The sequence below is a fragment of the Anas acuta genome, chromosome 8 (assembly GCF_963932015.1).
Source record: "Anas acuta chromosome 8, bAnaAcu1.1, whole genome shotgun sequence".
Taxonomy (NCBI): domain Eukaryota; kingdom Metazoa; phylum Chordata; class Aves; order Anseriformes; family Anatidae; genus Anas; species Anas acuta.
Window position 1 is genome coordinate 10,671,230 of NC_088986.1, and position 1,037,580 is coordinate 11,708,809.

The following is a 1,037,580-nucleotide window of genomic DNA, read 5'->3' on the forward strand; positions in this document are numbered from 1 at the left end:
CAGCAGTGAAAAGGCTTCCTCTCTCATCCTACTAGAAACACTCACAGGCAGGTTGCGAGTCCTAAATTTTAAGCTTTGGGGCTGCTGTGTCATTTCCAGCACGTCTCTGCTATCCCTGATGAGGAGGGGCTGGCAGAGGGCACTTACAGATTGCTCACGGAACGCCACGCCGGAAAAGCCCTATATTCACTCTCCCGTGCTCCTTGGCAAGCCATACATCAGTCACCAAAGGCTTGACAAATCACATCAGTACGGCTGAGCTTAGAAGTAAAACTTGCTTGTGTGGGTGGGCGGCTGAGAGATGCCAAATCTAAGAGGGCTTAAAGGAACTCTTTCTATTATTAAATGGCTTGCAGTTGGTATATTACAGTTCTGACATGCTACTTTCATGATTCAGGCCTCCAAAGTTCAAGGCTGCATACAAACAGAGCAAAAAGGATGAATTCAGCCTGAAGAGCCAGCAAGCTGATGTAAGATGGGCAGCAGGCAGATATGGCCAGGCAGCCAGGACTGTGCTAGCAGACTGCACTTCACAGAGTGGCAGCCAGTGCTCTCTGCACCCCGGCGCTTACCTTTGTCAAATATTTTTAGGCACAGAGCCAGAGGAAGGCTTCAGGGATGATTTGAAAGGGGGCAGCAAGATGACAGAGAGGTAGGGCTGCTGCTGTCTGCAGATGGAGGATGGATGAGGTGACCTCTAAGATCCCTCGCGGTCCTATTTGCCACGAGTCAGTGACTCGGAGTTTACTCTTCACACGTGCGAGGAGCATCAGGGACAGTGCAGAGGAGCTGCTTGCTTGAAATGCCTTAGGTGCAGAGGTGTGAGTCAACGAGGGGAGCGAGGAAGAAGGCAAAATGCAAGCAATGGCATTCTCAAGGTATGGTTGGCATAGCAGCTGTGCTGTTCAGGGGTTATAGACAGGCATCTTTGCAGGTCATCTGCATGTATCCTAGCTGAAGGTGCCATCCGTGGAATGGGGAGGTGATGCTAGCTTAGGGATGTCCAGCAAAGTCAGGGCAAGGTCCAGACACAGGTTTTAGGATCAGAGAGCTGCACGAATGCAGAGGAGCCTGGAAGCCAGTGACTGATGGGGACATCTTCATAGCATTTGGTATTTATTTTGCAGGCTCCATGTGGCACATGGAGGGCTGGCCTCAAGCGACATGGGACGTGGCACTGGGCGACGTGACGGTGTGGGCTGTGGGACACAGTGGGTGGGTTGTGGAGACAAGATGGGGAGATGTGTGGGGAGATGGAGGGGTGGGCGCTGTGGGGGACACGAGTGTGGTGCTTGGGGACATCAGTGTGGTGCTTGGGGACACGAGGGGTGGCCGAGGGTGACAGGAGGACATCAGTGGGGATGAGGGGGACACTTGGGGACACCAGTGGGGCCGAGGGGCTCCTGACCCCCCACAGCCTCGCCCCAGGGGCCACCAGGAGGCGGGCACAGCACCACGGAGGCGCTGCCCCCCCCCCACACCCTCAGAACTACAACCCCCAGCATGCCCCGCGCCTCGCTTCCGGCCGGGCTCTGACGCCGGGAGGCCAACCGCGGCGAGGAAGCCCCGCCCCCGGCGGCGGCAGGAGGCGCTGCGATTGGCTGGCGGCGCTGCCGCTCAGAGCGGGGTCAGAGGTCAGAGTGCGCGGAGGTGAGCGGCGGTGCCGGGGACTCGTGGTGCGGAGCGGCCGCGGCCCGGGGGGGGCCCCGGGGAACCGGGGGGGGGGGGAGCGGCGCCGCCGGGCCTCGGGAGGCGGCGAGGCCGGGCCGGGCAGGGCCGGGAGGGGCCGGGGGGAGGCGTGGGGCCGGCCCGGGGAAGGGGGAGGCCCGGAGCGGGGCGCTTGGGGAGGAGGAGGGGGGGGGGGGCAAGGCCCCGGGGCCCGGTGAGGCCTTGCTGAGGGGGGGAGGCCGCGGGGGGGGCGTGGCGGGGCCTGGGCCGCTCGGGGCCCGGCCGCGGCTCGGGGCTGCGCGGGGCCGCACGGGCCGCAACGGGGCTGGGCCCGCGGGGAGAGGGGCTGGGGGCTGGGGGGGAACCGGTACCGGGGGGGGGCGGGGGCTGCGCCCCGGTAATGGGAGGGGAGGGAGGGGAGGGGGGAATGGGGGGGGCGGCAGCGCCGGGAGGGCCCCTGAGGGTGTGGGGGAGGAGGAGGTTGGGGGCCTCCTTCCCCCCCCTTCTTGTTATTTTCCCCCCCCCCATTTTTGTTTTTTTTTTTTTCTCTGTTGGGATTTGTTTGGGGGGTGTTGGTGCTCGCCCCTTGCGCTCTGTCTCTTAAAGTCTGTGTCCGGTGGGTCTGCGTGCTCGTTGTAAGCCGAACTCTTGGTGTGCCTCCTCTCTGCTTCATCCTCCTCCTCACTGAGCTCTGGGCTTCCGCGGTGGGTGGGTGGGTGGCTGGCTGCTGCTTGCTCGGAGCTCGTAAACCCCTGTCCGTGGAAGGGACCGGGGAGTTTTCCATTCGGTTGAAGCTTGCACCAAGCCTCAGGATGGGTGAGGTGTGCGGGGCTCTGAGCAGGTGCAGCTCCGTGAGGCTCGTCCCATCAGGTGTTAACAGAGAGTTGTTGGAGGGTTTTGTTTTTCTAAAGGTAGCTGGGATTAATTTTGGCATTCAGTTGTGCATCGCTTCGCTTTATGGTAAAGTTGGTGGAGTTTTTTATTCCAAGAATGAATTGTTCTTAAAATAAACAACGTGCTAGAGGTCCAGTTGGTTACTCTTCAGTGTGTGGGCTTGGGAAATTGGATTTCAGATATTTTTGATATTTTTGTTCCCTTTCAAGTACTGAATTTTGGTCTTTGCAGCTGAACTTTGATGTTAATTTATTGCGGGGACTAAACGCTTGTCTCGTTTCAAAGAGTGTCCCTCTTACAGTTCTTGTTTCTATCAAACTTTGGGTGGCTTTACGTGAATGGTGTAGTTTTTGTTTCTTAAAAAAAAAAAGTGTTATAGCCAGACAGATTTGAGTGTTACCAAAACCCAGAAGAAGAAGGAACCCGTTAAAGCATTAAAAAGCAAACACGCTAATGTGCTTGGTGCTAAATAAAGAAACTCTTGGATTGAGTGTACGCCGAAATGGTTTGATGTGACCTTAAGGTTCTGTTTTGCAGTTGGGAGGTACTTCAATTTGATATATTTTTATGTTTTTTACTATTATTATTTTCCTCCTTTTAATTTTGGAAATAAAGCTCTGGAAGAGGCTTAAGTACGTGAAGTTTTTACGCTTGGCTCTGCTGCTGTGTGGGCCCAGCAGCCGCCTCCGGGTACAGGGCAGCAGGGCTGTGGGGCGCAGGGCTGGCGCTGTGCAGGGGTGGGGCTGGCTGGTGGAGTCATCTCCCCAGGAGAACACGGGAGGCTGCAAAGCGGCTGTGCCTCCCTCACAAGGAAGAGGCCAACCTGTTGCTCACAGCGTGTGCTGGAGCAGCAGCGGTAGCTGTCGCTGCCAGCTACCACGTGGCAACTTTCCTCCCCCCCTGGGAGAGGTCACCTGTGTTGGGCAGGTGCCAGCTGAGTGGTTGTGTTCCCTCCAGGTCTGTTGGACAGGTGATACCTCGCTCCTAACCAACTTTTTTTTCATAATTTCAGTTGTACTTGTTGAAGTTGACTTTTTTTTCCTTGAGTGGTTGGATATTAGAGGTAACATCTTCCGCGCTGGTTTCCCAGGGTTGCTGAGAGGGGGTTGTGTGGAACCTGTGCCCTGTTGTAGCTGCTGCCCTGCTTGCGGCATGTATTTCCCTGTCCAGCAGGACAGACCTTTGGCAGAGTACAAACTTTTTTTTTTTAATATTTTCAGATTTCATATGTGAAGATCAAACATGAGGAGTACACTAAGATTCATTTGGCACTCTTAGGCATTAACCTTCAGGTTTGGGATAACAAAGGTGTGCAGCTGTGGCACTCGTGTATGAAAACCAAGTGGTTGTGCATGCTGCATCCCATTAAACAAGAGGCTGGCTGGTGTTTCTCCTCTCACAGAACTAGGCTGATGTGCAGCAGTAGCTTGCCCTGCCTGGAAGCGTGGTAGCTGCAAATCTCTCCCTTCTGGAGCAGGGAGTCTGCGGGTTGAGAGCATCGCGGTGCCATGCATTTTAGAGCTCTTTCCAAAGACCAGGGCTGGGGAGGTTTGAATTAAAACTGTGTTATTTTTTGACAGTGAAGTGGTTGACCACTGGAACGAGCGGGCTGCAGGTAGTTGGGAGCCCCCGTGTTTGGGGGCTCGAGGCCAGAAACTTTTCTGAAAGGTGTGCGAGCCTTCGAGCTCGATTCAGGATTGATGAAGTGGAAACTTTACGGCCGGCATGACACGAGGTTTGGGCGGGATGGCCCGATGGGCTTGCTGACTTCAGGTTTCATGAGTTTGTGCTGCTAGAGCCAGGATACCTTCTCTGGGAACTATCAAGCTAGGAAACTATCTTGCTTTAATGGTGTTTTACTCTGGCTGCGTTAGCCCTTCTATGGGTTCCTGTGGTTGAATTGGCTCATGGCAAGGCCTGATGAGCGCAGGACTGGGCGTGAGATAACTGGCAGGAGAATCAGGCTGAGAGGGAAGGATGGGTGTGCCTGCTTCTGGCCCCCAAGAGCTCTTGGGGCAGTTAACCCCATTTTGTGTAGCTTCACCCCAGGGCCTTTTTTATAGCTCCCGTGCAGAGGTGGGAGACTGGACCAGAGGGTTCCTGTCTGGACTCAGTAACTTTGCTGCAGTACTCAGCCCGCTCTTCCCCTGCAGCTTTCCGACCTGTTGTTGTATACACCTCCTCCTACTTCTTTGTTTTACTTTTTGTCGTTTCCCTCCTGCCTTTTCTCTAAGTGACCAGTCCTTTGCTACGTGGAGCTTCTTCCAACTTCAGCTTAGGTCCGTGTGCTGATCCGTGCTTCCTCGTGGAGGAGGTTTAAAAATACCCAGCAAAGCCTCTCTTAAGAGACCAGCCAAGGAGGTGACAAAAGTGGGTTGCCTCGCGGAGGTGGCCTAATAAAACGGGAGCGGAATTGCTCGGCTCGTCTTCGGGAGCGCTCCTGGGCGGTGGGCGCGGGTGGCGCTGTGCGGCACGTCAACTGAGCTGTGTTTGTTTCCCAGCCTCGTAGGGAGCGGTAGCCCCAAAAACCGCCTCGCTCATTGTGATCTCACAAGCCTTCGCGTCTGTGGCGTCACAATGGAGGAGATGCTGGTGCTCGGAGCCCGTGCCTCTGAGATAGCAGCCGAGGAACGCAGCGGGAAGGATGAGCTCGAGGAACGGGTGAGAACTGAACCCAGCAGTGCCCTGCATCCTTCCTGCGTTCGCTCATCTCTCCTGTAATGCCCCCTCTCTTTTTATCCTCTATATTTATGAATCAAACTCAATAAAATGAGACAAACCTGATGTACATTTTGGATTGGTTTTGGTTGCTCTAGCCTTGAGTTTAGCTGTCTGCCAGAGACCAGGAGTTGTAGTTGCCTCTGCTCAGGCATTGCACAGGGAATAAACTGAGCTGTGCTACTCCCAAAGCTTGCTTGCTTTTATTTTTATTTCTAGCTTTTTTTTAAAAAAAAAAAAAAAAAAAAAAGTTACCCCTGGAACCCCTTCTCTTCTCTTACCCTCCCGTACCGCACTGGGTCTAACTTCAGCCTGTAAGTTCCTGAGAACAGGGGCATCTTCGTCTGTAGTGGGAAGAAGCTGCAAGCCATTCTGGAGCGCTGTAAGAACCAAATGATTGAGTCCCAGTTGTATCTGTGATGAGGAATGAGGAGACAGCACGTAGGCATCCCATGGCAGTGCTCAGGGGAGGTTACATTACGAATTTTCCAAAATTTGGTCTTGGTTGTCTAGCGGTGCTGCAGCCAAACCCAGCCAGAAGCGGAGTGCTGTCGTGGGGGTGTTCTGGATTAACGCTCAGGAGGTGATGCAGTGAGGTTAACAACTTCCAGAAGCAAATTTACCTGTCTAAAATCCTGTCACATCATTAAAGCACTTATCAAAGCTTTGTGTTCTGTTCGTTTTACTTTATGTATTATTTTTTGTAAGTTTGGAGAGTGCCAGTTCGGATCAGCTGGGTTTGTCCTTAAGTCTCTTGTTTCCCGTCTCCCAGGCTAGCCAGGTGCTGTCATCTCTTGGACTGTAGTCTCTGTCATGAAATATTTTGTTTTAGGTTAATGATTTAGGTTAATAATTTTAAAAACAACTAAGATCTCTCTATTGTTCTTCAGTTATATCTACACACAACTGAAATATGGGCTCACATTTGACCTCCCAAGTACGCATTTGAACAGCTCCCAAATTGGAAGTCCTGCCTTCTTTTGGCCATGCCCTGTTCCAGGAGTTGCTAAATGTATGCAATTTTATTCCACAAAATGCATCTTTATTGCCCTCTCTTTTTATCCTCTTTATTTATGAATAAAACTCAATAAAATGAGACAAACTTGATTTACGTTTTGGATTGGTTTTGGTTGCTCTAGCCTTGAGTTTAGCTGGCTGCCAGAGACCAGGAGTTGTAGTTGCCTCTGCTCAGGCTTTGCTTAGGGAATAAACTGAGCTGTGCTACTCCCAAAGCTTGCTTTTATTTTTTTTTTTTTATTTCTTGCTTTTTTTTAAATTTTAGTTTGCATTGTTATTTAGGTTGTTTTTCTTTTTTTTTTTTTATAGAAATACTGTGGTAAGGCCATTTTACCATAACATAAAGTAATTTAGCATGTAAATGGAGGCTCTCGTAAAAGAAATCCTTTAAGGTTGGAGGGGCAACCCAAGAAACATCCCTTTTCCCCCCTCCTGCTTCAGCTAATCAAACGGAGCGGTGAAGGAATATTTTTGAGTTAAAGGCAAGCAGTTAAAGTTATGCCATCTTTTGCTGCCAGGTGACTTTAAATAGGTGTGGTTGTAAAAATAAGCATTTATGTTAAGTGCGAAGAGCCTGTTGAGCTCAAGATCGTAGGCTGATGAGTCTTGCCATTGATGGATTTGTGCCCTGGCTTTGGGGCTGCCCTGCAGGTTGAGCCCTTGCAGTGCCCTGCTGACTTTGACACAGCCACTTATTTATATTTTTTAATTTGAAGAGCCAGTTGCTGATGATAGCTGGCGATGTCACATGTGGTGCACTTACACAGCACCTAGTGCTGACTTGATCTTCCAGCTGCAACCCAGCACACGTGGCTGTTTCCCTCTTCCTGGGTGTTGCAGGTGTAAAATGCTGTCACGTTTTCCTAGGTCTGTGTACAGTCTGTCAAAATAATTCCTCAAGTCCAGCCTCCGCTCGTGGTCCCGTTATATATATCTGTGAGGAATTGGAGCTCTGTGATATGAAATATTAACCTCGGTGGGTTGGAAGCCAGATGTGGCAGTTTGCACTATCTGAGGTTATGATCTGACCTGTGTGCATAGGCAGTGTGTTTTCTCACTTAGGTGTGGATTTGGGCTCGTGTAACACGTGGGTTTGTCAGGATGGAGCAGGGCTTCTGGTTTTTGAAGCCGTGCTGCCTGCATTGTTGTCCCTTTGGAAAAAAAAAAAAAAAGTGGAGGATAATTACTAGTGCCTTGCATTGTCATAGCAGTTATAAATGCTTTCCGTGACTTCTAATAAAGTGTGTTTGCTCACCAGCTATCTTGTGCTCCGAGGCACTCTGACCCTGGCGGAGCAGATGATGTAAGGGCTTCCCAGGGCACCTGGAGCAGTGGCTGGGTAAACACGCAGTTAAAACTTCATTTGGCTCGCAGTGCGGGGCTTGCAGGGGGGCTGCTCCTCTCTGTACGCAGTCTGCAGAGGGGAATTGCAGAAAATCCCCCACGTGCACACCTTTGTTCAGGGCATGGCTCCCTCTGCTCCCCACATTGATGATGGGATGCCTGATGGCACTGGGTGCACACCACGTTGGTCCGCGTGGCACGGACCTGCCTGGCTCTGCTGGGGCCACGTGGCAATGAGCCCAAATCCTCCAGAGACACCTACACCCACCCCTAGCTTGAAGACTGTAAGCACGGACACCTCAAATACCTCTTATTTGGGGCAGGTTAGAAGCGAATGTAACTTCTGTCGGGTGGTAACGCGTTTGTTAATGACAGTGAAAGCTGTAGATGGAGAAGCAGTAGGCAGAGCTGAGCCCCTTTAGGATAAAAGCAGTGTTGTGCTTGCAGCGTGGCTCCGGTTATTGTGGTTTTGTGACTTGTGTCAGCAGTTTTCCAGGTACCAGGCTCGCTGCGTTGGTACAGCAAGGGCTCCTTGCCAACAGGAGAGCCAGGAGGTGCAGCCACGTTCACACCGTGGGCACTGGCTCCACCTGAAACCCCTCCGGCTCCTCCGGTTTCCAGCCGTGGAGTGCCCGGGTGCTCCCTGCCCCGCAGCCCTCCGAAGGGCAGGGTGCACACCGTGTGTTTGCTTGGAGCACGCAGCCTGCTCAGCCGCAATTAGCTCCTAATCTGGGCCTTCCGAGTTCCGCCGGGCTCGCAGGTAAATACAGATTTAGCCGCTGTCGGAGGCGTGTTATTTACCTCATTAAGTGTGTGTTTTGGCACGTGCCTTATTTACCTGACGGACTAACGGATGGGGAAGAGCAAATGCTGTCTTCTGTGCAAATAGCGACTTGGGGCGCGGGCTGCGAGTCCTCTGCTTCCTCTCTCCCATTTCACGGAGGAGAAGCAAGCGCGTGTGTGGCTGGGCTTGGGCAGCGATGGGGCTGTGCCCAGAGCCAAAAGCAGGCCATGCCCATTGTCCTCAGCCCCACATGGGATGTCTGTGGGGAATTGCACCCTGCTGTATCTTTGTGAGGATGGGGTTGCCCAAATTCACCTGTTTTGCCACCACTGAGTGCCAGCTCCGCGAGCAGGGCTTGCTCTCATCTCCATAAATGTGAACCTGGGAGCAGGTTTTTCCTGCAACATTTGAAAAGAAAAAGGGTAGGGGGGAAATCCAGACAGTCTCTTGTGGGTGGGGTAATTTATTAAATAGCCCTTACTCAATACAAGCATGAGAAGGGGATGGCTACGTGAGGTATTTCTGGGGAGGAGGGAGGAAGATCATAACCTATAAAGCCTGGCTTGTGTTTTACTGGAAGGACAGCTTGGGTTTGTTGTACCAGGGTCTTCCTCAGAGAAATCCCTGAAGTGAGAAATCCAGTGCAGCACTGGAATCACATCGCAGGGAAACCTGGTACTTGGGGCAAGTGAGAACTTCCCCAGGGAGGGCTCCTCTGGCCCCCAGACGTGTGGGTTTGTGGTGCGATGGGGAGGTTGTGGTGAGCCTAACAGGCATTTTCAGGGCCAGGCTGTTCCGATGGGTGGTAGTGTTGGTGTTGAATTCCTGCCGTGTATCAGAAGTTGCGTTGTGTATGAACAGATGAAAGGGCTCCGAAATTTCAATAGGTTTGGGTCAGACGTTTCACGCGTTGTGGTTTGTGTTGTGTTCTGCTAGGATAAGGTCCAGCGGGGAGGTGTAATCTGGTGCATGGAGCCGTGAATGTTGTGTGGCTCATGGTTCTTCATTTAGAGCTGTTAATTTCCAGTTACCTGTGATTCTGGACGCCGTGAGCTCAGTCCAGATGGCAGGTTGCTGTTATTCCAGGTTTGCAGTGCTGGAACGTCCACCGGGAAGCACGGAGAAAACCTCCAATGAAGAAGTGCGGCGGAGCAATGCTGGCAGAGATGAGATGTGCCTAAGTAACACGAGTCTCTCTTCAGTTTCAGATGCCTCTGGATGTTCAATGATAGCACTCCTCCATACTGGAGCAGCAAAGTTTCCCCAAAACTTACTTCCAAGGACAAGACAAGCTGTGTGCTCCCTCCGCCCGCCTGGTGTTCTCAAAGGGTACGGCTCCATCGTAAGCAGGAAACTGGCGTCCCACGGCTTCGGAGCTTCCATGGCAGCAATGTCGTCCTTCCCTCCACAGAGATATCACTACTTCTTAGTGCTGGATTTTGAGGCCACGTGTGACAAACCACAGATTCATCCTCAGGTAAATAGCTGAGCCTGTTAATTTTCCCCTCGTGAGTTGCTGCTGCCCTTTGTGAGAGGGGGAAGGCAAAGACACGGTGCTCGCTTGCTCATTTCCCTTGGTTTCTGCCACCTTCTTCCTGTCGTTGGTCCTCCAAAGCTCCTAGCCATCACCCACTCTGTTAGGAGCACTGTGAGGAACAAACAGAAGGAGCATGATTTCCATCAGGGAAGCGACAATACAATATCAGAAATGCTACTTAAAGCCATGCATGTCTGTCAGCTGCCTGAACTGGAGATGGTTTAAAAATTGCAGGCTGGGAACCTGCATTGGTAGAGTACTCCCAACAACCCTGCTTGATTCTGCAAGGAAAAAAGCTGTTACTGAAGTTATTTTGTGTGGTTGTTAACTCTGGAGTGTAATGAGATATGAACTGGTCAGCTTCGGGGCAGTTTTTCAGTGCTTTACCTCCTGAGACATGCAGAGATCCACCTGAGGCTCAGATGTTTTTCTGCAGGCAGTCCTCCCGTAATAGTGCAGAGTAACATAGTAAATATATTCTCAGTTGTCAGCAGGATGGGGCTAGGGTTTCCATTTCAATTGGAAAAACATGCTGAAAAGACAAAGTATAATACTGGGTTAGTGACAAAGCAGCAGAATTTCCGAGTCTCGAAATGGAGCTTGGACTTCACGCCCTCCTGTGCATTGAGCAACTGGCCTCTTGCTTCTATTGCTGGCGCGTTGGCTCTGAGAATAAATTCTCTTTGCTTTGCTTCAACTGTACTGAGGGCTGGACAGTAACCAACGGGGTATCTCGTTACTGAGATGGCTCGGTGCAGCGTGTTCATTTCCCAGTGCGGCCGTGGTTTCCTTCGGGCTCCTCCTGTCAGAGGCGTGCTGCAGGCTGGGACCAGACCTGTCCCCTCTCTTCCCCAGCGGTGCCACTGGTCTCCAGTGCTGCCTGAAAAAAGGACCGCAAATTCGCTGCCCTTTTGCTGGGTCTTTGTGGGAGGCTGTTGTGGCTGCTCATCCAGCTCTGGCAGCAGCTTTAAGCGCTCTCTGAGTGCGATGTCAGGATATTTGCTGCCCGCTCAGCCTCGGGTGCGCAGCCCTGTCAAAGCTGTAAATCGGCTCTCCCTTGTCCCTCTGGATATGGGCTTGGTCTGCACGCATTTTGATGCAAAACCATGATGCATGGGGAGCTGGTTTACAGCTGGCAGTAAAAAGGAGCATGAGTGGAATATGATTACTACTGTTTTAAGGAGCTTTGTCCCCAAGTCCTTGCCGGGGAAAGTAATGGCCTGGGCCAACGCAGATCTGCTATATATTTTGTTGCACCTTTAAGGTGGGGATGTTCTTCGCTGGTGGTTTTTCCCATCTGCTGTGTGCAGCATCCATGTCGTATCTCGTGTGGTGTGAGGCCTGTCAGTCCCTCACGTCCTCGCAAACAAATGAGTTTGGCAAATCAGGGGACGGCTCCTGCTGCATGGAAATCAGTGCCGCTTTCTGAAAAGGCTGAAGTTGCCTGCTGCAATCAGGCAACTTTACAGAAAAGGGATTTGTCAGCTCTTGCCCCTACCTACACCTTCCCTGTCTGCTGACCAGCGTGGCTTTAGCTCTGTTTGCTGTTGAGGTTTTGTGTCGTGGGGAGCAAACTGCTGTGGATGTTCATGAATGGTTTGTGCAAGGTCTTCCTAGCGGGATCTTTCAGTGGAGCAGTGCCAGGCAGGTTTTGTAGCTGTGGTCTGAGGACAGACATGGGAGCCAGATGTGGTCAGGTGCTGGTTTTAACTGCGGTCCCAGTTCTTTTTCTGCCTTTGTTACGTTGCTTGCGGAATGGAAGCCTAGTAGGTGATGCAATGAAATTCGAATGCGCTGGAATGTGATGAGGAGGCTGCACACAGAGCTGAGCCGTGATCCAAGTTACTTTCAGTGGGTAGTCATAGCTGTAAATTTAGCCATCTCAGCCTCGAAGTCTGGCAGAGTGCACTTGCCACTGTGCAGTGCACTTCACATTTCTCACTAACTGCTCTTCAAAATGTTCCAGCTTCTCAGCAGAAGGAGCTGTCTTTTTATTTACACCAAGGTGTGTGCCTGCCACATCAGCTCCCCCTCCCGCAGTGTTTCCTTGTGCTCTCCTGCAGCCAGCAGCCTCGCTGACATTGGCCCTGGGGAAGTCCTTCATGAAAAGGCTCTTCAGGGAGCCCCAAAGACTCCTGCATTTCCATCCCCTTTCACGCTGTGCTGTCCCCTCCAAGGTCTCATGGCACAGCCTCTGAAATGGGGATCAGGGAGGGTCGAGGACAGCAGCATTCCCCCAGGAAGCCATCTGTGTTGCGGCCCCCCTGTGCTGTATGGCAGCTGCCCTTTGCATTACCATTTCTGCTCCGTCCTGGTCCCTGCCCTACGTCCGCAGAGGAGCAGTAGCACCAGGAGTGTGCTGCAGCCACCCTGCGTCCTCGCGGGTTGCTGTCACCTCCCCGATTCCTCCCAGCTTGCCAGAGATACGCCCCCAAATCAAAGCGTGCATTTAAACGCACCAAGAGGCAGCTTGGCGTGCAGGTTTTGTGGGTGTATTTAGGAGCGATGGGCCATCCCAGGCACAAAAGGAAGCGGAGGGTTTAAGTGCGCTGCCCCAAACGTGTAGGTGGGAAAACCTGAAGACTGGAGGCACGGTCTGTGACACATAGTGCTTTAACCAGCCAAAGGTCAGTAGGGGATTGGCAGGAAAGGATGGCTATGGCTGCCCCCTCGCATCTCTTTAAAGCTTGCCTGTGTGTTTGGAATTCGATCCAAAGCCCGGTGGGGTCAGGCAGGAGCCGTCGCAGCGTGCAGGTCAGTGGTCCTGGGGCCACGGCAGTGGTAGCGTGCTTCATTTGTCAGCTCCAGCTCGTCGCTTGCTCTTTTCCCTTTGCTGGCTGCTAAGAGTTTGCAAGTGCATGCCTCTTTTGTGCTCTGTCAGCATGTAGAGGAAGGTACGTGTGGTGGTTCAGATGCTCAGAAGATGCATTAATAGGTGGGAATCGTTCTTCTGTCCCTTCGTCCTTGTGTACACCGTGTTTATGGTGGCTGGTGCTTTCAGTGGCTATTCAGGAGCTCGGATCTGCAGCTGCCTGTGTCCCTGCTTTATTATTGCTGCGAGGGGCAGTGCCCCACTCGGCCAGCAAGCCGTGTATCTCACCTTCAACTTCAGCAGAGTGGGCAAAAAGCAATGATTTTCTTAAACGTGAAAAAGTCTGGTGAGAAATCAGAGCTGTTCAAAGCTGAATATGAAATTGTCTCTACGTAGGGTGTCAGTCTCTACTGTAATCCATTAAAAGCACTTCCATGAAAAACAAACGCTGCTCAGGCTTGTACACCTGCTGGCTGGACGTGTAAAAGAGCATCAGACCCCTGGGCTGGCAGAACCCAGCAGCTGGACCTAGGATTGCTCGCTGAGCTTTTGGTAGCGATGAAGTTACTGGTTTCTCGTGTCAATTCTTCAGGTACTTGACTTCAGTGTCTTGGGTTCGCTCAAATTTGATAATCAGTTGGGAATTAGAAAGCTGCCTCTTCCACTCTCTGTGAAAGGAAGGTTTGAAACGTTCAGGTCTTCTCATTGCTAAAGGAGGCTGTCACCAGAGGCAGAGAGATTAATTACAGGTGATACCTTCCTTGCTCTCTTAAGCAGCGTGTTTTAAATATGAAATTCTTTTGATCGTTTTGTTCAGTGTGTCCTACTTGTTTCACGTTTGTTTAACGTGCGTTTTGGCTGTTACTGTGTGCATCTTAATTGCTTCTGTCACATGAAGCTGGACATACTTTGTAATTGAACAAATACAGAACATTACTCAACACTTCAACATGAAACTGTAAACACTGAGACTGCAAATAAGCATATGTTCAATTACTGATTTATTTTTAAATATAACAGTAATGATTTAAGGGTAATAATAATTTGAAGTAGGATAGTAATAGTGCAGATAAACCTGTATGGTCATGGCACATTTTCCTGATTGGCAAAATCCCATTAACAAATGAGAGCCGGCCTTTCCTTAAGGTAACACTAAGTGCAAATGAAGACAAGTTTAAATTGGTTTCAGGCTGCGTTTCCTCGAGAGCTGGTGTAAGTGAGCATTACATGCATTTTCCCTGTCCTGGCTCTCAGTCTCAGGCAGGCACAGCTGGAGTGGCCACAGCGATCGCTGCCTCTCCATCTCCATACTCCTCTGCCCGTGGTGTTGGTCCCGTGGTAGGGACATCTGCACGATGCCTCTCTGCTCCTGAGCCGCTGTGATTTGCAGACTGAGCTTGTGATGTGAATGGATGTTGATTTCTACCACCTTTAGGGCTTAGCAACACGTGTACTAAGCTCTGTGCTCGGGGGAAGTAGTAGAAGTGGGCAAGTTGGTAGCAAGTTGGACATCTAGGAGGGCTCTGTCCCTGCAATTACAAACGTGGGAGGAGGCTACAGGAGGAACCAGCAGGCTGCGAGGTGTCTTCTGCGTGCTCTTCAGGCAGTGCTCCATGAAAGCTGCTGGGGCAATCCTAGCTGAGGTCCTGAGAGGGAATAGAGGAGGTGGCTCACGAGGTAGCAGATCGTCACCGTCCCATCCAGGGGCAGACAGGGGATATGTGCCAGTCTGCGTGTCCTATCCACATATCCCTGCGTAGCAGCTCTCTGCCAGCACGGGTTTTGTGTAGCTGTTCAGCTCGGTGCATTAGAAATCACCTGCCAAATCCTTTATTAAGGCTGATCATGAATTGCTGGAAAGTGAAGAAATTCAGGCTTGTTTCCCATGGCAACTTTAACTCAGCACTCTTGTGCGTAAGTATTACAGTGGAATATTAATCTGCAATTACCTGTCTTCATGCAGCTTAGGCTTGGGTGTAGTTCTAAATACATAGCTCTCAATTCAGCTTCTTACAGTGGTGTTTCTAGAGGAATGTCATTAAAGATGCATGTAACACAGTCGCTTAAAGCCTTTTCCTTTTTTTTTTCCTTACTAAAAGTAAGTAAAAAATACGTATTTATCATCTCTTTGCCAATTAGGGCTTACTTTATACCCAGTGTTTAATGAAGCTACATGGCTGCGGTTACGCCATTCTTCTTATGTTGTAATGCTTTAAGTTCTTAAAGTGTCAGGAAATAGTTCATATAAAAGCTATTTTAGATGGCTTTTCTGTTCACATTAATTTTTGGAACAATTGTTTGGGGAAAAAAAAACTTTTTGAGGCCTTGGAGCTGGTTCATCCGAGCTGTTACAAATTCTTCCGAGAGCACGTAAATATTGGTAACCTAATGTACTACGAGGGGCGTCTGAAATTAAAGAAATGCAGTTCTTTTTTATTGTGTTTTCCATATGTCGTGCACTTCATTGCAATTCCACCGGACTGTTGTGAAATAGCTTGACCGGTATTGAGAATAATGTCTTTATTTTGGAGGATGTGGGGATGGGAGGGAACAGCCAGCGTTTCAGAATTGGTGCTGCGATGTCGGTGGCACCAGCTGTGGTGCAGCCCACGAAAGCCGCCTTCTCTGGGGCGGTGGCTTTGCCTTGCAGACCTCCCTCGCTCTTGCAGTGATAGGGCCAACCTCGCCATGACCGACGTGGAGCTGACGGGACGGGCTGTGGCTCCAGGCAGTGGAATTAGCTGTGTTTATTTCAAACCTGACGAGCTCGGTAACCTGAACAGCCACCGAACCCAAACCTGGAGAGCGCAGCCACTAGACCACCGGGCAAGACACCTGACATGCCAAAATACAAAGCAATTTCTTACCTACAGACACAAACCCGGCGTTAGTATATCAACAAACCTAAAATACCAGCTGCTTGAGGGGCTGATTGCCGCAGCCCTAACCTGACCCAACCTGCCCGGCGTTGGGCTGCCCTTGACAGGCCGATGAGACGGCTGCCTTCAGCCATCAGTCACGTTGCCCTCGCAGCCTGCCGAGCCCCCCAGCAGCCGTGCATGGCAGCGGGCAGCTCCCCACCTGCGCCGTTTTGTATCCTTAGCTGTGCAAACATTGCACGTCGTTCAGGTGACGAGTTGCAGAGTTAGGCGGGCTTGTTGCTGCAGCAGACAAGTAGCTGAGCTTCAGTCACCCTGAAAAGAAAAGATCCGTGCGCATTCCTGAAACAGCAGTCGGCTGTGCTGTGGTTAAAGGTTGCTTCGCCTCGCCGTGAAGCAGCTGATGAGGGTAACGTGTGCCTTTCTGAAGGTAAGGAACGGTGCCACGGCTTCTTCCTCCCTTGCACATCACCTCCCTGGAGGCCACTTCTCAGGCTGTCTATTCCTAAGTGCATTCAGCTGGTCTTCTTGTAGATTACAACAAAGCCTTCCCCACAAAGAGAAGGTGCAGCTCAGCTCCTTTTGGTGAGGAGGGCACAGGACATGCCCAAGCCTCACACTTCCTTCCCCTTTGTTCCCTCCTTGTGTTGTCTCTCAATCTGGGCACTTGCTGGCTGGCAGCGTAGCTCTTGGCCGTGTCCTTTCGCTCTCAGTGCCAGGCAGGAACGTGCTGTCACCAGCGGTTAGCTGTGATGTTTGTAAAACCCTTGGCTGTTCATTTACATGCACTAACATGCCCTTTCTGCCCGGTCCAGATGTTTTAGCACTGCTGGGAACATCGATCGTTCCTGCTGCTCAATAGCAGGTGAAGAGGTTGGATCTGGAAGTGATTTGATGATTCTGCAGTGGGGACCGCGTAGGGCAGCTGCTTGTTGTTCAAGGGAGTGGACTTAAGGCTATAGTGTAGGTGTCTTGTAGTAGGTAATATTATATGAAAAATATATATGAAATATTATATGAAAAATATGAAAATTTGTGTGTGCTGCTTTTAACCTGGTTCGAGTGTGAAGTCTCCCTTAAAAACGTTGGGCTTATATCGTTGTCTGCGTCAGTGGAGATTTTCTGGGTGGTTAAATGCGTGCTTGTAGCGCTTGAGGAGGTGAGTTGAAGTGTTGGTGTGTCTGCATTTCTCATCCCAGGTGTAGAACGAGGAAAGGAGGTTCTCCTTTATTCTTGATGGCTGCGTGCTGCTGGGAAGATCAAAACAGCTTTGTGCTTTTTTCGGGAACAAGATGATGCTGATGGTGAGAGGCAGGATCCAGGTTGCGAGCAGATGCCTACCAAAGGTTTTGTTTGGGATGGAAGGACGAGGGTTGTGAGCCCGCTCTCCAAACATCAGGTACAATGGCAGATAGGAAAGAAGTCCTCGTGTTCACAGTGAGAAGTTCAGGGGGAAAATGTCACGTGTGAGACGTGGATGCTCCTGTTCGAGCCCTGCAAAGAGGGACCTGAGCTGGAGAAGAGATTCACTTAGGACTCCATTCCTCAAAAAAAAACTCTGAGACCATTTCAAGAGGATCTGAAAGAGAAATGCTCCGGCCTGCGTCTGCTGTGGATAGGAAGAGCAGTCATGAATTTAAACAACAGCGAGGGAAATTCAGATGAGGCATTAGGAAAAACTTTCCAATGATAAGACTAATGAAACACTAGGACAGAGCGCCTGGGGAGCGTGTGAGTCTCTCTTATTGGAGTCTGTAAAAACAGCCTAGACAAAGTCGGAAATGATTTAGGGGCAGGTGGTGATGCCTTCGGGCAGGTGCATGGACTAGACGGCTCTCTTAAAGCTCCAGCTCCCGGGGGCATGTGATTAGATGGGAGTTTCAGCTCCTATTAAAGAAAGAGAAATGGTCCCTCACCCTCACGGTTGTAAGGAAGCACCTGAAACCATGAGCCAGGTTTGATGTCAGTGCAGAGCCCAAAGGACAGCTCAAAACTAAGGAAATCCAGATTTTGGCATTAGGTTTCAGCCCCTGAAAATTGGGGATAGAAGGTGAGGTTAAGCTAAGAGCAGGGGGGAAGGAAAAGCCCTTGGGTATTCAGCGACCAAGGAGCAGTTACTGACTTCATGTCATCTTTTCCTCATTGTTTCATGATCTTTTCATTTTCCTGCCTGTCCCCTCGTGTTCAGATTTTGGTGCACATTTACTGCCACGCTTTTCCAAGATACGACAGTGGTTTTAATGTATTAAATTGTTGGGTGTGCGCAAATGGGTACTTTAAATAGGTAGCGATGGGAAAAAGCAATTTGGGGGGGTCAGCAGCTTCCCCAAAGACCTTTTACTGGTGTTAATCAGCACACAGAACTCGTGGACAGAAGCATCGTGAGGCTCCTGCGTGCAGGTAGGCAGCCTTTGGGAAGGGATAGCCCTGATCCAGGAGTCCTGCTGCCCCTCATCACAGAGGCGTTGCCTTCATGGTCCCAGTTTGGGTTAGTTTAATAAAAATTTAGAACCGGGGAAAAGACCTCTGAGGTCATCCTGGCTCCTGCCCCTGAGGGCCGGTGCGAGGCTGCTCACTTGGAAGCAGCTTTAGTTAAAATAATAATTAAGGCTCTGAATGGAAGCAGGGGAGGCAGACCTGTTAGGCTAGGCTGTCCTTACCATGTCCCTTTTCTATTTTAATTGCCTTGGAAAAAAAAAGGAGAATCACAAGCCTTTAAAAGCTCTGATTCTTCCTGCTCTTCACCACCACCCCCCCCCCCCCCCCGTCCCCTCCCGGATCTTGGAGGCATCAACTCTCATCTGTCAAAGTGTAAATCAGCAATTAAAACACAAACAGCGAAATGCCAAAGATGACCCGAAGCACAAAGCAACTGACAAACAAGTCCGGACAAATCGGCGGATAATTTATAAGCATTGCCCTAAAATCTAATTATTTGGCAATTCGAATTTGCAGCCGGCCAGGGCTGTGCAATAAATTTAACCCGCCATAAATTATTTAGGAGCAGCCCGTGGTGTAAATCAAAAACACGAGTGTTTGTTTAAGAAATAAGCTCCTTGTGCATAAAATGACTTTTTTTTCTTGAAAGACGGGACAAAAAAAGAACAAACTGAACAAAACGAGCTGGTGCTGAGCCTGTCCCCTCCGTCAGACTCCCCTGCCTCTCCCCCCCTTACCTTTTTGAAGGTGTAAAGCAGTCTTTGGGTAGCAAGTTTTATGCTTTTCCCTATCAGAAAAAAAAATATCCCTTTCTCTCAAAGGCATCTGCTTGTTTTTATTGCGTTTTGAACAGTCAGCTCTGATTTTTATGGGCATCTTTTATTCTCGTGTTTATTAAACTTCTTCAAATGGGGGTGGGAGTAAGGGATAAATTATTCCCTGGTAGTTTTTGAACTGAATAGGCCACACGGCCTCCCTCAAATATATAAATCAGTCTCCCGAAGTGTGCCCTGTCCTCTTCTCACGCCGCCTTCTGGACTGAAAGGTTTTGAGGGCCGGGAAGTCCTGCAGGGCATCGTATTCCTTCAGCCTCGTAATGCCAGTGCTCCCGGACCCGAAATGATGAGCAGAAAGGTTCCGCTGTGGAAATTAGTGCAGTTTCAGCTGCTTGCCCTTCTGAACCAGAGGTCTGTGCTGGTACAGGAGAGCGTTTAGTACGAGTGGTTGTCTGCTTGGTCATCGCTGCTATTATCAGGAAAATCAAGGCAGCTGACTTCTTGCATCCCCGCTCGGGTGTTGCAGGGAGGGGAGCTGCGTTTAGGATGGTCGTGCAGGGAAAAGCTGCCTTTATAGGCGTGATTTCACACACCCTTAGGAATTTTTCAAATGCTTTTTACGGGGAAATCTGTAGCTGTTGTGCAGTGCCCTGCAGCATGCCCGTTGTGGGACAGCCAGGTTGCATGGAGGGCTTGCATCGGGTACCTCTTTTGGGGGAAATATTTTATAAAACAAGAAAGACAAAAAAATCTGCGCAAGGTGGCACGTGGATTTGTGCGAAATGCCCTGAAATCATGCAGGCAAGGTGGTTGTGCAGAGAGTGGCCCCGTAATGGATCTGGATAAGCCCAGGGCTCTGCGGGTTCCTATTGTTCAGGAGTTTGGGGGAGCAGCACAGGGGAGGGCAGGGTGCCGCTGCCTCTTCCTCTAAGCGTGTTAATATTGATTTGAGGAGCGCTGTGTTCCAACAATATAAATGCAAATGCCTGTAATTGGGAGCCGCGCGCAGAATGTCTCAACACAAAACATGCTCAACTTTTCCCTGGCGAGGGAAGGAAAAAAATAAAAAGCCGCTTATTTATTGCTGCTGCTTTGACTCCTGGATTTCCTTTCAAGCCGCTTTGCAGCGGTAAATAAAGCACCTAATTGCGGCGCTTACAAAATTTAGCGGGGGCATTTGTTCTGCTGGGAGCTCGTGGCTCTTTGCAGGCTCTGGACCTCCGCAGCATCGTTGGAGCACGTCCCGAACTTGTGGCTGTGCTGCCAGGAGCAGCTGCAGGGGGGCGAGACCTCAAAGCCCCCAGTGCTGCTGGCAGCAGGCGACGTCGCAGCGCGTGGCAGTGCGTGGAGATCTCCGGGCAGCACGTAAGAACCATCAGGCTGCTGGAAGAAAGGAGACGACAGCGAGCTGCTGTTAATTCCCCCGCTCTCCTCTGCCTTTCCCCACCTGGAGGAAAGCAAAGAAAGCCCGTGGTGGAGGGAGCTGAGTATTTTAAGCTCGCCAGGCTGTCGTGAAACGTGAGCGAGCGCCCGGCTGCCTGCCGGAGAGGCGGGCTGTTGGGGGTGTGCGTGTGTGTCTGAGCGCTCACCATTTCGTAATAATTACTAATGAAATTCTAGATCCGTAATAACATTTCGGATATCTAAAACAAACCATATGCTTGTTAAAATAAAAAAAAAAAAGTGGAAACAGATCAACTTTGAGCCATAAATTCATGGTAATAGAGGGCTCTTTTTTTCCCCCTTTCTGTTTATGTTTGATAGATATTTTTGTTTCTGCAGGAATGTCAACTCTTAATTTCATGATGTATCATGGGCTTAAGAAAATTGAATTTAATAAAGGCAAAAGATGAATGGCACCTTTAAAGGTCCCAACACTTGTCTTTATTAGCAGGACAAACTGCAGGGTCTCCAAACACTGCTTCTCTCCAAATGAAAGTTTAAATGAAAAGTACAGCAGTGTCACAGGTTAAATTTCATTGCAGGACTGGCTAACGTCGTTAGTGAGGAGTGGGGCTGATTTCATGGGGCTGGTATCTGTTGCCTTAGATACCAGTGGAGCAAACATTGCCAGAGACTGGAAAAATCTCCGCCAGAGGAAGCGTGCAGATAAACAGCCTTTTGGGAAAGCTCCTTTACCGCTCGCTTAAAAAAACTGACCAAATAAGCCCAAAAGAGCTGCCGCTCCTTCTCCCGAGCCCTTCCAATTGCTCCGCGGGTCCCACCCCGGCTGCCTGGCCACACGCCCCCCCCAGCCCTGCCGTAACGCTGGGTATTGTTAAATTTTCCACTTTTTTTTTTTTTTTAAGTAGAGCTTTTTATTTCTTTTATTTCCTCCGTCTGTTTTAATCCGACCCTCCTGGAAGTGCTTTTTTTTTTTTTTTTGCCTGTGGTTCTCGGAGGCAGGCGACGCCTTTGTGCCTGGGATTCAGCCCGGCTTCACATCCAGCCGCTTGATGGCCCCTGAGGACATCGCTGGTCCCGTGGGACCGAGCTCTGCATTGCAACGCAGCCCTGCTGGGAAATGCAGCCTGCGCCTGCCCTTCTCGGGGGGCTGAGCCCTCTCCTCGCCCTGCCGTGGGCTCACCTGGTGCGATGTTCACCCCGTGCAGACCTCCAGGGCGGCTTCCCCAGCCCCTTTTGGGACCAGGTGTGCTATTTGGGGGCACGGTGGTGCTGTGCTGGGTTAAAGCTGGCTCTGTTACACCGTCCTGTCACTGGATCTGAACTTCACAGTCCGTTTGCCTTCTGAACAGATGTTTTCTTTGATCAGTGTCCATCCGTGATGGTTGCTTTGAAGGGAGCGCCCCGTGCAGCTGTGTCTTCGTTCAGATTCAGGCTCTCCAGTTTGCACGGGAGATGCTGCGTGGCCAAAGCTGGGGACTTGGGCTGCACCACAAGCCACCTGGGCCACGTGCAGGCATTTTGCCTCTGCATCCTCCTCCCTGCCCCTTCCCAGCAACGGGAAACGTGGTCACTCCTGGTGGCTGTCAGAGGGAAAGGATGCTCCCAAACCTCTTCTCTTGGTGTACATGAGCGCTGCGTGCAGCATAGCTGGCCCTGGGGAAAACATTTGGCTTCTCAGTGTCTCCACCTGGGCACTTACTAACATTTATTTCCTTTATTTTTCCAGCTTCCCATGGCAGCAGGCACGTGCCCCTTGCATCACACCCTGGTCGGGACCAGGTACATGCACCCATGGGCTGTCCCCAGCAGGGCTGCAGGGTGTTTCCCCCGGCTTTTTGAATTATTTGTTATTTCCATCTCCCCACCCATCCTCTCGCCGTCCCCCTGCCTGCTGGGGAGGTGATGTCAGCAGCTCCCATGCGTGACCTCACGATAATTTCCGCCTGCGGGTCACGGGGGTTGCAGCCAGGGTGCAAAAACTGTGTCAGCTCCTCTGCAGCGACTGCCTTTTCTACATGCTAATTTTACTCGCAGGAGTTAGGGTTTTTTTTGTCCTTTTTTTATTTCTTATTTGTCTCTTCCAGATGTTTTCAGGCAGTTTTTTTTGTTGTTAAACTAATTCCATTCATGTTTTAAAAATTTATGAAAGCGCTAATAAAAATGTCAAAGTGGTAAAAATGTTAGCTTTTGCTCTGCTTTGATTAAATTTTGCAAACTGTTTTTGAATATTAAAAAGCAATATTTTTTTTTATTCTCTCTCCCTCTCCCCGTTTCTCTCCAGAAGTGATTTGAGAGGCTTGTTGCATGGATATCACTCAGCGGGCTCATTTGCACTCCGGAACCTTGGTGCCATGCATCTCTATTAAATAACATAGACAAATTATTCTTTAAAGACACCAAACAAATTGTCACTTCTCCTCTTACATTAAACTGGAAGGAGGAGAGGGAGCGAGGAAGGAGGGGCGCGAGCACAAAGGATTTTATCGCTTTTATTCAGCGGTCGGCTTTTTTAATTCCACGCGTATTTTTTAATAATTGTGAAATCCATCGTAACCGAATTTGTTTAAACTTTTTATTAACAGGTCCGTGTAAATTTTTGATTGCTGATTATTCAAATAACCGAACATTCTTCTGATGAAGAACGTTTTTATTTCCCTATCAGCATAAATCGGCTACAAAGAGGAGAATGAAGCAGGGCTCGCTGCTGTGCTATATTGCAGAGGGGTGGTTTGGGGGGGCTCCCAGTTCTCCTCCCTCTGTGGCCGTGCTCTGTGTGCCTCTGTTTTCAGCCTCTCCAGGGAAGGAGCTGCTTCGTGCAGGAGCCTGCAAGCGTGAAAGAGCTCCTGGTGGCATCCGAAAGCAGCGTGAGGTGGATGGAGAGGGTGGCACTGGGCGTCAGGCAGCCCCTGGGATGTCCTTGCTGGACAGACAGAAGCTGGATCGTATCCTGCTTCCTTTTCTGTTTGGTTTAAATGAACAGCTGCTTTCCTTTGTGTCCTATGCAGGAGATCATCGAATTCCCAATCCTGAAGCTGAATGGCAGGACGATGGAGATCGAATCCACCTTTCACATGTATGTTCAGCCTGTGGTGCATCCCCAGCTTACGCCCTTCTGCACAGAGGTAAAGTGCAAAGGTTCCCTGGTGCTCCGAGAGTCTCCCTGGGGAGCAGGTTTCCATTGCACCGGGGTCGGGGCCGCCTCTTCACAGTGCAGCTGCAAGGCAGGGTGGCACGCCAGCCTCACGTTAAGGACACGGGGGATCATTTTGTCACTGTTGTAGCATGCAGAGGCCTCCGTTTGGGTTCATAATCAGTGTTCCTGGTTATGATCTGCTAGCTAAGATCAGTTCTGTTCACAGCTAACGAAGATATTGCTGGGTGACCACAAAATGAAAGCACTGCTGTGTGTTAGCTGACGTGCAGAATGCTGCAGCCTCTCCGTGAGCTTTGTGATTGTGCCACGTGCTCGTTGGTGGGGAGGGTTAAAAAAGAGAGCGTGGCTCAGGGGGAGGACACGTCCTATTGCTCCATGGTTCGGAGCTGTGACTCTCCAGTGTGGTTTGATGAGCCCCTCGGAGTGGTAAGATAACCAACATCAGGATTTTTAAGACTGATGACGTGCTTGTGGAGAAGTGGCATCTTGTTCCTTGGTTCCTCATTGCCGAGGACAGCTGCTCTGGAGCTGCAGCCACCTTTCCCGAGACAGGGCTGAGAGGATGAAGGCAGCATGCGAGGAACTGGGTAAATGTGAGCCCTGGTGGTTCAAAGGAAAGGGGGCTGGATTTATTTTTATTTATTTATTTCATTCAACACAAAGTTAACTGTTTCTGCAAGTGAGCACTTCCTCCCTGCTGTAGCCATCAGCACAGGGTTTATAAGTTCTGTTTGCTTTGTTGTTTTTTTTTTCTGTTATTTCACTGTTCCGATGTTGGCCAGCTACGTAACTAAAGCACTGACTGTGGGATCAGGGCATCCGAGTCTTTTGTTCAGGCCTGGTCTCATCCAGGCTCCTTGACACCACAGTGTGTTTGCTGCAGTCTCCGCAGCTGCAGGTTTTGGCCTTTGACATGCTTGTCCTCCACCTACTAGTTGGATGAAAAATGTCTCCCATGTGTTAAGTGAAACGTCTTCCAGGACCAGCTAGCCCCTTCTGTGTCTGCACGTTGTAAAAATAAATAAGAAAACAAAACCTGTATTTATATACACACACTTTTTTTTTTCATTCTTCTGTAACTAAAACCCAGCCAAAGGTATTTTATTTAAACTGAAAGAACAAAAAAAAAAAGAGTAAGCCCAGAAAACATCACTCTCAGGAGAGGGGCTTTCAGAAAGCCCTCCATTCTCACTCATTTATAGCTCTAACGGAGACATTTCTGCAAGCATAGTACTGGAAGGCTGGACAACTACTTGGGCTGGCCCTACCCACATGAGACTCACTGGCTTGCAAAACGTGTGCTGTGATAAACCTCCCAGTTGCACCTGATCTCTGCTAGGAGCAATGTTACCTTCTAGAGAAGGGCCCCAAATGTAAGTTTTGTACGTCGGATTTCCAGAGAAGTCATCTCACTAATGAACTCACACTGACATACCGTTTCAGCTGCATCCTTCCTCCTGCTGTTTCTTTGTCCCTCTGTCACTTGCAGCTGCTTTTTGCAGAGGCTGTAGTGCCGGGGGGACCCGGGGGTGCTGTGGTGTGGCCAGGCAGTGCCCCAACGCTGCTGGCTCTGCCCTACATCCAGCTCCCAAACAGCCACTGCCTGCCCGGCTCCAGCACTTGCCTTCAGCTTTCAGCTGCTTTCTGTTTTCTGAAAAATACCTATTTTGCTAAATGCCAGTAAAGGGCTTTGTCTGTGCACCTCTACTTACAAAGGGTGAGATTTATTGGCCTCTTTGTCTACAAAGAAAGACCGGGCCTGATTATCAGATTGTACACCAGAGACAAGTGCTTAGGTAATCAGCAAACTGTCTTGGAGTAGAAATACGATGGTTTCCCAGATAAACTCTGTAGCAAAGCAGCGGTGTTGACATTGCACGAGAGCCTGGCTGCTGTGCTGCTGCTTTCCCCTCTCTGCTCCTCGCTTTGGCAGGAAGCAGTCGGGCTGTTTGAGGTGGAAGGATTCCTGGGGTCACTTGATGCTCCTCCTCCAGCCTGGAGCCGTTCTCACCTTCCACTTCTTGAAGACAGCACCACATGGGAAGGGTGTCTGCGAGGTGGAGAGCTCGTGATCACCCTTGGGGGCATCTCTTTGGTTAGGTTTCGGTGTGTCTGTGCTGTACCTGAGCTGCAGGAGGTCCCTCTGACCTCCCACACCGGTGGCTAGGAGCACACCTTCCGTGCTGGATCATTCTGTAGGTCTGGTCCCTTCTCTCTTCACCTGACTTTAAAGCATGAGTCCTAAGGCTTGGTTACAGTTAGAGGGGTGCCAAACATTTTGGCAGAGACGGTGGAAAGCACTCGCAGGTGGTCAGAAGTTGCTGCTAGGTACAAAAAGCTCCTCGCACCCTTTGGGAAGATGCAGGTGGCTTGTCCGATGCGCAAAAAGCTCGTGCCAGGAGCTCAAGTGAGAGGTTCCTTCCACACACAGGGTGCTTGTACGGGCTTTTTCATGGTACTTTGCTCTCTTTTTATGATAAATTTTCATTGATTTCTTTGCTGAAGGAACAGACAATAAAAGTACAGCAGGATAAATGCCTTATAGCTTGTTTATGTTCCCAAGCACCATGTGCTTCTTGGGATCGCCAGTGAAACTTTACAATTGTGCCGTTTTATGTTTTTATATTTTATCAAAACTGCGCGAGCAAACAGCACCGCAGCAACCCAAGGCACTGGGGCGGGTGTTAGAGGTGACTTACACAGCTGAGATCAGAAAGGATCAGGAAGTGTGAGAGGGGAGAAATCTGGTCCCTTGTGGTGCTGAGCGATGCGGTCCCGCAGGTACCAGGAGCAGCAGAAGCCACTAACATTGGTGCAGGAGGCTCCGGGCATCTCCCCAGATGCTCGCCTGTCATCTGCTCCCAGGGGTTTGGTCTGAGCTGCCCTGAGAGCCAGAGGCAGCCCCTTGTGGTAAGGTGAGCTGCCCACATCTGCTGGGCAAATACCTGGAGAGGAGGACAGCGAGGGGAGGAAGAAACAAGCCAGGGAGCTTTGAAAAATGCTCGGAAGAGCCACGCATTAATCTCCTAAATCTATTTGCCTCCTAGAGTACAGGAAGTCTGTAGGCAGCAGCTGTTACCCAATTAAAATACAGATTAATATAAAAACAGTTTCTGGAATATGAGAGTGTGTGTGTCTCTCCACTTCCTTAAAATTCCACCTCATAATGGCTTGATGAACTTGAGAAACCTACCTAGAGGAACTCTACATCCTTAAAATTAAAATCCTTTCCCTAAAAGGTATATATTACCATTCCATGGAAGTCACGATGAGAAAATAATCTTTCCACTTACAGTTTATTCAGCGAGTCAGGTATTTGGTATTCATTAAATGTAATTACAGTTTAATTGGAGTTTAATCTCTTCTTTTTTTTTTTTTCTTTTTTTTTTTTCCCTTCCTTCCGAGTTCAGTGCTGTAAGCCGAGGCGCCAGCGAGACAGAGAGGTGGAAGCAGCTGAGCTGCTTTCGGCTGCCGTGCTTTTCATGAAGCTTAACCCTACAGTTTGGGGCAGGGTTTGTGGTGTGCACATCGGTGAGCTCTGCCCTGCAGGGAAGGTGCCCGGAGGATGCTCTCGGGTGGATGCTGTGGCTCCACGTGCGGGTGGCAGGGTGTGCAGCCAGGCACACCCTGAGCTCCACGTTACGAAAACATGTGAGGTGTGGGTAGCTTGAGGAAGGCGCCAGATGAAGCGAAATCCCGTGGCGTGCGCTCAGTTTGATAATGATTTTTTTAATTACTTGGGTGCATTGATGGCAAGCTACTGACCTCCGATATTCAATATGGGAAAAGACAGTTTTGTCACTTGGAAGGCAGACAGAAAAATTATCTGTTTTCTGTGTGCCTCCAGCAAGCCTGGGCAATGCAGGCAAAGGCCTGTGAGACCGCATCTTTTTGTGCGTGTGCCCTACCTTCAGGAAGCCAGGCTGTCCAGCTGTGATTTTTGCTGCCCAGCACAGGGGAGGATGGATGGAGCCGCTGTGGTTCTGGCTTACCAGCAGCGGCCTTTGCAGTTTGTCTGACACCGCAGTTTTGGTGTCTCTCTGGTAGCAGGGGCATGCCCAGAGCCCCCAGTAGTTGCCCTGCTTGGGTAATTCGGGACAACTTCAGAACTGGAGATCTGGAAGGGGGCAGCATTTGGGGCATCGTGTTGGTGTGTGCAGCCACACCATGGCTCCATCAGTGTCCTGCTTTTGGGATGGAGCTCTGCCCTTGCCCGTGCCCCTGCTGCGCTGGCCCCTCAGCAATGTGCCCACCGGGGTCAGGGGAGCGTGGTTTGGTGGCAGGGAGATGGACAGGAGAGGAGCCCTTTCTAATGATCTTTTGAGTGCCGCTCTGACGCCTGCTCTCTGTTTGTCTCTCGTTTCAGCTGACTGGGATTATTCAAGGCATGGTGGATGGGCAGCCCAGCCTCCAGCAAGTGCTTGAGGTAAGCAGAGTAACCTTTATTTCCTCACCTCTGACCTCTGCTCCTGTCGGCCTCCCTTCAGCTCGCTCCCTGCACCCTCCCCTTGCTGAGAATCGAACCGCGTAATTTGACTATGATTACAGCTTCATTAGAATAACATTTGCTGTCACGTCAGTGACACGCTGCTGAGAGTATTGAACCATTGATCTGTCATCTCCAGCTGTTCATGTCAAGGGTACTGACAAGATATCCAAACTCCTGCCAGTAGATAGGAGAAGAGGCGATTCTCTCTTGAGCCAGTTTTAAAGCACCACAACGCTGCTCGAGATCACTGCTCTGGGAGCTCTGCCTTCTTTTTTTCTTTCCCTCCCTCAGCACTTTATTAAATTAATTTTTTCTACCTGTTTAAACGCTCGATAATACACGTGGTGTAGAAGGAAAATGCCTCTGAAATCTAATCTGGAGGATGTGCGAATGCAGATAGAGCCCTAATAATGCCATCTGCTTAATGTTGAATTCCTACAGCATTTAGGGCTTAATTAGCTCGGGAGTATTTCTCCATCAATAGCTTTTGTTGGTAGTCAGATAGGGAAGGAAACCTCCTCAAGCAGAGCCCGCTCGGGCTGCAGGTTGCCGTTCAATGCATTGTCTCTGTCAGGATTTCCACCGCTGTGTTACCTAATTGTTCCTAATCAGAATAATTGCGACAATTGCTTATGTGCGGAAATCAAATCAAAGGCTTGAAAATCCTCCATGGAGAGGGCGCTTCGTGGGCACTCACATCAGGGACTTCAGCAAGGTCGCAGCAGGAGCCTGGCCACGAGATCCCGGTGGCTGGAGCGAGGCACAGGGCTTGGGGGCAGCAGGCTGGGCTCTGCTTTTGGGGCAGCCCTCCCTGCCCTGCAGAGAGCCTGTGACAGCGGCACGGGGCCCTAAGCGCCTTTGGCCATGCCTGTTACCTGCCCCAGGAGGGAACACCTTTGCCTGGATGGGTGAATGCACACTGCCACTGGGGTATGGCAGGAAATGGCCCCCTCCGATCCCACGGGAGTTTCACAGAGCGTGGAAACATCTCTGTGGATTTATTTGGACTGAGAAGGTGTTAGCACAGCTGCACATTTCTAGGTTAAAATCCGATCTGGGTCAGACAGTTTCTGGGGCGTGCTTGTTTGTTCAGGAGCTGAAGGTGTCGAGTGATGGGAAGAGGAGAGATTTCTCCTGCTGAAGCACTGCAAATGCTGATGAGGCTGCAGAGTTGCAGCCTGTCACCTGCTTCCAGTGGCTATCAAAGCAGGTAGTCGGAATCTCTCAATTCTGTTTTGCTGCCTGATTCCTCTCAGTTCCCAGCCTCATGCCTGGAGAGCCACGGTGGAGCCTCTTGCTTTGGCTTCCCTCCCCCAGGCCACGCTGGAGAGCTTCAAGAAATGAGCGTGCTCCTCTTGGCTGGAGAGGACACAGGTTCTACTTAGCACAAGCCCATTTGGTCCAGGGAGAGCTGAAGCAGAGGTATGGCAAGTAACAGCAGGGCTGTATCATCCCGGTAACGCTGCACAACTTCCATCCCTCTGCGAGCAGCGCGGCTGCGATGTCTGATAAGATCATCTCCGCTCTGGTTGCCTGATGTCTCCTATCAGAAATCTTCAAAGGTCCAAACGTGCTGTTGTTCAGATGGCAAGCAAAGAGAGGAGAGAGAGAGAGGGAGAGGGGTGGATAAGATCACAATTTTCTTCTCTCTTGATTGCAAGCAGCTTATCTGAGTTTAACTGTTGTGGCTCGGCCTGTCTCTGCAAAACTCATCCCCTTTTCTTGCCTTCCTTTCAGAGGGTTGACGAGTGGATGGCGAAGGAAGGCCTCTTAGATCCCAGCGTCAAGTCGATTTTTGTGACCTGTGGAGACTGGGATTTGAAAGTGATGTGAGTATGGAAGGGGAGGGAGATTTTTCTGGGCTTTACTGCTCCATGCTTGCCTGTAGTGTGGATGTCTTTGTTCTTGCAAGCCTCCGACTGTCCCTAGTCTTTGTTTTTCAGGGAAATCGTTGTTTGCCGTGCATAATTGGGAGTGGAGGGTTGTTTAAGAAGACAGGTAGGTGCTAGGCATAGTGCCAGATCACTGCCTAGGATAATCCCTCTAGCAAATGAATCCTTTCATAACCCCAAGAAAGGTTTAAACCGGGGCTTTGTAATGTTTTCTGGTTTTATCCAATGTATTTTCCAAAGGGATGGGTATCTGAGCGCATGAATGAACACCATTACTGTACGCCCAAATCAAGCAGTGGCCCTTACCTGACTTTGACATGCAAGGCCTTCTCTCTGTCATCTTGGCACGTTAACTGGATGTGAATCAGAGTAGCCTTTGGAAAGAGTCCGAGCCAAGCCTGGCACGCTTCATCGGTGCTCTTGTCGTTAAGGTCATGTCCATCAGCAGGGTGACTGGGATCGAGAAAGCACCAGGTGGGGACTGGGATCCACAAGCCTTGGTGTATGCGCATGTTTCGTTGCCAGAACAGCTAGACCAGCATCCTGAAAATGGGATTAAAAATAAAGTGGAATTGTGTTTAAGAATTAAATTAATCTAATCTGTAAGATATTTGCAGATCAGTGTCATACTGTGCTGAATTCACTTGGACTGCTATAATCTCGCTTCAGCTTTTCATTTCCTCACCGTGCCGGGTAAAGACCCCTGTTGTTATCACCCTGGTAAAGCCTGGACTTGACACGTACAATGCTAAGCTGACATCCACAACTCGTTAGTAGTGTTACTTGGTGTTCCCTGTGACATTGGTTTCCCCAGCTTGGAAGCCTAAATAAACTGCACACAGCCTGGGAGCAATCAGCACTGGTTTTCTCCCTGCAGAGTGGTCTTTGTAGAGTGGCAGCTCCTTACTTCTTCTTGGTGTGATTAGTGAGACATGAGATACAAGGATGGGAGCAGCAGCACAAGCGCTGGTGGAGATGAGAAATTTGCCATGCTCTTTTGAGTCAGAATTTACTGGGTCTCTGCTGAGGCCATGACCAGAACCTGTGTCTGAGTTATATTGCCAATTCCTTTGTCTCTGCTTTGAATTAATACATATTTTTCTTTGTATATTGTACTCTAACTCTTGTTAGAGACCAACACAAAAACAGCTGCAAGGATGTGCTACACTTCTGTTTCTCACCTGTTCTCTTTTCTCAGCTCTTTACTGTTGTATCGCCGTTCTGAGAGTCCAAATTACTGCTTTCAGTGAGGGTTGTGAGGAACAGAGTTGTAATTTGCATCTGCTCAAAGCCCATCTTTCCATCCCTTTCACAGTGGGATAACGAGGTTCCCAGGTAATGAGATCCTAACTCAGTGTCTGCATGGGATGGGCAACCTTCTCCTTTTTTTTCCTGCTTCAGAGCTGTGTAGTAGGGGAAACAGAAGTGAAGCTGGGTCCTCTTTCTGGTGAGCTGTAGAGGTTGTGTGGTGAGCTGGCCCAGCAGGACACACAGATCTGGGCCCAAGATACTTGATTCACCATTTTCAGTGGTCTCTCGCATGGATTGTGCCTCACTAGTCAGCTGGAAAAGAAGACTCCACTCCTGGCCACGAGGCTGCAGTGAGCGGTTCGTTTCTCCCTCTTCCTTTTAAAAAATTTTTTTTAAACCATTAACTCCAGGATTCAATCCGGAAGCGTCTCCAGGGCAGAGCAGAAAATAAATTTCATGTTTCCAACCAGACGGATGCAGGGAGCCTGGCTGCAGCCGCTCGGAGAGGAGCGCATCGCGCCGCTCCGCCGCCGATTGGGTGCAGCAGCGTGTAGCGTCACATCTGATTAGCGCCGTGCCAGCGAACGAGGCTTGAGTGAGGACTCCCTGCCAGCTCTGACTTGTCTCATTTCCCATTACTTTTATCCGTCACCACAAATGCCGAGTCTCCCTCCTGAACTAATTAAGTTTGCGTGTGTTTAGACACATTGCCAAATAGGGTTTAGCAAAGCAGAACTGAGCATCTCTTTTGAAAGAGGGAAGGCACGGAGCTGAAACGAGGCTGCTCAGACAGGGAGATAGATACATCCGCAGAGAGGTGGAACATCTAGGAAGTATTCCAGGGAATTACCCTGGACTTCCCTAAAAGACTTGTGGCTGCGTGGAGACCACACGCCTGGCACTGAAGGCGCTGGGGCAGCGAGAGGGGAGGTGATGCTGCCTGCCCAAGTGTGTCCTTGGAAGTGTTGCACAATAAAAACCCCTCTGGGTTCCAGAGGGATTCTGGAAAACGACGTGAAATGCACCCAGAATGGTAAGGCCATTGCTCTGGGGTGAAGATATACCTCTGGCATCTGCTCTGTGTGCTTGCCCACAGCGTTCTGGGGAGTGGGACACTGAAATCCAATCCGTCTGCCCCTCGTGTGAGGTTTCAGGGTCCATGTGCTGTCCTCAGCCCTCCGAGGCTGAAGGCACGGCACTGGTGCTTCCTCCACAGCACGATGCTGCCCCGTGCTGAAGAGCCGCTGCCTACAAAGGGTCTGTGTGTTGCTGCAGTGCTTCCTGGCCTGGGGAGCGGTGATTTAGGGCAGGTCCATTCCTGACTCTGCTCTTTTTCTCAGCTTCCTTCCCTTAGCAGTGACAGCTGCTTGTGTAGCTGTCTGCGAAGCAACCTGTGCTCCTCTTACCAGAGGCTCCTGTGGTTTGTAGCTCCTGTTTTCCATTGTCTTCAGCTTGGCTGCTGGTGGCAAACCGTGCAGCCTTGTTCCTGGCTTCTCCAGCAGAGACCTGGGCAGGTTGGCTTCAGTCTGCATGTGCTCTTCAGGAGCTGGAAATGGTACTTTTTGGACAGGTCTGTCTACTGTGGGTGTTTCCAGCAGGTGCCAGGGCACTGGGAAGCACAGCGGGGTGAGCAAGCTGGATGGGGAGTATGGGCTGGAACCCAGGAGGAACCTTCCAGCCTGTCAGTGGTGGAAGTGAGGACATAACCCTGCTGCAACGTGCTAGCACTTGTAGCTCAAAGAAAAGCACAAGAGAAACAGTGACTGTCAAGGTACTGCGCTCTGCTGATGGTCTCTAGCAGTGTCTGGGTCTGCAGCGTTCAGGATGGACACTCAGCTGCTAAAGGACCTGTGAAGCTTTTGCTTGGCTCAAGAATCTTCAGGGAATGAGGCACTGTGGCTGCAGACTTGATTTTTGTTGAACATTGGAGCTTTTGTGGAAGATCACAGGGCTGTGTCTGCCCGGGTTCCCTCTGGCAGCAGGGAGCACACGGAGCTGGGTGCAGGGAAGGGGACACGAGCACCTGGGAAGGGCTCACGGAGGCATGAGTTGAGGTCCTCGGCCCTGCCACCAGTGACTTCTTCATGGGTCTGGTGCGATGCAAGAGAGAAAATCACTGGTGGGGGATTTGGCTGCTGCACGAGGGCTCAGAAAAGGAGTGCTGATCTCTGCCGGCTGCGCTGCCATCAGCCAGCTTTCAGCTCCGGCTTCGCATGAACCAGGCTGGAGTCGGGGAGACAGCAGCTCTCCTGCCGCCCCTCCCCTTCTTCCCTCTTGTTAAGATGCAATTTCTTTAATGAGGAAAACCTCTTGAGTAGGAACATCACCTTTCTGAAGGCTTGTCCTGACAAGGCAGTTCAAGCCGCCAGAGTCGCACATCAACTTCAGCAAACCTCCGTCACTCATTACAGAGACTCTTCTCCCCGCCACCCCCCAGCAGCACCCCGCGTTCCCAGACAGGGGAATGAATCACGCTCCTGCTCCTGAATACATCATGACAGTCGTGGTTCTAATGAGAGAGGGCCATTCATTCTGGGTGGAAAGTTCCCTGCGCCGGCACAGAAATGTTATTAATTAAAGAGAGCTACCTGAAGCAAAAGATGAAAGGAGCACCAGACCTGCCAAGCTAAAATATGAGTGGGGATACAGCCTCGTTAGCACACGGTCCTCAGGCCCAGCGGGAGGATTCCTTCAGCCTGTTGCAAGTTCTCCTCCAAGTTGAAAAGCTCCAGGGCCGGATTGAGCCCCGACGTTGTCTGCTCGGCTGCTGGGACCTCATCCTGCAGCCAGGACACGACTGCCGCCGGTGATTAAGCAAATCGCGTTGATGTGCCATTGGGTGGCGAGGGTAACGTGCTGCTGACTGCAGGAGATGGGTTTAGTGGATAGAGAGGGTACTGGGAGTCTGCCGGGGTTGAGCCCTTGCATTGTAAGCTCTTTAGTGTGGTTTTATCTCGTCGGAAATGTCAAATTGCCTCCCTCTGTGCATGGAACCATTTTGCCTGCTTTTTAAGCACAATGGGAATTAATCTGGGCAGCCGAGGGGAGCGGTTTTGCTGCGTGTTCATAGCCACAGAGCTGAGACACAGCGGGGTTAAGTGAGGGGCCTGTGGTCACACAGGCAGACAGAGGCAGAGAGAGGAGCTGAGCCACGTCTGAATCTCAGACCGACACCTTAGCATCAAGTTCATCCTTCCCCTTCCATGTTCGGATCATTCTGCACATGCATCAGATGGGTAAAAATGTGCGTAGGCTTTGCTCTGCGTACCTCCAACACGAAGGTGCTTGTGCTGCGGCTGGTCAGAACATGCTCATTTATTTCTTCCCAGGAAACTACTGCGCAGAAGTTTATTTTCTTAAATAAATGTTAAAAGGCAAGTACTCTAATACAGTGATAAAACACTGCGAAGTGCCTTGAAATGTTTATGGCCCTTGGTGCTCTTCCTAGGTTGCATATTAGTAAATTCTGAGCAATGAATTATCCCACTGCTTAATTTTATCTCACTGTCTGGATTTTCCTGCACAAGTTTTGCCGGCTGGAGGACACCTGCCTCCCCAGGCCTGCTGAGTGTCAGCGGGGTGCTCCTTCTGGTCTTCTGTCCTGGAGGATCGGGTTGGAATCGGCCTTAGGTCACGAGGGAAGGATTGATGGTGTCGGTGTCCCTCCTGCGTGCTGTTCTTTATCTCAGGGCCAGGAGGGCATCAGCAGTCGTTCCCTGGGAGAGAAATGCAGGCAGCCTGCAGCGAGGGAGCGGAGCTGCCCGGGGAGCTGTGGGGACAGGCAGGAGAAGCCTTAGGGTGGGCTGGTCGGGTGGCAGCAGGGCAGGACGTGGCTCCGAGAGTAACAGGGAGGAGCTGGTAACAGAGATATAACAGTAATCTGATTAAAAAATAGGAAAAGAATTCCTTTCCAACCCAAAATCTTTGGGTTAGCTTGTTTTTGTCGTCGCTTTTAGTGGGGATCGTTTTGCTGAGCGAGCCCGTGGTGTACCCTTTCACATGGTTACGTTGGCTCAAGAAGAGGGTGGTGAACTACGGCGCAGGGACGGGACTGAATATCCAGGGTCAGGAACCTTTTGAGTCAGCTTTGCTGATGGAGTTGTTCATGTAATTACATCCTAAAGTGCATTGCTGGAGCTAAGCAAGGCAGCCTTATGAGCATGCTCTTCTCTAGCACTTACAGGGAGTAGCACTGACCCCATTCACTTCTGTGACCCCGCAGGCCGGCTTTTTGTTTTGAAAGGAAATGATATCAGTAATGCAAAATAAATGTTTTATTTTTAAGGTCTCCCCCCCTCAAAAAGAAGAGTGTGCAACACCTACTTAAAATGAGTACAGCACGCTTATTTTCCTTGTCCTCCTGCAGTGGGTCCCCAGCTGTCATCCGTTCCTGCCTTTGTCTGAACCGTGCTGGTTGCACGAGCCCTTCTGCAACGTGTGGCTCTGCGGGTGCCTTTGCATTAAGCTTTGGACGTGAAATCTTTGCACGGGGATCATCGTGCAAGTGACTGTCACCTTCGGGTCTGCTTCTTGGCTGGGGCATCACAGCAAAGATGTTTGTCACCATCAGGGCTGTGGTTGGCACAGATCTATTGGGCTGTGATGCCTGACGTGCTCTGAGGAGCGTGGATTCTGCTGCTTGGGAATTAGGAGCAAAGGAGTTGGAAATAGTGTGAAAGATGGTGGAGAAACTGGGAATGAATTTGCAGTGTAGGGGAAATGAGATGGGCATTGCATGAAATACTCCGTTTCCAGCAACGAGCCATCGAGGTGGGGTAATGAATGCAGGAGGTGAATGTTTCCATTCCTGGGTAAAGTAACTCAGGCTATATTTGGACAATTGCACTGACGAATGCAAAGCCATCTGTCCCAGCATTGTCTGCCCGTACCGTCAGGAAGAATAATCCCTCTGCAGCAGGATCTCAGGTGAATTCTGGGTCCAGTGTCGTAATGAATTCAGTCAAAATGGCTCCAAAACCAGTGGATTTATAATGGGCGTTTGGTAAAAAGCACACCCCTGGCCCTCTGTGCTTGTAGGAGACGCCTCTAATAGCAATCAGCGTTATGGTTACCTGTGGCCTGGGGAGGTGAAAAGCTGGCTGACTGAGGGCAGTAGAGGATAAACCACTGGAAGACCCTTTGTCATCTGGGCTTTCTTGTCTGTGGCATGAGGAGTGGCTTCATAAAGCACAACTCTTCTTTATCACTCAAAAAGCGTAATTCTCCTAGCTCTGGACAGCTGTAGTGTTTCATGCTGGGGCTAACGTCAGGTCTCCCCCTTTGGATCTCAGCTCTTCTGACTTCCAAGCAGAGGCAGAGTGGTCGTGGCTTGGCACCGCTGCCTGCCCAAAGCCCTAGCTGGGAGGAGCACTCTTGGGGCTGCTCTGGGTAGGGGGCTCTGCTTGAGAGCACTGCCAACCTGGGAGCTGCATCTTGTTCTAGTCAAGCTTTGTGTGGTGCAGTAGCTTTCTGGAAAGCATTTTGTTTGTTTGTTTGTGTCCTGGTGGGAGCCATTTTCCTGGATGGGTTCGGTCCCTCTCCTCCTGAAGCTCCTGGCTGGCAAAGACCTACTGGGCCATCTTGAGGTCAGCCCTGGTATTTTCCCTCCAGCGTATTCTCCCGCGCGTTGTCCGGCCACTGACTCCCCAGGAGTGGAAGAGCAGAAGAGCAGGATGGAGGAGTTGGTGGGAAGAAGAACAAGGATGCAGTGCGCTGTGCCAGCAGGGCCACGTGCAGGAAGCTCTTGCAGCCTAGGACTTTGTCCTACCCAGGTCCCACCAGCTTTGTTTGCTTCTCTTTGAGCAGGGCTTTTCTCCTCCCATCTGCCCAGCACCTACATCCCTTGGTCTTCTCTCCATAGGTGCCCCTCGCTCATCCCTGCTTCCCTTTCCCCTCTGGGTGTTGGGGTGGTCTCAATGCCAGCATCCTTCTGGGTTCAGCACCGTCCCCGTGTGGGGTCCTGCATGTCCCCTGCAGACCAGGCAATGGGAAGGTGCCGAGACCTCTCCTCCAGCTCGCTGTGCTCCCTGTGCCAGAGAGCCGTTACGTTTTATGGACCATTTAGCTTCCCAGTGGCGATCCTAATTCTTCACAGCATGCATGTGCCGTTTCTGGGTTATTAAAAGGACCCCTGAAAAGGAGCTGCCCTCTGAGTCAGTGCTCTTCCATGCAGGTAATTGCAGGAGGGTTTTGCTTAGGTGGTGAGGCTTCAGGTTTCCAAACTCTCCCTGTGCTGAGGGTGAATCAAAACCCCAGTCTCCCCGTGGCTGTGGGGAATGACCCTTGTGCATTGTCGGTAAGCAGGCAGGGGAAGAATGCTCGTCTGCTGCAAGTCAAACTTGGAATTGCTCTGGAGGAAACCCACTTGCTTTCTGCACACAGATCAGAGGTGCTCTAAGGGCTGGCTGGCCAGGTGTCTCAGCCTTTCATCGCTCTGTCCTTACGTTGTGTGACACGTCAGGTGCCAAAATAGCTCCCCTTCCTTGGGGGCCCAAGCAAGCTCCATGGTTGCTGGGAGTTGCAAGGGGGAGGTCTGTAAGAAACCAGAGGTGGCAAGCCATGAGGCTGTGTGTTTCGGGTGGGAGGAAGCTGACGAGATGCCTGGCGTTGCAAAATGCCAGGTGAAACGTTGCTGCCCTGTGGAGCCCAGCAGCGTGACGGAATGGATGAGGCTGCTGTGGAGGGGTTAACGTGTGTGGGGTGATGGGCAGAGGGGGGATTTGGCCATCAGGATTGCTGGGCCTCAGAAGCGCAGTCTGATGGCACGACCACGTGAAAAGAAATTGGAGCTTGCAAGGAGAATGCTAAAAGTCACCGATTGCCAAAGTTTTTGTGGTTGCTGCAGACCTGAAGCAAATTGGTGGCTTAAGGGGCTCTGAGCACCTGGGTCTTGCACGGGTTATCCAGGTAAGATGAAATTAAGAGGGGGCTAAGTAATTAACTCCTCTTGCTGTGACGAGGATGGGAGATGATTCTGACTTGCCACTTCTCCTCAGAAGTTCCTTCAGAAGCTGCTGAGGACTCTGGTTCTGAAACCCGGGAAGCAAAGAGGATCCCTGGGTGCCTGACACTTCCTTTTCTCTGCTGGTTCTTTCTCGCAGGCAGCCTCGGGCTGCCTGTCTCTTTGTTAAGAGAGTGACAGCAATGTGACACCGTGAAAATAATTACTAACAAATCACGGTGGTGACTGCAAACAGCTCGCTGTCTTCAGAGGCATGTCAGGGAGCATTAGAGCAGGGCCGTGGGAGCTGCGGAGCGGCTAGGGGCTCTTTCTCTGCTCTAGGCTGAGGGAAGCTCTTCGGAGACCTTTGGCGCCTGCCACCCCCACATCATTCCCTTCTCGTTGGCTTTTTCTTTCTTTCCTCCCATCCCTGCCTTTGCCATCAATAATTAAGCCCATTAATTGCACAGGGAGCTGAGGAAAGCTGAGAATGGCAAGGCCGGGCTTCTGCCTGCCTCGGATTCAGCAGCCAGCCACAAAGCAGCGGAGGCATTTCTGGAGGGGTGTCGGGGGCAGCAGCGTGTCCAAGCTGCGTTCCCCACCTCGCAGCCCTGGGCAGGACTGCTGGTGAGCTGCGTGCCCTCGGGATGTGTGGGGACGCTGCTGCTTGTCCCTGGCAGCCCCCAGCCTCAGTGATTCTGAAACCAGGTTTGCCTTTGTGCAGAGCAGCACAGCAAGCGTGCAGCAAGAGTGGGCAGAGGAAGGAGAGGACAGGAGCAAGCTGAGTGTACAGCAGAGGAGCTGCTCAGGTGGGGGCCACGTCTAAACCACGTTGCCTGCTGTGGCTTTGGCATCCAGCGTAGATGGGTGGCTGGCAGCAGGGCTGTGCTGGTGGAGACCTTAATGGTAGTGTGATCATCTGGCAAAACCTCTGCTTCCAGAGGGGAGCGAGGAGGCTGAAATCGGATGTGTTAAAAGGAAGGTTGCTGCAGTCCCTTCTGCTTCTCCAGGAGAGGGAGGCTGCTGGGGCTGTTGCTCTAAAGCCTCTCGTGTTGCTGGGAAGCTCCCTCCAAAGGGAGGCTGTAGGAGCGATGCTGACAGGGAACCATAAAGCTGGCTGAAGCGTCCTTCAGCAGCGCTGGCAATCAGCCCCCTGCTCAACCTCTGCAAAGGCTGGTTGCAGCCCATGCTCCCTGCTCTGGTGGCATTTCATGGTCCCGTTCAGAGTCCCTGCAGTGGGGAGCAGGAGGTGGGCACGGTCTCCAGCCCCGTGGGCTCCTGCTCTGCCGAGCAGCCCCCTTGCCATTCCCCTAGTTACTGGGAGTGATTTTCCCCGACTGTCACATCTGTAAATAATGGTGCCGGCGCATCTAGCGAGCTGCAGCGTGGCGACGGAGGGGGGAGGGCTGGCGCTGAGGGTGGCTGGGAGCAGCCCCTCTCCCCTCCTCATACAATATTTATGCAGGGGCTGGGAGTCGGCGGCACTGACCTGCGGGTCGGGCTGTTAAACAGCTCCCGCAGCCCCTGCATCCTAATTGCTGCACTTGTCCTTTGCTCTGGAGGATTCGCCGCTCCTTCCCTGCGCCGAGGCAAATACTAATGGCAGCTCGGGCTTGGAGCTGGGGAGCAAGGGGAGGCTGAACTTGGTTCCCCTCGCGCAGGGCGGATGGGTAGCAGCACGGAAAGCTGTGCTCAGCACCCTGAGGAGCTCAGCACCCTGAGGAACAGGCCCGCAGGCTGTGCTGAGAGCTCAGGGAGCTGTTATCCCACCGGATTTCTCTTCCCCATAGTGGGCAGAGGAGCAGGAGGCGATCCCAGGAGCCGTTTGGGAGAGGGGACTGGGTGATGGGGTGCCAAAGGAGGGCAGGGACAGTGCTGGAGGGGGGTGTCCCTGGCCATACAGCCTTACAAAGCAGAATGGCGTATTTCCTTGTAGATAAATGATCTGCTTTAGTCGGTGGGGAGGGACGAGATGCGATGCCAAAGGCCCCAGTTCCTTTGTGGGGTGAGGGACTCGTGCCCCCTTTACAAGCAGTACGTCCACGTCTGGTGCTGGGGAGGTTTTACATCTAGCAAGCAGGGCTTTCTGCTGATTTCAGCTGTATGCAGTGGCACAAGAAAGCCCCCAAAACGACGCCATTGGGTTGCTAGAGCTGCTACAACCTTCCCCGTGCCGTTCTGCTGGGCTCCATCCTGCTTGGGGCTTCGCATCGCCGCGAGTCCGGTGACCCGCGCGGCCGCCCACGTCCTTCCCCTGCCTTCCAAAGCGCGCAGGTCTCCTTTGTGACTGGAAAAATGCTGCTTAGGCTGGAGACTAATGGCCTTTAAGTGACATGATTGCATTATGTTAAGCGTCTATAGGCTTTACCATTAGGCACTAAGCAGTTTATGACTCATAGCAGAGAAGCCCTGCTCCTGAAGGGTGTGGGAGCTAACTGGGCAGGACAGGCGAGGCGGGGGAGAGGTGAGGTTTCCTCCTGCACGTCGCACAGCGAGTCTGAGCAACCGGGGCAGGCCACGTCAGGCCGCGAGCACCACCTTGCTCTCGGTCTCGAAATGCTCCAGTTTCCTGCGGAGGAATAATGCTTCCCCAGTGGGAGGAGAAGGGTGTTTAATTTTAGTGTAATTCTTGGGCGGGTTTGGGCTTTGAGGAGGCGCAGACACGGTGCGCTGTGGGGGCATCGGTTGCACTCAGGAGGTGATCAGAGGATTCTGCGGCAGGAGTCTGAACAGCACCTCTTAAAACTGCTCGTGTGCAGAGCACCAGGCGGTTACTGGATGAGGGTCTGTATGGAAGGCTTCATAAGGGGCCGTATAGCCAGAGGAGGGACACGCTCTGCCTTTGTAATTAGGCTCGGCTGCAGCATGAATCACAGAACAATTTCCATAGAGATCTCTCTTCCACCCCCTGCTCAGAGCAGGGCTAATTTCAACCTGGAGCAGCTTGTTCAGGGTCTTCTCCAGGTGAGTCTGAACATCTCCAGGGGAGGAGATTCCCCAGCTCTCTGTCCTGGTGCTTTGTTTCCTGCACAGTGAAGAGCTTTTCCTGATGCTCGACTGGAAATCCACCAGCTGCAGCTCCCGGTCACGCTGGTGACTTCCATCGAGAACATGCCCACACCGTAGGTGCACACAGACTGCTAACGCTGCGCACTGCTATTAATAAGATGCTCTGTGATGTTATATTTAGTAAGCAGCTGAACTGTCACAGCAAGCTTCTGTGTAGAAATCCATTTTTAAGTTTGTTTTTTTTTTGGTAGTGTCACATTCCCAGGGCTGAGGGGGTGACCTCAGCCTTGGAGACTTTCCAGCTTCTCTTTCCTTGGAAGCAACTTGGTGCACTCATGCTGTCAAAGGCAAGTCCTCCCAGTCCTCCTCCCTGTCTGGAAGGGCTTGCAAGAGCATCAGCTCTACCCCTGAGCGCTCCTTTGCTGATCTGGAGGAGTGCAGAGCTCCTGCCTGCTGCACTCCTAACCTCAGCTGAACCGTAGAGCCGGCGAGCCCTGGTTTGCTGCATGGTAATGAGGTGCTTGTTTAAAACTGGAACGGCTCAATCCCGATCTTGCTCTCGCTGGCTACTTGCTAACAGCAGGTAGAGTTACTCCAGATTTACTACCGCATGCATAATAGCAGAATCAGGCCCAGTAAATAGAGCTATGAATCATTTTAAGAGAACCTGTTAAGCGGTAGCACACAGATTTATTGTAGCATCATGTGTGTGCAATTGTTGATGAACATTTTCTGTTGGAAGCTGAATACCTGCTGTGTTACAGCCTCGCTTTTAATGTTGAGATAGCATCTCTGCCAGCACCTAGCTGATGCACAGACAGATACCCATAAAAGGGCCAGATCTCATACGGTGCTAAATGCCTTCATGTTTCATTAAGGTTGATGGCAGTGGAAGGCACGCGGTGCTTTGCAGGACCGAGTGCCAATGAGCCACTTGCCCCGTGTACTTTTTCTGGCAGGATTATTTTCCCAGCGTATTGCAATGCTCCGGCTGCATCCTGGGGTACCAGACTCTGCTGTTCACAAGCGTGGAAAACCTGGGGGTTGGGATTCCCCCCAAATTTCTAAATAAAACTTTAGGGAAGAGGGATGTGGCTGTAGCACGTGGGTGGATCTGCAGCGAGGTGGGTGTCCTGGCATTTCAGCTGGTGCTGCTGGGACTCTCAGCTGTTCTTCTAAGCTTCCTGGGCAGAAATAACGCCTGGAACAGCCATAAAGCAGTGCTGGCCACAACGGGCATCACAGGAAAAAAAAAAGGAAGGTCTGCGAGTGCCAGGTATTAGCCTCGCTGCTTAGCCGGGGTTTTTTGGCCTCATTACCCTAATCCAATTAAAGATTGATGGAAGGAGATAACAACACACTCCAGTGAAGTGGGTTGTGTGGCAACTGCTTGGGCCCCGCTCATCTCGTGCATCACCACACCTCCCCGGGCCCTGCAGAGCCACCGGTGCCTCGGCGCGTGCTCTTCTCCTGCGTCGTGCCTCTCTTATTACTAATGGAGCATGGATGCATTTTAGCTGCTGGTCAGCCCTCATTAATATCCGGAGCTGACAGGTTGACATTTGTAGAGCAGGCTCGCCTTGACCTTCATGTTGTGCAGCGCTGCGGCTGCCGCGTGCTGCCCCGTGCCGGGTGCTTCTCCCCACACAGCCTCGGGAGCACGGTTGTGTTGGCAGAGGGCAGCTCTCTGTGCACAGAGCATGGTTCCCGGATGGCTCCACGTCCCTCTGCCCATCCCCAGAGAGCCTCCATCCCAGTAACGGGACTGGGCGATGCTGGGCTCACAGTCCTCACTTCTCTGGAGGTTGTTACTGGTTGTTACTGGTTCCCCACGGCGGCGCTGTGCCATTTGGGTGCTGGGCCATGGCATGCAGCAGCGATATCCTCTCTGCTTCCTTTTCCTGGCTCCTTCCTGGGGATGAAGCAGGAGAAAAAGCTGCGCTGCCCCGGTACCCCTCACGCTGTCAGCTGCCCGTCTCCCCCCGACCCACCCCACGCCGGCGCAGGGGCTGTGCAGCAGCTCGGCAGTGACATTTATTAACAGAGGGGGCTTTGAAACCAGGCAGGCTGCTCCTGCAAAGGCTCCTCGCTCTCCCTCCGTCTCCTCCTCTCACCAGCCCATCTGAGGCAATGGCTGCTGGCGTTGAAATTCATTAGTGTTCCCTGACAGGCGATGGAGGCTCGCTCTGTCTGTTCCCACTTCCCTGCTCTCATGTCCCTGCTTCACGCACGCTGATATTTAAAGCTGATGTGCGGCTCGTAGGCTTGCTGCGCTGTGACAAGTTTGGGGGTGGCTGAGAGAGCTGAGGGTGGAAGGGAAGCACAGAGAGGCGGGAGGGAAAGAGAAGGGACCTCTCTCAAGGCTTCTGTGCAAACCCGGGGCTTTTCAGACCCTCTCCAAGGCGGAGATCCCAGCCTGTGCCAAAGGAGAGCAGCGCTTCTGCACCAGGTCCAGGTCCCTTCATGCCTTGACCATCCTCTCTCTGAATTTTGGAGCCAGGGCAAGGTGTCTTGGCAGCTCTCCTCTCTTCAGCATCACCTTGCTGCTGTTCTGTGCTGCCTCCACGCAGCTCCGTTCAGGCTTGCAGCCCTCCTGCAGCGGAGGATTCCCAGGGCAGGAGTGTCCCTGCCCTCTCCTTTGCAGCCCGGTGCAGCGGGGTTGGCCAGGACACAATTAAAATGTTCTGCATCTCTTAACATCTCTTACGACTCAAGGTCTCCGGGGCGTGGATTCATATTTTATTTTTGAAGGCTGCGACCAGGTCTATAAATATCAAGATTTAATGTCCCTTTATCTTTCCCAAAGAGGGACTTGTGCTTTTAACTGGCTCAATATCAATACACCCAGTGTGTAGAAAGTGGCCCAATTTCTTTGTCTCCTGACATCCTGAACCCAGAAGCAGATGGACGTTAACCAGCTCTGATGAGGTGGGAGAAGCGAGCATTAATTTTTTATACGCCAGGACCACCTGAGTGACGGAAATCAATTACGGCCGGCCCTCCCCCTTCCATATTAATGTGGTGGCTCCGAGCAGAGGCGGAGGGACCTGTTGAAATGAGAAACCCCTATTTCTTGGTTTGACCCCCCAGATAATTAGGGTTAAATTGATATGCTATCGCGCTGGTGACACATTTTATCTGCCTCTGTTTGTACAAGAGGATACAATAGTGGAGGAAGGACCAATTTGTGCCCTGCTCTAGCTAACCAGACCGAGATAAAAGGTGTCACTAGTCCGATAACGTTCTTGCCTCACACTCCTTTTTGTTGCTCAATTTGCCTTTTTTTTTTTTTTTTAATCCCATTCTTTCTTTCTCTCAATACCCTTGGTCATATTTTAACTCCATGCCATCGCATAATGATGCCCTGCTAAATGTGTGTGGAGATAGGCACCTCTGGCTGACAGCCTTCCCCGATAACCGAATTCTAGCCCATCCATCACCGGGCTGCTCTCCTTAACTTAAGGAAAGTGATAACTAAAGCAAGGCCGTTTATCACCGCCGAGCTGCGCGCATCTCGCCTCGCAGAGAGCCGGCTGCAGCGGGAGGGATGCAGCCGTCCCACCTCGCCTCCCCTCCCCTTTGCATCTCCATTTACCCCGCAGCGTGGGGACGGAGGAGCAGGGCTGGGGGGAAAATAGAGCCCGGGGTGGAAAAGCCCACAGTCATTTTCAGGTTTTCCTTTTTCAGGTTTCTCTTTATCACTTCCAGTCATAAAATCAGAATATCCCAAACTGGAAGGGGACCCGCAAGGATCCTCGAGTCCAGCCGTACCCGAAGCACAGTGTTTGGCTGATGGGAAGGTTTGGAGAGCCAGCTTCCTTCCCAGGGAGCGAGAACTTCAGTGTTTAGGGGGCAACAGGACTTCATTCAGAAGCTGGAGGCATCACGGATGCTGATGAAGGGAAAGGCGGTGCTCTTTCTCTTCTGCTGCCCAGGGAAGTCCCCATCCCTGGGGGTATCTCAGAGACACATGGAGGTGGCACTAAGGGCTGTGGTTTTCTGATGGGACTTGATAGGTTGCTCTTGGTGATCTTGGAGGCCTTTTCTAGCCTAGATGACTCTGTGATCTGCATCCTGAGCTCTTTGCTCAAATGCAGCTGTCCCAGTGATGGAGGTTGAGTTTTGCCTTAGCGGGAAGCTCGTCTGCCAAATGAGCTGCCCAAGTCAACAGCAGTCTTAATAAATAGATCCTAATAAATAGATGCACTTCTTACAGGCAGTTTCATTCCCCAGGAGAGCCACAGGTGTGCCCCGTTCACTCCAACCTGGAGAAGATGCTGGGGAGCATGGGACCGCTGCAGATGACAGGAGGGGAAGAGACCCTGCAGGGGTGATCTTTTGGGGCCCTGCTTTCTGTGCAGGGAGAGCCCCCCGCTCCCCAGTCCTGTGCTGGGAGCACTGTGTACCCAGACTGACCAGGATGTAGCAGGATGACCCTTTGCTATGGATGAGCCACTTGATGGCCATATCCCTGCTGGCCTGGAGCCAGCAGACCTGCATCTTTCAGCTCAGGAGGCAGACGGAGGCTTTGATCCATGCTGCTGCCAGCCTGCCCAGCTTTCAGCACAAGTGTGGAGCTCGCAGTGCTTTGAAAACTTCGTGAGGTCTCTCTGGTGCTGGTGTGAAATGAGGGGAGCAGAGGCACGGAGGGGGATGGGGAACGTCCTTAGGTCACGCAGCTCCGTAGGCAGTTTCTGGGGTTGTTCCTTGTTTGCAAAAAGGGGTCATTTATTTAGTTGACATATTTATTTGGGACATTTATTTTCTCCAATTAAAGACCCACTGTCCAGCGCCCAGGGCGGACTGCCATCAGTCTCAGGGTGGAGGAAGGACCAGGCTGTCCAGCTCCGTGGGCCTTTTGGTCCCCCGGGGAAGGAAACCCTTTAGATGTCATTCATTGCGCCGGGCGGGTAGCTGTCAAGTCCTGTGGCTAACAGCAGCGATGCTGCACTCGCTCGTCCTGGGCCCTGTCCAAATGTTAGGCAAGACAATAATTATTCCTCTGAGTGGAGCTGGGCTGAGAGCTGTATTAATGAAAATCTCTTGGGCTGGGAGGAGAAACCGAGCTTTTGGTAATCAAAACCAAAACCCTATAGAAAGCAGCTTTCTTAGGATGCTGGTTGGGCTCGGCGGGGTCTGTTCCACTCGGGGCTGTCATGGACGTGTGCGTAAAGGCTGTAAAATGCATGGGCCGGGCTGCTTGTTATGTGACGGCTGTGCAATTGCGAGGAGTGACTCCAGGTGGTTGATTTCAGAGCGATGGTGCTAGCATCAGATGAGCCGTGCCCGGAGATGAGAGCGTGCTGTCAGGTCACATTGCTTACCCTGCAAATCGCCTCCGTCCTGCTGCTTGCAGGCTCATTCCTGTGACAGGCGTCCTGCTTGCATAGATTCCTCTGGACCTCCTTATTCAAATGTGCTTGTGTGACATAAATTACTGCTCCTAAATGATGCCCTCTGCATCTCTGTAGGACCAGGCGTTTGGGTTGGGCACGCAGAATCTGTTCTGTAGTCAAAGCAGGGCTTGCAAAGCTGGTCTGTTATGGCCACGGGAATATATGGCCACGTATTCCTGGGAGGTTCCCCTGGGTGTGTTTGCCAGCTTCCAGCCTTTTGTCCCTATCGAAATGGAGGCAGCCCACACCAAACTGCTCCTCCAGTACCACTGACATCATCCACAAGTGCAGCCCTCCCTCCTCTCCTAACCAGTGCAGTGCTGTAGGTCTGAAGAGCTGCTGCCCTGTCGCTCAGAGGGTTTGGGGCTGGGCTGAGCTCTCAGTGATTGTTTGGGGGTCAAGGTGGTGTGTACCCAGCTCGTGCTTCCATCTGAGCAGAGCTCGTTCCTGAATTTCAGCCTAGAAGCTGAAGCCTGGAGTATCCAGGCTTTGCCCTGTGCAGAGAGAATTCTTTGCCCCAGACAGGGTCTGTGCTGGGATGTTTGAGCAGCTGATGCTGGCACTTGCAGCTCTTCCCTCCTTCCCTACAGCCTCCCCCTACAGTCCCCACACGGCCAAGGAAGTTGTAAGACTTCCCCACCCCCTCTGTTTGCAAAAGCCGGTTTCTGGGGTTGTGGCTTTTAACATGCACAAACGGGTCTAATTTAGTCATTTATTTAGTTGACATATTTATTTGGGATGTTCCTTTGCTTCAGTTAAGGATCCTGTGACCGGTGCCCCAGGCGTGCTTGGCAGTACGTGAATGAACAAGATCCATCAATTACTCCTGATCGGATCAAAGCGGCCGGGGAAGCCTCCCATAACTCATCTCGGCTGGAGTCGCGGGGCTTTGCGGCTCAGCCTTCCCCGTGCGCTGGCGGAGAGGGGCAGTTCCGAGCTGGTGCCGGGTGGGAGAAGCTGCTTGCCAAAGCCCTGGCTCCTGTGGTCCCTTTGGGCAGCCCTGCTGCCTCCCCAGGGCAGGTTTTGGGGTCACTCACTCAGCCTTTTAACCATAAGGGCCATGTAAAAAAGCACCGGGGCATGACAGGTGAATTTCCCCATCACATTTTCTGTCATTTCTGCTGGTTTTCAGCCTGGTTTTGCAGGGATTTGCAATGAGTTCACTTAGTTAAGGCCATCCCAGTTGTGTTTGTGTTTTAGGTGCTGGGAGGAGAGCCACACACAGCCCTCGTTCAAAATGCTGAGCCCGAGAGGTGTCGGCAGCCTGGACGTGGCTGGCTGCGTGTCAGGCTTCAGCCAAGTCGTGCTCCCATGAGATTCTTTTTTTTTTTTTTTGCCAAGAGCTACCGTCCTTCTGATGTGCAGCATGTTAGAGCAGACTTGAGGGGCTCTTCCATCTCGGAGCAAAATGCGCTTAATAAAACAGAGTTTGTGTTGTCAGGACAGTAATTGAATCAAACCTACTCTCTCTTCTCTCTTACAGGTTACCAGGACAATGCCAGTACTTAGGGCTGCCGGTTGCTGATTACTTCAAACAGTGGATTAATCTGAAAAAGGTACTTTTGTGCGAGCTGCCATGGTCCCTTTCTCCCTCCCTTCGCCTTCCCTTTCTCCTTCTCCTTTCCTCTTTAAGGAGGTGTCTAATAACTACTGCTGTTTTGCATTGAAATGAGTTATTTTCTCAGAGGCTGGGCTGAGCGAGTCCTCTGGCTCCCATTGTATCCCCTCTAATAGAGTCTTACTGTACTTGATGGGATGTGCTCTGCAGCTGGGGAGAATCCCATTGTGGTGGTGTCTCCGTGTAATAGTGGGACGCCACAAGGTGCCTCTTCAGCAGAGGTTTTGTCGGTCCCAGTGCTGCTCGCTCTGTTTCGGTTTGATGCGTAAGGAGCCTTCAGATCAAATCCTGGTTGATAAATGTGTAAATACTCCGGGCCAAAAATCACCATTTCCCTTTGTGCTTTGGGAGCGGGGAGCTGTCCCAGCAGCACGTCCACCTAAGAGACCTTGTGAGCACTTTGCAAAGCCAAATGCCGGGTACTTTGCCGTGGGCCATCTTCTGCTGCTCCACACCTTCTCCAACTGGCCAAGGAGCAGCCTGCCATGCATCCATGGGGTCTCCTGGCACAGCTGCTCCATCTGCATGGAAAGACAAAGCGGTGCCACGAGCAGCAAATTGGAATGGAAGGAAGATAAAATAGTGTGATACCAAGCACAGGCAGGGCGAGGGGAGGCTGGGGTAGGTCTAACACGAGTAACTGGGGTGGTCCTTCTGGTTAAACCTTGCAATGAGTAAGATTCCCTTCCCCCATCCCATTTCAGGTTTTATTTGGGTTTCGGTGCCGTTTCCTGATAATAAGGGGTCTTAGTAAGTGGAATTTGCTTGTAAACAGCTTGTTGTACTTAGGGGCTTTTCTTTTGTTCTTTTCTTTATTTATTGTTTTAAATGGAAGCGTGAGTGACAGGCTGAGCGGCCGCAGAAGGACAATTTGCATGATCTGTTCCGTCAAATAGGGTAGAACATGAACTTAACAAGGGATGCTGGCAGCACATTCCCAGCTGAACTTGTCAAGGGGTCTTGTATTTCCCTGCTGTCAGAGCAAATCTTTTGGCTGATTGCTGGTCCTTGGTAAATGAAATCTGAAAGCACGTTGGGGCATTGTGCAGTTCAGTGACCATTAATGATCGCCATTTGAAGTTCACTAAACTTGCGGTGAATGGATAGCGGCTCTGTAACCAGCAGGTTGATGGCTTCAGAATAATAATAATAATAAAAAAAAACATCCCCACGTACCCTGATGTTTGCTCAGAAGTAGGTTGGTCCGGCTGTGCTCCTCCTCTGGGCCTCTGGAGGAATGACTTAGGGCTCTTGCCCGTCGCTCGAGGTATGTTCATCTCTCTCCAACCCATCTAATCCCTTAAAAATCTTCATTTTTTTTTCTGGCTCTTTCATACCTGATGCCCTGTTGCACACAGGGTGGTTCCAGGGACCCCGAGCCCCTCTGGGAAGTGCCCCTGCTGGAGCAGGAGAGCTGGGACCTCTCCTGTCCTGTGGCTGAGGGCTGCCTCCCGTGGTGCTTGCTCTTAGCCTGGGGTGAGGATCTTTCTATGCTACCGCTGCCCTGCTGTATGTGGGTGTGTGGGGAAACTGCCTGTGTGTTTTTACAGGAGAGGATTCCCAGCCCAAATAAATAATTCTGTCCAAGCGTCAGGACCCTGTGGGGCCTCAGTTTCTTTTGACTGAGCTCCCAGCATGAGACAAATAAGGACAGATGGGTGAGTGGCCCCCCTGCTCTTCTATTCCTAGCTCAGGCATCCCCTTTTCCCCTCCCTCTGGCAAGCTCCTGACTTAGAAACACCTCCTAGGTTGAGCCTGCCTCCGACCTGATCCACGAAGTGAAGATGTTGGGGGTGGCACGAAACTGCTAATTTCTAGGTCATGGGTAATGCGGAGACCTGGATCCTTCGGATGTCGAGAAAAGAGCTCATCTGAGTGTGAATGGTGTGTGTGAGTGAGCGCAGCTTCCTGCAGCACAGCTCCACCTGCATCCTGTTCTGTCCTGTGGGTCTGTGCTGGTGAGCAGTTCTCCCTTCTGTGCTGCAGGAGCAGCTCAGGCAAGCGCCCCGTGTCTTGGGTCCTCTTGCAGAGTTCCCAAGATTCGCCTCAAATAACTAATTCTGTCCAAGATAAATTCTGGCAAGGTGAAGACAGGAACGGGGCCCTGCTGGCCACCACGCTTGCACCAAGTTTGGGTTGATCTCTGCGTGCAGGCGGTGGGGAGCACCACCCCCCACTGCTGTCCTGGTTGGCCTCAGTGTCCTGGATCTGTGCGAAAGCCTCCCATGGAACACGAAAGGAGAAGAGCTGCTCATGCACTTGACCGAGTTTGCCGAAGTTTTACCTTGCCCTGCGCCCCCCCGGCCTGCTAGCACATCCCTTCCGTCAAGCCTGATCGGTGTTTGCTGACATTTGTAATGTCACTGAGCGATCGCGTATCTGCGCTGAGCTGTCAGGGTAGAGCTGACTCGGGGCAGAGAGTTGATCATGTTCTTCCCTTCGACCAGCCAAGCGCGGCGGGAGGGCTGCGGGAGGCACAGGAGGCAGCCTCTGAATGCCACAACATTTCAGATAGCCCCCGGACCAGCTCGGCGGAGAGTCACCACCCTGCTGGCCACGTTCCCTCGTGTCCCTGTCCCGTAAAGCCCTGGGTTAGGGCTGTGCTACAGGACTGAGCTGCACGGCCGGCTGCTCGGGGCTGAAATAGAGCAGGAGGATTGACCTGAAGAGGGTAGCTGCCCCATGAGCACCATCAGGTAGTGTGGATAAACTCATTAATGCTGACTCCAGCACAAGGATCAGCTCACGTTCCTGCTGCCTTTGCTCTTTCAGGAGCGCAAGAGAAACACGGGGAGGAGGAGGAAGGTGTCAAAACAGACGGACCCAAGGGCTGTGCAGCCCAGCGCCTCTGCCAGAGGGCAGCAGCTGGTGCTGTCGGGGTGCACCAAGGAGAGCGTGGGGCAGGTCAGCGCTCTCTCCTTCCCTGCAATCCTCTTCTGGTGGCTCTCCCCGGAGTGCTGTACCCGTCACCCACTGCCCTTAGGGTGTCTGCCTGCCGTACGTTTCTCTTCCTGAATCTGCTGACCCTTTCAGTTTCTCCAGCATCCCGCAGCAAGGAGGTTGACTGTTTAATTATGCATTAACTATACTGTTTATTCGTATGTTGTGGGAAGATGCACGTCCTTTTGTTTCTTCTGAACCTCCTGCCTGATCTTTTTCTTGGGCCTCAGTCTTGCCTTCTGTGGAAGAGCAAAGAAGTGTTGCCAGTTCTTCTCTTGTGTTATTCCTGACTCGAGACCTCTGCCATGTTCTCGCTTAGCAGTCTCTTTTCCAGCTCAGTGTAAGTTGTTGGAGAGCTGGCACCAAGCCACTTGCTGCTTCTGTGGCTCCAGAATTGGGCTGTGGAAGCTATTTTTAACGCTGGGTTTGGTATCCTGATCTGTGTCTTCTCTGGACGTTATTCAGTTACAGGGTACCGGAGCAGTATTTCATGTAACCCCTAGGGCTTTGTTTTATTTCTTGTTCCTCAAGTGGTATTTATGTAAAAGAAAAAAGGCCATCTCCATAGCATCACAGAGCTGCCCATTCCTCAGGACAGCCATCCTGGCTGTGTTTGGCCACCTTTTCTTTGTGTTCACAGAGGGCAGCTCACCTGTAGGCACATGATAGCAGTTGCTTTAGGAAGGACAGAGAACCAGCCCAAGCAGACGTCCTCCTGATGCCCAGGAGAGCTTTGCCTGCGTTCCCCTGGCAGTTTGAATGCTTTGCCCTCGGGTCAGTTTGGCTTGCTCTGAGGAAGGTGACGATTCAGCTCGGTTCACACACGGGCAGTGCCATGCCCTGTGTCCCCAGGGCCGTTTGGAAGTGGCTCTGTTGCAGGGCTGGGAACTGTTCCTCCTCTGGACACCACGAGGCAGAGCTGACGGAGCTGTGGGGAGCACGTGGCTGTGTGTGGAGCTGGCCTTTTCCTGGCCCAGCTTCTGCTGATGCTGGGAAGCCACCTGTTAATACACGGGCACAAATGTTTTAAGGTCAGCTCCCCGCTGTGTGAGAGCCAGCAGAGGAAGCGGGTAATAGAATGTTTTCGTTAATATTTGGCAACCCGAAATAAACACATCCTGAACAAACAAGGGTTTGCTAACAGCTTGTTGTCTCCGCTGAATGAACAATTCCTTGTGCCTTTGGGATGGGAGGAGGACTTCGCAGGTGCTTGGTGCTAAAGTGTCTCAGGTGCTTTGCACAAAGATCATTGAAATGGATGCTGTTGAGAATTGGTTTGGGTTTTTGGCCCATGTGCCTGAAAGTTGCTTTCCTAAGTTTAACCTCTTGAGGACTTAGTGCGATGGCCATCAACTGCCTGTTTACTGAGCTACTGGCTATAGGGAATGCAAAATGGCCAATAAGGTCAGAAATGGCAGAGGAGGATTCCTCAGGAAGAGTGCTTCAGGGCTGAAGCATCCAACACGTGAGTAGGTGTCACTTGTCTGCAAAGAGCTGCTTATGTCCTCGGTTGGATCAGGCACCTGGTACTCAGCACCCTGCTGGTTTGCTGCATGGCTGAGCGCTCCAAGACCCGTCCTTCGTGGCAGCAGTGCTCTTTTGGGCTCCTCATCCCTGCCGGTGGTAAGTCAGTCCCTCAGAAGGCAGGAGTGATAGAGGTTGGGCAAAGGAACAGAAGCCAAAACGTGACTCCGGTGTTAAAGGGAGTACGGGTGTCTTCTCCATGGAAATCAGAATAGAAAAGTGTGCAGTGGCATTGGTTCTTAGCTGGAAGGAAATGGAAGAACTGCCTATAACAGCAAAATAACCATTGTTAATAATACTTTGTATTTATGGAAAGGCAGAGGGTGCCGTATCGCTGAGCAGGATGCTCTTACGGTGCAGTTTTGTGATAGAAGTGAAGTGGTAGCTCCAGGTTGGCGTTGTGTGCAGCTGGTTGACAAGAGTTTAAAAAGCGCTGGCTGAGAAGCTGTTGGCTGTTCGTGTGGCTTTTAATAAGTCTTTGAACATGGGGGAAGTTCTGGAGGACTCGAAGAAAGCTAATGTTGTACCAGTAATTTCGAAGGGCAAATGGGATGACCGATGAAGTAATTATAGCCCTATCAGCTTGACATTAATTCTGGGCAAAGTAATGAAAAGCCAGATATCATAGTTGATTAATAAAGAATGAAAAGAGGGTAATATAATGCCAATCAATGCGGATTTATGGAAACTAGATCTTTTTCAAACTAACTTGATATTTTTTATGAGGCTACATGTTTGGTTGATAAAGGTAACCATGTCAATGTAATATACTTCTGCAAGGCATTTGACTTGGTACCTTATGACATTTTGATTAAGAAACAAGAGTGATACAAAATCAACATGGCACACATTACATTGATTAAGAACGAGCAAACTGACAGCTCCCAGCATTTAATTGTAAACGGGTAATCATCATGGAGTGCATGTCTTCCTGGTGGGGTCCCACAGGGAGCTATTGCTCAGACCTCGTGGATTTCGCGCTTTTATCAATGCCCTGGAAGAAAACATAAAAAATCATTTTTGATAAAGCGTGTGGATACTCGGATACTGCATCCAGGAGGCTGGTGCTGTTGGATTTATGAGCGAGGCGTGGTGAGGAGGAGCAGAGGGGCTGGAGCATCGTGTCTGGGACAGCTCTGACACAGGTGGAGCCCTGGGTCCCTCTCCGTCATCTCGGCACGGGTAAGGATCCTGGAAACGTGAAGGCTTGATGACAACTGCACGACCCACGAGGACACTTGCCGTGCTTTAAATACCCTGGGAGCTGTGTAGGGTGCTGGGCAGAAGGGTGTAGCTACTTGGCTGTAGCTCCGGGGCATTAAACAGGGAGTCATAAGGTGCTGAGAGGCTCCTTTCGTCCAGCAGGGTAAAGCAGCAGCAGTTCCAGTGCCTGGAAGCCAAAGCTGGGTAATTCAGGTGTGGGTATTTACAGGGAGGGTAATTAACCATTGGAACAACGCACCGAGGACTGTGGTGGGTTCTCACACTCAGGGGGGAACGTTTTCCCTAAAAACCTCAGCTCTGCTTCAGCCAGAAATGAACGTGGGGCGGCCTCGGTGCCCGCGCAGAAGGTCAGGCTGGGCGGTTCCTCCTCTGAGCTGAGCCTGGGCTGTGTCTGTCTGTGTGTAACCCTCTCTGTCTCCCTCCTGTGCCCTGTGAGGATGCCCTAAATACCTTCGGGCTGCGCAGGGGGCTCGGGGCAGAGGGCACGGGTCCCAGGAGGGCGGCAGAGGCACGGGGCGGGCAGGGAGCCTCCTGCTCCCGGGGCTGGTGCGCGGGCGCCGCACGCGGCTTCTCCTTTAAATCCGTCGTGCGGCTGTCTGAACTCTGAAATTTCTTTCACTCTCTCCCTCGCCTTGTTAACATGTGTTGCCTTTGGGGTAATCAGGGAAAAAATATTATGTCCTTTTACAATTACCGGGTTTTGGAATATTAAAATGTCTCTCTGCATCGGCAGTGTTATTTTGATTGGTATTCTAACCTTTGACTAGCCCATAAAGCGAGCCGCTCTTCAAGCCAATATTGCAGGACTGAAATTTAATTCCGAAATGATTCCAGATAATAGGGAGACAGATAATATATGCATGAAGGATATTATGTTTGGACTAAATGCAGCAGGGCCAGGGCTTGGGAGTTGAATAATAGCCCAGAGTGAGTTATAATCTGTGGGACAGAAATACCTTACTGTCAGGGCCAGGAGAGGAACTCTTAAATCACAGGGAGGGAGCCGAGCAGGGAGCGAGGAGAGGGAAAGGGCACCCAGGAGAGGCCTGCGAGGAGCAGCCCTTTGTCCCGCTGCAGGAGGACATCTCCTCCCTTTGTTGTGCAGCGAGGGGTGCGCAGTAAAACCCCTCTCCTAAGGAAACCGAAACGCTGGGGGCTGTGCTGGGAAGGGGGAGAGTCTCCTCCGCCAGGCTGTCCGCCCCAGGGAAGGAAATTCGGGGTTTTTGCTCTGTGCTGCTCTGCGAGTGATGCTTTGTGCTGGCAGCTGCGGGTCGTGGTGAGCAGGGTGCTGTTGCAGCAGCTCAGCCCTGTCCCTGTAACCCTCTGGCTCTTCCCAGGACTTCGTGGAGCAGTCACAGGCAGCCGTCCCGGGAGGCTGGAGCTGGGCGAGCGGAGATGGAGAATGATCTCTGCCGCTGGGGTGGCACAGACCCATGGCAGTATAACAGGCTCTGGCTCAGTGGCACGAGCTTATAGGCTCAAAGTAATGATCCCAGCCTCGCATTTCATTGCCTTTCCTCGCGGTCTCAGGAGCTGGGCTTGCTGCAGCTCAGACAGGCTCGGGATGCAGCCTGGAGGCTTCACTGGTTTTGGATGACTCGCACGGCAACGTGCACGCCCGTCCCAGGAGGGCAGGAAGGAGCAATGTTCATCTTCGACTAAATCAGAATGGCTTTGGCTTTCCCTTTTTTTCGTTTTTATTTAGTTTCTTTTTACCTTTTGCATCCTAAAAGCACAGGAGCAATTTTCGGTGGAGCATGTGTCTGCATGAACTTCTCAGGGAGTGGACGGGCAAGCAGTGATCCCAGGAGGGTTAATGCCGTTTCTTGGGCTTGGCTCCCCAGAAAGGAGCTAAGTTTCCTGGCTTGCAAAATAGAGGATTAGTTTAATAATTCCTTTTGGCCAGAAAATCTGCAACTGTATGAAAGAGCGCCCTTCTGGCAGCCCTAGCAGAGGGCTGTGAGCTGGGCATGTGCTGCCTTTTAGACTTCCCTGCGTGCGTAAAGACAACCTCTGGCAGGGTCCTGTTGTGTGGAGGCCGTTCAGAGCTGCTCCAGTGCCAAGGGGACATTTTAGCATTTCAGCCCTGTTAATGGGAAGCTCTTCCTGGACCATCCTTCCTTCTGTCCTTCCTTTCCATACCTGCATGTGGTTTAGTTTGCATTCATTTCGCAGTGTCTCACCATTAGGGATTCTCCTATGATATTAAAACTCTCCCTTGGTATTAAAACTGATATAGCTCACTTTTTTCCTAGGCAATTTCTTCCACCCTTTAGACTGGAGGTGGGGATTTGTGCAGCAGGTCTCTCGCTGCAGTGCACAGTGGGCACAGCTTTCGGTCCTCGGAGGAGAAGTCGCGGCTGTCCCAGCTTGGTTTGGCCTCTGTCTTCAAATCTATGTTAAAGATTTCCAGGGCTGCTTCTGGAGTGGAAAAATAGCCTTTCCAGTATCTGATGGGGCTGGTTTGGGTGGAGCTGGTCCTGCCTCGAGGCGGGCAGGCGGTGTGGGTTATCGCTTGTCCCTTCCTGCTCCCTGGCACTTGGACACTGGTTGTCTGCTTGCCTTGGGACTGCCCTGCCTCATCGCTGGCACTTAGAGGGGTCTCACCCAAGGAATTCAGGGCAGGGATGGCTGTTGGGTGCTGGCTACGGCCTCCTCTCCTCTCCTGATACAGAGAGCTCTCAGAAAAGGCAGGAAAGTGATGATTCAGGAGGAACCAAAACAATTATATTGCTTGGCCTCCATCAGCCTGCAGGTACTGCTCAAAAACAAAAGCAGAATTTGTTGATTTTGTGTTCGTTTGTTTTTTAAGCAGGGCTAGAGCTTTATCTGCTAGGCAGGACTGTAAGCAGCGGTTTGCTGGCTGGTTTGCCCCAAGCATCCCCGTGCAGGCAGCTGGAGGCAGGTCGGTGGCAGCCTGCGGGCGAAAGGCGGAGAGGGAGAGGCAGCTGCGAGCCCCGACGTGCCGCTCGTCCTGCTGTGTGCCGTCCTGCCGGGCTCTGAACATCTGGCTGCGGCACCCAGCAGCCGCCTGCTTCCCATCTGGCTCCGTGTGCGCTGCTGTGGAGGTTAAACCATCAGGTGTGCGTGGGTTCTGGGGTCAGGTGGAGACACCAGAGCCTCCTGCGTGCCCTGGTGTTGCAGGAGGCAGCCCGAATCCCAGCCTGGCACAGTCAGTGCTGGAGCAAGGCAGGAGGAGGAGGGATTACAGGCAGGGCGTGTTTTACAATAATCCTGCAACAGGTGCTGCATTCCAGGTGCTGCACACGCTCTCTGCTGCACAGGATGCTTTTCCCTTGGGCTGGCATGCCTTTGGTAGCTCCTGGCGTGTGCTAGTCTTCCAGGAAGGCGTGTTTCCCCTTCTCCTTACTGGCCAGAGCCCGGTGGAGCCTGCCTTGCCTCATCCCATCCAGCTCTCCTTGCTTGATCCAAACAGGATTCCGAAACATGGGAGCAGGGAGAGGCAGCACCAACCTGCTCCTGCGCCCTCCTCCCTCTGCTGCTTGGCATGGAAATGCTGGCGAATGCCAAGGGCTTGCAGGCAAGTAGAAATAGCTTGTAGGTATTCCTGGTGCCCTGTGCTGAGCGTGATGCCCTGTTCTGCTGAAAGGGACAGAGCAGTGTGGGTATGCAGCCTGCGCCCCATTAGCACGGAGCCATGCCCCGGCTGGGATTTGCACCCTGTGGGCTTTGATGCAAAGCAGCGAGAGATGCTGAACTGGGAGATGGGAGATACAGTAGTGGAATTTGTATATTAATAACGTACAGTGCTTCACACTCATTAAATTAATTAATTAAATCTCTCGGAGTCCCAAGGCTACTAAGCAAGTTGCTTTCGCAGTTGGGATTCAGAATCTCCCGCCTCCCTTCCCCCATGCTGGCACAGCACTTCTGGCTCCAGCCTGGCTTTCACCCTGCTGCTTGCAGGTTTCCTTGCTCGAGCTCTTTCAGGCAGCCCGTGGATTGGATCTGTGGCGGGGGCTTGGTGGGGAAGGCTGTAGGTATGACCTGCTTTTGGTGAGGACACAGCCTGATCTGTTGCCCCTAGCTAGGCATAAACTCCTTCTCCGATTTTGTGGCCTGCTGGGGAGGGAAGCTCTGATCACCCCGAAGTGTGAGCATCGCCAGGAGCCGTCCCACAGCATCCCCAGGGGGTTTTGGTGGAGCAGAGATGAAATCTCAGTGCCTCAGAGCTGATTTGGCCCAAGCCTCAGTACAGCTCGGGGCACACCACATCCCGTGTGCGGGCAGCAGGCGCCTTTCTGAAGATGTTTCCACGTGGGCTCTGCCTGCTGCAACCTTCTGCCGTTTTCTCCTTGCCCTGCTCTGCCCCCATTCATCCCAGCCCGTACCGGGTGCTTGGGGCTGCTTGCTGCAGCAGCTGCGGGGGTCTCTCTGTGCTTGGGACCTGCCAGCAGGCTGCAGCACATCCTGCACCCCCTGGAGCCCAGCAGTACGGCGATGCACGCTGCAAAACGGGAGGTCTCTGTCTCCACGCTACGCCTTCAGTGCTGCAAAACAAACTATAATGTCCTGAAGGAGCGTCACGGCAAGAATTTTTCTCCTTCACACTGAGAGGTGGGAGATTGAAGCCCGTTTTTCCCCAAAGGAGGAGGTGGGACCCCATCAGGAGGTAGTGGTGTCATCTGGTGACGTGCAGAGGACCTGCGGCCAGGCTGAGGCTCCCTCTGGGCTGTTGGAAGACTTCACGTGACGTTGGAAGGAGCAGACATGGGACATCCATTTTATTTTTTTAAACAAACTCTGGATATTTAGCGTGTGGATTTGTGCCAACTTGAGGAAAGGCTGCTCTCTCTGCCTTCCCAGCGCTGTAACCTCTGTCAGCCTGGCTCTGATTGATGCTATTAATATTTTAGAGATCATTTAGGATCTCCGCCTTGGCTGGGCTCCTCGCTCGGGGAGGAGCTGTCCCACGTGGATGCCTGCAGCTGCCGGAGGAGCTCGCTTGCTGCCTGCTGCTGTGGTTTGTAGGAGGTTGGCCTGAAGGTGCTCTGCATCTCTCCATGTTCTGGTCTCCTTTTGGCATCACATCGGGTACGATTCTGGGAGAGAATGGGCTGCAGCCGTGCTGTTGGGGTCACTCTTTAAGCTCAAGCTGTAGATCCTACACATGCCCTCATGGCTCCCGGATCCATCCCCAGTGCCAACCAGGAAGGTGACCGGTGTCTTGCTGGGGTGCTCTGCCCCACACCATCTCCAGCTGCCTCCCAGGAGCTGCGTGCACCCATCCTGCGCCTCTGCTGCAAGCAGTGGAGCTCCGTGTCCATCACTGCCATGCAGGAGAGCTCTCGGGTAATGCTCTGCTCGCTCAGCCTTCCCCATGGGACCCTCCAAAGTCCAGCACAGAGCCACCACGCCACGGGCATGGGGGGCTCCGACAGATCCAGGAGACGGTGAAGCTGTTTGATTGAATCCCAGACTGTGTTTGCTCTGCCTAATTATCAAAAGTATGAGTTTGTTCTGCTAGGTGCACATTATGCCTTTATTGTGGTGTAATTATGCCAGCTGCCTATGTTTAGTGTCATAAAAAGGAATAAAATGCCCATTACCCGCCTAAAGAATTCTTCCTGTGGGTTTTTTTTTTTATTTTATTTTATTTTTATTGCTCTGGAGTACACAGTGGGGATAGCTTTGATCGGCAGTTCTCCACGTAAAATAGCCGGTGCAGCACCGTGCCGCTCGCACAGCTCCCCCAGCCAGCAGCCTGCGGGGGCAGCCAGCCCACCAGCCTCACCTGGCACTGCCCCTGCTTCTCGCTGCCGGTCAGGATGGTGAAAACACCCCACTGCCACCCTACTGCCTGCCTTGTGGGGCCTCAGCTGCTCCCCAGCAAGGATTTTGCTCTCCTGAAGCTCCCTGCTGCGGGCACGGAGGTGCTGAGCCTGGGCGCAGCATCCACCTGCAGCAGTTGGTCAGGAAGAGCCAACGGTGCCTGAATGACCCAAGGAAAGGGGTGTGAGGATCTGGCCGAGCTGTTTTATGGCCAGAGCTATGTTTTTAAGACTCCTGTGCCCAGGGGAAGCCTGTAAGATAGAGAAGGGAGAGATGTGCAGGTGGGAGCCGTGTGCTCCTTGCCCTGAGGGGCTGCGCATGCACCATGACCTTGAGGACAACCTAGCGGTGCTCCTGCAAGAGCAGAGGTGCTGAGCCTCCTCTGCCAGCCAAACCTCTGTCCTCGGGGCTTCTAACTACTTGGGGCCACGTTTCCGTGGTGGTCAGAGGGGCCTCGGGGGAGCCATGTCCTCAGAGAGCCAGCAACAGTTACTCCTCCCTGGGGAGAGGGGCTTGCTTTGCGTCAGTGCCAGGGTGATACTAAATATTTCCTGATAGGAAAATGCATAAACCCCCAAAATCTAAACCCTACACCTTTAGGGGTTGCTAGAACCTGCCTCTCCTCCTTCTAATAGTTTCAGTCTCTAATTGGAAACGGGCTCGATTAGCTCCGTGCTGGGAGCGGATGGCTCTTAGCTGGCGTTGGGGGGTGGCAGATCCCTTGGTGCTGCTGGATCCGTTCACATTTTGGTGTCACCTCCAGCAGGTCCCTGCTCCCTCCGGCTGAGCTGGGCCACGGATACAAGGCACAAGGCCCCTTTTGAATCCTCCCCCGCTGATTTTTTCCTCCAGGTGGCCTTCCCAGCCCCGCACCCTTGGAGGTGGTGGTGGCAGGGGAAGCACCGCGGCCTCCGCCGGGGACCCGCGGGGCTGCGGCGAGCGATCGCTGCTTAAGGGGGTAATCGTCCTGAAAATTCAGATTGATCAGAAGGCAGAAATGATAACTTGTTTCGCCGCGGTGAAAGCCGCAGCCCGTCGATAGGGGAGACGGAGGCACGGCGAGCAGCAAGCAGGGAGAATGGGCTGTGGGGCGGGGAGGAGGGGGAGCCATTCTTCCTTGGGGTCCGCGTCAGGATGTTTCCTGTCACCGACGCCGGGCTATTGGAGATTCAATCACTTTTATCTCCCCCTCTCTCTCTATCCAAATGCCTTTTCATATTAGAAAATTAGAATCAGCTCTGCTCATGCAAGATTTATTAGCTCTGCTGAGCAATAGCACAGAAGAGTAAATGATGTCGCATTTCAGGGGCTTTTTGCACATTATAACCAAAGTTGCAACTTCTTAAGTATTCTTCCGCTGAGCCACTGCAGGGGGTGAAAGGGCTGGGGAGACAAACTTCGCTCCGGAGATAGCTCTGCACCCGTCCGGGTGTCCCTTCGTTAGTATTTGAATGATTGGATTTGCTTGCTAATACGGATCTTCTTCTTTGGGCTCAGTTTCTGCGCTTATTACTCTGGAAATCAAACTCGGAGCCTGTTTATCACGTTATTTCTCTCGGTCCCCTTTGCAGAAGCACTTTTCACTGCTCAAAGTGTGCGTTTGGAGCTCTGCTTCTGGCTGGCGCTCATTTGCATCTCAAAAAGACAAACCGTGTTTCCTTCCCGCATCTCCCTTGTGCTCTACACGGGGTGGCTGCTGTTTTAAATGCCTTCCAACCTCGTGTCTTACACACCACGTGTAGCAATGGGCCTTTGGTCCTCAGCCACGAGGTGCTGAAGCTCCTCAAACACAGGAATGAACTGAATCCTCGTCGGCTGGCGGCACCAAAAGGGGACCCAGGCACCGGAGTCAGATCAGCCGGTGGCAGCCCGTGCCCTTGGTGCTATTCCGAGCTCCTGGCCCTGGCTCCAAAATGAAGGCATTTTTGATCCACGCGATTCCACTGATCTTACACAGCCCCCCCTTCTCTCACAATGGGCATTGTGTGCGTAGCCCCCGCACATAAATAGTGGCTGTTGTCCAGGCAAACGCCGGCTTTCCGCTCGCTCTCTTTGGGACTATTCCCAAAAGGGGACACTTTTTTTCTCCAGCCATCTTTCTTTAGCAGAGAGCCCCGCTCAGGGATGCTGGCACTGAAACCAGCACCAAACAATAGAGGCCGAAATCAGGCTGGGGAAGGGAATGGGCTGCTCCTAGCTTCTGCTGTCGGTGTGCCATGGAGCCCAGCGCCTGCAGCTGAGCTTCTCTCAGTCTTTGGTCTGCTTGGGGCTGATTTCTCCTTGACCGAGCTGCTGGGAGGGCTGCAGGGTGGAGAAGGGGTTGGTTGCCTCGTGGTAAGACCTTTCCTCTCACCCATCAGCGTGGCCAACGGGGTCGTCTGCCTGAACGTGGCACCTCGCTGCGGGCTGCGAGGGCTCAGCCTCTTCTCCTTGGCAGCTTTAGGGACTCCATTAACGAGCAGCGCTAATTGCATTTAAAACAACACCATGCTTGGAACTGTCCAGCTGCCAGCCTCCCTTGGCACGAAGTTTTACCATTAATCTTTGCAAAAGGCACTGCTGAGGAGATGCTTGAAGCCGTGGCTGCCGTGCGGAGAGGTTTTCTCGTGGAGTGTCGGCGCTCGGGAGGCGGATACACTTGACAAGCAGAAGGACTTGACTTTTTCCCCTTCCGTGTATAAGCACTATGTATTATTCAAGGTCTTCTTAAGTCAATGCTGGGTTATTAATCGGTCGCTTCTCTGCATGTTAAATTTGCCTGCTAATTTAGAGGCTGTGGAAGAGGAACGCAGCGATGGGCTTGCGCGGTGGCGTCCCTCTGTGTCCCCGTACACCCGCCCGCATGCTGCCGGTGCAAAGCCAGCTCCAGCTGACCGACTTCGTGCTCCCATTTCATGGCAGTCTGTGCTGGTTTGGGGGAGGAAGGGGTGACAAAAGTCTTTCCAGACCTTGAGGGACCAGGCAAGACCCCACTGCCCAAGGACCAGGTGCACAACAGTCCCAAGTGACACTAGCCAGAGGTGTCCAGCCCTAGCGCTGTGCACAGCTCAGGAGAATTTTCTCCACGAGATGCACGCTGCCCACCTCTCCTTGGCTCCTGCTCGGTTCACAAACTGATGGGACGAATTATTTGCAGCCAGTTTGGGGACAGCCTCTTGGGGCTCCTCACCCCTAGCCCAGCCTCCCCGCCCCAGCTCCTCTCCCTTGTGGCCAGGCACGGTGACTGGCGGCACCCCCACGTTCCAGGGATGCCGTCAGCTGTCATTGCTCACATTCCCTCGATTGGGAACAGTCACTTATGGCACCGTCCATCATCACACCTCTCCCGGGAGCTGTCGAGGAGGGAGGAGAGGAGCAGGAATTATAAAGCGCTTCGGCGGTGCTCCGCCAGCCCCCCCCGCTCCAAGTCACCAGGCAGCTGGAGGAGAAGGTGCTCGGGCTGGTGGATCTCCCCATCGTGGCTCCACGGGGAGGAAGGAGCCTTCTGCAACACCCAGGCTGCCTCGAGGGAAGAGCTCTCAGGTCTTTTGTGCAGTTTCACCTTAATGAAATGATGGAAAAATCTGCGGGGGACCTGGAGGAGAGGCTGCTGGGCACCTGGGGCTGGGCTGCTCTGAAGAGAGACCCAGACTTGAGGAGGATCAGACTGCCGCCCTTTTTGGAGACCTCAGGAAACGTTCAGAGGAGCTGGTTGGTGCCAGGCATGAACGTGGCTGGGCTCAGGCTGCTGTCCTGTGCACCAAGAGCCAGCGAGGCTGGACCTGCAATCCGTCCTGCCAGCGTAGGGAGCTCTCACTAGGTGGAAGTGATGCTTTATAGGGCCAGGGGCAGCGCTGCCGTTACCCTTAGCTGAGCTGGAAGAGCTCCCGCAGCCCCCAGCTTCAGGTGCAGGCTTTGTTGTGCCCACTGCCTGAGCAAAGACCAGATTTTGGAGGGTGCATGGAGCACCGGGGAGTCGTCCTGGGGGAGAGGAGGGTGCAGTGCCGTGGCGGTGGGGTAGCGAGGGAAGAGAGTAAATATGTGTGCTATAAACACGGGGAGAGCATCTCCCTGTGAAGAACCCAGCACAGCCTTTTTGAGTAAATAGAAAGAGAGCCCGGGTTCAGTTCATATGTCTGTTTTCTTTTCTTTTCTTCTTCTGGTCAACTGTGGCTGTAGATAAGAGTTTTCTATTTGAAGTTCAGAAGGGAAGGGAAATCCATTGTTAGAAGAGGAGACTTTCTTTCTGCTTGATATCTATCTCCAGCAACACAGCGGAGAAGGAAAAGATTTGCTCTGATAAAGGTAGCTTGAAAAAAAAAGGCACACTGAGTGTTGCCTTTCTCTGTACTTCAAAGCCTGGAGTAATATGGAACAGTTTAAAAGAAAAGAGGGGGAAAAAAAGGGAAAAAAAAAAAAAAAGAAACACAGCCCAGCCTCTGTACGGGGGCTGTGGATGCGGAGCCATGAGAGCAGCGTCCTTGCTGCCCGTGGGCTCGGGGGGATTGTGCTGGCGGGGGGAGCGGAGGTGTGCAGGGGACGCTTCGCAGGTGCGCATCCTACGGAAAGAGTGAGCCGAGGGAAGGCACCCGGCGGAAAGAAAATTAGGCAGGCCTGGGAGCGATGTGGGGAGGGTGTGCCGATAAACATTTAATTATTAAAATAACCCAGCGGTGGCACGGAGCATGGCAAAGTGGGAGAGCTGACCGGGGGAAGGCTGCGGGGAGGGGGCACCGCTCTCCTGCAGGAGGTGTCGGGGTGCCTGGGGCTCGCGGGGCTGCTGGGGCACCCCTGGAGCAACGCCGGCCGTGCCCCCTCTGTCCCCTCCGAGAAGCCACGAGCACGGGCTGGGGGCTTTGCCTCTGCTCCTGGGAAGGGGCAGGACAAGGAAGCACCAAAGGCAGCGCTGGCCTGAGCCGAGGCTGCGAGTGAAAAGATTTCCAGCAAACCCAAGCTGGTCGGAGTGGCTAACGAGCCTTTCCTCTGAGCAATGTTTTACATTCTTTCAAGATCGCAGGGAGCTCTTGGTGAGAATCTGCTCAAGTAAATGGCAGAGTCAAGTGTGCCGGCTTCTTTCTTTCCCTTTTCTTTTCCCTTTTTTTTTTTCTTTCCCCTTTCTTGGTTCTCTTTATTATGTGGAGTTGCTCTGGCTCTTTCTCTCACTTCTGTTTCTCCTTTTGTTCTCTCTTTGTCTATTTATCACACTGTGAAGGTTGAAAGAGATGTTATTAATCTGGGAGAATGAAGGCAGGATTAGTGGTATGAATCGGATTTTGAGAGCTGTAATGATAGAAAGACTCGCTCTGCTGGCGGGCTGCGTGAGTTTGATAAATGGGGAGCACTCCAAACTGACTCGCGCCTTCCTCCGCACTGCTCGCTTTGCCCGCTGGGGCGTGCCATGCTCTCAGATCTGCCAGCCATCCCACACCGCTCCTACCTGAACCAGAGCAAAAAGCCAAGGGTAAATCAGAGACAAATATCTCCCATTGCACTTAAAGAGATCATTTCTTTCAACATCTTTTTCAAACGGAGGCCTGTCAGCTCCTTGGACAGCCTCGTCTGGAGGTGGGAGCCTTCCTGGCGGCACGGCTGGGAAGCGCGGCCCCGTGGTGGTGCCTCCTGCCGCGGCTCTGCGGAGAGCAGCAGGGAGATGCTCCCGTCCTGCTGGCCACAGAGGAGCAGGATCCTCTCTGGAAGGCTGCTCCGGGCTGCGTTTGCCTCCTGAGGTTGTACCGGGCTTGAAATGCAGCCCCAGCGGGGCAGGGAGGAGGCAAAGTGGTAGTGGATCGAAAGTTGCACGGGGCGCTTTGCCCCGAAAGCTCCGAAATGAGGGGTGCTGTGCTTGCAGGACATAAACCAGGTCCGAGCTCCGTGGGGAGCAAAGCAGAAGGGGCAGGCAGAGCTGTCCCCAGCAGCTGGTTCATGGCCACACAGCTCGCCACCCTCCTGCTGTCCTCAGTGCAGCTGTGCCACCAGGCATGGGGACCGTGCCCGGCCATGGGACCCCTTTGGGGCAGTGGCTGCAGGACCACGCATCCCCACCAGCTTTGCTTCTCGCCCAGGTTAAGCAGGGGATTAGTGCAGGACGGGGAGCAGCGGCGTGCCGGGGAGAGCCTGCTTGGAAGGCGGAGTGGGACCGTGGGCAGCCCGGAGTTGTCGGTGTCCCTTTAACTAGGAGGTAATGGACTCCCCCACGCTCGGGCTGAGCTCTCCTCCTGCATTTGCGGGAACGGTAATGATTGTCAAGGTAGAGCTAATGAGACGTGCACATCTTTAAAGGATCGTGGCTTCCGAGACAAAATTAAAAAAAAAAAAAAAGGAAGGAAGGAAAGAAGGGAGGGGGGAAGGAGAGAAAGTCCAACTGCGCTGCCTCGGCCAGCGAGCCATCCGTCTGTCCTGCCTGCCCTCGGCAGGATCACTCCACAGGAGAAAGGTGTGCAAGGAAGAGGACACGGGGACATCCCATACAGGGTCTGGTGGAGATGTTGGTGCTGATAATCCTGGCTGCCTCATCCCTGTCTCCATCCCTTGTTCGTAGCTGGGGGATGCTGCACTGCACTTCCAGCACAACAGAAGCTTGTCTGGATGCCAGAGAGCAAATGATGCCCCCAAATGCCTGTCCTGCTGTGGGAAGGAAGAGCTGGCTGCCCTTTGGGGCTGGGAGATACCCTGTGGGCACCCCCCAAAGGGGAAGGATTCGGCCCTTTGGGAAGGGCCAGAGGGGGAGCGGGGAGGTGGTGTGGCTGCCCGCGCTCCCAGTGCCTCCCGTTCCCACTATTTCAACTTCACAGGTTGAATTGGTTCAGAGCAGCCGAACTAAATGAGGAGAGAAATGATCAGTCAAATATTTCTTAAATCCCGTCTTTAAGAGCTAAGTGCTTGGCTGGAACTTGAAGGCAAGGTAATGAGGCTCTCTTCAGATCAGGCTGTGATGTGGAAACCGCCAGATTGACCGGGCTGCACCTGGAGGGAAGCTCCAGCACGGCTGGGGACGGGGCACCGCGGGATCCCCACGCCCAAGCACTCTGCCTGGGGGCAGCTCCCTGCCACCTGCCCTGTTCCTCATCCCCACCGTGCGGAGGGAGAGGGGCGAGGACTCAGGCACGTTGCATTTTGCTTTCCAGACCCCTGCAAGCCTCGATTTAACTGGGGCAGGCTGCAGCGGCTGCGGGGAGCGAGCTGCACCTCGGTGAGTGATCCCAGAGGATCCCTGTCCCTCCGAGGCATCCTCACCATTTTTCAGCTCCAAGCTGAGGTGGGTTTTGGTGCAGAAATCAGCCTCGCAGCCTCCCCACGAGGTAGGGGCACTCGGTGAGCTTGGTTTCCAGGTGCAAGGGGAGAGGAGAAACATCGTTCTGCCTGCAGCCTGGGGAGGACGGGTTGGGAGGAGCGGTGTCTCATTTTCAGGGTGCCTGGAAAATGCTTCTTCTGTTCTGTAGTGCTTTTGTACAGCCTCGGAGGTGACCGCTGAGAGCTGCAGGTGGGCACGCTTTGCAGGACACCTTCTGGACCAGAGGGGCTGGTTTGCTGGAGGAAAGGTGCAGGAGCAGGAGCAGCAGGACAGAAGAGAGCAATGCCAGGAGAGGTGGGACGTGCAAAGTGCCTATTTCTGGCTCCAAAATACCTGCTTCTCCTTTAGTCTGGGGCTTGGGGAGATCCAACTCTTGGCTGCACCACACAGTGCTGCTGGTGTAAAACTCCTGCGCCCTTGCACGGAGATTTGCCCCTCGCCACGCTGTGCTCTGGCAGCACCTCCTGCACCATCCTGCTCCGCTCTGGGCCTCTCCCGGGCAAGAGCCGAGGACCCGTTGAGCTTTTCCTCTTTGTATCCAGGTTTTTAGGCCTTCTGTTGTTAATTATTGAGATGTAATAATGTGATTAGTGCACTATTAAAAAAATCGCTGATATGATTACCATGGATTTAATATCACATGATATATCATTACATTGTTACATGGTGACAGATGTAATTGAAATACACTTATTGGAGCCTGGGGTCGTGTTTCATTCAATCACAGGAGCACCTCCGGGGGGCAGAGCAGAAATGGCTAAAAAAAAAAAAAAAAAAAAAAGCAGAGAAAATTGTAATGAAAACAAAGAAACTTGCAGCCTGCTCGAGTCTGGGGCAAGTGCTGCTTCGGCTTTTACTCTGTAGGAATTTGGAAAGGGTCACATCAGGAGTGCTGGCCGGTGGGTCAGCCAAGTTGAAACCCTCTGCTTTGGGTTCAAGAAGGAGGGTCCTGTTCCCAGAAGGCTGCACGTGAGCCTGGGCATTCGGACTGCTTGCCCAGCGACCTGCCAGCCCCACATGGCTCCCCTTTAAAAGGCAGGTAGACCTGAAGATGGTGCCCCGGGTGCTGCTCTCTGCTTTCTGCCTAATTCTAGCTTTTTTGGAGCCTTGGGTCACTCAGCTGCCAGTGTTGAACACTGAACAGTGGAGAGCACAGAGGTGTCCTTCCCTTTCATCCCCTCCCCTCCATCCCTTCCAGGGAAATGATGCTCGCCCATCAAGGCCAGTCGGGGTGGGGTGTTCCCTCTGGGTGGGATGGGAGACCTTGGGCAGGCTCCATGTGCATTAATTGCTCTGAGCACCACTTAGTGCTAAGGTCTCCTCCTGGCAAGGGGTCCAGCGAGGGGAGGTGGCCTCCCAGAGAGCTGCAGGTAGGACTTGGGCACCCCCAGCCCCGCTCCTGCTGCAGCTCCCCTGCAAAAACAGGGCACAGGTCAGCACGAGACTGAAGGTTTAACCTCAACCTCACCCAAAACGAAGCACGGAGGAAGAATGTGTGGCAGAACTGAAGGTGAGGTTTCCAACCAAGAGGGAAATGGCAGCGTGGTGAGCCCCGGACATCTGGATGTCCACATAATGATGTCCCAGCATCTGGCCCCCGGCGCTGGCTCAGCTCCCCAGGGTCAGTCCCAGGAGCGGGTTACACACCTTGCTGATGCTTCAGGGGGGCATTTCTCTATCAGGCAGCCCTTCCTTGACAGCTTTTTGATTCTGTTTCCTCCCTGTCGAGCCTGCTCCCACCCCCATTTCGTGGAGCCCCCCTGGAAATTTTCAGCCTTCCCATTTTAAGCCCTTGTTGTGTTGGGGGCTGCGGAAATTCATTTCCAGCCGGTGTGGGAGCGCTCTGCCTGGCATCTTTCTTTCGAGGTTAAAAACATCATTTCAGTCTGACCTCTGAGTTTCGGAGCTTTTGTTGGTTTTCTCCACCCCCAGATGGTTTTTGTGTGTGATTTTAAAATAGCCTTCCTCTCTTGGTTGCAGCTAGCTGATGCGTCCGCTCCTCATTCGAGGATTGTTGTGTTTTATTAATGCTGTTATTATTCCATTACTGTCATTGTGCTCTTTTATAGCAAATAGCTTAATTTAGTTGAGATACACAGATGCTGAGAGTTTAAGTGAAATCTTCAGCGCTTGGTATGCCGGGCACTGATATTCCCCGAGCACTTTGGCGCAAACCTTTCGCTTCAAGACAAATCCGCTGCTGGGTGGCAGGAGCTGGGGGTGGGGGAGTGCCTGTGCATCACACGTGGAGATCCCTCTTTGCACATGGGGTTTGGCCACCAAGATGGGCTGTGATGGGTTTCTGGGCCCTACAGGTGCTGCAGCACTGCTGGTTTGGGGTTTGGGTGTAATTTTGGGTGGCTGCGTTGTCTGCAGGTGGCTCCTTGGGGAGGTGGGGATGGGTCATGGAGCCACCACGGAGCGGAAGATTTGGTGCTGTGAAAACCCATGAACGGGGCGGCTGGACGGCTGGGCTGGGCTGCAAACAGTTCCTGGCGAGGAGGAGAGGGGTTAAGAAATGGGGTTGGTGCCCTGATGGCTTGGGGGACAAGGGGGCTGTTGTCAGAAATCACCAACGTGGGTGCTGAAGGACGGCGCAATGCGGGCTCCTGGGTTCCTCGCTCCTTCAGCAGCGTTACCTCTGCGTGCTGACAGATGTGCGTCTGAAATGGATGCTTCTTCCCCGGCGCCTCCGGGCGTTCATTAATACTAGTGATAACCACTCCTGATTGCCTCCCCTGCCTCCGTCCCTTAAAAATGCAGAAGGTAAAGCCGAGTGTCCTGCTAGTTGTGCACTTAGCTCGTACTGCCTTGGCAGAACCTGCTGATGGGGGTGCTGCCAGTGCCAAAATCACTTCATGTCGGGCAGGGAAGGAAAGGAGCAAGGTGAAACGGAGTGAGAGAGAGAGCCCCAGAGGTTGAGGTGGTGCCTATGGCAGTGTCAGCTCCAAGGGAGGACATCCCCAGGGCTTCTTGATGGGGTCCCCCCCTCTCAATCCCCTCGCTTGGGGTGCGGTGGCGGTGACGTGGCTCACCCTCCCCTCCTGGGTTGAGCGAAGGGGACCCCATGGAGAGGGGACGGGTCCTGTGCTGGCCCCGTGCTGCCAGCCCCTGGTGTGCGCTCGTAATGGCTTTGGGGTCCGTGGGAAGTTGTCAGGAGCATTTTATCTCCCCGCTTTGAGGCAGCTTTGTGGCTTTATCCGGCTTTCGAGACAGCCGGGGTAGCTAACAACATGCAGAGAGCATCCTCTGCGGAGGGGACCCGCAGCCTGGTTTTGCTGGAGGTCTGCTTTGCCACTTAGGAGAAACGAGTTAACCTCCCTTTGATCTCGGTTCACGGCTAACCCTTTAACAAAGTCCTGGATGTGCAAGGAAATCGATACTCAAGGCATTGAATTTAACACCAGCCATCAACTCAAGCGTAACACACAGGCCGACTGACTCCGATTACAGGCAGCGGGCTGGCTGGGAGCTCGTTTGCCGGCTCTCTGGGGTGCTGCGGGGAGGGCAGGCGCACTTGGCTGGCTCTCTGGCACTCCGTGGGGCAGGGGGACCCATCTGTGCCCTGTCCCCACATTGCCCCTGTGTCCCCGTGCCCCTCCAGCTGCAGCCGGAGCTTCGGCAGCTGCACGGGATGGGGACGCTCGGTGAGGTGGCCCCGGCTGGTGCGGGATGGAGGTGGCTGCTCTGTCCTCCCCAGGGAGGTGTCAGCTGAGGCCTTGGGGACCCAAAATCCTGAATTATCTGTCAGTAGTGTCACGGTCTCTTCTGTGACCCGCACCATAATGCAGTGCTGGTCCCCCCGACTCCTCCCAGTTCATCCCCTCACACCTCCATTCTGAGGGCCCCGCCACGTCCTGCTCTTGGGCCCTTTCATTCTCTGCTTTCCCAACCTTTCTCCAAATCGATTCTTCTCCAGTGTGCTCCCCAAACCTTGCATCACCCCCATTTGTTTGCTCCTTTATCAAAAGCAGGGAGCCTCAATTTTGTGCCCTGCTCCTGCTGCCCAAGGCGCGCTGCCTGCCTGCCGTCTGCATCCAGCAGGGCTCTCAGCAGCGCCTCTGCTTTCACCTCCTCGGCCTTAACCCCGACCTGAGTCAACAATCCCGAGGAAGAGCTGCTGCCGAGATGATCCAGTGTAAACTCTGCCTTTGATTAGACAGGTATCGTCCCCTGGGCGCCGGCACCTCGTTACCTCGCCTTGGTGTTCCCTCCCTGCCGCCACGGGGACCTCCGGCATGGGCAAGGGACGCGGCCGCTGCCCTCGTAATCTTTATTGATCTTTTCCCCGATGCCTTGTGCATTGTATTCTCCTGCTTTTCCGGCTCCGTCTCCTCTGAGTGGCTTCGCATCTTGTGGGCGGGCTGAGAAACTCACTTCCATGCACTTCTTGCGGAGCAGGAGCAGTCGGGGGCTGGTGCTGTGCCAAATGCGAAAGCTTGTTTTCTGCTCCTGCCGGTCTGCGGGCTGGGGGGAGGAGGTGGGAGGCTGCAGGGCGCACGTTTCCATGCCCCTCTGGGCTGTCCCAGCATCGTGGGTTTTGGGGAAGGTCGTGGCTCCATCCCAGGAAGGCTGTGAGTGCAGGAGCTGTCGGATGTGAGCGCATGGAGCTGTGCGGTGAGGGGCGAACAGAAAATGCGGTGAGAAATACGCACTCGCGTATTTCTTTCCCATCCACCAGGACCTGGGTTGCAAGAACAGGTTGTAACACTGACATAAACCTGCTGGCTGCCCAGCATGCAGGCACCTGCCCTTGAAAATACCAGGCACAAACAACAGGGGTGCATTGCCTCGTCTTGCCCCTGCGATGGCAATGAAGGTGCAGTCATCCTGCACCTCCCCTCGGCTTTTCTCCTGGCTCCTTCTCCGTGGGTCTGTGCCCTCTCTGGCCCCACCGACCCCATTTCGGGGTTGTTGGGCATCACCAGGCGTGTCCCCTCTGAACATGTGCAGAGCTCTGTGCGCCGAGATGTGTGTGTGTGCCTGCCCTGGACAAATGGCTTTGTTTTGCACTGCAAAAACCGGAGTCAAAATGTCGTGTCGGTGCTCGCACACAACAGATTGCTCCTTTGCAGAGGGCAGCCTTTCTGCCGCTGGCTTTTACTTGGTGCTTCCCAAGCAGAACCGATCCCACGCAGGGAAACGATACAATATTTTGGCTTTTCCGTCGGGGTTTAGGGTGAAGGAGAGCGTGAGGGCCCTGGTGTTGGGGTCGGGCTCTCTGCTGGGCGGCGAGGACGAGTCGCAGCGATGCTCCCCCTGCTCCCAGCGTGTTTGATCCAGACGGGCTCTTTCAAGGTGTGTGGAAATGAGCTGCAATCTCATCGCTGCTGCCGAGGCTCCTCGGAGGAGATAGCAGAAGGGTCACGGCGCCTCAGGAAATCTCCCTGCAGGCAGCGTAGCGCCGCGTTTCCCAGCAGACGGACAGAATAACCTTTAGGGCATGGTAAGGGGCAGCATTTTCAACTCTCGAGCCAGGGAGCTCGAGAGCTCATTTCTCTGACACATCATTCCTGCATCCACCCGAAATACCTCTGTCATAACCCTCAGCTGGAATGGAAAAAAGGCCGGGGAGCTGGTCCCTTGTGTGGGACCAGGCTCGCCTGCAGAACGCACCCAGGCCCTTTTGCATGGCAGGGGGAGATCCACAGCCTTGGAGGGTCGGGCTGCTGGATTTATGGCAGCATTTAGCCGATTTTGCCTTAATTCAAGCCACATTCACCCTATGCACAGGTGCAAGGCTGCCCTGCTGAGCAAGCCTCCAGCACAGCACTGTGCGTCCATGCCCCCTCACGCCTCCCCCACGTTTGCAGCCTCCCCGGAGAGATGCAGCACCAGGATCCTGAGATATTTTTTCCCCAGATTTCTCTGATATGTTTACGGGGATGTTGAGGGGCGTGTTTGGGGCCGCGGTGTGGCCGCCCCTATAAACTGGAGCCTCCAAAGCAGCCCCGTGCCGCACACGAGCGGCTGCGCGGCGCCGGGAGGAGAGCGCCGGGTCCCCCTCCTCCCCTCGGCGGAGTAAATAATGGCACTTTTTATTTAGCTATTATTTCCCAGTGGCAGATATCTCCTCGGCTGTCTGTTTAACTATCTTTATCTCACCCTCCTTCTCTGTTTGATATAGTTATAGATAAACAGATAGCTACCTTGGTAAATAACATGTTTTTAAGAGACCGCTGGTATGGTTAACACAGCGCGGCAGCTGTTGATTTGTCTTTCACTGTTGTGTTTTTTTTTTTCTTAAGGAAATGCTTTAAATAAGGGATACTTCATCTATTAAAAAAAAATACACTTGTAGCAGCTGCTAAGCCCATCCATAAGCCTGCTTTACGTTGTATTTGTGATGGGACTGACAGTGCATGGAGGAGCCTGATTATACACAATTCCATTTTAGCAAGCCCTGCGATGTAATTTCACAGGGCGATCAGTGTTTGAATGTAATAGCAGCCTGTGCTAAGGTGTCAGAATATTAAAGGCGCTAATGGAAAAGCTCCCTGGTACACAAGGGGGACAGCATTACAGGAGACGTCGCAGATGGCTGGGCACTAAACTAATGGGGCAGGATCCAAGAAGGGGAAAAAAAACTAGCGAAGGGAGAGCTCACGGGAGCACGGGCACCTGCTTCCCTCTCACACGGAAATTAAACAGCGAGCGAGGGAGAGGCGAGCGTGTGCGTGTGTAAAAATAGAAATGGAGGGGGGAAAATACCCCCTTCCGGAGGGCTGCGGTGTTGTGGCTGAAAAAAAGGCGCCGGCTTTGCTTTGGAAAGGCGCGGGGTTGGATTGTGGGGTGCGTGGCTGGGGGGGTGAGGGCACAGCCGAGTGGCCCCGGGAAGGGGAGGAGGAGCTGAGTGGACGCTGTGGCTTCGTGTAAGGCAGCAAAACGGCAGCTCTTCGGTGCTCTGCAAGCTCCAGCTACATCCACGCCGGGGAGATGCCTGCGGTGTCACGCTTTTCTCCATGTCCACGTCTCCAGGGGCTGGCGGTGGGTCCGATTTTGGGGCAGCACCAACCCCTGCCTGTTCTCCAGCACTGCTGGCAGCACCGTCCTTTCCTCGGCCCTGAGTTTCCCCAGAAGCAGCCGAAGAGGATTCAGCTGGCCCACGCTCAGCTGCCTGGACAGGGAATGTAGCAGTGGGTGGACATCCACGCGGCGTGTCCGTGGGCTTGTCTTCGTGTTACCCCCAGCTTCCTCGGCCAGTGGGGTCCTGCAGGGCCAGGGGTGGCACCATGCCAGCACTGCCTCTCCCCATGCCATGCCCCTCTCCCAGTCCAGCACTGCCCACCCGGCCCTATTTCCCAGCCCTGCAGCCCTGGGGCTTTGTTTTCCTTGCGCCCAAACCCAGGGCTCGGACCCAGGTCCCCGAGGCATTCACCTAGCGTGCCACCAGCCGCAGAGCACGCAGCGGTCGAGAACATTTTATCCGGGATAATCCGTAGCCTGGGAGCAGAGCAGAGGCTGGTCTTGTTCAAACACACGGGAACGGGAAGCCTAAACTGCTTGGCACTCTGACACTCCGGCCTCGTGGGCGCTGCCGTCGTTGCGTAAACCTCAGCTCCTGCTAATCCCGCGGGGCCGCGGGCACGCTGCCCACGGGGCTGCTGCTGCTCGTAGGGTCCCTATTGGGGCTGAGAGGGGTCACGGCTGGGTGTTTGTGTTTTATGGCTGGGATGTGGTCAGCCAGGCTGCTCTGGGGTATCTCTGGGTGCACCAAAGGGCCAGGCACCGTCCCGTGCCTCGGTTTCCCTTTATCTGCTCGTTTGGGCAGTTTTAGGGCACGGACAGCCGAGGGGTGAGCGCACACAGGTAGGGCGCATCCTCTGCAGCTCTCCCTTGAGCCTGGCCTGGGCTCCCGGGGGCTGTTTGGGGGGCTGTTGGGGGGCTTTACCTGCTCATTTCGGAGGCCCCTTTGGGCGCCGTGCCGGCACGAACGCCAGCGGAGCTCCGCGAGGCGGCCGGGTGCGCGCAGAGAAAGGCAGGGATGGATGGAGCCGGTGTCAGGGCAGCAATTGCTTATCGTGCCTTATCTGGGAATATGAAACTGTATTGCATGACATCCAGAGGCAGGCTGAATAGATATGCCAATTCATCTCGAGCCCGGGCTTTGACAAGCTAGACTGCCCTTGTTGAAAGGCATCAGTCAAACAAGAGCTGCCGGCTGCTTCTCCCTTTCTTCGACTTTCCCTCGCTCCCGCGCTCCGTCTCCCCCTCTCGCCGCCTCCCCTCCCTCCTCCTCCTCCTCCTTTTTTTTTTTTTTTTTTTTTTTCTAAGCTGTTTCCGCACCAAATTGAAAAGCTTTGGAAATAAGAATAATAAAAGCCCCCCAAACTAATACCGTTTTAAGTACCCCCCCCCTCCCTCCCCGAATGGGCTTGATAAGGAACCCCAGTGTATGAAGGCATGTTTAGATAACATTGAGAATATTACGGCGGGGGAGAGCAGGCAGGGGGAAAAGCTTCCTGCCGCCTCTAAGCCGGGAAAGGCGACGGCACCCCGGCTAATACGAGTGTTTAATATTTGATGTGTTGGGATAAAGCAGGATCACCTTCGAATTGAATTGAGTGTCAGAATGAGAATCTATTACTGAAATTCTTGTGTGATTTGACAGCAAAGCAGACGATGTTATTCTTCACTAGTTACCGCAATCTTCTCCCCTACATCACTTAAATATTTTTTTCTTTGCTTGAGTAAACACACATTATCCTTTTTTTCCACCTCCCTTTCCTTTTTTTCTCTCCCTCTTTTATACTTTTTTTTTTCCCTTTTTTTTTTTTTTTTTCCTTAAATCAAACCTGCCTCTCGCAGGGCCGATGGAGCAGATTGTTATTTCTTTATTTGTCCTATTAAATGGAATTCCTGATCGTTTAATCCCGCTTTTGTAAGTGATTTAAAAACACTTGAAAAGCCGCGGATGTGGCAGCGCTTCTGACTAAACTGCTTAAAAAGGGACGAGCTTCACCTGGGCTCGTGTGAGCGGGGGAAATTCCTGCCTCCTGGCAGCCAGGAGGGCACGGAGCCCACGGGGGACGAGTTTTGTTCCTCACCCTCCATACCTCCACTTTCTGCTCTGCTCCTTCCTTCCCTGCCTGCTGTTTAAATGCTGCCCCGAGGTGGTGGCAATTTGCCCCTTTTGCTCCATGGTGCTGGGAAGTTGGCGTGGCAAGGAATCCCAGCAGACATTCCCCGTTCCCCTCCTTCCCGTAGCTTGCGTGCAATTAAATAATGGGATGGCGAGAGACCTGCTGTCCTGGGGGCCTGCCTCAAAGACACCCCCAGCCCCCGAACCTGAGGATGCTGGGGGGCTCCGAGAACATTTTAAGCTCTGTCTAAAAGCCCGCTTAGCCGTAGACGCGACCTCCTTTTCCTTCCCAACACCCAAAGTGACACAAAGCCCTGAAACCTCATCATGGAAGCGGCGCGGTGAGGTGAGTGAGAGGGAAATGCTTGTTTTGGGGCCGGGAGGAAGACGACACTTTTGCTGTCACCAAGTCATTTTCTCCACTGCGCCAGTGTCAGGGGGGTCAGCCACAATCCGCAGGCTGCTGCGCCAGGAGGGGTCCTTGGGGAGCACCCCCTGCCCCCCTGCTTCCCCAAGCCGGCGAGGGAGGAGCAGCTGGGGACATCTCACCGCTGTTTGCTCGCTCTCCAAGCCCACGTTTTTTCACGGGCATCACTTTCTTTGACAGAAACTTTCAGCCAAAAGCACCGCCGGTGTCTTTTATTCCTTCATCCCCATCCACACAAACCGCTGAGCACCTTTGCTCCTGGGGGGATTTTCCCGAAAGGAAACGCTTCCTCCCTGCCCGAAAGTGTGCGTATTAATATTAAAATTGCAATATTAAAATTGCAATCAGCGCGCGAAACACTCGCTGGGGCTGCAGAGAGGCTAGGGGAGCCTCAGGGTGCAGCAGCAGAGCACCAGCAGCTCCGTGAGCGCAGGAAGGGTTTGTGAGGCTCCCCCAGCGTCCTGACCTGCGCCCGGGTGCCCCGTGCTCCTGGTGTTAAATCTTGCCTTAATGTGACTGCCGACCGCCGGTTTTTGTGAAGCGCGCCGGGCACTTCCCCATAAATAAATGATGGAGCATTATTCAGTCCACTTAGATCAATACATCAGCCTGACAAGTTCCAGTTCTGGGAATTTTCTGACCCCCCTGGAACATCTTCTCCGAGGCTGCGCCGCAGAAGGAGCCTGGCCGTGCTGGAGCTGCCAGCAGTGCTGGGGCTGGGGCTGGTTTGCCTTCAGCTTTTGGCAAAGGCAGGCAGGGGAACCTGGTGCCAAACTGGGCAGCATTTTTACAAGAACTAGGCAAACCCTGCCCATGGTCTTCCCCTGCAGTCAGTGCCATCGTGCTGCCCACCCCACTCAGGTGCACCTCTCCCAGCTCGGAGGACCGGCTTTGACCCCCAGGACAAGCCACAGCGCTGTTTTTTGGGGATCTTTACAAACTGAGGCAGGCACATGGTGGCCACGGGGAGGTTTGGTGACCTGGTGCACCAGCAGCGTGCCCTCAGACCCTTTCTGCTTCATCCCAGAGCATTTCTGCTGCCCCGCTGACCCACAGCATCTCCGTGCCGCGGGGCGCTGTGCCCCAAATCAGATCCCCCAGCCGCTCCCTGCTTCGGTTCCCCCGTCTTGGGTTTCCCACAGGTGAGGCGAGGTACAGGTTACCTGAGGACTTACCTCCCCTTGTAACAGGGCGTGGGTTATCTGCCGTGCTGGTCACACGTGAGGAGACACAGCCTGTTCCTAAATCTCGCATTTCTTGCAGGGCTTGCCTCAGGTTTGAGATCCCTGCATCGGGGACCCAGGGCGGTGTTTGCGAGCCGCCGCGTATGCCTAGGGGATGCTATAAGTAAATAAATATAATTAATAATCACCCGACTTCGGAGGAGCATTGGCAGGGAGGTAAATGGAGCCTTCACGGAATTACAAACAAAATGAGGAAAAAAGGGAGACCTTTCGGAGAGCTGGTGCGCATGGAAATAACTCTGTAACAGCTGCTCGGAAATCAGCCTGCAAACACCAGGTCGGTGCTTCGCAGCAGATCAGAGCGGCTAAGTTTGGTTTTTAATGACGATTCCGACCCAAAATATTTTCTGATGGCTTTTTAAAAAGATGCCTGTGTTTTTTATCAAGTAGGTGAAAACAAAATGCGTGGGGTCCTGCTGTCACTTCGGTGCCTGACCTCGAAGGGGGCAGCCCAGTCCCTGCAGCACTGGGCGGCAGCCAGAGGGAGGGACAAATTAGGGTGGTTTCCCGGCCAAAAGGGTTTCCTGGCATTTTGTAGACTCGCGAGTAAGTTTAGGGGCTCGGTTTCGGGGCTGCGGCGGTGCCGGCGTCGGGCTGGGGACCCCGCGTCTTTAACAGTCAGCAGCAGAACTTTCCTGTTTAAAGATTAAACGTCGTCTTTAAATATTAAACAGCAAAGCTCCTCGCTCTTGATTGTGTGGCTGCTGCCGGCAGGCGGCTCAGAATTGCCAATTTTAATTAAAAAACTTTATTTTCGAATACAATTCCACCGCTGGCAGAGCTCGGCGGCCTCCTCCCCTGGCCCGGCTCCCTTCCAGCCCCTCCGTGCCCGCGTCGCCGCCTGCCCGCACCGAAGGGACACGGGGCTGCGGGCGGCCTCGGCTGGGGCTGATCAATGCCCCTGGCACTTCCTTCCCAAAGCCCGGGAAAAAACAATTAAAAGCCGATCGATCCTGCAGAGGGCTTTGAATATGCAGAAGTGCACACTTGACCTTCAGTGGTCAGGCCAAGCTGCAGCCCGGCTGCTTAGCTAGTTTGCTCAGGTACGGCGGCTGTACCCGCTGACCTTGGTTAGCCGAGCAAAATGCGGTGCAAAAAGAGGGGCTGGTGCTGGGCCGGGGGGGCTGCGGCATGCAGGAGCCCCGTTCACAGCAATGAATTGGGATTTTAAGCAGCCTGGGGGCTGCTTCTCACCCTCTCCCCGTGCCCAAACTGGGCAGGGGCATGGGGAGAGGGTGAAAATGGCCCGAGGTGCTCGGCTGATGGGTGTTAGAGCGGCTTTGCCCCATGCTGGCCCTGCTGGGACACTGCCACCCTCCCTCTGTTCGCTCCTGGTTGGGGTGGGAGCTCTCCGAGCCGGGAGCCTGCCTCTCTGCATCCGCCTGCTGCAGCCCAGGAGAGGGAGCCACAGGCAGAGCCGCCGCAGCCGGCACCCAGGCCACCAGCCCCCGGCAAGTGGGGGCCCCCCGGCACCCCAGCACCCCAGCACCCCACTGCCCCCCTCGGCATCCCGGCCGCGGGAAGCGTCGGCGATGAAGACATCAGAGCCCGTTGGGTGAAGGCGAGGGAACCCTCCCCGTTGTGTACACACAGTGTAATTTCAGTGAATTATGCACAGACTTAATTAGGAGTTTTAATTGCTAATCATCTCCCCGCAGGATTAGCCATGCTGTCTATTAATTACCCGTGGAGCCCTCTGTTTTGCTAAGGCAGGAGGAGCACAGCGGCGCGAGCGCTTACGGGGGCCGGCGCTAAATCTGCTACCCCAAGCTAGGGCTCCCAGGGGAGGGCAGGCAGTGGGGGCTGCGGGGTGGCCGTGCCCACGCTGGGGACAGCAGCAGGTAGCAGGGCACGGCCCCGGGTGGCAGCCCCCTGTCCCCTTTCCCCCCCATCACTGCTGCCTGCGAGGGTCCCCGGGGCGCACAGGGGGTCCCACGCAGCTCCTCTCCGGCTGAGCCCCCCAAATTGGGCTCCTGCTCGCCCCACTTGGCCCCGTTCCTGCTGCTGAGCCTCTCCCTGGGCACGCTCAGCCCACAGAGGTGGTGGCACTGCCCCTGCCCGCCGCGGGATCACCCTGAGCCCATCTGGGGACGATGGCCCTCATGGTGGCACAGATCGCATGCCGTTCTTAAGGCTCACAATGCGGCCGTGAGCTTAATTCCTCAAGATGAAGAAGATATGGGGCTGGCAGCACCTAATTACAAGCGTGGGGGTGGTGTGGGGTCCCGGCTGCTTCCCCCGTTTGCATTGTCCACTGGGGTTGTGCTGCCCGGGCTCCTGGCTCCCTCCCTCTGGCTGGGCTGTGTCTCTGTGCCTTGGGGTGAGCAGCACGGGGGCCCGGTGGGGTTTTTCCCGGTGTGGGGGACCCAAGGATGGATGGAAAGGAGAGGGGAGGCCGGGGGGTAAGGGGGCTGCATGTCGGGTCAGCCATGCTCGGCCACCCCTTTCCAAAAGCCTCTGAGTCCTGAGCTCAGCCCTGGGCAGCCCACCCGTGGTGCAGCAGGGAGGGTGGAAGGATGGTGGAGCAGCCCGGGGACGGGCAGGACAAGCCCCCAGCGTGATGGAGGTGTCTGTGGGGGCTGCTGATCCTACACAGGATGGGTCTGTGTTGAATATCGGGGTCACAGACCTGTTCCTGCCCCAGGAGCTGCCGAGCACAGGCAGCTGCTGGCAGCTGCTCCCCAAAATGTCCCTGTGTGTTCCCTGTGCCACCATCTGACCCTCTGCTTCTCTCTTGCAGGCGTACAGCTTTGCCATGGGGAGCTGGCCAAAGAACGGGCTCTTAGACATGAACAAAGGACTGAACCTACAGCACATAGGGAGGCCTCACAGCGGGATAGGTGAGTGACCGGGCCCTGCGCCCTGCCCGGCCCCACGGCTGCGCCTCGGGGGGTGCCTCAGCTCCCGGAGCTGCTCCAGGAGGGGTGGGGAAAGCCAGCCGAAGGGTCTCAGCTGCTGGGAGGGAAGAAGATGTGCCAGGGGGAACACTGGTGTGCACGTGCCCGCGGTGTCCCTGCTGTACCCACACCCAGCAGGGGATGGATGGGGGCACGTCGTGGCTCTTGGTTCCTCCGGGAGTGCTGGAGGTGTGGGCTGGGCAGGGGGCTGACCCCAATGGGCTGGTGCTCCAGCTCCTCTGGGTGCTGTGGCCCTCGGAGCAGGGGCAGGCTGCAGGAGGCTGCAGGACCAGCAGGAGCTCCGTGCACAGGTCACGGGGGGCTAGACCAGCTCCACTGGGCTGCACCCCAGAGGGCGGCATCGCTCTCACCCCTCTCATGTCTCCGTTCCCTCTGCCTCCCGGCCCTTCATCTGCTCTGACTGCAGAGCATCAAAGTTTGCAAGGAGGTGAGATTCACTTGGAAAAGTCACCTGCTACCTGGGCCTCGAGGAGGCTGTTTAATATTGTTTCAAGACTCCAACCATTAAACTCTCCGATCAATCCAAGTTACGGAGATGAATTATTTAAAGCTCACCAGCTTTTAATTAGCAAGCTCCTTTTGAACTATGGATCTGGTTGCATTATTGACGGAGGTAGCATTAAAATTTGCTTCCTTGCCTGGGAGCAGATCTGCCTTGCTTGTGTGCCACGGCGGGGGGGATGACGGAGAGGGAGCCCGGACTGCAGGAGCTGGGTGCTCCGTCCTGCTTCGGGGCTTGGACCTTCCCTAAGGTCCCTCTGGGGGATGTAGGGTTGTGTTGTGTCTCATCTTTCCTTGTTTTATTTATGGCAAATGCACTCTGTTGCTGTCATCCCCTTCCCTGACAAACTGTCCCCGGCTCTGGAGTATCATCTGTTGGGTTCTGCCCGCGTTTATCTCAGCGCTGCTGTCTCGCTCAGGTGTCGCTGCCTGATGGAGCTGAGAAGGATGCTGCTCGTGTCCCTCCCCGCTCCAGCCCTTTAGGAAGGTTTTGCTGCTTCGTTTCTGCCAAGCTCCCTCCATCAGGGAGCTCTCCTGGCTGCTATGGGGTGAGCCACGGGCAGATTGTCTGCAGCTCTGCCCCAGCTGTCTGCAATCTTCTGCCTGTGGCAGAGGCAGCAGCCGCTGGCCTCCCGTGCCTGGTGGCTTTAGCTCAGCATCCCTCCTGGGACAGGGCTCGGGGTGATGCTGCTGGCTGGGGACCTGCCTTGCCTGGCGTTTTATAGGGACACCGGCCTCCTGGCCACATCACTTCTCGGCTCAGGGATGTGCAACATGGGCAGTTCCTTACAAATCCGGTAGAAAAATTGCTGTGGGTGGCCACTTTTTTGTTCTAAGCAAGATGTAAATTTGCAGTCTCGCCTGACGGGCTGTGCACTGCTTTATTTTCACATCGCTCCCCGATTCACTGGCTCAGCAGATACCTGCTCCAAACCTGGGCTCTTTGCAGCCTCTGGGACCCGTCTTAACTCTGCGCTCCCTCTCCTCTGCTTCGTGCCCTGCCAGATCCCGCAGGGAAACCTCACCTTGCCCAGCTGCCGTGTGCGGGCAGGGCTCGTGGTGTCCCCTGCTGAAATCCGGGGCCACATCCCTTGGGAAGTAGGCTGTGAGAGTGCAACAGCAAGCTGCTGAGCAGGGCTCGGGTGGGAGGTTTTGGGGAAGGACAAGGCACAGGGGAGGGTTAGGGCACCGGGTCCGTGCGGTGACACCAGCGCGGCCGTGTTCTCACATCGGGGCCTCTCTGTGGACTTGCAGGGACTGATACAGATCAGGATGATTGAAATCACAGCTTTTAATTGTGATTTAAATCAGCCAGCAGGGCACCTGCTTTCGGTAATTGATTTTCTTCTGGTTTTGCACTTTTTTTTTTATCCGTTTCCCTGCAGAAAGGTCAAGTTTTACTGACCAGCACCTATCAAACCGCGTTCAGCTCTCCCTACCATTGCCCAGGTGTTAGGTCTCGTTGTCCTTTTACACATCAAATATCGTATTTGCATTTATTTTGATCAATGCTGTTACATAATGTGCCTTTAGTCCGTGTTTTTAGATCATTGTCGCATTAGAAGAATGGTGAGTTACTGTTTGTTATTCAAGAGGTGGGGATTAAATTATTATTCATGATGTGATTTGTTGCGCTTTTGGATGGAAATTGGAATGCCAAGTATCTCAAGTACCCGTGAGGTCGTTTAAATGATGTTTATTAGTGAAATACTGCTTCCCTTGCATACGCTCCGCGTAGAAGGAAAAGTGCATTTCATATTTTTTGTTAACGATTCCAGATGCGTGAAACACAAGTGAGAACAGTGGCTGTGAGTTGAGCAAGTGCTTCTGGAAACCACCCCTTCAAGATTTTAGAGTTAGTCTCCTCGTCTCCTCCATTTGCTTGTTTTTCTGATTGTGGAAAGGATAAAAGGCACACCTTGGTTTTGTTCGGGCCTTTGTTGTTTCTTGGCTCCGAACGAGCCAGTTATTGCAGGGAAAACACACCGAGGCAAGGGAGAAGTTTCCAAATCTGCAGAAGAAGCCGCTGCTGGAAAAGTTTGTTTCGCATTTCTCCTCTCTGGTTCCACCTGCAGTGGGTTGGAGCAGTGTCTAAAGCCCTTGCTGTTGGTCTCTTTTGAATCAAATGGAATTGAATTGATCCTTCAAAGTTTAGACTTCGACATGCAGGTTATTAGGATTTCCCATTTAGCTCTAAATGTCAAGTTTGAGTTTTTTTCTTTTTACTTCTTCAGGAACAAGGTCACCCAGGCTGCTGTGCCTCTTGCTGACAGACCAGGAGCACACATCCAAGCCTTATTATACCCAGGCCAGGGTCCTGCCGGGCACAGCAGGAGAGTCCTGGCCAGGAGGAGCCCACGGGGTCGGGATGCTGCCAGCTTGGTCCTGCTCACAGCCTCGGCACGGGGCTTCACCGCTTCCCTGTGCCATGGGGCCGAGGGAGAAGGGAGAAGCCCCCTGCCTGGGCAGGTCAGCGGCCCCTGCGGTGAGCGACCCAGCAAGCACCCGGCGCCTTCCTGGCCCCGTCTCTCTCTTTTCGTTTCCTGATTGGAAATCTCGGAAGGTTAGGGTGTGATATTGTTCCTGATCCGGAGCATTAATTAGGCCTCGGAAAGAAGAAGAGGAATTGCGTGTTTTTAACGGCGAGGTTAATGGGATGCTCGCAGAGTAGACAGTTTTAATGAGCTTCAACTCGATGCGCAGTGAGTTTACTCTTTGTGTTAAAAGGGTCACACTGCGCTAGTTTGATGTGGATTGTCTCCTGGCCCCCGGTGTCATAGGTGAGCGGCTGTCAGAGTCCAGTCAGAGCGCATTTACTTAGTGACACGATTCTAATTAACTGCCGCGGGCTGCCAGCACCGCGGGGAGCTGGGCGGGCGCCTGCGGGGTGCTGCTGCCCTGCCCTGCCCGCCCGCGGGGGCTGCGCGCGCTAAGTGCGGCGGCGGGCACCCCTAATGGGGGCCTTTGGCTCTCAGCTCCGGCTCGGGAGGGTGGCCCACGAGGCTTCTCCTCGCCCTGAGAGGTCCTTGGAGCTCGCCGGCTTTCTTTCAGCCTCCTCTTGTTGGCTTGGTTTCCTTCCCCCTCTTCCTGGCTCTCCTGCTGCAGGGGTGCTGCGAGCCCCCCGTGCCCGCCCGCCCTCTGTGCCAGGTGGACCCAGGGGATGGGCGCAGCATTTCGTGACTCTCCCCTCTGTCACAATGGGGGATGGAGCATGCAGAGCCCACTTCTGGCTCTCAGAGGAGGCAATGCTCTTACCAGGAGCAGTGCCACATGCTCAGCACCGTCCTTGTGCCATGGTGCCAAGAGCTGGAGGGCACGGGGCTCGCTCCGGAGCAGGGACCTGCCTCGGGGCCGCTGCCCCGGACACCCCGGGGCTTCCTGTCCCAAGCAGCCCGAGACAAAAGGGGAAAGACCCCAAGTTAGATAATTAAAAGAGACTTAAGTAAAAAGCAACAGAAATGTCACCAAATGAGCAGTGTCACTCCGAATTAGCGCTGCTAAAGGTCAGGCGGATCCCGAGCAGGTGGAGCAGACGCGGGTGCCGTGGCGAGGCTCGGCGTCCCAGCAGGGTGGGACCCAACAAAAGGACCCGGCCGGCTGCACCGTGGGACCACGGGACCGGGAATGGGGTGGCACACGGGTGGCAGGGTCCCGCCGCGAGTGCCGGGCCCTGCATCCTGCAGGAGGAGCGGGGAGGCCGGGGCGGCCGGTTGGAGGACGCGCGTCTGTCAGAGTCCAGTCAGAGCACATTAACGCGGTGACATGATTCTAATTAACTGCCGTGAGAGGTGTCACAGCTGGAAAAGCAGTGAGCAGAGACAAGCTTTTAAAAAAAGAAAAAAGCAATGTGACAGTCTTTTTTTTTTTTCCTTTTCTTTTTCTTTCTATTTCTTTTTTTTTCCTTTTTTTTTTTTTTTTTTACTCTTGTGTGCTCTCTCCCCTCCATGTGGGAGTGGATCTAAAGATAATTAGGATGTCTGGCTGCCTGGGAACCTGAGCCAGGGCTCTTTTGCTTTCAGTCATTTAAGTTTTCGACATCTCTCTGAAGGGACTTGGTGGCGCAGTGGATTACTGCGCGCCAGAGTGACAGAACACTCTTCTAATCGTAAACCCTTTTTAGAAAAGATTCAGCTCTCCCTTTTTCCCTGGGAGCAGCGGGGGGTATGTTCTGATCACTGCAGCTCTGTTCCCATACACGCTACAATGGGAAACTCAAGGTCTTTCAGCTGTTTCCTGCAGTTAACAAAGGAGGCACAGAAGAAAGAAAGGAAGGATGATTGAGTGTTTGTGTTGACTGCACTCACCCCTCCGTCCTACCCAGCCCAAAGTTGATCGCGCGCTCGCCCGGCCCCGCTGAGCCGGGGGTGGTTGCAGGAGCTGGCCCACATCTCCCCGGTGTGCTGGAGGGGCTGGGACGGGCTGCGGGGCTTCTGCTGCCTGGGACAAGCCCTGGTGTGGCACGGTGATGCCATGCCATGCCACACAAAGCCACACGATGCCACACGATGCCACACGATGCCACGCGATGCCGTGCACTCCTCCCATCCAAGGGAGAGGCAGCTGAAGTTGCTGCTCGCGCAGGATTTGCAAGAGGCAGGCGCAAGCCTCCAGCTTCAGGCTGGAAGCAGGCGTGTGCAGGACCAGTGTCAGGCTGAAGAGGGATGTCTGGAGTGTCTGGGCTGGCATGGCACTGCTGTCCCCCTGCTCCTGTCCCCTCTCACTTCTGGCTGTCCCCAGACACATCCGACCGGTGGTGGGAACTGTCCCCTTTGGGGAGGAGAGCAGGTCTGCACGGCCTCTGGCCCGGCTCCTCTCCCCAGTGGCAGATGGAAAACCTCTTGGGTACATTTTCTGTACCACCCCAAACCCTTGTTGGTGTGCGGGGAGCCAGGCATTGATGGAGGGTGCGTTTATAGCTGCTCTGTGGTACAAATCAGCCGGCCCCAAACCCAGGGGCTTGCAGACCCAAACCAACCTGCAGCACAGAGAACCCCGTGCGCCGCCTCGGAGCCATCCCCTGGAACAAGCAGCACTTCCATGCACCACGGTGAGGCCTCAGACAGAGACATACGTGACAGGGAGGAGGCCCGGGAAGATCATTAACTTTGCAGAGAGCTTTTTCAATGGGAAGGAGCGGCGTAAAACACCCAGTGACATTTTGATTTCCCCGTGGATCCTTTTGGTGCCGTGGTGTCTCTCTGTGACATGTCCCAGACGAAGCTAAATGGTGGCTTGTCTTCTCCTACCTGTGGGAGGGGAGAGTTTCCTCCTAACGAACATAAATGCCTTAATTAAGAGCGTGCACTGCCAGCCCCTCTCTGTGTGGGGCTCCTGTGGAAGGGCTCTTTGGAGGGGGTCTTTGGAGGGTGTCCCCAGGCTGCCCTTGCGCACCTGCACCCCAGGGGACAGGCCAGCAGCTCCTGCCCCTCCGCGGTGGCACCTTCTCATCAAACCCAGGTTTGTCTGCAAACATCTTGCCCCGGGCTGGGCTCCTTCCCCAGGCTTTGCAGAAGATGTGCCTCTAAGGAGAGCCGTGTCGGAGGTGGACATGGGGTGCCCAGCCACCCCACTGCCCCTAACGAGAAGCCATTGCGAGGTGCGGGAGGGGAAGGGGCAGCAGCCAGCCGGAGAGGCTCCGCCGCAATTTAACAAGTTTCCATTCCCCCGAGTTCCCTGACAAGACCCCCCTCCGAGTCTGTACAGGAATTCATAAGAATAGGATAATTAGGATGTTTCAAAGCTGCGACCCTCAGAGGAGTCCTTGGATTAATCTGTTTTTTCCCTTAAAGACATCTGTAACTACAATCTTTGTTTCTCTCCCCTTCTCCCCCCCCCCTCCTCTCCTTTTCCCCCCTTGTCTGTCTCTGTATCTCCTGTCAAACCGTCGCAGACGTAAATGACAAAGAAATCAGAAAGAGAGATCAATGCAGTCCAAATTAGCACTTGGAGATAGACTGTGCTGGAGATGTCAGAGCCTGACCCCGGCTGATCCGCCAGCCTCCGCCGGTGATATTATGCAAATTGCATCCATCTGGCAGCGCCCGGCCAAGGACTAATGGGGCAGGGAGGGGGCTGCGGCCGGGAAGGGGACAGAGCTGGGGGGCTTTGGGGAGGGGGCTCTGCGATGGACGGGGGAGATACGGCGGCGCCGGGGCTTCGTTTGCGCTCCTGGGCGGATTAAAACCCAAACTCGCGATAAGAGATAACCAAACTTCATCTGGCTTTTGATTTTATTCCTTCTCGCTACCCCTGCACAAGCTAGTACCAGAAAGGAAAAAGAAAAAAAAAAAAGGAAAAAGAAAAAAAAAAAAAAAGCTGGTTCTTGGTGCTCTTGTTTCCTGCACGTCATTACCACTGATGGCAGTTTGAGGGGAGAGACAAAGTCGGGGAAAGAAAGCAAGAAAAAAAAAAGCCAGCTGCTTAAAAGACTGCTGTAATAGGAGCATGGATAATAGAAATCTCAAATTACGGTGATCGCCTTGTTAAGAAGTTTGAAAATACGGCCAGATTGTCTTTAATGAGAGAAATATGGCTGTTAGTTAGTGAAGGAGGAGGGAATGGACCTTGTTTCAAGATCTGTAGCTCGCCCATCAAAGAGGCACCGGCTGTTTCATTTCAAAATCCTGTTCCTCTGCCTGATATTAAAAATAGTTGTTAAAGGCTTTGACTAGCAAGATGATTCTCTTTGGCTTCCTACTCTCTCTCCACCTCCCCCGAAAGACTTCGCTCAGAGAGAACTTCTGCTGGAAAAAAAAAAAAACGAGGGAGCAAAGAAAGAAAGAGAGGAAAGTTTGGTGCCTTCGGCGGGCGCAGCGGGGTGATGGTGCCTGGGGGGTCCTGGGGGTCTCGGGCTGGGCACCGGGGCTGTCCTGGGCCGTGGTGGCCAGGAGGAAGCTCAGCCCTAGATGTAAAACCTCGGTCTGCCATGGAGGGGTGAATCCAGGGCTTTTGGGGGGTGCCCCCGCACCCCGCACAGCGCCGGGCAGCAGCCCCGAGCCCGGCACTGCCCAGCCAGGGGACGATGGCACAGCGGGCTTGGGGCTCAGCTCCTGTGGGGTTTGGGGCTGATGGCACCATGCTGTGTGGCTCTCATTTGAGCCTCACACTCGGCTTTGTGCTCTCCGTGGGCTTGGTGTGAGGGCAGGAGATGTACCACAGGCAGGGCAGGCCCTGGAGCATGGGCACCGCTGCCCTCCCCGCAGGCCGTGCTGGCGCTCGGCCCCTCAGGGCGCTCCCGGCCTCTCCTCTCCCCTTCCTGGGGCCGGGGGAGGATGGAGGGGCTGGAGAGGAGGGCTCTGACAGAAGGCAGCTCCGGCAGCTGCCCCCGTGTCTCGTTAAGAGCTAACGGGCACCTCGGCGCTGCCACGCTCTGACCCGTGACTCGCTCCTCGCTGCGGCGCTGACAGTCCCCTCCGCGCGGCCGGCTCCTTCCTTCTCCCCTGCAAGCCGAGGATGGCGTTAATTGGTTTAAGGATCGCTGCCCCGCGTCCTGAGCGGCCTGCTGAAGATAACGAACTTGGAGGGTGTTAATCGCCGGTGTGTTAATAACAGCAGAGGGCCTGGGGACAGGGCCCGCACGGGGAGGGTGCCGCTGTGCGGGGACGACGGGCACCGACCCGCCACGGATCCATCCGGGGCTGTGCTTTATCCCTCCGTGTGGGCACAAAAAGTGCCGTAACGCCCTGCTGCAGGCTGCTAACACACCAAAACCCCACAGCAAAGGGCTCCAGAAGGACTCAATCCTTTCGGGGCTTTGTGGGTGGGCGCTTTGGCCCGAAACTACCGCATCCCGTGCCCTCTCCTGGCAGGTAGCGGGGTGTGTGACCAGAGGCTGGATGCAGAGCTCCCAGCGATGGAGAGCACGTGGCAGCCCTTGGTGAGCCGTCCTGCTGGATGGGAGCAGCTCTGCAGCACCCAAACCCCGTCTGGCTCCGTGTTGCCCCTTGCTCCATGCCTGCCCCACACATCCCCATCAGCCACCTCCTGTCCCCAGCAGGACCAGGACCCCAGGACTCCTCTCCAAGAGCCACCAGAGGGTCACAGGGGCCCTCCTCTCGCCCGCTGTGCGTTTCCACCCAAGGAGAAGAGATCTGGCTTTATTTTCACAGCCAGGGGACTCGGAGTTTGGCCGCTGGGGCCATCGCCGGCACCCGCACAGCCCCGTGCTCCCGTTCTTCCCCTGCAGAAGCACACGGATAACAACCGAAAAGAGGCAGAGAGGGAGAGAAAAAGCGAGACAACGGATTTGCCTCCATGCTCCTGTACAGAGCAGTCTCCTAATGAGAAGAATATGGCTGCTAGTTAGCAGAGGGGTGTGTCCTGTAGGCTAAAATGAGATAGTTAAACTGCACTGATTGAAGGTTGAGGTTAGAGGGCAGCACAATTATGTTCAGGAGATTCAAGGGCTCTGTTTGATGCGGCAGTTCTAAGCTCCCAGCCAGTGTCAGTAGTTTAGCTTAGGGTTTCTTTTTTTTTTTTTTTTTTTTTTTTTTGTGGGCTAAAGACAGGAAGGATAAAAACTATGGGAATGAGTTGTTACTATTATTATAAAGTGGTGCGAATTTTTTTTTTTTTAACTACCAGCTCACCCCCCTTTTGCTTAACTGTTTCCTGATCATTATTTTTTAAGCTGCTTCAAGGCAAGAAGAGAGCATCCCCTTCCCCCCGGAGAGCGGCTCTGAATGTTCTCCCGCTCAGGGAAGGTGATTTTTTATTTTATTTTTTTCATGCCCAGACTTCAGCTCAGTTCCCTGACTGAGGATCAGCAAAGCAATTAGCAGTTCAAATTATGCCGAGGCCAAATTCTTTGTCTCAAAATCGCAGGTTAAGAGTTGCAAAAGAACCTTAATTGCCTGGTGCTGAACGAGGTATTTTTTTCTGCATTTCCACTGCTTCGGGCTGTTTATGGGGGGGACTCTCTTGTGTTTCCAAAGACCTGCAGCAGCACAGCTTTTTCCCCAAGCCTGCAGAAGCATCCAGGCACTGCACCGCTGGTGTCCCTGGCCCCTGGTGTCCCTGACCCCCAGTCCCTGGCCTCTCTCCCAGCCTCTTTCAGCCCGCTTCCTGGCTTGCAGGTCACCACCTCCTTTTTCTTCTCCCCTTTCTTCCAAGCACGGGGCAGCCCTGTTCAGGAGGCTGTCACTTGCCCAGCAGAGATGAGGACGCCCAGCCTGGGAAGGCCAAACGCAGGTACCAAGCTGCCCGTGCCAGCCACCCGACCCCAAGCAGCCAGGGAAGGGCTGTCTGCCCCCATTCACGCCTGAGTCCTGAGCCCACGCTCCGTGTTGCCTCTTGAGCCGACTGACAGCCCGCTTTATTTACTCTAATGGCTCTCATTTTTAAATGTTAATTCCTCCCTGAAGAAAATGTCTTTTCGAGATGAGTTGCCCATCACCGGAGAGAGCGTGGAGGGCGTGCCGGTGTCCTCAGCGCCGTGCCGAGCCAGCTTCCAGCCCCAGCCCTAGCTCCTTCCCTCTCCAGCCCGGAGTAGGATCCACGTTGCCCCAGCCCCATCATCCCAGCTCCATTTCGGGGCTGATGGATTGTCCCCAGGCCAGGTAATGGGTACGGCCCCAAAGGGGACACGGCAGGCGCAGAGGCTGGGCTGCCGCCGAACAACAATTTCTAACCTCCATTGGAGAGGAGGGCGGCGGGCTGGGGGGAGGAACCGGAGATAAATGTTAGCTCATTTCTTAAGTAATTAGTTACCTCCTCATCCCCATGTTGTAATTGTGAACAAGCTGTAATGTTTAATTAGTGTGTAAATGAAACCCCAATTTCATAATGGCTGCGGTGACAGCGCTAAGTGAGACGGGCACAGAAGGGGCCGCATTGTTTCAGCGGGAGATGAAGCTGTCGCCCAGCAAGCCGAGCGTCTCTGGGAGAAAATGGAAATGATAAACGAAGTGAGGCTAATTAGCAAAATCATACAGGCCCCACTGATGGTTCTCATCAAGGGGAGGTAATGAAGCGGGCGGGCCGAGCTGAGGGGGGATTAATTGGAGCCGATTCCTGCGCGCACACAGGCGTGGGCAGAGCAGCCGGCGCGGCGAGGCAAACTTCTCCGCTTTGCTTCCCCTGTCCTTCCCCAGCCAGGCAGGGACCAGCAGCACCCGTCAGCTGTCCCCAGCGTGGGGACAGTCCTGCCATGGGCTGTCCTCAGCCCCACGGTGAGGATATTGAGCACAAACACCATGGGGTCCGGGTAGCAGATGGAGCATCTCCGCGTGATGGTCGGCGGGCACGGGGCTGAGCGTCCCGCGCATCCTCTGGGCAGGGGGCTCTGCAGACCCAGCACCCCAGGGGCAGTGTGCCCGGCCACGTGAGGTGCCAGCAGGGCACAGTCAGGGCTTTCCACGGCTGGGGGAACCCAAGGTTGCAGAGCTGAACTTTATCCTTTCAAGCCGTGGAAGAAGTGCCCTTTCGGCAGCTGCTGGCACCCCCTGATCGTGTCGCATTACTTACTGACATTTACGGCACCGAATGCCCTGCGTCCGTCTGGGAACCGCACTGTACCTGCTGCCATCTCACCTGCGGGCTCCCAGGTACATCAGGAGCCGCCGAACATCTTGCCAAGCAGAAGCAAGGCCAGCAATACCTGCCCGGCTTTTAATCCCTGGGCTGGCAGCTGTCTGTCCGAGCACGGTGGCTGTCCCTGGCAGTGCGTATTGAGGCAGCAGCGGGACCCTGAGCAGGTCTCCTGTGTCTCAGCCTCCCTTCCTGCCACGAAATGTCACGGGGAGCTGTCTGAGCTGAACGTGCCAGTCCCGGGATGCCCAGTGCCTGCCCAGAGTCGCCGTGTCCCTCCCCTGTGGCCCCTCCGAGCCCCCCGCCGCCTCTCCTGCTGAGTAATGAGAGATTTCCCTGGGCCTCCGAGGCCTCTAAAGAGGGGCTGAGCAATATTATTTATTCAGTTGTTTACAGAAGCGTTTGATCGGGAATAGTTCTTCACTGCCAGCCTGTTGTGTATTATTCATTGCAATAATCTCTGCAGATTGTGATAAACTGTAACTGCGGCGGGGCAGCGCGGAGCTGGGCTCTACTGCCACCGCCGCCTGCACCGGCCTCTAAAATATCGGCAGCTGCAATCATAAATCTCAATTTACAAGTGGGACTATTGCACGGGGAGTTATAGTTATACTAATGATTACTTCTCTGTCTTATTTTTCATGTTGCAACGGAGTAATAAATTTTTAAGAACAGCCCGGGCGCAGCGTTAGGGAAGCCTGCGCGTCTGCGCTCCGTGCCGCCGGCAGGGAGCAGCCAGCCCGTCCTGCCGCGGGCATCAAAGGGGGGTGACACCAACAGCCCTGTGTGTCCCCAGCCTGGGAGCCCAGGTAGCTTGACGGGGGCTGGATCACGCCTTTGGGGTCGGCTCTGCTGTTCGCTGTCCTGGAGAAGAGCCCCCAGCTCCCTGCCTCGGTTTCCCTGCCTCGAACAGCCCCGGCCCCAGCTCTCCAGCGCTGGGCTGGTTTTTCTCAGTCAGGCTGAAGAGATCCTGGAGCTGCTGAGGCTGAGGGAGGATCTGAAGGCCAAGAGAAGAGCTGATGTTCGAGGGGGGCGTCCTGCCCCCGTAGCTCACACCCTCCCTCCATCTGGGAATGAGGTGCTGGCTCCCACCTAAGAAAATCCTTTCCCAGGGACAGGCGAGGGGCAGCAGGGAAGGCAGGCTGTGGCTGCAGGATCCCATCCCCATCTCTCACCAGCAACTCACGAGCACCCGGCGTGGTCCCTGCTGGAGCAGTCCCCATGGGGGCACCCTACAAAGCCCACGTCGGCTCCCCAGCAGGCAGCAGCGGGGCCCGGGCTGCAGCGAGCATTTCCCGAGTGTTTATCACAGCTCCGAGGTCTGTGATGTGAGGCCTCTGATGGATGCCTCCATTCACAGCCTTGACATTATGATGTACAGGGAGCCTAGAGACATATAGATTTTCAAAGTGGCCACTTTGAGCATAATTATAAATATCCAGCCTCTTTACATAGTGAATTGCTGCCAGGAAAAGAAGGGCCCCGTGAGGGCTGAAGTGCTGCCATCCACGCTTTCTTGAGAAAAGCTCCTTGGCTGACATTCATCCCCCCTTTTCGGGGTGCCAGGAAGGGATGGGCACTGAGGGATCATGCCTCGGCCATCCCGTGCCCCCCGGCATCTCTCCCCTCCTTGCCCGTGGTGCCGGCTGCCCCTGGCTGGGGGCCATCTCGCCGGCACGTTATTTTTGCAGCCTGTTTGTGCCAGCACGTCGCAGCCTGATCCTAACCGCTTCCGAATGGCTGCTCCCCTTCCAGATCACGGCACAGAGAGGGGCACCAGGGGGCTGGGTGCTGCCGGTGTCCCCATCTGTGGCCCCGGGGACAGGGAAGGAGAGATCTTCCCCTGGCTCATCTCCCTCGGCTTGCCTTTGGGGCTGGGACTGCCACCCCCGTTGTCACCGCGGGGCCAGCAGGAAGCAATCTGGGGAGCTGGTAGCATCTCAGCGTGTTTCCAGCCCTGCGTGGCAGCACCTTGATGTGAGAGGAGAGGAGCGAGAGGTTTGGGTGCTGTCAGAGCATCACCGCTTCCCTCCCCGTGCCAGGGCCAAGGTGGGTGCACGTGGGGAGGGCGCCTTCGTCCCCGGGCACAAGTGGGTGCTTTGGTCACCGCCACCCCCAGCCTCTGACGGGGGGGCAGGCTGGATTTTTTCAGGGCAGAATGAAGGGGATGTTTGAGGATTTGTTCTCTGTTTGCGAGCAGGGTCTGGAGGAGAGAAGGTCAAAGAAGAAAATTGGAGCTGAATTGAAATCAATGGCAGGGAGAGATTAGAGCGGTGCCCCAATTAACTGCAGCGCGCTGGGGTGAGGCTGGGGGGGGCTGCAGCTCCCCAGGTTGGGACCCCCCACCTCAGCCCTCATCTCTGCAGGGCTGTGATTGCTGCGGCTGGCCCAGGGACATGCGGGACCACAGCGAGGATGTTGCAGCCACGTGGGCAGCTGGTGGCAGCAGCAGAGCTGGGCGTTTTGGGGCTGGAGGAACCCCGCTCCCTCCTTCTCTGCACTTCTTTCCAGGCTCAGCCTCCCTCCCCAGCTGCATCCCAGCTCTTTGTCCTCATTTCCTTGTCCTGCTCCCTTCCCCCATTCCTCCGGTACCCTCTCAGCTCCACCAGCAGCCCCACTATCTCCCCATCACGGTTTCCTCCAGCTTCTCCTGCCCCCCGACTCCAGCTCTCAGCCCCGCAGCATTTCAATGCAGCGCTTTCCTCCCTCAAGCTTCCTGGGGAAGTCATCGGGCGCCCCGAGGGCCGGGTCCCTGCTCCCCGTGCAGGTGCTGGGACCGGGTGCCAGCGGGGCTGCAGCTGCTGGGGCCGTGGGGCTGGGTGTCAGCAGCGCACGTGCAGCCAGCCGGGGCCGCGGGCTGGGTCTGTGTTGCCCAGAGCTGGCGAGATTCCGGTGGGAAATTCATCCCAAAGCCTCCCCGGCCCCAAAATCACCCTTCCGACAGGTTTAAAGGCTTTGTTCCAAAGCAGCTGGGCACAAACACACACACAAAAAAAACCCTCCAAGCAACACGTAGCTGGAATTTGAGGGAAATAGCAGCATATTTTTCGTTCATGGTGATGCGTTAACAGTTCGGGCTGGAATTTCCGGGGGAAAAAAAAAACACCAGGAGTCAAGCGTCCAAGGTGGAACATCTCCATCAGCTCTGAGCTCTGGGAACAGCAGGGCAGGTCGTGTCAGAACAAGGGGGGAGCCACCCCCCCATTTGCCCACCATGCTGGGGGGGGCCAGGACCCTGCTCGTGCCCCCCGTGTGCCCGCGGGGAGCTCCGCGGTGCGGCGTGGTGCCCCTGCGCCCAAGGAGCGTTAATTAACATTGCGGGAAGATCTTAGGCAAGGTGCAATTTGACTGATCCGGCGCCGCAGTCGTTCAGATGCCGAGTTAATTCAATCCTTGCACACAGTGCTCCCACAGATTGTTGGCTTTAAACAAACAGCGGTGACAGATTTGTTGCTGCGGAAATGTGGTCATTAAGTCAGGAGCGCGTGTTTGACCTGAAAGCGATTGAGTGATGGATGCAAGTCATTTTAAAGCCGCAGCAGCCAAAAGGATGCTCCTTTTGGAGAGCAATCTTGCATCTGAGGAGTGTAAATAATTTAAACAAACAAGTAAAGTCAGGTGAAGGCACCGCTGTGTGCCACAACGTGGTGTCACGGCGCTGCATGCGGAGCGGGGCAGCGCTCCCGGGGCCAGGTGTGTGTTGGAGGGGAGCTCCCGTGCGCAGTGCGGCAGGCAGGAGGTGCTGGGTGACAGATCGGGGTGTCCCTGTGAAAACCCAGTACCAAGCGAGCCAGTGCTGGGCCCCGTAACGCTCAGTGCTGTGCACCCGTGGCTCTCCAAGCTGGGGCTGCCTCCTCCCGCGATGTCCAAAGCTGAGCCTTGCCGAACACATCCTGTTTATATCGTGTTCCTGGGTTCATCAGGGCTGCGTGGTGCCTTTTTAGCAAGGTCCAGCTCACTTTTTGGGGTCTTCAGCATAGGCAGGCTGTGGATCTCAGGGCTGGATCTGCTCCTGCGGGCTGGGAGGGAGCAGGGGAGCCACAGCGGTCACGTCGCACGGGTCTGCGCCTTGCGCCGCTGGAGTTGGCGGCCCGGTAATGAGGCTGGTAGCTACCGTGCATGGGAAGCAGCCATTGCCTAAGCCTCAATATCTCAGCCATTTAATTTAATGGGGTTTTTTAAATACCAAAAGCAATTAAGTTCACATTGTGAGCTAATCGCCTACAAAATTTCATTTCGAAGATGCTCAGACTGTTTGTGAGAGAATTGCTCGAAAGAGCCCCAAATGCGCCAGTGTCTGCCCGCTTGCCCTCCTCTCCCTTTCCTCTTCCCTTCCCAGACCCAGGCAGATTTTTCTGAAGGAAGCAATCACGTTTTCAGGCTCCTGGATTTATGTCAGGTTATTTCAGGGCTAGGAGGAGATGCTGGGAGCTCTGCATGGGAGGATGCGGTACCACTGCCTTGAGGCTCTCCGTCTGGGTGTGTCAATGGTGCCCCAAGCAGGGCACCAAACCTTGCAGGAGCCTTTGGGCTTCAGAAAGCTCCCTGGATGTACCCCCACAGCAGTGGCTACCACAAAGCTGGCTCTCCCACGGGCTTTATCAGCTTGGAAGGGAGCTGGAGATCACTTGCTCTCCCGAATTGCTGTTACTGAATACGGAATAACCCCCCCTCCACAGCCAGCTGGGGGGTCCTTCCTGCACTGCAGCCCTCTCCTTAAAGCACCTTTGCCAGCCAAGCCCCCCACGCGCTGCCCAGGACACCTCCAGCCGGGGTGGGATGGGGCACGGCACACGGGACACGGCTCCGCTACCTCTGCCGCTGTATTTTGGGAGCCCAAACGCCCCCTGGTTTTCCCGGCGGGCGGTGGGGAGGTGATTGATGGAGTCCCGAGCGCAGGCGGTGAGCCCAGCTCTCAGTGTTTCTCCCAGATCCATGGCACGGGGAGGGGAGGTCACCGCGTCGCAGGTTTGCTAACCTTGCCCGCTTATTAAAAATGGTAAAAGCCTCCCTCAGGACTCGTGAAGTATAGATCCAGAGAGCTCCATATGCTGTTCCCCTTAATGAGATGTCTGCCTGAAGAGCAATAGCAAAACACACCAGCCAGTTCAGGGTCCCTATAGCTAGATGGCCTGGCTGTAAACAGAGCCGTCCGTCTTAATGGGCTATCGTGTAAAAACTTCTCCCAGTCAATAAATCAAAGGGGCTCCATTTATATCATGCGCTGCCTTCGCTATTAGGCGGCCCTGGCTGGCACGCTCTGATACCGAGCTCCCCGGGTCCGCGCGGCGAGGCTGGAGCCTCTCTAATGGGCGGTTAATTCAGGCTTCCCCGCGCCGACACCACGGATCCGCCGTGCTTCGGGCTGGCCGTGCCGTGCGGGAAGGGGAACCCATGGGTTGGGACCTTCGTGTCCACTCCAGATCCTGTGCTGAGCAGGGAACCTCGCAGAGCTGCCAGGGACCGAGCCCCCCGGGGGGATTCAGGGCTCGCCCCCCTGCGTGCCGGGCACCCCCTCCTCCTGCAGCGGCAGCGCTGGCTCAGGTATTTATTTTTCATTCCCTCCCCTGTGCTGCTCCGATGGCACCGGAGGGAAGTTCCGCTCCAGCCACCATCCCAGGCAGAGATATTAGTCCTCATTACTAATTAAAGGAAGCAGGAGTAATTGACGGATGGTGGATGGCGGGGGAGCCGGCGTGATGAACGGCCCCTGTCCCCGCGCCGGGGACGCATGCTGAGCGCTACCTGTTAGCTACAAATAAACAAACCTGATAAATAATAAATAGTTTGAGAAGAGTGGCCGAGCATTATTTAAATTAATAGGGATTAGAGGGAGAGGCCTGAAAGAGCATTCCTCCGGATGAGCTATCCCCGGCCGGGAAGGGACTCATTTGTTGAGGACTGGAGTAAACAAGGAGCAGGGGAGGATCCATCATGCCGGCTCGGCAGGGCCTCGCGGCGCTGCTCGGGCTCTAACAGCACAGCCACGCTCTTCCCGGCCACCTCTGCACCAGGGCCCCCTGCCCGTGTCCCCGTGTCCCCTGCCACCAGTGTCACCTGCTCGGGGCCCCGGGTGCGGGTCTGTGGTGGCGCAGCAGCGGGGCACCCTGCAAGCTTCCCAGCGGAGCCGCCGCGCACCCAGGCGCTCGCTGTCAGCTGAGGTTTGTTCTCAGCCAACAAATCCGCCCGCCGGGGGTCTCCGAGCCCCCTGACATTTGAATAACCCCCTGCCTGTGCGCAGCCAGGAGGCTGGGGGGGAACAGGGGGGAGGCGAGCAGGGCCGGGAGGGAGAGGGGAGGTCGGGAGCTCTGCTCGCTATCACATCTACTCCATCTTATCGCCGCGGTAATTTGATGATAAAAAATAATCCGAGGCTGGAAAGGAAACATGTGTAGTGGAGTAAAGATTGAATGGAGGTGGATTGTGCCCCGGGGCGGCGGCTGAGAGATAGAAGGCAGTGTCCTTCTGTGTGACACTCTGCCGAGACGCGGCCCCGCCGTGCCGAACCCTGCGCGTGGCACGGGTGGGCTGCCAGCCCCACATGGCCCCAACGGGCACATCCCCATCCTGCGCTGCCCCGACGGGCACATCCCCATTCTGCGCTGCCCCAGTGGTCACATCCCAGCACCAGGCAGCCCTACAGCAGGGACAGAGGCAGTCCCAGCCCCATCGGGGTGCTGCGCTGGCCCGCGGTGCACCAAACCAAGGGTCCCAAGGGGGACGGGTGCTGCCCTCCTCCCCCAGCAGCCCCACACCACCAGCAGCAGGGATCAGCCTCACTGCAGCTCCCCGGCACATCGCTCCCTGCACATCCTTCCTTCTCGCAGGGTACCCAGACCTCCAGCTCTCTGCAGCCCAGCCCCGACGGGTGCCGTCCCCGTCCTGCCGCCGCAGCGCCGCGCGGGTTGTTCCCAGCGCGCTTTTTTCCCCCCCCCCCCTTCCCTTTGGTTATGCTTCACAACTCATTTTATCAGCTGTCAGGAGCCAAATGTCTTTTTTAAGGAGTGGGTTATAGCCACTAATGTACTGAATGCTATTGCACTGGCTGCAGTTAGTGTTCCACGGCTAAATTACTATAATTAATGTTCCACTAGGACTGTTTGTAACAGGCGGCTGCGGGAGCCCTGGCTCTGGGTTTTCACAGCGGCTGAATTACCTCTGCTCCCCTGAGAGAGCATCCTGCATGAAGGGGGGCGAGGTCGGTGCTGGGACGGGCGGCAGGAGACGGGGTGCCCAGGGCAGCCCCATGTCCCTTGGGACCCCGTGGGCACGTAGGTGGGCGAGAGGCTGCCTGGGCTGGGACGTGCATCCCGGCGCTTTGCCGCAGGCATTTTGGTGCCGGCCACACCATGGGGATAAAACGTGGCTCGGTGCTGAAACGTGGTGCCCAAAGGCTGAGAACAGGCTGGGCACAACACCTCCACCCGTGGCAGGAGCCCGGTGCCTGCTCCCCTCCCTCGCCTCCCGTTGGGATGCAGGGAAAATCTCGGCTGGGCAGGCGGAGAGGCGCGCACACACCCCTTGTTTCGCTAAACGCGTTTGTTCAATACCTGCAACAAACAGATTAGCCGGGGCTTTATCAGGGACAAGAGAAGGGAGAGAAATGTGATAATGGTTTTCAGCAAATCCTCGGGCTGTCACAGATTAGAGCGGCCGCGGCAGGGAGCATTATCAGCCCTTTCCTCCTCTCCCCATCTCCTCCCCCTTTGTCTCCTCTCTCCATCGGATTTCTCCAGCCAATCTATTGTAGCGAGAGCCGGGCAGATACACGGAGAAGTCGCTTTCAATCTGATCCGCGATTGGTTTTCCCGGCAGCTGATCTGTGTCGCGGCATCGATCCGCGTGCCCCCGGCGCTCGTCACCTTGTTTGTCTGGAGAGGGAGCCTGGGGGGGGCCGGGGGTGCCGGGCGGGGGGCCGGGCTCAGCGCCGCAGCCCTTGGAGCCACTTCAGACCTGCTGCGTGCCATCGATCGCCGGGCTGCAGCGCGCGGAGGCCAGCCCCGCGGCGCAGGAGGGGCGCGAGCCCGCGGCCCTCATCAGAGGAGTTTAAATGGCTGTGACCTTCGTGGTGAGCCGAGGGACGGGAGCAGGGGCTGAGCACGGCGTCGTGGGGACAGGGGTAACCCCAACTGGGGGGCTTGCTTCTTCCCCCTGGACAAGGAACGCCAGGATTGCCACGTCTGGAGCCTGCGTGCACGTGGCCAAGTTGCACCGACCACAGGAGCTTGTATTGAGCTTGGAGATCCCCAAAGGCCGTTCCCAGAGCGGGTGCCCCGCGTCCCTTTGGGGAGCCACAAGGTCCCCGTGTGCCCCAGGCCCTGCTCCAGGCTCACCCCAGCGAGAGCTTCCCGAGGGGCAGCGGGGACAGGGGGCTGGGAGGGCAGGAGGGGACATAACAAGTAATGGCCCCGAGTGTGGAAACACTGTTAATAAAGTGTATTTCACTTTTAATTTTGACATATAATGTAATGATCTTTTTTAAGGCCCTATCATATTATCTGCATGACTAGATTATTGAGTCTTCATCATCTCCAGATAAATTTATGACCAGGATGATGCTTGGAATTTATTATCAGTCAATAGAGCTCAATACTGTAACAAGGCGTGTAATAAGATATACATATTTAATGATCCGGAGTAAAACAGCCCCGCTAATGGGCAGGAGGAGACGAAGGCTGGAGCGTTAATTTCCATCCCCTGCCCCTTTCTGCGGGAGCCTCACACAGGGCATGGTGGCCCCGGGGTCCCGTGTGTCACCCGGCCGGCGGGGAGCAGCGGGGACCAGGGACCGGCTGCGAGACGCCCAGGGGAGCACGGCCACATCCCTATGGGTTTGGGGCAGCCCCTGGAGGGCACACGAGCTGTCCCATCCCATCCCATCCCCGCGGGTCTCACGCACCCATCGCTGTAGCGTGGGGTCTGGGCGCAGAGGCCGCAGCCGTGTCCGGCGGGGCCCCCTCTCCCTCGCCAGGCTGGGTTTGGAGCTGCCGATTCTTCCAGCCCTTTGGGATGTTATTAAATTAGTTTCCTAGGACTTTTAATAAGCACTTTTGATGCCTTTGAAGCGTGCGGCTTTGTGGGAAGATTACAGTCCCGCATCCATCTCGCTGGGAGAGAAACAATGGCAGCAGGGCCGGCGTTTGATCTCTCCTCCAGAAGGCGAGAGAGGGTTTGCGAGAGACAAAGAGGTGAGCTGGTGATTTGGAGCTAATGTTTAAAAATAGGTAGGTCTCCCTCCAAGATAAAGAGACCTGCCCTTCTCTGTGTAATCGCATGCCTCTGCCTCGCCGGACCTGCAGAAACACAGCTCGCTTTATTTGAAGGCTTCGAGTGCGGCGCTGGGTTTGATTCTGGGCCCTTTTCAAGCAATAACTAGGCCATCTGACCGAGCTTGAAAGCGCAGGAGAACTTTCCATTAGGACTCACCACACAGTCTCGGCAGCCCTGGAATTGCATCCTCGCCTTTTATTTCCTCTCTCTGACATCTCGTGTCACTCACAGGCAGGAGAGGCTCGGCTTTATCAACTCGCTCGTTTCTCCCTTGAAATTTCTCCCTAATTAGGGCCCCAGTCCCGGCGGTGGCACCGGGTGCTGGCAGCCGGACACGGAGAGGGACCGGTGGCAGCGGTGTGGGACAGGTAGGGTGACAAGGACAGCAGCAGCCAGGGGCAGGGACACATCGGGGGCGTCTCCCAGCCCTGGCCCCGCAGCTCCCGGGGAGCACCCACACACCCAGCCCCTATGGGGTGAGTTTTGCTCTGTGGGCACCCGGCTCCAGCTGGGCTTCGCCTTTGGTGCACGGAGAGAAGGCAGCGGGGAGCCCTGCTGGCTTTATCTGCGGGTAGCTGCTGCTGCCTCTAACAGCCTGGAATAAACTGGCCATAAATATCCCGATCATAAGTGCTTGGGTATGGCAACTTTACACCGAACAGAGGTTTTAACCTTCCCTGCGGAGAGCATCCAGCTCTATATCACCGACTGCTCCCGTTCGGCTGCGCGGCCGAAGCTCCAGGTGAGCTGTGGGAGCTGCTGGGACGAGCTGGGAGCAGCAAGGATCCCACTGCTGCCCCGGGCTGCTTTGGGATGTGACTGTCCTGCTGTCCCCTGTGTCCTGCAGGAAGAGCCATCCCCACACCTCCATCCCCGTGCCCTGCTCTGGGCGTGCACAGGGAACGGGTCCGTGGGGATGAAACCCCACCCGGAGGCAGGGCTGCCTGCCCGGGTTTGGTACCGCTGGAGAAAATCCCCTGGATTTCCTCTGGCTCTGACACTGGCGGGGCTGGATGCTCCAGGACGCAGCAGCACTGCAGCCTGCAGCTCACGGGGCTCCTGTCGGGACCAACCTCCTGTCCCCGTTCCCAATCCCACCTGCAGAGCCCCAGCGAGCGGCTCTGGAGCCACCAACTTCGGGAGCTCACTGTCACCTTGTCCCCAAGGCAGCCCCGGAGCACGGGAGCCCACCTCACCCTCGCTGCACCTCTCCGGTGCCCCAGCCGTGACTTTCTTCTGCGGAGCGACTTTGAGGCAAGCTGTAAAACACTGGGACGAGTTAAATAATACACGACAGTGTACGGTATAAATTACAGGAAGCCAGTGGTGGGGCGACATTGTATGCTGAATAAATTAAAGGCTGCGTGACTTACAGGCGAGATTGATCTCCTGCCGAGCATTTTGTTTGGTGACGTGCTTGTCATAAGGGAGAGCTAATTACCAGCTCGGCTCCGGCAATGGGAACACGGCGCAGGCCGGGTGCCCTGAGCCTTGGCGAGGGTCCTGCACTTGTAGGATTTGCTGTTCCCAAGGCCAGCCACGTGCCAGGGACCCACAGCTGGGCCGTGTCCCTGTGCCACCGGGCTCGGTCACATCGTGGGGTGATGGATGTACCAGGGGGTCCTCTTCGGGTCCTGGTTGTATGGGGCCCAGCACTGCTGCAGGGAGTGATATGGGGCCCGAAAGTGTATGAGTGGGGTTTGGGACACATCCAGCTGGGGCTGTCCTGGGGCTGCTGGCCCCGGGGCACGGCTGCGGGGTGGGCAGCGGAGCAGCAACGGGCGAGAGCGCATCCTGCGGCGGGGATGGCGATGGCACGGGGGGGACATGGGGCTGGAAACGCGGCCACCGAGCCCGGGGACGAGCCCAGGGCCCTGTCCCCAGCTCGGGCTGGCTGCGGCCGCCCCGTCGGGCTGTCTGTCACTCGGCGGGATTATGAGTAGTGAGCGTAATGCATCGGCGTATGAATAGGGTTGTCTGGCTGATGGTGATGTATCGTTTTTCATTACTGCCTCTCAAGCCCTCCCTGCTCCACGTGTGGAAATTCTATTTATTCCCTAATTTGTAAAAATTCCCTCCTTATCTGATACCAATCAGGGAGGGGTAATTGGCTCTCCAGGGCTAGCGGCTGGGGTCCTGATGAAGAGATATGTGTGTCTGCTCCGGCTGTCCAGGCACCCTGCCCTGCTGCACCAGCGACACGGGCCACAATTAATAATGATTTGCAAATGGCAGACAAGCAATAACGCAGAAAGATGTCCAGCCAGCCTCCTGCCCGCCCCTTAATTTCCTTCTGTAATATAAATGGCACGGGAACGAAAATCCAGCGCTATAAATTCTGGAATTAGTTATTCACCGTAATAAATGGGGCCCTTTTTGGTGCGCCGTCCCCCCCCCCGCCCCGTCTTCCTCCTCCGACCGCCCCCCACTTCCCCCCTCGCCCACCGCCTCCTTCGTTTGAGCCCGAATATGCAAATGCCGTAATTTAACGGGATGGTGAAGTTGATTTTCATGTTAACTTAATTACTTTGATTTATGACGGGCTGCGGCGCAGACACGGCCCCGCCACCGCGCGGCTCCCCCCGGCCCCTCGGCGCTCCCCCCGGCCCGCTCCTTCCCTCCTCTCCTCCCTCCCGGTCCCTTCCCTCGCCCCATCCCTCGCTCCCTGCCCCAGTTCGGGGTTTTTTGAGCTGCCTGGCAGTGGACATAAGTCCTGGCGACAATGGCGTGCTGAGGAGGACAGATTCCCCGTCCTGCCTTGTTTAATCGTGCCTGGATAATGGATGTATAATTGACTCATTTGAATGCTTTTGCCTACAGGAGTGCAGAGCATTAAATGTTTGATTGCCTTAATTTCCAAACAGATCATTATCCCCTTCTTACCCGCTCTTAATAAACACTTTATGAGGATTTTTTTTTTTTTTGTGTGTGAAGGAAAAAAAATCTCCACTCCTCGTACTTCTCTGAAGTGATAAACTCTAATTAAGTCTAATATTTAAAAATATGGTAATGGCGACTTGTTTGAATAAGTGGCCTGCATTTCCATAATTTCATTATTACGTAAAACACGCTAATTATTTGAAGTGTGCTTATTACTAAAAGAGAAATCTCCTCCTAATAAAGATGAAATTGGCTTTTTCCCTGTGCTGCTGAGCGTGCTGCTCCCCTTCCCTCCCGGCCGGGGCGCCGGCGCCGCTCGCTTTGTCTGCCCGGGGATGCTCACGGGGACACCTCGGTGACCCGGGGGGCTCTGGCAGGGTTTTGGGGTCCCAAGCACAGCAGCTCCCCTGCCTGAGCCCCGCGTGCAGGGGCTGGGAAGAGCAGCAACAGGTAGGGGACAAAGCGAGGAGGAGAGCACGAGCGGGCTCCAGATCCGCTGCAGAGCGCTTGCCGGCTCTCCGGCGGGGCAGTCAGGGGAGGCACCGGGATGAAGTCAATATAAAACTAATTTTCTTTTCTTCGTGAAGAAATGAGGTGTGTGGCAGTAACGTAATTGCAGATAATGAGGTAAGTTATTCTTAATATTCCCAGCGTCGCTGTCAGCTCCACCTAATGTACCTGCCGGCTGTCCGGGGCGCGCAGAGCCCCCCGCACCGCGCAGGGGTTATGAGCCCATTCATTTGGGAGCCTCAGGACCGGCCCCGAGCTCCCCGTGGCTCCCTGACGTGTCCTTGTCACTGCTGCAGCCGGGTGTCCCCGGCCCCATCCCACCCTTGCCCAGCACCAGATCCCCAGAGCCAGGCTGTGACGTTTACCACGGGCGTCACCCTGACAGTGGGGTGGGGACCTGTGGCCCTCTTGTCCCCAAAACTGGTGTGGCCGTGGGGGTGTCTGGTCCCTGTAGGGTGAAAATCCCATTGCCTGTGCACAGCCACAGCCTCCTGCCACAGCTTGAGCGGGGGACAAGTGCCGGTGTCCCCCAGGGGTGCCGTGGGAGCATGGGAAAGCCAAAACCCCTCTGGTTTCTCAACAGGGCTCTCCTGGGGCTGCTTTTGAGCCGAGGCTCGGACTGGATGGGTCGTGCCGTGGTGGGGACGGGTGGAGGCTGAGCACTGCTCCCTCCCTGCTCCAGCACACGAGGCGAGCGGCCACCAGAGCCGATGGCTCTGTCCCCTCCCAGGACGTGCCCGCGGAGGGTGAGCAGCGCAGCTCAGGGCACGGTGGGGACACGACCCATGGCTCCCCTTCGGGATTGCAGGGAACATCAGCAGCAGCGTGGGGCCCGCAGGGCTCCCGCAGGTCACGAGGCTGCTGCCCGGCCCCGTGGCGAGGGGAGGGGAGGCGCGGGGAGGCTGTGGCCGGGCGTCCCCGCTTCCGCTGGCAGGGAGCCGTCGTAGGAAGGGAGCGGTGATATTATTCATTAACAGTAATCTGCCATTAGAACATTGACAAATGGCCCCTGGTCGCCTGAGCATCAGTTCTCGTACAGACCATAAAGCATGGGGACAGTTTAAATATGGACCTGCTCTGCTCGGGCCGGGGGGCGATCCGTCTTCCCAGCCGCAGCACAGGTGCGCCGGGGCTGGCTCCAAATGAGCGCGGTCAGGGGGGGCTCTCTGCTCCCCCGACCCCTCGGGGCAGCTCCGGGCCCCACCGGGATGGAGGAGCTGGCTCCTTGCTCCTCCTGCTTGGCTCTTGTCCCTGCCAGTCCCCAGGGTGGCTGGTGGCCACGCCAGGAGAGGCGGGAGCCCCGTCCTTCCCCCTGCTGCCTGGGGCTGGGGAGGGTGCGGGGGCATCGACGGGGGCTTCGGGCAGCCCCGCTGCATGGCATGGCCACATCCTGCCAGCCCGTGGGGCTGCGGGATGACCTCCTGCTGCCGAAATCTTCCAGCTCCTCCTGGGCTCGTGGCAGTGCTGCTCTGCCCCAGCCGTGGCGGCACAGCAAGCGGCACAGGCTGCTGCCTCCAGCCCTGCCGAGGAGCGCAGCAGGAGCGGTGTCGCTGTGCCAGCACAAGGACAAGGACAAGCAGCGGTGCTGAACGCTGGCAAACTCCAGCCCTAATTAAAAGGCCCCGGCGTGAGCTCGCTCTGCCCGCCTGTCCCCGCGGCACAGAGCTCGGCAAAGATGCGGCGCGGGCCGGGACGTGGGCACGGAGCTGGCGAGGAGCCATCGGGGCAGGCTCGGCCCCAAGCACCCCGTGAGCACGGAGGGAGCTGTGTAGGACACAGGTGATGCTCCGAAGCGACACGACAGGGCGAGGGGCAGGGAGGCACCGCGGAGCCGCTGCTCCGTTTGCAGAAGGCGCCGTAACCCCACGCTGACCCCTCTCACACACACCGCGCAACACCCCTAAATCAATTGCATCTTATTATTACAATATCAATATACAATATTCCTACAATAACACCATTGATTTTCTACTCAGAGGCTGCACCTAAGTCTGTTTTAAAGAGGAGGGAGTTAATAGTGCCCTCATTAAAAATCTATAGATTACCCCCCACCCCAAAAAAGAAAAAGCAGTTTATATTCATTAGGGCTATTGAATATAAAGTAATATGTTTGTGTAGGACATTGGAGTAATGTGATAATCCGTCCGCATATCAGGGAGAAATCCACTTAGCAACCCTGTCAGCTTGACAAGAAAAATGTGCCCATAAAGTCGGGAATACATTGAGGGAGCGAGCGCGAGGGAGAGCAGGGGCGCGCGGCCGCGGCAGAGCGGTGTCAGCGGCGCGGGGCCATCGTCACCCTGCTGCTGGCACCGGGACACGGGCGGGCACCCCACTGCCCTGAGAGGTGCCCGGGGCTGGGGCAGCACGGCTGTGCTGGGGTGGGGAAGGTCGGGGCTCAGCCCGTGGCACCCCAGGCGCGGTCACCTGGCAGGACACGGGGCTGGCGGTGCCAGCGGGGGCCGCGGCGGCTGCAGGACCCCCTGCGGCAGCGTCCCCCTGGGAAGCGCAGGGCTGCCCGGCGTCCTCGGCCCCCAGCCCCGTGGTCACCTTCGCGATGGATTAAGCCCTGAAAGAGCAGAAAAGCAATCCCGTTCGCGCCCTCTTAGGTTGTCAATTGCCATTTTTGTAATAGAAATTCCTTTCACAAGGTAACAACGGCCAGATTTAGAGGATTTCATATTGCTAATAATTCCCCAAACAGCCATCTGACGGTGTTGTTTTAAAAGCCGCTTAGTTTTTTGCTTTGGAGTTTATGAAAATCTCCCACTCTAATATCCCGAGAGCCAGCCTATAATTGTGTTATTAAATCAATCGGAGCGGATTACATTGTAAAATCAATAGATGGCTGTAATTGCATATTAGAAAGTTGTTCTGCTGTTGTTGATTTTTTTTTACATGGATAATTATAATAAGCGTGTTTACCTTGGCGCTGATTTGGAATGAGTCTCACTAAATGACTTACGACGAGCTCGGCGCTCCCGCTGCCAGGGGGCCGTGCTGGCGTTTGGGGTGGCGAGGGCGACACCACAATTCCTCGGCCGTGATGTCCCGCTGGGAGCCAGCTCCCGGGGAAGCTGCGGTGCGAGATGGAGGGGATGGGGTCTGTGGGCAGGAGCTGGGGGTGCAGGAGAGGGGGAGCTGAGAGCAAGCCTTGCCCTGGGACTGCGGGGTCCTGGTAGCGCCCTGAGCAGCTCCCCAAGGAACAGGGACAAGTGGCGATGGGAGCTGGCGCAGGGCAGGACACGCTTCGTGTGCCAGGCCCCTTCAGTGCCCCCCTGGGCACGGATCTGCCCCCAGCCGGGTGCTGGGGCCGGGCAGGGTGGCACAGTGGCACCGGCCCTGCCGTGGGCACCTGGCAGCAGGGCAGCGCTGCCCGTCTGAGCAGGGCCCTCAATCCGGCACGCGGCACTGTCAGCAGGCAGCCTGCTGTCTCCTAGACAGTGAAATATGGCCACAATTAGCCCGGATACAGTTCAATTATGATAAACAGCGTTTGCACCCTTTAAGCCGTGATTAAAAGGCCTCCTCCCGTTGATAGAGAGACCTAATTTCACATTATTATCGCTGTAGCTTGATTATAAAGCACTCCCTGGATTTACAGTTGGGAGATGGATGTGGAGGCTTCTTTATCATTTACACATCAGTAATGATGCAGCCTTCCCTCCACCACAACATCCATCCAGCGGCGGCGGCGAGAGGGGGGCCCGGGCTGCGCCCCCTCCCGGGGCGCCCTCTCCCCGTGTCAGCCGGGCCCCGCTGCCACACACAAGTGGGCAAAGTCACCCTTACGGTAACAGCTTGATAAATGGGCGCGCGGTAATGAAATGGAGACATCAAGGCGTGGGGCGAGGAAGAAAGAGTGGTAATCGGAACGAGTGGAGCTGTCCCGAAACGGAGGGGAGCGGGAAGAAGGATCGCCTCTGTGCCGTGTGCTGTCAAGGGAGAAATTACACATTTACTCTTGCTTTTTCTTAAGGAGACGGCCCTCATAGATCAAAACATGGATTTACAAGCCAATTTTCAACATGAAATATAGACACCAGGAATCAATTTAAGCCCGGCTTCTATTTTAGCAAACGGTGCCTGCGTTTAGTCCCAGGTAAATAACGCCAGGAGCGCCTGCCCCCTCCCCGCCTCGCAGCCCCTCGCTCTGGCCACCTCGGTGCCGTGGGCTGTCCCCCAGCACCAGGGCTGTCTGCGGCCCTGCAGCCTGGTGGCACAGCATCCTGGTGCCAGCGGGCACGGGGTGGCACCGGGGGACAGCCCTGGCTGGGACAGGGACAACCCCAAAGCACGGTGCCTCGGTGCTGCGGCAGGGAGAGCTGGGTGCCAACAGCCCCTGCCCGAGGAGAGCGAGGGGAAGGGGAATGTGCGTGGCTGGTGGAGGGCAGCTGCGGTGTCACAGCGGCTGAGCTGCGGGGACAGCTCCTCCGTGGGCACGGTGTCAGACATCCATAAACTGAGTGGCTGGTGCTGGGCTCGCAGGGAGGAGGCTGCTGGCCCAGAGCTGGGGGGCCAGCATGGATCCGGCTTGTGGGAACGCTGCCGTTCCTCTCCATCCCCGTGGCAGCGTCCCACAGCGAGCACTGGGCTGGGGGACACGGAGACACGGCAGCCGGGCATGGCCTGGGCAGTGCTGCCTCCAGTCCTGGCCGTGGGGCCGTCCCCGTGCAGCGGGGCCGTACCGAGAGGTGGTGACGGGGAGCTGGGGGCCCTGCGCTCGCCCCACGCTGCTGGGGAGCACTGGGGCAGAGGCAGTGACCCCATGGGGCTGGAAGCTCTGAGGAGCAGTGGCTGTAGGGGATCGAGGCCAGCTTGTCCCCTTGGCTGGGCTGGAGGGGACACGGGGCCGGCCTTGGGGCTGACCGAGGTCCCGGCTGTGTCCCGGGGCAGCCTGGGGCCGGAGCGCGGTTCTAACCCAGCGCCTCTGTGCTCTCTCCGCAGACGACTGTAAGAACATCGCCAACATCATGAAGACACTGGCCCATAGAGGCTTCATCTTCAAGCAGACCTCCAAACCCTTTTGATCCCCAGGGCAGGCCAGGCAGGGCTGCATGCGCCCGGCGCCGGCGAGGCGGGGAGGACGGGCTCTAGCATTCAAACGGCAACCGAGGCCAGAGGAACCGACACAAATCTCAATTCAGCTGTTACTCCAGTAGAGGTTGTATATATGGGAAGGCAAATCTGTGTAGACCTGATGTGACTCCCTCTCTGGGCTGCTCCGGACATTATGCCATGCTAGCGGACAGCCGCGTAGGGCGCTTGCACCACATTTTAGACTCGTAGTTTGTTCTTTTCTTTGGCTCCCGATTTCCGTCCCTCCCTCCACGTCCCTCCCCGTCCTCCCTCTCCCGCCCCGTAGCCACAGCGTCCCCCCGGCATGGGCCGTCCCCGCCTTCCCCTCTTCTTTCTTTTCTCTGGTTTTATGTTTTCAGGCCTTGACGGCTGCTGCAGCGACGCCGGCGCGTGCCCGCGCCCGGGCTGCGCTCGTAGAGGCTCAGCAGTGTCGAGACGGCCCCGACCCTCCCCACCAGCCCCGGCCTCTTCCCCGAGCGCCTTTTTCCCCTCTTTTTGAGTCAACACTAACCCCTCTCTGACTCCTGTATGTGACAAACGCAATCCGTCTCTTTATGTTCAAGGTGAAGTGCCTGTATTCTCCGCTGCAGAGCCCCCGGCAGCCCCACCGCGGGCTGCGGGGCCCCGGAGGGCTCCCTTCAGTGGGGCAGGGGCCCGGCGGGCGGGCGGGCGGGCGGCAGGAGGGAGGTGACAGCGCCCGCGCGGAGCTCCCCCCACCCCGTCCCATCGCGTCCCATCGCGTCCCATCCCGTCCCCGTCCCGTCTGCTCGTGCCTCTTGCGGGGACGGGTGGGATGCCCGGCCCTGCCCCAGCCCCGCCGACCGATTCCAGCTCCCACCGGGGCCAGGCGCGCCGCAGCACCGCGTCCATTGCCGGCGGTGGACGTGCCAGCGCGCGCTGGCCCCCCCCCGACCCACAGGTACCTGAGCAGGGGAGCTGCAAATCGGCCCGGGTCCCCGACCCCGCTCCCCTCCCACCCCACCCCTCCGGCCTCCCCCGGTTCCCGAGCTGAGGCTCAGCCCCCGCGTGCCCACGGTCCCCGCACGCCGCGGGCCGTGCCGTGCCCCTCGCGGGTCCCCGCGGATGCTCAGCAGCAGCTGGCTTGTTGCCTGAGAGCCTTGCCGAGCACATCCCCTCCGGCTGGGTGGGCTCCCGGCCGGCCAGGGCGGTCGGGGGGCAGCCGTGGGGCAGGCTGAGGGCACGCGTCCCCCAGTGTCACCCAGCCCCGGGGCCCTGCTGAATGGAGCCCTCGTCCGGGTGCTGACCTGCAGGGAGGCTGCAGCCCCGGGCCCGTGCGTGCATGGCCTGGAGCGAAGCCGGTGACGGCAGCCAGAAGGGCAATACAGGCACTGAACTTGGCGGTACATGACTGCATGGTGTGTGGTGTTCCAGTTAAACCAACCGATAATGCAAACCCAGCATTTTCATTGTCTAGTTATTCCAATCCTTGCTGTAAATGTGCCACATGAATAAAGTTTGGGGGTAAAGGAGCCCGGGCTGTGCCCCTGCATGTGCGAGTGTGTGCGGGGACGGCGGGGGCTGAGCCGGGCGGGTGCGCGGCAGCACGGTGCCCTGCAAGGGGGGCTGCCCTCCCGGGGGGTGCAGCACCCCAGCACATCCGTGCACCCCAAGTGCCACGTGCAAACACAAGCTTTTGGCTGTGAAAGGGAGATCGGGCTGGGTGTGCACAGCCTCGAGCCCACAGCGGGGTGACGGCCACAGCAAGTCCCACCGGTGGCTGTCACCACCCCCTGCCCTGCAGCCTGGCACGCAGCGCAGGGTGAAGCCACGTTCAGGAGGGTGCCAGGCAGCTCCTGGCCCTGTCCAGCACCTGGGAGCAGGGCACCCAGCCCCGCAGGGACCCCCAGGACCTGCCCAGCACCGTGGTGCTGCAGGAGCAGGGGCACGGCCACAGGGCTGGCACGAAGCGGGCAGCTCCCGGAAAGCAGGGGCAGCCTCAGCCCGCTTGCTCCAAGCAAAGGTCACAGGGGTTTTAATGGCTCCCTCCGTGCAGCCCCCGATCAGCTTTATTGACCTATTTTCGATGGAGTCGTCTAATTAGTTTTCTATGAAAACTAAGAACTTGGCCTTTGCCCTTTACTCCTGCAGGCGAGAATGTGACTCAGAGGACGTTGTCACGGCGGATCGATCGCCGGCTACACTTGAAAGGCAGCGCGGAGGGGACGAGGGGGTGGGCAGGCCGGGTGGGTGCCCAGCTCTGCACAACACGGGCATATAACCAGGGACACCAGTGCCCGCAGTGCACGAACCCAGGCTGCCATCACTGCCCTCAGCGATGCCACAAGACCCTACGGAACAAAAGTCCAACCTGCCCAGGGTGGAGCCAGGATGTTCCTCACCACCTCCTCCTGCTCTGCTTGGCCTGGTGGGGCTGACGACCACTGTGGTGCAGGTTGCAAATGATGGGTTCTGTTTTTACAGGGATGCTCACAAAAATCTGTGGGTTAAAAAAAAAAATAGGCACCCAGAGCCTGTCCTGCAGCCGGCCACAGGGCGTTGGGCTGCAGGGCCAGCGGTGCCCGAGCTGCTCTGAGCCACGCTGCCACCCGCCTGGCTGGAGGCAGAGCCAGTCCCGGTGTGATGGAGCTAACCCAGCACTGCCAAGGGGCTGGGCTGGCACCTTGGAGGGGATGGCACCTCCCCGACATGGGTAGGGCTTTGGGACAAGCGTCTTTGGGGTGGGGGTCTGGGTGTGACCAGAACGGGGCTGAGCTCTGCAACCCGGCCCTGACGGAGCACACTTGCACCCCACAAGCCCTATGGAGAGGGGCAGAGCAGCTCACACTATCTCCAGCTGTGCCGGGGCTGCTTGGAGCAGGAACGGGCAGAGCCTGGAAACTCCCCTGCTGCCCAGGAGCTGCCATGAAAACTGCCCAGGTGCACAGCAGGAGCTGGAGAACCACAGCTCCTCAAAAAAAAAAAACCCTCTCTTCATCACCAGCATGACCGAGCAGGACTCTGGTGCACCTCACCTTTCATGGGGTAAGTTTTAGGACTGAATGCGGGCACACATCTGAGGTAAGATGGGGCCACTCACACCGCATAGGATCACGACCCTTGCATACCCCTGCACTGCACTGTCTCCGTGCCAGGCGCTGCACAGACACCACGGCCACGGCTGCCTCCATCACTGTGGGGTCAGCACCCACAGCTCCGGGCACCTTGTGCAGGGCACACGCAGCACCAGGGCCCCAGGGGCGTGCAATCAGATCCCCTTTGGCAGTGGGGAAGGAAGGGCTGTGCAGACACGGTGCCTGCAGCCCCACCAGCAAACCCCATCTCCAGCAGGGCTCCCCAAAACATTTGGGGCCTGCCCACCCCTCCTGCAGGTCCCTCGTGCACTGCTCCGTGTGCTGGGCACAGCGTGGTGGGAGGCCCCGCTGCCCACCCCAGCGGGAAGGCGGCCCCGGTCCCCGCTGTGCACCCGGCAGACGGCAAACAGAGCATGGAATTTGCACGGCTACAAGTTAAATACAACACACAGACGGATTTCGTCAGAGGGCCTGGCACGGCTGCCTTCGCGGGATCCGATTAACGGGGAAATAAAAGGGCCAGAGAACCCACGCAGCAGCGCGAACAGATGCCCTATAAAAATCAAATACGTGGTAATCAAGGGGACCGAAAGGTACATTTAAAAAAACAAAAACCCACCCTGGAAACAAAGGAACGGGGCTTTGTGGCTTTCCTGGGAGGGCTGTGGAATTAATGGGGAAGAGCACATGTGTTTGATAATCTTTATATGGCAAAAGACCCATCTTTCAAATATGTCACAAATTCATATTAATCACCTTCCTATTGCCTTCTGTGGCGCAGCTATTCCAGTTGCCTTGGGCAAAATTGGGAACTGTCTGGTTAAAAAAAATGTTTTACATTATAATTTACAAGAGCCTACAAGTCTAGTTTCTTTTAATGGAAAGAACGATTAAAAAAAAAAAAAAGCGTGGAATATATATACACCCTGGTATATATACACTATATATATATATTAAAATATATATATATATAAAAGACAGATATTGTAACTCCATCTGGAAAGAGAGAATGTTTGATCTTAACAATGTAACTTCTAGCTTTCAAACAGGCTCAGAAAACAAGAAGTCAGCAGGAGTTCAGATAAAGGAAGCTTAAAAGTCAAATAATTCTGACTCTGAACCCGAGACTTCTTAGACTCAAGGTCTTTTCCTTTACCCATTAATGGGCTGACTTGTGAGCTCAGGAACAAAGTGCTGCAATGTGAGGATTTCTGAGAGTCACTCATTACAGATCACTGAGTGGAGTCTGAGTTGCGGAAATCAAAGGATCCAATCTGGAGTAACTGGCTGAACTTCTGCTTGGAACTAATTTGTTCCGAGTTCGGCTCACCTTTCACCTCCCGAAGGCCCCGAGCACGGTCCCTACCGGGGTCAGCGGCAGACGGCGCCGGGGGGATCCCGGCTCAGCTTTAATGGTCAGCGACGGGCACCGCAGCCCCTGGGAGACGGTGGACGGCAGCCCCAGGAGGAGGGACGCAGGGGATGCAGGAGGGCAGCGCAGCGCTGGGCTTTCTGCTGCCCACAGGGGATGCAGCACGCAGGCACTGCTCCTGCCCAGGCTCACGGTGCTCACCCTGCTGCACGGAGCGCAGCGCACGCAGGAGGGGATTCCAGGGGGGGCAGCAAGGCCCAGGGGCTGGCATCACCGAGGGGCAGCGCTGCTGGGGACCCCCAGGGATGTCAGCTCCTGCCTGTGCCCAGGGGAAGGGCTGAGCTGGAGGAAGCCCTGGGGACAGCCCCATGCTGAGAGCACGGGCAGCTGTTGGCACAGCTGTTAGCTGCGTGCGTTCATCCCAGCATGCCGAATCCTGGACAGGAATCCAGGCTTGCAGGGAAGAACAAGGGAGTCAGGGCTCAGTCCCATTCCTGGCTTTGCCACTCACTCTCTCCCAACATCTGGAGCAGGATACTTCTCTCCAGGGAAACAAATCTGGCTTCAGGGGAGCAGCTGGCTCGGAGGCTGAACTAATCCGTGCTCAAACCAACATGTGGAGTGCCACGGACGGGCAGCGCTACACAGCACAAAGGGCCTCATTCTCTAACTCAGAGGAATTGGAAGCATGGGGATTAAATGAGTCCCCTGGCAGCTCAGGGGCAAAGCACAGGCTTGAACTCCAAGTTCAAGGCTGGCGTGGCTGGGCTAAGCCACAGAAGCAGCCTTGGCGAGGCGCAGGGCAGGCTGCAGCCCAAAAACACCCACAGCCAGGGCTGCAGGAGGCAGAGGAGCCTGGCACGCTGCTGAGTAGGCAGGCTGTGCCCCAGCACACCCACCCAACAGAGAGCTGCCTGTTGGTGCCACCAGCACCACAGGGTGGGGGCACTGCCATGCACACCACCAGGACTGCCCCAGCCACCCCCTGCCTCCCAGGTGCTGATTCTAACCGTGACACCCAGCGAGAGGCACCAGCAGTGCATGGCCTCCAAGCAGCTCAGCCCGTCCTTGGGAAAAGATGGTTGTGGGCCACAAGCTGCTGGTCCCTGACGCTGCCTGAGCACCAAGAGCTGCAGGAAGGTACAAGGCAAGTGCTGTGCTAGGCCCTGCCCAACTCTCCAAGCATGCCCGAGCCAGGCAGAACGTGGCACAGCAGCCCTGTTCCCCTTCTCTCCAAGATACCCCTCCAGCTGGGATGTAATTTTTTCCCCCCTCAAAAGGTAACATAAAATGGTCACAGTGTGAATGTGCTTGACCTTTTGTCTTGGACTAATCTAATTGTGTCGTCTTTGTGTAATCAGCCGGTAAAGGTCAGTGCTGTATTTAACATGGAGGCCCTTTAGGTACTGAATTTGCCTTGCAGTGAATTAACTTGATTATATTTCATTCAAATATGTCAGAGACCAGGTCAGTTTAACCCTCTCTGCGCTGCCCGGGCCCACCTCTTTGTTTCCAGCTCCAGGAGGTGGCGCTGAGGAGGGACGTGGTCAGGAACACGCTGGGGGCTCCCTCCTCCTGCAGCCACAGCCACCACCACCACCGCTCTCCCTTTCCCTTGAGCCTGCTCCTTGGGAAGAGGAGGTGAGTTGTGAACCAGCCCAGGAGGTTTCCAAACCGGGACATACCCTGGACCGCACGGAGGGGTGAGATTTCAGGTGGAATGCAGTGGGAAAAAAAAGATTCAGAAGACTCCTTTGCAAACATGAACCTGTCTCGGCAGAACGCTTCCGTATGACTCCATATTGTGACAATTGAAGAGGACATTACTCAAGTCCAGATTAATGTGTCACCTCTGCCGTTGACAGATAAGGTGTTCTCAGTATCCTGCAATAATACATCATACATTTGAGAAAGTAAAGGGCTGTGACGCTACCGGGGCAGGTTGGCTGAGGCGTCGGGGATGCCACTGCGTGGAGAGGGGCAGCTTGTAGCAGGCAGTTCAGCTCAGCCGTGCCAGGGGACCGCAGGGAGGAGGGAAAGCAACCTTGGCTGACCCCAGGCGGACCCTCGGCCCTGAGGCAGTGGTGAGGGGCTGGCAGCCCACCCTTGGGGAGGCGGGGAGGAGAGAGCTGGTGATGGATTTACAGCATGCACAGGACACTGGCGCAGGGCTCGTGGTTGAAACTTCAGTGGCTTCCAGAACCCCTGGGTCTGGCTTTCCTTCCTCAGCACTGGAGGTGGGGCAGAGAAACACCCCGTTGCTCTTCAGATAGCTCTCTCCTTCCCCAGCCTCCTGCCCCAGGTAGGGCTACCCCTCAGCTCCAGGGACTTGGGCAAGTCATGGCTCATCAGATCAAGGCTGCTTTTCCCACTTGCTTCCCTCTGCTGAGCAGCCCTTATGGGGCTGTGTCTAGAAGGAAAATGCCTCAGGCCTGCAGCTGTACTGGCTTCACTGTGGCTGCCCCGGTGCAAGCTCTCGTCACCCAAAGCCTTGCTGCTTTGGTCCACGGTGGCACCCGCATCAAGCCATCTGCCTGCATGCAGGATGTAGAAAGACCTGCTGACCCCACCTATAGCACCAAGAACACTGTCCAGCACAGGAGACGAGCCCAGAGAGCACTGGGACTTGGGGAAACGGGCGTGCTGTGCTCCCTTGGACGCGCACGCCTGGAGGGAGAGCAGGGCAGCGTCCCCAGCGCTCGTCAGGGCATCTGCGTCGGAGACCTGAGTGCTCCCTGTTCTGCCCCCCCGACCTTCCTCCTCACCGAGTTGGGGGTCAGTGGTGCTCCTACTACATCAATGATCTGGTCCTTGGCATCTCCCTTGCCCTCCTCCATGCCGAGCCCTGCCTGGCCATCTGGATGGGCACCTTCCGCACTGAGGGGGCCGATACTGCCAGCTTTGGCCAGCGCCTCATAGCGGTGCCGTAACATCTGCAGCTCGTATTCACAGTTGGCAAAGGCTTGCTTCAGCTCGTACAGCAGCACCAGGTCACTCCGCAGCTCGTTGAACATCTGCACGATCTCCTCCGTGGGCATCGGGTTGAGATCTAGGGAGGAAAAGGGGTCCTGTTAAACACCCGGAGCAGCAACCCCGTGTCAGAAGATCCCCAGAAAGGTCCTGGCTGCCCAGTTCACTCCCACAAGGATGTGCCAGGAGCCTCACTCCCATCATGTGGTTCATTAGCAGCTGGCATCCAGAACAGCCGAATACCTGGAATTTTCAGGCTGTCCTTTGGCTCTGGCCAAGGACTAAGGGTGAACCTGCTAAGTCCAGGACTCACCAAGTGAAGGGTGAAGAAAGACTGAGATCAGATCAGCCCAGAAGGCAGAACCTTGCTACCTAGGGGCTCATATAATAGGAGCAAGTCCTTAGACACTGTTGCAGAAGACAGAAGAGCTCCTGGTGTCCCCTGTGCACGCACCAACAAGGAGCAGATGGGCTGAGCTCTCTCACCACTGCTCCTCCCAGAGCAGGGAGGCACAGAACTGGGGTGCTGCCTTACCAGCACACCTTAACACAGACCTGAACAGGGCCCTGGCCTCATGACCCCAAACCACTAGCAATGTGTTCACCCACTCAAAGCCCAGGTGGTTTTTCTGCACTCTACAGCACAACAGGGCTGGAGCTCCAGGAAACCCTTGAGATGTGTGCATTTTATAAAGCTGGAGTGGGGAGTCAGAAACCCCTCCTTACCCTCATGGAAAGTGGGCTTTAAGAGGCACTCAGATCCTTCCAAAGGCTTCCCTAGCAAGCTCAGCTGGCACTCTTTCAGCTTCAATCCTGCCATTCCACTAAACACTTTTACACTCCAATTAATCTCCTTCCATCTCTCTCTCCTTTATTGTCAGTCAAAAGATCTACCTATTTTTCCCTGGGCTACGGACTGCTTTTAACGGGAAAAAAAAATGACAGTAACTCCCTTAGTTTTAAAGCAGAGAGGGGAAATCACCCGGGTTGAGCTGCTTTTACCAGCTACAGGAGGCTTTCGAAACTGCACACAGTCTCTGAGGCAACGTATCAAGCCACAGACCAGTTGGCCCAAAAAACTAACAAGAGCTAACAGAAAGAAGTCAGGGCTGGGAGCGGGTTCAGTCAGCTCTTATAAATCACCGTAAGGCTTTTTTTTTTTTTTTTTTAATTCCTGCAGACACAATGCAGGGGAAAAAGGACCTCAGGTGTCTAATCAAGGGGCACTGCATGCTGGGACCTGTAGTACCTGCGAACCACACTTGCTGCATGGAGGGCAGCAGCTGACCATGGGCTGCACCGCTTCCCCTCTGACTACGAGTGGGTATTGTACGTGGCAAGCAAACCCTTCTTTCTGCTGCTAAGACACTAGAGTTCAAGAGTGAGGGATGTGTGTTTACTTGCCTTTCAGCAGAGGTGCTCCAGATTTTCACACAGCATGCAGCCTATAAAGGGGGGATGAACAGTCCCAGACGCATTTTGGACTTGCCACCGTGAGCAGTAAATTAAGAGGAAACGAAGCTTGAAAGCAAGACAGGGCAGCCCTGAACAATGCGCGTGCCATGGTCACTAACACACTTAGAAGTACCTCTCCCGGCAAGGCTGAGATTTGCCTTCCTAATACTGTGCTGCCTCTCTTGATGGTTAAAAAGGCCCAAACAAGAGAGAAACAAAGGGTCTTTTAAAACATTTTTCTACTGGGAGGAAAGAAAAAAACCCTGTGCATCTTGTTCTGGCTTTTACCCTCTCTCTTTCTTTTTTTTTTTTTTTTAAACACATAAAATATTTTAAAAACCATTCACATACTGTTATTCAAGAAACTGGCTGTATTACTAGGGGAAAAAATAGCCCATCTCAAGAACAAAGGCTAGCTCTGTGTGTCTCTTTCTCTCTCGCGTGCCCCCTTTACTCACCTACTCCGAGTTCCATCAGCATCTGCTCCAGGGCTTTAATCTTCTTCTGTCCCACCGAGCTTGGCAGTTTCATCTGGAACACAAAGGTAACAGAGCCACACAGCTCAGAGATAGCCCTCACTCACAGCCGTCTAGTTCAAAAGGCAAGAGAGCTTTTCTTTTTATAGTGCAGGGGGAACAAAAAAAGAAAGGGAGAGAAAGGAAAATCAAGTGGTAAGAGAAGGAGACAGGGGCTGAAAGTTTTCAGACTAGGTCCGAGGGCAGGTATTGAAAAGCCTGGTCGCGAGGGCTTTTATTTTCTCTCTCGTGTGTGTGCAAGACACGCTGTTTTACAGTTTCCATGTGTCACTGAATTAACAACAAAAGTTCTTCTTGGCTTCAAAACCTCTCCCGCGGTGCCCAGCCCATCAAAGGGCTCATTTACACAGTGGCTAATGTGCAATGCTGCCCTACTTTATTCGCTTTAGCCGGCCTGATTAGACTCATGCGCTAACAGACTCACTTCTCCTTTTACCTGCTGAGCCCCAGACCTGTGGGATTCATTTACAGAGCAGGCTTTATAACAAAGGGGAGAGACAGAGAGAGCACAGTTACTTGACTGGCGGAAGTGTGAACACACATTTACATCGGAGCTAAGGGGCTAGGTGAGAGAGGAAGCATCAGATGTGAGCTATGAAAGGCAAGCGGAGCTGGCCAGGAGAGGAAGAATGCATACACTTAGCAGGGTCCTTCCTCTGCATTCATTTGGGCTCTGGCAGGAGTGCTGGCTGCTCAGACCAAGCATTTAATAGATTACAAGCTGCACGAACGCAGCTGGCACAATATGGCAGGGAGAACAGGGCTCCGAGCCCCGTGGATACAGCCGAGAACGAACGAAAGCGCATCCTTTCCTCGACGGTGCTAAAAGGCAGAGCAGGGGAGAGCTGAGTCACAGCACAGCAGCCTCAAACACCTCGCTGCAACACCTCCACGGGCTGCCCCTCCGCATCCAGCCCTCCCAAGGTGACCCCACAGCTGCACCTGGGCAGCACCACCCTAACAAAGCCTGCAGCTGCCCTTTCAACAGCCAAGAGGTGAAAGCTGCCCGCAGCCACCCTGCTTATGGATCAGTAGCCCCAGCGTCTGCCAAGCCAACCATGAGCCTGCATCACTGGCCTAGGAAGGAGCTGAGGGAGGAGCCACTCTTTACAGCACCTTAAAACTGGATGTGATGGTCGCCTTACATCCCGTAAGCCACTGGTTAAAGTTCCCCAAAACAGACAGCCCGGTATCAGTTTCCCAAATTACACACCTTTCCTGCAGTGCTGCCCCAGAGCAAGCCCTAAAATGAAAACAGACACCACCTGCATCTTCTGAGTTCCTCAGACAGCAGCACCTGCACACCCAAGGGGTGAGAACACCAACCTCAACCCTGCCACAGCTGGATATGGCCCATCGCAGCTCCACAACCCAGTGCAAGGCTGGAAAACCTGCCTTCTCCATCCCATCTTTTCAGATAAAAACCCAGAGTACAGCTGCTACACAGCACCCCGGGGAACAGGCCTTTCACAGTCTGCTCTAGAAAGCATCTCATCCTTTTGCTGGATATTATCACCACAATAGACTCCAGCAAAGGACAAGGTCTACCACCAGGGGAGAATTTCAAAGAAAAATGCCTGCTCCAAGGGATGCAAAAGGAGCATTAGGGAAAGAAGAAAATCTACCCCTGTGCAAACAGCAGCAAGAGTAAAGACTGGAGGCCACCTCTGTCCTATTTTTATACCCCAAGGGTCTCTGGCTCAGCATTGGGGTTTCAGCACAGTACTTCTGAGACCAAGTCTTTATGGAAAGGAAAAAGGCAGCCCAGAGAACTGGGGCTGGAGACGATAGACAGGAGGTCTGGGTTTGTTGGCTGTAGGAAGAGCACAAGCTGCTCCCCTAGGAGGCTCTCACGAGCTCAAGGAACTATTAGCAATACACACGACTGCTCCAGCAAAGCCTTCGAGTGGAACATCATGTGTGTCCTGCTCACGTCTGATGGGAGCCCGGTCAACAAACACTGAGCCAAGGTCTTTACTCACGCTCCTGCAGATCAGAGGATGGGGAGGGGAGAGGCAGGACAAGGTAATTTAACTGCAAAGAAAGGAGCACTGGGGATGCTGAGGAGCGGGGCTGTTTGTTTAGTTTAAAAACACATCAATTAAGCTTCCTTTTAATTCAGGCAGGAGGATCTGGCCTGCCAACAGGAAGGCTTCATTGGTTTCTCAAAGCAAGAGTATATTTTAATTTTACCATCATTAAGAAAATGTTATGATTTATGTGGCTGCTGTCAGACTAATATCTTTAGAATTTAGCTGGCTAAGCCAATTCATCTCTAAGACTGATGAAGGCTGATTGCTCTCTATGCAAAATGTATTAAAACTAAATGAGCAGTCTATTACTCAAACGCTGCTGATAATCTGTTAGCCAGGGTCCGTTAGCTGGGCTGCCGTGTTGCAGGGGAGAACTCTTTGTGTCCCGTGAGGCTCAGGCAGGCCCAGGCTGACTTTGGCAAGCCCTTCTTTGTGCTGGTGTTTGCAGCAGGTGGCCACAGATGCAGCAGCGTGCTGGAAACGATGCCTCAGCTGCCCTCGAGGACCACAGCGCACAGAACAGCTCTCTGGCTATGGATGTGTGAGCCTGGACATGTGGTTTGTGAAGGCCCCGTCTCTGCCTTACTGAAAACACCACCCAGGCAGTCTCGTTGCTCACACCACAGCTCCTGGGATGATCTTGGCATTGTCACGGATCCAGCCCTCTGCAGGGGCTGAGGAAAAAGATGTTCCTCGGAGAACTCCAGCAAGCAACCACAGCTTCCGAGGTGAATGGCATTTGCCCTTTTCTTTCCTTCCTTACACAGGACTATTATTGTTATTTATTATCTTTAAAGTCCCCATGTAATAATAATACCCGGGAAACGGATTGCTCTAGTCAGAAAACTGATTAGCTGGGATTTTTGAGGTTACTATATTTCGGATGCTCTTCTCCTCTGACAGCCTCTCCCTACAGCCCTGTTTGCTCCACCAGCCTGTGCTTATAATTACACCAACGTCGCTTTTGATTTAAGGACTGCAATCTTTTGTCCTGGCTATAAACAACCTGCACTAAACACATGAACTGTGTGTATCAAGAGAAAAATAAATAAAGGGCTACAGAAAATTGCGTGAATCAACAGCACGGAGCCCTGGCGTCAGAGCCCCCCTGGAGGAGGAGGGCACCGCTCAGGAATTTGGGTCGTGCAGATGGAACAGATGAGCACAGCACCCACCTCACTTCAGCGCAGGGCTGGGCAGACCTGGGCTTGGCCAGATCTCTGCAGAATGCTCTCACGGCCGAGTCCCCTCGAGCTTCTCAGTGATGCAGGATTTTCTACGCCTTTACTTAACGTTCTGCCAACAAAACCTCGCTAATTCACACTAATGACTGGGAGACCTACTGCAAATTAATTGTTAATTGGCCAAATTCATTAGATGAACAAACATGGTAAGAAATAACTGAAGATACAGCCTCCCCAAATAGACTGGCTTCATTTGTTTGTGTTTGTCGTTCAATTTTCATGATTTATGGTAATACTTCTAAGCGTAGTCATAAATGTATTTGAGCATATTTTGGAAGAGTAATGAAGCCTACGTAGCAGCAGAGCTTGCAGCACGCTGCCCTGCTGTGTCTTCCTCTCCTGGCCAGCACCACCACCTGGCAGGTACAGATTGCCATGGGCATCTGCATTAGGAATGGGATGGGTTTGCACAATCTACAAGGACAGATTCAGCCGGATCCCACACGTGATTACATCTCTGTGGTCATCTTAAACGTTCTGCTCTCTCAGTTTACTGCTTTCCTCGTAAATGCTCCATTTTTGGTGCTCACAGCATCCAAAAAGTCCCACTTTGGTGTCGAAACTTTTTGTTTGGTCTCTCACCAAAATGATTTATCAGCAGTTACTCGGACATTTTATATGCACGCTCCCTGATGCTGCACTTCAATCCATTTTAATTCAATTTCAAGACAGTCTTTTCCTTAAACTCACCATTCCCCACCCCTAAACAATATGACTGTCCTAAAACCGTTAATCCTAAAAACTCCACACTTCTGACCTGTGTCTGTACAGCTATAAACTGTGGTTTTATGCACCAGCACCGTTGTTCAGCATTATAATACAGCTCACTGACATTGAAAACCACCTTCTTCATGGATTTCAGCAGCAATTCAAGAAAACTTTCTCATTAGGCACTTTCTTCATGGATGTCTTTAGAGTACTGAATTGCTTAGTGGGTTTCCAGGAAGAAGGAGCGCTGAAGTTTCAGATGAATAATGCTTTTTGCATTTTCTGGCTGAAGATGGGGAAAGAAGGTCAACCTTTTCCCGTCTGCATGGCTCTACTCTGCAGGAGCAGAGAGCCTCTCCACTTCTGCACAGTTTTAAGACTCAAGGAAGAACCATATTAAGTATTCTCGCCTTAGAGCTCCGGAATTTAAAAAAACCCCGACAGAGAAATTCAATTTCAGGTATGAATGTGCACATTTCTGGAAATTTGAAGTGCTTAACTGCTCAGAACTAAAGTCCTACAATGAGAAGTGGATGGGTAATTGCAACGGATATATGCAAAACTAAGAAAAGTTTGAAATTATACAGGTATTCCCTGCCTCAATGAGCATATAAGCTACCCCCTGCCCAAGCTTACAGCCATAGACCCCATGCCTTACGTCAGTGCCTGCTGATCTGCCAAACTAAGATTTAGGATTACAAAAAAATCGCACTGCTCTGCCATCTCTACTATGCTATGTAACACATTAAGCACAACGATCACTTTGGGATGGCACGTGACCATCGACTTGCTCCATCAGTGAGGCTTAATGCTAAATAAACCAACCTTTTAAGAAGAAAACATGTCTATATTAACTTATGTAAATGGTTATTTCAGGTGTTTTTTTTAGACTGAAGTAAGACATACCTCACAAATTCCCAAACCAATTGTGCATAAACATAAATTCTGTACCTGAATCCTCCTAGTAAATTAAACCAGTTTTACTTGTTAGAGGAATATACCTAGTAATAGCTTTGTCAAGGATGATGGAGGCCAACAGGTCCCAGAGAAGTGCAGAATACTCAGGCACATGGCAAGGAATCAGCTCATTGATCCTAGAAACATTATTGCACCGTTATGCATCTATAGCACTGACTCAGGGGTAAGGCTGAGAGACTTCCCGAAGGGGCCAAAGGTCCTGAAGCATCAATGGCTCAACACGATGAGCTTTTACCCATGCGGGTAAAAAGGTCTTCAAGGTTTCTGTACCATCTTACCCTTTCCCCCCAGGATGCTCTGATCCAGTGGCTGCTCTAGTGCGAGGTGCGCCTGCCCATGGCAGGGGGGTCGGAACAAAATGATTTAAAGTCCCTTCCAACTCAAACCATTCTATGATTCTAAAAGGAGAATAACTTGGAATCAACATGAATAACCTGGAAACAGAGTCAGTTTTCTCCCAGTTTGGCATCCAGGTTGTGACAAGAAACAAGGCACCTGAGAAGACAAAGAACTCACACCGTGAAAGGGCTGCCTGTCGTTTAGGAGACGGCGATCCTTCCCCTTAAAAGCCTTGTGCCTTAAGTAAATACATTGCAAGTCTGGTAAAAATAAAAGGGCTACAGGAAGTGTTTGCATAGGGAAAAAACAGTAAAATACATGGTGCAGAAGAAAGAAATGCAAAGGACATTTTTACTGGACGGTGTTTTACATTAAAAGCACGTTAGCAGTACCACACTACAGTACAGACCTGCAGATTCCCAGGTAACCCTGCCCTGCCGCTCTGTACAGGTGTAAAATCAAGTTGAAGCCTGTAAAGGTGACTCCCAGGAATGGCTGCATGGTCCCTAACCAAATAAAAAGCACAGACACGTGTGCTGTGGTTACAGGGAGGGCCCTAAGAAAGGAGGTGGCACTGTGATGACAGCCTCACACAGCACAAGGGTATTGTGAGAACTCCCACATCAGACACACACCCAAGAAACTAGCAAAAACATGCACTTAGTCTTGAATTTATGTTGCTTTTCCTTTAAATAATTTAACTGAAACTACGCTCACACAAATACAAGAAAAAAAAGCACAGTGACTGATTACACTCCAATCATTACACTGGTTAAGCTAATGAAAGAAAAAAGAAATATATAAGTTGCTTCGCATGAGTTACATACAATCAGGGTGCCTGACAAATGACACCCAGACTCTGTCACTATGTGCACACAAAGGTGACAAAATAAAGGCATTTCAAATCCACCCAGGACTGGCAGACAAAGGTCCCAAAGTCCTGGTGCTGCCCAGTGTTTAGTAGCTGATGATCCAACATAGACAGAACACGCCTCTTCTTTGTTAGCTACAGCCTGTCCACCTCCTGAGAAGACTGTCCTTTCCAGAACTATCATTTATTTTAGCAGACCCCATTACCACATCCAGAGTGTGTTCTTTTTACCTGAGAACCTACTAAGGCTTTGGTCCATCTGCTTTCCCACAGCAGATTTCCACGAAAGAGGTGACAGATGAATTTTTCTTCCAGCAATTTAACATTAACTGCCCTGCAGCTCAGCTAAGAACGAGAGCAAAGGAAGGGTGCTGGATTCACCTTCCCTCCTTCATTTAAGATTTTGTATCCTTTTGTTGTTCTTTATAAATACTCCGATATTTTCATCTCGTTTCACTCTTTACAGACATGCATTTAATTAGGAAACGCACCAGCACTCACTTAACCCTAATTAAAGGGCATGTAATACAACATAGAGATGGCAATGCCTCAACATTAATTTGATCCAGCTTGCATCATTTGTTCCTAACTTTATTCACAGAAATGAGGACACTACCTTCCTCTCATGCCTCTGTCAGGCTCCCCATGGAAATTACTCTCTCCCACTCTTGCAAAGAGTGCAAAATTTACAACTTCACTCTTGAAAAACTGCTAGCAGAAGCAACAAGCACATTTCAGCTAACTAATCCATGGGAAGGTCGGAGCTGGCAACATAAACTTTCCTAACTAATAAGGGAATGCTGATCTCCATCAGACTGTCCTACCAGGATGCCTTGGACCGCAATCGATACAAAACAAATACATTATTAATTGCTGCAAGTAATTAAATTTATCAAATCCAAATAAAAATAACTGATATTTTATGGAACTGCTTCCAAAGCTAAGCCTCTGAAGGGACGGTATTGATCACAGGAGGACAGACAGATGTTTCACATGTTCGCAGCCGATGAGGTCTGGGTTTGCATTAATGACAGGCAAGGAGCAGAGCCAACAGCCTGCGACGCAGAGTAAACAGGCAGTGTGCTTGGCCATTTAATTGTGGGTCAGATCAAATACAGAGAATAAACACACATACAACCCCATCTTCCCCTCAAGCATCATTCATCCTGGAGCCGTAGTAAGCACTCAGTTCATACTCCAAGGGAAAAGGAGAAGAAAAAAAAAAAAAGAGGAAAAGAAATCACACATATGCATCGCCCCCCACTACCACAGTAAATTCTTATTCGTTAATCAGTGCTAAAAAACAAAAACGCTCAGCTGGCTAATAAATATTTAAAAGCTGGTGAGTGTGAAAATTTGAATCAATGGGTACTAAAGCTGTACTTGAAATTTTCCTTCCTCCACTTTTTTAATTGGTTCAACAGGCAATTTGTCTACAAGATGCTAGTTAGCAGAAAGGGTCAGGCTGCTGGCTGAAAGCCTTTTCTGAGACGGTGGCCAGCTCTGAATGACTGAGCTGGAGCATCCCTCAGTCCCTTCTGTGGGCTGAGATCTCTACAAACGCCTTTTTACCCTCAAGTTTTGTTTTGTTACCGGATGAGGCATCACTCAATCAATTCTCTTCCAGCTCCTCAGTTTCCAAACCTGTGACAATAGGGCGAGGACGCAGACCAATACCCCAAACACGCAGGAATAGGGAGAAATGTCTACCCTTTTCCATCCATCATCTTCCTTCTTAAAAACACTGATGTGGTTATTCAATGACATTAGCTAATTATAACCTAAACCTCACAGCTAAAGCTGTGAGAGAAAATGAGCAACCCGAGGTAAAACACTCTGAGGAGATGTTAAGTATGCGAAAGCTAAGTGCTCTGAACACAATGCAGTCAAAGGTTAAACTGAAAGCTGAACACGACGTGGTACAGACACACTGTGGTGAGTTCAAAACAAACTCAGCTCTGCCCTACAGAAGCACGGCATCGCCCAGATCACAAATGTGTGGTTACTGTTGGTTTGAGTCCTGGAAAAGATTCAAGATTAATAGCTCCCATTTTCCTTTCCCTTAGGCAGGCCCTCAGCAAAGCTTTTCTCGTAGCTCCCTGCTTTCCCTTTAGTCTCTTCCTCTCCTTTCCCTCTACACATTCCCTACCCATCTCTCATTTCCTCTGGCTCTTTGGCTTTCTGCCCTCCCAGCTGAGCCGATCTGGTATAACAGGAAGTTTTCTAGAAGCAGCATTTAGAATTAATAATACATTCCTGGTGTTATTTTCATAACACAGTTTTACTAACAGCAATGGCAAAGGTGTAAAAATTCCTTTTCAGGAAACTCATGAAAAGCTTCCCCCCTTCCCAAACATCTGCTGCTGCCTCCTGTTCTCCGTGGCACCAAGGCAATGCACTGACTTGCATTAAGATGAAGCTTTTCATAATGCCCAGCTTCCTCCTGCCATTAGAGAGCCTTGCAATCTGTGCTGTCAGGAGGCAGAGGGGAAATCCCATGCAGAGCAAGGGCACAGGGGCTGTGGCCTTCTTTGCCTGTGGCCACAGCCCTATGGAGAACAATAGGAGACTGAAGCCATTGTGATAGAAGGCAGCTTGTCGAACTCACTGGAGAAGAGATTACTCTTCAGCATCTGCTGAAGGAGAAACTTTCAGTTATGAAGAATAATGGCTGTAAGTGACCATTAATCCTAGAAAAAATAAAAGTCTTCAAATTCAGCCTGCGCATAAGATTTTTGTAAGCTTTAACAACAGGGGGAATTTGAAAAGCCTGGGCTATTGTCATAAAAGCTACTGGGAACAAATTTAGCAGAATACAGACTGCTAACTTTTTCTTCAAAGACTAATTTCTATATATTAATTTTAACTTATCAGACTAATTGTAAATCCTTGGGAAAGAAAAGAATCTCTTTAATCAAAGAGCAATTGCTATTATCCTTGGGATGGTGTGATACATTTTTCACACCTGACAGAGGTTGAGTCCCTGATCTCAGTGCAAAATCCAACTTCACCTAACTATGAAGGCGTAAAGCACAGTAGCAAAGTACAAAATAAAAAAGGACAATAAAAGCCTTTAGGTGAAGAACCCTTCAGGTCCTCAGGCAAAAGAACTTACTGCAGGATATCACAAGCCTTTAGAAATCATTTTCCAATGTGTTCAGGGCAAAATATCTCATGCTGAATGCTGCCAGAGCACAGGTTTCCAACACAGCACCCCATTTCCTCACCTAGTCCTAGCCAGCTCCCACTCTTATCAATGCAACACCACTGCTGTGTAGAGGGTTTGTCTCAGAAAACCCACAAGTAAAATATTCATATTAGCATGGACAGTCAACTCCACTTTATACCACTTAGCACTTCAGCATCTCTCTCCAGTTCAAAAGGCCTGTCCTGACCTCATGTAATTAATTCTCCCCATCACCCATATGTGAAGCAAACAAATCTATTAGCTCCCATTTTTAAAAAAAGGAGAAGAATTGAATAAGCAACCCACGTGATTGACTAAAGACCACAAACGAATTCATTTGGCTGGGCGGAAGGCAGGACTCCCATTTCCAAGCATGGAAGTATTGTTTTTTTCACCTAGATCAGTCATTTGCAGTCTTTTTATATTTGCAAACCACTGGTATTTCTAACAGCAGGATTTACCTCCTTGAAAATTTCAAGCAGAGCACAGGAAGCTGCCCTAGGTCATCTCAGGAGCTTGGATACTGCAGACTGAATGTTGCTGAATCAGACTGCCATGCCTCAGCTTATCGCTGCATTTTGTAACTATTACAGAGAACAGGGAGAAGCGTGCAGCACCCATTTTCGCAAAGGCTGGGATTTGAATTGGCCTGTTCAGCACACAAATAGGCTGCTGACTTTGCCATATGGTTCCATCACTGACAGGTTATTGCTCAGCTTCTTTTTCAGGAGAAAAAAAAAAAAACAGGAAAAATCAACCATCAGTTATTAGTTTTCAAAATCCAAATCAATCTCCATAAATTACTCTATTTATCTTAGTGCCGGAGAACACATCTGCCACATCTCCATAAATCTCAACACAGGCGCTGCAGTCTTGCCCATCACTTGCTTTTTTTTTTTTTTTCCAGTTTCTCAAGGCTGTAGCCCCTTGCTTACACAGATAACCTGCAGGTGGTGGCACTTCTGTACTAAAGAGGTCCCGCAGCAGTGGCTTTGCAGGCGCAAACCACCTCTAACACGCATGTGCACCTGCAAGTCGAAGCAGCATGATCCCCAACACGTTTTTATGAACAGCCCCAGGGCATCCCCAGCAAGATCTAAAACTGTTCTGACATCAAAACAACATCCCATAAAATGTTCTTTAAAAGCAATTGAAGAAGTGAGGGCACGGAACTTACTTCTCCACCTTTGCTGCAATAACGTAACTAAGGATTATTATTTTTTTACTAGGAAAAAAAAAAAAAGCACTTGTACTAGGCAAACAAGATTTTACTGTTAAAACCCCTCTAAAAACATGCAGCCAGGCAGGCAGGTTTAACTGACTCTGTATCCCAAAAGCTGTCGCTAAGATACAGACCTCAAGTCTTGCAGATAGAACAGCAAGTTCTGTTCTCACGGATATCTGTATGACAGGATGAACAAAGGGGCTTTTCCCACAAATATTTTCCAAAGCTAAACAATGGTAATAAAAAGCCTAAAAGTCAGATGCGTTTACAGCTCTCTCTTTTTCAAGTCACAACCTGAACATGTAGTTCTTAAATTCGCCTTCTCATCTATTAACGCATGTGCTCTACAAGCCCTTTTACGTTTGGCTGCAAGCTGTGCTTGGAGCAGACAGCTCCGTTTGGGTCTGTCACGTGTGCCTAACAGCAGAGCGGGCACACCAGCAACAAACACAACAAGCTCAGGTGCCTCTGCAAGGCGATGTGCTGGCTTTCACAGAGCCCGCATTCCATGTTTCTGAGTCTCCACATTTACAGAATTCCTTTCTTATTTTAGAGGCAAGATCTTGACTTTCTTTAGCTATAAAAGGAGAACAGGCAGACTGAAAGATATTAACAGAGGTCCCAGGGGACCAGAACAACAGCCTACCCTCTGGCTTCGCAGCGTGACACCTGCAGATTTGAAGTCAGGAAACTTGATGCCAGCAGTCTCAGGAACGGCCTGAAAGAGATCGAAACAGGATGTGTTGATGGAGGAAACAAGAAACACAGGACTTGATAGAGACGCTATCTGAAGGGGAAACACTGTTTCCTATGACAGAGAACCACCTGCTGTGGCCACATGTCAGAGCTGAGGAAAGAGGAAAATCCCAAGCAAACTCACTGAGAAAAGTACTCTAGTTATAGATATCTTCAGAAAGCTTAAGCACTTTGCTAGTTTGTTTTAAATACACTGCTCTGCACAAAGCCTTGCACCCATCCAACAAGTGTAAACCCTAACCCTAAATGGTGGTACTAACGTATTTGCACAGTGCCATCCTTACCTTATGCCCATTTCACTGACTGAAACAGCCCAAGAGTTCTCTAAATCTGGGCTTCCAATTGTAAATCCTCAGTGATACAAGCTGAGAAACCTCTGTGCATGGCTGGGCATAAAAAAAAAAAAAATACCATCATCTGTGGTCAGCCCAATCAACAGAGGTACCAGGAAGAGTTTTCTAAGCATGCCCACAGTGGAAAAAGTAAATCTCTTAACTACCAACAGGGCTCATGAAATCTTAAGGGTTCTCTTTGAGCTTTGGAGGTAGCAGCCTCTCTCCCTGTATAGAGGATATAAAATAACATAATAGAGGGAGAGGGCTGCAATCCAAAACCAATCCTCCCTGCTTCCTGGGGATGAAGGTTGGCTTTCAGATGCCCTGAACTCTGCTCCCCCAGCCTGTTGCTGAACACCCTGACAGAAGCAGTGAGGGTAAATCAGGATGGCTGGCTTAGCTGAGACAACTCTGACTGCACTCAGCATAGAAGCAATTAAATGGGTTCTTTTGCCTTGCGTGCCTGTACATGCTGTAAACGCTTCAACCTCAATTGACTCTTTGGTAAATGATTTTCCTTTGTTGAAATGATGCTGATGCAGCTCCCGATTCAAATTCTTAGTTAAAATGCAATTTTTTTCTTAACATTTCCCGGCTATGGTTGGTAATTGACTCCTAATGGACTCTGTCATGGTTGAAATGATGCTAGTGCAACAACAGAAACTGCTTCTCTGCCCACCCTGGCGTGCCTATCCAGTGCAAGCCTACAGACAGGCACCAGCCCCGCAGGCAGTATTTCGGGCTAGCCTCCCTCACCTTGGCATCCTCAGCATCCTCCCAGTTCCATTCTCCATCACCACCCTTTTTTTCCCCCCCCCATGACCACCAATGAAAAGCTCCTTTATTCAGAGGGAAATAAGGCAGCAATGGGTGAGCTTTACCTGATCAGCCCTCACAGGAATTCCACGTGCAATGTCCCCAGTGCCACTGTATTCATAATGTGGGCTGGGGTAAGGTGGAGGTGAGAGGGGAGTTTTATGGTTGTGGTGGCTATTAGGCACACTTAGTTTGGCAGTAACTGTCCAGTATTCACTAATTTTCTCCCTTCTCTGCACAGACCCTTTTGGAGGAAGATGACAAGTGCTCTCTGCTGACAGTGTGGATGGACAGGAATTTCTAGGGACTAGCTGGAAATATGGTCATCTTGCTAGCCATCCACTGGATGCTTTCCAGTGGTGTTCACGTCTCTCTCGTACTGGGGAGCCCAACAGGGTTGCTCTGATCACAGCTGAGGTACACATGTTGAGCTTGGGGAGATGCTCCTGAGACCCAGGAATAGAGAAGGGAGGAGAAACACGGACCAAGAAAAGGAGGCACGTGATAAACAATGGGTCTGTGTGACAACCCTGCACAGCAGTACCAAAATACCCTTTGGAGAAGCAGAGGCAGATGTTTCTCTCTGCCATGAGGCATGAATGGCTGTCTGACACCATTTCATCCCATTTCTCAGGTAGGGAAAGGAAAATGTGACTTAAACTGGCATTTTTCAAGTGGGAGGGAGACAGCGTATCATAGTTCTCTGACAACAACTGGACAGACCATTCTGCCTTCCAAAAAATCATCCAAAAACAGATCTGCCAGAAGGCATCCACCAGCCACTCTCCCCTAAAAAGCTGGATGCTATAATTGCTGAAGCAAGCACATGCCACCCAAACAGAGCACAAAATGGGGAGAAAAAAAGAAAAATGTTTACAGGCTTCTCTGTCTCCTTCTTCTGTGGAAGCTTCTTCTTGGGAGCCTTGCGTTCGGCACGTCTCTGTTCAGTGGTGGTGTCAGCAGCTGTGATGAGTTTTTGCAGATCTTGTGTTCTCTTCTCTCTCTCTTTCTTCCTGGTTTCAATTTTGCGGAGCTCCTGAATGAGGTATTCTTCTTCTGCCACCTGCAGACAGAGCACAGAAAGGCAATGAGAGCAGCAAAGGAGGCCTAGCAATGCAAGGGGGCCATCTACTGATAACAGCTCTGCTCTGGACCAGCCTGGAAATGCCTTTAAACTCCCCTGCCTAATGTCCTGAAGACAATGTGAATTGCAGAGCACATTATGCTCCACAGCCTCGCCCTGCATCCATGGCAGTGTCAGTCTACAAACTAGCAGGTATGGCAACATCCATGGTCCACCCTTTAGCAGCAACCATGATTGATTAATCCCACCTTCAGACAAGGAGACTGAGCATAGAGAGAATAAAAAAAAAAAAAAGCCCACTTATACTGTAGTTGAAAATGCAGTGCTATGAAAAGCTGGCTCTCCACCCCAGACATAACATGTCGTTATATCTAGTATCAGCACGCCAATAAAGGTGAGAGAGACCAGTAGTCATGAACTTGTCATTAGAGTGATCTAATGACAGAAAAGAATTCTCCCTCCCAAACTGAGGAACACACAGCTGCTTAATCTCTAAGCAGAACTTAGACTGGACAAGAAAACAGCATCACCTTTCTCTTTACCACCTACGTCACCCATCTACTGACTCAAGGCTGGCATAGTTCTTGTGGGGCAGTGGTGCTCTCTTCCCCCAGATACCTGTTCTGGTGTCCTGTTGTACAGCCTTTCCAGTTGTTCCTTCCTCCTCCTCTCATGGCCAGCATCGAAGACTGGGATTTTCAGGTCTGTGCCCGGAGCTGCGCGGATGTTAGCCAGCTTGGCACAGATATGGTAATAGCGTTCCTTCAGGTCCTCCACTGACCGTTTCTGTGGAAGACATCACAAGAGGACAACATTATGAAAGAACCAAGCAAAACCTTGTACAGGATCCAGCTAAGGACCAATGGATGAAGGATGTCAGGTTGGGTGTAAGAAACAACACCTACGTGGTGGATCAGCAAGGAGCCTTGTCACAGCCTGTGGAGCCAGAGGGAAGTGGGAGTTCCTCTGAACCATGCATATTAACTGCCAGGAGTTCAAAGCCACTGCTTTAAAAACTCCCACCAGAGGGTCCAACATTACAGCTGAGGGTTAGGGAGACTACAGAAGTGAACTGCTCCAGATAAAAGGATGTAAGAAGAGTAATTGCCTAGAGAGAAGGAAATCTGCGACCAAGAAACTCTGAAAAGCACACCGGAGGCCTCCTCCGAGCTGCTGCAGACAATGGCTATTTAAGCCATAACCAAGAAGGTATCAGCTGCAACCATTCATTACCCCTCGGTTACACAGAGCCTGAGCTGTGTTCCCTCACTGCAAACACTGAAGGTGTTTGGACTGGCCAGCTGGGCAGACTCTTGTTATTCCATTTTGCTACATGCTTTTCACCTGAGCCTCCAGCTTTTGGAGCTGTTCCATGGGAACCGTATCATTCCCCTGCGTCTCCAAGAGGCAGGGAAACAGGAGATTTGGGATCACAACACCAGGGCTGCATCTTCAGCCTACTAATGATCCCTACTTCAAAGAAACAGCAGAAGCCTGCAGCTGGTCAGATCACAAGTCAGCAGTAGTAGAAGAGAAAAACCCCTGTCCCCCAGGGACCGGGAGAAGATCATTCTGCCAGGGCCAGGACTGGGACACAGGACCCTCATTTAATCAGTTAAACAAACTCCCCATCTGCCTCGTCTTCAGGGAACCACGAGTGTTCTCCTGGCAGGGACAAAGCTAACTTTCTAATAAAATGCAACAGGGAATGAGCACAAGTCACAGTGGATTTAATTACAAACAAAACAAGCAGCAATGCCCTGTGCTGGAAATTCAATATTCCTTGCTGCCAATAATTCATTATTTTCCCCTAATTAAGTTGATATAAAGGGTAATTTGCTCTCTGCAGTGCAGCAAGCCCCGCACGTGCCGTAACAGCAGGTTGCTAGCAGCACCTTGGCCCCTGGGACTCACCTTGAACTGCTGGTGATCATAGCGGTCATGAATCACCACGAAGCGCAGGTCGAAACGCCGAGCCAGGTCGAAGAGGTGGTCTGTCTCGGCTTTGGTCCATGCATCGTCGTGGAGATACATCTGGTACTCCTGCTCCGAGTAGACGGGTACCTGCACCGTCTAAGCAGGGAAGAGAAAAACGTGGCAGCTTGTTACAGCACTGCCTTTCTCTCGTGGCCAGCTGGTAGGGGCCAAAAGACTGCAGCCAAGAGCAAGAGCAGGAGGAGGCCAAAGTATCAGGCAGGCACTGCCAGGACCCTGATAGGAAGGGTAACAGAACAGGCAGAGGAATTGATAAGGAACAATATGGGATCTCTACAAACACGACATTCAGGAACTACCGCCTGGTAAGCTGAAACCTATTGCAGGTGGCAGACACAGGCAGTCACCAGCCCACATCCTGACAACAGGTTTCACAACTATCAGGCTAACGTGACAGTGAAACCAAGGCTGGGCCAGCTTCCCTCCATTCTTCCCGTACAGCAGCACCAAGACCTTGACATCAAGCACTCTGACAGCCCACTCTGCCTGGGCTGGGATATGTTCACTGCTTGAGAGGAATGGGACAAACAAGAAGTGGTGGCTCCCAGCCTTTAGCATACCTCTTGCTTTGATACACAACCTACTGCTTCCGCAGCACTGTCCACACCAAGCATGAAGATTGAAAGGCTGGGTGCTGTACAACTGAGACCTGTAAACTCAGCAAAATCTTTGCCCTTCCCTTCCTCATCCACCCTTTCCCCAGCAGAGCTAAAAACTGTCCATCCCAGGTGCCAAACCCACACCACATCCTCCAGCCTACAAAGGCTCTGAAAAGCACACCAGTGACACATGAGTACTAAAGAAACAATACAAGAGCTTACTGTGAGCCCTAGCACACGGTGAAGCAGCAGCTCAAACAAGCCTGTGCTTTTCTCCCTTACCCCTCCCGCCACTCCCATAGGGGAACCTCAGTCTGCCTGACCAGGTCCTGCCTCCACAAGAAAAAATTGTGTGCACGTAAGCAGCACGCACTCTTCAACACTTCTGTGCCCTCCTGAGTCCTACACCAGAAATCTCATCCTTGTGAATCCCAAACAGCATCTTTAGGCCCATTCTCCCATCTTTATGCTTCACACAGAAGCATAAAGGTGAAGAACAGCCCTTAGAGACAAGCTGTACCTCAGCCTTCAAGTACCGCTTCCACCAGGAGAAGCCATCCTATCAGACCCTGTAAGGATGCCCTGGATACTTCAAGATAAACATATTTTCTAGAGAAGCATACATAGAGGAAAAGAGCCAGCACAGCCCTCTGCAGTGGATGGAAAGGAGGATGGCAGTTGCCTGGTCATAGACGGGAATGAGACAAGCAAAAAGCAGTTCCCCAAACACTTCCCCAGCCACAGACAGTTCACACAGTGCAGTACCCTTCAAAGCTGCAACTTCTAGGAGTTACTTGGTTGCTCGCCCAAGTCACTTAAGGTTTTAGCACCTTGTGGCCATGCAGCTGGGAACAAGTCTCCTGTGAGAAGGTGAGCACTCGTGAGACACAAAGCCTGAGCCAACCACGAGACAGCTCTCGGTTCAAATGCAGCACAGCCATGAAAATGCAAGTATGACCCCCTCTCCCCAGGAAGGATTTCCAGCAGAAACTGGCAGGGTGTCAGCTGCACACCAAGAATACCAATCTGGAATACCAACTCGAACTCTGCTGACCCATGCTCAGGGAAGATGAACTGAAATAGGAACAAGTACAGAGACGAGCACCGAGGATGAGTAATGGGGTGGGGAACGTGCCCTCCCTCGGCAGATTGGAAGAGAAAGGAGCCTAGCAAAGGAAGCCTGAAAGGCGATCTGACTGCAAGCTTCAAGTACGCTGGGTGGAATTAAGAGAATACCCACGGGAAGAAAAGAAGAGCTGAAATACAGACAAAGAAACTGGCTTGTAAAAAAAATGCCAATTTAGCATGGAAAATTTAACCTGGAAGTGAGAAATGGAGCAAAGAGGGTCTGGAACAAACAGCTTCCCAAGGAAGCACGGGGGCAAGAAAAATCCAACCGCTTGACAAATAGAACTTGATCGCTTTATGAAAGGGACAGGATGGTGCAGGGCCTGAAAGAGCCGAGACGAAGATTCAATCGTGCAGAAAACCCCTCTCAGTCCTACATTTCACACTGTAAACTCACACAATGATGGGCTTTAAATTAGCTGAAACTGCTCAGGAAAGATCGTGGAGCCATGAGACAGCTCTGTGAAAACACCAGCACAATGCTAAGCAGTGGTGAAAAGACAAACTGAATGGTAAAAATGATTAGAAAAAGAGAAACATAGCCAAAGCACAAACCCGCCGTGCTTCCAGAACTGAAGCATGCACTCATAGCCCAGCCATTTCTACAGAAAGGATAATTGAGAACAACAAAGGGCAGATGCATGTCGCAGTACGGAGAGCACAGCACATAGCAAGGACAATTTACTACATCTTGTAACACAAGAGCTCACAGGCACGAAATGAAACACCTAGGTAGCAGTTTAAAACAAAGTGAAAGCACCTTTTCACACCACACAAAATTAACCTGCAGAACTCGTTGCCATAGAATATTCACACAGCAGATTGCTGCCCTGAACGCACCTATTATTAAACACAGATTCCAAGTTCAGAAAGCCCCAAGTTAAACGCCACCAGAAGCTAGCAAGAAATGCTCCTCTGTATTTGCTGCATTCTCATATTCTTTCTCTAAGCCTTTACCAACGGTACTCAAGAAGAGAAAGTTGGCTGAGACAAGCCTGTGCTCCAACACCAGTGAGGCTGCTTTTGCGCTCTTATTTCACAACAGATAGGAAGGATTCTGCGTGGGAGATGGGGGGCACAGAGAAAAGGCAAAGCAACTGAACAGTGCTGCAGGAGCCAAGTTAAAGAGCTTGAGTGACCAGTAAGACTACACAGTCACACAGAACAATTCTGTGACTACAAAGGAAAATGAGCTCGTGTCAAGGGGAGTGAGTGACACAGGCAGAGGTATCAAATATGCATGAAGGAACCAGCAGAAGAGCTTGGAAAAGAAAATAAAATTCCTCTGACACAGCAAATATCTGCAAAACTCCACAAGTGCCTTCTACCTTCTCAACCACAGATCCACAGCGAGGGTAACAACTCGCTGCTCATGTTATATAATGGTGCCTGTGCAGCTGGCAGCACTCTGCAGCACTAATCTAAAGGCTGCAGCCCTGCTGAAGACTTCTCTGTCTGTAAATTCACGGTACGTGATAAAGTTAAGGAAACAAGAATCATGTAATTCAACACCACACATGGCCCCCTCTGATAAACTTGGCTGAACTCAGCCAAAAACTGTTACAGAGGCAGAGTCCTGGAGACAATTACGCTCCCAAAGTCTCACACAGACAGCTAGGTAGGTGCCTTGACTAAGCGAGTCCTGTTTCAGACTTCCACCCTAGACATCAGAGAGCAGATACCACAGGAGGCTCTTACCAGCGTCCCAACAAAAGAGAAAGCATCAGTCAGAGCTGGAGCCTTCTAACATACAAGGTCAACCAAGCACTTAACTCCGCAGGAAGCCGGGCTTTGTTAGTGCTGACGCTCTGTGGGTTGCAAACTTGAAATGTTGTATACAGTTATACACAAGCAGAGCTTTTGTGGAATCATGTGATCACGCGCTTTTTTTTTTTCCTCCCTTTTCCTCTTCAGATTTGCATCACGAAGAGGGTTAAATTATGTTAGGAGGCACCCTAACTCTGTCCCTTCCTAATTTCTGAGGTCCTGACTTTGAAATACAAATCTTGATGTAGCTTCCTTTGTGCATACACACAAAAGCACTAACCACTCAAAGCAGATACATCTGGGACAAAAGACAGCAGGAGATTATAACAACACATTGTGCTAATTTAACATAAGATGCAAGGAACAGGGGACTGCACCACGCCGATACCACAGGAGCAATTTCAGAGGAACGCAGTGTAATTCAGTATCTGTGCTGGAATTTGGCCAAGAAGCTGCAAACCAGCTTTTTGGCCAACAAGCTACAAGCGAATTTTTTCATCCTGGGCAAGATAACAAGGCTTCTGACTTCAATGTCTTGCTCAGAATAGAATATCTTTTACTACCCAGAGCCTGTAATCAGGGAGAGGACGTTGGTTAAGAAGTTAATTAAATGGTACAGTGCCTCCTCGCCGTATCAGTTACTGCACCCGAGACACAGAGGTACTCTGGCAAGCTCTGACCACACGCTGAGCCCGCTTAGCTTGAAGGATTTGGAGGCTCCAGAGTCTGAGGTCGCACAGCTGTAGGCCATGCTGCTATTTAAAATGCAGTTACCAAACCGAATTCAGCCTTCACGTGTTGAAAGAACCAACTTCCCGTCTGGGCATTCAAGAGGCTGACAAAGGAGAGCTCCCTGCTGCTGTTTATAGGCTGCTGTTTGGAAGTGCTCCCACTTACTTTATTGAACCTGGCAAACGGGTAGTCCTTGCCCTCCTCTGCTGCTCTCCTCCAGTGGTAGAACATCGCCCCATCTTTTCTCGCCGGGTTGGTGAAGGGCATCCACTTCCAAGGCCGGACTTTCTTGGACCCCAGTTTTGCTTTGACAGTTCGATAACCCTGAGTTGTGTCGCTTGGCAGCAGCGGAGGCGCATCCCTGTGGTGGAAACAAGCACTGGCTGAAGAGAAGCAGGAAGCAGCCCAGGGCAAACCCAGAGAGAGTTCAGACTCGCACTCTGGAGTGGGATTTGCTACCAAAACGTCTAGGGTGGGAAAACCTGAGCTTTCTGCCAGGTTTTGCACTTCCCAGACTGCAATGCTAATATGCTCAGCTCCTCCAAGATGCTTCAGTCCTGGGTTGCATAAGAACACCTACCTCCAAACTCCTCTAAGCCAACTCTAGATCACCTCTGATATAATCTAAAGCACAGCCCAAAGCCACTAAGGTAGAAAGGATGAGAAGACTGTTAGATACTGGCAGAGAAATAATTTTCACTGCATAAATTTGAAGTCACATGCATCAGAGGACAGAACACACGGCATGGATGAACAGAATCATGAGGAAAGCCATGCAAGAGTCCTCTGGGGCAAGAGCAGAATTCATAGCAAGCCAAATACAGGCTGCAGCAGAATCTCTGATGAGAAAAAAAAATAATCAGGTGCTATACCCAGTCCCCACAAAAAATAGGATTAGATACAGAAGGATAACAACACTACCTTGTCTGCACTAGCCTATTGTGCCCATACCCGATTCATCTCATACACAAAGTAAATTCCTCAAATTCAGAGGAGAGAGGCAAGGCACTAACATCAAAGTCTAAGAGAGGAACACAAGTGGGCCAAGAACAAAGGGCAATGAATCTGGAACCAAGACTGTCCATAATTTCAAGTGGATGCTGCCCTGCCACCAAAAGCCCAGGCTATCCCCCAACCTGCAAAGATGAGCACAAGCTCCCACTCTCTTACTTTTTGTCAGAGTAGAGGAGTGCGTAAACTTCTCGGTGCATTCCTTCTGGCCTCTTAAACGTCAACGTCTCTGAAGATTTCTTGGATTTTTTCTGAAACAGAAGATTTGAATTTTAGTTTCAGACATGGCAATCCCCGAGGGAACACACAAAACCACACAGCCTGGTGCCCTGTTCCGGTTTTCACTTCTATCTGTTTTCAGACACCTTAAGTGACTCCAGGAGAGTGCCTGTTCCTGGTGGAAGACATCGGCAGACAAAGCACGCCTGCTTTCAGCGATAGCACTCACCACTACTCGGACACCTATGCAGTAGAAAACATGCACTTCAGTTGCAAGTTGAAAGCTGGCTGCAGTTTTCAGGGGCTGGTACCCTAAGGCTTTCTGCACTAGGCAAGTACTGTCTCCGTATGAAGGTATTAAACAATTTAATTGACTTCTCTAACATTTAAAGATATTAAGAAATGTCTTCCTACTCTCTTTTAGCTTCTGTCACCTTGTTCTGCAGCAACAGATCAAGCTCTTAGAGCAGCCCCATGACAAAACTACCAGAATCACCTACAGAAGTCACCCCTCATTCCTGCCTCCAGCGTCACATTTAGCCAGCAAAGATGGTTTTTGACATACCATCTTCACACTGAGAATTCGGGGCAGACAACTCAATCTTGCCCTTAAAACTTCATCAGAGTTGATGGTTTCTAAGCCACTTTCCTCCTCATACCACATACACAGCTTTATAAATACGTAATCAGCTTTGGATTCCAGTGGACACATTAGGAGCTGCATTATCAAGGTACACTTCGAGTGTGCTGGGTTTACTGAGTAATGCAGAGCATTTGGTCTAATTGTACCATCTTTCTAACTCCTTACCCTTCCCACGTGACTCCTTTTTAATGTACTTGTTTACCATATCACTAACGACTTTGAAATCAGAGTATTTTGCAACAGTAAAAACTAACACCGTAAGATAAATTATATTAAATGCTTCACCAAGCAAATTCAAAATCCCAATTAAAGAAAAAAAATCTAACAGCCTGTACTACAAGGATTTCCCATAAAACTTCACTGCAGACATCCATTACATTAGCACCTTTTCACTCCTAATCAAATACCTTTCTCCCAACTTGTCAATCACTTTGCCCAGGAGCAATGTAAGGGCAACCAAGGCAGTTACCCATGGGTCACCACATGCCCTGTTTGAATGCTGGCTTCTGGAATTCCCCCAAAGTTCCCAGATTTATTAAAAGTTAATGTCAGCAGGCCAGAGATCAGCTCAGCCAGCTCTTTTAGGAGTTGAGAACAAATTACCTAGTCCTGCTGATTTCAACATTTTTATGCCTAGTAATTTTTTTTTAAAACATTCTCAGTCACTAATGGACTGGAAACTACTTCATCATTCTCCCGTGATTTAAAGACATCAATCTGGTCCTTTTCTAATAGAGAACAGACCTATTTCCTGAGCAAATGCTGCACTGTTACTAGCAACATTTACCTCTCCATCTGATAACGGGGTATTTATGCCTTTGGTGTGATTTAGCTTCTGTACTTTGTAGAAATTCCAAACGTTTCGCTCACAGCTGCACGCAGCCTCTTGCAACACTCCTGAAACATCTCGCTGCACCTCCCCTTCCTCTCTTTTACCATTAGCCAGGCAAGTCTGAGAAGAAACCCATCTGGTCCTCTCTTCAAAAGACACAGACATCCACCAGCACTCCTTCAGCTCCCTGCCAGCTAACAGACAAACACATCTAAATCAAAGAACTCACAACTCTGAACGCTCAGTGGCACAACATCGCAGGCTGAATCCTGCCAGAGAGCGGCTCACTAGACATCAAAACAGCTGATAACTGGCAGCTTTAACACTTCAACCTTTCAATTACTGAAACTCATCAGTTTTCCACTACACCAATTATACACTGTGTACTCTATTCCCAGCCAGGCAGCCGTGAAACCATTATGTTTCTTTTCAGAAACAAACACCTCAGTGGAAGCAAGCAAGGACAGTCAAGCAGCACTTTGGGTGATGAGGGCATGTTTTGGTTTGTTTTTAAAACCAACGCACAGGCTTTACTTCAGATGAGACCATCTCTGTACCAGAGAACTGGTGACTTCCTCTCCCCCACCTCATTTCCAAACACCTTCAGGTCTCATAATCAGCTGTGAACTGGCATTCCCAGCGCGTTGCAAAGCATGGAACAGCTAAGACCTTACCTCCTGAACGCAGAAGGCAACAACATCCCGTAGCATATTACCACAGACAATGCAGCATGTGACTGCATCCTTCCTTAAGTAAACTTCCAGTTTACCAACTTGCCCACATTCCTATAGGCAACAGCTTTCCCAGTGCCCAAACAGCTTGCCCACACAAGGGCTAAGCACTTCGTTATAGGACATTTACCATTGAGCCATATCAGACAATGTTCTGCCCATCTAAAACAGGTCGGCTTTTTATTATTTACATATGCTTGGGGGCTAGATAGTAAACACACTTCCTGCTTACCCCACAAGACAGGAATTTTAGAGACAGCAGAAAACATTCTGGGGCCAGGCCCAGCTCACAAGAGCACCATTTGTACAGCTACAGCTGAAATATCCTAAACACCCCTACCCTAAGAACACTGGGAGCACAGGAGTGGGGCCCTACAGGCATTTCTGGGTATGCCTAGAGAGCATGAAAATAAACAGACCATGACAGAACGTGCTTTCTTCCACCCTTCTTCAAGCACCCACCACACACAAGGCCAGCCAGCACCCAGCAGAGGAGCTGCAGCTGTTAGGGTATCACATTTTACCTTATCCGAGTTGATGATGTCCTTCTTGTTGATGGTGCCCGTGTTCTCCGACTCCACTCCCCCCAGCTCCAGGATGTCCCGCACGTCCGCTCCCGTCGCCATCGCGCCGGCTGCCCGCTCACCTCCACCACCGCCGTCCTGTCCAGCTCTGGGGGGGGAAAACCGAGGAGTTGGGGTTAGCGGGGCCCTCCTGGGGGTGGGCTGGCACCATAAAACCCATAGATACACCCCCAGAGACACACATACACACAGACACATGGAGGTACACGTGTGCACACACCTGTACACACATATATACACATATATACACGTATAACGCACCTATATACACATAGCTATGTATATACCCGTACATACACACACACCCCCCCCCAGGCCCCCTCCTAGGCCTCCTCCTGCCCCCCCCCCCGACCGCCTCCCCCCCCCCAGGCCCAATACCGGGTCCCGGGACCCAGCCAGCCCCGCGATGCCGGCACACCGAGACCCCAGCCGCTCAGAGGGAGGCCCGGGGGTGCCGCAGAGCCCCTCCCGCCGCCCCCGGTGCCCGCAGCCCCCCGCAGGCCGCCCCGGGCCCGCTGCCGGCGCCGCTCTCACCCGCGCCGGCTGGGCGGCCAGCGGCACGGTGCGTCCCTCACGGCGCTCCGGGCACTTCCGCTTCCGGTCCCGCCGAGAGGCGCCCGGAATAGCCCGGAAGGATTTTAAGGACGCACCCACTGGGTTAATGGAAGGGGGGGGGGGCAGTGCGGAAGGTCGCGGGTTCGAATCCCGCTCCCGGCAGCTCGCAGCCGGCCCCGGGGGGGTGGTGCTGAGCCCCCCGTGCTGCGGCCCCAAAGCGAACCCCGAGCCCCCAGGAGCCCCCATCCTTCATTCCCGGCTCGGGGTGGGCAGCACGCTGCCGGCCGGCCCGGTGCTGCGCCAGGAGGTGGCAGCACAGCCATGTCGGGCTGGACACACGCCGGGCTCCTTCCTCCAGGATACCCCAAAAACCTCGCGGTGGCGGTGCCCAAAGGCAGGGCACTGCTGCCTGGCAGCACCATGGGGCCTGGCTGGGCTCAGGGACCACGGAGCAGGGCTGGGGCAGGCCCCCAGCGATGGCAGCAGGCAGCCCACCCATGCCCCACCATGTCCCACCATGTCCCACCAAGCACTCAGCCCTCCCACTCTCCATGGTGTCCCGGAGCTAAACAGGGCTCCACGAGGCTCCCAAGGAGCGTTTCCATCCCTTGGTCCTGTCCCCGGTGTTTGAACGTGGCCGTCACACCCAACAGAGACCCTGTGGCCGTGCCAGGTGGCTGCAGGCCAGGCGGGCGCTGCCCCACGTCGCACGCTGGGGCCGCAGCTCCTGGCGTCGCCTGACGGAGCACGCGTTCCTCGCCGGCACCCTTGGCAAGGAACCGTCCCGCAGAGCTGCGGAGCAGCAGCTCGTACCCGAGTCTGCAGGCAGAAGTGAAAGTTTTAATAACGGGGCTGCCTTGCTTCCTCTTCCACGCAGAAGGAAAAGGGGGGAGTGGGAAAGGAGGAGGAAGCAGCAGTACTACTTACTACTTACTTACTTACTACTTACTTACTACTAGAAGGGCCGTAAGGGATCCCCACAAGTCTCCTTCCCTCTGCACTGAGGCAGGAGCAAGGCTGCCCAGTGGTAATTTGTCCCAGGCACAAGGTTTCAGCACCGGGACAAGCTGAAGCCTCCTGTGCTGGGGGGGCTCCCCAGCACCAGCCCCCAGCCCCATCCTGCTGGCAGTCCCTCCCTGCAGAGACTGCACCATCCGCTGGGACCACATCAGTGCACCCCACCAGCAGCTCTCGGCACCTCTGGAGCACTGCCTGTTGTCCCCAGGACTCATTTATCCCTCCCCGCCCTGCTGCCACCCCTAATGAGGGTGGCTTTCAGCACCTCGGCCCTTCTTCCCACAGCAGCCTGGCAAGGACAGAGCCAGTCCCAAGGCCGCTCCCGCCTGGCCCGTTTGCTCTCAGCCCTGCCGTGTCCATCCAAGTCCTGCCCGTGCCAGCGTGTGTGGCTGCTCGCGGCTCCAGCAGCCTGTGGTTTAGGAACCTCCCGAGCCAGAGGCTGCCTCTAGCTGCAGGCAGTCAGCAGTCCCGTGTAACAGGGTGCCACTCGTCAGCCGTTTTGGGATCTCCACCATAACAACCTGCCCGAGGTGCCTCTTTCCTCCAGCCGTGCCGCGATGCTCCTGCTCACCGGGACCAGTCCCACGTGCACTGCCCAGATGTGGCGTGCTGGGTTTGGCCTGGGATGTCATACAACTTTCCACTTCATTTCCTGGTCCTTTTTTAATCGTTCCTTTCTCTGTTAATGACTCCGGCCCAGAGGTGGTGTCCCCTCTTCCCCAGGGTGGGTCTGCAGAGGGAGACAAGACTCCAGCACCCTGTTCAGAGGAAGGCTGCCGGCCCCATCTCACCCCTGCTCTCCCTGCAGAGCTTGGCAGTTGCCTCAGGGAGCTCCTCACCATCAGAGGAGGAGCATCTCTCTTAGCCCCTCGCTTGCGGGTCATTCACACTTTGTTCACGAAGCTATTCAGCAGCACTTCTAAAAACTACAGCCAATTCTCATATAAAATCCAGAGACAGATGGCCATTCCGTGTCCTTGAGTTTTAATTTTAACCCCTGCTTTTATGCCTGAACTACTCAAGCCCAGCTTCCAGCCTTGCCTTTCTCTGCTGGATCCCTGGCACCCTCAGCCCTACCCTGCTGCGGGGCGCTGCTGTCCGCTCGCTCCCCTCAATAAACTGCCAGCAGCACATTTTGAGCTCTTCTCCCTGTGGCAGAACCATCTTAACCTCACAAAGCACAGCCGTGGAGGACAGATCTCACCTCCACGTGCGTGGGTGTCACCGTGGGGCTGTGTGTCCCACCAGGAGCTGTAGGGACCTGCAAGCGAAACTCATCAGGAGGGAGCTTCTGCTGACCTGATCAGCAGCCAGGCAATTAGCACAGCTTTCACAGGAACCCGGAGATGTGGTTTCTGGGCAGCAATCGCTGCATCCAGGAGCTTTCACAGCCTTCACAGAGCAAAGGGGCACAGCTGGAGAGCTCGGTCACCCTCAGGCACCTGGTCCTGGTGCAGGATGCTCTGCCCATGCCTGGCTTGGGGCATGGCCGCGGTGGCCCCGGGCCAGAGGTGTGCGTGTCTGCAGCCTGCGGCTCGAGGCGTGCGTGTCCCCCAGGCTGGCACCAGCGGAGGAGGACAAGTGCAAACACTGCGGCCAGCGGAGGAGGTTATCTGGGGCCCAGCAGTGGAAAAACTCTCGGTGTGTGACTAAGGCACGATAGCACCAGGTGTGGGTCCAGGCAGGGTGAGCGAACCGGGGAGTTATCGCTTCCCCGTGGATTCAGGTGCCTGAAGCCAAATGTTTCCTAAGGGTGCGGTGACAGCCACGGCCCCGCTATCGCGGCGCCTGGCCCACCCCACAGCCCGGCAGCGGGGATGCGGGGGCCGGCTGCTGGATTTTCCCCCATGGTGGGGACGGGACGCCAGCCCCAGGAGTGTCTCTCCTTTGCTCCGTTCCCAGGAGGTGAAATAAGAGTAAAACCACCATGGGTCTGCATCACCTCGCTGCCCACAGCATCCCCCCTGATCCTGAAGCACCTGGGCCCCATCCCACATGCAGCATCCCTGTCCCATCTCCCCAGACCCGTGACCCCTTCTCCTGATTAAGAAGCTCCCCCCTGCAGCCATGACCCTCCCTGGGGCCCAATCCTGCCAGCAGGTGACTGCACGGAGCCGGCCACGCTGCGGCCGTGACTCAGCCCTGTGCTGGGCCCTGTTGCTCCATGTCTCGCTGCTTCCTTCCCCGCTGGGCTGCCCCAGCTTGGCTGGGCCGTAAGGTTGGGGCAGGAGGGTCAGGGACCTCACTTTTGCCTTCTACCACAGTCCTGGGGGCCTCGGCCAGCCTGAGCCCAGGTTTGGGAGAAAGGGAGCCCAGGCTGGATGTTGGGGGGGGATAATGCCCCAGCATGGGCACTGTGGCATAACACTGCCAGCCACCTTCACCCCAGCACCCTGCCCCTCTCGGGACCATCCCTCCCTCCCCTCTGGGGCAGCAGGGTGCAGTGTTGGTGCCACGTCTCCTGAGAAGCAGGCTCCCACCTGCTTTACCAGAGCGTTTTGGGACCCACGTGCCCCTGCCAGGCCAGGGCAAAGCACTCTCCAGCTCACCTGGCAAGAATCGTGCCCCAACCCTGCCTTCCCCAGCACCCGTCTGCCAAAAAAAGCGTTTCTCAGCGCTCCCGAGGCTGTTTTCTTGCTGCCCTCATCACTTTGCAGGGCAGGTTTTGCCAGGGAAAGGACCGGACTCCCTTCTCCAACGGTCAGTGCATCTCGGCCAGGCAATTGGGAGAGGGTGTTTTTTATTAACAACAAATTAGGTGTAATTGCCGTTTCCACTGCGGCCACTCCTCGCCCCGGCAAGGCTCCCGGCCGTACTGGTGCCCGTAGGAGCTCACCCACGGCACGGGAGCCCTGGCACCCCCAGCCCCATTCTCAGCCCCGTGCGAGGCAGCAGCAGTGAGCACGGAGCCAGGCCCCGCTCCCGCCCCAGTGCAGCGATGATGAAAGGCGAGGAAGAACTGGTTTGTGCTCTGATCTCACAGCCCAGCCTCAAAACAGCCGCGGACTGTCACTCCGGCTCCCAGGATGCTCGGGGAGGACAGGACAGCAGAGCCAGCCTTTCCAGTGGGACAGGATGGTTGGAGAAATTCATCGTTCCCCTGGAAATAAAAATAATAATCATAATAAAAACACAAAGCCAGAGATTACTTATATGCACACAAACACGCAGGCACGCACTCTCTCCCCATCTGGCTTTGCCAGCCTGACTCATCGCTAATTCAAACAGCCCACACCTTTCCCTCTCCCTCCATGTGACATTTCAAACAAGTCTCTGGGGAAGAGGCAGCAGCCCTGGCACTTTGCTCCGGGTGTCCCGCTGGTGTCAGACCCTTGCCCTTGGGCACAGGGGTCCCAGCAGCGAGATGTGCCCGGTGCCCCATGGTGGGTCCCCAGTGTCCCAGCACGGTCACGTCCACACGCACACCCCTCAGAAACTGGGGCAAGCTGAGGGTGGAGGCAGCTGCAGAAAGGACAAGTGGATCGGTGACACCTGCATACGGAGCCCCGTGGTCCCACGCCTGCGGGCAGGATGCAAAGCCCTAAAAACTGGCTGCCACCCTCCTGGTGGCACCCCACCAGCCCGGGGCAGACCCCAGGAGAGCCGCTCCCCGCTCTGCCCTTCCCCGCTTTCCTCCAGCCCGGCTCACCGCAGCCACCAGCGGGAAACGGGGAAGGAGCGGGATGAGCCCAGCCCTATTCCAGGACCACAGCCCAGCCCCAACCAATTTCCAGGAGCCCCAGGAGGATGCCACCACCCCGGGCAGGGTGATGCTGGGGGCCAGGGCACTGCGCAGCCCGCAGCGTGCGCTCCCAACACGGCATCAGGTCCGGGCAAGCCCCGGCCTTCGGAGGGCTGCGTGCATCACGGGTAATCAGCCGTGGGAGGGAGGGAGGCCGGGATGGAGCCAGACCTGCTCGCTGAGCTCGGGACCTGCCAGCACGCTGCTGCTGAGTCACCCCCATTAGCGCCGGGAAGCCTCAGCACCTGAGCGCCAAGGGGGGGACAGCGGGGACAGCGCATGGAGCCAGGTGGCCAGCACCCACCTTCTGGTGGGGACAGCACGGCCGGTGCCACACTGCTCCTGCTGCTGGGGACAGCAGGACAGAGCACCGAGGGAAGGCACCGGGGCCGGTGAGGCCGCCGTAAAGTTTCGGCTGCCATTCCCCTCGGCAGTGACTCACCGCAGGACCGGTCACGCCATCCCTGTGCCGCAATTGCCCCATCTGCAGATTAGGGAAACTGAGGCACGGGGAAGTGGGGTGACTCAAGAGCTGTTGCACAGGAGATGCCGCTCGGATGCCGAGGCTTGGGCGTTCCCCCATCGATCCTCCGCAGCTAACTTAAGCAGAAATGAACATCGATGTAAATATTTACTGACAAGCGAGCCCAGCCTCACCCACTCCTCTTAGAAGAAAGCTTTAAAGTAAACTCTCCTGGCTCTTTCAAGTTTACATCTTGTTTATTTATTATACAGCAGATCACAATATTTCAACAGTTTGCATATAAAGAAAAGTAACATTTCGGAGTGCGAGAGACCTAACGTGCCCAAGCAGAGAAATGTTAATTAACAATATACACAGACGGGAACAGTGCACTTCCCAAAGCCGAGACTCTCCTGTGTTCCCAGCCGGAAGAAAAAAAATATATTAAAAAACAGAAACATTATATATTACTGCTTTGTTTAATTTACAACTCGCTTTGCAGAAGCTGCACATAAAAAGACTCATTTTCTTTTGAGTTTTCTCTTTTTTTTTCCCTCTAAGAAAGTTTCAAGTATAGCAGAGACCTGGGCATTCATAGCTGGACTCACTGTCCTTTACACACTAAGTTTAAAAAAAGCAGCATGGGGAAGGCAGCTGCAGCAGTACCTGGTGTCATCCTGAGGGGAAGAACAAAACAAATTAAAGCAGACCATGAGATGAGAGCCACTTTCGGGCTCCCAGGCGCAGAACTGTGGGATCAGCCGGGACGGGACCACCCGGCAGGGTCCCAAGCTGGTATCGGGAGCATCCCTCGCTCCCTGTGCGAGGTGACACCGTGCTGCCGACCCCTGCAAACCTTTCCACCCATGAGCCATGATCAGATCCCACCCTCACCTTATCCTCTCGGGGCTTTGGGGCCAGGAGGTTTGTTCTGAAGGCCACAACCAAGCAGAGCAGAGCCACGGGACACAGGTCCCCAGCAGGAGCTCGGCCACTGTCAGCCACCACAGTCCCCAGTGCCAGGATCAGGGAGGATTTTTTTTGGTTTTTCATTTTTAAAGCTGTTGCCAAATACAAGCTAGGAGCTCTGGGGACAGACCCCTGCTGCACCAGACCCTCCAGTGGCTCCTGGGCAGGCGACGCTCCCCGCAGCCCTGCTCCCCACACCTCCACCCCAAAAAGCAGCCCTTCCTTCCCCAGCACGCAGCCGAGCCCAGCTCCAACAGCGGGGGCAGGAGGAGAAGAGGAGTTATCAGCTACAAGCGGAGAGGGGCTGGGCTGCTCCCCAGCACCGGCCCGACGCTATTTACACCGTGAGGAGCTGCTCCTGGGGCAGGGGGGAGGCCGAGCACAGCTCACATGTGCCGCTTCATGTGGAGGGCGAGGTGGTCGGAGCGGGAGAAAGCCCGCTCGCAGAGGTGGCACTGGAAGGGCCGGTGCCCCGTGTGCTTGCGGTAGTGGCGGGTCAGCTCGTCGGAGCGGGCAAACTTCCAGCCACAGCCTTCCCAGGTGCAGTGGTAGGGCTTCTCGCCTGCAGGGGAGAGAGGGGGGTCAGCGGGCACAAGGGGAGGGGGTCCCAACCCTCCACGGGCCTTCACCCGTGTCCCCCTGCCCTCCCCTGCGTCCCCCTGCCCTCCCCTGCTTTTTAAGGGATCCCTGCCCACCACCCCATGCCACGCACCTTCCCCTGACTCCCATTTTCACCTGACCCCCTTTTGTCCCCCATCTTGTCGCTTTCCCCACTGCTACCCCGCGTGCCCCCGTGCCACCATGGGGCCTGTCTGTCCCCTGCGCACCCCCACCCCATGTGTCTCTGCCCTGCTTCAAGCTGTGGCTGCTCCCCTGCCCGTCCCAGCTGCGGATCCTCACCGTGTACCGCAGCCCAGCTCCACTGGGGGGCCGCACCAGTACCCCCAGCCCACCCTGGGGCCCCCTCCCCGTTCATCCTCAGCCCAGCTGCAGGGCTTGGCCATGCGGCCGCTCAGGGAACCCTACACACTGGGGGACATCTCACTGCATGCCCTGATCCCTGTGCGCTCCTGCCCAGCCCCAACACGGGGTCCTGAGCACCCCTGCCCCCAGTGCAGGCTGCAGGGTCTCCCTGATCTTCACTGCCCACCACAGCCCGGCCCCACCACCGGGACCCCACAAACACCCCAAACCGACAGCAGGACGCCCCCTCGGTGCTCCCCTCCAGCAGAGACCCCGCGTGCGCCCCCGGTGCCTCCAACCCCGCTCCCACCGCACCGCTCCAGGGCTGCGCCCGCCCCACACCGCGGTCCCCCGGCCCCTCTCCATGCGCATCCCGAGCCCGCCCCGACCCCTGCCGCCCCCTCGGGGTTTTCCTTACCCGTGTGTGTCCGCATGTGCGCCTTGAGGTGGGAGCTCTTGGTGTAGGTCTTGCCGCAGCCCGGGTATTCACAGTTGTGGGTCGCCGTCCGCTTGCGCGCCCAGGAGCGGCGGCCGCGCTTGGGCTTGCAGTCCTCGGGGGGGGCCCCGGCTGGGAAATACTCCAGCACCGGAGAGTTGGGCGGTGTGACCAGCAACCCCGGCAGCCCCCCCGGGCCCGGCCCCGGCCCCTTGAGGGGCTCCCTGAAAACACTGAAGTGTCCATGAAACTGCGGCGGCGGCTGGGGGGCGAAGTGGGGCGCGTAGCGGTGCGGGGCCACGGCGTAGTGGGGCGGCAGGTCGGCCAGGAGGTGGGGGTCGGTGCCGGGCAGAGGCTCCTCGGGGGGAGCCAGACGGCCGTGGGCGAAGCCCGGGTAAGGCAGCGGTGGCCCCGGCACCGGGCCCGGCGCCATGCGGGGGGGCTTGTGCTCTCCACCGCCCGGCCCCAGGTAGTCGCCACCGGGCATCCCCAGCATGCAGGCTCGCTCCTCGGGCTGCTCCTTCTTGATGCGGGGTCCGAAGGGCTGCGAGGGGTCCAGGGGCAGCGGGCGGCTCAGGGCCGGGTGGAGGGGAGGGTGGTGGTGGTGGTGATGGTGGTGGGGGCCGCCGGGCACCCGCAGCTCCGTGTACTCCCTGCGCTGCAGGTCGCAGTGGCCGGGCAGGTCCGGGGTGAGCAGCTCGGCCACGTAGCTGTGGCCCTGGCCCTCGGGGTAAGGAGCCGGGAACTTGCCCGGAGTCGGGTAGGAGCCGTCGCTGTCGTACGTGGTGCCGCAGCTCTCCGGGGTCTCGGGCAGGGGGTAGTTGGGGCCGGGCGGTCCCTGCCCGCCGCTGCTGGTGTGCGCCAGGATGAAATCCAAATCCACGAACTTCCCCAAGTCGTCCTCCTCCCGCTTCACGGCGGCGGGGCCGTCCTGCTGCAGCATCCTCTGCGGGGAGAGGGGCGTCAGGGCCGGCGGCACCCCCCCTGCCCGGTGCACCGGGACCCCAAACCCCTCCGACGGGGCGGCACCGCCACCCCCGGGGCGCCCTCCGACGGCTGGAAGGGGGCTCGGCGGTGGGGCTGAGCACCGAGCCCGGTGCCCCCCACCCACCCACCCGGTGCCCCCCACCCCCCAACCCCCCCCGCCCCTTTCCCCGGTGCTTACGTGGAGCATATCGGCCGGGCGCTCCTCCAGCGGCAGCAGGTTGGCGAAGGTGGAGATGGAGGGCAGGGCGCTCTCGTCCACGGCCGCCGCCATGGCGAGCCGGGACCGGGCACCGGGGGGGGGCCGGAGCGGGCTGGGGGCAGCGCGGTGCGCGGGGCCCGGCTCCGCTCCCCGCGGCGGCGGCAGCGCTGCTCTGCGCCGCCCCGCGCCCCTAAGCTGTTAACAGCATGGCTGCGCCCCCATTGGCCCGCTGCGCATTGATATTCACCGCCTGGCCCCCCCATTGGCTTGGGCAGGGCTTTGGGCACGCCCCCCTCATGTTTAGTCACGCCCCCCCCCGTGGGGGTGCCCCGACGGGGCCGGGTGGGGGTCCCAGACCCGGTCCCTATCCGTGCCCGTGTCCCCAATCCCGGTCCCTATCCATGCCCCGATCCCGGTCCCTGCCCTGGTTGCCGGTGCCCGGTGAGCACGGCGAGGTGGGGGGGGCCCTGCCCTGCTATAGGAACAGGGGGGTCCCAGGGTGGCGGTCCCAGGACAGTGCGGGCCACCAGGGTGCTCGTTTGGGTCCCTGGGGGCTCTCCATGCGCTGCCCATGGGGTGAGCGGGGAGCGCAAAGGCTGCGGTGTCCCTGCCCCACAGGGGGTACCCACACCCCGCTGGCTGTTCCACGCTGCTGTGCGTGGACACGAGCGGGTGCCCGGGCCGGTGAGCTGGGCACAGTTTTGTCCCAAAAAACGCCAAGCAAAGGAACCACCACGATGGGTGCCGGTGCTGGGGTGGGAGGCAGCGCTGCGGGGTGCTGTGCCCCCTGTGCCGCCCGCTTCGTGTAACGGCGTCGGTGAGGCCGTGTCCCCCCGTGCCGGTGCCGTCGGCGGGGCAATCAGCAGCCCAGAGCGCAGCAGCTCCCATCTGGCCGCGCGCAGGGTGCGTGTGCGAGCAGAGATAACCAGCGGGGGGCTGGCAGCCTGCCTGCCTTGCTTCATCTCGCCCCGCAGCCCCCACGGGACGTTTGCCTGCCTTGCCTAGGGACCCACGGCACAGCCGAGCCCCCTGTGCCCTACCACGGAGGGCAGGGGGCTGCGGTGCCACCCTGTCCACCCCATGGAGCCCCCGCACGGCGCTGTCCACCAGAGAGCTTCCCACAGCGGGGGCTGCTCAGGGAGCAGGGGGTCCCCCCTCCCTGACATCGAGCGGGCATACGGACACATGGCACAGGGAGAACGGGCACCAGGCAGCCTCCTCCGGGGGCTCTGTGCCGTCCCGGTCCCGCTGGGAGACCTCCGCTTGGCCTCCCTCCAGGCAGTACCAGGAATGGCCCGGTTACTGTTGCGTTTGTCAAGAAGCAATAGCCCTTATCTCCCTGAGCCCGTCTCCCTGCTTTCTGGGGCTTTCCATCTCCAGATACCTTTCTAAGAACTCAGGCTGCTGCCCTTCGCTATTCAGAAGCGAGGAGTCGATTTAAAAAAAAACAAATATAAACACCGAAGGTGAGGCGCACACACACACACACACACATACACACACACACACACGCTCTGCTGCTGGCTCCAAAGCCACCCTACCAGTTGCTTTCATCACCGCGCTTTAATTATAAGGGTGGAGCGTTGCAATAAATTATTTCAGTAATCCAGTGGAACAACAACGATTTAAATCTTCCCCCTTTTACCAAGAATCCCTGCCCTCATTTCCAGAGCACGCGCTGGGGCTCAGCCTGGCGAGGCAGCAGGTTTGGTAATGCCACCCAGCGGGTCGAAACGCACGGGCTGCGCAGCCCTTCCTCCGAAAAAGCTGCCTCTGAACCGGGGAAGCCAAGAAGTGTGTGGGCATCACCTGAAATCCCTGCTAGCCTGGCCCCCAGAGCAGCTTATTTAACTCGCCAGCTAATCCCATTATTTGTTTCTTGCCCAAATAATAATTAATAGCGAGGCAGTTCCTACCCCAAACTTTTACAGATAAGTGAGAGCAGACGGGCACCGGGTCCGCTTGGTTTTCCCCCTTTCCGGGCAGTTTTACTGGCTGCATCCGTGCAGCGCTGGCGTATTTTGCGAGAGGTGTCGCCAGCAGGTCGGGCTCATTTTTACAGCCAATATTTCTTGCAAACGCGAGGTATTCCCCAGGAAACCCTCGGTGCTTATGCTCTGGCAGGAGGGACAGCATGGAGGGGAGCAGCAGCATGCCCAAAAACCAACACCACGGGGACTGACGGCACGGGGAGCAAGGACAAGGGCGCGGGAGGGCTTTGTGCGCCGGGAGCCTCCGCTGGGGCTGGTCGGAGGCGAACGGGCTCGGCCGGAGGCAGACGGCGTGCGCGCAGCCCGCTGTTGACAGAAGCCCGTTTAGGAAACGCGAATTATCTCTCGCGCCGCTGCAGCAGGCTGTAAAAGTAGATGGCATCAGACAAGATCAAACAGCAGCTCAGCGGGAGAGCAAACAGCGGGTGGGGAGGGCTGCGCGCCGAGGCGATGGCCCAGGAGGAAAGGGTTAAGGGTTATCCCTGCTCCTGGCAAGTCCCAGCGGAACGGATGGCAGTGAGGGGGGGTGCTGGCGGGCGCAGGGGGCTGGTGGCACTGCCGGAGATGGCATCGGTGCCCAGATTGCCGTGAGAGACCTCGGGAGACGCAGGGGAGTCCCCTACCAGAGCAAACACCCGGCGCTGGATGACAGCGGCACTGCGTCCCCCCTTGTGCCCGTCAGCTGGGGCTGGGGGCTGGGGCAAACCCAGGGACATTTGGGGCATCCAAAGTGCCCCCTCTCCTCTGGGGAACCCTGGAGCCCCTATAGCACCGGCCCCAGTGTCACAGCCCTGAGAGCTTCTGTCTCGGTGGGAGGCAAACCCGGAGCCCCCAGGGCACGGGAGGGGTCCCGTGGGGAGGTGCCGTGGGGACGCACGCAGCGGAGCACCCCGGGCTGGTGGGACACGTGGAGGCTTCCCGAGAGCACAACGCAGACCTGGCTGGGTGTTGCTGCCTGTCCTCCCCCCTGCCTGGGGCTGGGCTGCCTGGGGAAGGGTCCGGGAGCCCCCAGACCTGCCCCCCATCTCCCCCAAACCCCCTTCCCCTCCTGGAAAGAAAAGAGGAACCGAAAATGAAATTAAAGCATAATTCAATCCGAAGCGGGTCCAGAATAAAGTCATCTGCTCTTATCGTGCGCTGGCAGGCTCTTCCCGCTCCGCAACAAACACAATGTTATCAGGGCACAGAGGGCAGATTCGTTTGCACCGGCCCAGCGAGCTGCCGTGTCCGCCCTGCCTGCCCCGGCCCGGGGAGCACCGGGGCGCACAACCGGGACTGGGGGTCTGGGGGGTGTCAGTGCCTCAGCACCACAGCGGGTCCCCCCTCTGTGCCCCCCCGGCTGGGGCAGCTGGTTCAGGTCCCTCCCAGTGTCACCACAAAGCTGATGTTGTGGGGGGACAGGGCTCGGGGGAGATGTCTGTCCGCAGGAGCACTCACGTCCCCGTCTCCCTTGGGTGCTCCCCGAGTGCCAGCGCACCCCAGGGGTGACCCGGCGGGTATGGGGGCAGAGCCACCAGCCCTACAGATCACCAGGTCCTGCAGCTGCCAGAGCTGGGTGCCCACTGCTCTCAGCACACGCTCCTGCCCCACTGAACCACAGATCACATCCCTCATCCCTCATCCCTCATCCCGCATCCCGCATCCCGCATCCCGCATCCCGCATCCCGCATCCCGCTTTGATCTCTGCCCGCTCCCGGCCCGAGCCCTGGCCGTGCCCTGGCGGCTGGGGCTGCTGGGCTGGCTGTTATGGGGCCAGCACAGCCTTGCGAGCCTTTCTTTATATACCCCTGTTATTTTTAACTCTGCCTACGCAAATCCCAAATCCGGAATGAGCAGCGGCCCAGGGCCAAGGGGAAATGGACATGGTGCAAATTTCCTGCCCTTTTTACCTCTCTTCCTCTATAACATACAGCAACGTTTTTCCTCCACGGCTTAACTTTCACTGGTACAGGAAAGCTGAAAGCACCAGGCCCCGCGTGGAGCCACAGGGGCCAGCGATGGACAGGGTCTTCCCCCGGCCGCTGGGCGCTCGGAGAGGACATCACACCTGGAGGGTGCCGGGAGATGTCCCAAGCCACGAGGCACCACGTTGTCGATAGGACAGGCTCGAGACATCCAGCCAGCCCTCTCAGTGACATCCTCACACCTCCCAGTGACATCCTCACGTGTAAACTGGGGTGCTCATGGGGCCACACCTGCCCCCCAGCACCGCCACAAGGAGCCGTTCCTTGGGGCTGCCACCAAAAAGAGTGGCAAAGAGGAGCTGTGGCACCCCAGCAGTGCCTGGGGGAAAAGGAGGGATTGCCGTTTTCTGCTTCTTGGTGATAACCAGGGAAGGCCGGGAGGAAGGGAGGATATTTTTCCCCAACTCCTCTGTTTTAATCTCCAAGAAGAAGCCCCAGCACGCAGTGCCAGCAGGTTGTGCTGGGAGTTTTGCCACGGGCATTGCTGGTTGTGGGAAGGGCACGGCCGCGGGGCTCAGGGGTTGCGTGCTGTGACCTCTCAGGTTGGGCTCTGATAGCTACACATCACATACGAGCAATTTCAGACCATTTCCAAATAATTTCACGTTTTTGAATAACCCAATCTCAGCCACTCCATTCTGCCCAGCCTCCGTCCCTCATCCCCGGCGGTGCTGTAAGGGATTCAGCCTCCAACTAACCCGTGCTTTCCTTCTAACCTTCCTTTCCCATGCACACGCCAAGCCAGGGAAAGTGCAGGAGAGGATCCCGGTGCTCGCCCCTCCTGCCCGGTGCGGGGACACGACATTCCCCAGCCCAGCGCCACCCCGGCACAGCGCAGGTGTGGCTGCGCCACGCGGGGCTCCGCGGCGGCGGCACGGCAATAACTTTCCGACGGGAGGTGTGGCACGGGGCTGAGCGAACGGGCACCGCCCGGAGTCACCGGCACCGCCACCAGCCGCCGGACACGGGGGAGCATCAGGGACCAGGGACAGATGCACGGACACATGGACACGGGGACAGGACAGCCCCGGGGGACGAAGGAGCGAAAGCGCATCCTCGGCCAGCGCTGCTCGTAAAGCTGTGTGGCTGTGCTTCGGGAAGTGGTGTTTAATTACCCAGCCTCCCTGTTAGTAAATAGGTTTGCAGTGACAAAAGGGTGGATTTTTTTTATTTATTTTTTTTTTCGCTCACGCGCTGCTGCGCCGGAGAGCTGGTCCCCTGGGAAGGCTGGCTCCAAAATAGAGCTGCTCTCACTGGAAGCAATCAAATGGGAATCCAAGCTGCCCGAGCCCAAGCCCAATTCCTCCTTTTGTTCTGGGGCTCTGGCAGCGAAGGGGTTAGGAGCGGAGCGACAGGAACTCGCCTTCTCTTTAATTGACCTCTGATGATGAAACAATCTAGCAAACAATTTAGAAATGTGCATCCAGTGAGATCATTGGGAAAACTTCTCCGGGAAGGAGCCCAGGGAAAGGAAGGTGGCGGTAATCCACCTGCTCCGGCCGGCCCGGCTGCCCGCAGCGGCACGGCCACACAGAGTGAGCCAAGCAGGGGCGAGCTGTAAGCAGCACCATGTCCCATCCACCACCACATTGCCAGGACCACCCAGCCTTGTCCTGGGTGGCCCTTGGGATCCCCAGTCCCAAAGCCAGGCTGGTTTCTGTCCCCTCCCCACTCAATCCCGTGGGGCACCCATCCTCTGCGTTGCCAGCCCTCCCTGGGCTGCTCGGTGCCTGTTTTGTCCCCACCAGCCCCAAGCCATCTCCATCCCCCAGCAGGAACGTGCTGGAGGTGACACAGCCTCCCCCATGGGCACATCCAGGACAGGACCTGCTCTCCCAAGGCACGGCAGAGGGAAACCCCCCCTGTCCCCAGGAGGGCTGCCTCCCCGGGGATTTCCATCCGCCCGCTCCCCGGCCCCCGGCAGCCACCCGGGAAGGGCTGGCGCAGCTCCCTGGCCCCGGCTTCCCCGGCCCGGCTGAGAGCAGGCTCTGGCTTGGCATGTGGCAGGGGCTAATTTTGGCCCAAAGGGTTTCCCTTCAGCAAACTCTGCCGCCAGGGTGGTTTTGAAGACAATCATAGCCCAAGTCTTCCTTCCTCAGCTGCCAGCGATCTGGTGCCGGGCTGCTGTGTTTGTGTTGTGTGTGCGTGTATGTATCTCCAAACCGCAACAAATATTTCATAGTCGTTTTCTTTCTTTTTTTTTTTTTTTTTTTCCTCCCTCAGAGCCCTTGGCTGTGGTATTTAAATAGTAGGTGTGGTCCCGGCGCTGCATGCCAAAACCAACACGAGCTCCGGAGCAGATAACCCTGCGAGCAAACGCAGCAGCAAAACCACGCCGGAGCCGCGGCCAGAGCCGGGACGGGCCAGGCAGCGGTGCTGGGGCGGGCACGGCCCCATGGGGCCAGCGGCACGTGGGCACGGTGGCCCCATGTGTCCCCCATCCCCATCCCTAACACCTGGCCAAAGGCACTGGGGGCGAAGGAGGAGGCGAAGCGGGGGGAGCTGCCTCCTGCAGGGCCTGGGCACTGCCGGCTCGCTGCGGGCAGCCAGGGCTGGGTGGGATGGACCAGGGGGGTCATTAGGTTTTTGTCTTTAAGCAATGACAAAACAGTTCGCTTAATTGCCTGTTTTCCACCATAAAAATATTTTTTTTAATTAATTTTTTTTTTTTTAATTAAAAATATTTTTTCTCTCAGCTTTCTTTTATTTTTTTTTTACGTAAGTGTCAAAATAGAGCATGAGCAAGCAGGGGATCCCCTCCAGTGCCTGCAGAGCAGCTCACAAAGAAACTTTCGTGCACCCTGGCCTTTTTTTTCATACAAACCCTGAAATATGGTGAATGCCTTGCTTGGCAGAATGAGTCACCCCAGGAGAACCGGCTGCCTGACCTACCCTGCTCGCACCGCTGGTGCTGGTGCGCACTGGGGATGGAGGGGACCTCTGGTGCTCCGGGTCCAAGAACGGACAGGGACGAGTCTGGGCAGAAGGATGGAGAAAAGGGGTCTCTGTGCAGCCTCCTGCTGACAGCCCAGCCCTGGTGGGCACCGGGTGCTGTCCTCAGGCTCTGCACCAGCTGTGAGGGTTTTGGCCCCAAGCCATGCGGCAGCGGGGCAGTCCCCGTGGCGGGGGATCAGGGGGAAGCAGGAGCCTTCCCACCCCCAGCCCGCACACCCAGCTCTGCTCCTCGCTCCGTGTGTGGCCCTGGCGCAGCTACACCCACTCGCTCCTGCCCTCAGCTCGTGCCCTGCGGGAAGCAGGCACAGGGGGGAACCGAAAACATCTCTCCAACATGGTCCCAAACTGGAGACCACCATGCTGGGGACAAGGGCTCCTGGGACCCCTCCAGCTGGGGACAATGCCAGGAGATGCCCAGAGGAAGCAGCTTCCCAGGGAGTGGTGTCCCCTGGCCGGATGGCACCCAGGGGTGGCCGCGGGCTCCTTGTCCCCGTGGCCAGGCGTGCAGCGGGTGCGGGTAGCACACCCCTCCCTGCCTCCCAGCCCCGCAGCGCCGGGTGCTGGAGCGGAGCCGGACAGGCAGGCAGCGCCTCGCCAGCAGCACAAGGTGCACGGCAGGGCCAGGATCCACCCAGCCCGTGCCGGAGGAGGAGGAGAGGAGGGTCCTTGGCAGACGAGGTGCTGTTTTAAAACCCACAGCTGAGCCGGCTCCAGGCCTGCTCTCGGCACGTGTTCAGGCTACAGGCAAACAGCCCCAAGCCCAGACACCGCCTCCGGTTGCTTCCATTTTCCCCGGCTCCATTTGCGCCGCTGCGGCTCGGGGCCACCGGTGGCGAGGGGCTCGGAGCAGCCGCCCCATCCCGTGGCTCCTCCGGGCCCTGGGGACCGCTCGGTGCCGCTGGCACGTGTCCCGGTGTGGAAAGGAAAATAAGGTTCGGATGTCACCTCCCCAGTCGGGAGAGGAAAATTCTTTCCAGCAAAACACGCGTTTAGTTCCTCGCCGAGCGTAACCGGCGTTGGGTTCCTCGTCCCCCCCAGATTTCCAGCCAAACAGGGAATTTTCCACCGACATCAAAGCACAACAAGGTGGTTTTGCCAGGACGGACACCGTGCCCCGTGCACCTGCCCGTGTGCCTCCTTGTTTTGGAAAGTGGCCGTGACCGTGAGTGACCGTACGGGGCGCTGGGGGCTCCTGCCTCCCTCCTGCCTCCCCTACACACTGTGGGGTGCAGGGGGCCTGGGGGTTATTCACAGGGCAGGTGGCCCTAAAACCTTATTGCCTGAGTGAGCTCATGACTCCCAGCTGAGTCCAGTGACTCAAATTGGGGTTTGGCACGCTGAATCCTCTCCACTTTGCCAGAAGAGGGCTGGGCAGGCATGGGGATTTGGGGCACAGCGGGACTTGGGGGGCTCCATCCGTGCCCCATTCAGCCTTCGGTGGGGTTTTTGCCTCCCCAAACCCCTCCGGGAGCAGCTTGAGCGGCGGCACCTCCCCGTTAGCCCAATCTGATGCACTTCAAAGCCGCCTGCCCCGGGGCCATTAGTGTCAGGCAGGGGGACATGAGGCCGGGGGGGGCGGCAGGAGGCGCCTCCGGGAATGGGGCTTTCCAAAAAATGGGCTCGTTTGCGGGAATGCCGAGGCAGCTGATGCCCTGCACTTGAGGCATCAATGGGCAGATTAAGGGGCCGCTCAAGCGGCCTGGGAACCTTTTTGTCTGCGGCCAGGTCTGCTTCCACCGAGGGTGATTTGGGGATTCTCCTCCCTCGCAGTCCACAATTGCAGGGTCATTTGCATCTAAAATGGGAGCCGGGCCCTTTAGCAGCTTGTCTGCGCCTGATAGCCCGGCCCGGGGGAGCAGCGGGCACTAAACCCGCTAACGCAATCAGCGAGGGGGGGGGGCTGTGCACATCAAAGGTCCTGGGCTCCCTTATAGCAGCCTCCCGGCCCCAAACCTCCCCTCGGCCACCTTTCATCAGTGCCCAGGCGGAGGTGGCATCCCGGGGCTGGCAGCTCCTGGGGGTGCCCCCCTCTCCATCCGTCACCTGCGTCCTGGGCATCTTGGGGACGAGGGGTCCTCGCCCCATAGATGCCCACAGCCTGTGGGGTTGCTGCGGGGATGGAGCAGCTGTGATTAACGTGCGGGGTTAATAGCTGCATCCGAAAATAGAACCGGGCTGGGCAGCGCTGGCCCACATTCCCCGCGCCGGGGAGTGGCACCGTGCTCAGCCGGGTGTCCCTAGGGAAAGGACCGGTGCCCCAGTGCCACGTACCGGCAGGGACAGCCACCTAACGGGGTGCTGGGCTGGGCTGGACGGGATGGCCGGCATGCCAGGGTGGCCAGGCTGGGGCTGCTGCATCCCCAAGGCATGCTCGGGGACCAGCCGGCATCTCCTCCTCTGGGGAAAGTGCGTTCCTCCTCGCTCATCCTCTCTGCGCACCCCCAGGGCCTCTCTGAGCACCGAGCAGGGAACAGAAGGACACTGCCCCATGGCCCGAGCTCACATCACACCACACCTGTGAGCAGGATGAAGCTGAGCCACATCCACATCAGGGCTGGGTGCCCTCACACCGCGGGCTGGTGGCCCTACAGACCCTAGACCCTCCTTGGGTCACCATATAACCCTTGCCATAGGGTTTGGATGGAGACCAGCCCCCACCTTGTTGGCTTTCTGTTTCATCTCTCCTGATGCCCACCTGTAGCCGTGTCCCAGCTGGGCTGTGGGGACAGCTGGATGTCCCACCAGGGCACCTATGGGTGGCACAGTGGCACTGGCTGTGCTGTCTGGGCGCCATCCGGGGCGCTGGCCCGCGGCGCCCGGCCGGCAGTCGCCTCTCATGGCAAACACAGCTCCTCCCCATCCCCAGCCATCCCTCTGCGTGCCTGTTGTCATATGGCACCGGTGTGTACACAGCCTGTGGGGATGCACGGCGCTGCCGGAGCGCCCCGAGGGACCCAGCGCCCCCCAGCCTCCTGCGGGGAGCAGGGAGGGGGAAACCGAGTGCCCCGTGCTGCCTGATCCGGCCTCTTGGAGAGGGATCCGGGCTCTTTACACAGCCAGGAGACCCCGTAAACTGGGGAAAGAGCCTTTAGGGTCAGCGTTTTGTGGCTGCTGGGTGCTGCCCCATGGGAACAGCGGGCACAGTGAGGTGCTGGGTGGCCAGGACGGTCCCACCCTGGCAGGGAAAGCTGCCCGTGACTCACGGCCATCGCCAGCCCTGCCCGCTGGGCAGCTCCTCCCGCACCCCAACCCCAGCTCCTGACAGCCCCCACGTCCCCTCCATGGCCATGGGGTGGGTGATGGGGTCAGCTGGGGGACCTGGGGATGGGGGAACCCCGTGCCCTGCAGGAGAGGCTGTGCGCATGGCTTGGTGGTGCCTTGGATAGGGTGCAAGAGAAATGCCCCTCTTCACCCCTAAAGCCCTCCTGAAGGTCTCCCCATCCTCCTGGGGGTGTGTGCATCCTGCAGGAGGGATGTGGGCAGCAGGTGTATGTAGCTGGGGGGGGGGAATCCCATGGGGATGCACCCAGGTGGCCAGCCCCGTTTGTGGTGCCAGGCACGGTGATGGGACGTGTCCTTAAAGGAGTGCTCCCTTGGTCCCATCACAAGGATGCTCCTCCCCAGCCTGCGATGGTGGGGTGTGAATGTTTGTTGTGGGGGGGTTCCCATATTGGGGGCATTTCCAGGGAATCCCTCATCCAGGGAGGGGACACCTTAGTAAATTTGGGCAGGGAGATGCGGGGCTGCAAACCCCACAGGGTGGCTGCAGAAATCCTAAAAGCGAACACAATGGAGCAGCGAGCAGGGGACTCCCCCAGCAGCAGGCTTGGGGCTGGCAGGGATTACATTTTGGGGGGGGGGGTTCCCTGCAGCCCCGTTCCCTCCCGGGGCTGGGTACAGCGAGGGGCAGAACAGAGGGATCAAAGGGGAGGGCTGCGAGGAGCCACTCGTGAGCTGCGGGTCATTATCTGCCATTAACATCTGTAATCTCCCGGAGAGCAAACTGAGATTTACAGCCTGTTATTAGGCTGTTACTCAACCCGTTGTGCAACAGCTCAATTAAAAAAAAAAAAAAAAAAAAAAAGTAAAAAAAAAAAAAAAAAAGTGATTAATAGCCCGCTAATAAGGGGGAAATCTCTCTCCCTGTTTAATTCAAACAGACTCTGCCCGGGCTCTCCAGGAAGGCTTGGGCTCGCAGCCCAGCTTCCCAGGCTGGATGCTGGGGTGCCCCCCCGGTCCCCCACCACACGATGCAGCCCTGGTGGGGGCTATGGGACGCAGATCCCACTTGGCAATCCCAAACTCCTGGGTCCCTGAGGCTTTGGGGTGCCTGTGCTGCCTCCTGGCCGTGCTGGCTGCAGGTGCAGGGGGGTCCCGTTGTCCCCCGGTGTCCCCCACATGGGAGATGGGGAAACTCTGAGTCAGCGCCCTCCTTATCCCAGCACCTCGCCTCTGGTCCCGGTGACTCGCACCTGACTCATTCTGACCCCGCAGCTTCCTGCACTCCCGGCTTTCACTGCTCGGGGTGGGCAGGGTGCGGGGTGCCTGCTCCCCTGCCGTGGTTTCGCCTCGCGTGGTTACTTCCCCCACACCACCCCAGTGCCTGGGACACTCCAGGAAAGACGCAGGCTGGGACCCACCTCTCTGCAGCCTTTTGCTCTCCACGAAGCATTAAATCCCTCGGCTGTTCCCTCCAGGGTGCGTGCGGACCCTGCCCAGAGGGATTCGTGAGATCTGCCCAGGTGCGCTCACTGCACGAGGAGAGGGGAGCTGCTCCTGGGGGTCTTCTCCATCCCTAGCTGAAGGCAACATTGCCTGTGAATGTCTGCTTCAGGTCCTCTCAGCAAATAGCTGGGCCATCCTGTGCCCGTCCTAGGGCAGCTGGAAGCAGGGAAGCAGCTTGTGTCACCTCCGGGTGACACCTTGGGGTCGGGTGGTCCCTGGGCAGCTTCCTCCAGCAGCACAAGGGAGTAAAGGCACACGGGGATGGCTGAGGCTGGTGGGGACGTGCAGAGCTCTGGGGTACTTTGGCACACCCTAGAGGTGGGGTCTCCCTTCCAAAAAGAGGCTTTGGTTCACCCCAGCCAGCCCTGGGGTCCCCCGATGGAGCTGCCACCAGCACCCCACGCGCACCCAGGGGCAGAACCTGCGGCCCCCTGGTCCCCAAGAGCCAAACCATGCGGGCAGCCCTTCTGCCACTCGCTTGCTCAACGCTGCGGAGGAGGGCGAGCTCAACCCGTCCTGGCGACCCACGCACTTAATTAGGGCCTTGTGGGGCGCCTCGTCAGCAGGGCACACTCGCTGCCCCGCCGAGCGTCGCTGCGCGGCCGGGCGCACGCGGCGCTGGAGCCGCACGGCGCTGGCAGGCCTGGCCCTGCCCGCCGCTCACGTGGCCCCGGCAGCCCGGCTGCATTTTCCACATTCTTCCCACTCCTGAGTCACCGGGACGTCCCCTGCCAAAGCCTTCACCCCAGCCCGGGCCGTGCCAGAGGCCCCGCATGGCTCCGTGCAGGGTGGCATCCCCCAGTGCCGGGGAAATTTGGGGTTGGGGTGGAATTCCTGCTGCCCCGTGGGGCAGAGCTGGGCCCTCAGCCATGCAGTGAGCACCCCCGGCACAGCCATACCGAGCACCCAGGACCCCGCAGGGAGCTCATTTTGCCCCGAGCAGCCTGGGGATGGGGTTTGCATCCTCCGCCACCGGCGCTGCGTGCAGCCTCGCTCACCTCCCGCCGCTTCCTGCCTTGGCTCCCGGCGCCCGACTCTTTCGAAGAGCGCGGCGGTGCTGCCAGCAACCTCACCCTGCCGGGAGCCCGCCCAGCCCCTGCTCGGGGCCACCTGCTCTGCCCCATGTCCCCACTGGGCACGCCAGGAGCCTCAGCCCCCCAGCACCGGGTGTTGGCAAAAGCGGCCGTGACCGTGCGTGGCCCCAAAGAGGGGGCGCAGACAGAGGGGGGCACTTGGTGCCTGCTCCTGCTGGGGGTCAGAGGGAGCTGGGGGTGCTCCCAGCCTCCTGTGCACGCGTGTGGGGTGTGCAGGAGTGCGCACGGAAGGATCACGGGGGGTGCACACAGTGCAAGGTGCCCGTGCTGCCTGAGCATGCCCACCCACGCCGGGTGCGCACAGGGACAAGTGTCACGGCACAGTGTGTGCGGCAGCGGGTGCCACCAGCTCAGCACCCCGCAGCAGCCGGCGGGCTCTCGTGCGAGCAGGTGGCTTGGGTGCAGCCCCGAGTCGTTCCTGGTGCCTCTCCCAGCAGCGGTGGCCCCAAGCCGTGACACAGGGGCCGGGTTGCCTTTTTTTTCCGGCTGTTTCCCAGCCTGTCAGGCCAGTCGTGTTGGGTCTTGCTGCGATTTCCCGGATGGCTGCTTGGCACCTGCCTCTTCCCCATCCGGATGGGCAAGTTCCTGGAGCACCGTGTCGGGGCGATGCATCACCTCGGCCCCTGCCCCGCTCCCCAACCCCATGCCCCATCTCCAGCATCCCACCCCGGTACCCGGGCTGTGCCCCCCGGCAGGGCACGGTGCCACAGCTGGGGGGATGCTGGGGCAGGCAGCGGTGAAATGGGGCCGTGAGCGTGGGCCCCGGGCAAGCTCTGAGTCACGGCAGGGCCAGGAGGTGTGGGGAGAAACCCGCTGCTGCTCCGTGGGGTGGTTGGGGCAGCCAGACTGGCTCGGCGAGTCAGGCCCGGGCGGGCAGCACGGGCGCCGTTTGCTCAGCGCCGGAGCTGGAGGACGTGCCAGCAGCATCAGGGCTGCTCTGGGATGGGCATCGCCCGCTGCTGGAGGCTGGGAGCGGAGCCCACCGGGTGGGCAGGGGCTGCCCGGGGCTGGGAGCCGGGCTGGGATGGCTGCAAAAGGATGCTCGGCCTCGTGGCGATGCTGGGCTTTTGGCCAAATTCGTGCTGCTCATGGATAAACCTGTCCCTGACCCTCAGCATCACGCAGGGGCTGTGTTTTTGAGCACAGGTGGCTGCACAGGAGCCTGTTTGCAGTGCTGAGCCCTGTCCCTGTGCCACCCGGGGCAGCTCAGGCCGTGCCACCACTCCTGCCCCGGCAGCGGGACAGCTCACGCCCCACTCGCCCGCTGCTCCTCCTCCAGGTGGGGAAACCGAGGCAGAGCACGCGGCGGAAGAAACCTGCTGGGTGAAGGCCAGCAGGAGCCGCAGGCGCCGAGCCAGCAGCCCTGCCCAGCCCGTGTGGGCTCAGAGCATCCTGTGCGGAGAACAGGAGGCTGGCTGAGCGCGGCGATGCCGGACCCCTCGCAGCGTCCCCAGCTGCCCTGGGGACGTCCCCTCCCAGGTTTTGCCTCCCTGCCCTCCTCCTGGCCACCGCTGCCCCAGGGGGTCCTTGAGGAGGGATAGAGCCCCTCCGTGCCCGGAGGCTGCGCCCAGGTGAGCCGGGCTCTCCGGCCCTAATGACACCCCTCCCATCCCCTCTGTGCCATGGGGTTAATGAGCCCCTGGCTCCTGCTGGGGAGGCCCTGGGAACTGCATCCCCCTGCAGCCGTAACCCTTCCCTGCCCGGGCTCCCCCAGCCTGCCCAGCACCCCCTCCTTGCTGGTACCAAGGGGGTGGGGATGCACCCTCCATAGGAACCAAGATTTTGGGGCTGATGCTGAGCCCATGTGCCTTGGGGGAGCCAGGATGGGGTGGATCCCAAACCAGCAGCCTCTGCCCAGGGACATCCCTCATCCCCACGGCTCTGCTCCCTGCGTCACCCGGTCCCAGAGCGTGGCACAAGGGTCCCAACAAGCCCACGTTGCCCCTGGAGTCCCCCCTTTTGTCCCCGCTGCCCCCCACGTTATCCCCCCGGGGTCCTCACCCCGGTGAGCTGTGCTCGCCCTGGGCCAGACGGGTAGAGCAGCCCCCTCCCCATCCTGGTGGGCTCTAATCGGATCCCCCGCTGTTCCCCTTTATGGGGGCTGAATGAGCGGGCAGGGGCTGTGCAATTAGGGCAGGGGGCGGCTCTGGGCACGGGTAATGACAGGCACTTATCCCCTGCCCCCAACAGAGGCAGGTGGATGAGCTCGCCTGGGGCTAACAGCAGGAGCCAAAGGGCTGAGCTCAGCTCCACGCCGTTCCCACCCCCCCATGGTGCTGTGCTAAGGGGATGCCTCGGCCCAGCCCCACCGGCGGGGATGTCCCCAGCACTGTCCCAAGCCATCCAGCCACCAGGTCCCACCGGGGGACACCGTGTTCCCGCAGGAGCCCAGTGCCCAGCACAGGGCAGGTGCCAGGGCAGCGGGCAGGTCCCCCCATCCCTGTCCCTCCGTCCTCCTCCTGGGGAACTTATGGGGTTTGTGGGGACAACGGGGCCAGGACACTGCCCGTGGTCCTGTCCCCATCGCGGCCATCCGCTCCTGCCGGTCCCCATGTCACCCTGCCGTCCTGCCCCGCACAAACATTCCCTCACTCCCGTCCACGGTAAATATTGTTGCAGGGCAAACAGTGAATCAGCCCCCTTTGTTCGAGTGCTGCTGGCAGCCCCGTCTTGTTCAACTGCTGTTTAATGACCCTCCAGTTGTGTACCCTGCAGCTACTCATTAACCCCGGGCTGCAGATGGCGAGGAGGACAGCACCGAGCCAGCCAGGAAAGACTTGCCGGCGTTGGGGACCGGCTCTAGGCAAATTCTGGTGACCTTTTACCAGGTGCTGACGTGCCGGAGGTTTTCCTTCACACCTCTGCAAGGTGCAGCCGACCTGCTGCCTGCCCCCCCCACGGCACGGCACGGCGGGGTGCTGCTGGAGGCATCCCCATCACAGCATCCCCCGCAGCTCAGCCCAGGCTCACGGGCTCAGACAGGAGCTGCGGGCTCTCGTGGAGGGATGTGGGGGCTCCACGTGTGGCACGAGGGTTGGAGAGGTGCCAGGCTGGGAACTGAGCAACGGGAGACCCCAAAATGTGCAGGGCATGGGCAGCCCAGCACAGCAGGGGAGTGGGTGGGGGCACGGAGCTGCTGCTGGCCCCGTTACCTGCCGTGGGCTGCCTCGAGGCTGCGCATCCTCCTGCAGCACCGGGCTGGTTCTCACCTCCTGTTCATGTGGCCCTGGCTCCACCCCAGGGGTGCAGGTTCCACCCCACATTGTGCTCTGGCTCCTCCCCCTATTGTGGTCCTGGCCCTGCCCCACATTTTGGCCCTGCCCCACACTGACCCCACTGTCCCCAAGGGGCAGCCCTACTGCTGGGCCACCAGGTCCCCAGGGTGGTGGCACAGGTCCCCAAGGGTGGCAATGCCATGGGGTCCTTGGGGCTGGGCTCTGCCCCAGAGCAGCCACAGCAGGTGCCAGGGTGGCCAGGGTGCCAGCCCCACGTGCCCCTGTCCCCAGGGAAACCTGGGCGAGCAGCACACCTCCCCGCTCCCCATCACCAGAGTCAGCAGCTCGTGGTCTTCCCCTTGAGAGCCCAGTGGGATCTGGGCAGGGCTGTGGTGTGGGGCAGGGCCGTGGTGTGGGGCAGGACCTTGTTCCATGTCCCCGTCAGGCCCTGCAGGACGCAGCCGTGCTGCCAGCCGAGGGGACAGCCCAGGGAGGACGGCGGTGACGGCACGGGGTGCCCAGCACGCTGGAGCAAGGCCGCCAGGAAGACCCTGATAAGCATCTAGCCTCTGTGTTTATTTACAGCCGGGGATATTTATACCACAAAGTCCTTTAAATTTAGCTGGGGACACACCCAGCACCATCCAGAGCTGGTGGCCGGGGCTCCCGCGCGTCTCCACGGGCACGGGGTGCTCGCCGGCCATGCCCCAGGACCGCTGCGCACGGCGGGGTGCGAGGCTCAGCAGGATGGTGGCACTCGGGGAGGGCAGGATGAGGCCAGCACACGGTGGGACAGAGCTCCCTGGGGCAGCGGGGACACCGGTGCCACCAGGGCTGGGACAGGGGACAGCGGGGCTGCGTCTCCGCTGACCCCAACCCACCCATGGCCAAGCTTTGCGCCCCCCTCCAGCTGCTCGTCCTGGGGTGATGCAGCGTGGGGCGAGGCCGTGCCGTGCCTTGCCGTGCCTTGCCGTGCCTTGCCGTGCCGAGCCGTGCCGAGCCGTGCCGAGCCGTGCCGAGCCGTGCCGAGCCGTGCCGGAGCATCCCCGCCCCGCTCCCGTCCCGCCCGGTGTCTGCCTCCCTCTGCTGGACGCGGCGCTGCGTGCGCCCCTGGCTGGGTGGAGGTGGCACCGCGGGGACAGCCCCCTGCTGGGCTTAGCGAGCGGCTTTCTGGTCCCCCAAGGGACCCAGAAGGTTTGGACAGGTGAGGTCTGGTTGCCACGAGGCAAAGGCAGCGGGCTTTGGGATCCTCATCCTTTCAGTCTTGGTTAGCCAGAGCCCATCCCAGCTGTCCCCGTTTCTCCAGGACAGATGTGACACTCAGCAGCCCCTGACATCTGAGGCACCCCCACATCCTCCCATAAAGATCCTGCCCCTCATCCCACCCTGCCACCAAGCCTTCCACCTGCTGCTGGCCCTAAAATCCCTGCCTCCCAACCCAAAACCTCCTGGTGGCCTGGGCCACCCCTTCCAGCCCCGCTGTCCCCTCTGTCCCCTGCTTCCTTACTGCTGCCAAGTCACATTAGGAGCCGTGAGGCCGACCAGCAGGTCAGGGCAGGGTGCACGTCCTGGGGACAGGGAGCTGTGTGCAGCACAGCCTGGCCGTGTCCCAGAGGGTGCCTGTCCCTGGGCACGACGCAGAAGTGCCCCAGAGCTCATTTGCATGCGGGCAGGGATATTTGGATTTTATCTGCTGTGACTGGCGCTGGAGGGAGAAGAAAAGGCAGCTCTCCCCAGGGACACGGGTCATACTGGGATGAGCAGTGCCCAGCCTCTGGGGCGACACCACCAGTACCCAGCTGAACCACGCACAGCACCAAGCTGCCTCGTGGGGCACCCCAGGAGGAGACAACCTTGGCCCCAGCATTGGCAGCAGCAAGAGCCGGATCCCCCCCCCAAAAAAAAAAAGCCCTAGAAGCACAGCTGGTGGCTGGGATCTGGAGACTAAACCCTGCACACCGCTGTGCCAAACCCCCAGGACGCAGCGAGGGCGCAGGGGACCGGGAAGGAGCCGGGCAGCTCCTGCCCCCCCAGCAGCTCTGCCGGAGGGTGCAGTGAGCAGTAACTGTCCGCAGAGGGAGCCCGGCTCCTTCGCAGCCTCCCGGCACCCTGGGGCCAGCAGGGCACCCAGCCCAGCATCCTCCTGCACAGCTCCCCTGGCCCCGCTGTGTGCCCCCCTTGGGAAGCCCAAGGTGCACGGCACTGGGCAGACCTCAGCACACCGAGCAGAGCCTGGCGGTGGGGAGGGTTGGCCCGTCTTGGTCATCTGATCCGTTACAACAACTTATTAGAAGTAAAATAAAAAATGAAAATAAAAGCCAGTTTATTATTTCTACTGCACAGGAGGGTGTCGTGGCCAGGACCACGCCAGCACCCTTGCTGGAGCAGTCTGTTAGAGCCACCAGGGGCTGCCGTCACCGCTCGGTGCCACGCTCCAGCCCAGGGCACACTCAGCCGAATTCCCCGCAGGGAATTTCAGCAGGGCTCAGAGGCGTGATGTGGCGGAGGGGCTGTGTGGCTGTTTGCCCCGTGCCCCATGAGGAACCGAAAGCCCTGTGTCACGCAGGGCAGGACGGAGCACGCGGGGCCAGCAGGGTGGGCAGCGCCGCGTTCCTCCTCGCTGCCTCGAGGTGCAGAGGAGACGGGGCTGGGAACCGTCCCCAGGGACCTGCACAGGGTGCACAGACCCCCAGAAAAGACCCCCAGGGAGGTGGCAGAGAGGCGTGAGCATGGTCCCTGTGTGCTGCAGGCTGGTGGCACGGTGAGGATGGGATTGGGGACAGCTCTCCCCATCTGGGGGCACAGGGGGACACGGTCCTGGGGGTGGTGCTGATCCCAGCCCGGGGTGCCCCACAGCCAGCAGCCCACGGGCAGAGGGCTGAGTGCTGCAGCAGGGTGGCAGCTGCCTCCAGCTGCTCCGGGTCGCAGGACGCTGTCATGGGAGAGCTGCCTGCGGCCAGGCAGAGGGGGGGAGTGGGGACAGCTATTTTGGGCAGCCCCAGGCGCCCCAGCTGTCGTGCTCGCTGCAGCACAGAGCCCGGGCTGCAGCAGGGACCCGGGTGCTGCCCTGGGTAGCGTTAGGGGAGGCGCACGCTTCCCATGGGGTCCCCGGCACCCTGCTGCGCCCTGCGCCCAGCAAACATCTCCAGGCGATGTGGCAACGCTCAGCACATCCGAGCGGCTCTGTTCCTCCCAGCCGGGTGCGAGCAGAGCACGAGGAGGAACAACAGCCTGGGGACCTGCAGCCAAAGCATTAGCTCCCAGCAATGCAGCCCTTGTGTGTGCCCGGGGCTGTCCCCGCTGGGTGCACGTGTCCTCGGTGTGAAACACAAGCTGGGCGCTGCGTGCTGCCAAGGCGGCCGGCGGGGAGGGCAGCGTGGGGCAGCACAGGGGGACGGCGCCTTCCCCCGCAGCCACCAGCCCAAGGATGCCGTGGGGATTTTCCCACCCCATCTCCCTGCCTGCGGGGCCGGGCTGGGCGCTCCACCAAGGGTGTTTTTCCAGGTCAGCAGCAGGTAGCTGAGTGGAAAGTCCCCGGGAGCTGTGGCTGAGTTGCTGGCGACGTCGGCTCCCCGCAGCCGGGAGCAGCGGTGCCCGCTGCGCTCCTCCCAGCCCCGGCAGCACTCGCCTACCCTGGCGCTCCTCCAGACCTCAGAACTTGGCCAAATCCTGCAGCCCGAGGGGGTGAGTTGCTGGCAAAGCCTGGGGAAGGGCTGGGGGAGCTGAGCCTGGAGCTGGGCACGGGGCAGCTCTCGGCACAGCGGGGACACGGGGCTGGGTGTGAGGGAGCGCCACGGCAGGAGGGTGGCACTGTCCCCATGGCGCTGCCAACACGCCAGGTCCTCGCCGTGAGCGTTCCCACCAGGTGGCTTCAAGCTGCTGGCAGACCAGGAACAATTCTGGGTGCTTTCCATCAGCTCTGATAGCATCGCCGGAGCCGTGGGGCAGATGCCGTGCCGTCATGGGCCAGTTCCTCTTCCCCACGTGCTGCGCAGGATGGGGAGAGTACAAGGGAGAAAAAACAAAACAAAACAAAACAAACACAAAAGATGAGCCAGCAGAAAGGGCAAGGCACGAGGTGGAGGGTCTTCCCTTGAGCTTCCCCTGCCCCTCTGGCAGGGTCCTTCCTGATAACGCATCCCCTGCCAGCCCAGTCCCCCTCCTGGATCCAGCAGGGAGCTGGGGGACCAGGATGAGAGTGTGGTCCCCCAGTCCCTGCTGGTCCCCAGCTCCGAGCACTGGGGGATTGCCACGGTGCTGTGGAAACCTCCAGCTCTCGCTGCCGTTTGGGCCGTCCCATCCCTGCCTCAGGTGCTGGGAGCTGGCATTTCCTCCCCACCCTTCACCCCTCTGGCTCCCTGCCCGCGTTTGCCCGCAGTTTCCCAGGAAACAGCACCCATGGAGATGGGCAAGGAGAAGAAAAGAGAAGAGAGGGGAGGGGAGGAGAGGACAGGACAGGACAGGGCAGGGCAGGGCAGGACAGGACAGGAGCCCGCTGCAGGGATCCCACGGGCTGCCCACGGTGGGTCAGTGCCAGCCCCACAGATCTGAATGGCACCAGAGAGGGGGGTTGTGGTGTCACCCTCACCACCCCACTGCACTTTGGGGATGCTGTGATGCCAGCCAGCTCAGAGGATGGATGGCAAGGTGGGAGAGAGATGGGTGCCCCCAGGGAGGGGGGAATTGAGGGGTGATTTCTTCCAGGTGCAGAGAGATGGGTGAAGGGGGCACGGGAACAGCCTGGTGCTCGCACACATCCCACGTCCCTCTGGCACCACAGCCTTGTACCCCAGGGACTGCCCCTGGCTGAGGGCTGCAGGGCCCCTTGTCATCTTTGTAGAAGTCAAAATGTCCACAAGAGCACAGAGGAGGTGCTCAGAAATGGACCGAGACCCCAAGGAGCCCTGTGGGTTGGAGCACAGAGACCTCCGATCCCCATGGGGCTCGCACAGCCCACCCCGCCCGGCATGCCCCAAACCCCATCCTTGCATTTGGTCTGCGCAAGGATTCAGAGGCTGGCTGCAGGAGCTCTGGGGCCAGCCCTGCCTGCACAAAGCCGTGCTGGGGTTTGAAAGCATGAGCTTCATCCCTGGGAATCCAGCCCTGCGGCAGGGGCGCGGGCTGCAGGAGTTTGCTGCGTTGGGGATGCGGGCTGCCAGATGTGGGATGCTGGATTTGGGCTGCAGGGCCGGGAGCGAGGTGCTAGCGGGCTCCCCGGGCTCTGGGGCAGAGCAAACATCAGCAGGCGCCGCGGGAGTGTGGGAGGACCTGAGCACCCGCGGGTTTCGCTGCCACCTTCCCCTTCCTGCTAGGGGTGTCACGGCTCTGCCTCCGCTGCGCTTGCAAAACAAAAGCAGTGACAAAGTGAGCCTGCTGCCACCATCTCCCCATCCTCGTAGCCCAACGTGGGCCTGAGGTAGCCACCACACACCCCAAGACTCCCACCCCATTGGTGCTCCCCCCCCGCCACCATCCCATGCAGAGGGTTTCCTTCAGCAGGATGTGACCCATGGGGACAGAGCGGGTCGGCACAGAGCCTGGGGTGGGGACAGACACACGGGGTGGCGGGCACGGCCGTGCCGTCGGTGTGCTCGGGGAGACGGTTTTGGGGTGAAGGGGGAAGCACGCTCCCTGCGGTTGCCTTGGGGCCTGGAGAAATGGGCCTGATGCAGGCAGCAGGGCAGGGTGCTGGGGGTGCAGGCACCCGTCCCGGCACGCAGGGAGCCCGGCGGGGAGAGGAGGGAAGGGGAGGCCTCGGCAAGGGGCCAGGCGAGGGGCGGCCCCAGGCGCACCCGTCATGCCTTACTGGAAACATCTGGCGGGGCTGCGGGGGCGAGCGCTGGCTGCTCACGCATGTGCACACACGCACACGGGCGCAGGACCCACGGGCAGAGGTTGGTCTGTGGGCATGGGTGCGCGCTCACGTGCCTCTGCACACGCGTGTCCATACATGTGTGCTCATACGTGTGGGCTCGGGGGGTTGCATACGTGTGTGGGAGCACACGCGTGGCTGGGGCACGGACACGGCGCTGATGTGTGCACATGGGCACACACACGTGTAAATGGACATGTGCAGACGTGCACACACATGTGCATACACAGTCATGTGCTGCAGCACACATGTGCATGGGAACATGCAGCAGCCACACGTATGTGCACACACACACACGCCTGCACCACGGTCACACTCATTGCACACATCCTGGCTGGATCCTGCAGCCATCCTCTCATGGTGCTGTGCCCTGGCGGCACGTGAGCTGTGCGTGCGCTGTGTGTGGCACTCCCCGTGCGTGTGCAAATCCCTGTGTGTGCCCTGCGTGAGGCTGGCTGTGAGCGCACAGCCCACGCGTGCCCAGGGCCTGCATGAGCCTGCACAGGGCGTGGGTGCCCACGGGCATGCATGTGCATGGGTGTGGGTGTGTGTGCATGGGTGTGAGTGTGTGTGCATGTGTGTGAGTGTGTGTGCAAGCATGTGGGTGTGTGTGCATGTGTGTGCACGCGTGTGGAGGTGTGCGGCTGCATGTGCATAGCCGTGGATGTGTGTGGATGCGTGCGGATGCGTGTGGGCTGTATGTGGATGCGTGTGGGTTGCATGTAGATGTCTGTACATCCGTGTGCACGCATGTGCATGCGTGTGCATATGTGTGCATGTGTGTGCATGTGTGTGCAAGCTCCCCCGCGTGCCCGGCGTGCCCTCCCGCTGTGCGCACTGCGGGGCCGGGGGTGCCGCGGGTACTCCGCTGCCCCCGGTGCCGGTACCGGAGCGGGGCGCTGGGGAGCTCTGGAGGCGGAGCGCAGCGGCGGGGGCGAGAGGCGGTGCCAGCCCCCACCGACCTCCAAACTTTCATTTAACTCGGCAGCACCGGCGGCGGCGGCGGCACGGCACCGGGCCTGGCGCTCACCGCTACCGCCGGCGGCCCGGGGGGCGCGGAGCCACCGGGGACCCGCTGGGAGCCGCGGGAGGGGCCGGGGGGCGGCGGCATGGGCACGGTAAGGGCGAGCACCTCCACCGGCTGCCTGGCTCGGCCCGGCACCGGGGAGGGGGCACCGGGAAGGGGGACATCGGAGGGGGGGGAGCGCAGCGGGGTGGCGCTGGCGGCGGGGCCGGGATGCGCGGCGCTCCCGCATCTGTTGCGCTCCGGGCGCAGGGGCCGAGCGGGGCCGCCCGGTGCCGTTCCCGGCGGTGGGGCCGGGGGCGGCGGGGCCCGGGGAGGCCCGGCCCGGTGCTGTAGAGGGGGGGCCGGCGGTAATTTTCCACGGGCATGTGCCGGGGCGGGGCGGCGGAGCAGCCACCACGTGGCGGCTGATGTAACCCGGGCCCCCCCCGCCGCCGCCGCCGCCGTGCCGCACCGGGCGCATCGCGGGGATGGAGGGGGCGAAGCCGGGCTGGGCTCCGTGCGCCCCCCCGTTCGCTGTGCCCGCGGGGATGCTGGCGGAGGAAATGGCTCCGCAGGTGGCATCGGCCGTGCCGGGCACCCCCCGGTGCCACATCCTGCGGGAAGGCACCCGCTGCCTCCTTCCCCTGGGCGCTGCCGTGCCGTGCCGTGCCGTGCCGTGCCGTGCCGAGGTGTGGCACGGTGGCGGTGCCACCCGTCACCTGTCAGGGACAGGGTGCTCCGAGCGGTCACGGCACGCTGTGACACCAGGAAGGGCATCCCATAGAGCCTGTGCCCGGCTGCCCCAGGGGATGCTGAGGATTTGGGCATCCCTGGAGCCCTGCATCCCTGCTGGGCCCGTGCCTGGCTGGGTGCTCGCCTTTGTGCCGGGCAGGGAGCCGCAGCCAGCAGCTGCCGTGCACACGCGTGGCCTTATCGCTGCCTGGCAGAGCCCTGGGGGAGCGGCGAGCCCTCCCGTGGGTGCTTTCCCCTCCCAGCACGGGCAGGTGATGAGTTCCCAGGCCAAATTCAGGGCCGTGGGGAGGGCGGCGTTCGGCTTGTTGGCAATAGGTGTGTGACGGGGAGGAGGTCTGGCCGCTGGCCCCATGCCTGCCCCCTCTGACAGGTTCCCGGGGCTTGTTGTCCTCCCTCCCCATGCAGTGACAACACCTCGTCCCCCCCTGGAAATGCAGCCGCTCCCAGGGAGGGGCTTGGCAGTGGGACGCGGTATCTGCGGGCAGCAGCCTGCCTGTGCCGGGGGGCTGCAGCCGGGGCTGGGGGCTTGCCCTCGTCCCCCAGCCTCCTGCCCTTTATCTCCACCACCCACGCTCCCTCCTGATGCGTTCGGGGCCTCGTGCCCCTCTGCTGATTGCTCCAGACCCACGGCAGCCTGGGGCGCTGGGCCTCCGTCGGGGACCCTTGGCTGGGGGCAGGGGTCCTTTCCCGGCCAGCGAGGGCGCCAGGAGCTGGTGTGGGATCTGCAAACACCGCTGCTTGCACAGCCCCGAGCCCCGCTGTTTTGCAAGAGCCCCCATCCCTCCTGGGAGGGAGGAAGGTCAAGCCCAGGCGCCCCCCTGGCCCCAGCAGCCCCAGGATGGGACAGGAGCAATGGTCAGGGGGGGCCGCGTCCCCCTCCCGTGCCTGATGCAGCAGCACCTGGCTGTAGCAGATCTCGCTGGCTCGCCCCCCCTGCGCTGCACGTGCACGCGATGCAGCGGGGCAGAAGGCAATCGGTTCCCATCTGTGTCCTCCGCGGCAGCTGAGCCCTGAGCTGGCCCCGTGCTGCGCCCAGTCCCGGCGCTGCCGCCCGCCGCGGCCACTTCGGCTCCAGCTCTGGCTGGGGGACGCACGGGGCCCCCCGACGCCCACCCGCCGGGCGGCTGGGAGCCAGCTGCCCGCAAGGTCGCCTGTCCGCAGCGGGTAAATCTTTAACTGCTTCTTGGGAAACACCTGGGAGCCACCGATCGTGGCCGTGCCGGGGGTTCGGAGATGCTGGGGGGTGGGAGCGAGGAGGAGACCCTCAGGGGGACCCCCGGCCCCGTTCCCACCCACCATGCGGCCAGGTACGGGGCAGCCACCCGCCTGGCACGTCCCCCTGCTGCCCGGATGGAGGGGGAGGCCCGGGGCGGGGACGTGCCCACCCCACCAGTCACGTCCCTCTTGGTTTCTCTGCCCAGCTCGCTCTGCCCGTGGATTGAAGCGTGCGGGTGCCGGTGCCGCAGCCAGCGCGACGGAGAGCCAGGGACCTCACGGCGGGCAGCCGGGAACGCGCTCCAGCCTCCAGGGATGGCCGATAAGTGCAGCGAGGGGCTGCTGGTGAGTGCTGGGGCGCGGGGAGCGGGCTGACCTGGGGGAGCCCCTGCGGTGGACCCGGAGCACCCGATGCAGGGTGAGGGAGCGGGATGCCGGGGCTCCTAAGGGGCTCCAGGTGGCCACCGGGATGCCCTGCCGGGGTTGTGCCCCCAGCACGGCGCCTGGGGGGCCCCTTGATGGAGCCGCCAGTGGTTTCTCGCTCCCAGCCCGCTGCCCGCGAGGCTCGGGGTGTGGTGTCTCACCGCCTGCAGATGCTATCGCCCTGCTCAGGCACGCTGCCTGCTTTATCGCCCGCCCCAGCTCTCCAGGGGAAGGCGGGAAAGCAGCGCGGCTCCTCCACCTTTGCTGGGCACGGGCACCTCTCTGTGCCGGGTACAAGCTCCTGCAGGGGCAGGGGACGGGGCTGTCACCCTCTGCATCCACCCCGCCAGCTCTCCCTGACAGCAGGAGCAATGGGATGGAGGCAGAGGCAGGCACCGGCCCCACATCCCCACCAGCGCTGCGTTGTGGGGTGCGCTGCCCTCACCCCCTGGCACAGGCGTGTGCGGTGCCCTCCTGGTAGGGCTGCACTGACCCCGTGCTGGTCACTGCTGTACCCTCGCAGACGAGGGATTTGGGAACCCGGAGCCCCGCTGCCCTGAGCAGCCGCCCATGCCCTGCAGGTGAGCGCAGGCTGGGCTGGGCTTCTGCCTTTTCCCCTATAGGTGGGAACTGAGCTCCGGGGCTGACATGCTTGCCCCCCTCCCCTTCCCGGGGGGCTTCCCGAAATAGCTGCACGCTCCAGCCAGAGGGCTTGGAGCCAGCACTTCCCTGGGAAGCCGGGAGCCAGGGGAGCGGTGTGCTCCAGCGGGCGCTCCCAGCACGTGTGTGCACGGCTCCCTCGCTGCCTGGCCCAGCGTGGCCCTGCCGGCGGTGCCCGCGGCGGCACCGGGCTCCCCTCCTGCCCGTGGCAGGGGTGGGAAGGTGAATTTCCCCACGGTTGGGCTCGGTGAGGTGCTGGGGACGTTGCCAGGCTCGGCTGGAGCTCTGCCATCCCCGTGCGTGCCGTGCCGGTGCCCCTGCGTGTGCGTCATGCTTGCCACGAGCCCCGCGCCTCCGCGCTGCTGCCGTGTCCTTGCCGTGGCTGCGGCACTGACAGCGGGGAGCCAGGCACCCAGCGCCCACCTGCTCCTGGTCAATCTTTAACTCGCCTCTCCGAAGGCCCTGCCCAGCTCACGGCACACGGGGAGCTGGGGAGGAAGGGAAACCACGGGGGTCTGGCACCCGGTGCGCCGGTAACCCCGTCCCGCAGCCCTCTGCTCCCCGTTTGCAGGACGAGGGGCACCCCGAGCAGGGTGGGCGCAGGGCACGGCGGTGCTGGGAGCTGGCAGGGAGCACGGCAGCATCCCTCACGGGAGCATCCCTGCGCCGGGCCAGCTGCGAGTGCCCTGGGACGAGGTGTCGCGGGACAGGGCTTTGGCTGCTGAGCTTTCTGGGTCATTGGGGAAGGCAGCTAATCTCCTTGGCCTGCCTCCAGCGCCGCGCAAACAGCCTGGCAAAGCGTGGCCCCTGCCCTGCCCTCTAATCCCTGCCAGCAGGTGCAGTTCCCAAGCCCAACAGAGGTCCCATGGCACAGTCCTCTGTGCCCGGGGGGCGTGGTGGCGGTGCTTGGGGTGCCCATTTTGGGGAGGACAGGGGGTGACAGCTGAGGCTCTCCATCCCCTGGCTGTGTGGTGTGCGGCTGTGCCTCGATTTCCCTGCCTGCGGGCTGGGGTCTGCGCCCTGCTGGTGAGACAGGAATGCCATGCGTGTGGATGCCCGTGTAATTCTGTGCCTGCTGGCTCCAAACCGCAGGCAGGAGGGGGGGCTCGGTGCCCCTTCCCCTCCCAAACCCAGCAGGGGCCGTGGCAGCGGGTGCGCAGCAGGCGCTGGGATGCAGGGGAGCTCCAGGGGCTGTTTCAGTCCCTGTGTGGCCGAGCAGGGGGATCCGACAGCCTCTCCCTCCCTGTCCTTTCAGGACATTTTGTTTTGTCCCCAGCAGCGGGCTTTGTTTGGGCTCCAGCCGTGCCAGCGGCTCCTGACTCCCAGCCTTGCTTTGCTGGCACAGCCGGGCAGCGCTCGGCCGGGGGGGCGCACGGCTCAGGTGGGCTCCTGCCATCGCCTGTCCCAGCCTGGGCAGGCACCGCTGGCACCGTGCTCGCAGGGATTACAAAGCTTGGGGGGGGGGCCCTGCCCTGTCCCAGACACCCCCAGCAGCGCGGTGCCGCCGGCCCCGGGCAGGGGGGCCAGCAGAGCGAGCAGGAGCTGCGGAAGCGGCTCTTGGCTGCGGGAGCCATTCCCGGAATAACAAGGGGCAGCGCTGGGGGGGGCCGGCGGGGGATTTTTCTGCCTGAGCGCTCCAGGAGAATCGTGCCCGCGCCGTGAGAATGGGGCCGGAGAGAGGCAGCCCCGGCGGGAAGCGCCCGGCTAGGGGCTGGTGGCACCTGGTAGGTCCCCAGGAGGCGTCCCTGCCCTGGGCACCCTGCAGCCCTGCTTGGGGACAGGGTGATGGGGGCTGCAGGGGCAGGAATGATGCTCCCACGCAGGGACTGGGGAGCTGGGAGAGCTCAGGGCCCTGTGCCTGGGGAAGGACATCTGGTGGTGGCGTGTTGGTGGCCCAAGCAAGGCGGTGCAGCGAGCCAGGCCATGGAAGGGTGCATGTGGGCACCTTGTAGGGTGTCGGGGAGCAGGGCTGCACGTGGAACAGGGCTGGAGGGCTTGGCTCCATCCCCCTGTCCCTGCCACTGGGGTGGCACGAGGGGGAGGCTGCGTGTCCCAGGGGGCACAGCTGGGTGCTGCTCCCCGTGCCCTGGGAGCATCCCGGGCAGCCGGCGCAGGAGAGGACAGGGATGGGGCCGAGCGCTGGGTGCCGGTGTGGGAAGCCGAGCGCCCGCCCCGCACACGTGAACGGCACACGTGTGCGCCCGCAGCGCCGCTGCCCGGACCCCAGATGGTCTCCCGAAAGCGCCGGCCCGTCCCCCCGCCCTCGGTGCTCCATCACGCCTGGCTGGCGCTTTGGCCGCGCTCCCCAGCCGGGGCGCGGGGCTGGGAGCAGCTGGGGCACCCCGAGCCTTGCTGGGGGGCTCCCTGCCTCTGCCCTCCCACAGGACATGGCACCCTACCGGGGGTCCCAGCACGCGTTGGGCAGGGGGATAGGGGTGAGAGCGGTGAGGCTGGGGGTGTCGGGGCGGTGGGGGGCTGGCAGCGCAGCCCTCCTGCCAGGCAGATGGTCCCCCCGCGGGGCTGTGACCTTGTGGTGACTGCCCTGGATCCCTGTGATGCCCAGCGGCTCGGCTGACGTCAGGGAGAGGTGGCATGGGACCAGGCTGGGGATGTGCCACCGGGCAGGCTCGTCCCAGCGCCCCTGTCCCCATATCGGGCCGTGCCAGGTCCCAGCAGTGCCCAAACCTAGGTTGGGGTCGGATGTGCGAGGCTGGGCAGCGGCACGGCGATGGGAGAGGGGCAGGAAGATGTGTGCGGGGCTGGGGGCATGGGAATGGGACAGCACATGGGGGACAGCGAGGGGACGCTGCCCTCTGCCAGGCTGCGGTGTGGGAAGGAGCCAGGGGCTGCGGGGGCAGGATGAGCCCCGCAGGGAGGACAGCGCTGCCCGCCGGAGCGTGCGGGGCTGCAAACAGCTGGACCCCGCTAATGAGGCCTCATTAAGAAGGATGTGAGCTGTGCCAGGGCTCAGCACCGCGCAGCCCCCCTCTCCTGGCCCTGCTGGGAGGGGACACACACACACACACACACACCTTGCTGGCGGGGGCACGGCTGTGGGGCGAAGGGGCCGGGCCGGGAGGCGAGCGGGGCACGGTGCCAAGCCCTGCAGGCAGCGGGCGGGGGGAGGCGGGCGGGCAGCTGCCACCGCGCGGGACCCAGCGGTGCCAATGAAGCCGGGGACGCACGGAGCCGGCCAGCCTGGCCCCCCGGGGTGCAGCCACGGGCAGCCGGGACCCCCCCGGCCCCGCCAGCAGGTCAGTGGGGTGGTGAGAGTGGGGTCCGGGGGGGCCGCGGCACGGGGACGGGGTGGCGGTGGCCGTGCCAGCGCTGTCCCCTGCCGCTGGGGCTCTCCAGGGTGCTCTGTGCCAGCTCTGGGGGGCAGGAGCACGACCACGGGTCTGTAGGGCCCCCTGAGCCCCCCCTATCCAGCAGGGACGTGGGGTGCTGCAGGGGAGGAGGGTGGCTCTGGAGGTACCCAAATGTGGACCCCTCTGCCCACCTCTACCTCCAGCCCCCCCCCGGGACCCCAGCTGCGTAGAGAGCAGGAAGGGTTTGCTCGAGCAAGGGGCTGTGTTTTGGGGCTGTTCACTCTGAGACCTACTGATGGCCCCTCTGCCCCTCTTCCCACGGCACCCAGGAGCCCCGGGCAGCTGGAAGAGCAGCAGGCACCCCTCTCCCTGTGACCCCATCCCTGTCCCCCACAGAACGGGGCCCCCACACAAAAATGGATAAGGCTGATGTCCCATAGGGTGCCTCTGCGGGGCTGGAATACCCCCTGGGGGGCAATTTAAGAAGGGGGGGGTCCATGCTGGAGACACACTGGGGGTCCCCAGGTGCTTCTGCCTCCACTCACCCCCCGGGGACGTGTGTCGTCCCCCCCCCCTCCTGCAGCCATCAGCTTCCCAGGCATAAATCAGGGGGAGGGGACGGTCCCTTGGGGAAGTGGGGGGCATCCGGGCACCCCGGCCAAGCTGCCATTGTGCGAGGCAGCGCTGCTTAGCATGAGAAAGGCTCCGGTGCCAGGCGCCGTGATGGATGGTGCCTGCGCTGCGGGACCGGGGATGCTTTGGCTGTCTTGTAGGGTCCCGGGGAGGAAGGGTGCCCTGTGCGCCCCAAACGTCCCCAAAGGGGACGTTTGGGGCGCACAGGGCACCCTTCCTCCCCGCTGTGCGTGGAAAATTTAGGGGAATTGGAGCAGGGTGCTGCCCCTGTGTTAAATCCCGTCCCCACAACACAAAGCAGGGTGGGGGGCTCGTCTTGCAGGCCCTTGGGTCCCCCCCCTTTTTTTTTTTTTGCCATGCAGCTGGGTGGTTAATGAGTGGAAAGGACGGGGCGACCTTCCCAGATTGGGGAGGGGGGCGGGGGGATTGTAGCGGGCTGATGGGTGAGCATGCAAGCGTGTGCACACGTGTGCGTGCTTGGGCACACATGTGGCTGTCCCCTTATTGGGGACAAGCGTGCCTTAGCCCTGTGCTGCAGCGTGGGATGGCAGAGGGCCGGAGCTCTCTTGGAGCACTGCTGCCAGGTGCCTCAAAATTGGGGTGCCTCATCAGTGCCAGCATCTCGGCAGCTTTATCAGGGGCTTCCCAATGGGATCAGCCCGCATGAGCGCACCCCAACGTGGGGACATCGCCAGCATCACCCCCACGCCCTGGGGACCCCTCCACCCCACCCCACGCAGGACCCCACAAGCAGAGGCTGTGCCCTGGGGCAGACCAGGATCCCCCACCTTATGCCTGGGGGGGATGTGGGGACATGCGAGGGGGACGAGGGGTGGTCCTGGGGGCTGGGCAGGAGCACCCATGGGTGCTGGGAGAGCCGGGATGCTGTGGGCGCATTTTCCACGCACCCTTTTCCTGTGGGGCCTGGCACGGGCACCCCAGTACCCCAGCTGAGTATGGCCAGTGTATTGCCACCTATTGCCCCTACAGCCCCTATAGCCCACCCCAAATCCTCCCCAAGCCCCCCGCTATGCATCCCACTGCCCCCGCCGCCCCCCCGCCGCCCCCGGCGCGTGCGGGCCCCGCTCCGCAGCAGATGGCTTTGTTTGGCAGCGCGGTGCCGGAGTCGCCGGGCATCACGTCCCGGCTGCGCCGGCCCTAATCGAATGACACGGTTTGGTGCACCGCGCCTGCTGCCCGCGCCCCGCCGGCGTCAGCAGATCCGCAGCGATGGCTCCCCATTCCTGGCCCGGCACGGGGGGCGCGGGCAATGCCAGCAGCTCCCCAAAAAATATCACCAACCCCTGGCTGGCCCGGAGCTGGGCAGCGTGTCCGGGAGCTCGGGGGGAGCTTGGGGCCACGCTGGGACAGGGCTGCGGGGTGGCGGGTGCCATCTCCGCCGGGGGTGATGGGCACCCGTCCCCTTTGTTGTCATCCCCGGTGTGAGCGCGCATTGTGCCGCGGGCTGCACAAAGCGCCCATTCTTGCCCCCACCCCTCCCCGTGTTCAGGGCTGATGGGCACGGGGGCTGTCCCCCGGGGGGGTCCCACCTGCACGGGAAGGGTCAGCACCGCTGCCACCGCAGGACACCTTTCTTGGGGTGGGGGGACCCCAGCTTGACCCCATCACTGCACCCCACTCCCCATCCCGGGGCACCCACCCCAGGGCACAGCCTGGGGGGCCGGGGGTCCGACGGTTCCCCCCCCCAGCTGCGGGCAGTGGCCACCCAGCGGGGCCCCTTTTTGCTGGGCGCAAGGGGTGGGGGAGAAGGAACAGAGGCCCCTTTGTGCTCGGGCGCCCGAGCCTGCTTTGTATGACTTGCAGGCTCTTCCTTCTCTGCAGCCGGGCTCCGGGGAGAGCTATTCATCGGGGCCGGCGTGGGGCGGGGGGGCTGCCAGCGCTGCCTCCCCTCTCCTTGGCACTGCGCGTGCACGGTGGGGGGGGGGGTGTTGGCGCTGGGCTGCCCAGCCTGGGGAGGGATGGGGCAGGATGCAGGGGACCTCCTGGCCCCGCTCGGTGGCTGTCACCCCTCCGATGGGCCCGGCGGGGGTGTCCCCCCCGGCTGAGGCACCCCGCCGCATCTCTCCGCAGAACGGCGCCGTGCCCGGGGAGCGGGGCAAGCAGGACAAGAGCGTCAAGCGCGGCAACTGGGGCAACCAGATCGAGTTCGTGCTGACCAGCGTGGGCTACGCCGTGGGGCTGGGCAACGTCTGGCGCTTCCCGTACCTCTGCTACCGCAATGGGGGAGGTGGGTGTCGTTGGGGTAGGGGCGAGGGGGGGCCCCAGGGTGGGGATGGGGGCGTGCGCCCTGCTCCTGAGCTGTGCCGAGGGGCACGGCCGTGTGTGGGGCTGCTGCCCGCTCACAGCCTGTGGTTCCTGCCCGCCAGGTGCCTTCATGTTCCCCTACTTCATCATGCTGGTGTTCTGCGGCATCCCCCTCTTCTTCATGGAGCTCTCCTTCGGGCAGTTCGCCAGCCAGGGCTGCCTTGGCGTCTGGAGAGTCAGCCCCATGTTCAAAGGTAAGGGGCTGCCCGTCCCCACAGCGGCACGGGGTGCACGCCCACGCTCCCAGTGTGTCTCTGGCACACACCTCCGGCACGTTGTGCAGCCCTGCACAGGCACGTGCTGCTTGCACAGCCCTGCATGCATCGCACTCGCACTGCCTGTGCACGCACACACTGCTCACACATCCCCGCCAGGACGTGCTGCCTCCCTGGCACACACCGCACGCATCCCCGCACGCCCCACACGTGCCCTGCACGCCCCCCTCCTGCAGCACGACGTTCACTCCTGCCCCGGCATCCAGTGCTTGCATTACACACGCATCCCTGCACTGCCACACGTGTCCCCACAGAGGTTATTCAGGCCACCGTGGTGCATTCATCCTAGGTGTATTTCCCCGTCCTTGGGTGCCCTCTGTCACCGGGTGCTTGCAGCTCCAAATCCCCGTGGCCATGCAAGGAGAGCCCCCAGCCCCATGGTCCTCCAGGCTCACCCGCAGTCCTGCCAGCCACGCACCCCCTGTGCCCCAAGGAGTTCCCCGTGCCCGGCAGGGGGCTGAGCCCTGCATGCTCCTCGCCCTGGTGCCGCCCGCCCCCGAGCCGCGAGCCCCGCACTGCCCGCGCCGCGCCGCTCACCCCTCCCCGGTGCTGTTCCCAGGCGTGGGCTACGGGATGATGGTGGTGTCCACGTACATCGGGATCTACTACAACGTGGTGATCTGTATTGCCTTCTACTACTTCTTTGTGTCCATGACGCGCGTGCTGCCCTGGACGTACTGCAGCAACGCCTGGAACACGCCCGACTGCGTGGGGGTGCTGGACGGGAACCTCTCCAGCCACGCCGCCGTCAACCTCACCCACCTCCTCAACGCCACCCAGAAGCGCACCAGCCCCAGCAAGGAGTACTGGAGGTACTGGGGATGGACTGGGAGGTATGGGGGACATCGGTGGCGGGGCCCCGCTGATGCTTGCCGTCGCCCCGGTGCAGGAGGTACGTGCTCAACCTCTCGGATGACATCGGGAACCTGGGCGAGGTGCGCCTGCCCCTGCTGGGCTGCCTCGGCGTCTCCTGGGTCGTCGTCTTCCTCTGCCTCATCAAGGGCGTCAAGTCCTCGGGGAAGGTACCCGCGTGCCCCGGCTCCAGGATGCGCCCCCTTTTTGGGTGACCTGGCTGTAGCCCCGCCCCGTGTCCCCGTGTCCCCGCCCCCTCGCCCCGTGTCCTCGCCCACCGAGCCCCCTCCCCGCAGGTGGTGTACTTCACGGCCACCTTCCCCTACGTGGTGCTCACCATCCTCTTCGTGCGCGGCATCACGCTGGAGGGGGCCCTCACCGGCATCATGTACTACCTGACGCCCCAGTGGGACAAGATCCTGGACGCCAAGGTGAGCGGGGACAACGGGGGGACAGGGGGGGGACCAGGGGGGGACATGGCGCTGACCCCATCTGTGGTGCAGGTATGGGGTGATGCCGCCTCACAGATCTTCTACTCGCTGGGCTGCGCCTGGGGTGGCCTCATCACCATGGCCTCCTACAACAAGTTCCACAACAACTGCTACCGGTGAGTGCCCGCCCGTGCCCCCCGTGCCGCCCCCCGGCCCCGCCGCCGGCCCCTGACCCGCCTCTCCCCGCAGGGACAGCATCATCATCAGCATCACCAACTGCGCCACCAGCGTCTACGCCGGCTTCGTCATCTTCTCCATCCTGGGCTTCATGGCCAACCACCTGGGCGTGGATATCTCCAAGGTGGCCGACCACGGCCCCGGCTTGGCCTTCGTCGCCTACCCGGAGGCTCTCACCCTGCTGCCCATCTCCCCGCTCTGGTCCATCCTCTTCTTCTTCATGCTCATCCTCCTGGGGCTGGGCACGCAGGTAGGGCACGGCGGGGTGGGGACAGGGGGGGTGACACCATGGGGCTGAGGCTGACGCGCTGCCCCCTCCGCCCCACGTGCAGTTCTGCCTGCTGGAGACGCTGGTCACGGCCATCGTGGACGAGGTGGGCAACGAGTGGATCATCCGCAGGAAGACCTTCGTGACGCTGGGGGTGGCCGTGGCAGGCTTCCTGCTGGGCATCCCGCTCACCACCCAGGTGGGGCACCCCGGGGTGCTGATGGGGATGGGGGGGACCTGTGCCACCGTCATTGCCACTGTCCTTGAGCCATCATTGCCATGGAGCTGTGGTAGCATCCGGGCTGGGTGCTGCCGCGGTGGCCCCGGTGCCGCCACACCAACGGGGTCCCTCTCGCAGGCGGGCATCTACTGGCTCCTGCTGATGGACAACTACGCCGCCAGCTTCTCCCTGGTCGTCATCTCCTGCATCATGTGCGTCGCCATCATGTACATCTACGGTAGGTGCCCCCGCGGTGGGGTGGGGGCTTGGGGGCTCGTGGCCAGTTGGTGGCTGGATGCCCGAGGCTGGCAAGGTCGTTGGCCAACGACCAAGGGGCTCAAAGGTCCAACCAAGGGGGGCTCGGGGTCTCACCAGGGCTGACGGCCACCTGTCCCCACAGGGCACCGCAACTACTTCAAGGACATTGAGATGATGCTGGGCTTCCCGCCCCCGTTCTTCTTCCAGATCTGCTGGCGCTTCATCTCGCCCGCCATCATCTTTGTGAGCATCGCGGGCAGGGGGCACGGGGCCGGGGGGGGAGGTGGGGGCAGCTGTGGGCAGGGGACAGAGCAGGGTGGCTGCTCCCCGCCAGCTGATCCTGCCTGTCCCTCCCCAGTTCATCCTGGTCTTCACAGTGATCCAGTACCGGCCCATCTCCTACAACGACTACGTCTACCCCACCTGGGCCATCAGCATCGGTTTCCTCATGGCGCTCTCCTCCGTCATCTGCATCCCCATCTACGCCATCTACAAAGTGTGCTGCTCCGAGGGGGACACGCTGCTGGAGGTGGGTGGTCGGGGCCAGCCCCCCACGTCCCAACTGGGGGTTACCACCAGGCTGTCCCCTACCCCGGGGTGCTCGGAGACACCTGCAGGCAGCAGCCACGGCGCGTCCTGGCGTGGTGGGGTGGCCGGGGCAGGGTGTGACGGCGGGAGCTGACCCTGTCCCCTACCATCTCCCTCTCTCTAGCGCTTGAAAAACGCTACCAAGGCGAGCAAGGACTGGGGCCCGGCGCTGCCAGAGCACCGCAGCGGGCGCTACGCCCCGGCGTTCAGCCCCTCCACCGAGTCCCACCTGGAGGTGCAGCCCCTGCACCCGGAGAAGGCGCAGAGCGAGGCCGCGGCCGCGTCCCCCGTGCAGGGCAGCAACGGCTTGGCCCACAGCCAGGACTCCAGACTGTGACCCCCCGCCGTCCCCGCACCCCCTCTAACCCCTCCCGCGCGGTGACACTTTCGCACCTTCCGCTGGCGGAGCCTGGCTCCGGGCCGCACCGGACGGCGGGGGGCTCTCAGCGCCCGTCCCCGAGACCCCCGACCTCCTCTCCGGTTAACCCCGTCCCCCCCCGTGGCGTTTGTTAACCCTCAAGTTTACGGTAACCTTCCGTGCGCGACGCTGGGACATGAGAGGAGGGGGGGGCACAGCCCCGGGAGGGCCAGGAGCCAGAGGCACTTTGCAGGGGACCTGCCCCGTGGGGACTGGCACCCTCGGGCCGCGCGGATGGAGAGGGCACCGGGGCACTTTTTGGGGTGCTGCCCACCCCAGGACACGGCACAGCCCTCCCGGGCTCGGTCCCACGGGGCCGTGGTGGCAAGGGGTGACGTTGCAGGAAGCCCCCGGCCTCGGTGGGGTGGCCACGCGCAGGGACGGCACCCGGGGCACGGGGTGGGCAACGGGGCGAGGGCGCTGCCCGCACCAGCACAAGGCACAAGCACAAGCACTTAGGCACGCGTGCACCTGGGCGCATGCACCCCCACGCACGCGTGCACACACACTTGGTACCCATGGGCGCACCCACAGCCCGCCCAGCCCCGCTACGTGCAGCGTCCCCGCACCTTGGGGGGGCCACCTGGGTGGTGGCACGGGCGCCTGGCATCCCCGACGGCCTGGCACGGGCAGGGGGGGAACCTTCCATGGTGCTAAGGGGGAGCAGGAAGGACTGGCCCCCAGCTGCTGCTAGCAAGAGGTGCCGGAGGAGATGGGAGGGCGGAGGCAGCCCGCTCGCTCCGAGCCATCTGGGTACGTTTTGTCCCCAAGCAGTATTAGTGGAGCAGGATGCACTGGCAAGGCCGGGCGGTTTTCAATCTGTCTTCCAGCTACAGCCGAGGGGCCGTAGCTCTCGGTTTTGGGGTGGGGAGGACGGGACCCTTCCCACCCCGAGGCTCCCCTGCCAGCCAGCACCGCGCTCCCTGTGCCGGAGCCCCGAGGCTCGCGCAGGGACGCGGGGCGGCGCGGCGGGGACAGGCTGAGGGGCAGCAGGGTGCTGAGCCCCGGCAAGGACGTTCCAGCTCCCGTGGCCCCATCCCGAGCCCCCCGTGCGACGCGGCGGAGAGGCGCAGTTTCCCGCATGGTGCCCGTGCCCTGCCCCATGTGTCACGCCGCTACTGTTCACCTCTAATTGTTAGCAATAACGCGCGCGTCCCTGGGCAGCGCTGCCTGTGCCAGTGTCTCTCCCGGTGTAGACTTCTAAAGTATCCTAGATTTTAATGAGATTTATATTCCTGAGCCCGTGTTCCGCTGTGCCCTTTTTTTGTGGGACCTGGGGAGGGGGACATTAAGGGACGGTTTCCCCCCGGTGTGCATCCTTTTCCCCTGTGGATGCCCAGCACTGGCTTTGAGCAGCCAGGATGGGCACTGGGGGTGGAGCACGCGGAGCCCCCCTGCAGCCAGCAAGGGGCTGCTGAGGCACAGGGGGACCTGCAAGGTAAGGCTGGGGGTGCCTGGGACACCCCCTGGCTTCAGCACCAGGGTAAAGACCGCTACTACATCCCCAGGGTAATATTGTGCCAGGCTTGTGCTGTCCCCAGACACCCCCACACTGTCCTTACCCCACAGGTTGGGCCCCTCCATCCCACGTTCAGCCCTGTTGGCCCCAAATTGTGCCCCCCGTTCTCCCAACCCTATTGGCTGCAGCAGCTCCAGGGGTGCCTTCAACTGCCCCCTCCCTCCCCAGGAACCCTGCGAACTTTTGAAACTTTTATTAAATACAAAAACCCAGGTCTCTACGACCGAATGCTGCATTCAACGTACGCTCAAAAAAAGGGTCAGACATTCAAATGTACAAAAGTCACCGGTGCCCCCGCTGCCCCGCTGCGCCCGGCCGGCTGCGGGGAGGTGGCAGTGCCCCCAGCCCCACAGAGGGATGTGGGGAGGGACAGGGCACCTGCCCCACACGGCCCCATCCTCTCCTCCCTGCCCCGGGGCTGGAGGGGGTAAAGCTGGAGAGCAGCAAGGGCAGAGCCAGTCCCCGTCACCTACAAAGGGATGGAGGGAGCCATGGGGCCAAGAGGGGCCGTAGGGCTTCGTGTCAACCCGTCCCCCAGAGCAGGCAGGGCTTAACGGGGAGGCGCACAGCATCTGCCTTCAGGGACAGGGCAGGGGACACGGCCACCAGCCCCAGGGACAACTGAGGCACGGCGAGGGGCTTCTGATCATAACCAGAGGTGGCTGTTTGGCAGAGCTGAGAGCCGGCTCTGAGCACCAGACTGAAGCGGAGGAAGACAGCGAGCCAGGTCTGCGCGCCGAGCTACGCACCGGTGCCCCCACCCTGCCCGCTGGGGGGGCCGGGTTGCTCCCCCCTCCAGCCGGGGCAGCTCCGGCGCTGGTGAAGGGGGAAGCCTGCACCCCGCTTCTCGCAGCACCGGTGGGGACTGGGCGCTGGGCTGCCCCGGGGGCTCATCTCCTCCCTTCCTGGGGTGCAGGCAGGAGCTGGCGTGGGCACGGGGCCGTCCCCTCCTTCTGTGCCGGGAGCTGCGCGCGGGGCAGGCGGGCGCTTCAGCCAACACACCGAGTATGGGGCAGGGGGCTTGGAAACACACTGGTGGGGACGGGGGGGGGACAAAAGGTTGCGGAAATTCTCAGGACCAACGGGTGGGGCTGGGGCACAGCCGTCTCCGAAAGGCAGCAGAGTAGGCAGAAAACATCCCCCTCCGGTCCTCGCCCTGGGGCTGGGGCAACATCCACAGCGTCCAGCCAGCCCCGGCGCGGAGCCGCCAGCCACCCAAGGGCGCGAGCACCGGCCCCACACAGCTCTGCCTGCTGGGCAAGCGCTAGCCCCGGGCCAGGCGTGGGGGCGGGCGGCCGATCTCCACCGTGATGTTGGTGTACATGGGGGCGCGCGACACCTCCACCAGGCGGTACTGCAGCGAGCTGATCCCGTCCCGCTTCATGGTCATCTTGGTGTTCTGGATCTTGGTGAACCTGGAGGGGACAGGAGCGGGATGAGGCTGGGGAGAAGGGGAACCGCCTGCTGTGGGGGGCGGTGATGCCGGTGAGCCCACAGCAGGACCTCGGAGGGGTGGGCAGGGCGAGGTGAGAGCCGCAGCCCCCTGCAGCTCACCTCTGCGGGTTGGGCTCGTTGTGTTTGTCGCGTTCGTGCTTGATCATGCGGTACCTCCCGATGCGGATGTCGGGCCTCGACACCTTCATGCCGTTCAGGGAGATCCTGAGGGACAGCAGCAGAAGGGGATCAGCGCACGCCCAGACCCCAGGGCAGGACATCCTCCCAGGCCAGAGATCCCCGGGGCCAGCCCTCACCAAAAATAACCCCGTCCCTAGCTAAGCAAGAAACAAGGCTGCGCTAAGCCTGCTCTCCGCCGGCCAGAGGGGAGCAGAGCCAGGCCACAGCTGGGAACAGCGCCCACAACCAAGGATGCTGCTTGCTCCACAGCAGGGCATGCCCAGAGCAAGCACCGCCAGCTCCAGGTGACCCCCAGCGCTGCAGGCACTCGCTGTGCTCAGCCGGGTTGAGCAAACACCGCTATTCCCCCACGGCTCCAAAGCCACTGCTGTTTACATTCTCCAGATGCCGGTGGCCCTGCCCTTCCCTTCATGCAGCATGACTCTGGCCTCAATTGCTTTTTCTGTCTGCGCAGCCAGCAGGTGGGGAGAGATTTTCTTCTCCTAGAATAGTTCATTTAAAGTTGAGAGGCCAAGCGGGAGCAGGAAAGCTGGAGAGATCCCAGCTCACGGATTGAAGCCTCCCCTCCTCCCAGCAACACAACTGCGCTCAGGCCTGATGAGCCAGCAAGCTGAAATTCAGCAGCTAGGGCAGCCGAGCGGTGGCACGGCCCCCTGAGGGCCCCCTGCACGCTTTTAGGGCTGCCTAAATCTCCCCGAGAGCTCAGCACGTTGCACCTCATCTCCCCTGGGACCAACGTCTGGGCCGGTTACTTTCGGAGGGGAACTGTGCCCGCTGCCCGTGCGCACAGCACCTGCGAGGGGTTCCCAGCTCAGAGGCTGCTGTGCACCATCTCCACGCGCTGCTCCACTTCCAGCACGGCCAGGCAGCGCTGTGGGACGTGCTGAAACCACGCTGGAGCTCTCCAGCTCCTGCGCTCAACAGAGGGTGCGCGCGGGGAGCCGCGCTCCTGCACGCGGATCTGCTGCTGCCTGCCGGCTACCGGCAGAAGTGCCCGCCGTGGTGCTGGGCTGCCTCTGCAGAGCCACTTCCAAGTTTTGTGTCCTGATCCCAGCCTGGAACAGAGCCTGCAGGCGGGCTTCCCCGCTCACATGTCTCAGCTGGCTTGGAACTGCAGCTCGCTGCCCACAAAGAGCAGGAGGAGGAGGAGGCTGGGCCCCCCCGTGCCACGTAGGATGACCCCCAAGGGCTGTCCAACAGTCCGAGCTGTGGCACCAGCGTGACAACTCGCAGCCCTGCCAGCCTGGAGGGTAATTAAACTCCTCCCTGTGGTGTGGTAGGGACCCTCCCTGCACATCACATATGTCCCAGCACACACCAGTCCTGAGCCGAGGCTGGGTAAGGGGTTGGCACCTACCGGTTAAAGATGTCGTCGTCCTCTCCTCCCCAGCCCCAGTACTCGTTGGGGAAACCATTGATCTTCAGGAACTGGGATTTGCTCAGCCCAGAGACACCACCGAAGTAGCCAGCATAGGGAAGCCTGCAGGGTGAGAGGAGAGAGATCAGGGAATGGGGCCAGCCCCACAGGGTCCCCCAGAAGCAGGGACAAGCACCAGCCCTGCCAGTGGCACCCTCACGCAGGGCTCTGCGCCCTCTGCCATCCCACGTCCAGTTTGAGCCACTGGCCCCATGCCTGCCCCAGGCAATAACCACACGGGAAGCCCTGGCTTCATCCCAAAGCTCCCCAGCCCACCCCCAAAACCCTGCAGCCCCGCAGGCACCCACCTGAACCCAAACTTGTCCATGCCGACGGCAAAGTGCCGCGGCTGCTCGTAGCAGCGGTACAGGTTGCGGTCATCCATGGGGATGAGGTCCACGTCGCTGAAGATGAAGCAGTCGTACTCCTCGTCGTCCTTGAGCGCCTCCAGGAAGCCCACGTTGAGCAGCTTGGCCCGGTTGAAGGTGTCCTCGCCGTACTGCGGAGCAGGGCGCGTGGCCACAGAGCTCAGCGACGCCTGCGCGCCCGCCGCGGCCCCACCACCCACCTCTCCCCACCCTACAGACCTGGTTGATGATGTAGATGCCGTAGGCCACCTTCTGCCGGCGCAGGATGGGGTGCAGGTAGTGCAGCCAGTACTTGAGGTGGTGCTCGCGGTGCCGGAAGGGGATGAGGATGGCCACCTTCTGCCGGGGCAAGCAGTCCGGGGGGGTGTACTTGCCGCCCTGGCGCACGTCGGGGTTCTCCCGCTGCACCCGCTCCATGCTCATGGGGGAGCTGAACTCGATGAGCAGGCGTCCGACTGCACGAGGGCAGGGCGGTGGTGGTGGCACAGCACGGGACACAGGACAGGTCACGGTCACCCCGCTGCTTGGAGCAAACAGCAAGGGGGACCCGCAAGGGGGAGCGGCACTGCCAAGGACAAGGGACTCCCCAAACCTCTCCCCACACCAGCAGGGACCAACTGCCCGCTCCCAAACCTTGGGTTTCCCCAGCCTGGGACCACCGGGAAGCCACGCGGAGCACCCAGGGATGGGGGCACCCCCCCGCCAGCACCCGGCTGCCCCGCTCTCGCCCCGCACACCTCACCTAAGCCGGGGGGCGTCTCCTGGCAGGGCTGCAAGGGTTTCTCGGTGACGGAGCGGTTGGTGCTGGGCTTGGCGCTGGGCGACGGGGGCTCAGCGCCGGCCGGCCCGTAGCTGGGGGCGGTGCTGTTGGGCCGGGAGGAGTTGGAGAAGGGGTGCGCGCGCGAGGCGTTCCTGGCGTTGAAGCGGCTGAAGAAGTCCAGGTGCTGCGCGTAGACGTCGAAGTAGAGGATCATGATGATGACAAAGTGGAGCAGGCAGAGCAGCAGCACGGCCTTGCAAATCCTTTCCAGGGTCACCCCCAAGAGCAGCCTGGTCATCTTCCGGGCACGGGCAGGCGGACATGTGCGCTCAGCGGGGCAGGGGGGCGGCTCCAGCCACGGTCCCGATCCTGCCGAGACACCCCGTGCTCAGGATGGGGCCGGGCACAGCCCCGCTCCGCCAGCACCACCCAAACCCAGCCCCGGTGCCCAACAGGGACTTGAAGCCCCTGTCCTGAAGGCACAGCCACGAACGCACGAGAGGGACTAGGGACAAGCACAAGTCTGGAGGGCAGCAGGGTCAGCGCCACCCAGCAGAGCACAGACAGACCCCAGCTCCATCCTCCAGCCAAATGGGACACCCCGTGCCCTTGGCTGCTCCCACCTCGTGTCCCCTCTCCTCACCTTTCTGTACCCACAGCACCCAGCACTTTCCCTCTGGGACAGCAGAGCACAGGGAGCAGCTCCCCTGCCCCATTCCCAGACCCACTCCCAGCCCCCCAGCAGGGGATGGGGATACCCCAAAAGGAGCTGCCAAGAGCCCCACTGAGGCAGGGACCCTGCAGAAGGTCACACACCAAATCGCAGTCAGTTTTTAGTGTCCCATAGCACTGCGGGTGCCCCCAGCAGCCACTCCTGCCCAAGGCACCGCATTCCCCTGCTCCCCATCCCCAACTGGCCCAGCACCGGTTCCGAAATAGGGCCGGCAGCAAGCGCCGTGCTGTCAGGGTGCTGAGATGAGCCAGCAGCTGCAGGCAGACACCGAGCCAGGAGGGAGCACGTCCCGGGCAGGCAGCCCCGAGGGGTTCCTGCTGCCTCCGGGGGAGTCCAACTTGCAGCAAAGTGGCTCCTCTCTCCTCTGCTCCCGCTGCCGGGGCCCCCCAGGACACCGTGCCCACAGGAGCTGCCAGGGCGCCCTTATCTCACACATGACACCTGGAGCCAGGCCAGGGCTCTGCTGGGAAGGTGGCCGGGAGAGGCACCAGAGCTCCCTGGCCAACCCCCGAACCCTCCTGCCCCTTCCAGCCCCGTGGCACGCCTCGGAGGGGGACACCCCAACCCCTCCGAGCCCCCCAGCTCCCAGCAAGCTGCTAGGATGGGGGCACACAGAGCGGGTAGCGAAGCCCTGGGGACCCCAGGCCACCACAGAGACCCCGGGAGGGCCACAGCAGGCGGGGAGCCACAGCAGGGCCCCCCAGCAGGAGCGCAGTTAGGACCTGAGGGTGCTGGCACCCGGCCTGGGGCCTCAGGGCCAGCCCTGCAGCAGCTGCCAGCCCCGGCTGGCTGCGGGGCCTCGCGGGGAGCCGCAGGGGACACGGGGTGGGAAGGAGGAGCAGGGCCGAGGTGCGAAGTGGGACGTGCCAGGACCCCGACCTTACAGCTGGATGCTTGCTAGGAAGCTGCCCCTCCGTGCTCAGGGCGTGAGGGGGGCTGAGAGCCTGGCGGCGTCCCCCAAACCCGCTCCCCCCAGCCCCGGGGGCGGGCTGCTTGCTGGAAAGCTCCCCGAAGCACAGCCCCTGCGGGAGGCTGGGCTATGGAGGCAGCACATGGAGCAGCATCTCGACAGGCAGATGGGGAGGCAGAGGCAGCGCCGGGGAGGATGAAGGGGCAGCTTTTCGGCACCAGGCCTCTCCTCCAGCGGGCAGCGCCAGGCTCCCCACGCCACGCGGGCTGGAGGCTGGCGTGGATAAAAGCAGAGCTCACCGTTAAACTGCTGCCACGGGGAGCCGGGGAGGCCGAGGGCACAAAGCGGCCCCGAAACAGGAGCGGGTTCCTGGCAGGGGGGCCCGTTGGGGCGGTTAGGGGCGATGTGACCCCGCCGTGGTGCCCTGCCCTCACGCCTCGATCCTCGAGCTCCCACCCCGCTGTCACCCCGCAGCCACGGGGCCGGCTGTGCCTGGTCCATGGGGGGTGCACAGGGGGCACGGGGGGGCTCTGTCCTCTCCTCCCAGCCCCCAAGGGACATCCTGCAGGGGACGGAGGTGAAGCAGGACCCGATGTCCCCGCTGCCACCCACCCCTCTCCACAGGGACAGCCCAGAGGGCGACCCCACCGCGCCCCCCCAACCCCAAGCCCCCCAGAACCCCCCGTGCAGCCGGCCCCAAGCCCTCCGCACCCCAAATCCTCCTGGAGGGGCTGGGGGGAGGCTTTGGGGGCCGGGCAGAGCTCACGGCCCCGCTGCGCCCACCCCCGCGGGGCGCCCGGGCCTGGTGCGCGCCCCCCCGTGCGCCCCCCCCCGGCCCCACCGCGGCTCCCGGGGCCCCCCCGGGACCCTCCCGGAGCCCGGCTCCGCCGCCCCCTCCCCTCCCATCCCCTCCCCTCCCCGGCCAGGCCCCGCCGCTCGCTCACCCACCCACGGCGGCCGGGCCCGGGGCCTCTCTCCAGCTCCAGCTCCAGCTCCAGCCCCGGCGGCCCGGCGCGGTCAGCGGCCCCCGCCGCCTCCTCCTCCTCTTCCTCCTCCTCCGCCGCCTGCCCCGGCCGCCGGCCCGCGGGCGCCCATCGCCGGGGCTGGGGGTCGGGGGGGGTCGGGGGGGGTGAGAGGGGGAGCCCCGCCGGAGCCGCTCCGCCGAGAGCCGCAGGGCCACGGGCCGCGCCCGCACCCGGCTCCGCCCGCCGCCGCCGCACCGCCAGGGGCCGCCCCGCTCCGCCCCGCCGGGGCCGGGCCTCCACCGGGGAGAGGGGCTGGGGGCGCCCCATGGGGGGCTCTGCGCTCTGCACCCCTAAAAGGGGCACCTCACGGCCCCTCACGGCCCTGCTGCTGCCCCCTGCGCCCACCCCCACCCAGCCGTCCTCCAGCTCTCGGCCTGGTTCCGTAGCATGGGGGGGTTTTCACCTTCAAATATTTCCCCACCCAGTTAAGGTGCAAGGGGTCGGGGGCCCTTTTGGGGCTTTTTCTGCACCCCAAGCAGCAGGAGGTGAGGACACAAAGTGTGACACCGTACCTGGGGCAGCGCAGCGCAGGGTGTGCTCGCCTCGCCCCGCCGGCTGCAGGAAGGGGCCATGAGCCGCCCCAACCCCAAAAGGCCCCAAAATAAAGGTGTGGGGAGCCTGCAGCGCGGCCCCGTCACAGCCATGGTGCACACGGGTGGGATTGGGACAGCAGGAAAGCATCCTGCAGTGGGAGGATGCCTAGCAAGACAAGACAAGGCAAGGCCAGGCCCATCACTAAAGCCCAAGCAGATGAGTCTTCAACAAGGAAGGTGATCGACTCCCAGATCAGCTCCTCCAAGGCCAGCACAGGCTGCTCACCCCCAGCACCTTCCTGGAGGCAGCTCTGCCAAGGCCCACAGGCTCGGTGTGCAGCCCCCAGCCCCACAGGGTGACCACCACAGCCGGAGGGAGCAGGGTGGGTGTGCAGTAAGAGCCTCTCGCTTCGCACCTCCTGCTGGCTCCCTCCGGCTGCACCCTGCCCCACACGAGCACAGGGCAGCCCCACAGCACAACCAGCCCTAGGGCAAGCTGCTGTGGTGTTTGGAGAGGGGCACAGGGGGTGCAGGGCTCAGCTGGGTTCACCCCAACAGTCTTCCTGGTCCATGGGGTAGCTCAGACACAGGGCCACCCCTCCATAGCACAGCATAAACAGGCTGGAGGGGATTACAGCCACCAGGACTGATTGCAGAGCCAGCCACAGCAGGACCAGTCCCACCATCTGCCCACAGCACAGAGCCCAGGTGGAGCCCAAGGTCCCAGAGCACATCGGACAGCGTGGAGCAGAGCCAGGACACCAGCAGACCTCAGGGAGGCTGCGCAGAGGCAGCTGCCCTACTCCAAGGGCAAAAAAAGCAGCAGGTATGAACGCTTCCCAGCTCCAGCAGCCCTGCCCCAGCCCGTTGTACCCAGGTGAGGAGATGAGCAGCTCCCCGAGCACATTTTCACTGCCGCAGAGCAGCGCTGAGGGCTGGGTGAGATGCTGCCCCTACAGAGGTATGCTCACAGCACAGCGGGACGAGGCCCTCGTGCCAGATGCAGCAGACTGCAGAAGCAGTTGCTCCGCAGAGCAGAAGCAGGAAGACCTGGTTCTTCCCTTCCCCCAGGCAGCACAAGAGCTGCAGGCCCAGCTGTCCACAGCCGGCTTCCCCACACCACATCCAGGGAGAGGGGAGCAGAGCCAGCACAGCGCATCCCCACCCCAGGACCTCCACCAGGCCCCCTGGGACCGAGCCGTGGGGCAGAAGCAGGCTGGAGAGCCCCAGCACACAGCAAGCACAAGGCAACAGGCTGCAAGGTGGCCTTGAGGTGGCAAAAGCTTTGTTCCCCTGCCCTTCTGGTGCCCCTCAGCTGCATGGTGGGGGTAAGGACACCGCAGGCAGCAGCGTTATGCTCCCTTTCCGTGCTGAACTACCTGGATGGGAGCCGAAAGGCCCGGCCCAGCTGGTGCCTGTGCCTCCAGCACGGGGCAGCACTGGCAGAAGCCTGGCAGAGCCAGCACAGAGCTGCCTGCTCCAGCAGCCTCCTACTCGCAGCACGGCAGAGCTCTGTGTTCCCACAGCCCAGCAAGGGAGGCAGCATGGAGAACGTGGGGACAGGTGGCCTTTTCCCCGTGCGGGGTGGTACCGCAGGGCTCCTGGAGGAGAGCAGGGACTTTGCCAGCAGCGCACGCAGCAGGGAGCCTCCGAGCACGGGCTCGGCTCTGCGTGAGCCTCCCCAGGCAGGCGCAAAGCACAGGAGGAGCCGCGTCCTTGAACGAGAACCATATTTATTTCACGGACACAGAATTGCACTGGTGATCGATTCTACGCACACCGGGGACAGGCAGCAGCACGGCCCCGCGGGGCCAGGCCGCCGGGGCAGAATTCACACAGAGATTTGTTTCTTCCGAGGGGCCGGTCGGCGGGATGGGGCTCCACAGCCAGGCTCCCGCTCCTGCTGCGGGGCAGCTCCCGCCCCAATTAAGGATAGAAACATTAAATAAGTATATACAGCACCTCTTGGGGCGGGCTGGAACAGGCTGGGTGGGACAGGACTCAGTTGCCCATTTTTACTTTAGAAGTCTGGAAAGAAAGGAGACACGTTAGACCATGCCCTACAAAGCCCAGCCTAGCACCCTAATCCCACCCAAACATCCCAGGACTGCCCCGAGGCTGCAGGCAGCTAACTGGCCCCAACACTAAGCCATGAGCATCGCACAGGGTGCACCCAAGGTGACACCCTCGGTGACAGTTGCTCTTCGGGCCATCTGAAGAGTTTCACTGCCACCCAGAGGCACAGCACCCCGTGGGGACAGCTGTCACCCCAAACTTCTGGAGCAGCCTCAGCTTCACAGTGCAGAGGGCTGTGTTGGAGCCCAGGTGTTTGTTTGTCACCCAGGGTGACATGCACCTTGTAAGCCCCAAGGCCCTAGGAGGCAGGTACCTGCAGGATAGCAACGATGACCCCGAACAGCCCTATGGCACTGCCAAAGATCTCCACGATCAGGATCTTGACGAAGAGGCTGGCATTCTGGGCATCAGCCAGGGCAGCCCCGCTGCCCACAATGCCCACGCACACTCCACAGAAGAGATTGGACAACCCCACGGTCAGGCCAGCCCCGAACATGGAGAAACCTGTGAGAGACAGGCACTGCAAGAGCAGGGGATAACTCCCTTCCTCCTGCAGCCGGGGGCATGCAGAAGCAGCAGCAGCTCTGGCCAGAGACAGAGGGAGAACCAAAGCTGAGAAGTGGCTAGAGAAGGTAACCAAGCAGCCACTTTGGGGCAGAACGGACATGCCAGCTGTTCGGGGCAGCAGGAAGAACCCTGACATCGTTCACAGGCTCGGTTTGGATGGAGCCTGTTGGCCTGAAGGTCATGGAGAAGGTGAGCTGGGCCCTGCAGTCCCACAGCGAGGGCAGAGGGAGCAGCAGGAGGCTGTGCTGAGAGCGAGGCGAAGCTCACAGCAGCATCACCAGGGGCCGAGCAGTCCTTACCTGCATGGTAGTTCCTGGCTCCAATCGTCTCTGGGGTGACCGCAGAGAAAGGCTGAGAGAAAGGACAGGGCCTGGGTTACCTGCGTGCTGCCCCGTCTCACCCTTCAGTCTGAACAGTGACCACCCCACAAACCGCCAGCCCAGGGGCTCCCAGGGCTACGGCAGCACCCCAAGTCCCCATCGCAGGCCCACATCCACCTGCCCAGCCCCACTGTGGCCCTGGGGCCAGCCCAAGCCCTCCCGTACCTCGGCCATGTTACTGATGACAATTGCCATGATAATCCCGTAGATGGCCACGGCCTCGCAGAAAATGATGCTGGGGGAGAAAGGCAAAGTCTGACCACAGCGTCCCAGGCTCTGAACCCCCACCCCAAGCAGCACATCTCACTTCACGCCCAGCCAGACCCCTCCACAGCCCTCTCGGAGCCTGCCCCACTGCTGCCAGGGGTGGAAGGGCAGCCCTGACCACCTCCCCTAAAAAGGAGAGATGCTAAGCACTGAGGCTGGGTGCTGGTTGTGCTGTGCCACCCCAGAAACCTGCGAGAGCCCTGTTGGAAGCAGGTTTTGGGAGCCCTCCCCTCTGCCAGCCCCTTCTGGGAAGGGCGGTGCAAGGCCTGGGCAGCCCCTGCCCTGGGCAGGATGTGTGAGCCCCGGGTGTTTGTTTTGAACACACTGGGCTCATTCAGGGTGTGATATCACACCACTTGTGACCCTCCAAAGCCGTACTCTGCCTCCTTTAGGGCTCTTTGTTTTGAAAGCAAACAGCAGCAGCAGCTCAGCAAGGAAGGGCCTGCCAGCAGCACCCAGTGAGATGTGGGGTGCTGGGGCTGCCCTGCCCAGGTGAGGCACTAACCCCAGACCCACGCTTACCTGACCAGGTTCTTGGTTTTGATCCGAGGGGCTTTGACTCCGCCACCGATGATGCTGGAGCCTGTGATGTAAATCCCCCTGCAGCAGACAAGGGCGGAAGAGCTCAGAAGGAAAACCAGGATCTTCCAGCTGAGCAAAGAATGGGGCACGCAGCTGGGGGATGCTGCAGGCTCAGCCCCAGGGCCCCGGTGGTCCTGAGCACTGCCGGGTGCACCAGCACAACAGCTGGGGGACAAGGACAGCCACTGCACGGCCCCCAGAGATCACGGGACGTCCCTGCCTCTGCACACCCTTGCAGCCTGCAAGGTAGTCTGCCCAGACACTCAGCCCCATGGCTTTGCACGCACAGGCTGTGCTTCCCCTGCCCTGCTGCAGGACGGGACAGCAGGAGCCTGCTGCAGAGCTGGCCCCACTCACCAGGCAGCGCCCACCACGGACAGGGAGATGGCCAGGCCGATGCCCAGGTTGGACCACATGTAGGGAGAGGTCTCCGTCAGGAACCTGGGCAGGAAGGAACACCCCGAATCAGCACGCAGGCACGGCCCCACAACAGGCACCGGGCAGCCCAGCACGCAGCTCGGCAGCGGGATGCCAGGATTTTCGGGGAACTCACCAGGCCACATCGAAGCGGAAGCCCAGGTCAAATATTGTGTAGCAGATCCCTGGAAAGCAAGAGCGACAGGAAAACCTTCAGACAGGCACCAGCCACGCTGCCGGGCAGAGGTGAGGAGCACAGCACACAGGAGGGTTTCTGGCAGGACTGGGGGCATGGTGCCGAGGGGCAAGGTTCCCCCCCAGAGCAACCCCACATCCCAGCACCTTCTCCATCTGCATCCCCCAACGGCTCAGCCCCGCTGGAGAGCCCCAGCACCAGGCAGTGAGCTCTGCTGTCTCACGGCAGGGATGAGGAACGAGGCTGTGCCCTGACCCATCATCACATGCTGCTCTGTCACCAGCCAGCCAGGTCCGTTCCGCTCCCGAGGAGCCCATAAGTGCCAGCAGCTGCAGCTGACCCCCTGCCCTCATTTTTCCAAGGCTGGAGATGTTGGAGATGCATCTGCTGAGCTCAGAGTTTCCACCAAGACTAACCATTTTCAGATTTGCACTCCAACGCAGGCAGCAGATATCAAGGCACGGGCTCTAACACAAGCCCATCTCCCGTGCTGAATTGTGGCAGGGAACCCCGCAGCCCCGAGGTGTCTGCACCCAAACCTCGCCATGCTCTGAGCAGTGAATGGGAACACAGCTGCAGACCAGGAAATTTGCTCTTTACATGACTTGCAGCTAGAAAAGAGACCATGACCTGGCTCTGCTGAAGAGATAAACGCAGGCAGTGTCACGCTGCCTGTGCCATGCCAGATAGAGGGTTAACAGGCACCAGGAGGACACACGAGTGCCGCCACCACCCCAAAACGGGAAGCAGTAACTTCGGGAAGCAGTGACGCTGGTCACTGCTCCTCTCTGAGGAACAAGAGGGGCCCCCAGGAGCCCACACAGAAATGAGGAACAGCGCTGCAGCCACGGAGCGAGGCCGCACCCCTCCCGCACGCCTGCAACCTTCAGGGCTGACAGCCTCAGCACTGCCAGGGCTGGGCCCGCCAGGCTGGCACCGGTTTGTGTTGTGGGTTCGCTGCTGGCGGAGCAAGGACCAGATCCCAGCCAGCCCCAGCCGCCCCCTGCCCTGAGGGGTGGCAGAGAGGAGCTGCATCCAGCTCGGGGCAGCTCCGGGGGGCACCTTCTGTCTCCTCAGCAGCAGCACAGCCTCAGGATCACGACACAAGGGAAAAGGAGCAAAAAACATGAAAAATCCTTTCTTGGGAGCTCTGGCTAATAGCCCCTACGTGATTTTAAGAGCTGCGGGGCACAGGGACGGGGCAGCCTCTCACCCTCATTCTGAGCTGGGAGCCAGGTCCGTGCTGCCCTGCTCTCACCAGCAGCCCCCTCACAGCCCCGTTCCCATCCCCCCCACAGCCCCAGAACCCATTGGGACCCCTCAGGGCCCTCTCAGGCTGCCCCCACCCCACCCAGGGTCTCCCTCACGGCCCGGAGCTCCCCAGACCCCCCTCACAGCCCCAGGCCCCCCTCACAGCCCCCCCCCAGCCCCGGGCCTCCCTCACAGCACCCCCCAGCCCCAGTCCCCCCTCACGGCCCCCTCACGGCCCCCTCACGGCCCCCTCACGGCCCCCCCACGGCCCCGGGCCTCCCTCAGCCCCCCCCCACAGCCCCCTCCCGTCCCCCCCATAGCCCCCTCCGTTCCCGGAGCCCCCCGGGTCCCCCTCAGGCCCCCCCCGGTGCTGACCGACGCCGAGCAGGGTTGCCCAGAAGGCGAGGCCGAGCCCCGAGTAGAGCAGCGCGAGCCCCGTCATGGCGGCGGCGGCACCGAGCGGCACCGGCGGGCTCACGTGACGCTGCTCGCGCCCCGCCGGAAGGCACGTGACCCACCCCCCTCCTCCGTCCCTTAACACCTATTGGCTGCGCCGCCAGCGAGAACTACAAAGACCAGAATGCCCTGCGGCGAGCGCTCCGCCCCCATTGGCTGGCTGCCTCCCGGGGCCGGGCTCCTATTGGCCCCGCCCTGGAAGCGGGCTCAGATCGGGGGTCCCGCGTGCAGCCCCCCCGGTTGCCATGGCGACGGCCTTCAGCCCCGACGGGCAGGCCGCGCTGCGCAGGGCGCTGGGCCCGGCCCCGGCCCCGCGGGGGGACATCGACGGCTGCTACGAGACGGCCCGGGCGGCGGCCTTCGTGCGGGGGGGCGGCTTCAGGAAGGTCCGGGAGGGGGTCCCGGGGGGTTACGGGGGGGTCTCGGGGGGTCCCCCGGTGCCTCACGGCCCCCCCCCCGCCCCCTCAGGTGGCCCTGCAGTTCCCGGACCAGCTGCTGCAGGACGCGGCGGCCGTGGCGGCCCGGCTGGAGGCCGAGAGCGGGGCCGAGGTGTCCGTGCTGGGGGACACCACGTACGGCAGGTGGGTGTGGGGCTGTGGGGGGGGTTAATGGGGGGGGTGGGGGGTCCTGCCCGCCTCCACGGGGCGCCCACGGGGCTGTGGGGCTGCTCATGGCCTGCCTGGGGGGGTGGGGGATTGGGAGGGGGGTGGTAGTGACAGGAGGGCTGGGACACGCGGCCTGTGTGCCTCAGGGTAGGTGCTGGGCCCCCACAGGCTGATAATGCTGGGAGTCCCCCCCCCCAGGCTGATAATGCTGGGTGACCCCCCCAATAATGCTGGGTGTACCCCCATAGGCTGATAATGCTGGGTGTCCTCCCCCAATAATGCTGGGAACCCCCCCCCCCACAAGTAATGCTGGGTGTCCCCCCCCCAGGCTGATAATGCTGAGTGTCCTCCCCCAGTAATGCTGGAACCCCCCCCCCCCAGTAATGCTGGGTGTACCCCCATAAGCTGATAATGTTGGGTGTCCTCCCCCAATAATGCTGGGACCCCCCCCCAGTCCGTTAATGCTGCCTCTCCCCACAGCTGCTGCGTGGATGAAGTGGCCGCGGAGCACGTGGGCGCCGAGGCGGTGCTGCACTACGGCCCTGCCTGCCTCAGCCCCTGCAGAAAGCTCCCGGTGCTGCACATCTTCGGGCAGCAGCCCCTGGATGTCGGGCGTTGCGCGGAGGTCTTCCGGGAGCTCTACCCCGAGCGGCAGAGCCGCGTGGTGGTGCTGAGCGACGTGGTCTATGCCTACGCCATGGGTGAGTGGAAATTCTGGCAGTGCTCTGGGCTCTGCAGAGCTGCTGGGCGCAGAGCACCAAGCAGAGCCATCAGCCCTGATTTTTGCTCTGCACCCCTATTTCATTCTCATTTCAGGTGAGCTGGAGCAGCAGCTGTGCCCCGAGTATCCCAACGTTGTCTTCTCCCAGCTGGTGTGTGGGGAGCCCCCCGGCCCCGCGCTGCCCGGGGAGGTGCGGCAGCTCGGCCGCCGGTTCCGTGTGGAGGCAGGGGATGGGCTGCAGGACTGGGCCATGTTCTACGTGGGAGCCGAGGGCCTGGCCCTCACCAACTTCATGCTGACCTGGAACCGCTGCCCCTTCAGCTCCTTCGACCCCGCCACCGGCCAGGGCCGCCGGGAGACCCTCAACGTCAACCGGGCCCTGATGCGGCGCCTCTACCTGGTGGAGCGGGCACGGGATGCCCGCGTGGTGGGCATCCTGGTGGGCACCCTCGGCGTGGCGGGCTACCTGGAGGTGCTGCAGCACCTCCGCCAGCTTCTGCGCCGGGCCGGCAAGCGCAGCTACACGCTGGCCGTGGGGAAGCCCAACCCTGCCAAGCTGGCCAACTTCCCCGAGGTGGACATCTTCGTCCTGGTGGCCTGTGCTCAGAACTCCTTGCTGGACTCCAGCGACTTCTACCGGCCTGTAGTCACCCCCTATGAGCTGGAACTCGCCTGCAACCCGGCCCGGGAGTGGACAGGGAACTACCTCACCGACTTCCGAGACCTGCTGCCAGGTGATAGCTGAAAATCAGCCACGATCACCCTCCTGGGGGGTGTCACGCCCTGCACGGAGGCTGCCCTTGTCTCTGTGCTCACCGGGGAGGGTGGAAAGACACCAGTGTGAGGCTGATGTTGCTGTTTCCCATCAGGTGCCTGCGCTTACGTTGAGCTGCCCCCAGCCGTGCCTGAAGCAGAAGCTGTGCCCGACGTCTCGCTGATCACGGGGGAGATGCGTGCTGCCCACCTCGGCGACCCCCCAGCCGCCCAGCTGCCCCCCAGCACCTCCCTGGCCTGCAGGGACCAGAATCGGGCCCTTGCGGAAATCAGCCCCGCTGGTTCGTGGTTTGGTTTCATGGTGGGGCTGAGCCCTAGCTCAGGACAGTGCCTCCTCCCTGCTCCCCGGTAACAGCTCCCCCTTTCTCTCCCCTCCCAGCCTCCTTCCTGGAGTCCCGCAGCTGGCGGGGGCTGGAGCAGCAGCTGGGGAAGACGCCTGTCTCCAAGGCCGTGCAGGGCCGGCGAGGGATTGCCATTGCCTACGAGGAGGAGGGCGGCGAGCAGTCCTGATGGGGCAGCAGCAGCAGCACCCAGCCAGGAGCAGGGGGGGCACTGGACGTCACCTCTCAGCGGGTGTTAGACCTGGGAGGGGCTCAGGAGGGGCCAGAGCTGGCTCCAGGTAGGGCACACGGTGTGTGTGTGCTTCTCAGTGCCCACAGCAGCCCTGGGCTGGGGGATGGGGCAGCAGCAGGGCCAGGACAAGGCACTCGGCCCAACCCTGGCCACTCAGGGTCCGGGGGAACTGTGGCCCTACAAGGGAAGATCACGGCTTTATGGGACCTGACACAGCCAGGACTTTGGGCTTGTGCGGGTTCCTGCTGTTAACTAAAGCTCAACTGAGAAGGAGTTGTGCGTGAAGTGAATTGTCTTCTAGGATCAAACGCGGGCTGAAGAGTACACACAGGGGGCCCTGGAGCAGACACACAGATCACAGACACCCCAACCCCGATCCCGTCACCCCACAGCCCTCGGGCTGGGCCCTCCCCCGGGGGGAAACAGGCCCGGTGCAAGCACCGCAGTGACGACAGCCGGGACGTAGAAATATCCTTAATATAATTAGGTGCAGGGCCTCCCCCCTCCCAACCACACGCGTACAAACGAGCAGGGGGCAGCCCCCCTGCACAGCCAGTCCCTGCCGCGGGCGCAGGGGCAGCCCCCCCTGCGCGGGGCCGTGCTGGGGCAGGGTGGGCAGCCTGTGCCGGGGGGGTCCTGCCCTGGCCCCCCTCCCGCCTCCTGCAGCCGGCACTCCCGTCCCCTGCAAGGGGGGAGCATGCTGGGGGAAGAAAAAATGCTGACACCGAGATGCGGCCACCAAGTCTAGCTGAGGAGCGTCCCGAGTGGGTTAATTCTAGGTGGAGGGTTATTCTACGAGCCGTACTGCAGCAGGGCGGGGAGGACGGGGGCTTCCTGGCGGGGCAGAGCTGGTCTGGGTTAAATTGTCCGCGGTCCCGGGCGTGCGCTCAGTAGTCTGCGGTGTACTCCGTGCCGTGCAGCCCTCGGCACAGCAGGGTGAACTCCTTCACCATCTCCTTCACTCGCCGCTTGTTCACGCGCTCTCTGCTAACACAGAGGGAGGGACAGAGGTGAGGCGGGCAGCAGGGCCGGGCGGCGCTGCGATTACGGCAGCAGGGAACGCACAAACCTGAGGATCTGCTGGCTGAAGGTCTCCTTCTGCTCGGGGCTGACGCGGGCCGAGGGGAAGCCGTCCTGCTGCATGGCCTCCTTGATCCAGACGCTCAGGTAGCTGAAGCAGTGCTTGTTCAAGGCAAAGAGGATTTCTGCAAAGTGATCCATGAGGCTGCGGGAGGCCTGGCCGCCGACGCCCTGTGATGGAGCACACAGACCCCGCTGAGCCACGCTGCCTCCCCCAGCCCCGCTGTCACCCCGCCTGTCCCCTCGCACACGTGCCACTCACCTCCAGCACTGCCTGCAGCAGCACTTTGCCGTTCTCGTGCACCACCTGTCCCACCGGGGCGATCTCTCCGCAGCGGGGCAGCAGCTCTGTCTGCAACACAGCAGCCGGCCCGCTCAGCACCAAGGCTCAGCACCTTGAGCTCCCCTGCCCGTCCCGCAGCCCCGCTCCTGCCCTCCTGGCGGGCTGCAGCACAGCCCCTCGGGGCTCTAGGGGTGCAGCTGAGGAAGCCACGATACTCACAAAGAAGCCACAGGATGCTTTCACCGTCGGGGCCTCAGGGAACTTGAGGGAAAGGACACCTGCAGGTGGAAATCGCTGAGGTGAGCGGCCAGATCCTTCCGGCACCATCCCAAACCAGCAGCAGCACCATTCCCTGGCTGCTTTGCTCCCAGAGCTGCAGGAGCAGCCCGGACTCCCCACAGAGGGCTGGCAGCAGGTCCCTGCCTGCGTGCCCCTGCCCGCGGTACTCACCACACTGAAACACCGCCTTGACGTCCAGGTTGCTGCACAGGAAGAGGTCTGGCTTCCTCTTCAGAGCCTGCAAGGCACACAGACAGCCCGAATAAACACAACCCCGCAGAGGCAGCCAGGAAGACTCCTAGGAAGCCGGCGCCCCAGGCAGCCTCTGCCTGGACGCACACTTACCTGGGCACAGACAGCAAACAGCAGATTCACACAGTACAGAAGGAAACCATCGCTTTTCCCCCCCAAAAAAGCGTCAACCAAACAGCCAGGCCGTTCGCAACACCCGGGGAGCTCTGACCCCAAGACCTGAGGATAGATGCCAAGGCGGTGTACGCACAAATGCTGCAGACACAGAGGACAGGATTCCTGTCCCAGAGGCAGCACTCCCGGACGCTGGCAGCCACGCCGGGCCCAGCAGAGGATACCTCTGGCTCAGTCCTCTCCTCTTGAAGATGCTGGTGCTCCTGGGGTCACAGCCACTGGTCCGTGCAGTGACCCGTGTTTTGGTTGCCCCCAGCTTGAACCAACACCTGGCTCTGCTCTGGCTGCAAGGCAGAGGAGGCAACGAGATGCCAAAATCGCTTGGCAATTCCTGGCAGCCAGGACGAGATCAAAAAAGCTGTGGTTTTACTCTGCCACCCGGTGACCCCACCAGCCACTGTGGGGCTCAGGCTTTGCTGCTCCACCACCACTGGGGACACCCTGAGCCGTGGCACGATGGGGCCACTGCTGTGGCTTTGTCCCCCCTGTGCTGGCACTCACAGGACAGAAACGTTTCAGCCCCCACTTGCTGCTCCACAGGAGGGTTTCTGCCCTGCTACACAAAGTGGCCACGTCTGTGCCCCCCCAACACCGTGCCCACTGCTGTGGGCTGGCACTGAGGACAGCAGCCACACGCCCTGTCCTGCTGTCACCACGACCTTGGGGACAGCAGCCACAGCCTGTCCCTGGAGGTCTGAGAGCAGGACACCACGGCAGGAGCCTGGCTCCTCTCCACTGCGTACTGCCCTGAGCCCGCTCCCCAGGGTGACAGCAGGGACTGCCCGCAGCCACCGTCCCCACCTGGAGCAGAACTGATTTCCCTCCCTCCCCTTCTTGCTTCCCTTCCAGGGAAAGCCCCCGGCCGTCAGCCCAGTGCAGGGAACGTGCTGGAGAGCAGGGAGCCCGGCAGGTTTCGGGGTTACCCCATCTCCTTCCTGACGCTTTGTATCACGCTGCAAGAGGACACGGATTTGGCACTGCTGCTCCTGGCAGAGGTGGCACTGCCAGAGACCTGGATCCCCCCCTGCTCCCCCCAGCTGCACCCTGCCAAGGGCACCTGGCCCTGGGGACACCGCTCAGCCGCTGGTTCCTCTGCCCTGCAAACCCCTCCAGCTGCCACAAGTCTCCCAAGACGCTCAGGTCACAAAATCAGGTTACGGAAGCCACCTACCTGCACACAGCTCCCCCCAGCCAAACCAGCCTGCGGGAGGCAGGGGCACCCGGGCTGTCCTGCAGCCCCCTGCAGCCCCCACTTCTCGCCCAGCCAATGCCACGGGTGAAAGCACGCTGCGATTTTGGGAGGGCTCCTTCCTCCACCAGCGCAGAGCAGCGTGCAAGCCCAATCCAGGCACACGTACACACATGCAGAGAAGCTTTTTACCCCTGTGAGATGGGGCCGTGGGGCCCTGCTCTGTTAGGGAGCTGCACCAGGTGGGTCCGGCTGCTTCTTCCCAGCACCAGGGAGCCCTGCTCCAGCCCCGGGGCCTCTCCTCGCCTGTCTGTCTGTCTGTCTGTCTTCGTGTCTCCTGCCAGAGCTGCTCTGCTCCCGTGTTCTGGGATGGGCTCAGCTCCTCAGGTTCCACCTGGCAGTGCTCCCCATCCCCTGCTGCAGCAGGCGCTGGCTCTCCAGAGTGCTGTCCTGCAGGCTGGCACAGAAAGGCCAGGGGGCTCTCCTCTGGGGCAGCTGGGACACCCTCCGGGCAGGTCTTCAGAGCAGGATCTTCTACACCCGGCTCTTCTGAGGCCGGCAGGCACGGAGGGGATGTGAGGCCACCAAACCAACCCCATTTCTCCAGCAGCCAAGGGACAGCAGGGGTGGTGCAGCAGTGAGCCCCTGCCCGTGCCCACCGCAGGGCTGCAGGCGTGGTGGAGAGCTCGGGGGCTCTGCTGCCCCTTGGGAAGGGCTGTGCTCCCCTCTAAGGGGCATAGCTCACGCTGTCACCCAGCCTCAGCACTGCTAGAGGTGACAATCATGCAGTCTGTCCCAGCTCAAGAAGGGAGGAGGAGGAGGACAGTGGTGGTGGCTCTGGCATAGAAGGTCCCAAATCTTCTGCCCATCAAGGCCCACGTGCACAGTCTGACCCTGGGGACGTAGACAGGGTGCTCTGGAGGTCCACGCTGGTGTGGAGAAGTCCACGAGGCTGGGTGGAAGTGGTGGAAGGCTCATGGGGGAGGCAAACTGGAGTGCTGGCCCCAAGGCCTGAGGCATGGCCCTCAGCCAGCAGCTCCTGCTGGATGCAGAAACCAGCAGGAGACATCTTGGGTTGGAAACTGCACGAACAGAGCTCAGGCTGTGGTCTGCACTCCCCTAAATCCTGACTCAGAACAAGCACGTTGCATCCAGGAGCACACATGTGAGAGGTACCTGCTGGCCAGAGAGCAGGCAGGGGCTCCCAAACACAGGCCCAGATCCTCCTCACCTCCTCCAGCACCTGGCCTGGTCAGTGCCACCCGAGGCTGGGGCAGATCTACCTGCAGGAGGTGCCAGCACTGCTCAGTGCAGGCTTACAGCACAACGATTAATTCCTATTTAGCTTTGATTTGCAACAACAGCGTTAATAAGACATTTGTTTGAAGCCAGCATGGTCTTGTGATCGGCGAGCCAGCATCACGAGAGGGTTGAGCATTACCACGCTGGCAGAGCCATCAGCTGCACGAACTGGGCAGCCTCACGGCCAGCTGAAATCCTGCGTGACACAGACACAGCTCCTTCAGTGCCTGTGACCGAGGGCTGAGTGCAGGCACCAGGAGGCAGGAGCAAGCCGGAGCTCACCCACACGTGAGCACAGAGGAAGGGGATGGGGCCCTCTGGGCTCCGTGGGGTTGCTGGCATAAAAAGCCCAAGGAAATACGGGGTCAGGTGGCTGTCAGCGATGGCTGGCTGGCAGCACGATGTTAATCACCTCCAGGCATCGAGGAGGACCCCGAGCTAGAGAGGAACTCAGTACTTCCCAAAGAAACAGCAAACAGCCTCGGGAGAGTCTCTCAGGGCTGCCTAGTGCCTTCCCCCCGTGGCAGGGCCACCCCGCAGGAGCAAAAGGCTTGCTGAGAATTACTCCAAGTGACAGCACCTCCCCGAGTGACCTTTCAGTGCTTCCCCATGCTGTCAGAAACGTCTCCTACTGCCTAGCCTGACTCCTTCTCCATGATTTCCTCCCATCACCTCCATTCCAAGTGAATAAAAATTACCTACATCTTTGGCATTACCTGTTACACGCCTCAAGACTCATTCAACTCCTCAGGCTCTCCTCACGTTTACGAGGTGATGATCTTGCTGGATGCCTTTCCCTGTGCTCCCTGGTCTGTCTCTACAGAAACACCATGCCCCGGTTCAGGTGCAGTGCTCTGGCTGAGGCCTCGCCTGTCTGCACGGCAGGGAAGGACACCTCCGTGAACCTCACATCCCACTTAAATCTCAAATCTCCATCCTCAAATCTCGTGTGAAAACCTTGTTAGAGATCATAACTTTCGAGACTGGCATCACCACCTGCAAACGCTTTCCAGAAACCTCAATTATTTCACATCTCGCAACAGACAGAGTGGGGAAGAAAGTGCTGTGGTGTGGGTTGTAAGATAGGACTCGTCTCAGCAGGACCTGGACTTCAAAGCACAACGCATGGACACAGCCTGGGAGGTGACAGCAGCTTCCTCACCTGCTCCGTGCCAGCTCCATGCCGCAGGACCTGCACAAGGGCCGAGCAGCCGTCAGAGGGGGCTGCCCACCAGCCGAACGCTCAGGACAAGCCGGACCCGGCACAGTGCCCAAAAGCAGACACCCAGGGAGGCACCAGCAGATGGACTCCCTGCCACCCCCAGCCATGTACTTGCACCCAGGACATCAGGGCTATGCAGCAGGCTGTGGAGCACACGGGGCTGCTGTATACACACACACAGCACAGCGCGGGCCCTGCCTGCCCGCTGCCAGCAGTGACAGAGGTCCCTGGCCAAGCAAGCAGGACATCACACCGCCCGGTGGCACCACGAAGAGCCCCAGCACAGAGCTGCATGCACACAAGCCCACGGACACTCTGATGGCAGACTCTTGCTGTCACCCTCGTTCCAAGGGGGACAGGCAGGCGGCTCCTCCCGACACAACCCCAGCCGCGTGCCATCGAGCCAGCGCCACGGGAGCTGTGGCCGCCACCTGCCAGCCACTGTCCCCAAACGCTGCCGGGGCTCGGTGGCAGTGCAGCGGGGCAAACTGGCCAGGCAGAGAGCCCGGTGGCACCCGGGGTCCTGGTACCACCACAAGCAGGTTGCTCGCCCCAGCAGGCGAGATGGTTCGGAGCTGGTGGCCACGCAGCCCAGCGCCAGGCTGCCTGCCACCACGGCCAGCTCTGCCTGTCCCGGCTCTGCAGGACCCATCACGGGGCAGGCAGATGAGTAGGACCACGACCCCTTAATGCTCTAATTTTCTGTCGCCGGAGCATGGCTGTGGCAGCAGCCCAAAGCCCCCGGAGCTGTGCCCCCAAGGCCAGGCGAGGGGGTGGCAGCTTGGGGCTGCCCTGGGGATGGTGCGAACCCAGAACTAAAGGAGAATGTTTTGTTTTCAACTTCCACGGAAACAGATGGAGAAACTCGATATTCAACTAAAAGGAAAAAAACGTTGTCAACAGAAAGCTAAAAATAGGTTTAAATTGAATTAAAAAGAGAAAGAGAGAGAACAGAAAGTGAATGAATAAGAAACTAAAACACACCTGTGCCAGGAGTTGCATAAATGAATCAACAATATCAGGATGATCCCTGGGCCCTAAAATATAATAAAGATGTAACTTAAGAGAAAAATCATACAAACAGCAACTCAACATCATATAGTTATGTGATACAGAAAGAATTTACAAGTGAAAACAGGAGTGTAAGGGAGGAGGGGTGTGTGGGGAAGGGGATGGGCAACATGAGCAGCTTGAAGCAAGTTAAAGAAACAAAACATACAAAAAATCATGAAACTTGGAGAACCCAAGAACAGAAAGAAACTGCAAAGGGAAGGGTCTGAAGCCCCAGGGTCTCTAGCTAGCGCCTGGGTGCTGCAGAGCCAAGGAGGAGATCTTCGTGTCCTTGGGGAGGGAGAGGAGGAGGAGCAGGGGCTAGCTGGGCACCATCTCCACAAGGAGAATTAGAGCTTTTGCATTGTGGGGGCTGAGCGGGTGTCTTCAGAGCACCGTTTGGTCCTGGAAGATAACTGCAAGTGAACGACAACACCTCAGCAAACGCTCCACAGGCCCAGCCGGGCTCAGGCGTGCACATGCTCGTCACCAGCATCAGCTGCTCGGGAGCCCCTGGCACAGTCGCCCTCCCGCCCCGTTCCCAAATGCTCCCCAAAAGTCCCTGAGTCCAGCACCCCCCAGAGAGACCAGCCGGTGCCCAGAGGTGTCCGTGCCAGCACCACTCACCCTACCTTGCCATCTGATTCCCTGCACGGACACGTCTCGGCCCCCGCAGGGTCGCACGTCCCCCCCTCTCCTGCTGCCCGGAGAGGACCCCGGGGTGGGAGCGCAGCCCTGGGCACGCAGCGAGCTGGGTGGCTGCTTGCTGGAGCGAGGCTTGCTCCAGCCACGTGGGCTCTGTCCCCTCGTGCCGACGTGCCTGCCTGGCTCCGAGCAGGAGGACCCGAGTGCACACACACCCAGGAGCCACTGGTGGAAGCGGGGACCTGACCTCTGGGTGAGCCCAGCTCGCTCATCACCGACCCAAGTGACACCGGAGCACAGCAGGACGTGCTCGGACCGTGGTGTCCCGAGGAAGCACGGGCTCCCCGCATCCCCCACCTCTCTAGCTCTGAGCCTCGGACTGGGGAAGGCATCATGTAACCCTCTGACACGGAAGAAATGGGCTGTTGAAGGATCTGGGCCAGCGGCTCCAAGGGACGCTTGTCCTTGTCGTGGGGCAAGTGACCACGAGGCTGAGGGGAGCTGTGGTGTGCAGGGACCTGTCCTAACCCCGTCTGCCTTTTGTAGCGAGGAGGTGATGCAGGCAGCAAGCCAAACACGGGGCCCTGCCCTAAGCGAGGATGCTGGACACAGCAGGGACTGGAAAGGTGCTTTCCCAGGTGTTCACACACGTCTTCCTACAAGGGCTTGGCTCCCAGCCACCACAAACGCCACTGGGCTGCAGACAAACCCCAGGATCTCCTGGTGAATATGCAGCCAAGCGGGCCTGGGGCTCCTGCTCTAGCCTGGCACGAGGCGCCCAGCCCTGACACGGGACCGGGACCGCCACCTGAGCTCCGAGCCCTGCGCTGGGGTTCCCTGCTTCTGCTGTCCCGCAGGGAAGGTACCCACCGTCCAGGGGTTGGGATGAATCCGAGACACAGAGATGGCCCCGTTAGCTTAGCTAGGAGTGAAAACAGCCATTCCTGGAAAGACGCCTCCAGACTCCATGCATGCAACAGCCTGACAACAGCCCCAGCACGACGAGGAGCTCATCGCACATACCTTGCTGGAAGAGGGTCAGCGTGACGGAGGTGACGAGCAAGAAGAGGGCCTTGATGGGAGGGAAGTGGGCAGGCTCATGAGCAAAGATGTGAACCAGCTGCAAGAGACAACAGAGAAGGACTGAAGCTGTCCTGCACCCTCCCAGCCTCCCCAGGAGCGGCAGCCCCAGCCGTGCCCACGTGCCCTACCTGCCGTGTCAGGTCGATGGCAGAGGCCTGGGGGATGGTGCTGTACATCTGCCCCAGCATCTCGCACAGCTGGGGCACCATGGGGGCAAAGTCATCCAGGAGGGTCTTCACCGACTTCTCAAAGATGGCACAGACAGACTGTGGGGGGAGAGAGAGAGACAATGTGAGCAGCGGTGGTGGGAGAGCTCTGCAGTACAGGATCATGGAAGGGTTGAGATTGGAAGGGACCTCTGGAGATCATCTGGTCCAACGCCCCTGATCAAGCAGGGACGCCTAGAGCAGGTTGCTGGGATGCTTCACTGCTCTTCCCAGACACCAGGAAACAGAGGTGACACGGATCTAGGTCAGAGCAGAGCTCTCCCCTTAGGGGACACAAGCATTTGGTAGGCCCAGCTCTCATCTCCCTGCTGATGGCACGGCTCCTGTAACAAAAGGAGCAGAGCTGACTGGGGCAAACGATGGACAAAAATGGCCAGATGCTGGTGGTTGCAGCAGTGCTGGGCAACCCAGAAAGACACCCCTGTTACAAGGGGATGCAATTGCCCACAACAGGTTGGCAGCATCACCCAACATCCATCCATTGCTGTCCCCTGTGCAGGCCAGCAAGGACAGGAGCAAAGCAGCAGGCAGTAGCACAAGGCTCCTGGTTACCTCCACCACCTGGGCATCGTTCAGCCACTTGCTGAGGACCTTCTGTATGAGCTGGAAGACTTGCTGCAGAACAACTACCACCTGCAAGGAAGGAGAAGGGTGAAGAGAATTAGCCCCAAAACACTGGAGACAGGAGGTTTGGGGCTAAGCATGGCCTGGATTCAACCCTTCAGGCACCCCTGCCTTGTCCCCTCCCTGCAGCTGGGCTTTATTCCGTGCTGAAGCAGCCTGGCACAGCTTGTGGCTGGCAGGTAGCACTGGGACTGTCCTCCAGACAGCCAGGAGGGATCCTGAGATCAACTTCTTCCCACTGTGGAGGCTGGAAGAGCTGAAGGAGCTGCTTTAGCCGGAGCACCCCAACTCCCACCTTCATGGCACACACTGCATCCTCCACTCACTCCCCTCCTTGCTCCAGCCACGTCTAACGGGGTGCTTGGCCAGGCTGTGGCCACCAGCATCGAGCTGCTGCTGTACTCACTGGGTTGGGTCCTTGCTGCACTGGCAGCTTCTTGACTTCATTGCTTTCGTGGTCGTCATCGTGGTGGCTGATGTCTAGGGTGGTGAAGAGGTTGGAGAGCAGCCCCAGGATGTGGATGATGGCCAGCTTATTGGAGGGGTTAGGCTGCCAGGGAAAAATAAAGGGAGAGCGTGACCCAGGCTGCACCATTCAGTCCTGGTGAGGCCTCTGGGATGCAGAAGAGCTGGGACTGGAGAGGGAAAGTGCCAGAGAGGGGTTCCTCACACTGTCTTCCCTCTCTATCTGTTGGCTGAGCCATGAGGCCTTCCACCCACCCTTACTGGAGAGGAATCCTGGAGGATGCACAAGAGCACCATGGCTTGCTCCAACCCAGAGCAAACTGAGACAGCTCCCACCAGGGCGGCGTGTGGAACATCACATGAGGGAGGATGACACACAACCGAAGCGTGGGCTCCACCCTGGGGTAGCAGATGCTGATCCAGACAACACACAGCTCGCAAGAGCCAAGGAGCTCTGCTCTTAATGATGAGTAGCTGCAAAGGGTAAGAAGCCTACAACCCAGCTGGCTGGTGGCTCTGTGCTCATCTCTGCTCTGCCTGCCGTGGGGTGAGGGGAAAGACAACCCATAATGTTCAGGAGAGCTGCTTTAACACACCACGCTGGGACACAGCCGGCAGGAGAAGCCCCTCCGGAGGGAGGCAGCAGCACGCAGGCACTCACCGTTTCGTCAGCCAGCTTCTCCAGCTGCTGGATGTAGGGGGTGATGAGGGAGTGCAGGTTCTTCAGGATCTCCTCCACTTGCAGCGCAGACAGCAGGAAGCCGAGAGCCTGCATCAGCCACATGCACTGGCTTGTCTGGGTCGGAGAGGAGACACAAGCAGGGTCACTGCCAGCCACAGGCGCTGCCCGAGGTGTCCCTGCCCGCACCACCCACCCTGCCTTGGCATTTGGCTCTTTGTACAGAGCTGTCCCAGCCCCTGTGGGGTCAAGATTCCCCCCTCCTGTTTGCAGGGGCAGCTTGGGCTCTTTTCCCATGCTTTCCTCTCTCTTCCTTTTCCTCCCCAAAATGTGCCTGCAGCTGCATTGAGGTGTCCCCGCATCCTTGCTGGGAACTGCTAGAGTTACATCTCCCTGGGAGCTTCCCTCTCTTTGAGGAAATACCCCCCAGAACAGCCCCTGCTGCAGCGGGAGCCCTAGGATGAGCCATGCAGAGGGTGGCAGATGTCAGATATTCCCAGCCACACCAAGCTGCTGCAGTGCTGAGCTCCCCCCCAGGACAGCCTAACCCATAGTGGGAGCCCTCATGTGCTCACGGTGAGCACAACTCAGGGGCAAGGGGGCGAGCAGAACAGCCAGAGGTGTGAGCAAGTGCCTCTTACCTTGTGAATCTGCTTCATCAACACCTCCTACAAAACAGGACGGGAGAGAGAAAGAAGAGAGTGAGTGCTGCAGAAAGCCTCCTGCTTCCAGGGGACATGACTGAAGCAGAGAGTTAAGACAAGCGACAACAAATTGAGTTATCCTGAGGGAAAAAAGGAGGGATGCCCGAGTGCAACCTCAGCAAGCCCCTGATGGGAAGGCTGAGATGCCACTGCCTGCTGTTCCTGCATGTGCAAGAGGACACTGCGTTGTTACTGCCCTGGGAGCAGCAGGACAACTGCCCCAGAGGAAGCAAGCCGCCCCGAGCTGCTGCTTCACGTCCTCTACACAGCCCAGCCTTGTTGCTCCACACCCAGCTCTCACCTGTGACACAGCCACGATGTTGGCAGCGTAGGGCGGCAGGTCGTACTTGCACTCCCGGCAGATCTTCTTCAGGGTGGAGACGCTGGAGATGGAGAGCTCCGGGTTGCCCAGGGCCTGCAGCACCAGCGGCAGCACGTTGTTAATCATGACGGGGTGGTCGGCCAGCCACTCGGAGAGGGCTCCTGCGCACACAGACAGGGTCAGGCCACGCCACGACAGCCAGACCCTCGGTCCCTACACCCTGAGCTGCTCAGCTTTGCCTCCCACTGTTATTATCCAGCATCCCCAGGAAGGATGGCTCTGTGGCCACGAAGAGCCTGGGCTAACTCAGAGGCAGGTGGCAGCAGCAGGACGATGGCAGGCAGAGAGCCCACAACAAGTGGCTCAAAGCCCCGAGGGCAGCTCTGGGTGGGCACAGGGGAGGCAGGAGCTGCTCACAGTGACTCAGGTGGGTCTCCCACCCCAGCCAAGGGCCTCACCGATCGTGAACATGACGGTGTCAGCCAGCTGCACGTTGCTGATGCTGATCCGGGGGATGAGGCCAATCAGCCCTGGCACCACATCGGAGTAATTCACGTCAATGGTCTCGGCGATGGACTGGAACCCGTACAGTAAGGCCTCCGTGTGCTGCGGGCAAGGGAGAGGGGACAGTCAGAGCCACGTGCCCGCCGCCACCCCCAGCCCCTGCCCCAACAATCACTCAGACCCAGCAGCAGAGGTCATGGATGCTGATAAAGGGGGACAGCCCCCTCTGGTGCTCCCCCACGGGGCTGGCACCCCACAGCCCAGTGCCAGCTCCCCTTGCTCACCTGCCACGTGGACGGCTGCTCCGTGTTGGTCAGGAGACGTCCCAGTTTGTCATAGAGGCTGCTCAGGAGCTCAGCACCCAGCATCTCGTACACATACATCAGCGTGTCGGAGATGTCCACCCTGCAGAGACACAAAGAGGGGGGTCTCCAGATGCTGCCCCATCCCCTGCAGAGCACTGTACAGACGTGCTGCTTCCCCTCCTGCTCCCTGGCAGGATAACCACACCGCCACAAGTGTCCAAGCTGGTCCAAACACCAGCTTGGCTCCAAGCCACCACCCCATCCAGAACAGCTCTTGGCAAAAGGAATCTCCTGTGTCCTTCCTCGGGTCTCCCCACAGCCCTGAGAGGCAGGATGCCACCAGCACCCTCTCCTGCCTATCCAACAGGTCCCATTTACACCCAAAGCCACGTCTGTGCCTTGCTCCTGCCACCCAGGCAAAGAAAGACCTCGGCTGCAGCCACACCTGTATATCCGAAACTGCTCCTTCTCATCCGAAGACCAGAAGCCATACTCCTCGTCGGAGGGGAACTGGGCTTTGTGCAGCAGCACGTCCACCAGCTGGAAGTAGACGGGCCTGTAGACCTGCTGGTACACCGCCTGCTTGTCGGGCTCAAAGGAGAGGATGTCGTCCTGGTGGCAGGAGGGGGAGAAGTTAGGAGCGGCAGGGAAAGGAGACGGAGGGACCCCAACCACGAGCCCCGTGTCAGGGCCTGGTGTGCGGTGAGACACTGTGTGCGCTCCTCTGTGCACAGCAAGGAGCCAAACTGTTGGGTTTGCTGGTGGGAAAAAATTCAGCCTGACGTTTTAATTATGTTAACAAGGCACTTCAAGCTGGCTCAGACTTTCCAAGGGATACTGGGGGTGGAAAAATTGAGCCCCAAGGCTTTTTGAGCTTCCTCCTGCTCCAACCTGCACATTTACATAAGACCCACTGGGCCACCGAGGCATCATCCAGTGTGGCCTTATTGCCTCATTTTGCCCAGAAACTGAATGCTGCCACAAGCTTCTCCTCAAAAAGGGGCAAGTTAAGCCAAAAGCTTGCCCCTACCCAGTGCCATCACGGTCTCAGGCCCTGCTGTGAGCCCCAGGCTGCCTGCCCCACGCCAGCCACTGACCTGCAGCGTGTACCAGAAGGTGAGCGTCAAGGAACTGGTGGTTTCGTTGACAGGATAGTGCCCGGGGATGCCCGTGCAGAACATGATCATGTTGACCAGGGCCAGGAAGCTCTGCCAGTGCTCCACCTGGTCCAGCAGGGCCCTGGGGAGCAGAGCACGCCGTGGTCAGGCTGGCACCAGCACCGCGGGTCTGGCTGCTCGGAGGCGAGGCCCGCAGCGAGGTGACAGCACTCACCGCGAGTGGTTCTCCCCCAGGGCCACGGCGATGCGGCAGATCCCATGCGACGTCTCCATGTCCCCGCTCTGCACCGCCTGGCGCAGCTGCTCCTGCAGCCCCAGCACCGGGGGGATGAGCTTCAGGAGGGTGTTCACGTACCTGCAGGCACAGCCGGGGTCAGCACCGGGCACCGTCTGCACCAGCACGGGCTTCCAGCGGTGCCCGACCACTTCCCACGGCTCCCACCCAGCTTTCCCTGCCAAAAAGCAGCGCTGTGGAGCAGGATGCTTCCACCAGCCTTTATTGCTCCAGCACCTCTCCTTCCAGCCAGCAGCAAGGCTGGAGGAAGGCTAAATGGAAGGTGTGCTGAAGCTCCTGCAGAGGAGCTTCCCATGCCAGCAGGGGCCCCTCCTGTTGCACAACCACGAGGCCACCACCTCCAGGAGCCCCATCTCGTGTCCCCACAGCCTCGGGGGCTGGCTGCAGCCCCGCAGGGCTCCCCTGCGCTCCCTCCTCCTCCCCATCAGCCTCGCACACACAAACGTCAGCCTCCCCTCGCCGGTAAGTGATTGTAACCAAGGCAACGAGCAAGGAGGCAGGGAAGGTGAAACGCAGCCCTAGGCCCCTGGAGAGAGGCTGTGCTGGAGGCTCAGCAGCCGCCTGTCACTTACCTGCCCAGCCAGGCGTGTTATCGGCAGCCGCAGCTCCTCCGCAGCCTCCCCGCCTGCCCTGCCGCGCAGGGGCCGGGGCTGCGGGGAGCAGGAGGTGCTCCCCGTGCCGGTTTTCCCCTGGGGAAGGGGCAGATGCTGGCGCTGAGAGAGCCACACGTCCCCCAGCTGCAGCACGCTGCCCCGCTGGCCCTGCTCTGCCCGTTCCTTAGCGGCTAACGGAGCCATCAGCCACATCGACCAGCAGGACCAGCGCCTCCTGCTCACCCCACAACCCCCCCCCATGCTCTTAGCAAAGGGAGACCACAGCACAGCGTGGAGGACAACCCCTGAGACCAGGCACGGGCAGCTCACATGGGACAATCTGATCCTTCCTGATCCAAAACCTGCACCACATCCTAACAAAAACAACAAAAAAACCAACAACAAACCCCAACCTATTAAAAACCTGCTTCTAACGAAGCTCTTGGAAAACTCTTCTAGCGAAATTCCTCTTCAGAGGTTGAGCACCAGGTGCCGAGCAGCACCCTGCTTCCTTCAGAGGCTCCTCAGTGCCTGGTGCCCACCTCAAATCCCCCCCCCACAGCCCCCTCCCTGCTCTCCAACACTGCAGCCCAACAGAGGAGCACGCAGCTCCGCTCCGGCACATGCAGCCCAGCTCTTTGACCTGCTTAGCCAGGGGATAATCTTCAAACGAGACAGAAAATCCAGCCCAAGCCTCCTCTGCCAAACAGATGCAACAAAATCTTGGTGCCTGCCCTTCTGTGACTCAGGCTGCTTCTGACAGCGAGGCTGTGGCGAGGCGCCGCAGCTGCCAGCTCCTGGTGCATCCCCAAAAAGAGCAGCATCCAGCCTTGGAACAGCACCCAGAAGCAGGAAAGCAAATCGTGTCCTCCTTTTGCAAGGGAAAACAGGCAGACAAGCCACCAGTGTCACGGCCACCACAGCACAGGCAGGCATCACTGCAGGAGCATCCCTCCTGCCCCGATCCCACCAGGCAATAAGAAGGCACAGTCCTCCCAGTGAGTATTTTTACGCAGCTCGCCACCGAGCCTTTTGCTGACATTAAAAATACCCCTGCAGGATCCCCTCTGCAGGAATTTCAACGAGGCCAGCTGGGAGGGGGCGAGAAGGAAGCAGCCATGGGAATTGGAGCACATCGGGGGAGCCCAGGGGCAAGCCCCAGCACAGAGAGATGCTCCTCACAGCTCGGGCTGCTCTGCAGAGGGATGCCCCAGGCAGCAGGGACCACGCAGGCAGGCTCTGGTGAAGACCAGGGAGGAAGAGAGCAGCTGAAAAGCAGCAGGAACCCATGAGACAGGCAAGAAAACACAGAGAAAGGTCGGGAGCCTCCCGGGGGGCTTCGGGAGGAGCTGGATCTGCTGTGGCTGAGCAACAAAGGCGGAGGGTGGGACTGCTGGCACCGGGAAGGCTGGGGGGGACATGGCTAGGAGAAACGGAGCGTCCCTGCCCCCTCTGTGGAGTGTCACAGCAGCAGTGGCTCCCACTTGAGAAGACTTCCAGGACCTCAGCATGGAGCAAAACCCCGCTGCAGCCAGCCCCCGCCAGCAGCTGGTGCCCCCGCCGCGGCCGGCCGCGACACACGCCGCCTGGCAGGGCAGCTCGGTGACAATGGCCCCGCTGTCCCCACGCTCCAGGAGGCGTACAGAGAGGGGGGAGCTCGGCCACGGGTGACAGCGCTGGGAGGAGGATGGGGAGAGGCTGCGAGGAAGCGTCCAGAGCAGTGGGACCCGGTGATGCGGGAGCTGCAGTGCGGTCCCTGCGCAGGAGCAGAGAGCAAACCCCCGCGATCTCCTCGCTCTTCTCACCACAACGTGCTTTGCAAGCCCCCCAGAAAGCTCAGGCGACTGGGGAAGAGTGCTGCAGGGCCAGGCGCCTGCACACAGAGAGGGAATCACATCTGAAGGACTCGTGAGTGTCAAGGGAAAGGGAAGGGAGGAAGGCAAAATGTCAGAAATTCGAGACCTGCAAGTCACCCTCTCCAACACCCCATTTCCTGCACTAATCCTGCTACAAGGTGGCTGTGCCGGCCCCAGAACTCGTGGTCTGCAGCCACAGCACCTCTGCTGTTGCAGAGGGCAGCCCCGGGGCTGTCAGCAGCTGAGGCAGGGACCCAGGGAGCGGTGCTGACAGCACAGCAGCAGCACCGCCGCAGAGGGTCGGAGCCTGCGTGCTGCACGGCTCAGCCCAGCTTCAGCTAAACCCTCCTCCTGGCGGGGATGCAGAGGTTGCTAAGCAGCCAGGAGATGTGGCCCAGGGATCCGGAGGAGATGCACTTTCCCTTCTGCAGGCATCGGTCCCAGGAGCTGCCAGCAGCTCAGACGACGCTGCCAAGACGAGGAGCTCGGAGCCCCGCGGCGCAGCCCTGCGGGACCTTCCCCAGCCTTGGCTCCCGGCTCCGGGCAGCCACAGCCACAAACAAAGGATGAATCCTCTGCTGGGCCACGCTGCTGGAGTCAGGATGGAGGAGGCAGCCAGGTCTGGGTTTGTTATCTCTGTATCAAATACACTCCTTGGCCGGACCTGAAGCAGAAGGCAGAGGAACATCTCTGGCCAGATCCTGGGCACGCTCCCCGGTTAGGCTGCAGGGTTTGGCACGAGGAGCCAGGGGAAAGAGAGGAGGAGGATGAAAGGGGCTGTGGTTGCGTCCTCACTGCTGTGAGGGCAGCTGGGTGTCCTGAGTGCTGCTGCTCAAACGTGGCACCCAGCACGAGGAGGGGGCCAAAAGGCAGGGAACAGAAGCAGGGGCCAGCACAGCGCAGGAGCACCAACAGCAGGGCTCAATTTCTACATCCTGGTCCCCAGGGTGCACAAGGCAGACAGCGAACAGCACCTCCATGCCAGCCCAGCCCACACGCTGGGGAAGCCCTCTAGCAGGGTGGGCAGGAGAGGTAACACACACAACACCAACTGTGGTGCAAAGCCTTCCAGCACCAACCCGGTGAGGCCAGAACCCAGCTGCTTGCATCTTCTCTCCCACTTCCAAACCCTGCCGCCGCCACCTCCAGGCCAAACAGTAGCTAGAAAAAAGCCTGAGGTTTCTCCTGCCCACCCCGTTCCCCTGAAGATGCCCGGGAGCAGCAGCCTGCAGAGCACAGGAGAGGCTGCCCTTACCTCTGGGCATCTGGCTGGGAAATGGCGTTGACAACCGCCTCCACCGCCGTGTCGAAGAGCTCCGGGTCCTGCAGGGCGGTGAAGGCTGCTTGGATCAGGTTCTCGCAGTCCATCAGGGGGATCTCCAGCTGCACCCAGCTGGAGAAACACTTCAACACCTTCTGCTTGATGAAGCCCGGGGAGTCCTGCTGCTGCAGCAGCTGCTCCAACAAGGGGAAGACGGAGCCGCACTCCTGCGCCAGGACACTGCGCACCTGGCCCTTGCGGTACTGGGGCAGGCGGCTGGTCTGGAACTCCTCGGGCAGCACGGTCAGCAGCTCCAGCAGCGCCAGGCAGCGCGCCCGGCCGTCCACGTTGGAGTCCTCGGCCTGGAACATGCGCACCATGTCCGCCACGGCGCAGGGCCAGGCCTCCGGCATCATGCTGAGCGCCAGCGAGGCCAGCGCCACGCACAGCCTGGTGAGCACGATCTTGGAGCCGCCGGCGAAGCGGGTGATCTGGGTGAAGAGCTGAGACTTGAGGCTCTCGTACTGGTCGGCCGGGATGTCGTTCCAGTAGCGGGAGATTTTGATGTGGAGGGCGCTGGCGCCGAAGTACTGGATCTCGGGCACCTTGTCCATGTTGAGGAGCAGCCAGCTGAAGTGCCAGGCCTGCGGGGACACCTGAGCCTGCATCAGCCATTTCTGAGCCAGGTTCTTGTTCTCGATGTTGGGGTCGTAGTACAGCTGGTGGAGAGCCTGGAAGAGACAGGGGAACGCCTCAGGACTGCCGAATGTGGCCCCATCCTGTCCCTGGGCACAAGCCCAGGCACCACCACAAGTCCTGGTGCTGCCCCCTCCCTCACCAGGCTCCCGCTGAGGCGAGAGACCCGGCAGCAGCAGAGGGACCCACAAACCTGTCCTCCTCTCCTTTCCACTCTGGAAATTTCTCTTCCTGAGTCACCGCCTGTCCTCTCCTTCGCCCAGACCAGACCTATTGGTGGCTGCCACAGGGGCGCCTGCGCCAGGCTTGGTGGCACGGCCTCGCCTGCAGCAAGGCGGGTCCTCCCTGCCGCCGCCAGCACGTTAGTGCCACTGCAGATGTTTCCGTCTGTCAGGTTTTAGGCAGCTCTGGAAAACCACAGTCGCTAAGCCCTTAATCTCTGCACCGAGTGAGTCCCTTTGAAGTGCTCCCAAGCCCGCCCAGCCACAGCTGAGCCGTGGAGCTGGCCTCGAACTCTGCCCCCACCGCCGCCTCCCGGGACAATGGGGCTGCTCGCTCAGTTTCCCCTTCCAGAAGAGGAGAACATCACTTACCTGCTCCCGCAGGCTGCGAGAGATCTCGTTACTGCTTTGCAGAGCTCACGGATCAGCATGCAAGGCCCTACACCGGCTGCGGGGCTTTATTTGCAGAGGGACATCCTACAGTGCTTAAGCTTAACGTTAATAGAGTGGGCGAGGTGGGCACAAAGGGGCAAAGGCACAGCGCGTGGCTTGTGGCAGAAGTGCATTCCTCTACACAGGGCTACAAAAACCAGGAAGAAAAGTCTCTGCCTGCCAGCACCAGCACAGCACAGCCCCTGGGACCGAAGGGACAAGCCTACAAGGGTCAGGCAGAGCCACCATGGGGACACAGCTGGTGATGCCCCAGTGCACAAGGTGGGAAGAAGCCATACTCCATCTTCCAGCAGCGAGCTCTTCAGCCTTGTGCAGCACAACTTATTTCAGACCACTGACTGTGTGTCCCAGGAGCAAGGAGTGGTGATGGCACTCGTCAGGCTACCACGTACCTGCTGCGCCCTGCTATCAAGCTGGAGGATGGTTCCAGCAGGTGCAGAGGACTTTTTGTGGCCCCATCCTGGCTCCGGGTCTCAAATATCCTCCTCCTCCTCCCCCTTGAAAGCTCCCTGAAATTCTTGTATGGTTCTTGTACCCAGGAGGGGATTTAAGCCCTATTTTTAAGCACGCAAGACTGGCAGCCTAGGGCACAAGAACATGCTTCCTAAGCAAGCTCTCGTACCTCATGCTGATTCCCAGCACAAGAGCAAAGAGCACAACAAAATGGCAGGAACATTAAAGGAAAGGTGAAATGTCTCTTTCTTAAAGCCTTAGATGCAGGGAGAAATGAGGATAACCTCTTTATGAGAAATAAGGAGGTTATGAAATACATGGCAGGAGACATAGAAAGCCGATGGACTGCAGAGAAGCAAGCTCTGTGCCACTGAAACATGCACCCCGACACAAAAAGGTTAACCGTGGGGAGGGAAAAATCTGTCCTGAGAGACAAGTGGCCAAGATGAACACACGAGTTACCAACAGCCATCTGAAACCTTGCTCTGCTCTCAGTTATTTTGGACTCCTGCCTGAAGCAGCACTCAATTGTTGGGGCAGAGGCACTACCCGCCCCATCAGAGACATAATTTACCTCGTTACTGAGCAGGAGATGTGGACGTGCTGCTCTGAGCTACTCTCGGGGCTGGGAACCTGGCCCTCACCTGCACGTAAGCCAGCGTCCTGCTCTCCTGCTGCAGACTGAGTCATCCTGCAGCAGGGCTGGGGCTCTCAACCATCTCCTCCTCTTACTGTCTTCATCTTGTTTGCTCTCGTCAGAGCTTGCTTCCTGTGTTCTTACCAAAACAAAACTCGCCTGAGGTTCAGAGAGACCCTGTGTAAGGAGGTGCAACCTGCAGGAGCTCGGGGACTTCTCCAGCAGAGGCCCCAGGGACGAGCACTGGAGCTGCTCAGCACCCCCACAGGGACCTGGGAGGGTGAGTGGTGAGGTGACAAGGTCTGTGCACCTAGAAGTCCTGCTGCAAGCTGCTGGGGGGCAATATTCTGGAAAAACATCCCCTGTGGCGTTCTCACTTCCTCCTCTTGTCCCTGAGCATCCTGCTGGGGACAGGCCTGAGCACAGCTGGACACCAGCTGGAGATGCCCCACCTGTACCCGCTGTAGTGCTCTGCACAACACAAGAAAGCTCCTAGGGGACCTTCAAGGATGGCTGTCAGTGCTGACCATCCCAGTTCGTCTCAAAGCAGCAGATGAAACCCTAAGGAGAATGCTGGGTTGTCTCCCTTGCCTACACAAGCCACCCACCATCCTTTGCCAGGAGCGCAGGACACGAGGCTGCAAGGCAGCGTGCTCTGCAGGAGGGTACCTGAACGCACAGCGCACTCATCCCTAGCAAGAAAAGGCAGAGTCTTCATCCTGCAGGCAGGTTTTGGCACCAGCTGCTGCTTGACTTTCACTCCAGACATCGCCGTGCCAGCCAGCGCTCTCAGGCCCAGAAGGAAGTGCTGGAGATGATGAGGGGAACTCACCAGTGCCAGGAGGGAGAAGCAGGAGGCATGAAATTGGGCAGCGACATCTAATAGGAAGGCTTTGTGCATCCTGATTTAAAAGCGTGGCTGACACCAGACCTGCCTCCTCTGCAATTAGACCTGTAACATGAGACCTGGTAAACAGCCGGGCTGTCAGCTATGCCCTTTGGCCAGGGAACGAGCTTTCTCCAACATCATCTCTGCATGGCTGAAAATAATTCAAGCTTGTTATTATGGGCCTTCCCTGCTCTAAAAAGCTGTGGTCAGAGCCTTTGGGCTTCAGCTACCAGGGTGGTGTCAGCCACTCGAGCTCCAAAAGCAGCTTGCCCACAAGGTCAGAGCTCCCGCTCTGGTCCCCCTGGAAGGCAGGAGGGGGAGCAGCCCGGGGGGATCACGGCTATCAGCTCACAACGTGGCTCCAGCAGGGAGAAGGAGCTGCAGCAGCTGCTCTCAGCTCAGCACCTCTGCAGCCCTCATCCCTGCAGCTCCCGCAGAGCACAGCCGCGGCAATTTGTCCCCGACTGCAGGGTGCCTGATGAACGCGGGGCCTGCCAGCTCCGTTTGAGGGGTGACAGGAGCCCCACGCACCGAGCGAGCTGCCTGCTGCTTCCCAGCAGGGACACCGCGTCTCCAGGGGCGGCTCTGCAGCCAACAGAGGGAACCAGGCAGGGAAACCAGCCCGTGCAAACACCCTCCGGTTCTGCTCCATGCCTGGCACCCCGGGCTGAGGGCAGCAGCGACATGTCTCCTTCGGGCCTGCCTCCAGCCTCCTGCTGCAGCCTCTCGCCCTCCCTTCCAGCTGAGTGCATGCTCGCCGCGCCAGCGCTCCGGGCCTGCAGCGGCACAGCCATTACCCGGCCTCTGCCGAGCGCAGGGAACGTCATCCCGCCTCCCCCCCCCCCGCACGCCTGCCAGCCTCCCTCCGAAATGGCAGGGGAGCTGGGCAGAAAGCAGCCTCCTGCCGAAGCACGGAGGATGAGGAAGGTGAAATAAAGCCATGTAGGCTCCCCTCTCCCAATAAACGCGCCGCCGCCTCGGCCGCTGCTCACCCCCAGCCTGCCCATGCGGCCTGCTGGCTGTGGGGACGGTGCTGCAGCCCCCCAGCAGCTCGGCTGTGGGTAAATCCTCTCAGAGGACAGTGTGATCCCTGGCACAGGCAGGCTGCAAGGGACAGGCGTGCTCCAGGCTTGGAAAGGACCCCAGGGCACCTGCCACCACCCCTGGGCCCTGCACAAGCGATGGGTGAGCGGGACTGGAGAGGAGAGCTGGGAGCGCAGAGCCCAGGACAGGAGCGCCCCTGCCCACCACGTCTCACTCCTCCTTCTCACCTCAGAATCATTCTGAGGCCCCCAGGCTCCAGCCCCACCGATTCCCCCTGCACAAGAGCTCACTGCTGACCAGGGGCTGTCAGGATGGTGTTACAGAGCAGCCACAGCAACGTGCCGGCCTCCCACCTGACCGCCGTCATGACACGGGAAGGAGCCAGGTGCTCAGCCAAGGGTGGTTCTGGTTCTGGTTACATGGCCAACGAGATGACTCCTTGCTTCCTTCAGTTTTGCAAGAACATCCCCCCAAGGTCCCTAACTCACCATCACAGGCACTGATGCTCCATCAGGCATAGACAGGCTCCTGAGGAACAGCCGGGCAAGCTGCTGCCAGCAGTGCACCGGACAGGGAGCACCATTCCCTCACCCCAAACTGTCCATAATTGTTGTTATCATGTATCACAACACAGTCAGCAACATTTTTCCAAAGAAACCAGGTGCACTTGGGTTTCTCTTCCCCCTTCTCCTGGGCTGAGGGCAGCCCTGGCAGCGGCCACCTCACCCAGCCTCAGCATCTGCCACGAGCAGCCCCCAAAGCCACCCCATAGCCACCACTGACTTGGACACCAGCTCCCCACACGCCACCTCCCTGTCCTGCTGGAGATGCCGTGCATTCATCAGGCACCTCTAGAGAGGTGCACGGCAATCTAGAAGGCTCAGAGATGCCACGCTGCTAATGTGCTAGGGAGAAGATGTCAGCGGGTATTAGCGGCACCCCAGAGGATGAGAGGTAGGCCAAAGGATGAAAAACCTGGAAGGCTTAAAGAAAAAGAAAAAAAAAAAAAAAAAAGAGCTTGGAGCTTGCAATTGGGAAATTCCCCCAGAAAGGCCCTGGGTTCCCTCTTATTTCAAAAAGGGGCATTCTGCTACAGCAGATTCAGCTGCACTGAAGGCAGGTGAGGAGGGTCTCATCCCTCTCCTCCTGCCCCTACCACCACACAGCAGTGGAAGGTGCTACCAATGCTGACCCAAGGCAAACCAAACCACAAGGCACAAGTCCTTCAACGCAGCCTCCCCCTGCTCCTGTGGGACAGAGCCAGCAGAGACGGAGCCTTTGCAACCCATCCTGAACGCAGCAGAGCTGGGGCCGCAGCAGGAGTTTCCCCTCCCCGTGGTACCATCACCCATCACCAGGCTGCCAGCCAAGTCGGGGACGGCCCTGGGCACCAAAAAGCACACACAGTTCACGAGCCAGATTGCACCGCTTAGGCCCGGGGAGGCAAACCACCCTCGAAGTCCTTGGATCTCTCAGCCTCGCCTTATCTCAGGCCCCTCCAGCCCAGCAGCAGGTGCACGGGGAAGCGGTGCCAGCCCGGAGCCCCCGGGTGCCCAGCGGGTCGGCGCGGCACGGCCGCAGCCTGCTCTCCTTGTGCTTAAGCCAGAGCAGCATCTAGGTCAGGCTTGGCAGCAAACACGAAGCGGCCGCGGGCCAGAGCCCTGCGCGCCCTGACACAGCAACCGGAGCAGAACGGCCCCGCCGCCGCGCAGCCCCGCTCCTCCGTGTCGAGGGGGAGCTCCAGGAGGAAAACACAGCAAAAAACACCAATATCTGCATAAAAAATAACAAGGGATATGGACAGGCCTTCCAAAAATGGGAATTGTCCACTCCAAAACCATCAGGAGAGGGTGATGGGCACTGCCTGGCCTCTAAAACCATCAGATGGGCGCTGCCTGGCCAGAGACCAGGTACGATGGCCACAGGACGGCTCCCACCGTGGGGACCCGGAGATGCCCTGACCCCCTGCCCTAAATGCTAACCGGCCCTCCTCCTGCCTCCAGCCCCAGCGCTCGCACCGACTGACTCAGCGCGGAGCCGAACCCTGGCTTTAATCAGCCTTCAACGTTATTAATAGAGCCGTGCACAAAACCTGACAGGCAGAAAAGCCCAGGCCGGCGGAACATCATTTATTTGTCAGTACCAACTCTGACAAGGCGGCTCTGCCCACCGCCCTCCCACCTGCCCAGCCCCCAGCCAGAGCCGAATTCTGCGGGATTTGTGTCAGAAACACCCCGCCACCCCCCTCTGACAGGCAACACGGGGAGGGGGGGCTGAGATGCTCAGCCTCTGGGCTCCTTCTGGTCCCACCCCACGTTTCTCCCTCCCTGTCCCCAGCCTGCGCTGCCCCCCCCGCGGCCTGCAGCTGCATCTCCTGGGGACGTCAACCAACGATGGCAAAGCCTGCGACTGCGAGAGCTCGGGCAGGCAGGGGGATGGGAGCCGAAGCATCCTAGAGGGCAGATCTGCCTCCTCCCCGGTGTCGGGAGACCGAATGCGGCGCAGCGCGGGGAGGGAGCGCCGCGCTTCTGCGCTGCCCACACCAGGCTGCCCCCCGGGCACTGCCCACCCTCCCCGAGCCAGCTTCGTGGCTGGTGCAGACAAAGAGGTGGCTTGTGCCTGATGGAGAGGGAAATCAGGGGAAAATTATCCAGTGGTCCTGACTGTATGAGGGCTAAGCAGCGGAAGGTAGCGTTAATGGAGCATTTTTGCAGACGTGGGGTAATCCTCAGGGCCGTGCGCCATCCTGGTGTCACCAGTGGGCTGTGTCACCTGCGGCCACAAAGGAACCAGTGCCTGGCCATAGACTGGGGCTCGTGCTCTGACACCTCCCCAGGCCAGGTAGGGGTGCAGGACGCCGGCGATGTGCCCACCAGCACGCCCGTGGGCACCGCGTTGGCAGGAAGCTGGGGCTATTCTTATCCAGGGAAAACGAGGGCGCTGGGATTCCCGCTGGCTGTCTGGGGACCCGGCTGCGGATCGAGGTGTTGGATGCTTGATGAGACGGGCAGCTGCAGGAAGCTGTGCTCCCTCGCTGCTCGCCCCTCACCTGCCCCAGCACCTCCACCATCACCCAGGGGAAGCGTTTGCCCCTCGGGTACCCCGCTAGGTCTCCACGATGGATTTCGGGTCATTCTCCACGATGGATTTTGGGTTCTTTGGAGGCTGGCAGGAACTCATCCCCAGCAGCATGCCACCACCAGACCCCAGTTCTCCCCAGCACCCCAATCCTCAGCACCCCAGAGGCTGCCCCCTCGCTCCGCAGCCCTCTTGGGGACCCCAGGGGAGCATCGGGGGGGGCCGGGCGCGGGGCGAGGAAGGCACTGGGGGCTGAAACAAGGCCCGGGGGGGTGTGAGGAAGACGCTGGGGGTGAGGAAGGCGCTGCGGGGCGAGGAAGCTCTCCCGAGCAGGGCCCTCCCCGCCTGCTGGGGACGCTGCCGGTGCGGCGCCGCTCGCCCCCCGCGCCCCGCGGGCTGCGCGCCCCCTTCCTCCCGCTCCCATTTCTGCCTCATCATCTTCCTCCCCCCGCCGGCTTCTCCCCGGCGCACGGAGCGGCTCCGTTGGGCACGGAGGGCACCGCGCAGAGCCGTGCCAAGCCGAGCCGTGCCGGGCACCGAAACCCCGCTCCGCGCAGCACCGGAACGGGCCGTGCCGAGCCCCGCTCACCTTCTCCACGTTCTCCACGGTGAAGTCGAGGCCCTGCGGCGGCGCCTCCGCCCTCCGCTCCATGGCTGCGGCGGCGCTGGGCGGCGGCGGCGGCGGCGGCGGCGGGCGCAGGACGGCGCCGGGACCCGCCTCCGCCTCCCTCCCGCCCCGCTCGGCTCCGCACGGCTCGGCTCGGCTCGCACCGCCCCCACCGGGCGGACCGGGGGCCGGGCTCGGCCGCACCGACCGCCGGGAGCCGTAGTCCCGGCCCCGCGCCCCGCCCCGGCCCTCGGAGCGAGGTCCCCCCCCCGCCCTCTCCATGCACCCGGACCCTCTCTCCCCGTCTCCAAAAGTCAGCACCCGGCAGCGGGGTCGGACGCGCGGCCCATCGCTTTATTGCTACGGGAAAAGGCGGCTGTACAAAAATAGAGTTTATCCTCAAATCTTACAAATAATAGAAAAACGACCAAAAAAAAAAAATCAAAAAAAAAAAAAAAAAGGGTTGGGGGCACGAGGAGCCCGAGGATGGGGACGGGGCGCTGCTGGCCGCAGCCCCAGGGCTTCACATCAGCGCTGGGGTTAAATTACACCCGGCCCCCGCGGGCCCAAAGTCATAAATAGGAGCTGCCGCTCGAGAACAATAAATAAATAATTTAGAGTAATAAATAGTTTAGTGCCGCAGCACCGCGGGGAGGGACCCTGCAGCCCCCTCTCGGAGCCGGGCAGGGGTCCCGGGGGTGCCCGTGCCCTGCGGAGCACCGGGCGCTGCCCCATGCCCGTGCGGTTTGGCCCCGCTGTGCCCCTGCCCCTGGGGACACCCCCTCCCCGCAGGGTGGCTCCGGCCACCCCCAGTCCCGGGGTGCCCCTTCCTGACCCCCTCCAAATCCCAGGCAATGCTTGGCAGGGGTGTGGGAGCACCAGTCCAGGCAGGGCACAGGGTGGTGGGGATGCTCCGTCCCCCTGCGGCTCCTCTCCCAGGGCCGAGCCAGGTAGGGGTGCACACGGGCAGGACCCCACAGAGCCGGTGGCACCGTCTGCTTGGCACTGAGCGGGCGGGGGCTCTGCTGCCGACCCCCTCTGTCACGACTCCAGCTTGCCTCGGTCCCTCGTGGCCACGTAAAACCGGGGGCACCGGCCCCTCCTGCCTTCCTCCGAGTGCCAGCGCCACGTGCTGGGGGCTGCCAGCGTGCGTCGAGCCGGGGCTGAGCCGGCAGCCCCCCCTCAGCCGATGCAGCTGCACTCGGCCGCCGAGAGCTTCTCCACCGTCTGCCACGTGTTCTGCACGTCCATGAAGGACACGGCCTCGTAGCGGGTGGGCCGGCAGCAGGGGTGGCTGAGGATGCGCTCCTGCGGGCCCGGGACGATGAGCTGCTGCCGCAGGAGGCTGCCCAGCGTCAGGTCGTAGTTGCTGCGTGCCCGGTGGCAGGAGCCGCTGCAGTACTTGAAGAGCACGATCTCGTCCGAGTTGAAGCCCAGGCCCAGGTCGCGCACCTTCACCATCAGGTTGCGGATGTGGCAGTTGTGCCCGCGGGCCCCCCGCGAGGGTTTCCTCATCCCCTTCTTGGCTTTGCCGATGCCCGGTGGTGAGCGCTCGGCGCGCAGCAGCAGGTCCTCCGCCAGCTCCGTTGCACCCAGGGCCCCCGTCGTCACGTTGTCCCCTGCGGGCAAGCGAGATGGCACCATCATCCCTGTCCCCCCAGGACCACCAAGCCCACTGTCCCCTGCGGTGACCCATCTGACACCCACTGCAGCACCCAGCCAGCTCCCCCATGCTCAGGGCCACCATGCCTGGGCTGTGACACATGTGACAGCGTCCCCCCAGCCCCGGGGTGTCCCCCCTGCCCCAACACGCACCGTGCAGCTGGCTCCAGGCGAGCGGCATCTCCACACCGTCCTCCGCGCTGGGGCTGGCGGTGGCCACGTCCCGCGGCGTGGGGGCTGCATCCAGCGTCTCGTTGCAGTGTGGGGTTCGCAGCGCACCCGTGGCCAGCCCGGCCAGCAGCGAGAGGATGGCGAGGACACCCCACAGCGTCCCCTCCTGCAACACAGCACGGCACAGCGGGGTGAGCACCGGGCTCAGGGGTGGGGACGGGAATTGGGGGTCCTGGCCATCGTGGGTGGCCAGGCCTGGGCTCACCTTGGGCTGCGGATGCGTGCTGGGTCCTGCAGGTCTTGGCTCTGGTGGCCCCGCTCGCTGCTCCATGCTGGCTGCAAGCACAGGGGTTTGGTCAGTGCCCGTGCAGCACACACAGGGTGGGCACCCGCAGATGGTGCTGGCAGCACCCGTCCCTGCCCACCCAGACACCAGTGGCAAACGGGAGAGGCCATCAAACCGGCTGGGAGCTGGCACACCTCTCCCCTGCCAAACGTGCCGTCCTCACCCCCAGCACCCCACAATGCCTCCCATCCCCTCCCCGCACAGCCAGGCCCCCACGCCCCCCACGTCTCCCTCCCCGGAGATGCTGGCAGAAGGGACTTTGCCCAGCACCTCTCCTCGGGGGGACGCAGCCACCTCCTCGCGCGAGCGGCATGGGATGCCAGGCTGTGCCGTAAGGCAGCTGCTGGGACTGGGAGCGCCACGGGGGGGGCCCTTTCCCATGGCCCTTCCCTGGGAATGTTTTTCTTGCTCGCGGTGGGAGCCTGACCTTGGAAACTCCAAATCCATTAGCGCAGGGTCCCCCGGTGCGGCCACCCCCTGGCCCTGCGCTGGCTCCCCGGCACGCTGCCTGTGCAGCGCTGGGAGCTGGGGCGTGCGGCCCCTGGGCAGCCCGTGGACAGGCAAATGGGGCCACGAGGGGTGGGACAGGCAGGTCCCATGGGGACACAGCAGCACACCACGCTGGGCTCTCCAAAGCCATTCACCCCAAGGCCGCCGCTCAGTGCTCAATGTCCCCGCCGCACAGGGGAATTCGTGCTGTGGGCCCCTGGGAGGTGCAGGGACAGCTCCAGTTTGCACCCACACATGTGTGGGGTGCGGGGAAGCCCCCGCTCCTCAGTGCCCCAAGCAGGGAGTGGGGAAGCCTGGATTCCCCAGAGGTGGCTCCCAGCTCTTGGCCTGCTGCTGCATCCCCATCGCTCAGGATGTGCCTGTCCCCTTCGAGCTCAGTGGCATCCCACAGCGGGAAGGTTCCCCCTGTCCCCTCCATGGCTTTACCCCAGCAAATCCTAGGTGCTCCTGCCATGGAGCAAAGCTGGGATATGCTGAGGAGAGCTCTGCTGGCCAAAAAGAGAGGGGAAGCAGTGGGGCACTGCTGGCATGGGGAGCCAAAACCAGTCCCCGCAGACCCCCAGCAGCATCTCAGGGGATGCTCGCCAGGCCCCAAGCCCCGCTTGCTGCATCCACCTCCACCTTGCGTGGGTGGCACCCAGCCGTGCCACACCAAGGGGCTGTGACAGGCACCACCAGGCGCACGAACCCCCCCTCTGCACGCCGGCAGGATGCGTCCCCACGGCAGGCAGGGCTGGCACCAGGCCCCCCAGCCCCGCCAGCCGCCGCAGCTTGGCCAAGCACGGCCCACGCAGCGCATCGCTCCCGTGGCGGCCCGTGGCCCCGCGCCAGCCGCTGCCGCCAGGTCACCGTTTTCCCAGGCCGGCACCCCCGGAGGGGCCCGGCGAGGGTCCCGTGGCCCCCTCCAGCAGGAGCCGGGCCCCCCGGCCCCGCTCCCACCGCCCCACCGCGGCCCCCCGGCCCCAGCAGCACAGCGGGACGGGACGGGGGCCCTCGCCGGCTGCGGGCCAGCGGCCAGGCGGTGACACAGCGGCTGGGGGCCCACGCTGCGGGGCTGCCGCTCCTGGAGCCCCGTCCCGGCGGGGGCACCGTGCGGCGAGGCCGCCCTGCCCGCCCCGTCGGGCGGCGGCGGGGCACCGGGCGCTGCGGGCCCGGCCCCAGCGGGGCGCAGCTGCCCCGGGAGCCGGTGAACGGGCGGCGGGGCCGAGCTGCACTGCGGGCTGCGCCCAGCCGGCGGCAGCACGGCCCCGGGATCCGCCGAGAGAAGCGGGAGGGAGAAGGGAGCCTCCCCCCGGCGGCACGGCCCCGCGCTGGCCGCGCACCCCCGTGGGCTGAGGGAACGGGGAACAGCCGGGCCCGGTCCCGAGCGCCCCGCGGGGATGCCAGAGCCGCAGCCCCGGCTCCTGGAGGGGGTCCGGGTGGGATCTGCTCCTGTCCCGGCTGGGAGAGCCCTGGCCGGCCACTACCAGGCTCTGGAGCTCTTCCCAGGTCGGGATCGGGCCGGTCCACGCGAGGAGCTGCCCTCGCTCGGGTCAGCCCCCCCACAACCCACGCGTGCCCCCCCGGGGCTGAGCAGCGCCGTGCCCCTGGGGCCCGTCCCGGGGCACGGTGCGGGGACGGCCCCGGTGCGCAGCCTACAGACACTGCGCGGCGGCCGCTGGGGAGCCCCAGCCCCAGGACGAGGGTCCCAGCATCCCGGGGGGGCTGCTTTGGGGCCGGGGATAAGGCCGGGCCTCGCTGGCGGCGTGGGGCGATGCCCGGAGACCTCCCCCGGCACCTGCGGGCACCGGGAACCGGCGGGGGGCCGGCGTCCCACCGCGCTGGAGGACTTGCGAGGGGGTCGCCAAGGAAGCCCGCGGGTGACACGGAGCTGGCACCTGCCCCACAGGGCCGGGGGAGGCCGGTACCGGACACGTGGGGCCCACGGACGAGGAGCTGCCGCCGCGTGGAAGCAGCCGCGGCCGCCCGGGGGCACCGGGGGCAGCTCCGGTCCCCGCGCCCCGGTCCCGGGGCTCTCCCCAGGGGCGGCCCGGCCCGGAGGGAGCTGCCTGCCCCGCTCACCGGCCGGCCCCGGGCAGCCGGGGCAGGGACTCCCCCGACGTGCCTGAAGGGGTGAGCCCGAGAAGGGGCGGGCGAGCCCGGCCCCGTGCCCCCGGGCACCCCCGCGGGGTCCCCGCCTCTCCCCGGCCCGAGCGGGGGCAGCCCCGTTCCCCGCCGCGGCTCCCGAGCGCTTCCCACCGCGGGGCCGGGCTCGGGCAGCCCCGGGAGCCGCCGGGCCGGGACCTGCCCGGGGTGACGGGGGTGGTCCGGGCCCCCCTCGCCGCCCCGCGGGTTTTGCCGGCGGGGCGGGCGGCGGAGCGGACCCCCCTTATTTCTCCCCCCCTACCCCCGGCCCCGGTTCCCCGTAGGCTGCCGGCGGGCTGGGACGGCCGCTGCCGCCGCCCGCCGCCCCGGCCCGCACTCACCGTGCCCGCGGCGGGGAGCATCCCCCGGGCCGCCGCCGCCCCGCATCGCCTCCGCTCCCCGCCGCCCCCCGCCGCCGCGCCGGGGCGGGGCGCGGGCGGGGGCCGGCGCTGCCCCGCCGGCACCGGTACCGGCTCCCGTCGCCGCCGCTGCCGCTGCCGGTGCCGCCGCCGGTGCTGCTCCCGGTGCCGCTCCCGCTGCGCCTCGGGGGTCGGTGGTGCGGGTCCCGGTGCGCCCCGGGGTGCGGTGCCGGTGCCGGTGCCGGCGGGCGCGCAGTGCGGGGCAGCGGCGGCTCCATCCCGCTCCCGCCGCCGCCGCCGGTGTCAAATTCCAGCCGCCGTCACCTGACCGGCGGGGCGGGCACCGGCACCGGCACCGCGCCCCGAGCGCCACCGGGACCCCCCGGCCCGCCCCGCAGCCGGCACCGCCCCGGGAGCAGGAGGGCGCCGGCCCCGGGACCCCGCCGGCACCGGGACCCGCAGCGGCACCGGGACCTCCACCGGCACCGGGCGGCCGGACAGCCGCCGGACAGCCCTCCCGGACGGACCGACGGACGGACGCCCCGCGGCGAGGCTCCCCGGGCGGCTCCCTGCCCCGACAGCGCGGTCGCAGCACAGGCAGGACGGACACGGGGCCCCCCCCGTGCGGGGCCACGCTCAGCCCTTCCCGAACGGGACGGATCCCCTGGAGGGCGAGGGAGGGTTTGGGGTGGGGGCCACGGCCCCACGGAGCACCCTCACGCGTGGCGTCGGGGGGAGCCCCCCCGCGGCTCGGCGTGGGCGCAGCGGGGCCCGTCCCCACGCACCCGAGCCCCCCTCGGGCCACCCGTGCGCCTCTCCGGAGGAGGAGTCCGGGCTCCCCGCCCTGCCTCCCCGCCCGCCCCTGCGCCCCCGAGGCCACCCCGGGCTCGGCCACCCGCCGGCAGCCTCCTTACCTCCGCCGCCTCCCTGCCTCCCTCCGCCGGGGCCGTCGCAAGCCCCGGGGACATGGGGGCCGGCTGGCGAGCCGAGCCGAGCCGAGCCGAGCCCGTGCGAGTCCCTGCGTCACCGCCCAGGGCCCTCCACGTCCATCGTGGGGCTCTCGAGTGCTCCTGGCGAACGTGCCAAAATCCCAGGGCCGCCTCTGCTCGGCCTCGCTTCACACGTGCTCCCCTGGCCAGAGCTGGCCGTGGGGGCACAGCCCAGCCCGGCCGAGCCCCCCGGGGCCAGCCCTCATGGCTCGCTGGCCCCCCGAGCCCTGCCCGTGCCGGTGGCCGGAGGCGTCCGTCCAGGCTGCGCGCCCCGGGATGCTGCCGGCCGTGTCATCTGCCCGGGCAGCTCCTCGCAGCCTCCCCAGGCTTATATAACTCTCCCTGGCTGGAGCAGGGCCAGCGGCCACGCCGTGGCTGCACGCCGGCCCCAGGGAGCCCCTGGGGTTTTGGCCTGAGCTCCTTCCTTGCTCCCCGATCCCAAAGCGGCGCTGACGGCTTCCCCGCCGCCCGGACCCTGTCTGGGAGGGCTGGAGGAGTGTGAGCTGAGACGAGACGAGGCTGCCTGGCCTGGCCTGGCCTCGTCTCGCCGGATTATCCCTCGCAGGATGACAGCTCCTGCATCCCTCCCGTGGCAGCACCTGCTGGGGAATGTGCTGGCCAGGGGGGTGGTGGCCAAGCTGTCCCCGGTGCTGCTAGCGGGGTGGCAGAGGGTCCGGAGGCACCGTTCCTGCCCTAAGAGGGCTGAGCATGGCGTGTGGGGGTCTCACTGCTGTGTCCTGGGACTGCTCCTGAGGTTTGGGGGCACAGGGGCGGCCCTGGGGTGGGGAATTGGCAGGGATGGGGTTGGGGAATGGGACTCTGCTTCGCAGGGCGGCAGGCTGAGGTAAGGGGGCTGCCTGCTTGGACAGCCTCCCTGGGGGTGGCACGTCCTGCCCTGGGGCCCCTGGCCATGCCTGTGGGGCTTGGTGACAGCCCAAGGTGCCCCAGGCAGGGTGCCCCGTCCCTTCCCACCTTCCCTGCGCACTGCTGGGCTGGTCCTTGTGTCCCCTCGTGTCCTGGCTCAGCTGGGAGCTGGTCCTGGGTGTGATGCTGGGGGTGGGCATGGCACAGTGGGGTGTCCCTTGTGGTGCCCACGGTGTCCCCAGTCCTGTACCGGGGTGGCTGTGCACAGCCTGCCCTCTGTCCCCTCCTGGGGGTGCCCCCTTTGTGGCTGGCACCCCATAAACCCGGGGGCCCTGTCTCTCTCTGTGCCCTGGAGCACGGAGCTCGCCACCAAGCACGTGGGGAGCAGAGCTGTGACGCAGACGGGCCGGCTGCGCTGTCCCTGTCTCGGTGGCGACGTGATTCCTTTGGGGACATCTGCTACCAGAACCAAGCGTCTGCTCCTGCTAACGTGGCTGTCCCCACGTGCCCTGCTCCCCAGCTCGGGTCCGTGCCACGTGCGGGGGTGGCAGCGGTGGCTCTGCTCCGTTAGGGTCTGGAAAAGGAGCGTGGAGAAGAGGGGTCTGAGCAGCTCCAGCCGCTCCCCTCTCCAACGGGGGCTCCGTAACTTGTAGCCGTGCTCCCGGGAGGCAGTCGCCTCCGCAGTGTCCCGCCAGTGCTGGCAGGAGGCCACCCCTGGTGTCCGTCAGACCTGTCACCCACTTGGAAGCAGCCCCCCCAGCTCCCCCGAGTGACGAAACCGTCCCTGACTCGTCCCACGGCCCTGGAAGCTCCCCAGCACGGCTGGGGCCACGGCAGGGGTCACATCCTCCCTCCGGGCCCCGGCAGGTGTTGGAGGCGGTCACGGCCTCGGCCCCCGGCTTCCTAAACTGCTTCCTTCCTGGACGCGGCGGCGAGAAGGTCGCTGTGCCGGACACCTGCCTTCCCCAGGGCCGCACCCGCGGGGTGCTGAGCGGCTGCAAGCGGCCCCGCTGCCGGGGAGGCCCCTGGAGAGGTCCGAAGGGAGGTGGCCGCAGGGAGGACGCCGTCACCCCGGCTTCCTCCGTGTGCCCCGAGGTCAGGCACGGTGTGCTTTGATTAGGATCAGAGTGATGGTCCCAGGGCCCTCTCTGTCCCCTCCAGCCCTGGCTTGGTGCCTCGAGTGCTTCCCACAAGGGGAGGGCGGCTGGGACAGCCTCCGCCGCTGCTCGGAGGGGCACAGAGGTGCCTGCGGTGCCCCCATCGCTCCCTCCAGCAGGACACGGGAACGCGGTGGTTTGAGGCTGGGCGACTTCCACAGCTCAACAGGTGGGACAGCAAAACACCTCCAAACGGCCAGCCCCGCATGTACAAGGGGGCTGCTACCCCCCGACACCTTGTGCGCCCACCCCTCGGGCAGCAGGCAGGAGGAGCACAGCCCTCTCCTGCCCCAGAGCCACCCCCCTGGGTTCAGGAGGTGCCTTCGGGGCACTGTGCTGGGGGAGCCAGCAGCTGGAGCAGGCTGGGGATAGCCCGAGCGGGGGAATCCCTCTGCCTCCTCTACAAATGGCCGAAGGCAGCAAAAGAAAGAGGCCAGCCAAGCTCGTTTGATAGCTTTATTGCTTCTGTGATATGACTGAATCGATGTGACATAAGCCGGCTTGGAGGAGCCTGCAAGACTCTTGCCCTCCCTACCTAGAGGGAAAATTAAAAAAAAAAAAACAACGCAGAAACTAAAACTAATTTTAAAAACTCATTGAGTTCTTACATCTCAGCTCGGTACAGCACTGGCGAGCTCCCCGGCCCTCGGAGCAGGTCCCTGTGCGAGACCACAGGCTGGGTGGTGGCCCTGTCACCGCACCCGGGGGTGGCAGGGGGTCACCGCGCCCCATGCACGCTCAGACCGACCGCAGGGACCCCACTGCTGCTGGCGGAGCTCAGCGTGGCGGCTGCCTCCCTGCCAGCCCACCTGGAAGCCCTCGTCTGGTGCTGCCCGTCCCCAGCCTCCCTGCTCCTTCCCCATCTCCCTCCCAGCAGGAAGAGGACCGGGAATCACAGAGGTGCTGGTTGGGGGATGCTGGGCTCAGATCCCCCACGGCCTCACGTTCCCTGGTGGTGCTGCCTCCATGCAGCATGCGTGAGCTCAAGCCCAGGGTACGGCGAGGTGCGTACCTGGGTGATGCTGCGGGCAGGGAGCAGCACGGTGGCACCCCAGCCCCGCTGCCCACACCAGCAGGAGCAAAGCCCCACTGGCACACGGTTTTCCCCCACCCCGACCTCCTGGTCCCTCTCCAGGCAGGTTCCCTGCCACCCCGCTGGCCTCTCCGTGCTGCAGGCAACCCCGCTCTATATTTAGGCCGTGGAGAATTCCCCTGGGCTCTCCCTTCCGAGCTGAAAAGGTGAGTCACGGCGAGGGAGAGGCCAAGACTCGCATCCGTCCCACTGACCCTGCTCTGACCCGCGTGCAGCGCTCCGAGCTGGCAGGGCTGTGGCGTCCCGGAGGGCGGGAGGTGGCTGCAGGTGCACGCCAGGAGACAGCCACCGAGAGCCCTCCAGGAGCCAGGCCCAGCGCCACGCGCTGCCCCGGGGCAGCATCACCCACAGAGCCTGGCCGTGGGATGCTCCGTGGATGAAGCTGCCCCGCTGATGTCCTTGCTGAGAGCCCTGGGTCAAACGGGACAGCGAGGTATAGGGGAGCCGTGGCCCCCCAGCACCTCCCTCCTTGCTGTCCCCACTTGCAGGTGTCCCGACCCACCATGGTCACCCTGAGCCACGCAGCCTGAGAGCCCCTGCGCTGCAGGGACAGCTTCCCAGCGGGATCTCAGCAGAGCAGGGGCCCTAGACCGGAGCAGCGAGTTGGAAGATGACCGTGCCGTGTGTTTGTAGTGATAACAGACTAAATCAAAGTGATGCTCTGCTGTCTCCAGGGGGTGCTCGCAGTACCTGCTCTCCAGTACCTCTGCTCCCTGTAGTGTCTGGATGGGGCCCACCACCCCCCCTCGGTGCCCTGGGGCTCCCCCAGCAGCAGGTGAAGACCCAGTTCGAGCACCAAGAAGATGCCACCACCTGGCCAGGTCCAGCACCAGGACCTCCAGTCCCTTGAGCAAAAAAAATTAGGGGAGAACATTCAAGTGAGTATCTGCCACAGCAGATGGTCAAAAACCTGCTGAAAACCCCAGCTTTGTGGGCTGGAAACCTCACGGAGCATCCTGGGGGGCAGGCACGTACCTGGGGGGAGCAGGGATCGCCCAGCTGGGAGGCCAGAGGGACAGGGGAAGGGAAATGGGAAGGGGAAGGGAAGGGAGCACCTCCCAGATCCCCTCCGCTGACCCCTGTGGTGGCCTTGACGCACAGGGAGGTGGGGATGGTGCCCTGCGTGGGCGCAGTGTGGCCTGCTCCTGCCTCGGAGCCCATTTCCACCCGATTTCCCCCCGCAATCCCTCTTCTGCCCACGCTCTCCAGGTGGACGAGAGCACCCCGCCGTCCTCGCGCTCGGCCACGTTGCTCAGTTTATTCCAGCTCCTCTGAAATACGTACACAAATCAAATGTGCAAATACTGCATCTTGGGACCAAGAGAGCAAAGGAAGGGACGTGCTCCTGAGAGCAGGAGGAGCAGCACAGGAGGAGCTTGGAAATGAAGTGAGCAGGGGCCAAGCAGAAGGCGAGGGCTCCCAGCAGGCCCCCAGCCTTGCCAGCAGGCTCCACCACCACTGAGGTCACGGACCAGGGAACACGATCGAGCCTGGAACGTAAAACATCTTCAGCAGCCCGCTCTTAAACTGCCAAGCTTCAGACATCCACGCAACATCTGACCTCCTTCCAAACAACGAATCACCCCTCTCCCCCCCCCGAAGCGCAGCGAGGCGCAGTCCAGGAGCGGTGACACCGACCTGCGCCGCCTCGGGCAGGGCCCCGCACAGCAGGCACAACCCGAGGGGCCTGGAGGCCTCGAGCACAGCGAGGTGGGCTCGGCAGCGCCGTGACACGCAGGAGGGCGGCGAGGGGCTGCTGCAGGCAGAGGAAGCCACCAGCTCCCTGCTCCACGCCAGGGTCAGGGCAGAGTCGGGGCAGGACAACCGGCTACAGAAAACACAGCCAAGGAAGTGGCCGCTGCTGCCTCTACGCAGGAAGCGAGGAAAAGTGCAGAAAAACAAACCCATGCTCATCTCCAACGCGAAGCTCCAAGTGGAGAACGAGGGAAAGCCACCCTCCCTTTAAATTATAGCAGCACCAACAACACTGAAGTCTTGGACGGATTTGTTTTCCCGGGGAAAGGCCTGAGGCCAGCGACAATGCAGACGGAGCGTGGCGAGGCCGAGCTTTTCGCAGGGCTGTGCACAAGCAGATTTCGCTTTGCACCTTGGTATTTCTAGTATGATTCCAGCAGAGTTTCTTTAAAAAATAATACTTTGTACATTCAGGCACCGCCGCCTTGGGGCAGCGTCACCTCCCATTTGGCACAGATCGTTTTATTCACAAACCTTCCTTCTCTCTCCTGAGTCTGTCCCGTTTAATTCTGGATACAGGAGATCCGTCTGCAATGCAGAGTTCAAGAAGTGCCCGCTCAGCCCCTTGCCCGCCTCCTGCCAGCTCTGGGACTGGGGGCAGCAGGTGCTGCCCTCCTGCAGACCGGCGATGCGAGAGGGCCTTCCCGCAGCACCCGGGCATCTCGGTGTGTCTCCAGTGAAGCCGGCTTCTTGCGGGGGGCTGCCGGTGCCTGCTCCCGGAGCTGCAGCGTGCGTCTTCCTCTCCTCCCTGTGAGGCGGCGGCTGCAGCCGCTCAGATCCCACTGGTCAGGTCGGTGATGACTCGGGCTTTCACCAGCTTCCGCAGGAACTCCTTCTCCCGTTGGATGTTGTGCGTCCAGGACTGGAAGGAAAGGAGAAAGACAAAGGTCAGCAGAGGAGAGTTGGAACACCAGCTCATCCCAGGGCCAGCCTCACCAAGGCCAGCTCCTGCCTCCACAGGCCCTACCAAGAGGAAATCAGTTGCCAAAGGTCACGCTAATACAGTGTGAGGGGTGGGACGGGCACGTCTCCGAGCCAGGCGTTTGAGGGCAATGACCGTCAGCCCCCCGCTGTGTGCCCTGCAGCAGGCTGCAGCAGTGACCTGCCATCGCCCCGCTGCGCTGGTGCTGGGAAAGCATTTAATGGAAGCAAGAGGAACGTGGCCCCTGGGGAGTCAGACACAGAGCAGGGCAAAGCAACCTTCCCCAAAGTCTCCCGGCCAGACAGGAGTCCCAGGAAGGGTTTCCACACCTTCGGGGCAGCACTCAGGGCAGCAGGTAACCTTGGCTCTAAATAAGATGTGGGCCATGATAAAATACCTCGATGGGAACATCCCAGAAATGGCTTCAAGCAGCAAAGTACAGAGCCTTCTGCCAGGCCGTGGCACCTCCCTGCAGCGCCCTGGCTGTGTCCCACACACACAGCGTGCACGTGGCTGTCCTGTCACCTGCGGGTGTCCTGTCTGGTGCCAAGAGGTGGCAGGGACCGATGGTCCTTTGCTAGATCTCCAGCACGTTTTGGAAGCGCCTCTCCCCCTGCTGCTCTGCGCTCATACTGCTGTCCCACAGGATTTATGACAGTTAAAGCTGCTGAGAGATCAGGCAGGTCTTATCTTGCAACCTGCGTTCAAAAGAAGCTTTTGACTTCTGGTTGCTCGAATGCTGCGGGGGTGCAGCAGCACAGGTACCTGCATGGCTGCGTGGGAGAATGGAAACACAGAAGACCCCGTCTGCAAACTGCAGGGACAACGCTGAGAAACAGCTCAGTGCTTGGCTTCTGCTAGCATGACAGCAGAAACTAAAAACTGGCACTGGGAAGAAAGCTGGGTAATAACAGAAAAAAACAACCTGAGTTTTAAGAAGCAGCGCTGAGAGCCACGGAGCTGCAGGAGCAGGGCTGTACAGGCTGCCCCTCGGAGCAGGAGAGCCAGGATCCCCGCGTGCTGGAGGCCTTCCCACGTGTGGCACATCACCTTGGGGTCCTGTGTGTGTCCCCTGCTTGCAGCAGTGCCTCTCCCGACAGCACAGCCCCTTGCTACGAGCACACAGCGCCGGCAGAGGCAGCCAAGGGTGCGTGTGCTGCTGCCAGCAGGCAGCGAGCGGTGTCTGCTGGCACCGGGGCTGCGCTAGGAGCTCTGTGCCTTGCAGCACCCTTGCAGCTTGTATCTGGCTGGGCTTGCTGCTTACCAAAGCTTACCTGGAGCAGGAGGGAGCCTGGCCGTGCCCGAGATGTCACAGCACAAGCTGATCCCTCCTCCGTGCCCATCTGCCTCAGCACACAGCAAAGGTCAAATGGTTTCACCCGTGCGAGCTGCTTGTGCCCCTCAGTACGTACAGAAAGTGGGGAGCAGCCACTTCCAGGCAAACTCAAACTGCCTGAAACATCAGCTCAGGACATGCAAGCACCTCATCTGACAGCAGGAGGAAATCTGCCTGCGTGAAAGGTACAAGGGAGCAGGAACTGAAGTACAGGAGGTGGATGGCAAAACTGGGCACTCTGACTGCGCCCTCCTGCACCACACGCACGGCTGCTGGCACGGCGCGAACACCTCGGTTGTTCAGCATGAAGGCTGCTCTGTGCTCTGGTCACTGCCACAAATCCCTCTTTCCAAGCAGAAAGCCACATGTAAGGGAAATTTAGCCTCCCACTTGATCCCTGTATCTGGCTGCCGGCTGTGGCTGTGCCCTCAAAGGCTTTGCGGTCGGGTGTGAGACCACGGAGGGAGGGGAAGAGGCTTTCGTCCCCCTGCAAGCAGCACCAGCAGGGCGCTCGGTGCGGTGCTGCTCCACCCGACAGGAGGCATGAGGCATGTCTTCAACACTAGCTCGGGTTACTGCAGGAGAGGGACTCACCCCACTGACAGACAGAGCTAATCAGGCGAAGGAGACTGCATTCCTGCGCCGGCGGCCGCAGGGGGGAGAAGATCCGGAGCAAATTTTTCAAAACTGCCAAGGAGAGGCAGGCACCTCGCTCCCATCGCTGCCGACAGGGGAAAGACACCAGAACACACTGCAAAACCTGCCTGGGATCCTGAGTCTTGCAGGCTCCACACTGCTCGGTGCAAATAACCTGGCACGTGGTGCTGCCAGCTGCGGGCACAGGGTCTGGAGAGGTCTCATAAAAAGCCAGCCCTCAGCAGGCCCCTGACTTTGGGGCCAGGACCAAGCTGTACCTGCTGTAAGGGAAGCTCTCTGCATCACACCAAGCATTTGTCACCGCTTGTTGGGTAAGCCGAGGTGCTCTGTGTCACTGTGCTCCTGGGCGAGGTGTCCCGGCCATCTCTTTCAGCTGGTGCAGTGTCCTGAGTGGTAAGTGACAGGCGATGCTTTGGCACCCACATCCCCACGGATAGGGTCACACCGGCAGAGCGCTAATTCTGACATCTTATGCAGAGTGCTGTGAGCAGAACGCACACCTGGAGGAGGTTGACATGATGCAGCCACAACACCAGTGATTCATTCCTGAGAGTACTGTGGCAAAGCAGCCTTTTTTCTGCCCTTGGATACTGGATGTGCTTTGGCTGCCCTGGCAAGATGCTCTCTGTCCCTTCTGACTGCTTTGACGCCCTCTTCCCATGCGCACTGAGCCGTCACTGCCTCATTTCCTAATCCTCCAGGGAGGACTGCTTACGTTCACAGAGCTCCTGCCCTAAGCCCTGAAGCTACACCTCAGCATGACAAGCAGCAAAGTCCAGCTATTTCCCTGTGAACCTGCAGCTCCAGCCAGGGGCAGAGCAGCCTGGATCACGCAGTGCCACCTCCAGCTTTATGTCACTGCACGTCACACCGCTGCTGCTGCTGTGACCTGGCAGAGGGGCTCTGCCCTCGCTGCTCTGCTGCAGGCATTGAGCAGGTGCTCGGTGCAGCTCCTGCTTGTGAGAACAAACGGGCAGCCTGTCTGAGCCATGGCTGGATTAATGAACGTCCCAGGAGGCTCCAGAGTCCTTCTTGTTTGGGGTATGGGCTGGGATTTCCTTTGCTTTGGGCCTTTCCCTGTTTGCTCTTTTCAGTGGCAGCAGCAGAGCCGCTCTGCCAGCACGTGCACTGTTAGAGCTGTCCATCCCAGGGGGTGGCAGTGGGCCTGATGTATGAGAGTTTGGTCACAGTTATTAGACCAAAATTTATCATGGGTTAAAGCTACCTTTCAGGACTATGCAAATGCAGCAGCCCCAGAACCACCTCTCCTTTCTTGATTCCACAAGGAAGCACAAAACATCCTCTGTCCCTTCACGAGAAGCCAAGTGGAGTATTTTAAGACTGAGAAAATGTTTCAGAGACCAACCCACAGGGAAGGTAAGCTCACCATCTGCAGTCAATTACAAGTGGGGCAACGGCTCAGCTTCAGAGCATGCTAGTCTTATCAAGTCTGTTGCAATGCCATAAAATACAGGGAAATTAAATAAGAGAGAGTGAAGTCAACAAAGAATGCATTCAAGCAAAAGAGCAGGTTGCAAAGTCAGAGGTTTCTCAGTTCTGTTACATCCTCCACGTTTCTGCAAGTCAGCAGCATTTCTCCCCGAAAACCCGCACAGAAACCACAGTGGCAGCAAGAAGTGGTGCTTCTCGGGCAACGTCCCTTGCACAGAACTCATTTTGCAGCCTCCACTGTTGCTAATTCTCTTAATTCTCTTGTTCATGGTTAAGAAAGAATCGCTCCCAGTTCCTCTATGCCCAGTCATCCTTACAGCAACTTGAAATCTCAAACAGCTCTTTTAGCTCTTGCTTGTTCTTAATACATATATAGGGAGCTATTGTATCTCTTCTCAACCTTCATTCTACCAAGCTAAGGAGCCATCCTTTCTTTTTCTCCTACCAAAACAGGCTCTCCATCTCCCCTAGGAAAACTGGGAGATTTCTCAGAGGTGTAGTTGCTCCCTCTGTCCTTATTTACTCTGAGTTCACTTGTGGTGAAGCAGGAAAAGGGCTCACCATTGCCTTGTGCAGTTCTCTCTCTACCAGGAGTCCTTTCCCTGAGTCTTCCCAGAGCTACATTTGCCTTTTTTTTTCTTCCCACAGTAATAGCCTTGCATCCTGAATTATCCCGTGATTTATTAGTACACATCGAAGCGCTTCCCTCCTCTGTCATTGTCAAATAATGCTTTCCCAGCTTATAATAAGGAGTTCTGTTATTGTCCCCACTGAATGACTTTCCATTCATTCATTAGGTCCCATCCCATCCAGTTCACTCCTGTTCTGAGGGTGATCGTGGTCTTCCTGGATGGTCTTTTGATCTTCCTGTGTGTTGACCACACCTGGCTTTGTATCATCACACATTTGACTTGCACACCACCGCCTCCTGTGCCAAAAATCATTAACGCAAACACTGAACGTGACCTCCTCTGGGGGAACTCCCAGCCCTCCATTCAGTGCTGCTCTTTGTTTTCCTCTTCAGAGCCTGTTCACATACAGGTGTTGCACCAAACCGTAGCTTCTGAAGCTTAACTCCTAATACCTCGCATGGCACAGTTTCACACGCTTAACTGAACTTCAGATGACTGATCTGCTACACCTCCTCTGTCCCTGGAACGATTTTAAAAAAATAAAAATCAAATAAAGATATTAAATTAGTTTTTGTAACCTGCCTTTGGTAAATCCATGTTGTGTTTGCTTTCAGGATTTAATTACTCTTTCATTTAAACCTTGCTCTGAAGTTCTGAATAGTTCTTGAATAGTACCTCTGAGGTCAGATTAGGAGCTCTGAATTTGACAGGATTATTTTCCTTACCTCACTCCCATCCTGCCGTTTCAGGGAAGAAAAAGAAAGGAAATAAAGGTATAATATCCACTATAATTTAATCCCATGGAACCACATGTAACCTGATAAGATTTATTGAAGACCTTTTCCTCTGGACTTGCAGCTTAGCTGGCTCAACACCGTGGTATTAGGGCCAGGGATCTTTCAGGCGTTCATACCCAGCACATTAACTCAAACAGCTCTCACCTTTCACTACTGACCCAGTCATTTTCTCTTTCTATGAACTTACCACCCTAAGTCACCCTTTCCCTCACGTTCACCCCATCTCCCTTATAGAGGTAACGTGTTCATTCACACAATTCCCACTTGGACTCTTTAAACGCTAAGCCTTCCACATCCCTCACCTCCTGGGATGCCACAGCCCTCATAATTCCTTCCTTGTTTCAAAATTATTTGCTTGCAGCAGGACCATGCAGTATGTGCTTTATTTTCCTTTGCGAGATCTAATTCAGCCTGACTTTTGCAGGTTTTCACTTTACCTCTGTCCTTTCCGACCAACAGGCTGATGTCTCCTCTACCTGATGCTTTCTCCTGCTCCTCCAACACCACTCTGAAGCAGTTATTTACAAAGCTTCATCTTGAACCTTTTCTTGTCAGTTTTGCCCTTGCTACAAACATGAATCGCAGACAATTTTTGCATTTTTGAGGGAAAAAAGATTTTAAGTTCCCCTCTATAATGAGTCCCTGACCAATTCAGTGCAACTGCTTTTGTTAGCCAGTTCTCCTAGGCTAAGCCTAAATAGAGCCCTGCGTGTGCACACGTGTCCCAGCTCCACCAAGCACCCCCAGTAAGTGCCACCCCAGCACTCAGCTTATCAAACTCTCCTCTTATCAAACTCTCTTTTGGAAAAACCATCTGAGTTACAGAGCACCTCCCATTGCCTTTCCATTTAACAAAGGCACAGAGATCTTCACCAAACCTTAGTTCTGTTTTTATCCATGCTGCTGTTAGGGCTCAGTGGTACCCCGAAAGCGTTACCGTATTCCTGTCCCACTGACCAACGCAGTACCTGTGCTGCAGGCGTGACTGCTGCTCCATCCATCTTCCCTAGATTTGTATTACACAGACACACAGTCCTTACGCACAGGAACAGCATGTGAGGCCTTCGTTCCGCCAAAACGCTGTCAAACAGGTGGCTTTTAAACAAAGGCAAAAATGTATAAACCTCATCAGTCATCACTGCGGGCCCCAAGAAAAAGCACTGCCCTTTCAGAGGTCCCCCTGCCCCAGCCCCTAACCTCCCCCTCCAAAGCTGACCTCCATTTCAGCCCGCACCATTCCTTGTACTCCGATGGCAATTCATCAGCCAGGCTCGAATAGCTGTGTTTTCAGCCTATAAATCACCAGGCCAGACATCTGCCCTGCTTTCAAAGGAGTTTTGTTCTTCTTGCTGGCTACCGCAAACTTTTAGGTACTTGGAGGCCTGAAGCAGCCCCGTCACCCCCTCCCAAGCAACTTTCCTTGATTTTAAATGCAAAGGGCGGCTTCACAGAGAGAGTCCAGATGATGATAAAGCACTATTGTTTGTGCCTTCACGGGCTGAGACTCCAAACTGGATGTTTGCGGGTTATTGTGAGAGGTGGCTGCTGGCGGGGGGAGACAGAGACAAAGCCGTGTGTCACGGCATCCTGCATCCCACCTCCCCGGCCCTCGTGACAGCCCTCACACACCCTGAATGAGAGGCATTAGGAGCCGGTGTCCTCCAGCATCCCACAAAGACCTGCAGGGGAAGCAGAGCCAGGGATCAGAAAGAAGCCATCAAAGGCAGGCTCCCCCCGGGGTCAGGCAGCGAGTGCCTGCGGTGCCGGGCACAGCTGTATCAAAGGAGCTGACACCTCCGACAGCAGCGGCGCTGCCGCTTGATCTGTGGCTGCAGAGAAAGGGAGAGCAGCCAGCAGCAGTGCCGGCACAGCCCCAGATGGGATCTGGCTGATAAGGGTGGCTTTTAAGCACGTGTTCCCCATTTGTACCAGCCCTGAGCGCGGGGAAGGCCGTGTGGTGCCAGCCAGGGCAGAGCGCACCGGGGAAGGATGCTGGGAGCTGGTGCCGTGCTTCGTTCTCATGATTTATCACAGCCTCCTGCTCTCGGTTTCATCAGCGCCTGTCGGGTACGTTTTTACTACTCTAAACACTGTCACTTTCCCATCCTGCAGTAATTTCTGCCTGAAACACTAACCTGCTTTGCCATTAGCTGTGAAGTTGTATTGTAAGACAGGCGGGTTCATTCATTTTCTTTTAATCCTGAAAACCTTTCACTCCCTTTTAAAATGATTCCTTTTTTCCTCACCTCCATTTCCATGTTTCCTTCTTTACGTTCCCAGTGGATCTGACACTTCTCCTACATTAACAGGAGACAGTGACCTGTGGCAAAAATACACTTTTATGGAGTACTTGGGCAGGAAGCACTACAGGACATGGGCAAGAAATAAAAATATAATAAACTATATAAAAAAATCAGCTTGATGGCTCATCACCATGCAAACAGAAACAAGTGAGCATACACCTTGGCAAGGATTCATTCATTTTCTGTACAGCGCTCAGGGAAGCAGCCAAGGGTCGAAAGCTGTTACAAGTTACTGGAAATAGGGAAAATAGTAACTGAAGGGAGATGACAGGCTTAGACCTTCTGCGTTTTGTAAGTTAGAACAAAAAAGATCAGAGCTAAAAAAAATGACTTGTGAGAATCCACACGATGGCATGAGGTCTATGGAGCAGTGGTCCCCCAGTAACAGACCAGAGAGCAGCACGGTCACAGTGCCCAAAAAACCCTCATGGAAATGCATGCCAGGACTTTGCATCCCCAGCCACAACAGGGAGAAGATGAGACCAGGGGAGAAGGTGCTGGGCAGCGGAGCTGTGATGCAGTTTTGCACTGCAAGCGCTGATTTTCCAGCTCACAGCCTGAAAGCACCATGCCAGCATGCTCCCTGCTCTCCAGAGCATGTTCTCCAGAGCATGCTCTCCTGCTCTCCAGAGCACAGGGGGTAAGGAAACCACCCAGGTATAAACCAGAGAAATTTATTCCCATGGGCACTCACAGGAGCAGGAGAATCCACGTGCCTTTTGCAGCCACACTAGGGCCCTATGGGATTAATCACTGCATCCATCATCCTGAATGGTACCACAGATAAAGCTCCACAGCACCTGCCTCCTCGTGGAGCCTTTTCCTTGGGAGCAGGAAAAGTCTGTCCAGCCCCTGGGAGTCTGAGATGCTGCAAGAAGCAGCAGAGGCAGCTGCCTCCTGCGGTAGCAATCCAGCACAGTTTGGGACCTTGAGGGCTTCTACCCCATCGGGGAAAGCAAAGACTCAGCAAAACTGTACACCCAGGCTGCCCGATCGCCTCTTGGAAATGCAGCCATTGATCCCACAGAGCAACAGGAAAAATCACATGCATTTCCACAGAGATTTTATCACCTCAGTCTTGGCATGGGAGAGGCATCTCCGCCCAGCTGTGAGCAAGCAAGTATATTTTGCTGGCTTTTTTTTTTTTTTTTTATGTAATCAGAACAAATTCCTCAGAGATGAATCACAGGGTTTCAAGGGTGTCCAGGGAGATGTCAAGCAGGCCTCAAGTGTAAATCAGTGACACACCTTGCTGAGAGGGTGCACGCTCCTCGCAGGCCCCTTCCCCTGCAGACATGAGACAAGGGAACGGGATGGATGGATGTCTCCGAGGATCCCATATGCCACACACACATGTAGCACCTCCAGCCCCAGGACGTCGATGTTTACATTTCCTCTGTAAAGACAGTGATGGTTTCAGGGTGGAGCTGGAGTGCTTCCCTGCAGCTGCTCTCGAGGCTTAAACACTGAAGATTTGTCAGTCATTCAGGCTGGAGGAGCCTGGCAGTCGGATTATGGGATGGGGTGGTGTTTAGGGAGCCAGCCAGGGCCATGCCTGGCATGGTGCTTGCTCTCTTCTTACAGCCACAAGAATGAAGCTGTAGGTGTTGGGACCATCAGAGCCCCCAGGTGCCTGCTGGTGCAGTTTCAGTTGGGCTTAGTTTCCACCCTTACCAACAGTTCACAATTATTTAACACTCTCAGCTTCCTGGAGGACCAGGAAGAACTAGATGCAGACACAAACCTGGAGGTCCAAAGGTAACACCGAGGAAGATGCCCCAGTGGGCCTTTAGGTATCAGAGCAGATGGAAGAGATGAAAACCTTTGTGAGCTTGGCTCTGGGTCGCTCTCAATTTGCCAATACCAATGGCAAGGTTTGCCACAAGGTACCAATGAAGGTCAGTCTCTAGATTTGCAAACCAGGTGCAGGTCTCTGAGTGAGCGTGCAGAGTGCTTCCAGTCCAGAGCGGGGCAAATCTTCATTCGTGAGTTACCTGAGGACAACTGCAGAGGACAGAACCCACCTATCGTGCCCTTTGTCTTTCAACTTCACCCTCAGGTGACTAACAATTACCAGCTACCATTAATATTAAATGGGAGAGAAAGAAATGCAATCCTCTTTCTGCTCTTCACGTTCCACAATATCACAAACGATTTGTCATATAGGGAGGGGCAGAGGCAGGAGGGGCATTAATTATTGATACTCGGGAACAGATGGCTTTTCTTGTACCACGGCACAGAAACGTAAGAGAAGCCTGCGGGTGAGCACGTGAGGATTAGACAGGCAGACAGCGATCATATAACCTGCCTTCAGATGGAACAGGAACCTTCCTCCCAGCACCAGCTCAGCAGAGCTCTCATCAGCAGCCCCGGCTGTGGAAACAAACCCACTGACATCTAAATTAGTGAGGCTCCACCAGCCCTTTCAACGCTCCCTCACCTCCGTACAGAACAGCCTGGACATGCCGACTGACAGCTCCCAGACAACAGAGGCCTGTCAAACCAGGCACGGACTGGTCTCTATCGGAGACCCACGGGGTTGCATTTCACATGTTCACCCCCATCCGTGCCCTGTGCCTTACCAGCTTTATCCCTGAGACCTCATACAGTGCCCAAGAGAAACCCCCTCCCATCTCCTGCTGGCTTCTGCAGCTCGCTCAGGGTGCTGACCTCGAGAATCAAAAACCCAAGCAATCTGCACTGGCAACTTCAGATGTGTCCACTGGCTAGCTCTCAGAAGCCAAAAGATGGGGTGGCAGGCCCTGGAAAAGCAGGACTAAATGCATGTGGGTGTGATAGGGCTCAGGGTGCCAGGCACAGCCTGCTGGCAGCAATGAGGAACACGGCAGAAGGTGGCCAAGGAGGGGACGGAGGAATGGGAAGCTCACTCACGGCAGAGCTCCTACTTCACTGCACACCCCTCTCCATGGTGCTTCCCGACTTTTTCCTCTGAACTCTTTCGAAAAAGTGTTGTTTGTAAGAGCTTTTCTGCGCCCTGCTGATGTTCGGCAGCTTTTGGCACAAGGGGGTGGGCGGGTGCAAGAGTGACACCGAGTGCCAGGGCCCACCCATTCCCTCTAGCGTACTGCAGGCTGCGTTACCTGCATCAGTGCCTCCTGGGGAGGCCTTGGAGCATTTTAACGCCTCTCCTGCAGCAGAGGGCTACAGCCTGTCATCCAGTGCCTTTTGCCAACTCCTTCCTTCAACCCATGCAAGGAGCAAGAGGAAGACAATTTCATTCTTGTCAGCTCCAGTGTGGGTGTCCTTGATGCCAGAGACATCTTCTAGGTTGCAAACCTAGATTGGCACAGGACACCTGCTGTGAGTGTCCCCATGTCCAAGAGCAGACTGTCTTGGAAGAGACAGACTTTCCTGCTACCTCCACAGGCCCAGAAGGTACCTCAGGATCACAAGGATGTATTGTGAAGTACTTTCCTTGACATATTTAGGGACCTTCTCACAGTCTTTTCCCAATCTTAGTTTCTTCTCTTGGTCTCTACTGAGAGGTTGTTCCAAAGCCTCATTGCTATGACAATTAGAAATCCTCTTCCCATTTCCCAAGCTGACTGGTACCCATTGCTAATTCCTCTCAGTCAGCCTAAGGTTGTCCAGCCTGAGTCCCAGGATATTTATGATCTTATGATTTGGAAAAACACAACCTCTAGGCTTTCCTCCTGACCTGGATCAATGGCACAGCAGTTGAGGTGACAAATGTAAGCGCCAGCAGACAGCAGCTGTCCATGAACAACACAACAAGCGTTCTCTCCCTCTGAACATCACTGTTTTCACAATGCGGAGTAGGACAGAGAAAGTTCCTCTGTTCAGTGAAGCCAGTGAAGAGGAGGAACAATTTTAGAAAGACCTGGGCCACATCTGTGCTGGAAAAGACTGGGCTCTACTAAAAAGTCAGCAGCTCTTTCCACTACAGAAGGTGCTGAGGCCAGTGGCAAAGCTTGCTCTAGTTCAGCACAGAAAATGGCCAGACCTGAAATACTGCTGCGTTATATCACCATGAGAGCTTTTGTTCCTCGAAAAGGGCTGTTCGTCTCACTGGGACAGCAGCAGCAAATGTTTCGAAGGCAGATGTGGCTTTGAAGAGCAGCTTCCATGCGTTTACACTAGCTAACTGCTGCTTTGGTCAGCCTGCACAGGCTAATCTCACCTCCCCCACGTTTCACAGGGGCTGAGCAGGGGATCATCTAGCAGAAGCAGCACGTGGATTAGAGAGCAATACAACGGATCACAAAGCTGTAGCAGGCCACATCTTTTCAACCCCTGAGCATATTTGTTCCCTTTCACCCCGCTCAACGTTTACACAGAGCTTTTCTCTGCCGCTCTGAGAATAAGGAATCACATTATATGCACATTCCAGAGAACTTTTCCCAGCAGAAATAACTGTTTTTAACACACATTGCGCTTGGGGGAATGTCTGGAGTTTTACGGGCAAATGCCTGGGTGGAGCTGTCGTTTGGCCCACGCAGGAAAGCTGGAAGTCGATCACCGTCCCGGGCAGGCTCCGCGGTCGGGGTGGTCGGTGGGCCTGGGAAGAAGACGTGCTCAGCAGGAGCTCCCTACCTCTTTGATGGCAGACATCTTGATGTTCTCATAGTAGTGCAGCGGTGCATTGGGGGAACTCATGTCATAGCCAAACCCAGCTACCGCCACCTCATCACAGTTGTGGAGCGCCATGGTTATTGCTACGCTTCCCAGGGTGGGGATGTTCTGAGAGGAAAGAAAGCAGGAATGGAAGTCATTAGCAAGTCGCCATTTCTGTTGTCAAAGATTTCCTCTTATTGTCTCTGCTCAAAGGAAAACTACTACTACTAAGCACAAAATCCAGAACAAGGCATTTGGCTACATCTGCACATGAAATGCTCGGTGCCAGCTTGCAGGGCCAACAGCTTCCCAACTTGTAAAGAAAATCCTGTTAGCCTGCTTCCTGCAAAGCACCTTGCACAAAAGCAATGGCTCTTGTTTGAGACTCCATGACCCAGCTCTCCACCGGAGTATTGCAGGGCAGGACTAATGCCAATGGTCAAACTCCTGTCCCACAGTTTTGCTATCCTGAGAACAGGGCAGCAGACGAGCTGGAAGACGAGTCACAGTGGACACATTAGTTTTCTGAAATCAAAAAACACGTAAAAGCTGGATTCCAGGTCTACACATAGTACTGACCTGCAGCTAGGAGCCAGGCTAATGAGGCATACTTGTCCCAAATGGGCCACCACACCAGAGTAGCAGTGAGGAACAGTACAAATGCTTTATTTTAGTGATGGCAAAAGCTGTAAGGAGGTCCTTAAACAGCTCTAGAAGATGGAGAGGAGACCAGGCAGAGCCAGTGTGCACTGACTCCTTCCTGTGCTCAGAGACACCCCCACAGGCAAAGGGCACTGTCCTGTGCCACACTCCTGGTCCAGCATACTGGGAAGTCATTCAAAGACTGCTGCTAGTCCTCTGAGTCGGGACACCCCTGACTGTCCTCTTCCTGCTGCTGACTTGCCATTTGCACTAAAGTCTATCCTCAGCCCTTCCCATCTCATCTGGCTTCTACAGTGCTGCTGGACGGTGACACTCTTGTGTGTCCAGATGAACATGAGTGCTGTGAAGGATGTGTGTTTCCAGTGTAAAACCCCAGCTCACAGACGTTTCTAACTCCCCTTTAACCAGATCAATCTGCTAAGGTAGCTTTACCCCAGGGGCTAGGGAGAGGCTGAGAAATCCACCCACATATCTTATCATTATTTGTAAGACATCCAATACCGCCATATCAAAGGTATCATGAATTCAGAGGGCATGCTCAGACAGTCACCGAGGGTGACAGCCTCTCAGCTGAGATGTAGAAACCAAATGCGTGCTTACATCTTGTGTGTAAGAGGGGTTACCCTGTACCAGCAAGCAATGCTATTGCATTTCACCCATGTTCACAGCAGACTGGGAACGCACATGTTTTGAGTTTCTGCCTCGCATTCAAAGGAACCCGCTTTTGGCAGCACACTCCTGATTGCCTGACCATGTCCCAGGACTGATGTTTTGCAAGGAAAGAACTCCACCCGTACCTAGCTGAGATGAGCAGAGCTGGGAGCACAACCCATGTGCTATGGAGAGCTCAACACGTTCTGCATAACAACGCGCTGATGTTACACTAATATGCAAACGTGAAAAAATGCAAAAATTGCTCACGTCTAAATAAATGATCATTAAATTCAAACATCTGCAATGCAACTGTAACAGTGCGCATTTGAAATGAAAAGACCTTACTACGTCCTCCTGGGCCAGCTCTAGATGTTAGGAAAAGAAAGGCAGAGTCGTTTCGGTTTTGCTGTTTACCTTCATTTTATACTGACCACGTCTGCCACAAACAATATTGGTTTTATTCTGGTTACTTTAGTTAATTGTTAATTCACTAGTCATCATAAAATCTCAAGGATGGGTTTAAAGAAAAAAAAACAACAGAAGAAGTTTACTCAGCAAGGATAAGAAAATTCCACTAAATTTCAAAGTACACAAGAATATCCTGTCTTCCCATGTGTGGCAATTCAAATTCAGATATTCAGATATTCTCAGCTTTATGTTTTACATAGGAAATGACACTCAAATGTCGCTTGAATTGCATCAGCAGATACGTGGACGTGCCACAAAACGTTTCCCTTAGCTGAGCTATAGTTACAGTGTCCAAAACACAGCGAGTAAATGGTTATGTTTTTGAGAACATGTCATTGTTGGAGAATACGATGGCGTTGACACCACCCACACTTACACGGGGCCCATTCCCACGGTACAGCTCAAGGGAGACACGGGGTCTTTGCCTAGAGGGAATTTAACTGGCTAAGTTAACTTTCAAGAGCTAACTTTCTAATGTGAGTCTTGCAAAACCACAGAGAATTAATCATACTACCCAACCTTAATGGGAGGACTGCCAAACCACCATAACTTTCTTTCAAGTATATTCTTATTTCTGTCTGGAGAGTGACTGATAACAGAAATCAAAAGTGAACTTCCCTTTGGTCACCAAATACCTGCTTCACTTTATGTATAAATCCTGCAACAGCCTTTATGGAAAAATTTGAGATAATTTTCTAATCTACTTCTGTCCTTTAGTAGTTCCTGGCATCCCAGTATCTCCGTACTGCCTGCTGCTCTGTAAAATGATTAAAATACTAAAGACTTCCTAACCTCCAGATTTATGGCAAATAATCTGTTTAAGACCCAATACTATCAGAAGTTCAAATTGTGCCCTTAGCAAAATAATTTTGTGTAGTCCTAAAATCACATTCAGAAACAGATGATCTGATGACAGTTTTTAATTAAGCGATGCCTTATTTATATTCATGCCTATGGGCGCTACAGCCTATTACATTTGTTCCCCTTGAAGACCAAGATTTGTATCCACTTACACTTTTACTGCTGAAATGAAGCTTCACATCCTGCTGCTGCAGTGAGATCCACGAGGAATAGAAAAGACCACTTAGAAAATTCTTGCAGAAATTATCATCCCTGCTATTCACTGAGTGCAGTGGATGCACCAAGGCAGAGCCCACCCTTAGTAATGGCATGGTTTATAGAACCACGAAGAAAAAGAGAAAACGAATACAAACTCTGTGTGCACACAGATGCATGTGGATCAAATGCACAAAACCGGGTGTTTGCCCCAGACTGCTTACGTTGAAGAGGAATCAACCATCAGACGGATTAAACGGGAACTGGGGAATTTGAGAGACTGGGAGGGAAAAAAGATGGAGCCAGTATGAACAAAAGTATAAAAGCAGTGTGACTGATGGTTAAGCACATGTCATTTTTAAGTCAATAGAATTCTTTGGTCTTGATTTGGTGTAAACTATAGAAACCGAGCAGTTTTATCCTGTGACACTGTGCTGAGTTTCTGTTCCACCTGATCTCTGCTGAAAATGAAGCACTGCATCTTGTCCACCTGGCACAAGAAAGAGAAGGACCTGTAGGATCTAGGGACAGATCCTGCGCTGTACTACAGAGAAGCCAACCCAGCAGTGTTCTCCAGATCCAGAGGAAAGGGGTCTCCTCTTTTCTCAGCGGAGAATTGGCAAATGAGAGGGAACACATATCAGAGAGAGGGAATAGTTATAATTATTCTCTGGCTGCATCTACGCAGCTTCCAAGCTCTCCTGATTGTTTGATGGCATTTAAATTGGTTTGCTGCTAAGCTCTAATCTGGATCTAATGAGCCAGTATAGCCTACAGGGCAAGCTGGGGGACAGGTCACTCCAAAAGAAGCTAGGCATCCTGGACACGGTGTGCCAAACCCGGCTTGCTATGCCCTGCACGGTGCGTCAGTGCTATCTCAGCACACACACCCTTGTGCCGTGCCCCAAAGACATACCAAAGCAACCACCACACCTCTTGTGTTGAGTTATGAAAATAAAACTTTCTCAAACACCTGAGCAGGCCTCTTGTTATTTTAGGCCATTACTAGGGAAAAAACAATCCCAACATTTCCCCTCAGGGTTCATAATCCTGTCTTCCTGCTCATGGCGCTGTACGTGCCCGGGTACTCCTGTACTACCAAGCAGTGCTGCTTTCAACCAGATGGCTTGGCAATAACCGAGAAGCGTACCTGAAAACATCTTAATGCTTAAAAACGTTTGGCCTACACGTCCCCGGTGTGTGAAGCTGTGCCAGCCTCCTGTGTGTGAGCAACACTCAAAGCACCTGGTGGCCCGTGATCCACTAGGCCTAGGCTAGACTTCCACTTCTGCTGGGACGGTGGATATTCCAACTAGGCCAACGAGGTCCTTGTTTTGGAGAGAAGGGTTCATACACCTATGGTAAGGCCTCCTGCACAATCCTTCTCTTCCTCAGCCCTGGCCACAACAGGGCTGGACAGGCACCTGGTCAGGACCGATACACCAGAGGAGGCTGGTGAAGAACACTGCAAGCTCCATGTGCTGCAAACACAGCCAGGCTGCACCACCAGGTGAGGGAACCAGAAATGTCTTTAGCAATACAGCCAGATATACGACAGGTTCTCCTAAATCCTCCTCCATTGTTCTCTGCTGTGAGAGGAAAGATGAAAGGTTTGTCTTCAAGACATTGCTGTTTAATCTTCCATTGGACCCTCTGAGGAGACCTTCTACTCATAGAAATAAAACCAAGACGTTCAACAAGATGAACACCCACCCTCCTTTGGACTTAATGGAGGCTGAGCATCACCTCTGGACCCGTGCCGGAGATCCAGTGCTGGCAACTCAAGCAGGGGACTGTAAATGTTTTTTGCTTGGTGCATGTGAAAATCTCTTAGTGCTTTTCATTCCATGCCTGGGTCACTCCTGTGTCACTGCCTTCTGGACTGGAAGGAAATGACTGCTGTAAATCTGTTTTTAGAAATATCTGACTCCCTTAATATGTTAAATGAATTCCAGTTATTTATGGGATTTCACTTAGCACAGGGTAAAGTATATTGGATTGTTCAGACTATTTCAATTGTTACTTTTTTAAATAGAAGGGTGATTGCTGCTAAATAAGAAATTCCCCCCCAATAATACCACACCTAGATACTCAAACTGTTTTGACTACTACATTAATTTGAGGGAAAACTTGAAAAAAACGCTTACCCAAGAAAAATTGCTACCATAGTTTTATCAGTTGCAGACCTGATCACTTAATAGCAATAAAGCTTTAAAAACAGAAGAAATACAAAATAAAACTATGAAAAGCCATCACATGCTGTACAGAACAGCCACTGCATTTTCTTTTTGTTCATTTATGTTTGCCCAATGTGAAATGTGAAACAATGTGAAAAATACTTTTCGCTTCCCCTAGCTGGCAAGTTCGGAAATACGTCACAGAAGGGAATCTAGCATCACTTACTGTGACCAGATAAGTGCCTGGCATTCTGTGCAGCAGTCCCTGTCACAGGAGATTCCATAGCTACCTTCTTCCTTGTACAGAATCAGCTACAATATTGGGCTTCAAAAGACAGAACAGAACATCTCCAACACTTCCTTCACGTCCCGTAATTTTCCCTTGCTGTAAGCACAAGGGAGCCTCCAGAACCGGCAGAGTTTGCAGTAGAGCAAAATGGAAAGGCTAGGGACCTGAGCCTGGAGACACGACAAGCTGCACAGCAGCTTCAGTTTAGTCATTTCACTGCTGAGCTCCTGCACAACCTAGCCTAAGCCTAACACCTTTGATGGCATCTAACCTGATGCACAAGCTCTGATTTGCCATTTGTAATAGAGCACTTTCCCATTCAATGCAAAGAGTGTTTCTTAAGGACTGAAAGATTTAACAGAAAGCAACCAAGGGCATGACTTTACTGCATTAGCTGCTCTGTGGTAACCATGTATGTGCTTTACCAGGGTCATCACTGGCATCCCCATAAAGACTGCCTGTCCACTCAATGTAACAGCAAAGAGAAGCCCTAGGGCACACAGTGCTAACGCTCCAGCATCAGAGGTTAATCCCCAAGTGCATGTGGGCTGTCAGCACTCTGCGGAGGTGCTAATCCACGGTGGGGTACCTGATAACACTCCTGCACATGGCCTGATGGCAGTTCTGCACATGGCTCCTCCTTTGGCAAGTTGGTGCTGAGGCTGAGTGAAGTCCAGAGGTGGATATTTTACCTTCCTAATGAGGTCTATAGACCCGGACAGGATCTCCAGGATTTTCAGGATAGGAACAAACCAAGGCTTACAATTCTGGGCAGCAGAATTTAGTCTCAGAAGAAGTTAAATCATAAGCAGTTTCTTGGATGCACTGTACCAGCAGAGAGAAACACAAGCACCACTCTGCACTAGAGTCCCTGATCAGAGTCCTGACAACTTGTGTCACCTGAAACGCCCTCCCAGCCTCCTCTTACCACGGCTCAGCAGCCAGAAAGTCACTGCTTAAATGGCCCTGAGTACTACAGAGTGGATAGGACTATTCAGTATAGAGTAAAAAGCACCACAGCAATAACCATCGGATTGTTTTACATGCAACAGGCAATGCCACCTCTGAACTGATGTTTGTGCTTGCCCCCCAGTAATCTGTCTGCAGTGTAAGGTAGGTTATTGCATGCCTGAATTACCGGCTGCAATGCCACAGCTGTTTGGGTTCAAGCCCAAAAGACCTGTATACACAGAACTTCCACCAAAACACAAACCACAGGCATACACCACTGTCTAGTTAGTCAGCCAGGCCTGTGCCCACTCATTAAGAGGATTCTTTAATCAACAAGATTAACTCATTTCTCTTGTATTAAACCAGCTTCAGGCATTGACATGTCTTTAAATTTCCCCAGATGCTACTAGGATCCTACACTGAAGTTCTTTATCATCATTTTATCCCAAGAAAAGAGAAGTCTCTATGGAGTAAGAAAGAGCTCTCCCTTTTCTGAAGACTTAAGTAAACGGACTGAGAAAACTGAAAAGCTTTACTCATCCCAGAGAGAAGTCACTGCTCGCTGTGGGTGACCAGTTTTGCTCCTCACTCAGACTGCCAGCCACCAATACCACAAGCTCAATCTAAATACATCTGAGTTGCACCCCCCTGCTATCCTCCAGAACCATCTGGCCCAAATTATATTATCAAAGCAGAGGCTGTTACTACATTCAGCCTTTATTGAATCCTGGGAAAAACGCTTTGAGATCAGCCCTGAACTATTTTACTAGCTCTCCTCAACCTTGCTGAAAAAGCCACCAAATTACAAAGTTAATTGGCAGCACATTGTTACCATATGTGGTGTGCAGGAGGCACACTGAAGTTTATTTAGGCATCAGGACCAAAGAGGAGTGGAATATTACTGCCCTTTGTGAGGATTTCATGTCGGCCTCGATTACTGATCCTCCAGCCCTGATCCTCCTGTGTGTAGCTTGCCCACCACACCACCCTGCTTTTCAGCACGGAGGCACCAACCTGCCCCCATCCAGGTTGCTTTTTTCTTGAGTAAAGTTTCCCAAGCCGTCTTGCAGCCCTACAGCATGACTGAACCCAAGCAGCTATGCTCTGCAGCTGCTATATGAGCTATGTTCACATAGCTTTCTTGTGGAGCAATGCTCCTTGCTCTAGCTTGCCTCACAGGGCCAACTCATCTTGCTGGATCTCTCTCAAATCATTAATCAGAGTTGGATTCTTGGTCTACATGGCTCTGATTTCCATTATTCCCATTTAAATTCTCAGAGAAACAAGGTCAAATCTGTATCACCAGGATTCTCCTCAGCCTCTTTCCACTGGCAGCAGTGGCTTCCTTTGAAGCATTCGCACTGATGCAGCAGCGTTCACTAGAATGAAGTCCAATCAGCTCTGTAACACCAGTCTATAGTTGACATCTGCAGTAAAATTTATACCAACAGGCTACAGGTACTCTCCCCCTGTTCTTAAACTCTGACAGAATCAGTATATTAAACCGTCGTTGCCCAGACACACGGGGTCTACTAACATCCTGGCCCCACACATGTACCTGCACCTGCAGAGCTCTTTCTGCCCCATCTCAAGGAACAAACTACAATTTACACAACCTAGCAGGGGTCATGGGCAAAGATTGCTTGCCTTAAAGCTCCATAAACTATTTTTTAATGCACTTTCATGAAGTGAAACATGAGGTTTCAATTTAGTTGCCTTCATTTCCCAATCTGATCTGTGTTAAACAACCTATCAAAACCTCATAAACTTCAGTTCACAGCATTTTCATTTCCGGATTCTCTCCTCTCCTCTCAGCTTAAGTAATATCTTGCGTATTAAAATAACGTGTTTAAAAATAAAAACAAATCTGAAAAAAATAAAAGCAAAGTCCTGATGATTTCTGTCCCTCATTGGGGCATCAGTCCTTATTTTCTGGAACATGAATCAAGACCACATCCTTCTAAGGATAAGTCACGGAGAATGCAGAGAGGTGAAGTACACTAGATCCTAGCTGAAGGGAATATTTGGGTAAGATACCCTCAGTACTTGGAGTGAAAATCCAGTGTTTCCAGGACCATACGACAACTTCTGTACATACGTAGGCAGCGATGCCAGAAGCTCTCATTTTGAGAAGAATGATTCTCTGTGGCTGAATCTGTCTGCACATCTTGCACACCGCATTTTAAGCAGTGGATTTCTTACCTCCAGGCACCCACCTACTTGATCTTCAGGAAATAAATTTCTCTAATATTGTAAAAGAATTCACTACATAATTAGAGCATGGAAAATAAGGCACTATTCTGTCTAGTCCAAATCCATGCTGTGACACTGCAAATATCCTATAATGATAGGGATACTAGAATGATCACAAAGGTGTTTTGTTAATAACTATGACCTAAAACTATATTTACGTTGTTTTCTTCTGTAAGCTTTTACATCTAAAACCTGCCACTGTAAGATCAGAATTTCTTAGGTTTCCTGTTTCATAATCAAACCTTTATACTCGTTTACAGTAAACCTGGGATACAGAACCAGCAGAGTGATATCAGTGATTTTAGGCTGCAGCCTCCTTGAGGACAGCAAATTATAAAATTGTGGCATGACCTGCACCACGTCCAGATGCACTGAGGATACAGAGAGCAGGGTTCCTCATTCCTTTTGGGAAGGAGCCACACAGAGAAGTGCTCTTCTAGCAGGCTGCACATGGCAGGAAATCACCCAGCTGGTGCTGGAAGCCTCAGAGCTGCCTCCAGAAAAGGGGCTTTGGAACAGCCATCTCCTGGTACCAAAAAGGAAGGATCTTGCCTTCCCTTAAGTAGGCTGAGCGCTGCCCCCACAACAGAGCCAAAGGCCCTTCCCTTCAATTGTGGAGGCCAAGAGGAAAAAGAACAGCAAAATCCTACTGCTCTGCTGCTTGTTCTCGCCCTTCCCCTTGGTTCTGCCTGCTCTGTTTTATACCTACCCCTCGGCCCATGAGGCCGTTGTTGAAAGGCAGTCCAATGAAGCTGAAAGCTGCCTCCTGGATGAAGTAGGGATTCAGGATACGTATCTCATGAGGCTCTCTCGGGACGCGGGTTGCGACTGACTTCCAAAAGCCATCAGAGGCACTCTGGTAACAAAGAGAAAAAAAGAAAAGGCAAATAATTATACACAAAAAATAGCAGATTGCTATTATTCTACTAAAATACACTACTGGCAGCAGTTCCCGCTGTCACTGCTCACTGCCACAAGGCACTGGTATAAGCTGCTGGTGGGAGGCTGCACCCTGGAGGGGTGATGGCATCCTCTGCAGATCCACGTGAGCTAGGCTGGATGACGAGTGTAAGGAAAACAGAGGGGCCTGGGCTTCAGCATGAATAACCCCCTCCCCGGTGCCACGTTTTCACTCCTATTGGCACTTCAGCTGGTCTGATTAATGGCTTAAGCATTCCAGCACACGCTGTGATCTCTCCCACCTGCCTGCAAGGGGATGCACTCTTGGATAGCAAATGTTTTAAAGAACATTCAGAGAAGGAAAAATGACCGCACAGCTCTGCTCTGTGTGTAAGCTGCATACTTCCTACGTTATCCTAGATTTATTACCTTCTGTCAGGTTTTAGGTGAATTCAGTCATAAGCTTATAAAGGTGCCATACAGTCTTGTGAAGGGCCATGCATGTTCATAGCACAAGGAAAAAAAAAACACATTATTTTTCCCAGTGTATATTTATTTAAAGCCTTCACCCTGCAAAGTGAGGTGGGAGAACGCTGGCCTGGAATTGTTGCCCTGCTCGATAGCCTTGCCTAGAGGGAGGCTTGTGTCTCTCTGCCACATTACTGCAAATCTGTGCTCCCCCTGCTCCAGCCACCATGGGACGGGCACAGCACCGCTCCCAGAGCTGCCAGGTGCTCCTTGTTCGTGGACTTCCAGCCCCATTACATCCTCCTGTTTCACTGCTCTTTGGGTTAAAAACGCAGAGTGAGGCAGAGGGAGGATAGCAGGAATGTTAATCTGCTGACAGCTCTGGCAGGGGAATCCAGTTCAATCCCTTTCTCACATCTTCCCTGCGATCTCCCAGGCAAGCAACAGACAGACATTAAACTCCACATAAAAACCACACTCTAGGTAAACAGCAAGCCATTATTTACACCAGTTTGGGGTTGCTTGCAGCATAGCAGTGATTTTACAGTTGCTTTCAAGGCACTTTTGAAAATGTTAATGTTCTCCCACGAAATCCTCAGGAGCCTCCCATGGCCAGTAGCGACCACCCCTGTAATTACTGATGGTAATTATGCCACAGCCCATGCCGACTGCTGCTCTCACACTGCTTGTACTGAGCACAGCTTGTGTGAGCTCTCACAACACGTGGCACCAAGCACTTACAGAGCCTTCCCGTGTAGACCACTCCCATGTCTAGTATCTAATGGCCATGTCCATATTTCATACTGAATTTCAGATCCCGAAGGAAACTTTGGTAAATGGCTCTTACCTTACAAAAAGCATGAATACAGGCAATTCATTGAAGAAATAAGGATACACGTTATCGAAATCAATAGTCTAAGACAGCCAAATGCCACCGATGCCCTGTTTTGGTCCCACCTCCAAGCTGCCCAAACACAATACACTTTTGCTGCCCAAAACAAGGATTCTGAGAGTTAAAGTTCACACGCTGACAACGGTAAAGAGCTCTCAGGACCCTAAATGGAAAAAAATTCTAACTAATACTCGTGTTCTTTCATCACAGTTGAATTAGCAAGAATGCCTGCAGTCAAAGTGATCTAACACTCTCCATTACAACACCACATTTTCAACCACTGAGTGTTCCTACCATTTTTGAACCAAAAGTACTGGAAAAAAAAATCCTACTTTACAAATGTTAACGAAGTACTACATCCATTTGACCAATGGATTTGAGGGATCTGGTATGTCAGCCGAGTTTTGTATCCTTGTGAAAATTCATTTAAAAATGGATAAATATTAAACCTCCAGAATTTCCTAAGAGCACACGTAAAGCAAAGGTCTTCCAGTTCCAGGGAAGAAGAAAAAAATTTCTCAGATTCCGCTTGCATTAAGCATGCTCCAGGTCTCACAGAAACAAAGATGATAAACAAAAATCTTGAACAGCTACTCATTCGATGAAACCATCTGATCATGGTTTCAAGCAGACACTTCCTGGAAAAACACCGTGTGATCCTGAAACTAAAATAAATTTGTAAGTTGAGTTAAGGTTTCACGTGCAGCTCTAAATAAGGCATCGCTTAAATTTTGCAAACAAATCAAAGGTCTGCCAGGTATTTAAAACAAAACTGCCTTTTGTTTGGATTCAAACTCCACAGAAGATTCTACAGAAGTTCTGGTCGTTAAGGAGCTTTTATTTTATTTTATTTTATTTATTTTTTACATTACACATATATAATGTTAAAGAGAAAAAATAACAAAGCATAAAAAGTCTCAAGACTTTGTTGTTGTTTGAGCAATTTGGGAAAATGTAATTACACACATCACAGTTGCTCATTTTGCCAGTGCTGTGTGAACCTCTAGGGCCAAATCTGTGCTCCTCACCATCAGTTCAGTGCAAGTGCAGCACCAAGACGGATGCTACCCATGGCATACACCTGTCCACTTTGGTCCTTTTGTTGTGGCTGTTTTCTATTGTCATTTATCCAGAGTGTTTCCCTGGCTACTTTCCTTGGCTGTCACACAGTTCTGAAATTGTTCTGGTCTGTCCTTTTGGTCTTATTTCTGCATGCTCAGTGCTGTTCCCTGAAACTTTTCTGTGCAATTCCCCTTAGTTTAATGAGGGACATCTCAGGTCATCTTTCATTTTGGTATGTTTTCCATTTGTAATTTCTAAAATAATTCCAGTGAGAGATGGGGAGTCTCAGCAGACGGCTCTCATATTTCTACCTACACAGTAGGCAAAGCCCTGGGATTTTCCTTACTCACAAAGAACTAAAAACTGTTTTCCTGGCTTATAATTACTGAAATTCTCAGCCTTGTGGTTTGGCTCCGCAAACCCTGTAATTTCGAGCTGCATCTCGAGCTTTGTGGTTTTGTTCTGCAGCTTGTCACTGGCAGGCTACGAAACAAAGCACCACCACGACTGCAAGCCCCGGGAGGCTGCTCCCCTGACGCAACCCCCTTCGGAGCCGCACGGTCGGAAGCGCAGCCCGTGCCAAGGCTCCTCGCTACCGCTGATGCTCGGCTACGGGGCCGCTGTTCTGCCTCGTGGAGATGTTCGGTCTGATTGGACACAGATGTTCGGCGAGGTTTCCAAAGCAATCGCTTCCCGTCGGGGAACTCTGTCCCTTCTTTAGGCTATTAGGAGAGACGGAGCAAGAGCAGGAGCGGCAGGCGCTCGGAGGGAAGGCAGGAGCTCCCTGCCAGATCCAGCAGCTCACAGCCGTGGTTTGAGCTGGGGGCATCCCCCTGCTCCAGCAGCTAAGCCTGCTTCCTTGCAGCGCTTGAAGACAGGTCTCTGAGGACACGGTATCGCTCTTCCCGATAACCATTAGGATAATGAGTCAGAAAGTGAGTCTGAAAACTGCTTGGGCAATGTTCCCACAGAACCTCGTCACCTCCTGGCGCTGACACGGGGACCTCGGGGTTTAGGCTGAAAAAAACATCCCCATGTTAAATTCCCACCCTTATTATCTGTTGGTATTACCGAGCACCTGGAATCTTAGTCACTGATCAACATGCGTGGTGCCAAGTGCTGCCTAAAAGAGCTTATAGCATAAGCATAAAGAAACAAGCAACACGGGGAGAGAGGAGACAGGAGAGCGTGGCTGAAGTACAAGTCTCTGTGGGCCACAGCACTTCTAAGCAATCCTGGAGCGTTTTCAAAATTGTATAATTGGAAAGGACACCACAAAAGGTTTTAAAGAAGACTAAAAAGTAGCAAAAATCTAGATGGGTCAGGGCTTTCAAGCCAATCTCTTGCACAGCTCTCATCCAGGGAGAGCAGCAGCAATATCCCCTCAACAGACTCAGCTCCGGGACCTCAGAGAGGTGCAGCATGTGAAATGTCAGAGATGGCAAGTTATAAGGAAGGGATAAAACATGGCACACCTCACCTAACAGCTCCAGGGGCAGGGCAGCCCAGCTACAATCCCTCATTCTACCTACTCAAAGAAGTACTGAACGCTAATGAGGACAGATGGTTTGTTGCAGGCTGGTTTTGTCTCCGTTCAGTTTTCCATCTCCTGTTCCCAGATTTACCAAGGTGGATCACATCGAACACGAAAATAAGATATGGAAACTCAGACCTTTAGTCAAGAAGTATGTCTTAAAGGAAGTTACAAACAGCTAGGGGCTGTCTCACAGAATAACTGCATTTCTGATATTTATGCAAAATGAGGGGTAATGTTACGGCACCTTAATGACACAGATGATCCCTCTTCTGTACCTCTGTACTCTTCTGTACTATTAGGTTTAGGAGTGCAAGAAGCATCGCTCAGGAAGACTTTTAAGTCTGATGGGAAGGGGACAGAGAGGCTCTAAAGGTCAATTATGCATCACACAAAGATGAATTAGGTCCAGGCATGCAATGCTGTGCTGCAGATCAACAAGAAAGATGACAAGACTGGAGAGAGAACCTATGGCAAATGGAGATTACTGCTCTTTCAAACCCTGGTAACACCAGAGACGGAGGGGCAAGAAGGAAAGCAAAAGCCAGAGAATGACATGGCAGTCACGAGATCTCTGAGTGCCTCGGAGCACTTGGTTCACTGAGATCGCTGCCCCCACCCAGGCTGGAATGCAGTTATCCTGTACCCATCACCCACAAGCACTCAGTGCCACGCAAACACAGGGTACCGCAGCAATCCATCCGCAGAGGTTTCTGAAAGGTTTCTGCTCAGGCGTAACTGGATTAAATACGGAAGGTGTGCTTTTCCTAGAAAATAACCATCTTATCAGCCAACTATGCATTTCTCAGAGGTCAAGTAGACATGGAGGCCTATAAAATGTTCTTCTACAAGTGGTAATATAAATGAAGTTTCATCATTTCCATGCATTATCAAAGCAACGAGGAATTTTTAGCAACGAGAACAGAAGTCCTGAGAGCCTGCAATCCAGGTTGATGGTCATCTGCCAGACCCACTAGCCCACACTTGATATATATTTACCCAACTTTCTCAAAGCAATGGAGAACCCCTCACCACCCTCTGTACACAGTTCCAGTGGCCAGCACTCAAATCTCTATTTTGTTCTGCTCTTACCTGCCCTGCTGAAAAGCCCTCTCGCCCTGCCTGAAGCAGGAACATTGCACATTGTGCTCACTCCCTTATCTTGTCCCATCACCAAAGGAGATGCAGCTCTTGGAGCACCCAACATTATGATAATTTTAATCCTTATAATTGTTGTTTCTTCTCTCTGAACACCCTCCCACTGACTAAGTCTAAAATCAAATGGTTATAATTTCCCAGGCCGTTCCCCAGTCAGCACGCCCCATCTCCCAACAGCCTCACAGCACTATCAGCTAACATATTGGCCAAGAGGACTCCCAATAGGTTGTAAACCCCTCAAATTTAGTTTTTACCAATGTTTCTCAGTGTGCAACCCAAAGAGATTTTCTACCCAGAGAGTTTTCAGAGTTTTCAGTGGCAAAGACAGCAGCAAAGCAGGATGAAGACAAAAGCACCGTTTAACACATAGTGCTTTTTAAAGACAAAAACCCACCATAAAACAAAAAATAAAACAAACAAAAAAATCTAACCATGCTTCTTCGTAAGTTGAGCTAATAATAAATACTTCACTGCATTGGCTTAGAGATTAGTTTCTGAAGGTTTCATAGCCAGGTCGAGATCTCTGCATGAAAACCACAAGAGAAGGGAAGCTCAGCTCCAAGTGGGAGTTGCAGACTTTAAACTCTGCGCCCAACACGTGGGCTACATGGAACAGGGAGCTGCTGCGTCCACAGATATTGGCTCTGAAAGCAGAAACTGCAGCAGTGACAAAAGCCATCTGGGAAGCCAGCGCTGATGCATTACGTATCAGTTCAGTCTTCTACACTACAGCATTCCCATGGCTGCTAGTAGCAAGTTTCTGCCCTGTTGGCATGCAAGCATGTATTCTGAATAAACAGCAAAGTATATACAAATAGCCCTGCTGCACTTCATTTGAACTTTGGGTGTGATGCAGCTCACCTACAGACACAGACCTCCTGCACTGCTCATCTGCAGTCTGACCATTCCCAAGACTAGGAAGCACGAGGCCAAGGCCAGCTCTAATGAGTCAGGAGAGCAAATTTATTCTTGGATGATCCATGTTGCAAATCCAAAGCAATTCCTGTCCTTTTCATGTACTTCTACATTTCAATCGGTGTAATTGAGAGCAAAATATGATTCACAGTTGTAAGACAACAAAATGCTGTAGCAAAAGACTGTGTCCTCTGAAGAAAATGGAACTTGGAACATATCAGATTGGCTGCAAAGAAAACTAAAGATTAATCTGATGAATACTGCGTTTCACAAGTCAAAGCATAGATGATAGCTCACATACGGTGTATCAGAAGATGTGCTTGCGCTATGTGCAGATAGGGTGATGGATACAGACTCTTTTGTTCAAAACATAAGCTGGATTTTGAGCCAAAGCTTGAAGAAATATTCCTGTTTTGAAATATCTTAGGAAAGACGGAAGTTTTTAGTAAAAGCAATGGATTTAGATAATTTATGTTTGTGTTGTGGTTTGTCGTCCATTAATAATAACCCTTTAATGAAAAAATATCTAAAGTAGTACAGTTTCAGAAAACTCCCAACGAAGAACAGGCCCTATAATATTATTACTATTTAGGGGATATTTTATAACCATAGGGGACCAGTCCATTTAATTCACTATTATTTTTATTGCATAGTTTATGAAATGTCATACTCACATAACATCTATTAAAAGAATACCACGGCTGAAAGGCCAAATCCACATGTTAGTAAGCGCTGAGGCAGGACAGCCCTGCAACTTCAGAAATTCAGTATTTCTGTTGTGAACACTGACTTTCTAATTTTCCCACACAAGTTTTCTAATATTGCCATACATCTAAGTGCTTTACAAGCAATATTTTGATATTTACAGCATCTCTGCAGTATTTGGCATCTATCACAACATTTTACAGGGGAGAAAACACACTGATGAATGCCCAGTTTCCACCGCCTTCAGATGTTCAATTTCAGATACCTTATCCTCAATTCTCAGAACATTTTCAGAACAGTACAACTTCATTTAGCTTTTCCTGCTGCTGAACACACACCTTTCCTGCACATCTGCCTCATGGGACTTAAACTGTGTTTGAAAATTTCTGATCTAACTTGCTCAGCATCACAACAGTCATTCAAAGGCTGACTGGAGGAGGCCATTCTTTCTCCTCTGCTCTCTCCTCTCCACAACACGTTCCACGGCTTCTGCAGATGCTCACACCAAGGCTGAACTTCTTCCACGACAGAAATCAGACTAAGTCTCAGTGTCCCCCTCCACTAGATAGACAGCAGTACTCCAAGAGCGAGGACAACATTATTATATCCATATTACGAATAACATCTGCACAGGAGAACTGAATTAATGTTGAAAACACAACGTTAAATTATTTGCTTTTCTTAGCTTCTGATGGCTTGCTTTACAACCATAAAGCTCTTTAAAAAGTTTTACAGTGTAACTCAATACATTCAAAAAAATCAACTCAAGAAAAAAAACCTCCATCAAGTGGAGTAATTGAACTCAGAGCACAGTCCTCTAAGTGCAACTACAAGCCCCGGTAGGCTATTGCATTCTAGATCAGACATTAGGGAAGGAGAATGCATCCTCTTACCAGATCCTGAACTATTCAATCCTGACAAAACTGCATGCTTGCAGTTCCCTGCCATCCCAGGACTCATCACCCTCAATCTCCGAGACTCTGCTTTGCTCTCTTGCCACGCACCAGCCCAGGCTGCAGGGAAGGGGGCTCCCGAGGATACCCCCTGCTCTCTCTGCTGCCCTAAGGGTACGGAAAGGGCACCTGAGCAAGGCAGGCAGTGCTCATGAAGCCTGGTAGGATGGACCGTGCTCAGTTCACTCAGAACTGAGTTGCCAGCATCTAACAGCCCCCATGGAACGAAGTGCTGTTGATTTTACAGGATTTGCAAGGGCCCCAGCAGGCTGCCATGGGCCATAGCCTGGCCAATTCCCAGCGACTGCCCTGAAGAATTAGGGCATCATCAAAATGGGGTGGGAAAGTTTGTGATTTTTTTTTTTTTTTTTTTTTTTTTTTTTGTTTCTTAGAGGTAGAAAACCTGCATTTTTGTTAGCCTTAACCTGGGAGACAGCTAAATTACTTCAGCTGAACTTTCCAGCTGAGCCAAACATGTGGCATGGAAAACATCAGCTCGAAGGTGAAAGTATAATGAAGTGATAGAGTCATTTTCCTAGTTGCTTACAAAAGAAAACCTAAGGTGATCCCAACTATAAGCACAGCTACCTGTTCTACTTATAACAGTAGGCTAGAAACAAATTAAAGAAAGAAACAAATTAAAGAAAGAAAGAAACAAATTAAAGAAAGAAAGAAAGAAAGAAAGAAAGAAAGAAAGAGCACTGTCTTTATAGGTTTTGGTGGCAAACACAAGGGTATCCCAGGGCGCTTGAGGACAAGCCATCAGCAAAGTCTTTTTAGGGAGCAGAACTAGTTCGTGAGTTTGAATACAAACAAGATCTCATCTCATTAAACAACACATATTTAGACTAAACTCTTGGCACATTACAACAAAAAAAGCTAAAGAATCACCACAGTAGAAATTATGGCCTAGAAACCCTCATCACTTTCTGAAGTTATCTTAAAGAGAGTCTCCAGGGAAATTTTCACATTGTTTTTACAGCAAGAGTACACAAAAAAGCTGTCTTCTCCTATTTTGGCATCTCTGCTGAAACGAGAAGCCAAATAATTTCTATGTTCACTGAGTGTTCGTATAGAACATATACAAATTATCCAGCATCCTTTAGAAGGGGAAAGCAGAAAGGTCAAAATAACAAGAGTCTGGGAAGATGCCAGGAAGCTCCTGCCCTGCTTTATTGTCACGACTTGCATTAATAATAGGTGTTTTACAAAAGATGAGTTTTTTTGTAACATTATTTAATATTCTTAAAAGACGATAATTTAAATAAACTGTCATCTAAACAGAACATTTACATTGGAGAGGTTTTCCAAACAAAGCACTGATTGCCTGAGCCAGACCCACTATTTGCCATACTTGTCAGTAGTGGGCAAAATTAATTTCACTGAAAATGGCCAGAACACAACCAATCAACCAGCTGAGAAAACCTCCTGAGTTGACCTAGCAAAAGCCTCGTGCACCCATCAGCTTGGCCATTTTCCTCCAGATGTAAGCTTCCTATTTAAAGAAAAGAATATAAAGAAGATATTAATGCTTCCACAAACCTGGTCCTAATAAGAAGGGAAACACCCTTTGACATATTCCATAAACTCACAACTGTAAGAATCTAAATACTGCCAAAAAAAAAAAAAAAAGCAAGATTTTCTCAGAGTCTCCTTCTTGCTTAGTACCTACAGTGGAGTGGGTTGTTTTCAATCCAGTTGTTGAGTGTTTGCATTAAATAACTGCGTGCTGTGGCAGGAGAGAAGCTGAATCTAGAGATGAGCTCTGGGGGAGGAGGTGAGGGATTTGCACCCTGTGCACATCTTCCTCTGCTGCTGGAAGAAACTGCTTTCTTCTAAAGAAGAACCAGAAGCACCGCGCGCAGCTGTAGCACAGGGGGAGAGATAAATTTGGGAAGATAAAAGCAGGCAGGGAGTTTAGTTACCTCGGTGTTTATTATAGCTAACTGGAGATATAGATCAACCCCCTGTCCTGGAGCCCTCGGTGCTTCGAGGCAGAGACAACATTACAAATTGCTCAGACAGCACTAACTATGCAAGTAATCCATGTAGGCCGCCAAGGAACACATGTGTTTCGGGCATAAATTGTCCAATCTATTCCTTTCTGAATTAACATCTGTCATCATGACACCATTCAAAATGACTGAAGACTGGATCATATTAACAACCACACATCTTGGATAAATATTTACTGTTCAAACTTTTTTTTTTTTCAGTTTAAAGAAAAAAAAATGTAGATAGCAAAATTCCTGGATTTGTGAAAGGGAGCGTCTTTTCAGCCACTGATAGAAAGCATGTGATTTTATTTACAAAATCAAATCAATGCTTCTCCCCCCTCTGTGAGTCCTCCTGCTGCACATGGGTGAACTCACAGCATCCTGTGGTGTTGCAATGCTTTCTGAAGGGCTCTTCTGGGGGATTTTGTTATGCTGGAGGTTGCTCACCTCAGATTCCACGAAGCCTTCTCCCTCAGGACACAGCAACAGAGCTGGCTGAGCATGCATCGGGAAGAGAAAAAATTGCAGTGAACCCTACACACAACTGAATGAAGCAACTAACATCAACAAAAAGCTGCCAAGGGTACTACTGGCTTGCTATCCTGCTCCTCAGAGTCAACAAATGGGTCAGAGAGAGTGAAGACAGGGGTTCCCATAGGTCACAGTAAAGGATGGCCAGAAGGCAACACAAGTATGCAGCTCGATCCTGGGTACACCCATGCAAAACAATCTTCCCAGACACTGGATTAAATCTGTATTTCAGAAGTTGTCAGGAGCCAATGTTTGCCTCTGCAGGTATGTCATTTGAGTACTATAAATCCATATCTCTAGGAAATTACATCTGTCCAGGCTGATTTTATCTAGCTTCAGCTCCTAGCCACCACATTCTGCTGTTTCGTAACTGCACAGCTCAAAATGCCAAGGGAGATCCTGCTGACGTCCTCCTGGATGTCCTGTGGAGCAGGGAGCGGTGCACCCGCCTTCGGGGATTTCTACCAGCCCTTCACTCTCCCACAAGTCGAGCAGGACTTTACCAAGACATCCAGTCTCAATTTTCAGACTTCAAATAGCAGCAAATTCATCAAGCCTGTAGGGCAGATGTAGCACAAGTAATTATACTGATACAAACGTGCTGCCTTTTTTGGTTGTTTGCCTCGCTTCAGATATTCTTCTTCCAACTAAATTAAAGAGTCTTTTGAGGGAAAAAAAAGTTTCTTCTTTTGTAGATACAGAGAGACTATAAGTAAATCTCCCCAAAATCTCATGTATAAACTAAATAAATTGAACCCAAATCTCTTAGGCTAAGGGAGGCTTTGCAGACTTCAAATGATTCTTGTAGTTCTTTCCTCAAGTGTTAACACAGAACATCTTTATTCCACTAACACTTGCACGAACGGCTGATACCCCTCTGGGCGACGTCTCCATTTCGCTGTTGTCGATGTTCTCTGACTTTTTCCATGTGCTGGATTCACAAAGCTCTGCTCCGGTACGGCTGAACATCTGCTGCACACGTGGGCAGCGCGAGATCCTCAGCAAGCAGGGGCTGCACTGGTGGTAAAGCCATGCACGGTGGGGTGCAGAGACCCCACGCAGCTGCACGGGAGGCCAGGTGGAGGTGATGCCGTGTGAACTCAGCACTTAGCTGCTCATCACGTCTGCCAGGTGCCCGATCACATACGTATGGCCCAGTGAGCATGCATGTCTTGGCCAGCAGGGAAGCACGCAGTAGGCAGGGATGAAACGGAAGGCAGGGGGTATTTATGAGGTGGAGGAAACCTGAGAGAGTTGTGGTGCAAGAGGGAGGAGGACATAAATCACAGGCGAGAGGGTGATTTTGTTAGCTCTGCTGTTTATGGAAGGGCGCCTTTCATCAGAACCAGCCCCAGATTTGGGATGAAATCCTTTGGATCGCTTCAGATACTCCAAGTCTGTGTTTGATCGCGGCAGCTACCAGTCTAACCTGAGTTTACATGCACTATGACCTTGAAATGCACCTACTCGGATTTGCATAATGTCGATGTCTAAATACAGCCAGTGCCTGCCAAAGAGGGAGAGTGCAACATGAGCACCCTCTTGATGCTTTTTCAAGACAGCTGCATTAGCTCTTCACTTGGCCCTTGCTCACATTAGCTTTTCAAAAGAAGGAAATGGGGAAAAAAAAGAAACTCTTTAAATTCTCCATTTTTTTTTTAAACTTTGTCTGAGTCATGGATGGATGGAGAAGGTAGGAGTGTCAAATGCTCGGAAAAGGCAACTATCAGCTGGATGGCAGCAGACATCAGAAGAGATTAATTAGAAGACGACAATTTTAGGAAGAAGTTGTCTAAGGATAAAGCAGGATGGTGAGGCAATCCCAGAAAGGATGCCTAGTAGGGCTATGATTCAGCCTTTTCAGGCAGTAATTCTGCTTTGGTCTCTTCATTTAAGAATGATGTGAAGGAAGAGGAACTAGAGAAGAGTATTCAAGTCACAGCTAGGATTATTGAGCCAGAAACGAAGATGATGCTGTCTTGGCAGATATGGGATAAAGGTTCTTTAAGGACTACTGAAGCCTAGAATGAATAAATGCTTCTTATCTTCTAGTGGGAAGAATAGAGCAAGGAAGACTGAATTTTGTTAATGGCAAGCAAAGCAAGGGAGAAAAAAGGACAAAAGCTATGTATACTGTGGAAATGACTGGAAGGGCAGGCATACCAACTCAATCTTAGTTTGAAGTTTTAAGGAACATCTGTCTAAAATTGGAGTCATCTATGATGTTAGTCCTGCAAATACAGACTCTTCTCAAAGGCCAGATACCTGGAATTTGTTCACCCTGACAATAATGTACTTATGGATATTTTTCAGTTTTCTTCATCTGCCTCAGAAGCTGAGGTGAACGTTGCTACAGACTTGGGGATGTGACGGCCACCATATCCAGGTGGACAACTTATCGTGCAGCATGCATCCACCAGATGATATCGAGTGCCGTGCTGGCACACTGCAATGGCATCAGAACAGCCCCTGTCACCAGCTGATGGCTGATGGTGTACCTACAGCCACCCTAAGTATGCCTGGGTGGGAACAGCTCTCAGCTATGCAGTGACCTGCCTAATCTTATTACGCCGTTGCATGCAGGTATGTATGAAGGGCAAGCTCCAGCCTGCACCTTCCATACCAACAACCTTCCTCTGGGAATCTGGCCAGGAAGTCTCCCCCAAGGCCCATGTTGCAAACTGGGTCATTTGTCTGCTGAGGTTCCTGCATGGTTGTCACCATGGTGCTACCTGAAAGCTACACGGTACAGAACCAAGATCTTCTCCCTCTTCTGGTCAGCAGGGGCAAGATTGTTTTATAGCGTACCCACATATTTTCCAGACTCTCTTCTCACCAAGACTGGAAAAAAATTGGCTCACCTTCTCTAACATGGCACCGGTGTTCACCTTACGTCTTCTGGAAACCACTCGACTCCTTTGGCATAGCAAGGGATTTATTTTTAAATGTGCAAGTCTCCCTTGGTTCCCTTGGGCCATTCCTAGCACTGCACTGGGTCCTGACCATGGGGGCACAACCCCTCAAGCAGCACAGGCTAACAAGAAAGAGAACAAAATGTAAAATGAAAAAAAATATATATATATTTTACACAGAATATTTTCCACAGAAGAAATGACGCAGACTCTCCCACTTTTTCCTCAGCCACGGACTTGGTGGGAGCCAGAAGAGCCTGCTTCTAGCTTTATTCTCTTAATTCTTTGCTTCAGCATTTAGTAATGGTTCAGCTGCCCCAACCCAGGCACTGACCCATCCTGACGATGCGGTAAGGTATGTCTGCTATCAGCTGCTCCTAAATTCCCCCATCCTCTGAGTGGCAGTGGTCTTTTGCACTGTGTGCTTGGACCACAGGACAATGAAGAGGCTTTCTCGCCTCTCCCCTGGCACAAGCCTCATCATGTCCTTTATGCATGTTGGCTGCCTTACTCACCAGCCATGCCTTCCTACGTTATACTTCTGGGGGATTATTAATAATGGCTATTTAGAGAAAAAGTCAAATTCATAGAATAGGACAATCCTTAAGATGGCTTCCCAAATCAAAAGCTTACTTTTATTAATGATGGAGCAGCAAACCCAGCTTCTGTCCCCTTCCACCAGAGGCCAAAGAGGGCAGGAGGACACAAGGCCGTGCTTATACAGGATCAGGCAGCATAACTCTGTACCCAAACTTCACAGCCATAATGTATTAAGGCAATGCAAAACAAAATATTTTAAAACAACTGTTTGGGAGGAGGCAAGAGAAAGAAAATATTTGCAGTCTAGAAGCAGACTTCGGAGTGAAACTGTTAGTGGCCACTCCATTTGTCACCACGGGCAAGTGACAGGGTCAGAAAGAGCAGGTTCTGCCTCCTCAGCTGGACCCAGAGAAACTGCCTGCTCAGGGGCTGGGCTCAGGCTCTAAACTCAATGGAAATATGTGCATGTGGGTGAGGTTTTACTTGGGTTGGACAGCAAGAAGAGACTCACAGCCTCTCTGTTGTCCTCTAGCTGTTTGGGGTAGCATCCTGGCTCCTCAGATGATCAGGGATGCAGAGCAGCCCCCTTGCAAGGCTATTTCGGATTCCAAGGAATCCCCAGTGTACTACGAGGCCATGACGTTTGCCGACTGCCCTAGCAAACACAGAGCGTGACAAGGCCATTGAGGGAATGGTGACAAGGCCATGAATGGAAGAAGAGAATCTCTAAATAAAGGCTGAGCAGACGGCGAGAGCTCTGGCAGCGGTCAGGCCTTGGCTCCAGCACAGGCAGGCTGATCGAGGAGGGAAGGTGGCGTAGCACTGCAGCAGGACTGGAAGCAACCCGCTGACTTAAAGCAGAAAGGTAGCTCCAAACAAAAGGTTAACAATAAATAAATCTTCACTGCCACCACCTCTGCAAGAGCGACAGGCACGTGCTGGGATGAGGAAAGAGGGGTTATCTCCTGCCCATTGCTGGAGTCTCAGCAGCACTGGAGGACGGCTGCTTTGCAGATGGCATCGTGCGAGCTGTCAGAGGCATGCCCCTGCAAGGGACAGACAGACAGCCGCGCCTGGCCTCGCTGGCAGGCAGGTGCTCACTCGCTCCTATGACTTTCACTATCAAAGAGAGCCTCGAGGTGCCGCGGGCGCTTACTGCACAAGTGACTCTTTCTGGCAGCGGCTGCAGAGATCCCTGCTGGAAGTGTCCGCGGGCTCATTACCGCACGAGAAGGAAGCATGCGAGCTGCCAATTTCTCGTGAAACCTTTGCCCTCACTTGGCTGCATTGCTGCCATGTGCCAGATGTTCAGGGAACTGAGCCCTACGCAAACAAGAGAGTTCCTTCTGATTCACTAATGATAGGCAAAAAAAACACCCTGGAATCAGCCTCGGTGCCAGCTTGTGATGGCTGGTTTGCATAATTGCTGCTTGTAAATTCTTCTGTTTCAAAAGCAACTACCCGGAACGCAGTGAAGAAACTTTCAGCTTTTGACTATTATTTTAATCCTTCCCCAGGAGAATGGAGAAGGGAAATATACAGCAGAAAAAAAACCCACTCCGTAATTCCCCTGTTACTTTAGATGTCCAGGAAGAGCTCCTGTGACTGGCAAAACCCAGGTGATGCAAGACGGTACAGCTGTGGGAAGGAGCAAGGTGGATCACGAGATGGGTGGGTAATGGCTCTTGGGACAATAAACAGCCCAGGAGGGAGCACAAGTGTTGAGAGTGAGTGTCCGTAAGTAACCACTGCTGGGGATGCACTACCAGAAGCTGTTTGATCTGAGCAGGGGTGCCTGGCACTGCCAGCAGCCTCTTGCAGCAACGACTGCAAGTCAGCACTGCCAGGCCAGCCACCAAAGACGCACGAACAACTCACATCTGTGGCCTTTCTGCAATAAGTCTGGGGCTCCAATCCAGGTCCTTTCCCCTTGTCCGTCTAAATACTGGGTTAAGAGTGGTGCAATCCTCCCCCCTCTGCTACACGTCACCTTTCTCCATCCCACACCCTTTTCTCCCCATTTACCTGCAACACGTGCAATGATTTGTTCCTTGAGTTTAATGCTTGTCAAAGGATTGAAATCAGATTACCAGGGTTTAACTTGCCCAGATTCACCCACCTTTCCCCTAGTAATGTACAGGTCTATACTCTCCAGTGATGCAGCACTGCCCTAACTTGCTACAGCCTTGCAATTCTGAGCGCCAGCTCACCCAGAACTCTGATGCAAGTTACCTTTGCTCTGCTGATGACACAGCACAATCATTTAGCCAAGCCTGTCCTTTTTAATTTATATTAACATTTTCTCAAGGTTTCTTTTTCTTTCTCTTTCTCCCTCCCCCCCCCAGCTTCCATACATTTTAGTGAGAAATAAAAAGTGGCTGAGCTTTTCCTTTTTCTTTGGTCCATATTCCAGTGCTCCTCTTCCTGTACACAGTGTACACTAAATACAGACAGGACACTGGCGCATCATGCAAGTCTCTGAAAGGTTTTCATCTTACTGAATGGAAGGCATCAAATCCTCTACCTTACTGTTCTGCTGTTGCTTCTGCATCACACTGTTTCTTTCCTTAAGACATCTCCTGAAAATCCTCCTCTCCACAGAGTAAAGCACTTATCCCTTTCTCAGTGTGCAAGTGTTGCCAAAAGACTAACATAACACAGAGCAAATCCCTCTCAGCTGCAGGGAGAATCAGCTTATCTGACCACTGACCCTGGTAATAAATAGCCACTCGTCTTTCATTTACTCCCTCTCGGATAAACTGCCTTTGATTTCACTTACTTGAAAGAGGACTAAGCAAGGATCCCAGTGCCTGGCCCAGAACCTCCGGTCATGCAGGTCCAAGCAGCTCCAGGACTGACAACGTCTGAAGAAAATCAGAAAGTCTCAAATCCCACCCACGACTCTACCATGGAAACATGCAGTTGCCATCAGAATTCAGGAGCAAAGGAAACAGAGGGGTCAGAATCTGACCCATTTTTTGAAGGACTGTGTCCATTCCCACAGCAGTCATGTTCTTCAGAAGGATGCTTTAATTTCCCTCATCTCTGTCCTGAGGTCGGAGTCCTGGCTGAAACCACTCGTTTGCAGCGGGGCTGAAGTCTAGCAGAGGGACAGGCCTAATCTCAGACAATGAAAAAGCAACAGTGGTGTACAGAGCTCCTAGATCAAATTAAGCATCTCAAGATAAATCCAGGAAAGGAAAAATGCCCCTTTTCTCCAGACAATCAGCAGAGAGAGAACCAGAAACTTTCCACGGAGAGCACTGGGCAGGCATTTGTCATTTTGAGCTTACCACACACTGATAAAAATACTAGCACTCACTACCAGAACAAACAGACGCCCACGCCGTATTCCCGTAGCACTGGTGGTTCTCCATCGGGCCAGTTCTTCGAGCTAAGAGACAGCACTCTGTGCATCAGTCTCCGTTCGAAAAGGCAGCTGTGCTAGCCACCTGCTCGCAGCCACAGCCAGCGACAACAAGATCTCAGCCTCAGATAGGGAGAGATCAGATTAGAGAAGACAAGACAGATGTTTTCCAGACCTGGACCTCATCCTAAAATATTCAGTGAACTGGTTCAGCAGCCTCAAAACCAGTGATGATTCCCTTTGGGAACTTATGTGGAACAGGTAGGGTGTCAAAGGATTGAAAATTGGACAAAAGTAGTTCCTAGCACTAGGAAGGCAAAAAAGCGAAGAGACTTGATTTATGGTATAAATTCTCAGAATAGGAAAATTAATTATAGAAAATAAAGATAAAAAACCACTGAAGATAAGTACTAATCCAGGAGGATTTGTCAAGAGCATATCACTACTCAAGAATAGTATTTTATACAGGAAAAACAGATTTCCTTTCTTTTCCTACATGAAAAACATAGGAAGAAGCAAGGCATGGTCTGGAATTCAGTAAAGCTTCTAACGTTACTTTCACAAACATGCCAAAGAGCATTATTAATGACACTACTGTGATATGAGTTCTAAAGTGGCCAAAAAAAACCCTAACCAGGAGGAATTCTCAGTGGGCTCATTGTAGAAATGAAGGACATATTACATTGGGGTCTTCCTATGAACCGATTCTGTTTAGTGCTTTCATTATCAACCTGGATGATGGAGTAAAAAAGTATGTTTATTAAAATGCAGAGGGCATGGATTTGGAAAGAATGGCAGGTATATGGGAGAACTCTGCAGAGAGAGACCTGGAGGCAGTATGAGCCACAAGCTGGACGCTCACCTGCAGTCCCATGCCACCGTGGCAAAGGCAGACACAACAGCGGATGTATGAAGTGTGAGGACTGCAAGGCCAGTGGTTTGCTCCTCTCTATTTCATGTTCTCTGTACATTTGTGACAGTGCTCTTTAAGAAAAATATGAATCAACTGCAAGCTTTCAAAAGAGCAACAGAAATTAAGAGATCTGGAAAACATCACCTACAAGAACTAAAAAAAAAGTAGTGTTTATTCCAAAGAAATGAAGGATAAGGAGCCAACCACAAGAGCATTCAAATAACCTGCAATGTGAGAAGCTCAAGTTCTTCCTGCGCTCTGCCAAGCTGGGCACTGAAGCATTCAGTTATGATGACTGCAATCGCTCTTCCCAGACTTCTACCAAGTTTTAACAAACTGCTCGCCATATCTTTACGGGACCAGGGGACGCCACATTACAGCCAATGCTGCATGACTGCAAACATCAGGTGGAAATTTAATTTGTTTTGAAGCAAACCAATCTGTCCTTTGAACTTCAAGCTAAAGGCTACAAGTTCCCACAACAGCATTCAGGTAGCAGGGCACTGATACCATCAGGATATTAAATGCAGGCCCTTCCTTTGCCTACAATGAGGAATAGAAGCAGGACAGAAACCACAAAGAAACCGTCTGATTCAATTATTCACATTACCAAAGGCCACTTGTGCATGCCCAGAGGCTAACAGGTAATGACAACTGCCCTGTAACAGAAAAATAAATGCAAGTTGGTGCCAGTGTGAGACTCAAGCGAGGTAGAAGTCCTGAGGCCGTCTGTATCACAGCTGTATACAATTATATTCCCAGACTGTTTGCATTCTGCATATAAACTACCAACCTCCTCTTTTTGTCCCCAACACATAAGCTAACATCCCACCCTCCAAATACCAATCCATTTGTCTCATTACTTGTTGAAAAATCATGAAAGAATATCTGAAAACAGAAATATATGATTTGTAAAACAAGGATCATAGCTAAATAGAGGTCATTTATTCTAGTCTTCATGGCAACAGGTACAGACAAACCATCCTCTGAACGAGAAGTCAGTCATCACAACCTGATTCCAGTTAGGGTGGGTGAATTAAGGAAAACAACCCTGTAACAGGTCCATGGTAATAAAGAAGAGCACTAATACAACTGACTGGGACAAAATACTTACGTGGGGGAAACAGTATCTTAACCATTTCAGTCATCTTAAATTAGATTTGATGCTGTTCTTCCAGGTGATACTTTAGCCAAACCCAAATTATGAATCTCAGTACAGCAATAATTGAGGAACGTATAATGACTTGTGCTATTCAGGAGGTCACATTAAGTCTGTGGATGGTGGACTTTTCAACAAATTGTACTGTTGCTGTCTCTTCCTCCTATCCAAAGTCATTGCATCTTTAACCCCAAACACCCATTTCCTTCTCTTATCATTGTTCTTTTCCCTCCTCTGTTCTTAAACCCTACGAGTCCAAAAAAACCATGCAAAATCCGGTCCTTTCATGTACTCTTTAAAATGAAAGTTACATTCACTATTCACAGCACATGCTACATATTCTTCAATAGAAAGCCTCATCTGTGATGCAAGGTCAGGTTACAGGGAGCAGATGTATTTGTAAAACATATTTAATTAAAACTGAAGTCCATGGATGTAAAAAAAAGCCTTCACTTAAATGCAGCAGGGCACACAAAGGAACTCTCCTCAGACCAAAACGTGGCAGATATGCCTGTGGTATCACGTCTGTACACCGCTTCTAATTAGGTGACCTTCACAATGCCAGCTAACAGTGCTCTTACCACTTTCTCCTTGTAAACAATGTACTTCAGCCACTTGAAATCTTGCCATTTGAATCCTGCCAGAACAAACAGGGAATCCTTCTCATACTGTTCCATTTTCTGGATTGCACCTTCAGGATATGTGATCCGGAGAGTCGTCTTGCCACCCACATCTTTTTCAAAGCCCTTCACTGGAGCGGAGTTCAGCCTGTAGGGCAACCAGAGAAGACGCTGCCATGGGTTCCCATTTACACTCACACACAATGATGCAGCATCGCTGCCAGCCCCGATCTCTCCGTACACAGCTGCTATGGCAGCAAACATAACCCTTGCAATTCTTCATTGTAAACATTTACAAAGCTTTATTCCAAGTGGCAACAGTTTAATTAAAAGCTATTTAAATTACTTGATTTAATAGAACGCAAGCAACTTCTGCACTTCACTCTTGTGATTTAAATTGAGTTGGAAGCTTTGGGGAAAAAAAAAAAAGAAAAATATTGTCCTTACAAATTTAGACTTACAAACTAACCATTAATATTTTAGTGTTCAGTCACTCCTGGGATATCTTGCAGAAGCAAGACTGTACTGGAACAGAGGATGCAGTTCCATGGCAGTTTAAGCAGTCTGAAACTGGTCTCTTGCTCCCACACCAGTCCAGAGCTTGCACTGCTCATCCTACCTGCAGTGAGACTGTTTGGGGAACTAAGACAGCTACTGTTTTTTGGAGAAAAAAGAAAAGAAAAGGAATAAATAAAAAGGAACAGTCTACACCTGGTCTAGTTCCCCAGACTGACCCATCAAGGAGGTGAGCTGCCCTGCAGTGCCAGCACAGAAGAGGTTGGACCGTGTGCTGGGGCAATGCTCAGCAGCACTGCAGTCCCACCGACACAGAGGAGACGCTGCTGTGGAAGTGCATTTGGAGGGAATGCTGTGTGTTTAGACGTGCTTTTGTTAAAACTCCCCTCAGGAAGTTTTTTTTTCCCCTTCAGAAAGCAAGCTGCTCTGGTGTTAACAGCGATGATGACTTTCGTGACATTATTCAGAACTTCTCTGTGTACGTAGGACAGACTATTCAATACCAGAAACACAAAGCTGAGGAAATTTCAAATAACTTGGAATACAAATCCTGCTGACATCAAACAGCAGCCCCTGATGGAACAGCATTGCCTGCTTGAATTATTGCAGCCTTCTTGACTTGCGGTAGTTCAATACACTGGAAAGTGCTTATGGACTGCAAATTTTCTTATGTAGGAATGTTAACGAGGATCTGGATTTGTCTTTTTCAGCCCGGGTAAGCATTTTAGGTGGGAAACCTTTCAGTAGAAGAAAATCCCTCTTTAGAATCTGAAATTCTATTCAGAATTAAGGAGAATGAATTCCTGTATGCGTTTAGTATAAATACTTTAACACTGGTAATACAATATTAAATGGAAAGCACCTTAAGAATCAGCACCAGCACAATTTAAACAGGAGATGAAGCCTTTTTTCAGGGCTTATATCCCCCTCACTCATACAAAAACAGTTCTCCCGGCCAGCCTGATCCCTTGTCTTTTCTTCTCAGGCTGACTGAGCGTTCACACATCAGTCACCTTTACTACGAACATAATTTAACCTTCAAGGCACCGTGTGTGGGCTGGATGACCTTTCATACTGTAGAGCAAACGGCCCTAAAGGCAACAGATAAATAGTTAAGCATAACATAAAGAAAGCTTGTTAGGCATATTTTCATCTGTCTTCTGGAACGTGAGGGGATGGTTAGTGTCTGTGGTCCTTTCAGATCTCGACGTGCAGCTCTTTGGCAGGGGTCTCCCCGCTCCCAGCTGCTGGGTGAGCCGTTTCGCTGCTTACCTTGCTAAAGCTCCCCAAACCTGGGACCCCTACTTCGTATCTAGACAGGAAAGAAAACAAACCATTTCCCCCAAGTAAAACGAACTCCAATCTCCAGCAAAGGGCCAGAATGCGAGCTGCTGACGGAGTCATAGCACTGGGGTCCTGCTAATGAGCCAGCACCAGCAGCCTGCACCCCTGGGGCAGCGCGGGCAATTGAGCAGGGAGAGTTCTGGCAGCTGCAACCTGCACTCACCAAGGTACACGTTAGGCAGCTTGAGCCTCCTCTCAGGTAGGGCACGCCACTAGCTATGAACTCAGCTACATCTTGTACAACTTCGAGGAAGCCAGACCTCCTCATACAGCCCATGGACAGACAGTTTTCTCCATAGGCAAACCCCCTATCTCAGTCAGGAGTTGCTGACATACACCTGTCTTCCCCTCCGCAATCTATTCTAAAGAGGCATTTTTACACGTTAGAGCACTGATAACTGCTGCAAGAAGCTCCTGCCAGGTAAACAGTGTGACAGCCGGGAATAACATCTGCACTGAAATCTGGTAACACCCAGTTAAAGAAAAACCAGCAACAAACTCACTCCACACTGTTTTAGAACTGTCAAAGCTGATCTTTCTTTATCACAAGATAAAAAATTTCTTGCTGCAATTAATGGCCCTCACACAGTAAGACATGATGCATAAAAAAAAGCTCCTTATCCTGCTGGATCATTTCTTTGTCTACAAAGATGCTTCATTTTTTCCCTTAAAACTCATATCTGAAGTCCCAAATCTGACCCTTACAAGGAGCTTTGCAACCCATAAAAAAGGATGCTATACACAAAGGACTTCCCAAGCTTCCACAGGAAGAAAAAGGAAGCAAGTGGATGCAGTTAAGAAGTAGTCTGCTCTCACCTCCTCTTGTCCCACATCCAGCCACCTGGCTTCATTTAACCTTTGCAGTTGACTTTTCTCTCCTTTATCCAACCTGCAGCCAGCACAGGTGTTTAGCTGCCCTCTTATCCTCTCAGCTTGCAAACTGACTTGGATTTATGGATGTGGGGAGAAAGAGTTGAACTTTTCATTTGGAAATTAAATAGTAAACCTTCTGATGTAAATTTTAGTGGGTGGCCTAACACAGATGGATTGAAACTGTTCTCTTGCTACTTTGTGAACAGCCTGCGCCCAAAAAGAGGCTGTAACTGGATTTTACTAACAGCAGCTGAGATAATTGCGAGCCACCAGACTATGACAAGCAGTACAAGCTCTTCGCGAGCAACTGATAGTGTGATGAATTGGGAGAAGGGCTGTGAAAGTTTCATCCTGCTCTAAGCAGTCATCCCTGTGTCCAGAGCAATACCGGGACAGCAGGGAACAGCTCACAGGACCAAAGGACTGAAAAGGATCTTCTTTCTTGGTCTTTGTCCAGAGTCGAGAAGGTAGTTGTTATTCTATGTATGTTCTGTTCTTTTCTCGTGTGCCCATTACTAGCACACAGGAGAGAAAAGAGACCATGCTAAATATCTTCTCTGTACCTTAAATTCTTTTAGTAATCATTTTCTTTGTTCCAAATTATCTAAGAATTTGTCATTTGCCACCACATCTCATGGTTGACTACAGTTCAGACAGGTGAGATTGGTTACACTCTCTTTGATATGAAACCAGTTATGTTATAAAGAAAAAAACAGTAGCTTAGACTCTGTTAAAGCAATTTTTACAAATCTACACTGTGGTTTATCCCACTTCTCCTATTTACCATCATAATATTTTGTTACTCACACTTCAGAACCTGCTACAAAACCATGCATTTTTCCAAGTCAGACAAATAGGCTTAGTTCCCCAGAGCATGTCCTCCTCCCTCCTACACACACTCACTCTCCATTAGCACAGGTATTATATTTGTTAATCTCCAGTCACCCAGAACACCTCCCTGACTTGACAGATTTATTGCTAAGAGTTATGACCAGACCTATGATTTCCCATATCAGCACGTTTTTCAAGCATTCTGAGATGGCGATGATCCAGGTCCTCAGCAAAAGCAAAGAGTCCTAACTTCGACTGTGGTCCTTTCCGCTCGGAGCCATTCTGCTCCTGCCCCCTTATTCAACATCATCATCCGCAGTGAAACAATTGAAATATTCACAGCTTCTAGGGCACACCTACTGCTGTTTAATCATTATGGGGTCCTCACTCATGGAGGTTTACTGCTTCCTGAGACCCTATGCTGCACAGTTCGTAGTTCTTCCCTTCCTACCTGTAAAATGTGGGTCCTGGGGAACACTATATATGTATGACAAATAATTCTTCCCTAGACTACCAAGGGGGTGTACTTGTGAACAGATCTAACAACATGTTTTACTGATTCACCACCTAAGGGCATTATAAAAGAAGCAGCTTTTAAAAAAGCAGTTCAGAAAAGAAGGTTCAAGTTGAATCGTAGGAGAGAGCACATTCTCAAACAGCTGTGGAACATGGATTGCTTGAGGAGTGCCCTTACCCTTTGATGGGATCACCATTTGCAACTTAAACATTTATATATTATTGATGTTTTTCCTCCACATTAGTTAATGCTTCCATGCTAATGGATATCTTCACTAGTGTATGTTTAGCCTTTGCCTGCAGAGCATGCCAACTGACACTGAAACTGAATAAATGACAAGAAAACTGTGATGCCAAAGACTCACCTGACAACAACATCGTAGTCGTCAATTTTTGACCCCAACGACTTATTGGCAAGTACTCCACCATTTCCCACAATAATACATCGTCGGCAGCTGAGACTGTGGAGAAAACACAGGAAAGAGGTGATTTTTGTAACATGACTTTCTGTTTGCATTCATCCAAGAACTCAAGAAACCTTTGGGAATATTAAGAATCAAGGGGAGGACAGAGAAACACTTGAATCCCCAGCTCACCTCATCATGCCCAGGCATCGCCTATGATAAACTGCTTTCAACACCTCACTCCATGTGTGGCCTGGTGAGACGGGCTGTCAGGACAAGCAAGTCTTCTCCCCCCACATCGCCTGTAATGATGGGCTTGAATCAAACCCACCTGTTTAGTTAAACCTCTTCATTACTCATTTAGCACTGAAATAGCAATAAGGCAAGGGCTCAGTAAGGAAATCCTCTCTCCGAGCAATTTTCGGCGTGCAGGCAGACCTTGTCAGGTTATCTGGGGGGTGCTCACCTTGCTGAGTGCAAAATTGTTGCTGTTCTCATGAGACTTCAAGAGATGGAAAAACACTACATGGACAGAAAAAGGACCCTACCCCGCCCCCAGGAGGAAACACATACATAGACACAACGGGTGAGGACTAGGAAGGAAAATAACCTTAATTATCAGAGAAACAGAAAAGAAAAGGAAGAGAATGGCTTCTTGTGGAGCCATGAGTCACGAGAACTCTTTACAGCAGATGTTAAGAAGTGATTTTGTTTCGAAGACGGGGAGAGGACTTCTTTCCAGCCATCTAATCCCAAACGCAGCTGGCTCTTCTGGCAGCGTGCCCCCAGCTCTGGTAGTTCGCTGCAGGAATACGTGTCTGCAGAGCCTTCTTCGGAAAGGGTCCAAGGCAATCAGCCGCTTGGAGCTGATCTCTGGGCTAGGCGGCCTGCTCAGTCCCAGGCACAGCTGCCCGGGCTCTTCTGTGCTGCGCTCAGCCTGAGGAGCCAGTGTGGGGAAAGCTCTGCTTATGTGGGGTCCTTCTCTGCAGAGCAGGGCTGGAGCACACTTGAAAGAATCAGCTAAACCACCGAGGGTTACCCTGCTGACAGAGCCATCAGCCAGACATGCGCGTGCAATTAACAGTGCAGCACCCAAAAAACCACTCGGAACAGCTTCCCAAGCCCAGACAGAGCTGCACTGGAGTCCCCAGCCCTTCCAGAAGGAAACCTTCCAACAATAAGGCAGACACACGCCTGCATCCTTAAAGGCCAAAGAAGCATGGATGTTTGTGTTAATTAAATCAAGCAATACGGGAAGACTTTTATAGATAATGGCACAAGAAAAAAATACACAGTTCTGGTGCCAGTGACAAAGAAGAGGCAAGATCTGCTTCAGCAGTATATTGGGGCAAGGAAGGAAGGGAAAGAGTCAGTCCCAAATGGCATTCGAGTGGCAATGATGGCAATGGTTTTGTCAAAACCTTTAAGGGAAAGGTGCTGCAGGAGGCAAACCAACAGTGACTATTTGGTTCTGGCCAGGTGAAGTTTCCGATGGAAATATACACATTTTGGATGATTATGATAAAAAAAAGTTTGACCTCCTAAACAACAGAGCATTGGGTGAAATACTGTAATTTCTCTCCCCATCTGTCTCTGAGCCATGACATTTCTGATTCCTATTTTTTTTTACGAAAAATCCTGTGCTGACATCCGAAAGCTCCAAGTTACAGACGCTCTGCTCTACCCACTTACTGTTAGGATTTGAGCTTTCACCGATTTCGAATGCAGATGTGTTTGTTTCAGCCTCGAACCACTTAAGCACATTCTTCCCTTTTCTGCTAAATTAAAGCACCATCTACTGTCAGCAGTGCCTTCCACATCCGCACGTGACCCTCTCACTGACAAACCACTGCGTGTAAACATCTGCCTCGAGGTGGATCATCAGTCCCGGAGCAGACTGGTGAGCACGAGCTGCTGCACGAGGGAAGAGCCAGTTCCACCAGCCAAAGCCGTTCGAGTGGCCTCTCTTGATGGCCCCGTTCCCACACAGTACTTGTAGACCGATCAAAGCCCATTCTTAACTTTCTGTTGACCATACGAACTGGATCGAGTTCATCGCATGTCTCACGCGATGGCAGCTCTCCTAGATCTTGAGTCACATTTGCAGCACCTCTCTGAACCCTTTTCAACTTCGCCCCAAACCTCTGAAGCACTGCCTCTGGAGCACCAGCATGCGGAGCTAATGCTGCTCAAAAGCAGGGTCCCTTTCACACAGATATTTTACATAGATCACCTCAGTGCTCATTTCATAATCATAGGTTGGCAGAATATAATCCCCACCTTGTAAATGTGATCTGCGTTGTCCCCTCTGAGGTGTCTGACTTTTGTGTTGGCTCATTAAAGAAGCAGAGGTCTAGACTGATCCAAACCTCCTACTCCTTACTGCCCCAGTCTTTGGCAATTTTAGTGCAATTTTACATTTCCTGCAAGTCAGTCTTAGTCACTGAGAATACCTGCCAGCAGGCTGACACCAGAAGTGTCACTAAAGGATTAATTCTCAACCCTGACAGTAGCTTTTTGAAGCTGTGTCTCACATTCCATTCCTAAGAAGCTGCTATATCTGCAAAGATGTTGCATAGAATCAGAACAAAATGCTGGACTAAGACATAAATAATGCCTATCTTTAAAAGGTTACCTTTATCACGCTTCTATTTTATCAAGCTTCTACTTTATCTTAAAAAAATAAATCCCACCTACATGACAAGGTTTTATTTTCATAAAACCCAAGATAACTAACATAAATTATGCTGCCTTCCTAGCTCTGTCCCATATCAAACTTCCCAGTGTTTTTCCTGCAAAAAAGAGTTAATCAACTTACAAAACCAACCTCTCATCTCTTATATTTCCCCATGAATGGCACATTTGCTGTTCTAGCCAAAATTCCAAGAAGGGTTAAAAAGCAAACGGTAATAACAGAAAACCCTCCTTCCTTAACTCTTTAAATACTCTCCAGTGCTTACTGATTTAAAAAGATATAATTGCTATTTAACATCCTGACAGTTCTAATAAAAATAAACAAAACATTCCATCATTGCTGTCAAATGGGATACCATCACTCTCTCTTCATCCAAAAAAATCAATCTCCTCAAGTCTGCAGATCAAATTTTCATTTCTTTCTGACACTAGGCTCTCATCTTTGACCTTCTACTGTCTTTTTCTGATATTTTTGATAAATACTTTACATACTGTCACCACCATGCCAGAAGTATCTGCTGCACACCCAGAAAGCACAAGTTGGGTGCAGATGGCATTCCTCAGGTGCACATGACGAAGGTATGGCGAGTCTTGGACTTTGCCTAGGTTCTGCACATTGGGCACGAATGTTAAGTCTGGGCAACCAGGACAGTTTGGCTCAAGAGAGGCAGAAAAGTAAGCTGGCTCAATCTCATCAGCTTTGGCAATCACCCTGTGGGACACAGAAGATTGTAGGGCTACCCTGATGGCACTGCAAAAAGGAAACAATTGGCAGGGACGTGTCAGGCATCAAACCTGACCAGAAACTTGGACACTTGGCCCTGGTGTAGCTGAATCCCTTCACAGCAAGCACTGACAGTGCCTGAGCGCAGGAAACCCACAAAGACACTGCTGGCTCCAGGCAAGTTTCTGCCGTGTGCGCAGCATCAGTTCCCCAGCTCAGTTGTTTCCCCCAAACGGTGTGCAAACACCTTTGGGTTTGTGTACATATCACGTCAACCCTGGATGTCTTTTCCAGAACAGCTCAAGTAGTGAAACGTCCGACACGGCCCAGGTTCCAGCTTGCTACCAGGGTGGTATGAAGGAGGGTCACGCACTTTCCACACCAGACTTTCCCAAAAGCCCTAAGCTGGGAACTGGAGCCAGATGTGCAGCCTCTGACACAGATGCTTAGAGGTTGAGTTCATTTACACCAAAACCAGAATTCACGCAGACCTTCTTGAACAATACGGTACTGTAAACACGTGTATGCATTGTAGCAATTGCTACTTCCTCTTCCTCCCTTGTCAAAACCCTTTAGGGATTTGTTAGGGGAAAAAAACCACAAAGCCTTCCATTACGCAAGTCTGGTACTGAAGGCTTTGAGGAAAGATATAACAGAGTAATTACAAAAAATACATCTTTAGGGCAACTGGTGCTTAGGGAGGCATAGCACGTCCTGGTTTGGTCTGGCTGCTGCTCCTTAGACTGGTGCTACCAGTGTGAGATGGGGACACAGACACTTCCTCTCCTGCTCTACCAGCTTCCTTCCTCACTTGTTAGCTTATATGCTGTGCTAGTAAATATTTAGTTATAAGCGTAAACCCTTGGTTTTCCTTCATTGCTATCTGGAGGCAATACAAAATGGTCAATTAGATTTTTGGATTTATGTCATTCCTATGAAGTTTATAGGCAGTCACCACAGAAATTTAAACCCAAAATCTGTTGAAGGCCAGCTAGCAAAAGAGCTGGGCAACTGGAAATCAAGCTCGATTTGCAGAATGAGGGGTAGGCCACTGGAAGAACCACTAAAACAGCAAAAACAAGATGGATATAAATAGGCTTGGAAAAGCCAGAGGACGAGATAACCCAGAAGTGTCAAAGACAAGGCCTGTGAACACCTGTGCTAGGGACAAAGATAGGCCAGCACCAAAGGAAGAGGACACTAATTCCACAGGATGCCCCCTGGATCTCCAGCCTTCTTCAGAAAAGCTCAGTGCTGAGTTGCAACTACCCTCACCAAGAGAGCTGCAACGTTACCTACCTCCTGCCCTGGAACAGGAACACGTTCCCAGAAGCAGTACAACACAAAACGTGCCATGATAAAGCTGACACGAAGAACAGCTAAGAAAGCACAGCATCACTTGCACCGCTACAGACTTGAACTGTAGCATTTGTTCGCATGCCCTCCAGCTGCTGCAAGTTATTAACACGACTCTGTTCACAATGGAGGGATTAGCTGGAGTGAGTTGACAAAGCTGTTTTGGGATGATGAAAGGTGTACGCATACCCGGAAGGATTGAGTTTGCCTCATTTCAGCACCACATCGGTACATTGTGTCAGGAAAGGTGCATCAGGATGCCCTTTTGGCACTGGGGTAATTAAACAAACAAGTTCACTTCTAGGGCTTCTAGGACGTAAGCAAAGGTAACATCTCCAAGGGGTAGCTTTGTGGAGGAGCTCAGAAATGGAGAAGCTTGGGTGGGGACAAGACTGAAGGCTTGGTGTAGGTCCCCCCCTCATACAGCCCTAATCTCCTCTTTCCTTCCTATGCTCTCACGCACTGCTCTGACCTCACCTCCCCTGCCTTTCCCTCCCTTCCCCCGGGAAAGCTGCGTTCAGCGTGTGGTTACATGAACGCTTGCTTCAATAGACTGAGCAGTGCTCACCCTCCCCACCCAGCCCTAGCCCTCTGCCTCTCATGCTGCTGCTCCAACACTGTGCCAGCACCACTGCTCAGTGGGAGGAGAGCTCTGTAAGCGAGGTCACTGAAACGATCTAGGTTAGGAGAGAAACCTTTAAAATAGGCTCACTTTAAAGTCTCCCTTCAGACAAGGTATAGGGAAAGATGTCTTTACTGCAGAAGTGGCCAAAGACTGGAACAGGGTTCCTGGCGAGGCAGTTGATGCCCCATGCCTGTCAGTGTTCACGAGGTATTTGGGTAATGCCCTCAGTAATGTGCTTTAAGTTTTGGTTAGCTCTGAAGTTGACTGCTTCAACCAAGGCAGGAATGAACTGGAATGAATGAACTGTTGTCTCTGCTTGGAGCTTGAGCCAAGATCGGAAAGTAGATAGCCTTCCCTCAACAGCCTGCTCCATCAGCTCTTTTGGAATCCAAAATAGTGCAGTCCCCTTGCTGCCAGCACTGTAATTCATCAATAATCACCCCAGAGAACATCCTGGGAAGCATACCCAAGCCCCTTTGTTGCAACTCCATCTACCTACTGCTTCAGGTTCTCACTTTGCAACTTCCAAGCCTTTCTTGTCCCTTTCTCCCACACCAGCTTCAATTTTTCTCTCTTCCTTTATAAGACTTGCTCACTTGGAAATGCCACAGGAGGTATTTGATCCCAAAGCGTGCACAGAGCAGCTGGAATCGAGCACACAAAGGAGAGCTATCTCACCTAGCTGCCATCCCCATCAGAGGCTGACTCAGGAAACAGGTAAGAAATGACAAGGAAAATTGCATTCGCTTCATTTGAGGAAAAAAGCACTTACTGCCCAGAGATGCAGACACATGAAGTGGCCCATTTGCCCCACTGAATGGGGAAAACAACATCCAGAGATGACCGCAGCTAGCAGTAACCCACCTGCTTCCATCAGCTCAGAAGATACGTTATGCCTTCTCCTACAACGCCTGCTTGACTGCAGTAGTGCATCGCAGCACCCTGTACTCAGGGTGCCAACATGCATGTGTGTGCATACACAGTTTGCACAGCCCCACAGAAGAGACTGATCCCCCTGCACCTGGCTTCTGGGCTGCTAAAAGAAATGCGTACATTCAACATCCGCTGCTCTGCATTTACCACAGAATTCCCAAAGAAACAGTATTTCCCCAATCTATGTATTTACAAGCACGCAAACCTAAGTGTTAAGTCTCTCCTATCTCTACACCAAAGCCATTATAAAGAAAACAAAAAAAAAAGTGAGCAGCTGGTGCTAGTGTGGCTGTATCTCACGATCTGCTGAGAAAGGACTTAAAAAAAAAAACACAACAGCAATAACAACAAAAAACACAACAACATCCCACCCCTCAAAAAACAGGTGAGCAGCAAGAGTCGCTACTACATTAACTCTCACTGCACGAATATTTCACCTGCCCTCCATGTCATTAACACTTATTTCCCATGAGCAAACTTTTGAAAGTGTCTATCTGTAGATTTTTCAACAGATTAAAATCTTAACTCTCCAACCAGGGCTGAGATAAATCCCAGATGGGTGAGACTCAATTGTGTGTAAAATCTCAAAGGTCATTTGTACAATGATTTTGCCTTCTGGACATCATTTCCCAAATTAATCCATATTCTAAAGGCTAAGTGTATCCGGCATTGCTGTGAGAGAAGACAAACTTCAAAGCAACCTAAATTAGCACATGGATTGCAAAAAAATAAAAAAAAAAATAAAAAAAAAAGAACAAACTTTCAACATAGAGATGAACTCCCAACTCTAACTATAGTTGGCAAGCTCTACAATCAACGTGCGAGATGTGGACAACTATGGAAAGGCTGGAAAAGCTTCTGAACGTCGTCATGGAAAAGTGGACAGAGGGGATGCTGGGCCAGGAAATAAAACCAAGGTGTTTAGAAAGCAGGAATTGTGTTGCTAGCCTGTGTTCAAGGAAGCACCGCTGCTTGGAAAAGAGTAGTATGAGGACTTGTGAAAGAAAGCGTGTCCCAGTGAAAAACTCTGACAACTTCTCAAGGAAACCACCTCCAGTCTGGGAGGTGGCACTAAACCAGAACTGCAGGGCAAGGGAAAGGAATGACAGTAAAGCAAGGATAGGAAAGACGAGAGGAGTATCATTGGGAAGCTGATCATTAACATGTCAATGAGTCTCAGAAGCAAGCTCTACAAATAGGACTGAAGAATCACAGGAGCTTCTTCCCAAGGCACCGGTCCAAATACCTCAGGACCCGAGAGAATTGCTATCGCATCCTGGCACAGGCTGGGACAACACAATCACACATTCCTGCTTGAAGAGCGAGGAATTCACGAGACATTGTTAAAACAAGCCAGCCCCTTCTTTCCCGCTAAGAGGTCCTTGTGATCCTATTTCTTTGTCAGAAAGGCTGAAAAAGAATGTGTTTACTGAAAAGCAGCTATTTACTTATTTGAAAAATAGGCAAGAGAGTGTACTGTGATACCACAGGGAACAAAAGACTAGGAAATAGTCAAAAGGTAAAGGCTGTTTTTTCCACTTATGCTTGACTTAAAGGCCTCCAGAGTTTACAGATTTACTGGAAAGAGGACTCTTTCCAGCTCCTGATCCACCTCCAAGGAACAGGCAATCTCTGGCAACATTTATTTAGGACAGGGAAAATAATTGCTTCAATTCCTCCTACTCTAAAAGGTCTCATCTTACCTGTCAAGAGCTGGAGTTAGACGGTAATCTTTGGTTGCTGACAGGATGGCTTTGATCAGATTATCTGGGGAGAAAGGAAGAAGACATTAGGAAGAACTCACTTCGAGCGGAAATGAAAAACAAAGGGATGTAAGGCTTCTGAAGCGCTTACTTGGAGGGACTGAAATAAGGTTCTCATCACGAGTAACCGCTTGAACTCGCATATTCCGATTTCATTTGGACAATGACCTTCACACACTGACTGCAAAGACACACGAGGTGCCAAATTCTGACAGAGTGCACCAGAGACTTGCACAGAGAGGGTGCAAGGAAAAAAAATCCAGTTTAAGGCAGTGGTTTCACACCCACTTCCCTGGGACTGCAGTCCCACAAACACTTCAGACATGAAAAAGCCAATACCACTGCCAGTGCTTGCTTCATGCAAGCTTTTACACAGCTGAGTGGTGAACTGGATGCAGGAACAGAAACACATTAAAATTAACGCTTTCTATTTTGCTGGGTTACTTTTAGTTTATACTTCTAGTTTAGTTAGATTTCGCTTTTGTATTTGTATTTACTTTTTATTTAGTTTTATTTTGCTTAGTTACTTTTAGTTCAGTTCCTCAGTCTGGCTTTCTTCATGGCAGAATCCAATTAAACCATCACAGCTGCTTAAAGAAATGCCCATGGAGCCACAAAGCCTAAACTGATACCCAGAGAACACTGCAGCAACCAGATGGTGTTAGTTATGCAAGCATAGACACATGCCCATATTAAATGTATTAAATTACAGAAGCGCAATGATTACACATAAATAAATCTATAAAGTCTGGAAGCTGTGGAGTCTGCTCCCTTCTAGATTCGTCCTTCATACCAAGTTTCTCCAACCTCTCTCCCCCATAAAGATCCAAACTCCATCACGTCCCGTCCATGCAGCAGCAATGCTCTGGCTAGCCCGGGTTTACAGATGTACCAGGAACTCCAGAATGGCTGCACTAGTTCAGACAGTCTGTCCATCCCCAAATCCTGGCTCTAACTGCTGCCTTAAGCAGCTGCCTAAGAAGAGCACAAGAACAAAGCAAACAGAAATAGTGTTTCTCTCAAATACTCCTCTAGAATTTAGTTATTTTCAAATCAGGGTTCTGCACATCAGGTATAGCTCCTATGGATCTGGCAACCTGCAGTGATTTCTGTCCTATGAGCTCAGAGTCCTCCTGGATCCATATGGACTCTCAGTCACTTCCCTTTCCTGATTATAAATCTGGCTACTCCTACCTTCATTTATACTGGAAAAGACTGTGAACAATCAGTCCCTTCCACTTTCCTCAGGAGATTATAGATATCTGTCACATCCTTTCCCTGAATACCTTGGTCAACTGGTTCAAAGGTTCCTAGGAACAACCAGTCCAAAAGAGCAAATGTCATTTCTTCATAAAAGATTAAAAGTGACACAGCAACATTAAAAAGATTGACATCAAATGATTATTTACACTGAACTTTAATATTTTTCCTGACACTACTTTGGGCATTTGGCGCAGTTAGGGGCTGTCCCTTTCAAACAGGGATTTCTGTTTTTACGTGCTGGCTTTGCTCCATCACTGCAAAAAGCACAGGGTGAGGATGTGGGACAAACACAGGCCTGAGGCAGCCCACCTGCCAAATAACTGAGCCTGACAACAAACCAGCGAGACATGAGGCAGACATACAAAGGTGATAAACAGAAAATGACTAATGGTTACTTCAAATCTGGGATTTTTTGACATGGCATTACTGACAGCCCCTGCCAACTGTTGCAAGCTGGGAACTGAGATTACTTTCAGAAGATCTTATTTTGGAGTAGACTACAGAAAAAAAAAAAAGCAATTTGTAGAGTAAAAGCAACATATTTTGTTAACAAAATAATGTAGCTTTTTAAATTTTTCCTTCTTTTGAAGATATTTTTTTCTGACACGTTGATAGCAGACTCCCTCTCCAGCAGGAATGCTTTTTCCCTACATCTTCTGCAACAGCAGTAGGTTGCTGTGACCTCTAATGGCTCCATGCCACAGTCCTCTCCTTGGCCTGTCTCTTCCGTGGATGGTATACGTTTCTGTGGTTGTTTTCCCATACTCTCAGAAAAAAAGAGATCAAAGGATCACATGTCAAGGGCTGCAGCCTCCCATCTACCAAGCTTTTGTTATGCCAGGTTTGCTCTACCACCCACAGATTAACACCCTGCACTTCTTGGAGGCCATCCGTTACATTATATTAAAAAGCACATGGGATACAGTTGACTAATGCACTCAAACAATTCTGTTTTTCACAGCTTGCCAGCTAATTAGTAATGCCTTCGTAGCGAACATTCAGGAATGAAACATGACTACTTTAGGACTGGATATGGCAGCGTTTGGGGTTGGGATGCTCCCCATTCCCATCATCCAGAGAGAAAACACAAACAAAACAAACAATAATATAGAATATTCAGTGAAGTTTAGGAATAGTGAAACGGGAAACAATTTTTCAGCAACCCCCACAATCTAACACGTTGCACCTGAGAGGTTTGGAAGTTGCACAAATCACGGTGTTATCATTCAAACCTGCTGACTGAAGCTCAGGAAAAGTCCTTCATTGCCAAGTATTGATGTGCAGCAGGAATGAAGGTGGCACAGGTGCCCTCAGTGCTGGTTTCTCTACTCCAACATCCTCACTGGAAGTCAGGTACAGGAGCCACAAGCACTAGCAAGGAAAGCTAACGGTCCAAGCGAGGGAGAGGCACCAGATCTTTTCACCTGAGCTGAACTCTGCTAGAAGCTGGACACCGCACTGCTGCTGAGGGGGGCATGTGCATTTGGCACCGGTAACCTATTTGCACTGAACACAGCAAAAGCCAAAGGAATCTGAACAGAGCAGTCCAAGGGCAGTGTTTCGGAAGAGCACATTTTATTTCCGATAACTGTCACTTTTTCTCAATCTATTTTACTATTATCTTTAAGGGCACTGATTGTGTATTGCTTTAAATGGAACCACGCTCAAAAGAAAGATCATTTTATTAGAGCAACAGCTACACTACCAACTTGTGGGTTTCTTTTGGTAGATGGTTCACCCAGATTATGAATAAAGTGAGGCATGGATGCAGACAGCACCAGCCCAGGCACCACTTCTCTCGTGCCTGGCAAATGAGAAGAGCAGACAGTGGTGGGTGTGCTCTGCCTCGTACACCAGTGCACCGAGGAGGGGCCGGGAGGGGCTTGAGTATACATGTTCTGAGTACTACAAAAGATAAAAATCCTTCCTGTTACAAGCAACAGGTATGCGTGCACTCACCTCTCGCTTCCAGGGCCCAGGCATGCAGCCAGCTCAGGTGTAACAGAACTCATTAGCTCAGACACATCCCCATTCAGGCAGGTCTCATTCTTTGCGAACCATTTCCCATCTGGAAAAGTTTCAGCTACTTTTGTTCGGTGCAGAACCCCAGCGAACCAGCCCTGCAGACATGTCTTGGCACTGCACACCTAGAAACACGAACCCTGGAGAGCACGGTGCAGAGACTGCAGGGCTGCATGGCAGCTCAGCTCTGAGCAGGCAGAACTTGCCACCTGCCCTCACCGCGGGCACAAAGGGGGCTGGAGCAGACACAGATCATCCAACAGCCATTTAGTGGCCACAGTTTTGGGAACTGCTTGGAGGCTTAGGAAAGCCAACAGCAGCAACACTTGCTGTGCACTGCTCTTCCTGTTCATACTGTAAGATTCAAGGCAGGTATTACCAAGACTAAATCCTTTCTTCAGACCACAGGAAAACATTGATGTTTAAATGTCAGTGCAATCGTCCTGCAGGTGTTAGCTGGATTGGGAAGGGAAAGCATCTGAGCATGGCTTTTCTTAAGATCAAAAATCACACAAATGAGAACAAACCAGATCTTGCAAGTGATAGGGACAAATACCTTAATTATTGGTATTTGTGTTATTTTTCTTAGCACACGTTTTAAATTAATTTTTGAATGAAAAGGGAAGTTAAAATAATACAAGCTTTCTTCATATCTAACTGCCTGGGATTCATCCCTCAAAGTCAAAGTAGTGCATTCCTCCCTTCTGCCCTGGGAGGCAGGGAGTGCTGCCCAACAAGAACGGAGGACAAAATACACGAGCATCCCTTTGTCCACCTTACTTCCCACCAAACAGCTTAAGAAGCAGTGAGGGTAAAGATGGGTCTTCCACCAGCACTGAGCTGGATGGGAATCATTTTGTCTCCCTTGCAATCAAGTCGATGATGCACAAGCTGCATCTCTGCAGCTCCTTGGAGGGCACAGCCACCAAAGGCCCATTCTTCTCCCATTATTAAATAACAAGCACATCACCAGGGCAAAGGATCTATGACAGCTTTCCGCAGTTGAAGTTTCTGTTTATTATACTTTTTCTCTTGTCACGGAGAATTTAGGTTACTGGGGAGCAAGGGAGATTGTTTAAGCCATTTGTCTATCAACCACTATGCGCACACTATTACTATACAAACAGAGCAGTAAGCCTCTGCACATTTTCCTCCTATCTAGAGGAGGAGTTGACTAAATTTATCTAAGAATCCCAAGTTATCATGACACATTCTATCAGTTCTCCTTATAACATCAGAAGATTCAAAAGCATCTCAGGACTGCACGATTTCTCTGAACTCGAGTACATCTTGACTTCAGGTTGACCCTGAAATTTTCAGACATTTGGAAAAACTATAAGTAAATAGTTCGAAATTAGGCGGGCAGTGACCACACAGTGAGAACCAGCCCGAGTCTGAATTCTAGCATTTTTATCTGTTATTTATGTGGAAGAGTGGAGACCTTCACTGTAAATGTCAACAACACTTAACACTGTTGTTTCTAATGCATAAGCTTCTTGCTAGTATCATAAAAAAACGGAGACCTTTTCACTCCACAGGGCGTACTGCAGCCATCTCACAGGACCTACCTTCTGCCTGCCTTAAAAGCGAACACATCGAGCTGCTCACGCACTCTCCAATGGCCGAGAGAAGAGGCTATTTTTCAAATATTCCACACCAGCCATCTTTCTCTCAAATCAGGAAAGTCTACATGCCTTTACTGCCACCAAAAAGAACTTGAATAGCACGTCCCAGGGTCAGGGAGCTGTGTTCCTCTGTGGTGCTCTGCAAGCCCTGGTCGGTGCCCACCTCCACGTGTGGTCACCCAGCCTCCTCACCTCCAGCCACCACTTGTGACCTTCAGCTTTTGGGAATCCACTGACTGGGGTGAGGTTGACAGACAACCCATCTCCTCTGCATACGGTCACTGTCCCCGTGATAATGGAATGCCACATGCCTGTTAGGTTTGTGGGGCGAGCAGGCTAAATGCTATTTAAGCTATGGATGAAACAAGTCTCAATATTTGCAAACAAGACATAAGCACAAACAATCCATACTTTATTTTTTTACACTACCCCATAAAACGCAAGTTTATCCCCATATAAAGTCCTTCTCTGGCATTTTTGTCCTTAGGATCTCACTCTGTATGGGAGCTGAGGAGTGATGTTATAGATAGCCAAAAGCCTTCTGGACACAATCCTGGGTAATGTGCCCCAGGGGACCCCACCTGAGCAAGGGGGTTGGACTAGGTGACCTCCAGAGGTCCCTTCCCACCTCAGCCGTTCTGTAATTCCCCACCCTGATGCTCAGCACGAGGCCGTGGCCTCAGGTCCCACCATGTGCTCCGTCTTCCAGCTCCCTCCAGAAACGCCACATCCAGCTGTAGCCACACACCACCATTTGTATTTTAGAGAAGCTAAGAACGCAGCGAGTAAAACAGATATCAAAGCGAGTCTGAAATTCCTCGCAGCACTGCTTGTTATTGATCAGCTAACTTTATGACGTCTGTGCAGGAGAAAGCAGCTACAAAGACTTCCAGAACTTGGAAGCATATTGCTAACATGTGAACTGGCTCCCCGAGGCAGCTCACAACTAACTGCAGGGCTCCGTCCCCACATCAGCTCGTGTGTAAACACAAGACAATGCTTTCTTAAGGTCATCGCTGTGCCAGATTTCGGTTGGTTACTTGAGATACACTTTAACAACAGCACTTCAAGCCATCACTACTTCCAGTATCACAATACTTCCATTGATGATTTTTAATCTTATTGACAAACATGTATTTACTGTTGCATAGATATAAAATACAAATCAAGAGACAGGAAAAAAAAAAGCCTGAAGAAGCAATAACAATTTTAGGAAAACCTGGCATGCATTAAATGTAAGCTCGGGAAAGCCCTTAAGGTCTTTTTTTTTTTTTTAATAAGATATAAATAAAATACAAAACATTTAGACTCTTGATTTACATCGTAGCTTTAGAGCCTTCAGGGATTTTTTTTCAAGCTTTTCTTCACAACCAAGAGTTTGTTTTTTCAGAATACAAGTTTAGTTCCCAACATAATCCCAGGGCTCGGAAAGTTGGAGCATTAATTTAAAAAACAATTATGCCAGAAAATGGGCAGCATTTTGCAATAGCCATGCATTAACCATTTTGATCCAAACTCAAGTCTGGTGCTCAGGAAGCAATAAAGGCTGTAGAAACAGGCTAATTCATGGCAAATGAAAGTGAACCTTGAAGGATTCATAACACGCTGTCCAAAGACGAGGGAAAATAAATACAGTTGCTAAAAGAGGGCTGTTCTTCCTCTTGTCGTTGCATTTTTGATGCCCCTTCACAGTGACCAGGCAATGTCTTCAAGGACAAAAACCTCATCAACAACTACTACAGTGATTTCTAATTCTCCTGAGCCTTGCAGAACCATTACAATATGGCACTTAGGACAGCTAGAGGACACCTGCTCTTCCCTCTAAGAGGTAAGAGAGAGGGATAACATCCACGTCTCAATTGCGTTTCAACACTTCTGGGAAGAATCTTAATTTGGAGTCACTCAATTAACTGGGAACTTGGGCTTTGAGATCTCCCTCAGGCACATTTTGCTTCTCAACGGGTTAGGAGAAGAACTATTCTTTAAGTACATTCAACAGCAACACATTAATTTTAATTGAAATAAGGGACTCCACTGGAGGCTTGTACTTTCATCAAGAGAGCTCAAGAGTGAGGGATGATTTAACTTCAAAACTGATGACACAACTTCCCTTTGGAAGCAATAATGAAACGTTGATCCTCTACCTCTTCTGAAACTTGAACCTTTCCCCCTGCCTCAAACCTCTCATTTAATTTCTTGAGGTTATAAAATCAGCTAAATTCCCTGGGGGAAACAGCAACATTTTTATAGATATATTCCCATGTGATAATGGCAACTATTACCAATTTTGGTCAAGTGTAAAATTCTAGTAGAAAATAGTTCAGCAATCTGCCTCAATCAAACTTGCAGAGAAACAATCTTATGTTAATACCTATGCTGAACAGAATTAACATCTATACATGTTTATGCTTCTTGTTTAGTAAAGAACAAGTGAAGAACAAAAAAACGCTCCCAGTAGGAAAATCATCCATACAACAGCATGCAGCTAACTAAATCAAGACAAAATTGGAAAATTAAAGTAGAAAACAGACTCCCCATTATCAAGTAGAATGAGTCAAAAGGTAGGGAAGGTGTTTGCATGTAGTACTCCAGCCTCTACAAAGAGCTGGAAGGGTAGGTTGGGAAAGACCTACTTTTCTGATGGTGCTTTTTTTGGGTCAGTTTTAAATTTTCATTGTGATGACCAAATGAATATGTTTTCTCACAGATAAAATATTGTTCACGCCAAGAAAGTTGATGTGGAAGAAAAAAAACTATGCAAGAAAAGAACATGCATGAAAAGAGATTTTTTTTCCTGATAACATTTTGCTATACCAACTTCTGCACGCCCGAAAACTCAACATTTTCACTGAAGATGCATGACCTCTCCCCCATGAGACTAATGAAAACACTGCTAAGCAGCACTGAACCATGGTTCTTCCCAGCAGCATTCACACAAAGAAAAACATCCAAATAAAACCAAGTATGAGAACAATTAACCATTGCACAATATATTAGTATTGGTGCTCTGGGCAATGTCTCTCTTGTATCAGATGAAAATACAAAGTCTCCTGGCCAGTACTACAACTTATTACATTCAATAAAACTGTAGCATTTCAAGTATGTTCTTAATATTCTCATGTTCTTAAAATATTCTCATACTACAGTGGGGGTGAAATGGCTTTGTAAATTGGTGGTGAGAGCAAATTCTGAGATGGTGGCATGACAGTGAGAAAAAAGTATCGCCTTCAAAGACAAACTGATCCTGGGCCAACAAAACAGCCTCTCTGCTTACAGTGAGCAGGAGCAGGAGCAAAGGTAGAAGTGAGGACACACAATTCCTGCTATGCAGTGACACAATGACTAAACGCATGAAGGAGATATTACATGTATCATAGTTGTTTAGGTTTTTAAGCATATGCTATGCCATATGTTTTTGCTTAAGTTCAAAATAAAAACTCCAGCAAACTCCCGTCCTTATTACACAGAGATGATGCCAGATACTAGCTACTATTTCTTAGGAAAGCCTTCTATATTCTTTAAGCCACATGTACTGAGAAATGCTATTAATAGTCAGGTATTTCTCCAGTCTTGTTTGCTGCCCTTCTTCAAATAACTCTTTCCTTTTGCTTTAGCTAGAGAGGTAAATTTGGGGAGGAGGCCCTCTGGGATTAATAATCTCACTAACACTATAAACTATTTTTCCATTGCTTATTCATTGACAAATTTAACCCTGAAAGCAGTGCACTTGCCAGAGGATCTGCAACAATATGGACAACACGTGCATGTGCATACCTCCCTAAGCCACACTGATAGAAGCACTGCTAGAAAAGAGTGCAAATACACGAGCAGAAATTTCATTTTAAACTAAAACCCAACCAATCTCCTTGTTCTTCACAGAAAAAGCTACAAGAGCAGGCCTGGTGAGTGCTGGGAAAGAAGCATTCCTAAGAGCAAATTAGACCCCTGCAAATGATGAAACGCAGGAGGCACTCCAACATCCAAGGCAGTGCTGAAACAATAGCCTGGGACACAGGAGGGTGCTCGGCGGTTTGAGATGTCCCCCACAGGACATCTTGACATCTGTAGCTTTTACAGTTCCAGCTTCTTGTTAACAATTTGATCTTCTTGACAACTCTCAAAGCTGACTAATTTCATCGTGTTCCTGAAGGATAACCCTCACTTTGGCTGCGTACACGCTAATAAACAAACAGGCAGCAGGGCAAGGGCCCACGCTGTCCCACAAGTGCCCTATTAAATTGCTAGCACAGTCCCTGCAGCTCTCCACCAGGACATTTGCATTATTCTAATTCATTCACAGGTTCAGAGGCTAATATAGGTGAATGACCTTTCTTGATAGGAAGCCTAAATATAACCACCCTCTTTTTCTTTGTAGGGGCGTGAGGGGGGCCATGGGGAGTTAACCTGTTTGAACAATGAGCTCAGCTGCCTTCAGTTCCAGAGGACAACTATTTTATTTATTAATAGAGATGGAATCATTATTTCCAAGCACTCACAGAGGCACATCCCATTTCTAGGTTCTGTCAAGTCACGTAGTAAGAGACAACAAAGCTCATCATAGCACTAACAATTTTATTTCTTATAGTAAACACAGTCAAATGTGACAGTGTCTCCTGTTCAACAATGTGGTCATTCTTCATCATTTAGAAAGTCTTGACTTGGATTCTGAAAAACAGTCTCATGGCTGCAGAAGTCACTGGGTGAAACCTAGAGCCACTATTACACAAACAGCCAGATACTTGTAGAGGCCCTTTGTGGTGTTAAAACCTATGAGCAAATACACTCACGCTTCTTCAAAAAATATGACATTAATTTAAATTAATTTCCTTATTTGCACACTGAGAGAGCAATAGACGTGTGATGAATGCAATGACACCTTCAGTCTGCTATATCAGCTCCAACACTCCTGACAGTTCTCAGCTCTGCTTTTGTCCCAAGTAGCTGGGGATGGGGATCAGGTAATTAGGATCAATTCTCAGTCCAAGTCTTTGGTGAACAGCGGCATCAGAGTCAGCATGCAGAAGAACTCCCTGCCTGTTTAAGACAGTTTAAGAAACAAGTACAACTGCATCTCATAAAACCCTCTTCACCTGATTTGTTGTATAGGGCACTCATGGACTACTGTTCAAAAAGAGTTTGCACAAGACTTCCTACTTCTCACCTCATTTCAGAAACTCCTGTTAATACAGAAGCAGGGAAGCAACCTGCTTATACCCATGCTTCTTTCATTTAGCTGGCTGAGGTGGTTAACTGACGGTAGCAGCAGTTTCCAATCTGACATGAAATGCAATAGTTCATTTCAGAAGTAAAACTTAGCTATGAGTTTGAAAACCTTTTCGCTAGAAGTCTGAAGAAGAGGAGGAAATTTTAATAAAAGAAAGCCGAAATGGTGCTGTTATCTTCCAAGCTGCTCAGAATCTCTTATTTCCTAACTTCGGTACTTTCAAGCTGCCACTGAGAAGTTCCTATGAGTTTCTTGGAATATGCAGCATTACTGAAAGTGAGCTCATCCTGTAACTATATTTCACACAAAAAATTTTTGCTCTTGGACTAGGTCACAGCAACTTGAAAACATTGGGGAATATTCACCAAAGTTCTCAGCAAAATCTTCCCATTACCACGGCAGTTACAATCGGTGTCCGTAAACACCAGCCACCTTTCACAGCGTGATTCACGTCGGAAATCCCAGCTGTTAGCGTCACTGGGCTTCCTATATGCACAGAGCAAGACTCCTGCCCCATCTGTTTCAACACAGGCACGTCTCTCCACACTTTCTCAGTCACCCTGACTACGCTTTTTCCCATGCACATCCCACTCCGATAGACTTCATCTCGCACCAGCACGTGACTTATCTCCCCGCTGCCTGCCTAGGTCGGTTGTTTGGATATCGTTAAGATTGCCCTGACTGAAAGCCCTAATGAGGTGCTGATCCCATCATCCAATCACTCAGCTGAGCCCGAACGTGTCCCGCGGGACCGGCCAGAAAAGACTGATGCAAGAATTCCAAGTGATGTGGAACATGAAAGGGCGCCATTCGCATCGCTAGGACTCGCAGGCTGTCAGCACAGCCATTAGAAATCCTGCCTTACAGAGATTTATAATTCAACCCTCCCACACACAGAACTTGCTCCAGACTGAAACTTGGCACAAAATCCAGTCCCGGGAGGGCATTAAAAAAATAACCCATTCAACTGTTTCCGTCCCATGGCTTCGGCTCTCAGCCATTTAAATAATGGCAATTTCTCATTTCTCTTTTTAACTGAGGAAATCCAATATAAAACACCAGATTTACATAACATTGCGGTGGTGATACAAGCTGGCAACAAACCCAGGAAAAAGGCTGCCAGAGCCATTCCGTCATCCCCTTTTGGTGAATTTCTCCATTTGGATTCAGTTTAACGGAATGATTTTTATTAAGTCTGGCTGACATCATGTGTAATCTGCAAATCCCACCTCCACGTTGGTCAGGCAGCGTGCCCTAGCTTTGCACACCTTGTGCACCCATTAGCAGGGGACTAGCCCTCCTGTGGTCAATGCAGGCTTCCACTTGTGCTGCCAGTGTTATTTCTTACGGCCTTTACAGGAACCTTTGCTTGTTGATTTAGAGGACAGCAATTAGTTGACTATTGAGTTGCAAAAGACTGACTGGACAAGAAATGGACATATGCAAAACAAAGAAGGGAATTAATGTGAGCCAGAAGAAATTTGTCAGTCCAGTCCTTGTTTTGATCAGAGATTGTTCTGACAGACAACTACCACATCTGCTTCCAGGGCCAGGGAGAGAGACAGCCAGATTCAAGCCTTGTGTGGCTGCAGTCCTTCCAGCCCCAGGTATTTGGATCCCTAGGGTGAGGCCAGCCAACTGCAATCTTGAGTTTGTCAGGGGACAAAAAAAATCATGGGAACTGATGCAATGCCACCAACATAATAAACTTAATAATAAACTTAATAAACACATCAGAATTCAGGATGGCTGCAGAAAATCACTGCTATGAGCACATCTCTTCTGCTCCACCACCACTTGCCCAGAGAGGCCTTTGGTGCCACATACAGGACAGGGGGGAGTGTGTGCCACCCACAAAATACACCACCTGCTGGGTGGGCTACTGATTCCCATCTCATCCCCAGCAGCACCACTCCTGCTGTCCCACAGCATACCTGAAATGCAACTCCTTCCACCACGCTCCAGCTGGAGGACAGGATATATTGCAAATCATTGCCAAGGCATCTGAATAGATTTCTCTTATTTGCTACACAAGTGCACCAGTAGCACAATTTTAAAATCGTTATGACCAAACACTATGAGAAGATTTGTATCAGTGGTCAACCCAAGGATCCAAAACTTCTGAAAGATGAGCCTCACCTGTTCTTTAGCAAATTACTGGTTAAAAAAAAAAAAGTACTTTAAACCAATTTGGACTCTCTCTGATGCTGTCAGCCAAGATTCTACAAACTATGGCAGTCAATGTCAAAACACTTCTTCCAGAATGTGGTGGTAGGTCAAAACTGCCATTGCTGCACTGACTCTCCCTGTGTACTAACCCATCCTCCCTAATCCCAGCCTCTGAGGTCCACGTTCCAGCTGTGAAAATCCCAGTATCTGAGAGCTGCACGTACAATATTTTTCTATAACACTAGAAAAAAAAAAACAACAAAACAGAGCCCTAGGGACCAAGTGAATTTTCAAAATGGACAAACAAGATGGCAGGGTAAGCACCTGCAGAGCCCCCCTTCTTTTTCAACAGCTGTATAATTCCCTCATACCTTGTCCTTTAATTCCAAAGGGGGGTACGAAGTCCCTGATACGAGCCCATCTCCTGAAGGAATCATCCAAGAACATTGGTGCCGGCTTCGAGAACCTGAGGAAATCAAAAAGAGAGAGAAATTAATTCCTTAGCTAGGAAGGATAAATTTCGGTAGGGAGCTTGAGAGAATCAATACCTAAGTGCTGACTTTACATTCTCACTGGCAACACTGCAACAGAAGATTTTACTTTTAACCAAAGGTGCCTGCAGTAAAATAAATACTTCATAATCTGTGCCACTAGGACACCCCAAACGCTTAAATCCTGAGCCTCATGATCACTTCTATTCAACGATTTAGGACATGCTGAACTTCCCCGCTATTGTCTGGCTGTTAATTTAGTTACAATGAGTTATAAATTGCAACCAGAGTTTACGTGATTTTGCTCCAAGCTTTGTAGCCACAAGCCAATGTGTGCAATCTCCATGGCAGTGTGTGAAAGCCGTGAGGAAGGGGGGCAGAGCTGCCTTTACATTGTTCATTGCATACAGGAGTGCTGCTAGCGCTGTACTGTGCAGGGGTGAATGCACTGGGCAGAGGTGTGCGGAAAACAAAGCAGGAGGTATCTGCTCTCAAGGCTGCTTCTACCTCATTCATGTGCACATATACAGCAGCTATCATAACAAAGGCAAGAAGGGAAGCAGTTCAGGAGATCATGAAGTCGCACTCAGTTTACAGAGAATGGAAATTCACTACAGATGTAGGTGTTTTCTTCTGCATTCATTAACATATAAATGATTCAAGAGATGTCCTTGCCAAACCAAACAGTTGTGATCTATCCAAAATCACTTACAAAAGAGGGAACTAGTCCTTCTTAACCATGTCAGTATGGGAATACATTATCCTAATTATACCCTCAACAGAAAAACCCAGCAGCTACCGAAACTTGTCCCTTCTAGAAACAATTAGTAAAGTGGCCAGAGAGAAGGAAACAATTAGCACTTGACAAAAAACACTACAGAAATACAAACCTCCATATTAGACCACTTCTGAATGTACCGATCACTGCTAGCAAATGTGTTAATACCATCAGAAATCTGTTCATTCAATCATACCAGAACAGTAGCAGGGATGTTCTGGATCAATATCAAGTATGCTGTGCTACAGAGATGAAGAAAGGAATGTACTCCACGTTCAGAGTCACAGAGTACATCTCCACTACAGCCACAGGATGTACACTCACCTGAAAGAGGCACAGCCTGGCTGATCTGGCAGTGGGCTTGATGTACCCATCGATGGGTATGGTTTCACCCTGCCCCCTCAGGTTGCATATCAGGTAACTTATTGGACCTGAGCTACCTGATTTAAGATAAACTCATCTACACTACGCCACTGCTATGTACACACAATTTCAGATAGCAGCACAGTGAAGAAATGATGGAATGAATGAACTCTGAATTACAAACTGCAATATTGTCTGTCCAATCACAGACACCCAGTAAACCTGAGGTTGCAGAAGTCTCAAGGAATGGGGAAGACAGAGACAAAGAGTATTTAACAGATCAAGAATAGAAGATGCAAACTTGCCCTTGCATACCACTTCACATCCGCCCACGCAATCTTTAATAAGATAATGAATCTATAACCATAAAAGAAGGAGGCACAGATTATGTGGCTCTTCCAGAAAGAAAGGAGTGTTTTTCCAGAGCCCAAAGAAGGGCTGAGGATATGAAAGGATCTATATAATTCCATCTAGGAAAAAGTAGGGAAGAAGGGAAGATGTGTCAGATACATTACAGCTTCTGAAGATCTTAAGTAAAAACCAAACAAACAAGAAAACCAACCCACAGGACTATTAAAACCAACTACAACAAGCAGAGCGGATACAATAAAACCCTGAAAATATCCTAAGAACTTCCATAACTTGACAAATTAGCTTTATGTTTGTACTGGTGACTTTTCAAGCATCTTGGTGCACTGAAATGTAAGTATTGTGTTACACTGCTGGGCTTCTCCCAGGAGTCATCTCCACCTCCTTCCAATATCAACAGGAGGAACCTTTGCAAGTTTTTTACACAATTCAAGAGCTTTTAGAACCCAAATGGCTACAGCACAGCTGCTCGCAGCTCCTCCTTTACAGCTACCACTTGAAATGATGGCAGCAGGCAGGTCCCATGGAATGGCTCCCCATTTTTACCTTCTGTTTTCCCCAAGCAGCAGCCACAGCAAAGGACGATGGCACTGCCTGAGGGTCACCAACAGCTTTGGGCTGGTTTGTTAGGTCACCAAGCTGCTCTGGTTACAGCTGGGATATGCAATCTTCAGGAAAAAACCCGGTGCTTTGGAAAGTGCACGTAGGAGCAGGTTTTATTCTCCTCTCAAGAATCAAGAGAATTCCCTATAATGATTCTTCAGAGTGGCACAGTGTAATAAAAGATATATAAAAAACAAACAAACAAATTAGCCACTTCAGTTCACCTATTCAAAAGTACTTCACAAGAAAAAAGGTGCGTGCTGTAACGTCAGACCTGACTCAGAAGTTAGCATTATTTTCAGATGGAATTAACTGGCCTATTTGCAAGTCATACACCAGGGAAAGGCAATTTACGGTAGTATGAGGTGCAGTAGTGTTTCTCATGAACACAGATCCCCCCTTATAAGGTGCCTGGTAAATCCAGGAGGAAGAACAGATCCTCCTGGGACTACCCAGGGAAGTCCTCAAAAGCCAGTGAGGCACCATCAGGCCTGATCTGATGCGCCTCTGGTGTCCCTTCTGTATGTGACGATCAGTAGACTGAATTGGTGCCTAAAGAGAAGGGTGAAGTAACCAATGGCCTTGTTATTACATTATCTACAAGTAAAAAAGAAAATTTTCTAGAAAAAAATGCAACAGCCTCAGGACACCAACTGTTACTCAGTAATATTTAACGCTCTTGTCCAAAGAGCCAGGGAAACGGACTTAATTCACACATTTGCTTCCTTTAAGAAGGGAAAAGAACAGTTCTCAGGAAAATATTATATCCATATGGGGCAAAAAAGAGCAAATTAAACGATATTTAGTTCCCATAAATCTTAAAGGTAATTCCGTTCTGGAAATATTAAGAGATCATGAGTGCTATAAAGCTCGTGATCTATGAAAAGCACGTTGCCACCTCAATAAATCAGAGCAGGCCAGAACCGATGTCCAGCAGTGACAGGGAAATGCTGTCTGCCAAACCTCTCCAGGAGCATGGCTGCTCTGTCTCGTCTCTGGAGCGCGTCTGGCATATTCTAGGACCCCTCAGGAAATATCAGGATATGCCTCGAACAGTCCCTGGGAATGCTCTCTGCAAAGCACCTAAAATACATTCCAAGGAATGCGTGGGAGTTTGTCAAACAGAAAAAGTAAACGTCTCTGAACGATGTTAAGTTTTCTATCTGCTGAGCAGCTATGAGGGGATGCTGCATTTCACCCGAGTCAACTGCACTGCTATCTAAAAGGCAGGTTAGCTTCACCAGCCACAGCTTCAGAACTGATGTAGGCTTGTGCCCCAAAGGCAAACAGCACCTAAGAGTTTCCATTCTTTAAACTCAAATTTTAAGCCCTTGCTCTCTCCACCACCCCAAATCCCAGAAAAGACATAGTGCAATCTCTCAGCATGGCAACCTTTTAAAGATGAGGAATTTGGGTGCTTGTGGCACACAGCTCTGAGCCGCATTATTTGCAAGGCAAATGCCAAGCACCCTCAATCTCTAATCTGAATGACATACACCAGTAAAACAGCAAAGGACGTCTGGATAGATATGATAATTACAGGGTACAACTCAAATCCCTCCCAGCTCTGAACTTTGCATTCTTTGTGGAAAGACATTGGAAGAATCTCAGTTTGTCACAGTACAGTGCAAAAGGAAGCGTACTGCCAGGAAACTATTCTTAAACAGGAACCTATATACACAAGAAAGCATGATATATGTTTGTACCTAGGGGATTCCAACTTAACGTGAAAAAAAGAAAGTTTCCAATTGTTTTCTCCCTGATAAGTAAGAAGAGCTGTGTCCCCAAAACACTTCTGGCTTGAGAGATGAACTAGGCTGTCTGATCTATCCCGCAAATTGTACACAGGTGATAATCCAGTGCCCACCATGTTCCTCTTCGATGTGTGGAGAAGCATTCAGCATCAGCAGGGCTCACTTCCCAAGGGATCAGGTAGATCCCAGGCTACCACCTTCTCTATCAATATAGCTATTGAACAATTTCAGACATTTAATCTTAGCTTTAATCTGTTCCCTACCCTTAGAGCTATTTTATCTGTTTCCTACACTTAGAGCTGTTTTCAGAGCAATTAAATACATACATGTGTAGAAGGGAATAAGCCAGAAAGTAAAATAAACACAACCATTGATAGTCTTTGGCTATAACATGGAGGAAGGAAGACATGGCTAAGACCCTGAAAAATCAGAAAGGATGGTGCCATGTTTCTAGAAATCATGACAGTAGGAAAAGGCAGGTGGGCAGCCACTAAACTCCACTGTTGGTTATTTTTCAACCGTTTCCTTCCATACAATAGGAGGTGCTCAGATGTTTATTTTTTTCCCCTTCTCCTCCTTTAAACATCCTTGCCTCTTGTTTCTTCTTTAGTTAGGGAGAATCAGCATAGGAAAACTGCAAGATGAAGGAAAAAAACAACTGCACTACAACCTCATATTATATATAACCTGCACATTACGTTTGCAAAAGGACACAGACAGCCTTCAACATGAGGTGTGTGTTTTGGTTTGGTTTTAAAGACACAAAAAAAATTAACTTATTTGTTCCAGCAGGATTTCTACACTCTTTTGTTTGCTTATGCTTAAGAGCATCTATGGTTAGACAGAAGGTACAAAACCCACTAACTTTATTAATAAAATGGCTGAAATACAAACCAAAGCACTCTAGCACTGAATAATTAGCTCTGAGAGATTTATAAAAGTACAAAGATAAAATCTAAACTAACCTTTTCCTTTTTCCCTACTGAGACCTAGGTGTATGTTCTCTCCCTTTTCTCCCTTCTCTGGGGAGCAGCTTGGTTTGATAGTCTAGGGAATGAGGAGGCTTGTGATGTCCTGATTTCACATTTCTTATTGACATTAATCCTCTGTCAGAAATCCAAGCAGCTCAAAGATTCCTCAAGCAGCTGAAAAATTCAAGAAACCGCATTAATAAGGATTAACCCCATCCTACAACCAACACGCTTCTTTTCCTAAACCAGCAAATAAACGAGCCAAAAAGGGATGAGTGCAAGAAGAAAGTCTTCAACAGTAGAGATCAGGCTAAAACTTAAGTTGATCTTGAACTGTAGAAACAATCTAAAATAAATTAGAAAATAAGGAAAAGACAACTGAGTCCTGAAGAATGGCCACAGTGTCACCTACCACTGTTACTAGAGATCCCCACCCATCTTCTCCCATGCCACTAATGACTAAGATCCTGAGTGTACCTACTGTTGTCTCTTTCAGACTGAGAAGTCCTAAGCTGCAATCCTCCCTTGGGATGCCACTGAATTACCCCGTGGTGTAACACTGCGTGGCTTTGCTCTGCCCTAGCAACTCTGCCAAGTGGGTTTGTCCATCACTGGGCTGGTGTAATCACTCACCTGTTTGCATCTCTGCAAGAAAGATCGTGAAGCATAAGCCTTGGTCTTTCCCCATGACAAGAAGGGACAGTAAATGCCACAGCGGCTGGGGCAGGTTAAATCACTGCACAAAACTCTCATCCCAGCAGCAGGCCGTGGAGCAGTGCTGTTATCCCAGCCTCCTCCTAGGGACGGCTGCTCTGTACGTTTTCAGGCACTCTGGAGCATCAGTCATCTTGCCCTCGTTGCTCCCCATCACCTAGTAGGTTATTTAAACCCATCAGTGCAGGCATTTTCCCATTGCCTGTTCGCAGCTCTATTTAGAGCAAGACCAGCTGCTCCAGCATATCTTAAAGGGCCTCCATCCTCCGTGCTGTGGTTCGTACATAGAACATTGCCATACTGCTGCAGAAAGATAAACATCCTATCATGGCTGAAAAATGTAACTATCACAGCTGTAAAACCCGTTAAGTATTCCACTATATTCAGGATCAGAAAGCATCAGCTCAAGGACCGTGCCCAGTTCTGGGCCTCATTCAAAAAAACACGAACAAACTGGAAACAGGCTGCAGGAGAGCTCTGAAAAAGATCTAAAGTCTAGAAAACATGATCCCTGAGGAAAACTAGAAAGAAATGAATTTGTTTAGTCTAGAGAAGAGAAAATTGAAAGAGGACATCATAAGCCCTTAAATATTACAAGGCTGCTGCAAAAGAGAAAGGTACTATCTCCAGATCCCTGGTAAATAGAAGTAGGAGCCCCAGGCTTAAAATGTGGCAAAGGAAACAAATTAAACATTAGAAAAGGGTTTCTTATGCTTGGGATTATCACATGTTGAAATCTATTGCTTGGACATGAGTTAGAGAACCCACCCAGTTACATTAGATTCTTATTTTATTGTTTTATTTGCATGTGTTAAGAACAGGTCAGTCCTAACTGTGCCTACTCATAAGAGCAAAAATTAAATAATCTTTGGAAGCTCTGAATACGTCTACTACTTTTAAAACAGTTTTCATACTGGGCTGATGTTGCTAGGAGGTGTCAAAGCACCCAAGCCATAGCCTGCTGTAGTGGGGAATCAAGAACTACCCTTCAGACTGCCTAGGACTCTGAAGTATTTACCTTCATATACAGCAATCAAATTTCAGTACAAACAGCTTTAGATAAGCAGCACATGGATTTTGCAAGCCTGCTGCCTGCCAAGACTGCTTTCTGTTTGTACCCTGTACCTTTGTGATAAACAGGAAGACACGTAACATTTAACCTTTCTGCAGTCATTAATATCTTGTGCTTACGCACCACCAAGGCACAAAATCAGAGGCTGATTTAATATCAGCTCAGTCTCCCCTGCTAACGGTCTGTGTCCTGACCAGCTTACCTAGAAAGTCTCTATAGAATGGCAATAATGATTAAGGGGACTGGAAAATTTTGAGATAAACTGTATATATTAAAAAAACAAAAGAAAGCAGTTTGCCCGCTCTAACCAAATCCTTGGGCTTTGCTACTGATTCTCCAAACACTTCAGACAAAAACCACATGTACGCACAAAAATAACAAGAGGCTTCACTTAGAGTTTGGCTTCCTTTTAGGGGGAGAAAAAAAAAGTCTCTAAAATTCAGACAATGCAGAAAATTTGTCCTGACCTGCCTCGTGGTGCAGCGTGTAAGGCAATGTGGAAAACTTGTCATTGTTCACAGAACCCTCTAATACCAAGACACAATCAGGTAAGGGGTGAAAAGCTGACTGCTAGACAGGGCAGAATAATGTTAGTTTAAGAACCAGTCTTCTAGCATCAGAGTTTGTTTTTCATGCACTATTGTCAAAGATGCAAGATTGAATTACAGATAGTTCTGCCTACCAAAAGCCAGGTGGGGTGCTCAAGGCCTCTTAGGGAGCACTGAGCCAAATACAAGAGATTACATGGTATTTGGAAACATGATGAAGGTGAGCAAAAGCAGACTAATTTCTGCTTGAGCTTTCAAAGCCTTCTGAGCAAAGAAAAAAAAAAAAAAAAAGAGATGAAGCAGAAAGGATCCATAAGGATCCATTTCTTCCTCCTAACAGGAAGACTCATCTCACACAGAAGATGCCAGCCAGCAGCTCTATCAGTTGGCCAAAGCTTAGCACAGTTGTATGATTTGGTGTCCGTGTAGGCAGAGGACTGGACTTGGTAATTTACTTGGTTCCTGAAGGCCTGATAATCCTTCACCTCTAGCATATTGCCTTTTTCCGGGTCAAAAATCTCCCTGGTGCAAAAATTCCCTGCGTAAGTCATACTGGAGTGAGGATGTTGGTAGAAGTTGGTCAATGTTTCAGGCATCATTCTTGAAACAGAAGGGTTGTCCTGAGCGAGAACAGACTTAATTTTGTAAGGCTTACGTTCTTCCAGAATCAACAATGACACTGAAGAACTTAGACAAATATCCCCTATGAAGATGATGTGGAAAATATTAATTTGCTGCAATGTACGCACCATGGTATTAACAGAGGTGAAACCAGCTCTTCTGACTTCATTACATATACTACAATAGTCTGAAAAGTTTTACAGAACCTAATTCCTTGATTAAAAAAAAAAAAAAAAAAAAAAAAAGAGACCTTGATAATTGACAGAGGCTCGGAAACCTGAGGAAAAATAGGAAATAATAATTATTTCCAAACCGCATGCTGTCCTGACTCATCATTACTAAAAATGTGTAGGTTGCATTTCTTGTCACTGCAACTCCAATGGTGACTTTAAGGTGGTACAGAGAAAGCCTCCCCTTGAAAATGAACACAAAGGCCAACCTTTCTTTCAGACACAAACTAAAACCTAAAGCAAAACAGTAAAAGTGGGAAAAAAATCCACAGAAGCTATTACACTGTTAGTTGCTCACAGCACACAAGACAGTCAGGTAATTAAATGCAAAGAAAGACAGACAAGAATAAAGTAAATTGTTCAGCTTCATTGAACACTACAGAAATTGATGCTCTAAGACCAACACATGGATAGCCCATTGTGATGTTGCTTAGATTATTTTTTTTTTGGCATATTTTAAAGATTTTTTTTTTAGCCATCATAATCTGGGTTTGACATAAAAAACTGACACAGCAATGACAATAGCAAATCAAGTCTACGTTTTCATTGAGAAAGCAGGAAGATATGAACTAGAAAGAAGAAAGATCTTAAGAGAGCTCTGCAGTGAAACCAAGAAGGGACTAAACTCATGGGAGACACTGGGCAAGCAGTTCTCTCGTAACTTTGAAACTGGACAAGGCTTTGAGGTTAGAATCCACACCATAATTTGTACCGTTCAGAAGACGGAAGAACAGTGAGAGGCTGGAAATGATCTCCATTGCACAAATTCCTAATGCCTAAACAATTTACCTTGGCAAGCTCCTTCTTGTATGAAGTTGTTCAAGAAACAGTGATTTCCAAGCTTGCTTAGTAGTTAAAGAAATGTAATTCATCAGAGAGTAAGCTTTTTTTCTTCTGTCAAGTGAAGCAGGGCTAACACAGCTTTAGGTGCCAACTTCAAGGTACACAGAAACCGGCAGCCAGCTGATGTGCATTTGTACCATGTACGCAAGAGATCGCTAATATCAGAGCAATACCACTAAGTGACACACAGCTACAGATACATTACAAAGCCATTAATGAGATCCATATCAATCCCTGCATGAAAAATTCCAGATGTGTTGCTGTTCCTCTGCTGCACAGCAGACTTCACGTCCTACCGCAGGATGAACTGGTGGCAGAGTTGTTCCTATTTCAAGGTCAGGCAGAGGCTTTCGCCTCCTCCAAGGATTTTTGCATCTCACAGGCTCTGACTGGGAACCTAGACAAAAATGACCAAACCGTGCACCCCAAGGGAAGCAGTGTGTTCAGGGGGGACATGAGGAGCCCCCCAGGTGCCAGTGGCAGCAGGTCCCTCTAGCTGGAGAGGATGATTGATGCAGGAGATGCAGACCCCGTGCCCAGCTTTGTGTAATTCTGTCTCCTCGCCTTATTAATTCCAGCTCTGAGCCTGAGAGTTATCAGTAAAGCAACATGCATTAAAATCTTCCAGATAATATCAGCACTGCTTAATATAAGCCTCTCTCCTTTGGTCCCATGGTTTTACAAATAAACAAGAATTTTTAACAAAACAAGGCTAAGGCACTGAGCTTGTAAAAAATCTTTCTCAGTACGGCTTCCAGAGATAAGGCACGGGGACTGCACTCTGCAGAAAGTTTCCATGCAAGAGGCCACCTGACAAAAATGGAAGGATTTATTGACTAAAGGAGCAAGTGCAGCGGAGAAAACCGCGAACAGTAGACAGCACGGACAGCTATATCCTCACTTCATCATCCCACAAGGAGCCTGGTCTGAGCCAAACATTTGGCAGGGAAGAAGAGGCTGGAGGTGCCACTTGATTACTCTGACAAAAAAAGGAAGTCTGAACCACACTCACCTCTCCTGTTCTACTTGGTACACAGGTTAAAAAAAAAAAAAAAAAAAAAGATCCTTCCAGGCAGCATCCTCTCAAGGAGGACCCCGTGCTGTGTTACTGCCCCAACCTAAAATTCAAGGTGCACTGGAACAGACTGCAAGGACCACACCACTAACTCCTTCAGGGGGCTCTGCTCAGAGGCTCGATACCTTAAAGATACCTTTAAACACAAGGTAAGATCCTAAAAGCCTGCTCTCCCAAAAGCTGTAAATCTTTTGGAAGACCAGATACCCTCCCTGGTTCACTAATCAAACCAAAAAACCTCCCCCCATTTCTCTTGCTGCACCACCTGAAGAACAGCACAACAGAGCTCCTCATTCCAGGAACGGAGTTTTTCGATGAGATACTCCATTTCAACAAGTTCCCACAAGACAAGCCAGTAGCAAAAAAGGATGCTGCTGGTTTATGCATTTGAGATTTATGAAAGTCACCGAAATAAATACTAAATATTATTAGCTACTAAAGGAAATGGTTATGGTGAAGATGAGGGGATAAAAAAACCATACAAAATGTTTTCTCTTTCAATACCCTTGATAAAGAAAGCACTTTTCCTACAGCTGTGGGAAAGAAAACAAGACATAATGGTGAAAGTTAAAATTACACGTGTTTTGACTGTTATCAAATGGAGCTATAGCACATGGACAAAATGCAGTCTGAGTGATCCCAAGTTCTAAACCGAAGAAATACTGCAGGCATATTCAGAGCAGTCATTTGTATTCACCCCCAAACATTACAAAAAGCAATGAACATTACCAAACCACTACTTTTTTCCCCAGTAGTAACATTTAATTGCATGAACTATGGTCAGCCTTTGTAGAGAGCCACAGTGTTCACCCCTATGGTTAATGCTCTCCCCGTGACTGCCCCCCAGGCTACCCAACTTCACCAAGACTCAGTTGGCAGCGGGGCCGGCTGACACAGAAATCCTGCCCCACCCAGGGGATTTCTATAGCCCCCGTGAGTGGGGGCAAGGGAGGGTAGAACAAAGCACAGAGGGTGACCTCGTAACCCAGCATCTCCATGGATCCATGGTGGAGCCACAAAAGAAGTAACGCGCTCTCCGCCTCAGCCTGGAATTCAGCCTATTCACTGTATGTTCTTGGCATCATCCATTCCTGTTTTATTTTCTCATTCTTCTCTTTGCCCACCTATGTTTGTCTAACCACTTCGATGGCCTGCACAGCCATTACAGTATTCAAGGGCTCCACAAACAATTACTTTCAATTTATATCTGTCAGAGAAGGTTTTCATGGTTTTATTCCACTTCTTGAAAGTATTAAAACTAATTCCATAAAGATATTAAACTTTGCACTCCAGGCATTTTGGGATTGGACATGTTCAATGTCACCAGATTTCTTGCCCTTACAATGACAAATTGCAGTCATCTTGTTCTTGTGCAATCTTACTTTTAACAAAACAATCACCTTGGTAAGAAAAAAAATGGAAAAAGTAATGAAAATTCACAGCCTAAAAAGTGAAAGTTTTGGAATGCACTGGCAAACGAAAATGGAGACTGTTATATAAATAGTGAGTAATCTCAATCACCAGCTATTTCTAATGTCTTATCATCTTAAGTACTTTTACCCTCCCATAAATCAACCAACACTTAGTCACCCATTTGAACTTACTTAAGTACAATAGAAGAAATAACAAGAAAGCTATGGTACAAGCTACCAAAAAACAATCCTTAAAAATAATAATTTATCATTCAAAGCTATAATAAAATCCCAGAGCACATTTTGACGGCCTTTCCAAATCCTTCCCAAAAGCTTCTTTCTCTAAAATCAATCTCCCCGTATTAGTGGAAGATAGTTTTTAAAAAAAGTTAAAGCAGACAAGCCCATCTAATTCAGGCCACTCTTAAATTTCCCTGTCTAAACAGAGAAGTTGAAGGACTACTTTAGCTGAGTAGCCCTTGATCTTGATGACAGGAGAAGAAGCAGATTTTCATTAGCCAGCAAAATAGCAACACTGTGGGCCGAAGAGAAAACTTCCCAAAAGTATTTATGGGTGCTCTTCGGGCAAACGTTCAAACAGACTCAAAGCAGACAGCCACAGCACAAGCAAACATTACAGTATCATCCCACATTATTCACCTCCGTAGCGCTCATGCTCGGCCCACCCGAATCACGCCGTTCCTTTCTACGGGACATCTCGCTTTTACCCAGCTACAGACTGAGTGTACTTGGCGAAGTTCACGAGCACCCTAATTACAAAACCTGCAGATTCTCACGTCAATGCTATGTAAACATCGCCGTCTCAACCTAAGCATCCAAACGACCGAAGAAGCTTTTCAGAGACAATCCGCACTTTGTTGAATCCAACAGAAAGTGCAGTTACATGTCCTCTGAGCAAATCGTGTCACCGTGCTTATCTTCTACTGATTACTTTTGAATATTCCCAGTGCACGTTATTCCCCAGCTACAGCCTGGTCCATGCTTTGCAGCAAGGGTTTTCCTTTTAGTATCTTGACCAGTTGTGAAGCAAATCACATGGACACCCCCCTGGTGATACAGAGCTTCAGAGGCACCAAAGCAGGTCCGCTCCTGCCAGCTTTTATCAGCCAACTTTCTGAAAAATGGAGCCCCCGGTGACAGGGATTAGAATCACCTGTACTGAGAACAGGAATTAGGAGGGAAAATACAAAAGCAACTCTAGTTGGAATAAGAGCAGGGAGATATGCAGTGCTATCAACAAAAAGCTTCCAAACACGCCTGTTGCTAGCACAGCCTTGGCTAATCCAGAAGAGCTGGTGTGAGCTTTCATTCAATGACTACTTATTTCTCCTTTTGATATCAAGAGTGTGCTTCATGCTGCAAAACACAAGACTAAACAAACTTTGCCTGTTTGGCTTACTGTCACAAGCACACACGCCAAGCCATCGCGGGCATTTCCTGGGCTGCGAGATGGCTGCGAGCTCTAGGCACTGAGCTGTGCAAGCATTAACCACAAAAACAGAGGCTGGGGATCAGAGATGTGTGCTTTGCTGGTAGTTATAATTACTGCATCTCTGAAGGAGCGAGAGAAAAAAAGAAAAAAAAAAAGTGTTGCTTGACTTTTATCTTGGGATTACTTTTGAAGAATTCATTAACTTGTTTGCACAGCAGTAAGGAAAATCCTACCTAAGGATGCAAGCGAGCCTGCAGAGGGTCAGATCAGAGTTCAAAATCTCTTTTCTAAAAATGGCCACAAATGAATGTCCAAGGTAAAGTAAGAAAAGGGCAAAGAGATAAAATATTTCCTCCCTAACTTTCACACAGCTTTCAAACCTTTTCAGCTCGGCGGATTTCCTGAGCTTGATGTGGTTTGTCTAATCAGCAGTCCCCCCTTTCCCTCCCAGCCACGGAGCTCTCCTCCAAATATTTGCCCAGACTCCCCCGGAACCCCCGCAGACGCTTTGCAGCCGCCACATTCCTTGGCGAGGAGTTGCCCAGGTACATTACCTGATGCACAAAGAAGTGAACCACGGGTTTGTTTTTTGGATGCATGTAAGAAACAGGTTATGCAGAAAGACTGCAGCAGTGTTTTCACCCCCTTCTTTTCCTGTAGTAAAAGTCAAGGGAGAGTTGAGCTCAGCTGAGCCAGAAGACCCAGTGCAGAAGATCAGCTCTCCCTCTGCTCGCTTCCTGCCCCTCAGAGGGTAGCAGGGACACACGGCCTGGCAGAGCACTTAGCAGATTTTAAGACCTGTCCTTCTCCCATCACGTTGTAAGAGCCTGGCCTCTCCCTGCACTCACCCAGGCCAGCTTTCCATGACTAGCCCTAGATGCCTTGAAACCGACAGGAGCACCAGAAATTAAGCATTTATAGGGAACTGAAGGGCAATACAAGTACGATGGGTCCCAGCTGCTTTCTGGGAAACCATGCACAAGCCCAGAAAACATGCTCAGGCAGTGGTCTGGGCTTCCAGTCTGCAGAAAATGAATCCCAGAGACTGCATCCAACAAGAAGGGGCAGTTATTATGGCAGCTATCAGCTGCTTCAGGGAGATCTTCTCTTGCTCTCTTGAGCCAGCCAATGTTCTCAGCAGCTACACAAAAGGAGTGAAACGCTTTCAAGATGACATATTTCATCGGGAGATGAGGTCCATCCCGCCACAAGTGACAAACAGACACATTACTCCTCTTTACCCACTAGCTAGCGTGGGAATAGAGCTAGCCACAAAAAAACGGCCTCTGTAGCAATGTCCTGCAGCTGTCAAAGAGCTGGCATGGGAACAAGTCAGGCACAGGAAGAAGAGCAGTGCTATTGCAACCCTGGCCACAGTAATTCCAGCCTCAGCACAAGAGTAGATGACTACACAGACACGTTCCCATTGCATTTTCTGTACAGATTTGCCTTGCACACTCACGCATGTGTTGTCTCCATCGAGCTGCAGGAAGCGCAGAAACATGCACACTGATGCAGCAATACTGACTTCAGACCCAGTCTTGTGTGGGAAGTGTTGACAAATTCCCTCTGGTAGACACTGAAATCATTCAACCAATTAACCGAGATTAGATTAGCTAGCAGGTTTTGAAAAATGGTACGAATAAGATGTGTGCAGCCACACATGTTTTTACTCAGTCGCGAAACAGAAGGACATGTATTACATCAAGCACCAAGGCTATACCAGATCAGATCAGCGATCCCACCTAAAACACAAACCAGCTACATACCTCCTACAAAAGTAAAACAACTCTGTACTAAACCACAGTGGAACAAACTGACCAGGGACGCAGTTCCTTCCCCACCCCAATCAGCTTGAAAATCAACGCCTTTAAGCAGAATACATATATTTTTAATCGGTTACTGTAGTTGTATTGTTACTTGCATTAATATAAGATTATGCATACCTTATTCAAATCCTGTCTCAGTAAAGCCTATAAGCTAGGAACAGCTTGAAACAGTCTACTGAGAGCTGTGAAGGGTTAATACTACTGGAATTTACTTTTTTTCTGCCATTCACTAAGTTATATATACCTATCGCATTTCTTCGGCAAACTACACACACATCACATTTTTGCTTGTACAGAATCCATCCTTCCTAGAGACAAGCTTAGATTTTATTTTGGAGTAGACTGGAAGAAGGTCTGAAGAAGGTCTGAAGGAGGCATGCAGACATGCAGGTCTTCTCTGTGGCTCCCTCCTCCAAGCAAGGATTAAAAGAGGAAGAGCAGAGGACCAAAGGCTGATCTGCATGGCTCTCCTAGAGGAAGCTTGCTGGAGTTGGGTGTAAAAAAGCTTCTGAAGGGCCTGGTGAAGATGTGCTGCCATGAGAGAACAAGAGAGGAGACAAAAGGCTAAGCAACATCTTGAGAAGAACCAGCATGACACTGCTAAAGGCTGTTGGCTGGAAAAACCTAAAAGACGATCAGTTTTAAGCAACCAGTTACCACACTGCTTCTTCCACCCTTCTGTAAAGTCACAAGTCAGCTCACCTCCAGACACTGCCTGACACGCTGCCTACATGCTGCAGCTCCTGACATTCACCAAAGCATTACCGCACCAGCACCGCTCCTGCCGTACCACACCTCAGCAGCACGGACTTCTTGCCACAATTTGCTCTCCCAGACGAGGAGAAGGCAAGATGCACTTATGAAACAGGGAACAAGGGTCACAGCTGGGAAGAAGGGCATGTTCTGGAAAAGCCCAGTGGAGAAGACATGCTTATGGTGCTAAGGGGTGGGGAGCCGGGCTGTTAGTCTCACTGCTGGGCAACAAATACCAAAGAGAGCAGGTCACAAGTAACAGTGCAGCATTTATCTCTGTGGCCGTGGTGGGTGGTTTGAGCAGTTTCACTAGAAAACCAAAGGGAGAATCCACTTGTAACACCAGAGAGGTCAGGCTGGTCCCACGTTTCCTGCAGCTGCCAGAACAGGAGCACACCGTGGGGCTAGCCAGGGGCAGACCTGGGGGCAGACAAAAGAAGCAAAGGAGTAAACGATGAGTAAAAAGACATTTGGCAGTGTAGGAAAAGCAAATATAAAGGAATATAAGGAAAATGTCAGAAGTGATGTAACAGGAAGTCGCAGAAAAGAAAGGGGCAATACATTGTGAAATTTCTGCCCATACTATATACATAGGTTCATATGTTAATCGGTTCACGCTGCATGATCTTCAGTTACAGGAGCTGTGCTGCTTCGTGTCAGACATTGGTCATCTAAATGTTTAGAAGGCAATGTTTAATTTTCCTTTGAAAGAGTTTTCCTGGTAAGCAAGTTTATTGTGTTGCGGTTTCTCAATTTCCCTTTGCAAGTTTAGGTAATACATTTGCTCCTTCTGTTGCTGCAGCTGAAAGTCTGATTTTAATGAGAGATTGCACATTTTGGTTAGCAGCTCAATCATTACATTCTTAAGCCTCTTTAAAATTCCTAGATGTACACAGTTCAGGACGGGTAATTTAGTGCTCATTACTGTAGCAGTGAGAGAGACCAGAGCCTCTGCTTCACAGAGATTTTACTGTTCTGAAGTCGACTCCTAAGCGTACAGGGCTTGAAAGCGAAAAGACAGGAGGGCAGATTTACAAACCCCAACACAGACGAGAGCTGAGGTTTGAATTAGATACAGTCTGTCCTCCACCTCCTTCCTGTCTGCACCAGGCATCTCTGCGATGGAGCAGAGGCGGTGAGGCAGGCAAAGATGAGGGTGCTGGTGGACAAGCAGGGGAAGGAAGGAGAGGCAGCATCGCGCCCTTGTGGGAAGGCAGGAGGGGGGATCCTGCTGGGGATCCCCTGCTACAAGAGGCACATGGAGCGAGTTCAGAGCATTAAGGTGATTAAGGGATTGGAGCATCTGCCATGGGACAGGCTGAGAGCACTGGGGCTGCTCGGCCTTGAGCAGAGGAGGATCAGGGGGCTCTTACTGATGTGTATAAATACCTGGTGGGGGGAGTAAGGGCGGCAGAGACAGGCTCTTCTTCTCAGTGGTGACTGATGTGCAGAATAAGGGGCAACAGGTTACAAGAATGAAATACAAGGAATTCCATATAAAATTAGATTTTTTTTTTCCTTGTTAGGGCAGTCAAGCACCAGGACAGGCTGCCCAGAGAGGCTGTAGAGTCGTCATCTAAGGAGATATTCAGACCCAGCAGAGTGCAGCCCTGAGTGCCCTGCTCCAGGCGACTCTCCTTTGAGCGGGGCACTGGACTGGGCCATCTCCAGAGGGCCTCACCCCCCTCCAGCAGGCCATGATGCTGGGATCCTTCTCCTCCCAAAGCAAGGAACGCTCAAATTACGAGAGCTCAAATCCTACCCAGCTCAAACGTCAAAAACAAGGGTCTGCTAAAACTCCACTTTATACAGATGTCATAATTCTTGCTGACCTCAATCAGCCTAATCAAATGATAAGATTACCAAATGGAAGAACGGCATTTAATTTGATCAATACCAGTAGCTATTCCACTGAGCTAATGCTTGACCAGAGAGAGCTTGTTCAAACTGGATTAACGCACGTAACTACGGGGTTTCGTCCTCTGGAAATCACTGCTTTAATTTGCCACTCAACACAACTGGAAACCTGTGAGCATTAAATGTCATCCATTTGTTAAAATGCTTATTTACCTGTCTTAAAACACACAAAGGTAATTTAACCAATCAAGGCATGTATTTAAGTGCAAAACCCTACAGTCTTATTCTGAAATGAAGGTGCCCGTACAAATTTGATGCCTCCTGCAGAACAGGTATAGGGAAAGCAGGGGATTGCTCTCTTCAGTTGATATTGAGGACCAGAAAGAAATAATCTAACACAGGGAACAGTGAGTTTCAGTATTTGTATTCAAAGGTCTCCTAAGGTTATAAAGGCTCAATGTCTATCCACACAATTTAATGCCGCCACAGTTTAAGAGAAGAAGTAGAAGAACTAATAAATAAATCACGATCAGAGCACTGCTACGCACCTGGGAACAGCATCAGGAGACTCAGGATTACAACACAGCCAGCAGGGCTGCTGCAGGCAAGGACAAAAGGACAGCAACAGAGCAGAGATTAAAAGAACAAAAAGGCCCAGCACGTCCAACAAGCATCGCTATAAACTGTTAAGTCGGGTTGTAAAGGAAACAGATAGTAAAAATGACAATTTCTCCCTAATGTTTTTTTTTTTTTTAAAGCTACTCTTCGTCAGTCTTCTGACAAACTACAGAAACAGTGCAACTGCACAGGGAACACTAATAATGAGCACAAACAGGAAAGCTGCTTCACTTTTGTCCTCAAGTCAAATTAATAATTCAACAAGCTGACAATTCCTCTATTAGTCGTAGCTCCCAACAACCTTACAAAACATCCAGAGAATGGTAGAGAGATCAGAAAACTGTAAATGCTGCGGCTCAGACATGTGATCTGGTTTCATAATTTGTGCCCACGAGCCATTTTGGCCAGCAGAGCGGGCCATTTCCTGAATGCAGGCACACCGTGGGAACAATACGGATTTCTGTTTATCTGACCTGAGGTTTCGTTTCTACATCATTTCAGCACGGAGCCAGCTGATGTGACAAAATGTATAAAGCAAGAGACTGGAGAAAAAGTAGCAGCAGCCAGCACTTGGGTAACATTGGCAGCTAGATGGCAGGTTTTATTCTCTAGAAGTACTATCCAAGCCCGAATCCAAAAATGTCTTTGAGGCCAGAGCCCCCCAGGCATGAAAGAGCTTATAGACATCCAAAAAGTGGGTAGCTCCCAAAGGACTGTAACATTCCCAGAGAGAAACCTTGTCACAAAGCCAAGGTTCTTGACAACACAACCACATCTCAATGATTTAACAAAGGCTGGCAAGCCCACAAACTGCTGCTGCTTCTGTAATGCGCGGGACATGGATCTGCCCTTCCTCCAAGCATCTGCCCCTTTCCAGCAGCCACTCCAAGAGCATGTCCCGTTATCTTCTTGTGGAAGCACCTTAGTCTGCTTACTCCTTATTTCATTATCTTTCCTCATCCAAACGAAGGAGGAAGAAAAGCTGAAGCTAATCCCTTGCCTGCTTGTGAAGCAGGCACTGTTCCCGTAACATTTATTCTTCTATTCCTCTATAACTTTCAACTATTTTCTTGAGAGTAGTCCTATGATGAGACTGACTCAGAAATTATTTTGTGATAAGTTTTATCAGAACAGTTCAACCATTACCATGACACTTTATTCAAAGGGACAGGCAGCATCAGTGATGCTTTTCCATTTCCACATGAAAATTTGGGCGTTAGGAACTTTCTGCGATTGAGGTCAGCATTTTCAAAATATGATTCGCAGAGCTCAGTTTTCTAAGTCAATTTAAGTAAAATAAGTCTAAAAAACCTTGGCCTGGATTTCAGAGGTATTGAATACGTTCAGCTTTTATGGCTTTACAGCATATATACCTAAAAATGAGGCTTTAAGGTACCTAAAATATGAATTTAGACCAAATTTCGGAAATGCTGGTTTATAGTCAAAGGCTTCAAACTGACTGCAAAAGAAACAGAGCTCAGACAGTACATGTGTGTTTCAATTAAAAAAAAAGTTTTCTATTATGAATCATTTGCTTTGAAAATATTTTCTGCTCATTTATCTTAGTAAATTTATACTAGAGCACTTTAAAGCATCATGTAGACAGTAAAGAATTACCAAGTCATGGCTTTGTTGGTCACATTCTTCCTTCTCTTCTTAAATAAATTTTAAAAACTAGCATTAATATTGCATTAAAGTTGTGGATCCGTGCACACAAAACCCAGAATTTTCAACGTTCAACTCTTTAATGAGTTGCTCAGCCCCACTGCATATATATATACACATGTATAAGTTTTTTTCATTTCTGTCTGCTTTTTGAAGTATAAGCCATAATGGATGCGCTTTTAATAAGCATCTTAGACACTGTGGAACTGTTACCAAAAGTACCAATGGACCATTAAACATCCTGTATGAAATATACTGTTGTCATATTTGTGCTAATGCTGATTTTTTTCACATAATTTCTAGTGCTTGCAAGAGTGTGACATGCATTTTGATTACTGCTCTGGCACCTCACCTGGCTTCCTTACAGCACCTGCAGGAGATATGCTCCTTCGGCAATAAATGAAAAGAAATCTACGCTCTTCTGTGGCACAATTCCCAGCAGGCAGAGCTCTTGCGAGTGCATTTGAATTATTCCAGTGTCCCCTTTGGTCTTCCAGATACGAAGCTACAGATAGAGCTACTGTGTTGGGTGTTTTTGTTTTGGTTTTTAAATTACCTCTCACTGCAGGTGAAGAAACCAAGACATTAAATTCAGAGCTGCAACTGCTGAATTCATATGGTATTGGAAGGCACTACAGCGAACACTGAAAAACCACTCTAAATTAGCACCTTACAATCACTCCCTTTATTAGGTTTTCTGACTAGTTCCAAACTAGAGAACTAATGATTGGAAGACATAATCAACACAGGCCAGGAAAAAAAAAAAAAACAAGCCTCTTCTCCTTGCCTGTGGGCAAAATGCTTTGCCAGTTGTCTGTGTACCTGAACACAAGTACTCCTCCTTCCTCATCAGCGGCATAATTCAGAGCATCTGAAAATGAAAACTGTAAAATGAAATAATAAAAGCAGTAAAGGAGTCAACATCTGGAAACTCAATGAGGATAATTCTTAACATTTACAACCTCTGTTATATTAGTAACATGATCACCTTACAATGACTTCTATCATCATCGTACATTTCTATTATTTGTTAATAAAGTGTGGTTTTACTCTTTCACAATACACTGAGTTGTCTTTCAGGAGGGCCACGTGCTAGGCAGACCTCACCTTCCTCCAATGAATGAGCACACCTGAGAAATATGCCATATAAACAATGGGTGTTCTAACTTACCTTGAGGTCAGAGACCTTTCAGCACATCCACATGATACAGCAACATTGTGCAAGGACCTCAGGCTCCTGCCAAGACAACCTTGCAAGCAGGCACTGTGGCACGCCACGCGGAGGTAAAAGCTTCATCCCAAGAGCAGCACAGACATGTCAGAGAGAATAAAATTACCCACGAGGGCTGCTGGCTCTGGCACAAGAGCCACAGATGAGCTCCTCCTTCCAAAGCCTGGTTCACCTCCACCATTTCTCGCGTTGTGCACGCACTCTGTAACACGTCGCTCAACCTTATCCCATTCAAACTCACAGGATAGTTCGTGGCAACATTTGGCAAACAGACTATGTGATTCAAATCCACTTTCTTTTCCTCCTGCCAGACGTATGAGTGATATTCTGCCTTATCTTGCCTTTTTCCCCTAGTCTCAGGTACCCAGAGACAAGGATTAAACAATTCTGAATATTTTTACAGGAAAGTATCATCCAATATTGCCTTTGTGCAATTAAACCCACTACAGACTTGCAAACAGCTTGGATGAGCTGTCAGAATGTTCCCAGATTTGCTTGGAAAGAGAAAGAGATTTTGTGTTTAACTAAGCTAACAATTAAGTGGTTGGCAGCAACTGTCAGGCCACTAAGCCTGAATTTAACATAGTGGAAGAGAGTTAGTGAAAGGAGAAAGATCTTGTCACTGGAAGCATGACAAATGAGAAGGGTGAACTTAACAGCAGTTTTACAACAGACTAAAAGGAGCAGCACAAGTGTAAACAAGAGGAGAAAGAAGCACATTACTGTAATAATACTAAAAAGAGAAAGTCCCAGCTCAGGGCTCAGCTATGTGAAGAGGGGGCAGCTTGATGCTGTCCGTACAACAACTCTGGAGCAGAATCCCACGGGTTATGCCTCTACATGGGTATACTATTTGGGTCACATTTAGCAATCGTGTCTTGTTATTTAGCAACGCAGATGCAGGACTTGCTGATTCATACAAGCCAACCCAGAACACGAAGTGTTTGGGTTCTCTTTTCCTGTTAAAGTCTTTGTTATTTACTGCCTGCAAGATTGCACTGAAGTTCCAGCCAAAATTCATTTCTGATGTTTCCAATGTGCATTCCAAACCCAAAAAACATGGCACCACATCAAATGTTAAAGTAAGATCATTATCATCCAGCTGCCAAAGAGCTCCTACAGGTTCAGAGACGAAGACTAGCAGAAATTGTGAACAGAAGTGCACCAAAACGACCTGACAAGTGTTTGCTCCAAAATGGCGTTGCAGCACAGTGGGAGATGCAGTGATCTATAGGACAGAAGAAAAGATTTTACCATGGAAAGAAAGGGATAGATAAGACAGTGGCTCATAGCCCCAGGGCTACACAGAGAGGGTAGCATGTAGAATTGCAAAACGGGCAGAAACATTCAGTACAGAAGTGGCAGAGCGATCTTTTGCCAGCAGAAAATCCAGTAGCCTCCAGGAACATTACTAACGATGTCAATCACAATGTTAATCGGACCAAAGCCGATGTCCAATTGTGCTAAGCACTGCAAAACGGAGACCACTGACCAGCCCCTGCGCTGAAGAAAACGTCTGTCATTCATCCAGACAGGGGCAAGGCGGCAAATCCCCCGAACAGAGGGAACTACACAATGGCAGCAGCTATTTCAGCCCCATAATTTGAGAAACAGGTGTAGGTCAGAATGAAACGGCCCGGTATGAAGAAACTAAGACACCAATGCAGGCTTAACTAATGAACTGCTGTGATTTAAGGAAACCTGGAAAGTTCTAAGGCAGCTGTGGGCAATAAAGCCAGGAAGGCCTTAGAATACATTTGTAAATGAATCAGTTCAGTAATGGGGCAAATTTAAGGAAGTTCAGCCTGAAAAGCTGAAAAGAATTCCTCAGTCCAACCACCTTCAGGATTTGTTTGAATTTCTTGTATCTATTTAGCTGTTGCAGCTCTTTAAACTCTCCTAAACCCAAGGTGACCTTTAAAAAAAAAAAACAACTGAAAAATTTGCCAGCACATACAAACATATTCTAAAACATGCTGTCCGGAACAAACAGTCTTCAGAACAGGGCACCAAATAGTCTCTATAATAAACCAAGAGCAATTAGGCTGCTGGGAAACAAATTAGCTCATTTCATTTCAGCAGAGGAAAGGTGGCTGCAATGCTCCAGGGATGATGGGAACTGTGGGGTCTTTTACTGAGCGACCCTGACTGGAAGCCCACCAGTTTGTACCTGTCAGGGGGAACTGACAGAGCTTCCAGAGCCCAGGAGGCAAAGCTTTGCACTGGCCCATGAAAAATAACAGGCAGTGCTCCCCTCCCTGGGCCCCATGATCCCTTAAAACGCCCCCAGTAGCCAGAATTCTCTGGACCACCAGTACAGACCCTCTTGGTCTTATCTGCTGTCTCCAAGTCCACCAGTTCCATCCCGTTTTGCTTCCTAAGCTAGAGGATTTGCAAAGCTAAATTTATCAGATGTGATATAAAGTTGTGGCTACAGATACAAAGGTGGAAATATCCATAATCATGAGGAGCTCCAAAGATGAGCTGAGAGATGTGTCTCTGGTTCTTACCCAGCCCGTTACTACACTTCCACTTCAGACAGCTCAGCATCCAGCTTCCACCCACATGCTAGAAAGCAGCGCGAATAGGGCGCGCACACGTTAAATACATTTCCTGACGCAGGATTTATGAAGTGCTGTACAAGGCCTTTTAAGGACTTATGCTGCGAACTAGAAATGTTACTATTTTATTTATAAAAACAGTAAACAGAGATGCAGCCAAAGAAGGGTAAAGGAGGGCCACTTACTACACAGCCCGTGCGAACCACCCGCGTGAGAAGGCCAACGCAGCTGAGAGGAGAGCTCTGGGGAGGAACCAGAGAGATGGACGAGATCATCGAGCACGGGAGAGGAAGGCCCAGGGCTGTGGCACTGCGCAAATGCTGAAGGTGAGAAAGGGAAACAAGCATCTTCCTCCCTAAGACTGCTGTGAAAAGCAGCTTTATGGAGTCAGAGTTGAAACTTTGCTTCTCCACAGCCGATACAAGCCTCCCAACTCTTCAAGTATCTGATGAAATTCAGACAGCGATGTCGGGCACTTTCAAAGCCTTGCACTTGGTTAATTTTATGGTTTTGTTTTGCAGCTATTTCCAAGCTACTAATCCAGAACCTAAACTGTGATTTCCTCCAAAAATTGTTTATTTTATTTTTTTGTGGTCTAACAAAGAGAAGGTGCATTGTAACCTCCAAAAAAAGAGAAACCCACCCAAACCTACATAAAACGTAGCAGACAAACTCTCTCAACACGTGTAAACTGAGACGAGCTTGAAAACTCCCACTATTGGGTTTCTAATTTTTAGTGCAGGCTGTTTCAGACCTGACTTTGCCAGGTTGTAGGTATTAGACAGGAAATTCAGCAGCAGTTCAAAATCAGTGCCATGGTAAAAAACACAACAAACAAACATAGGAAAGTGAGACTCCCACAACTCTAGAAAACCCCACACAACACAGTAGCATGTTAGGTACCAGCTTTAAGGCAGTTTTCCCACTTAGTTTTTTATCCCTTAACAGCCACAGAGCAGTAATATGAAGAACCTGTCGAGGTCTCCTCCTAAACCAGCTGTCTTGGTTACTTACGGGTCATCTTCCCCACAAGGCAGAATGCCTTCTCAGCGATGCCTGCTTCATGCTCTCCAAACACAGTGACTCTGATCGTTATTCAGTTTATCAACTACATGTAAAAATCCCTCGTGCATTTCTAGAGAGGCAACACAATTTTGTTAAATAAAGTTATCTCTAGTCACCAATAAACCTGGCTGCAGGAACATCTTCCTCTTCCCTTTCCCCTCGTGGCCCTCCCCTCTCCACTGCCTGTATTGGGGTTCTTGCATCTTCAGTAAATAACATTTCTTTAGATTAACTAAAGACAGGATTATCTCAGAATAAACTGCCCTCCTGGTATCACTTTATTTGAATTACTGGATCTTCTAATTGTTTATCATAAACCAACATTCAAATATTTTGAAATCTTAACTGAATAAAGACAGTTCTGTCAGTGAAAATATTTACAGTAGCCTCACTAATTGAGCCTGATTCCAGCTTCCTGAATCTCATTACAGTAAGCTGGGCACTGCTGCAAAAGTGAAACAAATAGGAGATGAATGAAAACAAACATTTAGAAACGCAAGCAACTGCTCAGAGTGACATTAATCATTCCAAAAACTCTGTCAAAAACATCCCTCTGACTGGCGTCTGTCAAAATATCTCCGATTCATCATCGTATGGCCGTGGCTGAGATGGAGAAAGAAAATATGCACAACAGCCAGCACTGGAAAACTGGTACAGCTCTGAATTTTGAAGTGAATTATTTTGGTATGTTAGAGCACTCCGGTAGTAGCATGTTTCTCGGTATTCTGGACCGCATTGTCTGCAACAAGCAATTATTCAAAAATACCCCCATTTCACTATCACCAATTTCTCTTTTCCCTGTTACATTTCCATTGTTTAATTCACATGTTTTCCATTATCCAGGTCAGCTTACCCTTCTCTTATGTTGAATACATGAAAGCTTAGGAATGCAGCTATCTGCAAGAGGGGAACTTCAACTCGATAGTCTAGGAGGCCTGCTCTGCTCTTACGGTTTTAGTTCAGTTTCCATCTGAGGAAACTAAGAACTATTAACATGACAGGAGAACACCACCTGTTAACTCCAGCTTCCTCTCATTTCCTGTCTGGACATGGCTTAGAAGCCTCCCAGTTACAGCAAATCCTAATAACGCAACACCAAAGAACGAAGGATGTGTTCCTCCGAGAAGAGGCAGAGGACACAGGCACCTCAAACTGCCCCCTGCACACCCCGTGAGGAGCAGACACCAAACACAACTCCATCGCACTGCTGACCCGGGAGGAGCAAAGAAAAATAAATCTCCTTTCCTCTTAGGAAATGAGGCTGCTACTTTCCTGCTAAAACACCTTCCCCACTGAGCCCAGGCAGAACATTTTGCTGGTGGAGCAGGACGGATCTTTTGCCAAGACACCATGGCCAGGATGGGCCAACTACTGCTCTGCAGATGCATCTACTTGGCCAAGTTTCTTTACCCTTGACAGACGAGGAAACCCCTGTGTGAAACGAGCAGTTACAGAGCAGAAGTAAACAAGTCTAGCATTTATAAACTGTTTGGTATCCTGTTGTTCCATAAATAGTTGTTATTACCCAGGAGATCAGAACTGTCCAAAGGAGGAGAAATGCCCAGTACACGTGCTGACTAAAATCCCCAACAAGGGAAAAACAGAGAAAGTTTGTGGTTTTCTTATTTTAGCTTTCTTTGCTTAAACTGGGACCTGTAACGCTTACTCTGCCTCCTTTAGGACATCTTTTCCCAACAGCTCCAAGAGCAGCAGCCACAGGTCCAGCAGTGACGGGCTACGTGCTCACAGAGCCCCAGGCCAACATCTTCCTCTGCAGATGCCGAAAGTCCTCAGACGATGTTTAAGAAACAAATCAAAAGCAAAAAGAGCCGGCCACCACCTGCTCTGAAGAGCTGCCTATTTTGCTAAAGGTTACATTCAGACTGCCTGGAGCTGGATATTGGAGCTTTAAATACCCACCCAGCCATCAGGTTACGCATTTACAAACAAATGCTTAAAATATAAACAAAATTTGCAGAGCAGATAGGCTGTGCTGCTCATCCCTAACTCACTGCTTGGTGAAGCAGCTGGTGTGGCTTTGAACCTCCCTTGAGACCAGTCCAAAGTTGGTCCTTTCTGTCCAAAACGGAGCTGGAGACCCTCACACTGGAACAGCTGCTGTCCAGAGCACTCAGCCAGCCTTGGACGGACCCAACGAGGACAGGCAGAGCCCTCACGGCCCAAGAACCTTTCCCTTGCTTGTTATGGTCAGGTTTATAACACAATTTCACCTTTCTTGTAGCATTCCCAGGAAGTGTTTATATTCAGAACTGTTCATTCATGGGCAGGTCTTCTCTCTCAGTGTAAACCATTTCATTCATAGATAAATTAATTTATTTCTCAAGAATCTGTTTATGACACGGTGTCACTGTCAACAGTACAATTCTACATGTATCCCAATGTATGCAGTGGTGTAAACAGAAACCGAGGCTGGCACTGCTGATAAACAGGTTAGAAACAAGCTAAAATTTGTGTGACATTAATTTAGGAAGGGCAAGCCATGTAACCCTCTAAAATGACCACCTTTTGGGTTCATTTCTTCTACAAGAACAGTGCAAGACGTGTTATTTGAAATATCCACAATTCTGAGGCTTTCATCATGTTTAAGCTTGGAAGAATAACAAATCAGAAGGGTAAATGCGATGATCTGTGGCAACACATCTGCCTTACTTTCCAGCACTGAAAGTGATTTGGGTTGGCTTGAAGCAGGGAGCAAGAACCCTCGTGAAACCACAGGAACTCCACCAAGCCACCGTGCTCCCTGACATTACAACAACAGTCAGTGTTACTTCTAAAATATTCAGCAATTCATCCTTGGATTTTGCTTTAGCTGCATAGTTACCTTAAAATTACAGGAAAAAAAAAAAAAAAAAGAGTTACATTACCAAGAAAGTAATTACCTAAAGAACTTACGCTGCTGTGGAGCTTCTACAACGTGATCTGAACATCATCCTCAAGTGACTTTTCACATTGCTACAGTCAAAAGAGATTTTTTTTTTTAATCTTTCTAGTTTTCACCTTCATTTGCCTAATGTAGAGTTGGAGGGCTCCCCAGACTCTTTCTAATTTAGCCTAATAATCTTGCATAAATTAGGCTTGCTTTTCATCCGTACTCTTAGCCAGTGTACATTGGCTGGGTGACAGCATTTGCATGCCCTGATGCTCCTGAAACATTTCAATAATTGAACAAAGTGTGACAGCAAGAGGGGAGGGGGAAAAGGTAGAAGAAAATAAATTGGTTTGAAATCTATCCCCAAATAGGGAACTTGATTAAAACCACCAGTAGGGAGAACAAACTATTATCCACTCCACAACACAATTCAGGAAAAACTCTGAGGGAAGCTGCTCAATTTTTACATCAAGGAAAAACCACTGGTGATGTGCAGAGCCTCAAAGACACCAGGACACTTCCTGAGGCTCAGGGAAGATGACGGGGTGGACCAATAATGATGAACCTTCAGAAGGCAGATATCAGAATTTTAATTACATTAAAAACACTCAAAAAGCTTTTCTAAAGGGATTTATGAGTAAAAGAAAAGAAGGCAAGACATGCATACATATAAAAAACATAAAACCAACACCACAACATGGCAATATCTACATACAGAATTCAACTTTCATGCTGATATTTTCATTTTAATCATATACTGTTAATATATTTTACATAAAATTTCTCTGAACTAAAAGCACTATGTTGATCTTTGAGAAGAGAAGAAAGCATTGAAATAGACGCAAATGCACTCAGATCCTCAAACAATCTTTGCTGCAAGATTTTTCCTGAAAGCTAAATATTCTTATTAGTATAGCTTTGGAGCAGATGGGCCACAGCAACAGAGCCCAAACACATGCACAATAAAATATGCTCATTTGGGGGCACGCGTTAAATTTATTGCTCCTATTACAATCATGCATGTTCACACAAATACAGCTATTTATTTGTACATCTGCAAAGCTGTAATCACCCCCCCACCCCTCGTTTTTTTGTTTGTTTGTTTTGGTTAAAGTTCAGAATTTCAAAATAACTATAGTATTTGGGGGAGGAGGGGCAGAAGAGAAAAAAATCCTGTTCCCACTCTGGCATAAGATGCAGTGTGTACTCATACTGAGGTGAGAACAAAGATGCTCTTACACCTTTTCCGAAGCAAGAAAAGAAAAGTCACATGCACCCCAAGGTCCACATGCCTACATCGGAGCTTTCACCTAACAATCTCACTTAATTCAGAAGTCATGGAAAGGATCCTGAAGACAAACTTCTTGGGCATGAAGCCTGCACATCACATGGACTTGCACACATTTATTATTATTATTAATCTTGAGAGAGGTTAAGCATGAAAGATTTCAGCTCCAAAAATAGATCTTGCATGGAATCTACCGTCATGATGAGCACATAGGAATTGCATGTACTCTGCACATTTTTTGAAAATGAGAACAGTCAACATGGGATTAACACAAACACCCTGCACGAACCGAAGGTGAAACCAGACACCTGCTTCCTGCCCAGGTGGCTGAAGGGGTTTTTGTAGTCCCATCATCTCAGCTCGGCGTACCCATGCTGCACCCTTGGCTGGGCTTGTACAGTGATTTGGTAATTCCATAAACGGGATCAGTGAACTCATCTGGATTAAAAATAAGCTTGCGCAAAAGGAGTCGATGGATGGGGGAGGGAAAACTAACGTTCGGACATGGGGATTATTTTACTTATCCAGTTTATTGCACTGTCTGCAGGTGTTTATGCTAGCTCAGGTAGGGGAGCAGCACAAGGGACAGACAGCATGAACTCCTTAAGCTAACAAAGCCAAGACAGAAAGGGTACGCAGAACACCACCTGGATCTCAGGGCAATGAATTTCGGAGCTAGCGCTGAAGTTGTGTTTGCACAGCCTCGTCTGCTCATCTCTGGCTTTACAATTGTTGCTCTCTACAACAACAATGAACGCAGGGAATCAAAGAAAACTATCAAAGAGAAATGAGTTATCTGACCACACTCTCTAACCTCAGCTTTGCTTATCACCTGTTCCAGTTTTCAACACCCTGCACATCAGTTATCAAATGCTGCCAGTTAATGCCTGCCTCCTCCTGAAGCCTGTGCAGGTGAAACTGACTGAAGCAGCCGGTGCATTGTGAAGGACAATCCCATTTCCATGGTTATAAATAGCTACAACAGCTCAGACAACAATCCTAGCTTGAACATTAAAAGCAAACATCTTCTAAGAGACCGTGCTGCACGTTCACTAAAGCACAGTCAGCTGAGATGGCACATTTGGTGAGATAACGTACTTTTCACCTTTAAGCAGAAGTAAGAGATTCGAGCTTCTCAAATGAGTGCTTGGCAATAAAACAAACACAGGAATTAGCAAAGGAACATACATTACGACCTGGTGTATCCCCTGACCCAATTCTGTCACTCAAAATCTACGTTAATGTATGTTTTAAAAAATCACCCTCTGTGTCTTCAAACTGGATATAATACACAACGCACAAAACGTAGAGGTAAAAAAGTGAGAGAATCGAAATGTACAGGGAAAAAAAGGCAGTATTTCATCACAAGGAGAAGGGTAAAAGCAGTGCAACGAGGGCGTTGCGGCAGACGAGGATGTGTTATGGGAAAAGCCACGGGGACCTGGGTGGGGAGGCGAGGTGCCTCCTCGACGTCAGAGGCGCTTTGATGAGCACCACGCCATGTGCATGTTTTGGCTTGCACGCTTGTTTAGCCGGGGTTTTTACAAAACACAGAGCAAGGGGGCGAAGGCAGGCATGTGGCATGCTCCGACTCAGGAGGGTCAGGAGGCAGGCGCGTAGCAGGACACGGGCTGGAGAGGTGCGAAACGCCGACTGCTCAGCGCCCCTGGGCACCGCCACCGCCTCCCGATCCTCCCGTCCTGGAGTCCTGAGCTCCTGAGAGTGGAGGTCACTAAGGAACCGAGGGAAGCGTAGGGTGTTCAGCACTTACCAGGAGAAAACATACCTCCATCAACATGCCCCTGCCCCTATGCATTGAAAAAAAATTAAATATATACACATATAAATATATATTTTATATATACATAGAAGAATACTACTACCCACTGCACCCAAAGAGATCACAATTTACACAGAAGGCAGGTCGTGCTGCAGTCAGGGAACACTTTAAAATAGCAATTCCCTAGCAATTCTCAGTGGTAAACTAATTACCCAGTCTGGTTCTTCAGTGAGCTCTCCAGAACCACATGAAGCTGCCATCCTTTGGCTTCCTCTGCACTTCTTAAATAGTTAATCAAAAAGGAAACAGCAGTCACCTTCCTGGCAGCCTCTGAGCATGGAGCTCCTGCCCTGTCACTTGAGCACAAGCCCATGCTGTTGTTTTTTGTTTTTTTTTCTTCCCTGAATATCTAAGTAACAAAGCAGGAAAGCATAAATTGGAAAGGTGTTCCCGTGTGCTCATTATAAGCAGCACAGGTTCCAAGAAGGAGATATGGGAAGTGTTTGGGACGAGGGAATCACATCTTGAAATCATCCCAATCCACAATGCTTGCTAAAGCTCCAGTTCTACCTGAAACTCCAAGCCTTATCAGAATTATGCTCATTAGGAACAAAACAAAACAAAACACGTTCTTAAGAATAAAAGCATATGCTATATTTGCAGTACAGCAATGGCAAAGAAAATTTTGCTGAGCTCAGATATCAAAAGTACAGGAGTCTCTGTACGTGATGGAGAAAGGCACTCTGGAGCTGTGCTGGCTATTACACACCTGGCCTGTGTAAGTGGAGGAAAGCACAGGAGTCAAGACCTATAACATCAAGGGAGACCTAAGCATCAGAAAAATAAAGACAGATGACAAATGATGAGAGAAAGTCACTGAAACGTCTTTATCTGGAGTATACCCACGTCATGCATTCCCCATTGCTATGAAAGTTTAAAACATTTTGAACTTCATGTACAAAGCAACGATTCAGCATGAAAATATAAAACCACAAGAGATTACGTGAGAGCTGGCTTTCCTCAGAGTGGAGAGTGGGCTGCTGTATTTAAAATGAACTCTAAAAAAGAAAAATGTGAATTTTGGGAATGTGAACTGTCAATTGCTAATCAGTAGAAAGTTTACAGCAAAATAGCCAAGTAAGTGAAATTCATTTTGTTTATGAGCTGACTTAAAGGAGTTTATAATTCATGTATATAAGATTATTTTTATTAGCACCAAGTCACTAGAAAGAGCTGTTTATAACCATATTCTTGGCACTAAGAAGTAGTCTTACATAAATTCACTATTTTGGTGACAACACCTGTAACTTCTTTATATATCAGACTTTCTCTTCCCCCATAATCTGAAGTCTTTTCAGACACTCTCTCTTTAATATTTCTTCCCCATATTCTCTTACAAACAGCAATTCACGAGTCTGCAGGCTGCATGCCCTCTGTATTTACCAACTCCTCGAATTTCTGGTGTTAGCAGCCAGCTTACAAGAGTCTGTGGTTGGAAAATCGTCAGTAGCTGAACTGTCCCAGGCTGGCACGGCAGCCACAAACTGTGGGCAGAGGTCTTTTTTCTCATTCAATAAAGAACATGGCATAGAAAAAGAAATAACTGTACACAGGCAGCATCATTTCCACAGCAAGGCCAGACAGGCAGGAGACTGCAGTGCTAACACAAACACAAGTTAGTGCCTTCCACACAAAGGTCACAGCATTAACTCCAGACTCGTAGGTGACCTCAGATCTACTAAAAATAGTCAAATTCACTGAACAAAGCCCTACTGATATGATTTTACCAAAGCCGCTTGCCATTTTCTTTGTTTCTTTGAGAAACCAGCAACCTTACTGCAGGCACTTTGAGTCACTGTCTACTGTTAGTCGGCTTTTAAGAGGCAGAATCAGATCATTCTGGAACGTGAAAAATCAGATAACCGAGGTCTCGCAGCAGAACTCCTCCGGCTGCAGTGAGCACCAGAGGCAGCCCAGCTGGCCAGCTCCTAACGGAGATGCAACACTGAGATCCTGCATCCACTCCTCTCGGTGGGCAAGGGATGTCCTGAGTCAGACTGCAATTTGTTTCTATGAAGCTATGCCCACCTGTCTTTAAGCCACACTAAAAACAAAACAAACAAAAACAAACAAAACACACACACACAAAAAAAAAAACAAAAAAAAAAAACACCAAAAACCAAGTCAATAGAACTTGATTGTCAGTTTTTTTTTGTTTTTTTTTTTTTTGTATATCTTTTGTCATCTATGAAACTCATCCTCAGGAAAAAAATAACTGCAAATAGCATGAAATATTATTTCACAGAATCACAGAATTTCTAGGTTGGAAGAGACCTCAAGATCATCGAGTCCAACCTCTGACCTAATGCTAACAGTCCCCACTAAACCATATCCCTAAGTTCTACATCTAAACGTCTCTTGAAGACTTCCAGGGATGGTGACTCCACCACTTCCCTGGGCAGCCTGTTCCAATGTCTAACAACCCTTTTGGTAAGGAAGTTCTTCCTGAGATCCAACCTAAAACTCCCCTGAAAATTTCCCTTCATTTATTTTAAACCTGGTACACTAAATTTTCATTTCCACTGCTTTACACATAGTTATCAATCTCTTCTGCCCTCTGATTTCTCTACCTCAAACTGCAAAGTCTAAGTCCATTCAATCTTCCTGAGCACGGAAATAGCTCTGCGTTCTTGTTTGTTCTTTATTACCACCATATACATTGAGTTCTTCTGGATCTGTTTCAAAATTAGTTGAAGAGAATCACATCCACTGTTGAACACAGAGGTAGGTATAAGGCATGAGACACGGTGGGATAGCATTCTATTTTTTTCTTCATTTCTCTTTTGATATGTTCCCTCTTGTAGCCACCACTGGTCAGTCAAGAAGTCACAGAACCATCCACAGGAATTCCAATTTCTCTTTCCCAATTTGCAAGGCATAACTGAGTACATCACTGGGTATATGCCATGAGATCAATCTCCTCAATAAACACTGCCTGCCATCTCTCAGAACTGAACCTGGCCTGCTCTTCCCTTGTCCCATCACTTTGTGCTGTCAGGTCCCTCTGACATTCCTCAGTCAGCTTTTGGTCTTGCAACCTGGAAAAATGTGTCAGTGTTTATAATTCATCCCCCGTTCCAGATATTTTACGAGCTCTTGGAACCCCACAGATCCTAGCACACGTTCTGCAGAGGGCTCTGAGTGACATTGCTGTAATGTACAACCTTCTCTTTTTTTTTTCCATACCATTTCCCATCGTTACCGAGTCACTACCTAATCACTACAGGGTTACACCAGTTCAATCTCCTAACAGTCTTGGAAACCCCAAGAACTGTTTTGTTTTTTAAAAAAGAAATCCAGACATGTTGTGTTAGTTAAATCACCTTCACCAAATGCTCATCCAGTCATTCACACGACATGAGCACATTTACAAGCCCAGACTTCCTGCTACAGAAGACAACTTGACTCCTCTCTATTATCGCCTTTATCCTTGTTAACACCAACTCTATTCGTTTTTTTTTATAGTTTCTACCAAGGTGCCTGATATAGAAACCAGGCTCTCTAATAGTTTCCAGTTTCCCAAACACTCCGTGAGCCCCTCTTTAAAAGCCTGACACGTTTACTGCTTTTCATTCTTCCCCTCTAAGGCCAATTTAAGCAATGATTATACACAACCATGTGTAACTCAGCAACTTCATCGCCGAGTTCTTCACAAAGTGAGAACTTTTCCTAGCAATTCATTGTGCTGCTTTGCTCCAAAATGTCACCCTCCTGACAGCTTCCCCCAGTTAGCTCCCCACAAAGGAGGTCTCCACATGGGAACCACTCTGCAGTGAATAGCAATGCAAATAACTTCTCTGCTGTGGCTTTACCTTCCATTAGCGCACATGTAGTATTATGATCATCTATCAGCCCATCAGCATCTCTGGCAGGCTTTCCACTTTTGACAGTTAGACAAAAAGTTTTATTATTTTTCATGCCTTTCTAAAGTTGTTCCTCAACATTTTTTTGGCCTACCTTACTACGGTGTATATTTAACTTGCCAAAGTTAATGCTCTTTCCTATTCTCCTCATTTGGATATGTCTCCTGCTGCAGAAACATGACTTATTTCTAAGGAGCCTTGTTTACTTTACTGTTTAAGCCAGTCCTTGTTTGTTTTTGTGGCTTTCCTTCAGCCTCTTCTTTCCCCTCCCATCTCAGACTTTCACCACTGAAACTGGACACAGTGCTCGGGAAGATTTGGGTTGTGTGGGTCTTTTTGTTTGTTTTTGGTTCATCAGTGTGAAAGACAAGCAAAATTTCTCATCTTACGCATGTCCACGTGACCCCAGAACAACATTTCAGCTATGACACTTTGCTGAGACTACATGAAGCTTTTTCTCTGTCTGCTTCCAATAAGTTTTTCTATCTTAAAGGTATAATCTGCATTTGTTCCTCCCAGATGTCTTGTTTCATATTTGGATGTCTTAAAATATATTTCATTGGACTGTGGCCACTTAAAAAAATCAGGCAATCCAGATTGTTCTCTAGAAGTACCCAACCATTTATTGAGTACTCTCCAATAAACGTATCATCTGCACACTTAACCCTAGGATTTTTTCCAGCTTGGATTATTAATGGCGACATTAAGCACTGCGAGAATGAGAACCGATTGACTGAGGAAATAATCTTGTGGAAATAACTCCATTCAGGCTTTCCTTACCAGCAACCACATTTTGAAATCTCTAGGGCATTGCTCTTTCATCTATCTAGTGCATACTCATGCTTGGTAAAGTCAGAAGTCACATTTTCACCATTAAAGAAGCACTTACTAAGAAGAGTTACATCCTCTGAAAAATATTTATTCTATCTCAACTATTTGCATCATATTTTGCATATTTACATTTTAAATTGCACTAAAAAGTCAGGAACCTTTAGAATGGGAAAACATTTATTCATTTTATTCATGCTTGAAAACAGCCAAACCAACTTTATCCAAATAAAACAGAACAAAAACAAAACAAAACCCTCCAACATTCTATGGAAAAGACCAAGCCTGAAAAATGTCACCTTGAGAGATCATGTTTTTTTTTTTACTAATGACATAAGCAACTGAAAACATAAGCTAAAATAAAAGAAATCATGCAGTCAAGATGATTTACATTTAAGAGTTCTAAATAAATTATGATACCTGGCTTGGTACTGTTAGCTTTGTATAGTTTTTTGAGTATGAGAGAAGTTTCAGAAGAGAATTCTTTGCAGAACTACAGGTCAGCCATCCTTACACCAATCCTACATAAAATAATGATAATTCTGACATTGAATGCTATTAATAAGGAATTGAAAGACATTCTAGAAAAAAACTGCAGACCTTAGTAAGATTTAGGAGAAGCAACTGAACACGAAACCCCAGCAAGATGATGTCTGTAGAACTATAATTTTTCAATGCATGAACAAGAAAACAAACACCTAGTTAGACTAGAGAAAAGGTACTCCCTCTTTACATGACATTAGTTGAACACAGTTAGCTGCTTGTGAAAAGGTGACTAACAGTAATCTGTAAGTAGCTACCAAGGGAGTAAAAAAGAATATTGGGTTTTAGCAGGCAAAGAAACCCTCTTCTTGAAGCCATATTTAAAATGAAAACGAGATGAGTATTTTTGCAGTAATTAGTTTATCCATAGAAATAATCCATCACATTGTTACCAAATTCTCAGACAGCTGAAACCTTTAAATGGAGATAACTAGCCTGTGAACCAAGATGAATTTACTTGGGGAAAAAAAAAAAAAGGTACAGTAATTACTTACTTTGGGAAGATGACAGTCATGAGTGCTGATGCATAACCAGGCTTGCACACTCCCTCAGAGAAATTTGCATACCTTGATGCCAATTCTGGAGGCCTGTAAAAAATAAGGACAGAGTCAGGACTCTCCTGCTATGAACTGGCTTTTGCAATCATCCAAGTCATTTTTTTCTTACAACTTTTCTCAATAACAGCTACGAGGAATAATGGCCAACACAGAAGGGTATTCATTTGTTGCAATATAGCACCACAGGGGAACAAACAACAAAGGAGAGAGTTAAAGATAGGTGAAATACCAGTAAACCACTATTTTTTTTGAAACATTTTCGTACCTAGGAAGGTAAAGCTTATGGAAAAAACATACTAAGACACCTTTTTAGACTTCAGCTTTTCAAAAGGGAGAAAGCATAACCAGCGGTTTGCTTTGGCTATTTTTCTAGAGTACGATCAAAGTTAGAATTATAGAGAAGTATTATTTGTAAGATACCTTTCAAACATTTGAAACAAATTGCTGTGCAGTTTTGACAGGCTATCATCAAGGGATGCATTCAGCATTTGGGACAGACAACATTGCTGCTGTTCTGTTGAGATGTGTCTAATAACTGAGTTTGGCTAGCAATTCCAGGGCCAAATTCAGATATATATTTTTTCTTCCACTTAACTTTAGTACAGAAACAACATCTGTTTAGCGTTTAGCAACTCAAGGAAAGATACTTAAGTCAAGTCCATATTTTTACCATAGACCTACTGAGTGACCTGGAAAAGTACCATTTAATTTTGCTCGTGTTCCCATTTACCACTTGCAGAATTTTTATATTCACCATTTCAGAGAAAACATAGCAAAGGTTAACTCACTTGGGCTTTTGAGATAACATTATATATCTTAACGTCGGTCACAGCATGAGAATTATTAATACTCCAACCAGAAAAATGCATTTACAGTTACGTGTTCAATAATCAGTGGAGATTGCAAGCGTTAACTACTACTGAGGGCAGATCAAAAATTCTGTATGTATGGCACTGCTTTAATAACAGTAGGCACATAACGAAGGTTTTTTTCCTACAGGTCAATAACAACAGTCAAATGAAGACACCACTACAGATCCACAAAATAGATCCACAAAAATCATTTTGAAGAGCCCAATATTATCACAACAGTGTTTCCTTTTCTATGCATCACCAACATAAGTTGGGTTGCAAACTGCTGCTGGAGGTAATGGCATGGATTCAGGGCATTTCAAGTGAGTGATACAAAGCTGAACCCCTGAACTGAAAATGGGATCCTGGAGGGATCATGAGCAGTGCTACAAACAAAACCCCAACCAGGGATGTTCTGTATTTGAATGTCAGCAGTTCTGTGCTGAACCTGCAGTAACTCCCCTTGCACCGGTACTGGGACCACTTCCCAGGAGATCACAGCCAGCTCCAACTGGATGATCAGGAGATGCAAAGTTCATTTTAAAATTAGGTACATATTCTACAAAATTTCCTAAATCAATGGTTCTTAAAGAATATAGTTTTATTCAGTGGAAACAGTCCAAGTCTTGGACACCTGAAAAAAGATGTAAGCTAGACAAAATGAAAAGTTACTGTAAGTATTTCATTTGTTAAGACCTTTGTAGATAAAAACCACGTGAAGAAAGTTAAGGTAACATTGGCCCAACTCTAATTCTGCCACAGTTTTCCCACAATTTTGATCAAAACATTTGATCTTCAACATTTGATTCTATCACAATTCCTTATCTAGGACTTGCACTGAGTGATCTGTGTTTGGACTCCAGTCAAGATCTCTTTATAAATAGGCACAAGGAAGGAAAGGTCTGTTGTTGACAAAACAGAACATTTTAATGGTGCTAAAATATATTCCCTTCTAACACAGTCCAAAGGGACGAAGTGGTGTATAGCTCACTGCTTGCTGCAGCATGCCAGCATTTCAGGTGTGAAGAAGGGGGGGAAATTTTAATCTTTATCAAACAAATATAAGCATTACTGGATTTTTCTGGCTTAGGGAAAAATACAGAGCTCCCTAATACCAAAATCTTCAAAAACAAGCACAAAGCAACCAGAATTTATCTGTAGCCACCACGGTAGTGAGTCATTGCTGGCAAACTTGTATAACCATTTGAATGGCAGGCTTTGCTCAAATGACCTCAGTGGTCACACAGAATATCTTGTGCCACAAGCACAGGCATTTTTCTCTTTTCTGATTTAATAGCGCTTTCATTATCAAATTAAAATGTCACTCAGATGCCCATCATGGCGTTTCTGCAAAAAGAACAGAGGGCTGACAACCTCGTGCATTTGCTTCGCACAGAAGGGCCGGTCAGCGCAGCATACTGATGCTGGAGCTGTCAGTTACAAAACCCACAAAGATACTCGGAGCTGCTGGAGCCCGAGGGGCAGAGCTGCTGACATTTCTTGGATGTGATGAAGTTCATGAGCCAGACTGCCAGAGGCAGAACAATTCTCGTAAGCCAATTGTAGCTGCCATCTCGTATCACTCAACGTTTGTTCATCTCCTTTCTTCTAGCCACTTATTAAGCCAGCAGGCTACAGAAAACTAGAAATGGGCACTCTGTATTTTAAATCCATCTAGGGACACATTTTGTTTGATTTCTTCAGATTATATGTTGAGGCCACGCTGTCATTGCCAACATGCTCGTAACGATAACCCTGTATTAGCATACAACTCAACGTTAAATGGTTAGAGTAAGGCTGCATACAGCCTTGATGTCTACCCTTCTACTACCTCGTAAAGCCATCCAAGCTGACATCATTTTAGATGTATAAACTTGTCTTGTGGTTGTGTGTTTTTTTTTCCCCCTGCAAGATTCATTGATCTCACAGAGATTGCTCTTCCACAAATTAGTCTGCAAAACATCTTGCATGAAGTGTCCTGTACTGGGAGGCTAATGCTGGAGGTGTAAGGTAGAGAACTACACATCAAACAAATTAATGTTTGTTAGTAGGTACACAGCTCTGTAACAAAACTAGTATTCAGAACTAAAATGTATGAATAAGCACCTATTTCATATTTGATGACGCTGTACCTATTACACTGTGTACCTATTACACTGCTGCATCTGTTGCTACTTTTGTGATTACATTTCTTATTTCCCAATAGAAGAAATAGTATTACTAAGAGTACATTCTGCAAAAGAAGCCTCACAAATTAGCAGAACAGGGTGCACAGCGTTCAAGAGCATAGGCTCAATTTTTGTTTTAGAATCCTGATTTCTCCTTGCAGGGGATGAGTCAAGAACTATGAACCAAACCAAACTATGTTACTTTCTTAGTGCTTTACTAGTGAACAGCCTCATCTCACTAACTCTGCTACTGTGCCTGGAATCAAAGGAGATCCTGATGACACAGGAGGTTACTGGGGTAAGCTGGCCAGGGCTATCATAGCAGTTACAGAACCAAGGTGTAAATCTTCTCTGCATCTTCTAAGTCCAAGCACATCAGTTTCAACTCTGGATTCTCACGCTGCTAGTTACAGCAAAAACATGGGGTGAAGGTGATTCCTTACTGTGGATCCTTACTCAGACTTTTTGCAGGGGAAAGTAAAACAGTAAGAAACTACATTGCTCAAGAATGAATGAAGGAAACAATTCATAGTCAGTAACTGTAAACATCTGCGATTTTTAAACAAGTGCCTGCATGAGGATGAAGTTAAAGGAAAGCAACTGGCTGATTTCCAGTGAAAAGAAACTGCACTCTTGCTTTTTTTTTTCTCTTAACTTTTCTCCTATGAGACCAGTACACATCCTGAATTCCTCCTTAAGATTTTCTGTGCTTCTCTACGCTGTTATGTAGCCATCAATCTTCACAAAATTTCACAATTTGGATAAGTTAAAAATCCAGCTGCTTTCAGAGGATTAGAAAAAGAAACAAGATTTTTCCTTCTGCATGAATTTGGCAGATGCGTGTCATCTTTTAATCTCAAACATGAAAGTGTCACCATGGTTAATTCCTTCATCATGCCTTGACCAGGGACAGCATGTCATCCTCACGGGACTGGAATTTAAGTTCATTTAAAAAAGGAAGTATTAAAAACTCAGTGTTTGGACCACTAAAAAAAGAATTGCACAACTAAGCTCACATAATTAAATATTCAGAATCTAGTTTAGGAGACACATTTTGCCTCTTGGCCTTCTGCATGGATTTTAAATTGTGAATTGTAAAAATTGAAAAAGTTCATTTATTTGAGATCATCTTTGAGGACTGGTTACTCTTGCACACAGAACATATGCACTGGTACATGTCTAAAACAAGGAAAAGGAGTTCTTCAGAAACGTGCTAGCCCTTTGCCTTGAGGTTTCTCTCTCTTTCGTCCAATGTAATTTCATTCTTATACCTATAGAACAGCTCTACAAAGCGTACATCATGATACCTGAAGAATGAATAGGAGACATCACCAGAATGAGATGAAAGGCACATATAACAGTGGTTATTATGAAGTAATAATGAGGTAATATAAGAAGGTGAATTGGCATAAAAAGGGGAGATCATTAGATCAAAGCAGTTAATGCTGAGACTCCCATATCTACATTACACAAGATTCAGGGCATTTTACTTCAGATAGGATTTCCAGCTGGGTTCCCTGGGTCAGATACAACCATCCATCACGTACATGGCTCACTGTTGGCCAAAAGTATATTTGTAGACCCTTATATCCACATTAAATATTTGATAGGGTTGTGGTAGGGTCCTGGAATAAAGCTTTCAGTTTACTTCCCCCAAATCTGTTCAGAGCTACATTTCACAACAGCAGCCTGTGAACACAGTCAGCATGCACAGTAAGATGCAAATACGGGATTTGCTTCAAAATTACGGGACTGCCCCAAACCAAGACACTAATGGATACATAGCCTGAGTGGCTGGGGTATGCAATTGTTTAGATTTTAATTAATATCAGAGTTACATATCTTCAAATGTTATTTGCTTTATACATTGTTTACAGTCTCAGCAGTAGACAGCTTCCAGGTCTCAATATGCTTTTTCATAATATCTGAGGCTTCTGAAGCAACAAATCCCATTCGAGGTGGAAAATCCCCAAAACAAAACCATAAACCAATCTTCTCTTGACAACTGGCAAGGATTTTTATTAGACAGATGTGAAAGTAAATGTCCCATCAATTCTCCTCTTCAGTTTAGATTGCCAGCAAGTATTACCAGTTCACTTAAAGGCCAAGGAGGACACCTTCAGCTGCTCTGATGATGCAGCTCTTGCACCCTCCTTCCATTATCGCCACCGAGTCAGACAAGAAGCAGGCTTAATACATCGATTCCCATGCACCAGTAACAGCAAGGGACAGAAAAATGTGTTTGAACATTTAAGTAGAGCCACGATCACCACGTTATCTTGACAGGTGGCATCTCCTTGAGAGCCAGACATGGAAAGAAGGTGAGCTGGAGAACCTCCCTCCTGCCACATCCAGCAGGAGTGCAGCCTGGTTTGGAAAACTGAGACAAATTTAAGGAGCTCTGACTGTAGCTGCCTTAGTTTCCAAACTTTGGTTCAAAGGATTACATGGACAGATCATGTGACACTTGCTGTTTTTCTAGTCCAGCTGAGGAAAAACTAAACAAACAAAAAAAAAAAGGAATGAGGAGATAGAAGAGGAAAAGCAGAATGCTTACACTGAAAGAGACAGGAAATGCATCTATCACACTATAGCCAGCTAAACAGATATAAATATTTTCAAATGTTACTTCAGTATGTAAGCAAGTTCTTCAAGGAGATTGTGTGACTGAATAGGAAGGGAGATGGTTCAAATCCCTCTTTCTAAAAAAGATATGATGCACACTAAAAAAAATGTCCTGTTCTGTTTCTGTACCAAGAATTGCGGTTTCTCGTGAAATTAATTTCTTAACAGCAAAGATAATCAACGCGTTCATTTATTTATTTAATTGGACTATTCAAGAACACCAGCTGAAGAAGATTAGGTTACATTAAACTGGCTCAGGAAAACAAAGTTTTAAAGGCATTCCACCAAAACCCACGGCCCGCCTCCATAGCCTTAAATGACAGCAAGACCCAATGTCAATGCTGCCTTTGGGAAATACCCACCAGGCAGAGGGACACTGAAGGGTAACGACACAAACAGAACTGGCAATGTCGTTCACCCTTTGTGAAATGCCACCTTTGCAAAAAAAAAAAAAAAAAAAAAAAACCAACAAACAGACAAGGTTTCCGTCCTCCAAAAGGCTCGAGGATCCTACTTCCTTACTGAATTCCACTCCAGGTCTTTGACATACTAGGGAAAAAAAGACATTCCCATCCTGGAATTAGATCACTAGGCAAAAGAAGCAATCTCAGCTTAGTCTCAACAGCGCTAAATACATAAACATCTTTAGAAACACGGCCCTAAGTGATTTCTGTTTCAGAAAGGTCTGTATCATTGTACCATCTCTTATAGTTCAGAGCAGCCAGCAACTCAGCCTGGATCTCCACAATTACAGAGCAGCCAGCAACTCAGCCTGGATCTCCACAATTAATAATCCTTTATCAACTCCTAAAAAAAAAAAAGTTAGGATCCCTGCAGACAAAGAATCAGAAATGCTCAGGCTAGAAAGGATTTTTTTTTTTCCCAACCAGGAAATATAGAAACTAAATGGTGAGTTTATAAAACTGGAGATGAAGGATGCAGGTAAAAATCCAAGAAAAGTCCATGGCACGTTTTGTATGTGACCTCACGCTGCATACTCCTCCAAGAATTGAGTAATAATCCCTGATATTTCCTGATCTCCTTTTTTTGTTGTTGTTGTTTTTTGTTTGTTTTACAAATTTTAAAAGAGAAGAAAACAACTATATTCAAATAAACACAGATAATGAGTACAGAAAACAGTTAAAAACACAAACAAAATCTCAAATTAAGAAACACGGAAAGGAGAAAAATAACTGAAATATTGTTAGACTACATTAAAAAGCATGAAACATGGAAATTTGATTCACAGAGTAGACAGCTGTTTACAAACAATATAGAAAATGAAATTAAAAACAGAAGATGAGTTCTGTTTTTTCAATTATTTATCAAACTTTGGACAAAAACTCATAAATTAAGGATAAAGGAACTTGCTGATAATTGACATAATTCCTGGATGTATATTATTGGACTACTTTTCATATCCAGAATTACAGTTTTCCATCCCTAGAAGATGGATGAATAAGGATCATCGTTCTGCTCTTACAGATAAGAGTCAAAGAAGATACACCAGAGGTTAGTCTCTTATCTGGAGATGGAGTGTGTTAGGACTCCCTTAGTCATGAAAACTCTCACAGCAGGCAAACGGATTCCTACATTAATTTATTTCTGAAATAACTGCTTAAAGAGGAGAACCTCCATCTCCCTGTAGTCAGAAGCGATAACACTTCCCAATATTAAAAACACGCAATTTGCAAAACTTTAGGAAGTTAACTGATAGAGTCCTCTATTTAAATACCTCTCAGAAGTCATGGCTTGCACAACGGCCATAAAAAGTGAGCCAATTAAAAGTCTGATGGAAAATAAAACGCTCAAATATCACATCCACTTTTGCCCAAATGAAGGAATGTAAGAAGATGGATTGAAATGTCATAATTTTATTGCTGTAACCCTTGGTCTTCATCACCGCCCCTCATCTGTTACATCTACACACAGGCAATGCTTTCTTTGGACCAGGAACAGTGTTTTTCTATTTGCAGTGTAACGAATCCAGCAGTGTAGGTCCAGGAAAGACCAACGAGTGCTAAAGGGATGGGAATTAATAACTCAACCCAATTAGAATCCAGGAATCCCCTGCCCAGAGCAGGAGTCAGTACCTCTGAAAACAAAGATATTCCCCCGAAGACTAGAGTTGAAAAAGTGATTAACTCAAAATTCCTGAAGCATCACAGCTGAAATCACAGTTTTAAGTCTGTGGATGCTACAGTTTAGTAGATTTGAATGTCAAATTTTGGTGGTTAGCAGCTTTAACTGCCAAGTGAGAAAATCAGTTAAGCTAAGGTTTTAATCACCAAATTTTACTTCTGAAAAATGTAGTTTATTTCATCCAAGAACACAAGCAGCTTACAGAATACTTGATTTCAGAAAAACTTACAGTGCTCAGCCAGTTTCGAAAGCACATTGGCATGGCAGAATGGTCTGGAAAACGCCAACAGTGATTATTTACTGCTTCCCATACTGTCAGCATTAGGGACACCAACCAAAACTAACCTAAAGATAGTAAAACACTGACAAAAGGAAGCCCTACTGTCATGTATCATGCATCCAATCAGTAGGTTTTGTTATGTCAGCACATTAGTGCAGCCAAAAGCAGCGCTGGGATCCAAAGCCACCAGCAGGTCTGCCAGCACCTCCACCTCTGGGGCAGCAACACTGAAAAGCAACACGGGAGCAAGGATCACTTCATGTTTTACCACCTCCCTGGACACTTCTGCCGAGCACTTTCTGCAGCAAGACATGGGGCAGGTGAACCTCGGGTCTGCCCACTTGTATTTTCCCCGCAAAGGAAGTTCAGGATATCAGTCCTTCATGTTGCAGCAGCACCTCTCTTTCATAGGCAATTGGCAAAGATCAAGCCTCAGGGGAATAAATCCCACTTGGAAGAATCTCTCTCAGCTTCTTGGTAGTAAATCTTTAGCTAGAGCAGTTCACAATATTCTCCCTCTTCATTTTCTCAGGTGACTCTGCAAGGTAAGGGTGACAAAGGTTGCCCTCTAAACCTTTCTTTGAATGATCTGGACAGCCTGAGATGGAATAACGAATCAATTCCTCTTAACCAAAGAAAAAGGAAGAACTTTTTTTTCCTCTCCTCTCCCAGACTGGACTGAAATGGAGAGGAAAAAAGTTGGTCAGTGAATAAATTACTTTAGATGGCACGAACAGACGACCTCACAATTGGGGAATGTGGTTTAGCAGTTGTGTTACAAAATGCTGTACACAGTCATGAGGCCCTGAATTTTTTTTGCACTCCTCTTTTTGTAGTAAGAATTCAAAAAACGCTGTCTTCACTGACCTATATTAAAGACAGATGCCATGGATTTGAACTCACACCAAGTAATCTAATAGGTACCATGCTGAAGTCTTCAGAAGAGGAAAGCTACAAATTGCTGGGAAAGCGTTTCCTCCAGAAGCCTTGCTGGAAACACAGAAGGTAACACTGACCTGGAGAAGCAGATACTGGCACTCAACGTGCCCTCGTAAAACAAAATCTAATCTGCTTTAGGGTAAATAATTAAGAATAGGCAGTACTGTTAACAACAAGAAGCTGCAGAGCCACCCAGATGGAAACCTCTCTGTGCTCCATACACTACTCTAATGAACGCTCTTCTGGTCAGACTTTTTGTTTTTAAACTTCAAAGAGCAGCTGCTTGTCTGAAAAGGCAATGCAGCCAGCACCCCAATTGCCACGTGCAACTGCAATGAGTCAGAACAGGATGAAGACTGCCTCAGAACCACACACAGCCTGGTTAATCTGACCTCCCCTCTTCTTGTATCACCCTTGTCTTCACCGAGCATCAGTCCTAGAGGAAGCAGCTGGTCAGGGCTCTCCAGAAAAGAATATCCAAAAAAGCATATGCCCAAGATGTTTGGTGTACAGGTTAAGGGAAGCTTCAAGGCTGAGCACTGAAATAGGTTTCACTTTCCAGTGGAACAGGTCCTCTCCTCTCTTCGTTAACTCAAGCAGGCAACACTTCACAAATTCACAAAAGCCTGAGTTCCATGATAATAAAACACAGCTTTGAATCCTGTATAATCGGAGTATCCAAATGCATTCAATATGTATATCATAAACATTTTGTTTCTTGGCTTTTCAGTTTTTCCTCCATCAACCAGCTGGAACAGATCGCAAGGCCGACAAGAAAGAAAGAAAGAGCCCCTACACATTCTGGCAGTTTTCTACCTCTCCCTTTGTGGTCCTGATTCTCCCTGCTGAAAACAGACCTGGGGCTATCAGCAGTAGTGTTTGTGCCTGTGCTCATTTCTGCTGTGAGCTGAGAGACAATCCCACGTGATTCTGTGTAACGTGAGAGGACACAGCATGCCACAGAAGTTAATGCTTGGGTTTCCCAAAAGCAACTAGAGAAAACCTCATCTGAGCCTCACAACTCAACTCAAATACCCATAACATTAAAAGGATCCTACAACAACAGCTCATGACTCCCTCCCTCATGTGGCACATCAGGAGTGGGTAACCTTCCTGCTGCAAGGTAGTCTTCAGAGTGTCTTGTCCAGTGCCTTGAGCACCACACAACACCAGCTCTCCCACCAGCCCTTGTCAGGGTCAGGGCCCTTCAGGGTACTTCTCCTGCACTGATCTGTCAAGGATGCTAGCAGCAATGTCATGCTTCCTAAAGAAAGAGAACATTGTAAAAGTGATCAACCTGATCCAAACTTACTCTGGTCCTAGGTCTTCAAACCTTGAACTTTCAACAGCAAAATAAAGAATTTTTACTAAGTAAGACTTGTAAGTCATGTTTCTGTAAGACGAGGAACAGAACAAATAATGCACCTTTGGCTTATATTTAATGGGGTTCCATTCGGTCTCTCACACCTAGAGCTCTTTGAACCTCTCCTTCTTTTAAAAAGCCCAGGATCATTGTTTCACAGTGTGGCACTCAACACCGGCCTCTCTTCTTCTGCTATGCAATTCTCCTCAAGCACAGCAAGAGCTTCCTGAGTTCTTTCAGCATAAATGAGATATTATTTTACCTAACATATTATAATCATAGCTGTTAAAAGCATATCTTAGCTTTGCTGTCCTTCAGCATGCAAGACATTTGTATGAGTTCGTTCCACCAAACTCTTCCTTGCCTTGATATATATTCTTTTATACACACGCATGTATATACATAGTCACTATATATATTCTTAACATTTATTTCTGGCATTTTTAGCACATAAACACAGCACGGCCTTGACATATCTGGTCACATTACGGCAATGCAGAAGACAAATATAGAGGCAGATTGAGTAAAGTAAGCTGTCTCTTCCCATACACCCCATTCATAAAACCTCCTCACTGCCACTTACACAAAAAGATAAATAAAGAGCTGACAACTAAACCGTGTCTAGATACCACAGCACGAGTGCTTTTCTGAGTAAGAGACATGCTTCAGAGGCAGGCTCGATAAACACTGTAATGTTCCCTTGATGGAATACACTCAATTCTTCGGGGAGGGCATACGAGGTTTCCTTGAAGTATTTCCATGGACAAACAAAAGGGAAGTAGAGTTCTTCAGGGGTGGAACAGTGCTGGCCTGCAAGAAGGGTTTGTGTTAAACCCCACAGATGCAGGAGAGCCTGGTGACCACCTACATGCCTGAGGGGTTTCCAATGGAGGCAACTCCTGCGTCAGTTTAATGATAAGCCCACAACTGCTTTGACTCGGGACAGGCAGCAACAAAACACTTGTTTTCACATTGTTCCTCGAGACCAATATCAAGAACACAGCGATGAATGCTAGTGTTTTAGCATAGATCCATATCAAACCCCACAACACCACAGAACATCTAGTCCTCGCAATAAACTCTATAACCAATTAGAATTTGAATGAGACGTTCCCTTAATGGCCTCAACACAGCATTTCTAACCTCTTAAACTGAAGTTCTGGGAATGATCTATGCTTAGACAGCCCAATCCATCACAGTGACATGCATTTATTCAATTTCCATAACATATTCAGAGATCAGGAAGGTCTTAGGAGGAGAATATTCAGTAACCATAAATTTAAAAATAGTTCACCAGGGCAGAAGCTGGCCAAAAGTAATTTCTTTACTTGGCCTAATCTCTAACTTTTAGAAGAGTTTTCTGAAGGGAGAATATGAAGCGTGGCTTTTTGCATGCTCTTATCCCAAGATGATAAAGGAACATGAAGGCTCCCAGTAATTTATGCGCTTATAGGAAGTTCCTGAATTGGGTTTTGCTACTGAAGTTAGTTTACCCTTCTGGGAAGGCAACAGCTCAAAAAATGCTTGCTCAAACAACAGTAAACAGATTTTTTAAAGTTACTAGCTGTAATCACATTCACCCTGAAAAACAAATTACATTCAGTTAGGCTAATGCTACTGCATTGATGAAGTACAAAGTGTTCTGCCTTATAGATACGGAAGGAAAAAAAGAGAACTAAGCAAAACTGAGAATCTTTGTAGGATTCTCAGTTTTTATAACAAGCAGTCTATCATGAAAGAACAAGATGTGCAAACCCTGTGCCAAGATGAATATAACAAGAAAGAAACCAAACTCATGCATGGTAGACACCTTCATAGATGCTCACCTGAAGATCAAACCCATCTAACCAAAAAAACGCATGCTAGTTTGAACTACATGCATTACAATTTATTTACTGTGGAAATCCACATTGGCTATTGTTATTGTGCTCAGAATCAAAAAAACGGGCTGAAAAGCTTAGAGTTTGTTTGCATTTTTGCATTTATAATATATCAACTTCAGACCAGTAGTATGGAGATCCCCTAGCATTTGAAGATTTGTCATCCCTAGCTGTCCGAAAACTCCTCAGCTACTCTTTCAAAATCAGAAGAATGTTGCCCAGACATAACAATCCCCAAGCACATACACTTAGGTATCTGTTGCTTGAATTGTTGTTGCTGAGAAAAGCTTTTTTTTTTTTCCAAAGAGAACAAAACCCCCTGTATTCACTGTTTTACCTTTTCTATAAACACACTAATATTCTTTTTCACTTATCCTGTAGGTAAAACTGGTTTTCCAGGAACATTTTTCTTTCTTATGAAACTGCACTTAGTGGAGCAAACAGCATAAAGCTGCTCTAAGCAATACCCAGCCATTCATATTTTTTGCTTTACATTCTTTTCCCACATAGTTTGATTCATAATTACTTCCAGCTTCAGGAAACTGGCCCTTTTAAAAGCACCAAACATAATTTTTTATCTTTGTTTGCATACAACAAATCAAGTAATGATTCAGTTATATCTAATTATCCAGAAATTCTGACTTCTACAATCTTTATTTTCTTCACCTCCTGATGTTGCGTCTAACACAAGAATCCCGAAGTTAAATAAAAGACTCGCTTTAGGAATCTTTATGAGAATTCCAAAATACCAAAATTGGGAAAAAATATGAAGTGAGCTAGGAAGAACAAAACAAAGAACTGAGATAGCAATTGCATCCCAACCACACATGGGAGGTTTAATGAGATGAACAAACAGCCCAATATCTGAATCACCGTGAATAGCCAGGATTCATTTTTAAACACCTGAAGTGCTCAAACAATTGGTGCAGATTGGCATATTCTACTTAATCTCTTCCAAAGTCAAAGGAAAAATACGAAATGAAGAAGAAATGAATAATTGAGTGTCAGGAAAATACCAATGATTTTACCAAATAGTACCAAATACCAAAATACCAAAGTATATCAAATCTTGAAATAACCTTTCAGAAAAAGCAACGGCGAGATGTGCACTCCCTCCTGCCTAGGCAGGAAGGGACATCCCTGTGACTTCTCACTTCACTCTTCCCTCCACCCCACCCAGGGCTGCAGAAATACAGAAACAAGTGGGAGAAGGAACAGGGCACAAAGAAATCTCCTCATGCCTGCTGCTGGGGAAGCCCAGCATTCCAACACGTTGATTGCTTATTTTTACAGTGCTTAATGGCGAAGTACCACACATAGACACACACGTAGCTTCAAAGCAACCTCCTACCCCAGAAACAAAAGGAGGGGAAGGGGCTCCATTTCAGTTCTTCATTATTAAAGCTCTGAAGGAAAGAAATTTCAACAAACAGAAGTAATCCAATCTGTGTGTTTCCCTAGCCCCAAACTCCCTCCATTTTTACAGTCTTTTCAAAGACTAGATCAAGTTTCTTTTGAGCTTGCAGGGTGAAGTTATTATTTTTGGCTTTCCATTTATTTTATTTTTTACAGAGACTCATTTTTTTTTTGTCTTTTATTTTCAAAGACAATCTTGAAATTATCACAATTATTCAAAAAATCTTTGTTGCATCCCCCGCATTTATAATATTGGAAAAACATGTAAATAGCTGTAATAACATGTAACAAGATGCCTACCAAAGCACAGAGAAAAATTGGAAAAAGTATTCCATATTTCAATTATCTAGAAGACTATGTTATATAGAATGTATACCATATCTTGTATAAACACAGTGTATTAATTACATTCATGTTATGTTATTGTGGTCAACCATAATGATCTCAGTCATTTTTTCTGATTGAAAGAAGTAGTAATTTTCTTGCTTGTGATTCTACCTATAAAAAAAACTCTCAAGTTAACACATTATAATACCAGTCTCTTATTAAGTGAAGAATTTTACTTCCAGCAGTTCCAAATGCTGGCAGGAAGCTCAAGCACATCTCCTAACAGTTGCAAGACTTAATCAGGGAGTTGCTTTTCCCCAGACAAAGTAAACCCTGGGACACCTCCTCCATCATTCATCAGCTGCGATTCTACCATGAAGGTTTAGAGTTGATTGTGGCAGCAGGTAAAGAGAACAGCCATTACCCAAGGCAGGCCTTTACCTGGCTGTTGTTTAAAAACATAACGCCATCGATCCAGCAGCTAAAGTATTTTCCAAAATAGCTCTTGAAGGATGAGTTTGAATTGAGGGCAGAAGTAGCAGTTTGACCAGATACCAGCTTCCATCTCACATGTCATAAAATGGCACACAGGCAAGGTAAGGAAAGCAAGTACAGAAGCATAAGGGAGACAATGCAACAGCCCCCAAGCCACACTGGCTGTCACAAAAAAGGGGCTTCTGACGTGCACAAGGCAAGCAAATCTGCACTTCTAACGTGTAACTCCAAGTAATCATTATGGTAACTGAACCGAGCTTTTGTGCTAGTAAGTGACAAACTAAAAAGGACCACACAACATTAATCTGGGCCTCACCAAATACGCATTGAGACACACTCTATAATTAACTACATGACCATACGCTGATCCTCCTGCAGAACTCTCCTTTCACTCCATGCAAATAGAGATTCTGCTCTGAGAATGACTCAGAATCTGTAGTGAATGAGACTCATTTCTAGGACCTGGCCAGCCTCAAAGAATTACTACAATATAAATATTTAATAGTAATAAAAGCACGCAACCCTTTTGCCAAGCACAGATGTTAGAAAGCAACTGCAAATCTTGGTGGCACCTAGTAATCCACTGGCTGAGTCACTAACATGACTGATGGCCTTAAGTTGTTCAGGAACTATTCACCCCTAAAAGGATTAAGACCTATGAATTGTATCGTATTTTTTGTATAAATACACTTCTCTACATAACCAGCGAATGTTGGATTTTATTCTTAAAGCTTTAGGAATAGTATGAAGCTCTGCTGCTTGGGAAACTGCTTTACCTGGGAGAAACTGATGCAACCAGCCTGTTTACAGACTTTGGGCATATTTTGTTTTGGTATTCTAACTTTGGAAATATTATGGTTGGTACAAACATAACTCAAAGATAAATTCCTTTTGCAACAGATCTTTTTCAATAAGCTAGTCAAAACAAGACCTGAATCTCCTCAGGACTGTGAAGAACAGCTGATTCAGTAACTTTACTGCCTGCAGATGTCCTCAGCTTTCTGTTCATCTTGTAGTTCTTTAACAGTCCCTACCTGGGTACCATCTTCATTTTTAGAAGATAAAAGACTTTCCAGAGAAGAGCTAGCCTAAGCACAGGCTGCAGAAAGCAAGCAGCTTCCATCTTGACATTCTGACAAGCTCAGAGCAACAAGACGTGTGCAGTACCTTAAAAACTTTCCATCCCCTTCCAGGTGAGAATTCTGGCCGCTGCAGTCTCCCTAATGCCATAGCAAGGAATGTATCAGCCATAAAATTCCCGCAGAGAACACACGTATTTCTGACATTTTCTTTCCAAAGAGAACAAAACGTGGCTTCCTTGCCACTTCCATGAACTCAAAGAGAGCCAGCGAACAGAATCATTACATTGCTGTAACCACAACAAAAGGAGTAACATGCCTTGGGTACCTACAAAGTACAGTATGATAAAGTAGTAAAAAAAAAAAAAAAAAGATGCAAAGGCAAATGGATACATTTCTATTTATTCCTGCCAAATACTTTCCTCTGTACAATGTAATTTAAAATTCGTGTCAGAGCACTTAAGTTTTATTGCAACTATGCCTTTGTAGAAAGTTACTCCTCCACTCACTTAAATGATATTAAGTAACGCAGCCAGGAACAGATTTCGAACAAATGAAAGATTAAAGATTAAAAAAAAGAGAAAACTAATTGTTGCCCCAAGTGCTTCAAGTCACACAACGTTCTCACACGCTGTCAATTAAGTGCACTCTATAAAGTTATGATCTATGGCAAAATTCCACCAGGACGATTATATCACAACAGACATAATTAAATTATTTCTGCCAAAAAAGTCATCAGCACAGAACTTATTATCCCTCTTAACTCTCTGAGCAAGATTTTTTAACCAGAAAGTCCTTCTGCAATACTAACATCTTGATTAAGAGCTGCAGAAAGCACTACACATTTTTAACCATTAAATTCCACTGAATTCACAGAAAGTACTTAAAAAACACATTTGGTATCCTGACCACATGGTGAACTTGTGGAACAGCAGCAAATTCCTTTAGGCTTCATCTTCCAACACCCATTTTTCTTTCAACATTTATTTCGTATGTTTTATGGTATTTTCAGCTTTTCTCTAGCACTCTTGTTATTGAAAAAAATCACAGAATAATTCAGGCTGGAAGGCAACTCTGCAAGTCAGCAGGTCCACCTCAGAGCAGTGCTACCTTTACTTTCAAAGAGGAAAGATAAACAAACAAGGGAAAAAATAGAACCAATGAAGAACTACTGCAGTTAAAAACAACATAAACACACAAAAGCCAGCCATGTGATTTCACCTACCGATATACTTGCTTTCTTTGCACCTTAACCTAACCTCATTGTATTTATTTTAATCATGCTGATTTTATTTTTCATGCCTTTCCAGAAGCTAAACTTGTGGCTGGTCTGCTTTTAAAGCAAACAAGCATTTTTAGAGTGCTATGTAAATATCTTTTGAATAGTCAACAAAATTATTCTATTAAAGATAATGGAGAATTTTTATCAAGGAGAGTTTTACATAGAAGTGTTTAGGGTTTTGGAAGCCCTCCAGCAGGTAAAAAAACTGACAGGCTGTGTCCCAAAGGAGGTGTAAGCCAAACAGGTAAGTCAGCAAAGAAGAGAAAAAAAAATGTAACAGGTATGAAATGAAGGAAGGCTCAGTGAGACTTGCTAAAAGCAACAAACAAAAGGACAGTGAGCACAGAAGGAAGGATAGGAAGAACAAGACTGAAGCAGTGGTTTAGACAGGCTGGCATCCAAAGTCGGTACATCAAAAGGGTGCAGATGGTCAGTGAGCTGTGTTTTCAATACATCAGTCATGACAAAAATTAAGTAAGTTAAAAAAATAAGTCAGACTACTAAAAAAAATAAATTATTTCTCTCTTCACTAGCACTAAGATGTTCATTCAGAAGTTACTTACCTGCTTCATAATTTTGGACTAATCTCGCTGCTTTAGCATCTATGTGTATAAACTGAAGATGATATATCATCTCATCCACAGCACTATAAGGCTCTCTAAATCACAAGGATGTCCCAGTACAGAAAATTTAGTATAGAAATTGGAACTGCAGAGCCACCATGGGTATGCAAATAAAGCACAGAACGTTACATTACCAGAAAGAAACCCTGTCCTCATTCATGCAATAACTGTCATACTTCTTGCACACTGAATGATGCACATCCTTTACAAAAATCAGTATTCCATTTTTTTTCCATATATGTTTTTCTACAGCACTATCCCACCTGATACACTCACCTACAGTGATTTGCATACTCACCGTCTTCTGTAAAAGCAGCTCCTACCTAGAGATCTTCTCACTTACTGTGAACAACAGTCCCCAGCACAGTTGTAAGGCTTTTTATTTCATTATGGATGTTCACAAGCTGTTCAGCAAGACTAAACTCAAAACCTTAACGTTACACCCAATGAGTACATTGAAGCTTCTTAAAAATACCGATTTATTTTTTTTTAATTAATGTGATACATTGGATGGGGGATGCATCCTCAAGTCACTCAAAGCTACTGGATTGCTTCAATGTCTTTTTAAGTAGTAGAAGCAGAAGGTTTTTAGTAGTCTTTTTGCTCCTAATGCCAAAGTTTCCCCTAGGCTGTTGACCTCAGAAACAGAGTCACTAGTGACCCCTAGTGTTACGAAGTTCAGTCTCAACTTGACCGATTATGGCAAAAAGTATGATGAATATCCATCCTCCTTTGACACTTTGTTGTTCTTCTGACATAGCAAACAGTCACAGTCACCACCTTGTACTGAAGTTCTTTCCACTCCAGTTTACAAACAAAAATAGCAGTATCCATTTTCAAAGAAAAAGAGTGGAAATGGAACTTTAACCCTCCCAGTAAATTGCAGATTGGCATTCCTCCTGCCTTCAAATTTGTAATGCACTTCTCCCCGTTTGGAAGATGGATAACTAGGATGTGACACCTAGAGCAGACTGAAAAGCATGGCTTCAGGTGGACATTTATAGCCCCTTGATCAGTCATTAGGGAATTAAAGCCCATGAACCACAATCCAAGCCAGCCAGTAAAGCCTACTGTAAAGCAACTGCCAGGTTGCTGCAGGATTTGGCTGTCCCAGGTAGGAGTATGTAGTCCTACGAACCAGCTGGCCAAGTGACAAAAAGTTGCTTGCAATATAAACTCATAACTACAGAAACGATGAGTCCGACTGTACTTACAATTTTGAGTCCAGGTTCAGGAGAAAGCCCAGTTTGTCGTATTCTGCAAAACAAAAGCAAGGGACACAATATCATAAAAACTGCAAGCATCTCCTCTGCAAAAGGCACCAAAACTATAACGTAGCAGAAAGGCAGTAATTATTTCTAACTGCAAATAGCTGCATTATAATTTCCAGTTGCTAGCAGCTGTTATCACAGATTGTTACTTAAAGGTATTCCCAAACTATCATTTCTGAATGTCCAGCAAATACTGAAGCATGTGGGCCATGATTAGCTTATAAAAAAGTAGAATTAACTGAGATACTTTTGCAATCAAAAAAGCAAAGCAACGTCCATAATCTGTAAAACAAGCATTCCTCCTAGGTCCTGATGTGGTAGAACTTTAAAGTTTTTCCTCAATTCCTTGTCTCTTCCAGCCCACAACTTCATAATCAAACAGCCCTTTATCCAGAGTCACTCAGGGGGGCAAAATGCTTCAAGTTGAGGTGATGCTGTTCAATAGGAAACTGCAAAGTCACTGTCACAGACTCAAACAGGGAGCAGAGATAAGAAATAAAACTTAGTTCCTGTAACTACCATATGCAGGAAGCTTTGTATTCAGCATCTTTGAATACATTGTTGTATCGTGAATCAAACACTTGAAACAAGAATTGAAACGCTTAGAATTCACATAAGACACAAGAAGAACTAACAGCTGTAGTGTCCTGCTCCTACTGGGTTATGCTCAGGGGCCTACTCACACTGAGAACCGCTGAGTCTCACTGTGATAAAAGAAAAAACAATGCAAACACAGAAGTAAAGGATAAACCACCAACAGCTCAACAATCAGCAGGTATTAAAAAAACACCATCAATAAGCAAAAGATTTCTCATAGTCTTTTAGAAAGAGTGCAGTGGAAATCAAGTTTGCCTTCCTCAAAAACACCACATGAATTTCTGCTGCAGACTTTTACACAAGACCACAAACAAGCTCCTCACGCCACCACTTACCGACAGAACAGGAAAGCCTAAACGTGTACCCGAGATAAAACGACTGCACCAGGTAGGTCAGTACAAACCGTGCCATTGGTTTTTATATCCATGGAGGTTTCATTCCCGAGTCAAGGGAAGAATCACTTTTCACATAAACTTATCTAACAGAAGCTGAAGAAGGCGTGCACGAGATCTTGGCACGTGCTGTCGGTTCTCTGCCAGCACCCAGTGTGCCACCCCCCGTCCCATCCCTCCCCACTCACACGGTGTTAGCAGCACACCCATGCATCATCCCTCCTCCAACCCCTGCGTGCTGAAAGCTGCGCTGCTCCCATGTGCTGCTCTCCTCCTGATTTCCACAAGAAATTATCTGCTCTCCATCCTTACTTCTTCTACATGAAGGACCATGCAGGGAAAGGTCTGGGAAAAATCATGGATTCGGTTTTTATTAACCCTTCCTCCTTCCGAAAACATCAATGCTGAGTAAATGGCAACAGATATATTTAGTTATTTTAAAGCACATACAGCCAGTGACCAGCTTGCTGTCATCCCTACCCCGCTCCAGCTAGCGTTCCATCCTTCCCAACAGGAAACACAACGAGAGGAAATGCAATAAGAGATGCATCACCAGCGCAACATCCTGGGTTTCTACTAACTCAGCCTTTTACGAGCTTTGCAATCAAAGCACTAGAAAATGCAGGTGTACCGAACACTAAGGGCCACAGCTGACATACCCCACTGCAATGTTGCATGAGATTTACCTTGTTTGTCACACACTCTCCTCTTCTCCTAGAGGTTTAAAGTTTTTACTCATGATAACACCATATTCTTGGCTGTAATGAGCTCCAAAGCAGCCTGTATTGGTGACACTGTCATTTTGATTTTGACTTTATCATGCTTGGCAGGGTTTCATACCACTCCGAGAAATGGCATTTCCCACCAGTCTCCAGGCAAGGCATTATGCAGCTGTGCTGGCTGGAATTAACAAATAAAATGAATAAATGGAATAAGGAACTCACTGCAAGAATCTGAACAAGACTTCACCTTTTCAGCCCACACGGCTGAGCCCGTAAGGGATAAAAGCAATGGTAACAGAAGAAGAGATCTAAGGACCACTTTGTCATTTGTGCTAGGAAGCTACACATCTCAGCTGGCAAAGTGGTACGGCACTGTACAGAGGCACAGAAATGCATGAACATTGGAAATAGGTTTCATCATATGCCCGTAAGATCAAGAGGTCTCCTCAGGTCAGAAATAAGACGCATGTCTCCATTTCCAGGAAGATCAGCATTGAATAACAATTTAATAACTGACAACAGTTTCATAACAAAGCATGTAATGATGGTTATGTGAACAGAAGTACAGCCAAGCATAGCAATTTCTATAAATGATGCAAACCCTGTGCCAAATTCAATGCTGGCATTAACATGGAAATTTCTCCCAAGCATCCAAGAGAAATCCGCCTAACAGGCAGCAAGTGAGAAATGCATTGTCAAATGTCTAGAAACTCCATACAGACCACCCAAAAAGCCATAAGGCACAGCGCACAATATCAATCAAGTTTTCAATTTGCATTTTGCATCTGTAACCATGTAGCTATATGCAAGCAAAATGTACAAAATTTTTCCCTTATGCTTCAAATCTGAAATCAATAATGCAAGAACTGCCTTGGCATGCTGGTTTTACCCTTCCAGACCACTGTAAATGACTGCACCGTGACTGAAGTGCGACTCCTTTAGCAACTACCTATTTAGAAGCGCAGTACAAATAACTGCCAACAAAACTGGAATATTAATTTAAACTTCTTTAAAGGATGGGCCACACGCAGCCCTTGTTCTCTCTGCATTTAACCCATAATGCAAATACGGGAGGGAAGGCAGAAAATTCAGTTGCAGCTGTTTTACGCAAAATGTTTGTGTTTGTCAAAGAAAGTGGTGTGATACTCGGGAGACAGAAGTCTTATCAAGAACAGCTCAGACCACCCCGATACATTTCATCCTGTCCAATGCAGTTGGGTCTCAGCAGAATTGGGGTCTCAAACCAAACTAAGCCTCGGTCACTGTCCACATTTGGGTTCTTCATCTGTAGCAAAGGCCAGGTAAAATGACTTACCCTGCAATGAAAAAGGGTCAAACGCCCCACATTTACCATGGACAAAGTAAAGACATATGGACAGTTACAAAAGTTCAGCTGATGTAAAGCGATTCCACTAGAACTCACAAAACAAGAATTGATGAAAAAAAGTCATGTGCAATGGATCAACTGAAATGGAAGGAGGAAAGGTTTTCTTCCAGGGTTAAAAAAATACTGCTTGGGTTTACTGAGCAAGGGTGTGAGTACTGGACAAACACGCACACAACATTGCATCCTTTCCTTAGGATTTTCCACTTTAACCTCTTCTGATGAAAGAATTAAATAGCTGGGGAAAAAAAAATAGAAAAAAATATTGCATGGCCAAGTTCAGCAGGGGCAAAACTGAGCCCCCCTGGGCTCCTCAGCCCTGTCTCTGCATAGACTGTGTGCCCATCCCCTGAAGTCTGTGTTCCATTTTTCCCTCACTCCCATTTACTCTTCTGCATACATTTTTAACAGCCTTTTTCTGCAGGTTGTTCAAATGACACCAGGAAGAACCTTTAGTCTTAGACTAACCCAATCCCTGCTGCTTTTCCCTGCACTGTAAAAATGCACAGAACCATTATCAGCAAAGAGTTTCCTAACCTTTGCAGCCCAGTGCTAGAAGCATGTATCACCAATCGTATGTATAAAAAATGATTTTTCAGTGACTTATAATGTAGCCTCAGTGAAGCTTTCTTTTTCTATAGGGAGCAAAAGAACTTCCCTGACAATACCACTCCTATGTGAAAGCACAAGGTCTAGAGAACCAGGACCAACACAAGAAATAAAAAGACTATATTAGCTAACAAAATATTCTCTAAGATGATTTTTGTTATTATTGAAAAGGCTGAATAGCTTAAATTTTTTTGGAAAATATCAATTTGAAACATGATCCCACCTTCCAGTGTAGGTTTCAGCCCAAATAGTTAAAATCATACAACATTCTAATCAGGAAAAATACAAAAAACACCAGGAACTATAGAGCAGTTCCCAACAACAGCAGCAAAACTTGATATTTCATAACCATTAAAACTGTTTATAGGCTGTGCAAACTGATCTAAGGATACCAAACCTGCTGCACCAAGCTCTATTTATTTTCTAAATACTGCACCTCACAAAAAATGGCCCTATTTGGCAGAAATAGATACGCCAAGCACCATCAGCACAAGTGAAATTCAAACCTGGGAGTTCAAAGCAGGGAAACGGGGAAATCTGTCTCTGGTCACAAAGCCCTGCATACCCTGGTGACACCTAACCTCATGATGATACTTCTTATTTTCTCACATTTAATAACAAGAGGAAGTAGTTTCCAGCTCTATACCTTCATTTTTTTTCTCCCCTGTAATTTCTTATTGGGGCCCCAAAGACATCTGGACCAGCTTTACAGCCTGAGGAAAGCAATACACCAGAGGGGTCTCCTTCACCAGGCACTGCAACTACATTATTCATCCCCCAGGCACAAGAAGAACAAATAAGCAATCACTTGCTGATAGTGCTGCATGGGTCATCCATCAGAAGGGTCTTTTGCCTGCTTATCTTACCTCCGAAATAGGTATAATAAAGAAAAAAACTAAAACACAAAGGAGGTCATTCCAGCATAGTACATTTTGAAAGGCTCTGCTACCTTAATATAGATTTTATTTCTAAAAGAATTGTCAGGAATTATACAACTTCAGCAGCCTCCAAGGATAGAAAACCAATGGACTGCTTTAAGCCAATTCCATGAAAGACTCCAATTGGAAGATGAAAAATTTCCTCCTATGAACTATGTATGCCCTTTTTCTCTTCCTAGGGAGTCATCTGTTTAAAAGCCAGACTGCAAACTCTCCTAAATAAACAGTTGTTTCATTTACTGCCATGTATTCACGTGGTTAATGGAGTTAATGCTGCCCTACTGAATCAGAGATATTCCTCATTTTAGATTTTGTGTCTTATTTCCTAATAAAAGTCAAGAACAATACTAACAAAACAGTAATCTATGTTGGCTTTTACTGACCTACAGGATGTACTGACTTGATACAGAGATGCCACATGATAGAGGAAAATCCCATTAAAATACTTCCATTTTAAGGTATTCTTTAGACTACTTCTTGGCATGAGCACCTCAACTCATTCACAGCTGTATTTTCAATTGGAGGAACAGAGCATAAATGAGAAGACAACAGACGATGACATTGAACATACTGGTCGAGTCAGGTATGGACTATGCAACTAATACATGACAGTCCTTGGCAAGCACTCAAGCAGCTCCCACAGTCCACAACTCAAAGCAATAACGAATGAAGTAGAACTTCATTAATAAGAAATGAAATGGAAAAAACTTTTTTCCCCAATAAAGCCACTAAAACCAAGAGCAGAAAAAAAAGATCTTTCCTATTTATTCTCTACCTTACACAAATACAGAAAAATACAGCATAATAAGCCCACCTCCCCACCCCTCCTTTCCCATCACCACCACGTAGCATTAAGAGTGATAGTCAGGAATGCAATGTGGAGAAAAACAAACAGACTGGGCAACACATACTAGAACCATATCAGCTCCAAAGGTAAACTAAAATCGTTTTCCCTCGATCCAAGACCATCCACCAGAGCCTCACAAATTCTATTATTTAACATATTATCTAAGTTAATTGCCATTAAACTTAGAAACCAAAGTGAGCAGATTGAAGGATATTTCTGGAACAGTTCAACAGGGCTTTCAATTGCAGCCACCTGTGCTACCAGATTCTCATGGGGAAAGCCAAAGAACAGCAAGTGATCTGCAACTCACCAGTGTTTTTCTCTCATGCTAGAAATCTGTCACTATTCTGCCAACTTAATGCCTGACAATTTCAGTTGTGTTCCTATTCTGGCCTCCATCCATGCCACTCTCCATCCAAAATGCAGGAGGATCCAAAATAGTCACCAAATTCACTCTGGTGTTGTATAGAAGGACAGACTCTGGGTTATTCTCCTTCCTAATGTGATTATCTGAGTATCTTCAACAGATGAAAGACAGTTTCTTTTGTAGTTCCATCAGCTTCTCCCATCAAAAAGGGGAAGGTCTTTAGCAGAAAAAATTACTAGCAGCAAACACCTAAATAAGCAGAGATTTAAACTAACAGCTGATTACTGTACTGTTATCCCAAAATTTTGATAAGGGCCAAGAATGAAATTTAGAAGAAAAGCAATAAAAACAAGAAGCAAGTTACAATACTCTAAACAGTTTGAGCAAGGCCTCACTAACATTTGGTTGCTTGAACAGAGATGTTGCAACTACAGGCTGAAGACTCGGTAGTTCTCAAGACTGCAATACAACAGGTACTGCCAGTACTGCAACCAAATACATCTAACAACAGTGCAAGCCCATTATAAGGTTTTCCCAGCAAGTGCATTAGCAGATGGGAAAGTTATACCTTCAATGCACTTTTTTCCTAATGAGGCTCAGCAAAGACAAATTTTAATTGTTTGCTTTCAGACATGGGAGGCAGAAGTCTTAAAACACTGAGGGTATAAATCTGACTTCCAAGGTCCAATGTCTGACTTGCTAGCAACAAAGTAGAACAAAGCAACTAGGGCCTGGGGAAAGAGCATTTGTTCTCTACTGCAAGCAGATGAAATCTAGGTCTACTCAAACAGCCTCTGTCCTGCTGAACGTTTCCAAGTTCAGGGCAGGAAATCATCCTTCCTGAAACAGTTTTGGCTGAAACATTGGCCTAGACATCATATCAAGCACTTATCTCTGCTGCTCAAACTTTATCTTTCAAGGGAAAGGGCAATCTAGAAGATAATCATAAAAACATGTGGGCTTGGGGAAGCCAGACCACAGCATCAGCCTCAGACAGTTGTCTCACTCTGGGCATATTTGACTGTTGTGCCCTCTGGGCTAATAATCTTCCGTGAAAGGGTACTTTAAGGCTTAGAAGCCAGATGATCTTTCCTGAACATGGAGTTCAGAAAGTCTTACGCAGAGCAACCTAAAGAGTACAATTAGCCAGAGAAGTATACGGCCAGATTTCCAGCCCCACTGAAAACCAAGATTTGCACATGGCACAATGAGTTAAGGGCAACACCAAGATGAGTACCAACAGCCAACTCAAAAAAAAAATACAGAAGCTGCAACAAGGTAGGAGTAACAATTACAAAAGAGCGATTCTAGAAGCTGATTAGTATGCAAATAGAAGTCAGTGTATTAGTTTTAAACAGCAAGAAAACTTAACAGCAAGACTACTATTCACAGCTGTCTCAATTCTGACTGATAAAAAAAAGTGTAAGTATTGTTATGTTTCACAGTATGTACCTTTTGCCCCTCCTTACCCCAACCTGAAACATCACCTACTAGGAATGGCTGTGTCTGGAGCTGCCATTGGTTCTTTCTGGGTTCTGTCTTTTCCTGGGTCTGCAGCAAGGTGAGATGGGATGGACTGCGGAAGCACAATTGCCACAGTTTTTCTCTCTCTCCTTCCTGTTCAACAAGGAAAGCTACCCCTCAGTTGGATAGACACCACACATCTTCACATCTTATTACATATATCAGAGCAGATACAGTTCAGCGCAATCTGGTTTCCAGCACAATGAATGCAAAGTACTAAATATGAAAGCAATAAACATACAGCTTTCTGGGACGTTTATGAGCCTCCCTTCTCAAATAAGAGTTTTTTTTTTTATTTCTTCAGTGAAGAAATTCAATCTAGTTGCAGTGCAAAGGCTTGCAAGAGATCAAGTTTTACTGCCTTATCCCAAACCGATCCAAGCCTGGGTTGCAATGCATGAGCAGAACAAAAACCGGTGTTTTTAAAGCAGACCCAGACAGTCTGTTGGCTCACATTAGCCTCGTCTCCCACACTCCTTGGTGTCAGTACTCCACAGAACATGGAGCAGTTGAACTTACTTTTCATAAATAAATGTACCACCCTATTGGTAGCATCATAACAATGTTTATGATTAACTCTATAGATACCCTGCACTGGAAGCTCTCCACAGGGTTAACTGTTATTGCATGAGTTAGAAGCCAAAGAAGTATTATGGAAGAAATGTTAATATTTCAAAGTTTTATTCCAGGACAAGTTCTGTTCTTCACTGCACCAGTATCAATCCGGCATAACTCCAGTGAAGGTACGCTGATTCAGACTTGCTCAGCTCTAATCAAGATTAAATACAGCGTTGGATTTTATTCAGAGATTTACTATTCCATACCTATGCAACTTCCCCCCCTACTTTTGCAGGCTAAAGAAACCATCACCCAATGCAGAAGGAAGCAGGCAATGACACACTCCAGTTGTGATTGATATTAATTAGTAGAAGGGAATTAAGAGAGGTCCTATTCTCCCCATTAGCACACCATACCCATTCCACACTCAGCACCCTGAATTTCTCCCAGATCAGACCATGCACCCACACCAGATCAATTTCCAGGTATTAGATTTTAAAGCAAGATGCAGGGATAGCAGAAAGCATTTGGGGCATCGTAAAGAAAGCAACTAACTACCACTAGCTCTGGGGTTAGTAAACCAGAATTGGGTGTTCAAGCTTTGCCATTAGTGTCAGGCAGCAAGCTCTCTTTCAAAGTGTGCAGGCAGAAGACAGGTGCTATGTTGGAAGGCAGCATGTTGCTCCTATGAACCTAAGAGGAAAGGCTACCAATTAAGATAAAATGTGAAACCTTTCCCAGGGTTATATTTTCTTTTCTCCAAGACAGTAAGTACCCACATCCTTTAATTGTTAAGGGGTTTAAAGTTATAAAAAGTAATTCTTAGCTTTCCCTTGCAGTTCACATATCATTATACATACACTGCAAATTAAATTTTATTGAGTATGGTGCCCACTATGGTGTGTCTTGGCTACAGCTTATGTTTTCCTGATAGCCAAATGGATAGTTACTGGCTTCATGAAGCACCTCCCACACAAAGGATTTCTTTTTTTTTTTTTTCTGGTTCAGTTTAATTGAAGGTCGTGCTTCGGTTCCGAAGCAAGTAAGGTCGGGCACCATTTGCACTGTGCTTTGATAATGCTGGTCGACCTCTGCCAAATAAAAGTTTCCAGCCCTATTTGTTGAACTGTAACCCTTTTGCTTTCTCCTTCCTGGAACCATTCCTGCTGTCTTTCTCCAAATAACTCAACTGTTTATTTAGCTGAGAAACTCTCCCAGTAGCGTGGAGCAGTTTCTCCTCAGCTGGTGGGTGACATCATCCTAATGCCTTTCGCATGAGAACAGGCCGCACCGCGACCGCACGTAATGCGGCCAGGTCATCTTCCTAGCCGGGAGGTGGAAGCGGTCCCACGTGTTAATCCCCGTGTCGTGCTAAGACCCTTAATGCTTCCACTAGACTTAGCAAAGGAGCTCTTTTCTTTATCCAGCGTGGCTGGGCAGCTGGTTCCCCCAGAGGCTGACTCGGTTACCTGCCTCCCAACATGGCTACCGTGCCCCGTCAGATAGCGGCCTTGTCACGAGCTGGGAGAGAGAGAAGAAGGCAAGGTTGTACCTGAGCCTATCGTATGTCCAACGGAGTCAAAGGAAAGAACGACTGAATCTGTAACACAAGAGTACAAGTTCATTTTCCCCTTTTTCTTAGCACCATTGCTGTAACATTTGTTATTTTACTTTAGTAATTCCTTATGCTCCATTCCACCAGGAAACACAAGAACTTCTTCAGCAGCCAGCCAGACAACGGGCACCCAGTATTGGAGCATTGGAGAACCCAACAAATCATGATGTCATTACCCAACAAAGTAGCTATAATTTATTAAAAATAATTTCATTTCATGCCTAAAGTAAATGAGTTTGGTTGACCTTGCCAAAACTGAAGCATAACATGCTTTTCACTGCTAGACTGCAGAGTTCACAGTTCTTTCTTACCATATTTATTATGAACTTTTTGTCCCCATTTTGGCACTTCGTTATCAAGATCAGCTCTTCCTGACACTCTGCTTGCTAAGCCAAGTACTTTGTGCTTCTTGCCATTCTCACCATAAGGCATGTCTTCCACATCTTCAATCATACCAGTGGCTCTCACACAGACACATTTCAAGCCATCAACATCCTTCACCTAATGCAACAGGTGTATGAAATATCCAAGAAGTAAAACCTCTACTTGACACCCTTTTATTTTGCCATCTGGGGAGCACATCAACACTGTTTACCACGGTCACAATAGCGACTGTTGCTCACCAGCTAATTACCGAGACTTTTAGTCACTGTTACGTACGATGGGACAAACTGTGCTGCAATTGTGCTTTCTAGTTCCTAGTTTTTAGATAAACAACTTCAAATTTGGCCATGTAGAAACAAATATTGCTTGCGTGCATCTAGCTCACCACATGATTCAGCCTCCTTTATTAAGCATTCGTTTTCCTCATATACCACTCCACAGCCTAGAACCCATTTGCAAGATTTATCAGTAATGGTTTGATATTCTGCCCCACCAAGTGGAGCTGCCATATGGTACAACACTCAGTGCTGGTTTTCTTCCAGCTTTATTCTTGCTAGAGATAAAATAATTACTTTGGTAGTAAGCCACCTGGTTGGCCATCCTTTTTATCCCAATCCCCAACCAAAGCAGAAAGTCCGTGGAATTCTACTCCACCACCACCAGAGCAGAATCGGGCCCAGAACTCAGAGACAGCTTGCCAGTGTGCAAACACAGGGAAGAACAGACTGCCATGAAAGCACTAACAACTATGCAGTGAGAAGCTTTAAACTGGCACAGCAACTAATTGAAGAACGGCCTCTCACCTTCAGCTAAATGAATGGACTGAATTCCTCAGTTTCTCTTTGCAATTTAGACCTCAAGTGTAATCACATCACTTGCAACATCACAGCAGCTGCCTTGGTGCAAGCCCTCAGCACAAGGCAAAAACCACAATCACGATCAGATTTAGCACTCTGGAAGGAGGTTAAGCTCCCAACAGCATCACCTTGCATTTGGGCAGGTGACAACCACAGACACTGACAGTTATCCCAATTCAGCTGATAGTAATTTGACATAGGACAGACCCCTGGAGTTTTCTATACTGTATTTCATCCTTGTGCTCATTTCCCAAATCTTACAAATTCAATAAGAAGGTGTTGGTTTCCAAAATCAACACAGTAAAACCATTCATCTAAATGGATTTAAAACAATAAATAATATTAAATTTAAAAAAAAAAAAAAAAAAAAAGGCCTGTTTTGTCCCAGATCCAACACTGTGGTAGTAACATTAAAAAAATAGGGAAAAAAGATTACTAGTCTCAAAACTTACTCCAATAAAAATAAAAATCCATCTGGACTTAACAACTGTATTTCCTCTTTTGGGAGTGAAATTCAGACATCTTTATATTATTCTAAATAGCAAGGGGTTTAATTCTTTTTAACTGTGTTAAATTCATCTGCCATCAATTAATTCTGAAGTATCTCTGTGGGGCTCTACTTGTAAAAAACTGTTGAGATTTTTATCAACATAAAATATTGCTTTGTAGTTAATGCCAATCTGAAATGTCACTCATTTTCCCCAATATATTTTGCATTCAGCCACTGGGTGTGAAATGTTAGGACCTATCTAAGAATGGCTGAAAATCATTGCAAGCCCCATACTTACCATTTTTGCAGGCTGCAACGATCGTATTTAATGTTTCAGTTCCTTAACTGAAAACATTAGCATCCTCCCAAAAACAAACACGACCAGCAGAGTGAGGATGCGAGCTCTCTTTTCCAATTCAGCTCTCCATGTGACTATTAGTTTTAGTTTCAACACCAGATTCACTGAGAATAGCCTGTATTACAGTCAGCCTCCCCAAATCACAGATCTTTATTAAAACACAGTGTTTATTTCTGACATTAACGCTTCAGAAAGAAAGGAATAAACGTTGAAAGGGCTGAGAGGATAATCATCATATCACCTTTTCTCCACCCAGATAGCTGTTCACATGCAATGAAATTGAGTGTTACAGGTGATTTTTGTAATAAACTGATGGAGATTTGATAAGCAGTTGAGTCAAGTCTGATTTATTTGCAAAGACAGAGTCCTGCTTTCACAAACACAAGAACAGGCTTTTTGCTTCCAGCCTCAAATCTCTTCCAGACATCACTCAGTTCAAAGTCCTCTGGGCTTTCTAGACTTTTTTCGGAGGCAAAGTGGTTGCTCGGCCCACACAGTGCCTTCCCCCAAGCCCCTGAGCCCATTTTGTCTTTCAAAGGCAAATAAAATTTAATAAGACACGATGTAAAACATACCCACTTACACACGCCCTTGGTCTAGGTGCCAAGAAGTGCTCACGTCTGAAGGAGCAGCCTCTGATGTTTCAGCTACCTCCTTCCATAAGGCAGCTTAAATGTTTTTTCTTCTACCTTCCCAACTGAAGAGCAGCCTTCACGCTCAAATCATGAAACCTGACACCCAATAACTTGCCAATGTGCACAGCTTAAGGCTGCACACACCATAATGCCAGCCTTTTACATCTGTTTTCACGTTAGCTTCAATCATTTTTTCAGTAGCTAGAGCAGGAAAAAAAAAGAAAGAAAAAAAACACAAGAAGATACAGCATAAACCAGATGTAATCCTGGATCTGGTCCAAACCATCAGAAGAGACAAAGACAGAAGAAATACTTTTTTAGAAGGCACTCGGTGCCAGGAATAACATCTGAGACCTCACCAGCCAGACAGCAGAGCTGCTTTGGGTCACCTTGGGTCCAAGCCGCTGTGGGACCTACACGTTGGGTCACTTCCCACCCACCAACCAGCTACAGCACCTGAAATCAGAGCAAGGTGTGAATCTGCTCCACCACCCCAAGAAAACCAGAGCTGGCAGAGCTACCTGGATTTGCTCCACCACAGCTGTTTCAGGCTGTGGAGTGCCACGCGAGAGCTCACAGTGACAGATCCAATACAGGATCCGCCTGGTTTGGGAACCAGGAGTTCCCAGACAAACTGCAGACAGACCCAGCGCTGCTCTGGGAATAGATTCAAACTCCAATCTGGGCGTACAGCTGAGCTTGCCTTTGAAGGAACACAACTGGATTTGCACAGTTCTGCCCTGAACACAAGAAATCCTGCAAAACAGAGCTGGCTCCCCTTGTCACTGCACTTACCTGGACCCTGTAGTAACTGTGCCCTGAGTCTCCCAGGTATGAGGGCTGACTATATTTCTAGGCTAGGGTCCCACACTTCAGAAGTCCCTGAGCCCTCATCCCACCTCCTCACGTGTACATACCCCTTTCCACCCTAGCGTCCCCTCTCTTAGGTGTCCTACAAATCCTTCCCTCTATTTATTTTGTTATCCCTGAGCTTCTGACAGCCTGGATAACTCTACGCCACAGTCCACTGGCCTCAACAGAGAGGAAAGAAATTACTCATCTTGCTGCACACAGTGCCTAGGTCAAGGCATTTCTGGACAGCATACAACTATCTGACCGCTGTCCCTTACAGGCTACTGCACCTTCCACCACTGCAGCCTCCCAACACCTCCATCCTCAATGAAAGAAAAATAAATGAAGATCTGAGTCTGCGTAAAGGAGTGATGATCCTGACCAACAAACTGTAGAGTTTGTAGCAGACACAGAAACAAGATCATCCTGGAAAACGGCTTAAGTTTATACTCCAAGAAAGAGCCGCAGACACCATAGGATAAACATCCAATATCCTGCCTGGGTACTGCACTCTGCAGAGATGTGTGGAATCAGCTCTTAGTGCCCGATCTTGTGGGCTTACTGAACCCGTGTAAGAGCAAATACACAGACCAACTTCCAGTGCAAACACTTGTCCTTGCTTTGATTTCATCATTGATGAAAACACAGCTCTGAAAATGAAAATCCACAGTGGCAACACAGAATGGTGATGGCAAATATAATCCATGTTTAATAAGGAAACATAATCTGTAAGTTTACTTAACTGGTGTTTCAGAATTTCAGCGAGACTCTTTACAGCTTCCCTCTGGGAAGCCACTTTTTTTCCCCCTACAATTTCTCCCTGCAAGCATTTGTAGATACTTGTCTCATCCTATTGAGAACCAACGAAGTAGAACCAATAAATTCTCTTATTCTTTTTTTTTCTTCACATAAAAAAACAAAACAAAACCAGACTTTAGCAATAAACAGACTTCCCTGGCAAAAAAAAAAAAAAAGAAAAAAAGAAAGATTGCGTGCTGCTTTGGAAGTGGTCCTGAGAAACCACAAACCATTAGTCCCAGAGGAGTTATAAGAGTTTAATAATAAAGGCTTAACACAGCCTCAATATCACATACCATTACAGTAATACGCTCCACAGAGCTAGCCAAACAGGGAATACAATAATACAGAGCAACATAAGGCTGCAATTTGGCACATCCTCTTACAGAGCTCAGGCTCTGAGGTCTGCACTGATTTCTTGTATGCATGATCACTTAAATTTCTCATTCCATAACCCTGCACTCCAGAAACACTGATCAACTCCTACAGAACTGCAGCCTATATTTAATAACATGTAATGTGATTTCTACCTCCAGAGCTTGACCTGAGACCAGATATCCTGCAGAGCTCCACCACCTGCACTGGGGATGGCAATTGCTGTAACAACATTCAAGAATAAAGTTCTGATTGAGAGTCGGAGTGAAACAAAAGATGTTAGGTGCTGCTTTTGTAGCACTGAATGAGAAGACTATCCATTACAGAAAAGGTCTGTCATTCAGCTGCCTCCCTTTTTCAAGGGAGATAGGATCAAATACCCCATTAGCAATCAAAATGTATTTTCTATTTAAGAACAACTTTCTATGATGCAAACTTCCTATACTTAAGGTAAAAAATTATTTGTAATTTAGAGAAAGAAGTGGCCAGTAATTACAAAAAATATCATGTTTCACCTAGTCGGAAAATGAAGGTCACAAATGCAGTGCCACTCTCAGAAAGATACTACTGTGGAGATTCTTTTGGCCAGATGACCCATCTCAGAGCAACTCTGGCTCAAAAGGAAAAAGTATTTGGAAGAAAAACAGTCATCATGACTACCCAAATTCTAGATAATTCTTACGTCCAAGGAATTGAAGGGAACTAAATCAGTTCTATTTCCCAGAGATACTGCATAGATAAACACTCTTCCTCAGATTTTGTAACACAACTTCATCTTGAGAACAATGAAGATACTGTTTTAAATTCAGATAAATTACCAACAGAAAAATAACTCTTGTCCAGTGTGCGACTATTAAAAGAATGAACACCTTAAAAAACACTCATCTAAGAACATATAAATGTAGAGGCAAAAATATAAGCAGATATTGACATAAAAGTGACAAACTTATACAATGCTTTCTTTTTTAAACAGATGACAAGTACATTCTTCTCTCAAACATAAGAGGAAATATATAAGTTATTTTCTGATTTTCACAATGCTGCCTGCACTTACAAGTTACTTGACAGGTTACTCTTCAGTTCCTAATTCTTTGTTTTACTTGAAGACAGATTTAGGGAAGAGCTGTCATTTACCTAGTCTAACAATAAATTATTCGGACAGCATTTATCAAATATCCTATTTTGGCGTAAGTATTGTGTCTCCCACCTCGTTTATTCTGTCTTACTAAACTTACTTCTATAGCACAAGCAATTTTGATACTTCACCTTTCTGCAAACACGGCGAGATGGCTCTGTCTTAGGACCACTAGTCACTACAACATCTCCAGTGCCACAGCCTCACAGCTGCTCACCTTCTTTATTCAAAACCCAAGGCACTAATTACGACACTCCATGGGCACCACTTGTCACAACACCAGTGGAGGTCAGAGGACGTATACAGGACTGCCCTCACCAGTAATCTCAGCTCCTACATAGGTACTCTGTGAAAAACAGTAGGTAGCGTTCCCATGCTGACACACCACAAGAAATTACAATTGCAAGCATGTTGTTTGAGCAGGTATCCTAACACCTACGATGTGTGAGATGAGGAATATATTGAGATGAAACTCACAGCACAGGCACCAGTTTCTCATCACAGCTGTGCATGCTAAGAGCAGTAACCAGAGGGGCTGCAAGTTTTGGCAGGCAAAGCACACGAGCAGTTTCTGCTCAGCGCTGTCTCCCACTGATAGCAGCCCCGAGTTCGAAGTTCAAACCTATTCCCTTTATAGGAGGGGAAAAGTCACTCAGCAACAGGATGAATCTTCAGCAACAGGAAACATCTGACTGTAAAGAACATTTCCAATGAATTCTGGATTTTGTACTTTAATAAACTGCTGCAGTGCAGCCTTGTTTCTATTACAAGAAGTCTGGATGCTGGCCCTCTGTGCCACTAGTACAGAGATGGAGGAACGTGCTCGTGCTCAATCCACATAATGTAACCTGTGGGGAAGAGTCACCCTAATTTAATTGTTTTATTGTTTTACTCTCAAACAATTAAAATGGAGAAAACATATTCTGATGTAAATATTAATTCACTTATACAGTTCAAACTGAAAAGCTTCTCCCTTCTAGCTCCAGCCAGCATCTCTGCACACACCATCCTCATTTGCGTAATAGCAGCTTTTTTAGGCATACAGTCCCCAGGTGCTACAGCAGGCCATGCAGGTTCTTCCTCTGTTTCTGTGGCTGACTCAAGGACACTCCCTTTTCATAGACTAATGACTCCATGGCCAAGCCTACAGCTGAACCCTCACTCCTTGCTCATTGAATTTGGTCTTTTTGGCTCCTGTCTTGGTTGACTCACCACCAACCAAGAGCACAACTGCACTGAGTCCTCTTGCTCTAACTCTACAGTCATGAACAAGTCTTTGGGTGAAAGAGTTTCTGAACTGTTGAAATAAACAGCCTGCTTTTTCTCCAAAGAGCCTCTGGTAAAAGGCTTACGAGCTAAGAATGGATATAGCTAAGTATTGTAGCTTGTCTCAGCAATCTTCGGTGGCACCAAGATCTACCAGTTACACTGTGAACTGCAGAGCAATCCTCTTTCAGCTCTCAGCATCCCTTTGGTTAATCAAAAATACATCTCTTCAGGGTATGCTGCCTGAAGGGCCTCGTACAATCTCATCTCCCTCGTGAGTTTCATGGAGCCTCGCCGACTGTCACGCTTGCTGTGGCGCGCATCGTCCCTTTTCCATCAGGACGTTTGTAATGAAGTGGCAAATTAAGTAAACAAGAAACAACGCTCATGTTCCAAACAGATGTATTTTTCAAACGTTCTGAGCGTTCAATTTTCTTTATTCTGCAATGAATGAACTGAATGAAAAGCTGTGGCGTCCTGCGCCAGCTGGCAAATGCTTCAAAAGGATATTACATTGCTATTGTCTTCAGCGGTGCCCAAACAACCATTTAATAGCAGGAAGCGTTGATATGTTTTGCTCACAAGAGCAGGGTTTGTTTGGATCCCTGACACATCTTTGCAATGCCACGACCAACACAACCAACCCTGGGCACGAGGACGATGTGATGCTTCACTCTGAGCGTGTGGGATTCGCACCTCCTGGGTACCTGCTGCATCTGCCTCTCCCAGGGGACGGCCGACTGCCCTGGCCTCACAGGCTGCTCCTTCCAGATGGGATGGACAGAGATCCCCCAGATGCAAAGGGAAAGGGGAGTCCAACGTGGTGCAGGAGTTCAAGGAGAACATACTCATCTCTGAGGAACATGACACTAGATGCAGGACAGATCTACTGTGGAAGGTCAGGAAAAGAAGCAGGCCAAGCTGCACCAATAAAGCTGCTATCCAAGAGGTTCTTCTCTTGACAGGGAGAAACCCTTTAATGAATCCCAAGCAGTTTCTCGGCATTTTAAGGAACTCAATTATTTTTATTGCATCATCCAAAGCCAAGTCTTATATTTTGGTTTCAATTATTAGTGAAGCACCAAGAAGTCACTCATACACCCAAATTCCAAAGCGGGACATGCAATAAATTACAAAACAGTAAGACGTCTCTCTTCTAAGCTTAAGAAGCATGTGCAAGGCAGAAAATGGATACTGGCAGCTGGGAAGTACACAGGAACAAATGTGAAAATGTGGTTCAAGAATACAGCACCAGCTTGGTACAATAACATTTTCTTGAGCATCAGTGGTTGTATCAGACTTTAATCACAGCAATATGAAGCGAAGCTGTATTTTGTTTGAGTAAAAGTATCACATGGGCTTTTAACCTTAAATCATAGTCCAGTAATTGTACTAATGACAGTGTCTTAAACTTACACAGATACCCTCACAGCTTTCAAAGAGCTCTGGGAGGCAGCTGCACATGAACTTCACTTTACATACAGAAAAATACCTACATGCAATTAATAGCAACTAGGACTAAAATTATTTTAATGCTCTGGTCTTCTTTTCATGCTTACTGAAGCCGTTCAATGATTTTTTCCTCTGTCCTCAGTATAGAAAGAAAACTTTCTTTGCATGTTGGCTTCTCTGAGCTAGCTCTCAGAAACCTCCCCTTCCTCAAAAGCAATAACCAGTACTCCAGAAATATAAATACTTCCATCAGGAAACTCACATTCTTGGGTTTGTTTGAAAATGATCTACTACTTCGGATAGCGAGCCAGTGGTCGAAAGCCTCCCAAAACCTTAAAGCATACATCTGGCCCGGCTGCCAAAATAACTGCCAGCAAGTCCATATGGACAGCTTTACCGTGACACTTCTCATCTCTCGTGTCTGCTCACAACCCAAACAAACGGCAGGAGGGGGTAAGGTACAAGAGAAGTGCATGGGCGCAAAACAACTCCTGAATACAAGTGCTGTATGGGCATCTTCTCTACAAAATGGCAACGCTCTACTTCTGCATTACAAGAACAGACCAGACTACTTATTCACATGAAAGGTGATAATGAAGACAAAGAAATGTTGGATTGATTTTTCACTGTTGCTTTTTTGGCCCCTCAGTTTGGGGACAAATTTTTTTTTTATTTTATTTTAAACAGGATCACCACAACTGATTCCAAAATCTGAAGAGGCTTCTGGCCCATCAAACCCTAGAACTCATTAGGTTTCCAAAACATGTTCTAAAATTTGGATTTCAGAGATCCTACACAGTACATGATTTTAGAGGTAATTGATATATATAGGGAGATACCAAGCATGTTTTCTTTCAAAGTCCATGCTTTGAAGAGCAGCTTGTGACTCCAGGTTCTCTTTACCTTGCAGCCACAGCAGCTGATCCACACAAGGCATTACCTCCACCCAAAAGCCACACCATGTCCTAAACCAAACACCAACACATGCATCTGAAATTAAGATGTTCCAGAAGTCATCTGTGCATCCTAGAAGGATGCCAAAAAATGCTATGCTGTTCCTTGAGTATCTGCTTGACTATGAGAACTCCCATATGCAGATGGGAATAAAACCCCACACACAAACTGTAGCTTTGAACAGTGCGTATATAGATTTTTCACTTCCTATTACCTTCTTTTACAAAAGTGTTTGATTTGAGGAAATCACTTGCTTCACCAAAATGTCAGAAAAATAACCCCGAGATGGACTAGATTCTGCCAGCAGGTTGTTTCCATGTGCAGAAAGTGGAGGACAATGGAGAAGTTATTCAAACAGCAGCAGCACAAGAGGAAGTTCATCATCACACTACCTAGTCCCTGGACAAATACAGCTGGAGATTATCTAAAGAAAAAAGTGTTCCTCCCATCACACCATGTATAAAAGTACAATGAATCTCTTTAAATTAAGACTTGGCAGAGAAACAATCCAGTGAGGGAACAGATTCAAGGGCACACAGAAGGTCAAATACTAAGAAACATTGGTTCCAGTCTAAGATCAATGGACATAAACTTCTAAGCACCTAACTAAATTTCGCAAACTTGTGAAACCAAACACCTACTCATACGTTTTTGTTCCCATCTCTCTAAAAGGAACACCAGAAATTTCAAGGTCCAGATCATCAGATGTGCCACAATTCAGTGTTGAGTCACACCTCAAACACCCATGCTAACTTTGCTCTTTAGAGCAGCCACCTAGACTTTCAGAGGATTTTTGGCACCCCTGGAAGAGCAAACAAAATGAAAAGCAGCAACAAAAACCCACGCCCTGGATCAATGGATGACTTTAATCTACCCATCAATACAAAGGAGCAGCTTGCTTAAGAACAGTAACCAAGCATCCAGCAGTACCAGCATCACTGCAACACTGAGTGGCTTTGACAAAGTTAATGTGAAACTGCCAACTCCTCTTCACCAAAAGCCACAATTCAGAAACTGAGAGCTGCCAGCACCCATCCTTACAGGAACCCAATTTCCTCAAAGAAAACCCATTGGGATCTCAGGAAGACAAGCCCTCCACGGCATTCCACAACAGAACCCGTTCCCCATTAGCATTTCCAGCCACCTGCTGAAGTGTGCTCCCAGCCAGGATTTCATAGACTCTCTGGGATTCACAAATTTTAGAGTTTCACCATTCTTGGATTACTCCACGAGCAGAACTCCTCATAAATGGCAACAGTCATTTTATTAACCTTATCCTCAACAGCTGCCTCCTCTGCCACAACTATACTTGACTGGCAAAATAACAGCTCGACACTGGCAGGTCTGGGATCAAATCAGAAACAGAAAAACAGCCTCTTGGTTTGTGATATGCCAGCTATATTGGCAACTTTTGGGCCATCGATGTGATTGAAATCGCCTGCACAAAAGAACAGCCAACAGGAAAAGGAGAGAGAGCAGTGAGCAGGGCATCCTATGAACAAGGACTACTGCAGAAGCCTGGGGCACCAGGTCACAAAACACGAGGGTCTGATCACTCAAAGAAAACAAACCGTATGTTTCTTCGCAGCTTAAGCTGGTGGTTTGCAAAGCCTGGGGTTGGGGTGTGGGGGGAGAGGGTTTGTTTGGTTTTGCAAGGTTTTAAAACTTTAATAAAAGAGCATCCTTCTCAGCCTGAATAACCTTGACATTCTTTCTCAACCATACTAAAACAAACATGCCCATGAGATCTCCCAAACCAAATCAAGTAATGGCAATGCTAGCCATAATAGATGTTATTCAGTGTGATACACAAGCCCTAGCATTTTGAGGCCAAGGTCTCCATATGGAGAAATGTGAGCCAAAAGCTGGATTTAGGGCCAACTTCAAAATTGCACATATGGAAGGGAACTACAACCACCTTAAGATCCTCACTGCATCCAAGCAGGCAGTTATCACCAGCTCCAGGCCCACAGACATGTGAAAGAAGGAAATGAGATTTATCAGTTACAGCAGACCACTTTCCCACAGCTGGTTTTAATTAAGCTAATTTGGTGGTAGTGACTTATAGCAAGCAGAGCCTTCTCAAATCACTTTGTAAGTCTTTTTGCCAGCACTTTACCAGCTGTGCTGACCACGAACACTAACTAGGATGTTATTCTGCAGTTGTCTGAACTATGGCATTTAAGAGCGGTATGTGCACCCCCCTTAAATACCACCCAATAGTGCCACTGTTTACAGTAACAGGGTATGGGAAGAAGATGCAGAATATGAAGAAAGGTACTAGATAAACTCCACTGAGAAAGCCCCTTCTGAAAAGGCAGCTGGATCCCTTGCCAGAATCCCATTATGCCTTGGACATACCCATGCTACGTGAAACTTATTAACGAACATGTGGATAGAGAACAGATTTTGTAACTGTAGGAACACAACAGCCTATATAATTCCTAGGCTAGTTGTGCAGTCAACTCCTCCAGGCCAGTTTTTATTTTCTGGATACATACAGGATAGCTTGACCATGAATAAATGCTTTGGGTTACACCATGATCTTGCACAAGTCAGGGCATGGCTAGACAGTGCAAATTTAAGCTGCATTTCCAGCCACTCATAAGGGGATGGCAAAGGGTTTAGCAAGGAAGACATTTAAATGACATCTAACTAGACTGAAGTTTTTCTAGGGGAACTGCATGCAGCAATAAGAATCAGAGAGACTAATGGCATCACTACCAGCACGGGTATGTAAGACCAAAAGACATTTAGAACAGATCTATCAGTAAATATAACTTAAGAACACACCAAAAGAAAATATTCTTTTGAAAAAACATTTAGCGCTTACTCAGAGCTGTACTGCCTAGTTCACACAAGGTATGCATTTCAGATACAGAAAAAATCTTTCATTCAGATTAAAGCATGCAACCTAGTCAGCTCACCACAAATGCAGCCTGGAGCATTAATGCTACTGATGCCCAAGCCAGGGAAGTCACAGAACCAAATGCTACGTCACAAGCAATGCAAAGAAAACAAGGCATATAGCAGGGTCGTAACCTGGAGCTCCAGAAAAGCAGAATTCAGCCTCCGCCAGGACCTGCTTCAAAGAACACCATAGGATAAGGGCTTGGAGAGAAGAGAGGTATTGCAGGAGAGCTGGCTGATTTTGAAGGAGCACCTCCTTCACACTCAAGAATGGTCCAGACCAGCATGAAGGGAATTGAGCAAAGGCAGGAGGAGTCCAGCATGGACAAACAAGGAGCGCCTGTCAAAATTCAAATGTAAAAAGCATACAGGAGGTAGGGGCAGGGCCAGGTGAGCTGGGAAGAAAACAGACACTGTGCTAGCGTGCTGGGACAGGCTTTGGAAAGCCAAAGCCTGCCTAGAGTTTAATCTGGTGAGGGACAAAAAGGGCAAGAAGGGCTTTCTATAGGTAAATCAGGAGTAAAAGGAAGACCAGAGAAAATATGGGCCTGCTGCTGAATTGGGCAGCAGGCCTGCTGGCAAAAAAAAAATGCTGGAAAAAAGGGCAGACAGAAGTCTCACGAAATTCAGCAAAGGAAAAAGTGAAGTCCCACTCCTGGGAAGAAGAAATAACTGTGTGCACCCACACAGGCCAAGTGCCAACCCACTGGAAACCAGCTTTGCAGAGAAGGACTTGGTGGACAAGTCCTGGTGGACAAGCAGGGGAAGGAAGGCGAGGCAGCATCGCACCCTTGTGGAAAGGCAGGAGGGGGGATCCTGCTGGGGATCCCCTGCTACAAGAGGCACGGGGACACATGGAGCGAGTCCAGCGCATTAAGGTGATTAAGGGATTGGAGCATCTGCCATGGGACAGGCTGAGAGCACTGGGGCTGCTCGGCCTTGAGCAGAGGAGGATCAGGAGAATCTTAGTAATGTGTATAAATACCCGATGGGAGGGAGTAAAGGCGGCAGAGACAGGCTCTCCTCAGAGGTGCCCAGTGAAAGGACAGGCAGCAATGGGAACAAATTCAAACCAGGAAATTCTATTGAAACGTAATTAAAGTAATTTCACTGTGAGGATGAAGATGACTTCCAGAGGTGACTTCCAGCCTCAACTATTTTATGATTCAGTGAAACACCCTTGTTCTAAATCAGCATTATCTCGTGGTTTTAGTGCAAGTACTTCCAGCCACATTATGAATGAAATGCAGAGGAGTCCAGCTAACTGCAAGAAGGACAAACCTCCCAGTCTGCCACTGGTATGATACCAGGCAAAAATCCCTAATCAGCCTCAAAGCAAGAGCTGAGGCCTACGACAAATCCAATAACTGTAAGCTTAGGGTTCACCTACATAGAATTTCCCTTCCAACATAATGAAGTGCATTGTTACAGCTACTATTTGAGCCCAGGAGTGAAAATCCAAGAATGATCCTGTTGAGGTCATAACTATTACCCATAATAAACCCTTCTTTACCCTGGGCTCTCCAGAGGCACGGCCAGCTTAGCAGCATTCAGGCCGCAAACAGCCAGAGTTACTTCACAGGAGCTGGGCAGTTCCTCTGCACTTGTTCAATATATTCAATGTCAGTGACATGTCCTACAGCAACAAGCTCCTCCATGGAATTTGAAATTTCAGAACTGTAGAAAATTTGACATACAAAGCAGAATTTCTTGTCAGCATAACAACAAATACACCCATACTTGGATTTCCAACAGTGTAAATACGCTACGGTACAGCTGGAATAGGGCAGTGACCAACCTGAAGACATTTTGCTCTCACCAGTATTACCAGTTCCAACCCAAAATTAACGCTGACCTCAAGGTGTACTTACACAGTACTTTGTCAACAAAGCAATAAAAAAAAAAACAGTTTTCATACCGTGTGGCCCAGCACACCACAGCAGCTCTCCACCACCATGTCTGTGCCAAGGGTAGAGGTTGTAAATTGGATCACTGAAAAAGTACGAGTCAAAAAACACCAAGAATATCCCAGAAAAAGGCAAGTACACAGTTACTTACAGCAGGTTAGCCACCAAAATCAACAGACCATGTAACTAAAACCCCAGAAACTTAGTTTTGGAAAGCTCAGGTCCTTTCCACAGAACTCAAATAATCCTTGGCAAAGCAGTAACATTCCTTAAAAGCGGGTCTTAAATAACTGCACACCTGTCGACATTCAAATAAAACAACCCCATGGTGAACAGAGGCCAGAGACCATGTAAGAATGTGGTAAATAAAACAGAAGAAGAACGACTGTTAAGGTTATTCAACAAGAGATAGAATAATTGCAGCTTTTTCCCCAAATCACTGTTCTTTTTAAAATTTCATCTCCAGAAGAACAGCTCTCCGCAAACCTGTCCAGCATAATGAGTGCCTCAATCTAGAGCAAAGAACAAACAGTCTTTCCATAGTACTTAAGGAAAAGAGAGCTGTATAAGAAAAATGGATCTTTGAAACACTTCTTGTGACAGCAAAAATAACGAGAAAACATTCATGCTGACCTAAAAGAATTAATAGATTTTCACAAAACTACTTATTAAATGCACTAATAGATGGGATGAATATGAGGAGGTGACCCAAAGATAACTGACAATATGCCAGGTGTTCCAATGACCAATATACCAGAAGCATAAATACCCAAGCTCCATGCTCACACATCAACATTTGAAAAAACTCATTTTGTATCTTACAACAACAGTACCCTCTACTGTTACAGAGCAGAATAGCACAAGATGAAGCTCAGCCCTGACCATCACGGACACCCAGTGCAGGAACAGCTACCAAGAACATCTACATAGCTTTATCAACTATCTAGTTTCCTATCGAGATCATTCAAGTTTGTTGGTAACTTCACACTAGAGTCAGGTTTGGGGTTGGTTATGACGTACAGCTATTTTCTTCCCCAAGGCCTTTTTTTTTTTAATTTTTCCAATCACAGAAAAAAGTTTTATATATACACATAAAAAACTATCTTCTAAAGAAGATCAGAGAGAGTCAACACCACAGAAACATATGGATCATTTCTGTAAAGCCAAAAGTAGCTTTCAAAGGGGGTTTTAGCTTTTAAAATTAGCGCATCATCCAACAGCCACACATCACAGAGAAATCCAAACACTCGGATTCTTCAAAAAGCCATTTGATGGCTACATCCCACCTGCAAATGGCCCTAAGGGTAACAACACAGGCAGACTTCTCTACTCCTGATATCTTATGACCACCTCCTAGCCCTGTGCTGGGAAGAGGGATGCGGCATTACATTGCACATTCAGCACAGCAAGAGGAGAAATGGGGAGACAGGCAGACAGTCCCTGAGCTTCAGCTTGGGCTGAAGTTTCCAAACCCATTCACTGAAGAATGTATTGAGTGGGGATTCAACACAAGCTATGGACTTCAGAAGAGACAGCCCTCAGGGCTGAGCTGATTATCTTTAGCAGCACAGAAATTCAGAAACTGGAAGCACATACAGCCCTTCTCTGGTCATGTGGAAAGCAAGGGGAAGTAGAAAAAGCACCAACTGTACGAGCATTAGAGGGCAAAAAAGCTTGATTTGAAGCACAGGCATTCCATGCAACACCTGTATGAACAGGCAGCAAGAAGAAAAAGCCATATAAGTGCATGGAACATTTGAACTAGCTTATGAGGTTACAGTCAATGTCCCAAAATGAACTGTGGATGAATACATTTCAGTGCATTTATCGAAACTACACACCACCTGCCTTGAGGAACAATAAAATCCTTCTGTACAGAGATGAAACTCTATCCCTGTTGAGGGCAGATTTGATTTGTGCAGAATCACCAGATATTTCATCTGCGGTTTGCTTTTGGAGTTTTGCTTACAATCAACTTATAGATTTTTAGTTTAAAGTTTTCCCCTTGAACTTTTTAATCTTGAACTTCCATTATTCACAAAGAACTTTCAAAGTGAGCAACATTAGAACAGAATCCCTTACCTTGTGAGGGATTAATCAATATTATGAAAAAAATCAACACTTTGAAGCAGCTACCATCGACCAGATCTAGGCACCTGAAAAGGACTCTGCCATTCCTCAGAGGCAATCAATCAGACGTCTTAATCCTACCTTAGACAGCTAAAATTATACATCAAAACTCTAAGAATTAATTCAGGCTGAAAAAAAACACATATTTGTCTCCTGTTTAGAATGTTTGATAACTGTAACCTACGGGCTAGTAGGTTAGCTTTCCCATCAGGATACATACAGGATGGTTTCTCGTCTTTCCACTGGAGCAGACCCAGAACCACAGCTTTATACATTCCAGGGCAACAGCAACAAGGCATCCACGTATATGGCAAGTATACAAATATCTGAATCTTGGCAAGGGGTCATGGTACCCTTCCTGCAGGCTATGGTGGTGTTATGAGTTATAGTGAACAGCAAGCTGATCTGAATCAGCACTGCAATACTGAAACCCCAATGTGTTTGCACTGAGAAGCGTGAACAAGAATATAGCCACAACCTACATTTCCTATTCCATTCATACAGACAAAGCCTCAAAAAATAAAAAATTATAGCAGCCTGGAGTACCACACTCCAAGAAACATATGGACAAATTGCAGGGTCTAAAAAAGAGCAGTAAGAACGATCAGTGCCTAGAAAATTTAAGAAAACAAGACTGAAAAGAAGACTATCAACTAACCTAAAACACATAAACATATGTTGAGAAGGGGAGGAGGGTATTCAAAAAAGCTCACCATTGACTTGATTGCAATCAAAATGATTTAGGGCAGACATGAGGAAGAATCTGTCTACAGGGAAGAATAATTAAGCACTGGGATAGATTGTCCAAGTTTCCATCACTAGGTTTTATAGAGTACTTCTGACATATGCTGGCATAAAATTATGCTAAAAATATTGTTTCTAAAGTCCTGGAGAAAGACCTCCTGCAGTTCTTTCCAAGGCTATTTTCTACAATTTCCTATAAAGGAAAATATTTTGAGTGGCCATTGTTAAAAAAAAAAAAAAACACAACACACACAGCTTCTAAAATGAGTGGCAATATTTAAGATAAGATAATCAAAAAAATAAACATTACTAAAAGCAAAGTATATTAATCTACAGTTAAAAAAGCATAGGACAATCAGTTTACAAATTAAATATTTACTCAAGCATGTTAGAAAGTAAACAAACTGTAATACAACAGGAAAAGGAACTACCTTGCAGTTCCAGCTCTCACTCTTGGCTGTTTCTTAATGCCAGTGAAGGAGCTGGGCTAAAAGATAGAGCCCAGAAAACAGAAATGCAAGCTACTGGCACGGAAATACACAACATAAATATTAAAGTAACTGAAATTTTATCAGTTAAAAATGAATTCTATTTTTTAATTAAATGCATTACCTACAGATTCACCATTCAAGACCACTGTTCTCATTTTTAACATCAGGGCAGTGATAAGAGATATATATATGGTTTCTGCCATAAGGTATTTTTTAATTCAGCCCAAGTCTCTAGGTGGTTACAATCACAGCAACTTAATCTCATTCTCATTAGTACAATTGCCCAGTATTCATCCATCTAGAAACATAGGGCACTTTTAAGCCTGCCCTTTAAGAGAATCTAAAATCGCTCGCCTTGCTGCAGAAACATGAGGGAAGAGAAGAATTAAAAATAATGGACTTGCTCCTGTCTTCAAGATGAAATTTCTGATGTGAGCCTGCACGAGATCATAATCCTGGCTTGGAGTACAGCATCCAACATGCAACTGCATGGGATTTATTTGCCATGTGATAGCAAATAACCACATTTCCTCTAACATTTTATGAGACCCAACAGCCATTCCAGAGATGAGGCTTCACACTGTACAGGATGTAAGAAGGGAACCACCCAGCAATCAGTGCAACATGCAGCCTTCTGGAAACATTCATTCCAATAGCTCCCACTAGACAAGGGCAACGGAAATACTACAAATATATATTTTTTAATTTATTTTTTTTAATAAGGTATACACTGGCACATGCTAGGAGGAACAGATAAAAGTTATTTTAAGAGAAGAAAGCTTGAGGAATATACTCAGTTATCTCTTCTTTCACTAAGAGTTGAGTTTATGTTGTTTGTCACCGATCATTAACTTCTGTGCCTTGGAAATCTCACCTTTAAAGGACAAAAAATAGCTTCTGTGAAAAAAAGGGACAACCGCTACTGCTGGTGTGGTCACTGCAAGACAAGGCAGTTACGAGCAATTGGATGAAAGGACTCAAAAGGTAGATGAAGTGGCAACATGCCAGACTATGGACAATGCACGTCCTGTTGAACAGTTGAGGGAATGCTTTAAGTAGACTGCAAGGGTTTAAAATCAATGAAGAAATTCATGGGAGAAATTTAAAGAGCTTAGTGTGGATCCTTGACTAAAAAAAATAAAAATAAACTACCTCAAAAATAGCTTGGAAAATAACATCTGCACTGTATGGGAAACTGCAGAACTAGATGGTCTTGAAGAAAGAAGTCCAGAAAGCTGGAAGACGACAGAATAATCAATACAAATGCTCAAAGGGATTAGGAACAACAAACACAAGTACACAAGGGAAGCATGATGGCTGAATCCTTTTGGAAGCAACATGCTGTCGTCACTCATCTCCCCCAAAACAGGTTGCAAACCCAAATTTGCAGCCTCCTCAGTAAAGATCAAACTTGAGTTCAGCACTCCAAATATCTCCACATTTTTTGTCCTAACCCAGACGTGCCCCTCATTAACAGCTGGCAGCACTGTTCAGGTGCAGCAGTGCACAGCCAGATCCAGCTATCAGCAGCAGCACTGTCTTCTCCAGGGGGAGCCAGTGATCACTTGCACAGCCTCCCCTGCAACCATCATCCTCACACCAGTCCTTGACATCTGATTACACAGCAGTCTGTGATGCCCATCCTCTTCCAAATAGTTCTTTGTTATTCTGGGCTTCCTAAATAGCTGCTTGTCAAGTACTCAGAGGCTAAATTACTAGTGGTGCACAAACAGCCACTGCCTTTCCTTCCCTGACTTTTTCCATCTGTCGAGCTCAGGAGCTTCAAAATTAAGCCCTGATTATCTTAGAATACCCCACTTCTCGTACTGCCTTTGGGACTCCACTGCCTGCATCCATGACACCTGCAGGACGGCAGGCAGACATACGGAGAACATTCTCAATGCCCACACCATCCTCTGAGTCCTTCCGGGGAAGGAAGTGACGGTGGCCACAAGTCACAGCTCAGGAGGTCCAGACTGGACTTTAGGAAGAACTTTTTCACCAGGAAGGTAGCGGGACATGGAACAGGTTCCCAGAGAGGGCACCTGCTGCCTGATGTCTGGTTTTCAGCTCATCCCACTGTTCCTACTCCCTGAACTGTGACTGCTTTTGGATTAAGGCTCTTCAGAAGCAAAAAGCCTTTTTGGTAGCAACACCATTTCCTGTGTTGTTACTGCACATTCGTATCATCCATTCAATGTTAAGTGTCCATTCATTCATCTGGCATATCTTCAACAAGCTCCAACGTAGGCACCACGCACCTCCTGTACAACAAATGCATGATTAAGTGCTGTTTGAAGCAGAAGATGAATAAAAAGAAAGTACATAGAGTGATTGAACAGACATGAAGCAGAAAAAAATTGGGAAAAACAAAACAAAACACGAAATATTCTAAAAAACAATGAGCCCTCTGTCTTAATGCATCACGCCTGGGCTCTGGGGAGGGCTACAGACAAACAAGGGATTGTGCGGATCATCAAACACCAGGATGCTAACACATGACCTATGAGGACAGACTGAGTGAAGGAGGCTTGTTTAGCCTGGCGAAAACAAAGCTTTGGGGAGACGAATCACAGCCCTCCAGCACCTGCAAGAAGGCTACAAAGAAAACAGAGCCTGGTTCCTAAAGTGTTGCATGGTGGGACACAGAGGCAATACATGTAAGTTGAAGCAGGAGAAGTTCAGGCTGCATATATGGAAACATCTGTTCACAATCGAGACAGCGAGGTATTGGAAAAGGTTGTACTGGAAGGCTGTGAGGTCTCCATCCTTTGAGGTTTTCAGAACCTGAGTAACCTGGTCCCAACCAGCAACCAACCCCATGTTGAGCAGGAGGTTGGACTAGAGATCTCACAACGTTCCTTCCAACCATTATCATCATATAATTCGCGAAGTCTTACTTTATTCTTGAAAAGCACCAAAATTTTTTAAAGGAGAAAAAAATTAAGAGGAGAGTGTATTGCAGTTCTATTTAGTAAAATAGCTCTTTTTACCACTAAAACCGCAGTGACAGTGGCTAAACAGACCCAGAAAAAATATATGAATATAAACCTGGGAGAGAGAAGGTTAAAAGACTCAGTTTTAAACAACAGAATTAACATAGAGACAGAGGTCCTGCTCCAGCAATACACTGCCCCTGGCTCAGTGGAAACAAATCAAGAAGGCACTGATTGATTGGCCACCCCAAATTACCCTTAATTTACTTCTCATAATCAACCCAAGTCAAAAACCAGAGTATTATTAAGCTTTTTTTGCATTTCAAAACAAGAATGTAAGAAAGTAACAGAGAAAATAAATATTCAGAGTTAGTCTGAAGTGGGTATTTCCCACTTGTAACTTATTTCCCAAGCCAAATTCCAAATTTAATCCTGCTTTGCTAGGATAAACCTACTTTTATCTTCAAGCTGATCTCACATCCATAGTTACCACATATGATTTAACTGCATTTTCTACCAGGATTTAAACATTGACCACGCTGTGTCTTCATAATCACTTTTTTTTAATAACACTTTCTGCTATCCATTTAGGTCAATTTTACCAAAAGCTAATAGGAAAATTAAATTATTTCACCATCTTCTTTACTCACTTATGCTTTTAACTAGACTTAAAGAGTGCTTTTTCATATACAATCAGTTTGTGAAGCTCAGTGCCTTAGAAAGACGGTGCCAGAAGCTTTTAGGTTTGAAAAGGTATTTCTCCTCAACTAGCAAAAGTCCTTTAAATTAACCTAACTGTCCTGAAAAATCACTGAAGTAACTAAGCATGGTTTCCTCAGGACTTCAGATTTGTCTGGATTCCCCTCCCTCTGCAATAACACAAGCATGGTACCCCGGAACCTTGCACCCCTGAGTAACGTTCCCCTACTCTCCCCAGGTTCTTTGGGGAAATGCATGATAATTTCAACTTTTTTCTTTTTTTTTTCTTTTTATTAAAAAAAAGAAAAAAAAAAGTCCAATTATTAGCATGAAGCTGAAAAATACCTTCTGAATAGGAGTGGCAGGAGGCAAGAACAAAAACCTGTTGCAAGATGGGACTTGATCAGATTATGAAAATGGATACTGGCAACTGGATAAGACAAATAGCGAAGTTCTTTCCAAATTAAGTTACTCTAAAAGCAAGTAACTCTGGAGAAGGGATTTTTGACTTAGTATTTACTGAAATTTACCCAGAGAATTGCAGGTGCCACTTTGTAACTGCATAGGAAAGTGGAATGCTGTGATTTTTTTATTTTTATTTTCTGAAATAACATTGACCCAACACTCAAGAGCTTTTGGCACTGCAGTCCTGGTGAGGGGTCAGGCAGCAGACATCTACTGCCCTCAAGTGGTACCTGCAATAACCGCACGCCTCGGCGAGCCGCAGCCTCCTCACCTGGCTGCCTGCAAGACTGGAACTGATGTATGGACTCAAACACTTCAGCCTGCCTGGTATGGATCAAATCCAACATTTCCAAAGAGCTGGAGCAGGAGGGAAAGGAAGGCTTCTGTATTTTCACACTCTATCAGTTTCCTGTTGGGATCCATTATACGAACAAGTTTCCCAGCGTATCTGAACGCTTGCCAGCAGAGAGGGAGCTGCTTAACCATGGGCTCAGCAGAAACTTTTCCATTGCAGCACGTCCCAAAGTCAATTCACGTTACCTCTGCTATCGTGTCATTTAGTCTTTGCAAAGATTAAAGCATCTAACCAAAAAAATAGTCAGAGGACAAAGCAAAAAACTTCATTCTTCAGGAAAAAAAAATCACAGTACCACATGCTACTTCCAGTCAAGTGGGAGACACAATGTGCCTTTTTAAAAATCACTGCTTACGGGAATAGACGAGTATAAATCATGGGGAAAAGAACAGTTCATGCAGGAAGAGGTGATAGGGATACTGCAGCTCCTGGTGCATCATCTGGAGTTCTCAGGAAGAGATCTGACAGCAGATCCCACAAGACTCCCATATCCCACAAGACTCCTAAAGACCCTCCCATGAGCACGAACAGCTCTTCGATCCCCCCAGCCACCTGTTCCAGGGCACAAGCAGCAAAGCTGACTGCAGGCTAAATGCTCTGACAGCTTTTGTCCAGCTCTTCCAGCCAAGCAACCGCAGCACATGAAGTAGTCCATCGTACAGATATTCCAAACTTTCCTTAAGCAGGTCCTCAAGAAGAGCCCATTATGAGATTAGCTAACATCACGAACCAGGCTGAGGATAAAGAAAGCTACTTACGGGGTAATTCCACTGCTGCAAAGACACAAACAAACGCACGACTGCTGAGTGAGGCGTGTTTATACTAAAGCAGCATTATGTCAAACACAGCGATTAATACACAACACCTGAGAGGAGCTTTTTAACCTTTTAGCTACACCACTAAGCATTAAATAAAATCAGCCACAGTAGCCCAAACTTATGCAATTATATTTGAGTGCGCAGGAAAAACAAACAAACAAACTTACCTTTGTTCTTTTTTATGCTACAACTGCAAAGGTTGCTGGAAGAGAGTGAAATACCTGGCACCAAAAGTTCTTTTTACAACAGAAGGTTTCTCTAGTCCTTCATCCATCCTTTGAAGCAGGAAATGCAACTTGCATAGGAGAGCACATCATAAAGAATATGTAGCCCTAGTTTATGAGCTATTTTTAGCTCTTGTTAAAAAAAATAGTTTTAATAATTATACCAAGAAACTTAAAGCATTTAAAGGTCAGGATGCAGCAGCCTGAGGGCAGTCTCTTTACATAGTGGTCTGTTCTCTATTCACAGGAGCACAAACTATTTCTTCGATCCAACACATCATAATTATAATACTAACTTAGTGAGAAACAGCACATGCAGTAAGCAGAAGTAATAAAACATGATATTGTGCAGAACCTTTCATATTTTCCTAATGCAAATATAGCCTTTTTTTCCAACGTGCAAACCTCTCAGAAGTTTGGAAATATTCAAATTAAGTCCTTAAGTATTAAATAAATTTAGAAAACTCAATCAGAAGTAACACTTTTTTTTTTTTTTTTTTTTTTTAAGAACTAGAACTCATTTTGCAGTCTTTACACTGTATTAGCTCGGTCTTCTGCTTCTAATGAAGTACTGGACCCAAACACAAAAGGACCAATATAGAGAGAAATTAACGTTGTAATGACTCATATTTAATAATAATAAAAGCCTTCCCAATGCTCAAGTAAGGCTCTTCTAAGCAGAGATTACAGCAACAGTGCTAACAAAAATGCAGAATTACTAATTTCCGAGCAGCATAATGGAGAACCGCCTATGCTTTATTTAGAACGTGACAGAATTGTGTGGGGCAAGTCTCAAAAGGCAAAAAAGAGTCTCAGCAACTAAATTCACAGTAATTAGATTTCTAATTTTACCCAGAGCATTAGTGACTGCTACGGTTAAAACCGCCTGAACTGTTCCATTATTCCCCACTTCTCAAAAGCTCACGTTTTCAGCCTTTGAGTACAAATTCTCAAAGTTTAGTCTCTGCTTGAACATTTTTATTTTATTTTAAGTTTAAATACAAGAAAATGGAGTTCTGTGCCTGAGTATGGAGAGCAAAATTAAACTTTTCCACAAGAAAAAAAAAACACAAACAACACAAACATCAAAAACCCAACCTACCTTCAAAAAGAAAAATGCAGTTGCGGTATTAATGCAGCTAGAAAGCATGAAGTGCTGTGCCTTTGATGTGGGGAATCTGAAGGTTGAAAACCCCAAACCAGCATTCACAACTGTTCAGGCACTTACACAGAAGCATCTTAGGCAAGTTGTACGAGCTCGTAACACCAGCCTCATCATCCCCTAATTGCAGCACCTACATCAAGCCACCAGCATGGCCCAAGCAAGCCATCACCTCGCCAGCTTTGTTACTGACACTACACTTTTAAAGAGTGCTGTGTTCGTACAAATAGGAGCAGATCATCTCTGCCCCAAGCAAGCAACTTCAGCATATTCCTGTTCTCTCAATCTAGCAGATGCAGAATGCATTAATACAGGAGAAGAAGCCTCCTTTGGCCAACTGGATGCTGGATTGAGAGCCTGGAGACCTTTATTCTATTCATAGCTCTGCCCTTGAGCTGCTGTGTGACACGGAATAATTTCACTTTCCTGTGCCTCCGCCTTCTTGAGTCAAGTCTATTTAAGCTACCACCCTTCATCCTAAGAAACATGCCTCAGTACATTTTTTTGATTAGGATCTCTAGACACAATCGCAATTGAACAGCAATACTTACGTAGCATTACCGCTGTTAGGAGTTTGGTTCATTTCTGACAAAGATAAAAAGATTTTTGTACATTGTACATATAAATTATTAACCTTGTCAACATTTACTTAGAGCAAGCCTTAGCGTGTGGGAAGCCCTCAGCTACTTACCCCTTTGAAAAACTCAACATTTATTGATTTCTGTGCCCTCACATCCTTACTACTTCCTTTAAAGCTTTCTATAGCTACGCTGCGTTAACTCTGCTTGTTCCAAGAGGTAAGGGGCATGCTCACTCAGCTCAGATGAGTAAGCAGCTCAGATGAACCTCAGATTTAATCAATGTTCCTAGTGCTGAAATCCACTGGAAAACAGCTAAGAAAAAAATGACACCTTGTAACAGGGATTGAGTTACCGTAGGATGGATCCCAGCATCATTTGAAAAAAGTTTAGGACAAACAACATATATATTTATATATGTTTATAAGCTCCTAAAAATACAAATAACTATTTAACACATTGTTGGGCTTTTTTTGGAACATAGCAAGAAGAGCTAAATTCTGACCCCCAAAGACACGTTGATTGTGCAAGCCTATGGTTATTTCACAATACCAAGTACCAGTTATGAAATACCTTGTAGTTTCTGTATCACACAAGAATTTCGGTGCTAGCCTCACGAGCTATTATTCCCCAAGACAGCAGTGCATCCAAGAGTGATGTGCTGCTGTGGTAGAAGTCAGCCATCTCAGGTTCCAACACCTACTCGGGATATGCACGCAGAGCACAAATTACGTTCTGCTTGGTGTGTGGGTACACAGCTGCACTCCTTGGGAAGCACAGAGGCACGCAACTCACCGAGCTGCACCTCGCGACCCAGCCGTACTGTCCTTGCAAGTCATCGCCAGGCTTGGCTGGTGCCTTCCCTCTGCCTGGCACTGGGATGTAAATTCTGTTTCCAGCAGAAAAATGAGCTCTGACAGCAACAAAAGCACTAAGTAGCTTGGCAGAAGACAACGATCTAGGAAAAATCTCTTCTCCAAAACGTGTGTGTGACAGATATGGTCACAATCAGTACTAAGGCCATGGCCAGACCGCAGCTGCCAAGCTCAAGACAAAGCACAGCCTTTGCCTTTTGCCAGATGTTATCACCCCAACAATGCCAGCAGAGCTGACGTGAGCACGAAAGGTGTCCAAGGCCAGCCTACCTGTATTAAGGCCAAGGAGAAAGTCCAAAATCTAGCTATCAATACAAGTGATCTATTCATCAACATCAGAGTGCTGGGCTGGAGCATCCATCAAGCACAGTAACACCTGAAGGCACAACAGCCCCTGCTGTGTCAGCTACAGGGCAGAGGTACAGCTTTCGTGTGCCAAGGGGATGTACGGTGATAGGATGGAGGCAAGGCAGGGAACTGCTCGCCAAACCCAGACAGTGGGGAATGGGGAGGAACCACACAGTGGCTGAGCAAGGGAAGCTCAGGGACAGGGGGACACAAAGACATGAACGAGGGACTCAAAAAGTGACAAGCCTGCCACCGTGAAGAGAAGCCAGAGCGCCTGACTGCTTTAGGATGTAAAACTATCCTAGTGTAGGAGGATAGAGAAGTACTTATTCCTGCACCTCGCTTTCATACTTTGCTGGCTTATACCTAAAGCAGGAACTCGGGGCTGAAACAGCTAGAAAGGAGATGGAGTGAGTGCAAGCACCGTGTTACAGCCGCTCCTCGGACCAGAGGTGCTCAGGGTGCTCTGCTCTTGCTGCCAGCAACCTGACCCTGGAGCTCCCTAAGCCTCAGGAGCGTGCTGGGAGCTCCCCTCCTGCAGAGAAATGCTCGCTCCTGCCTTCGAGGGCTCCATCAGGCACATTTCCCATTGCCCCGGCAGAGTTTTGCCCCATGCTGTTAACGTTACTGCAGCACTAGAAATTCCCAGAGGGACAGACAGAGTCCCCAGAGCAGCGTGGTTGTAAAGGATCAAAGATGAAGCACACATCCACCCACATTTTTTGACACCCCTGGGGAGGTCACTGCCACGACCAAGTTCCCTGAGCTCCAGGAATTTGGGCTTCGCCATGCTCCTGATTCTGGCAGGTTCCCAGGGAGCACAAAGTAAATTGATCAGCAATAATGTCTGGGCACCAATTCTGTTTTTTCAGTGTTCTGCACAGATAAGAGATCTGCCCACCACAGCTGGTGCTCTGAAGTTTCTGCTTTCAAGCTCAATACAAGCAAAACATTTCAGCCCAACAGGAGAATTCTTAGAAAAATTAGGGTATTTTACCAGGCAACTGTCATTTTAACACCTTTTTTTTTTCCATCTTTATATCTAATAATCACTGCTCTCTTGATAAGTTACTACCTATTTTGAACCCTTCTTTCAAAAAGGCATCACTGGGATACTCATATCTCCAAAGCACCTGAAAAGCAGCAAAGAGATCCCTTAAATTTGTTGCTGGATCCATTTTACAAGACCTTTCTAACCATTCATTATCAGTTTTGGTACAATAAGTTCAGCATTAACATGGAGTACAGAAGAGCTGAGTAAAGAAACCGACCGAGCAGTTCCTAATAACTGTGAACTCCTAATAACTCTGTTTCCAGTCTCTTCCCCTGCAAAGAAAAATAACAAACCAACTGTTTGTTATTTTTCAGGAAGCCCATGCTGCTGCAAAATATTGCCCAAAACAGTTCTCAAAAGCAACTAATGCCCACGAGGTTAACATCTATCAGGCTTCTCAGCCTGAGGAGGAGCAGCAGCAGCAAAGTCCACCCTAAAGAATGAACACACACCCCTGAGGCTATGGCCACGGACAGCTGCAGAGCACCAGAAACAAACCATCAACATCACCATTTGTTTTGTCATCCCCACCAACAGGGACACAATTGCCTCGTAATCCCACAGTAGAAAATGATGTGCTTCCTCATCCACCTAACCATAAATCCAGCCAGCTGAGCTCCGGCCACTTTCATCAGAGATTTACGCTCGCAGTGCCAAGTTGAGCTGGCCCTGAAATGTTATTTTTATAGGAGCACTTCATTCTCCTGGCAAAGGCAAATAGGACAGTAACTCCCAGATATAGAGGTCTGAACACAAAGGTAGTGCACATTTTTCCCCCCACAAAGGGGATGAGTTTGCCTCCATGGCCTGGCTGCTCACTGGTGCTGAATGTTTTTTAGCTGGTTGTCATTAAAGAACAGAATGGAAAGAAGTCAGATGTCAGGGAAAGCAAGATCCCCTCCCTTACTGCAGGACAAGTAACAACCCCAGTAACTCCAACTACAACTGCTATAAACCTGCCACATACCGTCACATGTATGGTGAGGCTTTCACCACACGAGAAAGGGCATGCATGTTCCAAACCCATGTAAAAAGATCAGCTTCTTCAACGCATTTTTAGTCCTTAGCCCAAGAATTGACAAAAACACCATTTCATTTTGAAAGAGAGAAACCATATGTGAAAGGTACAAGTTTGATTGCTTTTTATTAATTTAGCCTTATTTGCTGTGAGACTGGTCTCCATGGAAATGCAAGCAGACGAAAAACCTGCAACCAGAAGTGAGTCAGTTTTGCCTGTTTATGTCTCCTCAGTTCCCATAGAAACAGATATTAAAAAAAAAAAAAATGAAAAAGGATAAGGGTCCTGAAATACCTTCAGAAAATCTCTTCCCAGAGCTTATCTCTTTGGCTGCCTTTCCAGAATTAGAGTTGAAAATAACACTGAGCAACAGATGACAGAGCAGTGACTTGATTTTGTTATGGAGACATCAACAGAAAATACCTGGGGATGTTTCAGAAGCCACATTCAAACTGAGAGCTCAAAATCTATAGTTATAAATTGTATTAACTTGGGTTCTGGCAGAAGTACCCGAAATAGAGTATATTTTCAAATTAATTCAATGCTAATGTAGATGCAAATACAATAAAGAACTGAAAAACACAGTCACGCTGCCCTTGTCCCAAGCATATTTCAATACTCGGAGAGGCCAAAAAAAGTGCTGCCTTGGGGGGATGAGTCCAATATTTCCATAGCCAGGACATTTTTAATGGAATCAATCCTTCCTTACAACATACTCATTTTTGCAAAATCAGCTATACACGTACCAGGTTAAGTAACAAACATCAGGATTTCATTTTAACGTGACCATGTTCTGCCCTTCACAGCTCTGGGTAAAAAAGTCTTCCTCCAAGGAGGAACATAAAGGAAATCCTGAAGCACTGTCAGCAAGGCTCCATCTCCTTCCTACTGCCCAGAGATGCCGGGGCACCTTCCCATGCACCGTCTCCTTCACAGTAGCACAGATACCATCTCCTTCCTCCTCAGAGCCAAACGTACCGAGGTATTGGAAAGGACAGGAGAGAGTTGTTAGGAAAGAGGCTGTGGTGCGTGTCTCAGCCCTTCAAAGCCTGCTGCTATCACTACTGTTATTGGTTAATAAATCCCTGCCAACTCGCTGTACATAAAAAGAGCTACAATTACCTGCTGCTGCAAGGTCCTTCACGTACGTACAGGATACCCAGCCTTGCCACCAAATTTATTTCCTTGTTTATGTCCCACCCCACGTTATCAATTCTACGCACTTAGCACGCCACGAGGCAACCCAGCGCTTGGAATCAGAGGGACTGCCTGTCCGCGGAGAACTTGCAAGAAAGGGTTTTTCTTACTGCTACTGCCAGAGACCAAAGCTGCATTACGGAAACCAGGAAAAGAGAAAATAAAAATGAAATGGAAAAAAGGAAAGCTCACCTCAATCCTACAAACTGCTCCTACAGTCCCAGCGATGCCCAGAACTCGCAGCCCTCCAGCACTCGGTGTTACGCACCTCTTTCTGTGCCAAACTGCTGCTCTGAGACCTAGCAGCATCACCACACACATGAGAAAGGCAAGGCTGCGGGAAGAACAGCCTGTCACCATGCTCAGGACAAGGGTAAGAGAGGGGGCACAGCCACTGGCAGTTTGTCTTGAATGGAAGAAGCAGCTGAGCCTAATTCAATCTTAATTAGCTCACATTAGCGAATTCAGTCTATTCCTGTCACAGGAAAGATAAGCCTTAGAGAATTAATTCATTTCAATTCCCCGTTGTGTTTTGGCAAGGTGTAGAGTCACTCAGTAAGGAGAACGATCTCCCAAAACTCGTGAAGGCATCACTCAAAGAGGACAGATTTCAAGTCAGGCAGAGATGGTAAGAGAACCACCGACGTGCATCTTTCAGGCTGTTCAGAAGTTTAGCTCCCTTCTTGGAGGTGTCAGAAGTGGCAATAAATGACATACTTCAACTGTTTGCTTCTTTCCGTAGCAGCTGAGCATACAAGCATCCACATCTCGGTGTGACCAGAGTTCTTACACTCAAATCCCTAATAGCCACGTACGGGCGTTTTCTAACACATTAAGTGAACAAATCACACGAGCACCAAGTAAGCAGGTGAAGTATTTTTCACCATACTCTACGACAACTTTGATTTCTGGCCGGTGTTAAGTACAGGTGTCAAGTTCTCTAAAAGCAGTCTCTGAAGAGATTACGAGGGTGTCAGATACCAGGATCAGCTGAGCTTCATGCCTCCGCTGGCACAAAGAGCGGATTAGAGAAAAAATGTATGTGACCACTGAAACTAGGGAGTCACCGACACCAAAGTCACCGGTCATGTGAAAAAAGAAAATAATGGAATGAAAAAGTGACATACACATAAAATCAATACTCTCAGATTATTAAACACCCAGGAATTAACAAAGCTAACTTTGTTTTGCCCTTTTCGACTTGAGTCTTGTATCAGGAAGAAATTGACACGGTCACAGACGGAATTCGTAGGAAATAAAAACACAGCTATCAAACATCATCTGCCTCCTGTACTGATTAGGCAAGGCTTTCTTTAGATAAAAGAAAATTGTAACTTTATAAGCCATATTATGTTACACGTGCTCAAGGAAGCCTAATCACGGTTAAATGAGCAACCTCAATTCTGTTATTTGTTAACTCCCAAATGCTTATTTATAGAAGCTTAACGTTAACTCCTCCTATCAAGTTTCCCAATATAGGATTTTGAATGTGTAATTCACGTCTGCATAGGTTCCTCATGTATAAAATTACATGATAAATAAAACATTTTTAGTACAAACAGAACTCTAATGATCAACTGACAACCGCTACCACCTTCACTGCTTTCAAAACCAACCACATAAAAACTCTCCCTCTTACATTTGACTGCTGCTTGCACTAAACTTGCAAGGAGCTGCATGTGATATTTAAGACAATCCATAAAAGTCTCTAGAAGAAAAGAAACGATGGTACAGCGCATACCAACTGGGACAACTGATAAAGATTGCTAAGCTAAATCTTCAAGTCGGCATCACTGCTTTGTAACCATTGAAGAAGTTTAATATAAGCACTGCAATTTCCAGGACTAAATGAAGAACACGTTTAAAACACAAGATTAAAATAAAAAGTAGACATACACCTAAGACAAAGACAGTGACATCACCTCCTGTCAGAACACCCTGGGTACCTGGAAGCTGCCAGGACGCCCAACACAAATTATTCTAACTTAAGTCATCTTTTCCAGTAGAAGCATTCAATTTCTGGAAATCCACCTCTGCCTACACCTTCGCTGTATGACCACAAAATGACCACAAAACCCCCAAGAAACTGCCATGCCTTAAAACAAGAAATCGCACACAAAACTACAGCCACAAAATCCAGAGGCAGAACCTGAAGAAATGTAGAAGCTCCCCCAGCGCCCCGGTACGTGGCACAAAGACAAGGTTCCTCCTCCGCATTTAACAAAGTTCACACACAGGTTACAGCCTGAAGGGTTTTGCTGTGCACATGGGGTTTTGTTTGGTTTGGTTGGGGTTTTGTTTGGTTTTCATTTTTTTTGTTTGCTAGTTATACAGGCTGGGGGAAGTCTCAACACAATTTCTGATGCTATGAAAGAAGCAAAGGATGGCACGTGTGGCAATTTGGCAATATAACATGACCAAGCTGTTCTTTTAACTGCATTCTGCACTTATTTCCATTCGGGAAGGATTTTGTACGTATCATTGACAAAAGTGCTAGTTTTCAGAAGGTCACCATCAAGATTTTGACTCTCTCCCTGAAGCACCAACCTGAACAAAAAACTCCCTGTCCAGAAAGACGCTACGTGTCACCTTGCAGAAGTTCAGTCTTGTGATACCTGTTCCAGCACAGGTCACCTTAGCAGTCCTCCTCTCAAATTCACTGCATCAGTGCAAAGAGCATCTCCGAGCCATCATCTGCCATCACACACAGCTTCTCAGGGCATGTAACAGCAGATACGGAGCGTGCAGAGGTAGAAAAATACCATGCAGCTTATTAGGCATTGCAGCAGGAGCCTCCAGCAGCATGCCCAGAAACGCAATACAGGGAAGGAGAATTGGAGCGGTGGCTGCTGTTGGACACAAACCCAATCCCTCTGGATCAGAGCTTCCCAGCCGCTGATCCAGAGCATGGGTTGGCTGCGAGATGTCTGAAACAACCCATGGAGCAGCTGCGGAGAAGGCCGGATTGTATTTTGGGCAGGAAGGGGAGAAGAGAGAGTTGTCTTCTTGTTTTTGTATTTCAAAAAAATGATTCTCGCTCGCAAGCAGTTGGCACAAGCAGAACTGGAAGCACTAACTGAGCAATCAAAGCTCAGCATGATTCCTATCCCACTGCAACCAAACCCTCCCGCGGCATTACCGCGCCGCACAATCCTCGGATTGTATCCGGTGAGGTCAAATGTCTCTTCGGGCTTCAAAGGGTCGGGAGCCAGGCACAGGGTTTGGATGCCGGGCAGCTGGCAGGTAACAGCGGGGAGGAGGGGTGGGAGGTGAGGATTTCTGAAGGGCACGGCGGGATGAGAGAGTGACAAATAGGTGAGCAGGGGACGGAATCCAAACCCACCAGAGGAGAAAATCCTTTTCTGCTTGTTTTAGGGGATGGCAAAGGGGGGGAGGATGCAGGGAAGGAAACCCTTGGCACGTAACCTCTTTGTGCTGAGGATGAGCAGCCACAAGCTCGAAGGGGCCGTTCTGCTGAGGTCCCAAATGGGGGTTTGGGGAGCGTGGCCCTGCTTTCGCCCCAAGCAGCGCCCCGGCTGCCCCCGGCCCCCCCGGGGCCCCGTCCCCGCACTTACTGGAGTCCTCCCAGCGCAGGAGGTGCAGCTTCCAGGCGGAGTAGTAGAGGAAGCCGAGCACGAGGAAGAGGCAGAGCGCCAGCAGCACGTTGCGCACCAGCACCAGCAGCCCCATCCTGGCGTCACGGCCGCTCCGCTACGGCACCTGCGGGACCGAACGGCAGCGGCAGCGTCAGCGGGGCACCGGCACCGACCCCAACCCCGACCCCGGCCCCGCCCGTCCTCACCCCGCCGCCCCCGGGCTCTCGGCCGCCGGGCGCGGGCCGCCGCCATGCCGGGAGCTGCGGGACCGGCCCCGGCACAGCCCCGCCACGGCCCCGGCCCCGGCCCCGGCCGCCGCCGCCGCGCGCAGGGGGCCCCGCGGCGCAGCCAATGGCGGGGCGGGGCGGGGCGAGGCGCGGCCAACCCGCCCGCATAGCGGCCGGCGGCAGCCAATGGGAGAGCGCGGGGGGCGGCCTGCGCCGCCAATCGCGGGAGGAGTTCCGAGGGTAGGAGGGGGGCGCGCCGGCAGCGCCGCTGCCCCGGAGGGGCGCTGCGGTGGGGAGGCGGTGCGCATGCGCGGGGGTGCTTCTACCTCCCCCCCCCCCCGCTTTAAATCACGGCGCGGCGCTCAGCCAATCAGCGCGCGGCGCGCAAAGCCCCCGCGGTAAATCACGGCGCGGCACTGCGCCTAGGGGCGTGCTGGGGGCTCCGCGCCGCGGCCCGGCCCGGCCCTCCCCGCACATCCCCGGGCTCCCCCCCGGCACAGCGCCCTTCGTGCCACGCAGCCGGAGCTGCTCCCAGGCCTTTCTGGGGCGTTTGCCCGTCTGCGCCTCGCACCCTCACCCCCAGCAGCCCCCCAGCTTTGCCCCAGTGCTCCTTCGGCAGGGAGCGAGTGAAAGATGTCCGATAGGAAGGGGCGCGGGGAGGGGATGATGAAGAGATACGAATAGAGGAGGAAAATATATATCTATTCTAAAATAAAAGGTACCGTAATGAACAGCCCCGCGTTTTCAGGGTATTCATGAAAAGCAGTGATTTCCTGTTTCCACTCGCCGTGATTCAGTGCTAACGCAAGGAAACAGAAAGCCACGTGAAATTAAGGGACTGTGGTAGGGCTGGTGTCAGCACAGTGGCATTCCCTGCTGTGGGCAAGCCTGGGTGCCAGTGCCTGCAGGCAGACAGCATTGTGGTGGCACAGGCTGCGTCCTGCTCAGCCCACTCCCCTGGGGAGGGGCAGAGCCCACACAGGGCCCAGGGAGAGCTGGGGGGGGGGGGGGGGGGGGGGGCTGCTATTCTGAGGCACCGCAGAGATCCCAGCTTTACATTCAGCACAAATGAAGCCATGCCAGCTTGCTGAATGTGCTGCATCCTTGCAGCTGGGCTCACAGATCCATCACACTTCTCCATTGGGACACAAGGAATGCACATGGCACGCTGACAACCCGCTGGGCCCTTTGGATGCAATTTCCACAACACAAAATCTGAACAGATCCATGCCAACACCCGGATATCACTGGCACCAGCAATCCCAGGGGGTGGAGAGGGGCCAAAACCACAGCAGCCCAACCCAGTCCATGGATCTGGCCCCCACTGAGCACACTGTCCCCCACCTCCCGAGGGCTGATACATTCAGACACCGGTCATGCTCACCCATCCGAAATATCTGCCTCCCCTCCAGCTGCACGGCTGCTCCCGCAGGTTCATGTCTTCAAGCAGCCTCACCGCCTACTGCTCCTCAGCTCAGTCACAAGCACCCAGCTCTTGCTTGCCTCTCCCTGCACCTCTCCATCCTTCCGGCCAGGTAGCGCAAGCTCCCTATCTCTGCACCATATCTGGATGTGTTCTGACCTCACCTAAAACACCGCAAGTTGACCGCTCATGCACTCAGAGCTCAAACTGCCTGCTCGGCGGGCACAGCAGGTGACCTGATTTTGATGAGGAGTCAGATAAGCAGGGACCTGTTGTGTGGAGGCAGATAACAACAAGGCTGGGGCTTGCCAAGGAGCCTGGGTTTGTCGTTCGGAAACTCTACCCCATGCTATCAGGTGTCGGTGTGCTGGAAGGAGCCCAGTGTGAAGTCAGGCAGCCTACCTGCCTGGAAAAACCCAGGGAGGAGAGTGCCATGCATTTATGGAAATCAGGTACCACCACCTGGCAGCTAACAGCCACGAGATGAATTACAGCAACGATTAGTGGAGTGATCTGGTTCGAGTGGCAGGGCTTCAGTCTGAACATGTTCCTACTTAGCTTACACATTTCATTTGCAGGCAGATGTCAAGCTGGATGTTGCTAGGAGAATGACAGCAGGGGAATAATTAAGCCTGATTAAATCCTATCATATTGCCGTGCTGCTTTCTGGAACGCACTGGAGCTTTTCCAGTAAAACTGACCAAATGAAAGGGCAAGAACTGGGGCACATCCTGGTCCACACAAACCCACTTGCAGTCAACCCGCTAAGCCCTGGGATGAAGCCTGTGTCTGCCCACGTGCTTGCAGAGCATGCCCCACAGCATCGCTGGCCTGCAGGCTGGAGGAAGGGCTTGGGGAGAGGACACACTGCAGCTAATTCAGCAGGACCAGGAGCAGGTGGTGCCTGTGGGTGTCCCACACCCAGCTGCCCTGCATCACCCCTACCAGCTCCCCTGGGCACTCACATCTGTCTGGGTACAACCCAGTGCCCACATAACATGCAGGGTCAAAGCTCTCCTCTTGTTCAGGCTCTCACATCCTGATAGGGCTGGGCCACATCCTGGAGGCCTTCAGCAGAACTTCTCCCTTCCCCTCCTCTGAAAGCAGGCTGGCACATCAAATCTGCTCCGCAAACGCAGCTTGTGCTTGGTGTCATCAACCGCAGGCACTTCCTCCGCAGCAGCACCTGTTTGCCTTTTTGTTTGGTAAGGTCAAACATCACAAGGTGTGACACGTCAAGGTGAATAACAGTGATGTGCTCTTTTCTCAGCAGTAAATAAAGTTGTGCTGTAACTATCCACACTGGTTGCCACACACACATCTGTCTCCAGGCTCCCTCCGCAGCGAGCCTGCTCACCTCATTTGACTCTCTGCCCTATAGAAATTCTCATTCTAATACTCACGCTGTAATCCTTCCCCCCAAATTACATGTCATCGCATCAGCCTTGATACTAATTAATGTAATACATTATTATTAATTAAATGCCACTAAATACCACAGCAAAGATCTCTTTCCAGTAATAGCTAGACAGGGATTACCTCTGCTGATGCACGGGCTCGGGGAATGAAACGTGGGCTGTAACACACTCATATTTTGTCTCCATCACTCCAGCCAAACTTGTTTTTATCTCACACACTCGTCATGCATTATTCCTAAACGCCTGCTGTGCGCTCTGGGGATCACCGTGCTCAGTTTGTGGGCAGCACCTTGCATTTCTGCTGCTCTGGCCGCCCTCAGAGCAGCCCCACTGAATAGCACCGGCAGCAGTCCCTCGCGAAACGAGCTCAAACAAGCCAACCTCTGCTGAAAAATCCTGCCCCCCTCCAGATGTTTTGAGCAGCACAGAGTCACACTCACCGCAGCGCAGGCGGCTGGGCAGCGGCAGCCTGCATGCACACATCGCGGCCACCCCACGCTCCCCGTGGTCTTCCTTGGGAGAAGGGATGAAGCGGTGCTGCCTGGCGTCCCGCTGCGCCAGGCTGAGCCGCCGGCCGGCACGCCACGCGGCGTTTCCTCGCCTTAATCCCAACGTGCTACGTCTGGCTCGGGCGTATTTTCCGAGAAAGGAGCGAGGCTGCCTGTGACGAGGGGAGCTGGCTCTGCCAGCGCTCCCAGGGCTGCGTCAGGCGTCCCTCGGACGAGCAGCCCGCACCCCCTGCCTGGCTTCAGCTCGCACATGTACTGTCCTCCCCTGCCTTCTGCTGGACTGAAGAGCCTGTCAGAGCCTGCCATTTTCTCTTGGTGACACTGTGCATATGCTGCGAGCAACACCCCCCCCATCCATCTTCCTGATGAGCAAAATATACCGAGTTGCTTAATTCTCGAACCGCCAGGCTTTTCCTCCCACCCTCAAGCCATTTTTTGCATTTCTGATTTACGCAGCCTCTCCAATTTTCCTGAATCCTTTTCAAGACGCAGAATCCCACAAAGAGCCTCCCTAATGCTCAAGCTTGGAGATTAAATCTGCCTTTTCCTACTCCCTGTCTTAAAGGATTGCTTTAGTCCTTGCTGCCGTAGCACCAGACAGCCTTCACAGGGGGTCGTCCCAAATCTTCTCCAGCCCCACCACTTGTCACCTGGGCTGCTGGGGACACCTCTCTCCATGCATACCCCTCACCTGCTCCCTGCCCCAGCATCACGAGTACCAGGGGTGACACTTTCTGGGGACCTGTCGAGCCGAGCCTGGCAGCTGCAGCAGGTTAGGAGCTCTCTGGGAGCGGGCATCCCGGCTCTCATTAGCCGGCTGAGCGAGGCGATAAAGGACAGCAAAAAGCACAGCCGTGCCTGCCAGCTCTCAGGCTGGTTTGGGTGTGAAGTCAGTGCAATAGCACGCGGTGCTCCTCACGCCGCGCCCAGCCCACGCGCAGCGCCAGCAGCGGCTCAGGAGCGCGGCGCTGCTCAGTCCCTGCGCTCCGCACCGCGAAGCAGCCTGGCAAAGTAACGAGCCGGGTGGAGTTTCCACGTTTAATTCTGCCCCTTCAAGAAGCCAGCTGAGGCTTCCTTTGAATATTCACCACTCCAAGGGGCTTCTTTCTCCCCAGCAGCCCCGCAGGGAGGTGGATGTGAAGTGAGGCTTTGTCCCAGCCCACGCAGGGTATCACCATCGCTTCTCTCGTGCACTGCTGACGATGGAGCCCGGCTCCCTCCATGCCCGTGCTGTTCCCTCCCCACTCCAAGCCCATGGCACAAACCCAGGCTGCTGTCCTTGGCACCTGGCATGGACAAAGTGCCTGTTTGATAGGTAACAGTGTGGGGGAGCGAGGAGCAAGGTGGACCCAAATTACTGAGATGATTGTTAAATAAATCTGAATCTCACAAACCACTGGAACCACAATGGCAAGAACCTGGGTGGGACACCGGGGTGGTGGGGGGACCCACTCACATAGCCCCAGATATCTCTCGAACAACATTTTGGTGAGGTAACTGCAGCTCCTGTTGAAACACACACGTTAATTTTTAACAAATACTCAGCTGGTAGGAGGCCAGGATATTTTGAAGAGCTAAAGCCATGAGCAGAGAAACAGCAGATTGCTTTGTGCCCAGGCTGTTAATGGGAAGGCAAAAAAGCAGCGAACAGCACCCTGCTGCTGTCGGCACAACACAGACTGTGTCAGAGAAACTTCTCCTTGGGCACAAGGAAAGGTCTGGCTGGTAAGAGCATCCAGGCAGCACACTTTGGCTTTTCCATAGGAGTCAACAATGATGTAGGATTTTAATTTAAAAATGTACGATAAAGAATTAATAAGGCTCATGTTAGATTAACTGCGTGCATTAACAACTAAGCTCTGAGGTCTGTCCACGAGCCAAGATTTAATGGGGAGACATCAACAACTGGGAACACGTCTAGACCCCCAGCGACTGTTTCTTGGTCGGGTGCCATTTAATATTTTTTAAAATCAATTATCTAGATGACAAGAGACAGGCTTACATTGCTGATCCAAATACCGAAGGGGCTGTTGCTGCCACGCTGCGAGGCGAACATCCCGCCAGAACAACCCCAACCCACGGCGCAGGCACAGCCCTGGCTGCAGAGGAAGGTGCTTGGGAACAGCCAGGACGGCCTGTACTGTGGGATGGAGCATCTCCCAGAAAGCAGGGGAGGGAGGGAAAAAAAATGTTTAAGGAAAAAAGCCAGAGAGTGAGCCATCCCCACGCACAGCTGCTGCTTGCGCTTGCATCTCAGCGCCTTGGCTAGGCGAGAGGTGAGCCAGAGACGCGGGGAAGGGATTTCCGAGCAGAAGCAGCTCTGGCAAAGCCAATTTTGTGCCAGATTCAGGTCTCAGAACTGCAAAACAGACACAGGAATCTGAAGAAGCAGCACCGCCGCCATGACAAAGTATCTAAAGCCAGAAATGGGGCGAAAATAAGGCTGAGAGACAGGAGAATGGGCAACTGAGCTGCATCACGAGACCACCCCCTGCCATTCAGGTGGGAATGGAGTGATGCTAAGGGCGCGCTTCAGCCCAGCAGAGGGGAGTGCAAGGTCCAAAGGTGAGAACTTGAGGGCAGAAAAACACAAACTTCAAATTAAGTACGTTTCGCAGCCATGCGGTCACCGAAGGCTCTCTGTGTCGCTCAGCAGCTTTAAAGGGGCTCAGCCGGCCTGCCGATTCCATTCCAACCACGCAACATCGCTGGCTGGGGCACGAAGGGCTGCCACGCTTGCTGTTTCTCCTTGACTCTATCCCTTTGAGCTGGTGGTCGGGCTGCTACCGTTTTGAGAAATTGCTCGTCCTGGTGGTTCTGGGTTGGTTTGGGTCAGGCAGTAGCGGAGATGAGCGCTGCCTTCCTCAGGAACACAGGGCAGATGCCAGCAGGCTCTCGTGCCCCGGTTTGGCACCTAACCCCATGCCCCATCCCACTCCCGCTGCCCCCTTACCTCTGAGACCCAGCACCTCATGGCCCGGAGCTACTCCTTCTGCCTTCGCCTCCCCTTCGCCTTGCAAGGAAAACCTGCACAGGGCTCAGCGCTGGGGGCAAAGACCATGATAACTGGGTGCTGGGCGGGGAAGCTCCTCCTCTCCCATCCAAACAGCCCCAGCAGCCCAAAGGAGAGGCTCAGCCAGAGGATGGACTTCTTGACCCCCTCGCACACAAATTTTCTAAAACCAGACAAGGCACAGCCTGGGTTGGCCCCGGGGTGTTACACAGGCAGGCGGCCTTGCGTGTTTCCAGGCCTTTGCCCAGGGCCACCCCATTTCCCACCCTGGAGCTCTGCTACTTTTTAATTTAGCTGTGCTGGAGCAAGAAAGCCTTTGTGCAGCCTCAGCAGCTTCATGTGGTGATGGAGCCACATGGCAGCGGTCCTCTCTCCCCACTCTGCTACCTAAAGCCCAGCTTATCTCCATCTGCTCCCTGGATGCCCGATGAACTGAAGCCTCTTAACCCAGGTCCACCTGCTGTGGCCATAACACACCGCCCATCTTCCTGCACCACGCTGAGCACCTTCAGTGCTCCTCCTGGTCTCTCCTGTGTGCACCCAAATGGTCTGGTGCCAAAAAACACAGCATTAAGCCCAGCGGTTCACAGAACCCACTCTGGATTTACAAACCTCTGCAATTTGCATAGTTCTGATCTCTTCCCTGTGCCTTGAGGACACGGCTGCGAGCCAGCATCAGTCCCGGAGAGCTGCGTCCTGCAGCAGCCAGGCTGTGCCCGATGGGAGCTTGGCAGCAATGTCATTTGCCATGATTTCAGACAGACACGATGCCTGTGTGCCATCTTGGTCATGCTGGGCATAACAGGTGCGTGGGGATAGGCACACTTCAGAGGTTTCACATCATCATTGACAGCCATCATTTGGTCCCAGCATTCCCATGCCCCGCAGCACGCTGCAGGATGCGGCCCAAGCGTTCACACTGCTGCAGGGCATGAGAAGCTCTCTGGGAGATTCAGCGTTTGGCCAGCCAGCACGTTCCTGCAGCCACTTAGCATGACGAGGGGTTAGCACAGGTGGCCCACGGCTCTGGGCACCGCGTGTGCTGGCGGGACACGGGCTGGTGGCAGGGGACACTGACGGAGTGCCCTGAGCAGCAGGTGTGCAGAGCTGGCAGCCACAGGGGACCAGTGAAAACTGGGGGGGGGTCACAAACCTGATTTCACAAGAACAGCAAAACTGTGCAAGCCCAGAGGGAGAAGGAACACCACAGCACGTATTCACTACCATCTTCACAGCCACTTACTCACATATTGCTTGCCTAAGGCCAGCTCTGCACTCAAACCAGAAGTGCCATCCAGGGATCGATGCACATGTAGATGATTTCCATGCACGCTAGATCATCCTCCTGGCTCCCGGCTACACGTGCTCACAGTGGGGTCACAACCAGCCCAGCCCAGCCGCCAGCAGCCCCATGGGCAGGGCAGGCTGTGCTGCCTCTCCCAGCCGGGGGCCGTGGCCGCAGCCCCTGAGCATCCCCGCACGCCACCCACACTCCCCACCAGCTGTGTGCTGAGGCAGGGCTGCGAGGGGCACGGCGCCGCCCGGGTACGGAGCCAGCCTCTCAGCTCTTGCTCATCAGCACGGGCAGCCCTAAAAATATCCCTGGAGGCAGTGGGCTGACGGCAGCGGTGCCACAGGCTCCGTTAGGCTGACGGGAGCAGCCCAGTCCCCAGCAGACCCACGGCGGACCCCAGGATGTCACAGGCACCGTGCCCCAGCCCTGCAGTGCCACCCCCACCCCACAGCCCTCACCCCTCACCCCATGCCGTGCTCCTGCCCAGGCCATCGCACCCTGGCACGGCCAAACCCCTCCGGCCACCCGCGGGCTGGTGGCCCTGGGGACAAGGCCCCGGTGGCTGGGCTGCATCTCCCTGAGGGACGTGCTCCAGGCACGGGGCAGTCACAGCCCGCACGGAGCCATCCCCCGGGAGCTGAGGGGGTGCCGGCAGCCTGAGGGACCTCACCTGCTTCTCCTGGGGCTCCGGGGCAGGTTGTGCTCGGAGAGGGGTGAGCCTGAAACACCTCTGAGGCGCCGGGCAGGGCCCAGCGGCAGCCAGACATGTTTGCTAGGGAGGGCAAGGTCTCCCCCCAGGTACCAAGCGCCTCCCCAGAACGGCGCACAAGGGCTCCTCTGTCCAGGAAGAAGGAAGGAGCCGGGTGTCTCAGCCTGCCTGGAGAGGGAGAATGTGCCGGGGGAGGCGAGGACAGCCCAGCCCTGAGGGGATGCCCCCACTGCTCTTCCTGGGAACCATCCGTGCAGCCCCGGCACTGCCAGCGCAGGGCTGGAGGCCGATGGTTTGTGGGGTCCCTGTGGCTGTGCCAGGAGCGAGCCAGGCCCCCACAAAATGGCAGAGGCCGGGGGAGGCGGCCCCAGGCCTGGTGCGGGGGCAGCACCACGGGAGCCGGGCTCCTGGGGAAGGCTCCCACACAGCAGGAGGCCAGGCCGGAGCAGGCAGGCGGTGGGGTAGGAGAGCCCCCACGGCTCTGGGTACAGCTTATCTGGAAAAGCCCCGTGCCAAGGCGGAACAGGCAAGGGCTGCAGCACTGCCTGGGGCTGGCCCATCAGGTGCTGACGTGCCTGGCCCGCAGCCCAGCAGCTCGGAGCCACGCAGCTCCCATGAACGTCGCCTTTCTTCTCCCTGCCGCACAGCCCTTGGCAGCCCCTCAGCCTCTCCGGCTGGGGAGGGAGAAGAGCCAAGGTCTGTTTTTCTGTCCCTTTTCCCCTTGCCAGGCCCTTCACGGCGCTGAGGGCCCGAGCTGGGGTCTCCCCTGCTGCCAGGATGAGCAGAGCAGCCCCCTGCTCCACCAGGGATCCAAGCGGGACGCCCTGTGTTACTGCAAGGCAGAATTAAGAGCAATTAAGAGTCCCCTGCCAGTCCTCACAGGCACCAGCTGTTACATGGTGTTTGGGAACATCCACCCAGCTGGAAACGAGAAAGCCGGCAACGACTCACCCCCAGCCCCTTCTCTGGCTGCTGCCACAGCTGCTTCCTTTGTCCTTCCTTCATCCCCAGGCTCTGCTGGGCTGGCCAAGCAATCCTTGTGTCCCCGCTGTGGGGCCGAGCAGCCACACTAAGCCATGGGGTGTAGGTGCTCATCCCCCCATCCCCCCAGCAGCCAGGCAGTGCATGGCCCACTCCCCCTTTTCCACAGAGCTGGCTGCAAACTAATGAATGGCCCCCTGCATGCAACCTGCAGCCAGCACCTGAGCCAAAGGATGCTTTGTTCCTTAGCCTCACTCCCCAGTTGTGTTTTTTTTTGTGTAACTGCTTGTGGGTATCAGTAATGAAGTTTGAGTTAAACCCAGCTGTGAAGTGTTAAAATGAATGGAAAAGGGACAGGGATACTGTGTTCAAGAGCAGCAGCATTTTTGGTACTGGCTGAAAATGACAGCCCTGGCAGCTGAACCAGCTTCAGCACACACTCATAACCACCTGATCCCCATCTCAGGCTTTGCTGGAGGTCCATGTGCACCTCAGAGATTGTGGACTTGATTCGCAATAGTTCTGGAAGGAGCTTGTTTGTCTAACGTGTACTTGTGTATAACACACCACGGTGCAGCCAGGGGTGCTGTTTGGACATGAGGCTGCCTGGCAGAAAGGCTCTAGCTGTGAGGACAGGTTTCTCCTACTGTATACCGAGGACTTCAGCAGGGGTATGAAGACATCCAAGGACACGAGCCATCTGCCTTGCCTAGTCAGCAAGGAGACAGCTCCTCCCTCAGCCAGCTGCAAGTTTTCATCCACAGATGAATTACTGGGACGCTGGGTCCTCCTGCAGTGTGAGGGGCATGCAGGACAGCAACTCTGCCAGCAGCTCAGGTAGAAGAGCACAGACAGCAGGCGTATTTCATTTCTCACTTGCATTGTGTACTGAAGGTGTTCCCAGAACTATGCAGAATTGAGAATTTTTCTTAAAAACAGAATTGCAGGCTAAGGAGACCTCTTTTCAGGCTCTCCTACCTCCTCCTTTTTGTCTACACACATTCTGTACCATTTTAATCCTTTTCCAGTACCCTCCCACACATTTCCTTCCTTCTCTAGGTGCTGTCAGAACAGTTTTGACTTCAGCATGGCCACATTACTCATGCTGCAGCAAGGAGGCTGTGGCGATATTCATGCATGGATCTGCCTCAAAGATAGCAATCGGGTGCATGTTTCCCATTCCTCTGCAGACCAGGCTGGTGTGGTCAAAAGAAACCTACTGATACACCTACCTCAGCTATGCTCATTACTGGAACCAAACAACAACACATCTATCCCACCTCAAGCATAGCACTCTTTACTCATCTGAGTGAAAAACCTGAAGCTGCTGAACAGCTCTAACAGCGAAGCAAAGAAATGAAGAATGATCACGGGAAAGAGAAAAAAGGCTCATTTTCACTTTTAGCAATACCTCATGTTGTTCATGTCAAACCTAAAATACTTAGGTTAGCGTAAAGTGTGGAGTAAGTCAGACCTAAAGGTTCCATGCAATGTCTACAGACTTGTCAGGGAAAAGGAGACGTTAACATTTTCCCCAACTAGAAAAGCTGCCTTCAGGAATATCTGGCATTTTAGACTTCAAAGGTATGGGCTGAAGTAATAATACAATGAATAAGCGATTTATTCAAGGTCACTCAGTGTGTCATTAACAAAAATCCCTGACCTAAAGTAGAAGAATCTCCCCGACAGACAGTTTAGCAGGTGAAATTCAGGAGTCAACACTAAGCAAAGAACAGAGCTACGTGACTCTGCATCCAGGTAAGATTTTCTGATGACTGCTACTCTGGCACTGCTCCTCTCTGCTACAGAGCAAACCTAAGGCAACTCAGCTGTTAATGCTGCTGTCTCAGGTCTGTACCTGAGTCAGGAAGGATCCGTGGTTCCATCCTTGCTCTGGTTTAAGGGCCGTGCTCCACTCAGCCCTTAAGTAAAAGAACTGCTCGGCATCTCTGAAAGGCACCTGAGAAATTACTGGATAAGCATTAAGATGGGTATTGGAAAAGAGTAACGCTAACAGAACAATTAGAAACATGATGAGAATTTCCAAGTTACATTGCTTGAAGGTTTTAAATTAGTCTAGAGATCACCCATTTTGAGATTAGATTTATTACTTGTTCAAATTGAAAACAAAATACAGGCTACCAGAGTCTTGTTTTCATCCCATGTTTGCATTTAAAAAAAGAAAAACAAACAAGCACAACTGCAGACATGTCAGACAACAGGAGCCCAGTTAGAGAATGGAAGAACAGAGATGCGTGGAAGCCTTCCGATACGCGATCAGTCAGAGGGCCACACTCCTCAAACAGTGCAGAATCAGTCCAGCCCCAGCTCAAAACACTGGGAAGAGAGCAGGAGCAAGCAGACCAGATTCTGCTTCTGACAGTACTGTCTCTGGTCACCTGAGAGGTCTTCTGATGGAGAAAGGCCTCCTAGAAGGCCAGCCACAGGCAGAAGAAACATTACTGCAATCAGGTGCTTTAGAAAGAATACAGTCACCTTTTTAAACCTTATAAAAAATTACCGCTGGCTTGCCAAGCTCATCCTGAACAAGGGCAAACCATGATTCATTTATACTAAAAATGCTTTTTATGGGTCCAACCTGAACCAGTCACAGATGGAAGCTTCATGAAAAGTGAAGTGAGGAGGTCTACTGCCTGCAGCATCACGTGTAATGGACCCAATGAAGGGCCGTGAGAGCTCCCAGGGGGCATACCGAGCAGGATTTCCTACTGAACGCTCTGAAGAAGCCCCTGACTAGCAGATACTCCGGCAGCACCTTGCCCGGACTGGAATGATGCCGTAACATCGATAAACACACGCCTAAAAAACAAACTACTTAAAAAATTGTTATCAGTCATGATCAAACTCCAGGTAACTAAAAGCAAATGTACCTTTGAGACAGCTGCTCTATAAAGAGCTTTTATTGCTACCTGTTATGCTTCAAGCCATAAACCCAATTTTTTTTGACAAGTCAAATAATACAGATCCCCACCCCCGAACATCAGGATCACCAATTTGAAGTTCACAGACAGGAGCCAAAACGCAGTTCAACCACTGCACTAGGATAAAGTATGTTCACATTTGAACGATGCAGCACAAGAACTGACAGGAAACTCAGAAAGGCCCTTTGTCGCGGAGTGCAGGATGGCAGCGGTCTCCAGCACAGTGCAGCCAGCTGACAAGAGCAAAGTCTGGAGCCCACAGAAAACGCAGCAGAACAAAGCTCCTGCTCCAGAACAAGGCATAGAAGCTCTTGGCTCAATACTCCTAGAGGTGGGTAGCAAAACCTGCTGCAGTTTAACAGCAGCACTCCAAACAACTCCAGCTGTGTTGTCCTAGGCTATCTGTTTAGGATGAAGCTGTTTAGAGCTAGGTGTTTGTAGCACAGGTAGCACGTGGCACCCGAAGGTGCGGCTGAGTTATATGGCGGTTTGAGGAGAAAGCCTGCACACAGGCCTCTTTTTCCCTGGAGGGAGAATGGCAGATGGCAAAAGGAATACATTTCTCAGTAATATGCAGGTAGTGTTCAGCCTACGTGAAGTTAATACCATATCTTAAGATATGCTGAAGGAGCAGAGGCAAGTTTGTTAAGAACCTGCCAGCTCTTCTCCACATTCGCTAATAGCACATCGCTTCAGAGAGGCTTAGGTATAGGCTACGATGCCGAAGTGCAATTCTGCTTCCATTGCATAGACCAGAGTACCCACAGCTACTAGACTCTGGCCTTCATAGATCCTAGTTTTATCAACTATCCCCCATTCATCAGAAAATGATTTAATACCCTGAGACCAGGAGTTTTGGACATTAACAAAAAAAAAAATACACAAAGGAAAGCCACTGTCTCCTTTCAGAATCTGTTTAAGCCTTCCAATACTGATGAACAAGATACTCCACCACAAAAATGAGACAGAGGAACTCCATGAAAAATTGTGGTTGTGCAAATCTTTGCTACTCATATCAGCCTCCTGACCCTAGAAAAATGTAGGGATGAGGAAGATTTTCTTTATAAAAGTTGTAGTTTATTTCTTTTCTGGTCAAGAGTTGTATCACTACACAATACTACATTTTATTGCTAATCACAAATTGATGCACCGGGGTTTCAGAATAGTTTGGTTTATAGCGTTCCTACGTAACAAAAGGAAAAAAGTTACAAATCCAGACTTTGCAGACACTTTGCTATGTCCCTATAGAAGCAGGGATGCATTAGGTCTGTTTCACTAGAAAATACTCCTCTCAAACTGTTTCTGGAGAACGTTACCTTAGTTTTCTCCAGCAGTAAAGTCACCTCATCATCCCATGCAAAAGGAAGGTGGCCAATCTGCTCCACAGCCTACAGTCCCTTTCCTACAGAACGGGAAAGGAACGTGTATTTACACGGCTCCTGCTGTGGTGTGTTAATGCTTAAGTTACTAGGAGCACGCTGGCACATCTTTGAGGTACACCTACTCCCCAGCTTAACTCAACTTCCTGTTGCTGAGGTAGCAAGTCCTCTCCAACGCAACCGGGATGTGCCCTACTTACGCTCTGTAAAAATGCTGTGGTAACCTTTGCTAGACTGCAACGTGGCAGCACTCCTCCCTCAGAAGAGCACTGCACAGCTCTTCAGTAATACATCCAGTTCAGCGCATGCTTGATCTCTCACAGACCCAAATTCAGCTGTTGTAAGCAAAAGCCTGTGGCCACACGAAGGGCAGTGCTGCCACAGAAGAGGTACCGCACTGCCTCAGGTACCGCTGCCCTGTCATACCCAATACTGCGATGCTTGGATTTGAAGAAGGAAGAGTTAGAACTCTGTCCCGTTGGTCATTATTGCCTTAGTGGGAGTGGGAAGAAACTTAAAAGAAAATCTTTGGGAACTGAGTGTCTATTGGGAGCTGAATGCTTATTCTTGTTAGAAGGCTGCACTGTGCAGGGCTCCAGACAGATTTTTTTTTTTTGATACTGAGGCACATACAGTTAAACTTATGAGTAAGTCTAAACAAGCATCAGAACAGAAATATTAAGTGGAGGGTTAAATAATTTGTCCGACAGGGTTCAATTTCACATTTCACCTGTTCACAGAAGCACCTCCTGTCTGCTTGGATCTGAACAGCCTACAGCTCAACCCTCAGAAAGGAGGTGCTGAGAAACAAGAGCCTGAAGCTGCTTGCAACAAAAAAAAAAAAAAAAAAAAAAAAGATGGATATAAATATAAAAAGAGGTTCAACGTCAAGCACCAGTAATACTGCCTGCTCAAGCCCAGGTGTGGCCACCAGGGAGACTCCCAAGATCAGGAACATTATTCTGATAAAACAATAGGCTTTGTACTATTCTGCAGCTGCCAAGATTTCTGGCTAGAACTCCCAGAAGAGTTCGCCACCTGTCATATTGTCTCTAATAGAAAAAGCAAGACTGCTCGACGAGATGAAAGCAGCACCCCCTTCAAGCTGGCTTATTCAGTAAGGACCCAACTTCAGACCAGGAGTCTGCAGGCATCAGCTTCAGCAAATGGGATCTGTTTCACTACTGAACAGCTGCCTTTCAGCTACTGCAGAGCATCAGCTTTTTAGCTTCCTTAGAAAAAAACAAAACAAAACAAAACAAAAAACCCTGGATTTGAAGCATCCAAATATGGCCTGTTGTACTGGAGCGTTTAAATCCTTGGGGAAAGTGGGCATCTTCTTCCTCTGCCACAGGCAGCGCTTACTCCATGATGGCCCGGTACAATGCGGGTTCAATGTAATCTTCCCGGTAGCGTGAATTGATCACTCTTTGTCTCTTCCTCTCTTGTCTGACCTCCTTCTCTGCAAAGATCTCTGTGAAGCGCATATCTGAAGCTATTGACTAAAAGAAAAAGCAGAATTAGCTGCCAGAACAGAGATCAAATCCCTGCCTACATATCCTCTTTTTGTATGAAAAGAGCAAGATGGGACACCTGGCAACATTCAGACTTCTTTGAAAACTGACCTCTTGGGTTTCTGTGCAAGAAAAATATTTAGGAAATTGGATTTAAAAGTCTGGGTAAGTTGAAGTGAGCTGTAATCAGAAACCTAAAGAATCACAGCTAATTGAGTAGCTAATTGAGTTTCAACTTGTACAGCAATCTAGTACACTGTGTGCCTTATGTAGCAGGCAGGTTTAAATAGCTGGTGACAGTAGTCAGCTATTTTACATGCTCTTTGTTAAACCTCAAAAATCCTGTGTGCCTGCAGTAGGTGTGCAGGACCATGCTGTAAAGCAAGACACCTATCCCATTGTCCTGAGTTGTAACTTTCATAGCTGGAAGCATAAAGCAACAGAACAGGGACCCAGAGAGGCTGCAGAATCTCCAGCCTTGGAGATCATCAAAACTTGGCTGAAGAGAGACCTTGGCTGAGTAAGTCTGCCCCACTTCAAAATTTAACCTGGTTTGAACAGGTGATTGGAGCAAAGACCTGCAGGGGTCCTTTTCCACCAGGATTACTTTGCAATTAAAAATAAATAAATATGTTCAGCTTTCTTATTGCCACCCTACAAAGAGGTTTCCAGAACAAAGGATAAGAGGAACTGCACTGCTCTTTGCAACGGAAATACCCGATGAAGCTTACAAATACATGCACAGAGGGGGCAGTAACACGTGCTGTCTCAGATAGTGACTCTGTGCTACAAATTCCCATTATTTGCAGAAGAAGAAAAAGGAGAAGAATGAGACTCTCTCCCTCCTTCCCCTCCTTTCGTAACCAGATCAAAACAATAAAGCTACCTAACAATTAAGAAGGGTATCAAATTATAAGTCTTTGCTGCTGTGCACGTAGCTTGCTGTTCAAGGACAAATCAAGTAAGCATTAACTTCTTTAGTAGATGTTTACACCCTGTTTTACCTACCAGCCTTGACTTGACTCTCTTAGGAAGCTCCTCGTCCAGAGTGTACACATCATCCCTTTTCACCATCAGCTGAGACCCATCTTCAAATTCCACCTAAAAGGAAAAGGGAAGTTGTTCTGTCAGAAATCTTACGAAATTAGAAGACTTCCACAGCTACCCTTCCTTTCTCTTCCCTGCAGAAACCTTCCCATGAAATAACCTTCTACCAATTGGATTTTACATGACACACATGCAGGCATGCACACGAGAACAGACTTGAACCTCACCCAATCCCATGACAGCAAAAGTAGCCAAGTACATTTTGGGATATTCTTGTAACTCCTGACAAAACAGTCTAGATGGTCACTTGAATATATTGCCTTAATATCCACTCTTGGAAGTGTGAAGGCAAGATGCACTAAGCAGCAAGAACAAAATCAAACTTCTTTTAGAAATAGATTAAGTTTCAGGAACTGAGTCAGCTGAAGAAAAGACCGGTGCTTTTCAGAAGCTGAGACTTCCAGGCATGTAGCCAGATACAAGCAGAGCTGCAGGCAATCACTGCTTTGCTGTTAACTCCAGCAACTGTCATTGTTGAAAACACGGAGCAACTTCCTCTCAAGCATTTAAGCATGACCATACTATAATTCTGCCAGCTTTGCAAACAGCCCTATTTGAATCATCAGGCTGTCGTGAACAGTAAGTTTTCAGACAATTCTGTACCTGGTACATCTGGATGGCGTGTGACGCGACGAACTTGGCTCCATAAACCTGTCCATCTGTCCATCTGACCTGCACAACTTCACCTTCAGCAGGAGGACCTAACTGAAGGCAGTCTCGACTCTGCAGCATAAAGGAGGAAGATGGGAGAGAAGCAGAAGGGTAAGCAGCTTCCTTATGTGAAGACACAAACAACAGGGGAATCCATCCCACTCACATCAGGGACATTGCACAGCACTCCATTACTAACCCCATTTTAGGGATTGAGAAACATCTATGTCACCTGTATTTGAATCCTGACTGTGTGCCCAATTTCAAAGTACTTCACGCAGGAATAACATGAAAGTACTAGCGAGTTTTCATTCAGACTCACCACTGTTAAGCAGCTAAAGATTAGCTGCACTCCATTACACCTGTCCTTCAGCTAACCTCAGTTAACCTAAGTCAGCCTCATGTAACACCCTTCACACTGTCTTGCAGCACATCTCAGCCATAACATGCCCTAGGGTATGGGACACCTAATAAATTCCATCATCAACCTGCTCTGGAGCAGCAGGAATTGACTCTCATCATGTGCCCTCTATTGGAACCAAACACCTACTGCATAACATACCACAATGTCTTCTGGATACAGGTTGTCGCTGAAGGAGCCATCATCAAAGTTGACCTCATAGAAAGTCTCCTTTGCAAGGCTGACCACTTCGCATTGATAGAAGCGACCATTCTTGTGCTTGCTGATGACTATCTGTCCAGGTGACAGATCTTGGAGTGCAGCCTTCGCTCGCTGAGAAGAGAAAAGCACATTTTAAACACAATGACACAAAGAATGTGTTGAGGGACACAGCTCTGGTGCTGGCAAACAAGGAAGCAAAGTGTTTTAGCTCAGGTGAGTAACTATACTAAAGATGACAGCAGCAGCATTTTTGGGAAAGTTCTACCTCTAGTATTTCAAATGCTTAAAACTTGATCTGTTAGCTACAGCTGTCCAATCCTAATGCAAGCTACTTAGTAAATTAAAGTCTCATTTTTCAGAGCAACGCAAGGCCTTTACAGTCAATATTCTCTAATAGACTGTGGTGGTTTTGATGGCTAAAAGGGCTATATGGGAACTTTGTAAACTAATCAATCACTTAAGCATGAAATTCTATGACAACTCACACAGCCTTCTGGAGACCCAGAACTAATGGTTGCATATTAAATATCATGGCATGAAAACACTATTATTCCTCATTACAACAGCCACAGGAGGAATGTAGTACTCTGTCCTCCTGGGCTTCAAACTAAAATACAATAAAGGACCTAAGATCACTCAGAACAGCAGCAAGACTGAGATCAGAATCCAAGACCAGTATAATTAGAATGTTTTAAAAGAGTCAAGCCTTCAGTGAAGTTTTAACAGAATTACTCAATCTAAAACTTCACATTCCCTCCAAGATACTGCTGTTCAAATCCTGGGAGTCCCACACCTACTTACCTCTGCCTGTGATGGGATCTTATGCCTGAAGCAGGTAATGAAGACAACAAATGGCCAGTCATCAGGCTGCATCATGACTCCTGCTGCTTGGGCACAGCTAACATGAAAGGACGTGGGACACCGACCGTGGGAGCACTGTACACAGCAACCTGCGATTCTCTTTCTTCGTTTTTTGCAGAAGATGCATTTCTGTGGATTGGAAGCTAAAGGTTACTGTTTGGCAATAGTTTTCACTCACAAAAAAAAGTCTGGTCTAAGTATCTGATGCTGTACCCTTTATTCTGAGAGAGCATTGCTAATTTTTGATGAAAAGAAACAGAGGGCTAACACCTCTGGTTCATGACAAGGCAAGAATTCATACATTTAGGTAATCCCAAAGATGAAAATATACATTAAAATATCTACTATCTCAACATGCACAAGACATGTGACCCAAAGACTCAAGCACCAGGAGATGATGGATTCATCGTTTATATATATATATATATATATATATGTGTGTGTGTGTGTGTGTGTATATACATATTTTTTTTTATAAGACTCCTAAGTCAACAGGGTCTTTCAGCACCTGGCTATTAAGCTTACATAAAAACAAGCACAAGAAATTAGCAGCTAGAATACACAGCACTGAATTAATCTTGGGGAAAGCACTATAAGGATGTATTCTTTTAGCTACTAAGGCCGCACTTGAACTGGTTAACAGATGGTAAGCTAAACAAGTAGTTAATTACAGTAAAGGTGCAGCTTCACCAAATTCAGTATCATGACTTAGTTCCAGCACATTTTTTGGAAAATACTTTTGGACATTACATGCTTAGGACACAAGAATTACTGCTGTAGACTTTTCTAGTGGATAGCCCCATTGCAGTAAGACATGATTCTGACTTCAGGAGTTGTTTAAACCTGCAACAAGTATAGTACTCATGTTAAATGCTAAAAAGTAAAGCAAGCCTTCGGGGAGCATCAGTAACCACTAGATCAAGCAAGGATCTTTCTAATAAGAGTTTATATTTCCTCTGATCTCTGTTGTACACAAACAGCTGCATATTCTCTCCTTCCAGACCAATACTTTCAGAATTAGCAAGATGAACAACAACAAAGGAAACCCCAGAAGTGCAGCACAGGTGCTCCTTACCAGTCTGAAACGTTGCAGGGGGATTTTGCCAACATCTACAGGACTGCGCTCTGCGATGTTTACAAATTTTGCCTCCAGTACAGCTACAGCACACATTACATGAACCCATCTGTCAGGACAGAAGAGGGGTAAAAAAAGGTGAACACACGCCAGGTCAACATATGATGCTTTGGAGTTTAAGTAAATATAGTTCTGATTAAGCTAGCCACATTAACCTAATTTCTGCTTGATCACAAAGGCTGAGAACTAGCAGTGTCATCTGCCTTCCTACTACTAGCAAAAGGGCAGGTATGGGGCAAAACAAGACTTCTTCATACTTTCAATCAGATTTAACAGAAGAGCAATTTAGTGTGATTTATGCTCCATCACCACAATACATTTCATAGAGAAATTGAAATCTTCTTTGAGAAGGTACCAAGAGATTTTATCTCATCAGGAACCTTATTTTCATGTGGTGTGTTACACCTCTGCACCTTGTGCTTATAAAACACAAAGCAATTAACAGCTGGTGTCAACAGAAACAGTACCGTATTACCTGAAGAGGTGACGATTGCTGCAGGCAATGTGGAAACAATAAACACACTTCAACATAGGTTCCCTCCTGCCCCAGTAACACAAAGTGTGAAAAGTGTTGCTGGTCACTCCATTACACCAAATGCCAGCATTTGCTTTACTAGCCTAGCCTCATCTACTTAGGAATTGAGCTGCTCCCTGAAGACAAGAAGAAAAAAGAAAGGCTGGAATACTCACTTGTCATCATTGGCTCTCTGCAGTGCTCCTCCTCGTAATGAACACAAACAGCAATCCTGTCACAAGGAAGAAACTGGCTGAAAGAGTGAAGTCCATAGCAATGCACTTGACCACAACTACCTCCTCAAAATGCGCATCCAGAGGAAAAAAAAAGTTTCACTGTCAGAAGAGAGCTAAATGCCTTGGCCAGCTCAGCCCTTTGGCTCTCAAAAGGTGCTGCCCTGAGGGCAACAGATAAACATTCTCTAAACACTCACAAACATTCTCTAAAATTGCCTTCTTTTCACAGGAGAGAATAACAAACTTTAAACACTATGGAAATGAACATTCTAGCGAGTTCCCAGATATACCACATTCCTCATAAGATTGTTAAGGATGGAACTTTACCTCTTCTAAGGCATTTTCTGTGCACCTGGAACACATCCAGTCTTCAGTGGCCTTGTCAGGGGGTACACCATAACAACCTAGGACAGACACATTTCAGATAAGAGCTTACCTACGATCAGACCCATTCCCCTAGGGTCCTGAAGTAAGGCAGCAGTTAAAATCAATAAGCCTAGAGAGAATAGCATGTATTGCAAGTTGTTCATGCAGTCAGCTCCATATTTCGACAGCCACTGCAAATATACACCAGTCAGATAATGGCTGAACTTGTAGATTAACAGAGGCTTACTAGGAAGTACAGACTTAGCACAGAACACTACATTTAGGGGTAAGTCGGGATGCACTCACTTGCGTGAACGCAAACTTGGCAGTTCCTGCAGGTGATGAGTACGCTGGTTCCATCTTCCTCTAAGTAGGGGGTTGAAAGATTGAGATCAGTGCTGCAGCCAGTTGTAGTGAAGCACATCTCAGGAATCAGGGGTTTGGTTCGGATCTTCCCATCCGCGGCACCTGGAGTTACTCCAGAGCTTTGACTGTTGCCTCCACACTCTGCCTGTAACAGACAGGTATTTTTCTTCTTCACAAAGGAAGGAGGAGTATTTGTCTGGCATTTTGTTCCCATCTTTCACGTGAATGGGTAAGGGAAGTGAGTTCCCAGACTTGCTACAAAAACATTTGAACAAAAACCATAACCACAGCTCAATTCTTGGTGCAGTCCCTCCTTGCAGCCTGATGTAGACAGACACCTGAAAACTGCAGCTGGAGTTTTCTGCTTAATAGCATTTAGAAGTGAAGAAGCTAACAGAACTTAAGTTATCTCAGTTTGTTAAGTTTATACAATGCCAGCAGTAGTGGAAACTCAGTAATTATACAGCTTCCACGTAGAAGTTCCAGTCCTAACAAGAACCTCCTATCAGACAGAAACAGCAAGGTCAAACAGAAGCTATGGTCTTGTGTCTTCATGGAAATTAGAAACTACATGCAATATAAAACCTGGAAAAAAAATTGAGGTCTTTATTTCCAAAATATAGTAAAAATGTTTCTACAGCCACCGTAATCATACGGTGATCTCAAATAAATCAAATAATCTTAGCTCATAAAATGGGAAGGGATGAGCTATCACTAAGTTGCAGGCGGCACATGCCAGCAGACAACTACTGAGCTACTACTTAGCTCAGACATAAGAAGTTCAGTGTGGGATTTCTACCTAAGCATTTAGCCAACGTGCTAATGGGGTTCGCAACCTCTTCTCAATCCATGCATTGCTACAGCTGCACTTTGCTAAAGCACATTTACATGTCATAGCTACATGTACTGTTGATGTGGATATACTCAAAAAAGACAGCTTTCTGTGTCATCTGCAAACATGATCTTAGCTCATTTTAATTTAAAGAAATGTTCTCCTTGCTAGCTCCCCAAAGACCATGTGCTAGATATAAGTGGACTTAAAGCGGTTTTTTAAAAAGCGCAGAAGTGAAGGTCTCACTCTGGAAAAATGGAATGGATTTTGTCATCGATTCCAGCAGCATTCAAGCTCCATTCTGTGGTACTAGCAAAAACCACAGAACATAAAAGCTTCTGTTGAACAGAAGAGTGAGTCCCTGGGAACCCGCAGACAGTCCATCAGAGGTGTGGTGAGGTTCACCAGGTTGTGCTCTCCTGGAACAATTCCCTGGAAAGGCTGCAACACTGATACAGCTTTTATTAAGTAGTGATGCCCAAACTGACAATCACAGTAGAAACTTATTCAGGCACCTCTACTGTAACACTAACAGACTTGGACTACATACCTGATACGTCTGGAAGAGCATACAAACAGCACAGTAAGGAGACTGCTGAGCCATGGTCCGGTTGTATTCTTTTTCAGCCTCAAAATTTGGTGGCCGATTCTGCCACAGCTGGCTAAGTGGCTTGGCCCAAGCTTCTGTCTCTTCAGCTTCTTCTTCAGGAGTCAGTTGCTCCGATGCCTCTGCAACAAGGGATCATTTGTCAGTGATTATGTACCCTTTCATAGATACCATTCTTGCAAGTAAAACTAAATAAGGCAAGACATTATGAATGGAGATAACAAAGACTGCCACAAATAAAGTTTACAGAAGGGTGATGGGAGTCAGTAACCTAGTCTCATTTTTAAGCAGCTTCTACTAACCAAGCAACTATTCATCAGATACAAGATGGGCTTATTGGGCAAGAACAGTATCAGCCCCAGAACACATCAAGACTAAGGCTGTCAGCCAAAGACTGTATGTATTTAAAGAAAATATATAAACATTTGCAACAATTACTGAAATGGTCTAAGGCTGACTCTGAAAGGACAAAGTAGTACCAGAATCTGCTGCGTAACAGAGCTGTAAATTTCCAGAGAATAGAGCAGGAAAGAAGGAAGATGCCATTCAAGAGGAAATTTTAATGATGCAAACACAAGAAGGTGACAAGCACCTTGTCTGGGATGCACAGGTATAGCTTGCTGAATGCAGTGAAGAATGCCATACACCGCCCACACAACCTGTGGCCCATTCTATAGTTTCCCAAAGAGCACAGGGCTTACCGTCATCACTAATGCAGTCTTTAACCAAGAGCGGGTGATGGCGGGGGAGCTTGCTCAATGGCTGGCGACGACCCTTGGATTTCTTACTCTCCTTCATTGATCTGATGTACTCCTTTGCTGCCTGCACAAGGAGAAACAATTCAGTAGTCGTTAGCACGTGTACTTTTGACCTTTTAAAAAAATATGATTTTATTTCTAACAAACGAACTTGAGAACTTAGCCAACCTTTTAACAATGAACTGCTTGCAGCACTTCTGCTAAGAAAAACAACATAGCAAAACTCAGTTTATGTTGGTTGTTCAATTCTGTAAGAGCTCTGTTGAGCCACTTAGAGACTTAGCACAGGACCCAGTGTCCAGTGCGCTAAGTCTACTTATACAAGAATGGCATAAAAGATAGAAACAAACAAACAAAAAAACCGAATGGTTCAACTTTGAAGGGCCACAGTAAGTCTCAAGCATTCTGAAAAAATAATGAGTTGGTATGTCAACTTTGACATTCCAAGTTAAAAAAAAAAAAAAAAAAAAAAGACAGAGCTCACTGGCATCTCAAACTAAGGGCCTTATTTTAAACGGAAGGAAGCTTTCACCTCATCTTCTTATTACTTGCACTGGTGTCTTCCCAGACAGACTGGAAGGAGGAGACTACAACAACTGTTACTTCCTCTACCCTTAGCCTAATGTAAAAACAAGTGACACACACTGACAAAATTACTACTAACCTGACAAGCACAGCCATAAAGGCAATGATTTAAAAAGACCAGTAACAGAAAGTCTCTCAGTAGGATAAGAAACACCCTTTCTTTGAATCTCTCATTCCTTTAAAAGCAGAAGTAAATCTTAGATTAAATGTGTCTTTCATCTTTGTAATTTTTTTTAAATATACAAGATAGAAGAGAGCACAACATCTCTGATCCCCTACACAGAACTAGCTACTAGAATTCTCAGAAACAAATATGCTTTTCTTCAAATGGAAATAGTATCCCCAGTTACCACCTAATGGAAGATTTGTTTTGAAATACACCATACTGGGAAAAGCCATCAACACCCATTTAAAATTTCTTCTTTTCCCTGTATGGAGCATGCAATGGAGACATCAACATCAGTAGCACAGTATCTTCAGTTTAAATATACATGAGAACTCAAGCTCATTTTCAGCTTTATCAACACATTTGTCCAGCTGCTGCTCCATTTCTGCAATTCCTGAATTTTGAAGATCCAACCATTGCCAGCCTCCCACTACTTCAGCACAGGCTTACAGAGGGAGACAAAGTTATTTGAGAAAACAACAACAGGTAAGATGTTAATTACAACCTTCTTTTGGATTGTCTAACCAAGGATTCATTAAACATTCAAATTTATGTTTTCCCCAACCAGTAATTTTTTGTTCCATTATTTCTTTCTAAAATAAGGACAGAGATGTGCACATGTATGTTATTTTATAACAACATCAAACAAAGTGTCATCATCATAAAGGGCTGGACCGAACTAGATTTACTTCAGGTACAAACAGGCGTCTGTAGCCACAGAAGGACCTGGATGAGCCTGTAACACTACCATCTCAAAACCACCAAGCTACACTTTCGCTTAAAGCACCTGAATAATTTAGAGAAGTTCTCAAAACAAGGGATCTCCTTGTTTTCTAGACAAGGAAAGGGAGTAGGACGTTAATCTTAATTTTTCTGTTGTTGTTGTTCAGCAAATCCTATTGGTGTTAAAAAACAGATTATTGACTAAGCAACCTGCTACCAAAACAGCAATGAAATGGAAATGTAATCTGCACAGAGAGAAGTTGTGGCACAGTAAGTCCACGACCACGTAACGCAGCCCTTAAGCTTGCCGTACTCACGCCATTCGTACCTCTGCCAGTTCTTGTTCATTCATGCTGGCAGTAGCACTGGTTTTCTTTCCTGAAGTCTGTTCACTGTCAGATCCACTGGCATCCCCTTTAGCGTAGCTATGGACTGTAAGCACCCCAGCTGGCCCAGGTACAGTTCTTTTTGGCAACAGATCAGTCGATTCAGAGTCTGAAGAACCAGAATATGCTGGCGAGCCGGGCTGAACGCTGCAAGTTGCACTCTGCTTCGAAGTCGGCAAAACTGAAGTAGAATTTGAAGCATGCGAAATGGAGAGGTCCAATGCAGCTGCTTCTTGCTCTTCCTCTTCTTCCTCCTCAAGCTTCACAGCTTTCAGTTCTTCAAATTTGGCTGAGCCCCCACAATCTAGAAGAAAGGATACACTGACTCTTTCTAAAGTCTGGGCAGCAGAGAGAACAGCCTGCAACCACTTGCACAAAGTCAACCAGGAAAGCAGACTACTAGACAAGAAAGAAATGTGACACTAAGTCATGTAAACAGGAGATCATTAATTCAAACACCTATAAAATCATGGTTGCCTTGGAGAGAGAGAATAGAAGCATCTGCTCATTGCATTTTACATTACAGGAACCAGGGTACATCAAACAAAAGTGGCAGAAGGTGTGTTTAAAATAAGCAGGAGATGGTCCCTTACACAGTGTAGCTAGACAATGCAACTCCTGGCCACGTGAGGCTGTGGGTAAGAGCTTACAAGGGTCCAAGGGAGACTTAACACAAGGAGAAGAGAAAACGCACAAACCAATAGAGGATCATTAATTACAAGTTCCAAACATCTGGAAAGCAGAATACAAAAGAGAAGCAACATGTACATATTTACCCTCTTCTTATATTGTTCCATAGGCACCTCAATCCTTCCTTAAAAGCAAAGACAATTGGCCCAGTACAAGCCACATTAACTTCCTCTAGCATACTGATTACAAAATTACTACAAAAACATCCATACAGCACAGCAGAGCCATGCTACCAGGCAGCCTGCTTATGCTTTACTAAGTGATTGTACACTTACTTACTGAACAGGTCACACTGTACAACAGTGCTATACAGAGGACCTTACACTGCTAAGGTATCGAATAAACTTCAGTATGTCAGCAGACAAAATAAAATCAAGAGTCAAAAGCCAGAAACACCCATTTCTTAAGCAAGTCTCTTGCAATACTTCCTTTTAGTTCAGCTGAAAACCAACATCCGCATGAACTACATGCATTCAAGCAGATACAGGACGGCTGCCTACATGTGCTCTTCCCCTACATATAAGTAAGTATTTTTACCATGTAATTCTCACTGGGCTGTTATCCATATACAGGCTACAAAAGCCTGCAACTCAAGCTGTGTTTATCTCGTTTACTTAAAGTGATGACTACTCAACAGCGTCAGCCACATCTAACCAAGGGGCACAACCTAAAACTGTTTTAGCTCTACTCTCTGGTCTCAAAAATTAGATGCCAATATCTCAAGTCTCATGACAGTAAGTTTCTGACATGCTTTCCATGGCTCTGACAAATTAGTGTCTGCTTTTTTTTTGTTTTGACACAACAACATTCTATCATTTTGCCTTCTATGAGACAGCACTGCAGACTCAGATCTAGCAGCTTTTTCTCTGAAGATTAATATCCTGTCCTCCAGTGCCAGGATAAAGCTTGACAGTTACCTGAAAGCTTGCGCCCTTGTTCACCCTGCTGCCCAGCTTCACTTGTGGGTATCTCACAAGGCTGTGCCGCGTCTGCTTCATCCTGCGCAGAGCTCAGCTCCTCCTTGGGGAAGGCCTCACTCTCACTCACTTCCTGAGGTACTTCCAGGCAGACTCTGTGCCTTTTGGTTCCAATGCGATGCTTCGGCACGCTGCAGAAGAGAAATTCACACCAGGTTACCAAACACATCATGAGTTTGCTGCACTTATGTCTGGACACACAGTATACAGCCTGGTCTGGGTCACGTTTTATGATACAGCATCTGGCAAGCTAAATAGTTTCTGAGTTATTCTGAAGTGCTTCCTTTTCCTTTATAGGAGCAGAACCGGTATTCCTCAGCACCTGTTAATTGTCTAGTAGGCACCTGTTAACGGTGTAGTATGTTCTAGCCAGACATTCTTTATCTCCAAAACAAAATAAAAGAACAAAGATTTAGGAGTACTAGCTGACGCTGGTTGAAAAACCTAAAGCAATTTGCCTGTCACACACCAACGTTGCAACTTGGAGTACTGATACTACTGGATTTTGCTAGCAAGTACCATCTCATGATCCCAATACACCACCTTTTTCCTTTGACTTCCAAATGTATGGTAAACACTTCCAATACAGACACCTGTCCAAAGATGAACCATCTTCCAAGCTAGTGCATTTCTCATGTATAACAGCATATCATAACTTGGATTAAAACAGTAAAAAAAAAAAAGTATAAAAATAAAGAACAAACCCTATTCCCAGGAGAAAAAAAATAGTCTATTGCTAACTCCAACTTCTATTGTTTTATGGAATAGCAAACAAATTGCAGCAGAATCCAACTGCTAATAACTATGTACAGCACTACCTTTTTGTCTCATCCCCGTCCACCTCCTCTTTACATGTTTCTCCTGTTTCCATTTCCTCAGCATACTGCTTCCCACTCTTGACTTTTTGCATAAGATCCCCTTTAAGGAATTCTGCTGCTTCCGGTGTTGGAAGAGTATGGTCAATGACAGTCACGTCCTTCCCAGCCTTCCAGAGTTTGTAACGATCCGGCTGGTACTTCCTCACAAACACGTCCATGGAGATCTTCACCATGTCCTTCCGGCATGAGCACTGGAATCACAGAAAAAAATCAAGTAAGGCTACAGCTCAACAGTTTTACTCTGCACTCCTACATCACTTCGCTTTCAGGAGATTAAATGAAGAAAAAAAATAATCCCATTTTCATGTATGTAAGCCTCAGAACAGTCCCTCTCTCGTGAAAGCAAAACAGCATGTATTAAGCTACTTGCTAAAAACTGGGCAGAAAAGTCAGCAAAAACAAAACAGAAAAGATGCTACCACAGTAACTAAGAAAGAAAGCTCACCAACTATGTACCTAACATAGTTGCTGGTAGAAGCTGACAGCCTTAAAAATCCATGGGCTCATGCAAGAACAGCCAGCAAAAACAGACTGTAACGAGGAAGCTGGAGCCATACAAAGTCTGGGCCTGACCACAGCAGTAGAGGCTCCCCTTATCCGGTTATAGTTAAAATCAGTGTTTGAAAGCATTCACTTCAATGGAACTTCTGAAAACGTAATCCATGTTTGTAAGGCACCTCCTACAGGGATATAATATTGTCCAGTCTAAAGGTTCATTGATAAATGACTTAAGTTAATGAAGCCATACTTGAAGCTAAACACTCAATAAACAATGGTTAAAATATCAGACAAAATACTGACAAGTCCTGACCACCAACCACACCCTTTGATCTTTGGAAAGATGCTAGTCAGCTTCCTGCTCTTCTCTGAAGCCTCACTTGATCTACACAAGGTGAAAAAAAAAACACAAACCTTTCTGCTAAAGAAAGATATGAGGCTGACTGGACAACGTTACCTGCTCAGGAAGCAAACATCACATCTTAAATTGAACAAAGCACTGAATTCACTTCCTTAGAACAAACATCAGGGGCTTAAAGAGGAGCAAAGCATCAGGCACTGTACTCAGCTTATCTGTATGCAACAGACCACTTACCAGTACAGACTGCTTCCCATACTCAATCCACCGAAGAGTAGCAAAGTTGGTAGATTCAGCACAGTTAAATCCATGATTGAAGCCAGCGTGATAACTATAAGGAAAGGTTATCATGAACTCCCCAGCTTCCTGCGTCACCTAGAAGGCAATTGAGACACCGCACTGTTATTCACAGCTTAAGACTCAACTCTGTGGGTCTGAATAAAAGCAGCTTCTGTACCCTGCACGCAACATATCTGAAACCCCTACCCACACACAGTAATTGGAGTTACTTGCTGCAATGGATAGACTTCATACATCGCTCTCTTACTTAAGCATTTGTTCACTAGAAAGCAACACTCAACAGTTTTTACTAAAACACGACAGAACTGATCAAAATAGCATGGTAGTAGCTATACACGTGAAATACTCTGCGATAAGGTACCTGGAATTCATAGAGACCCTCATGTGTATTTGCTGCCATTTGGCTTAAGAGTATCCAACATCAACTAAAATTTCTATCCACACACACCTCAGAAACTTATTGCTGTTCTCACTCAAGTACAGCTCTCGGTCAACTCCTCTTCAACACATCCCCACTGCCTAGCAAAGGTTCATGCAACCCTTCAGCTGCCCCTGCAGGTGTAACAGTATTTCTGAATAAGGACTCAAAGACTAGACTACATTTATACTGCTATATAAATGGAAGTACAGTGGGAAAGGATTGCTGTATGTCCTCCCTGTTCCTATTTTCCTCTCTAAGCACCTGGTACTGGCTGCTGTTTGAGATGAGACAGGGCTGCATGAACCTTTTGACTGTGTAACTGTGACTACTTTTCTACACCTTATCAAACGGGATGCCGTATTTCTTCAGAATTGATGGAGAGATCAGGGTCATCTTGTGACGGAGAAACGCTTCACAGCTCTGGGCACTTCCCGGAAAGAATCCTGTTTAAATTAAAGGCAAAGATTTATGTTATTGTTCTGCTGTGAATTGAATTATTTTTTCAATAACTTTTACTAAAAGTTATTGTCTGACCAGTATTTTTCCCTAGGCCTAGAAGTATGGGCCACCTTGTCAGAAGTGCACTAACTTGCATTCTGAAGAAAAAGAACAACAGCTGGAGGTGTCCTTAAGAGACGCCCATTTGAAAGAGAGTAAGACCACACACAGATGGATCTTCCCTCAGCTACAACCTTCCAGATCTAACAACCAGTAGTAAGAATTGCGCGATTACCTTTGGCAAGTCTCTCCAGCCGCTTCCCATGCTCTGGAGGGATAGAGTACCTGCAAGTCGTAAGAACAACTCCATTAAGTTCAAGTGACATGACAGAATCCCAAAGTTTGACTGGAAACCATAACAGGGCATCAAGGCATGAATTACTGTTTTTTTTTCTTTTTAAAAAATACCTCCATCTCCACACCATCTCTTTCAGAGTTTGATGATACAAAGCTAAAAATCTTTATCAAGGACTTTCACCCCCCTATCCTTAAGAAAATCAAAAGCCAAAAGCTGACCATCTCCTCTAGGGACTTTTACTTAAGCAGCCAGAGAAATAAGAAGTCTGATGCACATAGGAAAAATGTAAGTTACAAGAAGAAAGGCAGGAGCACTTCCTAACCTGAGTTTGCAGGCCCACAATATACCCAGTACAAGAAACACAGAGAAAGACAGAAAATGGAATTGTATCTCTTAGCAGCTCAGTCCAAGGCTGGACTAAATCAGGTGTGATGCCGCATCCTTAGCAGGCACAGTTTGCAGCGTACTTGTTAGCATTATGTCTCTCTCTGTACAACCTTTGTAGGAGTGCCACAAAACTCGTAGTTGGTTTCAGTTACTCTAGCCAAACCAACCACTTAGATTTCTTTTGATCTGGGACAGAGCGCTACAACCTTGATGGAGTTCCCTGTTGAGTAAATCAGCCCAAAGCATCTGCAAAGTTAACTTTTTCCACTTACGACTGTAAAAGAAGCAATAGCCAAAAGGTTTAAACTGACTCAATTATTCTGCTTATTCCCATGCTATTGCCACTGCATGGGGTTGTTCGCTGGTCACATGGCGCTAGCTATTATTCCTGACTTCAAAGTTGCATTAAAAGGCAGCCAAAAATACTAGTTTCCAACAAAATTGCCATGGAAACAATTGTTGAAGTTGCTTGAGAAATTCATTTGTGAACAGAAGGGAATGATTCACTCTTAAAATGCAACCCATACTACAGAAAAATTCAGAAATCTCCCCTAAAAAGAATCACGAAAGCTTTGACGCTGGGCAAACCGTCTAGCAAAATCCACTAGCCTGCTTTTATATCTATGATGGAACAGCTACATTTCAAAGCCCGTCAAAAATTGTGACTGCATGATGACAGGCTTAATACCTCTGTATGACCATTTTACAGCTCAGGAAATTTTAAGTAAGTTTTCCAGGTTCTAGACCTATCACACCAGATTCTGTCCACCTGACATTGTAATTCTGGAGAACTCTTTGCATCACAACAGCAAAGAGATTTTCTAAAGGTAACCAAAAAATTCTACAGAGGCCACGTACTGGTTTTAAATTCCTTACAGGTTTCTAATGCTCTTTTCATCAGATCCAACTGCACTGCAAGATAGAAGGCACAGTAATTCCTTTACTCAACTCTGATAACTTCACCACTTTGACTCCAATATTTTATGGTATTCTTTTCCTACATCTAGGAAACCTTACCATGACTTGGGTTCCCCAAAATGCAAGTAATTAATACTGTAGAGATCCATGTCTTCAGTATGCCACGCAAACGAAGTTTTCCACATGCCAAAATAGAGGTAAGGAGTATTCACTCCTTCGATGGTTATGCCACTTTCATTCTCCACGATGTCCAGGATCGTGTTCAGTCTGCCAATGTTCCACGCATCTACGTGCTGCAAAACAGAAGTCTCGTGTTAAACGGGCATTACAAAGAACATGGCCGCACAACTAAGTCAACAGTCACAAAAAGTTATAGGATGCTTGTGATCAAACAGCACCTCACAACAAGTCACTTACTGGCATAGTTCAAATCATTAGCTAGCTGACCTAAAACAAGCTTCCCATGGTGTTACCTTACATACTGATTGCTTACCAAACACTTTTATGCAGAAAAAGAACTTAACAGCTGACACAGTAAGGATTAGGAAACAGTCATGAAGCTACAGACTTCACCCATTAGAGAACAATAGCGCAAGCTTGAGCTGATATTCTAAGAGATGGCAGACAACCTTCCTGAAGGGAAACAATTTGCATCCTGAACGCTTTTTGTTTTTTGAAGTGAATTAGAATTTGGGAAACTACCCACCAGAATACATGCCCTTTTCATATGTTTATCATCCTAACACACAGTGGCTACAGGGCTGTCACACAAAAATAAATGCACTAACTGATATCAAAGTGTACGGTTCACTGATGAACACTATTCAGGACAAAGCACTCTATGTCAAACAAGACTTACGTGACAGTGGTTCTTTAATTTTAGAAGTCACTGAGTACACTTACTAGGTGTACAGTTAAGTGCTAACACTAACATTTACTAAGTAAGTGTTACAGTTCATAAGTGTTTACAGTTGAATACTCACAGAGGTTCCCTTGAACACTACCTCTAGTAGCCCTTTTAATCTATCTGGTTTAAACGGAAAGCGTATCACAAAAATACAGCTTATTGTGCTCCTTCTTACTCAGAAGCTGGACTTCTGCAAAGACTATCATTAACTCTTTGTGAAAGTTAGAGTCAAATGCTTCATAAGCTTTTATGGAATGCAACACAACACATCTAGAAATAACCGCTACTGGAAAACCAACACTGTCCTACCTTCTCATACAGCGTGCCATTAACATCAGCACCGTAGATGGGGGCATTGAACGTAAGGTTCTTCCAGTACTTTCGTTCAAGGTCTTCGAAGTCCGTGTAGCGGGGCGTGCAGTACCTGAAAAAAAAACAACCAAACAAAAGACTTTGCAGTTTGATACTTGAGGAGTTTAAAACAACGTTCTCCACCACTGAAGGAATCAAAAGCTACAGGAAAAACACCTAATGCACATTATCAGCCAGACCCCCGCCCCTCCCAGAACAGCAACCACAGCTGAGACTCGGCAGCCAAGGATCACAAAGAAAACAGCCCTCCCTGTTTCCTAGTTTACTTTCATTTTTGCTCAGTGCGCTTTTCTCAGCTCAGAATAATTTCACTTTCTACTCCTTGCTACTTAGCAAAGAGGGATGCATTTGAAACCGGAAACGGTACAGAGGCCAACTTTACAAAACCAAAAGTGAAGCGTGAAAGGAAAATCCCTAATTCCCAGACTCACCTGCTTGTAAACTGGTCAAGCACGCTCAGTTTACCAACAAAACACTTGTTTGCTCTGTCCGTACCTGCTTAATACGTACCGGCCTCTTTGTTCACAGCCGAGGGGCTAAAGTTACACTGACACATAGCGAACGCAGACGCATCTTCTAGACTATCACACGTACAGCATTAAAGCAGGTTTCAGAGAATTGCTCTATTAGAGGCAGACCCTTAAAGCTATTGATGCGCTCTGCTCTTGGAAGACAAGATCAGCTCTGGCAGGCAGCCGGCCGTGTCCCTGCCCCTCCTGAGCAGTCACGGCAAAGGTTTGTTTTTTGGAAAAGAGCTTCCCCCTCCCAACCCACGGCCGCTCCACGCCCCTGAGCGCGGCTCGGTCAGGCAGGGGAGGCTGAGGGGAGGCTGGGGGGAGGCTGGGGGCAGGACGGAGCCCCCCCGGCCCAGACCTACTTGTCGCTGTTGGCGATCCGTCGGAACTCGCGCACCGTCATGGCCTTCTTCTGGATGTTGTACTGCGTGAAGAGGCCCGACTGCCCCGTCACCACCTGCTGGATGGGCGCCGGGATCACCAGCTCGTCGATGTCGTCGTAGCACCGCCGCGGCCTCCACTCCTTGGGGGGCACGATCTGAGGGGGAGGGGAGGGGAGGGGACACCGTGAGGCGCACAAAGGGGCCTGGGGGGGGGGGGGGGGGGGGGGGCTCGCAGGCCCCGTGTGGAGGCTGAGGGGGCCCCACCTTGGCCAGCCCGGCGCGGTGCGCTCCCTGCGCCTCCACGTAGGCGATGTAGCGGCTGAAGTCGCGGAACTGCTCCATGCTGGGCCGGAACGTCATGATCCGCGCGGGGTTGGGGCCCTCCAGCTCCGAGGCCATGGTGCCGGGCGGCCGCTGCACGGCGGGGAGCGGGGCGGGGGGGGGGGGGGGGGGAGGGGGGCGGGTCAGCCCCGCGGCTCCTCCCCGCCGCCCAGCCAATCGCCGCGGGGTCCGCGCCGGCCCCGGCCGCCCATTGGAGGAGGGCGCTGTCCGTCAAGCGCGCGGCCTCCCCTCACACCCCCCCCCCGCCCGCTCTCCCCCTCCCCTCCCCTCCCGGCCCGGCGCGGAGGGATCCCGTTCGCCTCGCGGAGGTCCGCTCGCGTCTCGCCCTCTCCCTCCCTCCCCCCCCGGCCCGCTGTATCCCTCCGCACCACGCGCCCAATGAGGCCCCGCAGCACGACGCCGCCGACGCCACCGCGGCCGCTCCCCGCCGCCCCGCCCCGCCCCGCCCTCTGCGCCGCAGCCAATCGGCGCCCCGCTCTCCTGCCGCGGCCAATAGGAATTCGACGTCCCGTCGGGGCCGGCCAGCGAATCGGGAGGCCGGGAGCGGGGCGGTTGCTAGGCGGGCGGGGGCAGGCCCGGAGGCCGTCGCTAGGGGGCGGTTGCTAGGGGAGCCCGCGGCCTACTCGGGCCCAAGGCGGCCGGGCCGGGCCCCAGAGCACCGCCAGCCCCAAAGCGCCTCGGGCCCCCCCGCAGCCTCCCCTCACCCCGCCCGTGGCACAGCAAAGCCCCACGTTCCCTCATGTTCCTCCTCAGACACGGGTCCTTCGGTGTCACGCCCTGGCAGAAGGGCAGCCATCGGCCTTAATCGGTGGGAGCAGGACTTGCCCTGCTCTCGGACATGAGCCGGGGCAGAACAGGAGGGAAAAATAAAGTGAAATAAATTATTGTTTTAAATAAAAAGGTCACTCACTGGGAAACTTTACAAGCCCACACGGCAGTGTTGCTGAGAACAATGGAAGCCGGGGCTGTGGGGGAAGTTTCCAAGTCGCTGTGCAGAATAAGCCCGGAGTCGTTCAGTGCTGCTGTTCCTTCATTTAATCACTGTTTTGCCCTTGAAAACAACCAAAAAACAAAATTGGAGTCCCAAAAGGCAAAGTCTGGGGCAGTGTGTTATCTAGCAGTGCTAGGAAGCAAGTCAGGCCTGGCCAGGCACAGCTTTGCTATAGGTACCACGGGAATGCATAAGAAAATAAAAAGAGCCCAGGGGTACCTCAGTGCCCCCGATTTGCGTAGGAGCAGCTGCCCTTTGCCTGCTGTCCTGCCAAGCGGCTCGCTTTCTGCAGAGCTGGTTATCTGACTGCACTGGGGCTACCTCCGAAAATTAAGGCAGGGAAGGTTTTTGCTGGGAAAAAAGCAGAACACAACACAACACGAACTGCCCGGCTGCCCTGCTCAGTGTCAGTGTGATCAGTCTGAAAGAGAGGTGCCAAAGGAAAGAGGCCAAATTCCTCCTTTCTGCATTGCCTTGGGACCGCACACTCAAGGCTTGGCGCACGGTAGCGAATTCAGTGAATTCAGGCTGCTGTTGGAGGGAGGGAGTGACCTCAAAGTGGTACCAAAGAAAATGGGGCAAAAAACACCAGCCAGGATAAATTCTTTTTGGCCAGGGAAAGCTGAGAAATGCAGAACAGGCACAGCAGTGCCAGGCACTGGGCACAGGCAGCCTGGCTCATCTGCCTGGAGCACACCACAAGCCTACGTGTTTGGGCTTTTTTCCCCCTCTTTTGTGAGATTTGCAGAGGTAAATGGAAATAAACATTAAAGGAACAGGTAAATGGAAATAAACGTTAAAGGAACAAGAGCTTTCAAGCTGGTATGACTCCAACCCCCTTGGGCTGGCTTCAGGAGAGCAGTGTGGGCTTTGTGAGAGGAGGCTGGTGCAGTGGGACCTCCCCCACAGACAGCAGCTGTGTTGTGGCTCTCTGACCTTGCTGTCCTCCTGGGGACCATCCCCTTGCCAAGAGGGCCCATCCTTGCTCTTTAGGAGCCTCCTGGGCCTCTCTGTGCGGAGCCGTTCTCAGCTCTGTGAGGCTGGCACGAGGCTTTTGGTTCTCCCCCTCTGCCTCTCCTCTTTCTACCCAGCCCATCGGCACTGCCTGCCAGAAAGGTGCTTTGCATGTGGCAAGCAAAGAAAGGGAGCCTGCAGAGGAGGTGAATTGGGAGCGTTCTGTCCCCCTGTCTTCCCTGGGCTGGTTGTAAAAGGTTTGGGCTAAGACCAAGTTACCAAGAGGAGAAGAAAGCCCCGAGTGTTCTTGCAGGATGTGTGCGCAGATGTGGACGTGTGCTGACAACGGGTGTTCCCAGTAAGAGCAAGGCACCGCGCTGGAAGCCAAGCAGGGACGAACGGCTTGAGCCGTGCGTGTGGCACTGCCTGGGCAGCACTCAGCGAGCAGCACAACTGCGCGGGGAAAGCATCGCCACCAGCTGCTGCTCAGTGGCACAGCCAAAGCGTTCTGGCTGCAGCACAGGCAGGTGCTCGCTACCTGCTTCCCAGCTGGCTGGCTTCTGACAGCACAACGGTTATGGCACAGCCTCGTCCCTCCCCAAACGTGCCCATGTACGAGCAGCTGCGTGCTCGGCCATGCAGCCTTGCCATCGTGGGCCCTGGCAGCGCTGCAGGGCAGAGCTCCCCAGTGCCAGCAGTGCTGGTGTGTGCCTGTGCACACACACACAAACACGCCTGTGCACGTGCTCTGCCTCACAAGGGCAGGCACTTGTTGTGCCCTGGGACCTGCAGCCTCGTGCGGAGCTGCCCCACAGCAGAGTGAGAGAAGCTCAGCCAGCCTCGGGTCACCCCAGGTGGAAGTGCTGGGTTTGAACCAGTTGGGCGAGGGGGAAATGCTGCTTTGCATCGGGCGCCTGCTGAGGCGTCAGTCTGACCCGGCAGGAAGTGTGACATGTCACAGCTCCAGCAAAGGCAGCGAGCAGCACGTAAGATGCCTGTGATCACATCAGGAAAAGGCTCCTGAAGGATGGACAGGCGGTGGGGCCCCGTCCTGTGTGGCTCTGCCCCTTGCAGTGGGCTTTCCTTTGCACGCCTGTGCTGTGTCCAAGTGCTGCTCCCCAGCAGCCAGCACTGCCCTGTGGGATTGCTGGACATACGCAGGCAGGGCTAGGGCTACGCAGAGCAGGCGCAGCCACGCAGGGCACACCTGAAGTGGGTTTCACACCTGCACATCCTCCAGTGCTGCTCTGCACCCAGGGGCTGGGCAATGGTTTCACTGCTCAGCAGTGCCAGCACATGCATCTGAGCTCGGTGCTGCAGAACGGCATGACTGCAGCACCCCAGGAGGCCGGGAGCGTCTCAGCCTCCTCCAGGACTCGTATTGCCCCCACCACCCACCCACCAACCCCTCTCTTTCCTGCAAACCCACCAGCAGTCTGTCGCTGCCCCAGCGCAGTCCCGCAGCCAGCCTGCTGGCAGGGAAGGGGATGAAGGTAAACGCTCTTCTGATTAATAACGATTAAGAAGAGGCAGGAGAGCAGCTGGGCAGGGCAGGTCTCATGCCATGGGGGCCCCGTGGGAGGTGTAGGGCACCTGTGGCTGGGGTGTGCCCGCAGGAAAGGACCTCTGCCAGCAGGCTGGGGAGCATGCCCACCACCGACGGACCCTGGAGCCTCAGCTTATTTCCGAACAAACAGACAGCAAAGCCAGCTTGTATGAAACCCGATTATTCAAATTTATTAACATCAAGAATTATGCAATGATGCTGTAGATTTTTTTTTTTATTAACAAATAGAAAACAGACTGTATACAACAGTGACCCCTACAGCACTATGCATCCACAAGGTAAAAATGAATGTGTCCTCCAACATTACCAACCCTGGATTGCTGATTTCAACATAGCTTGGATTCTTAACATTCGGAATACATGTGATAATACAATTAGATACCCTTCCACCACCTTTATTCATAACTCAATGCACTTGAAAGAGGGCTGCTCACTCTGTCTTTAGTGCAAGCATGATATAATAAGGAGTATTAATATATAGTACCATTAAATTAAGTCCAGTAGTCTTGCCACATTGGTTCATTAGAACGTCCTGAAGTAGCAGAAAGTACAATATTCTAATGACTTTTAACATTTGCAGGATAGCAGAAATTATAGATACACCCAACCTCGGAAGCCATGTGTACTCCCCCTCCCCTCCCCTCCCGCACCCTGCTTCCCACAGGGAGCAGCCGGGGCTGTGCTCCTTGCCTTTGTCAAATGCTCCAATGCACCTCGTGGCTGAGAGGTGACAGGGTGGCGCTTGCACGGACAGAACTGGGGGGCTAACAAAAGGGGCCGTGTCTCGCTGCTTCTGTCCCAGCCCTGGGGACGTGTGGGGCCCGCTTGCTCCTCCTGCCCCCTCCCCAGCGAGACACACAAAAAAGGGCTCCAGAGCCAGGAGCCCGGGGTTTCGGGTCTCTCATGAACAAGGCGACGACAACTCGCGTCGTGTCGGGATCTGCCAATACACACGGTCACTGGGTGGGTTTGACACGCGTCATGATAGGACTGAAGAGTTTCCAGCTGACAAACGGGACCGCTTCTCCAGTGACCCCGCATGCCCTCCCAAACCTACTCAGGAAAAAATGGGGGAAGGGAAAGGCTAAAAAAATAATTGGTAGCTTAGGTCCAGTTCCATGAAATTTCATATTCTACAGAGGATTTAAAAAGCAGCCTACAGGGAATGGAGCCGGGCAGGAACCACAAGCCAGCTGCTGCAAATTACCAAGGAAGCTGCACTAAAATGGGCAGAACCAGCAGTGACTGGGCTGAAATAAACACAGGGCGGTAAAAAATGTAAAAGCAAAAGGAAATTAAAAAAACAAAAACCCAACTCCCAAAGGTTTGGCGGGTCCAGTTCTGCCTCGGCAAAACATTAAGACTTGCAAAAAAATAAAAAATAAAGAGAGAGGAGATTATAAAAACCACTAGTAACTATTTTACATGTTTAAAAAAAAGATCCCATTCCACCCACCTAAAGCCTCGCTGTGAAATGCAGTCGCGTGAGAGAGGGCGAGAGATGCACATGAGCAGAAATGCAGCCAGAGACTGGAAATGCTTTTGGAGTCAGATTCCCTCGTTTGGCGCTGGGGCGAAGTTCCTAAATGCCGTGGTCAGAACTGGTTGGCGTGGAGGTCAGCTGCCTGGGCAGCGCCTCGGTCTGTACAGAAGGACTGAGGAATGGGCGGCTCTGGCTCAGAGGGACCCGTCTCCACTCCTAGACATCCCCACCGCGACTGGAGGAAAGCACTAGTTACGTTGCATAGTGGTCGAAGCTGCCGAGATACTCCAGCGCCGCTCTGTAGCACAGCTGGTACTGGTCCTGCAAGGCACCGAGGGGGGCGGCATGAGAAATGGGGACGCAAGGACATGGGGCAGCATCCAGAGATGTCGGCTCCCTTCCCTTCTCCAACACCGCGGGGAGGACGGGCACTCACCTCTGTCTGCACCATGGCCGGCCGCTGCGTCCGCAAGGTCTTCACCGTCTGGAACATGTCCACCACCCCCTCGTAGCGCATCCTCTCCAGCACGATGCTGAGCGTGATGAAGACGCCTGTGCGCCCGACCCCAGCGCTGCGCAGGGGGAGCAAGAGGGGCAGTTAGAGACCCGCCGGCCTCAGCGGGGGCTGCCCTCCCTGCCCCGCTCCCTGGAGTGGTGCCAATGTCCCCAGCTCGTGGACCATGGGACCTGCTCGGTGGGGCCAGGAGAGGCTGAAGGGACACTGCCACGCAGAGCTGCCCTCTTGGCCCCATGGCACCCACTGATTCTGCCTCTGAGTGCAGCTGCTGTGGCACCATGGCCTGCCCAAAGATTTGTCCATGGAGCTACACACCAGAACGAGCAGGCACTGGGCTCCTCTCACCACCTGGCAGAAATGCTGCCAATGATAAATATCCACCCACGGACGTTGCCTTCTCCTCGTCCCCTGCTTGCCTCTTGCAGGGGGGATGTGAAGTGTGTGGGAGCTGCCGGGCTGAGCGAGGCAGGGGCATCTCCGCGGGCTCTCTGCTGAAGGCAGAGGTGGGTGCTGAGCCGTGCCACTCACCTGCAGTGCACCGTGATGGGCCCATCCTGCCCGAACTGCTCCTTGGTCTTGTGCACCTGCCCGATGAAGTCGATGAAGCCCTCTCCTGTCTTTGGCACGCCCTGCTCAGGCCAGTCTGTGAACTGGAACTGGCGGATGGTCCGCGACTGGCCGTCCTGCGGGGGGAACAGGGGTGTTACACGGGAACGTGGGTGAGGGGACAGCGAGAGGCACTCTGCACACACACAGACGCTCGCTGCAGGGGAGCCCGTGTTATAAACCTGGCCCACGTGCACGGCGCAGGCAAGGCACGGGCTGGTGCTGATAGCGATCAGCGAGCTGCTCACTGGGCCCACACCGCTGGCAAGGAAGGAACTTGCGGTGAGAGGAGCAGCAGGCACGGGGCAGCAGCCCCTCCTGCCTGCGGCGTTAGGCAGCTCCCTGCTTTTTGGTCCCTCCAGGAGCTGCTGTACGCTCCCCTGGCTGCCCAGGGCTGGGCAGAGGCAGCACTCACCCTGGCATCTGTGACCTTGAACTCGCGGAGGATGTACTGCGGCATGTTGTACTCCGCCATGGGGTCCACCACGAAGTACTGGTAGCGGGCGGAGCGCTCTGCGGGCCAGTACTGGTGGCACTTCTCCTGCGGATGAGGAGCACGGTGAGAAGTTAGCACCCACACCCTGCCGCCGTCCCGCTCCTGGGGCTGTGGGACCACAGGGGCAGCCACGGACACCCCAAGGCTGGGGCAGGGTGTGCTGGGCGGTGATGCCCGCAGAGAGCGGCCCCGCAGCCCCCTCCTCGCCCATGCAGGACTCGTACCCGGCCCATCTCACGCAGCTTTGTCAGCATCACCACGATGGTGGAGTTGTGCTCCCAGAGCATCCGCCAGAAATCCTCCGTGGTCTCGGCCAGCGGTCCCTGCGTGGCGATGTAGGCCTTCTGCTGCCTGTGGCAAACGAGACAGAGCTCGGACCAGCTCCCACAAGCTGGGGGGCCGGGGGAGCTGGAGGCAGCGCCCCGTGCTGCAGCAGACAGGTCTCCAGGGCTAGCCTCAGACACTGTGGGAGGGATGAGGCTGCCCAGCACATGGCTTCTGAGAGCTCCCCACACACCTGGTGGGCACCACCAGGCACAGGATGCAGACAGGCTGCGAGTCCTTCCCGGCTGAGTGTCCCCGTTCCAGCCCCTCCCTGCTGTTCATCCCCAGTGCTGCTGCACTGAGCCTTTTTGGGAACCTAGGCCTGCCCAGGGGGCTGAAAGCGCAGCCTGTGCTTGGCCACAGTCCCAGCTGCACCTCCTGCACGTTTACTCCCTGCAGCACCCACCTCCCCTCCCACTGCACGGGCAGGCACAGAGCAACCGAATCAGGTCACCTTGAGCACGCGTACCACCTCATAACCAGGGCGGTGAGGAAACCACTTAATACCATAGTGCAAACATTTCTGAGCCGGCCAGATTTGTTCTGTTCCAGCAGAGCATGTCGCAGAGCGCCCTGTGTGAGAGCAGCTCCTGTGTCCTGCGTGGCCCTGCCCCATCCCCGATGACAGCACCCTCGGGCTGAGCACGCTCTGCCCCGCTCTGCCAAACCTCCTGACTCACTCCTGGAGTTATCCATCAGTGTCACACACTCTGTGTTGATGGAGCAGAGCATCACTGCTCGCACCTACCACAGTGAGATCTGGGCACTTCCCAGCTCCGTGCCCCGCGCAGGGGATGGCACAGCCACGGCAGCCCCAGGGGATGCCAGAGCATCACCCTCGTTCTCCTGCTGGGGAACAGGTGAGTGGGGCACGAGTGGAGCAGCTTAAAGGCTCCGGTGACTCTGAGAAGAGCCAGCTCCTGTGTTCTCGTTCGTTGGTCTGGGAGCACCAAGCCTGGCACAATCCGTGTGCGGATCCTGGGGCTCGCTCCACCACTGCGGGGCGCCGGAGCCCGCAGGACGAGGGGCTGCATCCTCCCTCCCACCACACTTCAGCTCTCCGCCGGTGCTAAAAATTAATGAACGTGCTGCAGGACAGCTGTAATGTGCAGGATGAAGACAGGGGCTGCTTCAAGGTGGATTTATAAGACATCGTAAAAAGCAGGGAGTGGGTGTGCGCAACGGAACAAAAGAGCTAATAAAGATGCAGCATCCGTGATGCCTGCAGGACCTCGGGCCAACTGATCTCTGCAGATAACACCAGAGGAAGACTGCTCCGTTCAAAGGGAAGGACAGGAAGAGATAACTGCTCCTTGGGGATGGGGTAGGCAGCAGATGAAATGGTACCACCTGCTGCGCTGGCACCCCCCTCTCTGTAGCATCAGCGAGTGGCAAAACCAGCATCCATTGGCTCCAGAGCTGTGAGACAGGGCTGCAGCTCTCCTGCCAGACCCCGGGCTGCACAGCTCCCAGCCACAGGGGCAGGAGGGAGACGAGGCTGCAGGGACAGCTTTTCTCCAGCCCCTTCCTCCCACCCCATTACCCTGTCCCACCCTGAGGGGACCTCGCTGTGGTCTGGCTGTGCTGAGACACTCCCAGAGTTGCTCCCTGTCCGCTCCCTGCCTCCTCTCACCCCTGCACAGGACTTCCCCGGGAGCCCTTCCTGGGCTCAGCTGCTGGAGCAGGGAAGGAGGCACAGAGCTGCTGGGCAGGCAGCGCTGACACCTGCTCCCTTTGGCACTGCTCATGGCTCCTGGGAGGCCACCAGCCCGTCGGCAGCGTTTGGGCAGTGACACACTGGAGCAGGACCTGCTGCATCCATCGCTGCATCCCCTGCTCCTGCGCTGGGTGACCCTGCTGCACAGAGAGACACAGGAGCGAGTCCTGTACGTGCATCACTGGGATTCGGTCTGGATTATTGGCCAGAGACTGGCTGGGAAGGAGATGTGGCCACCGGGCTGTTTTCCTGCATTCCTTTCTCCTGGCACTTGGCATCAGAGAATACACGTACGCTGCCAGCAGTTAGATACAGAAACTCTAAGTATTATTGCCCTTCTAGATCTCAAGTTGTGCTTTCTAAAAGGTATCCTGGAGAGCAGAACCCAGCGATGGGCTCTCCAGTACGCAGCACCAGCCCTGTCTGAGGATCCACAGACCCCGCAAAATCAAGATACGGGTGAATGAGCCTTGGGCCCCTGCCTGGATCAACCACACAGTGTGAGCATGCTGCTACCCCTGGTTGCTGCAGCTAGCAAAGGGGACGGGTTTGCATTAGATGCTGCAGATGTAAAATGGAGTTGCCTACCAGAAGGTCCTGTAAAACACTGCAGGAGACAGCCAGCACAGCCTCCTGCCCCAGCCATGGGGGAATCTGTCTACAGCAACACAAGCGAGCCCGGCAGCCCTCACTCACTAGCAGTCTTCACACATCATAACTGAAGCTTCTGAGAGGACAGAGACTGACAAAATGCAGCACAATGATCCCCAGCCTGCTTCCAGGCAGCCAGGCCCAATCCGTGGCAAAAGAGAAGGCAGCCATGCCCTGGTTCCCTGCATTGGCTCTTACCTGTACCCGTCTATGAAGCTGGCGTTGATGTAATCGGAGCCCTCGACGCCCCGGATGGGCTGCAGACAGACTCTTGTCAGCTCGTATGGCATGATGTTCACGAGGCGGTTCTTGAATTTGTTGCATGGGAGGTTGGCACTGATGAAACGTGAGGTATGTGCTTTAGAGTTGGCCAGCAGCTGCAGGAGGAAGAGAGATGTCAGACCCCGCTGGGCACACAGCAGTCTGGGGTGAAATTGGGACCCCAGCAGCAAGCCTGGCAGGGGCCCCCTGGCACAAATCCACGTTCCCTCCTCTCACTGAGGGACATCCCCTGGGGACTAGATCCTTCTGGGCCAGATGGAGGGCTCTGCCTCTGTGAGGAGGCAGGCTGCACCTGGCTGCTGTATTTCCCACTAGGTCGGTCTGCTTTCCAGTGCCGTGCCTGCTGTGGCACCCCTAGCTATGGCACAGCCTTCTGCTGGCTTTCGGTGCGTGGCTGCAGGTGACAGCAGTTCCCCTCCAGGAAGCAGCACGGGGAAACCACTGGCGCAGCCCCGAAGCTGCACGTAGGGGAGCAGAGACCCACACGTGCTCTCTGACACACGAAGGCCAGCACATGAGGCCGTGCCCCTCGCTGAGCCAGAGACACGGGCTTGGTGGCAGCAGAGAAGGAAGGCTTTCCATCTCCCAGCACTGTCTTGCTATTTGCTTCTCACCCCAGAAGAACCCAAGAGAAATGTGAGAACTGTGACATATTTAGGCAAAGATCTATTCTGGGTTACTGCGAGACATTTTATGATTTTATGGTTCCCTTTGAGCCCTGTAAATTGGAGTCATGGTAAATGTGTTACTTAGATCTGCTGGCAGAGACATTCAAACAGAAGTATCCTTTTTTCTTTTTTTTCTCCAAGACTCTCCTAGCATTCCCCGAGCCACCTTTCCCTCTGTGCGTGGCAGCTGGTCCTTGGCTACAGGAGGACAGGGGCCTCTTTGGGAAGCGATGCAGCCCCATGAGACCCTCCGGTATCCTGCTCCCTAAGGTTTCCCAAGCAGTGGATGCTGCCAGGGCACAGAGTGGGGCCAAATGTTATTGCTTTTTTAGAATAGAGTTACCAGAGCTGAGCCTAATTCTGTGGCAGCCTTGGGGGGGCTTTCAGGGCAGGTGCCACCACGAGGAGGTGACACCTTCCTTGCTCTGCAGAGGCACCTCTACTGTCTCACGTCCAGGGCACCAGCAGCTCTGTTGACCGCAGGCCAGAGCTGCTCAGTTTTTCCCCGTTTATGCAGAAAGTCAATATTTTGCCTCACCTGCTCCTTTGCCATTTGGTGGGAATTCCCGGGGTGAGGCTGTATTGCTGCAGTTCATTTCACAGCCTGCATGGTCTGCTAGCTCCCTGCATGAACTATATTCCCCTGCATGAGTTCACTGGACTAATGCACCTCACCTGAGAACATTGGCGGTTACCAGAGCTCGTTTCCATCTCCAAGGCTGTAATAAATATTTGCAGCAGGCAGTCTCAGATACAGATAGCAAAATGAGGGCATGGCTTCTTGAAAGCAGTATGTCTTAAAACACTGCTTTCACCAATTCTAGCCACTGAGGCTCGGTGTCTAGGTGGTTAAAAGATAACAGAGCTCAGCATTGAAGAAATGAGACTATAAACGTCTCACATATTTAAATTGGAGCCGTTTCCAGACAAGTTGTTCACAGTAACATCAATTATCACTAACACGATCTGCATCTGATTTCAGATGCAGCTCCTGCTGCACAGTGAACCTAGAGCAGAACGTGCTGCTGCGAACTGCGCATCCATCTGCCTTTTATATTCTCCCCAGAAGCTGCCAATCCAGGGGGGGACCACGGCTGACACGAGCTTTACAATTCAAATGTACTTTAAATCACTGCCTACCTGGTTTAGAAACACGCAAAAGAGTAACTGCCTGTAATGAGCTGTATCTCTCCTCTCCCAGCCCCTGGACGAGCGTTTCAGTGGGGCTGTGTGGGCACACACAGGGCCCCAGGGAGGGGGGCTGCTGGGGCGCTGTCACCAACCTTGAATTCCAGCTCCATCGCAGTGACGCTCTCGCCTGGCGGCACCTGGGTCAGCTTCTGGATGTGAGCGAAGAGGTTGCGTGCAGGCACCTCGGTATTGCCGCATGTGGCTGCTTCCAGCAAGGCCTCGTGGATGAAGATGTACTGGTCCTCCGTCTGCACCATGTAGTTGCGCTGCGAGCGCATGCACGTCACGTGCCCGTAGATGTCCACGGTCTTCTCGTGCTTCATCCGCTCCAGCATGGCGTCGATGACAATGAAGCACCCAGTTCGGCCCACGCCGGCGCTGCGGGAACAAAGCACGAGGTCTGAGAGGATGCCGCCCCTCACGGGCACCAGGCAAGCTCTGCTCTCGTATAAGAGAGAACCTGGATCTGGAGCAGAGAGAAGGCTGCCCCCCACGTTGCGGGCTAACGAGCTGAGCCCCAAACAAGAGGTGACAGGAGGAGCGAGGGAGAGTAGCAAGGGAGAGCATGGGAGGCTACTCAGCGCTTCTGCTGTGCTCCTCTCCCTGAAGGAGCAGAAAGGACACGGCGTCACCCTGCTGGTGCAGTGACAGGGAAGGAGAAATGAGTTTGACAGCCAGGAGAGTGACAGCATACATGTGGAGATGGAAGATGTGAAGTCCAGGCTGGGCTCCACCACCAATGAAACCCATAAATTTCATGTCTGGTTGTTCCTTAACCTGGGTCACTGTTCCCTAACCCATAAAACTAGGCCAGCCAGCCCCAGAGGGGAAAGCAGCAAGGTGAGGTCCTGCATTTCTATGGCAAGCCCTTCACTCAAGTCCTGGAAGCCCCTCTGCATCTGCTGGAAGGGCAGCAGCGACCCTCAAACTTTTCACCAGGAGAGCGAAAACAACAGACACGCTGTCACGGCTTGTAAACACAGGCAGAGACACGGAGCTAGACATTTCCTCATTTATGGTGCAAGTCAGATCCTTAACAGGGCCTTAATATAGCTTGTTTGTGTGTTAATTATATCCCACTCCCATCTGAAACAGAGCATGAAAGAAGAGCATTAAGCACTGCTGGTAAGGCGTATGCCGGAACAGCAATGATGGAGTGGTTTGTTCAGTAATAGTCCCCACTCGGCTGCTGGAGATAAATCTTGCCTGGATAGGATGCTGAGCCTTAGCAGACTAATATTTTTGCTTAAAGAGCTCCCTTTCTACCCCGCTAAAGAGTTCTACTGTAAATACTGTGTATAAATGTTGGTACAGGTCAGTGCACGCGTGTCTGTCAACGATGTGCCTCTGAAAGGTACCACCTACTTACACCGGGCTCAGATCACTTCATCTTCAAACTGCGCTTGCATTTTTGCAAGAAAACCTGTGTTCTGGGACTCTCTGTACAGCAGTGCTGTTCAACCTGACATAGCAGAAGCAACACAACCTTCACTGCTGGACTGCCATCGCTAATTGCCAATCTGTTCCCAGCCCAAGCACGTGGTGCCGGTTACACTGCCGTGAAACCTTCCTGCAGGACCAGGAGGTGCCACTTTCAGGGGGACAGGGCAGAGCTCCTGCAGCCAGAAGGCAGGAGCCCAGGTGTAGCTTTGTGAACACGCCGTCCTACCTGCAATGGACAACCATGGGCCCGGCATCGGGTGGGTTACAGGCCTTGACCCGTCGCAGGAAAGCTAGGATCGGGGTAGGGTATTCCGGCACCCCGTGATCGGGCCACGCCATGAACTGGAACTGCCGCAGCTCTCGCTTCTCGCTGGAGCCATTCTGTTGAGGACAGAGAAAAGCTTCCATGTGAGGACAGTCTCACCCTAGGAGGGGCACCCGCTGCTGGGGTAACGAGGTATCCAGCCGGCTGGGTAACAGCAGGCATTTAAGGCGCATTTATTGGGGTTTTGCCGCTGAAAAGTAGGAGGCAAAATACAGGTTCCTTGCAAGGCCTCTGCATGGATGCTCTGAGGAAAGCAGCAGAGTGGCTCTGAGCAGTGGAGCAGATGGACAGGAAGGTGAATGAGCCATGAGTCTCCCCACCCCTCTGCACCACGGCTCCCCAGGATGGCCGATCAGCACCGTGCCTCCAGGGGCTGCCCTGTGGAGCCTCACGGGGTGAGGGATCTGTGCAGCAATGTGGGAGGACTGGCTGGGTGAGCGCTGGGGACAAGATGCCTTCCTGGGGTGTGAGCAGGTCCCCAGCACAGCAGGGCCGTGCTCTGAGGCCGTGCACAGCCTGCCTGCACTGCTGTGCCACGCTGCTGCTAGCGCTGCCTCTGGGGATTGCCCAACACTAATGAGTTACGCAGCAGGCAGGAGAGAAGGGCACACACCAACGGCCGCACGGCTCCTCCATTTGCATTATTAGTGACAGCAGCGCCAAAAATCCCCTGCCTCCCGTGTTGTCCATCTAATGGGAGGCCAGCTGGTACATGCACACTCGCCAGAGGCAAGCGTGGCCTCTGCTTGGGGGCCCTCCACAGGGTCTGAGCGCCTACATTAGAGCATCAGGTGTCCTGGCCAAAATCTGACAGTGGCCAGATGCACCCGAGGAACAAGCAGCTGCCTCTGCCTGGGGCCACGCTGCAGCCCCACGAGCAGCCCAGCCCATGCCATACCTTGTACAGGGCAAAGGTCCTGACGGTGTAGGTCGCCAGCTCGACTGTGTCCAGCAGTGTGACCTGGATCATCCCGTAGGTTTCCGTACCCCGGCTCGGCCAGTACTGGTCACACTTCACCTGCAGGGAGGAGAGGAGAAAGGGTCAGTGCTTGGCTGGGGCCTTTGGGGTGAGAAAAGGATGGATGTGGAAAAGAGTCACCGTGCAACGGGTCCCAAACACCCCTCCTCTCCCCCTCCCAACCTTCGCAGCTCCTGCTGCAAGCCTGCTTGGCAGACAGCCCCAATACATCCCCAGGGCCCCAGCCCTCCTGCTCCTTCCTCTCCCTGTGACTCCTTCCCTGCTCACCTGCTGATGCCCTCCTCCTCCTGCACTATTCACAGCTCAGCATTTGCAACTGACTCCTTCGGCTTTCTCCTCTCCAGCCCTGAGCTCCCTCATTTAATTTGGCACCCTGAGCTCCCGATTTCATCTAGCACCTGGCTCCCACCCCGCGGAGCCGCAGCGCCTGGCTGACAGCAGGAAGACTTCATTCCCACCCCTGTGCACTGCACCGAAAATGGTTTCCCGCCCTAGGAGAGAGGAGTGAATGGAAGATCATCTGTGCTTGTCAAGGAATAGTAAACTTAATTATTAGCCGAGCGTGTTTACAGGGGAACGTGTGGGAAGGGAAACAACAGGCTTAATTAGAAATCAATGAACTTCTGCCTTTTAATTGAAGGCACTTTAAGCACTGTGGGGCTTGCGAGAGTGAAGAAGCCACATCCTGCACTCTGCCTGGTTGCTGGAGCACCATAGCCTGGGGTCAGACGGATGCATCTGCCCCTGCTTTTTGGGGTCTGCACAAGTGCCCGGAGCGGGGCTGCCCGCTGGGTGCCCGGCGCCTCCTGCCCTCCATCTGCTCTGCTGCCTCGGCTCTGTGCTCATGGCGTGGCCGGCCCCGTGCGCATCTCTGGAGGGTTCTCCTCCTCGCCTGGCACAGAGCAGCACATTATTTTACGCTGACTGGCTGCAGAGCCAACAACTCGAGGTCACAGACCTTATTTCACAGCTAAACTCATCCTGTCCTCATGAGCGGGTGGCAGCTGCAGCCGCATCCCTGGCCACCTGAGCTTGCCTCTCCCAGTTTGGGGATGATGTGACCCCTTTCTAGAGGCGGTGGGGGGACAGAGGGGCAGCCACTTGCCTTGTCCCCCCTTGTCCTGGCCTGCCCCTCACTGCAGCTTGCAGGGAACGTCCCCGAGGCTGACCCACGCCACGGGGACAGCAGTCCCCTCCTGCCACCCACGCACCACGGTGCCGTGTGTGCTCGAGCACAAAACAAACTTCAGAGGAGTTCCCTGTGAGGGATAATAGCAGCGCCTGGGCTGGTAATTGAAAATTATTTATTCATGACCAGATAAGAGTCAGTCACATTTTCTGCCAAATTTACCCATAATGTTTATGCCCCATTTTCAAGCTCTGTAAATTTTATGCTGAAGCCGATGCTCTGTGGCACTACAGCAGATAAGAGATGTTTTCTTCTGGCGGTGCTTGCTTCTCATTAACTTAAGGAGCACGGTAATGTCCTCAACAGCCACTTATGGCAGCTCTGCTGAGTGCTTCCTGTCCCTCCCCTTCGGTGCCCCGTGCCCAAGAGCAGCCAGGCACCTCTCCTCGGCTTGAGAGCTCTGCTCTGCTCCTGGCCTGACTCACAAACTCCAGCTGGCACCGAGGGCTGGAGCAGGACCCGGCTGCCAGCGTCCCCTTGCCCCAGATCCCCTGGCTGAGTACCCCTCTGCACGCCTGCCTGGGGACACAGAGCCCCACGAGATGTTACAAGCCGGGGATGGCTGCTCAGGGTCGGGGCTGGGACAGAAGGAGCCTGGAGCTGCTCGGGGAGACCTCTCTCCTCCACCCTGGGCTCTTGAGGATAGCCCAGGGAGGGAGAAATCCTGCTTTAATGCCTCTGTCGTGCAATGCGCCCCAGCTGGGACACGCCGCGCTCGCAGCTCCGGGAAAGCTAATCTACAATGTGTGTTTCTGAACTGCCACCGAATGATTCTGAAACTGATTGTAAAGCTTTGAAGGCAGCTAAATTGCACAATCCAGCCATTTCTATCCTTTATGTGCCTCTCGCTTTGTGAAAACATGAAAAAGGGAGGATGATTTGGACCATCAAGCCAGCTGAAATTGCAGACCATAAAAGCTGATGCTCTTTAAAGATTTTTTCCCCCTGCAGCTCAGGAGCCCTTTAAAGCAGTGTCACCCCCACAGGGCTGCAAAGCTTCTGCTGGTCCTGGTCGGCTTATCTGCAGGCAGCACTGCCGAGAGGGACAGGAGAGCTCACCTGGGAAGGAGGCAGAGCCTGCCCTGCGCTGGGCACCTCACCATGCGGCCCCGCTGCCCCCTGCAGCTGCAGACACAACCCCGTGCCTGCTCTGAAGGCCCTGGACAAGGGGACTTTCCAAGGTCACCCATGGTAAAGCCTGCAGCTCTCCTCAGGGATCTGGTCACCCCCTGCCCGTGACAGGGCCTCCCAGCCTGTCCTGTCACCAGAAGACTGGACCCAGCCCCGCCACATGCACCGTGTTTGGGACAGAAACCAATGCTGCAGAGGTAATTAGGGGATGACACGACGGGAGTGTGCTGGGGGGAGATAATGCACAGCTCAGCAGCACAGACATGTCAGGCAAAGACAAGTGCCTGGGGGGTCGAAGGGAGCTTGTTATCTTGGAGGAACACGCACCTTGGAGTGCCTTCGCACAGCCGAGCAGCCCAGAAGTTGAGTGAGTCAGGACTCCGGGCATGGATTTGCTTGGCAACCTAAAAGGGCTTTTCCTTGCACTTCAAACATACGTTCCACGACTGAAATGGGGAATCACAAAGTCCCTGAATGATTCCTCACTGAAGAGAGCGAACCAGCAGCACCTTCTGGTCTTGCTCAGCCCATGTGCTGGGCAGGCTGTGCCGGGCATTTTAACCCCCTGGGTTGGGCTGGGGAGGGTGAGAGCCATGGGGTACAGGAGTTTGGGAAGCACAGCACAAAGCTGGGCTGCATCTCTAGAGGCAGCTCCTCTCCGAGGAGCACTGGTTTCCCTGCAGGCTGTAGGGCATTTGCAGAGCCGGGGAAGCCCTTGAACAAAGCCTATTTTCACGCAGGCAGGAAAAGCAGATCTGTTTTGCCATGGTGATCTGTTGCTCCAGCTGCTTCCTTGCAGCCAGCGTGGGCTGGGACACCCCTACGAGCATTTTGGTGCCGAAGCTTTGAAACGGAGGGAAAGCGTGCGGGCAAAAGTTTCAACTAAACCCAAACTTGACAGCTTCTGCTTCTCAAGAACGATCTTATTGGGCTAAAAATAGCCGGTGCTTCACAGCTTGAGCGCACAGCCCCTTCTCCTGCTGTTGGCATGGCAACGCTAAAATATTCTGCAAGCACAAATGCTCACCACTAAAATTTTACTTTTAGGAACACAAGAGGCAGACGCTGCCTCCTGCTTGGGCAGCCTTTGCCCAAAGGGTGCATCTGGGCACGGGAGCACGTTGGTCACATCACAGGAACTGCGGCCTCAGGGGCTGAGCTCTGTCGCGAGCCACCACCCGCGGCGAGGGCTCCTGCTCTGCTCCTTCCTCTCCACCTCGCGCCCTTCCCACGGCTTGCAGGCAGCTTTGCATTTATTACATCAGAATATCTAATCTTGGCAGCACGAGCCCATCGTTTATACATGTTGTCGTTGGACAAGGCACAAATTAGCCTTCTCAGTGCAGAGAGACCCCGTCAGCCGTTCCCTGCATCGCCAGAGCGCTGTCACTTCGGGGTGCTGCCGGTACCACCCACCCGCTGCAGCTCTCGGGCTGTGGGATGCAGCCCCCGGGCTTTCAGAGCCTGTCAGCACTCCCTCCACAGAGCTCTCCTCCTTTGGCATGAGTGATGTGGGCAGGGAAAGGCTGGATGGGTGTGCACAGACATTTGGGCATGGCAGAGGCTGTCGGGTAGCACAGTGACAGGAGGCTTTGCCACCCTTTTGCCCCACAGGGAGATGCTCCCAAGGACCTGCCTCTCCCTGGGCTCCTTCACGCCATGCACTGCTCCCACCCCTCACTCCTGCTCACACTGCCAGCTCCAGAACAGCGAGGAAGCACACACTGTACCCTGGACTTCTCCTCCAGCCTGGTCATCATGACTATCGTCGCTGTCCTCTGCTCCCACACCATCCTCCAGAAGTCGCTGAGGGTTTCTGGCAGGGGTCCCTGCGTGGCGATGTAGGCGTTCTGCTTCCGATAGCCGTCAATGTAATTGGCGTTGATGTAATCACTGCCTGGGACCCCTGAGGAGAAAAGAAAGGACAAAGTGTTACTCTGGGGACAGCCCACGACCCTGCACCTATCGCTCTGCTGGGTCCTGCAGGCAGAGGTGGGTATGTTCACAGGGCTCTTAACACATCTCCTTTACAGGGTGTGGCCAGCATCTCTCGCAGGGCCCCTGCAGAGGACAGGGATGGTGCCTGAACAAAGGAGAACCCTTTGTAGCTACCACATTAATGCAACAATCAGGCAGAACCAAAGCCGAGAGACAGCTGCCACCCGCACACAAAGGGAAGTTCACAGGCAGGAATATTAAGGAACTCGTTTGGCCCCAAGCAACTGATTGAAATAATTGTCTTAAATTCACCAGCTATTTGTTATGGTCCTAGAGCACCTTTCACAACGAGGCTGCTTCATTTGTTTGTCTCTGTTCGCAGGGGATGTCAGGCAAGGGATGTCCTCCTGCCCCTCCTGCAGGGACCAGCACCCTGGAGGAGCCAGAGGCCTTCCTCCCACCGCCCCCGGACCCTCCTCGGGGCGAGACCCTCCCTGCTGCCTGCTGGCAGAGGCTGCTCCAGCTCTTGCCCTGCCTCCGGCACCTTGAGGAAAGGATTTTCCTGTAAAGGCCTTTAAAATGCAAACACACAGTTACTAAAATGAATGCAGCAAAGTGCGGGCCTGGGGCTGTGTTTCCAAACCCCAATTCAGCACGGGCTGCCTGGCTGCCAGGAGGGGAAGCAGCAGGAATCTCCTTGTCCCCCAAGGACAGAGCATCTGCATTTCATTAGAGGAAGGAAACAAAGCTGGGGGGCTCCCCCTCGCCCTTTTGTCCTGGGCATTTATTTTTTTTTCCTGCAGGTCTCAGCAGCCTCCAGCAGCAACAAAGCACAGCTTGGGGGAGCAGCAGCAGCCAGGCCTGGCAGGGCACTTGGGGAACACAGACACCACTAACAGCAACCGAGTCATGCTGGAAAAGAGGGACTGTCCCCCTTGTGCTCACCCCACAGCTGCCTAATTAAGGGGGTTCGCCCATGATCCTGCACCCCAAGGCTTTGCATCACTGCTGCTGCCAACAGGTCCTGCTGTGAGGGACCACCTAGACCTCCCCCTCCTCCCCTAAAGGATCAGTGGTGCATTAGCATTAGAAAAGCCACTTCCATTCCAAGGAAAAGGATGCCAGCGGCTGCATGACCACCTGTATGCAAAGCCAGTCTCTTCCCCAGGCAGGGGGGGCACCGAATTAGCTGCATCTTCCTCAGCACCCAGGAGCAGATGTAGGTGTGATGCGCAGGGCTGGGTGCTGACTTACAATGAGGACGGGTGAGCCTGGGTTTCGGTACCTGCCCTCCAGCTCCTCTGTACGCACGAGGACTGCAAAGCAGACACTGAAAGCAGGCGTTAGCCCCGGCCCCACAGATGTGCAGCGTCCTTAGCTGAAGTGTGGTGCTGGTTCTCTCAGTGCTGTGAACACCAGGGCCCAAAGCATCTCCCACCAAGCAGGGGGATGTGTGAGCCTGATGTCCCAGGGGAAGGGCACCCTCAGCTCTCGGTGTTACTTCGCACAGACACCACCAAGATCTAGGGGAAGACGCTGGCCCTGCAGCCATGCTGGGGTGGGGGCTGCAGGGCCAGCAGGCCCTTGTCCTGCTTCCAAGCACCTCTTGGTGCTCAGTGTTTCTCAGTGTCTGCCCCTGCTTGACTGAGAACAGGAAAAGGGATGGTTCCCTGCCATTTGCTGGGGTGCCCACCCCGGCACCACTTACCATCGATGGAGGTCAGGATGACACGCGAGTGGTCATACGCGATCACGTTTGCATAGCGGTTTTTGGGCTTGTTCACTTCCAGGTTGGAGTTCTCCCAGGTGAACTGCTGCCCGGGATCGATGGACTGCGGAGAGAGGGGGAGGGAGGCAGGAGTGATTAGAGCCGAGCAGGATGCTGCAGCACACACACGCTTCAGCCAGGACATCTGCATTTCCCCGAGCGCCTTTCCCCAGGCCAGACACACCTGCCTGGGCTGTCCCGGGCCACGTTGACCACACCAAAACCCCGTCCCCGGTGGAACCTGCCTCCAGCAACCTGCATGCAAAGCAGCCCCTCGCTGGGGCAACCCTCAGCTCTTTCTGTGTGCTCATCCTTTCCTCTGGAGCTACCCATCAGCAGAAGCTTGGTCTTGTGCCAGGGCTCCACAGGGACCTGACTGCGCAGTTCTTGACCTAGAGGTTTTATGAGATGTTGAACTGCAGTCTCCTGAAATATAGCAAGCCCTGGGTATCTGGTGCCCCGGGAGCTTTGGGTATTAGTGTCCTGCAACACAGCCGAGGAGCTTCTGCCAGGGAATAGTCATGAAAATTGATAGGTTACTATCCACTGCTCCAGCTACTTATGCAATGTAAACATCTCTCGTTTGAGTTAATAGAGTGACAAGGAGCTATAAACCTGGAGAACAGACGTGGTTGTAAATCTTGGCCTGAGGCCTGCACGCCGTGCATCTGCCTGAGAAGCGCACATCCCGATCCCGCGCCCCGGCCTCGCACACCCCGCGCTTCCCCCCCAGGCCAGGGGCTGGTGCCTGCACCCGGGCACCCGCCCGGCTCCTGCCCGGCCAGGTGGCCTCGTCCCAAAGCTTCTTGGCGTCACGGCTGGTGCACAAAGGCAGGGGAAAAGGGCCTGTCCCAGAAGCACCTCCGAGATGGGACAGCCCCCGGTGAGAGGCAGGTGAGGCACCCGCTGAGGCAGCTGCCTCGTGCAGGGACTTGCTCTGCTCACACAGCCTGAGGCAGGCACCTACAGCAGGAACCAGTCATCCCATTAATCCCCCCCCGCTGGTACCAGCACAGGCAAAGCCTCTTTAAAACCCACACTCCAGCTCGGGGCCCCTGAAGCTCTGGCAGCCCACAGGCATTGAGCAAGCAGGCTGGGGAAGCACCGCGTGCTCTCCTCTGCAGAAACCCACGTCCATCGCCTGGCACAGAGCCACGGCCGGAGGGTTCTCCAGCAATAAAACACCCGCGAGTCAGCCAGCTCCAGCTCGGCCGTGAGCACAAGGCTGAGCTGGGAAGCACAGCTCCCTGACCGGGCTGACCTGCACGGCCCCCTCTGTCCCTCTGCTCGGCACCATCAGCCACCATCCATGCACAGGGTGACACCATCGCTGTCCCCTGCTCTCCTGTGCCACCGGGCCGGCACTTCCCACCCCAACCCAGCTTGGGTACAGAGCTCGGGCACTGCTCTGCTGGCTGTGCCAGCCCTGAGGGCACGGGCCAGCACCGTGCCAGGTGGCAGCCGCCTGTCCCCAAGCCACCGTCCTGTCCTGCAGCAGCACATCGTCCGCAGGCGGGGAGGCCAGCGCTGACGGAAACGCATGGGAGGATGTGACATCACAGCGATGCTAATAGGTAGTTTGGGAAATGTAGGATGTAAATAGACATTTCCCACAGAAAACCTGTAATTTTCTATTATTAGTGTAATAAGCAGGCAGCAGCAGCGCTCGGAGGCGCTGTGGCAGGGACGGGAGGAGCGAGACTGCAAGTGCCGCTCCTGGCTGGGAGCCCACGGCCCCACACGCTCCTCAGCCCAGGCACAGGAACCCCGGTGCCTCTCTGGGGCATTTGGGTCCAAACCTCCTGGGACGATGCTTTGGCTGCTGAGGAGCAACAGAAGAAAGCAGCAGCCTTACCTGCACCCGGGGAGCACTTGCCCAGCGTTGGGCACAGGTGGGTGTTGGAACCAGCCCTCCTTTTGCAGCAGGGGCAGGCGGAGCTGAGCGCACTTGTTGGTGCTCAATCCATGCTGCAAACCTCTGCCAAAAGGCTGCAGGGCTGCCCACACTGCGGGGCGCAGCCAGCTTCTGCCCAGCAAGCCTGAGTCCTGCCACGGCGGTGGAAAGGGTTTTTTCCTCGGGGAGACGAGGCTGCCAAGAGCCCCCAGAACCGAGGAGCGGCATCAAGGTGCTGCCATTAGGGTTAATTGCTTTGATGTGCAACGAGGATGTGCAGAAATGGTCTAATCATCATCAGCCTCTTAAGAGGGCAAACAGGTGAGAAAGTCAGAAGTAATACAGCACCTGAGTGCAAAGAGGGTCTAATTAAATACTCCTGCAAATTAGTGACTCATTTAGAAGTAAAATGATTTAATTTAAACTCTGGTGATGAATTAATGTACACCTGTTCCCCCCTTTAAGGCAAACAAATGAGTAAATAAACGGGAGGCTGATGGGCTGCTTGGAGAGCAGTTGAAGCCCATTACGTGGAGCAGCAGTTGGCAACTCTTGTGCCATCTCCACTTGATGCTCTGCAACCCCGGTCTATGGCAGCACTGCTGCTTCCTGACTTTGTTCCACAATTGCCTGGCACTGGGAAGCTTCTCTAACTCCTCTCTGGGGCTCGCAGGAATCACCGCTTCGTCCCAAAACACAATGAGAGTAACACTTTCAACTCAGCCTTCCTAGAAAGCAGAAGGGTTGGGAAACTGGAAGGAAATGAGCCAGGAGCAAACTTAAAAGCACCGTGACTTTTAGTTTTGCTTTGCTTTAAAGAGACAGGGGAGATGTTGTAAGACAGCAAGTGCAAATTAAGAAAAAAGCCCAATTAGTAAAACTCCTCCTTCCCAGCATGGAAGTGCAAGGAGCAATCTCTCTGAAGCGGCTCAGGGATCCCTGCTGCTACTGCCATCAACATAAAGACGGAGCCAGGCCATTGAAACGGGATTGGAAAAGAGCTCTTTCCTCGACAGCCTCGAGAGCACTTTCCAAATGCCTTGAAAACATCCCTGGGTGCCAGTTTGTCTCTCGGATGCCATCCGCCTTGGGCTTGCTGCCCCCTCTTCCTCAGCGCAGCTCCCAGACCTGGCTGCAGGCGGTGTCCCTGCTCCGTGGTGGGGCAGGGACAGCTCGGCCACCCCGGGCTGCGTGGCTGTGGCCCTGTGCTGCTCTGCGGCCCCGGCTGCTGCACAAGGGCACGGCGAGGGGAAGGCGCTCGGGCTGTTAGCGCTTCCCAGCCTCCTGTGAAATCAAGCACATTAGCACAGGCATTGACCGCTGTCAATCTGCGCCATGTCTCAAATGAGGACATAATGCGCTCCCAAATCAATGGCTGGCACTGCTTCAGCCTTATTATTCCTCTTACCGGAACGTGAGCGCTGTGTGCCTGCCAGGCCACTTCCCGATTAGCCCATTACGCTCGCAATGTGCAGCTCCCCGGGGGCTCTCCGGACCCCTGCAGCAGCACCCTGGGGCTCAGTGCCCCCGGGGACCCCAGCGCTGCTCCTGCTGCCTGAGCAGGGCCCTATTGTTCCCTGCCAGGAGCACTGGAGGCTTTGTGTCCTTGGGGGCTTCGGGGAAATGGCAGTGAACAGGGGATTTGGGCAGGGTGCCCTGGAGGGGCATGCCAGAGGGACTGGGCACAAGGGGCAGCAGCCTCATGTCGCAGTTTGGACACAAGGGAAAAGTTCTCTCCTGGACAGGTGGTGCAGGGCAACGGCAGCAACCCCAAGGGAACAGGAAGCAGCCCCATGTCTGTGTTTGCTAATGGCTGGATCCCATGCTTGATGCCATGCGTGTGTGCACACTCGTTGCACACTCATTTCTACACTGCAGGCATCCCTCAGCTCAGCGCAAGATCCCGCCGTATCCACGGGCTGCAGCACGGGAAGGCGGCCCACAGGAGGAGCTCCAACACAGCCACAGCACCCGCCAGCGCCTGCCGATAAATAATTAAGGGCCTTGGCCTCCCTTCTACTTACTTAATTCCATTAATCCCACACTGTAAATTCACTGTAGCTCTCGCTGTATGCTAAAAATGAAATACCCTCCTGGCACAGCCGGGCCGGGACGCATGCCAAGCCCTTGCCCTCTGCTCCCCCCAGTCCTGCTGCAGCTCCCAGCCTGCAGCTGAGCCTCTCCAGTGGCACTGGTGGGAGCGGGGGGCCCGGCTGGGACCCTCGGGGTGAGGGCAGACCCTCGGCACGGGAGCCTGCTGTTGGGGCAGTGGGCACACAGCTCGCTCTGCGCTGGCTTTATCGCCCCGGCTGCTCGGCCCCGTGGGCTGCCAGGAGGTGTGAGCAATGCTATTTGTTCCCTGACCTGTGCGAATGGAGGCCAGGCCGTGCTGAGAGATCTCTGCCACCCTCCCTGCTTCCTCCGCAGGCGTGCGAGGAGGTGCCCACAGGTCTTGTTTCGTGTCACCCGTGTCTGGGTTATTCCGCGACCGCCGGCAGGAGCGAGGCAAGCGCCAGACTGATGGCTCTAGGCAGCTGGCCTCGGCGCTTGAAGTGCTGTTAAATATTTGCTCTCTGCCTGGGGTGCCGCTGCTGCTGGAACGGGAGCCATCTATTAACAGCCCCGCACCCCGTGGAGCCGTCAGGCTGCTCTGCAGAACCACTCAACACGCAACCCTTCCCCAGCACAGCCCAACAGCAAACGGGCTGGAGGGGTTCAGCAGGGAAACCTGCCTCCCTCAGCTCTCCCTGCGCAGCTCTGCTATGCCCCGTGTGGCAGCACGACCCTGCCGTGGGGACACGAGGACTTTTCAAGTGCTGGGTCACTGCTCGCAGCGGGGGCTCCCGCTGGGGCTGCACAGCCCGCTCCGTCCCACCCCTGCTCTTTCCACATCCTCTCTGCAGGTTCCCTTACCAGCAGTGCCCGCCAGGCGTGCCCTGCCCCGTCCTGCCCTCCAAGCACAGCCCCGAGGGGAGCCGTCACCATGCCAAACCCAGGGAGCGGGATGAGAGCAGACCCATCGCACCAGCACCCCTGCCCATCTCCGCCAACTCAGTCCAGGATTATTTTTTTTTCCCAGGATCTCAACTGGGAAATGGCTGTAATGATCCCCATGTGCCAGGAAGGGGCACCCATTTCTGCTCTGGGGCTCGTCCTAGTGTCAAACACCTTATGAACCTGTCATGTTTGGTAATTTCTATCTGATGAGGAGTCCAATGCAGCAGAATCCAGGGGTAAAAGATTACATGCAACAATCAGCTCCTTAACAGCTGCTTCAACATGAAAAGCACAACTGATTGGTGCTCTCAACCAGCCACGATACTCCAAAGAAAGAGAAATGAGGAGAGAGCGGCTCATGAAAACAGCCAAGAGAATTTACTTAAGGCTGTTTTTTTCCCAAGCAGCTCCCACAGCTCGGTGTTATGCTGCAGGCTCCGAGCAGACCTTGTGTGAGGACGGCGGTGCCCGGGTGCCGGATCCTGCCGCAGCCCCGCGGCGCAGCAGAGGCGCAGCCCGCACGCAGCACAGCGGCCGTCCCTGCTTAACATTTCAGCTGGACTCATCACGAAAGGCCCGAGGCAGACAGATATGACTGCGTACCTCGGCGCTGCACTCACAGGACCGACACGAAAGCGCAAGCAACTGCAAGAGAAGCACATTATTCCTCCAGACGTTTCCCAAGCCGCAACGCGGGCCTGGAGCCGGTGAACTCGCAGCTCCTCTCCAGCCTGGGCAGCGGTGTGCGGAGGGACAGCGAAGCCTCCTCTTAGCATCTTGAAGCAAACAGGAGCTCCGTGCCTCCCTCAGATACACGCAGCTCACCCTTTGAACTAGCTGGAATTCGTCCCTCACCTTCTCAGCGCAGAGATCTGCTTTCCCTTTCCTGGCGTGTATAATTTTACCTCGTGGGGAAATGTTCTAATCTCATCTCATGAATCAGTACCAGTATGCTGCAGGAAGGGGAGGCCACGGGCACGAACAGATAACAATTCAAACAGAAGTGATAACACATGCGAAGGACACATCCCAAATTTATTCCCTCCTTAATACGAGTGGGGGGTTATTTCTAAGTCCCCTACAGCTCAAGAGGGTCCTGCACGCAAGCACAGGAAAACAGAGCCTGCCAGTGCTGCTCTCGTGGCTGGCAGAGGAATTTTTCCCTAAATTTTCAAGTTTCCAACCTCATCTCCCAGCCTGCAGAGAGGTGAGAAAAGCAAGGCAGCCCTTGTGCTGCTTGGCCCCGGCCCCTGCACACATTCACCCCCTTGGCAAGTCATCCTCAGGGGAGGATGGGCATTAAGGGGCTGGGGCTGGAGGTGCCGTGCAGGATGGGGGTGTCACCAGATGTGTACCGTGTGCCCATGTGAGCACAAAGGCAGCATCGGTGCGGGTGGGGACAGCACCCAGCCCTGGAGGCACGTCCCTGGGGGAGTTTGCAGCTCAGGACTGCTCGGGGGCAGCGGGACATCAGCAGAGCTGAGCTGCAGGGGCTAACAGCAGCAGGGTGCAGCGGCATGCAGCAGGGAAGAGGTGCAGAAAGCAGGGCAGGAAACCCGAATGCCTGCTTGTTTTCGAGGGGCGGGCTGCCCAGCAGAGCAGAGAAGCACAGCCCAGGCGGGTGGACACAAGCTCCCATTCACTCCCAGGGCTGTAACCATGGTGGGAGCACGGCGTGCTGCGGCGCATTCGGCCGTTTCCCTGCACGAGCCATGCTCCGAGCGCTCAGGGCGCGTTCCCACCGCTCGGGGCTGGCAGGGAGAGCTGGCAGGCTCCCAGCCTGGCTCGGGGCCCACGCAGGCGATGCCGCTGCGGGGGAGGCATTGCTCGCAGCTCCCGAGCCCTCTCCGCTGGGGGTCTGCCCAAAGCCCCGGCTGGCAGGGCTCTGCCCCGCTGCCCGGCACGCTCCCACGCTCACCTCGTACTCCTGGGAGAACTTCAGCCCGTCGTTGGCCTTCAGCCGGTCGATGTTGTCGGCGAGGTCCGTCACGGGGATGGGGGGGTGGTCGCGCATGCCTGCGGGTGCGACAAGGAGGGAAGGGAGGAGAGGGAACGGGTCACAGCTCTGCGCGCCTGGAGGGGGGGGCTCGACAGCAGCATGTGCACAGCAAAACCAAGAGGTGGGCGCGAGGCGGACACGCGGGACGGACGATGTGAAGCGCCAGGCGGGATGGAGAGGAGGTCGGCGAGACCACGCGGCATGCGGCACGCGCTCTCAGAGCACACGGTTCAGTGAAACAAAAAGAAAAGTGATGTGCAGAATGGGCATGACCGGGTGAGCATGCTCAGACACTACAGCCACGGGCACCCAGAGCAGGCCACGCAGCGGGCAGGGGCTCGGGCAAGCCCCCGATGGGAACGGGCCTGGGGGTGCTGTCGGGGTGATTCCCAGGCTCCCACACGGGCTGGGGTTGAACACGGGGGTTCTCCGGCACTCTCACCACCAAGGGTTGAGGCTGATCCTCCTGCTTAGCCCTAACTACGGCATTAGCCAAAAAGAAACTTGCCCAGACCTGCGGCAGGGGAAGCCCCTGCAAGTGTATGAGCACAGCGTTACGGGTGGGCGGGCATCGCCCTGTCCTCTGGGGAGCTGGGGAAAGGTGGGAATGACCCGATGGAGGAACTGCTGCTCCCCGGGTCGGGGGTGGCACGAGTCTGAGAGCTGAGGGGCAGCTCTGCTCGCTGCCGGGCAGCTCGGTGCCTTCCCGTGGCCGGGGCAGAGCCGGCTCCAGGGCCCAAAGCCCAGCTCTGCCGGGCTGGGACGTGCAAACCATCAAGCTCTGGGATTCAGGGCTCAGCCATCGCCACCTCCTTCCCTGAAGCTGAGATGGTGACTTGGCAGGAACGCGGCTGTGAAACACCGCATCCAAAGCCTGGCTCATCCAAATCCCAAGGCTCATGACTCCATCGGCTGCTCTGTGGGTTTCCCAGAGCCCCCACGTGGGAAATAATGATTATTAATAGGCTGGAGCTGTTGATTCACACCCAGGGAGATGGGCTGGAGCATGGCCAGGAGCTCCTCGATGGCTCTGGAGCCTGAACGCTGCCGCAGATGGCAGCGGTGGGCCGCTGAGGTGATGGAGCAGTCCCCAGGCTGGGTATGTGCATTTTACACAGCGGTGACAAGTCATTAGGTGATAACAGGGAAGTGTCACTGCACGCTACGCTGCAGCTGCTGCCCAGCTGGGCTCCTAACACCTCTGCCCAAAGCACCTGCCACTGCTGCACAAAGGCGAGCTCTGATCCACCACGTGCTCAGCCTTCCGGCACTTGTCAGTGCGGGGCTATCCACGGGTGGCCGGACAGCACACGGACAGGTGGGGAAGGAGGGAGCCCTCTTCTGCCTTGTGCTGAGGTCCTCCTGCAGGTGCTTCCCTGGTTGCCACCAGGATCCCCGAGGTGGCTGAGCAGGGCCCATGAAGATGATGCTGTGGTTTCTGCAAACTCTGCTCACTGGTGCCCAGCTCCAGAGGCTGCAGCTCAGGAGCAGCCTTTGTAGCGCCGAGCTGCTCTGGTTGAGCAAGTAAATGAAGAGAACAGCATGGGACCAAGGCAGAAGTGTGGGGCTGGAGGAAGAAAGGCTGAAACATAACCACAGCATGTGGTTATCCCAGTGTGGTCCTGTATGAAGCACAGCAGAGCCATGGACCACGGCAGAGCTGCAGACATTCATCTCTGCTGAGAAATTCAAGGGTATCTCTCCAAAATTCAGCTTTGCTAGTCGAAGGAGTGTTGTAGCACCAAAGGAGCTGTGAGAGCAGAAGGGGATGAAGAGGCAGTCGCTGTCCTCTTATAGTGAACATGGAACAACAGCCACATGTGGTGCAGGGTAAGGCAGAGGGAATTTGCATGGGCTTTGTGCACACTACCAGACTTCTACACGCTCTTCTAAGGATTCTGGCGAGAGAAGGTCGAGCTCTCTGCCAGGCTAGGAGGGCTGCAGCATGCAAAGCCCTTGGCTTTGCCCCTGGGGGAAGCATCTGTGCTACCTCTCCCATTCCTGAGTGTGGATGCCCAGACTCGGCAGGGAGCAGACACTTTTATGGCTGTTTGAGAGTGAACTTGAAGCTCACAAGGCAAAAAGAGACAAAGGGGCAGTTACTCCCGTAGTGCTGTTATTACTGCCTCCCTTGGCAGGCGAAGGGCTGCCGCAGGAGCCTTGGGGCAGCCCGGCACCCAGTTCCTGCCCTCCTGCCACACCGTGCTGTGCTGTGGGAGCCGCTGTGCTGCCGTGCACGCAGTACCCACGGGGCCCGCGCGTCGTGGCCCAAAGTGGAATCACTGCTGATCTACAGTGTGCTGTGAGTGAGGGTGACCTTCATGACATTGAAACAGAAATTACAGAGACGAGAGAGAAAGGGAAAGAAAAAGCAAAAGGTGTCAAAAGATAAATACAGGAGTTAAAACTAACTTGAGATATTCGGGCAACTGGGGACACTGGCACCTGCAAAGAAAAGAAACGGGGCAAGAACAGAAATCCCATTAGCCTTTAGTCATCATCGCAGAGGTTCAGAAATGGAAAGACAGAGAGGTGAAGATGCAAAGGAAAGCACCACCTGCACAGCACCAGAAGCCTCCCTCCTGAACGGGGCTTTAACTCTGATGCTGCCAACCCAGTGGCGGTGTGGGTATGAGCGGGGAGCGGGCACAGAGGCCCCCAGCTGATGCTGAGAGCCCCAGTTCCCACTGCACACCGCTGGCTGGGGCCTCGTGCCCCAGGGGAGGGCAGGGAGATGGTGGTACAGGGAGGTTTGTGCTGCTTGGTGGCCAGGACTGCCCGCAGCCCCAGCTACCTCTGCTCGGTGCCCCAGAGCCTCCAGCTGGCTTGCAGCTCCTGGGCAGCACAACCCAGCCTCCTTTCATGGCACACGGGGACACTGCCGGTCCCACGTCCTGCCAGCCACTTAGCGAAGCAGTGAGCTGGTACAGAGCGGGGAAACAACCTCTGTCTGAAGTAAGACCCACGAAAATGAGAAAGCTTAATATTTAATAACAGTAGCCCAATTAATTATGCATGAAACAAGGTTTTCCCTGCTCAGCACACTCCGGCAGGGAGGCTGGCTACTGAGGCGTGCAGGGCCAGTGGCCAGCACCTCTTGTCAGCGCACCCCCGCGGCACCGCCTCGGCTGCTGGCGGGTGACAGGGGCAGCAGCACGGGCCTGCTGGGCTCGCAGGCTTTTGTGCCTCCTCGTTAACGAGTACAAGCCTGTCAGGAGCTGGAACAGTCATTTCTAGCCACACGACACCTGCTTCCACCCCACAGAGCCTCATTAGTGATGGGGGGGGACGTGGTGCTGTCACTGGGTGGGGAGCACCGGTTGGCAGCATCGCAGGGCACTGCTGCCTCCAGCAAACCGGGCTCTTGGGGTTGTTTTTATCTCTCCAGAGAGATCTGGAAAATTAACAAATGAGCCGGTATCTCTGGCTTATTCTTAGGTACAGGTGGGAAAGGAAAATTTCCTGGATGTCCCCTCTCTCTGATGGCAGCTCTTGACCCTTCCTACAGCTCTAGCAAGGGAAGCCCTTGCTGCAAACACCCAAACTCTTTGTTGGAGAGGGAGCAGGTGCCTGACCTCTCACACTCCACGTAACGTGAACCACAAGCACACAGCAAGGTGTCCCCCGTGTCCCTGGGCTGTGGGACACGTCACAGAGACCAGTCCCCACACACAGGCACCCTGCCCATTGACCAGGTGCCCTGTTCAACACCTCGCTCCTCCCAAGGAGCCGCGAGCTGTTGCTGACTGTGTGCGATCCCCACATCTCTTGCTGCTTGCCATCACTGCCTGTTGAGATGTTCTCTCCCCGCTGCAGGTGCCTCCCTTGCTTCCTACAGTGTTTTCCTCCTGTGTTGGTCTGTTGTGGCCAATTAACGTGCCAGGTTGGCTGACAACTGCCAGGCTGTTGCTTCATCCTACCCACAAAAGCTGCCATCGGTCCTGCCTGGGAGACGTAATTCCTCTGGCAGCTGCTCTGGCACAGAGGGAGCTGTGCTGGTGAAACCCACGCCACCGCAGTCGGGGCCGAGCCAGACCGCTGTGAGCGGCAAGAGGAAAGGCTCCGCTTGCCCTCCCTCCCTCCCAGGGGCAGCATGTTTACACCAGGAAATGGCCCCTTCAAAACTCCCCTGTTAGACGAAAGCTCTTAGCTGAATGAGCAGCGGGAGGAAAAGGAAAGTAGGTTACAGACCAGGAGGAGCTGCAAGTTAGAAGAGCGCTGTGCCTCATTTATTGCTAACTGCTCCCTCCATCACAAAACCCAAGCCCTCCTCCACTTCATCTAGGACTCAGGCTCTCTGAAAGGCTCTGAATGAGTTGGGGCGAGCCCGCCTCTGATCGCTACAATGACAGGCACTGTGCTTTCAGTGCCATCAGAGACAGACAGACACAAAGCAGCAGCATGAGACCTTTCTGCAGTGGGAAGTACAGCTGCCTCTGCAGGCTGGCAAACAGCTACAGCCCGAGGCACCGGAGGCCAGCACAGGCATGACTGGAGATGCTCTGCAGTGAACAGTCAGACTGAGAAAGCAACAGCTGTTACTGAGCCATCATCTGGACTGAGGCCACCAAAACCAGCAGTGCCCTTCACTGGGCAACAGCACTGCCCGGGGAGCAGCGGGGGCTGCAGGGAGCTCTTCGCCCTGAGCTGAGCAGAGCAGGAGTGTCAGCACACCGAACGTCCCGGGACACAGCTGCTGGGACACCCTTGCAGCATAAGAGCTCACCACCGCCCCGTTCCTCCCCTGTGGGCAGCACCACACCAGCAGTGATCAGCGCTGAGCCCCAGCCTGGACCAAGCCAGCGCAGCACCTGGGAGCAACGTGGGCACGGGCGCTTGCGAGCTCTCCCAGCACTGTACGGGGGCTCCTCCTGGCTCACGGTGACCACTTGGCCCTGGCTGTGTGTGAGCCTTGTGTAGGACCTGACACAGAACACACACGGGCTGTCCCCATCCAAGTTCCCAGCCTTGTGACAGGGCTAGGGAGAAGGATTGGCAGGCAGAGTGGCTACCTGGATAACCCTGGGCTAAGCCCCATCTATGCTCCTGTGCCCACGAAGGTGCAGAGTTGCTGAGGGAAAGCTTGTGGCTCCCCCTCTATCATGGTGACCTGGTGAAGGGGAACTGGGGCAGGTGGGACACGAGGGGGTTTGCTGCTCCTACCTGGAGTCTGGTAGTTGAGTCGCCTCATCTCAACCGGGTCAGAGGAATGGGCCAGGAGTGAGTCCTTCAGGCCGATGGAGTGCTCATCCTTGGAAGAGGGGGAGTGTGCCCTTTTCCTGTAGACAGAGGATGGAGACAAGCAGGTGAGCTCTGGCAGAGCCTGGCACAAGCCACCCTGGAAAGGAGTCTGTGTGCCCATGTCCCAGCTACCCAGCTCCCTCCCAGGCTCCCTGGGGCTCCGGGCAAGTCACATCTTCTGTGCCTCCCATTTCCCATCTCTGAACAGGACTCATTGTATTTCAGAGATGGCAGAGGTTTGATTAGTGAGACATTTGAAATGTGATATTCTGCATAACATTTACTAGAGAAAAAGCTGATAGATCCAAGATCTCTTTCCCTTGTACTCCCTCTAGGAACTATTTCCTGTAGTGGAAGGATATAATCCAATTTTTTTTTTTCTCACGTATTAGACATATTTAAATATAGAACACTGTAATATAATAGTGTAAAGGCTCTTCAGGGTGTGTTTTATTGGGCCATTAATATACGTCTTGAATGGCTGAAGGCACCCAAGGCGTGTATTAATGGAACAATAAAATACACTGTTGTCTCTTCATGCTATATTTATGCCTAAAGCAATGCCACCACCTCGGGCTCTTGCTGGAATTCACAGGCAAGGCAGGGACAGATCCAATCAAGCAGCGGACAAGTGAATACTAAGGACAATCTAATACTGCAAACAGGCTTTCTAGCAATTCTCTCTGTCCCACTTCTTGCTCTGTGTTACAAGTACACTGGATGTTCCCGTGCAGTACAGAAGGGTATTGGACAGGGACACTCTTTTGAGCCTGTGCTGATCCTGGTGCTTTGCCAAGGTGCTGAGTGTGCAGCAATAATACGCAGAGATTTTCTCTCCTGGCAACAGCCTGAAAATGGATTTTGCCTGATGGTGAACCCCTCTGCTGACCTGATGCTTTCTGCAAAAGAGGGAGCTGCACCACTGCTCGTCTGCACAAACACTAGCACGTTTACCACCCTGTAAATCACAACAGCCAGTGTCTGCTTCCCCCGTCACTGTGAGGCATTTCGAAGCACCCCGAGGGCTGCCATGCTCTGCACACAGGCAGCTGCAGCTCTGGATGGTGATGGCCCTGAACCACCCATGATCAGAAATGCTCTAAACAGGCACAGGGCACCATCACTTCCCCTGCCCATGCTGGGCTGGCACTACTGGTAATAAATTAAGTAAAATTTCGTGCATAAATCATGAGTGAAACCTGCTCTGAAGCACAGACTGCGAGCAAGCTCCATCTGTAGCCCGTGGCTGCATCAGGCACTGGGGTGGTTCAGTGGGGAGGACCAGCTTGTGAGTCTTACAATGCTCGCAACACCTCAGAGGTGTCTCCACACCTCAGAAGCCTCCTAGCTGCCTGGACTGAGACAAAAGAGCCGACAGACTAAGAGCATTGATAGAAGGGAAGAAAAATACATGGCAAACAAATAAAGCGCTGTTCTTCCTCTCAGGAGCATAGCAGGATGTGCCATGTGCTACTGCGTGCCAGTCCCTGAGCCCTTGAGCAAGGTGGCCTAGCTTTGCTGGGGAATGGGCACGGCGTATCATTAATGTTTGCCTCTCTCATTAGCCTAGTTGGGGCCACCGCTAAACAAACCTCCAGATCCCAAGCTAGCTACTGCTACTCAGGTTCTGTTCGTTCCCATTGTAGATCTGAAATTGTGAATATGCAGCAGAGATACCGCCGGGAGAAAAGCAGGAGGATAACAGAGCATCCCTCCGAGCACGCAGGTGGTGCTGGACACGGAGGTGCTGCTGCGTGGGCTAGGATGCAGCAGGGACAGGAGTGCTGAGGGTAAGCACAGAGGGCTGGGGCTGCTTCATGGTGCTCGACCCACACCAGGCTGGGTTAAAGCAGAGCTAAAACAAGGTGGGCACAGCATCTGTGGGGCCCAGGTACAGACTCCCTGGGCAGAGAAGGAGGGGCCATTTTCCCACCGTAAAGATCAGCCAACACTTTGTTTCTTACAATTGCCTGGTGTTTGCTTAAAGCTTTCTCATTACAGAATGCAAGAATGCACCTGCACTCTTGCTGCAACAGCTCTCAGTCTGAAGTGACTGAGAATACAAAGAAGCACCTATAACTGCTGCTGTTGTTGTTTCTGGATTTTTAATTTAATTGCAAAAACAATCTAGGAAGTCTTTACACTGGAACCATCTCCCTGCGTCAGCCTGTGAGGGGCTAACAATTACTGGGAGGCTGATGCCTTTGAGGAAACAACATCTCTGTAAACCCCCAGTGTTGGCAAGCCCTGAGCTCCCAAAAACAAAGATGCCCCTTACCAGCACCAGGCTTGATATTTAAACAGGGAAATAGATTTGAAATTTTAGCAAAACAGGAAGATAAAATGGATTCATACCTTTCTTGTTTACTAGATCCAGGGAAGAGCAGAAACAGAAGAAAGGAGATGATCACTGACACAGAAAGGCACTGACTGCACATGCACAGCAGAGCTCCATTTAATCAGACAACAAAAGCAGCTCCCTTCCCCAAGCTACAGATACACATAAATAGTAAATAGAGAGTCCAGGAGGAGCAGAACCTTGGAGCTGAGCTGATAGACAATATAACCGAGTGTAATTGAACAGGCTACGCAGATACATGCAAATGCAACCTGCAAGGACTAACAATCGCCTCGCACCAGTTACAGCTCTGGCAGGATTGCTCTGCTACGTGTGAGCAGGAGGCTGCTTCAGCAGGGACGCAGCAGCCAGGACCCAGGGGCCTCAAGAGAAGCGCTCCTACTCTGATTTCAGCCTGTCACATCCACGCCCTGTTCTCACTAAGACCATGTCCCCCTGTCAAAATTCGCAGCAGTGGGGGCGCCTGCCAGAGATCTAGCAGGCAATTTCAGCAGGTAAGTGGTACTACAGATGTTCCTGGTGCTGCAAATCCAAGCTGTGAGATGAGAGAGTGGTCACACTGGCTTTAGGGACAAAGCTGCTGTTCTCCCCTGTCCCACTGCTCACAGGTTTCCAAAATCCACAAGCAGCTCTGTGTCCTGGGGCTGGTATTAATTACCTTCTGCATACCCAGTCCTTCTGCAATCTTTATAAAGCAGCCTTTTTTTTATAAAGGAGACCTTCCTCCTCCCTGCGACCACCAAGGACTGTCTACCAGGCACCCCCCATCTGAAGGCTGGAAGGAGTCTCGAAGGTGCCACCTCCTGTCGTGCCCGTGCTGTAACTGCACCGCCCTGGACTGGAGCTCACCTTTTGAAGAGGAGTATAGCGATGACGATGATGATGATGAGTATCACAGCCAGGACAGGTCCCATCACCCACAGCATCTCTGGCTCGTCCTGCTGCTTGGCTGAAGACACTTCCATCACAATCTCATCTGAGTAGGGGCTGGCTGCGTATCTCTTCTGAACAGCACCGGCAGGAGAGGGAGAGAACAGCAAGCATCCATTAGGCTAAAGCAGCAGCCGCATCCCTGAAACAGAGGTTTCCCCTTGCCTCTGGCTAGCAGGGAATGGTGATGCTTCTCAAACCCCGGCAGCACACCGTACAGTCCTCCCTCCCTCAGCATCAGCAGAGGTCACGCTGCACTAACAGCCTCTTCCTGGTGTGAAACATTCCCGTGCCAGCAACTTTCTGGCCAGCAGACTTGGCCCCGAGGTGCCAAACTGGAGCAGCCCAGCTAAGAGCCACTTGCCAGCCCTGGATTCTCTTGGAGCCAAATCACAGGCTTTTGAATCCCAACCAATTGCACAGTGGGGCTGGCTGATGATTCCTAAGTGGTTCATAATACCTGCTGTGCTGATATCAACACATCTCTCCAGGACAGGGCTATATTAGGAAAACCCCTGCTGGGCTAGGCGGTTTTCTTCAAGGAACGAAATGACAGGAACATTTTCTTCCCGGTGTCTCTGCTCTGATAAACAGACCTTGGAAAGGGGCTCATGCTCACAGGCCCCTTTCCAGAGATTTCTGCATTCTGGCAGCCCGGTGATTTATAACCTGGAGGGACAGCTTGCTAGCCCCACCAGCAAGACAGGATTAGCAGAGACCCAACCCATTCCTGCAGAAAAATGACCCCGCACCTGGCTTGTTCTGCTGCTGTTGCTAAGGCTTACGTAGCCGTGGTGTCCCTTCGCAGCTCAGCCTCGCTGGGTCAGAAGGGTTAAACGCTGCAAAAAGAAATCCTTTCCCCCCTATTAGAGAGGGCCAGAGCTGCATCGGTTCAGTGCCTGTGGCTTCTGAGCAGCACCTGCTGCCCTGCATTAGGGACCTAGGAATGCTCTGCTCTTGCCATCGAAGGTTTTGGTCACAAAGAGGTGACCGTGGATCTATAAATCGCCTGCTTTAAGGTCCAAGTTTAGCCATGCGCTCCATGTCTGCGTGCATGTGAGGGGATGAAAGAGAAGAATCAAGTGTGCTGGTGTCACACAAATGCACATCTCGGTCTCCTCTCAGAGGTGCCCTTGATCCCAGCCAGGCTGGCTTCACACACGTGTGCAGCACAGAAAATGCTCTTCCCTGTAACATCCTCCTGGCAGCAAGCACAGGTGCAGCATCGTAGCTGCTCTCCTCAGATTTATCAGTGCTCAGAGACAACACTGGTGTGTGGGGCCAAGGGAGAGGCTCCTGCCTTGTCTGTGAAACGTCTCAGCCCTACCAGAGCCTGTTTCAATGACCCCAACATAGCTGATGGCTCCTGCTTCTTACATCAAATCTGCTTGGGACCACTACAACACGCTGGCCTTTTTCTACCTGCCTGGTTTAACAGGGGCCAGCTACAGCTCTGAGCCTGGCAGAGACCAGAAGATGCCCCAGCAGAGGTGAGAGGTCAGGGCAGAAGGCCGGGGGCTTCTCTTTGTAGGGGCAGGGGGCTGCTCTGAAAGGAAGGCACAGAGGCTTTACCCGTCACTGCCCAGGAAGGCCAAGCTGCAGAAGGTAGGGGAACGGCTATAGGGATGCCGCTCCGTGCAGCCAGGTAACGCGCATCCATCCCAAAAGCTTTGTGCAGGAGGCCAAGATTCACATTTCTGCAGGCACACATTGGAAATGGCTCCTTCCAAGAGAAGTCCCAAGCCAAAGAGATCAGAGGGACTGTTATCTCGGTGGCATTTCCAAAGGCAGGACAGGTGCAGGTGCCCTGGTCTCACAGGTGGTGCTTCAACCCCTCACCCACCCCACCTCTGCTTTAAAAAATCCAATGCCACACTTGCCTGCTGACACTAGAGACACAGCAAGCAATCTCAGAGGAGCTGAGCGGGGGAGATGGTGCACAGCCCTGCAGAGAGTGTCTCATGCTTCAAATGAAAATGTGTGTGATGCAGCAGGGGATGCGGAAAGGTGGTAGGTAGGAGCAGAGCGTGAAAACCCTGCTTGCTGGTGGCTCACCGGAGGGCTGTGGCAGATCTCTGCTAGGGAGGAGACGATGTTAGTCTGGGATCATCTGGTTACGGTCATCTCTTCTTGACAGGGATTGCCAGGACAGCATACCCCGAGGCCTCTGCTTTACCTTATTGTTAATCTGTGACTCTCCTCCCCTCACCAGCGTGCACATCTTGCCACAAGAACACGTGAGCTGGATGAGTAATGAAGAACTTGACCAGCCCTAATGAGCCATTACAAGCAAATGAGGCTGAGGAAGGAAGCTGCAGCTTGGAAGCCGACCAAAGGACTCTGTACATCTCTATTATTCCCATTATTTACACACTAGCCACTGCCACCGCCACTCCTGCCCTCCCTGTTTACAGCTGGACACTGATGCAAGGTCTCAGCGCGCTGCTCCCTGCTTATTGCACCAGCTGCTCCCTTCCCTGTCACATGCCCAGGCCCCACGAGCCCGGTGACACATTACTGACAGAAGCATGGCCCATTTCCCTGCAGCAAGGGGAGGCACGGGAGTGAGAATCTCTACACAGCAGGCACGTGTGCAGCTCACCCTGCTGCCAGCCCTGCGCTAGGAGGCAGGTTTGCTTTTCCAGCTGGGAGCGAGATTCTGGCTGGAGAAGGACCAGGGGCTCCAGGGGCTGTTTTCCCCAGGCATTTACTTGAAGCGAAGCAGAAGTAGGAACTCTCCCATGCCAACCACGTGTCAGGCTCCCACCCGCACTGAGCCCCCTCAGCTCTGCTAGGGAAGGCTGTGCCTCCCTCCCCAGCAGGAAGCCCTTACCGTGTCTCCGTCCTCCAGCGAGGCCAGCACGAAGCAGCGATAGCTCAGGTCCTGAGAGAGGGGCTTGTTGTAGAAACCTTTGTAGTTCTTCTCATCCCCCAGGGTGAAGGTCTCGGGCAGCACGTCCACTTGAGCAGCAATGTACGGCTTCAGCCTGTCTGCCTGGCGGCGCTGGCGCCTGCTCTGACTCCCCTGGCTGATGGCCTCCAGCAGCTGGGGACAAACAAGGTGCATCAGTACTGCTTCGCCCAGCGTGGCACCGCCTGGCGCTGCTCCCTCACCAGCTGGAGGACTCAGCAGGGAGGAAGGGAAGGCAGGAAAAGACCCTGGGTTTGATCTGGACATGGTACAAATAAACCAGAGGGAGGTGTGTGTGTGTTTAGGTGTTGCTGGGGCACCCACCTGCAGACCCTCACTGTGCACCTCTCGGTTCTGGGTGAGCCCTGAGCCCTGGGATGCTGACAGGGAGTGGCAGGACTGGGACAGCCTGGCTGCCACCCAGTCAGGGCATCCCAGTGGGCTGCAAGGGAACCGGGACGTATTTTGTGGCCCAGCTATTGGTACAGACAGCAACTCACATTCTCTACGGCCACTGGACATGAATTACAGCTGATGCTGACGTAGAGGCAAGAAGTGACATTTGCTGTGTCTATCCCTTCTGTCAGTGCTTCAATATTTCACCTGCTGCTGGGTTGCAGGCAGAACTTTGTGTAAATCACGGAGTGATAACAGATTTCATGGGATGTTCAGAGTAAAAATGGCAAATTTCATAGTCTGCCACAAATTCATGAAAAAGGATATAAACACACAAAAATTCAATTACACTGCTAAAAAAGACTCTCAGATGTTTAAAGATGTTTTTCTAATGAGGAAAAACGAATACCAGGCTCGGAACAGAAATTCTAATTTAAAATGAAGAAAGAGGCATGAAATACATTTCACACACGAATGTATCAGTGCAGCATTGTCAGGGCAGCCAGGGAATGTCAGTGCTACGGTGGGGCTGGGGACAGTGACGTGCACACAAAGCTGTGCTGCTGAGCTCACTCCCTCTGACAGGAGAGCTCGGTAAGGCACTCCCTCCTCTTTCCTCTCATCAGTCCATCCTCGCCCTCTCACGAACAGTCACGTTAGAGAAAGCACGGGGGAAGAGGCAGAAGGGTAGCCTTTGCATGGTGGAGTTTGCTCCCCTCTTGTTTCTCGGCAGAAAGCACAGCTGTGTGTATGACACCATGGGGCTCCAGCTGTGCTTGAGGCTGCTGGATGTTGCTGCCACCTCTACACCTAACACACCAAAAGCCTGCACCAAAGGAGTGCTAGGCTTGCACAGTTCAGATCCTCAAAAATGAGAAAATGTCAGGACTAACATCACCTGTGCAAAACCAATTCAGCTGTCTGATGTATGGGCACCATGTTACGATCCTTGACTACATGGTCACAGACCGTCTTCTCTGTAACTCCCCTGCCTTGCTCAATACACAGGACAGACAGTGCTTAATCAAAGAGCAGCTATTCCATATTTTGCTTTCTTCTTTGCATTATGCAGCCTGAGGCCTTGTTTATTGCTTACTATTCAAACCCGGCTCAGAAGACAAAATTAATAATTTCCTCGTGGGCTTTTCTATGGTGCTGATCACTGTAATATTACAAGTGCTTCACAAACATTAACGATCTTATCTTCCAAACACCCATATGAGGTGAGATGAAAGCGATTATCCTCATTTTACAGATGGAGAACAGAGGCACAGGGACGTTAATGTAAAAAACGTCCACTAATTTTGACTGTCAAATTGAAAAGCTTGTTTTGTTTTTAAAGAAAACTCAGCATTTTTTATTTCACTGATTGTATCCAGTAGAGCTCCTATTGACTTTCTCTGCAGCTGGGGATGCTTAGGCTTTGCAACTAAGGCTCCAGCATCTCAAACTGAGCGCTCCAAAAAGAACCAAGACAGTGGCTGCTAATACAAAAGCTGTTTTAAATCATTTGCCCAGGTCTAAGTAAAACAATCAGAGGTAGAAAACAGTCCTCTGGATAGCTTTTTAACTATCTAAAGCACAAAATCAAACCATCCTTTCTCATCCTAGTCTTCTCTTTCTTGTAACAACTTCCAGCTTCTGCAAAGAAATGATGCAGGAGGCCTACGGATGGCAGTTCTTCATCACACAGCTCTGCTTCACATGCAGAACAGATCCACCCATACGTGGAATGAGCTGGGACCCCATGGAAAAGGCTGTGCAATCACGTAATTAAAGATTAATGATAAGCAAGGGCTGACTTGCATCTTCTAACACTTCGTAATTTCTCAGTGCTTCAACCTTACAACTATTTTTTTTTTCTTAATGGACCTGTGTGTGACTTCTGTGAATTTGTATGTGTGATTTCTTGGAATTTTTCCTAATTGCTTTGTGTGGATGGTGGGTGTGAGGAAGAAAGAGCCCACAAACCCCTTGCATGAGATTCTCCTGACACCTGCACATGACACTGGGAGCCCCTTCCACTCCAGCAGCTGCTGCAGGCTCCTACCTGGTCCAGCTCCATCTCATCAGGTGTCCGCCAGCGAGCAGTCAGACTGCTGGTGCTCTGATCCGCGGGCACGACCACGATGTAGTACCACCTGGGAAGGAAGGACAGCATAAGCACTGCACCCTAAGTCATCTCTCCAGCAGGTCACCGAGTAACGTGTCATATCCCTCCCCGAGACGACCTGCTGCACTCCCTGCCCTCTAAGCAGTGGAAGGGCTCAGTGAGGAAGAGGCCAGCGTTCCAGCTGCACCAGAGAAGAGAACACTCCTGTTAGTGCTCATTAGGTTAATGAAGATCTACAGACTGTGCTCCAGAGGGTGGTGTAGGAGCTGCGAGAAGGACATTTATATAATCGGATTGTAGCAAGAACCCTGGGGGAATTGTGCTTCAGCACAAGGATACCACAGTAACGAATAAGACTTCTACAAACTCGCTTTTTTAATCTCCTTGAGGCTTTAGGCATTATTTATTTAAAGGATATTATACAGTGTCAGAGAAAGTCCCTCCTGATCCTCAACTGTGTTTTTGCTGGTAGCATCTGGAGTATACCCACCAGGGCAAGGGCAAACTGTCAGAGAATTGTCTTAATTTTATTGCACATAAATATTTGCTCAGGAAGAGCCAGCAGTGTGATCCCACGGTACGGGCAGATGCCTGGCTCTGTACTGCAGCCTGCTCTGAAATTCCCTCCTAAGTTACAATCCCGGCCGGTTGGCAGAGCCTCGCCCTGTGCTTTTCCCTATCTCCAGCCCCCCCAGCCTGCCTTCTCCAGCTGGGGACAGCACCTACCTAACGGGCACGGTGGTCTGGACTTTGGGAAGGCTGAGCGTGAATTTTCCCTCCTGGATGTACTTGTCTGTGGCGATGGGTTTGCTTTGCAGGACATCAGGCGCAGTGCGGATCGAGACGAGGTGCTGGAGCCCCCCAGCACTGCTCCCGCGGTTCATTAGCACAAAAGAATAGTCCGTGTCCGGCTGGAGGTCACTGATGAGTTTCTTCATCGAGTGGCCGTCCACCTCCACGCTCTGGCTGTTGTACAGAATCTGAAACGGGGAAGAGGACACGCTCATGCAGCCGACAGCCGCTGATGAAAACCCACGCTCAAAATAGCAGCGGCGGAGCCGACAGTTTGGCTCCGGGCCCTCCCTCAGGTGGTTCAGCTACCCTGCGCTTCGTAAACAGCCATAAATCTTGCCTTAAAGAAGAGCAGCCCCCAGCACAGGGCTGAGCCGCGCTCTCCGCAGGGCGGTGAGGGGGCACCTGGGCAGAGCCTGGCAGTGCCACACGCGCCGCTTTCGGTGCCGGTTTGGGGAAGGGCTGCAGATGGCTGTGTTTTACCCCTGTGTGGGTTTGAACGGGTCTTTTGTTCCTCGTCTCACGAGGCTACAGCACACAATATGCTTTCGGTGTGAAATCCCATCTGCTTTAAATCGGTGCCGCTCCCGTGCCTCCCAGCTGATGGAGCGCTTGGCGCAGAGCCTCCCCCTCCCAGCAAGGTGACCGGGGGGGTTACGTGCCTCGTGCCTCGCCGACGAGCTGACAAATCCTGCGCTGGGCTCGCAAATTGGTACCCGAAACAAATGGCGGCTCCGCAGGTGTGACACCCGTCACCATGACAACAGATGCTGGTGCCACGCAGGGGACCCGCGCTGCTTTTCGCTGCCGCGCTTGCAGCGAGGGGCTGGGGGCAGGCAGAGCAGGGCCATCGGTGGCCCAGGGCAGTGGGTGACCCCCCCATACATAGCCCCCCAAAAGCCCAGGCTGCCAGCCCCTCCGCTAATGATGTTTTGTCCTCGTCCTGCTTCAGAGACACCTACCCCTGCCCAAGGCATGGCAGCTGTGGCACTCTCTGTCCCGGGAAGCTCCATCCTGCTCTTGCTAGAACAACCCCCATGCCCCCAAACCCCAGTGCTGGCTCTGCAAAGGCAGAAACTCAGAGAGATCCCAGAGACAGAGACGAACGGTGTGTAGAGAACTGGGGGGAGCAGAGGTTGTGCCCCAGCAGCAACAAACTAGCTTGCTTCCTTCCACCGGGCAACCTTCCAGCGTGGCAGGGGAGCGCTGGATGCCTGACAGAGGTGCAGAGCCACGGTGTGCCAAAAACGGGCAAGGGCAGAGTGGAGCATGTTAAACCACGGCAGCTATTACACACCACAGGCAGAGACCACACAGCAAAATGTGCTCTCTCCAACGGGGGCCTTGAGAGAGAGAAGACAGCTCCGTGGAAGAAAAATTACTTGAAGTCAAACAGATCTCTTGCCAGCTGAGCCTGCTGCTCAGGCTGATGCAGGCAGCAAGGGAGGGACTGAACTTTCCTTCCAAGTCACCTTTTTAGCAGGTGGCAGCAATCTGCAGAAAGCTGCTGGCTCCCTGGGACAAGGGCAGCTGATTAGCACTGCTCTAGTATTTAGTGCTGGGGCTGGGAGGTGGGGGGAGGTCCTGGGAAGCAAGCAGAGCACAGGGAGCAGGTTAGGCCTGAGATGCGCACCTCTGCTTCTGTAGTATCCAAACAGCTAGCCAGGACATGCTTCAGATCCTCTTCTGATCACTTTGCTCAGAGATTGGGATAGAAAAGGAGCCCCATTTCTTGTGCTACTGGCTCCTGAGGGTGCTGCAAACTGAGAAGGGATTCCCAATGGAGTGGCACTGAGGAGCCAGAAATGGAGGGGAGAATCCCCTTGTTTGCTGATGTGCTTCAGTCTTCAGGGATGAACTGCAAAACCAAGTCCTAACTACTAAAATAATTAAGAGGTTTGCAGGGATAAAGCCCCTGCTAGATGCCCCACGTGCAGTAAAGGCTGTCAGGATCGCTGGACGAGTTTGCTCTGCTCTGACTCCCTTTCAGATATTTTCTCCTGGGCTTTACATCCCTTTCTCTAGAGACGTGTGTCAGATGGGTGCTAAAGCAAATGCAAAAAGGTAAAATGAAGAAACGTCTCTTGTAGCCCTGGGATATCAGGCAGTTATTTGGCAGGTTTCACCCTGCTCTGCCACGCAAGTCAGCACAACCAAGACAAGAGCGGCAGACCTCATGTCACCTCAGCAGCTTTGCCGTCTGTCCCAGCACGACCCCTTGCAGCAATCCTGCAGTGCAGGTCCTAAGCTGTCCTGGGGAGCAGTGGGACCTCACCTTATGTGCTCCAACACAGACTTGAGCAAAACCAAAATTCCAACATTAATAACTACACCGGAATGATACAAAGTCCATGATGAGTTCTGTTGCCTCTCAGATGAGCGAATTCTCATTATGGAGCTTTCCCTAATAAAGGCATCACCAACTGCTTCTGCTTGTGCTCTAGGGAAGACACTTGCTCACCAACTGCCTGTGCATGAGGCATCTGCTGGGGACACAGCTGTTCTCCTGGGGCAAGCAGAGGCCAAAAAGATGCTCGGGCACTTCAGTTCAGCGTTTCCCTGCTTGCTCTGCATTGGAACCAGCCAGGACACAGTCCCTGACTGAGCTCCAACACCAGATGATGATTTCCACTACCATGCACAGAAATTTGTGTCTAAAGAGCGAAATTAGTGTTTCCAATGATTTCCTGAACCATTCTCTGCCCTCTCCTTTCTTCACCGTTGCCGTAGCAGTTCCACATTCCTTCACCTGCCATAACACATTGTCTTCTCAAATGTTATGCACCATTAGGTAAGGCCTCTACAGAAACCTTACAATAATGTAAGGGCTCACAAACAGTCGTTCGCGTGCAGCTGAAGATGCCTGGGAGCTCAAGCAGGAACACTGTTTAGAGGTTGTATCATGGCCCACTGGTAACTACTTAAGTCAGCAGCAAATTTGGCCCAAGGGCTCTGAACTGCCAAACATCGCTGACTAGCCCATGGATTGCTGTAAAATGTCATTTGTGCTGCTCTTACTCACAAGAGAGAATTTGCAAAGCCACAAGCTAGGTGGGTCCAAATGTCACTGCTGAAGGTCTGCTGCTTCATTTCAAGGTAGCAAAGAATGTATTGAACTACAAGGTGAAAAGACATGTAGTGTGCAGTACTGCAGAAAAATAACTGCTTGACGGAGAAGCAGACAAAGTTGACTTTTTGGGGGGCAGGAGTACTTACTGCATTCCACGGGACGCAATGCCTGAAAGCACTGCCCAGGTTTAAACTGGGGTTTATTTCTGAACCTGCATCATAATCATTTGGAAAATGTGCTTCTCCTCATTTGTACAGCACCTTGTGGTGCTGCTTTCAACCAATATATCCTCCATTCTGCTCTTCAGCTGAAGAATGTCTCAGGGAAGTGCAGTTTCCCCAAGGAGAAGGTCACATCTGTCTTACACTTTCCATGAAAGCTCCAGAATGCCTTTCTACAAGCGTGCTGAAACAAAAAAGGAATGGTGCCTCTGCTCCACCACAAAGGCTGGGCAACGTTTTACAAGGAATTTATCTCCTGGACCAGAAGAAGCTGTGAAAATTCCCTGAAGAGAACGAAAACCTTCATTATTGATTTGGTAGCAGTAACATTTCCTAAGGTCTCAGCTCACCCTCTATAAAAAAACAGCACCAGTCCTACTTGTGCCTCACTATTCATTGTCAGAACAATATCTACTTTAATTAAATCTGTTAAAGTAGAATATGACACCCTTTGGGACATAGATTTAGCGTGAGACTGTTTATCAAGTGTAGATAATACTAATTGTTCCCATGGAGATTTAAATGCTATGCTAGTTACAGTATTAGGCTCTGGCCTCAGCATCCCATGTGCCTGAATTAGAGGAGAGAGGTGAACCTTGTTTATAAAAATACCAAGTCCTGAAAGTTAAGGATTTCTATCGAGTGGCACAGTCAGTGACTTGGAGCTGACCCTCTTAGCTCCTGGCCTCCGCTCGTGTGTGTCTGCAAGCCGGGGAATATTAATAGAAGGAAGACACTATTAGAGAAATATCCTTGTAACACTCTTGTTTGCATGACTGCTCTTCAACCAGCAAGTGCTAATGCCATCTGCTCCCGTGTCATCTGAGGGTTAACCCACCGCAGGGGCAGACCCTGACTCACGGTCTGTGTCAGCAGCTGCAGCTATGAGGCCGAGACAAGGAATCGGCGTCATGCCTGATCCTGGCCACCTCCAACCAGCCCACCCTCCTTACGCATTAGTAACGCTCCAAAGGTCACCCTGTTCCTGCCTCGCAGCGAGCTGTCAGACAGAGCTGAGGGCTTCGGACCGCAGGAAGAAGGGAAGGTGGAGAGGGCTGGTTCTTCAGCAGAGTGCAAGGTAACAAGCATCGGGGAAGTTCCTTGTGGCCATATATCTGAGTGCTGATCCTAATGCAGCCTACACCTGGAGAAGCTCTGAATGCCATGAGGTCTTCACAAAAGCCTTATCTGCTTCAGCTAAACTCTACATGTTAACAAGTGTCTGCTGTTGATCATGGTAATTTAGCTTTAGGATTTAGACAAGGAGAATTAGCAACAAGGGGAGGTGCTCGCACATTCATATGGATGCAGCTCCACATCTTCCTCCCATTCCCTGGGCCATGGCTCCTCCACTGCTCATGCAGGCCTTATATTTGCATTTTAGGCCCAGCATGGCAGAGTTCATGTGCAAGGGTAAGGGAAAGCATGCTGCTACCAGCCCAGGCCACCTCAGCGGAGGCAGCAGACAGATGCTGAGACTGGGTGGAAGATTATCCTTAGCAATGTGACATGTTGGTCTCTTCTCCCAAGGGAGAGAAGCTGTACTGAGATCTGCAGAAATTTCCACCCTGTCTGTGTCTTTTACCCACATCAGTGATCCAAACTGGGGGACAAACAAGAGCAGGAAGACACTGGGTCATCAGTGTTGTCTGCAGCCTGGTGGACAACACTGTATCCAGACCTGTGGGGTTCCAGAGTGGAACTGTGTGAACAATCAGTGCAACTGCTCACCAGCTACACATCAGTAAGCTGGGGCTCCTGGACCAGTTTCCACTCCTCTTAGAAAATGCACACTGCAAGTTTCAGGGACACTATGAAGGGGAGAATGCATATGTAACAGAAGTGCCTGTGGACAAGACAGGTTTCTAGCTGGATGCTGAGAAGCCAGAAACACATATTATGACTCCTGAGACAGCCCAGTTCTCAGACTGCCCTCTGCCCTCCTTTACATTTTCTGTCGTGCTTCAGCCCCCATTCTTCACTCATTTTCTAACATGAGCAGCAAGTGCTTGCTGGCTATTCCGTAACTCATCAGAAGAAAATAAATCAACAAATTTATAATACCTTTTAACACCTTAAGAAAGGAGGAAAAGTAAGCAGCAGTGTGCTCTGCTGTGTGCCATGGCTCACATGTGGATGCTCAAAAGCAAGAGCAGGTACCTAATCTGGGCTCTGCAAGATGCCAGACTAGCAAGCAACGTGACCTTGCTCTCCTGCTCTCTTGCCTGATGTCCTGAAAACACCACGCAGTAGGTCAAGGTGCTGCTTTCCACTGCCCTACTCGCTGCCACAGGAGGAGCTCCCTGTCCTCTGCATCCCACCCTTACCTTAAAAGGCACTGCAGATTTATAGGAGTCAGGCACTTCCCAGCTCAGCAGCACAGACGTTTTCATGACGGCGTTGACGCGGAAGTTCTTAGCAAACACTGAAATGAAAAACAAGATCTTTGAGCACTGTAAGGCCAAGTCAGGAGGGAGCCAGGCAGCAGCTCAGCTCCAAGTCTCTCTTTGTCTAACTTAGCAGCAGAGGTCGGAGAGTTCAGCTACAGCAGAGAAGTGAGATATGAGGAGAAAAGAGCAGCAGCCTTTTACCAAGTCCCAGTCTCCAGTGGAGTTTCCATTTTTCACTATACTTTCCAGCATCACAGAAAGGGAGCCGTCGGCTGAACTGTAGCCTTCTCTTCCCCCCTTTGCTCGTGCTCTGCTGGCCCTTTGCCATGATCAAAAAGCAGTGGTGCTCAGGTACTGGATCTGCAGATGATCCTACCCAGCTGTCTGCGCCAGTTTGAGCAAGAGCCTTTCATGTACAGATAAAACAGCAAAGTGTGCCTGTGGAGCGATGAAGGCAATTAAGCTACCACCAACTCCCCCCCAAAACGACAATTTTAAGGAAACCTTCACTGAGCCTCCCCTCGCTGAACTACTTCTACACTAGGGAGCCACATGGTACCTGATCTCATTACGCAGAGCCAAGGGAAGCGCAGCCTCATGAATGAAAGCAAAGGTCCCTGTCCTGGAGCCAGAGATTGCTGTTAGGGCTTGTTAGAAGGGCACTTACCTTGCTCGACAGGCATGGTCCGGGACTGGATGCTGGGGCTGAGCGGCCCAACCCCCTTATTGGTGCGGGCCCTCACTTTGATGTCGTAAGTGGTATCGGGCTTCAAATTCGTCAGAGTGATACTTGTGTCCTTGGTGATGTTAACGATGTCCTGCTGGCTATTTATGTCTCTGTATACCACTGTGTAGTTGACAATCTTGCCGTTTCTTTCTGCCAAGACCGGGGGGTCCCATGCAACCTCGGTGGTGGAAGTGGTGAGGCCCACCACGCGCAGGTTCTGCGGGAAGCCACTCGGCACGTCTTCTGCGGTGGTGATCTCCTTCTCAAACTCCTCTCCCGGACCGGCTCTGTTCTTGGCGGACAGCTTGAAGAGGTACGTGGCCCCCTTGTGCAGATTGGTCACAGTGTAGTGATGGTCCCTCTTGCCGAAGTCTATCGTGTTCATCTTTTCCTCATCAAGACGTCTGTACTGCAGCCGGTAACCCAGCAGCTCCCCTACCATCTCCTTGGGTGGGTGCCACTGGATGAGGGCTGTGTTCATGGCTGTCGTGCTAATCATCATGGTGGGCTTCCCCGGGACTGCAACATAAACACACAATGACCATCTGTAGCCTGGGAGGAGGGGGAGGAAGGACAGCTTCCGTGCTGCTCAGTCCGTGAGGATTGAGGAAAGTGGGAAAGTTCAGACAACAGGGTGAAGAGGACGACAGACAATTCACACGGATAGAGGCAGACTGACCCTAATCCGGTGCCGAGGGAAGCTGGAGCCAGCCAGCTCTTGGCTGCCATTTTCCCATGCGCTGCCATCTAAACAGGCAATAAATCCAGCCATGTCCAGCCCCCAAAACCATCCCCTTTTACAGGAAAGGTTTAAGGTACCTCAAAGCATCACATTTATCTCAGAGAAGATCTGAATCCCGTGCTCCTACTCAGTGGTCTTCAGACACTCCAGCTAGTGCACAGCACCAGGCCACGCTGGCCTCAGCGCAGTTCGACAACAGACACACAGAAGCCCACGTCCAGCGCCCTGGTCTGTCTGGAGGAAGACTAATTTCATCCTGAAACCTTGCAGTTTTACCATCTGCAGAGGCAGCAAGCGGAGCTGGGCGGGCTGTTTGCCATCAGAACACATTTTGGTTTAGCTGATGAACAGATTCGAGATGTCAGTGCCGATGTGAGAGGTGAGCACAAGCGTTCCATGGGATTTTTGGTTATGCTGAGCAAGTCAAGGGGTGTTGCCGTCATGGGTTAGGAACTGATGGCTTTAAATTGATGGTTTAATACCTTGATCTCCTTCAGTTAAAAAAAGGATGCGTCTTCACTCCACATCAGCTCAGATTTGTAAACAAATCAACTGATAGGGAAGATACTCAGAATCAAAGGGATGGGGCCACGGATATGAAAATGAAAATGGGATTGTAGCCAAACCTGGCTAAATACCCTTGCACAGTTTTGAAACATTTAAGCCCAGAGATGAGCACAGGAGAAACACGTATTTGATGGAATTATGCCTCAATTTTGCCATCAGAGGGCGATACCAACACTCCCCTTTGAGGTCAAGCCTGCAGATGAGCCAGTACAAAGGCAGCTCTGGGGGTGGTTTTGTAGGTATTTAAGACACACAATTAAATTTCCACTGCCAGTGCCATCCTCCTTGCACTCATAATACAATGTCTAACAGCAGCTAGTGCTATGGGACACGTTATTTTCAAAGTTGATTCAAAATATTAACTTTAAATGTACATCATAACATTGGAAGACTCACCGTGGTTTACAGTGCAACACTGGGATGTTTAGGAAGCTTTTCCTGTTCATAGGACAGCTGTAGCAATTTGATGAACAGAGCATACATCATGGTGAGGCACAAGGGAGTCAGCATTTGAGACTGTGACAGTGGAAACTACCTCTGGAGCTCCCTGTATGCAGCACGGAGGAGATGGCAAGCTGTTCCGTGTTTAAAGGCACCAGGAACAAACGCTCTCAGTTTGCACAAGCTGCATTCCCACAATAACAAGCAGTGAGTACCGTTCCTGTGGCCGGTGTGACAAACAGCAGGATTATCGTTTGTAGGACAGGTCTAGTGAGTGGGAAATCGAGGACAAGACAATGAGAACTAGCTGGTGCCACCGCCAAAGGCAAGCTTGACAGCATCCGGAGGAAAGCACCTGATGAACTCCTGGGTGCCCCTGCTCCTGGCCGAGGCTCCTGTGTTGCATTAGGCACAGGGTACACGTTTCTACTCAGACAGCAGAACTGAACTGGCTGGGATCACCAGACCTACAGGTTGTGTCCGCAGCACTCCTACAGCAGGATTTGTTGCGTTACCGATTTTACCATGGCTCTAGGAGCAAGTTGGCTGAGCTATATACGGCAGGGAAGGCAGAGGTAGCAATGGCTGGGGGGGAGCTGAGAAGCGCCTCTGAGGAGCCCTCCGTGCCAGCGGCCATCCCAGGCAGCGCTGCAGTCACCACAGGAAGCAAGAAATGGCACTCGCCTAACTCCTGCCGCAGCAGGGACAAAATGAGGACAGGCTGTGACTCCAAAGCTGAGGGAGGGCCTGGACTTTTAGATTTCCTCTTCCCAGGTCTCTGGACTACGCAGATGACCCACGAGCTCCACTGCTCTCTTGCGGGCCCTGGCAGTGTCCATCTGTTTGCTGCACTTTGCTCAGGTGATCCATCAGCAAAGCCTGTAAGGAAGGGCTGGAGATCCCAGGAGCATGCACCTCGGCAGCACCTCCAGCCCTCTCGCTTCCTCCTGCACAGGTGCCATGGCCGTACTCCCTGGGCACCTCCCGGGAGGTCTGACCACCACCCCTGCAAGGCTGCGGCCCCTGCTCCCCACGCTCACCTGCCCCTGTGGTGGTGATGACTTTGGGCTTGCTGCGGGCGCCGTCTCCTTTGGTGGTGTAGGCAGCGACGGTGACGGAGTAGGTGGTTTCTGGCAGCAGGCCTCCAATGACCGTCTCCTGGGAGCGCGTCCACGAGGCGGCGAAGAGGCAAATGAGAAGAGCAAATCCCCATTACCAGAGTGAGCGGAAGGAGGGCGCTGGGGTCAGTGTTCCCAACAGCCACACACGGGCATGCTCGCTGGCACACACTCATGCACAACACCCAAGCACACACGTCTCGCCCCGCTGGCACCCCCATGGAGCCAACCATTGGTAACTGCCACCGCTCCACCACTCACCTGCCTCACCTCACCCTGTCTCTAACTTGGCCCTCCTGGGGACCCACGAGCAACCTGTGCACAGGAAAAGGGAACGGCCTAACCCCCATTCCCTAGAGACAGCCCCCCATAAAGGCAGGCCGGCCTGGGGACACAGCCACCCCACAGAGTAAGAGGACCATGGAGCTGTGAACCAGAGCAGAAGCCAGTTCAGCCAGCTGTGGAAACCTCGTGGGGGCTCGTTTGGGGATTTTTGAGGTTGTGTCTTGCAGCAGAGCCGCGGGGAGAGCAGAAGGGCAAGGCAGGCAGCAGTGAGCTCGGGGAAGGAGCACCTGCAGTGCCGCTGCACCACGTTCGCCCTCCCCGCCGGGCACGGCAGGGACAGATGGGGTCAGCACGAGGCACTGGCAAGACCCGAGGGAAAACCCTGCGCCGTGGGAGGTCTGAGAGGAGGAGGCAGGGCACTGGCATCCTCACATGCTCTGGCTTCCTCTGGGCAGGAGGAGGGCACGGCTCCGCACCTCAATGCGAGATCAAAGCGCGGAGCCCCGCTCCTCCCTCCTGGCCTCCAGCGGCAGCGTGGCTCGTGCCAAGCTCGGCTGGCCAGGCCCAAAAAGCTGCGAGCACAGCAGCTCCCCGCAGCTCCCCCTGAAGGGCCTTCAGCTGGGGGTGCTGTGAAAGGGACTGGGACCATTAAAACTAAGGACAGGGGCCCTGCGGTGGCTCCCAGAGCACAGCCAGTCTCCCAGCACTCACTCGCACAGACACCCACGCCGTTAAAGCTGTTGATTTCCAGTCGGTGCTGCTGGTTCAGGTTTCCCTGCCCAGGCTTACTCATCAAAATCACCCTGTTACCATTGCGGAACCAGCCAGCCCAGAGGAAAAAAAATAAATCAACAAGCACCAACAAGAACCCCGCCAAAATCACCGTGTGAACCAGAGTCCCGTCCCACCTCCGCCCCTGCAGCATCGTGTGTGCGGGTGAGTGGACACCCAGCCCGATCGGTGCCAACGGGCCCGCGGGGAAGCACTCACACAAAACCTGCAGACTCTGAACATCCCAAGAGAATTCACTCCTCCCAAATCCATGCAAAGAGGAATTCACACGCAAAAGCATGCCACCGGGAGCAAAGCAAGCGAGCCGGGAGGAGGGGAAGAGAGACGAGGGATGGAGGAAAGAAGGTCTGATCGCCTCGTGTAAACACAGTGCTGGCATGACAAAGCCACTCCAAGTGCGACTCTCCCCTGGAAAGCAGGAGGAGAAATGCTTCGTGCCGGGGAAGCTCACAGCAGGGCACGTAATTGAATTGCTGACTCTAAAAAGGTCATTTTCGAGTTTGTTCCTCCAATTTTATATTTCAAAATTATGTGGGAAAAATTGGATTTAACTGTTTAAATGTGATTGTTTTCTTATTACGATCTGTGTTTCAGCCAAAGGTCATGGTTGAGAGTGTAGGTTATTTTTCATGACTACAATCAATGTGCTTTAAAGATTATATATCTAATTTTACTGTGTGACTCGGTGGGCCAACTGCTGCAGAAAGTCGGATGCACCTCCTGAGTCGATCACTTGAGCCTGCCTAAAACTGCACTGCAACAAGCTGGAAATACAGATTATGGGAAATGTCAATTGCTTTTCTGCATTTAGTAGCAATCTAAATGCCAATTTTCTCTGGATTTGCTGCTTGTGGAAGGTTTCACAATGTAACTCTCCAGCCTCATTAAGGGAGTGAAAGGGATGTTTTGACAGCACTGTGTCTACAAAATTCACAAATCGATTTACCAAACCCCTCTTTTCCAACCTGGAATACACACAAGTGGTACTTACATGGTCGACGGAGTCCTCAGCTCTCCACTGATGGGGGAGAAAGGAAGGAGGAGAGAAAAATGGAGACACAGAATTTTAAGGGGCAACGTGTAGGAAGGGGATGACAACGACGACGATGACAGCAGGGGTTAGCAGGACTGGGTGGGGGGATTATAACACTTATACGCAGAGGGTCGCTTGGCACAGGCTGTGCCAAGGGAAGGAATGGGACAGAGCAATTTTCTACATGCTGCTAGCCTGCGCGGCAGGTCTGAGATCATTCACACAAATGGGGGCAAGGAGCTTCCTTCCCATATCGATGGCGAGATCACCACTTCCTAACTTTGCAGTTGTTTCCCTTTCTGGCTTTGGTTGCACTTTTCTGCCTCTTCCACCAGCAGGAGAAAGAAAGGACAAGACTCTGGGGATCAGGGTTGCCCCACAAGCGGCAGCACTCACAGTTTTGTGGGCTGATCCCCAGTTTCTGTCCCAGTGATCCTCCAGCCACCATCTCTTGTTGAAAACTACAGACTTCAACACACAAAACCCGCCAGGGACTGTCTGCTGGGACGTACCAATATGACCTTTACAGACCTTCAAGAAAGTGCTCTGGGGACCTCAGAAAACTGAGAAGGGTCATCTTTTGGAAACAATGAGGCTGAGATCTTACCCAGAGCTCCACACTTAGCTGTTCCTCTCCAACAGCGCCGCATGGCTTGGAGCAGGGCTACCACTGGTGCCCGTACCAAGGGAACAGCTCCTCGCTCCCAATTACATGGCACCACGGCAGCAAACAGCAAACACTCATCTGGCAAGAGCAGCCCTGCAGGTAAGACTTCTACACAAAACATTTCCCAGTAAAAGATCACGTGGGATCTCAGCCACGGCAGCTCAATTATGGCTCTGGAGAGAGACCATGCAGGTTTCTGATGGGATTTGGGGTTATAAGGCATCAAAACGGAGAGGCATGCCAGCAGCATGGTTCTTTGTGGTTGATGCACCAAAGGGAGGTTTGCAGAGATCACAGAGAGCTCTCTCAGCCAAGGTGATGCGTTACATCTCAGGTTACTGAATCTGCCTGGAGGAAGCACCGGTCGATGGGTTCAAGCACAGAGATGAAAGTGGAAGATAGGTATTATTGCCCCTGACTCACAGCGTGAGCCTTGGCAAGATCTGCACTGAGCCTGAACCGCCAGCTGTGAAATGGCGCTCAGATCCCGACTTTCTCAGGACACTGGGAAGCCCAGCTAATGCTGCTGAAGTGCCTGGGAACCTGCTGATGCTGCGGAAGTACTAAATGGTATTAAAGCTACAAGTTGTCTTTTGTACTCAGGCTATTTGAGGTGGCTTTCACAGGCTGGAGCTTATCACAGTGGTAGAGAACTCTCCTCAGAAGTAAAATACATGGCATGCCTTCAAAATATTTGCTACTTCATTTTCTGAATTCACAAAGAAGCAGCTATGGGAGAAATGCTCCTCTAAGATTTTCTTGCAGTTCACTTATTTCACGCCATAAGACTGCAAAAGAATTGTCCTGCTAAGCCATCTTCAAATTTAATTTCAGCAAAGAGGTCAAGCTGTCCCTAAAGACTTCCTCTAAAGTCAAAAGTCAAAGCCCTGACTGACCACTGTTGTCCCCAGAGGTCCCCTTTTTAGCACCTTGGTGTTATTTCCAGTGTTGTGTGCTCAGCTGAACCCAAGCCACTGCCGATGTCCTACCTACACCGGCCACCCCACCCCACGGCCAACAGCCACGTGCTCTGCCCTGCTACCTACAGCCTGAAAAAAATCTTGCTACAGGAAGGAAATGAGGCCTGGCGGCTCTTTCTCCCAGAAGGACACTGCTGCTCCAACACTGTTCCTGGTGGACGATGGCCATGTGGGTGGTGGCACCCCGAGCTGCCCCACTGCTGTCCATGTGCAGCTCCAGGAGCAGACGCTGATGCCCCACTGCAAGGAAGAGCAAGGGCACCTCATCTCGCAGCTCTCACACCGCAGCAGGGGGATTATTATCCACCAGGATATTAGGCCAACGTTTAATGTTCAGACTGTGTTTGCTCCTGTGTTTCAGTGGCCTTTAATCTTGTATCAGATCAGAGAGCAGAGAAACACCTCGAGGTCTGTGCTGGAGGAGTAACAGTGAAAAGCCAGGCCTGCATAAATAGCCTGATATAAATTCAGTTTCATTATGAAAATATCATCTGCGGATCAAAACATTTCCTTCCTAAACTTGCTCAATTGCTTCTTAAATGCTTAAGATTGGTCAGTAAGACAAATTGATCTGAAAGGCCCAGGAGCTGTCATAAAAAGAATTCCGACAGTGCTGTGCGCATGAGGCAGGATGGCTCAGGGAAGTGCTAAAGCTAACAGTCTGTATTTATGGCAGCTGCAATGCCTTAACGTTTCATTTTACACTTCAACACCACACAGTATAGTCATGTCTCACCAGGGAACGGCTGTTTTCCCTGACCATGGCTCTTACAAAAGACAGACTCCAGCCCTCTTGAGCAGCCCCAGCTAAGGGAAGCGGATGTTGGGTTTTCCTGCAGATCCTTCTCTCTGCTTCAGCGACCGTGGTGCAACAGTGAAACTCCAGATGCAAGCTCAGGGCGCTGAGCCTGTTGGATATGGAGAAGTCTGTGGGCTCCACAACTTCTTTGTCCATTGTTGCAATGCCTTTTGGATTGTGCCTTTCAGTTTTGCTCCGCTCACGAAGCAGGGTGTATCTCACCTCCGCACCTACGTGCGCACAAGCAGGAGTTGTTCCAAGCAGATCCTGATAAGGATCCCTGACTAGCACCCAGCAAAAGGGGGAGGCTGTAAATTCCTCTGTGTTACGCCTGGGGTGGGCACTGCCCAGGGAGAACAGGAGTCTCTGCTTCCCATCTTCTTTGATCTCATTCCAGCAGCTTGAAGTGCTTGCCGTTACCTCTTCCTGCTCTTCTGGTGGGACGTGCATTCAGTCTCCACGCTGGATGGAGAAGTGCCACCTGTGAAGACCACACAGTCTTCCCAGAAACCTGCAGTCCTTCTTGTGGGCTGCATACATCTCCCCTGCTATGACTCTGCAGGGAGGAGGAGGTGGCAGGAGTCTCTCCACAAAACCAGACCTCCAGCTGTATCCAGCCAGCTCCCAGCAGGTGCCACAAAGTCGAGGGTAGGGGAGAAAGCACGCCCCAAAGATGTTCCACTCTGGGATGAGGATAAGCAGGCTGGACGCAGGACACAATAATCCAACACCTAGATTCACACCAGGTTTAGCTGCTTGTCTTGCAGGGCGCAAACAAGTGGCAGGGCTCAGCCCTGCTCCTTCCAGAGGCGCTCTCCGTGCCGGGATGATCACAGCCAGGAACCTGCTCCTACAATGACAAGACGTGAAGGAGACCCAGGGCACAGAAACAAACCTTCTGCCATTGCCTGTTGTGGGACCTGGCTGAGCCACGACAGCAGGGGCTGCAGGATGTGGTGTGGGTGGGATAGTCGCTGTCACTGGGTGCTCCTCCCCAGGAAACAGCCACTTCTGCTGGTCCATGAGCCTGTCCGTAGGAGTGAGAGCTCAGGCTAGAAGGCACACAGAAGCCTGATGGAGGTCATCAGTCACAGCCACAGAGAGGAGTGAGGAGCCTCAGCTCCATCACAGGACCTTCCAGACAGCTGATTATTCTCCCTAGGCAGGAGGCTGCAACATAAATGTGATCTCTCCAGCACCAGGGCCCCCACTTCACTGCTGATGGTTGAATCCTTTCCGCTCCAATGGTTTTGAAAACTGAGAATCTGTATTATCTGCATAGCTAACATCTCCATTCCCTTTTCTTCTTCCTTTCATCTTCGTTTACTCTCTCTCTATTTCTCATCTTCAATCATCAAAAATCACGAGTCAGATTTAATACCAGTGCCTTCGTACCATCTGCAGGAAGCAGATTATGTGGTGTACATACCTCCTCAGGATCAGCAGACAGCCTGGCTGGGCAGGAGGAGGGGTTCTGCCTACGTGTCCCGAGAATTTCTGCTCTGACCCCACATTTTCAATCAGTTTAATTATCTCCTTGTACATCAGTTTAAATGTTAGGAATGTTTATGAGTACTGAACAGGACTCCCTTACATCCCGTGACCTTCAGGGACAGGTGTACCCGTCAGTCTTTGTTTGCTTCCATTGAAAATACCTCTGCCTGTTGGCAAAGACACGTGCTGCTGTACTAAAAGATGGCAGCTCTCAGAGGGTTCTTCAGCTTCCGGAGCAGATGCATTTCACCACAAGCACAGGTCATGCCTGGCTTCTTGCTCTTTCAGGAAATGAAGAGCTCTTCTGCCAAGCCAGTGAAACCTCTTCCCTGCAGGGTCATCACTAGTTTATCCCACGAGCGACGTGACTCCTTCACAGCAGTCACTTCTGTGCAACTGTCTCATGGCCTTCGCTTCCATTCAGGACTTTCAGCAGATGCACTCAGCACAGTGTATGCCAGCACATAAATATTGCAGCAATCGAGGACTTTCCCACATAAATTCACCAAATATGAAAGACTGCTAAGTGGTTTGACAGGACAGGAAACTTCAAGCAACTCGCCTCCTTGATGACAACTGCACACACTCAGAGCCATGCAAAATCCAGCAGTCCTTGGAAAGTTTCTGGCTCTGGTACATTAGTGGCTCTGCACATTAGTGTGGGGTTCCTTCCTCTCTCCAAAATGCATATGAGTAAGGAATGAAAGCAGAACTGGCTGGGCAAGCATAAAATATGTGAAAACACCATCACAAACACTGCCAGCTTTACCCACCTACGCTTGAGACCAACCCATTAACTCCAAACTCCAGCTGAACAACAAAGCAACATTTGTTCCAACAACATGGAAGATTATATCCTCCTGGAATAAGTACAGGGCAGCAAGTAGCTTTTCTAATGATTAAAATAAAGCAACATCTGAAACAAACAGAGATGTGCCCCAGATAACACTGCGAGGACCCTTACAGCATTTTCTCTTTAAAGTTTTCCCCTTCCACGTTATTACTGAGTTTTATCCTGCAGAATATGAATGGGGAGTAAAGCCGCCTCTGTGCGCTGCACTCCCCACTGACAAACGTATAAATGATTCACAGCTGCGTTCAGGAGATAGATCAATTAATCGTTGCAGCTCTCCAGTATTTATATTGGGCATCATTCAAGCAAGCCAGCTCTGAATCGATTACTCGTCGCTTCCAACAGCAGCAGATCCTGTACTTCATTTATACCATTATCTTTGTTGAGAACAGCACGGGTCGTGCACGATGAAGGACCCTTGCTCCAGAGAGGAGTTGTGTATCATCGCAGGGCTCCAAAAACTTCCCGGGTCCCTGGGAAAGAGGCTAGTACCCTTTCTGGGGTCTGAACAGAGCCCATAACCATGCCTGTAGCTCTGGGTGGGAATGGGGCCCTGCCTAAGTGCCAGTGAGGTACCCAGGAGACTGCATGAATACGAGCAGAGCGTGGTATCAGGATGGCAGAAGGTGAAGCTGTTTACAGGCGATGTGGGCCTGAACCTCACCAATTTTTCTTCCAGCCTTTCCCAGACTCAGGTGGCTTCTCTTCAGTTTGGTGTCAAGGCTGCCTAGCACCAGCAGGAGGGAAAGGAAGCTCTGCTGAGCCATGCCAGGGCTGCCCAGCCTGGCAGCTGTCCCCACCTGAGGGTGCCCAACTACACCACGCGTCCCACGGGCAGGCAGCACCCCACGGGCTCTGCCCAGAGAGGGGTTTTGCTCTGCACGCAGTCAGCAGCACGAAAGCAGCAGAGCTGAGGCTTATTTACAACTCTCCAAAGGGTTATAACTTGACCAGCGAAACACAAATTGCTCCAGCTGGAGTCTGCACAGGATGAGGCAGGCAGAGAGAGGTACACGTGGGAGAAGGGGGAAGAGAGGAGCATCACCCGATACATCATCTTTCCCACAGCAGCTTTTTCCTGAGTAAACTTTTTACCAGTTTGCAAGCCACGGTCTGTGGATAAACTGCTCGCCCCACTCAGGCAGGGCTGTGTCCCACGCTGCAGAGCTGCAAGGGGCAGCCAAGAAATGCTTGGGCCCAGCCAGCCCAGCCCTCCGCAGAGGGAAGGTGCCATGCCCACCAGCCCGTGGTCCCCGTGCCGTACCTGTGCCTCCGACAGCATGACGTCCTTGATCACCGGCTGCCCTCGGGGCTCGTTGTTTTCCAGCTTCACGTACGTGACCTGGTAGCCCCGGATCTGCCCGTGCTGCTTGTTGGAGATGGGCAGCTTCCAGCTCACGCGGATGGCGGTCGAATTCACAGACTCCACCTCCACCTTTCGCGGTGGGGCACTGGGCACTGGAACACACACGGGATGGACACTTAGCAGGCACCACGCAACTGCTGTCAGCCAGCTCTTAACACCTCTGCTACCTTCCCTCCGCCTCATTGCAAGGATGACCCTGCTGGCACGAGTCCCCTGCACCTGCCCGGGAGGTCGTACTGCGGTTTTCCAGTGTGGCCATAACCCTGACCCTGTCCCAGCGCTTCTGCTGCTCTCAGTGGGAAAGAGCAGGGCTGTGATATGCACCAATACCCCTGTAAGAGCAGCTGTGCCAGATCAGATTCATTTCTTGTCCCCCCAGCAGTGGCCAGAAGCAAAGAGCAATACAAGAATATAAAGAGTATGGTAACCACCTGCAGTTCAGGGTGCCCTGAAGTGGAGGCAGGGGTTCTGAAGCCCTTTTTGCATCCTGCCTGTCACTGCACACCTCCTCCTCTCAGATCCCCTTGCGTACACCTAAACACAGTCCAGCAGCCCCAGGTAGCACGACTGGGTGCTGAGCCTGCCTCGCGGGCAGCCCTGGTACCTGCCAGCAGCCAGAGCGCGTGCATGCTCATCCCCTGCGACAGCAAGAGGTTAATGAGGGGGAAAAGCACCATCCTAAAACAATAACCCAGAGCTCAGAGACAGCAGTCACTGAACTCAGACAGATAAAGGGGCCTGTGGGGATTGTGACAGCTCTAGGGACTGTATTTCATGCACGGCTAGCTGAATGCTTTTTGATAATAAAATGAAAAATTACACTGCCCAGAAAATATCAATTTTCTTGCAAGGTGAGGCCCGTTTAAAAATATATTTATACCGTATTTACCATTTGGAAAAATTACCTCCTTATTACTTTTTGCTCTTGCATCGACTGTGACAAAAATGTCAATGCTAAAAAATTAGCCTCTTGGCTGCTCCTGGAGAGCTGCTGCCTCCCGAAGCGGCTGGGTGCGGAGCTGTGCGCTCCCTGCAGAGGGGAGGGCTGCAAGCAGAGTGCCCAGCACCCCGGCGAGGGGCCTGGGCTCCATCCTCACACCTCTGCTGCACGTCTCCTTCCACCTCCCAGCGCCCAGGAAAGTCCAGGGGTTTGGAACCCCCTCCGCCCCAATTCTCCACGCAGCAAGAAACAATCAGTATTAGATAATTAGGGATGGATAGCTGACAAGCAGACATAATGAATGCTGCTATTTCGTCCAAGTAGATGGGGAAGAAACAGCTACCCAGCAGGTACGCGCAGTTTTTAAGCCGCAGGGCAATTCATTATTTTCCCCAGATGTCCTTCTTAATTGTACGTAATTAAATAAAATAGAGAAAGGAGGAATGGAGCATTTTAGCACTGTGAGGCTAGCCCAAGATACGGGAATGGAGGGGGCTGTGCTTGAGTAGTTACCTCCTCCTGGCTGGAGCAGCCTACGCTGTAATCCAGCTCACTTAGCGCAGTGACCTTGGACAAGTCGCAGGGTTTTCCTGTCCTAGCAAGGCACCTGCCCCCACACACAGCTAGGAGCCCGAGCAAAAAGCAAGATCCTCCCCAAGAACCACAGGGAAGCTGTGTGTCAAGCTCTGCTGCCACGAGAAGGCGAGAGGCCGTGGCAGGGCATGGTGCAGGGACGCTGTGGGGACACGCAAAGTTGTGCGTGTGAGCAGCCTGGCGTTTCAGGGCACACCATCCCACTGCAGGAGGGGAAGTCGCCCTGTTACGGGAGGCGTACGCTGCATCCCAGACCCAAGAGGGCAAGTTCAATTTGTTTTCAGACAGTATTTAGCATTTCTCATTCCTTTAGCGTGGCTACCTATTGAGCATCAGTGTGGCAGAGGGATGTGAAATCGCTCCTGACAGCTGAGCTGGAACGTCCAACCCCAGTGCCCAAAAACTGAGAGCGCTTGCTGCGACATTTCTGGGGTAGCAGCTTCCCCTGGGCTACGAGTCTGCAGAAGGAGAACTGAAGCAAACAATGCAGGCAGCAGGAGACACACAGATGTGTTTGCCAGCCCAGGCATGCCGTCAGCCAGCATTCCCAGACACCGCTTCCAGAGCCACCGAGACGAGGGGGACAGTGGCAGTCCATTTAGGGGAACCGTAACACGTCTGGTTTCAATTTGCTACTGCCTGGGCAATGCAGAGATCATCCTTTCTTTGCCTGGATGGTGTGCCTCTTTCTCCTCCCATTAAATCTGCAGCTTCTGGGGTCAGCGTGAAGCCATGGAAGTTCCTACTGTCACCCCAAGCTCTGGCACTTTCAAAGGAAATGGCTTAAGTCATGATGACATAACTGACAGCCCTGCTAATACAAAGCAATTTCTCTTTAAAGCTGTCGTTTCCAGTAAAGTGCTCTGTACATGCGATATTCTGACTCTTGAGCGGAAGAGCAGATTTATATAAGCTGTGGCTTGCCTGGAAGCCGGGGCGGGAAGCAGCTTTCCTGCGATATCTACAAGTTTCAAATGGATTTCATTTCTCCTTCTTAGTTTGCTGGATTTCAGGTCAACAAGTAAACTTTAAGTCCTGCTCTCACAATGTGAGAAGCCTTTGGCTGGCAGAGCTCACGTTGCCTTCAGGAAAAGGGAACTCACCACCATACAGCACCGGAAAGCCAAAGCACCGTGACGCCTTCACCTGCTGCCTGAAGCAGCCGACCAAAGCACTGCTCCTGGCAGCTACCGGCCCTGCTCGAGGCAGCACTGCCAGGGATCACATCCCCACTCCCTCTCCCCTCTGCAAACACCTCATTTAGGGCAGCACTGGTCACCCCGGGGCAGCTGAGGGAGCAGTTCGGTAACACCTACCATCCTCGTCAGTGCGCACGTGCACGGGGATGCTCTCCGGTCCTGGCCCCACATCGGTGTGAGCCCTTACCCACACCTTGTACTCGGTCCATTTCTCCAGGTCCTTGATCTCCCAGCTGGAGTGCTCCCGTCCAATGCCATCCACCACATGCTTGGTGCTGTCATCTCCTTCCACTGCCTGGTAGGCAATGGAGTACTGGGTGATGACCCCATTGCGGCTCTGGGCAGGCGGCGGCACCCAACTTACCCGGATGGTGGTGGAGCTGGTGCTTACACACTCGACTTCTTGGGGTGGGGCAGAGGGGGCTGGGGATAAATAAATGAAGGAAGTGGGGAGATGAAGGGAAATGAGTGGAAGGACAAACCAAAATGCACAGGGAACTTTTACCCAGCCAACTGAGCACCAAACGGATGCACAAAATGCAGCCAGTAGCTTCCTGGATGTCTGCCTGCCTTCCTTGGGGGTCACCAAAGACGGCACTGGGGCAATTTGTATTTGAAGGCCTGATGAACAGCATGGGGACAGAAATGCTCTTCTGCATCAGGGAACAGCTTCTCCCAGCGCAGTTCTGGACACTGACTTCACAAACAGCAAATAGAAGTAAAGGGAAAGAGAGAGATTGGTAAGGAAAAGGAAGATGCTCTCAGTGAGGATCTGAAGCAGATGGAAGCCAGAAGAGGCAGGAAGCTACAGAAGGCAGGAATGGCAGAAGGAGAAGCTCACACACCAGACTGCACAAAAGCCCGCTCCCAGACAAGTGAAGGAAACAACAGAGGGCAGGGAAGGCAGGTGGCTGAGGCTGGCTGGGGTGCGCCCAGGCAGAGTTTGAAATCCCGACTGTCAGCAGCGAGCAGCAGCTCACCCAGGTGGGAGCCAGGCGCCGGGCACAACCAGGAGGTAGCACGGGTGTGCTGCTCTGCACGGGTGCCTCGTACCTGGGACTGGCTGCTTCGTGCCTCCCAAACTGGCTACCTGCCTCGGCAGCTTGCTGGAGAAGGTAGGCAGGTCTTCATCCCTCCCAGGTGAAAAACCACCTGCAGTTTGAGGCAGCTTCTAAGCCCCAGCAGTGCTAACTGACCACAGGGGGGGAACAGTATTTGGGCAGTGGATGAGGACTGGTCCTGTCCACACAACATTGCTGGGAAAAAGAAGTGAAACAAATCTGGGGAATGAGAGGGACCAGGAAAGGAGAGATGACCGAGGGCTGTGGCAATCTTGCAGCAGGACAATAACTCTGCAAGGCTGGAAAAGGCACCAAACTGGGCAAGTGCCCTAGAGATGCTCTGCTCCACCCAGTGCCCTGGCAGCCCCCTCATTTGGCCTGGGATGCTACGGAGATGTCACAGGGCCTCCAGTAACAGAACAGCACAGCCCCCTGCAGAGGGGTTTGTGTTGTCCAGGCTGCACCTTGCTGCCACAGGCAGCACTCAAAGAGGAGGGGAGCTGTGCTCAGGTGTCTATCATGAGGGCAGAAGCCAAAAGGGAAGGAGCCCAAGTGGTTGTGGAAGGGACAAGGGAGATGGGTGCGTCCCTGGGTGCTTGCATAGAAAGCAAGAGCCCTAAGCAGAGAGGGCAGGGCACCACCACCAAAAAAGCACACAGTTGTAAGGCTACAAAGACATCTGGCCAAGCAATAAGGGAGTATAAGGCATCTTGCTTTGCCTTGGTGGCTGAAAGGCTGCTTCCCCTCTTCACTGCACCCAGAAACCCAGAAATGCAGGAGAAGAAGCTGGTGCTTCTCCCCATGCTGCAGTCCTCGAAGCCATCAGCACCTGAGCTCACCTTTCGGGGGCACAGGGACAGTCTGGCCTGCCTGCTCACAGGAGAACACAACCTGCATCACCCCGGACAGCAGCAGGGAGCTAAACTAATTAAAACACCCAACAATTGTGCCTCAATGTGCTTGGCATGGGATGGCAGTGGAAGAAGATCTGGGAAAGCTGGAGACAACCGGACCTCCAATGCCACCAGTGACCTCTGCTTGCTGGGAACAAGGGCAGCTCGCTTGCAGAGGCAGCTGCAGGCTGCTCATAACCCTCAGTGCCCGCTTCTGTGCTCAGGGACTGGGACCCATCCACGGAGACTGGGAAGAGGAAAGATGGAGGGAGAGTGGGCAGAGCTGGTGCCTGGGCAGAGCTGGGCTGTGGCTATGGGCTGCACTGGAGGAAAGAGAAGCCAAAGCCATGTGTGGAAGCAGGCAGTTGTCTTCCTGAGGCAGGCAGAGCGGAAACTGCCCTGCCAGCTGGTGTACTGGAAGGGAGTAGGGGTAGAAAACGAATCCTCACACACTTCTGGTTAATCAAGTAGAGAAGTGGCAGGGAAGAGAGTAGGAAGATACAGCACCAAAGCAACAGCGAGAGTGAATTCAGGGAAAGAATAAGACAGAGCCTGGTGGCATCCCTCAGAGGGGACAGGTGAGATGTAAGGAGCTTGGCAAGCCTTTCCTTTGCCATTGTCTATAGAGAAGCCTCTCACAGCAGAGACTTGCTCTGGCTTTGGGCCTCCACAGCACCCTTCAGGATGCAGCAGTGAGCTCCTTCTCCAAAATTTTGGCTGGCAGCACAGGCAGGTCAAACGCTGGCTGTTGACTGGGTAAGAGTCACACACATGATGTACAAGGCACAAACTCAGATAAACACTTAAAGAAAGCAAAATAAAACTTGGTAACATAAGCAGGATCAACTTAAAATGTATAAGGAATGAAGGTGGCCCTGCTGGGGTCAGCAGAGAGCAGGCTGGGTGGCACCCACAGGCACACGGTGCAAGCACTGCCCTCTCCGAGCTGCTCCATCCAGCCTCCCCCCAGCTCTGTGCGCCCCTCCAGCCCACCTACTGCTCGTGCTGGGGAACAGGCAGCCTCAAATCCACCTTCAGACTTGAAGCCAGAACAGTGTGTTAATGGTGAGGCCTGGTGGGCACGGAGCTGCTGCCGCTCCCCTCCTGCAGCACGCTGACTGCCTGAGGTGCTGCAGGCTCCTGGAGAACTCCCCCGTGCTCCTCAGCCCCTCGGAGCAGCCGTGCTCGTACTTTTTGCAGGGTGCCCAGCAGCTAAGCAAGCAGCTTAGCAGGAAAGACAGCCCAGGAGGCAGCTCTCTTCTCAGGTGGGAGGGTATGAAGGGGCTCTGCACCCCTGTGGTCTTCCTGGACAAACATCCCCACTGCTCCTAAGCAGGGATGCCATGAGAAGAGCCAGCAGCAGCAGTGCAGACACCTCCCTCCAGCCCATTAGTGACTCATTATCAATGATGTGCCTCCTGCCTTACCCCTGTCTGGCTTGTCAGGGCCAGGAACAGAGCCTGAAGACAGGCTCTTTGGAAAGCAGGAGTCTGTCTGCTCCTGCGGTTCGTGCCCCACCTGAACATGTCATCCTCTGAGATCTAACAGCCTTTCTCAGCACAGCCAGATGGAAGAGCGCAGGAAGGAGGCCAATTTGTAGCTGGGAGCAACAGTCTTCCCAGATTAATAAGTTTTAAGGTCACAGGGGACCAATCCAACCATCTAACACAAGGTGGTGTTAAGTGCAGACCAAAGAATTTCTACCTGGAAGTCATTTGTTGTGCACACAACTTCTGCTGAGCTAGAGCAAAGCTTTTTGAAAGACCTGTTTGACTTTGAGACCCCCAGGATGTAAGAATCCACCCTGCCCTGGGACTCCTCAACCTGCGGTGTGTCAGCCTCACTGAATAGGCCAGGAGTAACTGTCAAGCACTTTTCTTGGAGAATAAAGAGTGCCATTAGAAAGCTTCTCAAGTAGGGGCCTATAAGCCATGACCCAGTCGCTTTTTGGATAAACCGAAGAACTCTGAGGTACATCAGTGTTTTACTGGACAAACCAAGTTATTCCTGTGGCTTTGGGCTGAAGCTTTTCCAGCCTGTCCCCATCTCACTTCCTGAACAGATGTCAGAAGCTACTGCTCCACTGTCCAGTGAAGTGACAACCTCAGAAACAGACCAGTCTGAGATCTCCTGTGAGCAGCCAGCACATGGAGCAGGTCGTGGGAAGATGTCCACAAAGCAAAGGCTGCTCTTAGTTGGACTGTTGTGAGCCTGGAGGACTCATTTACACACAAGGCTGTCTGATTAACTGTGTTCAAGGAATGAGCATCCACTGATGAAATTGAGAGGCAGAGGAGTTGCTTCAGCCTTTTCCTATCAATACAAAACCTCTGAAACAGGTATACAAATCCCCCTGCTCTGAACTTGTTCTCAATGTTCAAGCATTTATAACTGCTTGATCCGAACCGCTCTCCTTTTTCATACCTGTCTACCTCGCAGCACCGAGGCACCATTAGCTCACTTAACAGGGTGCAGGAATCCTTGCGACTGATATGGTAATGAAGCTGCGTTTCCCTCAAAGAGAAGGTCGTTCCAGTAGTGAGCAGAGCTGCTCTTCCCTGCCCGAGCTCCCTTTCTAATGGCCGTCTCAGGCTCGCTGCTGCTGTGCATGCCAGCGCCCTCCCTGCAGGGAAGGCTGGCTGCCTTTGCCAACTGCTCACCCCACATGGCTAGTAAATCCCAGACAGACGGTGAAAACGGAAATGTCTTTTTTCCCCTTTTTAATGCTCTTTGCATAATAGCAAGCCCAAAAATCGTTAGTGAAAACGAGCTTATCGCAGGCCCTTTGATAGCCCTAATCTGCTTATGCGCAGCTCTTTGAGCTGCCAACCGGAGCAATGCGAACTCCAGCTCTGTGATCACATGGGGCAGAGTGAGGATGAAAGTGATATTGCCTGGGTCACTTCGTTATCTAGCCTCCCTATTAACTCTGCTGCAGCTTGTTCTGGTTTCCCCCAGCGTTGCAGCCTCAGAAGCAGCAGCCTGGCTTGCTCACACAACCCAGACAAACAGCCATTCTCCCAAGCTCACTCCTCCAGCTACCCGACAGCCACGGGCACATCTGGCCTCAAAAGATGCCTCACCTTGCAACCAAGTGTATGAACCAGGGAAGGGCTCCTGGAGATGCAAGGCTGCTGGAATGGGGAGTGAAGGGGTGAAAATCCAATGGCTTGGAGACAGTCACATTTAGAGCCAGGCGAACACCCATACGCTGCCCATCCAGACAGCTCGTCTGCATGGGAGTAAATTCATAGAGATGCACAAACCCACTCAAATCAATCTCTCCAAAGCAATTTCCCAGTCTGTTTCACTCCTCCATCAGTTTTTATGAACCTACCCTTAGGGAAAGACAGCATGATCAAAGGGACATAACGAAAGAACTTACCACTTGGGTGCACCCCCTCTGCCAAAGAGCCCTGATCCAAAATCTCAGCTGACTTTCCCCATTACGCCCGTTAGCAAACTACACGCCGGCGGTCACCCAAGGGCAGAGACACCGAGCTGCTCCGTGCCCAGGTGATGGGAACTGGACTGCTTTTGCTTTGCCTTCAGTAGGGCAGTGTCAAACACTTACTGGATTGGGCAGTTCTGGCTTCGATGGTGGGGGTGTAGACTCCTACCCCCAGCTCAGAGCGGGCACCCAGCCGGAACTTATACAGCGTGTCTGGTTTGAGACCTTCCACAGCGTACGACGAGGTTGGGTCAAACTCCACCTTTTGCTGGCAAATGAAGGGAAACACAAGTTATTTGGTGTAGCTGGAGAAGAGAGAAAAGCTGGTGCTCAGCTCCAACATTCCTCCCAACACGTGGTATTTGCCTGTGAAATAGCGAAGCCCTCATCCCCAAGCAGTCAAGACCTCCAATGCACCTGAACAGCGCTGACTGAAGGCTGGTTTTGCTGACACTTCACCTGGCAGACACTTATTTTTGGTAGCTTTCATGCCATTATAAAACCCAGGGGGAGAAGAGGACCATGGGACACTGCGATGCTGCCACAGCACAATGCTCACTGTGGTGCCCTGATGCCAGTGCTAATTCTGATACGTGTAGAGCTGAACTTCTAGTGATGTGTCAGTAAATGAGGAAGGCCTCTCTCTAGGCCAGCCTCAATCTGCTCCTGAAGTGCTCTGGAGAGTCTAGGAGCTACAGACAGATTTTGAAGGCCATTTCAGACCCATGTGGAAGCATTTAAAGACACCAGCAGTACAGATGCATCAGGGATGGTGCCATTGCATTCTGGAGCCTTTCCAGTCCCAAGCTACTACCAGCTACCTTGCTGGAATCAACACTCACTGCTGAGGTCACTTACACAGGAGCCAGACGGAGATTGCTGGACCCCATCACATGCCCGCGGGACAGAAGACACATGGTGAAGGAAGAGTCCTGTTGTCAGCCCAGCTCAAGCAGAGCCCCTTCTGAAGCTGCTGAATGTCTGGCTCTAAGTGCTGCTGAAGCAGAGATACTCACCTGAACGCCATCCTCTCCTTCCCAGTAGAGCAGCTCGTATTTGGTAATGCGTTCCTGAGAGGCGGGCAGCCAGGTCAGCAGGATGCGGGTGTCAGACTCTGCCTCTGCCTGGAAGTCAGCTGGCTGGGCAGGAACTGAGGACCAAACACATGGTTAGTGCCAGGAGGCAGATGCAGGGAGAAGAGTCTCATGGCTTTGCAGAATCCATGCTTCACCTTGGGAGGATCCTCACGCCTTCCTTCTGGACCCTCCCTTCTTCCCTCTCACCAGTACGGGGCTCTTGGAATACCCTAGCCAGCAAGCAAGCACCTCTGGGACCCAGCAGGTGATTATGGGACTCATGCTTACTTCCAGACCCCGACTACATCACAGCTCCGTACTTCCACGCGTGTACTCAAACCCTGGCAAGGCTGCATAGGTGCCAACATACAAATCCAGGGCCTTGTGTGACATTTTTAGCCATCACAGCCCAGACAAAACAGCAGGCTGCGTTACTTGCACAGAGATCGATCCTAGTTCCCTGGTGCAAGCTGACAGCTTAAATCTGCTGGCTGTGGGGTGGGGATGCCACTTGGGCACACCATCATTTCAGCACCGAGTGCAGCTGTGACACCTGGTACAGAGCAGACACACAGCCGAGCTGCACAGCACTGGGGCAGGGCACGGGGGCACGGCACCTCACTCCATACGTACCCCCTTGCTGCGTTTTGACCTGGATGATGTCCGAGGGGGGCCCGTCGCCCACCGAAGTGAAGGCCAGGACACGGATGCTGTATGTGGTCCCTGTGATGAGGCTCCCCACGGTGGTGAGATGGCTGTCGTCGGTGTTGTGCTTCTGCCACATGCTCAAAGGCAGATGCGGGTCGGTGGTGTAGTAAACGCGGTACCCTCGGATCTGTCCGTTCGGCTCCTCCGGCTGCTCCCACTGGACCAGCATGGTGCTGGCGCTCAGCATCCGCGCCTGGACTTTGAGGGGGGGACTTGAAGGAGCCTGCTCTCCTGTCCGGGCCTCCACCAGCTCGCTGGGGGGACCCCTGCCAATGTTATTGACTGCAATCACCCGGAACTCGTACTCCGAGAAGGGGCTGAGCCCACCTATGCTATAGCGGGTCGTTGCCACACCGTCCACCTCCTGGAACTGACCCTCCAAGGACTTGGACTTGTACTGGATGACATAATATGAAATGGGGTCGGAGTTGCCCGAATCCCAGGTGAGGGTCACGCTGGTAGCTGTCGTTTCAGTCACTAATGGCTCCGTTGGAGGTTTTGGCAGCGCTGCAATTGGAAGGCAGAGAGGTGCGATTTAAATAATTCAGTCAGCTCAAACCCTGCAATGTGCACGGGGATAAAAATGGAGCTGCCACCTCCCATTAACATTCTTCTTTAAAAGGCAGAAATCATTTCATACTCTAGAACATGCATTTTTATATTACCATATATTGCTTGAAGTGGTTCTTAATGGAAGGATAAACAGAGCAATCATGTTATTAGACGTGCTTGACGCACTTACCAGCAGCAGGCTAAATAAAGGTAATTCAACGGGGATGCAGGAATGTTTCTGTCATGGGGGTTCAGCTGGCAGTAGGAAGGTGCTTGCTGGGCTGGGCTGGCCCGGCCCCAGCAGCCGGGTTTACAGCTGATTTACAAAGGGATACAGGAAAGCAATCGGAGCACTGCAAGTCATCTGGAGCTAACGCCCCTGCTTCCAGAGGCAGCACCCTAGGCCCCGGGGAGTTCATGGACAGTGCTGTTAGATGGGTTGATGGGGGAATGCCTTGCGAGTATTACAGTGCATGCAGGAGGGATACAGCCAGAGAAATTACCAACTTTCACATCGACTATTTCACTGGGTGGTGTGTCAAACTGCAACCAGACGACAAACTGTTACACAAGAACTCTGTGACACTGACATCTCTGAAGTGTTAATGAGAACGTAGCTACTGCAAGCAAACATTTCCAGATTTGCCATTTTACCAAAAGAACAAAGAAAGAGAGTACGCATGAGAGAGATCTGCAGAGTACACAAACACGTTAAGACAATGAGTGAATTTAAGTCTAAAGTAAGTTTAAACCTCCTACGAACCACTCTAGTTAAAGTCATTAGTGCCTTGTAATGCAGCTGTGCATGAGGTGGGAATAGGAAAAATGCTCAGCCCAAAATCAAGGTTCCCAAGTACTTCGTTCTTCTGAGCTATCCAGAGAGAAGGTGCAGACAAGACAGAAACCAGGAGGAAGGCAAGGGACTGAAGTCCTGGGGTGGCAGCGGACACCACGCCAGCAGGAGGGGGAGCGAGGCAGAGCCTTCCCAGGACCAAGGGGGTAAATACCAGGACCCATCAGTGCAGTGGAGCAGCCCTGCTTCCCCTCCACACCCAAACCACCTCCCCATCCTGCCCCTTTCTCCTGCACACCCTCGGGTAGGTACTACAACCGAGGCAACCCCTTTCCTCTGTAAGAAAACAGGTACCACGCAGCAGGCACTGTGAGCGAAGGGAGCGGTGTGTGGCTGAGGTTAAAAGCAGCCTCTGCCTAGCACCAGGGAAAGGAGAATTTGCTGTTAATCACCAGGTCAGAGGGGGCTAAGTCTCAGATCTGTGATTTGTTCAAGCAGGGACTCGGTGCTAAAGGTGGCCACAGTGCACGAGGCGGCCTGTGAGACCAGGCAGACTCCAAGGATGACATATCTGTGAAAATCCGAGCTACAAATCAGCTGCAAGGAGAAGAGGAGAGGGACAGTGTGAGCCTGCTTGGCCCTCGATGGGAAAGGCAGGACACGTACTTCAGCCTCCCAGGAGGGAGCTGTCTGGGCGGGCTGCCCCGTCCCCAGCAGTCAGCAATCAGCAGTAACACTCCCTTTTGGGCAAAGCTACCTGTGAGACAGCGGCAGGAGGACAGCAACAGAACAGGAAGAGAGGGAAAGAGGCAGAGCAGTAAGGAAAGAAAGAAAGAAGAGGTTGTGGGTTTGGGAACTTCCCTTGCAAGGTGGAAAAGTCACAGGAGAATGCAGTCAGTTGGCTGCACCCAAAACACTCTGGGGTAGGTCTACACCTTTGAAACCCACGCAGGAGGATCACAAGGAATAACTCCTTACCTTTGACAGTGATCTGGGCCGTGGCTTCAATCATGCCAAGGGAGGAGATGGCCACGCAGGTGTAGTTGGCAGACTGCATGATGTTGTTGAGCTCCAGGACGTTCCTGCCGACGGGCATCTCGTCTTCTTTGGTCAGCTCCTCCACGCCAGCCATCCACTTCACGTAGGGCATTGGAGCACCTACTGCCACGCACGTCAGGTTCACGCTCCCCCCTGGCATCACCTCGTGGTTGCTCGGAGGGATCGAGAATCGAGGAGCAACACGGCGCACTGAAACAAGGAGGAGACAGCTAGTAGGGGGACAGAAGCAGCAGCGAGCACTCAGTTGCACTGCAGGGGGACGCGAGGGGGCTTCGACAGCTTTGCCTTTCTATCCCTTGGGACGGATAAAACGAAGCACAGAAGCTGTTCGCTGCTTTGCCAAATTGTGCACACTTTTCTCTCCTTCCTTAGCCACTGGCGTCTTATTAGAAGAACTCATTAAGGAATGGCTCAGTCCATTCCCTCCAAACATAGTCTTTTAAAATCATATTACTAACATGAAACGTTTCTCCATTTAAATTACATCCCCCTAATTAGACAGCATGCACAAATGCCAGTCACACAATCTCTCTGTGCAGGGCCTACTGAAGCTCTGCAAAACAGAATTACCTGCTCAATTTATTAGCTCTAGAGTAAAGCAACCTGTCCCCTAAACCTCGCAGGGTTTGGGCAGGGGCAGCAGAAGGCTTTCTTTCTGAATTAGCACACGTGTGCTGCTAAATAAAATATAATTCCTTTCAAAATGTAACTCAGGTTCTACATTGGCTCAGAAAAAAATAGTCACCAGAGCTGCATGACATTGTCAGGGCCTGAACAGATCACCTTGCTGGGCAGGAGAGAACTAATCCTGACAGATGTGAGATCATATCCATCTTGACAGGAGAGTGCGGGGCTGGCAGAACCCTCCCCACCTTCGTGGCAGCACTTTGGGAGATGTATTCCTCCTTATTTCATTGCACAGCTTCTCTTCATATCAATCCCTCGCTAGGTATTTCATTCAAGACTTATTTGTAAGCAACTCTCAGCTACAATAAAGCTCTAAAGCTGCCTGCCATATGCATTCCCGTCAGGAAAACGACACTGAGAAATGAGGCCCCTTCTTCAGGGTTAGTGTTATGGGCCTATTTAAGCAAGGGTAGAGAAACAACTGTGCTCGGTAAATCTTTGTCTCCTCTGGGCAAGCTCATTTTAGTCTGTAGTTGAAAAGGGAAACTGCCCGAACGTGTCCTGCCCAGCAGCCCTGCTCTGCTCTAGCCTCCTCCACTGGAGGGGTGGCCCAGAGCATCGGTGGCTCTCACCCGGCTGGCACCCGAGGAGCCCTTCCCTGCCCTGACACCCCTCCAACGGGGCTGGTGGAGCTCTGGGGAAGGCGGATATGGGGCAGGAGCCTGAGCGGGGCCTGCTCACGAGGTGCCGTGGGCATCACCAGCCTGGGGGCTGCGCCGGCCCCGCCGCTTCCCCATGGCCGGCGCGGGTGCTGCCCCCCGGCGAGCCGCGGAGGTGGCGGTGCTGCTCGCCCAGCTGGCTGTCCCCAGACCAAACCTAGCGCTGCCTTTGATGAGTCATCCCCCAAGCAACAGGCTTGCAGAAATAGACTGAAGACGGAAGCCCCCGCGCTAGCATCTACAACAGCGCTGAGGCTTCGTGATAAATGAGACAATGCTGTCAACATCGCGTGTGTACTACACGTCGTCTCGGTGACAAAACAGGGCTCATTAGCTCCTTACCAGGCAGGGGAAGGATACTGGCTTTTCTTTTCTTTTTTTAATGTCTATATCCAAAGTCTTGCTGGTTGTTTCTTTTAATCAATTATTAAATCTGAAATCAATAGCTACATGAGCGATCGCCAGTGAGGCGTTACCTGACTGACGGGGCAGCGCTCCCCAACCGAGACACAACTCAAAGTGTACTCAAGCGCTACGCGGTCATGAGAATACGGAGTTAACCTGATGGACATGGCAATGGTTTCACATGATGGTGTACTTCCAACCAAAGCAACCCAGCACCCTTCATTAAACGTCAGCTTTCGTTTTCCGATGCACATGGCGTCGAATTATTTCAGCTGTTCAAATTCCGTCCCCATCCAAGGACCAAAACCACCCACCCACATTGCATTAAAATAAATTAAAAAAAAAAAAAAGAGCAAAACCTGGAGGACAAAGCCAGAGGTGTGCACAGAGCACTCATGCACATGCACCAGGCAAACAGGCCGGCAGGCACTGGAGGCCACAAGAGTCAGGGAGCAAGCGGTGCTGGGGCCGAGCAGCGAGCGGGACGGCGCACAGTGACTCGGTGCGAGCTGAGGACAGAGGACGGAGGCCATGCAGGAGGGTCGGAGCCCAGCATGCACCCAAACCTGTGAGACCAGAGGCAGCACGCCCCACACTGGCTCTCAGGACCCTCCTGGGGACACGCCGAGCCCCGTCAGTGCCCTGTCCCCCTCGATGTGTCCTGCAGAAGCGGCGCCTGCCCAGGCAGCTGGCACCGAGCCGGGGCCAGCTCTCACCTCGGGAGGTGGGAGAGGGTCAGGGCAAGGCTTTTGTTGAGCAATCTGGCCTGGACGAGCCCTGGCAGGAGCATGTGCAGAGGAAAGGACGGGCTCCACCAGCCTCCTGTCCTCACGGGGGGATGAGTGGCAGCTTCTCGTCCCAGCCAGCACGGAGGGAGAAGGGGAGCTGCTGTCAGTTAGCATTAGCGAGAGCTGGCAGAGATCTCACAGCAGCTTGCAGAGCACCATCAACACATTCCTCGGGCTCAAGCCAGCGCTTTAAGTCTCTTGCTTTCCTAGCATAGGAGCCTGGTAATAATTTAAATCAGTGTAACCCCTCAAACAGCAGCATTCTTCAGAAGATCTGCCCAATTTACAAGTCAAATCTATGGGCTAGCACAGCCCACGATGCTACATTAACTGCTTCAGAAAATTTTGTTGTTCTTCATTTATTGCAGCAATGAAATTTCCCTTTTTATTATAATTTTCTTGACAAGAATTTGCAATTTTTTTTTTTTTTAAATCTTCTTTTTGGATAAAGATCTGAGGAGGTGGTTGGGAGGTTTTGCAAGAACAGCACAGGGAAAATTACTGTGAATATTAAAATCATTCCGATGGACAATAGCAGAATTCAGAGGTTTAGTTAAACCAGCAGAGTGTCAAAAATGAGATTCATCGCCGTCCACTCCAAGACCAGGCAGCGTTAAGGGCTCTGTGCTGTGCACTGCTCAGAGACTGGGCCCTGGGAAGCGAAGTGCAACTCTGGGGCGTGAGCAGCACCGCGCAGCCCGAGCCTGTGCCCTGATCCCACAGGACAGGGAGGAAGGGTGGTGGGGAGATGGGGGCACCGCCGGGGGGAGGGAGGGGAGCAGGCAACAGGACAGCCCCGCAGGTTGAGATTGAATCACGTTAATAATTCAGCATGCATTAACATGCACATTCCTTGCCTGGAGAGCAAAGAGCGAGAATCGATTGCCCGGCTCCTTCCACCAGGAGCGGCTGCGTCCTCAGGTCTCAGGTTCCCTCTGAGGGTGACGTTACCCCCTGGGGAACCGGGAACCTCCTCCCTGCTGCTCTCTGCAAGGGGTGGTGGCTCTGAGCTCTGGGCATTAAAGCTTTCAAGGCTCACAGGCCCGTGCTGTCAGCCCCTCTTTAGCATGCTGAGGCCCTGCTGGCGACACGACGGCACCAGGGGGACATGCCCGTGCTCCCGAGACCCTGACGTGCTGCTGGGGCAGGGGAAACCCGGCTGCTTCTCCCTGCTGGCTGTCTCGGCCGCAGCACAGCTGGGCAAACGGCAGTGCTACCACCCCTCCCTCCAGCCGGCAGCGATGCGGGACCTCTTCTTTCCTCACCCTAGGCGCACTTCTGCCTTGCCCCAAACCTGCTGCCCTCCTCAGCACCGCCGCCTCCGAGCTGGAAGGGGCTCGTTCGGGAGCTCTCCTCGAACACGCTCATCAGTCTGCACGGTTTACTCATCTGTAGACACCTTTCATCTCTCCCTAGCGCTATCATTTCAAGGGAGGACTTCAAATGGAAAGTCAGTTGCTGGTGTCTCACAATCTATTGACAGAATCAACAGCAGGAGAGGAAAAATTGGAACCAGAAAAAATGCATTTACAGTCTAATCTTGTGCTCAAACAATGCTGTACTATTTATGCTTCCAATGCATCCTTGAGTGCTGACATTTTATAGACAATTTCCAAAACAGGGCCTTGCCATTTTTGGATTATATTTCAGCTATAACTTTTAGGTCTAATTATTTGCGCTGACAACCACATATAAAAGAGGATATATCATTACAGTGGTGCAGCACTGGAGACACATCAGCATTCAGCATACTGACATACTAATAGCAAAGTAAGGGAGAGCGAGATTGTGGAGCTATGCAATTTGCATTCACTCTCTGAAATTTCTCTGATGAAAATAACACAACATTAAGGAGGAGAATAAGAGAAAAGATCCACTGTATCAAGATAAAATAACTCGTTAATAAATAACCTTGTAGCAGTCACAGAGCAATAATTAAATGCATGGGTGAGCAGTACACAGTTTTAAGTAAAGCTGGAAAAACGTAAGATGTAATTATCAGTGCCAAACAAATTATAAGCACGGCAAATCCCATTGGAATATTTAGAAACTAATTTCTGGCTTCACATTAAATATTTGTATACGTGGGTATTTTTGGTGGGGTGGGGAGGAGGGGTCGGCAGAAAGAATGAGAAATTATCCGCTCCCGCTGGCTTCTATCCATTCTCGGCTGCCTCCCCTCAGCTAAGCCATGCGGCTAAAACGTTTAAGTGCCCTGTCAAAGGTTTGCTCTCCAGAGGTGCCCGAGCCATCACAGCGGTGCTCCAAATTCACTGAAATCTGGGAAGCTTTGGGCCTCGGCTTTAATTTCGTCTCTTTTCTTCCCTGTTCTCATTTTCCATCATTGTCTTGGGCTCAGGTAATTTTATCCTCTATGAAATCTATTTTTAGAGGGTAAACAACCCGGGCCCCGTGTCTCAGTACAATCTAAATGAGAGCACGTTCCGGGGAGAGAAACGGGAGCGAAGTCACTGTACTGGAACAACTGCTATGACAACTTGTTAAAACTTGTTCCAGCGATGATTGTAAGATCAACTCACGCAGCTGCCTGATGGCACGTGCAGAGGAGCCGGGGTCTCTTCCCCGTGCCACCCGGGAGCAGCTCCAGGCCCCGGGGGCACTGCGAGCATCCCTCTGCCCCGCGCAGTGCTGCTTGGTGGGGGAGTCAGCTCTGGAAACCAGCTCAGGACTTCTGCCAAAAACACCAGCCTCCAGCGAGCTCTGGAGCTAGATTTAATTTAAAAGCAGCACTTGCCTTTCACTAGTGTCCTTTAGTCACCTCTGGTTTGCTCTCTCTGAGCAGGGCAAAGGGTGACCTGGGGTTTGTGGAGCTCCTGTGCATGCCACCATGGGCATCCCTGCGCCATCTGAGGAAAAGCTGAGGCCTCCACCAGTGCTCCCTGCTCTCCTGCCAGGGAAATCAAGGCCCAACCCCAAGGAAGAGAGGGGAGGCAACCCTGCCTGTGCCCTTCTCATGCAAAGAGCCCTTGTCCAGCACAGAGAAGTGGCTGCCACCAGCGTGGGGCCAGCTGAGGAACAGGAAAGGTGCCATCAGCATGGCCAGCTGCCCCAAGCCTTGATCACACTAGAGAAAGTATTAAAACTACAGGAGGTACCCGCTCTCCCTAGCAGCTCACCAGGGGGCTGGAGATCTCTCATCCCTGCTTCCCAAGACCGCTTTTGAGCTCTGGCCAGCAAGCAGCAGCAGCAGTTCAGAGGTGTTGGACTGGCACCTAGCACAGGCTGGAGGAGGACCCCATGTAGAGCAGCATGCACTCCTTCCCACCCCACTGCTGAATAAAACCATCCTGGCTGGTATTTGCATGCAAAATGCATTCTGTACATTTCATACCTCAAGCGACACAGACATGCAAGCAAAGTATCAATGCCATCAGCAGAGTCACAGCAAACAGTAAGCAGATTTCATCAGGCACACTTTGGCCGTGCCTGGAAGGGAGCCAGAGTCTGCAGGGCCCCCTCCCCTTTGGGGGATGGCTCTCCTCTCCCTACTGGAAAAGTCCCATCTGACGTGGCGTACTGTAGATGGATAAGAAGTGAAAAGGACCAACCTTCTCGCTGATCTGAGAGATGAAAGTTTGTTTTGTTTGATGGCAGAGTGCGATGAAGATGAGGAGGGAATAAAAAAAGACAAGGAAAAACACAGAGAGTAAAAACAGGCCAAGCTTCATCTGTCCGCACACCACTGAAACGACAAGACAAGACTACAGAGGTCAGCCAGGACTCCCCACCGTGCACACGCAGCGCTCCGTGCCGGGGCCAGGAGCACGCCACTCTCGCACCGCTCTGGCCCGGGGCAGGGCCAGCCCCAGGGGACCCGGGCGTACTCACATGAGGGAGCTTCGGGGCGGCCCCGCGCCGGGCCAGGTGCTGGGAGCACAGACACCTGCACGACACACACAGCAAGGCACTGCAGCCAGCACACGGACGGACACGCTCCCACGCACCCATTCCAGCTATAAAGGTGATGGCAAAGGCACTTGAAACCCATTGGCCACACACTGGGAAGCATATACATGTAGGTCCGAATTTTAGCGAGTATGAAAGAAATGCTCCAAGTGGCGGATGGAAAGTCTTCGAGCATGAAGAGCGGCTCCCCCTCTCCAAAGAAAGAGCTAAAGGTGGCAGAGAGGCATTAGGCAAGTGACAGACATGCACGGTCTCAGCTGGGCTCAGTTTCGGGAGAGCCTTATTGGTACCCTGTGCTGTGAGTGAGAGGAGGACAAGAAATCAGGACAAAAACACCCAGAGGGAATTGAGCAGGTCCCCGTTTTTGTTCCTGCGGGAGAGACAGTAGAAGGTTAGTTGCATTTTCCTTACAGACAAAGGAGATCTTATTTCTCTAGCGGGAGTGACCTCACTCCAGCTACAGATCTGTGGCGGATCAGCTGTAATCGAAGCCTCGCCGAGAGAATACCGAAGTGGATCTGATAGTCAAAGGCTGCTTATGAGTCACATTTTTGAGGGGAGAGGGAGAAGGTGGGGGGAGGAATTTGCTTTCCATCAGAAACACTGCGAATTAGAGAACAGCGTGTGGCATTGTACAGTGCGGCGTACAGGCAGCCATTTCCAGTGATTAGAGGACAGGATTTTAACCAACACTGACATTGTACAGAGCCGGCAGCAAACTGCCAATAACAGCTACAACTACGGCCTGTGAAGTGTAACGGAGCTTGGAAGAGAACAGCAAAACAGTTGTTTTCATTTCTTCACTTCACCTGGCGCCAGGGGACCAGCACCAGCCAACTTGGAGCTTAACCGGTGCGCGAGCGAGGGCCAACGCCACTGAGGGCCCCACTTGGGTGTCCTTGAAACGCACAGCCATGGATTAACACAGTCCTAGAGGAGGGCCTGGGTTTCCTCTGGGATAGAGGAATCACCTTCTGGTCCACAAAACATCAATGTAAGGCAACTTTCCATCCTGTGACCCTGTGGTGGGAGGGAACCTCTGCATTGCTGCTCCCAAGCCACCCCCGTATCCCTTTAGTTCCTGGAGCGTATCGCATCTGCACGGCCTCAGCAGACAGCAAGGGGCTTTGGACTGCTGCTCAGCCCTTCCCAGCAGGGAGGATTTGCTCCCTGTCCCTGCTCAGGAAGAGCCATGCTCCTGGCAAGCAGAAGCAACCCCAAGCGGCTGCATTTCTGGGGAACATTTGAACACAGACCCCAGCTCCCGCAAACCGGGGCTGCGCGACTGAAGGGCAAGAGCCCGGCCAAGGGCGTGAGCCCAAGGAACGATGCCCCAACAGCTACGGGACCACCCGGCCCTGCTGCAGAAGCCGAGAAGGGTCGGTGTCCCCCAGGCATGCCAAGGGTGCTGCTACGGCTGTGGGACGGGCGGTGGCACTGCTCTGGGAGCCTGCTGGGGACTGCCCTGCGTCAGGAGGCAGCGGTGGCTGTCCCGGGGTGTTGACACTTCAGATTAGAGCTGGGAAGGTGAGGAGGCACATGTGAAACAGGCTAATTCAAACAGATTACGTTCTGGTCTGTCAAACAGGAACAAGTTTGGGGCCTGCTATTCGTCACTAATTGCTGGATTATCTCTTAATCTTTAATTATATTAGCAGTTTATGGGGAATAAAAGCCAGCAGCAGGGCATTTTGGAACAGCTTTAACGAGAGAGGGAACACCTGGGCAGAAAGTTCTCGGTCTTTTCCCTTGACTTAATGCTTAAACAGCTGCTGCTTTATCTCAGATAAACCTGATAAATGGTAAATTGAAAGTTTCATCTCCTTACAGATCCCATTCACATTCCCCCTTATCTCCAGTTCTCTATCCATGTCACTCCTAGGCTGAGAGGCACGCTTTACCATTATTTTTTTTTCATAACAAAGGACCCTGAGCAATGACAGCGAGTGACACCTGTCCCCCCACAACCACCGGGGGCTTTAAGGCTGGTGTTACCCCGTGCCCCCTCGCAGAACACCACACATCACCCTGTCCCCATGAACTCGGGCTGCTTGTCCCGTAACTCCAACACACCAGTCTATGTGCAAGACAACGCAAAGTCACAGCCGAAATGCCAGCAGAGGACAGCCAAGCCCAGAAGGCAAAACCAGGCGTCCCTTTTGAGAGCCAGGTTGAAACAGCAAAGAGCGAGGCCGTATCAGAGATGTGTCTGCCAGGCCGGAGTGTCGGATGGCTCCAGCTCTGCAGACAGAAATTCCCATGCTGATTGAGTTTGGCTTTTACCCTGCCGCAGACACGCTCGTCTTCTGCAGCAGCAGCAGTGCTCTACCCACAGCAGCTCGTTGCAGGAAGGATGAGCTTGGGTTTACGGGAGGCGCTGCTTTTGTGTTGGGCTTTGGCTCCCTGAGCCAAGGCAGGGGGCTGTCGCCGGGATGCGAATGCACAAGTCAGAGTTTGGATCACGAGGCCAAACAAAGCAATGGATTTCTAAAGCTTTTCAGGGTGGGAAGCTGATACTTTCCTGAAAGCAACAAGAAAGTTCATTATCCCAATTGGCTCTGCAATTCTGCCGGGAACTGGCAGCATCTGCCCTGTGCTGAAAACCCGTGGGTGTTACGCACGGCACTAATCTAAAGGCAGACCCAGACATTTTGGAATCCAAAAGACACAGAGGTTAACAAAAACCCAGAGGGGGACGAACCTGTTCCTGCTTATCTCCAAAAGCACATCTTGCGTCTCAAGGACTCCACATAAATCAAATTTTATTTTTTTACAGCTTTCAGAGGTACAGGGGAACAAAAGGACAGATTGTCTTTTTTACGCCAGATTACATGAGAATAAGACAACCTCCCATTATAGGCGCTGAACAATGTGCTCATGCCACACTGATGAGTATATTCCATCCTCGAGACAGACAGGATGCTCGGGCTGCCCAGCCATCGCTTCCCATTCAGAGTGCACACACACGCACGCATGAATTCAATTAAGAGCGGAAAATCTCAGAGCTCCAGAGATGGATTTCCTAACCCTTTGTGCAAGGGGATGTGAAAGGGGAGGGAATGGACACTTAGTCGGCACAGATACGCAGGCCTAATTGTTCCGCAGATGTCTGTGCAGGTCGTGTGGGGAGGAGGGGGAAATGGGTTTCCAAGTCCACTTCTTTGTTGCTCTGCCGTGCACTGAGCCAGCAGCCAACCTCGTTCTGTTTTCCATAAAGGTCATTTTACAAATAATCAGGCTTGAGCCTTGCATTGTACTTTTAACTGCCAAAGGACTTTGCAGGGAATAAAACTGTTAAGCTTATTTAGTTGAGTTCTATAAAGCACACTGAAATCTTCAGATGAAAAGTGCTAGGAGAAGGGCAGAGAACTATTATTTATTAAACACTGATCATTATAATTACCATGGCATAGCAAAGTGCTCATAGAAAACACCGACGGTGCACACGTTTCTCCCCTGCAATAAAAACATGACAAAAATATCCACTGGAATAGGTGGGGAAAAGGAGAAGTGGCAGAAGCCTCTGCCTGGCTCTCCTGCTCTGAAGCCAGCCAGCTCCAGCCCAAGGGGCACAGAGTCCCAGCAGCAAACGTCTGCTGGTGCTGAGCTGCTCTGGCTGCACACCTGGCTGCATTCCCCACGAGGCTGCTTACAGCTAGCTAATGTGCATCTGACCCAACTACAGTTGCTCTGGCGTGGGTTATAGCAATAGTTTCAGCATGGAGCAGTGCCCTGGGGCAAAAGAACTGGAGTTAAAAATACTGAAATCCCATAAAAAGGAATGCACTTGCTTCATCAAGGGGTCACTGCTCTGTGTTGCATCGCTCTGTTGTAGCACCAGCTTGAGGTCAGGACTGCACCGAGTGTGTATAGGGAGATCACGGCCCCGCAGACCCACAGCCCCTCCCAGCCACACACCAGCAGCTGAGGGGTAGTTGCTCTGTGACCTCTATCACGGGCTGTTTTCGCTTCTTCTGATGGTGCAGGGCAGACATCTGAAGCAGCAGTCTGGGTCATCTGCTCCGATTCAAGTGCCTGTTCGTGCTCCCTGTCATCCAGGCGTCTCCCTCACCAGCCTCCGCAGTCACTGCTCGCCGTTGCTGACTGCCAGCCCCCGGGCACCAGCAGTGCCCCTCTCTGGACAAGAACTGTCACCCCTCAGCCCTGACGAGAGGCAGGTTTGCCGGAGCACACTGCCAGAAGTGAGCAGGGTTGTTAAGAAACACGCTCCCCGTTACCTAGCTGCTTCTCAGGCATCTCCAGCTCTGGTCGCTGAGTGTCTGACCACCACTCTCAGCTTCTGTTCTTCTGGCAACACCCTCAAGCTTTGACTGCTGTTGCTATTTTAGCTGCTTTAATATTACATAAGCACAAAATGTCCTTTTTAAAGGCTTCAAGTCTTGTTGCTCCAGGCCGGTGTCAGTCATTCGGAATTATTATTTGCACAAGGTCCTCACTGCAGCAAGCGTCGTAGAGCTGCGAGTGGCCATCTCGGCCAGTTCCCTCCACATCTGAGCCGAGGCTGACACCGAGACCCCTGGTGTAAAACCCTGCGGAGGCCAGAGAATCGCTGCTGGAGACAGAGCTACAGTCCTCATTTCATCTTGGGTGACAGCACCTTAGTGAGACTTGGCAAATGAAACTCCAGACTCCAAGCAAGTTTCCTTGCTGCCACATGAAATGCTAGCTTGGCCTTTCAAAGGGCAGACTGAGAAAGCAGATTTTTGCAGTAAAACCATTTCTATTTACTGCAGTCTGATTTACTTGTCTGTGATTTAGGCACAGAGGAGACACTTCAGTTTTAAATGGTCTTTCTTTAAAGCAGCTGTGCACATGCAGTCCAAGCAGCCTTTTGGGCAAGGGAATTCACTGCACTTGTCCCATGGGGCCATGCCTTGCAGGCTTGAAAAGCAGCACCTAAGAAGTGAAAACTGGGCAGCATTTAACAGAAGTATGCAGTTACTACTCCAAAAACGACTATTCCAATAACACTGGTACTGCTGACTGCCATAAGCAGCGCTGGGGAAAACAGCCAGTGAACTCCACCGTGTTTTTATAAGGATATGCTTGCACAGTCCTCCAGCTCATCTCCTTTATTGAAAAAATAATGCCACGGGTCGAGAAAGAGAAGGGCAGGAAAAACCTTTCATACAGGGAAAGAGTCAAATAACAGTGCCTTTACTGAGGGCAGTACCACACAGGTCACTGTCTTCACAGGTATGTCACAGGACCAGACTACGAGCTGAAAATGTTCATCTTTGTGCAGATGTCCCTGAAGCTGTAGGCAAATGAAGAGTGAAATGTATTCATAAAAACCCAATGGCCTAGGTGAATCAGTGGCATTATACTTTACTCCCAGTGAGCACGACGAAATGAAACTACCTTTTTTTTCATGCTAGGTCCAATCTCTTTTCTACTCTTAAATCAATTTCTTGTAGGTCTTGAATCAACTTCTTGGATTTTTGCTGCTAAATTAGACAGTAAGCTCTCTGGATTAGAGGAATCATATCTTCCATACGTTTCTATTCCCCTCCCTTCTCCCTGCAGCACCATCAGGTCCCAAATCTAATCACTGTTACAAGAACAATACCTTGGTACATGCGACCATGGACCATGGCTGGATGAGTGCTCCTTTGTAGGGGGAACGACAACACCCGCAGCAGCACTGGTGGGATGGGAACACGGCACCGTGCCCTCCTGGAATCTGCTGTGCCCCAGATAGCCACCACATCCCTGCAGGCTCTCTGCTCTTGGTTTTGCTCTGTCCTTGCTCCTCCAGTGGTACGGGTGTTTCCTAGAGCCCTGTGTGCACGGAGGGCAGAGGAGGGCAGCAGGAGGCAGCCCGCTCCCCGCGCTGCGCCCTGGTCCCATCGCGGCTCTGCAGCAGCAGGCAGATAGACCTGTCAGTCCAGGAGCAGAAGGCTTACGAGGGTTGCTTTCCAGCACACTTAGTAAGATGAAAATAATAGCTTCAAGGAAAATGCATCCATTTTCCTTTACAAATCCCTGGTGTGGAAATGTTTTAACTTTTAATGAAGTCCATCTGTGCAGAAGTGCTGGCTCTGAAGGATTCGCAGAGACAAGGCACCGGCGTATCCTGCTCCTTCCTCCTCCTGCTCTTTCATTGATATAGGGAGCCCTGAGCAGTGCCTGCATGCTCCTTCTCAGCCACTGCTATCTTCCTTTGTTAGTGAGAAAAGTATGATAAAGATGCTAATGAGCCTGTACCTTCTAACACAGCACACCCACAAAGGATTACCTGGGAGGCTCGGAAAGGGGAGGACATGATCAAAAACACAAGCCCCCAGAGTCAAGAAGACAAACAAACATTTGAACTGTTAAAAAAACAATAGGCTGTGAATGAGAGCAGGTACAAGCGCTCCTGAGAATTGCACGGGGTGGAAATTAGTACTGCTGCTCACAGAGCTACCGAGCAGCAGCGCTCAGCCACGCTTCCCCCAAAGCGGCAAACTTCCTGGGTATTCCCCACACTGAGGTCAATCATTACGAAACCATTATGCAGCAGTGGTGGTGCAGCCGACACACTTAATTTCAACTGTAATTTAGCATTAATTAACGTCTTCTGTAGCAAAGATGCAGGCACTTACTAAAGACCCAACCGGAAGTTACTGATCCTTCTAATGACAACACCGCGGAACAATCCCCAGAAAAAAAGACACTGGGGATTCTTTATTCTGCATCCCAGATGTGAGAAATTAAGATATTTCCATTTTTTCTCTTACTCGTTTAAGAAGTAAAGTCCTATTCTTGTTTTGACTAACTTTTTCAAGTCATTAGCTAATACAGCAGTAATATTTTCTTCATACAACATTCGCTATCAGAAACTGTAAGCGTAAGTTATAAGCATAAATACCATCTTGGACCTAGCATCCACAGCGAATTTCATACGATGGTAATTTATGGGGTATCCTGTCTTAAATATACAGCAGAGCTTTATCAGGATCACACAGGCTAGAGACTGACATTGTAAAGATTATGTGCAATAAAAAAGCTTGTTCCAAAAATTTATGTGTAAGAAAATGATGGTTAGCAGCAAGGCATATGTCTAAGAACATGCTTTCTTCAGTGAACGTCAGGATCCTCTCGCATGTGCAAACCATCTGAGGCCCATGCCTAGCCCAAAGAGGACAGATGAACCTTGCTGAGCAGGAAGTCAAGTGTAAAATTCAGTACATTCCTCAGACTTACAGGATTCACTCACTAAATAAAGAGCATTCATTAGAAAGAAACCAGAACATTGTAAGAGGAGGTTTTTCTACCTCTTGAAGTTGCTGTGCCTATTTTCAGCCACACCTCTCTAGAAAACAGAGCATTGAGAGTCTGAGCATGTCACAGGAAGCAAGTCATCCCCAAATGCTGCAGCAAAATGGCTCGGTTTCCACACAAACCTATGCAACAACAGCCAACTTGGTAGCTAGGATCCTTTCCCTCTGAGTGCAAAGGGACAATCTGGGATGAGTTTTAGTACAGCTTGCCTGAAAAATGAACTTGGAAGAATACATGGAGTTTAAAATCATCCGTAATTACATTGTGAGAGTGAAATGAGTGATTCCACTGCACAGATACAGCTTCATCTTCTGAATATGCTTAATTGGATACTTCAGTCTTCCAAAGACTCTCATAATCCAAATTAGTCTGCAAAATAAAAAAGCAGTCCCCCAGAACAAGCAAAGACGACGATGCCAGAAGCCACCTCTAGAAGCAAACACACAGCATGTGAAGAATTAATCATGATCATGTCCTCTTTCCATACTAACTAATGCATACACAGCTTTAAGGTTCTATTTTCTTTCTTCAAAACAGAGGAAGGAAGAAATGAAGATGAGATTTTATTATTAGACAGTTGATTTACTATGTGGAAATAAAATCAGGTTCTAACTTCCTAACAAACAACGATTGCGCTAGCACAAGAATTTTCTTTCTCTTCTTGGGAAAACCCATAGCTACATTTCCCAGGGGTTCCTTACCAGTGGCTCTGGTTATGCAGAGTTTCATGTGAAGCAGCATATTTTTTTCTTGCTGAAATTAATAAAAAGGGTACAGTGGGTTTAGCCCTTGCTTTTCTCCAGACTAACTCAAATACCTTTAATGTAGAAAAAGAAAACTGGCAAGAGACCGTCTTGATGTAAAATCTAGTTTTTTTGGTATGTCGAAAATAGTTTTAAATTGGCAACATAGCATAACCATTAGAAAATCACTTTAAATGAATTGCAGCTAATTTCCAGCATGTTCCCAGTGTGAGCCATTAATACCCAGGGGCTCAATCATTGATGCATATAAGATGGATTAGGACAACTCCAAAAAGCTGTTCAGTTTTTAAAGATAGGCATTCCAAAGCAGAGGCCTAAATACCAGCTCACCTACAGCTGGCTCATCAGAGCAAGACCAGTTTTATACAACTCCACCAAAGGTTAGTTTATACTAAGAGGATTAAGCACCCCTCGATCCCAATTAAAATAACTGTGACACAAAGCTAAGGAGTTCAAGGGAGAAAGGAGTTCCAATTCCGCTCATATTTCAGCATTTTACAGAACACCGTGTAAACAGCAAAAACAGATTTCCAGCAAACATGAGTCAAACCCAACGTGGATCAACGATATCCTTGAACTTCATTTGCCATTTTTGGAGCAAACGGCCGCATCACACAATCCACAAAGTGTGACCAGGGCACTAAGAGGGAACACACTCCTTTGCAGATAGCCATGGAGCTCTTTGGGCGGGAGGAGGGTGACCCCCTTGGGTGGAAGCTGCTCTTACCTCGCACATACAGGTTAGCAGGGGCAGAGTAGCGGGTTCCTGCGCTGTTGGTAGCAACACATTCATATTTGCCTTGGTCCGACTCCTCGCTGTTCTCTATTTGCAGAGCTCCTGCGCACAAACAAGATGACACAGACAATTCAGATTATGGCAAATCTGGTAATTGAACAGACAGCCTCAGAAAAGGAAGGCCATGCCCCACGCTTTTAAAGCATCTTCCTGGATAAATACATTGTGATGTTGTTCCCTGGACCCACAGGGTACCTGCATGCAGCCACAAGGTACCCGGTCTGCTGTTAGAAGCTTGTGAAATTGATTATTGTTATTTTTTTTAATGCATAGGGAACCAGTTACTGATACATTTCCAACCGCCCCAACCACTTATATTCATTGCTTCAATAAAGGCAAAAACCATACACATACACACGTATTAATTACAGCTCGGTATAGGACTCCTGTCTAATAAAAGGACCTTTAATAAGCCTTTAATCAAAACAGCTAAACACAAAGGCTGCTAACTGTAGCTGTTTGTTTCTTATCTGATGCACACAAAGCCTAGCAAATGCTCAACAAATTGCGACCTTCCTGCAGAAACTGGCAGAGCCCCATCTCTCCCACCTCGCCACCCCTCCTCCCAGCAGACATCCCCCTTTGAGAAAAAAACAGTTTGCCTTTCTCAGCTCTCACCATGTCAGGGATCTCCTTGTCTTTTCAGAGTGGATTACACTTGATATAAAATAATTAGACACTCAGTCTGAGACACCAAATAAACACAGCGATGCAATGCACCCATCTGGCAGCATGGTGCTCGCGGGAAAGCCACCCTCCCTGCATCCCAGCAGCGCTGCTCCTCCAGCCTTGGGGCAGGAATATTTGCTTGGTCCAGACCACAGGACATGACCTGATCCCATCCCTGAAACGCCAGATGCACCCGGGGCACATGAAATAATTGCAGTAAGTGCCAAAGCGCACAGAATGGCAATTTACATGGGGAACCTGTGCCGTGCTCCAAGTGAGCACCGGTCTAAGGGGCTTGTCTCTCATGTGCTCAGCCTCGTCCACCAGTGCCCAGCACCACCTCTGCGTCTTGCCTAGCGCAGATGACTGCAGATTTGCTCACAGCTGCACTCCCCTAACAGGGCCCCGTATGTAGAAGGAAAGATGGAGGTGAAGAGAGAGGCAGGATGCCCGTGACAGCACGCTGGCACGGCAGGAGCAGCCGGCCGCCGGCCAGACACCGAAGCGGCTGCTGCTCTGCCTGCTTCCCCCAGGCAGCGTGGCAGAAATTTTTAAAGTGCCTCCAAGTGCCCAGACTGTGCTGGTTAGGATTGCCTGTAAGAAGGGGACTCTGCTCACAAACCATATACCGAACTAAAAGAGAACATTAACCCCTTTGCTTGTAAGGATTTGAACTCATTTCTGCCTGCCACGGTTCAAAACGACCACTGAGAGCGGCACTGAGAATAGCTGGTGAAATTGCCTTCCCCCTTCTTGCTGGTTCAAGCTGCAGAGGTCAAACTGAGTTTTTCATATCATCAGAACAGAAGAAAAACTAATGTGAATCAACCACTGCCACCTACATTATTTAGAAGGATAAATTGAGACTGTCGCATAAGTCTATATGTCATGGGGAAAAATGAACTTCCCCGGGTTCTGCCATATAATAAAAAGATGTACAGAGCCCTCCCTATTGTTGCATTAGTGCCGGGAACGAGGCTTCAGCTAGACAGAGAGAGCTTGTTTGCAGAAATCCTTCCACCTCCTAACAAAGGAAGCTGCCAGCTTTCCTCAGCCCTGGCGCTCTCTGGACACCCACAGCCCAAAGCCTACAGAGCACTGCTGCTTAATTCAGGGAGAACATCGAATTTCTGCACGCTGCCTGGGAAAAACATCTTCAAGCAGGCAGCGGCATGACAGGCAGTGGAGCTGGAGGAAGCTTCCCAGCGCTGACAAGATACAGAGAATCAGAGAATCTAGAAATGGAAAAGCCTATTAGGTTATCTTGTGCGTCCCTGGGGGCCGGGGCGGCACTGCTCCCTGTTGTAAATGTACTTGTGCTCTGTCCAATCCCATTTTCAATGTGCCGACTGATAGGTCTTTCACCACTTCCTCGAGGAATTTATGCCACAGCCCGGTTATGCTCTCTGGCAGGATGGTTTTCCCAGAGCTCGCCACGTATTATCCCCTCCCTAATTCCCGTTCATTACTCTGTGGGTACACGAGTGCTGCAGAGTTCATTTTCCGTGCCTGCACCAGGCTGGCAAGAGTTGTTTGCTGCAAGACACTCGAACTTTAAAAATAAAAGGCGGATGTCATCACCCTGACCAAAAGCCTCTCTCAGCTTTAGCCTGCAGCCCACGTCAGCTGGCTGGGCTGCGAGCAGGGCCAGCCCCGGGTGACAGGCAGCAGCATCCACCTGGAAAAGAGCGAGACCCCGGGTGAGCGTGCCGTGGATACACCTCCTGGTACGCTCCTCCCAGCCATTTAATAGCCACCCCTGGTATTTATATCCTTTATACATATGCAATCTTGCGATCACCATACCTCTTAAATGCCAGTTAGTCATATTATTCTTTATCTCTAGGGACCTCAGCATCAGCGCTGGAGGGAGAAGAGCAAAACATAAGAGGAGGAAGAAAATGAAGGCAGAGAGGAGCGACGTTATCGCTGCCGATCAGTCGTGCAGCCAGAGCGGACCGCTCTCTGAAATCATACTACAAACATGTAATGTGTGTCAGCAACTCTACAAATGCTCAGGGACAAGGGGCAGGGGACTGAGGTTTTCTTTGGGCTGGCACAACTCTTCAAACTGTGGCATGGCAGGAGCAGGAGAGAACCCAGAAAGCAGGAGGGAAGTTAAAAGCAAACCCCTCAACTGAACCAGCAAGAAAACAGTCAATACAATGAATTACCATTAGACAAACACAAAAAGCCCATCGTGTATCTAACAGCTGGCACAAAGGGGAAGCATCACAGCACGCTGATGGCAGTCAGTGGGACTAACGGGGTTGTTTTCTTGAAGGACAGCCTACATCCAAGTGATGGATACAGGGACGTACGGCGTGTCTCGGGGTACCGAGATTTATGAACACAGGTAAGAAGCTCAGGCATTGCAGGTATTAACTGGAGACGTTAAATGCATCTGAGCCTTGGGAATAACTCCGCAAGTGTAAAATGCTCCAGGTCCTGGTTTGGTCATCCTGGAGAAAGGCAATAGCTTCACCTCCTGGAGAATTCAAGCCTAGGCTGGACAGCACAAGAGGACCCACAGACAAAAAAGGAACCAAGTCCTGAGCAACTCCTAGCTCTGAAATTCATGGAAGCTGCATCCAAAGACCCTCAACAGCATGGGGAAATCTGCTTTGACAACTGCAAAGGATTGGGAACGTGGAGACCTGATTTCTATTCCTAGCCCTGCCAACATCTCATCTTATAATCTTCCGTGCCTCTGCATACCAGGGCTAGGCAGGCTGATTTACTTTTATTCATTACTTGGGATTTATGTTGTGCAAGTTGCTGAGTAAGGTCTTGTTCACAAAGGGTGTCACAGCAGACTTCTCATCCGGACTCCATGAGTGTTCCTGTGCCAGGGCCCTTCTCATTTACCCAGCCGAATCCTGACGTGCGATCAGAGAGCACAGCTTCGGCAGGCGCATGAGGAGCAGCTACCACGAGGACACACACAGGAGTATAGGGAGGAGCAGCAGGCAGCTTGTTCGGGAGCTTGTGGGGCTGTGCACATCAGAGCAAACCTCTCCCTGCGGAGCAGCATCCGACCTCTGCTGCCTCCGAGGCCCCCGAACCATGGCAGGGCTCCGGCAGAAGAGGGGCAGCCGCTCCCCACTGTGCTGCCATATCGCGTCCATCTCGCTTGTGGCTCAGATCTGTTCCCGATAATACATCTCAGCTTATCAGATCGCTGCCAGCTCCTGAGAAAAACCCCTGGCTGCTCTCCAGTGCCAGGGAGAATGGTGACAAGGCAGAGCTTTTGGGGACTGAGGGCTGGAGGAGGCTCTGCTGACTGACAGGCATCCCTTGTAGGTCCTTCACTCAGTGCTGCTATCTCTCCACCAGTCCCTTCCCTCCTCTCTGATTTTTTTTTCTTTCTTTTTTGCTCTTTAGACTTGGGTACAGACAGCATCCCCGTTAGCGGCTCTCCAAGATACGATCTATTCAAATACACTTGTGCTCAGGCAGAACCATTAGTTGCAGTGACAGCGTTTAAAAGAAGCATTTAAGAAGTGCCCTGCGCAGAGTGGGGGAAGGCAGATCCTGATAAGGGCCACTTCTTGGCAGCACCGGGGACTGCTGCACCACGGAGAGCTTGTCGCTCCCTCCTCTAGGTGACAAAGTGAACGGGAAGGCTCTGAGCTGCCATCCAAATTGATCTCTCCGAAATGCTGCTCCACAGCTCCTCGGGAGAAGAGGACACACACATGGTGCTTGTGGGGCACTGCTGCCCTGGACCCGTTGCAGCAGGAGCAGCTCCGTTTCTCTGGCAGGGTACTCGCAGCTGGAGGCCCCCAGCTCACAGAGGCAGTGACCTTTTGCCCTGGTTATAAAATTAGACATGTGAAGAAATGCTCCCACAAGTGCCCGGGAGTCAGAGGAAGCAGGCTGCAGCCGCAGTGCTCATTTAAGGGGAGCACTCATGATGCAGGCGCTAACGAACCGAGCTACGTGACCAGGACCCTTCCTCCGGGCAGCTGGGAACAGGTACATTTTGTTCATCCTATGTGCTACAGCACGTGGCTACCCCAAACCCCTCCTGTGTCTCTCCTCCAGCTTCCTCCACAGAAACTCTGCCTGGCTTCCCACAAAACAGCATTTTTAGCCACCCTTTCAGCCCCTGGTCAGGGTCCAGATCCCTCCTCTGCTAAAAATTCCCTCCCAGAGAAGAAGAATCCTCCTAACACAATGCAGGGAGCTGGGGAGCAGGGCCAGAGCCAAGGACAGACCAGAAGAGATCTGGAAGTGTGAACACAGTGGAAAAAGGAACAGTGTGAGAGCCCCGACACCAAGGGGTTTGGGAGCTGTGAAAAGCTACAAGACACCAAAACCGTGCAAGAGTCGCTGGCAATGAAACTGAGCATTCCCATACTCACTGTTTTCGTAATTTGTAGCAGAGGCACCTCCCAGCTGTTAGCGAGGACTGCACCTCGCCTCCACTAGCCAGCAGCAGTGCCAATTATGCAAACAAGGTAACTACAAATATATTTTCATTGTTAGCGTTCATTATGCTGATTGCGCTGGGGAGGCCGGTGATTGGCATGCGAGGGGCACGTTGTGGCTGGCAGGGCTGCTGAGAAATTGCTCTCCTGTGCACTGGGGCAGCCACTGGTGGCACTCGACCACTGCCACCGCGCGGGACTGGGGCAGGGAGGGAGGAGAGGAGATCCAACGTGCTTGGCAGCACGAGGGCTCCTGTTAGACAGCGGAGCTTCAGGAGGCTCTGATCTCTCACCAGCAGGTAGAGGAGATCTCAGGGGACTCTGTGTCAGAGGGAAAGCTACAGCACTGTCAAACGCACAGAATCACCTCTGTGCGCGCTTCTAAAGGGACACGAGTCAATCTGGATCCAGAAAACAAGAAACATGGCATTACAAACACTTCCAGGCACTACACCCCACCCAACCACCCCCCTGACACCGTCTGCTCCTTCAAACATCTCTTCTTGTTTTAAATTGTTTCCCTTCTTTTTGTGTCTGAAAAAGCTCAGGAAACAGGCAAAATTCTATCACATACCAAGTGCAATCAAATGTACAAACATATGCTCAAAAAGACAGCAAAATTCTTTTAGCTCCCTCTAATCTCTCCGGATAGCTTTCCGCTCCAGCTCGCAGGGTAGCAGAGATATACTGGAGCTATATTTAAACCAGTTCACCGGGGACTGGGAAAGGTTTAGCTGCAGCTCCGCAGAAGTTGGTGCGGGTGTTTACCTGGCTTCTCCGACAGACAGCTCCTGACACCCAAGTGAGCTGATCTAAAGTTAATTCAGACAGACCTCTGTAATGCTGACGTCTATGGGGAAGAAATACTCTTATGTATAGGAACCTCAGGTTATTTCCTGCGGTGACAGAGAAGTAACAAATAAATCTGACTGCAGAGGGATAATGCCTGAGATGATGATATTTCTTTACCTCCTCATGTGCATCCGATCTAATGCCTGTTCAATCCAGCACCCACCTGAAACACAACTGTGCTTTGCTGTCTCTCAGCGCCTGGGGCAGGAAAATGCAGCCAGGTTTCACACAAGGTTGAATGAGTTCAATTCCAGAGAAATGCTAGAAACGAGCACCTTATTTTCTACTTTGAAAATCAGAATCGGGCATAACTTGCTTAAACATGGAGTGGCTGATACCATCTGTGGGTCCCCTTAAGCAGCCAGCTATTGCCTAATGTGATGGGCGTCTGCCAGCTCTGTGTCTTTCTGATGAACAAATAGGGATTTTGAGATTTAATTACTACCCGGGGCAGTCCCCGAGGGGTGAAGAGTTAAGCTACGAACCGAGATTTATGAATTATAGATGGGAGCTCCTCCCGTTTCACTGCAGCCAGAGTTGTCTTGGACAGAAAGGACCAAATAAGAGGGGCCAAGATCAAATGAGATATTTGGAAAAATCTCCTCCTGTGTGGTGGGGCACACGGGGAAGTTCTCAGGTCGTCCCCTTGCTAACCCCACTCTGGGTCCAGCACAAGGCCCTTGGAGAATGCTCGAGCCGCCTGAGGACTCTGCACACGCGGCCCCTAGCGACACAGTCACAGCAGCAATTAAATCAAACTAAATCCACCCTCCTCCCCCCAACATTATTACCAAAAGGGTTTGTTAAGAGTCATTAGTTCACCCTTCCTTTCAGACCAAATTAATGGATTCCAAAGCATCCAACTTACCTTAATGAGGAACAAGAGTGCAGCTGGGTATAGAACATGGCAGAACAGTCACTTCTACATGGACACAACCTCACCATCACAAAAGCACTTTCATCTAATCTGTCGTTATCTTTAGAAATTCAATGACCTCCGTTTTAAATAAAAGGCATTAGGCTGACAGAAATCCTCTGGGAGAAGCCAGAGAGCAGCACGTGGCTTCTGTTTGCTCTCACAGAAATGTCATCTTTGACATTCAAACAGGACACATATATTTTAAATAATGTCAAGAACATTCTTAAAATACCTCGTCAGGACTCAAACGGAGGTGGGAAGGGAGGGGTGGGGGGTGCGGGGTGAGGGGTGCTGTATGAGATGGATGGTTCCGTTTCACAGAGATGTGCCCGGTTCCCAAGCAGGACGGATGGAGCATCCAGGCGGTTCTGGTGCTGAGTCACTAATGTCATCAGCCAGGGCGAGGGTGCGGGGAGGCCCCGGGATGGCTGCGGCGCGCGCCAGGCTGCGAGCTCGGGGCGCTCGGCTAGTTAGCATTCGGGCTGTCGTTTCGTTTTAGGATTTGCAATAGGAACAGGAGATGAAGAAATAGTTTAAGGAGCTTGTAACATCACAGCTGTCAATCTCGAGCGTTCCAAAGGGAGGAATGACAGATATATAAGCCCATTCATAGCGAAATAAGGTTTGCAGTCTTTCTCCCTGACCCAGATTTGCTACAGAGGCAACTTAATGCAAATACACATCAAACAGCAATTCACATTTGCTCTAAAATCACTTAACGGGAGCTGAAAACATTAACCCCCAGCAACAGAACCAGTTCCAGAGAGTCAGATTATTAACTTCCAGCAGTGATTCAGGGAAAAGGGAGAGGAAAGGGGAAAGGGGGAAAACTGAACGAATGAGGTTGTGTCGGTTTGTAGGTGGCAGTCATTCTGTCGAGACACCCAGGGGTCAGTCAACAGGGGTAACCAAAATCACAAGAGAACTCGGGAGGGCCTTAGCATGTAGTGCTGATTAACACGCCAAACTTAAGCTAAAGGGACAGCTTTGAGCGTTTAGGCTAGTAAAGACAACGCTCCGATTGGAAAGTCATCGCTGGTGCATACAGGCTGCGAAAACTAGCCAGGGACTGCGCACACTGGGCTGTCGGACCATAGGTGGGTTTAATTAATGAAGGCTTAAAGCAACCAGATGTGTTTCTGATTTGTCTGCTTAAACAAATCTTTGTGCTACAAAGCAACACCGGCACGTCTGGCTCAGAAAGGGGGGTCTGGGGGCAGCAGCTCTCCACTCTGCTGCCACACTGGAGGGTTAGCGCTCTTGAAAGGCAAACACGAGCAAGGCAAACAAAGGCGCTCTTTATCCCAGAGCCAGATTTGCTCAAACTTTCAAGAATTTATCTCCTTCTGATTAGAGCTTCATGCCTGTCAGCAGCAGCAGAGAGGAATTTGACTGTTCTCTTGTGAAAATGTTACCTACTTACGCCAAAGCAATCCATCTAGCCTCCCCCCGCCAGACACAAAACCCCGGAGGCCAAAACTGCGCGGGAAGCTCAGAGACTTGCAGGAGCTGCAGGAGACATCAACCCTCTCGTGGCGGAGGCCGGGGACCACCGTCCCAGCTGCAAACTTTCCGTTGAATAACCCCCTTCCAACAGTGCAAAATCGCAATGGATGAGTCTACAAGAAGTCACGCTAAAAACCAACCAAAATAAACACACTAGTGGGAGAGTGCAGATGAGCGAGAGCACTGGCAGAGTTAGGGCTGAGAGTAAAAGCTGGAGATGAGAAACACTGGAGGAGAAGGGACAAGGCAGACAGGAGATGGAGTGACGTGACAACTGGAGGCACATTTCAGCATTCTTACCTCTGATCGGTGTACCACCTGGTGAGGTAATTTGAATGCAAATAAGATTAGAGAGAAGCATTAGTACAAAGAGGAAAGGAAGAAAATTATAACTAAAAAGCAGAAAGATTTTTTTTTTAAAGCTAGAATTTGTATTAGCGCGACAGGAATAAACAAAAAGAAACTGATGTGCAGTAAAAGTCAGAGTGACACTCTCAGGAGGTTAGTAAAGCTCATCGCTTCCAGGAGTGCAGCACCCAGCCTTGCATCTCACCATCGCAGCCACCATCCTCGGGACCGGGGGCCGAACTAAGCCGCCAGGGTGGCGTTGCTGGCTGGCCTCACCGCTTGCATTCACCCACACCACTGGTCAAGCAGCTGAGATGGAGGACACGCCGGGAGATGGTGCAGTGCCCCTTCATTCCTTCCAGAAGACGGAAGGGGTGCGTGCCCCGGGGGCTGAGTGACCGTGAGTGTGCTGGGCAGGAGGGGTGGAAAGCACATGGTTGCGGGCACTAGGTGCGGTTTGGCTTAGAGGTTAGAATGACCAGTGGGACAAAATCCGCTCACTTAAAGAAATTGAACTAAGGGGAGAGGGTAACAAATCGGTTTTGAGCCATTCTCCACATTCACATAAACCCTGCACCAGGTTCCCTCCGGAAAAGAAATTGGTGTCATGCAGAATTAACTTTACATAGAGAAATATTTCAAAACGAAGTCGTTTCTGGTAACGTAACAATGGCACTCTAGCCAGACCTCTGTCATTCCTGCCTAATTTGGATGTGAGCTGGAGGAAGGAATCCCTACCCTCTTTATAAGGCACTGGCGATAATTTGACATGCTATAATGAAGAGTATCTTATAAGGAGGGCTTCTCTGGGAGTGAGGTTCAGTTAACCTGTTGCAACGACCCGTAAAGGTTTGTTTTACGAGGTCAATGCGTTTAGCAAGTGGAGGATCCACTGGGCAGTGTCTTGAGTTCAGAGCACAACCAATATCAGTGCATGATTCGAGGGGAGATGCTCCCGCCGGGCAAATTGGCAGGGAACCCTTCTAATCCCCACTACTTTTGTCCCCTTGGTCTTATTTTGCACACATGGAGGCTGTTAGTATAAGGGAGAGATTCATGCAGATTGAATCTGTAGGCAGTTCATGGTATGTGTTGGTTTTATGCAGATTTGTAGGATCTGAATACCAAGCACTTACCAAAGAAAACTGAGGAGTTTAAACAGACAGAAAAACAGGGTTAAACAGGACACAGTGTGTCAAATCATGTTCAGTGTATTGATTAATAAATACCAGCACGCATACAAGAGTGTCGTGTATCTCAGATTTACAGCTCATTCCATTATCCACAACAATGATCACCCAATGGGAAAGAAAGACAGAAAAGAATTTCTGTAAATACAAAGAAGGCATATTTTAAGCATGTTTAACTCGCCTCTTAAAAAGTAATTACAATATTTATACTTATTCCCTTTCTTTCCTAACTACCCTTCCTATAGGCAGAGTCCTTTTTCTAAGCAGGAGCAGCAATTCAAACCACTCATTTTAGCATTTTCCTCTGCCAAGATGACATTACCCCATTTTAACTTTATGTCTGGATATATTTTTTGACACATTCTATCCACAGATGACTGAAGCATCAGGAAAGATCCTGCAGTCACTGAGTTGTGGGTAATCTTTTCCTTGCGATAACAAATCTGCTGCTTATTTATCTATCTTGGTAACGACCGCTGCCCTTGACAGAACAGTTATACCCACAGATAACTTGCATGGAACAGCACAGCCATGGAAAATGGGGTTATTTCTCTTTGCCTGTTTGGAAAGTTTGCCAAGGGATATTTTTGTTCTGTTTGGTCTAGGGCCTCCCCCGGCCCCCCTTCCACAATTCTCAGCGTTAAGAAAAGCATCGCCACACTATGTCACTTCCCACGGGAACGGTGCGTTGACTTTGAGCACAAGCCCGAGGGGCAGCAAACAGGACTTCCTTCTCTCTTGTCTGGCTTAAATGGGGTTTGTTGTTCTGTCCTAGAACTGAAAAGATTCACAGCAAATCTTTAAATCTACTCCCTGTAGAGGCTAAACCCTTCCTCTAACATGCAATTGTCTACACAGAGCTCCAGGAGCAATTGCATACTTGAAGCAGATTCCCTCAAACGTAAGTGCGACCAGCCCATTTTTTCCTGCATTAAGTCCCAATCCTTCTGGCCTCCAAATGTAAGCCAACCCTTGTGGGAGCAGCAGAGAGGCGCTCTGTATCTGGCACGCTGCTTGTTCTGGGTCTCTCTCACCTTTGCAAAGTTAAGATGCTCAGAGGACAACATCAGGCAGAGTGCTCAAGGCTTTCCTATCGGTCCCCAAATTTCCTCGTCCGGAAGGAATGAAAGTTCCTGTTTTCCCTTTGCATTGTAAGATAATGCATCTCTGACTACTGTCCTTTCAGGGTGTCTCTCAAGGGGCCTGAATCCCAGCACATAGGCCACCAGTGCCCAGTCCATCAAGTGATGGGGGTGCCATCACTTGAACCGTTACTGAGGCCAGCTCGTGCCCTGAGATCACCAGGCTGCTTTACACAAAGGGCTCTCCAAGATCAAATTTTAAACTCAATTCCCTGTGTGTGGTTTGAAAGGTTTGAAAACCTTAAACATAAGGAGATTTTATTTCCCTTCTATGCTAAGTGGCACTGATTAACACCCCATATGTTCACTTCTGCAGGAATGAATACCAACCCTGACATCCCATGTTTAACTGGAAGCCCACAGCCAGGCACTGAAAGCAAGGCAAAACACAGCATGATGTTGGAAAAAACCCTGGGATTATTTGCACCAGTATTTCCCAGTGTGGAGGAGAGGCTTAGTTGGAGAAGGGACTTCACTCTGCTGACACAAACTCATCCCAGACCTATCAACAAAACCCCCCAAACAAAACAAAAACAAAGAAAACCACTCCAAAGCAATGTCAAAGAGGGAAACCAAAGCTCTTGCTGGCCACAACCAGGCATTACAGTAATGCAAGCCTGAATCCTAGAGCCTGGCTGTTTGCCACCAGTTGCAACCATGAGTGTGCTTCACACAGCAAGACCCAGATGTACAGTATAGTTCCTCTAGGACATAAAACTTCAATTGTCACTTGGTTGGCCGTGATACTGCTTCAACTTCTCTCTAGTCAGCCCCTCCTGTGAGAGAGCATCCATCCTTTGGTGGGTTTCCTGAGTGGGTTTTTTACTTTTGAATAAGTAAAAACAGCCCCAACCTTTTGGCTGCTGTTACACTTTGATCCAAGTCCATGCCTATCTGATGTCTGGACTTGAAGCTGCAGCTTGCCAGGAGCTGAGTGTCTTCTGCTGGGTCCTGAGTCCTGAGTCCTATGACCAGTGAAGCAGAAGAGGGCAGCCATCAGCCACACTGCCATCCCACAGCCACTGCCTCTTTTTGCAAGTTTGTTCTGTGTATGTTGGGTATTTTTTCTGTTTCCATATAAGTAGTGCTCCCCTCTCTAGGACCAAGACTAAAATGAAAATGCTTCCTAGTAACAGAGCATAAATGCAGTGAGATGATACGGTGAGAAGCTTCCCACTGCTTCTTTGTTAGAGGCACCTACACTTTTCCAGAGAGCGACTGAAGTCACCTGCAGAGCCCTCTCTGATACTTCACTTGCAGCTAATTGCCTGAAAGCCACACAAGGGTCTAGGGCACAGTTCTGTAGCTCTGTTAATTGATGGTGATTAAAAAAGAATGATACTTGTCGTAGCACCAAGTTCTTTAATAGCCACAAGATGACAACGCTCTCTGAATTTCTGGAATTTCCTGATGTGGCAAAGACATTTGTATGCTACCATTCAGGGCATTTATTTATTCTAATTTGACATTTTGTTCAGAAGCGTTCTGAAGAGCAAGGTGGAAGAGCAATTCTTTAAATATGAAACTCGCTGGAAGCACTCAAGAGCTTTGAGAGTATGAATACCATCAGAGTTGCTTTGAAGTCTTCTGGAGCTTGTGATCCAAGAATCTTTACGGAATAGCTGTGAAGCATCAGGACAGTCTGATCTATACTGAGGAAGTTTCTGCCACATCATCAACTAATTTTAAAACATGGCTGGAGGTGTAGCACTGACCCTGACTCTCATATGTGCATCATCTGCTACTACAATCTCCAGACAGTTTTAAAATCAGTTCAGCCAAACAGGTTTTACAACGAGCTAGCATGCAAGGGAGGTTTCCCAGCCCAGAACCAGCCTAAAATTGTGTGTCAGTGACTGAGAAGCAGTGACCAAAGCCATGCACCCTGGGAGAGAACAGGGAGTTGTCCTGAGTCACTGCCTTTGCAGAAAAGCAGCCTTTCAACAAGAGGTGGGAAGTACTAGCAAGATGAGCAAGGGAGAATTTTGCTACAACCAGAATGAGTCAGAGACCCTGCCTTCGCCTTGATCTGTGATAATGGAGATGAAAACCTGTATTTATTTTTGTTCTCATCTCTAGAGCAATTACCCCAACACATACTGGCCAAACTACTCAAGAGCTGGGCTTAAAAAAGAATTAAGCATTATTCTGGAGGAAAGGTCTATGTGTTGGGAGAAAAAAGCCCTCTAAACGTAAAGGGGAGACTTAACAAGAAAAATGCATATACACAAATATAGATGTAATTAGCAAATGAGGGAAGGCAGGACACAGGGCAGACTTATAAACTGTGTATTTGCTGCTGATAGACACCATTATGCCAGGGTTAGAAAAGCCTAACACGACAGCTTGGTTGTCTTAAACCACACACTGTAATACCTTCACAGGAGATGAACACACCTCTAGAAACTGATGTTCAGAGCCCACTTGGGCACGTGATCTGACTGCATGTGAGTTCAAAGCCCTGCCTGCAGCCCGCAGAGCACTGCCAGCCCACATAACTGTGAGTGTCAGGAGAGAGCACCTCTCCCTAGCATGTGTTTTCTTTAGCTATTTATTCCACACTAGGAGCCTGAAGAAATGAAATCATTCCTCAACTCTCCAGTTAGACTCCAGAGCTGCTTTCACCTTTATAACCTATATTTAGGACATCTGAATAATAATATATTATGTACTGGGTGAAGGTCGGACACTCTATATATGCAATATTGGGCTGACACTGTGCTGTAACTATTTTAACTATATTGCATCTGTCTAGGTTTTATTGGGTTTTAATTAAATGAAATTAAATGAGCGTATATTTAGATTGAGACAGTATAAACTGACATTCATGCAGATATGCCAGGCTGGCTGCAAGATATTATCTTAATGGAGCAGAGACTTTGCAAACTATTAAACTCTCATATAATGAGGTATCTATTTAAATATTCTTTTCTTTGAAAAACAACTCTGCCCCACGAGGTGTAATGCTGGAGAGCTCAATTAGCACCTTGCAGAATGGATCAGAGGCTGCCCAGCCCACCACATTGCTCACACAGGCTGACTGCAGTCAGGTAAGTGTGGCCCACGCACTCCAAGGGCACTTAGGGACACGGTTTAATGGGTAGTACTGGTGGCAGGGGGACGGTTGGACCAGATGACCTTGGAGGTCTTTTCCAACCTTAACGATTCTCTGATTCAAAGGGCAGGCCCTACTCTGTATCTATCACAAATATAGGAAGAAGCCACACATGCTAGCAGGGATCCAAGTTCTGGCCTATGAGAAGTGGTAAACTTGTTCCCCATTCACGTCAGGGTGGAGCCAGAGCCCTGGAGAATCTTGGCATCATATCAGCAGGTCCTTAAAAATAAAACAACCACTCATATCTGGAAGTCTCTTGCACTGAACTGTGGAAACCTCCCTTACTACATTAGAGAGCTAATCAATTTCTTTCGCAAGTTTGAGGATGTGTGCTGCTCATTGATTTCTAAAAGGTTCCCTTGACACCTCCCTTGGTAATTACTGTGTCTTCAGCAAGCAGCCAGCTCTAGAGTTTGAATCCCCGGTGAAATATTCAATTGAGATGTTGCTGAAGAACAGCGAATAGGAAGCAAAACTTGGACACAGTGACAGAGTTTACTGGTTTGTTTTTAAACTTTCTATCTCACGAAACTTGTGAAGCAGCTGGTAGAGAGGCAGCCAAGTGCCTGCAAAAAGGAGGCTGGAGAACATACAGCAAGTGCATCAGGAGCTGTCTTGCTGCTCATTTATGGTAATTTCTGATGCTGATTTAGTCAGCTATGAAGTGAAACACATCCATGTGCACCTTCCTATTGCTGCTTCCTAAAGCTTCTCAGAATAATTAACAAGTGTGATATTTTCTTTCAGCACAAACAGATCAAGATTAAACCATGTTGTGGGGGAGATAAGCTAAAGGTCACTGGGAAATTTCATAAGCTATAAATGCATTAGTATAATTAGCGCTCACTGGTACATCAAGGTGGGATCAGGAGTGTCAGGCTGGGTTCTATTTTTGACGAGAGTGATGTCTCATTACCCACTCCCCCAAGTAAAAGCCTACTTCTTATCATCCAAGCATCATCAGATTTATGCAGAGGGCTCCTGCTATGGGGAAATGTGTCAAGACGTTCACCTTGCTAGGAGGAAGATGGTGTTGCCCTGGCAGCAGCACTCATAACAAATGTTTTTTGAGTGCCCGGAGACACATCACAGCCAGGCAAGGCATTCTGCCTCTTAGTTAAGCATGAGACCTTTCCAGGCTGAAGCCACTCCAGCTCCAGTCCTTCTGTGCTCTCAGAAGGATACCATGGACTTTTTCCCCCAGGCTAAAGCTGCGATGTAGCGATGCCGTGCATTGTTAAATATCCACCGCAACTCATGCTGGGGAGCTGCACTTCATCGAGTGAAAAGAGTGGTGTTTTATTTTCTTTAATTCTGTAATGGGCCTTACAGTCCTGAGAGACTGAACAGTGCAGCAGAAAAACAAGAGTTCCTCACTAAACCAACAAGAACAAACTGTCTGCATTTCTAAACCTAGTATTCAGCTTATCAAATAATAAAAAAGAAATGGTAATATCAAAACTGCGTCCACCTTCCTTTGAAATCCATAGGATCGCTGCTTCTTGAATTTTTCTTTATTCTTGTGGTGTCACACAGCAAGAGTGATAAAGATCTCAACAGCAAGCAGAGAACTGTCTTGCAGCATCTGTGTAAGGAGTGAAGTAGTACACGACCACTGATTGTAAAACTTCAGCCAGTGTCTCATTATACCGATTTGTACTGTGCTCCCATTAAAAGTAGCTGAGACCTGCTGAGTTGGTAGCGAAACATCTAAGCCTACCAGGGATCTGGGGCAATGTCAAGACACTCTACAGAAGAAAGAATCCAGGTGATGTTCCAAAAGGAATGTCTGTGGCAATCTATCCATATAATAAATCATGATATCCTGGTAGGTAGGATAAGCTCCAAAAACAGCTTTTACTTTGCAGAAGAAACAAGCTCAAATCAAAGTGACATTTGAATTTAGAATTGCATTTCAGCATCATGAGGAAAAATAACAGTATCAAGTAAAGACAACAGGGAGGAAGGGTAGGAGGTAGGGGAGGCTTACTTGCTTTGCTACCTTACCCGAGCGGAGCTGCTTGATTCTCCCATTGCTAGTTGCAGTGTCGACAGGCAGGAAGTCCTTGAACCAGGAGATTTCAGGATCAGGGTTACCGCTGGCAGCACAGAGCATTGTGGCTGTGCGGGCCTTTTCCACCACCTTCAGCTGCGGACCCATATCAATGGTTGGGAAGCCAGCTGGGAGATGGTCTTCTGCAAAAGAAAGTAAAAAAACACACAAGGTTAAAGAGAAAGGTTCCAGAATAGAGATAGGATACAGTTGTAGGGACAGCAGTAACATGGTACAGCATCTGTGCCTCTGCTGGAAAACAGCATCCAGACTTCCCTACTGAGAAGGTTTTCAAGCCCTTAAAGCACATTAGGCTCTATAATGAGCATTCATTATACCAATAGAAGCTTCCACTAAATTTAACTCCGTTTAAATCAATTGCCTTGGGAAACGTCCATAATTTTCATTGATACGTAAGCTTCTTCTATTGTTGTTAATAATTCAGCAAAAGCAGGTATTTGCCTTTTTGTGGGAGGACCGAGTTGAAGATAACAGACAAACACAACGCCAAATAGTTTGAGGCATCTTGAAAAACAACAGCTAAACAATAAAAACCCTTAGAATGGTCCAGAGAGGCCCATTTGCTCTTTTTTGACTAGGAACATTCTGTCACACTGGTAGGATAGATTGTAAATCTCTTCCTCATGCCCCCAGATCTGATTCAGAAGGCTTTTAGAAACTAATGAATGTAAAGCTAATGAGCCACACTCTGCTCATGAGCCGCCTTGCCAGGCTGTGCCGTGGCAAGCTCCTGGTGCATTTTCTGGGCTGCAGAGAGCGACGGCGGTACGCGACAAATGGCCAGTGCATGCTCTGGCATGGCTCACTGAAATACCATAAAACCAGGCACCACCAGGACTGCTGAAGCCATTCATACAGCAGGTACAAAAATAGTTAATTGGGTTTGCTGCTGCAGAGCATGCTCAGGTAGGCTGGGTTGAATACATTAGGCAGCCTTCACTGATAAGCCAAGGCATGCTCCAACATTGTCATTCAATAGCAGCTGCAGAACAGAGCTCATTTACTCATCCTGTAGCAAGATGTACTGTACTCTGCTAAGCCTGAACTGCAATCAAAAGGACATGCTTTCACAGAAAAAAAAAAAAGAACTTGAAGAACATTAAGAAGCTTTTAAAGCACCAGAAACTCAATTATTTTCAGTATCTTTTTTTTCCTCCTGTTTTAAGGGAACTTAAGCAAACCATCTTCTCTGGCAAATCCAATTCTGCAAGGCTCCCAGCTCACTGCAGTGTTTCAACAAGCAGGATCTCAGCATTTCCCAAAGTCCCGGAGGAGCTGAACTTGCTGCAGCCTGATTTTTCCTGTTACCATCACACATCTGGACCTGTGTCCCCTCACTCTTTGACAACAGTGCCAGCAACAGGCCACCTCAGGTGCTTCCTTCTCCCTGTTCTGCCATACCTGCAGCACAAACACAGCCTTTGGGGGCTAATCTTAGATAACTCTTCCCTAAGATGATCTCAGGAGAATTCCCAAGACCCATGACTTGTTTGTACATCCAGACTGCAGCAGAAGGCAACATCTGCTGTAAACAAAACATTGCCCTGGAATATTTTTTTGCTAGGTGGATGAGAGTGGCTCTGAGACATCCAAGGTCTTCTAAAGGAGAAAAGGTTCCTGATGCTTATTAAGAGCACAAACCATATTGTGTCTCCCAGGCCTCCCTAGAAGCTTCTCTCATCATAAGCAAACATAAAAGGAATATTAATAAATAAATAAATAAATAAATAAATATATTTATTTTTTAAATGAAAGGTACCAGTGGAAACTGGTTCTTTTTTTAATTCGCTCTCCATTGATTTTCAAAGACAAAAGGTACATAGAGCTTAACTGGAATGACACCAGAGCTAGCATTCAATAACAAGCAACAGAAGCACTCGATACTGAGCAACCACAATGCGTACTCCTACATGGCTGAAAAGAAACAAAAGCAGGGCACACACAGATGTACAGCGTGGTATAGATTGAAAAGCAAAGGAAGATACATAAGAGAAGTGGAAAATGATGACATGCCCTTGGACCAAGGCCACGTTTGCCTAAAGTGCAGCACCTTGCTATTTATGATATTGGAGGCACAGATGTTTATTCTGGGGAGGCTGAAACCCTGACGTGATCTAATCTAATCACCACGCTTAGTATTTGCAGTCTTCCCGGTTTGTTTAAGATTTTACACAGAACACACAAAGTGAAGTATCACCTCGTTAACTTCGTCCAAAGTCTGTGTGGAGGCTTAACAAAAGCTAAAAGCAAATCCGAAAACAGCATTTGTGCAAAAAATCTCTTCCCTTCCGCAAAGATCCTTCTTCCACAGAAACGAGAGAGGGCAGGAAACCTTTCACAGGTATGCGACCCTGAGCACGTTGCGATGAGCCACAAACCCACAGAAGTGGTAGGAGTTAACTGTGACTTCACTGGGTGCAACAGGGAAACGCTGCCTACAAAGACCCTGGAGCAAAGCTACCTCTGCCCTCCTAAGAATCCCAAACGAGGCCTGTTCTGGGCTCCAGAGAGGGACCCAGAGCCAGGTTCACTGGCTGCTAGCTCTGGGCTGCCCCAGGGTCCTGCACCGCGCCTAGGCCGCGATGTCTGGGCCTTGAACTCAAGGGAAGGATGAGCCCCTTGTCTGCAGGCAGCCTCCAGTGCTTGAGCCATCTGTTAGCGGGAACTTCAGCTGCTTCCTGAGCCCTCCTGGGTGTGGAGAATCCCTTTTGGGGTTGGCACAAGGCCATGTCTCCTGTCACAGCACTCCAGTGCAGACCAGGGGGCTCCGCCCCAGCCCGGCTGGGCAGCGCTGGCTCACCAGGACGGTGAGGGATGTCTCCGTGTCCAACCACTGCAGGCAACGATAGGAGTTCAGAGCTGTTCTTGCCTTGCCTTCCCCTCCGGCAAAAGTCTAATCTAGGTCTAATTACGAGGCTCAGTCATGCCTCGGCTCCTTTCAGCCCTCGCTAGCTGTACTGACTTGTCCGCACACGGAGCTCGTCAGTAATAGCTATCCTGTTCGTGCCAATACGTGGATACTCTAATTCTAGAAATGAGCTTGTCAGCACTTGGTTTTATTCAAGGACAGTTAGTATGCTTTGAATACACATTAAAACAGGCTCCGGACTCACTTCCAAGTGCAGGCTATCTAGACACCAGCTCTTTCTGGGACTCAGATACTGTCATGGGGTGTAGCTCCGGTAGGCCTCAGATTAGAGCAGCAAAATCCAGCCACGGGCAGGAGTTTTACAGGCGCTGCAAGCTCTAATTCCCTCCTTGGAGAAAAGCAGTGAAAGCAGGAATGACTGAGAGGAAAACAAGAAGAGAAGAGGGGGAAACTGAGAAAGAAAGAAGTGGATTTTGCAACTGCAAACCGAAACGTGGAAAAGCCCCGGCCAGGCTGAGGTCTTGCTAGCAGCAGTCACCGAGGAGCCAGGAATGTCCCTCCGGCATCTAGCGTGACAGCATGTGCCGAGGATATCTCATCCTGCTCACTTGACAGCTCGCCTTGCTAATCCCCTTCCCGAGGTGACAGAAATCTAACCCCCCTGCTCCTGTGGTTCTTTTGTGCTGCAGATTTCCCATCTTTAAGGGGGAAGCAGGGGTAAGGAGCCTTCCCCACAGCCCCGGACCGGAGCCGAGGCCTCCTTTACAGCTGCTGCAGCCACAGCGAGCTCCTTACGGGCTCACCAAAAACACCTTTCTTGAGGCTGCTGCCGTGAGACACACAGCCATTGGGGCATCCTGATTTTCTACATCCCTCCAAATATCAGCTGAGGATAAGAGCACCGAGGCAATTGCAACTTCTGTCTTTTGAGACGCATGGATCAGCCCCAGTGTGGGGCGGTGTAACAGCTGCTTGCTGAAAGGCCTGCAGAAGAGCCCATGGTGAGCACAGCTGTTGATAGCTGAATCCTGCAGGATTAGCCCCAGGATCTTGCTCAAAACTTGTAATCTCTCACAGAAGTGAAAAACTGGAGGGCTGGATATCAGGTTCCTGCTGGCGCAAACCCCAGATGGCACCCAGTGGTCTTGCAGCCATGCAGCTGTGCTTTGCAGGTCATATCATGACTTGGCACCTGCAAAACCTTCCCCCTACCACCGTGAATTTCCTTTGTGTCAACATAATTCTCAGAAACAGTATTTTAGAGAAGACAGTGAAAACTGTAAACACATTTATGGGTGTTATTTGTCATATTCCTCTTCCTATAAAAGCCAGGCCTGCTTAGTATCATGAGTCCAATTGTTCAGACTGCTGAGGGAGAGGGGAAAAAAATGATATTCAATATAATTTGGAAATAGCAAAAAGTAGCTTTTCTATATGTTAGAGCCCTAGCTATAAGGTTAAATCTCTTACAATCTATCAAAAACCATTGCCCCACTGGAAGGGGGTGTTCTCAACTCATTTCTGGAGAGAGATTGGGCCTGATCCGCTCCCAGGGCTGAAAATAGCTTATCTAGCCCACTGGCTTCTGCCAGCATGCATCAGCTGAGGAACTTCCAGCCCAACATTGGTTTTAGGGTAGGAATGATTAAAACACAAAGCTGCTTTGTTTTCAGTTCTGCCAGCTATCTGAAGCCACACAGGAGTATGCAGTGCTCGGGACAAGGCAGGAAATGGATTGAGGGCAGAGGGAGATCTCTGATAAATGCATTTGATGGCAGTCAGCACTGCACAGGAGCAGAAGGCACATATAGAAAGCTATTTCACTTCTTCCGTACCCGCTCGGTGAGCTAGGCTGGGATCTCACCCAGTTAAAGCCACCAGCGCTGAAGCAATCCTGGTAAGAGGCAGAGGGCTGGAGCAATGTAACGGGATGCTGGAGGGGTCTGCGGGGGGAACCCTTGCCTACTGGACTCCCATTTGATGGATCAACGGCGTTACTCGGCACATTTTGCAAGCTTCCAAAGCTCCCTTTGAGGCACTGAAACACACTAGCAAATGCTAAATTACCAGTGCAAGAAAGATAGCCTGGGTAGTCGGTGATATTAACTAAAGAAAGATGCAAGCTAGGAAGATCGTAAGCACACCACAATCCAGGACATCTGTTTGCTGAATAAACAGCCCTAATTCCTTCAGCACAGGTTACACAGCACAGCTATTCAATTACCGCAAGACAATCAAAAGCACTCCAGCAATGCAGCGGCCCAGCAGAACGGCATCATTTTCCACGATAAGAAAACCCTGACACGGCGCTGCTCAGGTTCAACTGATGCTGCACAAAGAGCAGTTTATCAGCCATTTTGAGGCGACGCTCTCTTCCTGCATCCCTCCTTCTCACAAAAGCTCCCCGAGAGGCTCACCGACAACATTACCCAAATTTGTGGCCTCTGAAGGCTGCCTGGTGCCAGGCTGTGCCTGCACGGGGAGGAGGAAGGAGCGAGTGCGGCTGTGCGTGCTTGCTGCTGGAGCCAAGTCTCATGCAGGCTAATTAATGCCTCGTCGACATTGGCACCGCCTTGCAATTGCCTAAGGAAAAGGTGGGGCAGTGAAACCAACCTGTTTCAAAGGCAGCAGAGTATTAATTACTGGGTTAGCAAGTATAAAACAGTTTCAGGCAGGCAGAAAACACAAACAGTCATCTATTGATGACAAGGCTCTTAATGACAAATCTGCCAGCTTCAGATGACATCACGCCAACGTGACACGCTGAAGCCGCCTGCTGAAAACGAGGAGAAGGGTGCAGATGAATGGGTGGGTGTGGAAATTAGCTCCAGAAGGACTTTTCTGTGTCACGGTGTAACCACATGAATTACTGCACAAGAGCTTACAGTAAACAAAGTATTTGCTATCTCTCAGAAAGATCACAGCAGCAGCAGCAACAAAACAGTTCACAAAAGAAAGAATCTGAGTCAGTCCAAAACAAAGAAAGTACTGTAAGGAAAATTCAAGAAAATACGAGACTAGACACGGCAGAAGAGGATAAACTGTCAGGCTGATTCTCGCCCCGGGGGCTGGCGGCGTGGGAGCTCGCTGGTCCTGCTCATCCTGGAGGTTATGAGCCCATAAAACACCCGCTGGAGACAGGGCTAACCTTCAGCTGCCAGAAGGGCACTGCTGACATTGTCCCTTGATGGCTGGATGGCTGGTACCTCTCGGGCAGGGCCGTCCCGACCTCCTGCGTGTCATGGAGGGGAGCAGGGTGGCTCTGCAGATGTGGGAGCTCCCGACTGGCCCCACCGTGGTCTCAGGCCATGTCCTGGCACCACTTCTCACCCTGCTCCCATGACCGTGGTGGTTGGGGAGCACAGAGCCATGGCAGCAATGCCACGGCTGGCACAAGCCCTCTGTTAGCCACACACTGGCCCTGAGCACTCCCTCCTGCCCAGGGCGCAGCGTGGGTTTGCCAGGTTTGCAATTCCTCTCTCTTCTTCCCAAATCACGCCTTGTGACCTGTGCTTCACAGAGGGCAGCGGCAAGATGATTAACAGCCGCCGAAGCTGACTCAGAGCCGACCAGGAGCGAGCAGTCAGTCACATACTTCAGCAAATTAAAGGTTTGCACACACAACCGGCTGTTTCAGCCCACAGTTTGGGGATCTTCCTAAGCAATGACAACATCTGCTCAGGATGCTTTAGCTGTGGAGCCTGCTATCAGCTAGGAGACCTCAACCTATCCTGGAAGAAAACAATCATTTACACCTTGATCAGCTTAGACTGCAACAGTGAGACAGCATTTACAAAATCCCAACTACCACATTGTCCAGCCTTGGCCACCTCCTCCTTGCTTTCCATTCTGGCTTCCTTTCTGTGGCAGTCATACATGCAGTCTTAGTCCTAACCTCATTTTTTTGCAAGACTTAGGCTTGGTATATCTAAAAGAGTGGGAAAAAAATAACAAGAAGGAAGATTATAGTAGCGGCTTATCTGCTCGGCCTAAACAAGCTCCAGACACAAGGGAGAGCCTGCCTGAGCTCCTGCTCCAAATCCAAGCCCTGCATTATGATGTAGAGCAATGTCCACAGACAAGTCATCTCAAACCCATCAACATGCAAAGAAACATCCAAACAAGTAGTTTTGCATGAGAGACCAGAGAAACCAGACACTCGTGTTAACGAAGTACAAAAAATGGCTTAGGCTGTACGGTGCTGAGAGTCATTTCAGGGTTCAAAGTACAGCACAGCAGAGACTACAGCAAGAAATGTCAAGAATGTGGGTGAGGAAGAGCTTACACACAAGTAAAACTGATCACATCTGCAAAATTCCCTGACTGAGCAAGAAGTGCCCCTTCCTTAACCCTTGCTTGGGTAGAAATGTTGTTTATTCCTTCCCCACCAAAAAAAAAAAAAAAATACAGTATAATTTCAAACAGGTAAAAATAGAGTTTTGTGGGATAAGATTAGATTCTTTCAACAACTATTACTTACAAAACAAAACAAAAAAATACAAACAAAACCTAAAACCAGCAGTTGGAAGCAAGCCTTTAAAACGCTCTCAAAAGTTCTTTAAGCACAATGAATTCAAAAAGGTTTTGCAGCCAGCTATTAAGACTCCACAGTAAAGGAACAGTAAAAGACACCCAAGCTGTGCTTTCAGGCAGGGCTGTACCATTTGTTAGCACCAACTGTTGAATAAAACTGCCCGTAGACTTATTTTCCAAGCATTGTTTCTTTTTAATACTTTATACCGAGTAATCGAGCACAAGTACTGTCACTGCACGTTTCCCTGTGACAGAATATATAAACACACTCCCACTAAAACATACCCCAAACTTCAGTCCTTTCAGAGAAAAGCTGGTAAATGGCTCTTTCTGGTGCTCGAAGTCATTTCTGAATTCCCTGCATTTTCCATACCACTTCACCTGCACTGATGTGCTATGTCATTAGCATGGAGATTTTCATTTTTAAGATGTGCAATCAATAATGCATTTCCATATGTCATTAAATACAACGTGCGGTTAAATTAATGGGGCATTTGACTTTTGATCCATTTATGTTTGGTTGCAGCTCGGTGCAGGAAAAAATGCATGAGAAGTGAGTTAATCTGACAGCAGAGCTCTCCCACGCTTCCTAACGCTGAGTTTCAGATTAATGTGAAGCATTCCTGCTGCCACTCAGCTGGAATACTAAATCTGTTCATTTCCACTTCACAGGCCAGAATGCAAGATTTTCGGTCACTTAACTCCTACTGAAAGGGCCAGATCGTGCTAAAATCTGATTTCTATTTAGCTCCTGCAGCCTGGCTGCATCACCGCCAAGCCAGTGGCTTCTTCTCTTCTGGAGGAACATCACAGCCTGCTGAAGCTACGGCCAGCAAGTCTAGAGGAAAAAACTTTAGGCTCAGGGACAGGAAGAAGTTGTATGTTTTTGGCAAAATATCCTGCTGGAAAATTCTGATTTCCTAGCAGTTGGCCCAACACGGGGAAGAGTTCCTACAAGAGAAAGCCTTTCCTTGCTTTTAAACTACTGAAGAGGAAGGCATTCAGACAGCAGGGCAGAGCTGCAATTGCTGACTTTTTAAGGATAATTGCTGTGATATTACTTGAAAGAGAAAAATAACCCCCTTTTGCCTGTCTTTCACCCTCTCCAAAACCCCCAATCAAAAACTCCTGAGAACGCTTTAAATGTTCTGGAAATATTAGCTTGGAAATTGAAATTTAAGTTTGTACTGGGGAGGAGCCAGAGAGTCATTAGAGAACACACAAATATGCTCCAGTTCTGGGATTCACAAACTGCCGGGGCTTCAAAAGGACAACAAAGAATTCCCCCCCAAGACGAATGCCCTCCTGAAACACCTCCTTGCTCTCTGATCTTCAGGACTGAACTGAAACTTGAAGGCAACCCCCAAAGTTGCCCAGCTATGGGACGGAGCGGCTCTGTAGTACCGTGAGAGCTGGAATCCCAAAGCCAGCAATCACGGCGTGTGGGTGTGGGAAAGGAGGACAAGCACAGATTCTTACAAAAAGCAAGGCTCCTTTGCAGCAAACGGGCTGGAAAGCACCAGCCCTGGTGCTCAACCGCCTGTTTTGCTCCCCACCTCCCTGCATTGCCTCTTCCCTGACCCGGTGCCTTTTCTGCAGTGCCGTCCTGTCCTCCCACCCTCAGTAAGTTCTCACGCACGCAGCTGCATTTGCCATTTCCTTACCTGTAGTGATCTGTGTGCTGAGCAGGTGCTCAGAAAATAGATCAAAATGTTATTAACAAGTTAGCAAAACTAGTCCACAGAACCAGCCCCAGCAAAGGCCAATCCAGTAAAACACAAATGAAATTTCTAGTCTGAGGTTTTATTTCTTTAAAGAAGAAAGAGAAAATTACTTCAAGAAAACGTTCCTATCTTGAGATCAGGTACCTCTGTGAGCCTGAAAATTTCTCACGTATCTTTTCTCAGAGAAATTCTGTCTTCAAACGAAACAATAAATGTGAAGTTTCAGTGGATTTGTTCTGTTGCAGCCAACTCAGGCATAGAACGTCTGCAGGCACAGAAATCGCTCCTAAAATGTAAGAAGGGCTTTAATCTGATCTGCATTCCAGACAGATCAGTGATAGGGCAAATCACTGCTTTCTATTCAGAAGTTTTAAAATATTCCACTGCATAAAACATCTTGAGATCGGTAAGTAACTTCATTTACGTGGTGGGGAAATGACTTCTTGTACAGGGGAAGAGCACAACAAGACTTGACCAGAGTCAGGGAGAGAAATACTGCCCTACTGTGAGTTTTATATCTTCACATGAGACACCACTTTCTAGAAGCCCCGTTAATTGCCCTGGCTCCAACAGCACTTTAGAGGAGACTCTGGTTACCTCAACAGTCTTTCAGAGACCATAGGAAGGAGAAAGGCCCTCAGTGAAAGACCAGCAGCACGCCCCTGATGGCACACCATAAATAAGACATTACGCCCAGACAAGCGGTGGTCTTAATGCCGGGCTGATGTCATTGATCAGAGTTTAAGAGAGGACACACACTTCTTACCCAGACAGCAAGAGTTACAGAGGCTCAGCATCCTATTTACTGCCGTGCCACAACACCCATCTTTTCTGAAGGATGCACCACAGGAGGAGGGGCTGACAAATTCAGCCAAGGCTTTAAACAAATCCCCAGAGCAAGCCCTCATGAATTAAAGAGCACGCAACAGATAAATGGAAAGCTGGCAGTGAAACCACATCAAGGCCAAGTGGATAAAAAAAAAAAAAAAAAAGGCACCTCTTGGCTCCCGTGGTACGCATCTTAACATAAACCACAGGCAGGAGATCAGCTACAATTCCTCTGCTTTTCAAGAAGAACACATTCGCTAACGTTAAAGGTATTTGCTGTTAGCCAAAGGCCCAATTTTTCCAATGAGCACTAGAGGAACTGTGGCTCTGCCCCCTCTCCCTGGCAGGTGAGGGCTGCAGAGCTCGGTGGCATGGGCCTCCGGCTTCCCAGCTGGGCAGGATGCGTTGTCCTCGAAGTTGGTCCTTTCCCTTTCCTGTAAACATTACCCGGCACAGACCAAAAAAGCTGGACAGATACCTGGATTTGGCAAGCTTCAGCCTCGCTGTGCTAAGAAATTAACTTAAGGAAAACTTTAAAAGGGTGTTTCCTTCTTGAAAGTGCCAAATACTTGGCCTTGTTCTGAAGGCAAGCTGCTATGCTTCCACTGCAGCCAATTCCACTTTGATTTAGGACGATCCCTGCATCATCTCCACACCGGCGGCTGGAAGAGCAGCCCCCACAGCAGCTGTTGATGTTTCCTCTTTTTTTTTTTTTTTTTTTTCTTTAATGGGAAGTCACAGAGAAGGAAGGTAGCCAGTGGGGGCTTCCCAGGAGCTTCTCATGTATTAAAGCCAGGGTTCAGGACTAGCTGAACTGAGCACAGCTACTGGGGGATGTCACCCACACCCCATGACGAGGTTTCTTTCATTCCTGATGGCAGACAGAATTCAACAGACAAGGGCTATGGCATGACAAGGCTTTAAGACTCCGAAAATGAGGACATGGGAATTGAGTGCAGGAATTGGTTCACCTCCCTTACTGCCAACCATCTCCCCTCCTGCCCCTCCCGCAGGCAGGCAGCCAGAGGTGCTCCTGCCTGTCCCGGTTGGTGTTTCTGTGCCACATCCACAGCCCGGCTTGCAGATGGACCTGTCCCTATCGACTCCCTGGGAACCTCAGGTGCTCCCGTTGCACCACAGGGAATGTCCCTGTGCTCACTGGCCCCGCTGCACGTCCGTGGAGCAGTGCCACGCGCTCACCCACGTTGCCAGCACGGAGGAGTTGCCCTCGGAGCGGCGCAGGCACGGTGCGTGCCGGGTTAGACCAGATTTTCCGGTAGAGATTACAATTGCACTATTTACATCGTACACCCAAGGGGAAGAGACCCTGGCTCTGCTGGCGCAGATGTCTTAGCAGGAAGCTCGGAGGCTAAAAAGCCCATTGGAAAGCCGCAGCAGCCTCCCCGACCTGCTCCACCACGGCCCAGGTGCTTTCGCTGCCCAGCCGAGCAGCTGACATGCCGAGTGCTCCGGGCAGGGTGTTGGGAGCAATACCACAAGGCCGTGGTTTGATTTACTGCCAGGTGAGCCCTGGGTGCTGGTGGTGACCATGGGAGGAGAGGTCAGGCAGCGCCGTCCTCTATTGCAGCGTGGCAGCGGCGGCTGCGCTAACGCGCTCCCAGATCAGACCGCCCAAGCTGGAGATGAGAGCATGCTTGGGTATAACTAATTGGAAATAGGCCCTGAATTCCTAATAACCAAAGTTATCGTCCCTGGGATTTATGCCAAATTAGAGACAATTAATTTTCCTCTCTTGATTATTACACACCTTAATAGCTCTGTCCTTGAGTCAGTTCCATCCTTCATGCGCAGAGCCCTTCAGCTCAGTCTCTAAAATTTGATGTGCATGAAGAGCGGTTAATAAGAAAGTTCTGAATCAAATCCGAGTTACCGTATCAAAATCTCTCATGTTTTACAACAGTGGAAAAAACAATTGGATTCAAAGCCTACTTCAGATCCTAGATTATAAAGGCATTTGCCGCATAGCCTCTGCACTCCAGTCTTTAGAGGCCTTAAACAATTCCGCGTTTCCCTTTAAGATGTTCTTTTAAAATATCACATGGCAGAATATACAGATAATCAGGATTGTTTTCATTAAATGATTTCAGTGAGGTTCACTGGCTTTATTTGATATACAAAAGACTATTTAACCTTCTCCCAAGGTACTCCCCTGATGTAATTACAAGCCGGAGATGAGGCACGGCTCTCCCAGCTGCAACCACGAACAGGAAAGAAAACTTTCTGCTAAGCAGAGGTCGCTGTGCGTCTTTCCTAGAGGATGCAAGAGGCTCCTTGCAGATATGAGTGCTGTGAACCTGTGTTTCCCCAGCTCTGAGCATACAGGCCACTGCTGTCAGGACGATTCAGCTAGAGAAGGTAAGAACACGCGTGTGGTGAAAGTAACTGCTGGCACTCCTCTCCCAGGCATCCCTGACCTGCAAAGCAAAGAAGACTTTGCAGCCCTTTTCAGTGAGGCAACAGCAAACCCTGCCGAGTTTGCTCTGCTGAGGCCTGAAGACATGGCTGTGATCTTCAGGTCTGATGGGGAATCTGACCACAAGCTCGCTTGGGACATGGGAGCACACTTGCCAAGGAAAGAAAGGGAACTTGCTGAAGCTCAGCTGCTCATGGCGCTGAGCAGACCACCACAAAACGCCAGGGGACAGCCTGCACAGTGAGACCCTGATGCTGGAGACAATCACGGGGGCCTCAGACTCCTTGGGAAAATGCTGCACTTTCTTCCGGAAAGGGGTTTTTCAGACCCATGACCTGCCCGAGGGAAGACAAAGTGGGGCCTGATCCTATCTGTGGAAAATCAATACAGCCCCGGTCTTCCCCAGACATAGTGCAATCTCCTCGTGACTCGCCCTGTGTCTCAGCAGCTGGAGAGGGATCTTGGGGTTTTCCCTAGAAGGCAGAAACAGCAGGGAAACCACAGACCCACACAAGCTGAGCTGCCTGCTCCTGAGGCTTATACACCACGGCCGGGGCTCTACAGCAGGCAGCAACCCGCTGTGCATTTCTCATCTCCCCCACAGCACAGCTGAGGCAGACCTCTGCAGAAGATCTGGGAATATCACTGAATGTTGCCATATGAGAGCTGAAAATCCAGGGTTCATACTGACAAGTCCTTGAGCTAAGGCTAACACAGCTCTCCAATGCAGTTTACTCCCTGGTTCCTTCTCCTTCTCGCTCTCTCCCTGCTGACATCCCTGACACACTTGGTTTCCAACCGCCTAGAGACAGAAAGTGGCATCCTAAGCCTACGGAAATAGGGGAAGGAAAGTGTTGGGGAGATGCAAGACCTCTAAGATCACATGAAGCAGGTTGAGCAAGAAAGCATCCTCTCAACTTGTGGCTCACAAACAACCCCGCTCTGCTACAGAGCAGCAAATAAACACGGCTTCACCTTCCCACACATGCAAGCAGCAAGCAGAACATCAAAATAAATGAAGCAAGCAAAACCACAATTTCATTTGCTTGCGAGAGAATACTTTGAGACAACAATGGACAGCCTACGTGTTTCTTCAGAGAGCCCTTGGATTAAAACACCTGAGAAGCCCTGGTTCGGGAGGTATGGCCCGAGCAGCACGTGAAGCTGGGCTGCCACGAGCACAAGCTTTGTGCCCAGACCGTGACACGCCGAGAACAAAGGCAAAAGGTTGATCCTTGCCAGCAAACCACCTGCAAACAGAATCAACAGCATCATCTTACATTTACACTGAGAATAGAAATTAAATTAGCAAGTAGATTTTGATCATGAAGTGACCTTTAAAAATGATTGAGAGAAGAAAACATTAGCCACTGTTATTTCCTCTGACACACATCCCTCCTGAAGGCAGCTTTGTGTGCAAAATATTATTGCTAATTTTATTTCACATTTTCAAGATGCTGGTAAGAATTTAAGATGACTCCTATGCTCTTATTTTTTCATAGATCAGCTTTGCTATCTTCTTTCTTCCTATAGGCACAAACTGAGAAAAGCCGTGTAGCTGGACTTACAAGAACCGGACAATTCTATGATGTTTATCATAGAATTTACAAGAACCGGACAATTCTATGATGAAATCCTATGCTCTGGTGCTTAAGGTATTCCCTTCTTCTTGTCCCCCACACTGAAGGATGCACATGGTTCACGTGGAGATGGGAAGGAAGAGCACAGCTCCCTTCAGACACCCACTGGGGCTGGCTGCTGCCTGAGGGACAGCAGAGCACTCTGCCCTGCCAGCTCTTCTCGGTTGACTGTGCTCACGGCTGACTGCACCAACATATGAACAAGTGCAGCATTTGTTGCACTAATCCTTAGGAGTTTCCCAAATGAAAGTGGGCTTTGCTTTGCTTTCGTCCTGGCTTACACAGGGTTACGGAAAGATGGCCAAAATTTGCACCTATTTTATGGCTTCGACAACCACGTGGTCCTCTGCCACTCTCATCACATCTTGCTGCTTTCTCACTCACATAAAACTTCGGAGATCACGCAGGATTCGTGCCTGCGTTGTGACAAGCTCTTGGAATAGCCCGTACCTTTCAGAGTCTGCTTTGACCTCACACTGAGGCAGACACGGTGCCGTGCACCACTCCATCCCGCACACGTTCCCTTGTGCCTGCATCAACACAAGGCTCCTGGCTGCCAAGGCTTCTTCTCGGCATGCCAGGCTGATTTGCCTAAAGCCCAAATCCGGCCAGACTCACACTTCCAAAATTTGGTAACCTCTTATGGTAGCCAATTTTATTTTTTTGTGTTTTTTTTTACGCAGTGCCACAGAGTAATCACTGAACCGTGGCCCACAGACCATCTGTCAGTATCATCTTCTAAGACACTTCATCATTGCAAAGGTTTCCAATATCAGTTGGAAGGCCCTTGGCTACTTACTCCGTGCCTTTCATATCTGATATTTTAAGCAGCTGAAACTGCACTAACTTCTGCATCACACAGGACGCTGCAGAGCGCGAGGTGGCAGGCGGGTCGTACAGATGATCCAGAGCTGCTTTGTGAAGCTGAGAACATCACGGTGCAGAGGATCAGGAGCTCCAGCAGTTCTTCCACTTCCAATGCAGCCACTTCAATTCTCTCTTGGCTGCACTTTTATTCCACCGCCTAGATGCAGCCAGCCCAAACCTCTTCCCTCCATTGGCCCTGTGCCTCCTTCCACAATCCAGTTTTGCTGGGAACGGAGGCTACTCCATTTGCCAGCCTGTCCTCGGGAGCACGCTCCTGCTTTCAGAAACTCTCCTGCTCCAAAGGATGGCATTTCGTCTGGCTTTGCCTCCTTCCCACTGATCCTTCTACTGCATTTGTCCACCCACATAACCCACCTACGTGAAATACCAGTGATAGCACTTAAGGTGCTGTCCAGTCCCATCTGACCCTAGAGGTCAGTATTCCTACAATTAGCTGTCCTGGTACCATCTGTATCTTAGTCAACAAGACAAAAAGTCTGAAACCTCAGGTATAACTGCTACTGGAACCAGTGGGAAACACAAAGATCCCACAGCTGTGCACAAGAGTGGTCTCCTCGGGTGTAAGCATGTGGGGAGAAATTCATTGTGTGTGAGGGTGAGCCCCGTCCCCCTTGCAAGGCGCCCGCTGCCGCTGTGCGAGGAGCCGCTCATGAACTGGCCCATTTGCAAGCCGCGTGCAGTGCGAGGCATCGCTGCAAACTCGTAATTAAATTCATTACTCCATACAATTTTAAGCCATTCTTCAAATAATTACAGTAATTTGATAAGCAGAAATCACATAAACCTGCTGCAGTTTTATCTCTCCCATTTGCTGTCTGAAGGAAAATGTGCGAGTAATTAGTCAGATGATAACAGCCCGGGTTATGCAAGCAAAACAAAATTAATACGATCCTTACTCCAAAAAGAGAAAGGAGACCAACGACACCCTAGGCAGCGCGGGGCAGGGGCAAGGGAGCAGCAGGGACCCGAGGGAGCAGGAGGAAGGCGCCGCCACGCTGCCCATGGCGGTGGGATGCTGCGGAGCCAGCGGCCTGCCCTGCTGCTGCTCCGCTCCCCGGGGAAAGTCACGTCAGTAACCTTGGTAACTGGGAGGCCCGGCGAGGCTGTGGAGGCGAAGGCCTCCTGCAATATGCACGGGACCATGACAGAACATTCATTAGCGCTCTAATGCCAGGAGGAGAGGCAGCCCGCGCGGCCGCTCACCTTGTTTATGAGGCTCCTGACCTTTCCTGCTCTGAGGCGGGGAGAGCCGGCGCGCTGCGGTGCTGGGGGAAGGAGCGAGGGAAAATTCATGCCCGTTGGCTTCTCCTGAGAGCTCATGCTTGCAGATGGAGAACCAGAGAGCAAATGGCATGCCAGGACCCCAGTGAGCCCTGGGTGTCCCTGGGGGCTCAGCCTCCTCCTCAGTGCCCAGAGCTGAGGCGAGTGGCCAAGGGGCACACTGTGATGTGGAACAAGGGCTGTGCCAGCGCCCCGCTCTGCTGAGGGCAAACAGAGACAAAAAGAGGTGGAACTGGAGGCTGTGAGCAGGTTGTGGCCAGCACAGACCTTGGTGCTTTGTGTCCTTCTCTGTCCATGTGGCTGAGCTGGCCCCTGGGCTGCCAACACAGGCCCGGAGCTGGCCCAAGTCCCCTCCACACAGCTACAGAATCGCGGCACCTGGCCAGAACCAGCGGGTGACTGAAGAGTTAAAGCAACCCAACAGGGCCAGGGATGAGCTTTGCTAGAGATAAGGGAACTTGGAGCACGCGAAGGTGAAATAGAAACGTGGCCCTGCAGCGAGATCAATAGAGAGGAGAAGGCCAGGGCTGTGGTTACTCCAGTGCTCGGATTAAGAGCTTCATCGGGTTGCTGCAATCAGATCTGATGATACCTCCGATGGAACAAAGGGAGGCTCCAGGCCCTCATTTCACAGAGGAGCGAACAAGGAGTCATCAATTTCCTGAAAGTGACTTTATGCCTCGTTAAGACCTATCTAAATTATATACAAGATGACTTCCAAGTAATGGAAAAATGAATCCGCAGACAGTCCTTTTTTTTTTTTTTCTTTTTCTTTCCTTAAGGATGTGTCTCCAACCAGCCTGAAACCAAACACTTGTTTCAGGGAGAAAAATTCCCATCGCTACAGGCAGATATTTCAAAACGAGCACTTCAGTTTTAAATGCAGCTGCACCTTTCACGCTCTTCTTCCCCTAGAGCTTGGAGTACCCTGGCCAAGAAAAGCGATTCAAGTCCCAAGCACCAAACATAATAAGCAGTTTACGAACTCAGGCAAGAATAGCTTTAAATACCACACTTTCCAGAAGAATCAATCTCTATGTGGCAACTCTACAGCTATTAGTTTTTTTTAAAAAATCATAAAGCGAAAGAAATTTCACGTCCTTAATTCAGAAATAAAAACAAATCAGTTTGCTGAGTAAGCAAGTTCAACGCAGCATAAACAGGGGAGGCACAGCAGTGTAATACACCAGGAAAAAAAAAAAACACACGGCAGGTTCTTTCAGCACATTTGCCAGCTGCTAACATCAGAGTCAATTCTGAGTGCCTGAAAGGAAAACTTATGGCAGAGGCCGCACCTCCTCCCACAGTGTGGCCACGGCTGGTGGCCCTGGCCCGGTGCCACGGCCACCCCGGCACCGTCCTGACAGCTCCGCGGGCGCTGGCGCAGCGCGGCTCTGCCCTCCTTCCCCAGAGCAGCACACCGTGCGAGGGACAGGCCTCGTCTCGCCACGGTGAGGCTGAGATGAAACTGGGGCATGTCGTCTTTCAGGGGGGATTAGGAAATGATAAGAAGTCTTCCCTCGGTCTGCGGGAGAAGCTGCATTGTTAGCACACGTGTGCAGAACGTTGTTTTGGCTCGTACCCCGCGGTACTGTCTGTACAGTGCCTGCCCACCACGTGAGGACACCGGGACACGGAGCCTTGTCTCCCGTCCAGCCTCGTGTTTCGGCAGTGTCAGGGTTTTGCTGATGCAGCAAAACTCGCAGCAAACCCTCCTGCTCCAGCTGTGGATTTCCACTACAGCCCGGGATCAGTGTGAGCACATCAGGTGGCAGGAAGCGACCGCTGCCATTTCAGCTGCTGTAAGCGGCTCTGATGGCACGTCCCTGCCAGAAAGCAGTCTGAAGGCCCAGCTCGGTGCCGGCAGCGAGTCCCCACACTGCTGCAACCTGGCGGGGTGCAGCCTCGCTGCCGTGGCTGCTGCCGGGCTGGCTGGGCAGCTGGCAGAGCGCTGCAAGCCTGCGGCGCTCCAGACATTTGTCACAATTATTGGGGATTTACGAGGACAGGGATCCTGTCAGTTGTCTGTAATTTCACTCCGAACGATACCCTCTCCGTAGGAGGTAGTCTGTGAATTAAGCTACCCTGGAGGGAGGAAAGGAGATGTCCCCACTGAATGTCTCTTTGATGGACACGTCACCTAAACAAGCTCTGCTGCGCAGAAGCAGCTCGCTGGGGGCCTCGGAGCAAGAGGCAGTGTTGGCAAACCCTGGGCCAGCAGCACGTCCCCCGGCGCTGCCACCAGACGGCTGCTGCCCGCTGCAGACAGAGCCCAGCCGCTGCGAGCTGGCCGCTGCCCATCCCGGCTGTGCTGGGACTGAAAACAAAGAGCGGGAGGCTCTGCGTTAGCCGGCTGCCCTCGTGCAGGAGCAGCAGCTGCAGCGACAAGAAACGCTCGCACACACTGAGCCCGAGACAGCAACACCCCCAAATCCCTAGCACAGAACACTTTACAGGGCAGGGAGGGATACCACGGGGCAACAGACACATTTCATGGAGATGCTACCTGCAGCTGTCCCTTACACACACACACACATCACGCTGCCCTCCCTGCTTCAATTTGCCTAAGACCAGTTTGGTAGTACAGCAACGCAGCGAGAGCTCTGCTCCCTTTGCTAATTACAAAGCCTCAGCTCTCTGGAATGATACCTGATTGCAGGCAACGATTTCTGCTAATGGAACAGTTCATCTTTTCCATACCTGAAACTCCGCAAGAAGGAAGTACTCCAGGGGGGAGTACATTATGTAGTCGAAGGCATGCTATGCACCTCTTTATACCCAACCATAATCCTAAGGCTTCACAGTTCGCACGGTTCCGCTTATTGTACTACAGAGGCACTTTTCACACTAACAGAAAGGTTGTGCAATTCATTTCATAATAATAAAAAAATCTTTTTAAATGGGAGTTTTTAACAGTTGCACTGGATTTTCCAGCATTCCTGTCGTACTGCACCACGGTAATTCTTTCTGCAGAATCGTGCCGCTACTGCTGCTCTCTGGATCATTAAACTTCTGTCTCAGAGCAACCAATTCTGGCTAATCCGTGTTTAACTTTTCACAGACAGTTATACGAAGTCTTAGACCAATTACTTCCTCCCCTGACCCCACTACCTGTTTCCCTGTACGTTTTCAACAGTTCTGAGCATCAGGAGGACACCAGCATCACCGTAACCTATGAGACATCCACCTGGGGATGTTCATTTTGACACCGAGAGCAGACCCAAATTCCACAAGCTGTATTTCAGTGGTACGCATCTACCTGGGAAGACTGGCCAGTGACTGTGCATTCAGGACTAAAACTAACTGCAAGTCGAAGAACCGCCTTGTGCAGGGCACGGTGTCGGGAGAAATTCTGAAGGGAATCAGAAGTCAAATAAATATGTAGTTGAGATAGCTGAGAGAAGGTTGTAAACTCTCGCAGCTTTCCAAGAAAACTCTCCAAGCATTCTAGTTGGGTTCTCCATTTATTAATCTGCACGAGAGCAGTTCTTCGAGCCTGCCTGGCTGTATTTCAAAATATTCAGGACAATCCTTTAGTTGAAGCTGAAGGAGCTCCAGAGGATCCCTGGCAGACAGAGCTTATAAACTGCAGCAGGGACACCGAGAAAGCTCACGGAGTGGATGGCGCAGGGAAGCAAGCTGCTGTGCCGAGGCAGCCTAAGCAGCTTATTCAACCCTGCAGGTCCAAGGAGAGTGGGCAGTGTTGCTGCTCCTGAGCAGTGCCCACCCCATACGAGCGGGGTTTTAGGATGTGCAGCTCCCACCCATCACGGCTGGGCACCTCCAACAAGGCGGCGCCGGCTCCCCCCCAGCACATCTTCCTCCACCTGCCCAGGGAAAACAACTGCCTGCTACGCGTGCTTGTACCGCAGCTCTGGCTGAGGCTACAGTAGGTATTTGCAAGTGTTCTGTTAAAAATAAAAAAATAAAAAAATCAGTCAACTGTGCTGCTTTTGCAGACAGATTCTCCTTTTCAAATTTCCCTTGAGCTGCATATGGCCCTGCGAAGAGCCATTCTTTCCCAAGCATGCTGGCTTTGACAACCACAGTCCAGATTTTAACATTTCAAACAATTCAGCGACTACAGAAATTTGTGCTAATGAGGAAATGTGCCAGCGTACTGTAGCATTTTGCATGGGAGCAGGAGGGAGAGGAGCAGTAAATAAAGACACAGAAGGTCTGGGCGAGGCAGCAATTGAAGGAAAAACTTGTAAGGATGAGCGGGCTGGGCCAGGTGGGCTCCCGGGGGCTTAAAGCCCCCAGGAGTCTCGAAGATGCTCTTCAGCTCCGAAGATGAAAACAGCCCTAGCTGCCAGCTTGCTCCACAGGCTCTTCACAGTGGGAATGAACTGGATGGGAGCAGAATTGCCTGGACCAATTTGGCAAGTCTTAAAACATTTCTCTGGAGAGGAAGAGCCTAACTAGGCAGCAAGCTGAGGTAGCACAGCGGCTGCATCATCCCAGGGACTACGCACAGACAAGCGTGTAATGCTGGAGGGTGTAATGATGGCAGGAATGGGGGGAGAGGTCCGGATACAAATGCCCCTCCACAATTGTGTGCATCACACAGGAATACAGGAACGCATTAAATCATTAAGGAAACGTAGGCAGACGCAAGAAGTAGGAGTCTCTACCACTGGGTTGGCTGGTTTTGTTTTTAACCTTAGGAAAAATGGACAAAGACTTGTGGTCAGGCAATGTTATGAGGAGGGTATAAGGAAGAAAGGAATTTGAGTTGTTTCATCTAAAACCCTCTGGGCAGAGCTGGCATTAGAATGAAGTGAAGTATGCCACATGCCTCGATGGGAGGAAAGCAGATGGCGATGATAAGAGGACGAATATTTGTGCTTCCCATCCCTGAGTGCTCCATTTATTCTTAACTAGCTGTTTCCTGCTCCACTGCAGCAGATATTGGTCCTCCCCAAGCACAGACAACCCTAAATGTTGTGGCATCTTTACATTCCAGGACTATGGGGTCTGGGTCTTGGTTCCACCAAGTGCGCAAATGACCCTCATGTCTTTCTGTGCTTTCTAGCTATAGTTAGAATAATTCAGTGAGAATAGCTTGCAAATGAATAATGACCACAGGAAGAAAGGATGAGCTTTGTGCCTTTTCCTCAAAGCAGAACAGTGACATGATTAGTTATGAAACATTTCCCTCGGAAAAAAAGGGAGATAGCAAAATCCATACCTGACAACTGTGGTTACTGGCACGGCCACCAAGGCAGCATCCAGCGAGCCGCGAGCGACCACGCTCAGAGCACAGCGCTGCTCCCAGGGGCCACCTGCCCAGGTGCTGGGATGTGCTTCTGCCATCGGAGCACGACTGGCAGCAGGAGCCGAGGAACAAAGTTCGGTTGCTTGCACCATCTGTTACCTGTCAGCTTTTCCACCGAGTTTGTTCTTGGGTAGCGCGTAACTGGCCAAGCTGGAGGACGGCTGCTTTAGTTTAGTTAAACCTTTAGTTCGTGCCAGATGTGCTGGCAGCTCTGTGCTACATTTTCTTTTCCTCCTAACTGACAGTAGAGGAAACTTGACAGCATTTTCTATCAACCGCTGCGTTGCAGCTACATCCTCTTCCACTCTCAGGGCTGCCAATTTCTCTCCAGCAACCTTGAAGAAGATTCATTTTCTGGGAAGCCGATGACATGCGAGCCCTGCCTGCACGCAGCCCTCCCATCCTCGCTCTCGTTTCCTGAAAGCTGTTTTCAGTCCTGCACTGTGTCAATGGGCTGAGAATCAGGGGTTGTTGGTACTGGTCAGTCAATCACCAGCAGAGCACAGTCTCGAAACTCACCCCTTCCCTTTTCCTCTGAAAAAGGGAAATTTTTACTGGGAAGTCTCAGATGAAGACCACACAAAAGTGTGGGGCACTTCTGCTCCAGCTAGCATCTTCCTGAGACCCCAGAGCAGAGACCTGCACTTCCCTGCAGAGGAATTCAAGCTGCTACCTGACGCACAGATGAAATTGCAAGGCGGAAGGACCCCGTTAACCTCGCGATGGAAGCAGCGTGGCTGCAAAGATGGAGGGGGAGATTAGCTGCTAATTCATATGATTGCTTTCTGGGTTTTTCTCCGTGCCACCCCATCGGACATAGCTTGCTGATAAGCACGAATTTCATTTCCCCTGCACTTCAAAATAACCTGAGTGAAAATCAGTTCTCTGCAGCTTTCGTGGAAAAGATCTATCCAGAATCACAAAGCTGAGTTAATCCAGAAATTACCTGTTACATTTCTAGTTAAGAAGTGTAAGGCCAGACAGAGCGTTTGGTCACCTCACTCGCCCCACCCTGAGACAAATTCCGTGCAGCAGCCCTGCACACCCGCCTCGCGCTCCATTTCCACCTACGCTGGGCTGAAAGGTCTTGCAGAAAGGTGTCCTGTGCTCGATAACATCAAGAGATAGAGAAGCCGACACTTCCAGTGGCAAATCAGCCCCACTGCTGGAGATCTGAGCCTTATTTCTGCTTGAATTTCTCTGGTTTCAGCTTCCAGTTATTGATTCTTGTTCTGGCTCTGTCTGATGGATTAAACAGCCGGGCTTTGCAGCTAGCGCCTTCTCTCACTCTGGGTACTCATACTCCACAAATACTTCACCTCTTGCTCTTCTTTCTGGTAAGTGCAGCACACAGAGCTTCAAGTCTTCTGCTGTATGGAATATTTTCCCATTTGTAGATTACTTCTTGCGGCCTTTTATGTACCCCATAGTGCAGTTAGGGCCTTTATTCCTCGCTGCCAGAAAAAATATGGGCATGTAAAACCTTTGTTACTGCACTTGTCCTCAGGGTAACTTTGGGCAGAGCAATAGAAGACAAGAACCATCTCTCTCTAAAAAAAAAAAAAGTATTCCTAGGAAAAAAGGCTGATCTCTTTCTCCCTCTCACATTTATACTTCCTTCCTTCTCAGCAACAACTTAGCTCTTCTATCCCTGTCTTCCACAGCTCCTACACTTCCTTGACACACTCTTCACATACAAATGAAGCTCACTCGAAGGCTGGGATGGAGAGCAGTCCATGTAGGAAAAATCAATTATAAACCTAGATCTATTTCTGACAGTTGGTCTTTCACAGCAAATGTTTAATGAGGATATTTTTATGAAATATAACAAATGTAATTCTTACTACAGCAATTTTGGTTTGTATATTATCAGCCCTGGCAAGATTTCAGGAGTTGCTAGCCATGGGTATGGTGCCAGCTCTTTGTCCTTGAGGGGAGGAATGGCTTGTTCTCACTTTCCATTAGAAGAGCATAATGTGACATCTGTATAAGCAGCATGAGAGGAGATCAGCGTTATCATTAGTGCACGTTAGGTCTCTGCTGCTCCTGCCACAGCTCAGGTGAGAGGACAGCCCACGCTGGAAACCAAGACAGCGCCTGTGGGATCAACCTTGTATGGAGCCAAGTGCAGCCGAGAGGTGGCACGGCTTGAGGACCACTGGACTGTGCTGGTGAGGAGGGACACCCGAGCAAAGCGTGTGCTTGGAAGCCCTGTTTTACCTGCAGGGTCACCCACTGGAAAGCAGCTGCAGCCTCTGAAGATGACTTTGGTCCTGACCCAGCACTTGCCACCGGTGGAACAGGATGAGCCTCAAGAACTTACCCGCGTGGCAGTAACGGTGTGCTTGGGGAAAGGAGGGACGGGGCTAAACCAGCAGGCTCTGTGCTCGTGTTTGCAGGCTTCAGAGAGATGGAAAAGCAGCCAGGTGTGCAGGGCCTAGGGATGACAGGCAAGTCCTGCAGGCAGGAACGCCACCAGGGGACAAAGCAAAGGCTGCCGGTACCGGCACAGCCAAGTAAAGGAAAAGGAACAAACTCCTGCAGCAGCTGTGCGAGACCTCGGAGTGCAGGGGCCAACAGAGTAAATTGGATGAGAAAGGTGAAAAAGAACCAGCGCAGGATCTGAAGAGGCACCGATGGCCTCCTGTCAGCGGGGGATCAAGCCTCCGCTCCAGTGATATCTTGATTATAATGGCAACTTTGACCAAGACACACTGAGATACTCACACACAGTCACCGTCTGAAGGGAACTCTGATTGCAGGAAGGCTCGAACTGCTCATCCCCTCTGCTCTTCCTGTTCGGAGTGCTCTCAGGACCAACAGAGATGACAATGGGGACAACACGCAAAATGGGGGGAGGAAAACTTTGTGCAGGAATCTAGTAATCGGGATTACCGTGATAATTTCAGGCAGTAATTAGTAAACGTAAAGTTAATTATTGCTACTTCCCCCTTCCCTTCCCCATGTCTCACCCAGCTGTTCACAAATTGATAACCATAGAAACGAGCGTGAGCCAAGCCTGGGTAGTTGGTATTCATGCAGAATCAAAGAAACACATTTGCATTCTTTGCCAGAAGAATCAATTTACCTTGATTGATGATTGAACTTCAATAAGTTCTTTAATATTTTGGTCATTAACCATGATGCCGTAACAGTGTCACCGGAGTGCTATTGTATTTCACACCAGGGCTCTTATTAGCTGCACTGTGTAATATGCCTGAACTCCTAATTGAGCCCTTTTAAATATTGATAATCAACATATTTCAGAAGATGATCCTTCGAAACCGAGCTCGGTCTGCCCGGAATGCCTTATGAGCACGGCGACTCCTGCCACCGGGGAGGTGGCTCGGGGTGCCCAAAGCAGCCAGGACATCCCCTTCTTCTCACCGGTGGCATTGTCATTGCTTCACTTTTTCTTTCCCAATATTGCTGAAACATTGCTTCCAACTACAAACCCTGCTCCTGCTTCAAAACGACCTGCAGTAATTTCATTTTCCCTCTCAGTAACATTTCAAAATGAGATCAGCAGTAATACTTCTCTTTATGCACCGGGCTAAATGTAGGCAGATCTAAAACAACCTTCCTGATGATAGATATATGGCTAAAGTCAAAGAGCTAGAGGCACTTAAAGTGCTATAAAAGGGAATAAAATAAAAAAAAAATGACATTGTTGGTATTTTGCAGTGGAAAAATAATTGAAGAAAATCAAGAAATAGTACTTAATGCAAGCAGTAAAAAGAAGCTTCGGGGTACCAGGTAGGTGGTCTTCAGTTACAACAGCAACCTTAGCACTGAACTTCTGTCCTTTCTTTTATTCTGCTAAGCAGCGAAACACTGACTATTTACTGCCAGGAGAAAGCACCAAGCTGTTCCTGCTACAGATAGAAATGCCAGTGATGCAAAATCTGTCCCCTGCAACATCTCCTACTTGTACTGGAGCAGCACACCTCGAGCCTATCAAAGTCGAACCCTTGGCCTGAAGAGATGGCAGATAGCTCGGGTACAGCCCTGCTGAACTGAATTAACTCACAAGCACAGTAAATTAGCCCGTGCTTATCTCCACGCTATCAAAACAAGATCCTTTTCGAGCGCTCACATAGAGCTGAGCGTGGCGTGCGGTGCGGCCACATCCTCACCTTCACGGGGCTACAGCCAGCTTGCTTCCAGTCCCACGAGCATGGCAAGAATATGAAAGACCAAGAGGGAAGCTGATAACATTTCAATACTGCGTTCAGAGGTGAGACAATTAATGAAACTGAGATAGCAATGCATCTATTAAAGCGAGGGGACAGTGGGAACCTGCACTCTGTTCCTGCTGCATCAATTGTCTGTTGAGTGGCTGGTAAGAATTAAAATTGTGCTGTCAACAGTCGAAGTCTCGCATGATTACACACCTTTAAAGCCGATCAGGAAGAAAATAAATTCAGATGTGTGTGGCAGGAGTTGAATAGGAAAGATCCTGAAACAAGCCTCCATTACCGTCTAAGAGCTGCTCAAATATTAATCACTACAAAATCTCTTGACAAAACCAGTGGCACGGTTCAGCCTTTCCAGACGTGCAGAAACACGGGACGTGTGTGTGAGGATCTCTGGACCTTCCCAGCTGTGCCAGACAGCACATCAGAGGATTCCTCACATCTCCGCTGGGTGAGAGATGGTCCACAGCAGGACTGCCTCCATCAGACCTGCACCAAGGACCTTCCCTGCCTGAGGACATGCCCTCAAGGCGGCTCTCGGGAGCGGTGCCCCCTTGGCCTTCGCAGCCTGCTACAAGCAGTCAATGCCTATTACTATAAGCAAGAAGCAGAAAATTCTCCTTTACCTACATTTGCTCTACCTCCCCATCCTTTGGAACAGGCCTAATTCCTCCCTTACCCAAACCTGCAAGAGAGAGTTTTTCAAAATTTGTTTTTGGTCTTTGATATTCTCTGATGTATCTCTGAGAAAGCACAGATACAAAAGAATTCTTACGTTTGCAGCTTTTCTTTTTGCGTCTCTGCATATTAACAGGATATTCAATGAACTCATTTAACACTTCCCAGTGATCTACAAATAATCCTTTGTTTTTGAAACGCGGCTATAGGCAGAAAAATGACTGCATCATTTATTTTTTTTAACATAACAGTTCTGTTCCCTGCGTGCAATCAGTCATGTCTGCTCACTAAATTAACAAAAACGAAGCTAAACATGCTCTTATCCTATTGTTTTGCAAAATAAATGTAGCTCTAGGATAGGATGCTGGCATCTATTCTGGCTCATATATGATTAATAGAATTGTATGCAAAATTTTGAATTACTGTATCGCAGCACCAATATTTCAGGTTTACTCCCTGTTTTCCACTGCACCTGTAGCAGTGGTAGCAGGCAGAGCACCACCAGCACCTCTCTGATTCTGGAGAGGAAAGACTTTCTTCTCTATCACTGGGAGTGGGAGATGGAAACAACACACAGACCTTCTCAATAAGGTGAGCTCCATAGAAACACAGCATTAAAAAAAAAATCAAGCTTTTGCCAAACAGTCGACATGTATGTTCGAGCGAAATGCTTTAAATAGAGGCAATCAAGTGACTGTTGATGGATTTAGGGAGATGCACTCCAAATCCAGACATCTCCACACATGCTGACATTACAGCTTCCCTGAAGCAGCTTCCTACTGAGGTGTTTGCACACCGAGGAGGCTGCCAGGGGTGACAGCAAGCTGGTTCTTGATTCAGCTTATTTTGGCTCAGCTTGTGGGTGACTTCGACCATATTTTCTCCCAGGTGCTGCTGCATTAACTGTGTGAGGAATGCATTGGGCGCTGAAGCTGACAGCCTCGTAGCTCTAAAACAGAGATGGGCACAGCACTTTGGACCGTGGTCCAAACGTACGGGGAGGGCAGCTGAAACCTGTGGGATGGTCCTGGAGAGGGAGAGCAGCCTCCTGCCAGCACGGCGAGACAAAGCTGGAGGAGCACGCGATGCAGCGGCGAGAAGCGAGGCTTCAGATGTGCTAACAGCAACAGCAGCTTGTTGCCAAACAGAACTGATTTATCCAGCAAGTTGGCTTTCACATAGGCAAACCCAACTGTCTGTGCACACTCTGGCTGAGGAAATAGGAAAAAAAAAGACCTTCGGGCTCCAGCGTGCTTACAAGCAGACACGCGTGCACGCATGTGTGTGCGCCTGAGAAAACTGTTGTACTCACAGCAAAGCTTTTATCCCCAATTTCTCCAGTTGAAAACCACCACCACTTATTCTCTCCTTTGGTTACATCAAACTTGGCATTTTAAAAGCCTGTTGTTGGTGTTTTTTTTTCCCTCTCTTTTTTTCTTTAAACCGAGTGTTGTTTTGAATTTGTTTTAAGATGAATGTTGCTTTCATTCCCATCACCGCTTCCTAGCCTGCATTTCTGAGCCTTTGCTGCATTTTCACTACGTTTAGCACTTACTAGGCAATTATCACTGAGTCAGGTAGAATGACGGCATTTTTACAGTTCAAGCACACAGTTCTGTATTTCAGGGAGCTGATTTTTAAACTACTTAAATGTTAATAGCATCCACCTAATTGTACAGATCAGAATGTCACCAGCTAATCCTTGCGCTTTCCAGCTGACTTCTGTCAGCTGCTCTTTCGCTTTAGTTATCAATGTCAGGATATATTTTTGATCACAATTATTAAGGTGAGGTCAGAAATGCTTCTATTTCCATTCCCAGGTGCTTTCTGGTTTCCAGCTACACCAGCCCATCATTCGCTACACAAGCAGAATCCAGGAACGCTGTTAAAGCATCACAGGGGGGAATTCGTTTTTACTGCAATCCTCCATTTCCAAAACAACCAGTACATGATTGCTACAGTTCTCAGGGGAAACCAGCTTAAACGCGTGTCCATATTCCTGCTGCATTTCAAGTCAACACGTTTTATAGCATCCAAAACATCGGTGTGCGAGAGAACGCAGCAATGTCCAGTTGGGATCACGGGAAACAAACTGCCTTCCCCTGCCTCCTCCCAGGTTTTTCCTTTATATCTGTTAAAATGGAATTTAGACTTAAAAAAAAAAAAATAACCTCCAGACCGTTTCAAGGCAACCATAGCTCTATTACACTGCTTTTGCTGTACAAGAAACTATTTCAGCAGAAGGGGCTGAGGAGATCCTTACAAGCCAAAGTATACTGCTGTAATGGGAAATGATGAAGGAAAATGATTTCAAAGAAAATCTATTACTATTCCCTCGCGATGGCCAAATAAAAGAGCAAATGCTATTGCCGTGAGTCAGAAGAAAAGTGAAGTAACAGAGAGTTCCATTAATGTGCAGATTTTGACATGCAGCCCTCCAAAAGGAAGGGGTACAGAAATAGCACCCGTCACAGAGTCATTTATTAATCACTAAATTTGTTGTACATCTGCTGCCTGCAGACAGACTCTCCCACCAACTCAGCCAGCCCGGGCTGTGGGAAAGAGGAGGGCAGCCTGGCTCTGCTGCGAGGCGAGTGCTTTTAACAAAATAAATAAATAAAGGCAGTATGCAAAAGCAGAAGGCACGACTGAGCAACACGGGAGGAAAACACAAAGAAAAAGCAGCAATGTGGAGTCAATAAAGTGGAAAACCCAGAGCTGAGTTAATGCTGCCACGAACGCTCTGGGAAATGAGGAGGCACCAGGACTAAATAATGGAAAAGTAGGGCTGGTAAATCCGGGAGGATGGAGCGCCATTTGTGACTCAAGTGCTTGAGCTGCCGAGCACTTTTTCAGAAAGGAGAACAAGCAAAAAAAGCCACCTAGCTTTTAGTTTTAATGCAAACCTGTTATGGGAATTAGCTAACAAATTTGCTATATCACTCGCAATTATTTTAAAGTCTGCAGAGAGCTGAGCCACCGGAGAATCAGAAAAGCAGCAGAGCCTGATGCAGGAAGCAGCAAAAAGGTGATCTGGCAACCACTGCCCTGTAATCCCAAACCCTAACAGACCAAACGGCAGTCACAGACCTGCCTCTGCTTGAGGGCTAGCAGGAACCCAGGGCTCATCAGAGACACAAAACCAGCAGGTCAGAACAAGCAAACCCGAGCTTTTCCTTCTGGTTGGAGCAGAGAATCAATAAAAGTGTGCTATGGCACTCCACAAAAACCCGTTCCCAAACTGAAACCGACTGGGATTAAATCCTGGCGGGGATGTCTGGAAACTTACTGAAGTCCATAACTAAAGGGTAGGGATAAATGATAACATGCTACCCCTGGGACTGGCGTTAGGGACAGATCTTATTTAACATTTTAATTAATCCAGGAGTAGGGGAATCGCTGCTAGTCACCCGGGGAAAGCCCAAGTGGCAGGTTATAATTAACCACTACCCACCCAGAGACCCATGGCAGCAGGCAGCATCCCGCGCCTTGCATCCCGGCAGCCCACGCATCGCTCACGTCGCCCTGAGCACAGGACGCTCAGAAAAGCCCGGATTTGCACCCTGCTCTCCCTCTGACCATAGCTCTGGCTTCAACTACCAGAATATACGGCAGCAAGGAGCCAGGCAGCACACAGATTTCACTGTGTGTCTTCAGCTGGCGCGCAGCGTTGAGACGAGCTCTTAAAGAGCTGCAGCAGTTCACCGGAGTGGTCAAACGTCAGGCCGCGGCCACATTTGTAGCTCGGATTTGCAAAGATGTGGGGCTTCTTTTTTGATGAAAGGCACCCGTAAAGCGCAGGGTTATTGTGCTCCCTTTTGCCATTTCTTGGATAAATGTCATCATTTTTAATGCTACCAATCTTCTTCTATAGCCTGCAGGGGAGATTTTCTAAGGCAAAAAATAGCTTGTAGGTGCTTAATTCCCATTAAAAGCCACTGGGGAGAAGTACCGAGCTGCTACCGGAGCCTTTGGGAAAGAAGTCTTCCTCTAACCCATTGCTTTCCCCCTTCTCAACACCTGTAACAAGTCGCTGATCTAATTTACACGGTATTAAAACAGGAGATGTTTGAAGCTGCAGCAAAATCACTTTGTGGCCTGAGAAGTAGCTTTTTGGCAACCCCGCGCAAGCCCACAGAGCGGAGTGAGAGCAGATGCGCTCCAACTCTGCCTGTAAAAAGGTCTATTTTAGGCAATGCAACGTGAGAAGGTGGATGTGTCATCCCGCCGTCTGACTCAGCACAACAGGCTCGTTTACAAACTCCGTGGCAAGCCCCGACTGGCATTAATGAACGCCTGCGTTTGGTTTAGAGGTGAAATGTTGTGTACATGATACCAAAGAGCGTGGAGGCCATCAGAGAACAAGGCGGCTCTGGCTAAGAGAGCTTCCATTGCCGGGATCACTCTTCCTTTCCTCCTGTGCCCTTCCTCAGTCCCTGCTCTTGTGCTGATGTTTCCAAGGAGCCTTTTTGCCCCAGGTGCAAAGCGCTGTGGTCTTCTGCTGGCTTCAGGAGGAGCTGGGTATTTTGGATTTGTATTTATTTATCAACAGTGCTGACAGGCAAAGCTGGCAGAAGATGCACAAACAGGACACGCTGTGTGGCCTGGCCTGTGCACTGCCCCTGCACCCCAGGGAGCTCCACTACCATCACGTTTCTCCCAGGGGGCAGCCGGCAGCGGAGCTCATTGTTTTGGCACGGAGGGCGCAGCACCAGCCCCCTGTGCCACACAGACCTGGAGCCCTGTGGAAGAAAGATTTGGCTACAGTCACCCAGGAGACCTCTTGCAGAGCCGCAAGCAGCCTCAGAGGTCTCCTGGGACTCGACCAGAGCCTGTGGGGCAGCGATGAGCAGGGCCTGGTGCCTTTGGCTCTGTGGAGCCTGCTGGGGAGAGGCCACCGTGGTGGCAACCCCGAGTGCTGCAGGCAGGCTCTGCTCCAGCAGCATCACAGCAACGCTCACTTCAGAGCGCTAATGCAGAGAGATCCGCGGGTAACTTTTAATCAGTAGCAAGTTAAGACAAATTGGAAGCCATGACCTACAAAGAAAGGCTCTGCAAATCCCCCTGCCAGCCTCCTGGGGACAGCAGCTCCCCCGGTGCACAGCCTTGATAAACGGATCCTTTTACAAGGTCTAGCTCACTTAATCATCCCCTCTGCTTGCATTAACCACTTCTGCAAGGGTATGTTTCCTGGGCGCCTTGCTTAAGGTAGGTCAAAAACATCGCCGTGTTCTCAAATCCACGCTCCTGATGAAAGCTGCCGGTCTAAGGCTTCTATTCTTCTGAGGCCTTTCCTGTTACAAGCACTGTGAGTAATTCCTTTGCTCCTTCTCCCTGCCTGCTATGGGGTCCCTCCCCGAAGCAAAAAGCATTTTGTCTTGCTGAATCCTCCCCGTGGGTCTCCTCCACACACTGGCTCCTCTCAGCATGGGGGCCGAGCCCCGGGTACCCCGCTCACTCCCCAGCTGGTGAGGGAAGCAGCCACAGAACAACTGACCGGTGTCTGTAAAGCTGCCACGGAAGGACAGGGCTCAGCCTTGAGCCTCTCACAATGGACTTGAATTCAAAAGTGGCATCAAGCTCTGACCCGGAGCGACCAGCACCCTGCTGAGGTGGGCAGGGAGGCAGGAGCAGCCCCAAGCCCCCTGTCTGCCCGCAGCCCTGTTGGCTCGGCAGCTTTGGGGCCCCAAGGGGAGGCCACCAGGGTGCTCAGGGCAGATGGGGCACCTGGCAGGAGCGCTGCACCTGCGTGTGCCCCCTGCACATCCCATCCATCACCCACCCCCTGCATTTTGGCAGCGTCTGCTGACCCCGACGACCTCTCCTAAGTGTCTCCGGGTGTTTACCTTTCCCTCTTTTCCCCACCAAAGTTTTTGTTGCTCTGAACACTTCAGGGATTCGGCCGCACAGAGACACCCTCATCTCGAAACAAGCCGCTAGATTACAGAGCTGTGATCAGGCCGGGTAATTGCACAGTGCCCACGTGAGGCAGCCGGCTTCGACACTCCACATCACAACCGTGTCAAAACATTTTATTTACAGACCAGCAGACGTAGCAGCTCCATAAGCTGCACCCAATTTTACAGTAAAACCTTACATTATTTTTTTTTATATGGCTGTACAAAAGTAATCATTAGAAAAGTCCTTCAAGTGCTTGTATTTCATTTTGTTACATATTCTGTTTGTATTTTGTTAAGAAAGCACACACCGTTGGGGTTCTCCCTCCTACAGAAGGGTTCAGCTGTAGGCTAGTCCTTACAGCCTTGGAAGGAGCACCCCTGCTTAGTGCAGAAACATTACCGGACGATATTATAATGCTTTCCTGAAGTAAAGCTCAGGGGTAAGTGCAAAAAAAAAATTAGCCACGGTAGATATTTTTGTCAAGGTATTTAGCTCTCATTTTGATCTGCTGATGACCTTCTAATTGAGTGAATCATAACTACAGCCTAATGCCAGAGCTTATTCACCAGCTATGAAAACAACCTTAAATTGCATGCAAATTTTATTTTTGTTTTCTCTCACGACCTCCAATTCATACCACTTAGCGCTCCGCCTCAGAAATGTCAAAAATCACAACGGCAGAGGAGAATGCGGAGAAAGGTGCCTAGAATTTGGGGGGGACAGACTGGATCAGGCAGACAGATCCCACCAGCTGGTTTTTAAGGAAGGAGCTTAGACAGCTTGCAGAGAGGGGCCACCCCGCCTCCCGACACGCACGCTGCTGGGCGAAGGCTTCAATTCAGGAAGCCTCAGGAAGGGCTTCGGCGCTGCTGTCTCCTACCAGAAACGTCACAGGAAAACTGGAGCAAGTGCTTGCTGACCCCAGCTGAGCCAGCGAGGGCTTAATTGTAGATTTGCTTTCCATACCCAATAGCCTGGATGAGTATTTGGCTGTGTAGCTAATGTGGAACTTTGTTAAATGATCGTGGAGGTGTCTGAGCGCTGAACCGGCCATCCCCTCATCCCTGCCACACTCGCAGCACCACTCGCATCTCGGGACCGACCGTGAGGAACGCACATTAGAGGTTCTCACGGGGAGCTGCTACTCACGTTACATAAACTCTGTAAAACCGCCCCAAAATGTAATTGCTCAGGATGAGACACGATACCCAGGCGTTTGATTTATTACTAAGCGTGGCTCTGTAGTAGCGCAACCGCGGAGCGCTCGGTGCTGGGGGATTATTTTTACTCTGTCATGACAGATGGACCGAGGCAGTGTTTGGGAAAGAGCGCACGAGTGTGCAGACACATGCTGCAGGTGGGATCCTCTCTGCTTTCTCCTCCAAGCCAAGCTGTTATGCTTGAGCACGGCACATTTCAGATGACGAAGGGAACATCATCAGCAGTATCTACATATTCAAAATGACAGTGTGGATTTCAACCCTCAAAGTGAGAGAAGTCCTGACTAGAAAGTGCTGAAAGCCTTCTAGATTTTAGGGGATCTCGAGGGTATTGCTCCCCAGTCACTAGTTATGGACTGACCCGAGGAGAGCCGCATGCAGCCCATGCCACAGAGGAGCACACAACTGCTCCATGGAGGCACAGAGGAGAATGCAACAACCTTGGCTTTCCAGGATACACTTTTTGTGGTCTGGTTTTCCCTCACCCCATGGAGCAAGGCACCTCGTTTTGTGCCCTGTACCACTGAGGAGCACCCCATGGTGCTTCCACCTGTGGCAGATGTGCACTGGAAGCAGGGTGAAGGGTGCAAGAGCACCCCAACAGCAGTGAGCAGCTGGCACCGGCCACCTCTATGCTGGCTACAGCCAGATAGGGATGAAAGAGACAGCTCCTGTGCTGCTGAAATTTAGGTTTTCTTTTTAGAAACCAGTTGACTTGGCATAATGACAAAGCTGTCTGTGCCCTAGCCCTGCAAACACTGTTTAACAGCCCATGATCTCCTCTAAAAACAGCACACAGCCCCATTAAGGCATCCTCCGTGCCATTCCCGCAGCAGCCGCTGAGTGCTCCTGCTGCAAGGGGACACGCGAGCGCACATCACCCTGCCCTGCCTTCTGCTAAGCAGAGCTGAGGGTTTGGCTCCTATGTTTCTGAGCGTCAACCACCTTCCCTGTCTTTCCTATTCATTTCCATTTTCACAGGAAATCCTCCATACCCTGCTGCGCCATGCCCCTGGACGCATCGGTCAAAGTCCCTCCAGCTGGGGCAAACCTCGAGTCACCGTTCCTTGTAAATGTTCAGATCACAAAGATTTCTTCAGCACGGCCTGTACAGGATAATTTTGAAACTGTTATTCCTTGATTTATGAGAACTGTGGTTAGTACTTGAGAAAAATGCTTTTAAAGCTGAATTCTCACATAACACTAATGTACTGTTGACAGCCAGCAATACCCTCTCTCCCCATTTGTTTGCTGAGCTGACACTAAACCTTCCTACAAAGCTAATTAAATCACCAAGAAAGGCATCTGACAATGTCCAACAGGCTTAGAAATGGTCTTAATCAAGGCCTCTGGCACCAGGTTCACATTCTTCAGAGGAGAAACTTTATATTAAATCTCCTTGAAATCAAGTGCTTTGGACTGGCCCCTTTCCAGTGGCTCAAGATATCGCTGCCCAAACCCAAGGAGTGCTTTGTTCCAGCTGGAAGCAAGCTTAAAGCTAGATGAAATGGAGGTGGGAGTAAAGCTCTGTATTTCAGCCGCGCAAAATGACATCCGCTCTATCCTCTACTTTTAACAGAGGCCAGAAAAGGGCATCAACTCCACAGGATCAGAATCAATCGCTCCATCGGAAAAACTACTGCTAGCTAAGATAGCCCAGCCTTGCATTTAGCAGTGTTTTACCACTGCAGGGTGTTCCTGTGCATCCAGGAACCAATGCAGTCCCCATGAACACGCTTCTGGGCTACCCCGACGGAGGGGCGCTGGCTTCCTGCCTAGAAGCAAAGGTGCAAACCACACCAAGAGCCAGGGAAAGGCACCGAAACAAACGGCCGTGGTAATCCTTGGATCTCCAGTAATCTCTCAAGCTCTCAGGGCAATTAAGACGCTGACTTCCCTTTGTTTAAATGCTGAGGATTTTACGGTTTGCTCTGCGCACGTTTTTAGAAAAAGGTTGACGAAGACTAAAATAGCACTGTAACATTTTAAGGCAGATTCCCTGATAAAATGCTCATTCACGGGACTCAAAGGAGAGAGCGGATGTCATGTTCCCTTTCAAAAATACGTCTGAAGCAAACACTCTGCAAAGCCTCAAAGCAGATCTCAGATACAAAGAGCAACACAAGATAAGCAGCGTGCAAGGGGACGCCGAGCAGGTCACGGAGCGTTACCGTAAGCACTACTGAAAGCCGGTGCTGAGGTCTGATTCACTGCGTCTCCAAGGACATTCATCATTATTACCAGCAGATTACATGCCTTGTTTTAGGGGAAGCTAACTAAAGATTGATGTTAAAACTACTCTTAATCACTGATTACCTTTTTACTGAGACTTCATCTTTAATTCTGATCAACTTTCGGTGATTTATAAACACCCTTGTCCCCTTGCAAGCCTGCCATCAACCACATTAGGCACCAGGCAATGCATCCACTCCCTCACTTCAGATAATAGGCAAAAAGTCCATTAGCCAACAGTTGAATGAAGTGGAGCTCTATATTTATCCGTGCCTCCCCAAGTGCTCCGGTGTGACATTCCTACGGTATTTCTAAGAAGGGGGCTCCCTGCCCATCAGCCTGCGCACGAGCACACGTCCTCGTTCCTCCCCCAAGACACACTCTGTTCTGCTCATCTCGCAGCTGCACGGACGCTGCTCCCCAGGTGGACAGGAGGAGAGGGCACCTGGAAGGCCTCCGTGAGCAGCTTCCAAGCTCCCAGCACACACAGGTGGCTGGGGCAGAGCCAGGCCTCCACAAAAGCAGGGATGAATCAGAAAAGGCTGCAGGAACGCAGCACAAAGTCTCCCTCCCGTCTCAGCTTGCCATAAAAAATACAGAACGGAATGAAACAGATGGACGGGTGAGAAAAGACAATGCATGTCCACAAACCTCACACATAATGCTCAGAAGAAGGGAGCCAATGGAAACAAACGTATAAAACTCAAGACCTCCACATTTCTCCCTCCTCTGAGGTCTCCTAGCACATCCCTAGTCTATTAGTTCATCTTTCCAGCAGTCATTCTCATTTTGTGCCACGTACAAGGCCAAGCACATTACGGGTGCATAACAAGCTATAACAATGATTGACGACTACACATGGACAAGGCAAAGTTGAGATTAAGAGCCACATTAAAACGACATCAGAATTTCAGAGAACTTTATCTGAAAAGACCTCAGGAGTAAGAACGGTGGCAAAGAGCAACTGCAGAAACCATCACGGAAACCTGTGCTGGAAAGGTCTGCATCCGTTAACGACACACAGGGATACACAAGAAGAGAATTAATCAAAAATGGGTAAGGACGAGCACTGTATATCCCCCTCAATCTCTCCTGCTATCAGGTTAGATGCAAATTTGCACAGGCATAATGTGTACCAAAAGCCTCAATCTACTGCTCTAAGCAAAACATTGTTTAGCCTTAAAATATTGTTTCTAATTTCGGCAACCACTTCTCAGAGGTTGTGCTTTTTTCTGTTCCGACTTCTGCATTAAGAGACAAAGAAAAGACACAGCTCCCCATGCTTTTGCCGCTCCTTGGCACACATACTGCAGGCAGCCCACCCACCACTTGCTCAGCAGAAATCCCTCAGAAGGAACAGAACCCGTCCAAACTTCAGCGCCTGGGTTGCTGCACAACCCTTCTGGTGGCTGGGGATGACACCAAAAGGTAATCCTGCTGGTCAAGGACTTTTTTTTTTTTTTTTGAGAAGCTATGAAGCACCAAGTCTTACTATGTCATGTAATTGCACGTCTTCCCACGTTTACAATCACATGATACAAACCAACTTACTAAAGACGAAAGCCAGTTTCCAAGATATTTTCTACCTCAGTGAGCTTCGCGTGGGCAACAAGTGCCGACAATAACTCTGGACACAGGGTTTGGTGAGCGTACAGGTTTTGCAGAAGATCAGAGCTCCTCCCTGTTGAAGCCCAGGTGGACAACAAGGAGGCAGCAGCCTCTTCTTCATGAGATGCAAAGTGCTACAAATTCAACAATCTCCTCTTTCCTGTCCTCCCTCCCACTCCACCAGTGTTTAACACGAGGAGAGTTGTTTAAATCATAGCAGCATTGTCAGAAAGTCAAAGAGTTAAAGGTTTCATCATATCATTTATGGACTGCCAGATGCTACATGCTTGTTATATCCAACTTTGATTAGCTGCAAAATGAAGCTACAGACAGATTACTGCTGTTTGCCTAACTTGCTTTTCCTTTTTCGGGCTGAGGATTTGTATCTGTCATTCAGCTGAAGTAGCAGCCAAGATTACTGGCACAGCACTCTTTTCATCCCTGGCCATTTAGTTTCTGATAACTGGTGTAAACACACCACAATAGCGTGAGATTCCTCCTGACTGACAGCCCCCATCAGGGCATTATGCCGCACTGAATGCACTCCGTACATCTGCTGCTATGGCAGGGAAGACAGATCTCCAACTTCCTTCTGCATCACGACACCAGCTTCTTGGCCAGGGTCTCTCAAAGCCTTCCTTGCACCGTTTTGCCTTGCTGTCCCTGTGTCACCACGATGAAGGCTCAGCAACTCACCTCCCCCAGCTCTCCTGGCTCCTTGGCTGCTGCCTGTCTCACCACCGGCCTCGCTGCCCTGCCCCTCCAGCTTGCAGTGTGTCCCCCATCTGACATTAAAATCCCTCCATCTTTCTCTCACCCTCACACTGCCTCTCGATTAGATCAGCACCTCCCTTCTTGCCTTGACCTTCTGCATGTCCCCAAGACACCAGGAGCCAACCAGCTCCTGTACCTGCTGCTCGGCTGGTGCCAAATAGTTGTGCTCCAGCCCCTTCCTGCAGGCAGGACTCCACCACCTCCTGCTCCTCCTGCCCCCACCTGTTGAACATCTCTGTGCTTTCCTCCAAAGATCTGCCTAAGTCTATCATCACAGTGAGTAAAGCAGCACCCTAGCTTTTCGTACAGCAAATGCATGCTTTAGAAGATCTCCAGGAACGTCACCCAGGCTTCACTGAAGTCAGCTGAAGATGGAGAACGTGCCACTCCCAGCAGTGGATCGTTCTTACAGTTGCCCATCTTCTCTGCTTGAAACCTGCACCTTCTTTCCATTTGAATTCTCCATGATTTAAAATTTCGAGCTATTAAGTCCTTCTGATACATTTCTTCACTTGATTAAGAAGCCCTTAAAAAAACCTTTCTTTCCCCCATGGGATTATTTATATACTATAATCAAATTCCTCCTTATCTTCATATTAATAAGGAAAGCAAATTGATCTCCTCCAGTCTACCATTAAATCACATTTTTCTCCAACATTAGATTACGCTTGCACTTTTCTTACCTCCAAGTTAGCACTCCTCTTAAAACATGGAGGAGGGAGCTGGATGCTCTTCCCAACACCCATGCAGGGGACTTTTTCTTCCTGTAGGTTCCCTGCCACGGGGACCTCAGGGGCCACGCTGGCCCCATCACCACGCTGAAAGGCTGGGCGAGCCCCCACCAAGCCCCAGCTGCACGCACGGCATCAGGAGCTGCGTCTGCACGGTGGAAAGCCGGGCTACCCTACCCAAAGACTGTGCAGCCTTCCACAAGGCCCTGGAAAAGCACTTGGTTTGTAGAGCTGAGCTTGCCGAGCCGTGTAAAATCCTCGCCCTCTGCACCGATCACCTCCCTTCATTTGTCATCCACGAGTGCCAGAAGATTTATTTCCTGTGCCACTGATGGAGGCGGTGACAGGCACTGGAGCCAGCGCCGGTCCGCGCTCAGCCCCACTGCAAACATCCCCGTTTGATGCCTGCCCAACGAGGGCTGCCCTTGCTTTCTGGTCATTGATCAAATCTGACATGCTACCGTTCAAGCACCGCGTGCAGCAATCAGAGCATCAAGTCAAACGCCTTACGAAATTCAGTATATCACTACTGCACACTTATCTTTATCAATTAAACTTGCAATGACAAAAGATGAAAGCCTTTTCCATAAGTCCACACCGACTGGAATTGGCTTAGTAATACCCTAGGTCTTTATAGACAAAATCCCATTACATTTTTTTTATTATTTTTATCTAACACAAATATTAGGCTTATTAATCAGGTCAACCACTTGCTTTTTTAAAATATTAGCAAGAGAGTAGGATATTTCTGATCTAGGACTTCCCACGTATTTCAAATTTCATTAAATAGGAGCATCCAATTTTCAGACCTTATGATTTAAAAGCCCACAGCCTTTGTACATGATGTCTAACACCCTTAATTTTAAGAGACCAGCACATACCATAATTCTGCACAGCACAAAAGGAGGTGATCTTGTACCCTTACCAATAGGATCTGAACCACCGACTGACCACGTTGCAGGCTTTTTCTGCATTGCCCCTTCGTCCTGCAGCTGGCCTTTCCTACTGGGGGCTCGGTGGCATTGCAGGCAGGCTGCTCCAGCCTCACGAGTACCAAGAGTGATATGAAAAAGGTGAAGTTGTGGGTGAAAAAAGACAACAAAAGCAGCTTTAAGGAGACAGGAGGAAGCAATGACAGATAGACAAAAGCACCGAGATGCAAGCATGAAAGCCTTGAAGGGAAGGATGAGGTGTTTAAGCTTGCTAGGCAAAGACAGTAACATATGAAATTCAGGGACTGGCACATGGTGACAACTGGCTCAGCATGCTGGAAAAAAGATGCTGCTATCAATATTCGGCGTGTGAGCTAACACACACATGCTTTTCCCAATCCATTTGGGCTTGGCAATTTCCATCTCCTTCACTTCTGCCCCTTCCAGAAGTCTGCCACGCTGCCGTGCCAAGGAAGGGTTCAGAAAGCTTCGCTTGGCAGCGCTTTGCACAAAAAGCTCTCCTGGCCTGGAGGCTATCAAGCCTTCCTCGGCTCCTCAGACAAAGTGAACTATCACAGCAGCATCACCTTTGTTCCGCAGAAGTACATCACGCCAACATTTTGATGATACCATCGGCAAGCTGCACTGCCACCATTTCGCATTCACCTGCCTGACATCTGCACCCCAGCACGCAAGCAGGCAGGAAAATCTACTCGTGGGAGAAAAAAGCCCAAACAAACACTGAATCACTGAAAAGACAAGAGCTGGAGAACTTAACAAGAAGTTTGCTTCTGTGTTAGCATTTGGCTTTTCTTCATGTTCTTATTGCTTGCAACCAGTCACTCCAGAGCCGAGGCATCCCAAGCGGGGTGTATTTCCCGACTCCTGCTGCCACTTGTCTTGCAGCACTCTTAGATTTTTCCACTAAGCATCCAAGAAATTACTCCTTGTTTTGATACAGGTCATCCCCTGAGCTGCATGCCTGGCTCTAAAGCCAACGAGAGGAAGGCTGGCCTTCCCGGGAACACAATGGGGCCACAATGCTTGGCTTTTTGCAATGATCTCGTGCCTTTCGCTACCCTCTGAGCGTGAGGACGGACGTCTGCCACCTTTGTTTTCAGGAGAGGATTAGCACTCCGCTTTTCAGTGTTTGGGGGGCCACCAGATTTGAGAGGACGGGCTAATGACATGCAAATCTCGGAGGATATTTGAAAGGACATTACCATTCTTTAGTGCTTAAATAGGAAGTGCTCTCCCTCGAGAGCTGCTTCTCCTCACTGGGTTAAGCACGCAGAGACAAGCTGCCTTTCCTAACAGCTTTCTGACAGGTGACGATGATGCTCCCTTCTGAACCGAAGTGCTCCCAGGTGCACACAGACCATGCCAGGAATTCAGAGGGAGCTGCAGGACCACACCTGAGTCTCTCGGGACCCCCTCAGCAGCAGCATGGTAGCGTGGCTCCTCATGTCCATTTCTGCTGGACAGCAAACGCCTCGAGGCATGAGCTGGTGGCAGGAGGTGGGAAGGAAAAGCCAGGAGAACGCCTCTTCCTTGAGCACGTTTGGTGCTAGTTATTGAGCTAAGTGGGGGAGCTCTGAATTGCAGGAGTGGCCGAGCAGGCACGGCCCAGACCCTCCCACAGTGGGCCACACATAGCACCTTGCTCCTCAACCCCCCAGGGCTGGCTTCACCTCCGAACCACCGCGAGCGCTGCTGGTAACTCCACACGAGCTGACGGGCTAAGGATTGCTGGGGGAATAGCACTGCCTGGCCCTGCAGAGAGATCCCAGCTGATACAGAGCAACAGGAGCGTCTGAACCCCAGAATGGCAGCCTGTAGGGTCAGTGCAGCCTGTAGGGTCAGTGCAGACTCTCCTGGAACACCCCCTCTGCAAACAGACCAACCGCTCACTGAGCAACCCGCAGCAGGGTTACAGCAATTTGTCAGCCCAGGTTCAGCAGCAAGGGAGTTGGCCTGGTTGCTGGACTGAAACAAGGAGATGGTGAATGTGAGCCTAAAGGTTCCTTTACCTTCCCTTTTATTTCTTTTTTTTTTAAATCTGAAACTGATGGATACTCCAAAGCATTGCCCCAGGCTGAGTATCTTTCTTCTTTGAGAGGTAGCAAGTACCTAGCAGGATGGCACAGCTAACCCACAGCCTGGGCTGCAGCACCCACTAATGCCAACGCCAAATTTACAAAATGCCAATTTCCATTAGTACAACCGATGGGGTTATCCCCTGGTTTTCTGCACCAGAAAAGCTGCTGGTTTTCAGTGGGGATACATGATGAAAGAGCAAACAGGAGCAAAACATGCAACCCACTATCGCTCAATTCATGTAATTAAAAATTAAACAGCTGACAAGAAGGCAGACGCACCTCCTCCCTGTGTTGTCTGCATTTGTATTCGGTTTTCAATAGCAACTTCTGGTCCCTGACCAAGAGATTTCATTCAATAAAGTATGTTGGCTGAAAGCAGCTTCTGAGCTATTTTGGTGCCTTGAGAAGCTCTGAAGGCCCCCAAGGAAGCGTTGGGGTGACCAACACACACAGGGCACCCCCCAGCACGGCCCCCTGGTCTCCCCACCTCTCTTGTTGACAGCCCTGGATTATTGATGCTTTCTGCTGAAACACCGGCTGCAGAGCGTGATTCTGGTAGTGAGATGTCTTTAATGCCTCTTTGTATTTAAAGGCTGAAACCCTGTAAGGAAGGCACATAAAGCATAAGTATGAAAGAGCAGCAGCACAGGAGAATCACTGCTATTTACTTTTTTTTCCCCCTTTTTAAACAAAGTCAGGCTTCAGCTGATTGTTTTGTTTACAGTAGAAGTAACAGAAAAGAGTTTTACTCCTTACAGCCCATTAAACCTGTTTTTCTCCTACTCCCATTCTCCTCCCCCTCTTCAAGCCTTTAACAAGCCACAGGAATACAAATCAGAAAAAATACCCCAAATCTCTCTGCTGATGAACTGCTGAGAAAAGGTTTCAACACGGTTGGTATTAACAGTGCAAATTTCCGACCTATTTATATCACGGATAATTGGTGACTAGAAATATTTGCATTGCTAATTTTCCTCTATTAAGAACAAACCCAGGGTCCCAATAATATGGCTTAATAGCTGCCTTTAAGTTACTGCCCCTTCCCTGTCTTTTTTTTTTTTTTTTGGAGGAGTTTTTCCTCCCAACGCTCAGGCGAGCTCCCAAACAAAGAGTCCATTGTTTCTTTGCTCCCGTTATTACCAAGTTTGCTGTTCCAACAACAAACTTGACTTTCACCAACCTGAGTAGAAAACAGAAGACACAGAGGGTGGCTAGGAAAAATAGTAATTAAAAACCTGTTACTCTGTGCATTATGGTTTCCTTATTATCAGTTAAATTAAAAAGAGGGGGGGAAAGCACAATTTTCCAGCGTAGACAGGTCCTTGCAAAGCTGCGTTCTTGTGTCAGGCACTTCACTTTTAAAATTGATGCCCTAGAAATACCTGAGAAAGACTTGAATTACTGAATGGTTAAACCACGCCTTCATTTCCAGCAGAAGCCTGGGGCTGGAGCTCCCCAGGGCAGGAATCCACCTGTGGGTGCCCACCTGTGGGTGCCCCTCCTGGGCCACCCGGAGCCCCCCAGGATGCTGCCGGGACAGAGGTCAGAGTCTTGGGCAAAGGTAGCCAGCCTCGAGCCCCCAGGGAGAGCAGAGAGCCTCCGACTTCCACCAGCAGCTCTGTTTCACAGAAAGGGACACTGTCAGGTCCCTTTAGGATCACGTTAAAATAGATGAGGCAGATTTGAGGGCTAAAGAGAAACTTTTCTTACGGTCCGCTGGATCTGCATGCGAAGCTCACTGCAAACATTTGAGATGCATAGCAAATTAACCGTGCTGCACAACCCACATTAATCGTGTCCTTGCCAGGGTGGCAGCCGGCAACATTTGTTATCCCACGAAGTCACTCAGCCCACAAACAAATCCCTCCACTGCCATTTATGCTCATGGTGCTCCCATAAAGCACCCGGAACGGGTACCTGCGCCCATTAATAACCTGTCAGCGCTGCCACATTACGGGGGAATGGGAGCTGTCGTGACACGGTGACATTTAGCTGATCTCCGCGCCTGCATCCAGCTGACCAACACCACATTTCACAAATGAGTTTCGCCTCGGTGCAGAGGGTTATATACCGACGAAGACGGCGACCCGGCAAGCACCGGCTGTGCTGATTTACTGGGGCTGGCGACTGCCTCGCAGGGTGCTGCAACTGCCCGGCGACAGCCAGCTCTCACACCAGCCAGGTGGAAATGAGGCTGCTGCCCCCCGCCGCAGCACTGAGCAGCCAAGATGCAACACTTCAGCCCGGCAGCGATTTGATTCTTGGTGAAAAGCAGGGGCCTTTCCAAAGCAGGCACCTGGAAGCCACGCAGCGCACCGGTACACACAGCCAGCCCCCGATGGTACCCAGGGGAGCAGAGCCTGGCAGCTCAGCCGGCCGGCAGCACGATCCCGAGCTCAGAGGGATGGGTGGCAAACAGCTCCCGGTAATGCCGAAATCCAGAAGAGCAGCAATGCTGTGAGAAAATCAAGGGGAATCCAAGTAACTCCAGCTGAGCTGGAGCTTGTTGAAGGCCTGCCAGCCAAACCACCGGAACCCAGCTACAGTCACACAGCCTGCAAGAAGAAAGCAGCGTGAGGAAGAGCAGATCTTTATTTTCATTTTTGTCGTTGCCATTGCCATAATATTCCCTGCCACGTTTATGGAAATACTTTAATCTCCCGAGGAAATCAGCGCTCTCAACAGATATTCGAAGCCCTGAAATCACATCCTTTCTCTGCCACAGTCAATAGCAGGCCCCATGAAGCATGTGCACTCTCGAGAGATGAATGTATTTTTTTGGTTTAGTACTCGGGAAAAAATCTCAGCAGTGTAAAAAAATAACATTAAGTTGTATTATCGCTTGAATCCAAAGTTCCCTGAAATCAGAAAATTCCTTTTCTCGAGAGCGATCCCTGTGACCTCTGAGCCCGGCACTGCTGTCACGCTTACCTACACAGAACAAGCAGCCTCGGAACTGGAAAAAAACAATTTCCCAAAGCATCGCACCAGAAACATCAACATTGCCTGCGAGCCGCAGCACCCAGCCAGCAGGGCGAGCAGGGCTGCTTGGAGAGCCGCTGCCCTCCCGCTGGCACCACGGGGACCCACCAGGGACAGGGACCTTCATGGGGAGAGGGGACACCACGAGGAGCAGGACACCACGAGGGTGCTGTGACACCACTCGAGTTGGCCCCGCAGCACCCACGGCGCTGTATGGCCGAGCTGCTGTTTCTCCACGAGGCCCCACAGGGAGCCCTGGGGGATGCCAAGCCCAGGAGCAGCCCCTCCAGGTGATGCCAGAAGGCTTTGTTAGTGGTACGTAACGCAGCGCTGAGCTCTAAGTGATGTATTGCCAAATACATCGAAGGCTGTGTCTTGATAAAGTCAGACAGCTCGAGTACGTAATAAATATCATATTCACCCTCTGTCTAATGTAGGTTAGGCGAAGCTGCTAAGACTGCAATTTTTAGGCTATCACTGTCCTTAAATTATTAAGCAATATACCATTAGAAAGCTACACTGAAGGCTGTGCATTGCAGTTTTGTTTTCCTTTTATTTATTTTTTTTGATGTGCGCCTGAATAGAAAATGTGACTTTGGAGAAGGCGCTGTGGTACCGCTACGTATCCAGGGGATGCTCGGAGACTGACACCGTGTCAGGTGTCACTGGTGCTTACATTTATATTTTCCTTGCTTTTTAGCGTTGCGTTGGGAAGAAAAGCACTTACCAACCTCCACTGGATGAAAGGAGAAATTCTGTCTCAGCAATAAATTGTATTAACTGTTTACACATTTTAGCTGGTCTGAAGCCAGCTTGGTAAACATGTCAGGATATTTTAAAATCACCTAAAAATAGTTCCATACTTTGGCTCAGGCTCATTTAAATTCTGAACTGGAGGCCTCTGCGATATCAATACCTTTCTAGTGGGAATGAGGAGAGCTGTACCTACAGCCTCCCCGCACGTCCTGCGTCACCTCCCCACTTACCCGGCGGACCCAGGAGGCAGAGCGTGGAGCGTGCACGTGCTGCTGCCAGCGGGACTTGAGCAAATCCAGGAGCTGCCTGCTAGTGCCTGCAGCAGGAAGGCCACTCCGTGCTCTGTTTGCTCATTTCCCTGCCCTCTCAGTGCAGCGGGCGCTGGAAGAAGTCTCATTTAAACATACCCAACTCCGAATCTCAAGGACTCCTGGGCACCCTGTTCCTCCTCCGAGAGGACATGGCCTGCAGCTGAGCCCTGCTCCTCCACCAGGAGATGTCTGCCCACAGAAGAGCTTGCTGATGACAATGAATGCTTTCAGAGCGTCCGTGCCTTCCAGGAGATGTGGCTCTTTCCCATGCACATAAACCTACTGGGCACAGACTGTATAACCTGGCACTTAATCCATCCTGAGCCTCGTAATTTTTTGCCTAACAAAAACATAATATCAGCTGGTTTTACGGGAGCGAGTGACTCATATTTCTGTGTATTATTCATCCTGCAAGACAAAGAGATCTAGAGCAACCTAGTTAAGTTTGTTCACAGAGAGACTGCATTAATCTGGAAATGCCTCATTCTCCAAAGAGGGAGAAAAGGCAATGCTGAAGCAAAGGGAAACACGGGGGTGCTGAAGGTGGCTTCACAAAGACGTGCAGTAACGGGGAGTTTGAAAAGCCTGCCGTGGACACAAGAGTTTACATGGCTTTGCAACATTGGTTTCAGGAACAGCTGCCTGCAGAGATGGCCCTGCCGAAGCCTACGCTACCCCCAGCCAGGGAGCGGCAATAAGCAGGCTGCGAGGTTTCAGGGGGCTCCTTCCAAACACCAAGAGCCTCCCGAGTCCTCTTCCCACTCCAGAAGCACGCCACAGAGAGAACATAAACAGCGGGGCCTGTGCCTGTGTGCACGCTACCCGTGCAAGCCCCTCCTGACAAAGGGAACACCGCAGAGAAACCAAAACAGCAACACACACGGGGAGAGAAAGGAGCAGGGCGCTGCGCCACCCACGGCTCTCGCAGCGGCACGGGGGAAAGGCAGCACGGAGGCAGAGCCGCCGAGCAAAGCCCCGAAGGTTGAGCTGAGCTTCTCCTACACGTTCCTAAATAAGCCTATTAGTTTGTGAGGCCTGGCAAGCGAGGGAACAGGACCCGGGAGTGCGGAGACAGGACACACCACAGCGAGCGCACTGACATGCGGTAGCGGCTGCGCTGCTGACGGCCCAAAGGTCATCTGACAAACAGCGGCGAGTTTTTCGCTCCGTGTCAGTTCCTGCTCCGATCGCACTTGCGTACCAGATGGCTTAAAAATATGCATTCTCTGCCACTGTTTGGGCTCTGCTCGGCACTGCCTGCCAATGTCTCGAGTTTATGATGTCTGTAGCAAATGTTTTAGTGTTGACATCTTCTGCAATTTGAGTGAAGATAAATTGCATTAAACACTAAAACATTACTTACAGATGGAAAATAGACTGACTTCACAGGCATTTGCAAGCAGAGCGTCTCCAGTTACACCGTGGCAGAGGCTGCAGCAGAGAGAACTTGGTTTAATGAGGAGAAATCAATTGGCGCTAACAAAACAAAGCTACCTGTACTTTTGTTCTCACTGGGAGAAGCGCTGCTGTGCTGCCCCGGCTGCTGGAGAGGTGCACACAAACCGAGCTGCGCAGGAGCAGCTCCGCATCACGTCAGAGCACGCAGCACCGACGTGCTCTACCTCACAGCAACGCTGGGACACGGCCCGGCCCCGTGTCTGTGAGCAAACATATTAAGGGAAAGCACTAACAACTGTTTTCTCCTGGCCCCGTTTCAGCCCAGCTATTTACTCTGCGTCCCGTTCCTCCCAGCGCACTCCCCACTCCCCTCGGTGCAGGGTTTATGATACAAGCGTAATTGCTCTAATTTTTTCCGTGTCCTTTTGGGAGAGCGAATATTTCTTCTTTTAAAGGGTATTAGTAACCCTCTGGCAATTCCATTTATCTCTCTTCAGCACACCAACGTGAGAGCCGCAGCCTGTGCCCGCTCCTCCTCTCCCTGCCACCCCACAGGGAGCCCACGGGAGCCCCGAGCAGGGCGACACGCGCCCGCTGCCAAGGCCCCGAGCCGGGGCCAGCACCCAACCGCAGGTGACAGCTTCATGAATATTGAAGGCCCACTGCTCTGTAATAACACAGAGTTAACAACGCGCATCTTTTATTTATAGGACAGGCAGCGAGAGCTCTGCTCGCCTGTTTGCCAGAGCTAAAAGGCTTCAGCTACTCCCGGGGCAGCTGAGCGAGGAAGGGGTAAGGCCAGGGCTTGAAATGCAAAACAAACAGGGCTCAGCCCCGGTGTTTCTCCAAGGCCTCCCTCCTTCCCTGCCCTCTGCAGAGGCTGTTAACAGACTGCGGAACAAGAAAGGAAGGGCCCACCAAGCTCGGCAGCCCTTCCCATTTCCCCTAAGGAAGAAAATAAAAGCCAAATCATTGGACTCAACTATTTTAGATTATGAAGAAATTAACGCCCCATGAAAAAATCTAGAAGTACTACCGGTAACTACAATATGTGGACCTCTGATTTATCATCGTACCGAATTATTTGTCTTTGAATTCTCCTTTCCTTCCTGTGCATCACACTCATGCATATTCCCATGGCGATGCAAATTTGTGGAGTTTTTTCCCACTGATTGCCCATAAGGAAGAGCGGTGTGCGAAGACAAGATGAGCTGTAGCACTGTCTTTCCTACTCTGCTTTGTTTATTGAGAAATAATTCACCACCCTACTCCTAAACAAATGTTTAGTTCAAGAAGAAAGCATTCTGCTCTTCACCCCAAAGCTGGCTGGTCTTTTCTCCAGCAGCGTCATGTGGAGCACCACATTTAAAGGCTGAAGACCCAAACAGAACTGCTTCAGCTGCAGTCCTGGATGTGTCAAGGTAATCAGCCCTAGTTTTAACATTTTAAGAAATCCGGTATTAATCACAGAGGACATCAATGTATTTGTTTATGCAATCACCCAAACCTGCTTCTTGCCTGCCATCTCCCGAAGCACGAGCTGCTCCCAGTAGCTGGTGAGGACGGTGCAGGCAGCGGTACCGCCTGCTCTGACCGAGCCACAGGGTGGGCCAGCTCCTCAGCCCTCCAAAATCCGAGCGTGCATGCCTGCAGCTTCCTCGGTGCGGGGTGTAGGAGAAAGATACCAAGGAACAACGCTGAGGAATTAAGGCTCAGGGTTCAGACACACATGGGGACAAACCTCCAATGAGCATTAGGGAAACACTCCTAACTAGCACCAAGCACAACCATGGCAAGAGTCAGTTTTTGCAAGATTTTTACCTATGGAATTTAAGAAGTGATTTGCAAGAGGAAGAAGTTGGGGCTACCCTTTTTCTTACACCCTGCAGCCACCACCCCAAAGCCTGTTCTCCCTGCACAGCGTCAGGCCAGCTGGCTCTGGCCATCCTTTGCCAGATGTGCTGGCGCAGTGGCTCGCGGGCTTCCCCGTCCTTGGGGCCAACCTACAACACTGCAGGCAGCCGGCACCTGCACTCCTCACCTGCAGCCCTGGGCGTGCCCTGCACGCATCAAGCAAGTGAAGAATGCCAGCTGAAGCTGGTCCCTGTGTGAGCAGGGCCTGGGGAGGGGACCTCCAAAGGGCTCCTCTAACCTCTTTTTCCTCCACATGGTTCTAGGACAAGAGGCCAGCGATCAGGACAGCAGTCCTGACACCCTCCTCCCAGGAAGCTGTGCAGGGCAGCACAGGTCCTCTTCTGGATCTGGGTAAACACCCGCAGGCTCTTCTGAGACCTCATCCCACCGAGGCACCAACAGCCTGTTCAGCCACCTCTACGGCCTCACCTCCAGCCTCCCAGCTGGGTTTGCATCAGGTTTTCATTGCCCAGTCTCTCTGGGAGTTAGAGAGGTTAAGTGCTGCTGGCTTTATGTGGAGCAGGAGTAGCGTGCGTATGGCGCGTTTATAATCCTCCACCAACAACTTGTGCAGCTGCGGAGGGGGGCGTAGAAAAGGAAGGCCAGGGAGGCATTTCCCTGTAAATGTGTTATTTTTGCAAGCACTCCGTTTCAGAAGTGAGCGCTTTTGTTCAGACACGTCCTCCTCCACCAGCAACAACTTTCAAAGACAAAAAGAGCAAATGTTTGAGCACGAGCTCCAGGCTGCTGCCCGCGGGGCGAGGGCACATGCACCCCTGGCTGGGTGGCTCTCCTCTCCTGCAGCCGAGGTCCCAGCGCACGGTTTTCACATTGCCACCTCTTGCTCGCATGCTGAAGCAGACAGGAAAGCAGTGGGCACCCCTGGAAACCTCCAGACGGGGATGGCTGCCACGAGCCAGCTCAAGGTGAGAAGCGCAGAGCCATGCGCACAATTTGTTTTGTTCAGAGGCACCACGAGGGAGCGAGCAAGCAGCCTCAATAAGCAGGGCAATGTGAAAAAGAAAGGAGGGTATTATTATTTTTGAGGTAATATAAATCCCAGTTCCTTCCTCCGGTTCCTTTGTACCATGATGGTCTTGTTTTTCCCACAAGCCACTGACAGAAGGAATGCAATAGATTCTCAAAACAAAAGCCCTGAAGGGATGCGGAGAGCAGAAAGCACACCTGGGCCCAGCCACCTGATGACACAAAAATGCAGAGAGGCCTGGAAAAGGTGGGATTGCTGTTTCTCACACACGACACTCCCACTTTCTCCCTCTCCCCAAAACACCTCCTACCCACTCGCCCTGGGGCTCTAAGCTTATAAATTGGCTCTTCAAGACAGCAGAGAAAAAGCTGCAGAAGCCAAAACCATCTGAAAACAGAAGCGGGTACCGGTCTGCCCAGCAAATGACATGCTGCACCAGTATCCAGCGCTCGGCTGGGGATAGCAGGTGCCTTTAATTCAATAACTCTTTGTCTGGCTGTGGCAGACTCCTCTGCTTTTGTTTCCAGTCCAGGAACAATTTCCTGTAGGTCTGGCATTCGCTGCTCCCAGCCCTGTGTAAGGAGCAGCAGGTACCGGCCTCGCCAACAGCCCTGCGAGCTGGGAGCGACCTGACGCTGCCAGGCTTGGCCGGGGTTTAGAGGGCTGGGAGAGGGACGGTACCCGGAGCAGGCAGCGCCAGCACTGCCTCACACCTCACCTGCAGAGCACAACAGGTCGGAAAGAAAGGCCAGCTGAGTGACCAAGCCGTGGAGAGATCGCTGTGCCAAGCGCCCGCCTGCTGTGCTTGTCAGAGCTTGGGAGCGCAGAGGTGCTGCTGTGTCTGTGATCAGACGGGGAGGCACATTCTTGGGCCAGGGACTGAGGAAAACATGCCCACACAGGGCTGGGAAGAGTCGCAGCTTTGTTCCTCCTACCCTCCTCCAGCTTTTTCTTGTGAAAGACAAATTAAGCAATTTTGAGAGGGGGAGATCCTTTCCCCCGTATGTATTTGGGTAGCTTTTTGGACAGGAAGGATGCAGAGCCACGCGGTTACAAAGGAAGCGAAGCAGAGAAAGGAGGTTGGTGTGAGATGCTTGAGGGAGAATAGGAAGATTATAAGAGACAACAAGTAGTGAGGAGACCAGCTTCAAAGCATCACCTCCACGTACGACATGAAAGTCACACCGGAGATGCCAGCACAGGAATAACACAGCCATCGCTCTGACATTTAGATCTCGATAGGATTTAAAAAAAAAATAAGTTATCAAGATGTTAAACACCTCTACACAGATTTTTCTGGCACATACACCTGAGACACTTGGGATCTGGTGCAAGAGGCAGCACCTCGCTGTGCACCAAGGCTGAGCACAGCCTGCCTGGTGTCCAAGACCCCCAGCGGGAGCTGTCTGCAGGGACCACTGCTCCCGGGGCAGAGCAGGGAAACTTCCCGAGGGGCCTCCAGCCCTGCCTTACACCAGCAGCAGGAGCTCTGCTACAGGCCAGGGAAACACCTGCTCCAAAAGGTGCAAAGTGGCTGTGTGCACCCCGACGTCAGGGCCAGAGATCTCTCTTTTTCTTTTCTTTTTTAGGATTCTCAGTGATGCCAGCGTGCCTGCCTTGCTAACACAATAGGCGAGTATTTTCTTTGTGAATTATGGTCTGCAGCTTGCTTCTGGCTAGCCCGAACTTGTCTGTTCTTACTGTCACAGCAGGGCTCCAGCCGCATTTAGCAGGAATCTTCACTCCCATTTACAGGTAGGAAACTCGGGTACAAAGAGATTAAGGAATAAAAAAGCAGGTAAAAGGATGCAGAGTAGTAAAATGTACTGGAAACCCCCTTCCTTTCTCTTTTAGCATCTTAACGCCTGGAGTTAATATCGCAGCTTTCAACACCTGCAGCTCCTTCTGATAAACATGATTTCCTCCTTCTTGGTCTTGGACCAAAAATACAAACACAAACAGAAGAGGTTGGAGACTTCGGTATAATGATGTTTGGAACTCCTTCTTCAGATAAACACTCCCCAAAACAGGAGTAAGTGTATTTCTTCTCCTAGAGCCCTTAATATCCTCACCGCTCACACAATGACAAAAGCTGAAACTCCTCAATTCATTACCTGCCGCTCTCCAGATTAATCTCCATTCGGGGCCGCACAATGACAGGGTCACCGGGGGGTTTCCGTGTTACTGGGGCTGGGGAAGGAAGCACGCGGCCTGCGCAAATAAAAGCAGGGGAATTCTTTATTCTCGCTCTTCCTAACCTGGGGTTTAATTCCCTTTCTTTTGTAAAATGAAAACCGGCCTTTTCTCAGAACATAAATGATCAGTCCCAGTTTTCCCAAAGGAAAAATATTACAGCGGCGTACGGCTTCTGCCAGAGTTAGAAATCTTTCTTGGAAGAATCGTAGCTTAAAGGTGAGCTCTGAGCGCTCTGAAGCAGTCAGATGGCCTCAGAACGAGCAGGTGCCTCGTGAAATGAGGATTAAGATTTAGAGCCCAAATCTGGTGCCCTTCAGGCAAAGGATTCCCAAGACAGAACCTCCTAAAATGGCTTTTGTCAAGGTTTCATAGAAGTACCGGGAGGCTGTCAAGGAGCTGGGAACGTGATCGCAGCTCTTACTCAAACAGGTCCCGTTGCTCCCAGGTCAGCCCGTCTATTTCACCAACCTCCTGCTCCTTCAGGAAAACACTTACAGAGAAGGCAACACCCCCTGGCACACGGGGAGTTTATTCAGGGGATTGGGGGATCCCACCCCTGCATGGGGAAGCATGAGATAGAGCTGCACACGGGCCTCCCCCGTGACAGGCACACAGCACCGAGGCATCTGGCCAGCTCTGCCTTCCCCTCGCTCTCCGAAAGCCAAGCACTGAAAAATGCTAATGGCTTAATGGACTGAGAAGGGCAGCGAGCTGGCCAAAAGGTGCTGAAACGGAACAGAAGGGATAGACGTGCTGTATTTCCTCTCCTCCTTGAAATTTATTGTGGCTAGAACTGAATAAAACAACCGAGATCGGGGACTACAGATTGCATCTGAATTGTCTCACTGTCCCTGTCAACAACTCTCAGACATTTGAAAGCAGAGCCGTAATCCCCCTCTCGCTGCAGCGGAGATCACGAGAGGGAAGCTCAGGGCAGCCTTCCTTTCCACTTGCAGATCAAATCCCTCCCGAAGCCACACAGCTCGAGCTGCCTGGCAGAGCAGCGCTGGGCAAGGCCCCGGGAGCTTGTCCCATCGGCCCTGTGCCACGGAGCCGGCGGTACCGTGAGCCGAGAGCAGCCTTCTGCTTCCAGCACCACATCGATCAGCAGGGCTCTGCTAACGTGCACTTAATGCAGACCGGCTGTCAGCAACGCGGTCCTTACCAGACTATCTAGTTTGGAGCAACTCAAGCTCCAAAACAGGTTAGGGAATGAGAGCAGACTGCTTTACTTCTGTCCCTGTTAAGCATCCTGCCGTGTTTCTCAAATGCACGCACACGCTCACGGGGGTGCACCTTCTCACAGGGGGTTTCTTTTCTGCTCTGCTGGAAGAACTTAAGAGTTATTATAATATCTTCCATGAGTTTTCCTTCCTAGAAAAACCTCAGACTGCTTGTAAGTCCTCAGTAAGCAAGGGAGCAATCAGGAGACGGGTGAGTAGCACCGCCGTGGAACAGAGGCAGCCTCTGGAGAAGGAGCAGACACCTGCACAAACGTTCTCACGTCCTTCCTCCAGAGGAGGGAAGGCTTACGACAAGCCTGTTCAGCAGAGAAACTGCCTCCAAGGGAAAATAAAATCACATCAGCAGAGACCTGTTCAAGTACACAGCTACGGTGACAGGGCTGTCCTGCCCCAGCCCCTGGTAAAACGCTCCCTCTGCTCGGGCTCTCACCTAGCTGAGAGGGGTGTCACGGGTGTTTTCACTTCAGTATCTCCACACGTATCACCATCGCGAGGCAAAGGACAGAGAAATCAACAACTTTTTACGTGTGAGGCAGCTGGGTTCTGATTTTTCAGGACAGCAGCAAGGTGGCTGAAACAGGCACATCTCCATAGGCAATCAGTGACCTAATGATCAGCACGGCTTCTGAATACGTTGTGGCATCTGCAGTTGGGGAGAGGTTAAAAATCAGCAGCTGTCAGCTTCTACAGACGGTAAAGCAAATATGATGTAAAGCATTTCCATAGGCTTCCTTTTGGAAACAGAAGAACTCTTATTCCTAGGTCCCTCTTATTTATCTTCACTGTCAAACCAAGCACACGCTGAGAGGTAGGAATGGCCCCAACCTCTCGCTAGATAACCCGGGGGAGCTTTCTCTCATCACCCACAAACTCTTCCACGCAATCCCTGCTACTCACACACTGCAAACAACTAACAGGAAGCTTCATCTGAGAATTCTTGGCTTTTTCACTCCTGCAGGAAAAAGCTGGTATGAAGCAATCTAGTTCATCACCTTTTCCCTACAGTATATAAATATTCAACACCCACTGACAGCCCTGGATAACGTGAAAACCAGTCACATTTTCAGCGCAAGCATCTGTTCTTCCCTAAAGTAAATCTGCTTTTTTTACATTATCTAGACTTTCCCTTCAACCGTGTGAAAAACAGATCCTGGTGTTCCTGAAGGAGAGCAGAAATGGCAGGCCTGGTTCCCTCTCTCAGCGCGTCTGCTAGAACACCACACGCTTTTTTTCTTCCCTTTTACATAAATAAGCAAGCAACATAAAGATTTTTCAAGTATTTACGCTCTGGTATCATAAAGTCAGAGGAGAGTCGGCAGGGTGCCGTGGAGGGGTGCTCGGGTTGCAACCCTTCGTTTCAGCCTGTTCCACAAGCAGTTTCTGTGATGAACGTGTCTGAAGTACCTGTGCAAACCACAAAGCCCCAAACAAAACCCCAAAACGAAGTCAGAGCCCAGACTCAGATACTCCTGGAAAAAGAACAGCCAGCAGGGAACAGAGTTCACTGCATCACCTCCCAGCATCGTGACCGTGGCCCCAAGAACAACCCACCAGCCTCTGCCAGCATCCTAAGGCAGCCTGAAGGAATAAATCCTGCAGCACGCCTTTCTGGGAAGTAAAGAAATAAATAAATCCCAGGCTGCCATGCACCTATTATTACAAATATTTTATTTCCCTCTTCATTAATATATGCAAAGCAATCAGATTACAGCCACAGGAGGTAATGAAAAACCAACTAAGAGATAAGGGTCTTTTTGTGTGCCTGTGCTATGCATGTTTAGCTCCCGTTTTAAAAGGAGACCTTGAATCCACTTTTGCAGTGCCCGGCGTAAATGTCAACTATAAAATTCTCCAGGCGGGGAGCACCGACACCCTGCAGAAGGAATATTGTGATCCGTTCAATAAAGTGGAAACCGGATACGATGAGCCTCCCTCTCGAGCTAAAGGCAAAGCCGGGAGAATCCCACAGCCAGGGGAAGGAAAGGATAAAGCCTGCAAATGAAGGTCAAAGTGTTTGGCAGCAGCCGTGATACAGCCAGGCAGCTCACAAGATGCAAGGACGGCTAAGTTTGCAGGGGTGGAGGAGGATCTTGTTTGATGAAGGGCTTCTCATTCATTTTTTCCATCAGTGTTATCTAGCCTAATACAAATGTTATCTCTTCCTACAGACCTCGTGTCTGAACAGCCTCTGTGTGCAAGGGAGCTGCCTCCTTACCCCGGCGCCTGATGCTCTAACCAGTTCTCGTGGGTAGGTCTGCAAGGAAGAAAACCATCGCAGACAGCAGGGCGCCCACAGCCCACAAGTAACAAGGAGGAACAAGGCAGCTGCCCCAGCTCGGCCCCGAGGACTGCAGCTGCTCGGGCGCCAAGCACGTAGGCACCAGCGCTGCCCCGAGACACCCCAACATCCCATCGCACAAAGGGCAGAGACTGGAGAGGCCACGGGGGTCTCATGGACCACCAGGTGCACAAAAGGGCCAAGAAGGACCACGGCCAGAAGGGGCAAGGCCAGCCCTGGGCTGCATGCGGGAGAGGAGCTGCCTCTGCGTCCAGGACTGCTCCTGGGGGGCCGCCGGTGACACCGGCTCTGTGCAGGGCTGCAGGAACGGGTTAGGCACAGGGAACGATGCCGCTTTAAAGGCAGGCTCTGGGGTCTCAGTCTGTCCACCTTATCAAAGAGAAGACTGAGAGGTAACTGCATCAAAGTAACTAAAAGCCATCACAGAAACCGAAATTTGATAAGAGTCTAGAGAATTGTAACAGATAAAAAGCGAAGGCTGGAAGGGAGAGCTTTTAACAGAGGTTAATTAACAACTGAAACTATACACCATGAACTGGGGGGGACTGCACAGCGCTGACAATTTTCAGGTTAAGATGGGTTGCTTTTCTGAAACATCTTTTTGAGTTTAAGCAGGAATTAATCCAGAGAAAGCCTGTATGAGAGATCACAGCTTTCTGATTTCTATAATCTCTGAATGCAGCAGAGCAGCAGCTCTGGATTTCAGGAGAGCAATGCTAAGTCAGTTCGGGCAGGAGCACAGGAATAGCTCACCAATATCAGCAGGAATGATTGTGTGAGCAGGACTCAGCTCACATCGAGCAATGTGCACCAGAGGGGCTTAGTAAAGGCGACAGGCACAGAAAGGAAGACTGAAGAGAGCTACCCCCTAATAAAATTAAGATACAGGAGGTTGATTCATTTGCAGAAAAAGCTGACGTCTGAAGCAGGAAGCCAACAGAGCTTCCACGTGGACCAAGCAAAACAGGAGGGAAAACAAAGGCATTATTAGAGCATGGGTTTTGCACAGAGGTTAAAAACAAACAAACAAAAAAGCAAAGAAACAAAAACCCTGAAAAGCCAAAAAACAAAACAAACCAGAAAAACACAACCTTGCTGTTCTGACACTGAGCTGCTCAGTCCTTATTGTAAGTGTTCTTTATTTCATCACGTGAGTTGCCCAGTCTGATTTATGAACCAACGGATCTGAAAAACATCAAGTGCCCAGATTTATCCCTAGGAAAAGTTGAAGCTGATCCTGAAAGAAACTTCCAGGCCCTGAGTGAGCCCTGCCTGCTTCACAGCCTGCCAGGAAAGCTGCCTCCACGCATCCCCTAGGGAACAGCCGGCACTCTGCAGATGTTCAGCCCGGGAGCCCTGCTGCTGTAGGACCTGCTGCTGGAGGTGATCCCCGCTCTCCTCCCGGGATGTTTACGGACCGTGTTCCAGACGCTTGGCAGCTGCATTTCCTCCTGTATTCGTTACCTGTTCCGAAAGCAACTGTGGCTTTTTCAATTATCTGGAAGTTGATTTGTTGCTTTAAAAGAGGCACCTGCCCCAAAAGCCTTTCTTTTTCACTGTGCTGCAAACATATGCAAGATGTTTATGATAGCAAACAGCAGGAGTGTTGAGGAGTCTCACCAGCTCTAATTAAAGCAGGCTCATCCTACAATTTTACCCATGTAGAACTGAGCTTGCTTATTTAAGTGCACAGGCTTAGCTTGCAAATACCAAAATACAGGTGTCAGTATACGACAGCCGTAAGCTGCTGAGAAGGGAGTTTTCTGCTAATCCTTTTGAGCAGATGTGTTGCAGCAGATCAAAGAACACGAGCTCCTAGGGGCTGGACTAGCACACATCCTGGGGACGTGGCAGGGAAGCGCTCGTCGCTTCTTCCCCTACAGGAACAACCCCATTAGGACGAGCACGGGAACAGGCACGCTCAGCCTCGATCCCCGCCGGTCAGCAAATCCTCGCTAATCGCCTTGTTACGGGCACATTCCTCGTGCACAGCCCACCAGACCGCTCTGTTTGGAGAAGCAGAGGCTGCCCCGGGTGCAATGAGGGATGCTCCTGGGGCTGCAGTGCAAGGAGGGAGAGGAACACGGTCAGGAAACCGTGGTGCCTGGTGCTGGGATGGGAGCAGCAGCATCTCCTACCAGGAGCACCGAAGATGCATGGGCAGGACAGCTCTGCGGGGACATGGCGAGGATTACAAACACAACTGCACTTTGTTGAACAAAGCCACGAAAACACGGCTTTGAGAGGGGTCCAGCAGCACTACAGTTGACAGCCCAGCCTGCAGCATGCGGGCTGCTGCAGCCAGCAGCTGTGTTATCAGCACAAATAATTACCCCAGATGGACCACCAAACAAACAGGCTGCTCAGATGATCCGCTCACTTGATGTTTCCCTGAAAAAAAGCTGCTCCAACAGCGAGCTCCAAATCACAGACCTTCAGGACAGGGAGCCCTTCTGAAACCTAGCCACAAATGCAGAAAGCTCAGGCTAATGCATCTGTCCCATGCTACATAGGAAATAAAACACAACATTAAAGGTGAATCCTAATGCCAGCCCGTGCCTCATCCATCCTTTCCTCTCTCCATCAGTGAGGCTCTGCAGCTCCTCTAAGATTGGAGCCTTCTTTTGGATGTTAGTGCTGGGGCAATGTGTGACAGAGCAATCTGCCTCTGTATGGACACACTGGTTTAAATCAAGGCTTTACAACCTCGTTCTGGAGGCTCCTGAAGGTTTATGGGATGGCAGAGAATCTCCAAAGACACAGCCAGTTGTCTCAAATCTCGCCTTTAAAATCCTGTAACAAATTGGATGTTTGGGGTGGGGGACCTGTGCTCTGCCTACCCGGGTCCCTGCCAAGGACAGAGTCTGCGGCTAAAGCAACGCACTCACTCATGTCACACTAAAAACGAGGCCCAGACGAATGTGTTAGCTGTGAAGAAACACCGAAAGGACGATGCTTGTGTATTCCAGTTCTGCTTTTTCAGGTTCATCTGCAGTTCAATGACTCTGCTGTGCAGAAACATTCAGTTTTCCAGGGACTTCTCTATCTAGTGCAAACATACTTAATGTTTTTCTTTTTCTTCCTTTTTTTCTTCTTTCCCATAACCAGCGTGACCTCTGCTATTTAAGGCCCTCTAAATCTTTCTTAAGCCAAGGGCCCCTCTCGGTAGGTTGCCAATCTTTAACATTTTCCCAACAACATTTAGACCCAGCAACCTTCTTTTTAGTACCCCTTGAGAGTGGCTGCAGTGAGAGCTTAGGGCGTGTAAGCAAATGAGACAGACAGAGCACGGCAGCCAGAGTGACAGGGGAATAGCATTTAGGAAGAGCTGGCAGCTCTGCCCAGCTGCCCGTGCAAGGGGCTCGGCAGCGCTGGGCAGTCGGGCTGCCTTGCCTGTGCCAGCCAGCGGTGGGAAGGCAGCGCCTGCTCAACAGGGCAACAAAACTTCTGCGAGAGGATATAAATCTCCAGAAAGCTGTGACAGTCCTCCTCGGAGAAATGGAAGAGTTAGTACAAGCGTTGTTTGGCTCTGAGCAAGTGTTTCTGCACAGATGTGCTGCTGCAGAGTGACAGCCCGAGCTGTTAGACCCCTTGCCAGGGCTCCACGGGGCTCAGCACGAAGCCCCCCCTCTCCTCCAGGTGCTTGCAGCCTGAAGCCAGCACGCGGATCCCGCAAAGAAATTAAAACCCGAGCTTGGGGAAAGGAGGGTTGCGAGATAATGCATCATTTTATATGGCCAGTTAAGCATCAGCGTTCTGCTATCGGTGCAGTGCGAGAGGGGAAAGGAAGAACGAGGCACTGGGGAGCGAGGAGCAAAGCACGGGGAGCCCATTGCCAAGGCAGCGAAGGTGCAAGCAAGGAAGCAGCACGCAGGAAAAGCCTGGCTGTAAGAACACAGAAGCCGTATGGAAACCCTCAGCAGCAGCACAATGCCTGGTCCTACACAGAGGAGATGAACGCTGGTAGAGGGCATTTGACGGGCAGGGAGATGAGGGAGGATGCGGCGACACCACGTTACTGCCGCCTGCATGGCACCAGGCTGTGGATACTGAAAAATAACCCTGCTGCTCTGCATGAGGTGGCAGGTACGGGAGCGAGCGTGCCGATGGCTCCTCCAGTCCTGGGGCTGCATACCTGGAAGGACCTCGCCTCCTGCGAGAAGTGGCAGTAAGATTTGCAAGCTGCTATTAGGGGTCTGTCAAATTAATGAGTCTTAAGGGTACGGAGATCTTCTCATGAATACAATAAACTGCTGCTGTACTGATATAAGCTCTTTCCAGTTCAAATATTGATAAAAGAGTTGTGATCTACAGCGGCATTACAATTTATGTCCGGTCTGGAGACATCCCTTGTTTTATAGACATAAGGCTAACAGGTTGGTTAGAGGTCAAAAATGAAGAAACAATTTTCATCATTCTTGATTATCTTTGAGAGATCCTGAAGCAGATGGAAGCTGCTCAGCCATTCAGCCCGGGCTACATATTTCACTCTGACAAGGCTCTGGCATCATGAGCAGAGGCAAACTTGAGCAGGAGCATTTCCTCCCATTTAAACCTTCCTTATTATTAAATCCTTCAGTCATCAGCAGCACACTCCTTCTGCCAGAGTCTTTTTAGAGCAAAACACATAGTTTAAGAGACCTTATTTTACATACTCAGATCAGAGCCTTGTGACACGCTCTGCTTTTAATTAACAAATAGGGCTGCCGGGTGCTGTGTATCACTGACTGTAGGAAGCCAAAACTAATTCCTCTTCAGCCAAGCACTGCCAGCACATAGCTCCATATATCCCCAGGTATTTGTTAGGTGGAATGAAAGCTGGTTACAGTTATCTGGCTCAAAATTAACTGACGGCATCAGTGAAGATGCAACTCATGACAAGCTCCATCTCTCAAGTCAATAACTGCTCACTAGATTGCCTGGCTTGCAAGGTAGCCCACCCTGAGCTACCACCTCATGTCACATCAGACATGTAAATAATAAATGGAAGCTTTATTTTGTTCAGTGAGGCACACGCGAAGCTTTGCTAAATTTAACCACCCAATTAACCCAGCAACATTCATGATTCGAGGATTTTCAGACTTTGCTACTTCCAAGGAGGAAAGCTCAGTTCCACCAATTAACGTTCTCTCTCTGAACTGCACAAGCAGCTACCTCCCAGATCTGAGGTTAGAGAGGCAGGGAGCACAACCAGGAGTCCAGCACAAGGTTTTTAAGCTTCCCAGACGAAGACGACACTCTCGCAGGTAATGCCAACTCCCTGGCTTGCTCTGGGCTGACATGAAAATAGGCACGCATTCCCGCTTTACCAGCAGTGAGAAACTGTTGCTGGCAAAAAATAAAACAAAACGGGTTTCAAAGAAAAGTTAATTTCGTATAAAATTAACTGTGATGTCTTAGCCCAAACCTTTTCATTAGCTGCAGCACACAAAACAGTCACCACTTCTTTTTAACCTTAGGCTAACAGAAACCACACAGATCTCCTGCTGGCACTGTTGCACTCATTTCTTCTGCAAGCTCGGTGCGAGAGACAGTACGCCCAGAGATGGGCAATGGAAATTCTTCAGGTCACTTCAACCCAACAGAAAGACATGCCCACAGTATCTGAGCAGCAATCACAGTGAATCCTGTTACATCCAGCTGGCTTTTCCTCTCCATCACACACAAAGCTGTCTTTATAGAAAGCGCTCGCTGGTAACATCTCTCCTTCGGTTTATGCAGATCACACTGCAGAGCACAAGAGTGCTCTGAATATTAAGCTACTGCATCTAACTTTTTTTTTTTTCTGAAATAAATAAATAAGCTGAAGATGAAAAACAGGGGAGACTTGGCAGAGGTTACCCAGCTATTTTACTCCAAACCTCTGGTGTATCCTCACCTGCCTTTGCGAGCAGGACTAGACCGAGGCACCTGCCCCGAAGCAGAGGGGTCTGAGCAGCCACTTGCCTGCCAACATAGCTGCTACAAACTCAGAGCTTTTGCCTTTCAATTGCCTGCCCCCTAGATCAAGAATACAAAGGATATCGGACCCTCGAGGCAGCGCAGGGAATAAACTTTCCCAAATCTGGTTTCTGAAATGCTGGGAATCTGTAATAGGTTTCAGAGCACTCAGCCCTGGATTTCACAAGGGTGGATTCTTTCCGGGACCTCTTCAGTTTAATCTCCTTAAGCCTCGAAGTTATCTTTATCTAGAGTGAAAATATTTTACCACTGTAATCTAGTTACGAATATTTACACAATTTGCCCCAAATTCTCTCATTACAGCTGCCATTCTCAATTATTCACAGGTAGTGGTACATGCAGTTTCCGTGGAAACCTGCAGCTCCCGACCAGCTGATGCGCAGCCAACTGCGGGCAATGGGCACTCGAGCAGAACTGGTCGGCTGCGTAATTATGCTGATATTTGACCAGCTCAAACCCACGGATAGCAAAAGACTGGTTTGCATTTCAGCGTCTAAATTTCAAATGCCAGGAAGCAACCAAGTCCCTGTGTCTCCCAAAGCATAATAAACTTGACGAGGAGGCTGTAACTTTTATGACACATCGCATTTTCAACATTTCACTATCATTTTCTGTATTTACCATTGAAAGTAAATGTCAGATTACACCATCATAAAGCTGGTCATAAGTGATTCACTCCATTACGCTTCAGGACCTTCCCTACTTTTAACTAGTGAACGTGTACCAGTAATTGCCCAAGAATTTGCTGCCCTTTTTTCCTTTCCTTCCAGTCATAGCTGTTTTATTTTACTTAATGGTGACATGGGCATGACAAAGCTCCTTGCTCCTTTAAGCCTCTTCCAGCATTTAACACTCTGAAGGCTGTGGAGCACCACCAGCAGGTATCACACCAAGATTTGAGAAGCCCCTTGGAAATACTCTTTGTTTCGTAGTGATGCACAGCGGAAGAGGAGCACACCCTTGTCAGGCAGGGCTGCGAAGCCACGCGATGTTAAATTGCTGGAGCCAGAGCATGCAGGCAGGGCTGCCCAGTTATTACCCTGCTCTCTCCCAGACAACAGACAGGGCTATTTTTCTGTTTGAAAGACTCACGCTTCTCCCTGATATACGATGTTCTACTGAGGTGCTGACTCTTTCCAGGCACCACCAATGTTTCATCACCCACACATTATATTTTCACACAAGCTGCTTCACATTTTTCCCTGGCAGTCCCCCAGGCTAAGGCAGAGGCTCTTCCCCAAGACACCGGCCTCCAAATCCTTCTTTTCCAGGCTGATCTCTTCAGCAGTCAAGCAATGATTATGCTGTAATCGGTGATGTTCCTGGTGATCATTTTTTTCTCTTCATTAGCTTGTGCTGTGCATAGAGGTTTGTCTGTATCCATCTACTGCCTTGTTTCCTACCTGGCCTTGCAGAGCCCACTGCGGCGTGGTGTACCTGCACGTCACGCTGTTTTCTGGGGTCTTCCAGGAGGCTCTGTGCTCACAGCCTTCATTAACCTAATGAGGCAATCAACAGCAGCCCATGAGGTTGCCCTGCCCTCCCTGCAAGCTGAGCCTTCACCCTCCACAGCCATTCAGGAAACCAACCTCAGTTTCACCACCTGTATTCATCCAGGACATTCCCACTTAGCACAGGACCAGAACAGATTATATTTCTGGTGTAAAACAGGAGCACTGGTCTGACTGGCAGAGACAGTCAGCACTAAGAAATTAAGATCTAGTTAAAGGCAACACATTAAAATCGTTTGTTGCACCTGTTTCGCTCAGAATTTAGGGTTTGCCAAATGCAATTTCCAAACTAGTCAGTTTGGAAAATCCTCCAAGCTCACAGAGGGAACCCTCTAAACATTACTTAACAAAGCCAAACGGGTAAGGCACTTGCAAAATATCTTTATGAAAATCAACAGCTCTGTTGGGAAAGCAGCAAACGGTACGCCTACCCTGCACCGCTGCACAGAGCGGCTGACATGACAGCGTACAAACACGTCCTGAGAAATGGCACTACACCCCCTTCCCTGCAAAACATCACGGGAAGGCTTCTTTTTATAAAAATGATGTGGTATTTTAATAATCAAAAAGCGGCTATTATTTTGTTGTTGAAGTAGACGGGAATTATTTAAGACAGCTGACAACTGGACTGTCAACCTAAGATGTTGTACTTGTGTTTCAAACAAAACCTGGACTTGTGCTTTAAACAAAACCTGGACTTGTGCATATTTACTCTCTTAAATGGTGCTCACTGGAAGGGCAGGAGCATTTCAGCTAGATGCAGCACCTGCTTCCCCTTCCTGCCTGGGACTGAAAAACAGCCTGGGGGATGTGCTGGTGATGGGGGCAAACACCAACCAAATTTCATGCTGTTTAGCCATAACTCTGCTGAAATGTATGCAACTACGCAGCCGCTCCTCTCCAAATCAGTGTATTGAGTAAGTATCTGTCAGGAGTGTCTTGAAGACAGAATGGCCTCCTACAATAAATGCCACAATAGCTTAAAAGATGCTGAAAGGGTCACGCTAACCGTAGTGGTGGGGAGGCAATGCTAACAGCCTAACTGTGGAGCCCGGGTAATTCCTGCTGGTGAATCCTTCGCCTGCACCGCTCTACCTGCTCTTCCACAGCAGCTGTAAATTAGCAATTAATGTGACAAGGAGCACAGGTTCAAACTTTGTTATTTGGCAGTGAGGTCCAGTTTGCATGAAATCCAGCACTTCATGTCTCAATAAACTGAAAAGTGCATAAGGTAATGAATCACTAGGTTAAATTCAGATTCTGCAGATTCATTTTTCAGCCAGGGAAAAACAACTTAGGCTTAGAATAGCAGCACTGATCTAAAGGACAGCAGCACTGCAATTTTTTTAAAAAATGTATACCATAAAAAGAACAGGTTAAGTGATAAGGGAAGGCACTTCAATTCTATGCCTCAATGAATATTAGTGACACAGATGTTAGGACGGTGGAGAAGATGAGCTGTCAAGTTTTGTGCCTTAACTTATGTTTCAGGTAGTTTTGTTAAACACAGCGATTTCTTTTTTTTATGGTCACCCTTTACGTATTTACCGTCGGTCCGATGAAGAAACCTTATGGCAGTAGAGGACTAGATGGCACACCCCTGAGGTCTCTTGTCTTTCTGTATCTAAAAGAGCAATGAAAGATCAAAAGTGCCAGCTCTGCCTGGCTCAGCTCCGCTCACTTCTCAATTTACTCCAGCATTGCTTATGACTCGTGTAACTGACAAGTAACATCTCACTTGTATTAAGACTAAATGTTCTAAGAAAAAATGGCAAGTTGGATTCAACCAAGTCTTGATGTGTTACTGTCCATCTTTTTACTTTTACCATCTTTCAGTTGCATCAAGTACCTCGAAATTTTGAGCTGGAGAGGATGAATATTAGGGCAAATCTGCTGATCTAGGACTGAGTCTCAGCAAGGAGCCATTACAGGCAGTAAAAAAACTGCCTTGGTGCTCAGCAGCTTTTGAGATTTCCCTTTGCTGAGCAGAAGTCCCATGCCAAGTCTGGAGATGAAGGATTTGCACGCCTCTTCTGCCAAAACCTCCATGAGGAAGAGCTGGGTGCGTTCTTCCACAGTTGTGCAAAAGGACCTGAGAGCTTTTCCCCCCATCAGAGCTACTGAGTCAAGCTGCAGAGCACACCCCTCAGCAGACCTGCTTCACGAGCATGGAAGATCTCAGAGGGATTACAAATAAGGAAGACTGGCTACTGCTACAAACTGTACAGAATTCAAAAGACAACATCTAACAGATTATCCTTGTTATGTTTTTTCCAATTCCAAGGAATTGGGAAAAAACAAAACTTTTGAGTCACTGAGGCCAGTTACTACCCAGAGCACATCACAAAACCCCTCACGAAGCTGCTTCTTACCTAGTCTGACCGTGTGCCCCCACACTCACCTGGACAAATGGATGTTCTAGAGCTTTCCAAGTGCATTCTTGGTTGTTAAAGGAATCAGTAAAAACATATGCTCAGCCTGCAAGATGGGAGACAGTCCTGGAAAACGATGACTCTAAGGGCTCACAACAAGTTGGTTACATACGGTGTGAACTGCAGCGCATACATTTCTGGAGGAGCACAGAAATAGCATGGCAAATTCCAAGATGAGCTACAAAAAGCAAGCCAAGAGCTAGAGAACAGGCCGCACGTATACAGGGGCTTACAGAGCTCACACTGCTGAGCTTCTTGAAGAGAATTTACAGACGCTCAGGTGGAAAAGGGATCTCAGAGACAGGGCAGAAAAAAAGGGCTCTTTCTGAGACTCAAACCCAAATGGCTTGGATTAAAACTTGGGTTAGGCACTTTCAACTGTGGAATTAAACATTAAGTTTTTGAGCAAATTGATAAAGGTAGTCCTGAACTCAATGTTGCTTATCTTTTTTTTATTTTTTATTTTTAAAAACTATTTTTCTTATGGACATCCTTTAATCTAGCTTTCACAAAGACTTACATGGCCTAAACAAAGGCAATTCGGGTAAGAGAGGACAGCCATGTGCTTGAACGGGTACAGTCTGCTCTCCCTGGGCACTCCCTGGAAGGCCTGTAGCAAGAGGAGTCTTAGGGGTTTTGTCTGCACTAGCAAATCATAGAATCATAGAATCATAGAATATCCTGAGTTGGAAGGGACCCTTAAGGATCATCAAGTCCAACTCTTGACACCGCACAGGTCTACCCAAGTTCAGACCATGTGACTAAGTGCACAGTCCAATCTCTTCTTAAATTCAGTCAGGCTCGGTGCAGTGACCACTTCCCTGGGGAGCCTGTTCCAGTGTGCAACCACTCTCTCTGTGAAGAACCCCTTCCTGATGTCCAGCCTAAACTTCCCCTGCCTCAGCTTAACTCCATTCCCGCGGGTCCTGTCGCTGGTGTTAATGGAGAAAAGGTCTCCTGCCTCTCGACACCCCCTTACGAGGAAGTTGTAGACTGCGATGAGGTCTCCCCTCAGCCTCCTCTTTTCCAGGCTGAACAGGCCCAGTGCCCTCAGCCGTTCCTCGTACGTCTTCCCCTCCAGGCCTTTCACCATCTTCGTAGCCCTCCTCTGGACACTCTCCAGCAGTTTCATGTCCTTTTTATACTGTGGTGCCCAGAACTGCACACAGTACTCGAGGTGAGGCCGCACCAGTGCAGAGTAGAGCGGGACAATCACCTCCCTTGACCTACTAGCGATGCCGTGCTTGATGCACCCCAGGACACGGTTGGCCCTCCTGGCTGCCAGGGCACACTGCCGGCTCATATTCAACTTGTTGTCTACCACGACCCCCAGATCCCTCTCTTCTAGGCTGCTCTCCAGCGTCTCATCGCCCAGTCTGTACGTGCAGCCAGGGTTTCCCCGTCCCAGGTGCAGGACCCGGCACTTGCTCTTATTGAACTTCATGCAGTTGGTGATCGCCCAGCTCTCCAACCTATCCAGATCCCTCTGCAAGGCCTTTCCACCCTCATTCGAGTCCACAACTCCTCCAAGTTTGGTGTCATCAGCAAACTTGCTCAAAATGCCTTCTATTCCTACATCCAGATCGTTTATAAAAATATTGAAAAGTACCGGCCCTAAAATGGAGCCTTGAGGGACCCCACTGGTGACCGCCCGCCAGCCTGACGCAGCGCCATTCACCATAACCCTTTGGGCCCTGCCCGTTAGCCAATTGCTCACCCATTGTATGATGTTTTTATTTAGCTGTATGCTGGACATTTTGTCCAGTAGGATCCTATGGGAAACCGTGTCAAAAGCCTTGCTGAAGTCCAAAAAAATTACATCAGCTGGTTTCCCTTGGTCTACCATACGGGTGATCTTATCATAAAAGGAAATCAGGTTAGTTAGGCAGGACCTACCCTTCACAAACCCATGCTGGCTGGGACCAATGACTGCTTTGTCCCCCAGGTGCGCCTCAATACGTTCGAGAACCATCTTCTCCATGATTTTACCAGGCACTGACGTGAGACTGACAGGCCTGTAATTGCTAGGGTCTTCTTTCTGACCCTTCTTGAAAATCGGCACAACATTTGCCAGCTTCCAGTCTACCGGGACCTCTCCAGACTCCCAGGATCGTTGAAAAATAATTGAGAGAGGTTCCGCGATGACGTCCGCCAGCTCCTTCAGCACCCGGGGATGAATCCCATCCGGACCCATGGACTTGTAGGGATCCAGGTGGAGTAGCAGATCCCGCACACGTTCAGGGTCGGCTGGGAGTTTGTCATCCCCACCGTCCCGGTCCTCCAGCTCGGGGCACCCTGGGTCCCGAAGCCCATCATCGGCATTGAAGACAGAGGCAAAGAAGGCGTTAAGCGTCTCTGCTTTGCCTATGTCATCGTCTGTGAGAAGACCTTCCCTGTCAAGGAGCGGCCCTATGTATTCTTTAGTTCTCCTTTTTCCATTCACATATCTAAAAAAAACCTTTTTATTTTCTCTCACAGACACAGCCAGCTTCAACTCTAGGTGTGCTTTAGCCACACGAATTTTCTTCCTACAGACACGAGCAGCATCCCTGTATTCTTTCCATGTCACCTGGCCCTCCTTCCAGTAGCGAAACACTCTCTGTTTCCGCCTAATCTCCATAAGAATGTTCCTGGTCAGCCACGACGGCCTCCTGCCCCGCCTGCCTGACTTGCGATATTTAGGAATTGCCTGATCTTGTGCTTCTAGGAGGCATCGCTTAAAGAGTGACCAGCACTGGTGGACATCAAGGCCTTCAAGAGCAGCTTCCCAGGGGACCTTGCTGACTAGTTCCCCGAGCAGCCTGAAGTCCGCCTTCCCCATATCTAGGGATGAGGTTTTGGTGGCACTTTTCCTTCTGTCACCGTAAAGTTTGAACTCAACCACTTCATGGTCGCTATGACCGAGGCGGCCACCAATCACCACATCTCCCACCAGACCCTCTCTGTTTTCTAGCAACAGGTCTAGGAGGGCACCTTTCCTAGTTGGCTCCGTTAGCACCTGCACCAAGAAGTTATCATCTAGGTAGAAGTTATCATCTAGGTGGATGATAAATGGAGTTAGAACAGTCAGAAGGCAACACGCTAACCACCCAACACAGCCATCACCTCGCTATGGTATAACAGCGGGCACAGCTCACCACATTACTGCAAAGTCATCCTGCATCAGTCAGCCCCTCAGATTCATGCTTTGATCAAATGTGAGTCTCTAATGAGGACCACTCCAAACAGCAGTCTGAGCTAGGTGAAGAAGCCAGAAGTTAGTTTAACAATTCAGTTGTTTTACAGTGTTCCCACACACTATTGAATTGCTGGTGCCCATCAGCCCATACGTCAATACGCTGGAAATTTCTCAGGTCTCCTGGGACCTGCCAGGATAAAAAGCTTTGGGCAAACTGATTTTTTAGCAGTAAGCTAGAAACTAAGTCAATGCCATCTCAGTCTAACTTGAAAAATTAAAAATTCAGAACCCTGAGAAAGTCGGGAAGCCTGCAAATCCTGCTTTGGAATCTGACATGTCCATTCCTTGTGACTTAGTGCAGCAAATAATCCCATCTACTGTAACTGAGGACCAGGAGAAGGCACACGACATTGAAAAAGGTGGCAGCCTGCAGAAAAACTTACAGTCACGGCTGCCGTTCTGCAAGGCCAAGCTTGCTGGGACAGGCAAATCCAGCTATGTGAAATATGGATAAAAGCAACAAAAAAGCACAAGGAGAACCAAAAACTCTTTCTCTCTGCCAACCACAACAAATGGCTCAATAATACAAAATGTCAGCTGGCACTCGAAGCACAGTGGATGGCCAGACAGAAAGTGCGTTTTTAGATCATTAGCACGTTGGGAACACACAGATGTGCAGCACAGCCACATCTGTGCATTGCAATTCCTACAGTAGTCACAACTTAATGAATCATCAATTGTGACAAGATCAATGAACCGAACAGAACAACAAACTAAAGCTAGTAAATTCATGCCCAGGGCAAGAGCTAAGGCTTCATTATTATTTTTTTAAACACTTCTACCAGTTTTAGTGTCTAATTAGTAAAAACATGAATCCTTCAGAATTTAAATACCACCACCCCTCCGCCCCAAGACACACACTTTGAAATCCTACTGAAAAAGATAAAGATATTGTTTCTTTTTGCTAGTTTAAAATCTAGATACTATTCATCTGATCAGCAACGTCTTCCTCGGGACCACAAGCACACGTCAGGCAGAAGTTACATTAGGACGTGTGCTACATGCCAATCAGGTGGACTCTCATTAAGCCTACCACCTCTAGGCAAAACAACTCCTATTTTTTTCCATGAGGCCACATTATTCCTGCAGGCAAAGCTGCAGCTACGGCTCTCTGTAATGTGACTTTTTTTGAAGGAACAACCTCATACCAAAATGAAGCGCCCGAACCATTTATTTGTAAAAACACACACAGAGTTTCCCCCCCAGCTAGGTCTCATGTCAATCAGGGATATTCTTACCAAAAACAAAGCCTCCCTTCAGAAAGCAGAAGCAACACCCAGACTTCTTACAGAGCATGGCCCTTGCAAGCACGAGCACTCCCTGCTGACCAGTTCCCTCTCCCAGGTGACCCATTTTGACCTCCACCATACGCAGGCTTTCAGCTTATTGGTACTTGCCAGGGGTCATCTTCCTTCCAGACGGGCTCCACGGGACCACAAGCTCTCTGCTCTGCCCGACCTGCTTTCCACACGCGAGGCATGGTGCTCTGTCTGGAAGGTGCTGCCGGCAGCCGCAGCACTGCTGGCACACGCTGCTCTTCCCTGCTGGGACTCAAAGCCAAGTAGATGCAGGCAGGAATTAAAAGTTCCTCTTCACTCTTACAGACCCCTCCTGTTCCTCCTCCTGACCTCCTGCGTCTGCCCTTCTTTATACTGGGTATCCTGTAATCTTGGACCACGCATTCCCCAGTTCATTACCTTCCCCTGCAACAGCTTTTGCTAATACCACCCTGCGTTCAGTTCATGCATTTTTCATCAGTATTTTTATGCTTTCTGTTTTCTCTCTAAGGACTTTTTCCTCACTGGGACCAACTGTGGCACTGTCTAAATCAAAGAGACACAGAAAAATAAATTCATATTGCCTTGCTTGTAAGCAAAATGCCATTTTGGAGCTGTAGGACCAAAAGCCAGATTGTGGGGTTTTAAGGTCTTCAACATGTTGGTGTTTGCAGTGCATTTCCAGTGGTCTCAAAGAGGCTAAAGGTCACACTCTTACTTCTGTTGTGTGCATCTAGCTTTCTTTTAAGCACTCTGCATCATGTGCTGAAAGCACTCGTCATAGGGAAATTTCCCCCAGCCTTATCTTGGATAACAGCACAACGGTGAACACTCTAGCTGGATATGATTACAGCTCTGATTGGTATTTGGACTTCCCCACTCAACTCATACAGCAGGAATTTGGAAAGGTTTCATCCAGGCAGGACCCTTGTGATAAAAGGATTGAAACAACAAAGCGCAGGATTAGCAAGGCAGATGAATGACTTCACTGCAGTGTTTTCCCATGGCATCATCCAACCTGCCTCATCAAGGAGCTCGATGATCTTGGAAAGAGAGATCTCATTATACCTCACACCCACTGGTTTTCCTTAGGATAAAGGATTTTAAAGAGCTATTCTGGAGCTCTGAGCAGAAAGAATTTGAGCAGGTGAGAAGGCCAGGAAGAGTCACTACTTTATTATCCAACTGAAATACCCACAAGAAAAAAGAGCAGTTAGGAAACTCTATGGGGAAGGTGTTGTTTTAGCACTATGAGATTAATACTTCCATAAAGATTCTCCGGGCTTCTAAGACAGCAAGTGGAAGGCACATACTTTAGATCATCTTTATACCAAAAATATTTTAGTCACTAATAGTTCAAATGACAAATTAACAATGAAGGGTCATCATAATTACTTCCTTGCATTCCAAATTAGGACCAATTACTCCTTTTGCTCATTATCCAGGCACTGCATTTTAATGGGCATCACAAATGTAAAGCCTTCCTGACTAAACTGTATTTAAAAAAATACACATGATCAACAAGATACTAAGGACAAGTAGATGTGAGACTGTGACTAAGCACAACACGCAGAAAACAGCTGTCAGGATAATCAATAATGAAGGTCTTTAATGCAAAGCCAGCTTTCTTTTGTGCAGTCAGCTTCTCAAACCAGGACCAAAATGTGTCCCATCAATAGCAATTCTGAGATTTTCCTTTTTCTGCAGGAAAGTTAAAGTACTTGTGAAATGTTCTCCTCCACAGGCACAGTAAGTGACACCCGAAGTGTACTACTGCCTCCACGGAGATCCTCACTTCTCCACAGCTGTGGCTACAGATTTATTAGCATGAGTTGAGATTCCAGTACCATGATTTTCTGGGATTCACTTTATAAAATAGTGATTTATCCAATAATGATTTAATTCTTGCTGTGATTTTTAGTGAGAGGAAGAAGATAAGGCACAGAACATAAGTCCAGGATGACTGTATAGAAACGCCCGTACATACAGAGATTTATGCTTTTGGAACTGTGAGCACTGCGTTCCCTACAGTCATGGTTATCACATCCTGTTCTCTCCGTGCTCCATTTTCCATTTAGGAACTTACTCTCCAGTTCTGTTAGGTGGATATATTCTCCCACTTCTGCACAAGAAGTTCCAGGGGATCACTTTGGTGCTACATCTTTGCCAGTGCCTGTGTAAGTCAGGGAATGCCAGTAAATGACAACGGGTCACCACGCTTGGAGCAGAGTCTCTCAGTTACAAGCACGTACAGAAGGTAATTTTGCCAAAGTAGGACTCAGAAAGGCTTTTAAGGACATCTTGCTCTTGTCCTTCCCTTCTTCCTTGGAACCAAATCAGACGATCCGCATGGCATTATCAAGCAGTGTTTCCCATTAATTTCCAATAGTTCAAGCAATGAAGAACTAGCTCTCTCAGAAGGCTATTCCACAACCTAACAGATTTCAAAGACTCTACAAATATATACCAGCAACTAACTTTATTAGTCAGCAGGAGATAGCAGCAGGGCTGACATACAAGCTACAGAGAGCACATCTGTCAATAACAGGTTGCCATAGTTCTCCACAGACGGTCTCAGAACGAGGCATCTTGAAAGAGATCCAGCAATAAGAAAGGTCTTTTGAAACATCTGATGATAAAGATCTATTATTTTAGCTTCTGATGGGCACTGGTAGATGTAAAATCTGATGAGAAATGTGATTATTTTTGTTTTGACAAGTTTTAAAGCTACAGTTACTCAAATTTTCTAAAGGAATTAACTTTTTGTCTTTTCCAATTGAATTAAATACACATCAATTAAAGCGACTTATAAAATAAAATGATTTATTTGTAATTGTGTATTTTTATTTTTTCTTCTTCTCTGAAAGATTTCTAGATCCATGTATAGACAACTCATTAACAAGTCTTTTCTCCTGGCTGCCAGTCCTCCAAACTCAGTTCATTAACCGAGAGTCACTGGGCCCAGCGTCAGCCTAGTTATTACCAGGCAGACACTTGGAGAGCCAAATCAGGGCTCACTGACACCTAATCAACTCCGCTCTCTTGTTCACTATTATTTTTTATTCGTACTACAACAACGGTCTCTACCAACAAGTTCCTTAAATATCAGTTCTGAAACGACGAGATGCATCAACGATCTCTGCGCGGAAGGCAGGTGATTATATCGACAGTGCTGGGGAGATGTTGTAAATAAAGAGGACAGGCAAAAAAATCAAGCAAGAAGAGCCAAATCACCTTAAGTGACAGGGATAATAGGAACAAACTTAAGAAATATTGTGAATTTTTGCTATATGCTTGCTGCACATTGCTAGGAAACAAGAAGAGACAAGACAAATGCAGGTGGATTAGAGAAACACAGAAGGTAGGCTGGCCAGTGATCAACTGCATGAAAAAAGTAACTGTGGTCCTAGCATACATCTGATGGTTTATCCCCAAAAATCCATGGAGCCACCTGTGCTTTCAGAACGACACCCGTAAGGTTCTTTGTGTGCCCATCTTTAGTTGGGTATGTTAAAAAAAATCCCCCAAATCGAACAGGAACAGGTACAGAATATGAACCAGAAATGCAGATCAGTGGATGGTCTATGAAAGTGCAGGGGGGATTTTAGTGCAGCGAGAGGCTTGCCTGGCTACTTTCTGGTGCAGGTTAGCACATCAGCTAGCACATATCTTAACCTAAACATCCTCATTTTTCTAACAAATGTATTTACTTAAAGATTTGCGATTTGTTACATCCACATTGCGTTACATCTTTTCTGCCTCTGTAGCATCTATGCCACAAAGCTTATGGGACACCTTGTTATCATCTCCTAGGTAGCCTTCTCATTGCTGCTCTGCTCTCTTGGCTTTTTTAGACTACCACTCCTTTTAGCCAAGGTTTCTGTCCTGGTTTACTGCTTCCCAACCCCTTAAAATCCCAGCCCCGTGTAAGCTTTCAGACACTGCTGTGGCCATGGGGTCGGGGCAGATGGAGCGCCAGCCTTTCAGCAGCGAAATCGAAGGCAGCACTGGTGGTTGCAGCCTCCCAGCTGGGACTGATGATCTGTTCCAATGGCAAGTCAAAACAGATTAGCTTAAACCACAGACAATTTAATCTAACCTGTCTGGTTTCAGACTGGAACAGAGACGCAGAAGCAGTCGTCTGGCCATCCCCGGTGTCAGCTGGGACATGGCAACCACAGCACCTCCTCCCCAACAGGAAAGGAATCTGCCTGTGTGTGTGCATCTCTGCCAGAGTTAAACTGCTCTGTTTGTGCCTCATTTACCTACTGGAATAGGCTGAACGTTTTGACAGCAGAGCCGCAGTAGAACAGCCTGACACACTTTCCACAGCAATCTCCAAGGAAGCTGTAGGATAGCACGGAGCGAGAAGCAACCTGGCTGCGGACCCTGAGCCCAGAAGAAGAGAGAAAAGAATCCCCAGAGCTCAATTATCAATTTTCCTAACAGATAGAAGTTAGCAGGAGGTTGCCACAGTACTCTGAATGAGCAGCTGTGATTCTGAGCATCTTCGTGAGGGTTTTGAGAAACGGAGCAAGCAGGAAGGAGACAACTGTTACCGGTGACAAGTTCTTAGGTGTTTTTTCCCCCTCAAGAGCTGGGCGTATCAGAAGCATCAAAGGTTTGGTCAACACAAGCTGATGAGTGGTGAACACGATGGCAGGTGAAATGTCTCACTGGCTGGCTCAAGAAAGCAGTTGCTGAATTTAACACACTAAGCATACCAATACACTGAAAATATTGTACTACACGTACAACAGAATACAACCAGCATGGGATGATAATTTCACTGGATTACAATATCCAAAAGGGTTTTGCATAAAACAGATTAATGTGCTTAGAAGAAAAGGAGCATGCAAATAGGCCTAGAAGAAACATCCCACAGTGAGAGGGACTGAAAAGGCCTTGACTGCTGCCTTTAGAAATGGTGTGAAGGAATATGGAATTATTAATGATATTGCTTTCAGTAAGTACACCTCATCCTTCCCATAACACATGAATGGGATCACAACCAATGGAACTGGAAATCAAAATATTTAAAACTAATTAAAGGATTCATTCTTTTATTCTTCCAAATTATGTATCTTGGCCTTCTGTCTTCACTTCCTGAAGACGATATCAACACCAGCAGTTTATGAAGAGTTGTAAAAGACAATGCTCAGAACAGAAGGGAGGCAGCTGGAACTAGAAGGACTCCACATCCTAACCTAACAAAAATCCTGATGCTCCTTGGTACAGAATTTAAGCAGCACCTTTGCCCAAGGCACAGCACAATAACTTTATGTGCTCTTAATTAAACTCGTTTCACAGAGGTAACCAGAGATTTTCTTCAAAACGAAACAAATAAAAGATGATTAAAAAAGCCAACATGAAGTCTTTTTTTTACAGGACACAACTGCACACTTACTATTTCAAGACATCCAGCAGCTGCAAAGCACGCCCTGCGTTTGAACTTTTGTTGAATTCTGTAGAGTACACTTCCTTCTGGTTTGTTTGCCACTCAAGTTCACTTGTTTCTATCTGGGAAGTCCTTCCTGAACCACGGGTGTTGTTTTGGGTGTTGCAATATCACTGACGCCATGAGCTTGCTGATAAGAACATGACAGCATCCCCTCCTGCTACAGATGTAATCTCCCAGGGTCTCATTTGAGAGGCAATATGCAGAAACAGCCACTTGCCGTAAAAGACAAATGTTCTCAAGATTAAGAGGTCAGTACCTTTTCAGACACAGCATTTTATGAGAGTGCACAATTCCAAAGGGTTCAGCTTGGCATTAACTATGTGATATTTCATATAAAACTTTTCAAAGGTTGTATTACTTGCTTCATAAACTTGTGGAATGAACCTGGATGTTAACCTTAGAGCATGGCAGTGCTCTGATGGAACTTGCTATCATGGACACATTATATGGTTATGTGCCATTAGTTAATCATTTAAAGAGAAATAAGAAATGGAAATTAGGGCATTTGGGTCTGATAAGTTCTCAAGATCTGCTGACTCCTGTTTGTAGGAGAGACCAACAACACTTAAAACTTTTCTCCAGCTGAGAATTACTTGTCTCTCTTGTTAAATATTACAAAAAGTAAGCTATGAGAGTAACAGTACCATTCTCACTGAATCCAATCTCTAAAATAAATAGATAAAATTAGATTGAGATGATAGGTGCTCTTTAGATATCAAAGATTAAATAGCTAAACCATCTTCAGACGTTCTAGTGGCATGGGACATAACAGTCCATACATTTCCTTGGTCTAATTTTAACAGATTGCTAATTCTGCTCAACCTTCTGTGTGCTCTGGGGGACCCTGCAACTTGCAGGATTCTTTTAGCCACTGCACAGCACCTGAGAAATGGCTAGGCTTCTTAGCAGGATGACAAGGCTCCCAAATTGACTTACCAGAGGACTACTAGGCAACCTGCTGTTGAGCAGCCTAATACTCTTTCCTTGTGAACACTGCTTATACCTTAATAGCTTAAGTCCACGTGAGCTGGGATTTATACGCCTTGAGGTGACAACCTAAACTTCTCAATTGTGCCACCATGAGCAGTAATTGGCTTAATGTTTCCCTTTTTAACAAGCATGAGACACGCCACCGTGCAGCACAAAGCAAACGCTCCCAGGTTTCTTTGTTTGCACATCACCGTATATCAGGACATCTCCCTAAGCAGCGAAGCACGTGGAGGCTACTTTGGATTACTTGGGTGGAGAGCAGAGAACAGGGCTAAGATCTCCGCTGTCAGAGCAGCCTCCCATGGAGGGACCAAATCAGGCAGAGCAGTCAATGACCACAAGGCATGTGGAGGAAAGAGGTGTCATCTCCTGACTGGACATGTGAGGAGGGTACTGCCAATCTCAGGAGCAGGAGGGTACGGGGAATCTTAATTCATTTACACAATCAGAATGAGTACACCCAGTGGATTCAATTTCCCTTCCATAATTGCTTCAATTCTATAGCACATTGCTAAAAATTCTTCTTGGCAAAAAGATGCAAAAGCAATGAAGACAAACATGAGTCAAAGCCCAGTGATCCTACTGATCCTTTTGTAACTAACCAAACGTAAACAAGGATTAAACATAGCTAACTTCTGTTTACCATCAAAATGACAAAATCAGTTTTAGAAGCGTGTTTACAAGGGCACATTGTTTCAGGCCCTGCAAGATCTAGCTCTGCAGAAATCATTTGTAACAGTCAAATGTTTATCATTTACAGCATTTCAAACAGAGTAACTCCAGGAACTGGAATGCAGCTGGCAGATGGTGAAAGAAATTAAACTCATGACATGGTTCAGTAATCGGCAAATCACGGTGAGGTGGAGGTGTTTCCCACCCTGGGACACCTGCTACGCTTTCCAGGGCTCCACAGACACACACCAAAACTTCCTTGACTTCCAACAGCGTGAGGCTGGCCAGTAAAACTTAACTTGCCAGGTTACCTTGAGACTAGAACCCGGTGTGTGAGCAACCCTTCCCCAACTCTTCTGCCTGTCCTCTACCAGGAGCTGCTCTCCTCCGAAGCCTGGCCGCGCTCTCCAGGCAGACAGCTCCATGCCATATGATTAAGGAGTCTGGGAAAGGGGCATCAGGGACCTGCACAGATCTGTGCTGTCGTTTAACCTACTTAAAAACAAAGGGAAATGACACCCTGAATATACTCGGTGTCACTTGGATGTGACGGTATGCTCCGGGTTACAGCAGAGTTGGAAAAAAAACAAGAACCAAGACTGCTCACAGTGCTCTGAAGATCCAGTTATAATTAAACAGTGCTCTAGTTCTGGAAATCACTGTTTGTAACCAAATGTCCAAGCTGGAAAGCTCTGCGAGAGAAGGGACTGGCACAATGGTTTGTATCTGAGCCTCCTTTCTTTCCCAAAGAATCAATATTCCCCTCCCTGTCCCCTGAAGACCCCTGAAGATTTTTTTTTGCACCACTTTTCCTTTTCTTCCTGCTGGGTGGAGACTGCTGGAAACCACAGAGAAGGCATTCTCTGGTCTACAGGCAACCAGAGACAAACACTTCTTGTCACCTCTCCGAGCACTGCTGCAATGCTGAATGCAGGAGTTGCATGGAAGGACACTACGTCGGCAGCCCTGCTGGCATCCTGCTGCCACGTTCTTCCACACTGGCATCCTTCCTACTCACATTTCATCTAATCTCCCTATTTAAAACGCTTGGTAATTCTCAACGTTACAACTGAAAGATATATTTATTAATTTGTTAGAGCCACTAACTGTCCCCGAGGCTCTTCGTGGGAATGTGTGTCAGCTTATTGATTCTAGCCCTCCCCTCCTTGCACTGGTTTCCTCTTCTGCCAGGCAGGCAGGAATGTACTTCTGTGCTGCTTCAGGTCATAATTGGAAAAAAGATAGAAATGTTCAATATGACTCATACATAATTCAGCTTATCAGCTACCCAGGAGAAATGAGCAGAGAAGGTATATGCACGTCTGTTTCTCCCTCTATCAACAGCAGAAATAATTTCCAGTTACACCAAGTCTGTACGTAGTTTGGTCACAACAGGATTTGCAGTTAGAAGCAAAAAATAAGAGACATGGGAGCTGAGAATGAATGGGCAGTAGGGAACCGAACTGTTAAAAGATTCGCATATGTGAGGATTCCCAGTTCCTCCAGGAGACTGGACTCAGGCTTCTCTCTTGATATTCAGAATGGAATAAGTTAGCAATTAGAAAGGATTATCTGCCTCTGATCTGTAAAACATCGTGGAAATCTAAATAAAATAAAGCTCCAGATTAGTTAGCTACAAAGACATCTAATAAGAGCCTGCTAAACCCTGACTGTGACTTCAGGATTTAATGGTAAGGTCTGTGTTCTAAAAAGCAAATTGTGAAGAAGCATTAAACTTATTGTTATAAAGGATTTTTAATGTAAAAATCAATATGTACTGTGTATTTAGCAGCATGTAACCATGAGGACGTCTGTGATAGAGCTTTGTCATGCATCAGGGACCACTGCATTAGTCAAATTCTTGAAAGGAAGTGCAGAATGTCTGCATCATTCAAAATGCCACCTGAGAGCAATTACAGAAATTATTTTAACCCCAGAAGCAGAGGGAAAATCCAATCCTAGTTGACAGCCTTGAGGGTATCAATTGCTCCACGTGAAATGTGTCATTTCCAAATAGCTCTATGAAATTTGTGTCGGGAAAGCAGTGGCAGAACAGAGAGGTGGGGCACTTCATGTTAGTGTTTTAGAGACCACTGAGGCTGTTTGAACATAACCACAACCAGGGCACTGTCTTGTGATACCCACCCTGCAAACCCAAGTGTAAAAGAATAATCAAAAAAAGTCACACTCCCAAAAATGCAGCAGTGTAATTTAAGGCAGACAACACAGAACAATGAGACAGCATGACTGGAAAAACAATACTTTTTTGTCCCCAGAAAATCTCAGAAAGGAAAGATATAAAATGTGTTTTCTGAATGCAGATACATCATAACAGAGCTTATCTGCTTCATCAGGCTAAGCCAACATGCAAGGTACCTCTTCCTCCTCTGTAAGCAAGCTCACAACTCTCTGCATAAGCACATACAAACCGCTACACAGCAAATACTTCTTAATTTTACTCATTATGAGAGTACTTGGCAAGGGGTCGATACTCTTCAGCTTGAGAGGACAATGCAGCCCCCAGCCTGCGGATGGTTTTTGACCTTATGGGATCGTATTAAACCAGCATTACCCCTGATTAAAGGCAGTTTTCAAACAGAAAAGCAGGCTCTGTGCCTGACTGGTAGTGACTTTTGCTTCTGTGGCTCTTAAATAGCGCAAGCATGTCTTTTCCCGTCCCTGGTGTTTCCTACCATTCCCTATTTATGTGGTGGTCTGAAAGTTTTACCTCATCAGGAACCCAGCAGGAGCTCTACGGAGCTGAGAAATGCTGTTGTGCTCCTTTATGCAATGCATGTCTCTGTGGGCCTTTGAACATTTAACACAGAGCAAATAAATTATTAGCGTGTGTGCATGTGCATACATATCTAAGATACATAAAGGCAACTGCAACCAAAGGAAACAGGAATGTGTGGAACATTCGTTTAGTCGAGTATTGAGCATCACAAAAATCCAGTTGTAAGAATCATTTAAATGCAGATCTGCAAGAAAAATGCTGAAGGAGCTCCACCGAGCTTTATGTACTCACATACGTGGCTGCAAAAGCAAGAAGTAACAAAGGGATCTGCTTTTTTCACTCGACAATTTTCAAGTCTATAGCACCTGTTATCCATCTCTTAATACTGCTACTGAAGAGCAAGCTGATCCTTTAAGGTGCCCCACCTCCAGAAACAAGATACACAATCACATCAAGTATTGAATGATTTCTCTGACTCCCATCACCAGAGTGTCTGAGCACATTACAGTTGTTTGATGTATTCTTTGTCACAGAGCAGAGAGGAAAATATGATTACCTCTATGCTGTAAATGGGAAGGGAGAACCAGGGACAACGGTAACATATCTGTGGCAGAGCAAGGGAAAAACGCTTCACTTGTGCATGGCCGACACACTCATGGTTGGGATAACCAGTGTCCTCTGCCTTCATGACCAGACTGAACAGAACAAGTTCATCTGAATTTGATGATTCCAAATCATACAGACACTTTCCAGTCCAGTTCTTTCATTACTTGAAAGTTTCTTCATGAATCCATACACAGCAAGCAATTTGCTTAAGCCTTTTTCTTGCTTGTCTTAGTAAATGCAAATTTAAAAGACCATTCAGCCAAATGTCCTAAATTTGCAACAATCCAATGCACTTGCAAAATCCTATGTATAAACAAATATTTTAACACATTGATGGGCTGAAAAAATCCCCATTGCCTTAAAAGCAGACAATAATTCCGACAATCTAATATAAAAAATATCAACTAATCACAAGCCTTTTATACCTAACACACAGTTCTTCCACATAACGTTCAGTTTAGAAGGAACAACATAGCAAGCAGAAGAGAAGAGAAAAAGACTAACAAGTTGTAACTACAGTGAAAAATAAACCCAGCTAAATTCCACATCAAGCTCAAAATCTGAAGAGGAACCTGAAAATCCATTCAAAAAGAACTGTGCTCATTTAATCCAGAAGGTACAGCAACATAAATTAAGTTTCTGATTGTCAAATACAATTCTCAGATACCCTGAAGATGGGTATTACATCAAGGCAGGCAGCTGAGAAAAGTATACAAATGTCTCTTTAGCTAGGCCTCCAAGCCAGAAATAACATACCTCAATCAGACAATTCAACTAATACACTTTAAAGAAAGTTCGGAATCTGCCATCCTTCCTGCTCATGATTGTCTGAAAAATAACGGCTTCTATCACTAAGAGAAATTACAGCAAATGGTACAGGAACAACACAGCTTTTCCAAACAGAGCTAGGATATCACCATGTCACTTAAGAGCACTACAACATGTAGCTACCAAAGCCAAGGCCATGTTTTCAGCTACCTAAGGACATAAAAAAAAAACACCTTCCACTTACCTTCTAACACTGTTAATTTGGCACTCGTGTTTATCTCCCCAACACTGTTGGTGGCTGTGCACTCGTAGATGGCTTCGTCTCGATGAACACGCAGGGGCTGTATCCGCAGAACTGATCCCGACCCATCATCAAACTCAATAACCTTTAACAACAAAAAGAAAGCAGTTCTTAAGTGCTGTCTAGTGCAACAAAAACAAGGTCAAAACAATCCAGGGGTTAAAAACAAATCAAAAAGATCTGTAAACTAGAAAATATCATGCAACTAGGCAAGTGTTCCAAGTCCAGAAATCAAAAAATCTCAGAGTCAAGAACATATCTGCCCTCTGAGAAGGCTAGAACAAATGAAGATCCAATGAGGTTCTTTATGGATCAATTAAAGTTGAAAAATTATCAACCTGGTAATAAAGAAGTGGATCTGATGATTTAAAACATCTGAGCCATATTTGCACTAATGGTTTTACTAATCACACTGATGGCAATTTAGTGCCAACTTTCACCTTGATGGAAGAGCAGAGTGATATACTCCTGTGGGATCACCAGGAAAATAGTAACAAAACCAGAGCAACACCTTGAGCACCTACAGCGCATGCTAACTTCAGCAGAAAGTGACTGTTTTCAACGTCCTTCAGCATCAGGTACTTTGCAATTCTGGCGTGATCATCAATGCTATAATTACGGCTCCTTCCCCAGCATAATAAATAAAGTCCTTAATAAATCATTGCCGTTCCCTCCTGCTAAGCTGTAACATACATTACTCGAACTTCTACAGGGAAGAAAGGTATTTGTTAGTTTACTGCTGGATCACTGTAAGTTATGCCTTAATGGCAAGTCAGTGAAGGCACAGCCTTGGGCCACTGTTAATGCCAAACTCGTCCTTCTCCTATTACTGAGCACTGTAAAGCTTGGAAATATTAACTGAACCGCAGATGGTGACAACATGAGGGAAAGGCACAAGACCCCTCCTGTCACTGGGGAATGCAGGGGCAGATGGAGAGACTAAGCCGTACACTGCTCCAGACACACGTGTCAGCCTGGGACCTGCATCACCTCCGTGCAAAACTTGTACCTGATTTCAAGAGCCCTACTTAGGAGTGCTTCTCACAGCACCAAGACCAAGGAGTGAAAACAGGAATGAGAAAATAATGTGCACCCCAAGACTCTGCAGCAACAGGAAAAATAGGAAGAAATAAAAAGGTAACCAAGACACCAAAAATCTGTTATTCCTCACATTGGAAGGAATAATCCTTTTGCTTGAAATAACAGAAGCAGCTTGCAAATAAACCCTAATTTGGGGTCAAGTAGCAGCAGACAGGACATTGGAAGGTGAACACTGCAGCAGTGCATTTTTTTTTTAAATTACATATTTTTAAATTGGATTTTAAATTAAACACAGAATGTAACAAAATGCTAAACTCACTATAATCCTTCCACAGTATAGAGCTACTGCCAAATTTCAAAGCAACAGTCAGATGCAGAGACTAATTCAGTTCAGTGATAAGGATTGAAAAGTGATGAGGTGAAAGAGCAGAAAAATCCTTTTTTCCCTTAATATCCCTTGAATAAAGGCTGCGTGTGAGAGGAAGGCAGCTACAACCACTAGAGACCTGAGAGAGACCAAGACCAGAAACGCTGTTCAATTTGCTAACTATGGATACCTCTACTTAGCATGTGTACATCAGATTTGAATTTATTTTTTATCATTTTAACTGAATTTCAGTTTTCTTCTTAATAAAGACTAGCTTAGGAATGAGGTAAAATTAACAGTTACCTGGCAAAAAATACAGAGATTATTCACTATCTCCTAACACATTAAAAATGCTTTAACTATGTATCAAAACTGAAGTGAATGAAGATAGAAATTGATCATTTAAATGCATATAATAATGTGTATCCTTCTGGTAAGCCACAACAGTCACCAAATTCACTACAAAGTTTATATTAACTTACAAATCAGAATGTTTAAACAGTTACTATACAACAAAACAGACCTTTATATTAAAAAGTTTGCAATTGATTACTTTAATAAAGGTTTCCTGCTCACATACAAAATCGTGATTAAAAAATTGGTGACTTGAATCAATCTACTCTGGGCAATGAAGTCAGCTGTGCTCTAGTCAGAAAAGCAAAAAGCAACAAAGAGGAGAGTTAGAGGAAAGAGCAGAATGGTGGGCAGGGCCACGTTTCTAAGAGTAGTTTTAGACAGAAGAACCCAACTCCAAAAAAAAGGGAAGTGGAGGAAAAGGTGGAGAAAGTCAGTGATAGTGTATTTGATATCTAAAATGTGAACCCAATTAGATGTCTTATAAAAATATTTCTGATACCTGTTCTTCCTCCTTCCCTTCTCTCAGTCTGCTGGCCGGCTGAGGGAAGCGATTGTCCTGCTCTACCCTGTGCTGGTGCGGCCTTGCCTCAAGTGCTGTGTGCAGTTTGGGGCACCACAGTATAAAGGACAAAACTTTTAGAGTCCAAAGGAGGGCTGCAAAGGTGGTGAAGGTTCCAGAGGGGAAGACGTATGAGGAGCGGCTGAGGTCCCTTGGTTTGTTCAGAGCAGGCTGAGGGGAGGCCTCATGGCGGCCTGCAGCTCCCTCACGAGGGGAGTGGAGGGGCGGGCGTTGAGCTCTGCTCTCTGGGGACAGCGACAGGACCCGAGGGAACGGCATGGAGCTGGGACAGGGGAGGGTTGGGCTGGGGGTTAGGGAAAGGTTCTGCACCCAGAGGGTGGTCGGGCACTGGGACAGGATCCCCAGGGCAGTGGTCATGGCGCTGGGCCTGCTGGAATTCAAGAAGCATTTGGACAACTCTCTCAGACATGCAGTTTGGTTTTTTTTTTGGGTGGTCCTGTGTGGAGACAGGAATTGGGCTTGATGATCCTTGTGGGTCCCTTCCAACTTGGGGTATTCTGTGATTCTAGGGAATTCAAATTACCTTATCGGATGGCTTCACCATTCTCTTTTCAAGTGCATTTGTGGGAGGGGTGACAGCAGCCCTTGCTTAGAAAGCCTTCCAGTACGATACTGAGATCCCACTTTTTAATTTCACTAGGGATAGCAGGCCAAGGAGGTGCCATATCGACTTTCACAATGAAAACAGAAAACTACTGCTAGATGCAACTTTTATCTGCCATCCCATTCAGTGCTAGCCTACCTCTCATCTGAAGAAGGATCTCCCGTGTGTGCAACCAGCATCATGCTCACAAATAACACCAGCTCTACAGATTGCATTGCTGCAGGGAAGAAACTTTAAAGCCCTGGACTCTGTATTGCCGTGATGCAGAAATACCTGGGCTGCAATGATGAGTACTGTGTACTTAAGACCTGCAGGAATTAGACTGTTTTCCAATTTTATTTATTTTTATTACCTCAAACCGCTGAGAACTGACTTTCTTCCCCTTCTTCATCCATGTGATACGAGGTTTGGGTTCTCCTGTTGCCTGACACACAAAAGAGGCCACTCCTCCAGAAATCCCAATCTGATCTTCAGGAGCTTTCATAAACGTTGGCTTGCCTGGAAAAACAACCAGATCACCCCCATGAGGACATAACATCAGATAAGCAAGGAATGTGTCATGTAAATCTAAATTAAAAGATAATTGGTGCTCCCACTACAAATCCAGGTTGAATGGCCTCGGCCACACAAATTCAGTACAGACTGCAACATGACAAGCACAGTTTCTGCTTGAGTACCCTTTTTCCTGAAATGAATAAAGTCCATCTGGTTTGCCTGTAAATGAGGGCAACAGAGGGCTCCCCCCAGCCCCTTGGGCATTCATTCAGGTATATGACAATTTGAAACCATTTTTACGGCTTATTTTTTTAATAAATGGATTTTTGCAGGTTTATAATGTGGTCATAGCACTGGAAATTACAGAACAGCTGACACACCAAACCTACAAAATGTACCATACGTTGACATTAGTTTTCCCGAAAGCTGTTAAGACATTTGTCAAAATTAACAGATACAGTTTTATGTGCACAGCTAAGAAGCTTTAAGTTCATTTTAGATTTGGGTTGACATAAAAATTCTACAGGCTAAGTATCTGGAAACCTGCACAGGCTGGCCTATGCTTGGTAAGAAACTAATCACTAAAACTGAAAGTCAGCAAGGAAATCAAAGTGACTTTCAGGCCTGAAAGACTCAGCAGAAATGAAAAAAAAATCATGTAACATTTTAATAATCAATAAAAAGTTTCACGAAAATACAGTTGTGTCTTCTGGATCGATAAAATTAGGTATCTAGGTTGAAAGTTTTTCATCTTTTTGTGCAGCCACTGTACAAGAAACACTGGCACCATTTGACCCCAGGGCAGTTTTGAAACACTGCTTTGCCCAAGTAAGAAGCATGTGATGATCTCTTATCCCTATGCAGCACTAAAACATTTAACCCCATGCCGGGAGTTAATGGAGTCCACCCATGATGTCACTCTGCACACAGGTCACCGTGAGGCCACATTTTGAACGCAGCATACAGTTCTGATTTATCACTTCAGAGATGAGCCTGGCCTAGGAACGGCACAGAGACAAAAAGGCGGCAAAGCCTGCAGCCAGCGACAGGACAGACCCCTTCAGCTGCCGTCCCCAGTGGAGCTGGCTGCAGCTCCTCATCTTCATGTTCTTGACACATACATGAAGGTGTTTTTATTTTAGGGAAGCTTGGGAACATCTGTAAACCAAGATGGTTTTAACATTAAGCTTTTGATGAACTGAGAGTGGAGTTTCCATGCTCCAGGAGGGATATGGATTCAGCAACCCCAAGAGGAAGAGATGTTTAAATGTATTTTCCTAATGTGTAAGAGATTAAAATGATCACTGCTCATTACAGTTGCACTGACCTTGCAGCTAGTGAAAAGGGTGCTTGCTCTGCCCGCTCCTCATCCTACTCACCGCCCTTTCCAGCCTCCAACAACCAGCAACCAAATCCTACATGCAGCTCCAGGGTCACCAGAGCCTCTCTGAAGCAGATGGAGCCCCTAACCTCGCAGAAAGCTACTTTTTTTGGTCATTTTTCAAGCAGGCTGGGGAGCACAGGGGCTTGGGGCAGGCTCAGACAAGCATAATGGGAGCACCAGAAGATGGGTTCCCTCCCTCAGCAGCAGCCAAACATCGCCCAAAGCCGTGAAGCGCGACTTTGCCCTTACACAACAATATTTGAAGACTTTGTTAAAACTGTGGGACTTTCTTAAGCCTATCTTCATCTTCTGATTGAGCACACACCAGCTGCTTATGCAGGACCCCAATGTCCCCACAGGGTAGAGTGGGGTGACTCCACACTTGGGGCAGCTCAACCAAGCGACCTGCTCCAGCTGCTACGTTTTACAAGGCCAAGAGGCTCGATGAGGATTGCAGCTGTGTGCTAGGGAGCCCTCCAACCGCTGACACAGGCCACAGACACCAGGGGACACGCCAGCCCCAGCCAGAGGTGACAGCTGAGACACTAAGCTGCAAGTCTGGGCCTCTATTTCTGCAGCTTGCTTGGCTTTATTTCCAAAAAGCCTTTACAGACTGGGAATGCAATGGAGTTAGCACCATCCACGCAGATGTGGGGACACACTGTCTGTCCTCAGCAAGCTGCTGGAGGAAAATCACAGAGCTGACCCGACCACAGACATTTACGGAGGTGTACTGAATTGCGCCCATGCTTGGTGAAAGAAGCCTCGAGGACTGGGCAAAGAAAATAGCTCAAAACCCAGAAAAAGTCTTTTTAAAACATAATGGCCACCATCTGCAGTCTTTGGCACATTGTCCTGACATTAGCAGCAAGTAATTATTAAGTGTGCTTGCTTAACTGACGCTGATTTCACGTATTTACTCATCTATAATCATGTCTATTTCTACTTAGTTTATATTTACATATATCTGTGTTTATTCACCTCTCATCTATCCCAGTGAAATGTTAATTTACTGTTCAGGCAGCTGGTGATTGCGGTGTGATTGACTGTTTTGCTATGCAATGTGCTGAGCTGATGTCTTGTATTGCATTTCTGCAGTTGATTTGTTCTTTTTATTTTTTTGTTATTTACTCTGTGATCTTAGTAAAATAGTCTAAATTTTTCATATGACAAATGCAACAGAATCCAAAACTTTTGTCCTTGAAGGATACAATGCAATTATATCTCTCACTGTACACCAACTCCCCACTTTGTACACTAAGGACTTACTATACTTTCGTACATTTAAAAAAATCAATACTATTAAAAACCAGAACAAAAGGAAACTGAACGTTCACAGGCAGTAAAAATCTAAAAAAAACTTGCTGCCTTGTTCAACTTGAATTTACATTGTTGTAATGAATCTTTTTCCCCCTACACATTTAATTGAGCAACACTGATTTCTGGAAACCATCTAAATCCACCGAGACCGGTCACGAAACTAATGCCTGTATATAAACCAAATTCTCACACAGTCTGAGAAAGGGAATTTCTACAAAGCAATTTGAAATGTTTGTATGCCCTAAAGTTTTAAATGGAAATACTAATTAAGCAAACCTAAAATCCTGAGTTCTGGCCCCAGGACAACAGCTGGGCATGGGCATGCATATTTTTAAACCTATTGGTAACTTTTACAGCAAGTCCCAAATTTTCTCTCAGTGAGAGCTAACAAAAATATGAGATTTCATCCAAGAGATTCTTGGATTCCATGGAAAACATGCGTTTGGTGGACTAGATGACCTCGCCAGCTGCCCTCCCATCACCATCTCTAATTGCTGTGGGACACAACAGCACGGTCACCTCGAAGGGCAGCAGGAACCACTAGGGATAGAGCCACGTAATGGTGTGAAGTCTTTTTTTTAACCTGCTTTTAAAGTTTGCACTCTTGGGGTAGCCTTGGAAACACAACCAGAAAAAATACTGGTGTACTGAAAATACAATATTTAATCAGTTACAAAGCCATTCTCTTGTTCCTCTCTTCTTAAAAAAAAAAACATGACCAAAGTCTCCACGATTACCTTCGTGCCAAGTCTGAATTTTAACATTAGTTGTTCAAACAAACTACAAGTAAATACACAGATCTGAGATGTCTTTTGTAGTGAAATCCTGTCATTCTCATAATGAAGTTAGGACCAGGCGGAGCTGAATATATATATATAACGTGTGTGTGTGTGTATATATATATTTGTTCTTTTTAAAGCTTTCAACAAAAAGATTGTTCGTATTCTGAAGACAAAGCAAGAGAGAACCTACTGAGCAAGTCCTGGGTGACAGCAGGGAGAGGTGTCCGAGGGCTGGGTGCCCATCACACCCACCTCTGCTTACTACATCGCACAGAGAAACAACTCCAGACTCTTGTATTTGTCATTTGATAACTCCAAGTCCAAACGACTGCAGCCTCTCTCCCCCTGGCCTCTCTGCTCAGGGCCACATCCCCGGAGCACGCCCGGTCCTTGCCCTCTAAATGAATTCTTGCTCCTCACTTCATAACCAAGTTCCCATGACACTAGGAGTGGAAATTACTGGTATCATCGTTTCTATTTACTCATAAGCCTCAAGCGGGAGCAAAAGAAAAAAAAATCACCTTCTTGGTTTACATTTTTCCTGCTTGCTTTTTGCTCAGAACTGCATTATTCTATGGAATTTATGGGAACAACAGCTCTGAAGCAGAAGACAGCAAAAAATGGAGTGCTTTGTGTTTTAAGAAATGGGCTCTATCTTATTTGACAGGGAGCTGAAAGATAACTAGCTCAGACACATCCCTCCATTAAGAAACTTTTTCATTTTTTTTAAACGTTTCAAAGAAAGGGACTTTCCTTTCACAGCTAATACCGCTGAAAAAGTCACTTGCTGAGCAAATAGAGATTTCTGGATAATCCTATCAGCTGAATCACAAGGAGGGTCTCACGGTGGGGAAGCCATGCTAGCAAAGATTTACGCACACTCAAGTCTGCTTCAGCACACCAGAGGACAGCAGCAGGCTGAGCTAGGGTGCGGGAAGCTTCCAAAGGCAATGCTCCCCTGAGATGTTTGAAGAGGCCCACAAGAACATGGGTACAGACAGCCAGAGAGAGAAATGCCAGCGGACAAATCGGGCATGCACTAGCCAGTAAGGCTGCTGGCTGCCCTACCCAGCAAAAGGACACGAGGTGGCCTCGGAGGGGACCCTGAAGCCTCAAAAGCACATCTGTGGTCTGCTGCAGAACTGGTGACACTGCCTTCCTGCAGGGCAACCGAGAGCAAGAGACAGCCAACCATGAAGATGCATCTCTCTCGCTCCTATTATATATAAAAAATCACTGTTGTTCTCCGCTATTCTAGACAATTTGCTTGTTGTGAAACAATTGCTATAAATCAGAAAACCATCTCAGCTGCTATCTTAAAATTTGCCCTACCAAGAGTAGTAACATTTCAATTCTCCTTTTTTCATTTCTTTTCCTTAAAAAAAAATATCAACAAGAACAACAAAACAAACCAGTCCAGAGTCACTTCAACATCACCCAGGCTGTTTCCACAGGCTATACAGCCTCTCCCTAAAACAAAGGACCTTCCCAAGGAGAAAAGTCCCTCTTGGCAGATAACCTTCAATGCCGAAGCACAGAGGTGCAGCCTTCCACCCTCTAACCTAGCAAGGTGTCCTTTATATGAACCATGTTACATACGATTTGCATTGCCTGACTGGCAGAGCCTTGAAAATGCAGTTGGGTCATGTATATTTAGCACAGGTTCTCATCTTTTGCTACACATTAAGCACACAGCAGTCACATGAAAGATGTTTCGTTGTAATTTTGTAATAGCCAAAGAATTTAAAGTGGCTAAAATGTAATATATGCCAACATAAATATGGCACTTATACACAAATATTAACTTGTTTATTTCAAAAACACATCATCAGATGGTTTCTTAAAATAAATGAGAAAATTAAATTGAATTCTGATGCTTTTTCAAGTATTTAGCACCCACATCAAATGTACCTCATCCAAAAATTCTAATTCAGAAACCAGCAATCACAGTACTCCTCCTGTTCTCGTGGATGCTGTTTTTCCAGAGTCACACACAGGTTTGAGAAAAATGAATTATTAAACACATCTCTGCAATTAAGTGTTCTGTGAACACTCACCTGCTGCGAGAGATTTTAAAGAAAAATAACTCTGTCCTCCCGCTACAAGTGCCCACTGTTCTCAGCAGAACAGAAGGGCAGCCAAAAATAAGACTGGCTTTGTAGGAGAGGGGAGCTTGCATTTTTATCAGAAAGCTTTTATGACTTGGGCTAAATTAAGACTGAAAGTAGTCTCTTTTGTGAAAGAAAAAATAGTTACACTTGTGATACGAGATGAACGAGATGAGCACACGCAATAGGCATATGTGGGTAACCTTATTTAGGTGCCCAGGCTAAATGAATTAAAAGAAGTTATTGACACAACAAGGAAAAGATCATAGTGGGAATAGTCCTTTCATCTGGAAATTGTGGAATTCAGGTTTAAATCCCTGTCTTTAACCTTCCCCATCACCTGTGCTGAGGTACAACTGTGCTCTGGCTTCCACTGTGAAACGTGCCTGCTGCTCTCACACAGCTGCTGTCAGGATGAGTACACTGAAAATGATGATGTGGCTCCACTGTTACACCACCAGGAAGAAAACAAGAATGACACAGGCTTCCTCACGCTCACAGCTGACTTTGAACAGGAAATAAAGTGGTCTAGAAGACAGAGGTGGCCATTCTTATACATACAGCAAGGACTTCCCTCTTAATCTGCTTCCTTTATGACCTTGGACGATTGATATCTGTGCACGGATGGATGCCTGCTAGAAAGATATGCTGGTGAAACTCACTCCATGATTTTTCTCCTAAGCACTTGCTGCAGAGCATGAGGCAAGCCACCAGGCTCTCTCACTATCCTAATATGTAATACCCTTGTATTTTCCTTTCAATATACCCACCATTATTTCACCGTGATTCCTGTCCCTTTGTGGTCATTAGGAATATTGGTTGGCAAAATGTAATTTTTCAAACTTGCACTTTGCATTTCTGGATAATTTACAAGTGTGAAGAGCCTGTCTGAGCCTTGTAATGACAGCTCTTTAACAACAGCTTACCAGCATCAATGGGCATTGGTGACCACAATGCTAATTCATTCTCTATTTCCTCCTATTTTTTGTTGCAAGTTTACTCTGCTACAGCACTCTGTAACTGAAAAATTTATCCTTCTTTTTGCCTGGTGTAAGGTACTTAATAATACAAATATATATGCTCTGCTGTTGCATGCACAGATACATAAATTTCCCTTTATCCAGTGGATCATTAACTTTTCCACATCCACTTTAAAGAACGCTTAAAAAACACATCCCAGCCGCAGAAGATGGCATTCCAAATCCACACATTCCTCAGACTGTTCTGAAACACAGAAGGCTACCTAATGCTACTTGCACATCCTACTCTCTGCTTTTATCATCTTGTTAGGTTTTAATGCTTAAGAGAAGCCCAACAGCTAGGACAAATGATTCTGCTACTTCAATCCCATTTTGGTGGTTTAATTTTCCAGCTTTAAGTGTGTTTGTCCATAACAATCAAATCTACAAAGATTATCTCAAAGCCAGCTGCATTTCTCCTCACCTTCATTACCTGGCTTCCATAAGGTACCTCACAGATACCTCCTGAGTTCATACAGAATGAAACCAAATAAAGTGAATGATTAATACATAACTCTCTAAGTAGTAGATCTTTTAACATGCTCAGTGACCTCCATAACTTTCAGCAGAAAAATTAAATTAAAAATAATAAAAGCAGTCATCCAGCAGAGGCTGTGATTTCCCCTGGATGCAGTGAACTAAGACGCCAGGTACTCGTCTCAGGGCGAGACCCGCTGTGCTTTGTTTGTCTGTAAATAAGTTTAATTGAGGAGAATGCAAGGGCACACGCCAGACCAAATGTGTAATTTTATCAGTATCTACAATGACCTAAATTCACAAACTCTCGCTATCTCTGGCTCCTACCTTCTCAGCTAACAGGTGCTGCTTGCGATTGCTGCAGCCTCCCTCCCCGCCGTAAGCCCAGCCTAAATGCGGGACCTTTTCCAAAGGGGATGATGTGCCTGTGGGCATCTTCACGTGCAAACTGCCATTTGCAAGCACTCTTTGCTCTTTTGCTAATACAGGATTTATGCTTACTAAATCCAACATAAATCATTAAATAGTCTTTAAGGGAAAACTAACCATTTTAAAATCCCTTCTTAAAACTATATGTTAATAACTCACATGTCCTGCCAACAGAAATCCACTTCTGGCCAGGTGTCTGACCTGGTTATACATAAACCAGCCCCACACCACTAGAAACCGTGCCCACCCTTAAACCTTGATGTTGGGAGAAACCTGCTTATTCCACAGAAACACCGGCTAAGAGCAGTTAGTTCACTCAAGTGTTAAGGCCGCGATTACTGGGTATTAATAAACTGCAGCAACAGCCTGCCATTACAGCGCTGCACTTCAGCAAATTTCTAATTCTGTCTCTTTATGAATCATGGAAATTGTTGAAAGAGTTTAAACACCTAAAATTAGCTGACATGATACCGAAACAGAATTGTCTCAGTCATCCATCACACACGGATGCCGTGCAAGTCACTCAGCAGTGCTGCACATTCTGGGTGCTGATTTATTTGTGGAGGGAGTTTCAGGCAGACGCCTCAGCCCCCATCGCAGCGGGGAGGTGCTTTCTCTCCGTAGCACGTCTGCAGGGTGCCTCCAGATTTTGCGCACAGGGTGGCAAATTTTCTCCATTATTTTTCAAGGCTGTTGTAATTGCAATGTCTTTCTCCAAGTGCCTGGCTGGCTATCAGTGCGAGCTGCTTTATATTTTAGTAAGAAAATCTTCAACTCTGGCTAATGCCTGTGCTGTGACTGACTTTTGTCCGTGGTTTTTATTTTTGTGTGCATACACTAGGGAAGGGGGGCGGTGGGTCTACTCTAACACCATTATTACAATTGCTTCCAATACCTGAAACAACACATTGCTAGAAAAAGAAAAATATGCCAAGAAGCACCGAGCAACCCCGCATCTGACTGAAGAATGCTGATTAAAAATAAAACAGAAAAACAGCCCAGAAAAGCATCCTTCTAGATCCTGAGGCCTTCTTTATTTCCCCTCCTCTGTTTAGAGCTTTCCCAGAACTGCAGCAATCTGTGCATCCAGACTGCCACGTATCCTGGGGAAAAGCCAGACCCCTGTACGTGGGTTTCGCTTTGAATTGCAGCTCCCCAGCTTTTACCCCAAGCGTTACACGGAGCAGAACAACAAGGGCGAGCGGGGACGCTGCTCTCGCTGTAGTGCTTCCAGCAGCCTGACGGAACGGCTTTCTGCTTTGCTTTAATTTAAAATTGAAACCTGAAGTCAAATTTCCACCTGGTAATAGCTTAAAGGCACTTCCAATTAACTTGGTAATACACACTTTCTGAGTTAATAAATTTTTCACCCTCTGTGTTTAATACAATTAAACATTTGGGCCTTTGGCCTTGGACCTTACTTAGCTTGAGAAAGGATTGCAAAGAGACTGCCTCCAATTATCACCATTTACACAACATTCACTTAAGGGCTTTCAAATGCACACCTAGAGAGCATGTTTAATCATACACAAGGCACAGCACCCGAGATTCCCTTTATCCAGGAATTTATTTAGGCCTTTCTCCTGCACACACGCACGCCGTGCTCCAGCCGTACCCCCACCATGGGCTCTGCAACCAGCCCCCCCTGCGCGCCCGAGGCTGTCCGTAACAGCCGTGCCTGCTCCTTCTGCCTCGTCCTTCCTCATCTGCATTTTGTTTTTTGCAAATTTCTCCAAAACTTCAAAGTTAACGTAAAGCGCGTTGCATAATGTGAAGGACCCGTAAGATATGCAGAAGCAGAAAACAAAGACAGAACTAAAATCTTGTGCTTGAGAAAACATGAAAATTAATTTTGCCAGCATGCCTACCACATTAAACACCATATTCTTTTACACAAAGGGATTAAAAGGTTTTAATCCCTCTTTGCAAGCAGCCAGTCCTTGATTCAGCAGTTCAAAAGGCTTTGCCAAGCTCACGTTTTTCCTCTGGTTTTACAAATTAAAAGCGAGTATAAACCTTATTTTGTAAACAGAGAGCATAGCACAAGGGCTTTAACAGAACCAGAAGCCAGAGCAAGCAACCTCTTCACAACATCCTTTACTAAAGCAAAGGCATTCCTGGGCTCTCGGCAAGGCCTTTGGCAAAGGAACTGCATTTCATTTTAATGCTCCTGTACATTGTTCTGTCCTCCTCCTGGTAATGAACTGAATTTCTGCCTCATCTACCTGGTGAGGAGGAAAATGTCCTGCTTAATGATAACGAGGGCACTCTGGTATTTCCATTACGCCAGTGATTTTTTCTTGTTTGTACAAACATTTTTTATTATTCAGCATGCATAGTATAATCTGTGAAAAAAAAAAAAAAAAAAACACACAAAAAAACAAGAAAAATCATTTCCACGTTTAAATGTTTACCAGAGTGAAAGAAGTTTCAGCAGGTGGCTGGGCACCCAGGCAAAACACTCTCAAGTGTTTAAAAAAATTATTGATTTTTGCTCAAGCTTACATGAAATACCCCCCAAAACAGGGCTATTTCCCCATTAAAAGACTTCCTCCACGTCTGACTTCTCGTGAAGCCTCGATGCTTCTGGGAGACGCTCGCTGAGATCTCCCCGTAATGCTCTGTGTCAGTGGTGGCTGAGTGAAGGCACAGCGAGTCACGCAGCCCAAAAGCCACTCAAGTGGAGTTTTGATGCCAGGGCTTCCCCATGCGACTGGCAGCAGGGCTGCTGAAGGCTTGGATCCTCCACAGGACAAAGGTCTGAACCCAAAGGGGCTGCCGAGGCTGTGCTGCTCAGCACCTGCTGCACGCTGACCTTGGCGCAAGCGGTGGTGGAGCTGGGGAGGCTCCAGGAGCTGCTGCCTCCTGTCCCTGCATTGCCCTGAGCCTTCCCCAGGTGGTTCTGCACATGTGGAAAACACCTCCTGACTCATCCAACGTGAGCCCCATGGTGAAGCACATGAGTGACCCATGCCAGGGGTCACGGCTCTATTGCAGCTGCAATCCAGCCCCTCTTCACTGCAGGGCAGGGGCTCCATCCAGGCGGCAGCCGGCCCCATCCTCCACCCAGCACTTTCTGGTTCAGTGAGGGCTGACTTTTAGAAAGGCTTCAAAACTAATCACCTTCATGGTTGCTGCATTCTTCATTTAATTTTTCTAGCATCTTCTCCTCGCTGTGTTATGAATTTACCTGATAGAAATGAAAAGCTCTTTTCATTTTAATAACTTTTCTCTGTATAGATGATCAGGTCAGCCTCTGTCTCCAGACTAAGCTCTTTAAATCTCTGGCTACCAGGCATGTTTCCAGATTTGAATTTTTTGTGGCCTTTTACTTTTCTGCTTTTATTTATTTCACCTGTTTATGCAAAGCTCCAGGAAATGCAGAAAGCTGTGGTCTACGCTGAAGTCGCTGCTTGCCATGCAGTGCAAAGCTGCTGCAGCCCCAAGAAGCCCAGGAACAATGCTGTGGGACCATGGAGGGATCCATAGTGGTTTACGAGGATGTGCTGGGAGTTGAATCCCAGCCCACCACATGCTGACCTCAGCTTCTGGTCACTGATCTTGCTGCAACATCAACTCTGGCAGCTCCTGGTGGGACACAGACAGACCAAACTCCAATGGGAAGAGGTGGCAGGGGGTTACAGTGCACAACCAAAACCACAGCAGCAGGAATCCTTGGTATGGGCTCTCAGCCTGCGCCTCCCTGTGAAGACCTCACTGCTCAGGTCACACTCGGAGCTGCATCCCCATGGGCTGCAGCAGTGCCTGAAGAGTTCAGTTTTCTGAGCCAGCAGCAAGCAGCTCAGTACAAAGACCAGGAATGTCTGTGAACAATCTTCAGTAGCTTCAAAATTCTTCTTCTTCTTGTGTACTCAAGCATGCTCTTCATGTATTAGCCAGGACCTCCTCAGGAACAGTTCTTTGTTGCCCCCGAACCCCGACTCCATCAGCAGCAGCTCCATTTCTCCTCCCGTCAGCAGGAGTCCCAGCGGTGAGCAAGATCCACAGGCTCGCAGAGGGCAGCTGGGAATTGCAAGTGGCTGCTCCACTGCTGAACCCTCAGCATACAGGCACCAGGATAAGCCTGTCAGGAGGACCCAGAACTGGCCATACCAGCCCTCAGGCTGCCTTCTGGTTTTTCGCCAGTGCTGAGATGCCCAAACTCACAGAAGGCTGCGTGTGCCACAGGAGAGCTTTAAACAAGAACACTGCTTGCAGAGATGTGCTGTACTTGTTGTTTGCCTGCATCACTTACTTTTATTCTCAGTGCTAGACAAAGCTATCACTCGCTACAAGCTTAAGGGACATGCACCATGCACACAGATGTCGAACCCGTAAGGTTTGCTTTTAAGCTCTTTGTGGAGACTACACAAGAGCTATTTATAAAAGAAAACAAATTTGCTTTTCAGAAGTGCTGTACCTAAGTCTCCTTCACCCATCCCCGCTCTGTTGACCAAGTCCCAAGGTTCCCGGCTTCACATTTGATTTGCTCAACTAAAATCCATACCGGCACGGAGAACGACGAGCCACCGCAGTTCGAGCTAACTGCGTGTCTTGGGTTTTACATGCACGAGAGAGAAGGAGCTGGTCCTACCTCAGGGATGTGACACCCCAGAACATTTTGTGAAGGACGTACACCAGGGTGAAACAAATCTGTACACGATAAAATCTGAAGCTTGAAAGAACGGCAGCCTTCCTCACCTACTGCAAGTCGGCGCATTGCTAAATCATAACGGTCTGGAAAGAACAGGGAGATGAGACGAAGAGCCTGTCCAATTATGCCTGCCTTGAGTGAATTTTATTAGTCGCTCAGCTGTATTAGCTGTGGGGATGGTATCCCTGCACATAGCCAAGCAGCTCTCACTTAAGAATTACCCATGCAGGAATAATGCCTTGCCCATCACCAATCTTTGGTTTTTATTTCATGTTTTGAAGGTGGGTGCCTGCCAACTCCGCTCATGTTCTCCAGGAATAAATGTTTATCAAAGGGGGTTCCCCGTTTGCTGCGCTGCAGTGAGTTACACCAACAGCGTGTCAAACGGGATGTGCCTGTCATCGTCATCAAAGAGGGATCTGAAACAGGAACAGTAAGCAGCAACACCCAAGCACTGAGCCCGACAGAGTGAGTGTAAGATGGGACAAGGCAAAATGCAGAGGAGTGGAGGGCTGCGAGGGGCTGTCCTGTCCCTCCCAGGGCTGCATCGCGCAGCATCCTTCGGAAATGCATCACACCTTAAGAGAGGTTTGAGCTTCAGCCACATCTCTTCCCAGAAAGCTGTTCCAAACTGCTGGTCACAGAAACATTAGCTGGGAAACGGACTGTGATTTCTGAAGTTATTTGTTATAACAAAGTGGGTTATACCCACTTGTTTGTATGATCCTATGCTTCTATGACCATTTAGTGGAAAAGGTTTCCATTCCTTCTCTGTCCCTTCCCTCTCTTTGCCCCAGTTTGTAGTTTGGATTACTTTTGCCCTCCCCTTCTTTCTAGTAGTAAAATGTTTGCGAATATATTCCCCTACGAGACCTGTCAGAATAATTATCTCCTCTGTTGGAAAAAAGATATTGCATGTTGATTCTTACAAGGTTTCTTTAATTCTGCTTCACGATCTCCTGACAGATCCCACAACACTTAAAAATCCCGGTATCAGCACCATTTTATAGAAAACCAGGAAAAAACATACATTTGGGTTTGGGCATCTTGAAAGTACTTGTCATAATCTCATCAGCATCTTCTCTCCCCACACACTTTTTTTTGAGTTACACAGCTGAAGAAACTGTTATACTTCACAAGGTCTCCAAACAGCTCAACATTTGGCAATTCTCCTTCGTCCCTATTTGTTCCTCTCCAAACATAGCTGTCTTTGCTGATCAGACTTACCAGTCTTTTCCTCACATTGCTTGTGCTCTCTTTGCTTACTCGTCAAAACCTTTGAGGCTGCTCATCTGCTTAGGTTTTGAGCTTCTCCTCTGACTTTTTTTTTCCTGCTGTTGTTAATTTTGAGTGCAGAAACTACAGGCTTCACCCATTTCTGTGTAGGTTTCACTAGCTAGTTCCCCTTGATTTGCCTTTAAGAAAAGCCAAGGACTGTAGTAATACTTGGATGTGACTTCTGGTTGTTCTTAATAAACTGAAACAAGAAAATTTTAAGTTGTAGCTTAATTTGTATGATCACAACCACAACGTCCTCCTGACTTACCACTTCCACAATTAAAAAAACCTTGCTTTTCACATGCAGAAAGCATTTACAGATGCTTGGATACCTCCACTTGCATCTTCATAACCAAGTCTATGTCCAGATCTCCCTCCATTTTAACCACAGTCACAGAATTAAGAAAATTTTTATTTTTAACTAACTAGCCAGAACTAGCCAGAAGCCTCAGAGGTGCATTTATTGTGTAAATTAGGAGCTATGCTGTAAAGTCATGCAAAAAATGCAATTCAGCCATTGTTAATAATATAGCAGATAATTAAAAGTGAGATAAAGGTAAAAAAGCAGAGGATGAACCTTAAACTAGGAGAACGAGCCCACCAGCACAAGAGCAGCTGCCCGCATTCTGAGTGCTGAGATCGTACGGAGACGGCTGACAACACGATTTGCAAAGTGCTGAAATCACCCAACAGCACCAGTCATAATCTTAGATTCACATTTCCTTCAGCCAAGCGTTTTCCCACTATTACTGGTGATAAAGCTGGCAGATGAATTAAAGGTTTGAGAAAAGATGATGACAGTACAGAAATTAATCAGGCATTAATTTAAAACTTCCAACTCTTTGCACTCTGAAGTCATCGCGCCGCCGCATCCTGGAGGGAAGCGACACGCTGGTCCAGCACCACAAGGAAATACTGCCTCCTATTCCAGGTGACTGAGCCTTGAAAGCTATTAAGTGTTTTCACTGAGTTGCATCAAATCGCATTTCAGAGGCTAGTGTTTAAAATTCCAAGTATTAGAAAGCCCCATTCAAAGTATTATAAATTCAGCGGTGGCAGTGCAGCAGACAGGGATTTATCTTTCAGACTGCTGCGATCGTTATTAATAATATTACCAGCCACTTTTGTTTTGCTAATTTGGTGCTTCACCTATGAATAAGTGAACTTCACGAAATAAATTATATAGAACAATATTAGTGTTGTTCTTACTGTATTAACAGGCACCCATGTATGTAATTCATCCACTGTGGTTTCTGAGCACATCCACACTGTGCGTAATGCCATTAGGCATCGATGGGCTGGCTCGCAACCAAGCTCACACTTTATGGACTCCCTTCTGGATGGCAGCACAAGTGAAGTTGGGAGGAAAACCAGCACAGGAGGACGGCCGTCCTCTCACACGGACCGAGGAATTCCAGAGGCACCTTTTCAGTTCTCATCTCCTTCACGGATGAGTTGATTTGGGGTCGCTTCTCTTTCTTGGAAATCTTGAACAAATCAGTCAAAATGCTCATTGCTAAAATTAAAGCAGCTTAACTGGAACGCAGGACTCTGTCACACGTTGTCAAATGTGCTACAGAAAGCAGGGAGTACAGAAACAACTTCATTGCTGCTGTCCAAATGCAAGTTGGTGGTTGCATGGGAAATAGAAGTCTGAATTTAGGAGCTGACAGGCAGGTTTAGGGAAGAACACGTATTATTTTACAGCCCTTCTCTCCTTCGATTCTTTGCTCATCATTTTATTGAAGAAACAGGCATTGGCTGCCTGGTACATCTGCTCCATGATTCTTTTTTCAGAATTCTGAAGTTTCCTTCAAATCCAGGTTTGTTGCCATTTTGGCATGATTTAAAGAGACTGACTGGATCTAAATGACTCAGAAGTACCGCAAACATCTACTTATGCAAAACCTCGATTTTCTTTTCTTAAACATTGAGAAGCCCATTCCATTTATGAAAGAAACGAGGAAAACACTGCATTAGGAGTTTTAAAAGGGCCATTATCTACAGGAAGCTTTAGCAAAGCAGTAATAGTGTCACTCACTTCCTAGAACTCCTATCCTTCTATTAATCTTCAATATAAAATCAGAGAAAAATACATTATTAACTTCCCAGCAAGTATATTCTAAGTAACTACTCTATGTGCTTGCAACTAGATTTTCAAGTTCTTTAACTCTGGATGTCATTTAGGAATTTTAGAGAAGGAAACAATTGTTTTTGCTTCTATGGTCCTTCATTAATTATTGGTGACAAACAGCCACAACCACACATCCTAGATAATTGCTCTCTGAAAAGGGCAAGATGCCCACTGCTCCAAAGGCATCTCAGCTCTTCCCACCTGCCACAGAGTGTCCAGAAAATGCTCTGCTTGCCAACATGACATACCGAACGAAGCCTGATTTCGAGTGCAACAGGCCAGGCTGAAAACGAGAGCAAACACTGCAACAAGCTTGATTCTATCTCCTCCAATCTACACAGTGACAGCTTGCTAAAATATTCTTGTCCTAGTTACTTGAGGAAAGCAAATGTTTTCTGATATCTTCTGACTAGTACACCTGCAAAGGATGGAAAAATGTGATACAAACAAAAAGCTGAGGCAGGTGTAACTGTCTTCATGGAGCCTCAGACCACTTCTGCAATGCAGGTAAGGAAGGGACAACAAGGAAACGACAACAAGGAAACAATTCTCTGCTTTTAACTGTTTGTGGAAAAGAGTCCACAGATCACAAAAGTGTGGTTGGGAAGGGACCTCTGAAAGTCTGCAGTCCAACCTCCACTTGAAGCAGGACCCTCACCAGCAGCATCTCAGTGCTGGTACTGTCTCCTGAGGCTTGGGAAGGTCTGGGAACTGAGAACCGAGAGCCTCACTGAGCAGCCTGCACAGTGCTGCTCTGCCCTCCAAGTGGAGGTGTTCCTAGCACCAGCTGATCCCCTATTACAATTATTAAGTGAACTTCAACACAGTTTCCTCCATCTCCGCATCTAATCTCCACTAAACTTCTTTATCTGTTTTTATCTGTTTGACAGCTATTGAGCAACTGGATGACTAAAGATGGCAGATACTATGACTGTACGTATGCATCAGAGCCCGTGTTTAAATAAACAAAAACATTATTTTCAAACATGGCTAATCACCACATAAGAAGATTTATTGATGGGATTCCAGGACAGGGCTGAATGCATGTTGCAGCAGCAGGGACTGGCTTCAATAAACACAGAGCTCCATTCCAACCGTATGTCTCAAAGATAAAAGAAAAATTGGAGTGTAATCAAATGCAATGGATTAAATAAGAAAAGAAATTAAACAAATGGACAATGACTTTGTTTCATCATATGCGCTGTGCACACACACACACACCCTGCCACAGTTCTGAGCATGTCAAGAGGTTATGAATCATAGAATAATTGGGGCTGGAAGGGACTTCTGGAGGTCATCTGGTGTGAACACCCACTTAAAGCAGCTCAAGCTTCAAGGTTGGATCCAACCCTGAACCTGAATTAGGTTGCCCATGGCCCTGTCAAGTCAAGCTTTGAATGTTTTCAAGAATGGATGTCCCACAGCCTCCTGTGGTCCTGGTCCAATTCAGAAGATGGTGAGCTTTGATACCTGCCTCAAACAGGAGGGGCTATGTTTAGGAGTCAGTTGCCCTCTCCCATCTTTCAGTTTGAGGCTCTGTGCTCACAAGCTTCCACAAGCTATCTGCTGTAAGCATAAAGTATGACTATCACTAATGAAAGATGACTTCTTACAATACCTCCAAGACCATATGAACTGTGCGGGAAATCAACCTGCAAATTTATCTCCCTTACACAGAAATATTACTTGACTAGCAGCCACTGCCCTTCCAAATTAACTTCACTTACAATTATTTCAAATGTTTTCACATCTTGCAACACCAGCACAGAAGAACAGCAAGCTCCTGAGCGCTGTTATTCCCATAAACCTGGTGGTTGTCATCTTCCTCACAGACCTGCTAGAGAGCCCATCTCCAGGTAAACTTCCATCAGATACCCACTCTTCACTTCCCCCACCCCATCAGCTGTGAGTTAAGCAGCTCTTCTGCTGCGCTTACTGTCCCTAACGAAGGGCACCATGAAACATGGGGCATTGTTATCATTTCTAAATCTTCATATGCAGGCACTCTAAAATAAAAGCAGTTCAATGCAGCTCCTGCTACACTGGATTGATACGCACACTACTAACATTAAAACACTTCCAAAGACACTTCCCACTTCTGTTTCAACACATCACCTCCATTTAAGTTCAGTTATTATGCTAGTCAGTGTACCAAATGAATCCCAGTTGCACCTTCCACTAAATAATGAAGCAATTGAGCATTTTAGAGCCGCAAACAAACAGAAAAAAATGCCATTTTTGGATTTCTAAAGCAGTCCTTTTGGCACCGCAAAAAGAGAGCTTGACATCTGAGATATAAAATGCTCAAAAGAAGGCTGTAGCAGTTAATCAAAGGAGAATGATGACTGCAACAAACTTTATCAATCCTGACATGGCAAAATGAGAGCAGGAGACCACTATCCTGGACTGGTGATTCCATTAACTCCTGCATTACTATATTTCTATTTATTCTTGACTGTTCACACACCAGCAATAGCCACAAGGTAAATAACGAGAGCAGCAGAAGCACATAGAGCCCGCTGTTATCAAATCTGTTTTAGGGAAATCACCTTGATCCATTCCCCAGTCCACTGAGCACAACCAGGGAGGCAGGAAGAGTCGGTTCTGCTGGCAGCAGCAGTCAGAGCAGTAAAACCGTCTTTTTCTATAATCCCTGAATTACTTTAACTTTGTCCAATAGAAACTAAACTATTTAGACTCTGGCACCATCACAAGATCTCAGCGCCATGGGAAATATATATTCTATGTATTTTATATAAACAGATCTTTCTTCTTGATTCCCCCAGTGCCCTCTCACTTTCCGTTGTATCCAGCTCTTACAGACATTTGTGATTCCCACTCACGCACGCGTTCAAGAACCAATTCATGGACACTGAGAAGTGAACTTTCAAAAACAAATTTGTTACCATCAGATCTCTTGGTGTCAACAAAGCAGGTGAGAAATGAGCAGCAGTTATTGGCTTCTCACTTGTTTTGTATAAGGTACACAACATCCTTGTTCTTGCCGTGTCGTGGAGGATCAGCACTGCTGGCCAGCCAGCCTCGGTACGGGGGAGTTTTTAGAGGAACATCTGGAGGAGGATACACTGACAGAAGTGATAACACAGCACCAACAAAAAGGAACTTACCTGAATAAAAACATATGACACGTGAACAAAACATCTGTTTTTTCTCCCTGCCTACAGAGAATCTGCGTTTAATTGTCAGGGCTGTAAGCCTCCGGGAGAGGCTGGCTATTACCACTTATCAGCTTGATAAACCCACTTTGATTGTGCTTTGCATGGCATAAAGGAAAAGCTTAGCACTTCAGGTAGCATGGAGCACCAGGAACAATGAAACCTTTAAGGAGGTTTGTGTACAAGTCAGCAGATAATGATTAGGCTGAGTCTGGAGTCTGAGTACTGACAAGAGAAATTGTCAATGTGTAACCCTCACCGCTCTCACCACACTGATTTTCTCCTGATAGTTCTGAGATCCCCAAATGGCAACGAGAGGCAGAATTAATGAAATCAATCATTTGCTGGAAGGGTCCTCCTTGATTAGCCATCCATCAGGGTGCACAGACGTCGGTATCTGCTGTCCTCTCACAATGGCTAACTACTCGCTCCTTGGAAGATGGAAGAGGCTTTGCAGAGGCAGCAGAAGTGCCCATCTGCAATCTGTAGGTAATAGCCTACCTGCTGCACAACGACATATGTATCTTGCTTGTCCGGGTCCCTAAGACAACCTGTTTTTGTGGTGCAAGTAAAGGGGTTATTAAATCTTTCAGGAGGAAAGAAATGTTACCAAGAGTAGCAGAGCAGCAAAGGTTTCCGTCTCTTTGAAGTCAAACGTAGGAGCTCAGAGCTGAGAACCTGCTGGCTACAGGGAACTGAGAGATGTGTCCAGGCTGGGCAAATCCTTTCACTCTAGTACTTAAACACCTAGGACATGACATAAAAAGGGCCTCTCTCACCTGCATCCTCCTGGAGGAAGAACAAGCAACTGTCAAGAAATACAGCCTCTCAACAGAAAGAAAAAACACCTAACCACAGAACAAGCGTAATAGCTTCACTAAAGCTGGGAGGCAGGGAAATGATGAACCCTGCACCCAGCAACACTTTTAGCCACGGCAATCCACTCCCTGCACAGGGGAAGCTTCTACTCTGACAAGTCACCGTCTAGTTCCTAAGGGCAGCCACTGGGGACAGAAAACTGTCCCCGAGCAGGCAGCTGAGCACAGCAGCTAACACCCACGGGCCGGGCAGCACGCAGAAGCACAGCAGCAGCTCTGCAGGGAGCAGAGGGCAGCTCGGCCCCGTGCTCCCTGCTGCATCACTGCCAGGCCAGGAGCAGGCAGCACGCATGGTGCGGCAGCCCCAGGCAGGTAGCACCGACCGATGTCCCCTGCATATACACCGAGGTGGAGAGCTCAAGGTGCAACAGCCAAAGTGCGTTAGTTATAGTGTGCTGAGTTATTTCCCAGCAAGACAGTGATTCGGTGTCCCAAACAGTGAGCTACATCATATTGGACCACAAGAGTACACGCTGCTTTCAGGAACACTGCTAGGAACTGTCACAAGCATTGCTTGGTGCTGGAAACCTCATCTGCTCTGAAAAAGCAAATGAGCAGAATAAAAAACACCCCACAACTTCTCTAGCTATGTGGGAGGCAGCTCATGTCAACAGTGGGTGAAACTACAAGAGGAAAGACTTTCACCGGGAGCCTAAGCAGTCAGGGAAGGCTGTATGAGTGGAGGAAACGAGGTGACAGTGATCATCAAACAAAGCTTATCTCGCTTAGGAAGGAAAGGAGGAGCAGTGGTAGGAGGGAGGGGGAGAACATGAGAACAGCCTTCCAGGATCTGGAAAAAAATGGCAAGACAAAAAAGAACATAATTTTCTTTGTGCTGTGCAAATGCACAAGAATTCATAGCCATGAAACACCTGAAAGGGAGTTGGGGTAAACTTCTATGCCACACTTCCATGGTCTAAATGCACTGACAGTTAAAGACTGAAATAGCTTGCTGAGGATAGGGTGGGCTCTTCGCTCTCCAGAAGCTTTTAAGAACCTGCTAGGCAAACATATGTTGTGAACAGCTTAGAGCAATCCTGTCTGGATTGAGACAGGAGGGACAAAATTCCCTTCGGCCATTGTTTTCTACAGTTCTGTGATAGATTAATTACTGATTTGCTGCTCAGCATTAGCAATCAACCACACGAGAAGGGAAAATCACTTAACTCATGTATAAATACAGACTGGATGCCTTCCATCTCTTCTCTTTCATTAAAGTGCAAGAAGTCTACTCTTATTTAAAATTTTGCAGAGAAGTTTAATGACAGCCACAGCTGGGCTGTGAAGCACCTGTGCAGGAGGATGGCTGAACACGAGCAAAGCCAGGCTCTTGCAGGCACGATGCTGCCAGGCAACTCCACGCCCCCCTTGCTCTACAGGGATGAAAATATTTGCAGCTGACGATGTCCTCGTGTTGTGAAGTGGTCTCTGAATGGGTGCACGCTCTACCTGCCCCAAAAGACCACAGCACAGCCCCCTGGTGCCAGGAGCCCCGCAAGGTGACCACGCTGGGCACTGCCCTCTGCAAGTGGCAGTGCCACACGTCCGCATGCAGCCTGCCGCTGCCACAGGTGCCCTGCTGTGTATTTAAAGCAGACTGCAGCCAAAACAGCCTCAGATTTATACTAGATTACAGGAGCATCTTATGAATTCATAACACTGTATCAGACTACTAAATCTATGAACTACGCAGGTAAAACTCCTGAGCAGCATAAGAGATTATGGGGCTAGAGGGAAGAAATTTCTAATGCAGGGAATCATTAAGGCTCCCCTGCATTTTAAACATGAGCATTTAAAACTGTAATGCTTTGGACTGCTCATTTACAGAGGATCTTACAGTGTTTATCATTTTTAGCTCAAAAACAGCAATTGCTTAACCCTTTTAGGTCTAGTGACTGGATTTTCCACAAACTTACCACCACCGTTGTTTTTTAATACTCATTTGTTTGACAGAGGAGCTACTGAAAAGGAGAAAAGCTCCTGCTTTCAAGACATTTAGAATCAAATTTTGGCACAGACAGACTTTAAGTACACGTTACCCATTTGAAAGAGATTCAGAGCACTGCAGGTCTCTGAAGATTTTTTTTGTTTGGTTGGCTGGTTTGTTGGTTAAATAGTACCTGGACTATTCTTCAAAACAATCATTGAAAACTGCTTGAAACAAATGCATTTCTGAAAGGCAGCTTGTTTAACTAATCTTTTTTTTTTTTTTTTTTTTTTAAGAACTGCCATCTAATTTAAAACAAAGAATATAAAAACAGAAAAGCTTGACTCTGAGCAATTCCTTCTGTTTGAGCTTCAGCAGTATTATTTCCTATCCAGCTGAGGTGGCATGCTACACAAAACGCTACTGGCCTCCAACACTGCTGCCTGACATGGCACTTGTGACACCATGGAAAACTGCTGCAGGGAAAAAAAAAAAAGCACACTGAGTAAGTCTTCTTGACCATAAGAGTGGTCATCAGCATGTGAAGAACACTGTCTGTAGGAACGAATGCTGCCCACACTGACCTGGATGAATCAAGGGCGGAGAGCAGCAGAGGCGTGCTCACCTGCCAGCTGTGACTCCCCCTGCTAGTACCCAGGACCCCTTCCCACAGCCCTCCCCACTCTCAGGGTTCACCACAAGAGGTGCAGCATGTGCTCCCCGTGCTTTTGTGAGAATAGCCATTTTCTCCGAGCAGTATTTTGATGAGGCTAACTCAGGTCCTATTCCCTCCTCAGTGAAGCTCCCAATGTGAGCCGGATCTATTTAAATTTTAGCACAGCAAAAGGACCAACACTGCAGCGCCCTGTAGTTCCGACTTGAGACTAGTGCTTATTATTCAATCAGGAAAAGAGGGCGAACACGTGGATAGTCAGCTCTGTAAGATGGAACTAAATCAGAATTATAACAAAATAAGGGTGGTTTTTCTCCTGTGTAAGAATCCATGGTAACAAACCTGCATAAAATGGTAAGCGAAGGCAGATGAAAAGTCAGCGGTGTCTAATTTAAGGTAATGCATTTTGGAGGGAATAATTTGAGCCAATCATACACTTTTCTGGATTCCAAATTAACTGTAACCACTCGGGAAGGCACTGGACATAACTACCTAAGTAGATGTTTTCAGTGAACTGCTCAGTGCAGGCACAGTCATAAAAGGAACCTAAACATTAGGAAGCACAGAGAAGAGAATATGGAACAATAGAAGAATGCACTGTTATAATAAGGCAAGACAATTTATAAGGCAAAGTAATCTAACGCCTGCAACAACCGTGACTTTGCCCTTGCACCAAGGGGTTCTCAAAGCTCCAGAGAACTGTCTACAGGAGGAGGGTGAGCTGGGTGCTCCTATTCGACACTTGCAAGAGAAGCAGAAGTTCATCTGAATGTAAAGGTGATAAATGCACACCAGCAAGTCTTTTGTTTTAATAGCCATGCAACAGATAATTAACCTCTCGTCAGTGAAGTGCCCCAGAGCAGCAGTGGCAGCGCTGTGCTTGGAGAATCCCCTCGCAGGACAACAGCTTAGGGCAGAAGTGGCATTAATCAATGACCTCACTGTACTCTATACCATAATAGATGCATATTAATATTCATAGGTTTTTAGGACTGAATGGTCCACTCTGTCATCCAGCACGACCTCCTCTCTAACACAGGGGGTGTCTGAGCCAGCTCCTCCGGCCTCTGGTCCCTGCTAGGCTTTTCTCTGCTGGGTTAAAAGGCTCCTTTATGTGGAGCAGCTCTCCACTGCAACACAGGCTGGAAGGAGGGTGCAATGCAAATTTTGGCTGAGCGCGATGTGGCGATAAAGTACTGAGCTGAGATCCGAGCGTCAGGAATGAAATAAACTCTCCAGTTGCGTTAAATAATCCACGAGGCAGGAAATGGAAAAAGCTTTCAGAGCACCAGCAGCAGGTCAGGAAATCAAATTCCCGGTCCCTCTCCAGACCCCTTCTTTCAGGCTGTCATTGTACTTTTATGAGGCCACCCACAAATGAAGTGTGGGGCCTTCCATAACGCAAGTCAGCAACATTTTTATGGTACAGATGATGGAATCACACTACAAAGCAGAAACTGGCGTTTCTGAGGTCGAAGAGAGGCTGCGGGGAGAACCGGGGCTGTTCCTGCGGTGTAACCACCTCTGCGTCGGGCCCCACGCAGCACGCACTAATTATAATTACACGTTTCCCAAGTCTGCTCCCCGTGTGTAACACAACTGCTTTCCCTAACACCACTGCCCCACAGCTACTGCTTCTGGACCAGCAGAGCATTCAAGCTGTGATATGGTTTGCTGTAGTTGTTGCTTTTATTTATTTATTTTTAATAAATTCCGGACAAAAACAAGTTGAAGCAAAGACCTTTTAAAAAATGAATGCTCTCCTGCCTGAAAAAGAGCAAAAGGAGGATTTGTATTCCTGATTTTAACGGGGATCATCTTTTGGGAGACCCCTACCTGGAAATGGTTAATTCACACACTGCATAGCTTGAGTAGAGCTCAAGGCAAGCATCACAATCCAACCAAGAGGGGTTCTTCATAAAACAAGAACCTAAAACTTAACATTTTATTTTTAAGAAATACCTAGTTTCCAACCATTTCTCTCTCATTATAGGTTTTTACAGAAGTGAAAAGCAACAATTCCCACCTGATGTGCTCTCCTTCAGACTGATACCCCCCACTTTCAGCAGAAGCTGTTCAAAACCCGAAGTCTGTTTCCCTGTTCAAGAGCTAAGCGGCAGCTGAAGAAGCTCCAGCAGAGCTGGGGAGGCCAGGAGGACAGCAGCAGGCCTCCTGCATCCCACCCCAGAGCTGTGGAAAGCCTGTGCCCAGTGGCAGTGGGAATCCCACACTGGGCAGCCCAGCACTTCCAACACCTCTGGCCAGGAGCAAAAGCAGCCAAACGTCCAGTTAGGGCCAGGGCAGCAAAAACTGCACCCTCAGGTACACCAAAGAGGCATTCCTGCTGGGCTCAGACAGGACACAAGCCCCGTAGAAACTCTCAGTGACCATGACGTACAACCAAGTTATCACACTGCCGCCTTGCTTCCCTCACAGCAGCCTTGCCAATGACAAGGCTGAGTTTCAACAGGCACAATTTGGTTCAGAGCAGCCTGGAGCAGATCACACCCCGTCTCACAAGTGCACGGAGCTCTGCTCATCAGGGTCCAGCGCCCAGGGCAAGCCCCCTCCTCTTCACCCTGCTGCTGCTCCAGTGCTGAACTTTCCAGCCTATTAAACACTTGTAAGGACGGGGGCTGCAGCACACGCTGCCAGCTCAGGAATACGTTATCAGTTCTGGAGTCTATCGTAACAAGCAACAAGCACCTGCCCCGGAATTACAGATGCCAGAGTTAAAGGGCAGCCACTGAGGTCAGAAGTTGCTGATGCGGTGGTGACCTGTCATGACACTGGTGTGGGAGGAAAAAGGAGCAAACAACACCAAACAGCGAGGTTCTGGAGGAGCTGCGGGCTGGACCAACTGGAGCGTTTAAATAAATACATGTAGGCTACGTGCAGCATCAAGGGGGGCTTGCATCCTTCATGGAGAGATCCTGGGCATGAAATGTGTCCCCATTCAGGAGATCTCAGCTGGGCTTGCTGGCTTTTCTCCCACTGCTGTTGTGCAGTGAAGGAGTTTATCAGTATGAGAAGAACAAGCTTTGGTTCTGGAGGTAGCAGGGGCAGGACCCCTTGACAGCATTAGGAAGTCTGAAAATCTTACGCTTTTGAGCCAGAGTCTTCTGATACCTTTTCTTTTTGCTTTGTTACTTTTATCATAGTTAAAAAAAATAAAAAGAAGAATTGATGTTTAATCTCTGCATCTTCACTTCTCTGTTTCAGCTCCACGCAGCCCCTCGCAAGGCTACAGGATGTAACACCAGGCTCCCTGACAGACCCCCAGTGGTTTCTTCAGCACTGGTAGGAGCCAGCACAGACGGGCAGGACATCACTGCTCCAACAGAGCCAGCACGAGCCTGGGACACCTCGGCTGGAGCCTGGCACTGCTCCTTCCTCCCTCCTGAGAAAGCACCAGGGCTGCAGAAAGCAGCGAGTCACCTCAGCTTCCTCAGCGGTTACGTCAGCCAGCAGGAAAGCTGGCAGTGCTTTAAAGGGAAAACCCAGCAGGCAGAGCCTGTTCAACAGTAACACCCCTAACATCAACATCCACAGAGCATTTCACCTCGGCACGGACTACCGAGGGCTCTGTTCAGAGGGGCCAAACACACAGAGCAGACACTTGGCCCCTCGTGTATGCCAGGGGAAGGGGCAGGCAGCAGCACTGCCCTGCCAGGAGACAGATGGTTCAAAAGGGGCAACAAACGTATACAGAGAGGGCAGAAGTGGTTAGCAGGCAGCATATTCACTGAGACTTTCCAGTAAAACCCCTCCACCTCCAGCAATACAAACATTAATTTGCAACTTCTGACTTTGTTTGTTTTGGAACAACAGAAGTTTTAAACCATATAAAACCCTAGACTGCACCTGATCATACATGCTGATGTGCTTTAAAAGTATAATTCTGCCATACCGATTATTTTTGCAACCACTAAATTTGTTTCAGGCTGAGACACACGGTGTGCAGCTTGCAGACAGGTCACCGACATGCTGAACTCCCCGATCCATGCGGGGCTGCAGGTGTAGGGCTTCCCTTTCCCATCTCCGCTGCTCCCCACGCAGGAGCACACAGCACAGCTGAGCTCCAGCACACACCACCAGCTGACTTGTGCTGCTCCTGTGCTCTGCATCTTCATGGCCGTGCCCCACAGAGCCAGCAGCCCACATCAGTGCCCTCAAGGTCAGAGAAGTCACAGTGACGGGGTTGAAGAAGCAGTAGTAGGAGATTTAACAAACACGAACCAGAGACAATTCCTCTGGAGATGACAAAATGTAAGGCCTACCATCCAAACTGATTGCTTTCAGCCAACTTATCCTCACGTATGCACTTGCTGCACAAAGCCGTAGCAGAGCTGCCAGAAGAAGCTGGTGCTGGAGTCCTGCACAGGACTGGGGATCCCACAGAGACGCAGCTGCAGCTTCGGAGTGACCTCTGCCACGTCCCCGAGCACAGCCCCCCCTAAACCACAAAGACCGGCAAAGCTGACACCCTGGGGCTCAGAATGGAATCAGATATTTAGCAAGATTATGCTATCTGCTAATCTGGTTAGCCCCAGAGACTGGAGATAAACATAACAAAGAACAGCCGGACACCAGCTGTAAAACCCATCCAGTCAAGTAAATAACACAGCTGCCCAGAAAAGCTCAGCATCTGGGACCTGTCGCATGCAATGCTTTTAGGGAAATGACAGACTCGCTGCTCTCACGTTAGACATGGGAAAATGTGTTAATCTGTTTACCTTAAATGGATTTAACCTCGATCTGAACGAGAGAGGATCGACACAGCAATGTACAGCCAAGACGCTCCGGCAGCGAACAGGAGACGCCAATCCTCCACGCCACTTACACGGGCTCGAAGGATCGGGCACGACACAGGGCAAACAAGAAATGTTAAGAGATTAAATAAACACATTTATAATTGGGTGTAATGTCGATCGCCTTCTGCCCCTGAAATGATAGCCAGCTCCCACACCGGATGGTGGCAGCTGCCGGAGCTCGGTGCTGACGGCCCCACAGCCTCCGCACCCAGCCCCTCAGCACAGGGGACACGCAGGGCTGAGGGTTTGGGCTGGGGGATGGACGTGGGGAAGAGGGACTTAAACAGGAAAAAAATAAAAATAAAACCAGAATTTGCAGGAAAACCACTGTGCTCTGCTCACGGGGAGCAGGCTGATGACATGAGAGAGACAAAAACCACCCAGCTCATCGCCAAGCACTGGCTGCTGCTTCTGCAAGCGTGGTATGGGAGGCAAGGGCATTATTTCATGGGTCCACTTCCACACACACAAGAAAAACAAGAGAAACTTGCTCAGGACTGCATACATCACTGCCTGTCAATGACAGAAACCAAACTGATCAGTCAGGAGGACGCAAGTGGCACCCCTTGAGGAGTCCCTGCAGACTGACAGACTTTATGAATATACAGAAGCAGGTCTAGAGCTCTCCAGCTACTGCGTGGTGATGCGCTGCCCTCCCTTCCTAATTAGCAAATGCTCTGCAGTATGAAAACAGCAACCTCAACCTTTTCCACAGCTCTCATGTCTGAGCTTTTGACTATCACGTCAAATATTCTCCCCCCCCAATTCCCACCAAGACTCTCCAAGGTTAACCTTCAACTGTGCTGAGAGAATCAGCTCAACTCGCCCCGCTCACCAGGGAGGAGAGAAACCCTAATTTCAGGCTCACCCAAACGAGAGCAAAAACGAACCAGGGCCAGGTGACTCCCCCCACTGTCACAGAGGGACTGACCCCAGTGGCACTGCCACCAAACACATCTCCAACAGCCCCACGGGTGCAGGATGACCAAACGCTAGATGCCCAAGGGGGCACCAGGAGCTCAACACTCAGCCAGTTTCTTGCCCTTTCTTTTTTTTTTTTTTTTTTTTTTTGAGTTGGGGACAGGAAACTGCTGTGTTCGAGGCTGTCTCAGGATATCATGACTGTGTTGGCTGGAGACTAGCTCTGCACAGTGGCTATCATGTGAATGAAGTCCAAGGATGATCTCTGGGGTCTAGGGGAGTTCTGAATGACAGGGACCCCAAAGGGAGAAGATAAAACAGTTCCAAAGAAATTGTTTAAAATATGCATTTTCTATTTTTATGGGAAACATGACTAGTTACTAGTATTCAAATGCAATTATGTAGAGGCTGATCTATAAATAATGCAAAGCCCAGAAAGGGGAGATCAATACTCATTTACAGCATACTGCATGTACTGAATAATGTTATGCCCCAGCTTTTGCCATCCCCATAAAAAGGAAATATAATCCAAAAGCTGGGAAAGAGAACAATCCTCCCCAACCTCCATTCCCAAAAGGGGAAAAAAAAAAAGTCATCTAAACCACGGTCAAATTTAAGGTAGTTCTACTTTGTGTTTCTTTTGTGGATCGAAAGCTTTATTTCTGCATTTCCAATTCACCTGCTATTCTCAACTTCCAGAGCCTGCAAACAAGGTGTTAGGGAAACACATCACCCCTCACCCCACTCCAATACAAGCTGCAAAGTGCTCTGAGTAGATGCCATACACTGTCAAGGCATCGAGAAAATTGTTTCCCAAATTTCTTACATCAAATGTCTTAGTCCACTCCACAAAGGATTGAATAATTTAAGTCGCAAGGGACACCTGCAGGTCATCTACTCCAACCTCCTGCTCAGTGAAACACTGAAGTTAGAGCAGTTAGCTCACGACCCTGCCCTGCTGAGCTGTGAATGCCTCCACAAAGAAGACTCCCAGACCTCTCTTGTCCCCTGTTCCAGCTCGGCACCACACTCACAAAAAATTTCCCCATAAACCAATCATAAATCCTGTGGTTGCAACCCGTGACTGTTGACTCTTGTTTTTCAGTGTGCACTTCCTGGAGGAGAAGCCTAGCAGCTTCCCCCAAAAGACTTTTACTTCTTGATTGCAACCACTGAATTCTAAAACAGTTCTTTGATTTAATTTTTTTAAAATTTATTCATCTAATATCCTTACAGCAACAATACCTTCCCACACATCCTCTCTGTACAATCAGATTTATGCCATTTACATTGAAAACTAAGGTCTTTTTTCCCTACTTATAGCTCAGTTAGCTTTGTTATAATGCAGTTTGTAAAATTACATTTAATGGAGACGGGAGCGGGGATTTTGTTTATTTCTGAACTGTGATGGCTAATGGATGGGGTGGGAATAATGACAGGATATATATTATGCCATGGTCGAACAATACAAGGAGAAAATGCATGACCTGATCATTTTTATCCTTCATTAAATGGTCTATTGAGCTGGTTTTTCTCCTTATGAGCCTTTAAAACAGGAAAAGCAGAGTAGAAAGTAACGTATTACTTCAAATTGCAAGATTAGTCTTAATTAAATCAAAAATTACTCAACTGTTTCTTAATTTCATTAGCAACAGCTGAAAATGTATGAGAAAATAGTAAATGAGCATAAGGAGACCAACTATTACTAGCCACGGTCACTACCTTTGTCCACAAACATCCAGGCATCTCAGCTCCCACGTCTGGGAGGATCCATAAGGTCTGTGCCATGCTGGGCGTGTTGCCACCTCCTTCCTCCTCCTGGTGAGCCCTGCGAGCAGTAAGCAGAACCCAAACCTCCCCGCTCACCCAGCTGGAGCAGTGTCACCACAGGCTCATCTTGGCTTCCAGCAACAAAATGGGTCTGTACAGCGGATCTGACTGGCTTCAAGGAAGAAAGCAGATGGGCTGGCGATGGGTTCACTTGTCTTTGAGACATGGATAATGTGCCGTGGGCAAATGCCCAGGGAAAGGGCAAAGAGGGAAGATATTCCCAATGGGACATGGCCAAGGGCATCGCACCAGTGCAGCCCCTGCAAAGGGAATCCCACCAAAGCCAGAGCAGCTCCCAAGGCTGATGAGTTTAACAAAGTTAGAAATTCACCAAAGAGTAAAAAATTCTCAGGAAACAAACAGGTTTGAAGTTGAGGCTGAGACCCAATGTATACCACATGCAAACTGTCCCTGGTACAAAGCAACACATGACCCAACTGGGGAGATAGGGAAGGAATGGCAAGGCAACGGGATTATGCCCCGGCCTGATGCTTGGAGATTTTTATTTCCTGCAAGGCAAATGACTGATATTGGCTAACATTAACTGATAACGGGCCGGCTATTCCTGGAGGTTTCAAGAGAACTTTGATCCAGATCACATGTCCAATTAGCAGAGACAAGAAATTACTCTTACTTTCCATGACACAACGCACAGAAGTACAGCTCAAAGGAACATCTGAGGCAGTTCTCCTTAATAAGCCGGAGTGCTAAAGCATTTGTGATATATCAAAAATAAGCAAGCTCACATGCAACAACTACAAAGGGGCCAGAATGAGTATCACTGACAGACCACGCAGTTGGCTTCTCAGAAACCACCAGATCTTTCCCAGGAAGCTCCCCTATACTTAAGATTCTCCTATTTCTGCCAAGTATGCATGTTTTTTTTTTTTAAATGGCAACTGAAAAAAAAAATCCTGGCATTTGATTTCAGAAGCCCATATACTTAAAGAAAAGTTTTCCCAAGGAACTGCTTACATAAAAGTCCTTTTCTGTGGTTTAAGCAAGAGCACCACTGGTCAAAGAAAACCCATGGAGCTGGCTGATGGGCAAAGCACCAGCACTTTGAAGCCCTGCGGAGGTCACATCGTGGCAGGGAAATCTTGCTCCACAGCTTTGATGTAGAGCAGCGCACAGCAAAATCTTTGCTATTTCACTGAAGCGCACTGCTGCTGAAACCTCTTTCTTATACAGTGTTAAATAAGCTGTTACTGTGCTTTAATATTAAAAAAGGAAAGATTGGTTTCTCTGTCAGCGTTTCAGATGGACGTGCAACAGGCAAAACAAAGTCCTATGAGGGACTAAATTGAGTTCACATTCATTAGTACATCGGAGAATTCCTAACAGGAAAAATCAGTCCGACCCAGCACATAGTCAGCTTGAACTCAGGGCTGTCACAGCACCAGCACAAAGCTGGGGGAAGAAGCCCAGCATTCAGAGATCAGGTAATGAGGCGCAGGTTCAGAAGCTCACCTTTCAACTCCACCTCCTTTTGCTTTCAACTTAAAAAGGCTCTCCCTTTAAAATGTAAATGATGTAATTTATACCTGCAGAAACACACACTGGAATGTTCTTTTACGTGTTTCTCTAGTCAAGGTTAAATATTGGAGAGAAAGGCTTGGTTTGATTTTAAAATGCTGCGGAGATCCCATAAAACACTTTGTGAAGAAAACCACCGCAGTGGTTTGAATATTCTGAAAGCTGAGAGTCAAGAAGGAAGAACATCTGCATGCATTTTTATGGTCCACTCAAACCTTAAGTGCTTTTAAACACACAGTAGCTTGACACTGCTTTAGATTTAAAAGATGCAAGCCTATTTATAAACAGCCCACATCACGACCTTCCCAAGTTAGCTAAAATTCCTCCTCCTATATTTACACCTCATTCAGTTCCAGCAAGGAGCCCTTCAATTCCCCAGTCTCCTCCACCCTTCCGTCAGCCCAAGAGCACTCAAAGGGCTAAACCCCAACCAAAACCTGGAATAACTCTTTGAGGCGAGTGAGTTTCCTCTACCCCCATCTGGCTGCCAGCACAGAATCCTCAAACACCACTTGCCCAAACCGGGCAGACTTCCCCCCCTTAAATCCTTCCGGCCCATTCATGATTTTGTTCCTTTTCAGTGAACTCGTAGAGCTGTAAGCGCACTCCGATAGTGAGAAGCCTGAACCAAGAATATGAGAATTTTCTTTTTTTCTTTTTTTTTTTCTTTAAAAAAAAAAAAAAAAAAGGAAGAAAAATGGAGGAGGCTGCTGGCAGAGCACGGCCAGCACCAGCTGCCCATCAGCATTCAGGGCGCGCAGCTGCTCGCGGGGAAGGAAAGCAGCTCTCGGTGGTATCCCTGGAATTTGGCTTGGCGGGGGAAAAAACAGCCTCCGCTGCTTTTTCTGAATTTTCACGTAACCGCCGTACAATGTCTGTGTAGTTCTGCCCAAATTCTTAAACGTATTTTGAACACTTTGCAGAAACGGTTAAAGCTCGGTGTTTATTTTATAGGAGTGCCCTTGTTTGCACTGCTCCTTTTGTTGCCATCTGTCAGGCTTCCTCATTGAAGCTTCTTACAGAGAAAACATCAGTAATGGCAAAACAGCAGGAATTTAGGCAGACAGCCACTCCTTCCTTCTGCCCTTAAAAGGCTCGTCTGCATAATTTTAATAGGGATCACTTTTTGGTCTAACACACAGACACTGAGCACAGTATCAGTCACATCCAGATGGTGCCAGTACTTCAATACTTCATTTTATGTTTTTTTCTCTAACCAGTGCAAGGCTTCTTAATTTTCCACTTCCTTCTAATCATCCACCCGATACCCCACAGCCCAGGTAAGGGCGCGCAGTGCAGCACGGGGAGCCCAGCCGCTAAAGCACAACACCCCAAAGCACGAGGGATTGCGATGAGCACCCCGTCCCCACGTGTGAGCACTGGTACTAACAAATCCTAAACTCCCCTGACTGCTCATACATGTAGCTCTGGAGAAAATATGGGAATTCGTACCAGGTGTTATCTCAGACTCTCCTCTGATTTGTTTTTAGGAAGGGCCCTTGGCCTCCCCCTGGCTGTTTTTAACATCATTCCTGGAGACCACCCCACCTGCAGTTTCAGCAGAGTCCACCACAGCTCTCCCCGGGCTTTTTATTATTATTATTTTTAGGGTGGAAGCGCTTTATGAGTAGGACTGCCTCTGTTACATGTTTTGTGAAGTGCTAAGCACTTCACTTGAGCTATGAATCATCAACAGTGACAGCAGCAGAAACATCTTGTCATAAGCAATGAAGAAACTTCAAATTAAGTATCCCACCAAATAATTTACTGAGATTGCCAATCCACAGTCAAGAGGACTTGCTTATAAAATCGTTTATAATTTAAAAAGGATTGCAGGGACAAAATATAACTCCCCAAAGAACTTCCAAAATGTTAAATCACAAGCAGCAAAGGGGGAGGAGGGAGGTGGAGACAGGAGACCAGCACGTCTGCAGCACCTCTTGCAGCTTAAAAATGCAAACATTTCTCACATACCTGTAAGGCGATCCACCTGCAAACATTTTGAGAAAAGGTATCTAAATTCCCCCAGGCAGAAGCACCTTTTCCTTCCTATTCTCCATTTCTGAAGCTTAAAACTTCATGCTCACAGCCCTGTCTCAATTTTTTATCAAGTGAGCCTGAGAACAGAAAGCAGATCTCCACGGCTCTTCCTAGGGATGTGTCACACCTGCCTCACCATTCCCATCCACAGCATGGCACACACCAGAAATGATTTGAAACTGTTCACTGCTTGAAAAGTTACCTGGTTTTGTCCCAGCAGGAAATGCTCTCAGAACATAACTGGAGTGGCACCGTCTTCTATGTTCAGGGTGCATTTTACCACTGTCCTTTAAAAAGCTACTCCCTCTATAGATGCTCAAAATGAGGAGCATCTCAAGAGCTTCTGGAACACCAAGAAGTGCTGTAACCATGAGACTTGTCCATCCCACAGTCTGGTGTCCCATTCATTGCACTCCCTTGCTCCAGCAAAAGGTGCAGCTCGCCCCACCGCCTTCCTGCACTGCACACAGACCACCGGCTCCCACAGCCCTTGCGGCTCATGCACTGAACCCACCAGGAATCACACACAACGAGGAGCTATCACACAGTTTCTATACACACAATATCTCACTGCATTTAGGTATAACCCTGAACCAGAAGTCCATCCACTGTTTCAGCCCCAACAGAAGTGTTCTCTGGTTTCTGAGCCCTATCACACCTGCTTCCAACTCCTCCCCAGTGAAGGGACTTCTCAGCGCTGCTGGGTCTGGCCTCATCTCCTAGGGGAAAAAAATCCCACCCATGCATGATGCTGGAACTTGAGTCCTCGTAAATATGTTGTATCTTGGGAGAAATTACTCACTATCCTAAAGAAGCAATTTCCTTTTCCAGCAGCACGTCCTGGTGCAGCAGGCGCTAAGAGGCAGCAGAATAAATGCCTGGAGGCATGTGCGTGTGTGCGCGGACTGACCTTCCAGTACACAGCCTAATGAAGATCAGAAATCATCAAGTCCCTGCTACAAATAACTTAAAACCTGGCATGTACGCTTAGTAAAATGTTCGAGTGACTTCAAAGACCTCTATCAATACAGAAAAAAGCCACATTAAAATGCCGAGCTGTCGAATCTATTAAGTGTTTCCAAACACAGAGGACGGAGCTGCCCTCTCCGTGCCGATCTGGGGAGAAGTGAGCCCGCTCGGCCAGCCCGCACCAGCCCCTTCCATCAGCTCAGCCATTTATAACACACTCAGGAAACCCACACTTGATTTTTTCAGTGCTCATAAAAACACTCTGTGTGTTAGCTTGGTGAGAACCGAGCCCTTTGCCCACCCCTAGGGGACATGCACCCAACCGACGGGACCACTCGCCTCCCCAGCATGGGCCACCACCTGCCCAGGGCTCACTCAGCCCCGGGACAGACCCCACCGTGGTGTGACACGCCGGTGTGGGATGGCAGGGGCCATCCTGGATGACAAAGCTGCACGGAGGGGAGCGGTGAGCACACATGCGGGCGGCTAAATGGGATTCATTAATCAGACTCCAACTGCTCCACTTCACTAGACGGGAACTCTTTATAGACACTGCCTCATTTATTTATTTTTTAAATGCCTAGATTAGTTTAGTGTGAAGCTGTTGAGAGATATAATTTGTCTGAGGAGATGATCTATAGATCATTGAACGAGTGCTAATCAGGCTCTCGCAGCCCACAGAAGAAACCCCCTGCATGCTCCCCGTGCCGTGGTGCGGGGACGAGCAAACCTTCCTCCTGAAGTCCCCAGCGGCACCACGCTGAGAACGGGATGTACCACAGCCCCTTCCAACAAAGGGCAGGGCCTTCAGCCCAGGGAAAGTCACCAGGGCATAACGAACCTTGCATCCGGCCCCAACTTCTAACCCAGACTTCTCTGCTCGCATCTGTCAACATAGGCATGTTTAAAAAATAAACCATCAGGGAAATCGCCTTCATTCAGATCACTTACTAAGGTATCTTTTTCTTTGTTAAAACAGATTTTTTTTCCTTGGGTTGTATCTACTGCTATTCTGGGACTTCGTATTGTTTTTCCACTATGCTGCAGAAAATGTTTAGCAGCTAATTGCACAGTCAAGTCCTTTCACATAATTTTCACTTTGACAAGAGTAATTAAAAAAGCTAAACGGCTCGGGAACCAATTGATTAGGTCTGCAAGCTCTGTTTGGGCGATACTGAGATGCACATGTACAAAACAGCCAATTCTCACCAAAATCCAGTAAGCCACACGCTCCTGAATGTTTATGACTTAGTATCGGATTCCTGTAAGATCTCTTTCTTGATCAACTCCTATCGTGTTATCGTATCGTCTGTATATGTACTCTGCATATACACATACCACTTGTACATAGGCTGTGTGTGCACCGTGGCTTGCAAGAATCAAGAAAATTAACCCTATAGGACAAGCTAGAGAATGCTTTCTTTTCATCTCCCATTTTCTCAGTCTCCAAACAGTCTCAGTTTGCAAATAGACTCCAACAACTCCCATCACAGGAATGCAACCACACAAGGCTACTTTGTCACTGCTTTGAAAGACTATGAATAATGACAACTTCTGAACTTTTGCCAGTTTGTACACTTGCACCACAGAAAAGACATTTCAAAGAGCAACCCAGCCTGTAGAGATGCTCTCTGTGATACGGCGCTGAACCACCCTTCACTTGCCTTAAAATTGTTCCTGGTCCTCCATAAGTTTAATATTACAAGTCCTGTTTTCGGCCACATAATTGAAGTTACAAGGTAAAAGGCTCCAAAACTACAAGAGATGTACCAAAACGATGAACTCATGAATGGTAATGAAATGGAAAGTCTTGGAAGCCTGACGTTGCACATAAATTCAGAGGTGCTCCCAGTATATATATTTTTTCCATAAAGTTAAAAATTTTACTATAGTAAGGGAAGTTGGAAGGGTTTACTTTGAGCCACTTCCTTCCCAACAATTTTTTTTTTGGGGGGGGTGGCAGGGGGAGCAACAGAATTGAGTACATATATGAAACACTGCCATGAAATGTCCAAGGGTTAGAGCTGATCGGAACCTGGTTCAAACATAAACAGAAAACTCCCTCTGTGCATAAGAGAGCCACCAGACTCCTTCTAGTGCCACCTGATGAGCCAGGAGGTGCTGGTGCTTTCAAAGTCAACAGCTCCAGCCTCCATATGGTCTACTATGTAGAGATCAGGTACTGGTTCATGGCAGAAACCCCCAATACCGATGCATAAACCTTTGAATAAATCCCCAGCACCACCTGTACGAGGGCTGGGCACACGCGTACCTGTTCGCATACGGTTTCAGGCAGAGGAAATCCAGCACCAGCAGCTCTGATGCTCAGGTCCCGTGCTCTGCAGCAGCACCACCCCTCCCCACTGCTGCAGGCAGGCGGCTGCCCAGGGACCTGCAGCTGGTGTGCTCGGTACAGAAAGCCAAAGCTGCCCTCACCTTGCTGCTGCACAAGGTAAACGGCAACTCTCCCGAGGAAGGCTGCAGATGTAAAGAGAACTGTATGCACGTGGATATGCTGAAAGGAGCAGTAGGAAGGTTTCACACATTCACAAATGTGATAATTTAAATGACAAATGTAACAAATTAAATCCAGCTTGTTAGCTAATAGAATATTTAATTACGGGCAATGAATTATCACTTAAAGATTTGGGAATTTAACTGATTATTTTCAGAAAGCACGAAACGCTCCTGAGCGCAATCTTTTACCGGCTCAGCACTGTCCCCCTGCCTCTCCTTCCACCTTACCTTGTTTATAGCTCCATTCAGTAATAGTTTTTACTTGTTTCCTTGATGTCTTAATTTCCTGCAATAATACATCTGCCATGAATAATTAAGCAACGCATTTGCTGCTCGCTGAAAGCTGAACAAGTGCTATAAATCAGTTCTGGGACCCTCTGCCAGCTCAGACGCAATCGGCGATCTGCTGTCGCTGCCGTTCCTTCCCGCAGGTGAGGACAGCGCGGGGGCACCCGAGGAGCCGCTCGGCAGCGCCTGGAGAGTGTTTGTCTGCAGCTTCTCTTGAGCAGCAGGACACCAAAGCCCATTCTGGCTCTTTCCTTGCGAGGGACAGAAAACTTCAATGTACTCTGTGCTTCGCATTTATTCATTATTTCTTGCGTTCTCACTTTCATGGTCGTTTCCCCTGATTTCCCTGCTCTGTGGGTAGGAGGAGGAGAGCAGAAGGAGGAGATTGCCTGAGTGAGCATCATTTCCTTCCCAGCACCAACGTGATGGGCTCTGCACTCCTTGCTGTATTTCCAAACATTTCCTCCTGCTGCCTGTGGTTCAACACACGGTGTATCAGCTACAGAATGGTAGCAAAGCACTGAAGGATCATCTGCAGTCAGGCCCATTTCAGCCTCTGAAGGTTTATCTCGCTGATTCACATTCGCCCTCAGACAGCTGGGCATGCTGCATTTCTCTTTTTTTTTTGTATATGAAGACTGATAGAAGATAAGGAAGAACTACCAGAACAACAGCGATGATGCTCTCCTACAACACTTCCACTTGCATGCATATTGGGGAGAGGAACAATAAAACAACTTTCCATTACCAGAACTGCATCACCTTTTAATTGGAACCAGGTTTACAGTCCAACCGCGTTAGAGAAAGCCCAGCTGCAGAGCATGTGAGGGGCTCCAGCTTGGCAGAGCAGGAACATTACAAAACTAATCAAGCACAGGTATGCAGCCGGGCCTAGGAAATGTCAGAGGCACCATTAGGATTCCACGTCTTAATTTGAGAATCTCCTCCATTCACTAGAAGGTGCAAAGGCTCAGAAATATTTTTAAAGGTCAAAATGTAGAGCAGTTCATCATTAAATTTCCTTACAAAACACCCTCATGCAGAAACAAACCATGTAATGTCCCTGTTTTTAATTCTGTTGACAAAAGATTGTACATATTTTAAAAACGTAACGCTTAGCAGCTGTGCTGCCAGTCTGCAGAGTTTGCATATATAGCTGTAATATTACCATACTCTATTATTCATAACAGGCAACAGACTTCATTTTCGTCTTGTGAAAAATAATTGCTGTTTGAAGCCAAAGTCTGACTGCAAGAAAAAACATCCCAACATAATGGTCAGAGTTTGCAGAATTCAGGAGTTCTATAAAAGCCTGCATCTTGATTTAAATCAATTATTTAAAAAAAATAAAATTAAAAGAAAGAAATTTCCTCTTATCTGTTTTTTGGAGAAAGCTTTCCAAGAAGTACATGGCTCTTACGTGAAACATAGGAAAAAAAGAAGCTCCAGTGGGCAAATATCCAAAAGAACTATGTGACAAATTAACCATCATATCTTCTAACATGAGGCACTCCCCTCCCACAGAGTCTTGGGACTCCCCACACCAGGCTGAAGTCCATGATGTTGATGTGCAGTTATTAAAAGAAAAAAAAACAACATATATCTTCCTTTCCACTACTGTTGACATCAAAGCACCCATTTTTCCCTTTCATACACACAAACAGACAGAAAGAAATTTTGCTCACAAGGACTTCCAGGATGTACAGCATCCTTTGCAATTGTCCCCTGGAATTTTGTTCACTGTAACAGCTGAAAGGCCTTTCGTCAGCCCAGATGTGGGCAAAAAGATAGCAAACCTCTGAGAGTTCATGAGGAAATGACATGCAGAGGTTGTCTTTAAGTCTTATTTTGTTAGCATCATGGTCACCCCTGGATTCTTCTCATCAGCTCCTTTCAAGGAGAGCCAGAGGGACAGAGAAGGGCATTGAGGAGGACTGGGGGCCTGGAAAAAAATTTCACACAAAGTTACAAAGTCAGATGGAAAGGAGTGATTGTCACTTGAGTGAAGGATGAAAAAGGACAGGACAGAAATACCAGAGTATCAGGTGACCTAGAGAAGACAGACCGGGAACCTGTACCTTCCCGGTTAATAAATGAAGACAAAGAAGCATTCAAGAAATAACATTAGCAATTCAAAGCCTATATGAGGGAACACTTTCTGCATGTTTATTTATGAGATTCCACAAATTCTTCTAGAAATTCAATTCAGTGCTCAGCAATCCTTTATGTTAGCAAGCTTTGCTCAGTACCTGACCTAACTTCCCCGTTTAAGACCAGCATTTCTCCTCCTAGCACTGGGCTGGATTCTCCTCAATTACCCCACTCATCCTGGCAGCGTGGTGCTCAAGATTAGGCGTCATTTCATTGGAGACCTCACCAAGGGGAGGTGAGTAGAAAAACTATCTAATGTGTCTTTGGGATGGCACTCCTCATTACTACAAAACGCTGATGTTGCCTCTCAAAGCAGCATGGCACTCCTGACTCCGTTGACTCCCGTACGGTTTCTGATCCACTAGCACTGCGAGACCTTTGCTGTCTAGCAGCTGTTTAGGCAGTTGTGTCTCATTCTGTATTTATATAGCTGATTACTCCTATTTTCAAACATCTATCCACATTTCTCCTTATTGACGTGCATCCTTTCAGACAGTTTCTCTAATTTGTAAAGATCATTTGGAATTCTAATGGTGTCCTCCAACATGCTTGCTGCTCTTCCCAGCTTGTTGCTGCCTGCAAATTTAATAAGCGTGTTCTCTATTCTATCAGAGAGATCATTACTGCAAATGCTGAATGCGACCAAACTGCCAAATACCCACCCCATGAGCAGATGTTTCATGAGAAAAAGTCTCATGAGGGACTACTGAAAGCTTTACTAAAGATAAATGACATCTACAGCTTCTCCATTCACAAGGCCTGTTATCCTGTCATTAAAGGAAATTAGATTGATCTGACCTTGACAAATCTACATTGGATATTATTCCTTTACCCATGGGGATATAACAATATTTAAAGTTATTGCAATTAATAATGCTTTAGAGAAGCAACAGTAAGAGTCCAGCTTCTTACAACAAGATCTAATTTTAGATATAAAATGGGAGCTACTTTGTGTGGGACGCGAAGACCCAAGAGTATGGAATCTTTCTTTGCACCCTTCCTTAAAGATGTCCCGTTTGTTGGCCACTGTGGGAGGCTATCGGGGCAATTCTGGGCTAAACGGACCTTGAGTTTGATGCGGTCCAGCAATGATTGTATCACAAAATTATACATAGTCTCTTCTGCCATTTGACATAAACCTGGAAAACATGATGTGAAGCACTGCCATATTACTCTTATTTGTCGGATTTTCTTAAATTCCTCAAAATCACACAAGAAACTGTTCTCATACAACATACTACATTAACGCCAGAAATTTTAGCTAAATTTGACTCAGGGAAAAAAAAGCTTCATATGCAACAGAAGGCTGAGTGCCTAATGGAAAAGATGAGCTGTACTAATGCTGACTGAATGCTACACATTCCAAGAGACTCTATCTTAACATGTAAAAAAAAACACAAAATCATAGTCTGCTCCTAGGCACTCAACTTTGTAGCCACAGTAAGAGAGGCATACCTTAACAGTTGAGAAAAAATAAAGGTATGCAGATAACTATGTTAAATATTTGTCTAAACTACAGCAGAACTGAGGTTCTACAGGCATCCTCAATTAAGGGAAGTCCAAACCCTTGTGGCCTACAGTACAACCACAGCACAACTGCAACAAAGAAAACTGTATTTATTGAATTGCCTCAAGAAGTAGAGGAATGCACTGGGAAACGAATTTCATGGTATCTCTTTGAACTCTGTTACCCCCGACGTGTTACAGGATCTGGAGGACCACCTCTGCTCTGCTCTTCTGGGTCTTCAAAACACTGAGGTGAGAGTAGCTCTGGCTTCGTTCACAGAACAAATATACAGGTGATTCAGTTGCATACAAGCTCAGGCAGCATGGTTTAGTCACATGCATTTAATGATTTGCACAAAGTCCCCTTTATATAATTCAACAGCGTATTTTTTTAAGGGTCACTCCCTTCCACAAGCCAAGTTCCATTTCCCCTCAACTCTCAAAGCGCATCTGGAGTAACGTCAAACATTTTCACAGACATTTTAGACCTGAGACCTATGAATAACACCACAGCTTGTTTTACAGGGTACAGAAGTATTTTTCCGCTCTGCTTGTTTTTAAAAGCGTCCAAATACAATTTCTGCAGGAAGATCCATAAAGCAAGTGCCCAACTCATAAAATACAGCCCCCCATCTCTGGCTGAAGACCAAGCACAGCACATTTCAGCCATGAAAGAAAATCACAGAAAGCTGAAAACAACAGGTTATAACTGAAGAACTTTGCATAACCCCCGAAAAAACGTGTGCGATAGAGCATACAGATGTTGGAAGTCTGTACACAGCACCTAGAAATGACAAGTCAACAGCCAAGACCACTACCTCCTCCCACAGTCAACAGGAGCCAAGGGAGCCATTCCAAGTCTTGGACTACCCTCATCGCCCCCCCCAAGAGCCCCGCTAAATTCTTCGTAGTCAGCATGCCAAGAGTGATCACGCTATGCCAGGACAAGGCATCCCAGAGCTTTACATGGGAACAGGAAAGTATTTTCTCTTTTTTCCTCTCTGAATTTCATTGATGCTCACTCCCCTATCCCTGATACCATAACCTCACCATTTACTAAATCCCCTGTAAATCAAATGTGGTGAAGTGAGAGAAGTTCATTTCTGTAAAGGTTTTCTTGCGTTCTGAAACTATGGAAAGTTTATCTATGTGATGCTAAATAAGATTAAAATACATAGCCAGCTTCACTTTATCAGTATTTTAATTATCTTCAGCATGTCAAAAGATTTTCACTTTTCATCACTCATTTCTTCCAGCAAATCTTCCCTCACGTAAATTAAACGCAAGTAAAACGTACCTATAGCCTACTTGCTTCCAAGTTAGTTTTTGTCAAATACAAGGATCAAAATCCCTTCTGAAACTGGCTCATGGCAACTCTCACATTCACCTCAAAAGAGGTGACTTCAATTTCTTGTTCAAAACCCAGCAAAGTGCTCTCCGTGCACAGCCCCGCGCTGAAAGCAACAACTTGGCAGCATGTGCACGTCTAACACCCTCACGAGCCACGAGCTGGATTTGACAAGCTGGTGGAAATGTACCATCCTATCTGCCAGGCACATTTGTGCTGGTGCCAACACTCAGGATGGTTATTTCTGATGGAGCGTTCCGGGGCAGGAGACCTAGGTGAATAAAGCTGCCCCATATTTCCTGGCCTTTTCTGGAGCCCTTTTTTCAAAGGAACCTTTATCAGAAGTAACACCACAGTCACACTAACAGCTGAAGTGAATTTGTCTAAAAATAAACCAAAAGAAAACACATAGGTGCTCAGCACTCTGATACCTAAGTACAGAGGCTCAAGAGTCATTGTCTCCTCCTCCCTGCATTGCAATTAACTTGCAAGGGCTTTTATCATTCACCTTTGAGTTGAACCAGCAAAATCCTCACATGTAGGCATTATTTAGAGAAATATATATATATATAAATATACGGTTAAAGTTAAGCCATATATATGGCTTAACTGACATTCAGTGCAAAGTCTAGCATTGCAACCTACAATTCATACACAAATGTAAAGCAATCATCCAGAAGATGCACTTTGGCTTAATCCAGTAATGATATGTCAATGAAGCACGTGAGGCAAGAGACATGCCTATGACTTAAGACTTCCAGAAAGCACCCTACGGTGTTTTCACACTAACAAAATAAATGAGATTTCTCTTCAGCCCAGACAAAGCACTGATTCACACAAGGGGCTAAATATAGCATTCAATTAAAAGTACACCACTGCTTTTTCTGCTACTGATACATAAAGACAGACATCTTACCAGAGAAAAAACATCCACGAACAGATGCTTTAAAAATAAAACACAAAGGCATTCTCCATCAAAAAAGATTGAATAATATTTTGAGCAAATTTCACACTCATAGTTGTTCACCAAAATGAGCTTGATCATCTTGTATTACAGCACCATTCTGAAGTACCAACATAATGAACAGATAATCAAAGAAACAAAAAAAGCATCCATATTGCTACTTTATTGCTTTTTACAAGTGCTCAGCTAAAACACTGAAAGCTCCAGCAGACCTCTTGCTTTTTGCCCCCCTGAGGTCAGTACTACCAGTAGCAAGCAGCAGCACGACAAACCGTATTATTTCATTATTTCCCCACGCTCATTTTCATCTGCAAAGAATGCCACCATCACTACTGTAGGATATTTAAAATATCTCCTGAAAATATTCACAGCAGCCTGTGCAGTCACAACTGACTAACATCTGGGAATAAAGGCAACCAACTTGCAACTTGGTTTGGAAACTAAAGAATGAACTTCACCAAGATTGGTAGTCCATAAATAACAACAAGGGTAGATTGGTACAACAAGGGTACAGAATTACTTGGGCAAGTCAATGGGGTGGGATCCAGCAAAACGCATGTCTATGTAGTTAAGGGCAGATATTTGGGAGCAAGAACTCAAATCACATTAATGAAATAGATGTTTGCATCTTGGGAATTGGAAACTTGGGAAAGGATTCAAAGGCCATCACAGAAGACTGTGGTCACAGCTCAGTGCTACGGGCAAAGGGGCAAAACTGCTGTTGGTGTGTGGTAAGAGAGATCTGCTTATTTTCTCAGTGCTGGTCCTTTGACTTTAAAAAAACATATTTAAAAGTCTGGAAGATTAATGAAGAACTGTAAAAATAATCTCTGAACAAAAAAATCAAGACAAACCCATTTTTCTACAACGAAAAGGACAAACTTTCAGCTTGGCTAATTTCTGCACTCTAACAGCATTAAAGAGCAGCAGTTTCTAGCCTGGCTGACACAGGTTACAACATCCAGTGGCTGAACCCAAAATGCACAAACCAAGCTTGAAATAAGCACAAAGTTGTAGAAGTAATAAGTACTTGCCATTTTTATGGATCACATAGGAGATAGGTAAATCCCCTACCATTCAGTCTTCAAATTGTGATTTGATAGGCTCTTAAAAGCTACGTGCTAGCTCATCCCCAGCTGTTAGAAGTAGATGCAAAAATTACTAGCTGAAATTATACAGCCTCTGCTGTGCAGGTCAGAGTATACTACACTAATCTGATTTTTAGCCTTAAAATCTATGAATCCACATCGGAGATAAAATTTTAAGAAGGTAGTTTTACTGCATTTCTTTATCACATAACAAGTAAGTACATTTCTAGTGCACACACACAAAAAAAAAAGTATTCAGCCTATCTGCCCCTCAGCACCTGTCAGTGTGCCGGATAACTCGCAGAGACATTTAAACATGGGAACTCCCTTGCGAGGGCAGGAGAGTAGCTCTGGCCACTCGGTTCCGTCTGAGTGCTGCGGGTGGCAAGCGAGACTGGCAGAGCACAGCAGCAGTAAGAGGGTAACACAAGGAGCTGCGATGCAGAGGCAAAAGTCAGAGCCCACACGTGCTCTTCATGCAAACCAGCAGCCCCAGGACACTGCTGGGGACTGACAACGTGCTCAGAGCTGCCTGAGAGCACAACCCAGTGATCCTGCCCAAAGATGCTGTACCACCTCCCTGGGCTCAGGAGCACCGGTCTCCAGAGGCTGGAAGGTGACACCAGGAAGGGATTGCTAAATATTTATGCTGTTCTTACACCCTCCATAGGTCTTTGCACTGACCACTGCTGGATAAGAAATTTGGAGCTAGGCAGACCTTTGACCCAGCAGCTGATGTTGATTGATGAGTGATGTTGACTTAAAGAATAAAGAAAAAAGACAAATTGCAATGCTGTGACCTGGTGTAGGTAGCTATCCAAACAAATTCACAGGAGTCCTGCAAGTGCCAGAGGAAAAAGGGGCAAGGCTGTAAATGCAGAAAGATCTGTTGTCTGCTCTCAACACGGGGTTTGCTTTTACAGCATCCTTCCTATCTTTATGTCTGCAACATTCACTGCAAGCAGGCAGCATTCAGATATTTTAAGGAAAGGCATGGAATCCATTTATACCTAAGAATATATATGATGAGCAAGGACAGCAACAATAAAGCTGCACAATAACTGTGGTTAATATTTCAGCCTGCCCCTTAATGATGCAACCCCAATGCCCCAGCTACAGGGGCTTTCCTAAACAATTTTTCACCTGTTCTTTTCACTGATGGAATTTGTCAAAGCTAGTCAAAGCAGAATTGCAGAAGATTAGTATTTACCTGTGTTGCAATACCCAGATCTGATCATATCAATTACACATAATCACCACATGCAGTGTTTGGGGACGGGCACGCAAATGAAAACGAGGAAGCAGAAACAGATCCAAGGCAGCGATGGAGAAGCGTCAGGCCCATCTTTCTGGATGGGACCCTGCGGCCAGCCCCCCAAAGGGGCTGTTCTGCAGAGCACCACAGCAAGCCTGTCCCAGGGGGTGGCCCAGGCCAGCTGTCCTTGGAGCTGATCTGTCACTGCGCCATCAGCCAGGCTATGAAGCAAAGGGGGCAGAGCTGAATTGGGGCATCAATGTCCTGATACGCTGGGCCTGGCTCCCAGGAGCACAGAAGAGCAACAGCAGGCACAGAGACAGGGCACCAGGGGAGCTGAGAGCAACAGCAAAAACTCCAGTGCTCTTCCACCCAAAACCTCCCGACAGCACTTCACAGTGCAGCACAAAATCCCTGGCAAAACAAAGCTCACCTGGAATCACGTGCCTAGGAAGGGCATTCAGTACTCTTCCATTTCTCAGCCTTCACAAATAACACCACCTCATCTTCCCTTTTTTTTTTTTAATGTGTCTCCTCAACCCAATTAGCTTCCAAGAAACATGGTTAATGGAAAGAATCTATATGACACACTCACCTATCTGATAGAAAGGGACTATCCCTTCCAAGGGCAGGGCAGCTTTGAGATGCTTTAGATTTAGAGTCCTTGCTCACAGGAGGTGATGAGAGGCCAGGGACCTGTCTTTACAGACATCAGTTCCCCGCTGCAAGCTCCTGCCATCCTCCCAAACAAAAAGCCAGGCTTGCTCCATCTTTAGGAATCAGAAGGTACAAATTGTTTGTTTACCACGTCTCACTTCACACCTAGTTGGCCTAAGTGCTGTCTTAGTTCTTTCCTTCTACAAGGTCACTTTTGAAGTGGTTTTCTTCCTTAAGCCCTTTGAAATTCAGTGCAAGACACACCGAGATAGATTTTAGTTGGAAAGACTTTGGATGGGACGCTTGGTCTCTTCCTTGGGCTAATGGAAGCCTTGCCCAGTACATCAAATACAAAGCCTAATTTTAAGAAAACAAACCAACAACAGAACACATCGCTGATGATTTCTGATGACAGTATTGATTTTTCTAGTTTCTCTGCATTTTGAGAGGGGATTTTGTTGTTGTTGCTGCTTTATTTATTTTATTAGAGTAAATGACAGATTTCCAAAGTCTTGAAAAGAGCATCTTTTAGCTGACAATTGAACTGAACATTAAATGAAATCTGCAAAGCCATTTTTCCCATGCACAATCAAAAGCTGACAGACAGGGAAGCACAGAGTGCATAAAAAAAAAAAAAGAACACACAAGCAAGCTGAGGGAGAAAGTGTAAAACAGTCATCCTGAATCAGCTCTGAGCTGCTCTAATGGAATTAGGGTCACCCTGACAGAAACACAGTCAGATCACAGAGAAAATTTAATAATTTCTTACTGCAGTCTGTAAAAGCAGGAGAGGATTTGAAAGTGCTTTCTGCCAAATTAGCACTTCTGTATCGACCGCTCAGGCACACGTGCTCCTTCCTGCCCACCTTCTCCTCCGGGCATCTCTCTGGAGAGGTCTCAAGACCACCAGTCCCGTCCTGCTCGCGGGGAGGAACCCAGAGAGCACCTCTCTTCCCTGACACGGTGCCGTGTGTTTAACCTTCAGGTGCCCCCTCGATTCCTCAGCGCCCACACTGCTCACAGCTCCCGTGAACTCAATTCCAGGAGAGGTGTTGTAGCGCACGCCCGGCGCTAATTCCGCTCGCAATACATATTCAATCTGTTTTATCTCAGGCGTTGACGTCTTGCTATCTGCCAGCTGCCTAATTGTCAGGGAGCTCCAGCAGCAAGGCTGAAATGTGTTGTGACAACAACAGCGACAAAGCGCAGGCCGGGAAGGTAGGGAAGCCCAGGTTCTGCCTGGAAGCACCCGAGCAGCTCGGCACGCTGCTCTCAGAGGCAGCTGCCTGCCCTCAACCCTCACCAGCCCTACAAAAGGGATGTTGCAGATCGACCCCAGGAATGCAGACACAGAGATAACCCTGCTCCCGTTATCGGATTACTCTTAATAGGAGAAATGTAGGAGTGCTTTGCAGATCGGGAGCCCAGCCATCCTTCTGCTGCTTCCTAGCAATGGGGATGAGGCAGAATCACAGCAAAATCCCAAGAGCAATCATATTACATCAGGGATCTACCCAGACAAGTGAGCTGTCTTTGACTGGGGCCAACGAGATGCTATGGGGACAACAAAAACGAAGAGGGTGCATATGGGGGTGCTTCTTTCTTAACCTCTCTTTCTAGCTTTTGCAGTAAGCTCCAGTGTGCAGGATTTTACCACAATTTCCCCTCACCCTTCATTTCTCCCCAGTGCCATATTCACTACCATATTTTGCCCACCTCCATCACTGATGGCAGGACGTGAAACACGCAGGGTTTGGGGATGGTTTTTCTTTTCCCCCTTTACAGAGATGCAGAGCAGGTGCTTCACACGCTGCCAGACACAGAGTCGGTGGCAGGAGTCAGTGGGGCAAGAGAAGCTATTAATTGCCAAAATACACAGAGCAAGACTTGCCATCCAGGAAACCCTCAGTTAACCTGCAGTGACTGCGGCGGTTAAAAGGTCACTGTCCTCCAGATTTGCCTTGCAGATTAGGTAAAAGTAATTCAGAGCCGGTCTGCGCTAGAGAAAAAAGCAGACTCACTGATATGTTTGCTTCTCGAGACAGAAGTGTTGCACATCTGAGACACCAATATTTGGATCTGGGCCTGTGAAACAGAGCCAATTTTCTTCAATTTAAGCACATTGAAAGTATTCCACAAAATTGGCAAACCATTCTGCTGCAGATTATCCTTAGGCCAAGAACCGTCCTAGGACACCTCAAACTCCACCAGCTTGTGCATAGCAGACGGAATGATGCTTTTGTTCTTTGCGGGGGCCAGGATAAAGATTATGAACCTTGGAGAATTTTTTCACACTCCAGAACATTAAACACATAATTTTCTGTGCCAGACTCCAAAATGGGCTACAATGTGTAGACATAAAATAATCTGAATAAATGTCTTCCAGCAGCATCAGCAGCCAGGGGAGAAAGCTGAAGGAGGAGACAGCTGCTGACCCCAGTTTAATTAGGCATCTCAGACTTCCACAGATTACACAGTAATCTGCTGCCTGTACAAATCGCTCCTGGTGGTGGCAAAAATGGTGAATTTGCATCTCTCTTTACATCAATCTTCAATCTCCTCTCCACCTTCTCTAGATTTACTCCTTCCCTTTTAGTCAAGGACACTGAAGAACCCCAGACCACTGCTTTTTTCACATTCAGCCATGCTCCTACTGGCATGGAGACCTTCTTCAACTTTCATGAAATCACATCTTAATTATAAGCCTGGTGACAAAGAAAAGCCAGAGGGAGAAGCAGATGGTTGGTGGCAGCTCAGGAGGCTCATCATGGTCACCTCCCGGCTCCAACTGAAGCATCCCATGGGCCCTGGATGCTTTCAAAGGCACTGAGTATTCACAGCTGCCACAGAGCCCGCAATGAATGTGTGAACATTTGGCATTCTGAAAAAAAAATGAATCCTCCCAAACCATTATATGTTAATGCACAGAAGCACTCAACAACGTGCATGCATGGGCAGAATTAACCAAAGCACCACAGCAGCTCATGATGGGTAGTCCATCAGGATAGGAAAATCCTATTGAGGTATTTTCAGTTGTCCACCATTAGCCAGGTTCCTCCTCTTGTCTGTCCACAGCAGCCTTTTATGCACAGCTTTCTCCTTGCTCTGGACAGAGCAAATCCAAGCCTGAGAGAGCAGCTGTTAAGACTCTCAGAGTACCAGACACAGGCACAGCAATTTAAAGCATCACCACAGGAGACATTTGACTCCAATTCTACCAAAATACAGGTGTAGGAGAGCTACACCAGAAGCTAAAAATCTGTGTCTTTTCCCAGCACCTCTCAATGACCCACCGACTCTTAGGAGAGATGTCTCAGTAACGCACCAATTAAGAGAGCTGGTAAAAGAACAAAATAAAGTAATGGGGATTACTGCAACACTGATACTTCTCTCTTCCTTCACCTCCCAGTTTTCTTTACTCATCTGTACATATTAGAAATTAAATTATTGGGTTTTTAACTTGCAGCTACTACAAAAGCTCATCCAGCACTTGAATAAATGTTGTCAGCCTTTTTAGTTCTACTTGTGTCCTCTCACACACAATCTACCTGCATTGTGCATATTGGAAAATAAGAGACTAGGAGGGTTGTTCCTTAGTCCTTAGTGTTTCCAGTACAGTTCCTTAGTGTTCCTTAGTTCCAGTACACACCCAGAAGACTCAGTATTTGTTGAAAGAATTTGCAATGCATTCAGGCTGTTCAATAATGAGTGTTACTTACTGTCAGCTCCCGCTAAAGGCAGCATCAAGCAGCACAGGATGACTGCTGGCACTGTGAGTACTGAGACGCAGAAGTTAGGCACCATATTCCAAAGTAGAGCAAGTCCTCTTCAGTCTGAGGCAAGCGGTCAGTACATCCAGTGTTACAGACACAGACTTTCTCCTGCAAAACAAGAGAGGAAGAAAAGGTAAGTGATCAAATACGATGCACAGATTAACTGCTGATATTCCAAACTAAATTGTAAGGTCACGGTAAATACACAAATAGAGCTATTAAGTGAAATTTAACTATCTTTCCTGCTTGAGCAGCATAGCAAGACAATAGTACCCCACAGTCCATAAGTTGTTTACGAGTCACTAGCCATAAAAGCATCACCAGCTTCAAATTTGTCTTCAGGTCCAGGCTCTATTATGGCCTATTAAAAATCCTTTAGTTGTTCTTAGCCATGTTTGTACACATATTTCAGAAGTTGCATGTTACAGAAACAGCATCTTAAGCTCATTTATCTGCCCAAGAGAGAAGTGCTTGACTACATATGTAGGGTGGTTTGCAGCCAACTACGTTAAACATAACTGAGCCCATTCAGCTAGGCTGGTGTACCAGAGCATCCTTTTGTAGCAGCAGCTTTATCTGCATCTCAGATGGGTCCAAACAGGAGAAACTGGAGCTGAATTGAGTCATCCCTCAGTTCACAGGGCTACTGGGGATGCCAGGAGTAAGCAATTGAGAAATATGCCTTTGAAGAGGTTTACCCAAAGCAAAGAGCTAAGCTTTGTCCTCCCCAGAAGAGAGAGGACTGACTTAAAAAGGACTGAATACCCCTTCTCCAAAACAAAGCCAATACATCTTTGCAATTGGCTCAACTCGTACATCTGCCTGGATATAGAAACACAGGACATTCCATGAAACCCAACCAGAAAGACAAGTATTTAAGAATAATGCAATTTCTGGGTATCTGTGTCCTTTATCTTTTCATGAGAATGTATTCTATTTACCACGAGGATAAGAATCCAAGGTTTGCCAGTTAAGACAGGTTTTAAAGGAGCCAGCAAGCCCCATTCACTCAGTGACAACATTTAACAGGAACAGTTGCTCACTCAGTGTTGTTATCTCAATGCAAGCTCGAGAGTCATTCAAAAGTCAGTGAGTTTCTCCTTTGCTAAGCTGCAAAAATTATCAGAAGTTACCAATAGAGCACTAATAGTGAAAAATCTCACACTGAAATATATTTCACCTTGAAATGTATTTCAAGCAAATGTCCAGGTGTTCACAAACTGTACATAGCATGACCCGCCACTCTCTTAGCATTGGCTGAAATTTTAGAAATATATTTAAAATTGCTTTAACAAAGATATTTGTATATTTTCTCTTTTTTTTTTTTTTGGAAGAGGATGAATTATTTTTTTTCCCTGAGAACCGCCAACTTTTGATGGAGGCAAGTATCACACATTATGAACATGTTTACTTCTGACAGAAGCATAGCATTCAAAGAAAGCCAGCAATGACAGTTAGCAGGGAAATCCACACGAAATCTCAAGAGAATCTACCTAGGCAAATATTTACATTGCACCATACTAACAAACAGCAGATCATGATTCTTCTCCATTCTGTTACTGTATTTGCACAGTAAATCTTTTCACACGTTATAATATCACACAATACAAAGAAATCTTTATTTATGCAATGTCTTCTACAGCCAAGACATCTGAAAATACTTCACAAAATAACCTAGTTCTAACCTAGATGCAGGGAGAATACTGATCATCTTATCCTGCTTTTATTATCTCAATGAAGAAAATAAATCCAAGGGAGCTCAGCAGCGAGACTCTGAATACCGAAGAAGAGGCTCTTCGGATCAGCCACACTGGGTTCTCTGTTCGTCTCCAGCCTCCATATTCTCCTTTGTCCCTTGCCAAAGAATTACTAAAAGCACCATTAATACGTCTTAGGCTGCAGAGAGAGATAGCTGTGTCTCTGTAACTGCATCAGCTCTATTTCCAACAGGAAATTCGGTTCAGTCCCCAAGCAGTTTGCCCAGTGTCAGCCAGCTCTCCAGATATGGCACACGGGGGAATGGGGAGAAGTGCCTGGACTAAGAGTGAAGATTATCTCTCTAAATTCTCTATGTACGGTGCTAATTTGTACGGTTTGGAGAAGCAAACCCGCCGAAGCACTCTTTGAGCAGCATTACATCTGGGAATACCCAACAGCAGCCAGAATCTTCGGAGGTTGCTCTTCTTGGGGAAAAAAAACACTGAGGGTTGAAATTACTGTGTCAAAACTCAGGATGCGTGCCACACTCCCTCAGGTTAGGACAGAGAACAAGTTTTACAGGTGGTGCTGGAAACATCTTAGGTATGTATCAGACCAGATTGGGGATGAATAGCTTTCAGAGAGCTTCTCCTCTTTCATTCACTTCCATTAACAACAAAAGTGCCTGATCTAATGGTGTATCTCAAGTGCAGATTGCTCAGGAGTCCTGTGAATGGCACCTCCACAGCCCTCATTCAGGAGCGACTCTTGGGAACACAAAAACCTCAGCTGAAGAATAGGTCTCTTGATTTCTGTCAGCTTTCAGCAAACAACATCAAGTTCACTCCCATCTCCAGCTTGACAGATTTATAACTTTCCTCTCAAGCCCATGAGATACATACAACGTGCATCATGCAAAGCTGATCAATTGGCAGTTACTTCACCAGATGCTTTATAGACTTGATCTTTTTGCAACTGTTTAGTGCTCTACGATAATTTACCATCTGGTAGGAAAGCCAGATTTCCCTACGCAAGACTGCTGTCTGTCCCTCCAAAGCGAATCCAGCACCTTTGGCCCTTAGCGGGAACAATCTTCTCCATTTCCTCTTTCCACGGCTGCTCTGTCTATGGAAAAGTTGTCTACATACAATATTTAAAGCCCTTTAAATTGGAATGTTTTAAAATTTTATAAATCTGAGTAGCTGTCATTCTCTTTTGAAATTGAAAATATGAAAAAAAGTCTCTCCAAGTGGTTCAGCTCCCTCTCTTTCAGCAGCGAGGTGCTCCCCCCCAGCAGGACGACCTCACGCTCAAAGCAAGGTGACGGGGCGCTAGCTGAAGCCCAATTAACCCTGAGAAGGCCAGCGGTGCTCTGACAGCTCTGAACAGTCACCTCGAACAAAGCTGTAGGCTTCCCTCCCCTGGGGCAGAAAGGCAGGGTGAGAAGGAAAATAGCTATGAACCAAGTGATGTTGGTAGGTTTTGGTAATCAGCTAAACAGATGATACAGAATCAGTATTGCTTCAGCAGAATAAAGTCGAACAGCAAACAATCAGCCGATGCTCTTAAGACTGTTTCTTTTGCCCTGACAACCTCACGCCCTTCAAGCTGCTCTGCTCTGCATCTGGAATTATCTCCCATGCACCAGGTGACCTCAGGTCTCTTCCTTTGAAGGCCTCCTTTAATCTCACTGCTTTGACTTGCATCCCACAACTAATATTGCTTCTGGAGAAAAAGATCTTTCAGAAAATAGATGTACATTCTCACTGCTACTTCTGCATCTGGTCCTGGCAATATTGTAAACCCTAGACCATGCAACCCAAAAGGAGGCTGCAGCTAAGAATTCCAGATGGTTTTGTAAAAACATCTGAGTTTAGCAAGCTAAACTCCATCCTCTGCTCCCAACTCAATGTTAGCACTACCAACCGCTAGTTTGGCAGAAAACTAGGAAGCTGGAAAGCAGAACAACAGCAACAAAAAAAGCAAATCTGATTTAAATATAGCTGATTTTGCCGTGGGGCAGGTGGATGGAAAAGAGGAGGTCCTGAGAACATTTTTGAAACTACATGGTTTGATTCTTTCAGACAAGCAGAAAAAGCTGGACTCATTTAAAACAGAGCCAAGAATACCAACAGCTCATATGGTACTAGGAAATTCTGGCAATGAGCACGTCCCATAGGAGACTGCAAAGAGATTAGAAAAAGCAGTCAACTTTAAAGAGTCAAGAGGAGTTTCAAACCAGCGCTGAATAGCTCGTGTCCTCTATGAACTCTTCTGGAAAATAAACTGAACTGAAGCAAGTGGCACGTGGGTCACTAGCCATGAATGGCATGGCGAAGAAAAGCATCCCCAAAGCAAGTGAGCCTGCTCCAAAAGAGGGAAAAAAATATCGCATTAAAATGGCTTTTCATTTTAAGCTACTTTGCAACCCTAAGTATCTAACGAGTCAGCCCCAAAAACGTTCCCTGCAGGAATCCCTGCACGTGCAGGGGACTGCCAGGTTCCATTTCGTGTCTGCATACTGACACCGCATTTGCTGGGGACATGTAAGAGTCTCCAGAAAACTACAGGACAGAAGGTAAGCCCAGTGCATAACCAACGACCTTGTCTGACCTGGAGACAGCAAAACATCTTTTCATGAAGGAGCATGAATCAATTGCATTTGCTTTTCAAGTTGGGAGCTTCTTAAGTGTTCTCAGCTTGAGCCCAAGGATGAAAAGTCAGAAGATACCGGCTGGATGCCAGCCAGGTGCTAGTGAAGAAAGGGCTAAAAACTGTATCAGCTTCTCCCAACTACACCACACATACGAAATAAAAACAAAACCCAGTTGTCTTTCTGGACGCCTAGCTGCAACTCTGTGTTTTACACAAATACCCTGAAGGGCACTCCGTGCTTCAGAGGGACCCAGCCACCACTATTGCGAGATGTCACCCAAACGAGGCTAATCAGGACCTGACCGAGCAAGAAGGGGCCACAGGCCACACAGAGCAATGAGGCAGCTATTTATTCCATTAAAAACGAGCACAATAATTGGCTACAGCTCAGCTGCTTCATTCTGTATCTAACGTCTCAGCTGTGCTCTGAATGAGGAGGAGGAAAGCCATGAGACACCGTATAATTCAAGATCATATTGCACACATTAGAAGTTGTAGAAGCGCAGTTACACATGAGTTAATGACTTCTGAATGTTTCACTTCACTACATTAGTATTCCTTTAGCATAGATTTCTTTGTGCTTTTCTGCAAGAAATATAATATAAAGAGACTTGGGGAGTACAGCAATATGGCCAAAAACGACAAAATGAGTCTCATTTCACTCCAAACTCCCACATGCAGGGAAAGTATTAGAGAAATACAGTGGGGAGATATATGGAAGATGGCAACACTAACACGGGTTTGGGGAAGAACTTCATATGAACTTGCAATACAGCAAAATGGCCAAAAGTTAAAGCAACTGCTGCACGAGCAAAGGTACTGCACCTCCAGGACCCAGGTGAGAGCAGGCCTGGAGCATCAGGCTGCAGGCTCTCAAACCATCTGGAGAGAAGGGATGAGCAAAGCAATTCAAGAACTGGGGAGGATAAAAATCTCTGTCGAGTCACAAGCGCTAGACAGACTGGCTAAGCAAGATGGGGATTTGATAACCATCTGTAAGTACACGAAGGATACAAACACCAAGAAAGGAGTGGAGGAGTATAATTAGCCACGGGCATATAACTGTGAGTAATGGAATGAGACAGAGCAAAAGAAAGTGTATGTTGAATAGTCTCAGTAAACTCTCCAACGAAAAAAAAAAGCAGAAGAGAATAAACCCCAGCAGGAAAATCTTTCATCATTTGTTTCGATGGAAATTAAAAACGGGGTGGAAAAAACACAAACCAAAACAAACAAAAAACCACACACACACACAAAATACCCCTCAACACAGGAAAAAATATCCTGAGCACTGACAGATCAGTGGGGGGGAATACACCCAACAGCAATAAACAATTCAGTAATACTTTGAAAAGATTCTCCTTCCTTATCTTGGCAAAGTATTAAAGAAAGTGTGAAGACTTCAGCAATGAGCTGGCCCAGCTACAGACCTCTGTGATGCTGAGCACACAAACACAAACCTGACCCCCAGAGAGGAGCGGAGGGAAGGAGGACACCAGGCTTCACGCACAGCTTGGACGCTCCTGGCCACCTCATTAGCCACATTTTCTTCTGAAGTTATTAATTTCTGAAGGTGCCGCTGCCTGCAGACAATCCTAGATAAAAAGGTTGTGTTGTTTTTTTCCCACTGAAACAAGGATTATGAAGGGCACTGTTAAAGAACTAGAGCGATAAGTCAAAACGTCCGCTTAAAAGATAGATCAGCCTTGAGTCTCGGGAGCCCAGCCATCACTCACGCTGAGCACTAAATACAGATCGCTGTAGATCACCCTACCCAAGTGCAGAGGTTCCTAATGCCTGCTGTAAAGTCTCCTTAACAGCAGGTAACTGCTGCACGCATATCACCCTTTCAGCAGAGCCCTGACTGTGTTCATGGAACAGACCCAACTGCACCACCGGAGGCATGGACCAAAGATCCATAGCAGTGGAAAATCCTGCAGAAATGATAAACAAATTCAGCTATTCCTTAGCAAAGTCCACTAAGGTGGAGGAATGTACTCCCCTATCAGCCACTCCCCCAAAGCAAGAATTCCTGCACTTGCTCTACAAAAGACCACACAGAGGACGATACACGTTTAGTACAAATGACCACATAATTACAGGCTTATGCTCAGCACAATGGAAAACAGCGCAATGATTAAAATCACAAGGTACCAAGTCCTCTCCTCTAAACCCCAGTTCCCTGGCATCCAGTTTCACACACCCAGGACGTGCAAACAAGGTTTTAAACTAAAGAGAAGAGAGCTGGGAACCACTGCCCTTCTGGGCTGGCTGCTTACAGGACACTGCAGTTGATTTCTATTCACTGTACAGCTGTGGCACCGCTATATTCCTGCAATGCTGAGCCCACCAGCTCCACATCTCACAGACTGCCAGGAACAAAGCTGATGAGACAGAAGGTCCCGGGAGCACCAACTCTGCTCTACCCAAAACAGCAAGAATGTAAGCGATGGCTCAGATAAGGGATAAGCTGTCCTACAAGCATTTGCATGCTGCCTGCTACCTCCACACCAAACTAAACCCTAAATCAATCCTAATTCAAACAAAATCGGTTTATATGTAACAATGCTTTTCCTCTATCCACATGTCAACTCAGCCTCTTTTGAGGCCTCAGTGTAGAAGTTTTTCTACAAATTTTTTCTAAATTTTTCACAAGCCTGCCTGGATTGTGAACAAGCCGTAGCCCATTCTCTCTTTGCTTCGGGAATTTACATTTCAAGCAGCTACCAGAACAGTTCTCGTTTGCAGAATCCATGAAAGTCAGACCTTAGGAGCACATGAGCTTTCATGTATTTTATTTCCTCAATTTTTGCTTCAACCACAGAAGAAGGTATATAAAGAACTTTTATCTGAAAGAGTGGCTCTTTTTAATGAAAAATCCCTTACATTTGCTGTAAATTCAGTTATGTTTTATATAATGTAGCATGCTACCTGGGTATGCTCAGTTAATACTTCCAGATTAATAGCTTATTCCAAAGCTGCTTTTGCCAAGACCTCAATTTCTGAAATTTGCTTATCTTTTACATTTAGAAAGGCTGGGCATGGTACTAGTACTAAGTCCTCCATTACATTTTTAGCAGTTAAAAATTGATGCACAGAACTCCCTTTTTAGCAGTACCTTTTCTTCCTTAATTGCTGTCTTTAACCTCCCATCATCCAGTAAGCCCAATTTTCACACAAGACAATGGACACTGATTTGCCTAAATAATTTATCTTCTATGTATAGATGTTGTAGTTCTTCAAAGCGCACCTTGGATCTCTCAGTTTTCCTTTTATGCTCGTTATGCTTTATACTCTCTACTACTAGCGTGGGGGTTGGATTTCCAAATTTTGAAGTGTTCCAGCTCAAACAGCTCCTCAAACCTGCCATCGAGCTAGTGTGAATTATTCCCCGCCTTGCTAATTTAACTGCTTCTTCCAGCTTGCTTTCTAATGCTCCATTATTGCTTTCAAACCACATCAAGGAAACATTGCACTGTTTTCTCCACTTCTTCTCTGCTTTTACCTTCTCCCATTTTAATTTCAGGGATGCTTTGAGTAACTTGTTCACTTTCTTTAAAGTTCTTCTTTCTGAAGTTCAACGTCACTCATTATTTTGCTCCTCTGCTTGGCCCCCCTAAGCCCACTGAGTACTCATACACCACGTGCACTGGTCATGGTCACTCATGAAGATGTACACAAGGATCCCCCACACAACTAACTTCGTGGACTTGGATTAACAGCAGCTTGACAAAGGCACGGGTGGTTAGATAATGCTGAGTGAATACCTGTGTCCAGGGCTACTTCAAGCCAGGCTGTGGGAAGTGTGTGTGTGATGGCTCCGAAACCTCCACCCCTCAGGCACTGCCATGCGTGGTGATGCAGAAAGGCCCTCCTGCTCTGATCCTGATAACACAGACGATAATCCTTCTCCACAGGTCCACCAAGCTCCCGCAAAGCAGCCTCGCTAGCTGTGGCTAGCACCAGCACTGCTGCATGACACCAGCCCCAAACCCCACCTGCAATCACAGCCTGGTCCAGCAGCTCCTAGGACAGAGCAGGAGACAGCAGCGGGCTGCCACAGGGCAGGTGTCTTCCCACCACCATCATTCAGCAGACAACCTATGCCCTACTGGAGGCTTTATATCCCCAATTAAACTTTCTGTAATTCTCATCTTGTGAAACTATGAAACATTTTCAACGCTAGGTTTTGGAGTTATTCTCTCCTAAAGGGTTTTGAAGTTAATTATATCTTAGTTGCTATTACTGTCTCCACCACAGATACTGCTTGAACCCCATTATTGTGTGCATTACTGAGGGCTAAAATAAGAATAGCTGCTGCCTTGGTGTGCTCTACAGCTAGTCTTTCCAAGAAACTGCTTCTCTAACCTTTGCCCAAACGTTCTATGTGCTCCGTTTATATGCAGGTAGTTAACATAGCCCAGTAGGGTAAATGGGCTTATTAGATTTATTAAACTGAATTCTCTCTGTGCAGAACGCCCCCAGCATCCTGCAGTCCTCTGGCTCTGGAGGCATTTGTGTGTTACCATGGAAGACAGCACCCAGAAATTCCCTTTGCAACTAATAAGCAGCAACTATGAAAGCACAAGTTTCATGCAATTGTGTTCTGTATGAAAAATGAAAGCTGTTTCTGTAACCTATAAAGAAACAGAGATGCAATCAAGCTTATTACAATAAGATGCTAAATTCATGATTATTCTCCCCCCGCCACCCAGGCCCCCTTGCTTTGCTCTGGCAAAAGAAAACACCCTCTGAGGTAGCATATACTACATTGCGCCCAAGCCACGCTTAAGGGATGTAAATAAAAATCAAGTCCTAGGTGTAACATAATGTTTAAGATGAAGAAAGCGAAGGTCTGTAAATTAAGAAATCCTGAATTAATGGTGAGAAGTAGGTCTTAACTCTGACTCAGTCCAAAAGTACAGTTTCTCTCCTTCATCAGCAGTTAGAGCTGGAAATTAGAATTCAGATTTCTTGCATCCCATTCTGCACAGTAAGGCACACAAAATATCTCCCCATCAGGTTTTGCATCACTCAGATTTGCCGCTGTGTGTTCTAAAGAGCATGATGGAAGCAAATCAATTAATACATTTTACAAGTCATCTTTGTTTGGCTGATCGTGGCAACAGTCTTTCGAGTTCCTTAATGGCCACAGGGACCTAAGCAACAGCTGCATCAACTCTGCAGCAAATCCACACTTTTACACTTCAACCTTAACTTAGGTATCAAAAGAAAAAAAAAAAACAAAAACACCAACCCTGTGGTTTTGTTGTGCTTTTTTTTGTTGTTGTTTTTGGGTTTTGGTGGAGGTTGTTTGGTGATTTATTTTTTTAAGAAATCTAATCTTGAAAGTTCAATCTTCCCCAAGTTTTGAGAGCATTTCCCCTGTATCCCAATTAGATCTTGCAAATCCTCTTTATGTTCTTTCACCACCAGGGGAGTGGTCCCATGCAAACAGTCTGAATTGAGATAAACCTGAATTCTAATAAAAAAAAAAAAAGAAAAAAAAAGATGCACCTCCAAAAGCCTGCCCTTTTGTAATGGAGACTTCTGCCAACAGCAGATGGAAAGACCTTTGCAAAGGTAAGACAACCCATATGCTGCCTGTAGGAACTTCACGGCTTTACTTTTGAAATTCTCCACTCCTCCCTTCCAGGCCCCTGCCTGTACACGACCTTCAGAAAGAAGTTATACGTAATACGCAGCTTTCTTGGAAAACCATTCAGTAAAACCTAAGGAAAGAAAATTACTGCTGCTTGTTTTCTCAATCCATTCATACAACAGCATGCTGAAGTGCCTACTTGGAGCCCCTGAAATCTGATTCAATGTACGTCTTACAGTACTTATGAGGAAAGCTATTTTAATTTTGTTAGTTGCCAGAACATAAAATCCCAAAGGCAAAAACAGAACAGATCTTAAAGGGGAACGATGTTACCTAGCTTGATGAAAAACAAAGGAAAGGTTAAGCAGGACCTGGTTAAGCAGGACTCCAAGGAAAGGAAGCAGCTCCCGCACACGGCTGAGGGGGCTGACGGCACGAGAGGCAGCACCTTGCTCATCACATCCAAACACACCGAATTAACAGCGGCGCAGAGCAGCTCCTCAGCTGCCAGCAAGCAGGGCTCTGAGGCCCTTAGCGACGTTTGAGGAGCGTGCTCCAAGTTTTTGGCATTTACTTTGGGATTCGCGATGTCACCAGATGTCCAGGCCTTTTCTTACCTGCAGACTAATGCATCAGAGTGGTTTGATGATGTTCCCTCTGAAGGTTCATCTGCTCGGAGACCACGGCTCCACGCACACTGCCCAGTCCATTAGTTACGCTGGACCTGAGCCAGGCATGACCATAGGGGCGGTTTTACCGAATTAGCTGGAGCACGTAACACAGCTCCTGTGCCAGGTCTGTGTTTTAGTCTGGCTACTGGAAGGCAGGACAAAGACATCCTCGAAATGTTTCAAATCAACCTGAATTGCCAGCCTGCGCTCGCACAGCACTATGCACTGCATTAACCAAGGTAGTTACGATCCAGGAATAACATCAGCCAAAACAGAATAGATTTCCTGAGGCCCAAGGCATCAGCTGCCCACCAGCTTAAGAGCTTTCCTCAGTGCAAGGCACCCTGCACATAGAAGAGCCGATAATCAGATCCACGTGGTATCAGCTGCATCTTGCCCCCAAAGACCCCCTTCCTTCTGTCCCAGCCCGGTCAGCAGAGCCCTGGCATCCCCTCCTTACAGAGCAAAGCTGCTCCTGGCACTGGAGCTCACTGCTTTCCTTGTCAACCTTTGGCCAGAGCACAGATTCTGCGCCACAAAAACCTTCCCCAGCAATATGATGCAAGGGACACCGTATGAGAGATCTTTGCTTTTATCCTTGTAGCTTTTAATAATTACGCACATACACAAAGAGCTTGCAATCAGTGTACTTTGAATTAAATTTTAACCAATTTATGAAATATTTAAAACCACAAATTTTTTTTATAACATTTTAATTGTAATATTACAGAACTCATCTGGTAACACCTAATTATAATTCTAAATGAGCAGCAATTAACAAGCTATTTTATGGTGCCTAAATCCAAAATAAACAAGGTCAGGACAGTCCTGCAAAAGGAGCTGCTCCTGTGCACCCTACTGGGCGGTCAGCGTACCTTTGGGATGCACTCTTTCCCCTCTCTGCATCAGAGCATCACACTTGAGAAACCACAGAGAATATCAAGTACAGATCCTGCAGTACTGCAAGCCCCTTGTCCACACACAGACAGCTCTGCTCCTGTCACAGCATCACTGGAAGTGACATGTGCCAACACCACACCGCTGCAGGGGAAGGGAGGAGCAGACCCTGTAGGAGCAAATGCCCCCATCCACCAGGAAGCAAAGACCCCAAAACGGGCTGGGTTGAGGACAGAAGGACAGAGCAGTGAAGGAGTCTCTCCTCCATGCAGAAGCCAGCGCACCCATTGTCTGAAAAAATTAGTTCGTCTTGGCATGGGGAGTGTTTCAAATTTCCCCAACACTTACAAGCAGGAGGAAGGCTGGGCTGCAGAGTGCCACAATCTCAGGTCACAAATCCCAGGACATTTCCCACTGACTTGGACGCTGTCCCAGAAATTTCTTGGAAGAATCCTGCTTCCTCACTCCTTGACTACCAAATTAAGTCCTTCTGCCTGGTAAGCATCCACTGACAGTTTTCAAGTAGCTATAGCAGAAACCTACCACGCCAACAGCATTTTAGGGGTCAGCTGGCAAAGGCCCAGTGCCCAGAGGCTTTGCTTTAGAACGCATTACCCACTGGTGACAGGTCAGGCTCAAATTTTATTTTCATATTTTATTATTTTAGAAGTTCTTTGAGTTGAAAAGCGAGGAAAAAATAAATATAGATAATATGCAGCATACGAAGTAATTTTCTTAGGAGTCTTCTGAAAGGGGCTTTGTGACAGACTCCTGCATATCTTCTGTTTTTCCCTGTCTTTCAGTGTAAATGACTCTCCAAAATGCAAAGAAACCCAACAAAGGACACAGGCCGTTCCTACTGCAGGAGGCAGCAGCAGCAGAACAGAACTTGCCTGATGCAGCTGGTTTCCTCTCTGCCTGCAGGAGCAGCGCAGGGATATCTTACACTAACATTAAATACATAGAAACATTTGGAGAAGTATCAATGATCAGCTTTTTAAATGGAAGAACGAAGTACCCAGGGCACTGTCAGGGCTAAATCAGCCATCCAACTCTGGGAGATGCTGGCAATAGAAAACGTGTTTTATGCATGCAGGTGGTTTATGAGAGACAATTTGTTTACAGCCCTTTTAAAAAGAGCACATGAAGGAATTTGACTAGCAGTTCCTCAGGAAGCACCGCTGTTTGTAACAACGCTTACTCTCGCCCTCTGAGCCTGAAGGCAGGGTTCCCGACGGACTAACCTCTGCGCCACGCCAAGGGCACAGCGAAGGGCTGCTTGAGGCACCACAGCTCCCGTTGCGCTCCTGTCCACCTGCAGAAGCCTCACACCAAATGCAAAATAAGGCTTAAAAACACATTGATGGTGTTTGTCAAAAACCAGCAAGGCTCAGACAGCCAGCTGTACCCAACTGGTCACCTCTGGAAAGTGAGATCCTTCCTGAGCAAATGCAACAGGAGAACGCTGCAAGGGCCAAAATTGAGTCAGCACAACACAACAGACATCCCTCTCACACCTCTCTGCCAGCGATCACTGAAATCCGTGCCACCTGATCGCAGGGCAAGGCTGCGGGATGCGCTGCAGTTCCTTTTGCTCACCAGAAGCAGACCAAGGCTCGCCGCACGCTGCTCTCGTGCCCTTCCCCTGCAGTGCCACACGCAGCCCCGCTGTGCTAAGCCTTGCCTTGGCCTTACATGCAGAGCAGCTGCAAGCTCAAACCCTTCCTCCACCAAACAGCTGGAGGAGGCAGCATCTCAGGCGGCCAGCAAGCACCACTGTCTGCACCTATGAGTGCCAGGTGGGCAACCTCCTGGAGAGCACTAGCTGCTGAGCAGAGCCGGGGCTACCAGAGGAGCTGGCAGGGCTCGCTTGCTTCTTTTCTGTATGTGTGCAGAAAAATCATCAACCCCACCTGCAGCAAGGATGCATAGGGAAGGACAACCAAAGGTACTGGCACAGCAGACTCACGGGCAGTGACTGCCGTGAAGACCAAACCAGCCACTAACAGCTGCATGAACCTGCAGAAGTCGATTCTTTCTTTTTGAACAAGCCAACTGCCCTGGGAAATCCCACCATCACCAAACCCTTTTCCGTCTGCTGTACAGGAGAGTTTCTAGCAAGTTACTGGCGACAGAGAACTGTGGCTGCTTGGCCCTTTATTTTTGAAATCATTCTACTTGGATTTATCCCCCTACACGCAAGCCAAACTTACTTCAGCCAAACGAGAATCCTATAAGCCCCTCTTTCCTCACAGGAGAGTGGGAACAAGTAGAACAGCGAGTGCCTTCTTGCTTTACTGAATTCATTACATTAAACCAAAAGCAATGTCATCTTAACTTGAAAGGACTTTTAAAAGAGCTTGAAGCGATTCTGCTGCTGCAGCATTTTTGTATTTTGGATTAACTACAAGCCTTCTTAACCCCTCCGAGTTTGTAAACGCGCATACCCATATCCTCCTAAGCTTTCAGAGCAGGAAATCTCTAAAGTGTTAGCGAGCTGAGAGTTAAGTCACACAACATGTATAACTAGTGTAATTTGAGCTCCCCTACACGTTGACGAAGTCCAAGTTTTAGGTATTTTTGTCCACAAGAAAGGGCCTGCAGAATATGGTGAATTACCTCAGACATTCCACATGTCTCATGTGCAATTTCCTCCATTAGCATCCCAGGCTCGTGGGGACGATGAAAAGGTCAAAATCCTTCTAAGGGAGAGAGTGCCGAAATAATATTAAATGTTACCTTTAAAACATTTCCAGTTAGTATTAACATGGAAAGGGGGAGTTTGTAAATTCCTGATTACCATCACAGACCTTTTAAGCTGTTTTTCTTGCCACCTGAGTATATCAGAAGCTAGAAAAAAACCTTAGTAGCAACTTTCTTGAAATGAAATATTTAGAAAACCCTGCCGCCAATAACTGCTTTTGTTTGATGTAGTATGTCATTTTCCTGGACAGCTGAAAGCCCTAGGCAGATATGCAGAGAACAACAGCAAACCATCTCATCACTCTTTTGTTTATTAAACCCCGAGTTTATTCAAGTGGCTTTGAATCCTGAGCTATACAAAGTCTTCTGAGCCACTCCACGCTCAGCAATCGATAAGGGGGGGCAGAGAGAATCAAAAACATCCCGTAACTTTATTAACTTGCAGAGAGAGCGTCAGAAAGCGAACCCTTTCATCTCAGCTCGCGCAGGCTAAGAACAGTGAGAGCGATGGTGACCAGAAGCAGGCCCACGCCACCGTGGTGCGACTGCTATCAGGCACTTGGAGTGCGTGATACAGCCCTTGCAAAAAGTGTTCTGGACACAAGGCTCTTCTAGTGCATTTGCTTCTATAAATACCACCTCCTGCAGAACTGGGAATACCGAGGTTTTATGTGGTTGACATCAGAGTGTGGACAAGCTCACACACTGCTAGTGAAGTTATTGATGTCTCCGTGCCCATTAGCTGCTTTATTTCAGAAAATTCCCTCTCTGAAGTGGTGTCACAGTCAGAGAGGTCTCCCAGAGGCCAGCAGACTTGCTCACAGATGCAGTGGAGTCCCTTCCTTCACCCATTCAACAGCCAAGAGGAAGCAGGGAGCGCACGACCGACCACTACGCAGTATTTCGCTGCTAAATGGCCGCTGACTGCCGGGCAGGCCTGCTCCTTCCTCACTGCATTCAGCCAAAAGGCCCCCAAGCATTTTATAGCAGGGATGACTGGGACTTTTTTTTTTTTTTTTTACAGCATTACTTTTCGGCTCCCCTCCTCCTCCTGCCCCCAACCTCTTCACACCACTGCAGAGCGCTTTCATGGCGCTGTGCTCCAGCCATCACCAACACAGCACCACGGATCAGGCTCTCTCTGGCTGCTTGTGCAAAGCACCGTTCACAAAACTATCAGAGACCCAATTTAAAGTGAAGTTTTAGGCCTTCTTTCAACTCTGCTGTATTTTCAGAGGATGCAAGTGTGTCGGGACATGCTATAGATTAATGGATGCCAAGCATCGCCAAAGTTGTCTCAGATAAATAATATCGAGAGGAGATGGATGGCGTAACAAAGGAAGATACAAACAGTCCCTGCTCAACGTTACTTCAAAAAGGGCCATCTATGCTCTGGCCCATTCACACAAAAAAGGAAAAAAGCCACTGTTATACATAAAACTATCAAAAGTGCCTCACAGGCCCACCCTATCACTGCTCATTTTCCTACCAAATTCAATGAAAACATGCACTTGTTATTCAGATTAAACAGCTGCAGCATCAAAGGGTCTTGCTGCAGTGTTTGGGACAGTCCCAGACCTTGTTACGGCACCAGACCTTGTTAGAGCATGCCCTGCCCTTGCCGTAATCCAGGCAATGAGCACCCTCATAAAGCTGACACAGAAGGTTTGACTGGCAGGAAGGCTAGCCCCGGAGGTGCCATCCGTCACTGCCTATGGCTGCATTTCTCCCCCCTTTGCTATCTTTCCTCACACACTTCCCAGTGTTCAAGTGTGTTTCAAGACAGCTGAAAGGATGTCACCTGTAATCTCAATTCAGCACAACGCTAGGTAGCCAAGATGGCTTAGCAAGAAGGTGCCTAACTTTGAGGTTTATTGCACCTCTGCAAGACTAATCCGCTCCTGTTCCAGCAGCGCCGACAGCAGTGTCCAGCCGCAGCCCAAAATCAGGTAGCAGAAACACGCAGTCACAACAGGCACGCGCTTTTCGTGCTGCACGGTGGAGGAGCCGTGTTAGCAAGGAGGCACGCACCACAGCCGGCTGCATCACCTAACGGATCCATTAGTGTTTGGTCAATGACAAGAAAAGTACAGCCTTTCCTCCCCTTAAGTAAGACACTAATCTATTACAACTCTACAAGCCAGGGTAATTAATCAAAAGTCTATCATACCATATAAAATGAAAATGGCTCCAAGATGTGCCTGTACACACCAATTAATTATTAAGGGAGCATTAGCTGAAGCTTTTCACCTGCCATTTAGGAGGGGATAAAACGCAGGCACAGCGCAGCCGGTGCCCCCCTCGCCCCACTTCGGGCCACGGCCAGCGGGTGGGAGCCAGCAGGCAGCCCCTCCAGCCAGCCCGCGCTGCAATGCCTGCACATGTTTGCCTGACATTTCCACTTCTGTTTCAAAATAAAGTCCTCAAGCAGCACGGCGAGGGCTTCCTGAGCAGTAGAGTGAGCATTCCTCGAAACCACCAACCGTGTTGTTTTCAGCTGTGTGCGCACGGCTGTAATCAATGGGAGCACTTAGCAGCGATGAGTACGTACCGCGAGAAACAAACCCCGGTCCTTTGTGCCACGGCTGTATCTTCTTCCAGACCAAGCAACGAATCGAGACCGCCGGCTGCGCTGCGAGGAGAAGCACTGAGAGGGCTGGAGCTTAATTAAGCCGGGGGAAATACGCCCCGGCTCAGGAGCAGACAGAAATCACCTCTGTAGCGCACAAGCCAAGAGCAGACGACAACACGGCAGCTTCAGACTCTCTCATATTTCTCCCGCTTATGACCTGAGTTTTATTCTAATTGCACAAATTGAAGAATGATTAGCAGTTGTGTGGACATTAAATGCCCTGTTGATGTAACCAAAACAGATTTGCTTTATTTGCAATGATTACTTAAGGCCATAGCTGTGAAACTAGAATGAATCAAAATGAAAACACACATTAGAAACACAAAACATCACCTCAGAAAGGAGGGGGATGGCAATATAGCCTCGATAATAATTTAAAAGCCACACACTTTCACATCAGGCTTTCCAGAAATAGAGAGGCAGGCACCTTTTTCATGAAACACCATAAACCTGCAGGTGTGCTTCTCATCCTTTACAGTCTCCAAAATGAACTTTTACGAGTACAAACACTAACAAAATTCATCTTGACTATTTTTTCCCCCAACCAGGCCTTCATATAGCAATCTATATCCAATTTTATGATAGATTTACATTATCTTTTTTTGCTAAAAAGGGTTACAAACAATTTTTAGGATTAGCAGAAACACAGGGTCAGGACAGAGAGCAGCTTCCATCAAGCCAGGGAAGCGCAGTGCCGATACCTGCAGCTGCCCGTGCTGCGACAGCCTCCGCAGGCAGCACCTTCTCTGACGAACAACCAAATGGGTGTCAGCACTGCTGGTGGCGTTTGGGAGGTAAAAACCAAGCTACAACTTTAAACATTTTTCTCTCATCTTCCATCTTTCACAGATGCTCCTCTTCGCAGCTTATCTCCCAGCTGCACAGTGAGAAACGAGGACCCCAGACTGGCTGCCAGCCAGCCTTTTCAGACTTCATTTCTAATACCATTACCTATGAATACGTTAAATTTACTTGGCTGCCAGTCACCACCTCATTAACCCCGCCAGGAAAGCAACTAACATAAATAAAGCTCACAAAATATATAAATATGTCTACGTGGTAAGAAAGCCATACCTCTCTTTTTAGCACATCATCTAAAAGGTAGATCTCGAGAGGTAAGTCTCCAGCCATTAACCAGCCACTTCCTTCTCCCCACAGAGGAAGAAATTGTGTTTCTCTCTGACAGCAATAGATGATGTTACTGTCATTACAGCTGTTTCAGAACAGTTTTGAACTACAGTCATATTTCAGAGCTACCTGCCAGAGCCCTTGTTCAAAACTTTAATCTCTCAATGTATTGTTTTCAAGAGCAGCTTTTAGATTCAGCTGTCCAAGTCATCGCGTACACAAAAGGGAACGCATACTTGATGGGGATGATACAAGCCTACCCGCTGCATGCACAATACAGTTCAGGCTCCTCTGGTGCCTTCCCAGCCCGCATGGCCAGACTTTGTGCATGCATTGAACAGGCAGCATCGCAGGTGAAAAACCCCAAGAAAAGGTTCCCTGAAGGTAGGGATGGGTCAACGTTAGAGACCTTGTTGGACATCTTCCTCCCTGCACCATGCAGCTGCCGCCAGCCTCAGCTGCTCTGCCTCTCCAGGTTTTTTCACTTAGCAAGCAGATCTGACTGGTTTTACTTGACTTTGGTGTAGACCTGCTACGAGTTTCTTTCCAGAAGACTTTCATACATGCTGTATATACATCATATTTATATATAAAATGCACATATAATGCATATGTCCATATATTTGTGTAAAAATGATACCATGCACTTATTTCACCATCAATCCATTATGATTTTCTTTTGAACAGCTCTATCACCACCATGGTGCTTTGCTTTTACACTGGAAGCAGCAGAGCCGAGGAGGAGGGCTGTGTTTTCAGCAGCAGGGCAGGTCCAGAACTCCACTCCTGCCTCCCAGCACAAGGACTCCGGTGGCCTTGCAGAGTGACTCCACTTTGGCACCTTGCACACCCCAACTCTAAAATCAGCAATAGCACTCATCCGCCTCCTTGACACGATTTTGTGAGAACAGATTTTTAAAAGCTATGAAATGGGAAAAAAGTAAATACCGCTATCTCAAGAACATCAGAAGCTTACTCCAGTTACTAAGCTCCTATAACAACACAAAAATTTACCTTGCAAAAGTTTTCTGGACAAATTTATTCCTTTGTTTCTTTCAATTCCACTAAACCTTTAGTTTTAGGTATGACCATTTATAATGCCATGCTGGAGAAAGGCTGCAGATCATTTGAATTCTAGTTATTCCACCTTCAGAAAAGCCCACAAATACACAGGTTATCTCTTATAACCCCGCGACAACAGAGGTTGAAGCTCTAGCAGAAGAACAATGAGATAAGAAATCAAAATGGTCATCTACCTGCTGATGGTGCATAAACACTGTATTTACCAGCACTTTCAAATACTGATTTCAGACTAACCTCTTTCTCATGATAGTAATAGCAGAAATGGCCATTTCAAAAACACTGTCATCCAAATGTCACGAAACAAAAGAGAACAAATGATACTCCTGTGAGAAATCTACCTCCCCACATCTCCTCTGGCATTTAGGAGCCAGCACGCAAGGAGAATAACCAGGCTCTTGTCACCCAGCTCACTGCAAAGACTGAGCGAGCAGGGGGCCTGCACTGGCAGCCCGGGTGAATGCCTCCCTTCCAGCTGCAGCCCTTGCCTTGCTTTGCAGAATAGGACCCGATCAGCACTCATCTTCATAATTACGCACCAACGATTAGCAGGAATCTTGGTGGGCTGTGCTTTTCACCTGGTAAGAGGGCTCCGTGAAAAAGGGCTAAGACCAAGCGCAGCAGATGGAGCTATATATCCTGCCCATCTCTAGAGAGCAGATTTGTAATGCAAAACGCTGAATTCAAGATGCGACCCGTGGATACACGGAAGCAATCAGAACCAAACTGATTAAACAAGACCCAGGTCTCCGCACGGCGCTCTGAATGCTAAGCAGCACCGAGGATACCTCGGCGAGGAGACAAACGGCACGCCGAGCCACGCGCCAGCAAGATCGTCACCGCACGGCTACTGCCTCGTCAGAAACATCAGGCAACTATTCTGGCAACCCTCCACGGCCAAGGACATCTGCATCCCATAAGTAACTGCTCCCAGTCTCAGCCAGACGTACAGAGACGAAAACCTGAGCTCACAGGAGCTGCCCGTTTCGTAATGGGGATGCCCGGGGAAGCGATGCTGCCATCCACGCAGCCACATGCAGCGGCACTTAGCGCCAAGCCCTCAAATTCAGATTTACAACACCCCAGGTCAGAGGATGAGTTTACATTATCAGCCTGGTCTCTCGCAACCCCAGAGACAATACATTTCATCGAGCTGCTGCTATCCTGAGCCCAAATTCTGCTTGACTAAAGCACATCTCCTTGATTCGGGATGGGAGGAGTCGGGGCTGATGCCAGGGGCAGGCATGAAGACAGGGAGGGGACGCGCTGCTTCTCCTCACAGCACCCCGAGAGATGCGTGCCTTGCTTCCAGCTCAAGTATTTATGGCTTCGGCATCCAGTCACACCTTCCTGCTCTGCCTTTCCCTGCCTTATTAAAGTGTATTTTTATATCTTTGCAATGGGAACTGTGCTTTCCCTTATCAACACCGATCTGGCTTCACAGACCTCCCACTCGTTTTGCTTCGTTGGCTAATGGCAGAAGAGCAGAATGAAGAAGCCCCGTGAGCTCCCACAGGCGCACCCCTGCTTGCAGCCTCTGACATGCGCATGCAGCCCTGCCACTGTCACCCTGGCTCAAACAGCCATCAGGAAGGCTGAAATTTAGACTTTTAACAACTCCTCCAGTGAAACACAAGAGAACCACCACCCTTAAAGCTGGTTTTGTTCCATTTTCGCTCAGCAAAATGCTTCCCTCAGACAGCTGGAGCCAGCCCTGTTCGCTATTTCGCCGTCTTACACCTTGGAGTGGGTGAAGTCACATCGTCCTACAGGAATGAACGGATTCTGACATGCACCAAAATGAACAGAGACCAACTACGCTATAAGCAAAGACAGTTTACGTAACGCTTTGCAGACACCTTCTTACAGCTTGTGCCCCACAAACAAGTTCACTTTTTTTATTCAGGGCTTAGGGAGAAGTAAAACTTCTGCCTGCCAGCACGGCGCTCGCCCACTGATGTCCCGACGCACGTCCTGCTGCGCAACCTGCACGCCTCTGAGGCCTGGCGCTTCTGGAAAATCCCAGTCATACGTGCACATGCACAAAAGAGCAATCTAACAAGCAGAATATTCAGAGACATTATTCACAGACACCTATGGGGCCTCCGGGAGCATGCTTCTTGATCCAGGTGAACTGAGTCGGTGTGCAACACGATGCCGTGGTATCCTTTTTCTTTTCCTCTCTCTCTTCCCTCCAGCAATTTTTTGGAGCATAGGTACTCATTTTTTATTTGTCGTTGTTCTCAAATTTTGACAGAAACTTTGTTATTCCACCAGATTTTATCCCTTGTTATTTGGCAAATGTTGATTCTCCCCCATCCTCCCACACATCTCACGTGGAATCGCTACAGCCTCTTCGGTGTCAGGAGAAAATCGCGTACCTTTATCATCCCGCATGTGCTCCAGTTTGAACAACACCGGCACCACCTGGACACCGGAACTCAGCCTCCAGCTGCTGCCACGTGGACCAAGCCAAAGAAACAGCCTCCTGCTGTCCCTCTCAAAGGCAAGGGGCCTCCAGCCTGCCTCCATGCCCTGTGCTAGCACAGGGGGCTCCCCCCTTACACTCCCCTGCGCAACACGCTGGCATTCCCATGCCACGTACCTAGTTTATGACCCTAACTTTTGGCTGATGTGATTGTGGTGGTATGAGCAAAGGTTCCTAACATCTCACGATAGCAATATCACAATACTCAGTAACTAACGAAACAGAAAACCAACGATATTTTAACTAATACCAGGCAAACACTACTGCCCAAGGACTTACCCAGGATGATGGAGCGATACCATGAAGATAACGGATGGGTAATGGTGGTGACACCCTCGCTCCACCCTCCCCTCCAAGTGAGAGGAACTTCACACCTTTGTACCAGCCACCCTGTCGATCCTTCAGCCTCCAACAAGACAGGATTCTTTTTTCTGCTCTTTTAAGACATGCCTTAGCACTGAACAGCCTCCTCCAGCTGCACTGTCTGTAAGCAGGAGTCAGGACTGACCTCTGTGGACAATGCATCAGCACACGAGGCCAATGTTGAGCACTTTCCAACACACGCTGAGATGTGTGGATGGGAGACGGTAAGTAAAAAGCAAAGTAATATTACAGAATACAGCAGGATATTGCTGGTATAAACAACTTTAAAATCACCTTTTAATGATAAATCTCACCACTGGGAGCATCAAGCACCAGGAATGCAGACTTGGTGAAGATCAGGTGTTTTTCTCTCTTGAAATTTTTAATAAAAATGTAGTTACGAGACTAAATTTATTTCTGCTAGGAAAAACTCAGAATAAAATGCTTGCTACTTCTATATCCAAGGGCTTTTTGTGTTTATGAGTCTAATCATTTGAGATTCAACGCACACCTGCTCTTGAAGTTAAGAAAGCACGGCCCCTGCTTCCTCTGCAGGAGTAGGGAGCAATCAGCCAGCTTTCATTTAACACAGACAGATACAGGATTTCAGCATTACCCATCACTCCAACTTCATTAATGAAATTAAGAGTATTCCTCAGACTGAAAGGCTCTAAATTTTACTCCCTTCATCTGCCAGCCTACTAGAAGAAATTACACTGATGTCCTCCAAAAAATGTAATGGAGAAGAACAGACTCTTCACAGGCTGCCTTAAAGCAATAAATCACTGTTCCTGGAATGACCAGTTGTATCCTAGAATAACACTGTTGTTGATAAAATCCAAAAATGGACATTGGTGAATGCATTTTCTGGAAAAACTAAGTCTACAAGTTGAAAACTTTACCCATCACAAGTCTCCTTTGCATGACCAGTTTATTTACCTTTTCTGAGATTAACCACATAAACCTAGCATTTATTCTTAAAGCTTTAAGTGATAACAGCACTAGCAAGTCATTATGAATCCAACTGAAAGCCAACCGCCCAGTAACTACAAAGCAGAAGAAAATGAGGATCAACTTTTTTTAATACCTAATTTTCATAGTCCCAAAACTTCTAAGTAAAATAGGACACAACTATGATTCACATCTAATAGTGAAATCATATGCTCTAAGACAGTAGAAAACTGTAAATTTGACTTTAAACTTTGAAAACCATAGAAGGTTCTTTTAAAAGAGGAGGAATCTGACATATCAACAGGAATCACCGCTACCCTGGGTACACAGCCTGAGTTTTCACAGCACTCTTCAGTGTAACGTAATACATCCATCTCTTGTAACCGAGGCTGTAATTTGAAAATTACGTCTTTCAGCAACTGTGATGGGTTAAGCAGTCACAGTCCGAGTCCAGTCACCCCCTCGGATACATCGATTCAGTTTTGTGCAGTGAGCTGGATTAGGGAACCCCAATCACAAGTTAAAAGTAAGTAGGGTGGGGGGGAGGAATACAATTTTGTTCAACCTGAAGCAGACTCCTGATCTGATGCATTGTGTGGCTGCTTATGATAAATAGATTTGGAGCAAGCCGAAGTAGAGAAGTGGGTAGAGACTGGAGATGCCCGGGCTGCCTCTAGAAGCAGCAGTCTTAACTACACACGGTGACCCAATTACTGCATAACGCAAAGTACTTACCAGCCTCTAAAAGAGATTTCAAGGCAGTTTTAGATTGATTTTCTTTTGCAAAATAATCTCCTACCCAGGGACTACGGTTATATTTCAATAACATCAGAAAAATTTGCTAAAGCCTATGTCCTCTGCAGTAAACAATCTCTAAGGAAAGGACCAGCATGCTTCCAACGCCAGCACAGCGCTTCTCCTTTATTTTCAACAACTTCAGGAGGTTAAACCCTTCGCAAACCCTTCAGAAGGAGAATCTTCTGGTAAATGCTGTGTTTCAGCACAGCATTCGCACATTTCCACTTCAATTTTTTATCAGAGCAACTGCCACACGCTTCCTCACCTTTTATGAGGGATTTACCGAACAAGAAGCCTGAAGATTTCAAGATTTACAACTCACCTAGACTAAGTTCCTTCCAGCAGCACAGCTACATCTGATAATGACCTGTTAATGAGGATGGCCCCTCTTTGAAGAGATGCCTTCAAGGATTTGTCTCCTTCCTCAACCAGACCAAAGATCCTGTCTCTGCCTTGCAATTTGATCTGGGAATCACAGCTGATTGCAGTGCAGAGACAAGATAGGACCTGTAATTCCTTATAAATTGAGGAAAACATAGTGGAGAACAGCCTATAAACAGTGCATTATATTCTTGAAACTTCTTTAAGCACTTCCCCGTTTATTTTGGGTACAGGTTCGGAGTGAGGCGGTCACCAGCAGCCTGACAAGAACAAGACCAGGCAGCACATCCTCTGCAACCAACCTTTAGATAATTCTTCCTGGACAACCAGGAAGCCTCCAGATGCTCAAGGCAGTAAGGCTGTACTCATTTACCAAAATACTTATTTTTATATAGCTCTAATAGAATCTTACAAAGTCATCAAAATTAGGTTCCCCCCCCACCAACCCCTGAATGCCTACAAATTACAGATCAACATGCAAAAACTAATGATGTTATTGTAGAACAGGATATTTGGTAAAATAAGTAAAATGGAGACTATTTTCTTTCTTTCTTCCTTTATTTAGTGATTAGAGGGATCGGAAGCTCAGATTTCAGGAACAGATGCTTTTTAATTCTGAAGGCTTAAGTCCTTCCTGGCCAAAACTTTGACATTTCTACATATTGGCTTATCGATCGAAATAAGAATACGTATCCCAGGTAACTTCTTTTGTTTTGAAACAGAGATCATAATCTTTCCTTGCAACATACTTGTTATTCTTATATCACCAATGAGTAAGGCCTTTATTATCAGCTTCTGAAATCCTCTTTATACAATCTGGTTCTTCAGCTCCGCGTGACTTCAGCTCCAAAGCTCAGAGCAGCACCAAAGCGTCTCCTCTTAAAACACTATTCCCAGCCCAAAACCGTCGCAGTGTACTTAAAAACTACACAAGGAAAGGAAAACAAGCTGCACTGCGCAGCTTTCCTGCACAATACAATTGACTTCGTAATTTCCATAAGCCCCAGTGAGAAGTTATTGGGTTGTCAATCTATTCTCTTCCACACACCAGATTTTGGGAAAAAATACACTGAAATGGCTGATTTACTAATTCTGCCCTAGGTACTATTTCAGTAGCAGATGCAATCTAGCCCAAGAGAATAGTCTCATTTAAATGAGCAAAATGCAACTACAAAGCTGGTCTAAATTTAGTACAGTTCAACCACCAAGGAAGGAACATTTATGAGGGCATGCGACATGTCTGTGTTATTACTACAGATGTGACCCAAACAGTCTATCTACACCAACCTGAGGTGCTACTAGGCGTAAAATCAAGTACAGATATATGGATATACTTAGGGCCCACTGTATCTTAGCATGATTGCTGGAAACTCCATTAAGGTCATAAATACAGTGAGAGCTGACAAGAAGTTCAAGAGAAGGATAGATATTCTCCCAGTAGGAGAAAATGCTCTTAACAACTACCTATGGGATTATGAAAATAGGCTACTTAAGTATCTGCAGCTATTAGTGAAATTGTATTGCCTGCCAGATCTAGGCGAGTTTTCCCTTTGAACACATGCTTGGAGTGCTTTTTCTTTTATCAAGGGAGTATAAACACTAATCTTTGGGGAGGACAAACAAAGCAGCCTACCCAGCATGGCGAATGGACGTACTCGTTAGCCCACGGAGAGCATTAGTAACTTGCGGCATCAGCACGTTACAGGAGAGACTGTCATTAAATCATCGGGGTTGTCACTTACTGCGTGTGAGTGGCACGGCCGGCGTGTCTGCGCACGGAGCCGCTGCTGACCCAAGGACCTCGTGAACCACACGAAGCACAGCAGAGGGGATTAAATGCAGTGGGAAGCAATGAACGAATCCTGAAAATATCACTGCTGAAAGTGTTCAAAGAAAATAAGAAAATTCTGCTGGAGCATCGCAGGTGATTCTTCTCCCTGAAAACACCCATTTTTCTCCTGTTTGCACACTCCAATTTGGCTGAATTTTGGGCTTTACCTGTGACGGAGCTGCTATATCAACTTGTTTGTGGAATTTACCATTTTTCTCATTCTTTCACCTCTGCAATGTCACTAGCATAAAGCTCCCTCTTCAATCTAAAAATACCTCACATAAACTTGTTAGATTCACAGAAAGACTTTCAGGAACATCAGTAAGACCAAGATGCATCCACTAAACCCTGAATTACAGATTCTGTTTTAGGCTTCTAGAAGAAAAAAAAAAAAAAAACAGTTTTAAGTGACTGGCATAATTATTTCTAAAATTAAATAACTGCAGACAAGCAGTGCAACTCAGTGAAACTGAGAACTCCATACTATCAAAAATTAAAGGTAATTATAACGTGTATGGAAAGGGCACAGCATTGAGTGTTAAATCACCTTTAATTATATTTTCTGGATTTGTAACACTGACATTTGAATTCCCAACACTATGCTTACATATCAGGTTAAATAAAATACGCAAACAACTCTATTCTGAATCACCTTGAAGGCTTGCAAAACAGACTTGTGTTTGAACACATTTATCTTTTTCCTTACGCTCTTTCAACTATTCAGCAAGACCACAATGTATACTTCTGGAGTCATAATTGGTCACCAAAGCAACAGCTTGGATGCCAAAAGCAGGATTTCAACTTCATTGCACAGAGGAGCAGGGAGAGAAAGGTGATGACAATGCCTCCATTGTAGCCTTGATCCCGCGACTCAGCCACACAGTGAACTACAAGTCGTTCATGCGCTGAATCCAAAATGAATAACCGGGAAAGCGACTGAAAATGAGACTTTGTTTTCTTTTAACTTTTGTTCCTGGTACTAATGGCCTTTAAAGTGGTCCAGGCATTAGGCTCAGGCAGTAACAAGAGGGATGAGAAAGATCCCTGGCCAGATTTTCATCGCTCCAAGTGGGTGGAAAAAAAATCTGATGAAAATCCTCTCTCTTCAATCAATTCTCTTGAAGTTGTCAATTTTCTATTTATTAACAACCCTCAGAAAGGAAAGCTTGCAGCACAGGCAACGCACAGCACTGACAGCAGATCTTGAATTCCTTCCTCGGAAGGAAAAAAAAAAAAACACAAAAACATTTACATACCAGAGGCCTTTTCTCATGTAGTCAGCTAACCGTGGTTGTATGGATGGGGAAAAAAACAACACCCACTCTCCATAATTTTATTGCTTAACTTCTTACAGAGATCTTAGATTTCTTTCCAACCAGTCTAATATTCTGCTATAAGAGGATCCAGAGAGGGTGTTTGTTTTCAGGTCCTTTCCCCCTGTTTACTGATGCCCTTTTCCTCCCATACTCCAAGACAGCTGATTATCAAGTTTCACAATCCAGCAATGAGGCTAAATTTGGGGATTTCCCTTCTTGCCTCCTTTATTTAAAAGGTGTTACATTATCCTCTTCGCAGTTTGTGGTGCAAATACTGCAGCTGCTAAATATGTATTTCTCCACACACGCGCGCGTTATTAGCAATATTTACATTAATTCAGTCGTGACAGACACTTCATTTGCCCCAAAGAAATCCTGCCTCAACTAGACGGCGGTGCCCACGTGCTGCAGAGCCCTGGGCTGCGGCCGGGGACAGCTAGGACGGGAGTTTTTCACATTCAGAAAAGGTTCCAAGCAGCTTCAAACCGCTCCTTTTAAGATCTGCTACTGTCATGAGCCACGCACACATTTCCTCCTTTGCCCAGGCACAAGGCATCACGTGCTGGAGCAACCCAGAGCTTGCACTGCAGCATGTCAAACCAACAGATCAAGAAAGCCCACCCGCTGCAAAGTGACCACGGTTAACCCTGACAGCCCCAGAAATATTGGGCATTAGGGAACAACACGAGTTTAAAAAGTCAGCCTTGAAGGATTTCAGCAGAGAATTGCCTCCAATTGCCTTTCTCTCCCTCACTGAGGTTCCTACAACTGGATAGACATTGCAGGTGCAGGACCATGCCAGCAGAGAAAGACAAGAAGCAAAGCCTATTTAATAGCTCTGCAAATAGCTTGCAAAGGGCTTGGCACGCACTGTAGGCAAAAGGCACGACAGGTCGGGATTGCTTAGTTTCTTTTCTTCGGGATCACCTGGAAAAGCTGACAGAGCTGTACCTCCGTAGGCACGATAAGGAGCCACGACCTCAGCAGCGTGAGGCAGAGCCTACGGAAAGCTTTGCTGTGACACCATTTCAGCTGCGTTGGAGAAAGGCATGGGAACATCGGTAAATAACTTAACAGTTAACACCAGCACTCACCAAACTGCTTCATTTGTATTTGCCATCCCTAAATACCTCGACATCTGCAAGTGGGATGGTTTTATTGTTTCTAAATACACAGAGGCACGTATTCCTTAATTATACTTTAAGCCACGAACAAAGGTCACGCGCGCGCTCGCAGCGAGAGGCAACAATCCAGTCACTGTACGTTCGGTAAACAACTCCCATCACTTCGACAATTACCAGCAGACCTTTAGACTTATGCATCTCCTGGCCCCTTTCATATTGGAAAAACATCATTAAAACAGATTAAAACTGCTATTCCAGTCAAACTGCTTATCTAATGGTAGGAGAAAACGTGGACCTGCAATTCTCTCCTTCACAACAAATGATAACATCGACTGTTACTTCAGACTCTTAATCTTGGAAGAAAATATTCTCTCTAATCAGAGACTCCTAAATCTACTCTCCCTTCTATTAAAACCATGTATTTGCATAATCACAGAACTGTTTCAAAGAAACATTTTTAGGATGGATAAACACAGCAGTCATGTGCTCAGATCTGCTGAATTAGATGAAATGCTTTCAGAGAAATGTACATGAAGTACAGTTTTACAATTAACATCTGCTTTATCTTTTTTTTGGGTAAGATGACATTTAAGCTATATGCACGTATCAGAGTGCTTCATCTCACAATGCCATTTTCCCCAGAGCGTTCATGTCTCACTTCAATAAAATATCAACACACAAGGGCTCGAAACAGGCTTTACCTGCAGCAGAGACAACTCCCAGACTATCAATTTGTAAAAGCATTGGAAAAGCAGCAAGAACAATATTGACAGATGGCCTCTCCCACACTTTCCCTGCAAAAGCCTCTGCTCTGGCACCACCATCCCCACAAATTAGCCTTTGGGGAGCTGATGGATAATGAAGCATTTCAGTCCTCAGAAACTGGGTAGGGGGGATTTCAGATTTTTGGTGCTGGTTTTGTTGTTGTATGGTTGGTCGATTTTTTCCACCCATTATCAGACTTTTTTTGGGGAAAAAAAAAGAAAACTTAGCTGTTAGTGCAAATCATTTTTTCCTCTAGAACTTCAAAAACATTGGGAGCTTTTACTCAATCTGTTAAACTACACAGCAGTTTTTGGGACTCTGAAGTTCCATGGTTGCTGCTGAAATCCACGGGCGATGCTCTTCCATAACCAGTGCTCACGGCGTTTGGCCGCCAAAGCTTTGGTGAGTCGGGGACCACAGCACCACTAAGCCTATTTTTCTTTTTAAGTTACTTTAATCTCTTCTGCACTCCCCTCTTCCTACCAGGAGAGACAATACCTTGGGGTCATCTGCCAAAGAACAAGCCCTCCTTTAGTGGTACAAAATGAAGTGTATGCATGAAAAAATAAAACACCAGCTCGGTTCAGCAGGACCTCGGCCATCTGTACTTCCACTTCACAGGAGGAAGCCAGGAGCACGCGGGGAGCATTGCTATCCCCTCCTGCCTGCCTCTGGAGTGCAGCTCTAACCTTCAGCCTGCATTCAAATTGAGGGCTGTGTGAAACAGCAGTGGGTGCTCCTGACCTCAGGACATCAGTGTCCTCAGGAGCAGAGGGTGCATCAGGGCTGTTGTCATTACCAGGTGCGTTTAATTACTGCAATTACCAGCAGCCAGGAAAGGGCTGCAAGGCACCTACTCTTCAAAGGGAAAAGGCAGCACGGGGCAGCACAGACCATTTCAGCAACTGTAAATACTTCACCATCTGCAAAGTCACTGGAATTAAACTACAATTTTGAAAATGCTCATTTATTCCTCCCTGACCACACCACGTACGCAGGCACCTACGCTGACCCCATCACCATGGCATCCTCGGCGTCTCCATGCCTGCGCTCGGATCGATGAGCCACACAAAGTAAATAAAAAGAATTCCAGGCAGAGAGGGTGGAACACATGGCGCACATATACATGAAAGCAAACAATACTTCAACCAACTGTTATTTTTATCCGTATGTAAACAGTAGCACACAGAAAAAAGTAAATCTCCTGCACAGCTCTTGCTATCAGACTACTAGAAAAGAATTATTTAACATGGCAAAGGAAAATAAATTTCTTAAGAGCCCAGCAGAAAATCTGAGCTGCACACAGCAGGTGGGCTCGAGCAAATTGCAGCACGAGACACCCAGCCAGGCAAAGGGCTCCCACGGATATGAAGTTTTCCAACCACCTGGGCATTTGAAACACAGGCAGAAGTCCACAGCTTTTCCAGAGTGTTTTAGCACGGCACCAGGACCAACATATTCAGGGGGGAAAAGCTAAGCTGACTGAGCATTGTGGAAAACCCCCTCCAGCAGCTCCACCTGGCCAGGAGGCAGCAGGACACATGCCTTGGGGTGCAGGCACACAGAGGGGAGCTCACGGTGCACCCAGACAGCCACGCTCCTGCCATCACACCGAAGTGCACGCAGTGGAAAAGTGAGATCCTGTTTCTGAACGGTACCAAGGGCTTCTCTTTTCACTTCACTCCCGGCTTGCTCTGACTTGATTCAGCTTTTCAAAGGACAGTGACAACTCCAACTTGCAAACCGGAGCTTCACAGATCTTCCGTGCTGCAAAGCGGGTGGTTGCACTACAAAGCCACTCGCTTCCCACAGCGGCCATGGCCCTTCCTGTGCCGGTGGGATCCCAGCTACCACAGACAGACACCTCTGTGCATTAATTTAGTCCACGGGTGCCTGGGCCCCAGATAAAGGACCAACTTTAAAGCCACGCTGCTGCGGCAGCGACGAGAGGAGCTCTGGAGGAACAATGGGAAGAACTTTTCTCCACCTGAGAGCAGCCATAATTAGGAAGTGATGGATGTCGCTAGTAAAAGTGAGTGATGTTTTTCAGGAGCTCTCTCATCTGTAACTGCACTGTTTTCAGATAAAATAACCCTTTCTGTCAGGCAGTGTCAGGAATGTCTACAGCCAATCAGTCACTCTGCTATCCAGCAAAAAAATATGACATACTTGTCATAACATCTGTAGCATACGTTTTATCAGCCCTTCTTCCTTGTGTACCACAGCAGTTAGGGTCTTCAATTCCTGCAACGCCAATAATTTGTACTCCCCAAATAAACAGATTGAAACTTCCCAAAACCCAACTGTTTGCATGTGAAACAGAACTTCATTTGAACAGCATAGCTTTTACAGCAGCATAAAATGCTGCCACCTGGAAATAATGACCATAAAGCAAAACTCAGGACAAAGCCCCACTTGTCACCTCCGCACGCTGGCCAGAGGAGTAGAGCCACAAGGAACAGCTCGAGAGAAAGTCAACAAGATAAGCTGGATCATCTCGAACTTGGACACCATAAAATTTCTCACTGTAGCAACTTCATTTACAAGACCTGGACAAACATTAAACTGGGAGAACAAATACCTAACACAATTAACCAAGACTACACGTATGGTCTAAAGTCTCCGGTGTCACTTTGTAGGTGCCAGGAAAGCCTGTCCCAGCAGCAGGCTGGGGCAGCCCTTTTGCTAAGCAGACCCTACGGACTGTCACAGCTATCACAGGACACGACCCCTCCACGGCTGCTCCTCCGAACAACGCTCGTCTGCCAACCTAATGGAATTGGTTTCAGAACAACCAGCAAAAAAGAAAAGCACCATCAGCGTGATTAAAAAAAGGAGACAGATGAGCAAGACAAACCGTTTGTGAATGCTTTGTGTGGTCACCTGTCAAGCAGCCTGGTCATGTTTTTAAGTGATTAAACCAGACCTTAGCAAAAAACCTGAGTGTCAATTTCTCAACATCCTAACCCAGAAGAGCCTTTCAAGAGAAACAATTGCATTAAATTGTTGATGAGGTTCATCAAACAGACTATCCCTTTAAACGGCAATACACTACACCTCTGGAAGACACCTTACAAAATCTGATGGAGTTAAAAACAGAGTTAACATTTCATTACCTAAGAGCCATTCCTGATCTTTAAACACAGCCAGGGTGTATTAATATTTAACCATTGCATGTTACAGACTGTGTGTCACTATTACAGGCCCATAGTTATTACTTTTGCAAAACGCAGAGAACAAATAGATGCTTAAGTCACTCATCACGTTTCCCATTATAATAAACAGAAAACAGTAAGTTTCTCTGATTAGGTAGATGTTTATTGCATCACATGGCTACAATCTCCTTTGAGCTCCCAATCCATGTGCTTGATGCCAAGGTTCCCCACAGGCTATGAAGCTAAACACCAGCATCCTAGAAAACACCCTGGTGCTTCTAACAAAAGAAAATGCTGAAGTAGCGAAGAAATTTAACAGCTGATTACAGTATTTCCTCTTGAAGCTTGATTGAGAAAACAAACATCTTTATGTTAAGAGACACTACTCGAAGGGAAGCACCCTCGGTAATGCCGGGCCCTTCTCAGCCATTGATTAGCGTTATCTGCAGGAGCACTGCCACCGACCTCAGACCTAGCACTGAAAAACTTCACCCTCTCAAGAAAAGGAGGGTGGAAGTAGTTTACTGAAACACAAAAATTAGGCAGATGGGAAAGGTCACTAGTCCAAACAAAGCAGGACTAATGTCAAAGTCATATCAGGTGGCCCACAGCCTTCTCCAGTTGATTTTCAAGCACCTCAAAGGACAGAGGTGCCACAACCTCTTTAGACCCTTATTTCAGCACTCTTCCACGCTCATTTTGAGCTTCTCTTTTTCCCTTTTATCTGACTGGGGCTTCCCTTGCTGCACTCTGTGCACGTTGCTTTGTGTCCTGTCCATGTTCCCCGAAAGTCAGGCACTGCTTCCCCACCACCAGCCACCAGGGGTGGGACACCACACACGGAACGTGGCTCCTGCTCCAGCCCCGGGCCAACCACATGCTCCTCCGCCTGACTCACTCTCTTTCAGCACCTTTCTTGACTCGCCGGTATCCTTCTCACTTTGTGGTGGTTGGCAGAAGCTGAGTTAAAGCTTTTGTCCACCCCTCGGCCGAGACAGACAGCAACCGGCCGCTCGGTCCCCTCACCCACTGTCTCCAGCCTCCACGTCTCGCCCATCTTCCAGACCCCAGCCGCCTCCAGGAGCTGCCCTCAGCCAGCCCACACTCACCGAGGTACCGACACGGCTCCATGTCTGGGGCTGAGCAGCACTGAGCACAGCAGAACCATTACCTCAAATTGAATTACAGCCCTGCTAATACACTCCAGATGGAGTTTGTCCTCTCTGCAACTGCTCGCTCGCGTATAGGTGGTGATCCAGTGCATGTACCTAAGCACTCTTTTGTGGCTCTGCAGCCTAACCACGTCCTCACTGCTTTGCATTTCCTCATTTCAGCTCGGTAAGCTGCATGTTGCAGGCTTCCAAACACTTTTTCAGCCTACCACGACCATCCACCTCTGAACTATGATTCACAACACTTGCAGCCCCTCTCAGACTTGCAGATCTTGTAAGTACTCCCCTGCCCACATCAGTGAAGAGAACAGCAAACAAAGCTCAGCCCAAGACAAACAGGGGTGTGTTCATGCCACCCCCTTGGTCCCCTGATTTTCACAGCAAGTTGCAGGTAACTGTTCTTCAAACACGGTTTTTAAACAGTCACTTGTTTATCATACAATTAAATGTGTGTGTCCCTATTCCACAGAAATGCCACAAGAGGTTACGTCAAAAGCTACTGAAGTCAAGATACGTAAGAGCTACCGCTCCCCCCTATCCCTTATCTTCTTTTTATCCTCCAGATTCCCAGAAACTGATTAAAAATTTTGTTCCAATTCTCTAAGCACCACAGCTAGACTAACCAGTCTGTAATTCCCCGGACCTCCCTCTTTCAAAGGCAGGTACTGCATTTGCCCTTTTCAGTCCTCCAAGACCTCTCTTGCTCTTCACAATTTCTAAAAGATAATTGTAAATGGTTCAAAGGTTGCTTGGCTAGTTGCTGCTGTACCCTAGGGCAAATTTCATCAGGCTCTGACTATTTGAATACACCTATCTTATCTGCTTTTTCTGATCTATCCTTTTCCTACTCTGCACTTTACTCCTATCACCCTGTTTAAATTAATTAAAATTAATATGAAGACACGCTCAAGCAATACAATAACTACATGAAACCCATTTAGTATTTTATCTTTCGGCTATAATGTTAGCAAAAAGCCCCAGACTATTCATCTATCATGACTGCTTTTTTGGAGATGCAGAAGAACATTTTCAAAAACAAAAAACAAGCCAGATTAAAGACTTGCATGCAGCTTACACCAACCCTCAGCTGAGGTGTCTAAAGGGAAAACATTAAGAAACGTCAGTAAACTCCTTTTCTGCAAAGAAAGGATGAAAGAAGAAGTTAACCGCATTTTAGAAGGAACACATTTCAGTGACTAAACCAGCCTGCTTTGGCTTGATACATTAAAGAAAAAAAACAACACTTCCCCAGCAGATAAAACACTTGATAAGCAAATGCATGATTTCCTGTGCCATTCCCTTAGTTATCTAGCACTGATCGTTGCCAGGGGTAAGGTACCGAATTAGACTGACCACTGGTCCAAACCAGCACAGCGAGTCCCGCTTCTGTCTGAACACAGACAGGTATCTGGGAGCATATCAGCATTTTAATGCACCCACCTGTTATAGCTATAATTTACCTTTCATCAACTGGAAATTATCATCCTTACAGCTGAGACATGCCAACTTATTATAGGAGCATATGTAGTCTGCTTCTATGCAAAGCAAACCAGACAGCCTTAGATCATCCTCTGATTTCCGTGTTTTTCTCTGAAATGAACTAGACACGGTTGCATGCTGTTACCATATCTCAGGTGAAGCACTGTAACTTCTTAAACTGCTCCATTTCCACCCTCAAAGACACATCAGTCTCTGCTCTGTGATCCCCTAAGCAGACGATGCAACGTTAATGGAGATTCTGGCTGTCATTCTCAAAAGCAGTTAGTGATTTGAATGCCTCAATTTCTAGTGTACTCAACCTGAAATGCTTTAAAAGGTCCAATTTTCAGGAAATGAACACTCAAAAATTGCCCAGTAGCGGTTCCCCCCTAGTTTTTACATCTAGTATCCATCTTATCTGAGGTTTCTATCTAGAAAATCCTTGTGTAAGACTAAAACCCAAGTACTAGTTAAAAAGACCAAAACATTCTCCATCACTAGCTGTGATGAAAATGCAACAAATCCATACATTCTCCCAGTTGTACAAAATACAGCAGCCTACTCCTGAATATGGATCTGAGTACTATCTTCAACATAAAATGAGTGATACAGTGAAAGCCTTCCCTCATAAAATATTATAATCTTCTTTCAGTGAAGTCTGTTTTATTGCACATAACAGCAGAGCTCGATTTCCAACACTGCCAAAAAAAGCCAAGAACCGGTACTTCATAGCCTTGCATACTTATATTTGCTCTTAATACGAATGTAACCATTAGTAATCCCCTTCTTGCTGCCTGGCTCCACTGAAAAACAAATCATAATTAGCAGAATCCTAGAAAATTAGCCTTGAACTAATGATGAATAGAAAGTATAAATGGAGAGAGAAAGCCGAGCCAATAAAATACTGATAGTCTTCTAGGCTGCTGTTCCCTATTTCATAAGAGGAAAAATTCAGAATCTGTTTCAGTCGGAGGAGAGCTTGGTATCATGCAATTGTTCAATTACAGTACAGCAAACCTAATTATTTCGGGTATCTTTAGGAATCCATAGCTCTGCCTGAGAGTACAATACCTACAGACGGACACACACCCATTGTGAGCGATGCCCTGCACCCAGGAAGCACAGCCGGTGCTCCTGCCCCTTCCAGGCCCCGCTGCTGCCGGAGGAAGGCAGGGCAGGCACCTGGAATGCCGGGCAGGCACCTCCGCACGCTTTTGCATCTGCCATCCCATCCAGCTTGACTTCAAAACACAAGTCTAACCCATGCGAGGTGGTTTCAGCCAAGCCTATGCTGATACTGGATAGAACGAAACCAAGTTAATTAGAGTTGAATATATCCTCAAAGGAGATCTCAGCACCAAAACTTCTTATGCACATTAACTTAGGTAGCATGTATTTTTAATGAGTTCAGCAGTTGTCTAGGGTTTAAAACACACACACACACACATGGTGTGGCAGCTATTCAAGCCCATTGCGCCAGAGCGCTAGCAAGTGCTGACTACAGGGGATGACAAAGTTAACGTTGGCAGTTATGGTTCTACCTTTATTACATAACCCTCAGATAGCTAAATTAATTAAGTAGGTGAAGTGACAAAACAAAAGCCACCTACCAATATGCTGATTATATAATAGAAAAGGAAATGAAAAAGACCAGAGGGCTAATGCTCATGTTCAATTCTGCAAATATGGCTAAATCTTGTAACATCTCCAGCATCTGTTGACGCTGTTTTTCATAAATACATTTCTGAAAACACATACCCATGTAGAACAGCTAAAGCATACAACTTCAAAGCAGAAACAAGTTTTACTCATCCAAATTTGTAGCTTTAAGCCGCACCCTTCCCTCTCCACATGCATTCTCCAAGACACAGCGTGAAGGCAGGTAAATCGCCAACAGGCATGCCCTTTGGGCACCAATCTATTAAAGCACTCCACTCATTTGCAAGATAAAAGGACCTTTTAAAGACTCTAAGTCCAAAAAAACTATAGACAGTCCTATATAAAGGATGCTGACCCATACCAAGGGATTCAGCCGATGCCCTTTGGAGGCTGTCATTTAGCGTACAGCCAGCAAACACACTGCAGCAAGAAGTAACGGCACCTCCTTGTTTTGCATTAAGCACTGAGCTCCTGCCAATGTGGCATAACACAACCAAATCACTTTGAATCACATGAGCTTTGTGCCAGCATTTTGTAGAAAAACATAACCCATATTACTGAAAAGCCTTTAAATTAGAACACACCATCACATATTCCAAAATGCAAATAAGTTCAAAAATAGAAGGATTTGAACAATTTTAAGAGGACAAGGTTACCTGATGACAACTGCTTTATGCTTTCAAGTCAGAATAAAGAGCACTAATCACGCCGAAGCCCCACTTTTAACTGCAATCCCAATGTCCAACTTTCAATGGCAATATTGCATGTAAAAAAAAAAATCCCCAAACCATAATCGCAAAGATAATATTTTCCTAGCAATAGCTAGTTCAAGTGGAAAATACTAAGTTGTGGGTGGTTGTTTTTTTGTTGTTGTTTTTAATCTTTTCAAGCAGATTGAAATTAATAAATTTTGCAACTATAACACTTAAATGGAAACTTAACATATTTATGTTCTTGAAAGAGCAACCATACAACAATTTTAGTTTAAACGAATGTCAAGACTGCTTCAGGATGTACCGCAGTCTCCAAACTCCTGAAAACCTAATCTGAATTCGGCTAATCTAGGTTACAGGTTATCTTCAGGGTTTCTCCTACAAAATCATTCCTTGATGCATTAGATTCAGCCTGACATGATTGAAAAAGCTTCCTTTTCCTTCTTCTACCATTCATTGGAACAGCAAAAATACACTCTTTTTTTTCCAGGTTCTCCCGTCCCCCCCCCAAATGAGATGGGACTTTATTAAGGAAATTATTTGAAAAGAACCCCTACAGATAAACCGTGACCTAGATCAGTGAGATTCTGCCCAATTTATGTTGAAAAAATTTGATTTACTTTAAAAGATGTTATTGCATGCCACTCAAAATGTACTTTCAGCAGCATTTTGTACGGGCCAAGTCTGTCATCTTTTATTTCCTAAAACCTGAGTTTACATTAGGAATGATGGAAGACCTTCTCAGGGTCAGCTGAAAATTGAACATACTGGAAAAGAAAGGCTAGGAAACTGAGCAGCCTTTGAGGACCACTGTTTGGCTGGCGTGACCACAGCTGCTATCTCAGCTCCCATGTAACATCATTGCTGCTCTTTGTCTTCTCCTTCTCCTGACCTGTGTGAGATGGGGACATGATCTTCACACACTGCTCTGCAGTGGGCACACACACACAGCCTTTCCATTTGCTCTCCCATCCAAAAAAACAGGGCTCAGCTCTGAGGAAACGCACTCAGTGTGCCATGCCAACAAGTTCTGCTCTGTTGTGTCCGTGAAACAGATTGCTGGAACACCTCAGGTGGCACATCCCACCACCTGAGCACCATCTCCTACAGCACCCACCAGTGCCTGACCAATGCCAGCTGTGCCCAGCAGAATCTCTTCCAACCCAAAAGCTCTTCCCCTGCACTCTTCCAGCAGGCTTTTTTCACCCTCGCAGGACCACACTGTAGGACTTCCAGACACACATACACACAAACATGTATCTACTGTAAAGTGCTCTAATCTTCATGTAAACAACAAGACTTGTTCCTGGTTTTAGAGAAATCTTGTTTGTTTCAAGTATCAGCATCTCAGCTAATGAGTTTTTGCTTCCCTTCTGCGCTCCACAAATACTGGGTTGAGTAATGCATAGCCTAATTGACTGTTAAGGTCACTGGCCAGCTCTTTAATCTTATTTAGTACACTTTGAGACAGTTCATGAGTCATTAGGGTTTCATTCTTGGGGACACAAAGACATGTAATATACATTAATACAGAGCATAAATATAATTCAGTGTGTGTATAATAAAGAGTGCAAAATTAGAAGATGGCATTAAATATTTCTTTGCAATGTTATCATTTTAATAATGTTGCTTATTTTAATAGACAATAAAAATATTTAATTGTGAGAGCCTACTGGTGTCTTCATAATTTGTAGTGTTCCTGTAGCTCTAAGAAAATTCCTTAGGCAGTAAAAGTCACACTTTAAATACCAACTTGAGGTGAAAGAAGGGCTCAAGGAAGACCTATCTTAAGAGTTACTTATTTGAAGAAAAAAAGCGTATTTTTCAAGCTGTTATTCATATTTGATTTTATGATGTACATTACAATTCAGTGCGCACACACGTGTCAGGAACTTTGCAATACTTTTGAAAGGGATCAGCATCACTAATCAGGCACTGAAATCCAATTTCTGGGAGAATCTGGGAGCTCAAAGGTGAACATTTTAACTGGCTTGGAAAGACCTTTGAAAAATAAAGTTAAACAGTAATTATACATAAATGTGCTTGAGAAACTTTACACCTGTCTTGACATGAATCCGATCTTTGCATGGATGATGAAATTCTTGGCATTGCTTTAGGTGATTGGGATGGCATTAGCTTAGGCAGGGTAAGAATTCAACAAGCCTAGACAGGTAGGATAAAGGAGTTACTGACTCAAAAAAAAAAAAAAAGCATGACAGCTTATCTGTTGAAAGTCTAAACATGTTAATCATTTAACATAAACAGATCTGCTGATATTTTTAGAAAGGCATGTCAACTCACAAGTAACAAAGTTAAAAAAGGACACCAGGAGCCCTAATCATATTTTCCACAGGTCCTCCAAGCCCCTTGCAGATTGTTTCTACAGAGAAAAAAAAAAAAAGGAAAAGGAAAAAAGCCAAAACCCAGTAGCTGGGTTTGTGATTAGGACAATAAACAAGTTGCTAGCAATCAGAGTTTGACTGCTGGCTGTGCTACAGACTCCTCCTGCAACCTTTATCTCGCTGTGCCTCAGCTCCCAGTCTGTAAAACGCAGGTAATAACGTTTCCCTACCTCACAGGAACGTTCTCAGAATAAATCCATAAATGCCTGTGAGACGCTGAGACGCTACTGTGACAGAGGCCATAAAAATACCTAGGAAAAAAACAAACATAAAAATAAGTGTCATAAATGATTGTAAGAGCAGAGAAATTCACAGACTAAACAGTAAAGGTTAAAGCTTCACTTAATGACACAATTCTCCATCCTGGGGAAAAAGCAGTTAGTTTTAGCACGTATTCCCACCCAGACAGCTTTAAACCCATGACAGCAGGGGCCAATTGCCCTGTTCCTACCCCGACATGGTGCCATCATGGTGACCCATCACCACCCGTGGATGTGGAGGGACACGGGGACAGGGGTTTCCATCACAAATCATTAGCTCAGTGCTGTGTGACCAGAGCCACCTCAAAGAACCGCGATAATGCGACTGAGCCCCAGCATATGGACAGCGCTCCTCCCTGCCTCCCCTGTCTGATGCACACTCTGGGACCTAATTCCTCCCGCAGGCAGAAAAACTGCTAATTTTGAGCCTAACGTTTATTCTTGAATAGTTTTTACCCATTTGTTTTCAGGCCAACATTGATCCTGTAGCTTAAACAGCTTTTCTCTATCCCTGAATTTTATTTCCCTGCCGATAAAACTGAATTATGCCACTTCCCTGTCAGGACTCGTTTCACTGCCCAGACCAAGCAAGTTCTTTCAGTTTTCTCTCAGATGGCCCTTCCAACCTTAAGGTTATCCACTTGCTTTGTTTAAGCCACCTCACTGTCTTTCGCATGGCATCATGATTTTGGCTGACTGTCACCTTGTGACTGTGCCAAGTAAAAGCATGTTTCTCCAGCATTTCCAGCCGGTAACCCCCTCCGCTACCCAGCTTAGAGAAAAGTTTCTCTCCAGCAGTCCTCCCGCGGTCATGACCCTGCATGCTATCAGCATGGAGACACGGCTTACTTCCACCACGCCAGCTCCCAAGCTCTTTGCCAAAGATCTCCCGACTCCCCTCAGCACCAGCCAGGGCTCCCACCTGCCTCATGCCGAGCCCTGAGCCCAGCTCACCGTGCGAGGGAGGCTACAAGGAACACACGTGGTCTCCCCAAAAACACACCTTTCTCTTCAGTGCCAGCTCTGCTCTGGAAGCAACAGCTCCAGCTTGGCTTGGTTAAGTTGTTAAACGTTCTTTAAAATGAGCAAAGTGACTGCAGTCCTCAGAAGGATAAACGATTCAAAATTATACAAATGTGTAAAATGTGTTATTTAATCTTTACCATTTACAAAGTACTCATTTTGTAAACATTTTCAGTACTCTGATTTCAGAGCATGACAGTGCCCTGAAGCCCAGGCCTCTGGCAGCTGCGGTGCCACCACACGGCTGGTGCCAGCCAGGAGGAACACCGGCACTGAGGCCTGATGTGGGGCTGAGATGAGCTGCCAGCTCGCTGCCCCTTGCATTTCTGTACACCCACATCTACCCTCCCACTCCAACCTGAGCAGACAAGGCCAACAAAAACCCCTTTCCTTTTTTACTCTGGGGGCGCATGCAGCCTGCGAGCAGGTCAGGCAAGTGTGAGCTCAGGCCTCTGCTGGCAGCCTGCCGCCTGGTCGGACATGGACACATCGGAAACCTCAGACTAGGGAGCCAGAACACAGTCACCTTTCCAAGGACTCGGATCCATTTAAAACAACCTTCACAAATAAATATATTATGCAATTTTATGTTATGCAGCATTGACTTCAATGACTCTGTAGCAGTGCTTACTCTACTATATTTACTTCTGGCACACATTCGCAGCATTCGCTGCAGTCATTCAGAATGTGTTCCTGTTTTAAACCCTGAGGTCTTACCCTGCCAGTATCTATTCACAATGCTCCTCAATATGTTTTTCGTATCTTTGACCGTGTCCCTCTTTCTTCTGTCCCAGCAAGCTCTCTCATCTACACAATGTCTTAAGGTGTCCCGCACCACCTCTCACTCACGCAGGGTCCCAATTTTCACACCCGAGCATCTCTCATTCAGCATCAGGTCACCCACTCCCACCCTGAGCTATCCCATGTTACCAGTCTCCATCCCTCAGGTCTGAGTTTTAGAAAAGCATCCTGGTACCTTCTGCCAGGCTCCCTTGGATTTGAGGGAAGCCCTCTCTCTTTCAAGCACTCACACATCTACCTGGGTGCTTTTCTTTCCAGTCACGCCCACCAAAAACCCAGCTCTAGCTGGGCTGCTGCTGTGTGGTGCCTCCAACACATCAGGGTTTGTCCTGCCAGCTCCTGTCTCTGCCCAGACAGTCTATGTCCAGCTAACACCTCCCCCAAGTTGAGACAACTTGGCCCAGGCAGTTTTGTGGGTAGAAAAAATATTTTGATTCTGTTTTATGTAACACATCTTGCCCATGACCAAGACTAACATACTACATTTACAGAAGAAAGATGACACAAACCTGTTCTCCCCCTTTCCTCATACTAACGTGATGACCATTTCAGTACTGTTTCTTTTCACTCTCTTCATCACCTAGTCTTTGTTGCAAGAATGGCAATCACATCTGAGTGGAATCCATCCAGCAGTAAGTGGTTTGTTAAATCCCAGGACACGTTATCTACACAGAAGGATGCTTAAGCTACTTAAACGGCAACCCTTTATTAAATGCATAAAAATGCTTGAAATTTCTGTAAGCCAACAATTTATATTAATTTCCTCCCTTACAAGTATCAGTCTCTGCTGCTAACTATGATACCATTTTTTATGCATTTCTATTGTGCTTACTCTTTGGAAACCTTGTGGAGTTTTCTATAGTTCTCACAAACGTAATTGCAGATTTCCATAAGGTACACATGAACTTATTTCACTCAGGACTCCTTCTTCCAAATGCTGAAGTAGGTTCTGCATTTATGTCTATGGGACAGTTCAAGTCAGCTATTCTCAGCTACACACTCCAGTGGCACTACTGCTAAAAAAGGCAGAGGAAACATGCCACCAAAAGCCTCTTCTACACTGTACGTATTAAGATAGAGACAGAGAGCAAAGCTAAGGTCAGACAATACTCCGTCATACACCACTTAATGTGCACTTTAAGATCCCCAGAAAACCCTCCCATAACAGGGTGTGCTCTGTGCTCATGTTCAAGTAATTACTTAAGTTCTAAATTTCTTTGCATCTGTTTGTCTGATTCGCGTGTATTTAAAATTATACACAGATTCCATTTTGGATGTCATAGGCAACTTTATAAAACGGATGTTCTGCTTATCCAGAGAGGGCATATAAACATTAGGCATTTGCTATTTAGGATTAAACATTAACAGAAAAATTTAATCAGCAGTGACGAAAGTGGTAATGGCAGTTCACTGGAGATAAACTCCTCTGTGAACACACTGCAGTCTCCACCATGGCAATTTACATTGTTAGAAGCCTGAAGTGATGGAAGCAATGGCATACCAGTAGGATTTCAGCACACTAAATTACACCTTCCCCCATTAAAACAAACTCATCTCCCAAAACACACACCGCTTCCCCCTCCCGTGTTAAACTGGGGGCCTGCAGCAGCAGCCAGGCTGCAGCCTCCCTGCATGCATCCAGCAGCCATCGGCCGTGCGCTGCAGCCGATGCACATGCCCCGCACCTGCAGCCGGACCCAGGAACTGCAGCAGCTGAAAGCGTGAGCACTGCTGCCAGTCTGCCAGCTTCCCTGCTTCTGTGCATCAAGCCCAGAAGGGAACACGCAACATTTTCTGAAACTCTGAAAAGCTGCTTTTTTAATCTACATGACAATGTTTACTGAACACACAATGGCAGTAGCCACAAGCGTTTTACGCAGCGCTGACAACAGCAAGGAATTCCTTGCTCCTTCGTAAGCTCCCGTGCTGGTTGACACAGCAAGAGGCGCAGTCAGAGGCCAAGAAAATCCGCAACTTATCAAAAGAAAATGGCAAATTGCGAAAAACCTGTATGGCGAGGTTAGCTGCCTAGGCACAGCTTTAATAGAGCTCCATAAATACCTCAGTCTAACACTGACAGAGGTTAAAAACCTATTATCTTTCCCAAACGGCAGTGCGAACATATGTTCAATCGAACACCCCGCCCCACCAAGCTACAAAGTAGAGTCTGCTCTTTCAGTTCCACAAATACAAACCACAGGGAGCATTTTAAATGAAAGCATTATGAAGATTACATTAGGCAAGTTTGATCTACTGTAAAACACTCGCACACAACATTAAGAGGGAGAACAACCTTTAACACCTGCTTTCTCTTCAAACATAGCATTATCTCTGTGCATGGCTTGGCTCTTAATGGGATGAAATCTCAGGCTAAATAAATTGCATGGCTTGCTCTACCAGCAAAGAATGCTTAAAAACATTTGGGGCCTCATGGCCCACTAATATTGAACTGTTGAGAATATTCTCAACTTGCACGCTCTGCTCAGCCCAGCCACGTGCAGCACAGAAGGCTTTCACCCCGCATGAAGCGTTGTGGCACAAGAGGAGATGCAACAGCTGGAAAAAGACTGCACAATCCAAGCAGCTTTGAAAGTCATCACCATAAATATTCAGACACAGAGTGATTTGTTTTCTTACCAATAGCACGTTGTTATTCACAAATATTAATTAGCTCCTAAATACCACCTGTTCCTCAGCCCTCCCCTCCGCTGTGTGCACAAGGATTCCTCGCTGCCGAGGCTTGCAGCCACTCCATGCTGCCCAGAGTTTTAATGATGTTTCAAGTCACACAACTTCCACAGCTCGCTCAGCTGCTGGAGGAGAGTCAGGGAATAATTACTTACTTGTGTCGTTCTCCACTGACCTCTCCGGAGGATGAAACAAACAGCTTTAATGGCCTCTGAAGGGAGCCTGGTCCAGCCCGTCTCAGAAGGCAAGGATGATGTCTGCACTGGTGGGAGTGGAGAACAGTTTTGAAGACCCAAACTTCAAAGACCTCAATGAGGGGAAGAGTTCAAGCTCAAACTCTCCCCACTGGAGGGAGGAAAGTTTCTAATGCAATCGCTCGTATTCCCAGCGATCACTCACGTTTTAGACAGAGCGCAGACACAAGGAATTGCCTGTCACATCCTACGGCGTAGCAAACAGCAGTATAAATAAATCTCAGTCTGCCAAGAGGAAAGCTGTTATAAACCTAGGCAATTTTCTTTAGATTTCTGCATCCTTTGAGGAAGTGATCTCTTTGAAGGTAAGAGATACAGGTGTAGGCAGACAGCTAGCACCAGGTACACAGGATTCCTCCTTCCCACCAGCAACAGCAGGCCTGTTGCCTCCTCCTCCTAATTACATGCATCACCCATAACATGAGAAGCTGGGCAGAGCAATGACGACATGCATGAGCTGGCAGCACACTTAAGGCTGAAGAAGTGACAGAGGTAAATGACTAAGTACCATCTTGGTCTCTCTACAAACCCAAGGCACAGAAATCAGCTAGTACACTTCCCTGCAGAAGACACAATCTATTCAACACTCCTATCTACATCATCAGATTTTCCTTACAGGATAACAGCGTGATTTTCTCCAGTACCGTCCAATCTGAATACTTAACAGGTTATTTATGATCAGTAGAGCTGATGGCATGACATGAGAACAGCTACAGAGTAGCACAGGTGATAAATAACATATTTAAGGTGGAAGAATGAGAGCAGTTTTTGCTGGAAAATTAAATCTATATACTACCTGCTCCTTGTTAAATGCTGAATGAGGGAGTTGAGACCAAGGCTTGCTATCCTGTGACTCCTACGAGGAAAAAAATGCTCTGCAATAGTCCCTGCAGACAGCAATAACCCAGGATTATCAGGATGTTCTGTGAATGTGGTTAGCCTCATAGTCAAGTTCCCGAGACTATAAAACTCACAAATGGGAGTGCAAGAAGCACAGAAGAATGTCTAAAATCATTTCCTCAGTAAATGACAAACAGGGTGCTGAATTTCTCAGGGACATGAATGGCTACAGCTGAAGTTAAGCTGTGCTAGAGCTATATTTAGTACTGCACAAATACAAATTAGGAAACACTTTCTTCCTAGTTACTAATGCAGTGTGACAGAAAACAATTATTTGCTCAGTGTCTAATGTTACCTTTGGTGAGCATCTGGCTTGCAAAAATTTTATGTGGTATAATAAATGGAGAACCAAGTTGATATTCTGCAAATCAGTGAGAAAATTTAAGAAGATGAAGAAACATTTCATTTGCAGCAAGCTACCCTAGTCTTAGCTATGCAGATAGCGTTAATTTTAAGGCTTTTTTTTTTTGCTTTGATACTGAAGTACAAAGTGAATTTGTTTTCCAAACTGTTTATTAATATATTCAATAACTTCGTGGGTATATAAAGAATATCCTAGCTTCTCCAAAGTGTTAAAAAAAAGGAGCTGGGCAGAAGGACAGAACAATTCAAAAAAAAAAATCCATCTTTTATGATTTCAAGTGCCAGTTTATCTCTATGGAAAATGCAATTCTGGGTCACAAGGGACCTCTCAGCTCAGCAATCACTTCAGTCTTCAATGTCTACAAAACACAAAAGACAACAAAATGCATGATACAAATGAAGGGCTAGTTAGGCCGTGGAGAACTAAGGCATGATTGTAGAGAGGAATCCCATGTGCTTCAAAAGTGCTTAAAAGGTCTGCACTCAAAAAATCCCAGGCATGCGGCTGAGAAGAAACCCTGCTCCTGCCTACTGCAGCAAGAATGCCAACTAACAGACTATGTGGACTTTGGAGTTTCTAAGCTCCATAATGCAGCATCAGCACATGCTAAGGGAAGTTAGAAAATGTACGCCACCAGGGCAGGAACAACATATCCTTCCTTTTGGCATCACTGGACAAGGTCCTTTACCAAGCTGAGTCATCTGAGCATTTCCAGAGCTGGAGGACTTAGGTATTTCCTGCTTGGATTAAGGTAAATAAGGCCCAGTATAACGAGGCAGGTACACTAAGTATCTGCATCTTGATGTGCTGGTGACCCTTCTAGTTGCAGACGCCTTTGAGACTGAAGGCAGATGAGCACTCAGCACCAACTAAAAGATCACCAATATGCAAGATTTCCTTTGACCAAAACAGGACTACTGGAGTAAACACGTGTATTTGCCTAACGTTTTGTAGCTTTTTTTTCCTGAAAAAATTACGTATATAAAAAAAGAAAGGAGTTGATACTAGGTTTCTTGTTAGTCTTTTATAGAAAAGTATCACTCTAGGTTCTCAGCAGCAAGTCAAACAAGTTTGGGTCACAAAGCACAGATACCACTCACCATAAAACATCTCCTATGATGCCCCAATTCTGAACAATCTCTCTTATCTGTGAAGCTAAACATGACTAATTTTGATGAATAAGTAATGAAGCTTCAAAGGAGAAATAACACCTTTACGACTCCCAAGTGTGTGAAACCTAGGAACATTGCTTATATGTTTTTACCATCTTTGAGGATGCCTTAGCAATGGAAAAAAATAAAAAATAAAAATGCCCCAAATGTCAAAGAAAGTCAAAAGGATATAAAAACTTCTACCAGTTCACCAGCTGAAGATGCCTGCTAAATTTGGTTCTTCTACCCACTTGGGATATTCAGTAGGCATTTTATTTTGCCTTGGGAAACAGAAGGTTTGACCACGATTACTTCTGATGCCCATGTGGTCCCTGCCTAGGTTTCATTTGCTACATTTTAACTATAACAAGATAATTCCTATAGCATTTTCTATACACTATATACACACACACTATAGTATTTCTGATACACACTCATCCTCTTACCATCTTCATGAGAGTGCTACAGGAGACAAATTCGGAACCATCTTTCTAATAGAGGTTGCCTTGTACCACCTCTGCTCCCCCCTCTGTGAGTACTTAGCTTTTAAACAAACCCATAATGCAAATGGAGCCTCCAAGGGCTTAACTGAGGTTCGAGGAACGGGGCGACAAGGATGACAGACATACAAAAAACATGAGTAATCCAAGGGATAAAGACATATATGTCTTAGGAATTAAAAGTATCTAATTATTAGGAATTAGAGTTATTCTTTATAAGAATAAACATATTACACATCAGCCTACTGTGCCTGTACTTGTACTTCAGATATCTGGCGTTGGGGATAGTGTGCTTGAGCAATGTGCCTCCAGTCTCAAAGAATCCATACCTCAAACAGCTACCTCAACCTTTAAGTCTGCCAAGCACAAACCAAAAGGAATATTTCATTCTATACACAATCTCAAAATCTGAGCTCTTCACATTTTATAAGCACATAGTAACAGTGTTGTCTGAGAAAAATCTGTGCTGATACTCAGCTAGCTTGGAAAAACGTAAAGGAACAGAGCATGCTTAGTCAGGATGAATCAGAAAGAAGCGCTCTGAGCCCTGCTCAAAGGTTCCAAAACTCCTCTTTTGCAGAATTTTAACTGCACATCAAGTAGACTCCTGTACAAAGCCAACACTAAGGGAGTCTAGAGAACTGAAGTTCTCCAGATCAATGGACAGCCACACCCGTACATAGCCACCACCAGAAAACCAGAACACCTCTAGGACTAGGGGAGTACAGAAGTGAATATGAGATAACAAAACATCCAAACAACGATATTGGGGAACCTGCAAGAGTGCCACTGAGTAGCTGTAGAAGTCTGGACTAGGATTGCTCTTTGAAGGTTACTGGCTCCCAGCCTTCTTTGGTTACCAATGGCTTGCTCCATAGGACAGCAAATTCTGACTGTAATAGAAAAAAGGCTTTTATGTTATGAGAAACAAATGTTAAAACAATAACGATACAATATGGAATGGACAGGTTTAGTTCTTTGTTTGTGGGTGTTTTTTTCCCCTTTTCAACCCATTGCAATTTTCATATCACACTCTACCACAACAGGATAATCCTCAAGTAGCTAGTGTTAAAATCTTGCTGCAGCATAAATCCAAGAAAAGCAATAAACAGCATGAAAGAAAATTTCAGAGGAACTATTAGATTAGGTTCACATTAGTGTTGCCTGAAATGTGTCCTCCATTACACTGAGGAGCTGATGTTTATCTGTCGCTCTACAAGGTTTTTGACACAAAGCCCAAAGAACCGTAAGAATGCATTAACATTGGAGAATTAGCAGCAACATCCAAACTGATAAACAATTACCACCAGCAAACCCTCATTCTAAATATGATCAAGCTGTGTTAACATCTCTACAAACCTAATTTTTTCTTTTTAAAAAGGTAGGGGGAAAAAAAAGTAAAATAAACTGTGTGAGCCCACAAGGCATTCATTTCAGTAGCGGCAATGCTACCATCACAGATGAGAGCTAGAATAACAAGAATCTTTCAGAGGAGGAATATCCAAACTATGCCAACTGACTAAAGGTAAGCTGCTGTTTAAAAATAAAACATTCAGGTGTTTAAAGTGAAAACAAATGAACGTATTATATCACACATCCATTAATATGGAGCATCTACTGCAGATGCATATTAAACAGAGATGGGTATACTTAGAAAATCTAGACAAGCATATTTTGAAGGAAAAAGAGCCTTCCCCAGACCTGTATCAGAATTATCATGAGTTATAACCCACAATGAGTGATTTGCTATAACAGAAACTGTTAAAATAAAGAGCACTCTCCAAAGTTATTTATAATACAAATACTCCATATTTTGCTTAGGAAAATAAGCCAAAATGTATCCTGCCTTAGAACTGCCACTATTTCAATTTTATATATGTGAATAAAGCACCCAAAAAATGAATATATTGATAATAGTAAAACAAATGCATCACATATCCATTTTGCTCTGCAAATCCACCTTTGTAACATCAGGCACTGAAATGTTTGCCTTCTGAAACTGACAGAGAATAGAACGCGACAAAACATAACCAACACATTACAGCACAGATTTCCACTTCAATTATAAAGGCTTTATTACCATTACGTATTTAGAAGTGTATCAGCAGTACCAAATAGTACAGTAACCACAACGACCAACTTTGGATACTCATTAATTGTGATTACAAGAAAAATTCTAAGAAATTGAAATTTCTTGTAGTCTTTGAATGTGCTTTTACACAAGGGACACTGAATGAAAAACTCATATGCATGAATACGTCTTTCCACATTGTTGAGGGTTTTTCCTTGAAAAGTGGAATAAATGTTTACTTTTAACATATATTTAAATATCGTATCATAAAATACTTTCCTAATAAAATTAAGTTTGTTTCTAAATTCCTAAAACATTTATAAGCGTAGATTCATTTTAGTGTTATGCATATTAAAAGCATTTAAACTTAATAAATGCTACAAAAAAAACAACTATGTTTGTTTCCAGTGCCTTCAAGAGAGTCAAATCACCCAGCTAGCCATCCGAAAGTAATGCACTAAACCAACTCTAAATACTGATTGACCTTTTGGCTAGTGTAGAAATAGCTTTTTTCATAATTTCAGCTTATTCAGTTACTTCAATTCAATGATTTGATTTGCTCAAAATAAGAAATCAATTAAGAAATCATATAGCATGAAGATTTGCTTTCATTTTCCAGTCTAGGAGTAAACATAGAACAAGAGGAGGAGATCTACTATTTACAAAAACTTCAAGGGCCAACAACATTTTTCAGTATTAACAGAGTTAATATCGTAACTGTTTTGAACCTTGAAAGCACAACCTTACCAACTCCAAAAGCAAAATGCAGCAAGTTTGCTTTTATATAGCTATCCAGTACACTTAATGAAAATGAAGTTAATTTAATATCATTTCATATATTTTAACTGAATTCAAATTTTGAATGGTAAGAATTTGACATCAACGCAACTATATATTCAGCACTCAACGCACATTAAGTGAACATTTGACTACCAAAAATATGAGCATGAAGTATTTGAATGCTTATTTGGCATATTTAGACAATTATAACATATGCTTATAATGGAGATTTGTTGACAAAAGGTGTTACCTTGCTGTAAAAGCTGTACTTAGCGGGAAATCAAGGCAATCTAATAATTACCAAACTACTAATAATTAACCTCTCCTTTGAGAAATGTAACAAAGCAAGATCAAAGTGACTGATTTACATCAAAGTTTCTGCTTGATTTACATCATTATTTAAATCATGTTTCAGAGAATTAGATATTTATTAGAAAGCAGAAAAAAACAGAAAAGAAAAAGTAGTTGAAAGACTTAATGAACTCGGAGAATGGTTTCTATTTTTAGCCAAGAGTTTAGGGAGCTCTTAATCCACAATTCACCATGGATTTTGCAGAAAAATTCCTGAAAGTCCTTTAGCTACTCTATTTTGTAACTGACATTCTTCAATTTCAGACTGTTCAGATGGGGTAAAGCTGAGAATTTTCATGTGAGCATGTATTAAAACCTTCACTCACATGTTACTGCCACCATGGTACTGTAGGAAGACACTGTCACACCAGAGTCAAAATATTTCACTGTTAAAACAACCTGCCAGTGCTCCATTACCAAGAAGAACAAAGGGGTGAGAAGACGCTCACTTATTTGTCAGTAAATAACTATTCAACTTCCATCAGATGTTGGATTCAACCCACAGCTAGTGACATCTTCCACACAGAGCTGACTTTTTAACAAGTAACCACATTTCTAGCATCCAGGAGAAATGCTTGCATTTATACCACCACATTTTTGTGATTTTGTACAGTTTAAGACAAACACTCAAGCGCTGAGCAAGAATGAGTTATTTTCCAATTACCTGGGAGCTGGAAAGCCTCGGGTACTTGGATGCATTTCAGTGTACCCCAGAACATCCCACGGATCATGCTCCTGCTAGTGAACAAAGCCGCCCAAGTACCTCCTACTCATCCCTGTACCAACAAGCAACAACATCTCATAGTCCTCCAGAGCCCACTGCTGAATTAGCAAAACATCCTGAAACTCTGGCACAACCTTTTGCTGATGAGGGGAGTGAGGAGGGAGGACAACCTCTTATCTCAGTCATGGTATTCTTCCTTTATTACAAGAATTAAAGAATTATGAGAAATGCACAAAGCTAATGCAGACAAATGATTTTATTTTTTCTTTTTATCTTGCTAGTATTTTAATTAAAACCTTTTGTCATGTCTGCTAAGCAAGTTCAAAGTGTTGCAATGCAGTAGCAATGGGAACACAAAGTCTTGTTCTGCTTGGGGAAAAAAATGTTTTCAACTTTTACCAAATCAACGGCTGTAATTACTACAGGAATATATCAAATTTATAGCAGGCAAACACAAGGCATAATCTTTTTTGTGCGGCTATAAATTAGTTTATTTTTGGTGCAATGTGATAAAGTTTAACATTTTCTGCATGTCAGACAGACTATTTTGATAATATTCTTTACATTTCCTCCTTATTAACAAGATGAAAAATTTGCTATTAAGATATGCAAGTCATCTCAATACATCTTGCTACTGGATAAGCCTCAAGAAAATCTTAAAGCCCTTTCTTCTATCCACATTAACACAATAACTGCATAGGCAACTCTTGCTTTAGTATTAGATAATATTCTGTTCCTGCAAAATATTTAGAGCTGGAATTCAACAAACTACAAGAACTCAGCTCGTATTGTTCAGAATGCTGCAACAGAGGAGACAACAGCAGATTTAATTTTCATTATTTCCAAAGATTTTTTTTTTTTAATTTAATGGAACGTGAGACAAAAATGTTGCCTTTTTTTTTTTTAAATCATGTCAAAGACTACACCTGCTATTTAAAAGTACTTTCACATCCCTACTTCTCTACTAACCTTTTGTGAAGAACAATTTCTGATTGCTAGGCTACTTTTCATTTGCCTACCTCTATTCACAAAGAATGAAGCATGTAAAATGGCAGATTTGAGAGACTGTTAAATAACTTGAATAGCTTACATACATAAAACCGATTATGGTTCTGCAAAACCTAAAAGAAATGTTATCAAAACATGCGATCGCTTCAGTACTGCTAACTGCAGAACAGGTAAAGCTCTTGTTGGCATCCAACCACACCAAACCCATCGTGAACACAAGTAATTTGTTCTTTGGTTGAACGTCAGTTTTGAAAAGTAAATACGTACGAGCACACACACGCATATGAGCACACATACACACAAAGGCCTCCCGTAATCAAATAAACCTGAAAGCTCCTACCTGAAAAAGCATTTTTATGAGACCACATAGCTCAAGTCAGCAGCACAGTTTGGAACAAGTTAATCAAGAATTCTCCATTTACAAATTTCGGTTTCTCCTTGACTTGGTCCGGAAAATTACCACGGAAACAGAGGGAAAATCCTGCAGGTAGGCTGCCTGTCACCTCCGGTGCTCAGAGACGTTCGAGCAATGACACGGCAGTGGGAAGGATGGCTCTGAAAATGTTTCTGCAAGACCGCTGCAGGAAGACCTTTATCAGCTAGCGACTATAAATTTATTTTCTGCAAAGGAACCTTCTGGCATAATGTGCACGGAAAGGACATAAAAAGCAATCTGTCTGCCAATGAAAGTAGAAAGTGAATGTGAAGGCGAGAGAGGCAACATATTTTGTTGAAATATGTAGATACACCACTTAGATCTCAACGTGTGCCACTACCTGACACCAAAGGGTGAAATGTTCTGATCTCTGCTGACAGTATTTACACTGAGAAGACCTCCAGTATTTCACCCAGAGTTTCCTAAACGCCTGTCCTCCTCCCCCCTGCAGAGGTTTGGCTCAGAGGCCTCTGCGAGGCCATGGCAGGAGAACGGGGACCAGGCCTCAGCGCCTGCCGACCATCGTCTCCCCAGCATCACCTGCTTCTACAGAGCAGCTGATGACTGTGGAAACTGAATTCACTGTTTTCTATGACAAAACTAAATAAAACCCTTTGACAAGAAGAACGACTATGCCCTGAGATCGCTAGCAGGGTAAGAGGCCAACATCACCTCACTGCTTGCCAAAACGTGTGGAAAATCTGACTCGGCAGCAGGGGGGTAGGAAGCTTTTGCTTGCAAACAGATTAAGCAATCAAATCACCCAGAAAACAGTTTATGGATTTGGCTTTTTCCTTTCTTTTTGCCTTTGTTTGATAATTTGTGTAACCTGTAATATTAAAAGCCGTGCAGAACAGCAACCATGTCTTTTATGAACAGCTTAAAAAAAGTTAACAAAATAACCGTCACCCTCTAATCTAATAAAGCTGTTAAACAAAAATAGTAATATTCCATCAAATAGGCATGCAGAACTCTTATGCAAGTTATACAGCCACATATACAGAAAAAATAGGACCTGTGTGCACAATACAACTCAATTTTCAGTGAGACAACATTAAAATATAATTAGCTAAATATTTCAAAATACAAATGTGAAGATAAAGTAATGAAGATGGAGGGCATGGGATCTAAAGGGCAATGGATCTAAAGACAAGCTTTTAAATATTTAAGCAAATTTTTGTCCTGAGGGCACAGAATCTAATGGACAATGGATCTAAAGATACACTTTGAAACATTTGAGGTGATTTTTCCCCTGAATTTTTAGCATCCTATTAACTTGACTTTATACATTTTGTATTATAAGTTTGTGCACTATAATGTTTTTTTCCCCTCCAATTGTTTAATCTTTATATAAATATATATTTAAATATACAGAAATTGCTCAAGCCTCTGGGTGTATTTATATTAATTAAATACAACAAAACAAAATGAAATGCTTTTGCATTGTTTGAAAGAGAAGACCACTCAGAATTTTGCTCAATGCTCTACAATAGACATCTGTAGGATACATCCCCAGAGTAACCGAGCCAAAGACAATAGCTCTGCCAACAGCAATTTGTCTGCATTGTGAAGGGAAGCATTCAACAACAGCAGAAAAAAAAAAGTAATTTAATATTTGGGTTGTGACTGTACAGAACACGCAGATCAGAGTGAATATTCAAAGCCCAGGGCAGCACCTCCCACCTTGGGCCCATCGGGTGCATGCCCTGCTCCCCAGCCATGATGGGCACATAAGAACACCCACCCCAGGGAAGACCAAAGCTCCAGCTGCATGTTTCTACCTTTGTTTCTCTTCAGGCACGTAAAGAAAACAAAAGACAGTATCTGCTTTTATTCAATGGAAGACAAACATTAACTTGTTTTGGCCAAAAGTCCCTTCCCACAACACAACCCCATGGAAACCCAACCAGACCATCAACCACATAGCCACCTTCATGGGCACCAACACATTTGCAAAGCACGACTCTCTTTCATTAATAACTTCTGCTAATTGGCCTGCATACACATATTAATCCTACATTTTATTCACCTTTTTTTTTCCTTCCACTTTTTGTAAAACTACATTCAATGCTGTGGTCGCACTACCTTACTCATATGGGGCTAATCTCCGTTTTTGTCTGCAAGAGGGTAATTCTACATTCTGCATCACATTTGCTTACTGTTATTTACTCCTACAATCAGAACAGTGTAGTTCAAAACAGTAGAAGGTAGAAAGGCTTCCTCCCGGTACCTATCCAGAAAAATATCTCCTCAATATTTATGCCTTTTCACTGCAACCAATTTCTTTTGTAACAAAAGGCTGCTTTTGAAGTAAACTCCTTAGACTGCATTATGGCAGCAGACTTAACAGCACTTTGCATGCGTCTTGGAGCATGTTTTCTAAAATCCTGCATAAACACACAGGAATTGTACATGGAGGGAAGAAAACAAGACTTCTGGTCTTTCAGCCCACCATTCTAACAATGTACAGACTCAATATAGACAAATGCAGAAAGCACCCCAAATATGTGCTATTTGCTTCAGAATGTTATTTCATAATCATAATAATACACTAGATACAAAAAAGACCATGATCTACAGCACAGCAGTATCTAATAGATTTTTTTTGAATAACCTCACTGACAAGAAGTTTTTCACCAAACTCACTATTTTATCTAAAAGACCAATGCAAGTTCAAAATAAATTGCAATGCAGTATTTTAGGGAACTTATTTCTGTTCATGTACATAGATCTAGTTATTGAATACAGGCAACATCTAATAACAATGGTAGCAAATAAACAATTTCACAACATACAAACTGCCCTGTACTTTTGGGAAATAACCTGAAAGTAGTCTACTTCAGCAGAGACTGTAGGAAACTAAAAATGACTTCTTTTTCAAACTTTAAACAACCTTGAAACTCAAACTCTCATCCAAGGAAAGCCTGAATTGAGTAACATGTAAGTTACTAACCACTGCACTACAGGAGGTTGTAGAATGCTTTTTGCCTGTGCTATTGCTGTCTCCTGCTCAACTTTCATCATCCTCAGTGACCTCACGTTACTTTACATAAAACAGTGAACTACACGGTGCATACACTCCACATGCAAAACTCCTGAGTTACTCCGAAAGTCCAGCACAGGCAGACACGGCTCCTTGCTCAACAGGTGCAACAGAATGACAATAAGTGACAATTCCAATTTTTGAAAAAATTCACATTACTGTAAGAGGCTCCACACATCCACCACCAGTAATCAATACTGAGCAGGAAGATAACACACTAGGTCCCTCGTACCAAATACAGCCTATCATAGTGTTGCTACTGAAACTCATGTAATTTTTCCCCCTTTAGACACTTAAAGTCACACTTACTTTAACTCTATTTCTTCTCTACTAACAAAGAGACTTTCTGGATATTAACCTTCAGTATTTTATATTAGTTTCACCTAATTTTTGAACTGCCAATAACCAGTTGCACAAATTGGGAAAAATAATTTCCAGAAGTGAACTACTTATTAAAAAGAAAATTTATCAATGAAAGAGCCCAACCTAGGCACAATGCAAGGCCAAAGTAATACTCTGGACCCTACGATCTCTCTCCATAGATTTTGTCAGATCACTTCAAACTACTCATGAACACTGCCTGTAATTTCTTCTGATAGCCAACAAAGGGGCAATAACAGAGTAGCACCAAGACACAGCTCACATTCTGGGAGGATATCACCCGGAAACATGCTGCTGATGTACTCACTGAACATCTCTCAGGGCCCTATTACTTCTTGCTTTTTCAATAATAGCCAGGATTGCTCGGGGTTTTGAAACAAAAATCAAGCTTTAACAACCTAGTTTCCCAAAATTTGATTCATTTTAATTATGACAATGCATAAATTCATGCTAACCTATTCAGCTATCTACCTGGTTAATTTTACAGCTGTATTCAGACCCCATGTGAATCACATTTAGAAAATTATATATATTATATATAAATATGGTGTGACATTCCATCAAGTTATCTTTTAATACGTAATTCCATCTTTAAATAAAAGTGAATAGTTTCTACAGGCACTCAGAAATTTACACCTGGGATAGAAGTCTAAAAGGTGTCACAGAAGCACCCCTAGTCACCAGAGGAGTTTCCAAGGGGGGAAGTAATTCCCCCTTCCTTAGTATTTTGGGATTGGGGCAGAACAAGCTCCTGTCAGGACACTGGGAAGAAGATGATCTCTCCCAAAACATTAGTAATCTGTGCCTAACCACCCCTCCTCTTCCGTTCTTCATTTTGGAGCAGTCTGTCCTCAAATACAACCCTCGCTCAGAGATCACCCATTTATTGGCTTGTTTCATGGCTGCTGATTGTCACCCAGCTTACTTTCACCTATTCCCAGTCTATCAGGAGATGTAAGGGGGTATTAAAAAATAAATAAATTTTAAAACCCCACTAGCACAGACAGAAAACACAGTGTGTCTACAATGTTAGTCAGTCCCAGGTGCACCTCATCCTGACAGGAGGCCCAAGGACACCCTGAAACCCTCACCCCAAAACGCCCCGTCCCTCCCCAGGGTTCTTATGCTCACTGCTGCTCCAGCAGCTTTGTTGGGTAACAATCCTACCTTCTCACCAACACTAAAAGCCAGCTACTTATCTTCAAGCCAATTAGGCTCACCATAAAGACACATCTAGTGTTGCACGAAAAAAAAATTGCATTTTAGTAGCGTTGTCCATTTTACAGAACTTTAAATTAAATTTCACATAAAAATCCAGCTTTAGATATCCCTTAATCGGTCTCCTGTTTATGATTTCACACAATCCTACGCAGCATAAAAATTTGTCAAACAGTAATTTCTTAGGTAATGTTCAGCATACCGAACACTTCCAGTGCAAATCAGGTGATGACCCACCTCCTTCCATAGGAAAGCCAACAGTGTGCTTTTATGCCTTTTTTATTATTATTATTATTTTTAAACAGTTCGATTAACCCTAACCCTCCATTTCTCTTCAATTTCTAGTCAGATGGTTTCCGCAGCTGGAAAATTTAATTCCTGATAAGACAACCTTTCAACCAACAGAAAATGGACTTTTGACTAAGGGCAACTGGCTGCACCAGCAGAGGCTGTTCAATTCTGTTCAGGTTTTTTTCATTGTACTTGTAATCACTGCGACATCAGAGGACACAGAAATGAATTAAAGTGCAAGAAGCTTGATGTGCCGTGATTCCTCAGGTGCTCAGCAGCATGCTCAGCCTGGCATCCACCACAGATCAAAGAGAGGAAGCTCAAACTGCTACAGCTCAACGAAGGGGCTCTCCTGTAAGGTACATTCACTACAACGATAACTTAGCATCCTATTAACATGGCTTATAGACAGCTGTAAATTTTCAGCATTACAACACTTTATGATGTTAAATAATGTGTCATATGTTGCACAGATATTTTATTGTGCATTTTTCCACTTTGCAGACTTTCATGGAGCCTATTCAAATTGCACACAGCTACATCTTACCGGTAGTTGACAAGTTATTAAAAATTACATTATCTGATCATCTGAGAAACAGAATGCAATAGTGCAACTGAATACTACGTTTTAACGTGTGCATAAAATGGAATATTGTGGCCCAATTTTTAAATACTTACCCCTATGAAGAAATTAATGTATTCTGGGTTTATTTTTTTCCCCCAAATAAAGAGCTACTGCTTTTATAGCATCTGAATGTGCGCTACTGTATATTCTGCATATGAAATCACGCTGTGAAGAACCGTATTACAGTGCAAAAACTGCTACTGGAAACATTGCAATGATCTGGCCTACCTGCAACTAAAATCCCCAAATAAATGTATTAGCATACCTGTTTATGCTCCATTTTCTGATAACAGAGCTTGGTTAAGACTCAAGAAGCAGATAAGCCATAGAGCAAGCACTAAAACTAACGACTGTCAGCTTCCAACTTGTTTAAACTTGACTGTATATTGCTAAGCTCGAACAGAATGTAAACTGCTGCCCTGTAACAGCTTAGATCATATGTTAACAATCTTTCAAGCATAGTTATTTGTATTTTAATACTGCCTGAAGGCCCTAAACCAAGATCATACCCCATGATCCTGGATTCTCCACCATATAGTTCCTGTCTTGAAGAAATTATGATCTAATATAGACAAGATGCAACAAAGAAATACAACAAGCAATCAAGGGAAGAGGAGAGTGGGAAATCATCAACTTAAAAGTACAGCTAGTTAGTTCTCTAACTACTGAAAAATCCCTTTAGGCAGAAAGCAAATAAAGATAAATGGTGGTAGTTATTGCAGGAGTCTTTTTAAAGGAACAAATACTTCAGTACTTTGGAGACATAAGTACAGTACTTCCAAACCTGAACCTTAACTAGTACTATGTAATGTAACATATAATCTTAAAAATCATCAAGTTGTGGCAGAAGAATTAAGAAGTCATCTACATTATTGCCATTTTCTCCAAGAAAAGAAATCATTGCAGTAATCATGAAGGAAGAACTCACACAACCCTTTGAAATCCTCTTGTGTTTTTTTTCCCAGCTATTGCCACATTGCCGAAACACACAGGTCTTTAGCTACATACAGCTAAGGTCCATCCAGCCTAGGAAGGACAAATTTTGACCACTCATTTTCACTGCATGGTCAACCAGAACTACATTCACCAAGATTTCTAGCTACCTTAACAAAAAAGGCTGCATCTTTACCAAGGCTATCTAAGGAACTGCTTGTTTCTACGAACATACTCTTATATTATTGCTCCTTAAATTTGCAGATTTAATTTGTGATACTCACTTGGTTTTTGTTTGTTTTATCATTAGCAACCATTTTATCAGCTGAGTTAGAGATCCTTCTGCACTCAAAAAACACTGGGGACAAAACATCTTCCATTTCGGATAGAACCTCAATAAAACTTAAGTAACAAATATTGAATTTCATATGTTCAGTGCAAATAAGGCACTCGGCAATATATAACTAATATAACGTACGACACACAAAGCATACAACTTGTCCCCCAACCCCTCCAAAATAAACAAACTGAACCACGAGTTCAAGTCGTTTTCTACGACCACATTCATCTTCTTGAAAGCCACGCTTCACTGTGACTGATTTGTCCTTCCTGCGTAAAACAGATTCTGTTTAAGGGCTAGTAATGGCATTTGCCACATGTCATGACGGGGGATGGAGGGAACCAAAGCCTATAAATCCAAGCTGAAAGCCTGTTCAAGGCTGACTCTGCAGTGTAGAACCTCTGTCTCTAGGACGAGGAAGGTCACCACCAAATGAAAACAACCACCAGTGACAACCAGCCTTGACACTATAACATCATGAGTGGAGAGACAAAACCCACAATTTAGTAAATAACCACTGGGGCCTGTGGCCACGAAGACTATGCACTGATTACAAATTCTGTCCTCAGATTTTTAACTGAATGCTCAAACCACCAAAACAGATCATTTGTAATATGCTGAACCCCCAAGTTTCTAAGCAAAATATATGTATTATGGAACACAGCCAAATACTACTGATTACGCCACTGTCTCAAAAGCCTGCTGGCAAGGTATGCATTGCTTCAAAATAATCCTAAATTATGGAGTCTTCATTCTTTATGAAAATAAAGTAACTTGTTATCTTTCATTCATCTGAAGTTACCAAATATTTACTTCCCTGGTGAGGAAAAAGCAGACCTTCTTGAGGTCCTTTATTCCCACTGAGTGGCCATGGATATGAATATGCATAGCAGTACAAAAGGATATAAAAATAGGAAGAAAGATAACATACAAAAATGCTACTATCAATATTTGAATAACGAGGCAGTTTTATCTTAATCAGTATATCAATTTATTCACATGGGGTGACAAGAATACATTAAAGCTATTCTGAAGTTGGGCCATTAAATTGCTTAGACAACCTGTTAACTAGTGCTGGTGGCAATTAGGAACGCATTTTCACTGGAGGCTTTCTGCACATCCATGCTTCAAAGGTGCAATCTGCAGTGTATTAACTTCCCAAGGAACATCCTGAGAACTGCTCCTCTGCCATGTAAGCTCATTGCTTCCAACTAATTAAACCTGCAGTTCATATTCTTAAGAATAAGTTGATGACCTTCTGCCAGTTTAGCATTTTCACAAGCAGGAGAAAGGTAACTTTAAACAGACAAGCTATGCAACACTACGTGGACCATAAATGCCCTCTGTTCCCAAATTATTTCTATTTATTTGTAGCACATTTGGGCTAAACTGTTTTTATTTTAGACCTCTGCAGTATGCGTGGTTTTGTACAGATACACATGTATGCACACGCACAAAAGGCAAATTTACTCGTTTGTTTTTCTGTTAAGGAAAAACTTGGCATTTCCCTTACACAAAGCTGTAAAAGCTATCCGGAATGCAGATCTTAATCACAAGAGCAAAACCTGTTGAAAGAAGGAGTCCACACCTAGCTGCATATAGAGCTGTTCCACACAGATGGGGGGGTATAAGCAACAAGCTCAAAAGAAATGGCAAAAAAAGGCTGATGGGTAGAGAATAAGCAGCTTAAGAATAAAATGACAGTTGCCAAAGTTTCGTTTCCTTTTGCAGTATGGGAATTGGGTAAAAAGGGTTCTCAAGCCTTATGAGCAAACAGGAGGGGAATGGAGCTGCTAAATGCATGAATAAATCACCCAAAACTAAGCAGATAGTTTGCTTCAGTCTTCAGCGAGGGCAAGAGTACCAAGAGGGGTGGGATGAAGGAAGCATGCCCAAGGAAGTGAAGATGGACATGGGACATGCTACGACCAAAGAGGAAGCACAGTTCCAAAATACTTGGTGCACTACAGCCCAGGGACCCAGAAAACTGGAAAAAGAAAATTCTTTTGGGGTGTGATTACTGTGGGTCTGATTGCAAATATATCAAGTTAGACTGGTACCAGAGGATTACAGAATAGCAAATGCAAATGTCTGTTTAAGGAAAAGGAAAAACTAATTTTGTTATCTAAATGTTGGCTGATTTGATCTCAGGAGTAATGAAATGTTTTAAAACATTTCAAAAGGCAGGTAATTAGAGACCTGAAAGAAAGTGAAAAAAACAGGATAAAACACAACTTAGGTTAACCAGCAATAATTGGTGCCACATTTTCCCAGTATGTTTTGCAAATAAAACACCAGATTTCTCTAAACAAAATGCGGTACACCTAATTTATCTGGCTATCAGAAAACATAACTGATGTTACACGGGAAATGACAAATTCAGTGGGAGAAAATGAAACTTAATATAAGATACTCAAATACGAAAAGGGGCTAAAGTCAAAAAGTCAAACAGAAAGGTGAAAAATGAGGCTGTAGTGTCACTAATGCATTTTCAAAGGGTTTCTCCTGAGATACGTACTTTTTTTTGTTGTTGTTTTAGTTTGTTTGTTTGTTTTTAAACTGTGTGTGCATATACATGGGAGGATGCACACAAAAACAAAAGCATCTTGAAAACAAAGAGGAGAACACCGATGAAGTTTGCTGCATGTCAGTATAGATGATGGCATCTGTCACAGAGCAAGAACACGTTCAGTAGCAAAGGAAAGTTTTTAAACTAAAGGACAAGGTCAGCACAAGTGTAAGTCAGGTACAAACAAACTTCAAGGTTAAGCCAGAAACTAGAAAATTTCTTGCCAATGTAGGACAATGGTTTGCCCAGTTGACAAGCAATACCACAAAAATTATTGCTAAAGCAAGTCGATCAGATTGCAAGAGGGACTCTGATGCAATCCCCTGTGATAGCTGTGGACTAGATGCAATGTGTGTGTTCATATCAAGGAAAAAACAGACAGAAATTTGAAGTGGTATTGGCATTACTTTTCTCTTTAAAAGCAGATTCTTCAGCACATACCTGAGTGAAAGAAAATTGGAACCAGTACACAACTAGCGAAGGAGCCAGAGAGCAGGCAGGCAAGGAGACTATTCACTGCATTCTCCTCTTCATAAAATATCCCTGAAGCTGCTGTTCAGACACCGGTTTCATTTTAAAGACAATTCACACACCAAAAAAAAAAAAAAAAAGAAAGAGCAGGGTGATACAAAGGGCAAGAGGGTGATGGGTGTTTTTGTTTTTTGCTTTAAAGGAATAAATGGACCACTGGTGTCACCTAATATCTTCTAAAAACCTAAAAGGTCAGAAATACTTCTTAATTCACCAGTAAGCTTTCCCAAAACATTTTTCTCCAGCTACAAACCCAGCTCCTGATGTAGATCTCATCACGATTTTCCAATCTAGGCTTTACTGCGAGCGCTCCAGTAACATGAAGATGAGGGAAGAAGAAATGACGCATTCTACTTCATGGCTAAATTATTTTGGTTTTAATTTAGAAACAAATTTTTAGGTCCAATGGAGACGCTTCCCTCAGATTAACCTAACACCAGAGGGCAAGCGCTCCAGCAGATAACTGACTCGAGAGCTAACCACAGTGGTCACATCTCCTCACCCAGGTTCCTTTAATGACTCCTAGATAATAGAGCCAAGTATCTCCCTCAAACAAGGAAGTTCACATGCCAACGAATGCGAATCGCCAGGGCAGCTGGGATGGTGCATTTTGCATTTGTGGATCCCAGACAACTCATTGCTTTGCAGGTTGATTTTTGTTTATTTCTGTTTATAAAGATAATAAACCTAACAGCAACCAGCTAGTAAAACACAAGTTATTTAGCCCCTACAAGCCTCCACAACTTGTAACAGGAATTAAAATGGATTAAAAAGATTCTGAGAGGACCAAAAATTTAGTCTGTACCGCCACACTTAAAGGGAAGCAGGAAGATGGCTTCCTGCAGGTGTACCTACCCTGCTGCAGCAGCCCCAGCCATACCAGGTAAGCTGCCTGGGGCAAGCCACCAGCACGCCTCGCGCTTCCAACCAAAGACAAGGTGCAGAAGCAAGCAGCAAAATATTAAGAGTCTGGTACAGTGGGGAAAAAACAGGCTGCTGACCCCGCAAACAAGCAATCCTATACTCTAAAGGAACGAGAGCTGGTTAAAATTATTCTGCGCTCCACATCTGTTACTGTTGGTAATCATATCATTATCATTTTGTTCTGGGTTTTGTTTTGCTTTGTTCTTAAGGCAGGAAGAAAAAAATGAGTATTTCCAGCAGAAAAATTCCAGAAATTAAGTGATTACTATGTAAACATCACCGCATTAATTCTAAAATGTGTCAGTATACCCACACAAAATACATACAGATACTATATATATATATGTATAAATGACTCCCATTTCTCTATTTCTAATTGTAAGTAGCACAAGCTCTCCTCTGTTTCAGAAATAACCCTACTTGAATCCACTGATGAAAAGGAAAAGCAAGCCCTTTAAATTGAGCTATTAAGTCTTTTGTATCTCAATCTGAGATAGCAAAAGATGCATATAATTATCTCCTCTGCCCAAAAACGATGCCTTTCTAGTACAAAGTTAGTGAAGTCCCTATATATAAACACTGTATATAAACAAAGAATGAATAATCTGTATTAATTGCTATTTGTTGAACAACACATTCCTCTGAACATTTTTTAATCCAGCAGCCATCCCAGCCTGAGCCAGCCCTGTGAAGAACAGTTGAGGTAGAGCCAGAAGGCAGAAAATGGAGAAAAACACCACCTCTGTTGATATAGGCTGTTCAAGGTAAGGTTGCTTCGTACGCAGACTTGCACGCATTCAGTCCCTGAAGCCTTCTATAAACTGCAGACACCATGATGAAACACTTTTCATTTTGTAAACATGCTACTGCTTTCCTGGCATTTCTCTTGTAACAAAAGCAAATATACGCTGCCAGAAATACTAAGTAAGAATGGTCCTGTAGGAACCGGCAAATTCCATCACAAACCTCAAATGAAAGTGCTGCTGAATGGTAATAAACATCCCAGCATTTACAGTCCCTCTTCCACACACCAACAGAGGAAGTAACACCGCGTGTAACATCCCTGCTATGCAATATGAACAGCAGCACACATCCAAAGGAACTGCTACGCGGCCAAGGCGGTGATTATCAAAAGCAAAATTTCAGCCGTAATGGGAAGCAAGGGAGAGAAGTCAGGACATCAGGTGTCTAAAATGCAGCATTATAGACAAGCTATCGCCTCAACATCAGAACAAGTTTCGGACAAGCAGTTCAAACCCAGCTCCCATTCCTCACATCAGGAGAGCAGGTAACCTTGAGTATCTGGTTCTTGATCTTGAATATAATATCTTTGTTTCTTCTCCTCTCTGCAGGCTCTGAACATTTTTAGTTTCAACATGACGAAGGTGGCAGAAACAAAGAATAATTTGAACAAGCTGAATGTTCATTATCTTGTCATAATGCACAAGACTCACCAGTTCTGAAAGGCTTCTATTCTTTTCTTTAAATATTTTTATTCAAATAACCTCAAACGATGTAGAACCTGAAGTTAGACTACAATACCTGGAGGGGAACCTGTATGTTCTCTTTTCCATCCTGAAGAAGAAAATGTATGTTTATACCTATGCGTGCCACAGAAGTACAGCCCACCACAGTTTTCCAAAACCCTGCTGTATTAACTCAGATACTGTCAGTGTAAACCAACTTAAAGTATCTGACGGCCACACCAGATCCAAAAATCCAGCTAAGCCCACTGCTCTAGCAGTGGCCTAGTGTAGATATTTTGAGAACGGTAAAGAGAATTGTGAGGAGAAAAAAAATCCCTCTTTACTGTATCAGATTTTATCAAGTAGCAATTACAGATTTTCCATGTTGGAGGTGATAATGTAAAACTTGGGATCTTGCAGATGCTAACCATCCTTCTTCAGTTTACTGTTTGAAGATTTGATCACTTAGAGTTTCAAAGTATTCCTGCTGTCAGATTCAAACCCACTGAGAACCTCAGCAGCAGTAAAAACCTCATGAAATTACAAGAAGTCACAAATAATTGTTTTCTTACCCACACTCCAGATTAGCCTCAACTGTACAGAAGCTACCAAATCCCTAAGCATTTCTTTCCATGGATGGACAAACCCAGTCTGCTGAATTTCCATTTCCTTGGAGGCCACCACACAGGTCTGGTGGCTGCAGTTGACGTTGTATTCTTTTTGCTCTCTACCATCTCTTTTCTGTGATAAAAATAAATGGTTTTACACCAACTATTCAAGGTACACAAACACTATACCTTTATAGCAAGGCACAACACAGGTTGGTTTGGGTTTTTTGGTTCTTTTTTGTTGTTGTTTTTGGCAGTTTTTGTTTGCCTTTTCATATTATTTATCTTCTGGCTGCTGCCAAAGACTGCGCTGATATATTCAGATGATCTTTTACAGCGCTTTTTTTTTTGTTTATTTGTGATAACTGATCTACGTAATAACCTGTATATCCACAGAGCTCTTCCTCCTCATGTACATTTACCAACATCAGACCTCGCCTGCCGTTTCCTCTCCCCATCAGCATTGTTGGAGCCTTCTGCCACTCACCTCAGGCGGGTTTAGTTTCACCTTGAACAACTCCATATTCCTCAGCAAACCTCATCTTCACACCTCCTCCCCTGTCCCAGGTCCCACAGGGTCACGCTACCCACCCGGTGGCTGGGTGACAGACCACAATTTTGCTACCACCTCCCTCCTTTGCTAAATCCCACCTAGGGCTGGGCAAGCAGAGGTTTTATCCAAAGTTTCTGTAACGCTGAGGGCTTTCAGCGAGGGGCCGTGTTGTAGAAAAAGAGAAAGCCACGCGTACCGTGCCAGCCAGCTCGCCTCCATCCGTGTATTCACTGGCTCCTTCAAACAACTTTCCTCGGCAAGAGCTAATATTGACTCTTCCCCATGTTTTTATTAAGTCAATTCCTTATTACAGTTTCTATCAATATGCCCTGTACATTTACAGTCTGCCGCTCCTTGCAACTCACCAAGCTCTGAAGAAAAGAAAGGAAAAAAATCCCGGCATCACATTTGTAATCCTCTATTCTTCAGCATCAAGGCTGACTTAAGTAATAGGTTACACACCAGAGTCAGCGGCTCATCAAGTTCACATTCAAATGCTTTTAAAAATCTTGATTTAATACCATCTGGTCCCCATGATTTGTTACAGCTCCTTTCACCAATTAATTATAAATCCTATTCCACTGACACTTCAATTTGAGACAGTTCCTCAGAAAAGTCTTCTGGAGGAAAAAGGTTCCAACACACACAACCTACCCCACCGTCCTCTCACACGCAAAGAAATACTTGAACTTCCATTTTTACATTCCTATCTTTCTTGAACGCACCTTTTACACCTGGAAGGCAATCTATTTGGAAAAGGTTTTATTAGTAGCTTTTACTTCTAGGACTTAATAAGCTCATCTTCAGTCCCTGAGGTAGACTTTCCTATTTCACTCTTATATTTAACTTTACTGAATTTATTCCGTTTTCTAGTTTCCTTGTTTTAGGATGACTTCCTCTTTCCAAGAAATGTCTTTTTACTTCTAGCAATTATCTATCATTTGACAATATTCACTTTTCCCCTCTCAGTCCCGTAGCCATGTTATACTTTCTGCTTAGGAACAGAGAGGGAATTCTCATCTTCATAATTTTCAGGTGAATATGACAGTGATGGTGAGTTTTGGTTTTTAAACCAAGGACAAGACGGTCACTGTTGTGGTGGCTTTACTCCCATCTCCCACTCCAAGATTTGATTCTTTTCCCAGGGACTCTCCAGTGAGCTGCTCTTCAAAAAAAGTCATTTATGACATTTCAGGCACAACTCCCATGTAAAACTTGTCATGATATGAAGGCACCCCCATTATAGGTAAGAAATGCTGAGGTTTTTTGTTTTTACCACCTTTATAACCTTTTACCTCCACGGTAGCCACTATTGATGCAGCAAAATAACTGTAATCATTGTATTGAAAATGATCGCTATTGGCTATACTCAAATCCCAGAAAAATTAAGAAAAAAGCCCTCGTTTTTCATCTACTGCACCTGGAGAGCTTGGATGACCCTACAAATACTATGCAAATCGCTTCTGTTGACTAGCCTGAGCCCCATCCTTGGTTTCCCACAGAACACTTTCACAGACTGAACAGTCAGTCCAGTACTGCAACACCACCAAAACCTCCAGCCGACATCAGTGCCCACAGTAAAAAAATGACACTTCAGAAGCAGGCAGTGAAGAATAGTACCCAATCCATGTATTTCCATTAAAAAAGCCTAAGAGTAATACCGATGTGCTACTTGCATTGTCCCAAAGATGGGCTGCATGAGAATTACTTGATAGGTACCCTATTCTTCCACTTATTTTTGCCTAAGAGCAAACCATAAAGCATTTGTAATAAAAAAGTTATTACTTTCAGAAAATGATTTTTTTCTTATTTTCTTTGAAATCTGCTTGCGCTGCCAAGAAATCACAGAACCTAGAGGCAGAAGAAACCTGTAAGGTTATCCTGCCCCAGATTGTTCCCACCCTGCAGTTCCTAATAACATGTCCAACGCTGCTTACTGCCAAGTTACAAAGACCTGTGCAGAAGTTAACTACCAATAAAATAAGTACAGTTTCTCTAAAATACTTCTTGAGTCTATTAGAAGTCTTTGCAAGTGTTAACAAAACAGGGGAAAAAAAGTCAGTAATTTCAATGAAATAACATGAGGATATTCATGAATTTATCATGAGGCTTTCTCATCAAGGAGAATAGGAAGGTATGAGTTAAAAAAAATATCTGCTATGGACTGGAATATAACTACAAAATAAAGTAAAACTGCATCAGTTTTCAGTAATGCTTCAATTCTTGGAAAAGTTGTTATTGAAAAGCAAGATTCATTGATATGCCTTGCTATAAAATCATGGTAAAGTAGGCAAGAAGTAAGCCGGTAGGACAATTAAACTGATTTGTATGGTCAGTGAAGATTGCTTTTAAATACTTCACTGTGTTAGCAGAAACTATTTTTTTTAAATCTGCATTTAAAAAACAGCTTTTGAGCACAGCTAAAACTCTCCGGCAAACGAGGGTTGTTCCTCCCCCCGTCAAATTACTCATGCAAAGAAAAAACATCTCTACAGTAGAAGGACACCAAAAGCTTAATAATTAAGGAACACAATTGTGCATGAATGCCAGGCTAGACAACAGCAACAGTAAAGAAACCACGTGAGTAACTCGAAATCCAAAGAGTTCTGAATTAGTTATTAAGTTTGATTGTGAAGCACCAGTTGAAGACAGCAAGATAAGGCTCTTACGAGAAAAGAGCATCTCTCACTAAGGAAGTCTAGAGAAGGTGGGTGAAGAGGTTTGTCTTCATTGCAACAGATGAGAGAATAAAAGTCTGAGCAGTTAAAAAAAATAAAAAAAAAAGGGAAGCGACATTAGGCACTGGAGTTATCTGCTGCACTGCTTCATAAGCAAGAAAGCTGTCTGTACTTCAGATGGGTACCCGGACTGGATCCCCATGCTGCTCTGTGCATGCTTTTCCAGGCAGTGCAGGTACCTGACACTGCCAAAGCTAACACCTTTGAATTCCAATGAGACCTCGTCTGCCTCAAACTAACCTGCCTGTGTTTTGCTAGCTAGCACGACTCCACTTTAATTCCGATTCAGCTTGTGGGATTCTTTCAATTCTTTCACCTTTTCCGTGAGGCGATCGCAATGCCACGGCCACACATCTCGACTCAGCAGAGGCACAGGGCAGGTCACGCAGCCGCCCTGTATGTGCACTGCCCCATCCATCACCACTGCGTACCCGTCTCCTATGAGTCGCACAAGCAGCGGTCTTAACGGGTGGACTGCACACAGCAAGAACATTTGCCAGGTGGGACCCTGGCAGGAGGTGTTTTGTGCATCAGGGGAACATGGAAGACAGCTGAAGGATGCAGCAATAGCAAATTTCAAAGCTCCCAAAGAAAAAGCATCTGCATCTCAATGCTGGACTGTAAAGAGATGTTTTTTGAGACAAAGACTGTAGCAAAGCAGCAGCAGGAATACCCATCTCATGCAGGATCACAGAGGGGACTGTTCACACAAAAGGCCTAGGAACAAGGGAAAAGCAACGCTTTGACTAGCCCTTATCCATTTAAGAGGCAACCTGAAACCAGGGAGGAGTCTAGCTTACAGCAGGAACCATTCCTGTTTAATGTATTTCCTGTTCGAGATGTTTTGAAAATAGGAGAGAAAGTTATTTACAGCACCGCTGCTGTTGGCCAACTGCTCACACGCTTCCATTGACAGCCTTCCAGCAGGGACATCACAAACTGTCCGGAGTCGCTGCTACGAGTACAATATATCAAAATTAATCTGGCACCTGTGTAAAATTTGGCAGTCATACCCAATAAACCGCTCCGGCCGTGATGTAGTGGTGACTGACAAGTCCAGCAACACGAGCTCGGCACCGAGCTCCTCTCCACGCCTTGCTATGGGGCTACACCAGCCGATACCTGCCCGTTATCACCAGCCCCACTGATCGTTGCAGGAGCCTGCAAAGAGACCAGGTACTCTCTGGAACCTCAAAAAGTGCAGTTTGCCTATAAAGCACCAGCAGAAAATGTCAAGTTTTAGGAGAATCCCAGGAACAGAGCTGTAAGCACCTGATGGGCTGTACGTCACGCAGCGATGGGGAGGCAGATGCATACGACAGCAACTCCATCCACCCCTGGGGATTTAATTCCTTGAACAGGCACATCCTTAGCCAAAGCACCACGGTGCAACCATGAAATACCACGCAGACACTTCATCCCTGATTTGTATTCTTGCTTTTACTGTGTTGCTTAATGTGTTCTCTCGCCAACAATGATCACCAACAAACGGAGACCACCAGGGAGCGGGGACCACGCGGAGCCCCCCGCAGCTCTGCGGGCACCAGCCTGAAGTTACAAAAACGCGTCCTAGCCAGATAGCTCATTTGTTCTTCACTTGTGTCGTACGGCATTTACCGAGGTTGTGCATAATCATTTGAAGGCATGCAAATCATTTTTATTTTGTGTATTACCTAGGAAATTAAGTGCTGCCTTCTCCTTTATCTTGTTAGCACAAGTCATTACATCTTTTTCATATGCCAAGATAAATTTAACACACATTCATTGGTTTCTAAGGAAGAAGAAACTGTAGGCATCAAATTATATCTAAAATGCATTTAATTCTCTCTGCTCTTTTAATTGTATGTAAAGAGCATGACTTTTCCCTTGTACAAACTTCAGCTTCCCTGGGCTTACTACTAAAATGCTATTTTCCTGTCAATATCACCTGCCACTTCAAGAAAATATACAAGAAGAAAACCACACCAACTAAGTGCCTTTAAAAGATGCCACCTTTCTACTGACACACAATTTTCAAATGACAGCAGCTCTGTCGCTGTTACTAAAGCCTTAGGCGAGCAGTGCAAACAAGATGTGTTTCCTGGCCCACACCACCTTCCCCTCTCCACCGTGCCAAGGACCCCCCTGCTGCAACATCACCGAAGCTCCTCTCCCATGCTCACACTTCGTGGGCACACGTCCATCCCCGCTCCCCACGGGAAGGGCAGGCAAAGTGTTAATCCTTGCCGCTGAGCCAGCAGAGGGAGCACAGAACGTATTTTGACCAAGATTCATAATTGACTCTTTAAAAGGAAATGAAGTTGGTCGGAGTCATTGAAATTGCTTGGATTTTAAGCAACCTCTTCCATCAGACTGCAGAAAAGCAGAAAGTTACACATGGGGTTAAAGCCCGATCGCAACAGCTCTTTTAGCACCATGAAGTACCGACGAAACCTTACATAATTTCAATTATTAAATGAGCAAAATATGTTTTTGTTTTGGAGCCACATTGAACAGCCACAAGGGTATTCTCTTTAAGCACTCAGCAGAGTAATGAATTGATCAGCTGTGAACACTGGCAGAGGAACAGCGGCCGCCTGCTAGCACCTCCTCTTCCAAGAGGTTCTGCTCTCTGTCAAGGTCTCGGCTTCTGCTCCGAGCCCAGCGGACATCCGCCCTGGAAATAGAGCCTGGCAAAGCTGTCTAAAAAAAGGCTACCCAGCCCTCTGCCAGAATAGGAAAAGAAATCACATCACACGTTTGGGTTTTATTTAAGGAAAGCGGGGTGTAAGAGGGAAGGAAGGATCCATTTTCACTTCTTCAATCTATAAAAATGTGGGCAATACATTTCTGCATCATTCAAGGCTTTGGTACTCATTAGCACATCTGATAGATTTTGTGATGACCACTTTACCACCTCACTTACCTCATTTACTTTGCCTTTCAATAACAGGACTTCTTCCCAGAAAAATGAACACAATGAGCAAAATACAGAATATTCAAATTAACAACTTCAGGGATGTAGCGCTAAGCTGCAGGTTGCTGCAGAAAACGAAGCCTCAATTTACTTGACTTCATGCAGATCACTGGGATATTTTATTTTTCTATCAACTGAACCATCATCATTTTCCTAATGAGAGCACCAGAGATAAGTTTTGCTACTGAGCTATGCATCAGCAGCGAGGCCAGTCCAAAAGAAAGAGGAAGAAGAAAAGGTTCAGCCCTGCAAGGTGGCCGGGAATACCGTGTTATGTAAGTGCCTATTACCCAAATTGCAGAACCAAAGGTTAAGAAACGCTCCCATGGGATGCTCTGCTAACAGCCACTGGGCTCCAGAGCCCTGCAGGGAGTATCAGAGCGGATGCAAATGAGTCAGCAATTAAGGTTCACAAGGTCACTTTCACTCGGAGCGCCTCTTCCCGTGCGTTCATTCCTGTGACCTCAAAGTGCCGGAGCGAAGGGCAGACTGACCCGCACACAGCACGTCGGCTTCCCACAGCTCCTGGTGTGTGCAGCCTGGGTCCTGCAGCTGCACGGCCGCCCCCAGCACAGCCCCACGATGCTCCCAGCACCAACTGGCACGCCTTTTATTTTTCCTTTTTTCCTTTTTTAACCTTATTAAATGAAAAAGTGCTGCCTGAGAAGGGTAGGTGCTCTAAATGGTGATAGCACACCATGCACCGTGCAATAAATAAAATGTGGGTTTGAGTTTTTGTGAAGCTGTTCCAGAGACTAAATAAAAAGCCAGGAACCCTTTGCAGAAGACACTAGGGCTGAACTAGAGTTTGGGATTTCTTTTTAAGATACATTTCACACACACTCTCTGAATAGACGTACGAGTATCTGATGCAGGGGTCTCCTCTTGTTCCCGTCCAAGAGGACGCAGAGAATGCATTTCCTTGCTTTCACCTCCCTGCACAGGCACTGATCTAAGAGCTTCTCTCTCTTTGCTGGCTGAAGACTGGAAAAATCACAATTTTTCGCGAGAAGTGTCCTTGCTCTGCTGGCTGCCTTACCTGCAGGGAACAAGGAGGTCTCCCAGGCGTGCCCAGCACTCCTTTGGATGCGCCTGGAGGGGAGCACAGCCCGAGGGATGCCCTTCTGCACGTGCAGCAAAGCACGGCCAGCAGGACACTGCTGGCCCCACAGGATGGACACAGCAGCAGGAGCTGCTGGGCTCCCACTCACCAGGATCCTCCTCAGCACCCAGCTGTGACAGCCTCCTCCCCCAGCAGGATGCTGGAAACCTTCTCCTCCCAAACAGAGCAACCACATCAACGTCAGCATGCTCCAAACCATCACTCCATCACAGCTATCCTAAGGCGCTTTCATTTTTGCATTCACCTGAAATAACAAACAGCAGCAACTTTGCTCCTTAAATAGCTCCTTCTGTTGGCACGGAGTTCAGACATACCTGCTAGCACCAGTTAACTGCCTGGGTTTTCTGTACCATCAATAGTTCTCCAGAGTACTGGCATGGAGAGACATTTTGTATAATCCATTCCCCACAGTCATGCCTGTTAGTGATGCATTTTTCCTAATGGCTACTGCCAGAGGCTTTAAAATATAGGGAAATAGTGGACAGCCCTGCCTAGGGTCTTCGAACAGCACAGGAACTGTGTATGCAAATCACAGATTTCAAGTGTCATTGCTTTAAAAAGAACTGTGCCTCTGATAAAATTAGGTCTGATTCCGGACACCCCCGAGACCCAGGACAAGGAGTACTTCACCCCCACAGCTGAAGTTTTTGCAGCATCTATCAACACAGGTATCAACAGTGCAATAAATCCGTGATGTTCCACACCTAATGAAAATGTGCCCTCGCATTTCCAATTTCCGCAAACATGCTGAGATTGGATGTGCCTGTCGAGAGAAGAAATCAAAATTCAAAATGAACACAAACATACATTATTATTCACACAATGCTAAGTCTGTATCCTCTTAAGATACAGCAGAAACCAAAGCATTGTAAAATTGGGGATTTTTTCCCCTTTGCCTCCACGCACACTGTGCACGCATTACAGACACTTGCTCAAGTTGTCATTCCTTCATGCACTTAACAGCTCCCGTGATCTATTTTGCTGTGACAAATTCTGAACTGTACTCGGGTCCCATTCATACTACAGAAGACTTAAACACAGCTTCTGCAACAGGGCACCACTGAGGTTTCCACGTCTCTACAGTGCTTGCTTACATGAAAAAAAAAATAAAGTGGTTAGACATATGGAAACCAAAGACACCAAAGCACAGACTTTCCATCTGTGCTGTTCGAGCCTTCCATCTCACTACATTACCTTCACTGCCTTCACCAGCCAGCCAAATGCTGTGTAACCTGAAGATGCTGAAGCTCACACTCTCCCAGGATGCCATAAAAAGCTGGTCTACATGCTCCAGTGCTTCTAACCATCATTCTGATTTTGTAGGAAGTTCAAACAGAAATAACTTCATATCAAAAATATATCAATATGTTTTCTGGTAAATACTCCAGCATTTCTTCACTTCCTTGTGTTAAGATTAATGAAAAGCCTCCAGGAATCACACAACTCAGAAGGAGGCAGGGATATAGCAGTGTTAACAAATGTCTTAGTGACAAAACCCACAAGCCTCCCAAAACGCAGCTTCATGGACAGCCCGACATGCTATCAGACCTCAGCGCTCGAGGCAACAGAATTTTAAAACATTCTAAAAGACATTTTTTCATCAGCTAGGCAAGAGATTGTATGTTAAAAAAATTATAAGCGTGCTAGGAGTCATCACAGTCAGAAATATTTGGTGGATATAAAAAATGCATAATTAATTTCCTCTATCAATTTTGTTCTGTAATGACCTCACTCTAATGATGTAAGCGACATCCTCTTTGAATGATGGCCCATGAGCTGGTGGCGTGTTACCACCTGCTGTCCTGCTGCTTGGCCACAGCACACCTGCTTCAAGCTAAATAAAGAAAAAAAAAAGACTAAGAGCAGAGATCTGAACTCAGAAACCAGCCAGCGTAACCGTATTAGCCACACGCACATGCCATCCTTTAAACTTTGAGCTCTCTGCACGCCACTGCTCACAGGCAGGCTCTGCTGTGAGCGTCCTAGCACACAGGGACCGATGCAATAAGCCCCATGCCTTCATTTGGAAAGGTTTGGATGTGCCCGAATCCAGCATGGGGGCAGCTCAGCCTTGCTGCACCAGCAGTGCCTCAGAATGGGCTCCACGACTTCTGCACGTCCTGACCCCTCAGTGAAATTCAACCTCTGAGTTTCCTGCATGAACCTTGCACAGCTCAGGAGGACACGTCACTGAGCTTCGGGTTTGGCATCTCCCCATGACGGAGCAGGACAAAGCTCTCTTCAGAGACTGTTCATCCTCCTCTTCCTCCCCCCAGCCACACCACGAACAGACCAGAAGCTGAGGATGAGCCTAAGCTGCCCAGCCGTGCTGTCCCCCCGGCACAGGAGCTCCTTCTGGATAAGGAGTTACAGGTCTTGCGATTATTGATTTGACTTTGTGGGTTGGAGGTAAATCCAGGTTTGAAGCTCAGCGTATCGAGTTTTACAAGGCTTAACGCTGCAGCACGCCGTGAATTAACCAGGGGACCGGGTCAGCTTGAGGAGAAGTTGCACTTTTACAAACTGTGTTTCTTCAAAGCTTACGAAGTTAAAAGGCGTGCAAGAACCCAGAATCGGTATTTGAAATGCAAAACGGGCAGCTCAGTCGCAGAGCTGAGCAGATCCAGCCCTACAAAGCACACAGGAATTTCAGCTCAAATCCCAGTCCAAGACAATGAAGCCTGGCGGATTGTCTGTACCATGCAGTTTTCTTTCCCTCCGAACCGTAAGTCACAAAAACCATCTCCAGCACCATCCTGCCTGTATAACATATACCTGCTCAACAAGCAAATGGAGGATTATCCTCGCTATCTCAACTCCGCACTGAATTTCACTGAGTAATGTTTTTAAAAGTCCCTGCTAGAGGGCTGATGTTCATTCAAACAACGTAAACCGCATCTGACATGTCAGCATTGGTGCACAGAGCAACTCAAGTGAAAATCCACCACTGCCCAGAGCTGTGTTACTTGGAGGCTGGGGTCTCATACATCTTCATAACCATCCAGGTGACAACAGGATACCGGGATTTGCTGGGAAATGTAGAGATAAGCTGGAAACACTGAACTGATAATAATTCTCCCAGTTTCCTCACCTACAAAGCTCCAGGAAAGGAGGAAAAAAAAAGAAAAGGAAGATCTGAAAACAGATTTCTATTAAGGTAGATTATTTTGCACTGAGGAAAAAAACAGCAAATCTCACATCTCTTAGCAGAGGCAGCACTAGCACTTCAGCTCTTTTCGCCATCAATAAGCATTCATCCAAAATTGTAATTGAAACCATGCCTGTGTAAACTTCGTTATTCTGTTCCATGCCAAGGGTTCCTTCTTAGATGCACATTAAAATCATAAATAAGCTTTCTTGACTGAACTGTTTACCAGCTGTTCTCTTTACTATCAGTCAACACCTACATACATGCAAAGTAAAGGTACGGGAAGAGCGCAGACAAATATTTGATGTGAACAGATTGGCCCCACTTTGCTCAGCTCACAGTACGCCCAGCAAACACCAAGGACACACAGAGCTCAGAAGAATAATTAATGCCCAAATAACATTAACAAAATGCTTCCCTCAGATCATCACTTCTATTTTAGCAAATCTGAAACTATATTTAGCTTCCTTTCACTTCAAATTCCTTGCAGACACCACCACCTGTGACGTTACCTTGACAAACAGAGCACTGCTTGGAGAACTACGGCAAACCAACGGCACGAGCTGCGTTTTTTGGCTACCCAGAACAGTCCGGGCACGCACAGCAACATCAGTGGTTCTTAAAACCTCTGCACGCACACCAGCTGAAGTTTTAAAAGCATGTGAGATATCAATAAGGCAGGTGCTGGCTCGGAAAGTTCAAAATGTTTTTGCTCTACCCTGGATATCCCAGTGCAGCTGGAGACCAGGAAAGCATGGGGCAATTAGCTGGTATGTCAAGCCCTGTCCTCCTACAGCTCACCATCCCTCAAGGGATGGCGTATCTACACAGCTTCACCATGGATGAAGGGTTATGCAAGTCAGATAAGATGAGTCAAGGTACATTGCAGGCTTAGTCAACATATGCAAGCAATCAATATATGAAATTACAAGGCTAGGTTCCAATTACATTGCACCTCCTCGCAAAGACTTTTACCTCTGGATCAGCACGCTCAAGTACCCGTGGGTGATCACAAGTTCGGCATTCACCTATCTGTTTTCCCGAGCAGCTACCCAGAAAGTGCTGACAGACAATATCTAAACCAACGCTGCAAAGGGGCAGCTTCCTGCACAGCAGCAGACAGGGTAAATCCCAGATCCTGAGAAGTTTCAGCAGAAGTGCAGAGCCCTACCAGGGCAACTGAAGATCTTCTTGATAAACACTACCAAGACATCTTAATTTCAGCACAGGAGAAATAACATAGAACACTACAGGTGTAATCAGTTGGCAATCCAGTTGTTAAAACTATAGGAAGAAATGAAGTTAAGGCTGTGAATTGAATTATATTAAGAAATCAAAGTTACTAGTTTCACAGCAACCTCTTACACGATACTTTAAATTAAGAAAGGTCCTCTAAACACTCTGAAAGAACACAAGTTCTAAAGTTAATAAAGAGGCAAACTAGATGAACACATCTATATGCTATGGCTTTATCAAAATGTCATGAGTATGAGCCTCAAAGAGTAACAATCAAGTATAATCCACAAAACAGTTACTACATTTACATATAAGCTCCATACAACTGAAACAGATGATGGCTAGCAAAAGAAGCTGGCAAGAGGGTTTTTTTCTACCTCTATCTTACATCAGCAGGAAGTCCTTTGGCAATATAAGGCACAGAACATTATCTATGTGCAGCAATGAAGGACAGAGAAGGAAACACTCAGCTGGATGTATAACAATAAAGATAGCAGAACAGATGTCTAAGCCCTCTCCCAAAATATCCCAATAAAAATCCTTTCTCGGGGTGGGATTTTCATTTAGACAAAGAACGTATTCTCCAGATACCGCAGCTAGCTCAGTCTTTCTAAATGACTGCACAAACAGCTCCACTTCTGAAATAAGTAGCATCAAATACATTTTCTTCCATCAGATAATTTCCTCAACTAAGACATTATCAGGGCCAGCTTCCTTTAAAAAACAACAAAAAAAGGTCTTCTCAATAATCCAAACCCATTAAATTGCTTCAGAGAAAACATATCCTCTTAAATTTATCTTACATATTATTTAATATACCATTCTGAAGCAAAGCAGCTTTGCCATAAACAGAGCATTTTTCCGATTCACTACAAACTGACAAATTCTAGTACCTGAATATCATTTCTTATACGCAGTATTAACACCATGCCTTGATTAAAGGGCAGAACAAGGAAGACATCTTCAGCAAATATTATGATGTTATTTCAACATTAATATCTAATCAGAAAGTTTATAGCCATAAATAACCATATAACTATACAGCACATTATCTAATGCATTTGTTTTGAAATATATCAAGGTTAAACCATTGCTCAAGATAATGATGCAAAGTGTTGACTTAAAGTGTGCATTATTTACAAGAGCAAGCACCGGCTTCAAAATTTCAAGCTAAATTTTCGCTAGATACCATTTAAATTGCATTAAAAGCATATATAGTGTGCTAACAGATAAAACAATCCCTCGGGAACATTCTTCTTAACCTGCCTTTTTTATATATATCTATAAAATAAATTCATGTAAAAATGTATATTCTGCTGATGAGATAGTAAAAATAAATAAATCCAGACTGCATTCAAACGAGTTTTCAATATGAAGTATATAAAATTATGGTACCTCTACAGCTTAGAGGAAGAAGGAAAACGATACAGCAACACTCACTAAGGTGTTGCATGGAATTTATTTTTTCTTAAGCAGAAGTGGATTTTACCATAAACCACACTTTTTGTCATTCTGCAGTGCTGTCTAGCAACTCTAATCTGGTACAAAGTTTCCCAAAAGTCTGTTTTTCTTTAGGAAAGTTTTATGGGAAGGAATACTATTAACCTACCAGTCCTCCTCCTAGCAAAGGATACATCAATAACCAAAAATGTACCAACAGCAGCGTAAGGGTCAAACCTCCAGATCGCATGGAACTCATCAGCCCTTCACCAGCTTTCAAACTGTAATCAAACTGTAATCCAAACTAATTAAAACCTAAACCCAATGCTGAGAAGAGAGCAGGGAAACTTTGTTAATCTCTTCCACTCTACCAGCCTTTCACAGCATGAAGTTACTCCTGCACAACCGAAACCCCTCGTGCTTGGACAGGGCGATGCACAGCAGCGCTCCAGCAACCACCACCACCACCAGCCATGGACCTGAGCACTCCCCTGCTGTCCTCTCATGGTCCAAGGGCTTGCATTTCCCAACAAAGAGCAGAAACAGGCAACTCTGAGCACGTTTATCGTCCAGCCCACAGCTCACATGAATCACACCAGCAGAGAGACAGATCTGGCTATGGCAGTGCCGGTACGTGCAAAATTGCTTTACAAATACCTAAAATGAATTTACAATAATCCAATTACCATAGTGCCACGGGCATCACAACAATATGTGTGGGGCTTCACAACCCTAAATGGTTACAAAAATTTACGTCATGCTCTTGTGAAAACTTTTCTAAGCTCAAGGTGCTTTCACAATCCGAAGTTCATTCTCCTAAATACTATTTGCATAGACACAAAAACTCTCAAACACAAGGCATGAATCCTATAGCATAAATCTGTATTCCTGTCTCATCCGGTAAGTAAATCAGCATTCAAACAGCTACGTTCGCATATTAAAATGAGCTACTTTCTAGGTATCTGCTGCATTTTGCAGTCTGAATGTCAATAAAGAATTTGGATTCACTCAGAGCCAAGAGACCATCCAGACCGGCTTGAGCACAAGTTTTTCCTCTTCTGCTAATATAAATAAAGCTGTGGGTTGGGTTTTTTTTCCCTTTCCTGGAAGAAGCAAAAAGTCAAAAAGAAATGGTTTCGAATTTGAAGTATTAGATAATTCTCAGTTACTGGAAATTTTAAAAAGGTTTTACTTTGAGATGGCAATGAACTAGTTCAAATCCGAGTTTTGCAGGAAATCATTATTTCAACTAAGTAATTACCCTTCTCCACTGGCCGCTGCTATCAGAGCTCAACAGCCAGTCCCAGGCTGCTATTATTTATTTGGAGTGACTAATACTAATGGGATGAAATTTAATATTTCACTTGACATATACAAAGCCCACTTCCGAAAAAAAAAATGCAAGCACCGAGTTATAACACAGAGTGAAAAGTTTCACTGGCCCAGCCTGCCCAGGGAGCACAGAAAGCGTGCAGATGAAGGCAGCCGGGAGCCTTATAGCCATAGCAGCTTTCCCCCATGCTTAACTCCGTATTCTGTAGCATTGATCAACCCCAACACACAGTGAGATAACAGCTTAACCAGAACGCCACAACACCTTTCCATTTCATTTTCTTTGTGCTTAAGTTTTCTTCTTGCGACACCTTGAAAAATTAGTCCTTTTAACACCGAAAGGAGAATAGATCAGGAAATGAACAGCATAGTCTAAAAAATCTGATGATTTGGGGATATGAGATTCTATTTCTTCAAAAAAGAGATAAACAGACCAGATGTGGAATAACGTGGGGAAAAAAAAAAATAAACTTCACCTCTTCAGCAATGCCTCGCCTGGAAAAATGGTTAAGAATAAGATATCACAAAAATGCAATCCTGCATCTCCCACTCAGCATACCACGTAGGAGTTGCCCACCCTCTCCCTCCCCTTAGATGACTAACTCAGCAAACGCTTCAGTGGGATATTTGGAAAGCAAAACACATTATAAAAAAGTCTTAAATTGATCTGTGTCACAGGAACTGCTGAAAACACAGGATTCATGCACTTGTGGGGTGCACCACCACCTCAACAGGCAACCTCCCCGCTGGGGATCTCGCAGGATGTGCAGGGTCTCTGCAAGCCCCAGCTCACCCCACAACTGCAGTGACCCACTGTGCTCACTTGGCATTGTGCTAGCCCCTCTTCTATCCCAGTGCTCCTGCTCAGTTGGTGCAGGACCTAAAGGCTCTGCCAATGTCTGCTGCCAGCCCCAATCTGGCCGGGCAGCTAATTCAGTACAAAGTGGACCACTGCCACACCGTGTGAGCAGTGCCACGAGAGAAGCAGGGCTGGTGGTAAGAGCAAGACCTTCTCTAGCATTGGCATCTAGGCTTAGCGTTGGCTTGGCTGTACTGCAGAAAACAAGCAGATCAAAGCACCGAGGGGCTGCAAAGTGTTGAATCAGAACGAGTACTGGGAGGTCACAAGGAAAAGGGGGGAACCACCTTTCTATAAGCCTTTCAGCTCCAGGAAGTCCGATGCGTGCCATGATAAAAGTGGTAAGTACAAATTTTAAGGTGAAAAGCTGCTAAAACCATTACATCTTTGATCTACTAAGTCCCTTAAAGAATTGCATCAACTGCTAATTACCTCCTGTAAACGCGTCTTCTATGTTCTCACTGCAAATTGTCTAGCTTCAGCTATCAATTTTGGCTTTTCCTGTAGCTTTCTTCTTTCTGTTCTTTCTAAATTGATATCTTTCTTTTATTTAAGTATTTCTAAGCAACAGCAATGTCACCTCTTCACTTTCTCTTCAATGAACAGTTTGAGCCTTAAATCACTCACAGAAGTGTCTCCCAAACTTGAATCATTCTTGAAGATTTTATTGAAAACGCTCAAAATACTGAATGTTTTTAGAAACACGAACAGCAGAACAGGACGCAAATATTCCCACAGCGATCACATCATTACCAAATGCTAAGACATCATCATCTTAGTGTTTTCCCCAGCTATAAAACTCAGAACATTTTAGGTCTTTTAACCACAGAATCTGTGACAAATGCCTTAAAAAAATCAGATATAGTAAGTCAAATCCTCTTAGACTAACACTACATACAATTCAAAGTGGAGTAGAAGTGGCAGATAAAGAACAGTGATATGTAAAACAACATAAAACAACTTTGGATTCATGTGTCTGAAGGATAAGTTCCAATTAAAGACCTTCAAGAAGAATTTCCAGCTCTCCACTTCTCCTTTTATCACCCTGGTACTCTCTACTCTAAACAGACTTTTTGCTCCGCCTTATACCCAAAATAAACCAAAAGAAAAGTCAAAGTAATAACATCAAATAAAATGTATGAGCTTTTTTTTTTTTTTGCTGCCTCCACTACAAGCAAACACCAGAGATGCCATTTATGAAAGTATAAAGCAACCCAAGGATGGTAAAGGCAAAATATAAAATATGCATTTACGCATAAATATTTTACATGGGTGAGATAAGACCTTTATAGTCAAACTGGGGGTGTTTTCAGGCACAATTTATTACATTTCATGCAACTTGCAGAAGGTTTTCTATTTCATATAAATCCCTGAAGTACCATCTTTATGAATGCAAGCAAAAAATGTCCCTTCATGCCCATTTTATTTGCCTTAAATTCTCTTTTTGGACACTTTCAAGTCAAAATCAATGTTACACTTAATATACTCTACAAAAACAAACAGATCTTTCTTTATGACTGCTAATAGAGACTTTTATAAACTTCAAAACCCAATGTTTGGCTGAACAAAGTCCCAGTGATTGATTTTCATCACTGAAACCAGCATGGCTCCAGGTCCTCTCCACTGGGAAGGGTGCAGTGGAGACCCTTGCCATTCTGCTGAGCAAGCCTTCTCCATAAGTTACACAAAAGGGAATTATCTCTGCTTCCTAAAAACACAGCTCTTCCACCAAGGGGACTGCCAGTGCAGCACCAACCCTTATTTCTTCCTTTATGGTGTTGTGAGAGATCTGTGGTGAACTTCTCTTTAGGATTTTGGGTCCAAGTCCATGAATCAACAACTAAGCAGAACCAAGCCAACAACCAGGGTTTTCTACCACGGGAACACTCAGATTCCCACCGCCGAGCTCTCAGCACACTGTTTGTCAGGCTGCACAAGCCCAAGTAAGAGTGCTGTCAGTAACGTTACAAGGGTGACTGAAGCCTGTCCTGCTCTGACAGCAGCAAACACCCTTCCAGCAGAAACTGCAGCCACAAAGTGGAGCGTGTCTTGAATAGCAAATTTGCATGATGAACGTTTACAAATCTGCCTGAGAATCTGGATATTGGGTCACAAAGCAGGTCATCTGAAAACTCAGCGTTATGCAAAACACGAGCGGCATGCTTTCGAAAGTCATCCAAATTACTTAACTTTTACACAGAACAATTCCCCTGGGGAAAACAATCACCTTGTTGAAATAATGCAGGCTACTCAAAAACTGTTTAATCCATTTCAGGTCTCGCTAAATTAAGTGGAAGTCTTGGACTTAGTACAAAATATCTGTGGGCCACACAGTGCAGGAGAATGTTTTATTGACAGCATCCAAACGACAAACATCCAGCTGTAACACAGAGAGCCCCACAGGGAAGCTTCAAGTGTCCCTGAAACCCAGGTCTGCTTCAGGTCTGCTCTGCAGGAGGGGCTGAGTGAGAAGGCACCATGAAGCCAGGGCAGTGCTGGCAGGCACACGGTTCGTCTCTGGCTGCAGACACGAGGAGCATCTGCGGTGACTGGCAGCATAGGCAGGACTCGGATGCTTTCACTGCTGCATCATGGAAAAGCTTACAGAGCCCAGACGGGCGACACAAGGAGAAGGAGGCTTGGGTGGTGTCTACTTGGCTTTTTTTTTTTCCTCTCTCTAAATCCTTCCTGGTTCACCCCCACGTAGAGCACGGTTAATGATGACGAGGCAGATCCTCCAGTCTCAAGACAGCCAAGGACAGCAGCACGCCCGGTGAGGGGCCTGCAGGCACGCCACAGCCTGCACACCACGCTGCCTGCGGCCCAGCTCCCCGGGCAGCCCCAAGCTCTGGGGACACCCCACGTGCTCCTGAAAGGCACCCGCAGCCCTCCTGCCAGGACAGAGGCAGGGCTGAGGGCTGACCCCAGGCACCAGCGAGGCGTTTGAGGCCTTCTTCACTCCTCCCTGCCTCAGAGCCCTGGGTAAACTTGTGTCTTCCTCCAGTGTGCTCCTCCGCTGGCCACCCAGTCCAACAGCTACAACGCAGGCCCCTCCGGGGGACAGATGGGGAAGCTGCTTTGAATGAATGCCAGCTTACCTCATTACACACTTCAAAATACAGCATAAACAACAACAAGCCATCCTTAATCCATGCATTCTTTAGCAGCGCTGTTCCAAACAGACCGAGAAACCCTCTTGTGCCGTATCAAAGGCATGTCGTATCTCCCACCACGAGCATCACCTAACGTCCACACAGCATTTCTCAAATGCACTTCATTATATGAAGATAAGTAGTAATTTGTCAGCAGCACAAATATTTTAAGATACTGACAGCAAGGATTCCCTTGCAAGCAAGCGAGGAAGTTTCATTTTAACAAGTTTGAATACTGTTTAAAGCTCTTCTGTCATAGTCAAAACTGACCCAAAAATGTACATCCTAACCCATCTTGCTCAACTCCGAACACACTGAAATCCACAGCTGTTTATAGCTGTAGCATTATGCATCTGACAGTTTTATTTGTGTAACAGTTTATGCTTTCATTATGTTCTGTCACTTGCTACACAGAATTTGTGTTTAAGAGGATTCCACTGTATCATATCTAAGAGGTTTACAACAAAATCCAAATAGCTGAACTCATGGATACCCCACGTCACTAGATTTAAGGGTTGACAGTAACTTCCTGTAGCCATATTACATTACTCAACGAAAAGCTGTAGATCTACCCAAAAACAACAGTCATTACTCCAGAAAAATTACTTTCAGCATAAATTTAAAAAATAGAATGAAGTAAGAAAAAAAATCAAGTCACAGTATGATATCTGCCTTCCCACCATTACATCATAAATATAAATCACAAGAAACTCAGATGAAACAAGCAGTTTTCACAAGTTTATTCTTAACTCCTGAACACCGCACAGAAGTGCGTTTCCTTCCAGGCTCACCAGTTAGATCATCGCCAGGAGCTGAACAAGTGGCAGACCCACAGCTCCCAGTAAGAGCACTGGAACAGCCAGCACTGAGATGGAAAGATGCAACTGGAATAAACAAGAATCACAATACAGACAGGATCTCCCACAGACATCATGTGTTTTCTCTTGAGTCTTGGCCAGTGAGAAAAGGAGGGTTCCAACAGGAAACATCAAGGTCAGGAAGGCTACAGTAAACCTCTATGTTCAGCAAACAGACACTTGCCTCCCTACAGCCAGGGAGTCCTTTTTACCACTCTGCACAGATCCCAGTCGTGAGACTTCTACCTCTGATTCAACAGCTGGGGCAATCCCGTCCTCAGCTATCTCCAGATGGAGTGATCTTATATTCAACCTCCTTTGTTGAGACAACCTCACCGCCAGTATCCCTGCCTTGGGAAAGGACGTTATCTACCACAACTTATTTTTCCTTTTGCCCCAGTTGACTTCATCTTCCTTTCTGCTGCTAAATTAAAGAGCTCTCCACCAGAAATCCTCCACCCATGCTGGCACTTGTGAGCTGGCGGTAGTTGTCATCTACAAACCTCCCTGGAAAAAAGCCACAAGCAGAGACAGAGTACAGAAGCTCCAGCAAGGCAGGCTCTCTAGACCTCATGTCATAACGTACCTTTTTTTAAACCCTTTCAGATTTTTAACACGTTTGCCAGAAGTATCAGAAATGCACAGCATTAAAAGAATGCGCTCTTACATCAGTTCCCTTCAAGGCAACACCATCTCTCCTTTCTGCCCGCAGCACCACCCTATCTCACCAGGCACGCTGGAGATGGGTACGTCAATCACAGCCGTCAAGCTGGAGACGGAGGCTCAGCCGAGGGTTCGCCATACGCCCTGCTCCAGTAGAGTAGCTGTTCCGCATTACACCACTCCCCAGGCTGTAATCGTGCTGTTCTCTACAAATCCACTTGACAGAAAGCTTCTCTTAACTACAGATGATTTCAGTAATGAGTTATTTCAGCTCATGCAACTGTGGTCTGTGGTGGAAAAGTCAAGCCAAGCAATGTCACAGCTTGTGTTAATTTCTGCTAATGAGAATCCCAACAGTTGCAATAAATGGGTCCATCCACAAATTGAGAAATTAAATATTTGGAATGGCTTCCGTAAAAACAGATCTTCAAACCAAAGAGGAGAGATAAATCTGCAATCCCCTAAGTAAAGGCTGCCTGCTGTATTTCCAGCGGGGATGAGTTTCAGAGAAGGAAGACAGGGAAACATGTCAGTAGCATGAGTGGCACCAGAGTATCAGAGCAGTGGAAGTTGAACTTAAAAAAAAAATTAGCTTCTACAACACTGCAGAGACATGAGGAAAGGTGAGGAAAGCTGTTGTTTGACTAGAAAGGACCAGTCATTCTCTATCGTGAGAGGATCCTACCATAAGTCATAAAATAGATACCAGATAGTGTGTTTTGAGCTTTGCAAGAGTGAACTCTCCAAGGAGCTAAGGGGGAAGGTAAAGTAGCAAACTTGTGTCTCCAGCCAAACAGTTTACTTTTACCCTTACTTTTACAGCTCCTACCAGCTTCAGTCAGGACACACGGCACTGGTGCAGTTTCCCCACTGCACAACAGCTGCTGGGAAGTTCAGCATGAAAGCCAGAGTCTGGATCACAGCACGCTACGTGAATGTCACCCAGGCAGAAGTATTTTCTATTTTGCCTCTTAGTGGCTGAGCAAGTGGAGAAGGCTATCTCAGTGCACAGGAGGACTAGGAACTAGAAACTTGCCCCTAAATTTGGGGTGAATGCTGAAACACGACAGCACTTGCTGCTCCAGCTGTGGGGTGCAACGCTGCTGGGACTGAGGACGCTAACAAGGACCTCGAGGAAGCAAAGTTCACTGACGATTTGTGCCTGCTCGAGTGTAACCAGAAAATGAAACTATCACACATCAGGAGGCTGACCTCATTGTGCACTGTGCTGGACAAAATAGGTATGAAGTTCAAGGAAACATAAGTAAAAACTGCTCTGTAGAGGTGGGTGATGTAAGCTAAATTTAGACTACAGAGAAAGCGCTGATTATTTTATTGCATCTCTGACCAAGGAGTAAATTGTCTCGGTGTGCCAGCTAGCACTCGTGATCTCCACTAGTGAACTATTATCCACTTTAACTGACAGAACTTGCATTACAAAACAAAATACCCTCAGAAAAGGTGTGGATCTGTAAAACAATCAACCACTTAAGTGTTATTAAGAATTCATAAAGCAAGATGCAGTGGATGAGACTGTTCATGCACTCCAAATGTGTAATGGGTATGATAATTGAGATTTGGCACACTGAAAACAAGGTTCCAAGCGAACTTTTGCACTTTTGAAAACTCCTTCTAAATGCTTTCACAGAAACTGCGTATATTAAGCTCTTAGGATGCAGAAACAGCAATAAAGCCAGTCACAACTAGCAACTGCATTTGCAAGGCAGTATCTGATCTAACCCCGATGTCAAAGGCTCAAGCTTTCCAAAGCACGCTTTATTCAGGCTGAAGCTTTCCAATATTACTTCTATTTCTTTAATTTGCTCTACAATTAAAAGCAATCTTTACTTCGTTAAGTTAAAGCAAAATTAGATTTGATTATTTAGAAAAAAACTCAGGATGAAGATTAAAAAAAATCTTTAACAATTTTGTCCTCGTTCTTTCCTCATATGTGGGTAGGAATCTCAATGACAAGCTTATCTGCATTACTGATGCTTGATTTAGCTGTCAGAAGCCTGATGTTTCTTCCTCCTGCATACTTTTTGTAGCATAATCATTTTAAGAGCCTCTTAAATATTCATCTATTGATCTGCTCCATTTACTCACTTCATTAATGACATACTATCAACTTTTTCACCTTACAAGTAAAAAGGCAGCTGGCATTTCAAACAACAGCCCCCCTTTCCTAGCGAGGATAGCCGAAATCGGGAGTTTTGCTGGGCCCTTTCAGAGCGTTTCTTATGAATTCAACAATTACAGGTTCCTTATATCAATCCCAAAACAGGGTCATCTAAAAGCACTTATGAAGCATTTAGCAAGCACTAGCAAGCAGAATTACATCCAACCCATGCTGTTTCATGAGTAATTGAAACAGCCAGGTAGCTTAAACATATAACATTTCATCAGACCGTTGCTGAGAAGACGTTAATACTCATTCTCCCCTCAGTAGCCATGTCATTTCTTTCCCTTTACTTCATCTTCATAAATCCACCAGAGTCTAAACACAGAAGAGAGGATTTAATCAGATAGTCAGCAATGCACAATTAACTTACTTTTCCTCTGTTTCAGTTCATGATTTAGTGACTGCTGTGACATGCTGTGAGTGGCAGAAGTGGAAAAGAAAAAGGAGGAGGCTTGGCAGGAGTGGGGGACAGAGTTGCTTTGTTTTTAAATAAAGATAAAAGATTCTCACCTCAGCAATAAATAGAGCCCCTCAAGTTCCAGTTTCTAAAATAGCTTTTCACAATTCTTTCTACAATGCAAATCACTGAGAAGGTGCTACACAGACTTGTTTATTGCACTTCCAAAGGATGATACAAATTAACATGAGGAACAGATTCAGGAACCCATTTGATCATTGTTACGCTAGGGAGAATCTCTTTGTTCTCTTAACTGCATACATTAGTTGCCACTGGACATCCATCCAAGCTGAGCATCTCCTCCAATATCACCAAGACTTCTACAGTTTATCCTTTCTTCCAAAGGCTTCTACTTGTTTTGAGTGAAGATTTTAGCCCTGATTTTAGATGGTTTAGATTTGGACTTATGGAGATGCAAGCAACTACAAAGGCACAAAGTATACAGTTGAAAGATTCAGGAAAGGTCACATTTGCTTCTTGCAAAATTGTGTATCACAACAACACGACACAATGGCAGCTACCACCATCAACAGAAATCTGGGAGCTATCACGCACCTCTTCTTGACATTTGAGAGTCACCTGGTGGCTGACGATAAAATGCTGATTTACGATCTGCAGACTCTTATTTATTGGAGGGCAAAACTCCCCTTAGGCAGACATTGAGACAGCAATGCATACTTGTAATTTTCTGTAGTCTCTGGAGAAAGCATATTCTGGAAGTTGCAAAGGCAAACGTGCGTAAGCTTGGCAGCCTTGTATGCAATTTTCATTTAAACTCAGTTTATATAAAAAAATAAAACGCCATGTTAAAAGCTTGCCTTTTTCGCTAACAAAATGGATGTCAATTCATTACAGAAACTAGAGTTTCTCTGTGGTTCTAAGGAGAAAACTAAGCACAAATACCTGTTGATTCTCCAATCACTTCTGCTGTTCCACTGAGAAAACAGAGTTATTGCCAAAACAGGATTTAGAGCAGGATTTACACCAATGGAAGATTTTACTACACTTCTGAGTAAACAATTGTCTTCTCATTGTAATAAAAAGCTTTCAGGTGTGAATGTTTAAAAAAGGAAACCATGAAACAAGCTGTATAACTTAAACATTTCCAGAAATTGAAAAAAAAGTAAAATAAAGTTCTTCCTTTGGAAACTGAACATGTAATTTGGGTGAAATTCTCTGTTAGTGATTTTGCAGTTCAGTAATAAGGACAATCTAAATCTACAGAAATATTCTTTTCATCTGGAAGAAAAATAGACTGCTACTTGGATTCAATGCAGCCTACCTAAACTACACAAAGTAAAATGTTTTTAGAGATAAAAGAATACAAGTGGCCTCCCTTAACTTTAAACCAACTCAGACTTTAAAGCTCAGTTGAATTCTTCAGCATTCCTACTGCCTAGGTCAGTACTGTGACCAGACTGAGCTGCGTTTTTACACAGCTTAGCATTAAGGAATAACTTGCACTTGAGGAACAGGCACACTGTAAAACTAAACTTCCCGTAAAATCATGTAAATACCTAATAGTTGATTCCCTTGCTTTAATAAACGTATTTCCTTTTAACATGCACATTGACATTCCACTAAGGTACATTTGAAGCTGCTTTATTCTGTTTTTGCCTCCCAAATTGCTTCTGTAAAACTCATGAGGACACCAACCCAGAATACCTGCACGTACTCAACCAGCACGGCTCCACAAAACACAGGGCATGTATGAGCTCCGTCCTTGCTGGAGGCAGCAACACGCCTGTAGAGGACACTAGTCACATCCCACACGTCCACTACTCCATCTCGCCCACTGATGCATCATGAGCATGACTGCAGATGTCATCCAGATAACACGCTGAAGTGCCTTATGATCTAGAAGATCCTTTCCCCATTTCTTCTCTCACCTCTCAGAAAGTCCAGTGGACATCAGGAGCAAAAATACTCCCTCCCTGTCATGTCTGTCCCCTACACCTGCAGCTTTGGTTGTTCCTGGGGAGCTGGGCAGAGAAGGCAACCTGAGCTTAGTGGAGGTGCTGGAGCCAAGTAAAGGCATACGATGCCTACAGATCACAACAGGAACAGGAGGTGGGAAAGAAAAAACACCAGAACAGAAGAATCAAAAAATGTGGTGAAGGCCAAGTGACTAAAAACCCTAAAAAAAAAAAAAAAATCTATGATTGATGAATCTCAATATTCCCCAACTGCTTAGCAAACAGCTGAGAATCCCATTGGTGAAAGTGGGGCATGACTTATTATCACTTGGTATTCTGATTAAAAAATTAACACCAAAAATACTGGGAGAATACCTGCTATTTGGTCTACAAATTCACTAAGAGACCTTAAAATGCAGATACAAATTGGGAAAGTGCAATGCTTCTGCTCATCAAAGAGTCAACAAAGGCAACTCAGCTACAGCATACCAGGGAAGAGACAGAGGCATGAGTGGGCTGCACAGAACTCTTCTGCTTAGAAAGCTAAGCAGAAATGCTTAGTTTTCTAACTAAGCAGAAATTACTTCTGGAAGCTGAAGCCAGGCAGATTGAAAATGGCAAAACAAGGTTTGCCTTTCTAATGATCTTAGAGGTAGAACAGCTAATAGAACAAGATTTTCTTCCTCTCAACGCCTCCACCTTCAGTAGATGTCTTTCAGGAAACAGTGCCATTAGCAGAATGAGAGTCACCATCTTGGACTAGATGAAAGATACCGGTTTGCAATCCACAGAAAAATCAGAAAAGGCTTCTAACAATCCCTTCACGTCTTAAAGCATGCGGATAAAGGATAGGAATCTACCACTGCTGTTAGTTACTTTTCATTCACCAGGTAAATCACTGCTGTTGATGCAAGCTTCATAACAATCTTCATAGGGTTTTGTATACTGTCTTACTGTAGAGTTATTACTTTCCCTAAAACCTGTTTTCTCTGTAAATCAAGGACTTCAGAGCATTATTACTTGTATTACATGGAAAAGCTATAAAAACCGCAGCCAAATTTCAAAGGGAAGCATTAAAAAAAATTGAGTACATTCCAAAATAGAATGGTCCAGCTTCTTTCTGGATTTCCTGATGCAATCTGAATACACTTCTAGGTAGCACTTCTTTCCCAAAATCATGCCAGTCAGTGAGTAAAACAGATGATACTCATGCCTAAGTTGTTAACACTTGAATCAAACGCTTGAATTTTTAACCCTGATGTGCTGTGTTTGTTGGTGGTTTTTTGTTTGTTTTAACTGTTTTTAACAAAATTTGCAGCATGGTACAATATCCTCTGGAGAAGATGACAAAAGTTAAGATACAATTCTCTAACTAGGAGCCCAAAATCAATAGTAAATCCATTGTTTGACAAAGATGATTAAATGATGCTGTGCAAATTACTAGTAGCATTCCTCTTTCAAATTCAGTGCAATGATAATGGCATGATGTGATAACACTGATGGATGCCAAATGTTTTATATTAAAAAACACTAGTATTAACACTGTAGCCTTCAAGTCTTGTTAAAACAGTTCAGTTTTAACTAATAGCAAAAAAGATACACTTCTGATGACCTCCTTTCATATTAGGCTTTTTTGAAGGGTAAAACAAAGACAGGTAGAAGCGATGCCACTAGAATAACACCAAAACAAACACAAACACCACCACCCACACAACACAAACAGTAAGAATTTATACCTGACAGGTTGCTTTTCAAAAGCATAGTGTTTTATGTATTAGGCTTGTAGAATGGTTTAAAATAGTCTTATCTATTAAATAAAAGTAGTATGCATTCTCTAATATTAGGCTCCATTTTTGTATCTAGAATGTCTGGACAGATTGTCCCATGAGCCCGGTGTGTCTAAACCAATGCATCTCATTACATTATAAATCTCTTCTCCGCATCGAGCTGCCACAGCAGTCAAAATCCATGAACTCCAGGTGAGAATCCATGGCATCACTTATGTCACACACACAAAACAGCTGCTCGCAAGTACCTAGTAACTCAACATATTTCATCAAAAAACGTAGTAAAGCCACCTCATCTATTGAACTGAACATCTAAGATGTGCACACCTGAAAGCTGTCATCAAACAGGAGGTCACAGACCTGGCTGGACAGAGAATCACAGAACACCTACAGTAATTAACCCTTTTACTACATCATTGAGCAACTGGCAGACCCACATTAATTCCCAGTTAGAACTTGGTTTTGTGTGACTGCAAATTTCTTCTCATAAGTCTGTCCAATTACATTTTGAACTTTTATAAACTTTGGACACCAGAGGCATCCTGCAGCAATGTATTTCACAGCTTCAACTACACAGAAGATGAAGTATTTCATCTTAAACCTGCTGGTGACCTTCATTCCTTGCATGGGGAAGAGTATACAAGTGTCTCCACTCTTCAGCCTTCTCCACTCTGGTCAGGACTTCGGAAAGCTTAACACTGATCTCCCTCACCCACAGGTTGTACTCTGCTGAAGATCTGGAAGACAGCTGGTCATCCTTGCTGCTTTTCTGAGTTTTTATTTTCTAAGTTATTTTCTAGACACAGGACTAAAAGTGACTAGTGTTCAAGGCATAAGACCTGCCAGAGACTTAGACAATAATGTAATTAAGCCTTCTTTATTTTCTATTCATCTCATAGTAATTCCTAAAATTGTTTTCTTGTTTGATCACTGCTGACCACACAGATTATCAGTGGACTATTGTGCAAAGACACTGAAGACTTATCGCTTTCATCATCTAAAACTGGGTCTGGCAAAGCAGCGAAGAACCCACTTCAGAAAATACTTAAAAAGAAGTACTTGATGAATACAGTCTTGCTCTCAATAGATACAATCTTGGTGAGATAATTATGTCTAAATTGCACTAAAAAAGTAGCTTAAACTCTACTGGACAAAAGTTCTTGGCAGACTGAGTTGAGAGCAGTATAAAAAAAAAAATTTTTAAAGGTAGCCCATGCTACTAAATCAAACAAAAGTGGAATGCTGCAAGGTAAACGCTTTGAGCCAATGCAAAGAGCTGCCTCCTCCTTGCTGGGCTGTGAGGATGGGGTAGTGTTAAAAGCTGCTTAGGCAAGGGCAGTCTCCTTGATCAACAGAGAAAGAGTTTTGCCCAGACTAGTGATACCAGATGCAGAAGACAGGATGAAAAGAAAGCTGTGCGTGCATTTTGAAAATTCTGAAAGAAGTTCCTGTTGACACCTTGCTACATACCTTCAAATTTCTACAAAGTGAAGTCTAACAGCATTTTTTTTCTCCATAGTACAACTCTGTTTTCTTCACTTACAAAAAAAATAATGGAGTCTTGCTTACAAATGTATTTCATCTTTTTCTTCACGTGAATGATTCTGGAATGAAAGTCCAAGGAGACTAAGGCATCCTCCAGCACAGCGCTCAGCGAAGCAGCTGCAACACTATTACTCACTGTCCTGCCAGTGGTGAAAACAATGCCACAGCTATGCCTCGGTGGGCAACAAAGGAGTTCATTCTTCAAGGGTTATTCAATTCTTTGTGTCACGACTACATCTGCAAGCTCTGAAAGCAGGAGACGAGAATGTTCACCGAGACAGCTGAAAGGCAGATAGGTGCCCTGTTTAAGAACAGGACCAAGGTCTCCTCAAATTCATTTCACAATCCGCAGCATGGTCATTAAAAGCAAGCAGGAAAACCCACGCCTTGAGGTCAGAGGTCCCTCCTGACCTGGAACCTGCCTCCCCAGGCCACCGCAGAAGAAGGGAAGAGCTGAGCTGACACAGTGCCTTGCCAAACAACGCCTGGCATTTCTGACTCACAGATCACAGAATTGTGAGGATTTTCTTCCCTAGTCATCCTGTCTTCATAAACAGGGTTCTTTGCATTAAGAAATATGCCAGGTTCTGACATTTTGCTGCTTTGATCCAAAACCCTTATCTGAGGAACATTCTCAGTTTTTAATCTCTTCTCCCCTCACTGGTTTTCCTTTTGTTGTCCTCCCATCACTGGATTTTCTCAGAAACTGCAGCCTCCCTGTTTAATTTCTCCCTTACAATGACAAATGAAGAAACGATTTATTCTCATTCCCTATTCAAAAGCCACCCAGAAGCAAGGTCACACAGCTCCCCAGACATCTGCTCATGCTGAATACAGCGCAAACACAGCAACATTGCCCCAGACACCACAGCACCGGCCTCCTGAAGCTTCCTCATTCCAGTCACCCCATCCCCAGAAAGACGGGAGATGTCTCAAATTAGTTTTTGCTTGCACTGCAATGCCCACATACATGGATTTCACGTGATTTACAGCAGAACTCAGACTCCTTCCTTTGGAAGGGAGATAACCACCTAAAGACGAGACGGGCAGCTCTGTGGCATCCCCTGCTCACCTGGGGAAGCAAAGCGAAGTGGCTGCAGCCCCACAGAGTGCCCAGACCTACCAAACCGCTTAGACCTGTGGCTGAGAGATCATTACCAAGGCACACAGGGCGCTGAATCAGGAAGGAGAACTGACTAGTTTTAAGAGGCCCAGCTGATGCCCCAGCTCCGCTCTTGCTGCAGTTATGAAAGCAGCCAAGGGTAGAGCCACTTTCACCCGAGGCATGTGAAGGCCCAGGGCAGGCTCCCCACAGGGAGCGGTGCCAGGCCGGAGCACACAGCCTCTCTCATCCTCTTACACTGTGCACATACACCTGCATGACCCTCTCCTTCCTCAGCAGCTACACTTTCTTTCAGAGACCAAAACATGACTAGCCGTGCACTTCTTCTCATCCTTCCCTTTTCTCAAGCTTTTGGGAGGTCAGGACGGGTCACTTTGCGCAAGTAACTCCACCTAAGAGCATCTCCCACAGCATCTGTTAGTTCCCATCCTGCCTGTAAGCAGAAGGGGTCTTCTGAATTTTACCCATTCAAGACTGTTCACGTAGAGGAAAGTGATATTCTCAGCTGCACCAAAGCAGCACGTTTTAGGCCCTGGACCACACACCCCAGGGATTCAACCATGCCAAACACTGACTAAAGGTGCTTGGGCTTTGCTACCAGCATGAATGCCACAGACAACGTAACACTAGGGCCAGATTACTTTTAGGTCTGACAGACCTAATTCTCTTATCTTTCCCCAGACAGATAAAGGGCTATTGTTTCCCCCATCTGTTCTCCACTTTCAGCAAGCAAAGGCTGAAGGACAGCAGAAGCCTTATGCCGAGGAAGACGATATAAAAAGGCTAAGCTCATCGCTAATCACTGGTTACGAAGAACTGAGATACAAGTGCCTAGACTTGTTATACTGTCATTTCTCTTTGCAGTCTACTTAATAGCTACATCCTAATTTATCAGCATTCTGTTTAGACTGTCTTGTGCACTCCAGTCTTCGTCTAATAAGTAGCCATCCAAGCCACATTCTGCCAATTCTCACGATTTGCTTATGTCGCCCACTCTTCTTACATACACAGCTGCTAAATCCTCAGTGTCGACTCAACTGAAAATTACAAACTCCTTCTGGATAGCACTGCAGGTCACTAATAATTATTCTTTGACTGTAAGAGCAGTCTTAAAAAGGAGGAATTGAAAATAATTTGATGTTTTGTCATTCAAGTTTATTCTCACATTTCTGTGGTAACCCTTCTTCAATTTACTTAAAGTATACAGTAATTTTTAACTACAGGTTTGGACAACAAAAAAGCAGGATGAATCATTCTGGATATTTAAAGCCTACAATCAGACAGCTTGAGTCTCCTTGTATTTTGCTACAGTTCTCAAGCCAGAGTTTTATTTTCAACTTATCAGCAGGAACACTTTTATAAGGAGCACTAATTCATTTAACCACGCAAAACATTTGAAGATTTGGGGATTTCTTATATTCTATAAAGCCCTAAAGGTCCTTGTTCTTCCCTTCCCTCTATATTGATTTTGCTTTCTTTTTAACTGCATACCCAGAATTAGAGGGTATTAGAGCTAAACTGGGAAGATAGCACATGTGGATAAATATATCGTATAAAAATAAAACTGGGCAGATGCATAGGAAACACCCTGCAGCACGCATTACCCTTGTTTTCCTCATCATTGCATAGGCAACACATGTCTACTAGTACAGTACTTCAGAGGCCAGGGCTGCTCTCGGGGATAAACACAGGCCATGCTGTTGGAGAGGAGATGCTCTGGGCAAGTTAGCCCTTTTACTTCTCGCTGCTCTCCAGTAAGTCACCAGCTGAGTTTAATGTTGGAACAATGCCGAAAGTAACTTTTAATTCGTACTGCCTATAACTCAAGAGATGACAGAGCTACAGAAATATTCGCTTTGTATAAACAGCCTTAGATCAGGCAAAGCTTGCTGGAGAGTTGTCTCAGGTTGGGTAAACCATAGCAGCAATACATGTTTTCTGCTGCTTGTGTTCTCTTTTTTTAAGCACAGCTTTGAAATACATTACAGTAGCAGCAATTTCCACATATTCACACAAACAGCACTCCAGACTTCTGCTAACACTCAACTTTTTGCTTTCATGTGCTCCACAAAACGAGCATCTCAAGGAATTTAAGAAATTACTGTTCACAATAGAAACAGCAGCCATCAGGTAAGAGTCACTCAAGAGTAGAATTTCAGCTGTGTCATCCAGCGGTCCAGCTACATACCTTAAAAAAGTACACAACTCCCACAGCCTGTCAGAACAATTCATGTTGATATAACAACACTGTCATGTGTCAACATACTGGCTTTTTAGATAGCAGCGATGAACAGCCTGCATTGATTTAAGTGATACAACATTGAACTGCACATCACCAGCGTGTGAGTTCTACATCAAAATCTATCTCAAATATGAAATCTCAAATGTAGGGATTAATGATATATCCCAGAGGATTCCCAAAGTGCTCTTCCTGACCTTTACAATTACGTTAGTGGATTCCACTTTACTCATCCCTTATAAAACAGCAGAAAATTCTCATCTTCCTCCTTTTTCTACAGCCACAGCAGAGGAGCTGGTGATAATCCCCTGTGAATGCTGTATTTAACACCTACCTGGTAGGTGACAGGTGCTACAATGCAAGAAGATTAACACAGTGAGGTCCTTTTACAGACAAGGAAAGTCACCATCAGCCAAGTACAACACCAATGGCTCTGCCTAGGCGTATCAGAAGCATTTAACACCTATATGCGCACCTGCATCATTCACATACACACAAACGCATGTCTTACAGGCTTGAGGGGCAGAAAGGAGGTATCTATCTTCTGAGAAAGGGAAGATGGATGCTAGGGCAAACAGAACAGAGCATGGCTGAATCTGCAAGGACAAGACCAGCAAGAATTAAGTAGTTAGCTGGAGACCGAAATACTGAAGAACTTCCCCTGAACTTCAGTCTAATCTGGAATAATCCCTACCCTGTAGTCACTTATCTGGTTGACACAGCCTGGCTCGCAGCTCCAAGAAGTCTACCGAGGTTCTGCAGAAGAAAGTAGGATGCAGAGAGCAATGGAGAGGAATAGGATCAATCTTTCCCTTCCACTTCACTTTTTTTTTTTTTTTGAATGTATAAGTGAAAGTCAGCTAAGCCTGCTTGTGATTCAGTTTAGCAGTTGCTATCTGATTCTCTGTTATCGGTCACAGCACCATGAGACTATACCTACGTTTCTTGCAACACTCAAGGTATCTACTCAGATCTCATCTCCCAGCAACCATAGCCCATGTGATGAACCCCTTTGGGTGAGGTCTTTGCTCTGAAAGAGTCGAACACAGGATGAAAGACAAGGAGAGACTGTGCTCTTTCACTACAGCTTGGCAGAGGAAGATATCAAAAACCATCCTCTGAAGTTCACTACTGCTCTGACCTTACTGATTTCTAAACCAATGCCAAAGTACCTGTTGAAACAGACACTGATTTAAAATGAAATAAAAACGGGAGATCACGATTTAACCTTTCCAGTGCAAGCTGCCCTTCCCCATCAGTCTGGATGGGCTCCTTCACTTCGGTGTTGGAAGGACCCTGAGCCCAGCAGACTTCACCCTTCAATGGATGTGCGTTCCCCTCTTATCTCCTGGTGACCAAATAAGACCGGGGTACCTGCTCTGCAAAAGGAACATTACCAGTGCACCTTTAGCATCTCACCTCTCCAGAATTTGTTTATGTACATCTCCTGTGTACTTAAGGCCTTCTGTGAATGCAAAAATACAGCATCAGAGATGCCTCACCACTTGGACTGCCAGCTTCTCCCAAGTACCAAGCAGGCTTCACTGTACTCGTCACGTCAGCAAGAAAAATGTTACACAGGAGAAGCTGTACTCAATTACAGTGAAAATTTTTACTTTCAGTTATGCTAACTACCACTGCGAAAACACGCAATTAGCAACACATCCTATAGATATTGTTAAGCAATGTGTGGCAGTGAGAATTCAATTAAAGAGAGTAGCCCACAGCAATGAAGACTGCAGGGGAAAAAAAAAAACACAAAACTGAACCTCCACCTCAACAACGTGTAAGGCCACTGGACAGGCTTTCACACAAGAAATGCAGTGAAAACCAAGTGGGACTGCTCCTCCACCTTTCACACTGACGCACAGTGCCTGCTCCACGCGAGGAGCTGTGCCACAACGCTTTCTGCTCTGCACATACAAGCCTTAGCCCCACATCAGCTTCAAAACCTAAATGGAAACCCAGGAACACTAATCTGCCTGAGGAGCAAAGAGGTAGCTTGTTCCTTAAATAAAAGCAGCCTTTTTTTTCCCCCCTTTAAATTTCCAGCAACCCAAGTAGAAATCCTCAGCCGTGCTTGGGAATCGCACGAAAGACATTGTGAAAAGCCTTCCAAATGTAATCCCCGTTCCACACTTGAGGCTGTAAGCCACCCAGATTTATCAGAGGCACCAGCACTGCACCAAGCGCTGCCCGACAGACGCGACGCGCTCTGAGCAGAACTCAAGCAAAGCAAAAAGCCCAAAAGCCATTTCCACTCGCACACAAGCTGTCACCGCTCCTGGTGCGCAGATACCCTTGGAAGTATTTTTGCAGGATTTTGTGAGGACAAAGAGCTACGTAGCATTTCTTAGTCATAATATTTTGTATTATACAAGGATTCCTCAAACTGGCTTTTTTTCCTGTGTTATAAGGGTACTCTCATGACCTGCTGGAGTGATCAAATAAGTACTAAAGACTGCAAGCAAACAGACCGCAGCGTGAGCAAGCAATGCCCACTTCAGAAAAGAGAAGTAAGATATTAGCTTATCCGGGAAGAATTATCAATTACTTTACACTTGCAGAATACTTTCATAGATTTTTTAATATTTAAATACATCACGTCAGTTTTATTATCCCCATTATAAAGATAGCTGGACACAAATAAAACATCTTAAATCAATTACCCAGCAGCTGACACGACCCAGATCTACAACCATCATGTCCAGCCCACAGTTAGCATCACCCAGAGTTGCTCTCACAATGGGCACAGGGCCTGCTTTTGCCTGGCAGAAACACAGCCAGGTTTGTGCTCTGCCTGGGCAGACGAGGAAAAGTCTTCAAGTGAAAGCAACCATGGCACATCTCTAAAGGCAGGGAAACTCCGCTCAGAAAACAGGATAACCTATTTGGCTACACTAACCAGTCAGAAAAACAAGGAAAATAATTTCCTAGCAAACTACAACATTAGCTTTCAGTTTAGGAGACCTCACTAACCCACCTATGTATGCACAGGGATGTGGCCATGGAGCTACAAAGTCTCCTCAACTTTCAGAGTTTTCAGAAGGCTGAGACATACAGCAACTACAAAATCCAGATTTTTTCCCTTGTGATACTTGATGTCATCCAAAGCAAGATGAAGTCCTTTAGCTTTCGTTAAGAGTTTGCTCACATAGCAACTTACAGCTGTTAGCAATCAGCAAAAGTTTCCATAGCCACTCATGGCTGCAGGTTTTGGACAAGGGAAAAGCAAGAGCCTGTCAGCTGCAGCTATTAGCAGCAGAAACAAAGCCTCTCAGCTGGTAAGTGTTGGCATGGCTCTCCTTGCCATTGCTCCCCTTCCCCAGAAAGCAACACCTCCAGACAGTGCTACCACCACAGGATAAGTGCAAAAATAAGGGAATAAGAAACGATGCCGGTGGGTCAGGATTTCAGTTTGTCTGCCTTCAAAGCCACCTAAGAGTACCACCAGGGGTGGACGCGCTGCTGGATGAGTGCTTCCAAGCAGGCACGTCCAGAGCTGCCCCACACCAGCCGGTCCGGCAGACAGGACAGGGGACCAGGAGCAGCAAAACCCACGCTGGATCCCGAGCTGCAGCAACAAGGGCCTTCCTGCTCACACAACAGCTCTTTATTAAAGCCACGAGTGGGCAGTTTTCTGTAATGAGTGCCATTTCAAAGAGGATATGCTAACCAGAAACAAGATGCTCTTGTTCCAGAAAAAAAAAATATGTCTGCACATTTAATTAATCAGAAACGACTACTGTGCTTACACCCTACCTTAATCTGCATTAGTTTCAAGCATAAACAAGACCCAGCTTTCCAAATTAGCACAGGCAAACATGGCAAACATCTCTGGACATCAGTTTCTTGAAAATACTTGCCCAACTCGCCACAGGGATGTTATAAGTCTAAACTAGTCTCTAATATGCGCCTAGATCTTTCGATAAAAGCTGCTTCAGAAGTTATATTAAAAATATTAACCAGCAACTTTAATAACCCTCCAGACCAACTCAAATCTTCCTGAAGGATCTTCCCTTCCATTGTGAATTTTAACTATGTACATTTCTTGCTTATTCTTTTATTTGGTAATTTTCAAAGCTAAAGAAATTAGAGACTACCACAATGTCCTTAGTTCTAACATATACAGCACCACACACAGCACATACTGTGGCACACACAGATGTATTATTAACATCAAAATCTGACACCCACAAGTAATAAATGACCAAGACCATAAGTTCTGAAGGAGCAAGGTATACCAACAGTGTGAATTACAGCAATAATGACTATGGGATTTTTTTGTATATAATTCAAATTACTTTGATCTATATACACACTTATCTTAGTTTATAAAAAAATTAAATATAAAAGAAATCAAAGAAAATAATAGTCATGTTTGTACAAGACCTCTCTGTATTTTCTTGCCAATGATTTCTATTGATATCAGTTGTCAAGTGGATTAACAGTTACTATATACTCACTTTTCTACCATTACTGTCTGAGGGCCATGCCTGTTGTAAATAATCACCAGCCAGAGCCCTTGTATTTTATCTTTAATCATACATATTACCCTTTTTATAAAATATTATTTGCTTAAACATCGAGGTAATTCATGTTTGTTCCCTTTTGTGTGAAAGCAAATTAAGTGAAACCCTGGTGGAGGAAAGGTTTCCTTTAATAAACCTCTGATTTGCTGCTGGATGGTGTTTCAAATTATATTTAAAATACATCATGTTTTGCTGACACCTCCCTGCGCAGTTGCTGGTATAAAGCCCAGCGAGAGAGTGACTATGGCAACAGCAATGATATTTATATATCTACATATGCGTGCGCCTGGTGTCCATACACACACGACCCTGAACTGGTTGAGAAGATCCGTGAGATGTTCTTTGCTCTCATCTTCACAGGAACAGGTACATGTTTCCAACTGAAGGGGCTGAGATGGCAGCAGCAAGTTTTATATGATGGAAGCCTTCAAGAGAGAAGCCCAGAAACCCATGAACATTTGCAGCGTGTGCATGAGCACGCGCTCACTCCAGAACACTCTTCCTGCAACCAAAAGAAAACCAAATGTCTATGCAGATTTAGTGCCGCTGCCAAAATAAGAGGCTCTTCATTTTCAGGGTGTTTTTAGTGGTGTTTTCTAGCCACGGTCCTACAGCCTCACCAGAGCGCACGCTCCTGGAGAGGAGACCCAGCCCTCCTGTCCTCACGGACAGCCCCACGTCTCCTCCTCTCCACACACCACGTGCATAAGTTCTTTCAGTCTGAAAATTAAATAGCTCCATGCTGAGCTCAAATTGTTATTTCTGCTATTAATTTCTGTCTACTGACAAACCCAAATAGGTGATGCAGGAAATTCAAGGCAACAAAGACTTCTGTTTGCAGTAATACAGAACTCTCAGCTGAGGGGGGGGAAGGATCAGAGTAAAAGGCTAATATACTGAGCCTATGTACACTACAGAATATCTGTGTTGAGTCCAGCAAGCAAAAAGTCTAGCAGATTCAAAGCAGTATTAAGAAGTGTTAATCCTTTTACCTCTGAGCTATTCATGAGCAATATGCAAAGCTGTTCTTATGGCGTCGCGTTTGCAATGCTCTAGTTATGCTTGCATCAGCATTTCCATTGTGAACCCTGCTTTCATAGTTTTTTCACTTTGCCAAGTTTTAGTCTGGAACAATTTTACCACAAGCCTATGAGATTTTAGTCCAGGATTAGGATTTCAGTCTGGTGAAGAAACATTTGGACAAAATCTGCTTGGCTGTTTTATTTATTATAGTGCAAAGTTAATCCTTCCGATTTACTGGACTGGAAAAATACTCAAAAATATCATTTTTTTTCCAGCTTTAAGAAAGAAAACAAGATTTACTCATTTACTCTCCCTGAGAACGTCTTCTCACCAGATCTCTACAGCCATAAAGCAGATGAAGGGCATAAGCAAGAAAACCAAGGTACAATTGAAGCCTGCCTTCCCTTGTCAGGCATTTTCTTTCTTTCACAGAAGCAACACGGGGGCCGGGCAGGGGAGGAGGGTTGAAGTATTTCATTGGGGCTTACAGGTGAAAGGTGGACATATTACAACGCAAGCTGTGCATTAATGAGTATAAAAACCCACAACATTTCAACCTCTAGAAATCAAGCCACATTCCTAGGTAATATAAATCATAAACTTTAAATATCACGAAGTAACTTACCAGGGATAGGGCCTTCATTCACAGCACCAAGTGGGCACGCATTCTAACTGGCTACACTACATAAATCCACATGAAACTCAGCATGAGAAGCATCACGAGAGTGACCACCTCCCCAGACCAGGCAGCAGGGCTGTGCCGTGTGTCCCCCTGCTCCTGTGGGGCGGCACCCACGCTGCCTCCCAGGCCTTGGACCTGGGACATGCACCTAAACAACAGCTGTAGTTCGGCGAAGAGCTCTGGTTGATTTAAATCAAGACAATTTCCAAATTGTTTCCTTTTGTAAGCTTTCCTGATCACATCCTCCACAGAAACTCTTAGTAAGCGTAAGGGAATTGACACCCAGAGCTTCCCCCCTCGAATACCTACAGGGCACAGTCCTTTGTGCACTGCACTTACCATGTTCCAGCAGAGAGCTAAACATTTGCAGGTAATGTTCTCTTCCATATTGAAATCACCCCTACCAGCTAGGCTTCATAACACAAACTTTACTGCCTTAGATAAGTTGCCCTTAGCACCTGGGCTTCATATCACTGTATAGGCTGCTGCCTGTAAACTGTCAAAATCGTTGTACAAATAGATCCCTACCATATGACAGCCGAAATGCAATGATTAACTAGGAAGACAGTAATGGAGAACACATTTTCATTGGCGACAAACCACAAAACTCCACCTGAATTTAAGGTGCAACACCAAATCCATTCTTCATCTTTCAACCAGACTCTCCCTACCAAACAACCACCCCCCAAAAAAAAAAAACAGCCAAGCAAAAATTTACACCTTGTACTTCAATGCTGCATACGTGACATGGTTCATAAAAACAAAAAGGCAGGAGTCAAGCAGAATGCATTTCCCTCCCATGATTCAAATAACCAGCTTTAATTTGTGTCTGCTTTTGTGTTTTCAAGCCATTTTCAAAAAAAAAAAAAAGCTGTTTCTTATTGATTGCTTAATACCAGCAAGTATTAATTTGCTTCTAAATCTAGACTATGCACTTTAAAAAAAGTTATATGATTTAAGTATCCACGTAAATTGTGCTGTGTATATATATGCATACCTATATACGCACACAAACACCTTTCATTTTCATTAAGTTTTACATCAAACCACGAACCATAATTTCCCCTTTTTACTGGATTTTCTTTTTTCTTTTGACTTGTTCCAGTTGAATTTGGACGGGGTATAGAACAATGGCTCTTTAAAAGATTTGTCTTTTAAAATGTGCGCATGAAATGCAAAAGGTTTATCTGAATATATTTTTGTATTTAAATCCATTAGGTTTAAACTAAAGATCCATCTACCATATATCAAAACATTCTCATCTTTCAATAAATTTTTATTCCTATACAGTAGACAAAGAACATTCCAAACTACATAAAAAAATAAATCTTTCAGTTGCCTAACCTTGTATGAATGAGACTATGAATGGAATTCACTGAATAAACTATAGCAATACTATTTTGTCTGCAAATGTAGAATGAGTTACAGCTGATTTCACATTTCTACTAATTCTAAATCCAGGTGGTATACACACACTTTCCCACGTTCAGCAGTTTGATTATTTTTAAGTACTGGAAGCAAAAAATAAAGTACTTGAAAAAAAATAATTTTCAGGCTTTAACACAAAGCATGTTTTTCCAGGCAACCAAAAAGCAGTACAAAGTACTTTTCACTGAAATAAAAAAAAAAATCCCACCACCACCACCTTAACAAAATTGCACTGATTTTCACTTACTTTTGAAAAATGTTCAGCTTCCAAGCTTCCCTGGAACACAGCAGGTCGGTGGCATTACAACTTATGCACCCTCACATGGGAGGGGCAATACAGCCTTGTCCTATTTGTCACAAGCTTTTCTTATATTGCTTTTATATTTTCATAACTGGGTGGTTGTTCGTCTTAAAGGAAAAAACCCACACCACAGCCAGAAGAGGATAACTCTGAACTGCACAGTGCTCACGTTCGTTTTCAGCATGTGAGGTCAGCCAGAAAGCCCACAGGGCTGTCCTTTGAGCTGCAACAGACCAGAAGCATTTTCTGTTTTTGTTTTGTTTTTAATTTTTGGCTACAAAGCTACATACCTAAGCATTAATACAAGAAATCACACAACAAGAAGTTTTTGAATATTTAGGTTTGTTTTAATGCAAAAGTAGAGATCACCCTCTGAAGTGCTCCTAGTCCTGAAACAACTGACACAGACAGGGAGAAAAACTCCTGAAAAAACAGCTCCGAACAAGCATGACTGTAACTACAAACCCCATGATGTGGTTTGAAGAATGGCTGAAGGACTAAAATAGTTAGCTATGCTACATACCAACAAATACGTTCAGTACATTGCCACAGGGATTAGAATTTTGTCTGGCTGTATTAAGTATCTTATTAAATATAAAGATGGGAATAAAGTTCACAATTACATTTTCAGAGAGTCTACGAAATGTGAAGCTACCATCAGAGACTACGAGCAAATATATTGTGGCATGGAAAAAAAAATATATATATCAGTTTCCACCTGGAAAAAAAAAGGCAGAATTCCACATATGCATTCAATGAGCAGTAATAGCTCAGAAAGAAGCAGAACCAAGAGAGATGATACAAATTAGAATTGCAATGAAATATATTATGAGTAAGAGAGACCACAGCACTTTAACTATCAAAGGAAATCTGAGCTACAAAAGAAGGCTAAAGCAGTTTTGCCCAAGTACAGAGGAATAAAAATTGAATGCTCAGAAGAAGTTTGGGATGTTTAAGGAAAGAATTTAAGACTAGAATTAGGGGGGCATTAGTAGTAGGGAAAGAAAAGGAGGAAAGAGTACGGATGTTCATTACAGGCCTCCAGGACGAAGTGATGGAGGTGACAAAACACTCCCAGATCAAACACCAGCATGCTCAGAAGCACAGACACCACACTCAGCAGGGGTTCGGTTAGATTGGCTTCCTGTTCATTAACAAAAATAATGAAATCAGGCAGCACCAGGCCATGGAGCACATCACTTAATAGGCCTTTGACAGAGCTCCCTAGAAGGGAAACTATCATCAAGTGGCTTCCTACCAGCACAAGTTACTGGTGATACTGGTGATACAGGCAGAGAAGTTTGTGCCAAGCAACTGCAGGGATCTGGCACACAGGGAACTACTGCTCCAAGTGCCCACCAGACCCCTGAGGTCTCCTTTCAGGAACAGAAGCTGTGTGGCGTTAAAAGCAAAATAAGGTCGAGTGGAAGAAAGGATTATGAGTGTGGAACAACCTCACGAAACCTACAAAATAACCCAGAAGTTGAGCAATTCCAGGCTTTCTCAAAGGGAGAGAGGAGCACAGCATAAAAGTCAAGTGAGCCAATGCTTCGTGGCCATTACAAGGCTAGGCCGGACCATTAATAAATGATGAAGGAAGAATTAAGAACTCAAGTAGCCTGCTACACTGACCACCTTCTAAAGTCTACAAGGGAAAATAAAGGAAAGGAAGAGCAATTAGAATTTAATTACAAACTTATAAAACAATATATATATATTTACACACACACAGCTGACAGAATTATGAATGAAAGTTTTTTTCTGTGGTGCCAGGGATCTACAGTGAGAAACAAACACTTGAGTGAACAGAAATCAGAGCAACGACAGACAGCAACTGCCAGCAAGCATTCCTAATACACACTACTGCAGCTCCACGCTTTTATCTGTATTAAAGTACAAATTGATAGCCATTACAAATGGGCATTAATAATTGCAGGTAAAAGCCTTAGACACACGTAACAGAACCACTCCATAACATAATTTATTCTAAGGAGTTGAGTCGGTGAAGACAAATTAGCAAACAAGCTTAATAAATACAGACAATAATTACGTTGAGACATGGCGTAACGGGGACATACCTATAGATTAAAGACACATTTAGACCTCAAGTTCACTGAAGAAAACATATGGAAATTGTTGTTGTATCAGCAAATTTTACTTCTCCTAAAACAATAGTTTCATCAAGATAGCATAAACTAAACTGTAAAACTTCTGGAAGATGATTATCTTCTTTCCACCAGAAGCAATGAAGAGAGAAGGGGCTTATAAGACATACACAAAGTCCAATGAAGCTGATCAATTTTTTTGAGAATTGCAGTTTGTTGATAACAAGCATACAGTAAATAAAACACTTGCATGTTAGTAAACCATTTGGCTGTATCAAATGACACTGTATCAAAATTATTTAAACAAGTTTCAATGGGATTTAAATGCTACCCATGAAAACAAACAAAGCAAACTGAAATACCATACACTAAGTCTTTGAAAGTATCTATCAAGAATGCAGGAAGCCTTCTTACATATTTTCTTACTTTAAAATCTTAGTTAATGATGCACAACAGGAAGTAAAATGTGTGTTCTTGAAATCTGTGGAAGATACTAAATTTAGGAGATGTAAGCCCCAGTGAGGACAGAGAAAGTCAAGAAACAGGCAATTAAAAATAAGGTTCTCCTTGGAAAAGTGCAGCGAAGACATCCAACAAGAAAGTAATCTGAAAGAAATATTCAGTGGGAGTGACAAACTGAGAAGCCAAGAAATTCTTACAAAGTTTGCAGTGTGATCTGGTACCAGGAAAGATTAATGAAACCTCAGCTACACATGCAAAAAAAAAAAAAAGCCACATCAAGAAGGAGAGAAGCAACAGCAAAACATGCCCACTTTCAGCAGCAAACAATATAGAAAAATCACAGAAGTCTCTAGTATTAAAATGGATGCAAATAGTACTGGGAGGATACAGGTCTTATTCAGAATAGGACACCATAGTAGGTGGACACATTTAAAAAGAAAAAAATAGGCATAAGTGTCTTAAAGCTTCCTTGTAACAACCTTTCTAAAGCCCGAATATTACAACCAGACCCAGGAGAGAGACTTAAATGACCATTTAAGAAGAGTTCGCTCACACAAATGAGATTAGTAGCAGAAAGCTGAAAATGTGTTGACTGCTCTCCCGCAGGAGCTACTGCAGGCGTGCGGTGCACAACACCTCTGCCTGGACCGGGCACGACGTGAATATAAATAGGCCAAAGCAATTCCACACCAGGGCCAAACAACAAACCCGGGTAGCCTTCAAATTGGCTGAAGGTCATGAATTTCTCAGTGAAAGATTAAGTAAATATTTATTTTCTTCCAAGCACAACAAATTCCCTAACAGGAACACATCGACTCTCAGGAAAGTAAGCCTGATCTGTCTGGTTCATGGAACCCGCAAGCAGCAAACAAAAAATAAATACCATACATCCACATTGAGATGAAATTCATTTTTTTTCTGATGTTTAAATTAATTGTTTTATCTTAACGTGACGTGCTTCTAGCTTTAGCAAAAGCTAAGAGCAGTAGCAGTGCGCTTCCCAGCGGGCGGCTGGCTTTGAAGTTCACCCATCACTGGGACGAAGAGGCTGAAAAAAAAATCAGCCACAAAGACTTCCTCCTGCAGCATCAAGGATCCGTCCTCTCCGTTCAAAATCCTTATTATTTTCTGCACAGCTCAAGCACTAATACATACCAATAGACATGACTGCCAAAGAACTGTTCGAGAATGAGGAATACTGCCCTGCAATTTAGTTACAGGCTTCTCACAGCATGTTACCTACCTAGCTATAAACTTTACAGGGCAAGAACTCTGTTTTTTCTTTTGTTGCTGTAGCATAACAAGTTCAGTCAAGTTTTTAAAACAAAACTTTAGACTGTAAATGAAATCCAGACCATTTAATCTGCTGTGTTCACTTTGTTTTCCCATTCCTATCTACAGTGCTCGACAAGCCAGCCTATGCAGAACCAGCTTGTCTCTCCACATTAATGAACATTTCATTAGCATACATTATTCAGAGAACAACATTTCAAGCATATTTAGAAACTGAGATTTTTAGAACTCTAGAGATAAATACTAATACCAGAACTTTTACATAACTTTGCTAAATGATATTTACTGAACACTTCCAATGCAATATGGTAAGGGACCTACAATGCTTTGTTGCCATCAGTTTGGCAGTAATGGTGCCACAACCTACTGATCTTGAGCCTGGTGATTTTCTCTAATACAAGATGGTTTTCAGGTTACTTCTGCACAAGAGAAGATGAATGAAAATAAGCACAGCAACTCTGCCAGAAATATTCCAATTTCCACTGAGAAACTCATTCTAAATATATTATTTTGAACCAAGGATTAGACTGAAGTTTTTGAAGTAAAAGGTATTTTCCCCTACCTACATGCCCAAAGTCCAAAATTTGCTGTTCTGCAATCATCAAAAAAGAGCAGAATTTTATATATATATATATATATATATATATATATATATATATATATATATATATATATATATATATATATAATTCGAACTTTGTAGTAACAGCTCCAAAGAACAGTAAATCTGTATGACTCCATTTTATCATTTGTAGACCAAGGACATTAATTACATGATTCACAGTTTTCCAAGATTAATGTAAGGATGTACCAACCACATGTATTTCAAGTCCTCTGTTTTCTCCTGTCCTTTCTGCTCAATCATCACTTGTTCTGATAGTTTTTGCAAGGGTGACTGCAACTTAAGTTCTGCCTCGCACATCGCATTTTCACCATCACATCTCTCAAGGTTAAGCCTCAAGGTTTAAAAACATTTTTTCCCCTCTGAGATGACCTTCAGCAATTGCCCCAGTTCTGAGAAATGAATGAAGTGTTCCCAAAACAAAGCAAATTTTAGTAGTAAATTGTAGCTAAAAAGAACCTACGTGACCTGCTTTAGAGACAAAGACTGCTAAAAATACAGCTTGCTGGGCGAGACTTTTGGGCAGACTTTTGGGAACATGTTAATTGGGTAATTCCTCCCAGAGTAACAGTATACAAGATTCTTACTTGCTTACCATATAAAATATTTTCCTTAAATTTTAAAAGCCATCAAGCAAGGGTAGATGGACCTTTTGATATAGTAGTTAACACAGGATATAGGATTGGTTTTAAGAGAACTGACCTAACGTCCACAGAAGTCAACAGGAATCTTTACACTGACTCAGCAGGAATCACATCAGATACCAATATTAATCTAAATATTAAAATCCATTACATTTATATCTCCAGATAAAAAGTCTGGAGAGTAGTCTGCACAATCTGCCAGCTTCCCACAGAAAGGCTATATCCTCTAAATTTCACTTGCATAATATTCTAAGAGATGTACTTCGCTGATCTCAGAGGTGCATAAGATGCCCAGCCGCAGAGGAAGCTATGAGCAAGGCAGAATCAGCCCAGAAGCCCACCCAGCACCCTCAGTGTGTTACAGAGACGTTGATAGGCTTAGAGGAAGAACTTCCAACGGAGGAGACCACCTACTTCTGTTTAACCATCATTCCTTGTCTTCAAAGATCTAAGAATTGCTCAAAAAAAAAAAAAAAAAAAAAAAACCCTGAAACAGCATTCTGTTTCTTCTTCAAATGTTTTTACAGCTCCCGATACCCATAAATGCCTAGCCCTCTTATGAATTTTAAAAGCTGCTGCCCTCAACTGACCTCCCATGCAAACGCCTGCCCAGGTGTTCCAGCATGCTCTGTAAAAAGGAGTTTCCTTTCACCCATCTTGAATTGACCAATTTTGAATTCTCACCTTTGCTTTCTGTCTCACAATGCAAGAACAGACTCCTGACCTAGATTTCCTAAATTATTTATTAGGTTCTAGAGTTATGCCCCTTCTGATTTGCCTTTTTCTGATGCAAAACAGTTCAGCTTCTCTTCATATAAAGTATTCCCAGCCACAGGTTATTATCGTCCACCATTCCTGGCATCTCTCAATTCCTTATGTAAAGCTCCCAAATAAAATTCAAATAGAATTTTATTATTTACTTACAAAGTAACACTGGAGTTTGAGATCTGAAGAACTTCTGTTTCAACAAAAGTATTTTGACCAGTTCGAAGGTAAATCATATGATATTTTTGTTACTTTAAAAAATTGTGATATTGATTGAATTACCCCAAGTCAGTCTTCTGTGTCGATAATATCAAGAAGTTACCTAGGGAGCAGTTTCAGATAGATTAAATTGCTCCACGTGGCTTAAGACATTGCTTACATTGTTGTTTGCAACATGTATTTGCAGGCATTTGAAGCACTATAAATATTTTGCATCATGCTGTGAATGAGTCAAATGCTGTTTTCCAGGCAAAAATGAAGAAATATACAATCAGGCAGCATTTCACTTCCCGCAGTATTCTTTGCAGCAAATTATTATCATCTACAAGTTGGCATTAGCAACAGAGGTGAAAACACGCAGCCATAAAACCCGTGTGTGACCACCGCAGCTCCACGGATTTGGGAAAGGAGTACGTGTGATGGAGAAAGGGTGAGCGAGGACATCACCCCAGCTATGAGAAATGCAGGTCACAATAATCACAAGCTGGTGACCTCAAAGTGCTGGGGACAGGGGGGAGCTCCCTGGACCGAGCAGAGGAGACCCTGCCCTGACACACGCGGAGGCATGGTTGAGGGGCTGGAGCACACCTCGCTCACCCTGTTCCCCCGACAGTCAAAGGACAAGTGAACATGCATGGTCTGCACATCTCCAAGGACCTCCCTCACGGTCAAGTAGCTTCTCTTTCCATCACAGGCAGAGAACATCCAGAGTTGTTCCCTGAGCACATGAAGTTATCCGTTGTGAGAGCTGCCAAGTATCTTTGCACCAGTGCTCTACGCCATGAGGACAAGCAGCCTTGAGGGTCACCCACAGGGTCAGGTTGTCCAGACAAAGCCCTCCTGATGTCTCAGGTACACCAGGAGACTTCTGCTCCAAAGCATATGGTGCACAAAGGAGAACGGGTTCATCAGTCAGTTCCAACAAGACACAGCTTTGTCCCAAAGCTCTCCTCAAGGCCAACTCCTACTCTGGAGAAAAGACCGACTCCCAGCCAGGAGGGTTTGGGCCCCTCCCCAGCTCCCAGCTGTGGAGATCACCACCACAGGCCATGATCCACATGGGGTAACCTTGGGCACAACACCTCATGGAGGTGCAGCATGCCCACCGTCATGCCCCACCAGTGCAAAGGGAGGAACACTTTTAACCGTATCTTGTGGGAACTAAGGACAACGGGGCAAGAACAGACACACACAACGTCTCCTTGCATGACAGTCTGACAACTACCACAGGGCAAACTGACAACGAACTGAAGACAAAGCCCGCTTCTTCCATGCACCCCAGGACAAAAGGGACTGAAGACTGTTAAACGGATTTGGAGAACATCCAGAACGCCACAATGATCCCAAAAGAACAAAGGTTTCATCAGAAATCAGTTCGAATTTGCCCTCAACAAAGCGCAGGTAAAGGTTTGGATTTAATTGTTATTTCTGGCATTCTACCAAGGAATAAAATAAAAACAGCTATCAGGCAACGTGGAAGAAATGACTGTATTGCAAATCATTCATCACAAGCCAGTTACCCAGACAAAGAAATAAGTCAACACAAATCCCAGGTAAAAATCAAGTTGAAGACCCGGGACTGATGCCTAAGTATGCCACAACTCCAGGCCACATCCACGGCAAAATGTAGTACTTTAAAGTCTGAGTCTACTGCAAGCTATACCTCCAGAGGACAGCAGTGTCTCTGCTGTGGAGACAAATCTACAGCCACATTTTGTCAACCTGTGCTTGGTAATGGGCTAGCCTCCTCTACTGAGGAGTATGTGGTTACACACTCTTCACAAAGACCCTCCAACAGTTGGATTAAATATCCTTTCTCTAAAGGTATGGGGACATGGTACACCCTAAAGATATTTCTACCCAAAACGAGAGTCCAACACCTCACAACGGTGAGCTCAGCTCAGTTACACAGTTTCTCAAGAGGACGCACGGACTCTCAGAACAACCACTCCATCATACACTTTTTTTCTAAGCAAATCGTAGCTTTGCCATAAAATTAGTATTTTTATTTTCCAGCACCTTTGCAAGCATGATACATTGGCTGTGGGAGAAGTTTAGGGCGCAATTTCTGCTCAAAATAAGCCCTTAACAGTTGTCACAGTATGACCCATTCCTCTCACTGAATAGTTTAAATTTTGCATAGCTTTTGTGACTATAACCAAAATAATTAAAAAGTGAGCAAGGATACAAACACACTTCCATTGTGTAGCCTGTTTTACCTACCTTAATATCCACAACCCTTAAGCACACATCCAAGAGCTAAACAAAATGTGCTCTTTTTCTACAATCACCTTCTATCACCAGCCATGCCTATATTCATGCTGACATTTTCAAAATTCATCATAAAAGTTACATATGTTTCTCCCATAATAGAACATATTTCTCCATAAACTACGCATTAATTGAATTAATCCTTAAAGAAGTAAGATTAGAATTTCAAACAACATTTTAGTAAAGATTTAAAAAGCTAGGCCACTATAAAAAGAAGTTGAGGAAAATAAGTGAATTATTTAATAGCATCACTCCAGAAGGAGCTTTACTGCATAAACTCACTGAATAGAGAAGCTATTAATGATCCTCAGCTAGTTAGACACACCGAATTAGCACTGTTTTAAAAATGAATTGTAAAGATTTTTGGGGAAAAAAATAAGTTTGCGTGAATTCAAAACACCATAGGAGTACTGAAAAGTAGGGCACAGATATGCCTATTTACACAGCCTTACAAAAACAGGGAAATTTTCTAGTCCTGAATAAAGTGCTACTGACCTGCCTGCACAAAAATGGGGAAAAAAATCTGCATGACATTTTACTGGCCTGTCGAGGAAAGAAAAATTATTTTGACATGCGGTGTTAGACAGAAGCAGCAGAGCAAATCTCTTTTGAAATACAAAAGGTAGAAAGATCTACCCAGACAGATGAAGATATTTACAGAGTAGTTGGAAATCATTAATATTGTACTAGGTTTTTAAAAGAAAATACATCTTTCCCCCCCCATCAATCTTGAGTATTAGTTCTCTTAGATGAATTCAAACAAATCTTTATCTTCTACCGTTATTTCTCATAGATGTCTATAACATTCATAAGGTAACTCCTTTCAACTAAAAGCAGATCTTTTCATTTTATGAAGTGGCATTTTTTGTTCCTGATCCAATAAAATAAAGAGCATCAAAGATCATTGCTTCTTACAGCCTTTTGGAGGGTCGGATGTCAAAAGGAGATGCAAGACAATCTGTTTTGTGAACAAACTGGCACATTTGCGAACACTGCACTTTTGCACACAGTAATAATATTTTAAAATCTTGATCAGCATTTCATATACAAAAGCACTCGATCCAATAGAATAGAAAACAAAATTTCCACAAAAGCAGAAGACTCAGCTTTTGCTGCTCCCCAGGCAAGTAACATCTCAACGCCCTCACCCGCAGAACCTAACAAAGAAACTCTGCTCCAGCACTAATTCACTCCACCTTCCCTCTCTCCAGTTCCTGTTGGAACACATCTTCTAACCCTCCTCTCAATGCAAAATCAAGTCAACGTCTATCTTCCTGCCAACTTGGTGCCCTCTTTACTCCAAATTATGTCTGGTAATGATGCTGCCCATCCACTTCTGACAGGTAACTCCATGGTGTTCCTACCACGCTGGGAGGGATCTCCGTACTTCCATTAGCAGCAGGCTGGTTTTGCAAGGGAGATGCCACCACTGCACAACGGACTGCCTGTGCCTGTTTGGGCGCTGCTGCCATTTACCTGATGCTGGCATCGAGCCCTGTCTGAGCACCATTCATGTATGACCTGTTGGAGCTTGCTAAAAAAGGTCTCTAAAAGAACAGCAGAATTGGATCGTTCCCTCAGTTTTCTGAGCTGGAGCCTTCCACAAGCTGCCTTAGCAATCACTGAAGCCAGTGTAAGGACGTGAAGACCACGCAGCTGGGAGACATGGAAGCTGTCTAATGGCTCACTGCTGGCAAAAACAACAGCGCCTCGCTGCACAACCCCATCCCCTTGGGCATTCGCTGCACCTATGAACTGCTTTAATCCACTAACCAGCAGAAAGCTGTTCAGCTCTTCCCCTCCCCCTTCACTTTTTTTCTGCTGCTTCAGTGAAATGGTCCAACACCAAAATAGCATCGGTAAGCCACAACAAGTGGGAACAGGAGTGGGAAAGCAGCATCTCCCCCATTTTTCCTTTTGGCTTTAGCCAGCTGCAATTCATCTATTCACTGCTCAAGGAAGTTGCATGGATAAGGCTCAACTGCAGAGGGCATGCCCAACGTTAAGCAAACCAGTGACACAAAGTTCACTGTGTTCACAGCAAAGCACTGGACACGAACGTAAGAACAGACACACTGGGTCGCATCAAAGCTCTTGCTAGCCCTAATGTCTCTAACATATCCTGCAAGCAAACAGCGAGAGAAGAGCAAGAACAGAACAAGCATCTCTGCACTTCTCCAAGCACCTCTGTATCCTGCAATACTCCCACCGGTAGGGACTTGCCTAGTCTGGTGTGATTTGTCTATTGAGTAGCCCCAAGAAGATCTTTCCCAGGAGTTCCACAAGTTCACCATCCACAGTGTGAAGAATCAGCTCCTCCTGCAGGGGTCTGAACCCAGCTCCTACCAAGTTTACTTGACTTTTCCTTGCTCTTACGTTGGGAGATGAGAACAGCCAAGCTCTCTTCATGCCACCCGTGATTTCACAGACCTGTCACATCTTTCTTCAGCCAGCCCGCTCCAAGTCATTCATCACGTGGAGGCCATTACAGATCTCTGATGACCCGTGCTGCATTTCTCCATACTTCTAGCTGTACTATATTCTTCTGAGATGAAAGGAAGGGGAGATGAAACACTGTTTAATGTATGGACAAACCACAGATTTAGACATGGCATAATAGTGCTCTTTATCTTATTCTTCACTCTTCTCATAGCATTTCCTAAGATCCTAAGATTTGGTATGCTTTCTTTGATCGCTACTAAGCACAGAGCTGATGGTTTTATGGCTTCATCTATCAGTCTTAAGATCCCACCCAGAGTGGTGACAGTCAACCTGAGTGCATCACTTTTTATGAAAAGTTCAGGCTGTTTCCTGCTTCCAGTGCAAATCTGCTGCACCTAGCGTAGATAAATGCAAGATATCATGCTCTCTACACTATCCTTTTAATGCAGGATCAGGGACACAGGAAGCATTTAATGAATTATTTCAGTTAAAATCTGGAAGTTATGCGGCTCACTGAAAACAAGACAGTAATAGTAAAAAAAAGAAAACTGCATTTGGGACAAAAAGCTGCTGAAGTGCTCAAGCGAGCACAGCGTGTAGGATAGGGCAGTCCTACTAATGGGGCAGCATGCAATAAGGAGTTCTTTGGGGCTTTGATCTTTTAGCTATTCAAAACCACACAGAAGTTGAACGCAAGAGGTACAAGATCCCAAAGGATTCTGATTCCCACTTCTCTGCAGCAAGCTTCTAAAGTTCTCTTTTTATGACCACCTTCCACCAAAATAAATAAATCACTTCTAAGTAAAAAAATGTAAACCGAGGCATTTCCACTCAATCCCTTTCATGTTTTTCCGCCACCTCATCCGGAGTCACATGCTCAGTCCTGACCTTTCCAGATTCTCCTCTCTGCCTCACCACACTTATTCAGACTATCAAATTCATTTAGTGAAACTATCCTATCCTTTCACACTTGACTCTTTTCACAGACAAGCAGTTCATTTTCATGCAGACCCACTTTTAACTTCAAAAGGTTGCTTTGTATCTCAGCTTCTGATGTGATGTCCCTCGTTTAAAACACTTTCAAATAAGGATTTGAAAAACATCCTAGCTGGGAACTCTCAGTGTCTTCCCCATCCCTCCTTAAAAAAGGAAAAGAATCCACTGTTCAACCAAGCAGTGCACTCACACAGGGTTTCTTTAGCTTGACAGTAGGTCTCTTAGCTTGTCTGCACGCAGTCAAGGTCACAGCGAGCGCTTGGAAAACCAAACCCGCAGCTGCCAGGTGGAGTTTATCTCCTGGAGCTACCTGCACAGTGACACCTGCCTTGATGCTGGACCTCCTCTGAAGTCGCTTGTTTCCAGTTAGCTACATGGTTACAGCAAGGCAGCCCTTTCGAGGAGATCTAGCAGCATCAGCAAGAAGCAGGACAACCCAACAAACCCCCAGCACCTTCCCATGGCCGCTGCACCCCTCGCCCAGCAAGAGGAGACAACCCGCGGGCAGAACGAGCATCCCCTCACCATGCCACCGGGCATCCCACACGTGCAAAAAACTCTGCAAAACCGAACACTTCAACTTAGCTCACACACAGCCAAAAGGCTTTTCACTTGTTCAGAGTTGCCTCAGCAATCACCCAAAAAAAAAAAAAAAAAGAATTAACACGATTATATGCAAATCCATAAAGCAATTAGGTGGAAAGATACGGCAGAATGGCTGGAAAACTTACACCTGTTAAGCACACCTACAAAATATATTTGTGTCACAGCAAACTATTATGAAAACTAATGTAGTAGCTTTATTCATCAAAACATTTTTCATTTTGAGGCCACAAATACAGCAGAACATTTGTTCATAGCTCACTTCAGAATCACAGTTTAAGAATCGTTTTCAACTTAAAATATTTATAACTCAGTAATTTCAGGGGAAAAAAGCATACCGAGTAGAGTAGTACATTACATCAAACTTCTCATTAATTTCCTGGTGAAATACTTGAGTTTCCAAAAACTGACTTTTAAGTTAATTTTTCACAATTTGGACACTCCAAAGTCAGGAATTCAGAGCTGGATCCTGTGTAGTCACTCACAAACCCTGTATGATGAAAACATACTATAATCATGCTGATTTATTGCCGGAATAGGAAAAAACATCATAAGAGAATTTTTAAAACCACATTTTTATTCCAAGAGGGTTTTTTTTTTTTTTGTAAAGGCTTTTTCTCCCACAAAACTTACCAGCTGCATTTCTACCACAGCAGCCACAGCAACATACCCAGTAATGCACCAAACTAAGTCAGAATTATAGCCACTTTTCTCCTCATTTTGCTCAGATTTGGGCAAGGGTAGGATTTTTCCCCCAAGTTGTAATACAATAGTTACTGCAGATCTTCAGAATAAGGGTAAGATCAAATTCTTTAGCATAAACACCTGTTCCCCTTCCCTTAAATCAAAATTGAAAATACAACAATTGAAAGAATCATTGTTTTTACATCAATTTCACTTTCTTACAGCAGGCATCTTACATCAAAGCCATAGCAGTGAAAAAGTCAAACAATTTTCCAGCTGGCTGCAACACCCGCTCATAAACAAAACTGGTCGAGATGAAATCATGTCTTTTGTATTAAAATACTGGTCAAGCTGCTGACAAGGAGACAAATGAGTTTTTAAACCATTAATACACGCTCATATAAAATTAAAAGTGATCCTAGAGAAAGAAATTTGGCTAACGGTGATATGCTGCCTCTTCCAGTGCAATACTTCATTTTGATTTTTTGAGAAGTTATTAAAAAGGGAACATCTCCACTTGCTGGAATTCCATTTAATTCGTTATTGCAATGTACACTTAATGCAGGAGATTAGATTAGATTTTGACAAGTCTTTTTACACCTCTCAGGACAGCGCTGCTATTTCTCCTCAGGCTAGTAGCTTCAGCTACCAGCTCACCTGCACGGCGTTGACAACCCGCAATTAACAACTTCCCCCCTGCCTCCATCCCCTCCCCTGGCTGGGGGCAGAGCCTGGTGGTCCCACACTCCCGGGGACCCGGCTCCATTTCGGCATCACCCACGCCTTTGCCAGAGGAAGAGGCAGAACACAGGCTCCAAATGGAGGCCACTGCTAATGGAAGATGGCTAGCAGGACTGCTGGCTGTCCAAATATTTAACAGCTCTCCGGGTCAGCTGGGTTAATCAAATATACTTGTGCATCCTGAGGGATTGCCCATTATTTGGGTTTTCTTCAAGTCCTTCCCTGACTTCAGGCTCTGAAGAAGTACTGAGCCCCGAGCAACTATTAATACGTGCGTACAAAAAGTGATGAAGCAGATGTCACTTCTCTACATTATCAGCTGAAAACATTGGGAAGTTCTTCCAAAAGAAGTATTTCTGCTGCATATGAATAACACGGCAACCCTTCTCAGCACACCCTGATGGGTGCTGGCCAGGTATCTGGAAACCCCAGCGATGCCAAAGGATGTAACCAGACCATAAGCAGGAATCTCATGCACATTGTTTCTCCCAGACTTAACCATTAAAAATTACCGGAACCAGAGAGCACTGATGTGCACGGACGAAGTAGATGCAAAATGTTTTCAATGTATGACAACGGCAATGAAAATAAATTTAGGATTAAAACATAGCTTACTTTCACAGGTTTCTAATAGCATTTGTCTCCATTCAACAAGAATTTATGCACCATTTCAGCCTGATAAGAATTTAATTCTAGGTAATAAAGCTTTACAAATTGAATTCAAAGGGGAAAAAAAAGCAGCATTTCCCAATTATTTCCAGAGCCCCACAACTAGAGGCTTCAACTCAGGAAACACGGAAAGCTGCCACCACAAAAGCAGAGCTGACATACGACCCCTGAATACAGTGGCGCTAGCAGACAGCTATACTAAAATCAATACTAATTCTGCACGCTTCTGTTATGAAAATAAAGCTATGAAATTCCCCCATGCCCACCTGCCAAAGGGACGAAACTCAGACCAACTTTGTCGGAGAGGATTTTTAAAGTCTTTCTAAAGGCACGTAATGGATTCCAAGATTGAACGTGCACTGAATGTTCAGTGAACCAAATAATTTTAAATAGATTCCTCGAGGGAGTTTATTTTATATTTTTAAATCACTGAGACCTTGCAATGACAATCTGATTCAGAAGAAAAGAAAGGCCAGTGTTCGTGGGGGTAGGGTGCAGGGGGGAGTCGGTTCTTTCAGGGTTTTTTTTTTTTTGAAAGAGGAATAGTTGTGCCTACTATAATTTCTTGCTATGGATTTTAGAAATACCATAATCTCTACAAGCCTTAAACTCATAAAATTTCTTCTGAAAATACACACCGAGCAGTTTTAAACTTCTTCCTCGCAGAAGTACTACATCAGCAATTAGAGAAAGTTGGTCTGACAAAAACTTGCGAGAAATTACAGTCAGAACCAGGCAGCTCACCTCCTTCAGCTGCGGCTGCAGGAAGGCAGGAGACAGACCGGGTTCCCAAAACCACCAGGCCCAGAGTTGAAACCCAAACGCAGCACAAATTAGGTCAGTTTGGGGATTTCAGATTAGCTTCCTTCCCGCCCCTGCACAAACCGATGCCCACCTTACAGCCACCACGGCCCCTTTGCAGCAACAGCAGTGTCAGCACGAGATGCAGGCGCTCCTTCCAAGGGGAAATGTTTCCAACTGTGCCCGAAGTACGCAGGAAAACAAGACGAGGAGCCTCAACTGCTGCTGCCGTTAGAATGACTTCAGCAGGATTAGGCAGGGAGCTATGGGGGAAAAGCCTCAGACAATGAGGCCTTTCATGCATCAGAAACAAAACCTAACGTTAATCACACCAGCGATTCAGTTTCCTCTCCTAATTCCTAATCAGACATCAACAAATAAAGCGAAACACTTATTCTTATTTTAATGCCATGAAATAAACACGAGTGAATGGGAGCGCTCAGGCCATGCTGTACGAATTCCTTCGCCCCTCTGCCTCCCGATGAATGGGGAGCTGGTTGGGAAAGCAGCTCCTCCATGCAGCCCGGTCACCGAGGAGAACAGAACAGAAGATTTGGAAGACTGCTGCATTAACGAGCAGGAGAAACTTCAAAGCCAAGAGACGAACTCAGTTGAAACCCTCCTCCATACAAAAGAGACCTTGAACCACAGTCATTAGAAAAAACATCTGGCGCGCTGCTTTGATTTTCAACATTAGTCATTGGACAGAAACAAAACATCTTTTTTTTTGTTCCCAAAGCAGCAAATAATTGCAAATCCACTTCTACATATAACCTATCATTTATCACCTCATCAGCGACTGCTTGAGTCTGATGGAATTAAATACTCAAGTCAGGCAGTTTTTGTTAAAAGCAATAATTACATTGTTACTAGAATATACAATTAGGTAATAAAAAACAAAAACAAATCTGCCTAGCAATATTTTTTATGCACTCTCACAGAAATATTACCAGACTGGAAACAGGGAACATTATAATAATAAAAAAATCCACTTCCACCGAAGTATAGCTACTTCTAATTTAAAACTTCACCCACAGGCAAAAATACATAAATGATTAGCATTATAGTGTTTATTTTAATTACACTGTGCAACAAGAATCCAAGAGGCTGTTAACTCACTTCAGATACAAAGAAAGCCAATATCTGAGCGCTCATCCTCCCTTTATAACCTACACATTGTGCTGGCCCACCCCACCATCTGAACTCCCAAACACAATGTCTGCATTTCTCCTAACATCCAGAACTAACACACAAGAGAGGTATAGCTCCAAGAAAAAAAAAGAAAAAAAAGAAAAAACATGAGGTCAGCAAATTCCTCACCTGTTCTTTGCAGACAACGTTTAAGAGCATCAAAAATTCACTAGTCTTCCAAGCACTACTCTTCAAAGTTTAATAAGAAAAAATACATATCTTTAATTCAAACTTAACATTTACAAATACTTCCCAGCAACATGACTGCTATGCAATGTGTTCTTTAATGCTGCACAACCCATGGTGCCTACCCTGCACACCTGACGATACAAGCAAACAAAACACAGCTCACGGCTTCCAGTGTACAAAAGGCATTTTCCTCGCCACAGCCAAGCTGTTGAGCCCAGTAATTCTGTACAAGTCCTTTTACAATAAGCATTTGCCCATCTATCTAGATGGGTTTGGCCAATGAAGAAGCTTTTGATCGCTCTTCAGAAGAAAAGGCTTGAAGTTGAGTATCTTCTAAGATTGTATGACACCAGGGTGGGGGGATCACTGGAGGAGCCTGACAACTTGTTGCCACAACCCTTCCAAACTCCTCGTTATCATCATTAATTACGCTCCTTATTTCTTACACAGACATAAGCAGAAGATTGTCACCGAGTTATTACAGCAGCACACTTTATTATTATGTTGCTCACAAAGTAAAAGCTCCAGGTAAGAAACATAGCAAGAGCCGAGCACAATTATCAGCAGTAACAGCTTGCTCCCATAAAGCTGCTGAGTTTTATCACGGAGGCACACGTGTTACACTTCGGTGCATTCCTCCCGCACAGGTGAGAAGCGCTCCTTGCAGCCACGGCCTCCGCAGACCCAAAGAACCAGGGAAGTGAGCAGCAAACGAGGGAAACCAGGAGCAAAGCGTGCATTTAGCTGCCGGGAGGCGTGCATCTCCGTGCAAGGGATGGGAGGGACCTGCCTGCTCTATGCGGGGGCTGCGAGAACCCACCCGGATTTCCTCCAAAATCCAACTGGGGACAGCAAAAAGCTCACAGTGCACCAAGAGAAGAGCTGAGATACGTCTGCAGCACTGGTTTCCATGAGCTCTCCCTGCACTGACCTATTGGGCGAATAAATGGGATCCTGCACCTACAGACAGACTTCAGAAAATGAGGTTAATGAAGTGCTATTCTAAAACACGTTCCGTGAGCCAACAATCCAAATAAAAGACCTCAACAAGTACTCATATGAGAGTTTTACCAGCTCTGAAGATGTAGCTGGACCCAGGGAAAATTCAAACCACCAGGAGAGCAAAACTTTTCACAACAGACTTCAATCTTGCAAGTGTTTGTGCAGACAATACTTTCTTGCAAAAGTTTAGAATTTTACCTTAATGTCGAGAGGCAGAATTAAAGCAGTAACCCTGCAATCTGCTGAAATATTTGTCTCCCTGGGTGTCACTCTTCAGCTCTGTGTTTTATTAACAGAAGCTACCCTTGAGCAAGGCTGCAACGAGGAGAGGGAGTCGGCATCTAGATCATGCCTTCAAAAATGCATACTTCAACATCAGGTTAAATAAGATTTTACGAGGATGTTTTTCACCACACAATAATGCATAGATTAGAATGCATAAGACTGTAAAGGAATTTTGTCTGCGCACAAGAACAGTCAACAAAACCAATGAGAATATATATCATGAAATTATTTCCACACCTACTAGTTCATAGGCTTAAGAGGCTAATTTTCATTGTTTATTTCAATTGTTTTGTATTTCACTTAACTCTGACATAGAAAAATGTATTATTGGATTTCGCACGTATCTTCTAGTCAATTTGTATCATTTTGCAAATTCTGTATTACAAGTAGTTAAAACACAATGGAGAGTGCATTCATAAATTACAGGGTTTTTGTTAAGAAAAGGGAATTACTATCGATTCTGCAACAACTAAACCTTTGATCAAATTCGATGCAACAAATGCTACCAAGATATAAACAAACGTAACTACCTCATATCTGGAAAAATACCATGTCATAAAGACTACAACTTCATCTAAAAGAGGCCTTTTTTTTTTTTCCTTCCTCCCCATCTTGTGTCTTCAAGGCACATGACACCTCAAGGCCTTTTCCAGTGTCCAAAAGGACCAAGGGTCTTTCAGAACCACTTCCGTGCTTCTCCTTCAAGGTAAAAGATCAGAAGCACAACACCTGTGTGATAAGACAACTACATTATTTATATACATGCCATAAAATCCAGACACTAGACTAACCTTTCATACTTCTCATACCTAATTTACCTTCCCAATTAGTGAGCCCATGACAATAGATCTAGGCTGATGAGGACGACCTAACCTGTTGCTAGAACAACTACCAGAAGAGCTGTCAGACGATAATCACAATTCCAGCCCTACTCACAAAACCATCTAGGAAAGTAATGGCTTTTCCGAAACATTGCAAGACCTAAGTTTGTGAGGAAATTTAACTGAAGAATTGAGTACCATCTCATGAATAACTTCCTGCTCCTGCAGAGAGAGGAGTTATTACAAAGCTTAAGTGCCCGGCTGACTTCAGCAGTTGGGATGACACACGAAGAAAGAATCCATACACTGGAGGGATAAAAAAGCAACTACGCTACGTGGGTCCCATAAAATGGAACAGATGTTATCCTTTGCATACACACACGCGACTCAGTATCTAATGCTCCATTTGCAGGGGGAAAAAATAAGGAAAAGAGGCTGATTAACCCGAGAGATAATTCCTCTCCACAGTCAAATGCATGCATGCTTTGTTTAATTATAAGCAATGACAGGATTTCTAGTGCTGCTTTTGAGAAAGCGATACCACATGACCAGTCTTCGCGTTTTTTCTCTGTTCAATTTCATCTGACAACTCCTAACTATAAACTTCGTGTGCCAACCTAAATAATTCCTCTCTCTCTCAGTAAGGCTGCATGGAAGTACTTACCCACTTGCCAGCTGCAGCTGAAATTTTGTGCCAAGAAATAAACGTCTTTTGGGCAGGTTGTAAACTGGAAGCTTCTATTCCTGCTGAAGGGCAAGAGCGAGAGCAGGACGACCCCATCCTTTCCCAGATTAATGGCATTTCCATATTTCAGCCACAGAGCAGACTGCATTCAATAAAAGCATCCAGACAAAGCTACTCCCTCCTAGTGCTCAGCTGAGGTATTGGGAGATGCTTTATCAATTTTGCTCTCAGCCAGACTTTTTATGTATGTTGCTTCCACCCTCTGCTCCAGAGCTTCTCTCTGCATGTTTGACCTCTTGAAAAGTTCTCAGATAATGGACTCCTTGAAGGAGCATGACATTATTCACCATTTTTTTTCAGTAAGGCACAGATGTGCACACACACCGGGTGCACCCTAACAGCGAGTGCTCCAGCTTCCCTTCCCTAGCCTCCTTTCAGAGCCTAAGGGGACTTCAACCCTGCTACAGGAAGGAAAGGCACTCGCAGGCACTGCTGACCACAGCCCTTGTGAGCAATACACACTGAAGACCAAGGACACATCTTCCACCTCCCCCAGGGCTAATAAAGACAAACTGCAGAGAGAGCAGAAGGAATGTGCTCTGGGGCAGAATGGCTCATGGCTCTATCAGAAATTAAGAGGTTGTGAAGAGTTCAACGTCTTCCATCCAAGGCTGGAGCAGCCATGGGGTTCTCCAGCTTTGCAGGGCTGTTTTGCCCGGCACCCTGGGATGTACAGAACCACCAGCCAGGCACCACAGCACCAGCACCCACGCACTGGGCTTCCACGAGGGCACCCCCAACATTTGCTGCCTCCCTGTCCTCCTCCAGGCCCTCAGAAGCCTCCCAGCTGCAGGACTTGACTGCCTGACTACACACCCTGCATTTTGTAGGGCTCCCCAAAGCTCTAGTAATAGATCACAATCACAGAAACAAAGTCTCAGGCACGCGTTGCTCCAGCAGAAAGCAGTCTTTTCCTCCTTTCTCCACAATCCTTGGCCCCCTTCCCGTGCTGAACATCAACCTATTTCATTTTGGTAGTGACCTGAATTTTTGCCAAAACCCTGAAATGCCAGTTACAAGATCAACTAAGAGAAATACGTAAAGATGAACACCTACACCAGTAAAACCCAAATACGCTCTCCTACAGAAAACAAAAATAAAACAAATGTTAGTAAACGCACACAAGCAAACCATAAGGTATATTAAAAGACGTCTCAAGACACGCGTGGCACCATGAATTTGGTTTAATATACACAGTGTATGCATACAGCATGCCTCCACCATCTTCACAAGCACAGCCAAGTAGTGCTTGTTCCCTTTGCTCATTAAAGCTCTACAACTGGTGCCTCCTGTATGCCCACATGTACCATTTCATTAAGCTCACTTGACATTAGATGAAGAAAGAGTACAAGAAAATTGCATATTCCCTGCCTAAAGTAAACTTGTCATTTAAACCTTGCGTATAGATAGAATTTGATACAGCACTGGCGCAGTGAGTCATTCTTCAGTTTTAGAGTTTGTACGACAGTATTCTTACATATGTTTTGCAATACTTTCCAGTTAGCTACCACCCCGTGTAATTATAAGTTTTTACTGGAAAGGAAGCATACATTTTGGATTTGAGCACAGCGCTATCGTCTGTAGAAATGCAGCTCGCTTTTAAGACCAGATTTTGAGCAGAAGTAGCTGCATGTGAGGAGCCCTCACAAACTGTATTAAAGGTTAAAGTTAAGGCACTTCTTTTAAAGACGAGTAAGCAAGGATGGTGTGCATCGCAAATATTTTTCAACAAGCTCCTCCAAACAGTACACACAAGCCACTCACATGCCAGGCTTCTTCAAAAGCTGTTTCTTCACTACACAAGTTAAAACTGCATTCATTCAAGGCTCTATATAAATTAACCGATATCTATTACAAGTGCTTTACTTGAGAACGTGTTACTTTACACCTTCCTGTAGTGCAGTGAGATAATCCATGAAAAATCTTCCCCGCCGTGTTAGTTTCACCTTTTGTTTTTAGCTTGCGTAACAGACGAGTAATTTAAATCAACCCTGGCTTCTAAGAGGCACTGAAGAAAAAAAAAAAAAAGGTAGGTAGAACTGAAATGGAAAGGCTTGTCCCATTTAATACTACTAACAAGATCAGCTCCAACTCCTGCCTAGTGGCACTCAGCTCACTCTAACGTTTTACAGGGAAGTTTATGACTCTACAGGAGGCATCGGTCCCAACTTCCACGTGCGCACAGCTACACGTTTACTACTCTGTTAGACCTCTTCAGTTATTTTATCTTTGATTTTGTTTTCTTCTTTTAAGCTGGTTATTATTAATCCTTTCTGCTATCTAAATTCAAATCAAATGGATCCACTGAATTGTAGATCTCCCTCTGATCTGATGAAAAAAATGAAGAGCAGAAGTACCTCTGGACAATGAAAGGTAGCTGGTTAAGATTCAAGTATGTGCAGCAACAACTGCTTTTTTCCCCCTCCAAAATGCATATACTACAACCTACAAGAAACATTTTCTTCTTAAAAGTAATACTTAAATGGAGATCTATGGCTGAACGTTATCACAAGGATTGCACTTACTTGACAGTCTGCTATTAGCCAACTCCATTATCGCTATTTGCAGTTTTTAAATGTACAGATTCAGAAGTAACTGTACAAAGCCTCCATTACAAGTGGATTTATGGAAAGCCACAGCAATAATCATCCTCATTAAGCATATCTTCCCACAGCCCTGCATTATGTGGACACAAAGAGGAAAACATTTCTTCTCTGTTACCCACAAGCTTAGATCTTTCTCCTTATAATCACAAGCTTTGACTGTCTTCTCTGCTTTTGCCAATGACAGTTAGCTAATGTTCCCAAAAGCAGGACTTAGGCTGAAGAAAAATTAAAAATACCTGCATAGCTCTCAGCTCACAGCCAAATACAGACACAGTGTGGAAGGTTTCTACTTGGATTTTCTGGACACCGACATTTTCATTGCCAACATGTGTGACAATAAAACATTATCTATGGCTTCTACTATTTTGCTAACAGCCCCAACCAGTATTTGTTTCTCCAAGATACACTTACAGACACGCACATGCAAAGAAAAGGGCAGATGGCAATATTTGTAACTAAGCTGAATTATAAAAAATCTCTTGAGCTGAAGCAGCGCCTTAACTCTTTGGCCACAAACTGCTTTAACCCCTTCACGCCTGCAGTCACGCCGCATCCTATTTCAATGAGCAGGACACGTGCCGGTGACGTATGCGAAGAAACGTGCACGTTAAGATGGTGGGCTCACGGCACAACCTGAGAAGTTCGATATTTGCACACCACGTGTGCGTGTTCCCCCCCAGGCCCCAAACGGGCCGTTTCACCGTGCAGATTTTACTTCTTGCTCACGAAGGGCAGGCTGCTGGTCACGCACCTCGACGTGCGTCCTCAGCGCCACGGCAGAAATAATAAAGCCAGGACTAAAGTACACTTGCTCCCTCCATAAAACTCTTGTTGTGAGCTGAGCATTTCCTGCATTACTGTATGGAGAGCAGCCTGCTCTCCATAAAAAAAAAAAAAAAAAAAAGGAAAGGGAAAGCTGCTTCTGAAGCCACACGGGCAGCCGAGGAACAACCGTGCAGTAACCAGACAGAGATAAAGTCATTTGCATCCGAGGACCTTTGTAATCTCAAATTAAATTTGTCGTTTCTCTTAACATTTACTTTGAAAAATGAACAAAGGTGGTTATACAAGCAGGATGAGGAAACTGTATTTGCTCACCACCCCTGCTCAAGTTAGCCGCCTTCAGGGACCTCCAAACCAGCCATCGCTCGGCGTAACTTACAGCTGGCGCCCCGGCTACCCTTCGCCCTCCGCCTCGATCACTTTTTACAGCTCAATCCCGTGCTCGATGCGAGAACCTTGCCACCGGACCCCGACACGGCAACTCCACCCGGCGACACCCCCGGGGCCCCCCCCAGGGCCCCCAGCCCCGCGCCGCTCCCGCAGCTGCCCCGGTCAGTCTCCGGGGAGCAGCAGCAGCAGCAGCACATCCCTGCGGGTCGGAGCCCCGCGGTACCGGATCTTTGTCTGCGGGCACGGCAAGGCTCCCTCCCAGCGGCTGGACCCCGTGCCGGGCTGCCGAGGCTCCTCCAGGTGGGTGTGCAGCGGAGTTTCCCCGCACACACACACACACACACACACACACACACACACACGGCGCTGCCGCCGCCCGGCCCAACAGGTTGCGGGGCCCGGCTGCAGCCCCCGGGGGAGCGGAGGGGCCGCGGGGAGGGGGGGGCAGCACGGTAGCACTAGGGCTGGCCCCCCCCAGCCTCATTTTGGGGTCCGCACGGCGGAGCCCCCCCTGCCCGCCCCCCACCAGAGCCCCTTTGTTCTCGCCACCCGGCGGCCGCTCGCCCCCCCCCCACCCCCGGGGCCACGAGGAGCCCCCCCCGGTGCCCCCCGCTGCGGCGCCCTCCCTCCTCCGAGCGCAAAACGGCAACCGGGGAAACGCCGCCGAGCCCCCCCCGGCACCCCCCCTCCGCTCACGGCCCCGGGACACCCCCGGGGGGCTCCCACCGGGACACCGAGCCCCACGTCCCCGTCCCCCCCCCAGCCCCGGCAGGTGCCCCGCGGAACCGGGCTGCCCCCTCCGTACCCAGCGGGTGGGGAGAGAGGGGTTTGGGGGGGGGAGGGAGGGGTCCGGTACCGCCCGGTGCCCCCCCCCGGGGGCAGCCCCGCCGCTCGGGGGTGCCGGGGCGCGGGGCTCAACAGGCGGCGGAGTTTCGGGAGGGTTACACGGGGATGGGGGGGGGGGGCTGCAGGGGAAGGCGCCGCGGCCGAGCCACTTACCGGGGCTCCGGGGCTCCGCCGCCCGCATGCTGCCTCCCAGAAGCCGCCCGCTCCCCGCCGGCCCCGCTCCGCTCCCCGCTCCTCTCCCTGCTCCGCCGCCGAGCAGCGGGACCGCGCTCCGTGCGCGCCGCCGCCGCCAGCCCGCCCCCGCCGGGGCCGCGCACCGCGCACCGCGCCCGCCCCGCCGCCGCCGCGCCCGCCCCGCCGCCAGCCCCAGCCCCAGCCCCAGCCCCAGCCCCAGCCCCAGCCCCGCCACCGGCAGCCCCGGCAGCACCGCCACCTGCCGCCCGCCGCCTCACCTGGGCCGGGGCCCCGCTGCCGCGCTCGGCCCCGCGGCCAGGCGAGAGGCGCTGCTCCCGGCCGGCCCCGCTCCCCTCACGGCCTGCTCCGCGCCGCCGCCTCCTCCTCGTCCTCGTCCTCCTCCTCCTCCTCGTCCCCGCCCGCCCGCCGAGTCGGCCCCGCAGCCGGCGGGCACGGCACGGCACGGCCCGCCCCGGCCAGGTGTGGGCGGGGGCGGCGGGGCGGGGACGGGCACGGGGAGGGAGCGGCCGCGGCCCGGGGCTGGCGCCTCAGGAAGGAGCCGGGGGGGGGGGGGGGCCCGGGCCGGGCAGGGGGAACGAGGGGGGAACGAGGGGGGGGGTCCGGGGGCGGGCGGCGGTCGCTCGGGGCCGGCTCCGAGGGGAGCAGCGCAGCCCCGGGCGGCCGCCGCTGCCCTCTGTGGGCGGCGGGGAGCAGCAGCCCCCGGGCCCCTCCGTGCCCCCCGCTCCCCCCTTCCAGCCCCGCACCCCCGGCAGGTGAACGCCGGCCCGAGACCTGTTGCGATTTGGGTTCATTTCGGCCGCGTTTCGTTCAGCAGCCGGCACTTGGGAATTGTTTCAGCCCGCCCGCTCGCAGCGCGCTTCCCTCGGCCGCCCTCGTTGCCCGTGGCCCTTCATTTATTTATTTATTTTATTTTTTTTGATGCCCACCTCGCTCCCCCAGCCTGGTGGAGCTGAGGCGGGCGTCGTGCGGCCTGCTCGGAGGGCTGGAGGGCTGATCCGCAGGGTGTTTGGGTGCTCCGTGGCTCCTCGCCCAACCCTGCCTGGGTGCTGGGGTTGCATCAGAGCAGGCACTATCACCACAGCAGGCACTATCACCACAGCAGGCACTGTCACCACCCGGCTCGGCGTTTTCACCCCGCCGCTGCCGTTCTCCTCCGCACGCTGCACTTGGACGGCTCAGGCGTTTCCCACGGCATGTTAATTTTTTCCCTCTGTGGTCTCCAGGATTCCTTCCCATGCCTGGCAGCTGTGTTTCTCCGGGATGTTTCGCCCTTGTCCTCTCACCCAGAGTGGTGCCAGGAGCCCAGGAGCTGCTCGTGGAGTTAGCGCGGCTCCTCCTGCACCCTGGCGTTGTCCCCTTGTCCTCAGAGGAGCACAGGGCTTCAGGTTCCTGACCATGACACCACAAGCTCAGGGCAGCGTGCATCGCTCTGCTCTGCCCTAAACCCAGCACCCGCAGCCAGCCTTGCACCTCTGCCGCACGGCGAGCAGCCCTGACACAGAAAGCCTTTGGTTCTGAGGCACTTCCCTCCTTGCTCGGCATCCAAACGTTGCTGCAGAACGGCCCTTCTGTGCATGCCACCACGAGGCCGCGGAGCTTAGAGTAAGTGTTGCTGGCACGCCGCCATGCAGCACTGCCAAAGTGCCCATGGGTTCGGCTCTGTATTAAAATCTGGATGTGCTTCAGGATGCTTCAGAGCACAAGACCACGGGGAAGCTGGGAGATCCTCGCTGCCGAGCGGTTCACAGAGCTGCAAGTGGGAATCCAGACCCTCAGCTCCCACCGCAGCCCTGTTGGCGAGGGGGTCACGTCAGCCTAGCCCCTCTCTGTCTGAGGTGGAAGCAACAGGCTTTTGAAGTTTGCATGAAAAATAGAAGGTTTGGGGTTTAATGCTCCTTTGCTAATCTTGTCAGATGCCTAACAGCTTATGAGAGGAGACACTGAAAAGTTGATCCAATCTGTGGGATAGATATAGATACTTTTGGACAGGTTCCTAATGCAGGTTCCTAAGCACATTTACAAATCTAGATTCATGTGACTGACACAGAGCTGCCTCATAAACTTTTGGTGCCCTGGAGCTTCTAGCCAAGACTTGCAAGTAAATGATTGTCCCATGGGTGTAAGCTATTAATCATCAGCATCATGAAACGGAGTTTTCACATACGGCTACCACCCAAAAATCTTTATTATTCCTTTGCACACTTCACGCCCCTATGACGTAAAAACTTGGAAGACGATTAATAATGTAAGCCCAGGAGGCACTAGTACCTAGTGATCCACCGAGCACAGGACTGCCAGTCAGTCACCCCTTTACCTGTTCAAGGATTTGTAGTGGCAAGGCGCCGTAGCTGAAAGCAAAGGCACCTACCTAAGCAGTTTGCTTGCTACAGGATACGTTGGCATGTTGCCACCAGAGCTGATGGGGGTGTACAGAGTACAGTGTCCACCAGCCTATGGGTAGCACCCCGTTGTTTCACGTCTTGTGACTGCAGCCAACCCAGCCATTCCAGCAGCAAGCTGTTCAGAAGGCAAAGTCCCGGTGTGCATTCGCAGTACCTGGCTTGGAGGTCACTGCTCATGGCTAAGCTCTCAGCAGCTATTCCTTCCCTTTGATCAGATCTTCAGAGCAAACGCACACACCCATATTCTTGTCATGCGTGCCACTTGATAACAGGCTGGTGTGTAGATACTGTGGGATGGCTTTTGCTCACCTTTAACATAATAAATTAGTATAAAATCAAAAGACCAGGATTCTGAATTTTTTAAGACTTGTCAGAACAACTTCCCTTCTAATTTCAGGTGTTGCTAAACTCGCTAAATATTTTGGATGGAACCTATATGCTGCAGAGCCTGGAGGAAGCTCATCCTTTCTCCAACTATTTTTTCTTAGAGGGACAATTCTGGCTGATGACTTTTTCTCACCTGATTTTATAGTAATTGTCAATTGTATTGTCAGGTCTTCTGGTCTGTTTCACAAGTGCCTGCTGCAATGCTCAACTTTGCGCTAGTGTAAGATAATACATCTCCATCTGTAGATCGGCTTGACAGCACAGCTTGAGGACCATATGGCCTTGACTCTGACTGCCCACCATTTTTTCAATATTACCCCCAAGACTCTTTCATTTCCTTTCTAAGACAGGGTTATTAGAATTCTCTGTTTTGCTCCAAATAAAAAAATATCTGTCTTGCCCATTTCCGTTTTCCTCTGATTGAAGGAGCTGCTGCCTAAGAGGGGCACACTGATGCTTTTTCTTCTGCAGCACTAGGTGTCTGGCCTGTGAAGCCTTTCAGCTGAGGATAACGACTTACCCTTAATTTTGCTTTGCTACAGATTGCACTTGGTTGAAGAAATAAAAGACTAATAAAAGTGCAGCCACAATGCCAAAGTGGTGGTTATTTCTGCTTCCTGGCTCAGCCAGCAGCCCGCGGGACTGGTCGAGCCCTGTGAGTTTTCTGCTCCTCAGTTACCTTTCTGTAAAGTCGGTGCAATTGCTTTTTCCTTCCTTCAGCGTTTGTCCCAGCTGTCTGCAGGGACCTGGGCAGGATGTGTGTGCTCTCTTACCGTGGCGTTGTGTAGTGCTTAGCCCAGTGAAGCTCCCTTCTTGATGGATGCCTTAGAGATCCTGCCAAGACATAGCATAAGTAATAACTCCTGTACTTCATTTACCTCCTCCTTATCATAACAAACTAGAAAGGTAAGTTTATTGAAAAAGAAGGAAGAAAAGCACATAGCCTGACAGCTGGTTCCTGGCAAAAATTCTGCTCCTGACCAAATAAAGCATGGTAGAGGAAGGCCCTGGGAGTGCTGGCCACCAAGGGAGGAATTGAGGTGACCTCCTGCTTCTGCTGAGAGCCAAAGCCTGGGAGTGCAAATGGCAACCGGCTTACGGGAAACACTTCCCAAAAGCAGGACACTGATTTGTTCAGAAAAGCAGACTTATAGATGAGTAATTCTTTGCAGCATGATCTCCATGTGTCCATGCCCCAGCGATACCAGTTCAGTCTTTCTCTAACCCTAAATAAATGGTAATGGAAAGAGCAGCTTAAGTCACTAAAATACATCATGTGCTTGTAAGTTAAAGAGAATGGCATAGGACTTTTGGTTAAGCTCACCGCTGGAGTGGTCTCTGCTCCTCTCTATTTCCTGACAGTTTGTCATGCGTTTCTTTCCATTCTTGTCAGGTCTGTGAGAACATGTTTTTGTGGCCATGGCTGCAACAGCCTCTGTGCTCAGCCTGTCCAAGGGCTGCTCTGGTGGCCCTCAGCACTGACCCCTCACCAGGCTGCAGGCCACAGGCACTGCAGAACGCAGCCTGAACAAGAAGTGTCCAAGCACTGATCGCACAAGTATCGGAGCATTTCCCAAGCTGATATATTTATCCTCACAGGATTGCCGTGAGGTAGGAAATTGCCACTGTCCCCCTTTTAAAGATGAAAACCAGATGCAGGCAGAAGCTAATTGACTTAGCTAATGTCACACCAGAGCCTGTGGCAGAGCAGAGAAATGAGATCAGCATCCTGCCCTAGTGCCATGTGCCAGAGGACAGTTCGTCTCCAACATTTTTTTAAGATCCCGGTCAGTGCCCAGGGAAAATTACAGGTCCATGCAAATTCAAAGCAGAAGCTTTCAGGTCATGGCAATGTGGGAGGGAAAATCCAAGCAGAAGCTTTCAGATCACAGCAGCCCGGGAAGGAAGGGGCTGGTTCTCACTCAGCTCCAAGTCGTTCAGCAGCAGCAATAGCACCAGGCCCAGACCTGCAAAGTGACCGGGCTTTGGGGACTGCTGTGAGGAGGAAGCATATTTTCCTTTTTTTTCCCTGAGCAATGTCGGGGTGATTCATGACATTTTATCAAAACTCTTGCTTAGTTTCAGCCTTGTCAGGAAATCCTCATTTTCACACTAGTAAAAGCACTAAATGCAAAAGAACTAAATTTCAGCCCAAGTCTTTTTTATTATTATTATTAATTTTTAGTCCATTTACTCTTTTATATTTAGTTTTCAGAACATGCTGATTTGTCTTCAGAACAAAGCATTTTAAAAGGAGTCATGAGGCAATTAACAAAATAGTAGAAACTATGTTCAGAGACCTTAAAAACACTTCTGTTTTAAAATTTGGGGTTTTAAACATGAGATGTGGAATGCCGCTAATACAGCTCCTGTGTACAAGAGTGGGTTTTGATTAAATGTTTGTCCTTATAAGCATTTAGACAGGAAAGGGAGTGGCATTGCCTTATCCTTGCGGCAAATTTATAGACCTTGTTAGCGAAGTTAAACTTTTGTGCTGACTAAGCTTTTCCACACCCTCTTTCTGCAATAAAAATCCACCTCAAATTTTCAGCTCACAACCACGGAGCAGATAAGTAATACAGAATGCTTCATATTAAAGCAAGGGAAGGATCCCAAAATACTCTTCTGCACCAAAAAAAAACGATTCTGCCCAAATGTCTGCTTACTCAGGCAGAGCACTCCGCCTCTTACCAGCTTTTAATATTTTATCGGATTGCGAAGCTAGAGCTTTCCTTCAGATGTATCATCAACTTCAGGTCTGATTGCAAGATGGATTCTGCCCTGGGTTGTGGGTGCAGCAGCACCCTGTGACAGCAGCCACATAAGAGAGAGGCAATCGGAAGACCGGAGCCTGTGAGTGTAGCTGAGGAAAGGATCACCCTGACCGCAGCTCTGTTGCAATAGGGAACAGAGGTAAACAGGAAAAAATACATTGGGTTCACTTTTATATCACAAAAGGAGCTGGTGTGATTGCTGTGATTACTTTTCTTTTTAATTTAGAAGCCCAGGTCTGTAGTTTTTGAGGTACTGCATATGGGGGGTCCTATTTTCCTACCACAGACTGTGAGAGCTGGGACCCTGAAATGGCAATGGAAATCAAGTATTGTTCCAGTCAGCTAACCTCGGACTTTGGGATGCAGATGGGCAGGCTGGATTTGAGAGGTGGCAGGAACCCCCCAGGCACAGCACAGTTACTGTGGCTCCACTCTACCTCTGAGGTCTACAAAGAAATCGAGCAGAAGAATTTGGGCACTGCAGTCTTCCACAGTAAAGACACAGAGGAGGGATTCTGGGGGCTGCCCAACAACGTATGTGCAAGCTGGGATTTCCTGAGTTAAGTATTTTAGGCGCCAGAGTTGGCCAGTGCTACAGGCAGCCGTGAACTTGGCAGAAGTCAAATTTCACAGCTGCACTGTACCTGCTCTTCTTACAGCCAGCAGTGCATTTTCTCCATGTAAAGCTCAGCACCCCAGCTCTGTGCAAAGCCCCAGTTTTAGCACCAAGCACACGAACAGCGTGGGGATGCCACGGCTGCTGTGGCAGTGCACAGCGTGGCGGGGCTGTGACGAACACCCGAAAATCCGTGATGGTGGGGATGCACGCGGGGCAGCCTTCCTCCTCCCCTCTGCATGACGAATCGTCGCAGCACTCACAGGGCAGGGCTCGGCCTGGGAACAGGCCAGCACAAGGGATATACCACACTTAATCTCATAAGCTTCAACAGGAGGTAAACGCTTCCCAGAATTTTGCTACTCTAACACAAAACATGCATATATTACAAAAGTAAACTGAAGCTATCCCCTAATGATTTTGTTTTCCTTTAATTCATTCCTTCTGCCACCCGTTGGAAAAAAAAAAAAAAAAAAAAAAAAAAAAAAAGCAGCCAGCAGGAACCAGCTGTTTTGACAGGTCATTTAAAACCACTTTTGTAAAAATAGAGTTGTATTTTATGGCTTAATATTTTAGAGGCTGGTGACTGGTTAAACTTCTTTCAGCACCAGCACCTCTTGCTTTGGGCTCCAGCCTTCAAATAAGTCACTGGTTGTCATGATTTACTGTGTATACAATGGGACAAGTGCAAGATTTTGACAAGAAAAGATATTTGGGTGTTATTTGAGGAGACATGGGGAAAGTCACTTAGCTCGGTGTTTATATAGAATGGCTTTCTTGTTTCAGAGGTCACCTCTGTTAGAATAACAGGTGCAGTCTTCTGAGCACTTCAGACATCAGCTGCAAGGGCTGTTTTGTGCATCAGGGCAGTTATAGCTTTCCCTATCAGAAATAGTCCGAATTTCAAGGAATAAAATTTGTTTAAATTTAACTAACCTTTCCAGCACGGTTCCAACAGAAAGATGCAGCCCATTAGCATAACAATTACTTTTGTGGTGATAATGCTAATGTTTTTATCTAAACACTGTTCCCAATTATTATGTTCTGAGCAATGGATGTGGAAACCTGTTCCTGGAAAGTGCGTCCCGACTTTGAAGACAACCGTCTACAGGTTTAAGTCAGAGTAATAAAGTGGGTGAGGAGCAGGCAATAAACACAGTACAGACTTTGTTCAAATTTGGGGATAAAGAGTTCCTGCAGAGCTGTTCAAAGTGGGGAGAGTTGGCTCTGGCAGCCACTCCGTGAATATTACAGAGCAGTTTTGTTTTCAAAAGCACCTTCAGCTGGCATTTCTCCGAAACTGAAGGGCTGGGTGTGCTCAGCAAACGTGACCAGCTGCTGCACCTTCCTGGCTGTGCCCCAACAGGGCTCGGAGCTGGGCCACCCCTGGGGACCCACCACCCTCAGCAGCCCCACATGCTCCTTGCTCAGACCGCCTCGGAGCCAAACTTCCAAACACGGGCACTGAGCTCATCCACGCCTCTATTTCTCTGCCCTGCATTTTCCCATCTGCAAGTCTTTTTAACAACTTAAGCCCAGCACTTGCCAGATCTGCCCTGTGCAGGTTCCTGGCCTGGGCTCCCCACTATGGTATCTGAGCACCTCTCAGTCATGCATGAAGTGATGTGACGGATGCCTGGCTCCGTGATTTGTTCTCCTTCTCCATTCTCTCTCAAGAAGGAGAGTTGGCCCTGCTGTGCTGCGGCTTTGTTGTGTTTTGGTGATGTTTCAGTTTGTGAGACTTGGCTGTGGCTGAGAGGCTGGGGGTGTCACCCACAATCTTCATTCTTTTATCCCCTAAGTGTGCTCTGTTGACATGTTGAAGACTTTCACAATTTTTATGTTATCTGTGCACCGCATTCCTCTGATACCAAGGATATTTGGTGTTGTCATGTATAATGACTAAAGCCATCCAGCAGTATTCCTTCTTCAGCTTTTGGGTGCAAGTCAGTCCTTAACTCTTAGTGGTCAGGCTGGGAGCAGCACAGCCTGCAGGGCTCTTGCCAGTTTGTACACCTTCCTCTGCATCATACACCGCTGGCCAGGGCTAGCTGCAGGGTGTGGGGCTGCATGGCAGCCTGCTCTGGCCCACTTCAAGCAGTTCTGTGCTCCTCCCTCCCCAAAATCTTAATTGATGCTATTCAAGGTACTCCCCAAGATTCACAAAACCAGAACAACTATAGGCCTGGGTATCTTTTTTTACTTTTCTTCCGTGGAATATTAGCAGGAAGCTAGCTGCTTGGAGAGTTGGCTTTTTTTGTTTGTTTGTTTTCTCTCTCTCTCATTTCTACTTTGTAATTTTAATTACAGTGAGAACTCCACTTTAGAAAAAACACTGAAGGAAAACAGCGTGGTCATCAGATTCACATTTGGTTTCACTGGTGACTCTCCCCATCCTCCCGCCAGTTCTGAGCTGAACACAAAAGGAACAGCTTTCCAGGAAGAGAGGTGTAATAAAACAGGTGATTTTCAAAAAGCAAGCAAAGAACCCTAAATTCTTAATCAGTTCATCTTGGCATTCAGAAAACAAAACCTCTGCTCAAAATCTCATAAAATACAAAGTGATCTTTAATACAGTTGTACAAGTAAGTTCCCTCGGGCATTCCTGTGGCTCTCCATACATCCCATGCTGTCTTAGGGGCTGGCTTAGAGCAATGTGAACAGATGAAAGCAGTGCTGCGAAGAAGGGCAGACCAGCAAGCTTCAGCTGCTCTGGTTTGCTGTGAATGTGGGGCAAGACCCTTCTCTTCCGCAGCTTCCTCCCACCCTCGCAGCCTTCCCCAGGACCTGGGGCCTGCAGCTCCCACTGAGACAAGCCTGATGAAGGGGGTGTCCATCCAAAGAGAGGCACATGTGGTATTTTAAGGCCTGAGCTTTGCATACAGCTGAATCCAGAAAAAGTGGGTAACCACCAAATCCACCAAAAGAAACAGACACGTCATCTTATTCTTACCTGATATTTATTATCCGTTGCACTGACAGAAGGGGCTGCACTGTAAACCAAAAACCAAACCATGGGACAGTTCTGGATTAAAACTAATCTGAAAAAAAAAAAAAAAAAAAAAAGGCAAGGTTTAACCACAAAGAGTTTTCCCTTGTGCACACCTTGCACATGCTTGCAGCAGCAAGAAGCCTAGCTTAAATGGAGTTGCTTTGTGCCTAGTTCAAATTTAAAAGGCTTCCACAGGTTAAAATGTGTGTCAGTACTTCCAGCTGTATGACCAAATGCAATGCTCGCCCTGGTTGCTGTGTTCTGCTCTGGCCATGTAACACAGCTGTAAATTCACGCAGCTGTTTGCATTACCAGTGGGGCACAACGCAGCCGGTACCGGGGTTAGCTGGGGATATACTTGATCTTTCTATCCATTGCATCAGAGAGACAAAAGCAGAGAGAACCTCTGTGCCAGAGAGCGATTCCTCTCCCTCCTCCATTCTCCCTGTCCCTGAGCAGGGAGAGGGACTCCTACAGTGCCTGGGAGCAGCCAGGCTGGAGTAAGGTCCCACACCAAGGGACATGAGCTGAACATGGACAAAGGAAGAGCAGAAGCTCATGGGAAGCACAAACCTTACTGCAGGTGACTGCACAGCACCTCCAGCCTGCTGCTTGTAGCATCCCCACATCCCACCGCCCTCCCTAGCCACCAGCTCCAGCATGGCACGTCCCCAAACCTGGCTGTCCCCTCCCAGCCATCCCAGTCCCACCTGCCAGCTTGCTCAGTGGGCTGCAGCTTCAGGTACATTTACCACATCCCTTTGGAGCCCGTTTCAGTGATTTAATTCTATTGTTAAAAATGTGTGTCTTAATTTCTAGTCTGCATTTGTCCAGTTTCATCTTTATTAGCTTTTATTATGCTGCCCTAATCTGCTAGAGAGCCCTTTAATATTGAAAGGCTAGAGACTGCCAGAATCCTCGCAAGAGCTGGGTTCTTGTTTCAGGAAGCTGCAGCATATGCTCTTTGCAGGAAAGCTTTCTGTTTCTTTCAGTGTTCCTTCTATAAGCATCCAAACACAAGTTTCTATCCAAACACCATTTTTCTCAGAGGGGCAGAGCTGTGCTGCTGAAACTCAGGCATCTGCCTGGGACTCTCTGCAGGTGCAGGGGCTTCAGCAGACATTTGCGTATTGTCCAAGCGAGGCACGCAGGCATAGAAGCCAAAAACTTGGCTCTGAAGCCAGGCTGCAGATGTGCAGGCTGGGGGGAGATGTCTAGGAGCAGTGCTCAGGCTGTCTGCAGGAGCTCAGAGCAGGCCACAGGGAATATGAGCAGTGTCATGACTTGTCCCAGACTCTCGCTGTCCTCCCTGCATGTCCCCTTGAGGAAAGGCTTGCCACCAAGAGGGGCTAGAGGTCCCTCAACGTCCCCTCGGGGTGCCTCCTCGTTCCGCATGTCCCTCACATCTTGTTAGCGCTTCCCCTGGAGCATGACCCGGCATTCCATGAGACTGTACGAAAATGCTCTGAGAGTTTGCTTGGCGTCGGCTGGAAGAGTGCATCAGTCTTTCCAATGGCATTTAGCGCTGCCATTCTGACTCTATAGATGAAGCTCTGTCATGCTGCCATCAAAACCTTCACCTTACAGCCTTCACCACGAGGCTGCACTGGGCTGCGACAGCCCAGCCAGGAAGGAAGTAATCCTTTCAGAACGTGAAGATACATCACCCCTCTGAAAATAATTTGTATGTAGGAAAAACACGCATTAGTGGGATTTGTTGTTTGTATAACCCAGGAACGGTTTTAATTAAACAATAAATCTAAGAAGCAATTAGGCAAAAAGGGGTTGAGGCAGAACTGGTATTTTGAGAGAAAGCTGAGATATTGCAGTTTAAAAATCAGCCAGTCTGCGTGTTCAGCAAGTATCTGCTACAGCACCTGTGGAAACGCCACAGTGTGGTGTTGCATAAATAGATGCCTATCAGGCGAGGAGCTCCATGGGTAGATATGTAATTATACAACTTAAAAAAAAGCATAATATTTATACTGCAGCCGGGATTGGCTTCAATCATGTGCATAATACATTTATTTGAAAACATCCTAATTATGTGTTTACCTGACAGAAGGAGCCATTACAATCACCCTGGCACATAAACCCATTTTATAAATCTGCCTGCTTTTGCCTTTACCCAAGAGACCTACACCAACTGCACATTTATGATTATTTATATAAATCTGCGAAATATATAAATAATAGTATTCTTAAAATACATCATCAAAGCACTCTGGACTTCTTTTTCTCTTCATTCTAGATCATTGCAAAATGTTTTATTCTCGGAGATTTTCAGAGCAGGGACATTGCGTTTTATGCGCGTGGGGAAAGAAAACACATTCTTAACACTCTGGCAATAATAACAAACTCCCTGAAAGATTTAAATTAGTTAGTTCCCTGAATTAAATGTCCCATCTGCTGCTTCTCCTTCCCCAGGCCTCTTCTTGCATGCCCACCAGTGTGCATGCACTGGGTTTGCTGGTTTTTGGGGATGCTGCCCAATTCCAGCGGACTGCCCAGGGGCAGCTGGCGGCTGTGGGAGCCGGAGGCAGGCCGGGGCTGGGTGCACGTTCACTTTAAACCCGGGGCACTGAAGCGTTTGAGAGAAAGAAAAACAAGTGTTAAGAATTCTAGCAACTTTGCAAACAATCTTAAGGGGAAGCGAAGTGGATCTGGGGCTTGGCGACCTTGGCAATGGCTTTCTGAATAGTGCTCGCAAAGCTAAAGTAAATTCTGACTTCAGGCTGGCTTCATCTTGTACTCACAGGGCTCACTCTGTCTCTCCCCACCCTCTCTCTCTCTTTTTTCTGTCTTTAGAGAGAATACTTCGCTTATACTAAAGAATGGCCTGGCAGCCTCAGCTGAACATCACTTCTCCCTCATTAGAGAGGAAATATTACTTGTAAATATTTTCAAACATGATGTTTTGTTGACTCCTCTTCTGTAACTCATCCTAATCATTAGCTTACATTTTAGACATTTGTAACTAAAATGCAATCATTTACATTTACTCTTCCTGTAGTGAAATATCTTATTTTAAAATTAAAAAAAAAAAAAAAAAAAGTGGGGGAGCCATGGCTCTCCTTTCTGGTTGCATGTCCTGCCAGCCTGATTACACAATCTGTTACAATTACGCCGAGCTCTGCAGACCTTCAGGGAGCCATGTTATACAGTAGAATGACTGCTAATTGCTATGGGTAAAACCTTGAGCCCATCGAAGTCAATAGCAAAATTTCTACTAATTTCATAGACAAAATTTCTAAGACTATCTTCAGAATGATAAGCATCAATATTATTTAATGTACTAACTTGACTGAGAGGAAAACCAAATCTATCATCAATATTATATAGAGGCTAATAAACTCCATTTCTTGAATACTCAAGTTACCTGAAAATTTAAAATCTTTAGGCCATCAGTATTAAAAATACAGAACGCCTTAATTTGAACTGACTGAGCTATTTCCTTCTAACACAATTTGTTATGCCTCTGCAAAATTTTATGACGGAAAGCTGCATGACATGTCTGTGGGGTTTTTATGCCAAGGCAAAATGCAAAATGGCAGGATAGATCTGCTGAGAGGCTTAAAAATGTCATCCGGGCTAAGATTTGAGATCCGGAAGAATTTGTGTAAGGAAATTGCGAGCAACTGAAAGAGGGCGAATGAGATGTAAGACGCATTCCAGCCATGGCATGATGGATGGCTCCACATGTTGAGGACACTGGGTACCGTGGCTGCTGGGCTCCCACTTCCTCAAGGAGCTGTGGCCCATCTCCACGTCCTCCAGCATCTCCCAGCTCTGCATTTGCCTTTCTGACTGCTGCAGACTTCCTCGTGTTTCTAGTTTAGAGCACAGCCTTTGAGGTGTCCAGCCTCCTGCTTGGCTCCATTTCTGATCCCTTTCACAGCCATGCCCATCTGCCTCGACCCTGTTGTTTATCTCCCATAGGGACAACACTTGGATGCCTATCTATGTCTAAATTCGCCCTTCCCCGAATCCATTTCCAGAACTGACTGATGAATTTACTAAACTAGATACACATTTTTTTAATATGATAGGGAGAATTTCAGAGAGGAATTGGAAATCAGACCCACGGTCTGAAGTGGGAGAAAGCTCTCACCAGCACTGACTCATTTGCATATTTTTCTCAATTTCATATTTATTTCAAATTATCATTTCAGCTTGGGTTGAGCAGTATTTTTCAATGCTGGAAGATAACCGCAAGCCAAACAAATTTAAGAATCAGTACAGAAGAACCCAAAATCCTGACTAATCTTCATCATTTTTTAAAAGGAGAATCAGTCAGGATGAGACTAGAAAGCCATGCCTAACATAATTAATTTTTAAAACCTTTTTTTTGTAAGTGTATTTGGAATGAAAACAATCCTAGCGGTAATATTGCTCTATTACTAGAAATGAGGAAATTGTGAAAGCATAATTTTTTATAAATCATCATCCTCCGTCTTCAGAGAAAAAGATAGATGACATTGTCGTGTTAAATGATGGTGAGACATAATTAACTCTCGTTGATCATGGAAGGCATTGCATAGCACCATTTTAAAATCTGTAGCTTAGATAGTTTGCATCCGAGAATTTTGTAGGAGCCAGCCAGGAAATTATCCAGATGATTGCTGTTGATTTTCAAGAAGTTTGGGAACTAAGCAAAGTTCAGGGATCTGTTACAAAACTGACACTGTTTGAGTATTTAAGAAGATACACAATGGTAGTTGTCCATATCCTGACAACTAGCCACAGCAAAAGAATCAAGTCAATAAAGTAGCATTTTAGTAAAGAATTAAAACTGGAAAATAGAACTCATCCTGTCTGAGTTTATGGAAAATTCCAAGCTAATTTGATGTAATTTCTGAATAGCCAACAAGTTCAATTAAAAAACCAATAGTTTATTAATACCATCTAGAGCAAGGCTTCTAATTGACTAATGCCAAACATTCTCCTTAACAAATTAGAAACATACATATAAACATGCTAAAGATTAAGCGAATTGGATGGTGGTTCCTTGACAGTTTTGACAGAGGTTTGGCAGTGTAATGGTAAACGAGGATTACTCACACGAGATGTGACTAGAGAGCCTAAGGGATCAGTTCCTGGCCACGCACAGTTGAAAAGTTTTAACAGTGATGAAGAAGAAAGTATAAATTGTTAATCGTTACGTCTCTAGATGACACAAAAATTGTGGAAATACTGGAACACAGAAAGCCCTGATAGAGGAAAGAAGACAGCCTGCACCAAAGGCTTGTGTTGGCAAAGTGCCTTCTTCACAGTATGCCCTAAAATAGCATTTGCATTCTCTATCAAAGGCTAAGAATATACTAGAAACCATAAGCTTACACTTAATACTTTTTATAATATGTATGTAGAATGTTATACAGCTTATAGAAATCTAAGAACGTGTGTTCAGTCACTCGGGCCAGGGAGGCATTAGCAGGAGCTGCAACACAATGGCACTTCTCAGCTTCCAAAAGAAAATTTGCAGCCACAAGATTGTGCTTCATAGCCACAAATGTGCCTATCCTTCATGAATTTGTCTAATCCCATTCTAAGCCCGTTTATGCTCTGCAGTATTTTGTGGCACAATTTTTAAAGTATATTTATGTATATTATATATATTGTGCAGAAAAGTATTTCCTGTTGTTGGTTTTACACCTGTGACCCATTTCAGCTGGGAGCTTGCCAGTTCCTGTGCAGTATGAAATAGTGTATAGTTTATCTTTGATTACTTTCCTTATATCATTTCTGATTTTACAGGCTTCTACTGTATCTCCTCAGCGCTGTCTTTAACGGAGTACATAATCCTAATCTTCCCTTGCACGGCTGTTCCATGAGTTGTTGCCCTCACAGACCCGAAGAAGGTTATGGAGGATTGTGCTAAAATCAGAGAACAACAGCAGGTGCCTTCCTGGCCTCTTTTCCCTGCTGCCATCAGTCACAACCCAGGGTTTTTCTAAGCCAGAAAAGGTAAGTTTGTTTTCAGTTTGTGATAGAATTTTATTTGATTAATCTGCTCAGTCACTTCTTGAACCCTGTCATCTTTCAGGGTGCTCAGCATCCTCTGGAAGCATGTTCCTCAGCTCGTCTGCTTCTCCTCTAAAGGAGTATCTCCTTCACTTGGTGTTGAACTTCCATCTGGTTACTTTTCTCATGGCCCCAGCTTCTTTTATTGCAAGAGGCAACAGGCAGTAAATCCCAATTCGTCTTTTCAAGACTACTCAGGATTTTATAAACCTCCAGCACAGCTGTGTCAGTCCAGGTTAGGCGTCCTAAGCCTTTCAGTTGTTGCTGTATTCGTGAACACTTGTGCTCCTTGGTGCTCTGCTCCGCTCTCTTCTAGTTCTTCTTTCTGCTTTTCCAGACAGAAGACCAGAACTGCACCCAGCACACGTGGCACATGGGTTTTATGGTGACCTCATGCTGTTTTCTGTTTTGGTCTGTATTCCTCCCACAACCATTCTCCTTGCTTTTCTGATCTCTGCTGAACACGGGCGTGACATTTCCAGACGCTTCTCTGTGATAACCTTGAGATCTTTTCTCTGTGTGGTAACAGTCAACTCAGAGCCCAACATGTGTTTGAAATTAGATTTGTGTATTCCCATTACATCCCTTTGCAGATATCTACATTGATTTTAATGACATTTTATTGTCCAGTCATTCTGAATTGTAAGATCCTTCTAATCTCTTCACAGTGAGTTCTTGTCCTTTAGCCTTGAATAATACTATCAACAAATTTTGTCACTTTGCCATTCGCCCTCTTTCTTCTCCAGATTTCTGGTGACTACACTGATAGTTCCAGCTTTCATACCTCTTCCAATACATTGACATGATCTTTAAGTAAGGAGGGAAGGCAAATGAAGAAGAGGGAAGGAACTAGTACAGCCTGCAGTATTCAAGACATGGCTGAGGGTGGATTAAGAGGGCAAAGTTTCTCAATAATTCTCATTACTAGATTCACTTCATAGACCAACGCTGAGTGGTTTCCAGGGAATCTTCTGCAGTGAGTCCACAACCCCTTTCCTGGTGGTAGCAGCTCTCTAAGAGTCCATGATTTTATGTGTAGAGCTCAGGTTATTTTCCCCCCTGCGTATTATCTTGCAGCTACAAACACTGAATTTCATTTGCCATTTAAAGATTCACTCGCTTGGTATTATGCGATCACCCTCCTCTCTTTGCAATCAGCTGTAGTTGTGTTTAGCTTCATTTCAGTCACTTGAATGATTTCATATCATCTTCAGACTGTGTCATCTCACTACTCACCCTCTGCTTCCAGATTTTTGTAAAGATGTCTTGAGAAACCTGTGCACCCGCGATGGAGCTAGGGAACCCAGCAAATGGTATTTGCCAGCCTGCTGAGGGTAAGTGGGTGGTGAGGGAGGAAAGCGAGTGCTTGTGCTGCCAGTTTCCTGCTCTGGGGAAGAAGGTCCCTCCAACTGGCACGGACCAGCACTCTGCCTGCCAGGAGCCGCGGCTGTTACCCCACAGCCACCCTTCCTGGCGTCACAGGTGATAAACAGCAAGGAGTCATTTACTCAGCAATCCAGACTGCTGTGTATAACACAAGAGCAGGCAAACAATATCTGTTTTAGTATGAGCAATAGTAAACTCATTTATCTGAAAGCAAAGAAGGATGGCTGCAAAGGGGGAACGAGGACTTTGGAAGCAGCCTCTCTGAGAAGGACTCGCGGGTCTTGGCGGAGGATCGCCTGCACAGGAGCTGCCAGCCTGGATCGGGGCCACAAGAGCTGGAGAAACTCAGGGTGTAGAAATGGAGAACCCAAATGCTGGCCCCTGTGCTTGGCTCTAGTGCAGCTGCTTTGTTATTATACATAATAATAATGGTTTATATGTGTGATATAACATTTTATTTATTATTTTCAAGTCCATAACATGTAAAAATTATTATTTCCTTTGACGGGATTATTTCTTTTGATCACATTTCCTAGCCACTGGATGGTGGGCTCACCTACAGCTCAGCTGTTGCCTCAGCTCAGAAGTTACTTGAGACTGGTGTAGATGGGGAGAAGTGGGATGCCGGCAGGCTGAGCAGCAAGCACCAGTGAGCTACGGCCTGCTGAGTTGTATGGAGTTTCCAGCAGGTTGCCACAGGGCTAATACTTAGAGTATTAATTAACATCTATAGTAATGATCTGCAATGGAGTATTAATAGCACACTGTGAACACAGCTCATCCCAAAGCTCAGGGTGTTGTAAGCGCCAGTGAGGAGAGATAAATAATACAAAAGAGCTGCGAACCTCAGCAATACAGGCAGGAAATACCGCAGTAAGTACACCCTGGAAGGACAAGTATTATTTCAGGAGTCATTCAGACCACAGGCGAATGGAGTCCTGTGTTTCATTTGTCCCTGTCTGGAGTCTCAAAATGAGTGCATTTGGCCTGGTCAGGAGCTCATGTGTCAAGAGTGGATCTCATCAGGGTCCCTGCTGGAGGCCTCTGAGCCTTGCAAGGAGAGGCTGGCACTGAGGGAGGTAAAGGCAGCTGTGGGGACCCAGGCTGCCATCAGCACCATGAGCACACCCCATCTGCACAGTAACTCATAGCAAAGCGTCCATGCTCCTGTCCCAAGGGTCTCGTTGGGTGAAGTAGCCCAAAGCAAGGCAGCTGCATTAACCCCAGAGACTTGAAAAGAGCCTGTGAGTCTGTCAAACCTGTGAGGCCCAGCATGGGAGGCTACTTGGTTTGGGTGACATGAGAGGAGATAAACAGAAATTCTGGGCTGAAATCAAAGGGAAGATACTTTCACAAATAATACTGACGTGTTCCTCATGGTGATACTGCTACAATGAGGGACACATCCCCAGCACCAATAGTGGAAAGGAGAGCATACCTTTGGGAACACCATGCAGGGAATTGTGTCCACCAGGGAAGAGTCAGGTTGGTCACCACAGAGCTTTAAACTGGGGCTGTGCCTGCCAGCTCCCCACAGCTCCTTCCCGGTTGTCCCCTGGGGTCAGCCCAGGGTTGTCTCAGGCTCTGAAGATCCTCCACGGTTGCAGATGTTGCCTTCTGAACTGCCTCTTCACCACTGTGTGGCAGCACCAGATACTGCATTTGTCCTCGAGGACGCACTCACCAGAACACACTCTGGTTTTATGGACGTGGTGGTGGGACCCAAACCTCCAGGGAGCCGCTGTGGCCTGGCTGTGGGGACAGGTGGCAATGTGGCCAGGTTGCAGCACCCGGTGTTGTCATGTAGACAAACCAGAGCTCCAAACTTTGCTCTGCCTTCCATCTGCCAGCAGCTAGCAGCGTGTGAGGAGCAGGCCGGCAGCAGCACATCGCAGGTAGCTCCTCATGGCCTCGCCTGGAGCCCAGCACCCTGCTGCCAGCGCTGGCTGCTGGGGGCTTCTTGCACCCAGCCTTCTCCTCCCTGCCTTGGCTGCAGGCAGGTCCTTCTGCTGAGGCCATCTTCCAAGGCTCCGGATGAATTCCCTTCCTTCATTTATATTGTTACCTTGAAGGTATTTATAGACCGAGACCGCATCTCCTCCGGCTCTCAACATTGCTAATTTATAAAACATTGGTTCCTTCAGTCTTTCATCAGCATGTGCTTTAATCCTGGTCTCATTCCTATGGCATACCTCTGTTCCTCCAAAGCCTTGGGGGATATTTTTTGTATTTTATCCACAGACACGCACGGCACTGTGCTGCCCACCACTCTGCTACCTGAGCCCTTCCAGGAGGGAAAAGCCCTGAGCCAGAGGCTCTGTCCCCATGGCTGGGGCACGTCTGGCACCCCAGGCAGGTGGGGACAGAGTGGGGTGAGGGACGGGGAGGGGGAACACACCAGCAGCACTGCCAGCAGCCACACAACCAGCACTCTTCCCAGCTTTTGCAGCTGAATGGCGTCAGCTCTGCTCAGAGCTGTTAAACTGCAAGATTATGTGGTATTAGCTTGGCTCTCACCTGTTAGCCTCCATCTCACTGCTTTCCAGATATCTGAGCTATTTCTTTTCTCTCTCTGAGGTCACAGGCTGCTGTGTCTTGCTGCATTCAGCCCATGGCTGAAATATTTCCAGGCTGCTTCGGATTCGTCCCAGTCTGTGCCGGGTGCCCACTGGTGACACTGGTATGAATGGTGTTAATTCTTTCTCTGTTTAATGAAACCTTAAATACAGGTGTCGGTCCTGTCTCCTGTGGTAATGTCACTAAAATTGTTCCCAATTTTGAAGTTCCATTTTTCTGGCTACTATCTGAGCCTGTGACTCATCAACCAATTCCTAGCCCACACCAAATTCTGTGTAACTACAGAGTTTTCATCCAGTTGTTAAGAAAACTTTGTTATAACATGACAACAAGAACTCCTCCAAGGAGAGCCGCCACACAGGCAGCTGAGAAGCTGGCTGCACACGGGGGACAGCCTTCTCAGGAAGGGAAGAGGATTTGTTGTAACAGCTGGAGGTGGGGTGGCTCAGAGAAAGTGCATCCACACCTGTACAGGGTGCAGAGTAACCCTTTGGGTTGCCTAGAGCACGCAGTTGGGTGCCTTGCAGCCACTGATTACAAAGCAGCCCTGATTACTTCAGAAATCCCAAAAATGCAAGCTGCTTGCAAGGTTCAAGGTGCATCCTGCATTGTCTTCCTAATTACCAAGTTTTTGTGTGCTCCACTTGCAAGCTCTTTGGGATGCATCCCTGGTGTGAGCTGTGTGCAGGAAGGAGCTGGGCAAAGAGAAGCTTCCCCATCCTCACTAAAGTTTATGCTGCTTTACAGTGCTATATAAACCTCTCTCAGCTTCTGCTCCTCAGATCACAGCAGCTCTCTCACATCTTGTTCCCTTCCCAAAACAAGGAAGGGCTGGGGAGCGCGATGCATCTGCTTCCCAGAGAGGGAACGAGAGGCACAGCAGCTCAGCGGGGTACCTGAGAATGGAGGTTATTGAAATTCTTATTTCCAGGGGAGTGCACTTAAAAAGGCTATGGATTATTTCCCCATTCCCCACTTGCACCAAGCTACCTTCTTATTTTGGAAAAATAAAGGGTCCATGTGCAAAAGCAAAGGTGGAGTGCAGACATACCTGCTCCTGACACACTGGAAGATCTGAAGCATATTTGTGTATGCAGGAAAAAAGCGCCTGCTGCAAGCAGGCTTCCTGATCCCTGAGCTCCCCGCAGCTGTGTGGAGCCCTGGGCAGAGGCTGCCAGCTCGGTGAGACAGTAACAAGGAGAAGCAGGGAAGGAGGAGACTAGGGATGAGAAAAAAAATCAGTTTGAAACTTGCCTGCCAGAGCTGCGGGGAGGTGGGTGGCAGACTCCTGCTCCATCTTCTCAATCTTTCCTGTAATGGGATGCACATTTGGCCTTTCCCAGGCCCCAGATAACTCTCGTGATGAAGGGAAGATTATTTTTCAAGATGGTCTTCAGAGATTTCTTTTAAAATTCTCCAGCGTGCTGTGTCTGGACCTGCAGATGTACAGTATGTGGGTTGAGTTTTGTCAGATACTCTTTTACCATCTCTGTGTTTATCCTTTGCTCTTGGCCTCTCCAGCTGCTCTCTCATAAATCCTCTGCTTCCTGCACAAGAATCCCCAATTTCTTCATTATCATTACTGAAACTAAGCTAGAATAGATCTCTCCAGCCCAAGCCACCCTGGAGTCGGCCCAGCTCAGCCTTCAGTTGCTGCAGGACTCGAATTTATTCACCAATTCCTCTGCCCTTCTGTTCCTGTTTTTAAATAAAAATATTAATGCACAAACACTGCGGCGTGACTAGAGCAAAGCTGTCCCCATGGAGGATGTTTAAAATGCACAATTCAAGCATATACTGTATATTACAGGTATGCATCGCTTTGTCACCTGCTCACCTTCATGTGGATCCGGCGTGTTTGTATTTTTGATAGATTAAATGAATAGGTCACGGTTCTGCCCGCGTTTATGGGCTGTTTTCTTATTTCTCATATCTTAGCTCTCTCCTGTAATTCTGATGCAGGTTTTTGGTTTTTTGATTTCTAACCATGCATTCCTTGTCTGCTGTGTTTACCAGTGGGCTACCCGTGAGTTGCTCGTGGGAAGCCAGGCTTGGGGCCCAGGAGCTTTGAGTGCAGCGCTCCCACAGGGTGTCCGATGGTCATGGCCCACAAGTGACAGCAGGGCCCGATGGCTGCTTGCAGCCAAGCAGGAACAGACTGAGGACATGGCACCAACCTGCGGGCCCTGGATCGCATGGTGGAGGTGTGTGGGTGAAGGCCTGGCCACCTCCGTGCCCTCGCTGGGTGCTTGGGCTGTCCTCCTGCCTTCACTCTTTTCTGCTGGTTGCTGTGGGCTTGGTTCTGCGAGGTGCAGAGCAGCAGGACAGAACCACAGCAGAGCACCTGGCCTACACCCCCAGCACAGGCGTGTCAGGACTCCAGCAGTGTTTCAGACACTCATTTAGCTGTAGGAAGGACTTGGTGCCTAGCACCTCCCGAAGTCGAGTCTTTTAAGTGAAGCCCTCTGTGCATCCTGCTCACCTGTGGAGCGTGGGAGGCCAGGTTCAGGTGCTGACAGCAGCAGCTGCAGGTGACTGTGGTTACAGAGGGACCAGCCCGAGCACCCCGTGCTCCCACCCAGCCTGGAGCAGGGCTGCTCCCCCAGGACACCCCGCAGTGCTTTTTCTCTTGGCTTAGGCAACTGCAGATTTCCTAAGGAAGGAATACTCCACCGCCTGCTTTAATCCCTTTTGCTGCGGTGCAGGCGACAGGACAGGGCTTGTGCTAGGCAGGCTCTGCAAAGCCAGCTGTGGATGTGCCAGACCCTTGGTATTTTGCATTTGGCTGTGCCAAGCTCTCCCAGTGCCGGCTGACATCCCAGGCCTGCTGGCAGCGTCCCCCAGCGTGCTGGCAGCGTCCCCGTCACCGCGGCTCTGCCCTCTCGGCGCTCGCTCGTCTGCCTGCACGATGCCAGGCAATTTCGGACTGCAGCGCTGCTCTCCTGAGGAAACGCTGGCCATAGATTTCGGAATGGATATTGCCAAACAGTATATTGTTTTCATAAATCTCTGTAGATCTGCTTTATATCCTGGAGGCTAGACATTCTAATTATTGCTTCTGTTTTATCTAAATTGGCAACAAAGCCGTCTTAGCTCAGCTCGGAGCTGGTACAGGTAATTCTGCTAGACCAAATTTTGACCTTTTAAAGTTCATTCTGAAGTGCCTGCTGCACTCACTGCAGCTCTTGCCTGGGTCTCCCGTTCTCCTTTCCCGAAGCCATTGCCCAATTTAAAACAGCAGTCACCATAGTTTCAATACATCGTACCTTAAAGACGTAGGCAATTACTGTGTGAAATATCTCAGGAGCAGGACTAATATCAAAGGGCATTCTCATCCCCTTAAAACACCTAAACAGCATATTAAAGATCTCGCTGAAGTTAGATTTAAGCTCGTCTCTTCACAGTTTATTCACTGAAGAAAATGCCCTTCATTTCACAGTGATTTTTCTTCCTTTTCCTGAGAACGCGCCTGTCATGCGGGGCTTTCACAGAGCAGTGCTCACGTGTTGCAGCTGCATTTAAATAATGTAAACCAAAGCATCTCCCTCCTTAAGCTGGCTTTTCAATGACAGACATAGAATTAGCTCCATCTGAAATTCCTTATCCTTTCAATAACTCCCAGATTTTCTGTATTATGCCACATTTTTACTGTACCCCGTAGAAGTGGGATTTTTTCCTGTGGAGAGTTCAAAGTAACCCCTTGTTTGAGTTCAGTGCCGTGTTCCCTTTCCAGCCAGCCCCAGCCCAACCAGAAAGCTGAGAACCCCCCCAGGCTGGGTCTGTTACAGGGAATGCTTTGCCTACTTGGCAGCTGATTTATTTTTTATTTTTTTTAAATGTAAATGACAACCTTTAAAGGAAAGTGGAACTCAACTGTGGCAAAGAGCATGGAATGGTGCTGGGTGAATATCTCCCTACATGTCATCTCTTGGCATTTGCAGTAAAAATATTTCTAATTTCACAATTAGGAGAGATTCTCAAGTGGTGCATCTGGATATAATTGTTGGGAATGTATTAACTGGTGTTTGTTTAAAGACAAACGGTGTTGTGTGTTATTATTCTTTTTTATATCCTAAATGTGAAGCAGTGTTTTCTATAGGCTCCTGATTAATTCTCTCATCTGTAGCACCATGCGTTGCCTTGGAGTGGTGATTTTGGAGATGTTTTTTTGCCTTTTTCCCAACCCCAGGCGACCGCTTGATGCTTCCCCTCCAGTGCAGGAGGCAGCCCCTTGCCCAAACGCCCATCGCCCGCTGCTCACATCCCACAAGGTTTTGGATAAAGGCATTAAAACATGTTGCAACTGTCGCCTTCAGCGCCTGAAGGCAAGTAACCCCACATACGTGTAGTTCCAGGTGGGTTCCATGGGGTTTAGGCAATATTGCTGACTTCTAGAGGATGCACACATGTTTCTCAGTTTTTGCCCATGGAAGTTGCACTGCCTGTTTGAGCATATTTGCCCCCCTGGAAGGGTTCACCCCACTGATATATGCAGGGCACAGGCAGCCCTCTTTGCAAGAGGCACCGTAGCATGGGAGCGTGCCCACAGAGACAACTATTTTCTGCTTTATTTGTGGTATGTTTGACTAAATACATGATTCTTGCCTTGCGCCTTCAACAAAACTTAGCAAATAGGGATTTCCACCTGTCAGAAAATGTCTCATTTCTACTTGCTTTTCCCCATCTTTCACCATTTTGTGCTCGGAACGACACAGTGTAAGTAGCTGCCTGTCCTGCGGTGGGGGATTCGGAGCCTGTGCGCACCTGCAGCTGCTCAGCCGCCCCTCTGCCCAGGGCGAGCTGCAGCCCAGGGGCCTCTGGCCAAGGCACAGGTCGTGGCAGCTCCTCCCGGTGCTCCGTAACTCATTTACCTAATGATATTCCACATACAAGCTTGTCTGTTATTAATGAGTCACTAAGTTTTCAAAAACCCTGCGTTTGAGCTTTAAGGTTTAAGCCCATCACGTGTGCATCCACTGATCTGCATGGCAATTAATGATGAATAGAAATGAGCTCTGCTTCTAAACTTGTTCAGTTTTTTTTCCTGCCTCTGTGGAACCTCACACACACCCTGAGATGGGCACCAGGTCCTCATCCCCACGTGAAAGCTCTTCATGGCTGCCACGGTGGCACTGGAGGACGTGGACCCAGGACCTGCAGAGCCAGGAGCAATGGAAAACACCTGAAACTGCTCCTCACTCCCCATCTCTTTTGGTGACGTTCTTGCGATTCCCAGGCACAAGCGGGCATTTGGATCAGCCCTGGTTTTGCTCCAGGGCCCTCTTCGCCTCAGACGACCTCGTTCCTTCGCTGTCATCTCCAGGACTCTGCTTGCTTCTCCCCCCGGCACGCCTGCACGGGGGCGGCTGGCACGCCGCTCCTCCCCGCGGTGCCTCCGCGCGGTTCCCCGACGGTATTTCCGTGGCACAGCATCCCACCAGGCCCCTGCTCTGCCAGCCACATCACAACTGCCGTCACGCACAAGAACCTCTCCTTCCTCCTGCTTATTCCCTCGCTTTCAGAGTCAGCTCTGACACACTCTGCTTATTCCCTCTCTAATTCTTCCTCAAAGTTTCCTCTTCTCATCACAGGCTCATTTCCCTGCCCGTGCAGACCCAGAAACCCTCATGCAGAGCCCTGTTGTGGTGAGCCACCTCCTTCAGGCTGCTCGGGCTTTCCTCTCACCCACGGCTGCCTTGAACAGGTCCTGGATCTCCCTAGCGAAGTGTTTCCCAAACAGAAGCAGCAGCACCACCCCAGTGACATGCCCCCACAGAGGCTCTAGCTGGTGCCCAATAAGGAGACCAAAAAAAAAAAAAAAAAAAAAAAAAAAAAAAACACATCAAAAATCCCAGTCTTGTCCCCATTTTGCTTAGTTCCAATGAAAGCTTTCCTCAGCTAGTTTCACTTTTCAAAACCTGAGCCTGAGATCTTTCCACCCACCCTCTTTTGCCCATCTTTCCCTCTCTTTTGCCCATCCACATTTTGTCCATCTAATCATTCGTGGATTTTCCTTTTGCTCCCTCATTTGCTTCTTTGAAAAAAAAATAAACCAATAAAAACACACAGTTTTTCTTATTCTGACATTCCAGATCACCAGAATTAGTACTTCTTTTTTTCCCTCTTGTCACTTTTCCAAAGTTGAGGAAGTTTGGCCCCATTCCAGATCGAAAGGGAAAAGTCAGAAGGCAGCCCCCACCCACCAGCCGTCTGCTCCGCTTCGGAGCAGGAACAAGTCAAGGGAAGAGATGGGAGACGAGGCAGGGAAATAACACACCAAACTTCCAAACTTCTTCATTTCAACAGAATAGATGTAATTTCTTATTAATAAATTATGAGAAAATGCACAAGGAGAAAATATTGCTTTTGATCCAGGGCATTTTTTCACACAAATGCTTGGTGAGATGTGTCCAGAGGATGCTTGCACGGCTGCCGTGCGGGCTGGGTGCCCTGCTGCCCAGCACCCTGGCAGGGGACTTGGGGTGTCACAGTCACAGCCCCCAGCCTGGTAGCAGCAGGAGTCACTTCCCTGCAGTGCAGAGGTGGAAATGCCATGAACATCTCGAGGCCAGCATGGGCAGTCCTGGTGTCCCTGGGGTGGCAGAAGCACCCTGGGTGCAGAGGGAGTCACCTGCGCCTCTTGTGCACACCAGGGCTAAGGAGCCTCCCCCAGAACCTGGATTACATTTCCCATATGTGAATTTGCTGTGAAATCAATAAACGTGCTGCCTTCTGGAGTCAGTTCTTCCAGCATCTCCTGCTAGGATCTTCCGTATTGTTTCCAAGCTGAATTTTTCCAACTTCTGCTTTGGCTTTCAGATCTTGTCGTGCACTTTTCTGCAAGACTGAGGCTGCTGAACTGTCAAGAACTGTTCTCACTGAGATCAGGGCATGCCTCAGTCTTCTCTCCTGCAAGCTGAGCTGTTTGTGCACCCCCAGTCTTGTACCAGAACTTGTTTTCTGATACCTGGACTGCCTGCATGGACTTCCTTTGCAGAATTTGTGTCCTTCTTAATTCTGGACACCCGAGCTGGAAATAACATCCATAGCAATGCTTTCAGCAGCAAAGTGAATAGAGGCAAGATTGCTCCCCTACTTTTCTTTGATATTCTCCCATTACATATTCCAGGAAGGTGTCGGCTGCTTTTCAGTGTGCAGTTGAAACGAGCTCATGTAGAGGCAGGTACCTGCAATCATTCCTGAGACTTCTGCATCGCGGCTTTCCAAGCCCCGTCCTGGAGATAAGGGCAGCATGCCTCCCTCCCAGGTGCCTTGCACGCAGCTGTATGAAAATGCGTTTAGTTGGATTACAGCCATTTCACCAGGCAATTGAGGAGATACTAGAGCTGCAGCCTGGCCTGCTCGTTATTAACATCCCTGCCAGCCTCTGCATCACCTGCAGACCCTACAGCCCCTTCACAACCACCACAGCCCCTCCTGCTCATGGTGACCACCAGACAGAAGCATTACTGCAGGAGTAGGTTCCCCAAGGGACCCCAGGACCAAAACCCTGAAATCCCTCAGTAACCTTCACACCGTGAGGCCTGCCTGACACAGGTGTGAGTCCTTCTAGAGTGTGCCTGGTAGTTCCTTATGTAGTGTGGGTTTTTTAATCCAATTTGCATGTGACAATAAGCAAAATGTTCTGAGGAAATCCAAGTTTGCTCTATTGGTACGCTTCCCTTTATCAGCCTGACCTATAATTCTGTCCAGAAAGGGACCCCACAAAAACACATAAGCAGCAGGGTTGATATGTGAGTCCCTGGGCTGCGCCTTTAAATTTTTCTAAATACTGGAACTACACTGACATTTCACCAATCTTTTGGAATTTGCCCACTTTTCTAAGATGTGATAAACCAAAGCATTGGCTTGAGCTAGTTCCTTCTAGACTCTTGAGCATCAGCTGTCCGGATGATCTGCAAATGCTGAATTCGAGGAGATCATGCCTCACATCCCCCATTGTTACAGATGGCAGGATTTATATTCCATCCACAGTATCATCTGGAGATGAATATATCCTCCTGCTTCATTCCAAATACAGAACAGAAATATCTACTAAACATTTCTGCCTTTCTGCACCAGTCACCATCTGGCAAGAGCAGGCAAGGAGCCGTGCTGAGCGCCAAGCTCGAGTGCTCCCGTGGGGATGCTCGTGCCGTCCCCGCCACCCACACACGCGTGGGGCACAGCGTGGTGCCTTGCCCAGGGCTCCCCCCACTCCTTCGCCCTCCTCAGGAAGCAGGGACAGACCCCCAGCCCCAGACCCCTGCCCCAAGGGCAAGCTTGCAGCCTGGCAATAGCACCAATTCCTGATTCAACCCCCAGCCAAAGGCCCCATTACCATGTAAATCACTGCGTGAGGGGGACCGGAGGGCAGGGAGAGGGGAGCTGCCCGATGGGGGAGACTGAGATAAGGGTGCTCCGATTGAAATTCAGAAATCTTCTTTTCTTCTTTCCCTGGCTACTCAAAGAACAGATTAAAGCCAGACAGTCTTGCATGAAACATGCTGGGGGAAAATACTGCAAGAATCACCCAAACAGTGACTTGAAGGTTTTTGCAGTGTGAGTCACCTCTTATGTCTCTCCAAGGGGGTCCCTTGCTTGAGTCCCCACCACCATGGTGCCGAGTGGCACCTGGTGCCAACACACACACACAGGCACCAGCTGGGCTGCCCACCTGCAGCAAGGGCACACAGAGCAGGTGGCCACAGCCCCGGGCTGCTGCGAGTGAGAGCCCAGCAGAGGGAACCCAGCCTTTTCCTTCTTTTCTTTCAGTGTTCTTTATTTACTTTTTATTGCATATGGCAAAGCCAGGAGGAGAGAGGGTGAAAAGTGAATAAAATAAAATAAAATAAAATAAAATAAAATAAAATAAAATAAAATAAAATAAAATAAAATAAAATAAAATAAAATAAAATAAAATAAAATAAAATAAAATAAAATAAAATAAAATAAAAGGCACAAAGCCTGCAGGGGAGAAGGGAGGCATTCCTGTGAAGGTGTGCCATCCTCAGCCTTGGGACACCGTGGGACGCAGAATTCCCTGCTCCAACATCTGCGCTGCTGCTTTGCAGAGCGGGGCATGGGCTTAGCGCCAGTGCATGATCTGCTTCTTGCGGTGCTTGCTGCAAAGGATGGGGTCAGCCCAGCTGCACCCCCCTCAGCAGCACCGACCCCATCAATAATGGATGGCTGTGGAGCCAGGCAGCGCACTGCCGGAGCGGCGCGGACACCTGACACCCCCAGCAGCCCCCTCCGGCACAGTGCTGCTGGCTGATGCTGCCTGCAGGAGCCACTGCTCGTGAAGGTCACTTCTGCGTCCTTTTCCCAGCGTCTGGGCTGTGACACGGGGCGTTGGCACCCACCAACACTCAGTGCGTGACCGATGCTGACTGGCACAGGAGGCACCATGCCTCGGGGGGCCCTCTGAAGAGGCCACCCTGCTGTCCCCGTGCACTGAGGTCAAAGTGAGCAAAAGTTCACTTGGAAACACAGAGGAATGCACTTTGTCCATCAGACTTCTCCCATCAGCAATAAGAATCCATTTTAAGCTCCATTTGATTTTAAAGAGCTGGAGTCTGCCTCCACCAGCCACTCCCGAGGGGGTGCAGACGCACCCTCCCCAAAGCTGGCGGTGCCCCTGTGCTGCCCTGTGCTCCAGCCTGCAGTGACGTCTGCCAGCTGTTTCTCTGGTGTATTACAAATGCAGTGGCCGCTCCCCAGTGCGGGGGGCTCCTGCCTCCCCCCAAGCCCTCCCAGCACTGGGCTGAAGCTCTGCAGTGGGGTCGGTGCCACTTTGTGTTCACCACAGACCTCGCCGTAGTGGTGCCAGCGATGCTCGGCCCCCCAGGCTGGGGGCACGGCTCCTGCTGTGGCTTTGCTGTGTGTACACTGTCGAAGCGTGTTTTGCTTTTTTTTTTTTTTCCTTTCAGCATCCTTAAATCCCCCTCCTGTTTGCCTTTTTGAGCATCGCTAGCGCTTCAGCGAGGAACCCGCGGGGACGCAGAGGTCTGGTATCTGAATGGAAATGCAAAGCCTTGCAGCGCATGGAAACGCCGGGGTTGTTTTTTCACCGCGTGTGGCATTTTGCTGCATCTCACCCACCCCTGCCACCAGCCGTGTTGTGACCCGGCCATGTCCCAGAGCCACTCTGGGGGGGGGGCTCCAGGGGGCTCCAGGCTCTGAGGGGATGCCGGGGGGACGCGGGGGCGGTGCTCCCCCCGCACGGGGTTGCCATATCAACAGGTTCCCCGGCAGAGACCCTCGCTGCGGATGCAGCATTTTCGGAAGGCGTGGGAGCCCTGATGTGAGCCTGCCTGGCTGGCACCAAGCCCCTGAGCTGCTGCGGGCTCCACCCCAGCCCCACGTCCCCCTCGGGTGCCATCGCCACCCGGGTGGGCTGTGGGATCCTGAGCCCACGGCTGGTGCCCTCAGCATCCACATCAGCAGGGCAGCAGGGTGCTGCCTGTCCTCATTTTGGGGTGGGGAGAGGAGTTTGTACCCAGCTGCCCCTTGAACACCCACACTGTTGCACTGCGGGGTTTTGTCTGAGGAGCAAGGGGTGGTCACTGCGATCCGCCCAGGGCATGGGTTGCCCCAGGAGCCACCCAGGATGATGGGAGGGAAGGAGGTAAATGTGTCTGTGGGATTAACAGAGGCCTGGGAGAGCTGTGGGATGGTGAGGGGAGGCCACGTCCCCAGCCGAGGGCAGGGGCCCCACAGTTGACTCAGGCAGCGGAGGGGAGGAATTTGCTGGTGAGGCACTTGCTGCCTCAGATAGTTGGGATGCCTGTGCTGAGGAGGGTGTTTGCATTCCCTCCCTTATCTGCTGCCCCGTGGGGCCCCTTCAGCCGCCGGGCAGGTTCTGGGGGTGGGGGAGCGGGGATCCAGGCGCCAGCGCTGCGGTGGCTGCAGACACCTGTGGGGCCAGGTACGGGGCAGGGATGAGGCTGGGGACAAGGCCTGACCCACAGCATCCCGGCCCTGCTCCCCACCCCTGCCCTGTTACCCCAGGAGTGCCCCATGGGTCTGCATTCATCCCATGGGGACCCCCAGGGCCACCCCTGCAGCATCGCCCCCCGGGGACCACGGCCCTGGTGCTGCTGCCTCCTGCTCCCCGTGCTCCCCACGGGTACACTGAGTGACACGGGGCCTGCGGGGGAACCTGCCGGCCCCGCTGCTGCCCTGTGCTGGGATGACAACTGCCCGTTGATTCCTCCTCTGCTTTCTGGCTCTCCGTGAGCCTTTGATCCGTGGCAATACTTTGCCTCTCACTCCACGACAACTTAATTTCTATAGTAACCTCCTGTGCTGGAGCTTGTCGAAAGGCCTTTTGAAAATCTGAATAAACTATGTCGAGTGGTTTTTCTTCTACCCACTCTTTACTGGAGTATTAGAAGAACTCTAATACAACAAATGAGGCTGGATGCTCCTGTAAGGAAGCTGTGCTGGCTGACGCCGCGCACGTTGCAGTCTTCCAGCCGCTCTGCCTGCCCCAACCAAACCCCACCAATTCGGCACGGCCACCCCTGCCCGACCCCACTCTGCTGAGCCCCCTGGTTCAGGACAGCACCGGCCCAGTCCTGGGCCAGCACAGAGGGGGGGGCTGCAGCTAACTGCTCCGGCTCGTTACAAAAGTTTAATTAATCCACGGATATTTCCTATCTGCAAATAACTCAGACCTTATGAAATTCCAATAAAACCATTTATCACAGCTGGCAATTTGATGCTGCCAGCAAAGCTCTTGGACGCTCAGGGAGTAATTGATAGCCTAATATAATTTTAAATTAGGGTTTGTGTTATTAATTTCAGACCTCGGAAAACACCCCTTTGTTTGGAGTGACCCCCCCCCATCTCCTGCTGCCTGTCCCACCGGTGCTGCCCGCGGAGGCTGGGGTCCCCCCATGTCCCCGTGCAGGGCTGTGACACCGACCCCTTGCTTTTGGGATGGCCAGGTGGGGCCCAGAGCCCTGATCCCAGGCCTCATCCCACGGTTTCTGCTTGTGCAAGGAACAGTTCAGAGCACCTGCTCTGAGTAATTTCAAGTTATGCATCCCTCACCTTGGGGCGGCGGTGGGATCCCTCACCCCAGCCCGTCCCTGCTGAGTAACGTCGCCGCGTGTTGCCAAACACCACCGCAGCCCGCTCCGGGGCGGCTGCTTTTTGGAGGTGGGAGAAGGAAAATGATCCCTGTACTTACGTGGTCCTAACTCCACAACATGCTCTAAACCTTGCAAAAGATGCTGAGGAAATGAATGCGTGATGACAGCGGCGGTGACAGGCGCAGTCCCCCCGCTACAGCGCTCACCGCTGATTCACAACGGAGCAGCACGGAGAGGAGCCCACGGCGGGGTGAGTCACGGGGAGCCCCCGCCCCAGGCAGGGCCACGGCCACGCAGAGCCCCCTGCCCCATCAGGGGCTGGGGACAGCGGGGATGAGGGCGCAGGAGGGGCTGGGAGGCGAACGGAGAGGCTGGTGAGATGCGAGATATGAGCATGTTTGATGTGGTTCATTAGTTAATGGGCACGCCGGGGCTTTGAAAGTGCAAAGCACTGAACAGGTGCAAAGGAATTCGTGTTTTAAATTAGTTATCTATTTTTTCCCCCTCTTTTTCTAAGTCAATGCCACGAGGAGCAGCCGTGCGTGTCCGGCCATGAGCAGCCCGGCTGTGCCAGCACTCGGTGTGGCCTCCAGAAATACCGCCGGGGCCGTGCACACTGGTGGCACCATGGGGACGCTGCACCCCGGGATGTCCCCAGCCCAGCCACATCCCCTCGCCCCGGCAGGACACGGGGTGCAGCTGCTTGGCCCCTTCCTGGGGACCATCGGGAGCACAGCAGCCACGTAATTGAGCTGGGGAGCTATTACCATGTTAAAAATCTGGACACGACGCCGTAATGAGATTTGCAATTTGTCCCAGGCAGGCTGCAGCGTGCTCTCCCCATTAGGGGCCGCGTGCTGCTCGCAATCACATTAGTGGGGCTGGGATTTAGCAGCAGGAAATCAAAGTGCTCCCTGCAGACCCCAGTCGATAGCCGGGCAGCCGAGGGACCCGGGGAGCCGCTCATTCACCCGTGGCTGCAGGGGGCCGGGCTGTGCTGTGCCCACCCGCTGCCATCGCCCTGCAGGTGCTGGGCCCCCCAGGGATGCTGGCCAGGACCCAGCCATGCTGTGCTCTGCTCTGAAGCCCCAAAAGCTCCAGGTCGCAGGGAGCTCCCCCCTGGCCACCTGGCCTCATTCACTTTTTTTTTCTTTTTTCTTTTTTTTTCTTGGGATCTATCAGTTAAACAGATTTTAATCTACGCAGTCTGGAGCTATTGATACCATGCCGCGCTAATTTGTTAGCAGGCTGTCAAGAAGCTGAAACTAAATGCCAAATTTTAAATTAAGTTGGTGTGGTGTGAAAGGGCCCAGCGCTGGGACCCAGCTTCCCGTGGTGCCAGGGACCATTTGCGGGTCTCTCCTGTACGTCCCGGCCATGTCCCGTGCTCCCGGCTGCTCTGGGGATGTCCGACAGCAGCAGGGGGACACCCCCAGCACCCCCGGCCCCACAGGTTTAGGAGAGCAGGGGCTGCCCCACTCCCTGCCTCCACACGCTCCTGGATCTCTCCCCTCTCTGCCCCATGGCAGGGCTCTGTCCCCGCACCCCCAGGTGCCCCCTTTGCCCCCCGCACGGCTGCACCCTCAGCCTCACAGCACAGCAGCAGCGGCCGTGCAGGTGCGGGGGGCAGCGCTCCCCGAGCACCGCGCCGAGGCGATTATTTATTCGGTGAGTTATGACTTTGTTTTCCCCTGTGTAAATATCTGGGAAGCGCAGCTAATGTTCTGTGCACAGCCGAGGCAATTACAGCCCTTATCAGAGCACTGCCACCCCCCCCCCCCGGCCCCCTCAATGCAAATCAGCCCCGGCTCCCCCCACGCCCTGTGTGCAGGGAGCAATTCCCATGGATTCAGCCCTACAGAGCCGGCCCCGAGCTGCCCGCACCCCTCTGCCCCCCCAGCCCTGCTCTGGCCCCCAGGTCTGCCAGAGGAGCTGGGGTGCCCGGCCTGCTGTGCTCGGGCTGCCCCCGCCAGCTGGGCGCTGGGTCCCCTTCCAGCTGTGCTGGGGGCTGCAGATGTTGAGGGGTGAGCCCCCCGTGACGCGTGGGGAGCCTCTCCAGATGTTTCGGGACGGGATGGGGCTCCAGGCGTGCAGGGCTGCCCCCCCAGCCGTGCTTGCGAGGGGTGCTCCAGCTGTGCTGGGATGGCTCAAGCTGCCCCCGAGGAGCCCCCCGGCCCGGCACAGATGGGTACAATCCCAGGCCGCTCTCCCGGAAAGCAGAGCGGGGCTGCTGCTCCCATCCCAGGGCTGCTCGTTAGCCCTAACGAGGCGGGGAGCCAGGCAGCGGGGGCACCCGGCCCGCCACAGCCCGTGCCCGGCAGTGGAGACTGCGCGGCGGCCGAGCCTCCCGGCCCCAGCCCCTGGACGACAGGCAGCCCCGAATCAGCTTCATTAAGAGCCATTGATCTGTTTCCTGCTTAATATATTTTTCATTTCCAAATGTTTTTTTCCAGGCTCCACAGCGTTTGCAGCTTGTACCAATTAAGGCGGCAGCACAGAATGAGCGCTGCAGCCCATTAATTAAACTTATAGGGGGAGATTAAGTGCCCACTCCATCCTCCCTGGCAGCTCTCTCCGAGCAACAGGCGGGCCGGGGACCGGAGCACGGCCGAGCGCTCACGTGCCGCTCACCAGCCCTCCCTGCCGCCCCCTCAGCCCACCACGAGCCCCCAAAATGTGCAGACACCCATGGGTGCAGGCGTTGCCTGCATGGGGGAACAGGGTGTGGGGCTCCTGCGCGCCGTGGCTCTGCTCCAAGGGGGGACACTGAGCCTTGGTGGTGCTGCATCCATTTGGGGAACGGGTGCAGGGCACGTGGGGATGCTGCCGTGCCCTCTGCCTGATGGAGAAGGGCACGTGGGTGGCCCCGCACACCCCCTGTCGGGATGAACACACCTTCGGGGATCACCCAGCCTGCAGCGAGGAGCCAGCCACCGGCTCCAACCCCACAAGGCAGCCGCGCTCGCGCTGCCACACGCAGTTGCCATGGAAATGGTGACACTGTCACAAGCAGCCATCCTCCAGCCCCGGGCACCCGGGCACTGCGCGGCCCCGCAGGCATGTGGGCTCCTGGGGGTGCCGGCGGGACGCCCTGCCCCAACGGGAGGGGATGGAGCAGCGGCTCGTGGGCACAGCACGGGCAGGTGCAGGGGTACACGGGTGCGGAGGGGCCACCCCATCGCCTGCTGATGAGTTCCCCGGGCACAAACCGCTCGTTTGGAGAAATGCTGGAAAAATGGAGACGGGCACAAAGCCTGCAGACCAACCCCGGCTGCTGGAGCAGGTGAGCTCCTCGTGGGGGGTCCTCCTGTGGGATCAGGCGGAGGCACTAGGGAGGTTTCGCCGTGTCTGGGATGTAGTTGGGGCCTCTCCCACGCTGGCTCTCCAGGTCTGGCAACCCGTGAGCATCTGCCCCCTGTCGCGGCCCCGTCCTCACACCTCTGTGTGCAAAATGCATGGAGAAGGAGATCCCCATCAATGCAGACAAGGATGGGGATGGAAAAGTGACAGTGCAAACAGCAAAGGGCAGCTGGGGAGATGCTAAGCCCTGGCAAGCAGTGGGGCATCCATTGGGATTGTGTCAGCAAAGGGCTCGGAGGGACAGCGGGGCGCATCCCAGCCCAGCACTGTCACACAGCCCCGCTGCCTCCTGGGCAGGAGCCGAGGCTGGACCGAAACTATTTGTAGTTTCCATCAAAAGGCAAGCTAAGGATGCAGGAGCTTTGCTGGCTTGGCTTTGTGCAGGTGATACGGAGGCTTGTGAGGTGATAGCCACAGAGATGTCTGCTGCAGCATCGCAGCCTGAGCTGGGGGCACAGCAGAGCTCCCTGCACTGCAACGGGTGGCACCACAGGGGGCTTTATGGAAAGAAATGGGGTCTCCTGCCTAACACACGCTGCTCTCAGAGGGGATGGAGGGGATGGCCCTGAGGGCAGGGAGCAGCCTCAGCTGGGGTTAAGGCAGTGGGGTGAGGACTCCGGCATTTTGGGACCCTCCTAAAGCCCAGACTCCGTGCACAGCCCCCAAAGGTGAGAGCAGCCCGCTGGGAGCAGAGCAGGGCTGCGGGACTGGGCCAGGCTCTGCTGCGCCCATGGCAGCGGCGCGGTGGCACCCGCTGCACAGCTCCGTTTCCCTGCCTCGTTGCTTTTGATTTAGCAGTTGCTAGAGAAACTAAAAGTTGCAGTTTGGGGAGCATCTGCATTTTAATGAGCAATTACCAGCAGTGCTGCTCTGGCCCAGCTGTTGCTTGCAGGGTCCCCGCTGCTGCTCGGGGCTGCCCTCACTGGGGCCGGGTCGGGGCCGTGGGGCTGTGCCCGTGCCCTTTGGGGTGTCCCCAGCCGGTGCTGGGCAGGACACCAGGGCTGGTGGCACTGTGGTGCCCTGGCCTCTGTGCTGCTCGGTGCCCCCTGAGCTCCTGGGGGCACCCCATGGCTCTGGGACCCACCAGCTGCATGGAGCAGTGGGGCTGGACAAAAGGGGGGTGCAGGGGCCCGGGGCAGGACTCCCACACCCTTTGCAGCCCCTCAGTGTCCCCTGTCCCCTCCCCGGCTCACTGGGCCAGCCTTTCATTTTAACAAGGCTTTCAAGCTTAAGTGCTGCTTGCCGTGACTGGGAAAAATTGATATTTTGAGAATGAGCTTGCGAGGGGCCATGAATAATTCACAATGGGGCGGTTCTGTTCCCATAAACAGGTTGCTAAAAAAAAATAATACAAAACACGTAGCGCTTAACAAGGAAACAAATTACCATCCTGCAAACCTCAGGCCCCGCTCAGCCTCCCCTGAATATTTCATCTCCAGAAACGGGCTCTGGTGTGCACGGGCATGGGACTCATTGCCCAGGGAGGGCACAGCCCGGGACGGTGGGACGGGACTCTTGTCTTCTGCACCACATCTGGGGGACCCCATGCAACACAGGAGCATCCCAAATCCTGCCCCAGTGCTGCGGTGGGGAGCCCAGGACCCCCATCCCCAGGTGGTGGGGACAGGAGGGGGCCACCCGCTGCCCGGGGGTCCGGCTCCCCGCGCCGAGCTGGCAGCCCGCGGGCGAGCAGAGTCTGTTTGCTGCCACCCAGCTTCGCTCCCCGGCTGCTGGCTGCTGGCTGCCTTCCAAGCGAGGTGGCTCGGTGACACTGATCCAGCTGGCTTCCGAGCGGGGGGACCCCAGAGCACCCCGGGGACGGGATCCAGGGCTGGGAGCAGGTCGGGGTGATGAGCACGGACTCATCCCCTCCATAGGCACCCCCCAAACCTGTCTGCCTGGGGATTCCAGCAGTGGTGTGGGAGCCCCCAGGTTCTCCACCATCACCCTGAGCCCCATGGACAGCGCCCAGGCCCTGGGGACAAGGGCACATGTCAGCTCTGTCCCCAGGGCCGAGGGGACGGCGCCGGGGCAGCGATGCCGAGGACGAGCCCCGTGGCCCCGCCGCTGCGCCGGGAGAATTAGCGGTAATAAGTCATGATCATCCCCTGATGACGAGCACTTAATGTGTGCCAGTTCTGCTATCAAAGTGCCTCTTAAACCCCAATCGCCCTGTCGATAGCGGTGGCAGAGGCTGATGGATCCCCAGCCGCCCGCTCAGGGCGCTCCCGGCATGCCCCAGGCGGGAGCATCGATTTCCCTCTGCTGCGAAGAGGCAAATATTTGAAAAGTGATAAATAAGGGGAGCTGCCGGCTCGGCTGCACACGTCAGCGCCTGGGATTAAGGCAACGAGGTGAGACTGCCCAATTAAATCCCAATAAAAATGGCTGCAAATTCAATTTTTCCCCTCGTCCATATCCATTTCCAGTGCCGAGGGTGTGGGGGGGAGCTGATAACACAGAGTTCATCGATTGTCACTGCCAGGAAGAAATCTCTCTGAATTCAATTAGCCTGGAAAACATGCTGGGCGGCGCGGGGAGGTGGCTGCCCTCTGTGAGCACCCACCGGGCACGGGGTAATGGCACCCACGGGTGCCCACAGTGCCCTGGAGGGGTGGAGGCATCGCCCTCGCCACGCACCGGTGTTTCTCCTGTACCGGGGAGGTCACCCCGGGTCTGGCACCCACAGCTGGGAGTGAATTAAACGTGCCCTCTGTGTCCCCTGGGTGGACAGTGAGTGACCGGGAGCTGCCCACGTGTTCCCAAGTGTGGCTGCCCTTCAGGAAGGCGCCCAGCCTGTGCTGACCCCATAAGCAGCAGGGATGGCCCCGTGCACCCTGGTCCCAGGGGATGGGGAGGGCAGCGGGTCCTGACGGCACAGGGAGCTGGGGGGCTGGGGGCTGGGGCTCTTCCCCAGCTCCGGGGCTTCAACGCGGCGCGATGACCCCACCGGGATGAACAGCCATCGTGTCTCATTGCCTTGGAAACCGAGCAGCAGCACTGCAAAGCCTTCCCTCTCCTCCTCCTCCTCCTCCTCCTCCTCCTCCGCGCTGGGCCCACAGGAAGGGGCCGGGGGGCTTGGGGACGTGGGGGCTGTGCCCCCGCTGTGCTGCCATCCTCCCTGCTTCCTCCTGCCCGGGTGTGAGGAGAGGTGCGAGGCCCAGCGGACACTGAGCCCCCAGGGGGAGGTGTGTGAGGGGCTGGGGGGCCCAGCTGGCTCAGAGGACAGCACCCACTGGGGTGGTCACAGCGGGGACGGTGACACCCGGCACGGGACAGTGGGGTCAGGGCAGGGCCCTGCCTGCTGCTGCTGTGTGCCTCCAGCGCTGCAGCACCAAGTTGCCTGGTAACCCTCCTCCTCCTCCTCCTCTTCCTCTTTTTCTCCTCCTCCTCCTCCTCCTCCTCCTCCTCCTCCTCGCAGCCCAGGGATGACCCTCTCACCAGGCACAACTGTGCTGCTCTCAGCAGCCCGGGCACTCAGAGCTGGTCCCAGCCTCACTGGCCCCGACTCCCAGGGAGGAAGGGAGCCCCCGCTGCTGGCTCCGTGCTGCAGGGGTGGGCAGAGCCCCCAGGTGGGCACCCCTCAGGTGGGCACCCCTCAGGTGGGCACCCCCCAGGATGCCACCCCCTGCCCCTGCCCTCCCACCGCACCCCAAAGTTCCTCCTGGGGCCCGGGCTGAGAGTTGATATTCTGCCCGCTCCCCTACACACATTGGCAATTAGATCATAATTGTAATATTTGCATATTCATAACAGCTGAAATTAATCGCATTTGCATAATGGTAATGAAAGGGACTTCATTAATTACCGCTTTTTTTTTTTTTTTTTCTGGGGATTTTGCATATAAATGGCTTCCATTAGGCAGGTTCAGCGGGTGGGAAGGCAGCAGAGCTGTTTTGGGACAGAGCTGCCCCCGGTGTGGTGACCGTCCTGTCCCTGGCTCCTGCCTGTCCCCAGCCCCTGGCAGCCCAGTGGGAGCCAGGACGGGCACCAGGGCTGCCGCGGCCACAGCTGCTCGAGGGCCAGACCCGGGGGCACTCGGTTAGTGCAGGGCTGGGGTGATGCTGCTCGGGGCTGGGAGTCACCTGGTGCCATCCTGGTGTCCCCATCCCATTGCTCTGCCTCTCCTCCAGGAGAGCTGCGCTGCCTGGTGTCTGTCACCCTCCTGCTGTCCCCAGGGCTGCCACCAAAAGGGGACACCAGCACCTCTGGGGTGCGGGATCACTCCCGTGTGACAAACTCGGGGAGCCCCTCTTGGGCAGCCCCACCACGGAGGGGATGTCCAGGGGCAGCACCAGGGCACCTGCAGGACCTCGGAGATGGGGACGTGGGGACAAACAGTGCTGGCACCCCTTTGTCCCCAGATGAGACGCGAGAGAAGAGATGGCAGCTGAAGGTAGCACGTGGAGGCTGGAGAGCTGGGAGCAGGGAGTGAAAGCTGGCAGTCGGCAAATGCAGATGCTGAAAATATCAATGAGAGCCAGCGGCTGGCGGAGTCGCGGGGAGCGGGAGATAATTGTGGAAGCAAACTGAGATAAAATCAACTGCAGGCAGCAGCAGCCTGGTCTGGAGGTGAGGGAAAGGTGACAAAGCTGTGGCCTGGCAGAAATTCTGCTCTAGGTTGTGCTGAGTGCAGGACGATGGGTTCGCCTTGGCGTGAGAGGGAAGGGCAGCATCCTGCACTGGTCCGCATGCCCTGGAGCTGGGGGCAGTGGGGAGCTCACATCCCATACAGAGCTGGCTGAGCTGCCCGTGTTTAGGGCCTCTGCCTCGCAGGGAGGATGCCGCAGCTCCATCGGGGTGCAGGGGCACCTCTGCTCTGCTCTGCTCTGCTCTGCCCTGCCCCGGCCGGGGCTGCCTCCCGGCCCTCGTTGCCTCCTAATGAATGGCTCCGTTCCTCCTGCTCCCCTCTCAGAAGAGGCCTGCAGAATAAATCAGTGCAGGAGACAGATTATGGCAGCTAAAGACTCCAAATGAGATGATAATTGCCGTGGTAATGACAGCGAAGAAGACCTGATGCTGCGGATAAGGAAATATCTCCACTGCTCTCGGCTGGTGCCCGGCCCAGGGCTGGCGCGGGTGGCACTGCGGGGACTGTCCCCAGGGCACCATGACCGGGCACCGCTCCCCTCCCACGCTGCTGCTGGGGCGGCACGGGGCTGTCCCAGCACCGCCTTTGCCCCAGGAGCCCCCCACAGCACCGGGGCACCCAGCGTCCATCCATGTGGCTCCCCGGCACCCGCAGCATGTCCCAGCGGAGGCGGGGATGCTGCAGCTCCGTGCGGTGCTGGGCTGTGCCTGGCACCCCAGGGTGCGGGACCAGGCACCGGCTGGGAGCCCTCGGTATTGTGTCTGGCCCTCTGCCATGGGGCCTGATCCTGCAGCCAACCATGTCCCCAGCACCTGCATCTGTAGGGGCACCGCTTGTGGGGTGAGGCTCGGCAGGGGGCCAGGAGCTGGGGTCGGGGCGCTGGGCGCGAGGCGGGCGGCAGTGCCGGGGCTGTTTGCCTGCTTCTCCCGCCGGCTGCGTGTCAGCTCTAATTAGGCAAACTTCTGTATTCATTGCGAGCCCAGCCAGCGGAGAATTCCACAATTGAATTTTAATGCCCTAAAAACACATTACAATCAGCCTGATTAATTAAGAGATGGCTTAACACGGTGACCGGGCTGCAGAGGGACACTCCAGGCAGGACCACGGGGCTGCAGCCTGCCAGGGGCCAGCAGGGCCGGTCCCGTCCCCAAATCCCCACAGGGCTGCAGGAGGGGACGGGATCCCTCCCCATGTCCCACCACCAGGACCACTGGTGCTGTGCACCCCCGCAGCTGCTCCCCAGCCGATGGGTGATGGCACAAGCCCGCAGGTGCCCTGCAGCAGATTTGGGGCCGGTGGCATCGCTGGGCGTGCTCCCCGGGTGCAAGCAGCCGCCGACAGCGTGATTGCAGGCGTCTGCTTAAATATTTGTGTGGAGCGACAAAGCCCTGGGCTGGTGGGGAAATCGCTCCCCGCCGAGGTGGCTGTTACGGGGCTGATTGGCACCAAGATTACAGGGGTGCAGGGGAATCGCTCGGAGCTGACAAAATAGTTGTGACAAACGTGCGTGTCGGGGGCGAGGGAGGCGGGCGCAGCCACGGCGCCGGCACGGGTGGCCCTGCAGAGGGGCAAAGCCCAGGGCAGAGCCTGCAGAGCCCAAAATTGGTGTCTGTGGGGGGCAACAGGGGGTGAACAGCGTAAAACGGGTGGGAAATGGGGAAATTCATAATCGTGGTAAAGGAGAAGTTACAAGCGGCAGCGCATAAATCAGGGGGAAATTGATAAAGGGAGCCTCTTGCCGGGAAGGGACCGGCAGAGGAGGGAGGAATGTCTAAGGCATAATAAGGCCAAAAGAAATCCTGGCAAGGCTATAAATCCTGCGCCCGCTGGAATTGTTCGAGCGCTAATGATCATGCAAAAACGCCAGACACGTTTAACAAATATTTCTGCTCTGTATTTGGAAAGAAGCGGGACGACATGTTTGAATCATACAAGAGTGATGAAGCCGTCTATTAATTACTGCCGGGAATGTTAAACAACATCTGCCAGCTCAGCAGGCCCAGGCACCGCCTGCACCGGCCTCCTCCAAGAGCTGGAGGAGAATTTGGCCTCCTCGTTAATTTCCCGTGAAATCTTGCGATGGCACCAAGAGCCCAGAGCCCCACGTGGGGCGAGCCCACCCGTGCTGCTGGGGCCGAGGCGGATGGACCAAAAGCGGCCAAATAGCAGGAAAATGACACTGAGGGGCTGGGGGGTGAGCAGTGCTGGGCCTTCACCTCCTTGCCTTGGCCTTGCCGGGATCGATGTCACATCCAGCCCCAGCTCGATGCTCGCTGATGAAGGATAGCCATAGTGCCGGCAGCGGCGTGCGTTTGTTCCCCAGCGTTGATGTATGGATTTTCATCTGAGCATTTTTGGAGGCTGCAAGGCGTCGAGCTCGCTAAAGTGCCCTGCAGAAGGCCTCACCCAGGTTTTGGGGACAGGTTGGCAAGGTTCCCCATGTGGTGCCCAGCAGTGACACTATGACAGGTTACAGCTGAAAGCCAAAAAGTAAAACGACCCCCCAGCACTGCCAAATTAAAGGGGCTGTTAATCCAGCTGAACAAGAGCGAGTTTCCCCGGTCCCAAGAGGAAACACCTCACATTTCTGGCAGGGGACCAGCTGCTGGCTTTTTGTCTGCTGGTACCTCCTCATTCAGTCGGGATGGGTTTTGGGATGACTGCCCACCTGGCAGGGTGATGGGCGCGGGTGGGACGTGCCACCCAGCCACCCCAGCCCACGGTGGTGCAGCCCTCCTGGTCCCTGAGGGTGGCATCTGAGCCTGGGGACAGGTAGTTAAAAATCCAGAAACATCATTTTAAATTAAAACACGGCTTGTGAAGAGAGAGAGAGAGATGAAATCTTGCCCGCAGCACAGCGAGCTGGGGGATTTAGGGGGTGCTGTGAGGACGCTGTCCCCGTGGGCTCCGAGTTGGCTGCTGCTGGTGCCATGGGGCACCCCGAGGCACCGTGCCGGGGCGCACGGCACTACCGCCTCCCCATCCCTGCCGTCACAGAGGCCACAGGCGGGTCTGCGCCAAAATGTCAGCTCGCTAATAAAACGAGCCGGAGCTGTGCTCTCCCCGGGACCATAAAGCTCGCGGCAGGGATGCGGCCGTGGCTGCCGGGGCGGGCAGGGCTGGGGGTGCCGGCGGCACGGCGCTGCCCCGGCCAGCCGACAGCGGTAAATCCTCAGCACCCTGTCAGGGTAAAGTGACAAAACACCCGACTGCAATGCAGGAACTGCAGTTATAACAAGAGAAAATCAATGAAATATATTACCGGAGATATAAAGACGCCATTAATTTGTAGAGCCCAGCAGACGCGCTCGGTGCCGGCAGGGCAGGTTTGATGTGCAGGCTGCCCGAATCCATGCCTCGTGCTCACACCCGCGGCCTCCTGGGGCCAGACCATGCCCCGTGCCCGACCTGGAGCCGTGGCTGTGGCCGAGTTTCCTGCAGCTGGGGCGGGCACGGCCTCGGCAGGAGCCTTGTGGCTCCACGGAGCCAGGTCCAGGCACAAGGGCCAGCAGCAAGGACTGGGGCAAGCACCAGGCTCGTTCAGGGGACGTGCCCCCCGGACACACGGCAGCCCTGTGCCTGCTGCTGTCCATCAGCGGGGACAGTTCTGATTATGGCTGAGAAGTCGAGTCAAGCTTCCCCTAATTGATTAATCAATAGCCTTAATTGAGTTGAGACTCTTTAACGGATAGCTTTGCTGCCACCTTCCCCTCTGCCTGCCGTGCCCCGACCTCCTCCCAAGCCCTCCAGCCGCGGGTGGAGGCAGATGGGGACAGCGAGGCAGGGCCCTGGGGACACCCCAGGGGACAGCTCGGGTCCCCTGGCGGGTTTGTCACTGAGGGAGGCGAGAGCTGGCGGTAGCCACATCCTTGCGCTGCTGTGATGGGGCTGGGAGCAGCGCCACATCCCCCATGGGTGCTGGGCCGGGGGACAAGGATGAGGACAAGGATGGGGACGAGGACACGGACAAGGACAAGGACAAGCACGGGGCCGGCCCTCAGCAGCCGCCCCAGCCCCGGGCGGGCTCCGGAGCCACGAGATGGCGGCGGCGCTGCCCCCTGCTCTGCATACCCCCGCCCCTCAGTCGCATATCCCCGCCCCGCCGCCATGTCGCTGCGCTTCTCGGCCAACGTCTCGTGGCTGTTCGCGGAGCTGCCGGGGCTCCCGGCCCGCCTGGAGGCCGCGTCCCGCTGCGGCTTCGCGGCGGCGGAGCTGGGCTGGCCCGAGGGGTGCCCGGCCCCCGCCCTGCGCCGCGCCGCTCAGCGGGCGGGGCTGAGCCTCGTGCTGCTCAACGCCCCCCCCGGTACCGCCGCGGGGACGGGCACGGGGGACTCTGGGGGGGCTCCGGGGAGCTGGCGGTGACCCCCCCCTTCTCTCTCCTAGGGGACCGGGAGCGGGGCGAGCTGGGGCTGGGCGCTGTGCCCGGCCGGCAGGACGCCTTCCGCCAGGGGCTGGCCGCCGCCGTGCAGTACGGCAGGGAGGTGGGCTGCAGCAGGTAGGTGCCCGCGGGGTCCCACGGCCGGGCCCGGGAGGAGCCAGCCCCGGTGGAGGCTGCCCCGGGCAGAGTCCGAAGTCTCCCGGCTGTGCCCTGTGCAGAGCGCCCCCGGGGCAGGACCCCCAGCAAGCAGTGACACGAAGCCTCCACTGCCCCTTGCCAGACCCCTGCCCGCTCCCCTCACAGCCCCAGCACTCAGACCCTGCTGCCCTGCACAAGGGGAGGCTGTGTCAGAGCCAGCAGCCACCTGGGGACTGGGTCTGTGCCCGCAGGATCCACCTGATGGCCGGGCGGGTGCCTCAGGGTGCCGACCGCGCAGCAGTGGCAGGGGAGATGGAGGCCACCTTCATCGAGAACCTCAGATATGCCGCGGACCTCCTGGCACAGGTACCGAGGGAAGGAGCCCTCCACGGGGGCAGCTGTTAGGGTACCGAGGGCAGGGAGCCCCCAGCCTGGCAGGGGGAAGGAGCAGTCCCCACTGCAGAGGTGAGGGGCCGTGCTGCAGGGTGACAGTGCTGTTCCAGGAGGACATGGTGGGGCTGGTGGAGCCTATTAACAGCCGCATCACCGACCCTCGCTACTTCCTCAACACCCCGCAGCAAGGTAAGGCGGGCACCCCTTCCACTGTCTCCTCCGAGGCAGACCCCCTGCTGTTACCTGGTTTGTACAGAATAAAAGCCTGGTGCTTGCAGCCCGGCAGTGACCGGCTCTCACTTCTTGCCCCCGTAGCTGTTGCCATCCTGGAGAAGGTGGGACGGCCCAACCTGAAGCTGCAGCTGGTGAGTCTGCACTGACAGCTCCAGGGGCCACCTCACACCTTGCATCCCTCCTGCAAAACAACCCCAGTGCCTGGGCATAGCTGAGAGCAGGAGGCAGGAGCCACCCAGCACAGCAGCGCGAGGGCCAGAGGCAAGGGTTACACTTCAGGGCTGGGCAGCCCTGCTCCTGCAGCCCCAGAACACAGCACACAGGAGCACAGTGCCTGGCACCCCTGGGGAGGCCCAGTGGCTGGGGGCATGGGGAGGGTCAGGGACCTGACACAGCCATCCCCAGACAGCTGCGCCACCTTTTCTGTTCCTACACAGGACATCTTTCACTGCCAGATCATGGATGGGAACTTGTCCCGCAACCTGGAGACGTACCTCCCGCTCATCGGTAGAGCCCTGCTCCTGGACTGGCTCCTGTGCGACCAGGGCGCAGGAGGGACGGGGAGGGGACCCTCCTCCTGCACACCAGCTGGGGATGAAGGGCTTCTCTCAGCTTACCTTGTACCTGCAGAAGGCTGCAGGCAGGGCAGCCTTGGGCACAGCCTCCCATTTCCTCCATAGGGCATATCCAGATAGCACAGGTGCCAGGGCGGCACGAGCCCGACAGCCCCGGGGAGCTGAATTTCCCCTACATCTTTGAGCTCCTGGAGTCCCTCGGGTACAATGGCTACGTGGGGTGTGAGTACACTCCAAAAGGTGAGTGGGGCTGGGGGCAGCGTGTGGCCTGAGCCCTCCAGCAGATCCTAGCATGGACCAGCACTGAGGGGCAGCACAGTCCCTACCTGGGGACAGCAGAGCAGAAGCTGTTCCAGCTCGCTTTGGGCTGCCAGCAGGACGCTGTCTGTCACTGCAGGAGACACGGTGGAAGGGCTGGGCTGGCTGCGCTCGTACTGGGAGAGCCGCGGTTTGCAGCCTGGTGGGACCAGCAAGGCAACGGAGTAAAGGAAATCACTGGAATAAAAAATCAAACCAATGGCCTAACCCAGGAGTGTGTCTGTCTTCTGGGGTAAGGAGGAGGTAGGTAGGGAAGGTCCCCTTTCCCAGGCCATACTCAGCACCTTCACTTCTGGGGGGGATCTAGGCAGAAGTTTCCAGGCCCCTGTGCTGAGGGAGCATTGACTTCCAGGGAAATGAGTGAGTTTTCCCATTCCGCCTCGAGTTTGCTGCTCCTGCTCAGGTAGGAGTCTACAGATAGAACCCAGCCTCCTCTGCTCCAGGAGGAGGCTTGCCACATCCTAGCCTAGCACACAAGTAGGGATCTGATTGAGTTTATTTCACAGATATGTCCATGGCTTTAATGTACACCTCCATAAAACCTTCCCCTGGTCCAGTTCACCCTTCCTGTCCCATTCAATGCTCTCTTGACGAAAGCAAAGGGCCCGGAGCAGGCCTCCCTGCCCAGCGGTGCAGTCTTTCCATGTGCAGGCAGTGGAAAGCCCTCCAGCCCTTCCTGACAGGCAGAACTCACTGCAGGTGCCCAAGGCACATCCCTGAGAGCTGCTCTGCTCCAGCCAGGCTGCAGCAGCCGAGCTCCTGTCCTTGCGCTTTGGTTGAAGGTCACCCAAACCTGCACCCCGGGCCCCAGCAGGCAGCCAGAGACCAAGGTGCAGCCGGGGCTGGAGCCCCCGTGGAGCAGCCGGGCTGCCTGCACCCATCTGCAAGCTCCTGTTGGGTACCCATGCGTGCTGCCAGCAGTGGTGAGCACAGGTCCCGCCCGGCAGTCTGTCCTTCCCCCTCGTCACCCACGGCACAGGCGTGCAGAGATGCGGTACGTGTGTCCCTCCAGGACGCGGGTGCCAGCGCTAGAGCAGGCCGGTCCAGAGGTTGAAGCAGGCGGTGTTGATGACTGACTCCAGGTGGTGGTACGTGGACACGAGCTGTGGCAGGGGGCTCTCGCTGTTCTGGGGCTGCACTGGGAACGGCTCCCGGAAAACCACGGTGAGAGACTGCCGAGAGGAAGAAGCAGGTCAGGGGATAGGATCAGGAGGAGCACCGCGTAGCCCCTAGCGCAGGTGCGTGGGCACTCGCTTGGCAGAATCAGGCAGAGAGTTGGAGAAGTCCCAAAGTGCCAGCGGCACTAAGCTGTGCCTCCTCCTGTGACAGCATGTTTGAGCCTCCTCCCAATTTTCACGGGGGAAATTAGGTGCAAGGACATGCCCACCCCCCGTCCCAGCCCCCGTGCATCCGCAGTTACACAAACCCCAGCAGCTGCCTCAGGAGAGGAGGGGATCCTACTGCCTCCACAGTAATAAGGGGTTCCAGGGAAATTAGAGGGAAATTTCTTCTACAAAGGCAAAGAGTAGGAGTGGAGCAAATGGGGAAGGGGAGGAGATTAGGTGTAATAACTGCAATCCTAAAAATAAATGCTAGCTGCTCTGTTCTCATTAATAACTGTGCTGACAAGGTGGGACAGGGGCAGAAGGGGGCAGAGAACAGGGTGCAGAAGAGAAGGTTGCAGGAACCGAAGCTGAAGAAACACGTGAGTGACTCAGTGCACTCAGAGCAGCACCGTGGGGGCAAGACACAGACTGGATGTTCTCCAGAGCTGAAGCAGAGCACACCTAGCAGCCAGGGCCTCCTAACAAACTTGTGAAGCCCTGAGAACAGCTACCTGACTGCAAAACAGCCACCGCACTGCTGCCTCTTAGGAGGGAAGAGAAAGTGATTTGTGAGCCTAACTCCAGGAGTGTGCAAGGCTTTAAAGCAGGCTTGGAAAGAACAAGGGAAAGGCAGCTCTGTTGTACCAAAGCGATGTGCTAACAGGAGAGCTTTCTTTGATAAGGTCATATTTCTAGACAAAGGAATCATGGCACATCTTATCTGAGCTTCGGGAAGGATTTGATGTAGGGCCACATGGGAAATTTAGGTAAGCTGAAGATAGGAATTAATGCAAAAAAATTAAGGTGAAAAGGGTAGTGCTGGAAGGGGAAGTGGTTGGCTGGAGACGGGTTACAGACGGAGCTCCTCCAGGATGGGTTCAGGGACTCACGTCACCGAGTACGTTAGTGAGTGGCACAAAGATGAGGAGCACGTTGATAAAATTTGAGGCACTAATTCAAAAGTGGATTGGGATAATACAAAAAAAAAAAAAGCCCTAGAGATTTTTTGAGAGGCCACAGGAAAAAGGATGAAGGTTTAGCGGAAAATACACGGTTATAACAGAAATCAAATCCTTCATGTTCCTAAGATGGAGCTCACTGGGAGCGGTGGTGGAGGTGCGAGAGGGGCTGGCTTGTCAGTGACCACGCGGTGGCACTACGAGCAGCATGACAACCACGAAAAGGCAAAACCACCCCAGGTTGTACCAGAAGCAGCCAGCAGGGACAGACAGCAAAGCCTGTCTTGTGATTGCAGAAGGCTCTGCTGAGATTTCTCAGGAACACTGCGTGCAGTCCCAAACACCTGTGTTTACAAGGGCTGACCCGAGCCTTTCAGGCTGTGAAAGACAAGGAAGCTGTCAGGGAAGGGAGGCCTGAAGCTTGTGCAGCACAGGGCTAGCAGAAAATTCTGCCTTTAAACGTGGAGGTCAACATAGGGCTGGGAAGCAGCAGGTACATGTGAAGAGCTGTTTCAGCTCTGAGCTGCCACTGGCTTGAGAAGTGGCAGATGAAAGTGGCTGCAACAAGAGCTCCAGCTCAAAATGGGAAGGAGGTGGCATCAGGTGGCAAGAAGCACTGAGCAGCCTTCCAGCAGGCACCACCTCTTCAGTCTCCCCTAGCCACGTAAGATGGTGTGCAGTTTGTTTCCAGAGGGATCAGATATGCTGCAGTCCCTGCTAAAGCCTCACTGGACTGAAGCATCCTTTAGATCCCCTGCTCTCACACAGAGCTGCATTCCCTGTGACCCACCTGATTCCCTGCCTGCAGCACAGCTGATAACAGAATATTTTCTGCTCTCAAGTCCATTGAAGGCCAAGGCCCATGCAGCTTTGCCATGACCCTCACTCACAGTTAGGTCCCCTTCCTTTTTGCTCAGGTAGGAGCAGCCTGCAACATTGCAGTTACGTGTGCTCTAGCTTTGGACTGAATAGGAAGGACTCAGCCTGGGCAGAAACAACTTGAGGGATTTAAGAACAACCCTGTGAAATAAAAGGATTGACTGCTCACTGTTTTTGAGTATAAGAACACAGGGGCATCAAATACAAAAAGCCTAAGTACGTCCAAAAAACAAGCCAGGGAAGCTCTTTACCCAGGCTGTAATTGCATCATGGAGCTGCAAGGCAGGAGAAATCACGGATATTAGAAATTAACCAAAAGAAATAAAGCCACTGAGGGCTATTAAATACAAGGCCTCTAGCTCAGGACAACCCTGTGCCAGATGGTCAGATGTTGGGACAGTTATTTGGGAAAGGTGTCAAAAGCTTCTTGACTTGCTCTTATTCTTCCCACGGGCACTTGCTCTCAGCCACTGCTGGATGAATCCAGGCAGACTGCTGGCCTGAGCCGATAAAACTGCTCTTGTGTTCGTGAGTTCTTACCGTCTTTCCTGAATGAGAGTCGAGGAACACGAGAACGAAGCAATCTGTGAACTTCTGGTTGAGCACAACCTGTCAAGAAAGCCACAGCACACATTGGGAAGGAGACAGCACAAACCCCAGGGCAGGGCTATGCACTACACCCACCCAGGGACATGCTAGCGTGCAGGGTGAGAGGCCTGATCAGGAGCAGCAGAGAGCAACGTGGCAGCACCCCAGCTGTGCTGACAGCACCCACCAGGCCCCTTGCTGTGGGAAGCCAAGGCAGGAGAGGGCCCTGGAAAAGGGGAGACAAGCCACAGGTGGGCCACGGGCTGGGTCTTACCAGGTACTGGGTGCCGGTTTCAGCGTTGTGGAAGTGCCGGCAGCTCTGGGGGAAGCGGCTCAACAGCACTTTGATGAGGCTCTGGTACCACGAGACCGTCATGGTGAGGAAGCAGCCCTGTGGGTGGAGAGGGGCAGATCTCAGCCATACAACGCTACGGCAGCCTTCAAAAACCAAACAGAAGCATCTCCCAGAGCCCACTGAGGTGTGCTGGCCCAGGGCCGGTAATTCTCCACAGACAGATCTGTGACCTCCCCCTGCCAGCTAGGAGCCATGTTCCTGCCTCTGCTCCCCCATCAAGCAGGAGGAGCCGTGCCCTGCAGTCCCTCCACCTGCAGCCCCACTCCATCCCCCAGCACAGGACGGCCACTGCTGGGCACCAGGATCACAGCCCTGCTGCTCACCAGCTGGGGATCCACGTCAGCGATGGATTTCCCATGCACGGCGTCGAGCAGCTCCTCCAGCTCCACCAGGGACAGCTTGCCCAGCTTCAGCTTGTCGGAGGCCAGCGGCTCCAGGAGGAAGAGGCGCTTCCAGAGGTTGTCCCTGCGGCAGTGGCACTTGGCCAGCTGCACCATGCTGCTGAGCTGCTTCTGGGCCGAGGCCACCTCCGAGGCCAGCAAGGGGAAGAGTGGCGAGGTGTAGAAGAGCCCGGGTCCCAGTTTCACTTGCTTGCCCCCCGCGTAGAACTCGCTGCTGTCCTCCACGTCCTGCCACAGCTCCTGCTCGGCCGGCTGCTGCCGCGCCAGGCTCGGCTCCGGCTCCGCGGCCTCCCAGGCCGCCCGGCCCACCACCGGCTCCAGCACCTCTCGCTGCAGGCGGGGCAGCTTCTTGAAGCGCCGCATATCGGCCGTCAGCCGGGGGAAGAGCTCCCGCTGGCTGGTCATGATGACGTAGAACCGCAAGCTGAGAGCAAGGAGACATTGTGAGCTGGGGAAGGGCAGCTCTGCCCCCACCAGCAAGGGTGTTCCTCTGCCCAGGGCAGGGCAGATACCGCACTGCCCTGTGAGGAATCTCCCGAGGTAGCACCACACCTGCCTGTGATGCCCCAGACAAGGCCAGTCCCTCCCAGAGCCCTCTTCCCTAGCCAGGAAGCCTCAGGGACATGCCTCTGGGCCCTCGGTTCTCACCGGAGCATGCGCCTCTCCGCCTCACTCTGCTCCTCGAACGGTGCTGCGCTGTGACACACCAGCAGGGACACGTCAAAGTCGTCGTGATGACGCAGACCTTCGGAGTCCTTGTAGGAGCCCGAGCTGGGAGCAAGAGCACATCAGTGTGAAGGGGATCCCACCTGGTTCCCACAGAGCTCTTGGTCAGCACAGAGTTGCTGGGCATGCGGGATCTGACACAGCAGGACCCCTCAAAAGCACTGCAGGAAGTGGGTCAATCGCATGTGCATACACAAACACACATGGCCACCACCCCTGCTGGACATCATCTCAAAAAGGCTGGGTAGAACCACTGCCTGGCGCTATGTAGGACAGAGTCAGCTTTGCTGGCACCTTTGAGGCCAAACTCCTCAAGACTGGGGTGGTGCTGGGCAACTTGAGGCAGCTCCAGCAGCCTGCAGCCGATGCACTCACCTGTTCCAGATAGAGACCAGCGCGTACTCGTTCTGCTCGGTGCCTGGCGTCCCCTTCTTGCTGTCACTGCCTGTAGCTGGCCGGGCCATGCGCAGGGGTTTCATGTGGTAGGTGTTGGCGTGGTCGGCAATGTAGTTGTAGAGCTGGTGGGCAGTGATCATGTTGGTGGGCAGGGCCAGCATGCCTGGTGGAGGAGGACACATTATTGCCATGGGAGTCACTCAGTGCCTGTTGCCTGGGCAGGGCAGCGTCCTACAAACTGCTCTGGGGGACACAGCTCTAGAGCAACCATCATCCCTTCCACAGCTGGGCAGCAAGGACTTCCCCTGGAGTGGCACCTCATGTCACCCTCCTCCTGGATGCTTGCAGGGTCAGCTGTATTTGTAGAATACTTGGGAACCTTTTGCCAAGTCATGGGCTGGTGATCAACCCCTGACTGATTACCTGTTGAGCTACTTACCCTGGAAAACATGGTTGCGGCCAAATTTGGGGATGTCAGGGTGATGGGCGATGAAATCCTCCAGGAAGCTGGTGAGATGGTAGCCCTGGCGGAGAGTCATGTGGGAGCCCAGCAGGTACTGGTGGACTATCCGCAAGTGGAAGTCGTAGCTGAATGAGTGCACGTGCATGAGGTCCCGCACCTTGTCACACTCCTCCGTGAAGAGCATGGAGAGCTGTGGAGGGATAAGGAATCAAGGCAGGCATGTTACCAGGCACCTCACACCCTTGTGCACGGCAGCACCAGTGCAGTCACCCCTGCCCTGACACCACAGCAGGATGCAGCCCAGAAGCTGTGTGCACAGTGCAAATAGCAGACGTGCAGACCTGGCCCCTGGGACCAAGGGAGCCAACTTGGTAGCAATTTCCAAACCTGACCCCATCACTGGTCTCCAGTAGCAGCACGGACTGAGCAGCACTGCCTCCTTTTCAGCATCGGTACCTCTCCCCCTTAAACCGAAAGCCGTGTGGACGTGAAGGAGGACACAGCCTCCCTTCAGCCAAGTGCTGCTCTGCGCTGCCTTGTCCCTGAGCAGGTACAGGATGCACCGGGGCTGGAGCCCCAGCAAGTTCTGGATCCCCAGGCAAGGACTGATTCACCGAGCAGCCCTGGGAGCAGGAGGCAGCCTGTGCAGAGTGGCTGACCCAGAGATGGGCATCAGAGCTGCTAATGCCCCATAAAAAACAGCGACCCAGACGTGGCTGGTGTGTCACAGCTGTGCCTGGGGGACAGACTCTCCAGCACGGCTGTCCCCTCTGCCCAGCATGCTGGACCTTCACCAAGGCAGCACCAACCTTCACACACACACACACACGCCCTCAGCCATGCCCCCAGCACAGCTGCTGTGGCAGGGGATGGTGTTGGTGAAGCCTCAGCCTTGCCCTCATGCCAGGAGCCCGCAGTGCCATTTTCATGTCTTTCAGCTCTTTGCCCTCTTTGGGCAGTTATCCCACACCCTAATAATCTCTTGGCTTAAGGACAGGGCAAGCAGGGAAAACCAAGCAGGCAGGAGGCAGTGGCACAAGAACACATCTGCTCTCTGCCCCGTGAGCCAGACGGCCCTCTGCGGCACGTACTGCTCCGGCAGCAGGAGGCGAGAGGCTGGCTGCTGGGGCACAAAGGGTGAAAGCACAGCCCGTGGGTTCAGCCCTGCGCTGGGCAGGTCCTGCTGTGCCCAGCATGGCAGCGGGAGGAGAGGACGTACCGCGGACTCAGAGACGGAGCTGGGTCCCATGCAGCTCTTGCTGCGAGCTCTGGCTGCAAGAGTGCCCTGATGGAGAGAGATGCACAGCCAGTGGGAAGAAGGACAAGGCACTGCCCTGTTCCTGCTCCAGCCCGTCCTACACAGGCCCAGGGTGGGACATGGGGAGAGACGGGGCAGAGGAGCCCTGCCCCACCTGAGGGACCTCTGGGCTGGTTCCAGCACGTGGCAAGGCTGGCCAGCCCCCTGCAGCAAGCCCCATACCTCTCACCCGCTGCTCCCAGCACTGTGCCCTCCCACTGCAGAACCCTGCAAAGCCTTTTCCCAAGTGAGCCAGAGAGCCTGGAAGATCCATGCAATGCCAGCTGCAGACTGGTAACCCTGCCCTATGCAATGCAGGCTTCCCAGAAAAGCCTCAGCCAACTCTCAGGGACTACAGCAAGGTCCTCGTAGGCTCTAAGCTTACACAGCTATTCTTGACATATATAAGACAAAACATTGCTACAGAGCCACCCAGGAAAGGGAATTATGGTCGTATGTTTCTGCTGCCTCAGACAGGCTGGAGGTAGCCAGCCTCTAGGCAGCCACCCAGTGCCCTGGGATCAGGCCGGAGACACCCTAACGCACCAAAAGAAAAGGGTGCAGGCAGCCACACAACGCTGTAGAACAAGGCACAGAGGTGTCAAGAACCAGGGCTCATGGTGTAAAAAGTGATCTGCTCCAGCAAAGGGCAGCCAGCCATGTTCACAGATCCCTGTTCCCATTCTGCTTCCCTCTTGCTCAATGGAAGCAGAAAGCTTCTGGCTTTCCATGCACTGGCTTTCTCTGGAGCAGCCATTTTTGGCCAAAATTGCTCCTGTTCCTTCCCAGCATGTTCTAACTTGCTCCCCAGACCTAGGACAAGAGTCATCCTCTTGTAAAATTGCCCATCCCCTTGCATTGCACTCCAGGTCTGCTCAAGCAGCCTGCTACACAGGGCATGCGACTGCAGAAGGCTCTGCACAGTTCTGCTTTTCCAGGAGGGAGCTGAGCTTTCCAGAACTTGCTGCACCCGAAACGCCCGCTCTGTCCCACAGCAGCCCCTGACTCCAAGGAGCACCAGCTGCGTTTGCAAAGCCATTACCTGGGAGTTGACAGACTGGCCCATGGGGATCCGCGAGCACTCCAGCGCGTACTGCTTCACACAGAAGTAATAGCCCTGGAGGAGAGAGCACACTGAGCACAGCACAGGCCCTGGGTCTCTCCAAGGAAGAAGGGCAGCTCCCACAAGGCTGGCTGCACCCCAGACTTGTCAATTCATCCTCTGCGCTGGGTCCCTGACACTCCTGCTCCCTGTTTCATCTCCTTCTCTCTGAACTACACGGGTCTCAGGAAAGGCCAGCCAACATGTGTCTGAAAACAGAGAGTGCTACCTGGTGCTATGTTCTTGCTTCTTGTATTAGTTCCACTTCAGGCAACTCTTACTGCTCTCAGCCCTTCAGAACTGATCCAAAGTCCTGCAGGACTGTGGAAGATGCAAGACCAGAAAGGACTAATCATATGTTCCTGCTGTACTCCTCATCTTTCACACTGCCTCCTCTTCAGGCTGTCCCAGACTCCCACAGCCCATACTTGGTTTCTTGTTGTCTCACCTGAAAGGCCAGCTCCATCAGCACAATCCCGCCTGGAAGAGCTCTCTGCAAATGATAGGTGGCAACAGCAGGGCTTGTGCTCTGGGAAGAGAAAAACAAAGCTGGAGAGGCTCTCTGGCACAGGAGAGCAGTCCCCACACCACGGTGCAGGGCTGTCATGAGGTTCTGTGGCAGAGGTGGAAACAGAGGAACCTCATCAACCAACCTCACTGGAGGCAGGTGAGCAGGCATGGCAGAGCTGACTATGAGAAGAATTCTAACAAAGCTAATAAGCAGCCTTTGAGAAGCTGCTCCCTTCACCTCCTGCCTACACTGGGGAGGAGGTCTCCAGTTTGAAGGCCCTGTGAGCTGAGGGGTGATGCTGCCCACAGAGCCTCACTCCCACCTCTCCCTGCTGAGCACTCACCAGGTTATCACATCTGCCTCACACAGCAGTTATCAGAGGCATCCAACTGGGATTTAGAGCTTTGCTGCCAGAAAATTCACTTGCCCCTGCACTAAGCTGTTCCCGTGGATTGCTCTCTCCTTGTTTTAACTGCAAGGTGTTGTCTTGCCCAGTCCTGTACCAACTTGGGCCCCCAAGCATACCCCATAAGCAGGTACCAGGAAAGGATGACAATAGGGTCGGCAAATGCTGTGCTTCCATTCTCCCTGGGTTTCCTGACCCACAGGTGGATTCTGCCTACCTAGAAATTTTGATGGATTCCTCTTCCAGGTACTTACCTATTCTCTCTTTAACCCATATAAGCTCTTAATGTTCACAAAACCAGTGCCACCTGATGAATGAAGAAACACTCCCTTTCACTTAGACTAGCCCCCAATGTTCTCATTTGATAGTGAAAAAAGACAGCAGGTAGCCAATCCCTTTCCTGGCTAGCTATGCACACAAGAAGGCAGCATCTCCTGCCCTCAAGTTGTCCTGCTGCACTTCCAAGCTGTTACTGTCCTCTTGAGATTTGCCCTGGTTCCACCCAGTCTCAGGAAGGGTTTCTGAGAGCTGCAGGAAGACAGGCAGGAAGAGAAGGAGGTCTCACCTGGCCCAACATCCCAAAGACGGCTCTGGTCTAGGTGGATTCTTTTCCTGCTTCAGTCCCCTCTCTGCTCTCACACCTCCCTTCCATGAGAAACTGATTCAAAAGCCAACAAGAAGTGCCCCATGCCACAGCCTGACTTCCATCCCAGTTCCACCACTTCTCTAGCAGCACAAGCACTCACCTTGGGACTCCCCTCTGCTTTTGGCTTTGTGTAGGAAAAGGATCCTCTCCCCTCCACACCCATTGCTGCCAGAGCTCGGATCCGACTTGTGCTACTGGAAGTGACAAGAGAGAGCCTTGAGCAGGGGAACCGACCCCTCCAGTTGTGCCAACCCAGGGCACGGCTCTGGGTCAGCCCCTCTCCACCAACAGCTCTCCCAGAACATCACTGACCTGCGCGTGGTGGGTGACGGTGGCCGCACCTGGACCAGGATGAAGCCCATGCTCTGCAGGTACTGGATGTATTGCTGCAAGAAGGCGTTGCACATCTCCTGCAGCCAGGGCTCCTCCTTCAGCTTGCAGGGCAGTCCTTCCGCCGAGTCACAGCTGTGGCTGCGGTCTCTCCCTGAAGCTGTGGAGTCATTTGAGCGGTGGCGCTTCTGGGAGAGAAAAATAATTTCCTGAGGAGAGCTGCTGTGACTGCTGTGCGAGGGGACGCTCGCTGGGAAACCACCAGCTGCGCTGGCTGAGCAGAGGGCAGATTCCCCGCTGCCAGAGAGCACTAACAGCTGACACTGCACGTGCTGGAACACAAGATCCAAGGCTTACCCAGCCCCTGCCTGACCTAACAGCACTGCAACGGACTGCCAGAAGAGGTGCACTGGCAGGAGGGGATAGATAATTCACATCTCCCCCCACAGAATGGCTTAAGCAAAGTCCTGCTTCACTCTCAGCCGGTTCACACAGAGCTCCGTGGTGCCTCAGCTTCTGCTGCCATGTAACAGTCCAATTCTTTTATGAATCCTGATGACATCTTGGGTTTTACTTCTAGTTCAGTAACACAGTATGAATAATGTTTCCTTTTAGCCATTTTCAGTTCCCCTTTTGATGTATTTGAATACTACTTGTCTTTGTGCTATGAGACACTGAAGTTTCTTTTCTTGATCTCCCTCCTTTGAGCCTGTGGCTCTCTCACGTATTTCTATCTGCCCTTTCATCTGCCCCAGAAGTAGGTCTCTTTACCTAGAGTCTCTCCAGCTTCTCTCTAACCTTCTCCGAGTTGCTCTAGTTCAGTGCCTTAGCCACAAGATGCCTGGTGTCTCACTTGTCCAAACAAAGACATTCATCCATTAGTATTTTAGAAAAGTATTCGAATATCATCCACAATAACAGCACACTTTTCTGATGTATTCTAATTGGTTTGCCTTTTGTATCAAACTGTCCACGAATTGCAGAAACCCACTGGGCTGTCTACTCTGCTCACACAGGCTCTGCAGTTAGTGTGCAATACAGGAGGAATTAAAGTTTCTTCCCACATTGTGCTCTGCTTTCCTGGGAACCAGGTCCCAGCTCCAAAATACCCCTCATTTCACAGGCTTCTCAAGGGAGAGTTCCTTTCAGCCCTTCTGTTCGGAGCAATCTGAAGTGCTACACAGCATCTCCGAGCCTGGCATCTCATATGTGCTGCGATAACTTATCTGCAGATACAGAACCCAATACACAACCTTGAAACCCCTGCTGCCAGGCTCTTCAAATCAAATAGCCAATTTTCACTTTGCTCTGTTCCAAACACAAAGTTAAGATTTCATTGGGGTAATACTTTTCTTTTCTCTTTTGAGTGCTCAATTTCTGTAGCAACCTCTGCTTAAAGACCCTGTCAGAATCCTCTTGACATTTAGATAAATTACAACAGCTTTTTCTTCCCTTCTCACACGTACAGACCATGAATGGCCAGTACAGGATCTGCACTGCTTAGACTCTATCAGGCTGCAACCTGCTCAGGATTCAGGCAGCTTGCTTTCAATTGTTCCAGCTATTTGCTGGGTCCAGGCAAGTTCTACCGGGTCTGGCTGCTGAATGCACAGGGGGAAGTTTTGTTTCCCCAACAGGTTAGAGCCAGACAGCTGGCTTTGCTAGACTCGCCCCTGGATTCCCTGGGTAGCCAAGTCTTCCTAGGGATGGTACAACAGCAGGAAAAAGGCTTTGATGACCCAAAGATTTTCTCAATCTCTGTCTTCACCATGGTGAAAGCCCTGGGCCAAGGGTGCAAATTCATCCTGTAATGCAGGGGTCAGCTCTCCTCTGAGCTATCTTGGAAAAAAGACTGCAAAGCCATCCTCTTTTTTCCAGTGCATAAAACCAAACCCCACTGTCCCTTTCTGGCACTCACCTTCCCTTCTACCTTGCCCTGCTGGTCAGTCTGGATCTGCTGCCGGAAGGCTGGGTCGAAGAGCAAAGGGGTAGCACAGTAGTGAACAAGGCGTGAGGACTGCTTCAGGGTCTCCAGGTCTGCCAGCTGCATAGCACAAGAGGAACACAGTTACAAACATGCATAACTCACCAAGACCAGGAACAAGCTGTCTGTAACATTACCGTGCTGCTCAAGTGGGGATCAAACTTTCTAGGCAACCACCCTGCTTTTACAGTTCTTCCAGTGCTGGGCAGCAAAGCCCCATTTGCAAATCCCAGCACTAGAGCCCAGCAGACCCAGAAGTTCAAGCAGAACACACTGCTCCACGGCCAGATACCACCCCTGGTACACAGCCCACTCCAAGCTCCACTGCTCCTTTTTGGGCCCACTTTGCTGCCTGCCTGAGCTGCACTCACACTGATGGGCATGTTGGACTGCGCTGATCTCTGCTGCCAGGTCACAAAGAGATTCTCAATCTTCATCTGCTTCTCCAGCTCTGGAGGAAAGAGAGCAGCCATAGATGTATCAAGCCACATCCCCAAATGCTGTCACTGCATATCACTCCCATCCTCCCCACTCTACTTACACAGGCCACAACCCATCCCATTACCCCACAGGAATATCTCAGAACTGCCTCCTCTGCCAGAACTTCCAGTTTGCTCCTTCTGAGCTCCTTTTCCAGGAGCAGGGGTGGGAAGAGGCAGTTAGACTCCAGTGACAGCACGCCTCTTGCTTTACCTTTCCTCTCCATGCTCTTGATTTCCAGGAACTGGGCCCCATGCCGAGCCACGGGGTCAAAAGGTCCCAGCTCGGGCCCATGGGGTATGTGTTTGACAGTGGTAACATCCCGCAGAGCTTCGTCGAAGGGCACCACATCGGGATGGAAGTGCAGAGGTGGCAGGCTGCGTGCAGAGCTGCTCAGCCGGCCTTGGTCCTTGCTGGGTGGGGGAGTGGGGCTCCGGATCAGTGCATCCACCTCCAGAGTGGAGTTCAGGAAAGGATTTGGCTCCTAAGCAAGGAGACACAGCCATGAAAGTCTCCTTACTGCCAGCCTCAGAGCAAAGACTCACAAGAACAGAGTAAACCCAGTTTCTGTCATCTCCAGACATCTCTGTTGACCTTCTCCACCACCAGTGCAGAGGCCTGAAGCCTTGGCCCAGCATGGCTGTTATGTGCAGTGGGAAGTTCGTTCTTCAGCCTCCTCTACCCTGAATATTCCAGTCACAAATACTGCCAACTACAGAGCCTACTTCCCTTTCCACCTCTGGCTGTCTGCTGGAGCAGACAACAGCATCCTGGCTGGACACAGTAACAGTTGGGCATGCAAGCCCCTGGGGATGCCTTCCAACTGGTGCACAAAAGCACAGAAGTGTCTGTGAACCTCCTCAGACCCCAGAGCTGCCAAGGCCCCTGCAGATGGGGAAAGGAGTGCCCTGCCAGGCGGGGTGCCCTACCTGCTTGCTGTCCTCGTGCCACGGCGTGTCCATGAAGCAGTGGTGGTGGAAGAGTCCCAGCTTCTGGCTGATGAGGCAGTGCACAATGTGCGACCGGGCGTTCTGCCACTGCAGCAGGCGAATGAGTGAGCAGTTCAAGTTGGCTCCCAGGTCTGGGGACCAGTTGTAGGTGTAAAGTGTCAGCTGGAGAGAGAAGAGAGGGAGGAAGGGTGAAAGATATGCTCAGTCCTGCACAGTGACACGGGCTGCTCCAGGTGCTTTGGGAGGGACTTGCTGCAGCTCCAGGTGGCTTCAGATGGTGAGGCTGGGACAGGGATAGTGACAGCCACCCATTTACACCACCCAGTTAACAGCCACAGCAGAGGGTGTTGAACTGGCAGCACAGGTGCCATGGCTGATTTGGGCCCTGCTGTGGGCAACAGTCAACTGCAATCCACAGTGGGACAGCAGGAGCCAGGGACAGCTGCAGGGAACCGCTGCTCTGCTTGTGGCACAGGGCTCCTGCCTGGGGCAGGCTGGTTGCCCACAGCAGCACTGTTCCTCTTTCTAGCCCTGGGCCAGCTGGGAAAAGGCTGGCTTTCAGCAGGCAGTATCACACAGGCATCATGGCTACCTTTTTGTCAATAATCTCCATGAAGAGAAACCTCTGCCGGGGTGCCAGGTCTCGTCCAGCGAGGCTTGGGTCAGAGCCTCTCTCTGCTGAGGTGAATTCCATGGCCTCAAAGCGCTGGAGCCCTTTGTGAGCTGGAAGAAGCCAGAGCTGTCACCCTCAGTACCCAGAGCTGTCACCCTCAGTACCAGTCCATCCCAGGACAGCAGGACATTGTGCCATGGTACTTACTGCTCAGCTCATCACTCCCAAAAGACAGCTGAACACAGTCCACACATCATCTAACCAAGACCCTGAGCAACAGTGTTGGTATTTTCCTCATCGCAACCCAAAGCCTCCCCTCTTGGGGCCTTTGTTCACTTTTACCTTTATTACTTATGTTGCTGTGATAACCCTGTGTGATCAGTCAGCTCACCCTGGCTCTGCTTCATCATTTCCAACCAAAGTCCTCCCAGGCCCCATGATTTTCATCTCAATCCTATTTGCCCAGTTCTTCATATTTTTCCCTGCATACCTCCCCCTGAGATACCCCTTGAAATAGGCAGTTAGAAGCACATCTGAGAATAAGATCCCAGCAGCTGACAATGGACACCTCACTGCCCACCTCTGGGCACAGGCAGCCCGTCCCAGCAAGGAGAGGCACCCTGCCCATACATCTCCCACCCCAAAAGTCCCCAGCACACAACCCCACGGACCCTGCTCACCCTGCTCCGTGCTGCAGCGCCACTGGTGGAAGTTGCGCCCCAGCAGGATGAAGTGTCTGACGGCTGCGGGGCGAGGACTGGCACTCTGGCCGGGTTTATAGGGCAGGAAGGCAGTGCTCCCATGGCAGCTGCAGGGAAGAGCAAAGGTGTGTGACAAACAGAGCCATGGGAGCAGAGGCTGGCACAGCTGATGGGCTACTGCTGGTGCTGAACAGCCCCCGTGAGCCACGTAACTCACCTGATCTTTTCAAACACCTTGACGGTGGTGTCGCTTGCCAGGGCAGTGACCAGGTTCACCACTTCCACCAGGATGGAGGACAGGAGGAAGCGGGACACGATCTCTGCTGAGCACTGCTGCACGGACGGGCACCCTGCGGGGGAGAAGCACTATTGGACTCAGCCAGGACTCCCAAGCCCTGTCCTTGGCAGTGCAGAAGGCCAAGGAGGCCCCACTGCAGGGCTGCTGCCCAGGGCAGGCCAAATTCCTGCCTCGCCTGAAGCAGAGGCAGAGCTGTAGAACAACGAATACAAAAAAAGATAAAAGCTGAAATCATCCCTGTTTCAGGTTCCGGCCTGAAGTCAAGCCTGGAACAAATTTCCCACATGCACTTCATTCCTCCATACATTCCTTGTTTCCTGCCTTATTCCTCATCAGAGAGGGTGGACAGCTCTGCCTTGCCAGCGTGAGGTGTGAGGACAAATGCTGGAGTGGGCAGTATTCAGAAAGCAGCAACAGAGCAGCCACAAAGACCCAGATCCTGCCATCTGAAGGGCATCCCTCTTCCACTTTGCTACCTGCCTCCTCCTCTCCCCTCTTCGCATGGGTGGGGGTTTTCCATGCGGCTTCTCAGTCCCAGCGTGTTTCAGAGGCTCAGATCCTTCCTCCCTGCTACATCTGGCTGCTCCATCATTTCCACAGCTGCTGTGGCCTGAGATACATACCCAGTTGGTTCATGAATGCCATCCACTGCTGGCAGGTTTGACTGAAAAGCGGGTGCATGGTGCCCACGTCCCCTTCTTCCAACTGGCAGGCTCGGCGCCTGGGAAGAGCAGCATCATTATACAAGATCAAAATCAAGACCAACAAAGACAAAAAGGTGCAATGGTTCCCTCCCAGCTCCAGAGCAGAGCCCAGGGAATCCCCTTTTTGGGTTGCTATAGTGCTTGAGTTTTGTCCCCCTGGGTCTGCAGCCATAGGTGTTGTGTGGGGAAGGGACCTCTGGCAGGGAGAGCCAGCTGTGCTCCCAGCAGCAACACAGATCACAGCTTTGTGTGTGGAAGGCAGCTCCCCTAGCTGGCTGCCTAAGGGAGACACTGCAAGGAAAGGGGATGTTGTACAGAGGGTTGAGATGCACAAAGAGACAGGGGGATGTCAGGCCGGGGAGCTCTGCGCAGCAACACCCCAGCTGCCTGGCCACAGCCCACACTCACCTCTGTGCCTGTTCCAGCTCAGCCGTGGCTGTGGCCCGATCCTGGCTCAAGTGCTGCTTGACGTTCTCCGTCTTGTGTCGCCGCCTTGTGCGAGCCTCTTCTGGCCTCTCCAGCACAATGTCATCAGTAGTCTTGGGGCTGCCCAGCTCTGAGGACTCTGCCTTGCTCTAGGAAGAAGCGGTGCAGGGTTAAGGCTCTGCATATCCACAGCCCAGCTGCTCCCCTGATCTCAAACACCCGGGTTACCAAGCCTGGCCTCCCTATCCCAGCCAGATCCCTCCCTTCTCTCCCTCCTGGCCTAACACACCACGAGGCCCTGCGGGCCCTGCTCCCCACCAGTCCCCCAGCAGTGTTACCAGCATATCCCAGAAGCTGCGGCGGCCCAGCTTGCTTGTGGGTGTCACTGGCTCCCCAGGGCTGGCTGAAGGGGCAGATGTGAACTGCAAGGGTGGAGGGCAGCTCTTGCCAGTCCCACTGGTACTCATGGCCAGGCCCTTGGTCTCTGACATGGTCCTCCTTAGGCCTCCTGTGGAGACAGAGCAAATGAGATGCTTTAGAGCTCCCCACTGTGACATCCACGTGCCCATGGCTTGTGTACCCCACCATGGCTGGCCAGATGGAGAGAAGGGAGGGAGCCCTCAGCAACACCTGGCAAAGTTAATTCGGTCTTCTGGAGCAGAGATCAACCTCTAAAGATCTCTTCCAACCCTGCTTTTATGTTGCTTCTCCCCTGGGACATCACACAGCACAGCTGGCAGAGGGGACAGTGGCTTCTTCCCTCCCCGGCCCAAATCCCCTCCCAGCACAAGCTGAGCTCCCACAGGGAGGAGAAACAAGGCTGGTGGGGGGCTCGGGGTGCCCGTCCCATCCCATCCCACTCTCACCTGCAGAGCTCAGCTCCTCCACGTCGGTGGCAGCCAGGGGGCAGGAGGCCTCCAGGCAGAGCGGGGCGGGCAGCACCAGGAACTCCATGACGGCGTCGCAGAGAGCGTGGCGCAGGGCCCCGCGCAGCTTCTCCGACAGCTGCAGCAGGCTGATGTTGCCCTTCTCCCAGATGTCCAGGCGCACCAGCACGCAGGGCTCTGCTGGGGAGAGGCAGCCCTGCATGGCTCTGCACCCCCAACCTTCGGAGGCGCCCCGGGGGATGCAGAGGCAGCAGGGAATCAGCAATTTTCACTGCCTACCTGAAGGCAGGGTGCTGGCCTCAGGCTGGTGCTTGCTGACAGCAGTGAGGCTTTCAAAGTCAGCTTCCTGCAGCAGGCCCACGATGGGTGAGGAAGCAGCCGTCCTCAGGGGGTCGGGCCTCTCCCCGTGGGGCAGCACCATGGGGCTGCCGTTCTCATCCACAAACGTCAGGGCAATGCAGGCGATCCCTGTGGGGAGAGCCCCAGACAGCCCCTGTCACCCTAAGGGGCACGGTGGCCACCCCACGCCTGCCCATCAGGGCTTGGGATTGTCCTCTGACCACTTGGGTTTCACAGTGCCACGGGTGCACACAGCAGAGCCCACGGGAAGGGAAGCAGCCAGGGGAGAGGTAACCAGCTGTGTTCATCGGGAGGCAGGGCAAGAAGCACGCTGCTTGGCACTGGGTGTCCCCGTCACCCCGAGAATCTCCCTCCTGCATCCCTCTGGGATGGGGCTCACTGTCCCTGTCCTCCCAAGGGACAGAGTACAGACAGAGCCCAGATATTCTCCAACAGCCCCCTCTGGGCTCACAGGACACTGACTCCCTGCAGAGGAACACTACACACAACACCTTGTTGCAGGTTATGCTCAGGGCCTGCTTCCCACTGCACATGCCTGCAGACAGGGTGCCTTCCCCACACATCAGCACAGCTGGGGGACAAAACAAACCAGGAGCTCACCCCCCACAGCCCATCTCCTGGCCAGGACACCAGGGGAACAGCAGTGGGGATGGAGCTGTAAGGTCAAAAGTCCTCCAAGCTAACTGAGCCAGCACTTGGGGAACTGGATGGCAAAGCTGCCCCGAGGCATGGATGGCAGGGTGTGCAGGGTGGGTGTTGTCACAGCCCTAGCAGCCCGTGCCCAGGTCTAACCAGCCAAACAACCTGGCTTCCATCCTGCCTAATTAAATGTAAACTCCTCAGCACCCTTTCCTCCAAGACATGCCAGGCGCAAGGGAGAGGGCTCTGAGATAGAGAGCGCTGCTCCTGAAAGAGGGAGCTGGGCATTCAGGTAAGAGTGCAGCATCCCTGCATTCAGGCTGAGGAAATCTTAATCTATAAGCCGTTGGCAGAAGAATACAGAAGCTGCCTTATCTCACAGGTGCTCTGCACCAGACTCTGACATCTCTCTCCCCTAGCCAGGCACAGGAACAACCCTTTATCCAGCAAACAATGGAGAAGTTTATCATTTCCTAAATATCAAAGCAAGAGGAAACCAGGACTTCACCCAGTCCCATCCCCCTTTGGAGCCTCGCTCAAGACCCTCCTGCCTCACGTGGCCTCTTGCTGCAGCAGGGCAGCTCTCTGGGATTTAGGTGTCAGTAAGTCTCTGGCAGGCCTCCAGACCACAGCCCTTCCTGGAGCTCCACTCCGCTTCAGTCCACCTGAAGCGAGGAGGTAACGGCTGAGCACAACGTCCCACGTCCTCCTCATGCTAGGACACGTGTTCCAGAGAGGGGGGACCCACAGCAGTGCTTTCAAGCGGGCCAGGTCAGCAGCCACAGGAGCAGATGCTTGTTTGCACGTGCTCCCGAGAGGAGCTGGTTTGCCAAGCAAGCGCCAAGCACCGCAGCAGGCTCAGTCCCTTGGGGCACAGCCGATGGCTGCTGCTGCCCTGCCAGCAGGGAACAAGGCTGCCAGTTCTGTCACAGGAGCACGGAGAAGCAGCAATGCAACAGGTAAGAAACAGCCCTGACAGGGTGGACACAGCCTGAGCTATGTAGCTATGGGAAGAGGTAAGTTGGCGAGGGCTGCCAAAAACCTTCCTGCCCAGAGCCTTGGAGCTTGGCTATGCATTCATCCATCGCGCCCTGTGAAGATGTTGGGGTGCAAGTGACCTGCAAGCTCCCAGCTATGAAGGGCTCTCTAAGCCCCCTCCAACTCAGGCTCCCTGAAGGACAAAGTACACACCTAGAGGTGCCCGGTCACTCCAGCCCTTCGGTGTGCAAGGCAGCCCCCAGCCCAGGCACAGGGAGCGTGATGGTGCCAAGCCCTGAGGCTTGGGACTGCAACTGGAAGACTACAATCCCTGTCCTCAGGGATGAGATGGCCATTTAGACCTGCAGGGAAAAGGGCTGTAGAACTTTGAAGCTCACTGCCTGCAAGCAGGTTGTTTGCTCATTTGTTCTGTTTGCTCATTTATTCTGTTTGCTCATTTACCCAGCCAGCAAGAAAAAGGTGACTCAACTGGATGGACACACACACAGACACACAGAGGAGTCAGAGCTGAAGCCACAGCACGAGGGGAACAAGAACAGCAGGGACCAGAGGGACCAGAGGGACCAGGGATCTGCACGAGAGGGGAAACTAGAGTAGTACTTGGAGCCAGAGGTGCTACCTTGGAAGTGGGAGAGTGGAAAGAGGTGCTGCACAAGGTCCGACATGGTACCTACACAACAGAAGAACATTCAGACTGTGCACAAGGGACACAACAAGACTCACGATGGCCGGGTAACAGACCACATGGCCTTGGCACAACATGACACGACAGCGTGCTGCAGGATTAGCCCTATCCAATCCTTCCTCCAGCAGTCCACAGAAAAGAGCAAAGGCATTGCCCCCACAGCTGTGCCCCAGGCTATGTCTTGCCCCACAGCAGCTGCAATCTAGAGCTGCTTCATACAGCAATGGGAAGAGCTTAGCAAGTTGCTCTGGGGGACTCCTTAGTTCCGTTCTATCATCCATGCAGTTCTGCAGTCTCCCAAGCACACGCCCTGCACATCCCTTAGCCACTGCTCTGACACTGGCCCTCCTCAGTCATTCAGATCTCTCCAACATGGGAAGTCGCTCCCCAATGCACAGCCCCACACCCTCCTTCAAAAAAAAAAAAAAAAAAGAGTTGAGCACAGTACCTTTGCCACCAGTGCCTTGGCCACCCGGCTTGTTGTACAGGTAGAGATCCTGGTCAGGGACACTGCCACTGTGGTTGAAGTAGTGCTAAGGGGCACAAGAAAGAAAAAAGTGAGAGATGAGAGAACCTCCACTGACTGGAAGCAGAGGTCCACATGTGCAGAGCTCATTCCCCAGTATGTAGCAGGCAGTCCATACCTACTTAAAAACCACTTAGCAGCGGAGTCTTGGCAAGTGTTTGGCAGAAGGACCCTCCTACAGCTCCATGCAGTGTTACAAAGCACTGCACATCTGGCCTCACCTTCTATTCTTGCTATGGCCATGCTGAAGGAGTGGGTAGCTGCTCCCAAACTTTTATTAACCCCAATGTTTCAGTCTTTAGAGCTTGGCTGCGCAATGTACCAAGCTCAACTTTGCAAGTAGGTCTCTTCTCATGCTCCTGGGAGAAGACTAAAGCTCATAAAGCATGAGCTTTATGGCTGCTACGTTTTGCACAGCAAGCGACCACTTGAGACAAAGCGAGGCCTGTCTGGGTTTACACCAAGCCACACAGGATCTGCTTGCTGCCCTGCACAACTCCTCCAGACTTTACTATTCAGTGTCAATTCCTCCCTAACAACACACGGCAGAGCTGGGAACACAGCAGCTGAGCTGCCCCAGCAAGCACCCCCCAGCAGCAGGTGGCAGCTGGGCAGACAATCACTCTCCTCACCTTGAAGTGGTGCTCCACGTTGCTGTCCGTGTACTTCGGGGTGTGCAGGAAGATGAGCAGGTTCTGGCGCAGGTAGTAGGCCACTGCATGCAGCCAAGGCAGAGCTGAAGGTGGCAGCACAAACTGCAGGACTTCTGTGGGTGGCGTCCCAGGGGGCTGGATAAACTGCAGAAAGAAGGCTTTAAAACTTAGCTGAGTCTAGCAGGATGCCCTGGGGCACTGATATGCATCTGAATGACAACAGCTGGGTGCACAAAGGGAGAGCACAGTGTGCAGAGCCCAGACAGCACCCTGAGACAGACATGGGGCCAATGTGTATCCACAGGGAGGCCCTGCCATGCTGGGAACCCCAGCAGGGGTGATCCCACCAACTACCCTGGCACTCACACAGTGTGTATGTCTGCGAATGCCAGACTAAGCAACCACTGGAGCTGGGATGGGATGCAGCAGACTGCCCTGGCCTTCTCTGCCCTGGGGCAGAGAAGGGCTGAGATGGGTCAAAAAGAAGGAAAAGAGTGATGTGCGACAGGATGAGCAGAGCTGTTATCCTGGTACGTACCTCAACATCTGCTGGGGTCAATTTGCAGTTCCGCACCAGCATCACAGTGATGATATCCAGGGTGGCCTCATCCAGGCGCCTGCGCAGCACTTTCACCAACTCATCTGTGATCTCGGGCCCTAACAAGGAAGCAGAGGCACAAGCAACTTTTTCACTTCATCTGGTTATGACCACAACCATCTCCCTATACCTGTCCAGAATGCACCACCCTCACAAACACTTCTCACAGGAAACATGTCTTTCCCCACCATCAACTTCTTCAGACATCATTGTCCACCTGCTCTTGACCACAAAAGACTGCTGACAAAGTAAAGGCAAATGTACTTCTGCACAGGGAAAGCTGGCACAAACCACCTGGTCTGCAAGAGGTCTTATCACGGGCTCTGGGTCCTTTCCTCACATTTCCACCCAGGCAGAAAGGGGAGCTGCTTGCTCAGGAGGGACATACTCCCTTTGTTGTTCAAGCAAAGAGGTCAACAAGTGAAGCTTCATTCCTCTGCTTTGCAGCAGTACAGTTTATCTGCTGCCTGTTTTTGTAATGCTTACCTGCTGGGGCAACTCCATGGACCATCAGCTGGATGTGCCTGTCTACCTGTCCCACTGGGCGAGCAGAATCCACACTACGGCATGAGGCTGTGTCCAGAGAGGAACGAGAGCCCTGGAAAGGCAAAAAAAAAAAAAAACAAAAAAAAAAAACAAAAACAAACAAACAAACAACAAAAAACAGATGCATGAAAGCAGTTCCCATGTGAATCCCAGAACCAGTACCAGCCATACCTGTCAGCAAGGTCAGGCAGAAGCCCCTACTGCTGCCACACACACACCCGCAATATAAGTTTTACCCTACATAAAATCCAGGTAGCTGGAACTACCAAGTTCCCCCTTTTCCCCAAACACCCATCTTCCTCTACTCCACACATGCACTCTGTGACCAAAACCCACGTGCAGTTGCAGAGAGCAGCACTCACTGTTAGATCCTCAGTGTAGATGGGCTCCTGACTGCGTGTCAGTGCCAGGGAGCGAGATGCTGGATTACCGGTGCTCTCTGCTTCCCACACCTTCCCGCTGTACGTGGTTTCAGTCAGCCTGAATATAGGAGGAAGACATGTCAGCCTCCCTTCCCAAGAATGGCAGCATCATACCAGAAGATATATATCCTCCTTACTCTCCCCCGAGGACTTCCCAGGAATCAGTCCTTACAGCACAGAGCTTGTACAAAAATGGGTCTGTTTCCCTCACGTAACAACACTTTTCCTTCCAGGTAAAGATTTAGTGCAGGAGGAGCAGCAGGGGTCTGGTTTGACATGACTCTGATTCATCAGAAACCAGACATTTGCTGCCTGGGTCACAGCAGGGTCCCTGAGGCTGGGTAGACACTTCCTGCCCCAATGAGCTCTCAGCCGGGTGCAATATGTAGCAGGGCAGGGTCACGCCAACACGTCAAGCTGACTCTTACCTGAGGTAGAAGACAGATTTAGTGGCACGCTCCTGGTAGACAAACATATTCTTCCTGTTCACCACAGAGAAGGCGTTGAGCACCGACCGAAGCGCCTGGATAGCTGTGGGCAACGTGGGACGTTAGCTACCCCACACCCCCTCCTGTCGTGCCAGTCCAGCCAGAAGCCAGACTCCTGACACACACAGTGAGGAGGAACCTGGGTGGTACACACCTCGCGAGACCCCCATGTTGGGGCCCATCTTGAGGCGTGAATGCACGTGGATGAGCGTGCTCCACACCACGTCACAAGCGAAGTGCCCTGGCATGAACTGCATGGTGGCAGCCAGGTAGTCCCGGGGCTGGTAGCTCTCCTCTACCGAGTAATCTGCAAAGAAAATAGCACGTCCTTGGGGCCATCACACAATGGTGTTTGTTTTTTTGTTGTTGTTGTTTGATTTTGTTTTTAAATCAGCTGCACTGCTGCTGAGGCAGAGCCAAAAGGAGTATTCGTACCATCTGTGGGCAAGACACGCTGCCTGTAGGGAGTTTCACTCTTCCAAATGTCCTCCTCGCTCTCTGCCACCAGCAACGAGTTGCATATGTGGCTGTCGTGCAGGTCTTGCAGCAGCAAGCGCTGTAACAGATGAGAAAAGACAAGTCCTGTTGTTTCCACAGCCACACAAGACAGCAACGGGGAAGGCCTAGGGCCAGACAGAGTCCCTTTTCCTTTGACCCCCAAGCTGGGACTCCACCTGCTGAACTGGCTCCCACGCCCTGCTCAGAGCTGGGCCCGGACCAGCCAAACTCCAGAGGTCCCTTCTCATCTAAGCCATCTAATGACTGGCAGCTCTACCGCTGTCCTCTGCAATTTGTTACCTGATTGACAACCCTGCAGATTTCACTGATCTTCTTCACCACCATCTGGTTGAGACTCTGGCACTCCCCTGGCTGCTCTTCTTCTGTCTCTGCTGCCTTCTCCACACTCAGGCTGCTTTACAGGGAAGGGGAGAGAGGGGTCAGTAGGGCACCTGGACAGTGCCCATCTGTGTGTGCAGAAAGGATGGTGGCTTTCCCCACACAGAGCACCAGTCTAGTCCTGCAGCTCCCCACCCACACAGGGCAGGAAGGAGATCCTGCCCACAGAGATGAGCGAGCAACAATGAGGCCAGACAGCAGGACCCTCCTTACCGTGTGTGGTAATAGACTTCCACTCGGTCCTGCTCAATTTTTATGATGAGCCAGAAGTCCGGCATGAGGGGACACCTGGGTTCCTGGTCGCTCATTAACGCCTCCTCGTACTCCGAGTCACTGCTCCCCCCATCGTAACCTGCAACGCATCCACACTTCAGTCCCAGGCCACTGGGAAGAGCAAACTCTGGGAGGTTAAAGCCATTCCCAAGCCCTGTCCTCAGGGCTCAGCCCAGCCCAGACACACAGCCCCGTGCCCTCTGCTACCACTTCACCGCCAGAGCCTGGCTGCACGCTGCTGCTGTCAGCACCAAACTCACCCAGGTGGTCAGAGTCCATGCTGCCCTGGCTTGACACAAGGCTCTGCACGCGGCTGGGACGCTGCTTGCTGGAGCCTGCAAAGGGAGGAGGAGCTGATGAAAGCACCCGCTAAGCCCCTTCACATGCTCCACATGTTAGAGAAGTGCTACGGGCAGGCAGTGCTGGGAACAGGCCTCAGGCAGCCATCACTGGTAACACCAGGAATTTCATGTCATTATGGCTATCAGTGCAGCAGCACAGACTACCCCAGGTAACATTAAACAGCAAATTGTCTGCACCCCGGCAAGGGAAGGGGAGACGAGTAGCCCTGAGTGCTGATTCTGGTGTTTGGGGACTGGAACAGGAATAACAGATGTGTTTCATGCACTACAGCCAAAATTGGGCCCTTCCCTTAAAAGCTTCCAAGGCTGAGGTACACCCTGCCCACATTTGCAGCTCCTACCTTCCCTGCCCTGTGTTACAGACTCAACTAGGCTTGCTGCAGATGGTGTCACTAACGGTGATTTCTCACTGTTGCCCTTTTCAGAAGACGAGGACGGCAGGGACTGTATGGTTGTCTCTAGAGCTGTCTCCTCCAGGGAGTCATGGCCAGGTGCTCTGCTCTGCTCAAGGCTCAGTGCTTCTCCTGGGACCTGCACACAAGCCAAAGTTGCAAAAAAAATGACCAGAAAAACAGGCACAAAACCCAACCACACCCCTGCACATCACCCTCCTGCATCCCTCCGCCTTCAGTTAGCAGAAGGTCCCACACTGTCCCACCACCAGACCACCTTAGTGTCCCTCACCTCATCCTGCACGTGGCTGCCCCCACCTACAGGGTTTCCAGCTTCTGGCACAACGCGCATCTCACTCTCTGGCCACCCCCAGAGACCCTGGGCTTCTTCTGGGAGGGCACAGCTTGCATGGTGCAGCGCAGAGCTCTCTGCCTCTGCCTCACTGCTCCCCTCCCGGCCTGCCTGGCCCAGGGCTGTCCTGGTGCTCCCTCCAGTTTGCTGCTGCACGCACGGTGTCCCTGCAGGGTTTGGGGCTGCCCGTCTGGAGTGCAGGCGGCTGATGGAGATGTAGTGGTAGTCACTGCCTTCTGCATTCAGCACGTAGCCTGGTAGAGCCATTCTTCTGAACTCCTGCAACACAGGGAAGAATAAGCATCCCGCTAACTATGGGGAGGACGCTGCCTCAGGGCCCCCTCTTTACCTCCTTGAACTTCTCCAGCGAGTGCTCGGGTCCAAAGACGAACTGGAGCAGCACCACCTCGCTGTGGCAGCTGGGCCGCCCCTTGGAGTTGTAGATGTGGGTGGCCACGCGGTGCAGGATGGAGGTGCTGATGACCTGCGAGTGGCGCAGCGCAGACACGATCTCATCGTCCAGAAGCCAGCGAATCTGAGCAGAGCAGGGACACAGAGCAGCCTAAGTCACCTCCAGCTGCAAGGCTGCCCCCGTTTTCACCCAAGTCCCACCATTATTCATTTCCTTCTTACTGTACCTAAGAAAAGGGTTCTGGAAGAGAGGTCCCCCTGTCCCACCCCAACTGGAGTAAAGATTTTACACGTTTTTGGGCAGCACAAGGCCAACAGACTGTGTGATACAAGCAAAGTCACTTCGGCTGACAGAGGCTACAGCCTGGAGCAGGCTAGGAAGCGTGGAGCAGCAGCTGTGTGCTGTGGCAAATTGCTCCAGTTAGAAGCAAGCAACGGGCAAGGCTGCCTCACCTCATTCATAGTGGCTTCAATCGCCTGCCTGTGCACTCCAGGGAGGTTGGAAAGTGCAGGGTGCCTAGGGAATAGCACAAGAATAATCTGTCAGTTGTTCTCATTCATGCAGCCACCACAGCGCAGCTCCTAAGCAGCAAAAGGAGCCCACAAAAAGCTGCAGCACCATACCTCTCATCTCCAGTAGACGGGAGCCGGTCCAAGTTGTGCATGATATCCTCATCTGACCGGAAAGAGGATGGCTGCCCAGGAGAGCGGGTGAAGGACACGCTGCTCTCTGAGGTGCATCTGCCACAGGAGAGAGAGCGGGCTGAGCATCAGCTTCTGAGCCAGAGAGGATAAACAGACAGTCTCCAGAGGAAAAAGAAAGGATCCCTCTAAAAGGCGAGCCTATCCTGGAAAAACCTTAGTTTTCTAAGGGCTGTGGCAGGCTCTGTGAGGAAGATAATTCCCAGTCTCAGTACAGAGAGAGGACCTGAAACTGTCTTGCTGGGAAGGGCAGGCAGAGGACGGGTAAAGGCTGGGCCTCTCCCCACCTACCTGTTGTGCAGGATGTCTGTATTCACAACTTCTATCTCCAGGGGTAGCGTCAGCACAAAGATGTCCAGTGTCACACACAGGTCCCCCAGATCAATCGTGTTCAAGCCCTGGCAGCTTTCCAGACAGCCCAGAACTTCCCCTGAGGAGAGATCCCAGATGAAGGGGATCACACAACACACAGCTCTGCTTGCACACACACACAGCCTGCTGGCAAGTAGAGAGACTGCAAGTGGTGGCTATTGTCCCACACCTGGACAGGCTCAAGAATATCACCATCCTCCATGATAATTCCATAATTAAACCCACAGCAAGTGGGAGACCTGGTGAGAATGCCTCTCTCTGATGCTAGGAGACCGTGGGGGCTCCAGTACAGGGAGGGCTAGTACACAGAGTGCTGTTAAGCACACAGCATGTTTGTTCCAGGGGTGCTCCCCCAGCTGGGACTCCACAGATGCCCTGCTGCCCTGTAACTTCACAGCAAGGCTTGTGCTTACCTAGACAGGTTGGTAGGGATTGCACAGGCATGGAGCTGTGCTGGCTGCGCAGCTTCACGGAGCAGGTGAGGTGCACAAAGAGCGGGGGCATCTCCTGCTCCAGGAACTCTTGCTCGTTGAGCGAGTCCCCTCCCAGCACGCTGAAGGAGTCGTCATCCTGGTTCACTGTGTTGGAATCTGAGAGCGAATCTGTGTCGGGGAACTCATGCTCCAGCTTCTCACGGTACTCCACCTCCAGCTCTGGGTCACTCTCTGTGGCAATGCAGCACCCAGACACAGCTCCTGTTGACACAGGATCCCTGTTAGCAAACAGACCCCACCAGATGCAGCCAAGCTCTGACATCACCACAGTGAGGTATCTTCTTCTGTCCAGGACAGACCAAGCAAGTTTTACCTTCTTCAGCTGCCAGTTCTGCCTCTGATCCCTCCATTTCCTCACTGCCTTTCCTGTCTGTCTGATCCCGGGATGCCTCTTCCTGGGGGGAGAGGAGAAGGGCAGGTACTAGAACCGTGCCAGGCAGCAAAGCAAGCTGTTGATGCCCTCCAAGGGCTCAGTCTGCCAAGGAGTCCACCAGCCCAAAATCCAGATCTGATGACAAGTAAAGCTACTTCGCTCCACAAAGACTAGGTGCCTGCCAGGGCAGCACCATGCCTACCTCTTTCTTGGCTGATGGTGGGCAGTAGAAGAAATAGTGAGGATTTGATGGCACTGGCTTGAAATGTAAACTTCCAATTTCCAGGAATTTTTCCTAAAAGAGAAATCCCAAACATGAGGCAGACATTTCACTCCACTGTCCTGTGGGAGCCAAGCCAAGCTCCCATGTTCCTTACCTGGATAATTTTATGCAAGTCAGGGTGTGCCTGGCAGGGCTGTCCAATTTCAAGCAGTGAAAGGGGAAACTCTGAACAGCAACTGGTGCCCACACTACTCTTTGGCTCTTCTGTAGGGCTAGCAACGTTATGGGAGTCCTGCTCACTGTAGTCCTCCATTTCCGCACTGAAAGGATTGCAGACAGGTCAGACAGGCAAGTCAAGAAGCAGTAGTTATATGTATTATCTACCCAGCAAGCATCCCACCTCACAGTTCCCCACACCTCATCTGTGTAAACACGAGGTGACTTGTATGTCCCCACAGTCCCCACCCATGTAGCCCCAGAAGCCCTCCTCCCACCCACGAACCCAGATAAGCACCGAGACTGTCTGAAGCCAGGCCAGAGGCAGCCTAACCACACCAGTCCTGTGGTCACTTACTCTGCAGCACGCTATCCCCTCCCTGGGAAACAAAGACAAGTGGCCGAGTATAAGATCAGCCTGGAGCAGTGTGAATTCCCAAAACCCAGTTCAAGGCGTTTCACAGCAAATATTGCCATGCCAGCATTCCTGATGTCTTGGCAGCACAGAGAGCACAAAGCTCAGGCCCACACACACACATCGGCTCTGTGACAGAATCAGTCCCTACAACTCAGAGAAACTGATCCGGGGAGTGCAATGAAGGTTGGTCAGGGTACTGCCAGGTGCCCAAAGTAATACAGATGGCAGATCACAAGCTATACGTCCTTCAGAAATGTTTATTATAAATCACCAATCCCAACTCAGATTGTGTTTTTTATAAACCAAGAAAAGTTCCCACAGCTTCTCTCTGTGAAAGTTGCACTTGATGAAGTGACCGCACTATCCAAACAGTGAGTGTTCTTCAAAAACAGAGCCTCATCTCGCTCACTTACAACGTGAGGAGAAATAGGGTTGGGGATTCCCAACAAGTTCTAGTGAACTCACATGAAGGAACCAAGGATAGCCAAGAGCAAACAGAGGATGAAGAACTTAGAATGTTTCTTCAGCACACAGCATAGTAAGGCAGAGTATTTCTCCCTCCTTAGGTTTCCAGAGGCAACACAAACCTCAGAAATATCCTAGCAGGACAGACGTTTACGATCAAATGGTAAAGCTTGATGTCACCTGTCCTGTTCATCAGAGTCAACAGCAAATCTCTAATGAGTCAGGCAGCAGGAGACACATGCTCCAGAAACAACATATCTGAGAGTGTTACTTGCAGGCAAACTGCCCTTCAGCCCAGGCCAGCTGGGACTTACAAGCTAAGACTACAAGAGACAGGTAGAAGATGCACGTCACCAGAGATCATAAAAACAAGAAGGTCCTGGTAGACACCATACTAGGTGCATATTCCAGTGGAAATATCTTTCCCTACACACATCTCTTAACACCTGCCCTACGACATTCTTCCTAGAAGCAGCAGCAGCAGATCCTTGATCTGTCCCAGCCCAGCGTTCAGAACACAAGCAAGGCCAAGGTGGGCCCCTACCTGGATTCAGAGACCAAGACACCCCGCTCCCTAGAGCTCTGCTCCTCCTCTTGTTCTACGCTGCCCACTTGGAAACTGGCCGTCTTGGGGTGCATACGGAAGTGTTGGTGGCTCTCTCGGAAGGAGCGGACGTGGCTGCACACTGTCAGCAGGAAGTTGGTGATGTCGATCTCCTGGAGCAGCTCCTCGCAGTAGTCCATGGCTGTGAGCAGGTCCTGGGAACTGATGCTGTGTGACTGCTGAAGGCTCTTGAACAGCCCTATGGATCAAACACAGCTCTTGAGCCCACTGAAAGGATGTGAGGCCATGAGAATCATGCAATAGGCACATTCTGGGGAGCAAAGACCAGGCTTTCACCAAGTGCCAGCACAGAGCTGCTGTCAATGCAGTCAGTGCTGGGAGACAAGACTCAGTCAGGATGTCTAACACTGTGCGTTAGCTTGGCCTTGGCCATGCCAAGAGCAGCCTAGGGATCTCTCACCCTGAAGGTGAGAGAAAAAGCCCAAGAAGGAATCCCACCACCACAGCCCTGCACAGCTCCAGGAACAGCCTGTGCAAGGCCCACGGGGAATATACTGAGGTAGCTTTAAATCCTTCCTGGTGAGAGAGCTGTCCCACAACATCTCCCTTTTTCCTCGGGGTAACACCACAGGAAAAATAAGACATTGCTTTCTTAGAGACCCAGGGCCCAGCCCCAACGCTGCCTCAAAGCCCATCATGCTACTCCTCACCTTTCACGTAGCACTGGTGGGAGTGTTCCTGCAGCAGTGTGCAGTAACTCACCAGCTCCTTATGCTTGTGGTCTAACCAAGCAGCAGCAGGAGGACGCTCCAGAGACTGGGACCTGGGAAAAAAGGAGCCACAGAAGCCTTCAGCACCTGTAAAGCATGTTTTAGACTGTAAATGGCTCTGGTGCCAGTAAAGCAGAGCCATAACACGTGCACAGGCAGTGGCTGCTCTAAGGTAGATAAGCCAAGCCAAAAGAAGAAGGCAGGGCTAGAGCCAGCCTCCTGTCAGGGGCACTCCTGACAAGAGATGCAGCTCTGCCCTCTGTCTAGGAGCCAAGCAGGGTTGGCATTACCTGAAAAAGATGTCCCGGGGAGGACGATGTGTCCGTGGGCTGACAAGCTGCTCCCGTAACAACTCCAGAGAGCAGCTGTAGATATAAATGGGGCAGCGAAATCTGCGACACTCGCCTAGCTCATTTTGTGAGTTCTGGCGACAGAAGGAGATGTGGACATCTCTCCGTGAGGGGCCACCCTGTTCTCCAGTGTCACGGCTCACTTCTGCAAGAGAAAGAATCCTGAGACAAAGGCCTTTGATGTGCTCCTCATTCCTGGCCTGCAAGGTCATGGCTCCCCCAGCAGCATCCACAGGCAGGTATTGGTTTTACAAGCTTCTCACCATGCAAACCCCCAGCCAGCACCCAACCACTCAGCGCAGTGCCTCGGCCACACTGATGTCCTTCCTAGGCAGCTGTGACCTGTCACCTCCGTCACCACCTCCTGCAGCAGCACAACCCGCCAACCCCAGCGCAGACCTGGCTGACTACACCAGGGGCTGATCACCCAAATGTCACACACCAAGACACCACCTGTGCCCTGCTCCCTAAGGCAACACGCTGCTGGTAGTGCCAGCCTGGATCATAATGCGATAGTTGCTGACTTTCCTGTGCAAACCAGTGGCTGCCATTCCTAGCAGCCTCTATAAACCTGCAGCCTCCCGGCCCACAGGGAGCCAGCTTGGGCCATGCTCACTCGGCTCACGTTGCGCTCCTTCACTCTCCCATAAACAGCATGAAAGTTGGCTGAGGTGTTGCTGTGCCCCTTGTTCTGATCCTCACTATGCTGACTGCCAGGCAGGAGCTGACAGGCTGTAGTGGTGCATTATTCCTGCTACCCAACCTGCCCACCAGCAGGAACTGGGATGCTTGGGAATAGCCAAGGAAAGGCCTTGCCCTAATGTTAGCCGGGTGTAGTTGTGAGGGCAGTACCATGCGCTGGCGTTATGCTGAGGGTGGGTAATGGCACTGCAGCATCCCCTTCTTCAGGCTCAGCCCTGCCTCGCTCTGCAGGGACAGGTCTCAGGGTATCCTCTCCAGATCTACTCTCATCTTTTGGAGGTTTGTCCAATCCACACGCCATCAGCTTCTGCACATCTGGAAAAAAAAAAAACACACAACAATCCTCCTCTGTTCAGTGTGAGCAGCTTAACCCCTCCATGTACATCCCCAAGAGGGCAGAGGTTCCCACTGCCTGTGTTCCAAAGAGTTCCTCCTGCTGAGCCTACCAGCCCCAATGCCCAGAAGCAGGGACTCTCCCAAACCATCCCATCAGCAGTGAGCAGCACAAGGAGAGAACAAGACATTCATCACTTGGCACTGCTCTATCCTTGGCCATATAGCACAAGAACACTGGGTTTAGATTCTGCTGTTCTGTTTTCCCTCCGTCCTAGAAGAGCTGATTCTGCTTTTATTGTTTTCCCAAAGAGGTGCTTGGGACTGCTGGATCTTCTCCCTCCCCACAACAGGGGGCCTCACCTGAGAAGGTGGCTGGCAGGAAGGTCAGGAAGATGTGCTGCGGGTTGACCAGCTTCGCGTAGCATCGCCACTGCGGGGGAAAGGGCCCCGAAGCATCACTCAGGGTCGCATCATCCTCAGGCAGCTCTGCATTGCCAAGGCTCTGATGAAAGAGCAGAAGCCGGATAAGTTCACAGCACATGGCACGGCATACCCCAGGGCAAGGAGCAACCACACAGAGCAAGTTCCTCCACCACTGCTGGTTGGCACGGTGCTGAAATCACTCTGTGGCGAGTCCACGCAGCATTTTCGGAGCAGCCTGGCTCCAGGAAGCACAGTGCACACAGTCACGAGATGCTTAACTCCAACCAGCTTTGCTGGGGCTGGTTCTGACCTCAAGGCAATGATTGCCTATGGTTTCTGAGCTCCTTGCAGCGCAGCACCAGTGCTGCTCTAACAGGCTAGGCCCATGGTGAGTGCAACTGCCCACACGTCTACTGGATACCTGCTTGACTTCAGCCACAGGCTGCAGCTTAAACTGCTGCCACTTGTGGAGAAAACAGCAGCCTCTCAATGCTCTCAACCCATTTGCTAAATCTCCTCATCCTCAACAGCTGCTGCCTTGCCCCAGAGAGGACTCAGGGGAGGGAGAGCAGCATAACAGTACCTGCAGAGTACTCGTGGAGCCAGTCATATCCCTGGTGCCATTGCTGCCAACCAGATGATAGGATGCAGAAGCATCCTGCTGCTCCCCGGTCCCAGAGGCTTTCAAGGTTTCTTCTGGAATGGAGCAGAGAAACCAACCTTAGGAACACCAGCTGAGGAAAAGACTAGAAAGCAAGGCTCCTGAGACACCCCAGCCGCCAGCGTCCCTGCTGCCATGCTCCTGGCCCGTACCTCGGATCACGGGGAGAGTGAAGGGTGGTTGATGGCCATCACGGTCCCGCTGCAGCACCTGCTCCATGAAAGCCACGTGATCAGCATCAGCCATGGGGATCTCCCGATCACTGAGGTCATGCTGCAGGCAGCCATGGAAGAGGTTTAGTAGCATTTCATTGGGCACAAATGAAGAGTCCTTGGTCACCTCCTCATTCTCTGCTCCAAAACAGAACCACGGCAACTTCAGAGACAGCATCTCCACAGCCACCACCAGCCCAGGCTCCCAGGAAGCAGCCCCTTGCAAAGTGACACTTGCACACAGCCACAAGTTTCCCCCAGCACTCCTGCAGGGCTGCCTTGGAGGATGCAGAGATGCAGTGCCAGCCTCACGAGCTGCCCTGCCCTGACTCGCCATGCTACTGTAACTGTTCTGATGCCCAGGGAGAAGGACAAGATACCGCCACACAGAGCAACTGCCTAGCTTGGATGCTTCCAAAAGCAGCTCAACAAAAATGCCATCCCAAGAAAGCAATGTACCTGCACAGCCCTCAGGCTACAAAGCTGGGAAGAACAGAAGAGGCACAGCAGCCCCCCCAGCTGCTTCCCAGGGAGACAAGCACACACAGTGGGGTGCCCAAAGCCAGGCAGGGAGGACAGGAGAAGGCAGGCAGTGAAGAGGCACTTACCTTTTGTCAGCATCAGGAAGAACATTTCGACCTGCTGGCACCTGGGCAACAGCTTCATGAGGTTGAACTGGAACGGGATCTCATGCACTCGGAAACCAGCCCCCATGTCCGGATCTAGAAGAAGAATTGGGAACACGACATTCCTCGTGGCATCACAGAGTCCTGCCCCCCAGGGCACCTGCACGTGCACGGTGCCAGCCCCAAACACAGCACACGAGCACAAGTGACAGCGAAGAGCAACACTGCCCCAACTCCTCCGGCTTGGGAGGGCAGAGGAATACAAAGAATGAGTGTGGGGGAAGATCAAAGCCTGCTGGAGCCTGGTTGTGAGGTACCTGCGGAGAGGTACTTCCCTCTTGGAGTCCCCTGGGCTTAGTGCCATCTTCATACAAGGATGGATGGGAAACCACGAGGCCCTACGCAGCCCAGGCCGCCTGCAGCAGAGCCAGGCCCACAAAGAACCACACTTTAGTGTCACAGGAAACACTGCTGGAGGCCAACGGCCACGCTAGGAGCCAGAGGCAGCCTCTGATGCCAGAGATGCCATGGACGAGGACACCTCTCTCTTCCCCCCAGCTCCTGTGAGCCATCTCCCACCCAGCAGGCTCTGCACACCCCTGCAGACATTTCCTGTGCTTACTCAGGAAGGAGTCTCTGACTCTCCATGCCCTGAGCTTGCCTGGCCCTCTCCTTCTCCCACGGGACCAGTGAAATGACCCAATGGGGCTCCTTCAGGTCCTGCCCCCCGACTTTGGGATGATGTTAGCTCCCTCAAAACCACTCAACACCTGTTGTGTTATCCACTGCAAGGCAAGCAAACGGAAGATCTAGGATGGGATAAACTAGTGACAAGAAGCTTAACTAGCAGCAACATTATGGCTAGATATTGAGGAAAAGCTTTAAAGCAAACACAGGGAGATACCAGAACAGATTGCCTGGCAAGAGTGAACCCCCTCCCACATTCCTGGATTTCTCAGTGAACTACGATAATCCTGTCAGATCAGAGTAGCACGATTCTACCCTGGAGGAAGAGGACAGACCAGACCTCCCAAAAGCTCTTTCCCTATTTTCATGTGATAATGGAACATTCACAGAGGGTTTAGAGATGAACAGGGCCACCACAACAAAAGTATCCCATGAGCTGCTCAGTTTCAAGAGGTTCCAGAGGACGGAGGAGCTCCTGCTTGCATTATCTGCAATTTCTGTACAACCACCTGCCCAGGCATCCCCTGCCCATCACTGCATGGGTGAGCTCATCTTCCTTCTGCTCCAGAAACCAGCCCCTCTCACAGAAGAGCTATGGTCACAAAGGACCTCTGTGGGTCATCTGGTCCAACCCCCTGTTCAAGCAGAGCCACCTCGTCACTTCCCCAGTCCGGGCAGAAAGTCTCGGTGCTTTCTTGGCCTTCCCAGGATGAAGCCACATCTCTAGTGGCTTAGCACAAGTGTGACAGTGACCCAGAGCCATCAAAGTCTAAGAAGTCATTGTAAAAATACATGTTCAACCTTGCAGAAGTGTCCAGCATTCCCCAGTACGTTCAGGGCCTAGCTGCCTTTTGCTCCCTCAGAACTGCTAGGACATGTACGCTGTGCTCACCTTCAGTAGCTTTGGTGTCTGAAGGAGGGCAGACCCACTCCTTGTTCTGGCACAACTGGCTGATGTACTCAAATGTCAGCATGGTGGCAATGCACGCAAGGTCCCGTGGATAGAGCTGCAATAAGCAGTCAAGGCTCAGCTGTATGCAGCAGAATTTTGCTATCCCCAAATGCAGCAGAAAGCACTTTAAAGGCAAGAAGAGGAAACACCCACGTTTGTGTCCCCTGATCCCTTTACTCTCAAAGCTCCCCACTGCTCCACCAGCCTGTCAGCTTCCCTTTGCCCTGCTCAGGGGGTACACAGGCAGTGCTGCCTGCAATCTGTTCTCTGACCCAGCCCGCTCCCCTCTACTGGAATGGCTCTTGAAACCACCTATCCCAGAGCATCCCCTGCCTTGCAGTTCAGAAGCCATTTCTGTCCAGCAGCCCAGATCCTCTTCCAGAAATCTCAGCCTCCTGTTACCAGCACTGCCATCTCTTCTGGCCCTCAGTGACTTACCTGCAGCATTGTGGTGCACTTGCAACAAAGCCCTTTCTCTCTCCACAATAGAGCACATGCCCAAACCCTTCCAGGGACTCACCGCTTTGGGTATTTTCTGGTAGGGCAAGCCATGGAGGTGCTTCCAGTTCTCAGCAGTACTGTGCACGTAGCCACTCTGTGGCTCTACCCAGCACTCAGTGACCAGGTTCAGCTCTGTGTCCACCTCAATGGCCTCCACCTCTGTATCATTGTCATCATCCGTGGAAAAGCTGTAGGGAAGACATGTCTTATGAGACAGAAGCTTGGTGCAGCTCCTCTCAGAGATGCAAGAAGAGCCACAAAAACTGCAGGTATGCAGGCAAAGCCCCATCTGTGGTGAGCTATCTGTCACAGGTGTCTGTTCTGGTGCTACCTGTGAAGGGCAAGTCTGGAGCTGTGCCCACTCTGCTGCCAGCCCTCCCCAGGAGGGGGGCCAGCCTCACCTGTCCTTGGTGGAAGTGGAATGCGGGGGGAAGAGGATGTACTGGACAACACAGGTGTGCTTCTCTCTGCCGCTGCTGCTCTCACTTGAGCCGTCGATCTGGAGGGGAGACACAGCATGAGCCTGGGCAGCAGCAACAGCCCGCGCCTACCCAGAGCCCTGCTACACAGCACAGCCCCCTCCTTCAGCTCATGGTGGTGGAGAGAGAGAGCCTGCACCAGCCCCAAGAACTCCTCCAGCACAGCCTGTCACTGCCAACAAGGCAGGTCTCTAACTGTCGATAAAGATGGGAAAAGACCCAACCCACAGGCTGCTTTTCTTCAGGGGAGGTCACCCTCCCTATACATATCAAGGGTACATGCTAGGAGATGGTGGGAAGGTGAATCCCACACACTCATCACAGGAAGGTGAATCCACAAAGGATTGCATCCCCACTGCAGCCTCCAGGCTCACCTGTATAGGCAGCTCCAGCACCATGTTGATAATTCCATCCCCGCTGGATGCAAAGTGGAAACCCTCTGACAGACGTACCCTGGTAACAGAGAGGCAGTCAGGCAAAGAGGATTTCACTACCTGTACTGCAAGCCTTAAATACAAGAATGACTCAACCCCTGACTCCATAACACCTCCCTTCCCAAGGGAGGGATTTGCACACAGAGAATGTGGCAAGGTGGCACTTTGCACAGGACAGCCTGAGTGGAGCTCAGCACAGTCCAGGCATAGTAACACCCCCTGCCCTTTTGTATGCCTTCCAGGACACTCCTTTTCCTCAACTGCAGATGCAGCACTGGGTAAAGCACTGGCCCAAGTAGCTCTGGAAGCTGTGTGCAGGACCAAAACTCTGCCTCAGATCTGCAACCCAGAGAAAGCATTTTCATTCAGGTGTGCAACTTACTCTGTGAGTGTGGAAAGGAGCTGGGCTACTGCTGTGATGGGCACGGCTGGTGCCAGCCCCGACTGGACGCTCCATATCCAACGCTGGTGGTAGAAGTAGCGGGACAGCGAGGCCAGGGTGGAAGAGGCGGTACGATTGGCCACCATGGTGAGCGGGCCAGACACCGGAGGATGCTCCAGGTTGAGAATGAAGGGAGCTCGATAGTCAGAAGGCAGCTTCTCATACCTAGGAGAAAAGTTCGGCTTGCTGAGGTAGAACGGATGTTCTGCCCCGGACCAGAGCTGCCTGGATTCGCAGCCTGCTTGCTGGGCCTGGGACAGAGCCCTCCAGCAGCAGAGTGTGGCTAGCCCAGCACAGTATCCCGCTCAGATAGTGGTGCCTAAGCTTAATTCTGCATCATACTTGGTAAGAGTAACAAATCTGCCTGTCTAACAAGGCTCCCTGCAAGTCACAGCCCCCCAGACTACAGCCACCATTCCTAGCCACACAACCCAAAGCACCACAAGCCCAGGCTTCACAGCACTCCCATCCTGCCACCGGCAGCACCACCCATGGCCCCTCTTCCTCCCACCTCCCAGGGCAAGGAGGCCGCACTGCCCGCCCGGCTCTCCATCGCTACCTGATGAGCAGCTTCTCCAGAGGCTTGTGCAGCACCACGAGGCAGGGTCTGTCCGACAGGGCCGACTGGGCCCCAGCCACGGGTGGAGACTTGGAGGGAGAACTGCTGCCAAGCATTTTCCTCTTCGCTTTTGGAGTTGCCTCCTTGCTCTGGACCCTGTGGGGAAAGCGGAGCTGCAAGATTCGGTCCCGTAACTCCTCCACTATCTGTCATGGCAGAAGCAAAAGGTAAACATGACCACCTTCGTCTGGAGAAATAAGCTATGCAAAATAAACTTCCAGAACAAGAGCCTGACTAAAAGGAGTAACACACTCCTCGAATATGCTGAAGAAGAATTAAAGGTCATTCTATTTCTGAGGCCTTAGTAATACCAAGACCAAAATGACACAAGGTTCTTAGGTCTGCATTTTAACAACCACAACAAATATTTTCAAAAAGCACAATAAAGGTCAGAACAACCCAAAAAAGGTTTCAAGGCTGGAGAAATCACCTTCCATAACTCTAATGAAAAAATTAAAAGCATGCTGGCCCCTCCACCGAAGCAGGCTGAATACCCACCCTCACTCCTTCTGCCCTCAACAGCCTGCAGTAAATGTAAACTAGTACATTTAAGACAGGGCCACTGTTCCCACAGCTGATATATTCCCCCACTATCATATTCACATGTCAAATCTCTATAGTAAAAGATTTCAAGAGAATAACTAATTTTTTAGGTTAGGTTATTTTTTTCCAAAATACTTTCTAAATGACCTTTGGCAGGCGAAAAGCAAATAGAAAAAAGATTGTGCATTATACAATTTATGATTTACAGCTCCTGTTGCAATGCTCTGGAGCTTGCCCACAGCTGCAGGGTATGGTGCCTGGCTCACACCTTCTTCATGAGGCAGGTTTTAACTTATACCTGCTAGAGAGAACTCCTTCATAAAACCTGTCCATGCAACCAGCACCCAAAGCCTGGATCTCCTAATGACTTAAAAGGGCAGGTCCCCCTGAGTGCCAGAGCAGTCAGTGTTATCTAGGGTCATCATTATCTCAAAAAGCAGTGGTCCTTTGTGTATTTGTCAGCTTCTCCTCAGACTAATCTAACTCTAAAGTTAAGTGAGACATACCAAAGATTTTTTTCGTGAAGCCCAAAGATCAAGGTTTAATGATAAACCCCTTGTTTATAACAAAAGGTTCACACAGATTATTAGCAGGACATCTCTGTCACACTTACTGTTTTACCTAGGAACACTTAGACTTGTCTCTGCCACTGGAGCTAGGGAAACAGTTCAGACAGTTACCCTACTTTCTGAATCTGACCAGGGCAGCCCGTTTCTTTGGGCACAAAGGGGTTATTAGAAGTTTATCTAGCACACTTGCATCTCTCTAAAGCATTTTCTGTGTGCCACTTTTTTTCCATCCCTGTAGTGGTCACGCAGGGTATTGTTTGCATCTTAACTCCAACCCCTCCTTGCCTAGATTATACAATACATCCTTGCACTTTACCACCTACTGCAGCAGATAGCCTAGGGAACATGTAATACATCCATCTTAGAGGTCTCCACAGATGAGTCAGACAAATATCTGCTGCTCCTGACAAACAGTATTGATTGTGCTTTGGTCACAGGGATAGTCTAGATAACCTGTGAGTCATTTCAAGGCCCACAATTCTATTAAGTAGTGGGAAGAGCATTCATGCGACCAGCTACTTATTGATCTTCGAGTTTTTGGGTTTAGATCTTTCACAGACTTAACAAAGAAAGCTTTGTCCAAACTGTTCCTTCCTGTAACAGTAAATTCACACCTACCTAAGACTTAATGTGTTAGAACGTTGCCTGTGATCTACCCACCACTTCCACACCCAAAGCTACTTGCTTTGCTCCTACCCCAGGAGGCAGGCAGCCAGCTCTCACCTTGTTCCTGGCCTGTGCAGGTGTGCCGATGGGGAAGCCCAGTCGGAGAACCATGCATGGAGCTTTGGAGATGATCCGCACCACATAGAATGAGGAAGGAGTAGGATCCTCAGAGCTAGGGAGGATGGATTAAGACAGGGCTGAACAAAATGTGACAGCAACTCATTAGTTCTAGCACACACACCCCCAGCTACCTTCCCTCTCCCTCCAGGCTGTGCTGAAACCCCGTGGCAGCAGTTCAGAATATAGTTTTACATCCGTGTGCCTTGCTCTAGACATCAGCTTCTGGCCCACCACCGCACACTGGTCTAACTGGATCTCTGGCCTGGCCACGTGCCCAATTCCCCACACAGGACTGTCTCCGAGCCACTCACCCATGGATCAGTTTGACGTAGGAGTAGCCCTCCACCAGCACAAAGCTGCTCCAGTCCCGCAGCAGGGAGGTAAGGGCGGAGTGGGAGATGCGGCACTGGATGGTGCTGTAGCGGCCGTTGTTGCCCGGCGTGTGCAGGTGCTTGGGCACAGGCCTGCAGAGTGCAGCAAACAGTCATTTTAAAACCACAGTTTCTCTTCTCCCCAAAGCTTAGAGATACTTTGCTAAATTCATTGCAACTCATCCAACTGGCACAGCCTTCTTCCTGCACATACCCTCCTTCCACCCATACCCAAACATATCCCATGCTCGTGAGCAGGAGCCACTCTCCCAGAGCGCACAGGGATCCCGGGAGCACACAGGGACCTCATTCTCCAGCTTGCAGAGAACACACTCTTGTACTAACTCCCTCCATACAAAAAGCAAACAAAAGCGTGTGGGATAGCTTCAACTGTATGGCCCACACCCCCTGCAGTCAGGCAATCCAAACCCAAGGACTTGAGGAACAGTTTATACTCTCGAGAACAAACTCCCTCTTGCCAACAGCTGACTTCCCAACCACGGTCCCTCTCAGAGAAGTGAGCCTTTACCATCTGTCAGATCCAGAGAGCAAAGCTCGTCCCCTGGCCACAGACACCTGCAGCTCTGTAGCAGGACTGAATTGGCATGCAGTTTCCAGTGTTTGGCTGGACAATCCCATGCTGTGCTTTCCCTGGCTGGCCTACCCTGCGCACGCGGGCTCAGCCCTGCCAGTTACATACGTGTCATGCTCCAGGAGGAGAACGATGCGATGCATGTGCAGCCACCGCTGCCAGAAGTTGGCATCCATGGAGAGGATAGGCTTCCAGTAGGAGGCAAACTGGGAATGGCTCGAGTCAGACCCGCTGTGCTGCAGGGACAGCACCTGAGAAAAATGACAGGATGGACAGGTAAGAGGCAATGCTCAGCAAGAACCTGTCTGGTTCCACCCAGAGAGCACAGGGATTTCTCGTGACCAGCTGTGTCGGTCTAGAAGGCTAGCCACATCCCTGGCTTTCAAAAACTGCCTCACAGAAAATAACTAAACGCGTTCGCATTGAAACAGTACAACACAAGTAAAAATAAATTAGGCTTCTGAAATGTCAAGTTAATTAGGAATTTAACTACTTAGCAGCAGGTAATTCAACTATGGAAGAGGTTGCATACGTAATGGTGCCTTTTCTGATAGCAGCATATTTGGCTTGTGTCAGCAGAACAGTTAAACACTGAGAAAACCCACCTGAGAGAGCGCATGCAAATAGTGTACCAGCAATATGTGGCACTTGGCAACTCTAGCATGCTTGTATGGTAACACTGTAGTTCCACCAACTACAGCAACACTGCTGACACAGGAATAAAGTGGTTAGCCATAAAATGGGATGCTCCAGACACACCGCGGGATGTATATTCATACAGAGAGTAAATTTATTACATAAAGCTTAAGGAGTAAAGGGATTAAGCAATGAAATTTAAATGAAAGCTCTCCTAACTTTGCTATCTGCTAGTCATCATCTTCTGCCAAAGCCAAGGACGCGACTAGCAAGGATCAGGTAGCATGTTAGCACTTTTGCTCTGTGAACCTCACAGTGGAAACTTAGTTCATAATTTTTTGTTTCTGCTGTGCTGGTGACAAATGTCTCTTTCACCCTTCACAAGTGCTCAGAGCAATGAGCCTATTAAATAAAAGCTATTTAGCAAAACCTATCTTCACCTCGTGATATATCACCAGGGTACAAGGCTGCCAGCAGCAACTCCACGCATATCATTGAAAAAACCACGGCAGTAGCGTCACCTTGCCCATCAGTCTCACACATCTCTGCAAGAGAAGGCCTTGCAGGATGCTTAGGAGACTTGCTGTGAGGCTTAGAGGTGTAGCTGCAGCACTAAAGACAGTGTGATGTCGCAGAGGGGAAATATCATGGGATGGGACATTCACAGGTACTGAATTGTACTTGAACGGTTACTGACTGGGACAAAGAGCGAGAGATAAAGACTGAGTTACAGAACTTTGTTGCTTGTTGGGACTCAGCATGCCCGGGTGCAGTACAGAACAGGCAGGAGGAACAACCTGCCCTACACTAAACAGCACAGAGGGGGGACGTACCGGAGTGGTGGAGCCTGGGGGGATGTAGAAGAGAGGCACCCCATTCTTGGTGCTCTCAGGAATGGTGAAGTGTTCTGGGACTGTGTCAAAAGACTGCAGATGAACCAACATCTGATCTGTCTGGTTGATGCTGAAAGAGAAGAGGCAGTTAGCCACACAAACCCATGTTCTCCCCTTCAATGCCTCAGTCACCCAGTGGCTGTACGTGCAACACTCCCTGTGTCTTGGGAGCCCGTCTGCCCCAGCTCAAAAGACAAATGATCAAAGTTAGGAAAGAAATGCTAAGGAAGAAATCTGCAGAGCAGCAGGGAGCAATGGTCACCCTGGCCAGGAAATTGTTATAACCCTCAGGCCTAGGAGACACAAGGGATTTTCCTAGTGTCACGGTGCAGCACAGCTACTGCAGCACAAGCTTTCAGAGCAAGGCAGAGCTGTAGGAACACACCACCTCCATGGGATGGCAGTCAGACTTAAGGTTCACATCACAGCATCAGGACTCAGAAGAAGCAGTACCTTAGCCATGAAGCAACATTATGGACTAGGTCACAGGCCAGTTTGAACATTTTCTTTGGCCGGAAGGCAAGCTTATTGCCAGTGGTGCCTATGCCTAGGAAGCACATTCCTTTGGGACCCTGGGTTGGAAAGGCCACCTGCATAACCCATGCCCCAGCATGCCAAGGAGGGGATTTTTTGGTTACAAGGGAGCCAGAACTGCTAGGGATGGTGCAGCTCACCTCTGCAAGGTGTTCCAGAAGCGCCGGATGACTGTCGTGCGGTACAGACTGGTGATGGGTTTCCTCATGGTGCAGCTGATGTCGTGCAAGATGTCGTAGCTCCCCTCCATCGTCACCTCTACCCACGTGCTGCGCTTTGATGGGTCCAGCGGCCAGGGTGTCACAGCTAAGTACTCTATCCTCATGTTGTGCTTCCAAAGCAGCACGAGTTTCACCTCCAGCTGAGACCCACCTGCGTGAGAGCAGAGGAATAGTTATGAGTGCTTGTTCTGCAAACAGCTGAGCTTTATCTCTGACCATGGGCTCCCAAGGACACAGAGATTGTTTATTGACCATGAGGAAGGCAAAGTCATCTGAAAACTGGCTGCTCTAACCAAAGTCATTCTCTCTCCTCTCCAACAGAGGGAGGCTTTGCTTGCTCAACAGCATTTGGTGAACAGTCTTTTACATGTACACATACTATCTAAACTACAGAAGGCAACCGAAACTTGGGGGAGGTGCTGACATTTGCAATGGGCTGTCTTTACAGTCTCAGCTTTGTTTCCATGAAAACTTTTGCTTTGCACAGATGAGCAAGGCCTTTAAACCTTAACTCTGCGGACTGCACCTAAATCTATCCCACCGCAGAAACATGGATGTTTGGACATGATTGGACCTGATCAAAAAGGAAGGTCCTTGCCATGGAAGGCGAGGACCAATTCTTGATTTAAACTGCACATTCTTCCTGCACAGAGAGTATTTCATGCGATCTTCAAGAATCTTCAAGTATCAAGAGCTTCTCACCATCCTTACCTTCTCTGCTGATCCCAAAGTGAATAAGTTAAGACTTAATATTCACCCACTCTTCACACTGCAGTTTTATCTGTCTTTCAGACAGCCATTGCATCTCTAGCACAATTAACGCAAACACCCGACAGCAAGCCTCACTGAGCCAGAAGAGCAGAAAATGTCCCAGTCCTGCTGACTGTGCACATGTATTTGGTACCAAAACAACCCAGGGAACACATGATTTTCTACAGCAGCACCACGCTGCTGTTTCAACTGCTCGATCATCTGTTCTGATGTCCAGCCTGCTCTCCAGTTTGCCAGACCTGCAGAATTTGTGAGGTGAGCGATTAGATGTGCTGGAAACCATCCGAACAGGGCATCAGCCTAGATCTTGTTTCCTGCAGATTTGCATTTGCTGCTGTCACAGATACATCACGCCACCTCCTTCATGGGCTGATTACACGACACTTTAAAGCTATCTCGCTTTTTATTCCCCTGGTCCCTACTAGAAGGCTGCCTTAGAGCACCCACCAAAATTTAGAAGCAGCCTTTCAGAATACATGCCCAATTCATGCTTAGCTGCTGTTTTGCTGAAATTCTTTATATTCTGAGAAGTTTCGTTACCAGAAAATTGGTAAGAAGCATGTACTGGGGGAGAAATCCTCATCCAGTTTCAGCTCTTAGTGTGTAGGTTAAACTAAACCATAGCCAGCAGCCTATGACGAACTATCCACAAACAAGTATTTATAAATGGATGTATAAGCAAGAATTTATAAATGGATGTCTTCCCATTTCATGCTGCTAAAGTGCATCTTATTCCTACTGCTCATCCTTTGCTTTCTGCACAATATTTTGGTTCTCATAACAAAGCCTTCCTGCTTCATCAACAGCAAACATGATAAGTAAATTCCTACTTATTTTTCGTCTAGATCATTAATGAAAATATTTGCTCTTTACACTGTAGGAAACTTCCAACTGTTTCCATTAGTCATCCTGGCTTTGCTCTTACTATCCAACATAAGCAAAACTAAAATCACAGGCAAGAAACATTTACTTAGTTTGAAGTCATACCTAGATGGATCTCCAGCCTGTTCTTACTGCTCAGCAATCCATTTCTGTTTCTTGACTTTATAGCTAATAGAGGTGTTTGCTTCTTTGATTTCTTTCATGAAGTCCAGCTCTGGCTTATGGTTTTTAGAAAAACAGATTTTTTTTAAAAAAAAGAAAACATTGAGAACTGCTATTCTCACTGGCCAGACTATGCCCAGCCATTTTTGGTGCTGGACTGGCTTCACAGAAGATGAAGTTTCAAAGAAAAAAAAAAAAAAAAAAAAAAAAAGGTCCTCCAGCAACACAAAAGTGTGTTTTGTTTTTTTTTTTTAATTTTATTTTTATTTTTACAGACAGCAGTCCTCTGACACTGGCCCAGAAAGAAACAGGAGAGGAGCTGAGCTCTGTCACACCTTCTCAGGCCAAGCTTCTCTCTCTTCCATACTTCCCAATTCTTCCCCTTTCACAAGCACTTCTGTATTCCCAACCAACTATAGTAGCCTCCTAAACACCTAAGTATCTGGAATCAAATCATGAGGGTAACCAGAGCACTTATAAACACCACAACCAACCTCTCGGGCACCTCCGAGCACAAAGCTAGCTATTTATTCTACTCTGCCTTTGGCAAAGTAAAGCAGAAAAGCGACAGTGTCAAAGTCCACAGCTGCACTCTTTCCTCTTGCTTCACAGCCAGGTTGGCTCTTTAACAGCCTCTAGTTGGCAAGCTCTGGCAAAAGCTTTTGGCAATCCAGGTTAATTAACTGTTCTTTGTTAGACATTTCTCTACAGAACGGCCCAGAGAGCCCTGATTAGCCAAGCATGCTTTTACTTTGCAGAGGCAGTGCTGGATGTCTAAATGTCTTGATCTTTTATAAATTCTACTTTAAGATGTTAGTTCAACAATTTTTTCTGATCAGAGCCAGCAATTCCCTGGGGCATTTAGCCTTTCCAAAGGCTAAGTAACATTATCTGCTACTATTCTGAAGGCTGGCATAGAAATACATGCTGTATTTTTGATAGTTCAGACATTTCATTTTCAAATTCCTTCTAAAAAGACCTCATGGAAATACACAGGAAGTATTTTTGGCCCTGAGCTGCAGACAGATTGAGGGTGCTCAAAGGGAAAACAAAAGAAACGAGAACGGGAGTATCTACATTCACCCTATCCTTACTCCTCCCTGCCCTTAGCTACTCATCACCAAAGGCAACAGCAACCCAGTGCAGCCACTCTTCTGCTCTCCTAAGAACAAACGACCAACTTGGTGTCCAACAGCTGAAGGAAGGCAGGAAGATACCTAGAGAAAAGCACACGGAGCACGCTAAGCGTGCGGTGATCTTTCTGACACATTCTTCCAGAGCCCAGGAATTTGCTGCCTTACAATATCCTGAGCTAGAGGTTGTAGCTCCACCCTCGTATAAAAAGGTACAGCGTGGATTTGTCTGACTGCTTTCGGAATGATTCACACCCGCTGCCTCTTCCAGCATTTGGGGCTTCACCATCACCAAGAGCACTGCACCATTGTTGGCAGCTCTAAGAAAGGCTCTCAGCAGTAAGCTGTAAGTGAGCTGGTGCACAGAAGGACAAAAGACGTAGTACTGAGCACAACCTGGGCAGGAATTGACTTGTCGGGCTGTTTCGTAGGCATTCATAGAAAAGGAGAGCGCAATGGGCCTAATCTGTCTGGATTTAACCGAAGCATCTCAGGCCACACCTACAGATTAGTGAAAGCAACCTGGGGACACTGTAAGGAGAAATGGAGCTTCTCAGTGGGAAACCTCCAGAGATTCTTAGTTTAAATAGAAAACTCCCAAAACAAGAAAGTTTGGGTATTCCTTGAAGACCATCTTTAGGAATTACCCTATGTAATCTAATTGTTAGTAACATTCAAAAAAAAACAAACAACAAAACACACTGCTCAGAAAACAAAAAATAAATAAGCCTCAAACAAACCAACACCAAAACAAAGCAAGGCCAACACCTTTCTCCCCCCCCCAGCTGGTTTCAGATTCATTCCGTTTGTAAAAAGCATCAGGCCAGAAGAACAACTCCCAGTCATCACGCAGGAAGAGTGAACTGACCACTGAGACTGAAACAAGAGATTAATTTAAGTCTACTGTGATGTGAAGAACAGCACATTTAGGGACTATTAAAAAGCAAACAAAACCAATAAACCAAAACTGTAAGACTCAGCAGCTAGAAGCACAGGTACACAAAAGATGCAGGCATTTCTGAGCTACCAAAATAATGCAATCATGGGGAAAGCTCATGCGATTCCAGATGGGGTATTTTACTTCAGAAGTATGAACGTTACTAAGCAAGGCACCGATAAAACCACATTTACAACACTCTTATCAACTGCTTCAAGAAATATGAAACCAAACTGAAAACGAATTGGAAAAAAAAAAAACTGTTAAGAAAAAATAAACAGAACAGAAAGCCTGTCCTTGCAGAAGGAGACCGAAACATTGGCTTGCCTAACCTGCCGAAAGGAAGGTTAAATGGAGAAAGGCATTCTTCCTAAATAAGCATGTGCTATGCCAGAGGAGGATAAACTTAATTAAGGATAATAAAGTCGCACAAGTCTAATTTGGTCTGAGTAAGTTTAGAAAGGAAGCTAGAGAAAGAGCAAGGCAGCTCTGAGACAATCTTCCAAGCACAGCATGAAACCAGCTTATATGGTCTTAAGGCAGAAGAACGTGCCATCACATGGCATGTTTGGAATTATTTTCAAATCATATCACAGACTTGATTCTCTCATATAAAATGTATTCTGTGTGCTAATATCCTAAAGAGGATAGTGTATGACACCTAGTGATCTGGTGTCTTCATGTTTACACTGTGTAAACAAATTTGATTCTTCAGGGTTTCTGCTGGTCATTGTAAAAGTCAAAAGTCATTTGTTGCCTTGCTTGCAATTGATGACTTGCATTTACATTTTTCTCATCTCCCCTTCAGCTGAGGCTCTAGCCACCAGTCACAGCTGGAGATGGAAAGTTCAGTAGGGCTTATGGGCACTCCTTGAGATACTCAAATCATTCACAGTCCCCTTGTCAGTGGCTACTTCTCAAGGTGCTGTAACAACTTCCAGCAAGTCAGAGAGAATAGGACCACTGAACTCTTTTGTGTTTTTCTGGCATTGGTCACAGTTCTGACTGATGGGACATTTTCACCAAACAGTATCTTTGGTTCCCCACGTTTCTTAATTTGGAATGCTGTAGTTAGGAGGCTTTGAATCTTTTGTATTGAAGGGCTCAATTTTGTGTTAATATTTCGGAGTGCAATGAAAGAAATGGAGAGGAAAGCACAGAAAACTCTCCAACACAACAAGTTATGTCACTAGTTTTCTTGCAGTCATGGGGACTCATTACCAAGATAAAAACGGTCAGCTTGTCTGTCCCTCCACACACACATAAAACGAGCAAGTACGCAACTGTGCAAACATCCTGAGCAATCTGTGTGTAACAATCTATGCCCCGCAATTGTTACAGAAAAACTTTGTCATGGTTTGGGGAAAAAGGCTCCTTTCCCCCTGTACCAGCACTCTGCTAAGATGGCAGAGCCCACACTGTGCTGTGCACAGTTGGTACGGAGCCCTCTGCAAGCCTCCAGGCCCACTACAGAGCTGTCACCTTTTGTGATGTTGACCTCCCGGATGCTGTAGCCCTCGCGCAGCCGGACTGAGACAATGCTCACGAGGTCGGCGTGCACCTCCTTCTCCGTGTGCTTCTTCCTCCTCATAGCCAGAGCAGGGTTGCTGCTGGCAGACACCAGGTGCTCATTGAACAGTCGGTGCTGTGACACTGCGAACAACAGAGATGGGGTTTACGAGGGAGCAGATCCCCTGCTCCTCTTCCTACAGCAGCAGCCCTCCTCATGTACTTTACAGGAGCTGCCTGGAACACCCAGTGGCCCGGAGAACAGTACATCCTTCAGGCACCACTTACACCTACTCCTGGTTCTGCAACACAGCAAACAGGTCTGCTGGCATGGGGTGGGGTGTCAGGCCCTGCTTCCTATGGGACAGCCTTTGCGACAAGGCACGTATTAGAGCTACATGTTTAGCCTAGACAAGCAGGAAACGCACTGCTGTTATAATAATCACACAGGAAGCTTTTGGGCTTTACCCCTTTCCCTGGAAAACCTCAAATTCCCAAGTACTTTCTGAAAGGTATCAGGCTGTGGAAGCTTTAAGTTTAAACCACTGACACCTGATCCTTTTCAGATTCAACACCCCCCAGTCCCAGGCCAGCTCTCCTCAAACTTTTCGCTGTGTGCAGTTTCTGCTGGCAAGCTGCAGAAAGCACAGATGGCAGCAGCACTATAGCCGGGCACTAACGGGTGTCTTGTGCTTTATTGGTAACTAATCTCTTGGCATACTCCCAGCTGCTAACATACACGGCATAAGAACAACCAAGAGAGGCATTTGGGGTGGTTCTCAGGAGTTTAATCTTTCTATCCAAACCACCATCTGCAAGCCTGATGAGGACAAGCTTTCCAAGACGTCCCCATCTGTGAGCTAGCCAGTGTGGAGGAAGGCTTGGAAGAGAACTTTTCACCCTCTCCAAGTTCCAACATGTAAGGCCTAATGGCAGTTTGCTGAGTGAAGTCCAAAGAAAGGGGAACGGCACAAAACTGGGCATTAGTTTTCCCCAAACCACCCAATTCCTGGAACCAGGAGGGCAGTAACAGATTAGGCTGCATGGCCACGTAGTGCCCATAGCCTATAGGAGGCATGGAGCTCTGTGGAGTCCAAGACAGTGAGCACCCTCGGGGCCCTGTCTCACACAGGCACGAACTGCCCACGTGGGAAGGCAGCATTCCTGCTAAGTCACACAGACTGCTGCCTTTCCCTTGCCTCTGTAACACTCACAAGGGCCCATAGAGGACAAGGGGGAACATCAGCATAACCAAGCGTGAAGACACTCCAAGCAGAAGACACTCTTCTGCTGGAAGGAAGACATGCACGCTCCTCACCACAGTAGTATTCTGGATTCAGGGACTCTCCGGTACGCAGGAAGGAGTACAGCAGAAACGCCTTGTGATACACGTTCAGATCCAGGCTCAGGGGATCCAGCTCAGGGCACGTGGAGAGGTAAGCACCAAAAGTAGCCATGGCGATGAATTTCATCAGCTCCACATTGGGAACATGGCCAAAGCTGCAGTCGTATGAGTAGACACCGCCCACCTAATGGAGGGATAAAAGAGACCTGAGTGAGCACAGCACCGGACATGGGAGGACCAGTGAAGGGCTCACACAGGCAGCAAGGTCCCCTCTTCCCCTCTGGAGGGTGAACACTACCAGCAGTAACTCACCTTCCTCCGTCTGGCAGGAAGCAGCCCCCACAGTCCCTGCTAACAGCAGACGTACCTGGACAAAGGAGCAGGCCACAGTGCCGCTGCGGAGCTGGTTGAGTAAAGTCTCACATACTGCCACATCGGGGACACTGGTCACACCATCCGTAATTATTATTATACCTGTAAAGAAGGCATTATCTTAGCACATCTTCCACCTCAACCAGCTACCGTTCTCCTGGTATAGAATTTAGGCAGAGCAAAGGTAAAACGTAAAACCTTGGGATGTCTTGGAACACAAAAAAAAACAACAACAAACTCTTGGGACTGACACCAACAGCTTCCAAAGCATTCTAGAGCTGGCAAACTTCCCGACAAGGCACAGTGAAGCACTCAGCCTGGGCACAGCTCCGCACACCCTGGGTTATTCCAAGCAACAATCACGGCTATGCTACCTCACAAACTCTCCAACGCTGACACCTGGTGTGTGACAATGTCGTTTTCCTCCCCACTCCACCGCCACAATTAGCCCACAGAGCACATAGCAAAAGCCGCCTTTGGAATTTCATCCCTAACTGAAGTGTCCACGCACCAGCCCTTACAAAATTCATCTCAGCCTACAGGAAGAGGAATGCAGCCCTCCGCAAACAGCCGGGCACCCTGAAAGCCAGAGAACGAAGCCAACCTGCGCTGGAGTTGGAGGGCAGCAGCTGCAGTGCCAGTATTCCCTGCCGGACCATGCTGACCAGGCCAACGTCAGCAGTGACAACAGACACGCTGGGCTTCCTCCCTGATGGCTCCTGCACATCGCCAGGGCCCTCCTGGCTCAGAGGTGATAAATCCACCTGGGAGAGGAAAAAAGGAAATAAACAAACAAACAAACATCCCACTCTCCCAAACAGCCTTCACCCTAGCAGCCCCATGGTACCACAGCCCTGTTGTGCTTTGGCAGACTCCACTTTTAGCTTAAATTTCCAAGTGCTCTTGAAGTCCTAGTTACTTGGGCCCCTTAAAACAGCTGGGAAAGGCTGCCTGGGGGTGGAGGAAGGGGACAACATGCTCAGAACTGTATTATAAGTTGATTTCTGACACTATGGGAAAGATGAGACACTTTGGGGTCACCCAAGCTCCTTTCTGGAGCAAAGCAGCTCTCAATTAGAGATGCTGAATACCTTTATTTTTTTCCTTGTCATCTAGTAGAAGCTGCAGCCACTTAGCAATTCCTCAAGTAAAACCCAGAAAGGCAGAAGACACTCAAACAGCTGCATCTCACCTATGAAGCACAGCAGCAGAGTGCGTAAGGAGCCTTGTAAGGACAAAGTCTAGTGCCTTCACATTTATCTGTTCAACCAGCACTAGTTATGCAGTGCTGATATAAGCAAATGCAAGTAGGCTTCTCCTGCATTTTCTATCAAAAGTATTCCCCAGGCAAAGGCTAAAATTTGTATAATTACAGTTGTGAGGAACCTACTGTGTTCATAGTCCCCTCATCTCCAGAAGGCTCTGACAGGGCAACCCTGTAATAAACTATTGCTTCATTTTTACTGCTAACACAGAGAATGGGTGAGACCCCCCCCAGTACAGCCACAGGGATGACTGGAGCTTGGAAAACAAAAGTTAGAACAAACTGAACTTTTGCTCTGCACAAATGGGAGCAGCCTGCTGCTATGAGCAAAAAACCTGACTATCCATCACTTTGGTTTGCTAGATGCCTTCAGTTCAGACTCTTGTTGACAGCGATACAGCTAATGCAACTTCAAAAGTTAAAAAAAAAAAAAAAAGTTTCAGTTCCTGCCTTTCCCCTGGGGCCTCCCACCTCCACCCCACAGCCTGTGGCAGAACTCGCCAGTTCCTCTGGCCTGCAAGTGCGTCTCTCTCTTGGATTTGCATGGCATTAGTTACAGGGTAGTTTGTTATGAGAGAAATACAGCAGCAAGGAGGAATGCATACAAAGCACTGCAAAACACCAGCTGGTCATGCTAGAAAACTGTTTACTTCCTGCAAGCCCCTTCCTATTCCAGTACTGACAGTCTTTGTATTCAGAGACAAATTTCAGCTAAAATGTGAGATTTTATGCACTTCCGATAGATAAATGCGAGGGGTCAGGAATAGCCTTTTGCTCATCTGACTAGGACCTTTTTTTTTTTCCTGCCTTGACCTCAAGCACTAAAAACTAACACTAAGTAAGGACTAAATAACCTCAACCAGGCCAAAAATGCCTTCAACTGTGAGTAGGGTCCTCACAGATAAGATTCCAACTGCAGAGCAGCATGGCAGCACCCCAATGCACCCTCTCAGTGAGAAATTCATAGATATCCCAAAATCCTACACACTTTTACCTTCCTCCTCAGCTGTAGTTTAAAGTTCTGTCATTAACTGGCTGACACCTGTATCCTTAGCTACTAAAGAGCATCTGCTTCAGATTTCAAGGAGTATCAGGAACTGCACCAGCTGCATGTTCAGTTTCATGGTCAGTTTTTGTGGTGACAAGGAAGTATTTTCATTCAAGATTGTAATAAGGGCCAAGGGCATACTGACAGCTATTTATAGACTAATGATAGGGAAGTAATCACCTCTCCCACCATTTTCTTCAGAGAAAAAGCACATCCTACTGTCTGTCCCACAACGTCAAAGGAGTCAAGCTGCTTTACTGTACTTTAGTCAGGCCCTTTATTGCAATAATCTTGAGGAAGGTAACTGCTTTCATCAGTCCTTCTCCTAAATACTTACTGGCTCTGCTTTATTCAGTGTTCATTTCTTATTGCTGAATTCCAAAAACTTTTCCTCCAAACTCCTGAGCTGTTCCTTCTCCAGACCTACACCACTGCTCCTCACCTCACAGAGCAGACCTCCAGTGAGCAAGAAACCCCAACCACCCCTGCCCTCCTCACCTGCGGTTTGGGTTCATACTGCTGTTGGAGCATCTCTGCCACCTTGTTCTCAAAGGCACACAGCTGCGTGTAAACCTGGTGCAGGAAGGCTTCTCGCTTCGTCTCATCCAGCTGGCAGCCCTGGAACAGTACCTAGCCCGAGGACACACATGTCAGTCACCGAGTTCAGGTTTTAGAGTGCCAGTTCCCACAATGGTACACGGGAACACAGTTCAGTGCAGCACAGTTCAGGCACGTCCCTGACAAAGGAGAGGTACAGCACAGGCCTCTTGTCCTGCCTGCAGACAGCTGCCTGTGTGCAGTGGTGTTTTGTGGCAACTGCAACGCACTCCGCAGCAGACACTCACATGTGTCTCTGGGAAGTCTCCCTTTCGGGAAAGAAATTTCTACTTTTGCCTTCTCTAAGATAAGCAGTAGGCAGGAAAAATTAACATGAGATCCTTGTTAGAAGGCATTAACTTTGGCCCAGCATTTCTAAGGAAGACCTGTTCACACCAATCTAACCCAGGTACTGACTGATCCAATTATCTTCCAGTAAGTGGCTGGATAAGAGAACAGTAAATTGAAATAATGGGGAAAAAAAAAGTTAAATCAGACATTACAGAAGAAGCTGTGAGACATAACAGAGGGAGCCTGCCACCAAAGAAACTCCCTAAGCTGACAGGAATGACGCTTGCATTTACAGCGACTTTGTACAGGCAAACCCCTGCCAAAATTAGGTATTGCAGAACAAGCAGGCGAAGAGGACACAACGTGTACACAAAGAACTCAACAGACAGCTGGGACACTGCACGTGATCTACATTCCCTCAACACCTCATAAAACCTGGGAAAAGTAAACAATTACAATATAGATGAGTTTTCTTGGATGAGTGATACGCCTACATGCCTTTTCCACCACAAAAGGCACACACAGCTTCTCCACTTGTGCCCACAGATTACAGCCACCGGTCTCATACAAGAGACGGGTCTTTAGAGACATCCAAAGAAGAAAACCATAGCCACTTCAGTGCTCAGTTTAGTGTAAATAGAGGTGATACTGAGCCAAAGCATGATGACACCTGGAGGAGAGCTGGACCAGACAACACACAGAAACATCACTAGCACATTGGAAAACTCTTGCTACGCTTATTTTGGTAGTACCTATGACTAAAGCAAAAGCCCTTCAAGCAAATGCTCTTCAAGCAATGTACAAACCATTAAAGCCTGCAGACTGCCCAGAAGGCTTGAGTAGAGGTGAGCCAGGGGAGAGAGAGGGAGAAAGCAAGAAAAGACTTACAGGCTCATCCTGTTGCCACCCACTTTCCCTGGCTTTACCAGGGGAACAAAACACACCATCAGAAACGTGGAAATACTGGGAGGTGGAAGAAAGCAACACAGGGAGGATAAACTTCAAAAACCCCTACAGGCACTGTAAACCAGACTTCAGTTTACTAAACAGACCTGCCCTGGCTCAAGTAAGTGTGAGATTACCAGGGCTGGCTGCTCTCTCCACCAAGGAGAAATGCATTCATACCAATGCAAACAGAGAGCGAGGTTTGCCAGAAGAGAAAATTATCATTGAATAAAGCACTGCTACACAGCTGGAGCAGGCAGTCAAGCTTTTAGGCACACCGCCTCTTCCTGAATACTTCAAACTAATTATCATAGGCCAAAAAGAATTAATCAACGAAGATTTAAAAAACAACAACAACCATGCAGTAAGCATGAAGGCAAGATGCTCTATGCCCTAACTCAGAGAACGCTGCCTGCAGGAGCCTTCTCAGAAGGGCCCTGCTCCCCCAAAAGAGACTCAGCTTCCTCCCAGAAAAGAGAAGTTGCTCACCTACACTCCCTCATCGCCCCAGGCTACACGTGAATCAAGGCTACAACATCCTAATTAACAGAGTCCGGCTAACAGATGTTCCCACTTTCCTCTGGGTTCACAGGAAAGCAGTGCCGCAAGCTGCTCGCACACTGAGATGCACCAACGGTGAGGCCGAGTTTTACCTGGTGGGACTGGAGGCCGATGATGGAGGAGTACGCCTGGATGGTGACGAAGATCTCTGGCCGATAAATGATGTCTGAGCCAGGGATGCGGAAGGGTCTCAACAATCCCACCAAGCATCGGGAAAGGGCGTGGAACACCTCATCAAAAATGATCTCCCCCGTTGAGTCGTCCTGTGGAAACAGAGAAATGAGGCAGATTTTACATCTTCCAGGACTTTCCATCTTGCTGCACCACCATGTAGAGCCAACAACAAACTTTTTTCTGCAGCAGCAGCTGCATCAGAACGACTGCTTCCTGCAAAGTGTGGGCACACACATGGCATTCAGCAGAGAAACGGAGCTGCCAAGGGGCTGTCTTGCTAGGAGCATCCCATGCCTCGCTCCTAGGGCATGAGGCAAGAGCCCTGCAGAAGCAGAGGCTAACACAGAGAGGAGTAAGGCTGCTCAGCAGGGAGGCTGCTTCTCCCTTTCGGAGGTACCACCCCGCCAGCCCAGCCCCTGCACTCACCACGATGCCCGTGGAGGGGCTGAGGTCCAGCTCGATCACGAAGCGGTACTGGCGGGCCAGGAAGGTGACGCGCGTGGAGGGCACGAGGAGGTAGGGCCGGGGCTGCACGGGCTCGTCGGGCTGCCAGCCGTGGGGCAGGATGCTCAGCACCTCCAGCTCGTTCTCCGACTGCACCTGCGGCGGGGGCACGGCGCTGAGACGGGGCCGGGACCTCCCTGCGCCCGGGGGCAGCACCCCGGGGGGACAGCCCCGGGCCCGTCCCGTCCCGCCCCGTCCCCGCTCACCAGCTCGGGCTCGGGCAGCGCCCAGATGACCTGGTGCAGCCGGCTGAGCACCCAGGCGAGCCGCACGTTGCGGGAGATGCGGTAATCCTTCCTCATCAGCAGGAACACGTGCCCGGCCTCCTCCACCTGCGGGGACAACCACGGCAGCGGCTCGGCTCTGCTCCCGGCCCCCTTCGCCCTTCGCCCCTCGCCCCCCTCCGCCCGCCGCCCCCCTCACCTCGCCCTCGGCCCTCTCGGCGGCCGCCATGTCCGCCCGCCCCCTGCCCGGCCCCGCCGCCTTCCGCCATGACCCGGAAGCGCGGCGCTCCCCTAGCAACCGGCCCGCGCCGCCATGCAGGTGAGGGGCCGGGGCGGCGGGGCCGGGACGGGCCGGGCCGTGTGGGAGAGGGACGGGGCGGGTCGGGTTTGTATTTCCCCTTTGTTTCCCGGCGCGGTGCGTGCCCCCCACCCGTCCCCACAGCCCCGGGGCGGCGGCGCGGCGGTGCCGAGGTGCCCGCGGCCCGTCACGTCCAGCCCCCAGCGGCTTTGGAGGGAGCCTGCAAAGGGAGGGGGGTCCCAGGGGTGCCGCAGGGCTGTGTGCGATGGGTTTAACTCGCCCTGCTGAGAGCTGCCGGGAGAAGCACGGGTGGTCGCAGGGACACGGAACCATCCGGGGTGGAAGAGGGCTCCGAGATCACCGAGTCCAACCTCTGGCCTAGAGCACTAACCAGTCCCCACTAAACCATATCCCTGAGCTCTACATCTAAACGTCTTTTAGAGACCTCCAGGGATGGTGACTCCACCACTTCCCTGGGCAGCCCATTCCAATGCCTCACAACCCTCTCAGTAAAGAAGTTCTTCCTAACATCCAACCTAAAACACCCCTGGCCCAACTTTAGCCCGTTCCTTCTCATCCTGTCACCAGGCACATGGCCCAACTCGTAGTGCTGCCGGTGGTTAACCTTGCACACACACAGAATGCACACAGGCAGGTGCAGACTCGTGGCTTCAGTGCAACCAGGAGCTGGCTGCCCCAGCACAGGACGGAGGGGAGTTGTTGTGCTGTGCTCCTGAGGTGTAACAGCCCCCAGCCTGCTCCGTGAAGCCACTCCGTGGACAGGGAATGGATTTTAACAAAATGGGCTCAGCCATTTCTTCTGAGGTGGCTAAGTGAAGTCTGATCAGCAGTTTTTAAATAAACATAAAGCCTTTGCAGCCTAGCTAGACTATAAATTAAGTAGAGTAGCTTTCTCGTGTACATGCAAAATACTTGATAGTCTCTCCCATTAAGCTCGTGCTAGTTGAGTTTGTTTAAACAGTACAACGACTAACCCAACAGCAAGCATGCAAGCGGCCTGAGTCACCCCATCTGCTTTCCCAATCGGCATTCCCTTTCTATTATTTGATTGCTTTGTCCCACCCTCTTCATGGATTATTGTACAGTGCCTGACTTAAATTAGTAGTTCATTAGGGCTGGGACTTTAATTACATTTTGTGCAATTCTGTTTTATGAATAAGTAAGAATAGATAAGATTTTAGAAGGTTTTTGCAAGAGTCAAAGGTATGACGTGGTGCCTGTGGCAACAGATCACCAGACACCCCCTCACACAGAGAAAAGGTGATTTAAGCAGTGTAGTCCAGAGCTAAAGGCAGGAGGTGGTCTTTGCATGTGTCCAGCTACGTACGGTCTGTCACCTCAGTGCTTCCCATACCTGGGAAGGGAAAAGTCAAATAGGAATTCCCTGGTTTTTAGCAGCTGGTAGTGGCACTAGAGCAGGAAGAAAGTAAAAAGTGAGGTTAAGGGTAGAAACTGGAATCTTTAGGCCACAGACCTGATTGATACTCGTTTTGCAAATGGCTGTGAACACATCACTGTGCCCACGTCTGCTGTCAGCAAGGGTTCAGAGTATCCTAATCTGCTTTGAGATGGGTTAGCATAAATAACTCACAAAGGTGGCGTGAGCCAACATTGATGACTTTGCTTGATGTGGTAAAAAAGCAGATGTAAGAGATAATGTCTTCTCTATTCTCATCTAGATCTTAAAAAGGACAGCTAGCCAGGGATTGGCACAGGTACGTGTCTCTTGCCTAAGTTTTCTTCCCAAGATGACATGTTCCGTGTGAAAATACAGTATTGTTTTCTGCAGGGTCTCTCTTTCCTTCCCCTGCAAAGGAGTCTCTCTGTGGGAGAGATTGGACTATGGATGCGCGTGTGTGGATCGCAGTGGTCTTTGGAGAGGTGTTAAGCTTTGTCCTCATCCCTGTCTTTCCTGCCTTTTTTTTTAGAGAGAAGAGAAGCAGCTGGAGCTGACCCTGGAGGCGCTCATCAGCCAGGTAGCTGACCTGAAGAACTCACTGGTCAGCTTTATCTACAAGCTGGAGAATGAGTACGACCGGCTCACGTGGTAAGGCATCTCACGGAGACAGGGCACCCCTGATTCCTGCTGAAACTCTTCCAGGCTCTGCTCAAGGGACCACAAAGTATAATTAAAAACCACAAGCCTGTTGTCAGTAGACTTAAATTTGCTTTTCACATTTCTGCTGGAGGAGCCACTAAATGTCTGCCACCAAAAAACAACTGAAATCCATTTGTTCCACACTATGCAGTAATGGTCATGCCAAAACCCTGGGAGCTAGGCACTTAAGGGAGCTAGCATAGATGCTTGCATCTGCAGTGAATGGGAACTCCTTGGATAAAGTATCTTTTAAGACCCACATATGCTGTGAAATGAGCAATCATTCTTTCTGCATTTCTTGACCTTTTTGGCTTTCTCTGGCTCCAGAATAAATTGAGTTCTTATGTTTGTGGTTTGCTGCTTCTGCATGTTTTACCAGACATTTTGAGAGGCTTTCAAGGTGGCATTCTTGTCCTGATGGAGCATAAGGATGATATATCTGCAGATTAATAACCTGTGCAGCATCTTATGCAGTAGCTGCCACTGAAGCAAAGCGTCACAGGCAGTTAGCATTAATGTTGCAGAAGGAAAGAGAGGTGATGAATTCCCCAGAGAAAACAAGCTGAGGGGGACCTCCTTGACAAGATTATCAGTTATTTTGCTTCATTATCCCCTAGTCTGGGTAGCCAAGCTATAAATACTGTCTCTCCTGGCTGTATCGCTTAGGAGCTAAATTGTGTCTCAGACCTTGCTTTAGAATTTTACTGGGAGAGTTAGTGATAAGAAAAGCATTGCTTCTGTGTATGGTATGGAAATCCCAAACAACTGCCACTTCCAGTGGTACTTGTGATGTCCCTGGGCTGTTTGCAGCTGTGTGTGCAGGGCCTGGGATTTGTCCGCACCTGCACACTCAGCCCTAGGTTTTACTCCTTAATGTCCAGAGTAGACTGATTGGAGGAATAATAATGTTATTTCCTCACTTCCCAGACGTTTGAGTGAGGAACAGATAAAAGCCATCTGTTTGCGTGCTCTGTCTTCTTTATTTGCTTTCCCAGGCCTTCCGTTCTGGACAGCTTTGCATTGCTCTCTGGACAGCTGAACACTTTAAATAAAGTGCTGAAGCATGAGAAGACCCCACTGTTGCGAAACCAGGTTATCATCCCCTTAGTGCTGTCTCCAGACCGCGATGAGGAGATCATGGTAAGAAACTTCCCAATGAGCGTTGAACTCATTGAAGTGTTACGATGTGCTTATGGACCCACTTCAGTTTGCTATTCTTGCGCTTGGCATTCCTCAGCTCTGGGTGTAAAGAAATAAAAGGTGGTGAGTAATTTTGCCTTGGAGCTGCTTTGCTCAGGGGCTTTCACCTTCCAAAGCTTGCTCTGGATATACTTTACAGGATGTGCCCTTCATAAATACTGTATTTTCATAAAGTCAGGGACAAAGGAGATGGTGTCTTAGTTTGTAGCTGGAAGGCCTCCTTGCCATCTTCTGATCTGACCAGACACAGTACAAATTCCTAGATAAATTCGTGCTCTCCAGTCAGGGTTTCCCCACAGCATGTGAGCAGCCTTGTTCCATGGCCTGTGCCCTGGTCTTGAGCTCTCTGAGTGCTTGCTTGGCTGGAGGAGGAGACCCTGAGCATGGCTTGTCCGACTATTGCAGCGGCAGACAGAGGGGCGCGTGCCCGTGTTCAGCCATGAGGTAGTGCCTGACCATCTTCGAACGAAGCCTGACCCCGAGGTGGAGGAGCAGGAAAAGCAACTGATCACAGATGCAGCTCGAATTAGCCCCGATGTGGCACAGGTAGGTGAAAAAGAGTTTGATAATTAGCCCTAGGGCACAAATGCCATTTAACTCTGTTCCCTTCACTCTTCTATCTGACAGTTATCTTTTTTACTATGCCCTTTTCTGCCTGAGATTTCTCCAGATGACCTTAGCTGAGGTTTGGGTTCATTCAGTCTCACAAAACAGGGGTGTCCAGCCCACTACCTGCTCACAAGAGGTACCATCACACCACAGAAATACGAAGGCCATCTCACCCCTATAATGCCCTTCTGCATGCATTGGAACTGGACTCTTTAGTTTTAACAGACTGTTAATTTACCTTGCTGACTTGTACTGTGGTGGAGATACCCTGGCAGTTACTGTTGGTTTTCATTTTGCAGAAACAGATCCAAAGTCTGAATAAAATGTGCTCAAATCTGCTGGAGAAAATCAGCAAGGAGGAGCGGGAATCTGAAAGTGGAGGTATGTCACTGAGGTGGGAGTGGGGTGCAGGACCCAAACAACAAGCTTGAGAGATGGTGGCAAAGTAGGTAAAGCAGAGAGCCTAAAACATGGGAAATGCAGGTTAGCACAGACTAAAACATTCAGGAACATGCAAGGCTGGCTGTCCTGGAGTCCCCTCATTGGGAAGGAGTCCTGTGAGTGCATGGAAAGGAGTAGGAAGTTCTGTGAAATGGAAAGGAGGGGCAGTTGTAGAAGCATACCTTAGTGTCTCCCCAAAACTACAATTTTTTTTTCTTGGAGTGTTGGATACATATAGAAGTGTATGTAAGCAATTATAAAATAGATGATGTGGGTATATATGAATGGAGGCTGCAGAGGGCAGCCCTTTTGCTTAATAATGGCCTGCGACTCACTGCTACGTCACTTCTCCCTTCACACACTGAGAGAAACGATAGCACTGTCACAGAGATATGCATGATTAGTCCTGTGTTGCTGAATCCAAAATTTTTTAAGCGGATAGCTCAGAGCTCTCAATAGGAAAGGGTCACTGCAGGCAGCATGAGACTCACTGTCACAGTCTAAATAAATACATCTCTAGAAAACAGAATTTAAGAATGTCATAGGACACTTACAGACACCATGCTGCTGCTGAGCCTTGCAACAGGAATGTTGCCATTGATTATTTAGAACCTAATACTTGTTACCTGCCATAGGATTCAGCATGGAAAATAGTGGAGTTGGCTTCTTCTGACTCCCTTTCTTGAGCAGCATGCGCCCAGCTCTCAGTGGAGAAGCTCTTGGAACACCACTGTCCTGGGACTTTGCAGCTTCTTTGGCCCTCCCAGAACTCTTGTTGTACAACGTGTTAGAAGCTGATCTCTATTACACGCAGCAAACTATCAGAAAAGTAAATTCAGGACAAGCTATGCTAGTTTTTGGACTCAACAGCCAGAATGCTCAAAAATCTTTTTTTTTTCTTTTTTTTTTTTCTTTCTACAGGATTACGGCAGAACAAGCAGACTTTCAACCCTGCAGATACCAACGCCCTGGTAGCAGCTGTGGCCTTTGGGAAAGGATTGTCAAACCGGCGCCCCCCTGGCTCTGGGGGATCTGTCCAGTCAGGGCAACCAGGAGCTGGTGCCATCATTGCAGGGGCTTCAGGCATGCAGCAGGTACCAATGTCAGGTGCACCAGCTCAGCAGCAGCCAATGCTGGCAGGAGTGCAGATGGCACAAGCAGGACAGCCAGGTAAATATGCTGCGTATCTGAGAGCGGTTGAAAAGCTAGGAGCAAGAAAGATAAATGCAGGTGCAGAGATCCTTCCCCAGCCACCTTTTAAATACAACCGAGTAAGAGGGTCCTTTCTAGCCTTAATAACTTAAGTCAGATTGTAACAGTGGAGTAATACCTGCTTCAGATTGGCTCAGAGGTTGAAGTAGATCCCAGTCATTCAGCTTCATAACTCACACTGCAATACCTGTTTAATAACAGAATTAGTGAACGTAGGCTTTAGTATGGAGGTAGATCACAGTGTGGTTTTGTAAGGATCTATGCTGGGCGTTTTGCTGTCAAACTAGATTTTGAGGTAGGGAGTAAAGTAGAAAAGTTTGATGGTAATGAATTATTTAAAGTAGGTAAAAAAAAGATGTCTGTAAAGAGTCACAGAAAGATTTCATATTCAAAGTGACTTCACTTAATTATAATAGGTTACATTTGTATTAAATAGAAAGTGAAGCACAATGAGCAAAAGCAATTTGTCTTTACATGCCCAGTACCTAGACTCTAACTTAGTTGCCTGCATTTAGGAAATTAATACATGATACAATAGTTTTGTAAAAACATAAAGTAGCTGTTCAGCTGGGGCTAAAATGCAAACTGAATGTAAGGAATTACTAGGAGAGGAACAGGGAAACAGAGAATATTGTTAGGCCATTATATAATTCCATTGGGCACCCACATTTGCAATATTATGTGCAGTTCTGATCTCTTCTCTGCAAAAAGGTTGTAGTAGAATTGGAAAGGATCAGGGAAGAGTGACAAAACGGCTAAAGGTGGGGAGCAGCTTTCATTGGAAGGAAGACTTCAGAAAGTTCTGATGGTTCATCCTGGGGATAGCTACTGAGGTTAGGCTGGGAGTAAGAGGAGGAAAACATGAAAGCCTATAAAATCCCAAATTGTATAGAGGAAAGAAATGGGGAATGATTACTCGTGATTTCCCACGAAACAAAAGGATCAATGGAAGTGCACTAATGAGAATACTAGCTTGTAGGTTCACAACAAAAGGGAGACACTTTTCTGAATACTAGATAATCACACTGTAGAGCACGTTGCCCAAGTGTGTGGTGGACACACAAAATTTATATGGAATGGAAAAGTAAATTTCTGAATGAAAAATCAATCAGTAGCTAATAATCCTGAAGACACCATCTCTGACTCAAAGTCCTTGAGCTACAATATTGGAAGCCAAGAGTGTATTTTGCAGAAGTATCACTCTAGGCTTGCCCTGTTCTGGTACTCTTCCTTAAATGTCCCCTGCTAGATTCTGTCAGAAATGGGTTTGGCTTGGGGGACTTGCAGGCCTAACCCTGTATTGTCATTCTTGTTTTCATATTAATGGAGATTTTGGATATTGGATATTCTAATTGGTGTTTTTTTTTTGCCTGCATAATGACCGTGTTGTTTAGAAATGAACTTGAGCAACGATATTAATCCTAAGTTAATTGGGTATTTATGTAAGACTTAGAAAGTAATTTCCACTGTCATTTTGAAACAAAGAAGCCTCCTATGATTTCTGGCTGCATACCCACAAACACTGTCTCCATGATGGGAAGACATCCCCTCTTATACAGCATCTGCACACCGAGCTCCATGTGCTGGTAACAAGCACTTGTCCAGCTTGTGTTACCAGGGAGTTCTGATTTGATAAGAGCAGCTGTGCCGTTTGGCCAAAGGTCAATCCCCTTATCCTGGTCCTGATAGTGGCCCACAGTGGAGCCTGAAAGAGTACAAGAATGAAGCGTATCCTGACAGGCACCTCCAGCAGCTGTTGTTTAGGCAAATTTTAAGCTGGAGTTTGGCTTCAGACCAGTGGGTGTAAGAACCATCAGTTTCTGCAGTTCCTTTCTGAACTACAGTTTTGATTCCTGCAAGGCTGGTGGCAAAATGTCCCACAGCATTACTGCATGATTTGTGTAAAAGTTTCCTTTTTATGTTTAAGTCTTTTTCCCAATAATTTCATTCAATGATTCCTCTTTACCCGTGTAGTGAAAAACAGTGAATAATCATTCCTCTGTTACCTTCTCCATACCAGTTTTCATGTTTTGGAATTCTGTCATGTTCTGCTCCCTGTGTACCCCATGTACAGTTATCCTGGGCTGCTAGGATCCCATGTGTGATTGGTGTCAGCAAAGAGTAATGCCCAAGAGTTGGTTGTGGTTAAGAGAAATTAAGAGACCTGAGAGGGGTTTAGTAACGCAAATATATGCCCTGACTACAAATAACGCTACATGGAGGGGGATACAGCCAGTTGCATTTGTCTCTCTGAAATGAAGTGGAGATCAGTTTGATTTCTTGTGTCAGGGCTGTTGGTAGCAACTTCTGTCAAACTGAACAAGTCTCACACTCCTGTAGAAGCCTCCTGACAAAGAGAAAAGCTTGTTTAAGGTGGAAAAAGGACAGAGTTGGTAGGGAGACACGGTACTTGATGTCAAGGAGATTTCTCAACAGAGAAAAGTGCTGATTTATAGGAGAGAGTGATTGTATTAGGTCAGAAGCTGAAAGATGCTGTAGCTCATAAGCCTGATGTGGTGCCTGGGGTTGAAAAGGAAAAGCTTGGACAGGAGAGCAAATATTCTTTCTTACAGCTGATTTTGCACTGCTTGTTTTCTTTTTCTAGGAAAGATGCCAAGTGGCATAAAAACAAACATCAAATCTGCCTCAATGCATCCGTATCAGAGATGAGCCAACGTGAACCAGACCCAGGGAACAGCAGTTACCAACATTGTTCCTGCTGCAGCTACCACACACGGATTCCTTTTCGGACTTCTGAGTTCCTTCACACATCCATACACCATATCCACAGAGCTGGGAGTTATGACACCCTTCCCTGGGTTTTATTTAGTGCTGGGTGGCTTGTGTGGAGCTGCTAGGAGCCATGTCTCCTGGAGACAAGTACTCTGTTCAGCCAGAGCAGCTTTTTTTGTAGTAATAATCTCATTTTCTTCAGGTCTGGCCTGAAATGCACCTACCCTTTCTTGATACAGAACGTGAAGAGCTGCATGGATCATTCTGCTTCTTGTTTCTGTCTTGATTCGAGATGTTCCTAACTGTACTCCATGTCATTGAATAAATACCTTGTTCTGCACACTGTGAGACATTGGTGTCCATCTCTTGGGTCGCAAGTAGTCTCATTTCCCTTTGGGTGAGGCTACAGAGCAGCTCTGATCTGAAACAAACAATAAATTTTAAAGGCTGAGTGCTGGAGCTGCAGGCTTGTGTGTAAAGAGCTGTTATAAAGTGAATCAGCAGAGTACAAACATAAGTAGTAAACATCTTGTTCTTGTTCTTTGTAAACCCATTACAACTGTTCCCCGGAAAGCAAAATACCGGCAACGACTATTACAGGACCCACAGCAAGAAGGCAGCATTTCAAGAACAGAGGCACAGAGCTTTTGCACTCTGATGCTGCTGCAAATCCCAGCTGGATCCGATTTCACTTCGATAATTCCCTGCTTCTGCGTTCCTATAAAGTTCTGAATTAGCCAGGCCATGAGACCTGACCATTTCTGTTCAGAACCGGACGTTGTGAAGCCATCCCTGTTCTAATTTTGGCCCTTTAGCTGTAACATGTAATCTGCTTAATGGAAGATTCCTCTGTGAATTAAGGGTGGGGACAGATGCCTACAAGAGCACGTTGGTACATACTAGCGATCCAGAAGAGAGCCATCTTGCCTCTTGCTGCTCTTGCCTGGACTTCCCCTTTGACTTGTGGTGAAAGCCGGTGCTGTGCTTTACTCAATAGCATCTGTCAGCAATCTTAAGGGTGAGGAAATCTCCACTCAGCAGATACAGCCTGCAGCTGCTCCTGCACCGCTTGCCTCTAAGCTAATCAGATCCAGCTTATTTATGGAGGCTGTTCTCCCAAAATGAAACCTTCCATAAAACTGTGACCAGGGCATCTTGATGTGCAGAGTCTGGGCATTGTCGACCGGAGTTATGGACAGTAATGAATTAAAACCTGTTCCTCAAAGAGGTGCTTTGCCGAGTTATTCTTTGTCGCTGCTTAGAAGTAGCCCTGTACTGAGGTTCTGCAGATGGCTTGCAAAGCGCTGCGCTGGGAAGTAGAAAATTCAACTGGCAGCGCAGCCTGTGCGATAAGCAAAGCGGCTCCATTACAGACGAGCCTGGCTACGTGTCTGCAGCAACATCCTCCTGGCTGGGCTGATGGGGCTGCATTCTGCCCCCAGCGAGCTGCTGGGAGGGCAGGGCCGTGGCCCCGCTGTGAGGGCTTGGGGCAGCGCCTGGAGCTGGCTGAGGGACGGGCTGCGTGTGCCCCGCGAGGGGCTGAGCGCCGCGGGGCGGCTGTTCCCTGCTCCAGCTCACGCCCCTGCTCAGGCTGGGAAGGAAGGCGGAAAAATGTCCGAGGAACTCGTGCCAGATGCGTGGCGCTCGTGGTCCTACGCAGAGCCCCAGCTCTGGGATGCTGCTTCGCTTTGTCCCCCAGCCTGGCTTCCTTATAAAGCTAAAACATTTCGGGGCTGGGGCAGCCTGGGACACAGGCAGAGCGTGGCTGCCTGCCACCCGCCCTAACCTGGCTCTCCCAAAAACGCCTCCAGTGGGGCAGGCCAGACCTTTCACACACTTGGACAGGAGGAAGGGAAATACAGGCAGGGTTTTTTTTTTTTTTTTTTTTTCCGTAGATTATAGAGCTGGGGAGGCCGGCAAGCTCGGCAGCGTAACTTCCTGTATGACACAGCCTGCCCTGAATTAGCGCTTGTGTAAATCGTTGTTAGGAAAACAGTTGATCCTGAGCTGATACAGCCCTGCAGCGGCTGGTAGGTTGTTGCAAAGGTTAATTTTCTCGACTTATTGCACCTTAAGTTGAGTCTGTATTGCTTTAATTCCTTTCACACTGCTGGATCCTGGCCAGGGAGTGAGCCCCTGAGTTGTTAGCCCCATGGAGAGGAGTCAGGGTGTTACACTCGAGCCTTCCTCATCCTTTTTTACAACAAACTGAGCTGATGGAGGTCCCAGAGCCTTTTGCTTTAAGGCTTTTTTTTTTTTTTTTTCTGGTTTCCAGCATTTGGCTCTCATCCAAATATTTTTATGCATTCGTGTCCTCTGGGACGTGGGACCAGGACGCGCCATTCTAGCTGTGGGAATGGGAATTTTGAAGGCAGACTTTAACCCCTCACCCAGCCGCTGACAGTGCTCAGACGTGGACGCAGGGAACAGGAACGGGCCTTTCCCCCACAAAGCCATGCTGGAAATACACGGTCCGCTGACTGTCCCTGTGGCCTGTCAGTCCAGGGGGGTTTCACCGTATCAGAATAAAAGCACAGCCCTGCATGGCCAGGGCCGAGCCCTGAGCCCTGCTGCAGCAGCAGCCCCAGCAGATGCTCGGGGCCGGCTGTTCTCCCCGCCAGCACGGGGACGTGCTGCACGCAGAGCCCCTGGGACTCCTTCTCCTGCCTTGTCCCATCGCCTGCCTCCTCCTAGCAGGATAATTTCGGCAGGGAGGAGGCTCACCCGGCACAGCAGGCGCTGCGGGGCTGTCTGTGCTGCTCTCCCCCAGCCCCAGGGCAGCAGGCCGGCCCGCAGCAGGCGATGGACGCCTCTTGCCCTGGGGATCCCGAAGGCTCCACATTGCTGCCGTGCCCCCGGCTCCCAGGACAGCACGCTTTACCTGTCATCGCTTCGTCTCCTTCCAGGCCATCAGCTTTATGCTGTTCAGCATTCCCTGATAGCAGCAGGTCGGCGGTGCCAGCTCCCCGGGGAGCATCGCCTCTGCTGCCTCGCACCCGGCCAGGTTGTCAGCAGCTTGTTCCTTGAGCGCTGCCGTCCCAGCCAGCTCTCCCCCGGAGATTTAAGGCTACACGATGCCAGAAGAGTTATCATGTTAGCTTGACAGCTTTACTGCCTGATGATTGGTATTTATATTTTTCTGCTTTAAGCGTTTATTGATACGATCGCATATTTTCCTGTCATTGCTGTGCATGGAATGACTGTCGAACAGACACACCTGTTTACAAGGCCATCCTGTTTACTTTGCTAAAATGCTGGCATAACATCAGCTTTCTTGGCCTCTGGAGCTTCTCCAGTCCTCCTTGTCAGCATTTTAATAATTCATATATATATTAATTCAGAATACGTATCTGTGTTTAAATTTAGAGGTGCAGGGTACGCAGACTTTCTGTATTTTTACCATTTGCCTTGTGAAACCGCTTTTGAACATCTTCCTGAGTTACTGTCAGAGTGGAAAGCGTTTCACCCTTCTGACAGGAACACTTCATCTGCCTTCCTCCCGGGCACAGGACCGGGGGATTTATTGCCTTTCCTTCCTGCCCAGCTCACGCCAGTTCCACCGCTCCCACCACGTTCCCTGCGGCCTGTCCTGCTGCTGCCCTGGGCTGTTCCTCCAGTTTGGAGAGGTTTGGGGAGGTTTGGAGGGGTTTTGGGAGGCTTGGCAGGGTGCCTCCGCTTCCTGAGGTGCATCCTCTCTGCATGCACCGAGCAGCACGGCTGACATCTGCTGTGTGTTTGTTCTCCTGGCACGTCCCCAGGCGGAGATGTGCCCGCAGGTGTCTCGTTTTCATTAAAAAAGAAAACACAGATGGGTTTTGGTGTTTGGTTTGTAACCTGCAGGTCTTTTTATGGAAAAGGTGAGGTATGTAAGGGTAGCGGAGATGTGACTGAAAAGGCAAGCGGGATGGCCGAGGGAAGGGAGCTTTTGCAGGTTTTTACTCTCCATACCGAAGCCAAGGCAGGGACCCGCTGTCTGCGGGACTGGAGGTTTCTGCTGGTTGGGCTGAGGGAGCCTGAGTGCTTTCTCACTAGGACAGACAATGGGGTGTGTGCTGCCAGGATGCGATGAGCCAAGTTTTGCATCTGCATCATCCTCGAAGCAGCTTCACCTGCAGTCCACAGAGGCACAAACACATGGACACGGCAGCAAAACAAACTGGAAAGCAAAAAGTTCAAAAACTGCTCGTAAGCCAAACACACAAACTGAGGAAAATGGCAGAGGTGGAAGCAGGAGCCCCCTGTGAGCTTGGTGGCCCCAGGAGAGCCAGGTCCCGTCCAAGTGACTGTCGGTGTCTAAAAATGAATATAGGGGCACTTTGGGAAAATTCCCCAGAGCCTTGCAACCCAGCACAATAAATCTTCATCTACCTCGGAGGTAAATGTTACCGCTTTGTGCCTCACATAGACGCTGTAGAGGTAAAAGCATGCTCTGGAGGAGGATATTTGGAAATATTTGTAATATGTGCCGTAAGAATAGTTCAGCCTGATGTGATCCCACAGTGTATTTATTGCCCTTACGACACTGGATCCATGAACGTCGCCTTGGTGGAAACCTGCACTCAGATATTAATAAAAACCTTCTGCAAAACATTCGGGGGCAACCCTGCACACGAGGGAATGCCGAAGGCCTACGCAAATTCTGTTGGCTGGCCTCCTGGAAGGAGAAGCGTTTGTCTTTTTTTGTCCGTGTGTCAATGTGGTTTTTGTTTTGTTTTTAAGAAAGGAAATTACTGTGTGTATTTTTCTGACGGAGACACATACTTTCCAAAGTCAGGGGATCAGGAGCTGGTTCCTGCAGCGGCTCTCTTGTCCGGGCTGCTCTGATCCTGTCCCTGCTTTGCAGGTTCTCTGTGAGGCTTCTTCCTCTGCTGCCTCCACGTCCCAGCAGCTTCTGCAGATCGGAGGTGGTGCTAAGGCCCTGCTGTGCTTTGTGGCATGGCAGCTCCATTTCTTCTGAGCAAGGACTGTGTCCCACTGTAATTCTGCACTTTTCTCATCGAGTGTTCACGGGCCAATTTGGGGGCCAAAGGGCTGCGTGATGGGTGTCATTTCCTTGCTGAAGCTGCAGTGTTCCCAGGATGTTGCTGGTCTGACCCCAGACCTGTCCCTGCAATGCCTACTGCCAGGCTAAGGGAATGCCAAAAAATAGGAATAGACCTCGTGGCTGTGCTCCAACCCATGTTTTGAACATGCAGACCTTTCATCTTCATGCCCTGTGCTCGGTGTCTTTCCTGAGATCGAGTACAAAATGCTTGTCCCCACGCACTGTGCAGGCAGGAGGGCACCCGAGGAAGCCTGTGGTGTTCGCCAGGAGCAAGACTTTTTTGGAGAGATGAGCATTTGCAAAAAGGAGGCTGCTACGTTCTCTGCCCACTATCTTGGAGCAGTTTACTGCGTATCTCTGTTTCCCTCCTGGTTGTATCTGTCCCTTCAAGGGAGGACGGTTGCTGCCAGCTATCTGGGAGAAACACTGCAGCCCCTCACGGTGGGAGCTGCCCTGCTGCTGCTCTCCTCTGTCCCTGTGCCCCTGGGCCCTGCCAGGCAGGTGTGGGAGCCCAGGACCCGCCATGGACTCTCTTTTTCTCAATTTGCTTTTCCTCATCTCCCGTTGTGGATCTTGAGGGATGTGCTGTGCCGCTGACTGCACCGGAGGAGAATATCAGAAGCAGAGAAGATGCCAGGAGGGCTGGGGAGGACAGCAGCCAGCGGGGAGCAGGCAGCGTCCCCCACCAGGCTGCAGCCCGGACAGGCAGGCAAAGCCCATCGCGGGCTGGAGCTCAAACACGGCCTCATTTCACAGCAAAACAATCCCTCTTTGTGCAGCCTGTTCTCCCAGAACAATCCCCTGTTCTGACAATGTCCTTTCTGTGGCTTAGTCCCCGCAGAGCGAGCAGCAGCGCGCTCAGCCCGATGCCTGGCAGCTTGCAGCAGCGCCTGCCTGCAGCCCCACGGCCGAGGTGCAGCACCCAGCACCCCTGCGGGGCCAGCCAGCCTCCGCACGAGGCTGTGCTCACTGCAGGTAAAGGCAAAGGCTTCCCAGGAAAAGCCCCGGCACAGCTGAGGGCACCTGGGAGGTGTTTTTCTTCTGGTTTCACTCATTCCATGGCAATGCTGCAGCACGCGCTGGGAGGGCAGCCCTGGGGCATGGTTAGGGGTGGCAGTCACCACATCAGCCCATATCCCCAACCACCCGTTGGGAGTGGAGAAGTGGCCGGGCTTTGAGGAGCAGCTCCCAGGCTCCAGGCAGTCTGGGACGGGTTGCTGGAGCCCATCCACCGCTGCGGGCTCTAAATCGCAGAGCCCAAATGAGATGGCTTCAGCGAGAGAGGGAGATGCTGGGGATGAGCACGGCCGGGGCTTTCCCATCACCTGCATTTTCTCTCTTCCTGACCACGTGCCCGTGAGGCAGCTTTGGAAGCTCCCTGTGATGGGGCCGTTTTTTGGTTCCTACTGGGGGCAGAGCTCAGAGAGCTGCTGTGGTTTCCTGCTGCAGGTGGACACGTGTGAAGGTTGGCACTGGCAAGGAAGAAGAAGGGGATGTTTTAGCAGGTCTAGTGGCTTCTGGCATGTCCTTAGAGGGTCCCAGGGTGTCACGTATTGCTGGAGTCATGTTGGCAGCCTGTGATTGGGGTGTCAGGGCTCACGCCAGCGAGGCTGCTGGCTTTTATGCAGCTGATAAACAGCTCTTGTCATGGCAGGAAACCGCAGTCATGCATGTTGCCCACCCGGCCGGCAGGCAAAGTTCAGCAATTAAGCACAGCAGGGTGAAAGTCTGCTATCAAAGCACCCGAGCTCAGCCACCACAGTGCCCACAAGCTTTGCTTTTGTCTCACAGGACACCTTGTTCCAGGTGATGTTTTAAAGGGAAACGACAGCGCCGTGCCACAGCTGGGATCTGAGCGGGGTCATTTCGTGGCTGCTGCCTCCAGGAACGGCGTGAGCTGTGTCCCGATAGCTCGAGGGGCTTCCAGGCACTTGGGATGCTGAGGCTGATGGTATTTCGTTCCTCTGGCCAAAGGGAAGAGTGCAGTGCTGACAGTGCTGGGGTAATGGGCCTTTACTGCCAGGGTGATGTGATCAGCACGAAGAGAGGCAGGTTTGTAGAGATGAGTCACTTCATGCTGATAACAGCCCTGGAAGGAGGCAGCGTCTCAGCCACACATGCGCACTGCACACAGCCTATCTGCCCATCCTCGGCTGTCGAAACCGTGAGTGGGCATTGTGGCATTTTGTAGTCTTTCAGGCTCCAAGCAGTGTGTATATCTCCACTTTTAGTGACTACAAAAGCCCTGCTTTATTCTTTCAGTAGTAGACAGGTGATGTAGGAGCATCTCTTTGGGGCTCTCAACATGATCAGCTTCTCATTTCTCATCTTGAAGTTATAGAGAAAGTGTGCAGCAATGATACATGACTGATAGTGCTTTAGGATCCAACCTCAGGAAAAAGGGAGAAGGATTAAACCACATTACAGAGTCAATTTACATGCAGGGTTTCTATCTGACTGCATGCATAATCCCTGGCTTTTCAGGATTAAAAAGAAAAAGATAGGGGGAACCTGGACATCATCTTTTCAATCCCCAATTAGGTATGTGAATTTGCTAATTATGTGTGTCAAAAGTCACAGAAGAATTAGAGAGCCAAGAGTACCTATGCTTACTTTTCACTTAATGCATCTTATCTATTATCTTTTAGATTTTTTGAGTTGAATAATGTCAATATTTTGCCAACAAGAAACTCATGATTCAAGTTTTGAGTATTAAAAAAAATATATCATAGCTATAAATTCAGTAAATGATAAGAAAATATAAATGTATTATATAAATCAGACATGAGCTAGAAGATACTTTAGGTTCTTAGAAATCCAAGATCTTGAGAATTTCTACCTCTGCAGTAAAAACTGAAAAGCTGTTAATGGAGAACATTGACTGATCTTACTGCCTGGAGGGGCTCACGCCCCACGTATCCCCCCAGCTGCAGGGTGACTCCAAGCCATTTTCCCAGACTGGCAGGAGCAGAAAAGCTGAGAGACTTTGCTGTTTCTCCCACTGAGAAACCGCACCGGCATCTCTCATCACATACAGATGAAATTATTGTCACTAATCCCTAAGGTCATAACCCCTCATTGAACTTCATTCCTATTTTATTGCTCAGTTCCTCCAGACCTTCCCATCTGATAGTCCGATAATCCTCTGTGCTGAATACCTCCAGCCTTGCGCCTTCAGCAAGCTCCATTAGCGCACACCTGCTTTTTGCACCAAGAGGAGGCAACGAGGAGAAGGAGAGCCACATCTGGCTGTGCGAGAGTACAGGTAACAACCGGGGGGTGGCAAAACAGAAAGGCAGAGTGCAGAGACTCACACCCATGGCCACCTGAACGGACTCCCATGCTGAGAAGGATCAGCAGTCCCTCACTAAAACCAGCGTTGTGCCATTCTCCCAGATGAGTGATGGAGGAAGAAGCCCAAATTCCCCAGAGCCGGTGCCCGGTGTGCCTCAGCCAGGCTGTACGCAGCCCATGCTGCTGCATGACAGCCAGGTTGTTTCTTGAATTGCAGGTGAAGAGTTAATGACCCGCAGGGCTTTGCCCGCAGGAGAGGTTGCACACGTGCGACACGATCCTCTCTGGTTCGCAGTCCCGGCTGCTGCCAGGGACACGCTCGGCTGGCTGCTAACAGCCTCTCTCCATGCAGGCAGGGTTCCAGATCAAAGCAGATTATCCATTTATAAAAGTGTCTCTCCAGACACTCCGGGAATATCAGCCTGTGCACGACAGGCTGTGTCACTCTGTGGCTTTGCCTCCTTCATCCTCACCTTCCCCAGTTTTTGAGGGATTTTCTTTGCTCTGTGTGTTCAAGCTACCCCGCTCCCAAAGACGCCAGAAGGCAGGAGCTCCACAACACGCAGCAGATTAACCAAGTCCTTGCTGGAGACCTGACCCTAAGGGTTAGGAGGGGGCTCTACATCCCCCCAGTAACTGGGTGCTCTGGTGGACATAGGTCCTTGCAGCTCCTGGAGCTCCTGCCCTGGCTGGTACAGCTTCAGGGACGTGGTGGGAGAAGGACTCCAAGGAACTGCAGACACCCACAGAGCATGAGAAGTGCAAATGACACGCAGACAAGGGAAACCCATTAAGCAAATGACCATGAAAAGGAAACAAACAAACAAACAAACACAACTAATAGAGGAGAAATCAAATGAAGAAATACATTTGCTGTGTTGGAGAGCTGACGGCACAAACAGAAGATGAGGAAGCAAGGAAAGCTAAAGAGCAAATACCCCACAGGAATAGTGGTGGAGACAGCAGACACAACCGGGAACTACAGGACTGAGAGAGAGGAGAAAGGAATTTAATTCAGAGCAGAAGACAGTGACCTGGAAATTTATTCCACCAGCAGGAAGAGGCTGGGCTGTGCAATTTGGGGCTCATTGTTAGAGCCTGACAAGCCTGCCAGCAAGGGTGGATCCAGAGGAGAGAAGGAATGCTTGGAGAAAGCTCTGAGATGTGGGATACAAGGCTGAAAAGTATCTGGTAGGGAATGGGAAGGAATCTGCTGGTGACGCCTCATTTCATGACAAACAACACGATTTCCACTTAACTGGACCAAGAAGCAACTAAAAGATTGATGGTTCAAATTAAAAGGAGGACAAGCTAACAAAAATATAAAATAAAATAAAAGGTGAACAGAACAAACAAGATTGATCCCTATACTTAACAGGGGAGAAAAAGTGATCCAGACAGCTGCAGGCCTGCCAGACTGATGTTAGCATTCAATTAAAGAGTAACTCAGCACACGGACAGGAAATGGAAAGTGGGATAAAATATGGTCTATTATGTCTGACTAACCTTTCTGCAAAGTAATTGGCCCTGTATAGGCTGCAGGGAAGCAGCTGATACAAGAGAAACCTTGGTAGATAGGTGGTGGGGGCAGAGGTGAGCACAGGAATTTCATGTGGGAAGGAGTGGTTAAGGTCAAGATGAAAGCAGAGCCTGGTGAAAGGGAGCATATCAGGACACGCTGAAGGTTACTGCTGAGGTACTTTGTGGATGTCCTTGTAAATTAATTTCCTTAAGGACCATCTCCTAAAAATATTAGGAGTATTTGGATGAAATCTGCTGGGATCCAGTGTTGTGAGGCATCGGCACTGCAGGAAAGGAACACGTAAAAGGTGTGAAAGTCACCATGAGTGCAATTCTGTACTTCGGTATTGTGATTTTGTGAGCTGCAAGCACCTGGAGCACAGTTACAAGAGCAGCCCTGGTCTGTCCAAATGGGGAATTCTCACCAGGCGAGCACCAAGTGTGCCACCACGTCTGGTCTCCCACCTTCAGGAGAGGTAATTTGAACAGCAGCATGACCAGAAGCACAGCCAGGCAGCAGGAGCACAGGCAGGCTGGCTAGCAAGAGGATGCTGGAAAAGCTTGTTTAGACTTCCGTGAAATGGCCGAGAGGGAGGTGATTGCTGCCTACAAACACACTGGAGCACAAATACCCAGGTGAGGCCCTGTGTGAGATAAAAGACAGCGCTGGCACAGGAACAAATGGATATTAACTGGCCGTGAATCAATTTAAGCTGGAAAGGAGAAGATGATTCCTAACAATTAGAAGAGTGAATTCTGAAACTGCCTTCAGATCAGAGCGCGAGCCCAAGCCCAGACACTTTGATAGATGAAGCCTGATAAGCCTGTGAGGACAACACACAACGAGGTGAGGCGAGGCAGCCAGACTCGATGCCTTTGAGGCCTCCTGCCCCGTGCTCCCCAGCACTCAGCGTTGTGGTGTCACTGGCGGGGCAGCCAGGAGCGCAGGTGGCAGCGGGAGCTGGGTGCTTCCCTAAAGCCTGACTGGAAGAGCCCTCCTAAAACAGCGAGTGAACGCCGGGCTCTGCTGCAGGTGCACACTGTGTGGGTGCTGTGGGTGCCGTGGGCGCTGTGCTGGCTGCAGGCTGCGGTGTCCGTGTCCCTGCCCGCCATGGCGGCCCCTGTGGGGGCGGCGCACCCTGGGGGTGCTGCGTGAGGTGCCACTGGAGGTACGCTCGGACAGCGCACTGTTACATTCTCCCCCCGCTTCAGCTGCCGCAGCTCTCGCTGCTGCCCCTCGGCCTCCGCAAGGGGCTGCCTCGCCGCTCCAAATCGCCCCAAACAGCCCCAAAATCTCCCCCCCCTCCATAGGACCCCCCCAGCCCCTCAGCTCCCCGCGCAGCCCCAGCCCTGAGGTGCTGCCGGCGTGGGCGTGGCCACCACACGGGCGGGCTGCGGCTCCGCCGCCGATTGGCCTGAGGAGAGGAAAGCCCCGCCCTAAGAGGCGGAGCTTCCCTCTGAGGACCAATCCGCGGCGGCGAAGGGGGCAGGGCGGGGCTATTTAAGCGCGGGGCGGCCGTGGCGGCGGCAGAGCGGGGTGCGGCCGGCGGTGAGTGAGGGCGGCGGCAGCGGAGGCGCCGCGCGCACGTGGGGGCGGCGGGGCTGGGGACGGGGGGAGCGGGGCGGGATCGGCGGGGGGGGCGGCTCTGGGCAGCGTCCGCCCGTCCCGGCGTGGAGGCGCTGCGCGGGCCGGGCGCCGCCGTCACCCCGCGGGGCCGCCGGGCAGGTGGCGGGGCCGCGGGGCGCGGCTGTCCCCGCCCCGGGGAGGGCACGGCCGCGGGGTGACAGCGCCCGCCCCGCGCCGGGCTGGGGGCGCCGGGCCTCGGGTCCCCCCCCCACAGCCCCCAGGGGCTGCCCCCGGGCCGGCGGCCTCCGCGCTTCCGGGGCTCGGGGCGGCCGCGCTAGGCCCCGGCCGGGCCCGGCCTCTCCCCGCCCCGCCGCGGGGCCCCGGCGCCGCCCGCTGCGCTGCGGGGCGGGGGGGGCCGGGGGGGGCCGGGCTGTCCCCGCCCGGTGTCGGCGGGGCTGGGGCTGCCCCCGGCCGGGTGCTGGGCGAGAGCGGCCTCCGCCGGCCCCGTCCCCCGGCCGCCAGCATCAATGTGCCATTGAGAGGTGCCCCGGCCCTCCTCGGGCAGCATGGCACTGCCAGGCCTCCCCCGCGGCTGGCAGCACAATGTTGGCTTTGAGCGCCGGCTGCTGTAGGTGCTCGGCCGCCCGCCCCGGCGTGCCAGCGGCAGGGAGGGTCCTGTCAGCCTCCTGGGGGCTGCAGGGCTGCTGATGGTGGGTTCACGCATGGGGCTGTGGCTGCTGGTGTGATGGACGTGGCCAGGTGCTCATCTGGCCTGCTGTAGGTGGTGCTGGGCTCTGCCTCTGGGTCCTGTGCAGGGGCAGCCAGGGAAGCTGCTGCTCTGATCTCACAGTGCCTAATGGGGCAGCATAACCAAAGGGCATTGCAACAGGTAGGGAAGCAGACTGGACCTCAGTGTCTGGGCTGCTTCCCACAGCTGTACTTGGGGCAGCACAGAGGGGCTGCCTGATGCTGTCCCTGTGACTTTCTGCCTTGGTTCTGGAGTCCTAAGGGCAGGAAGAAGCGAGGGGACTGCCCCTTCCTATCCCAGCTGGAGGCTCACCGGTTCAGTGGATGGTGTGGGATCACACAGGCTGCTTTCACTGCTGCTGCATTCCTTCGGAGCATCTCATCCACTCAATTGCCATGTAGCAGTGCATCCATCCTGCTGTGCTGCCCCAGTGGCAGCTGTCCAAACCCCAAGGTGCTGTCCACCTTCTCTCCTGCCAGAATGCAGCCAGGGCAGATTCCTAGCTGGATGTAGCTGACCTTCCCACCAGACCTGCTGGGCAGCTTCTTAAGGATGGTTTAAAGAGTCAAACAGTTGGCTGAGCCCTTGGGGCTCGACTGAGGCTGATGTGTCCTCATCTCCTTCCAGGGAAGCCCCTTCAGCTCCTGGGTGTTTGCTGCTGATGACAGCCTGTTCCTCTGAGAAGCAGCTCTGTGCCAGCTGTTGCAGCAGCCTCTTGCTGCATCTCGCTGTAGGGGTTAAGCCATGCCACCCACGCAGCCTGGGCCCCTGTGGTCCTTCCTGGTGTAGTAGTCTCACTTCTGTTTCCTGAAGTTCTGTTAGATATGCGGGGGGTGCATGGCCCTCTGGGACAGGAGCATGAGAAAGGAGCCCTGGTGAAGCTGGGGAGGGATTAGGGGAGCAAAACTCATTCTGACCCAGAGGTGTCTTGAAGCCTGTTTTATAGGTGAAAACAAGTGAGTTTATTCAAGGTGCATGGTGTCTGCAGCTTTTCCCGGTGGAGAAAAGCTTTGTGTATCCAGGACACTATGAAGCTGCCTTGCTTGCATTGCTGTGTGACTGCCTGCCTGCTGCTGTGGGTGAAGGTGGGTGCCTCCCTTCCCTGCTGGGGCTGCAGCGCAGGCAGCTCTTGGGCTGAGGTCCTTCAGCAGGCACTCCCAGGTGGTATCGGCAGCCTGTGACAGCCTGGGAGATCTCGCCTGTGTTTCTGTGTTTTGTATTGGGTTTGTGCAGTGTGCGCCCTGCTGGTTGTCAGATGGTGGGAGGACTTGGGCTGGAAAGTCTGGTTCCTGCCTGTCCAACAGGTGAGGCAGCCTGAGCTCCTGCAGGGAGGAGCTGGGCCCCAGGAGCCAGGGCTCGTCCCCGCAGGAGCTGTGGGGCTGCTGCTGCCCAGATGACAGGCTGCTGCAGTCACAGCCAGCTCCACACCTCGGCTGGGGACCTCAGTAGCTTGGGGCTGGTGGAGATAGCAACCGGCTCTGATTGCTCTGGAGTCTTCCTTGGTGCCTCAGTCTGCTTAATTTCGGCTTGATCCTTCCCCTGTGGGATGGATCAGGGTGATGAGCGTCACAGCGGCAGCACGTTCTCCAGCTTTGCTGCAAGGGGTGCTCTCAGCCTGCGAACCTTGTGCCAGTTACCTCCTTGCTCATGGTTTGTTAACAGCTTGTTCTGGGAAAACTGAGTTGGATCCCATGCTGCTGCTGCTTAATCCTGAGAGGCTTCCCCCTCTGTGCAGGAGCAGTGGGAGAAGCAATAGCCCTGATCTTTCCCCTACACCTGTGGAGATAACTAGGCCTAATGCTATGAGGTGCCTCTCTCTGGAGGGCTGAATGAACCCTGAGGTATCTGTGGTGCGGCGCTGCTGCTGGAGTCTCTGGCACCTCTCGTATTGCCAGCAAACACAACCTGTCTGAAGGTGGCTGTGTGACCGCTGCCTGCTCGGTGCGGAGGGCAGGGAGGCCCGAAGCTGCTGGTGTGGTGATATCTAGGCAGCGTCCCCTTGTTTGATGAGAAGTGGCTCTGAGTCTGTACTCAGGCTTCTTGAGTGGTCAGAGCTGTTGGAGGGAGTTCAGGGGTCTCCTTTCTGCCTCTTGCTTTGTAGGCTTCTCATGTCCATTTGTGTTAGTCTGTCCAGTTAATGCCCAGGCCTGGCTGGGACAGCACGCTGATCACCAGGTGAAGATACAGACACTGCTGTGGGAACGGGTTTGAAGCCTGTTGTGAGGAGTTTGCCTGATAAAACCACAGCTGGGTGCTCTGGTGCTGTCCCACGTACAGGCTGGGGTGATCCCCTCTGCTGGAGGGCTCTGAAAGACTCGAGTTATTTCTAGTGGCTGGCGTCAGGGTTAGACCAAGCAGGGCTGATCCCTGAGTTCTCTGTTACAGCTTAATCCTGCCCTCCCTAGGGGCCCTTTCCCAGGTGCCATGTGGGGCTGCCACCATCACTCTGAGGCAGCCTGGCTGCCTCCACCTCCCCGCCGGTGCTACTGCAGTGAGCACAGGTCGCTCTCCAGCTTGGGGAGGTGTTGGTTCTACTTCTGTAGGTGTCTGGCCCCGTTTCTTTATTCCTTCATTCACTTCATCAGTGCCTTGTTCCTTGTTCTGCCAGGCTTCCCCCCAGTATCCCCTTTCCCTGGCAGCTCCTGCCTGTGCTGACAGCAGCTCCCTGAGCGTGCTGGCACAGTGCTGGACGTGACCAGGAGTGAGCCCATTCCAGCAGCCTCCCTGAGCAGCCTGGGGATGCTGTTTGTGGCAAAACACTGCTGGTGCTTGGGTGCAGTCCTCTCCCTGTGAGCTGCGTTCTTCTGGGCCCTCCATACCCATTACCTGCTTGGTTTTGTATGAGGTTACCTGATCCTACTGTGGTGGGCTTGTTCCTTCCCCTGTAAGCTTGCGGGGGGATGCGGTGGCTGCGCAGGGCTTGCCTGCTGATCTGGGAGTCTCTTCTTGCTCTTCCTTCCAGCGAGCTTGCGAAGGGGAGGACGTAATCTCTGTAGGATGCCATCCAAAGGCCTGAGGGTTTCGCAGCTGCTGCCTGAGATAGTGCTGTGCTATTAACACCCACCTGCTCTGATGGAGAAACTGCTCTGCTCCAGACAGGTCACCTCCCGCACTGGGAGCAGCGCTGCCAGGAGCGGTGCCCAGCTCCGGCCCAGCTGCAGCTCTTGTGAGAGCTGCTGCATGGCAGGGGCTGGGGCTTGTCCCTGTAAGCTCAGGGGAGCTTCTCCCGGAGCTGTGACAGCTCTCGGTGACATCTGGAGGTGGCAGCCTTGGTGCTGCGTACAGCCCTGTCTGCAGTGGCTCCGGAGCCCCCAGACTGTTCGGGGTTGACCCATCCCGTTCAGCTGCCTCCAGCAGATCTCTCCCTGCTGTGGGGGCACCGCTGGCCCCCCCGTTGGGTTTCTGGAGCTCAGGGAGGTGGGGCAGGGGCTGGCTGTGAATGAAAGCTGCTGTGATGGAGCTGGGCAGGGTGAGCTCTGCAGAGGCCTCCCCTGGAGCAGCCAGCCTCGCTGCCAGCTTGTAGGCCAGGGCTGAGGAGGGCTGGCACGGCCTCTGTCCTGCCGCTTATCTTCTGACCTCTGAGGGCTGCTGCTCCCCCAGAGCCCTGTGGGGCCGGACCTGCCCCAGCCAGCCGAGTGAGGACATGGTGCCAGCCCTCCCTGCGGCCAGACGGCTCTGGGGTCTGTAATTAAGCAGCGGGGAGTTGGGGTGGCTTCCTCCTCCCTTATTACAGGGCTGGTCCCCGGCCTGAATGCTGATGGGGCGGGAGGGCCGGGGCTGCTGCGTGCAGATAGCGTGCCTCTGCCTGGGGGAGTGGGCTGAGCTGGGGCTGTCAGTGCTGGGGTCTGGCTGCTCCTGGGCTGCTGGGGCTTGTCAGAGGGGCTGGCTTCTTGCTGAAGTAGCACTAATGAGCTGCACAGCTCGTTTGGAAGGCTGTGGTGGACAAACTGCGTAGTGTGGGTATCGGGTGCTCAGCGTTGGTTATTGGGGCAGAGTGTGGCCCACAGCTGGAACTTTCCCCTGGGAGGGCAGTGACACCCTATTGATGAGAGGTGCAGGTGTGTTGCAAGGCCTACAGATACTGTGTGGGGTGTGTTTGGGCCCCAAGGTGCTTTGGGATGCTTGAACCTGTTTGCTTAATTTCTCTTCAGCTAATCAAGGCTCATCTCTGGGTTCCCCCATCTCCTCCCAATCTCTTGCACAAGAGGCTCAGGATCCTGGAGGAGTCTGAGGAGAGTTTCTCCTGTTCTGAGGGGGCAGGCACCAAGCAGGGAGCTGTAACCTGCGTTGTGATGTGTGGTGCAGCATGTAAGAACAGGTGCCTGGCGGAATGGTGATCCCCTCAACGTGCAGAGGAAATGGCAGGGGTGAGCTGAGGGGCCTGGAGATGTGCTGGAAAACCCCTGCCTGCAGCAGGAAGGCTGCCATGGAGCCCTCGTGGCCCAGGCTGGCCAGTGCACTTGGCATCCTCCTGCGTGGTGGAAGGTAATGCCTGGGGCTGCTCTGCCACTGCCCCTCTGCAGCTGCACAAGGGCAGGGGCTGCCCTGCAGGAGATGGAGGTGGCTGAGACACCTCTATCTGTGAGGTGGGCTTTGGTCTCTGCCTGCTGCAGGACCATGCAGTGTGCCAGGGTGGATACCAGGTCTTGTGGAGACCCGGGGACCTTGGGGAGGCCCTGCAGAGGTGGCTGCTGGTAGCTGAGTGCAGCAGGATGTTGTTCTGCCTAACAGAGCTGTGGGGAAGCTCAAATCCCTCTCATAAGGGTCTAAAGCGTAGCTGTGCCCTGGTAGAGGTTCTGGTGCCTGCCCAGAGCCTGTGTTCAGGACAGGCCTTCCCTCGGTCTGCCAGGGCCAAACTGCAGCGAGCCCTCTGACCCGGCTCTGCACCGCCCTGGGACCCCTGAGCTGCTCTGAGCTCCTGGGAGGTGCCGGAGCCTTGATGGCATCGGGTTCAGAGGGACCCGTGGTGCCTGAGCACTGTCCCTCTGCAGTGCAAGATGTAGGTCTGTAGGTGACTGATACTATCTCCCCATCCCAGCCTGCCCAAAATAGGCTCCTGTTCCACCCCAGACGTGTCTCTGCCCCGGCCCTGTAGTAAGACTGACTCACTGGCTTGATAAGATAAACACAGCTTGAGCAGTCCGGCACTGGTGCTGGGAACTGGCTCTTGAGGGCTCCTCAATCTAGCAAATAAAGGTGTAGCTGGGTGTCGTGGCCGAAAGCTGCAACCCGACAGACAGGTCTGGAGCTTGCTTGCTGCCATTTGAGCAGCGTAAAGCCCGCAGCTCTGGGGAGCTCTGTGCAGCCTGTCCACAGCTGGGGCCTGAGCAGCTCTCAGGGTGCTCCAGTTCCTGCTGCCTTCTTCGGGCTTCTGCTGTGTGTGTCTGGGACCTTAAATACTTCAGATCAGGGTGACGCTGCCAGTGAGTACTGGGGCATGGAGGTGAAGGGGCAGGTGTCGCACCCAGCCCCTGTTGCAGGGATCTGGGTGTCACTGCCTGGTGCAGAGGAGTGGGGTCTGTGGGACGGCACGGGGCCAGCACGGATGCTGTGCTAGGACAGCTCTGCTGTTGGCTTGCATGGCGCCCTGGGAGGGTGCTTGTCCTCTGAGTGATGCTGCAGTGGTGCCTGGCAGTGCCACATGGGTCCTCGGGCTGAAGGATAGATGCTGGTGATGGCTCAGGGTGGGTGGCTGCTCCCAGCTGGGACCTTGCTGGGCAGAAGGTTGCTCCAGCCTCAGCCTCCCACTGCTGGCCTGGCAGGAGCTGCACGCTTCCTGGTGGTGGCAGCAGCAATCCTCTGGAGCAGGCTGGGAGGGGGACCCAGTGGTTGGGAAGCAATTCCTGTGCCCCTTCCTGGAGGGGCAGGTCGAGTGTCTGCTTGGCAGCAGCCCTGCAGGAAAATGCCTCCTGCTGCAGGGTCGGGAGGGGCTGGGGCATGCACTGCCTCCATCCTGCTGCCCTCTGGGCTGGGGGAGCAGGGGAGGCTGGGGTGAGGATGTGCCAAACTCCCCTGCCCGTTCTCTGGGAGGCTGTGGCTGGGCTGCTCTGTGCTCCTAGCAAGGCTGAGCCAGTGTGGAGGGTGCCAGCCTTTGTGCCTGTGGTCATCAGCCTTCTCCTGGGGCTTTATCCCCAGCCTGGAGTACTGCCCCTGTCTGGGAGGGAAGTGTCACTGCCTTGTAGGACTTGCCTACCCCCTGAGGTGCTGGGTTATGGGATGGCAGTACTTGTCCGGAGCTGTTTGTGCCTGGCTGTGAAGCCAGGACCTGTGGGACCAGCAAGCTGCTGTTCTGTTAGTTCTGCACTAACTGGCTTTGCTTCCGTGTGCAGTGGGTCCGGCAGTGATGCTGCGGTGCTACCCTGGCAGGAACCAGTGGGTGGGAGGCACAGCTCTGCACCACTCCTGGTGACCTTGTGCCAGGGTGAGGCAGAGCAGTGTGCGGGGTGGGTGAGGCTCAGGGATGAGAGATGGGGAGCATGTGGCCTTGCTGTAAAGCGGGTGCTGGTGTAGAACTGGCTGGAAGCGATGCTGCCCAGATACTCAGGAGCTGTGCTCACAGTGTGCTGTTGTGCAGGGCCGTGCTCCGCAGGCTGCCCTCCTGGAGCAGCTGCCTCATCTGCCTTCCTCTCTCCACAGAGACAGTGCCACCACCATGGAGGGGATTGAGGGGATCGTGACCATGTATCAGGACTTCATGAAGAAAGCAGGTGGGTGTTTGGCTCTGCCCAGCTGCAGGGCAGGTGGCCCCGTGCTCTACTGCCACGGCTGTGGGGATGTACGTTTTAGCCCTGAAGCAGTCGGGGTTTAGCTGCCTTCTGCCTCTGCCCTGGTGTAGATGCAGCTTTGTGTTTTTGGTGACTGCCTGACAGTGTCTTGCCTCGGTGCCTGTTGGGGCACCTGTGCCCTCCTGCAGCACAGCTCCAGGTTGTTCCTTCCCCAGTTTGGTTGGGCTCTCCAGCCTCTGTTACCAGGCTGCCCCCTGCCTGCGCTCCTGTCCTAGAACAGGATTTCCGTGTCCTTGCCTCCACTCCACATGAGCGATGTTGGTGTAGCGGACTGGATGCTCACTGCTCTGCTCCGTGGCTCTCCACAGACCCCCGCATTGCTGATTACCCACTGATGCAGTCCCCGTTCCTCGTGATGGGCATCCTTCTGGGATATGTCTACTTTGTACTGTCCTTGGGTCCCCGGCTAATGGCAAACAGGAAGCCTTTAAACCTGAAGAAGTTCATGGTGCTATATAACTTCTTCCTGGTGGGACTCTCGATCTACATAGTCTATGAGGTGAGTTGCCAGCAGCAGGCTTTGCCTGGTGCGTGTATATAAAGCACTCTGTGCAGGCTGCGTGGGTGCTGGGAAGCTTTTGGGCTGTTCCCTGCCCTTCTGAGCAGGGCTGGGGAGATGCAGTGGCAGATGTGTTGATCCTCACCCTGATGATGCTCTCATTGCAGTTCCTGATGGCAGGGTGGCTCACTGGGTACACCTGGCGATGTGACCCTGTGGACTTCTCACAGGACCCCAAGGCCCTCAGGGTGAGTTCTCTTCCTTCTGATAAACGTCAGGGCAGCAGGATCGCAGCTACCTGCCTCTGCTCTGAGGCAGCTGACTCAGTACCTGGCTGATGGATGGAAGCATTTGGCCGTGGGGCTGCATGTCCAGGTTGAGATGGGTCTCATGTTACCCTCTTTGTTGCAGATGGTCAGTGTTGCTTGGCTGTTTGTCTTCTCCAAGTTCATCGAGCTGACAGACACGGTGAGTGAGTTACTGGGCAGGCCCTGTGCTGGGGGAAGCTTGGTCTCTGCTAGATGGGTACTGGAGCAGGTGCTTCCTTCAGCCCTTCCCGTCTGGGCTGCCAGTGGCTTCTGTCTGGTGTCACTGCCAGGGAGGGCACTGGACTATGGCAGAAGCCACTTGCAGAGTGTTACAGCTCTGGAAGCTGTGGTGGCAGTGAGCTGGGGGATGGAGCAGCACTGAATGTGTGGTGCAGCCTGCTCTAGCTGCTGCTGGGGGCGCTGGTCCCTGATGCGCTGGGCTCTCGTTGCAGGTCATCTTTGTCCTGCGGAAGAAGAATGAACAGGTCACATTCCTGCACCTCTTCCACCACTCTGTTCTGCCTTGGAGCTGGTGGTGGGGAGCCAAGTTTGGACCAGGTAAGATGGAAGGTGGGAGGGTGCCCAGCTGTGGGGAGGGTGGGGTTAGCACCAGCTAACCAGGGAAGGGTTTTTGGCCCTGCTGGGCTCCTAGGAGCTGCTTGTACTCATTACTGCGGATGATTGATTTATGCTGATTTATGCTAATGTAAATTTGTCTAACAGGGGGAATGGGCTCATTCCATGCCATGATCAATTCCATGGTGCACGTTGTCATGTACCTCTACTACGGGCTCTCAGCAGCGGGCCCTGCCTTCCAGAAGTACCTGTGGTGGAAGAAGCACATCACGGCCATCCAGCTGGTGAGTCTGCCGTGGGGTGGGGTGTGTGCCCTCACTTCTGATGTACATATTCTGGGTGCAGCCAGGAGCTGTAGCTGTCTTTCCTACAGACTCTCACCCTGGGTTTCTAGCAGCTCTGCCCCATCGCAGCCTCTGACAGGGCATGGGTGCTGCTCAGCTTGCTGCCCCAGGGCCATGCTGGGAGGGTGATAGGCAAAAACTGCCTTGAGGCTTGTCCCTGTCTCTTCCAGCTGCTGCTGGCTGCTCCTCATCTTCTCATCATGCTTGACCTGTACTGTACGGTGGGCAAGGAGCCTTCTTCTTTCACTTAAAGATCTGTGGTGGGAGATCCCTGGCCCTGATCCCATGAATAACTTGTCCCCACCTTTGCCTTATTCCCAGGCTCAGTTCGTGATCGTCTCTGTCCACATCTCCCAGTATTACTTCATGCCCAGCTGCCAGTACCAGTTCCCCATCTTCGTCCACCTTATCTGGATTTATGGGACCATCTTCTTCATCCTCTTCTCCAACTTCTGGTACCAGTCCTACACCAAGGGCAAACGGTTGCCTAGGGTGGCTCAGCAAGCAGCCCAGCACAACGGTAGCAGCATCCATGAGAATGGCACTGTCACCAACGGCAAGGTCAAAGCCAACTAGAGGGCGAGGCCCTCCCAGAGCCAATGAGAGCCCCAGGGCAGAGGCAGCTGGGACCTGTTCCCCTGCTCCTGGGTGCCACTAGCCAAGTCAAGTGCCTACAGACTGTCGTACCCCCGTGCCCAGCCCTGCTGTCCTCTGTCTGCATGCCTGGCCCCTCTGCTCTGAGCAGCCATGGGCAACTTCTCCTGCTCTCGGGAGGGCTCGTGCTGTTTGTAGCTGTTGCTGAGCAGAGAGGCAGCTGCCTGCATCACAGCTGTGGGGCTGCAGTCCCATTCCAGTGTTTTTCCAAAGGAACTTCCCCCCAAGTGCCTGCATCTGGCCCTTCTGCCTGGGGGCCATTTCCTTCTGAGTAGGACCAAAAAGAAGAGACTGGTCCCTGTCCTGGTGCCCTCTCCTCTTCCCAGGCTCATCAGAGCCTGTGTGGATGAACCGACTTGTCCCTGGCTGCTTGCTGCTGCCAGCTCCAGTGTGAGCGCTCTGCTCTACCATGCCTTGTGCCACCTTGTTCCGTGCCACAGTGCTGTGTGTCCCTTCTGGCCCCTGTGTGCCCAGGTGGGGGGTCCTGCCCTGGTGTCTGTGCTCAGGTGTGGCTGTGGAGAATGTAGGGGCAGCCAGTACCGGACTCGGGCCCGGAGCTGCCCAGTACAATACACATGCCCAGTGCCTGGTACGTAGTGGGGTGGTGACAGCCTGAAATGCCTCTGCCACATAAGCCCAGGTTGCCTTGCGTTGCCTTTTTGTGCCTGGGCTGGGTGCTGAGCGTGTGCTCAGCCTGCAGGATCCAGGGGGGCAGCTGGTGGCTTGCTCAGAGTGAGGGAGGCCAGGCTCATCTTGCATTGGACAACTTCCATTCCTGCAAACTCGAGACTTGAGCAATAATTGCCCCTAGAATTTGGCTCCTGTTGGGCCCAGCCCTCTGGCCCGGTGTGGAGGCAGTGGGGGATGGCAGTAGCGTGCCCCGCTGTGGTGTAACAGCGAGCGTCTCTTGCCCCCATCCATCCTGCTGGGCCTGGGTGAAGGTGCCCTCTGCCACTCCGCAGGGCAATGCAGCAGCTCTCTTGGGCCTGGTGCCCATCACCTGCTCTGGCTGTAACCAAAGCCGTAACAATGGCCTTGAGGATGAGGTGAAGGAGCCAGGCCCAGTCAGATTGGGCTGCTCTTCTATCATAAATAAACAGACAGAAGGAGAAAAGGCTCTGTCCTCTTATTTTCCTGGCTTGCTGTGCTCTGAAGCTGTTCCAGGTACTTGGTCCTGCCCAGCGCGGTTGGAGGCAGGGCTGGGAGCAGCAGCTGGTGTAGCAGGTTTTGTGTTGGGGGGAGAGGGTGATAGCAGGGTGCTGATGAAGCAGATGGCAGATTGTTTCCAAGTGCTTTGGTAGAGTGGTGCTGAGGGCAGGAAGTGTGTCAGGGCTCCTGTTGTGAAAGTGGCTCCACCCTGTGAAAGAATGGCTGGGGTGGAGCAGGGGTGCGGGCTGGGACCAGGGCCAGGAGAAGCTGTTGCTTTTCAGAAATCCTGTCCTGGCCCCAAGTGTGGAGCTGGGGGGATGCAGGTGATGGGAAAGCAGGACCCCAACCCCTTGCTTTCTGGAGGGAGAGGCACGGGCACTCTGCTTAGGCTGAAGGAGCTTCCATCCATAAAGTGCCATGGCAGTGTGAGGTGGTACAGAAAGCAGCGCAGGCTGGCTGTGGGGTGCATCTGCTTGCTGCTGATGCAGTGGTGTGTCCTCCCCTGCTGTGTTCTGCTCTTCTCTACCAGCTGAGAGCCTGCCTCTCTTCAGGGCTGCCAGTGCTGCCTTCCCCATCACCTGGTGAGGAGCGGGACAGGCCTCGGTGCTGATTCACAGCTGTGGGGTGAGGTGGAGCAGGTAACCAGCTCCGGCTGCTGCTCCTGGTTGTGGCTGGGAGGAATGGCTCAGCCCAGCAGGCTGCCAAAGCCGAGTTTCAGTGTAGGTTGGGTTGTGGTGTGGGAGGGCTGCAGTGGAAACACAGCCACAGCCCTGTGGCAGGGCTTGGTGTCAGAGAAAGCTCTGCACTGCCCAGTTAGACAGGGCTCATTGCCCTCCTGTGAATTAATCCCTAAAGGGGGGGTGAGGCTACTGCCATGTGCAAGTGTTCTCCTAATTACCACTGCTGCTCCACGGGCCAGGGGAGGCAGGGGAGTTCTGGTCCCTGCTGCAGTCTGTGTAGTGTTACTTGGGGGTTCAGGAGTCGCAGCTTCAGGAGCTGGAGGAGGCAGGCCAGCCCCAATGGCTCTATGCCATTGCTGAGCCTCCTTTCCCCTCCCTGCCCCTCCCAGCTGGCTCTTAGTAAAGACAGGACTGTCTTTATTTTTGCCCAAAATAGTAACAGTGGTTTAAACTACTTGCACTTGGTATTTTAAAACAGGGGCTGTTCCTCCGTGTGCTCTGCTCTCCCTTCCTCCCATTGTTCCAGTTCGCTGTGATCTTTCCATGGGCTGGCTGCAGCGCTCGGTGATTTATTCCCTGTCCCGGCCGTGACAGGGGTTGCTCCGAGCTGCGTTCACACCCTATATGGCCGGTTCCTGGGCTTGCTGTGTCAGAGCCCCGCGCCTTCCTCCTCTCACCCAGGGCACGGCACTGCATGGCTGTCCCCTGCCAGCAGTGCTCAGAGGGCTTTCAAGGGGTGGGTGAGGCAAAGTTTCTGGGGGTGGGTGTGTGCTGAGGACAGAGGCAAGATGAGCCCTGAGGAAGACAAACTGCTCTGACGTTGGGCTAGGTGGAAAAACTACACCAGCTTTTAGGCATGCAAAGCCTTTCTCCCAGAGACAGGCACCTATGACAAACACGGTTCAGCAGTGAATGCCACAGGGCAACTCTTAACTTCCGGCACCAAAGCTCTTAAATAAGCAGCCCAGGTCTGGGTTGGGACAGGCCAGACCTTTTATCTGGGTTCTTCCTCATGGGACCCAGCGTTTTGCTTCTGAAAGTCACTTTTTCCTCCACTGGCCTTTCTTTACGCTTCCAGGTGGCCAAAGTGGCGTGCACCAACAGCCCCCTGAGGAAGGCACCTGGCTCAGGTGCTTGTCCTGCTGAGGCCATGCCCCCATCAGGTCCAGACCTCCCCTGGTGGGGTCAGAGATGTGCTGGCTTGGCCCTGGCACAGCACAGCTTGGCACCACCGCTGCGTTCCTGTGAAGGCTTTGATCAGCTTAAACAGCAGAGGCAGAACCTGGCACCCCATACAGCATGGTGCTGTGGTAAGAGGAAGGGGAAAACACTAATCCACCTGCAGCTAATTACAGGCCCATGGGTGGCACAGGCTTTGTTGTGTTGCTTTGCATGGGCCAAGGTGATAATCAGGCTGTGCAGCGCCTCAGGCTTCCCCAACCAACCCCTGGCTGTGCTGAGGCAGGTGCAGCTGAAGGACAGGCTTGATGGGGCTGGTGCAGTCCTACAGCCTCAGATAGCACAGCTCCAGCGTGCTGAGGAGCAGAGCAGCTCTGGGCAGGCTGCTCATTGCTCTGGTAAAGGCTCAAATATGCGCCCACCCCAGCTGCAGCAGCATAGCTAAGCAGGGGACTTAAGTGCTGGGAGGTCAAGTTTTGCACCTAGTCCCAGCTGACCACTGCTGCCTTGTGCCCAGGCTCTGCTTGGCACTAGGTCTTACCCCCAGAGCAATGAGGGCTGCTCTAAGAGACAACCCAGGGCAGTGAACTAGACTGCTTGCACATGGCAACCAGGCTGGCTGTGACAACGTAAACTAACAGCACCTTTGTTTTGCATCAGGCATCACAGTTAGTGGAGTGAGTACAGCTGCATTTCTACCCCACCTTCTGCAACAGGAACATTGCGCTCATAAATCTCAGCTACCTGATATTTCTTGACCTCTGCAGGAACAGGTATTTCTGCCCCTGGGGACCTCCCCACTCCAGCACACAGGCAGCAGAACCAGCATACAGGCTTGTGGTGCCAAGGTCAAGGCCCCAGAGTGTACCCCAGTGGGCAACCTCTACCCCAGCTGTGTGTGGAAGCACAAACACACCAAGGCCCATCTCACCAAGAGGCAGGATACAGAAGCTGTGCTTTTGCTTCTAACTGAAGCCTTGCTGCTACCCATCACAGCTGGCTACCAGAGCAGGCAGCAGCAGGTCCCCAGCCTTGCAGAAGCTGAGATGTCCGGGGTATTCCCTCTTCCACCCCAGGGCTGGAGGTAGGGCTCAGTTTGATACTGGACAGTAACTTCAGCTTAAGGTTACTGCTGCAAAAGCAGAGCCACAAGCTGCTGTCTTTCGTTGTTACAGCGTCCCCATGTGGGGTGCAAGCAAGCTGCAGACCCACAGGTGAAGCTGCACAGTGTCAGCTCAAGAATGTGGCAGGTGACACACCCACCCTACAGGGGTGAGGGACAGAAGCACAGCCTCCACACAGCATCTGCCACAGCTTCAGGGCTGTGCTGGGCTCAGGCTGCCTGCACCCTGTCTCTGTCTACAGAGAGCTCCACAAGTTGCCCAGAAAACAAAACCTCAGGGTAGAGTTGGATGCTCTTTGCTTCCAGGAAACTCCATAAGAAGAAAAAAGCAAACTGAAGCTGTTTATTAACATTAACACTTAAAATACTGTACAGTGTATAAGCTCATTTACCCCCCTCCCACAGCAACCCTGTGCACTCATCGGATGCCCTGGTGAATGATGCTGGTTTTGGCACTGTTTGCCTTCTCTTTTTCCTTCTTCTTTATGGGGTCCATCTCAAAACAGCGCCAGAACCGCAGCGTTTCATCAGCAGCTGCCGATGCCACCGTTGAGCTGTCAGGGCTCATGGTCAAGTTCAGGACTCTTGCGGTGTGACCTGAGGAGGTGTGCGGTCAGGGCTGTGCTTTGAACACAACCACATTTGCTCCCCTTCTCCTCCCCATTTTGCTCCCGTGTATCCCATAAGCCCCACCAGTCCACATCACTGTCCCCACATCAGGCGGAGGCCCTCCGAATTGATATCCTAGGTATGCATTTGGAGTGCTTGAACATCCCCCAGGCACGCCTCCCTCTAGCAGCATGTCCCTCAGCACCATTCTCTACCACCAGTACTTCCAACCAGACCCGCAGCAGGCTGTTTGAGCTGAGGGTTACACCCACCCTCCCTTCCCCAGACAAAGGGCCCAGCCTACCTCGGAGCTCAGTGACCTTGGTCATCGTCGGGTACTTCCATATCACCAGCTGATTCTGTACAAAGCCATGGCCTGAAATGAACTCCTTGTAGTTTGTTGACCACAGGATAGAACAGACCTGGGAAGAGGCAGAAGTGCAGGTAAGCTACAAGCCACTTGTGCCAAAGCTCACCACCAAGGGATGAGCCCCTGATGGCTCCCCCTGCCCCGGGAATCAGGAGCCGGTAAGTGTGTAGGCACCCTGCCAGAAGGAACTTGTCACCGAGCTGACGCCTGTCTCACCTGGGAATGAGCATCAACAGCGCTGAGACAGGTGCCAGAACACACATTCCAGATGCGGATGTGTCTGTCGCTCGTTCCACCCCCGGTGGCTAGAACATTTGACTGCCATGGACACCAGGCCACCGCCTGAGAAAGAAAAGGTTCATTGTAAGAGGCACAAGAGGCAGCCTGTTCCCTAGCTGCACATCCCAGCGCCCAGGCCACAACAGCTCCACAGCAGCCTCTGCACACAGCAGCCTCCCTCCCACCAGGCAAGGGGTACAGTGAGTGCTGCACATCCACTTTATGCAGACACACGCCCAACCCACAGCAGAACCACACTCACCTTGACAGCGCCCTGGTGCTGAGTGAAGGTCTGTACAGGAGCATAGTCGCCACTGTCCCCCTGGGTGGCTGGCCAGATGTTCACTAGGTTGTCATTGCCACCGCTGGCCAGGTAGCGGCCATCTAGGGACCACTTGAGCCCACACACCTCCTGTGTGTGGCCAGAAAGTGTGGCCACGTGGTGCTCCGCCACTCTGACGTCATGGTGGTGGATGTGACCAGTCCGTGCCCCGCTGTAGGGAGGAGGTTTGCAGGGTCAGAAAGGCACATTTTCGCCAAAAGCCATTTCTGTGCTGTTCCAAGACTGCCCTTCCTGCTGCTGGCTTTCAGAAAGTAGAGGCCTCCCCAAAATCCCAACAGAACAGGCTGAGTAAGAGCCTTCAGAGAGGTGGTAAGAACCCCTGAGCCCAGAGCAGCTCCTGTAGTCGCTAATCCACAGTGCTGACAGATCTAGAACAGGAAGCTCCAACAGCTGGATGCTGTCCTTCAGCGCCACACACAGCTTTACCTGGAGATGATGTAGTTGTTCCAGCTGAGGGAGCCCACGCGGGAAGAATGGCTGACCATATTTCGGAGACGTTTCTGCTGCTGTATGTCCCACAGCTAGAGAGACAGAGCAATGAGTTCTCCAAAGGATAAGGAAACTCGGCCCTGTTGCTTTTCCCAGTGAACTTTTTCTACACAGGCTCTGGCATTCAACCTTTTCAGTATGGAAACTGAAATCTATCTCAAGTACACAGAACAATAGTTATTGCAGGTGTTGGAAGCTCTGCCTTGCTGCTGCAGTTGGTCACTGGCCACAGCTGGATGGGAACACTTCTACCCTGTAACAGTCTTTGCACCCTCAGCATCACAGGACAGAGGCCACGACCTCTGGTGGTCCCAGGGCTGCAGAAAGGATTCATTGCAGTGAAAGGCCCTTAAAGCCTTTTGGAGAGTGGCAGCACACGACAGCTGGTAAAACAATTTGAATTTGTGCTACTTCCTGATGACATGAACACAAGGATACCTTCAGACAATACTTATTGTTGCTGACGTGGCAGGGCACACTGTCCTGAGATGCTCCCTACAGGCCTCTGTCAAGTCACCCACTTCACCCCTCAGTTCTCCTCCCAGAGCTGCAGCTCACTGAACTCCAGCCAGTCCTAGAGTACTCCCTCCCCCAGCCCCAGGGTACAGGCAAGTAGTGTGCGCCATATCCTGCTTGTGCTAGCCAAGCCTGTGTTCCAAGGCCCCACAGCTCCAGCAACCCTTAGACAGCCCCTCTGGTTCCGCTGCACTCACCTGGACCTCAGCATTACTTGTACCCACAGCAAGGTAGTTTCCTTCTTTAACCCATGACACAGAGGACACGTAATCGTCTGGATGCTCCATCTGCAGCAGATGGATGATTTCCCCAGAAGTACAATTCCACAGATAGACGGAGTTGTCCAGAGCCACTGCCAGGAAGTTCTGAGAGCTCCAGTCGATGAGATTCAGATCTGCATTTTGGAAGAGAATGCAGGTCACACAGTGCTGACCCACAGAGCCCTGCCTACACAGGCTACACCTCAGAAGTAGTCAGTGCCAGTCTGGGTGCATGAGAAACTGCAACAGCCAAGTTAGAGATGTCCAATTTGGATCACACTGACCCTAGGAACTGCACTCCTGTGCAGAGTGATCCCAGCACTCAGCACTGCAGGCTACTCACAATAGTCATTGCGAATCTCAGGTGCATCCAGGATCCGGTCTGGCATTGAGGGAATGTATCTACCGTTCTTCCTGCTGGAAGTAGGTGTAGTCTTCTGGCTGTAGAGCACTTTCAGGTTATTCTGATAGCCTGTGTGCAGAGAAACAGCTTGGTTATCCTGAGCTAGTTTCCTCCTGACCACCCACTCAACTAGAAAACCCTTTCAGTGAAAATGAAGTCCTAGAGAAGAGAACTGCTCAGAACAGCGCTGTGTGCTACCATCACTGACAGAATTAACTGCTGAGCTAAGGTGGGTTCCAGTTCCTTAATCCCAGTATGTTCAGTGACCATTGCTGCACACTTTCTGGCCTAGGGAGTCTAAAGCTTTTGCAGACATCAGGAAGATTTGTCACCCATGTGACATGTTAACAACTGGCAGTCATCAGATGACCTCAGGAAACCTGGATGGGAGACCCAGTGTGCACAGAACTCTGAGAAGCAGGCAGCTGATCCCTCCCATGGCCAAACACAGGGCCTCTATGTTGCAGCCCCCCAGCGGACCCACTCCCCTAGACCCTGCATCGTACCTTCAGGAGCATTCTGTGGCTTCCCACTGAGGCGGAGGATCTTCGCCTCTTCTACATCAAAGCCATTAAGATTCACTGCCCAGGCTTTCTGTTGCTCCTAGAGAGAGAAACCACCTTCAGCAAGACTCACTTCAAATGCAAAGCCCATGCCACCCCTTAGACAGAACTACAGCTAGTAGAAAATACACCCAAGCCCTCTTCCTTCTCCTGGAATCAGGATGTATTGGGCTGTGCTGTGGGAGTCAGCTGCACACAGGCAGCTCAAAGCAGATTTAGCACATTTTTTCCCTCAGACACTGGCACTATATCTTGCTCAGATTTTCATGTTGAGGTGTGGCAAATTCAGTGTCTCATGGCCAGTGGGGAAAGCCACAGCCACAAGGGACCAAATGCTTCATAAACACATTGCAGAGCACAGCATACACATTCCAGAACAGCTCTCCATGCAGCCATTGTCCTAGAACAGCTACCACCAGCAGTTTCACTGTGCACAGGCTCTCAGCTTTGGTCTCTGTAACATGCCCTATTTAAAAGAATCAATAGACCAAATTTTGCTACCAGAAACCACACAGACTGCAATAGAAGCGGAGGTCTAAGGCTCTACATTCTTCTTCCCTGTGCATAAGCAAAGATCCTTAGAGAGCAGCTGTGTACCTGTCCCATTTACAGGCACTACAGCTTCCACCTCACCCCAGGCTCCTGAAGCCCAGTGCTGGAAGTGCATGGTGCTGTCACCCCCGTATGTTTACTTTTGGAGTCTGCTTACCCATGAAAGGTCATGGAGGTTGAGGTGTTTGGCAACAGCCATGATCCTAAAGCAATGTGCTCACCTTCTTGGTAGGGGAGTCTTCAGCAGGGTCATTCTCTTTGGTTAGGAGGAAGTTGGCCATGTCCATCTGCATCGTGCTGCGGTTGGGAATGTAACGGTCCCCCCCTGCTTTTGTTGGAGTGCTCTGGATTTTGGATCCAGATTTACCTGCGTTCACACACACATTGTCTTAGAGGTATTGAACAGTCTGTATTCAAGCTTTCCACAAAACCAAGCCAGCATTCCACCAGCACAGCCTGCGTTACATCCAACCTGACAAGTCCCACGACCTTATCAAGGCTCAGAGCACACAACCCATCCGAGTCACAGCTATCTCCTATTTCTCGCCTCCTCCCTGCAGAGCAGGCACTGAGCTCTGGTCAGGGACTCACAGCAGATAACACCTTGAGCTGTAGTCAAACAACATCTCCGGAGCCCAGAGCTGAGGGAGGGCAGGGGCCTCTGCGGCAGCGCAGGACGCAGCCAGCAGGCGCAGCCCTCCCACACGAGCCCCAGCAGGGAGCCCCAGCTCACACCTCACGGGGCTCGGCTGATCCCAGCCCCACCACGCGGCTCTGCCCACCCAGCGAGACGGGGGCGACCCCGGGGGCCGTGCCCAAGCCCCATCCCGGCCGGGAGCCCCCAGCTCCAGCCAGCAGCCCCCCAGCACCCCTCCCGCCGCCTCTCACCGGGGGTCCTGCCCGGCGTCTTGCTGCCGCTGGGCAGGCGGTTGGCCGGCTTCATGGGTGACAGGCCGGCCTCCGCGCCGGGCCTGGGGGCTCCGCTCTCCTTGGCCTTGCGCTGCCAGCGGGCGAGCGGCGCGTTGGGGATCGGCGTGTCCAGCTTCAGCAGCCCGTGCAGGTCCGCCTCGAACACCAGGTGCGCCATGGCGCTGCGGGGCGGCAGCGGCCTGATGGGGGGGGCTCCGCGAAGGGACCCCTTCAGCACCAGGAACCCCCCCCCAGCCCCAGGGACCCCTCCTCAGCTCCTCGGTCGCCTCAGCCCCCCCATCCCCTCAGGATCCCCTCAGCGCCGCCCCCATCCCCTCAGGACCCTCCCGGTCCCCTCAGGATCTCCTCAGCGCCCCCCGCCCCCCCCATCCCCTCAGGATCCTCTCAAAGCCCTTCCCCCCCCCAATCCCTTCAGGACCCTCCCTGTCCCCTCAGGATTCCCTCAGCGTCCCCCCATCCCCTCAGGACCCTCCCGGTCCCCTCAGGATCCCCTCAGAGCCCCCCTGACCGCCCCCATCCCCTCACCTCCCCGTCCGTTGGCGGCTCGGGCCCCGCCGCTCCCCTCAGCCTTTAAATCCCCCCCTCGGCCGCCCCCTCCCCCTCCCATTGGCCCTTTCAAACCCAAACCGCCGCCCGTCGCCATGGCGACCCCTCCCGCGCGCCGCGCCGCCATTGGTGGAGCCGCGCGAAAGGGGGCGGGGAAAGGGGGCGGGGAAAAGAGGCGGGGAAAAGAGGCGGGTCCGCCCCCCGGCTCGGCAGTCGGTGGGTGGTGGGGGACGGGGTGGGAGGGCGTCGCTGTCGCTGCGGGGGGCGGCGCGAAGGAAGGAGGAGGCGGGGAGGCGGTGCAGCGCTGGCCGTGGTTTATGGGGAGGGGGCGGCTCAGGGCGGCCCGCGCGGCTCCCAGCCGCTGACGAGCAGGTAGGACTGGTTGGCGATGTCCGTGCTGGGCGCCCCGGCGCGGGGCAGCGGCCGGCCGGCGTTGGGCTCCGGCGCCGGCGGCGTCAGGGCGGCCGCGGGGCCGGGCAGCACCTCCAGCAGGCAGGGCAGCACCGCCTCCTCCGCCGGCTGCTTGTACAGCGCCTGCGGGGGGCGGCCGGCACGGTTGGGGCGGCCCGGGCTGGGGGGAGCCGGGGGGGCTCCAACCCAGCCCCTCCCCGCCCCTCACCTGCCCCTGCTTGCCGCCGTCGTGCAGGAAGCTGCCCAGGGCGCGCTGCAGGTCCGGGACGGGCGGCCACAGCCGCTGCTTCACGGTGCTGGGCGCGGGGAGAGGCGGGCGTGGAGGGCAGGGCCGGGCAGGCACCGGGCAGGCACCGGGTGCTGCCCCCGCTGCCCCCCCCTGCCCCCATTCCCGCCCCGTCCTTACCTGCAGAGCGCGGGGAAGGCGCAGCGCAGCCCCAGCAGCGCCCCCGCGATGCCCAGCGGCAGCAGCGTGGCGCTCGGCACGACCCAGCCTGCCCCGGGGAGCGGCGGCCGTGGGACGGGCGCTCCCCCAGCCCCCGCCGCGCCCCCGGCCCCCGATCCCCGGCCCCGGCCCTTACCGGCGTCGGGCGAGGCGTCCACCGCCACGGGCTCGGACCAGGCGCTCCAGCTGCCCCGGTACCGCGGCCCCACGGGCCGGGCCCGCACCTGGGCGCGGTAGCGGGCGCCCGGCCGCAGGTCCAGGACTTGTCCCCGGGCCGCCCGCGGGACCTGCAGGACCTGCGGGATGAGCCCGGCTGGGGACGGGGCTGCTCCGGCCCCCGGCTGCCGCGGGGCGCGGGGCTGCGTGCTGGGGGTACCTTCCAGTCCGGGCTGCTCCCGGCCGTGTAGCGGACCTGGTAATCCAGCTGCTCCGCCAGCTGCTCCAGGGGCGGCAGCCACTGCAGGCTCAGCTGGCCCTGTGCCACCGCCGCCTCCACCAGCTGCGGGGCCTCCGTCAGCACTGCGGGGATGGGGGCTGTGTTACTGGCACCCTACCCCAGCACCTTGTACCCAGGCACCGAGTGAGGGCTGGGGCTGTGCTGGCGCTGGGACTGACCGGCCTGGTGCAGCCAGAAGGGCTCCTGGAAGTAGCTGAGCCCGGGCAGCCCGTGGGGCCGGGTGACGTTCAGCAGGACGGCGATGGCGCTGGCATTGCTGGGCTGGAAGGTACAGGAGTGGGCTCCCTGCGTCCCTACACTGGCCTCCTCACAGCGCTGCCACATGTCTTCCCTGCGCAGCAAGCGGGCAGCCGGTGAGCCCTGCCCTGGTGGCACCGCTGCCATCTCCCTCTGCCAGCCCTGCTCTGGGGCAGAGCCCCCTGTCCCCCAGCCGGTGCTGCCTCCCTCCTGCTCTTGCCCAGGAAAGTTGGGGTCAGAGCAGCAGCGTGGCCGGGGGAGGTGGCGGGGAGGTGCGAGGCTGATGCTGGTGGAGCAGGGCACGGTGCCTGGAGGCATGGTGTGGGATGTGGGACACCGCTGCTCCGTGCCAGCACCGCGTCCCCACCCTGCCCCTCACCTTATGCCAGCCCCACGTGGAGTCTCCTGGTAGAAGAGCTCGTGGGAGCTGCTGTGCTCCGCGGGGTCCCAGCTCCACTCGCAGCGCACGTGCTGCAGGTCAGGGGTGCTGCAGCACAGCCCGATGTCCCCTGGGCAGGCGAGAGCCGGGGCAGGGAGGGGGCTGCTTCCCCTGCCCTGGCCCCTCAAAACCCAGCTGCTGCACCTCACCTACCCCAGGACCTACTCCCGGGTGTGGGTGCTTGGCAGCCCCCGGCCTCTCACCGGAGGAGTGGGGTGTCTCTGCAGCCACCGCCTGCGACCAGGGCCCCCACACACCGTCCATGGAGGTGCCGTCGGGCTTGGTGCGCACCTGGATGTGGTACCTCACCCCCGGCCGCAGGTGCTGGAGAACCACCCAGGTGTTGGGCAGCACCAGGTCCTGCAGGAGAGGCGTGGGGCTTTGGGGGGCTGCTGTGGCCCCCGAGCCCCCAGCCCCTGCACCTACCTGCCCTGCTTGCGGGGAGACTGCGGCTCCCCCGGCCGTGGGTGGGTGGGTGCTGCTGCTCAGAGGGGTGTGGGGATCCCCGGTGTGCTGCTTGCTGGGGTCCCACGCCGTGCTGTGGGGGCTCACGGCGCTATAACGCACCTCGTAGAGGAAGAAGTTTGGGTAGTCAGGGAGTGGTGTCTGCCACGACACGTGGAGCTGCCCCGTGGCTCCGGCCCAGCGGGCACTGATGTTCACCGGGGGGCCGATGAGACCTGCAGGGAACGTGCCGTGGCGTTCCCCTCCTGCACGGGCACCCCCGGCCCTGCTGAGGCGCAACGTGCTGCCAGCTCCTGGAAGGGGCCCAGCTGTAGGGACGGTCCCGGTGCCCTGGTGTTGTGCCACGGGAGGGACTCACCCACCACGTCCACGCTGAGCTCCCGCTGGTGCCTGGTCTGGTTGGTGGCGGCATCCAGGACAAGGACATGGAGCTGGGCGAAGAGCCGCACGTCCTGGCTGGGGAAGGCGCAGACGTGCCGCGTCCCGCCGGCCTCGCGGCGCTGCGTGGAGACTGCGCACGCCGTGGGCATGTCCCTGAGGAACAGACGGGGTCCTCCAGCACCCTGGGCCTGGGGCCAGGTGGAGGACCCCACAGCACTCTGCGTGCCGGGCCGGGCCACGTCCTACCTGCTGTACCAGTAGTAGAAGTGGCTCATCCCGCTTGCCTCCTCTTCCTCATCCCAGAAGCACGTGAGGTCCTCGAAGGAGCGGGAGAAGCAGAGGATGTCCTCGCGCACCTCCTCCAGCAGCGCAGCGTCTGGCAGGAGGGTGGGCATGAAGGCACCCCCGGGCACAGCACCGTCCCCATCCCACCGAGCCCCTGCCAGCGTGGCGCCGCAGGGAGGGACACGCACATCACCGCGACCCGGGCTGGCAGCCCCGCTCCCCCCTCCCCAGCACACAGGGTCCTTCGGGACAAACAACCATCCCGAAATAGCCCTGCGGTCGGAGGGGGCTCGGCCGGGCCCTGGAGATCAGCGGGAAGCACCCCTGCCCCGCTCACGCCGGAAGGCGCGCGGAAGTGTGATAAGGAGGAGCAGCGCCCCAGGGGCCTGGGGCTGGCGTGGGGGCGCACGGCGCTGAGCACGGGGGGTGTCAGCCCCGGCCCAGGGTCTGTGGGGGGCTCTGGGGCTCTGCACCGCTTCCTCTCGGTTGTTGCAGGGGTAAACTGGAGCGTCGCTCCCCTGCGCTGCCAGCTGAGCCCTCCCCAGGAGAAGGGAGTGACCGTAAGAGTACTGCTGTCCCCTGATGTCCTTGCCAGGTGTCCCCTCGCTCTCCCTGCCCCTTACCTTGCCCCGACCCCTGGCCCTGTTCCTCCTTTCCCAGCTCAGCATCGCCTTCCTCCCCCAGCCCACGTCCCCTGGCCGCAGACCACAGCCGCTCCCCGCCAGCCTCCCTCCTACCTGCTCTTCCCTTTTCGCACCCTCCCGGCCCCCCCGGCCTGCTCTGGCCTCCTGCCAGCACCGCGCCTCCCCCAGCCCCAGGGGACGGGATGGGACATGGGACGGGGTGGCCGGGTCCCTGCAGCCTGGTGGCACAGAGACCTGTGTCCCCCTGCTCGGGCTGCATCCCACGGCGCTGCGGTACCAGAGCATCTCTGCTCAGTGCTCAGTTTCCTAGGAAAGCTCAGTGCTCCGCAGCCGGCACGGAGCACCCTCAGGCATCGCACTGGCAGCACTGCAGTGGTATCGGGGTGGAGAGGCTGCAGGCAGAGGATGACCCCAAACCCCTTCCTCCCACTGCCCCTATGGGAGAGACTTAAAGAGCCTACCCTGCTGTAGTAGGGTGGGCAGAGACCTTGGGTGGGTGTGAAAAGATGAAGCACGAGATCCACCGTTCTGTTCAGTGAATCTGTTAATGCTTTTTATGGTGTTACAGGACGGGTTCGAAGACCTAAAGACCTACAGAGGGGCTCAAAGGCCATGCGGATGGACCTGAGGCTAACAGAGTGGGCAGCAAAGCAGCAGGGAGCCCGGTGGGGCCAGCTCAGGGCTGGGTGGGAGCATCCCAGCGGGGAGGTAAGGTCACAGCGCTCAGGGCTGCGAGGCTGGCCCAGGAGCACCGCGCTGAGCCAGCAGTGCTGCTGCTGCGCTGCAGAGCCGTGCCCTGGGATTTTGCTCACACCTTGTCATCAGGAGCCCAACATGATGCCACACGGCTGGCAGCTGCCACCCCAAAACCGTTCCTTAGGGCTGCCAGGTCCTTTCTGCAGTGAGGGAGGCACCCCACAGGGGACTGGGGGCTCCATTGCCCACCCCGAGCACACCTGGGTGCCCCCTCCCCGATCCCACACCTTCCTGCCTGCTGCGGGGGTCTCTCTGCACCCTGCCAGGCCAGCACGCCAGCTCCCCTCTGACCCTCCTGGGGGGTTAAGAAGGCCCCCAGGTCCTACCTTGGGATGTCACCAGCTCGGGGGCCACCGTGGGGCTGCGGAGGCTCAGCAGGACCATGGTGAGCAGCACAGGCAGCCAGCCCCGGGGCAGGCAGGCCACCACCATCCCGCGTGCCGTGCTCGGTGCTTCCCAGCGCCCCGGCTGCTGCTGCGGCTCCTCGGGGCGATACCTTTATCTGGGAAGTGTCGGCTGTGCTGCTCAGGAAGCCTGGCTGGAGGCTCCCCCCGCCCCATCGCCGGCACTTCCCCGTGCCCAAAACCACCGTGCCGCGGCCCCTGCGCCGCCAGCCGCAGTGCCAAGAGAGACTGCTCCCATCAGATAGGCGGCACGTCCTGCCCTTGTGGCTACCGGCACGCCGGGAGGCTGGGGTGGGAAGAAAAACAACCCCGAGAAAGCAGGGAGGCCCCTGCTCGGGGCTGGGCAGGCTGCTGGGTGTTCTGTGACACCCGTGTCCTAGCTGGCACGTCGGAGCATGGGGCACCAGGCAGCGGCTCCGGCTCCATCCCACCCCACGCTGCCTCTCGCAGCTCTGCACGGACCCGCCTTGCCTTGCAGCACCATCCAGGGCTGGGGAGCTGCTGGCACACGTCCACACCGTGCCACGGGAGGGTCGGCGTCTCCTTACCCCACAGGGGATGGGGGCAGCATCGCCAGCCAGGGGGCACGGAGGGAAGGGGGGAACAGCCAGCACCAGTTTGTCACAGTCAAGTTCTGTCAAACCAATCCCACTTCCTTCTCCATCTGGTGACTGGGCTTTGCAGTCAGAGAGGCAAAAAACTCTAAACTCAAAAAAAAACAAACTTGAAACTTGGTTTCAGCACGGCTGGTGATGCAGCCCCATGTGCCATTCCCAGCAGCAGCCTCAGCGCAACGAGGGGCACACAGCACCGGGCTGCCTGCAGGGGCTGGTCCTGGTCACTTGGTCACTGGGCACCTCAGTGACGGAGCAGAGATCAGAGAGTCACAGAATCATCCAGGCTGGAAGAGACCTCCAAGATCACAGAGTCCAACCTCTGACCTAACACTAACCAGTCCCCCACTAAACCATATCCCTAAGCTCTACATCTAAACGTCTTTTAAAGACCTCCAGGGATGGTGACTCCACCACTTCCCTGGGCAGCCTGTTCCAATGCCCAACAACCCTTCCAGTAAAGAAGTTCTTCCTAATAGCCAACATAAAGATGCTCACTGATGGCTACAGTTGACACCAAACAGCACTGGAAGCCAGAATAGGAAATCAAAATGGTATTGATATGCAGGTGGGTGCCAGCAGTGTCTGGGGACATGCCCTGCACCATGGGGATGAGCTGGGGGCCAGGCTCATCCCCACGGAGAGCTAGCAGAGGGGATGCTGGGGCAGCCCTGGGGCAGAGGACCAGGATGGTGGCAGAAGGCACTGCTGCGGCAGCAGAGCAGCAGACACCCTGCCTTCCGCCAGAGCCGGCTGTCCGTTGCACTATGTTTATTGCCCATAAAGCATAGCTGTTGCTTTCCGAGGGGCTGGTGCTGAGCTGGAGGTCACGCACAGTCCTTCCTCCTGCGCCGGGGCTGCCGTGTCCCACGCCCGCAGCGACGCTCGCAGCCCCGCTGGCACCAGAGCACGCCGAGAGCTGCAGGGCAGGGAGCTGCCGGGACTCTGCTTCCTTCTCTCACCCCAAAATTCGGGTCTTTGTGTCCTGCCAGGGCTGTGGCGTCCCCTGGCTCCTGGGGGCAGAGCCCCTCTCCTGCCCTCTGCTACATGCAGCTGGTGTTTGCCCTTCGGGGCCATCCTCGCGTGTCCTCCAGCAGTGTCGGTGCTGGGCCAGTGCTGCCGACACACGGGGAGGTACCCGGAGGGGATGGCACCGTCCTGCTGCCAGGAGGGCACCCGCTGGGCCACTGTCACCCGGCGGGGACAGGCAGCCTCTTGTCCCCGCGGTGCTGTCCCAGCAGGCTGGGGGCCGGCGTTGTCCCCCTGCGGCGTGGAGCCGGGCGCAGCCTCACGCCTCCTCGGCGGTGGCATCGATCCCTGCGTAGGTGAAGTTCTCGAACAGGGCCATGTTCACGTAGGCCTGCGTGGGAACCCGAGTCAGGAGTGGGACGTGACAGTGTCCCCGTCCCAGCTTCCTCCTGTACCCGCTGCTCATGGGCATGGGGCTGGAGCCCGCAGAGCTGCCGGGGGGAGATGCTGCGGTGCTCTCGGTGGGGTCGCACGGGGATGGAGGGTGGGTGGCCCCCCTGTGCCCCATGTCCACTCACCTTCCGGGCCTCCAGCATGCGGATGAGCTGCATGGAGATCTGGGCGAAGGGCGGCCGCTCATAGGGGCGGTCACGCCAGCACTGCCGCATCAGCTCGTACCTGGGGACGAGCAAGCAAGGGGAAGGAGGTTTGGGGTGCACAGGGAACTGGCCAGGAGCTGCCAGAAGCCAGTGAGAGCTCCCAGGAGTGGCAGGGGGGACGTGGGGCACTCTGCCCACTTACACCTCATCGTCACAGTTGCGGGGCTTCTCCATGCGGTAGCCCTGGGGCAGCTTCTCGTAGAGCTCGGCACACGTCATCCCGCAGTACGGAGTCCCCCCTGCAGCCACAGACACGTGAGGCTGTGGTGGGGCATGGGGTGCCCTCATCCCCCTGACCCAGAGCCCCGGGGAGGTCCCATGAGGTCATGTCTACCCAGTCCCTGGGACAGTGCCCAGGCCCCCAGCCACCGCCCCTTTTGGGTTGTCCCCTCCAGGGCTGCAGGACGAGGGCTGTGCAGACCTACAGGGACCCGAGCAGGCACGGTGGACAAGGAAGAGCCTTACCCAAGCTGACAATCTCCCAGAGCAGGACACCAAAGGACCACCTGAAACAGCAGGAGGTGAGGCTGGGACAGAGCCGGTGGTAGTGTCCCACTTGCGGGTAGGGGGACATGCAGACAGTGTTCGTGGTGGGACTGGATGGGGCCAGGAGGGCAACCAGGGCTTGGGCAGATCCCACAGCTCCCCAGGGATGTACCCACTGCCCTGGAGGGACAGAGGTGGCCACGGCTGTGCCCTGACGCCGGTGCCTGTGGACTTACACGTCGCTCTTGGTGGTGTACACGCTGTAGTTCAGGGACTCGATGGCCATCCAGCGAACCGGCAGGCGGCCCTGGGGAAACGGGGGGTGACCGTCAGGGGACATCCCATGGAGGGAGGTGTGGGCAGCTGGCATCCAGCTGGTCCCAGCATGGTGGGACATTCCTGATGCCAGGGGGTCCTGCCCACCGCATCTGTGCAGGCCCCGTGGAGCCCCCTAACCCCTGCCTCACCATTGTCTTCTTCACGTAGACCTCCTCCCCTCTGGAGAGGCCAAAGTCGGCGATCTTGGAGGCCAGGTTTTCGCCCACCAGGATATTCCTGGCTGCCAGGTCCCTGTGGATGAACTGGGAGAGGCCAGCAGTGAGCCATGGCGGCATGGGAGCACACCCCTGCCCTTGCATCCCTGGGACATACCTGCTTCTCACTCAGGTACTGCATCCCCTTGGCCACATCCGAAGCAAACTGGAGGAGCTGCTGGGAGGTGAGGGTGGACGCGGTGCCGTGCTCCTTGGCAAAGGCCGGGTCGGTCTCCAGGACTCGGCTTTTGCGGAGGAAGTCGAGGAGGTTTCCGTAGGGGGCATACTCGATGGCAATGTACAGGTAGCCTGCAGGCAGGGGGAGGCAGGGGTTGTGGAGCTGTCCCCAGGAGCAGGGAACACCCAGCAGGGAGCAGGGGACAGCCCTCACCCTTGTTCTCGCAGGCCCCCAGCAAGTTGATGATGTTGGGGTGATGGCCCAGCTTGCACAGCACCTCCAGCTCCCCGGCAAAGTCCCGGTGGTCGTTCTCTGAGGCAAACTCTGGAAGCAAAGCAGGGATGCAGTCCTCGGTCCTACAGGAGGGACCCTTCCTCTGCTCCTCCGTGGGCATCTCCCACCCCTCCTCAGCCCCGAGTGCTGCTCGAGACCCAGCCGTGTCCCCCCACGCCCTCTGCCCTGCCCACCCCCCTGCAGCACTCACCCTTCAGCATCTTGATGGCTGCGTTCATCTTCAGGCCATCCTTCTTGATCATGGCCCTGATGACCTGCCCGAAGTTCCCCTCCCCGATCATGTCCTCGAACTTGATGTCCTCCCACTCCAGGATGGGGTAGCTGAGGGGCTCGGGCTGCGGCTTGGGGCGGCGCGTCAGGGTCAGGGTCCCCGAGTTGAACTGCAGGATGGTCTCTTCGCCCTGCCAGATGGGAGCGGGTGAGGTTAGGGGCACCGGGCACCCCTCTGCCCCGCGGCGGGGCCGGCAGGGCAGGCGTCGTGGGCAAGGGTGGGCTCCGCACCCTCTCCACGTGGAGGTGAGGCCTGGCTGTGTCCGGACTGGAGGCTACGGAGCGTGACCTGGATCGGGCCGGGACGTGGGGAGCTGGGGACACCGTCCTGGCGGGGCAGGCGGCACTCACCGAGCCAGACTGGTACGTGAAGGTGCGGCGCCGGTGGAAAAAGTTCTTCTTGATGAGGAAGAGTGCCAGGAGGGCAAAGAGGATGGTGAGGCAGGTGACGGACACGGAGCCGACGATGGCCAAGAGCAGCTGCTGGTCTATTCCCGACTGCTCGGTGCTCTGGCTGCCCAGGCTGGGCGGCACGCTCAGCGCTCCTGCCGAGGGGAGGGAGGGAGGATTGTGGGCCACGGCTGAGCCCTGCACCGTGGGGCTGCACAGATGGCTGAGCACAGGGACCTCGGCCCTGTCCCAGCTCCCTGGGAGCCCATGAAGGCACCAGAGCCCATCCCCAGCTCCCAGTGGCACGGGGGGAGGTTGGTACTGCCTGGACCCTGCCAGCAACTCATCAGTTTCTGGACCTGCAACCAGCTCTGGTTCCTCCCTGTGTTTCCACAGCTGTCAGCCCCTTTTGTGCCAGCTCTGCCCTGCCCCTTGCACACCGTGCCACCCTCTGACCAAGGCAGAGCCACTCAGGAGGAGGAGGAGCAGGAGGTCTGAAGACAGACACAAGTGTTTGGGCTTGGGTTGCTGCTCCAGAGGTTACCACGAGCAGCCCGGCCTCTCTCTGCTGCCCCAGACAGTGACACCGAGCTCCAGCAGAGAGCTCCAAGCTCCTGGGGCGAGGTGGGGAGCGGCTGTGGAAATGACACCTACTGCTGAGAGGATACCCGGGGGACACCCCACTCACCGTCCCCCAGGGTCTTGGCTTTCACAGGCTGGCTCCACTCCCCTGGGACGTGGGAGTTGGCCCGGACACGGAACTGGTAGGTGGTGCTGGCGTTGAGGCCCCCGACGATCTTGGTGGTCTCGACGCCATTGTCGGTGTCAATCCACTGGGGCTCGCTGGTGCCCCCCACCTGCTGCAGCTCCACGATGTACTTGGTGATGCCCCCGTTGGGGTACTCGGGGACCTGCCAGGACAGCCTGACGGCCGTGTCGGACACGGACTCTGCTGACAGTGCCCGTGGGGAGGAGGGCCCTGGGAGGAGGAGAGGAGAGTGTCAGTCCCAGCACGGGGCTCCCGCTGCTGCAGGGGCTGGGCGCTGGACCTCTCAAATGTCCATCCCTTTGCCATCACGAGCCCCAGCAGGTCTCTGTCCCCTTCCTGATGACCCTGTGTGGGCTGGGAGCTGGCTTTCCAGCCACCTTTCAGCCTCACCTTCTTCCCTGGATCTGCCCCTTGCCCCTTGGTCAGACCACCTCCCCAGTGTCCTGCCTCCAGTGGTGGCCAGAGGTGGGTGGGGATGGGAGGGTACAACAGGGGGACAGGGCTGCACCCCCTTTTCCCAGCCTCAGGCACCCTCAAGCTAAATGTCTCTGTACCGAACACCTCTTGGGATATTTTCTTTCTTCAACCCTTCCTCACACATGATGTTTTTTTCTTTCCCACTTCCTCCTCTGTGCCTTGCCCACATCCTAAAGCATACATCCCGCAACTACCCGAGGCTCTCACAAGCACGGAGCAGAGGCAGCACTACATCCCCCGGGCCTGACACGCAAGAAGCCTTCCCAGCAGGTACCAGGCTGTGCTGAACCTCACCGAAGTCACACCTTGTACGCTCCTTCCCCCTCGTTTACCAGAAGGGATGGCCAGGCTGACGGGATGTGACCACCCAGTGAGATCACCGGGGTGAACGCAAACAAAAGGAAATTTTTTTTTTTTTTACACGGAATATAATTATATTGAGGAACTTGTCACTACGGGGTGTTGTAAGGGCAGCAAGCACAGGCAAGCCCAGCAAGGTTTGGGTGAGGGCACAGAGGACAGATCTGTCTGTAGGCATCACACGTTACTGCACTTCACCTCCCTGTTTCCTCCCCTTTCTCCATGAGGTGCAGGTAGGAGATGGCTCCCCCGAAGCCCCCCATGCCCTGGGGGGAACGAGCCTGTGCCCGGCCCCGCACGGTGCCCACCTTTGCTGTTGATCATGACCTTGTAGAGGTCAGAGGGGGGCCCCAGGCTGGTGCAGTGGTACACCAGCACCTCCAGCCCGTACTCCTTGTTGAACTCCAGGTCCGTGATGCGGGCAGAGAGCACAGAGATGGATGTGATGTTTTTCTCCCAGACCAGCCGCCTCGCAGAGTCAAAGAGATGGACGATGAACCCGTGTGCTGGCTCGTGGTTACTTGGCAATTTCCAGTTGACGTGAAGTGTGTTTTTCTCCTCGATGGACCAGCCTTCAATCACAGGCTTGACTGTGGGCTCTGTGAACAAAAAGGCAATGAAAAGTGACCACAGGCCAGCCCTAAGGCTTGGCGGACCCCGTGCCATGCAGTGTTGGGTTCGGGGTCAGAGGGATGGGGGCCCACCTAGGCACTCGGTCACCATGACGGCCTCGGGTCCTTTGCTGCCCTCCCCACCATCCCCTGGCCGGCTCAGCTGCACCTTGACGACATAGGCGGTCACCGGCCGGAGGTTCATCAGGGTGATGTTCTCGCTGTTGTCAACTGTTGGCCAAGAGCACATGTCAAAGCCATGCCCCCCTCCCACAACCTGCCCCACCACCGGTGTCCTCCTTGGCATCACCACAGAGGGTCCTGGGATTCCTGCTGAGCAGGATGGAGACCTCTGCCCACCCCAGACCCCTCCACCAGGTCCTACCTGTGAGGACAGGCACATACCCACAATAGAGGACCACACCGAGGTGTCATCCTTGGGCTTGTAGAGCAGCTTGACGGAGACGATGGGTCCATCACCGGAGAAGCAGTCCACAGGTGACACCACGAGCTGGCGGCTCTGCTTGGCCAGCAGCCGGGGGGGGCTCAGGGGCGCTGGGGGCACTGGGTGTGAAGGAAGGGACAATGTGAGTGGCACCAGGAGCAATGAGGAGCAGAGTGTGGGGACATCCACCACATCTTGGCTCTTTCCAGCTTTGTCAGGGGAGGACCCCAACAAGTGTCTTATCACCACCCAAACCTGTCTGCTGGCACCGTGACACATGATGGGTGTCATCTAGTCCAGTGGGGGGCTCACACTGCCACACCATGACCCAGCACCTCCACTCATCCCTCACCTCGGATGTTGACCTTGACTTTCCGGCTGTCCTGGCCCCCGGTGGTAGAGACTCTGCACTCCCAGAGCCCCGCGTCGTCCTTCATCAGGTGCCTCACCTGGAACTCGCAGGTGATCTGCCCCGGCTCGATGATGGCTTTGACCAGCTGTGGGCACAGAGGAGCCATCCATCACTGCCTGCGGCAGCACAGGCCAGTGGGGAGACTGCTGATTTTGGGGGAGCCTGCAACACGGGTGCAGGGCCAGTGCCCAGGGATGGCGGCGGGGCGAGGACATGGGGTGGACATGGGGGGTGTGCGGCACCTTGAGCATGGTGCCGTCAGCCTTGCGCAGCTCCACGCCGTCGCTCGCGGGCAGCGGGTTGCCGGTGGCCACGCAGCTGATGATGGGCTCCGAGCCCAGGTTGAACTCCAGCTCTGAGGCCAGTTTGATGATCTGGGGGAAGCGGTCTGATGTGGAGAAATCAGCGTTAGGGCTGGTCGTGCTTTGCCCTACATACAGGAGGTGCTCAGACCTTTCCCCAGTCACGTCTGCAGTGGAGCCAGTGCTGGGGGTCGTGGCTGAGCTCTGGGCTCCATCCCAGATCCCACCCCATGCTTCAGGCTCAGCAACGCTCTCAGCACAGCTAGTTCATGAGAGCTGGAGTACACACTGCCCTTGCAGAGCAGCACCATGTTTTTTATGGGGCTGGAGGCTATTTCCTCCAGCGAGGTGGGCTGCCCACCCAGCTGCGTAGGCTGGCACCAGCTCCTGCCATGTCCCCAGTGAGGAAGGAGCTGGAGCCCCCCTGCAGGGGACAGAGACCCATCGCAGCCCCGTGCCAGCCTCACCTGACTTCTCGCAGTGCTGCCCGTGCCAGCCCGCGGGGCAGACACAGCCGCTGAAGCGGTTACAGCTGCCCCCATTGCGGCAGGCGCATGCCAGGGCACAGTCAGGGCCGTAGTATCCCGGGGGACAGGCTGTGGGAAGAGAAATCCTCGCTGCTATCCCCAGCCACGGTGTGCCGATGGTCCCACATGGGGGCTGGGACCCCCACGCAGGGCCGGGTGGTGGATGCCCACATCCCCGTACCTTGGTTGCAGCGGGAGCCGCTCCACCCCGAGGCGCAGGAGCAGCCGTAGGGGTCCGGCAGGCAGAAGCTCAGCCCCCTGCAGCCCTGGGCTCTCTGGCACGTCTCCTGGCAATTGCGGCCAAATTGGCCTTCCCAGCAGGCTGGAAAACAAGCAGTGCACAGCGTGGTGCTGGCTTGGGGTCCTGAAGCCCCCATCACCACCCCAAGCAGGCAAGGAGCCCCACCCCAAAGCTTGTCCCGATGAGGTGGATGGTCCTGCTTGAGAAGCAGGGGGCTGGGGATGCAGGCACAGTTTCTGGCCATGGTGCCCGGACCTGGGGGTGCAGCAGGGAACCCCCTGGGCACAGCTCATCCCTGCAGAGCAGAGGCAGCCGGGCGCCCTACCTCTCTCACAGCGGGTGCCCGTGAAGCCGGGAGGACAGATGCATTCACCAACGTGGTCGTGGCAGACGCCCCCGTTCAGGCAGTCGGGACAGTCCTTCTCGCAGGACGGTCCCCACTTCTTCGTGGCACACGCTGCGGGGAGAGCAGAGGGGCTGTGGGGTGGCACTGGTCTATCAGGGCCACCTGTCCCCGTGGGACGGGAAGGGACAGCAGGGTGCCACCTCCCCAGCCCCGCTCACCTCTCACGATCAGCCTGTAGAAGGCACTCCACAGAGGGCTGTCCCCCATGAACGTGGCGCTGTAGATGCCGTTTTCGCTCACGCTGACGTTGGGGAGGGTCAGGGTGAAGAGGTCGCCCCGCACCTCGCCCCGGTCCGTGGTCTGGTAGTAGGTACCTGCGAGGGGACAGAGGGTGACCCGGGGACACCGCACCCTGGGGTGGGGGAGTGAGCGGGGCTGGGAGTGGGGCTGGCGCAAGGCACCATGTGGGAGCAGCCCTGCTGCGGGGCCACTTGCCATTTCTTTTCCACATAACGTCTGTCTCCTTCCTCTTGAGGACCCTGGCAGAGAAGGTGGCCGTCTCGGCGATGTTCACGGACTGCGTGGCCCTCACCGGGAAGAGGTGGGCTGCGGAGGAGGAGGAGGAGGAGCAGGCTGAGGGCAGCACCGGCACCCCATGACCAGCCACCCCAAAACACAGCCCAAGCCCACCTTTCCATGGGGACATCACCGCGCACTTCCCCATTCGCCCCCCTGGCAGATGAGCTGCAAGAGGGCTGTCAGCCCAGGGACAGGGTGTCCTGCCCTCCCGTGAGCATGGGATGTTGGTGACAGCAGCCTGGGGAGATGTGACAGCCTGGGACACCCCGCTTGCTGCCAGACTGGGGAGGTGTGGAGCGGTACAGCGGCTGCCCCTGCCTGCAGCAGAGCACTCAGCTACAGCACAGCCACATTTTCCTGATTTCCCCAGTGACAGGGTATGCGACAGCGATCAACTCCCATAGCTATGCCGTGAGTCAGCCAGAGCGCAGCTTTGAGCCTAAACCAGGCTATAAATATGTTAAGGACTGGGAAGCCAAGCCCTGGGCGTGCCAGGGCAGACACAAAGAAGGGCACACTCAGGTGCTGGCTCCCAGGGCGCCAGATCGCACACCCGGACACCGGCTGTGCTGGGTGGGAGCAGAGCACATCCAGCCCCGCATCCTGCCCCCAGCGCGGGCCAGCGGCACACGCCGCAGATGCCCGGGGAAGGGCACAGCAGGTCGAGCATCCCGGTAATTCCCCAGGAGAGCCTCCCCGCCTGCACCACCTGCAGCCCGGCAGCTTCCCGAGTCAGCTCTTATCTCTCTTTTTGTTCTGTCCCGCTCAAAATTGTTCTTCCACAGGTTTTGTTCTTGTCAAAGGCACGCAGATTTAGCCCTGGTCCTACCCAAGACATGAAGCGCAAGGAACCACCTCCTTGTCCCCTCTTCACCTGCCTGTTACCAGTTTTCTCCTGTGCTTGCAGTGGGAGAGATAACATCGGATAACTGACGGCTCTGCGGTGCTCCCAGGCATGCAGAATCTCACACAGCTCTGCACGTCCCCCTGCCCGCCTCTGGACCTTCCTCTGGTCCGATGCCCCAAATGAAAGCCCAGCATCTAGCCCTGCAAATCAGGGTCCCCACGGGCATCTTTGCCTTTGAAAGGGAATTTTCTTACAATCCTCCACCTAGAGAGCTCGTAACGCAGGGCGGTGGCACACCAGCAGCCTTGCAGCCTGCCTGCTGGCACCAACACAAGCTAAGGAGAGGTCCTGGCAACGCGGCACTGCTCGTTCATGCTATTTATTGCCTGTCTTCTCTTATCAGCCCTGTAATTTTAGACAGATCCTCTGACAAATTTCCTGAACTTCCCTATTGTGTTCACAGACACAAAAATAAAATAATTTCATTTTTCTGCAGCGGCCTCTCTGGGCACCTTTCTGCTCTGGATTTCTAAAAAAATAGTTTATTGTCAGGTTTAAACCCTTCATCTAATTGCTTTTTGGGATCTTTTTGGTCTGTTTTACTGTGCTTTTACAGCAAAACTTTCAAAGTTTCAAATCCTTCCTGTGTTGCTACTTGTGCACAACCTCTTGGAAGACACCAGCTCTCCTCTGACAGCACTCCCCACCTGCTGCTTATCGATACTGCTTTTGTGCACGCTCAGCCCCCCAGGGAGAGCCAATGCAATATGAACTTTAGTCTCCAAGGTGGTTTCTTTATACAGCCCTCACTCCCTTGGCAAGATTTACTTTTTTTGTTATTTTTTCCTTTTATCAATCTTCCTCATTTTTTTTCTAAGCTTCTTCTTCTCTAAATTAAACAGAGCAACAGCAGTGTTTTGGTCACCTGTGACTCCTGCAGGCGCTTTGGACCAGACCAGTGGTCCCAGCCACCACCTCGTCCATGCAATATAGGGGCGCAGATCTCACTCCCCCTTAATATACCACGTGCTCACGACCTCCCTGTGCACCTCTGTTATCCCTGTGCCTTCCCTCACCACCTCCCAGCACTCTGCCCTCCTTCCTCAGCTCCTCCCCAGCACTCTGTTTGCCCAGACTGTTCGTCTCTGTTCCTGATAAGACCGCTGCCATTTTCAGTGCAAGCCCCTGGCGGAGGACACAGAACAGCCCTTGCTCCTAGGAGGATGCTCGTGCCCCACCAGCACAGTCCTTATCGCAGTCTGTTCCCCAGCTTGAGATACTGGAGCAGCTCAAAACAGTGTGGTGGAGCTGAATTTTAACACGGGCAGGGAAACGTGTTGTTTTAGCCAAATCTTTCTAACAAAGAGCTAGAAAACACCCAGAGGAAAACACCTATGGCAGAAAATTTCAGTCCCAATCGCTCTATGAAGTCTCAAGAGCCACAAGGAGAGGAGGTCAGCAAGGGCAGTGCCAGAGACTGGGCATCCCTGGGTGTTATGCCCAGCCTGGGGAGGCCCTTTTGGCTCTCTGGCCCTGCAGAGGAGCAGGGGCAGGAGCCAAGCCCCGTGCTGCCTCCTGCACCCTGCCCTCCCCAGGAGCCCGGCTGGGGCAGAGCCAGCCCCGCCGGGACCCCTCAGCAGGGCCCTGGGGCTGGCCCTGACGCTGTCCCCTCCGCCTGGTTGATGATTGCCAGACCTCCCCACCTCCTCCAGCTTCCCTCCGCTCGGACCTTGCCCGGCTCCTGCGCACCGCTCCCGCCCCAGGCGGCTGCCGCCGGCCGCCCTGCCCACACACCGCCTTGGCAGGAGGCCACCAAGTGCCCTTGGGGCCAGGCCACGCTCCTCCAGCTGAAAATCCCTCTGCTCTCATGCCTTCACGGGGTGCAAACGCTACTTCATCGCACCAGATGCCATCTCCTGCATGCCGTGGGTTAATCCACAGCACCCTACACACACCAAAATGGCTGCTGCTCATGCCCAGTGCTTGACCAGACAAGACCTCGTGGTGGTGGTGGTCCATCACCTCACCCACGTTCTGCACAAGAACCAGATCTGCCTGCTGACCCGAGAGCTGCCACCCCCAGTGCCAGCAGAGCCCAAACCTAGGCTCAGTGACTGGGTCACGCTGCCCTAGCGCCCCATCCGCTCACCATTGTGGCTGTTGTGCACGTAGACCACCTGGGCCTGCTCTGTCGGGGTGCGCCCCATGCAGTACAGGATCCCCACCAGGTCGGGCATGGAGAAGCCCCTGGCCTGGACGTGGTTGCTGCGGTTGCGGTAGTTTTGGAAGCCCGTCTTGGGGTGCGTCATCACGATCTTGTTCTCCCGCTCGATCTGCAGGTAGCTCACGTCACGCTCGCCCATGACGCAGGAGAGGAAGAAGTCGGAGTGGGACAGGCTCTGCACGTTGGCGATCAGGGTGATGTCCAGGATGGCCCCTGAGGGGGGGAGCAGGGGGGAGCACTGGGGCACATCATGGCAGGACCAGGATTTGAGACCACCCAGGTCAGTCACAGTGATGGACCCCAATACCCACATATGAGTAATTTTCCAGAACCTTCTTGCCCCCAGCCCAACAGCATGGCACAGTGGGAATTTCCAGTCTCCTTCTGGAGACCCCCATGGGCTCAGGTCCCTGTGTGAGCCAAGCATGCAGCAGAATGGGATCCCCCTCTCGTTCCATGCGCTGCCTGTGCCCCAGCCCCATGCTGGCGTGCAGCGGAGCGCAGCTCAGCCCCGGCACCACCAGCATCCGAGGTCTCCAAGCCACGGATCTCACAGGGCTGTTTCCTCCCTCCGTGCCCCCCTTGAGACCCCGCTCCACCAGCACCACTGAGCTGCCACAGCTGCCTTGTCCCACCAAAGCTCCCCGAGCAAGGCGCTGCCCCCCAGGGCAGAGGGAAAGGGGAGATTTACCTGCCAGCCACGGGAAGAGAAGCAGAAGATAAACTCGGAGTTCCATGTCCCAGCGGCGTGTCCTGAGTCTGGCACAGGTCAGAAAATCCCCACCATGCCCCAGCCACGGGGGATGGAGCCGGCAGTGGCAGTTGCCTACAGGATCCACATGAGTGGGGGCTCAGGACCCCTGCCCCCTGTCTGTGCCCCCCATCTTGTCCCTGTAGTGCTGGTTGGCATCTGGGGGAGACTGGACCCCCTCCTCTGGCTCATAGCCCGGGCATGGTGACGAAGATGTCCTTGCCCTTGCCCGCTCAGCAGCTGCCCAGCTGCTTGGCAAAGGGGCTGCCCGGTGGGGGCTCTCCCCCTGGGGTTAGGGCTGAGTGCTCAAGGTGTCCCCAGCCATGCTGAGACCCAGCCAGGCTAGGTGGTGCCCCAGTCACTTCCTCGCCTGCGATGGTGAGGGTCTTACGCCCGAGCCCGCTCGGGCGGCAGCATCCTCATCCCCTTGGTGTGCCCCCGCGGCTGTGGGAAGGGCTCTGTGGAGCAGGGAAAGGAAAGGGGCCAAGGGGCCGCGGCTGGCGGCGGCGGCGGAGCCAAATCCTGTTTCCCATGCGGCGTTTCCTGCTCTCCACCCATTGTTTGGAGCCGGCCCTGACTCCAGGAGCTGCGGGCGGGAGCTGCCCTGTGCTGGATCTGCCCCATGGTGCTGAGGCTATGCACAGCGCAGGACCCCTTGGCCACCATGAGCCCAGTCGGGCCATCTGGCCCCTTTCTGCCCCCATCCCCAATGCCAGCTGTGAGGTGTCCAAGCACCGCTCTGGTAGGGAAGTCCTAACGCTGCTCCTTCCCTTGCCACTCACCCCTTCACTTCTGTGTGCCAGATTTTGGTACTGCGGTGTGTATGAGCAGCCCCACCAGTGTGCCACCATCCCCTGCCCCATTTGAGTCCCTGCAGGGCTGGGTGGCAGCACAGGAGGTATTGCAGAGCTGCTCTGCCTGCAGAGGCCCATATCGGGGCAGAGGACTGGTTTGACAGCAGATGGGCCATGGCCAGCCAGCCCAAGCAGGAGGGCAGCAGCTGCTGGGGGGAGAAAAAAGCCCTCCTCATGGCCATAAACACGTCTGGGAGGAAGCTGGAAGCAGCCGAAAGCCTGGCTTTCCTTGACCGCCTTCCAGCCCGTCTCCCTCTTTCCTGTTTCAGAAACCGCCCGTCCTTGGGCTACACCCAGGGGAAAGCTCTGGGCCCTGACACGGCGGCAGCCGCTCCGTGCTCCTGCCTGGACCTGCAAGGCCATGCTGGCCTCAGGTGGGTGCTGGGCACTGGCTGTTAGCCAGGTAAATTCGCGGCATTCCCGAGGAAATTGCCGCAATCTTCACCCGCTCAATCACAGGCTGTTTTGCAAGCAGCACACCGAGTTGTTCCCATGTGAAAGCCTAGGCTGCTGGGGCACGAGCCTCGTGTTTTGGTGTGTCCCAAACCCATGCTGTATCCGGCCAAAAATCTAAAGCACACATGGAGAGGAAGGGGAAATCCATTCATCGTTTCCTACTATTTACAGCGTGCTCTGGGGCCGTGCGGGGCCCGAGGAGTGCCGAGTGATGGCAGCGCACAGGGACACTGCCGCGCCGCCTCTGCGCCCAGCTCCCACCCGCTCCTGCCAGCACAGCCATCGGCCACCCCAGTGGGAGCGATGGAGACACCCCGAAAAATGGGTGCTGGGTGCAGCTGCCTACAGTTGCCTGGAAAACAAATAGTGTTGCTTCCTCGGTTGGTGGGCTGTGGGTACGTGAGGGGCTATGTCTTTGGGAGATCCTGGGGCACGTCTGTAATTTAAATTATGAGTGCATGTCCAGAAGCCTGGCTGCCCCACGTGGGCTGGGCAACTGCAGCCGGTTCCTCCTGCAGTGGGTGCTGCCTCTCCACACTCACAGGGACTGCCTTTGCTAGCTTTGCCTGTCAAACCCAAAGCTGATTTGCAAAAACTCTAGGTCAGAGATTCATCCACACACTCAGTACAGCTGCAGGAAGGCGGATAGGCAGATGAAAACAAATAAATGGCTGCTTCCCGTAGTTTACTGGCAGTAGAGGTCAGTCACGCTCAGGACTGTGATTGCCATTGTGCCACCTTGTGCTTATCTGTGTTGGAGACAGGCAGCACGCTCTGCGGTCACAGCAGCGTGGCCGTGCAGGCAGAACAATCATCTATGAAGCACTTTGTGAAATGCTGTCTGACGTGAGGAACCACTGTGATGAAGGGATTATTGACGTGGAACAAGCACACTTTGTGGGGTCACTGCAAACACGGGCCTTGCAGCGCTCTCCTCCGGGGAGCAAAGCACGGCTCCTCTTACTACAGGAAGGGGACCCTGGGCTTTGCTCTGGTCGTTTGGGGAGTCGGATCCATTTAGCCATCAGCTCTCACACCAGGTGATGAACACATTTTAGGGATCCACCAAGGGATCAAACCCAAACTCATTTGTTCCTTTGCATTTTTTCTGGAGAAGAGGTTTCTGTCTGCACAAATCCCCCGGGTTGGAGGCAGGGTAGGAGACCTCTCTGAGAGGTTTCGTGGGGACACTCAGCAAGGACTCTGCAGCTTCAGACAAGGAACCAGCAAGCCTGATGCAGCCGTGCCCACCACACTTGTTGTCCTCTAACACAGAGCCATAGGACCACAGGGTGGTTCCACAGCACCTCGGTTTCTATTGGATTCACAGACTCGAACGTTTTTGCTGAATCATAATGGACTAAAAAAAATAGTGACAAAAATACCCCTTTCTGTTATCATTTGCACATTCTAATCCAAGGCACTGCATGCCAGAAACCATAATGCACTGATACGTTTCCTGATAGGAAACGCAAACACCCTGCGAGTCCACCTACAGGCCGCCTCAGCAGCATTTCCTAGCCCTGCCTTTCTGGTGGTTTGCTCTGTTCTCTGCGCACAGCGGGCCCTGGGGATGCTCTGCAAGGCTCGGTTCAAGGCTGCCACCAGCACTGGGGCTGCTGTGTGACGATGCTGCTGTGTGACGATGCCTCCATGTGACGGTGCCTCTGCGTGACAATGCCGCTGGCATCCCCAGCCTGCCCTTTGCATCGGCAGAGCAGGAGGAGGCAGCGTGCCCGTCTGTGTTACATTTACCCCACACTGATCAGGGACAGGTGTCTGGAAAACCCTTTCCCCAAGGATCATTTCCCTGTTTTTCACTGACTCCAGGGCACGGCTGGCGGGCAGCCCCAAGCTCAGCCGTCCTCAAGCCGCTCCCCTGAGCGCGACCCTCCTGAGGTGCCACCTCCATGCCCACCTCCCGCTCTGCCCCAGCCACCCGGCCAGGAGCCTGCCTCTGCCCGGAGCAGCCCCCGGGGCGGCGAGGCGCGGTGGTTAATGTGTAACCCAGCCGCCGCCTTGCCCTGTGCCGCACGGCCGCCGGGCTGGCCCCGGGTGAGCGGCACCGCGGGGCGTCGTGGTGGCCGTGGTCTGGCCGGGGGTGGGCGTCCCCTGTCACCACCGCACCTCGCCTCGCCGGCACGGTCGGCTCCACCACCCGCCCTCAAACTTGTTTTTCTGCCCGGCAGCTTCCTGGAGCCAAATGGCTCCTGCCGGCCTGCTCCCTGTCTGCGGCCTGCTCTGCGCCTGGGCGGCCGCGGTGGCAGGACACCCCTGCAGCCTCCACAGCCAGGTAGGGGATGGGGGCCCGGGGGTGGGCTCGGGGTGGCCTTGTCCCTGCTGGTTGCTGGAGCGTGCCGGGGCTGGCGGGGACTTGCCCGGGCTGCCGTGTTGTTGGCTCCGGGGATTGCTCAGCTGCAGCACCGCAGCTGCCCCCGAGCAGCAGCAGGCAGGGACACCTGAGGGGCTCCCAGCCAAAATCTGGTCTGTACGGGGTGTGTGCAACCTCCCGGGAGCCCCTCGGTCCCTGCTGCCGTGTGTGGTGACACAGGGACTGGCTGAGGCCGCAGCATGGCAGATAGGGAGCTCTCGCAGCGGGACCCTTGTCCCCAGCAGCCCCAAGCCTGCCCTGTGTGAGCTCAGCACTGTGCCTGTGCGGTGCCACCGCGGCTCGGCCCCGGCACCATCCAGTCCTTGTCAGTCCGGGTTTGTAAGTGCCTGTCTGTGTCTCTGGCAAGCAGGGATGGAAGGGGCTGGCAGGAGATCTGGGAGAATGGGAGGATGGAAGGAGAGGTGGCCGTGAGGGAGGTGAAGGAATGGAAATGCCTGCTAGCTGGAGAGCAGCAGGACTGGAAACCTGGCACCAAGGGCTACAGCAAGTGTCCAGCACGGGACACCCACACGTGGCTCCTATAGTAAATAGCAGCAGTGCCTTGGCAGTGTTACATCTCCGGCAGCTTCCCTCCCAGCCAGCCCTGTCCCAGGTAATGCCCAGGCAGGAGTAACGTGTGCTGGGACTGCTCCCCAAACCAGCTTGAATTTGACCATGTCATTTTTTGGAGGGAAAAGGAAATCCATCTGCTTGGGTCAATGGATCTATCCAGCATGGATTGCTGGCTTTCTAGGACAGAGAGCAGCCTCCAGTCTGTTTTATTCTCTAGTACAGATGCAGGCAACCTGCACTAAGCCACTATTTGCGGTGTAGCTACAGGAGCAGGCAGGTGTGGGTGCTGTTTCCCTGCACGGGGCCCAGGGAGCAGCTCCTGGCATGGGCTGCAGAGCCAATGGAGCCTGCTGCAAGGTGACCCCAGGTGGCAACTACCCCAGGAGTGGGGACAGGCTGATTTCTATCTCCGCTTAGCCTGGCTCACATCAAACTGTCAGCTCATGTATTTTTGCACCCATTTGTGTCTTTGTTTTTTTAAGCTCTGCAAGCGTAGTTAATTAAGGCATTTGAACTTCTGGGCAGTCTCAGTCCAGAGATCCTCCTCAGTACAGAGAGCCCATCACAGACAGCAGCTCTTTCCCCAGGGATGGGCCAACTGCAACGGGAAGAACCTTCGGTATGCTCCGAGCTCCCTTCCAAGAAATATCACTGGCTTGGACCTCTCCTTCAACAGCTTGGTCATGCCTCGTCACGGGACACTTTTGATGCATTTCCCTTCCCTGCACTCCCTCAACCTCTCTGGCAATGCCCTGCTCACACTGAGCCCCGCTGTCTTCTCCAACCTGGGGGCATTACGGCTGCTGGACGTGAGCAGCTGCAGCATCACCTCTCTACATACAGACACTTTCAAGGGCTTGGAAAGCTTGCACACACTGCTCCTAAGAAACAACAGTCTGCAAGAGCTGGAGGTCCCGTTCTTCCTGCCGCTGAGAGGTCTTCTCCACCTGGACCTGCGGAGCAACGCGCTGCTGTCCGTGGATGCTTCGACATTGCAGCTGATGGAGGCTGTCCCTGAGGTCCAGCTGGATGGGAACCCCTGGGTCTGTGACTGTGCTGCTCACCCCTTGCAGCAGTGGCTAAAGCGCAGACAAGGTGAGTCAGGGGACAGGTGACAGGAGAGGTTTCAGACAGGAGGAATTGTGTGTGGGGGTTTGATCATTTTCTCCAGCCCCTCTTCAGGCTCTGAGGCTGCTGCCCAGGGATTTCTCACCTCCCTGCTGAGGGACACAGAACTGAGCTGTGGTGTCAGTTCCTCACTTGCGGGTACAGACAGTATCAAAGATTTTGAGGAATGACAGACAGAAGGAAAATATTCAGTGAGCTGTAATTTATCCAGTTTTCTGGGAAATGAGCAGCACATACAGCTTGGCTCCTAAATCTATATATATGTATCTGCATGAAGTGACCAGATTTTCACAAGCTGCTGAGCATTCAGCATCTCCACCTGAGGAGCAGGATCAGGCTTCAACCCCTGAGCTCAGCTCCCAGGCAAGAACAGCCCTATGACTGTGGGATTTCTGTCCGTGTCCGTGAATTTGGCACTGCCCAGTTAAGTAGAGCCTGCTAATCATGGACTCACACTTGCACAGCTCTGCTTGTTGCTGACAGCTCCATGATTAGGGATTTTTAACTCTGGTTGTGCCTTACACTGAGCTGGGGACCATCTTGGCTGGAGGGCAGTGCCGGGACAGCCTTGTGAGGCACTCCATCAAGCCAGGAGCAGGCAGGGAGCACTTTCCCTGAGCAGGGGAGGGAACAGATGAGGACCCTCCCGTCTCACCTTGGCCTGTGTGTCTCCCAGCCATGCAGGTCATCTGCACATCACCCCCAGAGCTGTGGGGACAGGACATCGCAGCTCTGGACTCCCAGGACCTGGGCTGCCAAAAAAAGCAGCGGTTTCTGCGGGATGTCAGCCCGGAGCAGCTGACCACAGCCACCCTCAATGACAGTAAGTTGTGTCAGTAAGAACCAGCTCCCTCCTGCCCACCCCCACGGGTGATGTCCCCATGGTGGAGACCCCCCGCTCTCCCCTGCAGCTCACGGTGCTGCAGCCTGGCCCGCAGTGCCCTGACGTGCCTGTTCTCTGCTGCAGCCACCACCGTGCCTGTGGGGAAGGGAGGAAGGAGCTGGCCGTACCTGGTGGGCTTCCTGGTGACAGCCATCAGCATCTCCATCCTGGTGGCGCTGGTGGCCAAGTGCAAGCTTTGCCACAAGAACTTCGTCAGCTACCACCACCGGCCGCTGCCCGAGACCAGCTCGATTGGAGGCAACCCCATGGAGGAAGGCCTGGGCTGGGACAGGGGCTCCTCAGGCTGGGGTGACGGCGAGAGCCACCCCATGCCCAATGTCACCGGCCTGCAAGCTGAGGATGACGACGGCTTCATCGAGGACAACTACATCCAGCCCAGCGAGCAGCTGCGGGAGGAGGAGGAGGAGGAGGAGGAGAGGCAGTCACACCTCTCCATCTGAGGCTGCTGCCCGTCTCCATCCCCATGCCCCCATCTCCTTCCTGCCTTTTCCACTCGCCCTTGGCTTTTGTCCCCATGCGGAGGGGAGCAGGAGGGAAGGAGTGGGGAGAAGGGGTCCCCGTGCCCCAGTGTGATGCCAGCGGGGCTGCACCGGTTTGGAGACACCAGACACGCTGCTGCTCTCCCAGCCCTGCTCGGGTGCTGAGGAGGAGCAGGACGGTGCTGACTGAAGCTGGACGAGGAGGATTAAAATGTGATTAAAGCGTGATTCAACCCTGCCTCTGTCTGCGATGGTTTTCTGGGGCTCTCCCTGTGGCTCCGTAGCTGACCAGGGGTGTGGAGCTGCCTGGTAGGGTCTCCGGACCCCTCCTGGCATGGGGGATGGGGGATATGTCACACCAGCACCGCTGGTAGCTTTGCTGGGTCTCTGGCAAAGGAGAGTTACTCACCTGGGCTTTCCTCTCCTGTGGCAGGGACAGTGTGTGTCACTGCACTCTGTCACAGGTTGAAGCATCATTGTGCGTTCAGCAAACCTTTACCAGCCCACAGGAGGAAAGTTTAGGGCTGTAACAGCTGCTTAATTGTTAATCGTTTGACTAAAGTTGCTAATTATCTGACTAAACTTGTGTAGTTTTAGCAATATCTTTTTATATTCCCTTTCACAGAAGTCCATAGCTGGAGTATGGCCGCTTGCCTTGCAGCGCCAGCTGAAGGGCGCCGTACCAGCACGCGTCCAGCTGCCAAACCTGCCTTTTTGTCAACAGCCTCCTGGAGCCAACTGGGTGAAACCACGCCAGGAGCTGGCCTATACGTTTGGCTCCGATGGCTGAGTGTTTTGTCAGCCAGCTCACTGCTTAGATTGCAAACACTTCACGTGTCGGCCCTGTGTGTGCCAGCACAGCTCCGGTCCCACTCACGGAGCTGCGAGGGGCAGGCAGTGCTGGGACGCTGGCATGTCCCATGGAGCGGTGCTGCCAGGCCCCCCAGCAGCCATGTCCGCAGCTCCCCGTGCTCTGCCATGACTTGTTGCTGTCAGGAAGCTGGGTCTGAGCCTCCCTCTGTGCTGGCATCACGTTCATTCCTCCCGCTGCCATGTGGTGTTCACGCCAATGCTGCCAGCAGCACGTGCGGTTGATCGGCTCGCTGGGTGGTAGAACAGGGAAAGCGATGCTGAACAGCTATGGAGAGCTGGAAGGATCCCGTGTCCTCACTGCGGACAGCAGGAGTGTGCTCTCCTCGTGCAGGACGGCTGCTCTGTCAGCAGGGGCTGCTTCCAGCACCACGTGAGGCACTGGGGCCGGGTGCCCCAGGAACCAGCTCCTCAGCTGCCTGCCAGCCAGGGCAGTGCCTCTGCCCTCTGCCGCTCCCTCCGGCTGTATTAACGCCCAGACAGTGTGACATTAAGGAACCAGAGTCTTTGGGGTCTACAGGCTAAAGCATGAAAATAATAAGGAAAAATGGGAGACAAAGCGAGGTCCCAGTTGCCAGGCGTATTCCCCCATCCCACGTAAGCTTGTTAGGGCTCTGGCAGGCTGGCACTGGTGGGTGACAGGGGCCTTTCCAGGTGCCTTTGACCAAGCAACCACTGTGAAAAATCTCCCTCCTACCCCAGTAACCCCTCCTGGTGGCAGCAGGACCCCAGCTCATCTCCCTGCTCTACTTCCCTCGGGGCTGGAGCCCCCCACTCCCCAGCAGGGCCGTGGGGTACTGTGAGGTCGAGGGGCTCACTGCTTGCCCACGAGGATGGAGCAGGAAAGCCAGGAACTGCAAGACCCTCAGCAGGGACCCCAGCCCATGGTGCTCAGCCCCACTGCAGACTCTGCCCGGGCTGGGACATGGGTGCTGCCTCGGGTTTGCTCAGGCGTTGCTGTGCACTTTGTGCCCTGAGAGAAGAGATTCGCGGCGTAACTTCTGTTCTTGTGCAAACAAACCTGTTACGTGATCTCGTGCACACCATCCTGGCGTGTCGCTGCAGGGTTCCTGTGTACGTTTCTCCAGAATTGTTTCCTGCTGTCTTCCTTCTCTATTTTCTCTCCCCCCTGTACAGCAAGATGTGCTACAAAGGCACCTGGAAAGGCTGTGATGCCAGGCAGGCACGTGCGCTGGGGCAAAATGACCCCATCTCACGGGACTGATTGCATATCTCCAACCCTGAATTATGCAAATGTTACAATTTTTGCATTCCTGTCATCTCTGTGATGAGATGACACAGCCCAGTCCTTGCTGTCCCTGAAAGCTGGGGAACCTCCGCCCTGCTCTGGGGGTGCCTGGTCATGGGGAATGCCTTCCTCACAGCCCTGCCACGCTGCTGAGTCCCCTGTGCCCTCCAGACCTCCCTTTTGTTGTAAACCATCTTCTCCTTTGGCACATATTAAGGTATTTATACAGCGCAGTGTATACAGAGGCAGATAACACACGTCAGAGAATGTGAAACAAAGGGCACAACCGGATCAGGTGTCTGATGCAGGGTGGTAGCTTAAAGCATCTTCCGGGGAGGGAAAGTCTTTTCTGAAACCACGAGGAGATGCAAAACCTGGTGGCTTGTTTTAGTGGTCCCTCAGTTTTCTTTCTTAAATGCCACAGCACTGAACTGAACTCATCCCGGCTTTAGTTTTGCAGTTTTGCTTTCTGGGCTCACCTTAAGAGCCCTCTTCTACCTCTGCCCCTCACTCTGAAGATACACTATATGCTGTGATTTTAGGAAATTCCTAACATATTTCACGTAACATAGAAAACTTAAATCTGAGGGCTGGGAAAATACATTTAATTTATCTTTAGGAGGCTATTTTCTGAGATTTTCAATATGCTTTTTACAATAAGAACTCATGCTAGATGCAGTAGTTTACTTTTGGTCTCAGTGATGTCTTAAAAGAGATTAAACACACAACTGCTTTTCTTTTTTTTTTTTTTTTTTTTTTACCTCAGGATCTCACTTACTCTCATTCCTCAGTACCAAGTGGTTACTTACTTGTCTACTTTGACCCTGTTTGGATGCCCACCTGTTTATTCTTTAACCGACCAGCACGGATGCTTTCCCATCACGCGGGGCACCCAGCACCTCTCCACCACCCCCAGGCAGCTCCAGTGCCAGGGGCAAGCACCTGGCAGCTTGCCTGTGCTGGGGAAAAATGCATGTGGCCCGCAGAGCTGGGGACACAAGAGGGTCAGAGCAGGAAAGGAGGAGCCTTCTCGTCCAGGGGTCATCCCTGGGAGCTGCCCAGAGGACGGAGGTTCAGGCTGGCGGATGTGAGCAGCAGCAGGTATGCAGCAGGACTGGTTCCAGGCTCCCCGGAGGCAGCAGCTGCCACCACGAGGCTTGAGGCTGAGCCCCACCGCAGGGCAAAGCAGCTTCTCTGTAAACAACCCAGCCAGCACCGTCACGTTCAGGTGGCTCTGCCTGCTTAATGAGCTCCTGCCGGGGGCATGGCCGGCTCTTAGGCTCATGGGGCAGTGCTAAGGGGGACCTGTTGTGGTGAGGTCCTTGAGCAGAGGGAGATGTGTGAGCTTCGGGAGGTGGGAGTCACGTACCAGGAGATAAGTACAGGCATCTGGGGGAGTGTGTCAGCGTTGCCCTGCTAGCTGATGAGCTGAAACCACAGGCGAAGGATGGACCCCAGGCGGTCGTGATTCCAGCCCCGAGCAGAGGTCAGATCTGCACAGCCCTGCAATCTCCTGCTCTGGAGAAGAGCCCACGCTGAAGCACCAGCCTTCGGCACAGCCAACTTCTGCAACACTTTATTATGTTTTTCCATGCACAACACAGGAAATGAGAAAGGAACAAAACAGTAATGCTGCTGCAGGAGGTGAGTCAGTGACAGGCTCCATCCATCTGGGCAGCCTGATACCCAAACCTCGCTCTGCACAGCCAGCCTGTTCTTATCTCTTTCTTCCTTGGGCTGGGACGTAGTCCCCTGGCATCCTTTCCTGGCACAGTTCCTGTGCATTGGGGCACATTTTGCAGGGGTTATGGAGGGAAGGATTCACATTGACAGGCGGGCAGCACAGAGCTGCGAGCTGGGCACAGACGTGCGTCTTCACAGAAGTGCCCAGGTGTGCAAAACAGCTGGCACGCAGGTCCCTGTGACCTGTCCATGCATGCAGGGCGGGGAAACTGGGAGCAACAGGAAAAGCACTGCTGCAGGCAGAGCCAGTGCAGCTCGGTGTTCCTGCACGTGCACCCGCACAGACGTGCACAGCAGCAGCTGCGGGAGGTGCAGAACTTCTGTCCTGCTGTGGCTGTCCCTCCATGCGTGCACACAGCCGTCCCTGCTGAACCTGGGGCTAAGCAGCCCTGTGGGGAAGGACTGCTCGTTGCTACACAAATGCAGAACATTTAGCACAGAAGGACCCGAGCTTAGCAGCACAGAATCAGTTCTTGGGTGCATTAAGGGAAGTGATGCAGAGAGGGGAGAAAACATCAGTTTAGTAAGTTGTATGGATGATATGAAAGTGGCAGAGAAAAAAAAAAAAAAAAAAGAAACAGAGATCCAGAAAAGAAAAAACAAAACAATGTTCCCATACTTTGGGGAAAACAATCCCAGGCTTCAGGGGGAAGGAATGTCAGTAGGAAAGGGGAAAGGGCAGCTGAAGACAGAAGTGCCCTCATGATCTGAATGCGTCATGGATTGTGTGGTCTGGAGCTGCACAGGGATGAAGTCCTCCTTGTCCAGCTGCACCTCGTGGAGCTCACAGATGCTGAACCTCCACAACTGCTTCCAGGTGTAATACAGACAGGGATAAGGGATCGAGCTATCAACCTCTTCAAAACAAATTTGCTACCAGACACCAAAAAGAAAAAGTTTGATCTTTTTCTATTACAGGGACCCTAGTTCTCAGGGGGAACTTGGAAAATAAAGATCAAAAAGGGCAGAGCAGCTCAGGTCAAGGGAGATGGGAGTAGATGGGAAGGTGGAGAGAAAAAGAGAGGGTTGCAGGGAAACAGCTTGGCTAAGAAGGTTGGATGGAAAGGGCAGAAGCAGTGAAATGGTTCATGGGTCCATGGAGGAAATAAAAATGTTGACAGGTAGATTAGCCTCAATTGACAGGAAAAATTTCTGAGTGAGCTGTTAGCCTGCCCCTAGGAAAGGCACCTCAGTGGTAGATACCTCACAGACAAAACCAGCAAAGCTCAGGGTACGGCCCAGGTGGTAACGGAGCAGCTGCCCTGCTGTGCACAAAACTGCACCCCGGCAGGGACTGGGCTGAGCCGCAGCACTCGGGGTGTCTCTGCAGGGGTTGCTGAGGTCGGACACCTCTCGCCTCCCTGGCAGAGCAGCAGCTCTCCACGCACAGCAGCCCCAGGCCTGAGATGGTGGGGCTGCAGCAAGGGAATAGTGGGAAAGATCTTGGCACTGCAGACCCAAGAGGCATTTCAGGGGCTCTGGCACACAGACTCCCCCTCAAATCCCCCCACAAGAGCTCTCTCAGAGGCCGGGCTGGGATTACACCACCGGTGGTCGCAGCCTCTCCTGCCAGGAGCAGCATGGCCCAGAGAGTGGCAGGAGACACGTCTTGGGGTCCCCCAAGGTGCGGGACGGGCTCACCTGGCTCTGTGATAGTGGGACACGGCCAGCAGGGCAGGCAGCAGCTGTCGCAGGAGGCTTTGCCAAGATAAAAAGCAGAACAGGCCAGCGCTGTGCTTGTAAAGCTCTGGATCACAAAGCCTGTCCAGGCAACCCAAAGTCCCTGCCGCGCTGTTAGCCCAGGTGCAGTAAATGCCAGTCATCTCTGAAGGAAATCCAAGGCACAAATCTCACCCTTCCTTTGGGAAAAGCCAGCAAAAGCCCTGAGAGGGGCCGTATGCAGCGAGCGCAGGTGGAGTGTCTGCGGGTCAGATGAGGTTGGCCATGCTGGAGGTGGGAGGAAGGCGCCTGTTGGCAGCGAGGCGGCCGGAGATGGTGAAGACCCGAATCTCCCCCGTCTCCAGGCCCCGCGGGGCGGCCTGGCAGCAGGAGGTGTAGAGCAGGTAGAGCAGCAGGCAGAGGAGGATGACGCTGCCGGCGACCAGGAGGACGATCCCGCTGGTGAACATGCTGGCCAGCGGCCGCGCCGGGCTGAGCTGCATGGTGGTGGTGGAGAGGATGGTGAGCACCACCCCGCAGACCAGCAGCACCAGGGCGCTGAGCAGCAGCACCAGGCAGTCCGATAAGCCCCCGCTCTTCAGGAGCTCAATCTGGTCCCGGCTGCGGATGCAGTTCATGTCCTGGATCGCGGAGCTCAGCAGCTGCTTCAGCAGCACGAGCAGGGCCAGGAGGCAGAGCGTGGTGCCCACCGCCAGCCGCCACTCCCCGGACCGGCTGCTGGTGCTGTACAGCAGGATGATGCCCCCGATCCCGCAGGCCAGGATCAGCACCACCGCCACCCCGTAGCACAGGATGGACTTCTTGGGGTCCTGGAACCACCAGAGCTCCACGTGCTCCTCCAGGATGTTCCTCTGGATGTGGTCAGCATCCGCGGGCGTGCGGGGGGTGCTCAGCTCTGCCAGCTCCGGCATGGTGGGCGGCTGGGTGGGGACAGAATGGGGGGGGGTCGCACAGAGGAACTAGACCCTCACAGCAAAGGGGGGCGTCAAAGCAGCGGTGGCTGTGAAGGCAGCCACATGTCTCAAGTTCAAGAGGGTTCAGTCTTGTTCCTTGGAGCCTGGCGGAGCTCCCTTCTGTGGCAGTGCCACTTGCAGAGCTACGGTCCGTGTGCCGGGGCTGAGCCCACCCTCCGAGCAGGGTTGCAGGACATGGTGGAGCATCCCCACAGCAGCGCAGTACCAGAACGTCCAGGGCTGTGTCCTTCCTTTCCTGTGAATTTCATCTGAAAGCCAAGAAGAGAAGATAGCGTTAAACAGAGATCCTGCTTCCCTGTTTTGAACAGTCCCCAGCTGAACCCCAGACCTCAGTTGCTCGGGGCTGGCCTGCTGACCTTCCCCTGCTGTCCTCACAAAAGCCCCATGCCTTGGGCTGCTCGTGTCCTCCCAGGAAACTTCCGCATGCTGCAGGGAGACCTCAGCCCACCCTGACCTGGCCAGTTCCCCTTGCAAAGCCCTTGCCCGAGAGAGTCTCCAGCTCCCCAGCCCCGCGTGCCCCACTCGGAGGCTACTGGCACGTCACTGCCCGCGGGGCCCTGCCTGCAGCTGGTGCTGGCAGCGGGGCAGGACGGAGCAGAGGCCAGTCCCTCCGGGGATAAAGCCCCATTCACAGCTCCGGCTTCACATGCTCCCTCATCAGCATCAGCCTCTTGTCACCAACTGGCTCTGCTGCCCAGAGTGACAGCAGGAGGTGGGGGTCTGGGCTGGGGCTTAACCCTTCCAGTCCAGCTGCTGGAACAGGGCGAGCTGCCCTTGCTGCATGTCCTCAGCCCCATCCCTGCCCCTGCCCCACCGGCAGTCCCCTCCCAGGTTTCCTGCAGAAATGTGATGGTTGTGTCTCAGCACTCGGATGGAAAGAGCAGAAGCAGCTGGGACCTGGCAGTGTGGTTTTCTCTCACCTAACCTCCAGCTCTGGTACAGGAGTGCTCTGGCTGCTCCCAAAGCACTGGTGACCCCTCCAGCACAGCTGATGCCCAAAGAGGACAGTGCTGAGGCACCTGGTAAAGCCCAGGTAGGGCTGAGCCCTAAGGACATGTGTCAGACCCTGGAGACCATGAGCTGCCCCCCAGGCAGGGTGGTGCACCCTCGGCCATCACAGACCCACACGCAGGAATTGCTTGGAGTCCCACAGGAGCCCAGGGCAGGGACAGGAACTGATGCAGATCCCTTGTGTTCCAGCTCTCTCCAGGAGACCACCAGCCTAACGTGCTGAGTTTGTCTTTGTGCCGCACTCAGCACAGCACTGGGACTCTGGGCTCATTCGGGCCGGCCAGAGAACATTGGTGACCTCCACGCATAGCAGCCCTGCACGCAGCAGGGACCTTTTCTCCCCAGACACCTCTCACAGACCACATCCCCCCGTGCCCAGGCCTCATCTCAGCATCTCCAGCAGGGACAAGCCACCGCGGGGTGGGGGAAGAGGGAGGACAATGGCAGGGGTGCCCGAACCAGTCACCGCCTGACAGCGTCAGGCCCAGCTCCCCCTGAGTCACTGTGGCGGCGCAGCGTGAGCTCAGCCTGGACGTGGCTCGGGGCTCGCTGCCAGCTGCTGCCACGTGTCCAGGAAGCCTCAGCCGCTGCTGGTGTGCCGGCCTGGGACCTGCCATGCCTCCACAACTGAGCACCGTGCAGTTCCCCTGCACTGCTGCTCGGCGGGACCTGGGCTGGGATGCAGCGGGTCGCACCGCTGATGCTCACCCGCAGGCCCGCTGGGGACTTGCAGCTCCTGGCTATAGCCAGGACAACCAGAAAACATCAGTTGGAGGGGGAAAAAAAAAAAAAAAGCAGTGGTTGAGCATGCTGATCTGTGCCCGCTGGGACCGTTTGATTCTGCACAAGAGGGTAAAGACACCTCAGGCTGGCAGCATGGCCGCGTGTGCCTGGGGCACAGGTCCCCAAGCAGGTGAGGGTTTCATGGGGCGCTTTGAAAGCAGAGGGGCGAGAAGACACCAGGCCTGGCAGCACTTCCCCAGCCTAGGCAAACAGCTCAGCTTGCCCTGTGTAAGCACAACTTCCTCCTGCCTTTCCTTCTCCAAGCACGGAGGTGCCTTATCTCATCCTTACCAGAGAACGGGTGAGTTTAGTAGATAGCAGGTCGGTAGATAAGATCAAGATTCTGGACTGAAGAAACGTAAAGCTTGAAGAAGTGCAAAGGCTGTGGCCTTCTGTCACCTGACTGCAGTTGTGCACACAATCAAGCTGAGTCAAACAGTAAGCAAAAGCAACACAGCAACAGAAACCACGAGGAGGGAAAACACCACCAAAAACCAAGCTACAGAACTGCATTCTTATGCTGCTTTTTAAACTTTAGCTGTTCTATTTGCTCAGAATACGGTCAGGGAGCAAGATAAAGCTGTTAGAGCACCTAGCTGCAGAACAAAACACGGTATGTATTTTCTAGTGTTATGTTAACCTATATTAAAAGAATGATTTGGAGAAGCAAGGACTTCCACTAAAGCGTGCCTCCACATTTCCTTGCATCCGACTGAAAATATTCAGGGAATACATTCTTTTGCTTCATGAGCATCCACTCTTGTTTGGGCTTCTCTAAACTGCAAGGGTTTGTATCCCTGGTGTAATTATTTTTACACATGTCGTGGTTTAACCCGGCTGGCAGCTAAACACCACGCAGCCGTTCGCTCACCCTCCCCCCTCCCTCTCTGGGACGGGGGAGAGAAATGGAAAGTGAAGCCCGTGAGTTGAGATAAAGACAGTTTAATAAGACAGGAAAATAATAATAACAAAATAATAATAAAAATAATAACAATAATAATACAATGGTGATAATAGGAAAGTAATAATAGTATGTACAAACAAGTGATGCACAATGCAATTGCTCACCACTCACTGACCGATGCCCAGCCTAACCCCGAGCAGTCCGGCCCCCTCCCCCCAGCTAGCCACCCCTATATATTGTTTAGCATGACGTCAGATGGTATGGAATACCCCTTTGGCTAGTTTGGGTCACCTGTCCTGGGTCTGTCCCCTCCCAGCTCTTACTGCACCCCCAGCCTGCCCGTTGGCAGGACAGAGCAAAAGGCTGAGATGTCCTTGGCTTAGTATAAGCACTGCTCTGCAACAATTAAAGCATCGGGGTGTTATCAGCACTCTTCTCATCCTAAGCCAAAACACAGCATTCCACCAGCTACTAGGAAGAAAATTAATTCTGTGCTAACTGAAACCAGGACAACACAGAATCACAGAGTAATTTAGGTGGGATGGGACCTTGTGAACGCATCTGGTCCAAACACCTGCTTAAAGCAGACAACCTCAGAGTCAGACTAGGGGGCTCCAGATCTGGAGCAGGGATGAAACTAGATCTCACATCAACCTTGCTGATGGGTTTCTTTGTGTGGAAGTAAAAAAGGAGAAGAGCAGCCCAACCACACACTGCTTTCTGACTGAAGGTCACATTTCAGACAAAAAATGACAGGCTGTCTCATTCCCCACCGCTGTCTGGCAGGTGGACAAAGAACAGGAAAGCACTGGGAACTCAGGAAAAAACAAAATGTTAGAAAATGTGAGTCTTTCCTTTTTTTTTTCTTTTCTTTTTTTTTTTTTTTTTTTTTCATTTTTCTTTTTTTTTTTTTTTTTTCCTGCTCTGGCAATGTTTAACTGGGAAATGAGAGTCATCACCACCAGGTTTCTGACCACTTCTGGCTGCAGGCATGAGAGACACACGCCTGCCAACCACCAGGAAACAGTATGAGCATTTATTTATTTACTTACAGACTTTTTATGTCTGATTGATATCTGATAGGTGGATCATAGACTGAGTGTTAATTGACATGTTCATTTCAGAGTCACATACAGGTCAGCTGTTTAAATATTCCTGACTTTCCTCCTCTCCCTGAACCTAGGGTGCCATGTAGGACGTTGCTTACCCACAGTGTTCAGGAGGGGAAGCCTGGAGGTGGGACAGGCTCCTGCAGCACCCCCAGCTTTTGGAAGGGTTTTATGCAGCTACGTGGACAATGCCAGCCTCATGGAGACTGGGGAGCCTGGCAAGTTTCGCTATGAAATAAACAACAATACATAAAACGTTTTGCATCGGCAGTCTAGATGCCAACAGAGCCTCACAATCTCAAACAGATACAAGCCATCTCCTTCCCCTGTTTCTCCAGTCCACCACAATTTATTTTCTTTTGGGCCAGTCCAGCCATAACCCATTTGGGATGGACTTGTCACCGCTCTATGCTTCATATTACCCCTCATCAAGCCCCATGGAAACCTACAGTCCCGAACAGGCATACAAATTTTCTATCCTTTCAAGCAATTTTCCAGTTCCATGTAGGCTTAAAGAGAATGAAGCTCATATATGTTGCTTTATGCCAGAGTTACTGCTGACAAACCAAGCAGAAGCTCAGAGCCCATCTGTGCCACTGGGATCAGGGACACTGCTGCCCTGGGACATCTCCTCCTTGAGAATTTGGGAGAGGGGACAGAGGAACACATGAGGAATGGGAGTACTGAGGCTTTTATGGGGCACCTCTCTGTCTTTCCCAAAATCCTGGCAAGAGATCTGCACTCTTTTGGCTGCTACAGCAGGTACTGATTCCCAGTGCTTCTCCTTTCTGGGGCTGCTCAATCCCCAGGCTTGAACACCTGTCTCCTGTTGAATCCCATAGGCTAGAACACCTCTCTCTCGGCGAGCCCACCCTCTCTCCCCAGCAGCGAGCATCCCTCCCTGCAGACACCATTTGGACGCCCGGGCTGGTGGAGGGCCAGCCCTTCCTCCCACCGGGTCTAGGGGCTCTGGGCACACGGGTGGTGGAGAGCTGGTTGTAGCAGGGTCAGCAGGCAGCTGCTTTTTACAGAAATCTTGATAGCTTTGGCACGCTCTGTTACACAGATTCGTGCCTCCCCTCCTCTGTGTGTGTGCAGCAGGCATCCAGCTTCCTGAGCCCACAGGGCCTGTCCTGAGGCACCCCTGCCAAGGGCTGGCTGCGGGTCCTGGAGACCAAGAGGCTCCGGTGCTTTAAGTGCCAAGGAGAAGCGTGACGGTGAGGAGGGGTGAAGCGGAGGCAGAAGGCAGGATCTGCTACGAAGCACCTGTGGAGCAGCCCACGGACCTGCTGGCAGCTACTGGGGGAGTAGGGCCCTTCCCACACTCACGGGACAGGAGCGGGGCCCTTCCCGGGAAGCCAGGCTCACTCACCTGCAGCTGACACCTCGCCCACACCGCTCCTTGCTCCCGGCTGTTTTTTCCAGGCTTTTCATCCACTGGATCAAGCTAAGAAGGGACCTCGCGGGGAAAAAATCTCTTCCCTTCCTCTGGCACCTGCCAAGAAACAGGTGCTCCTGCCGGCTCTCCTTCCTGGTCGGGCGCGGGCAGCACCAGCGACGGGCTGCGAGCCCTCACGGGGCAGGTGCATTCCCCAGCAGGGTGGCGGCTCAGCAAACCTGCTGCTGGCCTTGGCCAGGCTCCAGAGTCACGCAGGCACCACCTCGCCCTCCCTCCCGCCCCGATCCCGGCGGGCGGCTCATTTCCTCCCGGCTGCTGCGAGCAAAGGGGGTCCAGGGCTGGTGAGAGGCTGCAGGTGAGGGAAGTGTGCAGCCAAGTTGGCAGCGCCAGGGAGGATTTATTAAGCGAGTGTTTGCTGTCCTGTAAAGGCTAGGGCCGTCTGATCGCGTCGGGGCTGGGTATTTGTGGAGTGTTAGTCCAGGCGGGTGGTTGAACCAGGCAAGATGTCACAGTGCTTTTCCAGAACTCTGTGCCACCTCCCGTCACCAGGCAGCCACAGGACCCCCTACCTGGGAGACAGCAGCAGCAGAGCCCACCGTGCTGCAGATCTGACTTCCAAGCAATCTGGGGGGGAAGAAAAGGGCACCGAATTTGAGGGGGATCAGGGAAGCAGAAAAGGTCTCGCTTGAGAGAGGATGGGGGAAAAGGGAGTAGCAGGAGTCCTGGAGCCAGCAGGGGAATCAGGCTCCTGGATGGAGCACAGGTCCCCTCCCTTGTGGCTGGGCTTAATGATAGCAGAGGGCTACAGAGGGATCACTGACATGGGTCTGAGCAGCCAGAAAATCTCCTGTGAGATGCAGAAACAAACAAAGAGGGCTGAACAATGGTTCTTACCTGAGCAATGGAAAGAGACTCAGTTATTAAGATCCATGGTAGTTTTTTGACAGGCTGTAAGATGAGAAGCTTAGGACATGCTAATACTTAGACACCAGTTAGTATGACAGCTGTGACAGGATCTTTTGAACCTTGTGAAATACAATTTCTCCAGTGGTTGGTGAAAACTTAAAACAACAAATGGGATGTGGTGGACATCCCTATAGAAATGCTCTTGAATAACAAGCTTACCTACCCAGAAAAAATTGTCCTTTTCATGGGCCAGTTAACAAACACATCATCCAAGAGGAAACCTTGTTAAGCTCTAAAGATGGTCATGTATTCACGTTAAAAAGTGGCATGTAACTTTATAAAAGCATGAGATGCTCATCAGAGAACACAGACCAAGAGAGGATGAAAGCAGAAAGCACCTTTGCACCCTGAGAAATTCAGAAGACCATCAGAATACCAAACCATAATCAAGTTAAAACTTAATTCTGAAAGCATTTCTACAGCACAAGCGTAGGAGATTGATCATGGCCTTGTTTTCCTAGTACAGAGGGAAAATATTTTTTTTCCCAGTGAATCTCTGATAAATGCCAGCTGTAACATTTTGCTATGCCTGACCTTTAGTGTTCTCCTTTGACGAACAATGTTTTAGTCACCTCTTACCCACCATGAGCAAGTTCAAAATCCTCTTGAACCAGGTTTGCCAGCTGTCTATGTAGGCTTCATCCATCAGGCTTTGTATCATCTTTAAAATGACATCTTTTTAATGAGGGTGACACACGGGCATACTTTTAAGCATATTAATCACCACTTAGAAATCATTCTTCACCTGCATATGCTTCTTCCTCTTATTAGGACAAGGTTCTTTTTCTTCAGAAAGATTGATTCCATTTCTCTAAACCACATCTATTAAAGTAGTGGCTGCTACCACTCAATTTATTCTACAAAGTGAGGGGAAAATTATACCACATGGGAGTCTAGCAAATTATATGGGTGTGTTCTGAAAATTTAAGAGGGAACTAGTTTCTAAAATATTTGCTAATTACATTAATTACATCCTCTTTCTGTACAGGAAGTATCAAGATGATTATATTGGGGGGGGAGGGAGGAAGAAAGGGTGTTAAGCTAGCATGTTAAGAGACCAATTCCATCATAACTTCTTCCTTCTGTTCCCGTAAAACTTACACTTCACACAGGTTAAAGCTACAAAATGAAAGAAGTAAGACTAAGGAAGCTTTATTCAACATTCAAGGACAAGGCACTCAGCTGAAGTCTCCTAGGTCATAGGTGCTCATGGAACCATCTGTTTTACCATGGAGTTAGCCTGGAACTGTCTAGCATCCCAAATATTAACACAGGTTACATGTTATCCAGCCTTGGCACCTTGATCTTCAGTGTAATAATATTAGTAGCATTTAGAAAGCTCTTGTCACTTCTCTATACTTCAGGATAAAAAACAGAAACAATAATGTAGTGGCTGTTATAACATGATATAGCTCCCATGCTCAATCAGTAGCTAAAAACTTCTGAAGCATGCACAGAATTCTTCAGTGAGGCAGGCATGTATCCATGTGCTGACAACAAAGGATGAAAAATTTACTTTTTCCCTAATGATTAGAGAAATGACTCCTTGTTTATTTTCTATGTATCAGTATTTTCAAATTGTTTTATTAAGAATAATTTCACTGAAAAAAAAAAAGAACTAAAGCAGTTACAGATGTTGGAAAATAGACAAAACAAAGGTGAAATTATCTAAGTTATAGGTGAGGTATGACATAAGATTTGGTCTTTATGGGAGATTTTGGAGTCTGAAACTGGGCAATGTTTTTGTCCTGATGAAATGATTTTAACAGAGGAGACAACACATCCAAAGACATGAGGCAGAGGCTTAAAGAAGGGCTCCAGTTCAAGTGTGCTCAACCACTAGGTAAAGGTTGCCTTTACGGTGTGACTGATTTTTAGTCAGGGACCGGACACTTCCTTGGAATAAGAGACATTATTCCTGTCTAAATACAGGCAGCCCTTTGTATGGATATACAAAATACTGGAAAACAGAAGGTTGGTGGTGATTTTTGTAGCACAATACAATTAGAATTCTAGTAGAAATGTTTACAGAGTTACCAGCAGTCCTGAACTAGGACATATTTTTCAAGACACATGAGGACACATTATCTTTCAAGTGTATACCTGCCCAATATGAAGGCACAAAGATCAATTTTGCACTAACACAAATGTATTTATTTTTTATCTTGACTCCTTGGCAGAAAGACTTCAGAACATGCATGCTTAAATGAGAGGAAAGGACAGTTTACAGGAAAGGAGGAGGGGAGTAAGACTGATGCCTTGTGTCCTCAGCAATGTGTGCTGCACAAATGCTTCTAGTGGAAGAGTATATGATCACGGAAGTCTAATCTATGCTGTTGTATTTCTTATGTTGCCAGGAGAATATAATAACATAAAGTGTCCTTGAGCCAGGTCACTGTTGCTGTGTCTTGTGGCTTCTTTCCAGATTCAGCTTAGGAAACATTCCATCCAACAGAGGCTGACCTGCAAGGCTTTGCCCCTTCTCCTTGATTTGGTCTCGTAGGTATTGAATTTCCAGCTGCTGCATTTCTATGATTTTCTCATTTTCCTTCTGTGCATTCAACCTCAGCACAGCTGGGCTGGACAGCAGTTCACTGGAGGGAGCTAAAAGATAAAAACAGAGAACAAAGAGCATAGAAACAAAGGCCTAGCTTACAGTTCTTTGGAATAAGGAAGGAATAAGCATCTTTCAGAACTGAAGGAGTAAAGCCAAATAGTAAGATTTTGCAGTATTCACCAGAATGTTACAATATAGCAGGTGCCATCAGGCAAGACAAGCTGCTCCAATACAAGGGCAGTAACAGAATTGCTCACTAGGGACAAAGAGGGCTTCTGGAATGAGCCCTGACAATATGGAAACACAAGAAGCACTATTCACCTGGGTCGTGAATTGCTTGCTTCTTCTTGGTTAACCTTAGTGTTGACTGGAGGTCATGTACCTGGGTATAGGCCGCCTTCAGTTCTTGCCGCAAGTCATTAATTTCCTTAATCAGACTTACATTTTCCTGCAAAAACAATGTGCTGTATAAGGAAAAGTACAGGACTATCTCAATAGCTCAGCAATATGTATCCTCATTTCCTTCGGAAGGACACTGGAGAGCGGAGAATCAGAATAAGAAGCAGAACATACTATATGTTTGTGGAGCTAGAGCAGTCAGAACTTTATGCATTTCAGATAAAAGCAACAGTACATCTGATATAAAACATGACTATTCTAATCACATTACCTCAATAAGCTTATTTTTGTTTTGCTTTTCTGACTGCAGCTTCACTTTAAGACATCATCTTCTCTGACAATTCAACAGGGAAGCTCAGGTCCTGTTCTGGGATTGATCCAATTAATCCAGAATTAATGTGAAGAAATCCCATTCCTCCCTCCAGGGTGCATTATTTTGCTTTTCACTTGCCACCATGTGCCTGTTCACTTAAATGATCCGTATCTCCTTGTAGTTCTTCAAAGACTTTTTCATTAGTTATGACTGACATCACTTTCCAACACCCCTTCCACATTATTAAGAAATATATAAAGCGGATGTAGACTTGAGACACCTACTGTTAACATTATGTTATGAGGAAAAATTGGCCATGTATTCAACTTTTGTTCTTTTTTTAATCAGTTTTCAACCTGTAAAAGTTCGGCTCTATTCTTTTAACAGCATACCACAAAGAATCTTGCTGAAGGTGTTGTGATAGTACACATGAATGCAATATGGTTCTCCTGTACTCACTGTATTAACAGGTTCAAAGGCCTCAGGATTAACAATATGGGCTAATACTAGTGAAGGATGATAAAATTGTTGTTCATGACTCATAAACAGGAGAATCACTAGCTAAATATTTATTTTCTAATTCAAGAGGAGTGAGATTGTATATGTGCTTCTGTTCATTTGACAGTGAAATCACATCAACAGCTAGTATGAAAGGCATTAGTGATTTCAGTTATCTGTAATGGTTTTTCAGAAGTTTTGGAAAACAGCACCATTTCGGCTCCTGGAACTTTACTATACACAGCAATATTTGTGAAAGATAGGTGGCCAAAAGATACACTTTTAATAACAGTCTCAATACAACAGGAAACACAGCTAAACAGCAGGTGATACAAACAAGGATTACTGATATTTCAATATTGAAAAGATATTTTCAAGTCTTGAATCTTTTTGATTAGATGGTAATTTTGGTTGATAAAGAAAACTGTTGCCATGAGAGATATATGGAAAGCATGTGATTTGGTTCCTTATGATATATTAGACATATTAGTATCACACAAGAGTCAGTGCAGTAGAAACAGACAACTCAGGACTGGTTAGTAACAAAGTACCACAGTTTTCTGTATGCAGATGCATTCAAGAAGTTCAAGTTGGCAGCAATAACTCAAGGTGCACGTATCTGGCAAGATTTTTAATAGCTCAAATGAAGACATGTATACCAACTACGCTATAGTTTCCCTTCATCTGAAAATCAATGATGCAGAGGCAGATTGTGGAGCATGTTAAGGTTTGAAGTTGTTGGGCAGGAACAGTTGGTCTTGCACTGGCTGTGTTGGACTCTAAATGCAGCATGAGCTAGTGACCCAATGCAGACTGCTCTGAAAATATAGTATTTTGTAGACTCTGACTTGTTTAATTCAACTCTTTAAACACCAATGAAATTTAGCTGCTATACGTTTATGCCAGAGCATGATCCTGAATAGGATAACTTCAGAGAATCAATCACAGAAATTTTCTGGTAAACAGCTTTCAGGGTTATGTCATGCTATTTCTGTTAAGGTGCACTTTGTCATGAATAAATTCATAAATTCACTCCAAGTGGCTGAATGCTGTTATCTATTGAAGATCGTACTTTTGTCCTATTAGCATAATGCATAGTATTCTGTACGAGGTAATCTGGGCTATGTAGAAATGTTTGGTTTGCTGGGTGCTAAAAAGACTGCTGGCTGATGCTGATAATATTCTTCTGAAGAGGCATGCTATACAGAGAGATTAGCCTTTAACTCAGTCTTTGCATTCTGACAGTAAGCTTGCACTGCAATGAAATGATCATGCAACGGATTAAAAAAAATGTTCACTGCAAAACTTATTGTCATAGGATGATGTGGAAATGTGAAAAATAGATCAGAAAAGAAACTGATCAAATGCATAGAGGATGAGGACACCAGGAACAACTGCAGATCATGTCAGGATGCAATCTACAATCTCCTACGTCCTTACAGTGCTGACTGTCAGAGAACAGTATGACACATCATAGAAAAGATCATCCTATGCATGCTTCAGTTCAAGCAGTCTTACTTCGAGATTGTTCAGTATGTCTGTTCTTACATATCCACATGACCAAAGACGTCATTACAAATACAGAGGCTAGAGGGAAAGCTAACAGTCCAACAACAAGCAACTTGTCAATTGGTAAGAATAATAAAAATTATCTTGACATTTCTAATCATCTGTTGCAGCAGTCACTAACGGAATGTATCTATGAACAGTCACTCAAAGAGAAATGCACAGCTCTGAAAATGTAAGCACAACTAAGGAATTACAGAAATACAGAGCTAGAAGGCCATCAAAATGTCATTTACTTGTTCAAAGCAAGCCTTGACAGAAGTTTGTCTAAACTAGTCTTAAAAGCCTCCTGTGATGGACTGGAAGACCATGATAATTCCTCCTGGCTGTAAAGTCTCATTAATCTACTAGACTTCAGAGAACTACTTTTTCTTTGAAGAAACTAGGCTGGTTAGAACCTTTGATATCTTCATCTTCCAGATGTTTTATTAATTCATTTTTAATCATCATTTCACGTTAAGCTTACCGGTCCAAGACATCAAGTATTATCATTATGAGCACCATCTGTCACCCTATTCCAGAAAGGAAATTCTTCAGTTTCTTTTCTGAAGCCATCTTGTTTTGTGTGAAAAGGAAGCATCTAATTCACAGAAGGAATAAAAAAAAATTAAATCAAGGCCAAAGAAGATCACTGCTGCCTGGGCCTGAAGGAACACTATGAATACATAACAAAGGACAGATGATTTAGGAGAGGACTGAGGTCTAGAGATCCTGAGGAAGCATAATAAGCTAACAATGAAGAAAGAGCTAGTGAGGGGAAAAGGAAATGCTGACTGAGCAAAGGGAGACCAGGGCAAGAAGAGACTGTACAAGTGCTGTCCTCCCAGGATGTTGGTTGTGGGCCTTTAGATCCTCTCATTCCAGATGAAAACAAATCAGGTCTTTGGCCTCAGCAGTCCCAAGTTTATCCTGCCTTGTAAAGAACAAATATTCTGAGAGGTCTTGGTACAAATAGGCTTATTTATCATTTGTTTCTGAACTTCCTTGGAAAACATGGATGTGAGCAGCAGAAAGTTCTTCTGAATTCAGACCAGTAGGCATGAGGCTATGCGGCCAAAGAAAGCCAATCTTCTCTTCCTCCAAAATTACTTCCTAAACACCACCACACAGCAAGTGCAGCTTGGTACTCAGGTGCAAATTGACTATGATGGCAATTCTAAATGCCCCTCAAAATAAAATAAGCCAATCAATGGCTTAAAAAAATAAATCCAGGCAGCAGAGATCCCTATCTCCTCTAACATTGGGAAGTGGCAGACAAAGGAAAGCATCCACACACAGCATCGTTTTCTGGCTTCAGAGATCTTGCTCTTTCTGTCCAGAAGACTGTTGAGCACTAGAGCTCAATCAATATTACCCTGGAATAGAAACTCTTGAAAGCCTTAGGCATTTCTGGCAAGGAAGCAAATCAAAACTGTTTCAAAGTCCTATATTATTATAGCAGTATGGTGACTGAAGTCTATTCTGTGCAACTGCTTCATTCTTACCTCCCTTAACATAAGGAAAAAGCTTGTTACCTGCATGATGCGCACATAAGCAGCTTGATGGACTTCCTGATCCTTCACCACCTTCTTTTTTAAAGCTGCCAAATTCCTCTCAAGATACTCTCGTTGTCTTGTGTACTCCTTCTGCAAATCTACATCTACCTCTTCAGTCTCCACCTGAGAGGGCACAAAGTTTTGCCTCAATATGCTACCACATAATTTTGCCTCAATATACTGCCACATAAATTCATCTGCAAGGAGAAGGCAAAGGCAACTCACCATGTGAGAAGGTAACTCACCATGTCCAGTTGCTGCACATACTTGGTGTAGAGTTCACGGATCCCATACTTCAGTTTTTTGTAATCCTGAATGAAGCCCACACAATTATGAAGATCCATTTTAAACCGTTTGATCAAAGCTTCCATATTTTGTTTCTGCAAGAATACAGTTAACATTTAATGTAGATACATTCTTATTTGGCTCATCAGAGCACTCTCTCACATGCAATCTTCTAGAAAGTCTAGCAGAACAGGTAAAAGCTCTCATACACTTTTACTTTCCTTTAGTGTTTTAAAATACTTCATTAAAATCAAAACAAACAAACAAACAAAAAACCACAACTGATAGGGCACTGACTCAGGCTTCTGCCTCACTGCTCTGTTAAACCCAGGAAAACCAACAAACGAGAAACTTTTTTAGTATCAAATACATGTAGCTAATCTGGTTTCAGATTTGGAAGTTTTCTGTCACTGTTCCCACTCAACCAGAGAATCTCCTGTTCCCTGGTCCTTGTACACAGTATCCCTGAAGGACCTCTTTGCTCAGATTAATGCTTCTGCAGTGTTTCATCCCCCCTGTTTCATTGTGCAGGACCTGTGGACTGCTACCTCATACCTTCTGCCTCTCTCTGTGCATGCTGTGATCAGTTGCCTTTAGTTTCTGCTGCAGTTGTGCGATGTTCAGTTTCAAATGTGTGCTCTCCTTCTGGAATCGTTCCAGTTCCCCCTCCATCTGAAAGGAAGCAGGGGGGAAATCAAGATTAAGAGAAGACATTATGAGAAAAACAACACACAACAGGAGAACCAGAGACAAGAAACACAGACTTGAGGGAGTAGATCCCTCTTCAGGTAGAATTACATACAACATGAACCAAGACGATTTTGGAACAACACTGCCCTCTGCCAGAGTACAGAGAAAACGCGCAAAAAATGCCCAGCCTATTCAATCCCAGTTTGAGTTATAGGTATTTAAGTGTTGTGATGCCTCTTCATTTCCTTGACTTGGACTGAAGCTGTACTGTTCCACCTGAATAAAAATGGGTGTGCTATAAATTAATAGTAAATACAGGAAAAATCAAGTACAACGATAAGAACCAACTGATAAACTGAAAAGAAACGAATGAAAAGCTGTGATGACATATGTAGAATACAGGGGAAAAAAGCACTAATGCTTCAGCATTTACTGACGTGAGATGGTGACCAGAGAAGAGGCTAAGGCTTTCATCATGATAGTCTGACATGCATATGAAATGTTCATTAGTTATTTAAAAGGCTTTCATTCTGAATAAACAGACTTATGAAAACTAACAGGTCACTGATTAGCTATGGAGAAATCACAGTGAGATCCTATCATGGATAAGTTGCCTCAAAAAAATTTGCTGCAAGCTAATTATGAACACATGGAAAATTTCCATGGATTAGGTGATGAACCTAATTCCTAAATTGGGTTATGTTTGCATAAATCTGTTACTTTGTAAGAGAAGTTCACTCTCTCTTCCTCCACATCAGTAAAGGCAATGTCTTGCAAACTCTGCAGGGTACATGCAGGACAACTACACAAGCATGAGATATATTTTTAAGCAAAAATTGTATTACTCAAAGTCTAGAATAAAATACTGAAAGAGGAGCTTAAGTAATTGTATTGATCATTGGTAAAATGTGACACAAAAATAAATAGCAAGTATTGTGTATAGATATTTTTATTAGCTGTAAAGATACTGAATCAATGCTGTGTATCCTTGAAAGAAGTTAAGGAACAAAAAGGTCAACCTCCAAGGGACTTGCCTGGTCATCTCTGTATTCAGCCAAAGGGTTTAGCAGCAGAGGCCAAATGACAATGTTACCCACCTCATGGATCTGCTCATTCATCTTTTCGATGTCATTTTCACGTGATTCTATTTGCTTCTTACACTGCTCTATTCTGTGGTCCAGTACAAACTTGAACTTTTCCAGTTCCTGATTTTTCTTTTTCAGGTCATTTATATGCTTCTCCTGGGAGAAATGTGTAAAGAGTTATGAATCAGCCACAGCACTCTCAAACAGATGATGTACAAACATGGCAGAGGCCAAAACCGTAGTCATAGATCTAATGGAAAACTAGGCTTCATATACTTCACACAGACTGGGTGAGTATGAAGGGGACAAATAATGCAGAGATAATGCGTAATCCTAAACATCCCAGAATGGGGGGTGAGAAACTCAACACTTGAGCTCCCAAAAGCTTAGAATGTCAGTAAAACACTGAGGACTCAAACTAAAGACTGCAAATTCTTCAAATTAAAATTGAGCTTCCAGTCATGTGATATTAACACAATACTGTCAAAATAAATACTTGTATTAAATTAAGGGAGGGTGACTTTGATATCAGCCACTTGTCCAGTTTCTCACCTTGTCCTGGATAGTGTTAGCTCTCTCTTCAATTTCTGTCTTCAGCGCCACAATGTCCTTTTCCAGTGACTTAATTACATCTTGCAGCTTCTGCTGTTCCAGTTTCATTTCCTCAATGTCATTGTTTCGTTCCTTGAGCTCTTTCTGTAGGCTGCTCAACTAGAGAGGCAAACAGGTAAGAGTTTAAAAATCTTCAGGAGCTGTGCTCCACTTAACTACCATACTTTCTACGTTACTTTGAAGACAGTGTAGGATAAAGGTTATCAAATTAAGACAGTACAGGATTTAGATATCACTTCGAGAAGAGCATTTAATGTGCTGGTGTCTAAAAGACATCAGAACTTAAGGCAATACCATGATAAAAGACTGTGGGAAGGTAGAGAACCTCTACGCCTCCAAAATAGATACTGAATAAACTTAAAGAAAAAATGCCCATCGAACATCCTTAGGCAAATGTAATGCCCAGCTAGTAACAGAGCTAAAAGGTTTTATGCCTCCTTAAAAACTCAAGGAGTAAGAACAACAAAAAATGATGATGTGTACAAAACACAAAGTGTATTGCATTAAATGAAGCAGTAGAAGTATTTTTCTAATGTAGTAGTACATTGGATCTTGGAAAAATGAAAAGGTTCATTTCTTTCCCACTATAGGATGGATAATATTATTATTTATGATTTCAAACTACATAAGATACAAAAAGTGTACTAAAAATAACACACACACATCTGTCTATAACTGTATCAACAACACAATCAGAACACTTCTTCACAAATACCCTGAAATATTCAAACTGATATAAAAAGGGATGAATATTCTCATATGAAATGCCAAATATTTACAGACTAAATATTATTAGGCCTTAACATGCCATTAATCATGTTCAATACTTGGCTATAGGTCTCCATGTTACAGGTGTGATCCTATCACAGAATAAGAGATACCCTTTTATTCATGACTCCTATTTCTCCCTTCAGTTGCAGATTTGATTCTTTCTCTTCTACAAGTCGCTTCTCATACTTGATTTTGATATCTAGAATTTCTTGGTCTTCATCTTCTTCAATCTGTTTCCTAATTTCTTCATGTGCTTGAAGCTGCTGCCTTATATCCTCCTCTGCCTGCAGTTAGGAGAAGTAAATATTAGAGAACACAAAAGTAAGAGATCAATAAAGAGGATAATTCTTTATCTGTAACGGTCCTTCTCCTGGGAGGGCCTATATTTAGTGGATTCTTCAACAACAATATCATTTAAGCTAACAATTTCTTAAGGGATTAAAATCACTTTAAAAACTTAAGACAGATACAAAAAAATCTGAACTGAAAGCATCCAAGTCTTAAGACCACTACAGTATTAGAAAAAATAATTATCTGAAATCTAGCTCAAATCAGCAAAATTGTCCAGGCAGAAGCAAATGCAAACATGAGAAACACTTCAAAAAACCTTTTTAAGTTGCTGTTTCTGATGCGTTAATAACCAACAAACATTAATTAATAACCAATAAGCACTAAGTTTTCCATTGGTCTCTTTATCACTCCCTTCTCATGTTCTTTCCTCTCATTCTTTCCATATTGGTGTTGCAATATAGGGCTGCAATCGGTAATGTTGATGGAATTTATTGGTACTAGATGTATGAGCATCGGTTATCTGGCTACCCTATCTGGCCAAGTCTTTGACCTCAATGTGCAGGAATTTTTTAAGTACTCAGGGTATTCCCCAAATTATGGGGACAGGAACCCCAGAGACTCAGTGTCAGCGGTGATTTCAGCAAATAGGAATTGATCTGTCACAAAATTCACCATTTTAGATATGCTATCTCTTCATTAGAACAAGGTGATTGAATCTTTCTCCAACTGCCGTTAAGTGTATCATCTAACACACATTAAACAGGAATTCTTAGATATAGGAGAAAGAGGCAAATAGAATGCCCAAGGATATTCTCCTTCACAGGTTACTTCCTGAATGTATGAAGCCCAGAAAAAGCTGGTAACTCAGCTGGGGTTTTCCTCATTACTATTCTACTTGTTGACATATTTCCCCAAGGTTACAGGCAGATTAGGATTTGCATGAAGGGAGCCAACTTTCCTTCCTCTAGGGAACATTTCATCACAGTTTGAAATAAACATAGTCAATAATTCAAGCTGTCAATCAAGTTTCCTACCTCTTCCAACAGAACAGTTTTCTCATTAAGTTTTTCCTCATAATACACTGTTAGCTCTTCCACAGTCCTGCTTTTGCTTTCCTCCAAATTGTGCAGTTGTTTCTCATATTCCTCCTGCATCCTCTGGGATTTTACTTGCAGCTCCTGGTATTTCTCATTTTCCATTAAGAGTTTCTGATTACTTTCAGATTCTGGTAACAGGAAACATATGGAACTGATAAAACTAATAGAAAAGAGAGGTGTATCCTATCCTTTTGCGGTTATCAATGTCTTATTTTCTACTGTCTTTTTGGCAGCTGGTTGCAATAAGTTATACTAGAAGCACCTCATCACTTTCTTCATCAGATATACAGGGGTTTTAGGCTCTGTGGCCATACAAAATTCTACATCAGAAAACCATCTCTTGGGTTTCCTGCTCTTCCTTTTACTTATCGCTTCACTAATAATGCCCATTACAAAGCTGTCATTCACCCTTCTCAGTTTTGTTTCTGAATATTCCATTGTATCCCTGCTCACTGCAACAGAAAAAAAAAAAAGTTCTGTTCCAGCTTGAACAAGTCCAAAACCTGCACCAAAATTTCCTAGTTTGCCATAACAGTAAATGAATAATAGCCACTCTAAGCATTCTCTTGAGAATGTCAACAATGACAGAACTGTAAAAGTACAACTGCTACAGAGGCCTCTCTTATGGGTGGACTTGAGTTTTGGTACTAATTTGCAGTATTTGCTTTATCTTAAGAATCGGGGGTTCAGGTATTTCCATGTTGTGCACCCTGTACATTAATTAGCCTGTTTGCTGAACTGTATGGTATCACTATTATTGTACAATGAGCTATAGTATAAATAAGGAAATTACTAATCTCAGGAACAGAACATAAAAGATACAGTGCCCACATGCACATTCTCTTGCTTGTGCATGCTGTTAAGACAAATATTTGGTTTGTGATAACTGTATGACATACATGCATTTTTTCCTTGTGCTTTGCACTCTAGTAATCTCTTCCCATCATGTTAGTTGCTAGCAATCTAATGCAATTCCTTCATATTCTAGTTATAAACATTTAACATCTAACCTAGGTCTTGCATCTCCTTGGCCTGTTTATTCATCAGCTCAGACAGTTGAGACTGGTGTTGCAGCTCCTGTTTTTCTTTTTCTGCCTGCAAAATCTGGTAAAGAATAAGAAAAATAAATTTTAATTCTAAATTAGGCAAAGCAGTGTCCTAATTCTTTGAGTTCTTGCCCATGATGGGGAACACATACACAACAGATTTATGTTTGAAATCTCTCACCAAAAAAGGCAGATAACAGGCATTACAAAAATGAGTTTTCCCAGAGATTAAGTCACTACAACAAATTACAAAACTAAAGGAAAGTAGCCAATGGACTTCACACAATACAAGGCATTGTATAACCCTAATTTAACAAGAAAAGTTTGTAAGCCACAAAAACCTCCACTTCTTTGAGTGTGTCTGTTTGAGGAGAATTTGCAATTCTGCAAATTGCTGTCAAGGTAACAAAACTCAAGCTACTTCCTTTCTCTCTTGGAGCAACTTTGCAATCCTAAAACACTGTCATTCAAACTGAGGCTTGAACACCATTTTCTTGGAATGTTCTACTACCACTACAAGCGACTTAATCTAAAAAAGCAATAAGAATTGGAAAAAAGAAGATGGGTGAGAAATTTCCCAGAAAATCTGGAGAGAACTGCCATGCATACAACTTTTTGACCTTCTTCTCATAACTACTGTATGGGTCTTGCATAAACAGAAATACTTTCTTTGCCTACTGGTTACAAAAACTAGAAAGGCTAGCCCTAAACCTGCCTAAATCTGTCATTCCGTTTAATCTTAACACATACTGATACTCATACAGGAAGTACAACTTCCCTGCCTAGAACTTTTATTCACTTTCAAAGGCATTTGCTTGCAAGCTTATAATCACCAAGCCATAAAAAGTTTCAGTGTAGCTGAGATTAGTAAAACTATAGCCAAGCACTACCTACGAAAAGACCTGAAGAACAGCAGAATAAAACTGGCACAGGTAAAACACAGGTACAGGAATCTATAAGAAGTGAAAAGGTTTTCTTCTGAAAGGTCAAGCTGTACAAAAATGAGAAAAAACAGAAAGGTTAAAGCTCTGGTTAGTTAAATAAATAAATAAATAAGTAATAGTTAAAAAAAAAAAAAAACACAAAACCCACCAAAACCCACCAGAAACACCAAAGAGCCTAAGGATCAACCTGAAAACATTAAAACGAATAATTAAATTTCTCAAAAAAAAAAAAAAAAAAAAAAGAAGTAGAAACCTGTCAGACTATCTGCAGAACCAAAACACAAGAAAGATATAAAAGGAGCACTTGAAAATGAAAAGACAATAAAAATAATAGAATTAATTAGTAACTTAGCAAGCTTTCACTCTGGAATCCTTTTTTATGTGGAGTCAAAATACTGTTTGAAATGGCTATATAAAACTCAACCAAATAAGTGCTGACAAACCACCAGGACAGAATACTATTCATTAAAAATATTGAAAAGAACATACGAATGACAGAATTGAATCATGTGATATACGGTGGACAATCTCTCACTTCAAGCCATCTGACAGTGAAATTGCTATTGCATCACTTGCATTCTAACTTTAAAAAGGGTACAGAAATATCCCAAAATAATACAAATGCAATAAATCATAAAGCTGGTGTGTACACCAGACAGATGGACAGAATAGAATTAGTGGACACAGATAAATAAGACACTGGGAATAATTCTTATGGCTTTTGCCTTTCAAGAACATGACCACAGAGAAATCAGTAAGTACATGAACAGGAGAAATCCAGGGAATATATTTTACTCCTGTTTTCAAAAAGCATACAAGACACATCACTGAGTATTCTCAAAAATGCTAAGCAGCCAAAGCATAAAGAAGAAGGCATTAAGAACAATTTTTGGATCCCGCAGCAGGTGCAACTTGCACTTGATGGAGGTTTTAAAGCACAGTCCCATTTCTACTCAAGGGTGATATAGCTTACTGATCCCTGGTCTTAGGCAGCACTTACTGCAGAAACTGCTGAAACTGTTTTCTCCCAGGCTACCTGGGAGATCTGTTGCTTCCCCTCAGTACCTATAAGATATGTTCATGCTTTACAGATATCAAGAACATCTTTATTGGAAAGGAATATTTCACTTTTCAGATGCCTTATGGCATTCATACATATTTAATGCAAGTTTGAATTTAACACAAAAAGGGAAAGGGAAAGATTTCTTGGTATTTGGCACTGCATTATAAATCATACCTGGTGTTTCGTTTTAAGGGAGCCTAATTCCTTAGTGAAAATGTCTTTTAATTCCTTCATTTTTTCATTATAGTTCATGTCCTTGAGACGTAACTGGTAATCATTTTCTGTCTGTAGCTCTTTCACACGAATCTGCAGGTCTAGCATTGCTTGACTCTGTTAGGACATGGATGAGAAAATATTTCTTTTAATAGAGAGATTATTTACCCCTAGCAACAACTTATTAAGGATGTTTTATCTATATGCACATATTTATGAAAAAGACAGCCTTTGCAGAGAATTTTCAGCAAGACAGACCAAGAAGTTCCAGAAGTAAAATTCCTTTCTTATTTTACAAGATGGTTTATAAAATGCAGTTCCTGACTTTTTCACCACATTAAAACTGTTCACAAGTGATTGGGTGAAGTATTAGAGAAAAGCCTAAACTTTTATCTGCATTTGCTGCAAATACAACACTGTTTGCATATTAACAAGCAGCTGCAGCTACTTGCTGTAGCCTCTTCTTATGAAGAAAGTCATGAAAACCCTCCTAGACAAATAAGCATTGCTAGTCACAAAAATCTTGAAAATGTAATTCATAAGCTGTAGACCAGGAATTCTATGGTTCATATGCACAGGTTGCTCCTCCTACCTTCTCTTCTATATCTGATCTCATGATCAGCACTTCCTCAGCATATTCCACTTCCTTTTCCCGTTTCAGTACCCCACCTTCCTTGTCATACACCTTCCAGATCAATATAGAGCCATCCTCTGAGGCAGTCAGCAGAAATTGGTCATCGTTCGTTACAGACATCTTAGAAGAAAGAGAAAGTAAAATAGTCGAGATTTTTATTTCTAAAGACAGGACTTCTGTGAATGCTCTAATCTCCATTATCCACATGCAGGCTCAGACTTAGTTTTAACGTATTATGCTATGAAATGGGAAGGACAATCAATGCTAAATGAGACGTGCAACTGGCACAGTAGGGAAAAGAATGTATTCCATGTTACCTTTGTAACAGCACCTGCATGGGCCTGATACTCATTGAAATCCCTGCGCAAAGGCAAGGGGTACTTCATAGCTCGAATTGTCCCCAGAGATGTACCAACAAATACCATGTTCTTGGAATGAGAAACAGCTACTGCAGTATAGTCAACATCAAAAGCAGGCACTTCATGCTGGATCTAAAAAAGAGTAACAAAAAACAAAACAACCAAAACATACAGAAAAACACCACGTTACATTAAGTTCCCCCAAATTATTTGATTACTTATTACATGAGCAATTGTCATATCACTGCCTGCAGCAAATTAAGCAGTTTAAAGAATCTACATGCCTATAGAAAAACAAACAAACAAACATTAACAGTAATTAGTATTAAGCTTTATGCACATGTGCACTCTTAAAATTTTAAGCCAAGTTCCATAAATCAATCTCTTCTGAAAAATGTAATGTTTACCATGTACAATTTAATATTGTTCTGGATTTAAAATATATATATATGCATGTAGCCTACAGAGGTAGATCCAATACCCTGATATTTCAGCAAAACAGTCGATACCATATTGCAAAGTTAGTACATTAGTGGGGTTAGAAGATTTCTGGGTAAATCCAAGTAAGGTTATAAAGATGCAAAACTACAACAGAATCTCAGGTTTCAGGATAAAGGACATAAGAACACAAGAAAAGTGTCACTAAATACTGCAGCTATCAAAAAATCACTGATTTCTACTTACCAAACAGATAAGAAAACCTAAGCACTAGCACCCTCCCCAGAGAACTTAGTTAACATCCAGAGCACATGTTAGCTCACCGAAGACTCTGAAATTTCTTTGAGAGTTTGGTCTGATCCAACAGCAAAGATGATTTTGGCATCAGAAGAAAGAGAAATGCTGCTGTAGATGCAGGACCTGAGCACACACTCCGTCTCCCTTTTACCTGTCGATAAATTCCACTCATACACAGCACCGTGTGTGTCACAGGAGACAAATTTTGCATCATCTGCACTCCATTTTACTGCACGTATCTGGCAAAAGCAAAACAAACCAAGGACCCCAATGTGCAAATTATACAGTAGAGAGTCATTTTACTGGTAAAACCACGACAACTTTGGAACCACATTTCTAAGTTTTACTTACGTAGCTTAGGTACATTTCAGATAATTCCATTTCAGCATTCAAAAAGAATCAATACAAATTACCTCATGGCCACACTAACAGAAAAAGCTCATTTCTGTAATAAGCAGTACATTTTATCTTTATAATTTACTGTTGGGATATTTCCCCTAGTTCAGCTATCTGCAAATCATTCTCATTTAACTTAAGAACTGACTCTCTAGATGTATGTAGTGAACACATACACTAAGTAGTGAAATTGACTTTTGTATTCCTTGTTCTAATTTTTGTGTCACAGGGTGTACTTCACCTTTTCAAAATGCATCTTATGAACTAGTCCACGCTTTAATGAGTTGTACTGTTCAGGATTTGTTTACTGACCTTCCCACTGTGTCCTTTTAGATTATTAGTATTCTCAAAGGTGATGCTGGAATAAATTTGAATCACATTTCCATTAGCTGCAGCAAAAAGATGGCCTCCATTACTGAATGAGCACTACAAAAAGAATATAGCCAACTGTTACTGTAGATGCAGTGGATATAAAAATTCATGCATTGAATTCCAATGACATCATGTAACATCTGAATGCTACGTAAGGAGCATAATCAGCCTCTTACCACTTTCTTAGTTGGTGCTTTCCCCTGTAAAATCCAATCCTCTAACATTTCTGAAATGACCCCTTCAGTGGTTCCCAAGCCCACAGCTACACATGGTTCCCTGGGCTCCTTTTCCCGTAGTCAGAAACCTTTTCTCTCTGCCTTGATATCCTAACTCCTACTAGGATCTAACAGACAGGATGCTATCTTCTGTCATTTTTTTTCACCCCTCTGCTCCCTGTAACTCCCCAGTTTCATTCTTGCATCATTCCTTACCTCTTCACACCTTCTCACAGCAAACTCCTTGATAACATGCATGTCCTCGTATAGTAGACTTAGAAATCGTAGTTTGTCAGAAAACCCAACCAAACAGAAAAGGCCAGTGGGGTGAAGTGATACTGCGTGTGCCTCCTCCTGAAATTCCTTATACAGCTCCAAAGTGCTGAAAGACAAAACCACTGTGCAGTATGGAACAGTACAAAATCCCTTTGCACACCTGACAAGACAACATCTGGCCCAGCAGATGCAACTGCAGGTACAATCTGACTTTGCCTTATCCTTGAGGAAATCTGTAAGTATTTGGTTAAGTAATGATCACAGGTTTTACAGGAACAAGGGCAAATATGAACTTTCTGGTTCACAGAAAAGGTGGGGAAAGTGCAGCAGCAAATCCTTTCTTACTGTAATACAACAAAGAAGGTAGGTGAAGCTCTGTTTGAAAACCTGCACAAATGTGTCCTCTAAGATTTGTTTTCCTTCTCCTCGCCCCCACTGAACCTTAAAAGTTGGATTCATTTTGCTTCAGAACTACAGCCATGAAGCAGGAGATGGGACAACAATATCTTAAGTTTATTGTCTGTAGTCTTAAGGACAACTGATCTCAAGCTGAATGAAACGTTCCTCAAGATTCTTTTTCCAAAACACATGAGAAGCTAAACCCAAATTTGGCTTAATAGAAAAGGCTATGGATTCTATCGACACTGTTTTTATAGGCACTGCATATATACATTGACCAAATCATGTCAGTAAGGCCATTTGTATCCCACACCACACAAGAATTTTAGTGGAACACTGTCATTCATATGAGATTGTGCTGTCGCCTGCTCAGTACAAAATACAAAAAAGCAGGAGATAGTAACAAACAAAAGCAACTCTTTACTTTGTCTTGTAATTCCAGATGCGAACAGATCTGTCCAGGGAACAAGTAGCAACAATGGGTCTCCGAATACAGATGTCCAGACCCGTGATCGAAGCAGAATGTAATGGAAAATGCAGATATGCAAAATGACTTGATTGCTCCTGAGAACAAATGAGAACATTCAAAAAATATCAAGTATTTCACTGCAGGCAGTAAGTCAGGTAAGAAATCTATCATAGCTCTATCACCTATCATAGCTCTTTGTGTACAGCTGATTTGAGGAAGCCACTTAACCCTGTCACTGCACCAGTCTGAACATAGCCCTAGAAACACGGAAGAGCTAGGATCAGCTTCTACTTTATAATTAATAATCAAGAGAAGTGATGCAGGGAAGATGCAGGCACCATAGTTCTCATGCACTACAGAGAGCACAACATAATTGTAGGTACCGAGAGAAGTACAAGTTAGATAAATAAACAGAACCGGACCGCCAAGAACACAGTTAAGACGTTATGGTCAGCCAGATATTTAGAAGTATTCAAGTGCTGAATGATAAGCAAATTAATCAGGATGTTAGCTGTTACACGCTGGAAATGAGGCAACAACTGTTTAGGCTACATGTAGAAAAAGGTCCCATAACTACAAAACCCTTTCATGTAAATATTTTTTGTATTGCTGTACACAGGTTAGGTATTTAGCCCCATACAAGTTGAAATGCTGCTGAAATAGAGCCCTTAGAGAAGCATGCAGAGCACTTCATATCATGAGGTTTAAGGGTTCAGACTCTAGCTAACAGATTGCATGAGAACACATCACAGAAAGTGACACTGAATAGCCTGTGCCATTACAATACAGTCCTTACTGGGCATGCCGGTTGTGGAATGTGGAAAGGTTGCACTCACCTTCAGCAGATCTGTGGAGGGCATAGTAAATATGTAAAGCTGATTTTTATTTGTATTAACAACCATTGTTTCCTCAGAGGGGCTGAAGCATATACATGTAATATCCTGGCCACGTGACTGCTTTGGCACAGTGGTGAACAGGTCTTGAGGAACCTGCACAAGAAAAGTACCCCATGGGATATTCCACATTCCAGTAGGCATATGTGCACACATACACACATGCTTCTGCTGCAATGCTACCCTAATAAGTACATACATACTTATATACAATGTAAGACCAGGAGTTCTCTCAGTAAGAGAACTTGGATAGCAAACAGAACACAAGTTCTGCCAGGCAGGGAACAGCGTTCAAGATAACATAACTGTACCTACAACAATGAAGCTGAAAAAAGCATCAAAGGACATTTCAGCAGGAATCTTAAAGGTTTGACCAGATCACCAGAGTTAAATGTTCTTATCCTGGGACCACAGGAAGTCAGTGCAAACTGCTTCTTATAGAATGGTTAGAAATCTTACTTAAAAATGCATTGTCTCAATCTATACTGAATATCTGAAGGAAAAAAAAAAAAAAAAAGCTTTGCCTTGGGGAAAAAAAGCAGCCCCCCCCCCCAAAAAAAAAAAAGCAAAAAAAAGTTTTCAGAACTGATGCAGACTATTTCTTAGCTCCCAAGTCTCCATAAATACAAGTTTCTTAAAGGTCTCCTGAACTTTAGCAACCTGAAAGCATACTTAACATGTAGAAAATGCAGAGCTGCCTTGCAAAAGGCTGTCACTGACTTTCAGCATGACCTCTGGCAAATCCCTGACTTTCTACCTCACCAGGACACTTAGCCAATGCTTATAACATGTTTTAAAGATGCATTTAAAATTATTAATAACTGACTCAGAAGCAACCCTCCCACCTTTCAAAGTGGATCTCTGCTGCATAATTGTTTAGTAAAGCAATCCCCCTACCCAGATTTCTTGACTCTCCTTGTAGACTTCCTTTTCCTCAGTTTTCTCAAACAGAAGAACAACTCCTGGGCTACATGAACATGCAAAGCCTTTAGAATAGGCTGCAACTGCAGATATTTGAGGCACAGGATCCTGTTGTGAACCATTATCTTCAGAAGCCAGTTCACAAGAGGCTTCAGAATATCTGCAAGAAGTAAATGAATAAAGACTTAAGTATAGAAAAGGCAAAACAAAAATGTTTATCATCAGCAACAAAAATATAACACATTCATAAACAGGACAAGAAGAAAGTGAATGGCCTGCAACTAATCTTCATGCACAAGTATGAATCTACCAGTAATTCTGCAAAGATTTACCTCTCATATTCTTTTGTTGTTGTGCTACCTTCTTTTTTGGGTGGTTTTCTGTACTCTATATTTGTCTGCCAGCACAGCTCTCCATTTTCAAACAACATAAGCTTGCCTGTGTCAGTACCACATACAACTTCTTCCTCAGACAGCCAGGCATGGCACAAGTAGTTTTGTGGCTTTCCCTTTTGTAAATTCATCTGCTTCAAAGTTCCCTCACTGTATTTAAAAAGTTTAAAAAAGCCATTTCCAGTGATACAAATACGTGCATTGTCTTGAGGACTAAAGCTCACCTATGGAAAAAAGGAGAGAGAAATTACTTCACATAGCTATGTTCACTTTCAGAACTTATAAGAAAAAAAAAAAAAAAGCCAAGTTCTAGAAAGGTTCTAGATGCAGGAAATAAAATGAGGGAAAAAGGCTTACAGAAACATACAGGAATACAGAAGAAAGTAAAAAAATCCTAACTATATATTTTAGTTTTCACCCTTTCAGAACTGTGTATATCAATTTTACACCGTATTATGGATCCTATGATTCTATTAAGCTAAGAAGCCATTTGAATCACAATGTAATATGGAAGTTGTCTCTTCCCTTCAGAATCACACAACAAAGGCAAAAATACATCTTTACTACAGATTAGTAAGTTTTTCAGATAGCCAGCTACCTGAAAAGTGAGACCATCCATTTTTAAGGGTGAGGAAGAACTTAAGGGAAAGGCAAACCTTATTCATGCATTTTAGTTTGTAGAATTAGGTATGTATGGATGAAAACAGTGGAATAACCACCTCAGTACCCAAGGACAGCAGGGGTAGTTAGACCTGTTTTTTGTTCCTAATGGGACCTTAGACAGAGGTCATCTTAACACTTGTCTCTTCAGGAGCTGAGCTCTTGAAGCCAGTCACCCCACCTCTGCTTGCAGCTGTACCCCAGAAAAAAATAGCAGCTAGGGTCCAATCAACCCACGTAATGAAAGCCTCTTACCTCCCTGCAAGAAAGATACTCAAACAGGGCAACCTAAGCAGGATGCAGAAACTGAGCGGCATCATCCTGCTCCCAGCCGCTCTTTCTGAGATACTCCTCTGATCTGGACATAGAATAGACTGCGGGAAGAAAAAGGTGCCCAACCACACCGAGAGCTCCCAAGATGTGTGTTAAGCCTACTTAGTGCAGCCACTGTATTTCATGAGTGTTTCTGCGGGGACACAATGGACACGTTGCACCTGCATTGGCCAACTATGCTGGCCACAGCCCATAGGTCTCCTGTGATGTAAGGACACGACAATGTCCGTAAGTCAAAGCAAAATCTCATTTAGCTGCGTGCTGCTGCAGAGAGGGGCCAATACGAGATCCCAAGAAAGGTGACAGAAACCGTGTAGAGTTTGCAGAGCCCCCTCCTCTCTCCCTTGGCCTGCACAGATGCCACAGGAAAACATCGGCTGCGCTTGTCCTTTGGGCCGGGCTCTTTTCGGGCACTGCCATCCCCGAGCAGCACGGTTTTAGGGCCACATTCAGCTGCCGGGCTGCCCATCGGAAGCCTCCCTCGGCAGCTGGCTGTCAGGGCGCTGTCCCGCCCGCGGTGCCGTTACCTGGCAGCCGCCGCCCGGGGCCTGCAGGCGCACGGTCGCCAGCAGCCGCCGCTTGTCCCACAGCCAGAAGGCCAGCAGCACCTCGGGGGGGCCGGTGGCGGCCGCCAGGCCCCGGCAGTCGGGGGAGAAGGCGAGGGACACGGGCGCCTCCCGCGCCGGGAGCTCGGCGGCCGTCAGCACCCTCCTCCTCCGCGGCGGCTGCCCCGCCACCAGCTCGTACACCGTCAGCACCGGCTCCTCCGCCGCCGTCTCGGACACGGCCAGGAACCGCCGGTCGGGGCTGACGGCCAGCGCCTGCACGCCCCGGCTCTTCTCGCGGCCTGCGGGGAGGAGAGCGGTCAGCACGGCGCGGCGGGCACCGGCACCGGCACCGGGCAGGGGCACGGGGAGCGGGGCCACCTGGGAAGAAGGCCTGCTGCCCGTGCTCGGTGTGCAGCCGGGCGCAGCCCGTGCCGGCGGCGTGCAGCACCTCCCGCTCGCCCACGAAGCAGACGCCGCCGCCCACCCCCGGCCGGCAGCCGAAGACGGCGACGGGCTCCGCCACCGCGGCCGCCATGGCGCCGTCGGCCCGGCAACCGCGGCCCCGGCGGAAGGGGCGGCGGCGAGCGCGTGCCCGCAGGCGGCGGCGAGAAGATGGCGCCGCTGGGGGAGCTGAGCGAGGGCTTCTCGGACTCCGGCTCGGAGGATTCCTCCCTCTCGGACTCGGAGGTGAGCCCGGAGCCGGCCCCGCGGGGCGGCCTGGCCCCGGCCCCGCTCCCGGCCCCGCTCCTGACCCTGTTCCCGTTCTCTCCGCAGCTCCAGGAGGCCTTCGCCAAGGGCGCGCTGAAGCCGGGGCTCAACGTGGTGCTGGAGGCGCGGCCGAAGAAGCCCAACGATGTGGTGAGCGTGTTGGCCGGAGAGCCGGTCAAAGAAGCTTTCAGGCTGGATTTGGGGTTTTAGGAATCAGGCGTGCTGTAATTGCGGTGCCAGACACCCAGGGGATCTCTCCACCATGTGTGCGTGCCGAATTGGCCAGGCTACCGGGGTTGTTTACTATCAAAATCGATTTAAAAAAGCAAGATAACCAACATATCCCCACTATTTCCTGAAACCCGTTAAAGTATCCAAGTATCCCTGACACATGATCATTTGTTTCTGCTGGTGGTGGTCTTTGGGGCTCTCCCGATGTTTGCTGATAGGTACCTTAGACACATGCGCTGAGCTCAGTCACTGACATGTCCCAGCACGCGTCCATGCCATGGGCTCCTCACCTCGTCTTTTCAGACACATCCTTTAAGGCTGGGTCCTCCTTTACACTTAAATTTCTAAGCTTCTATTTAAGCATGGTAAAGGTCTGGCCTACCTGTTCATAAGACATCTCAAATTGGGCCCTATAATTCTATCAGGGAGAGAACCATACATCCTGCTGACTTGGTATCAAATGGGGCTGCGGGGTGGGCAGCTCCCAGTGGGGCTGGGGTCATGCTGGAGCCAGAGCCCTCTGGGGTGGGGTAGGAGCCAGGGAAGGAGATGTGGGTGGTCTGCATTGGTCTGGTAAATTGGGGGATAACCAAACTGCTACTGAGGAGCAGTCCATTTTGTGACCTGGATATTCGTTTGTGGTGAGCTTGAATTGTAGTTTTTGTGTCTTGTTGCTCAGAGCTGTGTTTCCTTTTCACAGGAAGGTTTGAAGCAGTGCCTGGCTGAATTCAGGCAGCAGCTAGCTTGGGTGGAAAGGCTGGACGTGACTTTGGGTCAGGTTACAAACGTTGTGGAATCTGTCTCACAGAATACTACTGACAAAGATGCTGTGGACCCTGAGAATGATTTTCAGAGAGAGATGAGCTTGTAAGTATAAAAAAGAGATTTTTTTTAGGGTCAGCATGCTTATACATGATATGCACTTCATACAGTGTATAAAACTGTAGCTGGAAACTAGGTAAATGTCTGTGCGGAAGATGTCCGCATTAATATTGTACTAGAACCTAAATTGCTTTTAGGAGCACTAAATGCTGTAGGGTATGAATGTTGATATAATTCTAGATTAATTTTTGTTAGATCCCAGTATCAGCTAGCTTATGTGATGAGAGCTTAGATCAGCACCGCGTGATGCTTGGTACCCTCTGACAGAGCTGCTGTTGTGCTGTCTCCATAGCTACCGCCAGGCTCAGGCAGCAGTCCTGGAAGCCCTCCCTAGGCTGCGGAAACTCAAAGTTCCTACTAGAAGGCCAGATGATTACTTTGCAGAGATGGCCAAATCAGACCAACAGATGCAGAAGGTATGTGCAGTGAAAAATAGCTTTTTTTCCTGTGCTGTGTGTGGATTTTAGCCTACTTTATGTATTAACTGTGTGGTTTGTCAATAGTTAACCTTCACCTCTTTGACAAAGATCTGTGACAATGTTCAAGTCTGGTATTTTTTTTTAATGGTAGGAAATGTCTTCCTGCTTAGGTATTTCTGTGCAATGTAGGGGTTTCCATAACAGGCTGGAATGTAGAGTAGAAGAGTGTGATTTATATTCTGTCCTGAATGTAATTAATATTAAAAATGGAGATTTCTTCTCCATATATGTGACAGCGGTCGTGAAGTTGGCTGTGTTTGTGCTGTCTGTCCTAAAACTTGCAGTGAACAGGGGCATTAATGTGATCCTTTTTCCAAATTTAAGTGTCACCCTTCATTTATACTCGGCATATTTTGTCTCTGATTTTAAACTGTGTGGTATTGAATTAAACTGTCATGGATAGTAAGTCAGATTTGTGTTGGAAATGATGGTTTTATAAAGTTGCTTGTTGATTGTGGTCTTTGTTCAAAATGGAGCCCTCATTCTTGGAAGAATCTACATAATATAAGTGAAACATGAGCTGGAGTTCATATGTGGTCATTGTTCTGATGCTGATAGGATCTTCTTAGAGAAGATAATCATTAATAGTTTGTGCTGAGGTTTAACTCCACTCTACACATTAGGGTTACTTTCTTTTGCTGGCTGCTGTTTGAAGAACAGAGGCTTTTATCTCCTACTGCAGTGACAGCCTCAGAAGATCTGTGTTGGAATCTTTGTAATCCCTTGTAAAAGAAATTCCTTAGAGAAATGTTTGTGTACAAGGAATGAATAGAAAATCAGTTTTCTGTTGCATGAAAGGATTTTTGACTCTTCTGTAGAGCTTTTTTTTTTTTTTTAAATAATGGCAAGAAAGAAACTATCAAGTCTTCTCTATGCACCCAAGTATATTGACAGTATGTGACAAGATACCCTTGTTTTGCTATTCCAGTAGAGCCCATTTGTATCAGCATTTGTTTTGTCTGTGTGAATTTTGTCTTCTGAATAAGGTTTTGGCTACAGATCAGGATTTTTTTTTGTAGTAACTCCCAGCCTTGAATTGAAAGTAAGTTATGTCTTATAATCAGTGCATATACCAGAGAAAAATAATACTGTATCAAAGAGGTAGCCAGTGAGTAACTTTGGAGATAAATTACATACTGTCTGACTGAGAGGTATTTTGGTATTTGGTGATGTTCACATGATTATTGATTTCAGGACTGCACAGCATTACTTTTGCATTACTGATCAGTTTTGTTTGTTTGTTTATTTTCCCCCAGATTCGTCAGAAGCTTAAGAGCAAACAGGAAGCAATGGAGAAGTCTGAAAAAGCAAAACAGCTCCGCGCAATGAGAAAATATGGAAAGAAGGTGAGGAGGAGCTTAGAAAGTGAGGTCCCAGGAGGCAGGCTAAAACATATGGAATCTCTCTAGACAGTCTTTTGTATAGATACTTTGACAGGAGACAAAGCAAAACATGGGATACCTTTAAAAAATAAAAGTATAGGGCACTAGAAGAAACAACACTAACATTTTGTCTTCTAACGTTCTCAGGTACAAATAGAAATTCTCCAGAGGAGGCAAAAGGAGAAGAAAAATATGTTGAACGCAGTCAAGAAATACCAGAAAGGTACAGTTAACTTGTCTAAGGGAGTAAATGTGTAATGGAAATAGTGTAAATGCATGAGGAATGTATGGTACTGTGATGTGTGGTGTCAACCTCTACTGCTGGGGAGTTAGCTTGAAAGGCTGCTTCTGCATGGAATCGTATGCCTGTGGCAGTGAAAATCCTTCCAAGTAGCTGGTCTTCAGTGAGGGTGACTTGTTGCTATTGCTTGGACTGAAAACTCATCTTCTGTGATGGTAGCTGAGCATTTGCCTTTGCTCTTGCAGGTCTCTCTGACAAGCTGGATTTTCTAGATGAAGAGCAGACTTCATCTAAGGGGAATAAAAAAGGTGGTGCAAATCAACGGACAAAGAAAGGGTGAGATCAAAAAAGAAAGATATTTAACGTCAGAATCTTTTTTTTTTTTTTCATTTGCGAGGCAAGAAAGCTGTTTGAATTAATATTGGTGAAAAGTATGTCCAGGTGTTTTTCTGTCCTTAGAGGTAACTGTGGCCCAATAGAGTGGAGGCTGAAAGGTGCTAATTTCTGCCTCTTCAATAAGAGGAAAGGTTTACAATGGCTGTTGGAGTCCCTCGGCAGATACATGTACTTCCTTCTCAGGTACTTCCTAAGGCAAGGTTTCTAAGCAGTGATGTTGCTGGATTGTTTTTCAGACCAAATGCCAAAAGACGATACAAAAATCAGAAGTTTGGTTTTGGTGGGAAGAAAAAGGGCTCAAAGTGGAACACAAAGGACAGCTTTAACGATGTATCCAGCTTCAAGTCAAAAGTCGCTCACAATAAAGGCCCAGGAAAAGGAGGAAAAAAAGCCATCAATGTAAGTACGATGTTGTGTGCAAGTGATCCTTTTTTGTTAGGAAGCCAGCCGTTGCCTTGGAGGGAGACCTGAGATCAGTGTCTCCAGCATCTGGAAGTAACAATTCAGTTGCAGACAGGACTGACGGTGGTGGTTTAGTGTCTGAGCAGGGAAATAAGTGGGGAATTAGCATGTATTGTTTGTTGCTGCCTGTGTCCCCAAACCTTCTTCACCCAAGGTACTGCCACACAATTTCTCTTTAGTATCTTCCTCACGCTATAGAGCTAGAATGAAGTTAAGACGTCAAAATAAAAATCTGAATTTATCCTCTTTTTGCAGAAGAGACCTGGCAAGAGAGCACGGCAGAAAATGAAGAGCCGAGCACGCTAAGAGGATTGTGCTTCCCAGTGGGGCTCTTTCGTCTCTGTGTGTTGGAAGGTGGTTCTGGTGTTTCCAGGCAGCTAACTATGGAGCAAGCTGGATGCTTCCAAGTGGCAAGAAAAAAGTCAGTGGAAACTAGTGCCTTATCACTAATTTCTTAGTGTCTGTTCTGCTGAATGATTGCTTGCTACGTAAACCTTTGGTGTGTGAACGTATTAAATAGTTTACACCGAACTCCTATGTCTAATTCATATTTAGTTGTTGTGAATGGCAGCTGAAATCTGCTGTGTTCCCCTCATCCTGACAGCTTTTTCAACAGCTGCTGTTGATACGTACTTTGTGAACTTGAATTCTGGGTCAAGTTGCTCATGTCAAAATGAGAAGTCTGAAGCCTGTCAAGAAGTTGAAGGGTTTTCTTAAACTACTTGTGTAGATGGTTTTGGAAACAGCAGCAAGACAAATGCAGAAGTCTTATTAATAGATTTATTTCTATAACTATTGTTAGGCTGCAAATCTGGACAGATGGATTCTCTCCTCCATTTTCTTGCAGTCTTCTGGTGCCAGAAATCTACCACATTCACTTAATAACAAACAGAGTCTAATACATTATACGTCATTAACTGCCTCAGTCTATGTTGTGTGACTTTGCCATTCTCCTGCTGCAACTTCTCATTCTGCTCCTTCAAGGTGCCACACGGCAGCTGCCTAGTTTAGTGATCTCTGTTTTCCGTCGTGGGAAGTAGAGTCTGCGATCAGTGCGGTCTATGTCAATCTGGAAAACAATTATAGGCTGAAGAGTCATGTGCCTTTCTGGAATGAGTAGTAGTCCCTCCTGAGAAGAGTGATATGCTAAAAAATGCTAATGAGTAAAGTACCACTTAGTATATACTGTTCACTATTTCAGTACAGTAGAACCTGGTGAAAAAGGAGAATTTTGTTTTTGAAACAGTACCAGGAATCCTGGCTAAATAAACTCACTTCCCACCACTTATGCAAAGAGCTGAATCCTTAAGCACTCTACTCACCAAAGGAGTTGTGTTCCAGCCTATTTCCTGGCTTTCAGTTTGTGGCTCTGAATATTTCTTTGTTGGCTCCAGGGCAGCATGGTGAATAACATTCAGAAACTTTTCTGTTGGTTTAAGAGACACAAATACAAAGGAAAGGGAGGTAGTATGTTTAAAACCTAACAAAATACAAATCAGGCGTGGGGCTGTACGCCAGAGGGGGATGTCTCAACCCCATCCAAACACCAGCAAGGCAGCCAGGGTGGGAGGCAGGTGGTTGTCAGAGCTTCCTTACCATCTGCAGGCTCTTCTATGTTGTCGTGCCACGACATAGGCTTCTTGGTGACCGTGTGAACTGAAAAAGAAATTAAGAAATTAACGAAAAGAAAAAGAAATGAATGGCTTTAATGCGCGTTTAGCATCACAACCCGGTATCTATCCCTGCAGATGTTCCATTTATGGGCCCGGCCGCCTCACCGCGTCGGAGCGGGTTGAGGCCGTACTGGGTGAGCAGCCGCAGGCCCCGCAGCTCCTTGCGCACGCGCTCTCCCAGCAGCCGGTCCAGCTGCACCGCGTCCGGCGGCTCCCTCGCCCCGCCGCGGGCCGCCATGGCTCTGGCTCCGCGCGGCGTCCCGCCGCCTAGCAACGCGTGACGCAACGCGGGGCCGCCCCCCGCCCGCCTCCTATTGGCCGCCGAGTTAAAGCCCCCGGCGCTGATTGGCGGCGGCGCCACGCGGCCGGTTTGAACGGGGTCGGTAGTGGCGAGATGGCGGCGGCGGAGCTGCGGGGCACCGTGGCCGTGGAGGAGCCGCTGCCGGGCGGGGCGGCCCCGCGGCGCCGCGTGGTGCGGGGCGCGCTGGTGCTGCTGGGCCGCAACGAGCTGCGGCAGCCGGTGCTGCGGGTGCTCGGCGGTACCGGCACCGGCACGGCGCTGAGCTTCCCGCTGAGCGGCGACGCCGTGCGGCTCTTCACCCGCTTCGCCGGCGAGGGGCGGGCGGCGGTGCGGCTCGGCCCGGGCGGCGCCCAGCTGCTGCTGTCCGACTGCCCGCCCGACGCCCTGCGCCGCTTCCTGCGCCTGCTGCGGCACAAGCTGGCCGCCGGGCCCCGGGGCGCCCCGCGCTGCCCCCGCCTGCTGGCCCGCCCGCCGCCCGCCTTCGCCATCATCAGCCCGCTGCGGGAGCGGGACGCGCTGCGCAGCCCCCGGGGGGGTGCCGCTGAGGAGCCGGGGCAGCGCCCGGCGGAGGTGAGGCCCCGGGGTGGGATGGGGTGGGGTGGGACGGGGCGGTCCCGGTGAGCCGCCGCCGCCTTCACACGGTGCTGCCGTCCCGCAGGTGCCCCGAGCGCAGCGGCGGCCCCCGGCGAGGCTGTCGGCGGAGCAGGAGGCGGTGCTGGGCGCGGTGCGCAGCGGGCAGGGCGTCTTCTTCACCGGCTGCGCGGGTGAGCGATGGGGGGGGGCCGTCCCCGGGGGCAGCCTCGGCCCCGAGCCGCTGCTGCCGCCGCTTCCCGCACCCCTGCGGTGCCGGCCCTGCTCCGGGAGCCAGCGCAGCCCTCGGGGGGAGCAGGGGGTGAAAGGGGTTTGCTCTGCATAGGGACCGGGAAGTCGTTCCTGCTGAAGAAGATCGTGGGTTCCCTCCCTCCCAACAGCACCTATGCCACGGCCAGCACCGGGGTGGCAGCTTGCCACATCGGCGGCACGACGCTGCACGCCTTTGCAGGTAATGGTCGGCCAAGCAGCAAGGAGCTGAGGGCTCCCGCTCCCTTCCCAGGGAGTTCAGAGCTTCCCCAAGCTTGCTTTCTTCTCCCCTGCCAGGGATCGGCTCCGGGAAGGCACCGCTAGAGCAGTGCATCCAGCTGGCAGAGAGACCTGGCGTGCGCCAGCACTGGCTGGCCTGCCAGCACTTAATTATTGATGAGATCTCAATGGTGGATGGCAACTTCTTTGACAAGCTTGAGGCGGTAGCAAGGTGAGTGATTGTCAGGCCAAACAACTAACAAAAGTGAGTTTTCCTACACTTTCTGGTTGCTCCTTTTATGAAAGGAAAGCCTGATATCATAACCAGCATTAGGACAGACCTTTAGCTTGAGATAAGTTTTGATTGTGTCCACATCTTCCCAGCTGTGGCTGTTCTGGTTGCAGTTTCCATCTCCAGAGAGATATGCTGTCTATAGAGAGCTGAGTCTAGAACACAGCTGTCTATTTATTCTGCTCCTAGGAGTTATTTCTTGTTTCCTGGACCGAGCTTGCTGTGTTTATCCCAAGTCCAAACTGGATTTCAGCTTAGGGACCCAGAACTTTCTGACTCCATGTCACAGTGCAGGAGCTTTACTGTGAACCAATAAACTCATCTTGATACTGAACACTGAGGAGCAGGAGGCAGCTGTAGTATAACAGCTACTGAAGAAGCAAGACTGGCAATGACATTTTGGGTGGATAGGCAGAGAAAAATGAATGTACTGCAATAACATTGCTTAATTATTTCAACTTTTCTGACACGGCCAAGGATAACCATATTTTAATGTGGTTGTTTGAACATACTGACAGAGAAGTAATTTCAGAGAAGAAACTTTTAAGACTTGACTATGGTCATGTCCTGGAAGGCGTTCAGAACTTCTCTTTCTTTCCTTTCAGAGCAGTGAGGAAACGGGATGAGCCTTTTGGAGGAATTCAGCTGATCATCTGTGGGGACTTCTTGCAGCTACCCCCAGTGTGCAAGGCTAATGAAGAAATCAAGTTCTGCTTCCAGGTAGAAAGCTGTCTGTAAGCTCACCCTCATACTTTGTCCTTCCTTTCTTAACAAGAAAATGATTTGCCAGGCAAAAAGCTGGAGGAAATGCATCCACATAAACATGGAGCTCACTGAAGTGCGGAGACAGACCGATAAGACGTTTATCTCACTCCTGAGTGCAGTCCGTTTAGGCAGGTGAGGAGAAACTCAGCTCTTTCTGTTCCCTGCCAATGGAGCAGAGGGAAGAGCCATTTGTCACCTCTTCCTCATGTTCTCTCAGGGGTGTGTGGCTGGGGGCAATAGCTATGAATGCGTTATTTAAAGTAAGGCAGTTTACTGTATGCTGCTATGGTAAGGAAGGACCATTTCTAGGGTTCCTCTTTGCAACTTTTGCTAGGGAATGCAATAGGTATCAAGCTGCCACTGGCTGGGAACGGACTGGGGCACACACTTGTGTGGCTCTCCAACTTTGTGTAGTTACCTCTTTCCACCCTTCTTGCTAGAAGCTTGGGCTTGCAAAGCCTGATGTAGTTATGTGGGAGTTGCTGTTGCTCAAGATGTGTTCCTGATCACCTTTTTTTGGATCCCCAGGTGCACAGAGGAGGTTACCAGTCTGCTGATGCAGACAGCTACTAACAGGTCTGAGCGTGATGGGATCCTGGCTACACGGCTCTGCACTCACAAAGATGATGTAGAACTAACTAATAAGAAACGCTTGCAACAGCTATCAGGTGAGCTTTGTGCAGGAAGCTGCTGGCTTCAGGGTTGAGCTCTAAGGGGATGCAATGGGGATATTGCAGTAACAGGAGGAATCGGTGTTCTGTCACGCACAGCAGTGCTAGTCTGAGATGTGCGTGTAGGAGTTGAGCTGCCTGGAGAGAAATTTCACAAATTTCTTTTAAATCCACCTTGTTACTTCTTAGTGTGCAACAGACAGTGAACCCATTGCTTGCAATGGGATAGGGTGGGTCACTAGCGTCTCCACACCTCTGCTTCTTCCTTCTGTAGCATCTCAGGCCATGGTCTAACCAGTGCTGCTTGAGTTATCAGGCTATTTAATTTTTGCCTCTTTGTCAGGCCCAAGGATTCCTCCTTAGTCCTCTTTAGAGATCTGGTGTTGGCAGCAAGTGAAACTGGTCCTATGCTCAAAATAGCAACTGATCAATTCCAGTTTAATTGCTGGTCTTCAATTCCTGAGCTTTCTCGTGCTCTGGGAGGTGTGCTGGGAGGAGAGGTACCAATGAGCTTTTCACTGTTGGGTGTGTAACAGAGCTTGTGTGAAAGTGTCAGACCAGCAGGGGAGGATGGATATTAAAAGAGGAATCGCTGTAAGAAATAAAAGCCGAGCCTCCTGCAAACACCACATAGCTTATGTCCAGTGGCTGTAATTTGTGACTTCTTTCTTTCCTTAACAGGAGAAGTGCACACTTTTGAGGCTTTGGACAGTGACCCAATGCTCGTGAAGTTAATTGATGCTCAGTGTCCTGTGGGTAGTAAAATTGCGTTAAAGGTTGGAGCTCAGGTGAGTGTGTGTACGTATGCTTGTTTGGGAAAGTCTGGCAGATCACGTGGTGTAAGAAAACTAAACAGCAGATAAATATATGCAGTAGATTAATGTATACAATGTAGATTATGTATGGAAAAACCATACCAACAGAAGACTAGCCCAATCTTTGTATCCTTTCTGCTTGGAATCCAAACAGAAAGTTGATTTGAGCTCAGATCCCTGTCCCATGGACAGTGGTGAGCACTAGGACTTTGACACACATTTCCCATCAGGCACAGAAGCTTCCAGGAAGCAGAGGGTATAGGCAGTCCTTGCCTGCAGTCTCAGCTTCAGATATAGCAGCCTTCCAGACCTGTAAGAGCAAGACACAGATTGCCAAATGTGAAGGCTCTTTGGAGGGCTCTTTGTTGTGTGCTGGGGCTGTCAAAGCAGACTGGGTTGCATTAAAGCAGCGCCACTGGGGGCCTTTGGAAAGTGTTCCTCAGCTGTTCCCAGAAACAATACGTGTCTAAGCTTGTTGTTGTTTGGGAGGAGGAAATCTGTTCCCTGGATCTGACATTGCAGCTGTGGACAGAAGCAGCTCAAGGGAAAAGTGTTCAGTGCTGCAGAATGAGATAGCTGGGAATCCTAGGAAGGGAAGACTGCAATAAATTCAGTTTAATCAGAGATTATGCTCTATTCTTCAATAGCCATGTTTATGCTTTCAGGCTAGAAGCTTAGCTGGAGGTGGCTAAACAAGGCTAAAAAGGGATTTTTTTTCTCCTGTAGGTGATGCTAGCTAAGAATCTGGATGTGTCTCAAGGGCTGGTGAATGGAGCACGAGGAGTAGTTGTGGGATTTGAAAGCGATCAGAAGGGTAAAGTAAATTTTTTTCTTAAAAAATAAAATAATGGTCTACAGATGACTTGTTAATTTTCTTTATTGTATAAGAATAATCTGAGGGAAAGCAGGGAAGAGATCTCTGCAGCAAGAGGTTTGTGGTTCTCATGGGCTATCATGTCATCTGCTGCATCAGCTGCAGCCTAATCTGTAAGGCCTCCCATGTTTGCTTCTCTTTATTCTCTGGATACATTTGCTCCTTTTGTATTTCTTTCTGTGCTGTTGAAACGAGTCTTGGTTGTTTTCATTTTCATCAGAATAATGTTCTGTTACCTGCAACATGTATTTCTCTGCATCTCAACTGATAAATTATCTGACTTTTAATTCTCTTGCTTAGGTAAGCCCTAAATTTAATTTCAGGACATCCTACTTAACATGTGTGGGCTTTTTTTTTTTTTGTATGACATTTTCTAATGTAGCCCTAAAACTCATGAAAGACTGCTATGAGATAGAGGTAAAAAAAAAAAAAAAAAAAAAACCAAAAACAAATAAAAAAACAAAACTCTTAAGGCTGCTGGCTTCCTGCTGTTGAGTGTCCCTTTTTTTTTTTTTTTCCTATTTTTTTTCCTATTCCTACAGGGCTGCCCAAGGTGAGGTTTCTCTGCGGGGTCACACAAATCATCAAAATAGAGAGGTGGGTCTTCAAAGGACCATCTGGAGTTCATCTGAGTCGCCAGCAGTTGCCCCTAAAACTTGCATGGGCCATTTCCATTCACAAGAGTCAGGTGAGTGTTCTTATACAACTCTCTATAGGCTTGTATACTGTTATATGCCTTCTCTCCTGGGTGAGCTTGTGTTGCTGGTAAAATGGGAAGGAAAAATGAAAGGCCCATGTGGGGAAGCTCTGGGATATATATGTCTCCAGTTGCAGGGAAGGCAGCATCTCTTCTGTTCGTGATACTTGTCTATAAGCTTAGTTTGGTAGTCAGTAGTATTGCTAGCCTGTCCTTGATCCTAGAGTTTCCATAATGGTGCTGCTGTCCACACACTTGGTGTTGGACTGTAAATCATCAGTACTTAACTGTTGTGGGCTGGTCAGGATTGTGTATCCTTATTAGTTATCAGCATTCATGACCCTGAGGTTTGCTTTGTGTACCTGAGGAAGCTGCAGTAGTCACAGCTGTGCTATTTGGGCTAAACTGTCCATTTGATGCATGTCTTTTTTTTTTTTTTAATGTAACTCTCACAGTTACTACCTCTCTGGAATACTTCATACAGTCTGATAGATCTCTTATTGAGAGGAGTTTATGAGCTTGTTTCCAAGCCATGTTGTAAATTCTGCTGTCTCCTGGGATTTCTCTTGATGCAGGCAAGGTGTGCCAGGACTAACCCAAACCCTCTCTCAGATGGACTGCTTGAGAAAGATGGCTCCCCCAGTTAATTACTCGGAGTGGAAACTGGGACTTCTCTCCCTGCTGTGTTGGGTTCATAGGATTTGTAGAATTTCACACAATAACGGGGTTGTAAGAGTTAGTGGATCCTACTGTCTGATAGCAATTTACTGACATTAGAAAGCTGTCCTTTTTACTGTTTCCCGTCCTTTAATCAGTTAAATATACAGTCAAACAAGGGACCTCCTTTCTCATCAGGCTTGTACGCTGAGGATGGTACAGCCTTTGACAAACTCACAGGATAGGTTAGTATTGATGCAATGTGGTGGTCTTTGTGTGTGTTGTATAACGGATTTCTCTCTGTCTTTGGTAGGGCATGTCTCTAGATTGTGTGGAAATCTCCCTGTCTCGTGTCTTTGAAAGTGGGCAGGCTTACGTAGCCCTTTCCCGAGCCCGTAGCCTTGCAGGTCTCCGTGTTCTGGATTTTGACCCAAAAGTTGTGAGAGCTGATCCTTCTGTGTTGCAGTTTTATAGACAACTGAGACGTCATCATCTTCTAACCCAGGTAAAGAAAAATCCTGTGCCAGCAAAGAGTGCCTTGTGTAATCAGGATGGTATGTGTCTGGGCTGTGATGCTTTATTTTACTTCTTAAGCAAAATCATTCAAACTAAAACTTCTAATGGCAGGAGAAATGAAACTGCAGGGAAGGGGGGATGTAGTAGGACAGCTCGCAGCAGCAAAACCTCCTGCAGTGTTGGGGTTATATAATGCTTCCTGGCCACATGGGTGGAAAAGGGGGGTGGGTGGGATTCTTTGATCCTCCTGCTGGAGTATGGAGTGAAGGGGAACAAGAGGAAGTGGTAAACAAGGAATATCTCATATTTTTTTTTCCTCCTCAGGATTCACTACACACCCGTTTGGATGCTGATGAGAAAGAGAACTGGAAAAGCAGCTAAGAATGCGCTTCTGGCCTCTGTGAGGCATCAACACAAATGGTTGAGTTGCAGTGATCTTGCTGTTGAGTATATTAGATAATGTAGACGAAGTCAGAAGATTTTTTTTTTACTGTTTGTTTCATTTATCTGACTCTGGATGTATAGAAGTGTCCCTGACTTGTGCCTCTGAAATTTAGAAGTCCTCTGCAGTCCCTTTTTGGGTCCACAGTCCCAAGCACTTGTGTGTCTCCAGTGTGACTCTAGCAAGCAAAATGATTGAATGAGGATGTTGCTGAGGGACCTTCCTATGGTTCTATCCTGTCTGCCTAGCTGCATTTTTATCCTGCACGTATATGGACTGCGAAACTTGTATTTTTCAAGTGTACCACAGCTGGGAGATAGGACGTGTGTGTCCACTTTGCCTGAATGAACTGGATCTGTTCACTAGAGCTGCAGACAGTTCCTTTGAAACTGCAGTGCAAAGTCTCTGGAATACATGTGATTCTCCTGCAAGTGTCGAGCTGCCAGGAGCCAGACTATTGCTTCATATTCTGTGTTGGGATGTTTTTGCGTTTCAAATGTTTAACACTAGTAGGCTTCGCACAACTTCATCCACAAACAAAACTGTAAAAAATTGTGCATTCTATTATGCTGATACACATTCGTTTTGTTAGCCTGCTGTGTGCAGTAACACATGATTTTATGTTTTTAATCCTTCTAAGATGAGATGGCACTGTTAAAGTTAGGAGCAAGTCCTACATTTTCTACCCATAATCACGGAACTACAGGAATTGGGAAGATCCATTACACCTAGAGCAAGATGGGAGTGAGCAGAGAGAGGTGCTGATGGGACTCCTGTTTGTTTAAACACATGAAGCTCTTTCAAGGGGAGGGTGTTTGTTAGAAATAATGTACAGCTAGTGAGGTAGAAGTTGAATGTATAATAGGGAAATGGCCAAGGACCTGGAAGTGAACTGTAACCACTTATTTCAGCAAAAAGAGGGCTGAACAGAACTAATATACTGTCTTTTTAAAGCCTTAATTAAGGGGATGATTTGCCCTTTGTATTTCAGCATATTGCTTATAGCGTAAGTAACTTGTATATTTTTAAATGTTTAATATGCAGGAATAATGTGAAATAACAATGTCCGTTAAAATGATGTTTACTCATGGGTTAGATTGTTACAAAGGATATACCAGCCCTTTCCTCTCATACACAATTCAGCAATTTATTGACAGATGAAAATAGTAATGAGCTGAGAGATTTTAAATGATTTTAATTTGCATTAAAGTTCTGTAATAACAAGATAACTTAGAGTTTAAGATAAGTGGTTATGCACAATGCGAATAAACTATTGTGATCTTCTTGAAGCAGCTGACTTAACTGCAGCTCTCATGGGTTAAGGACTGACATTACCAGTTGTATGTTTTTTTGTTTGTTTGTTTTGTTTTGGTGCTGATTTGAGTTTAGAGATAAAAAAAACAGAACTAAAAGCTGGAATGGATAATAACTTTCATGTTAATATTAAATGTATGTGAAATATTAGGGTTGCCCTTTTGGAGGTGAAGCATTGGAAACAGAATAGAAGTGAGTTATGATGGCTTGGCAGTTGACCTGAGGCTGAAAGGGGTTTGTCTCTAAATTTTGGATGTTCTCACTCACTTCCAGCTAAAGCAGGTGTAGGCTGCAGTTGAAGACTGCTATTTAAGTCCTGAAAGGGGCAGTTAGGACAAATACGAGCTGTCAGCCTCTGTCATGGCTCCACTGCAGTCAGGACTGTGATGAGGCTTTTTTAATAGAATAAAGCACCCATCTCTATGAAGTAAAAATCTTCTAACAATTAAACTGTTTGCCAAGTACCTTCAGAGGCGAAACAGACTCAAGTTGAGGAAAATAAATGTAATTTGTTACCAGTTAAAATCTATTTGGATAGTGAGAAACAGACAAAAAATAAACAGAAAAATACTTTGCTGCCACATATTTTATTTTTTTTTTTTCAGACAATTTCCCTCCTTTGCTACTACCTCCTCTTCCCTACTGTCCCCTGTGATACAGGAAGAGAGGGAACAGGAGCTGGGGTGGGTCCCTAGCAGCTCCTCTCTGCTGCTGCACCAGGGGCTGTCCCTGCAGGCTGCTCCCCCTCAGGACCAGCCGCTGGGCTGTGATCCCCTCACAGGCCTGGAGGGAGCCCCAGCTGCAGCGCGGGGAGCACCTCTTCCCCGTCCTCCTCCTCTGGCCTTGCTGTCTACAGAGCTGTTTCTCACACTTTTTTCCCTCACGTCTCACTGCCATGAGACGTTTTGCCCTTTCTTCAAAAAATTATCACAGGGGAACCACCAGCGTCAGGACTGGGCTGCCGCGGGCCTGCTGTGGAGTTGGCTCGACTCTGTCCTGTCAGGCCCCACGCAGCCCTGGCCTCCCCTCACAGAGGCCCCTGCAGAGACACCCCCACACCAAGCACCAAGTGTGTTGATTTCCTTTGAAACTGCATCTCTGCCCTGTCCTGTATCTGCTTGTACCATCTGCACCCTTGAATACACTGGGTAAGTCTGGAGGGGCTGTGTTGTGGCAAAGGGGAAAGGGCCTAAGATGGAAGGGATGGACATCTCTGCGTGGTGGGTGGCAGGGGTGCGGTGCAAGGCCTCTGGAGCACTGTCAAAACAAGAGACAAGCTGAGAGGGTGTGTGGCACTATGGTGAATAGCTGGGGTTTATTATACGCTCATAAATATGAGGGAATGAACATCGTCTCCCCACTTTCACAAACTGAGGAGAAAGTATTTAAACACACCTTAACAACCACAGCTATAACAAAGTGAATTAAACTATGTGTTTGATTCATAATTGGTATTTCTGTTACCACAAGTACAGCCATTCTCTTTTCAAATACGTTAAGCCGTAGGAAACTGCTTTATGTTGCCTAAAGTTTCATAATACATTTATGTGTTATTGGAAACATAATTCACATGCAGAGTGTTATTAAAACCCGACTGGCTTCCAGTTTAAATCTTTGTACAGTGATTTAACTCCCTTCTCATTTTTATGTGACATTTTCATAATAATTAAACATGAGTATGTCCTTGCAGCCTGTACCCAGAAGTTCTGTGGTGAGCAGCAAAGGGAGCAATATTCCTCTTGGTCTCAGATGCTATAACGTTATTGAGTCCATGAATTAGACTCCCCTATCCAGAATTGCTCTGAATAGATCAAACAAATGCTACTCTTAAGTAATGGAAATACGGTACATTAAAGGCTCTGCTATGAATGCTAATAACATCATTTTTTCTCACAGATATTAAAAGTTTCTCATTTTGTATTATACCACTTGGTGACATGCAATTGTCTTCTGCTGCTAAATCTCAGCAATTGAATTATTAGCATGAGAAAAGACCTGAATTACTAGAGATTGCATTTAGATGTGTAAAATCTCTATCTCGCTATTTCCTGTGTAATTATTTTGTGCTTATTTCTCTTACAAATTATAAGGATTCTGAAAAGAATTTTTACTAACTTATGAAATCTGGTTGTACAAGCAAAATAAGTTGATAACAAGTCCAATGGTAAACTCCACTTATAATTATTGAATATTCTGCTACCTAAACTTAAAATAAATAAATAAATAAATAAATGGTGTCAATGCAGGAGGCTATCAGATGTGACAAAGAACCTCTGAGAAGCCTTTGGAATGGCACCTGAAGGTCAGGTAGGCACCTAGAACACCTTAATAGTACCAACAACCTATTGGCAACTGAGTTAAGCTCAAAATATTCCAAATGTAACCTCAATGTGTGTTTTTACTGAATTGTTGCTATAATCTTTTTGCAAGAATATAGAACTATGATAATAAATGCCTCCAGTAGAAATTTGAATTATTTTTTTTGTGTGTGTATGTGTTTTTTTTCCTAACCATATGAAATCTGGCACTTTATGGGGTTTTCCTCTTCTTATTTACAATAAAGAAATAGGCATGCAGGTTGATACGCGCATGAATCACATCTTCCATATACTTTTCCTAAGCCACTGAACTGTATCAATTTTCTGTAGATATACAGCATTTTTTTTTTCTCCTTTTTTCAAAATATTATGAACACCTTGAGATTTATAGGGTCATTTGCCCAGCCTTTCAGCTGGGAGCTAGAACCTAGTCTAGGTCTTCAGTGATTCTGGATCGTGCTTTGCTTATGGAAAGTTCTGTGATTCCATGCTATCGAATATCAGCTTAGAGAGGATTTAATGTATTTTGCAGATGAAGCTAGACAATCAGTGTAGGTAAAACTTAATACTGTAACAGCTAATTTTTTGCAAAGGAGAGGCAACAAAAACATCTTTTAATATCTCCAGATGAAGACTGGATGGTCTTATATTAAATGAAAATCATTTATGTGGATTAATATGAGAATAACTTGGTTTAAAAATAGCTTTTAAATTTTAAAATGCATCTTGGAAGTCATATGTAGTGATCATCTTGGTCCCTAACTTGTTCTGTAAAAACATTGTAGGCAAGTTCCCTTCATGTTTGTGCTGGATTATTGGGGCACCCTGAAAACAAGTACTTTTGCAATAAAAGATAAATTAAAAAAAAATAAATGTGTCAATGAGCTAATATCTAATTACCAGAAATTCAATGTATTCTGCATTAGGCAAAGGGATGTTAGCAGAAAAAAAATTAATAATAAGGTGCAGTTTGAAACAGTTTTTTTTTTTTTTTAACTGCATCTTCTAACCAGGTGACAGTGATCTTGAAGTAATCTAAACCATTTTACTTGTGGCAGAAAAAACTTTTTAGCATAAAGTTCGCACTGAAAACAAAACATGATTCAGTCACATCAAAATGACAAATTTCCACAAAATAGCATCTCTTTGCTGCTTTCATAAGCCATAGCTATCATTGTCAGCTACACTTCTGGACAAATATTATGCATGGCCTTAGTTTTTAAAACAAAGGATAAAAATTACTCAGTGTACAAACAATTTCGATTTCATGTTATAGGTCGAATATTATTTTGACAGATTGCTGTGTAGTATTGTGCACTCTCAAATCTCAAAAAAGTGCAAGGTCAAAAATATTGTCTCTGACCTATCATCTATTTTAATAAAAATATTGTCAAAATAAATGATAATCATATTTTGACATTTGTCCTAGGAATGTCTTACAGGGCCTCAAAAAATATAACACATCAAAAGCATTGGGCAAAAAGTCATAAAAGTAATGCTTATTCAATATTTCTATAAGGCACAGATCATACTTACGGTGGTAAGTTTGGGGGTTAAGAAATAACGCAGAAAAGAAGCATCAACCTCCCTGACATACTTTGCTGTGGGCTTTGGGAAGCATTCCTCAAACAAACAAACAAACAAAAACCAGCAGCGTGAGACCTGAAAGAAGGGAGAATTCAACATGTTGCCAGGTTGTAACAACTCCAAGTACAGAACAGAATATCAAGCTAATCTGAGAAAAACTGAAGGTGTGGAGAATGTGGCATCTGAAGGAGTCTAGAATTGAAGAAACTGAATCATGAGGAATGCAGACAGCTCGAGGATGCATAAAGGCAGTACCTTGATTTAGAACAGTTACTGAGTATGTTTCCATATATCCATATATGATGCACTTACAGGCTATTGTGAACGTTAAGAGAATTAGCATGGTCAAAAGGATACCTGAAAGAGCAGGGGAAGTTGCAAGGCCAGTACCATCCTAGCACCTTTAGTCTTATTGTGGAAGGTGAAAGTGTGATAATAGAGGTAATGACGCCTAGTAAGGATGCAGTGAGGCAAAGCCGGCTCAGTAGAGCTTGCAGTGCTTTGATGGGCAGAGAAGGGAGATAAGCTCGAGTTGAAAAGGAGCTGCTGTCTGTTCTCTGCTGTAGAATGAGTTTGTCAGTTCATCTTGGGGCACCAGCTGTACTTGCAGTCTGTTCAGAAGCCATCAGGAAGCATTATGATGAAGCTAGTGCTGAATGGAGCCAAATGACTCTAACCCACGTTAGACACATACCAGCCCAATGAAGTGATGATAGGGTACCCCCCAGGGAAGTCATGGCTAGTGGCAGATACATCATGCGAGGCACACTGGCCGGACTACAGCGTAGACAACTTTTTGGAACAGAAGAAAACCTACCAACGTACTATAATATATTTTTTTGTCATTCATCAACTAGAGCTGTGGTGTGCTATGATGGAATGTTTGAAGGGGAAAAATAGTAATTCCAGGACATTTAAGAGGTGACATAAGATAGATGTTCCATGTATGTATATAGAATACATGCTATGATGATGAAATGTCCCCAAGGTGGTTGTGTGTTAATAGATTTCAGCCCCAACAAGTAGAAAAAGACACAAGACTTCATAAAACTTCCCGAAAAGGAAGTAACAGCTAATATGGAGCCTGAATAGAGAAGATATTGCAAAGAAAATGGGATTACATTCTGTACTGCTGCTGTATGAAGCCCTTTCATGGTATTTCCAGAGCTTGGTAGGTGGAGCATGTTCCTTCTTTACTTCTCAGTTCATAAAGACCTCATCTTGCTTGCACTAAAATATTTTCAGGAAAGCAAGGGTGAATCCTTTGCTTAGCATGCTGACAGGGAAGATAACTGCTTCATCTCTGGTTTTCTTCATTTCTTTACAGTTTGACTGGGGTTTGCTTTTTTATTTCAGAATTCTAATCAGAGACATCTCGGTATTCCAGAGTTGTGCTTAAAACAGAAATGAGCAACCAAAAAAAAAGTCCGTATACTGTCTAGAGTTAAAAGAAAGCCACATTTTTTCCAATATTTTTTTTGCACATTTTCGAACAACTGAGAAAAAATGCTAACTAACAACAAATATTTTGGTAGAAGTGCTGCTCAGGGTGCTCTTTAAAAAACAGCTTTTCTTTTGGAGAGGGACAGAAGTTGATTGGATGTTATTGAACTTTCCAAAGTAAACAGCTGTTGTTCTGCTCATTTTTTTTTGTAAAAAGAATAGGATTGTTTCCTGTCTATAACTTGCAGTTTCATTGAAGAGAAGATAATTGATGATGAAAACATGTAGAGAGTGCACATTTCGATTTTAAATGCTATGTAAGTGACAAAAACTGTCAGAAGAAAACCACATTGCCTCCTTTATTTGTCCGTATAAACTTTGATGGCAGGCTGGAAGTGCCTGTTATTTTCTGTCAAATAAGATATGGCAGATTTTCAAGGATCAGTTCTACAGCTTATAAGCAATATGGAGGCTTAATTGTTTCCTTATGCCTCGTTTTACAAATATACTAAACATTAACAATCAATTACCTACCGGTGTGCCAGACTGTTCCTTAATACAGTATGTCTGTTGTGTCTTAATTTTTGCCTTGAAAATTAAGGAACTAAGTCATAACATCTTATGGCTTCTACACAGTCCCAACTAACCACGTTGTGGCCTTTGACCACCTCTTAAAGCCCCTTTGTCAAGGGATTCCTTCATAGCTTCTCAGAATACCGTATGCACCTGGGTCTGAACCAATGCCAGCATGAGACAAGTCATGTGGGATGCCTGAAGGATGTAATAAATGTTGTATGTGATGCAAATTCTTTTGACAGAGGTACCTGAGGGAGAGTGGAATTCTTGTCTAGCTATTTGAAGGATTTTGTATGGAAATGAACTACTAGGAGGGATGATGTAGGAATTGCCACATTGCATCAGGCCATTAAGCTTGATTTTTTGCCCTTGGTAATGCCTATAGTTTTATAATCTAGTTATTTAGAGAATGAGGGACTGCCTTCTATCAGTGTGCCCATCTAAGGCACTCAGAGGAGGGAGACTTGTTTAGGGAGGGGGGTAGACTCCTTGTAGATTTTTGCAAAAACTGTAACCTCCTTCCCTGAAAGATAAGATTGTTATCCTTGAAACACAGACATCAACAGAGTTAGTAGCAGGTACAAATTATTGCCTTTTTAAAAAAAAAAAAGGCATCTGTGCAAATATTTTTGTGTGTGTATGTGTGTGTGCAGTTTTTTAGCTACAGTTGGAAGAGCTTTTACCTGATCCATCTTAAATGCCATCATCTTCAATTTGTCAGATATTTTCTCTGTACATTAAATACACCAGCTGAGGAAGAGCATAATTTCCTTATCACATTTCATTTTCAAACACACGGGTTAAAACCTCTTATTTAATTTGTTAGATTTGACTACTGTCTAGAAAGACATATGCATTCTCCTGAGCTTGGCTGGCCTCCTCTTGAGATTCAGTTGGGACCCTGGCTGCTTGGCAAGGTGGATCAGGCTTGTGCAGACTCAAGCTGGGAGCCTGTATGCACAGAGTAAGCTCCTCTATCTTCAGTCTGGTGAGACATAACCACTGTTTAGACATATTTACCTCTTTTATTTTAAACTAACCAAGTACAGTCTCAGTGTAGTGCCAATTCACTGATTAGTTCCTCTGTGAATGTTCTGGCTAAATGACACATGAACATTCCCTGTAGATGTCAATGGAGTCTTGCAGAAATGTTTGCATGCCATTTTAAGATCCACCGTGAACATGAATCACATGCAAAGTGTAGTGGCACCAATATCGAGTTCCCTTTTATTGTAGAAAGCTGTATGTTCCAAATACCTTTACTTATGTTTGTTTTCTAAGTATTCGTTTTCCTTCAATTTCTTACAAGGAATATTCAGGACACATAGGACCTATACTCCATTTCATCCTGATTTATGTCAAAGCATATGAGGAGCTATGTGTATGAGTTAGGCTACCAAAATATAGTTTAAACTTGGAATTGTCATTAAGAGCTGTTTGAAAACAGTAGCAGCCGGTGAAAATATGCAGTCATGTGGAACTTGGGGCCCACTAACAACGTTGATTAAATTCATAACTAGATTACTTCGTATTCATGCGAGGTTGCCCAGGCAGTCACAGAAAAGAGGAAGAGACATAAATATCCACCCTGTATGTATTTTCAGCTCTCAAGCCTTGTGCATTTAGTTGTCAAGGTTCAGCAGTGTGTTTATACTGGAGTTTTATTGGAACCTGCATTACTGAACATTACAAGCCTGTCCTGGAGAGAAGCTCACACCATGTTACCACAGAAATCACCCCTGGCAGAGGAAACTTAAATGCAGTTTAATTACATAAATATAGGCAGAACTCAAGGCATCTACACACTGACAGCAGGGTAGCTTAAAATAACGCATTCAAAAACTATTGAGTTCTGTTAACAACTGGTAACAGCACAAATGCACAACATGGCAAAGCAATTATATACATTTATATCCACCCCTTCTCCATGAGGAACCAAAAATATTGTTCTTTCAAATGTTCTACTGAGTATATGAGACTTAACTGGACATTAGAGTGATTTGAAAAACTACTTGAGGATTTAGTAAACTAACAAACTAGTACTAGGGATCCAGTGATCAGGGAACCATTACAGATTATCTTTTCTGAAGAACTCCTTGAAAATGGCATGTCCTTTCCATCTGCTTTCCTCTAAGCCACCTCTTCTGAATATCCTATTTACCTTTTGGAAACTCCTTGTTCTTCTCTGAGTCCAGTCTCCAAGGGGAAGCTTATCTTCTCCCGGGTTAAATACATTGCCTTCATCTATCTCTCTAGCCAGATGAAAGCCTCTACTTATCTAAAGGGGTCTGAGGCTGCATTAACTTGTGCTTTTTCTCCCTCTGCAGTACACTAACTGCATTCAGAAGGCATCTACCATCAGGGAAGTCTGGCGAGTTTATTGCTTGAAGGGTCTACAGTGTGGGTCGTGTTGCTAAAGGAAAGTTTTATGTGGACTTCTAGTGATTTTTACAGGCTCTGGGAGCATCCCACTTTCCAGATGTCTGTTTTCCAACTTTTCCCATTAAGTGATAAGAGTTATTATCTTTCTTATTGAGGCAGAGACTCTTATCTTAAATTAAAAAAAATCTAAAGAGGTGCCGACTAGTTCTCTCCCCCAGGTTTACGTTCTGCATCCAGTAGAATGGGGCACTTCATTACTGCTGCATGCTGGTTACAGTCCAGCTCACTGAGACAAGGTCTGCATTTGCAGAGCTGGTAAAAAAAGGATCACAACAGAAAAACAACAGCAGGATACAGCTGAGAGAAACGCCTGCTGTGATATGGACTTGAGGATGAGGAAGGGTAAAGGAAAGGTTAAAAAAGAAGCTAAGCATTGAATGTCTCCTGTCTGACAATGTAGTCTGAAATACAACGCTTTGCTTCCATGTTTGCAGAGATTGTTGATCCAGTCCTGAGCCTGCAGTTTGACACAGCTGGGAATGTGCTGATTTACAAACTGCAAGCACTTGTATTGTAATTTTTTGCTCGTGTTTGATAAACGTGTCTTCAATTCCTTTTTCCTGATTACCAAAAATACCAAACTTTATTCACATTTCCCTCCTGGCTTGTAAGAGAAGTACGCGTGTGACATGTTTTTAGTATTTAGTAGGTGTTTAGTATTTTAATACTGTACATGTTGCATAATGTATATCACTGGGATCCTCTTCATGTAGCTGTCAGCGGAAGAGGCAATTACAAAGTGAGAGCATAGAAATCCACTTGAATCAAGGCTCTGCAATAAGATGACATATTTATAGGTACTAGAGAGAATATGTTTCATAGTAAAATGTAATTCATGATATTTATGCAGATTTGGAAATTGCTGAACAGCTGGGCATGCAAGCTACAGGGTTGTTTGTGTGGGTACCTGCTTGTGTTTTATCTTCTGCATTAGTAGAAGGATTTCTAACCATCCATTTGCAGAGATGGGTTTCATCAGTTGGAGAACATAATAGTCTTCCTTTAGGTACTCTCATCAAATATCCGTTCAGCAGTCACCCTAAAACCAGCTCTGAAACAGTACTGCACCACTTTTATGGCTTTTTTCCTCTCCACAGACATCTCACCCCTGGATTCTTAAAGTATTCAGTTTTATACCTTTCTGAGGAGTCTGGCATAGAGGAGATTATTTTTGCTGGCTTCCACTTGTTTTCCCAGAATGCTTGACTCTTACTGACAGTCATTGTCTTCCATTCTTTCATCCCACTAGTAGGCTTTCTGTGCCTCAGGATAGTCTTTAAACCAACGAGCCTGATCTTCTGATGTGCTGATCTCCTACCATCCCACCTGGCTTCCACTGGCATTGTGAGTGCTCAGCACTACTGAAAATTAGCTTCCAAATGTATATAGCTGGTAGCATGTGTTCTTTGTTAGCACTGGCTCCAACCCACTTGTGCTGATTTGCTGTTTTAATAGCTTTGAACTTTCTTAGGTCAGAGTCACAATTCATTTTCTATTGGAGTTTGTGATTGTATGGGAAAAGCTACATCTGGTGGGAGACAATGGGAAAGGTTATATTGGTTCTGAGTTCCTATTTGATCTACCCTTTCCTTCCCATCACTCTCTAAGTTAGTGACCCGAAGGAAAAAGGTAAACTACTATACATCAGAAGAAAACTGTTTTGCTTTAAACTCCATTTCCACAGCGTGTTGAGATGATCACTGGTATTTGTGCAGGCTTGTTGCATTTGAATTCAGAGTACTAATCAGGGGTTGCAACTTTCATCCTGTCTTTCCCCTGACATAATTGTCTTAACATGTGTCCAGTCAGTCACATCACCACCATGTATGACCTGTAATCGAAGGCTGACCAGGACACTTTCTGAATCATATTGGCTCAGCTGCATAACTGCTTATGTGGCATTATCAATGCCATTCTGCAGTGGAGAGGCCTCGTGTGTCAAGAGCATCTTTGCAGTTCTCTGGTCACACAGTGAGGTTAAATAAGCTGAAAGCTGTCCCTAGGTCTAAGCTGCCTGAGCCAGGTATGCAAGATTCAAAGGAAAGCTACCAGACTGATTTGAGAAATTTCTTCTTGACCAGTTAGGACACTGGATGTCAGCCTCAAATCACACTGGTAACCAGAGGCAGCCAGCGGTGCTGGCTGCAGCTATCTGTGCTTGTTTGTGGGGGCCAGCTTACCTTAAAAAGTCGGAAATTTGATGCAGTGACAACTGCTGAGGGATAAAAAGGGATCCTACTGAACGTCTGGAGATAATGCTGATGAGAGCAGAAGAGCACTCAGGTATTATCATTTTACGAGGCTATTTGGAACACTGAATTCAGCACAAGGAGCAATTTTAATCCATATAGCTTACCACAGCAGCCTTCTGTGACACACGGGAGACGTCATTGAACTCCTGAAATTGACCCAGGACAGATAAATTTTCTGGTCTTTGAACAGACCTTTTTAATACAATACCAAAGCTGTTGTCCAGCAGATTGTTTCCTTCAGAACAACCAGTGCACCCAATCATGGAATTGGCATGGTAAAAATGATTTCTCATCTGTGCTTTTAGATAATCATTGACATTTAAGAGCACAAATGACAAGAACATAGCAGCCCATTATTAGCCTTCCTAGGTTCTTCTCAGCAAAGGCTGCCCGTGAAGTGTTCCTACTTGTGTGTTTATCTGCCTGTCTCATCTATATTCCCTTGTAATCCAGCTCTGCTGTTCCTGCAGGAGTTAGTTATTTTACTGTGCTATATAACTGCAGTATTTCAATCACGTAGCATAGAGGACATAAACTAATGGGATTTGATATTCTTTCAGTAAGGTGTTGCTGAAATCGGAAGAGTATAGCAAAATGGCAGTGGGCAACTGTTGGTGGCTGTATAAAAGAGAGGTCGGGATTACAGCACTGTGGCTGTAATGATTGCCTCCTTAGTGCACATAAATATAATTAATTCTAACAACTTTGCCCTGTGATGAAGGCAGGTTAAATGATGTTGCAAACACTGCTCAGAAAGAGAGATGGCACTGTAGTCTTCTAGCTGTGACTAGTGCTTGTAAGGACCAACTGTGTGTGTTGAAGATGGGGGAAAAAACAACCTTTAATTACAATCTTATCCTTTGTGTTTATCTATTTCATCTGAGAGCAGTGCCTTCTAACTGAACCAAGATAATTTCAGAATGGAATGAAACCAGCGTGGACTCAAGTGCATACATAAAAGGTGGGTTGGGGTTCCTACACCATAGAAACATATTAGAAAAAAACCACTCTGTTTCTGCCCTCTGTTAATCTCCCCAAACATCCTTTATCTGTACCAGAAGAGCTGTCTGTTGTAGTATTGTGTGGACTGTGATTATCTATTGAAAGAAAATTCCACAGAACACTGAAGTTGGAATCTAAAATCAATGCATCAAGTGTATTGGTCTGACTATTTCTTATCCTCCATGACAGTTTGCGGTGGTAGTGATAATAATAATTTGGCTTTTCCAAAGCAATTAATGTCATCATTGTGCTATAAAAACAATTAATTAAGCTTCTCCAGAAAAAAACACATCTGTGTCTTTTGCCTCCTACATCCTTCCCTTTTGCGGTCAAGTATTCAGCCCTGCAGACCTGGGAAACAGTTTGTACGAAAGATGTAAGAAATTCTCTTTTGTGAAAGGTACGACAGGTAGGGAGGGTAAAAAACAATCATCAGTAATTTCCCACTCATATTTTCACTATCTAATGGACCAAAATAAACTAAGCTGGAGGTTAGTTTGGTGTATGTCTCACTCCACAGAATTTTCCTCTGGGTGGCTTTGTGATTAAGAGCAGTATTCAGGACTACAAATGCAGACCCAGTTGTTCCAGCTCTGACCAGTACCTATCCCTTCCTGCCTGTGGCAGGAACTGCTTAGGCTTGTTTTATCTGTCGTCACTCTCATTTATCAGGGACATTTCCTCCTTTGTGGTTGAAGTTCTTCAGACACCCTGTTACCTTTCCAGAGGGGTATGTAAGGGACTGAGTTGGTGAGTATGTACAACAAAGTTTTATTTGTTAAACTGGGCAATTTCTGGGCTTGAATTTGGAGTTCCTCACAGTATCTATAGGAAAGTGGTAATGGCATTGTCGATAAAGTTTGATTACCTAGATTAGATTCCAGTTGTCCATCTTGGTTTTCTAGCATCTATTTAAAAATTAAATTTAAGGTGAAATGAGATACTGAATAGAGTCCCAGCAGTCACTGCAGTAAATGGGGATGGATCTATTTTATGCAAGTCTAACACGATGGAAAGAAGAAACGATGTACCTGGAGCAAGAGCCAGTGTAGGAAAAAGGGTCCTTCATT

At 50.1% G+C, this 1,037,580-nt stretch overlaps 26 protein-coding genes and 5 long non-coding RNA genes across 80 annotated transcripts; 11 read left to right on the top strand and 20 right to left on the bottom strand.

Annotated features, from left to right (window-relative positions):
* The first annotated feature begins 1,532 nt into the window (after window positions 1–1,532).
* ERI3 (ERI1 exoribonuclease family member 3) lies at window positions 1,533–110,703 on the top strand. 3 transcript variants are annotated; one of them, XM_068691357.1, is made up of 8 exons: window positions 1,533–1,650; window positions 9,628–9,902; window positions 23,281–23,397; window positions 27,796–27,855; window positions 29,656–29,747; window positions 47,890–47,962; window positions 80,269–80,368; window positions 109,082–110,703. In XM_068691357.1, exons 2-8 carry the CDS (start codon window positions 9,651–9,653, stop codon window positions 109,162–109,164), a joined length of 777 nt encoding a protein of 258 aa, XP_068547458.1. In that variant the 5' UTR covers window positions 1,533–1,650; window positions 9,628–9,650; the 3' UTR covers window positions 109,165–110,703. The 3 variants fall into 3 exon arrangements, with proteins under 3 accessions (XP_068547458.1, XP_068547457.1, XP_068547459.1); XM_068691356.1 differs by having other exon boundaries at window positions 1,624–1,676; XM_068691358.1 differs by lacking the exon at window positions 1,533–1,650 and adding an exon at window positions 2,236–5,223.
* A 4,644-nt stretch (window positions 110,704–115,347) lies between these two features.
* DMAP1 (DNA methyltransferase 1 associated protein 1) lies at window positions 115,348–143,038 on the bottom strand. The gene is made up of 10 exons (XM_068691355.1): window positions 142,951–143,038; window positions 142,357–142,504; window positions 139,567–139,658; window positions 138,562–138,757; window positions 134,090–134,248; window positions 132,794–132,961; window positions 131,969–132,154; window positions 129,831–129,902; window positions 118,522–118,594; window positions 115,348–116,687 (listed from the first exon to the last, which is right to left on the bottom strand). The coding sequence occupies exons 2-10, from the start codon at window positions 142,456–142,458 to the stop codon at window positions 116,341–116,343; spliced, it is 1,395 nt and encodes a 464-aa protein (XP_068547456.1). The 5' UTR covers window positions 142,459–142,504; window positions 142,951–143,038; the 3' UTR covers window positions 115,348–116,340.
* Window positions 143,039–148,431: 5,393 nt separating this feature from the next.
* Window positions 148,432–151,984, bottom strand: KLF17 (KLF transcription factor 17). Its single transcript, XM_068690597.1, has 3 exons — window positions 151,727–151,984; window positions 150,544–151,507; window positions 148,432–149,724 (listed from the first exon to the last, which is right to left on the bottom strand). Exons 1-3 carry the CDS (start codon window positions 151,817–151,819, stop codon window positions 149,549–149,551), a joined length of 1,233 nt encoding a protein of 410 aa, XP_068546698.1. The 5' UTR covers window positions 151,820–151,984; the 3' UTR covers window positions 148,432–149,548.
* Window positions 151,985–174,503: 22,519 nt separating this feature from the next.
* Window positions 174,504–188,672, top strand: SLC6A9 (solute carrier family 6 member 9). 2 transcript variants are annotated; one of them, XM_068690059.1, is made up of 14 exons: window positions 174,504–174,681; window positions 176,744–176,882; window positions 183,653–183,809; window positions 183,949–184,080; window positions 184,721–184,973; window positions 185,051–185,183; window positions 185,310–185,444; window positions 185,517–185,620; window positions 185,694–185,931; window positions 186,014–186,148; window positions 186,308–186,407; window positions 186,570–186,670; window positions 186,786–186,956; window positions 187,140–188,672. In XM_068690059.1, exons 2-14 carry the CDS (start codon window positions 176,853–176,855, stop codon window positions 187,350–187,352), a joined length of 1,902 nt encoding a protein of 633 aa, XP_068546160.1. In that variant the 5' UTR covers window positions 174,504–174,681; window positions 176,744–176,852; the 3' UTR covers window positions 187,353–188,672. The 2 variants fall into 2 exon arrangements, with proteins under 2 accessions (XP_068546160.1, XP_068546161.1); XM_068690060.1 differs by lacking the exons at window positions 174,504–174,681; window positions 176,744–176,882 and adding an exon at window positions 180,739–180,874.
* Window positions 188,673–189,130: 458 nt separating this feature from the next.
* B4GALT2 (beta-1,4-galactosyltransferase 2) lies at window positions 189,131–195,862 on the bottom strand. 2 transcript variants are annotated; one of them, XM_068690062.1, is made up of 7 exons: window positions 195,720–195,862; window positions 193,115–193,501; window positions 192,592–192,827; window positions 192,313–192,503; window positions 191,945–192,067; window positions 190,507–190,611; window positions 189,131–190,367 (listed from the first exon to the last, which is right to left on the bottom strand). In XM_068690062.1, the coding sequence occupies exons 2-7, from the start codon at window positions 193,428–193,430 to the stop codon at window positions 190,217–190,219; spliced, it is 1,122 nt and encodes a 373-aa protein (XP_068546163.1). In that variant the 5' UTR covers window positions 193,431–193,501; window positions 195,720–195,862; the 3' UTR covers window positions 189,131–190,216. The 2 variants fall into 2 exon arrangements, with proteins under 2 accessions (XP_068546163.1, XP_068546162.1); XM_068690061.1 differs by having other exon boundaries at window positions 195,724–195,860.
* LOC137860475 (collagen alpha-1(I) chain-like) lies at window positions 193,508–196,067 on the bottom strand. The gene is made up of 2 exons (XM_068690774.1): window positions 193,776–196,067; window positions 193,508–193,655 (listed from the first exon to the last, which is right to left on the bottom strand). The coding sequence occupies exon 1, from the start codon at window positions 196,065–196,067 to the stop codon at window positions 194,763–194,765; it is 1,305 nt and encodes a 434-aa protein (XP_068546875.1). The 3' UTR covers window positions 193,508–193,655; window positions 193,776–194,762.
* Window positions 196,068–198,049: 1,982 nt separating this feature from the next.
* Window positions 198,050–202,599, bottom strand: ATP6V0B (ATPase H+ transporting V0 subunit b). Its single transcript, XM_068689942.1, has 8 exons — window positions 202,445–202,599; window positions 200,759–200,807; window positions 200,563–200,646; window positions 200,146–200,223; window positions 199,522–199,591; window positions 199,276–199,327; window positions 198,723–198,913; window positions 198,050–198,361 (listed from the first exon to the last, which is right to left on the bottom strand). The coding sequence occupies exons 1-8, from the start codon at window positions 202,509–202,511 to the stop codon at window positions 198,335–198,337; spliced, it is 618 nt and encodes a 205-aa protein (XP_068546043.1). The 5' UTR covers window positions 202,512–202,599; the 3' UTR covers window positions 198,050–198,334.
* Window positions 202,600–202,688: 89 nt separating this feature from the next.
* Window positions 202,689–205,471, top strand: DPH2 (diphthamide biosynthesis 2). Its single transcript, XM_068689941.1, has 6 exons — window positions 202,689–202,911; window positions 202,994–203,106; window positions 203,611–203,831; window positions 203,947–204,585; window positions 204,721–204,906; window positions 205,005–205,471. The coding sequence occupies exons 1-6, from the start codon at window positions 202,771–202,773 to the stop codon at window positions 205,133–205,135; spliced, it is 1,431 nt and encodes a 476-aa protein (XP_068546042.1). The 5' UTR covers window positions 202,689–202,770; the 3' UTR covers window positions 205,136–205,471.
* A 190-nt stretch (window positions 205,472–205,661) lies between these two features.
* IPO13 (importin 13) lies at window positions 205,662–230,949 on the bottom strand. Of its 3 annotated transcripts, none has more exons than XM_068689939.1 (20): window positions 230,771–230,948; window positions 222,705–223,441; window positions 218,920–219,060; window positions 218,685–218,826; window positions 218,033–218,199; window positions 217,567–217,687; window positions 217,237–217,384; window positions 216,758–216,939; window positions 216,394–216,420; window positions 215,735–215,869; window positions 215,015–215,158; window positions 214,537–214,617; window positions 213,886–214,023; window positions 213,698–213,794; window positions 211,964–212,016; window positions 207,012–207,078; window positions 206,781–206,839; window positions 206,541–206,630; window positions 206,268–206,449; window positions 205,662–206,182 (listed from the first exon to the last, which is right to left on the bottom strand). In XM_068689939.1, the coding sequence occupies exons 1-20, from the start codon at window positions 230,831–230,833 to the stop codon at window positions 206,086–206,088; spliced, it is 2,871 nt and encodes a 956-aa protein (XP_068546040.1). In that variant the 5' UTR covers window positions 230,834–230,948; the 3' UTR covers window positions 205,662–206,085. The 3 variants fall into 3 exon arrangements, with proteins under 3 accessions (XP_068546040.1, XP_068546038.1, XP_068546041.1); XM_068689937.1 differs by having other exon boundaries at window positions 205,662–206,185; XM_068689940.1 differs by lacking the exons at window positions 205,662–206,182; window positions 206,268–206,449; window positions 206,541–206,630; window positions 206,781–206,839; window positions 207,012–207,078 and having other exon boundaries at window positions 211,975–212,445; window positions 230,771–230,949.
* A 160-nt stretch (window positions 230,950–231,109) lies between these two features.
* On the bottom strand, window positions 231,110–237,440 carry ARTN (artemin). Of its 3 annotated transcripts, none has more exons than XM_068689697.1 (4): window positions 235,943–236,443; window positions 232,887–232,957; window positions 232,604–232,787; window positions 231,110–232,407 (listed from the first exon to the last, which is right to left on the bottom strand). In XM_068689697.1, the coding sequence occupies exons 1-4, from the start codon at window positions 235,986–235,988 to the stop codon at window positions 231,971–231,973; spliced, it is 738 nt and encodes a 245-aa protein (XP_068545798.1). In that variant the 5' UTR covers window positions 235,989–236,443; the 3' UTR covers window positions 231,110–231,970. The 3 variants fall into 3 exon arrangements, with proteins under 3 accessions (XP_068545798.1, XP_068545797.1, XP_068545799.1); XM_068689696.1 differs by lacking the exon at window positions 235,943–236,443 and adding an exon at window positions 233,238–234,593; XM_068689698.1 differs by lacking the exon at window positions 235,943–236,443 and adding an exon at window positions 236,875–237,440 and having other exon boundaries at window positions 231,111–232,407.
* A 1,972-nt stretch (window positions 237,441–239,412) lies between these two features.
* Window positions 239,413–415,264, bottom strand: ST3GAL3 (ST3 beta-galactoside alpha-2,3-sialyltransferase 3). 9 transcript variants are annotated; one of them, XM_068689688.1, is made up of 13 exons: window positions 415,129–415,264; window positions 406,554–406,698; window positions 373,449–373,496; window positions 371,306–371,431; window positions 363,902–363,944; window positions 345,155–345,247; window positions 308,904–308,998; window positions 296,170–296,233; window positions 288,096–288,191; window positions 283,612–283,798; window positions 263,734–263,880; window positions 254,493–254,639; window positions 239,413–242,680 (listed from the first exon to the last, which is right to left on the bottom strand). In XM_068689688.1, the coding sequence occupies exons 2-13, from the start codon at window positions 406,666–406,668 to the stop codon at window positions 242,591–242,593; spliced, it is 1,251 nt and encodes a 416-aa protein (XP_068545789.1). In that variant the 5' UTR covers window positions 406,669–406,698; window positions 415,129–415,264; the 3' UTR covers window positions 239,413–242,590. The 9 variants fall into 9 exon arrangements, with proteins under 9 accessions (XP_068545789.1, XP_068545790.1, XP_068545788.1 ...); XM_068689689.1 differs by lacking the exon at window positions 415,129–415,264 and adding an exon at window positions 413,105–413,125; XM_068689687.1 differs by lacking the exon at window positions 415,129–415,264 and adding an exon at window positions 410,083–410,273.
* Window positions 415,265–418,236: 2,972 nt separating this feature from the next.
* On the bottom strand, window positions 418,237–441,135 carry KDM4A (lysine demethylase 4A). Its single transcript, XM_068690149.1, has 22 exons — window positions 441,009–441,135; window positions 440,563–440,712; window positions 440,278–440,453; window positions 439,338–439,452; window positions 438,221–438,414; window positions 436,754–436,803; window positions 436,360–436,463; window positions 435,537–435,674; window positions 434,384–434,634; window positions 433,506–433,696; window positions 431,841–432,202; window positions 429,982–430,102; window positions 429,224–429,402; window positions 427,782–427,986; window positions 427,437–427,513; window positions 427,050–427,105; window positions 426,300–426,408; window positions 425,165–425,353; window positions 424,304–424,474; window positions 423,694–423,813; window positions 422,992–423,084; window positions 418,237–421,971 (listed from the first exon to the last, which is right to left on the bottom strand). The coding sequence occupies exons 2-22, from the start codon at window positions 440,695–440,697 to the stop codon at window positions 421,831–421,833; spliced, it is 3,177 nt and encodes a 1,058-aa protein (XP_068546250.1). The 5' UTR covers window positions 440,698–440,712; window positions 441,009–441,135; the 3' UTR covers window positions 418,237–421,830.
* A 3,161-nt stretch (window positions 441,136–444,296) lies between these two features.
* On the bottom strand, window positions 444,297–809,092 carry PTPRF (protein tyrosine phosphatase receptor type F). 16 transcript variants are annotated; one of them, XM_068691015.1, is made up of 36 exons: window positions 808,958–809,088; window positions 718,989–719,069; window positions 679,102–679,263; window positions 629,117–629,262; window positions 625,759–625,900; window positions 543,861–544,049; window positions 536,356–536,373; window positions 527,608–527,718; window positions 512,283–512,552; window positions 509,885–510,466; window positions 509,192–509,325; window positions 508,299–508,443; window positions 502,888–503,193; window positions 499,936–500,129; window positions 493,837–493,863; window positions 491,691–491,808; window positions 488,841–489,419; window positions 488,111–488,208; window positions 482,427–482,680; window positions 481,638–481,728; window positions 479,114–479,326; window positions 476,200–476,354; window positions 472,914–473,029; window positions 470,163–470,195; window positions 467,670–467,767; window positions 460,801–460,924; window positions 458,885–459,060; window positions 454,754–454,873; window positions 453,757–453,911; window positions 452,180–452,465; window positions 450,145–450,323; window positions 447,479–447,605; window positions 447,174–447,299; window positions 446,681–446,835; window positions 446,072–446,207; window positions 444,297–445,956 (listed from the first exon to the last, which is right to left on the bottom strand). In XM_068691015.1, the coding sequence occupies exons 3-36, from the start codon at window positions 679,184–679,186 to the stop codon at window positions 445,888–445,890; spliced, it is 5,757 nt and encodes a 1,918-aa protein (XP_068547116.1). In that variant the 5' UTR covers window positions 679,187–679,263; window positions 718,989–719,069; window positions 808,958–809,088; the 3' UTR covers window positions 444,297–445,887. The 16 variants fall into 16 exon arrangements, with proteins under 16 accessions (XP_068547116.1, XP_068547115.1, XP_068547119.1 ...); XM_068691014.1 differs by lacking the exon at window positions 808,958–809,088 and adding an exon at window positions 808,659–808,813; XM_068691018.1 differs by lacking the exon at window positions 718,989–719,069 and having other exon boundaries at window positions 808,958–809,092.
* On the top strand, window positions 807,840–823,832 carry LOC137860609 (uncharacterized). Its single transcript, XR_011099086.1, has 3 exons — window positions 807,840–807,959; window positions 817,190–817,341; window positions 823,629–823,832. It is a non-coding gene; the product is annotated as an uncharacterized lncRNA (long non-coding RNA).
* LOC137860607 (uncharacterized) lies at window positions 809,035–811,331 on the top strand. The gene is made up of 2 exons (XR_011099083.1): window positions 809,035–809,159; window positions 809,924–811,331. It is a non-coding gene; the product is annotated as an uncharacterized lncRNA (long non-coding RNA).
* Window positions 823,833–826,429: 2,597 nt separating the features above from the next.
* LOC137860608 (uncharacterized) lies at window positions 826,430–831,462 on the bottom strand. 2 transcript variants are annotated; one of them, XR_011099084.1, is made up of 2 exons: window positions 830,036–831,462; window positions 826,430–829,294 (listed from the first exon to the last, which is right to left on the bottom strand). It is a non-coding gene; the product is annotated as an uncharacterized lncRNA (long non-coding RNA). The 2 variants fall into 2 exon arrangements; XR_011099085.1 differs by having other exon boundaries at window positions 829,696–831,462.
* Window positions 831,463–834,148: 2,686 nt separating this feature from the next.
* On the bottom strand, window positions 834,149–836,430 carry LOC137860606 (uncharacterized). Its single transcript, XR_011099082.1, has 2 exons — window positions 836,200–836,430; window positions 834,149–835,140 (listed from the first exon to the last, which is right to left on the bottom strand). It is a non-coding gene; the product is annotated as an uncharacterized lncRNA (long non-coding RNA).
* Window positions 836,431–851,993: 15,563 nt separating this feature from the next.
* Window positions 851,994–854,153, top strand: HYI (hydroxypyruvate isomerase (putative)). The gene is made up of 8 exons (XM_068689774.1): window positions 851,994–852,213; window positions 852,294–852,405; window positions 852,678–852,792; window positions 852,930–853,008; window positions 853,135–853,184; window positions 853,491–853,560; window positions 853,734–853,868; window positions 854,026–854,153. Exons 1-8 carry the CDS (start codon window positions 852,018–852,020, stop codon window positions 854,112–854,114), a joined length of 846 nt encoding a protein of 281 aa, XP_068545875.1. The 5' UTR covers window positions 851,994–852,017; the 3' UTR covers window positions 854,115–854,153.
* Window positions 854,154–854,424: 271 nt separating this feature from the next.
* SZT2 (SZT2 subunit of KICSTOR complex) lies at window positions 854,425–910,189 on the bottom strand. Of its 9 annotated transcripts, none has more exons than XM_068689768.1 (73): window positions 910,062–910,189; window positions 909,845–909,970; window positions 909,561–909,734; window positions 909,053–909,223; window positions 907,065–907,196; window positions 904,859–905,018; window positions 904,250–904,356; window positions 903,856–904,066; window positions 902,511–902,681; window positions 897,063–897,294; window positions 896,329–896,458; window positions 894,968–895,110; window positions 894,208–894,360; window positions 893,834–893,948; window positions 891,939–892,144; window positions 891,320–891,544; window positions 890,878–890,956; window positions 890,426–890,523; window positions 890,044–890,212; window positions 889,464–889,578; window positions 887,867–887,980; window positions 887,199–887,396; window positions 886,969–887,081; window positions 886,323–886,464; window positions 885,777–885,941; window positions 884,865–885,069; window positions 884,515–884,627; window positions 883,784–884,042; window positions 882,295–882,460; window positions 882,120–882,212; window positions 881,858–881,939; window positions 881,464–881,745; window positions 880,970–881,108; window positions 880,601–880,717; window positions 880,430–880,493; window positions 879,915–880,100; window positions 879,506–879,844; window positions 879,163–879,352; window positions 878,720–878,794; window positions 878,400–878,538; window positions 878,088–878,202; window positions 877,725–877,845; window positions 877,444–877,596; window positions 877,230–877,332; window positions 876,742–876,859; window positions 876,320–876,431; window positions 875,774–875,892; window positions 875,215–875,379; window positions 874,505–874,589; window positions 871,653–871,841; window positions 871,353–871,550; window positions 870,825–870,994; window positions 870,469–870,635; window positions 869,980–870,077; window positions 869,276–869,408; window positions 869,038–869,165; window positions 868,337–868,467; window positions 867,724–867,906; window positions 867,008–867,278; window positions 866,686–866,765; window positions 866,249–866,374; window positions 864,313–864,518; window positions 864,101–864,194; window positions 862,886–862,966; window positions 862,378–862,452; window positions 861,258–861,323; window positions 860,015–860,228; window positions 859,555–859,738; window positions 859,102–859,224; window positions 858,376–858,877; window positions 857,972–858,088; window positions 857,650–857,718; window positions 854,425–855,118 (listed from the first exon to the last, which is right to left on the bottom strand). In XM_068689768.1, the coding sequence occupies exons 1-73, from the start codon at window positions 910,089–910,091 to the stop codon at window positions 854,975–854,977; spliced, it is 10,968 nt and encodes a 3,655-aa protein (XP_068545869.1). In that variant the 5' UTR covers window positions 910,092–910,189; the 3' UTR covers window positions 854,425–854,974. The 9 variants fall into 9 exon arrangements, with proteins under 9 accessions (XP_068545869.1, XP_068545866.1, XP_068545870.1 ...); XM_068689765.1 differs by having other exon boundaries at window positions 871,353–871,553; XM_068689769.1 differs by having other exon boundaries at window positions 878,088–878,199; window positions 887,199–887,399.
* MED8 (mediator complex subunit 8) lies at window positions 910,051–918,814 on the top strand. Its single transcript, XM_068689775.1, has 7 exons — window positions 910,051–910,181; window positions 912,110–912,228; window positions 913,275–913,419; window positions 913,885–914,025; window positions 914,388–914,469; window positions 915,451–915,699; window positions 918,347–918,814. Exons 1-7 carry the CDS (start codon window positions 910,176–910,178, stop codon window positions 918,409–918,411), a joined length of 807 nt encoding a protein of 268 aa, XP_068545876.1. The 5' UTR covers window positions 910,051–910,175; the 3' UTR covers window positions 918,412–918,814.
* LOC137860033 (uncharacterized) lies at window positions 918,352–921,696 on the bottom strand. 2 transcript variants are annotated; one of them, XR_011098712.1, is made up of 2 exons: window positions 921,356–921,696; window positions 918,352–918,895 (listed from the first exon to the last, which is right to left on the bottom strand). It is a non-coding gene; the product is annotated as an uncharacterized lncRNA (long non-coding RNA). The 2 variants fall into 2 exon arrangements; XR_011098713.1 differs by lacking the exon at window positions 921,356–921,696 and adding an exon at window positions 919,375–920,198.
* Window positions 921,697–929,833: 8,137 nt separating this feature from the next.
* On the top strand, window positions 929,834–940,928 carry ELOVL1 (ELOVL fatty acid elongase 1). 2 transcript variants are annotated; one of them, XM_068689761.1, is made up of 8 exons: window positions 929,834–929,882; window positions 937,285–937,355; window positions 937,742–937,932; window positions 938,100–938,180; window positions 938,344–938,400; window positions 938,693–938,798; window positions 938,964–939,100; window positions 939,482–940,928. In XM_068689761.1, the coding sequence occupies exons 2-8, from the start codon at window positions 937,301–937,303 to the stop codon at window positions 939,734–939,736; spliced, it is 882 nt and encodes a 293-aa protein (XP_068545862.1). In that variant the 5' UTR covers window positions 929,834–929,882; window positions 937,285–937,300; the 3' UTR covers window positions 939,737–940,928. The 2 variants fall into 2 exon arrangements, with proteins under 2 accessions (XP_068545862.1, XP_068545863.1); XM_068689762.1 differs by lacking the exon at window positions 929,834–929,882 and adding an exon at window positions 931,609–931,733.
* A 3,345-nt stretch (window positions 940,929–944,273) lies between these two features.
* CDC20 (cell division cycle 20) lies at window positions 944,274–949,856 on the bottom strand. The gene is made up of 11 exons (XM_068689760.1): window positions 949,785–949,856; window positions 949,218–949,420; window positions 948,551–948,696; window positions 947,721–947,817; window positions 947,155–947,283; window positions 946,749–946,945; window positions 945,973–946,067; window positions 945,466–945,697; window positions 945,141–945,266; window positions 944,859–944,976; window positions 944,274–944,542 (listed from the first exon to the last, which is right to left on the bottom strand). Exons 2-11 carry the CDS (start codon window positions 949,414–949,416, stop codon window positions 944,364–944,366), a joined length of 1,518 nt encoding a protein of 505 aa, XP_068545861.1. The 5' UTR covers window positions 949,417–949,420; window positions 949,785–949,856; the 3' UTR covers window positions 944,274–944,363.
* Window positions 949,857–949,862: 6 nt separating this feature from the next.
* Window positions 949,863–955,750, bottom strand: MPL (MPL proto-oncogene, thrombopoietin receptor). Its single transcript, XM_068689759.1, is given in 13 exon segments — window positions 949,863–950,339; window positions 950,425–950,512; window positions 950,623–950,710; window positions 950,798–950,957; window positions 951,038–951,180; window positions 951,277–951,449; window positions 951,735–951,864; window positions 951,998–952,154; window positions 952,221–952,474; window positions 952,618–952,793; window positions 952,887–953,016; window positions 954,652–954,756; window positions 954,759–955,750. Coding segments are annotated over 13 exon segments (1,932 nt in total). The 5' UTR covers window positions 954,886–955,750; the 3' UTR covers window positions 949,863–950,138.
* Window positions 955,751–955,882: 132 nt separating this feature from the next.
* TIE1 (tyrosine kinase with immunoglobulin like and EGF like domains 1) lies at window positions 955,883–968,502 on the bottom strand. 2 transcript variants are annotated; one of them, XM_068689758.1, is made up of 23 exons: window positions 967,954–968,502; window positions 967,188–967,475; window positions 964,108–964,218; window positions 963,831–963,986; window positions 963,592–963,723; window positions 963,207–963,347; window positions 962,966–963,094; window positions 962,439–962,584; window positions 962,137–962,281; window positions 961,745–961,903; window positions 961,433–961,570; window positions 961,037–961,327; window positions 959,811–960,101; window positions 959,084–959,277; window positions 958,653–958,863; window positions 958,382–958,492; window positions 958,109–958,299; window positions 957,925–958,038; window positions 957,694–957,764; window positions 957,437–957,477; window positions 957,114–957,210; window positions 956,891–956,990; window positions 955,883–956,703 (listed from the first exon to the last, which is right to left on the bottom strand). In XM_068689758.1, exons 1-23 carry the CDS (start codon window positions 967,997–967,999, stop codon window positions 956,632–956,634), a joined length of 3,375 nt encoding a protein of 1,124 aa, XP_068545859.1. In that variant the 5' UTR covers window positions 968,000–968,502; the 3' UTR covers window positions 955,883–956,631. The 2 variants fall into 2 exon arrangements, with proteins under 2 accessions (XP_068545859.1, XP_068545858.1); XM_068689757.1 differs by having other exon boundaries at window positions 958,964–959,277.
* Window positions 968,503–971,325: 2,823 nt separating this feature from the next.
* C8H1orf210 (chromosome 8 C1orf210 homolog) lies at window positions 971,326–975,016 on the top strand. 3 transcript variants are annotated; one of them, XM_068690786.1, is made up of 4 exons: window positions 971,326–971,616; window positions 972,750–973,362; window positions 974,072–974,218; window positions 974,363–975,016. In XM_068690786.1, the coding sequence occupies exons 2-4, from the start codon at window positions 972,951–972,953 to the stop codon at window positions 974,737–974,739; spliced, it is 936 nt and encodes a 311-aa protein (XP_068546887.1). In that variant the 5' UTR covers window positions 971,326–971,616; window positions 972,750–972,950; the 3' UTR covers window positions 974,740–975,016. The 3 variants fall into 3 exon arrangements, with proteins under 3 accessions (XP_068546887.1, XP_068546885.1, XP_068546886.1); XM_068690784.1 differs by having other exon boundaries at window positions 972,843–973,362; XM_068690785.1 differs by having other exon boundaries at window positions 971,327–971,616; window positions 972,855–973,362.
* A 3,430-nt stretch (window positions 975,017–978,446) lies between these two features.
* TMEM125 (transmembrane protein 125) lies at window positions 978,447–986,784 on the bottom strand. Of its 3 annotated transcripts, none has more exons than XM_068690647.1 (2): window positions 986,474–986,784; window positions 978,447–981,542 (listed from the first exon to the last, which is right to left on the bottom strand). In XM_068690647.1, the coding sequence occupies exon 2, from the start codon at window positions 981,229–981,231 to the stop codon at window positions 980,569–980,571; it is 663 nt and encodes a 220-aa protein (XP_068546748.1). In that variant the 5' UTR covers window positions 981,232–981,542; window positions 986,474–986,784; the 3' UTR covers window positions 978,447–980,568. The 3 variants fall into 3 exon arrangements, with proteins under 3 accessions (XP_068546748.1, XP_068546749.1, XP_068546750.1); XM_068690648.1 differs by lacking the exon at window positions 986,474–986,784 and adding an exon at window positions 981,651–981,799; XM_068690649.1 differs by lacking the exon at window positions 986,474–986,784 and adding an exon at window positions 981,623–981,762.
* Window positions 986,785–989,593: 2,809 nt separating this feature from the next.
* Window positions 989,594–1,010,568, bottom strand: CFAP57 (cilia and flagella associated protein 57). Of its 3 annotated transcripts, none has more exons than XM_068690258.1 (22): window positions 1,010,412–1,010,568; window positions 1,010,013–1,010,332; window positions 1,008,433–1,008,716; window positions 1,008,077–1,008,260; window positions 1,007,123–1,007,275; window positions 1,006,242–1,006,381; window positions 1,005,359–1,005,524; window positions 1,004,868–1,004,981; window positions 1,004,186–1,004,398; window positions 1,003,383–1,003,556; window positions 1,003,024–1,003,185; window positions 1,002,393–1,002,548; window positions 1,000,176–1,000,269; window positions 999,103–999,293; window positions 997,888–998,061; window positions 996,947–997,105; window positions 996,407–996,550; window positions 995,175–995,291; window positions 994,580–994,714; window positions 994,314–994,457; window positions 990,345–990,471; window positions 989,594–990,070 (listed from the first exon to the last, which is right to left on the bottom strand). In XM_068690258.1, the coding sequence occupies exons 1-22, from the start codon at window positions 1,010,566–1,010,568 to the stop codon at window positions 989,859–989,861; spliced, it is 3,720 nt and encodes a 1,239-aa protein (XP_068546359.1). In that variant the 3' UTR covers window positions 989,594–989,858. The 3 variants fall into 3 exon arrangements, with proteins under 3 accessions (XP_068546359.1, XP_068546360.1, XP_068546361.1); XM_068690259.1 differs by lacking the exon at window positions 989,594–990,070 and adding an exon at window positions 993,266–993,379; XM_068690260.1 differs by lacking the exons at window positions 989,594–990,070; window positions 990,345–990,471; window positions 994,314–994,457; ... (5 more) ...; window positions 999,103–999,293; window positions 1,000,176–1,000,269 and adding an exon at window positions 1,000,285–1,001,202.
* On the top strand, window positions 1,010,562–1,015,345 carry EBNA1BP2 (EBNA1 binding protein 2). The gene is made up of 9 exons (XM_068690262.1): window positions 1,010,562–1,010,720; window positions 1,010,808–1,010,891; window positions 1,011,673–1,011,839; window positions 1,012,147–1,012,270; window positions 1,013,590–1,013,679; window positions 1,013,863–1,013,938; window positions 1,014,202–1,014,292; window positions 1,014,589–1,014,751; window positions 1,015,070–1,015,345. Exons 1-9 carry the CDS (start codon window positions 1,010,646–1,010,648, stop codon window positions 1,015,118–1,015,120), a joined length of 921 nt encoding a protein of 306 aa, XP_068546363.1. The 5' UTR covers window positions 1,010,562–1,010,645; the 3' UTR covers window positions 1,015,121–1,015,345.
* A 235-nt stretch (window positions 1,015,346–1,015,580) lies between these two features.
* On the bottom strand, window positions 1,015,581–1,016,764 carry CFAP144 (cilia and flagella associated protein 144). Its single transcript, XM_068690263.1, has 4 exons — window positions 1,016,593–1,016,764; window positions 1,016,411–1,016,470; window positions 1,016,137–1,016,240; window positions 1,015,581–1,015,883 (listed from the first exon to the last, which is right to left on the bottom strand). Exons 1-4 carry the CDS (start codon window positions 1,016,723–1,016,725, stop codon window positions 1,015,794–1,015,796), a joined length of 387 nt encoding a protein of 128 aa, XP_068546364.1. The 5' UTR covers window positions 1,016,726–1,016,764; the 3' UTR covers window positions 1,015,581–1,015,793.
* Window positions 1,016,765–1,016,816: 52 nt separating this feature from the next.
* On the top strand, window positions 1,016,817–1,025,473 carry PIF1 (PIF1 5'-to-3' DNA helicase). The gene is made up of 12 exons (XM_068690261.1): window positions 1,016,817–1,017,358; window positions 1,017,447–1,017,552; window positions 1,017,705–1,017,830; window positions 1,017,926–1,018,079; window positions 1,018,745–1,018,859; window positions 1,018,930–1,019,036; window positions 1,019,433–1,019,572; window positions 1,020,257–1,020,363; window positions 1,021,117–1,021,204; window positions 1,021,807–1,021,952; window positions 1,022,932–1,023,123; window positions 1,023,459–1,025,473. Exons 1-12 carry the CDS (start codon window positions 1,016,882–1,016,884, stop codon window positions 1,023,513–1,023,515), a joined length of 1,815 nt encoding a protein of 604 aa, XP_068546362.1. The 5' UTR covers window positions 1,016,817–1,016,881; the 3' UTR covers window positions 1,023,516–1,025,473.
* Window positions 1,025,474–1,037,580: the final 12,107 nt, after the last annotated feature.

Excerpts from the sequence above, each read along its gene's own strand:
- ERI3 (XM_068691357.1), top strand. The coding sequence starts at position 9,651 with ATGATAGCACTCCTCCATACTGGAGCAGCAAAGTTTCCCCAAAACTTA. Across the intron at positions 23,398-27,795 it reads TTACGCCCTTCTGCACAGAG|CTGACTGGGATTATTCAAGG; the intron begins GTAAAGTGCAAA and ends CTCTCGTTTCAG. Across the intron at positions 47,963-80,268 it reads AGTGGATTAATCTGAAAAAG|GCGTACAGCTTTGCCATGGG; the intron begins GTACTTTTGTGC and ends TCTCTCTTGCAG.
- DMAP1 (XM_068691355.1), bottom strand. The coding sequence starts at position 142,458 with ATGGCGACGGGAGCGGACGTGCGGGACATCCTGGAGCTGGGGGGAGTG. Across the intron at positions 139,659-142,356 it reads ACATCATCAACTCGGATAAG|AAAAAATCCAAGAAATCTTC; the intron begins GTAAAATGTGAT and ends CTTCTGTTTCAG. Across the intron at positions 118,595-129,830 it reads TCACGCTGCGAAGCCAGAGG|ATGAAACTGCCAAGCTCGGT; the intron begins GTAGGCTGTTGT and ends TTTGTGTTCCAG.
- KLF17 (XM_068690597.1), bottom strand. The coding sequence starts at position 151,819 with ATGGCGGCGGCCGTGGACGAGAGCGCCCTGCCCTCCATCTCCACCTTC. Across the intron at positions 151,508-151,726 it reads GCCCGGCCGATATGCTCCAC|AGGATGCTGCAGCAGGACGG; the intron begins GTAAGCACCGGG and ends CTCTCCCCGCAG. Across the intron at positions 149,725-150,543 it reads GCACATGCGGACACACACGG|GCGAGAAGCCCTACCACTGC; the intron begins GTAAGGAAAACC and ends TCTCCCCTGCAG.
- SLC6A9 (XM_068690060.1), top strand. The coding sequence starts at position 180,788 with ATGAAGCCGGGGACGCACGGAGCCGGCCAGCCTGGCCCCCCGGGGTGC. Across the intron at positions 185,184-185,309 it reads GCGTCAAGTCCTCGGGGAAG|GTGGTGTACTTCACGGCCAC; the intron begins GTACCCGCGTGC and ends CCCTCCCCGCAG. Across the intron at positions 185,621-185,693 it reads TTCCACAACAACTGCTACCG|GGACAGCATCATCATCAGCA; the intron begins GTGAGTGCCCGC and ends CTCTCCCCGCAG.
- B4GALT2 (XM_068690062.1), bottom strand. The coding sequence starts at position 193,430 with ATGACCAGGCTGCTCTTGGGGGTGACCCTGGAAAGGATTTGCAAGGCC. Across the intron at positions 190,612-191,944 it reads GACGACGACATCTTTAACCG|GATCTCCCTGAACGGCATGA; the intron begins GTAGGTGCCAAC and ends GCTGTCCCTCAG. Across the intron at positions 190,368-190,506 it reads AACGAGCCCAACCCGCAGAG|GTTCACCAAGATCCAGAACA; the intron begins GTGAGCTGCAGG and ends TGTCCCCTCCAG.
- LOC137860475 (XM_068690774.1), bottom strand. The coding sequence starts at position 196,067 with ATGGGGCGCCCCCAGCCCCTCTCCCCGGTGGAGGCCCGGCCCCGGCGG.
- ATP6V0B (XM_068689942.1), bottom strand. The coding sequence starts at position 202,511 with ATGACGGGGCTCGCGCTGCTCTACTCGGGGCTCGGCCTCGCCTTCTGG. Across the intron at positions 200,808-202,444 it reads GGCAACCCTGCTCGGCGTCG|GGATCTGCTACACAATATTT; the intron begins GTCAGCACCGGG and ends CTTGCTTTCCAG. Across the intron at positions 198,362-198,722 it reads TCATCGTTGCTATCCTGCAG|ACTTCTAAAGTAAAAATGGG; the intron begins GTACCTGCCTCC and ends CTTTCTTTCCAG.
- DPH2 (XM_068689941.1), top strand. The coding sequence starts at position 202,771 with ATGGCGACGGCCTTCAGCCCCGACGGGCAGGCCGCGCTGCGCAGGGCG. Across the intron at positions 203,107-203,610 it reads GGGGACACCACGTACGGCAG|CTGCTGCGTGGATGAAGTGG; the intron begins GTGGGTGTGGGG and ends CTCTCCCCACAG. Across the intron at positions 203,832-203,946 it reads GGTCTATGCCTACGCCATGG|GTGAGCTGGAGCAGCAGCTG; the intron begins GTGAGTGGAAAT and ends TTCTCATTTCAG.
- IPO13 (XM_068689937.1), bottom strand. The coding sequence starts at position 230,833 with ATGGAGCGGAGGGCGGAGGCGCCGCCGCAGGGCCTCGACTTCACCGTG. Across the intron at positions 215,159-215,734 it reads AGAAGCTGGCTGACGAAACG|CCTAACCCCTCCAATAAGCT; the intron begins GTGAGTGCCTGC and ends TTTCCCTGGCAG. Across the intron at positions 206,450-206,540 it reads TGCTGCAGGCAGTGCTGGAG|GGCGTCGGCGGCCAGGCCTC; the intron begins GTGAGTGGCACG and ends GCTCCATCACAG.
- ARTN (XM_068689696.1), bottom strand. The coding sequence starts at position 233,607 with ATGGCTTTGGAGAGCCCAGCGTGGTGTGCTGCTGTGTCCCCATGGGAC. Across the intron at positions 232,958-233,237 it reads CTGCGTCCCCCCGAGGAGAG|CCAGCATGGAGCAGCGAGCG; the intron begins GTGCTGGGCAAA and ends CTGTGCTTGCAG. Across the intron at positions 232,788-232,886 it reads GCACGCATCCGCAGCCCAAG|GAGGGGACGCTGTGGGGTGT; the intron begins GTGAGCCCAGGC and ends GCTGTGTTGCAG.
- ST3GAL3 (XM_068689688.1), bottom strand. The coding sequence starts at position 406,668 with ATGGGGCTGCTGGTGCTGGTGCGCAACGTGCTGCTGGCGCTCTGCCTC. Across the intron at positions 373,497-406,553 it reads CCTGCGCTGGGAGGACTCCA|ATTCAGTCGTTCTTTCCTTT; the intron begins GTAAGTGCGGGG and ends CTTGTGTTACAG. Across the intron at positions 254,640-263,733 it reads ACGGCCTCATGGGCCGAGGG|AACATCCCCACCCTGGGAAG; the intron begins GTAGGTATAAAA and ends CTTTCCTCTCAG.
- KDM4A (XM_068690149.1), bottom strand. The coding sequence starts at position 440,697 with ATGGCCTCGGAGCTGGAGGGCCCCAACCCCGCGCGGATCATGACGTTC. Across the intron at positions 432,203-433,505 it reads ACAAGGGCGCAAGCTTTCAG|ATTGTGGGGGCTCAGCCAAA; the intron begins GTAACTGTCAAG and ends CCTTTCTTCTAG. Across the intron at positions 425,354-426,299 it reads CCCTGCAACGTTTCAGACTG|AAATGCATCTTCTGCAAAAA; the intron begins GTAAGGAGCACC and ends TCCAATCCACAG.
- PTPRF (XM_068691018.1), bottom strand. The coding sequence starts at position 679,186 with ATGGTGCCTAACTTCTGCGTCTCAGTACTCACAGTGCCAGCAGTCATC. Across the intron at positions 625,901-629,116 it reads TCAGTTCTCAGCGGTTTGAG|GTTATTGAGTTTGATGATGG; the intron begins GTAATAAAAATA and ends TTGTTGTTAAAG. Across the intron at positions 500,130-502,887 it reads CGTGCGCACTGACGAGGATG|TGCCCAGTGCCCCACCGCGA; the intron begins GTAGGTGTTACC and ends TGTGTGTTCCAG.
- HYI (XM_068689774.1), top strand. The coding sequence starts at position 852,018 with ATGTCGCTGCGCTTCTCGGCCAACGTCTCGTGGCTGTTCGCGGAGCTG. Across the intron at positions 853,009-853,134 it reads CCTCAACACCCCGCAGCAAG|CTGTTGCCATCCTGGAGAAG; the intron begins GTAAGGCGGGCA and ends TTGCCCCCGTAG. Across the intron at positions 853,869-854,025 it reads GTGTGAGTACACTCCAAAAG|GAGACACGGTGGAAGGGCTG; the intron begins GTGAGTGGGGCT and ends CTGTCACTGCAG.
- SZT2 (XM_068689763.1), bottom strand. The coding sequence starts at position 910,091 with ATGGCGGCCGCCGAGAGGGCCGAGGGCGAG. Across the intron at positions 904,357-904,858 it reads GCCCTCCAACTCCAGCGCAG|GTATAATAATAATTACGGAT; the intron begins GTTGGCTTCGTT and ends CCTTCTTTACAG. Across the intron at positions 887,981-889,463 it reads AGACACCAAAGCTACTGAAG|ATCCGGACATGGGGGCTGGT; the intron begins GTGAGCACAGCG and ends TTCTTCTTCTAG.
- MED8 (XM_068689775.1), top strand. Across the intron at positions 913,420-913,884 it reads ACCGCGATGAGGAGATCATG|CGGCAGACAGAGGGGCGCGT; the intron begins GTAAGAAACTTC and ends CGACTATTGCAG. Across the intron at positions 915,700-918,346 it reads GGCACAAGCAGGACAGCCAG|GAAAGATGCCAAGTGGCATA; the intron begins GTAAATATGCTG and ends TTCTTTTTCTAG.
- ELOVL1 (XM_068689761.1), top strand. The coding sequence starts at position 937,301 with ATGGAGGGGATTGAGGGGATCGTGACCATGTATCAGGACTTCATGAAG. Across the intron at positions 938,401-938,692 it reads TCATCGAGCTGACAGACACG|GTCATCTTTGTCCTGCGGAA; the intron begins GTGAGTGAGTTA and ends CTCTCGTTGCAG. Across the intron at positions 938,799-938,963 it reads GGGAGCCAAGTTTGGACCAG|GGGGAATGGGCTCATTCCAT; the intron begins GTAAGATGGAAG and ends TTTGTCTAACAG.
- CDC20 (XM_068689760.1), bottom strand. The coding sequence starts at position 949,416 with ATGGCGCACCTGGTGTTCGAGGCGGACCTGCACGGGCTGCTGAAGCTG. Across the intron at positions 947,818-948,550 it reads AAGACTCCCCTACCAAGAAG|GAGCAACAGAAAGCCTGGGC; the intron begins GTGAGCACATTG and ends TTCTCTCTCTAG. Across the intron at positions 944,977-945,140 it reads CTGTTGATGCTCATTCCCAG|GTCTGTTCTATCCTGTGGTC; the intron begins GTGAGACAGGCG and ends GCCTCTTCCCAG.
- TIE1 (XM_068689757.1), bottom strand. The coding sequence starts at position 967,999 with ATGGAACTCCGAGTTTATCTTCTGCTTCTCTTCCCGTGGCTGGCAG. Across the intron at positions 958,300-958,381 it reads GGGGGCCTGCGAGAACAAGG|GCTACCTGTACATTGCCATC; the intron begins GTGAGGGCTGTC and ends CCCTGCCTGCAG. Across the intron at positions 958,039-958,108 it reads AGTACCTGAGTGAGAAGCAG|TTCATCCACAGGGACCTGGC; the intron begins GTATGTCCCAGG and ends GGCCTCTCCCAG.
- C8H1orf210 (XM_068690784.1), top strand. The coding sequence starts at position 971,527 with ATGGCTCCTGCCGGCCTGCTCCCTGTCTGCGGCCTGCTCTGCGCCTGG. Across the intron at positions 971,617-972,842 it reads CCTGCAGCCTCCACAGCCAG|CTCTTTCCCCAGGGATGGGC; the intron begins GTAGGGGATGGG and ends CACAGACAGCAG. Across the intron at positions 974,219-974,362 it reads CACAGCCACCCTCAATGACA|CCACCACCGTGCCTGTGGGG; the intron begins GTAAGTTGTGTC and ends TCTCTGCTGCAG.
- TMEM125 (XM_068690647.1), bottom strand. The coding sequence starts at position 981,231 with ATGCCGGAGCTGGCAGAGCTGAGCACCCCCCGCACGCCCGCGGATGCT.
- CFAP57 (XM_068690258.1), bottom strand. The coding sequence starts at position 1,010,568 with ATGGCGGCCGCGGTGGCGGAGCCCGTCGCCGTCTTCGGCTGCCGGCCG. Across the intron at positions 995,292-996,406 it reads TGAATGAGCAGATCCATGAG|ATGGAGGGGGAACTGGAACG; the intron begins GTGGGTAACATT and ends GCTTCCTTTCAG. Across the intron at positions 994,458-994,579 it reads ATGTGCAGCAACTGGACATG|GTGGAGACTGAAGAGGTAGA; the intron begins GTGAGTTACCTT and ends GTGCCCTCTCAG.
- EBNA1BP2 (XM_068690262.1), top strand. The coding sequence starts at position 1,010,646 with ATGGCGCCGCTGGGGGAGCTGAGCGAGGGCTTCTCGGACTCCGGCTCG. Across the intron at positions 1,010,892-1,011,672 it reads CGAAGAAGCCCAACGATGTG|GAAGGTTTGAAGCAGTGCCT; the intron begins GTGAGCGTGTTG and ends TCCTTTTCACAG. Across the intron at positions 1,013,680-1,013,862 it reads TGAGAAAATATGGAAAGAAG|GTACAAATAGAAATTCTCCA; the intron begins GTGAGGAGGAGC and ends TAACGTTCTCAG.
- CFAP144 (XM_068690263.1), bottom strand. The coding sequence starts at position 1,016,725 with ATGGCGGCCCGCGGCGGGGCGAGGGAGCCGCCGGACGCGGTGCAGCTG. Across the intron at positions 1,016,471-1,016,592 it reads CCTCAACCCGCTCCGACGCG|TTCACACGGTCACCAAGAAG; the intron begins GTGAGGCGGCCG and ends TTTCTTTTTCAG. Across the intron at positions 1,016,241-1,016,410 it reads CATAGAAGAGCCTGCAGATG|AAAAGTTTCTGAATGTTATT; the intron begins GTAAGGAAGCTC and ends TTAAACCAACAG.
- PIF1 (XM_068690261.1), top strand. The coding sequence starts at position 1,016,882 with ATGGCGGCGGCGGAGCTGCGGGGCACCGTGGCCGTGGAGGAGCCGCTG. Across the intron at positions 1,017,359-1,017,446 it reads CGGGGCAGCGCCCGGCGGAG|GTGCCCCGAGCGCAGCGGCG; the intron begins GTGAGGCCCCGG and ends GCCGTCCCGCAG. Across the intron at positions 1,017,831-1,017,925 it reads GACGCTGCACGCCTTTGCAG|GGATCGGCTCCGGGAAGGCA; the intron begins GTAATGGTCGGC and ends CTCCCCTGCCAG.